This window comes from Aquarana catesbeiana, linkage group LG04 (genome assembly GCF_042186555.1).
Source record: "Aquarana catesbeiana isolate 2022-GZ linkage group LG04, ASM4218655v1, whole genome shotgun sequence".
In the NCBI taxonomy this organism is placed as follows: domain Eukaryota; kingdom Metazoa; phylum Chordata; class Amphibia; order Anura; family Ranidae; genus Aquarana; species Aquarana catesbeiana.
Window position 1 is genome coordinate 503,390,155 of NC_133327.1, and position 1,153,433 is coordinate 504,543,587.

At 43.5% G+C, this 1,153,433-nt stretch overlaps 1 protein-coding gene and 1 long non-coding RNA gene across 8 annotated transcripts in view; both read left to right on the plus strand.

Annotated features, from left to right (window-relative positions):
* Positions 1-127,467: 127,467 nt before the first annotated feature.
* On the plus strand, positions 127,468-882,769 carry LOC141140482 (proton-coupled folate transporter-like). 7 transcript variants are annotated; one of them, XM_073627715.1, is made up of 7 exons: positions 127,468-127,838; positions 363,061-363,820; positions 435,662-435,759; positions 512,923-513,061; positions 575,436-575,519; positions 707,216-707,372; positions 881,524-882,769. In XM_073627715.1, the coding sequence occupies exons 1-7, from the start codon at positions 127,731-127,733 to the stop codon at positions 881,576-881,578; spliced, it is 1,401 nt and encodes a 466-aa protein (XP_073483816.1). In that variant the 5' UTR covers positions 127,468-127,730; the 3' UTR covers positions 881,579-882,769. The 7 variants fall into 7 exon arrangements, with proteins under 7 accessions (XP_073483816.1, XP_073483815.1, XP_073483818.1 ...); XM_073627714.1 differs by lacking the exon at positions 881,524-882,769 and adding an exon at positions 842,899-843,504; XM_073627717.1 differs by lacking the exon at positions 881,524-882,769 and adding an exon at positions 737,287-737,387.
* A 265,509-nt stretch (positions 882,770-1,148,278) lies between these two features.
* Positions 1,148,279-1,153,433, plus strand: part of LOC141141559 (uncharacterized) — a 13,224-nt gene continuing 8,069 nt past the window's right edge. Inside the window, exon 1 of the long non-coding RNA XR_012244130.1 lies at positions 1,148,279-1,148,477. This is a non-coding gene — a long non-coding RNA (uncharacterized lncRNA). The remainder of the gene's footprint in view (positions 1,148,478-1,153,433) is intronic.

Consider the following 1,153,433-nt stretch of genomic DNA (forward strand, 5'->3'; position numbering starts at 1 on the left):
AGTGTAAGAAATACACAGGAGAAAATGCATATTGACAAGGGGAGTGTAGAGGTGGGTGGGGAGTCTACTGACCTCACGACTCCACCCACCGAGCTCCAGACAACAGACCCACCCACAGACCCTGCAGTTTTTCGGGTCTCATAACAGACAGAGGGGAGACATTTGACAGGTAAAGATACATGCAAGAGGTATGTATATCCTTATAGATAACCCATATGGCAGTAGTTTAGAAAGGATGACATTGGGTTTACATCCACTTTAATGAACAGTTTATGCTCTGCATGTTTCTCGGGACTAGGGATGAGCTTCGAGTTCGAGTCAAACTCATGTTCGACTCGAACATTGGCTGTTCGCAAGTTCGCCGAACAGCGAACAATTTGGGGTGTTCGCGGCAAATTCGAATGCCGCAGAACACCCTTTAAAAGTCTATGGGAGAAATCAAAAGTGCTAATTTTAAAGGCTTATATGCAAGTTTTTGTAATAAAATTGTTTGGGGACCCGGGTCCTGCCCCAGGGGACATGGATCAATGCAAAAAAAAGTTTTAAAAACGGCCGTTTTTTCAGGAGCAGTGATTTTAATAATGCTTAAAGTCAAACAATAAAAGTGTAATATCCCTTTAAATTTCGTACCAGGGGGGTGTCTATAGTATGCCTGTAAAGGGGCGCATGTTTCCCGTGTTTAGAACAGTCTGACAGCAAAATGACATTTCGAAGGAAAAAAAACATTTAAAACTACCCGCGGCTATTGCATTGCCGACAATACACATAGAAATTCATTGATAAAAACGGCATGGGAATTCCCCACAGGGAAACCCCGAACCAAAATTAAAAAAAAAAAATGACGTGGGAGTCCCCCTAAATTCCATACCAGGCCCTTCAGGTCTGGTATGGTTATTAAGGGGAACCCCGGCCAAAATTTAAAAAAAAAATGACGTGGGGTTCCCCCTAAATTCCATACCAGACCCTTCAGGTCTGGTATGGATTTTAAGGGGAACCCCGCGCCAAAAAAAAAACAAAAAAAAGGCGTGGGGTCCCCCCAAAAATCCATACCAGACCCTTATCTGAGCACGCAACCTGGCATTCCCCGTGACGTCACAGGGAAGTCCCGTCAAGTCACCGTGCGTCAGAGGGGGGCGGGGTCACCGGGTGGCCCCGCCCCCGTTATTTAAGAACCGTCAGACGAGGAGTCGCCATCACACAGCGGGAGCCTCCCTCCATGCCAGCATGGGTGCGGAGCGGCCCGGAGAAGAAAATGAAGAAGAGAAGAAGAGAAGAAGGAAGAAGAGAAGAGGATGAAGAAGAAGATGAAGAGAAGAGCAGGAACCTCCCCCCATGCCATGGGTGCGGAGCAGCCCGAGGAGAAGAAGATAGAAGACGCCGCGGAGGAGATGCTGGACGAGAACGCCGGAGGAAGAACCAGAAGAGCCAGAAGAACCAGAAGAAGAAGAAGATGAAGGAAGATAGAAGAAAGAAGAAGCATTTAAATAAAGGAATTGTCAAAAACTGTCTCTTGTCATTTTTAACATTTTTGACAGTTTCACACGGGGGGGGCGGGATCTGGGGGTCCCCTTGTTAAAGGGGGCTTCCAGATTCCGATAAGCCCCCCGCCCGCAGACCCCCACAACCACCGGCCAGGGTTGTGGGGATGAGGCCCTTGTCCTCATCAACATGGGGACAAGGTGTTTTGGGGGGCTACCCCAAAGCACCCTCCCAATGTTGAGGGCATATGGCCTGGTACGGTTCAGGAGGGGGGGGCCGCACTCTCGTCCTCCCTCTTTTCCTGCGGCCTGCCAGGTTGCGTGCTCGGATAAGGGTCTGGTATGGATTTTTGGGGGGACCCCACGCCGTTTTTTTTTTTTTTTGGCGCAGGGTTCCCCTTAAAATCCATACCAGACCTGAAGGGTCTGGTATGGAATTTAGGGGGAACCCCACATCATTTTTTTTTTTTAATTTTGGTTCGGGGTTTCCCTGTGGGGAATTCCCATGCCGTTTTTATCAATGAACTTCTATGTGTATTGTCAGCAATGCAATAGCCGCGGGTAGTTTTAAATGGGTTTTTTCCTTCAAAATGTAATTTTGCTGTCAGACTGTTCTAAACACGGGAAACGCCCCTTTACAAGCATACTATAGACACCCCCCAGGTACGAAATTTAAAGGGATATTACACTTTTATTGTTTGACTTTAAGCATTATTAAAATCACTGCTCCTGAAAAAACGGCCGTTTTTAAAACTTTTTTTTGCATTGATCCATGTCCCCTGGGGCAGGACCTGGGTCCCCAAACACTTTTTATGACAATAACTTGCATATAAGCCTTTAAAATTAGCACTTTTGATTATTCATGTTCGTGTCCCATAGACTTTAACGGTGTTCGCGTGTTCGAGCGAACTTTTTTCCTGTTCGCATGTTCTGGTGCGAACCGAACAGGGGGTGTTCGGCTCATCCCTACTCAGGACCCTCGCCGGCTCTCCTGGCCCCTCCCTCCTGTCAAGTGCCCCCACAGCAAGCAGCTTGCTATGGGGGCACCTGAGCCGAGCTGCAGCTCTGTTTGTCCATCCAGACACAGAGCCACGGTTCAGCCCCCTCTATCTCCTGATTAGCTAACTGACTTTGATTGACAGCAGCAGGAGCCAATGGTGGCACTGCTGTGTCTCAGCCAATGAGGAGGGAGAGTCCTGTATGGCCAAGGCACTCGTGGCTGAGTGGGGCTGCTTTACACTGAAGGTTTTTTATCTTAATACATTTTTTATCTTAATAATGGTGTATCTTAATAATGGTGTATCTGAATTTTTCCTTCACTTATGTGTTGTAGCCAGTAGGAATGGGTGAACGGTTCGGCCTGAGCATGAGTTCCGGCCAAACATTTACCTATTCGGCCATTGGGCAAACACCCGAATTTGCAGGGTGTTTGCCGGGTGTTCGCCCTGATGAACACCCTGCAATGCACTGAGCGAGGCACAGTGCATTCTGCGCCCTGATTGGGCAAAGCTTTGCCCAATCAGGGCGCAGTATAAGCTGGTTGTTAAGAAGCGGGGCCAGGAAGCCTTGGCATCCTTAACAACCGATGAGTCATATTACCAACAAGTGGATTGACTGCATCTTCTGAATTCATGGCCTTCGCCTTCTGTCAGAAACCATGAATCAGACTGAGACAGAAGTTCAGTTAAATCACACTGTTTAATAGTAATAAAAAAGGTAAACAGAGTAAATGTAGTCAGCAGGTATGTCAGCCAAGCAAGTCTTTAACAGGAACACAGGAGAGGATCTCCAGAGATGTGACCAAGGCGAAGGCAGAGATCATCTGGACTGGACGGCTTAAGTAGGCAGGACTGACGAGCAGGTTATCATCAACAGGTGAGTCACTGTGGAGAGATAGGAGCTGGCAATTAGCTGAGAGCTGACCAGCCAGCTTTGAGAAGGAAGGGCTGAGACCATCCCTGACAGTACCCCTTCCTCAATGACCCCTTCCCCTTTAGAGGACCACCAGGCTTGAGGGGAAAAGTTTATGGAAATCACGGAGGATGACAGGGGCGTGTACGTCCGAGGATGAGACCCAAGAGCGTTCCTCCGGACCGTACCCTTTCCAATGCACCAGGTACTGTATGTGCCCACAGAACCTACGGAAATCAACAATGGACTGTACTTCATACTCCTCATGGTTATCAACCTGTACAGGGTGAGGACGAGGCAGCGAGGTGGTAAAGCGGTTGCAGACCAACGGTTTTAATAAGGAAACATGAAATACATTTGAGATACACATATTAGAAGGAAGGTCTAATGTGTAAGCCACTGGGTTAATCCTGTGAAGAATACGGAGAGGCCCAATAAACTGAGGTATGAACTTCAGAAAGGAAACACGAAGTCGGAGGTTGCGAGATGACAGCCAGACCCTGTCCCCAACCTGGTAGGTAGGTACAGACAGGCGTCTGAGGTCAGCATGGAGTCTGTACCTATCATTAGCATGTCATAAAGCCTCCTGGACTTGTGCCCAAGTGGAACGAAGACCACAGAGATGTTCCTCTAACTCAGGAATACTCTTTAGAGTCAGGCAACATGGAAGGTTGGAATCCACAGTTCGCCAAAAATGGGACTATCGTGAAGCAGAATTCAAGGTACTATTGTGAGCAAACTCTGCCCACGGTAAGAGTTCTGACCAGTTGTTATGATGGTCAAAAATATAGCAACGTAGGAATTGCTCCAAGAACTGACTGGTTTGTTCCCCGTTGGTGATACGCAGAGGAGAAAGCAAACTGAATTCCCAACTGTGCACAAAAGGCTTGCCAGATGCGGGACACAAACTGACTACTCCTGTCCAAGACAATCACCTTGGGTAGCCCATGTAAGCGAAAGATTTTCTGAGTAAAAATGGAAGCCAGTTCCTTAGAAGTGGGCACTTTCTTAAGTGGAAGACAATGAGACAATTTCAAGAACCGGTCAACCACCATAAGGATAACTGTGTTGCCCTGGTATTTGGGTAACTCCACAATGAAATCCATAGACAGGTGGGTCCAAGGCCTCTCTCCATTGGGTATAGGTTGTAAGAGGCCAACTGGAAGGTGTCGTAGAGTCTTACTTTCAGCACACACGGAAAAGGCAGCTACGAAGGTGGTTACATCAGCATGTAGAATAGGCCACCAGTATTGTTGGGAAATGGCCCAAAAGAGTTGATTCTTCCCAGGGTGGCCAGCAGCCTTGGGAGAATGGTAAGTCTGGAGCATGGCAGTATGAGCCTCTCTGGGACAAAGCAGTGGTCACAAGGTTTCTCAGGAGGAGCATGAACCTGAGCAGCAAGAATTTTGTCACCCAAAGGAGAAGTGAGACTGGTGCGAATCGTAGCCAGTATATGATCAGGAGAAATCACAGGAACAGGAACCGACTCTATCTTGAAAGTGGAGGAAAATAGTCGTGACAAAGCATCAGCCCTTACATTCTTAGTAACGGGTAAGAATGAGACAATGTGATTGAAACTAGACAAGAAAAGAGCCCATCGCGCCCTTCTGGGAGAGAGGCGTTTAGCCTCAGACAAGAATTTGAGATTCTTATGGTCCGTAAGAATGAGAACTGGCACAGTGGTACCTTCGAGGAGATGTCTCCATTCTTTCAGGGCTAAAATGATCACTAACAGCTCTCTGTCACCAATCTCGTAATTACACTCCACAGGTGGCAATTTCTTGGAAATGTAGCCACAAGGATGCATAGCGTTCTCAGAGGTAGGACGTTGAGACAGAAGGGTGCCAACTTCAGTCTCAGAAGCATCAACTTCAAGGATAAAAGGTAACTTAGGATCAGGATGTGCCAACACAGGAGCAGAATCAAAGGCAGACTTGAGACTCTCAAAGGCCTTAATGGACTCCAGAGACCAACTCTGTGGGTTACCATCCTTTCTGGTCATATCAGTTAGGGGCTTGACCAGAGACGAGACATTATGAATAAACTTCTGATAATAGTTGGCAAAGCCAAGAAAACACTGCAGAGGACGTAAACCCACGGGTCGGGCCCGGACTGCTGAAAGTTTCTCTGGGTCCATCAAAAAACCAGCAGTGGAAATGACATAACCAAGGAATTTAACCTGTTCACAATGGAATTCGCACTTCTCCAATTTACAATAGAGATTGTTCTCTCTTAGTTTCTGAAGCGCACGACAGAGATCTGTGTGGTGGCTCTCCAGGGATTTGGAAAATATGAGGATATTGTCAAGATAAACCACTACACATAACTTCAACAAATCTTGGAGGACATTATTAATAAATTCCTGGAAAACTGCTGGGGCGTTACAAAGGTCAAAAGGTATTACTAGGTACTCATAATGGCCTGTTCTGGTATTAAACACAGTTTTCCACTCGTCGCCCTCCTTAATCTTCACAAGATTGTATGCCCCTCTCAAATCAAGCTTTGTGAAAACCGTTGCTCCCTTGAGGCGGTCAAATAACGCCGTAATCAAAGAAATCGGATAGGCATTCTTAATCATGAAATGATTGAGACTCCTATAATCAATACAAGGTCTCAGTTCACCACTCTTCTTCTTCAGAAGAAGAAACCAGCACCAGCAGGAGATGAGGACTTGTGGATGAAACCACAAGAAAGTGCGTCTGCAACATACTCCTCCATAGCCTTATCTTCCAAGACTAACCAAGGGTAAACCCGGCCATGAGGGGATATGGCACCAGGTTGAAGGTCAATTGTCTTACTGCATTGTGACGACCAGGAGAGAAATTCAGCACGGAGCCAATCAAAAGAGGGGTTGTGCCTCTATAACCAAGGATAACCAATAACCAGCGGAAATGTAGGTGAGGAAATAACTTGGAATTGGATTTCATGGTGAAGAGCCCATACAGACATGGACTATGGAACCGTCTCATGAGGCACATGGGCAGACTGTAAAGGTCTCCCATCAAAAACCTTATTGGCAAGTAGAGTGTCACGCAGCTGCAGCAGAATCGAGTGCTTTGATACAAAGGCAGCATCAATGAACAGGCCTGTAGCCCCAGAGTCGATTAGAGCCTGTATTTCGACGGACGACTCAGTCCAAGAAAGGGTAACCGAAACCAGGGGCTTATCCTTCTGGATAGGGATGGGCTTTATGTTCGGGTTGAACATGAGTTCGACTCGAACATTGGCTGTTTGCCCATTCACCAAATAGCGAACAATTTGGGGTGTTTGCGGCAAATTCGAAAGCTGCGGAACACCCTCTAAAAGTCTATGGGAGAAATCAAAAGTGCTCATTGTAAAGGCTTATATGCAAGTTATTGTCATAAAAAGTGTTTGGAGACCTGGGTCCTGCCCCAGGGGACATGTATTAATGTAAAAAAAGTTTTAAAAGCGACCGTTTTTTCGGGAGCAGTGATTTTAATAATGCTTAAAGTGAAACAATAAAAGTGTAATATTCCTTTAAATTTCATACCTGGGGGGTGTCTATAGTATGCCTGTAAAGTGGCTCATGTTTCCCGTGTTTAGAACAGTCCGAGTGCAAAATGACATTTCTAAAGGAAAAAAGTCATTTAAAAGTACTATCGCTAGCGCCGACTATAATGAATTGTCGGTCCGGCAATACACATAAAAGTTCATTGATAAAAATGACATACAATTTCCCCACAGGGGAACCCCAAACCAAAATTAAAAAAAAAATGAGTGGGAGTCCCCCTAAATTCCATACCAGGCCTTTCAGGTCTGGTATGGATTTTAAGGGGAACCCCGTGCCAAAATTTAAAAAAAAAATGGCGTGGGGTCCCCCCAAAAATCCACACCAGACCCTTATCCGAGCACGCAAACTGGCAGGCCGCAGGAAAAGAGGGGGGACAAAAAAGCGCCCCTCCTCCTGAACCATACCAGGCCACATACCCTCAACATTGGGAGGGTGCTTTGGGGTAGCGGCCCCCCCAAAGCAGCTTGTCCCCATGTTGATGGGGAGAAGGGCCTCATCCCCACAACCCTTGCCCGGTGGTTGTGGGGGTCTGTGGGCAGTAGGCATATCGGAATCTGGAAGCCTCCTTTAACAAGGGGACCCCCAGATCCCGCCCCCCCCGTGTGAATTTGTAATGGGTACCCCTACCATTTCACAAAAAAAGTGTCAAAAATTTTAAAAAGACAAGAGACGATTTTTGATGATTTCTTCTTTCCCCGCTTCTTCTTCCATCTTCTTTCTTCTGGTCTTCCTTCGGTGTTCTTCTTCCTCCATCTTTTACTTCCCCCGCTTCTTCCTCTGGTCTTCTAATCCGACATTTTCCTCCGGCTTCTTCTCTGCTTTGTCCTCCGCACGATCCGCCTCAGTGGGAGTCTTCCACTGTGTGACGCTTCTGTTGAGGCGACAGTTCTTATATAATGGAACGGAGAGCGGGGCCACCCGGTGACCCCACTCCTCTCTGACGCACGGGGACTTCCCTATGGCTTTCCCCGTGTTGTCAGAGGGGGTGGGATCACCCGTTTACATAAACAGGGTGACCCCGCCCCCGTCAGAGGGGGTGGGGTCACCGGGTGGCCCCGCCCTCCATTATATAAGAACTGTCATCTCAACAGTCGCGTCACACAGCAGAAGACTCCCACTGAGGTGGTTCGTGCGGAGGACGAAGCGGAGAAGATGCCGGACGAGAAGACTGGAGGAAGAAGTGGAGTAAGAAGCGGGGGGAAGAAGAAGATCACGAGGACCTCATTGTTCTAAGCAACCTCTGCTGCCAGAGTGCGGAATTCAATGGCGTAATTGGCAACAGTTCTCATACTCTGTTTGATGGACATGAGGCACTTGGCAGTAGAAGCAAAGCGTGTGAGAACATCAAATACCCTTTTAAACAAAGCCACAAACTCAGGGTAACTCAAGACAATAGGTTTTTACATCTCCCATAGAGGGTTTGCCCAGACCAAGGCTCTCTCAGAAAGCAAAGATATCACAAAACCTACTTTGCTTCTGTTTGTGGGAAACGCCTGGGGCAGCATCTCAAAGTATATCTCAACCTGGTTGAAAAGCCTTCTGCATTGAGCTGGATGACCCCCAAATTGCTGAGGGAGTGGAACCAGACATACCTCTTATAGAGGTAATAGTCGAGGCGGGTGCCTGCACTGAGACTGGAGCAGCAGCAGGGACAGCCTGCAACACAGGTTTTACCTGAGCAGCCACAGTAGGAGATTCCGGGTGAGCCATGCGACTTAGGAGCGTTTGTAACGCCATGGCAAACTGATCCATGTGGTGATCCTGCTCATCCAATCTGGAAAAAATATTACCAACAAGTGGATTGACTGCATCTCCTGAATTCATGGCCTTCGCCTACTGTCAGAAACCATGAATCAGACTGAGACAGAAGTACAGTTAAATCACACTGTTTAGTAATAATAAAAAAGGTAAACAGAGTAAATGTAGTCAAAACATAACCAGATTTCAGGTACCGGAACGGATAGTCAGACAAGCCAAAATGTCAGGGAGCCAGAGATCAGCATAGTAGAACAGCAAGCAGGATCTGTAGCCAGAAGGAATGTCAGCCAAGCAAGTCTTAAACAGGAACTGTCAGGAAAGGTTTCACCTGCTGGTGGCACTGTCAGATCTTTGGGCCACAGTACTGATGTCCACCAGCGGTATCTCCCAGCAGTCTGGAGCCAATATCATCTCCTGCAATCAGGCGTCACCTGAGACTGATTGAAGGAGGTGTGTACTTACACCCAGCAAACGCTTTTACATTTGCCTTGGTATTGCCCTTGAGCACTGACCTGAATCTGTGATACTGTTATCCTAAACCTGTTCCTGTCCCTGTTCCTCCTGTGACCTGTTATCATGTACCTTGTGTCCCATGTTCCTGAACCCTGCATCTATCCCTGGATCCCTGTCTTGCAGGCTCATCCCTTCCTCCTGTTGCCCTCTCCCTGTCCCATCCTGCTCCCCGTTCAATCCCTCTTGTATTACCCTGGCTTGATTACGTTTATGATTATATCTCATTCTTCACTCACGTTTGGTTTAGAGAGTTGCTTTTGTGTGTCACCGTTGTTGTTTGCTGGTTTGCTTTATTGTTTATGATTTATCCTTTTAATAAATATTACTTTTTCACTTTACACGCATTTGGTTCACTCTGTTGAAGTCCACACAGTTCTGGTCACACCTTGTTCATGACATAATACCAAGGCCATCTCTGACCAGAAGTGGCTGCACAGAGGAGCCATCGTGGTTCTGTTATTTTTGCTAAAATGCATTCAGAAGTAGTTGTTTATCTTTCTTCACTGGTGACAGAGTATAATAGTTATTGGCGTCAGATATTGAAGGAGTGGGCCAGGGATCAACTTTTAGAGTTTATCCATCTGGCTATTCTCTAGTTGATCAGGGCAGTATGCAGTTTGAAAACGTTCAGCTATTGATTCAGGTGTGTGCAGAGTAGGAATGAGCTTAGAGTTCGAGTCAAACTCATGTTCGACTCGAACATCGGCTGTCCGCCAGTTCTCCGCACAGCGAACAATTTGGGATTTTCGCTGCAAATTCGAAAGCCGAGGAACACCCTTTAAAAGTCTATGGGAGAAATCAAAAGTGCTAATTTTAAAGGCTTATATGCATGGTATTGTCATAAAAAGTGTTTGGGGACCTGGGTCCTGCCCCAGGGGACATGAATCAATGCAAAAAAAGTTTTAAAAACTGCCGTTTTTTCGGGAGCAGTGATTTTAATAATGCTTAAAGTGAAACAATAAAAGTGTTTTATTCCTTTACATTTTGTACCTGGGGGGTGTCTATAGTATGCCTGTAAAGGGGTGCATGTTTCCCGTGTTTAGAACAGTCTGACAGCAAAATGACATTTCAAAAGAAAAAAAGTCATTTAAAACTACTCACGGCTATTAACCACTTGCCGACCGCCGCACGACTATATACGTCGGCAGAATGGCACGGGCAGGCAAAAGGACTTACAGGTACGTCCTTGCCTGCCCGCGGGTAGGGGGTCCGATCGGACCCCCCCAAGTGCCAGCGGCGGTCGGATCGAGGTCAGGGTCGATCGAAGGTGAGGGGGAGGCCACTCATTCGTGGCTCCCCCCTCGCGATCGCTCCTGGCCAATGACGAGCTTCCTCGGCTTCTGTGAATGTAAACAGAAGCGGAGGAAGTGATGTCATCTCTCCTCGAGCCGGTCTTTTTGATCCGGCGCCGAGGAGAGAAGACATCCAAGTAAGTGCACCAACACTACACTAACAGTAGAACACGCAGGCACACTTGTCACCCCCCTGTCACCCTCCAGTCACCCCCTGATCACCCCCCTGTACCCTCACACATACTGACACCAATAGCAGGTTTTTTTTTTCTGATTATTGCATTGGTGTCAGTTTGTGTCAGTTACAAGTGTTAGGGCAGTTAGGTTAGCCCCCTTTAGGTCTAGGGTACCCCCCCTTAGGTCCAGGGTACCCCCCTAACCCCCCCTAATAAAGTTTTAACCCCGTGATCACCCCCGTCGCCAGTGTCACTAAGCGATCGTTTTTTCTGCTAGTTAGGGAGGTAAGTATATAGGTTCGCCGTCAGTGTTTTTTATAGCGACAGGGACCCCCATATACTACCTTCTAAAGGTTTTAACCCCTTGATTGTCCCCTAGTTAACCCTTTCACCAGTGATCACCATATAATTGTTACGGGTGACGCTGGTTAGTTGGTTTGTTTTTTGTAGTTTTTTATAGTTTATTATAGTTTATTATAGTTTTAGGGCACCCGCCGTTTATTACCTTATAAAGGTTTAACCCCCTAATTGCCCGGCGGTGATATAAGTTAAGTTTTTAGGGTCAGATAAGGTCTGCATCGCCCCAGGCAGCGTCAGGTTAGCGCCAGTACCGCTAACACCCACGCACGCAGTATATACCTCCCTTAGTGCTATAGTATCTGAACGGATCGATATCTGATCCGATCAGATCTATACTCCCCAGCAGTTTAGGGTCCCCCAAAAAAACGCAGTGTTAGCGGGATCAGCCCAGATACCTGCTAGCACCTGCGTTTTGCTCCTCGGCCCAGCCCAGCCCAGCCCACCCAAGTGCAGTATCGATCGATAACTGTCACAAAACACTAAGCACACATTACTGCAGCGTTCGCAGAGTCAGGCCTGATCCCTGCGATCGCTAACAGTTTTTTGGTAGCGTTTTGAATCAGTCGCTGACAGTCAGGAGCTTTTTTGCCTGTGAGTCTCACTAGTGTACCCCTAAATTTAGAGCCCAAAATGGCAAATCGAAGGTACACTAGTGAAGAGGCCTACACGTTTCTGAGCATGACAGATAGTGAAGAGGAAGTCACTCATCTGTCAAGTTCAGGCTCAGAATACGATCCTGTAGAGGACAGCGGCTCCATGACAGATAGCTCTGACGACGGAGTTGTGGTCCCTGCTAGGGTCAGGCGTACCAGACCCCGAACTTCTTCTTCTGTCCTTGAAGTGCAAGAACCGCAGGTCCCTCATATGGAGCAGAGCAGTACTAGTGCCGCTATTCCTTCTGGTGAACTGGCAAGCACCAGCGGCCTAGTACACCCTGGTCGTACATCCAGCACTGCAGTATCACGTGGTGACGTGGCGAGTCCCATAAGTGCAGTTCAAGCTGGTGAGGTGGCAAGCACTAGTAGGGTCCCGCTGCCACCAAGAAGACGAACACAGGCCCGTCGTGCCCATCCTGCTGCATTCGCCAATCCGAATTGGGTACCCACCACTTCTGCAGCACCCGTATTGCCCCCATTCACTGGCCAACCCGGAATTCAGGTGGAAACAGTTGATTTTACGCCACTGGATTTTTATTCACTGTTTTTCACCGAAGATCTCTATAGATCTATTGTGGACCAAAGCAATTTATACGCTGGTCAACACATCGCCACTATTCCCCAGTCCTCCCTTGCCAGAGGTTGGAGACCAATTACGGTCTCCGAATTTAAGATCTTTCTTGGCCTTTCCCTCAACATGGGCATAACCAAAAAGAGTGAGTTGCGGTCATATTGGTCCACTGACCCAATTCACCATATGCCCGTGTTCTCTGCCTCCATGACCAGGGCACGATACGAGCAGATTTTGCGGTTCATGCACTTCAACGACAATGAACTCTGTCGTCCTCGTGGAGACCCTGAATACGATCGGCTCTACAAAATTCGGCCCCTCGTAAACCACTTCAACCAACATTTTGCAGACTTGTTTACTCCCCATCAAGTTGTCTGCGTTGATGAGTCCCTGATTAAATTTTCTGGCCGCTTGTCATTCAAACAGTACCTTCCCAGCAAGCGTGCCAGATACGGGGTCAAGATGTATAAGCTCTGTGACAGGGCCACAGGCTATACATGTATATTTATGGTTTACGAGGGCAAAGATAGTCACGTAGAGCCGACAAACTGCCCTGTCTACATAGGAAGCGCTGGCAAGATAGTGTAGGACTTGGTGTCACCCTTATTCGGAAAGGGGTACCACTTGTACGTGGACAATTATTACACGAGCGTGCCACTTTTTAGTCACTTGTTTGATCATCAGATTGGAGCATGTGGCACCGTGCGACCTAATCGCCGGGGCTTTCCTCAGCGGCTTGTAGATTCCCGTCTTAGGCTGGGGGAGAGAGCCTGCTTGCAGTGTAATAACTTGCTCTCTATGAAGTGGAGGGACAATAAGAATGTTTTCGTTCTTACCTCCCTTCATGCAGACACGACGACCCAAATTACTACGGCGACTGGTGTTGTGGAGAAACCCCTCTGTGTCCACGAATATAACCAAAATATGGGAGGGGTGGACCTCAACGACCAGTTGTTGGCGCCGTACCTAATTGCCTGTAAGGCCAGACGCTGGTACAAAAAAGTGTCTGTATACTTATTTCAATTGGCTTTGCTGAACGCTCATGTGCTATACAGAGCTTCAGGACGGACTGGATCCTTCCTTAAATTCCAGGAAGAGATCGTCAGAGCCCTTCTGTTTCCAGACGGTGCTCCACCTCACCTTCCCCAACCAAATGCAGTAGGCCGGCTGCATGAGAGGCATTTTCCTTATGCCATCCCGAGTACCCCTACCCAACGAGCCCCCCAAAGAAAATGTCGTGTCTGTAGCAAGCGCGGATTTAGGCGTGACACCCGGTATTATTGTCCCTCCTGTCCTGGCAATCCTGGTCTTTGCATTGGTGAATGTTTTGAACGCTACCATACACTAGTTGAGTTTTAGCGTAGGGTACAGCACTGCACAGACTAGGACACACTTTCACAGGGTCTCCCAAGATGCCATCGCATTTTGAGAGACCCAAACCTGGAACCGTTACAGTTTTAAAAGTTACAGTTATAAAAAAAAAATGTAAAAAAAAAAAAAAAAATACACAAAAAAAAAAAAAATACACAAAAAAAATATAAAATAAAAAAACCAAAAATAGTTGTCGTTTTATTGTTCTCTCTCTCTCTATTTTCTCTCTATTGTTCTGCTCTTTTTTACTGTATTCTATTCTGCAATGTTTTATTGTTATGTTTTATCATGTTTGCTTTTCAGGTATGTAATTTTTTTATAGTTTAATGTGTTTTAACCATTTTTTTGTTTTCAGGTACACCATTCAGCTGCAGCGTGGATTTATTTATCTTGACAGCAACAGCGTTTGCTCCCACGATACATAAAGCCGTGACTCCAGCGCTGTCGGAGGTGATTTCACCACCACAGTTACATACTTCAGCATATATGCCGAAGCGTGGGGGCAGCAGTGGGTGGAGGAGCGATTTGCTCCTGCCTTTTGTGGGAGGATGCCCCCATGCTTCAGCATATATATATTTTAGGTAGGCACAGGTTGCGTTAAATGTTTTATTTTTTACTATGTTTTTTTTTTTTGTATTTGCTTTGCAGGTATGGTAAGTATTACTGTTATACTGTAATGTTACTTTGTTTACCATCATTTGCTTAGCAGGTACGCCATTCAGTTGCAGCGCGGATTTATTTATCTTGACAGCAACAGCGTTTGCTCCCACGATACATAAAGCCGTGACTCCAGCGCTGTCGGAGGTGATTTCACCACCACAGTTACATACTTCAGCATATATGCCGAAGCGTGGGGGCAGCAGTGGGTGGAGGAGCGATTTGCTCCTGCCTTTTGTGGGAGGATGCCTCCATGCTTCAGCATATATAAAACGGTGCATGTATGCCCATCATTAGAAGTGGGTGGATGAAGGGAGGTATTCTAATGGTGGGCATACCCACCGATCAAGATCTTTTTTTCGTTCAGCCCACAGGCTGCATGAAAAAAAAGTTTACAATGTATGCCCAACAAGGACCAGCAATGTACTGGTATGTTGCTGGACTTTGAGTGGTTATACCAGAATGATGCCTGCAGGTTTAGGTATCATCTTGGTATCATTCTTTTCAGCCAGCGGTCGGCTTTCATGTAAAAGCAATCCTAGCGGCTAGTTAGCCTCTAGACTGCTTTTACAAGCAGTGGGAGGGAATGCCCCCCCCCACCATCTTCCATGTTTTTCTCTGGCTCTCCTGTCCCAACAGGGAACCTGAGAATGCAGCCGGTGATTCAGCCAGCTGACCATAGAGCTGATCAGAGACCAGAATGGCTCCAAACATCTGTATGGCCTAAGAAACCGGAAGCTACGAGCATTTCATGACTTAGATTCCGCCGGATGTAAACAGCGCCATTGGGAAATTGGGAAAGCATTTTATCACACCGATTTTGGTGTGGTCAGATGCTTTGAGGGCAGAGGAGAGATCTAGGGTCTAATAGACCCCAATTTTTTCAAAAAAGAGTACCTGTCACTACCTATTGCTATCATAGGGGATATTTACATTCCCTGAGATAACAATAAAAATGATTAAAAAAAAAAAAAAATGAAAGGAACAGTTTAAAAATAAGATAAAAAAGCAAAAAAATAATAAGGAACAAAAAAAAAAAAAAAAAAAAAAAAGCACCCCTGCCCCCCCCTGCTCTCGCACAAAGGCGAACGCAAGCGTCGGTCTGGCGTCAAATGTAAACAGCAATTGCACCATGCATGTGAGGTATCACCGCGAAGGTCAGATCGAGGGCAGTAATTTTAGCAGTAGACCTCCTCTGTAAATCTAAAGTGGTAACCTGTAAAAGCTTTTAAAGACTTTTAAAAATGTATTTAGTTTGTCGCCACTGCACGTTTGTGCGCAATTTTAAAGCATGTCATGTTTGGTATCCATGTACTCGGCCTAAGATCATCTTTTTTATTTCATCAAACATTTGGGCAATATAGTGTGTTTTAGTGCATTAAAATGTTAAAAAGTGTGTTTTTTCCCCAAAAAATGCGTTTGAAAAATCGCTGCGCAAATACTGTGTAAAAAAAAAAAATGAAACACCCACCATTTTAATCTGTAGGGCATTTGCTTTAAAAAAATATATAATGTTTGGGGGTTCAAAGTAATTTTCTTGCAAAAAAAAATAATTTTTTCATGTAAACAAAAAGTGTCAGAAAGGGCTTTGTCTTCAAGTGGTTAGAAGAGTGGGTGATGTGTGACATAAGCTTCTAAATGTTGTGCATAAAATGCCAGGACAGTTCAAAACCCCCCAAATGACCCCATTTTGGAAAGTAGACACCCCAAGCTATTTGCTGAGAGGCATGTTGAGTCCATGGAATATTTTATATTGTGACACAAGTAGCGGGAAAAAGACAAATTTTTTTTTTTTTTTTTCACAAAGTTGTCACTAAATGATATATTGCTCAAACATGCCATGGGAATATGTGAAATTACACCCCAAAATACATTCTATTGCTTCTCCTGAATACCCCACGTGTGAGACTTTTTGGGAGCCTAGCCGCGTACGGGACCCCGAAAACCAAGCACCGCCTTCAGGCTTTCTAAGGGCGTAAATTTTTGATTTCACTCTTCACTGCCTATCACAGTTTCGGAGGCCATGGAATGCCCAGATGGCACAAACCCCCCCCCAAATGACCCCATTTTGGAAAATAGACACCCAAAGCTATTTGCTGAGAGGTATAGTGAGTATTTTGCAGACCTCACTTTTTGTCACAAACTTTTGAAAATTGAAAAAAGAAAAAAAAAAAACGTTTTTCTTGTCTTTCTTCATTTTCAAAAACAAATGAGAGCTGCAAAATACTCACCATGCCTCTCAGCAAATAGCTTGGGGTGTCTACTTTCCAAAATGGGGTCATTTTGGGGGGTTTTGTGCTATCTTGGCATTTTATGGCCTTCGAAACTGTGATGGGTAGTGAGAAGTGAAATCAAAAATTAACGCCCTTAGAAATCCTGAAGGCAGTGATTGGATTTCAGGGCCCCGTATGAAGCTAGGCTCCCAAAAAGTGCCACTCATGTGGTATCCCCATACTCAGGAGAAGCAGCAGAATGTATTTAGGGGTGTAATTCCACATATGCCCATGGCCTGTGTGAGCAATATATCATTTAGTGACAACTTTGTGCAAAAAAAAAAAAAAAAAATTGTCACTTTCCCGCAACTTGTGTCAAAATATAAAATATTCCATGGACTCAACATGCCTCTCAGCAAATAGCTTGGGGTGTCTACTTTCCAAAATGGGGTCATTTGGGGGGGTTTTGTGCCATCTTGGCATTTTACGGCCTTCAAAACTGTGATAGGTAGTGAGGAGTGAAATCAAAAATTTATGCCCTTAGAAATCCTGAAGGCGGTGCTTGGTTTTCGGGGCCCCGTACGCGGCTAGGCTCCCAAAAATTCCCACACGTGTGGTATCCCCGTACTCAGGAGAAGCAGCAGAATGTATTTTGGGGTGTAATTCCACATATGCCCATGGCATGTTTGAGCAATATATCATTTAGTGACAACTTTGTGCAAAAAAAAAAAAAATTGTCACTTTCCCGCAACTTGTGTCAAAAAATAAAATATTCCATGGACTCAACATGCCTCTCAGCAAATAGCTTGGGGTGTCTACTTTCCAAAATGGGGTCATTTGGGGGGGTTTTGTGCCATCTTGGCATTTTATGGCCTTCAAAACTGTGATAGGTAGTGAGGAGTGAAATCAAAAATTTATGCCCTTTGAAATCCTGAAGGCGGTGCTTGGTTTTCGGGGCCCCGTACGCGGCTAGGCTCCCAAAAAGTCCCACACATGTGGTATCCCCATACTCAGGAGAAGCAGCTGAATGTATTTTGGGGTGCAATTCCACATATGCCCATGGCTTGTGTGAGCAATATATCATTTAGTGACAACTTTTTGTAATTTTTTTTTTTTTTTATTTATTTTTTATTTTTTTGTCATTATTCAATCACTTGGAACAAAAAAAAATAAATATTCAATGAGTTCAACATGCCTCTCATGAAATGACATAGGCAGTCATAAACTAAAAGCTGTGTAAATTCCAGAAAATGTACCCTAGTTTGTAGACGCTATAACTTTTGCGCAAACCAATAAATATACGCTTATTGACATTTTTTTTACCAAAGACATGTGGCCGAATACATTTTGGCCTAAATGTATGACTAAAATTGAGTTTATTGGATTTTCTTTATAACAAAAAGTAGAAAATATCATTTTTTTTCAAAATTTTCGGTCTTTTTCCGTTTATAGCGCAAAAAATAAAAACAGCAGAGGTGATCAAATACCATCAAAAGAAAGCTCTATTTGTGGGAAGAAAAGGACGCAAATTTCGTTTGGTTACAGCATTGCATGACCGCGCAATTAGCAGTTAAAGCGACGCAGTGCCAAATTGTAAAAAGTGCTCTGGTCAGGAAGGGGGTAAATCCTTCCGGGGCTGAAGTGGTTAATGAATTGCCAGTCTGACAATACACATAAAAGTTCATTGATAAAAACGGGAATTCCCCACAGGGGAACCCAGAACCAAAATAAAAAAAAAAAATTATGTGGTGGGTCCCACTAAATTCCATACCAGGCCCTTCAGGTAAAACTATTTCTGAAAATGAGTATGGCTCATATATATATATATATATATTTATATATATAGTTATTTATATATATATATATATATATATATATATATATATATATATATTATAAATAGAAGTGGCTTCTAGATGTAAACTATCAGAAAATGGCTACTACATATAACATTCTTATACTATTTCATACATAATTAAATGTGCATAAACAGACATATAATTACTAAAACCTTGAATTTAAAACATTAGTTATTATAAACAAATATCACAAATATATGCACTAGATTTAAATGTACCTCCATGTCTATTTATCTAAGTGACTGCATTTTTTAGCTTAAAAGTTTTTTTCCCATAAAAATATATTGGGGTCACTACACCTCAGAAACCATGGTATGAGCATATGTGTACTTGAAATGGACAACTATAGAAAGACAGAGAAAAATGAGGCAGAACTGGATGTTATATTCACTAAGAAATGTATGTTGATATACTAAGAAATATAGCATATTAACATCTACCCCAGAAAAAATTGTATGAAAAATTGCATAAAAAATTGCATAAAGACAAAAAAACAAAAATAATACCAGTAACCTGCATGAAAATCGCACGTATATTACATGGGAACAACCCCAGAACAACCAAAAGTTGTAAAAAGCCTGTTATGTATGAACAATATTGCAAACAGCAAACTGATGGGAAAGAGGTGCAAAAAGGATGTGTGCTGGCTCAACATTGATATTGATATACCCGTTAATATGGGTACCTGTTTCGTAGAGAGCTTTAGGATGCACAGTTTTGTTTAGACACATGAGGGCATGTTTAAGTATATCACACATATGTCCATATAGTGTTTATAGCACTTATCCTTATGCCTCCAATCCTGCTTTACGTTTTCCTGTCTTTTCTTTTGGACAGGACATGGAAAATGGAGATGCTGCTCTCCTTCCTCCTTTTTGCACCTTTTTCCCTGATGTTGTTGTGTCACCATGGCTGTTTGCTGATTTGCTTTATTGTTTATAATTTATCCTTTTAATAAATATTACTTTTTCACTTTACACGCGTTTGATTCACTCTGTGAATCGCACTCCACACAGTTCTGGTCATACCTTGTTCATGACAGGAACACAGGAGAGCATCTCTAGAGATGTGACCAAGGCGTAGGCAGAGATCCCGATGCCCAACCTGATGTTCCAGTACCCTCTGTCTGGCCTGATGTTTCGGTACCCTTTGTCTGGCCTGATATTCCAGTACCCTCTGTCTGGCCTGATGTTTCGGTACCCTTTGTCTGGCCTGATGTTTCGGTACCCTTTGTCTGGCCTGAAGTTTTGGTACCCTTTGTCTGGCCTAATGTTCCAGTACCCTCTGTCTGGCCTGATGTTCCAGTACCCTCTGTCTGGCCTGATGTTCCAGTACTATCTGTCTGGCCTGATGTTGTTGTGTCACCGTGGTTGTTTGCTGGTTTGCTTTATTGTTTATGATTTATCCTTTTAATAAATATTACTTTTTCACTTTACACGCGTTTGATTCACTCTGTGAATCGCAGTCCACACAGTTCTGGTCATACCTTGTTCATGACAGGAACACAGGAGAGCATCTCCAGAGATGTGACCAAGGCGAAGGCAAAGATCATCTGGACTGGACAGCTTAAGTAGGCAGGACTGACAAGCAGAATATCATCAACAGGTGAGTCACTGTGGAGAGATAGGAGTTGGCAATTAGCTGAGTGGCCAGCTTTGAGAAGGAAGGGCTGAGCCCAGCCCTGACAGTTTCTCAGCTCACAGCTGAGCAATAAAAAAAGGTGATAAAAAAATGTCATGGGGTCCCCCCCGTCCATACATAGCCCTTCAGATCTGGTATGGATTTGGAGGGGAACCTCATACCAAAATTTAAAAATAAAACGGCGTGGGGTACCCCCCAAAATCTGTACCAGACCCTTATCCGGGCATTTAGCCTGGCAGGTCAGAAAAGGGGGGGTGAGCTAGACTCCCCTCCTGAATCATAACCGACCACATGGATTTCCAACGAGGGACACTATTTTTTTATTTTTAAATAAAGCAATTGTCAAAAACTTGTCTCTTGTGTTTATTACTTTTCAATACTTTTTTGGTGAATGGGTAGGGGTACTATGTACCCAATGCTCATTCACATAGGGGGGCTGGGATATGGGGGGCCTCTTGTTAAATGGGGCTTCCAGATGCTGATAAGCTCCCTTCCCACAGACCCCCACAACCACCGCCCATGGTTGTGGGGATAAGGGCAGAGCCCCCCCTGCCCCAAAGCACCCACCACCCATGTTGAGGGCATGTTGCCTGGTATGTTTCATGAGGGGGCGCTCGCTCGTACTCCCCCCTTTCTTGACCTGCCAGGCTACATGCCCGGATAAGGGTCTGGTATGGATTTTGTGAAGGACCCCACATTGTTCTTTTTTTTAAATGTTGGCATTAATTTGGGGGGGCACGCCATTTTTTTTTTCTTTTTTTTGTTTTCAATAGCCGGTGTTGGCAATTGCAACCGCAAATCATTTTAAATGGGATTTGACTTGTTTTTTTTCTCTTTAGAAATGTCATTTTTGCTGCAGCATGTTTTATGCATGCTACAGATGGGCCACTTCACAGGCATATTAAAGGGACCCCCAGACACTATATTTAATTGATTTTGTTCATTTTTATTGTTGCACTTTAAGCATAATTAAAATCACTACTCCTGAAAAACGATAGTTAAGAAAAAAAACATTTTCTATTGATACCCCAGGGCAGCACTTAGACCCCTATACCCCTTTTATGGCCAATTACTTGCATATAAGCCTTCAAAATGGGCACTTTTGATTTCTCCTGTTTGACTCCTAAAGACTTTAATGGGGTTTGCCGTTTGGGTTAGAACATATCTTCTGTTTGGGAGTTCTGCTTTAAACCAAACAGGGTGGTGTTTGGCCCATGTCTAGTTACCCACTTTCAACAAGTCTAAATGAGAGGGTGAAAAAGATGCCAGCCACTTCTGGGCAATAGGTTTGTAAGTATCAATTTCTCTTCCATGTACCCTAATAAACATTATTTGGGGTTTAGCAATATTGATAATGCAAATACAGAATTTATTGTATTTAGGATGTCTAACTAGCATTTACGTAACTTAGGACATATCCAAAACATACACTACAGCATGTTGTCAAAAGTATTGAGACACCTGCCTTTACACGCACATGAACTTTAATGGCATCCCAGTCTTAGCCTGTAGGGTTCAATATTGAGTTGGCCCACCCTTTGCAGCTATAACAGCTTCAACTCTTCTGCGAAGGTTGTCTACAAGGTTTAGGAGTGTATCTATGGGGATGTTTGGCTATTCTTCCAGAAGCGCATTTGTGAGGTCAGACTCTGATGTTGGACGAAAAGGCCTGGCTCGCAGTCTCTGCTGTAATTTATCCTAAAGGTGCTCTCATGTTGAGGTCATGACTCTGTGCAGGCCAGTCAAGTTTTTCCACCCCAAACGCGCTCATCCATGTCTTTATTGACCTTTCTTTGTGCCTTGGTCCAAATCATTGGGTGGAGGGGGGTTATGGTGTGGTGTTGTTTTTCAGGGGTTGGGCTTGGCCCCTTAGTTCCAGTAAAGGGAACTCTTAAGGCATCAGCATTCCAAGACATTTTGGACAATTTCATGCTCCCAACTTTGTGGAAACAGTTTGGGGATGGCCCCTTCCTGGTTCAATGTGACTTTGCACCAGTGCAGTGCAGTGCATATTTTCAATGATTGTCATCATTCTCCTTGTAGTGGATTTTATATCTGTTTTTATTGGGTTCACCATTAAAAAAAAGTAATTTTTGAAAAACATACACCACTGTATCTATGGAGGAAGCTATTGTTGTCAAAGAGGCTGGACATTAACCAGTTGCCGACCACTTCATGACGATATACGTCGGCAGAATGGCACGGGCAGGCAAAGTAAAGTACAGGTACGTTACTTGCCTCTTGCGGGCGGGGGGTCCGATCAGACCCCCCCCCCGGTGCCCGAGGCGGTCGGTATTTTTCCCCTGGCGATCGGAGGTGAGGTGGAGGCCATCCATTCGTGGCCACCCCCTCGTGATCGCTCCCAGCCAATGAAATCATTCCTCTGCCTCTGTAATGTAAACAGAGGCAGAGGAAGTGACGTCATCTCTCCTCGAGCCGGTCTTTTCGTTTCGGCGCAGAGGAGAGAAGACATCCAAGTAAGTGCACCAACACTACACTTTCAGTAGAACACACTAGGCACACTTTTCACCCCCCATCACCCCCGATTACCCCCTGTCACAGTGACACCAATAGCAGTTTTTTTTTTTTTTGCATTGGTGTCAGTTTGTGACAGTTATAAGTGGTAGGGCAGTTAGTATTGGCCCCCTCTAGGTCTAGGATACCCCCCCTAATCGCCCTAATAAAGGTAAACCCCTTGATCACCCCCCGTCGCCAGTATCACTAAGCGATTGTTTTTCTGATCGCTGTATTAGTGACACAGGTGACGCTAGTTAGGGAAGTAAGTATATAGGTTCGCCGTCAGTATTTTATAGCGACAGGGACCCCCATATACTACCTAATGAAGGTTTTAACCCCCTGATTGCCCCCTAGTTAACCCTTTCACCAGCGATCACCGTATAACTGTTACGTGTGACGCTGGTTAGTTAGTTTGTTTATTATAGTTTTATGGCACCCGCTGTTTATTATTTAATAAAGGATTAACCCCCTAATTGCCTGGCGGTGATATAAGTTAAGTTTTTAGGGTCAGATAAGGTCTGCGTCGCCCCAGGCAGCGTCAGGACCGCTAACACCCACGCACGCAGCATACACCTCCCTTAGTGCTATAGTATCTGAACGGATCAATATCTGATCTGATCAGATCTATACTAGCATCCCCAGCAGTTTAGGGTTCCCATAAACACAGTGTTAGCGGGATCAGTCCAGATACCTGCTAGCACCTGCATTTTGCCCCTCGGCCCAGCCCTTCCCAGCCCACCCAAGTGCAGTATCGATCGATCAATGTCACTTACAAAACACTAAACACACATAATTGCAGCATTCGCAGAGTCAGGCCTGATCCCTGCGATTGCTAACAGTTTTTGTTGGTAGCGTTTTGATACAATCGCTAACAGTCAGGAGCTTTTTTGCCTGTGAGTCTCACCAGTGTACCAAAATGGCAAATCGAAGGTACACTAGTGAAAAGGCCTACACGTTTCTGAGCATGACAGATAGTGAAGAGGAAGTCACTCATCTGTCAGATTCAGGCTCAGAATACGATCCTGTAGAGGACAGTGGCTCCATGACAGATAGCTCTGACGATGGAGTTGTGGTCCCTGCCAAGGTCAGGCATACCAGACCCCAAACTTCTTCTTCTTCTGTCCTTGAATTGCAAGAACCGCAGGTCCCTCGTATGGAGCAGAGCAGTACTAGCGCCGTTATTCCTTCTGGTGAACTGGCAAGTCTAGTACCAGCAGTCTAGTACACCCTGGTCGTACATCCAGCGCTGCAGTAACACTTGGTGATGTGGCGAGTCCCATAAGTGCAGTTCAAGCTGGCGAGGTGGCAAGCACAAGTAGTGTCCCGCTGCCACCAAGAAGACGAACAGAGGCCCGTCATGCCCATAGTGCCCTTCCTGCTGCATTCGCCAATCCGAATTGGCAACCCATCACTTCTGCAGCACCCGTAAATCCCCCATTCACTGGCCAACCCGGCATTCAGGTGGAAACAGTTGATTTTACGCCACTGGATTTTTATTCGCTGTTTTTCACCGAAGATCTCTATAGATCTATTGTGGACCAAAGCAATTTATACGCTGGTCAACACATCGCCACTATTCCCCAGTCCTCCCTTGCCAGAGATTGGAGACCAATTACGGTCTCCGAATTTAAGCTCATTCTAGGCCTTTCCCTCAACATGGGCATAACTAAAAAGAGTGAATTGCGGTCATATTGGTCCACTGACCCAATTCACCATATGCCCTTGTTCTCTGCCTTCATGACCAGGGCACGATACGAGCAGATTTTGCGGTTCATGCACTTCAACTACAATGAACTCTGTCGTCCTCGTGGAGACCCTGAATACAATCGGCTCTACAAAATTCGGCCCTTCGTAAACCACTTCAACCAACGTTTTGCAGACTTGTTTACTCCCCATCAAGTTGTCTGCGTTGATGAGTCCCTGATTAAGTTTTCTGGCCGCTTGTCATTCAAACAGTACCTTCCCAGCAAGCGTATCAGATACGGGGTCAAGATGTATAAGCTCTGTGACAGGGCCACAGGCTATACATGTAGTTTTATGGTTTACGAAGGCAAAGATAGTCACGTAGAGCCGACAAACTGCCCTGACTACATAGGAAGCGCTGGCAAGATTGTGTGGGACTTGGTGCCACCCTTATTCGGAAAGGGGTACAACTTGTACGTGGACAATTATTACATGAGCGTGCCACTTTTTAGTCACCTTTTTGATCAACAGATTGGAGCATGTGGCACCGTGTGACCTAATCGCCGGGGCTTCCCCCAGCGGCTTGTAGATTCCCGTCTTAGGCTGGGGGAGAGAGCCTGTTTCAAGTGTAATAACTTGCTCACTATGAAGTGGAGGGATAAAAAGAATGTTTTCGTTCTTACCTCCCTTCATGCAGACACGACGGTCCAAATTGCTACGGCGACTGGTGTTGTGGAGAAACCCCTCTGTGTCCATGAATATAACCAAAATATGGGAGGGGTGGACCTCAACGACCAGTTGTTGGCGCCGTACCTAGTTGCCCGTAAGGCCAGACGCTGGTACAAGAAAGTGTCTGTTTATTTATTTAAATTGGCTTTGCTGAACGCTCATGTGCTGTACAGAGCTTCAGGATGGACTGGATCCTTCCTTAAATTCCAGAAAGAGATCGTCAGAGCCCTTTGGTTTCCAGACAGTGCGCAACCCCACCTTCCCCAACCAAATGCAGTAAGCCGGCTGCATGAGAGGCATTTTCCTTATGTCCTCCCGAGTACCCCTACCCAACGAGCCCCCCCAAAGAAGATGTCGTGTCTGCAGCAAGCAGATATAGACGTGACACCTGGTATTATTGTCCCTCCTGTCCTGACAATCCTGGTCTATGCATTGGTGAATGTTTTGAACGCTACCATACACTAGTTGAGTATTAGCGTAGGGTACAGCACTGCACAGACTAGGACACACTTTCACAGGGTCTCCCAAGATGCCATCGCATTTTGAGAGACCCAAACCTGGTACCAGTTACAAAAGTTAAAGTTACTAAAAAAAGTGTAAATAAAAAAATTAAAACACAAAAAATAAAAATAAAATAAAAAAACAAAAATAGTTGTCGTTTTATTGTTCTCTCTCTCTCTCTCTCTATTCTCTCTCTATTGTTCTGCTCTTTTTTACTGTATTCTATTCTGCAATGTTTTATTGTTATTATGTTTTACCATGTTTGCTTTTCAGATATGCAATTTTTTTATACTTTACTGTTTACTGTGTTTTATTGGTAACCATTTTTTTGTTTTCAAGTATGCCATTCAGCTGCAGAGCGGATTTATTTATTTTGACAGCAACAGCGTTTGCTCCCACGATACATAAAGCCGTGACTCCAGTGCTGTCGGAGGTGATTTCACCACCACAGTTACATACTTCAGCATATATGCCGAAGCGTGGGGGCAGCAGTGGGTGGAGGAGCGATTTGCTCCTGCTTTTTGCGGGAGGATGCCCCCATGCTTCGGCATATATATACGGTGCATGTATGCCCATCATTAGAAGTGGGTGGATGAAGGGAGGTATTCTAATGGTGGGCATACCCACCGATCAATCTCTTTTTTTCGTTCAGCCCACAGGCTGCATGAACAAAAAGTTTACAATATAGGCCCAACAAGGACCAGCAATGTACTGGTATGTTGCTGGACTTTGAGGGGTTATACCAGAATGATGCCTGCAGGTTTAGGTATCATCTTGGTATCATTCTTTTCAGTCAGCGGTCGGCTTTCATGTAAAAGCAATCCTAGCAGCTAATTAGCCTCCAGACTGCTTTTACAAGCAGTGGGAGGGAATGCCCCCCACCGTCTTCCATGTTTTTCTCTGGCTCTCCTGTCCCAACAGGGAACCTGAGAATGCAGCCGGTGATTCAGCCAGCTGACCATAGAGCTGATCAGAGACCAGAGTGGCGCCAAACATCTCTATGGCCTAAGAAACCGGAAGCTACGAGCATTTCATGACTTAGATTCCGCCGGATGTAAACAGCGCCATTGGGAAATTGGGAAAGCATTTTATCACACCGATCTTGGTGTGGTCAGATGCTTTGAGGGCAGAGGAGAGATCTAGGGTCTAATAGACCCCAGTTTTTTCAAAATAGAGTGCCTGCCACTACCTATTGCTATCATAGGGGATATTTACATTCCCTGAGATAACAATTAAAATGATTTAAAAAAAAAAAAATGAAAGTAACAGTTTAAAAATAAGATAAAAAAGCAAAAAAATAATAAAGAAAAAAAAAAGCACCCCTGTCCCCCCCTGCTCTCGCGCAGGCATTGGTCTGGCATCAAATGTAAACAGCAATTGCACCATGCATGTGAGGTATCACTGAGAAGGTCAGATCGAGGGCAGTAATTTTAGCAGTAGACCTCCTCTGTAAATCTAAAGTGGTAACCTTTAAAGGCTTTTAAAAGCTTTTAAAAATGTATTTAGTTTGTCGCCACTGCACGTTTGTACGCAATTTTAAAGCATGTCATGTTTGGTATCCATGTACTCGGCCTAAGATCATCTTTTTTATTTCATCAAACATTTGGGCAATATAGTGTGTTTTAGTGCATTAAAATTTTAAAAAGTGTGTTTTTTCCCCCAAAAAATGCATTTGAAAAATCGCTGCGCAAATACTGTGTGAGAAAAAAATGAAACACCCACCATTTTAATCTGTAGGGCATTTGCTTTAAAAAAATATATAATGTTTGGGGGTTCAAAGTAATTTTCTTGCAAAAAAAAATTATTTTTTCATGTAAACAAAAAGTGTCAGAAAGGGCTTTGTCTTCAAGTGGTTAGAAGAGTGGGTGATGTGTGACATAAGCTTCTAAATGTTGTGCATAAAATGCCAGGACAGTTCAAACCCCCCCCAAATGACCCCATTTTGGAAAGTAGACACCCCAAGCTATTTGCTGAGAGGCATGTCGAGTCCATGGAATATTTTATATTGTGACACAAGTTGCGGGAAAAAGACAATTTATTTATTTATTTTTTTTTTTGAACAAAGTTGTCACTAAATGATATATTGCTCAAACATGCCATAGGAATATGTGAAATTACACCCCAAAATACATTCTGTTGCTTCTCATGAGTATGGGGATACCACATGTGTGAGACTTTTTGGGAGCCTAGCCGCGTACGGGACCCCGAAAACCAAGCACCGCCTTCAGGTTTTCTAAGGGCGTAAATTTTTGATTTCACTCTTCACTGCCTATCACAGTTTCGAAGGCCATGGAATGCCCAGGTGGCACAAAACCCCCAAATTACCCTATTTTGGAAAGTAGACACCCCAAGCTATTTGCTGAGAGGTATAGTGACCTTTTGTCACAAAGTTTTGAAAATTTTCAAAAACAAATGAGAGCTGCAAAATACTCACCATGCCTCTCAGCAAATAGCTTGGGGTGTCTACTTTCCAAAATAGGGTCATTTGGGGGGGGAGGGGTTGTGCTATCTTGGCATTTTATGGCCTTCGAAACTGTGATAGGTAGTGAGGAGTGAATCAAAAATTTACGCCCTTAGAAATCCTGAAGGCGGTGATTGGATTTCGGGGCCCCGTATGCAGCTAGGCTCCCAAAAAGTCCCATACATGTGGTATCCCCGTACTCAGGAGAAAACAGCAGAATGTATTTTGGGGTGTAATTCCACATATGCCCATGGCATGTTTGAGCAATATATCATTTAGTGACAACTTTGTGCAAAAAAAAAAAAAAAAATTGTCACTTTCCTGCAACTTGTGTCAAAATATAAAATATTCCATGGACTCAACATGCCTCTCAGCAAATAGCTTGGGGTGTCTACTTTCCAAAATGGGGTCATTTGGGGGGGGGGTTGTGCCATCTGGGCATTTTATGGCCTTCAAAACTGTGATAGGTAGTGAGGAGTGAAATCAAAACTTTATGCCCTTAGAAATCCTGAAGGCGGTGCTTGGTTTTCGGGGCCTCGTATGCGGCTAGGCTCCCAAAAAGTCCCACACATGTGGTATCCTCGTATTCAGGAGAATCAGCAGAATGTATTTTGGGGTGCAATTCCACATATGCTCATGGCCTGTGTGAGAAATATATCATTTAGTGACAACTTTGTGCAAAAAAAAAAGTTTGTAATTTTCCTGCAACTTGTGTCAAAATATAAAATATTCCATGGACTCAACATGCCTCTTAGCAAATAGCTTGGGGTGTCTACTTTCCAAAATGGTGTCATTTGGGGGGGGGGGTTGTGCCATCTGGGCATTTTATGGCCTTCAAAACTGTGATAGGTAGTGAGGAGTGAAATCAAAACTTTATGCCCTTAGAAATCCTGAAGGCGGTGCTTGGTTTTCGGGGCCCCGTATGCGGCTAGGCTCCCAAAAAGTCCCACACATGTGGTATCCCCATGCTCAGGAGAAGCAGCTAAATGTATTTTGCAGTGCAATTCCACATATGCCCATGGCCTGTGTGAGCAATATATCATTTAGTGACAACTTTGTGCAAAAAAAAAAAAAATTGTCACATTCCCGCAACTTGTGTCAAAATATAAAATATTCCATGGACTCAACATGCCTCTCAGCAAATAGCTTGGGGTGTCTACTTTCCAAAATGGGGTCATTTGGGGGGGGGGTTGTGCCATCTGGGCATTTTATGGCCTTCAAAACTGTGATAGGTAGTGAGGAGTGAAATCAAAACTTTATGCCCTTAGAAATCCTGAAGGCGGTGCTTGGTTTTCGGGGCCGCGTATGCGGCTAGGCTCCCAAAAAGTCCCACACATGTGGTATCCTCGTATTCAGGAGAATCAGCAGAATGTATTTTGGGGTGCAATTCCACATATGCTCATGGCCTGTGTGAGAAATATATCATTTAGTGACAACTTTGTGCAAAAAAAAAAAGTTTGTAATTTTCCTGCAACTTGTGTCAAAATATAAAATATTCCATGGACTCAACATGCCTCCTAGCAAATAGCTTGGGGTGTCTACTTTCCAAAATGGTGTCATTTGGGGGGGGGGGGTTGTGCCATCTGGGCATTTTATGGCCTTCAAAACTGTGATAGGTAGTGAGGAGTGAAATCAAAACTTTATGCCCTTAGAAATCCTGAAGGCGGTGCTTGGTTTTCGGGGCCCCGTATGCGGCTAGGCTCCCAAAAAGTCCCACACATGTGGTATCCCCATGCTCAGGAGAAGCAGCTAAATGTATTTTGCAGTGCAATTCCACATATGCCCATGGCCTGTGTGAGCAATATATCATTTAGTGACAACTTTGTGCAAAAAAAAAAAAAATTGTCACATTCCCGCAACTTGTGTCAAAATATAAAATATTCCATGGACTCAACATGCCTCTCAGCAAATAGCTTGGGGTGTCTACTTTCCAAAATGGGGTCATTTGGGGGGGTTTTGTGCCATCTTGGCATTTTATGGCCTTCAAAACTGTGATAGGTAGTGAGGAGTGAAATCAAAACTTTATGCCCTTAGAAATCCTGAAGGCGGTGCTTGGTTTTCGGGGCCCCGTATGCGGCTAGGCTCCCAAAAAGTCCCACACATGTGGTATCCCCATACTCAGGAGAAGCAGCTAAATGTATTTTGCAGTGCAATTCCACATATGCCCATGGCCTGTGTGAGCAATATATCATTTAGTGACAACTTTGTGCAAAAAAAAAAAAATTGTCACATTCCCGCAACTTGTGTCAAAATATAAAATATTCCATGGACTCAACATGCCTCTCAGCAAATAGCTTGGGGTGTCTACTTTCCAAAATGGGGTCATTTGGGGGGGGGGGGTTTGTTCCATCTTGGCATTTTATGGCCTTCAAAACTGTGATAGGTAGTGAGGAGTGAAATTAAAAATTTACGCCCTTAGAAATCCTGAAGGCAAGGCTTGGTTTTCGGGGCCCCGTACGCGGCTAGGCTCCCAAAAAGTCCCACACATGTGATATCCCCATACTCAGGAGAAGCAGCTAAATGTATTTTGGGGTGCAGTTCCACATATGCCCATGGCCTGTGTGAGCAATATATAATTAAGTAACAACTTTTTGTAATTTATTTTTTTTTTTTGCCATTATTCAATCACTTGGGACAAAAAAAATGAATATTCAATGGGGTCAACATGCCTCTCAGAAATTTCCTTGGGGTGTCTACTTTCCAAAATGGGGTCATTTGGGGGGGGTTGTACTGCCCTGCCATTTTAGCACCTCAAGAAATGACATAGGCAGTCATAAACTAAAAGCTGTGTAATTCCCAGAAAATGTACCCTAGTTTGTAGACACTATAACTTTTGCGCAAACCAATAAATATACGCTTATTGACTTTTTTTTTACCAAAGACATGTGGCCAAATACATTTTGGCCTAAATGTATGACTAAAATTGAGTTTATTGGATTTTTTTTATAACAAAAAGTAGAAAATTTTCTGTCTTTTTCCGTTTATAGCGCAAAAAATAAAAACCCCAGAGGTGATCAAATACCATCAAAAGAAAGCTCTATTTGTGGGAAGAAAAGGATGCAAATTTCATTTGGGTACAGCATTGCATGACCGCGCAATTAGCAGTTAAAGCGACACAGTGCCAAATTGTAAAAAGTGCTCTGGTCAGGAAGGGGGTAAATCCTTCCGGGGCTGAAGTGGTTAAAAATGCCTTTCTCTTTTTTATCTAAATAGAGGAATAGTTAGTAGTAGATTAGATTGCATTACATTACATTAGTAGCCTACCAAAGGATGTTTTTTTCAGTTCAGCTCAAGATCAACAAATATTTTGTGTACTTGGTAAAAATGTTCTAAACCTGAAAAATGAAAACTTTTACAGCCACCACATATAAAACTGATAATAGGCTAGTAGGCCTGATAGTATAAAAAAAGTTTTGTTTTTGGGTTAAGATATCCTTCTGCTGAATGACATAACTCCTCCTTGACTCCTAGCTGAGACAGTGCCTGTGTGAATCAGTAATTAACAGCAGTAAAAAAAATAGATAAACATGCCTTTCAAATACTGTCTCATGAAAACAAAGTGTATTCGATTTTTCTACATAAAACACAGACAATTAAAAAAAGAATGCAGAAAAATAAAAAATACTATTAAAGTTTAAACTCTCTATCTGTGATTTTTAAAATAAAGTAAAATGAAATTGACTAAAGCCATTATACTTGTACTTCTCTTATGGATCACAGGAGTGCAATTTGTTTTGCACTCCTGTGACCGTTTTCAGCAGAGGGCGGGCGAAAGTCTGCTCTCTGCTGACGTCACAGAAATCAGTCCAGGCACCGCGTCATCCGACCATGGAGTCTGGATGCGCCAGGTGCCTGGATTGACACCTGTCTCAGGATCTCAGCTCTCTGCTGAAAGCCTGAGATGGCCGCTCCACCCCCTCTACAGCTCAGCACTCCAATGAGAAAGGAGGGATAAGAGTGGAGAGCTGTGACTGACAGCCTACAGCTCTCTGCTCACAGAGCTCTGGAAACCGAGCAGTCAGCGGTTCCCAGTGTGGAGGCATTGGGGGACAGATGCAGCATCGGACGCATGCTGCATCCATCAAGATAAGTATGATTGGGGGGGGGGAACTTTACCCTTCTTTTAAATAAGATTTAAAAAAAAAACTACTGTAAAATGTTGCCAACTCATATTTATCTCTATAGTACTTTTCTGCCTGTCACCCTGGTATACCTTTAAACGCAATGTTTGTGTAATGTCACCTAAGAGTTTTGTATAATTGAAAAACACCACATTGTGTCTTCTAGCAGGGTATGACAGGAATGAAAAATGTTTCACACTTAGCATTTTTTGAAGTCGGATCTCTAGACTGTGAAAAATAATATTTTATGATATAGTCAAGTGTGAAGATTTCAGCTACAGTATAAATGGTATTTTTTATTGGGAAAAATTAAAATTTTCATTGTTTTTACCTCTTTGAAGCAGTTTAAAACATGGCTCTAATAAGAAAATGTCAATAAAAGCTTTGCTACAGTGTAGCACATAAAACATAAATACGTATGTGGGTAAGATAGTCTCATATTGGTTGTCCAATAAATGTTTTAATTATTTTAAATCAGTGATGTATTAATACTAGCATAAAAGGCAGGTAAATCACACTGTCCAGAAATTGCTGCAAGTGTTACTTGCATGCATTATGAAGAAAGTGACGGAGGCCAAATGCTGCAGACTCTGACCTCTGAAACATACATTAGGATTTCATACCTATTATACATGCTAGAAGTCCAGGATCAAAGACATATAATGTATTTAAAGCAAACTTCTGGCCCAGGTTTCACCTTTTGGCTTCCTTAGCTGATATAAAAGCTCCCAAACAACATTTAAATTTACAGCCCAAAAAATCCTTTTACAGATAATTAAAAGAAAAAAACTCCACCTTATTTGCACCACAATTACTGAAAAACAGTTACAAAGACTTTACGACCATAAAGGTTAGAAACATATATATATCTTACAAAGAATAAAAATACACTAAAATCATAAAACCTTCAGAAAACATTTCTACAATCAAATCACATAAGCTCTTGGAAGACAAACTCACAGCTAGCGTTTTTACTCAGACCTATTATTGATGCACTGGAGAAAATGTTTTTGTGAACAGAGACTGCAGAGATGAGAAGTTAATTTGTTGTTTTGCCTCAGATACCAGCTAATATTTGATATACAAAAATCCCCAGAGCGTCTGGAATCTAACCTGTGGTACAACTAGAAAAAAGTGAAAATCGTTACCGTTGGGTTAGAGTGGAAGGGGTGTGTAACATTGTTGCCACTGTTTATTGTGAATACATCGTGAAGTCATAAAAATGGGCAATTGGTGTTTGATGGAGAAACACCTATAATTATGATTCTGGTAAAGCTTTAGGGCAATGAGATTTTTTTTTAATGATCTGTTTTAGTTTGGTACTACAGCTGTACTTATATACACTTGCTGCTCTTTGTGTTATAGGTATTTATTCTTTATGTGTATTGTTTAGTTGTAATTGTACAGTTGAGGAATCAAGTGGTTGGGAGATCATTTTGAAAACACCAACGTAACAGGGTATTGGTAAAGATTTGGAGGAGTCTTTAATTGTTTAGAAAAAATACTTGTAAAGGAAGGACCTTACCATTGGTAGGTCCTGGCTATGGTTATATTACTTATTAAGGTTTGATCCCAGTGGGTTTAAGATGAAACTTACAGCTCAATGGGGATAAAAGAGATGAGGGCACTGAACTGGTTAATGTTTTTAAACCACTGAGCTTTTAAAAATACATCAAATACAACAAAAAATGCAAATGTGAAATTAAAACCTGGTAACAGTATACAGTGTATGTTTATTAAAAATGTTTCAGCTGTGGACTAAACTGCAGCCCTCATCTTGGTAACGGAATGCTTCTTTGCTCAATGACCCCATCATCTTTAAAGAAATAGAAACCTCTTTGAAACAATTATTTTCAAGAAAATCCCTCCTCCACCACATCTCCGAGTGTTGCCTGGGCAGCCCCCAAGGCAACAGTTCAGAGTAAATTGATATAAATAGCATCTAGAGTCTAATGGGTATGGGAACAAACAATTGAGCAGCAAGAGGAGGAGCTCCGGCGCCTCCTGCGAGAACAACGCTCAAATCAGCACCTCGACCATAGACCCCAGATCGATGCAGCACACACGTCTCTAAACCTTAATCTTACTACAAAAGCAGAAAAATATATTAAATGGTCCAGACACCGATATTATACAATGGGGAATAAACACACTATTGGCTAGAAAACTGACCCATCGGCCATTTACTCCAGCCATGCCAAAATTATGTCTGCGAAATGGCCAACTATCCAAAAATCCTCAGTTAATTTTAGGGGAATTCTTCACTTTTTATTCTAAATTCTACGACTCTTCTAGACCTTTCCCCAAAGACAAAGCAGAGGACTTCTTCCCTGATTTCCAGCTTCCTACAGTAGTTCGAGCTCATGCAGAGTTAATGGAGGCAGAGTTCAGAGTGAGGGAAATAGTAACTGCTATCAAAAGCCTGAACCCTTTAAAAGCGCCAGGCCTGGACAGATTCTCCAGTCATTACTATCACAAGCACAGATACTCCTCCTTTAATGACTTACCTGTGTAACGACCACTCTGACTTATGACCAGCTCTCCCACCCAAACGATGCACTATACATCATTGTATTGAACAGTACAGTACAGAATTTTTGATTGTGTTCTGTACTTATGCAAATTAAAACAACATTATTGAGCTGGAGCTTTGTGTTTAGACCTTTTTTTCATAATACAGTACAGCACAGTAGTTAAAGTGATTGTAAAGGATCCTTTTTTTTTTCAATAACAAACATGTCATACTTACCTCCACTGTGCAGCTCGTTTTGCACAGAGTGGCCCCGAACCTCATCTTCTGGGGTCCCCCGGGGGCTCTCGCGGCTCCTCCCCGCATCCGACAACCCCCTAGGAGAAGTGCTCTCCCGATGGGGTTACCTTGTGGGCGCACTCCCGACTCCAGCATTTGCGTCCACAGACACGAATGCCGGACTCGGCCCTGCCCCCCTGGCTCCCATGTCATTGGATTTGATTGACAGCAGCGGGAGCCAATGGCTGCATAGAATGCATTGAGGTGAAATACCACGAAGGTCTACAACCCCTTTAAGAATGCTTAAAATATTGATTACCTGTGGCTCCTCGTTTAACGAACAATTCATTTAACGATCTGGTCGATGGAACGGAACCTGGTCATTAAGTGAGGAGTATCTGTATGCTGAGACCCTGACACCCCATTTGTGCTCATATTTCAATGAGCTGAGAAAGGGCTCCCCCATACCACCGCACAAGAACAATGCCTTTATTCATGTCATCCCCAAACCAAACAAAGATCTTGGAGATTGTGAAAATTGTCACCCAATCTCGTTGATTAATGCCGACCCTAAAATAATGACAAAAATTCTGGTCACCTACATGAACACCTTTTTGTCTAAATATATTCACCCTGACCACGTAGGATTTGTTCCTAATAGACAGGCCCCAGACCAAACTAGGAAAACCCCTGTAGACCCCCACAACCACTGGGCAAGGGTTTTGGAGATGAGGCCCTTGTCCCCATCAACATGGGGACAAGATGCTTTGGGGAGGACCCCAAAGCATCCTTCCCATGTTGGATTTTGGGGAGAGGAAACAAAAGGAAGAGAGGGCGCACCGACCTAGTGCATTACCACTGGTAGCGTTTATTAAAACGTGAAATAACAAGAAACATACTCACAAACGAGCTTGAAATACAGGCATGGACATGGACTGCAGGTTTGCAGTAACAAACACCAGGATAAAATGGGACCGGACATCAAGTAGATGCGGCAATCTACTTGATGAGTATGTGAGTATGTTTCTTGTTATTTCACGTTTTAATAAACGCTACCAGTGGTAATGCGCTAGGTCGGTGCGCCCTCTCTTCCTTTTGTTTCCTCTTTGCAGTTTTTGAATGCCCAACATTCCGAAGAGGGCTGCAAGACGCCAGATACCACTAAGCCTATTGGCCTTAAATCACACACTGGATATCTAGACACTTGAGCGCAGGAGAGAGATTTTTTTTCTCTTTTGGATTTTGGGGGGACCCACGCGCAATTCTTTTTTTAATTTGGGTGCGGGGTTCCCCTTAATATCCATACCAGACCTGAAGGGCCTGGTATGGATTTTGGGGGGACCCCACACAATTTTTTTTTAATTTGGGTGCGGGGTTCCCCTTAATATCCATACCAGACCCAAAGGGCCTGGTAAAGGACTGGAGGGAACCCATGACATTTTTTTCAATGATTTTCATCTATATTGCCTGGACCCGACAATACATTACAGCCACGAGTAGATTTAAATGACATTTTTTCTTTTAGAAATGTCATTTTGCTGTGGTATTGTTCTAAACACAGGAAAAATGCGCTACTTTACAGGCATACAAAGGACACCCCTCAGGCACCTTATTTAAAGGCATATTTCATTGTTATTTTTTCACTTTAAGCATTATTAAAATCACTGCTCCTGAAAAAACTGACATTTTTAAAACTTTTTTTGCATTGATTCATGTCCCCTGGGGCAGGATCGGGGTCCCCAAACACTTTTTATGACAATAACTTGCATATAAGCCTTTAAAATTAGTGTCCCATAGACTTTAATGGCTTTCCGAGGCTTTCGAATTTGTCGCGAATGACGCATATTGTTCACTGTTCACCTGATCCCTAGTTATTATCTCAGCGGTGAACTCGGATTGGGATAGTCGGGGGAAGAGGGGAGCAATGTTGTTGTCTTTAGATCTCTGCAGGGCATTTGATTCCCTTTCCTGGGACTATCTTTTCTATACTTTAAAACGCTACGGGTTTAGCACTAAATTTCTGACAATGCTACGAGAGATCTATTGTGAATCTGAGACCCGCCTTTTAATTAAAGGCTATAGATCACAGGATATTGCTATACATAGAGGAACCAGACAGGGTTGCCCCTTGTCCCCTATATTATTCATCTTGGCATTGGAGCCATTGGCAATCAAAATCCGAGAGAGCCAGGATATACAGGGGAAGGTGAACACAAATGTGCATTGTTTGCGGACGACATACTGATACTCCTCTCTTCCCCAGTTACCTCGATACCCAATCTGCACCTAGTGCTACGACACTTTATTTCTGTCTCTGATTTACAAATAAATCATTCTAAATTCCAAGCTCTAAACATTCTCCTTCAAGTGGCAACCTGAAGCCCTCCCATATTTAGGCATCTTTTTAACCCCCTCCCTCCACACACTATATAGTAGTCAAAAGATTTAGGGCCTTAAGCAATAGTCCAACAACCCCTCATCATGGCTCTGTTGATTATACTCGGTCAAAATGAATATTTTGCTGAGAGTGCTATACTTATTTAGAATGCTCCCTTTAATGTTACCTATGTCTGAATTAAAGAAATTTCAAACACAGTTGTTACAATTTAAATGGGGAAATAAAAGACCCAGGGTGAACAGGCACACATTATACACACCTAAATTGAGTGGGGGACCGGACTTACAAATACTAACAGGCTGCGCAATTGGCACAGTTGCTCCATTTCCATTCACAACATCCCCAACCGCTCAGGATGTCGTTGGAGTCATCTCTTTATCCTAATAAGGAGGTTAGCCACTTAATGTGGATGCAAGCAAAGGACAGACCGGTCATGCTGTGTCTAACCCTGTCATTTTCATTGAACCTATGGGATATTCTCCTGGCCACACACCCCATTGGTTCCATTGCTTGGTAACCCCACATTCACCCTGGGTCTTCCCCCAGAAAATTTTGCCTGGTAGACCGAAAAAGGCTTACTATGAATAGCAGATTTTTGTGACCATGGAGGTGTTTTGTCAAGAAAAAACCTTCAGCAACAACACCAGCTTCCTAATTTGGAATTATACCGATACACTCAGTGCATTTTTTAGCGATACTAAATCGCATCTCAGATCTTACCTTTTCAAAACCAATGGAATATCTATGCATGATTTTAGACAAAAACACTGGTCACTAGTATTCCATATTGACCTCCACATCTGAGAAGCTATTTTATATGCATGAAGGGGAACAGGACCTGGAGGAGACTATGGATGTGGAGGATTGGAGTAAGATAGCACAAAGTACATCTAAATCATATATCAACACTTTGCTGATTGAAGCAAACTATAAGGTCCTTCTGTGGTAGAACGTGGTGTCCCTGGAGCATCCCCACAGTGCTTCAGAGGGTGTGGTATGAATGTCACTATGTTCCATGTTTGGTGGAAGTGCCCAAAAGATAGGCGGTTTTGGATCCATACCTATAATTAAATGTATTCACTCACTCAAGAGAACCTCATTAAATCGCCACTGCAGGCACTGTTGGGGTGCCGGGTAGAGGGGACACACAAAGAGACTTATAGCCCTTATATTTGTAGCAGCCAGGGTCACCATAGCCAGGTCATGGAAATCTCCCATGGTTCCCTTCAACTTACTAAGGTCCAAACTATCTTGGATAACGATAATGAGCACCTATCGGCAATTCTAAATGATAAACTTGCCCCATTCGAAAGGACTTGGGACCCCTGGATTAAATACCTGTCAAATACTCTGAGAAAGCTATGCCATGGAATGTCTCCCCCCCCCTTTTTTTTACCCTCCCCTGGGATAGGGTGCACCTTTCTAGTGCTTTGTTTCCCTATTAACTATATCCTTTTTACTTGTCCTACCATATCTGTCCTTTGTGGGTGCTCAGGTCAACTGGAGTATCCACAACTGCCTGAGAGTTAAGACTGGCCGGTACTTCAAACAGGTGTCATGAGTTCTTCATAATTTTCCTTTTTATATGCTATTCCACACCTACTGATTTCCGAGCAAGAGGCGAGTTCCTTAGATCTAAAATAGCACTGTTAGATGGTCTACCCCCAGAGTCATTATGTACAGTATATATCATTTATTGCAGATTTTCTTCTTCATATTGTTCTTTCTAAATCACGCATTATATGTTCGCAATGTAGTATGTTTGATGACAGTATGTACTCTTAACTGTCGCAAAGATCTATACCCTGGTTTACAGCCAACGACTGTTAATTTTCATAACAGCTATTGCTAACTGTATACTTTAAAAAATTCTGAATAAAAAACATTAAAAACTAAAAAGATTTCAGCAATGTGTGTTAAAAAATGAGAGAATAATAAAACAAGAAAATTGAAATACTATAAGGGCAGAGGAGAGTTATGAACAAGCATTTATATGCAAAATACAAAACTGAAAAAAAAGTAAATTATGAGGAGTGGGGCAGGAAATCAGGTACATGGACCATTAATAAATTTTCCTCAAGAAAAGAAGCTTGAGTTAATGAACCTCCTCCTAGATAGATTGGCTTTAGGGAGCATATATGGAGATACAGTGCCTTGCAAAAATATTCACCCCCTTGGCTTTTTAACTATTTTGTTACATTACAGCCTTTAGTTCAATGTTTTTTTAATCTGAATTATATGTGATGGATCAGAACGCAATAGTCTAAGTTGGTGAAGTAAAATTGGAAAATTATATACATAAAACTATTTTTCAGAAATAAAAAACTGATAATTGGCATCTGCGTATGTATTCACCTCCTTTGTTATGAAGCCCATAAAAAGCTCTGGTGCAACCAATTACCTTCAGAAGTCACATAATAAGAAATTTGAAATGATGTCCACCTGTGTGCAATCTAAGTGTCACATAATCTGTCATTACATATACACACCTTTTTGAAAGGCCCCAGAGGCTGCAACACCTAAGCAAGAGGCACCACTAACCAAACACTGCCATGAAGACCAAGGAACTCTCCAAACAAGTAAGGGACAATGTTGTTGAGAAGTACAAGTCGGGGTTAGGTTACAATGTATGGTGTATATATAATGGAATTTTTCATGTTTTCATTTTTTTTTATACTACTAATGGCAGCGATCAATGACTTATAATGGGACTGTCATAGTGCAGCAGGAAATCTGACACTAACTGATGCTGGGGGGAACTGACACTGCCACTGGCATCACCAGTGGCATTAAAGCGATTGTAAAGGATTTTTTAAAAATAACAAACATCTCTATACTTACCTGCTGCAGCCCTGAACCTCCTCTTCTCCTCCTCCTCCTCCTCACCCGACAGCGCTTCTGGCTCCTCCTATCTGTCCAATGCCCCCACAGGAAGCTGCCTCCAATGGGGGCACTCATGCATGCTCGCTCTTGAGTCCCGCTGCTGCGTCCATTGACACAGACAGCAAGACTTGTCCCCGCCCCCCTTCCCTCGTCACTGGAGTTGATTGACAGGAGTGGGAGCCAATGGCTCCCGCTGCTAATAATCTGCCCAATGAGGAGGGAGACAGCGGCAAGAGACCAGCTGCTCTCGTGCACATTGCTGGATCAGATTAGGCTTAGGTAAGAATAAGGGGGGGGGGGGGATCCTGCAGCAGAGAAGGTTTTTTACCTTAATGCATAGAATGCATTAAAGTAAAAAAAAGTTGAAGTTTTAGAACCACTTTAATACAGTGGTCAGTGATAATACTATACACTGTCACTGTACTAATGATTTTGGCTAGGTAGAGGTTAAAATCTAAGGTAATCAAGGGGTTAAATATGTGCCTAACTATATGTAATGTGTGTAAATTGTGTGTCACATACCTGTCTGTGGAGCTCAAGATGACATCTGGCATCCCTTGTTGTGAAGACATGGACTGATAGGACAGTGGAAAATCGCAGGTGCCAGCAATCTGTAATAGTGAGCTGAATCTTGGAGACACAGGAATCCTTCAAGTGGCAGTATGGAGTCTGCTCACAAGCCTTGTTCAGCAGAAGCCAGGCAGACAGATGCAGGGTCAGGTTCAGGTTCAAGGTCGGGAACAGGCAGAAGTCAGTAACTTGCTGGCAGTGGGGTACCAAATTTAGGAAGCGGAGACATAGTCAGAAATCCAAGCCAAGGTCAGTAACAAAAGAGAGCAGCAGACATAACAGCCAGGTCAGGACACGGCAGCATACTTTCAAGAACCAAAAACAGGAACCAGAGCTAAAGACAATCCAGCACTAAGACCAGGCAGACTCTTAATTTAAACAGACTGCTGGGCTCCACAGCCTGTATATATGCACATATGCACTCAGCCACATGCGCATTCAAGTCCTTGCTTGTCTTATTAGGCTATGCTCACAATGCGCATAAGAATGAGCACCTGCTGCATGGGAATGAGCACCTGCTGCATTTACTGCATGGTGCTGCTTTTACTAACTGATCTCTAAGTGTCTCATCCCTACTTTACAGGGATGAGAAACTGACAGATTGCTTCCTTTTTACAGAGCTCTGTGTTGTTTACCAACACAAGAGCTCTGGGCTATGATCGCACACAGCCAATCAGCAGGTCCCGGCCATGTATTATTGGCTGGGACTTGCTGACAGACTCCTGCTCTGTGCAATCACAGAGGGTGCTGGGTGAGCATACACACGCCCTAAACCTGGAAGTAGGAAGTGACATATGGGTACATCGCTTTACTTACAGCGGCCACGAGTCCCCAGTAGATTGTGGGTGGGTGGGCGGTCGCTAAGTGGTTAAAAAGAAAGAAGAGTGCAGCGATTTTACGAAAATAAATTCTAAAGGTGTAACAGATCTAAAGATACTGTAAAAAGCTAATTACCATCTACTCCTCTAACTAAAAAATATTTGTGCTACCCTAAATGCTTACACCATATAATCTGACCTAAATCAAATGATCATATACTACTTTGCTTAAAATTATTTGTGCTACCATAATTTAAAATAAATTATTTGTGCCACCAGATAAACCTTATAAACAAATGTAGAAACGAGTTGTGCTGCAGATAAAAAGGTACAACTTATGTTGGAGGACTTCTTTCACTTCTGTGTATCACCTGAGACTTGTCACTTTACTGGGTAAACTCCTTTGGGAAGGTGAATTTGTGAATTGTTTTAGGTAATGTAGATTTGACAGATATTTGACGATATTTTATTTATTTCAGGTACTTATATAGCGCCGTCAATTTACGCAGCGCTTTACATATACATTGTACATTCACATCATTCCCTACCCTCAAGGAGCTTACAATCTAAGGTCCCTAACTCACATTCATACATACTAGGGACAATTTAGACAGGATCCAATTAACCTATCAGCATGTCTTTGGAGTGTGGGAGGAAACCGGAGTACCCGGAGTAAACCCACGCAGGCACAGGGAGAACATGCAAACTCCAGGCAGGTAGTGTCGTGATTGGGATTCGAACCAGTGACCCTTCTTACTGCTAGGCGAGAGTGCTACCACTACACCACTGTGCTGCCCGATATTCAGAAGAATATTCAGAAAGCTAATTGTAAAACATATGTTGGATCTAATTATTTTGCACTAGTAGAGAGGGAGTTAGAGGTGGCAGATATAACTTTAAATAAAGCCTGTTTATAACGAAGTACATAAGAAATGAGGGTGTTGAGGTTTTACAGAAGTTAGATGATTCTGAGAATATTAGATCTGGTAAATCTGCACCTGGAAATGTATCCAGTGGGGAGTTAGAGATATTAGAAAAAAAAAAAAAAAGCATTGAAACATTCTGAAACCTGCTCAGAAAAAAATACTGCAGGAAAAGGACTGAAGTACTCTGAAACCTGCATAGAAAGTGGGAAAGAATAGCACGGTGAGAGAAGAATAAATATAAAGAAGAAATGTATCCTTAAACTAAATATATGGAAATCGATGGATATCGAAGCACCTCAGGGGAGTGCATGATAAGCATTCTAAAAGGCAAAAGCTAATGTTTAATTAGCTTTTATTTTTACTCCGTTGGTTACTCCATCCCTCCATCAACATGCTAATGAAATAAAAACAAAAACTTTACGTACTCTATTTTGGACCCAGTGATGTCATCACTGGGTCTCTGTTCTTCCCCATGCAATGCAGACAGATTAAGGTAGATGAGATGAGCCAGAAGGCCGCTGTATATAGCCTCACAGCACCCTGCCCTGATGCTCCTCACAGCACCGATGCAAGCAGGTTGGCTCCTGGGAGATGTTATGCAGATTTTGAAACGCCTTAGTGGGTGGATGTCAGTCTGGAGCAGAGGACATTTGCATGCAAACTGCCCTGGGTAAAACCCACATGTGCTGCTAAGATTTAGTAAATGAAAGAAGTGAATATCCAATGAATGAAATGGGTGGTCTAGGGACAGTAAAACTGGGAGGAAAGGTCCAGATGGTGTTTGATGTTCTTCAGATGGAAAATGGGGCTCTGAGTTGCTGCAGCTTCTAATGCAATCTGTGAGAAACCCACAGTGTGCAGTGAAACCAGAATAAGCACTTTCAGTAAAGGAAAGGAGCATGTACACCTGAGCAAGACCAAAAGTAATGCTGCAGAGAACTGTCCCCCAGACTCTGCTGATTAAAAGAATATCTATGATCAACGACTGTTTACTGACCTTGCTTTTTTGAATAAACACAGTGACTGATCAGTACTGATTACATCTGTGTTCAATCATAATTAAAGCCTCTGTATAGAACATTTTCTTTTCTTCCACTGAGTGCCCAGGAATCGCAAATGTTTGCTGTACAAATTAACAAAAGACTGACATATGTCGCAACTGTACTGTCATGTTCGCACCAGAACTTTCAAACACCGCGAAAGTTCAGACCCAAAAAACGAACCCCATTAAAGTCAATGGGACCCCAAAGGGACCATTTTAGAGGCTTATATGCAAGTAATTGGACATACAATGGTTATAGGGGCCCGGGTCCTGCCCTGGGGGAGATGTATCCATAAAAATAAAGTTTGTGAAAAATTTAATTTTTAAATGAGCAGTGATTTTTTTATTTTTAAATTGAAAACATAAAATTAAAAAAATCCTTCCAATATAGTGCATGGGGGGTCCCCCTAGTCTACCTGTAAAGTGGCAGATCTGTACCATGTCTAGAATTTGCTGCATCAATAATTGCATTTATAAAGCCAAAAATAAATGTTCCCTGCAAGTTGCCTTTATTTTGCTCAGCAACAGCTGGGGAGCCTGTGTGTATGATGAGGCCACAATGTAGTGCACTGGAAACAAGATTAGATTTTGGATACATTCTGGTGTCACTTTGACTTTGGATAGAAGTAATGGGTGCGTAAAAATTGGTCTTTGGGTGTTGATGGCGCCTTCCCACCGTAACCCTATAGCGGTACTCTTGATGAAAGCAAGAATTGGCTTGCTGTAAAAAAATTGCAATGATATGCACCTGTCAAACAGGTGCTGAAAAATTGTCTTTGGGTGTTAATTGTGCCCATAAAACCTATACCAAAAACATTCTTCCAGGTGAAATGATTGAACACCTTTAAAGCTAGGCAGCCTCGAAGTCCTGCAGAGATTCCACATCCCAAAAAGACTTAATCAGTGACATCGGCATCAGGGGCTTCATAGCTGGTAATCCGAGACTGATTCATTTTTATAAAAGTCAAATGGTCTACGGAGTCTTAGGACAGACGAGTTCTATGATCAGTAACGAAACCTCCTGCAGCACTGATAATCATCTGGAAAGCTCTCCATCTCTGTTTTGGCCTCGAGGTAATCGTCCACCATGTGATGCAGACACTGCCAATGGGATGTGGAAGCTGACAGCCCTGGGCAGCGAGAACTAAAAAATTTCCGAAATGCCTCACTTAGGCAGACGCCTTCTCCAACGCTCCTCTCTTGACCGACAGAAGACTCAAAACACTGTAACCGTCAGGAAAAACAATCCACAAATTCCTCTTTAACGTATCCTCAAGAGATTTTATCTTCTGCACTCTCTGTGGGGACGGGATGAGTTCTGAGACCTTCCCCTTATAACGGTGGTCAAGGAGGGTTGCTAGCCAGTAATCATCCTTCTCATTTAAGCCACGTATTCTTGGGTCCTTTCGCAGGCTTTAAAGCATGAGGTTGCCCATGTGCCTCAAATTTGCCGAGGCTTGAGAAGCAGACTCCTCTGGGTCACTCAGGATGATGGCATCTGGAACTTCCTCCTTAAAGCCATGTATTACTCCCAAGGGTCCTGGGGCTGGAAAGCCATCGCTTACAGATTGACGCATGTCTTCCTCTTCTTTGAAGCCTATGAAAGTGCCAGAAGCCTCCTCCTCATCCTCCTCCCCTCTCTCCTTCTGTGTGTTCTGTGACATAGGAATGATTGTGTCTGGATAAAGTGGGCCTTGAGAGGAAAATAAGTTCTCTTCTTCCTCATGCTGCTCCCTCCAATGCCCTGTCCATAAGGCCTCACTGAGTCTGCTCCATCAGGAACACAACAGGGATTGTGTCACTGATGCATGCACTGTCACAGCTCACCATCCTTGTGGCCTCCTCAAATGGTGACAATACAATGCATGCATCCTTAATGATCCACCATTGGCATGAGGAAAATAGACGAGGTGACCTGAGCCTGTTGTCATGCCGTATTCACACAGGTACTTGTTGATGGCCCCTCTGCTGCATGTGCAGCCCCTGCAGCATTGCCAAAGTCGAGTTCCACCTGGTGGGCATCTCACAAATCAGGCGGTTTACGGGCAGGTGGACTTCCCGCTGAATTTCAGCCAACCGAGGACTGGCTGTGTATGACCACCTGCAATGGCTACAGACTCTTCTGGTCAGCTTTAGCACATCCTGCAACCCTGGGTACGTATTTAGGAAATGCTGCACCACCAAATCAAGGACATGTGCTGGGCATGGCACATGTGTCAATTTTCCCTGTCTAAAGGCAGACTGGAGGTTTGAGCAATTATCGCACACCACCATTCCTGGCTCCAGCCGGCATGGTGTGAACCAGCTCTGGGCCTGTCCCTGCAGAGATGCAAGAATATCTGCTCCGGTGTGGTTCCTGTCCCCTAAACACACCAGCTCAAGCTCTGCATGGCACCTTTTAGCCTGACACATGGAATAGCCTTTTGAACGCTTAGGGGGTACCTGATGTTCATAGGACAATTCTGTAGAGGAGGGCATGGAGGTGGCAGAGGAGGAGGAGGAGGGAGTAGAGCTCACAGGTCTGGCATCGTCACCATCAGCTGTATGGATATGTGGGGGCACAACAAGCTGCACCACCGAGCCCTGTCCTGCATCCTTTCGAGTTGCAAGCAGCGTTACCCAGTGTGCTGTGAACTAAATATATTGTCCCTGCCCATGCTTGCTGGACCATGTGTCAGTAGTAAGGTGGATTTTTTTACAGCTGACTGCCTTGCCGAATGATGCCAGAACATTCGCTTCCACGTGATGGTAGAGAGATGGAATGGCCTTACGTGAAAAGAAGTAGCAACTGGGAACCTGCCATTGTAGTACAGCACATTGTGTGAATTCACGGAAGGAGGCAGAATCCACCATGTTGAAAGGCAGAAGTTGGAGAGCCAACAGCTTTGACAAGCTTGTATTTAGACGCTGGGCATGTGTGTGGCAGGGACTGTATTTTTTTTTCCGCTGCAGCAGATGGGGCAGAGAAATTTACTGGTTACAGACTACAGCTGGTGGTGTGCTGCTGGCAGACGTGCTGCTAGGACCTGTGACATCCTGTGCTATACCATCATCCCTGTCAATGGAGACTGCTGAGAGGTTATGACTCGGTATAGCAGGGGCAGACCAAAGTGGGTAAGGAGGAGGAGGGACAGATGTGCCCATTTTGTGTGGCTTTTAGGTGCTCTTGCCGAAGGACTGAGTGGTTGGACGTTAAATGCCTTGTTAAGCATGTGGTACCCAAATGGCTGGTGTTATGCCACGTTTGATGTGCCTGAGACACAGTTTGCAGATAGCAACAGTGTGATCTGCTACAGATGTGCTAAAAAAGGCCCAGACAGCTGAGCTTTGGGGAGTGGGCCGGGAGATAACAGCTGCAGAATGTGATGGAATAGGGTGGCTGCTCTCTACTCGTTTTTTAAGTCGGCCTCCATGGGGTTGTGCCGCCTCACCTTCAGTTTCCTCCTCTGCTCTATCTGGCACCCAAATCGCATCAGTGACCTCATCATCATCATTTTCTCCTCCATCATCATCATTACCACTGAAGACAACTTGGCAATATGCTGTGGTTGGGGGAACATGAATGCCAATTTGACTACCAGTGTTCTCCCCTCTGTCTAGGCTCATGTTCCTGTCATCCTCAACCTCAGAACTAACATCTGAATCCAGTAATGGCTGGGCATCATCAAGGAGCAAGTGGCTGATGCTGTTGTCAAATAACTCAGCTGACTCCTCCATGGCTGATGTTAGGGCTATGGCAGGAATAGATGTGGACAAGGAGGCAGGTGTATCCACTCTGACAACTGCAGGGGATTGCACACTTGTCTCTGCTTGCATGACAGAGAATGAGAAGGATGAGGAAGGTTTAGTAAACCAGTCCACCACCTCCTCTGCATGCTGTGGCTGGATAGCATGGGCAAACTCACTAAACAGAGGCCTGAGGACTGACCACCACGTCCACCTTTGCCTGTGGATACATTTCTTGCTGGCCCCCTTACAGTGCCTAGGGAATGTCTACCTCTTCTTGTTGTCCTCCCAGACATTATTGGGAGGGAGGGGGTGGTGCTTATAAGCAAATGTAAAGAAGAAGTGGAAATCTGTACTGAGATGCACTTTAATCAATGTAAAGTGGTGTTTGGTGCACTTTAATTTGAGTACTCACACTACACAGACACACTCCATGGATACACTATAATATACTGCAATATAATGTGCCAAAGGTACAGTAATACACAAAACTATATGGCGTTAAACTGGAACTAATGCACACAGAACTATATGGCGTTAAACTGGCAGTATTGCACACAGAACTATATGGTGTTAAACTGGCAGTAACGCACACAGAAGTATATGGCGTTAAACTGGTAGTAACACAATCAAATAGACAGTGTTAAACCATCACTACACTGACACTAATTGAACTGTCCCTACTCTAGCTATCCACTAATGTCAAGATTACTGACACGGTCTTACTACACTACACTGAAACTATCTGAGCTGTCCTTACTCTACACTAATGTATGTATGAATGACACGGTCTCAGTACACTACAGTGAAACTATCTGAGCTGTCCCTACTCTAGCTGCACACTTTGCAAAGCTGAATGATGGTCCTCCTCACTACACTCACACTATCTCTTGACTGACACTAAACTAATATTCTACACTGACAATTGAAGCAAAATAGCACAGTATAGCACACTAACTAACTAATAGCACTGAACAGAGCCCCGTTCTATCTCTCTCCACGCCAAAATCACACTGGAAATGGCTGCCAATGAAAGAATACTTTTATACTGTGGGGCGGGAATGAGCCATGATTGGATAAAGTCGTGATGACAGTGTTCAATCAAGACTCCAATCAAGACTCTGCTTCAGCCAATCAGGGCTTGTAATGCACTTTTCTGCACCACAATGCATTGTGGTCGGTTCGGGGGGGCGAACAAACAGTCGAACAACCCGTTTGTTCGGATGTTCGCCAAACATTCGAACAACGAAAGTTTGGGCCGAACTTATGCTCGGACGGAACCGTTCGCCCATCCCTACTGTTTAGGTGTGCAGTTACATACATACAGCCATGGTGTCTATCAGCCTGTTATTGATATGTATTGAAATGTTTGCTGGCTCTGGCTGTAAGGTACCACTTGTAATTCCTGAGCACAGACATACAATCCTACTTGAGGTTTTTATGGCACTTTGCAGCCTTGTAAATGAGGCCTAAACTACCCCCAAACACAAATTACATACACAAGCATAATATCTACAGTACATGTACACTTCAACATCATGGTAATGGTAGCTACGTGTCGGTTCACTCCTAGACCCATTCATATCAGTGGGCACTTATTATGGTCATTATAACCCATATGCGCTGGTGTGCGTTGTGCAAAGGTGCTGCAGTGCATTTTTACGACACATCAATTAAAGGAAAAGACAGTCAATTAATAAATATCTGTGTACCTGCTGTTGATAGCTGGAATGAATAATAATCTTTTTTTTTCAAATATAAATTTTAAGAAAAAGTAAGAGAATAAAGAATCAAATGAAAAAAATATGATACATTTCCCATCATAGTATTTGATGTTCACAGGCGAATACATATCCTTGTAACAACAATAGCATCAGTATTTGTATTGGAATATTCAGCATCTATAATTGATTTCCATTAAAGATAACCGAGTTGTATGAATGGTACATAACATCACTCTCTTTTTGTGTTAAGAGCCTAAGTTGTACCTTAAAACTTCCAATTTTAGATACCTCAAGGAAAACTCCCAGTAGTAAGTGGTTGGGAATAAAAAGGTACCGTAGATTATAGAAGAAGAAACGAGAAGAAACGGGAAAAAAAAGGAGGAAAGAGGAAAAAGGCAAGAAAAAAAGGGGGGAGAGGAATACGGAGTTTAGGAGGGGGATAGGGAAGAGGTAAAGGGAGGGGGGGTAGGGTGGTAGGCCCAGGTGTAACATCTCCTATTGTGTTACTCTGTTCTAGGTGGCAAGCATGGCAATTCCTTCATCGGAGAGTATGAACATATTCCACAGCATCCATGTCTGGGAATGTTGATCTTGTCTATTTTGTGCCGTCAAGATCAAATCCTCCAATCTTCTGATCTCCTCCACTCTGCGCAACCACAACCCCATAGTCGGTGGCAAGCGGGATGCATGCTTTAGCTGCGTTCAATAAGTGCCGCACTATTGACTTTTTATATATTCGTTCTGGGATTGTAGTAGCATGTAGCAGGATGGAAGCTGGATCATCACTTATTGTGTAATCCATGAATTTTTGCGTAATCATTCGGACTGTCGTCCAAAAGTGCTGAAGCAGAGGGCAAGACCAGAAGATGTGGAGGAGTGTCCCTTTATCTATCTGACACGTCAAGCATTTGTCCGTAGTGGCCGGGAAATACTCGTGAAGCCTGCTAGGGGTATAATACCATCTAGTCAGGATCTTGTAGTTAAGTTCCTGTATTTTGGTGCAGTTAGATGTTTTTAATGAAAATCTGATAATCGTTTGTTTTTGGGCACTAGTAAATGTGCGTTGTAGGTCAGTTTCCCATTTACGAATGAATGTCAGGTCCGGTTGTTCCGGAGGAGAGATGAGCAGGGCATAGGTTTTAGATAGCACCTGAGATAAAATTCCTTCATCGTAGTAGTAGTTTTCAAGGATTGTCAGATCACGGTTAAACTGTGCCGGGTTGGGAATTGAGTGTAGAAAGTGGTGCAATCGTATTGCTGTCCAAAATGGAAGTTGGTATTGACCGCTATCTAGCGTTAGGGATTTATGGAGGGCCAGTTATTATCTATCAAAAAATGTGAGGCTCAATCCCTGCCATTTGATTTGAGTATTCCAAACCCTGTTTGTTCCATACCTGGTGGGAACGCTGGGTTACTCAATATCGGGTATAGAGGGGAGCTACTAATGGATAGGGAACTTGCAAGTATCGTGGAGGCTCCCACCCGAACAGATGTACCAATTACAGGGTGTGATTTCAATGTTAAAGGTAGTTGATCAAAGCACCAAACCGCTCCCTTCAATGAGGCTTCGAACTGTGTCTGTTCCAGGTGTACTCATAGTTTAGTTTTGCCATGTTGGTTCCAGTCTATTATTCTGCCTAAATGTACTTCCCTGTAGTAATTTTTTAAGTTTGAGGGAGGAGTCTGACCACTTAAATTTGAACTGTGATTTTAAAGATCTCAATCTATTTGGCATTATATTGATCCCCATTGCCTCAGACTTATCAAAATTAATTTTTAGATTGGAAAGAGTCCCATATCTATCGAATTCCCTTAGGAGGTTCGGTAATGACACTATAGGGTTAGTTAGGGTGAACATAAGGTCATCTGCATAAGCAGAGATTTTATATTGGGTACCTTCTACGATCACACCTGATATGTCTGGGTTCAATCGTATAGTGCAAAGGAAGGGTTCTAAAGTTAGGGCGAAAAGGAGGGGCGAGAGTGGGCATCCCTGTCTAGTACTGTTTAATATTGTGAATGTATCTGAGAGGATTCCATTGGCCTTAATCTGTGCTGTGGGTGTGGAGTAAATGCTAGAGATCCACTGTATCATTTTATGACCCAAGCCAATCTGTTTAAGGACTGATGACATGAAAACCCAGTTAACCCAGTCAAACGCCTTCTCAGCGTCTGTACTGAGAAAGACGCACAGGATTTGAGTTTTGGTAGCCACATGGATGAGATTGAGGGCTTTGGTGGTGTTATCCCTTGCCTCCCGGGCAGGGATAAATCCCACTTGATCCAAATGAACTAGATCTGGCATAAACTGGGTTAGTCTGTTGGCTAAAATTTTCGTGAATAACTTAAGGTCCATGTTCAGGAGGGATATGGGCCTATAGCTGCCACATGCTGCTGGGTCCTTGCCTTCTTTTGGTATAAGGGATATGTGTGCCTGCAGGGTGTCCCTGGGTAGAGAATCTCCTTCACCCAGTCCATTAAACATCTTCACCATGTGGGGGCCCAGTATTGTCAGGAGGGTTTGATAGTACTGTAAGGTCAACCCATCTGGGCCTGGGGCTTTGTCTGGTTTTATCCCACCCACTGCTCGCTGCAGTTCCTCTATAGTGATGGAGTCTTATAATCCTGTCTTAGCCTCTATCGATAGTTGGGGTATTTGGGATGCTGTAAGGTAGTCATTTATTGTTATGTCATTTGGTGGTCTAGCTGGGAGGTTATATAGGGAGGCATAATAGTCCTTGAATTCTTCCACAATTTGGGTTGGTGTGGTATTTTTCTGTTCCCTATGGTTTATAATTTGGGGGATATATGTGTTAAGTCGATGTGTTCTGACCGATCTGGCTAAAAGTTTCCCACATTTGTTTCCTGACTCATAGGAGATAGCATATATATGAGTGAATGATTGGACTGTATTTCAGAAGGAACAGAGACAGGACTCCCAATCCCTAAAATAGCAAAACAAATATAAAGAGGGAGACAGAGCTCTCTCTAATGAAAAATGGGATTTGAGGGGAGATGATGTAATTTTTGTAGTGTATATTTTAATATGTTTTCAATAAAATGTATATTTTTATATTAACCACTGTTCTACTGGCTCACCCTAAACAGATACACCATCTCCCCTCAAAATCCCATTTTTCATTAGAGAGAGCTCTGTCTCCCTCTTTATATTTGTCTGACTCATAGGAGAGTTTCCGGCAGATTTGTAAGGCTGCTTTGGCTCTATACTGCAATAAATCCACAATTTGTTTCCTGAGGGATGTTAGTTCTGTTTCTATCAAGGAAGTCGGTGTTTTTTTTATGTTTGGATTCTACGTCATGTATCTTGTGAAGGAGGTCCAGTAGTAATTGTTCCTTTACTTTTTTGATGCGTGTGCCATGTTTAATAAGTATGCCTCTTATGACAGTTTTGTGGGCCTCCCATACTATACCCGGGTCACATTCTCCTGTGTCATTGAGTCGAAAGTAATGTGTCAGTTTAGTCTGGACGTCTGTCAGGATTTCTGGCGTCTGTAAGAGGCTTTCATTTAGCCTCCAAAATTTAGATCTGGTGGTCAGAGATGATGACAAACAATCACGCATGGTAATGGGTGCATGATCTGACCATGTGATGTTGCCTATCTCAACGTTGTGGACTGCTTCCAGTTGACTGTGGGGGACAAAGTAGTAATCTATTCTCGAATATACTTTGTGTGGGGATGAAAAGAAACTATAGTCACATTCCCCAGAATGATGCAGCCTCCAGACGTCTATCAGTTGGGCGTCATATAAGTCTCGATTTATGCGTTTGCGTACACCTGAACGTAGAGATGAGGTGTTTGTCAACTGCGGGGATTAGGGGTACATTAATGTCCCCCCCAGAACCAGTTGGCCTTCAAAAATCAGTGAGTAAGTTCAGTGTGCGGCGGAGGAAGGTGTCTTGTCGGTCGTTTGGGGCGTATACAGTGGCTAGTGTCACTTTCGTACCCCTTAGCAAGCCTTTAATGAACATGTAGCAGCCACCAGGGTCTATTAGGGTATTGGTGCATGTCCAGGGCACTGTCCCTGAAATGAGTATGGATACTCCCTTAGATTTGGCCTCCACATTGGTGGCATGGTACGCGTGTGGGAAATGTCGGCTTTTTAGGTAGGCAGGATTGCCTGTCCTTAAGTGTGTCTCTTGTATGAATGCTACATCAGTATGGGCTCTTTTAAGGTCATTTAACAGCATACGGCGTTTCTCTGGTATGTTTAGGCCCTTTGCATTCAATAAATATATATTGATGGAGTCCATCCTTACCTGAGCTCGGGGAGGATAAGGAAAGGAAGTGGGGTGGGGGAGGGGAGGAGAGTGGAGTATGTGATAAGAATAGGTAGAAAGAGAAGAGAAAGCAGGAAATGAAGGAGAAATGAGAAGAGAATATATAAACCGTCAAGTAAGACGGGTGACGGACAGTGTAAACTGTCTGTCCACTATATGGAAACAAGCAAGTTAATTTGCAGGGGAGCACGTCCTAGATCTCACCAGGAGAATTGCTCTGTCCTATTGGGGGAGAGGTAAGAGTAGACCAGGGAAGGCTCTCCCGATCCGCTCCCCTCCACCCAGCTTGGTATCATGTTGTAAACCTCTACTCTAGATATTTCCACATAAAGCAATGAGCAAAACATCAAACTCAAATCATCACGTCAGAAATAAAACACAAAACATAAAATATAAAGCATAAAACAGAAAACAGTCTGTCTCGCTATGTGGTTACTGACATGAGTCTGATAGCCTGAGAAAGACATAAACGTAGACAAGCGGGGGAAAGGACAGGGATGGTGTCAGCTAACCAATCCAAATCACCGCCTCTATGTTCTCTATCCCAGATTGTCTAAGGCCCACATGACTCCACGTCTCCCAACGTGGGTTGTCATGAGTACGACAAGGGGGGGTGGGCTTGCATGGGACCCTTCCCTGTTAAATCTAAGTCCGGGATCTCATCAGACTATGACCCTTTCATGTGGGTTTGTATGTAATTCTAATCAGCTCCCCTTGTTGATAGAACTGATTGTCATCTCCCCTTCCCTGTATTGAGGCCAGCCTGTCTCACACTATACTATCCCCCTGTACCCAGTCCTTCAGGTCCCATCTCTAGGTATTTAGGGGGGCTAGTGAATGGTTAGCAACCCAGCCCCTGCTAACACTGGCCCCAATGATGTAGTGGTTTCCGAGAAGGCAGCAACAATAGTGCAAGTAATATCAATCCCCACTAAATATTTCAGCCAAGGATCTAGGACATATGCACGGTATTGAACGTATTAACACAAAAGTAATAGGACAAAAACATTATGGTAACCACGTTCATGAATATTACAGTTTTTCTCCATTGTTTTGGCTCATTTCTTGAAACAGAAATGACATTCTCAAAACAACATGGACAAATCTCCAAACCACTTGGCAATTGTTCACAACTGAATTGAATTTTTCATTCATTTCATCAAAATTGCAAATGTCTCAGTATAGAAAATTAGGAGAAACCGCGCTAATAAACCAAAATAATCAATTAATATGCAAAAGCTGCAATCCCCACAAAAACATCAATTGTGAATAAACAATATGCAATATGTGGGCAGGACCAAGAGAGCCCTTAAGGTCAGGTTGGCCGAACATGTTGGCAATATCCGCAGGGGTTTTGATAAGCACCCCGTATCGAGGCATTTCGATGAGGTACATGCCAGGGACCCCTCCAACACTCTGTATGTTGGGATAGACAAATATAGACCACATTGGAGGGGGAGTTCGCTGGTGAGGGAAATCTCCAAATGTGAAATGTCCTGGATTTACAGACTAAAGACTTATGCCCCTTTTGGATTAAACGTAGATACAGACGTTAATGCGTTTATCAATAATTCTTAATGCATTTATATATCTGTATCTATAGGACCAGAGTGCACGCTATATGCATATAACCATTTGCTGTATATTTTATGTATGGCACTGGCAGCTTTGACTAGCCATTTCATATTTTTTAACTTTTATTAGTTAAGGTTATTTTTAAAGATTCACTGATTATTACATTTTGTTTTATCTTTACCCTTTTTTTTTTTTTTTTTTTTTGTTTGTGATTCCCACAATATCTGATTGATGTTCTTTATATTGAATGGGGACATACTGACTATGCAGTCCCTAACATAGGCATCTGTAGCACTTTTTGACACATCCACTAGATGGCGCTACTTAATAATGGTGGGGTTTGTTGGTTGGGGACCACAATCAGCATATTACCCCACTTCCGGTTTTTAGAAGTTGCAGTTGGTGATGAATTCCTAATTTTTGGGGCAACTGGATAGTGGTCCCTTTGGGGACCCCTCTTTCCACAGCTCCAATCCACCGACTATAAGTCAATTCAGCTTCATTACGATTTTTGATTATTTTTTAAAAAAATCAGAAAAATGATGTTTGTCACTCAATGGGTTTGTAGGATTCTACCACTAGGTGGCGCTGCTGTACCCATTTGGGAGAGGCAGATTAGAGACCACGATTCATTGATTTTGGTATTTCCGGTCTCCAAAATCTAGGTTTAGATACAAAGATGGAGGAATGGGGATATTTACATCCCCAATTCCTCCTTTTACAGTCCTTTTTTATTTATCAAACAGATATCGTGGGTCTCTATGTTTGTATTGGGTTAAACCATACAGCTTAGAGTTCCTGTTACCAACCAGGGTTTTAATACTGTTAAGACGTGTTAGAATGGTTTACCCCCTTCCGTTCACTTTATATTTTGTTTTATACATTTATCAGGCATGATGTGCATTTGCACAGTGTTTATGTCCGGATCTGCTGTTTGAGCGTACGGGCTTGTATGAACATGCATTGGTCCACATAGACTGCCTTAATTATGCAGCCTCTGCTGATCGCTCGTGCTGTGGAACGCATCCGGATGCTGGAAGTGTCTGTGGTGGTTTGGGTCGCCCATAGTGTGTAGCGATCCATAGCGAGGCTTGGTTTGGTTCTGGGATTATTTAAGGGAGGTGACGCAGCGCGCCGCCTGTGCCCCTGGAAGACGTGATGATGTCACGAAACGCGTAGGGCGGAGCCAGACGACGCGCTGACGTCACCCCCAAGCAAACCGCATTCCAGCAGGACGGGTTTGTCCGAGCTCCGGTGGCCACGGAGCCGGACTTAAGGCTGTTTATTACATCACGCTTTGTAAGTGTGCATTTTTGTTACTTGCTTTTATTCAAAATAAATTTATCAGTTTTACACTATGTGAGCTCCCTCTATGTTTTATGATATCTTTGCCATGGGTTCGTTGGTGTGGCTGATGATGAGAGGACCTCTGGTGGACATCGTTGGCAGTTCCTAAATTCTGGTTCTCAAAGATTTCTGCTTGCTGTGATCCTCTGTGGTGGGGGGTCATGGCCATCTGGTAAGGAGCAACCCCTTCCATTTTCTGGTGGTGGACCCTCCCTTGCTGTCACGGATTAATACCAATCATCACTTGGACTTTTTTTGGTTTCTGTTGGTGATTTGGACTCACTTAGTTATTATATTTGATGTTTCACTTGATGGGACTTTTTCATATCACTATTTAATGTTTGCACATTATCTTTGGTTTATATATAGCCATTATATAAATATCTTCTCACTGTAGATTTTATATTAAGGTACACAGGTATTAGCGCAACCCCTTATTTTTTTCCAAATGTCTCAGTACATGTCTCAATGTCTCAGTACATCTTTCAAATGATTAAGTACAAGTAGCCTACATTTAGCACAATTTCCAAGTGAATAGATCTTGTTGATCTAAACTGATTGTCAATTCTCAGTCTAATGGTTGTTCTCTCCAAAATGTGTCAGCGTCATTTCATTGTTTAAGTCATCACATGCACAATAGTCTGTTCAATTGTCAAAATTATTCAGGAACATAATACCATGAATACCATATATGAATCTCTTGGAACATTTGATAAAATGATTACAGCAATTGGCAGTCAGGTGCAACTAGAACTTGACTAACAAAGGAGGAGTCCGAGTTGGTCTCAGATGACCAATCAGACAGTATGTTTAGTTACCTGACAGGTGCTGTCCGTGATTGTAAATGCTGCCAAACATGTATATATAGAGCTTGACCATGCAGGACCAGTACAATTTCTGAACATGGAGGCACCTGGCCAAGTAAATGAACAAGGGAAACTGCCTGCTCGAGGAAGAAGAAGAAGAAGAGAAGGAGGAGTAAGGGTGTGTGGTGGTGGAATAGGGGGAAGAGGCCGAAGAGCACGAAGACACTATGCTGTCCCTGATGAAATTCGGGCCACAATTATAGATCATGTCATCAACCATGGCCTCACAATGGCGGAGGCAGGTCGCCGAGTGAAGCCTAACATGCCTCGCTCTACAGTCTCCTCTATCATCCAAACCTTTCGCAGGGAAAACAGGTATGTAGTCAGTCAATGATGGAATTATATAATGTATAGAACAGGACACTGTGCATAGAGTAACAAATATGTTTATTTACTCATTTACGTATTAATTTAGTGTGTGTGTATGTGTGTGTGTGTGTATGTGTGTGTGTGATAGGCCTACAGTATTACAGTATCTTACCTCAGTGGGATGTTACGTATGATACTAACAATGACAAGAAAAATATTGTAGAAAATAAACTATGGAATAGTATGGAATAGTTTATTTTCTACAATATTGATGATACAGTTTACAGTAGTATTCCAGTCACTGTGCAGTGATGCATTGGAATTATGGTAAAGTTACTGTAAGTAAAACAACAATACGATTACATTGGTAACTCATTCTGTACGGAATACATAAGGTATAAATTACGAATGGAGTGTTGTCCTTTGAATTCTATGTCTAGGATTGGACGATAACCTGGCACGTGGTGGCCGAGGAAAACTTCTCAATGAACAACAAGAACAAGAGATCTGTAACATGGCAACATGGTGTTTGCAAATAATGCCATCACATTGAGACAGATCCACACTGCAATCCTACAAGACAAAGCCATATTCCAAAATGTCACTCTATAAGCATCTCCACAATAGATCTCCACAATATCCCGCATTTTGAAGAAGCATTAGATGACAATGAAGCAAATTTACAGGGTACCATTTGAGAGGAACTCTGACAGAGTGAAAGAGCTGCGGTACCAGTATGTACATGTAAGTCAGTCACTGGTTGTCCATCAAGATAACAAGATTTACAATTACCGTAAGCAGTGGTTCCCAAAATGTATTGGTTTCAGTACCCACTTTACCTGATTTCTGAATCTAGGTAATCCAGGTATGAAAGTATTTGATTTACGTATCTGATTTATAAACATTTTGTCTAAAAACTGCAGCTTACTGTATGATGCAATTATCATTATAATCCTTATTTTGAAGAATATAACATACAATACAGTAAGAAAAAGGGTCAAAGAGCTACAATTACAGTAGTGCCTCCCATGTAAATCTATCTAATACTGTGGGTTTTACTGTAACATTTCAGTAAGTCTACTCATTGATAATTTTTCCCCTCCCCTTTCTGTCAAATACCCCCTGTAGTACCTCTGCATAGGGTACATGTACCCCAGGTTTGGAACCACTGGAATACTGGCCAGTAATATATTGAACTTGTGTAGAACATTCCTATGTAACTGTCTGTAACTGTAGTGTATGACTCTTCTGTATGACTGATTTGATGTTTTCTTTTTTTACTCTATTGTAGAGAATAATGGCATTGGAAGGAAACGAGACCTCTCACATACTCGTCTATGTGGATGAGGCTGGCTTCAACCTGGCCAAGGGCCAAAGACGTGGCCGAAATTTTATTGGCCACCGGGCCACGGTGGATGTCCCAGGCCAGCGAGGGGGCAATATAACTATGTGTACTGCCATTTCTGAGAATGGTGTGGCCACTCACATCCCCAGTCTTGGCCCATACAATACACAGACGCTCCTCATCTTCTTGGACCACCTTCATTTGGATTTGATCCCTGAAAATAAGAGAGGTCTCATAGGGCCTCACCTACCACAATATATAATTGTATGGGACAATGTGAATTTCCACCGTGGCCTGCTTATCAGGGCCTGGTTCACTGCTCATCCAAGGATGGATATGGTGTTCCTACCACCTTACTCTCCTTTCCTCAACCCTATTGAGGAGTTTTTCTCTGCTTGGAGGTGGAGAGTGTATGAGCATCGGGCTCAAGATCAGAGGTCCCTGCTCCATGCAATGGACACTGCCTGTGAGGATATTACAGGAGATCAGTGTAGGGGATGGTTGCGACATGCACGCCGTTTCTTCCCTCGTTGCATCGCAAGGGAGGATATACGCTGCAATGTTGATGAGAATCTGTGGCCAGACAGACAGCAGCGTGTGGATGGGCAGGAGGGTGAGGACGGTGGCCAGTGAAGAGATGTTACAGTAGTTGTGAGACTCCAGCTTTATTTACAGCATTGTAGGCTAAATGTAATTTTCCTTGTTTTTTGTTTGTGTGTTTATATTTCCGTATATTATGCTGTATACATTTTCTTTTTACTCTGATGTATGGAAGTTACTTTGTGTGTGAATGATAATGGTTACAATACTGTAAAGTAATTTTTCCTTGGCAGTATGAGTGCAATGTGTGAAGTCAAACCTTGGAGGCTACTCTTATCCTAAAATCTTTTCTTTTTTTTCAGTTTTATACACAATTGTATTCAGTTAGCTAGACAAAAACTGTACAGTAACCATTGTCAATGAAGGACTGGGCTAAGACTGAAAGGTGGACATGAGGGATATTTCGCCTTAGAGACAAAACATCTAAACATTTTGACTTTCAGTGCTTACACAATGCCAAAGGGACGAAGCATTTTGGGGGCACTGACTATTTGAATGAGAAAGAAATTTATTTTTGACACACGAGTGAACTGTTTTGGGAAAGATATGAGCTTTTGAAGGTGAACCATGGTGTTGTGCTGAACCATCCAGGTTATTTTGGCAAAAGCACCAAGAGAGTTGAGAACGTCTGGTCTGTTTCAAGAAATGAGCCAAAGCAATTGAGAAGAATCTTTGCAATTTCGGGGCAGTGACTCTTTATATGGGAAAGGAATATGGTTTTGAAGCATGAGTGAACAGTTTTGGGAGAGATATGAGCTTTTGCATGTGAGTTATAGAGTTGTGCTGAACTGTAAGACTGTTTTGCCAAATGAACTTAGAGTTTTGAGAATGTCATTTCTGTTTCAAGAAATGAGCCAAAACAATGGAGAAAAACTGTAACCTGGACCTGAAATATGCATATACCCTTCACCTGTTCATGGTAGGTCGGGGACTTTAGGATCAAGTCCCACGACCGATCCATATGAGTTCTTACAGGTCTTGTAGAATGGAGGTATTGAATACAACGGGGGAGGATGGTCTCCTACCATCAGAGGGAGTCAAACAAGTTCTGCAGGCCATCTGTGTAGTAGTTTGTTCTTATAACCTCTCTCCCCTCTGATTATTTGGCGTGTCAGTTCAGTGAAAATGGGATTCACATAGAAGCAGAGGAGGGGGGTGTACCGGCATGCGGAGGGGATGCATCAAGGACATGAAGGGGGGATGTTCAGAAGACATAAAAGTGCAGCAGAGGAGGGGGGATTAGCTTCTATCAGCTTAGTACACACAATCAATCTTCTCTCTGTGCTTCTGCCGAAGTGTAACGAGATGTGCGCCGACTCCTCTGTGGCCTCGGTGATCGGGATCTCCTTATGCTGAAGGGGGCGCTGCAGTGACTGTAGCCAATCCGGAACCTCAATAGGATCTGTCTCCATGAACGCAAACAGGGCAGGGAGATCAGCAGGGGTGCGGAAGGCAAAGGAATGCTGGGCTTTCTTAAAATGTCACTGAGATGGGGAAACCTGTAGGTAATGCCTGCGTTCCTCACCGCCTCCAGCACTGGTTTCAGTAGGGCCCTTCATTGCAACGACGGCCCCATCAAATGTGATGTCTCCCTTCTCCCAAGCAGCTCGCATCACCAGCTCCTTGTGGGTATACTGGTGAATACGACAGATAACGTCTCTCGGTCTGTCCAAGTCAGGTGAGCGGGGGCCCAGTGCTCGGTGAATCCGATCAAAGGACAGGCTGGGTGGATAGTGTACTCCCAGCAGATCCCTGAAGATAGCTAATGTGGACTCCGCTAGATCTTCTATCCCAGTGGCTCCGGCAGGCTCCTCAGGCGCAAGTTGTTGCATCTGCTACGATCCTTGACTTCTTCCAATTACAGTTGCTGAGAGAGGATCGCTGAAGCCTGTGCGGTCTGCTCTGCCTCAACCGCTGTTAGCCGTCATTCGATTGTGGCCATGGATGACTCTCCTGACTCCATGTGGTCTGACAAGGTTTGCACTTCTTGCCTTACCACCGCTATCTCCTGTCGGTGCGATGCCTCTAGCCTGTTGACAATGGCTTGCATGTCTGCCCTTGTTGGGAGGGCCTGTAAGAGTGCCCTCAGCTCAGCATCCACTCTCAGGGTCAACGGTGCATGTGGGGGGGATGAGGATTCCTGAGAGTCAGAGCGGAATATTACCAGGATTGTGTAGTCCAGGTTTTGTGCAGTTGGCATCGACATCTGGGTGGAGGGAGCCTGTGGCTGCTGGTCGTTATGAGAACCGGACCTCGTGGTATCCGCCATCTTGGTAGCTGGGGATGCCCCGGGAGTGTTCACGAGATATCTTTGTATGTCTCCGCTTCTTTGTGACTTAGGAGACACCCGCTTCTGATATCTGCCTCTCTGCTTTCCAGCGGAGTACATACCGGGTAAAACGAGTAGAGGATATTTGTATAAAAGCTGGTTATGGACGGGTCGGACCGGGAGCTCCTCGGAAACACGTCCTCACTCGGGCATGTTCAGACCACGCCCCTCATGAATAATAATCTTGAACACCATTCAGCTTTGCCTGAATGAGTCAGAATCTTGACATAAAACCCTCATGTATCTATATTTTTTTAAGTGTTAAAAACAGAAAACCATGCAAACACACACTGAGACTATTAAAATATTATACATTTTCATGGTATGTAACCCCTTTAAATCAGTTATTTACGTATATTTAATGTAATATGATGACTTTTTGAATGTTAAGGTGCCAGCTGATGTAATAATTTTATTTTAAAAAAAGCAATGATTGTAAGAGGTCAGAAAACTGTGAATGCACAAATACGTCCTAGGAGAATAAAAGAACATTTAGTTATTTAAGAACTGTCATTTCTAATTTGAACAGTTTGCTGTTATCCCAAACTTTAACAGTCTTCTCACCCTTTGACACATGTCTGAATTCAGCTTTCTATCAAACTGACAATATAAAATTTTAAAGGTGATAAGTCATTTTATTTTTGGTAAGAAATTATATTTTATCTCTTAAACATATTCTGTTGCTAAAATAAACTTGTGCAATAAAGGGCTCCCTTGCAAATAAGACATTGCCAATTGGCTCATAAATGCTAAAGTGGGGCTTTTCCTCCTGTTTCAATTTTTTTTTATTGCAATAAAGGAATTTTACAAACATATGTCTGAGTGTTTTTTTTTTTATTTATAATACATCATTATTGAAATAGAAGAAAAATACATGGCTGCACATCCAGAAATCCCAATTGCCTTTTATTGTTCACAATGATAACACCGAAGACACCAACATATAGTCACGTAGACGCGTTTCACACATATATCTTGTGCTTAATCATTACAATGACTGAAATGACTGATAGATCTTAAATAGACCGCCCCAGTAGCTACAGGTGTTCTGGGGGCTGTGATAATCAGTAGTAAAACACAGCTTGGTCAATCACCAAACTTCAGCCCCTAGGAGCATCTGGTTGGAGACTTGAATATAAAATCATATCAAACTTATCAAACTGAAGGTCCATGTTCCCGTACACACCAAGGAATCCTCCTTATACACAAGAACATGGACCAACAATCGCGTAGAAACATTGTCATTTATATGGACAACACCAATATAACACTGAAAAAGGAAAAGCAAAAATAAATATATCAAACACAAAGAGGATGGACATTATAATAAATAGTAAACCATGTATCTTATATAAACATGCACGTATGTGCAGGTGCACACATACATACATATTTATATTTTTATGTTTATTTTCTCTTGATATCCATCCAAGAGTATTTCCTATCACCTCCAATTGCAGGTGTTTCTGTGCGGATGCACTGGATCCGGGTTTTACTTTACTTTATTATATATATGGCGCCTGCGTGTAGATCTAGCATTCAGGTGCCCATATGACAATTGTGATTGTACTGGAATGTGTGCGTCCCTACAGACCCTGAAATGGAGGCAGTTTTCTATGATATAGGCATTCATGTTTGTGTATACAATACACACATGTATTCATTATGTTGGGTTCACTGTTGGTCTTGTATAGAGGAACAAATGATTTTATAAGTGTGTCCCTTGTATGTATGTGTGGGTGTGTACCTGCGCATACGTGCATGTTATATAAGATACATGGTTTACTATCTATTATTATGTCCATCCTCTTTGTGTTTGATATGTGTAGATTTATTTTTGCTTTTCCTTTTTCAATGTTTTTATTGGTGTTGTCTATATAAATGACAATGGTTCTGTTTCCTGTTGGTCCATGTTCTTGTGTATAAGGAGGATTCCTCGGTGTGCACAGGAACATGGACCTTCAGTTTGATTTGATTTTATATTCAAGTCTCCAACCGGATGCTCCTAGGGGCTGAAGTTTGGTGATTGACCGGGCTGTGTTTTACTACTGATTTTCACAGCCCTCAGAACACCTGTAGCTACTGGGTCGGTCTATTTAAGTCCTATCAGTAATTTCAGTCATTGTAATGATTAAGCACAAGATGTATGTGTGAAACGCGTCTACGTGACCATATGTTGGTGTCTTTGGTGTTATCATTGTGAACAATAAAAGGCAATCTGGATTTCTGGATGTGCAGCCATTCTTTCTTATCTTACAAGTTTCCCACAGAGGCCGGCCGGGGCTGGCACTCTGTGAGATACTCCACTCCAGTCTCTCATACACCTGGAGCAGCAGTACTTTTTTCTTGTATAGAAGAAAAATACAAATGTGTATACACGGCAGTATACAACCGAAAAAATGTGAACTATATAGACAAATATACCGCGCTGTCTAAACACACACAAGCAGCCAGCACTGTAAAAGTAGACAAAAAGAAATATAAAGAATATGCAGCGCTAACAAATGACCAATATCAAAAAGTGAAATTGACATGTGAAAAAATATTGACATTTACAAAAATATTATTATTATTAATATATTGTGACATACAGTATACTCAATAAAGAATAGTGTCCATATATAAGCATAATTGACCACAGGAAGGTCCTATTGTGTTCCAAAATGTGTAATCCAATATAATAAATGACAGTCACTGAAATCAAGTGTGCATCAAAAAGTAATGTGAATGACATAAAGAATCCAGCACCAAAAGCACCAGTCGCTTACCAGAGGGATTAAACTCATACAGGTATATACCCGATGAGTCAATCAAGCTTTATGAGATGACCAGAAAGGCTCAGGTTCACTGTATGGACACAACCTTAAAGAAGAACTTCATTAAAATAGTCAAGGACTGATTAGCAACCAGCAACAGGTCGCTGGCTGACTTGTAGAGGCAGTGTAGAGGATCACTCCAGTCTCCTGGCAAATTGTAGGCAGCGTGCGGCTTTTTTTTTTTCTTTTTCCGTCCATCGGAGCGAGAGAAGAAGAAGAAGAAGACTTTGTGGGACAGTTTTATTTTTTTATTTATTTATTAAAGGACTTGTCCCAAGGCGCGTATTGTCTTTTTTTTACTATTTTTACACATTTTTTGTGAAATGGTAGGGATACATTTGTACCCCATTACCATTTCACACAGGGGGGGTCCCCTTGTAAAGGGGGCTTCCAGATTCTGATAAGCCCCCCGTCCGCAGACCCCCACAACCACCGGGCAAGGGTTGTGGGGATGAGGCCCTTCTCCCCATCAACATGGGGGCAAGGTGCTTTGGGGGGCTACCCCATAGCACCCTCCCAATGTTGAGGGCATGTGGCCTGGTATGGTTCAGGAGGGGGGGCACTCTCTCATCCCCCCTCTTTTCCTGCCGCCTGCCAGGTTGCGTGCTCGGATAAGGGTCTGGTATGGATTTTGAGGGGGACCCCCACGCCATTTTTTTTTATATGGCACGGGGTTCCCTTTAATATCCATACCAGACCTGAAGGGCCTGGTATGGATTTTGGGGGGACCCCCATGCATTTTTTTTTATTTTGGTTCCGGGTTCCCCTGTGGGAATCCCATGCCATTTTTATCAATGAACTTTTATGTGTATTGCCAGGACCGACAATTCATTATAGCCACGAGTACTTTTAAATTACTTTTTTTCCTTTACAGGCATACTATAGACACCCCCCCAGGAACGAAATTTAAAGGAATATTACACTTTTATTGTTTCATTTTAAGCATTATTAAAATCACTGCTCCCGAAAAAACGGCCATTTTTAAAACTTTTTTTGCATTGATACATGTCCCCTGGGGCAGGACCCAGGTCCCCAAACACTTTTTAAGACAATAACTTGCATATAACCCTTTAAAATTAGCACTTTTGATTTTTCATGTTCGTGTCCCATAGACTAATGCCCTGTACACACGGTCGGACATTGATCGGACATTCCGACAACAAAATCCACTGATTTTTTCCAACGGATGTTGGCTCAAACTTGTCTTGCATACACACGGTCACACAAAGTTGTCGGGAAAATCCGATCATTCTGAACGCAGTGACGTAAAACACGTATGTCGGGACTATAAACGGGGCAGTAGCCAATAGCTTTCATTTCTTAATTTATTCTGAGCATGCGTAGCACTTTGTGCGTCGGATTTGTGTACACACAATCGGAATTTCCGACAACGGATTTTGTTGTCGGAAAAATTTATAGCAAGCTCTCAAACTTTGTGTGTCAGAAATTCCTATGGAAAATGTGTGATGGAGCCTACACACGGTCGGAGTTTCCGACAACAAGGATTTTCCAATGGAAAATGTGTGAGAGGGTGTTCGGCTCATCCCTACTCACCTGTTTCTGACCTTTAGCTCTGTTCATGACTTTGACCCTTCTTACGTTGCTGTACCTCAATGCCTGCCTGCTGCTGACCTTTTCTACCCCTGTGACCTCGCATTTGTCTCTGATTCAGCTCTACGCTATAACCAAGCACCTGTCAGGCTGTCTCCAGAATCTGCTCCAACCACTGCTGTATGTTCCTGCCGCAAGCTTACTAGACCTGACAGGCCAGACCTAATGAACCTGCGGTACAAAAACAGAGAGAACTTGCAGAGTACACAGATTTCCTCCTTAAACTCCTCTACAACTTCTGCACCAGTTTATATGTAAACAAAGAGAGGGAGAACATCACTTAATACTGTGTATTAAAAAGCTTAAAATCAATAAAATATATAAACTCACATATCTGTGCCTTTACAACCACACCAGATAACCCACTATCAATGCTGTAGGAGCACCACTCCACCAGATTCTTCTGGATGCTAGCGTGTGTTCAACTCAGCAGAAGTAATTTGCAAGCCCATGCCCCAGGGCATCCATATGATACAGAGGCAGCAGTAGGGAGAGGTGAAGTAGAAAGAGGGGGAGTGTCAGGGTGCAGGCAGTGTGGAGAAGGAAAAGGGGGAAAGCTTTCAGGAGTATGTTTCAACCCTCCCAAATCCTAGGATTTGTACATGCGTGTGATGAGATTGCTGAGGACAGTGTTGAGGACAGTGTTATGCTCTATGACACAAAAAATTGAGGTCCTCCACTATAGGTAGTTTGGGGTGAATAGGCTCATTTACTGTATGATGAAATGCTTGTGTGAGGACCCCAGGATTAATAAAGGAGGGCATGAAGGAGAGGGACCATTACTGGTTGGCAACCCTTTTGGATTACAGATATAAGGTGAAAATGGCAGATATAACACTACTGTCACAGAGGGAGGAAAAAATAATTTAAAATAGGACCTGCGGAAGAACATCTTGGCCACATTTCCAGATGGTGGTAGGATCCCTTCTCGTGCTCAACATGGCTACAATCCCCACATCATTGATATAGGGAGTAATGGTGGTGGTGGCTGCCTCAGTAATGCTTTTAAGTCATTTTTCTAAATACAATGGACAGGTCTGGCTGATAGCTGCAGTCACAGGCAGCACCTAAACTATATGATTTTAGATTACATGGGGTCCAGGGCAGGTGCAGACATTTTCTGCACTGAAGACGTCATGAATTTTTGAGTATTCAGGCTGGACCACTGGCTGAAACTTGCACAGTATGGGATGAAGCTATTCAGTCAGTATGCTGTCTAAGAGGGCATTCAGGGCAGCAGGAGGTTCTGTGACAGAGACATGAATCTTACATGCATAGCCCTTTATGCATGTGGCCCACAGGCTTGACATCCGTGCCTTACACCATTACCAGCTCCTGTTACCTTCGCTTGCCAGCAACTGTTACCAATTCCTGCAACTTCTACCAGCCTGATGCCAATTTCACCTCCTAACACCACTGATTGCTTGCAACCATTACCGGATCCTGCCACCATTACCAGCTTCTGCCATCTCTGATTACCAGCAACCACTAAAAGCTCCTGTAACCTCTGCTAGCTCTCCACCATCACCAGCTCTTACAAACTTTTCTGTCATATGTTGGTGCTCCAGTATAGTGAAGATGCAACACATATTGTTTCTGCAGCTGGGCTGTAGCAGAAAATGTTCTATTTATTTACTGCAGGGTGTAAAGTACAGGTATGCCTGTCTCCTAGTTTTCAGCTTATTTAACAACAATGTAGCAGCAATGTGAATTTGTCTATTAAAGGCCACTTATAAACCTGGTCTTAATGATCTTTTAAGCTTTGCATATTTTCTCTAATCTAATATAATCTGGTGTGGTGATTTGAACTATACTTTGATGTATACTATATATTTACACTCTATTAATTTCTAAAGTGTTATCGTGGTTATTTATGGATTATGTATTTAGGAACGTGAGCCTCCTTTTTCTGCAGGAATGATAATGGTGGCCTCCCCTGTCCTCTCTTCTCCAGTTCCCCTAATAATTCTTCTTGGCATTTGTATCTTGGATTTTTTTTTATTTACACATTTTTTGTTTGGCAGTTTATTTCCCATGCGTTGTTCTTTTATCTACTTTTTTTCCTCCCCTTTTCTCTATGTGGGTTTTACCCTTTGTGCCCTGATGGGGACAATAATCATCATTGGCATGTGTGTCTGTAAACTTTGCGGCCATACTTGCTCCTGAGTTGTAATGAGCTGAACATTTTATTGAAGTTCAGTTTCTGAATCTGAACCCAATTGAAATCAAAGCAGTTGCTATGTCAAACAAACTTAGAAAAATAAGGTGACTTGTTTCAGAGAGAACAGCCAAATATATGGCACAGTGGCTTGAGAGTATGTAAGGAGCTTGATTGGGGCCCTGGGCTCTAATGCAAGAGGGAGAGATAAGTCAAGTTTTCTTTTAAAGTGGTTGTAAAAAAAAAAAACAAACCTGCAGGATAAAGGCATAATGAGCTATATTTACTTTAGATCGAAGCTGTTGCACCGTTCCCTGCACACCGCTGTGACTGGCAACATGTCTCTGGAGTTATTTCCGGAGCCTCAATGACATCACTCCTGCGCATGCACACGGAAGCCACCGGTCAAGGCACGGCTACTGAAGAAACGGCAGGAGCGAGCCGTTTCTTCAGTGTGCATGGGCCGATGACGTCAGCACATGCAGATACAGTGAATATCTCCTAAACTGTCCAAGTTTAGGAGATGTTCACGGTACCTACAGGTAAGCCTTATTATAGGCTTACCTGTAGTGAAAAGTGTTGTAACAGGGTTTACAACCACTTTAAGAATAATTGATTAGATCATAATATTTCAAAGACAGCATCCATAAATATTGTATAGACTCTCTGCACATTATGTAAGCATTTGTACTTGATGACCATTTTAGAGGACAAGATGAAGCATATTATATTATGAAAAAAAGGTTGAGTTTATTATGCTGCAGTCAAGAGCCAGAAATATTCCTGGCTCAGTCCCCCTTTGTCAGGGCTGGGCTCAGCCCTTCCTTCTCTGAGCTGGCTGCTCAGCTGTCGGCTAATTGCCAGCTCCCATCTCTCTCCACAGTTAATCAGCTGTTGATGATCCTGCTCGTGAGTCCTGCCTACTTAAGCCGTCCAGCCCTTAGGAGCTCTGCCTTCGCATTGGTAACATCACAGGAAACTATCTCCTGCATTGTTGTTTAAAGACTGGCTTTGCTGACATCCTTTCTGGCTCCAGATCCTGCTTGCTGTTCCACTACATTGATCCCTGACTTCTGACTTGGCTGACTATCCTTTCCGGTTATTGAACTTTGGTTATGTTTTGACTATGTTTGTTCTTTTACTTTTATTATTAAACAAGTGAGATTTAACTGTACTTCTGTCTTGGTCTGATTTCATGGTTTCTGAAGGCCATGAATTTAGAAAATGCAGTCAATCCACTTGATGGTAATATTTTTTCCAGATTGGATGAACTTGATCACTTCATGTTACAAACATTCCTGAGTTGCATGGCTCACCTGGAATCTCCCACTGTGGCCACCCCAGTAAAACCTATGTTGCAGGCCCGACCCTGCTGCTGCACCAGTCTCTGTGCAGGCACCCGCCTTGAGTGTTACCTCTGTTAGAGGTATGTCCAGTTCCACTCCACTTCCCCAGTGGTTTGGGGGCAATCCAGTCCAATGCAGAGGGTTTCTCAACCAGGTTGAGATATACATTGAAATGCTGCCCCAGGCATTTCCCACAGACAGAAGCAAAGTAGGTTTCGTGATATCTTTGCTTTCTGAGAGAGCCTTGGCCTGGGCAAACCCTCTATGGGAGATGCGAAAACCTGTTGTCTTGAGGTACTCTGAGTTTGTGGCTTCATTTAAAAGAGAATTTGACATTCCCACATGCTCGGCTTCTGCAGCCAAGTGCCTCATGTCCATCGAACAGAATATAGAAGAAGAAAAAGCATTCACATTGCCTCATCCGTAAATAATTATGAGAAATGCAAAAAAGAAGGGTTCCAAAGGGTAACCCAAGGTTGGACTTTAAAGGCACAGTAAACAATAAGGATATGAAAAAATATTAATATTTATTGAAACATAGATGTAAATATACATATGGTATGAAAGGGGACATAGAAAAAAGGTTAAAATTCATATATATTAGATACATAATATATGATGTGAGCCCTAGTGCGTCAAAGCATTTCGATGTTAAGCTTCTTCAGGACACATTTGGGATTCAATGATTGCAAGAAAAGGAAAAGGTCCCACTACCTAAAATAAAAACACATCATTATAATAAAAATAACATATATTTGTAAAAAGAAAAGACACTGTTTTGTCCAGATGAGAGATAATGGCATATGTATACGTATCAGAACTAAGACAAAAAGAACTAAGACAAAAAAAAATCAAAAAACACAAAGATACCTTGCAAGAGAGTCAACCTTGTTCAGCAAGTGGTCAAAAAGGGAAAATTTCCAATAAAGGAAGGAGAGGCTCACAACAAGAGGAAATCACAACACGAGGATCCATAACAGCCGACTCAAAACCAATATAAAACCATAACTTAGCTTATATATTACCGATACATTTCTCACAACAAATGGTATCTATAAAAGTAATTCATATATATACAGTGGGGACGGAAAGTATTCAGACCCCCTTAAATTTTTCACTCTTTGTTATATTGCAGCCATTTGCTAAAATCATTTAAGTTCATTTTTTCCTCATTAATGTACACACAGCACCCCATATTAACAGAAAAACACAGAATTGTTGACATTTTTGCAGATTTATTAAAAAAAGAAAAACTGAAATATCACATGGTCCAAAGTATTCAGACCCTTTGCTGTGACACTCATATATTTAACTCAGGTGCTGTCCATTTCTTCTGATCATCCTTGAGATGGTTCTACACCTTCATTTGAGTCCAGCTGTGTTTGATTATACTGATTGGACTTGATTAGGAAAGCCACACACCTGTCTGTATAAGACCAGCTCACAGTGCATGTCAGAGCAAATGAGAATCATGAGGTCAAAGGAAAAAACAAAAGAGAGAGGGTGCACCGGCCTAGTGCTTTATCCTTAAAAAAGTTTATTAAAATGAACACAAAAAACTACTACTCACTGTATGGGTGCTCATCAGGGAGGCACAAATCAGACTGACTTAAGAGTCACTCCTATATAGGTGGGCGGTCCAAAGGTGGACCTTGACATAGCACCATGGAAACAGCCTGTGTACACGTATACACACAACCACATATAGGGATGCCCAAGGGGCATAACGTCCACGACACATCATGCTAAAACCAAACCGGAGGGGGGAGGGGCGGAAGGGGGTGTGGGCGGGGGGAGGGAAAGGGGAAAAAAAGAGAAGAGGGAGGGGGGGAGGAGAAAAGAGGGAGAGCCTCCCTGTAACCAGCCACCAAACTATAACGATCACAAGGGTTGCACAAATAGGCAGATCCACACATATATACCCAGCAAGACATCTAGCAGCCAAGCAAGCTCACGTCCCATGGAAGCGGCCTCTTGTATAAACAGAAACAAAAGCACAGCTATGTGTATGGGTGTTAAACTTCAGTCTGCACATAGATAACAATAGAGGGAGACTTAAAGAGCCTGAAGACAGCAGGGGCGCTAGTACTGGCATCAGAATGAACCCAGCACGGCCATCTAGAGCTGATATCAAGGGGAACTAGTCTCTTAATCTCGAAAAGCGAAACTGCATGCTTAAAATAGCAGATGTGTCTTACCTAGAGGACGCTGTGTATATATATATTTCTTCCCTCTATCATTTACTAATACTTCCTTTTCCCTTTGTTTTTCATTATCCCTTTATTGATGCAACGATTTTGCCGCTGTCCGTTCAGCCATGTGTCTACTCTAGGCCTCTATAACATGCCTTCACTAACATGGTAGAAGGCATTTCCCATTGCTGACATACGCTCAGCTCGACAGCGGGCACACAGTAAGTGACACTGAGCCTCCACTTCCACCCCCTGGACCGTATCACAACAAATATGGCGTGCGTTTCACCCGCCGCCCACAGCCACACAGCAACCTCTAGGTAAGACACATCTGCTATTTTAAGCATGCAGTTTCGCTTTCGAGATAAAGAGACTAGTTCTGTTTATATAAGAGGCCGCTTCCATGGGATGTGAGCTTGCTTGGCTGCTAGATGTGTCGCTGGGTAAATATGTGTGGATCTGCCTATGTGTGCAACCCTTATGATCGTTATAGTTTGGTGGCTGGTTACAGGGAGGCTCTCCCTCTTTTCTCCTTCCCCCTCTCCCTCCTTCTTCTCTTTTTTTTCCCCTTTCCCTCCCAACCCGCCCAGCACCCCCCCTTCCCCCCCTCCCCCCCTCCTTTTTGGTTTTAGCATGATGTGTCGTGGACGTTATGCCCCTTGGGCATCCCTATATGTGGATGTGTGTATACGTGTACACAGGCTGTTTCCATGGTGCTATGTCAAGGTCCGCCTTTGGACCGCCCACCTATATAGGAGTGGCTCTTGTGTCAGTCTGATTTGTGCCTCCCTGATGAGCACCCATATATAAGTAGCTGTAAGAGATGAATACTGTTAGGCTCTGAAGAAGAAGGTGCTACATTTGAAACGCGTCAGCCGGCAGCGATCTGCACATCTTCCTCTTAGGATCTAGAGACTGCCATCAGTGGATTGATTGCCACTAACCAAAAAAGATCATTCAAGCGTGATTTTCATCTACCCTTGTGAGTAGTAGTTTTTTGTGTTCATTATAATAAACTTTTTTAAGGATAATGCACTAGGCCGGTGCGTCCTCTCTCTTTTGTTTTTTGTTTGATTGATAGGATGTCCCTATCCTTGAGGGCAGCAAAGCCAAAAGCTACCTTCCATCCTGAACTTTGAACTGTCGGGCCTACACATTAATGCTCAAGAGTGTTTGTTTTGTTGCATGAGGTCAAAGGATCTGCCTGAAGAGCTCAGAGACAGAATTGTGGCAAGGCACAGATCTGGTCAAGCTTACAAAAAAATTTCTGCTGCACTTAAGGTTCCTAAGAGCACAGTGGCCTCCATTATTCTTAAATGGAAGATGTTTGGGATGACCAGAACCCTTCCTAGAGCTGGCTGTCCGGCCAAAGTGAGCTATCGGGGGAGAAGTGCCTTAGTGAGAGACATAAAGAAGAACCCAAAGATCACTGTGGCTGAGCTCCAGAGATGCAATCAGGAGATGGGAGAAAGTTGTAGAAAGTCAACCATCACTGCAGCCCTCCATCAGTCGGGGCTTTATGGCAGAGTGGCCCAACGGAAGCCTCTCCTCAGTGCAAGACACATGAAAGCCTGCATGGAGTTTGCTAAAAAACACCTGAAGGACTCCAAGATGGTGAGAAATAAGATTCTCTGGTCTGATGAGGCCAAGATAGAACTTTTTGGCCTTAATTCTAAGCGGTATGTGTGGAGAAAACCAGGCACTGCTCATCACCTGTCCAATACAGTCCCAACAGTGAAGCATGGTGGTGGCAGCATCATGCTGTGGGGGTATATTTCAGCTGCAGGGACAGGACGACTGGTTACAATCGAGGGAAAGATGAATGCGGCCAAGTACAGGGATATTCTGGACGAAAACCTTCTCCAGAGTTCTCAGGATTTCAGACTGGGCCGAAGGTTTACCTTCCAATAAGACAATGACCCTAAGCACACAGCTAAAATAACGAAGGAGTGGCTTCACAACAACCCTGTGACTGTTCTTGAATGGCCCAGCCAGAGCCCTGACTTAAACCCAATTAAGCATCTCTGGAGAGACCTAAAAATGGCTGTCCACCAACATTTACCATCCAACCTGACAGAACTGGAGAGGATCTGCAAGGAGGAATGGCAGAGGTTGGACTTTAAAGGCACAGTAAACAATAAGGATATGAAAAAATATTAATATTTATTGAAACATAGATGTAAATATATATATGGTATGAAAGGGGACATGGAAAAAAGGTTGAAATTCATATACATTAGATACATAATATATGATGTGAGCCCTAGTGCGTCAACGCGTTTCGCTGCTAAGCTTCTTCAGGACACATTTGGGATTCAATGATTGCAAGAAAAGGAAAAGGTCCCACTACCTAAAATAAAAACACATAATTATAATAAAAATAACATATATTTGTAAAAAGAAAACACACTGTTTTGTCCAGATGAGAGATAATGGCATATGTATACGTATCAGAACTAAGATAAAAAGAACTAAGAATAAAAAATCAAAAAACACAAAGATACCTTGCAAGAGAGTCAACCTTGTTCAGCAAGTGGTCAAAAAGGGAAAATTTCCAATAAAGGAAGGAGAGGCTCACAACAAAAGGAAATCACAACACGAGGATCCATAACAGCCGACTCAAAACCAATATAAAACCATAACTTAGCTTATATATTACCGATACATTTCTCACAACAAATGGTATCTATAAAAGTAATTCATATATATACAGTGGGGACGGAAAGTATTCAGACCCCCTTAAATTTTTCACTCTTTGTTATATTGCAGCCATTTGCTAAAATCATTTAAGTTCATTTTTTCTTCATTAATGTACACACAGCACCCCATATTAACAGAAAAACACAGAATTGTTGACATTTTTGCAGATTTATTAAAAAAAGAAAAACTGAAATATCACATGGTCCAAAGTATTCAGACCCTTTGCTGTGACACTCATATATTTAACTCAGGTGCTGTCCATTTCTTCTGATCATCCTTCAGATGGTTCTACACCTTCATTTGAGTCCAGCTGTGTTTGATTATACCGATTGGACTTGATTAGGAAAGCCACACACCTGTCTGTATAAGACCAGCTCACAGTGCATGTCAGAGCAAATGAGAATCATGAGGTCAAAGGAAAAAACAAAAGAGAGAGGGTGCACCGGCCTAGTGCTTTATCCTTAAAAAAGTTTATTAAAATGAACACAAAAAACTACTACTCACAAGGGTAGATGAAAATCAAGCTTGAATGATCTTTTTTGGTTAATGGTGATCAATCCACTGATGGCAGTCTCCAGATCCTACGAGGAAGACGAGCAGATCGCTGCCGGCTGACGCGTTTCGAAGGTAGCACCTTCTTCTTCAGAGCCTAACAGTATTCATCTCTTACAGCTACTTATATATGGGTGCTCATCAGGGAGGCACAAATCAGACTGACTCAAGAGCCACTCCTATATAGGTGGGCAGTCCAAAGGCGGACCTTGACATAGTACCATGGAAACAGCCTGTGTACACGTATACACACAACCACATATAGGGATGCCCAAGGGGCATAACGTCCATGACACATCATGCTAAAACCAAACAGGAGGGGGCGGGCGGGCGTGGGGAGGGAAAGGGGAAAAAAAGAGAAGAGGGAGGGGGAAGGGGAAACGAGGGAGAGCCTCCTTGTAACCAGCCACCAAACTATAACGATCACAAGGGTTGCACACATAGGCAGATCCACACATATATACCCAGCGACACATCTAGCAGCCAAGCAAACTCACGTCCCATGGAAGCGGCCTCTTGTATAAACAGAAACAAAAGCACAGCTATGTGTATGCGTGTTAAACTTCAGTCTGCACATAGATAACAATAGAGGGAGACTTAAAGAGCCTGAAGACAGCAGGGGCGCTTGTACTGGCATCAGAATGAACCCAGCACGGCCATCTAGAGCTGACATCAAGGGGAACTAGTCTCTTAATCTCGAAAAGCGAAACCGCATGCTTAAAATAGCAGATGTGTCTTACTTAGAGGATGCTGTGTATATATATATATTTCTTCCCTCTATCATTCACTAATACTTCCTTTTCCCTTTGTTTTTCATTATCCCTTTATTGATGCAATGATTTTGCCGCTGTCCGTTCAGCCATGTGTCTACTCTAGGCCTCTATAGCATGCCTTCACTAACATGGTGGAAGGCATTTCCCATTGCTGACACACGCTCAGCTCGACAGCGGGCACACAGTAAGTGACACTGAGCCTCCACTTCCACCCCCTGGACCGCAAAGTATCACAACAAATATGAGGTGCGTTCCACCTGCCGCCCACAGCCACACAGCAACCTCTAGGTAAGACACATCTGCTATTTTAAACATGCAGTTTCGCTTTCGAGATTAAGAGACTAGTTCTCCTTGATGTCAGCTCTAGATGGCCATGCTGGGTTCATTCTGATGCCAGTACAAGTGCCCCTGCTGTCTTCAGGCTCTTTAAATCTCCCTCTATTGTTTTCTATGTGCAGACTGAAGTTTAACACCCATACACATAGCTGTGCTTTTGTTTCTGTTTATATAAGAGGCCGCTTCCATGGGATGTGAGCTTGCTTGGCTGCTAGATGTGTCGCTGGGTAAATATGTGTGGATCTGCCTATGTGTGCAACCCTTGTGATCGTTATAGTTTGGTGGCTGGTTACAGGGAGGCTCTCCCTCTTTTCTCCTTCCCCCCTCTCCCTCCTTCTTTCCCTTTTTTTTCCCCTTTCCCTCCCAACCCGCCCAGCACCCCCCTTTCCCCCCCTCCCCCCCTCCTTTTTGGTTTTAGCATGATGTGTCGTGGACGTTATGCCCCTTGGGCATCCCTATATGTGGATGTGTGTATACGTGTACACAGGCTGTTTCCATGGTGCTATGTCAAGGTCCGCCTTTGGACCGCCCACCTATATGGGAGTGGCTCTTGTGTCAGTCTGATTTGTGCCTCCCTGATGAGCACCCATATATAAGTAGCTGTAAGAGATGAATACTGTTAGGCTCTGAAGAAGAAGGTGCTACCTTTGAAAAGCGTCAGCCGGCAGCGATCTGCACATCTTCCTCGTAGGATCTGGAGACTGCCATCAGTGGATTGATCGCCACTAACCAAAAAAGATCATTCAAGCGTGATTTTCATCTACCCTTGTGAGTAGTAGTTTTTTGTGTTCATTATAATAAACTTTTTTAAGGATAATGCACTAGGCCGGTGCGTCCTCTTTCTTTTGTTTTTTGTTTGATTGATAGGATGTCCCTATCCTTGAGGGCAGCAAAGCCAAAAGCTATCTTCCATCCAGAACCTTGAACTGTCGGGCCTACACATTAATGCTCAAGAGTGTTTGTTTTGTTGCATGAGGTCAAAGGATCTGCCTGAAGAGCTCAGAGACAGAATTGTGGCAAGGCACAGATCTGGTCAAGGTTACAAAAAAATTTCTGCTGCACTTAAGGTTCCTAAGAGCACAGTGGCCTCCATTATTCTTAAATGGAAGATGTTTGGGATGACCAGAACCCTTCCTAGAGCTGGCCGTCCGGCCAAAGTGAGCTATCGGGGGAGAAGTGCCTTAGTGAGAGACATAAAGGAGAACCCAAAGATCACTGTGGCTGAGCTCCAGAGATGCAATCAGGAGATGGGAGAAAGTTGTAGAAAGTCAACCATCACTGCAGCCCTCCATCAGTCGGGGCTTTATGGCAGAGTGGCCCAACGGAAGCCTCTCTTCAGTGCAAGACACATGAAAGCCTGCATGGAGTTTGCTAAAAAACACCTGAAGGACTCCAAGATGGTGAGAAATAAGATTCTCTGGTCTGATGAGGCCAAGATAGAACTTTTTGGCCTTAATTCTAAGCGGTATGTGTGGAGAAAACCAGGCACTGCTCATTACCTGTCCAATACAGTCCCAACAGTGAAGCATGGTGGTGGCAGCATCATGCTGTGGGGTTGTTTTTCAGCTGCAGGGACAGGACGACTGGTTACAATCAAGGGAAAGATGAATGCGGCCAAGTACAGGGATATTCTGGACGAAAACCTTCTCCAGAGTTCTCAGGATTTCAGACTGGGCCGAAGGTTTACCTTCCAATAAGACAATGACCCTAAGCACACAGCTAAAATAACGAAGGAGTGGCTTCACAACAACCCTGTGACTGTTCTTGAATGGCCCAGCCAGAGCCCTGACTTAAACCCAATTAAGCATCTCTGGAGAGACCTAAAAATGGCTGTCCACCAACATTTACCATCCAACCTGACAGAACTGGAGAGGATCTGCAAGGAGGAATGGCAGAGGTTGGACTTTAAAGGCACAGTAAACAATAAGGATATGAAAAAATATTAATATTTATTGAAACATAGATGTATATATACATATGGTATGAAAGGGGACATAGAAAAAAGGTTAAAATTCATATATATTAGATACTTAATATATGATGTGAGCCCTAGTGCGTCAAAGCGTTTCAATGTTAAGCTTCTTCAGGACACATTTGGGATTCAATGATTGCAAGAAAAGGAAAAGGTCCCACTACCTAAAATAAAAACACATAATTATAATAAAAATAACATATATTTGTAAAAAGAAAAGACACTGTTTTGTCCAGATGAGAGATAATGGCATATGTATACGTATCAGAACTAAGACAAAAAGAACTAAGACAAAAAAAATCAAAAAACACAAAGATACCTTGCAAGAGAGTCAACCTTGTTCAGCAAGTGGTCAAAAAGGGAAAATTTCCAATAAAGAAAGGAGAGGCTCTCAACAAGAGGAAATCACAACACGAGGATCCATAACAGCCAACTCAAAACCAATATAAAACCATAACTTAGCTTATATATTACCGATACATTTCTCACAACAAATGGTATCTATAAAAGTAATTCATATATATACAGTGGGGACGGAAAGTATTCAGACCCCCTTAAATTTTTCACTCTTTGTTATATTGCAGCCATTTGCTAAAATCATTTAAGTTCATTTTTTCCTCATTAATGTACACACAGCACCCCATATTGACAGAAAAACACAGAATTGTTGACATTTTTGCAGATTTATTAAAAAAAGAAAAACTGAAATATCACATGGTCCAAAGTATTCAGACCCTTTGCTGTGACACTCATATATTTAACTCAGGTGCTGTCCATTTCTTCTGATCATCCTTGAGATGGTTCTACACCTTCATTTGAGTCCAGCTGTGTTTGATTATACTGATTGGACTTGATTAGGAAAGCCACACACCTGTCTGTATAAGACCAGCTCACAGTGCATGTCAGAGCAAATGAGAATCATGAGGTCAAAGGAAAAAACAAAAGAGAGAGGGTGCACCGGCCTAGTGCTTTATCCTTAAAAAAGTTTATTAAAATGAACACAAAAAACTACTACTCACAAGGGTAGATGAAAATCACGCTTGAATGATCTTTTTTGGTTAATGGTGATCAATCCACTGATGGCAGTCTCCAGATCCTACGAGAAAGACGAGCAGATCGCTGCCGGCTGACGCGTTTCGAAGGTAGCACCTTCTTCTTCAGAGCCTAACAGTATTCATCTCTTACAGCTACTTATATATGGGTGCTCATCAGGGAGGCACAAATCAGACTGACTCAAGAGCCACTCCTATATAGGTGGGCGGTCCAAAGGTGGACCTTGACATAGCACCATGGAAACAGCCTGTGTACATGTATACACACAACCACATATAGGGATGCCCAAGGGGCATAACGTCCACGACACATCATGCTAAAACCAAAAAGGAGGGGGGAGGGGGGGAAGGGGGGGGGCAGGTAGGGGGAGGGAAAGGGGAAAAAAAGAGAAGAAGGAGGGGGGAAGGAGAAAAGAGGGAGAGCCTCCCTGTAACCAGCCACCAAACTATAACGATCACAAGGGTTGCACACATAGGCAGATCCACACATATATACCCAGCAACACATCTAGCAGCCAAGCAAGCTCACCTCCCATGGAAGCGGACTCTTGTATAAACAGAAACAAAAGCACAGCTATGTGTATGGGTGTTAAACTTCAGTCTGCACATAGATAACAATAGAGGGAGACTTAAAGAGCCTGAAGACAGCAGGGGCGCTAGTACTGGCATCAGAATGAACCCAGCATGGCCATCTAGAGCTAACATCAAGGGGAACTAGTCTCTTAATCTCGAAGAGCGAAACCGCATGCTTAAAATAGCAGATGTGTCTTACCTAGAGGACGCTGTGTATATATATATTTCTTCCCTCTATCATTCACGAATACTTCCTTTTCCCTTTGTTTTTCATTATCCCTTTATTGATGCAACGATTTTGCCGCTGTCCGTTCAGCCATGTGTCTACTCTAGGCCTCTACAGCATGCCTTCCCTAACATGGTAGAAGGCATTTCCCATTGCTGACACACGCTCAGCTCGACAGCGGGCACACAGTAAGTGACACTGAGCCTCCACTTCCACCCCCTGGACCGCAAAGTATCACAACAAATATGGCATGCGTTTCACCCGCCGCCCACAGCCACACAGCAACCTCTTGGTAAGACACATCTGCTATTTTAAGCATGCAGTTTCGCTTTCGAGATTAAGAGACTAGTTCCCCTTGATGTCAGCTCTAGATGGCCATGCTGGGTTCATTCTGATGCCAGTACAAGTGCCCCTGCTGTCTTCAGGCTCTTTAAGTCTCCCTCCATTGTTTTCTATGTGCAGACTGAAGTTTAACACCCATACACATAGCTGTGCTTTTGTTTCTGTTTATATAAGAGGCCGCTTCCATGGGATGTGAGCTTGCTTGGCTGCTAGATGTGTCGCTGGGTAAATATGTGTGGATCTGCCTATGTGTGCAACCCTTGTGATCGTTATAGTTTGGTGGCTGGTTACAGGGAGGCTCTCCCTCTTTTCTCCTTCCCCCTCTCCCTCCTTCTTCTCTTTTTTTCCCCTTTCCCTCCCAAACCGCCCAGCACCCCCCCTTTCCCCCCCTCCTTTTTGGTTTTAGCATGATGTGTCGTGGACATTATGCCCCTTGGGCATCCCTATATGTGGATGTGTGTATACGTGTACACAGGCTGTTTCCATGGTGCTATGTCAAGGTCCGCCTTTGGACCGCCCACCTATATGGGAGTGGCTCTTGTGTCAGTCTGATTTGTGCCTCCCTGATGAGCACCCATATATAAGTAGCTGTAAGAGATGAATACTGTTAGGCTCTGAAGAAGAAGGTGCTACCTTTGAAACGCGTCAGCCGGCAGCGATCTGCTCGTCTTCCTCGTAGGATCTGGAGACTGCCATCAGTGGATTGATCGCCACTAACCAAAAAAGATCATTCAAGCGTGATTTTCATCTACCCTTGTGAGTAGTAGTTTTTTGTGTTCATTATAATAAACTTTTTTAAGGATAATGCACTAGGCCGGTGCGTCCTCTCTCTTTTTTTTTTTTTGTTTGATTGATAGGATGTCCCTACCCTTGAGGGCAGCAAAGCCAAAAGCTACCTTCCATCCAGAACTTTGAACTGTCGGGCCTACACATTAATGCTCAAGAGTGTTTGTTTTGTTGCATGAGGTCAAAGGATCTGCCTGAAGAGCTCAGAGACAGAATTGTGGCAAGGCACAGATCTGGTCAAGCTTACAAAAAAATTTCTGCTGCACTTAAGGTTCCTAAGAGCACAGTGGCCTCCATTATTCTTAAATGGAAGATGTTTGGGATGACCAGAACCCTTCCTAAAGCTAGCCGTCCGGCCAAAGTGAGCTATCGGTGGAGAAATGCCTTGGTGAGAGACATAAAGAAGAACCCAAAGATCACTGTGGCTGAGCTCCAGAGATGCAATCAGGAGATGGGAGAAAGTTGTAGAAAGTCAACCTTCACTGTAGCCCTCCATCAGTCGGGGCTTTATGGCAGAGTGGCCCAACGGAAGCCTCTCCTCAGTGCAAGACACATGAAAGCCTGCATGGAGTTTGCTAAAAAACACCCGAAGGACTCCAAGATGGTGAGAAATAAGATTCTCTGGTCTGATGAGGCCAAGATAGAACTTTTTGGCCTTAATTCTAAGCGGTATGTGTGGAGAAAACCAGGCACTGCTCATCACCTGTCCAATACAGTCCCAACAGTGAAGCATGGTGGTGGCAGCATCATGCTGTGGGGGTGTTTTTCAGCTGCAGGGACAGGACGTCTGGTTACAATCGAGGGAAAGATGAATGCGGCCAAGTACAGGGATATTCTGGACGAAAACCTTCTCCAAAGTTCTCAGGATTTCAGACTGGGCCGAAGGTTTACCTTCCAATAAGACAATGACCCTAAGCACACAGCTAAAATAATGAAGGAGTGGCTTCACAACAACCTTGTGACTGTTCTTGAATGGCCCAGCCAGAGCCCTGACTTAAACCCAATTAAGCATCTCTGGAGAGACCTAAAAATGGCTGTTCACCAACATTTACCATCCAACCTGACAGAACTGGAGAGGATCTGCAAGGATGAATGGCAGAGGATCTCCAAATCCATGTGTGAAAAACTCGTTGCATCTTTCCCAAAAAGACTCATGGCTGTATTTGATCAAAAGGGTGCTTCTACTAAATACTGAGCAAAGGGTCTGAATACTTAGGACCATGTGATATTTCCGTTTTTCTTTTTTAATAAATCTGCAAAAATGTCAACAATTCTGTGTTTTTCTGTCAATATGGGGTGCTGTGTGTACATTAATGAGGAAAAAATGAACTTAAATGATTTTAGCAAATGGCTGCAATATAACAGAGTGGAAAATTTAAGGGGGTCTGAATACTTTCTGTCCCCACTGTACCTGTTTGCCCATATTGACGGGTACCCTAATGTATTCACCTCAGACAGGGGATAAGATATTGAATGGAGAACAACAAACAACCATATAAAGGTTGTATAACTATGAGAGGAAATAGTCCTTCAGTCCAGGGTGACCAATAAGGAGGCTCAGCTATACCCAAATAAAATATTCAGTAACGATCCAAGCCAAATTGTTGTCATTCAAAAAGTCTACAAGGGAAAAAAATACAGATATTACATATATTAGGAAACCCCTGTGATCCCTCCAAACAAAAGAGGTGGTAGAGTGCAGGTATAGAGACAAAAAACGTACTGTTGATATGACATTATAACGATAATCCCCTGGGAGAGAGCAAGATGCTCTTCATTTTGTTGTTAAAAGAGAGGGCAATTTATAGCTATATTTGGAGCTAAAAAGTTCCCCCCAAGAAATTTGCGCCAGAAAGACACAAAGGTTGGTCCACCGTTGATGCTGTCACCAGACGGCGTCCACGTGAACAAGATCACAATGCAAAAGCGTCGTCGTGACGTCAGGATGGGAACGCCGACGTTGGAAACAAGAGCCACTAAATCATGGGTGGCGCACAGTCCGGCCCGGAAGGAAGGGCTCAGCACACGGAGACCGCGCAGACGGCCCCGCCCACGCCTGCAGGGACACCCGCAAGCACACCAGCGAACCCACCAGTGCCATGCACCATGAACACAAGGTGCACGCACGCGAGGACGTCCTCCTTTTTTTTGGTCCTCCTTTTGGAGGAGAGTGGGAACAATTCAGTACAAGAAGAAGAATCTGAATCCAAAGAAGCTATTTGCCTTCGGGTACAGACTGCGCAATACCAGAGTGAATTAAAAACATTAGGTATTGCTGTTAAGAAAAAAATCTACTCAATTTCCATCTTTACATACAAACTCGAAAATCTGGACTTTCCTTACCCAGACCACGAAAGAAATTGAACTTTCAATTTCTAGGAAACTGGGCAGTCATAATTTGAGTTGTGCACATAGAATCGCACTCGATAACCTTAGCAAGAATTTTCAATTTGTAATTAAGCCCTCGGACAAGGGTGGAAATGTGTTAGTAATGGACGAACTACAATATAGAAATATGTGCTGGGACATACTGAAAAACAGATACTGGTACAAACCAATTTCAGAAGACATCATTGTTAAGAGTAACCAAGAATACAATAACATTATACATTCTGCCTATGCCAATGGCTTGATTAACATGGAGATTTTTGAGGGCATACTGGTCCCCTATCCCAGAATTCCAACTTTTTATGCACCCCCGAAGACACATAAAAATCTCAATAAACCAGTACCTTCGTCCCCATGTAACCACACTGCCCTCATATATCAAGGATACCGCAGATCTTCTTAAAAATCTTGATGGCCTTAATGTACCTGTGGGTTGCCTCCTTGTCGCTATTGACATTGAGGCCTTATACTCATCAATTCCACATAACCAAGGCATAGAGACTGTCTCTAGATTCCTAGGAGAAAGATGCCCCATCATCTGGTCAGAATCAATTTGTACTACAACTTTTATCTCACATTCTCACTAGACAAAAAGAACTAAGACAAGGTTACCCAGAGTTTGGAATCTCTATGATACTTCCAGTCAGAGATTCTATTCAACACGATGGACCTGAAGTATGCCTTAAAGTCGGGTAGGGCTAAGCCTCCTTCCCTCTTGGGTCTATTAATAAGGGACCTAGGGAGTCTAGGTCTTCTTCTATTCAAAGCATATTTACCAATGATAGATCTTAATATTTTAAAAAAGCCTATTGGTATTCCATATGGTATCATTTGAAACAGAAGTAACACCCTGGGTAGGATATTCATCTTTACAACTCCAATTTTCCCCAACCATGAATGGGCAATCTGGGACCATTTCTGCAAGTCCAATCTAATTGTGTTCAAAAGGGGTATATAGTTCATACGGAATAATGCGGCCGGGTTTGATGTGAAAAAAATACCTAAATATTTCATTTTTCTCGCTTGCCAACTGAACGGAAAGGCTTGTTTTAGTTGGGCCACAGTGGAAATGGGAATAGATAGGTTTAACATTTCCGATTTCGTCATGTTAATTTTTAAATTGGAGATGGTGCTATACTGTGAGAATTCTGACATGAGATTAGGGAGGGTTATCAGGAGTTGTTGCATATAAATCAGAATATCATCTGCGTATGAAGCGTACTTGTGTTCTGTTTTACCCGTGACTATTCCATGAATATTTGGATTTTGTCTTATTATAGAAAGAAAGGGTTCTAATGATAGGGCAAATAAAATTGGTGAAAGAGGACAGCCTTGGCGTGTGCCGTTGTGTAGGGTGAAGGGGTCACTTAAGATACCATTTATGCGAAATTGTGCAGTGGGGTGGTTGTATAGCGCAGAAATTTGGGATAAAAGAGAAGTTCCAATACCCAAATGGGACAATGTGGCCATTAGAAACTCCCAATCCACCCTATCAAACGCCTTCTCAGCGTCGGTTGAAAGCAGAAGGGTGGGTTGGGAGACTCCGCAAGCATGTGTCATCAGCAGGAGAGTGCGAAGGGAGTTATCCCTTGCTTCCCTACCCGGGATAAAGCCTGTTTGTTCTTTTGAAATCCATTGCGGGATCAGGGGAAGGAGTCTATTTGCGATGGTTTTAGCATATAATTTAGCGAGATGGGGCAGTAGCTTCCACAATTACTGGGATCCTTGCCGGGTTTGGGAATGATGGTAATATGTGCGTGGATTGTCTTGGGTCGAAGGTTACCACCTTTGGAGATTGCGTTAGCGTAATCGGTCAAGCGAGGTAAAAGTGTGTCCACAAAAGATCGATAATAAGCTACCGTGAGTCCATCTGGTCCACGTGCTTTGCCATTGGCCATTGCCTTTAGGGCGATGCGTAACTCCGAGGTGGAAACCTCCCCCTCTAGCGGTGCTAGGATATCAGGTGGGAGTCTAGGAAAGTTTGCACGTGCTAGGTAGTCCCCGATGAGTCGCTTCTTCTCATCTCGATCCGTAATCGAGTGTTGGACATGATACAAGTGTTGATAAAACTCTTGGAATTCCTTGGCTATATTAGGGGTGTCATATCTCGTAGTGGCTGAAGAATTTTTAATTTTTGCTATGAAAGAAGCGGACTTCTTTTACTGGAGGGAACGGGCTAGCAATCTGCTGGGTTTGTTTTCCCATTCGTAAAAATGTTGGGCTACTATATGGGTCTGTTGCTTTTGGACTATGTGGAAGAGAGATTTCAATTCTTCTCTCTTCGTAGTCAGGGTGTGGAATATAGAATGCGACTGTCTAGCTTTATGCTGTTGTTCAAGTAGTCTAATTTCACTAAGTAATTTAGACTGTTGAGACGTGCACTCCCTTTTTTTCCTGGCTCCCAATTCTATTAATTTTCCCCGAATATGGGCCTTGTGGGCTTCCCATAACATCCCTGCTGAAATGTCAGGATGTGAATTTTCCTTAAAATAAAGAGAAAGTTCTTCCCCTATCATTTATTTATCAATTTCATAAGTAATAAGTTCCTCATTCAGTTTCCAATTGGTGGATTTAAAGGGGTTGTAAAGGTAATTTTTTTTTTTATTTAAAATAACAAACATATCATACTTACCTTCACTGTGCAGCTCGTTCTGCACAGAGTGGCCCCGAACCTGGTCTTCTGGGGTCCCTCGGCGGCTGTTTCAGCTCCTCCCCGCAAGCATTTACCACCTTAATGCGAGCTCCCTCGCATGGTGGTGAGTGCTTGCGGGCGCGCTCCCGTGATACAGCCGGCGGCTATAGCCGCTCGCTGTATCACTCGGCCCCGCCCCCCGGCGCGCCGCGTCATCGGATGTGATTGACAGCAGTGCGAGCCAATGGCTGCGCTGCTTTCAATCCATCCACTGCAGCCAATCAGCGACCAGGCTGAGCTGCAATGAGGACGAGCAGCGAAGATTCGAGGCGTCAGGTAAGTAAAACGGGGGGGCTGGGGGCGGCGGTACTGTCAAAAGTTTTTTCACCTTAATGCATAGAATGCATTAAGGTGAAAAAATTTTTATCTTTACAACCCCTTTAAAGGGTAAGGATGGAATTTTAACAGTGAGCATGATCGGGACATGATCAGATATGGGGGATTTTTCAATTACTGACTTCGCTAGTAAGGGGAGATGATGATGGTCAATGAAAACCAGATCAATTCTGGAGTAGGTATGGTGAACTTGAGAATGAGTGAAATCACGTTCACCAGGGTGCATAATCCTCCAGGCATCTATTAACTGGGATTCATGCAAATGCTTACGAATGTATCTTAAGTGTTTATGTGACATGCTGGAGCTCCCTCTGGAGGTGTCTATGACAGGTTGCAGGGGTGTGTTGAAGTCCCCGGCGAGAAGAATACACCCGTGGAAAAAGTTTCTTTAGTGTAGAGGCTATAAAACCTGCCTGATCATGATTAGGGGAATATAGAGTTGCCAAGGTACAAGGCATATTACCCAGGTTACCCTTCAAAAACAAAAATCGGCCTGATGGATCACTTAACATGGATTCTAGTGTAAACGCAGCCCCCCTGCGGAACCCAATGGCCACGCCTTTTGCCTTACGTATGTCGGAGAGGTTATAATACCACGTGGGATACTGTTGTGAATTGAGTTTCACAGAGGTAGTATGTGTAAGGTGGGTCTCCTGCAGGAAGATCACAACCCCCCCGCAGGCGACCCAGTTCTTTATATAGACTATGCCTCTTTCCAGGGACATGTAAACCCCTTACATTAAATGAAAGTAAGTTTACCGTAGCCATGGGACCGTGAGAGGGGTTCCATGAACAACAATATCCCGTGGGATTGGACCTGAGGCAGAAGGAGAAGGATTAGGGTGAGGAGAGGGATGGGGGTAGGGAAGAAAAGGGGGAGAAGGAATTAGATAGCGAAGAGAAAAGAGAAGGAGTTAGTAACACACAATGAAAAAAATACAGACCACTGTGGGGGGGGTGCCTGCAAGTGCACGCATATAACTGCAGTGCAATAACAGGATGCACATGAGGCCCAGCATCTCCACATCCACACCCCGCTAAGGGGCAGGAACATGAAGACGCGAAGCCACGCAGCTCCTATTGAAGGGGGGGGTGATAGACCCTGAGCATCCAGACACGGGCTCCAAGAAGATGAGCAGCGTCCTGATGCCACACCACATGTGGAATCAAAAAATTAACCGTAGTATTAGAGCACTAAACATGTAAAACAAGATCATTACAGAATAACCATCTATATGATGCTTAGAACAAAGAGCAAGATTTCTAGGCCATAGTCCACTAACTGAACTCAGAACGGTACACATCTAAATTAGGTATATAAAAATAGGAACTGACAAATACATGCCCCATTCTGATAAACCTAACTCGGGACTATAATAGACAAAGTGTACTTGCTAGTAAAGGGTTTCCATCTCCGTTCGGCGATGGGAAGATGGTGCTTAGGACAGTGAGCCCGTGACTCAGGTTGGATGGGGCGATGATCCGGATGCGGAGATTCGATGTTTATGATCCACCTTCTCCATTTTGGTTCAGAGTTAGGGGGTAAAGGCGGGATGCCATCTTGCCAGCCAGGAAGCTCCGGTGGGGATACGTTCATGTCCAAGCAAAACTTTTCCAGATCTTCCGGGAATCGAAAGACGGCCATTTTGCCGCCTCTGCTAGCTATTAGAGCTGCCGGGAAGCCCCATCTATAGTTGATAGATGTGACCTTTAGCTTTTCCGTCAGGGGACACAGGACCCTGCGTCTCTCCAGGGTCTCCCTTGCCAGATCCAGGAAGAAGGAGAGAGTTGCACCGTCAAAGTCCAGTGATGCGGCCTCCCTGGCCTTTTTCATGATAAGTTCCTTTTCAGGATAGTGGTGCACTCTGCATATAACATCCCGTGGGGTGTCAGAAGAGAGATTGCGTGGGCGAAGAGCCCTGTGGACTCGATCTATTCACAGGCGGTTGTCTGCAGCAAGGCCTAGGAAGCTATTAAAAATACCTCGGATGGAGGGGAGTAGGTCTTCGTCTCTTGTTACCTCTGGGAGACCCCGAATCCTGATGTTATTATGCCTGTTTTCCTGATCCTGCGATTTTCCTGATCCTCTGTTTTGTAGAGTGTCATTCTGTGAGCTATGGCAAGTTGACAGGTAGACGTCTGTAAGGTCCTAATGACGACTGCCTGGCGATCTTAACGCTCTTCAGATTCCTCCACCCTTTCCAGTACCTGGGAAAGGTCAGAGCGCACCGCAGAGACCTCTTTCCTGATGACCCGCTCAAGTCCCAACAGCATGGAAGCCAGATCTGTCTTGGTAGGAAGGTCACTTACCAAGGCCGTGACCCCCAAGCGCGTGTGCTCTCCACCTCATCCGATCCGGCTGATGAAGCGGGAGAGTGGCGTCTGAACTCAGGCCTGGTGTGGGAGGCGGAGCCTGCACCGGAGTTCGCGCTGTGAGGCGAGCGGCCCAAGCCGTCCATATCCTCCATGTCCTCAGGTTCTGTGGATAAGAGCCTGCTGAAGTGCCTTTTTTAGGCAGGGGCTTACCTGGTCTCTTCCTCATCGTTGTTTAGGTAGTGGCGGTGAGGATAATTCAATAGAAGGTATTTGTTCCGTGTTGGCGCCAGAGCTCAGGAGAGATGCTACAGCATGTCGAAACCACGCCCCATTAATCAAATGTGATTTAACTGTACCTCTGTCTCGGTCTGATTTCATGGTTTCTGACACCCTTCATGCCTCTTCGTAAGGTATCTCCTTCATGTTAAAGGCATGTGGCATGGTATGGTTCAATGAGGGGTCGTGTTTCATGCTCATTTCCCCCATTTCTGACCAGCTAGGCTGCACAATCAGATTAGGGACCTAAAATTGATTTTCGGGGAGACACCATTGTTTTTTTATCTTTTTTTTGTGGGGTTTCCTTTAAAATTCATATCAGCCCTACATAGCCTGGTATGCATTTTGGGGGAGGGGGAACCCATGCCATTTTTTTTTCTTTCAAATTATTCACACGCTGAACCCAAACCCTATTGAAATCACCGGAAGCATTTTCAGAAACTAACTCCATGCATACAGCCTGGCTGGCCAGGAAATGGGTTATAAGCATGTGCCCGCCCCCCCAACCATATCAGGCCACATTCCCCCAACATGGGGGGGGCCTTTCCAGGGGGACCCTTGGTTGGTTAGCAACTCCACCACCTTATCTGCATGCTCTGGCTATATAGCATACTCACTGTCTAAAAACATGTGCCCTGGCTCACCCCTAATAGCTTTCAGGGAACTTCTGCCTCTACCTTTAGGCACCCCAGACATGTTGCTAATGTGGAGGGTATTCATAGTTTTTTTTTAATATACATTCTGTTTATTTACTTTCTAGAAAAAAAAGCCTACAAAACAGAGCCTCTGGGCATTCCCGGGTCGGAATATAAATAAAACATAAATTACCTAAGACAACTATATAGAACAAATAACAACCAACACACTTTCTGCTCAGTTCCACAGAATGAAAGGAGGGCCAACAGAGTTTGAGACCTTTCTCCAAAACTCCATCCATTCCTAAGTGGAAGAAGGGAACTAAGAAAACAGGAACTCACAGGCCTTCATATGACAGATTTAAAAAAAAAAAAAGCATGAAGTGCTCTAGAATTTCCTGGTAGAGGGCTGCGCTGACTTTGGACTTGATAAAACACAGTGGGCCAACAGCAGCAGATGACATGGCTCCCCAAATCATCACTGACTGTGGAAACTTCACACTGGACCTCCTGCAACTTGCATTCTGTCCCTCTCCACTCTTCCTCCAGACACTGAGATCTTGATTTCCAAATTAATGGTGTTGGTCCACTGTGTTTTACCAAGTCCAAAGTCAGTGCAGCCCTCTACCAGGAAATTCTAGAGCACTTCATGCTTCCCTCTGCTGACCGGCTTTATGGAGATGCTAATTTAATTTTCCAGCAGGACTTGGCACCTGCCCACACTGCCAAAAGTACCAATACCTGGTTTAATGATTATAGTATAGAGAACCTGTGGGGTATTGTCAAGAGGGAGATGAGAGACACCAGACCCAACAATGCAGATGAGCTGAAGGCCACTATCAAAGCAACCTTGGATTCCATAACACCTCAGCAGTGCAATAGGCTGATTGTTTCTTGAGACTCTTGAGACTGTCCATAATTTTAAAGTATGCCTTGAGATTGTCTATAATTTTAAAGGGTGCCTCAGCTGAAAAAAAGGTTGAGAAATGGTGGTTTAGACAAATATCTTATTTTAATGTCTTTTGTTGTATCTTTTTTGCTAGACTAGTGTTAGTTAAGGAAAATCTCCCCTTCCTTGCTTTCTGGATGTCTGTGCATTCAACTAGCTAGTGCAGGGCAAACACTTCTGTTTCTGGGACCAGAAGGTAGTTTGCCTGTTCTTTTAACAGGTTAATACTTAACTACTTCTGACTGTTTCATCCTCTTCCTGCTCAGGCCATTTTTCAGATTTCAATGTTGTCACACTTTGAGTGACAATCACTTATGCCGCGTACACACGATCGGACTTTATTTGATTGATTGATTTCGTCGGACAGTTCTATCATGTGTGGGCTCCAGCGGACTTTGTTTTCTCAAAAGTTTGACGGACTTAGATTTGAAACATGTTTCAAATCTTTCCGACGGACTCTGCTTTCTAGCGTACAAACCGTTCATCTGTGTGCTAGTCCGATGGACCCAAACTGAGGCATGCTCTGAAGCAAGTACAAGACGGAAGCGCTCGGTCTGGTAAAACTAGCCTTCGTATTGAAGCTAGCACATTCCTCTTCTGTGATCTTTTGATACAGCGCATTCTTTTTTTCTTTATAATGCGAGAAGAAGGAAGTTGTTTTGCTGCTTATATTCACATAGAGTTCTCACAAACTACTTTCTTCATGATTTATCCTCATGCCATGACTAATATGATAATTTGTAAAAGCCAGATCTCCAGAACTATAAAGTAGCAAATTTTTTTTGGACTCATCTTTATTTTTTACAGATTTCAACAATATAGATTTTACAATGTGTGCTAAATTATACAAAATGTTTTTTTTTTAAGTTTTTTGGTTTTTGAATTTTGAGTTTCAAGTTACCACAGAGCAGAGCTTCCCCTAATTTCAGAGTTTGCCCTCAGATTTACAGCGACTGCACTTCTAACAAGTGCACTTGCAGTGCAATTTATCAAGTGCACTTTGCAATAGCACTTTGTACTTGAATTGCAAAATGATTTAGCCTTTTGTAAATAACCCACATATAGTCTTTTTGACCTGTTCCTGCCTACACACAAACCAAATGTCCTTTTTGAATCAAAACACATAGTCAATAATGTAAGGTAACGAAAATATCCATTTATTTTGGTCAAAACAGAAATGAGGAAGGCAACACTGGGGACACTTTTGGAATGTGTGAAGCCTTTTGTCCCCCAGGACACACATCAAGTTAGAGGACAATAAAATTGGTATCTTGTGACTAGGGAGCACAGGGAGCACAGTCAGAAGTCTGACCAGACAGAAGCCAGACAATCACTTTCGACTCTTCCGTGGAGCCTTCCCTGCATGCTGCCCTGCAGCCTTCCCTCCACGCTTCGCTGCAGCCTTCCTTGGAGGCTGTGCCTCTGGTGGTGTACTTGGGGCAGGAGGAGGAGAAGGAGGAGTAGCAGGAGGAGTGGCTTCATCTGCTATAAATGTTTTTGCAGTAAGCTCCCCTCTCAAGCCCTTCTGATACACTTGAAAAATCAGACCCTCACAGAGGAGGCGTTGCCCCTTTTCTAGTTCCAGCAATCTGGTGGCCATATAGGTTCCATACGCCTCTTCCGCATTGGGTGGTGTGCTGAGGATTTGGCTGGCTTCGCAAATGAGGGCTAGTGATTCCTCCTCTGTTCGGGTTATCTTTCTGGGCCTTTTGGTGGTAATGCGGAGGGGAGGCACCTGACACTCCGTGAGGCTTCTACTAGGCCCAGCCACGGCCTCCTCCTCTCTCCCACTGGGCAAGGCCTCCTCCTCTATACCTCTGGGCACGGACTCCTCCTGGCTGAGCTCATCCTGGGTCAAAAAAAGGGACATACCGGTAGTTGTAATTTTTGCTTACGCAATCACACACAATTTTCAGCTCATGATTTGCAAATATAATTCTAAACAAATGGTAAAGGCTATCTTTTTGACCCCACCATTATTCTAGCTGCTCACCAATATTTGAAGTATATTTTTGGCCACTACTGTCTAGTGATATGTCTACATATTAATAATTGTGATGAAGTCATTTTTGGTGAAGCACTTCAAAAATTTTTAGGTTTACATCATTAATATTTACACAATCCCAAATTCACCAAAAAAGTATACCTGGCTGAAGCTGGGCGCATCCACTTCATCAAGGATGAAAGGGCCCAGTTCTTCTTGGGACTCCTCAGCTGGGGTGGAGGGAAGGGTGGAGGTGGAGGGAAGGCTGGAGGGAAGGGTGGAGGGAAGGCTGGAGGGAAGGGTGGAGGTGGAGGGAAGGGTGGAGGGAAGGCTGAAGGGAAGGCTCGAAATTGATTGCCTTGCTTCTGTCTGGTCATCCAGAAATCGCATTTTTTGGTAGTACCACAGCTTGGGGACATAAACCTGGTCTACTGCTGCTCCCAATTTGCGCGACTCCTGGATCTTCTTGTGTTCCCGCCTGTACATGTTGCGCAAGATACCAATTTTATTGTCCAAAAACGTAAGGTCTGCCTGGGGGACTTGAGTCTTCACAAATTCCAAAAGTGTGCCCAGTGTTGCCTTCCTTACATCTCTATTAAAATACAATGGGTGCTTGATCTCCCACAGGTTTCTGTTTTCTTGATACAAATCAAGAAAACGTGTCAAAAATTCTTCCTCCTTAAAAGGATTAATTTTTGCTGAAAGACAAGACACAAGGTAAAAACTGTAATGTCAGTCCAAACTCCCAGTATTATATTTGGCTCAATCTAGGGTACACACACACACACACACACACACACCCACACCAAACACATTCACCAAACACACACCCACGTTTAATCTTACCTTCGTTTCTGACGCTCGCTACTTCCGCTCGGACATACGTAGGCCAGCGTAAAAGCTTTATATACACTGCGCATGTGTCATGCTACGCCTGCGTCGCCCGCCCCTGACGTTCTTTAGTACGATTTGTCCCCACCCCTTCACTCTTCATTGTGCAGTGGCAGGATATAGAGAAAGATGGCGGAGAGATTATCTGCAAGTAGCGCGGAGGAAAGCCCGGAGCCACAACCATCCAGATCCAAGAGGAGATATAAGGCCACCAACATGGCCTTCGAAGAGATGGTGGAGATGGTGTCCATATTGAGAAGAGAGGACTACGATGGCAAAAAAGGACCGTACACCCGACCCAATATGCGGAAGGACAAAATAATGTCCTCAGTTGTCACTGCTCTTGAGCAAAAATTTGGCACTAAACGGGCTAAAGAACAATTGAGGAAGCGGTGGTCTGACCTCAAAACTAGGGAGCCTGAACAATATTGGCGAATAAAGAAGCTGCTTAAAAAAAGTAAGTACTTGTTGTGTGTTCCGAATGAAATACTTAACTTGCATGCTGATCCATATGCTTTTCGTTTATACAGCATCGTTTGTAAAGACCGTTCTTTTGAAAAAACATATGATACTAAGAAAATGACAGGGTTTTTTTTTGCTAAATACGATGGTACAGGGTTTTGACATACATTTAGGTCTTGATAATTTGTGATATTCCAAAAATGTGGTGATGTTGTGTAAACTGTGGAGTCAAACAAGAAAAAAAAATATAAGTACTTTTAAACATAACTTGGATATCAGATTACACAAAAACATTCTTGAACAGCAGTTGAACATTATTATTATTTTTAGCTAAAAAAAAATAAAAAATAAGGCCCACTTATAAGATTACTCACCCCCTCTGATGGACCATTGATCAATTTGTATGTGGGGGGAGGGGTAATAATTGGGGCCAATAACACACCTGACAGTTGCAAACATTTGAGGGGGTTGGGTACTAATTGGGGCCAAGAACACACCTGACAGTTGCAAACATTTGAGGGGGTGGGGGAGGGGTACTAATTGGGGCCAAGAACACACCTGACAGTTGCAAACATTTGAGGGGGTGGGGGAGGGGTACTAATTGGGGCCAAGAACACACCTGACAGTTGCAAACATTTGAGGGGGTGGGGAAGGGGTACTAATTGGGGCCAAGAACACACCTGACAGATGCAAACATTTGAGGGGGTGGGGGAGGGTAAAACAGTACAATGGAGCTGACAATATACATTATTCAAAGGACTATAGGCTAGAGGTATAAATGGACCCAGGATTGCATGGTGGGGAGGTTATTGAAGGGAAATATGCATGTAGGCCCAAAAATGATTAAGGTAAAAAAACAGGCATGCATGAAGATAAAGGGGACATTCCCAGCATATTCAAAGCATGGTAATTAAGTAACAAGGACATTTAGACAATACATTAGCAAACATTAAATACATATCATGTAATGTTAAAGGAAAAAACTTACCTTCATATAATCCTTCTGCAGGACCTGAATAATAGCAGAACAGGTCTCTGGGATTATGATCCCCAGAGCCTGGGGGGGAGATGCCTGTCGAGAACTTCAAGTCCTGAAGACTTCTGCCAGTCACCAAGTAACATGAAGTGGCAACTAGCCTCTGCTCCGCAGTGATGGCTTGCCTCATGCAGGTATCCTGCCTGCTGATATAGGGGGTCAGCATAGTCAGCAGACGTTCAAAAACGGGGTCCGTCATCCTGAGAAAATTCCTGAAATCGTGTGTACGCGGCATTAGTCAGGCAACATCATTTTTAAGATTATTAAATGTATGCTATAAGAAAAAAAGATTGTAGACGCAATACATCCCAAACACAAGGGGACAGGAAAGAATTGGGGCTTATCGAATGACAGTAAACACTTACTAGATGATATAAAATACAGTTATCTTTGTTTGGGATGTATTGTGTCTACAGTTTTTCCAGGGGCTGAATGACAGACACCACTACATACATTTAAAAACTTGCTAGTTCAAGCCTCTTTTCAAACAGGTTTAGCTTAATTGATCGGGATCACCTGTGATCCATTCACGAGGCATACTTGGTACTTGATTTGAGGATACAAGATTGCCCCATGATTTCTGTACTTTGTTGAATATAGCCATTTTGGATATGGCATTTGTTATTGGAGAGGAAATTGACCAGGAAATAAGACAGGCCTTTAAAAAGGATTCAGTCTCCATCCCATGTCAAGAGGAGGAGATCAAGACCCACTTTAAAGACCATAAAAAACTTTTAATTAAACATCTTAATAGAAAATGGGATGTGTCATTCCTTGAAACTTACAGTATATAGATAACAAAATAGTTCCGAGGGGCTTGAGGGACAAGGTAATCCAGGCCAAACATTTCCACAGCACCAGGTTCCTTGATAAATGGAAGGAACTGTGTATTGATAATGAAGTGGCTGTTATGAAACTGATTGTTAAGGAGGAAAGGATTCAACTAGAGGAACTCTCGAATGCTATCACTGAGAGCTCCCTAGGTTTGGAACCCCAGAAAGATACAGATGAGATTCAGAGACAAAACAACATTCTAAAAAAAAAAGGAGGTAAAAAAAAAAACAACATAATTTAAAAATAACTAAGCAATCCAAATTCAGACGTGACCTAGGGGACTGGGAAAAGGGGAAATTTTTGATCTCACTATACACTAAAATAAAAGTAGATCCAGACGTGGTAACTCTAGATTCAATTCTAGAGGGACTAGATCTGACGACGATAATATACCAAGGACTTTGACTTTTTTAGAGAAAGAGGGGGAGGCAGGCAAAAACAGGGAAAACTGCCAACAAGAGCACTCCACCATACGAAAACAACAAACCCCCAGACAGAAACAGACGGACAAGGACTGGAGTACAAACAAGGGCGGTGCCCGGACCAGAAGTCAGAGGAAACAGAGGGATCACTGACTGGGAGGACTGGTGGGATTCATATGAGAGTAATCAATATCTTCCCCTTGCCCAAAGACATAGCAACCTGTTACAGCGTGGTATGTATTTCTCGCCTACTAGCCTCATGGATGAATTTAATGTCTTCAAAGATGTATCCCTTTTTCTCCGCAAGGTTTTCCTTCATTTCCTCCATACAAATAGGTCAACAGCTAGTAAAGGGATGGACACTCCCAACAGTAGGGACGAAGAGATTTTGAAAATCTTGAATTCCTTGCTGGATGAGAATGAGGAAATGGTGGAACCTGTAGGACCACAAAAGAGACAATCGAAGCTCAACTTCAGGTCCAAAAAAATGCCACCACTAAATAAAAATAAGTGGTTAAGTCTCTTTTTGGACATGGTACAATTGGACCTTGGAAGAGTCGATTGAGAAACAAAAGGGTGCGATAACCTGTCCCCTGAGGAACAAAGAGCTATTAGGGAACTATCTGCAGCGAAACAAATTGTCATTAAGAGAAATGAAAAGGGTGGAAATGTCCTCCTCATGGACGAAAGCAATTATGAACAAGAAGTCTATCGATTTTTGGGAGATGTGAAAACATATAGGAAACTAACTGGTGACCCCTTTCCTAAATTAACAAAAGATTTAAAAAACAAGCTTAAACTTACCAGGGAGGCAGGTCTCCTTAGTAAAAGTGAATTGGAATATTTATCGGTCAAGGAGTTTAATATCCCTAATTTTTACATCATCCCAAAGGTGCACAAGTCCTTGGTGAATCCACCAGGAAGACCCATAGTCTCTGCAGTAAAAGGTCCATTAGAAAGAATAGGAAAATACCTTGATAACCTACTAAAAGAAATGATGATTAATCTAAGATTGTATGTTAAGGATACAGGTGATGTCTTAGGACGAATCTCAGAAATTAGACTGGAGGAGGATATATTGCTTGTGGGTGGATGTAGAATCTCTTTCTACATCAATCCCCCATGAGTGAGGGACCAAGGCAGTAGAAGTTTTTCTTCAAAGGCATTTTTCGGATTATGGACCCCAGAATGAGTTTTTTGTTGAACCTTTTAACTTTTGCTTTGGATAACATTTTTTGAAATTCCATTCCAGATTCTACCAGCAGACCAATGGTACCTCTATGGGAGCACCATGGGTCTCGGCAAATGCCTGCCTTCATCTGGGGCTATGGGAGGAGGACTTGATCTACACCTTGCCGATGTACCTGAGCCACGTACAAACATCAATGACATATTTGTGATCTGGAAAGGTGACATCGGGTCCCTTAAAGGAATTTATGGAAATACTGAATGAAAACGATCGAAACATTAAACTCACTTATGTTTTTGATCATGAGCAGAGGATCTCTCGATTGGTAACAGGGATTTGGCCCTGGCAACCCATACATTCCGGAAGGAGACATCGGCGAATACGCTGCTAAGAGTGGACAGCCACCACCCTAAATGGCTTAAAGACAATATTCCGATTGGCCAATTCCTCCACATTAAGCGTAACTGCTCAAGTGCTGTGGATTACAGATGGGAGAGTGATGAACTATATAAGCGCTTTCAGGAGCATGGCTATTCACACAAACAAATCAGGAGGGCAAAGCAGAAAGCGACCAGCCGAGACCGCTCTGCCCTTCTAAACAAGGCATCCAAAATTTTAACTACAACACAAGAACCAGGCCTCGTGAGGATAATACCCAATTTGGTACACAATGGGACACTGTCAGAAACATACTTCAAAAACTTTGGGGGATACTTACCAATACACCAGGTATAGCCCAAATAGTTGGCCCCACCCCTAAGATGGTAGCTAGAAGGGCTAGAAATTTGGGAGATACCCTAATACAGTCGGAATACACAAGAACTGCAGACACATCCTGGCTTTCACAATATCAGAGGAGTAAGGGGATGTTCCCCTGTGGACATCTAAGGTGTGCCCGTATGTCCATAGAACGGCAACCTTTTATGATTCTCAAATGAAATGTAGCTCAAATGAAACACAGCGGGAGCCTCCCTCCATGCCAGCATGGATTGCGGAGCGGCCCGGAGAAGAAAAGAAGAAGAGAAGAAGAGAAGAAAAGAAGAAGAGAAGAGCGGGAGCCTCCCCCCCATGCCATGGGTGTGGAGCGGCCCGAGGAGAAGAAGATAGAAGACGCTGCGGAGGAGATGCTGGACGAGAACGCCGGAGGAAGAACCAGAAGAGCCAGAAGAACCAGAAGATGAAGGAAGATAGAAGAAAGAAGAAGCATTTAAATAAAGGAATTGTCAAAAACTGTCTCTTGTCATTTTTAACATTTTTGACACTTTCTTCGTGAAATGGTAGGGGTACTTATGTACCCCCTTACCATTTCACACAGGGGGGGGGCCGGGATCTGGGGGTCACCTTGTTAAAGGGGGCTTCCAGATTCCGATAAGCCCCCCGCCCGCAGACCCCCACAACCACCGGCCAGGGTTGTGGGGATGAGGCCCTTGTCCTCATCAACATGGGGACAAGGTGTTTTGGGGGGCTACCCCAAAGCACCCTCCCAATGTTGAGGGCATGTGGCCTGGTACGGTTCAGGAGGGAGGGGGGCCGCACTCTCGTCCCCCCCTCTTTTCCTGCGGCCTGCCAGGTTGTGTGCTCGGATAAGGGTCTGGTATGGATTTTTGGGGGGACCCCACGCCGTTTTTTTTTTTTTGGCGCGGGGTTCCCCTTAAAATCCATACCAGACCTGAAGGGTCTGGTATGGAATTTAGGGGGAACCCCACGTCATTTTTTTTTTTTAATTTTGGCCGGGGTTCCCCTTAATATCCATACCAGACCTGAAGGGCCTGGTATGGAATTTAGGAGGACTCCCACGTCATTTTTTTTTTTAAATTTTGGTTCGGGGTTCCCCTTTGGGGAATTCCCATGACGTTTTTATCAATAAACTTCTATGTGTATTGTCGGCAATGCAATAGCCGCGGGTAGTTTTAAATGAGTTTTTTCCTTCAAAATGTCATTTTGCTGTCAGACTGTTCTAAACACAGGAAACATGCGCCCCTTTACAGGCATACTATAGACACCCCCCAGGTACGAAATTTAAAGGGATATTACACTTTTATTGTTTGACTTTAAGCATTATTAAAATCACTGCTCCTGAAAAAATGGCCGTTTTTAAAACTTTTTTTTGCATTGATCCATGTCCCCTGGGGCAGGACCCAGGTCCCCAAACACTTTTTATGACAATAACTTTCATATAAGCCTTTAAAATTAGCACTTTTGATTATTCATGTTCGTGTCCCATAGACTTTAACGGTGTTCGCATGTTCGAACGAACTTTTTTCCTGTTCGCATGTTCTGGTGCGAACCGAACAGGGGGGTGTTCGGCTCATCCCTACTCTGGAGGATGAATCATGCTGACTGGTCCCACACTCGTAATCAGGAGTGGTAATGTATAGTTCATGAAATATACCAGTACTATCTTTGCACTGCCATCTAAATGCCCACTAACCAAAGTAAATGCCTTCAGTGGACTTATCATACTAGCATATACCCATAATCTGGCAATACTCAAGTTTATATTGAAATCTGGATTTTTGATGGACATTTTTTGCTTTGAGAATCTACTTGTGTAGATCCCCATGTAGAACAGGCTGATTTATATTAATATTTAAACAGCATAAACCATGTGAATGTTACCATCACTTATAAGCTGCCTGAGTTTACAGCTAAAAAGTCATAACGGTGTGACAAAATGTGAGAATGACAAATATAATGAAAGACCTAGGGCTCCCTGGAACAGAGAACAGAAGATGCACACCATAACAAATGGTGGGAATAGCAAGGTTGCACCTAACAGTGGGAAGGGCTTTTAAAAAGTGATGATTAACCACTTCACATCCGGGCCTATAGCAAAATGATGGCATATGATGTCCTGTCAGGATGCAGCATGATCTGTCAACGGCCGTGTCCACGGGTCACAGCAGATGACTGATCTGAGTACCTGATCACTGCCGGTATCATGTGACCGCCGTGACAAATCACAGCAGGTCACATGACAGTTGTACACAATGAATGGCTTCCTTTCCAGCCATCCAATGTGTACAAATGTTTTGCTAGCTGTGATTGGTCAATTTGATCACATGGTACAGACAGCGCCAAGCACAGCCAATCTGTACCATGTAATAAGCTTTGATTAATCACAGCTAATCCCAACAAGACAGACTGATGACACTATATTGCACTGGTGACAGTATGCAAAATGTATGCAAAATTCATTCAGTCATTTCCCAAAAAATGATGACAAAAAATTACAACTTTAAAAAAACCCGCCATCCTCCTACTAAATACCTTGGACTGTCTACTTTGAAAAAATTGGTAATTTGGGGGTATTTCTACTGTCCTGGCATTTTAGGGACTCAAGAAATGAGTCCACCAGTATTATTATGTTTTTTATTTACAGTGGGGATGGAAAGTATTCAGATCCCCTTAAATTTTTCACTCTTTGTTATATTGCAGCCATTTGCTAAAATCATTTAAGTTCATTTTTTTTCCTCATTAATGTACGCACTGAACTGCATATTGACAGAAAAACACAGAATTGTTGACATTTTTGCAGATTTATTAAAAAAGAAAAACTGAAATATCACATGGTCCTAAGTATTCAGACCCTTTGCTCAGTATTTAGTAGAAGCACCCTTTTGATCAAATACAGCCATGAGTCTTTTTGGGAAAGATGCAACAAGTTTTTTCATGGATTTGGAGATCCTCTGCCATTCCTCCTTGCAGATCCTCTCCAGTTCTGTCAGGTTGGATGGTAAATGTTGGTGGACAGCCATTTTTAGGTCTCTCCAGAGATGCTTAATTGGGTTTAAGTCAGGGCTCTGGCTGGGCCATTCAAGAACAGTCACGGGGTTGTTGTGAAGCCACTCCTTCGTTATTTTAGCTGTGTGCTTAGGGTCATTGTCCTATTGGAAGGTAAACCTTCGGCCCAGTCTGAAATCCTGAGAACTCTGGAGAAGGTTTTCGTCCAGAATATCCCTGTACTTGGCCGCATTCATCTTTCCCTCGATTGTAACCAGTCGTCCTGTCCCTGCAGCTGAAAAATACCCCCACAGCATGATGCTGCCACCTCCATGCTTCACTGTTGAGAATGTATTGGACAGGTGATGAGCAGTGCCTGGTTTTCTCCACACATACCGCTTAGAATTAAGGCCAAAAAGTTCTATCTTGGCCTCATCAGACCAGAGAATCTTATTTCTCACCATCTTGGAGTCCTTCAGGTGTTTTTTAGCAAACTCCATGCAGGCTTTCATGTGTCTTGCACTGAGGAGAGGCTTCCGTTGGGCCACTCTGCCATAAAGCCCTGACTGGTGGAGGGCTGCAGTGATGGTTGACTTTCTACAACTTTCTCCCATCTCCCGATTGCATCTCTGGAACTCAGCCACAGTGATCTTTGGGTTCTTCTTTATCTCTCTCACCAAGGCACTTCTCCCCCCGATAGCTCACTTTGGCCGGACGGCCAGCTCTAGGAAGGGTTCTGGTCATCCCAAACATCTTCCATTTAAGAATAATGGAGGCCACTGTGCTCTTAGGAACCTTAAGTGCAGCAGAATTTTTTTTGTAACCTTGGCCAAATCTGTGCCTTGCCACAATTCTGTCTCTGAGCTCTTCAGGCAGATCCTTTGACCTCATGAATCTCATTTGCTCTGACATGCACTGTGAGCTGTAAGGTCCCATTATAGACAGGTGTGTGGCTTTACTAATCAAGTCCAATCAGTATAATCAAACACAGCTGGACTCGAATGTGTAGAACCATCTCAAGGATGATCAGAAGAAATGGACAGCACCTGAGTTAAATATATGGTGTCACAGTAAAGGGTCTGAATACTTAGGTCCATGTGATATTTCAGTTTTTCCTTTTTAATAAATCTGCAAAAATGTCAACAATTCTGTGTTTTTCTGTCAATATGAGGTGTTGTGTGTACATTATTAGGAAAATAAATGAACTTAAATGATTTTAGCAAATGGCTGCAATATAACAAAGAGTGAAACATTTAGACATGGGTCTGAATACTTTTTGTACCGACTGTATGTAGAGCCAACAGTTTGCACAGCGCTTAACAAAATGAAAGCAGACATTACAGTCACAATACAATTTGGTACTAGGGGAATCAGAGGGCCCTGCTTGTTAGAGCTTATAATCTAAGAAGGAGGGGCAATTGATATAAAAGGTAATAGCTGTAGGGGGTGAGCTAATGATGGAAAGTAAAACAGTGTATTAGAAGCAGGATAGGCTTCTTTAAAGAGAAGGATTTTCAGGGATCGTCTAAAGATGCATAGATTAGGAGACAGTCGGACAGATTGGGGTTGGGAGTTCCAAAGGATAGGAGAAGCTCTGGAGAAATCCTGGAGGCAAGCGTGGGAGGAGAAAACAAGGGAACTAGAAAGCAGGTGGTCCTAGGAGGACTGAAGAAAATGGCTAGGTTGATATTTTGAGAACAGGTTAGTGATGTAGCTGGGGACAGAGTTGTAGATAGCTTTGTAAATTATTGTTAGTGCTTTGAATTTTATTTGTTGGAAGCCAGTGGAAGCCAGTGAGGGATTGGCAGAAAGGTGTGGAGGACACTGAACGGTTGGTAAGATGGATGAGTCTTGCAGCAGCATTCATTATGGATTGAAGGGGGGATAATCTATGTAAAGGTAATCCACTGAGGAGAGAGTTGCAGTAGTCAAGGAGAGAGATAACCAGGGAGTGAATTAGAAACTTGGTGGTGTCATTGATTAAAAAGGGGCATATTCTAGAGATGTTGCAGAGGTTAAGATGGCATGATATGGACAGGGACTGGATGTGATCCTGAAAGGACAGTTCAGAGTCCAGGGTTACCCCTAGCACCCTGGCATGTGGGGATAGACTGATAGTTGTGCCATTGCTCTTGACAGAGAAGTCAGGGGAAGGGGCAAGTGGGGGAAAAAATATTAGGAGCTCAATTTTAGATTCAGTTTGAGGAAGTGGTGTGACATCCAGGCTGATATCTCTGTTAGTAAATCAGTGATGCGTGAGGAGACTGATGGGGTGAGCTGAGGGGTAGAGAGATAGATTTGGGTGTCATCAGCATAGAAATGATAGTGGAAGCCATTGGAGGCTATCAGCTGACACAGGGAGGACCTGTAGAGCAAGAATAGTAGAGCTCCAAGGACAGAACCTTGGGGACCCTAACGGTAGGAGGAGTTGGAGAGGAAGAAGTGGAGTTGTAAGTGACACTGAAGGTGCGGTGAGATAGGATTCGAACCAATGGAAAGCGCAGCCACAGAGACCAAGAAAATTACATTTTTTGAGGAGAAGGGGTGGTCAACTATATCAAAGGCATCAGAGAGGTCCAAGAGTAAGAGTATGGAATAATGACCATTGGTTTTAACTGTTAGTAAGTCATTTGTGAGTTTTAGGAGAGCAGTTTCTGTGGAGTACTGTGGGCAAAATCCAGACCTAAGGGGATCAAGAAGATTATTCTCAATGAGGTGGTTGCTCAGTAGGTTGTACACTAGACGTTCAAGGAGTTTGGGGGCAAAAGGGAGTAAGGAGATGAAGTGATTAGTGCATGTTTTAGATGGTTGGGGAAGATGCCAATAGAGAGGGAGAGGTTGAAGATAGGAGTTAAATAGTGTAGGATAGAGCCAGAGAGTGACCGTAGTATTTGAGAAGGAACAGGGTCCAGGGGAAAGGAAGTTAGGTGGGTGCTAGAAAAAAGTTTAGTGACTTCCTCTATATTAGCTGGGTTAAATGAGGGGAGTATTGATTGTGCAGGAGGACAAGGAGTGTAAGGTGAGGGAGATATCTGTACAGTGGAGATCTCATCACCAGTTGTATCAGTCTTATTTTTGAAGTGATTAGCTATCTCCTGAACAGTAAGTAAGTGAGTAAGTTAGCTGGTGGAGGTAACGGAGGACAAAGTAGAGCGTTAAAGGTAGAAAAGAGTTGACGGGGACTACGTGAGAGGGTGTTAATGAGAGTGATAAAGTATGTCTGTTTGGCAGTGTGGAGGCAGTAATGGTATTTTTGAAGGGCAGATTTATATTGGATGATATCTTGCTGTGACATAGTCACAGATGGTCAAGAACGCGAGTACGTTTTTTGAGGCTTCTGGTATTGTCTGTCTGTCAGGGTTGTAGTGGTCAGGGCCTGACACTGTGTGTGGTGAGGGGGGCCAAGGTATCCAGGGTGGATGACAGGGAACTGTTGTAGACAGAAGTGGCCTGGTTGGGGCAGGGATGAGATTTTGTCGTAGAGACAATCTGTAGCAGAAAAAGAGAAGCGTTAAGATGGTGAAGGTTTCTATGGGTTATTGTTTTGTAGTTGGAAGGCAAGGAGGTGAAAGACTAGGAAAGAGTGAAACTAATAAGGTGGTGATCAGAGCAAAGAAAAGGAATGTTGGAGAGGTTGCGAGGAGTGCATAGGTAGGAGAATATGAGGTCAAGGCAGTTGCCATCAGAGTCAGTAGAAGTGTGTGTCCATTGTTTTAGGTCAAAAGAGGAGGTTAGGCTCAGAAGTTTAGAAGTAGTGGGAGTGTTAAGATTAACAAGGATGTTGGGAGTTACCAGGAATGACTGTGGGAATATGAGAAAAAAGAAAGTAGGGTAGCCAGGCAGAGAAGTCGTCAAGGAAGCCTGATAAGGGAGGCCGATAGATCACAGCAGTTCTCAATGAAACTGGAGAAAATAGACAAATACAGGGAGCTTCAAATGAGGAGAGGAAAAGAGGGGGTGGGTGAGGAACCTGAAAAGTGCTTTGAGGGGATAGGAGGATTCCAATACCACCTCCTTTCTGTCCACAAGGCCTGAGAGAGTGAGTCCACAGTAGGCTACCATGGGAGAGGGCAGCAGGAGAAGGAAAATCAGATTTTTGAAGCCAGGTCTCAATAATTGCAAGTAGGTTGAAAGAGTTTGTAACAATTTCACCTCCGTCCATGACCTATTTATCACAAACTCCTTCAACCTACTTGCAATTATTAAGACCTGGCTTCAAGAATCTGACTTTCCTTCTCCTGTGCCCTTTGGAATGCTCACTCTGTTTGTAACAAACTCACCTCCGTCCATGACCTATTTATCAAACAGAGCGGGCATTCCAAAGGGCACAGGAAAAGGGGAGGCTAGTTCTAGACAGAAGAGGAATAGAAACCATATGTGGATTGCGGCTTCTGTCAGAGGATAGGGGATGCCGGGTATGTTGGCCAAAGGTAAATGATGGCGGTCCAGGATTTGGGGAAATATCTCCAGAAGTTAAGAGAAGCAGAAGGGTGAGAGAGGTGATATGGAAGTGTGACTTATGTGTGGGGACACGTCCCAGTGTCCTGGAGGTTTTATTGGTATGTGGGTTCAGAATTAGCAGGAGTTGATGAGTAGGTACAATAGGATTGATCAATTTTCAGATACAGTGGCAAAAATAATTTTTGATCCCCTTTGCTCACTTACAAAGAAATTAAGGGTCTATAATTGTTATCATAGGTGTATTTTAAATGAAAGAGACAGAATATCAACCACAAATCCAGAAAAATCACATGACACAAATATTATGAATTGAGATGCAATTCAGTGAGTAAAATAAGTATTTGATCCCCTACCAACCAATAATAATTCTGGCTCCCAGAGTTGGCTACAGTATGTGCTCACGTGGTACACAGTCAATTTAAGAAGGTGCTCCTAACGACAATTCATTATGTGCATAAAAGACACCTGTCCTCAGAATCTCTTTCTTCCATTCAAACCTCACCACCATGGGTAAGATCACAGAGCTGTCAAAGGACCTCACGGACAAGTTTGTAGGCCTGCACAAGGCTGGAATGGGCTACAAGACCATCGGCAAGAAGCTTGGTGAGAAGGAGACAACTGTTGGAATGATTATTCACAAATGGAAGTAATACAAAATAACCATTAATCGCCCTTGGTCTGGAGCTCCATGCAAAATTTTGCCTCATGAGATAAAGATGATTATGAGAAAAGTGAGGGATCAGCCCCGAACTACACAGGAGGAGCTTATGAATGATCTCAAGGCAGTTGGAACCACAGTCACCATACAAACCATTGGTAACACAATACGCTGTCATGGATTGAAATCCTGCAGCACCCGCAAGGTCCCCCTCCTCAAGAAGGCACATTAACAGCCCCGTCTGAAGTTTAACAATGAACATCTAAATGATTCAGAGAAGAATTGGGAGAATTGGGAGAAAGTGCTGTGGTCAGATGAGACCAAAATTGAGCTTGTTGGCATTAACTCGACTCGCCGTGTTTGAAGGAAGAAATATGCTGACTATGACCCAAAGAACACCATCCCTACAGTCAAGCACAGAAGTGAAAACATTATACTTTTGAGCTATTTCTCTGCTATAGGTACAGGCCGACTTTGCCACATTGAGGGGTCAATAGACGGGGCCATGTATTATAAAATCTTGGATGAGAACCAGCTTCTCTCAGCCAGAACACTGAAGATGGGTTGTGGATGGGTGTTCCAGCATGACAATGACCCAAAACATATTGCCAAGGCAACAAAGGAGTGGCTCAAGAAGAAGCACATTAAGGTCATGGAGTGGCCTAGCCAGTTCCCAGACCTTAATCCTATAGAAAATTTATGGAGGAAGCTAAAACTTCTAGTTTCCAAGTGACAGCCAAGAAACCTTAAGGATTTAGAGAAGATCTGTAAAGAAGAATGGACCAAAATCCCTCCTGGGATGTGTGCAAACCGGGTAACCAACTACAAGAAACGTCTTACCTCTGTGCTAGCCAACAAGGGTTTCTCTACCAAGTACTAAGTCATGTTTTGCTTAGGGATCAAATACTTATTTTACTCACTGAACTGCAACTCAATTTATAACATTTGTATCAAGTGTTTTTTTCTGGATTTTTGGTTGATAAAATCTTGATTTTTGGTTTGGTAAAATACACCTATGATAAAAATGACAGACTCTTCATTTCTTTGTAAGTGGGCAAACTTTCAAATCTGCAGGGGATCAAATAATTATTTCCCCCACCATACCATAGTTAAAGGACTCTATAACTTTCCTATATACTAAATAGTATACCTATATACTAAATAATATACACTGATTTGGGTTATTTTCAGCAAAAAAATGTATCAGAATACATTTTGGGCTAAATTTATGAAGAACAATTATTTATTTGCAAATTTTTATAACATAAACAAAGAAAAGTTTTAGTATTTTTTAGTTTATTGAGAAAAAAAATAAAAAACCCAGTGGTGATTAAATACCACCCAAAGAAAGCTCTATTTGTGTGAACAAAATTATGAAAATTTTGTTTGGGTACAGTGTTGCATGATCGCGCACTTGTCATTCAAAGTGCTACAGGACTGAAAGCTGAAAATTGGCCTATGCAGGAAAATGGTAAAAGTGTCCGGTTTTGAAGTGGTTAAACAAAACTTTTGTCTATTCCCTGTATACGCTGCACAGATATGCCGCAGTCATTTTTTCCACAAAATACTACAACAGTGGTAAAGGATGAAATGTCCCAGCATCAATGTGAAGAAAATATGTCCCAGTATCATTGGTGTCATCGAAAAAAATACTTTCACATACAGTACATAAGCTCTGTCATACAAAAGTCTGCCATTTGGCACTTTTGAAAAACCTTAATTTGTTTCCACTTTAATAGTGGAGAACAGGCAGTCAGGCAGTACAGAGGTTAGTAGCAGTCAGTTCACACATGCACTATCATCCATCCCCCTTCCAAGTCTCAGTGCTCTCAATAATTGTCTCTGAATTGACTTCATCCATCTGCTCAGGGCCCTCCAGCAGTATGGTAGCATTTTGGGAAAGCCCTTGTTCACAGGGGTCTGAGGAGCAGGGCTAAAGTCTATGCTATTGTTGCTTTCTCCACTTTCTCTTCTCCCAGGACATGTTGTCCAACCTATTGGTAAGGTGGAGACGGATCAAGTGTGACAGTCACTATGCCCAGGCTTAGCAGCTCCCTGCCACATGAAGATCTATTTTGACAGGTACAGCTACACCAAAGGAGCACTTCCTGAACTGACTCACTGCAGTGTTCAGTGAGAACATAGTGGGTCTCTAAACTTCAGGTTTGTGTGCACTGCATGCATTATAGCAGGATTAAACCCAAAACCAAAGATGTAATTTATTGCAACTAACTAATCATTAGGTGTGGTAGCTGCATTGGTTTTCTTTTTTAGGTTTAATTCCCTTCATTTTCACCTGGTTATCTGGCCAGTAACACACTTCCCACCCTGGAAGAAGGAGCACAGGGGGAGCTTTGGACAGCAGCATTGTTAATCTGGAGGAGGGGAGAGTTGGATGTACTAGCATATTTAGATACACTAACAAATTAAAAACAAACTCCAGCTCACACTGTAGTTATACAAACAGTTACAGTAATAATGTTCAAATAAACAAACAAATAGTGCAGGTTACATGGTTCGTGTTATATACAATTGTTGCTATAAAAATGTCCTTTTGAGCAATGCGCTCTTTGTGAGATGCAAACAGTCTATAGATAGGGCAGCCTTTTGATGGGAGGTGAAGCCGCTCCAAGTATGCAAAGGAAAAACAACAAGAAAGGCGCCTCTTAGTAAACTGTATATTTAATGGTGTATAAGCATTAAAAACACTCACATTAAAAACTTAGATAGTACGGCATGGGGAGCTCAGTATAGGCATACAGGATTGCGTCCTCCTCTGTCCACAGTCTTATTCCTCTATTGCTGACGGCTGGTCCGTGTGGCAGAAGCTTCCGGTATCAGTGATTGTCCAGAGCGAGGCTTGGGCACCGCCGAGTAGTCAATTGGGAGGCTGGGACGCTGGAACGCACATCCAAAGTATGTGCTGTACTGCCGTAAGGCGACGCGTTTCAGAGCATGCGCACTCGAGCGCGCTCCTTTCTCAAGCTAGGGAGAATACAAAAGACTGCAGCCTATTTAAGTGCTCTAATGGCACCGCCACCTAATGGATATAGTTGTAATTGCATAAGGAATACAGGTAATTATACAAAAAAAGGGGGCACAGGTAATATACAAAAAAGGGCCAAACGGAATGATCTATATGTTTATATTAAAGATTAGGTATTCGTATTGTATGCCTACTGATTATTGGTTATAAAAGATTAATATGTATATAATGATTTAGATATTGTTATGCTTACTACCACCGCTTATGGCAAATATAGAATGGATTAAATGAATGAATTTAAATAAATACATCTATTTAAATAAACTATAGTGATTGGTCGGCTGGTGAGCTATATATTTATATAATTACCTAAATGGACTAGTAACATATAAGAATAAATAGTCTTCTTATGGGCACATTATGCATGATGGCACTATCTAATAAAAAATAAAAAATATAATGAAAAATAAATAAAAAATTATTATGAAAAATAAAGGATAAAATTAAAAATTGAATTAAAATATAAATTATAATTGTAACATATATATGTACTGAAAGATATATATGTATATATGTTTTAAAATGTTTTAAAATAGTACTTTTCGTTAAAATGAACCTCAACTGCTAATGGAAGGGCATATTAAATATATTACGAGGGTATGGCAGAATTCTTATTTCATGGATATATGTTGATCAAATATTCACTCTGGGCCAGTATTATTATAAAATGGTGGATATCTCTAATTCTTCGTTAATTCCACCAGGATTTAGGGCGTCCAAAGAATAAATCCAGAAGGTTTCTCTTTCACATAATCTGTAAAATCTTTCAGCTATGGGTAGATTTTTTGGCATTTGTTCAATAACCCATACCTCGAGACCTTCAGTGGATTTAGCATGGTGTTCACAGAAATGACGGGGGACACTGTGTTTGTCCCTCCCACCTTCTATTTTTCTTCTGTGTTCCCCAAATCTTTGCCTAAGTGGGCGTATCGTGCGCCCCACATAGATAAGATTGCATGGGCAACTCAGGCCATAAACTACAAACTCCGAACCACAATTGTAGAAATTGTCAAGTACGTAGGTTTTTCCTTTGGTCGTAAATTGTTTTTTTCCATGCTTGACAAAATTACACGTTTTGCACATGGCTTTTCTACATTGGAACATGCCCTTGAGAGGAATCATATGGGCCTGTGCTGGTGCAATTTCTTTAATGAGCTTTAATTTGCTGGGTGCTATTTTGTTTTTTATATTAGGGGCTTTTTTATAAGTGATTTTAGGGTAATTGGGTAGAACTGGTTTGAGATATGGATCCTCAAGAAGGATGGGCCAATGTTTTCTAAATATTGCTTCCATTTTCGAGAATTTTGTATGAAACCTAGTGATAAAACGTCCTGATGAATTGGATGTGTTTTCATTTTGATGTTGGGTAACAGGTATAGGTTGCAAATAATATTTTTGTGCTTGGTCAACCAATGACTCTGGACACCCTTTGTCTTTAAGTTTTTTTCTTAGTAGATGGCTTTGTTCTATATAGTCAGAAGTTTGTGTACAGTTCCTCCGTAGTCGGCAAAATTGCCCTTTAGGGATATTGTTTTTCCATTTTTCATAGTGGCAACTTTAGTAATTTAGTTTTTTCTGTGAACACCATGCTAAATCCACTGAAGGTCTCGAGGTATGGGTTATTGAACAAATGCCAAAAAATCTACCCATAGCTGAAAGATTTTACAGATTATGTGAAAGAGAAACCTTCTGGATTTATTCTTTGGACGCCCTAAATCCTGGTGGAATTAACGAAGAATTAGAGATATCCACCATTTTATAATAATACTGGCCCAGAGTGAATATTTGATCAACATATATCCATGAAATAAGAATTCTGCCATACCCTCGTAATATATTTAATATGCCCTTCCATTAGCAGTTGAGGTTCATTTTAACGAAAAGTACTATTTTAAAACATTTTAAAACATATATACATATATATCTTTCAGTACATATATATGTTCCAATTATAATTTATATTTTAATTCAATTTTTAATTTTATCCTTTATTTTTCATAATAATTTTTTATTTATTTTTCATTATATTTTTTATTTTTTATTAGATAGTGCCATCATGCATAATGTGCCCATAAGAAGACTATTTATTCTTATATGTTACTAGTCCATTTAGGTAATTATATAAATATATAGCTCACCAGCCGACCAATCACTATAGTTTATTTAAATAGATGTATTTATTTAAATTCATTCATTTAATCCATTCTATATTTGCCATAAGCGGTGGTAGTAAGCATAACAATATCTAAATCATTATATACATATTAATCTTTTATAACCAATAATCAGTAGGCATACAATACGAATACCTAATCTTTAATATAAACATATAGATCATTCCGTTTGGCCCTTTTTTGTATATTACCTGTGCCCCTTTTTTTGTATAATTACCTGTATTCCTTATGCAATTACAACTATATCCATTAGGTGGCGGTGCCATTAGAGCACTTAAATAGGCTGCAGTCTTTTGTATTCTCCCTAGCTTGAGAAAGGAACGCGCTCGAGTGCGCATGCTCTGAAACGCGTCGCCTTACGGCAGTACAGCACATACTTTGGATGTGCGTTCCAGCGTCCCAGCCTCCCAATTGACTACTCAGCGGTGCCCAAGCCTCGCTCTGGACAATCACTGATACCGGAAGCTTCTGCCACACGGACCAGCCGTCAGCAATAGAGGAATAAGACTGTGGACAGAGGAGGACGCAATCCTGTATGCCTATACTGAGCTCCCCATGCCGGACTATCTAAGTTTTTAATGTGAGTGTTTTTAATGCTTATACACCATTAAATATACAGTTTACTAAGAGGCGCCTTTCTTGTTGTTTTTCCACAGCAATAATGTTTATTGTCCTTTGGAATAAAGGTTTTACATAAATAAATGTAGGAAAGTATTTAGCCTCTTCCAGTCTAATGCGGACCTCTAAGGCCAAAGATAGCTGACATCCTTCTGTAAGTAGTGGGTTGTGAGGCATAGTGGGTGCAAGGTGTAAGTTATTGGGTGCCAGACACTTCTTGAATGCAAAAGAGATGTTTATTTCTTTTACAGTCTTTCTTTTATGAGGGAAAGAGGGTTAGGGCCAGGACACCCTTAAGTAGTTGCAATTTCAATTGGCAGACTCAGAGACTTCAATAGGAGGACAGCCGTACAGGGAAAGGCCCCAGCAAGGTGCCACATCTGCACGTGCAGGATTGCTGTCTCCTATGGTAACAGTCTTCAACAGTTCCTAACACAAATCGTAACAGTTCTCTCAGCTTCACTACAACTTCTACTTGTAGTTCTTCAGCCTCTTGAGCTCCTAGTCTCTCACTGGACCCTCTGATTCACTGACTCTGAATCCCTGGAGCTCCTCAAAGCTTTGTTGTGGTATCTCCCTCAAGCGTCACCCACGCTTTCCTGCTGGGTCCCTAGCTTGGCACTCCAGATACTTCTCAAGCTTCTTCCCTGCTAATCAGCTTGGTCCCTGGCTTGACTCACAAGGCTGCTCTGCAAGCTTCACCTCCGTTAGTTGGGTCCCTGACTTGATCACCGCCTGAAGTTTCCTGATTCTCCACCATGCCCGTTCGGCAAGAATGCTGCTCTGGTACTTGCTTCAGTTACTCACTGTGGTCCCTGGTAAAGGTGGTTGGTCCCTTAGTGGCAACAGCTTCCCTTCTACCTCCAACCACGACAGGTTCTCCGGCCAGCAGAACCATCACTTCTGTTTGGACTGCAAGCCGCAATCTCAACCCTGCTCTGCCCTCTTACTCCTGGATAGGCCCTCACACAGCCTGGCAGCCAGATGCCCCCGGGCTAGGCCCAATCTCCGGCCTAGCAGTCGGGGGTGTACGACACACGTCCACCCAGACAGCCGTCCAGGTTGCACAGAGCATAGATCACCTGACTCCACCCAAATATATAGGCTCTCCCAGCAGGGGATTCAAGAAAACCCCTGCCCATTGGCTGAGACACCCCATATACCCATAACCTAACCTTGAGTTGTCCTTCTCATATCCAGTACCACCAAGTGCCCGGACACCTAGCAGTAGAAGAGAAAAGTACTACAATGCCAAACTTAGGGAGAAATCAATGGATCTCTAACAATTGACTAAGATAGCTACTCCTGGCAAGTAAATCTGTGAGGAGCATCCCTGACTAAAACATAGGGTGCTACATCAATAAAAGCTGATCATTGTAATTCAGTGTTAAATGATTTGTCTCAACTAGGGATGAGCGAACAGTTCAGCCGGAGCATAAGTTCAGGCCAAACCTTGGTTGTTCGGACGTTCGGCAAACAATGAACATTATGCGGTGTTCGTGGCAAATTCGAAAGCCACGGAACCCCATTAAAGCCTATGGGACACTAACGTGAAAAACCAAAAGTGCTGATTTTAAAGGCTTATATGCAAGTTATTGTCATAAAAATGTTTGGGGACCCGGGTCCTGCCCCAGGGGACATGTATCAATGCAAAAAAAAGTTTTAATAGCGGCCATTTTTTCAGAAGCAGTGATTTTAATAACACTTAAAGTGAAACAATAAAAATGAAATATTCCTTCAAATATCATGCCTGGGGGGTGTCTATAGTATTCCTGTAAAGTGGCGCAGTTTTCCTGTGTTTAAAACAGTACCACAGCAAAATGACATTTCTAAAGGAAAAAAAGTCATTCAAAACTGATTGCGGCTGTAATGAATTGTCGGATCCCTTCAATATAGATAAAACTCATTGAAAAAATGTCATGAGTTCCCCCCCGTCCATTACCAGGCCCTTTGGGTCTGGTATGAATATTAAGGGGAACCCCAAACCAAAATGTAAAAAAAAAAACGCGTGGGGGTCCCCCCAAAATCCATACCAGGCCCTTCAGATCTGGTATGGATATTAACGGGAAACCTCAGCCAAATTAAAAAAATGATGTAGGGGTCCCCCTAAAATCCATACCAGACCCTTCAGGTCTGGTATGGATGTTAAGGAGAACCCTGCGCCAAATTTTTTTTTTAAATGGCGTAGGGGCCCCCCAAAATCCATACTGGACCCTTATCCGAGCATGCAACCTGGCAGGCTGCAGGAAAGGAGGGGGGGATGAGAGAGCACCCCCCTCTCCTAAACCATACCAGGCCACATGCCCTCAACATGGGGAGGATGCTTTGGAGTCGCTCTCAAAGCACTTGTCCCCATGTTGATGGGGACAAGGGCCTCATCCCCACAACCCTTGCCGGTGGTTGTGGGGGTCTGCAGGCAGGGGGCTTTAACAAGGGGACCCCCAGATCCTGCCCCCTATGTGAATTGGTAACGGGTACATTGTACCCCCACCAATTCACAAAAAAGTGTAAAAAATAGTAAAAATGACAGAAGACACTTTGGGACAAGCCCTTTATTAAAAAATAAGAAATAAAAATGTCCTGTGATGTAAATCCATCTCACACCGCCCGACGAACCAAAAAGAGGAAAAAATTAAAAAACGCACACACTGCACGCTTCTTCTCAATGAAAGCTGTTATATAGCTGAGGGCAGGGCCTCTCTGTGATGTAAATAGGTGACCCCGCCTTCCTCTGATGTCACGTGGCATCAAAAGGGGGCGGGGTCACCCATTTACATCACCAAGTGGCCCCGTCCTCATCTATATAACAGCTATCATTGAGAAGAAGCTTGTGGGAACCTTTTTTTGTTTTTTTGTTTTGGTTCGTTAGGCGGTGTGAGATGGATTTACATCGCAGGACTTTTTTATTTTTTTATTTTTTAATAAAGGACTTGTTCCAAAGTGTCATTTTTACTATTTTTGACACTTTTTTGTGAATTGGTAGGGGTACAATGTACAGTGGGGATGGAAAGTATTCAGACCCCCTTAAATTTTTCACTCTTTGTTATATTGCAGCTATTTGCTAAAATCATTTAAGTTCATTTTTTTTCCTCATTAATGTACACACAGCACCCCATATTGACAGAAAAAAACAGAATTGTTAACATTTTTGCAGATTTATTAAAAAAGAAAAACTGAAATATCACATGGTCCTAAGTATTTAGACCCTTTGCTGTGACACTCATATATTTAACTCAGGTGCTGTCCATTTCTTCTGATCATCCTTGAGATGGTTCTACACCTTCATTTGAGTCAAGCTGTGTTTGATTATACTTACTGGACTTGATAGGAAAGCCACACACCTGTCTATATAAGACCTTACAGCTCACAGTGCATGTCAGAGCAAATGAGAATCATGAGGTCAAAGGAACTGCCTGAAGAGCTCAGAGACAGAATTGTGGCAAGGCACAGATATGGCCAAGGTTACAAAAATTTTCTGCTGCACTTAAGGTTCCTAAGAGCACAGTGGCCTCCATAATCCTTGAATGGAAGACGTTTGGGATGACCAGAACCCTTCCTAGAGCTGGCCGTCCGGCCAAAGTGATCTATCGGTGGAGAAGAGCCTTGGTGAGAGAGGTAAAGAAGAACCCAAAGATCAATGTGGCTGAGCTCCAGAGATGCAGTCGGGAGATGGGAGAAAGTTGTAGAAAGTCAACCATCACTTCAGCCCTCCACCAGTCGGGGCTTTATGGCAGAGTGGCCCGACGGAAGCCTCTCCTCTGTGCAAGACACATGAAAGCCTGCATGGAGTTTGCTAAAAAACACCTGAAGGACTCCAAGATGGTGAGAAATAAGATTCTCTGATCTGATGAGATTAAGATAGAACTTTTCGGCCTTAATTCTAAGCGGTATGTGTGGAGAAAACCAGGCACTGCTCATCACCTGTCCAATGCAGTCCCAACAGTGAAGCATGGTGGTGGCAGCATCATGCTGTGGGGGTGTTTTTCAGCTGCAGGGAAAGGACGACTGGTTGCAATCGAGGGAAAGATGAATGCGGCCAAGTACAGGGATATCCTGGATGAAAACCTTCTCCAGAGTGCTCAGGACCTCAGACTGGGCCAAAGGTTTACCTTCCAACAAGACAATGACCCTAAGCACACAGTTAAAATGACGAAGGAGTGGCTTCACAACAACTCTGTGACTGTTCTTGATTGGCCCAGCTAGAGCCCTGACTTAAACCCAATTGAGCATCTCTGGAGAGACCTAAAAATGGCTGCCCACCAACATTTACCATCCAACCTGACAGAACTGGAGAGGATTTGCAAGGGGGAATGGCATAGAATCCCCAAATCCAGGTGTGAAAAACTTGTTGCATCTTTCCCAAAAAGACTCATGGCTGTATTAGATCAAAAGGGTGCTTCTACTAAATACTGAGCAAAGGGTCTGAATACTTAGGACCATGTGATATTTCAGTTTTTCTTTTTTAATAAATCTGCAAAGTTGTCAACAATTCTGTATTTTTCTGTCAATATGGGGTGCTGTGTGAGGAAAAAAATGAACTTAAATGATTTTAGTAAATGGCTGCAATATAACAAAGAGTGAAAAATTTAAGGGGGTCTGAATACTTTCAGTCCCAACTGTACCCGTTACCAATTCACATGGGGGGGCGGGATCTAGGGGTCCCTTTGTTAAAGGGGGCTTCCAGATTCCAATAAGCCCCCCGCCCACAGTCCCCCACAACAAGGGTTGTAGGGATGAGGCCCTTGTCCCCATTACCATGGGAACAAGGTGCTTTGGGGGTGACTCCAAAGCATCCTTCCCATGTTGAGGGCATGTGGCCTGGTACGGTTCAGGAGGGGGGGCGCTCTCTCGTCCCCCCTCTTTTCCTGTGGCCTGCCAGGTTGCGTGCTCGGATAAGGGTCTGGTGGGGGGCGTAGCCGACCGGAGCTGTAGATGGACGCCTGATCACTTAGCTCGTCAGCAAGGGAGACATCAGGAACGACACAGGCCTGAAGCATTGCTCAATCCACAGCCATCCTTGCTCCAGGGGCTTCAGAGAACACAGGCATCATGTCCAGGAAGAGGATGAACGAACACAAGCCAAAACGCAACATCACTGCACTCCCAGGCTCCGACGGAGTTCTCCCTCTGCCTCTTATGCCGCGTACACACGGTCGGACTTTTCGTCTACAAAAGTCCGACAGCCTGTCCGACAGACTTCCGACGTACCTTCGGCGGACTTGCGGCAGACTTTCTAACGAACGGACTTGCCTACACACGACCACACAAAAGTCCGACGGATTCGTACGTGATGACGTACACCGGACTAAAATAAGGAAGTTCATAGCCAGTAGCCAATAGCTGCCCTAGCATGGGTTTTTGTCCGTCGGACTAGCACACAGACGAGCGGATTTCGGGGTCCGTCGTACTTACGACGTAAAGATTTGAAGCATGTTTCAAATCTAAAGTCCGTCGGATTTGAGGCTAAAAAAGTCTGTTGAAAGTCCGGAGAAGCCCACACACGATCGGATTACCAGCCAGCTTTAGTCCGTCAGCGTCCGTTGGACTTTTGTAGACGAAAAGTCCGACCGTGTGTACGCGGCATTACAGTTCCTCTCGTTTCTGACTGTTTTTACCCCCAAAGGAGGTTATAGCTAAATTCAGCTCCATCTCTAGAACTTACTTAGAGTTTCATCTTGTGTTTTCTCAACTAACAGAGTCGCTACCAAGTTCCCTTTTATTATTGTCCTTTGACTAACGTATTGCTCTATCCGCAGCTCTAAATTCCAGTTTGCAGATTGGTCCACATTCCACAGGTCATCCCATTTCTCCTCCCGCGTCAGGAAACCTTCAAAGCCGATACTACAGCAGCTAACTGTTATACCCCGTACACACGGTCGGATTTTCCGATGGAAAATGTCCGATCGGAGCGTGTTGTTGGAAATTCCAACCATGTGTGGGCTCCATAGGACATTTTCCATCGGATTTTCCGATACACAAAGTTTGAGAGCAGGACAAGTTGTCGGAAATTCCGATCGTGTGTACACAAATCCGACGGACAAAGTGCCACGCATGCTCAGAATAAATAAAGAGATGAAAGCTATTGGCCACTGCCCCGTTTATAGTCCCGACGTACGTGTTTTACGTCACCGCGTTTAGAACGATCGGATTTTCCGACAATTTTGTGTGACCGTGTGTATGCAAGACAAGTTTGAGCCAACATCCATTGGAAAAAATCCTAGGATTTTGTTGTCGGAATGTCCGAACAAAGTCTGACTGTGTGTACGGGGCATAAGTGTTATTTCTTTCACACTACTGACCTTGCACACAGAAGATGCCACTCACTATACTTTCCCTGAACGTCAACAGGCTGAATCACCCGGCCAAATGGCACTCACTTTGGAAAACCACCAAAGCTCTTTAAAGTGACATTCTTTGCGTACAGGAGACCCACTTAGTACCAGCGGACTACTCCCTATGCAAAAACATTCAGTTTCCCCACGTCTACCATGCTTCATACCAAATCAAAAGGGATCATGATAGCGATTAGAGATACTGTGGACTTTCACCCAGGGCCGGACTGGGAATAAAAACCAGCCCTGGAAATAATTTCATACCAGCCCCATAGTATTTTTATACCAGCCCAACCGCATAACGTCGTTATTTTCTTGTTCACAAAAGGGAAAACCATGCATTTTAAAGCACATTTGAAGTGTATTATATATAGATAAGAGAGACATGGCTTTTACAAACAGCAGCAATTTTTTTCAAGGCAAAAATCATGCCATTTACTGGCACATTTTTTATTGACACTGCAAAAAAAAGGTGCTGTAAATGGCAGTTTTCAGTGCAAATATCAATATTTAAACTATAAACTGCTATTAGCAATGTGTTAAGTTAAACAAAAGTCAAAAACCATATTTCTCCATTTACATGAAAGTCAGATTAATATAACCCAACACAGAATTCCCCCCATATATCAGGAGGATTCCCCTTTACAGTGCAAGGGAACTCTGACATAAAGGGGAACATTGCAGATCATGATCTAAGCGGGAACTCTGATATAAAAGGGGGGCACTGGTGACCAGAGACCCCACTTATATCAGAGTCCACTGCATTCCTCTTTACATCAGAGTTCCCCCTTGCACTGTAAGGTGGATTCCTGCAGACTATGATGTAAAGGGGAACTCTGGGAATGTGGGGAGGACTCTGGTGACCAGAGAATACCTTCCGCAGAAAGAAAACACTAAGGTACGGGGGTTTACTGATATAAGGGGGAACCTTTATATCAGTGCCCCCTTACAATATTGTATTAACCCCCCCCTCTCAGGTAGGCCTGGCGGCGCTGTCACTGACCTCCTCTCAGGTGCACCTTACAGGGTTCAGTCAGTCAGGCTCCAGCTCGGTGGCTCTGGTTTTATGCCATAGTTTCCTCTCCACAGTCCATACATGTCTGATGTTTCCTATGACCCCCATCCCTGAGGCACTACCACTCTTGACTCCACTGCAGACGTGATATAAGACAAGAGATGGTCAGAGGCTGCCGATGGTACAGGGGAGGTCAGAGGCTGCCGATGGTACAGGGGAGGTCAGAGGCTGCCGATGGTACAGGGGAGGTCAGAGGCTGCCGATGGTACAGGGGAGGTCAGAGGCTGCCAATGGTACAGGGGAGGTCAGAGGCTGCCGATAGTACAGGGGAGGTCAGAGGCTGCCGATGGTACAGGGGAGGTCAGAGGCTGCGGAGGGGATGACAGGAGAGGTCAGAGACTGTGGAGGGGATGACAGGAGAGGTCAGAGGCTGCGGAGGGGATGACAGGAGGGGTCAGAGGCTGCGGGGGGGACGACAGGAGATCAGAGGCTGCGGAGGGGACGACAGGAGAGGTCAGAGGCTGCGGGGGGATGACAGGAGGTCAGAGGCTGCGGGGGGATGACAGGAGGTCAGAGGCTGCGGGGGGATGGCAAAAGGTCAGAGGCTGCGGGGGGATGGCAGGAGGTCAGAGGCTGCAGGGGGGGTGGCAGGAGGTCAGAGGCTGCGGGGGGATGACAGGAGGTCAGAGGCTGCGGGGGGATGACAGGAGGTCAGAGGCTGCGGAGGGGAGGGGGGATTACAGGAGGTCAGAGGCTGCGGGGGGATGACAGGAGGTCAGAGGCTGTGGGGGGATGACAGGAGGTCAGAGGCTGTGGAGGGGAGGGGGGATTACAGGAGGTCAGAGGCTGCGGGGGGATGACAGGAGGTCAGAGGCTGCGGGGGGATGACAGGAGGTCAGAGGCTGCAGGGGGATGACAGGAGGTCAGAGGCTGCAGGGGGGGGACAGGAGGTCAGAGGCTGCGGAGGGGAGGGGGGCGGACAGGAGGCCAGAGGCTGCAGGGGGATGACAGGAGGTCAGAGGCTGCAGGGGGGCAGGAGGTCAGAGGCTGCAGTGGGGGCAGGAGGTCAGAGGCTGCAGGGGGGGCAGGAGGTCAGAGGCTGCAGGGGGGGCAGGAGGTCAGAGGCTGCAGTGGGGGCAGGAGGTCAGAGGCTGCAGTGGGGGCAGGAGGTCAGAGGCTGCAGTGGGGGCAGGAGGTCAGAGGCTGCAGGGGGGGTAGGAGGAAGAGGCCACCAGACGAGTACTCACTGCGGTACTTTTAAAAATGGCGCCGCTCGGCGCCATCGTGTCACTGCGCATGCGCCCTCATTTCCGATAATTGCTGAGTGTGTACGGACTTTCCCGAGCACGGCTAGCTCGGGAAAGCCCGTACACACTTCCGAGAATAGCGCTAGCACATGCGCAGCCATATTTCTTTCAGGCGCCGCTGCCCTCACAGCGGCACCAGGGGCAGCCAGACAGCCGGCCCACCGGGGGATTTCCCGGTATCCCGGTAGGCCAGTCCGGCCCTGCTTTCACCCAACCAACATGCTATTAGACCCAGAAAGCCGTTATATAGTCCTCGTATGTTCCATCAAACAAGTGGCATACACATTTGTCAATATTTATGCCCCAAACTCCCACCAGATGCAGTTTCTCCACAGAGTGCTACGTATAGCCCAACCCGTTCAGAAGGGGCATCTTATATTGTGCGGAGACTTCAACTTAGTCCCCGACATCCTTATGGACACTACGTCTGCAGCAAAATGGTGAGACTCTCCACTAAAAAAGTTTATCTCTTCACATGATCTGTTTGATGTCTGGAGGTGCCACCATGGCTCTGAAAAAGACTTTACCTACTTTTTCTCCCGACACAATTTGTATTCTAGAATAGATCTGTTTCTGACAGATAAATGGCTATTACAAAACCTATGCTCGTCTGTGATCCACACCACAACATGGTCAGACCATGCCCCGATATCGATAACGATTGAAGACTCCAAACACCACCATAAAATATATCTCTGGCGTGCTAACAATTATATACCACAACACGCTGAATATGCACCAGAGATATGTGACCAAATTTCAACATTCTTCTCACTAAATACTGGATCAGTGGGTGACCCCGATGTGGTGTGGAATGCACACAAAGCTTTCATGTGAGGTGTACTGATTAAATTAAGCTCTCACCATAAAAATAAGAGGACCTTGATTCAATCACTTCACAAATAGCAACCCTAGAACTGTTACACAAAGCCAATCCCCAGCCCTCGCAGACTGCCCAACTGATGTCCCTAAGACAGGAACTCAAGACACTACTCCTTCACTCCTTTGACCTCCTTCAATGTAAGTTGAAAGCGACTGCTTACTCCACCTCTAACAAAGCAGGGAAAATACTTGCACAACGCATCAAAGCTAAATGATCAAAGACCAAAATTCACCAACTGTACCATCCCCACACAAAAGATCTACTGACAAACCCTCAAGACATTGCGAATGCCTTCAGTGACTATTACAGTGACCTATACAACCTAAAAAAAAAAAAAACCCTGACTCCGCAACCCTCCTGTGACATCATTAACCAATTTATACAATGTATTAATCTTCCCTCTTTAACTGAAAGCCAGCTGACAAACTTGAATCTTCCGTTTACAGAACGGGAAATTCTTGCATTAATTAACTCACTCCCCTCAGGGAAAGCGCAAGGTCCGGATGGACTGACCGGAGAATATTATAAGCATTTCTCCGAACATCTAATTCCGCACCTAAAAGTTTTATTCAACAGTGCTGCCTCCTCTTCTAGGTCCCCAAATGAATCTTTGAATGCTTCAATTATAACGTTATCGAAGCCAGGGAAGGAGCCAAACATGCCCCAAAATTTCCACCCAATATTGCAACTTAATCTTGATCTAAAATTTACGCTAAAACCATAGCAGCACGTCTGCTAGATATAATGCCCACCCTCATACATAGAGATCAAACTGGCTTTACTAAAGGCAGACAGGCACCAGATGCCACCAGAAGACTGATTAACTTGATTCACCATGCAGAGACCAGCGGAACACCTTCTCTGCTTCTATCTTTGGATGCAGAGAAGGCGTTCAACAGGGTACATTGGTCCTACCTCAAACTGGTACTCCAAAAATTTGGGTTCAGAGACTATATCCTTGGCGCCATCATGGCACTATACTCCACCCCTTCGGCCCAGGTTTTTACAGCTGATATGGTTTCCCGACCATTTCTCATAACGAATGGCACCCGACAAGGTTGCCCACTATCCCCCCTGATTTTCAATCTCCTCATGGAACCCCTGGTGGAACACATCAGAATGCAAACATTCATCTCAGGCCTAAAAATAGGCAATACTTCCCACAAAATCAGTTTATTCGCAGATGATGTGATATTAATCCTCACAGACCTGGCTTCCTCCCTGGTAGAAGTACAAAAAACCCTGAACTGGTTTAGCAAGGTATCCTACTATAAAGTAAATTTGACCAAATCTTTTATTCTTCAACTAAGGCTTGACGCAACGACCTAAAATTTACTCCAACTCCAATACCCCTACGCATGGGCAGACAAGGACATTTCATACCTGGGGGTGCAATTAAATTGGTCAGTCAAAAACCTCTACTCCACTAACTTTAAACCCCTACCTCATAAAATACAAATCGAATCCCAACAATTAGCGAAACATGAACTTTCATGGTCAGGGAGACTTGCAGCCTTTAAAATGACCTGTCTCCCACAAATATTATACCTATTCCGAACCCTTCCCTTCCCCATCCCCACTTCATTCTTCAGATCCCTCCAGACATTATACAACAAATATCTCTGGAAAAGTAAAAGACCTTGATGCACACACTTCAAACTCATAAAGCATAAACTGGCGGGCAGTACAGGGTCCATAGATTTTGAAGACTACTATATAGCAGCTATTCTCGCCCAACTACCGGAATGGTTCCACGCCCAACCTGCCTCCCTATTGGGACACATAGAATCTCTCTCTCTCCATCGTACAAGCCTGAAAAACTGGTTACTAAGCACCCCTCTAGGCACCATCATTCCATCCACCATCTCCCCAACCATGAAGGCAGTGGTCCAAGCATGGAAAAAAATGATATCCATCACTATTCACTCCCCCACTTCACCTCCCAACCAAATACCTCTGGAATCTCTTCACCACTTAATGCCAGATCTACCATTGTCCCACTGGATCCACAATGGAATTCAATATCTACAAAATTTGATACAAGGGGCACAACCCAAATCCTTTGCACTCCTACAAAAAGACTATGCTCTTCCCCCATCAGAATACTTTACATATATAAGAATACACCACTGCCTAAGTACACTACCTCTTCCCCTTTACGCCGTACCTCCATCGACTTGGGAATTCCTGACAAACCCTACCTCCAAAGCAAAAGGCATTTCCCACTTCTACAATCTCCTTCACCAAAAGAACACTTTCACTAAACAACCCCCACATACCCAATGGGAAGCGGACCTAACACACTGACAAACAATGGCAATATGCCCTACAAACAGTATACAGAGCCACGAAATGCTCAGCCCTCTGGGAACTCACTCAGAAATGATTACTTTGATGGTATATGACACCTGCTAAAATGGCATCCTTTAGCCCCCAAACCTCCAACACCTACTGGAGATGTAAAGCGGCCAAAGGGGACCTGTTTCATATACTCTGGGCATGCAGCTTTGTCCAGGGATATTGGGGCACCATTTTCAAAATTATATCAGACATAACCAACAACACAGTCCAACCCTCGCCCGATCTTGCAGTACTAAACCTAACCATTGAAAACATCCCAAGCCCTTCAGGCATGTCACAACCCACATACTCCTGGCCGCCAGACTAAGTATCACCAGACTGTGGAAATCTGTCCAATCACCAACCATTGCAAACACCATTGACCTAGTGAACCTACACTTCAGTTACGAGACAATAATTGCGGCCAGTATTGGTCAGGCTTCCACAACTCGAGAGGCTTGGGAACCCTGGGCACAATGGTCTAGAGCAGCGAAATTCCTGTAACGCACAAGTTTTAGTCTTAATTCCTTCCTGACTGAGCAATATGAATAGTCTCAGTAGGTCATACAATATTCATGTTATGAACATTCATACTCATTTTGAGTAATCGTTCAGTGGGTAATCTCTCTTCTTGGGAGGCAGAGTGCTCCCATTAGGGGTATCCAGAGGAGAGAGAGAACCCACGCTGTTGACTGGTATCAGTATGACAAGTGAGACGTACAAGTCATACATGGCTCGTCCCCTCAGATACTGTTAGTTATCATTTGTTTATTACATAAATCTGTAATGTACAACTTTGTCATTCCGCAATGTACAATGTCTACATTGTTATCCTTGTATAACTGCAAAATATATTAATAAAAATTGATTGAAGGATAAGGGTCTGGTATGGATTTTGGGGGACCCCTAAGCCATTTTTTTATTTTGGCGCAGGGTTCCCCTTAAAATCCATACCAGACCCTTCTGGTATGGATTTTAGGGGGGCCCCTATGCCATTTTTTTTTAATTTGGCGTAGGGTTCCCCTTAATATCCATACCAGACCTGAAGGGCCTGGTAATGAACTGGGGGGGGGGCATGCCGTTATTTTCAATGAGTTTTATCTATATTGCCAGGACCCAACAATACATTACAGACGCGATCAGTTTTAAATTACTTTTTTTCCTTTAGAAATATCATTTTGCTGTGGTACTGTTCTAAACACGGTAAAACTGTGCCACTTTTCAGGCATACTATGGACACACCCCAGGCACTATATTTAAAGGAATATTTCATTTTTATTGTTTCACTTTAAGCATTATTTAAATCAATGCTTCAGAAAAAACGGCCGTTTTTAAAACTTTTTTTTGCATTGATACATGTCCCCTGGGGCAGAACCTGGGTCCCCAAACACTTTTTATGGCAATAACTTGCATACAAGCCTTTAAAATGAGCACTTGGTTGATGATTAAGAGGCACATCTAAGTATGCAGACATCCGGGGTAGAGCTGTCGACATAAACCATTGTCTGCACTGCCAGCTTTCACCGTTGTCAGTCTGCAATTGTGACTGGGAAGACTACCCTGCAGTAGAGCAATTTTGAAAGCAAGGCTTGAAGTGCTAATGGAGCGCAGTGTGGAAGGGATGACGCTGATAGTGGTGTGGGGACTGGTCTATGCAGACAGCTTTACCCTGGATGCCCGCATACTTAGATGTGCCTCTTTTATCCATCAACCATGTGACTTGCTAAATGTTCTACCTTCATTAAATGTAACCATATTACTACACTTAGAGGCGCCTTTGTTCTGTTTTATACTCAGTTGTAACATGACGCTACTTGTATATCAAGACATCGCTTGTATATCAAATCAAGATTAAAAAATTTTGCTTGTCTTGCAAAACGCTCTTAAACCAAATTACTCTCAACCCAAGGTTTTACTGTACTTGAATATTAAAAGTGCCTCTTTTTCTGGCCCTTACTCCATTCTAAAGCAATTTATGATTGTTCCTGTGGAGGGAGGTACAGCCAGTACTGAGCCCCAGCCCCCTATATAAGCTGATATTTTTTTTTTTTGCTATTAGGTGTCAGGCCAGATTGTTCATTTATAATAGTAAATGATCACTTACAGTGCTGTGGCTGCCTGTAAATACACAACCCTATCAATATTTAGTGAACTTTAACTTTTATGAATGAACAATCAAGGCTGTTGTAGCAATGCCATACATGACACAACCCCCACAGTGCTTCCTGTTCATTTTTTACCACCATGCTGTTTGGTCAATCTGCCAGGCTGTGCATTTACAAGTGTAGCCCCAGTCAACAACTGACAGGGAGATGAGTAGTTGCAGTTTCATTGTGTCGGCTGCTGCCTTTATTTGTGTTCACAAGAGACTTCTGCACAGGCTGAGCTGGCTCATTTGGTTGGAAAGAGGACACTACCAATCCCATGTGGCACTGGGGCAAATATGAAAGGTTGTTTCCTGTTCCCTTTTCCTAGACAGATATTCTATGACATCAGAAAGTGCTACAGATGCTATTGGAACCAATTGCCTGATTAAGGGGAAGGATGCTGTGGACACAGACTGGCTGTGCTATACACAGTATACAGAAGGAGACCTCCTGATAACACAAGAAGTTGGTGAGAGGCCCCTGTCCAAATCCACACTACCATTTAACAAAAGAGGCACAGTGTTGCCTGCCAGTATAACAGAGCCAGTGCCATTATCAGTGGTTAAAGGGAACAGAGCCGGTGCCATTATTAGTAATTAAAAGCATAATATCCTGAGTGATTTGACTTAACAGTTGGGCCCAACAAGCTGACCAGCAGAAGAGAGTATATTATATTTAAGCCCAGTTTATTGGTCATGCCTATGTTAAGCCATTGCCATTGGCAATGGGTGTGCAGCACAGTACATACACCACATTTTTCTTCCCATTCCCCTTAAGGTGCTCTTTCTAATTATTTTCAAATGTTGGTAACTATGCAAGTGATGCCTGCTTGTGTTGGGAAACTCTTTAAAGGGGTCCAGCTGAGTTTAGTTGAGGGCTTGGACAAGCAGATGAATTATGTTTGTCTACTGTCTTACTGAATGAGTCCCAGTCCAGTGTATATATATATATATATATATATATATATACAGGCATATATATATAGATATATAATATATACAGTATATACTGTGTGTGTATATATATATATATAATATATCTATATCGATCGATATAGATATAGATATATATATATATATATATATATATATATATATATATATATATATATATATATATATATATATATATATATATCTCTATCTCTATATATCTATATATCTATATCTATATCTATATATATATATATAGAGAGAGAGAGAGAGATAGATATACATCTCTCTCTCTCTCTCTCTCTCTCTCTATATATATATATATATATATATATATATATATACATACATACATACACAGTATACTGTATATACATTGTCCTCCCATATAATTGTAAACTCACACTAAGCTAGAAAGCTAGATAGTCAGGCTTCACCCTTTGACCTCAAATATAAATAGTACTGATTTTTTCAGGAAGTCACAGGTTCCGTGTTCTTCATTTCTCATATATAAGCACTGAGTCTTAGAGCAGTACTGAAACTCTTCAGAGTGACTTTGAGTTTATTATAGCAAAATGAAAGAGTTTCTTATTAGAAGATCTGAGTAGCAGTTACTTTATTGCACATTATTGCACTCTGTAGAAGATTTTATCTCCTTTTCTTTAAATAAATTAGACTCCCAGCCTTACTTCTCAGTTTTAGGCTGTTAATCCATATTTGCTTAAAAAGCTCCTGACTGACAATGTGCCGTTCTTTACAATCAATACTTACAGTGGAACCTGTGCTTTTTCTTTTTATGACTGGAATATTTCTGCAAACACCAGCCTATCAACAGATGATATTATATAAGGTAGGTTAAGTTCTGCATTCCTCAAATATGCTACGTTAGAAGGAATATTACCAATGTCATGCTATAGAAAACATATGGACGGGACAACTTCCTTGCTGTTACAGAGGAAGTAAAGAACTATAAAATGCAGATGGCAGGCTGAATATGCTGACTTATACTTGTTAGTTAGTTGTGCTTGATGCAGTTTTATTTATACTGTTTACCTTTTAAATGTGGACACAAAAAGCTCCAAATTGCTTTCAAATGAATCCAGTTCAATCTAATTCTATTTTTTGACTTAAGCCCTATGATACACAAGAGATTTAAGTAGCAGCACTGAATAATTAAAATCTCATATAATGGTTGTGTGCTTCTTGGACAATTACTGTGCAATTAACCCCGCATGGATTTGTGGAAAGTTGGTAGAAAATCTCCCATTTTGTAATTATTCACTTATTGCAGGGACAAATTGTTACTTTCTGTAACTGTGCTGAATTAGCCTGGATTTGAAGGATTATAAATTGAAATTTTCCGTTAGCAAAGTGGGATAGGAGTGCCTTGATTTTGATAAACCATGTTTTGTGCAGCATCCCTCTCACTAATATACATAATCAGATGCTTATGTTTTACAACAAATGAAAGTGATAATTCTAAACAGAAGAGTAGACATAAGAAAAGTGCACAGGGTTCTGGTCTCTTTCACAGATTTTTGTATGATATGCATGGCATATATTGTGAGAATGGGCAGTTTTGAATGATTGATTATTCATGCCTCCTTATCCTCCATAACATTTCTAGAATATGCACCTTTTTAACTAATGACACCACCAAGTTTCTAATTCACTCCCTGGTCATCTCTAGCCTCGACTACTGCAACTCCCTCCTAATTGGTTTACCTTTACATAGACTATCCCCCCTTCAGTCCATAATAAATGCCGCTGCAAAACTCATCCACCTTACCAACCATTCAGTGTCCTCCACCCCTCTCTGCCAATCCCTCCACTGGCTTCCACTCACCCAACAAATAAAATTCAAAGTACTAACAATAGTTTACAAAGACATCCATAACTCTGCCTCCAGCTACATCCCTAAACTAGTCCCAAAATACCAGCCAAGCCACTCTCTTCGGTCCTCCCAAGACCTGCTCTCTAGCTCCCTTGTAACCTCCTACCACGCTTGCCTCCAGGATTTCTCCAGAGCTTCTCCCATCCTTTGGAATTCCCTACCCCAATCTGTCTGACTGTCCCCTAATCTATCCATCTTTAGACGATCCCTCAAAACCCTTCTCTTTTAAGAAGCCTATCCTGCTCTAATGAGCAGGGCCCTCTGATTCCTCTCGTACCAAATTGTAATGTAACTGTAATGTCTGCCTTAATTTTGTTTAACGCTGCGCAAACTGTTGGTGCTATATACATCCTGTATAATAATGATAATTCATGGCCAGTTTTATGAAATAGCACATTTGCAAAAAATAAAATAAAAAAAATCATGTAATAGTGCAGGCTCTCAGAATGCTCACCTTTTGAGCAAATGTGTTTATCAACAACTTCTTACATACCGTAACTACCCAACATGCCACTTCCACTAGGTTATCTATTGAACAATAACACTTAGCAGCATAATTTTTATTTTTAACATTTCTGTTGGTTAAACTAGGTGGTCTTGTGTCTTTTTTCAACCTGACTGATAATGTAATATGTAATATGTTGCATAGCCAATTAAAAACTTACAGCTTTATGTAGAATTGTTCACATCACCCTCTGCCTAATGGAGCTTTTAGTCTACTCCTACCACTGTTTCAAAATAATTTACTAATGTTTCAGGGGTTCTGCAGTCATAAAATGCATTCAGATATTGGTGTAGTTGATTGGTTAACACCAGTGTAATTTATTCACTTAAGGTACTACTAGTTCATACCAAAGCCCCATAACAATCACAAAAAGGCTTAGGGACATTTTTTGGTAAGGAATATATTTCATTGAATTGTGGTTACTTTTGGAACTATAATTTTACAATTCATGCTCCATTCTAAGGGCTTAGTTGGCAGTCTGAAGTGTATTAGACCCCGATTGTCATTGATGTGATTATGAAAAAAGCTTTTTGAACCTTTGTTTTCTGTGCTCCTTTCGAAAAACGTAATAAAAAAAGATTGAGTTAAAATATCAGTGCAGAACACTTTAGCACTATACAGGTTCTCACAAATTCTATAATATATGTTTATCAAAGTGGTATACCATGCTGATAATACTAATAACTGTGAAGAAACCTGTGAAAAAACCTGTGAGAAAAAAGCAGCGACACAAACATGCAATATAATAATGTAAAAAAGCTAATAAACGGAAATAGTCGTGCTAATCAAACTAGTGGATGTGCCCCTGGAAAACGTCACGTATGACGAAACATGTCGGGCGGAGCTATGCGCTGATGTCATCACACCCCATATGACCCCGGAAGTGCGGGTGTTTAATTTTAATTTTATTGCCGGCAAGTGTTTTTATGATGTTTGTACATCCAACCAGAGATTTTACACAATAAATTAGCTTTTTTGAAAAACAATAACGCACTTGGAGCCTTTGTTCTGCTATATGCTCTGAGCTTACTTGGGAATTTGTGCTTTTGAGGAATGGGGATGGACGGCAGCCATATATCGAGGAGGACGCCCAGAGTCTACTTACACACCTTAAAGCCAAGATCCATCTCAGACCCCGCAGAGGGCTATATCTGCAGGCGTGTGTAACCTCGCTACAACAGGAGGTCCACTTCTCCATTCCTTCCGGTAATTGCCACACAAAGAGTTCCATCCCTTTTCCTTTGGTGGTGGTGAAAACCCTGAGAATCTTTTCCATCTTTCTGGATCTTTATCATCATAGAACTTGTTTTATTTGTCACTTTTCAGAGACTTTATTTTATGACTCACTCTTCATTACATTTGTACTATATTGATATTCTTACACTTCAGTGATTAATAGTGTGTTCTGATTTCAGTTCTATATTTTGTCCATTAGTTTGATTAGCGCAACTATTTCCGCTTATTATAATATGTTTACAGATGGCTAGTTGGGATCATATGTTGAATTTAACAAGAAGTCAGGCTCTAAAATCAATGCACAGCAGAACTTAAAGTGGCACTAGCTTATGCATTTCAGCCCTTAGCCATGAGCTGTAACTAAGGGTGGTAATGATTGAAACAGGTAAGCCAACTCTGCTTCCAAACCCTGCTGTAAGTTTAAATAAAAATAGGATTCATGTTGGTACTGTTGATTTTGTCTACGTTATAATGTTTACATCGCGGAGGAGTATTGTGGCCTGGAATTCCCACGGTATTGGTATGGATTTAGTGGGTTGATCAGTGCTGTATTGTATTCTGTGCATATGTTGGATCTCTGTGCTAGAAGGCCAGTGCCAACTACTGTGCATGGTACCAGGAGAGAACATATTGCTTATGGAGCCTTTTCTATGGCAAATAGACCCCAAAAGGCAACAGGGCCCATCAGAGCTACCATCATGTAAGTATAGGGCAGTCAGTAGGCAAAAAGCCCTGCAGATTACACATGCATAAACATAATGCTGACATTTTCAATAACTTTGTGAATACGTTTGTTGGCACTATGTGTATCATGACTGTATGTAGCACTAACATGTGCTAATTTGGTTTAACTTGCCACAGTATGGAAGCAGAAGGCAAGCTGTGCAATATTTCTTCTCCTATAGGATGACATGCTGAAGGGGGGAACCCACACATAGGATAATGTGGTGGGCACCATTTAGGGAACTCAAAAAAGTTTGTAAAGGGGTCTTCTGTAGTCTAGTACTGTACTAGAATGTTAGCTAGTTATTATACTTTTTTTAGTTATGTTTACTTTTTCAGGTGTGAGATTGCTTGAATGCAAAAGACATTTTAGTGAAAAGCAGTATAAAACAACTCTTGTCCAGATTCAAACACAGAGAAGAAGCTAATGATATACAGTGTTTACTTACTGGGTGTGTAGTCAGACTAGTAAAGTGTTTCTGTTCATTTACTGTAATAGTAGTTGCCTAGCAACAAAGCGGTTTCAGGAACTGATTGCAGACTCTAGGTTAATATGGGATTGATGTCAGCTATGCAATTCACCTCTAATATGTTAAAAATCCACACATATAAAGCTGTCCACCACATCTTTATTTACATTTAACAGAGACATTTATTAGTTGCTTTATCACTCATTTTTGTGTCCTGTAAAAAGGAATGACTTCATACTGAAAGTGTTTATTGACTAGGGGAGTGAAGAAAAATAAGATTGGAAATGATTGTATCACTTTTTATGGTCCTTTCTATGCAATGCGTCAGTGATAACCAACTGGTGTAACAGTGCTAGAGTTACTGTTCATCGGGAAAACAGTTTTTCATCTTTCATTTACTAATTTTTGCAGTGCCTGAAAAGAGGATTGTTATAAAACATGCGGCTTATTGCATCATTTAGTTATTGTGATGTTGGTGTCACTCATTGATACTTGTAGCAAATGCTAAATGGCATCAATGCCATTGATGCAATGATACAAAATAATAGTACTGCTCATATTCCATACATTTAACTTCTCATAACTGACATAAATTTGACTGCCACTTGCTTTCCTTTTATTCTGCTTGTCAGCAAAATTGTGTAATTATTTGAAAAATCTGAAGCCATATCGGAGGTTAGTCACAATTGGCTATCAAGATATCAACATCTATGTGGCTGCCCATCAGCAGGATATGGCCTAGATACATCATTCTTATATGGATTTGCAATGCTTTAATGTCAGTGATTAGCAATAAGCCATTTAAATATATTTCTGACCTAGACATACAGTAGCCATGTTCTATGATAATTATTAGGCAAAAGGTAAAATTGTTGAAAGGTTGCTAAAAGATTAATGGCCGTACTACAATTACAACAAATGGGATTTGATTTGCACTGACAAGATTCATAGACTTGGAAAGTGTTTGGATTTGTATTTATGATTGCCTTGCAAATATCAAAATCACATTATTCATGTACCAGTGCATCTGTTTTTATTGTCGGTGCTTTTTTTTTCTCTAGAAACTCAGAAAGCTAAAGATCTTTTTATATATAGTATCTTCAGCAGAATTCTGTGACCATTTAAAATTAACCACTTAAAAATTGTAAAATCTTGCGTATGTCAGAATATAAAAATGAGGTTTCTTTTGCATTGTAGGCTCAATCCCTGTATCCCCTTCTTTATTTTTTTCCCCACAGTCAGTCAGGAGGTGTTGTGCTTGCAGACAAATCATCAGAAAAAAACATTGCAGAAATACAGCAGCCATTTATTTCTGCACTAGCAGATGAATTACCCAAATTTGTAGTGGCGTGGTCTTTTCTTGCTTATGCCATCAGAACTTTTCAAGCTCCTCCAACACCCATGGCCCAAACTGACTATTCAAGAATAAAGGCTGCAGTAAGTAAGAAAGATGGGAGAGATTACAGTGACTCGTTAGATATGGAGGTTAGAATAATTTACAGTGTATTGAATTTGTTTACGCATTGCCTGCTATGTTTGTCACTTCAGTTTAAAAAACCTGCAAGTTGTAATCTGCATTAACATCTCAGTAACATCTCAGATTACTTACCACAGTTTAAGAGCTTTGTGTGAATTTTTTTCTTTTTAGCAAAAAAGCTCACACTTTTTTAAAGTGTGTTATTTTGAGTGTTATAAATATAGAAATATAATAAGCATCACAGACAAGTCAGACTGGACTGACTGACTGTAGTTGGTTAGCATTAGTAGCATTTAGACCTATCACTGCTCACCATAAACAAAATACAGAAAAGGGCTGGACATTGGTGAATTGGCCACATCAGCATCTATTAATAAAATAAAAGGTTACCAGTAAGGAGAATGTAAGTAAAAAAAATAGGAAAATTGAACAACCCTGACTTTAAAGTCTATATCATAGACTACAATCCTTCATTGACTTAGCTTAAATAGAAGGGTTGCTTTAAAGGTAGTGGCTTTGATAATGCATGGATTCCAAGTGAAACGTGTCAGCCTTGTTAGTCCCCTGCCTGTCTGTGCTTGCTTGTTTTATGGACATTTGTTCACTTTAAAATCTGTATTGCATCGTGTGGGAGTGCAGCCATCTGATTTTTTTTGTTTGCTTTAACCACTTGCCGACCAGGCGCCGCAGTTGTACTGTGGCAGAATGGCACGGCTGGGCGAAACAAGGTTATGTAACGTCCCGTCGCCCTGTGGCCACTGGGAGCGCACGCACCCCCCGCTGGCCCCCCGAGCCGATGTGAGTGCCCGGCAGTTCACGATCACTGTCGGGCTCCCGTGATCATAGCTGACACACGGAGAACCGGGACCTGTGTGTGTATAAACACACAGCTTCCGGCTCTCTGAGGGGAAAACAGACAGACAGTCTGTTCATACAGAGTATGAACAGTGATCTGTCATCTCCCCTGCACAGTCCCTTCCCCCCTTCAGTTAGAACACACACTGGGGAACACATTAACCCCTTGATCGCCCCCTAGTGTTAACCCCTTCCCTGCACAGTGACATTTTTACAGTAATCAGTGCATTTTTATAGCATTGATCGCTGTATTAATGCCAATGGTCCCAAAAATTTGTCAAAATTGTCCGATGTGTCCGCTATAATGTGGCAGTCCTGATAAAAATTGCAGATCGCCGCCATTACTAGTATAAAAAAAAAATTAATAATAAAAATGCCATAAAACTATCCCCTATTTTGTAGATGCAATAACTTTTGCGCAAACCAGTCAGTATACGCTTATTACAATTACAATTTTTTTTACCAAAAATATGTAGAAGAATACATATCGGCCTAAACTGAGGAAAAAAAACTTTTTATTTATATTTTTGGCAGATATTTATTATAGCAAAAAGTAAAAAATAATGCTTTTTTTTCAAAATTGCTGCTCTTTTTTTGTTTATAGCGCAAAAAATAAAAACTGCAGAGGTGATCAAATACCACCAAAAGAAAGCTCTATTTGTGGGAAAAAAAAAAAAAAGGACGTCAACTTTGTTTGGATGCCACGTCGCACGACCGCACAATTGTCAGTTAAACGATGCAGTGCCGAATCGCAAAAAGTGCTCTGATCAGGAAGGGGGTAAAATCTTCTGAGGCTGAAGCGGTTAAAGGTAGTAGTATTGCCATAACTGCAATGAAATCTGCACTTGGAACCAAGCTCACTGATTATTCATTCATGCAAATCTACCAGCTGGGGAAGCCACTGCTTTTTTTCTTTATTTAAAGTTCCTTAAAAATTATCTTTTTCTCATAACCTCCAAACAGTCATGAGAAACCTAATCTCGTGCTCTCAAATTAGGACTGACTAACTTCCCTAGGGTCACACATTCTTGATCAGCTGCTCTTGCTCAAACCTGCAAGCTTTCCCAATCCAGCTTCAACTCCCAATCAACCTTCTGACAACCATTTTGGTAAGATGCATCTAACTTTCTCTCCATTCTTTTATTCTCATTTCTTATTTTCTTATTTTCTTTTTATGGCTCTTACTCCCCAGTCATGCAACCTTTCCACCAAGGTTTTACTCTATGCTCTGGTCCTTACATTCTGCTATGTCTTTAGACAGTGCATCTTAGCTCCACTACTCCCACAGTTTTGTACATTTAATCACTACATATTTCTTATGCCAACTCAGTTTGTAGGGCTAATGCCTTACCGGTAATCCATGTAGCCAGGAACAGTCCCCAGTCTCCTTACACAAACCTACTTTATTTTGCCGCGCCAATAGACCACTGAGAGGCAGGTTTGGTGAACGCAGGAGGTTTATTGAACAGGGAGATAATGATTACAGTGTACCACGCCATTTCAAAGAAGAGCATGCCAGGGGTACTAAAGGTTTACAAGTGTGGATCATAGAGGCCAATCCAAACCATTTTACCACGACAGAGCATTTTAGGGTATTATGTGAAAAAGATTGAATACTGAATATATACCCTTAACACCTTACTGCTTACAGGTTTGAACGGAGAATTATAGATCCAGGGAGAGCTAGGTGACTCACAGGCAGCATCACCAAGACCTCCTCCCTACTTCTTGAACTTACTAGAAACTTCCAGAAGAATGGGAGGGGAAGTAAGGTGGAGCTGCCTGGAGTATTCATGAGGGCCCTGACCAATCCCCAGTAGATGGGTTCGCAGGGGGCAGGCCCCTCAAATACTCAGGGTCAGCCCAGCTGGGGCAGTGGAGTTCAGGTGGAAGCTGTAGATGAAGTTTTAGCTGTCGGAGGCCTTTGAGAGTAACCCCCTAGTCTGGGGGGTGAACTCAGGTCTGGACTTAGGTGCAAAAGGGACTCCTCTTTATTACACACAGATGGATCCTGACTAGTGGGCATGGGAGCAAGGCTTGGGACAGCAGGAGAAAACTGCTGGGCAAATCTTCAGGAAGGAAGACTGTTAAGAGGGCTGGTGAGCTTATAGTCTGAGGAATAAAAGGCATACCTGAGAGGACTGAGTGGAAGCAGTCTGGGATGGATGCAGATTCGGTCTGGGGGGACTGTGGAGTCTTAGCCAGGAGGGCTAGTGAAAGGGGCAGTCTCAGCCAGGCGGCCTGGCAGTGCAGAAAGAGGTGGTACTGGAATCAGTAACCACAGGAGTAGGAGTAGAACAGCTGAGCACTGGGACTTCAGGCTGTATATAGTTGGCTGAACTCGCATTGCACAGACATTGCATGTTATCATCCCCGCAATGTGCGAATAACTTGCGATGTCTGTGTTTGCATAAATGTGAACCTAGGCTTAACCTTGTGGCCCACCCACAGATGGATAGAAGTACTTTGGTGATTTTTTCAAAATCTTTCCCTAAATCTCTCGCTAGACAGCTCTGCTCATTTCAGCTGACCAATTTCTTGCGGGCCCATAACACCGGCGCTAAAGACTTCACATTTTATTTTCATCTGCATGACTTTTGCCAGGTTGGATTATATTTACTGCACCCCTATCATATTAACTAATTCTCAAATTTTCTAATTATAGTATCATTAACTTCATATTTCATTGGCTTAGCGGACACCCCTTATTCCTGGTGTTTGAACAATTCCCTTCTCACTGACCCCACTACCCACCAGGATATTGCTAACTCTATGCAAGAGTATTTTCATTAAATTCAACCCCAGATACTTCCCCTGCTACTTTGTGGGTGGCCCACAAAGCGGTACTTTATAGGCATTGCTGCTGCTAAAAATAAGTAATGATGGAAACAGATCTTGTCGTGGATAAACCACCGTACTCTTTTGTGCTATTAAGCGCCCTTCCAGCTTTTCAGTAAATTGCATCTTTAAACAACCCGTGTCTGCTGTATTTCCCCAATAAACAGACAGTCACCATCTTAGCTCCATCGTTTCTTCATCTGCCCCTCCTGGGCAGAGGCCCTTGGCTTTTATTCATGGACAACAAAAGGAAGTGACAAACAGGAAGTCCTGGCTCCAACAGCCAATTGCTTCCTCCATACAAAATGCTAATACAGGAAATTACATCATAGGAAGTGACACTACACAGGAAATGACACTACAGAGGAAATGACACTAAACAGGAAATTACACTAAAGAGGAGGGCATCCACAGGAGTGGGAGGGAGAAGTGCACGTCTCATCCACTTGAGGCATGTACACTGCTCTCCGCCCAGCTACATCCACCATCTTAGTCAGCATGGAGCCCACACAATACTGCTCAGAGTAACCAGTATCTAGTAAGATCATTCTACTCGTTCTTACAGGCTTGAGAAGATCTGTGGGGACATTGCTACTGGTGTTGTCAATATACGGTACGAGTATATTAACAAGGCAGATATCAATGCCCTCTTATTAAAGCAGATATGTATCCAAAATTGATAGCGAAGTCCACAACAGTGATATAATAGTAGGTTTCACATGTTATGGGGACTTCGCTTCTCTAATGTGCATAGACATTTGAAGGCAAGAAGCCCAGCGCATTGCGTTTGATACTTACAACCCGGAAAACGCCCACACACACAGAACACATCTCCAAGCCCATGAGAAGGTTTTCAAATTGACGGTTTTACCGCTGGTCCCGATTCAACCTAAGGGCACTCTGCTAGAGCGCTCCTTGGTTAAATCAGACACAGGGAGACAGATGACAACAATCCATAAAACACACATAATAACATTTCCACAACAGGTCCTCCTTTTTGTCATATGCTACTATATTTTCCTCGGTGAATCTTGATCTTCTTAATCAGTCCTTAAGTCCATAAAAAGGAAAACACGGCTTGACTTGTAGACTCTTCTTCAGGAGGGATGATTTAGAGGAGGACAGGAAGGCCGGTCGGTCTGGGGTCCTCTGTGTCTTGTACGTGGATTGGACTTCAGGGCTTCTCATCTGAGAGAAGAAGATGTGGTCATCTGCTCTGGCTCTATTCACTCATCCAATCAGGCAACAGCAGCGCCTCATAACAGCATATGGGAGGAAATAGAAACAAAAACAACATAAGTATATATACCCCTACTTCCTTCAACCATGACTTGCTGAAAAATGAAATCCCCAAAGATTCCCAGACCCTTAAAAGGGACTTCCAACTTTCACTAGCTAGAGCTCTGGCTTTGCCATGCAGGGATCTAAACCTTATCCATATGGGCCTAAACTTTGTCACTAGTATCCCCGATCCAGGTACAACAATCATTACCTATGAATTCACAGAAACCCCCCATGGATGCCAACAGATAATCATGGGCCATCTTTTAATAGAAAGGAACTTCCTTGTAGCTTCAACAGTTACATTGAACATCCCATCCACAATAGATGAGAAATTGTTCAATCGTTTCATGAGCTCAAGCCCCCATCGTGTACAAGCAGGAAACCATGCCCAGATCTGGTCGGGGTTGGTGAACAATTCCCTTCTAGCTGTCCCTGCCATTCTTACCTTCTCTCACGCTATCAGATCCTCACAATCGGCCTCGACATAAAATGCTGGAATGAGTTTCACCAGCACACATGAACCTCTTGCATTAGGGGGAATTACCTTATAAGCTGTAGATTTGCATTAATACCAAACTAAAGTTGAAGCACACTTGTGAGCAACCTAGTTGTCCCGATACCAAAGCTGGCAAGAACCAGAGCTATTGTTAAAACTATAGCTAATTTTGCCCTCTAAAAATATATCATTAAATTCTATTGACAAGTGTCTGTTTGGAGTTTTTACTAGTTTGTCAAAACTCCTTATACCAATATGATCATATATAGCATGTAAATGGAATATAATTATTCCTGCGCTACCATGTGCAAAAAAAGGAGAAAAATGGAAAATACTGATAGAACAGCTGCATGCACCAACTAAGGGTCAAACCGAACCCCTAAAAACAGTAAGGTAAGGATGGAGTTTGATGCTGCGCTAATCTAGCAAAGTGAGACAATATCCTGCTAAAAGTAGCAGTACAAGTAAAATTGGAAATAGATTGTTGACTGATAAGAGCAAAACTAATGTTAAAAGTGACAGACAAAAAGATATATAAAATACACTGCTATAAAACCTCTAAGGATAATGCATGTGATGATAATAATAAAGTGCAAAGTGCAAAACTCAAACACAAATTACACTGTAATGGGTGTATTATATATACAATATGTGCAGAGCTGAATAAACTGTGCAATACAAAGACATGTGCAAAAATCTGCAATAAATAAAGCTTCCAGTGCAAAATAACGTATACAAGATGCAATGCGGTGTGTAGCATACACACAGCAATCAAATTGTGCCAACTGCAAGAAGTATAACAAAAGTCCAAGTCATTCCAGGATGTGCAAAAATACAATACAATACAACTGTAAATAGAATTTAATGGAAGTATTTCTTCTTTGTGTGAGTGAACATTCCAAATTTCAAAGTGGGGTGCTTGGAAAAATAGGTGTTTCCTCTTCGTGCAAAGATCACACACTAGTAAGAAGTGGACTCTTAACTTGCGTTAATGAGGTAACCGCATGAGAATAAATACTGGTAATGGCTGCCTCTCCCTTGTGTTCCTGGACCAGAGTGGGGTTCTTTCTATGTCTTGGTCTCTCCATGGATGCAGGAGGAGTAATGAAAGAAAGGGGGTACCGGATAGTGTAGTATTTTTCAACAGTGGTTGATTTTATTAAAACGACATGAAGATACTCAACTAATACAGCAGAAAAAAAATACTTGTCTCCACGAGCAGCGAGCTTGTTAGCTTACGTCCGCATAGAGTGCCTACCCCATCCGTACGCGTGACCTCACAATCACGTGACTTCATCAGGGGATAAGGGGAAGGCACAAAAGATGTCTTTAAATAGTCTATACCATTGATTCTAATGGGCGGCCATTTTCCTGCGGCTCAATGTAATAATAACATAGCGGCCATTTTCCAAGAGACCATGGGCCATTTTCTTAGTTATCATTACCTATATAGCACAGCCATAAATGAGAGTGTAGTTAGTGCTAAGGGAGCGTGGCCGTAGGCTGAACACTATCGTAGTGTGGGCGCAGCCATGACACAGGATAGACCCTGGGATAAAAGACTGTCAGCAGAGCGATGAGGGCTGCAGGATGGAAGCTCAATGAAAAAGCTGACATAATGGGCTAGAGATGAAAAACAAATATAAAAATAGAATAAAATATATACCCCTGAGGAAAAAATTAATATAAGAATAAAATTAAGTGTATTTATTAAAAAGACTGTCAAATACCTAACGGGTGGAAAAGACCACAGCACTGACGTATGCATAGAGAGCAGAAAATAAAAATAAGGACCATAGATGAAACAAATAATGATAAAATATAATGTGTGATATTAAAAACATGAGCAAACAAGATATGGGTGAGCATATACACATAAAGTACACACATGAGAAATGTATAGATGCATGTGTATAAAAAAGGAGAGGGGGTAAAAAAACATAGGGGCGAATGGAATGGGACAACCCATTGAAAACCCATGGCAAGAAGCAATAAATAAGAAAAAAAGAATGTGTAGTATGATATAAAGCAAGATAAAAATCACTGTGAAAACAGTTAAAGTCAAATTCGATATTCAAACTTCTGGGCGCAAAAGTATCTAATGTAAATATCCATTTGGATTCCAACTGGCTGAGGGTCCTCACCTTGTGCCCCACCCGCCAGTGTCTATTATATGGTTCTATTCCCCAAAACTTCAAGTGGGTGGGGTCCCTATTGTGACATTGCAAGAAGTGTTTAGATACACTATGTTTATCATATCCATTCAGGATATTTTGAATGTGCTCCTTAATACGCACTTTAAGAGGTCTTTTAGTGCAGCCAATGTATTGTAGGCCGCAACTGCACTCGAGGGCATAGACAGCTCCCTCTGTGTTACAGCAAAAAAAAAAATCTTTGACCTCATACGTGTATCCCGTACTTGTGGATGTGAAATTGAATTTCCTTTCATTCGGACGTCTAGTCCTCAGGCATGCAAAACATCTCTTGCAAGGATAAAAGCCTTTTCCAGTAAAGAAAGTAAAAGTTCTCTTGGGTGGATGCATTACATTCTTCACTACTTTGTCCCAGATGGTAGGTGCTCTTTTGTATATAAATCTAGGCTAAATAGGTAAAGTATCTTGTAGTTGTTTATCTGCCAGAAGTATATGCCAATGACGTTTGATAATTTTTTCTATTTTCTTGTGTTGTACATTTAGTCCAAGATTACCACCTTTGGCGGCTCCTGTTTAGTCTTGTCTTTAATACATTACAATTCATTTCTGTCACTTCTACTATCTTCTTTTTAACAGATGGTGGAAGCCTTTCGTGGTAAATCTGTGTCCCATCTTTTCTGCCTGGTCCAGAAACGTATTTAAATTAGTTCAATTGCGTCTTACCACATAAGTTGTACTTTAGGGACGTTGAAGAGCCAATTTTTGTGGTGACAGCTCTCTATTGGAAGGTAACTGTTCCTATCAACATTTTTAAAGTGCGTTTGTGACCAAAGTTTGGAGTCTTCTTGTATAATCTCCAAATCCAGAAAAATAACGTTTCTCTCGCTGATATCCCAAGACAATTTTATGTTCCTATCATTCAAGTTTAGTCTCTCAAAAAATGAGGTCAGCTGATCGGGATCTCCTTTCCATAGTATGAAAACATCATCAATATATCTTTTATATATCATCAGTTCGACAGGTCTATTAAAAACATTTTCTTCCTCCCACTGGGCCATGAATAGGCCTGCTACACTTGGGGCAAATTTGGCTCCCATCGCTACTCCAGTCTGTTGATGATAGTAGTTTTTATAATACCAAAAGTAGTTATTCTTTAAACAAAGATAAAGAAATTTTATTAGAAACTTTCTCTGTATACACGGTAGCTTGGTATATCTCCTCAAGCCCCATTTTGCAGCTTTGCACGCTTGATGGTGGGGTATTATCGTGTATAAGGACGATACGTCTGCAGTAGCCATGATCCAGGGTCCTTTTTCTTTAGGGATATTCTCTATAATCTGTAACATTTGTTTTGTGTCCCTTAAATAAGCTTTTGTGCTTTGAACGGCTGGTTGCAGAAAAAAGTTTATGTATTGGCCCATTCTGGAAGTGAGTGAATCTATTCCATTCACTATTGGCCTCGGTGGTGGATTAGTTTTGTCCTTATGTATTTTGGGTAATGAATATATAATAGGTGTACGGCAGGAGTCCGGTATTAAAAATCTGGCTTCTTTCTTGTTTAGTATATTTTTTTTTTAACCCTAGATGTACAGCTTGTTCAAGTCCATTCCTACACTTGAACATGGGATTGCTCAGTAATTTACTATAAGTACTTTCGTCTCTCAGCATATTCTTCATACTGTGGCGATATTGTCCCTTTGAGAGGACCACGATCCCGCCTCCCTTATCAGCTGGTCGGATGACCAGGTCCTTCCTTTTTGTCAGTTTCCGAATGCCACTTTTTATATAGCTTGGTTCTTTCTTCTTTATCTTAAGATCCTTAATATCATCTAGAACAAATCTTTTAAAAACCTCAATATATTTATTATCTTTAACAGGTGGGTTAAAAAACGATTTGTTCCTCAATGTACTATGTAAAATTCCATCATAACCAGCATCTGGAGGTCAATGTCTAAAAGGGTTTCCCGCAATATATTTTTTGATATTCAGTTCTTACAAATTTCTGGATGCCAATATAGGTCTGGAATTTATCCAGATTCTTAGTTGGTGCGTACTTCAGACCTTTGTCCAGAACCCCTATTTCTTCATGTGTGAGAGGCTGACTGCTTAAATTAAAAATGTCCTCCACTTTCACTCTTTCTTTTGCTCTCTATTCATGGCCCAGTGGGAGGAAGAAAATGTTTTTAACAGACCTGTTGAATTTGGAGATTGTACAAGAAGACTACAAACTTTTGTCACAAACGCACTTTAAAAACATCGATAGGAACAGTTACCTTCCAATAGAGAGCTGTAGCAACAAAAATTGGCTCTTCATGGTTAATATGCAATTGCACTAATTTAAATATGTTTCTGGTCCAGGCAGAAAAGATGGGACACAGATTTACCACAAAAGGCTACGACCATCTGTTTATTAAAAAGAAGATAGTAGAAGTGACAGAAATGAATCGTAATGAATTAAAGACAAGACTAAACAGGAGCCGTCAATGGTGGTAGTACCTATAATCTTGGACTACAATGTACAACACAAGAAAATAGAAAAAATTATCAAACGTCATTGGCATATACTTCTGGCAGATAAACAACTACAAGATACTTTACCTATTTAGCCTAGATTTATATACAAAAGAGCACCTCTGTAACAGAGGGAGCTGTCTACGCCCTAGAGTGCAGTTGCGGCCTACAATACATTGGCTGCACTAAAAGACCTCTTAAAGTGCGTATTAAGGAGCACATTCAAAATATCCTGAATGGATATGATAAACATAGTGTATCTAAACACTTCTTGCTATGCCACAATAGGGACCCAACCCTCTTGAAGTTTTGGGGAATAGAACCATATAATAGACACTGGTGGGTGGGGCACAAGGTGAGGACCCTCAGCCAGTTGGCATCCAAATGGATATTTACATTAGATACTTTTGCGCCCAGAGGTTTGAATATCGAATTCGACCTTTACTTTTTTCTCAGTGATTTTTAACTTGCTTTATCTCATACTACACATTCTTTTTTCTTATTTATTGCTTCTTGCCATGGGTTTTCAGTGTCCCATTCCATTCGCCCCTATGTTTTTTACCCCCTCTCCTTTTTTATACACATGCATCTATACATTTCCCATGTGTGTACTTTATGTGTATATGCTCACCCGTATCTTATTTGCTCATGTTATTTAATAACACACATTATATTTTACCATTATTTGTTTCATCTATGGTCCTTATTTTTATTCTCTGCTCTCTATGCACATGTCAGTGCTGAGGTCTATTCCACCTGTTCGGTATTTGACAGTCTTTTTAATAAATACACTTATGCCCTGTATGCACGGTCTGATTTTCCAATGGAAAAAGTGCGATCGGATTGTGTTGTCAGAATGTCCGATCGTGTGTGGGCTCCATCGGACTTTTCTGTCGGAATTTCCGACACACAAAGTTTGAGAGCAGGATATAAAATTTTCCGACAACAAAATTTGATCGTTTAAATTCCAATCGTGTGTACACAAATCCGATGCACAAAGTGCCACGCATGCTCAGAATAAATTAAGAGACGAAATCTATTGGCTACTGCCCCATTTATAGTCCCGACGTACGTTTTTTACGTCACCTCGTTCAGTACGATTGGATTTACTGACAACTTTGTGCGACCGTGTGTATGCAAGACAAGTTTGAGCCAACATCCGTCGGAAAAAATCCATGCATTTTGTTGTCGGAATGTCCAATCAATGTCTGATCGTGTGTACAGGGCATAAGTTTTATTCTTATTTTAATTTTTTCCTCAGGGGAATCCATTTTATTATTCTATTTATATATTTGTTTTTCATCTCTAGCCCATTATGTCAGCTTTTTCATTGAGCTTCCATCCTGCAGCCTTCATCGCTCTGCTAACAGTCTTTTACCCATCCTGTGTCATGGCCGCACCCACACTACGATAGTATTCAGCCTGCGGCCACGCTCCATTAGCACTAACTACACTCATTTATGGCTGTGCTATATAGGTACTATAACCAAGAAAATGGCAGCGCCCATGGTCTCTTGGAAAATGGCCGCTATGTTATTATTACATTGAGCCACAGGAAAATGGCCCATTAGAATCAATGGTATAGACTATTTAAAGACATCTTTTGTGCCTTCCCCTTATCCCCTGATGAAGTCATGTGATCATGACGTCATGCATAGGGACGGGATAGGCACTCTATGCTGACGTAGGCCAACAAGCTCGACGCTCATGGAGACAAGTGTTTTGTTCTGCTGTATTATGTGAGTACCTTCATGTTGTTTTAATAAAATCAACCACTGTTGAAAAATACTACACTAAAGGTACCCCCTTTCTTTCATTACTCCTCCTGCATCCATTGAGAGACCAAGACATATAAAGAACCCCACTCTGGTCCAGGAACACAAGGGAGAGGCAGCCATTACCAGTATTTATTCTCATGCGGTTACCTCATTAACGCAAGTTAAGAGGCCACTTCTTACTAGTGTGTGATCTTTGCACGAAGAGGAGACACCTATTTTTCCAAGCACACCACTTTGATATTTGGAATGTTCACTCACACTCTACTTCCACTAGATTCTATTCACAGTTTTATTGTATTGTATTTTTGCACATCCTGGAATGACTTGGACTTTTGTTATACTTCTTGTAGTTGGCACAATTTGATTGCTGTGTGATTGCTGTGTGTATGCTACACACCGCATTGCATCTTGTATATGTTATTTTTCACTTTGCACTGGAAGCTTTATTTATTGCAGATTTTTGCACATGTCATTATATTGCACAGTTTATTCAGCTCTGCACCTATTGTATATATAATACACCCATTACAGTGTCATTTGTGTTTGAGTTTTGCACTTTATTATTATCACATGCATTACCCTTAGAAGTTTTATAGCAGTGAATTTTATATATCTTTTTGTCTGTCACTTTTAACATTAGTTTTGCTCTTATCAGTCATAACAATCTATTTCCAATTTTACTTGTACTGCTACCTTTAGCAGCATATTGTCTCACTTTGCTAGATTAGCGCAGCACCAAACTCCATCCTTACCATATATAGCATGTACTGCTGTCATCGCTGGGGTACTAAAGCTCAGTGGAGATTCAGAGTAGAACCAGCAATTGGTCCGGTTCACTTATTTAGCTAGTTGGAGAATACAATTTAAACAATAAGTTGGGATGCTCTTCATCGTTACCCTTGCCGAAATATACTAAACTAAAAAATATAAATAAACAAAAATACTCCTCATCCTTTGGTGTAGTTGAGCGGCTTCTTGCAGTGGCTGGCGTGGATCCAGTTGTGTTGTCCCTCAAGCTACTTTACAATGACCCAGTCACCTGGTTAGAGAGAATGTAAACTGGTTATTGTGTCAGGGTCCAGGAGGGACTCATGAACCCTGTGGTGGACCTCTTGAAGTTCATGTTACAGTGACTGCACCCACCCCATCAGCTGAGAATGGCGACAGCTGCTCAGGAAAGTACAACCCCGTTTTTGGTTGACCTCCAAACAAACCTAACTCAATGACTGTGGTCAATGCGTGGCTTACCATCTAGGGTGTAATACCTGGAATCATTGACAAAAAGGTTCTTAGCATCTGGAATGGGAGCCTCCTTCACCGGACTGCTGCTTGCCGATTCAAATTCCATCAAAGAAAGACAGTCGTGGAACATGTCATCCTACTAGGTCACAAACTTGGCTAGAATTAGAACAGTTAGTATTGTTGGTTTGAAAATTGTCATTCTTACCATTATCCCCCCCATTTACTTCCTCATTACAAACTGGAGGAAGACACGCAGAGTGTAGAATGGTGCAGAAAAAAAAACAATGAAACAGTGAAACAGCCTATGATACTTTTACCTTCTTAGGCGTGTGTATTTATGCATGTGTACAGCTGTCTACATAACCTGCTTTCTATGTACATACACTTTCAGAAACTCCTTGGACCTGAAAAGATACTTATAAACAAAAGTTATTAGTCTATCCTTCGTATTTAACCTGCAAAGAATGATAAACAATACAACATTTGTGTACATTGGTAAATTGTCACTGACATTCCTCAAAACCGACAATAACCAAACCCTCTGTAACCCTTACTTTCATGTTCCTACTAAAATACAACACCCGCGACACGTAAGAGGGTTGTTCCGGTAGGTTCAAACGTATTCTTGTTACTACATACAAACAATGAGAAGACTAAAACATGAGACAAACATTTAGATACAAACGTGGGGGAGATATTTCATAGTTCCCAAAACAAAAATAAAAAAAACAAAACAACCAGATGGAATGCTGCTTTCACTCTTTTAGCAATAGAAAAAAAATACAATGAGAAAAACACGAGAGTAGCTTGAAATCTTGCGTGGGCCAGCCACAAAGTTCAAAAACAGGCATGAGAATTTTCATCACACAAGCGTGTACTACACATCCATAAATCTACTCATCATTACAGATTTCTGAAGCCACAGCTGAATTACTTCCAAGGTATTTTTATTCTGGGGTTTCGTACCTCCAGACATCAAAAGTACCTTCCAAAGGAATACACCTTACTGTACCCTCTGACCATATCTGCCAATCTTTAAGGGGTCTAATGGCCTTAGTCCCATACCCAGATTTCATGTTTTGTGCAGCTGTCTGACTGGGGTGCATGGACGGCCCCTTGCCCATACTATTCAAATCACTTTTTTGGCTAACTATGCGTCCAGAGAACCCTGCACTTTACTTTCGGAGCGGTTATTGTTTGCGCCTTTATCACTATAACCGGCCCCCGCTTTCCGATTATCTTATACGGCCTGTTTGGGGCTGCTAGAATACTACTTCTCACGTTTATGATAATACAATTGCACACTACAATTCCAACTATTATACACAGCCCAACTGGTCTCACAATATACAGCCTTCTAAAAGCGTTTGTTAGACAACTACAAAACACTGAAATCCTCCACTATTCAAAACAATCTTATGGCTTCTGTCTGTATCTAGATGTTACAACAATAACATGGATGCCTCCTGTTTGCTCTCTACCCAAAACTGTATTACAGTATAAAACTTCACAAAACAACTGGAATTAAATTTAAAAATTAAAATGGTTTCGTCCTTCCAAACACAAGTACCTTTGTCCACATGCTTGTTCCAAAAAGACCCCAAGCTCCTCCCACCAACTTTGTGTCATCTGCTCAGCTCTAAAAACCCATCTAACTGGTTTATTTAAATATCAATGGACAGGAAGAGGGAGGGGAAGCCTAGTTTTATCCTCCCTGAACTTCTAAAGCGATAAAACCCAAAACTGGGTGGGCGGGGGCATGAATTGCCCTCTGGGAAACTCAAAGAAGACACCCAATTAAAAATAAAAATAACACACCACTAAAAGTAAAAAAAAACTCAGTCAAAGTTAGTAAATTCAGTGCAAAGTAGAGATTTCACTTCAAACCAAATTAAAAAAAACGCAATAAAAGTATGTAAAAAGTACAAAAATAGCTAAACCTGAAAAGATTGAATTCACTTAAAAGGAAAACAAAAATGGTGCCTAGAGAAAGTGGTGGCTCAGACTGCATGGCTTCACACACACACACACACACACACACACACACACACCCCAACAAAATGGTGCCTTTGAAATCCAACAGTGGAAAAACTATTTAAACCAGTGAGTTTAACATTAAAAAAAACACTCTCAGTTCCCAGTGTCTCACCCCTGAAATTGGAGCAATTTCCACTCTGGGATGATTTACAGGCTAAACAGTATAAAATCCTTAAACTGTGCCTCTACAAACCAAAATCACATTAACACAGACCAGACCGTACTACTTAACTCACACTGAACTTACAAACCTGGCCCAAAAGCAGAGAAATTCCACCCATAACACTGCAGACTTGAAATGGCAGTTACAAATAAAAATCAAGCCACATGGTGAAAATGGCCGACAAAAGTTGGGCCACATGGTGACTACAAGAATGGCCGACGACAATCAGACCACATGGTAAAACAAACATTTGAAATGCAGTTGCTGATCCCCCCAAAACCAGCATGAACCAAGATTTCTTCACTAAAACACCAACATTTTTCTCCACAAAAATTGACTAAAAGAATTGAGCGACACATAACCATAGACACAGGCTATCCAATCAAACAGATCCCTAACCGCCAACGTTACATAAAACACAAAATAACACAGATTCAAACTTACTCTCTTATTCCCAAAGGAAGATCATATACTTAAATCTGGCATCATCTTCAACAAGACAACAAAAGAAATACAAACAGCGATGAATGCATGCATTATCTTTTCATCTCAAAACAAAAGAGCTCCTCCATGCTGTTGCCTAGTTTCCAGCAATGCATGGCCATTTGAATATGTGAAAAGCGTTTTCAGAGGCAGCTTCAAAACAAATCCTTTACTTAAAAATATTTTTACACTTATGGGGACATGTGTCTTGGTCCCATACAAAGTTAATAATCACAATTCATGCATTTCTATTTCTCATTGGCATCAAAAACATTACACAACATACGGTTACTTACATATAACAAACATACAATTTAAATCCAGGCATTATACCAACAGATGTAAAATTTATTCTTTTGCAAAGCAGAACCTACCTAAAGCATCAGAGATTGATCCGATGTGAAGGAGGTTCTGTTCACTCCTACCTGGCTCGCCATCTTAACTGTCCTGGGTAAACCACCATAGTCTTTTGTGCTATTAAGCACCCTTCCAGCTTTTCAGTACAATGCATCTTTAAACAACCCGTGTCTCCCATATTTCCCCAACAGACATAGGGGGTTATTTACGAAAGGCAAATCCACTTGGCACTACAAGTGCACTGCAAGTTCACTTGGAAGTGCAGTCGCTGTAAATCTGAGGGGTAGATCTGAAATGAGGGAAAGCTCTGCTGATTTTATCATCCAATCATGTGCAAGCTAAAATACTGTTTTTTTTTCCTTGCATGTCCCTCTTGGATATACAGCAACTGCACTTGCAGTGCAAAGTGGACTTGCCTTTCGTAAATAACCCCCATAGTCACCATCTTAGCGCTATGGTTTCTTCATCTGCCCCTCCTGGGCAGAGGCCCTTGGCTTTTATTCATGGACAACAAAAGGAAGTGACAAACAGGAAGTCCTGGCCCCAACAGCCAATCACTTCCTCCATACAAAATGATAACACAGGAAATTACATAACAGGAAGTGACCCTACACAGGAAGTGACCATACACAGGAAGTGACCCTAAGGGGGTGGGCATCCACAGGAGTGGGAGGGAGAAGTGCACGTTTCATCCACTTGAGGCATGTACACTGCTCTCCACCCAGCCACATCCACCATCTTAGTCAGCATGGAGCCCACTTAATACTGCTCAGAGTAACCAGTATCTAGTAAGATCATTCTACTTGTTCTTACAGGCTTGAGAAGATCTGCGGGGACATTGCTACTGGTGTTGTCGATATACAGTACGAGTATATTAACAAGGTAGATATCGATGCCCTCTTATTAAAGCAGATATGTATCCAAAAGGGATAGCAAAGTCCTCAACAGAGATATAATAGGTTTCTCTCATTATGCGGACTTCGCTTCTCTAATGTGGATAGAAATTTGAAGGCAAGAAGCCCAGCACATTGTGCTTGATACTTACAAACGGGCGAATGCCCATACAAACATAGAACATGTCTCCAAGCCCATGAGAAGATTTTCAAACTGACGGTTTTACCGCTGGTTCCGATTCAACCAAAGTGCTCTCTGCTAGAGCTCTAATTGGTTAAATCAGACACAGGGAGACAGATAACAATCCATAAAACACATAACATTTCCACAACAATCTCCACCCTTACCAGGGAGTTGGATTCTCTATAGCGACAAAAATTGGCAATCCAACCCCCTCAAATCACCATTCAATTGCTCAGAAGAGGTTAGAGCTGAACACCTTACTAACATTCAAAACTGAGAAAGCACTTCCCTGGTCTTAATCCAATTTTCTTTTGCACATCAATTCAGCTTCAGACATGTTTGCTCGCAAACGTAATCATGTTTTACACCCTCAAGACAAAGGATGACAAAGGCAAAATTATACAAAAATGGAGGACCTCTACCAGTGCCACATCTTATCCATCTAGTACAAATGCAATTTGCAAGATCTTGTCTTGCTACTAATGAACTTTACTGGCACCATGTAGCACCAGAGCAATATTACTCCCCTTCCACAAGAAGTTTTCAGGTTTTTTGAAAAAATGTATTTTACTTTACTTGCTTTCAGGGCTGGGCTTAGCCCTTTCTTTACAGAGCAGGCTGCTCAGCTGTTGGTTAATTGCCAGCTCTAATCTATCCACAGTGATTCACCTGGTGATGATATCCTGCTCGTCAGTCCTGCTGGTTACTTAAGCTGTTCAGTCCAGATCCTCTCTGCCTTTGCCTTGGTCAACATATAAAGAGAATCTCTCCTGTGTGCCTGTAAAGACTTGCTTGGTTGACGTCCCTTCTGGTTCCAGTTCCTGCTTGCTGTTCCACTATGCTGATTCTCTGGTTTCCTAAATTCCTGGCCTGTTCTGAAGTACGCTGACCCCTGGCTCCCTGATGTCCTGGCTTGTCTGACTATCCGTTCCAGTTACCGAACTCTGGCTATGTTTTGACTACGTTTGCTCTATTTATCTTTTACCATTATTATTATTAAACAGTGTGATTTTACTGCACTACTGTCAAAAGTCTGATTCATGGTTTCTGACACTTGCTCCTCCTCTTTCTCTCCCCTCTCCAGCCTCACAATCATGGTTTGCTTCTGTTTCTCTCCCCTCTTTATCACCCTCCCAGATAGTTGCTCTTAATGCTTCATAAAACAGAAGAGGAGGAGCTTTGGGTTATTAAATCCCTGAAACGGTCCACGTCACCTGTCCCGGAAGGCTTCTCTTCTAGCTATTATAAATACTATGCATCTCTTCTAGCCCCCAATTTAGCAGCTATGTTTAATTATGTCCTATGAGTAGGGATGGGCTTTATGTTCGAGTCTATGGGAGAAATCAAAAGCGCTAATTTTAAAGGTTAATTTGCAAGTTATTGTCATAAATGTGTTTGGGGACCTGGGTTCTGCCCAAGGGGACATGTATCAATGCAAAAAAAAGTTTTAAAAATGGCCTTTTTTTGGGAGCAGTGATTTTAATAATGCGTGAAACAATAAAAATGAAATATTCCTTTAAATTTTGTACCTGTGGGGTATGCATGTAAAGTGGCACATGTTTCCCATGTTTACAACAGTACGAGAGCAAAATGACGTTTCTAATGGAAAAAAAGTAATTTAAAAGTAATCGCGGCTATTAATGAATTGTCAGGTCTCTGCAATACACATAAGTCATTGAAAAAAATGGCATGGGATTAACCCACAGTCCATTACCGGGCCCTTTGGGTCTGGTATGAATATTAAAGGGAACCCCGAACCACATTCAAAAAGAAAAAAAAAATGCGTGCGGGACCCCCCAAATTCCATACCAGGCCCTTCAGATTTGGTCACACCATATTGCTATATGGTGCTTAAGCCCACTTACTGCGACAAAGTACCCCATGATTAGCGAGTCCTACACTATCTATAGACTGGGAGATCCTGCTTCTTTGAACCATGAGAGCAATACACTCCTCTATATGGGAGAACTGAGGTCTCCACTAGGGATGGGCTTTATGTTTGGGTCGAACATGAGTTTGACTCGAACATTGGCTGTTCGGCAGTTCGCCGAACAGCGAACAATTTGGGGTGTTTGTGGCAAATTAAAAAACCACGGAACACCCTTTAAAAGTCTATGGGAGAAATCAAAAGTGCTAATTTTAAAGGCTTATATGCATGGTATTGTCATAAAAAGTGTTTGGGGACCTGGGTCCTGCCCCAGGGGACATGTATCAATGCAAAAAGAAGTTTTAAAAATGGCCGTTTTTTTCGGGAGCAGTGATTTTAATAATGCTTAAAGTGAAACAATAAAAGTGTAACATTCCTTTAAATTTCATACCTGGGGGTGTCTATAGTATGCCTGTAAAAGGGGCGCATGTTTCATGTGTTTAGAAGAGTCTGACAGCAAAATGACATTTCAAAGGAAAAAAGTAATTTAAAACTACTCGCGGCTATAATGAATTGTCGGTCCGACAATACACATAAAAGTTCATTGTTAAAACTGGCATGGGATTTCCCCACAGGGGAACCCTGAACCAAAATAAAAAAAATGTGTGGGGGTCCCCCTAAATATTCCATACCGGGCCCTTCAGGTCTGGTATGGATATTAAGGGGAACCCCGCACCAATTTTTTTTAAAAATGGCGTGGGGTTTCCCCTAAATTCCAAACCAGGCCCTTCAGGTCTGGTATGGATATTAAGGGGAACCCTGTGCCAAAATTTTTTAAAAAAAGGCCATACCAGACCCTTCAAGGGGCTACCTCAAAGCACCCCCCCAATGTTGAGGGCATGTGGCCTGGTACGGTTCAGGAGGGGGGGCGCTCTCGGACTCCCCTCTTTTCCTGGGGCCTGCCAGGTTGCGTGCTCGGATAAGGGTCTGGTATGGATTTTTGGGGGGACCCCCACACCATTTTTGAAAAATTTTGGCATGGGGTTCCCCTTAATATCCATACCAGACTTGAAGGGCCTGGTATGGAATTTAGGGGGACCCCCACACCATTTTTAAAAAAAATTTGGCAGGGGTTCCCCTTAATATCCATACCAGACCTGAAGGGCCTGGTATGGAATTTAGGGGGACCCCCATGCATTTTTTTAATTTTGGTTCAGGGTTCCCCTGTGGGGAAATCCCATGCAGTTTTTATCAATTAACTTTTATGTGTATTGTCGAACTGACAATTCATTAATAGCTGCGAGTAGTTTTAAATGATTTTTTTCCTTTGAAATGTCAAAATCACTGCTCCTGAAAAAACAGCTGTTTTTAAAACTTCTTTTTGCATTGATACATGTCCCCTGGGGCAGGACCCAGGTTCCCAAACACTTTTTATGACAATAACTTGCATATAAGCCTTTAAAATGAGCACTTTTAATTATTCATGTTCGTGTCCCATAGACTTTAATGGTGTTCGCGTGTTAGAACAACTTTTATGCCTGTTCGCTGAGAACCAAACTGGGTGGTGTTCAGCTCATCCCTAGTCTCCACCCATGACACAGGTGGACACTAATGAGAGGCACTGATGAGGGAGTGTGGTGCTCCTCGCCCAAAAGGATTTGGTCAGAATCCATACAAGAGACAAACAAGATATTTGGGGGGCACACCCTAAAAGATGCATTGAAGGTCTCTGCTGTCGCCTCAGTTGGACCTATCAATGCCGATGTACCTTTTAGGCACTCCCATTCCAGGCACATCACGCGGAGAGGAAAGATTGATTCATACTATTTGTGAATCTATCGTTTGGGCGATAGCTCTGCACTGGAAGACTGCAGTAGTCCCTCTATCCTCCTATATTGCATAAAATTGATATGGTCATGCTGATGGAGAGATACAAGAGAAGATGCACTTATTTTCTCACATTCTCTCATTATTTGAATTGTATGTATCTTCTTAAATCTGTCACAGCATCACCTCCATTTTTTAAATGTCTAGCCTCTTTATTACATGCTCCTGGTTAGTTGTCCCTCTAACGCACTGTTAGTTTTATCTAATTATCATCTTGCTTATTCAAACCTTTGTCAAAGTTTATGATCGAGGTCAGGTGACTGGTAGATTGTGGTTCTGGGCTTGCTGACCCACCGTTCCAGAGCCTCAAACAAAGTGCAATGCAATGGGACTACTTGTAAAGTTGGAGCTGTAGTAGGGAGCAAGAGCCACATAAGCTGATGTAGTGCTGGCTCCTGTTCCGTGTGGAGTGTTACCAACTGCACTCTTATCCCAGCTAGTGGCCTCCAGAGTGGTGCCAGCAGCAGGAAAGAAGAGATCTTTAGGTCAGTGTGAAGCAATACACTGGGTATATTAGTATATGGCTGCTTTCACACTGATGTGCTGTGGTTTAATAACACTGTGGGTGCAGTGCAGTGTACCTGCAGATTTCCTGCAAGTTTGCTGTACTAACCATAGACTTCTATTATATCCTGTGGGCTTGGTGCACTTTCAGAAAGAGCACCACACCTGCAAGATGTAATACAAGTCTATTGCAAAGTATAGCTAACCCAGAAAAGTTGCAGATGCACTGTGCTCCACTCGCTGGCAGGTAAACAGCAGTGCATCAGTGTGAAAGCAGCCTAATGCCCCATACACACGATCAGAAATTCTGCCAGCAAAAGTCGGATGTGAGCTTTTGGTCAGAAATTCCGACTGTGTGTATGCTCCATTTGACTTTTGCTGGCAGAATTTAAGCCAGCAAAAGATTGAGAGCAGGTTCTCTATTTTTCGGTTCGAAAAAGTTCCTATCTGAAAATGCGCTCGTCTGTGTGCAATTCAGACGCCCAAAAAAAATCACACATGCTCAGAAACAATTTGACGCATGCTTAGAAGCATTGAACTTCATTTTCTCGGCTCCTCATAGTGTTTCTTGATGGTCGAAAGTTCAGAGAACTTTTGTGTGACCGTGTGTATCAAGGCAAACTTGAGCGGAATTCTGTCAGAAAACCATCCAAGTTTTTTCTGACGGAATTTCTGATCGTGTGTATGGGGAATTAGAGGGCTCAGAACAGTAAGGGTTCATTTGTAGTTGGTGATGATACAACCTTATAATTAAGACGTGTTTTTATCACCCCCGCCCCAACCGCACCTCCTTTAGCTGCAGTGGCCAGGGGTGAACACATTTTGCGGCTACAGCTATACGCCCTATCATGGTTGGTGGGTGTAGCACCTGCCAAGCATAACCCATTCAAGTGAATGAGGCCACTCTGCAAGTGCCCTGCAACCTTGAGAGTACAGCAAATAAGGAGTTAAAGAAGACTGCATTGTGTTGCTTTCTCACCACCTGCTTTAACCCCTTGGATCCCACAGAATCATGCAGTTGTGGGGCACCCACAGAGTGGCCCTATTTACATGGATGGGTCACGATTGGCAGGCGGTAGCACCCACCAAAAGCTACAGGGGGCTTAATTCCTGCTGTGGCATGTGTACACCTTTTGTTTTGTCATCTTTTTTCAATAAACAGTTTGTAAACAAAAAAAAAAATCTGAGGCTGCTATCGTTCCCATAAATGACAGGTTTGTTTGATGTGCAGTGATGAGGACTCCTTCCTGTGAAATTGCCTCACCATCTCCACACTTTCCAATAAAAATATTAAACAAAAATGACTTAATTCCACAATATTTTAATGGGGCATGGGAAGATGCTTTTACTACCCACATTTTACCCACAGTAAGAGTCCATGTGGGAAAGAGGACCCTGTCCCCTTTAACAATATTAGGGATGAGCTTCGAGTTCGAGTAGAACCCATGTTCGACTAGAACATCGCATGTTCGACCGTTCTTCGAATTGCGAACGTTATGGTGTGGTGTGTCACGGCCCATAATTCATTGTGGCATCGCAGTGCATTGCTGGCTGATGATTGCCCAAGCATGCACTATGACCCACATGGTTAACCAATCATAGCGCCCTCTGTACTGAGATTATGGCTCAGGGGGTTTAGTACACGCCCTACACTATATAAGGCCGCCTGCGTGGTGGCCTTGTGTAGTGTGTTGCGGCGGAGAGAGATAGACAGCGAGACAGTGTCATTTGATTTAAGATGGATAAAGTAGGCAGGCGAGTCAGTTAGCAGCACTTACAGTGTATTGTGTATATATGCATCCTAGGTGTTGTGTGTATATATATATATATATATATATATATTATTCAGTTAAGCTAGATCCGTTCCTGTTATTCTCTTGCTACTGACAGGCAGGCGTTTACAGTATTTACGGTATTTACAGTTAGTATACTGTGTCCTTCCTTTGCACAGTGTGCACCTAAAGCTACCTGAACAACATTGGTGTTGTTCTTCTGATCCTATTAATACCACAGGCAGGCAGCTACAGTATTTACAGTTAGTGTACTGTGTCCTCTGCACAGTGTGCACCGAAAGCTACCTGAAGAAAATTGGTGTTCTTCTGATCCTATTAGTACCACAGGCAGGGAGCTACATTTACAGTTAGTGTACTGTGTCCTCTGCACAGTATGCACCTAAAGCTACCTGAAGACAATTGCTGTTCTGATCCTATTAATACCACAGGCAGGCAGCTGCAGTATTTACAGTTAGTGTACTGTGTCCTCTGCACAGTGTGCACCTAAAGCTACCTGAAGACAATTGCTGGTGTTCTCATACTAATACTACAGGCAGGCAGTTGATTCTACTAGCTGCAGTATCAGTATATATACATCCCAGCTTTGTGCAGCTACATCTCACTGCAGGCCATTAGTATGACTGGAAGGCCAACAAGGAGAGGCAGACAGTCACAAGCCAATAAAAGAGGGCAAGCAGGCTCTGTGTCTAGAGGCAACAGTGCTGATCGTGGAGACGGTGCATCCTCCTCAGCACGTGGCCATGGGACACACTTGTCATTTTTTTCGGCAGCTGGCCGTGTTGAGCTACAACATGTGGAAGACTTGGTAGAGTGGATGACCAAGCCGTCCTCATCCTCCTCGTCCTCTCTCACCCAGGCTCAGGGTACTTTGCCTGGCAAAGCAGCTGCCAACGAGGCCTCTTCTCTCGGCTCAATGGCATCAGTCACTCCTTCCCTAGCCCCATTATGTCCTCCTGGGGAGCCCCCTGAACTGTTTGACCACAGTGTTTGGTACATGCCAAGCATTTTGAAGGCTCCGATGATGGCACCCAGCTAGAGGAAGGCAGTAACGTGGGCCCAGAGAGAGGGAGTGCCCAAGGAGGACAGCAATCTGGCAGTCATGTTCCCCCAGCTGCAGCATACTGCCAGCTTTGCTCTAGTGATGAGGAGGGAGAGGATGATGACGAAGTCACTGACTCCACGTGGGTGCCTGATAAGAGAGAGGAGGAGGCACATCAACAAGGCAGGATGCCCTCCAGGGGCCAGCTTAAGGGCAGCACACTGACTGCATCACACCGCAGAGCTCCGCATGTGCAGGGCGCTGCTGTCTCTGCACGTTATACCAAAAGTTCTTTGGTGTGGGCTTTTTTGAGATGAGTGCATCAGATCCCACCGCTGCTATTTGTAACATATGTCTCAAGCGTATCTTGCGTGGCCAAAACATCAACTGCTTGGGAACCACATGCTTGACCAGACATATGTCGACCTGCCATGCAGTTCGTTGGCAAGCGTACCTAAAAGACCCACACCAAAGAACAAAGCGGACCTCTCCTTGCTCCTCATCAGCTGGGATCTCCAACCCCACTATACCTTCAGTCCTCTCTAAAACCTGCACTGAGAGGAATGAAGGCGTAGAATTAGGTGTGTCACAGCCAAGTACTTGCGGGCAATCTGCTATCGGTACACTGACGTCAGATAGTACCAGGCAAATTTCCCTGCCCCAGGTGCTGCACCACTGAAAAAAGTTTGCTCCCAGCCATCCACATGCCCAGCGGTTGAATGCTAGCTTGGCTAAATTGCTAGCACTTAAACTGCTGCCTTTTCAGTTGGTAGACTCTGCCCCCTTCCATGAATTTGTGGAATGTGCGGTTCCTTGGTGGCAGGTTCTCAAACGCCACTTTTTCTCACAGAAGGTGATTCCGGCTCTCTACCGGCATGTGGAAGGCAATGTCTTGGCCTCTCTGGACAGGGAAGTAAGGTGCATATTACCGCTGACTCATGTCCAGCAGGCAGGGACGTTACCTTTCACTGTGCACTGGGTGACTCTTCTGGCAGCTGGGAAGGATGCCGGACAGGGTGCAGTAGTGTTGGAGCTTGTTCCGCCACCATGCCTCCAAAATTCTACTAGTGGTGATTCTGCCACACCTCTCCTCCACCCCCTTCTCTTCTTCCTCCATAGCCTCCTCCTGTGCTGATTTGTCCTCGGAACCAACGGTGCTATGTAGACGTTCAAGGGGCTACGCAAGCACACAGGCAAAAAGATGCCATGCGGTGCTTGAGCTGGTGTACTTGGGGGACAGGAGCCACACTGGGGCAGAGATTCTGTCACCTCTGCAGGGGCAGGTTCAGAGGTGGTTGACGCCACGCCAGCTTAAGCCAGATATGGTGGTTTGCGACAATGGCACCAACCTCCTCTCCGCCCTCCGACAGGGACAACTGACTCATGTGCCCTGTTTGGCTCATGACCTTAACTTGGTGGTGCAGTAGTTCTTGGGCAGGTACCCAGGCTTACAGGATGACCTGAGGCAGGCCAGGAAAGTCTGTGTGCATTTCCGCCAGTCATATAATGCCAGTGCTCGGCTGGCTGACTTCCAAAAGGAATTTAACCTGCCCAAGAACCGCCTAATCTGTGACATGCCCACCAGGTGGAACTCAACGTTGGCCATGCTGCAGCGGCTGCACACGCAGAAGAGGGCCATCAATGAGTACCTATGCGACTATGGCACCAGGACAAGGTCAGGGGAGCTTTTTTTTCCCCATGCCAGTGGGCTATGATCAGGGATGCATGCACTGTCCTATCACCATTTGAGGAGACCATAAGGAAAGTGAGCAGTGACAGTGCATGCATCAGTGACACTGTCCCTCTTGTCCACTTGTTGGAGCACATGCTGCATGCAATAATGGACAGGGCACTTGAGGCAGAACAGAGGGAGAAAGAGGAGGACTTCCTTACCTCTCAAGGCCCCCCTTTATCCAGACAGTGTTCCTGCGTGCCCGCCAATCACACAGGAAGAGGACGAGGAGGAGGAGGATTGTGTCAGCATGGAGGTGGAGCCTGGCACTCAGCATCAGCCACAGTCTTCAAGGGATCATTTACAGTCCGAAGAAATCCATGGACTTGTACGTGGCTGGGAGGAGGTGTCTCCAGATCATGTCATCCTTAGTGACCCAGAGGACTCTGGACCTAATGCCTCAGCAAACCTACACTGCATGGCCTCCTTGATCCTGAAAAGCCTGCGGAAGGATCCTCGTATTCATGGTATCAAGGGGGGATGATTACTGGCTGGCAACCCTCCTTGATCCACGTTACAAGGGTAAGTTTGCAGACCTTATCTTGCCATCGCAGAGGGAGCAGAGGATGAAACATCTTTGGGAGGCCTTGCATAAAAGGTTTGTGCAACGCGTTTCCAGAGCCTGGGAGGTTACAATTTCCTGGTCCTCCTGGACAACGTGTTGCTGAGGCTTCAGTCAGTCACAGAAGGAGTGGTGAAGGTGGCCATCTGACTGATGTGTTCAGACAATTGTTTAGTCCGCAGTTCCAGCAACCATCGCCAGCGTCTGATTCACATGGTGCAGGATTATCTCGGGGCAAGATCAGACTTGGACACCTTGCCCACTGAAAATCCTCTGGGTTACTGGGTCTTGAGGATGGATCACTGGCCAGAGCTTGCACAGTATGCAATTGAGCTACTGGCCTTTCCTGCATCCAGCATTCTTTCGGAACGCATATTCAGTGCTGCTGGAGGCTTTGTAACCGATCACAGGGTCCACCGAATTGGTCGATCGGCTGACCTTTATAAAAATGAATCAGTCTTGGATCACCAGCTACCAAGCACCTGATGCTGATGTAACCGAATAATTTTTTTTTAATGTGAGATCCCTTTAAGACTGCCTATGCTGATGCTGAGTGACAATCCTCTTCCTCCTCAATTTTCATGCTGATAGCTTTTAAAAACATTTTTAGATCTGGACACCAGCACCAGTGCCCAAGGCCCAAATTTTCAGCCCCTGTTTAATTAAAATTTTTGCTGCAATACTTTGCAGCAGGGCTCATTCCTGCGCTCCAACTATAGCATCTGTGAGGGGTTGCAGTGTTTTGGCACCAGTGCCTAAGGCCCAATTGTTCTGCCCCTGTTCAACAGGGACATGTCATTACTGTTCTTGATCTAATATTTTACAGCAGGGCCCATTCCTGCACCCACCAAGAGTAACTGTGAGGACTTACAGTGTTGTGGCAACACCACCAAAGGCCCAATTTTTCTGCCCATTCAACAGGTGCATGTAATTACAATTCTTGATATAATATTTCACAGCAGGGCTCGTTCCAGCGCCCACCAAGAGTAACTATGAGGACACAGTGTTGTGGCACCAGCACCACCCCCAAAGGCCCAATTTTTCTACCACTGTTCAACAATGGCATGTAATTACAATTCTTGATCCAATATTTCACAGCATGGCCCGTTCCTGTGCCCACCAAGAGTAACTGAGGACTTACAGTGTTGTGGCAACACCAACACCTAAGGCCCTGATTTCTGCAGAGTATATAGAGCAGGCCCCGACTTTTTAAAATCCAACTTACAAACTACTCCTATTTGCAAACGGAAGGAGAGAACAGAAAGTGAGATGACATCTACCCCTAGGAAGGGAAATTCTCTCCTGTAAGAGTTAATATGGGAAAAACGTGTCTCCTCTTCACTGATGCTTTATCACCAATCCTTGTTTCACTAAAAACACCACATTTTCAAAAAAACATTTGTCATTGGGACAGAAAGTGAGGTGAAATCTTCCGAAGAGGTGCACAGACAGCAAAACAAATGTTACGGAGGTGATAACCCTTCCCTATGTTTTCCAAAAAGCTTAAAAATAGATTTTTTTGGCTGGAGCTACACTTTAAAAATGTACCAGTTCAAAATTACAAACAGATTCTACTTAAGAACAAACCTGCAGTCCCTGTCTTGTTTGGACTGCCTGTATACTGCTGTTCAGAGTATATAGGGCCTTGGGGACCCACGCCTTTCCTTTTTTTAAATTTGGGTGCGGGGTTCCCCTTAATATCCATACAAGATATTATTATTATCCATACAAAGGGCCTGGTAATGGACTGGGGGGGTACCCATGCCGTTTGTCTCACTGATTTTCATCCATATTGCTGGGACCCGACCTTACTTTAAAGCCGCAAGCAGTTTTAAATTACTTTTATTCCTTTAAAAATGTCATTTTGTGCAGGAACTGTTCTAAGCACGGGAAACACGTGCCACTTGAAAGGCATACTATAGACACCCCCCCAGGTATGATATTTAAAAGGGATATTTCACTTTTTTTCACTTTAAGAATCATTAAAATCACTGCTCCCGTTTTTAGAACTTTTTTTGCATTGATACATGTCCCCTGGCGCAGGACCCGGGTCCCCAAACCTTTTTTAGGACAATAACTTGCATATTAGCTTTTAAAATTAGCACTTTTGATTTTGAACGTTCGAGTCCCATAGACTTTAATGGGGTTCTAAAGTTTGCGCAAACTTTCGGTCCGTTCGCAGGTTCTTGTGCAAACCGCACCGGGGGGTGTTCGGCTCATCCCTAAACAAGATGCAGGGCAGGGGACTTGGCAAGATACTCTCCTGATGTTGAGGGCCATCTGGTCTAATATTTATCAGAAGGAGTGGGCAATGCTCACTTCCCCTTCCTTTCCAGGCTGCATGTAAGGATAAGGGGTCTGGTATGGATTTGGGAGGTGCATGTTGTTTTTTTTTTTTTTTTCATGGAGACCCCCAGAAAATCTATACCAGACTCTCATCAAGGATAAGGGTCTGGTATTGATTTAACCAAAAACCCAAACCTAGTTTTGTTTTTTGTTCCTCCCTTTATCTAGGGTAAGGCTCTGATATAAATTTTGAGGGGAATCCCAGTCACTTTGTTAACAAATGGAATAAAAAGGCTGGAAATGTCATTTAATGTCAATTTAAATGGCACTTCATTTTTCTTTTGTAAATGTCGCTTTTGTGTTAGTACATGATACAGGTGCACCAGTTCACACGCAGGTTTAAGACATCCCCAAGCATATTAAAGTGTTCGTTTACCTTTTCATAAAAAAATGAAAGGATGAACTACCGTGACACTCTACACCCACAGCACGCCCCCCCCCCCCGGTCTCCACTGCATATACCTCTATGGGTGATACAGTTTCACTGTCCATGCAACCCAGTGCAGTGGTCCTGGGGGGGTCATTTACTAAGATGAATGCACTGCGCTGGTTCAGACCTTAATTGGTGCGCTGGATAGATCCTTAATCCAGCGTGTGAACCAGCGCACACACAGGAGTACCTGCACGCGAGAATGTTTCCAGCGCGATAGGATTGCGCTGGTTCTCGGCGAGGTACATCTTGTGCTCGCAATAGGAAAAATACATCTTCCTATTAAAGCAGCGTGAGAAAAACCGGCATGGGTTCCCTCTTCGGGTGCATGCCAGGCCCTTCGGTCTGGTATGGATATTAAGGGGAACCCCCTACGCTGAAAAAACGGCGTGGGGAGTCCCCCCCAAATCCATACCAGACCCTTATCCGAGCACGCAGCCCGGCCGGTCAGGAAAGGGGGTGGGAACGAGCAAGCACCCCCCCTCCTGAACCGTGCCAGGCCACATGCCCTCAACATGGGGGATGGGTGCTTTGAGGAAGGGGGGCGCACTGCAGGCCCCCTCACCCCAAAGCTCCTTGTCCCCATGTTGATGAGGACAAGGGCCTCTTCCCGACAACCCTGGCCGTTGGTTGTCGGGGTCTGCCGGCGGGGGGCTTATCGGAATCCGGGAGCCCCCTTTAATAAGGGGGCCCCCAGATCCCGGCCCCCACCCTATGTGAATGAGTATGGGGTACATGGTACCCCTACCCATTCACCTAGGGAAAAAGTGTAAAAAAAAAAAAAAAAAAAAAAACACTGCACAGGATTTTAAAGTAAATCAAGCCAGAGGAAGGGAGTACAGGGATTATGGCGGTGCCAAGAGGAACACAATATACTCAAATTCAAATTAAAATTAAAAATATTTTTATTAACAAAAATCGTTAAAACTGGACATGAAAATCACAAAGACATGGTGTGCATAATTTCTAAAATCAATTCTGTAGCAAACTTGTTTCACGTGACTTGGCCTGAAAAGTGTAGCGGCCAGTTCAGTGGATAGGTATTTTAGATATCCGACATGTTTCGCCAGTGATGCTTCCTCAGGGACAGATGTTTGATACCTAAAGCGCTACAGTACACTCTATAGAAAGAAATATAACAATCAATAGACATTCTAAGACAGTTGATACATTAAATACAGAAAAAGTATATATACACATGTTTGCGAGCCGTCAAAGTAGACCACCACCCACCACACAAGGTTAGCCCCAAGAAATTCCCCACACCGCAAGGTGTCAATCGGAATCCCAACCAGGCCATCTAAGGATGGTAGACATGTACCTGCAAATCACCAGGGATAGGTGCAACATGCCTCCGGAGCAGGGCCTCAAACAGAGATCGCAATAAGTAGCTGCAGGGGGCAATGCTCCTCACTGCTCCTCCCCACTCTAGAGATTGGCCCTGATGGATTAAGATGTAGCTTTCTTTCTTCCCATAGAATTTCTCAATTTATCACCTATATGATTGTATATAGCATAGACATATTTAGGAAATACCATTTTGTTTTGATATATATAGGGCTCCATTGTTTGTATGTCGTTATTATAGTCATTCCTGCTTGTAGTTGATGAATATCTTGTGCCAACAATCAATGTTACAATTTGCGAGCTGTCGGGGTGACTTGCGTGGGCACACACCAGGGACCATGCCCCCTTCTATTTTTTCGTTTCTGTGCTTGTCAGAGTCCTTGTTTATGCCTTGTGTGCAGGCGCTTCTTTGGGGCTTCATTTAGATCCCTGGCTTGTTCCCGCCCACCTCCACCTCCCTTTGTGCCCCGATTGGACCCTTGCACCTCTGGATGCTATGTGGTTGCCCCTTCAGGCCTTCGTACCACCCGTTGGGCCCACCGGCCCCTGTATTTCTCAGTGGTGGGTGCATACCGGGTCTGGTGCTCTCAGCCTCTCACATGAGATACACTTTAGCTGTATGGACACCCAAGGGCACTGGTCACTCCTCTGCCCGCCCCAGCCACTGCACACTGGAAAAGTGTTATATCTTACAGGTATCGCGCTGCTAGCTGCGGTGTTTGTATACTGCGTGTTGTCTGTGATGTGTTTACACATCACCATAGACACCACCGCAATGCTTTCTGGACCTTGTAGGCCCGGACGGAATTGCGAGCGGCGCATGCGCATTGGCTCCTTTTCATCCACTCACACGTGCGGTGACATCAGACGCTGCTCATGTGTGGGGGGCATAAGAACGCCGGCATCCCAGGCCACTACATACGCCAGGGATTCACAGGACACCATCACATCAATTGCAACCCGGTTTGGTAGGCATTATCATTTATTATTTGTGCCTGGAGAATGTGTTTTCTCTCTTTCCCATTGACCTGTTTACACTATGCTGACAGTGTCTTTTGCCTTTCAGCTTGCTCCATCTGGCGCCCCAATCGGCTGTAGATCCCTTCTCAGCCATCTATTCCATCCTATATCACACTTACTGGTGAGTGTCAAACTACCCTTGTATACACTTAGTCTGTGTCATTTGTTGACACAGTTAGTTTGCAACTTGCAATTTTGGACACAGTATCTTTGGAATAGTGTCATGTGTTATACAAACCTTTCCTTCTTCATTAACCCCTAGAGATACATGCTCCATCCCATACATTTTGATGAACTACCTTCAACATTGGTTGTTTCTCGGTGTCCTGCCATCCACTTTCAATAGAATCTTTGTAAGTAACAGTCAGAGACTATGTTAGTCCTATAATATGTTTCCCCTTTCTTTAATTAATGGGCGGTTATAAGGTCTTTCCAGAACCCATTACATTGAACTTATTTATACACAATTGTATTTTTAGATATATACTCCGTCAGGCCCCTCTCATTGCCCCCTGCAGCTACTTATTGCGATCTCTGTTTGAGGCCCTGCTCCGGAGGCGTGTTGCACCTATCCCTGGTGATTTGCAGGTACATGTCTACCATCCTTATATGGCCTGGTCGGGGTTCCGATTGGCACCTTGCGGTGTGGGGAATTTCTTGGGGATAACCTTGTGTGGTGGGTGGTGGTCTACTTTGACGGCTCGCAAACATGTGTATATATACTTTTTCTGTATTTAATGTATCAACTGTCTTATAATGTCTATTGATTGTTATATTTCTTTCTATAGAGTGTACTGTAGCGCTTTAGGTATCAAACATCTGTCCCTGAGGAAGCCATCACTGGCGAAACATGTCGGATATCTAAAATACCTATCCACTGAACTGGCCGCTACACTTTTCAGGCCAAGTCATGTGAAACAAGTATGCTACAGAATTGATTTTAGAAATTATGCACACCATGTCTTTGTGATTTTCTTGTCCAGTTTTAACGATTTTTGTTAATAAAAATATTTTTAATTTTAATTCGAATTTGAGTATATGGTGTTCCTCTTGGCACCACCATAATCCCTGTACTCCCTCCCTCTGGCTTGATTTTCAAATTATTGGGATGAGGTGCCGTATTACACCGAGGGCCGCCCAGCCACATATTAATTTAGGATTTTAAAGTAATTTATTAGACAGCTCTGGGGGGGTCTTCTTCCGACTTCGGGGGTCTCTCTGGTTCTTCTCCACTGTCTCCAGCCTTTTCTCCCATTGTTCGACCTGTTCTCCGAGCTCTCCGGGTCTTCTGCCGGGCTCCTCCGCTATCTTCTGCTCTTTTGCCGCTCTTTTGCTAGTGGAGGAGCCCGGTCTTCTGCCTTCTGCCTTCTTCCCTCTTCTTCTCTTCCGATGTTGACACGACAGTCTCTCCGGCTGGAATGCTCTCTGAGCGCTCCGCTCTGACTTATATAGGCAGTGACCCCACCCCCTTATGCCGTCACAGTCCCTGGGCATGCTGGGACTGACATTTTAGGGGGTGTGGTCAACATCGCATGCAGCATGCCCCCCTTCCCCAAAGCACCCATCCCTCATGTTGAGGGCATGCGGCCTGGCACAGTTCAGGAGGGGGGGCGCTCGCTCGTCCCCACCCCCTTTCCTGACCAGTCGGGCTGCGTGCTTGGATAAGGGTCTGGTATGGATATGGGGGGTCCCCACACCATTTTTTTGGCGTAGGGGGTTCCCCTTAATATCCATACCAATAAATAAAATAGGTGCAGCGCTAAAAACAAAAACACAAACCAAAAAAAAATTTTTTTAAAATACAATAATCCAGGGATGAAGAAAATAACACTAGGGTAATGTCTCCTATAAATAATGCAGAGCACAGAGAATGTCCAGATATTAAACATGAATCCACCAAGCAAACGTGATAATCACAGCAATGATGTGTGGCTGACCGGCTCCGGAGCCGGTCCCCATCAGATACACGTCATTCGTTGTTGTTTGGTGTTGCCATAACAACTCACCTCCTTATAGCGTGGGTGCCCACGTAGTCACGACATCTGCTGAGGAAGTCCCCGCCCACTGGGACGCAATGCGTCCAGAACGTGACGTCGTGACGTCATCCGCGGCTACTGCGCATGCTCCACCGCTTGCACTCACTCTGCTGTGTGTATTCTATGTCAGCGTTCTGGCACTTGTGAAGTGCCTGTTATGTAAGTGAGTTTTTTATATTTCTTCAATAAAGTATACTATACGGAGAGCACTATGTCTGTCCCCTTTTTGTTTATATGAATCACGCTGACCCCCTGCTACGTGGTTATCTGGAGGAGTCTCCTGCCATTGGACCTTTATCTTCACTTTGTTGATCCCTATGGGAATGCTCGCTTGACTCTTCTGTAAAGGGTCCTGGTTACCAGGTGAGAGGCCATCCGGTTTTTGGTGAAGGGTCCTTCTATCAGCCACACATCATTGCTGTGATTATCACGTTTGCCTGGTGGATTCATGTTTAATATCTGGACATTCTCTGTGCTCTGCATTATTTATAGGAGACATTACCCTAGTGTTATTTTCTTCATCCCTGGATTATTGTATTTAAAAAAAATTTTTTTTTGGTTTGTGTTTTTGTTTTTAGCGCTGCACCTATTTTATTTATTTGCTTAGAGGGATTTGATCGTTTGACCCTGGTGTTCAGCTGCTTTCTTGGCATACATGCGCTGATACAATTTCTACATATAATATCCATACCAGACCGAAGGGCCTGGTATGCCCCTTGGGGGAAACCCATGCCATTTTTTTTTTAAACTTGACGTGGAGTTCCCCCTCAAGATTCATACCAAACAGTACCGGGCATTGGCGGGGATCCAGGTCGGATCCCAGTTCAATACAGTTGGTGCCCTGTTGGGTTGCTATGGAAATGGCAAACCGCAGCTAAACACAACCGCAGCTAATTGCACTGTACCAATGCAACTGATCGCAGTGCCTGGAGTTAAATTTCACAGAAAAAAAACATGCTTTTAACTACGGCAGTATAGCCATCCGTGTGAAAGGCGCCTAAGGCCTCTTTCACACTGGGGCGTTTTTCAGGCGCTATAGCGCTAAAAATAGCGCCTGAAAAACGCCCTAAAGAAGTGGCTCTATTCACTCCAGTGTGAATCAGGCTTTCACACTAGAGCAGTGCGCTAGCAGGACAGTAAGGCTCAATTCACATCTATGCATGTTGCTTTTGAGTGTTTCTGCGGTGCTTTTTGCAGTGCTTGCCGCGTTTTTGGACCAGCATTTTTACCGCGATTTTTCTGTGATTTGCATCTTGTTTTTCTTTTTTTTACACTGTATATAGCCAGTTGCTAAGGAGGGGGCCAGGAAGCCGGCCGCCGCATCCTTAACAACCGATGAGTCATCAGCGTGGGGGTTCCCCCAAAATCCATACCAGACCCTTATCCGAGCACGCAGCCCGGCAGGTCAGGAAAGGGAGGGGACGAGCGAGCGCCTCCCCCTCCTGAACCATACTAGGCCGCATGCCCTCAACATGGGGGGATGGGAGCTTTGGGGCACGGGGTCTCTGCGCACCCCCACCCCAAAGCACCTTGCCCCCATAAATAGGTGGTAGGCGGAATGTCCTGATAGATACGGCACCTCATCCCTGAAAAGTAATATAAAGAGGAGCAGGGAAAGTGGGATTATCACGGTGCCATAAACAAATTAGAACACAATTACTGTAAAATTGTATTTTTATTAGTAAGAAAATCTAAAAAGTATATATAATTAATACATATACATCGTGAGCAAATAAGTCAAAACAAAATATACTATGCAATTTTAAATATTGACCGACACCAAGGATGTTGAAAGGTGAACGATAGTCAATTCATCCCAACTAATTTCGCCAATACATTGGCTTCATCAGGGGAATAAACAATTAATACAAAGAGGTAAAAACACTAAAGGGAAAGACAAAAAGGAAATGTATTAATGATAAAGCTCAATTGTCATAACATAATTCAAGTGAGCAGTCATGTCACGAAGGAATCACAATTTTTTTTCCAACCTAGACCACCAGTCCCCACCTTAAGGACATACCGTGCCAGAATCCCAGGACACAGAACAAGCTCCCACAAGCAGCCGGTGACAGTGGTCAAGCCCAGCACTGTAATTGGCTACAGGAGACCCAGAAGGGTGCCTAGAAAAGCTGAAAATTAACATATTGGTGATGAATATTAAATTATTCATTAAATTAATCATATAGGCTAAGCCTCAACTACATACCCTGATTGAACACAAAAGAAACACACAGAAATGCACTGGATAAGAAACTATATGATGCTTGAGTGTAGGGGTCAGAGAATGTATAAGTGACCAAGGAAACTAGAAGCAATACAGTGCATAATGGTAGTATTAGTGGGATGTTTATGGTGCTTTAAACGAAAAGCTTTTTATTAATAAACAGGCACAGATTGGTATAGGATATAAATTAGTTATATATGTATAGGCGCTTACCATAAAATTGCAGACGCCAATGAAGGTAATAGAATGCACAACATGCATGGGGTCCCGCCGGGAAGCTGAACACGAGAGCCTCACAAGAAAAGCCTCCAAAGGAGTCCAACAAACTTAGTTATCTAAGTATGAATTCAATACATATAGGGTCAACATACAGACTACCATGCAACATATAGCTAGATATAAATGGAGGAGTTAAAACCCTTCCTAGTGTGAGAGAGGAGACAGTATTACCTTAATCAGACACAGCCAAGCTGTAGCGCATAACCAGCAAGTTGATGGGGACAAGGGCCTCTTCCCGACAACCCTTGCCCGGTGGTTGTCGGGGTCTGCGGGCAGGGGGCTTATCGGAATCTTATCGGTCCCCAGATCCCGGCCCCCCACCCTATGTGAATGAGTATGGGGTACATGGTACCTCTACCCATTCACCTGGGGATAAAAAGTAGGGTAGTGTTAAAAAATACAGTAGACAGTTTTTGACAAGTCTTATTATGCAGCTCTGGGGGTCTCTTCCCGACTTCTCCACTCTTCTCCGCGCTCTCCGGTTCTTCTCCCATTGTTCTGTGCCTTCTGCTGGGTTCTTCTGCTCTTTTGCTAGCTCTTGCCCGGTCTTCGTCGTCTTCCCCCCTCTTTTCTTCCGATGTTGACTCGTTGCTGTCTCCCGCGGAAATGCCGTGTGCACCGTGCCCAAAGACTTATATAGGCATGGGGGCGGGGTCTCTGGGTGATGTCATCCGGTGACCCCGCCCCTTATGACATTACAGCCCGGGGCATGATGGCTCTAACGTCACAAGGGGGCGTGGCATTCTGATGATGTAATCCGGTTGCCACGCCCCCATTGTTATTTAAGAAATGAAGGCGCCGACAGATGGGACGCAACATCGGAGGAAGGTCGTCGGCGGGAGCAAAAAAAAATGACCACCGGACAAAGAAGACATAAGAGCGGAAGAAGAAGCAGGGGGAGAAGGAGAAGAGCGGAGGATGAAGATGCGGGAGAAGATGGAGGAAGAAGCGGAGAAGATTTGTAATAAAAGACTCGTCAAAAAACTGTCTACTGTATTTTTTAACACTACACTACTTTTTTTTACAGGGGAATGGGTAGGGGTACAATGTACCCCATACTCATTCACATGGGGGGGCCGGGATCTGGGGGCCCCCTTGTTCAAGGGGGCTTCCAGATTCCGATAAGCCCCCCGCCCGCAGGCCCCGACAACAACCAGGCAAGGGTTGTCGGGAAGAGGTCCTTGTCCGCATCAACATGAGCCCCCACTGCCCCAAAGCACCCATCCCCCCATGTTGAGGGCATGCAGCCTGGTATGGTTCAGGAGGGGGCGCTCACTCATCCCCTCCCTTTCCTGACCTGCCAGGCTGCGTGCTTGGATAAGAGTCTGGTATGGATTTTGGGGGGACCCCCATGCCATTTTTTTTTTAAATTTCGGCATGGGGGTCCCCTCCGAATCCATGCTATAGACCCAAGGGCCTGGTATGGACCTGGGGGGGACCCCACGCTGTTTTTTTTCACGATTTTTTTTTTTACATTGAACAGGAAGTCAGCTGATGACTCATAGATTGTTAAGGACGCAGAGGCCAGTTTCCCGGCCCCCTTAGTAACCAGCTATATACAGTGTAAAAAAAAAAATTAAAAAAATGCAAATTGCGGTAAAAACGCAGTACTTGCGTTTTGGATGCAGGTCCATTGAAATCTATTACAAACAAAACCCTGCATTTTGTGGGAAAAAAGTCCCCGACCCCTTCCAAAAACACAGAGGCACAAAAATGCATTGATGTGAACATGTTCCATAGGAACCCATGTTAAAAAATTCCCATGCATTTCTGCAAAATGCATCAAAAAATGCATTAGTGTGAATAGAGCCTAAGGCCCTTTTCACACTGGGGCGGGGGTTGTCTGCGGTAAAGCGTCGCTATTTTTAGCGCCGCTTTACTGTCGTTTTAGCAGCGTTATTTGGCTGCTAGCAGGACCGTTTTAACCCCCCACGGGGTGGTTTTAACCCCTCTGCTAGCGGGCAAAAAGGGGTTAAATCCGCACGCAAAACGCCGCTGGGTCGGCATTTTGCTGGCCGTATCACATCGCTGCCCCATTGATTTTAATGGGGAGGAGCAGTGAGTTCACCGCTCCAAAGAAGCTGCTGGCAGGACTTTTTGTGATGCCCTGCCAGCGCACCGCTCCAGTGTGAAAGCCCTCACTGGAGTGAATGGAACCGCTTCTTTAGGGCGTTTTTCAGGTGCTATTTTTAGTGCCGTAGCGCCTAAAAATGCCCCAGTGTGAAAGGGGCCTAAAAAAAAAGTCCTGCTAGCAGCATCTTTGGAGCGGTGTATAAACCGCTCTTGCCCATTGAAATCAATGGGACAGCACGGCTATACCGCTGCGGTGGCGTTTTGCGGGCGGATTTAACCCCTTTTCGGCTGCTAGCGGGGGTTAAAACCGCTAGTGGCAAAAGACCGCCGGTACAGCAGCGTAAAAAATAAAGCAGTTTTAAGGCTGCCGCCCGCACCGCCCCAGTGTGAAAGGGGCCTAAGGCTCCCCTCACACGAACTGACCTTTTAGGTCCGCCTCGGACCTGAACGGACACTCCATAGAGTCTATGGAGGGTCAGATGTCAATGGTAACATGTCCGCTGACATCCGACCCACTCCAATCCTAAAAAGTGTAACGGAGGAAAAACCTATTTTCCATCCATCTGCGGATCGGATCGGGTGACGATGGACTCTACGGTCCGTCATCATCGGATCCCCCATAGAGGAGAGCGGCACTCTGACAGGTCTGTCCCTGCACAGTGTGCAGAGACAGACCTGTCATCTGCCTGCCCAGCGGGGATCAACGGAGCCATCCCCCGCTGAGCAGAGCGGGCTCCATACACGGGGTACAAAGTCCCATCGTGTGTATGAGGCTTAAACACCAGAAATTCAAGTTTTCATATCTTTAAAGGTCACCATACACTGGCCAATCAGTTAGATCTTCCATAAATTAGATTCAGTGCAAGAGCCTGTTTGATTTTCTACAATTAGAAGTAATTCTTACAGTGCATCTTCCTATTACCGCTTTAGCCTAATGCTCTCTTTCCACTATTTCAACCCCAAAGTTGCGTGATTTACAATGTGCTTTTCCGGCTTGTTTTCCACTATTGTAACTTGTCATTCCACTAGGGACTGAAAAGTTGCATCACAAGTTCTACCCCATGATTTACAATGAGTACCATTCATATTTGTGCGACTTCAAGTCACAGCAACTTCAAATAGTCCCTGCACTACTTTGGTCCCACTTTGATGCGACTTGAGGTCCATAGACCTCAAAAATACACAGGCATTGCTTCAAGTTTTGGCAAAAAGTCGCGGGAAACTCGCGGCAAAAAAACACGCAACTTTGGCCTTTCAATAGTGGAAACCGAGCCTTAATGCCGTGTCATGCGACTAATTCAAAACATCTGAGAAAAAGTCGCACTGAAGTTGGAACAAAGTAGTGCAAGAACTTTTTTTGGAGTTGCACCAATTAGAACGGGAGAACATTGAAATACATGTGTCTAAGGCCACTTGGGACTGAAAAGTTGCATCACAAGTTGTACCCCATGATTTACAATGAGTACCATTCATATTTGTGCGACTTGCTTACGCACATGCCGTATACACAGCGGGCACACATCTTTATTACAGAAATCCATATTTGGCATAGAAATTAACCAGCATGGAAAAGAAGAAAAGTAACAGCGCTCTCTGCGGGGACAACTTAATCCATACACCAGGTCCACTCACAGGTGCTTAGGCTCGATGTGTCCCAACACACTCCAATGCAACAGTAATAAGGAGAGCCGGCAAAACTGTAATCCTTGAAGTGACGTTTATTGGTACATCAGAGTGACAATAAAACAATAAAGCTGACGCGTTTTGGCAATAGCTGAATATTCCTACTATAGAAATTAACCACTTACTTACTGGGCACTTAAACCCCCCTGCTGTCCTGACCAATTTTCAGCGCTGATCCATTTTGAATGACAATTGCGCATACTTAGCCAAATGTTTTTTTTTTTTTTTTTTTTTTAAGTTCCCACAAATAGAGCATTCTTTGGGTGGTATTTAACCACCTGTGTTTTTTTTCTTTAGTTCAAACAAAAGAAAAGACAGATTTTTAAAAATAATTTTGTATATTTTTGGATATTTTGATATTAAATTTTGCAAACAGTTAATTTTTCTCCTTCATTGATGTACGCTGATGAGGCGGCACTGATTGGTTACACTGATAGGTAGCACTGCTTGGGACCACTGGTGGGCATTGATAGGTGGCACTGAAAGGTGGTACTGGTGGGCACAGATGAGGCAGAATTGCCTCTTCGGGACCAATGTCCCTTGCACCTAAGCTGGTGATCATGCTGCCAGCTTGAGTAGAAAAAATAAACAGATCGGCCCTTACTTCAATCTGTGATCACCCGAGTCTCAGTGACTCAGTGTGCGCGCAGCACTGATCATACGGGGAGCCCGTCCTATTATAGCCTCCCAGAAATTCAGGTCCACGCTGTGGCCTTCGTTTGGCTATAGCACAGACACAAATTGGTTAATAGAAAAACAGATGCAGATTTCTAGGACTGGCCAAAAATAATGTTTAGAGCAGGGGTCTTCAAACTGCGGCCCTCCAGGTGTTCAGGAACTACAATTCCCGTCATGTCTGTGAATGTCAGAGTTTTATAATGCCTTATGGGATGTGTAGTTCTGCAACAGCTGGAGGGCCGTAGTTTGAGAATCCCTGGTTTAGAGTCAAAGGCAACTGATGACTTTCTATTAAACGTCTAAATGGGCCATTAACATGCATCACAATTAAACTTAGGAATGTGTCTTTGCAAAGTTAAACTCATTAAAATCCTTTCTTATTTTTGCTTGGGGATAGACTGCAGAGGGATTATAAGTTTTGGGGGATGTCTACACCCCTGATAGGGTGAAGACACCTCCCAAATTTTGCCAATTTCGCTTTAAAAATTATTCACTTCCTGTCACATAGCCAAACAGGAAGTGAGGGTAAAACCCTACCAATGTATGTCCTTGGGGACACACAGGTCAATCTAAATAGTTTCCCCATTCGGGAAATTGCACTCTAGCATTTTGCCATGTACATCCCAAATTATTATGTATCTTGGGGTTTATTTACTAAAAAGTTAAATCCACTTTGCACTACAAGTGCACTTAGAAGTGCAGTTGCTGGAGATCCGAGGGGGACATGCAAGGAAAAGAAAAAAACAGCATCTTTGCCTCTACATGATTGGATGATAAAATCACCAATGCTACCCCTCTGATTTTCATCAACTACACTTGTATTGCAGAAAGGATTTGCCTTTAATAAACCCCAAAATACCTAATAATTTGGGGTGTACACAACAAAGTGCTAGAGTGCAATTTGCATAAAGGGGGCACTAGTTTGACCTGTGTGTCCCCAAGGAAAAATATTAGGGTTTTACTCTCACTTCCTGTTCGGCTATGTGACAAGAAGTGAAGCCAATTTTAAGAAAAGGGACACAAAGTCCAACCTTTAAAAAAAAATAATAATCTTGATTTCCCTCAAAAGTCCACAATTAGAATAGGATTGTCTTCAGCTTGATTTTAGTTCAGTGCTCTAAATCAGTGCTTCTCAACCCTGTCCTCAAGTATCCCCCAACAGGCCATGTTTGCAGGTTTTCCTTCATCTTGCACAGGTGCTTTCAATCAAAGTCAATGGCTTTGTATTTTGGACAGCCATTTTAGATAAGATAAAATTTCCCAAACATGTCCTGTCAGGGGGGTACTTGAGGACTGAGGCTGAAAACCATTGCTCAAAAAGAAAACTGAATACTTACCACTCTGAAATGTTACTTTCCTGGTCACTATCCATGGCAGCATACGCACAATCCATGCATGTGCTACCATGAAGGCACCAGGAAAGTTAAAAAAAAAAAAAAAAAAAACACACAGGACTTGGAAAAGAAGCAAGGAAAGCAAAATACACACATGTATGTTAATTTGAGACACTAACAGAATAGGTTTGAGGTTTGACCCTTGTGCAGTGTAAATTAACAGGAGTTAAAAGGAGTGCACCCACAAATGGACATCTATTGAGGATTAACACATTAGGCACAACATCTTGAGAAAGAATTTTAAAAATAAGGCAGCGCAGACAGTTAAAGTGAACAATGTAAAAACAACAAAAATTGCCAACATAAAAAAGATTTCATGGTAAAATAACCACCACCCAAAAAAAAAAAAAAAAGCAAACCAAAGTAACAAATAAATTGCATAAAACACATCTGTTTTGCAACAACATAACACAAAATACAAATAGAAAATACATGTGTTAGAAACTCAATGTGGACACCCACATGTACTTTTTTTTTTCCACTTCAGAAAACTCTCGAGAGACTATTCAGCTTGATGCTCATTCACTGTCTCCAACAAGGTCTTGCATCATCGTGGAAGAGACTTAATTTTTAATCAACATTCTCCATTTTTTAAATTTCCAGATGCCTTCAGCATCCACACCCTTCTTTTTATCCAACACGAAAAAAAAAAGTATAGCTTGCTTAGCCATAATCCTATACATTGTTTACTGTCTAACGAAACATTTTTATATACATACAAGTTGCGTGCAACCCACAACACTTCCTTTAATGCACATAGCACTAACCACAATACTCTGTTTATCTTTTTCCAGTTTCCCCAAGCCATACATCATCATTTTCCACTCACTCACCTTCACTCCTGTTATTTCTTTCACCAGATGTTGACTCTTATTGATCACATCTTTCGCTACACCACACCTCCAGAACACATGCTCACTGTCTTCTACATCCCCACAATTAATTCTCGGACAAATATCAGACACACGCAAATCCCTCCTTTTCATAAATAGCCTTGTAGCTAGACAGTCATGCAAACTCATCCATACTATCTGTCTCTGCACATTTGTCACCCCATATATACTCATTCTTCCATACTTCCCCAGCCACTGACGCATTAACTCCCCTAAGGTTACACACATACTCCTTCTCTATCAACCACTTTCTCACCTTCACTTTATCCCTCGCCCCTTCTCCTAAATCTGCCAACTTAAACTCTACCCTAAACTTTTCCAACACCCAGTAGTCGCGTGCCACCACGTAAGCCACCGGTATCCTTGAATCTCTTCCCAACCACCCCCATCTCCTAAACAACCACCCACCTGAAAAAGCTATCATCCTAGCACACACCCCACCATTCCTCAAAACTTTCACCACACAGAACCAATAATGCATTAACAAAAACTCAACCCACCATTACATTCACGTCTACACACATATTCTCTTTTAACTCTTTCCATTTTCGACCCCCATAAAAAAGGTAAACAATAACTTATTAATTTTCCTCAATCTTATCTCCCCAGTAGGGAAGATATTACTTGCATACAAAATTAAAGGCAAGATTACTGCCTTGACTACTAAAACTTTCCCATAAATCGACAATTTTCTTAGACACCAAAACCTCAACTTCTTGGCTATCTTTTCTCCCACTTCATTCCAGCACACATCCCCTTTCATTCCATAGTCAAACACAATACCCAAAATCCTCACTCCATCCTCAACCTTCCCAATCTGATCATCCACACATTCCACTTGTCTTCCATACACACCCAAACTACACTTATTCCAATTCACACTCATTCCCGCACATACACAAAAAATTGACAAAAGTAACTTCACCCTTCTTACGCCCACCACATCATCCATATAACCTAAACATTTCACAATTTTCCACCCACTCCCAGGCACCAAAAAGCCCCTTACCACCTTATCCCTCTGTATCATCCTTAACAGTGGATCAATAAAACAAATAGAGAATAGGGGACAGGGGGCACCCCTGTCTCACCCCAGATTTAACCAAAAAAGCCCGCCCCAAACTCCCATTAACCAGAACCCGACTACTGATCCCCCATTACAACCCTTTTATTACATTAATGAGCAGCTGTGGTATACCCATCCGCTTCAAAACCTCCCACAAAAACCCATGATTTGCTTTATCGTATGCCTTCTCAAGGTCAAATGATGTCAGGATAATCGAACTATTCCTATCTTTACAAAAATTAATTATATCCCTAACTAAAATTAAATTCTCCGAGATCATTCGACCCGGCACAGGCATGCATCTCGCTAACCATCCTACTAATGACCTTACATGATCTCCTCGCCACCATCTTTGCAAAGACCTTGTAGTCTGAATTTAGTAAGGAGATAGGCCTCCAATTTCGAATATCCATCTTATCCCCCTTCTTATCCCCCTTCTAAAATTAATACCACTACCCCCTCTCTCATAGATTCTGATATAATGCCTTCTCTCATGTAACTAAATACCTCAACCACATCCTGCTTAATATCCCAAAACAATTTAAAAAACTCACTTGGTAAGCCATCCCCTCCCGGGGTTTTATTCGCCCCCATGCTTGCCACAGCTTCCCACACCTCCTCATTCACTGCTTTCTGCAAAAAAACCTTATCATCCTCATCTAAATTATCCTCTACCATATCAAACATTCTAGTATCTGACTCGACACACTCCCTCATACAATCGTTCATAAAATTTAGTCACGCATTCCAGCACATTCTCTCCCTTACATTCCCTACCTTCTTCATCATACACACCCTCAAACACTCCTTTTTCCTTACAAACCTTGAAAAAAAATCTAGAACATTTTTCATCCTGCTCCAAGTGTTTAACTCTCTCTTGAAAAATAATTTGTTTTCCTCTTTCAGTTAATACCTCTTTAATCCTCTTCCTAACATGCTCTATTTCATTGGTCATGTCATAGCCCATATTTCTAAATGAATATAATGTAGCCAACCTGACTTGTAACCAAGAATATCTTCTTTTCTCACTGTTACTTTTATCCCTACTCTTTTTGAAAAAAGAATGTAATTTTCCTTTTGACCCAATCCCACCACCCCAAAATATTACTAATATCTTTTTTCATATTAACCCATCTACTATATACCTTACTAAAATGGGCTTTGACATGCTCGTCCTGCAATAATAAACTATTTAACCTCCATACCCCTAAACCAAACTTAATACTATCTCCCATACTCAAATCAACATACATTGCCACATGATCTGAAAAAATTACTGGCCTGTGTTTAACATTAGCACATTTGAACGCATCATAAAACAAACATAAATCAATTCTGGATTTGGTGCACCCACACTCCGAAAAAAAAGTGAAATATGGATCCACCAAACCCAGAACAGTATGAGCATCATTGAGATGCAAGTCCTGTATTACCCCATTCAGCATAGTGCTACCTACATCTAACTTAGTCTCCACTACTCCTATCCGATCTTTCACAAATCGGATCGTATTAAAATAACCCATGATCACACTAGGTCTCCTTCCCACTGCATGTAACTTCAGAACTTCAAAAAATTCAAGACGTTTCTGGCTATTCACAGGAGCATATAAATTAAATTAAAAAGCCTAAACTTCTGGTTAAACAAAATTAAATCTGCCATAATTAATCTTCCTGGCACTAACACAACATGAGACATAATGCGAATATTTCTATTTGTAATGATAATGCCTACCCCAGCATTCCTATTTTCCCCAACTGTCGACCATATGTAATCCACCACCCACTCCGGAGGCTTGGGCGGTCGATTAAAAAAACACTTCTGTAGACAGATGATGTCTCCTCCATTGACCTTCAAGTCCTCAAAAACAGCACACTGTCTAGCAGGAGACCCAAAACCCCTCACATTGAGGGACACCAGCTTGATGCTCATTCACATGAAGATGTGCATCATTCACTCCCAGACTTATCACTTAAGCCAGAAAACAGACATACATTCCACAGGGCCATAACGCTTTCATCATCCAAAAACTCCTGACTAGGCGACAATGTGGCCGGCTGAAAAATATCTGGAGTCCCTGGACTTAGTGCTGGTGATTCTACCTCCACTCCAACATCCCCGATGATCTCAAAGATGTTAGGTGTTTCAATCCCAGCTGTTTCTACTTTCAATTTCTTAGCCCATCTCTTCTTAGGGCTCCCCAAAGCGTCCACCTTTGTCTTGGCACCCAGTGTCTCCATCTTTTCCACCTCCTCTTCTTGGACTTCCTGCACTTCCGGCTACCACTGTAAGGCTGCTGCCAACTCCTCCATAGCCTCCTCCACTGCCCTCTCCACCTCTGCTCCACTCCCCGCTGTTAATGGCTCCACACTAGTGGGTGGCACTTCTACTCTCCTCCACACCCAGGTGCCCACTTCCACCTCCTCCTCCTCTTCCTGTCTTTCAGGAGAGTCAGACAGCACCTGTGTGGCCACTCTCAGCGGTGTGCCTGACAGCGTCAGCATAAGAGACATAGGCCCTTCTTACTTTTGGACAATTCTTCACTGTATGATCACGCTGTCCACATATATCACAGGCCTGCTTAATCAAGCAAGCGCTAGCCTCATGTCCCTCCTCCCCACAGTTCTGGCAGTGCATCTCCGCATTACAGTCATGTCTGGTATGCCCAAACTTATGACATCTTCTGCAGTATGTCGGTTGACCAGGGTAGTAGAGAAACCCTCTATTTCCTGCTATTGAAAAATTAGCTGGTGGATGCCGCACTCCACCAATCCCTTCAGAATCCACCTTCAGCTTGACAAAAAAAACCTTGAATTTGTCATTAAAGATCCCTAGACGATTAGTCAGCCTGAAGCCTCCCTTCATTGCAGAGCAGTATCTCTTCAAAAATGCCACTACCAAGGCAATGTCCATGAAGGGGTTAAACAGGTGAACAACCAATGGTTTCTCCTCCATAGCATACAAGGGTTCCACTATGAAAGGCCTTATAGACTCATGGTTAGCTTTCTCCAATTTCTTACACTTCTTAATAACTTCCATGCAAAAATTGCTATGCACAAAAGAAACATCATAGTACCTTGGTCCTGCATGGTCCTGGATACAATAGATGTGACATGGTTCCACTGCAACTGTCTTCTCCAGCAAATCCTGAACATGGAACTCCAAACTCACTTTATGCAGATGACCAGGCATAACCTGAAACCGCAGGGTGTTCTGAATCCCTTTTCGCTCCATTGAGCTCAGCAAAGAAAAATTCAGACCATCACACAATCTTGGCTCTTTTCAGGGCAAAGTAAAGATTGCTATCTGCAAGCTTTATATAACATAGGTTTGTGTGCTAATGAAGCAATTGCAAACACATGGACAGTCCATTAAACACACAACATGGAAGTTCACCCAATGTAGAGAGAACTTCAAAGTGGGTACAACTGTTAAGGATGTCCTTAAATTACTAACCCAAAAAAACCACACTCTGAGCATGCCCAAAAACATCCAAGTGCTGTTCACACACAAAAAGCACCACCAAAAAAACCAAAGTCCCTGAGCATGCCCAGAACAACCCAAATGCAGTTAGCACAAAATAAGCCACCCACTGTCAAAAATTAAGCACATCATCCAGCATGCACCAAAATTACAGATGGGACAAAACACCACCCAGTCCAGGGGGGCAACTAAAGAGCCTAATGTGCAAAAGTTATACAACAAATACCATTGCAGACTAAGGGAACTGACTTGGCAATTTTACTAGTCCCTACTTGGCTGGCTTATCTTCTAGTTATTGGTCTTAAAATGAGTATGGGGCCCAGGTCCCTCCCTAAGGGACATATATCAATGTCACCAATTGGACAACCCCAAAAACAAAACAAGGAGAAATGCCTTTAAATATGCCAAATTGCTTAAGGGCCAGTTCACACCAATGCAGTCCAGTGCATATTTTATGCATCAAAAATGCATGGAAATTTGTTTATATGGTGTGCAATGGCATAGTTCACACCAGTGCTTGCCAATCCAGTGCGTTCCAGTTCCAGAAAAAAAAAGTAGAACATGCTGCATTTTTTCTGCACTGGACTGTACTGGAAAGCTGTAAAATGCATCAAAAATGCACTAGAACGCACTTGTCCTTATTTAAGGTTAAGAAAAAAGAGGGGGGAACAAAAGCACTGGACTGCATCAAAAACGCACCAAAAATGCACTGGAACGCATGAAAAACGTGCATGCAGAAAAGCACCTGGAACGCGTCCGGACTGCGTTTCTATGGTGTGAACTGGCCCTAAGGGCCCTAAGGGCAAGATCACACCATAGAAATGCAGTCCAGATGTGTTCCAGGTGCTTTTCTGCATGCACGTTTTTTATGCTTTCCAGTGCGTTTTTGGTGCATTTTTCATGCAGTCCAGTGCTTCCCCCCCCTCTTTTTTCTTAACCTTATATAAGGACAAGTGTGTTGCAGTGCATTTTTGGTGCATTTTACAGCGTTCCAGTACAGTCCAGTGCAGAAAAAATGCAGCATGTTCTACTTTTTTTGGGGGGAACTGGAAACGCACTGGAACTGCAAGCACTGGTGTGAACTATGCCATTAAAATCATATAACCTACTTTCCATGCGTTTTTTATGCAGAAAAAAAAACGCACTGGACCGCATGTGGTGTGAACTGGCCCTTAAGGAATAAAAGTTATTTAAAACTACTCGTGGCTATAATGAAATGTCGGTCCGGCAATTATGGATGAGCTGAACACCCCCCTGTTCGGTTTGCACCAGAACTTGCGAATAGGCAAAAAATTTGTTCAAACACGTGAACATCGTTGAAGTCTATGGGACACGAACATGAATAATCAAAAGTGCTAATTTTAAAGGCTTATATGCAAGTTATTGTCATAAAAAATGTTTGGGGACCCGGGTCCTCTCCCAGGGGATATGGATCAATGCAAAAAAAAGTTTTAAAAACGGCCGTTTAAAACTACTTGCGGCTATTAATGAATTGCCGGTCCGACAATACACATAAAAGTTCATTGATAAAAACGGCATGGGAATTCCCCACAGGGGAACCCTGAACCAAAATTTAAAAAAAAAATGACGTGGGGGTCCCCCTAAATTCCATACCAGGCCCTTCAGGTCTGGTATAAATATTAAGGGGAACCCCGGCCAAAATGTAAAAAAAAATGGCGTAGGGTCCCCCTCAAAATCTATACCAGACCCTCCAGGTCTAGTATGGATTTTAAGGGGAACCCCGCGCCAAATTTAAAAAAAAAATGGCGTGGGGGTCCCCCCAAAAATCCATACTAGACCCTTATACGAGCACGCAACCTGGCAGGCCGCAGGAAAAGAGGGGGGATGAGAGAGCGCCCCCCCTCCTGAACCGTACCAGGCCACATGCCCTCAACATTGGGAGGGTGCTTTGGGGTAGCCCCTCAAAACACCTTGTCCCCATGTTGATGGGGACAAGGGCCTCATCCCCACAACCCTTGGCCGGTGGTTGTGGGGGTCTGCGGGCGGGGAGCTTATTGGAATCTGGAAGCCCCCTTTAACAAGGGGAGCCCCAGATCCCGGCCCTCCCCCCTGTGTGAAATGGTAAGGGGGTACAAAAGTACCCCTACCATTTCATTAAAAAAGTGTCAAAAATGACAAGAGACAATTTTTGACAATTCCTTTATTTAAATGCTTCTTCTTTCTTCTATCGTCTTTCTTCTATCTTCTTTCTTCTTTCTTCTATCTTCTATCTTCCTTTGGTTTCTTCCTCTATCTTCTTCTTCTTCTTCTGGTTCTTCTGGTTCTTCTGGTTCTTCCTCCAGTGTTCTCGTCTGGCATCTTCCTCCGCGGCATCTTCTTTCCTTCTTCTCCGGGCCGCTCCATATCCATGATGACATGGAGGGAGGCTCCAGCTGTGTGACGCTTCTCCTCTTCTGACGGTTCTTAAATAACGGGGGGGTGGAGCCACCCGGTGACCCCGCCCCCCTCTGACACACGGGGACTTGACGGGGACTTCCCTGTGGCATTCCTCCTGATGTCAGAAGGGGCGGGGTTACGTAACGGGTGACCCCGCCCCCCTCTGACATCACGGGGAATGCCACAGGGAAGTCCCCGTCAAGTCCCCGTGCATCAGAGGGGGGCAGGGTCACTGGGTGGCCCTGCCCCACCGTTATTTAAGAACCATCAGAAGAGGAGAAGCGTCACACAGCGGGAGCCTCCCTTCATGTCATCATGGATGCGGAGCGGCCCAAAAAGAAGATGAAGAGAAGAAGATGAAGAGAAAAAGATGAAGAGAGAAGCGTCACACAGCGGGAGCTTCCCTCCATGCCATCATGGATGCGGAGCGGTCCAAGGAGAAGAAGGGAAGAAGACACCGACGCCGTGGAGGAAGATGTTGGACGAGAACACCAGAGGAAGAACCAGAAGAACCAGAAGAACCAGAAGAAGAAGAAGATGGAGGAAGAAACTGAAGGAAGATAGAAGAAAGAAGATAGAAGAAAGAAGAAGCATTTAAATAAAGGAATTGTCAAAAACTGTCTTGTCATTTTTAACATTTTTGACACTTTTTTGTGAAATGGTAGGGGTACTTTTGTACCCCCTTACCATTTCACACAGGGGGGAGGGCCAGGATCTGGGGTCACCTTGTTAAAGGGGGCTTCCAGATTCCGATAAGCCCCCCGCCCGCAGACCCCCACAACCACCGGCCAGGTTTGTGGGGATGAGGTCCTTGTCCTCATCAACATGGGGACAAGGTGCTTTGGGGGGCTACCCCAAAGCACCCTCCCAATGTTGAGGGCATGTGGCCTGGTACGGTTCAGGAGGGGGGGCGCTCTCTCGTCCCCCCCCTCTTTTCCTGCGGCCTGCCAGATTGCTTGCTCAGATAAGGATCTGGTATGGATTTTTGTGGGGACCCCACACCATATTTTTTTTTAATTTTGGTGCGGGGTTCCCCTTAATATCCATACCAGACCTGAAGGGCCTGGTATGGATTTTTCGGGGGATCCCACGCCATTTTTTTTTTTGGCGCGGGGTTCCCCTTAATATCCATACCAGACCTGAAGGGCCTGGTATTGAATTTCGGGGGAACCCCACACATTTTTTTTCAGAATTTTGTTTGTTTTCTTAATGCTGTTTTTATCAATGAACTCTTATGTGTATTTCATTAGAGCCGCATGAAGTGAACCAGCGTTAAAAAAAAAAAAAAGTCTAGAGGTGCGCCCGTTCAACCTATGCAAATGCTTTTACGTTGCCTGACATTTACTAATATTTTGCCGGCACACTGAACTAAAGTATTTGAACAAACGCAAATGCCGTTTGAGCATGCGCAGTGTATAAATTCACCTCCTGCAGTTTAAATGTATTTGCGGGCGCTGCCGGCTTGTTCAGAGAAAGTCACTTTCTCATTCTATTTTGGCCATATTTGTGACTTGAGCAGTTAGCACTACACTTCCCCACATCACCCCCATATTATTGGCACTTCCAGCTTGTTTAAATTTGAAGTTAAAGATGCCTGAAGGGCCTGGTATGGAATTTAGGGAGACCCCCACTCCATTTTTTTTTTTTGGAGTTCAGGGTTCCCCTGTGGGAATTCCCATGCCGTTTTTATCAATGAAATTTTATGTGTATTGTCGGACTGGCAATTCATTAATAGCCGCGAGTAGTTTTAAATTACTTTTTTTCCTTTGAAATGTCATTTTGCTGTCAGACTGTTCTAAACACAGGAAACATGTGCCCCTTTACAGGCATACTATAGACACCCCCCAGGTACGAAATTTAAAGGAATATTACACTTTTATTGTTTCACTTTAAGCATTATTAAAATCACTGCTCCCGAAAAAATGGCCATTTTTAAAAACTTTTTTTTGCTTAGATACATGTCCCCTGGGGGAGGACCCGGGTCCCAAAACACTTTTTATGACAATAACTTGCATATAAGCCTTTAAAATTAGCACTTTTGATTATTCATGTTCGTGTCCCATAGACTTTAACGGTGTTCGCGTGTTCGAACAAATTTTTGGCCTGTTCGCAAGTTCTGGTGCGAATCGCACAGGGGGTGTTCGGCTCATCCATAATTGCCGGATCGACATTTCATTATAGCCGCGAGTAGTTTTAAATAACTTTTATTCCTTAAGGGCCAGTTCACACCACATGCGGTCCAGTGCGTTTTTTTTCTGCATCAAAAACGCACGGAAAGTAGGTTATATGGTTTTCAATGGCATAGTTCACACCAGTGCTTGCAGTTCCAGTGCGTTTCCAGTTCCCCGTAAAAAAAGGAAGAACATGCTGCATTTTTTCTGCACTGGACTATACTGGAACGCTGTAAAATGCACCAAAAACGCACTGCAACACACTTGTCCTTATTTAAGGTTAAGAAAAAAGAGGGGGGGGAGCACTGGACTGCATGAAAAATGCACCAAAAATGCACTGGAACGCATAAAAAACGTGCATGCAGAAAAGCACCTGGAGCGCATCCGGACTGCGTTTCTATGGTGTGATCTTGCCCTTAGGGCCCTTAGGGCCAGACCACACCATAGTAACGCAGTCTGGATGCGTTCCAGGTGCTTGTCTGCATGCACGCTTTTGATGCGTTCCAGTGCATTTTTGATGCAGTCCAGTGCTTTTTTCCCCCCTCTTTTTTCTTAACCTTAAATAAGGACAAGTGTGTTCTAGTACATTTTTTATGTGTTTTACAGCTTTCCAGTACAGTCCAGTGCAAAAAAAAATGCAGCATGTTCTACTTTTTTTCTGGAACTGGAACGCACTGGATTGGCAAGCACTGGTGTGAACTATGCCATTGCACACCATATAACCAAATTTCCATGCATTTTTTGATGCATAAAATATGCACTGGACTGCATTGGTGTGAACTGGCCCTTCAGCAATTTGGCATATTTAAAGGCATTTCTCCTTGTTTTGTTTTTGGGGTTGTCCAGTTGGTGACATTGATATATGTCCCTTAGGGTGGGACCTGGGCCCCATACTCATTTTAAGGCCAATAACTAGAAGATAAGCCAGCCAAGTGGGGACTAGTAAAATTGCCAAGTCAGTTCCCTTAGACTGCAGTGGTATTTGTTGTATAACTTTTGCACGTTAGGCTCTTTAGTTGCCCCCCTGGACTGGGGGGTGTTTTGTCCCATCTGTAATTTTGGTGCATGCTGGATGATGTACTTAATTTTGGACAGTCGGGTGGCTTATTTTGTGCTAGCTGCATTTGGGTTGTTCTGGGCATGCTCAGGGACTTTGGTTTTTTTTGGTGGTGCTTTTTGTGTGTGAACAGCACTTGGATGTTTCTGGGCATGCTCAGAGTGTGTTTTTTGGGTTAGTAATTTAAGGACATCCTTAACAGGTGTACCCACTTTGAAGTTCTCTCTACATTGGGTGAACTTGCATTTTGTGTGTTTAATGGACTGTCCATGTGTTTGCAATTGCCTTGTTAGCACACAAACCTACAGTCAGGTCCATAAATATTGGGACATCGACACAATTCTAATCTTTTTGGCTCTATACACCACCACAATGGATTTGAAAGGAAACAAAAAAGATGTGCTTTAACTGCAGACTTTAAGCTTTTATTTGAGGCTATTTACATCCAAATCAGGTGAACGGTGTAGGAATTACAACAGTTTGTATATGTGCCTCCCACTTTTTAAGGGACCAAAAGTAATGGAACAGATTAACAATCATCCAGCAAACTTTCACTTTTTAATACTTGGTTGCAAATTCTTTGCAGTCAATTACAGCCTGAAGTCTGGAATGCATAGACATCACCAGACGCTGGGTTTCATCCCTGGTGATGCTCTGCCAGGCCTCTACTGCAACTGTCTTCAGTTCCTGCTTGTTCTTGGGGCATTTTCCCTTCAGTTTTGTCTTCAGCATGTGAAATGCATGCTCAATTGGATTCAGGTCAGGTGATTGACTTGGCCATTGCATAACATTCCACTTCTTTCCCTTTAAAAACTCTTTGGTTGCTTTTGTAGTATGCTTTGGGTCATTGTCCATCTGCACTGTGAAGCGCCGTCCAATGAGTTCTGAAGCATTTTGCGAATAAGCAGATAATATTGCCCAAAACACTTCAGAATTCATCCTGCTGCTTTTGTCAGCAGTCACATCATCAATAAATACAAGAAATCCAGTTCCATTGGCAGCCATACATGCCCAGGCCATGACACTACCACCACCATGCTTCACTGATGAGGTGGTATGCTTTGGATCATGAGCAGTTCCTTTCCTTCTCCATACTCTTCTCTTCCCATCACTCTGGTACAAGTTGATCTTAGTCTCATCTGTCCATAGGATGTTGTTCCAGAACTGTGAAAGCTTTTTTAGATGTTGTTTTGGCAAACTTTAATCTGGCCTTCCTGTTTTTGAGGCTCACCAATGGTTTACATCTTGTGGTGAACCATCTGTATTCACTCTGGTGAAGTCTTCTCTTGAGTGTTGACTTTGACACACATACACCTACCTCCTGGAGAGTGTTCTTGATCTGGCCAACTGTTGTGAAGGGTCTTTTCTTCACCAGGGAAAGAATTCTTTGGTCATCCACCACAGTTGTTTTCCGTAGTCTTCTGGGTCTTTTGGTGTTGCTGAGCTCACCGCTGCTTTCTTTCTTTTTAAGGATGTTCCACACAGTTGATTTGGCCACACCTAATGTTTTTGCTACCTCTCTGATGGGTTTGTTTTGTTTTTTCAGCCTAATGATGGCTTGCTTCACTGATAGTGACAGCTCTTTGGATCTCATATTGAGAGTTGACAGCAACAGATTCCAAATGCAAATAGCACACTTGAAATTAACGCTGGACCTTTTATCTGCTCCTTGTAAAAGAGATAATGAGGGAATAACACACACCTGGCCATGGAACAGCTGAGCAGCCAATTGTCCCATTACTTTTGGTCCCTTAAAAAGTGGGAGGCACATATACAAACTGTTGTAATTCCTACACCATTCACCTGATTTGGATATAAATACCCTCAAATTAAAGTTGAAAGTCTGCAGTTCAAGCACATCTTGTTCGTTTCATTTCAAATCCATTGTAGTGGTGTATAGAGCCAAAAAGATTAGAATTGTGTTGATGTCCCAATATTTATGGACCTGACTGTATGTTATATAAAGCTTGCAGATAGCAATCTTTACTTTGCCCTGAAAAGAGCCAAGATTGTGTGTGGGGCTGGCAAGAGAGTACATTTGGGTGTCCTTATTGAGTTTCTAACACATGTATTTTGTGTGTTATGTTGTTGCAAAACAGATGTGTTTTTATGCAATTTATTTGTTACTTTGGTTCTTTTTTTTTTTTTTTTGGGTGGTGGTGATTTTACCATGAAATCTTTTTTATGTTGGCAATTTTTGTTGTTTTTACATTATTCACTTTAACTGTCTGCGCTGCCTTATTTTTAAAATTCTTTCTCAAGATGTTGTGCCTAATGTTGTTTTAATCCTGAATAGATGTGCATTTGTGGGTGCACTCCTTTTAACTCCTGTTAATTTACACTGCAAAAGGGTCAAACCTATTCTGTTAGGCTCCATTCACACTAGCGCGTTTTTTGATGCATTTTGCATTTTGCAGAAATGCATGGGAATTTTTTAACATGGGTTCCTATGGAACATGTTCACATCAATGCTTTTTTGTATCTCTGCGTTTTTGGAAAGGGTCGGGGACTTTTTTTCATGCAAAAAGCAGCGTTTTGCATGTAATGGATTTCAATGGACAAGCATCAAAAACGCAAGTGCACTGTTTTTGCAGCGTTTTTGCAGCGTTTTTGGTGCGTTTTTGGTGCGTTTTTGCCGTTTTTTTTTTTTTGTAATTTTTTTTTAAGACTGTAAAAAAAATGAAAAAAAAAAAAAAAAAAACGCAAATCGCGGCAAAAAACGCGGCAAAAACGCCGCAAAAACGCTACAAAAACGCTGCTCAAAAACGTGCCAAGCATGAAAAAAAAACCTCCAAAAACGCTCAAAAGCAACATGCATAGGTGTGAATCGAGCCTTAGTGTCTCAAATTAACATACATGTGAGTATTTTGCTTTCCTTGCTTCTTTTCCAAGTCCTGTTGTTTTTTTTTTTTGGTTTTTTTTTTTTAGTTTTAAGTTACTTTCCCGGTACCTTCATGGTAGCACATGCATGGATTGTGCGTATGCTGCCATGGATAGTGACCAGGAAAGTAACATTTCAGAGTGGTAAGTATTCAATTTTCTTTTTGAGCAGTGGTTTTCAGCCTCAGTCCTCAAGTACCCCCCTGACAGGACATGTTTAGGAAATTTTATCTTATCTAAAATAGCTGTCCAAAATAAAAAGCCATTGACTTTGATTGAAAGCACCTGTGCAAGATGAAGGAAAACCTGCAAACATGGCCTGTTGGGGGATACTTGAGGACAGGGTTGAGAAGCACTGATTTAGAGCACTGAACTAAAATCAAGCTGAAGACAATCCTATTCTAATTGTGGACATTTGAGGGAAATCGAGATTTTTTTTTTTTTTTTTTAAGGTTGGGCTTTGTGTCCCTTTTCTTAAAATTGGCTTCACTTCCTGTCGCATAGCCAAACAGGAAGTGAGAGTAAAACCCTAATATTTTTCCTTGGGGACACACAGGTCAATCTAACTAGTGCCCCCTTTATGCAAATTGCACTCTAGCACTTGTAGTGTAAAGTGGATTTAACTTTTTAGTAAATAAACCCCAAGATACATAATAATTTGGGATGTAAATGGCAAAATGCTAGAGTGCAATTTCCCGAATGGGGAAATTATTTAGATTGACCTGCGTGTCCCCAAGGACATACATTGGTAGGGTTTTATCCTCACTTCCTGTTTGGCTATGTGACAGGAAGAGAATCATTTTGAATGTGGAATTGGCAAAATTTGGGAGGTGTCTTCACCCTATCAGGGGTGTAGACATCCCCCAAAACTTATAATCCATCTGCAGTCTATCCCCAAGCAAAAATAAGAAAGGATTTTAATGCGTTTAACTTTGCAAAGACACATTCCTAAGTTTAATTGTGATGCATGTTAATGGCCCATTTAGACGTTTAATAGAAAGTCATCAGTTGCCTTTGGCTCTAAACCAGGGATCCTCAAACTACGGCCCTCCAGCTGTTGCAGAACTACACATCCCATGAGGCATTGTAAAACTCTGACATTCACAGACATGACGGGAATTGTAGTTCCTGAACACCTGGAGGGCCGCAGTTTGAAGACACCTGCTCTAAACATTATTTTTGGCCAGTCCTAGAAATCTGCATCTGTTTTTCTATTAACCACTTTGTGTCTGTGCTATAGCCAAATGAAGGCCACAGCGTGGACCTGAATTTCTGGGAGGCTGTAATAGGACGGGCTCCCCGTATGATGCGTGCTGCGCGCGCACTGAGTCACTGAGACTCGGGTGATCACAGATCGAAGTAAGGGCCGATCTGTTTATTTTTTCTACTCAAGCTGACAGCATGAGAATAAAAATAAAATCTGATCACCGGCTTAGGTGCAAGGGACATTGGTCCCGAAGAGGCAATTCTGCCTCATCTGTGCCCACCAGTACCACCTTCCAGTGCCACCTATCAGTGCCCACCAGTGATCCCAAGCAGTGCTACCTATCAGTGTAACCAATCAGTGCCGCCTCATCAGCGTACATCAATGAAGGAGAAAAATTACCTGTTTGCAAAATTTAATATCAAAATATCCAAAAATATACAAATTATTTTTAAAAATCTGTCTTTTCTTTTGTTTGAACAAAAGAAAAAAAAACACACAGGTGATCAAATACCACCAAAAGAATGCTCTATTTGTGGGAACTTAAAAAAAAAAAAAAAACATTTGGCTAAGTATGACCGTCATTCAAAATGGATCAGCGCTGAAAATTGGTCAGGACAGCAGGGGGGTTTAATGCCGCGTACACACGGTCGGACTTTCCGGCATACTTGGTCCGGCGGACCAGAGTGTGCCGGACAATCCGCCCATGTGTGGGCGGCGGCGGACTTTTCCGGCGGACTTCTTCCCAAAAGCCCGCCGGACCTAGATTTTAAACATGTTTGAAATCTTTCCGTCGGACTCAGTTTCGGGCGGAAAGTCCGCTCGTGTGTGTGCTGGCCCGACGGAAAGCCCGCTCGTGTGTAGGCTGGTCCGACGGACCAAATACGACACGAGGGGATGGTATTGCATCTCGCGCTCGCTGCAATAGGAAAAACAAATCTTCCTATTGCGGCGAGCGCGGGGCATACCAGGCCCTTAGGTCTGGTATGGATTATAAAGGGGAACCCCGCTACGCCGAAAAAACGGCGTGGGGTCCCCCTAAAATCCATACCAGACCCCGATCCGAGCACGCAGCCTGGCCGGTCAGGAAAGGGGGTGGGGACGAGCGAGCGCCCCCCCCCCCTCCTGAACCGTACCAGGCCGCATGCCCTCAACATGGGGGGTGGGTGCTTTGGGGGAGGGGGGCGCCCTGCGCCCCCCCCCCCCCCAAAGCACCTTGTCCCCATGTTGATGAGGACAAGGGCCTCTTCCCGACAACCCTGGCCGTTGGTTGTCGGGGTCTGCGGGCGGGGGCTTATCGGAATCTGGGAGCCCCCTTTAATAAGGGGGCCCCCAGATCCCGGCCCCCCACCCTATGTAAATGAGTATGGGGTACATGGTACCCCTACCCATTTACCTAGGAAAAAAGTGTAAGTAATAAAACACACTACACAGGTTTTTAAAATATTTTATTAAACAGCTCCGGGGGGGGATCTTCCTCCGGCTTCGGGGGTCTTCTTCCGGCTTCGGGGGTCCCTCCGCTTCATCTTCTCCCGGCGTCCGGTTGGTTCTTCTCCGCTCTCCGGCCTCTTCTCCCGGTGTCGCAGGTCTTCGGCCGGCCCCTCCGCTCTCTTCATGTAGCTCTATTGCGAGCGGAGGTCCGGACTTCTGGGCTTCTTGGCTTCTTGGCTTCTCTTCTCTTCTCTTCCCCCAGATGTTGACACGACGCTCTCTCCGGCTGGACTGGTCTCTGAGGGCTGCGTTGTGACTTATATAGGCGGAGACCCCGCCCCCATATGATGTCACAGTCCCTGGGCATGCTGGGACTGTGACGTTTTAGGGGGCGTGGTCGACCACGCCCCCTAAAACGTCACAGTCCCAGCATGCCCAGGGACTGTGACATCATATGGGGGCGGGGTCTCCGCCTATATAAGTCACAACGCAGCCCTCAGAGACCAGTCCAGCCGGAGAGAGCGTCGTGTCAACATCTGGGGGAAGAGAAGAGAAGAGAAGCCAAGAAGCCAAGAAGCCCAGAAGTCCGGACCTCCGCTCGCAATAGAGCTACATGAAGAGAGCGGAGGGGCCGGCCGAAGACCTGCGACACCGGGAGAAGAGGCCGGAGAGCGGAGAAGAACCAACCGGACGCCGGGAGAAGATGAAGCGGAGGGACCCCCGAAGCCGGAAGAAGACCCCCGAAGCCGGAGGAAGATCCCCCCCCGGAGCTGTTTAATAAAATATTTTAAAAACCTGTGTAGTGTGTTTTATTACTTACACTTTTTTCCTAGGTAAATGGGTAGGGGTACCATGTACCCCATACTCATTTACATAGGGTGGGGGGCCGGGATCTGGGGGCCCCCTTATTAAAGGGGGCTCCCAGATTCCGATAAGCCCCCGCCCGCAGACCCCGACAACCAACGGCCAGGGTTGTCGGGAAGAGGCCCTTGTCCTCATCAACATGGGGACAAGGTGCTTTGGGGGGGGGGGCGCAGGGCGCCCCCCTCCCCCAAAGCACCCACCCCCCATGTTGAGGGCATGCGGCCTGGTACGGTTCAGGAGGGGGGGGGGCGCTCGCTCGTCCCCACCCCCTTTCCTGACCGGCCAGGCTGCGTGCTCGGATCGGGGTCTGGTATGGATTTCAGGGGGACCCCACGCCGTTTTTTCGGCGTAGCGGGGTTCCCCTTTATAATCCATACCAGACCTAAGGGCCTGGTATGCCCCGCGACGGGGCTAGCAAGGTGTCAATCTCGCCGATAAAAGCGGCAAGATTGACATCCTTCTCTAGTCCCGTCGCACCTGAGTCACGTTCAAAATGAACGGACTTGTCCGTGTGTGGGCAAGTCCGTTCATTCTGAAAGTCCGCCGGAACTCCGGCGAAAGTCCGTCGGAAAGACGGGCGGACTTAGCCCGCCGGAAAATCCCGGCGTGTGTGGGCAAGTCCGTTCGTTTTAAAGTCCGGCGCACCTGGCGGACAAAGTCCGTCGGAAAGTGTGCCGGACCAAGTAGGATAGAAAGTCCGCTCGTGTGTACGCGGCATAAGTGCCCAGTAAGCAAGTGGTTAATTTCTATGCCAAATATGGATTTCTGTAATAAAGATGTGTGCCCGCTGTGTATACGGCAGGTGCGTAAGCAAGTCGCACACATATGAATGGTACTCGTTGTAAATCATGGGGTACAACTTGTGATGCAACTTTTCAGTCCCAAGTGGCCTTAGGCTCTCTTTCCACTACTGCCAGTTGTTGTGCGACTTGACACATGTGAAGTCACAGGACAAGTCAAAACACATGTATTTCAACGTTCCCCCGTTCTAATTGGTGCAACTCCCAAAAAAGTTCTTGCACTACTTTGCTCCAACTTCAGTGCGACTTTTTCTCAGATGTTTTGAATTAGTCACATGACATGGCATTAAGGCTCAGTTTCCACTATTGAAAGCCCAAAGTTGCGTGTTTTTTGCCGCGAGTTTCCCGCAACTTTCTGCCAAAACTTGAAGCAATGTCTGTGTATTTTTGAGGTCTATGGACCTCAAGTCGCATCAAAGTGGGACCAAAGTAGTGCAGGGACTACTTTGAAGTTGCTGCGACTCGAAGTCGCACACATATGAACTGTACTCATTGTAAATAATGGGGTAGAACTTGTGATGCAACTTTTCAGTCCCTAGTGGCATGACAAGTTGCAATAGTGGAAAACAAGCCGAAAAAGGACATTGTAAATCACGCAACTTTGGGGTTGAAAAGAGAGCATTAGGCTAAAGCGGTAATAGGAAGATGCACTGTAAGAATTACTTCTAATTGTAGAAAATCAAACAGGCTCTTGCACTGAATCTAATTTATGGAAGATCTAACTGATTGGCCAGCGTATAGTGACCTTTAAAGATATGAAAACTTGAATTTCTGGTGTTTAAGTCTCATACACACGATGGGACTTTGTACCCCGTGTACGGAGCCCGTTCTGCTCAGTGGGGGATCGCTCTGTCGACACCTGATCCGATCCGCAGATGGATGGAAAAATAGGTTTTTTCCTCCGTTACACTTTTTAGAATTGGAGTGGGTCGGATGTCAGCGGACATGTCACCACTGACATCCGACCCTCCATAGAGGTCTATGGAGTGTCCGTTCAGGTCCGAGGCGGACCTGAAAGGTCCGTCCTCGTGAGGGGAGCCTTAGGCCCCTTTCACACTGGGGCGGTGTGGGCGGCAGCGTTAAAGCTGCGCTATTTTTTGCGCTGCTTTACCGGTGGTATTCTGCCGCTAGCGGTTTTAACCCCCGCTAGCAGCCGAAAAGGGGTTAAATCCGCCCGCAAAACACCACCGCAGCGGCGTTTTGCCGGCGGTATAGCCGCGCTGTCCCATTGATTTCAATGGGCAGGAGAGGTTTATACACCGCTCCAAAGATGCTGCTAGCAGGACTTTTTGTAGGCCCCTTTCACACTGGGATGTTTTTAGGTGCTACGACACTAAAAATAGCACCTAAAAACCGCCCTAAAGAAGCGGCTCCATTCACTCCAGTGAGGGCTTTCACACTGGAGCGATGCGCTGGCAGGGCATCACAAAATGTCCTGCCAGCAGCTTCTTTGGAGCTGCTCCTCCCCATTAAAATCAATTGGGCAGCACTGTGATACCACTGGCAAAATGCCGATCCAGCGGCGTTTTGCGCGCGGATTTAACCCCTTTTCGGCCGCTAGCAGAGGGGTTAAAACCGCCCCGTGGGGGGTTAAAATCACCCCGCTATCAGCCAAATAATGCCACTAAAATGACAGTAAAGCGGGGCTAAAAATAGCGACGCTTTACCGCAGACACCCCCCCACCCCAGTGTGAAAAGGGCCTTAGGCTCTATTCACACTAATGCGTTTTTTGATGCATTTTGCAGAAATGCATGGGAATTTTTTAACATGGGTTCCTATGGTACATGTTCACATTAATGTATTTTTGTGCCTCTGTGTTTTTGGAAAGGGTCGGGGATTTTTTTTCCCGCAAAATGCAGCGTTTTGCTTGTAATAGATTTCAATGGACCTGCATCCAAAACGCGATTTGCATTTTTTTTTAATTTCTTTGTTTTTTACACTGTATATAGCTGGTTACTATGAAGGGGGCAACCTATGAGTCATCAGCTGACTTCCCGCTCAATGTAAAAAAAAAATCGTGAAAAAAAACAGCGTGGGGTCCCCCCAAGGTCCATACCAGGCCCTTGGGTTAGTATGGATTCGAAGGGGACCACCATGCCAAAAATTTTTTTTAAAAATGGCGCGGGGGTCCCCCCAAAATCCATACCAGACCCTTATCCGAGCACGCAGCCTGGCAGGTCAGGAAAGGGAGGGGACGAGCGAGCGCCCCCCCTCCTGAACCATACCAGGCCGCATGCCCTCAACATGGGGGGAAGGTTGCTTTGGGGCAGTGGGGGCTCTGTGCCCCCCACCACAAAGCACCTTGCCCCCATGTTGATGGGGACAAGGGCCTCTTCCTGACAACCCTTGCCCGGTGGTTGTCGGGGTCTGCGGGGGGGCAGAATCTGGAAGCCCCCTTTGACAAGGGGTCCCAGATCCCGCCCCCCCCATGTAAATGAGTATGGGGTACATTGTACCCCTACCCATTCACCTGTAAAAAAAGTAGTGTAGTGTTAAAAAATACAGTAGACAGTTTTTGACGAGTCTTTTATTACAAATCTTCTTCTCCACTTCCTCCTCCATCTTCTCCCACATCTTCATCCTCCGCTTTTCTCCTTCTCCCCCTGCTTCTTCTTCCGCTCTTCTTCCGCTCCTCTTTGTCTGGTGTTCTTCTTTCTCCGCTCCCGCCGACGACCTTCCTCTGATGCTGCGTCCCGCTGATCTGTCAGCGCCGATTTCCTGCATTTCTTAAATAACGATGGGGGCGTGGCAACCGGATTATGTCATCAGAATGCCACACCCCTTGTAATGTCACAGACCCATCATGCCCCGGGCTATAACGTCATAAGGGGGTGGGGTCACTGGATGACATCATCCAGTGACCCCGCCCCGTGCCTATATAAGTCTTTGGGCACGGCGCACACGGCATTACAGCGGGAGACAATGACGAGTCAACCTCGGAAGAAGAGAAGAGGGGAGAAGACAACGAAGACCGGGCAAGAACTAGCAAAAGAGCAGAAGAACCTAGCAGAAGGCACAGGACAATGGGAGAAGAACCGGAGAGCGCGGAGAAGAGAGTGGATAAGTCGGAAGAGAGCTGCATAATAAAAGACTTGTCTAAAACTGTCTACTGTATTTTTTAACACTACCCTACTTTTTATCCCTAGGCGAATGGGTAGAGGTACCATGTACCCCATATTCATTCACATAGGGTGGGGGGCCGGGATCTGGGGACCCCCTTGTTAAAGGGGGCTTCCAGATTCCGATAAGCCCCCACCCGCAGACCCCGACAACCACCGGGCAAGGGGGTCCCCTCCAAATCCATACTAGACCCAAGGGCCTGGTATGGACCTGGGGGGGACCCCACGCTGTTTTTTTTCTTGTTTTTTTGTTTTTTGTTTTTTTTTAGCTGGCAATTTTTTTTTTTTACATTGAGCGGGAAGTCAGCTGATGACTCATCGGTTGTTAAGGATGCGGCGGCCGGCTTCCTGGCCCCCTCCTTAGCAACTGGCTATATACAGTGTAAAAAAAAATAAAAACGCAAATCGCAGAAAAATCGCAGTAAAAACGACGGTCCCAAAACACAGCAAGCAACGCAAAAAGCACTGCAGAAACATTCAAAAGCAACATGCATAGATGTGAATTGAGCCTTAATGTCCTGCTAGTGCACCGCTCCAGTGTGAAAGCCCGATTCACACTGGAGTGAATAGAGCCACTTCTTTAGGGTTTTTTTCAGGCACTATTTTTAGCGCTATAGCACCTGAAAAATGCCCCAGTGTGAAAGAGGCCTTAGGCGCCTTTCACACGGACGGCTATACTGCCGTAGTTAAAAGCATGTTTTTTTTCTGTGAAATTTAACTCCAGGCACTGTGATCAGCTGCATTGGTACAGTGAGATTAGATGCGGTTGCGTTTAGCTGCAGTTTGCCGTTTCCATAGCAACCCGACAGGGTACCGACTGTATTGAACTGGGATCCGACTTGGATCCCCGCCAATGCCCGGCACTGTTTGGTATGAATCTTGAGGGGGAACTCCACATCAAATTTAAAAAAAAAACTGGCATGGGTTTCCCCCAAGGGGCATACCAGGCCCTTCATTCTGAGAATGCAGCCCGGCCGGTCAGGAAAGGGGGTGGGGACAAGCGAGCGTCCCCCCTCCTGAACCGTGCCAGGCCGCATGCCCTCAACATGGGGGATGGGTGCTTTGGGGAAGGGGGGGCGCACTGCGGGCCCCCCACCCCAAAGCACCTTGTCCCCATGTTGATGAGGACAAGGGTCTCTTCCCGACAACCCTGGCAATTGGTTGTCGTGGTCTGCGGGCGGGGGGCTTATCAGAATCTGGAAGCCCCCTTTAATAAGGGGGCCCCCAGATCCCGGCCCCCCACCCTATGTGAATGAGTATGGGGTACATGGTACCCCTACCCATTCACCTAGGGAAAAAATGTCAATAAAAAAACACTTCACAGGTTTTTAAAGTAATTTATTAGACAGCTCCGGGGGGGTCTTCTTCTGGCTTCGGGGGTCTTCTTCCGACTTCGGGGTCTTCTTCCGACTTCGCGAGCACCCCCCCATACCGTGCCAGGCCGCATGCCCTCAACATGGGGGATGGGTGCTTTGGGGAAGGGGGGGCGCGCTGTGGGCCCCCCACCCCAAAGCACCTTGTCCCCATGTTGATGAGGACAAGGGCCTCATCCTGACAACCCTGGCAATTGGTTGTCGGGGTCTGCGGGCGGGGGGCTTATCAGAATCTGGGAGCCCCCTTTAATAAAGGGGCCCCCAGATCCCGGCCCCCCACCCTATGTGAATGAGTATGGGGTACATGGTACCCCTACCCATTCACCTAGGGAAAAAATGTCAATAAAAAAAACACTGCACAGGTTTTTAAAGTAATTTATTAGACAGCTCCAGGGGGGGGTCTTCTTCCGGCTTTAGGGGTCTTCTTCCGACTTCGGGGGTCTCTCCAGGTTCTTCTCTACTGTCTCCGGCCTTTTCTCCCGTTGTTCGACCTATTCTCCGCGCTCTCCGGGTCTTCTGCTGGGCTCCTCCACTATCTTCTGCTCTTTTGCCACTCTTTTGCTAGTGGAGGAGCCCGGTCTTCTGCCTTCTGCCTTCTGCCTTCTTCCCTCTTCTTTTCTTCCGTTGTTGACACGACAGTCTCTGCGGCTGGAATGCTCTCTGAGCGCTCCGCTCTGACTTATATAGGCGGTGACCCCGTCCCATTATGCCGTCATAGTCCCTGGGTGTGCTGGGACTGTGACATGTTAGGGGGCGTGGTCACCGGGTGATGTTGACCACACCTCCTAAAACGTCACAGTCCCAGCATGTCCAGGGACTGTGATGGCATAAGGGGGTGGGGTCACCGCCTATATAAGTCAGAGCAAAGCGCTCAGAGAGCATTCCAGCTGGAGAGACCGTCGTGTCAACATCGGAACAAAAGAAGAGGGAAGAAGGCAGAAGGCAAAAGGCAGAAGGCAGAAGACCGGGCTCATCCACTAGCAAAAGAGCGGCAAAAGAGCAGAAGATAGCGGAGGAGCCCAGCAGAAGACCCGGAGAGTGCGGAGAACAGGTCGAACAACGGGAGAAAAGGCCGGAGACAGTGGAGAAAAACCGGAGAGACCCCCGAAGTCAGAAGTAGACCCCGAAGTCCGAAGAAGACCCCCGAAGCCGGAAGAAGACCCCCCCCGGAGCTGTCTAATAAATTACTTTAAATACCTGTGCAGTGTTTTTTTTTATTGACACTTTTTCCCTAGGTGAATGGGTAGGGGTACCAAGTACCCCATACTCATTCACATAGGGTGGGGGGCTGGGATCTGGGGGCCCCCTTATTAAAGGGGGCTCCAGGATTCCAATAAGCCCCCCGCCCGCAGACCCCGACAAACAACGGCAGGGTTGTCGGGAAGAGGCCCTTGTCCTCATCAACATGGGGACAAGGTGCTTTGGGTTGGGGGGGCCCACAGCATCCCCCCCCTTCCCCAAAGCACCCATCCCCCATGCTGAGGGCATGCAGCCTGGCACAGTTCAGGAGGGGGGGGCACTCGCTCGTCCCCACCCCCTTTCCTGACCGGTTGGGCTGCGTGCTCGGATAAGGGTCTGGTATGGATTTGGGGGGTCTCCCCATGCTGTTTTTTCGGCGTGGGGTTTTCCCCTTAATATCCATATCAGATCGAAGGGCCTGGCATGCACCCGAAGGGGGAACCCATGCCGTTTTTTTCTCGCGCTACTTTAATAATAAGATGCATTTTTTCTATTGCAGAGAGCGCGAGATGTACCTCACCGAGAACCAGCGCGATCCTATCGCACTGGAAACATTCTCGCGTGCAGGTACTCCTGTGTCTGCGCTGGTTCACACGCTGGATTAAGGATCTATCCAGCGCACCAATTAAGGTCTGAACCAGCGCAGTGCATTCATCTTAGTAAATGACCCTCACAGTGTTCTGTCACCTTTTCTTCTTTTTTTTCTTATTTTATGGAAGTTGGACTATATGAATGTTTGAACACATAATTTCTGAACACAGGACTTTATATATTTTTTTTATAATGATATAATTTTTTTTTAGAATGTGATGAGGTGTTGCGCTACATTGTTTTGATTTTAAATTTACTCTTTTAGTGTTGTGGAATCATTGTACAGTGTTTGGCCAGATAATAATTGTGACTATCACCTTGATTGATAAGTGCTGCCAAGTAACCATGCTGACCAATACAAACCATTGGGCTGCATTGACATTAAAACTGTCATCCACGGAGGTAAGTGTAGTGGGGGAAGGGGGGGGAAGGGGAGGCAATAGAGTGCAGGGTTCTAGTTTACCTTGTCTTTTTTTCTGAAACACTTCAGCATGCTCTCGCTCACAGCAGGAGTCCAGTGTGCCCTATTCACAGTTTCAGGTCCAATTTCAGCCCAAATTTTTGGCTGAATTCAGACCTGAAACGGACCAAAAGATACACAGGACTCCTGTGCAATTTGCACCAGAGCCGATGCGGAGATGTATGAAGCGGCTCCATAGAGAGGCGGTCACAATCTCCTGCTATGCGAATTGGATGCAGCTTTCCTCACATCCAATTCGCAATAGTGTGAACCTAGCCTTAAAGAAATTATTTTCAGTGTTTTAATTTAACCACTGCAATACTGGGCACTTTAACTCCGTTCCTGCTCAGGTCAATTTTCAGATTTCAGCGCTGTCGCACTTTGAAAGACAATTGCACCGTCTTGCAACACTGCACCCATATGAACATTTTTAATTTTTTTCACACAAATAGAGCTTTCTTTTGGTGGTATTTAATCACCATTGGGTTTTTTATTTTTTTTTTGCTAAATAAATGAAAAAAGAATGAAAATTTTGAAACATGATGAGGCTGCACTGATTGGCACTGATAGACTGCACTGATGGGCACTGATAGGCGGCACTGATGGCCACTCCGATGGCCACTGATAGGCGGAACAGATGGGTACTGATGGGCACTGATAGGCAGTACTGATGGGCACTGACAGGCAGAACGAATAGGTGACACTGATGAGGAGGCATTAATGGACACTGATTGGTTTATTTTTTGCTAAATAAATGATAAAAGACCAAAAGTTTTGAAAACAAAAGTTTTTCATAGTTTGTTATACGTAACATTTTGCAAACAAGTAAATGTTCTCCTTCACTGATGTGCATTGATGAGGCTGCACTGATGAACACTGATTGGCAGCATTGATGAGCACTGATTGGCAGCACTGGTAGGCACTAATTAGCAGCACTGGTGGCTACTGATAGGCAGTAGAGATGGGCTCGGGTGTGTTCCGGATCTTAGTCCCAACCCATCTGCCTGATAGCTCCAGGAAGCCAACACTTCTCATAGCTAATCACAGGCAGTGAGACATTTCCCGGTCTGTGCAGCTGTGAACTGGGAAATGTCTCACTGTCTGTGATTAGCAGTGTCAGCTTCCTGGCAGGGTCAGACAGGTGGGATCCCGAACACACCCGAGCCCATTCCTAATAGGCAGCACTGGTGGGCACTGTTGGGGCTGCACTGATAATCCGGACACTGATAATCAGTGCCCTTATTATCAGTGTAGATGTCCCTTTCACACAACCTGGTTACCGTCTCTCCTCTCCTCATGCTGTCAGCATGAGGAAAGGAATGCTGATAACCAGCTTGTGTTTACATTGTGATCAGCTGTGATCAGTCACAGCTGATCACATGTTAAAGAGCTGCTGTGATTGGCTTTTTACCCCGATCTGTGATCAGCTGTGTCCTAAGGACACGGCGATCACAGAGCGTGCTGCCCACATGCCACAGAGGGCACGTGGTGAGCGTGATCACAGGAGGACATCATATGATGCCATGCCAGAACTGGCTAACTGCTCTGTAGCCGTCATTGCGCTATAGCATGGTCGGCAAGTGGTTAAGGGACTTTATTATCCCTCTTTACACTCGAATTTAGCCACCCAGGTTTAACCTTAGTTATTTATTGCCCATTGTAATACACTGGCTAATGCTATTGATTAGTATGTCATTAAAGTACTCCCACTTTTCCTCCATGTGTTTTGATTCTAGAATATTTTGCTGTTTAATGTTATGAAGTATGGAGCACAGTTTAGTAAAGTTGGCTCTCTTCCAATTTAAAGCGTTTGTTAACCTAAAAAATAAAAAGGATCCTTCTCCTTTAAAGCATGTTATACAGCACAGTGCTTGTGTTGTGTAATTTGGCCCCCTGTAACACCTAAAATACCTGACAATCCTGCCAGTTTCTACCCTCTCCTCTGTAAACTGATCACGGTATTTCATGGCTGCTGAGCCCTGACACTGTGGTCAGTTTACGTGCTTCTGTCATCCGCAGCCCTGCTCTGTCCTCCTCCATCCTCCTCTCTACCCTCCCCTTCCTGCCTGTCAGCTCTTACCAATCCTTCCCCCCTGCTGCTGCTGGAATACCTTTAGACAATACACAAATCCACTCTGTTATAAAGTCTCCTGTGCTGCAGTTTATGTTCTTTGTAAAAAAAAAATACCTATTTCTACCTGAATTTACAGCGCCGATCGGCGGTCACGTGACTCCTTGAGGTTCCCCTCCTTCCCGGCTGATGTCTCGGCTCTCTCCTCCTCTCCTCCCCTACTCCTGACTAGCGTCAGTGAGGGGATTCTTGGCTCCTCCAGCTCTAGCTGTCAGATTGGGAATTCAGGAAGAAATAGGCATCTTTTTTACAAAGAACATACACTTCAGCATAGGAGGTTTTAAAACAGACAGGGTTGTGTGTAGTTTATAAAGTGGCAACAACCACAATGCTCTTGTCCTACACTTGTGTCTTCTTTTCCTATGATTTTATGGTGAAATGAATTACCCTGTGATCACTGTTTTCCAAGTTTACCCCTTACTTCTAATTCCACAATTAGCTCTGTGTTGTAATATGTAGGTTAAGCAGAGCCTTGTTTCTAGTTGGGGCATCCACCAATTGACACATGAAGTTTCAGGGGTTTAGGGCAGTTTAAGGGCATCTCCCAGGCATGTTTTAAAGGAATTGTGCATTTTTAATGTTTTGCCTTAAAAAATTATTAAAATCTCTGCTCCATGCTTTGGTGCATGTCCCCCAAGGCACTTTCCAGCTTATCATGCCATTGGTTTAAAACTCCCTTGTTTTTTTAGTTGCTGGGTGCATGGTCATTAAATGTACTGTTAACCCATTCATGCTTGTATAAGGAAGTGGTTCCTCTAAGCACAGTAAAATCCTTTGGACAAAGGCTTCTCAGAGTACCTGGGGACTTTGGCCTATACTATGGCCCACTCCTTTCCATGCCCCCCCCCCCCTTTTAGAGCTACCTGGTTGGACCTAGGCAGTGGGCTTCCACGGTCACACTACAGGCCTTACAGAAATAAGTTCCATAGTAGGCCACACTTACACAAGCCTATTACCAGATGACATTTCCCAGTGGAGGTTAGGAGAAGAAAAGGGTCCCGAAAAAAGAGTCCAGAAACAGAAAACCCTTTCAGTGTTTTACTAGAACAAATTTTCCTCAGTTATCCTAAACTCTGTTGAGGACACAGTACTTTAGTTGAAAACAGAACATTTAAGTTGAGGAGTAACCTGCACCTCTACAGGGGTTGCCCAGAGTCCTGCATCCCTACTGAGGAGAAACAACAATCCTGCACCTTTCCTCCCTGCTTTCCCCACCAGTGGAAGCTCTCTGAGACAGAACCTCACAGCTTACAGTACATCCTTGCTATATCATGGTTGTTAAACATTTCCCATGATGAATCCTGCTGGCTCCCCACCATAACTATCTATACTTTAGCCTTGTACCCAAGGTGACCCACTGCTGGCAGGGGCAGGACTGGCATTAACTCTAAGGGACCCTTCCAATCAATGAGATCTTACACATGGTGATTTCTAATGGCTCCTACAACACCTGCACCGTCTATTAATTGAAGTGGTTCTTCAGGCCCATCTTGTAGAAAAAAAAGGAAGCTACACCAATCTCATATGGAATACTAACAGTGAGATATGAGAACCAGGAAGGCTCAACTGTGCAGTATTACTGGTTATCATTTTTTTTATGTATCCCAAAACTTTTTAAAAAGTCTTTAGTTTCTCTTTGAAGACATGTTATTCTGAAATGAAAGTTACACATGACTTTAAATTACAGGATTCTGTTTTGTGACTGTTCAGTACCCCGCTATACCGTTTTATGTATGTTTGCTGTGTAATAAGACCATATTTTTTGGTAGATTTGTATATGTACTTCATAACATATACAAATATAAAGGGTAAATAGAAATTGAACTAAAAGATAGATTGTAAAACTATACATGAACTTTAGCATGAAAATGTCAGTCAAGTTAATTATCACAGTAAAAAGATTTTCCAACACGCTCAGAATGACTGAAAGTTAGAAGGAGCTTAAAAGCTGTCTTATTTGCAAAGAACAAGGTACAGTGTTACCAAGTAATATAAGTCAATAAAAGTATCAATATCAAGAACAGGATGAGAACTTGGTTAATACAGTTGAAGAAACTATCATTCAACCTTTATACCAAGAAACAGCATGAAACCTTCTCTGCTTGTCAATATCTATAAACTGATTGCAACAACACTTTACTTAGCAAGAAAGTAGCTAAACCCGCTACATATTGAACCATTATCCACTGATCATGCATACAGAAGCATACAGTACAAACTGTTTCTTAAGCAGATATTAGTTGTAGGGTCACTTTTATTACTATTTTTTATTAAAAAAAAAAAACAGAACCCCAGGGAAATGTCTATTTACCAAGACAAAATATCTATATGTAAATTGTTTACCTTGCTCATTTTTATAATTTAAACACCTCTCTCCTTCTGCACAGCTTTAATTATTACTTCCTGGTTAAGCATTACAGCGTTATGTTTAACTTTCCTGTTGCACCAATGAGCCAATATTGATAGATGAATTGTCTAATGAGCAATATAACCTTGGCCAGCAGCCCCCTTTTGGCCACACAGCCCAGGCATTTAAGGTTCCTGCAGCTAGATTGGACTTTACAGCAGGAAAACAAAGTGCTGAGAGAGAGGAGAACTGCGACTGACCACAGCTATGGTCCCACTTACAAGACCCATGGAAAACTTGGAGAGAGGAGAGATAGGAGGGAGTCATAAGGTGGGTCAAGAATGGGATATGGGGAGAGCAGTGCAGCCTGACTTAATAAGGAATATGTGAAGAAACTGTGCTGCCTGAGAAACAGTAACACAAGAAGCAGAAGAGCTTGCAGACACTGTGCTGTGGGCCGAATTGTCAGGATGAGAACCAAGGACTGCACAGAGTAGAGAATGACTTTCAGAGAGCCTGGAAAGGAAACCAGGTATCAGAGAGTGCTGCTGTGCTGAGCCAGAGGACCCCAGTGGGCACTAAATACCAGCACATGCTTGAGAGTTTGGTGTGACGGCTCATCTGGCCTTTGGGGATAAGACTGCCTATCTTGGAAAATCTACAAAGTATTGGTGGTGAGAGGTCATTTGGCCACCCCTTATCTGAATAGAACTTATTTTGCTGCATTTGGACTTTTTTTACTATTAGGAAAATTTGTCAAGGATGCATTCTCAGCATTCCCCTGTGGATTACAAATACTTTCAATTTGATAGTGGGAGCTCCAATGAGAATATGAGGGTCCCACTGCCAGCAGACTGAATATTTGTTATTCCACTAGCTGTGTACTTAGGGCCTAAGAATAGTAGACAGCCATTCCAATTTATATATCTCTAGGCCATACCAATTATTACATCTCCCTTTAGGAGTTATTTTCTACTGTGTGTTATTACAATGTTGTCAGTGGGGTCATTCCACTCTTATCAGCTCAAAGCATTTTCTTGATAAGAGGAAACAAGAGTCATAGACCCTGTCTTAACATTGTTTGTTCCTCTGCATGATATTGACATAATCCTGTTATTAATGTAACTGTTTAACCAAACTTCTCTACTGATGGGTCAGTGAGTTTTCGGGTGCAGTTAAAAAGTGGATCACCACGAGTGGCAGAATACCCAAATCCAGCAAATTCTTAGGGAGTCAGTAGACTGGAGCAAAGAGGTAACACAATTTCAAAACCATAACTTAGTTATCACCTACCTGCCTGTGCAGTGTAGCAGGGATGCCTAAAGCACAAAAGTGCCATAACAGATGTACCAATCCTTTAAAAAGTAAAACAGTAAACATTTATGCATTTTACGTTTAACTGATTGTTGCACATATCCCATCTTCTAGCACCTTCCACCTGACAGCATTTTGTGTTCTCAATAATGCATCTCTCATACATGGGGTTTGCACATTTCCAGTCATGCAAAGTAAGACCAAATGGTTATTTCGACTTACATAGAAGAAAATATTTTGTAGAGGGAAGCATACAATAAGGAAAGGTGGTTGATGCACATAGGAAGTGTTGCTCACAAAATTTCTGAGAAAAAGGGTACTAGCAAATTGATGTAAATATTCAAGCTCTGGGTTTATCAATTATTCAAGAAGAATACGTATAAGGATTTCAAAGTTTTAAGTATCAGTTACCGGTATTTAGTATTAAAAATATTTATTACACTATTATATTTTGTTTTGGGTGAATTCAATATCTTGAATTATTAGGAAAATGTATGTGTAATGTTTTGTTAAACACTAGCACTGACAGCACTATCAAAACAAACAATTATGAACAAATATGGACCAAGCTGCACATATCCAAATCAGGAAGTAGTATGATGAAGATGTAACACAATTGGTGTGTGTTATCATAATGGAGAACACAGCCCCTACACTGGTATTTGAAGTAGCCTCAAGCAGAGCTCTGTACAACTGTTTTGTTCGTTTAAGTGGTGCTTTATGTTCTAATTTAAAAAATGCTTCTTGTTATTGGCACAATCAAGAAAGAGAGCCTTTCATCATTGCACATAAAAGACAAAAAACAATAGAGGCTGTGGCTATCAGATTTTATTAGGTAGGTATACATCTGTTTAGGAGGAGGATTGGATCAAGGCACAAGGGTAAAAGAATAGGTGCACATTGTCTGAAAGTGCACTTATTCTTTAATTTGTCATTGGTTGTCATACTGACTGATTTCACCATGAGAATTCCCACTGACAGTCATACCAAAAAATATCCCTGTATATAATTTTATGCTGGCTATTACACTGACAAATGTCACATGTATGATCTCATACAGTTCATATTAGAGCTGCACTATAGTGTTTGACCAATGTAGTGATCATAATGACTGTAGAAGATGGTGGTTTGCAAAAAACAGTTGACAAGAAGGCAAACGCACTCCAGAGATATACATTTATTTATTTATTATAGGTACTTACTGTATATAGCACTGTCAATTTATGCAGCGCTTTACATATATATTGTGCATCCATATCCGTCCCTGCCCTCAAGGAGCCTACACTTATAGGTTATTCTGCCCTATTGCTTGCTTATATTTTTAATGTTTTAAGAGGGGAATATTACACTATTACATTATGGAAGGGTTGTCACCAGTTGATACTGGTTACACTAGGGTATATATGTATGGTTTAAAAACATGCACACTATCATCATGTCCCCTTGAGGAAAGAACCCTGCTAGGCCTTGAAATATGAACTATTCTGACTTATGTGACAGTATCTTCAAAACAAGTGAAATGGACATCTATGGAGTGCAAATGACTCCTTGTCTTGTCAACAATGATTTCACTGTATGTAATGCACAGTATGGTACAGGAAAAACTGAGTGTTCTACTCCAGTCTGGAATGACAAAGCCTTGTTTAGGAAAATATGGTCAAATGGTTCTTATTACTTACACATCTCACACTGAGATGTTTTCCTTTAACAAGACACTTTTACATTTATTCAGCTTTGAAATGGTTACATATGCATGCACTTTAACTTTAATTAAGCCCTAAAAGGAATATATTTCAAATCACTTTGCCAGAAGCAGGTATGGGTTTGTCTAATTGGAAATCAAGTTCATTGTTGTCCATTGTCACTTGCAACATTAAAAGGGGAAAATACTTAACACTTTCAGGAATTTTATTAAACCAAAAATGTAATATATTACAGCTTACCAACCCTTAGATGTGGTAGCTGCATTTAGTTACTTTTTTAGGCTTTTTCCCCTCTGTGTTCAACTGATGAATTGGCCAGTAATGCATCTTCTGGACAACCGAGTGTCTGATTTTTTTCAAAAGGGCGTGTGCCAGGATCTTGTCTTGCATACTAATGCCCTGTACACACGATTTTTCGATGGAAAATGTGTGATAGGACCTTGTTGTCGGAAATTCCAACCATGTGTAGTCTCTATCACACATTTTCCATAGGAATTTCTGACACACAAAGTTTGAGAGCTTGCTATAAAATTTTCTGATAACAAAATCCGTTGTCGGAAATTCCGATTGTGTGTACACAATTCTGATGGACAAAGTGCCACGCATGCTCAGAATAAATTAAGAGAGGAAAGCTATTGGTTACTGCCCTGTTTATAGACCCGACGTACTTGTTTTACGTCACCGCGTTCAGAACGATCGGATTTTCCGACAACTTTGTGTGACCATGTGTATGGAAGACAAGTTTGAGCCAACATCCGTCGGGAAAAAATCCATGGATTTTGTTGTCGGAATGTCCGATCAATGTCCGACCGTGTGTACAGGGCATAACAGTACACAAATAGTCGTTCAGCAACACTAACATAGTGACGCGCCACTCTTTGGGCCCTTTCTGCTAATTTCGTGTTTGGTGAGCATTGATTCTGAGCATTCGTGTTTGTACTTTCGACTTTTGTGTGACGGATTTGTGTACTGACCATACAAAAATCAAACGTGGAGCCGTTGTCTGACGAAAATTTACTAGCCTGTCATCCAACATTTGTTGGCGGAAAATTGGACAATTGTCAAAAGGAGCGTACTAACGGTAAGAATTTAGGACAACAGTCTGCCAACAGACAATTCCCTTCCAACAATTGTGCCATGTGTACAAGGCTTTAGCGTGCCCCCACTCTGGATGAAGAAGCACTGGGGCACAGCAGACAGCAGTATTGTTAATTCGAGGAGAGGGGATTGTTAGATGTACACTCTTAACTGCTACATTTGTAGGGCAGATTGTTTTGTGGAAAAACAACATACTGACAGGATCACCAGGTAAAAATAAGTATAAAAAAAGAAAAATAAAGACGAAAAGAGAGAACTATGCAGTCATCACATCTAAAAATCGGTAAGCTACAATGTAATAAATGTTTGCTTTTGTGTTTAATACCACTTTAAGCTCATTCTTCAAGGGCTCACTACTCTAAGATCTCCATTTTAGCTCCAACTCACAAAGCTGTGGGCTAACTTGCTCAACCTTTCAACTATAATGCCCCGTACCGATGTAAAATGTGCGATCAGAGCGTGTTGTCGGAAATTCCGACCGTGTGTGTGCTCCATCGGACTTTTTCCATCGGATTTTCCAACACACAAAGTTTGAGAGCAGGTTATAAAATTTTCCAACAACAAAATCCGATCGCGTCAATTCTGACCGTGTGTGGACAATTCCAACGCACAAAGTGCCACGCATGCTCAGAAGAAATTCTGAGACGGAACAGCTCGGTCTGGTAAAATTAGCGTTCGGAATGGATAGAGCACTTTTGTCAGGCTGCAATGTTTCAAATTGTTTAATACAGCGCACTCTCTTCTTCTTTATAATGCATGAAGAACGAAGTAGTTTTGCTGCTGATATTCACACAGAGTTCTCACAAACTTCTTTCTTTCTTATTTATCGTGATTCCCTCAATATATTATGATTTGTCACATCTGACCAAAAATCTATATAATTTTTTTTTGTGTTTTTTTTTTTTTCAAGCCTGATGTGATTTTTTTTTTTTTGGTTTGTATTTTTTTCAAGACTGATCTTGTTGTTATTTTTTTTTTTTTAGTAATTTAACATCCAGAATATTTTTGTGTGTGTTTTGTGTGTTAAGTTACCACAACACCATTATTATCTTGTATTATTTAATCTCAAGGAGGTTGCTTGGTGTTGGTGTCTCTTGTTAATTTCACATAGGCGATTATAATTGAAACAAAAATTCCTTTATTAAGGGCTCAGAACCAAACAAAGAGGGAGGCAACGCTGGAGAAACAGCAGAAATTGGCGAAGCCTTGGACCCCCAGGGCAGACATCAATTATTTGACAGCAAAATTGGTGGCCTGAGGAGTCCATATCTAAGGGAGTGCAGTCTGGTCCAGAAGTCCCAGAGATCTGGAAAGCAGCAGATAACATCTGTGTCCCCAGGCTGTGGTACAACAAGAGGCTGCATATTTTGCCAGACCAGACTAAACCCAGGTCATCACTCTCTAGTCTTCCTTCCACGCTTCCTTCCCGGCTGTGGCTCTGGTGTTGGAGATGTGGCAGGAGGAGGAGGGGGACCTGGAGGAGGAGGAGGAGGACTATGGGTGAGGTGACAAATGTGGGTTGCACATGTGAGTTGGCCCCTCAACCCCTTATTTAGAGCTTCCAAAATTAAGAACTCACATAGGAGGCGTTGGCCCTCCTCCATCTGCATCATTTGCAGGCAGTTATGCCAGCAAAATCCTCCTCCACACTGTGGGGTGTTCTGAGGGCCTCAGTAGCCCTCCAAAATAGGTCTATGGCAGCCTCCTCCAGGTTACTCCTCTTCCTGCCACTTTGTGTTTGAAGGCGGAGGGTAGGGACCTGCATATCAGGCAGCCTGCTTGGCCCGGCCACCTCCTGGCTGAGACTTCCCTGTGTATGAAAAAAGGGGCATGGTTTTAGTTTTTGCTTCATCAATCACAATCATAAATTAGTACTCCAAACTAACATCTATTTAACATCATTGATTGGACAACCAGCAATATTTAGAAGAATGCTATACTTGGCTCAATCTGGGCTCCTCCTCCATGTTGCTGACTGGAAGGCCCAGGTTGGGCATCAGAAGCCTCAGCTGGGGAGGAAGTAAGCGTGGAAGGAAGCATGGAGAGTGATGGCCTGGGTTCAGTCTGACCTGCCAGAAAATGCAGTCTGTCATAGTACCACAGCCTTGGGACATAAATGTCATCTGCAGCTCCTGATCTCAGGGAATCCTGGACCTTCTTGTGCTCCCTTAGATATGTGCTCCTCAGGCCACCAATTAGGATCTTCAAATAGGTGATGTCTGCCGTGGGGATCACCGACTTCACAAATTGCAGCAATTTATCCAGCGCTGCCTTCCTCTTTGTTTGGTTCTTATAATCAGGGTAGTTTATCTGCCATAGACAAGACAGCTCCCTGATCATATCAATGAAGATTGGCAAAAAGTCCTGATCCTTCAAGATATCCATTTTCACTGCAAGACACAACACAAGACAAACCCTAATGTCAGCCTAAAGTCTTCTAAACTTGTGCAAATACAGGCCTCAATCTAGAAGCAGTATAGGCCCAATGTTAAATCTTACCTTCGCAATCACGATCGGCGCCTCCGTTACTCCTTCCTCCGCTCACAGATCGTACGTACTACGCACGCGTATTACGCTTTTTAGACACTGCTCATGCGTGAAACTCCGCCCGCCCCTGACATTCTTTCTAGTCTATTCCCCGCCCCATCTTGTTCGGCGCAGTGGGGGAAGAGCACATGGTGGAGACACAGCAGGTGTCAGATAATTACACCAATGAGGAGGAGGAAGAGGAAAGCCGAAGCCTGAAACGTCCCGATCCAGAAGGAGACAATTTAAGGCATCAAATATGTCCTTTGGGGAGATGTTGGAGATGGTCGACATCCTGAAGAAGGCCGACTATGATGGGAAGTATGGGCCTTACCCCAACACCAATGTCAGAAAGGCCAAGATCATGGCGAAAGTGGTCAAAAGTCTGCACCGGAATTTCGGGGTACAACGATCGAAAGATCAGCTCAGGATGCGGTGGTCGGACCTCAAATTAAGGGAGCATGAGCAGTACAGAAGGATCCAGAGAGTGCTGCAAAAAAGTAAGTAGTTGTGCTGTGTTCCTATTCTTTATGTTTATTACGTTCGTGCTGCTCCATGTGCTTTTCTTTACTGTTGTACAGTTTAAAATGGCAACTTTCATGTTCATGGGCACATGATTCGTTCGTATGAAACATTGTTCGTTCGGCCTAGAACACACCATTGTTTTGGCCATATGCATTTTCAAACATTTTTTATGGCCTACTTGTCTGAAAATAATTTGGTTGTGTAGATGGGTTTGTAACTAAAATGAAATGCAAACTAGATTCTGTCTAAGGAGAGGACACTCAGCAGCAGTTTTGGACTCTGGAGCACTAGTGTGGGACAAAAGAACACCCTTTTTATTAGGGGGCCCACACAGGTGCTCCAGTGTATACTATAGGGGTGTCTCCATCTGTGAAGCTTGTACTAAACAGGTAAGTATTCAAGCATGACAAAGGCAATAAAATTTCAACATCTTAGAACTCTGCCAAAATAGACAATTGTACCCCACTTCCAAGCAATGTTTCATATTTATAGTTCTGCCATCAAATATCTGTGTGCTAAGTATACCTATTTGTTTTTACATAGGGGATAAAAGACTCGGAGGACACCCCTCATCCGAGAAGACCACAGACCCCCCACCACTGGAAGAAGGGGAAATCCACCCAAGCCAAGCAGAGCAGGAGGAGGAAGACGTGGTGGAAATTGTTACCACAACAGGTGAGTGTCTGCGACCACAGGCTCAGGTAAGAGATGGATGCCGGCATATTTATAATACATGGTGTGTTTTTGTTTCTATCTTTTTAGGTGATCGTGATGTTGTGGATCCAGGTCATTTCACCTCTAAAAGTCCACAGATCCTGATCGGGGAGATCATGGGGTGTAATAGGGACTTGGAAAACATCCTGAAAAAAAGAGTTTAAAACCCCTCCAAATCCCTTTGGTTTTTTGTGAGCTAAAAATTTTTACCATTTTTTGACATATTTGCGAAAAGCCAAATTTTGAAGATGCACACAGTGTGTCAACGTGTGCTATCTGCCATCACGGGAGATCAATTGACGCATTTTGGGGGTGCAACCCCTTCCTCAATAATAAAGTAGCTGTAAGGAAGGGGTTGCACCCCAAAAACACGTCCCTTGATCTTCCATGATGGCAGGTAGCACATGGTGACATTCGGCAATTTGTGTGCATCTTCAAAATTTGGCTTTTCCTGGGGTGACTTCACCCCATCTGAACGCAATATCAAACACAGTTTGTAAATACTCATGTCTGATATTGCCTTCAAGTTCTACCAAATGTGAACTTTGTAAGTTCAAGATTTGTGTCTTTCTTGTTGGTTTTAAACATGCCTGTTTTATCTGAAATTAACTACTATTTCTACTTTTTCTAATGTGACCCCAAAAATTGTTATACAACAAACATGTTGGTTTGTTTTAAAAACCTTTTCAAAATGCACATGTGATTGTGCTGGTATTAAAAAGATTGTTAATCAAGAATGTGTGGATTATTGTCTCAACGCTCCAACACTTTTGTTGTGCTCTAATTGGTGTTTTCTGTGACAATGGGGGTTATTTCATAAGGTAAAATCCACTTTGCACTACAAGTGCAGTTTCAAGTGCACTTGTAGTGCAAAGTGTCTTTGCCTTTAGTAAATAACACCCAAAAATGCTTTGTAATGTTACACAATCACGCCATTTTCAGGACTCACCACATTTCTGTCAAGGTCAGCTAAAAGAAACACAAGCAGTAAATGTCACCAAAGATTTTAGTATTTTTTTTTATTATTTGAAAAAGGTTTCAGACATTGTCTGGCATATTGATAGCCCCCCTACCCACAAAATATTCAAGGTATCTTAGCTGGACATCACGGGCACTCAGGGGGGGCAAGCCAGGACGGTCACTTTCAAGCGCCGTCAGGGTTGTTTCATTTAGAATTCTGGCCTCAGGCCCAACTGAGCCAGCATAGTTGGCAGAATGTTGCTGTAAAAAGTTGTGTAGAACACAGCACGCCAGGATGATATGATTCAGTTTGTACTCCGCCATGTGTATGGGTGTAAGAAATAGGCGGAACCGGCTGGCCATGATTCCAAACGTGTTCTCCAGCCGGTAATTAAAACCCCTCTGTTCGGGGTGAGGGTCCTCATCGGGAATGGCCGCATAAGATGGTCCCCCAGAGCAAACGCTTCATCCACAATGAATGGGAGTCCTTCCGCATTGTCTTCTGGAGGTGGCAAGTCCAAGCTGCCATTCTGGAGATGCCTGTAGAACTCCGTCTGGGCGATGACTCCACTATTGAACTCGTAAGTAGCCGACACCACCGCCAACATCACAATTCTATTGAACCCCTTATAGTTGTAATAGTATGACCCCAACTTGGGTGGTGGGACGATGTGAACGTGTTTCCCATCAATTGCCCCTTCGCAGTTAGGAAAGTCTCACCGCTGGGCACAGTGGGAGGCCACAGTCTGCCATTCATATGGGTTGGAAGGAAACTGTGGAGTCAAACAACAAAAAAATTAGTCATTTTGCACATAAACAGGGAAAGCAGATTAGACACAAACATTGTTGGCCAACATCAAGATAACATTTATTTGAGGGAGTTTTTAAAGACCAAAGTATAAGGTACACCTATCAGATCCCCCCCCCCTCTCATGGGCCATTTCTAACATTTTAGGGGGGCTTTTGGACAGGTAACCCTCTGCACTTCATTGAGAGATGAATGCCTAAATAATGGGTATTACTTTGGCCAGCCCCTCCTTACTTACACTATTGACAGCCCACTGGACAGGTAAGAAGTGTCATAATACAAAGATATAAATACACACTGTACACATTTGAGCACATTTGGAAATTCTGCTATTACCTATCTGGATAATAATAGCATACAAAAACTTTAAACAGTACCATTTGAAAGTATACAGGCAGGCCCTTGCACTACATGCTTTGGGGAATTCATCCATACATCTGACCACAAAAGAGGTGGGTATAGTGTGTATGGGTTTGGCAAAGTCAGCATATAGAAGAGTGAAGATAGATAGAGAATTGGTATCAGCTGACTTAGCAGTTGGGGGGAGGGAGGGTTCTAAATGATTTGGGGACACCCCCAAAAAAGCCTCTGGCACTCTGCCTGAATTTAAAGCACTAATCACATTTTAAAACATTTTGGGGGGTGTTTGGGGTAAAGCACTACTATGGAGCTGATAAAATACATTGTTAAGTGACTACATGAGGTGAATATAGGGCCCGGAGACCATGCTGGGGAGGTAAGTGAAGGCAAATATGTATGGAGGACAAAAAAATAAGTACATAAAAATCCAGCATGCATGAGGACAAAGGGGGCATTCACAGCATATTACAATCATGGTAATTAGGGAATGAGGAAAGAAATACAATATATTATCAAACATTAAATACAATAAAATGTGATGTTAAAGGATAAATCTTACCTTAATATACTCCTTCTGCAGGACCTGGATGATGGCAGAACAGGTTTCTGGGATAATGATCCAACAGAGCCTGGGGGGAGATGTCGAGAACTTAAGGTCCTGCAGACCTCTCCCCGTCGCCAAGTACCGCAGGGTGGCGACTAGCCTCTGCTCCGGAGTGATGGCTTGCCTCATGCAGGTATCCTGCCTGCTAATATAAGGGGTCAGCAAAGCCAACAAACGGTGAAATACGGGGTCCGTCATCCGGAGAAAGCTCCTGAAATCATCAGGATTATTCTCACGGATCTCACGGAGTAAAGGCATATGACAGAACTGGTCACGCTGGAGCAACCAATTCTTGGTCCATGAACTCCTCCCCACCCTGTTCATGGACTGGACTTGTGTCAAGGTAAGGACCCCAACACCAAGCCCCCACACAGCACGAACCTTACGAGGAGTACATATACGCAACATGGCTAGAAAACGGTCGGCTGCTCAGAACGAAGTAACAGAACGCACTGAAGAACAGCAAGGCATGTGAAGAGCGACCTGAAAAACAGTAACGAACGAACAAGAACACAATGACAAGAGTCACGCGTAACTCGCTGCACGCACTGAAGACCAGATACAAACCCACAAGCACAAACTGAACAGCAGATAATGATCTGAAAACCATGAGTCTGAAAAAGCGCGAATCATCTCTCACCAAACTTTTACTAGCACGAGATTAGCAAAAGGAGCCCAAAGGGTGCCACGCTTGGTTCGGACCTGCCCTTTTCTAGTCTCGTCGTACGTGGTGTACGTCACCGCGTTCTTGGCGATCGGAAATTCTGACAACTTTGTGCGACCGTGTGTACGCAAAACAAGTTTGAGCCAACATCCCTCGTAAAAAATCCATGGATTTTGTTGTCGGAATGTCTGATCAATATCTGACCCTGTGTACGGGGCATAAGGCTGGGTTCACACTATTGCGAATTAGATGCGGGGAAACCCGCATCCATTTTGCATGTCAGGAGATAGTGACCGGCTCTCTATTAAGCCGGTTAATACATCTCCGGAGAGGCTCCGGTGCGAATTGCACAGGAGTCTTGTGTATATTCTGGTTAGTTTCAGGTCCAAATTCAGCCAAAAATTTGGACTGAAATCTGACCTGAAACGGTGAACAGGAACGCAATGGACCAGTGCTGTGAGCCGCTCTGAGTGGCAGTGTGAACCCAGCCTAAGAGAATCTTTCTCAGAGTTTTCAAAATTGTGGAACATCCTTCCCTAAACTAGCATTATGTACTAGTGCAGGATCTACCTCCACTACACGCATTGGGGGTTATTTACTAAAGGAAAATCCACTTTGCACTGCAAGTGCACTTGAAAGTGCACTGAAAGTACTCTTGGAAGTAAAGTCACTGTAGATCCGAGGGGGACATGCGAAGAAAATAAAAAACAGCATTTTAGCTTGCACGTGATTGGATGATAAAATCAGCAGAGCTTCCACTCATTTCAGATCTACCCCTTAGATTTAGAGCGACTGCACTTCCAAGTGCACTTTCAGTGCACTTTTAAGTGCACTTGCAGTGCAAAGTGGATTTGCCTTTCGTAAATAACCCCCATTGCTCCATTCAGCAGTAACCAGACTATCTTGTAACAGTCATGAATTTCCCTAATTTCCCTAATAACAATAAAGTCAACTGTTTGTTTTTCTGACTCAGCCTTTGGAAGGACAGTGTCTACAGAAGAATACACACAAATGAGCTTTTATCTTCCACAACAACTTCACAGCACTCAAATTCATCTGTTATCTGCAGAAAATGTCCTGAGATCTGATATTTACTTAAAAGAAAATCAGGTCTCTATCAAGACCTCTACCAGGTGAGAACCCATGTTCAGCACCTACCATTTCACCCTGTGCTTCAAGGACTTTATCGGGTTTACTGCAAAAACTCGCCTTTTGAGTCAGTGGCTCCAACCTTTTTATTCATGCTTGTGCACTTAAGCACTTTTACCAGTGCCTCTTGAATTTGCAACACAAATTGTTTAAACCCTTCTTGGGTTATGGGCAAGATTTCAGTTACTTTCTAATCATTTCTTGCCCCTTAAATTTTGCAAGAGTTGTCTGCTGCTACATGGAGCATGCTGTTGAGCAGGCCAGCAGCACATCAGTCTGGCATAATAAAGTTCCTCCAACATTTTTGCTTCCTTAATATGGTCTAAACATATTGCAGGGAGCCCTCCATACAACACGTTAAGTGGAAGCAACACAGCAGTGGACTGTGGGGCTTTTGCATTGCCAATAGTAAACTTTATACTAAGATGGTCCCAGTCTTGTCCACCTCTGTTCAATACAGCCTTTAACACACACTTTCAAGTGTTGGTACTACGCATTTCCAGCCCATCAGCCAGAGAAAAAGACACAGAATTACATACCAACTAAACATTTAACCACTTCAATACCTGGCACTTACAACCCCTTCCTGTCCAAGCCAAATTTCAGCTTTCATCACTGTTGCAATTTGAATGATAATTGCGCAGTCATGCTACACTGTACCCAAACAATCTTTTTTTCATTTTGATAGGTTTGTATACTTATTATGTATCGCAATAAGGGTATATTGATTGGTTTGCACAAAAGTTATAGTGTCTACAAAATAGGGGCTATATTTATGGCAATTTTATTATACTTTTTTTTTTTCACTAGTAATTGCGGTGATCTGATTTTTATTGAGACTGCAACATTGTGGGGGACAGATCGAAAACTTTTGAAATTTTTTTTCCGACCATTGATGTTTATACAGCTATAAAAATGCACTGATTACTGTATAAATGACACATGACAGGGAAGGGGTTAACTTTGTGTCCTAGGAAGTGATTCTAACTGTAGGGGGATGGGACTGCCTGGGTGAGGAGACCGATCGTTGTTCATACTTACTATGAACAACAGATCTGTCTCCTCTCCCCTGACAGCACGGAGATCTGTCTGATTACATTGACAGATCTCCGTTCTGTCTCTGTGTGGAGTGATCACGGGTGTCTGGTGGTCATCGCGACCGCTGGGCACGGGCATTGGCTCTACTCACGCCCCCTAGTGGTCTGAAAGTGAGCCGACGTATAGCTATGACGGTTTGTCCAGGGGAGCCAACCTGCTGCAGTATAACTGTGGTGGCTGGTGCGGAAGTGATTAAGAACCCAGACAGTATCCTTGAGATGGCACTCCATGTGGGAGAGGTTCCAGGACAGTGGACTGAGAGAGTTGGGCCAGCTGAGAGAGTCTAGGGGACAATAGCTGAGACAATTGGAAGAGAAAGTCCTGGGGACCAGAGGAGACCTTGGGTCTCGGAGGAGTGTGAAAGCCTGGAGTATCAGAGGAGCCCCTTCCTAGAGGCCAGGAGTCTGCCTGTGCAGCATAGTACTGCGACCAAGGCTGAGTGAGCCTTGAGAGATGGCTTGGCATTTCATTTGCTGTATTTCTGCTGGAGAAGAACCCTTGAGTGGGCCACTAATGCATATATGAACTTTAATTTTGTCACATTTAATAACGGTGGGCTACCACGCCCTAAACCCAAAGTTCATGTTTGCTGTAAACTCACTAAAAAATGCATCTACCGCTGAGCTAGACATCCCCCTGTATTACAAGTGGGTGGATGATGCGGGCAGACGGTGGAAATCTGGGTCTCTGCTCAATCGGTGAGTTTTGTCAAGGAACTGTCAGTGGCTGTTTGTGGAAGTGCAGCCAGGCGATGAGCATTGCGTGCAGGTGGTGCACATGTGAGATTTTTTTTTTTTTTACTGCTGTGAACTGTGTAACAAGCTTCTGTACATGTGACTGCAAGGATGGGGCGGTCAAAACACAAGAAGTTCACCTTAAATCAAGCAAGAGGGAAAGTGCCAGCTCAGGGAAGCTGGTCCCCCTACAATCAGCACAAATAAAAACCCAAGTGTGTTTCTTTAGTGCTACGTTTGTGCTGTTTTGTGCCGTAAAAATTTACATTCAATACCTGCTAAAAATTTACATTTAATACCCAGATACCTGCTAGCACCTGCATTTAGCCCCTCCGCCCAACTCAGACTAGCCAAATTTTTAGCAGCACAAACCAGCACAAATGTAGCACTAATCAACGAGACAAGTTTCATGTCATTTGGGTGTTGTAGGGGGCTGAGTGACCTTTGGTGACCTTTAATAAATCAATAATAATGCAAAAACGATAAAAGATAAAACAGAAATTTAAACAGCACAAACGTGGCACTAACTAACTAGCCTGGTTTTGTGCCATTTGGCTGTTGTAGGGGGGCTAGGTGATGTCATAGTCTGGAAAAAACAATTGCTAATATCTTAAAAATAAAAGCAGTACAAATGTAAATTTTTACAGCACAAAACAGCACAAATGTAGCATTAAAGAAACACACCTGAGTTTTTATTTGTGCTGATTGTAGGGGGGCCAGCTTCTCTGAGCTGAAAGAGCTGGCTGTTGTCCAGTGTCTTTTGTCCCTGGCTGTGGGAAGCCGACATACAGTGCCTTGCAAAAGCATTCACCCCCCTTGGCTTTTTACCTATTTTGTTATATTACAGCCTTTAGGTCAATGTTTTTTTTTATCTGAATTATATGTGATGGATCAGAACACAATAGTCTAAGTTGTTGAAGTAAAATTAGAAAAATATATACATAAAACTATTTTTCAGAAATACAAAAATGATAATTGGCATGTGCGTATGTATTCACTCCCTTTGCTATGAAGCCCATAAAAAGCTCTGGTGCAACCGATTACCTTCAGAAGTCACATAATTAGTGAAATGATGTCCACCTGTGTGCAATCTAAGTGTCACATGATCTGTCATTACATTTACACACCTTTTTGAAAGGCCCCAGAGGCTACAACACCTAAGCAAGAGGCACCACTAACAAAACACTGCCGTGAAGACCAACTCTCCAAACAAGTAAGGGACAATGTTGAGAAGTACAAGTCAGGGTTAGGTTATAAAAAAGTATCCAAATGTTTGATGATCCCTAGGAGCACAATCAAATCTATCATAACCAAATGGAAAGAACATGGCATGACAGCAAACCTGCCAAGAGACGGCCACACACCAAAACTCATGGACTGGGCAAGGAGGGCATTAATCAGAGAGGCAGCAGAGAGACCTAAGGTAAGTATCTGGAGTATCTGTATATAGGACGACAAAAAGTCGTACGCTCCATAGAGTTGGGCTTTATAGTAGAGTAGCCAGATGAAAGCCATTACTTTCAGCATAAAACAAAATGGCACAGTCTGCGTGGCCTGTAAGGGGTACCAGTGAGCATGAGCAATGTAAAGTTGTGTATCATGACCGCTTATGTTACATACATAGTTACATAGTTAGTCAGGTTGAAAAAAGACACAAGTCTATCTAGTTCAACCAAAAAATAAATAAATAAAATAAATACAATCCCATATACACAATCCTTCACCCACATTTGATCCAGAGGAAGGTGAAAAGTAAAGTATGGTCTGATTTGCTACAGCAGGGGAAAAAATTACTTCCTGATCCCCGAGAGGCAATCAGATTTTCCCTGGATCAACTTTACCTATAAACGTTAGTACCCAGTTATATTATGTACATTTAGGAAAGAATCCAGGCCTTTTTAAAAACAATCTACTGTGCTTGCCAGAACCACCTCTGGAGTGAGTCTATTCCACATTTTCACAGCTCTTACTGTGAAGAAACCTTTGGTATTTAGAGATTAAATCTTTTTTCCTCTAGACATAAAGAATGCCCCTTGTCCTCTGTGGTGACCTTAAAGCAGGGGTAGGCAACCCCGGTCCTCCAGATATGGCGAAACTACAAATCCCGTCATGCCTCTGATTCTAGGAGTCATGCCTGTGATTGTCAGACTCTTGCAATGTCTCATGGGACTAGTAGTTTCAAAACAGCTGGAAGGCCGAGGTTGCCTACCCCTGCCTTAAAGTGAATAACTCAACACCAAGTTCACCATAAGGACCACTTATGTATTTGTACATGTTGATCATGTCTCCCCTTAATCTCCTCTTCTCAAAGGTGCATAGATTCAGTTCCTCTAATCTTTCCTCATAGCTGAGCTCCTCCATGCCTCTTATCAGTTTGGTTGTCTTTTCTGAACTTTCTCCAGTTCCCCAATATCCGATTTGAGAACTGGTGCCCAAAACTGAACTGCATATTTCAGATGCGGTCTTACTAGTGATTTGTAAGGGAGCAAAATGATATCTCTCTTTCTTTGGAGTCCATACCTCTCTTAATTCAAGAAAGAACTTTGCTCGCTTTGGAAACCGCAGCTTGGCTTTGCATGCTATTATTGAGCTTGTGATCTACCCCCCAGACCCTTCTCCACTACAGATTCCTCCAGTTGTACTCCCCCTAGTATGTATGATGCATGCATATTCTTAGCCCCCAAGTGCATAACTTTACATTTATCAGCATTAACCACTTGCCGACCTGCTCACGCCGATATACGTCGGCAGAATGGCACCGCTGGGCGAACCACCATACCCATATGGCGGCTCCTTTAAGAGGCATAGCAACAGTGCGCTGCACAGCATGGGACCCACTGCTCATGGCTGGTGGGCGCGATTGCCGCTGGCCACCTGAGATCACGGGCACAAGACCACATGGGGGAGTTAGCCTGTGGAGACACCACAGATGATAGACAACACACTCAAATGAAGGCTATGACACCATCTACAGGAATTGGTAAGACTGTTGCAGTTAATGGGACAGAACCCAATGAAGTGGGAATGTGTTCAGCGGGGAGATCCACAGTACAGGTAGACTTGCTGCAGTGTGCTACCCAGAGTAGTGGGGAGGCACAGGATGAAGCACAACTGGCAGCAGGACTATAGACTAAAAAGGACATGGGGACTCTGTATGTGCCTGGTGGAATTCAGCAGAGTGCTGGAAGTGCTGTAATAGGGGTGACCAAAGACATCCATATACCATGTTCCCTAGTGACAGAGACAGGTGCTGCAGGGTTGCCCAGGGAAACCTCCCAGGAGCCTGCAGTGTTGGAGTGGAGGGTTTCCCAGGTCAGCTGTGGAGCTGCTCAAGTGGGTAAGAGGACATCCACAATAGTTACAGCTACGCTGCAGCGTTGTCCAAGGAAATCTCCAGGGAGCTCCCTGTGTTGGAACTGGAGGTTGGCGGAACCGCTCTGAGAGAGTGTGAGAGTGTGTGGGTGCAGACCACCCACCCGGTATATGACCAGGTTGGTGAGCAATTCATTCAGCCTGTTAAAGCCAGTATTGTAAAGCTGGGTGAGATGGTAGCGCCACCAGAACAAACTAGTCAAAATAGTGCATTGCACCCTGTCTTGGGTGACAAAGCATTATCCCAATGTGACATAAGTAAAACTGCGCTGGTACAATGTGATGCGTATAAAGATGATAAATGTACAGTATTGGGTAGTGAGTCCCAGGTTCCTTTGTTGGCTCTTGGAACAGGTGACGCAGTGCTGCAGAATGCCTGTCAGGGAAGCACCATGGACTGGGAAGCGTGGTGCAAGGAAGACGTCACAACACTAAACAAAGTGACCCTGGGTTACAGAGCTATGATGTGTAACAAAGGTGTGGACATAACACCTGCTATGCCCTACGGAGGGATTGCAGGGTGGCCAGTAGTCAAGGGTGTGTTGGCCTCGAAAGAGATTGGTCCCCTACAGTCAGAAGAACTGGTTAAGGGCGCATGCATGGCAGTTGTGTTATCCACAGCCCAACAGCCGGAAAATATTTAGTGCAAAAATGGCAGTGTGACTTGTTATGACTTGCAGCACCTCACTGATGGTGTGACAGAAGGGATAATTGTGAGACAAACATTTGACAGCGCTCCAGTTGAGCACCAGGCTGTGATGATAGTTACCTCCAGTGAGGTTGAGGTCGCTTTAAATGTTTCTACCTTTCCAGCTTCAGCAGATGAGCCCCTCCATGTCCTTGATAATGAAAAAGTCCCTAGAAAGGTCTTGTATGTAAATGTGGATCGCATTAAGATGACTAATATATTGTTGAAAATGCTCCAAAAAGCACATTTGCAAGGTGGTAGTGTGTAGTACCAGTAGGTGGAGCCAAGTAGTACAAGCTATGCTTGGTGATATTAATCACGAGAAGAACTGATTGGTACCATATTTATTAGCAGTGTGTCAAATGGTCTAGAGGTTCTCTGAGAGGGTGCTTCCAGTTGCCGGTTTGGATGGAAAGCACTCAGGAGAATGGTTGAAAACATAAGAGGTCTCTCTCCGCCTGATGCGGTGACCAAGAACATTCCTGCTGGTGCAGACCGAGGTGCAGCTGAGCAGTGGTCAGTAGAAGGCATGGACACTGCCTCACCCACTAGACCTCATGTGAAGGAAGGGCCCGAAATTGACGTGGCAGTAGCGGAGATTTTTTCTTTCATTCGCAAAGAGGTACAAGTTAAGGTACCCGGAGACACTGTAGGGGGAAGTACTGATGGTATTGGAAGTGATGATGTCAAAATTTGTGATCTGTCGCTGGTTGGTACTGCTAACAAGGGTTTAATTGCCATGGGTGACCTCAGAAAAGTGGTTAAACCAAAAAAACCTGTTGTAGGTAAAACTGGTATTGGTGAGAGAAAAGGTGGTTCCCCATCAGGTGAAGTATTAGGAGCAGGTTCCCTATATCAAGAAAGTGAGGTTATCAGGGAAGGCAGAGTTTCTCCAAGAAAGGCAAATAAGGCCTGGAACCCCAGAAGAGGGAGAATGCATAGGACAGAAACTAGTGGGATCCCGTGGAGAGTCAGGGTAGGACTTGAAGGGGCCAACAGTTCCATATATATATATATATATATATATATATATATATATATATATATATATATATATATATATACAGTATATACATCTTTTTGTTATAATTATGGATTTATATGAGATTGCCTATCCATTTATTTATTTATGATTGACTACCTTCCAAGTATTTTGTGTGCAAACCACCTGCATTTATTGTATAAGTATAATCTAGACCCCACCTCCCAATAGCATGAGGGGAGGTAACATTGTAGCTGGGTGTGTATATATGAATAGTGAATATGTCAGGGGATCATTCACTACCCTGGCTCTGATGAAGAGGGTTCGCCCTTGAAACTTGTCATCCACTTTTGGATGCCTCCTGGTCTTCTGGCAGTACCGATGGACTTGATTAGACCTTCAAGCAGTCGATTCCACTTACTATGACATGTGTTTACTTAATTTACATTTGTGAGTATATTTATTGCTGTTTTTATCTTGGAATACATGTTATTGAGGTAATGCGCTAGGTAGGTTCAACCTCTTCTTTTTATTGTTGTTTTTCAGTCTGAGAATACCCATTGTTCTGACAGGGCAGCAAGACCATTGGCACTAAGAAGAGATTTTGCACTGTGTACCCCTGAGCTAACCACTGCAAGCGCAGGAGAATGTTTCTTTGATAATATCTTGTCCATTCCTTCAGAACCCTGTGCTGTAAACAATGACTCCCGCGCACGTCATGTGATGTGACGTGATCTCCCGGCCAATCAAAGGATGGCAGGGCACGAAACCAGAAGGAAGACCAGGTGAAGATGGAAGCCCTGTCAATGGTGACAGTGCACCCCTGGATGGCTTCGTTTTAGGTTAGGTTTAACATAATGTTCTAGTATGCGATGCATTCTAGCACATTAAAACATTGCCTTGCAGGGGAAAAGGTTTTTTTGTTTTTTTTTTTTATTTTCAAGTTTACTACCGCTTTAAGAGTATACTTATTTCTTTAATCATATGTTTTAGAAAGGGGAACCCTGAATCCAAGCTAAATATCCTGTAGGGAACCTTATGTGAAGAGACTGATTTACTGGAGTTTTAGAGGATGTGTTTCTCACCAGCAACATACTTTCACATACTTGTCTACCTCCTATGTGATACCAACAAAGTTTATCAGGGAAGGCAGAGTTTCCCCAAGAAAGGCAAATAAGGCTTGGAACCCCAGAAGAGGGAGAATGCATAGGATAGAAACTAGTGGGATCCCGTGGAGAGTCAGGGTAGGACTTGAAGGGGCCAACAGTTCCACTCACTGTTTTTGGTGACCAACGAGTCATTTTTGGGTCTGGAACATCCTTTTCCAGGATTTCCTTAGAGGATGTGTTTCTCACCAGCAATAAACTTTCACATACTTGTCTGCCTCCTATGTGATACCAACAAAGTTAAGTTTAAAAAAAAAATCTGGTGCAGCTGTGCATAGTAACCAATCCACTTCTAACTTCAGCTTGTTCAAATAAGCTTTGACAATAAAACCTAGAAGCTTATTGGTTACTATGCACAGCTGTACCAGATTCTGTGTGCACCAGTTTTAGTAAATCTACCCAATATCTATGGCCACACCAGTGTTGCCAACTGTCAGTATTTTTACTGGCAGCCAGTAAAAAACAGGCAATTTTCTCCTGCCAGTAAATGCCAGTAAAAGGAAAAAGTTGCCAGTAAAAAATATGGCTGTGATGTTCGGCCTGGTCCACAGTCAGCCAAGATCATCCAAGTGCCTGCTACAGTGTGTTCGGGCAGCTCTGGTATAGGCAGTGCCCGAGCATGTCGTGTGATGTCATGGTGCAAGAGAGCCAAGCAGAGCGGCCAGAGCCTTGTGTGTGGGTCTGCAGGAAAGGAGCAGGGCAGGTCAGGAGTGGGACTGTCAGAGCTGTTTAGACTGGAGTGGACTGAAGGGACCACCTGGCTTGGAGAGAGACTGTCACTGTGACTCAGGAGGGGACGTGTCGTGCCGATGAGAAGTCAGCATCATCTGTGCTGCTGCACACTTCTGTCATTGTCACTGTGAGAGTTAATTTCATGTGTGTGTGTGTGTGTGTGTGTGTGTGTGTGTCTTCCTATTCTAATTTCTTGCCCTCCTGAATCCTGTCCCTGAGCTACTTATTTACTATATTGAAAATAAAATAAGAAATATGTTTTCTGCCCTAATATCTACCTTAAATCACATTGTTAACTGCATATTGTACTTATTTATATCCTATCCTAAAAACTAAAATTTGCACTTAAAACTGTAGTTTTGTAATTCTTAGAAATGCCAGTAAAAACTTGGCTGTGCCAGGAAATTTTGGGCGTCGTGTAAGTTTTACTTCCATGTAAAAATTTCTTAATCCATGCTGACTATTGCTTAAAATATTATTTTCTAGAAAAAAAAAACTCTTATATGTGGTCCTTTATTAAGCTCCCAAGTATCTAACTATTGAAGTTAAAGTGTTACTAGACCCACAACAGTAAAATCAGTCTGTTAATGAAGTAAAGCAAGCTTGTTTTGCTCACTGTGGAACCTAAGGGGTTAATCCTGCACATTGTGTAAAAAGGCTGTTTGATCAAGTCTTCTCTTTTTTTTTTTTTTTTGGAGGGTGCATGTGATCGGCACAGGGCCAATCAGCATTCTCCAGGCAGAGGGACAGAGGTCATGCAGCCTCGTAGGACAATCAGAGGAGAGTGACATCAACAAAGACACTTCATGGTGCCAACATCTGTTTTTTGGCCTGTACTATGGAAAAGTTGTTTTCCAAACTATAAGATGAGATGAGAAGACAAATAGGTAAAGAGTGCCCAAATCACCTATCTTTTATGAATAAAACAAAATGTAACTTCAAACATGGCATAACGGTAATCAAGCACGTATGAGTGTGAAATGTGTAAGAGATCTCACCTCCTCTTATATCTGTTATGCCTTGTTTTTGGCATCAATAAAGTAATTGCAAGCCCGGACCCCTATAACCATTGTATGCCCAATTACTTGCATATAAGCCTTCAAAATTGGCACTTTTGATTTTTGACATTCGGGTCCCATTGACTTTAATGGGGTTCGTGCTTCGGGTCCGAACTTTCACGGTGTTCGAAATTTCTGGTGCGAACTGCCATAGAAAGATGGCTGTATGCTATGCACACAGCCATATCTCCTGTACTAATAAGCACCCATCTCCGTCTTAATGATATAACATACCTTTTGATCGTATGCCACCCCTCTGGTTCCCCATTCCCCAGTAAACAGACATGAGCACCTTCTTACATTCTCAGCTCAGCATGACTGCCTCAATCAGCCCTGAGCCTGTTTTTATTTACATATCAACAGGAAGTCCCAACTTGAGGGTGTGCCTCCTATAAAGTTTGTGACCTCACAGGAAATGAACACAGAGGAAATGACCATATAAGGATGTAACAGGATGTGACAATACAGAAGCCCTTCCAACAGGGTTAAATACAGAACCAATCAAAGACATGTATACATTCAAATAGAAATAAAGTAGTGACGTGTGCAGATGGTGGTGTGCAAAACCATGCGGCAAGCACATGGCTTTGAACACGACCGTGTGCACACTCCCACTGTTACCAGTGATGCGAACCATACAAAATTATAGCTCAGTGGGCCATAATTTTCATATAGTTATGCTATAGTTCCCATGTACGCAGACATGTATGGTCGGAGTCATTATGAGGTGGCCAATCTCTTGATGAGGCATAAACTAACATCCCCAAAAGAGCAACAGATCTGCCATGTCCACAGGAAGGTTTTCGCAGCCACTGGTCTTCCACCAATGTCTGTATGTGCGAATACGCTCACATGAGCGTATTACAGCAAAACCGACACTGGGGGACATTTGACAACATACATTTATAAAATTTTCCACAACAGAACCAAACAGGGGTCCATTCAGCCCATCCCTATCAGAAACCATCACACATAAATGGATCCTAAAAATTACACCTGTATAAATATTTGGGCACTATTGCTGCTCTGCCAAAAACTCTGCAAGTATGATTTATGAACTGTGATCTTTATGATCAATTGAATAGGATGCCTTAATGCAATGCAGGCCAGCCTGGGATGCACCGTGTTAATACATGGGTGTTTAATGCAATGCAGCAGATCAGGCTAGTGTGAAGGAACTCTTGCTAACAGGTAACAGGCTGCTGACTTTTGTTATTTTTACTGCGAGTTAACAGGCAGCTGACCAACATCAGTCCTACTAACAAGTAACAGGCTTCTGACTAGTGTTGGCCTTTGTAATAGGTGGCATCAGTCATACTGATAGTTAATAGGTAGTTGACTGGTGTCAGTCTTACTGAGGGCTAACAGGCTGCAGACTGGCATTAGGCTTACTGGTCAGTAAAAGGCTGGTGGCTGGCATCAGAATGTCAGGTAATAGGCTACTGACTGGAGTTGGTCATTATGACATGCAACAGTTGTCTGTTTGGCATCAGTATTACTGATATGTTAAAGGCTGCTGCATGACATTGGTCTCACTGTTTTTTTTTTATTACTGACAGATAACAGACTGCTGACTGGTTTTGGCTTTATTGGCAGGTTTTTGGATGATTAACAGATAGCAGGCTGCTGACTGGTTTTGGCCCTACTGACAGATATTTGTATTACTGACAGATAACATGCTGCTGACTGGCATTGGCCCTACTGACAGGTAACAGGCTGCTGAATTGATATTGGTCTTACAGATTACTGACTGGCTGGAGTCAGTTTTACTGGCATGTAACAGTTTGGCTGAGGGTATGACCGACTGCCAATCAGTTTTACTGTCACTGCAGCTATCTCCCCCACAGCCTACTCTTCAGCACCTAGCTGTGCCCTGTTCTGTACCTTCCTCTAGTCGCTCTGTGATGACAGAGTGCTATGTGCTGGAGAAAAGGCAAGGAAGAAATGGTGGCAGTGCAGTCAGCCATGCAGCTAGGCCCTCAGAAGTTCTATGGTTGGAGCAGCAGAGAGAGTATGGGTTGACCAGACTAGAAAAGGTGGGAGCACTGGAGTGGAAGTCATGCCGAGGCAGTCACACAATCTGCCCCTATTATAATAACCCACCACTGATCTCCACTATGCATCAGATTTGTTAAAACTTTATGCTATTAGAAATATGATGTTTACAGAAAGATTGGTCCATGTATTTCCTTTTCCAAACATCTTGTAGCTGTTGCAGTTAGATGTATATACACACCTCATTCCACTCCATTGGAAGCATCAGTTCTTCAGTGGGAACTTCTTGAGCCTTGGATAAAACGTCTCTTTTCAGGGCTTCTGATCAGAAGCACAAAGGCTGGATATACTAGACCAGTGTGGCAGATGCATCCTTGTGTTTCCTGTGGCTTTCTGTGTGTCCACCTCCCTGTCTTCTGTTACAATATTGCTCTCCCGAATGTTACTGTTCACACCTTCAGTCCTCCACTGTAGTGCATGTTATCATGACAGCTCTGATTTTAAATGAAAACTAGTGACCAATTTAAAAAAAAAAAAAAGACTTCTTCATTACATTATTAAAAAAAATGCACTAGTGATGAGTAAATCAGCCAGTTTGACCCACCTTTTTCAAATTTGACTTGCATTGATGTCAAATGGCAGTAAACTATTTTTCTTTGTGGGGGGGGGGGGGTATTTTTACTGTTCGATGTTTCTTATTGCTATCATTCTACGGTAAAATACATAAAAATAAGCAAAATAATTATTTAATAGTATACTTTGACACCACATCCATTTTTCTAATTGTCTAACAAAATTTGAAAACAACAACAAAATCCAGGAAAAATATATGGAAACATCCAGAAAAAACACCCTCTTTTCTATATATTTTTTTTTCTACTAAATTTCTCCTTTTCACTTTTATTCATTTCTTTTTTGAGAAAAAGGGAAAAAGACAGTATACGTTTAGTTATGTTAAAATAACAGTAAAATGCTAAAAAAAACCCCAAAAAAAACCTTACACTGTGCTTTTATCTACCGTCTTCATACCTATTGTCTGAAGCATCTCAAGTAACAAACTTTACCAAAAACAAACAGAAGAACACTCAGTGGGAGCTGTGGGGGCTTCTCGTGTTTTTTATGTGGCATTATTGTAGCTGGCAGTCTTCTAAAGGACCAAATAGGTTAGCATGGTCCCCTGCTGACTTTTAAACAATTCAAAATTCAGGAAAATTCCATCAACCTGTAATGAAATCTTGATACTAATGTGCTTACAGACATTGTTTCTCACTCTCTTATGAAGGCGACGTAAGTATTACAACACAATAATTTTTGTGTAGAGAATGACAATGAACAATGACATTTTCATATCAATTATGTATATTAAAGATATTCTTTTGCAATGAAGGGGAATAGAGTATTTTATACAGAAAGCAGGTGGAGTTTTGGACTCCTTTGACTCGTATATTTTCCTCTAATATTTTTTTCCTTTGTTACAAGAAACCTGTTGTTGAAAGCATTCAAATGATCAAACGGAAGTTTACACACACATATTTAAATTACTGTATTTATTGGCGTATAACACTCACTTTTTCACCATGAAAGTTGGGTGCAAATAGCATGTGCGTGTTATACGCCAATACTTCAATTTTAGCTGCCTTGGAGGGGACAGGGAGGGGGGCAGGATGAGCACCGTCAGATTACATACAGTGATAATCTCCTGTTTACTTGGCGACCTCTGTAATAGGAAGTCCCATCTCCTGGGCCGTCATTGGACCACTGTTCTGTCTATCATAGGTGATTCTCACTTTATGTAATCTGTCAGTGCTCGTCCCACCCCCCTCCCTGTCCCCTCTAGGCTGTAGATGGGCATCGATCAGTCACCACTGATGGCAATGGTGAGGCTGCTGCATTGAAGGCATTGGTGAGGCTGATGCATTGATGGCAATGGTGAGGCTACTGCATTGAATGTAATGGTGAGGCTGCAGATGGGCATTGATCAGGCTGCATTGATGGCAATGGTGAGGCTGCCCATGGGCATTGATCAGGCTGCATTGATGGCACTGGTGAGGCTGCAGACGGGCACTAACCCTTATTTTGCTTCAAAGTTCCTTATTTAAAATGTAAGATTTTTTCCTGAAACTTCCCTCTTAAAATGAATATACCCCTGTGCATGTTATACGCCGATAAATACGGTAAGTGACTCATCCCCATCCATAGTTTGTTGTAATGTTATATTGTGTCATTTTATGTGGCTACATTGAAAACATAAGTCATAGGGAACATGATTGTGCATTAAAATGGTATATCTAAGGCCTCATGCACATGAGATGCTGTTAAACGCACGTTCAGAAGCAGTTGGACACTTTTTTCAACTGCCCCTGAACTCATTCAATGTTATCCTATATGTCCATGTACACAGTCTCATTTTTTGGCATTTTTAGGCAGTCGTGTTTGACCTCGTTTTTCCAGAAGCAAAAAATGGGTTCAGACGCAAAAGTTTTCCACCTTTCAGATGCCAAACGTGGCTAAATGCGGCTAAACGCCGGTACCGCGTTTAGCCGCGTTTGCGTTTATAAGTGTTTTTAAAGGAATCCTATTTTTTGGACAAGAAAACACAGAAATATGATGGTAAACTGCAGCAGAGAATGACATTTTGGGGTCAAACGTGGTGCTAGGAACCCCAAATGGGGTTCCTAGCACCAAGTGGCCCCGAGATACGGGGCCCCAAAGTCGGGTCGCAAAATATCAAGCACTTCTGCAGCAGAGAATGACATTTTGCGACCCGACTTTGGGGCCCTGTATCTCAGGGCCACTTGGTGCTAGGAACCCCAGCTTTGGATATGTTGTAGTGTTAGTTCCACTGTGTTTGGGGTTCCTAGCACTACGTTTGACCCCAAAATGTCATTCTCTGCTGCAGTTTACCATCATATTTCTGTGTTTTCTGGTCCAAAAAATAGGGTTCCTTTAAAAACACTTATAAATTATAATAATAATTATTATAAATTAAATAAATTATAATAATTATATTTGGGGTTCCTAGCACCACGTTACCCCGAGATACGGGGCCCCAAAATCAGAGAATGACATATTGCGACCCAACTTTGGGGCCACTTGGTGCTAGGACCCCAAATTTGGATATGTTGTAGTGTTGGTTCCACTGTGTTAGCACACCAAATTTGGGGTTCCTAGCACCAAGTGAACCCAAGATACAGGGCCCCAAAGTAGGATCACAAAAAGTCATTCTCTGTAGACGCTTCTAGATGCAAATGCGGTAAAACAAGGCTAAACGCGTCATGCAAATGCGGCAAAACGAGCATTTCTAAACGCCGGTTTCAGCTTTTAAACATGTGTTCAGCAGAGTTTGCACCGGTGTCTCGTGTGCATGAAGCCTAAAACTAAACACAGGACTAGAACAAATAATGCCTTTGTATTTGGGTCCACTCACTGCTAAGCTTAAATATTCATTATGTCTAGGGGGTGTCTGAATAAGGAGAAATACTTACCTTATTTTCACTCTAGCAGGGTCCCTGTGCCACCTCTATAAGCCCATTATGACTGCTGTTGCACTTATTTAATACTGGTGTTAATAAACAATTAGCAGTGTATCCACTATATGACCACACATATAATAACTTACTTTTGTTTTTCTGATAGCGGTGTTTGTAGTTTTATTTTCTGATACCTAAAAGAAGCTTGAGTAGCCACTCGCTTGTCTTCACTTAGACTATAGTCCTTACCTTTTGCAGTTTAAAGATGAATGTTTATTTTTACATACTTACAACCATCCAGCTTGGACCAAAGTAACAATGCCTATACCATACCTGGCCAATCCCCCTGGAAACCGGAAATCCACAAAGCAAAAATAGATACACATATACGCAGCCCACGAAAAAAGCCACTTCCGTGAGGCCACATATATGCGTACCAGTGGCGGAGCGTTCATAAGGGCGCCACTGCCAACCCCTATTCAGATGCCCGGCCCCTTTCCAGGGGCCTGAATTACAGCAGCGGGGGGGTGTTTTTGAAGCACCTGATTAGAGCCATAGGCTATAATAGGCATCAAAAAAGGTAACATGCAAATGCCATGCTAGGCCTTGCAGGTCACTCAGCTGTGTTAGAAAAGCAAATAAATATTGGCTTTCCTAACAATAAACCACCTCTTCGCCAATCAGGTGCTTGGATCTGTTACAAGTCACCTGATTGGCTGAAACGACAGGTGCTGTGAGTGGATGCCTATCTATCAGGCGTCCAAACATAGCAGAGGACAGGAGACGACATAGAGGAGCATCGACGATCTGTCCCACCGAAACAGGGTAAGTGCAGACAACGGGCGGGGGGCACACTGGCAGCATTTGATATGGCACAGTGGCTGTGTTTAATGGGACACAGTGGGAGCATTTGATGGCACAGTGGGAGCATTTGATATGGTACAGTGGCAGCATTTGATATGGCACAGTGGGAGCATTTGATATGGCACAGTGGGAGAATTGATATGGCACAGTGGCTGCGTTTGATGGCACAGTGGCTGCATTTGATGGGCGCAGTGGCTGCGTTTGATGGCACAGTGGCTGCGTTTGATGGCACAGTGGCTGTGATTGATGGTACAGTGAGGCTGCAATTTTTCAGTCTGTTTGCGCCCCCCAAAAAATTTTGACCACCAGCCGCCACTGATGCGTATGGTTGTCGGTAAGGGTTAAAGTGTACCTTTGCCACCTATTTACCCTCCACTGACTCACAAGTTGCACCAGAAAGATCTAGAGGCATGTCATTTAGAAGCTACAAAATGTATCAATCATGTTTTGTCTTTGCATCATGGTTTGATTATTTTCCTATTTTCTAACAGACCTTAAAGCGTAACTTCACCCAAAAGTGGAAGTTCTGCTTGTTTGCATCCCAACCTCCACGGCCACATTTAGCACTTTTGGGGGGAAGGGGGACATGTACCAGCTCCCATTTCTGGTCAGATCTCCACTGCAATCTGTGCAGAAGTTTGGCCCCCTCTCCTTCTCCCCCACAGCCTTCTGGGACACATCACAGGTCCCAAAAGACTGCAGGACCATTCACAAAGTGCAGTGTGGTTTACGAACATACAGTAGGAAACCGGCTGTGAGGCTGGAAGGCATAACTGCTGGTTTCCCTTACCTAAGATGCCAGAGCCGGCACCCAAAGCTGATTGAAAAATTGGCTTGGGTGAGGACATCGCTGGATCCCTGGTCAGGTAATTGTCCTTATATTAAAAGTCAGCCGCTACAATATTTATAGCGGCTGACTTTTAACCACTTGCCAAGCGTGCTATAGCTGAATGACAGCTACAGCTTGGCCAGCCAGTTCTGTGAGCATGTCCTATGACTTCCTCCCATGATCGTGCCCGCTGTGGAGCACGGGCAGCACGCTCTGTACTCACTGCAGCTGATCACAGATTGGGGAAAAGATACAATCAGCGGCTCTTTACCACGTGACTAGCTGTGTCCAATCAGGAGAGGAGAGTCGTGTAAAAGGGACATCTACACTATAAATCAGGGCACTGGTTATCAGTGTTCTGATTATCCGTGCATTCCCAACAGTGCCCACCAGTGCTGCCTATCAGTGGCCACTAGCACTGCCAATCAGTGCCCACTAATGCTGCCAATCAGTGTTCATCAGTGCCTCCTCATCAGTGTCAGCTATCAGTACCGCCTATCACTGCCCATTAGTGCCGCCTACCAGTACTCATCAGTGCTGCCTATCAGTGCTGCATATCCGTGCTCTTCGGTGCCTCCTCATCAGTGCTGCCTATCAGTGCCACTTATCTGTGCCCATCAGTGCTGCCTATTAGTGCAGCCTCATCAGTGCCTCCTCATCAGTGCCCACCAGTGCCCCCTCATTAGTGCAGCCTCATCAGCGCATATCAGTGAAGGAGAAAAATTGCATGCATGACCACACAATTGTCATTCAAAGTGTGACAGCGCTGAAAGCTGAAAATTGGCCTGGGCAGGAAGGGGTTAAAAGTGCCCAGTAGGCAAGTGGTTAATTGGGGGGGGGGGGGCGAGACTGGAGCTCATCTTTAATATTTTAAAAAGTTTTTTTTATTTTTTATACACTTACATTTTATAAAAAGAGGTAAGGTTAAAGCGGAGTTCCACCCATTTTATGGACTTTCTCTCTATGGAATCCCCCTTGCACATCCTTTTACCAATGCAAATCCTTTTTTTTGTTTCTATATGGAAATACCTTTTAGATAATTTTTTCTCCTTCACTTCCTGCATTCCCAGCCTAGGTGATTACATCACTAGGTGATTCTCAAGGGTTCTTTGGATAGCAGTGTCATGTATCCCAGGAGTCCTTGCAAATTGCCTACTGCCGAAATCTCACATTGGCAACCTGTCAGGAAGACATTGCTGCACATGCTCAAGATCAGGAGGTGCACGTTGGGTAGCCAGCTGCACGGAAATCCCGGAAATGAAGACAGGAGGGCTTTAGATGCCCACAGCTAAAATTGAACCTGCCTGCTTCTGAGATATGTAAATAAAAAGCTATTTTTAATGAAAGTAAAAGTGCAACACATATGACATGTTGTAAATGTTCATGTACATGTTTGGATAAATACAGAGAAGTCTTTTAAAATAAAGTGTTTGGAGGACTGGAACTCCGCTTTAAGAAACACTAAAACAATACCATTATCACAGTGTAGCTGACACTTTCACAGCTTAGCCACCTTACACTCTCCATATGCAAATCAAATTGATTTTTTTAAAAACTAATGACACCAATGAAATAATTAGTAATATATTCTCAAATTTCTCAAATTGTAGTAATTTTTGAAAAACCTCATTTTAACCAAATTTTGTTTCAATTCATCCATGTATTACCTAAAATATATCTCATGAAAACTTACATTATTTACATTTATTAAAAGTCCAACTCTACTTTAAAAACAAACCAAAAAAACACAAATGGAGCTTTTGCTGCAATACTCACCTTCTCTACAGTGCTATGCTATTGTTTTCTATAATTTGTTTCACTTATAACACTAAAAGTATAATACTATTGAAAAAAAAAAAAAAAACATTGCAATGTTATTAATAAACTATTTTTTGCACTTTTTTAATGCAACAAAATATGAATCAATGAACAAACCAAAAGTAACAAGAAGACGTTTAAATGTTAATGGGTAGAAATATGAAATAATGAAAAAATTATATTATGTAAAAAATAGGTTATTATATACAATTAGAGATAATGCTGATGGGGTTGCTTCATCTGACATCTAATGTAGATCAGAGGTCGACGTAACAGCAATAATGTTGTTACGCTGCATTTATTAATGAAGCTTCTGAACTGTGAATTAAAGTATATCGTTTTAAACAGTAGTGGCTGCTGTGATAGAGAGCAAGCCTTGGCTGTAATCTTGACTGTCTGGATTTACTGGTAAGGGTGGCTGGGAGGTGGCAAGGAGGTGAGAGGGAAGTTTTTTCAACTAAACATTGCACATTCCACAGGCAGTTAAAAATGGTCTTATAACTGTATCTGCGTTATTCTTTCCCTGCGTGATGTTAAAATTCTGAAAAAACACTAGTTAATTGGAAGGCATGAATCTGCTGGAAACTTACATTTTGAATGAAAATTCCAAACAAGTTTGAAGTTGTTTTTTTAAAAGTATGAACATTTTAAGTCTACTGGCCATTTAAGTGATGTGGTATTGAACTTCAAATAACTAGAAAAAAAACTGATACATCAGTTTTTTTTTTTTTTAGGGTAGCAAATTTAAAGCCAGCAACCTCATCTAACTGAGGTAATATTTTCTATAATACTTAGCTATATATGAAATATAGAGTTTTGTACCTTGGCTGTGTATTTGCAATGTTGCACAAATTGTTGTGAAGTATATACATACTAAAAATTGTGGACAGAGCATTTTGTGTACAGTGATACTGGAAGCACTTGACTGTCCAGGGAGAGAAAAAAATATTGCATGCATTTATCACTTTGATATCCCATTCCAGCATTCTGTGTGTAATTGTGTGTGTGTGTGTGTGTGTGTGTATATATCATTTTAACCACTTCCTGACCAGAGCACTTTTTACAATTTGGCACTGCGTCGCTTTAACTGCTGATTGCGCGGTCATGCAATGCTGTACCCAAACAAAATTTGCGTCCTTTTCTTCCCACAAATAGAGCTTCCTTTTGATGGTATTTGATCACCTCTGCCATTTTTATTTTTTGCGCTATAAACGGAAAAAGACCGAAAATTTTGAAAAAAAATGATATTTTCTACTTTTTGTTATAAAAAAAATCCAATAAACTCAATTTTAGTCATACATTTAGGCCAAAATGTATTCGGCCACATGTCTTTGGTAAAAAAAAAGTCAATAAGCATATATTTATTGGTTTGCGCAAAAGTTATAGCGTCTACAAACTAGGGTACATTTTCTGGAATTTACACAGCTTTAAGTTTATGACTGCCTATGTCATTTCTTGAGGTGCTAAAATGGCAGGGCAGTACAAACCCCCCCAAATGACCCCATTTTGGAAAGTAGACACCCCAAGGAAATTGCTGAGAGGCATGTTGAGCCCATTGAATATTTATTTTTTTTGTCCCAAGTGATTGAATAATGACAAAAAAAAAAAAATTTACAAAAAGTTGTCACTAAATGATATATTGCTCACACAGGCCATGGGCATATGTGGAATTGCACCCCAAAATACATTCAGCTGCTTCTCCTGAGTATGGGGATACCACATGTGTGGGACTTTTGGGAGCCTAGCCGCTTACGGGGCCCCGAAAACCAAGCACCGCCTTCAGGATTTCTAAGGGCGTAAATTTTTGATTTCACTCCTCACTACCTATCACAGTTTTGAAGGCCATAAAATGCCAAGATGGCACAAAACCCCCCAATTGACACCATTTTGGAAAGTAGACACCCCAAGCTATTTGCTGAGAGGCATGTTGAGTCCATGGAATATTTTATATTTTGACACAAGTTGCGGGAAAGTGACAATTTTTTTTTTTTTTGCACAAAGTTGTCACTAAATGATATATTGCTCAAACATGCCATGGGCATATGTGGAATTACACCCCAAAATACATTCTGCTGCTTCTCCTGAGTACGGGGATACCACATGTTTAGGACTTTTTGGGAGCCTAGCCGCGTACGGGGCCCCGAAAACCAAGCACCGCCTTCAGGATTTCTAAGGGCGTAAAGTTTTGATTTCACTGCTCACTACCTATCACAGTTTTGAAGGCCATAAAATGCCCAGATGGCACAAAACCCCCCCAAATGACCCCATTTTGGAAATTATACACCCCAGGCTATTTGCTGAGAGGCATGTTGAGTCCATGGAATATTTTATATTTTGACACAAGTTGCGGGAAAGTGACAATTTTTTTTTTTTTTGCACAAAGTTGTCACTAAATGATATATTGCTCAAACATGCCATGGGCATATGTGGAATTACACCCCAAAATACATTCTGCTGCTTCTCCTGAGTATGGGGATACCACATGTGTGGGACTTTTTGGGAGCCTAGCTTCATACGGGGCCCCGAAATCCAATCACCGCCTTCAGGATTTCTAAGAGCGTACATTTTTGATTTTACTCCTCACTACCTATCACAGTTTCGAAGGCCATAAAATGCCAAGATAGCACAAAACCCCCCAAAATGACCCCATTTTGGAAAGTAGACACCCCAAGCTATTTGCTGAGAGGCATGGTGAGTATTTTGCAGGTGTCATTTGTTTTTGAAAATGAAGAAAGACAAGAAAAATGTATTTTTTTTTTCTTTTTTCATTTTTCAAAAGTTTGTGACAAAAAGTGAGGTCTGCAAAATACTCACTATACCTCTCAGCAAATAGCTTAGGGTGTCTATTTTCCAAAATGGGGTCATTTGGGGGGGGGGTTGCCATCTGGGCATTCCATGGCCTCCGAAACTGTGATAGGCAGTGAAGAGTGAAATCAAAAATTTACGCTCTTAGAAAGCCTGAAGGCAGTGCTTGGATTTCGGGGTCCCGTACGCGGCTAGGCTCCCAAAAAGTCCGAAACATGTGGTATCCCCATACTCAGGAGAAGCAACAGAATGTATTTTCGGGTGTAATTTCACATATTCCCATGGCATGTTTGAGTAAAATATCATTTAGTGACAACTTTGTGCAAAAAAATAAAAATAAAAAAATGTGTCTTTTTCCCGCAACTTGTTTCACAATATAAATTATTCCATGGACTTGACATGCCTCTCAGCAAATAGCTTGGGGTGTCTACTTTCCAAAATGGGGTCATTTGGGGGGGTTTGAACTGTCCTGGCATTTTATGCACAACATTTAGAAGCTTATGTCACACATCACCCACTCTTCTAACTACTAGAAGACAAAGCCCTTTCTGACACTTTTTGTTTACATGAAAAAATTATTTATTTTTGCAAGAAAATTACTTTGAACCTCCAAACATTATATATTTTTTTAAAGCAAATGCCCTACAGATTAAAATGGTGGGTGTTTCATTTTTTTCTTCACACAGTATTTGCGCAGCGATTTTTCAAACGCATTTTTTTGGGAAAAAACACACTTTTTTAAATTTTAATGCACTAAAACACACTATATTGCCCAAATGTTTGATGAAATAAAAAAGATGATCTTAGGCCGAGTACATGGATACCAAACATGACATGCTTTAAAATTGCGCACAAACGTGCAGTGACGACAAACTAAATACATTTTTAAAAGCCTTTAAAGGCCTTTATAGGTTACCACTTTAGATTTACAGAGGAGGTCTACTGCTAAAATTACTGCCCTCGATCTGACCTTCGCAGTGATACCTCACATGCATGGTGCAATTGCTGTTTACATTTGACGCCAGACCGACGCTTGCGTTCGCCTTTGGACGCTTTTTTATCTTATTTTTAAACAGTTCCTTTCATTTTTATTTTTTTTAATCATTTTTATTGTTATCTCAGGGAACGTAAATATCCCCTATGATAGCAAGAGGTAGTGACAGGTACTCTTTTTTGAAAAAATTGGGGTCTATTAGACCCTAGATCTCTCCTCTGCCCTCAAAGCATCTGACCACGCCAAGATCAGTGTGATAAAATGCTTTCCCAATTTCCCAATGGCGCTGTTTACATCCGGCAAAATCTAAGTCATGAAATGCTCGTAGCTTCCGGTTTCTTAGGCCATAGAGATGTTTGGAGCCATTCTGGTCTCTGATCAGCTCTATGGTCAGCTGGCTGAATCACCGGCTGCATTCTCAGGTTCCCTGTTGGGACAGGAGAGCCAGAGAAAAACATGGAAGACGGTGGGGGGGGGTCGTTCCCTCCCACTGCTTGTAAAAGCATGATACAAAGATGATACCTAAACCTGCAGGCATCATTCTGGTATAACCACTCAAAGTCCAGCAACATACCAGTACATTACTGGTCCTTGTTGGGCATATATTGTAAACTTTTTTTTCATGCAACCTGTGGGCTGAACGAAAAGAACATATTGATCGGTGGGTATGCCCACCATTAGAATACCTCCCTTCATCCACCCACTTCTAATGATGGGCATACATGCACCGTTTATATATGCCGAAGCATGGGGGCATCCTCCCGCAAAAGGCAGGAGCAAATCGCTCCTCCACCCACTGCTGCCCCCACGCTTCGGCATATATGCTGAAGTATGTAACTGTGGTGGTGAAATCACCTCCGACAGCGCTGGAGTCACGGCTTTATGTATCGTGGGAGCAAACGCTGTTGCTGTCAAGATAAATAAATCCGCGCTGCAACTGAATGGCGTACCTGCTAAGCAAATGATGGTTAACAAAAAACAAAGTAACATTACAGTATAACAGTAATACTTACCATACCTGCAAAGCAAATACAAAAAAAAAACATAGTAAAAAATAAAACATTTAACGCAACCTGTGCCTACCTAAAATATATATATGCCGAAGCATGGGGGCATCCTCCCACAAAAGGCAGGAGCAAATCGCTCCTCCACCCACTGCTGCCCCCACGCTTCGGCATATATGCTGAAGTATGTAACTGTGGTGGTGAAATCACCTCCGACAGCGCTGGAGTCACGGCTTTATGTATCGTGGGAGCAAACGCTGTTGCTGTCAAAATAAATAAATCCGCGCTGCAGCTGATTGGCGTACCTGAAAACAAAAAAATGGTTAAAACACAGTAAACTATAAAAAAATTACATACCTGAAAAGCAAACATGATAAAACATAACAATAAAACATTGCAGAATAGAATACAGTAAAAAAGAGCAGAACAATAGAGAGAAAATAGAGAGAGAGAGAACAATAAAACGACAACTATTTTTGGTTTTTTTATTTTATATTTTTTTGTGTATTTTTTTTTTTTTACTTTTTTTTTTTTTACATTTTTTTTTATAACTGTAACTTTTAAAACGGTAACGGTTCCAGGTTTGGGTCTCTCAAAATGCGATGGCATCTTGGGAGACCCTGTGAAAGTGTGTCCTAGTCTGTGCAGTGCTGTACCCTACGCTAAAACTCAACTAGTGTATGGTAGCGTTCAAAACATTCACCAATGCAAAGACCAGGATTGCCAGGACAGGAGGGACACGCCTAAATCCGCGCTTTCTGCAGACACGACATTTTCTTTGGGGGGCTCGTTGGGTAGGGGTACTCTCGAGGACATAAGGAAAATGCCTCTCATGCAGCCGGCCTACTGCATTTGGTTGGGGAAGGTGAGGTGGAGCACCGTCTGGAAACAGAAGGGCTCTGACGATCTCTTCCTGGAATTTAAGGAAGGATCCAGTCCGTCCTGAAGCTCTGTATAGCACATGAGCGTTCAGCAAAGCCAATTGAAATAAGTATACAGACACTTTTTTGTACCAGTGTCTGGCCTTATGGGCAATTAGGTACGGCGCCAACAACTGGTCGTTGAGGTCCACCCCTCCCATATTTTGGTTATATTCGTGGACACAGAGGGGTTTCTCCACAACACCAGTCGCCGTAGTAATTTGGACCGTCGTGTCTGCATGAAGGGAGGTAAGAACGAAAACATTCTTATTGTCCCTCCACTTCATAGCGAGCAAATTTTTACACTGCAAGCAGGCTCTCTCCCCCAGCCTAAGACGGGAATCTACAAGCCGCTGAGGAAAGCCCCGGCGATTAGGTCGCACGGTGCCACATGCTCCAATTTGATGATCAAAAAGGTGACTAAAAAGTGGCACTCTCGTGTAATAATTGTCCACATATAAATGGTACCCCTTTCCGAATAAGGGTGACACAAAGTCCCACACTATCTTGCCAGCGCTTCCTATGTAGTCAGGGCAGTTTGTCGGCTCTACGTGACTATCTTTGCCCTCGTAAACCATAAATCTACATGTATAGCCTGTGGCCCTGTCACAGAGCTTATACATCTTGACCCCGTATCTGGCACGCTTGCTGGGAAGGTACTGTTTGAATGACAAGCGGCCAGAAAATGTAATCAGGGACTCATCAACGCTGACAACTTGATGGGGAGTAAACAAGTCTGCAAAACGTTGGTTGAAGTGGTTTACGAGGGGCCGAATTTTGTAGAGCCGATCGTATTCAGGGTCTCCACAAGGACGACAGAGTTCATTGTCGTTGAAGTGCATGAACCGCAAAATCTGCTCGTATCGTGCCCTGGCCATGGAAGCAGAGAACAAGGGCATATGGTGAATTGGGTCAGTGGACCAATATGACCGCAACTCACTCTTTTTGGTTATGCCCATGTTGAGGGAAAGGCCCAGAAAGATCTTAAATTCGGAGACCGTAATTGGTCTCCAATCTCTGGCAAGGGAGGACTGGGGATTAGTGGCGATGTGTTGACCAGCGTATAAATTGCTTTGGTCCACAATAGATCTATAGAGATCTTCGGTGAAAAACAGTGAATAAAAATCCAGTGGCGTAAAATCAACTGTTTCCACCTGAATTCTGGGTTGGCCAGTGAATGGAGGCAATACGGGTGCTGCAGAAGTGGTGGGTACCCAATTCGGATTGGCGAATGCAGCAGGAAGGGCACTATGGGCACGACGGGCCTGTGTTTGTCTTCTTGGTGGCAGCGGGACATACTAGTGCTTGCCACCTTACCAGCTTGAACTGCACTTATTGGACTCGCCACGTCACCACGTGATACTGCAGTGCTGGATGTACGACCAGGGTGTACTAGGCCGCTGGTGCTTGCCAGTTCACCAGAAGGAATAGCGGCGCTAGTACTTCTCTGCTCCATACGAGGGACCTGCGGTTCTTGCACTTCAAGAACAGAAGAAGAAGTTCGGGGTCTGGTACGCCTGACCCTAGCAGGGACCACAACTCCGTCGTCAGAGCTATCTGTCATGGAGCCGCTGTCCTCTACAGGATCGTATTCTGAGCCTGAACTTGACAGATGAGTGACTTCCTCTTCACTATCTGTCATGCTCAGAAACCTGTAGGCCTCTTCACTAGTGTACCTTCGATTTGCCATTTTGGGCTCTAAATTTAGGGGTACACTAGTGAGACTCACAGGCAAAAAAGCTCCTGACTGTCAGCGACTGATTCAAAATGCTACCAAAAACTGTTAGCGATCGCAGGGATCAGGCCTGACTCTGCGAACGCTGCAGTTATGTGTGCTTAGTGTTTTGTAAGTGTCAGTGATCAATCGATACTGCACTTGGGTGGGCTGGGCTGGGCCGAGGGGCAAAACGCAGGTGCTAGCAGGTATCTGGGCTGATCCCGCTAACACTGCGTTTTTTTGGGGGACCCTAAACTGCTGGGGAGTATAGATCTGATCGGATCAGATATCGATCCGTTCAGATACTATAGCACTAAGGGAGGTGTATGCTGCGTGCGTGGGTGTTAGCGGTACTGGCGCTAACCTGACGCTGCCTGGGGCGACGCAGACCTTATCTGACCCTAAAAACGTAACTTATATCACCGCCGGGCAATTAGGGGGTTAAACTTTTATAAGGTAATAAACGGCAGGTGCCCTAAAACTATAATAAACTATAATAAACTATAATAAACAAACCAACTAACCAGCGTCACCCGTAACAATTATATGGTGATCACTGGTGAAAGGGTTAACTAGGGGGCAATCAAGGGGTTAAAACCTTTAGTAGGTAGTATATGGGGGTCCCTGTCGCTATAAAACACTGACGGCGAACCTATATACTTACCTCTCTAACTAGCGTCACCTGTGTCACTAATACAGCGATCAGAAAAATGATCGCTTAGTGACACTGGCGACGGGGGGTGATCATGGGGTTAAAACTTTATTAGGGGGGTTAGGGGGGTACCCTAGACCTAAAGGGGGGTACCCCAGACCTAAAGGGGGCTAACCTAACTGCCCTAACACTTATAACTGTCACAAACTGACACCAATGCAATAATCAGAAAAAAAAAAACTGCTATTGGTGTCAGTGTGACACAGGGTACAGGGGGGTGATCAGGGGGTGACTGGAGGGTGACAGGGGGGTGACAAGTGTGCCTGCGTGTTCTACTGTTAGTGTAGTGTTGGTGCAAACTTACTTGGATGTCTTCTCTCCTCGGCGCCGGAACGAAAAGACCGGCTCGAGGAGAGTGACATCACTTCCTCCGCTTCTGTTTACATTCACAGAAGCCGAGGAAGCCCGTCATTGGCCAGGAGCGATCGCGAGGGGGGAGCCACGAATGAGTGGCCTCCCCCTCACCTTTGATCGACCCTGACCTGAATCCGACCGCCGCTGGCACCGGACCCCCCGCCCGCGGGCAGGCAAGGACGTACCTGTAAGTCCTTTTACCTGCCCGTGCCATTCTGCCGACGTACATCGTCGTGCGGTGGTCGGCAACTGGTTAAACATTGGTTTTAAAAATGGGTTTCCATAACAACACTACTACTATTTCTATATTGTTACAATTATTATTAATCCTCATTGTCTGGAAATTGTGTGCACAATATGATGGAAATTATGGAATTTATTAGGAGGAATATGTAGGCTGCCAATACCTTAACTTTTATTTTCTCTAGGAGGATAGGGGGAGCAGTGAATGTGAGTGATGTGTTTAAAATGGTGTAAGTGCACACACATTTCTTTAAAAAAAAAAAGCAAAAAGATAAGCTCCCTGACAGAATGCAGCAACAACTGTTTTCCAGCCTGTCACCTCAAGGATAGACCCCAAAGCTATTTTTGCATTTTTTTTAACACCAATGGAAATAGTCATTTTAGGCATGAAGATTAATTTAAACCCCCAAAATATTATATATTTTCTGAAAGCAGAAACCCTGGAGAATAAAATGTCACCTGATATTATCACAGCAGTTTATGCAGGGCAAAATGGCAGTAAAAATTACACTAAAGCTAACTTTAGTGTAAAAATAAACTTTTTAATTCTCCATAGGCAACACTTTTAAAGCCCCCATGGATCATCATTTTTGAGTTAACCATGAATAATGACCCAATAATTATTGCTCTCACTCCAATGCCTTGAAATATGTAAGATGTAAAGCACTATTCAACATTTTTAAAGGTATACACCTCTGATGCACATGCTTATATTTGTATGTGGGGGCTCAAACTTTTTGGAGGGTTAAGTTCTTGGATGCAACTTTTATTTTTTTAACAACTTTTTCTGTTAAACTTTTATTTTTGATCACATAGGGTATCAAAAGTTCCCTATGTGATACAATTTTGTTGTCCAAATTTTTCTTTATTAAAACAACAGGGGTCTCTATGACCCTTCCCTCTTTTGAAGCTATTGGAGCACAGGTTGTACTCCATTAGCCTCTTCTCTTTTCACACCCAATACTTCCAGGTTCTTAATAAGCAGAGGAGATCAGCAAATGGACGTTCACTGGTCTGCTTTGCCTCTACCCAGCATCACCTTCCATGATGTTCCTGAGTCACCAGATAGGGGGGCAAATGTAGCAGTGGTGCAAGGAAGTGATCGAGTATCTGACAGTGAACCGTAATTCTATCAAATTTACACATTGTGTGTAAAATTCCCTGCTTCTGCCAACTTATAGTTACATAGTTTTAAAAATGTTTAAAAATGTTAAGTTTCCCAAGTCTATTTCTAATTCTGTCCTCTGTTAGCCATGAGGGTGCTTCCTGTGATGTGTTATGAGGACAAACATTGCAGTTTTGGCTACTGAAGCTTCCCGATTCCCTCGTGAAGACCAAGGAGAAGAATAAATTCAATACCTTCTCCATCTCCCCATCCTTTGTCACCAGATGTCCTTCCTCATTCTTTATGGGGCCAATATGGTCTGTCCTCCCTTTTTTACTGTTTATATACTTAAAGAACTTCTTGAGATTGCTTTGCTCTCCTCCAATATGTGTCTTTCTTGTTCTATCTTAGCCGCCCTAATTGCACCCTTACATATCTTGTTGCATTCTTTGTAAAGTCTGAATGCTGATGATGATCCCTCAGCCTTGTATTTTTTGAAGGCCTTCTCCTTTGCTTTTATATGCATTTTTACATTGGAGTTAAGCCATCCAGGACTTTTGTTCGCTCTTTTAAATTTATTTCCCAATGAGATGCACTGGCTAATGCCCTTATTTAATATGCTCTTAAAGCAAACCCATCTCTCCTCCATGTTCTTTGGTTCTGAGATTTTATCCTAATGTATATCTTTTAGCAAGGTTCGTAGTTTAGGGAAGTTGGCTCTTTTGAAATTCAGTGTCTTTGTGTTCCCCTTGTATTTCCTATTTGTGTGATTTATACTGAAGCCAATTGATCTGTGATGGCTGTTTCCTAAATTGCCCTGTATTTCCACATCCATGATCAGGTCTGTATTGTTGGTAATAAGTAGATCTACTAACGTCTTGTTTCTAGTTGGCGCGTCTACCATCTGACCAATGAAATTGTCCTGCAAGACATTTAGGAACTGGCGAGCCTTAGATGAATACGTGGTTCCCTCCGCCCAGTCTATGTCTGGATAATTAAACTCCCCCATTATGATAACACTTCCCATCCTTGCTGCTAATCCAAATCCAAATGATAGGAGGTCTGTCTCCCCCTTCTCCTTCAGGTTAGGGGGCCTATATCATACTCCCAGTATTATTTCCCCCTAAGCTTCATCCCTTTGGAGCTCTACCCATAAGCATTCCACCTCCTCCCTAGCTCCCTTATTGATGTCATCTCTCACATTCACTTGTACATTATCCTTGATATATAGGCATTCCCTTCTCCCTTTTTTACCCTCTCTATCCCTGCAATAAAGGGAATACCCTTGAATGGTTGCCAGCCAGTCATGAGAGCTGTTGAACCAGGTCTCTGAAATTCCCACAAAATCTAAATCTTCCTCATTCAACAGTATCTCTAGTTCACTCATCTTGTCCGCCAGGCTCCTGGCATTGGTGAACATGCCACGTAGTTTAGACGCATACTGTCCTCTTATTGGGTGTTCCGAGATTGCATATAGGACTTGTTACTATACTTACCTCAGGTTTATGTGCTTTAGTCAACCTACCACTAATGGCCCCAATACTACCCTCTAACCCATTTGATAGAAACAATGTATCTCTGGTGCTTTTAATCGAAAAGCTAGCTATGAATTGTTGCACATGAAAAAAAAAATGACACACGTGACTTGAAAAAGTCACGTGTGTTGTGACGCAATGCGTCGGGGGGGCAGGTGACATCACTTCTGGTCACGGCCATGATCAGAAGTTTTTGCATTTGTGTGTAACATGTTTTAGCATGTATGCTGCTGGCTTTGCCATTTTTAGATGTTATTTTGTCTATTTTAAATAAAAGGCCTACTTTTTTTAAACTACTACACTATGGAGGCTCTTATATCCTTAATGTAACACCCTGGATCTGGAGAAAACATCATAAGAGTTTGTTGTTGAATGTGTCTCACATGGGAAAATATCTATCCATCCTTTGAGGCTGAAGTTGTTCCTTATCCCACTGGAATATTTCCATTAAAGAGGAAGACAGCACAGTTTACCAGGATCCAACATCTTGATGCATGACTAGACCCATTGGGGTCTATCCTTGAGGTGAGAGGCTGGAACACACTGAGTGTGGATTGTTGAAGGTTATCCACAGCCTATCATCACATCCTATCCTGCTGATTTGCACTTGGACACTGTCAGAAACCATGAACCAGACAGAGATAGAAATACAGTAAAATCACACTTGTTTATTAATAAAAATAAAAAGGTAAATAGAGTAAGCGTAGTCAAAGCATAGCCAGAGTCCAATAACCGGATCGGTAGTCAGCCAAGCCAGAGTTCAGTAACCAGATCGGGTAGTCAGCCAAGCCAGAGTTCAGTAACCAGATCGGGTAATCAGCCAGGCCAGAAGTCAGGGATCCAAGTGGAGGAACAGAAAGGAGCCAGAAGGGATGTCAGCAAAGCCAGTCTTTAAACAGGAACGCAGGAGATGGTTTATTGTGATGTGACCAAGGCAAAGGCAGGAATGAAGTGAGCTGGAGATCTTAAGTAGGTGGGACTGACGAGCAGATCCACAACAGCTGGTTAACTGTGGAGAGAGATGAGAGCTGGCAATTAGCCGACAGCTGAGCAGCTAGCTCAGAGAAGGAAGGGCTGAGCCAGCCCTGACATTACCTTGCAGAGTTTTTTAGTTAACATGTCATGCAAGTTTACTACACTTTAAAAACACAAATACCTACCATAGGCTGAGGACACAATTCTAAACTCTTTTATGGCTGCAGTTATAACAGCTACTGCTGAATACAAAGTAATTTGAAGGAGAGCAAGGAGGTAGGAGAGTCTGGTCACAGTACTCACACTTTGATGGTCTCTGGAGGCTCATCACTCAGAGGCATCACATTCACGATCTACCTGCCAGCTGATGTGTTAACATTTTTCCAGCCACACAGCTCCTTTACTAGCATATCACAGACTCCATCGTGTGTGGGCACAGGGGCAGGAGAAGGTAGAGCAGGTCCTGCCCCTCTTATCTCCCATTTGTGCAGCAAACTGTGCAGTGTGAGAATCTAATAATCACACCAAGCAAACGCTGGTACAGCCAGCCACCCCTACATTTACATACAGCTTCTCCTGTCCCACGGACATTTATGGAAAGGAGAAATCTCTCAGCTCTCTACTGGCCAGCTGCCTAATTTAGCGTATGGGGGGGAATTGCACCCCTTGTCCCCCTGTAGCTGTCCCACTGCCAAAGACAGACATAAAGAAGAACAGCACCTGGCAGTCAGATAATTGGAGAGCAGCGGCTCCCTGGTCAGGAGGAGGAAAGCTGTACAGCCGTTCTAGTGCCAGCAGTGCCCCCCCCCTCCAATGCAGCTCTATGCTCGGCCTCAGCTTATCTCCACTCTCCTAATGCGAGCAGGTGAGTGGAAATTTTGAGGGTTGTTTTATTACGTTCTTTGTAACCTTTTAAATGTTGATAGTGTTTCTTCATTTTCATATCTTTTAAATGCTTGTTCCTTATTTTTTATAGCTTTTTCATTTTGGGCGTGAGTCATGTAGGTTTTATTTTTAACCTTTTAAACATAGTACTCATGGAAATATATTATGCAGTGTGATTGCATATGGTCGATTTGAACATTCCTATTTCTGTTCTGTGTTTTTTCAGTTACAATATTCCTTACTAGTCTAAATGATGGAGCAGAGCAGCCATCAGCTTTGGGAAATTTGCTCTCTTAAAATTGAGTGTTTTTATGTTTCCATTATGTCCTTGTTGGTTACAGCTTATCTTAAATGAAATCATGCTATAGTCTCTGCTACCCATATGTTCTTTTATATGATTACATGATTTAAGATAGTCAGATCCAACAGAGCATTATTTTTAGTTGGGGCTTCTATAAACTGTATGATAAGATTGTCATAAATTCCTGTCCCTTTACTCATTCAGAATTGCCATTACTCCAGCCAGTTTCAGGTTGGTAACCCCCCCCCCCCCCCCCATTATATCACTATCCTAGCCCGTACAGCTCTTTCTATCTGCTCAAGGAGTCTCCACTTCCTCATTAACAATAGGTGGCCTATAACAAACTCCAATAATTACATTTTAAATACATACGTCCATATGCAGCTCCCCCAATAATGCTTCAGCACCATCACACTCTCCATCGACAAGATCCTCTTTTAAACTTGTTTTGAGATCACTTCTCATATAGAGGCAAAAAACGCTACCTTTTCATTTTACCCTGTTTCTCCAAAAGAGGGCCTAGCCAGGAATATTAATAGCCAAATAATGTGAATAATGAAGCCAAGATTCAGCAATTACAGTTAAATCATAGTTCTCTTCATGCACCAAAGCATTGGTGGCATTGGTGAAATAAACACTTTAAATCATTGTCACATTTAGCATTTTTTTTGTAGCTTAAATAATGCCAATAGTTGTTTGTAACATGGAAACTACTTATCACCTGCCATAGCCCTCCCCATATCTTCCCCCATTCCATTAAAGTCTGACCACTCACTGACCTGTAAAAATCCTTTCTTACGCTACTCCCAAATTTCTAAGCTTTTTGATAACTAAAGGATATATAGTGAATGGATTACATCTAATACTTTAACACACCAGTGCCTGGCTACAGGCCCTATACTAATCGGTCTTTACGCACTTTATAAGCAGCACTCCCTATGATTTCCCTAAACTATCTAAGCACATTTTTAATATAGCTGTTGGGAACCTTGTCCTTTTTATAATAGGAGCCTGGCACCTAAGAAAACATCCATCACTGGCCTTTGGGAAAATGTGGGGTACTCCGCACCAACTAATAAATCTGTTAGTGAAATTACAGATTTATTAGTTACATTGTAACTAATAAATACATACTCAATTACATTCAGACAATAACCATTGTGAGTAACAAATAAAGTGCAACATGCCATAAAAAGGAATACACAAATTTAAAAATATGTGATGCTAGTTACATAAAAACCAAAGAAAAACATGCAAAGGAATAAATAGTCCAAATTAAACAACACAGAGAAATCCAGATAAACTTCAGTGTTGCAAATTCTTCCAAAAGGAAAGTGGAGATTCCTTCACCAACTTGATATACACCCAACATGCTCTTATATAAGATCTGCTTACCAGAACATATTGACTCCTTTACTTAAAAAGTGAATCAAAATAAACTTTAGCAGGATACTGCCTGCTGCAATGATGAAGGCTATGGACAAAGGCAAACCCCTCCTCCGATGGGATCATATATGGGATATGCAAGCGTAACTGTTGCTCTCCCCCGCAGCTAGCGTGCATTCCACCATCCTACCCGGAAGCAACCAGAGGGACGTGAGGTAACGTGACCAGTTACGCTTGCATATCCCATATATGATCCCATTGGAGAAGGGGTTTGCCTTTATCCATAGCCTGCAATACTGAAGTTTATCTGGATTTCTCTGTGTGGTTTAAGTTGGACTATTTATTCCTTTGCATTATTTTTTTTTTTTTTTTTTTTTTATATAACTAGCATCACATATTTTTAAATTTGTGTATAATTATTTATGGCACATTGCACTTTATATGTTATTCACAATGGTTATTGTCTGAATGTAATTCAATTATTTGTTTGATATTTAATCAATCAATGATATAGAGCGCCCTCTACACCATATTTAATTAGTTTCACTGGTCATTCCAATTCCCCTGACCTAAGATCAGAGGTCATGTAGCTCGTTGGGAGTTGGTTGATATATGATGTTCTGTAATTACTACTTCTCACAATACCACCAGCTTCAGGTAGATGATAACTGTGAATTTCAATGTGGTGTCTAATGAGGAGAGCTAGAAATAAAACTATTTGAGGTTGTGATACATTTACTCTGTCAGATAAAATAATTATGATACATTTCAAAATCTAAATGACCATTTCATGCAAAACGTGCCATATCTAAGTGATATTTATATTTACCATTTTAGATGATTGTTATCATGAGATAAACTTGCAAATTTGGTTAAAATAGGTAATCCTTCTTAGTAATGTAGCAATAACTCTCGGTGGAGCTGCTGGTTTTTTGCGGGTTGTTACCTTCACTCTTGACACCTCTGTTTCACCGGCACCGGGTCTAGGGTTGAGTTTACCTCTGGACGATATGAGCACCAACACTTGAGTGGGTTTTCCAATGCTTTATTAAACAAACAAGGGAAGTAGCAGGAAAGAGGCATTAGGAAAGCTGCAGGGAAGCTCAAATACCTTTCTGTTGTATTTCTTCAGAACATTCTTTGTAATTGAACACTTGCAATTGAATAGTCCCTTTTCTGTAGGATTCAATCTTTGCCCGCCTGGATAGACATCTCTCACTTGCCTAGCAGCCAGCACATAGCACGAACAAAAGTCTCTGCCACAGACTTATCTGGAACAAAACCCATACGATCCTCTGCCACAGGATGTATTGGTTTGTAATGAATGTCAAATACAGTACTTGAACCTTTAAGCCAACCCGGCAGTACTATACTGTAAGATTACTACGGAATGCATCCTCCAACCGTGTCATGAGGCCCCTCTCCAGACCAGCACTCTGCATGATCCTTCCATGACGGGTCCTCCCCTGGGATCTCCTCGGTTGTCCAGCTTCTTTACTCAGGAAAGACAGCTCAGGACCATTTCTCCGCTGCTGTGGTAGGCCCCAGACAGGCTTCTGGGCCCACCCACACGCCACAGCGACGCGGGCCTCCGGAACGGAGAACCAGGAGGTGGTATTCCTAATGCATACCTGTCGACCAAGAGGGCCAGCAGGTGGCTGAAAACGAACCCTAAAACATGGCGTCTGTCCCATAAATACCCTCTCCCAGAATGCAACTCAGAGGACCACCTCCACCGATTTATCTCCGGGAAAGAGAAGCACTCATTCGCTTCAACACGTTGCTTTTCCAACACCTGCCGATGGTGACAACGACACCCACCGGCACAATGCGGAACTGCATGCAACGTCAGCCAAGCTGGAACAGAGGCGAAACTAACTTCCTATAATAAGCAACCCACTAAATTTACCTATCAGCGGTAGATAAAAAATCTACCAGCGCTACAGTAGGTTTAGCTTATAGTCTTCTATCTGCATTGACATTACATAAGCTTAATCTCAGCATAATTTTTCTGGGTGCCATGTCAAAAGTCAAAGTTCACCTTTGAATGATTTGTATACACTTGTTTTAATGCTGATTCAAAATGCAAAAATCTAATTCAAAGTAGCATATGTATTTGTATGTACGTAAGAATTATGTAATTGTATATTACTTTTTTTTGTTTCAAAAGTTTTCTTATACACTTTTTCTCTTTATGGATTTATAACACTCTCTTATGGATCCTAAAAACTCCAAGTTTTTTTAAGGAAGGTCCTTTATCTATAACAAATTACCCACTAGGGATGAGATATGGCTTGGCGGCTACCAAGTTTAAGTTGTATTCTGCAGGTGTGAGAATCACAGCCCTGGGAAATTTCTGTGTTGATTCACCTGGGAGAATTGTTTAAACCATAATGCACTGCATGACCTGCTGAACAATAAAAAAATGAATTGCAAAAATTGTGTGAACCCAAACCACCTCACATTATATTGCACCCATTTACCACATCCCCCTAGATAAGATACAAGTTGGAAATAAAACATGTTAGGCCTACTATCCCTAGTTAAAAATATTCTGCTGCTGCTAAATACACTCTAATTTACACTAAATTTAGACTCTCCTATCTTAATTTGTGTAGTAAAACCCCAGTCTGTGCTCTTTTTTTCTAGTAAATTAAACCCTCTGCTGGCCAATTTTCCACTACTGTATTATGAGTGCTTTCCTAGTTCTTGAAGTAATACACTTGCCTGCATTATTTGTCTTTAGTACATTTTGGTCTATTACCCCTAATTAAAACTGTCCCACTACTGGCCAGTATTACACTGCTGGACATTTGCGATCTCTTAATTCTTGTAGTAAATTTCTGGCTTGTGCTCTTTGTCTGTAATATATTTAGGCCTATACTTTGACATATTCTTCCTCATTGAAACTGTCCTGCAAAACTGCAAATGAGCAATTTAAACACTACTGTATCATTTGCAGTTTCTTAATTCTTATTGAGCGCCTTATAGAAATTGGCTCATGGTAGGACAGTTTTGCATCAGTGTGAATAATGACAGACATGGCAAAATACTGGTCTATCTGCTGATTAAAGCAGATCTATTACTGTCACTGCTAAACTACATGAAAATACTTTTTCTTAAACTGAAATTAATCTAATTAATTTGCTGGTGTTGTACGTAACCCAAGCTAGCTATAAAACAAAATAAAAAAATCCACTGCTACAAATATGTGCTGCAAATATTTGTTGTCACTGAAATTGTCCATGAAAATCATACTGTTTCAAAATAACACATTCAACTTTAAGGCATATCCCCACGCATGGTAATTCAAGTATTTGTATATTTCCAATGTTGCACCCAAAGCTCCATGAATATAATTTCTGCTTATTGTATGGATTTTTTTTCACATCACTAATGGCAATGCTTAGCTTCTCATGCCTTTTTAGACAGTAGTGGCAAATTCTGGACATTTTTAGGGCTAATAAGCAGTATTAGCTCTAAAAATGACTAGAATTTAACAATATTTGTTCCCCAAAGATTTTAATGAGATTCACCTCTAAGTTTGGGTTTGCTGAACTTGTAATAAGATTTGCCAAACCCTTTGTGAATCTAACCCAGGCAAATTCACCCAACGCTGCTGACCATCTCTGTGCTAACTACAAGAGAAAGCCGCCTGCTGACAAACCAATGGCAATCACAGTCTTTACCTTTTAAAAGTAAATGTTTGCAACACCTTTTAAATTAGCTTTCCTGTTTGCTCTTCATTGGAATATTCAAATTGTATGACAATGCTATGCTATGTTCATTCAATTTGACTATGTCATTCAGTTTAGGCCATCAAACCATTCAAACGAATTCCTTCTTTCAGACATATTTAATGAGCTATCCATAGATGTCATAGCTAACTTGGAAATGCAATGAACCTTTTTTCAAAGGTTAGAGCTTACTTTATTTATTCATGGGACTGATACATTACTATTTATGAGAACTATGAGATATGAATTCCATTAACTTATGTTCATGGTAGGATATTTAAATCAAATATAAATTGGGGATATATACATCTTGTAGGCACTGCACAATGTTGTGCATGTTCCATGTACTGCATACGTGAGGAAAAAACTTGAAAAGGTATGAATGTACAAAAACTTTGGAATAAAAATCAGTAAATAACACTCACAATTCTGTAACTTTTGCTTTTTTATATTTCAGTGTTTTTATTGAGCTTTTGGGAAACAAAAAGAACATACAGGGAAAAATAGAAAGCGTATACGCATAGTGGTTGTCGAACATTGACAATACAGTTGAAGTACAGTTACATTATATGCATGAGGAATGAAGAGCATCAAACATTATGGATTACAAAGTGTATTGAACCTCTAAAGTTTAGATAATATAAAGAAGGAAAAATTTCAGGAGTCTACATGGTAAGACCTTTGGTACCAAGTGGTCCAATGTGCCCAGTTATAGATGGCAGAGGACAGATGGTCTTCAGCCGTAGCATACATACATTCATATGAGCCATGTGTGTGCACCAAGCGTCTTAATTCATCTTTAGTAATATGGTCAGTAGATTTCCAATGTTGGACAATAGTCTCGCTGCTAGTAGAATGTGAATGGTTACACAACAGAGTTGGTAAAGAAGGTTATTAATTCCAATGCTAAGCAAGGAGTTGGTGGGTGTGGAGATACCTGTGACCTCTGTCAATATATGGAACACTTCTTTCCAAAATGTGACAGTTTTTGTGCATTGTCATAGTATGTGATACAAAGTCCCTGGATATCCACAATGTTTCCAACATGTGGGTGTTATGGATGAATCGTAAGTGTGAAGGTGAGATGGGGTGATATACCATCTGAGGTTGAATTTATGAGTGAGTTCCCATAAGTTGGAGGAGCGTGTCACTTTGTGGCTGGAGAGCCGTGCCTCCTGACATTGGTGGTCAGTAAAAGAACAGCCTATGTCCCTTTCCCACTTTTCCATAGACGGGAGTTTATAGAAAGTGGATATGCCTTCTAGTGTGTTATAAAAGAGTGAGATGCCTTTGGAGGAGGTTTTTCTATTTTATGGGAATTGCCACACTCCTTCAGGTATAAATTTTTTGAAGTTGGGGGTTGTGTAGTAGGCAGTGGGTTATTTGGATATACTTGAAATAGTCCTTCGTGGGGAGTGAGAATGTTTGTTACACTGATGAGAATAATTTGAGGAAATTGTCTGAGTAGAGATCAGCAACTTGCAATATTCCTTTGTCCTGCCAGGAGGACAGAAGTAAGTTAGGGATCAACAAGGCTATAGTGGCTATTGGGAGTGGAATTTTACATGTTTTTGATCCCTTGGAGATGTTGGCAAGGCAGTAATTAAAAGCTTCTATGGAGGCATGGATGGTTGGGGAGATATTTTTATTATTTTTCTTCAATTTAGGTGCACTAAGAAGCCAGTTTTTTAGGTTATTTCCAGGGATCTGGAGGGCTTCAATGGTACTCCATGGGCAGTTAGAGTCAGGGTCAAACCAAGTTTTATTTTGCGCCAGAATTGCAGCATTATAGTAATCTCTAAAATTAATATAACCCATCCCCCCCTGCTGATGTGTGCTTTATTAGGATGGTGTGAGAGCTTCTAGCTTTTTTATGTTGCCATACAAAGCGTCCTAGAGTAGATTGCATTTGTGTAAAAAAGGATGCAGGAATTGGGATGGGGAGTGCTCTAAAGAGATACAATAGTTGAGGTAATTTAAGCATTTTGAATGCTGCTAGTCTGCCGGACCATGAAAGTGTTAGTTTGGAGATACTATCTAATTCCTTAGGGAGGTTGTGCAAAAAGGGAATAAAGTTGGCTTGGTAAAGAGCAGATGTTGATTTGGTTAAGGTGATCCCTAAGTAGGTAAGGGAATCTGTGGACCATGCATAAGGATATTTACTTTTTAAGGAAGTTTGTTGCTGTGTTGTCATTCCTATAGGTAGGATATGCGATTTGGATGCATTTACCTTATAATAGGAGACAGAGCTAAATTCTTCCAGTATTTTTGCACTGAGGCCAGGGAAGAGACTGGATTCGTTAGCATGAGTAGGACATCATCCGCAAATAGGCTGATTTTGTGTTCTGTGGAGCCAATAAGGAGTCCTGAGATGTCGTGCTGGGACCTAATTTTTGCAGCCAGGGGCTCCATCATCAAGTTGAAAATTAGAGGTGAAAGGGGGCAGCCCTGTTGTGTGCAATTAGTTATGTTAAAGGATGCATACAGCATGGAAGAACAATATACTTGGGCAGAGGGACATGAGTATAAGGCCATTATTGTGGAGAGGATGTGGCCTTGGAAACCAAATTTCTCCAAGGACATAGCTAGGTAACGCCAGTGGACCCTGTCAAATGCCTTCTCTGCATCCAGAGAAAGAAGCAGAGAAGGCATTCCGTAGTTTTCCACGTGTTGGATAACACTGATCATTCGGCGAGTAGCGTCAGAGGTTTGGCGAAGTTTATTAAAGCCAGATTGGTCGGAGTGAATTAGCAATGGCAGTAAATCAATCAATCTGTTTGCAATTACTTTGGCATATCATTTTGCATCATGTTTAAGCAGGGAGATAGGACGGAAGTTTTAGGGTGAAGTAGGCTCCTTCCCTGGTTTCAATGGAGTGATAAACAAGGCATTTGGCATTTCTTGTGCAAAGGAGGCTGAGGAAGCAGCAGCATTGAAGAGGAGGGTAATGTGGTCAACCAGAACATGTTTAAATTGCTTGTAATACTCTCCAACAAAGCCATCAGGGCCCAGAGCTTTGTTATTTGGAAGGGAATCAATGGCTCTACCAACCTCCGCAGAAGTGAATGGGACATTAAGATCTTCTAATTGTTCCGGATTGATTGCTTAGAGGAAGCCTCATCTTTTAAATTGTATAGGGTACTATAGTATGTGCTGAATGCGTCTGCTATTTCTTGTGGGTTGTTTTGTTTGGAGTTAGGTTGGTAGATAAAGGGGATAGAGGTTTTGGTTTGGTAGCCCTTCATTTTGTGGGCAAGCAGTTTACCTGACTAATTACCAGAGGCATAAAAATGCATTTTAAGACGTTTCTGGGATTTGTCAAAGTTTTCTAGGAGGAGAGATCTTAATTCCGATCGGAGTGAAATTAATTTGGATTTTAGATTAGGGTTTGGTTGTTGTTTGTTAAGAGAGTCAGTGGTTTGAATATCTGACAAGAGAGCATCAATGCTCTGTTTCCTCTGCCTTTTGTCCCTAGCTCCCATTTGAAAAAAAAGTCCCTGCATATGTGCGGCCCATACTATATTTGGATCAGAAACCGAGTCCTTGTTCTGTGAGAAAAATATTTCCAGGTTTTTGTGGAGGGATTGAGTGTAGGGTTCAGTTTGCAAAATCTTAGTATTCAGTCTCCATAGAAATGTAGGGGCAGATTTTGAGTTATCTCATGCCATGATGGCAGTCTCAGAAAGGACAAGGTGAAACAAGAAGAAGATTCTTTGGAACACAAAAGGCTCTTCAGAACTAAATGACAGAACATAGATTGTGGCCTTCTGAAAAGGAAGAAAGATGAAAGCATTCTCCAGAGAACTTGACATGATTTTAGTTATATACTGCTGACGGTGGAATAGGTTCCCAGGAGACAATTCATTAATTACTTCAATATATTAGCGCTGTATCTTGATTTATCACATTGTTTTTGAGTTTAGTATTAGACTTTTTGGTGCTGGCTGCTTTTATTTATAAAATTACTCCATTTCAAGTACAGCGTTAACCCTGGGGTTTTGTTTACAATTTATAATTTAAAGTTTGACCCCAAACCAACAATTTCTCAATTTATTAAACAATATTTTAAACAATGATACACTAAAACCAATAGTATCCCACACAAACATAACTTACACAATTTCTACTAAATAAAAAAAAAACTGTATCAGAGGTATGCAAAACTGTAAATAAGCAATTTATACAAAAATCTGGAGGTAGGCTTCACATATATGTCTTGTGGTAATGTCCATTCCACAGAGCTGTGCATGTTACAATACAATTATCCCTGCATACATGCTTTGCAACATGCTGTTGTGCATAGTGTTGAATGAATGTAATTTTTAAAAAGCTTTAAAGAAGAAGAAGGAAAAAAAAAACTCAATCACTGTTCTACATTGCAACTAGAGATGGGCGAACAGTTTAAGCCGAGCATTCGTTAAGCCCGAACTTCGCCTGTTCGACCATTCATAGAACATCCGAATTTGCAGGTAGCTCGGAGATATGTCCTCCCGCTGAGCGCCCCACAATGCACTGTACGCCTCACAGTGCATTCTAGGGAATTAATTGGATGAAGCCTTGCACCTGACCACTGGTTACTGGATCTACTGATTTACTGGACCTACTGATTACCAACAATACAGACCTGATCACGGATGTGGATATACGGGGCAATTTAGGTAACACCGATCACAGGTCAATTGGCTTCAGTATAAATCACACAAGTAGGAAACATAAGGGGAATACAAAGACACTGAATTTCAAAAGAGCTTCCCTAAACTACAAACCTTGCTAGAAGGCATAAATTTGGATAAAATCTTAGGAACAAAGAACACGGAGGAGAGATGGGTTTGCTTTAAGAGCATATTAAATAAGGGCATTAGCCAATGCATCCCATTGGGTAATACATTTAAAAGAGCGAACAAAAGTCCTGGATGGCTTAACTCCAATGTAAAAGTGCATATAAAAGCAAAGGAGAAGGCCTTCAAAAAATACAAGGTTGAGGGATCATCCTCAGCATTCAGACTTCATAAAGAATGCAACATGAAATGTAAGGGTGCAATAAGGATGGCTAAGATAGAACATGAAAGAAACATAGCGGAGGAGAGCAAAAAAAATCCAAAGAAATATATATACAAGACTATATACAAGATTTTAGTAATGAGAACAGTATCATTAGCAGTAATCAGCATGGTTTCATAAAGAATCATTCTTGCCAAACCAATCTATTAACCTTCTATGAGAAGGTGAATTGCAATCTAGATAAAGGAAGGCCCTTAGACGTGGGTGGTGTATCTGGATTTTGCAAAATCATTTGATACAGTTCCCCATAAACGTTTACTGTACAAAATAAGGTCCATTGGCATGGGCCATAGAGTGAGTACATGGATTGAAAACTGGCTTCAAGGATGAGTTCAGAAGGTGTTGATAAATGGGGAGTACTCGGAATGGTCAGGGGTGGGTAGTGGGGTGCCCCAGGGTTCTGTGCTGGAACCAATCCTGTTTAATTTGTTCATAAACGACCTGGAGGATGGGGTAAACAGTTCAATCTCTGTATTTGTGGACGATACTGAGCTAAGCAGGGCAATAACTTCTCTGCGACATGTGGAAACCTTGCAAAAAGATCTGAACAAATTAATGGGGTGGGCCACTACATGGCAAATGAGGTTCAATGTAGAAAAATGTAAAATAATGCATTTGGGTGGCAAAAATATTTATGCAATTTATACACTGGGGGAGAACCTCTGTTGGAATCTAGGATGGAAAAGGACCTGGGGGTCCTAGTAGATGATAGGCTCAGCAATGGAATGCAATGCCAAGCTGCTGCTAACAAAGCAAACAGAATATTGGCATGCATTAAAAAGGGGATAAGTCCAGAGATAAAACGATAATTCTCCCGCTCTACAAGACTCTGGTCCGGCCGCACATAGAGTATGCTGTCCATTTCTGGGCACCAGTCCTCAGGAAGGATGTACTAGAAATGGAGTGAGTACAAAGAAGGGCAACAAAGCTAATAAAGGGTCTGGAGGATATTAGTTATGAGGAAAGGTTGCAAGCACTGAACTTATTCTCTCTGGAGAAGAGACGCTTGAGAGGGGATATGATTTCAATTTACAAATACCGTACTGGTGACCCCACAATAGGGATAAAACTTTTTTGCGGAAGGGAGTTTAACAAGACTCGTGGCCACTCATTAAAATTAGAAGAAAAGAGGTTTAACCTTAAACTACGTAGAGGGTTCTTTACTGTAAGAGCGGCAAGGATGTGGAATTCCTTTCCACAGGCGGTGGTCTCAGCGGGGAGCATCGATAGTTTCAAGAAACTATTAGATAAGCACCTGAACGACCACAACATACAGGGATATACAAGGTAATACTGACATATAATCACACACATAGGTTGGACTTGATGGACTTGTGTCTTTTTTCAACCTCACCTACTATGTAACTATGTAACTATGTAATTAGCACTGTCGGAGCTCTGATTGGACAAAGTGATTATTACTTTCTCCAGTCAGGGTTCAGTACTCATAGTCCCACCCCACACTATAAAAGCTAACTTCCCATAGCCAGCTCTTGTAGTGTGTTGGAGTGACGATAGATAGAACAGTTTTGCTATTAGCAGTTAGTGTGTTCATTATTCACTTATTGTGACTCTTGAGAGCAGTGTTAGTTTATTGTTAGTACAGTGTGTGAGAATAGTGTCAGTGTAGTGTGATTTTTTTTTATAGTTTTTACATTTCTGTGAGCGTCAGTCCTCAATTTAAAGTGTGCCAAACATCACTTTTTAGTGAATAAACTGCATCCAATGACACATTTCCCAGTATCTATAAAATGTGGGTAATTAGCCCCCCATCATGTTTGGGAGGCCAACAAGGAGAGGCATATGTTTCCATGCCACTATGAGGGGTCCAGCAGTGCATGTTTCCACAGGCAATGGTGGACCTGGTCTGTCCTCAGGCAGGGCACTTTTTTCTCTGTTTAGTGATGTTGCCCATGCTATCCAGCTACAGCATGCAAAGGAGGTGGTGGACTGGCTTAATAAAGCATCCTCATCCTCTATGACCAGAGCTGACACTAGTGCGCAGTCCACTGCAGCTGCCAGAGCGACTTATTCTGCCTCCTTGGCCACAGCTACTCCTGCCATTGCCCCAGCATCCTGCATGGAGGAGTTAGTTGAATTATTTGAACACAGCATCAGCCACTTGCTGCTTGAGGATGCACAGACATTACTTGATTCATATGTTGGTTCTGAGGTAGAGGGAGGGACTAGCATGAGCCAACAGAGAGGGGAAAGCACTGATAAACAACAAATTGGCAGTCATGCCCCCCCCCGTATTGTCAGGGATGATGAGGAAGGGAGGGATGCTGATGCTGATGATGAGGTCACTGATGCGATTTGGGTGGATAGAACAGAGGAAGAAAGTGAGGGGGAGAAACAACCCCAACAAGGCAGGATGTCCTCCAGAGTCAGGCATCATGGAGGAGTAGAGGGCATCCACCCTATTCCATCTGATTGTGGAGCTGTTATTTCCGGCCCATTTTCCAGAGCTCAGCTGTGCGGGACTTTTTCAACACATGTGCAATTGCACTGCTGCAATTTGCAATCTCAGCCGCAAGCAGATCAAGTGCGGCAAAAACACCAGCCATTTGTGTACCACATGCTTGACAAGGCGTTTAATCTCCCACCACTTAGCCTGTTGGCAAGAGCACCTAAAAGCCACACACTCCTCCTCCACACTCTCCTCTTCACACCTTACCTCTCAAGTATAACCCAACTATATCTCATGACCTCTCAGCAGCCTCCACTAAAAGGGATGTTGGTATAGAAAATGGTGTCACAGGTCCTTATTTTGGCATCATTGTGCAAGACAGTCAGCCGCAAGGTCCACCTTACTGCTGATTCCAGGTCCAGCAAGCATGATCAGGGGCGATATATTTAGTTCACAGCACACTGGGTAACTCTGCTTGCAACTAGGGAGGATGCAGGACAGTAGACATGTGCACACTGAAATATTTCGTTTCGGAATTTCGTTTTCGTCTGAAAAATAAATTTATTTAGTTACTCCCGAAATTCGTTTTTATTTATTTCGTTTTTCGTTAAAAATTGCATTCGTCCGAAAATCCAAATTAGAGTCGAATCTGTCATTGAAGGCTTATGGTGTCTGTCGAATGTTCAAAGAAGATTCGACGGAGCAGCTAAACTGTACAATGCCGTATAGTTTACCTGCTCCGTCGAATCTTCTTAGAACTTTCAACAGACACCATAAGCCAAAGTACGTGTGTACTTAGTTCTAGCTATTTTACTGCTCCACCTCTTTGGTTACAATCAGCCAATAACATTCATCATCATCATTATTTTTATTTATCTTTCCTCCCCTACGTCGAATCTTTCCTCCCCTACGTCGAATCTTTCCTCCCCTACGTCGAATCTTTTCTCTCTACGTCGAATCTTTTCTCTCTACGTCGAATCTTTTCTCTCTATGTAGAATAATCTTGGACTAATAGAGCTAAGGTTAGGCACATTCGACCACAGGTTTGATGGACACAGATTGTTATTGTCATCATCATGTCGAATCTCCTATCTATATCGAACTGTTGTAGCAACGAAAACGAAAATAAAGCATTTGTTTATGTCGGATCTTTCGTTTTTCGGACTCTGCACTTTCGTTATCGTTTCTTAAAACGATAACGATAATACCTGAAATTCGGACGAAAATGCATTTGGACGAAAACGAATGCACATGTCTACAGGACAGGGCTCAGTGCTGGCACTTGTTTTGCCATCACATTTCCATACATCTCATCTGCAGCTTTTGTATCAAATAGTGGAAGATTATCTACGGGCAAAAACAAGCATGAAGAGCTTTCCAGAAGATGTTTCCCTGGGTTTGTGAGTCATGAGAATAGACCACTGGCCAGAACTTGCCCAGTATACAATTGAGCTGCTGGGCTGCCCTGCATCCAGCATGCTTTGGGAACAGGCATTCAGTGCTGCTGGAGGTTTTGTGACAGATAAAAGTGCACGTCTGTCCACGTTGACCAACTGACACTGACATTGTAACTAACCAGGAAGAAGGCCTGTACTATGGATAAGAGTGCAGATCTGGCGGCGCGGCTCCTTGAACTCCAGCCACTGAAGAGAGCACTATATACCTTGTCATCATGGACTGGGAGGGACCCCCAACTATACTCACTATGCAGCTGCCAGTACTTATACCATCTGCACACATCACATGCACAGTATGCTATTGTTTATAATAAGGGTCAAGTTTTGCCCCTCCAGTGGATGTTTTATCATTTGGACCGCCCACTGGGCTGAGGGTGAAAGAGGGAGGGGATCTAGGCATTTTCCTTGATTGATTGAAGGTGCATATGTGCACATATATATATGGGGACTGCTGAAGGAGGGTTCTCTGCTGAGCTCTGAGGAAGAAGGGATGTTCCCTTTGAAATGCGTCAGATGGCAGTGATCCCTGTGAGTTCCTCTGTGACCTTTGGAGAGCTCCTTTTCATCCTAGACTGAATGCTGATAGTCGATGACTATTTATATTGCAAGATCTTCTATAACCATTTGTAAATAATTTATTTTTATCGTTTTTAATAAATTCACATCCAAAGGATAATGCACATGGCTGGTGCGCCCTTTCTTTCTTTTTTTATCATTCCTTTATTCAGATTGCAGCTCACTTCCTCATAGAATGTTAATAGGTTGGTCTGGCAAAAACGATCTTTCATCAATCCATGCTGGTTATTACTAATAATACTATTCTTATCAACAAATTCTTGGATATGATCCCTTATAATCCCCTCCAACAGTTTACAAACTATTGATGTTAGGCTGACTGGCCTGTAGTTTCCAGATATGTGTCTTGTTTTAAGTTCTTTTTATTAATTTTACCAGAAAAAAACATACATAACAATACTTAAAAACAACACATCAGGCCATGCTAACATATTGATCAAATAAATATATGATACAAATACAATACTGTATATGTTACTCCTAGATTTTATATACCATACAACTTTACAAATACCCCTTGAGAAGCATATAGCTCTGAGACTCTCCCATTCCCCCCTCTCCCCCCACCCAAGGATAAAAAATGCATTATTTATTGTGTAGGAAAGGGGGGGCAGAGGAGCCCTACCTAAGAGACACTCTCTGATCCCACCTATTGAAAAGTACCCATCTCCCCTCCCAATCTCCAACAAACATATCAATCTAAACAAACACACACTCCCCAAAGTCTATCAAAAAGAAAGTGAGAAAAAATGTTTATCCCCCACTCTCTAAAATAATTATTAGGTATGTGTCTTGGCCCATTCTTGGAGATTGATACTACATTAATGCCCCGTACACACGGTCGGACTTTGTTCGGACATTCCTACAACGAAATCCTAGGATTTTTTCCGACGGATGTTGGCTCAAACTTGTCTTGCATACACACGGTCACACAAAGTTGTTGGAAAATCCGATCGTTCTAAACGCGGTGACGTAAAACACATACGTCGGGACTATAAACGGGGCAGTGGCCAATAGCTTTCATCTCTTTATTTATTCTGAGCATGTGTGGCACTTTGTCCATCGGATTTGTGTACACACGATCGGAATTTCCGACAACGGATTTTGTTGTCGGAAAATTTTATATCCTGCTCTCAAACTTTGTGTGTCGGAAAATCCGATGGAAAATGTGTAATGGAGCCTACACATGGTCAGAATTTCAGACAACAAGGTCCTATCACATCGGAAAATCCGACTGTGTGTACAGGGCATAACTGTTCAGTGTTCACCAATCTGCTGGCACCATTCTGATCAGTAAGCTTTCCTTAAAGATTAGCAATAGCGGTCTATCAATGACCTGGCTGACTTTTTTGAGGACTCTCGAGTGTAAGCTATCTGGTCCTGGTGATTTGTTCACATTAAGTTTTTCTAGTCTTTTTAGAGCACTTTCCTCAGTTAGCCACAAGCCACTCCCTACTGTGTTGCTAATAATACTGTCTTGTCTATTATACCCCTCCTCTTCCATAGTAAAAACTACGGAGAAGAAAATATTTAATGCAGTTGCCTTCTCCTTGTCACTTGTAACTAGGGATGAGCCGAAAAACCCCTGGGTTCGGTTTGTAGCAGAAAATGCGAACAAGCAAAAAATTTGTTTCCAACACACGAACACCGTTAGAGTCTATGGGACACGAAAGGTAAAAAAAAGTGCTAATTTTAAAGGCTTATATGCAAGGTATTGCCATAAAAAGTGTTTGGGGACCTGGGTCCTGCCCCAGGGGACATGTATCAATTAAAAAAAAAGTTTCAAAAAATTAAGTTTTTTCGGGAGCAGTGATTTTAACCACTTAAGGACCAAGACTGTTTTTTTAACTTGTTTACAAGTTAAAATAATTTTTTTCTGCTAGAAAATTACTTAGAACCCCCAAACATTATGTATATGTATTTTTTCTAACACCCTAGAGAATAAAATGGCGGTCGCTGCAATACTTTCTGTCACACCGTATTTGTGCAGCGGTCTTCCAAGCGCACTTTGTTTGACAAAATACACCTTTTTTAATTGAAAAATAAGACAACAGTAAAGTTAGCCCAATTTTTTTTATATTGTGAAAGATAATGTTACACTGAGTAAATTGATACCCAACATGTCACGCTTCAAAATTGCGCCTGCTCGTGGAATGGCGACAAACTTTTACCCTTAAAAATCTCTATAGGCAATGTTTAAAAATTTCTACAGGTTGCCAGTTTTTAATTACAGAGAAGGTCTAGTGCTAGAATTATTGCTCTCACTCTAACGATAGCAGCAATTCCTCACACGTGTGGTTTGAACACTGTTTTCATATGCAGAAGTGAACTCTACTCACATATGCATTCTCTTCTGCGTGTGAGCTCGTTGGGATGGGGCGCTTTAAAAAAAATATTTTTATTTTACTTTTAATTTTTTATTTTGACACAGTTTAAAAAAAAAATAAAAATTTGGATCACTTGTATTCCTATTACAGGGAATGTAAACATCCCTTGTAATAGAAAAAAAGCATGACAGGACCTCTTAAATATGAGATCTGGAGTCAAAAAGACCCCAGATCTCGTATTTACACTAAAATGCAATAAAAAAAAATAATTTAAAAAAATAACGTTTGACATCGCTTCCACCCTCCCATGTCATGGAGCCAAGTAGGGGCCATCTTCCCCTCAGTCGGCAGCCATGCATCCACAGGAGTGGAAGCGTTCGTCTCCGCCACTACCGGCGGGTCCGGTAAGCAGCGGAGACGACCAGAACACAGCGGGAGGAGGGTGGGCACATCTCCTGCCGCCGATAACAGTGATCATGTGGTGAATCTGCCACAGAGACCACTTTTATCCTAAAGAGAAATGCACACCATTCCCGAAAATACCAGGGTTATGGCAGGTAGCTGCTGCCATAACCCCGGTATTTAGCATCAAAGTACCGACGTAGAAGTGAAGTGGTTAATACTGCTTAAAGTGAAACAATAAAAATGAAATATTCCTTTAAATATCATGCCTGGGGGGTGTCCTTAGTATGCCTGTAAAGTAGTGCATCTTTCCCATGTTTATAACTTTGCCAAAGCAAAATGACATTTCTAAAGGAAAAAATGTCATGTAAAACTGCTCGCGGCTGTAATGTATTGTCGGATCCCGGCAATATAGATAAAAATAACAAACATACAAAAAAATTGTGAGGATGTCACCCCCAAAATCCATACCAGGCCCTTCAGGTGTGGTATGGATAATAAGGGGAACCCCACACCCAAATTAAAAAAAATGGTTTGGGGGTCCCCCAGGCCCTATATACTCTGAACAGCAGTATATATACTATACGACCTGCCCTATATACTCTGCAGAAAATTGGGCCTTAGGTGTTTGTGGTACCAGAACACTGTAATCCCTCACAGTTACTCTTGTTGGGCACAGGAATGGGCCCTGCTGTGAAATATCATATTAAGAATTGTAATTACATGCCCCTGTTAAACAGGGGCAGAAAAATTGGGCCTTGGGTGGTGGTAGTGGTGCCACAACACTGTAACCCCTCACAGATACTCTTGTTGGGAGCAGGAACGGGGAGTGCTGTGAAATATTAGATCAAAAATTGCATTTAGATTCCCCTGTTAAACAGGAGCACAAACAATGGGCCTTGGGTGGTGGTGGTGGTACCAGAACACTGTAATCCCTCACAGATACTCTTGTTGGGCACAGGAACAGGCCCCGCTGTGAAATATTAGATCAAAAATTGTAATTACACGCTCTTGTTAAACAGGGGCAGAAAATTGGGCCTTGGGTGGTGGTGGTGCCACAATACTGTAAGCCCTCACAGTTACTCTTGTTGGGCGCAGTAACAGGCCCTGCATTGAAATACTATATCAAAAATTGTAATTACATGCCCCTGTTAGACAGGGGCAGAAAAATTGGTCCCAGGGTGGTTGTGGTGGTGCCACAACACTGTAACCCCTCACAGAAACTCTTGTTGGGCACAGGAACAGACCCTGCTGTGAAATATTAGATTAAAAATTGTAATTACACACCCCTATTAAATAGGGGCAGAAAATTGGGCCTTGGGTGATGGTGGTGATGCCCTAAACCAAAAATATTATTGGAAGCTAGCATCATCAAGATTCAGGAGGAAAAGGACAGTGTCAGAAACCAGGAATCAGACTGAGACAGAATTACAGTTAAATCTTACTTGTTTAATAATAATAAAAAAAAGGTAAACAGAGTAAACATAGTCAAAATATAGCCAGAGTTCAGGAACCGGAACGGATAGTCAGACAAGCCAAAACATCAGGGAGCCAGAGATGAGCGTAGTAGAACAGCAAGCAGGATCTGGAGCCAGAGGGCATCTCAGCCAAGCAAGTCTTTAACAGGAACACAGGAGAGTGAATCTATTGATGTGACCAGGTGAAGGCAGAGATCATCTGGGCTGGACGGCTTAAGTAGGCAGGACTGACGAGCAGGATATCATCAACAGGGGAGTCACTGTGGAGAGATAGGAGCTTGCAATTGGCCGACAGCTGAGTGGCCAGATCAGAGAAGGAAGGGCTAAGCCCAGCCCTGACAGTACCCCCTCCTCAATGACCCCTCCCCCTCAGAGAACTACCAGGCTTGAGAGGAAAATGTCTATGGAAATCATGAAGGAGGACAGGGGCATGTACGTCTGAGGATGAGACCCAAGAGCATTCCTTTGGACCGTACCTTTTCCAATGCACCAGGTACTGTATGTGCCCACGGAACCTACGGGAGTCAACAATGGATTGTACTTCATACTCCTCATGGTTCTCAAGCTGTACAGGGTGAGGACGAGGCACCAAGGTGGTAAAGCGGTTGCAGACCAAAGGTTTTAATAAAGAGACATGAAATATATTTGAGATATGCATATTTGAAGGAAGGTTTAATGCGTAAGCCACTGGGTTAATCCTGCAAAGAATACGGAAAGGCCCAATAAACCGAGGTGCGAACTTCAGAGCGGGAACATGAAGTCAGAGCTTTTGAGATGACAGCCAGACCCTGTCCCCAACCTGGTAGGAAGGCACAGGCAGGTGTCAGGCGGTCAGCATGGAGTCTCTACCTATCATTAGCATGTCGCAAAGCCTTCTGGACTTGTGCCCAATTGGAACGAAGACCACAGAGATGCTCCTCTAACGCAGGAATACTCTGCAGAGTCAGGCAACATGGAAGGTTGGAATCCACAGTTCGCCAAAAATGGGACTATCGTGAAACAGAATTCAAGGCACTATTGTGAGCAAACTCCGCCCACGGTAAAAGTTCTGACCAGTTGTTATGATGGTCAAAAATATAGCAACGTAGGAATTGCTCCAAGGACTGATTGGCTCGTCCTGCAGCGCCATTAGACTGTGGGTGATATGCAGAGGAGAAAGCAAGCTGAATTCCCAACTGTGCATGAAAGGCTCGCCAGAACCGGGACACAAACTGACTACCCCTGCGGAACAAATGAGTAAGGCAACAGGGAAGGTTGGAAACCATAGTTCGTCATAAATGGGGACAATCGGGAAGCAAAATTCAAGGCACTATTGTGAGCAAACTCCCCCTGTGGTAAGAGGTCTGACCAGATGTTATGATGGTCAGAAATATAGCAACATAGGAATTGCTCCAAGGACTGACTGGCTCGTCCTGCAGCGCCATTAGACTGTGGGTGGTACGCAGAGGTGAAAGCAAGCTGAATTCCCAACTGTGCATGAAAGGCTCGCCAGAACTGGGACACAAACTGCCTACCCCTGTCCGAGACAATCACCTTGGGTAGCTCGAGTAAGCGAAATATCTCCTGAGCAAAAATGGAAGCCAGTGGAATACAATGAGACATTTTTGAGAACAGGTCACCCACCATAAGGATAACTGTGTTGCCCTGGGAGTTGGGTAACTCCTCAATGAAATCCATAGACAGGTGGGTCCAGGGCCTCTCTCCATTGGGTATGGGTTGTAGGAGGCCCACTGGAAGGTGCAGAGGAGTCTTACTCTGAGCACACACGGAACAGGCAGCTACGAAGGCAGTTACATCTGCACGTAGACTAGGCCAGCAGAATTGTTGGGAAATGGCCCAAAAGAGTTGATTCTTCCCAGGTTGTCCAGCAGCCTTGGGAGAATGGTAAGTCTGGAGCACGGCAGTACGGAGACTCTCTGGGACAAAGCAGTGGTAATAGGGTTTCTCAGGAGGAGCATGAACCTGAGCAGCAAGAATTTTGTCACCCAAAGGAGAGGTGAGACTGTTGCGAACCATAGCCAGAATACATTCAGGGGGGATCACAGGAACCAGAACCGACTCCATCTTAGAAGTGGAGGAAAATTGACATGACAAAGCGTCAGCCCTTACATTCTTAGTACCGGGTAAGAATGAGACAATGTAATTGAAACTAGACAAGAAAAGAGCCCTTCGTGCCCTTCTGGGAGAGAGGCGTTTAGCCTCAGACAAGAATGTGAGATTCTTATGGTCAGTAAGAATGAGAACTGGCACAGTGGTACCTTTGAGGAGATGTCTCCATTCTTTCAGGGCTAAAATGATCGCCAATAGCTCTCTGTCACCAATCTCGTAATTGCACTCCACAGGTGACAATTTCTTGGAAATGTAGCCACAAGGATGCATAGCGCTCTCAGAGGTAGGATGTTGAGACAGAAGGGCACAAACTCCAGTCTCAGAAGCATCAACCTCAAGGATAGAAGGTAACGTAGAATCAAGATGTGCCAACACAGGAGCAGAAACAAAGGCAACCTTGAGACTCTCAAAGGTCTTAATGGACTCCAGAGACCAACACTGTGGGTTACCGTCCTTTCTGGTCATATCAGTCAGGGGCTTGACCAGAGACGAGAAGTTATGAATAAACTTCCGATAATAGTTGGCAGAGCCAAGAAAACATTGCAGAGGACGTAAACCCACGGGCCGGGGCCACTGTAGGACTGCGGAAAGTTTCTCTGGGTCCATCGAAAAAAAAAAAACAGCAGTGGAAATGACATAGCCCAGGAATTTAACCTGTTCATGATGGAATTCTCACTTCTCCAATGAACAATAGAGAGTGTTCTCTCTTAGTTTCTGAGGCACATGACAGACATCTGTGTGGTGGCTCTCCAGGGACTTGGAAAATATGAGGATATCATGGAGATAGACCACCACACATAACTGCAACAAATCTCGGAGGACATTGTTAATAAATTCCTGGAAAACTGCCGGAGCGTTACAAAGGCCACAAGGCATTACGAGGCCTGTTCTGCTATTAAACCCAGTTTTCCACTTGTCGCCCTTCTAATTCCTCACGAGATTGTATGCCCCTCTCAAATCAAGCTCCGTGAAAACCGTTGCTCCCTTGAGGCAGTCAAATAACTCTGTAAAAAATTAAATCGGATAGGCATTCTTAATCGTGGAACAATTGAGACCCCTATAATCAATACAATTTCTTCGTTCAAAACTCTTCTTCTTCACAAAGAAGAAACCAGTACCAGCAGGAGTGGAGGATTTGTGGATGAAACCTCAAGAAAGTGCATCTGCAACATACTCCTCCATGGACTTATCCGACAAAGGGTAAACCCGACAACAAGGGGGTATGGCACCAGGTTTAAGGTCAATTGAGCAATCATATGACCGGTGTGGAGGCAAACTACTGGCTTGACCTTTGTTAAAAACATAGCTAAAATTGCAGTACTTCTACGGTAGGGAGGAGAGTGAAGAGGTGAACAGGACTTTGGCTACCTTCTGGAAGTATGTCTTACTGCATTGTGGTGACCAGGAGAGAACCTCAGCACGGATCCAATCAAAGAGCGGTTGTGCCTCTGTAACCAAGGATAACCAATAACCAGTAGACATGTGCATTCGTTTTCGTCCAAATGCATTTTCGTCCGAATTTCAGGTATTTTCGTTATCGTTTTAACAAACGATAACGAAAGTGCAGAATCCAAAAAACGAAAGATCCGACATAAACAAATGCCTTATTTTCATTTTCGTTGCTGCAACAGTTCAATATAGATAGGAGATTCGACATGATGATGACAATAACAATCTGTGTCCATCAAACCTGTGGTCGAATGTGCCTAACCTTAACTCTATTAGTCCAAGATTATTCTACATAGAGAGAAGAGATTCGACATAGAGAGAAAAGATTTGACGTAGGGGAGAAAAGATTCAACGTAGGGGAGAAAAGTTAAATAAAAATAATGATGATGATAAATGTTATTGGTTGTTTGTAACCAAAGAGGAGGAGCAGTAAAATAGCTAGAGCTAAGCACACATGTACTTTGGCTTATGGTGTCTGTTGCAAGTTCTAAGAAGATTCGACGGAGCAGGTAAACTATACGGCGCCGCACAGTTTAGCTGCTCTGTCGAATCTTCTTTGAACATTCGACAGACACCATAAGCCTTCAATGACAGATTTGACCTTAATTTGGATTTTCGGACAAATGCAATTTTTAACGAAAAACAAAATAAATAAAAACGAATTTCGGGAGTAACTAAATAAATTTTTTTTTCAGAGGAAATCGAAATTCCAAAACAAAATATTTCAGTGTGCACATGTCTAATAACCAGTGGAAACTTAGGTGAGTAAATAACTTGGAATTGGATTATCTCATGGTGAAGAGCCCCTACGGCCATGGACAACAGAACAGTCTCATGAGTCACATGGACAGGCTGTAGAGGTCTCCCGTCAAGAGCCTCAATGGCAAGTGGAGTGTCACGCAGCTGCAGCAGAATCGAGTGCTTCCAGAGGAAGATAGAAGATAGAAGAAAGAAGATAGAAGATAGAAGATAGAAGAAAGAAGAAGCATTTAAATAAAGGAATTGTCAAAAACTGTCTCTTGTCATTTTTAACATTTTTGACAGTATTTTTGTGAAATGGCAAAGGTACATTTGTACCCCCTTACCATTTCACACAGGGGGACAGCCGGGATCTGGGGGCCCCCTTGTTAAAGGGGGCTTCCAGATTCCAATAAGCCCCCCGCCCGCAGACCCCCACAACCACCGGGCAAGGGTTGTGGGGATGAGGCCCTTGTCCCCATCAACATGGGGAAAAGGTGTTTTGGGGGACTACCCCAAAGCACCCTCATAATGTTGAGGGCATGTGGCCTGGTAAGGTTCAGGAGGGGGGGCGCTCTCTCATCCCCCCTCTTTTCCTGCGGCCTGCCAGATTGCGTGCTCGGATAAGGGTCTGGTATGAATTTTTGGGGGGGACCCCACGCCAATTTTTTAAAAAATTTTGGCCCGGGGTTCCCCTTAAAATCCATACCAGACCTGAAGGGTATGGTATAGTTTTGAGGGGGACCCCACGCCATTTTTTTTTTACATTTTGGCCGGGGTTCCCCTTAATATCCATACCAGACCTGAAGGGCCTGGTATGGAATTTAGGGGGACCCCCTACGTCATTTTTTTTTTTAATTTTGGCTCAGGGTTCCCCTGTGGGGAATTCCCATGCCGTTTTTATCAATGAACTTTTGTGTGTATTGTCGGACCGGCAATTCATTAATAGCCGCGAGTAGTTTTAAATTACTTTTTTTCCTTTGAAATGTCATTTTGCTGTCAGACTGTTCTAAACACGGGAAACATGCGCTCCTTTACAGGCATACTATAGACACCCTCCAAGTACGAAATTTAAAGGAATATTACACTTTTATTGTTTCACTTTAAACATTATTAAAATCACTGCTCCCGAAAAAATGGCCGTTTTTAAAACTTTTTTTGCATTGATCCATGTCCCCTGGAGCAGGACCCAGGTCCCTAAACACTTTTTATGATAATACCATGCATATAAGCCTTTAAAATGAGCACTTTTGATTTCTCCCATAGACTTTTAAAGGGTGTTCTGCAGCTTTCGAATTTGCCGCAAACACCCCAAATTGTTCGCTGTTCGGCGAACTGGTGAACAGCCGATGTTCGAGTCGAATATGAGTTCGACTCGAACTCGAAGCTCATCCCTAATGCAGAGTATATATATACATATATATACACAAGACTGTATATATATATATATATATATATATATATATATATATATATATATATATTAATACACTGCCTGAAGTATATTAGAAACAGTACACCATAGAATGCACTGTAGATATAGGCTACACTGGATGCAGATTATATACGGTATCTCACAAAAGTGAGTACACCCCTCACATTTTTGTAAATATTTTATTCTATCTTTTCATGTGACAACACTGAAGAAATTACACTTTGCTACAATGTAAAGTAGTGAGTGTACAGCTTGCATAACAGTGTAAATTTGCTGTTCCTTCAAAATAACTCAACACACAGCCATTAGTGTCTAAACCGCTGGCAACGAAAGTGAGAACACCCCTAAGTAAAAAAAGCCAAATTGGGCCAAATTAACCATTTTCCCTCCTTGGTGTCATATGACTCGTTAGTGTTACAAGGTCTTAGGTGTGAATGGGGAGCAGGTGTGTTAAATTTGGTGTTATTGCTCTCACTCTCTCATACTGGTATCTGGAAGTTCAACATGGCACCTCATGGCAAAGAACTCTCTGAGGATCTGAAAAAAAGAATTGTTGCTCTACATAAAGATGGCTTAAAGAAGGCTATAAGAAGATTGCCAAGACCCTGAAACTGTGCAGCATGGCGGCCAAGACCATACAGCGGTTTAACAGGACAGGTTCCACTCAGAACAGGCCTCGCCATGGTAAACCAAAGAAGATGAGTGCACATGCTCAGTATCATATCTAGAGGTTGTCTTTGGGAAATAGAGGTATGAGTGCTGCCAGCATTGCTGCAGAGGTTGAAGGGGTGGGGGGGTCAGCCTGTCAGTACTCAGACCATACACTGCACACTGCATCAAATTGGTCTGCATGGCTGTCTTCCCAGAAAGAAGCTTCTTCTAAAGATTAAGAATGAGCTTCGTGTTTCTAGTCAAACTCATGTTTTTCTCAATGATTTTCATCCATATTGCTGGGACCAGACATTACATTAAAGCCGCAAGCAGTTTTAAATTACTTTTATTCCTTTAGAAATGTCATTTTGTGTAGGGACAGTTCTAAACACGGGAAACACGTGCCACTTTGCAGGCATACTATAGACACCCCCAGGCATGATATTTAAAGGAATATTTCACTTTCATTTTTTCACTTTAAGCATCATTAAAATCACTGCTCCTGAAAAAACGTCTGTTTTTAAAACTTTTTTTTGCATTTATACATGTACCCTGGGGCAGGCCCCAGGCCCCAAACCCTTTTTAGAACAATAACTTGCATATTAGCCTTTAAAATTCGCACTTTTGATTTCTCATGTTCGAGTCCCATAGACTTTAACAGGGTTCGAAAGTTCGCGCAAGCTATAGGTCCGTTCGCAAGTTCTGGTGCAAACCGAACCAGGGGGTGTTTGGCTCATCCCTACTAAAGATGATCCTCAAGAAGCCTGCAAACAGTTTGCTGAAGACAAGCAGACTAAGTAGATGGATTACTGGAACCATATCCTGTGGTCTGATGAGACCAGGATAAACTTATTTGTTGCAGATGGTGTCAAGCATGTGTGGCAGCAACCAGGTGAGGAGTACAAAGAAAAGTGTTTCTTGCCTACAGTCAAGCGTGGTGGTGGGAGTGTCATGGTCTGGAGCTGCATGAGTGATACAGGCACTGGGGAGCTACATTGAGGGAATCATGAATGCCAACATGTACTGTGACATACTGAAGTAGAGCATGATCCCCTCCCTTCGGAGACTGGGCCGCAGGGCAGTATTCCAACATGCTAACGACCCCAAACATCCTTCTAAGACAACCACTGCCTTGCATGTCTCCAGACCTAAACCCTATTGAGCATCTATGGGGCATCCTCAAATGGAAGACGGAGGAGTGCAAGGTCTCATCTACCAGCTTCGTGATGTTGTCATGGAGGAGTGGCAGAGGGCACCAGTGGTAACCTGTGAAGCTCTGGTGAACTCCATGCCCAAGAGGGTTAGGGCAGTGCTGGAAATTAATGGCGGCCACACAAAATATTGACATTTTGGGCCCAATTTGGACATTTTCACTTAAATCACATCTTCACTTTGTATATATTTTAAAGAGGAGGTACAGCTGAAAAAAAATCTAAAAGTCAGCAGCTACAAACACTGTAGCTGCTGACTTTTAATAAGCACACTTACCTGTCCAGGGTGCCCGCGATGTTGGCCGCCCGAGGCCGATCCGTCCATTTGATCGGGTCCCGCCGCTGCCATTCAAACTAAGGGAAACAGGCAGTGGAGCCTTGCGGCTTCACTGCCCATTTCCTACAGCGCATGCACGAGTCGCGTGGTGCTTTGTGATTGGCTGGCTGTGTTCTGGGACACACACAGTTCCCAGAACACAGCGCGCCCCATTTGCCAGAAGACAACGCGAGGAGAAGAATGAAGATCACCGTGGAGTAGGAAGTGGCAAATTAGGACGATCTGCCTAGGAACAGCCATTTCTGGTAAGTAAAAAAAAAATTTTTTTTTTTCAATTTTTTTCCCCCGATTTTTAGGAGCATTTTTATGTAATTTTTTTTTTTTTTTAGTGTGGACCTCCGCTTTAATACACCGCCTGAAGTTTATTAGAAACAATACACCACAGAAGGCACTGTAAATATAGAAATATAGGCTAGACTGGATGCAGAGTATGTGTATATATATATATATATATATATATATATACATATATATATATATATATATATATATATATATATATATATACATATGTATATATATATATATATATATATATATATGTATATATATATATATATATATATATATATATATATATATATATACATACACAGTCAGGTCCATAAATATTGGGACATCAACACATTTCTAATCTTTTTGGCTCTATACACCACCACAATGGATTTGAAATGAAATGAACAAGATGTGCTTTAACTGCAGATTTTCAGCTTTAATTTGAGGGCATTTACATCCAAATCAGGTGAACGGTGTAGGAATTACAACAGTTTGTATATGTGGCCCTCACTTTTTAAGGGACCAAAAGTAATGGGACAATTGGCTGCTCAGCTGTTCCATGGCCAGGTGTGTGTTATTCCCTCATTATCCCATTTACAAGGAGCAGATAAAAGGTCCAGAGTTCATTTCAAATGTGCTACTTGCATTTGGAATCTGTTGCTGTCAACTCTCAATATGTGATCCAAAGAGCTGTCACTATCAGTGAAGCAAGCCATCATTAGGCTGAAAAAACAAAACAAACCCATCAGAGAGACAACAAAAACATTAGGTGTGGCCAAATCAACTGTTTGGAACATCCTTAAAAAGAAAGAACGCAGCGGTGAGCTCAGCAACACCAAAAAAACCTGGAAGACCACGGAAAACAACTGTGATGGATGACCGAAGAATTTTTTCCCTGGTGAAGAAAACACCCTTCACAACAGTTGGCCAGATCAAGAGCACTCTCCAGGAGGTAGGTGTATATGTGTCAAAGTCAACAATCAAGAGAAGACTTCACCAGAGTGAACACAGAGGGTTCACCACAAGATGTAAACCATTGGTGAGCCTCAAAACCAGCAAGGCCAGATTAGAGTTTGCCAAACAACATCTAAAACAGCCTTTACAGTTCTGGAACAACATCCTATGGATGTTGTTCCAGAACTGAGACCATGTTCCATAATGTTGTTCCAGAACTGAGAAATGATGAGACCAAGATCAACACATAGCGGGGGAGAGCAAAAAAATCCCAAGAAATTCTTTAAGTATGTAAACAGTAAAAAAGGGAGGACAGACCATATTGGCCCCATAAAGAATGAGGAAGGACATCTGGTTACAAAGGATGGGGAGATGGCGAAGAAATTGAATTTATTCTTCTCCTCAGTCTTCACGAGTGAATCGGGGGGCTTCAGTTACCAAAACTGCAGTGTTTATCCTCATGACACAACACAGGAAGCACCCCCATGGTTAACAGAGGACAGAATTAAAATTAGACTTGAGAAACTTAACATTAATAAATCACCGGGACCAGATGGCTTGCATCCGAGGGTACTTAGGGAACTCAGTCAAGTGATTGCCAGACCGTTGTTCCTAATGTTTACAGACAATCTACTGACTGGAATGGTACCAGCTGATTGTAAAAAAGCCAATGTAGCACCAATATTTAAAAAGGGCCTAAAATACATCCCTGGGAATTACAGACCAGTTAGCCTAACATCAATAGTATGTATACTCTTGGAGGGGATGATAAGGAACTATATACAAGATTTTAGTAATAAGAACGTTATCTTTAACAGTAATCAGCATGGATTCATGAAGAATCGCTCTTGCCAAACCAATCTACTAACCTTCTATGAGGAGGTGAGTTGCCATCTAGATAAAGGAAGGCCCGTAGACGTGGTGTATCTGGATTTTGCAAAAGCAGATATAGATCGCATTTCACTGATATATGGTCAGTAGAAATCACTCGCCTCCGTGTTCCTCCGTACTGCTGCTATTCAGGATCACTGCAGGCTGCACACTGACAAGAGCTGACAGGCTCCTTCTCCCTCACACGATCTATATCTTTTACATCATGTGAGTGGATCTATTGGGCTCTTTGGTAACTTTATTTAGTAGAAGTTATGTGCGCAATGGTCTTGTCCCACTTTTGTATTTCATATGGGGGAAAGCATATGAACAGGAGAAGCGGAGATTAGATGATCCTAGCCGACGGATGTAAGCCTATCCTCTGCTGATTAACCCAGACTCAGTAAGCCTTGTTTAAACACAGATAAGAGGTATCATCATCATTTTTCTTCTAACCTGCAAAGGAATCACCTTTTCAAGTAAGGTGTATGGGAATTCACACAATTGTAATCCTTTTATAATTGTTACCAACTACATATTTATTTAATATATCTGTTTTAATATATTTTTCACTCTATTTTTTCACCACCTTTTTCCACATATTTTTGTTTGTTTATTATTTCACAAGAACAAATGGTGAACTAACTTTTGGATTTGTATTCCGGGAGGTCTCCAATTAGACTTTCACAGCAGACTTTTCAACACATTGTATTTATATTTATTTATATTATGCTAATCACTGTTCAAGTTTTTGTATAGTTTGTAACAAAGTATCCACAAGTAGAATGTGACCTGTCAGCACATTGAATAGTAACAGCATTATAAATTCTGAAGTGTTTCAGGCAATATTATCTGCTCATATTCAGCAAAATGCTTCAGAACTCATTGGACGGAGCTTCACAGTGCAGATGGACAATGACCTGAAGCATACTGCGAAAACAACCAAAGAGTTTTTTAAGGGAAAGAAGTGGAATGTTATGCAATGGCCAAGTCAATCACCTGACCTGAATCAAATTGAGCATGCATTTCACTTGCTGAAGACAAAACTGAAGGTAAAATGCCCCAAGAACAAGCAGTAACTAAAGACAGTTGCAGCAGAGGCCTGGCAGAGCGTCACCAGGGATGAAACCCAGCGTCTGGTGATGTCTGTGCATTCCAGACTTCAGGCTGTAATTGACTGCAAAGGATTTGCAACCAAGTATTAAAAAGTGAAAGTTTGATGGATGATTGTTAATCCGTCCCATTACTTTTGGTCCCTTAAAAAGTGGGAGGCACATATACAAACCGCTGTACTTCCTACACCATTCACCTGATTTGGATGTAAATACCCTCAAATTAAAGCTGAAAGTCTGCAGCTAAAGCACATCTTGTTTGTTTCATTTCAAATTCATTGTGGTGGTGTATAGACCCAAAAAGATTAGAATTGTGTTGATGTCCCGATATTTATGGACCTGACTATATATATATATATATATATATATATATATATATATATATAAAATATATATTAATACATTGCCTGCACTGACTGAATATCGAGTAAACACTGAATAAATAGTCTATGCTAAATGTAGAGTATGTATATATATATATATATATATATATATATATATATATATATACACAGTGGGGACGGAAAGTATTCAGACCAACTTAAATTTTTCACTATTTGTTATATTGCAGCCATTTGCTAAAATTACTTAAGTTCATTTTTTTTCTTCATTAAAAAAGAAAAACTGAAATATCACATGGTCCTAAGTATTTAGACGCTTTGCTCAGTATTTAGTAGAAGCACCCTTTTGATATGAGTCTTTTTGGGAAAGAAGCAACAAGTTTTTCACACCTGGATTTGGGGATCCTCTGCCATTCCTCCTTGCAGATCCTCTACAGTTCTGTCAGGTTGCATGGTAAACGTTTTTAGGTCTTTCCAGAGATGCTCAATTAGTCAGGGCTCTGGCTGGGCCATTCAAGAACAGTCACGGAGTTGTTGTGAAGCCACTCCTTCGTTATTTTAGCTGTGTGCTTAGGGTCATTGTCTTGTTGGAAGGTAAAACCTTCGGCCCAGTTTGAGGTCCTGAGCACTCTGGAGAAGGTTTTCATGCAGGATATCCCTGTACTTGGCCGCATTCATCTTTCCCTCGATTACAACCAGTCATCCTGTCCCTGCAGCTGAAAAACACCCCCACAGCATGATGCTGCCACCACAATGCTTCACTGTTGGGACTGTATTGGACAGGTGATGAGCAGTGCCTTGTTTTCTCCACACATACCGCTTAGAATTAAGGTAAAAAAGTTCTATCTTGGTCTCATCAGACCAAAGAATCTTATTTCTCACCATCTTGGAGTCCTTCAGTAGGGATGAGCTTCGAGTTCGAGTCGAACTCATGTTTGACTCGAACATGGGCTGTTCGCAAGTTCGCTGAACAGCGAACAATTTGGGGTGTTTGCGGCAAATTCAAATGCCACGGAACACCCTTTAAAAGTCTATGGTAGGAATCAAAAGTGCTAATTTTAAAGGCTTATATGCATGGTATTGTCATAAAAAGTGTTTGGGGACCTGGGTCCTGCCCCAGGGGACATGTATCAATGCAAAAAAAAGTTTTAAAAACGGCCGTTTTTTCAGGAGCAGTGATTTTAATAATGCTTAAAGTGAAACATTAAAAGTGTAATATCCCTTTAAATTTCGTACCTGGGGGATGTCTATAGTATGCCTGTAAAGGGGCGCATGTTTCCCGTGTTTAGAACAGTCTGACAGCAAAATGACATTTCAAAGGAAAAATAGTCATTTAAAACTACTCGCGGCTATTAATGCATTGCCGGTCCGACAATACACATAGAAGTTCATTGATAAAAACGGCATGGGAATTCCCCACAGGGGAACCTCGAACCAAAGTTAAAAAAAAAATGACGTGGAGGTCCCCCTAAATTCCATACCAGGCCCTTCAGGTCTGGTATGGATATTAAGGGGAACCCCGCGCCAAAATAAAAAAAAAAAACTGCGTGGGGTCCCCCCAAAAATCCATACCAGACCCTTATCTGAGCACGCAACCTGGCAGGCTGCAGGAAAAGAGGGGGGGGACGAGAGAGCCCCCCCTCCTGGACCGTACCAGGCCACATGCCCTCAACATTGGGAGGGTGCTTTGGGGTAGCCCCCCAAAACACCTTGTCCCCATGTTGATGAGGACAAGGGCCTCATCCCCACAATCCTGGCCGGTGGTTGTGGGGGTCTGTGGGCGGGGGCTTAACGGAATCTGGAAGCCCCCTTTAACCCCCAGATCCCGGCCCTCCCCCCTGTGTGAAATGGTAAGGGAGTACAAAAGTACCCCTACCATTTCACTAATAAACTGTCAAAATGTTAAAAATGACAAGAGACAGTTTTTGACAATTCCTTTATTTTTAATGCTTCTTCTTTTTTCTTCCTGCTGGCATGGAGGGAGGCTCCCACTGTGTGACGCTTCTCCTCTTCTGACAGTTCTTAAATAATGGGGGAGGGGCCACCCGGTGACCCCCCCCTCTGACACAGGGGGACATGACAGAACTTCCCTGTGGTATTCCCCGTGACAATTCCTTTATTTAAATGCTTCTTTTTTCTTCTATCTTCCTTCATCTTCTTCTTCTTCTGGTTCTTCTGGTACTTCTGGTTCTTCCTCCGGTGAAAGGAAAGCAGAAAGAAATCTATCCTTTTTTTTTTTCTCCTGCCCAGCTGCCCCTAGTAATGTGATACTGCAACAAAAAGATCCTCATCATACCATGAAAAACATGGGCTGTGTCAGCAGTAAAGATACCAGCAGCCATATAAGGGAAGACCAACTATAGAGGCTGAAGGCAGACACATATTGGGTGGCTAAATGAAATACCATATCAAGGAGATAGAAAAACATGGGACAAAAACAAATGTCTAATTTCCAATACCATCCGTGCACTTGTATAACCCGCAACCCCACACAACTAATGCATGTCTACCTGTATACAAAGTGAGCGTGTTGGTCAGTGTTGTAGTTAGATAAAAGAATATGGCCAAATAGTCAACAGGGCATGCACACTCACACGCAAGCACCCATAGACATACACGCGTATGCCCATGTGCGCGTGCATATAAACGCATGCACGCCGCGCGACACATGTGAGTAAGAGATGAAAATCTGCACTCCAATTACAAAGGTATATAATTATTACATATACATGATACATATAAATGAGCGCAGGTTGTCATTAAAAATGATATACAATAGCATTCCAGTAAGTAAATGAAACAGATTAAAAATAAATAAATAAATAGATAAATAAAAAGGTTCCCAGATCAAATGAATATTTGCCAATGAATACATTTTGAACACTCTATTATTATCGTTATAGAGACCTTTTAACAGCAAAAAGGAGAAAACAGAGGGGGGGGGGGGGGACACAATAAATGTCTATGGAAAATTAGCCAAACATATGTCCATGTACACATACACCCATGCGCATACACTCCCATATATACATACGCACACACCCACGTGCACGTGCGAGTGCACACATGCCCACGTGCGCAGTGTACCGGACCAAAATAATTATTAGAACAGAAGTATGTAACCATACATATACCCGCACAGCCTGTGCGTATTATCGTAACTAGAATATACATACACATAATCATATATATACACACCTATAGGCCTCTTGAAGGCTAAATAAACATAAAGGCCATATGTGTAGAATGAATACTGAAGGTCACATGCATATATGTATACGCATGTGTAGAGAGAAAGAAATGGAATCAGGAGGGGGAGGGGGGGTGGGGGAAAGGGAGGGGGGGGGGGAATGGGGGAAAGGGTGAAGGGAAGAGGGATAACAAATTGCAAAGGAAGAAGATGGATATGAAAATGAATCAATGAATGAAAAAATGGAAAAATGGGATCGGTTGCGGGGATACCTAAAACCACCGTCACACTATTTTATGTATCTCAGGGTCTTCATTGAGGCCACCGGGAGCGAGACTTCCGAGGGTGAAAATCCAAATACCAAATACCCTCATACCTGCAGGGTTTCCTTGATGGGCTTCTACAAAATGGCGCGGAACAGGATATTTATCCCTTAAATTAATGATGCCACACTTGTGCTCTCCTATTCTGACCCTCATAGGGCGCTGAGTGCGGCCGACATGGAGACGGCCACAGGGACAAACAATGCCATAGACTATATACTGAGTCCCGCAGTTCATAAACTGTTTGAGTTTGTGGACCCTTCCATCTCTCTCTACAACGGTTTTCTTTCTGTGCAACATGTACATACATGTGCCACAGTTTTTTACGCCGCACTTGTAGCTCCCTTTCTGATCAAATATTGTGGTCCAAAGGCTAGTCGGTCTAATGGTAGTGTTATTTACCCTACTAGGTGCAACCAAGCTCCTAAGGTCACGTGGTTTTCGGAACACAATATTTGGATGGTCTGGGAGTGTGTCACCTAGTACAGGGTCATGTTTGAGGATATTCCAATTTCTCTTCAGGATGTTCTGGATCTCGAAGGCTTTGTTCGTATACTGGGTGGAGAATCTAACTTGTTGGGTATCAGGTGTAATATGGCATCGGGGACCAGTGGTGTCATCTGATGGGTTATCATAGAGAACCAGATATTTATTAAAAGCCATTTCAATATGGCTTGCATCATAATCCTTTTCTCTAAACTTCTGTATAAGAAGCTTACTCTGTTCTAAGTAGTCTTCTTTTTTTGTACATGTACGCCTCAAGCGACAAAACTGACCATAGGGGACGTTTTGTATCCACCTTGGATGGTGGTTACTTTTGGCATATAGGTACGAATTGCCTCCACTAGGTTTAAAGTGGGTTCTGGAACAGATGTCACCATCGGGATCTCCCTGGAGTTCTAGATCTAAAAAGACCAAACACTTGCTATCTATAACATGTGTAAATTCTATGCCAAAGGAGTTGTTCTTACAATACTCTAAAAAGTTATTAAGATCATCATCTGACCCGTCCCATATGATTAAGATATCACCAATATACCTGGTGTACAGATAAAAGATAGTAAATGTGCCCGCGCTAGTATAGTGTCACATATAAAATATATAATATATAAAAAATATTTTCACAAATAAAACACATGTAATGTGATAAATACAACCATACAGGTAAAATATAATGCAAATAACTATAAATGATAAACCACCAAGTGCATATAAAGGTGCAATCGTGGTAGTAACTAATAAAAGTGCAACGTGCTAAAATATAAATATCAAAACACTTTCCAGTGACAAATGAGTGTATATCCCAATTAATAAGTACAAATCACAAAACACGTGAATAAATAGTGTCCATAAAATGAATAAACATCATGCTTCTTCTGATGGGTGTATAAATCGCAACACGTGAAAACTGTGCTCTTCCGTGACACCCCACATGTGCTTGCGCTCACCTTCAGTCCTGTGACACAGTAATTAAACGGTGTCAAAATAAGCATTGGGGCCACTCCTAGGCTCACTCAGGATACAATGATGCAAAGACACTCCTCCCAGGTGAAACTGCTAGGCTCACTCAGGTTACAATGGTGCAAAAACACTCCTCTCAGGTAAAACCAAGATCCAAAATCATAGAAAAAACAAACAGAGGGACTCCATAGTGCAATATAGCCAGGACATTTATTAAAGAATAAGCCCTCCAAGAGGGTACTCACATTGGATGGGTGCTAGAGTGCACCAGACTGTACAGGTAAAATAATAAGCAGCTGATCGGATGGCGTGCGGTATGGCATGTGCAATCCTCCTCCTCTGCTGACAGCTCCGTCCTACCCCTCCCCGACGCGTATTCGGCACAGGGGTTTCGTGCCTTCCTCTGGGGGATAACGTTATCCCCCAGAGGAAGGCACGAAACCCCTGTGCCGAATACGCGTCGGGGAGGGGTAGGACGGAGCTGTCAGCAGAGGAGGAGGATTGCACATGCCATACCGCACGCCATCCGATCAGCTGCTTATTATTTTACCTGTACAGTCTGGTGCACTCTAGCACCCATCCAATGTGAGTACCCTCTTGGAGGGCTTATTCTTTAATAAATGTCCTGGCTATATTGCACTATGGAGTCCCTCTGTTTGTTTTTTCTATGATTTTGGATCTTGGTTTTACCTGAGAGGAGTGTTTTTGCACCATTGTAACCTGAGTGAGCCTAGCAGTTTCACCTGGGAGGAGTGTCTTTGCATCATTGTATCCTGAGTGAGCCTAGGAGTGGCCCCAATGCTTATTTTGACACCGTTTAATTACTGTGTCACAGGACTGAAGGTGAGCGCAAGCACATGTGGGGTGTCACGGGAGAGCACAGTTTTCACGTGTTGTGATTTATACACCCATCAGAAGAAGCATGATGTTTATTCATTTTATGGACACTATTTATTCACGTGTTTTTCGATTTGTACTTATTAATTGGGATATACACTCATTTGTCACTGGAAAGTGTTTTGATATTTATATTTTAGCACGTTGCACTTTTATTAGTTACTACCACGATTGCACCTTTATATGCACTTGGTGGTTTATCATTTATAGTTATTTGCATTATATTTTACCTGTATGGTTGTATTTATCACATTACATGTGTTTTATTTGTGAAAATATTTTTTATATATTATATATTTTATATGTGACACTATACTAGCGCGGGCACATTTACTATTTTTTATCTATCTACACGCAATGAAACGTGGTTCAGTGCTTGCAGCTTAAATAGTTTACTCCTTAGAGACATTAGTCCATTTGTGGCTCGCAAGACACCTATATTTTGTTTGTACCTGGTGTACAGCACCGAATTGGCCCCAAAAGGATTGTTTTTCCATATATAAGTGTTCTCCCAAAGGCCCGTGAAGATATTGGCATAACTAGGGGCAAACCTTGCCCCCATAGCTGTGCCCCTAGTTTGCAGATAGTATTCGCCCAGAAAAGAAAAATAGTTATGTGTAAGGGAAAACCTGACACAGTCCAACAAAAATTTGGCTTGTGAGGGATTGAATTTATCATCCTCTAGTAGAAAGTGATTCATGGCTCTAAGGCCATGTGTATGGTCAATGGATGTGTACAAGGAAGCCACATCTAGGGAAAGCCATCTATAGCTAGGTTGCCATTTGTAATTGGACAGAATCTCAAGCATGTAACTAGAGTCTCTTACGAAGGATGGTAAATTGGTTACAGTGTCTTGTAAAAAGTAGTCAATGTAAGAGCCCAGATTACTAGAGAGACTATCCATCCCAGCTATTATTGGCCTGCCCGGGGGGTTAGTTAGGCTTTTGTGTATCTTAGGTATATGGTAAAAATGCGGGGTCACCGCATGCCTATTATACAAAAAGTAGTACTCATTCTTTGTAATCACTTTCTCCAATAGTGCCTCATCTAAAAGTATTTTAAGCTCTTTCGTATTCCACTGTAGGATCTTTGCTGAGTTTAGTGTAGGTATCCATGTCACCCAGAAGTCTCTTTGCCTCAATGATGTACTCATCTTTATTTTGAATAACCAAACTACCTCCTTTGTCCGCCTTTCGTATGACTATATCCTGATTCTATTTCAGACTGTCTATAGTTTTAGAAAGAGGGTCAGTATTTTTGGCATAACTTGTTTTATTATTAGAATGATCAAACTTATTTTTAAAAGTATTAAAAACTACATCATAAAATGTGGAGATAAATTTTCCTTTAGCCCAATGGGGAAAGAAAGACGATCTGGGTCTAAAAGGGGTATGGACTATTGCACTTTCCCCTAGGGGACAAGCCACTGGTATAGAAGTGGTCTGTCCATCAGGCTGTGCCTCAAGATATAGCTCTTCTAATATGTTTAATATAGAGTCCTCATCTACACTTGTTTCAGAGGGTAAGGATGCTCCCAACTCTGCTCCAATGCCAGTGTCATCACCATCAGTGTCGCTACTCGCTTTTTTTCCTTGTCAAAAGAAGTTTATTGAGTATACAATGTTATAAAGATACATAAAGTAAGTTTACAAGGATCTATAAAGTAAGCTCATTGTTTTACAGTAGGGTTTATATAGGTAAATATCATGAAATTTCAAATATTAAACATTGGGTTCACGTAAACCTAAATTAAAGATATATATAATTTCCTTAGTTACTTTTGTAGGTATTTAAATGATTTATACCTACTATACATATTGTTTACAAGTAAAGTGTATATAGGTCAAATAAATTCTGATAATGAGCTTTAATCGTAAGGTGGAGAAAAGGAAAGAGAAAGAAGAAAAAGGGTTGAAAGGTAGAGGTATGGTCCACAAGGTTGTCCCGCTCGTCAGTTTATTATTCTTTTTAGTTCTCTTTGAAGCCTTAGAATGGGTGTCTCTGTAAGTCATTTAATCTGTTACCATGGCAACAGGACAGAGTCATTGAAGTTTGACAGGAACTGTTGTTTTATCCAAGGATGCCAAAGTTTTTCAAATTTTGGAATTTGATTTTGATCGATGGCTGCCATCTTAGCATGGGACATTGTATTATTCATTCTGTGAATTGTTTCTGCTAGTACCAATGTAGGAGATTTCCATGCCTTGGCCACTGTTTGTTTTGCAGCCGTTATTAGTTGGATCATAAGTTTAAATTGAGAGAGTGTTAACCATTCCGGTTTTAGATTAAGTAAAGTTAAATATGGATCTGGTTGTATTATTTTTTTAAATATTTTAGATGCAATCACAAAGACGTCCTTCCAGAAGGTTTGGATTACTGGGCACGTCCACCATATGTGTAAATATGTGCCTATTTCTGGGCATCCTCGAAAACAAAGAGCTGAGGTATTAGGTGAATATTTTGCCACTCTAGCGGGTACAAGGTACCAGCGAGTTAGGACTTTATAATTTGTCTCCAGTGCTAAGATGTTGGGTGAAGATGACTTAGATGTGAGCCATATGTTAGACCAGTCCGTGTCTTCTAAAGTTCGTCCCAGGTCCTCCTCCCACCTCTGAACGTAAGAGGGTCTATTAAGATTTGGTACTCCATATAATTGATTATAAAGTGATGAAATTGTACCTTTAGCAAATGGATCTTTTGTACAGATTGATTCAAAAATGGATAATTGGGATAATGGTGTATCCCCCTTTAGGAATGGTGTATAGAAATTTTTGATTTGGAGATATCTAAATATCTCAGAGTTTGGTAGATCATATTTTTCTCTAAGCGATGGGAATGAAAGGAATGATTTAGATGCTATGAAGTCATTTAGTGTCTGAATGCCTGATGTTGTCCAAGCTTTAAAAGAATTTGGGTAGATCCATGCCGGATAAAAGGCCGGATTTCTGATAAAAGAAAGGAGAGGATTGTGTGGAGATTGTAACTGATATTTGGTTTTTAGTTTATCCCAGAGAGATAAGAAGTGTTTAGTTATGGGATTATGAATTTTAAAGCGGTCTTTAGGATCAAGCCATAATAAATTTGATATTAATAGAGGGTCATTTTCTGAAGCCTCTATAAATACCCATAATGGGATTTCCTGTTTTGCATGGTATTTGGACAGACTGGCCAAATGTGCCGCTCTGTAGTAGTTAGTAAAATTAGGGTATCCCAGGCCTCCTTTATTTTTGGGAAGATGTAGTGTGTGTATAGGTATACGTGGTTTAGAAGAGCCCCATATAAACGAAGTTGCTCTTTTTTGTACTATTCTCAAAAAATAGGAAGGAATTGGAATAGGGAGGACTCTGAATAGATAAAGCAATTTGGGTAGAATAGTCATTTTGATTGCATTAATCTTCCCCATCCAGGATAAAGGAAGTTGCGACCATTGTTTTATTAGATTTGTGATCTGTCTTAATACAGGAGGATAATTGGTTGAGAATAAGTCAGAATGAGAGGCTGTTAAATGAATTCCAAGATATGGGATTGATTTTTCTGCCCATGTGAATGGGAGTGCAGCCCTAGCCGGGATCAATTCCATGTTTGTGAGTGAAATATTAAGCACTAGGCATTTCTTAGGATTAATCATAAGGCCGGATAGGGCTGCAAATCCATCAAGAGCTGGTATTAAGTTAGGACCAGAGACCTGTGGTGATGATAGAAAAAGTAATATATCGTCTGCAAATATACATAATTTGTGTGTAATACCTCCTACTTCAATGCCAGTTATAGTTTGGTTTGTTCTGATATATTGGGCCATGGGTTCGAGTATAAGGGCAAATAATAAGGGAGATAATGGGCAACCCTGTCGGGTACCTCTTTCGATATTAAAGGCTTCAGATTTGTATCCAGCATATTTTATATAGGCTTTGGGTTTATTATATAATGCTTTGATCCATGTTAAAAAGTGGGGTCCAAAACCCCATTTTTGTAATGAATATTGCATATATTGCCAGGATACTGTGTCAAATGCCCTCTTAATATCGAGAGATAGAAAACATAAAGGGATTTTCCGTTTTTTAGCAATATGTGCCAATAACACTGCCCTGCGTATATTATCGCCTGCCTGTCTATTTGGCATGAAGCCTACTTGATCTCTATGTATTAATTTTCCTATAATGCTATTGAGGCGTTTTGCTATTATTTTTGCTAATAATTTAATATCGAGGTTTAACAGAGAAATAGGCCGATAATTCACACAGGAAGTATCATCAGAAAGGGGTTTTGGGATCATACAAACAATTGCCATTAGTGTTTCTTGCCGAAAAGAATGTCCATCTAGAAGTTTGTTAAAAGTTTCAGTGAGAATGGGAGAGAGTATTTCTGAGAATGTTTTATAGTATAAAGCCGAGTAGCCATCTGGGCCTGGTCTTTTGTTAAGTTTTAGGTCTTTTATGGCGTTAGCAACTTCATCTATAGTTATAGGCTCATCCAAACTGCTTTTTTGATTCTGAGACAACTCAGGTAAGGTTATTTTTGAGAAGAAGGATTCAGCCTCTGTAGGATTAAATTCATTGTTTGTCTTGTATAAAGTTGCGAGATGTGAGTGAAATTTATGGACTATTTTAACTGGATTACAAGTGTAAACATTTTTTGATAATTTCAAACGTATTGGTTTGAAAGATTTGTTAGTTGAATTTAATGCCCGAGCCAAATATGTACCTGGTTTGTTTGTATTCATGTAGAAATTGTGTTTGGAGCGTTTGAGGGTTTTATCAACTGACTCAGTGAGAAATAGATCGTATTCCAATCTAGATTTTTCCAGATGAGATTTTGTACTCTGAGATGGATTATCTTGAAATGATATGTAGGCTGCATTAAAATTGAGTTCTAGTTTTTTTGCTAGATTTTTGCGTTCCCGTTTAAATAGTGCCATTTGTCTTTGTATTGTACCACGCAAGACAGGCTTATGAGCTTCCCACAGTGTTATTGGGGAGATGTCTGTTGTATTATTAATTGATATGTATTCCTTTAAAGCTTGTTCAATGGCCATCTGATGTAGTGGGTGTTTGAGCATTATGTCCGGTAAGTACCACGTTGGGTCATGCGCTTTTGGTATGGCTGAGGCTATAGTAGTGTATACTGCATTATGGTCAGACCACGGAATCGGAATTATATCTGATGCAATAATTTCTGGTATCATTCCTATTGTTAGAAAAATATGATCTATTCTGGTGAAGGTTTGATGAGGGTGCGAGAAATAAGTGAATTTCTTTTTCATTGGGTTACTTTCTCTCCATGAATCTACCAGATTGTATTTGGAAAGAAGTTGAGAAAAAGGTAATCTAGAGGTTATTTTGGATGGTGTAAAAGGTGATTTATCTAGAAATGGGAGGAGGACCTGGTTCGAATCCCCACACATTATCACTGTTCCTATTTTGTGTGTATTAATCACTTGTAATATATGTGAGAGGAATGGTGTAGGTTGTTTGTTAGGAGCGTAGTAGGAAATCACCGTGATTGCTGTATCCATTATATAACCCATGAGTATCAGGTATCTACCTTCAGGGTCTTTAATTTCTGATGATAAGGTGAATGGTGTGGATCGGTGAAATGCAATTAGAGTTCCCCTTTGCTTGGTACAGGCAGAAGCCGTGTAAATTTGTTGATAAAAAGGAGAAATATATTTTGGAGTAGAATCTTTGGTGAAGTGTGTTTCTTGGAGGCATACTATGTGAGCCTTCTTGTTATGGAAAGTACGGAAGGCTTTGGTCCTTTTTTGAGGGACATTTATTCCCTGAACATTCAGGGAAAGTATATTCAGTGGTGCCATGACAATAGATCAAATAGTTTTGACTTACTTTTTGTTATGCAGTTATGCAGAGACTTACTTTTTGTTATGCAGAGCTGACTGCGCAGATCAACCTGTGTGGACTGAAGAGATGAATAGATAGAAAAGAAACCAGTGAATTCTGGAGTAAAGAGTAAACAAAAAACATATGAGATTAGATGATACATTGTATAAATTATTTTTTGCAAGTAATCACAATTTACCCGTGAAAGAGAATAAATATCTCTCTCAGGGGAATAAGTGCCTTCGTCACACTCCCACATAATATGGTTGGGAGAATGAGGAGGGCTAATGGGGGTACACGGATCTTCCGCTTACAGGAGAGAAGTGCTATGTCAAAAGACATCAAAATGATGTTTCATTAGTTGGAGTGCAGAATATAGTTTTTGTTGAAATTATTTATTCCAGGGTGGTTGTATATGGTTAGTCTTGCCCTAGGCTAAATAATTCAGTTAGAAAGGTACTTTTAATAACTTTGGCATTGATGAAGATAGTTTGAATTATTTTGGGATTTTAACCCTTTTAGAGTAAACAATTACATATTGTATTCATATGTAACTGTTTAGATATGTTAACTCATAAAATTGAGGTTGTATTGCTTCAGATTAGAATAAACAAAAACATAATTCTAGGAACTAGTTAGGTAATAATATATTTGTTTTAAGAAAAGAAAGAAAAAAAAAAAAAAAAAAAAAGCTTCCATTACTTCTGGATTATTGAACATATTTGTCCTAAAAAGTAATAAATCTATTGTTATTACCTGATAATTTATAACTGAACAAGAATTTCCTTATTTCACTTATATATTCTAAGGCTATATGAATCAGAAGTAATAAGAAATATAACTGGAATGTAACATGATCCCACACAGTGTGTGACTATCAGAATGCAGTTACATTCAGTTATAAATACAGGTTTTTTATAGAGAACCATCTCTTAGTATATTAAATGAAGAGATATCAGGAATTAGGATGTCAGTCCATTGAATCTTCTTGGTCCATGGATGATGTGGCATAACGGCCTCTTTTGTGAGAATGATGATTCCCATTTTGTTCTGGAATTTTCTGGGTGCTGCCTGAAGGTGAAGATGATGCCATTCTTCTGCGTGTGGGAGTGTTGCTGCTTGTGGGTTCTGTCAGATTTAATTTTAAAAGGGTTTGTTGTAGTTCATCTGCTGATCTGCTTCTGTAAATTGTACCTTGGTAGTTAAATCTGACTGAAAAGGGGAAGCCCCATTGATACATAATGTTGTGGCGTTGCAGTTCCATTAGTTGGGGTTTCATGGATCGTCTTTTAGTAATAGTAAGTTGGGATAGGTCAGCAAAAATTTGATAATTGTGTCCTTGAAAATTAAGTTCCTTTTTTTCTCTTGCAGCAATTAGTATTTGTTCTTTCGTTCTGTAATAATGAAATTTTGTGATTATATCACGTGGGGGTCCATCTTTCTTTTTGGCTGTGAGGGCTCTGTGTACTCTGTCCAGTTCTAAACGTTCAATAGGGATATCTGGCTTTAGTTCTTGTAATAGAGCAGTAATAGTAGATTGCAGGTCTGTCACAGTTTCAGGTATTCCCCTTATGCGCAAGTTTGAACGTCTGGCTCTATTTTCGTAATCTTCGAGCTTAGTTTGAAGTATTAAATTCTCTTTTTTTAATTGTTCCAACTCTGTTATATTTTCTTGGGTTGTAATTTCAATTTCATCAATTTTTATTTCTAAGGCTGCGGTGCGGTTTCCCAGCTCTCTTATTTCTTTGGTTAGGCTTTTTGTTATTTGGTCTGAGGTTTGTTTTAAAGCCTTATGAAGCATCTTTTCAAATTGTAATAATATTACTGGGGATACTGAGAAGGCTTGTGGAGAAGTTTGTGAGAGGATTTGTTCTGTATCTGACTCAAATGGAGAGTCTTGCTGTGACATTTTCTGTCTGTGAGAGCGCCCTGATGCTGTATCTTGTGAGGTGACTGGAGCTGCTTCAGCTGCAGTGAGTGCCTGTGAGCTCTTTGTGTGGTGATTTTTATTTCTGCCACGGTTTCCTCCCAGTACCATATTTCCTGCCCAAACTTTCACAGTTTGTTCCCTGGGGCAAAAAGGTTCAAATGGATACCTTTTGAGCCTGCAGGCTCCGTTTTGTCCTTCTCTTCTCTCCTCAGCGGTGTGGAGCTCTAACAATGCATGTCTGCTCCGCTAGGCTCCGCCTCCTGCCCCTGCTACTCGCTTTTTTAAGGATATAATATCTCTGGATAGTAAGTTTGCGTATATACTTATTTAAATCAATGAAAAGCTTGAACAAAGTGGGGCATAGTTGAGGCCTTTTCTGAGGAGGTCCAGTTCTGTTTCCGAAAAAACAGAACTGGATAGGTTATAGATTTTGATGGTGGAATAAGAAGTATCTATAGTCTGTCTCTTTTTACGTCCCTTTCCTCGTCTTGTACCTCTTCTAGTTCTTCCTCTCTTTTCCTTGTTTTTTTCGACATTGATGGAGTTACCTCTAAAGTGTCCAGAATCCTGTTGTTCGTTACAGGGTCCTCCATCAATGCAACTTCCTTCTCTAAAAAAACCAAGGGTGGTGTAGTATCTGATATATTGACACTATTGTCATCTGACTCTCCGTTACTAAGAACTATAAAGGGATTGTAAGTTTGTATGTCACTAAACATCTTGAGGTCTATATCAAGTGCTGCAGTAGTTATCTGGAAGATGTTCTAATATAGACAGGGGAAAGGTTTTGATGGAACACAAGATCTTATGCCGCGTACACACGACGGGTTTTGCCGTCGGAATAAACTGAAGGTTTCTCTGACGGAACTCCGACGGAATTCCGCTCAAGCGGTCTTGCATACACACCAAAGTCTGACCATCCAGAACGAGGTGACGTACAACACGTACGACAGGACTAGAAATAGGAAGTTCAATTGCCACTAGCCACTAGCTTCTGTCTCGTACTTGCTTCAGAGCATGCATTGTTTTTGGTCTGTCGGAACAGCATACACACGACCGGTTTTCCTGATAGGAATTGGTTCTGTCAGAAATATTTAGAACATGTTCCATTTCTAGGTCTGTCAGAATATATGAAAAAAAAAGTCCGATGAGGCATACACATGAATGGAATAGATGATGAAAACATTCCGTCTGACTTTTTCTGTCAGACATTGCGCTCGTATGTACGTGACTTTAGTGTTAAAAACTGTGACGGATCCTATCCCACACTCCACTGAGTGCCTCTGTCAATAACACCACTTCCTCCAGTATGACCATCAGAGAGATATAATATTATAGCTGCATTATATACAAGTCTAGTCGATAATAGCTTGTAGAATCTTGACTGCTTTATTGGGCAGAATACAGCCTTTTTATACACATTTAACACAAGGGGTTAGATAACGAGGTAGGGCTGACTCATGGACACTCCCCCCCTCCCCTCTAGCAAAAACTTAAAAGATAATAACATAATTAACATGTTAATTAACACAACACTTAAGGCAGACCTGGTGACCAGACAGTTCGTCTCTGCAGGTTAATGTGATCAGCTCTTTCAAGAATCATGTATTGTTCAGAATAAACAACTAAGAATAGTCTTTGGGCAAGTCCAAAAAAATAAAATATTAATATAGAAATACCAAATAACAGGGTGAATGTGGACAGAAAAAGGTCCTTGCAGCCACTGTCTGTGACAGTGCCCCCCCCCCTGTCCCATAGTCCGGCAGACCCAACTAGATCCACCATGGGTCAGCTTGGGGTTGTCCAGGAGAGTTTTATAGTTCAGTTTGCCGGAAAAGTCCATCAGCGTTCCCATTCTGCTTTCCTGGCCGATACTGTATGGTAAAATTGTAGGGCTGCAGTGCCGAGCTCCATCGTAACAAACGTCCATTATCCCCGGAGACCCGATTAAGCCAGATTAATGTATTGTGGTCAGTGAGCACCGTAAAAGATCGTCCGTAGAGATAAGGTTGGAATTTCTTGAGAGCCCACACCAGCGCCAAACACTCCTTCTCCACGGCTGCATAACCGACTTCCCTGGGTAGCAGCTTCCGACTGATGTAGGCCTCTGGGTGCTCACCGCCATCAGGTCCTACTTGGCTCAGTACTGCCCTCAGCCTGAATGTAGAGGCATCTGTGTGGACACAAAAACATTTGGTTGGGTCAGGGGCAGCTAGAACAGGAGCTGAAGTTAGTGCATTCTTTAATCGTTGGAAGGCAGCTTCACACTCGGGGGACCACAGTACCTGTCGGGGAAGGTGCTTCTTAGTCAGGTCTGTCAGGGGCTTAGCGATGGAACTATATTGCGGGACAAATTTCCTATAGTACCCAGCTGTGCTGAGGAACGCCAGGACCTGGGTTTTAGTACGGGGGGTCGGCCACTTGGCAACTGCCTCAATCTTAGCAGGCTCAGGTCGTTGTTGTCCACTGCCTACTCGATGTCCAAGGTACTGTACCTCGGACATCCCTATGCTGTATTTCTCTGGCTCAAGGGTTAGTCCTGCAGCCTTGATGCGGTCTAACACGACACCCAAGTGAACCAGATGGTCCTCCCAGGTATCACTGTAGATTGCAATGTCGTCCAGATATGCACAAGCATAGTCCTGGAGGCCATCAAGGAGTTGGTCTACCATCCTCTGGAAAGTCACCGGTGCATTCTTCATCCCAAATAGCATTACTTTAGACTGGTATAAGCCAAATGGGGTAATGAACGCTGATTTCGGAATAGATTCCGCATCCAGAGGAATTTGCCAGTATCCTTTGCATAGGTCAAGGGTTGTCAGGAATTTTCCCCGAGCAATGCGATCTAACAGATCATCGACCCGGGGCATAGGGTAAGCATCAGTGGTGGTGCACTCATTTAATCTGCGGTAGTCTACACAGAAGCGAGTTGTGCCATCCCGCTTCGGTACAAGGACCACCGGGGAAGCCCAGGGGCTGCTGGATGGCTCAATGACTCCCAATTCAAGCATCTCCTTAATCTCATGACGCATCCTCTCTCTCACTGCGTCAGGTATCCGGTAAGCCGCCTGTCTTAGCGGCAGTTGTCTCGGGGTCTCCACATGGTGCACTGCCATAGTAGTGTACCCGGGGACTGTAGAGAACATTTCCCTTCTCTGACTAAGGACCTGTCTAGCTTGTTCTCTCTGCGTCGGCCCTAGCTGGTCGTCAAGCTTTATCATCTCTATCCCTGCAGTAATTCTATTTAGCTCCGGGAGCGCCAGCAGGGGAAGATTCTCAGAATCTTCCACAACTGGAGCACATATAGCGGCTACCTCTCCTGAACTTTCCCAGTATGCTTTCAACATGTTCACATGAAAGGTCCGTCGGACTCTTTCATCCGAACATTTAGCCACTAGGTAGGTTGTGTCACAGAGCTTTGCCACAACCCGGTAAGGTCCCTGCCAAGTGGCCTGTAACTTGTCCTGCTTGGTTGGCCTGAGGGCAAGAACCTTCTGCCCAACCTCCAGAGTGCGGTTCCGAGCAGTACGATCGTTTCTGCCGCCTTTGGGCAGCCCGAAGGTTCTCCTGGACAGTGTCCGTGAGCTCCTTCAGTCTGTCCCTAAACTCAAGAACGTATGCTACGATAGAGGACCTTTGGGGATCAATTCCCCCTTCCCAGTGGGCTCTGACTAGATCTAGGGGCCCCCTCACCCGCCTCCCGATAAGCGAAGAGAAGGTGTGGCAGATATCTCTCCCAATCCCTGTGAGAGGTTGCACATGTCCTAAGCAGCTGTTTCAGTATTCCATTGAAGCCCTCACACAGTCCGTTGGTCTGGGGGTGATAGGGAGAGCTCTGTAGGGGCTTTATTCCACAGAGCCTCCATAACTGCTGAGTGAGCTCAGCAGTGAACTGGGTCCCCTGGTCAGAGATGATATCCCGAGGGAAACCCACCCTGGCAAAGATCCGGAGCAAAGCATCAGCCACAGTTTCTGCATGGATATTTGCCAGGGGAATGGCCTCCGGGTACCGGGTGGCATAATCCACCACAGTAAGGATATATCTCTTCCCAGAAGGACTAGGTCTGGGCAATGGTCCAACCAGGTCTACGGAATTGCGGCTAAAGGGTTCATCAATGATCGGTAAAGGGTGTAGGGAAGCTTTCAGCGGGCCCCCATGCTTACCCACCCGCTGGCATGTGTCACAGGTCCGGCAATACTGTCGGACATCCCCTGTAATCCCTGGCCAAAAAAACGACTGAGTCAGATGGTGGAGGGTCCGGGACATCCCCAGGTGTCCAGCTAAGGGTATGTCATGCCCAATGCGCAGCAGGTCATAACGATATTTCTGCGGCACAACCAGCTGCCGCTTGGGTGGATGGGAGGCTGTCTTTCCCTCAGTAACCCAATAGAGTAATCCCTGGACCCACTCTATTCGCTCCCTCTCCAACCCCCCAGGGTCCAATCCTGCTCTTTCCCTATACCCCAAGTCGGGGTAGGGATAGTTGGGGTAGTACAGTCTAGGTCAGGGGTGACAGGTCTTACCTGGGTCCCATCCTCGAGGGAGCGTACCTCCATCCGGGCTTGCTGGCAGGTGGTAACAGGATAGGCTTCTGGGGATACATCCAGGGAGAAGGCTGAATTTAAACGTCCCAAATCGTTGCCCAACAAAACCTCTGCAGGTAAGTTCTGCATTATTCCCACTTTCACTTCTTTGGCCCCTGAACCCCAATCAAGGTGAACCCTGGCAGTGGGGACCCGCATAACATTTCCCCCGGCCACCCGCACAGCCACAGACCATCCCGTCTGCTCTGCCGGGTTTATCATTCGGGACTGTATCAGGGTAATAGTAGCTCCCGTGTCCTGCAGTCCCTGGGCAGCCTGACCATTAATCCACATGGCTTGTTGATGGTGCAAACGATTATCTGTAGTGGCAGCTTGCACAGGGTTTGCCTCATGTAGAATTCCAATATTCTCCTCGCTTGGGTAAGTCACATCATCTCTCTCCAGACAGTGTGCAGCAGCTCGGGCAGGTCCAAGGAGCCTGTTGTTCTGCGCGTCCTGGGAAACATTCTGCGGACAATACCTCCTAACATGCCCTGCTTGGTTGCATCTGTAGCAGAGGTCCCCTTTTCCTCGAAAAGATGGTAGCTGAGTGGGGCCAGGGATCGACGGCTGGTGTGGAGGGGCAACGCTCCATGGAATGTTGGGGACAGGCCGAGCTGGGGTCTTAGGCTCTGGTTGTACAGTCCGCCTTGAATCCACGTATTGGTCAGCTAGGGTGGCAGCTTCATCTACTGTGACTGGCCACCGATCCTTTACCCAGTCTCTAACCTCATGTGGGGTATGATCGTAGAATTGTTCCAGGAGGATTAGCTGGAGCGCATCTGCCATGGTAACAGCTTGGCACCCGGTCATCCAACTCTCCGCTGCTCAGGTCATTTGATGAGCCCATTCTGTGTAAGGCTCTCTCTCCTTTCGGCAGAGGTTGCGAAACCTCAAACGGTGTGCCTCTGGAGTAATGCCGAAGTGAGCCAATAGTCATTCTTTTACCCGGTCATAGTCCTGGCTGATCTCATCAGGGACATTATTGTATGCCTCTGCAGCCCTTCCTGTGTGACGGCTGACCAGGAGCGTGACCCAATCTGCTTTACTGACACCTTGGAGACCGCATTGCCGCTCAAACATTTGCAGGTAAACATCCATCTCATCTTCACCATCTTGAAACATGCGGAAGGTGGCATAGGGTAGCTTTTTGCGGGCCGCTGGAGCTTCCCGGTTGAACATAACTGACGCTCCTTGGTCCCGCTGGAGTTCAGCCATTCGCAGCTGAGACACCTCTGTTAACACTTGACTGATAACCTCCTGCGGGGGGTGAGTACCATACAAGGCCAGTCGCCACTGGACGTCACGCTGGAACTCTGTCGCCTCTGAGGTGTCTGCTGGTGGGTTGCTGGCCTGGTCAATCTCCATTAGTTTGGTGATGAGAGTCGCTTTGGATTTGTTGCTGGAGACTTTTCCATGGGCTTCCAAGAGATTCTTCAAGGTGCTGTGCTTAAATCTGGCGCAGTGATGTTCCATCTGCTGTTAGGAGCAGGGGGTCCCGGTGGTGATTTGGGTGTGCCTAGGCAAGAGGAAGCATCCCAGAGCTTGCCACCAATTGTGACAGATCCTATCCCACACTCCACTGAGTGCCTCCGTCAATAACACCGCTTCCTCCAGTATGACCATCAGAGAGATATAATATTATAGCTGCATTAAATACAAGTCTAGTCGATAATAGCTTGTAGAATCTTGACTGCTTTATTGGGCAGAATACAGCCTTTTTATACACATTTAACACAAGGGGTTAGATAACGAGGTAGGGCTGACTCATGGACACTCCCCCCCCCTCCCCTCTAGCAAAAACTTAAAAGACAATAACATAATTAAGATGTTAATTAACACAACACTTAAGGCAGACCTGGTGACCAGACAGTTCGTCTCTGCAGGTTAATGTGATCAGCTCTTTCAAGAATCATGTATTGTTCAGAATAAACAACTAAGAATAGTCTTTGGGCAAGTCCAAAAAAATAAAAGATTAATATAGAAATACCAAATAACAGGGTGAATGTTGACAGAAAAAGGTCCTTGCAGCCAGTGTCCGCGACAAAAACCTTTACAAAGTTTGTATGGTTAATGAACTACCTAAAGAGCTAATTGTCCCCACAGCAGAAAATTGAGTGATTAGGTATCCTTTTTTGACACAGCCAAGAAAAAAGTTTCAGGTCAGTAAGCAAGGTGTCGGTAATAGAATGCCCTTCTTTGAGTGCAGAAGACTGTATGCTGCTTCTGGGCATGAAGACTGTGCCAGTTCTGGCAGTTGCATGGGCCTGGTGTCATATAACGTGCCTCCAAATGTGCTTTCTTCTCTAATAGGATCACACATCTCTGGATCAGATGATCTCCATATCCCATTTTCTCCATCAAGATCTGAGTTAATGGACACCTCAGGACAGATTGTCTTGAGGTGCCCCTCATTTTTTTAGATCAAATCATTGTTACTTTAGAGAAATATCAAGAATGGCGCAGGTAGGGATACAGCTAAGCTACAAAATCATCATGCATGTGAATGTGTTGTGGGGATGTAGGATTATATTAAAAAGCCCATACTGTAGGTCCAAAGGTATCCATGGAAGCTCCCCAATGAGACTGCAGGAATCTGTGTAATATGTAAAGGAAACAGCAGAGGGTGCCAACTAAGTACAGTATATAAGAAAATACTTTATTAAAAATCACAAGTGGCAACTTACAAGATGCATAAAGAGCACTCTGGAGTGCATAGACTGTGCAGAACTGTGAAAACACACCTGGGGGGGGTCGCAGTGTGGGAAGTGTGGCTACAGGTTTTGATGCGTAACTGTTCCTTTTTCAAGCCTGAGGACATGCTCATGGGTGCACATGTACAATATCTCACAAAAGTGAGTACACCCCTCACATTTTTGTAAATATTTTATTATATCTTTTCATGTGACAGCACTGAAGAAATTACACTACAATGTAAAGTAGTGTAGAGCTTGTATAACAGTGTAAAAATGTCCAAAGAAGTTGAGTACACATGCTCAGCATCATATCCAAAGGTTGTCTTTGGGAAATAGACGTATGAGTGCTGCCAGCATTGCTGCAGAGGTTGAACGGAAGGGGGGGCAGCCTTTCAGTACGCAGACCATACGCTGCACACTGCATCAGATTGGTCTGCATGGCTGTCGTCCCAGAAGGAAGCCTCTTCTAAAGATGATGCACAAGAAAGCCTGCAAACCGTTTGCTGAAGACAAGCAGACTAAGGACATGGATTACGGGAACCCTGTCCTATGGTCTGATAGGACCAAGATGAACTTTTTTGGTTCAGAGAGTGTCAAGCATGTGTGGTGGCAACCAGGTGAGGAGTACAAAGACAAGTGTGTCTTGCCTACTGTCAAGCATGGTGGTGGGAGTGTCATGGTTCGGGGGCTGCATGAGTGTTGCCGGCACTGGGAAGCTACAGTTCATTAAGGGAACCATGAATGCCAAGATTTACTGTGACATACTGAAGCAAAGCATGACCCCCTCCCTTCAGAGATTGGGCTGCAGGGCAGTATTCCCACATAACAACTTCAAACACACCTCCAAGATGACCACTGATTTGCTAAAGAAGCTGAGGGTAAAGGTGATGGACTGGCCAAGCATATCTCCAGACCTAAACACTATTGAGCATCTGTGGGGAATCCTCAAACAGAAGGTGGAGGAATGCAAAGTCTCTAACATCCACCAGCTCCATGATGTCATCATGAAGGAGTGGAAGAGGACTCCAGTGGTAACCTGTGAAGCTCTGGTGAACTCCATGCCCAAGAGGGTTAAGACAGTGCTGGAAAATAATGGTGGCCACACAAAATATTGACACTTTGGGCCCAATTTGGACATTTTCACTTAGGAGTGTATTCACTTTTGTTGCCAGCGGTCTAGACATTAATGGCTGTGTGTTGAGTTAGTTGGCGGGAACAGCAAATTTACACTGTTACAGCTGTACACTCATTACTTTACATTGTAGCAAAGTGTCATTTCTTCAGTGTTGTCACATGAAAAGATATAATAAAATATTTACAAAAATGTGACAGATGTACTAACTTTTGTGAGATACTGTAAATATAACAGGGTTGGGGGAGAGGCCATGCAGGATAATTGGTGGAGATCACATGGCTGCTCTGGGTCTGTACCATACAAATGTACTACAATAAAATGGCATCTGGCTCTGTGTTATTTTATATTAAAAGAAGAAACTTTGAAAATTATATATATATATATATATATATATATATATATATATATATATATATATATATATATACAGTGAGGATGGGAAGTATTCAGATCCCCTTAAATTTTTCACTCTTTGTTATATTGCAGCCATTTGCTAAAATCATTTAAGTTCATTTTTTTCTCATTAATGTACACACAGCACCCCATATTGACAGAAAAATACAGAATTGTTGACATTTTTGCAGATTTATTAAAAAAGAAAAACTGAAATATCACATGGTCCTAAGTATTCAGACCCTTTGATGTGACACTCATATATTTAACTCAGGTGCTGTCCATTTCTTCTGATCATCCTTGAGATGGTTCTACACCTTCATTTGAGTCCAGCTGTGTTTGATTATACTGACTGGATTTGATTAGGAAAGCCACACACCTGTCTATTTAAGACCTTACAGCTCACAGTGCATGTCAGAGCAAATGAGAATCATGAGGTCAAAGGAAGAGCTCAGAGACAAAATTGTGGCAAGGCACAGATCTGGCCAAGGTTACACAAAAATTCTGCTGCACTTAAGGTTCCTAAGAGCACAGTGGCCTCCATAATCCTTAAATGGAAGACGTTTGGGACGACCAGAATCCTTCCTAGAGCTGGCCATCCGGCCAAACTGAGCTATCGGGGGAGAAGAGCCTTGGTGAGAGAGGTAAAGAAGAACCCAAAAATCACTGTGGCTGAGCTCCAGAGATGCAGTCGGGAGATGGGAGAAAGTTGTAGAAAGTTAACCATCACTGCAGCCCTCCACCAGTTGGGGCTTTATGGCAGAGTGGCCCGACGGAAGCCTCTCCTCAGTGTAAGACACATGAAAGCCCACATGTAGTTTGCTAAAAAAACATCTGACGGACTCCAAGATGGTGAGAAATAAGATTCTCTGGTCTGATGAGACCAAGATAGAACTTTTTGGCCTTAATTCTAAGCGGTATGTGTGGAGAAAACCAGGCACTGCTCATCACTTGTCCAATACAGTCCCAACAGTGAAGCATGGTGGTGGCAGCATCATGCTGTGGGGGTGTTTTTCAGCTGCAGGGACAGGACGACTGGTTGCAATCGAGGGAAGGATGAATGCGGCCAAGTACAGGGATATCCTGGATGAAAACCTTCTCCAGAGTGCTCAGGGCCTCAGACAGGGCCGAAGGTTTACTTTCCAACAAGACAATGACCCTAAGCACACAGCTAAAATAACAAAGGAGTGGCTTCACAACAACTCTGTGACTGTTCTTGAATGGCCCAGCCAGAGCCCTGACTTAAACCCAATTGAACATCTCTGGAGAGACCTAATAATGGCTGTCCAATGTTTACCATCCAACCTGACAGAACAGGAGAGGATCATTCAAGGAGGAATGGCAGAGGATCCTCAAATCCAGGTGTGAAAAACTTGTTGCATCTTTCCCAAAAAGACTCATGGCTGTATTAGATCAAAAGGGTGCTTCTACTAAATACTGTACTGAGCAAAGGGTCTGAATACTTAGGACCATGTGATATTTCAGTTTTTCTTTTTTAATAAATCTGCAAAAATGTCAACAATTCTGTGTTTTTCTGTCGATGTGGGGTGCTGTGTGTACATTAATGAGGAAAAAAAATGAACTTAAATGATTTTAGCAAATGGCTGCAATATAACAAAGAGTGAGAAATTTAAGGGGGTCTAAATACTTTCCGTCCCCACTGTATATATATATATATATATATATATATATATATATACGCACACTCACGGCCAAACCCACAGCCACTTAATTAGGTACACCTTGCTAGTACTGGGTTGGACCCCCTTTTGCCTTCAGAACTGCCTTCATTCTTAATGGCATGAATTAAACAGGGTGTTGGAAACATTCCTGAGAAATTTTGCTCCATATTGACATGGTAGCATCACACAGTTGCTGCAGATTTCTCCCGTTCCACCACATCCCAAAGGTACTCTATTGAAATTGAGATCTGGTGACTTTGGAGGCCATTGGAGTACAGTGAACTCATTGTCATGTTTAAGAAACCAGTTTGAGAAGATCTGAGCTTTGTGACATGGTGCATTATCCTGCAGGAAGTATCCATCAGAGGATGGGTATGCTGTAGTCACAGGGATAGACATGGTCAGCAACAATACTCAGGTAGGCCATGGCATTTAAACAATGCTCAATTGGTACTAAGGGCCCAAGTGTGCCAAGAAAATATCCCCCACACCATTACAGCTTCACAACCAGCCTAAACTGTTAATACAAGGCAGGATGGATTCATGCTTTCATGCTGTTTAAAGCGGAGCGGCACCGAAAAAAATTTTTTTAAAAGTCAGCAGCTACAAATACTGCAGCTGCTGACTTTTAAAACATGGACACTTACCTGTCCAGGGCGCCCGCGATGTCGGCACCCGAGGCCGAAGCGTCTCTCCGTCCTCGGGTGCTGCCGCCTCCATCTTCGGTAAGGGAATCAGGAAGTGAAGCCGTGCGGCTTCACTTCCCGGTTCCCTACTGCGCATGCGCGAGTCGCGCAGCGCAATACGAATGGTCCCTGCTGCCTCTGGGACCCGTGTGTTTCCCAGCAGGCAGCGGGGGGGAACAGGATGTGGCATAAATACCCGCAGATTCTGCGGCTATCTACGCCGGAAGTGGGTACAGATACCTGTAATATACAGGTATCTGTACCCCCCTCCCCCCTGAAAGGTGCCAACTGTGTCACCGGAGGGAGGGAGGAATCTAATGAGTGGAAGTTCCACTTTTGGGTGGAACTCCACTTTAAGCTAAATTCTGACCCTACCATCTGAATGTTGCAGCTGAAATCGAGACCCATCAGACCAGGTAACGTTTTTCCGATCTTCAGTTGTCCAATTTTGATAAACCTGTGCGAATTGTAGCCTCAGTTTCCCGTTCTTAGCTGACAGAAGTGGTACCCAGTGTGATCTTCTGCTGCTGTAGCCCATCTGCATCAAGGTTGGATGTGTTGTGTGTTCAGAGATGGTATTCTGCATACCATGGTTGTAAAGAGTGGTTATTTGCATTACTGTTGCCTTTCTATCATCTAAAACCCATTCTCCTCTGACTGGATATTTTCTCTTTTTTGGCCCATTCTCTGAAAACCCTAGAGATGGTTGTGCGTGAAAATCCCAGTAGATCAGACCAGTCCGTCTAGCACAAACAACCATGCTACGTTCAAAATCACTTAAACCCCATTTCCTCCCCATTCTGATGCTTGGTTTAAATTTTACTAAGTCGTTTTTATCACGTCTAGGTGCCTAAATGCATTGAGTTGCTGCCATGTGATTGGCTGATTAGCAATTTGTGTTACCAAGCAATTGAACAGGTGTACATAATAAAGTGGTCGGTGAGATTATAAACAGTATATCTATAGTGAAACTAAGTCTATAATTCTTATAAATGGCAAGGAGAATGAAGGGATTTTAACAGTGCAGATAGACTGGACAGAGAAAATTATAAAAAAAACTAATTTTTAATTTGACAATTAAAAAACATACAGTTTGTACATAATTCACAAAATTGCGATATCAATACAATTACAGTGGTCAAACAGGATATGAGTGTTTATTTATTTTAGAAGATGATATGGTTGCATACTAGCCGACATGTTTCACAGTGTCGCTTTTTCAAGGGATATGCAAGCTGAGAGGTGATATCATCCAACACTCTTATAATTTCTAAAAAGATAGAAAATTACAAAATAGACAGCATCCATTATAATCACAAAAAAATGAAAAAAATATCATTTTAAACAGAAACAAACGCAGTGTCTTCTCTGAAACAGCACAAATAGGGTGCTTACCCCTGTGTGACCCCCGGCTCGGTCGATCCCCGCATACACCAACCACAAACACTGAAACACCAACTGGGCCAATATAGTGCAATCACAGGGGACAAAAAGGTAAAACTGTATGTGGGACAAGAAATGCAATGTATCAGAGATAGGCTATTTAATAATATAGAGGGTAAATGTATATCTAAATTCATATCCATGAAGTAAAATACTTATTTATAAAAAATTATTATTCTTAGGAAACACGTAAAAAACGCGCAAAAAGGCAACTAGTTAGCTCACAAGAAAGGCTATTGAGTACTTACTCTATATTGTTCAAACAAAGCCTGTGGAAGGGTGGCAGTCTTCAACACACCTGCTGATGGTGGTTGCAGGGGATGGTTCAAAAACGCTGATGAATAAAACAAAATTTGTGTATATGTATGTAGGGATAAAATAAAAAATGAAAATGAATATTTGAAGAAGGGAAAAGAGCCGAAAACTAAAGCTATATTAAAAATAACAACATTTGGAGAACTAAGGGGCATAATGAAATATAGCCTGGAGACAATAGGGTGGTTAGAGTAAAAGTATAAATCATCCAGTATAGGTGTCTGGATGGTAGTGGAAACATAGTCTCAATGGATTCTATGGAAAAGCAGATCAGCGGATTAAGTGCTCTTTTTTCTTTTTTTCAAGGTGCAGAAAACGATTTGACACTGTATAGCAGATAAGTGAACTGGGAGTGGGAAAAGAGAGCTTGGTTTAGAGCAGTGTGTGGTATAACTTACCAGTCACTGACACTGCTAGGAATGAGTTCCACCCTCCGGCTCTGGCAGCAAACACTGTCAGATAAGCCGGCTTAAGTGCTGTCCCCCATCGTGCTGGCGTGTGACATCACCAGCACGATGCGGACGTGTAGGCGCCAATGCGCATGCCCAGGGAGCCTAGAAACCAATCCTACTACAGCTCCCATGGATCACCGCGGCCGCACAGGGAACCGACATGCACACTAGGCTGAATACAGATCCCAACATATACCGCCGCGATGCCCGGGCTGCAGTGGATGGAAGCGGGACGCGAACGTAGCCCACTAGTGTTCCGGTCCACCGGGCAGCGCGGCGCAGATAGGGCACATCACATGGATGTGCCCCGGGCGTCCGTGTGACTGCGATGGGCCCCGCTAATGTCAATGAAGGGAAGGAGCTGGGAACAACCGGGCGGAGAGAGATCAAAGGAGCAACTGATCGGAGAGGAGAGGACCACTCACAGACCGATCCGATCAGTGTAACAAAGGGGCAATGCGCTTGAAAAACATAGTAATAAATCAGAATGACAAACAAATCACAGACAATCTAAATGAGACATTTGTTATACATAGACAATATAAGAAAGTCATGAGTTACATACATCTAAACATATTAAATCTATAACAGTAGCAAACAATTTTTAGAGCTTAGATATGAATTAAAAAAGAACAAGAGGGGAAGAAGAGGGTGAATAGACAAGAAGGAGAGACTGGGAGAGGATAGGGAAATACAAACAAAAAGAATAACTGTGCAGATTCACAGGAAGGGCTTGTAACTTAAGCTCTCATTCAAATCCGGGAAAATGGTTGCTCTAAGGATGTATATCCAGCGGGCCTCAAGCTGGAGCAGCGTACGATCTACGCTGCCCCCTCTTTCATCCAACAGGATATGCTCTAAAGCCAGAAATTTGATGGTATATGGATTGAAGTCATGACATGTACCAACATGTCTACCTATAGCGGTGTTCATTTGTTTTTTGAAGATAGGTATTATATGGTCCCTTATACGTTTGAAAAATTGTCGCTTTGTCTTGCCAACATAAAAGCTGCCACAGACACATTGAGCCAGGTAAATCACGCCAGGAGTTTGACAAGTCACTTTAAATTTGATCGAATGCCACTTCCCATTGGGAAGCAGAAAACGAGACTTATTGTCTACAAAATTGCAGATATCACAGTTTCCACATGGGGAAATACCTGTATTGGTTAAATCGTTATCAACAAAAGCCTCATTAAAATGGCTATGAACTAGAGGGAGGGAACCCGTCTAAAAGTTATCTCTGGAAATTGATTTATATATTTCCTGGCTATTGGGTCAGCTGATAAAAGGGGCCAGAATCTGTTCAGGATTCTTCTGATCTCATTATGTTGATTGGAGTAGCGGGTAATTAATCTTATTGTATCTGCTTTTTTTGGAGATTTTTTAGAAAATATTAAAGAATCCCTGTTTTGAACATTAACACGATTGTATGCTCTCTTGAGGCAGGAGTGACTGTAACCCCGAGAGAGCAGTCTTCTATACAAATCCTTAGCAGCTACTTGAAAGTCTAAATCCTTACTGCAGTTGCATTTGAGTCGCAGATATTGGCTATAAGGGATACTCCTCAATAGTGAATCTGGGTGTGAACTATTCGCATGGAGAATTGTATTGCCCGCAGAGGGTTTTCTGTAAAGTGAGGAGTCCAATTTACCGTTGGCATCAATGGAGATTGTTAAGTCAAGAAAATTGTTTTTAATTCCACTATAATCCATGGTAAATCTGAGATTGAAATCATTGATAGAGATCAATCTCAGAAAATCATTCAATTCTACTTCAGAGCCAGACCAAAAGATTAAAACGTCGTCTATATACCGATACCATGAGACGACCTTCTCCATGAGATGGGCAAGGTCGTCTCTGGAAAACACATCCTTTTCCCACCCCCCAGGTACAGGTTGGCATACGATGGGGCACACCTGGTCCCCATCGCAACCTCCTGCACCTGGAGGTAGTAGGAAGAGTAAAACAGAAAAACATTGTGTCTTAGGATGTAATCAAGGAGCTCCAAAACAAATTCATTGTATTTACTGGAGGAGGGACCTCTTTCAATTAGGTGGTTTCTTACTACTTCAATGCCCTTATCGTGAGGGATAGTATTATACAGACTTTCAATGTCAAGTGCTACAAGCCATGTGCCTGGGGGAAGTGAAATGCCCTCAATAGTTCTTAGTAAATCAATGGTGTCCTTGATATAAGAGGAAAGGGAAATGACGTGGGGATGTAAGTAACTATCCACTAAACTGCTTGCATTTTCAGTAAGACATGAACATCCTGATATTATGGGGCGTCCAGGGGGTTCCAAGATCGACTTATTTACCTTGGGTAAAGCATAAAAGGTGGGGATCCGTGGGTCCCTTACATTTAGATAATTCCAGGTGTTTTTGTCAATAATTCCCTTATGATATGCTCTGAAGATAATGCTATAATATTCTGTAAAGAAGTTTTGTATCAATGTTTTCGAAACTGATGCCAACGGTAAATTGTACTCCTCACTTTACAGAAAACCCTCTGCGGGCAATACAATTCTCCATGCGAATAGTTCACACCCAGATTCACTATTGAGGAGTATCCCTTATAGCCTATATCTGCGACTCAAACGCAACTGCATTAAGGACTTTCAAGTAGCTGCTAAGGATTTGTATAGAAGACTGCTCTCTCGGGGTTACAGTCACTCCTGCCTCAAGAGAGCATACAATCGTGTTAATGTTCAAAACAGGGATTCTTTAATATCTTCCAAAAAATCTCCAAAAAAAGCAGATACAATAAGATTAATTACCCGCTACTCCAATCAACATAATGAGATCAGAAGAATCCTGAACAGATTCTGGCCCCTTTTATCAGCTGACCCAATAGCCAGGAAATATATAAATCAATTTCCAGAGATAACTTTTAAACAGGTTCCCTCCCTAAAGGACCGTCTAGTTCATAGCCATTTTAATGAGGCTTTTGTTGATAACGATTTAACCAATACAGGTATTTCCCCATGTGGAAACTGTGATATCTGCAATTTTGTAGACAATAAGTCTCGTTTTCTGCTTCCCAGTGGGAAGTGGCATTCATTCAAATTTAAAGTGACTTGTCAAACTCCTGGCATGATTTACTTGGCTCAATGTGTCTGCGGCAGCTTTTATGTTGGCAAGACAAAGCGACAATTTTTCAAACGTATAAGGGACCATATAAAACCTATCTTCAAAAAAGAAATGAACACCGCTATAGGTAGACATGTTGGTACATGTCATGACTTTAATCCATATACCATCACCAGTCTCTCCTTCTTGTCTATTCACCCTCTTCTTCCCCTCTTGTTCTTTTTTAATTCATATCTAAGCTCTATAAATTCTTTGCTACTGTTATAGATTTAATATGTTTAGATGTATGTAACTCATGACTTTCTTATATTGTCTATGTATAACAAATGTCTCATTTAGATTGTCTGTGATTTGTCTGTCATTCTGATTTATTACTATGTTTTTCAAGCGCATTACCCCTTTGTTACACTGATCAGATCGGTCTGTGAGTGGTCCTCTCCTCTCCGATCAGTTGCTCCTTTGATCTCCCTCCGCCCGGTTGTTCCCAGCTCCTTCCCTTCATTGACATTAGCGGGGCCCATCACAGTCACACGGACACCCGGGGCACATGATGTGCCCTATCTGCGCCGCGCTGCCCGGTGGACCTGGAACACTAATGGGCTACGTTCGCGTCCCACTTCCATCCCCTGTAGCCCGGGCATCGCGGCGGTATATGTTGGGATCCGCATGCAGCCTAGTGCGCATGTCGGTTCCCTGTGCTGCCGCGGTGATCCATGGGAGCTGTAGTAGGATGGGTTTCTAGGCTCCCTGGGCATGCGCATTGGCGCCTACACGTCCGCATCGTGCTGGTGACGTCACACGCCAGCAAGATGGGGGACAGCACTTAAGCTGGCTTATCTGACAGTGTTTGCTGCCAGAGCCGGAGGGTGGAACTCATTCCTAGCAGTGTCAGTGACTGGTAAGTTATACCACACACTGCTCTAAACCAAGCTCTCTTTTCCCACTCTCAGTTCACTTATCTGCTATACAGTGTCAAATCGTTTTCTGCACCTTGAAAAAAAGAAAAAAGAGCACTTAATCCGTTGATCTGCTTTTCCATAGAATCCATTGAGACTATGTTTCCACTACCATCCAGACACCTATACTGGATGATTTATACTTTTACTCTAACCACCCTATTGTCACCGGGCTATATTTCATTATGCCCCTTAGTTCTCCAAATGTTGTTATTTTTAATATAGCTTTAGTTTTCGGCTCTTTTCCCTTCTTCAAATATTCATTTTCATTTTTTATTTTATCCCTACATACATATACACAAATTTTGTTTTATTCATCAGCGTTTTTGAACCATCCCCTGCAACCACCATCAGCAGGTGTGTTGAAGACTGCCACCCTTCCACAGGCTTTGTTTGAACAATATAGAGTAAGTACTCAATAGCCTTTCTTGTGAGCTAACTAGTTGCCTTTTTGCACGTTTTTTACGTGTTTCCTAAGAATAATAATTTTTTATAAATAAGTATTTTACTTCATGGATATGAATTTAGATATACATTTACCCTCTATATTATTAAATAGCCTATCTCTGATACATTGCATTTCTTGTCCCACATACAGTTTTACCTTTCTGTCCCCTGTGATTGCACTATATTGGCCCAGTTGGTGTTTCAGCGTTTGTGGTTGGTGTATGCGGGGATCGACCAAGCCGGGGGTCACACAAGGGTAAGCACCCTATTTGTGCTGTTTCAGAGAAGACACTGCGCTTGTTTCTGTTTAAAATTATATTTTTTCATTTTTTTGTGATTATAATGGATGTTGTCTATTTTGTAATTTTCTATCTTTTTAGAAATTATAGTGTTGGATGATATCACTCAGTTAGAGTGTTGGATGATATCACCTTTCAGCTTGCATATCCCTTGAAAAAGCGACACTGCGAAACATGTCGGGCTAGTATGCAACCATATCATCTTCTAAAATAAATACACACTCATATCCTGTCCTCATATCACTGTAATTGTATTGATATAGCAATTTTGTGAATTATGTACAAACTGTATGTTTTTTAATTGTCAAATTAAAAATTGTTTTTTTTATAATTTTCTCTGTCCAGTCTATCTGCACCATTAAAATCCCTTCATTCTCCTTGCCATTTATTATCATTTTTCACCCTATCCAATAGGGTGTTTTACCATTAATCGGAACCAAAACTTTCTTGTACTATATTTCTTATATAGCAAACTAGCAATAAGTAAGAAAGAAGGGGACAAAGAAAAGAATGGAAGAGAGTGCATGCCAATCTACATCCAATGAAAAAAAAAGAAATAACAAAATTTATGGAAAAAACAATAACAGGTAAAATAAACTAAAAATATAACTGTCACAGACCTAGCCGGGACAGAGGCTGTTGGAAAGGACTGTATGCAAGCCTGTTGCCTTTTGATTATGGGCCCTGGATTTTCAATGGATTCATTCTGTTGGAACACATCCTGTGAGGAGATGCTGGTGTCATCAACCTGTGTTTATGTTAATTGAATGAGCTAATGACATTTTCCTCTATACAATGTAGGAGACGGGACGACTGCTATTGTGTTGATATAACTGTATGAAACTCGGTGCCCACAAGTCTGGGCGAAAGGTCATGTCTCAGTCACCTAGGCTGTATAAAGGATTAGATAATTAGCTCATGTTAATTAGGTTACATTTGTATTGTTAGAGTAATCTTCTCCTGTGTATATAAGACTGTATTCTGGTTCTGAATAAAGTGAGTTCTTGGTAGCAACAAACAAGTGTCGCCTTGTGTTGTGCTCAGAGAGGTTGGGATATCTGTATACAGACTGGGAGGAAGTGGTATATGACGGAAGCACTCAAGCGGAGTGTGGGACGTTCCGTGACATTGGTGGCAAGCAGCGGGAAAGCTTCCTGTAGTCTGGGACATCCAAACTTCCATCTGAATCCAAGGTCCAGATAGCAGGAGAGGAGAGGTACAGATACCAGCCGCCATGGATGAGGAATTCAGAAGGAGGTTGCGAGAGATGCAGATACAGCACAGAGGACCAGTATCGGAGCAGGTCCTGCTGGGATGGTGTGATTCTATTCGCTGCAAACTCTGGAAGGAAGCGCTAGCCCGTGAGCAGCGACACCAGGGAAAAGTTCTCCCCTCCATCGAGGAAAGGTACTGGTCGCAGTACGGACTGCGGGTGCGGTTTTTGGGAGAAAAACCACACAAGAAGCAGACAGCTGAATTAAGCAGGCTGGTCTGGGCAGAGATAAAGCTGGATGAGAGCTACAGAGCCCTCTGGTGGCATGTATCCCAAGCATGTCCCTGGATAGCGGATGACAGCCCAACGGAAGGCTTAAGCTACGGCGGCTTGGGACTGTTGTTTGTGAAGCTGACAGGGGACCCTAACTTTGGGAGTGATTTGGAGCGGCGGGTGGACGAAATCATGGATTTCAGAGAAGGGCTACTGAACATTTCGGAAGTGCACTGGGCACAGGAAGATTTGGAGTTTCTGGCCGTTCAGGAATGGGAGCTAGAGATCGCCTACAGACGGCTGCTAGACATTGCTCAGTGCCAGGGCTGGGCTCCCTTTGCCTGGGACTATCAGGAAATACCAGCTGACAACCCTGAAATCCTGGTTGAAGAGTCGGCAATGTGGCAGAGCAATAGTGTGCTTTGCCAACCTGCCCCCACAGCTATGGAGGCGGAGGTCTTATGGCGGATGCAGCAAGTGCTGACTGACCATGATGATCCTGTTTCTGCATGGGATGATCTTGGATGGAGGAATGTGCCTGTCCAGCAGCATGCCAGAGAATCTGCAGTGGAAAATCTGGAGATTGCCATCCCCAAAGCTGAAGTGCTGACAACAGGGCAGAGCTCTGCTAACCTCTGCCCAGCACTGATAACATCTTCTGGGTTCCATGGACAGGAGATGGTGAACCTCCATCCCCAGACATCAGTTGCAGAGACTTGGGATTTGATAGACTTTTCTGCTGAGGAAGAACAACCTGATGAGCCTCCAGCAGAAGAGCTGCTATCAGGGCCAAAGTTCACTGTGTTCTGCCCAGCACCAACAGTGGCTTCAGCCTTCCTGAGAGAAGAGGTAGTCGGCCTTTCTCCCACAACACTGACAGGGACATGTGATTTTCTGCCAGCAGCATCTATGGAGTTAAAACAAACTTCTCCAGCTGAAGATCTGGTAACTGAACAGAGGGTCCAAGACCTCTGTCCCACATTTTTACCAATTCCAGAGACTGGGGATTTAATAGACGTTTCTGTAGAGGAGGAACCACCTGGCAAACCCCCAGCAGAAGTGCTGGCAACCGGACAGAGGGTCCAAGACCTCTGCCCCACACCTGCAGCAATTGTGGAGGCTCAGGCTGAGAAGATGGCAATCACTTCCCAGCAGCAGATACAGGGGGAGAAGGGAGAGGAGGTGTGTGTTGTCCCTCCCCAACAGTTGGCCAGGGTGGAGGAAGTGGGCTTTCCTCCCCAGCAAAGATCCGTGTACCTGGGAGACAGTACCATCGACATGTCGTCCCAGCAGCCAGATGAGGGAATGGAAAAGGAAGCAGCCGGCTCACCTCCCCAATGGCAGCTACACAGTTTGGGAGTGGAGGAAGCCAGCCTCCTGCCCCAACAGTTAGCCGGAGCAGAGGATGCAGAGTCCCCAGCAGAAGTGCTGGCAACAGGGCAGAGTGCTACCAACCTCTGCCCAGCACCGGCAACAACTACAGAGTTCCAGGGAGGCGGGGCAGTCAGCCTCCCTCTCCAACAGTTAGCCGGAACAGATGGTGTGGGGTTTCCAGCAGAAGGGCTGGCAACAGGGCCGAGGACTGCTGGACTCTGCCCTCAACTAACAGAGGATGGATTTCCTGTGAAGGTGGATGGGACTTCAGTCTCCACCTGTATACCCCAGGGATGCTGGGCAGTGGGCCCCGATCCCCAACAGCATGACAGAGTGAGCCCAGACACCCTGTCTTCTCTCCAGCGGCAGAAAGGATTCCAGGGAGAAGAGCCAGTCCAGGCCTCTCCCCAGCGGCAGATATGTTCTCTGAGAGAGGCAGAGGTTGGCTGGGTGAGTAATACTCTGTTTGGAACAATTTGTTTGGGGTACTGTGTGGGTACAGGCAGTAGAGGACTGGAACTATGGACTAACTTCGGAGTCAACCCGTCTGGGGTCTCCTCCTGTGTTAGTCTCCTGCCGAAAGGGGAGAAATGTCACAGACCTAGCCGGGACAGAGGCTGTTGGAGAGGACTGTATGCAAGCCTGTTGCCTTTTGATTATGGGCCCTGGATTTTCAATGGATTCATTCTGTTGGGACACATCCTGTGAGGAGATGCTGGTGTCATCAACCTGTGTTTATGTTAATTGAATGAGCTAATGACATTGTCCTCTATACAATGTAGGAGACGGGACGACTGCTATTGTGTTGATATAACTGTATGAAACTCGGTGCCCACAAGTCTGGGCGAAAGGTCATGTCTCAGTCACCTAGGCTGTATAAAGGATTAGATAATTAGCTCATGTTAATTAGGTTACATTTGTATTGTTAGAGTAATCTTCTCCTGTGTATATAAGACTGTATTCTGGTTCTAAATAAAGTGAGTTCTTGGTAGCAACAAGCAGGTGTCACCTTGTGTTGTGCTCAGAGAGGTTGGGATATCTGTATACAGACTGGGAGGAAGTGGTATATGACGGAAGCACTCAAGCGGAGTGTGGGATGTTCCGTGACAATAACCACCACTGGGAACAGAAAGATATGAGGTGGTATCTTATTAAAATAAATTGGAGACGGGGGCGTGGCCTGCTGCGGACCAGGATGGCTGCCTGAGTCCCGAACTCTGTTCCACGGCCTGGAGAACGGCAACCTGCAGCTACCTTCCTCTCCACAGCTCACACCATCGGAGCGTGAGAGGACCGGGGACACTCTAGGGCATTTCGCTACGTAGTTATAAGCCGCCGAATCCCTGCCGCCTGACGGATTACTATCCGGCGGCCGCTGCCATGCAAGGGACCCAAGATGGCGCAGACGCCAGCAATAACAACGGCTCCCATAACGGCTCTGATTGCCTGTCTGCTGCCCCTACAGCGCATCAAGGAGACCCAGCCACAACGGCCACAAAAGAAACTATGGACACCCTCCCTCCTCCAGAGGAGCCCCTAGGAGGACTTCACCATGACAGAGGTAAGAGGCATTACAGCAAGATTTACACAGGGAGCTCCAATTATCAATATCCCAGATGCATGACAGGATAGACTGCATAGAAGAGCGTACAGATGCTCTGGAAGAAAATCTGCAGGATTACTCTAATGCGCACAATGAATTGTTAGATGCACATGAGCACAACACGGAAGAAATCCACCACATTAAAATGAAATTAGCGAATTTAGAAGACCGCTCCAGGTGAAACAATATCAAATTTAGAGGCATCCCTGAGTGGGTCAAACCGAACAAAATCACACCATACTTGCAGCAACTTATCTCTGCCTTACTCCCGCGTCTCAATGCCCGTGATACTCTAATTGACCGGGCCCATAGAATCGCTAAACCACCACACCTCTCAGATGACATCCCTAGAGATGTTTTGGCGCGGATACATTTCTTCCATGTTAAGGAGCAAGTTCTCTCTGCTGCCAGATCCTCGAAACCCCTACCGGCCCCCTACGCTAATGTTAAACTATTCACGGATCTGTCTCCTACCACAATGGAAATGCGCAGAGCTTTCGGCCCAGTTACTTCTATTCTCCAGCAGAAAAAAATAGTGTATAGATGGGGCTTCCCAACGAAATTGCTGGTTACTCACCAACAAAAGATCGTCCCTATTCTCACTCCAAAAGATGGCTACAAGAAACTCACCAACTGGGGTCTCCTCCCCATTGCTCCTAGAGAAATGGATCATGCTATCCCCACATACAAGCCATCTCATTCTAAGCACACGGCAACTAAAGGATCCAACAAAATATGACCTGAGGATAAGCCCAGGTCCCCAGCCTTTCTCATCTCCAGCCTGGGCGAAACATCCTTTTTTTTTTCTCACCACCCCTCAGGTTTAAAGTTGTGCTAAGCACACGGTTCTTTGACTTTTGATATCATTACAGATTATTCAACAACTGTTTTATCTCTCTTTTAGGATTTAAAATTGTTTGTATTTTAGTAGCTGATTAGTTTTTTGTTCATCTACCGGTAACACATACAGCATTGATTGTTTTCTCTGTGTATCTCCCAACTATCAGCAGTAGGTGAGGTCTCTCTCCCTTGGCCTAGGCCCTCATAATTGCTCTACTATCATGTCACTCTCAATCACCTCCCTTAATGTGAAAGGCCTAAACTCGCCCTTTAAACACAACCTGCTATGGAAAGAAGCATTACAACAGCATGCTGATGTAATCTGTGTTCAAGAGACGCACTTTTCTAAACTTAAACAACCCCAATGTATTCACAAAAAATATCCCCACTGCTTCTTTGCAAATGATTCTAAAAAAAAGAGAGGAGTGATGATTTCCATTAATACAGCAATAGATTTCAAACTCCACCATTGTGAAAGTGATGAGGAAGGCAGATTCTTAATCCTATCAGCCACGTTTGACAACCGCCCTCTCACGTTAGTCAACATTTATGCTCCCAATACGGGCCAAAAAAAATTCTATGCTAACCTCTTTGCCAAATTGACTCCTTTTAGATCTTCACCCTTAATTATTTGTGGAGACTTTAATGAAGTAATTGACCCCTCACTAGATACTTCCAATCCTTCACGATGTAGGCCCTCAGCGCTATCCACTATTCTTAAACGAGAAGACTTATACAACCCCTGGAGGTGCATGCATGATATGGAGAGAGACTACACCTACTTCTCCCCACCACACCAATCTTATTCTCGAATCGACATGTTTATAACAGATAAGCATCTACTTCAGTCTATCACCGTTTCTCATATAGGAACTATATCGTGGTCTGATCATGCTCCAGTCACGATAAAGCTAGCATCCCCCACACAAATCGCCAGACATACGGTTTGGCGACTGAATACCTCCCTCCTTAACAATCCCACTTTTGAGTCTCAGATACAATCTGAGATCGACAATTATTTCCAGCAAAATCTAAATTCTGTAACTGATCATGCTATTCTTTGGAATGCTCACAAGGCTTGTCTAAGAGGTCTTTTCATAAAACTTGGGGCCCAAGCAAAAAAACAACACTCCTATAAAACAAATTTGATCTCTTGAACTCACGAACAAGAGATCCCCTTCTAGTAATATCTCCATAGAACTTAAAAATCTCAGACTCCAGCTCAGCGATCACCTTTGCAAAAATTTTGATTATTACATAAAGAGACTACGATTATATACCTACCCATCAGCCAATAAACCAGGGAAATTTATGGCCAGACAATTTAAAAAACAAATCTTCAACAAAAAAATTGCCTTCCTCACTGGTTCTCAAGGACAGCGCCTGACTAATCCGCTAGATATTGCCAATGAATTTGGAAATTTCTACACAAAACTTTACAATCTTACGGAAGCAGAGCCCCAATCTGCTCCCTCCCAAACTGACATCCTCTATCTCCCTTCCCTCTATTTCTCCAGAACAACTTGACATCTTAGCAGCTCCTTTCTCACATACAGAAATCCAAAAATTGATACAAAACTTACCACTTCATAAATGCTTCACCCAACCCTTAGTCCCCCATTTGTGTAACATGTACAACCAATTTGCTACCACAGGTCTGATCCCTAGGGAATCCCTCGACGCCTTAGTGGTCACCATTCCAAAACCGGGAAAGGCTCCAGATAACCCTGCCAACTACCGTCCGATCTCACTCCTCAACACAGATACTAAACTTTATGCCAAACTTCTTGCACAACGCCTCTCCACTATCATCCCCCAGATTATTCACCCTGATCAAGTGGGATTTGTGCCCGGCAGACAAGCCTCAGATGGCACCAGACGTTTTATTGACCTTATCCAATGGACGGAGCATACTCGAGCGCCTTCTCTCTTCCTTTCTTTGGATGCAGAGAAGGCGTTCGATAGGGTTTATTGGCCATACATGGAGGTAGTGCTCCGCAAATTTGGACTGTCGGGCACCTTTCTTACTGCCATCTTAGGTTTGTACACTCACCCATCTGCACGCATTTGGACTTCGGGTGTCGTCTCCAACCCCTTTTGGATTACTAATGGCACCAGACAGGGGTGCCCATTGTCCCCTCTGATATTTGCTGATATTTGCCATGATAATGGAACCCCTAGCACAACTCATTAGATCTGACCCATCGATCTCGAGGATAAAAATTGGAGAAGTTGATCACAAAATTGACCTATATGCAGATGACGTGATTATGGCCCTAACCAATCCTTTGGTGTCCCTTCCTGCAGTCCAAAAAGTCCTAGAATTGTTTAGTGTCGTATCAATGTATAAGCTGAATCACAGTAAATCCCTAATGCTTAACCTTGGCCTAGACCCTCAGACTGTAAAATCCATTAACTCTACCTCGCCATTTGCTTGGGCCCCCAACTCTTTTCTCGCATATTTGGGAATCCATCTAACATTCCCTAGCCAGTTAATATTGAGAACCAACTTAGAAGACCTCATGGGCGAGCTCACAGTAAAAGAAGTAACTAACGTTCCAGCCTCTTGGGCTGGTAGGGTAGCTCAGGCAAAAATGTATTTACTTCCCCATGTTTTATATTTTTTTTATACAATACCCCTACCTCTAGCACAGAACCAGATCAAGAAACTCCAAGGGATCATTAATAGTTTCATTTGGCAACAAAAGCGTCCTAGAGTAAAAAAAGCTATACTTGTAACCCCAGCGCAACACGGAGTCTTGGGCGCACCAGACATCCAAGCATATTACCGAGCAACTATTTTAGATCAATTGAAAGCTTGGTGGTCAGATAACCACCACAAAAACTGGAAACAAATTGAAGCCACCGTACGGCTTATGAACACTAAACTATTCCTCGCCGTGTTATGGCTTAATCTTCATCCTAATCGATACCCTCTCGATACCATCACATCCTCCATAAGAGTCTGGTCCGCACTAATGCAATTCAATGGAGGGATCTCAGTAGACACTCTAACAACACTACCTATTGAGGCGATGCACCTTATCTCCCCAGGCTTACCCCTTTCGGAGTGGATAAAAGTCAGAATCACCAGCTTTGATATGCTTTTTTCGTCTTCAGGCTTGCATACCTTCGAACATCTAACACAGCAGTTTGGTCTATCCAAACACACATTCTTTCTCTACTTGCGGATTAGATCCAGCCTGTCAAGACTGGGTTGGTCATCCTTGGACAGTGTCTTGCTCCCCATGGTCAAGTTCTACAACCTGGATACATCCAAGGCCAAAGGAATCTCTCTAGTGTATAAACTGCTCACCAAGCCAGCTACCGACCTGCTATCTTGCTCCAAACAATATTGGTCTTCTTTGCTGGAACACCCACCTCCAGTTCTAGAGTGGCAAAAAGCCCTCACATTGTCTCTACGCCTATCTCACTGTATTAACCATTGGGAATCACTACAGAAGCTTTTTCACAAATGGTACTTTACCCCAGAAAGGCTAGCGAAGATATACCCATCTACCTCGCCCAAATGCTGGAGAGGCTGTGATAAAACTGGATCTCTTGCACATATATGGTGGGAGTGCCATCTCATTAAGAATTTTTGGAGGAAGGTACAGAAACTGATTGGATCTCTGTGTGGTTTATCCCCTTCTATGTCTCCACTCGACCTGCTCCTGGGTCTCTCAATCCCCGCATGGCCAAAACACTTACAAACGCTGGTCACACACATCCTAATTGCAGCAAGACTAACGATTGCGAAGAAATGGAAATCAACAGAACCGCCCATGTTAAAAGATACCATCCGATTACTCAACCTACACTTCCAGATGGAGTTTTCCTTTGCCTAGGCCAATATGTCCGTTAATAGATTTAATAACACCTGGAAATTCTGGATCTCTGACCCGAGAAGCTCACCACTGTGCTAGCAATATTAACTTTTCCTGAATTGGTTCCCACATCTTGCACCCTTTCCATCACATAATCCTACAACACCTCCGTGTACTAATCAATGCAACTCCTTTTTGTTTATCCCAGTACCATTATCACCTTTGGGAGTTCACCTCCTCACTAGGCTAACTGACCGGTACATTGTTATGATAAGCTTTTCTATATCTTTGTTAGGCAACTGTTCATCTAATGTTAGACTTCTAGTCTTGATGTAGCTTGATAGAGGCTACTCATAAGTATTTTCTTATCACTTTTGATGTTATATATGCAAACTAACGCCAGAGTATGCCCAATTGGCATTCTTCTGTACTCCTTTTCCTCTTTACAATACAATAAAAACTTTAAATACAAAAAATAAATAAATTGGAGACATTAAACACTTATGTCCCTCCCAGTATCCTGTGACTTGTCTCATGATGGAATGCTGGGAGAGGTATGTTACTCTCTTTTATGTGGTACTTAGGTGGTCCTTTAGGGGTCAAGGAGGTGGAGTTGACCTCAAGGTATGCTGTCATGAGGAAATGCCAGAAAAGGAAAATTAGGGTAGGATCATGATAACTATTTTCCATATATGTATATGTATGTGTTTTTTACTCTACAAAAAACAGTCTTAAAAAAACAGCACACAGAAGCTTATTCAAGCTCTAGAATGTTTTTTCTGCATAGTGGCCATACTGGCCTTTTCCAGAGATGCCTGATAACCAATACAGAGCCTTGCATCCATAATTTTTCTGACATCAAGTTTTCACCTCTTCATTTTAAAGCTGAAATCTGGGCTAAACAAATATTGTCTAAAGAGCTGGGTATATTCTTAATTAAACATTGGTGTCCTTTGTGTATTTCTCCCCAATCTTTGCAGTAAAATCAGCATAATACAGTGGCCATAGTTTGCTTCTTTGCATGAGTTCCCTGTAATAAAGACTGCTGCCTTTAATTGAGGCACTCTCTTTACCACGAGGTGTTGACGTTAAACTGGCCATATACAGTATGGATCAAAATTTGTCCAGCTCAGCTGGGACCAGCTGAATTTCGATCCATGTACACGCAGGCTGATTTTACCCAAGTCGATCCATCAATTTGTTAAAATCTAAATATGAGGTCAGCGCTACACCAAAATGTAAAATGTGTACAGTATAAGCTGCTTGCAATAAATGGAAATATAAACCCTTGTACCATAAACAAAAATCAAAAATTGAAGCACGTAACAGAAACAACAAGTACAACTAGAAAAGGTACAATTTCTGGGGAAATTGTGAAAGTGTTCTTGCCTCTACAACTGGAGTGGGCGGAGTAACTGGGTGGGGTGGAGTGGCTTGAGTAACTGTGAAAAGTGTTAAAAAGCTTAATATTTTAAAAAGTATAAATAGTAGTAAAAAAGTTCCATCATTCGCTGAAAGAGCTGAACATTTTTTTCAAAAGTAATTTTTTTTTTCAAAAATGAATTTTTTTTAATCAAAAATGATTTTTTTTTCTTCAAAAATGATTTTTTTTTTCAAAAGTAATTTTTTTTTTCAAAGGTAATTTTTTTTTTCAAAAATGAATTTTTTTATTTCAAAAATAATTTTTTTTTCGAAATTATTATTTTTTTTAAAGTAATTTTTTTTTCAAAAATAATTTTTTTTTTCAAAAATATTTTTTTTTTCAAATATATTTTTTTTTCAAAAATAATTTTTTTTTAAAAAGAAATTTTTTTTTCAAAAATATTTTTTTTTTTCAAAAATAATTTTTTTTTTTTCAAAAATAATTTTTTTTTTAAAAATATTTTTTTTTTTTTTCAAAAATGATTTTTTTTTTTTCAAAAATTATTTTTTTACTTTTTTCAAAAATTACTTTTTTCTTTCAAAAATATTTTTTTTTTTACATGGGGCGGTCATAATGTTTTGGCTGATCATGGGGTGGTCATAATGTTTTGGCTGATCATGGGGTTGTCAGCTTTTGTCACTTCCCACTCTAGTTTTGAACATTTCGCCATTCATTCCTATGGGACCAATTTCGCCGCAAAAACGTCATTTCGTGGACCATTCGGCAAAACATTCCACAAATAACACGCCAATCGGGAACAATCCGCTCGTTTTGGTATATTATTTGTCTCTGTAGTGTGAAAACTGTGGGAGGAGTCTACAAGCATTATCAAGTCTAGCAGATGAAGTCACATGCATTTGGAGTGTCTCAGCATCTTGTGTTTACAACCACTGTTTCCTAGCAACGCTCATGCCCTGTTTATGCTTCCCAAATACTGCTTCATCAAAACTGCCCCATCAGAATTACCCCATCAAAACTGCCCCATCATATTCCTCTATTATAAATCAGTACATGGTGTGTCTGTCCCCTCCCCCGGGCTCTGTAATCAGCTGAGATGCTCCAGCCACCTTCCCCCTGTGTATAACAGAAGCTTTGGTAACCATGGCAACAAAACAAACACAGTACACTCTGATTAATGGCTAAAATTTCCTGAAATGACCTCTAAACAAATGGCCGTATTTTAAAAACTATACATCCTACAGCGAAGATCTTTATATTGTGAGAATCACAAGACCCAGACCTAGATTTTGATGTATAGTATGTCTCTGAAATATTAAAAATGAAGGCACAGTCGCAGTTTAGAAATTGCCCTTCAAATTTGGAGGGGGCTAGAGTGTAGTTTCAATGAATGTCAATGGACGGCGTGAGTTGCAAACAAATGGTCATATTGTGAAAACTATCAGGACTATGGCTTAGCCGTGGACATGTTTAGTGGCAGCAGGGATAGCTGAACGTTTTGATATAAGATTTGTGTAGGTGGGCTTGAAAATGAGGGAGTGGCGGCAGTTTAGAAATCATGTTCTGATTTTCCAGCTTTTGTCATCTCCCACTCTAGTTTCCCCATTCATTCCTATGGGACCAATTTCGCCGCAAAAACGACGATATTTCGTGAACCATTCTGCAAAACGTTCCACAAAGTAATAGCACACCATTCGGGAACAATCCGCACGTTTCGGTATATTACTTGTCTATGTAGTGTAAAAACTGTGGGAGGAGTTAGGGTGGTAAATTTGGCTATAATAATAAGAACTAGAAAAGGTACAATTTCTGGGGAAATTGTGAAAAGTGTTCTTGCCTCTACATCTGGAGTGAGCGGAGTAACTGGGGGGAGTGCCTGGAGTAACTGTTGTGTGGTTGGAGTAACTGTGGAAAGGTTGAACTGGGCAGATGGGCAGAGTAACTGTGTGGAGTGTTTGTAGTGAGTAAAGATAGTAAACATTACACTAACCAATTGATTGATCAAATTTAAAAAGTGCACAAGTGCTAATGGTGTAGAAGGTAGAAATATCGGTAAATGACTTTGTCGGACACAGACTTAAGGGTTACCAGGATTTATTCCGCCCCAGCCAAAGCATAGCACCTGACGGACTCGCGTCCCAAAATCAAGTGTGTCAAAAACAGTTTACACAGTGTACATATAATTTCAATATATTGCATCACAAGCGAACTGGCGGTATATTTCCGTTATACATTAACATTAACATTAACATTTTGAACAGTCAACTTTTTGAACTTTTTGGATACAAGGCAATTCATTAAAGCATATACTTTAAACCCTTACAAATTTTTAGTTTCTCTGCAGTTTTGCTCCTTGCTGTTTCTTTGTCTTACTAATCAGCAAGCAGGCTATAGCACAGGAAGGAGAGGGTGAGTGTGATGAGGACAGTGTGATAGGGCGAGCTGACGTGCTGCATCTACCGTCTGTAGGACGGGTGATCGTTTTAGCCAGCCGGCTTCTTATGCTTATTTGAATCTGCTACACTGTAAGTGTTATTTTAATTCTTTTAATAAACCTCAAAACCAGGATTACGCTATGTTGTTTCCCTCTCTTTTCCCGGGGTACCCCTAAATGAGAACAACCCCCCAGCTAGGAGTCTTTTATTAATCTCCATGATAAGAGTGATTTCCTGTGACTTGGTGGACTAGTGGTATCATCACCCTTTGGCTGTATGAATTGGCATGTCGTTTCCTACAAGCCCATCCAATGAAAGGCCCTGACCGGGTTAAGGTCGCAAGCCCCCTTGTGCTTGCCGTTTGGTAAGCGCGCATTTTATTTTCAGCTACCACCGTGGTGCGGTGGAGGAATTTTTTCTATTTTCTATTTTACATTTCCTGCTTTAAAAAAATGGGGTCTGAGCCTATGTATTTTCACAACATTTATTTACTCCTATTTACAGCGCTGCTATATTTGTTATATTGTTGTATTAGTGTGTGTATCTCACATAGAGTGGCTGCTTTTGTTATTATGTAGTTTTTTTTAATTTTTTTTCACTAAGTTATTTTCATCACTATTTTGGTTATCCCCTATTTGGTCATTCACAATATTTCACGAACAGGTACCCTTTTTGGGTGCACTACAGCGCGGTATTCCTCTTACTATATGATGAGGACAGATGTCTGTGATGGATGGGGGGGAGTAAGTGAGTTCAGTGTCTAACAAGTACACCGAACATGAAATATAGAGAATGATGTTTAGCTAATTGTAAATGGTCCCACATAACTATGGCCACGTAAACTGACCCTCATTGCCACTTTATCTGTTTGATGACCACTGTCTCACAACCACTGTTTCCTGGCAACACTCATGCCCTGTTTATGCAGGCTCTAAGCGTGTTCACAACCACTGCTCAAAACACAATACACAGGATAATGGTAGCTGTAATAACTGTGCAGTACTCCTGACTGGAGACACTGCTGCACCCTGGAGATGTAAATGTGATCCAACAGTGTGTTTTTTTCTGTGGTGGCTGCCCAGACCAGTTGAGTATATCCTCTTGAGTGAAGAAGGTCAGATATTGGCTTCTTTTCTCTGCACAGAAAATCTTCATTGAAATCTCCACAGAGTATTATAGGTTGGCAATCCATTATTTCCAAAGATTCCAAGAGGCCCAGCAGGTCAGTAAGGAATTGGCCAATACTGTAATCCGGTGGCCTGTAAACGACAGCGATCAAAGCTTGTACAGGGGACTCCAGTTTGACAACCAAGAACTCCAAGTCAGTCACATTGTGATGATACTGCTTTTCATAGGCCTTGAAATGGTTTCTGACATACAAGGCGACACCTCCGCCACTTTTACTTGCAATGTCAGGAAGGTTTGTGTACGAGAGGTGTCTGTTGCGTTTGAACAGGTTGTAGCCCTCCAGCTGGAGACTTTCAGCAACAGAAGAGCCTGAGAGATGAGTTTCAGTGAAACATAAAACATCTCCAAGTGTCAACTCATGGTGAGATTTGATATCTTCAATGTGAGCTGGTAATCCTTCCGTGTTGTGATGGATAATTGTTAATGTTTGCTGTTTGTCTGTTGTCTGTAGAAACTTTAAGAGGGGCATAACACTTTCCAGTGATGCATTCTTCATTGAATCCAGGGAAGCTGTGATTTCAGGATCAGCAAACATCTTCTTCTCATCAAAGTCGGTTATGTACAGTCCTTGTAGTGTAGTCGTTCTACTCAGAGCAACATAGGCCATTCCCGGTTGGAAGACCCGTTTCAATGAGACCACTGCCGACTGTATCGACATCCCCTGACACTTATGAATCGTACATCCAAAAGCCAACTTCAGGGGGAACTGCCTGCGAACAACTCCTTTCTGTCTCAGGTTTTCCTCTACCCTTTCTATGTACACCAAGTTGTCAGCATCACAAGACGACTTGTTACGGTATCTCTGTCCTGCATTTGGATTGTCCAGCACAAGCCCAAGCTTGTTTACCGTAGTAGCACCATTCTCAGTCTGGATGATTATTCTTGCAATCTTGCCAAATGTCCCGTTAACAAGCCCGTCTTCTACATCAATGTTTCTTGTGATCATGATACGGGCACCTTCAGCTGCTTGCAGTGTGTCAATCAGATTGTCTTTGTGTCCTTTGAAAGGTTGGTGTTGCCTCAGCATCACTCCTGTCTTAGGGTCTTTTCTGTAATCGTCGGCATCTATGTTGGTGACGTTTGAATGGAGAACAGACACAGTTGCAGGATTATGTTTGTGAACCTCTTTGTTGGTGGCAAATATGTGTAGCACGTCATTAGGGCAGTGGGTGGGATCTGTAAAAGCCTGAGCAAGCAGAGCTTTGTCATCATTGCTTAAGGTGCCAGTCTTCTGCTTGACTCTGATTCTATTCAAAAGCTCAGCAAATGAAATGTCTTCCTTCTGTCGCATGATCTCTGTCAGCGTGATCATCTGAAAGTTGTCTTTCCAGACGTCATTGGTATTTTCCTCAAACACGCAGAGTGGCTTACTTTTTCCCAGCGGGGGGACCTGGTAAAAGTCTCCTACTGCTAGTACTGACATACCACCAAAAGGTTTCTTACTGCCTTTGATTTGCTGTAATCTCCAGTTGATGTAGGCAAACAGGGGCTTTGAAATCATTGACACCTCGTCAATAACAATGATCTCCGCATTTGACAGCTGTGCCCTCACTTCATCTATTAGATTTCCAAGTCCTTGGTAGGGTGGCTTTAAGCTTCTTGGCAACTTCAGCAGAGAATGCAATGTGTTGCCTGAAATGTTGAAAGCTGCTGTTCCTGTAAATGCAGTTAGTAAAACGCTGGGCATGGATATGTCTGCTTCCTCACGTAGTCTGGTAAGTTTACAGAGTATCTTTGTCGCCTCAGCATAGATGCACTTTATCAGGTGTGATTTGCCTGTCCCTGCACCACCAGTGACAAAGTAATAGAATGGGTCAGGATTTAGGCCACGCACACGGTTAGTGCACCAGTCACAAACTGAGTAGAATGTCTGAGCTTGTGTCCGGTTAAGGTTTCTGTACATTTTCCGAAGGAAATCAGGGCACATTTGTGGGGCTTTCACAGTAAGCGCAATTCCACCTGTTTGTTTGTGACGTGTATACTCCGGAACATCATCTTGTTCATTCTCATGAAGTGGCTCCCCTTCTTTGCGTTCCTCTACACATTCCAACCTATCCAACTCAGCTTCTGGGGCAAAGGTGTTCCAAGCATCTTCAACAGGTCCGTTTTTTACAAAGTCATCCAAGACTTGTTCCACAATTTTGTTGTGTTGTTCGAACTTCTTTTGGTTGCTGGTAACAATTGCAGACACTGCTTGGATTGCTTCTTCTCCTGGTAAGCTCACACAGGCGCCTTTGTAAAAATCCTGGTGTGTTGGGAACCTTACAGTTTTCAGTGATGACTCTGAACGGTGGGGGAGGTACAGTTTAAGCAGTCTGCCGTAGTAGTTCTCAGGGTCCTTCTTCTCTGAGAAGCGTGCGTACCTGATGATTGCAGGCTTCCCTCTCGTGCGTTTTTGAATCATTCCCATTTCATTCAATAGGCTGACACGCTTGCTGTCTTCCTTTTGCTTGCCATCTTCCTTCTGCTTGCCATAGACAACCCTGTAATGGGATGCAAAGTCTGCCAGACACATGGACTCAAACTCTGGTGTTTCAGGTCTGGCTCTGTATTTGTCGACAAAACTCGTCATCCACACATTAAGAGAATCGGCTGGTTTGTTCTGCAATGCACTGAGCGGGAGACTCATTTTCAGTGCGTTGTCACCAGTTGGCAGAAAAACAATCTCACGTGAGCAAGACTTCATTTTCAGGCTGCACGTACGGGCCACAGACTCCTGGGCGCTGACCTCTCTGTGTTTTGAATAAGCCTGAAGAACCTCTTTCATTTCTTCTCGTTCTGTCGCTGTTTCTGGGCTCATTTCTTTGACTATTGTTTTGAGATAGTCACTCAGCTCCCGTTCTGGCTTGGATATGTAGGACAACATGTACATGATGCAACCATACTCATCAAGAATGTACTGGATGTCCATGTTGGCGTTCCAGGCCGTCAGCAAATGTGGATTATAGTTGTTCACCCAGCAGTCCTTGACATCACGCTTCATTAGAATCACGCTTGAGGAGGTCAATGCCTGAATGTAGGAGTTGTACTGATTCAAAGTCATATCACACTGTGCCAGTAGCTGTGACATGTCTTCAAGCTGCACTTTTGGGTTATTAAGCAAATCCCAGACTGGTTTCAGTTTGTTTTTGGCTGCTTGTGGTTTCATTGCACAATCTCCTTGTTCTTCTGGCATCGAGTAAGTTATCCTCGTTTTTCTAATAGGTGGCTTTGGAAATCCAAATCTGCATACTCTGTTACCTTTCTTGCATGATTTTGAATGAGATCTGCTGTGCATTTGAAGTTCTGTTACAAATCTGTGAAGTAAGGCCTGTTTGGCTTCATCAGGCAGCTGGCATGAGATGTTATGATCTATAAAGGCACACACCTTGTCATCACTGTCTTGTCCAAATATAGGAGCTCCTGCTACCCAACAGAGACAATGTATATGAGGGCTCCCTCTCGCCTGAAATTCAACCCGGTAAAAGTAATCAATAACTTCACCAATTGGCTGTGCAGGACCCAACAGCAGCTCTCGCATCAGAGCATCAACCCGTTTGTCAAACATGCGCATGGTGGTCACTGGGTTGCCTCGAAGAATGTCACACTTTTCAGCCCAGTCTAGCCCCGCAAAATCCACCTTTTGACCTTGTTGTGCCTTTATTGCCGTTATTACCTCTGGCCATCTGAATTCTGCAGCAGAGAAGGTAAGAAAAAATGTTGGCTTACCCAATTGTCTGACCATGGCTAGCAAATTCTTCAGATTTTTATCCCAGTAAGCTGGACTCCCTCTCAGTGGTTGCATGAACCTTGTGGCATCTCGGTTTCGCACCAACCTCTCAACCTCACACTTGTCCTGTAGCAGCTTGTTGGATATTTTCCGTCCATCCCTGGTATTGGGTTTTCCTTTCCTTAACTGGATGGACATGCTGCTTTTGGCCATGTGTGTTTCTGTGACAAACTGCGCAAAGAAGAGGTAGCTTGTGTCTCTTGCAAAACGAGTATCAACACAAAAAAGCCTTGCATTGAAATACATGCTCGGGGACAGTTTGACTTGTCTTGCCTGGTCCAATGTATTCTGTCCAGTAGGGAACTGAACAGGGAAAGCCATTGCCTCAAGCCTAGGAACTTTAAAGAAGCTGACAGGTGTGTTTCCTTGTGCAGGTGCAATGCTGAATATTCCATCACCGTGTGTCAGTGCTTCCTCTCCAAGGTCAGATGGCTGCAAACAACTGTCTAGGCCAATTCCAGGTCTTAGTGTATCCTTCTCATCCTCTGCATTGGGAGGTTGTTGGTCATGGCCTTCCTGTTGCTCAGAAGCAGCCGGTAAACATGCAGACTGTACCTCTGATGGATCACAATTTTCGATGCGTTCAAGTATCTCCATCATTTCAGTTTCGTCACAACTGTCGAGTTCCATCCCATCATCATTATCATCATCATCAGCGATTGTCTCATCCACTCTAATTGAAATGTCACTGTAGTCGGGGTGTGTGTCAATGAGTTTTGACAGACCTGCTACTACATTTCCCATGTTGACATAATGAAACAGCTGGTGGCCTTTGTAAGTCAGACGTCTTTTCAGCTTGACTCTGTGTAACTGGGATTTGCTGTGCGATCTTGGTAGAGTATTGACCGTGGTTTCCACCTCGGATGGCACACACACTACAGCGCCATGTATAGCTGCCTGTCGACCTTTGGGAAGTGTGATGATCTTGGCAAATGGCAGTATTTTGGCCAAAAGTTGTCTTTCCAGCACATTCAAATCGCAGAGCTCTGGGGGAATGGGCGCCAGCTCCATGTTGTTAGCTACAGCGATGGATGATTTGTGTCCTGCTTTTAAATGTAAATCACAGTTGTGACAAACCCATTCTTTGGTCCTTTCATCTGGTACGGTGCATTGTTCAGGTCCTTGACAGTGATTGTTGCACACATGGACATATTTCCCTGTCAAACAGGCAGCAACAATGTGTAGATTCTTCTTGTAATTGCTGTGAATGCAATGTTTCACTTGGTTAGGGAAAAGGGTGCGATGACACATCGTGCACACAAATGTTGGCCCAGCTTTAATGCATTCATGGAAAGTGGATATAGCTGTCTGCATTAGGCTGTTGTCCACTGGTTGACTGCATTCCCGCATGACACGAGTCCATCGTCTGTATTTCATTCTTATTTTGAAGGCACATTGCATCTTATGGGTTATGCGAAAATCTGCTTGAGTTTGACGCTTCATTTTCATGTAACTCATGCAATGTTGCAAGTGACGTTTTCTGAAAGCAGGATCATTATGATATTTTCTGGTGATGTATTACTTCTGCTTCAACTTGAAATCGACATTTGTGGCATATTTTCTGGTGATGTATTGCTTCTTCTTCAAGTTGTAATCTGCATTTGTCGCATATTTTCTGGTGGTGTACTGCTTCTGTTTCAAGTTGAAATCTGCATTTGTCGCATATTTTCTGGTGATGTATTGCTTCTGCTTCAAGTTGAAATTGGCATCTGTTGCATATTTGCGAATGATATATTGCTTCTGCTTCAACTTAAAATCAGCATCTGCTCTGTATCGGCTGGTGATGTATGTCCTTTTCTTATTGGTGACAGACATCTTTGTAGCCTTGAAATCACGCCTTCTTTCATTTCTGTGTCTTGTCTTCAGTTTTTGTCGTCTCTGTGCATTTAATTTGGACAATGCCTTACTGTCCTTCCATATGCCCTGTGAGGATTTCGCATCAACTGACCGTGGAGAATGCTTGCTGGCTGGGAATCCAGTGTGTGTTACATCTTTGGTCATCTGTGTCACTTTGTTCTCCACATGCTTTGCATTATGTGGTTTGTCAGATTGCACCAGTGGGGACAGCAAACCATCTGACAGACGTCTTGCACGATGAAATGAGACTGGCATGAAGTCATACTGCAGTCCATCAATAGGGCCTCTGGTGTCTGTAAGGAGCAATTCATACAACTTATAAATCCTTGCCCCCATATCACTCAAATGTGTAAAAGTGATCATAACAGCTTTTCCTTTTCCAGTGGCAGGAAGTCCATCCTTATTTCGACTATGAGAATCAAACAGTCCATATCTCCCAGACTTGTCTCTGAACAATGCAATGCAATATGGCACTACTATAAAAAGTGCATGTGTAACATCTGCATTGAGGCACTGAAGTCTTGTGGAGAGGTCAACAAACCAACCTTGGTTGTCACCGTCTACCGTGTCTCTCATACATCCCGATAACACTGGAGATTTAACAACGTTATACTCATATTTGTCAGTGTTGACTCTGAGGGGCACTTCTTCCATTGTCAAGTGTTGATGCTGATAGACATTTCTTTGTTTTAGCTGTTTTATTGTTGAGCCATACAAGCTGTTGCCCTTCTTCAGTATTTGATCAAGATCACCCTTTCTCACATCATCAAGCTCACTGTGGTATGCCAAAAATGTCAGAGCCATGCATGTACACTGTTTGTTCCTTAACCTTCCATAGCCATGATGACCCTGATGAAATGATGCCTGCACAGAAATCTCACTTGGTACACATGGTTCTTGCATGCCATGGTTTTCAGAAGTGCCCATCACACTGTCACTGTGCTCTTGAACTTGACACTGAGTTGAACATGAAAATGACACCACAGGTTCACTATGTACCTCCTGGGCACATTCACTGTCACAAACCTCCATATCCACTATGCTGCTGTGGGGCTCCGGATCCAGTTTAGTCCAGCGTATCTTTGCAGCTTTAGATCTCTTTCCTTTAGATGGCATGATGATATTTGTGGAAGGAGCTATAATTCTCCTCAGAGCTTTGTTCGAAGAGCTATAATTCCCCTCAGAGTTGTGTTGGAGGAGGAGCTATAATTCGCCTCAGAGCTGTGTGGGAGGAGCTATAACTCCCCTCTGAGCTGTGTGGGAGGAGCAATAATGCTATAATTCCCCTCAGAGCTGTGTGGGAGGAGATACAATTCCCCTTAGTGTTGTGTGGGAGGAGCTATAATTCCCCTTAGAGCTGTGTGGGAGAAGCTATATTTCCCCTCAGAGCTGTGTGGGAGAAGCTACATTTCCCATCAGAGTTGTGTGGGAGAAGCTATAATTCCCCTCAGAGCTGTTTAAAAGGAGCTATAATTCCCCTCACAGCGGTGTGGGAGAAACTATAATTCCTCTCAGAGTTGTGTGGAAGGAGCTCTAATTCTCCTCAGCTGTGTGGGAGGAGCTATAATGCTAAGCTGTAATTCCCCTCAGAGCTGTGTAGGAGGAGCTATAATTCCCCTCACAGCGGTGTGGGAGAAACTATAATTCCCCTCAGAGTTGTGTGGGAGGAGCTATAATGCTAAGCTATAATGCTATAATTCCCCCTTGAGCTGTGTGGGAGGAGCTATAATTCCCCTCAAAGCTGTGTGGGAGGAGCTATAATTCCCCTCACAGCGGTGTGGGAGAAACTATAATTCCCCTCAGAGTTGTGTAGGAGGAGCTATAATTCCCCTCACAGCGGTGTGGGAGAAACTATAATTCCCCTTTGAGCTGTGTGGGAGGAGCTATAATTCCCCTCAAAGCTGTATTGGAGGAGCTATAACTTCCCTCCAAGCTGTGTGTGAGGAGCTATAATGCTATAATTGTCCTTAGAGCTGTGTGAGAGGAGCTATAATTCCCCTCAGAGCTTTGTGATTTTTTTTTTTCAAAAATGATTTTGTTTTTTTGTTTTTTCAAAAATGATTTTGTTTTTTTGTTTTTTCAAAAATGATTTTTAAGTGTTCTTGCATAGCAAGACCACTTACTGTTATCTCACATATATATTATTCTTATTATTATAGCCAAATTTACCACCCTAACTCCTCCCACAGTTTTTACACTACATAGACAAGTAATATACCGAAACGTGCGGATTGTTCCCGAATGGTGTGCTATTACTTTGTGGAACGTTTCGCCGAATGGTTCACGAAATATCGTAATTTTTGCGGCGAAATTGGTCCCATAAGAATGAATGGGGAAACTAGAGTGGGAGATGACAAAAGCTGGAAAATCAGAACATGATTTCTAAACTACCGCCACTCCCTCATTTTCAAGCCCACCTACACAAATCTTATATCAAAACGTTCAGCTATCCCTGCTGCCACTAAACATGTCCACGGCTAAGCCATAGTCCTGATAGTTTTCACAATATGACCATTTGTTTGCAACTCACGCCGTCCATTGACATTCATTGAAACTACACTCTAGCCCCCTCCAAATTTGAAGGGCAATTTCTAAACTGCGACTGTGCCTTCATTTTTAATATTTCAGAGACATACTATACATCAAAATCTAGGTCTGGGTCTTGTGATTCTCACAATATAAAGATCTTCGCTGTAGGATGTATAGTTTTTAAAATACGGCCATTTGTTTAGAGGTCATTTCAGGAAATTTTAGCCATTAATCAGAGTGTACTGTTAGTGTTTGTTTTGTTGCCATGGTTACCAAAGCTTCTGTTATACACAGGGGGGAAGGTGGCTGGAGCATCTCAGCTGATTACAGAGCCCGGGGGAGGGGACAGACACACCATGCACTGATTTATAATAGAGGAATATGATGGGGCAGTTTTGATGGGGTAATTCTGATGGGGCAGTTTTGATGAAGCAGTATTTGGGAAGCATAAACAGGGCATGAGCGTTGCTAGGAAACAGTGGTTGTAAACACAAGATGCTGAGACACTCCAAATGCATGTGACTTCATCTGCTAGACTTGATAATGCTTGTAGACTCCTCCCACAGTTTTCACACTACAGAGACAAATAATATACCGAAACGAGCGGATTGTTCCCGATTGGTGTGTTATTACTTTGTGGAATGTTTTGCCGAATGGTCCACGAAATGACGTTTTTGCGGCGAAATTGGTCCCATAGGAATGAATGGCTAAATGTTCAAAACTAGAGTGGGAAGTGACAAAAGCTGACAACCCCATGATCAGCCAAAACATTATGACCGCCCCATGTAAAAAAAATATATTTTTGAAAAAAAAAATTATTTTTGAAAAAAGTAAAAAAATAATTTTTGAAAAAAAAAAAATCATTTTTGAAAAAAAAAAAAATATTTTTGAAAAAAAAAATATTTTTGAAAAAAAAAAAATTATTTTTGAAAAAAAAAATATTTTTGAAAAAAAAAATATTTTTGAAAAAAAAATTACTTTTAAAAAAAAAATTATTTTTGAAAAAAAAATATATTTGAAAAAAAAAAATATTTTTGAAAAAAAAAATTATTTTTGAAAAAAAAATTACTTTAAAAAAAATAATAATTTCGAAAAAAAAAATATTTTTGAAATAAAAAAATTCATTTTTGAAAAAAAAAATTACCTTTGAAAAAAAAAATTACTTTTGAAAAAAAAAATCATTTTTGAAGAAAAAAAAATCATTTTTGATTAAAAAAAAATTCATTTTTGAAAAAAAAAATTACTTTTGAAAAAAATGTTCAGCTCTTTCAGCGAATGATGGAACTTTTTTACTACTATTTATACTTTTTACAATATTAAGCTTTTTAACACTTTTCACAGTTACTCAAGCCACTCCACCCCACCCAGTTACTCCGCCCACTCCAGTTGTAGAGGCAAGAACACTTTCACAATTTCCCCAGAAATTGTACCTTTTCTAGTTTTAAATGATTTTTTTTTTCAAAAATGAAATTTTTTTTTCAAAAATGAATTTTGTTTTTTTCAAAAATGATTTTTTTTTTAATTTTTTTTTTTTTCAAAAGTAATTTTTTTTTCAAAAATATATTTTTTTTTCAAAAATATTTTTTTTTTCAAAAATATTTTTTTTTTCAAAAATATTTTTTTTTTTCAAAAATTAATTTTTATTTTTTTCAAAAATATTTTTTTTTTTACATGGGGCGGTCATAATGTTTTGGCTGATCATGGGGTGGTCATAATGTTTTGGCTGATCATGGGGTTGTCAGCTTTTGTCACCTCCCACTCTAGTTTTGAACATTTCGCCATTCATTCCTATGGGACCAATTTTGCCGCAAAAACGACGATATTTCGTGGACCATTCGGCGAAACGTTCCACAAAGTAATAGCACACCAATCGGGAAAAATCCGCACGTTTCGGTATATTACTTGTCTCTGTAGTGTAAAAACTGTGGGAGGAGTCTACAAGCATTATCAAGTCTAGCAGATGAAGTCACATGCATTTGGGGTGTCTCAGCATCTTGTGTTTACAACCACTGTTTCCTAGCAACGCTCATGCCCTGTTTATGCTTCCCAAATACTACTTCATCAAAACTGCCCCATCAGAATTACCCCATCAAAACTGCCCCATCATATTCCTCTATTATAAATCAGTACATGGTGTGTCTGTCCCCTCCCCCGGGCTCTGTAATCAGAGCTGAGATGCTCCAGCCACCTCCCCCCTGTGTATAACAGAAGCTTTGGTAACCATGGCAACAAAACAAACACTAACAGTACACTCTGATTAATGGCTAAAATTTCCTGAAATGACCTCTAAACAAATGGCCGTATTTTAAAAACTATACATCCTACAGCGAAGATCTTTATATTGTGAGAATCACAAGACCCAGACCTAGATTTTGATGTATAGTATGTCTCTGAAATATTAAAAATGAAGGCACGGTCGCAGTTTAGAAATTGCCCTTCAAATTTGGAGGGGGCTAGAGTGTAGTTTCAATGAATGTCAATGGACGGCGTGAGTTACAAACAAATGGTCATATTATGAAAACTATCAGGACTATGGCTTAGCCGTGGACATGTTTAGTGGCAGCAGGTATAGCTGAACGTTTTGATATAAGATTTGTGTAGGTGGGCTTGAAAATGAGGGAGTGGCGGCAGTTTAGAAATCATGTTCTGATTTTTCAGCTTTTGTCATCTCCCACTCTAGTTTCCCCATTCATTCCTATGGGACCAATTTCGCCGCAAAAATGACGATATTTCGTGAACCATTCGGCGAAACGTTCCACAAAGTAATAGCACACCATTCGGGAACAATCCGCACGTTTCGGTATATTACTTGTCTATGTAGTGTAAAAACTGTGGGAGGAGTTAGGGTGGTAAATTTGGCTATAATAATAAGAATAATATATATGTGAGATAACAGTAAGTGGTCTTGCTATGCAAGAACACTTAATAATATATATGTGAGATAACAGTAAGTGGTCTTGCTATGCAAGAACACTTAATTAAGTATTTATGTGCCAATTGATGACAATTCATCTGTGTTTCCATAAATTCATCCAGAACAGAACTTCTTCACAGACAAAATACAGAAGAAATGACAACTCACCAGAACTCAATGCTGTCTCAACCAAGAACACAGCAAATACACCTTTCAGTGACCAATCTGAAAGTATCCTTAATTGCAGATTATATTCCTTTCTCCTCAATATTTCACAATAAGTTGCTATAAATCTTCTAGAGTTTAAGAGAAGGATCTGGGGGTTTTAGTAGATTATAAGCTCAATAATAGCATGCAATGCCTAGTTGCTGTTTCCAAAGCGAGCAAAGTCCTTTCTTGTATTAGGAGAGGTATGGACTCCAGAGAGAGAGAGACATAATTTTGCCCCTGTACAAATCATTAGTAAAAACTCATCTAGAATATGCAGTTCAGTTTTGGGCACCAGTTCTCAAAAAGGATATCAGGGAACTGGAGAAAGTGCAGAGAAGGGCAACCAAACTGGTAAGAGGCATGGAGGAGCTCCGCTATGAGGAAAGATTAAAGGGGTTGAATCTATTTCCTCTTGAGAAGAGGAGATTAAGGGGGGATATATTCAACATGTACAACTAAATAAGTGGTCCATATAGTGAACTTGGTGTTGAGTTATTCACTTTAAGGTCATCACAGAGGATAAGGGGGCACTCTATACGTCTAGGGGAAAAAAGATTTCATCTCCAAATATGGAAAGGTTTGTTCACAGTAAGAGCTATAAAAGTGTGGAATAGACTCCCTCCAGAGGTGGTTCTGGCAAGCCCAGTAGATTGCTTTAAAAAAGGCTTGGATCCTTTTCTAAATGTACATAATATAAATGAGTACTAACATTTATAGATGATTTACAGGGAAAATTTGATTGCCTCACGGGGGATCAGGAAGGCATTTTTTCCCCTGCTATAGCAAATTGGAGCATGCTTTGCTGTGGTTTTTCGCCTTCCTCTGGATCAACTGTGGGTATAGGATTGTGTATATGGGATTGTATATATATTTTTTTTTTTTTTGGTTGAACTGGATGGACTTGTGTCTTTTTTCAACCTGACTAACTATGTAACTATGTAAGGTCTAACGAGCAGGGCCCTCTGGTTCCTCTTGTGTTGAATTATATTGTTACTGTACTGTCTGCCCTCATGTTGTAAAGCACTGCGCAAACTATAGAAATTCTGTATAATAATAATAATGACAATAATAATAAAACAATAGAAAATCATATAGTGTAGTAATTAAAAAAAAAATTTTTGAAAGAAAAAAGAATGCCCATGAAAAAAGTGATGACATACAGTGCACACACATGTTCAAAGATCCTCCACACATATGCAGTGCGTATTCACCACAAGAATTGTGCTGCGATTAAGTATGCAGCTGACTTGCATCTTAGTAAGATGAGTGGAAGCCGGCATCCGATCTCCACAAGATTTACTTCCTCTTTCTCCTTAGGGGACACTGTGTTGCTCTCTCAGTCAAAGTAATACAACCACATGACAATTAACTCCCTCAGGAAGCCAGAATTTACAGCAGTTTTTTCCTGCACTCTGTATGCAATCCAACTTACAGCCTGCACATACCATGAATTAACTTGTGTGCAACCAGCCTGTTGGATTTTTTTACATGCGATTACTGCCGACGGCTATAGCCACTAGTGGTAATCATTGTGTTCTCCCTGCCAGGAAGGCTCCCCACGATCCCCGTTGAAAGAAAACAATAGCGCTATGGGAGGCATTCCCCCCATCAATATAGTCAGTCTAGCGATTATCTTTCCTTCCAACTGCTGTAGAAGGAAATAAAATTGAATCAGCTATGGGCTGCCTTAGACAAAGATGGAAAAGTTTCCCAAGAAAAACCCTCTCATAATAAAAATGTCAATCAGTTACTTATTCTCAGCTTTGTACAATATTGTAACTTATTTAATTTGTTCAGTCCTAAACTTTTCATCAAAAGTGTTTGACTTTAATGGCAAAATTAAAAAAAATATTAAAAGATGTCTTTATAAGCATGAGCTAATGTATTCAGGTAATGGTAGCAGTCATCAAGATGTAATTTGCCTGTCTGAAGAAATTCATCAGTTTTATTATGAAGAAGTGTGTGTATAAAAGGAAAGATAATAAACTAGGGGAACAAACAATTTTTTTTAAACTAAAAAAAGATTTTAAAGGAAAACACTATAAATATATATTTTTTTCATTTGTGCAAAAGAGAAGTCTAACTTAACTGGCATAATCAAGAAAAGACAAGAAAGGCTTTCCATTTTCGGGACAAATAAAACGAATGTAGTCTTTAAAGTGTACATTACCCCAAAAAATTAAATTGTATGCATATGTCTGTCTAACTATGTTGTTGTGGGTAGGAGCCATTTTGTCAACACTGCTGAAATGCAGTGCATACAGATGGGGAATGTGCTTTCCCACTGTGTGTGAGGTCAGCCTCAGCCCAGTCACTATAAGGATGTGCCCTATTATAGGGAATAAACAAGCAAAGGGGGCCCTGCAGTCATGTGAGCTCCAAAGAAAAGGAAATAAAAAGGTAAAAAACATTTTTATTTTGATTATTAAATTTTGATTATAGTAGACAAATATTGTTCCCTTCTTTGCAGTTTCCTTTAGCTGTATTTATTTTCACATATGCTTTAAAGAGATGGTCTACTTTACTTATAGATTTATCCAATCTTTTCAGACAACTCAAAGCAGTTAAAAGATAATGAACCTTTTTTATTGAAGGGTAATGAACTAGAGCAGGAATAAATTATTTCAATATTCTTGTACTGTGAGATGCCCCAGATTTTGCACTCTACATTTTAGTAAATCAACCCCAAAGTATTAAAGGGGTTGTAAAGGTTTGTGTTTTTTCACCTTAATGCATCCTATGCATTAAGGTGAAAAAACTCCTGGCAGTCACCGCCCCCCTAGCCCCCCCGTTTTACTTACCTGAATCCCTTCATTCAGTCGGCAGGGACGCGCTGTCTCTCTCTCCATGGGCTCCCCACTCTTGATTGGAATAGATTGTTAGCAGCGCAGCCATTGGCTCCCGCTGCTGTCAATCAAATCCAATGATGTGGGTGCCAGGGGTGGGGCCGAGTCCTGCATTCAGCCTCTATGGACACCGAATGCTGGAATTGGGAGCACGCTCGCAAGGTAATCCCCTGGGAGAGCGCTTCTCCCAAGGGGTTATCTGATGTGGGGAGGAGCCGCGAGAGCCACCGGGGGACCCCAGATAAGCAGGTTCTGGGCCACTCTGTGCAAAACGAGCTGCACAGTGGAGGTAAGTATGATATGTTTGTTATTTAAAAAAAAAATACCCTTACAATCACTTTAATATTAGTTCACAGCTTACATGGTATTGTTTCTATATTATATGTGTATGTAACCATTGCTAAGAGTGGTTAGATGGATTTAAAAACATTTAAAAAACACATTTTTGTTTCAGGCATATCACTACTGGTCTATGGTCATATTTTAGAGTACACTTAATAGCAGACCATAAGCATTGTGGGTCCATACTTAACTTTACTTTTCTTTAAAGTGGGAGTAAACTCCCATCTCTGACTTTTACCTATAGGTAAACCTATAATAAGGCTTACCTACAGGTACTGTAAATATCTCCTAAATGTGCACCATTTAGGAGATATTTACTGTACATGCAGCTGGTGACATCACTGGTGCATAGCCACCCAGGCCGTTCCTTCAGAGTCCTGTGCTGTAAACGGTATATCCTGCACGCATGCCCGGGAGTGACCTCATAGTGGCTCCAGCCAGTCACACAGCCGGAATCCGTGATCCCAAAAGGAAGACCAGGTGAATATGGGAGTGCCTGCAGCGGTGACAGCGTGGCACTGGAAGGCTTCATTTTCAGGTAATTTTAACATAATGACATGCCCAGCGATTTACTACCACTAAGTTAACAAAAAAAGATAACTTAAAAATATTAAAACTGTACCTACAGAATAATGTTAAAAAAAAAAAAAACTACTACCTCAGTGTGCAAAGCTCACTTTCACAATTGTCACTCATTTTAGGTGAATGACAATTATACTGCCTTGTTTTTAATAAAGGGCATGGCTTTTTTTTCATCCGGAATATGCGGAACATGGTGGAACTCCATTCTGCCACCTCTGGCAGTAGCCTTGTGTGCACCGCTATTTAACACAGCTATGTAACATAGAACACTCCCTGCCTGGCAGGGAGAGGGACAGATGTCAGTTCAAAGTGTGATATGGGCTGCAGGGGCGGGTATCCCATGCAGAGTTGCAGCATTGTGCCCACATACCAATGCTGGTTTATCTTGCTGTCACTTAACTGGCCAATGTAAGAGGCGGAGCTGAAAAATAGCACATGGCAGCTGCTGAGAGTTGAGCTGATGGGGACAGTGAATGGGATGGGTGTGGAGGATTGTGTCCCTAGTATGTAGATGTATGAATGTGAGTTAGGGACCTTAGATTGTAAGCTCCTTGAAGGCAGCAACTAATGAGAATGTGTAATATATATATATATATATATATATATATATATATATATATATATATATATATATATATATATATATATATATATATATACAGTATATATATATATGTGTAAAGCACTGTGTAAATTCCTGTAATAAATAAAAAAATAAAGCCACTCCTGGCTTTATTTAATAATGCCCCCTTAAAGTGGGAGAAAAGTCCCATCCCTGAGTTGTACCTATAGGTAAGCCTTTAATAAGGCTTACCTGTAGGTACTGTGAATATCTCCTAAACATGCACCGTTTAGGAGATATTTACTCTATATGCAGCCCGATGACATCATCAGCACATGCGCTCTGAAGGAAACGGCAACCCGGACCATTCTTTCAGGGTTCTGTGCCATAAAAGGCGGCTTCCTGTGCATGCGCGAGAGCGACGTCATTGCGCCTCTGGCCAGTTACACACCCGGAGTCCATGGACCCGGAAAGTAAAATGGGTGTAAATGAAAGCAGCCTTCATCAATGACAGTGCTTCGCTGGAGGGCTTTGTTTTCAGGTAAGTGTCACATAATGTGCTAGTATGTGATGCATACTAGCACATAATATTACCTGGCAGGTCAGAAAAAAAAACTTGCTCATCGGTTTACTACCACTTTAAGACCCTCCCACTGGTGCAATTTGGCCACATCCACCCTATGACACATGTCTGGAAAGGCATGTTGGAGGGGGGGGGGTGACTTCCTGCATCTGGGAAAAAAAAATCCCTGATAAAGAAAATTGACTAACTTTAAGTCAGCTGTGGCAAATGAAGAAATAGAAATGTGGTGTTTTGGAGCACACACTGTACTGCACAAGTATGCAGTAACATGCTGTAAACAAGAGAGATTTGCTTGTATCAGCAATAAGTGTCCTCTGTGAAAGCCCTATTTTGGAAAGACAGCCAGCCTATGTCTTTAGATTTTCCCCTTGCTGCTATGCCTACAGTGTGGGGGAACCAACCACAATCAGGAAATGTGGCAAAGAATCTCTTTTCACCGCATCCCTAGAGTACCCAGTAGATCCCCCACATTTTCCCCTCCTAACAGGGAGGGGTGAAATGTTTCCCTTAAAGGAGAAGTATAGCCAAAGCTTGTTTGTCTCTACTTCTCTTCTGGATCACAGGAGTGCAATTCGTTTTGCACTACTGTGACCCATTTTCAGCAGAGAGCGGGCTGAAGTCACAGAAGTTGGTCCAGGCACCGCATTATCATGACAGTGGAAGTTAGGGTCCACCAGGTACCTGTACTGACACCCGGCTCAGCCTCCCAGCGAGCTGCTGAGAGGCTGAGGCAGCCGCCTCCACCTCTCCACAACCCAGTGATCCAGTGAGCGAGGAGGGGCAAGAGCACAGAGCTGTGACCGACAGTCTGCAGCTCTCTGCTCACGGAGCTGTCAGAACCAGGCGACCGGCAGTGTTGGATCACTCAGTTCTCATAGCAGAGGCGCCTGGGGACAGATGCTGCATTCACCTAGGTAAGTATAAAACTGCAAAAAAGCCCAAACCAATACTTCTCTTTTAAAAATTCTCCCCAAAATATGTTCCTCCCCTCAATGCCATCATCTCAACACTCCTCCTCCACCTAACCCCCAGGATGTTTTCTCTCCTCAATTGTGGAAGGTCTGGCAGCCAAGGCCATAGTTATTTCTCCTGCAGCTTTTCCTTCAGTGTACACATTGGATTACCTTTTCGTTGACAGCCATGAAATGATACCCTTGTATTAGAGAAAAGTGAAACGTCCTTCTCACTGGAAGCACCTTAACCCTCCTCCTTCACACAACCAGCATGCCAATCCTCTCCATATTCCTCCTCTAGCTCCTGCTGCTTCATGGCATTCTGCAGGTTAGTGGAGGACACGGATGGCCTCCTATGCAAAACATTAGTTGATGACATTTTGCCTTTTGGGCAAAATAATGCAACTGTGTTACTGGCAATGTAATGTAGCTTAGGCCACAAAAAAGCCATAAACGGGTTGTAAGGTAAAGCTGGTATGGAGATGCTGTGCATAGGGTGATTAGGAGGAATATCTTACTTCCAAAACAGCTGGGAAGAGGTCTGTGGATCTGCCCTAGGAATAGCAGCCACAAAAAATGTCATCAGCTCCCCATAGTCACTTGGGAGAATATGGTGGTATTAGCAGAGGAGGAGATGGAGAAGGAAAGCTTGCAATAACAGAATGTTAAAAAAGTGGCTGCTCTGCACCTTTGAGGAGGAGGATGAAAAGAGTGCATTAGAAGGCCCAAAATAAATGGCTCTTTTGTGCTCATGAGAAGGAGTAAAAGATGGAAAACAGCACAGTTGCAGGCCGGAAAAATAACTGTAAATGGCTGCTATGCATCCTTTAAAAATAGCGGTAGGAAAAGGACACATTAGCTGGCCCAAATATATGGCTGCTACCCTTGGAGAGAAGAAGGACCAGAAAGTATCTGCTAGATAGTATACTAGATAGATGATAGGTCTGGTAGATAGTATACTATCCTAACTATTAAACTGTTTTAATAGTCAATTTTTATGCAAATTAGGGCCATAGATAAAAAGCCTTCTGCATGCATCCCCCCCCCCAGCCCCCCCGAATACTTACCTGAGCCGGATCCTGATTCAGCAATGTGCACACAAGCAATGTCTCTCTCAGCTCTCTCTCCTCATTCACTGGTTCCTGCTGTTGTCAATCTCAGCCAAGTGAGAAGGGAGCTGGGAGCGAGGGGGGAGGGCTGAGCAACACTCTGACATACACAGCCAGCTCGGTAATGAGTATGCACAAGTCCCCTCATAGCAAGCAGCTTGCTATGGGGGCACTCGGCGGCGGGGGGAGCTAGAAGCACCAGCTACAGACCCGAGAAGAGGAGGATCAGGGTTGCTCTGTGTAAAACCATTTCACAGAGCAGGTAAGTATGACATGTTTTATGTTTACTATTCTTTTTTTTATATATATATATATATATATATATATATATATATATATATTTTTTTTTTTTTATTAAACATTTTCATCATAGAAATTTACATAAGAGAGGAAAAAAACATAATCAATAACGTGAAGATGTACGATAATGCCCATTAGTGCCCTAAAGATATTTAGAGATCTGTCCATGTAAGTTAAGGTAGGTTACCATGAAAAATATTAGGAATAATTTACAGGTTTACGTTAGTGATTGGGCAGTAATAACCATAGTTAAGTATAAGAAAAAAAAGAAGGGGAAAAAAGGGGCGACTTGGGCCTATCAAAAAAGCGTTCTATAGTATTTAAGGAAAAATGGGTTTTATGGTCACATGAGAGAGTTTTAAGATAATAAGGTTTCAAAATCAGGTTTTTCCATAAAAGATATCCAGGGGAGCTATACATCTTGAAAATGGGAGTATCGGTCTTGCAGCTGCACTGATAACTTTTCCATTCTCATAAGCTTGTTTAATTCAGTTATCCAATCTATTATTGAGGGAGCGTGTTGAGATTTCCAATGCCTCGGAATTATTTCCCCTGGTGGCCACTAAAAAGAAACAGAAAATCCCCTTCTTAACTTCTGAGGCAGGTTCTGGGAACATAGATACTGTGTATTTTTAAAAATGCTGTCCCAAAATGGGCACAAGGCGGGGTAACTCCACCATACAACTTCTTCCTCCGTAAAAGAGACTCCTAACTCCCTTTCTCATTCCACAAAGTAAGAAGGTTTGTCAGATAAAATGTCAGTTAGGAAAGAGTTATAAAGGAGAGAAAGCGTATGGGTAGGAGGGTCAGATTGTATACATAAAGATTCAGAAACAGTAAAGGGACAATGAGCGTCGCCTCTTGTTTTCAATGAATTATAGAAATTATGAAGTTGGAAGTACAAAAGCCACCTACTTGAATGACAGGGCAAAAAAATGTTCATTTGTGTCAGAGGTTTTAAGCCAGTTTGATCAATAACATCAGACAGTAGGAAGTGGATTTTGGACGTGTCCAGAGAGGGAGGAGTCTTTGATCGCAACCCTGGAGGGAATTCAGGATTGCCTGTGAGTGGCGTTAGTGGACTTCTATAAGAAGATAATAAAGGAATGTTGAGTAAACGAGTCCCAAGTTTAAAGAATTGCTAAGACACATGAGGATATAAAGTTTACCTGAGGATGTAAAGATGGCAAGATCCACGGTAATGACACAAGAGGGTAAGGAGATAGTGATTCCTCAATTTGTGTCCATAGTTTCCTCGAAGAGTTATGGAACCAGTCTAATACTCAAGCTATGTGAACTGCTTTGTAATAATGAACCGTATAGGGCAAACTGACTCCTCCCAGATGTTTGGGCCTGGTTAAGGTGTCATAACTGACTCTGGCATGAGGAGCAGCACAAAAAAACCACACAAATAGAACATTTTAAAGAACTAAAGAAGGAACGTGGTAGGTTTATTGGTACAGTTTGAAAAATATATAGGGTACGGGACAAACATAACCATTTTCAGGAGAGCCATCCTTCCAAACCATGAATGATTGAAAACCCGCCAGTCCTTCAGCCTATTTACAAATAACAGTAAAGGTTTATGATTTAAATCCTAAAGAGATTCAAGGTTAGATGGGATTTGAATACCTAAGTACTACATTGCAAGATCGAAACAATCAAATCTTGTATGGTAACATTTAGTGCTTCAGTTTTATGCATATTCGCTCTAAAATTGCTATATTGACCAAAGGTTTTAAGCGTGTGCATTAGGGCTGGAAAAACTGTGCTGGGGTTAGAGATGTACAATAATAGGTCATCAGCATGAAGGCTTAATTTTATCTCTCTTTGACCTATAGCCAGACCTTGAATAGTAGGGTTAGATCTAATGGCATTCGCCAGGGGTTCCATTGCCAGAATATAAAGACAGGGTGAAAGAGGGCACCCTTGATGAGTTCCGTTATGGATATAAATGGGGTCAGATAAGATACCGTTGACTCAAACCATAGCCAGGGGTGAGTCATATAAAAAAATAAGACAATGTGGCGCTAAACAACGTGATGTTCGTTATCGGGCAGAACCCACCAGAATGGTCATCCGGAGGTCACGATGCACAATAAAGTTTTATTGAAACATGACTCCACTTGGGTGAGTGTAAGCCAAAAAAAAAAAAAATTGTCAAAACCTAAATGTGTCTGTGAGATAGGTGTCAACCTGTACAAAACAAACTTCTATCCGTGCATAAATAAAACCCAATAGTCAAAAAACCATTGGAAAAAAATGTGCATACCTCAAAAAAAGTGCAAAAAATTACAACACGGATAATACCTCTATACAGTATACACTTGTGTAACGGATGTTAGTGTCATAACTACAATAAGTGTAAAAGGAGAAAAAAATGTGTAATATATTCCCAAACAAATCAATGGTTGAAACAAAGTCCAACAAATGTTCTTAAAACATATATGGGGTGCTAGTCAGGAGATAACTTAGATGTCTTCAATAGGATAAATCACATCAATCTCCCATGGCTAGGATGGACTTTAGGATGGAATGGCACACGGATTTCTAATAGTTGTGTGGAAAGGTTAAAATACCCTTACCGGAATAGGTGGACTCAGTAGCCAAGGGCTGAGAGTCAGACAAGCTTGTGATGAGGTCATGTGGGGATGGTTATCCCGGAGAAGATGCATACGGCACTGCTTCCAGACTTGATGAGGGATTGCAGTAATTACTCACCGATCAACCCAATCTACATCTCACTGCCTTAGGATCTCCATGGTGCAGGACTATATGGTGGTTGGTGAATCCAATTGCGAATCATCACAGAAGGGATGTATCCCTCAAATGGAAAAATTGAAAAAATACCTCCACATAGTGTGAATCCACTTCTAGAAAACGTTTAATAAAAGTTTGTAATAAAATTCTCTGACTCCCAAAACAAACAGGGACCAGATACAAACTGATAGTAAAAAAGCGCTTATATAAATCGTGGCTAAACAGGCATATCGATACCGACGCGTTTTGTCCACATGACTTACCCCACTATATTACACATTATTTTCTCCTTTTACACTTATTGTAGTTATGACACTAACATCCTTTACACAAGTGTATACTGTATAGAGGTATTATCTGTGTTGTAATTTTTTGCACTTTTTTTGAGGTATGCACATTTTTTTTCCAATGGTTTTTTGACTATTGGGTTTAATTTATGCACGGATAGAAGTTTGTTTTGTACAGGTTGACACCTATCTCACAGACACTTTTAGGTTTTGACAATTTTTTTTTTTTTTTGGCTTACACTCACCCAAGTGGAGTCATGTTTCAATAAAACTTTATTGTGCATCGTGACCTCCGGATGACCATTCTGGTGGGTTCTGCCCGATAACGAACATCACGTTGTTTAGCGCCACATTGTCTTATTTTTCATTTGTTTACAATTAGTCTAGTTGTTATGTTGGCTGCTTCACTTATATAGTTGACGCAGTATTACTTTTTAATATTCTTGTGAGTCATATAGGGCCATGATTTTAGTTGGTAAGCTAGGGGGGACACCGATTTGTGCGAGACAGGCAAAAATGAAGTCCCAAGATATGCAGTCAAATGACTTCTTGGTGTCTGCCACTAGAAGGCAGAGGGGAGATGTTTTTCTTTGCATAATCCAAGAGGCTTCCAAGTTTTATTGTCAAAGCCTAATTGAACAAGCTGAAGTTAGAAGCTGATTGGCTACCATGCACAGCTGCACCAGATTCTGAGTGCTTCAGTTTTAGTAAATCACCCCCATAGAGTCTAGAAATTGGGAGTAAAAACAAAGGGTATAGCCATCTGGGCTGGGGATGACTTAAATTCTGCTGTAATTTCTTCCATCGTAAATGGGGCTGAGAGTTCTTCAATATCGACCTGTGGAAGAGTAGGGAGTGTGTTTGTATGTATTGCTTTAATTGTCTTGTGTGCAATCCTTAATGTATATCTGTTAGAGCAATTGGAATATTATATAATGAGTAATATAATTGAAAAGCTCTAGCTATAGTTTCTGATGTATGCACCAGGCCTGAGTAGAGCATAATATTTTGGAAACATGTCTTAGCTTGTTGCATTTTTATCGATTGAGCTAATATTTTACCACTTTTATTACCAAACTTGTACATGCGACATTGGGCTAGCTCTCTATGACGTAAATACCATTGATCAAGTAATCTGCTAAGTTAGTATTTTTAGATGGAAGTGTTTGCAACTTAGTTGATTAAGGTGTTTTTTTAAGTGTTACTTCTAAATTTGTATATATCGAAGTAAGGTTTCTATTTTATAGTACCATGTTTTATGAATAGGCCTCTCAAAACATATAGTTTAGGGCCTCCGATTGAAAAGTTTTAGGGGTAGGATCTTGTAAGTGGACCTCTTTCGCCTATGGCTGCCACTATTTCTGCCTGAACTACTGGATCTCTTAATAGCGTATCATTCAAATGCCATGTTGCACGATGCTTGATAGTATTTGGAATAAAAAAAAGATGTACAAGCAGGAAAATGGTCAGACCATGTGCCAGACTCTATAGTTGCTAAAGGGGACTAACTTTAAGGCAACATGGGATGTGAAAATGTAGTCTATGCAACTGTAGGATGAATGAACAGCTGATTAAAAAGGGGGTTAAGGGTGTACCACACATCAAAAAGTTCTAAACGATGAAGCTTACGATCGATAGACTGAATAACAGGAAAGGGTAGCTCTGTTCTTTCCTGGAGGAAGAGTCCAGGAGAGGGTCAAATATAAAATTAAAATCTCCTCCCAGAATTATATATCCTTCTGAAAATTGTTCTAATTTTGTCAAAATATTAAATAGAGCATGTGTTTGACCAGTATTGGGAAGGTGTATATTTGCAAGTGTAAAGATTTGATCATAAAGTGTGCATTTAAGAAATAAGTAACCACCAAGAGATCTGAAAGAATGTCTCTAGTAGTGGCTGGTACAGAGGCATGGAGTTCGATAGCTACACCCTTTGTTTTTTTATCTGGGCAGTTACTTAAAATCCAATGTTTATAATAGCGAGTTGACATTTTAGGAGGGGAAGGCCCTTTAAAATGAGTTTCCTGCAAGGAAAGCACTTGTATTTTTCATTTGTGCATATAGTGCAAAATTTGAGACCTCTTTTGTGGGCTATTAAAACCGTGTACATTCAGGGCACCTACAGTAACCCTAGCCATTTAAAACCCCCAAAAAAGGTGTGAAAAAAGTCGACATTGATAAGCCCCAATGAAGGAAAAAATAAAAAAATAAAAGAGGAAGTTGAGAAAATTAAAACATTTTGCAATGCCAGCCAATGAGAAGAGAAAGGGGGGCGGGGCTGGGCCACAGTTTCATATCTGAATGGACACAGGGAGCTGTGGCTTGGCTCGGGAGCCTCCATAGCAAGCTGCTTGCTGTGGGGGCACTCAACACAAGGGAGGAGCCAGGAGCACTGAAGAGGGACCTAAGAAGAGGAGGATTCAGGCTGTTCTGTGCAAATCCACTGCATAGAGCAAGCAAGTATAACATGTTTGTTATGTTTACCTAAAAAAAAAAAAATAAGACTTTACAATCAATTTAAGCTTAGGACGTATGGTCCACTTCATCGGGGATATACAGTGCCTTGCAAAAGTATTCACGCCCCTTGGCATTTTTTGTGTTTTGTTGCCTCACAACCTGGAATCAACATGGATTGTTTGAGGATTTGAATCATTTAATTTACAGAACATGCCCACAACTTTGAAGGGTTTTTTTTTTTTTTTATTGTGAAGCAAACAACAAATAGGACAAAATAACAGAAAAAGTCAATGTGCATAACTATTCACCCCCCTCAAGTAAATACTTTGTAGAGCCACCTTTTGTGGCTATCACAGCTCCAAGTCGCTTTGGATAAGTCTCCATGAGCTTGCCACATCTTACCACTGGGATTTTTGCCCATTCCTCGTGGCAAAACTGCTCCAGCTCCTTCAAGTTGGATGGTTTGCGCTTGTGAACAGCAATCTTTAAGTCTGACCACAGATTTTCGATTGGATTGAGGTCTGGGCTTTGACTAGGCCATTCCAACACATTTACATGTTTCCCCTTAAACCATTCAAGTGTTGCTTAACAGTGTGTTTGGGGTCATTGTCCTGCTGGAAGGTGAACCTCCGTCCTAGACTCAAATCACACACAGAGTTGTACAGGTTTTGCTCAAGAACATCTCTGTATTTAGCACCATCCACCTTCCCCTCAACCCAGACCAGTTTCCCAGTCCCGACTGCTGAAAAACATCCCCACTGCATGATGCTGCCACCACCATGTTTCACTGTGGGGATGGTGTTCTTTGGGTGATGTGATGTGTTGGGTTTGCTCCAGACATAGAGTTTTCTTTGATGGCCAAAAAGTTCAATTTTAGTCTCATCAGACCAGAGCACCTTCCTCCATACATTTTGGGAGTCTCCCACATGCCTTTTCGCAAACTCAAAACGTGCCATTTTGTTTTTTGCTGAAAGTAATGGCTTTCTTCTGGCCACTCTGCCATAAAGCCCAACTCTATGGAGCGTACAGCTTATTGATGTCCAATGTACAGATGCTCCAGTCTCTGCTGTGGAACTCTGCAGCTCCTCCAGAGTTACCTTAGTTCTCTGTGCTGCCTCTCTGATTAATGCCCTCTTTGCCCGATCCGTGATTTTTGGTGTGCAGCCATCTCTTGGCAGGTTTGCTGTTGTGCCATGTTCTTTCCATTTAAAGAAAAAAGAGAAAGGTCTGGTGTCCCCAGTAACACACTTCCATCCCTATAACATATAATAAAACGAAGGATTCGCCCTGGGACTTTAAATGAAGTGGGTACCCTTTCCGCCAGTAAACATAACAGTAATAAATACAGTATATGGTTTATTCAAGTAAAATTGTTTACATGCATAGATAACACCAACAGTTGCCAAAAAAAAAAGATATATAAACAAGAAATATTGGTACATGAATGTAATAGCAGTCATAGTACACGGGCATCATACTACTAGTTTCGCGAGATCCAGCTCGCTCTTCAGGGGTGGATGTGTGTAACATTGTACCTAAGATAAAAAAGTATATAGTTGGCAAAATGGCACAGTATTAGTTATAAAGGCACAGGGTAGGAAGGGTTATGGGTCCCCATACTCACCACTGAGCTTGACCATTTCTACATGTGTGCGGCTCCAAGATAGCGGCAGCAGGTGCCCCACCAGGGAGCTGAGGGGGCGAAGTCAGATGGGACCCCACCAGGGGCCAAACGGCGAGCAGGCATGGCATAGGTGTAGTGATGTAACCCTAGAGACCTCGTTAGTTCATAAAGAGTGTTGGCTGTAAACATAAGTATGTTTGTCAGGCATCTAAAGTAGTAAAGTAGAATCAATAAGTATTAGCATAAAGATATATATATATTTATATATATATATATATATATATATATATATATATATATATATATATATATATATATATATATATATATATATATATTTATATATATATATATATATATATATAAAATGAGAGGCCTGGACCCAAAGAAACATGGAGATGGTAAGAAACATAGGATAACAGAGGGTCAAGCTCAGTGGTGAGTATGGGGACCCATAACACCTCCTACCCTGTGCCTTTATAACTAATACTGTGCCATTTTGCCAACTATATACTTTTTTATCTTAGGTACAATGTTACACACTAAGCAGAAAGAACAGACAGCGCAAAACCTGATTGTTATAAACTCAGCAGCTGAACACTGTAGGCCAATATACAAAACCTGAAAGAAAATTCACACAATGTAGCAGTGCAGCGCTCAATATAGGTCAAACATATACACATGAAATGTACATATATAAAAAACGTATGAATAAAAGCCCCAAAGTATCTTAAACCGAGGAGATGAATAGCTGCCCACTTGTAGAAAGGGAATCCCTCAGTTGGTAAGAAAGGGTGCAGGGATAAATGTGTATTCATGTGTCACCAGATCTCAGATTCGCTGAGGAAGTCCATACGGACGATACGCGTGCGAGGGGCTTCGTGACGTCAGTACAGCCACCCATCTGGTTCGTTTTTATGCTGTATACTCCTGCACTGGGAATCAGTGCTATCCTTGTGAGTAACATTTGTTTTATACAATAAATTTTACATTTTCGTATGGAGAGCACTATGTCCTGTTATTTTTGTTTTAACATGACATATATCTACTTGGGATACTGCAAGTGGACCTCTGTCTTCATATTTAACCCTGTGGAAGGGAATGCATGAGTGACCTTGCTGTTAACGCAGAAGGTCCACTCAATAAGGTGAGCAGCCTAGACCCCTGGTGGAGGTTCACAGTGGTGGTGACACATGAATACACATTTATCCTATCACTGCACCCTTTCTTACCAACTGAGGGATTCCCTTTCTACAAGTGGGCTGCTATTCATCTCCTCGGATTAAGATACTTTGGGACTTTTCTTCATACGTTTTTTATATATGTACATTTCATGTGTATATGTTTGACCTATATTGAGCGCTGCACTGCTATATTGTGACAATGTTACACATATCCACCCCTGAAGAGCGAGTTGGGTCTCGTGAAATAGTCGGGTAGTATGATGCCCGTGTACTATGACTGCTATTACATCCATGTACCAATATTTCTTGTTTATATATCTTTTTTTTGGCAACTGTTGATGTTATCTATGCATGTAAACAATTTTACTTGAATAAACCATATACTGTATTTATTACTGTTATGTTTACTGGTGGAAACGGTACCCACTTCATTTAAAGTCCCAGGGCGAATCCTTTGTTTTATTATATGTTCTTTCCATTCGGTTATGATAGATTTGATGGTGCTCCTAGGGATCATCAAAGATTTGGATATCTTTTTTATAACCTAACCCCGACTTGTACTTCTCAGCAACATTGTCCTTTACTTGTTTGGAGAGTTCCTTGGTCTTCATGGCAGTGATTGGTTAGTGGTGCCTCTTGCTTAGGTGTTGCAGCCTCTGGGGCCTTTCAAAAAGGTGTGTATATGTAATGACATATCATGTGAGACTTAGATTGCACACAGGTGGACATCATTTCACTAATTATGTGACTTCTGAAGGTAATTGGTTGCACCGGAGCTTTTTTTATGGGCTTCAAAACAAAGGGGGTGAATACATACGCACATGTCAAAAATCAGCTTTTTATTTCTGAAAATTAGTTTTATGTATATATTTTTCTAATTTTACTTCACCAACTTAGACTATTGTGTTCTGATCAATCACATATAATTCAGATTAAAAAAACATTGAACTAAAGGCTGTAATGTAACAAAATATGTAAAAAGCCAAGGGGGTGAATACTTTTGCAAGGCACTGTAGGTTCAGACTTCAAATATGTGAGCTAAAATAAAGGGACAAAGGAAGGAGGGAGAAAAAAAGGGGAAGGGGAGGGGAGGTGGAGGTTGGGTGAGAAGAGAAGTAGTGCTTAAGTAGTTAAATAATATTCAGTAATAATAGTAGTTATAAGCTCCATAGTGGAGCTGAGTTAGCTTTCATTCATAAAGAAAGAAAAAAAAGAAAAGATTTCCTTTTTACTGTTTACAATTTAAAAAAAATAAAAAATCTACATTTACAATCACTTTAAAGGCATCTCCCAAGCATGTAATTTAAAGGATTGGTGTTTTTTCAATGTCACCCTTGAAGTCACAGTAAAACAAAGACCCCTTTATTGTACAGTATTATGTATTGCATTGGTAAATGTCCAGTGTCCAGCTCCTCATGTGCTTGTCTGACAATCCCTTAGGTTTAGGAGATATTTACAATTATTCGTACAAAGATTTCTTCTGCATAAGCCCTGACCTATTCGGCGCATTCGCACTTTAGAAATTTCATGCTGTGCCGTTCCAAGTAAAGGTTATGCCGTGACTGGCGGCTCCCGCGCGTGAGTGATGTCACGCGTCTCCAGCCAGTCACAGAGCCGGAGTCCGCGACCCCGGAAGGAAGATGGACGCTTCCAGCCGGCGAGGAAATCGGGGACATCGCAGGCTTTGGTTTCAGGTAATTGACACATAACGGGCTACTATGCGATGCATAGTAGCCCATTATGCTTTACCTTTGTAGGGACACAAAGGGAAGTAAACCCGTCAGGGTTTACTTCCTCTTTAATTTATCCCTAATCATTATTTTTTAGATGTACAATACTGTGACATTCTAAACTACCTACGCAACAGAAAATTGGCCATGGTAATGGTATGTGTTTACATACATTGGGACCATGGAATAAAAGTAAAGTACTACTACTACTACTACTGTTACTACTACTATTTTCCCACCAGTCAAAATGTTTATTAGAAAACAGAAAACTGACATGGATCGATTTTTGACTGACAATACTATAATTGATCATATCCCTCATATACTGTAAAAAATAATTAATGTATGAACGTTTGAATGTTTATCTTTACATGTTTATATGAACAGTTAGTTCCTTAAAGCACACTGCAACTTATGGCTGGATTTTATAGACAATATATTTGCCATTTGGGAAAGGAAATAGCTGCCCTACGACAGTTTATTGAAACTTTGAACAATAGTATCTCAGATTTACAGTTTAACATGGGAACATTACTGAAAACGTTCTGTCTTTGAAAACAATGATTATGTTTTGTCATTGACATATGGATATCTGATTAGTGATACTTATACTAAACCCACAGATCGTAAACAGGTTATTCACGTTTCCAAAGTTAATCCTGCCACTGTCTTAAGATCTACACCACTTAGCCAAAAGTAAGTTGGTTTATAGAATAGTCAGTATTATACTAATGAATATATAACAAAGCAGTTACAGGAGATGGTTACTAAATTAAACCTATATGTGTTCCCTTACAAGAACCTGTTACTAAAAGTCGGAGATTAAGCCCCCGTTCACACCTATGTGAATTAGATGCAGCTTATACCGCATCCAATTCGCAGGACATTTTAAAATACATTCATATGAATGCATCTGGTTCACATATGTGCGTTGCATTCGCACTGCGCATTGCACAAAAAACGTGTGCGTTTTCTGAGCATTTGCGGTGCGAATTACAAGTCCAGTATCTTCTATGGGAACACATCTGATTCGCAGATGCATTGCGTTCTGAAAAATGGATTTTCTCCTTCTCACTACACCTCCCCCCCCCTCTCCCTCCCCCTCTCCCTGCTCACTGATCCGCAGCTGAAACGCAAATGAACCTTTGAACAACAGATTTTTATCTTCCCAGTGAAACCTGAGCTTCAATTCGCACCGCACATGTGTGAACCCAGGCTAAGTGATCACTTTCTGGTTGGGACTTACAGAAAAATAAATCAACACATATACCATTCATATTTCATTCCCATCAACACCACCCTTACATACTAGCATTACAGGTATCCCCCTTGCAATTGTTCCCCAGAGGAAAAATTATATGAGAGTGAGCAGAGCAGATTTTCAGAAAAAAAATATTAAGAAACCTCTTACATTGAATGAAGGGCCTGCAACACTTTTCTTTCCTGCATGCATTGCTCTAACCTAATTAAGAGTGATTAACTTCCTTAGGGGCTTATGTACCTGGGGAAAATATATTGAAAACACCGCACAGTGCACTTGTTGACTTTACTGTGTGGATTAAACCATGCAAAAGACTAAAAAAGGCATAGTCAGACACAAATACTCTATACAAAAATTATACAGAAATACCGTAAATGCCTGTTGCCTTTTTACTGATTAATGGTACTAAGGGAGCAACACCCTGTACTTACATAAAAAGATGCAGAGACCAGTGTTGAGGTCATCATGTCAGCACCTCTCTCTGCATCATTGAGAACTGCTCACTACTGGAGAAAATCCAAAGATAAAGAGGATCCTGCTTCATGTGGCCATCGTAAAAGCCTTTTTAAAGGTAGGAACAAAAAATTGAAAACATGACATGGGGCTTTTAGGGATGAAAAGAGTGGTGGTAAATGGGGTGGCAATTCCAATGTTGGACGTTAATCAACAAGTCTAATGCCCTGTAAACACGGTCTGATTTTCCGACAGAAAATGTGTGATAGGACCTCGTTGTCGGAAATTCCGACCGTGTGTGGGCTCCATCACACATTTTCCATCTGAATTTCCGACACACAATGTTTGAGAGCTTGCTATAAAATTTTCTGACAACAAAATCCATTGTCGGAAATTCCGATCATGTGTATGCAAATCGGACGCACAAAGTGCCACGCATGCTCAGAATAAATTAAGAGACAAAAGCTATTGGCTACTGCCCGTTTATAGTCCCGACGTACGTGTTTTACATCAACGCGTTCAGAATGATCAGATTTTCCGACAACTTTGTGTGACCGTGTGTATGCAAGACAAGTTTGAGAAAAAATCCATGGATTTTGTTGTCGGAATGTCCGATCAATGTCCGACCGTGTGTACAGGGCATTACATTTATATGACTACTTTTGCTTTATTAATATACAGTATATTATTAGCTATAAGTTATACAAACATAATTTAGAATCTGCCATAATAACTTAATTATACAGTTGAAAAACTATTTTCCTGACAGACTCCATGGCAGCCTACGTGTGGGGTTAACCCCGCCTCCTCTCCAATGCTATAGGACCCCATTCCCATAAAAGAGTACTCACCACTAGCTACTGCGTTCCTTTTTTGTCCTCCTCCAATGGACCTACTCAAGATGTTCACGTCCGGTCGGACGGATCCAGGATTATGGCAGCTCAGGGCCCACGCACGGGCGGGCGAGTAGCGTCTGAGGCTGAAGATTTTCCCCTTGTGGTGGAGGGATGGTTGCCTCTGTATGCCGAAAACTTCTGGACGTATCAACGGCTGGCAAGGTCGGAAGCATGTTTGTCTCCATGGCAGTGTTTTTCTGTGTATCCTGTCTTTCCTCAGGTATCTCCGGCCTCTATGTCAGTAAGACCGGTCGCTTTTGGGTCCTTTTTCACCCCTCATGGCGGCTGGAGCGCTGGTGCGTTCCAGCTCGCCTCACCACTTCCGGGTACGGCGTTCGCGCCGTTCGCGCATGCGCAGTAGCCTCCTCGAGACCGAGGCTTGGCTCGCGCACGCGTAATACGGCGTAATGCTCTGGAACCACGCATGCGCGGTACGATCGCTGACCTACGGCGCAGGTGCGTCGTGGGCGGTGACGTCACGGGCGGGGAGCTTCAAATACCGCTCTGAGACTCCCTCACAGTGGGATTTCCCTCACAGTGAACGGGAGTGGAGCAGTCTTCCCCATGCCCAGCTCTGGTCAACTTGGTGAGTGTTTGCAGCACATAGGTATACTTTGTGTGTTGAAAATTAAAAAAAAAAAAAAATGTATATATTTGACTAAGTGCAATTCGTAAAAAAAAAAAAAAAAGAGAAAAATAATATATTAAATTATTTAATTCAATTAAAAAAAAATAAAAATGTGTGTTTATATTTTACTAAGTGCAATTTGCATTTAAAAAAAAAAAAATAATAATATAAATATATATATATATATATATATATATATATATATATATATATAGAGAAGGGCGGAGGAAAAATTTTCTCCTTTAATCTATGATGATATGTTGTAATTGCTTTAGGGGCAAGGGACTCCTCCTTACTGGTTTGTTGGCCCATTCAGGCCATTTTTTCTCTTTTTGCAGACCAGCTGCATTGTGTCGCACTTCTTCTAGAAGAAGCAAATCATGGATAATTCACTGCCTTTAAGTGGCCAGCCCTCTCGCACAAGGTATGTGCTTAAGAGGGGAGGGGTGGAAGGTCAGCCGCATGGTATATGAGTTTTCTGATGTTGGTCCCATCATTTCCCCTTCCCTACTGTGTTTTTCCAGCCCTTCTAGACCGGACCCTCAGATTTCGGTCCAGAATGATAAAGACCTTGCCAGGCCACAACGCCAGTCTCCTTCAAGATCCAGACGAGACTCTGCATCTGGAGACCACCACCAGGGGAGACGATCTCATTCCTCCTCCAGACACCGCTCCCACCGCCATGACAGCCGCTCCGATCGAAGAGCCTGCTGGGGATGTGGAACAAGAGTTCCGGAGGGCAAATCACTATGTGATCGGTGCTATGCCCGGGCGGTCAGGGAAAAGGAAACAGAGAACCAACACTTGGAATCTCTAGTTAAACGTGTGGTACAGCAATCCCTGAAAGAGCTGGATTCACCCCACACGCTGAGCCAGTCTACTTCGCTGTCTGGCCCCCCGGCTGATGAGGCCCGTGAAGACCCGGGCACGTTCCAGCCTTATGCGGCCTCTCTTGATTCCTCAGATGATGATCCTCAGGAAGAAGAGGAAATCGGAGGCTTTGACTTCAACATGGTGTCACCTTTAATTAAAGCAATCAAAGAGGCCCTTAAATGGGAGGATCCCGCTACTCCCCCAGCTAAACAGCAGAAGAAATTCTTCAAACACCTTGGAAAAGAACGTTCAAGCTTTCCGCTCCTTTCAGAGCTGAAAGATATTATAGATGAGGAATGGAGTAAAACGGATAGGAAGTCCTCTATGGTTAATAAAACCTCCAGATTGTACCCCTTCAAGTCGGAAGAGGTGAGGTACCTAGAGAATGCTCCCCTTGTAGACGCTGCCCTAATGCGGCTGGCTAAACATGTCACTCTTCCCCTAGAGGATATGGTATCCTTCAAAGATGGTCTCGAGAGAAGGATTGACCAGGATCTGAAGAGGATCTATGGGCTGGCTGGCACGGCCTGTAAACCTGCTTTTGCCCTGGCAGCCATGTCAAAAGCCATGGAGGCTTGGACGGAGAATGTGGATTCCTTCCTTAAGGGAATTTCGGAAGAACTAGCAGGAAGTTCAGCAGCCGCAGAATTAAAGCTAGCGGCAGTCTTCTTGGGGGAGGCATCCATTGATTTGATACGCCTTTTGGCGCGAATTATGCTATTGTCAGTCACAGCCAAACGGGCATTATGGTTACGTCCTTGGCTTGCTGACCCTATTTCCAAACAGGCCTGGTGTAAGATTCCCTTTGAGGGATCCTCACTGTTTGGCAACAAACTCGACGATGCCATATCGCGTGCCACAGGTGGCAAGTCGGGCTTCCTTCCCCAGGATAGACGCCTTCTTGGTCGGAAGAAACCTCAGTTTAGAAGACGTTCTCCAGAGCGCTCCAGGGAAGCTCGCTCTTACAAGCCCGGCAGGGACTTCAGGAAGAACTGGAACAGAGGTCAAGCTTCCGCAAGTCCGCTAAAGGCCAGACATCCAGTGGTCATGAGCAGGCAAAGTCCTTTTGAGATTGCGCCCGCCCAGGCGGGTCGGGTAGGGGCACGGCTGAGCCTCTTCCGGCACGTCTGGGTGGCCTCGATCTCGCATTTTTGGGTGATAAGAACAGTCTCAACAGGTCACAGATGGACCTTCTCCAATATTCCTCCTCCCAGATTTGTCTCCACTCTTCTACCCCGGTCGGAAGAACAAAGACAAGCTCTACTGTCCTATGTGGACCTTCTGAAGTCTCAAGGAGCAGTTGTACACGTCCCCAGGGACGAATGGTTTCAGGGGGTATATTCCCCTCTTTTCTTAGTTCAAAAAAAGAGTGGCTCTTGGCGCCCGGTCATAGACCTGACCTACCTGAACAAGTTTATAGAGCAAGGAAAGTTCAAGATGGAAACTCTGTCGACTATTCAGCAAGCTATTCAGCCAGGCGACTGGATGATTTCCATCGATTTGAAGGACGCTTACTTCCACGTCCCAGTAGAGGAGGGGCTTCACAAGTACCTACGTTTCCAAGTAGGGCAGGAGCATCTGCAGTTTATTTGCCTCCCCTTCGGGTTGACAACTTCCCCCCGGGTCTTCTCAAAGATCCTCTTAGCCACGGTAGCTCTCATAAGATTAAAGGGGGTGCGGCTCTACCACTACCTCGACGACCTCCTGGTTCTGTCTCAAAGCAAGGATCAGCTGCTGGCCCACCGGGAGCAGGTGATCTCTGCTCTATCCAGCTTCGGGTGGCTTCTGAATCTTGCAAAAAGCCACCTAATTCCGGCTCAACGCCTAATATATCTGGGAGCACAGTTCGACACCGTAAGGAGCACTATTTCTCTTCCACTACAGAAAGTTCCGGTGGTCCGGGACAGAATTTCTCTGACTCTACATTCCACACACCTGAAGGCCTCTCAGTGTCTAGTAATCATTGGCACGATGGTCTCCACAACTCCCATGGTCAAGTGGGCCTTGTGGAGATTACGTCCCTTCCAGTCAGGGTTCCTGCAGCAATGAAGAACAGGGGACGAGAATCAGGTCATCCAGGTGACATCATCAATGAGGAACAGCTTCTTCTGGTGGCTTCAACGCAAGAACCTCCTGACATGTCATTCCATTGCCCCCATCTCCTGGATCACGGTCAAGACCGATGCCAGTGGGACGGACTGGGGAGCCCTCTGTGGTTCGAACCTTGCCCAGGGCAAATGGGATCCATGCCTCCCAGTCCCGGGTTCAAACGTCCTGCAACTCAGAGCGGCCTGGTGTGCACTGCAATCCTTCTCTCACCTATTGAAAGGGAACTCAGTATTGCTAAGAATGGACAACACAACGGCAGTCGCCTATGTGAAGAGGCAAGGGGGTACCCAGAGTCTCAATCTCCTTCGGGAAGTCGAGCCCATCCTTTCCTGGGCACAGAAGAACCTATGCAATATCTCGGCGGTGTTTGTCCCAGGAGTCCAGAATACCCAAGCAGACTTCCTTTCTCGCACCAAGCTGGACAACAACGAGTGGTCCCTGCATATGGAGACATTCAGATAGGTCTCATCACTAGGGATCAGGCCCGAGGTGGATCTATTCGCCTCCCGCCACAACTACAAGTTGAAGAAATATTATGCCAGAGGTCATTGCAGCCAGGCTCTCGGGTCGGACGCACTGACGGATCTTTGGAGATTCAACAAGGCCTATGCCTTTCCGCCGCTTCCAGTCATCCTGAGGTTCCTGCAGAGGCTCCGTTCGGAAACAGCCGAAGTGTTGACGATAGCTCCATACTGGCTGAACAGGCCGTGGTTCCCTCTCCTTGTCTAACTCAGCTTCAGGGACCCGGTGCCTCTCCCTCTCAGGCCGGACCTTCTTTCTCAGGGGTCAGTTCTGCACCCATGTCCGGCAGTACTGAGACTGATGGTCTGGTTCTTGAGAGGGAGAGGCTAATCTCGCTTGGTTGCGCTCCCACAGTGATCTCAACTCTCATGAGCTCAAGAAGACCTAGCATGAATAGAGTCTACAGTAGGATCTGGTCCAAGTTTGTGGATTTTTGCTCTTCTAACGGCAGGTCTTTTAGACACCCGGAGGTGCAAGACGTTCTCAGCTTCCTTCAAACAGGTTTAGATCTACCATTATCCATCAGCTCGCTTAGAGTTCAGGTATCTGCACTGTCTGCCTTCTCGGGGTCCTCTTGGGCAAATAATCCGTTAATCCGGCAATTCTTTCGTGGTGCTTCAAGGCTTAAGCCCCAAAGGAAATCCAGGTTCCCCAAATGGGACCTGCCACTTGTTCTAGATTCAATCTCGGGACTCAGTACTACCGGGCCTTCCCCGCTCTCTATTAAGGACTTCTCGGCAAAAGTGGTCTTTTTAGTAGCCGTCACATCGGCGAAAAGAGTCTCTGAGATTGGCTCTCTGGGTTGTGAAGAACCCTTCCTGACGTTCTTCCCAGACCGGGTAGTACTCATCCCTATGCTGGGTTCTAATCCAAAAGTGTCCTCGGTGTTCCATGATAATCAGGAGATAGTCCTTCCCACGTTTAGGTCTCCAGGGTCCTCCGAAATTCATCCTCTGGATGTAGGGGAAGCAATCAAAGAATACTTGAAAATAACTTCTCCCTTCAGACGTTCTGACCATTTATTTATTTTACACTCAGGAAGCAATAAAGGGAAAAAAGCTTCGATTAGGACACTCGCTACTTGGATTGTACAGACTATTCAACAAGCGTACAGGGCGAAGGGCTTGGCTGCTCCACAGGCGGTGACAGCTCACTCCACCAGGGGAATGGCGGCTTCATGGGCGGCAGCTTGACACGTGGCCCCAGACACCATATGCAAAGCGGCCTCGTGGGCCTCTATCAATACTTTCATGTCTCACTACTGTATTGAGCCTGCTTCATTGTCCTCTGTAAACTTTGCTTTGAGAATCCTATCGGTTGATAGGACAAATTAAAATTTTGGTTTGATTCAACATACCCACCCGTGTGGTCGGCTAGTTATTTCCCACACGTAGGCTGCCATGGAGTCTGTCAGGAAAAAGGAAAATTTATTATCAAATACTTACCGTAATTTTCCTTTCCTGATGGACTCCATGGCAGACGGAGTTCCCACCCATTGGTCATAGAGTAGGCTAGTTACGGAACGCAGTAGCTAGTGGTGAGTACTCTTTTATGGGAATGGGGTCCTATAGCATTGGAGAGGAGGCGGGGTTAACCCCACACGTAGGCTGCCATGGAGTCCATCAGGAAAGGAAAATTACGGTAAGTATTTGATAATAAATTTTCCTTTTTATCTCTTTAAATGTCAATATTGTTATATTTCAGGTATGTCAAGAACTGTACAATGACACTGAATGCGGTGAAATACAGAAAAACAAAGATAAATATGAAGTTGTTCAAAGCAGAGGATCATACATTATGCTTATATACATTGCAATTATGAGTCTAATGTCAGTTCTACCGGCACTCATTCTTGGGACTTGGTCAGATAAAGGAAGTCGCAGGCATGGAATGATCTTACCTTCTATTTTTTCTGTTGCAAGTGGAGGGCTTTTCATTGCAATAAGCTATTTTAAAGAAATATCTGTTTACTGGACATTTGCTGCTGCTGCTTTGATTGGCATTTCTGGAGGACACGTCTCAATGTTTTTAAGTGTTTTCAGTTATTTAGCTGACATCACAGAAAATTCACAGCGCACTTTTAGAATGGGAATTGCTGAATCAATGATATTTATTGGAGGAACTTCAGGGTTTCTACTGGGTGGAAGCTTGCTTCAGCATAGCACCTTCACCATTGTGTTTGGTGTGTATTGTGGCTGCAATTTGCTTGCAGCACTATATATCTTGTTTTGGTTACAGGAATCAAAATCGCACAGTGGATATAGCAAACTTTATGAGGAGTATCATGGGGATGATGATGATCACTGTGAAACAAGTGAAGGACAAAAAGATCATCCCAAAAGATCAGTCATAAAATATGTCAAAGACTCATTTAGAACTATTTGCAAGAAGCGCGAAGGTCACAACAGACTGAAGTTTTTTATCGTATTAATCTCCGTTTTCCTAATTAATATCTGCAATGTTGGTAAGTAGCTGTGTATCTATATATTTGTGTAAGCAGAGTGCGTATATTGCAATATGTGATATTTTGGGGCAAAAATGAAATATACATAGTAATTAAACCATAATCTGACATATTTATAAAGGATTCACTTTACAATTTCCATGCAATTTTTGCCAACATTCGTCTAACCTTCTCTGAGAATCATACACTCGATTAATAAATAAATAAATGTTACATTCTCTGCATATTTACCTGAAAATGAGTAAACAAAATTTTTCCAGGACTGAGATGTTAAATCACAATTTTTTTCTACTTTTTTAAATTAAATACTGATTTAAAAGCCAACCAACCTAGCACACAAGGTATGTGGGAAGGTAATTTTTTGGGTAAAGGGGCAGTGGGCATGCAGCCCCAAACCACGTTGATACTAGTCCACATGTTCTGGGAAGTGCTTTGAAGGGAGCTTCCACAGCATCAGTGCTGAAGGACAATGGGATCTTTCAGGCCCCCAGTGCCCAGGGAAAGTTTCAGGAAAGGGAGCTTTAAGTTCCACTTACCTTCCACCATAGGGGTTAGGTTGGTAATTGCCCCCAACCTGGTGAATTTGTTTAATGTGTCCAAAGGACCCTTAACTAGATCTGGTACATGAAGTTCAGAAATAGGAAAAATAAAATAAATATAAAATATATATATTTTATATAAAAATAAAAATAAAAAAATGCTGCAGGTAATGTTGTTTATTGAACAGATACCTTAGAGATTCCAGGGCTATTTACACATGTCCACAAGTGCAGATTATCAAAGGAGAGATTGAAAACTCCTTCCCCCTTCCTTTTTTTCTCACGTTCTAGTTGAAAGTCAGGGGAATATAAATTTAAAGTATAACTACAGGCAAAACTTTTTTTTTTTAATTTTGGATGGAGTGGAGAGGGATTAGAACACCTGTCAGGTTTTTTTTTTGCTGTCTGTGCCCCATTAGGGAGATTCACCCTCTTTATTTGTCATGTTTACCATTATAATTGAAAGTGAAAGAAAAAGAAAATCCCAAATTGTGGGTTACATTGTTACATAGTAGGTGAGGTTGAAAAAAAACCTCACCTCACCTAAAAAGTCCATCAAGTCCAACCTATGTGTGTGATTATATGTCAGTATTACATTGTATATCCCTGTATATTGTGGTCGTTCAGGTGCTTATCTAATAGTTTCTTGAAACGATTGATGCTTCCCACTGGGACCACTGCCCGTGGAAGGGAATTCCACATCCTTGCCGTTCTTACAGTAAAGAACCCTCTATGTAGTTTAAGGTTAAACCTCTTTTCTTCTAATTTTAATGAGTGGCCATGAGTCTTGTTAAACTCCCTTCCGCGAAAAAGTTTTATCCCTATTGTGGGGTCACCAGTATGGTATTTGTAAATTGAAATCATAACCCCTCTCAAGCGTCTCTTCTCCAGAGAGAATAAGTTCAGTGCTCTCAACCTTTCCTTCATAACTAATATCCTCCAGACCATTTATTAGCTTTTTTGCCCTTCTTTGTACTCTCTCCATTTCCAGTACATTCTTCCTGATGACTGGTGTCCAGAACTGGACAGCATACTCTACGTGCGGACGGACCAGAGTCTTGTAGAGCTGGAGAATTATCGTTTTATCTCTGTAATTAATCCCCTTTTTAATGCATGCCAATATTCTGTTTGCTTTGTTAGCAGCAGCTTGGCATTGCATGCCATTGCTTAGCCTATCATCTACTAGGACCCCCAGATCCTTTTCCATCCTAGATTCCCCCAGAGGTTCTCCCCCCAGTGTATAGATTGCAATCATATTTTTGCCACCCAAATGCATTATTTTACATTTTTCTACATTGAACCTCATTTGCCATGTAGTTGCCCACCCCATTAATTTGTTCAGATCTTTTTGCAAGGTTTCCACATCCTGCAGAGAAGTTATTGCCCTATTTAGCTTAGTATTGTCTGCAAATACAGAGATTGAACTGTTTACCCCATCCTCCAGGTCGTTTATGAACACATTAAACAGGATTGGTCCTAGCAAAGAACCCTGGGGGACCCTACTACCCAAACCTGACCATTCCGAGTACTCCCCATTTATCACCACCCTCTGAACTCGCCCTTGTAGCCAGTTTTCAATCCATGTACTCACCCTCTGGTCCATGCCACCTTATTTTATACAGTAAACGTTTATGGAGAACTATGTCAAATGCTTTTGCAAGATCCAGATACACCATGTGTACAGGCCTTCCTTTATCTAGATGTCAACTCACTCACTTAATAGTTTGGTTTGGCAAGAATGATTCTTCATGAATCCATGCCGATTACTGCTAATAATACCGTTTTCATTACTAAAATTTTGTATATAGTCCCTTATCATCCCCTCTAATGCCCTGTACATTCCGACAACAAAATCCATGGATTTTTTCCGGCGGATGTTGGCTCAAACTTGTCTTGCATACACACAGTCACACAAAGTTGTCGGAAAATCCGATCGTTCTGAACGCGGTGACGTAAAACACGTACGTCAGGACTATATCAGTAACTATCAGTAGCCAATAGCTTTCATCTCTTAATTTATTCTAAGCATGCATGGCACTTTGTGTGTCGGATTTGTGTACACACGATCGGAATTTAACCGATCGGATTTTGTTGTCGGAAAATTTTATAGCCTGCTCTCAAACTTTGTGTGTCGGAAATTCCTATAGAAAAATGTGTGATGGAGCCTACACACGGTCGGAATTTCCGACAACAAGGTCCTATCACACATTTTCCATCGGAAAATCCTATCATGTGTACAGGGCATAAGAGTTTACATACTATTGATGTTAGGCTAACTGGTCTGTAATTCCCAGGGATGTATTTTGGGTCCTTCTTAAATATTGGTGCTACATTGGCTTTTCTACAATCAGCTGGTACCATTCCAGGCAGTAGACTGTCAGTAAAAATTTAGGAACAATGGTCTGGCAATTACTTGACTGAGTTCCCTAAGTACTCTTGGTGCAAGCCATCTGGTCCCGGTGATTTATTAATGTTAAGTTTCCCAAGTCTATTTTTTTTACTTTTTTTTTTACAAATAATTTGGTTTTATTGAGAAGAATGCACATTTACAAGTCATAAATATTAATATCATATACTTGAGAAGGAAAATGAAAAAAAAAAAAAAAAAGGAGGGGAAAAGAAATTGTTTTTCAAAACGGTGACATATGTAGTCATACCATACAGTTCGTCATACACCACATATAAGGGGCACTGACAATCAAATATCAGCATATTCATATTCTTTAGTATACTGTAATACTGTAATGCTCAACGAAAGTATTACTCATGGTTCACTATACAGGAGAATCTTCATTTATATCATTACAAGTGGCTGAATTTTCCAGCCATGAATCACAAATCTTTCCATATTTGGCCGGGCAGCCTCTGTGAATGTAAAGCTCCTTTTTGTATGGTAATACATTGTTAATAGCAGAGATCCATTCCTGTAATGTAGGTGCATAGGCCCTCATCCACTTTCTTGCTGTAAGTAGCCTGGCTATGAACAGGGACTCTTGCAAAAATATAATATGATATTTATCGGAGTCTGGATCTGGGAAAATTCCCAGTAGACATTGTTTAGGGCATAGTGTAAGGGGAGACCCCATCTCGTCATGTATGAACTTTACTATTTGTGACCAGTAGCCTTGCACTGCAGAGCAGGACCAAATAAGATGAAAAAAGGAACCAGAAGGGCTGTCACATCTGGGACATAATGGAGGATGATCTGGTTTTTATTTGGACAGGCGGAGGGGAGTCATATAAGATCTGTGTAGTATATAAAGTTGCGTGAGACGGTCCGAGAGCCTAGTGGAGACCTTTCTACATGTGTCCAATGCATCCTCCCATTCATCATCCTCCAGCTCTCCCACATCACCCACCCAACGGTCTTTCAATCTATAGGCAAGTTTTGTCACTGTAGGGCGAAGTAGAGTATTATAGAATATGGAAATAAGTTTTGAGTGGTCTTGTCCTATTATTGTGCACAAGACCTCTAAATGGTCCAATATAGGAGGATCATTATGGAATTCGGCCTGGAGAGCATGGCGGAGCTGGAGGTAACGGAAGTGCATGGAATTGCTAAGATTAAATTCTTCCTTCAGCTGTTGGAATGATTCAGAATATTACCATTATAAACATTCAACAGGTATACCACTCCCTGTGCAATTCACAGGTTATGGTCTGGTAATAGTAGCAGTTCTCTCAGGCCTGGGTTGTCCCAGAGTGGTGTGTGTGAATGCATCGCTGGTGTTTGTAGTCTATGTCTCACCACTGCCCAAATTTTGCAATGGTGATACAGTAGCCCCCGCGGCTGCCCAATGTCCAGGGATCCGTTGATTCTCTAAAAATGATTTGGAATGGGTGGGTGTATAATCGAGCATAGGGGGAGCATACTAGGGCCAGATAGCGATCTTTATCATGTTTGTCTATATAGTAAAGGTGAGATAATTGTGCCGCCAGATAGTATAAGTTAAAGGCTGGGAGTGCCGTGCCTCCCAGCTCTGTGGGGTTTTTTAGTACTTGCCAAGACAGTTTATGTTGGTTCTTGCCCCATACAAAGGAATTAAGGATAGCTTCGATGGATTTAAAGATTCTGAGGGGAAGATAACCCGGGGCATGCCACAGTACGTAAAGGAATTTCGGGAGTATTACCATTTTTATTAAATTCACCCGGCCCATTACTCCCAGGGGTAACTTGGCCCATGTCTGAGTTTTAATTTTCAGGGTAGCAATCACAGGTTCTATGTTTAGTCTGATGAAGTCTTCTGGGAAACGAGTAATGACTATACCTAAGTACTTCATAGAGCTAACCCGAAGGAGAGGAGAGGAGGCTTGGGATTCAGTGGGGGCCCCTATGTCCGTGGGGAGGACTTGAGACTTGTCCCAGTTTATTTTTAGCCCAGAATAAGTACCAAATGTTTGTATTACCTGAAGAGCAGTTGTCAGCGAAGGGCCTGCATCTGTCAAGTACATCAGCATATCATTGGTGTAAAGGCTCAAAGTTTCCACTAAATTCCCGCATCTCAGCCCTTTAATTCCTGGGCGGGAGCACAGTGACGACGCAAGAGGTTCCACTGCCAGGGCATAGAGAAGAGGGGATAGGGGACAACCCTGTCGCATCCCTCTTGCAAGTGGGAAGGCATCAGAAACCCTCCCATTGACCAACACCCTGGCGCTGGGGTTTTGATATAGGAGCCGGATCCACCTGATAAAATTGGGTCTAAATCCAAACCGCGCCAGGCATGCCCAGAGGTAATCCCACTCAACTGAGTTGAACGCCTTGGCGGCGTCTAGAGACACCACGAATCTGGATCCCACCTGGTCATGCCTGGCTTGTAAATTCATATATAATCTACGAAGATTATATGCTGTGTTTTTTGCGGGCATAAACCCTGTTTGGTCTGGATGGATCAGAGTAAGAATGACTTTGTTTAGGTGCAGCGCCAGGATCTTGGCCAAAATTTTTATGTCAATTTGAAGCAGGGATATGGGACGATAGGATTCGGGGAGCTCTAAGTTTTTGCCCGGCTTAGGTATAAGTGCTATGTAGGCCTCGCTCATGGATTTAGGCAGGGAGCCTGATTTAAAAATATGGGGAAATAACTTGTGTAATCTGGGGATCAGGGTATCGTTATATGCTGTTTAAAATTCTAGAGGAAGGCCATCTGACCCGGGTGCTTTGGAGGGGTTGAGGTGAGACATTGCCTCTACTATATCATCTTCAGTGATAGGGGCTTCCAGTAGTTCAACCTGTGATTGAGTAAGTGTGGGTAAGTCTATACCAGTTAGAAGTGTCTCTACTTCTTCTCTGGTGTTATTAGTAGAGGAAGAATATAGGGTTGCGAAAAAAGAGCGGAACTCTTCAGCCACCATGTCAGGATCAGAGATCAATCTATCCTTAGTGTCGCGAAGAGACACCACCGTTGGTGGTCTGTGTTCCATATGAGCCAGGTAGGCAAGGAGACGTCCCGCTCGTTCCCCACACTCATACACTTTTTGTTTGCAGTAGAATATTTTCCTCTCCGCCTTTTCAAAATGGAGACTATTCACCACTAACCACTGGTTTGTAGTTTTAGCTGATCGGCCGTGGAAGATGAGGGGTTATCAGTGAACTCTTTCTCAATAGCCATTAAAGATTGCTCCGCTACTCTAATTGCCTGAGAGGAGGACTTCCTATATCTAGCTATGCGCTGGGCTAACATCATGCGTGCGTGGGATTTGAAGGAGTCCCAGACAACATCGAATGGTGCTGAGTCCCTGTTGGCTTGAAAGAAGAAACTCCACTCATTTCCCAACTCCAATATATCCGGAGCCACTGACAGCCAGAAGGGATTAAGTTTCCAGCCCAACAGGAAGCGTGGTCAGAAAGTGTGTGGGGGTTGACAGAAAACCTCTCCAAGTAGTCTACTTTTCACTCTGTTAACCATGGAGGTGCTTCCTCTGATATGTCATGAGGATAAACACTGCAGTTTTGGTTTCTGAAGCCCCCCGATTCCCTCGTGAAGACTGAGGAGAAGAATAAATTCAATACCTTCGCCATCTCCCCATCCTTTGTAACTAGATCTCCTTCCTTATTCTTTATGGGGCCAATGTGGTCTTTCCTCCCTTTTTACTGTTTACATACTTAAAGAATTTCTTGGGATTTTTTTGCTCTCCTCCGCTATGTGTCTTTCATGTTCTATCGTAGCCATCCTTATTGCACCCTTACATTTCTTGTTGCATTCTCTATAAAGTCTGAATGCTGAGGATGATCCCCTCAACCCTGTATTTTTTGAAGGCCTTCCCCTTTGCTTTTATATGCATTTTTACATTGGAGTTAAGCCATCCAGGACTTTTGTTCACGCTTTTAAATTTATTACCCAATGGGATGCATTGGCTAATGCCCTTATGTAATATGCTCTTAAAGCAAACCCATCTCTCCCCTGTGTTGTTTGTTTATACGATTTTATCCCAATTTATGCCTTCTAGCAAGGCTGGTTGTCCCCAGAAAAGTAATAGAGGAGAAATCTTCCAATGGGGACACTAGTTCTGTTGACCTGGGGGTCCCCAAGAGATTCCCTTAATTTGTAGGGATTTCCTCTCACTTCTTGTTTGGTTATGGGACAGAAAGAAAAGGGAAATCACCACAATTGGACACAGATGGCAGAAAAAAATCTGACAGGGGTTATAATTCTCCCTTACTCAATCCAAAATTGAAAAATAGTTCTACTTTAACAACTTTAGGTTTGAAGGGTGCCTCACTTTTCTGTGACTTCACTAACTGTAACACCCCTTTCACATTGCCCGTGGGCCGCATTAGCGTTCAAGTGCCACTAGTTTTAGTGGCGCTTTACCGTCGTTATAGCTGAGCTTTTCGGGCTCTAGCATGCCGCTTTTAACCCCCGCTAGCGGCCGAAGATAGGGTTACATGCACCCGAAAAGAGTGCTTTGCAGGCGCTTCGGCAGCGGTGCTCATTCATTTCAATGGGCAGGGGTGGTGGAGGAGCGGTGTATACACTGCTCCTAAACCGCTCCATAGATGCTACTTGTAGGACTTTTTCTAACGTCCTGCAAGCGCACCGCTCCAGTGTGAAAACACTCAGGCTTTCACACTGGGGCTGCAGGGGAGGCGTTTTTCAGGCTCTTTACATGCGCCCTTTAATGCCTTCAGTGTGAAAGGGGGCTAAGTCCACATTTGGTTTTAGTTCATTTATGAGCAATAGTCAGTAATTTCAACATTTCCTGCATATTTAAAATCATCAAAATGTAATGGTACTTGAACAATGGCAGCCCATTCATTAGGGGCGCCCGGGCGTTACCCCCTCTCTCCTCGCCACCCCTATATGTAGTGGAAAGATTCATACATATGAATCTATCCATGGCCACCACGGACACCCCCATTCATGTGTCTGGCCCCTTTCAGGGAACCAGGCACATGAATTACAGTGGCCAGTGTTTTTTTTTTTTTTTTTGAAGCACCTGATTATAGCCAGAGGCTCTAATAGGCTTCAAAATAAGGTGGGCTTGGGTCGCAGAGGATGTGTCCGGAGCCCACCCAAGTGTGTTGCAACAGAGTGGCTTTATAGGCCAGTGGGAGGCTCATGTTGTGCGCGCTATTGTGTGTGGGCGTTCCGCTGAATTGCGCACGCGCATTAGCCGTTTCGCTGAATTGTACACGTGCATTAGCCGTTCCGCTCTATTGTGCCCAGGGATGCGCCGGAGTGCCGCTCTACCTCGCATGTGCGAATGAAGTCAGCGATATTGGCGAGACTGGTACTTGCTTCTTTCCTGACAACACCGGAGCAGCTTTTTCCAAGCCTGCCACGCTGGAAGATGGCCGCATCATCACTGCCCGCATCCAGGGTAAAGACAGCGGGTGGTGGGGGGGTGTTAGTGCAGTGCCGCACCGTGCTGGGGGGGTGTAGGTGGCAATTGTGCTAGTGCCGCTCCACTGGTTGTTTGCGCCCCCAAAAAAACCCCACCAGCCACCACTGGACTTGAATCTGACCTTCACAGTCCCACAAAAAAATAGAATCCTTCAGATGACCCACAGAGCATCCATTTCAAGCTCCATCCAGGAAACAGGATACAAATTGTATCTAAGTGGTAAAGAATTCCATCAATGCTTCATAAACTTTTTGCACAATGTCCCCTTATGCTGGAAATGTCGCAGGGAGGAGGGCACTCTATTACACATCTTTTGGTCTTATCCCAAGATCATCCCATTTTGGAATCAGGTGAAGCAGCTTATACTATATATAGATTAACAGATATCCAAATGCCACATTATCTGGCATCCGAGGAATCCTCCAATGCCTCTGAAGAGATATACATGCTCCCTCTTAATTAATTTACATAATACAGCCAAAGTGTGTATCCCCCTGTATTGGAAGCAACCTTCGGCTTCACCAATTAGCTTATGGCTGACAAAGATTAACAAAATTTATATGATGGAGGAATTGATAGCTGTGATCCATAATAAAGAAGAACAGTTGAACAGTTTCTTAAACGTTGCTTTTACTGGACCGATTTTTTTTTTTAAACTTTCTAATCTTTATTGAAAAAATTTTTCATTAAACATATTAACATACTTAAAACCATTATCCCACCCCCTCCCCCTCCCAACACCCCTTTATATGCAAAGATACAAAATAATGATTGTATATCATATTCACAATAAGTTTCTCAGTTGTTTATTCTATATCTTGTCCATCTACCTCCCTTTCACATTCCATTCGGTTTTTCCGTACCTGCCCTCTCCTCACCCCCTATCAAATCATTCAATCCCCTTCCCTTCCAACCCCTTCCTCAAAATCTCAGTTGCAACAAAACACAAGTAGAAAGGCGCCTCTGCATGCAGTATTTAGGAAATAACACTTTTAATAATAGATGTAGATCAACTCATATTTTGTAGGAATAAACAGGCATGGTATTAATAATACAGTGATGCATCCCTGAGTCCTAGGCAGTATGGAATCCTTGCTGACAACTGTCAGATCTTCCGGCAGATGGAGGATGCCGGCTCCGGAGCCCTGTTTTTTAAATCATGTAGGTTTTAGCATCATTGTGTTGTTTGTTCTGTATACACGCCCCTTATATCTTGCTCATTACATGACCCCCCCCCCACATTCCCATGTCAGCCCTCTATAAAGTCTAGTCATAGTATTTCTATTTTAATCTGTTGACAAAGGAGCGCGACTTGCTTACATTGTCAAGTGTGCGCGCTCTCGAAAAAAAAAAAAGGTTTGATGATGTCACCCATCTGCAGCAAGCTGTTCTGTGCATTCCACGCCTCGCTCTGAGGGCGCTCTCTGGAGCTGACGTCTTCCATCAGCCGGAACAAGAAAAAGGAAAGCAGCCCTGGGACTTTAAATGAGGTGGGAGAGATTGGGACACTTCCACAATAGGTGCAATAAAATGTTTTATTGATCACAGAATGCTGTGTAGAACACATGGGAACAGCAATAAATGTGCATTACCCGGCATAGTGGCCTAGTTCCAAGCATACGTAAAAAACAACTACAATTCATAGCACTTGATATATACATCCATAAAAAACACTGTACATAAGTGCACATACATGATATAAATTGGTAAAGTACATAATACATAATACACATGCATAAAATGAAGCAGTGTGTGACCAGCTTCAGGTACCCAACAATATGGGCGTACACGTAGCATCGATGGTACCCTATGCGTTTCGCGAGTCTTTTCTCGCTCATCAGGGGCTGATGCATGATTCATGTGTCTATAACAAAAATGTTGGAAATAATGAAAATATATAAGTGACTAAATAAATCGGGGTAAGGGTGAGTTGGCAAGGGAGGTCAATGAAACAATGACCTCATACTTACCATTGGGCTGGAGCAGGTCACCAAAACGCTGGGTGTCACAAATGGTGGCATTAAACAATGCCAGTCCGGGGGCTGAGGGGACGTGGCAACCAGAAGTCGCAGCAGGAGAACTCAGGACACATAGCACGGACTGCAGGAGGCATGTGGTTGGTGGTTAGAGTGTATCCATAGCCATGTCTAGAAAAAATATATACATAAAAAGATGCATGAGTCTCAGCAGACATACTGAAACCAGACTAAGCATCAAAAAATATTCTCTAACCCTGAGAAATGACCAGGGAGGGTTGTGTTAAAAATAAAAAATGTATATATATATGAGATAAAATAGGTATCTAGTATGGAATATGGTAGGTGATGTAAAGATCGTCATGACAGATAATTAAGGGCAGGGCTGTGGAGAAGTCCAAGCACTTATTGATATATGATGGAAATTAAACCCAAAATGTATGTGGGTAAATGTGTAAACAAACAATACTAGGTGAGTAATATAGTGTGTAGTGAGATAGTAACACATACACAACAAGTATTGAGTGAGAGGGACCACTGAATGAAGGATATTACCTGAGTGAGAGTGATGAGTCCCAGGCATGTAAATGCACTGCACAGACCTCTGATCATAACCGCAGACCAACAGAACACAAATGCAAGCTGCAGCTGCGTCGAGCGTCAAGATATACCCACAGCGGCCACAGAAGCTCCGCCCCCAGCGTCATGTACGGATGGCGATAGGCAGACATAGGAACCGCCAACCCGGGAGTCCAGGTGAGCGTGTCAGCCATCAATCGCCCATCCGGGATGTTCCACACAGCTCCAAGGATGTGAGGTCATCACATAGTGGGCGTGGAAAACATGACGCCGACGTGTAGGTGGCCCCACCCACCCGTGAGGACAGATGAGGACAGCAGGAGGTCAAGTAAACCTCCCTTGTGCACGTCGCAGCCCCCCATACCGGAAGTGCAACGCCACCATCAGACAAGAACCAGCGAGAGGGAACCAAGCCGGCCCAGGAGTAAGCCCCGATATTGACTGGATGTAATGGTGGAAATGAACCCGTGGCAGGAGCAGACCAAGTTTTTGGGCTTAATGGGTGTCTTCCACCCGAATATCGAGAAAAGGGGATAATGGTCTGGAGAAACCACTCTAACACCTCCATCCCTAAATGCAACAAGAAAAAGGAAAGCAGCCCTGGGACTTTAAATGAGGTGGGAGAGATTGGGACACTTCCACAATAGGTGCAATAAAATGTTTTATTGATCACAGAATGCTGTGTAGAACACATGGGAACAGCAATAAATGTGCGTTACCCGGCATAGTGGCCTAGTTCCAAGCATATGTAAAAAACAACTACAATTCATAGCACTTGATATATACATCCATAAAAAACACTGTACATAAATGCACATATATGATATAAATTGGTAAAGTACATAATACATAATACACATGCATAAAATGAAGCAGTGTGTGACCAGCTTCAGGTACCCAACAATATGGGCGTACACGTAGCATCGATGGTACCCTACGCGTTTCACAAGTCTTTTCTCGCTCATCAGGGGCTGATGCATGATTCATGTGTCTATAACAAAAATGTTGGAAATAATGAAAATATATAAGTGACTAAATAAATCGGGGTAAGGGTGAGTTGGCAAGGGAGGTCAATGAAACAACGACCTCATACTTACCACTGGGCTGGAGCAGGTCACCAAAACGCTGGGTGTCACAAATGGTGGCATTAAACAATGCCAGTCCGGGGGCTGAGGGGACATGGTAACCAGAAGTCGCAGCAGGAGAACTCAGGACGCATAGCATGGACTGCAGGAGGCATGTGGTTGGTGGTCAGAGTGTATCCATAGCCATGTCTAGAAAAAATATATATATAAAAAGATGCATGAGTCTCAGCAGACATACTGAAACCAGACTAAGCATCAAAAAATATTCTCTAACCCTGAGAAATGACCAGGGAGGGTTGTGTTGAAAATAAAAAATGTTTATATATATATGAGATAAAATAGGTATCTAGTATGGAATATGGTAGGTGATGTAAAGATCGTCATGACACATAATTAAGGGCAGGGCTGTGGAGAAGTCCAAGCACTTATTGATATATGATGGAAATTAAACCCAAAATGTATGTGGGTAAATGTGTAAACAAACAATACTAGGTGAGTAATATAGTGTGTAGTGAGATAGTAACACATACACAACAAGTATTGAGTGAGAGGGACCACTGAATGAAGGATATTACCTGAGTGAGAGTGATGAGTCCCAGGCATGTAAATGCACTGCACAGACCTCTGATCATAACCGCAGACCAACAGAACACAAATGCAAGCTGCAGCTGCACCGAGGGTCAAGATATACCCACAGCGGCCACAGAAGCTCCGCCCCCAGCGTCATGTATGGATGGCGATAGGCAGACATAGGAACAGCCAACCCGGGAGACCGGGTGAGCGTGTCAGCCATCAATCGCCCATCCGGGATGTTCCACACAGCTCCAAGGATGTGAGGTCATCACATAGTGGGCGTGGAAAACATGACGCCAACGTGTAGGTGGCCCCACCCACCCGTGAGGACAGATGAGGACAGCAGGAGGTCAAGTAAACCTCCCTTGTGCACGTCGCAGCCCCCCATACCGGAAGTGCAACGCCACCATCAGACAAGAACCAGCGAGAGGGAACCAAGCCGGCCCAGGAGTAAGCCCCGATATTGACCGGATGTAATGGTGGAAATGAACCCGTGGCAGGAGCAGACCAAGTTTTTGGGCTTAATGGGTGTCTTCCACCCGAATATCGAGAAAAGGGGATAATGGTCTGGAGAAACCACTCTAACACCTCCATCCCTAAATGCAACAAGAAAAAGGAAAGCAGCCCTGGGACTTTAAATGAGGTGGGAGAGATTGGGACACTTCCACAATAGGTGCAATAAAATGTTTTATTGATCACAGAATGCTGTGTAGAACACTGGGAGGGGCTGGGGAAGACCCGGCTGTCATGGTGCACGTTGGCACCAATGACAAAGTCAGAGGCAGATGGAGTGTCCTAAAGAACGATTTTAGGGACTTAGGTGCTAAATTGAGGAAAAGGACCTCCAAGGTAGTATTCTCAGGAATACTACCGGTACATCGAGCCACACCAGAAAGGCAGAGGGAGATTAGGGAAGTAAACAAGTGGCTGAAGAGCTGGTGTAGTAAGGAGGGGTTTGGGTTCCTGGAGGACTGGGCCGACTTCTCAGTCGGTAACCGGTACTATAGAAGGGACGGACTGCACCTAAATGAGGAGGGTGCAGATCTGCTGGGAATGAAGATGGCCAAAAAGTTAGAGGGGTTTTTAAACTAGGCGATGGGGGGGAGGGTCCAGAGACAGTGATAGCCAGCGCGGATGATATTCCAGAGGGTAGTGTTGGGGGCATTAGTGGTAGGTTAACCAAAGCACAAAAACACAAGGTGAGTATAGTAGCAAGTCCTAGTTGCAATTTTGAAACACCCAATACGAGGACAATATGCGACCGGTCTAAACTATGTGGCATGTTCACCAATGCCAGGAGCATGGCAGACAAGATGGGTGAACTAGAGATACTGTTGTACAAGGAGGATTTGGATTTTGTGGGAATTTCAGAGACCTGGTTCAACAGCTCTCATGATTGGCTGGCAAACATTCAAGGGTATACCCTATACCGCAAGGATAGAGAGGGTAAAAAAGGGGGAGGGGTATGCCTATATATCAAGAATAATGTACAAGCGAATGTGAGAGATGACATCACTGAGGGAGCTAGAGAGGAGGTGGAATCCTTATGGGTAGAGCTCCAAAGGGATGAAGCTAAGGGGAAAATAATACTGGAAGTATGCTATAGGCCCCCTAACCTGAAGGAGGAAGTGGAGACGGATCTCCTATCACAAATTGGATTAGCAGCAAGGATGGGAAGTGTTATCATAATGGGGGATTTTAATTATCCAGACATAGACTGGGCGGAGGGAACCGTGCATTCATTTAAGGCTCGCCAGTTCCTTAATGTCTTGCAGGACAATTTTATGGGTCAGATGGTAGACGCACCAACTAGAAATAAAACATTACTGGATCTACTGATTACCAACAATACAGACCTGATCACAGATGTGGAAATACGGGGCAATTTAGGTAACAGCGATCACAGGTCAATTAGTTTCAGTATAAATCACACAAATAGGAAACATAAAGGGAATACAAAGACACTGAATTTCAAAAGAGCCAACTTCCCTAAACTACAAACCTTGCTAAAAGGCATAAATTGGGATAAAGTATTAGGAACAAAGAATACGGAGGAGAGATGGGTTTGCTTTAAGAGCATATTAAATAAGGGCATTAGCCAATGTATCCCATTGGGTAATAAATTTAAAAGAGCGAACAAAAATCCTGGATGGCTTAACTCCAATGTAAAAATGCATATAAAAGCAAAGGAGAAGGCCTTCAAAAAATACAAGGTTGAGGGATCATCCTCAGCATTCAGACTTTATAAAGAATGCAATAAGAAATGTAAGGGTGCAATTAGGACGGCTAAGATAGAACATGAAAGACACATAGCGGAGGAGAGCAAAAAAAATCCCAAGAAATTCTTTAAGTATGTAAACAGTAAAAAAGGGAGGACAGACCATATTGGCCCCATAAAGAATGAGGAAGGACATCTGGTTACAAAGGATGGGGAGATGGCAAAGGTATTGAATTTATTCTTCTCCTCTGTCTTCATGAGTGAATCGGGGGGCTTCAGTAACCAAAACTGTAGTGTTTATCCTCATGACACAACACAGGAAGCACCTCCATGGTTAACAGAGGACGGAATTAAAATTAGACTTGAGAAACTTAACATTAATAAATCACCGGGACCAGATGGCTTGCATCCGAGGGTACTTAGGGAACTCAGTCAGGTGATTGCCAGACCGTTGTTCCTAATTTTTACAGACAGTCTATTGACTGGAATGGTACCAGCTGATTGGAGAAAAGCCAATGTAGCACCAATATTTAAAAAGGGCCCAAAAAACATTCCTGGGAATTACAGACCAGTTAGCCTAACATCAATAGTATGTAAAATCTTGGAGGGGATGATAAGGGACTATATACAAGATTTTAGTAATAAGAATGATATCATTAGCAGTAATCAGCATGGATTCATGAAGAATCGTTCTTGCCAAACCAATCTATTAACCTTCTATGAGGAGGTGAGTTGCCATCTAGATAAAGGAAGGCCCGTAGACGTGGTGTATCTGGATTTTGCAAAAGCATTTGACACAGTTCCCCATAAACGTTTACTGTACAAAATAGGGTCCGTTGGCATGGACCATAGGGTGAGTACATGGATTGAAAACTGGCTACAAGGGCGTGTTCAGAGGGTGGTGATAAATGGGGAGTACTCAGAATGGTCAGGGGTGGGTGGTGGGGTTCCCCAGGGTTCTGTGCTGGGACCAATCCTATTTAATTTGTTTATAAATGATCTGGAGGATGGGATAAACAGTTCAATCTCTGTATTTGCGGACGATACTAAGCTAAGCAGGGCAATAACTTCTCCGCAGGATGTGGAAACCTTGCAAAAAGACCTGAACAAATTAATGGGGTGGGCGACTACATGGCAAATGAGGTTCAATGTAGAAAAATGTAAAATAATGCATTTGGGTGGCAAAAATATGAATGCAATCTATACACTGGGGGGAGAACCTCTGGGGGAATCTAGGATGGAAAAGGACCTGGGGGTCCTAGTAGATGATAGGCTCAGCAATGGCATGCAATGCCAAGCTGCTGCTAATAAGGCAAACAGAATATTGGCATGTATTAAAAGGGGATCAACTCCAGAGATAAAACGATAATTCTCCGGCTCTACAAGACTCTGGTCCGGCCGCACCTGGAGTATGCTGTCCAGTTCTGGGCACCAGTCCTTAGGAAGGATGTACTGGAAATGGAGCGAGTACAAAGAAGGGCAACAAAGCTAATAAAGGGTCTGGAGGATCTTAGTTATGAGGAAAGGTTGCGAGCGTTGAACTTATTCTCTCTGGAGAAGAGACGCTTGAGAGGGGATATGATTTCAATTTACAAATACTGCACTGGTGACCCCACAATAGGGATAAAACTTTTTCGCAGAAGAGAGTTTAATAAGACTCGGGGCCACTCATTACAATTAGAAGAAAAGAGGTTTAACCTTAAACTACGTAGAGGGTTCTTTACTGTATAAGCGGTAAGGATGTGGAATTCCCTTCCACAGGCGGTGGTCTCAGCGGGGAGCATTGATAGCTTCAAGAAACTATTAGATAATCACCTGAATGACCGCAACATACAGGGATATATAATGTATTACTGACACATAATCACACACATAGGTTGGACTTGATGGACTTGTGTCTTTTTTCAACCTCACCTACTATGTAACTATGTAACACATGGGAACAGCAATAAATGTGCGTTACCCGGCATAGTGGCCTAGTTCCAAGCATATGTAAAAAACAACTACAATTCAAAGCACTTGATATATACATCCATAAAAAACACTGTACATAAGTGCACATATATGATATAAATTGGTAAAGTACATAATACATAATACACATGCATAAAATGAAGCAGTGTGTGACCAGCTTCAGGTACCCAACAATATGGGCGTACACGTAGCATCGATGGTACCCTACGCGTTTCGCGAGTCTTTTCTCGCTCATCAGGGGCTGATGCATGATTCATGTGTCTATAACAAAAATGTTGGAAATAATGAAAATATATAAATGACTAAATAAATCGGGGTAAGGGTGAGTTGGCAAGGGAGGTCAATGAAACAACGACCTCATACTTACCACTGGGCTGGAGCAGGTCACCAAAACGCTGGGTGTCACAAATGGCGGCATTAAACAATGCCGGTCCGGGGGCTGAGGGGACGTGGCAACCAGAAGTCGCAGCAGGAGAACTCAGGACGCATAGCACGGACTGCAGGAGGCATGTGGTTGGTGGTTAGAGTGTATCCATAGCCATGTCTAGAAAAAATATATATATAAAAAGAAAAGTCCCAGGGCTGCTTTCCTTTTTATTGTGCATTTCGGGATGGAGGTGTTAGAGTGGTTTCTCCAGACCATTATCCCCTTTTCTCGATATTCGGGTGGAAGACACCCATTAAGCCCAAAAACTTGGTCTGCTCCTGCCACGGGTTCATTTCCACCATTACATCCGGTCAATATCGGGGCTTACTCCTGGGCCGGCTTGGTTCCCTCTCGCTGGTTCTTGTCTGATGGTGGCGTTGCACTTCCAGTATGGGGGGCTGCGACGTGCACAAGGGAGGTTTACTTGACCTCCTGCTGTCCTCATCTGTCCTCACGAGCGGGTGGGGCTACCTACACGTCGGCGTCATGTTTTCCACGCCCACTATGTCATGACCTCACATCCTTGGAGCTGTGTGGAACATCCCGGATGGGCGATTGATGGCTGACACGCTCACCCGGTCTCCCGGGTTGGCGGTTCCTATGTCTGCCTATCGCCATCCGTACATGACGCTGGGGGCGGAGCTTCTGTGGCCGCTGTGGGTATATCTTGACGCTCGGCGCAGCTGCAGCTTGCACTTGTGTTCTATTGGTCTGCGGTTATGATCAGAGGTCTGTGCAGTGCATTTACATGCCTGGGACTCATCACTCTCACTCAGGTAATATCCTTCATTCAGTGGTCCCTCTCACTCAATACTTGTTGTGTATGTGTTACTATCTCACTACACACTATATTACTCACCTAGTATTGTTTGTTTACACATTTACCCACATACATTTTGGGTTTAATTTCCATCATATATCAATAAGTGCTTGCACTTCTCCACAGCCCTGCCCTTAATTATCTGTCATGACGATCTTTACATCGCCTACCATATTCCATACTAGATACCTATTTTATCTCATATATATACATTTTTTATTTTCAACACAACCCTCCCTGGTCATTTCTCAGGGTTAGAGAATAATTTTGATGCTTAGTCTGGTTTCAGTATGTCTGCTGAGACTCATGCATCTTTCTATATATATATTTTTTCTAGACATGGCTATGGATACACTCTGACCACCAACCACATGCCTCCTGCAGTCCGTGCTATGCGTCCTGAGTTCTCCTGCTGCGACTTCTGGTTGCCACGTCCCCTCAGCCCCCGGACCGGCATTGTTTAATGCCGCCATTTGTGACACCCAGCGTTTTGGTGACCTGCTCCAGCCCAGTGGTAAGTATGAGGTCGTTGTTTCATTGACCTCCCTTGCCAACTCACCCTTACCCCGATTTATTTAGTCACTTATATATTTTCATTATTTCCAACATTTTTGTTATAGACACATGAATCATGCATCGGCCCCTGATGAGCGAGAAAAGACTCGCAAAATGCGTAGGGTACCATCGATGCTACGTGTACGCCCATATTGTTGGGTACCTGAAGCTGGTCACACACTGCTTCATTTTATGCATGTGTATTATGTATTATGTACTTTACCAATTTATATCATGTATGTGCACTTATGTACAGTGTTTTTTATGGATGTATATATCAAGTGCTATGAATTGTAGTTGTTTTTTACGTATGCTTGGAACTAGGCCACTATGCTGGGTAACGCACATTTATTGCTGTTCCCATGTGTTCTACACAGCATTCTGTGATCAATAAAACATTTTATTGCACCTATTGTGGAAGTGTCCCAATCTCTCCCACCTCATTTAAAGTCCCAGGGCTGCTTTCCTTTTTCTTGTTGCATTTAGGGATGGAGGTGTTAGAGTGGTTTCTCCAGACCATTATCCCCTTTTCTCCATCAGCCGGAAGATCTCACAGGTGTCAGCAAGGATTCCATACTGCCTAGGACTCGGGGATGCATCACTGTATTATTAATACTATGCCTGCTTATTCCTACAAAATGTGAGTTGATCTACATCTATTATTAAAAGCGTTATTTCCTAAATACTGCACCCAGAGGCACCTCTCTACTTGTGTTTTGTTGCAGCTGAGGAATTGGTTTCTACCCTATCATGATGGCAGCCCTGCTTGCATTTTTTGAAACTTTTCTTCCGTCATCACCATTCCTAAATAGACTCAGCCGATATTGATTTTATGCACTGACCTGACTCTATTTTTATTATTATCTCCCTCCTTTTTTTTGTTTATGATGTTTGACTTGTTTTGCGCCTATACTTTTTATATTGCTCAAAATCTCAGTACCCACTCTCAACCATCCTCCTTTCCTAATTTTACATCTTTCACCCTCAGACACCCTTCGCTCTCATTGCAATATGTCACCTCTTGTCTTTGGTTCGCTTGTTCTCTGTCCCTTTTCTTTTTCCTTTACCATAAATGTAATTTATCCCTATCCTCTCTTCTGATCCTTCTCCCCCTGTACAAATGGTTTCTAGCTAGTAATATCTTTCACCTTGTTTTGGGGGGGGGGGTACCTCTTTGCCCCCCACCAGGGTTTCCAGATCTCTTCATATTTCTTTATACAACCTTGTCTGACATGCAGAATACAGAATTTTCCTTCCAAATTGTCTCATTCATGCCTCACTCCCATTCTGTAGGTGAGACCGATTGCCACCTTTGTGCGATAAATTTCCTTGCCTGAAATAGGCACCTAAGGATTGCTATCTGGGTGCATTTGGGGTTTCCCTCCCCCTCTACGAGCCCCAATACACAGATCCTAGCATCCAGGTTTGGGGGTCCTCCAAATACCTGACTTATAACTCCAGCTACCTCCCTCTAATACCAAAATAACTTTGGGCACCTCCAAAACATGTGGATTAAATCACCTTCCCTTTCCCTGCACCTTGGACAGCTTGCGTCCACTCTACTGCCAAACAAAAAAATCCTTTGGGGGGGTATAATAAGCTCTATATAGCAAAAACAGATGTACAATCCTTTGGGAGGGGGAAAGAGAGACCAAGGGGCTCAATTCAAGGACTCTACTCCACTGTTCTTCCGTTATATATACAAGACTCCCCTTGTATATATACGGATATCAGCTTGAGATAAGGCCTTTTAGGTTTGTTGCATTGATTACCTTCTGGAGCAAAGGAATCTTGCTCCATTCCATGCCCCCTCTCTAAACTGCTCCCCCAGAGCATGCCTAACCTGTAGGTACCTAAAAATGATTTATTATGTAGTGCGTATTGTTCCCTCAGTTCCTGAAAAGATTTCAGAATGTCTTTGTTTGGCTGGCTAATGAACTTTATTCCACACCTTTCCCATTCCTTGATTGTCCCCATCTTCTGGATTTCACCAAGACTTCTATTCTCCCATAGGGGGGTATACTCTGTGAATCCCCTATACCACAACAATGTCTTCACTGTATCCCATACTCTTACCATCAAACTTAGTGTGGGGAGCTTAGAGGGAAAGGAGCCCGCCTCCATGGCTTCCACCACCGATCCATGTGGAGTGTTTTGTAGCAATATTTCTCTCCCTACATATCCCCCTTTCAACCCATTTCACCCACCCATATGCTGTAATTGTGCCGTGAGGAAGTAACTCTGAGGATGTGGAAGTACAAACCCTCCTTCCTGTTTTTGTAATTGTAGGGTATGCAAGCAGGTTCTTGCCAGACCACCTTTCCAGATTCATTTTCTAAAAATAACATCTAACTTTTGGAACCACTTTTTGTATACCCACACTGGAGAATAATGTAATGTATACAAAAGGGAGACATAATGGTAATGGTAATGGAGACATAATGATAATGGGAGGCATTTCATATTTTAATTTTTCCTCTAAATTTTTACAAAAGTGGGGCGCTATTATTTGATATACTGTTTGGGATCTCTTGTAATATTAATTTCCAAATATTTCATTTTGTCCACTATTTGAATCTGAGCAACCTCCTCAGGCAAGGGACCTTCCAGGGGTTCTACTGGTAACAATGCAGATTTTTCCCAAATCATGGTAAGTCCGGAAAATTTACCAAAATTTGTAATTGTTTCCATTACCCTCAACAGGGAGGTCTGCGTGTCCCCTAGAAATAGTAGAAGGTCATCCGCATATAATGCAACTTTTTCTTCCACTACTCCCCTGCTAAATCCTCTTACCCCTGGGGAGGACCTGAGAGCCACTGCCAGAGGTTCGATCGCAAGGAGAAGAGCAGGGGTGACATGTGGCACCCCTATCTCGCCCCCCTCAGCAATCAAAATTTGTCTGAGTATTCACTATTCACTCTCACTTTCGCTTCTAGCACTTTGTAGAGCAATTTTATCCAATTAATAAAGCCCGGGCCAAATTGAAACTCGGCCAGGACCCTCCACAAATATCGCCATTCAAGGCTGTCGAAGGCCTTGGCAGCAACCAAAGACAAAATAGCCCTCAATCCATCCCCATCAGATCTGTAAATTCAAATACACGTGTCTTATATTTTTACTAGTAGATCTTCCAGGGATAAATCCTGACTGATTGGGGTGGACAAATTTCTGAATGATCCTATTTACCCTAGCCGCCAAGACCCTCGTCAGGATTTTTATATCTGTATTCAATAGGGAAATGGGTCTATATGAAGATGTATTAAGTGGATCCTTGCCCTCCTTATGTATCATAACTATGGTAGATTCCATCATAGATGTAGGAAGCTCCTCCTCCTTCAGCGACCAGTTTAAAACCCCCAGCAGTTTGGGCAGTAACAGCTTCACGTATCGTCTGTAGGTCTCCTCCAAAGGGTCGTCTGGTCCTGGAGATTTCTGGCCTGCTGTAATACCTCTAATGTTATAGGTGAATCCAACTCCTCTCAGTTTCAGAGAGGGCCGGGACTGCCAGACCCCTAAAGAAAGCTTCCACTTCCTCCCCCATCTCCCCCTGCCAGGAGCTATACAGATGCTCATAATATTCTTTAAACTTATCTATGATTTCTGGAGTATGTGAAGAAACCCTACCCACCCCTATGCTAATCACGGGGACCATAGATGGGGTTGAGTTTGCCTTGACCAGGTGGGCCAGCATTTGCCCCACCCTTTCCCCCTCCCCAAAGATATTCTGCCGCTGAAAAAATTGTTTATTCTCTGCTTTCCTAACCATTAGGATCTTATAAGTCTGTTGTTCCTCTGACCAAGCCCTGAGGGGGGCATCCTATGCATTAAGGTGAAAAAACACCTGGCTGTGTTTTTTTACTTACCTGAGCCCTGGAACTTCACCCGGCGGGGACGTGCTGTCCCTCTGCTCGGGGATCTCGGCTCTTGATTGATAGCAACGCAGCCATTGGCTCCCGCTGCTGTCAATCAAATCCAATGATGCGGGTGCCGGGGGCAGGGCCGAGTCATACATTCGGTGGCTATGGACACTGAATGATGGACTCTGGAGCACGCCCGCAAGGTAACCCCCCCCGGGAGAGCCCTTCTCCTAAATGGTTATCTGATGTGGGGAGGAGTCGCTAGAGCCACCGAGGGACCCCAGAAGATGGTGTTCACGGCTACTCTGTGCAAAACGAGCCGCACAGTGAGAGGTAAATATGACACGTTTGTCTTTTTTTTTTTTTAATAATCGAAGCTTTACGGGCACTCTAAAGTAAAAGCCAACCTGGAGTTAGGCTTTAAATACAGGCAAAGTAACTGCTTGCCACTGCTAACATAGGTAACAGTGAAAAAATAGTGTTACAAACATAAAGTTCTCAAACATGGAAAGTAGAAGACTGTAAATTCCTGCTAAAATTGTTAGAAATAACTTTTGAATGTAGCTGTATCATAATCTTAGACGGGAAGGATCCCAACATTGATTGTTTTTGGCAGACCATTATTGCATAATGCTTGTGAAGTGACATAATGTCACATGTGATATCAGGGTACTTGCATTTTTTTCTGGGCATTAGAAGAAAACTGATCAACTCTGTTCTGCCCCCCTTTAGCATCAAATTGCTGCAATACTGATCTATTGCTGGGGAAAGTGATTCAAAAAAATGTAAACCGAAATAAATACACTAAAGTTCATTTTAGGGCAATATATTAACCAATTTTTCTGTAAATTATATATGATGAGGTTATGCCAATTAAATGGATACCCAGCATGTCAAGCTTTAAAATTGTGCATACCCATAAAATGACAAACCTTAGTACCATACCCTATATTTTTCACAAGCAACACTTTAAATGTCCCTACATATTATCACTTTAGAGATGACCATGAATAATGGCCCTAAAAATATACCTCTCACTTAACATTGTATTGCAGATTCTAACATTTTTAGGGGGTAATAAGTGCTTGGGTGTTACTTTTTGTTTCCTTTTTTTGACACTTTTTTTTACAAAACTTTGTTTTTATTACATAGAAAACCAAAAGTCCCCTATGTGATATAATGTCTTTGTGACAGATTCTCTTTAATAAGACATCAGTTCTGTTCTTCCATCTGCCCTTGACTGAAGCTCAAAACGAAGCACAGATCATGATCCATTAGCTTCTTAAGCCTGGGCACACCCTAATCTGGGGTCGGCAACACGTTGATCGCAATCTACCCATTGATCGTGGAAGCTAACAGGTATACAGAAATCATTCATTGACGACCCCTAGAACCTTGACAGGAGGGGCAACAGGAGCAGCATTTACTGGAACCGATCTGCAGCAGCTGAAAGTAGGCTTCTCCTCCTCTGCTTCTAGTGGGTAGGCAGCTGCCACAGTAGGAAAATACAGGGGATCGGTACCAGTATATGCTGCCCCGACCTCCTCTCTTGTCCCTGTTCCTCTTCTTTCTCTTGCCCGGGCTCCTGCCCCCCCCCCCCCCCCCCACTGCAATGCTCCCAGCTTTCTCTCCTCTTCTCTCCTGCCAGCTGCTGCGGGGGATCATTTTATCCTTTCAGGATGGAGAGCGGGAAAGAGGTCAGTAAATATGTAATTTACCAGCCCGTTGCTACTGAATGAACGCAGTGAGTGATGGGTACCAATCAATCACTGTTTTCATTCATAACTGAAGCATAGTAATCTGTGTTCACTATACTTCAGTTTGTGAATGAACAGGAAGTCGCTCTGCACAGAGCACTTACCATTCATTCATTGTCCAGTGCATATTGTAAAAAATAAAAACTATTTATATAAATAAACTGCTAACACAAATCTCTGCTCTACTGACTCTGTCCACCAAGCAAACATCAATAAAGTGTATACACACACACACACACACACACACACACACACACACACACACACGTAGGTGGTTAAGCTTTGGGTGCAAACCTAATTTTTTTTTTAATTCTTTTATTAAAATGTATCAAAAAATATGTCAAATAAAACTTTTGTTTCCAGACTTTCACATTTTTACATAAGTACAACAAACAAAACAAAGACCAAAAAGAAACAAGAATTTACATATTAACACAAAACCTGCCCACATCCTCCCATTCCACTTTATTCCACCCCCTCCTCCATATCATATTTACATAAACAACCAAACCCGCCCACAATTTATTCAAAAAAGACAAAGCTCAAACTCTCCCTCAACCCTATCACTATAGTAACAAATTTTCTCCTAGCACTCTCCTTCACGCTGACCCTTCACCAATATCTCACTTACTCTGAAAAAGAAAAAAAGGTAATTCAACATAATCACATTATTTGTTTATATCCAGTACTTCCAGTGTCAGAAACACCAAATTTCCGGTGCTTTTACAAGACCAAAATTCTTAATATCACAAAGTCCCACGGACCATGGCCATGCACTCCTTTACACTCACCATTTCACTCCTAAAAACTAAAATATTTTTTATATCCCACAAACACTCCTTCACACAATTAATCAACAACCATAACTCTCGCCTTCAGCTCCCCTAAATTTGTGTAACACAACCCATACACAATCATCTCATACGTTATCCCTTCCACCCCAGTCAGCCCCTTAATCAAACCTCCCATCTTTCTCCATACTTTCTTTGCAAACTCACACCTCCATAATAAATGAACCACATCTTCACACCCTCTACACCCTTCCCTCGGACACACTTCACTATCCACCAACCTCCTACGTTGAAACACCCTTGTAGGCAAACACCTATGCACGATCATCCAAGCCACATTCTTTTGTCTATTTGTCAAATCATTAACACATACATTCCGCCATACCTTCTCACTTTTAGCCCCATTCAAACCCCCTCTTATTTCCAATTCATCCTTTCCATCCACCATCCTTAGTACTTTTTACATTCACACCATAGTTCTTTACTTACATCTTCCAACCCATACCTCCTTATTCCTCTCTCTACTCTCACATAAAACCACGGTGGACTAAAACAAACAGGCACATGCTCAGTTGAGTGCACGTGCTCAGCATCATATCCAGAGGTTTTCTTTGGGAAGTAGACATATGAGTGCTGCCAGCATTGCTGCAGAGGTTGAAGGGGTGGGGGATCAGCCTGTCAGTGCTCAGACCATACGCCGCACACTGCATCAAATTGGTCTGCATGGCTTTCGTCCCAGAAGGAAGCCTCTTCTAAAGATGATGCACAAGAAAGCCCGCAAAAAGTTTGCTGAAGACAAGCAAACTAAGGACATGGATTACTGGAACCATGTCCTGTGGTCTGATGGGACCAAGATAAACTTATTTGGTTCAGATGGTGTCTAGCGTGTGTGGCAGCAACCAAGTGAGGAGTACAAAGACAAGTGTGTCTTGCCTACAGTCAAGCATGGTGGTTTCATGGACTGGGGCTGCATGAGTGCTGCCAGCACTTGGGAGCTACAGTTCATTGAGGGAACCATGAATGCCAACATGTACTGTGACATACTGGAGCAGAGCATGATCCCCTCCCTTCAGAGACTGGGCCGCAGGGCAGTATTCCAACAACGTGATAACAACTCCAAACACACCTCCAAGATGACCACTGCCTTGCTAAAGAAGCTGAGGGTAAAGGTGATGGACTTGCCAAGTATTTCTCCAGACCTAAACCCTATTGAGCATCTGTGAGGCATCTTCAAATGGAAGGTGGAGGAGCACAAGGTCTCTATCATCTACCAGCTTTGTGATGTCATGAAGGAGTGGAAGAGGACTCCAGTGGCAACATATGAAGCTTTGGTGAACTCCATGCCCAAGAGGGTTAAGCCAGTGCTCGGAAATAATGGTGGCCACACAAAATATTGACACTTTGGACCCAATTTGGACATTTTCACTTATGGATGTACTCACTTTTGTTGCCAACGGTTTAGACATTAATGGCTGTGTGTTGAGTTATTTTGAGGGGACAGCAAATTTACACGGTTATACAAGCTGTACACTCACTAATTTACAATGTAGCAAAGTGTAAATTCTTCATTGTAAATTCTTCAATACACACCACCCCTTTTCCCCTATTCAACTTACATTTCACCAAAAAAAGTAAAGATGGCTAGATGGTACCAGAGGATACAGCACCTCATCCCCTAAATAATCAAACGTTAAATGGGTGTGTGGACAAGGGATTATAGCGGTGCTAGGGTCAGGAAGATTAGAGAAGAAAAGATAAAACAAAAAATACTAAAATTACAAATTTTATTAATAGTCTATCATAATTACAATGTACATTATAAACAATTCATACAGTAATTATACAAATTTTGTGGATACATGTACTGTAAGTGACCCTAAGAATGGTCAAATGGGCCAGATGGCAAGTGGCCGTTGAAGGAGGGGGGGCTCATTTTCCTACATGTTTCGCCAAGACATTGGCTTCTTCAGGGAACAGGAGCTCATAGGGTGGATATATATAAAAAATTCTGTGTGGTGGACATAAAAACACATGTTAGAAATATTAATTTGACCAAACACTGCATAGTAAAAACAATAACACATTGCAACTGTGGCTGGACATTCATGCAACCCTAAGCTCCACACCACTAAACGGAACTGCGGACATACCTGGGGCGTCAGTGCCCAAGACGGGAGGGAGGAGAGGGAGAGGGGGAACACAGCCACCCAGGGAGATCCCCACAGGGGAGCAGGCAGACCGCGCCGTAAATTGTGCCTGCAGGGGGCATACAGTAGACCTGGCAAAGGAATGTAAAGATAGTCATGTGTCATAATGCACTGTGGTAGTTATTCCAGGAATAGAGGGTTGCGCATATATGCATTGTATTAAAAAGAGAACAAAAAATATATGTATATAAATAGGTATAAATGTATCTATATCTCTGGAAAAGGTGCGGACTTACATGTATATCTAAAAGCTGTAGAGAGGCAAGGTCAGGAAGTGCCTGTGATATATGTATGCACACAGCAAGGAAAGGACATCAAGGTTGAACCATATCTGCAGACCACTTAAAGCAGGCCTAGTTGGAAAAATGGGTAATATTAGGGGTCTTGCTGTTGTTAACTGGGGCCAGATATGGTAGTTTATGCCTATACTTACTTGATGGTATCTGCTGTAAGAAAAGATTCTCATAGCGGTACATTAACAGGTATATAGTACCGGTGCTGGGATGAAAAAGGGATAAAAATAAACGTGGATCCTATATGAAATATAAAGAAAAAAAGGAGGATCAGAAAGGTAGGGAAATGGAAGCTTTAAAATGTACTTGGGCACAGGTGAGGCTAGTGAAAAGGAGTCTATTACCTAATTCATCATGAAGCACACCGTGTTGCTTGAGAAAATCAGTGTTAACCACCAGAGTAAGAGGCCGGTCCAAAGTAAGTTCTAAAAAGTATGTAAAGGAATAATAAATAATTCATGTAAACAACATGAAGTCAGGGTGTTTTGAAAGGCAGAAGTTTACCTTGTAGCTGTGTGCAGAGCGAATGCAGACACGTCCCTCGTCCATGGGAACTGAGGGACTGGCCGGTTACTCATATACCCCCCACACCTGATCAGATGATGATCAGGTGTGCGGACGCTAAACGAGGGGTAGCCACGGCTGTGCACTGCACGGTGCCTAGGAACTACGAGTTCCATCATGCAACGCGCGCACATGCTCAGATCTCACGGACCGTGTGGCGGTTGGAGAGGCGAACACCCCTGGAATGGGAAATACCAAGGTGTCATCTCACCCAATCTGCCGATGGAATAAAGGACCAGAGGGTCTGAGAACAGACGTGGGCACCCAGGGGCAGACAGTTGTCTGCGCCTTGGCGTCCGTACAGGCAAAGACAGCGCTAGCCATGTCACCCCCAAACCGGGAGAGCCCGCGGAGCCGCCGCCCACCACCCACGCCACAAATAATCCCCCCAGTCGTGGGGCTAGCCAAGGCACCAGGGACAAACGCAGTCCAGTGGCGGGGAACAAAGGGGCACGAAGTGTAGTGCGCCGAGACACAGGATGGGAGGATATCCCAAAGGTTGCCCAACGATCCACAGAGGCCACTGGGGAAGGTGGGAATTACTGTGTGTCAGCACACGACATCCAGCCACAATGTGTGCAGTGTGCATAGAGAACCACTGGGTGCCAGTACGACAGTGAAACCTGCAACCAAAAATTGAAAATACAATGCAAAAACAATATATAGAAAAGAATATATAAAAAAGGAAACACACAGTATATGTATTGCAACAGTTGTGTCGAAAAATATTGTTCAATAATGGCAAAAAAGAGTTTTAGGTCGCAAATAAATACAGGCAATATACACTTATAGAATACACGGGGATATAAGATATATTGAGTCAATTTGCCAGCTTGTCTCAGAAAAGGAAAAAGGCATTTGTAATCAATGTAGAAGGCAAGGTATTAGTCCATGTCAAAAAAAACATTATATGGATGAAATACCGGGTGGAGCCATGGCAGCAAAGGGAAAAAAAGACAAGGAATACAGGAGAATGAGAAACTAAGAAGGGAAGAGAAGGGGGGAGGGGGGAAAAAAAGGATGGAAGAGGATAGGGTAGAGAGGAAAAACCACAAACGACGTTGTCTGGGGAAGGGGCATGGAAAAGAAAAACTTAAAGGAAGGGCTTAAAACTAATATATTCATTGAGTCCTGGGAAGATGGTAGCATTTAATATATGAATCAATTTGGTTTCGAGTCGTAATAGTGAATTATCAGTACTACCGCCTCTTACATGTGAGGGGATATGTTCAAGTGCGGAAAACAAAATAACATGGGGATCGGAGTTATGTTGGGCAGCGATATGCCTATTAATGGCCGTAGTGGTGATGTTCTTGTATAGTGGTTTGATATGGTCCCGGATACGGGTCTGAAAGGGGCGCTTGGTTTTGCCGACATAGAATGCGCCGCATTGGCATTGAGCCAGGTATACAACCCCAACAGTGGCGCAGGTGACATAGTGTCTGATGGTGTGTGTGTTTCCATCGGGTAGATTAACAACCTGAGAGTTGGCAACAAATGTACATATGTCACATTTGCCACATTGATAGGTACCGGTGGCAGTGGGCCTATGTGCAGTGTCAGTAGAATGATGACTATGAATCAGACGATCACGGAGAGAGGGAGAGCGTCGATAGGTAATATCAGGATAAGTGTTAATATATTTGGCAATGGTAGGATCAGATGTGAGTAAGGGCCAAAATTGTTTGAGGACGTCTTTGATTTGAGTATGCTGATTGGAGAATTGGGTGATGAGTCGTGTGGGTTGTTTAGAATCCAATGGTTTGTCGGAGAAAACCAGGTCTTTACGGTTGAGTTTTTTTGCCTTATGGAATGCTTTCTTTAAGAGAGAATGGCTGTAGCCTCTATCTAAGAGTCTATTATAGAGGTCGTGTGCCGCCCTGAAGAAATCTTCATCGCGGGTACAGTTACGTTTAATCCTGACATATTGACTATATGGTATACTTCGAAGGAGGGTCTCAGGATGGGCACTCTGGGCATGTAGGATTGTATTGCCCGAAGAGGGTTTGCGATATAGAGTAGTATAGACTTGGCCATTGGGTTGTACACCAATCTGGAGGTCCAAGAAATGGATCTGAGACTGGCTGCACTCCATGGTAAATCTTAGATTGTATGTGTTGTCAGTAAGGCTTTGTACAAATGAGGAAAGTTCTTCCTTAGTACCAGCCCAAAACAGAAGTATATCATCGATATACCTGTACCAGGATATAATCCTGGACAGGTAGGGGTTGAAGTGAATCGAGTCAAAAAGTTCCCTCTCCCACCCCCCCAGGTACAGGTTGGCATAGGCAGGGGCACACTTAGTCCCCATAGCCACACCCTGCACCTGGAGGAAGTGGGAGGAGCCGAACATGAAATAATTGCGTGTGAGTATGAACCTCAATAATTTGAGGACAAAGTCCCCGTATTCATCATATTGGGGGCCTCTGGCACGAATGAGTTTGCTGATAACTGAGATACCTCTATTGTGGGGGATTACGTTGTATAAGCTTTCCACATCTAGGGCTACCAACCATGTGCCACTGGGCAGGGATTGGCCATCTAATATACGAAGGAGATGGATAGTGTCCTTTATATATGAAGGCAAAGCTACAACATGGGGTGCCAGATATTTATCTACCAGAGCACTGGCAGATTCTGTGAGGCATTGACGACCAGACACAATTGGGCGACCAGGTGGATGGTCGAGAGATTTGTGCAATTTCGGGAGGGAATAGAAGGTAGGGGTAGTGGGTTCTTTAACATAAAGAAATTTCCATGTGTTGGAGTCTATAATGCCTTTTTGATAAGCTGCAAATATCAGCTGTTGGTATTCGGATATATAGTTAGCAATGAGTGTTTTAGAAATTGGTCTATACCACTCGCGATTGTTTAAAATATCCAGGCACATTTGTTCATAGAAGGACACATCCATCACCACCACATTGCCACCCTTGTCGGCTGGCTTAATGGTGAGTTCAGGATGGTTTTGTAGGGATTTGATGGCCCTAATCTGAGCCAAAGTTAGGTTGGAGGGATACGCGGAGTTGAAATTTAAGCCTTCGATGGTGTTAGTGACCTGTTGTACAAAGGCCCATATATTGGGATTTGTAGAAAGATTTGGAAAATTCACAGATTTGGGTTTAAAAGAAGCAGGAGGACAACTGCGGTTGTCCCTGGTGCCTTGGCTAGCCCCACGACTGGGGGGATTATTTGTGGCGTGGGTGGTGGGCGGCGGCTCCGCGGGCTCTCCCGGTTTGGGGGTGACATGGCTAGCGCTGTCTTTGCCTGTACGGACGCCAAGGCGCAGACAACTGTCTGCCCCTGGGTGCCCACGTCTGTTCTCAGACCCTCTGGTCCTTTATTCCATCGGCAGATTGGGTGAGATGACACCTTGGTATTTCCCATTCCAGGGGTGTTCGCCTCTCCAACCGCCACACGGTCCGTGAGATCTGAGCATGTGCGCGCGTTGCATGATGGAACTCGTAGTTCCTAGGCACCGTGCAGTGCACAGCCGTGGCTACCCCCCGTTTAGCGTCCGCACACCTGATCATCATCTGATCAGGTGTGGGGGGTATATGAGTAACCGGCCAGTCCCTCAGTTCCCATGGACGAGGGACGTGTCTGCATTCGCTCTGCACACAGCTACAAGGTAAACTTCTGCCTTTCAAAACACCCTGACTTCATGTTGTTTACATGAATTATTTATTATTCCTTTACATACTTTTTAGAACTTACTTTGGACCGGCCTCTTACTCTGGTGGTTAACACTGATTTTCTCAAGCAACACGGTGTGCTTCATGATGAATTAGGTAATAGACTCCTTTTCACTAGCCTCACCTGTGCCCAAGTACATTTTAAAGCTTCCATTTCCCTACCTTTCTGATCCTCCTTTTTTTCTTTATATTTCATATAGGATCCACGTTTATTTTTATCCCTTTTTCATCCCAGCACCGGTACTATATACCTGTTAATGTACCGCTATGAGAATCTTTTCTTACAGCAGATACCATCAAGTAAGTATAGGCATAAACTACCATATCTGGCCCCAGTTAACAACAGCAAGACCCCTAATATTACCCATTTTTCCAACTAGGCCTGCTTTAAGTGGTCTGCAGATATGGTTCAACCTTGATGTCCTTTCCTTGCTGTGTGCATACATATATCACAGGCACTTCCTGACCTTGCCTCTCTACAGCTTTTAGATATACATGTAAGTCCGCACCTTTTCCAGAGATATAGATACATTTATACCTATTTATATACATATATTTTTTGTTCTCTTTTTAATACAATGCATATATGCGCAACCCTCTATTCCTGGAATAACTACCACAGTGCATTATGACACATGACTATCTTTACATTCCTTTGCCAGGTCTACTGTATGCCCCCTGCAGGCACAATTTACGGCGCGGTCTGCCTGCTCCCCTGTGGGGATCTCCCTGGGTGGCTGTGTTCCCCCTCTCCCTCTCCTCCCTCCCGTCTTGGGCACTGACGCCCCAGGTATGTCCGCAGTTCCGTTTAGTGGTGTGGAGCTTAGGGTTGCATGAATGTCCAGCCACAGTTGCAATGTGTTATTGTTTTTACTATGCAGTGTTTGGTCAAATTAATATTTCTAACATGTGTTTTTATGTCCACCACACAGAATTTTTTATATATATCCACCCTATGAGCTCCTGTTCCCTGAAGAAGCCAATGTCTTGGCGAAACATGTAGGAAAATGAGCCCCCCCTCCTTCAACGGCCACTTGCCATCTGGCCCATTTGACCATTCTTAGGGTCACTTACAGTACATGTATCCACAAAATTTGTATAATTACTGTATGAATTGTTTATAATGTACATTGTAATTATGATAGACTATTAATAAAATTTGTAATTTTAGTATTTTTTGTTTTATCTTTTCTTCTCTAATCTTCCTGACCCTAGCACCGCTATAATCCCTTGTCCACACACCCATTTAACGTTTGATTATTTAGGGGATGAGGTGCTGTATCCTCTGGTACCATCTAGCCATCTTTACTTTTTTTGAGCAATACAAGCTTTAATGCTTATGTCCTTTTGGCTAGTCTTGGTCCCTGATATGTTGATTTGAATATCCCCATATATATTATATATACTTGTCCAATACAACTATATATCCTTCTATCTTCGTTTATTCCCAACAAATCCACTATCCTTCCTTAGTTATATGCCATTTTGACGAATTATATCTCTTCTTACCTTCATCTTACTGTGACTGTGATAATCATTGGAACACATATTAATCCGTGTATATCTTTTGTGTTATCATAGGACTGGTTTCTTTCTCTTTTCAGGACCCCGGGTGGAGCCATGGCGGATTTCTGTGGAGAAGCCTGGGAGGGTCTCATGACCCGCATCCAGGCATCCCAAAATGCTTCTACCATAACCGATGCTGAGCTGGATAGGGCATTTATCAGACTACAACGTCTCTTGGAAAAAAAAGTCAGAATTTACTGGCATAAAACCTACTTTGAAAAATATGCGGAACACAAAATAATACCTTGGGGATTAAGAATACAACTTTTCCCCAATATCAAAAAAATCAACGACACATTAAAAACCTCTTGGGAAAGCAATCTTATATCATGCTCTCTCAACATGCTCTCCATGTTGTGCCACGAATATACCACCGAGTTGGCACAACTTGATGTTGCAATTAATCGATGGTACACAGATCATGCTCTTGGTCTTTCTTCCCCCAGGTATAGCAAGCGGGATAAAACCCTGCGCGCACACCTGGAGGAATATACACTTACGACTATTAATGACAAAGAAAGCAAATTCTTAAGAGACTTAGCAGCCCATGAAAATGGATATGCCTACAATTGGGACAATGCCAAGGAAACCAAAGCTAGAAACAAACCCTTTTCCACTAATATACCTACTTCGAATAACCATGCCTCTAACAATTTATCTGCTTCTTTTTCATCCAGTACCTCCACTGTTTACCAAGATTTGACACAGGAACAATTAGCAAAAAGAAGAAAAGGCGATCTTTCGGCCATATCCTCGGAGTCACTTCACCGCACACTAGGACCCACTCCTCTACCACATCCACCTACAGGTCATTCAAAGACCGCTCACGTATCCACTCCCTTCACTAAAGCACAACTCAAGTCGTCAGCGATTCCCAAATCATCCTCTACCAAGACACCTGCAGGCATAATGGCACCACCGCACCCTCAAACGCACATTACCTCCCGAAGGGTAAGTGAACCCACTATCACCTCCATGTTTCCAGCCAGCTCTGCTACAGCAGACCCTAAACTTGCACCTATTTTTTTAGGGCAGGGCCAGGAGTCTCTCCCAAGCCCATCCCCCGATTTACACCCACAAATGCCAATGATCCAGCAAGACCAACCACCCCTGATGTAATTAATCTATCTTCTATTCCACTCAATGCGGATCAGATCTATGTACTCCAATTAGGCCTCACATTTTGTCCCTCTAACGACTTTGACAAATTCGCCTTTATTAAAGACGTGCATCTTTTTGCACGTAAACTTCTTTTCAAAGTGATCTATGACAAATCTCAATCTAATACTGCACTTGTTCAGAATGTGCATGTAAATCCTTCCCAACAGGTTCCCACCCTAGCGGAAATACAAGCCCTCGAAGAATTAATGTCACTTTGGGAGGAGGGGTGCACTGATGGTGACGACTCTCTTGATCCTACCAATCTTGAGGCCGCCGCCCTTGGTGCTCCCCCCTTCCCCCCTCCTGCTTCTTTTAAACCCAAATCTGTGAATTTTCCAAATCTTTCTACAAATCCCAATATATGGGCCTTTGTACAACAGGTCACTAACACCATCGAAGGCTTAAATTTCAACTCCGCGTATCCCTCCAACCTAACTTTGGCTCAGATTAGGGCCATCAAATCCCTACAAAACCATCCTGAACTCACCATTAAGCCAGCCGACAAGGGTGGCAATGTGGTGGTGATGGATGTGTCCTTCTATGAACAAATGTGCCTGGATATTTTAAACAATCGCGAGTGGTATAGACCAATTTCTAAAACACTCATTGCTAACTATATATCCGAATACCAACAGCTGATATTTGCAGCTTATCAAAAAGGCATTATAGACTCCAACACATGGAAATTTCTTTATGTTAAAGAACCCACTACCCCTACCTTCTATTCCCTCCCGAAATTGCACAAATCTCTCGACCATCCACCTGGTCGCCCAATTGTGTCTGGTCGTCAATGCCTCACAGAATCTGCCAGTGCTCTGGTAGATAAATATCTGGCACCCCATGTTGTAGCTTTGCCTTCATATATAAAGGACACTATCCATCTCCTTCGTATATTAGATGGCCAATCCCTGCCCAGTGGCACATGGTTGGTAGCCCTAGATGTGGAAAGCTTATACAACGTAATCCCCCACAATAGAGGTATCTCAGTTATCAGCAAACTCATTCGTGCCAGAGGCCCCCAATATGATGAATACGGGGACTTTGTCCTCAAATTATTGAGGTTCATACTCACACGCAATTATTTCATGTTCGGCTCCTCCCACTTCCTCCAGGTGCAGGGTGTGGCTATGGGGACTAAGTGTGCCCCTGCCTATGCCAACCTGTACCTGGGGGGGTGGGAGAGGGAACTTTTTGACTCGATTCACTTCAACCCCTACCTGTCCAGGATTATATCCTGGTACAGGTATATCGATGATATACTTCTGTTTTGGGCTGGTACTAAGGAAGAACTTTCCTCATTTGTACAAAGCCTTACTGACAACACATACAATCTAAGATTTACCATGGAGTGCAGCCAGTCTCAGATCCATTTCTTGGACCTCCAGATTGGTGTACAACCCAATGGCCAAGTCTATACTACTCTATATCGCAAACCCTCTTCGGGCAATACAATCCTACATGCCCAGAGTGCCCATCCTGAGCCCCTCCTTCGAAGTATACCATATAGTCAATATGTCAGGATTAAACGTAACTGTACCCGCGATGAAGATTTCTTCAGGGCGGCACACGACCTCTATAATAGACTCTTAGATAGAGGCTACAGCCATTCTCTCTTAAAGAAAGCATTCCATAAGGCAAAAAAACTCAACCGTAAAGACCTGGTTTTCTCCGACAAACCATTGGATTCTAAACAACCCACACGACTCATTACCCAATTCTCCAATCAGCATACTCAAATCAAAGACGTCCTCAAACAATTTTGGCCCTTACTCACATCTGATCCTACCATTGCCAAATATATTAACACTTATCCTGATATTACCTATCGACGCTCTCCCTCTCTCCGTGATCGTCTGATTCATAGTCATCATTCTACTGACACTGCACATAGGCCCACTGCCACCGGTACCTATCAATGTGGCAAATGTGACATATGTACATTCGTTGCCAACTCTCAGGTTGTTAATCTACCCGATGGAAACACACACACCATCAGACACTATGTCACCTGCGCCACTGTTGGGGTTGTATACCTGGCTCAATGCCAATGCGGCGCATTCTATATCGGCAAAACCAAGCGCCCCTTTCAGACCCGTATCCGGGACCATATCAAACCACTATACAAGAACATCACCACTACGGCCATTAATAGGCATATCGCTGCCCAACATAACTCCGATCCCCATGTTATTTTGTTTTCCGCACTTGAACATATCCCCTCACATGTAAGAGGCGGTAGTACTGATAATTCACTATTACGACTCGAAACCAAATTGATTCATATATTAAATGCTACCATCTTCCCAGGACTCAATGAATATATTAGTTTTAAGCCCTTCCTTTAAGTTTTTCTTTTCCATGCCCCTTCCCCAGACAACGTCGTTTGTGGTTTTTCCTCTCTACCCTATCCTCTTCCATCCTTTTTTTCCCCCCTCCCCCCTTCTCTTCCCTTCTTAGTTTCTCATTCTCCTGTATTCCTTGTCTTTTTTTCCCTTTGCTGCCATGGCTCCACCCGGTATTTCATCCATATAATGTTTTTTTTGACATGGACTAATACCTTGCCTTCTACATTGATTACAAATGCCTTTTTCCTTTTCTGAGACAAGCTGGCAAATTGACTCAATATATCTTATATCCCCGTGTATTCTATAAGTGTATATTGCCTGTATTTATTTGCGACCTAAAACTCTTTTTTGCCATTATTGAACAATATTTTTCGACACAACTGTTGCAATACATATACTGTGTGTTTCCTTTTTTATATATTCTTTTCTATATATTGTTTTTGCATTGTATTTTCAATTTTTGGTTGCAGGTTTCACTGTCGTACTGGCACCCAGTGGTTCTCTATGCACACTGCACACATTGTGGCTGGATGTCGTGTGCTGACACACAGTAATTCCCACCTTCCCCAGTGGCCTCTGTGGATCGTTGGGCAACCTTTGGGATATCCTCCCATCCTGTGTCTCGGCGCACTACACTTCGTGCCCCTTTGTTCCCCGCCACTGGACTGCGTTTGTCCCTGGTGCCTTGGCTAGCCCCACGACTGGGGGGATTATTTGTGGCGTGGGTGGTGGGCGGCGGCTCCGCGGGCTCTCCCGGTTTGGGGGTGACATGGCTAGCGCTGTCTTTGCCTGTACGGACGCCAAGGCGCAGACAACTGTCTGCCCCTGGGTGCCCACGTCTGTTCTCAGACCCTCTGGTCCTTTATTCCATCGGCAGATTGGGTGAGATGACACCTTGGTATTTCCCATTCCAGGGGTGTTCGCCTCTCCAACCGCCACACGGTCCGTGAGATCTGAGCATGTGCGCGCGTTGCATGATGGAACTCGTAGTTCCTAGGCACCGTGCAGTGCACAGCCGTGGCTACCCCTCGTTTAGCGTCCGCACACCTGATCATCATCTGATCAGGTGTGGGGGGTATATGAGTAACCGGCCAGTCCCTCAGTTCCCATGGACGAGGGACGTGTCTGCATTCGCTCTGCACACAGCTACAAGGTAAACTTCTGCCTTTCAAAACACCCTGACTTCATGTTGTTTACATGAATTATTTATTATTCCTTTACATACTTTTTAGAACTTACTTTGGACCGGCCTCTTACTCTGGTGGTTAACACTGATTTTCTCAAGCAACACGGTGTGCTTCATGATGAATTAGGTAATAGACTCCTTTTCACTAGCCTCACCTGTGCCCAAGTACATTTTAAAGCTTCCATTTCCCTACCTTTCTGATCCTCCTTTTTTTCTTTATATTTCATATAGGATCCACGTTTATTTTTATCCCTTTTTCATCCCAGCACCGGTACTATATACCTGTTAATGTACCGCTATGAGAATCTTTTCTTACAGCAGATACCATCAAGTAAGTATAGGCATAAACTACCATATCTGGCCCCAGTTAACAACAGCAAGACCCCTAATATTACCCATTTTTCCAACTAGGCCTGCTTTAAGTGGTCTGCAGATATGGTTCAACCTTGATGTCCTTTCCTTGCTGTGTGCATACATATATCACAGGCACTTCCTGACCTTGCCTCTCTACAGCTTTTAGATATACATGTAAGTCCGCACCTTTTCCAGAGATATAGATACATTTATACCTATTTATATACATATATTTTTTGTTCTCTTTTTAATACAATGCATATATGCGCAACCCTCTATTCCTGGAATAACTACCACAGTGCATTATGACACATGACTATCTTTACATTCCTTTGCCAGGTCTACTGTATGCCCCCTGCAGGCACAATTTACGGCGCGGTCTGCCTGCTCCCCTGTGGGGATCTCCCTGGGTGGCTGTGTTCCCCCTCTCCCTCTCCTCCCTCCCGTCTTGGGCACTGACGCCCCAGGTATGTCCGCAGTTCCGTTTAGTGGTGTGGAGCTTAGGGTTGCATGAATGTCCAGCCACAGTTGCAATGTGTTATTGTTTTTACTATGCAGTGTTTGGTCAAATTAATATTTCTAACATGTGTTTTTATGTCCACCACACAGAATTTTTTATATATATCCACCCTATGAGCTCCTGTTCCCTGAAGAAGCCAATGTCTTGGCGAAACATGTAGGAAAATGAGCCCCCCCTCCTTCAACGGCCACTTGCCATCTGGCCCATTTGACCATTCTTAGGGTCACTTACAGTACATGTATCCACAAAATTTGTATAATTACTGTATGAATTGTTTATAATGTACATTGTAATTATGATAGACTATTAATAAAATTTGTAATTTTAGTATTTTTTGTTTTATCTTTTCTTCTCTAATCTTCCTGACCCTAGCACCGCTATAATCCCTTGTCCACACACCCATTTTACATTTCACCACTTTCACCACTTTTTCTCTTAAGTTTCTCCATTTTGGATGACCAAAAAAAGTTAAAACATAACTTTACAATTTTTTTAAACACCCTGGCGCTGGAAAAATATAATACAAAAACAATAAAATTGGCAAAAGAACAGATTTGATAACTAATGCCTTGCCCTCCAAAGACAAAGATCTCAAAGACCAAAATTAAATTTTTTTCTCTAACTTCCCCCTCACATCTTCCCAACTCTCCCTACTATACAAATCACAATCAAACTTGACTCCAAGCACCCTCAGACCTCCTACACATTCTTTCCACCCACAAGACACCATATCACTCCACACTCCAAACACTTTACACTCGCTCTTACCCATATTCACCCTAAATCCACTTGCCATACAAAACACTACTAACAAGTCCACCCTTTTTAAACCCACCACATTCCTGCATAACACAGTAACATCATCCATATACCCAATCACACTCAGATACTTACCATCCCCTCCAGGCACTTCCACTCCTCTCACTATTTTATCCTGCAATAGTGGCTCTATCACACAAACAAACACAGGAGACAATGGGCACCCCTGCCTCACACCCACTTTAATTTGCACCTTCCCCATTAACCATCCATTCACAAGCACCCTACTAACCATTCCCCTATACATACCTCTGATCCACCTAATCATTCTCTCTGGTACATCCATCTTACTCAATACCTTAAACATGAAATCATGCACAACCTGATCATATGCTTTTTCAAAATCAATTGCTAATATAGCTACCCCCTGCCCCCTGCTCTTACACCACCACAACGCATCCCTTAAACTCACCAAACTTTCTGCAATCTTCCTCCCAGGAACTGCACACACCTGCTCATCACACTACCCTCTACCCTACCACCTCTCATTCTATCAGCCATAATTTTGCAATGATCTAATAATCCGCATTCAATAATGAAATGGGCCTCCAATTTTTCAAATCTCTCCTATCCCCCTTTTTATACAACAAAACAATAACACTCTTACACATGGTTTTTGGTTTTGATAACCTTCCATTCACCAACACTTCCTTACACACATCAAAAACACAACCACCTATTACTTCCCAAAAAGCACAGTAAAAATACACCGGTAACCCATCACTTCCTGGCGGTTTCCTTTTTCTTTATACTCTTCACACACTTCTCAACCTCCTCTTTTGTTACATCTGCCCTCAATACACCTTTATCCTCCACATTGAAACACTCCTCAATCTCACCCAAAACTTATTTTTCTACATTTAAATCAATCTTACCTGATGTATATAACCCAGAATAAAAAAATTTCACTACCTCATTAATACTCTTATTCCCATCCACTTTCCTCCCACTCTCATCTAACACATTCTTCATTGCCAAACACTTTCCTAAAAATAATTTTGTACACTTCTCATCTTTCTGCTTCTCTTTTTTGCCACATTTCATACATTAACCTTTCATTCTGTGCTTTCTCACAACCCTTTCTTACAAAAAAACTCCTTTGTCCTGATTTTCACCCATTCCCACCACTCTGTCATACTCCCAAAATCCTTCTTTCTCCCTTTCAGCTTACAAAAAACCTAGCATACTCTTCTCTTATTTTCACATACTCCAACAAACTCACATTCAACTTCCACACCCCCTTCCCATACAACCCAACATCACATATACTTACACCACAATCAATTCTGCCATGATCAATGAAAGGCATCCTCTGTACTGAAAAAGACTCCTTCAAATTCCGGGACATAAAACAAAAATCAATATGTAAGGACACTTTCCCACTAGAACTGAAAAAAGTTGGTCCCCCATCACTCCTAGCATCCTCTAACTTAAACATTTTTACAATATACCCAAGGTCCTTCCCCGAACTATCAATTTTACTACGACCACCACCAACCCCTCCCCTACCTACCCTATTTCCATTCCTAATGATGCAAATACAGTCACCTACCAAAAAGGGAAGCTCCCTTCCTCCCAAAAATAATTTTAATTTAACAAGCAAGCAAAGTCTTTCTTGTCAGCAGTACCATAAATGCAAAAAATACGAAAAACCATGCCCCCAAACTAAAAAAAAATCAGCACACACCAGCCCTGGTCCACATGCACAACCCTCCTAATTTAAAAATTATTACTCTTAAATAGCACACATATCCCTCCCTTTCTTTTATTATTTAAGGACCAAATAGCTGGTTCTGGGTCCAACCAGCAACCTTGGGCTCCTCGCTCAACTTACACTCCTGTAAACATAAAATGACACAGGGCAATGCAGCAAAACGTTTAAAAATAGTCACCCTCCTGTATAGAGACCTTATACTGTGAACACTGAGCGAGGAGACCCTTAAACTTGTCATCTAAAAAAGGTTACAAGGTACAATCATTATCGTTTGTTACCTGATCTGGATCTACCTCTTGTTCCACTTAGACTTAGATCCATCTCCTCCTGCACTGGCTCCTCAGCACTTGGACCTGCACCATCCCCAACAGCTTCCACCTCCCTTTCCTGCTCACCCTCCACTACCAGGACTTCAGGCACACACTCAGCTGCAACGGAATGTATGTCCCCCATGGAAGTATCAAAAGGCTCTAAGGAAGATCCTTGGCAGGGACCGGATCTACTGCTTCAGGGGGAACTTCAGTGCTTTTACCATCCTTTCCAGCATCAGCATAGGAGAGTTTACCTCTTGCACTCTCCGCACACTTAGCTCCTCCACCAGACTCCTGATCTTGTGGGCCTGGTTGACTCCCCCAGAGTACCTTTGGCCAATTTCTCACCAGATGACTACCTGCTACCACAAAAGTGACACTTTCTACCTTCGCCACAGTCTGCTGTCCTATGGCCAGCTTTAAAACAATTATGGCATACTTGCCCAGTCTCACACTCATTTTTTGTGTGCCCAAAAGAAAAATGGATGGCGGCAAAAAGTAGGCTGCTCCCCCGGGTACCTCAGGTACCCTCGGTTGGACCCAGTAGAAAAAGCTTGATGCGGATGCCTCGGTCCTCCAATACCATCCAGAGCCTGTTTCTGCTGAACCCAAAACTTCCTATGACCATTGAAGGTCCCAAACACATTAGTCTGCTTTGAGCCTGCAGAAACAAAGTCATAGTAGAGTCACAAAAAAGCCCTAATTTATTCATCCCTTACAAAAGGGTTGTAAATGTGGACCATGACTGGCAAGCGCTGCTTGCTCTCACTGCAATAAAATTTCAGCCTTATTCCAAAAGGTGACAATATAAACACCAGTGGAAGGAAAGCACTGAATGCAGAGAATAGCCTCTCGAGCCATGCCCAATAAATCCTTGATTACTTGCTTCTGCACAAAGTGCAGACCAACATCCGCCCTTCTCTCTTCCACAATACACAGCCAAACTGTATTAGGCGCATCTGGTGCTAACACACCCATCCTATCCTACAACCTTCCCCCACATTCCACAAGGGAAAGGTGAGTAGGGGGATCACTCCTCGTTGCCTGGGGACTAAGCCTTAGGCCAATATCAGCAAGGGGGGCCCTCTGAAAAAGGATGCTTCCCCCAAGTCCCTTTGTTATGGAAATGATTAAGAGCTCCAATTGAGCTCAAGGTTATCTGCTGCTGTCTCTAATTTGAAAAGTGTTGATATGCATGCATATAAAAGTAAACACACTGAGACACGCTCAGTTTCGTTACTGTTACACTTCTAATTTATTCAAGGCGGTGTTAATGTTTTATACACACAAATACGTCATTGCTATGTCAGTCTAATAGGTACATCTCATTGGTCAAGATAGAAAAGAAGATGGATAATTTTCATAACGAGGTTTGGCTCTCTTTGTTCTTATCTCCAGTTCCGCGTTCTTCTGTGTGTGGGAGGTAGGGGGTACACGCCATTTTGAGAAAATATAGGAACAGAGCAAATCTGTATACTTATATAATGAGTAAGGAGAAAAATATGTATGCACATAAGAAAATAGACATTTTCAGATTACTATTATTATTATCTACATCACATTCCTTCACAATCCCCCCTAAAATGACTATTTTCTCTTTTCTGTCCCTAATACTAAAGGTCCTACTTTTTAGCCTGGCCCTTCTCCTCAGCAACTCTTTTAGGCTGTATATAGAATTGGGCAGCAACTGTTCACTTCCCTCCTCGATACAGCTGGAGAGGTGCAGTCAGGCGCTATCTATCCCTATAACCCTATAGGATTGTGAGATTATGGACAGGGAGTGACTGTAGAGGAGTGAAGGGTTTGTCATCTTCCATCATAAGGAGGTCCTCTTCTTCTTGGTGGAGAAATGTAGGTGTGCTATTGTCTACAGCCTTGCTCATTAACTTTTTTACAAAAGGTAGAATACAGCATATAATCAGGGCTAAAAGGACCAGGATTATTAATACCGTTACCCGTATCTGGGCGAGCACCTTCTGCCACCCACTCATCCAGCTAAAATATTGGTCCCATGGGTCTGTGATACCTGAGTTCTTCTTCAACTCTAGTGACAGATCTTCTAATTTCTTTATAGCTAAAGTAACCTTACCATTTGGGCCAGTATTATCAGGAATGTATGTACAACAGGTTCCCGGTTTTTCCTATGATTTTACAAAACACCTCCTTTCCCCACTAGCACCATGTCTAAGGCCATCCGGTCCTGGAATGTCATGTAGGAAGTGGGGGCTAACTGATCAGAAATTCCCTGGAGGGCATCTTTAGAGTAATTTACAAATCTCTGTTGGTTATAATATGTGTAGTGTCAGGTCACCTAGAGGCTGGGTGACAGATGTACACCGTTGGGATCAGGAGTGCACCGCAAGGTAGTAGACCCTACGGCTGACTGCTGCGGATTGTACCCTGGGAGGTTCAGGAATCAGGTCTACTGGATCACTGACACAGATCCCACTGGGAGCTAGACCATAGATTCCCCAGGGCGCGGAGTCTAAGAGCCAGCAGGTGTTCACCAGAGCCTCTAGTGGTGAGGATGGACTGCGCTGCAGTCTGGCTCCAGGTCGCGGCCCCCAGGGTCTCACAGCTCACGCTCACGGTAGACTACAGGAGCAGAGGAAGGAGGGAGCTGGCTGGAACATCAGGGTCACAGGCAAACAGGGATGGCCGGGAACAGGCCAAAGTCGGTAACAGAAATCAGATGAGGGAAACATAGCAAGTACACACATAGGCTAACACACAGTGGTTGATCAGCACTGCTGGCTTGCAGTGCACAGGTTAATATAGGGTTCCCTGATAGGGCCTGGGGTGGGGCCATGCTTAGAGGGGAGGTTACAAAAGCAGTCAGGTGAGGGTCAGCTGGTCTCTAGAGATGAACACATGGAGACAGGTAAGCTGATCGACAAACTCTATTGCATAACCATGACATGTAGTTAATTCAATCTACATTCTTGCTGACAGTTGTTATGGGGATCAAAGACTCAAAACCAGCTTTTACCTGATCCCTGCCTTTAAACTCATCAGGGACCCCCCTTGTAACCCCTATGACATGTATGTATACATGAGGATCAAAGCTTCCGGAGAGAGCTGCTCGCTTCCTCCTCTGACTGTGTGCTGGGTCAGTGTATGTATCAGGGGTATCTTTGGTTAGGATATGGGGGCTTTCTATTTTCATCTTTTTTGTCTAATGCACTCTGTGGTCGCCCAGTCTGGCCCTGTGTTCCAACCCACTGGCCCCCACAGAAACCACAACTCTGTCCCCAGTAACTGTATGTATGGCATACATATATGTCCTTACCGTCAGGGATATCACTGTACCAATGGCATCACCATGAAGGGTCAAACGGACAAGGTACTATGTCACCGTAATCTAAGGTAAAGGTGGTCACATGTGTACCTGAAGAGTTACACCAAAACGTAATTATGTTATCATTTTTGTGATGGCCACCTCCTGGGCCCCTCCCCCCTAGATCAAACAGAAAAAGGATATGCAGCACCCGAAAACACGCTCTCCTGCAGTGATAAGCGTGCATTCAGGTGTTCTTCCTGGCCAACTTGACTGAGGTGGCTGTGGTCAGCAAAACTTGGAATGGACCATCATAACTTGGCTCAAGGATCTCCAGACAGTAGTTGGTGTGTTCCTGTATCTAATTCAGGATCTGGAATGGAAGAAAACACCTGGACATGCATTCAGGTTAATTCTCGTGATAATGTGGTTACATAATTAGTCAACACATCAGACTGTAACTGTAACTGTTGTGGAAAGTAACAACCAAGTCTGGGAGCTGAACCAAACAAAATTTCATAAGGGGATAGGGCATGTTTCCCCTGGGGGTGTGTCTGACACTGAACAGGGCAATGGGCTAACTGTCTGGCCAACTCATGTTAGTCTCTTGGGCCATCTTTAACATCCTGTTTTTAGTGTCCCATTCATCCTTTCTACCTTCCCGCTACTTTGAGGGTGGTATGGGATGTGTAGTGCCAACTGAACCCCCAGTGCTGCCCAAATCTCTTTAGTAAGGGTTGTTGTTAGGGCTGGTCCCTGATCTCTCAATATCACCTCTGGGACCCCAAATCTACATACTATCTCACTCAGTAATTTCTTAGCTGTGGTCCTGGCAGTCATGACCACTTCCACTAGGGCGTATTCGAATCTGCCACTTCTTGGCACTTGAGAATGATCAATTTGCATCCTCTGGAATGGGGTATAGGGCTTTTGCCAGGTGCTTCTTCTGTGCATTCTGGGTTACATTTGGTGCAGATAATGCATGATCTGCAGAAGCTGTCGGTCAGTGGAGTAACTCTTGGTGCAACACTTGTTGATAAGAGAGTTCATAAAAGTCTTTGTCAAGTGGGCAGCTCCATGTGCCCATTGCACCACGGCTGGGTACATACTCCTGGGTAGACAAGGCTTCTTGTTGCACTCGAATAGTCCATTTCTGAGAGTTGTTCCTCTCCGTTTCCAGCTTTCCTTCTTATCCGGACTTGCTGTTTCCTGTAGTTCTTTTAGATAAACTCTGTCCACTGGGAAAGTCTGTAAGGTAAGCACGGGGTGGTCTTCTTCTACCACCCTGCTGTCCACTTCCCGCGGACCACCAGCTGTCTGTTTGGCAGCTGTATTGGCTCGATGATTGCCTTAAGCTTCTTTTGAGTTCATTTTGTCGTGTGCTTTTACTCAGAATAGTCACTTGGGTTGGGAGAAGCAAGGCATCAATCAATTTTTCACAGGTGTTCCTGCAGCCATCAGGAATCCTCTGTCCTAGATAACACCATAATCATGGGCAATGCTGAAAGCATATCTTGAGTCCATGAATGTTGGCTCTTTTTCCCTCTGCCCATTTACGTGCTGTAGTAAGTGCTTATAGCTCTGCCTCCTGTGTAGACATCACCGGTGTTAAGGCTTCAGCTTGTAGAACAGTGTTTTCAGTGGTGACCGCGTGTCCTGTGCGGTCACGGGGGTAACAAGTCAAGACTCTACTCCTCCTCCTCCTTTCCCCCCTCGAGAAGTGGAAGAAGGGTGGTAGGGTTCAGTGTTTGACAACTTAATAGAGTAATGCTGTCCAGTAGGAGGGAACACAGGAGTCTCAAGTGTCTGGTAGTGGACAAGTGTTTCGGCTGGATCTTGGTTGAATATGGCAACAACGTCATGGGGAACAAGCAGAACGAGGCAGTGTCCGAGGACCAAGTTCAAAGTTTTGTCAAGCAAGTCTTGTGTAGCAAATCCAGCTCGCAGACACAATAGGCCTCCTCTTGCTACCGCATCCAGCCGACAGGAATAATATCCTATGGGGCGTAGGCTGATGCCGTGTGATTGGGTGAGTACACCTGCAGCATGTCCCAGACGTTCGGATACAAAGAGCTTGAGCGTTTTGTCGTAGGCTGGGAGCCCTAGCGCCGGGGGTGGCGCACTCAAGGGTTTCAAACTTTAGATATTTCTTCAGGAGACATCTGGAAGGGTCTGATTGCAGAGCATCAGTAGGAAGGCTTCTGGAATCCATGCTCTGCACTAGGAAATTAGTCCAAGGAAAATGACAGGTGTTGAGCACCACTGCAATTTGGGCTTTGAGGCTCTGCAGCCCTGGTTGGCAAGATAGCACAACAGGCTTTCTGAGGTGACTTCAAGAGGGGGTAAGTCAGCTGCACAAAAGAGAAGGTCATCAACATGTTGGAAGAGAATCACTTCCGGGTGTTCCTTTTGTCATGTGTCAAGGATGATAGCCATAGCTTTTGCAAACTGGCTTGGAAAGTTCTGTGCCCCTTGTGGCACAACTGTTTAGGTATGTTGCCGTTTCTTTCCGTGGATGAATGCGAAAAGGTACCAGCAGAAGGGGTGAGGGTGGACACTGAAGAAAACGTTTGTAAGGTCCACCTCTGTGAGGTATTTTGCAGTCAAAGGCATCCACAGTAGGTACCTGGTTCTCTTTTTAGGATTCTCTTCTTGGGGTTATTGTGGTTTCCGGGGCAATGAAGCGCCCTCTTTTAGCTTGACTGAAACTGGTGGCACCTTTAAGTTACCGTTGTCTCCCGGTCCTGTGGACCATAGGCACGCAGGGATTCTGTCAAGTACTTCCTGCAGTATTGAACTTGAAGTTTTTTTTTTTTTTTTTCTTCATTAAGTGTCATCAGGAGAGGCAGAGAACACAAAGCAGATGAGTCTTCTAAAGATAGGGGAGTATGTAACTTCACCCCCCTTCAGGCGTGTCCTGATTGAGGCCTGTAGTCTGGACAACACATCAGCTCCTAGTAGATTCAAGGGACATGTAGAGGACACCACAAATCTGGCAAGCAAATCAGGAAGTGGAAAGGAAAGAATTATTAGGCAGGTTCACCGCTCTCAACACACTTTTGGCTGCACCCCTGTCAATGAGGAAAGTGGTAGGTTTTTCGTCTGGGACATCTTGGGGCTCTGCATTCTTTTTTGAAGTGACCCCGTTTCCCACAGTTGTAACAGGTGATCCTTTCCCTGGTATTGGGCAGTGGTGGTGGACTAGTGTAGGTGGGATCTTCGTCATGGGTTACCATGAGGGGCGTTGGTTTTTTACCTTTTTGATTTTCTATACCTCTGGCCACCAACAATAAATCAGACATTTTCATTGAATAGTATTCAGGGCGGGCCACCATCAGGCCTTTTCTGATATCCTCTCTGAGCCCTGAAACAAAAGCAGTTGATAACATGTGTGTGTGTGCCTTTATGAGTGTAGCATGATACTTCTTCACAGACTCCCCTTTATCTTGGGTAATATCTTGGATTGTGGTCTTCTGATCCGTCAACTTCTCCTTTGCCCAGTCGTGGAGTTGTGCACAGAACTCCACGCCTGAGGTGTAGGAAGTGGCACTTGTCAGGCAGGCATCATTGAAGGCCATCTGCATGACTGGCCAAAAGACATATCCTGCTTTGATTTGGCATAGGCTGATCAAGTCTCTCCAGGCAGCTGAGTAAGTTTCTTGTATTTGCACTATCCTGTGGTAGAAGGGAATTGGCTGCTTCTCTGGGTCAGGCAGACTTGTCACTAAGGCCGCTGCTTGTGATAGAGTAAAAGCGACATACATCACTGGTGCCCCTTCTGGTAACCGAGACTGTTGTTGGGGCGGGGGCTGACAAGAGGCACAGTTCTTTACGGTTGCCAGCATGTGTTTGAGATCCTCTCGGAACTGAGAGTCTGGAGCCGGATTGGGGGTTAAATCAGTGGGTGGCCTTGCTGCCTGTTGTCGGGCTTCCCACTCAGATGCTTCTTCATCATTAACATATCCGGCCTGGGAATGTGATGCTCCCGTATTGGGGAAGACAGGTGTGTGGTATGAACCATCTTGGTTTAAAACAGCGAGGGCTGGGTACAGGCTGTTTAAGCTTACTGGGTGTACCAAGATGGCCGCCGGCAGGAAGTGCACTGGACTGGGTAGAAAGTGAAGGCATGGGTGCACTAAGATGGCCGCCGGGCTGAGTTGTCACAGTGGGTTGTGCTTGGGTGGTGAGAAAGGAGTGGTTGTTAGACGGAGGGCAGTGCTGTCCCTCCCCTCCTTTGTTTAAAGTTCCAACATATCATCAGCTATACATACATAATACAATCGCCATCTTTCTTAACTTCCTTTATCCAATTTTCTTTATCACACAGGATTTTTCTCCCTGTTTCTTCTGCAACATAACTTTCGTCACTTCTTTCAACTTTGTTAACTATTTCAACATCTTCTTCTCTCCTTCTTTACAATATCACTTTCATTACAATATCACTTTCTGTTTCTCGGCTAACGGCTTGAGAGGGGAATACATACAACCAAGGAGTTAATATTTTTCTCAGCGTTCTTATCAGCAAATTCCTTCGGTGTGGGCACATAAGACTAATGTACAGTTAATCTCAGAACAAGAACAAACACATCAGGGGTAGTGAGGAGCAACGGCCCGCGACCCAACAGATCCCCCGGGCAGCCCCCCTCCCCCTCTCGTGTATATCAAACAATAAACCACAAATACAATCACGACAGGACATTACACCTGCCACTCTTCGAACTGCAAAATTTCAGCAGGCTAAAATGACCACAAGGGCAGACCACCCTGCAAAATAAACACGTTTATAGACGTTTGCCACAAGGGAAACAATCTCATGTCAGAGGCCAAAAGCTCATCTGGAGATGAGACTACCCATTCACACATGTAGCACTTCAGGCTGCAAAGCCAGCAGCTGAAATTCCCCTCAAAGGTTCGTCGAACCTAGAGTAACAAGTCTACAACGTTTGCTACACGGGAAACAATCTCATGCCAGAGGCCAAAAGCTCATCTGGAGATGAGACTACCCATTCACACATGTAGCACCCTTAGACTGCTGAGTTTCGTAGCCCAAAGAATGGCAGACAGTGAACAAAGAATACAGTCAGCAGAAACCCATTGGCAGGTTCGTTAAAACAACCTCAGGCGAGGAAATACCTGCCTCTAAAACAGTCTCAGCATACCGACAGAATCCAGCCGTCAACCGAAAGATAAGAGAGTCGTACAGTGGTAAGAATATCAATCAACTCACCGGTACTGTTAGGGCTGCGCAAACCCCACTCTCATTAATCAGTTAACGCCCGAATGCTTGTCGCGGTATAACTTCGACCGTAGCCTGAGATCCCGGGTTTCGGCACCATCTGTTATGGAAATGATTAAGAGCTCCAATCGAGCTCAAGGTTATCTGCTGCTGTCTCTAATTTGAAAAGTGTTGATATGCATGCATATAAAAGTAAACACACTGAGACACGCTCAGTTTCGTTACTGTTACACTTCTAATTTATTCAAGGCGGTGTTAATGTTTTATACACACAAATACGTCATTGCTATGTCAGTCTAATAGGTACATCTCATTGGTCAAGATAGAAAAGAAGATGGATAATTTTCATAACGAGGTTTGGCTCTCTTTGTTCTTATCTCCAGTTCCGCGTTCTTCTGTGTGTGGGAGGTAGGGGGTACACGCCATTTTGAGAAAATATAGGAACAGAGCAAATCTGTATACTTATATAATGAGTAAGGAGAAAAATATGTATGCACATAAGAAAATAGACATTTTCAGATTACTATTATTATTATCTACATCACATTCCTTCACACCTTATCATCCCCTCCAAGAGCTTGCATCCTATCGATGGTTAGGCTAACTGGTCTGTAATTCCCAGGGATGTATTTTGGGCCCTTTTTAAATACTGGTGCTACATTGGCTTTTCTCCAATCATCTGGTACCATTCCAGTCAGTAGACTGTCAGTAAAAATTAGGAACAATGGTCTGGCAATTACTTGACTGAGTTCCCTAAGTACCCTCGGATGCAAGCCATCTGGTCCCGGTGATCTATTAATGTTAATTTTCCCAAGTCTAATTTTAATTCTGTCCTCTGTTAACCATGGAGGTGCTTCCTGTGATGTGTCATAATAAGGATAAACACTGCAGTTTTGGTTATTGAAGCCCCTCCGATTCCCTCGTGAAGACTGAGGAGAAGAATAAATTCAATACCTTCGCCATCTCCCTATCCTTGGTAAACAGATGCCCTTCCTCAATCTTTATGAAACCTGCCTTTGGTCAATTATGGCTCTCTCAGCAGAGCACGCTGTGATTGGCCAAAGCATGCAGGCCAGGTGCATGCTTTGGCCAATCATCATGCAGCAACGCACTGCGATCTTGCAGTGCATTATGGGGCGTTCCGCAGTGCTCTAATTTCCCGCAAATGCCCCATAATGTTTGCTGTGCAAAGAGGAGAACACCCGATGTTCAAGTCGAACTTATGTTCGACCCGAACATCGAGCTCATCCCTAGTAAACATCCCTTGTAATAGGAATGGTGCTTGACAGGTCCTCTTTACAGTGAGACATGGGGTCAATAAGTCTCAAGATCTCACCTCTAGCCTGGGAAGTCTGAAATATAAAAAAAAAAAAAAAAAAGAAAATCGTAGCTTTCCAGCTGAGGCGGTGGCTTTCCAGATGAGGCCGGGCGTGACCTCATAACATTGTGCCTGGCCTCTGAACGATCATAGAGACTCCGGGGACCATCTTGCCCATCAGAAATCTCGGCATCTGGGGCTGATGAGTTCCTACTCTGGTTCGCCGATGGGCTGCTGGGGGGGAATCTTCCCTCTCGCTGCCTATAAGAACGATCAAGTGGCTGAACAGCCACTATGATCATTCATATGGTGAAGGGAATCACTGGCTCTAAAAGATGATATCTGAATAAAGCCTGTAGCTGCAGGCATCATTCAGATATCACCACTCAAAGTCTGCACCGTCCTATGACGTTACGCTGGCAGCAAGCAGTTAAAGGCATCGGTCAGCCGGCCACCTTCTCCACCGCTCTTCCTCTGAGAGAATTAAGCCTTAGAAACACGTTGTCCCCCTACACCCTATTCCGGGAACTTAAGGTACTCATCACCAATACCTCATATTTCCCTCCTGAATTGTCCAACCCTCCTCTTTATTTTATTCTTTACAAAGTACCCAAACCCCCCCCAAAAAAAAAAAACCCACTCCCCGAGAGATGTAAGGATTCCAAGTTTATAGTATGCCCAGGCAGACGAACCTTACCCCTCAGAAAACACTTCCATCATTCTCTTCCCCTCCTCCAAATACATAAATCTATTCCATACCAACCATGTTTTATTGTACTGCTCTTTCCTATTTTGCGCAGAGAGGACTAAATCCTCCATGATCCCTATCTCTCTTACCCTATTAAGCCACCTTGCAATAGAGGGTGGCCTAGAATCCCTCCAACACAAGGTAACACAGGCCTTAGCAGCATTAATTAGATGGCACAACACCAACTTTTTATACATCTGCACCGGGATTTTTGAGCAGTGAAGCAGGAAAAAAGCGGGATCATCTGGTATTGAAAGTTCTGTCAATTTTTGGGAAATCTTCTGGACCTCCATCCAATACTGTCAAATCTTTGAACAAGACCAGAATCTATGGAATGGGGTCCCTAACTCCTCCCCATATCGCCAGCAACGATCTGAAGCCTCCGTATAAAATTTACGAAGCCTTGATGGAGTGTAATACCATTGCGTCAGTAGTTTATAGTTGGATTCTTGGATTTGTGTACAAATTGATGAGTTCAACGAAAGGTGAAGATTATTCTTACGCTGGGCTGGGGTAAAGAGCTTAAGATCCCTTTCCCACTATTTAATACTTGGCATCACAAAATCCTCCGGAGGAGTATTTAAAAGCGCTTACATCTTTAAAATCAGCCGGGGGTGTGGTTCTTGTTATTCACAGTATAATTTAAATGTAGTTAATTGGCTTTGGTAATTTGTCGGTGGTCCCAAGGATTTTAGGAAATGGCTTAGCTGTATTGCCTGCCAAAGATTTATTTCAAAGAGCCCCCCCGGTTTTGTCAAAGAAGCAATTGTGGGCCAAGTCTCCAAATGCAGGAAGTGTGATGCCTGGAAGCAGCCCTTCTCTAAGAGATTACTGAATGCTCCTGCCTCCGTACCTGGCAACAAAACTAGGGTTTCCCAAAATAGGGAACAAAGGCGATTGTCTTGAAGAGTATTTGGGATCACAACAAATCCTAACACTAGTTCGCAGTGTGGGGCCTATGGTGGGATGCGTTTTAATAGAGCTCGGTAATGCTGCATAGCACCAAGGTGTTCTACGCAGGGGTATCGGGCTAAACTGTTGTTCCATGTCTATCCATAATTTAAATTAATTACTATGTCTACACCAGTCAACCACCCTACCCAAATGAACTGCTTGATAATATTTATTTTAAATCATTTTAATTGAAAGAAAGTCATGACGATGTATATGGAGTTCAACAGTTACATTACAGTTGAGTGTACAATAAGGCACCTACGAATGCCGTTAACCGGTTCCTGACCGGCTCCTGTAGATATACGTCGGCAGAATGGCACGGCTGCGCAAAGTAACGTACCCGTAGGTTACTTTGAATCTGCCGCCGCGTGAGTCGGGTCGCAGGTCCCGTGGACTCGATCGCCGCGGGCATACCCGCGATCGACTCACAGAGAGGACAAACGGGGAGATGCCGTTGTAAACAGCATCTCCCCGTTCTGCCTAGTGACAATGTCACTCGATCTCTGCTCCCTGACATCGGGAGCAGAGATCAGTGACGTCACACACACAACCCATCCCCCTAACAGTTAGAATCACTCCCCTAGGACATACTTAACCCCTCCCCGCCCCCTAGTGATTAACCCCTTTACTGCCAGTGTCATTTACACAGGAATCAGTGCATTTTTATAGCACTGATTGCTGTATAAATGACAATGGTCCCAAAAATGTGTCAAAAATGTCCAATGTGTCCGTCATAATGTCGCAGTCACAATAAAAATCGTTGATCGCCACCAAAACTAGTAAAAAAAAAATTATTAATAAAAATGCCATAAAACTATCCCCTATTTTGTAAACACTATAACTTTTGCGCAAACCAATCAATAAATGCTTATTGCGATTATTTTTACCAAAAATATGTAGAAGAATAGGTATCGGCCTAAACTGAGGAAAAAATGTTTCTTTAATATATTTTTTGGGGATATTTATTATAGCAAAAAGTAAAAAATAATGTGTTTTTTTCAAAATTGTCGCTCTTATTTTGTTTATAGTGCAAAAAATAAAAATCGCAGAGAAAAACCAGCAAAAGAAAAATCTATTTGTGGGAAAAAAAAGTAGTCAATTTTGTTTCGGAGCCACGTCGCACGACAGCGCAATTGTCAGTTAAAGCGACGCAGTGCCGAATCGCATAAAGTGCTCTGGTCAGGAAGGGGGTAAATCCTTCTGGGGCTGAAGTGGTTAAACATTACTATCGTGGGGCGGAGCCGGCGGCCGGAGCTGATGGTGTAGTGTGAGGAGAGCTCCATCACATCAGGAGACTTTAAGCAACTAACAGCGGCATGTGACACACGAAAACCGGCCCCTCAGGCGGCGGAACACAAGGGGATACCGATCCTAATGATGGCCAAACGCAAGGAGAGAGAGGGACCCAGAAAACTGACAGACTTCTACACCACAGTCCCGGGCAGAGCCTCTCAAGATGGCGCCGGCGCGGGAGACATCTCTCCTCAGCACAGCCGCTCTCACAAAGACACAGCCTGTACTGACACTGGTGAGTTGCCTGTGTCAGGCACAACTCCTCTATCACCCCCATCTGCCTCAAACAGTCCCCTTAAACAAAAAAGGAGACTCAGCTCTCCCGCTGATGACACAAATCAGCTAGACACAGAGGTACAGGACATGGAGCAAACTGATATGTATTCACAAAAGCTGGACGCCCTGCCTGCCTCTGGTCTGCCCTTGACTGACACTATGATGAAGGAGATGATCCTTACCCTGAGAGGAGCAATCCAGCAGGATATTACTAATATTACACGCTCCACAAATAGAGATCTGACAGCTCTGGGGGACAGGGTTAACTATGTGGAGAATAAAATGAGTGATTTCTATGAAGCTCACAATGAACTTGTGGATGCTCACATGGAACTAGCAGACAAGTTCACAGCTCTCCACCTAAAAGTCACAGACCTCGAGGACCGCTCACGCAGAAATAACGTGAAATTTAGGGGGATCCCCGAATCGGTAAAACCATCTGAATTGCGCACTTTCCTCCAACAATTAATGATAACAGCTATGCCGTCCCTTACGCATGCAGATGTCATTATTGACAGAGCCCACAGACTGCATAAACCACCTCATCTCCCTGAGAAGATCCCTAGAGACGTCATTGCCAGAATACATTTCTTCCACATCAAAGACCAACTCATGAGATTCTCCAGACAAAATAATACACTTCCAGATCCCTATGCAGGGATCACAATATATGCAGATCTCTCCCAAGCCACCGTGAAGGCCAGGAACAACCTGATTCCAATCACAAAACTGCTGAGGAATCATAAAATACTTTACAGATGGGGCTTCCCCACTAAGCTCCTGCTGGAAAAAGATAACAAATGGTATACCATTTCGTCCCTGGAAAAGGGTTTGGAACGGATGTGCAAATGGGGAATCCTTCCCCGTGAAGCCTACCCAGAACCCTCAGATCCTGCGACTTCCAGATCAGGCTCTAATTCATACCGCAACACTAAAGGGTACCGTGACGGCTAACCACCACCGTGCTCAACATTTGAGGCCAACTACCTGGAAAAATTTCGAAAGAATTTCCCCATGGTTCACCAATTGAGAACACGCATATATATTCTACCATACAAGTCGCCTGATGTTCGGCTGCACTGGAAATTATCTTCATGATTTTACCCCACTATTGTTTTTGGGATATTCCCGAATCCATCCAATTGAAGTTGAATGTTTTTTATTCCTTTTTTCTGTTTCTCGTTTTTATCCGTTTGTTAGTAACTCCTACGTTCTTGTGGAACATTCACATAAATGTACTAGCCCACTCCACTGCACTGGAATCAATTCCTAGATCACATCAAATACCTCCATGCACCACTAGATGTCGCCAGAGCACAATTGAAGTTAACAATGTCCATTAAAGTGATGTCCATCAATGCAAGAGGTCTCAACAGCCCATTTAAACGTTGTATGCTATGGAAGACGGCCTTAGAAAAGAACTGTGACATTCTTTGTGTGCAAGAAACACATTTCCTGGATCAGAACCCCCTTCGATGCTCCCACAACAAATTTTCACATGTCTTCACAGCAAATGACTCTGGTAAACATAATGGTGTCCTTATAGCCATTAAGGATTCTGTTACCTTTAAATTAATAGATAAACAGCTAGATAGCCATGGTAGGTATATTATCTTAATAGCTGAAATCAATAACAATCTTTATACATTAGTAAATCTGTATGCCCCTAACAAGAAAACGATGAAGTTTCTGCGTCAAACTCTACAAAAAGCTAAAAGGCTGAAAAAGGGTAACCTGTTGATATGTGGAGATTTTAACTTAATTTTAAATGATGTACTTGACTCCTCCTCTGTGGGGCGAAGACGCAGACCATCCCTGGGTAACTATTGCCTAGAAGAAGAAGTATACGATCCTTGGCGATGTCTCCGCACCACAGAGCGGGATTACACTTATTTCTCACAAGTCCATAGAAATTATTCAAGGATAGATTTCTTTCTTACAGACAAATACACATTACAAAAGGTGACAAAGGCAGATATCCACAATATTACCTGGTCCGACCACGCCCCCATTACGATCGAATTACTAGACACCGCCAAGACTACTTTTACACCTCTATGGCGCAATAATACTTACCTCCTCTCCCAACCCCGAATTCAAAAAGAAGTCAATAAACAACTTGAAGAATATTTCACATTTAATGAACAACCGGGAATCCACCCGACTACAGTTTGGTGCGCCCACAAAGCCTTCTCTAGAGGCTTACTGATTCAAATAGCAGCCATGGAAAAAAAGAAAAAAACGCAACTTATATCAAAACTTCATGAACGAATCGCTGACTTAGAGAATAAACACAAAACACACAATGACCACTCCCTATTACAGCAACTAAATTCCTGTCGGGAAGAACTAAAACAAACATTGAAATCTGACTATGACCTCTACTTTAAAAGGCTCAAACTTTCATATTATTCCCAGAACAATAGGGCAGGGAAACTACTAGCCTCTCAACTAAAGAAGAGGCACAACCGCACAAACATCTCGGTGAATAAACACCACAATAATAATCATTCATATCACAATCTAAAGATATTGCCAATACCTTCAAAGATTATTATGAATCTTTATATAATCTCAAACTAGACAAGAATATTCACCAAACCACTGAGACTGAAATTAATGAGTTCCTCAGAAAGATTGACCTCCCCTCCATAGACACAAATTCACTACAACTATTAAACAAACCTTTTACTGCAGCTGAAGTTCATGAAGTGATTAAACATTTACCTAAACATAAAGCCCCTGGAGCAGACGGCTTTTCAGCCGAATACTATCAAGCGTTCTCATCAACGCTCGCCCCCAAACTAGTAGACCTCTTCAACGTAGCTGCAAATACTGGTACATTTCCAAGTGAAATGCTTCAAACTATTATAGTGACTATACCAAAACCAGGAAAAGACCCCTCCTTACCACATAATTACAGACCCATCTCATTACTAAATTCTGATCTAAAAATCTTCACCAAAGTACTAGCAAACAGATTATTGAATATAACCCCCACCCTTATAGGACTGGAGCAGGTGGGATTTGTCAAAGGAAGGCAAGCCCCGGATAGTACTAGAAGAATGATTAACTTACTGAGATACGCAGAAATCACACGTAAACCCAGTATATTCCTAACCCTAGACGCAGAAAAAGCATTTGATAGAGTCCATTGGACATACCTATCTCAAACGCTCTCCAAATTTGGCCTAAACGGATTCTTACACTCAGCCATCATGTCACTTTACTCTAAACCCTCTGCCAGAATATATGCATCAGGAATACTTTCTGACTCTTTCAACCTTACCAATGGTACCCGTCAAGGTTGCCCCCTATCCCCTATAGTATTCTCCTTAGCCATAGAACCCTTAGCAGAACTTATCCGAAATACTGCTGAAATTAAAGGACTCCAGGTAGGTCTTAAAGAACACAAAATAGGGCTCTTTGCAGACGATATAATCCTTACTCTGACCAACCCTGAGTACTCCCTACCCAGAGCCACAGAACTCTTACATCACTTTGGGGAAATAACATACTACAAACTGAACACTTCCAAATGCTATGCCCTACCTCTAAATATAACTGAGAACAGTAAAGACAATCTTAAAGAAATATTCACCTGCAATTGGGACTCACCCTCTATCAACTATCTAGGTATCCAATTGACTCACCCTATATCTAAATTATACACTACCAACTTCCCTCCCCTTCTAGCACACATACAGACGGAATTCTCCCAAATCTCTAAATTTCACCTAACCTGGGTTGGACGTATAGCTGCATATAAAATCAAAATACTTCCAAAACTACTCTACCTCTTCAGAACCATCCCGATCCCAATTCCACAAAAATTTTTCTCTGATTTGGCGTCGCTCTTGAACAAATTTATCTGGCAACACAAAAAACCCAGAATTGCACCCTCCTCCGAGAACAATTGGAGGAGGGGGACTGCCAAATGCTTATGCCTACCATCAAGCTTCCTTATTGGACCAACTGAAGTTTTGGTTCTCCTGTCGAGAGGACAACCTATGGTCCCACATAGAACAACATATCACGCCAGGTCATGACCTAACAGCGCTTCTTATGGCATCCACCATTCATCATAAACCCGCAATACCGGCCTACCCAATGGTACAAGCATCACTCAAGGCTTGGTCCCTCCTGACTAAAAATAATTTTACAGATGAACCATCCCACACACTGCATTTACCTCTCACAGCCTATGCATACCTCATACCAAACTTTTCAACTCACCACTGGAAATAAAAAGGCATCCACTACGACACTGCAGATCTAGTGAACTCTACAGCAGTGGACACCTTTATGAAAATTCCATTAACTATATGGAATTTCCTAATGAACAAGCACAAACCTACTGCTAAGGGTATATCGCTGTGCTATAGATACTGCAACCTCCACACTACACGAACCAAGCTCCCAACCATGAATAAGTGGGAAATAGAACTGCAAAAGTCCTTTACACTGCCACAATGGCTCACAGCTATTAAATACAATAGTACATCTTCAGCGTGTGTGGACCACTGGGACAACTCCCATAAAATTCTTCATAGATGGTACATAACTCCCATGCGTCTACACACTATGAACTCCTCTTTATCCCCACTATGCTGGAGGAATTGTCATAATAATGGAAACCTATTACACATCATGTGGCACTGTAAGGTTCTGAAAAAATATTGGACAGACGTATTCTCTCTAATCTCAGACACAACCAATTCCCAATGTACTCCCTCTCCAGAATTAGCACTACTGTGCCTGGGGATAGACTCCTTCCCATATACACACATAAAAGTGGTGGTACATATACTATTTGCAGCTCGTATATCCATAGCAGCGAAATGGAAATCCACTACCCCACCAGATATAAAGGAAGTTATCGCCAGGGTGAATTCACAAAGCCTCATATGCTGGCTTACAAGGAAGGTCGAGCACATACCTACCATAAATTCTGGGATAACTGGCTATCAAAGCACAATCCCATCTTGCGTTGATGAACCTAAAATTAATTGGTAATTGAAAAAAGACCACTTCTATTGGTGCTGCATTACATCCAGTGCAGGAAATTACATTTTATCAATACTGAATAGTTATGTTTGGTTATATGTTTAATTTGGTTTGATTAAACATTTAACGTTTATACAAAGCTGTTACAACTACTAAACTCTAATTGATGTTGGTATTATTATCAATGGCTTTAGGTTCAAATACTTTTGTTGTTATAAATTTGTGACCAATTCGAGGCGACCATATCCTGGGTCGCATTCACCAGTCCTGGAAGGGCATACATATAGCCTGCTCACAGTGTGTTCCCGGTAGGGGTGACGGGCTCTTAATGTTAATTCTATCTTCCTAACCGAACTCTCCAGGCACTACAACTCAGATTAAAGACTCCACAGTTGTTCTTCTTTGTTTTACCTCAAGAACCTAATCTACTCAGATGTGCTTACACTATTTCTTTCTTGAAAATATGAACATCTTTGTATACCTGCTATATTTGTATTTGTACAAAAAACGTTTAATAAAAATCTTAAAGTTGAAAAAAAAACATTACTATCGCAACATTTCCTTGTGAGAATTTACTCCATGTCAAATTGACTCTAGCAAATTATGGGTAACTTAAACAATTACATATGAGAAACAGGGAGTTGTATACTTCGTCATTAACCAATTTCCAAACTGTATAAGTATCAATTTTACAACAGAGAATTTCAAGGGTTTAATTTGCAACATGGACATGGGTTTAAAGGGAAGAGCTGGGGGGGGGTGAAAAGGAGGGAGAAATAAAGTAAAGTGGAACCAGGACATTGTGACAGAATTTAGGACTGTTATCTTGGTTGACTCAGGGAGTTCCAAACGTACCAGTTCGAGATAAATTTTGCTTGTGAGGCATCCATGTAAGCCAGTATCTTTTCGTATTCTGCTACAATACTAACTTTTGTTATAAGTTCTCTCACATTTGGGATTTCGTCAGTTTTCCATTTACACATCACCAGAGATCTGGCAGAGAAATTTATGTGCATTGCTATTGATCTGACTGAGATTGGGTATTCTGACATGTTGATACTTAGTATAGCTTTCTCGATAGAAGGTTGGGTGAAGACCCCCGTCACCTTGGCAATCAGTTTGAAAACCTCTGACCAGAAGCTCCGGAGGTAAGGACACGCCCACACCATATGGACCAGAGTCCCCACCTGTCCGCAGCCCCTCCAACAGGAGTTGGGGTTGTCAATTGAGAATTTGGCTACTATGTATGGGGTTAAATGCCATCTCGCCAGAAATTTCACTGCCAGTTCTTCGTAATTCGAGCACCTTGAGAACTGACGTTACATTTAATTGCAAAGAGCCTTTGTGAATCTGTGAAGCTTTTGCCTATGTCCTTTTCCCATTTAATTAAAGAAATAAATTTGTGAAATGATGATTTGTCATTGATTAGTTCATACAGCAGAGAGATACCTTTGTCGTTAGGGTTGTGAGAATTTAGATAATTCCACACTGGAGTTGGGATTGGCGTGTGTGTTGTTTTCATGCTTTTGAATAGAGAGGCTATCTGCAGGTGGGTTAGGAATTCCGATGTAGGTACATTGTATTTGAGTTGCACGTCCTTGAAGGATATTAGCTGATCGCTTTGTATAAGGTCTTGTAATAGAATGATGTTCCTGTTCAGCCACTGGGTTAAAGACATGTTTGGGATTACCTACGGAAGTGATTCCATTGGAATAGGGACATTAGTAGTGTGGGCCTGTGTACTGGTTGCTTCTTTTAGATATGACCATGCATTTAAAGATGCTTGTATAGTGGGATGGTCTATCGAGATTTTAGTTTGTTGTAAGTTATGTGCTATCAGGAGGGATCTTAGAGGTTTAGGGTGCACCCAAGCTTGTTCTAGCTGACACCATGGTTTGGTTTCTGTCTGGTCAAGCCAGTGTCTGAGCTGTGCTAGAATTACTGCAATATAGTAATCTTTCAGAATTGCAATGCCCAAGCCTCCCGCCCCTTTTTGTTTCCCTTGCATTTGGAATGGGAACCTAGCCCTCTTTCCTGCCCATATGAAGTTAGACATTTGCTTTTGCATGGAGGTAAAGAAGGATGATGGGATGGGAATCGGGAGGGCTCTGAAAAGGTAAGTTAGTTTTGGGAGTAATAGCATCTTGTATGCTGCTAATCGTCCGCTCCATGAGATATAATGTTTCTGGAGTCTGGAAATTTCCTTTTGAAATGCATTTATAAGGGGGTAAAAATTAGTCTGAAACATGCTAGAGATGGTGGGGGTTAGCTGGATACCCAGGTATGATATTAATCTAGGAGACCATGGGTATGGAAATTCTTTTTGGAGTGCTAATTTATTGAGTTTGTCAATAGCTAATCCTAGTATGCTGGTTTAGATGCGTTGACCTTGTAATACGCCACTGTGCTAAACATTGAGAGAGTTTCATGAGCTGTGGCCAGAGAGATGTAAGGATCAGACAGGGTCAATATAACATCGTCTGCAAAAAGTGATATTTTATGTTGTTTGTTCTGGGATGGGATACCCTGAATCAGGGGGTGTGTTCTTATTTTTCTGCTAAAGGTTCCATTACCATGGCAAAAATGAGTGGTGATAATGGGCACCCCTGCCTTGTCCCATTGGTTATAGGGAAGTTGTTAGAAAACATGCCCTCTGTGAACACATAGGCAGACGGTGATGAGTACAATGCTAATATAGCCTGTTGGATCTGGCCCGTCAGACCGAATTTCTCCAGAACCCTGGCCAAGTAGCCCCAGTGCACTCTATCGAAGGCCTGCATCCAGACTGAGAAGCAGAGAAGGCATTCCACTCTCCAAGTGGAGAATATTTATCATTCTTCTAGTTGCTGTTTTGGAAATGTTTATACCTCACTTAAATGATTAACGATACAAATATAGGTGAATAAACCTTTGTCTATATAAGAATAAAAATGAACGATAACAGGGAAAAAGATAAACCATTACATTTATTTACACAGAAAAGAAAGTTAGGATAATTAGAATTTATCATATATCTCAAGTGATGCCACAAGTACAGTGTTGCTTTAGGCTGCAAAGATAATCTAGGCCGAACTCAGAAATGGTTACAATGGACATACTCCGGATATACAATATCATAAGACAACTCCTAGGATACAAAAAGGTTAGAAAGAAACAGAAAGAGAGATACAAGTATACATTACTCAGACAGCATGAACCCTCGATGGTCTGGGGCTGGATACACAGAGAAAGACCCTTTAGCTCTCTCCCTCTTTTATATGCATTCTCCACCAATCAACAGATGCAACCTATTCATTGGTTCAGAGGTGCATCAAATTCGGATTGGCTACCTTTGAAGTCTACTGCTCATTGGTTAACAGTTGCCTCCAATTCTGATTGGTCACATCTGAAGTCAAGCTAAATACCATGCTAGGACATTGCTGGAACATTAAAACCTCCGGTGCCTCACAGTCTATGAATTAATGAACAATCTCCTTTGATCCCCTAGCACAAGCAGGTTGGACATTAGCATGTTAATGGACCCCTGATGAATTGAAGCCTTAAGGTCTGCCAATACTCTTTGATTCAATTAACACCTGGGGACCTTGCCTGGTTCCCACCAGGGTAACTACATTCCTAACAAGGTAAGCTATACTCTATCATGATGTTAAAAAAACATATACATACACATATATATATACCTACACATAGATACACATATATACACGTAGATACATAACATACACACAGATACATATATACACATATACACACATATATATATATATATATATATATATATATATATATATATATATATATATATATATATATATATATATATATGTATATATATATATATATATATATATATATATATATATATATATGTATATATATACACATACATATACACACATACACATGCCCGTATACCTATACACATATATACATACATCCTATGGGGCAAGGCAGTTTAATTGGAGTCCTTGCAATGGTCCGCTTGAATCTCATTGATACAAATATGGAATTCAATATCTCCATCACATTGCGTCATTTGCTTGAGGATCTGTTACAAACCCCACCTGATCCTGGTTAATGAGGTTCGGTAGTAAAGAGGACAGTCTGTTGGCAAGTAGTTTGGCATATAATTTAACATCAACATTTAGTAAGGATATAGGTCTAAAATTCTGTGGAGCTGAAGGTTCTTTACCTGGTTTTGGCAGGGTTATAATGGTTGCTGTTAACATTTCTTTTGGGAAAGAGGCATTGGACATTGCAGCGTCAAAGCTCTGTTTTAAATATGGGGAAAGTTCATCTTGGAACAGCTGATAGTACTTGGAGGAGTATCCATCAGGTCCCGGAGATTAAGGTGTGGGAAGGTGTATTGACTCTAGGAAGTCCGAAATCATATTGTTTGTAGGTTGAACTGTGTCTGGGTCATCTTTGAGATTATAAAAGGCTTCAAAGTAGTCACTAAATGCGTCTGCTATGTCCTTGGGATTTGACACTACCTTTTTTGATTTTGGGTTGGTCATATGTTGGATTTTTTGTTTTACCATTTTTTCTTTCAACTGATTCGCCAGTAGTTTCCCTGCTTTGTTGCTGCAACAATAGTTGTTTGCTTTCAATCTGCGGAAGCGGGTCTCCTGCTGGGAAATCAGATGTGCTCATAAATCTTGTCTAGCATAAAACAGGGAGTCTCTGATTTTTTGGGTGGAATTTTGTTTGTTGGAGGATTCCAAGTTTTGTATTTTGGTTAACAGGTCGTTAAGCCGCTTTGCCCGCTGCCTTCTGAGTTTAGTGCTCAGTTGTATGAGCAATCCTCCTATATAAACTTTGTGGGAGTTCCAGAGCATGAAAGGATCATCCACTGAGGTAGCATTAATGTCAAAGAATTCTTTCAGATCATGTCTGATCAAGTTTAGGTTTTTAGGTTGTGCGAGTGTGAAAATATCATTCCTCCACCTGTTTGCTCTCGTTTCAGCGTTACGTTCCCCTACACTTATGGAAATAGGTGCGTGGTCAGACCAGGATATAACATGTATGTCAGATTTCACAATTTTTTGCAACATGAATTTGTCTGTCCTTGAATACATATGGTGCACATTAGAAAAAAAACGTAAAATCCTTTTCGGTTGAATGTTGGCATGCAAAAAAGACCAGACGACCTAATGAACTGTGCCAGAGTTGTCCTGCGTGTCTTGTGACGTGTGGGGATGGAGACATCCAGGTCCTTGCTGGGGATTGCATTAAAGTCCCCGCAAAGTATCACGTGACCCTGTTTCACAGATTACACTTTTTTCCATATTTTTTTAATAAAGCTAATTTGATTTACGTTAGGTAAGTACACATTAACCAGTGTGTATTTGATTTTAGAAATCTCACATAGCAAAATGATATACCTTCCTGATGTTTTTAAGTGAGTCTCAATATGCTGAAAAGGGATTGAGTCTTTTACAGCTATGGCTACTCCTCCTTTTTTTGGGGCCATTGGCTGTAAAGACATGAGGAAACTTGCGATGAGTGAAGGAAGGCGGATTGGTCGAGATAAAATGAGTCTCTTGGAAGCATATGATATCACTCTTTAGCCTGGAAGCTTCTTTCCAAGCCATTTGGCGTTTGTGTGGGCTGTTCAAGCCATTCACGTTCAGTGATGATATTGTAAATGCCATATTGGTAAAATACAATGAACGTACCTTGTATCTTTTTTCACTTGGGCTGGTAGAGTGTCGATAGTCCCTGGTTTTGGTACTGTTGGCTATAAATGTGAGGTAGTCTGAGTCCAGGAGTCAGATATGATATTTTCAGGTGGTAGAGCTGTTCAGTTTGGAAGTCCTGTATAACAGTTCCTGTAACAATAAACAAAGGAGAGAACAAAGGGAAGAGGAAACACAAGGTTGTAAAAAGGAGTGATTCTGTTAGGAATCTGTGCGGATATCTACCGCTGTAACTTGGGGGGAGAACGATAAAGGCTCTGTGCGGCTATCTCCTGGGCCATCAGGGAATTTGAAATTGGAGTTGTAGAACAATAGACTTTCAGCCTGTTTCCGTGTTGGAGCTGGCCCGAGTGGATGGAGGGGAGTGCAGTGTGTTATCTTCGTCATCGTTCGGAGCTATTATTTGCCATTCTGTCATAAGTCGGATACCTTCCTTGACACTTGCGACCAAGTGCGATTTCCGTCTTTGGTGATCAGCAGCTTGCAGTTCAGGAGGAAGGGCTTCTCTCCGTCTAGATGCCATCATGAACTGGTCCTTGATATGGTAAAAATGTATTCGGACTATAGTGTCCCTGGAAAGGTGGTCTGGAATGTTTTTGGGCCTTGGTAGGCGGTGTATGCGGTCAATTATCAGGTCCTCTAATGGCGCTTCTGGGAGAGCGGCCTTCATGAGATTAGTGAAGTATTCTTTCAGCTCTGGGGGTTTAACAGATTCGGGGATCCCCCTTATTTTGACGTTGTTACATCTTGATACGTCTTCCAAATCTGCTAGTTTTGTTTTAATGTTCATAATCTCATCATCCCTATCGTTATGGGCATCGACTATGTCATTAAATGTGTTTGCAAACTCGCCCATTTTATTTTCAATATGGGAGACTCTGTTGGACACTGCTGTGACCTCAGATTTAAATTGCTGAGTTATGGCCAGCATATCTGCATGCAGGGTGCAACAGAGTGACAGCAGCATATCTTTAAGTGTAGTGTCCATAACCGGCTGGTTTAGTGTTGGGAAGTCAGTTATGGAGTCTTGCAACTCCCTGGTGTCATCCAAAGAAGAATTAAGAGCGCTTACCTCCACAGCTATAGCCCTTAATGTGGACGTCTTTTGTCTGCTTTTTGCTGGGCTGGAGGAAGCTGAAGGAGGTGGTGGATAGTTGAAGTGCCCCTGCTGCTGATCGTTAGTGCTGCGGCTACTGTGTTGTTTCGTGGCCTGGTTCTGCTGTTTATTCTGGCCTTGTGTGTCTCCCCTGTATCTGCCGGCGCCATCTTGGACATGGAGGCAGCGCGGCTGTACGAGAAAGTCCGTCATCTTCCCCGGCTGTGTTGGGACTTTACAATTGTGGAATGGCATCTGGGGGTGCACCCGCTCCAGGTGTGATCGTCGCTGGCTTGAAATGAGGCTTTTAGTCGCTTTGTATTCCCGTTACTGCCCAGGATAAGACAGAGCTGTGTCAATGTGTGACCATCTGCTCCATTGGCTAGCCACACCCCCTGCTTGATAATATTTAAATACATCTGGGACAGCTACTCCACCAAAGCACCTGGGTATCATCATCAGACCTCTCCTTATTCTTGATCGTGATGAAGACACGTGACCCTGTGTCGAACACGCGCACTTGAGCATGGAATTCTGAGCACTAAGCACTAAGATTAATGCATGCACGTTGGATTTTTTATGAACTGTTTTTATGGACTTTATGTGCATTTCTTTCATAAATTGGACTTTACTAACCATGTATCACATCTTGGATTTGATATTCACACTCAATGTGTGGCACTTGGCACTTTGTTGTGTTTTTTGCACTTATCACTGTGATATTATTTATATATTTTTTACACGGTAAATTTCAGATTATATAAATAATTTTTCATTCATTATATATACAGTTACTAGTTTAATCATCGCTACTCTTATTCTAATGGTGTACATCTAGTATATTATTTACACATTGCACCTTATAATCACTTTAAATTTTTTTTTTTTTAATACATATATCCTTTGTGCCTTGCTGTGGATGGATCAGCCGCTTATGCGATATTTTCAGTATACCTCATATGTATTAATGATCTCCAGATTGACATTTTCACCTTAGCGCAGCATATCTTTTGTATACAGATGATGGTGCCAGATTATATAGAGAAGAATAGTATTCTCCAAACGTCTGTTCCCAATGATGTTACTATTCATCTTATTGGCCCAGGGATGTGTTGTAACCAATTTGGTATCTCCAGCGCTTCTATTCCCAGGAAAGGAAACAACTCTGGGAGGTCAGTGGGGTGCCGCAAGATAAATGTCAGTGGAGTTTTCTTTATTATTAATGAGATAGGATAGCCCCACCGATAGGTACCCCCCCGACCTCTTCTAACCGGAGCTGCAGGGAGGGAACATAGGAGTTTTGTAATGTCTGTACCTGTTCCAGCTGGGTGATGCGCTCCTCCAGGGCAGCCCGGGATGCCTCATCCTGTTTCAGCCTGTCTGTCAAATGCTGTACCTCTGCCCGAACCCCCTTCAGATCCCTGCGATGTACCTCCTAAAAGCGTGTAACCATTGCTTCCAAGTCTGCACGTGTCAGGAATGCTTGCAGGAGTGTTCTGAGATCTGCATCTCGTAGTCCCTTAGGCGGCGCTTCCTGCTGTTTCTGGAGTCTCTGTAGCTGATCCTCTGCCTCGCTCTGCACTCCTATGTCCGTACTCGGCATAGCTAACAGAGTTGGTAGGGTGGAGCGCGCCGGCTCTCTGAACTCCCTCCCTTCCCCCCTGTCTGTCCCCACCCCTCTTGTTTCTGGTTCATGGCTCCGGGATACAGCCGCGGGGAAAGTACTGCTGGACCCCTGGCTGAGCCGGTGCCTTTTGTATTTTATCTTCCTTCCCTTTCATTCCAATTCGGGTTTTGGCAATAACGGCTAGGCTACTCACAGGTATAGCTGCATTAAAGACTGGATAGCCAGGGGGATGGATGGAGCTGTGTGAGCGTGTGTCTGTCTACTCCGCCATCTTCAGACCACACCCCCTACCCTGTCCATGATTCCATGAAGCTTGTGCTCCAGCAGGAAGACTAGAGGGACAGTGACACTGATGCATGCATTGTCGCTGCCCACCATCCTTGTGATCTCCTCAAATGGTGACAGGACAGTGCATGCATCCTTGATAAGTAGCCACTGGCATGGGGAAAGAAGCCAAGATCCCCTGAGCCTGTTCTGGTGCCATACTCACACATGTACTCATTGATGGCCCCCTGCTGTGTGTGCAGCCGCTGAAGCATTGCCAATGTCGAGTTCCACCTGGTGGGCATGTCACAAATGAGGTGGTTGGTGCGCAGGTTGCATTCCTATTGAATGTCAGCCAGCCGAGTACTGGCATTGTATGACCGGCGAAAATGACTACAGACTTTTCTGGCCTGTTTCAGAATATCTGGTAAGCCTGGGTAGCTGGTCAAGAAACGCTGCACCACCAAATTCAGGATGTGTGCCAAGCATGGGACATGTGTCAAGTGTCCCTGTCAGAGGGCAGAGAGAAGGTTGGTGCCATTGTCACATACAACTATACCTGACTTAAGCTGGCAAGGCGTCAACCACCTCTAAGTCTGTCCCGGCAGAGCTGACAGAATCTCTGGCCCCTAGACAGATCAACTCAATCACCGCATGGCATCTTTTAGCCTGAGTGTTTGCATAGCCCCTTGAACGCTTAGAGAGCACTGCTGGTTCAGAGGACAATTCTGCAGAAGAGGCCACAGAGGAAGAAGAAGAGGAGGGGGTGGAGCAGGCAGATGTGGCAGAATCACCACCAGATTTTTGGAGGTGGAACTAGCTCTGACAATAAATTATGTCCTGCATCCTTCCCAGCTGCCAGCAGAGTTACCAGTGCGCTGTGAAGGCAAGGTAACATCCCTGACCATGCCTGCTGGACCACGAGTCAGCATTAATATGAACCTTGCTGCTGACTGCCCTGCCCAATGAGGCCAAAACATTGCCCTCCACATGATGGTAGAGAGCTGGAATGGCCTTACGTGAAAATAAATTTTTGGAATCTGCCACTGTGATAAAGCACATTCCACAAATTCAGGAAAGGGGACAGAGTCTACCAGCTGGAAAGGGAGCAGTTGTAGTGCTAGCAATTTGGCCAAGCTAGCATTTAGACGTTGAGTATGTGGATGGCTGGGACAGTATTTTTTTTTATGGTTCAGCAACTGGGGTAGGGAAATTTGCCTGCTGAAATCAACTGGGGGTGTGCTGCTAGCAGATTGGCTGCAAGTACTTGTGGCACCCATTGCTATACCTTCATTTCTCTCATTGCAGGCTTTTGAGAGGACTGGAGGTATAGTAGGGGTTGAGATCACAGATTAGGAGGAAAGAGAAGTCCACCTTGTTTTATAATGTGGGTCTTTCAGGTGCTGTTGCCAATAGACTGCATAGCAGGTCGTCATATGTCTTGTGAAGCGTGTGGTGCCCAAACAGCTGATGTTCTGGCCGCGTTTGATCCACTTCAGACATATATTGCAAACAGCAACGGTGTGATCTACTGCACAAGTGTTGAAAAAAGCCCACACCAATGAACTTTTGGAAGTCAGCGAGGAGTCAGCCAATAATTTAAAATTATTACCCCAATGCACTAAAACAAGGGACACCTGAAGCACCTGCTTTGCAGGGCTTCACATCACAAAATAACATCTGCACATTGTGGAAAACAGTGTTGGCATTGGCATCCCATTCAAATAACATATGTCACAATGCATTAACTCAACGCACTGAAACACACAGGTGTAAATGAGCCCTTAGCTACTAATGTTCTGTCTTTAATATAGAGGCTGATTAAATAAAGGATTCAACAAGACTAAATTCATGTTTACCTGTTTCATCTGCACATCACTGAATAACTGAATATGTCATTCACACAATTTATGATGTGAATATCCTCGCGTAGTACATAAGCCTAATGTGTAGGCTCCATCACACATTTTCCATCGGATTTTCCGACACACAAAGTTTGAGAGCAGGATATAAAATTTTCCGACAACAAAATCTGTTGTCGGAAATTCCGATCGTGTGTACACAAATCCGACGGACAAAGTGCCACGCATGCTCAGAATAAATAAAGATATGAAAGCTATTGGCCACTGCCCCGTTTATAGTCCCGATGTATGTGTTTTACGTCACGGCGTTTAGAACGATCAGATTTTCCAACAACTTTGTGTGACCGTGTGTATGCAAGGCAAGTTTGAGCCAACATCCGTCGGAAAAAATCCTAGGATTTCGTTGTCAGATTGTCTGAACAAAGTCCGACCGTGTGTACGGGGCATAACAGTGTTAAAATTGTGTTTTGTGAACCAACATTTCCTCTGTTTTTGCTGCATGTGGCCATGTTGGAAATATTTCCCTCAATTCCTGCCCCATTATCACTCTCCAATGAAGACATAAACAATAATCTTTTACAGTAGAGAAGGTATAGAATCTTTGTCAAGTTCTTATTGCTATCTCTGGATAGTAACATATAATAGATATTCCTTAAACTCTTCATCCATTGATAACTTGTATAGCAACGTGTGCAAGGGTGTAATTAGTACGCCATGTTAGGGACATTTCTTCAAGAAGGACACAGCAATAAAAATCTGACAGGGATTCTAAGACTCCTCTGCTCTAAAAAAAATTGATCGTTTTTTGTTTCGTTAGACGCAAGCTTTAAAGGATTATTATTGCAACAAAATCTTTTTTTTTGTCCTACTTTATGAGATCATGTGGGTAGATTTTTTTTAAAACTTGGGTAATAGCTGTATCCATGAAATGTGACATAAAGCACACACATACATACAGTCTTATAAAATTATTTTATGAAACCATAATGTTGGTATGAGTTGCAAAAGAAACCTCTTATTAGGCTACCATTATTATTTCTATTCCCCTTGCTTCCCATTATTTCTATTTGAGCAGTAACTGGTTCTGTGGAAAATTGTTACAAATAGGGAGATTAAATATATATGACATGGAAGTCACTGTATTGTGTACTTAGTTGATGCCTTGCATTTAATCACTTGTCTTTTCTAATGCAATGTTATTTGCTTCATATCGTATTATGAACCTGAATGTCATCTCTTGTCACTGACAGATACAGCTAGTAAAAATTAGCTTAAAATTTGTTATAATATAGATTTGGATCACAGGCTACTCAAGGGAATAGATTAAACATTTTTCAAAGTAAGTTGAAGGCAAGGAACTATTGATTATATTTAGAATCATCTAAAGCTGTTGAGTTGAACAGAAAAAATTAAATAAAAACACCCAGCTCACCTATATTCTTATTTTCAATAGGAGAGCAATCAATCACTCTGATGTTTGTGAGTTATTCTCCAAGAAGTTTCAACAATGAGCTTTATGGTTGGTATACAGCATCCAAAATGTTGATTTCGGTAAGTATTTTAAGTAAAGATTTGGCCCCAGTAAAAATATTTTTTAAGTTATAGATCATGTTAAGTTGATTCTACCCCAACCCCCTTCTTTCTGAAGACTCCCACAGATAAATATTTCTGCCATTGTTCCTAGCTCTGCTGTCATTCAGAAACGTGTTTTGTTTTGATTGTCTTATTTATTTTTTGTAAAAAAAAAAAACATGCGGTTACAGTTTAAAAATATGTATATTAACATTTTTCCAACCAAAAATGTTGTAGTTCTAGACAGTAAGCAATTTGCATCTCAATGAAAGAGGATGCCAAGCAAAGGATCATAGAATTCAAAATGGTGTTTTATTTATTAGAAAAAAGACAACAGAAAAAGTACACCAGGCAGTTTTGGAGGCTTAGCACTCCCCCTTCATCAGGACACTAAGACCCCTTTCAAACCGAGGCAGTTTTCAGGCGTTTTAGAGCTAGAAATAGCCTCAAAAAGCATCTGAAAACTGCCTCCCATTCTTTGCAATGAGTGCTTTCACACTCAGGCGGTGCGCTTGTGGGACATCAGGAAAAGTCCTGCAAGCAGCATCTTTGGGGTGGCTTGGGAGCGCTATAAATAGCACTCCCAAAATGCCCCTGCCAATTAAATTGAATGGGCAGCGCTTCCAAAGTGCCTTAAAAGCATTTTGAAAGCGCTGCAAAACTGGACTTTATTCCTTTTTTTTTAAGATTGCGTTGTCACGTGACCTTAAAAAATCCACCCTGCTAGCACCCGAAAAGCGCAGCTAAAACGCAGCTAAAGCACCACAAAAATGACCGGCACTTTAGGGCGATTTTAGTGATGCTGCAGTGTGAAAGGGGTCTAACATAAGCTAGGTATCAGTTGGGCCCAGAGAAAAGCTCCTGAAAACTTCCGACCAAATCAGAAGGTAAGGCCCCTTTCACACTGGGACGAGAGGTGCGTCGGCGGTAAAGAGCTGCTATTTTTAGCGGCATTTTACTGTCGTTTTAGCGGCAGTATTTGGCTGCTAGCGGGGCGGTTTTACCCCCCACGCTAGCGGTCGAGAAAGGGTTAAAAACCACCGCAAAGCGCCTCTCCAGAGGCGCTTTGCCGGTGGTATAGCTGCTGTCCCCCACTGATTTCAATGGGCAGGAGCGGTGAAGGAGAGGTATACACACCGCCCCTTCACTGCTCCAAAGATGCTGCTAGCAGGACTTTTTTTTCCCATCCTGCTAGCACACCGCTCCAATGTGAAAGCCCTCGGGACTTTCACATTGGAGACAAAGTAGAGGCACTTTCAGGGCGCTTTGCAGGTGCTATTTTAGTGCTGTAGCGCCTGCAAAGCACCCCAGTGTAAAAGGGGTCTAATTGTTAAAAAGACATGTCAGTAGCAGAGCAGCAGCAAGGTTTGTTTTGTATTGTAGGAGACATATTACAGCCTATCTAAGTTACATAGTTAATTTGGCTGAAAAAAAGACACAAGTCCATCTAGTTCTATCAATAAGAGGGGGGAAAAATAACAATCCTATACCCACATTTGAACCAGAGGAAGACAAAAAACCACAGCAAAGCATGATCCAATTTGCTCCACAGGGGGAAAAAATCCTTCCTGATCCCCAAAAAGGCAATTGGATATTCCCTGGATCAACTTTACCTATGAATGTTAGTATCCATTTATATTATGTACATTTAGGAAAGAATCCAGGCCTTTTTTAAAGCAATCTACTGAGCTATTGAGCACCAGCTGTTGAGAAAGTTTATTCCACATTTTCACAGCTCTTACTGTGAAGAGAGATTAAATCTTTTGTCCCCCAAACGTAAAGAGTGCCCCCTTGTCCTTTGTGATGACCTTAACCACTTGTCTACTGGGCACTTTCACCCTCTTCCTGTCCATGCCAATTGTCAGCTTTCAGCATTGTTGCACTTTGAATGAAAATTGTGCGGTCATGCAGCACTGTACCCAAACAACATTTTTTAATTTTTTTTAGACATATAGAGCTTCCTTTGGGGGTATTTAATCACCACTGGGTTTTTATCTTTCACCCAAAACAAATCGAAAATTGACCAAAAATTGAGAAAAAAAAGTTTTTTCTTAGTCTCTGTTATACAATTTCGTAAATAAGTAATTTTTCTCCTTCATTGATGTGTGCTGATGAGGTTGCACTGATGGGAAGTGCTAGTCTGCACTGATGGGCACTGATAAACACTGTTGGGCACTGATATGCTGCACTGATGAGGAGCCACTGATGAGGCTGTACTGATGGGCAGCACTGATGGGCACTGATTGGCAGCACTGATGGGTACTGTTGGGGCTGCACTGATAGTCAGGACACTGATGATCAGTGCCCTGATTTTCAGTGTAGATGTCCTGTGTGGATTGCCGCTTACCGGCTCTCCTGTCCTCATCCTCATTCCTCCTTGGGAAAATCCTGTTCACATTGTGATCAGCTGTGATTGGACACAGCTGGTCACATGGTAAAGAGTTGCTGTGATTGGCTCTTTACCCTTATCTGTGATTAGCTGTGTCTGAAGGACACTGCGATCACAGATCTCTGTCGATGTGCACTGCAGGGGGTGAGCGGGAAGTGCTATAGCTACAGCTCGGTCGCGCATTTCCAGGAGGGTGTCTATTGACGTCCTCCTGGAAATGTGTGACCTAGCTGTAGCTGTAGCGCTCTTGAGAAGTAGTTAAAGTGAATAACTCAATACCAAGTTCACTATACTGTATGTACTATTCATGTATTTATGCATGTTGATTATATCCCTTTTCTCCCCTCTTCTCAAGAGAGAATAAATTCAGTTCCTCTAATCTTTCCTCATAGCTGAGCTCCTCCATGCCTCTTAACAGTTTGGTTGCTCTTCTCTGCACTTTCTCAAGTTCCCCGATATCCTTTTTGTGATTTGGTGCCCAAAAATGAACTAAATATTCCAGATGAGGTCTTACTAATGATTTGTACAGGGGTAAAATGATATCTCTCTCTGGAGTCTATACCTCTCTAAATACAAGAGAGGATTTTGCTTGCTTTGAAAACCGCTGCTTGGCATTGCATGCCATTATTAAGCTTATGATCCACCAGAACACCCAGGTCCTTCTCCACCATTGACTCCTGCAGATGTACTCTACCTAGTATGATGCATGCATATTCTTAGCCCACAAGTACATAACTTTACATTCATCAACATTAAACCTCATTTGCCACATATTTGCCCAATTAAACAGTACATTGAGGTTGGCTTGTAAGTTGGAGACATCCTGTAAGGATGTTATTTCACTGCATAGCTTGGTGTTACCTGCGAGGACCAAAATGATACTTTTAATCCCAGACCCTATATCATTTATAAATGTATTAAAAAGTAAGGGTTGCAACACGGAACCTTGGGGTACACCTTTAACAACCTTAGACCATTCAGTGTAAGAATCATTAACCACTACTCTCTGAATACAGTCTTTTAGCCGGTTTTCTATCCATTTACAAATTGATTTTTCCAAGCCTATAGACTTTAGCTGTGTGGGGAACTGTGTCAGACACTTTTGCAAATCCAAGTATACCATTTCCACAGCCATGCCTTTGTCTAAGGTTTTACTTACCTCCTCCTAAAAAGAAATCAGATTTGTCTGACAACTATCTTTCATGAATCCATGCTGTCTGTTGCTTAAAATATTTTTTTCTAGTAAGAACTCATCTATGTGGTGTGACGGTATGCAAGGTGATATAGTGGATAATCGCTACATTTCACCTCGCATTCGTTCTGTTGTATGGGATTGAACCGGAATCCGGCCCGGGTTTTTCCAGCCTCTGTGGCAGGCTAGGTTCCGATTCAGATGTTCTAGTCAACTTGAGCCCACACTCAGGTGGACTTTAAATAACCAGGAAGAGAGCTCAACAGGGCTCTGGTTTTGAGATTCAGGAAGGAATCTGAGTGAGAGGAGCTCTGGCTATTGGACTAAAAGGTTTGTTTTACCGCATGTTTTGTGGGTGCCGGGGACCAGCCCCGCACTGTCTAGAGAGGAGACTATTTGTTTAGTTAGGGCCGGATGGCAAGGATTTACTTTACTGTTTTGTTTATTTTTATTTTTTGCTGGGATTTTTTGCTACCATATCTCATGTTTGCCACATGTGAGGTTCCATGGGCATCCACAGGCTATTCCCCCTTTGAGCTTTTGTATGGTAGACATCCCAGGGGGCTGCTAGATGTCACCAAAGAAACGTGGGAAGGGGAGGCCACCCCATATAGAAGCATCATAGTGCATGTCTCCTTGATGCAGGATCGAATCTCAGCTGTCCTGCCCCTTGTGCGAGGACATATGGAGAGAGCCCAGGAGGCCCAGAGGAGGGTCTATGATCGGGGTGCCAAGGCCTGTACTTTCAGCCCCGGGGACAGAGTGTTGGTACTAGTTCCCACAGTGGAAAGTAAGTTCCTAGCCAAGTGGCAGGGTCCCTTTGAGGTTGTCAAAAAGGTGGGGGAGGTAAACTACAAAGTCTACCAGCCAGGGAAAAGGAAACCACACCAAATTTATCATGTAAATCTCTTAAAGCCCTGGAAGGACAGAGAGACTTTACTGGCTCCCTCCCCGCCTCCAATGGACCGGGTACAAGTGACACCTGACGTCCCCATAACGTATTCCCTGTCTGTGGCACAACAAAGTGACATTAGGCCGTTTGTGCACAAAAATAGAGACTTTTTCTCCACCTGACCCGGACTGACCAAGGTGATCCAGCATGGCATAGTGACGGATCCAGGGGTTCGGCTTGATGTAAAGCCATATAGAATCCCAGAGGGCAGGCGAGAGGCAGTCACAAAAGAAATCAAAAATACATTAGAGCTGGACGTGATTGAAGAGTCCCACAGTGAGTGGTCGAGCCCCATAGTGCTGGTCCCAAAACCTGACGGCACTATCAGGTTTGCAATAACTTTAGGAAACTCAACAGTGTGTCTAAGTTTGATGCATACCCGACGCCTCGTGTCGACGAACTTGTGGACAGGTTGGGACAGGCTCACTACATAACAACCCTAGACCTAGCGAAAGGCTATTGGCAAATACCGCTAACTGAATCGGCCAAGGAGAAGACTACCTTTTCCACTCCTGAGGGCTCGTTTCAGTACAAGCGGATGCCTTTTGGTCTGCATGGGGCCCCTGCATCTTTCCAGTGAATGATGGACAAAATTTTGAGACCACATTGCCCGTATGTGGCTGCTTATTTGGACGATGTGGTCATCTACAGCCCAGATTGGGAATCGTACCTGGGTACAAGCAGTGGTAGATTCCCTTAGGGAAGCGGGTCTCACGGCCAACCCAAAAAAGTATGCTATAGGCCTGGAGGAAGCCAAGTACCTTGGGTACGTTATTGGCCGGGGACTTGTCAAGCCTCAGACCAATAAGATTGAGGAGATTCAAAAGTGGCCCCAACCAGTAAAAAGAAACAAGTTTGGGCCTTCCTAGGCATTAGGGGGTATTATCGACGGTTTATACCTTACTTTGCCACCATTGCTGTCCCTCTGACTGACCTGACGAAGGGTAGAGGGCTGGTCATGGTCAAATGGAATCCTGAAGCCGAGGAGGCGTTTCAGAAGTTAAAACAAGCCCTTTGTGTACTACCGGGCTGGTGACCCAGGACTTCACAAAGGGGTTTGTGGTATAGACAGATGCCTCTGAGGTGGGACTAGGTGCTGTACTATCCCAGAACAGAGATGGTGAGGAGCACCCAGTTGTATACCTGAGCCGAAAACTGAATAAGCATGAAAAAAACTATGCTATTGTTGAGAAGGAGTGTCTCGCTATTAAATGGGCCTTGAAGTATTACTTGTTGGGTAGGTCATTTAAGCTGGTCACCGACCATACTCCCCTAAAGTGGATGTGTGACAACAGGGAGAAAAATGCCCGCGTGACAAGATGGTTCCTGGCTCTACAGCCCTTTAAGCTTACAGTAGAGCATAGGCTGGGCAAGCTCCAAAATGTACGCCTCTGTAGGTGGGCCTGGGGGCTGTACTACCCCAGAACAGAGATGTGAGGAGCACCCAGTTGTATACCTGAGCCAGAAACTGAATAAGCACCAAAAAAGCCATGCCATTGTCGAAAAAGAGTGCATCGCTATTTACAGTAAAGCATAGGCCGGGCAAGCTCCAAAACAATGCAGATGCCCTCTCCCGCATGCACTGTATGCTTGGGTCAATTGCTCAGCCACAGGGGCTTGAGCAGAGGGGGAGGATATGTGACGGTATGCGAGGTGATATAGTGGATAATCGCTACATTTCACCTCGCATTCGTTCTGTTGTAAGGGATTGAACCAGAATCCGGCCCGGGTTTTTCCAGCCTCTGTGGCAGGCTAAGTTTCGGTCCGGATGTTCTGGTCCACTTGAGCCCACACTCAGGTGGACTTTAAATAACCAGGAAGAGAGCTCAACAGGGCTCTGGTTTTGAGACTCAGGAAGGAACCTGAGTGAGAGGAGCTCTGGCTATTGGATTAAAAGGTTTGCTGTACCGCATGTTTTGTGGGTGACGGGGACCAGCCCTGCACTGTCTAGAGAGGAGAATATTTGTTTAGTTAGTGCCGGAAGGCAAGGATTTACTTTACTGTTTTGTTTATTTTTATTTTTCAAACCTCCTGTAAATAAACCTGGCATCCGCCAAATTTTTAAGAAAGTGCCCGTTTGCTGACAGTCATTCACAAAAGGTGATCCCCACGAGCTAATCTTCCACAGTGGTCTTTTATTAAACTCTCCAGTAGGGATGAGCCGAACACCCCCCTGTTCGGTTCGCACTAGAACATGCGAACAGGAAAAAAGTTCGTTCGAACACACGAACACTGTTAAAGTCTATGGGACACAAACATGAATAATCAAAAGTGCTAATTTTAAAGGCTTATATGCAAGTTATTGTGATAAAAAGTGTTTGGGGACCTGGGTCCTGACCCAGGGGACATGGAAAAAAAAGTTTTAAAAACGGCCGTTTTTTCAGGAGCAGTGATTTTAATAATGCTTAAAGTCAAACAATAAAAGTGTAATATCCCTTTAAATTTCATAGCTGGGGGGTGTCTGTAGTATGCCTGTAAAGGGGCGCATGTTTCCCGTGTTTAGAAAAGTCTGACAGCAAAATGACATTTCAAAGGAAAAAAGCCATTTAAAACTACTTGCGGCTATTGCATTGCCGGTCCGACAATACACATAGAAGTTCATTGATAAAAACGGCATGGGAATTCCCCACAGGGGAACCCCAAACCAAAATTAAAAAAAAAAAAATGACGTGGGGTCCCCCTAAATTCCATACCAGGCCCTTCAGGTCTGGTATGGATATTTAGGGGAACCCTGGCCAAAATTAAAAAAAAAAAAATGACGTGGGGGTCCCTCTAAATTCTATACCAGACCCTTCAGGTCTGGTATGGATTTTAAGGGGAACCCCGTGCCAAAAAAAAAAAAAAACGGCGTGGGGTCCCCCCAAAGATCCATACCAGACCCTTATCCGAGCACGCAACCTGGCAGGCCGCAGGAAAAGAGGGGGACGAGAGAGCGGCCCCCCCCCTCCTGAACCGCACCAGGCCACATGCCCTCAACATTGGGAGGGTGCTTTGGGGTAGCCCCCCAAAACACCTTGTCCCCATGTTGATGAGGACAAGGGCCTCATCCCCACAACCCTGGCCGGTGGTTGTGGGGGTCTGCGGGCGGGGAGCTTATCGGAATCTGGAAGCCCCCTTTAACAAGGGGACCCCCAGATCCCAGCCCCCCCCTGTGTGAAATGGTAAGGGGTACAAAAGTACTCCCCTACCATTTCACAAAAAAAGTGTCAAAAATGTTAAAAATGACAAGAGGCAGTTTTTGACAATTCCTTTATTTAAATGCTTCTTCTTTCTTCTTTCTTCTATCTTCCTTCATCTTCTTCTTCTGGCTCTTCTGGTTCTTCCTCCGGCGTTCTCATCCAGCATCTCCTCCGCGGCATCTTCTATCTTCTTCTCCTTGGGCCGCTCTGCACCCATGGCATGGGGGGAGGCTCCCGCTCTTCTCTTCATCTTCTTCTCTTCTTCATCTTCTTCTTCATCTTCTTCTCTGCTTCATCTTCTTCTCTTCTTCATTTTCTTCTCCGGGCCGCTCCGCATCCATGCTGGCATGGAGGGAGGCTCCCGCTGTGTGACGGGGTCTCCTCGTCTGACGGTTCTTAAATAACGGGGGGCGGGGCCACCCGGTGACCCTGCCCCCCTCTGACGCACGGTGGCTTGACGGGACTTCCCTGTAAAGTCACGGGGAATGCCACAGGGAAGTTCCGTCATGTCCCATGCGTCAAAGGGGGGCGGGGTCACCAGGTGGCCTCGCCCCCCGTTCTTTAAGAACCGTCAGAAGAAGAGACGCATCACACAGTGGGAGCCTCCCCCCATGCCAGCATGGATGCAGAGCGGCCCAGAGAAGAAGATGAAGAAGAGAAGAAGAGAAGAAGAGAAGAAGAGAAGAAGACGAAGAAGAGAAGAAGACGAAGAAGAGAAGATGAAGAGAAGAGCGGGAGCCTCCCCCCATGCCATGGGTGCGGAGTGGCCCTAGGAGAAGAAGATAGAAGACGCCGCGGAGGAGATGCTGGGCGAGAACACCGGAGGAAGAACCAGAAGAGCCAGAAGAACCAGAAGAAGAAGAAGAAGAAAATGAAGGAAGATGGAAGAAAGAAGAACCATTTAAATAAAGGAATAGTCAAAAACTGTCTCTTGTCATTTTTAACATTTTTGACAGTTTTTTAGTGAAATGGGCCCCCTGCCCGCAGACCCCCACAACCACCAGCCAGGGTTGTGGGGATGAGGCCCTTGTCCTCATCAACATGGGGACAAGGTGTTTTGGGGGGCTACCCCAAAGCACCCTCCCAATGTTGAGGGCATGTGGCCTGGTACGGTTCAGGAGGGGGGGCACTCTCTCGTCCCCCCTCTTTCCCTGCGGTCTGCCAGGTTGCGTGCTCAGATAAGGGTCTGGTATGGATTTTTGGGGGGACCCCACGCCGTTTTTTTTTTTTTAATTTTGGCCGGGGTTCCCCTTAATAACCACGTCATTTTTTTTTAAAATTTTGGTTCGGAGTTCCCCTGTGGGGAATTCCCATGCCGTTTTTATCAATGAACTTTTATGTGTATTGTCGGACCGGCAATGCAATAGCCGCGAGTAGTTTTAAATGACTTTTTTCCTTTGAAATGTCATTTTGCTGTCAGACTGTTCTAAACATGGGAAACATGCGCCCCTTTACAGGCATACTATAGACACCCCCCAGGTACCAAATTTAAAGGGATATTACACTTTTATTGTTTGACTTTAAGCATTATTAAAATCACTGTTTCTGAAAAAACAGCCGTTTTTAAAACTTTTTTTGCATTGATCCATGTCCCCTGGGGCAGGACCCAGGTCCCCAAACACTTTTTATGACAATAACTTGCATATAAGCCTTTAAAATTAGCACTTTTGATTATTCATGTTCGTGTCCCATAGACTTTAACAGTATTCGCGTGTTCGAACAAATTTTTTGCCTGTTCGCAAGTTCTGGTGCAAACCGAACAAGGGGGTGTTCAGCTCATCCCTACTCAACACACAGCCATTAATGTCTAAACCGCTGGCAACAAAAGTAAGTACACCCCTAAGTGAAAATGTCCAAACTGGACCCAATTAGCCATTTTCCCTTCTCGATGTCATGTGACTCATTAGTGTTACAAGATCTCAGGTGTGAATGGGGAGCAGATGTGTTAAATTTGGTGTTATCGCTCTCACTCTCTCTGTTACTGGTCACTGGAAGTTCAACATGGCACCTCATGGCAAAGAACGCTCTGAGGATCTGAAAAAAAATTTTTTTTTTCTCTACATAAAGATGGCCTAGGCTATAAGAGGATTGCCAAGAACCTGAAACTGAGCTGCAGCATGGTGGCCAAGACCATACAACAGTTTAACAGAACAGGTTTCACTCAGAACAGGCCTCGCCATGGTCGACTAAAGAAGTTGAGGGCACGTGCTCAGTGTGATATCCAGAAGTTGTCTTTGGGAAATAGATGTATGAGTGCTTCCAGCATTGCTGCAGAGGTTGAAGGGGTGGGGCGTCAGCCTGTCAGTGCTCAGACCATACGCCGCACACTGCATCAAATTGGTATGCATGGCTGTCGTCCCAAAAGGAAGCCTCTTCTAAAGATAATGCACAAGAAAGCCAGCAAACAGAAGAAAAGCAGACTAAGGACATGGATTATTGGAACCATGTCCTGTGATCTGATGAGACCAAGATTAACTTATTTGGTTCAGATGGTGTCAAGCGTGTGTGACAGCAACCAGGTGTACAAAGATAAGTGTGTCTTGCCTACAGAGGTAAACGAGAAAACCTGGACAGCCGCACTCAAAAGTAATCTTCGACCTTTATTTAAATATGATCATAAAAATACATGCCACAGCATCATAAAGCAGGAAAGCTGATGCGTTTCACACTGTAGTCAGTGCTTAATCATAGCTAAATATCACATGAATGAATCCCCTATATATACCAATATTAATTGAACATGTGTCCAGGAAGTTGATTAGCGATAATCAATTGACAAACTCAAAAAAGCTGTGATTCGGCCCTAGATAAAACCGAACCACAGCTACAATAAGCAATAAAAAGTAATTACCTGCCTTACAGTTTCTATGTTAAGAGCTGTCATCCTGTTGCATAATCAACTTAAGGCCCTAGATGCTAAAAAAAATATTGAAATTTGTATGAGTTTTCAAATAGACCGCACAGGATTCTTGTGAATGAATTGAAGTCAAGGCCTCCCCATTCGCCCCCTTAGTTTATTTTTCCAACAGGCCGGCACTCCTACATTCTCGGGCCATAGCAAACACTTTTGAAAAGTTCTATAGTAAATTGTAAATTGTAACTGCCTGTCACCTGGACAACACCCTCCATTCGATGAGGAAGCTTTTGATGATTTTATGTCTAGTCTTAAACTTCCCAAACTGTCAAAAGTGGGATTGTCCACTTTAAATGCTTCCATCAAATCTGAGGAACTAGGGAATGTCATCAAACCTCTAGCCTTAAACAAATCCCCTGGTACAGAAGGCCTTCCCTATTGCTATTATAAGCAATATCTTCTGCATTTGAGCTCTTCTTTTAGGGCCCTTTACAGATCCTTGCTTGAAAGTGAGATCCCACACCCTCATTTACAATACTCTCACATCGCTGTAATTCCAAGATCTGGAAAGAACCCTGCCTCTCACTGCTAATTACGGACCTCACTACATAATTCTGATTACAAAATTTTCACCAAAATCCTTGCTAATGAATTATCTCAGCTGCTCTTTAAAAGTATACATAATGACCAGGTGGGCTTTATCCTAGCCAGAAAAGCAGGAGATAATGCAAGACAGACTGTAGATCTCATAGACGTGATTAGTAAGAGTAGACTCCCTGCATTGCTTTTGAGCCTAGACACTCTAAAAGCATTTGACAGGCTTAGCTGGCCATATATGTTTTCTACCTTAAGGCACATAGGACTACAAGGCCCTTTTTATCATGCCATCAGAGCACAATACTCCACTCCCACAGCACAGTCAAGCTCCCCTATGCAATGTCTGACATTTTTTCAATGCATAACAGTACTAGACAGGGCTATCCCTTATCTTTATAACTCAGGCCCAAATCACTCAGCTTCAAGCTGAGAGAAATATATAAATTGCTAAAACAGTGGAACACCTGCAACATGTCCTTTTTGAGAAGAGTTAATGTTCTAAAAATGTCTATACTGCCAAAACTGTTAAATTTGTTTGAAATATTGCCAGTCCCAACCCATATGGCTCAGTGAAGTTTTTTTTTTTTTCACAACTTTATTTGGCATAATAAAACTCTAATGCCCCGTACACACGGTCGGATTTTCCGATGGAAAATGTCCGATCGGAGCGTGTTGTCGGAAATTCCGACCGTGTGTGGGCTCCATCGGACATTTTCCATCAGATTTTTCCAACACACAAAGTTTGAGAGTAGGCATAGGTGTGCGCAGCCCATTGCATTAGGGTGTGCACCCCAAAGCTCAAACACACACTACTGATCGCTCACTGTGTTCATTCAGAAAGGGAAGGGGTCAGTAAATTACATATTTACCGGCCCCTTCCCCCATTCACCTTAAAACATCCCCGCAGCAACAGCCGCCAGGAGAGGAGGGAAGCCAGCAGTGGTGCAAGTGGGGGGGGGGGGGCTAGGGCAGTAGGGGAATCTATGCTGCACAGAGTGATTAGGGTGTGCCTGGGCACACCTGGCACACCCTGTGTGCACACCTATGATAGTAGGCTATAAATTTTTCCAACAACAAAATCCGATCGCGTCAATTCCGACCGTGTGTGGCCTGTTCCGACGCACAAAGTGCCATGCATGCTCAGAAGAAATTCCGAGACGGAACAGCTTGGTCTGGTAAACTTAGCGTTCGCAATGGATACAACACTTTCGTCATGGTGCAATGTTAAAAATGGTTTAATACAGTGCACTCTCTTCTTCTTTATAATGTGAGAAGAATGAAGTAGTTTTGCTGCTCATATTCACACAGACTTCTCACAAACTTCTTTCTTTATTATTTATCGGGATTCCCTCAATATATTTTGATTTGTCACATCTGACAAAAATATATTTTTGTTTTTGTTTTTGTTTTTTAAAGGCATTTTTTTTTTTTTTTTAGGTTTGTATTTTTTCCAAGGCTGATCTTTGTTTTATTTTATTTTTAGTTTTACTCCAGAATATTTTTGTGTGTGTTTTATGTGTCAAGTTAACACAACATCATTGATATCTTATATTATTTAATCTCAAGGAGATTGTTTGGTGTTGGTGTCCCTTGTTAATTTCACATTGTACTTTAGAAATGTACCTGAATCCTCACAAACTGTCCTTTTTGAAGGAAAACACACATAGGAGAGTATAATTGAAACCAAAAATCCTTTATTAAGGGCTCAGAACCAAACAAAGAGGGAGGCAACACTGGAGAAACAGCAGAAATTAGCGAAGCCTTGGACCCCCAGGGCAGACATCAATTCTTTAACATCAAAATTGGTGGCCTGAGGAGTCCATATGTAAGGGAGTGCAGTCTGGTCCAGAAGTCCCAAAGATCCGGAAAGCAGCAGATGACATCTGTGTCCCCAGGCTGTGGTACCACAAGAGGCTACATCTTTTGCCAGACCAGACTGGACCCAGGGTCATCACTTTCTGGTCTTCTTTCCACGCTTCCTTCGCGGCTGTGGTTCTGCTGTTGGAGATGTGGCAGGAGGAGGAGTAGGACCTGGAGGAGGAGGAGGACTAGTAGGACCTGGAGGAGGAGGAGAAGTAGAAGGACCTGGAGGAGGAGGCCCATGTGTGAGGTCACAAATGTGGGTAGCAGATGTTATTTGTCCCCTCAACCCCTTATTGAGAGCTTCTCATCCGCTGCATTTTACAGGCAATTATGCCAGCAAAGTCCTCCTCCACAGTGTGGGGGGCTGTCAGGCCTCTGTAGCCTTCCAAAAGAGACCTATGGCAGCCTCCTCTAGGGTACTCCTCTTCCTGCCACTTTCTCTTTGCGGGTGTATGGGCGGGACCTGCATATCAGGCAGCCTGCTCGCCCCGGCCACCTCCTGGCTGAGACTTCCCTGTGTATGAAAAAGGGACATTGTTTTAGTTTCTGCATCATCAATCCCAAACATAAATTAGTACTCCAAACTAACATCTAGTTAACATAATTGATTGGACAACCTGAACTATTTAGAGGAATGCTATACCTGGCTTAAGCTGGGCTCCTCCACATGTTGCTGCCTGGAAGGCCCAGGTTGGGCTTCAGAAGCCTCTGCTGGGGGGGAAGGAAGCGTGGAAGGAAGACTGGAGAGTGATGACCTGGGTTCAGTCTGGCCTGCCAGAAAATGCAACCTGTCATAGTACCACATCCTGGGGACATAGATGTCATCTGCTGCTCCGGATCTCTGCGAATCCTGGACCTTCTTGTGCTCTCTTAGATAAGTGCTCCTCAGGCCACCAATTAGGATCTTCAAATAGGTGATGTCTGCCGTGGGGATCACCTGCTTCACAATTTCCAGCAATTGATCCAGTGCTGCCTGCCTCTTTGTTTGGTTCTTATAATGTGGGTGGTTTATCTGCCACAGACAAGGCAGCTCCCTGAACATGTCAATGAAGATTGCCATAAAGTCGGTATCGTTCAAGATATCTATTTTCACTGCAAGACACAACACAAGACAAACCCTAATGTCAGGCAAGACTTTCCTAATCTAGTTACAATATAGGCCTCAGTCTAGAAGCAGTATAGGCCCAAGTTTGGCTCTTACCTTCGTTATCACGATCGGCGCCTCCGATACTCCTTCCCCCGCTCACAGATCGTACGTACTACGCACGCGTGTTACGCTTTATACACACTGCGCATGTAACTCTGCCCGCCCCTGATGTTCTTTCTAGTCTATTCCCCGCCCCTTTTCGTTCGGCGCCAAGGGTGAAGAGCACATGGCGGAGTCAGAGCAGATGCGTGCTAATTATAGCAACGAGGAGGAGGAGGAGGAAAGCCCGGATCCGGAAACGTCCCGATCCAGAAGGAGACAATTTAAGGCCTCAAATATGTCTTTTGGGGAGATGTTGGAGATGGTCGACATCCTGAAGAAGGCCGACTATGATGGAAAGTATGGACCTTACCCCAACCCCAATATGAGAAAGGCCAAGATCATGGCGAAAGTGGTCAAAAGTCTGCACCGGAATTTCAGGGTACGCCGATTGAGAGATCAGCTCAGGAAGCGGTGGTCGGACCTGAAATTAAGAGAGCCCGAGCAGTACAGAAAGATCCGGAGAGTGCTGCAAAAAAGTAAGTAGTTGTGCTGTGTTCCTATTCTTTTTGTCTTTATTACGTTCGTGCTGCTCCATGTGCTTTTCTTAAGTGTTGTACAGTTTAAAATGGCAACTTTCATGTTCATGGGCCCATTATTTGTTCGTATCATACATTTTTCTTTCGGCCTATAAAACACCATTTTTTAGGCCATATGCATTTGCCCACATTTTTTAGGGCCTACTTGTGTGAAAAATATTTGGTTGTGTAGATGGGTTTGTGACTAGAATGAAATGCAAACTAGATTCTGTGTAAGGAGAGGACACTCAGCAGCTGTTTTCACATCTGGACGCTGGAGCACTAGTGTGGGACACCAGAACACCCTTTTTATTAGGGGGCCCACACAGGTGCTCCAGTGTATACTATAGGGGGGTCTCCATCTGTGAAGCTTGTACAAGACAGGTAAAGTCTTGAAGCTTGACAACGGACAATAAAAATGCTACATCTTGGAACCAAAATAGACAATTGTACCCCACTTCCAAGCAATGTTTCATCTTTATATTTCGGCCATCAAATATCTGTGTGCTAATTATACCATTTTTGTTTTACATAGGGGAGAAAAGACTCGGAGGACACCCCTCTTCCGAGGAGACCACAGACCCCCCACCTCGGGAAGAAGGGGAAATACCCCCAACCCAAGAAGAGGAGGAGGAGGAAGACGTGGTGGAAATTGGCACCACAACAGGTGAGTGTCTGCGACCACAGACTCAGGTAAGAGATGGATGCTGGCATGTTTATAATACCTGTTTTTTTTTGTTTTCTCTCTTTTTAGGTGATTGTGATGTTGTGGACCCAGGGCATTTCACCTCTGAAAGTGCACAGATCCTGATTGGGGAGATAATAGGGTGTAATTTAGCTTTGGAAAACATCAAGAAAAACATCAATGATGTTATTCAATAAAATAATAACATCATTGATGTTTTGGGGAGAGTTTAAAACCCCTCCAAATCCCTTTGTTTTTTGTACGCAATGTTAAAAATGTTTTAGCGATTTTTAGAAAAGCCAAATTTTGAGGATGCACACAGTGTGCCAACATGTGCTATCTGCCATCACGGGAGATCAATGGACGCGTTTTGGGGGTGCAACCCCTTCCTCAATAATAAAGTAGCTGAGAGGAAGGGGTTGCTCCCCCAAAACACGTCCCTTGATCCCCCGTGATGGCAGCTAGCACATGTTGACATTCGTAAATTGGTGTGCATCTTCAAAATTTGGCTTTTCCTGGGGTGACTTCACCCCATCTGAACGCAATATCAAACACAGTTCCTAAATACTCATGTCTGATATTGCCTTCAAGTTTTACCATATGTGAACTTTGTAAGTTCAAGATTTGTGTCTTTCTTGTTGGTTTTACACATGCCTGTTTTATCTTAAATGGACATTTCTATTTTTGATACTGCCACCCCAAAAATTGTTATACAACAAACATGCTGGTTTGTTTTAAAAACCTTTTCTAAATGCACATGTGATTGTGCAGGTATTAAAAAGATTGTTAATCAAGAATGTGTGGATTATTGTCTCAACGCTACAACACTTTTGTGGTGATGTAATTGCTGCTTTCTGTGACAATGGGTGTTATTTCCTAAGGGCAAATCCACTTTGCACTACAAGTGCAATTTCAGTGCATTTTCAAGTGCACTTGTAGTGCAAAGTGGATTTGCCTTTAGTAAATAACAACCAACAGTGCTTTGTATAAGGTTACACAATCACGCCATTTTCACGACTCACCACATTTCGGTCAGGGTCAGCTAAAACGAACACAAGCAGTAAATGTCACCAAAGATTTGCTTAATTTTTTTTTTATTTGATCAGGGTTTCACAAATTGTCTGGCATATTGATGGCATCCCTACCCACAAAGAACTCAAGGTATCTTAGCCGGACATCACGGGCACTCAGGGAGGGCAAGCCAGGACGGCCACTTTCAAGCGCCGTCAGGGTTGTTTCATTTATAATTCCGGCCTCAGGCCCAACTGAGCCAGCATAGTTGGCTGAATGTTGCCATAAAAAGTTATGTAGAACACGGCACGCCAGGATTATATGATTCAGTTTATACTCCGCCATATGGATGGGTGTAAGAAATAGGCAGAACCGGCTGGCCATGATTCCAAATGTGTTCTCCACCACTCTTCTGGCTCTGGCCAGCCGGTAATTAAAAACCCTTTGTTCCGGGGTGAGGGTCCTCATCGGGAATGGCCGCATAAGATGGTCCCCCAGTGCAAAGGCTTCATCCACAACAAAGACGAATGGGAGTCCTTCCACATTCTCTTCTGGAGGTGTCAAGTCCAAGCTGCCATTCTGAAGACGCCTGTAGAACTCCGTCTGGGCGATGACTCCTTAATCGGACATCCGGCCATTCTTCCCCACGTCCACATACAGGAACTCGTAATTAGCCGACACCACCTCCAACATCACAATACTATTGAACCCCTTGTAATTATAATAGTACGACCCCGAGTTGGGTGGTGGGACGATGTGGACATGTTTCCCATCAATTGCCCCTCCGCAGTTAGGAAAGTCCCACCGCTGGGCAAAGTGGGAGGCCACAGTCTGCCATTCCTGTGGCGTGGAAGGAAACTGTTGAGGAAAACAAAAATAAATTAGTATTTTTGCACAAACATGGAAAGCAGATTAGACACAAACATTCTTGGCCAACATCCAGATAACATTTATTAAGGGGAATTTTACAACACCAAAGTATTAGGTACACCTATCATATTCCCCCTCCCCCCTCTCATGGGCCATTTCTAACATTATAGGGGGGGAATCTTGGACAGGTAACTCTCTCCACTTCATTGAGAGATGAATGCCTAAATAATGGGTATTACTTGGAACAGCCCCTCCTTAGTTACACTATTGGAAGACCACTGGACAGGTAAGAAGTGTCATAATACAAAGATATAAATACACACTGTACACATTTGAGCAGATTTGGACATTCTGCTATTACCTAGCAAGATAATAATAGGATACAAAAAACTTTAAACAGTACCATTTGAAAGTATTCAGGCAGGCCCTTGCACTACATGCTTTGGGGAATCCATCCATACATCTGACCACAAAAGAGATGGGTATAGCACTACTATGGAGCTGATAAAATACATCATTGCTAAGTGACTACATGATGTGAATATAGGGCAGGAGACCATGCTGGGGAGGTAAGTGAATGCAAATATGTATGAAGGAGAAAAAAAAAAAAAAATTCCAGCATGCATGAGGACAAAGGGGTCATTCACAGCATATTACAATCATGGTAATTAGGGAATGAGGAAAGAAATACAATATATTATCAAACATTAAATACAATAACATGTGATATTAAAGGATAAAAATCTTACCTTAATATACTCCTTCTGCAGGACCTGGATGATGGCAGAACAGGTCTCTGGGATAATGATACCCAGAGCCTGGGGGGAGATGCCTGTCGAGAACTTCAAGTCCTGCAGGCTTCTCCCCATCGCCAAGTACCACAGGGTAGTGACGAGCCTCTGCTCAGGAGTGATGGCTTGCCTCATGCAGGTATCCTGCCTGCTGATATAGGGGGTCAGCGAAGCCAACAAACGGTGAAATACGGGGTCCGTCATCCTGAGAAAGTTCCTGAAATCATCAGGATTATTCTCACAGATCTCACGGAGCAAAGGCATATGAAAGAACTGGTCATGCTGAAGCAACCAATTCTTGGTCCATGAACTCCTCCCCACCCTGTTCATGGACTGGACTTGTGTCAAGGTCAGGACCCCAACACCAAGCCCCCGCACAGCACAAACTCTACGAGGAGTACGTATACGCAACATGGCTAGAAAACGGTCGGCTGCTCAGAACCAAGTAACAGAACGCACTGAAGAACAGCAAGGCCTGTGAAGAGTGACCTGAAAAACAGCAACGAATGAACAAGAACACAATGACTAATCCAAGTCACGCGTAGCTTGCTTGCACGCACTGAAGAGCAGATACAAATCCACAAGCACAAACTGAACCGCAGAAAATGATCTGAAAGCCACGAGCCTGAAAAAGCGCGAATCGTCTCTCACCAAACTTTTACTAACACAAGATTAGCAAAAGGAGCCCAAAGGGTGCCGCGGTTGGTTCTGAAATGGCCTTTTCTAGTCTCGTCGTACGTGGTTGACGTCACCGCGTTCTTGGCGATCGGAAATTCCAACAACTTTGTGTGACCGTGTGTACGCAAAACAAGTTTGAGCCAACATCCGTCGGAAAAAATCCTAGGATTTTGTTGTCGGAATGTCCGATCAATGTCCAACCGTGTGTACGGGGCATTAGAATATCATGCTCAGTTCTTTTAAAGTATAACTAAAGGCAAAACATTTTTTTTAGTTTTGGATAGAAAGGAGATGGATTAGAACACCTGTCAGTTTGTATTGCTGTCTGTGTCCCCTTTAAGGAGATTCACCCTCTTTATTTGCCCTGTCTATCATTATCATTGAAAATGAAAATAAAAGAAAATCCCACAATTTAGGCTGTCCCCAGAAAAGTAGTAGAGGGGAAATCCAATGGGGACACTAGTTCTGGTGACCTGGGGGTCCCCAAGAAATTCCCTTAATTTGCAGGGATTTCCTCTCACTTCCTGTTTGGCTACGGGACAGGAAGTGAAAGGAAATCTCCCCAATGGGTCACAAATGGCAAAAACATCTGACAGGGGTTATAATCCTCCCTTCTGTCAAAAATGAAAAAAAAGTTGCCCATAGTTCTACTTTAACTTCCAAATATGAGGAAGCCTAAGGGCACCAGGTTTTATTAAGTATTGTCATGAAACTTATTTGTGTCATATGCTATTGTGGTCCACAAAATCTCCCAGCAATTGCTGGGTAGAATTAGAATTTGGGCAGTTAGTCCCTGTCCATCCATGTTCATTGATCTGGTCTTCCTCAGAATTTGTGTGAATGTCCATAAGACACTTATTGCTCTCTCCTATGGTTTTCACAATTCAGATTTGAAACTCGTGCAATTAGCTTCCTCTTAAGCCGCGTACACACGAGCGGAATGTCCGACAGAAAAAGTCAGACCAAAGCTTTTCATCGTCTATTCCGATTGTGTGTATGCCTCATTGGACTTTTATTTTTGAAAATTCTGACTGACCTAGAAATGGAACATGTTCTAAATATTTCCAACAGAACCGCTCGTCTGTATGCTGTTCCGATGGACAAAAAACGACGCATGCTCTGAAGCAAGTACGAGATGGAAGCTATTGGCTACTGGCTATTGAACTTCCTTTTTCTAGTCCCGTCGTATGTGCTGTATGTCACCTCGTTCTGGACTGTCGGACTTTGGTCGGACTTTGGTTTGACCGTGTGTAGGCAAGACCGCTTGAATGGAATTCTGTCAGAGTTCCGTCGGAGAAACTTTCGGAGTTTATTCTGACGGCAAAACTGGTTGTGTGTACGCAGCATTACTCACCCATGCTCAATATAATATATGATCCTGGACTGCCTGATAGTTTGTCATTTAGACAAATGCTCCCCTGGGCCCATGCAGGCGTCTTTCAATTGTGCCACCTCATAAATTCTGCATGCCAAAAGCTCTTTTCGTTTGAGGAACTTCGAGCTGTGTCAAGCTGATCAATGAAAATATTACAGGAGAGTATTTAAATTATTTCCATATTAGATAAAGTCATGTGATGTAAAAAATCTATCTCTACTAGGAAATAATCAATAAAGAATATTCATGACAATAGTGACATCCGTGTGTGAATTCTCAGTGTTTTACATACAATAGTGTAAATAATAAATCAATATATATACAAGCAAATGAAATATACATAGATGGAATAGATATAGCCTGGACTCTATAAACTTCACTTTAAATTATCTCTATGACAGTGATAGGGAGTAATATAATAGAAGTCCAATAAGTATTGTAGAGGGTAGAGGATAACCAAGTTCTGTAACTGTAGGATCAGGTAAGGATGATTATTTCCAATGTTTCTACTGTGGCTCCTTTATCTATCTGGTCTCCCAGAACTCTTACCTCGAGGTTAATAATAACATGCAGTTACCGCCGTCACCACTGGGGGGATCCCTCAATTTTCCTAGACAGTGATCATCACTCCTCTGGATGGTATATCGTGATGCTGTTTCCTCTCAGATAACCACGTTCAGTCACTCACTCCTGTTAAGTGGGGCGGTACCTCCACAGTAGAAACATTGGAAATAAACATCCTTACCTGATCCTATATTTACAGAACTTGGTTATCCTCTACCCACTACAATACTTATTGGACTTCTATTACTCCCTATCACTGTCATAGAGATAATTTAAAGTGAAGTTTATAGAGTCCAGGCTATATCTATTCCATCTATATATATTTCATTTGCTTGTATATATATTGATTTATTATTTACACTATTGTATGTAAAACACTGAGAATTCACATATGGATGTCACTATTGTCATGAATATTGTTTATTGATTATTTCCTAGTAGAGATAGATTTTTTACATCACATGACTTTATCTAATATGGAAATAATTTAAATACTCTCCTGTAATATTTTCATTGATCAGCTTGACACATTTTTAATATTTGCGCAAAATCACCGTATTATTTATTTCATTAGATTAGTGGTTTGTGTTACACTAACAGATTTTGCTGCATTTATTTATACACTTTGACTTTTAATTTGTTTATTAATAATATTTTTTCACTCATCCATAGTAGCGCGAAGGCACTCCCCTCACTACAAACTAGGGTACATTTTCTGGAATTTACACAGCTTTTAGTTTATGAGGTGCTAAAATGGCAGGCAGTACAAAACCCCCCAAATGACCCCATTTTGGAAAGTAGACACCCCAAGGAATTTGCTGAGAGGCATGTTGAGCCCATTGAATATTGATTTATTGGTCCCAAGTGATTGAATAATGACAAAAAAAAAAATTACAAAAAGTTGTCACTAAATGATATATTGCTCACCCAGGCTAGCTGCTTCTCCTGATTATGTGGATACCACATGTGTGGGACTTTTTGGGAGCCTAGACGTGTACGGGGCCCCAAAAACCAAGCACCGCCTTCAGGATTCCTAAGGGCGTACATTTTTGATTTCACTCCTCACTACCTATCACAGTTTTGAAGGCCATAAAATGCCAAGATGGCACAAAATCCCCCCAAATGACCCCATTTTGGAAAGTAGAAGCCCCAAGCTATTTGCTGAGAGGCATGTAGAGTCCATGGAATATTTTATATTTTGCCACAAGTTGCAGGAAAATGACAAACTTTTTTTTTTGCAAAAGTTGTCACTAAATGATATATTGCTCAAACATGCCATGGGCATATGTGGAATTACACCCAAAAATACATTCTGCTGCTTCTCCTGAGTACGGGGATACCACATATGTGGGACTTTTTGGGAGCCTAGCCGTGTACGGGGCCCCAAAACCAAGCACCGCCTTCAGGATTTCTAAGGGCGTACATTTTTGATTTCACTCCTCCCTACCTATCACAGTTTTGAAGGCCATAAAATGCCAAGATGGAACAAACCCCCCCCCCCAAATGACCCCATTTTGGAAAGTAGACAACCCAAGCTATTTGCTGAGAGGCATGTTGAGTCCATGGAGTATTTTATATTTTGCCACAAGTTGTAGGAAAATGACAAACTTTTTTTTTGCAAAAGTTGTCACTAAATGATATATTGCTCAAACATGCCATGTGCATATGTGGAATTACACCCCAAAATACATTCTGCTGCTTCTCCTGAGTACGGGGATACCACATGTGTGGGACTTTTTGGGAGCCTAGCTGCATACGGGGCCCCGAAATCCAATCACCATCTTCAGGATTTCTAAGGGCGTAAATTTTTGATTCACTCCTCACTACCTATTACAGTTTCAAAGACCATAAAATGTCAAGATAGCACACCCCCCCAAATTACCCCATTTTGGAAATTAGACACCCCAAGCTATTTGCTGAGAGGCATGGTGCGTATTTTGCATCTCTCATTTGTTTTTGAAAATGAAGAAAGACAAGAAAAACAATTTTTTTTTTCTTTTTTCAATTTTCAAAACTTTGTGACAAAAAGTGAGGTCTGCAAAATACTCACTATACCTCTCAGCAAATAGCTTGGGGTGTCTACTTTCCAAAATAGGGTCATTTGGGGGGGGGGGTTTGTGCCACCTGGGCATTCCATGGCCTCCGAAACTGTGATAGGCAGTGAGGAGTGAAATCATAAATTTATGTCCTTAGAAAGCCTGAAGGCGGTGCTTGGTTTTCGGGGTCCCGTACACGGCTAGACTCCCAAAAAGTCTCACACATGTGGTATCCCCATACTCAGGAGAAGCAGCAGAATGTATTTTGGGGTGTAATTTCACATATTCCCATGGCCTGTTTGAGAAATATATCATTTAGTGACAACTTTGTGCAAAAATAAAATTTGTCTCTTTCCCGCAACTTGTGTCACAATATAAAATATTCCATGGACTCGACATGCCTCTCAGAAAATAGCTTGGGGTGTCTACTTTCCAAAATGGGGTCATTTGGGGGGGGTTGAACTGTCCTGGCATTTTATGCACAACATTTAGAAGCTTATGTCACACATCACCCACTCTTCTAACCACTTGAAGACAAAGCCCTTTCTGACACTTTTTGTTTACATGAAAAAAATATTTCTTTTTGCAAGAAAATTACTTTGAACCCCCAAACATTATATATTTTTTAAAGCAAATGCCCTACAGATTAAAATGGTGGGTGTTTCATTTTTTTTCACACAGTATTTGCGCAGCGATTTGGGAAAAAACACACTTTTTTAAATTTTAATGCACTAAAAAACACTATATTGCCCAAATGTTTGATGAGATAAAAAAGATGATCTTAGGCCGAGTACATGGTTACCAAACATGACATGCTTTAAAATTGCGCACAAACGTGCGTTGGCAACAAAATAATACATTTTTAAAAGCCTTTAAAAGCCTTTACAGGTTACCACTTTAGATTTACAGAGGAGGTCTACTGCTAAAATTACTGCCCTCGATATGACCTTCGCGGTGATACCTCACATGCATGGTGCAATTGCTGTTTACATTTGACTCCAGACCGATGCTTGCGTTCGCCTTTGCGCGAGAGCAGGGGGGGTCAGGGGTGCTTTTTTTTTTTTTTCTTTATTTATTTTTGCTTTTTTATCTTATTTTTAAACTGTTCCTTTCATTTTTTTTAATCATTTTTATTGTTAACTCAGGGAATGTAAATATCCCCTATGATAGCAATAGGTAGTGACAGGTACTCTTTTTTATAAAAATTGGGGTCTATTAGACCCTAGATCTCTCCTCTGCCCTCAAAGCATCTGACCACACCAAGATCGGTGTGATAAAATGCTTTCCCAATTTCCCAATGGCGCTGTTTACATCCGGCGAAATCTAAGTCATGAAATGCTCGTAGCTTCCGGTTTCTTAGGCCATAGAGATGTTTGGAGCCATTCTGGTCTCTAATCAGCTCTATGGTCAGCTGGCTGAATCACCGGCTGCATTCTCAGGTTCCCTGTTGGGACAGGAGAGCCAGAGAAATACATGGAAGACTGTGGGGGGGGGCATTCCCTCCCACTGCTTGTAAAGGCAAATTAGCTGCTAGGATTGCTTTTACATAAAAGCCGACCGCTGGCTGAAAAGAATGATACCAAGATGATACCTAAACCTGCAGGCATCATTCTGGTATAACCACTCAAAGTCCAGCAACATACCAGTACATTGCTGGTCTTGTTGGGCATATATTGTAAACTTTTTTTTCATGCAGCCTGTGGGCTGAACGAAAAAAAGAGATTGATCGGTGGGTATGCCCACCATTAGAATACCTCCCTTCATCCACCCACTTCTAATGATGGGCATACATGCACCGTTTACATATGCCGAAGCATGGGGGTATCCTCCCGCAAAAGGTAGGAGCAAATTGCTACTCGGCCCACTGCTGCCCCCACGCTTCAGCATATATGCTGAAGTATGTAACTGTGGTGGTGAAATCACCTGCGACAGTGCTGGAGTCATGGCTTTATGTATTGTGGGAGCAAACGCTGTTGCTGTCAAGATAAATATATCCGCGCTGCAACTGAATGGCGTACCTGCTAAGCAAATGATGGTTAACAATAAAACAAAGTAACATTACAGTATAACAGTAAGACTTACCATACCTGCAAAGCAAATACAAAAAAAAACATAGTAAAAAATAAAACATTTAACGCAACCTGTGCCTAAAATATATATATATGCCGAAGCATCGGGGCATCCTCCTGCAAAAGGTAGGAGCAAATCGCTCCTCCGCCCACTGCTGCCCCCACGCTTCGGCATATATGCTGAAGTATGTAACTGTGGTGGTGAAATCACCTCCGACATCGCTGGAGTCACGTCTTTATGTATCGTGGGAGCAAATGCTGTTGCTGTCAAGATAAATAAATCCGCTCTGCAGCTGAATGGCGTACCTGAAAACAAAAAAATGGTTAACAATAAAACACAGTAAACCGTAAAGTATAAAAAAATTGCATACCTATAAAGCAAACATGATAAAAACATAATAACAATAACACATTGCAGAATAGAATACAGTAAAAAAGAGCAGAACAATAGAGAGAATAGAGAGAGAACAATAAAATGACAACTATTTTTGTTTTTTTTATTTTATATTTTTTTGTGTTTTTTTTTTTTTTTGTTTTTTTTACACTTTTTTTTGTAACTTTTATAACTGTAACCGTTTCCAGGTTCGGGTCTCTTAAAATGCGATGGCATCTTGGGAGACCCTGTGAAAGTGTGTCCTAGTCTGTGCAGTGCTGTACCCTACGCTAAAACTCAACTAGTGTATGGTAGCGTTCAAAACATTCACCAATGCAAAGACCAGGATTGTCAGGACAGGAGGGACAATAATACCGGTGTCACGCCTATATCCGCGCTTTCTGCAGACACGACATTTTCTTTGGGGGGCTGGTTGGGTAGGGGTACGCAGGAGGATATAAGGAAAATGCCTCTCATGCAGCCGGCTTACTGCATTTGATTGGGGAAGGTGAGGTGGAGCACCGTCTGGAAACAGAAGGGCTCTGACGATCTTTTCCTGGAATTTAAGGAAGGATCCAGTCTATCCTGAAGCTCTGTATAGCACATGAGCATTCAGCAAAGCCAATTGAAATAAGTATACAGACACTTTTTTATACCAGCGTCTGGCCTTACGGGTAACTAGGTACGGCGCCAACAACTGGTTGCTGAGGTCCACCCCTCCCATATTGAGGTTATATTCGTGGACACAGAGGGGTTTCTCCAAAACACCAGTCGCCGTAGTAATTTGGACCGTCGTGTCTGCCTGAAGGGAGGTAAGAACAAAAACATTCTTATTATCCCTCCACTTCATAGCGAGCAAATTATTACGCTGCAAGCAGGCTCTCTCCCCCAGCCTAAGACGGGAATCTACAAGCCGCTGGGGAAAGCCCCGGTGATTAGGTCGCACAGTGCCATATGCTCCAATCTGCTGATCAAAAAGGTGACTAAAAAGTGGCACGCTCGTGTAATAATTGTCCACATATAAGTGGTACCCCTTTCCGAATAAGGATGACACCAAGTCCCACACAATATTGCCAGCGCTTCCTATGTAGTCAGGGCAGTTTGTCGGCTCTACGTGACTATCTTCGTAAACCATAAAACTACATGTATAGCCTGTGGCCCTGTCACAGAGCTTATACATCTTGACCCCGTATCTGGCACGCTTGCTGGGAAGGTACTGTTTGAATGACAAGCGGCCAGAAAACGTAATCAGGGACTCATCAACGCAGACAACTTGATGGGGAGTAAACAAGTCTGCAAAACGTTGGTTGAAGTGGTTTACGAGGGGCCGAATTTTGTAGAGCCGATTGTATTCAGGGTCTCCACGAGGACGACAGAGTTCATTGTTATTGAAGTGCATGAACCGCAAGATCTGCTTGTATCGTGCCCTGGTCATGGAGGCAGAGAACAAGAGCATATGGTGAATTGGGTCAGTGGACCAATATGACCGCAACTCACTCTTTTTGGTTATGTCCATGTTGAGGGAAAGGCCCAGAAAGATCTTAAATTTGGAGACCGTAATTGGTCTCCAATCTCTGGCAAGGGAGGACTGGGGAATAGTGGCCATGTGTTGACCAGCGTACAAATTGCTTTGGTCCACAATAGATCTATAGAGATCTTCGGTGAAAAACAGCGAATAAAAATCAAGTGGCATAAAATCAACTGTTTCCACATGAATCCCGGGTTGGCCAGTGAAGGGAGGAAGTACGGGTGCTGCAGAAGTGGTGGGTTTCCCATTCGGATTGACGAATGCAGCAGGATGGGCATGACGGGCATGACGGGCCTGTGTTCGTCTTCTTGGTGGCAGCGGGACACTACTAGTGCTTGCCACCTCACCAGCTTGAACTGCACTTATGGGACTTGCCACGTCACCAAGTGTTACTGCAGTGCTGGATGTACGACCAGGGTGTACTAGGCTGCTGGTGCTTGCCAGTTCACCAGAAGGAAAAGCGGCGCTAGTACTTCTCTGCTCCATACGAGGGACCTGTGGTTCTTGCACATCAAGGACAGAAGAAGAAGTTCGGGGTCTGGTACGCCTGACCTTGGCAGGGACCACAACTCCGTTGTCAGAGCTATCTGTCATGGAGCCGCTTCTGTCTACAGGTTCATATTCTGAGCCTGAATCTGACAGATGAATGACTTCCTCTTCACTATCTGTCATGCTCAGAAACGTGTAGGCCTCTTCACTAGTGTACCTTCGATTTGCCATTTTGGGCTCTAAATTTAGTGGTACACTAGTGAGACTCATAGGCAAAAAAGCTCCTGACTGTTAGTGACTGATTTGAAATGCTACCAAAAAACTGTTAGCTATCGCAGGGATCAGGCCTTACTCTGCGAACGCTGCAGTTATGTGTTTAGTGTTTTGTAAGTGACAGTGATAGATCGATACTGCACTTGGGTGGGCTGGGCAGGGCTGGGCCGAGGTGCAAAACGCAGGTGCTAGCAGGTATCTGGGCTGATCCCACTAACACTGCGTTTTTGTGGACCCTAAACTGCTGGGGACACTAGTATAGATCTGATCAGATCAGATATGGATCCGTGCAGATACTATACCACTAAGGGAAGTGTATTCTGCGTGCGTGGGTGTTAGCGGTACTGGCACTAACCTGACGCTGCCTGGGGCGACGCAGACCTTATCTGACCCTAAAAACTTAACTTATATCTCCGCCGGGCAATTAGGGGGTTAAACCTTTATTAGGTAATAAACGGCGGGTGCCCTAAAACTATAATAAACAAACTAACTAGCATCACCCGTAACACTTATACGGTGATCACTGGTGAAAGGGTTAACTAGGGGGCAATCAGGGTGTTAAAACCCTTATTAGGTTGTATATTGGGGTTCCTTGTCGCTATAAAACACTAACGGCGAACCTATATACTTACCTCCCTAACTAGCATCACCAGTGACACTAATACAGCGATCAGAAAAATGACCGCTTAGTGACACTGGCGACGGGGGGTGATCAAGGGGTTAACCTTTATTAGGGGGGGTTAGGGGGGTACCCTAGACCTAAAGGGGGGTACCCTAGACCTAAATGGGGCTAACCCTAACTGCCCTAACACTTATAACTGTCACAAACTGACACCAATGCAAAAAAAAAAAAACTGCTATTGGTGTCACTGTGACAGGGGGTACGGGGGGTGATCGGGGGGTGATCGGGGGGTGACTGGGGGGTGAAAAGTGTGCCTGCGTGTTCTACTGTAAGTGTAGTGTTGTGCAAACTCACATTGATGTCTTCTCTCCTTGGCGCCGGAACAAAAAGACCGGCTCGAAGAGAAATGACATCACTTCCTCCGCTTCTGTTTACATTACAGAAGCCGAGGAAGCTTGTAATTCGCCAGGAGCGATTGCGAGGGGGTGGCCATGAATGAGTGGCCTCCCCCTCACCTCTGATTGCTCCTGACCTGAATCCGACCACCGCAGGCACTGGGGGGGGGGTCCGATCGGACCCTTATTGACCTCTTATTCTGATTGGCAATAGCAGCTAGCCTACATTAGCCTTACACTGCAGGGAGCCTTGGTACCTTCATTCTGTTTACTCGGCCACTTTTTTAGGTACACCTTGCTAGTACCAGGTTGGACCCCCTTTTACCTTCAGAACTGCCTTAATTCTTCATGGCATAGATTCAACAAAATGTTGGAAACATTCCTCAGAGATTTTGGTCCATATTGGCATGATAGCATCACGCAGATGCTGCAGATTTTTCTGGTGCGCTTTCATGATGCGACTCTCCCGTTCCACCACATAACAAAGGTACTCTATTAGATTGAGATCTTGTGACTGTGGAGGCCAATGGCGTGCAGTGAACTTATTGTCATGTTCTAGAAACCAGTTTGAGATGATTTGAGCTTTGTGACATGGTGCATTATCCTGCTGGAAATAGCCATCAGAAGATGGGTACACTGTAGTCATAAAGGGATGGACGTGGTCAGCAACAATACTGAGTAGGCCGTGACATTTAAACAATGCTCAATTGGTAAAAAGGGGCCCAAAGTGTGCCAAGGGAGAATTCCTCCCACACCATTACACCACCACCACCAGCCTGAACCCTTGATACAAGGCAGGATGGATACATGCATTCATGTTGTTTATGCCAAATTCTGACCATACCATCTGAATGTTGCAGCTGAAATCGAGGCTCATCAGACCAGGCAACATTTTTCCAATCTTCTATTGTCCAAATTTGGTGAGCCTGTGCGAATTGTAGCCTTAGTTTCCTGTTCTTAGCTGACAGGAGTGGCATCCGATGTGGTCCTCTGCTGCTGTAGCTCATCTACTTCAAGGTTTGATGTGTGTGTTCAGAGATGGTATTCTGCATACCTTGGTTGCAACAAGTGGTTATTTGAGTTACCGTTGTGTTGCCTATCATCTTGAATCCGCCCATTTTCTGACCTCTGACATCAACAAGGCATTTTTGTCCACACAACTGGATATTTTCTCTTTTTTAGACCATTGTCTGTAAACCCTAGAGATGGTTGTGTGTGAAAATCCCAATAGATCAGCAGTTTTTGAAATACTCAGACCAGCCCATCTGGCACCAACAACCATGCCATGTTCAAAGTCATTTAAATCCCCTTTCTTCCCTATTCTGATGCTCGGTTTGAACTTCAGCAAGTCATCTTCACCGCAAGTAGATGCCTAAATGAACTGAATTTCTGCCATGTGATTGGCTGATTAGCAGTTTTTGTTACCAAGCAATTGAACAGGTGTACATAATAAAGTGGCCAGTGAGTGTATAGTCTTCAAGTTTTGAAAATACGCACTTTTATTTTTCTTCTTTTTCTTGTACATGATGTACTAGTATGCATAGTACTCTCCAACCAATTGTACTTCCTGGACAAGAGTGCTCAGCATTGGCTTGCTTTTGTATAACTGTTAAAATGTAATAAAAATAACAATAAAAAAGCAGATGTTCTTTTTCTGGAATGTTTCTTTTTTCCATACACACATTTGGTGATTGTAGTCAAAGGGTTCGGTATTTATTTCACAAGACCACAATAGGTGGCTTCAAAATTCCCTTTTCTGAGCACACTTTGTTGTAGAAAGGGCCAGTCATTTTTGCTTGTAGACTAGGAAATAACTAGTTGACTTGTATTCACTTATCTACCCCTATTGACCCACATTTTTTGTAATTCAATTTCTATACGTTGATTTCATTCAATTAAAAGTGTGCCCCTCCTACCCTCAAAAATACCAGTACTGCACACCTGGCATAGGGTATGCCCCTCAGCATCCTGTTTGAGGCAGTCAGGAAAAAGAAACTGTTTTTTTTTTGAGAGGCTGTATGGATTTCTGCAGTAATTTTTTTTTTTTTTTTTGGTCTCTGATTTAATGGAAAATAATTGGAATGCTATGTAGAAAAAAATGAACCTAAAAAAATCCAAAACAGCCATCAAGTTAAATGTAACATTAGATTCACTGTTCCTAATTCTGTAGCTGAGTCTGAATAACAATGATTTTATACTATTCTTTATTTTTTATTGTTCATAGATTATATAGTGCATTTCAAAAAGTACACCTAGCTGAGTTGGAGCACCCTGTACCTAATAATACAAAATCTCATTTTAGAATTGCAGTGTACTTAAAGTACCGAACTTGAAGCTAGATGTGTGAAACTGACAGAAGGTTAACATTTATTAACCTTCTTTCTCAGGAAATATATAGTAGTATAATGTACAGATATTGCTGTTCTCTCCAATACTTTCAAGCATCAGCCTTTTGAAAAATTCAAATCATACTGCCAATTTACCTTGTATTAAAGGTGTACTTAAAAATATAGAATGCATACTTTGAAATATACAATTTTATTATGGAAAAAAAACAAATTGAATGGTTTAGCATATGTTATCTAATTATTTGTTAGTCATAGTGAGTGTTTCTCCTGATAAAAACATGTAAACCTTAAGGGAAGACATCATTCTGCATAAAAACAGTAAATACTAATGTGTCATCTACAGTATGTATGTTAAAGTGGTTGTAAATCTCAAACATAAAAATTTAACATAGCCCATCCCTCTATAGTATGTTCTAGCCTCAATCTAAAACACCAAGCGTGTTTCCGCTTTGATTTCTCCTTTCTCTGCTACCTGCATAAATCAATGATAAAACACACTAAGCCACAACAGCCTCCAAGGAGACAGCCCTAACCCCTAATGGGGGGCACTTCCGGCACACAGCAGCTGTTCACAATATTACTAATTATTACTTATTTGAGGTTTCACATAGCAAGTTTCTTGCATTTACACGGTGACAGATTTTATCTTCCTAGGCTCCAAGATCACAGCAGATGGTGACTGTAGCCATGAAATTAAGAGACGCTTGCTTCTTGGGAGGAAAGCAATGGCAAACCTAGACAACATTATAAAAAGCAGAGACATCACCCTATCAACAAAGTGCCGTATAGTCAAAGCTATGGTATTCCCAATAGTAGCCCATGGCTGTGAAAGTTGGACCATAAGGAAGGCTGAACACTGAAGAATTGATGCCTTTGAACTATGGTGTTGGAGAAGACTTTTGAAAGTCCCTTGGATGGTAAGAAGATCAAACCAGTCAATCCTGAATGAAATCAACCCTGAATATTCACTGGAAGGACAGATCCTGAAGCTGAATCTAGAAGACTTTGGCCACCTAATGTGAAGAGAGGACTCATTGGAAAAGACCCTGATACTAGGAAAACCAATGAATATGAAAATAAGCAAGCTCCGGGATTCATTGGAGGACAGAAAGGCCTGGCGCGCTGTGGTCCATGATGTCACAAAGAGTCGCACACAACTAAACGACTGAACAACAACAACTGCACAGGCAGCAGATGGTTGGGGCAGAAGCCTGATGGGTGGCCAGGCAGATGACAAAGACATATTCAAAGGGATTGTGTCCAAACCACACTATCACTAGGTTCTTTTCTCCATATACAATTTAGAGACAACTTGGGCTTAAGAATCTATGGATACCATGCTAATAAACATAAGCGGAATACAGTTATTGCTCAAATAAATACTGCAACTGCCACATTTATTCCAAAATAGAGTGTCTCTGAATATAAATTGACCCATGCTTGCTGGAGGTGATTTGAGAAAGAGGAGATGGCCTTTTGAGTAGCCATTAAATGAACCTATATTGCTTTGCTTGTATTTCTGTGAAATTGACCAATTTCCAGCTAAGTGTTGCCAGTTGGATGAGGTGCAATTATAATGTTTTAAATATACAGTATTTTACTGTGTCTCTCTGAGACATCCATCTTAATAAAGTTAGGGCTTCACTTTCTCCTGTCAGAGCCTCCAGCAAGGAGAACAATGAGCAGGGCAGTATTAACATCACAAAATCGTACTCCAAATCGCCTGAGACAAGCAGTCAGACAAAGCAGTGCCTTAAATCTCACACTGCAGATATACAACTATAAAGTTAAAAGCAAAGAAATGAGTGTTCCTCATAACACAGCATTTATAGTTGCAGGTAATGCAATATGGGGGGTAAAAAACACAGTAAAATTGAAAAAAAAGACACGATAGAACAAATATACAAACACTTATGCCCTGTACACACGATCGGACATTGATCGGACATTCCGACAACAAAATTCATGGATCTTTTCCGACGGATGTTGGCTCAAACTTGTCTTGCATACACACGGTCGCACAAAGTTGTCGGAAAATCCGATCGTTCTGAACGTGGTGACGTAAAACATGTACGTTGGAACTATAAATAGGGCAGTAGCCAATAGCTTTTGTCTCTTAATTTATTCTGTACGTCGGTCTGTGCATGTGGTACTGTGGTTGTGCTGCGGGAGCTCGCCCACCGGTCTGGCGGACTCGATGTCTGCCGGCCACCGATCACGATGTAAACACAGCAGATCCTCATACACCTCCCTAGGGAACACTTAACCCCTTGAGCGTCCCTAGTGTTAACCCCTTCCCTGCCAGTGCCATTTATACAGTAAACAGTGCATTTTTAGAGCACTGATCACTGAATTGGTGTCACTGGTCACCAAAAAGTGTCACTTAGGGTCAGATTTGTCCGCCGCAATGTCGCAGCCCAACTAAAAATTGGTGATCCCCACCATTACTAGTAAAAACAATTAAAAAAATAAAAAGTCCCTAAATCTTTCCCCTATTTTGTAGACGCTATAACTTTTGCGCAAACCTATCAATATACGTTTATTGTGATTTTTGTTACCAAAAATATGTAGCAGAATACATATTGGCCTAAACTGATGAATACATTTGTTTTTTTATATATTTTTTTTTAATATGTATTATAACAGAAAGTAAAAAATATTATTTTTTTTAAAATTGTCAGTCTTTTTTTGCTTATAGCGCAAAAAATAAAAACTGTAGAGGTGATCAAATACCACCAAAAGAAAGCTCTATTTGTGTGAAAAAAAGGACATCAACTTTGTTTGGGTACAACTTCACATGACCGCAGTAGTGCTCAAGGACTGCAAAAAGGCTGATACCAGATGCAATTCAGGTTTTTGAATGATAAGGATTCAGCAGATCCGGACATCTACATACGTTTTTGGGAGACTGAATTCCCTGAGCTTGGTGAGACCTCCATTGCGGTCATCTCTGCGGGGTAGGCGGACTATTGTTGATATTGAAATTGAGCAGTACCATCATACTTTGGGGCCTTACAGAAGCATAGTCAGTAAACAAGCCAAAGTATTATGCTATGGGCCTTCCTCTCTTCCTTATGTGACACTTCGATTGAAAGCCAGTAAAAACAGTTCTAAAGATTGCCCAGCAGGATCCCAGAGAGCTGCACAGTTGCTCATACTGTGAAGGCATAATACCCCTGGGGGGTAATGTCATCCGGTGAGTGCAATCACATTACCAATACGGATAATATCACCTGGCACTGCTGTCACTTGAAAAGATAATCAGCACCAATATTTGATGAAGCACTGGACACTGCATTCTGAGCACAAGTCACTTTATTTACTGAATGGAATGATTGCCATTGGTCACTGTTTTCTGAGCACACGTCACTTTATTAATTGAATGGACTGATTGCCACTGTATTATTGGTTGAAGTATTGCATTATTGCCATTGCCATTGAATTATTGGTTGGAGTACAGTATTATTTTGTTTTTGTTTTTTGCTTTTGGGATGTTACTGTGGTGAAACACAGGGGAGCACATTTAAATTTATACCAACTCAATTTATATTCCCGTTTTTTTATATATCTGTTTTCTTGCTTCTGGGTTTTGATACAGAGGGTAACCACATTGATCTCCATAGAGCATTGTTCCCAACCTGCCCATATTACCCTAAATTTTTCCTTGCTATCTCTAATTGTATGTACCCATCTTTCAGCCTCCATTATTAAATTGACCTCTCTCTTCCAGTCCAATGGAGTTGGACATCTAGTCTGTTTCCATAGCCTGGGTATTAACAATTTGGCTGCATTCAATAGATGTGGAGTAATACTTTTCTTATATGATCTAATTGACATTGGTGTCCAATGAAATAGAACATTTAAGGACGTTAATTCCATGGGTCAAGAGGACAACCTCTCTACCCATGGAGCGATCTCTTCCCAAAATACCTTAATCCTGGGACAGGACAACCATAGATGGAGATAAGTACCCTTTTGCCCACACCCCCTCCAGCACCTAGCATCTGCAGTCAGGTACATCTGTGCCAGCCTTACTGGAGTCTGATACCACCTAGCTAGAAATTTATATGACATCTCCTGAATCCATGAACTTATAGATGTAGAGTGTGTTAGGTCAATAATCTTTTTAATTTGTGCCCTAGAGAGCCCCTGCTTTAACTTCTCTTCCTATTCTCTAATGAAAAAGGGAACTGTTTTATTTTGTGTCCCAAGGACCAGTCTATATATTTGTGGGAACAAATGTCTAGCACTTGATATATGTACACACATAGATTCAAATACAGTAAGAGAGTTTAATGGCCTCATTAATGGTTTCAGCTTATTAAAAAAAACACACCAATTGATGGTATCTCCACTCCAGCATAAGTACCTTTCTCAGCCTTAATGCCAACTCCAGGAGGGGGGCTAGCATTCCATGTGGAGCAAATTTGCCACATGTCATGTCTCCATCTCTCCCCCATGATCCCAAAGATCCCACCTCTTCTCCTGGAGGGAACCATGGGTACCCCTCCAATGGGGTCAGGGGTGATATCCGGGGGGCATAATCTCCCAGTTGATTTAATTTATCCCAGGTTGCTAATGTACAGTAGGCGACCGCAATATTGTGTCAATCTCGCCGCTGTTATTGGCGAGATATGACACCTGCGAGCCCCGTCACGGGGGCTAGCACCGAGCTGGCTCGCTCATCGGGAAAGGAAAACTTTTTTCCTTTCGCGATGAGCGACAGGCAGTGTTGACAGCTGTCTGGTATGAATCATGAGGGGGAACACCGTGCCAAATTTTAAATAAAAAACCGGCGTGGGTTCCCCCCAGGGGCATTCCAGGCCCTTAGGTCTGGTATGGATTTTAAGGGGAACCCCTACGCCGAAAAATTAGCGTGGGGGTCCCCCCAAAATCCATACCAGACCCTTATCCGAGCATGCAGCCCAGCCGGTCAGGAAGGGGGGTGGGGACGAGCGAGCACCCCCCCTCCTGAACCGTACCAGGCTGCATGCACTTAACATGGCGGGAGGGCGCCTTGGGGCAGGGGTGTGTGCTGCTGGCCCCCCCACCCCAAAGCACCTTGTCCCCATGTTGATGAGGACAAGGGCCTCTTCCCGACAACCCTGGCCATTGGTTGTCGGGATCTCCGGGCGGAGGGCTTATCGGAATCTGGGAGATCCCGGCCCCCCCACCCTATGTGAATGAGTATGGGGTACATCATACCCCTACCCATTCACCTGGGGGAAAAAAAATGTCAAATAAAAAACACACTACACAGATTTTAAAAGTAATTTATTAGGCAGCTCCGGGGGTCTTCTTCTGACTTCGGGGTCTTCTTCTGACTTCGGGGGTCTTCTTCTGACTTCTCCGCTCTCTCCGGCCTCTTCTCCCGGTGTCCGGTTCTTCTCCCGCTCTCCGGCCTCTTCTCCCACTGTCCGGTTCTTCTGCCGGGCTCCTCCGCTACCTTCTGCCCTTTTGCCGCTCTTTTGCTAGCAGTGGCCCGGTCTTCTCCATCTTGTTTCCATGTTCCTTCTTCTCTTCTTCCGATGTTGACATGACGCTGTCTCCCGCTGTTATGCTGTGTGATAGACCCATACACTTTGCTGTATGACACCGGTCTGTGCTGCCAGATATCTGTTTACCTATGAAATATACAGTTACCACCTACATATTGTCAACATTAATCGCTGGAACGATAAACATTTCTCAGGACTTACCTTTCGGTCTCAGTGTATCCTCAGAAATATTTTTTCATTATGCCCCCTACTGGCCTCCCTTTTCCTCTTTTTTGGAAGGCCAAGGGAGGATCTGACCCCCCTCCCCCTCCATTATTTGAACAAATTTTGTATTTCACCATTCATCTGAGTATGATAAAATAACCTCCCAAGACTACTCAAATTGAAAACCAGTACTTCCTTTTGAAACCAAGAATTTTTATGGGACACAGACCGTTTCCCTATTGTTGTTTTTAATTTGAATCACATGGATTGCTAAATCAACAATATACTATAACAATAATATAAATGTTTTTTGCTCAAACCCACCCCTGAGGAAGGAGGTACACGTACTCCGAAACACGTCGGGTGCAAGAGTATTCCTCAATAGTGTATAAAATGTTTGTCATGCATTCTATGTAACCTCTGTTACACTACTGTTGTGTTTTTTAATGTTGGAATTGAATAATTTATATTTGTATTACTATATTTTAAACTCTTTTATGTGCCTAAAAAGTCCACCACTAGGGTTTTTTTTTTCTTCATTTACACTCTATAAAGAAAGGTCTCCAGTGTCATAGAAAACAGCAACGGAGACAATGGACACCCTTATCTCGTGCCGTTGCGTATTTGAAAATAGTCCGATAATGTGCCATTCACCTTCACCCTCGCTCTCGGATTCACATATAATGCCGATATCCAACCCATTATGCGATCACCCAGACCCATTCCCCTCAACACTTCAATCATAAATGCCCAGTTCACCCTGTCAAAAGCCTTTTCGGGATCCATTAACAATGTTACTCTCGGGGCCTTATCAGGGCAGTGTTGCATCCAATGGAGGATGTGTAAGGCCCAGATGGTGTTATCCCTAGCCTCATGGCCCTTCCTAAAGCCCGTTTGATCAGGGTGAACAAGCTTCACTATATGGTCCTGTAATCTAAGAGCCAAAATGTTGCCTAACAACTTAGTGTCAGAATTTAACTGGGGGATGGGTCTGTAGTTGGCGTAGTGTTGAGAGTCTTTCCCTGATTTAGGGAGTATCGTGATATATGCCAATAGAGCTTCTGGGGGTAATGAATTTGAAGCATTGTTCGAATTGAAATAACTACATATTGGGACCCCTAATCTAGAAATTAATTTCTTATAATATAAGTTCATAAAACCATCAGGCCCTGGACTTTTACCTATCGACAGGTTCAATATTGCCTCATTTATTTCATTAATGGAAATTGGTCTATCTATTTCCTCAGTCACCGTGGATGGCAGTAAGGGCAGCGCTGAATCTTCTATGTATTCTCTAATCTCCAATTTCCGCTGTTCCTCTATGCCATTCACGGAGCCAGCCTGAATGTTGTATAGAGCCTCATAAAATTTATGGAACTCTGTCACTGTGGCCTGAGTTTCCATTATCTTTTTATTGTGGACTATTAGATTATGAACATGCCTAGAGTCTTGTTGTTTTTTCAGCTGTCTGGCTAATAACCGACCACTTCTATTTCCTTGTTCGTAGGACCGATGAGCAAAAAATCTATACTTATTTTTAATTTTCTGATCCATACACTGCACCAACTTGCACCGCAAGGTCTCCAATTACTGAACATCTGCTGGATCTAGGTGTCTTTTATGTTTAATCTCCAACTCATTAATCTCTTCCAGCAGATCTACTATCTATTTTTGTTTTTCTTTTTTGATCCACGACCCATGCTCTATCAGTTTGCCCCTAATCACTGAATTATGGGCTTCCCACACAGCTTGCTTAGATACTTCTCCTGTCACATTCATTTCAAAATATATTTTAATCTTAAGAGACAATGCCTCCACTACTGTTATCATCCAGCAATGATTCATTTAGCCACCAAGTCCTTTCTTGGTGGCCTGCAGAAACTGGTAAAAAGGTCACAGTTATAGGGGCATGGTCTGAAATTGTTATTGATTCTATTGTGAATGAGCGAGTCCTTTCCAGGTAAAACTGGTTCACTAGGAAAAGGTCCAGACGAGAATAGATGCCATGTACTTTAGAATAATAGCTATAGTCCTTACTCCCATTATGTGTCGCACGCCATCCATCCACCAGATACAAGGAGCGCAAAAGTTGTTTTAGATTTTTTAACACTTTAAAAGATATAGGGGTTTTACACCTTGATGTATCTTTACCTGGGTCTAAAGTAAGATTAAAATCCCCTCCTAGGATCAAAAATCCCTCTTTGAACTTTTCAAAAAGCTTCAGAGTTCTTACAAGAAAATTGACCATTCCTGTATTTGGCATTTAAATTGAGTCAAATGTATAACAATAGACATGCAGTCTTCTCTTTACAAAAAGAAAACGGCTTCTGGGTCCATTTGTGAGGCTATTAAAACCATTTCGCATGTCCTTCCAAAGGTCATTGTCACCCCCCTTGCCCTTGCAATGGGGGATGGTGCATGGTACCACTGATTAAAGAGATGTAATGGCATATTTGGAACTGACCCCTTTACAAAATGCGCCTCTTGCAGGAAAGCCACGTCCACCCTATGATGGCGCAGCTCCTGCCATAAATGACCCCTTTTCTGGGGTGAACATAAACTTCTTATATTATACGATATTACTTTTATTGGGCCTGCCATTACTTATAGACCTACTACCTATTCTATTCCTCTGTTATCCGCTGTCTCTCTTTGCTCTATGCCGACGCCCCTGGAAGGAAGGAGAGGGAAAAAAAAGGAAACTGGGAAATCATGAAACCCTCCCCTCTCCCCCCCTCCCCGCACCCCCCCCCCCACCTTAATATTCCACCCCAAGGAATACATACTAATCGGGAGATAAATCCGAGTGTGGGTGGCACCCTCACCCGTCAGTCTCTCCGTCTTCCTGCTATACTGCAGGATCTTAAGTCCCTTACATCGGACCTGACCTAATGGGTAACCCAAAACTTTACCCCAATACCTTAACATGCATCCCTCTGTCCCTCTACCCCCAGGCAACCTATCACATTCCCCCCTTATTACTATCTTATCTATAGGGATCCCTTATTGCCTTATCCCACTGATATTAATTCAGGGTAGGGGGACTAGAGGTGTAGGAGGTACAAAAGGTACTCACCCCCTCAAAGAGGAAAAAAAAAAAGAAAAAAAATCCACAATATATATAGCATCTTGGTTTCCCCAAGCTCACCAACTCCCTACCCCCCCCCCAAAAAAAAAGTAAAAGTAAAGGTAAGGGGAGGGGTGTAGGGGTGTAAAAAAAAAAATTAATTAAAACGTAATCTGTGGGGGTGAAAATACATAATTTCATAAACACCAAAACCCAATCTATGTATATAACCTTCATAATTTTAATGGATCATCTGCTTCTGACCCGCTATCTGAAGGGGGAGCTGACTGGTGACTAGGTTGGGAAGACTCCCATGTCTCATGGACTTGTCCCTCTCTTGACAGGGGAACTTAGAGGGGGATCCATGGTGTCTAGAACCAGAGGAGGAGTGCCGATGGTGTGATTTAGAAGACACGCTCCTTCTGCGGGAACCGTGTCGTTGATCAGACCTAGAAGGGAGCTGAAAAGAGGAAAGAGAGAAAGAAGGATAGAGAAGATAGAGAGACACACAGTCACAATAATGCCCTATACTCCCCTCTCCTCATCCCCCCAGCAGGCAGAACATAGGAAACAAAACAATGTCCCACATTCTTACCTGCTGCGAGAGGGCTGGCCACCAGGAGGCAGTAAAGAATCCATACTTCAAGCTAGACACTACAGGTGAAAATCACAGTCACATACCAGCAAGGGAAAAAGCATAACCCCTCAGCACTAGTACCTACCTGGGGAAGACTCTTCAGATGCCCAGGGAAGTCGCCGCATAAGCCCACAATCATTCCCGAGGCTCTGCAGGCTTCCCCAGGATTTAAATGTGGTGCCACATAACGTCACGGCGGCACCAGGCCAGAGAGACACACACGGATGCATGAACCAAGCCTTGCTTTCGTTCTGGGACCGCGCATGCGCAGATCGACGGCGGAACCCGGAAGAAGAGATAGAGCGGTGGCTGGAACGCACAGGGAACCAGCCGCCATGCATAGGACATTAGAAGCAGGAAGTACATGAAATAAAAACAGAATAACATATACAAACACTGCTGCCATGAAGGCGATACTTTCTTACCACACCTACGATCGATTCAGCCGAGAATGCCGCATAGACACACACACCGGACTTCAAGGCAGATAATGGCCACCTGCAAACTGCTAGGCAATCAGGCCTGTGCGCACTTGTTTTAAATTACATGCATCGAGCTCTTCAGCACTTCTCTGCAATACACTCCATACCCTGCTTAACAGTCAAGGCTTATCGGAGGCATGTGACACCAAATCATGCGGCCGATCTTGATTGTAAGAAAATCGCCTTCAGGTAGGAGAACCAAACATATGGCCCTACGAAGGAGGACAAAAAAGGAACACGGCTAGGAGTCCAGAGCTGAAATTTATGGGAGAGGGGTCCTATTGCGTAGTTATGGAGGCGGGGTCAACCCACACGTATGCTGCCATGGAGCCTGTCAGGAAAAGAACATTACAATATGTGCCCAACAAGGACCAGAGACGTACTGGTATGTTGCTGGAATTTAAGTGGTTATACTGAAATGATGCCTGCAGATATTGGTATCATCTTGGTATCATTTTTTTTCAGCAGGCGGTCGGCTTTCATGTAAAAGCAATCCTAGTGGCAAATTAGCTGCTAGATGACTTTCACAAGCAGTGGGAGGGAATGTCCCCAGATGTCTTTCATGGTTTTCTCAGGCTCTCCTGTCTGCTGACCATAGAGCTGATTGGAAACCAGAACAGCTCCAATTATCTCTAAGGCCTAAGAAACCAGAAGCTGCAAGCATTTCATGACTTCAGTTTCACCAGATATAAACAGCGCCATTGGGAAATTTGGAAAGCATCTTATCACACTGATATTGGTGTGGTTAGATGCTTTAACCTCCCTGGCGGTTTTCCCGAGTGTGGCTTGGGGTTAAATTTCAGCACCATTAGTAAGCCTGAGCCACACTTGGGATTGCATTGCAGGATCCTGGTGCAGTATACTTACCTTGTCCCCAGGATCCTGCGATGTCCCCCCACTGTGTCTGTGGGCTCTGTCCTCCGCCGAAGCCTCTCTGTGCCAGGCTCCATTCCCTGCAAGTGTCACGGCGCACGGGGCAGAGCCCAGTGGCAAAATCAAAAAAGTGAAAAATCATAATACATACAGTACAGTGTAATCTTACAGATTACATAACTGTATGAAATTATTTCACATCCCTTTTGTCCTTAGTGCTTTGTCCAATGCCCTGTATGCAGTTTTATATTATATATACTGTTCTTTCTGCCTGGAAACTTGAGATTGTCCATAGCAACCAAAAAGTGTCCCTTTACGTCAAAAGTGGTTTTAGACCAGCTAGAAAACAGCGATAGTAAATTAGAACACTTGCAGAATTGAGCGATAGTGAATCGTTGGGAAATGAGTTTTATTATTATTATTATATTATTATTTTTTATAATTATTTATATTTATTTATTATTTTATAATTTATGATTTGTGTTTCAAACTTCATCATACCCGGGATTTCTACTAGACTCTTGGTAGACAGATTTAAGTGTGTTATTGCTAAGAATTACAGGCCTACAATATAAAATGCCAAATTTCTATGAAAAATAATTGTACCGCTTTGAGAAGCAAAAATCGGACATAAGCATACTGCCAGGGAGGCTACCGGCTGAGGAGAGATCTAGTGTCTAATAGACCCCAAATTTAAAAAAAGAGTACCTGTCACTACATATTGCTGTCATAGGGGATATTTACATTCCCTGTGATAACAATAAAAATTAAAAAAAAATGAAAGGGACAATATAAAAATAAAAGAAAAAAGCAAAATGAATAAAAAAATGAATAACAATTAAAGCACCCCTGTCCCCCCATACACGTGCTCAAAGGTGAACGCAAGCATCAGTCTTGTGTCATATGTAAACAGCAATTGCACCATGCATGTGCGGTATCACCGCGAACATCAGATCAATGGAAGTAATTCTAGCAGTAGACCTCCTCTGTAAATCTAAAGTGGTAACTTGTAAAGGCTTTTAAAATGTATATAGTTTGTCACCGCTGCAGGGGTGTGCGGAATTTTAAAGCATGTCGTGTTTGGTATCCATGTACTTGGCATAAGATCATCTTTTAAATTTCACCAAACATTTGGGCAAAATAGTATGTTTTTGTGCATTAAAATAAAAAAAAGGCTTTTTTTCAAAAAAAATTGCGTTTGAAAAATTGCTGAGCAAATACTTTATGAAAAAAAATTGTAACACCCACAATGTTAATCTGTGGGGCCTCTGCTTTGAAAAATATGTAATGGTTAGGGGTTCAAAGTAATTTTCTAGCAAAAAAAAACAAAAGGTGTCAGAAAAGACTCGGTGGTTCAAGTGGTTAGAAGAGTGGGTGATGTATGTGGCATAAGCTTCTAATGTTGGACATAAAAAGCCAGGACAGCTCAACCCCCCCCCCAAATGACCCCAAAGACACAAAGATGTCAGTAAATGATATATTGCTCACACATGGCATCGGTATATGTGAAATTACACCCCAAAATACATTTTGTTGCTTCTCCTGAGTAGGGGGGATACCACATGTGTGAGACTTTTCGGGAGCCTAGCCACGTACAGGATCCCAAAAAACAGTTACCTCCTTCAGGCTTTCCAAGGTAGTAAAATGTTTTTTTCACTCCTCACTACCTATCACAGTTTCGGAGGCTCTGAAATGTCAAGATAGAACAATCCCCCACCCCACCCACCCAAATGACCACATTTTGGAAAGTAGACACCCCATGCTATTTACTGAGAGGCATTTTGAGTGCATGGAATATTTTATTAAGTTTCAGGAAAATTACTGTATATACTCGAGTATAAGCAGAGTTTTTCAGCCCATTTTTTAGGCTGAAAACCCCCCCACGGCTTATACTCGAGTGAGCCGTACCTTTGATTACTAAAACAGCACGTGTCTTCCGTTGTGTTATGCAGTCTGTTCGGCTGTCCATTGTAACAAAGACCCGCCTCCTCCTCGTCTGTGATAGAGGAACACTGATACAATGCTGGGAAACTGTATCAGCGTTCCGTCTATCACAGAAGAGGAGGAGGTGGGGCTTTGTTACAATGGACAGTCGAACAGACTGCATAACACAGCGGGAGACACACGCTGTTTTAGTAATCAAAGGTACGGCTACAGAAGGGGGAAGTGAGACTACAAATGGGCACAATTAGGCTGCAATGGTCACAGTGAGACTACAAATGGGCACAATTAGGCTGCAATGGTCACAGTGAGACTACAAATGGGCACAATTAGACTGCAAATGGGCACAGTGAGACTGCAAATGGGCACAATTAGACTGCAAATGGGCATTGTTTACCCAGTAGCTGCTGCATTTTCCCACCCTAGGCTTATACTCGAGTCAATATGTTTTCCGTTTTTTTTGTGGTAAAATTAGGTGCCTCGGCTTATATTCGGGTCGGCCTATACTCGAGTATATACAGTACATTTTTTTTTTTTTTACACAAAGTTGTCACTAAATGATATATTGCTCACACGTGGCATGGGTATATGTGAAATGACACACCAAAATACATTCTACTGCTTCTCTATTGCTTCCTGAGTATGGGGGTTTCACATGTGTGAGACTTTTTGGGAGCCTAGCTGCGTACAGGACGCCGAAAACCAATTACCGCCTTCAGGCTATCCAAAGGCGTAAAATGTTGATTTTACTCCTCACTACCTATCACAATTTCGGAGACCCTGAAATGTCAATATAGCACAACACCCCCCCAAATGACCCCACTTTGGAAAGTAGACACCCCAAGGTATTTGCTAAGAGGCATGGTGAGTATTTTGCAGCAAAGAAAAGGAATTTTTTTAAATTTTTTAATTTTCAACACTTTGTGACAAAAAGTGAGATCTGCAAAATACTCAACATGCCTCTCAGCAAATAGCTTGGGATATCTACTTTCCAAAATGGGGTCATTTGGGGGGGTTTATGCTATTTTTGCATTTCATGGCCTCCAGAACTGTAATAGGTATTGAGGAGTGAAATCAAAATTTACACCCTTAGAAATCCTGAAGGCAGTGATTGGTTTTCAGGGTCCTGTACGTAGCTACACTCACAAAAAGTCTCACACATGTGGTATCCCCATACTCAGGAGAAGCAGCAGAATTTTCTTTTGGAGTGTAATTCCACAAATACCTATGGCATGTTTGAGCAATATATCATGTAGTGACAACTTTGTGTAAAAAAAACAAAAAAAAACAAAAAAAACTGATATAGGTAGTGAGGAGTGAAATCAAAAATTTACTCCCTTAGAAATCCTGAAGGCAGTAATTGGTTTTCGGGGTCTTGTACGCGGCTAGGCTCCAAAAAAGTCTCACATATGTGGTATCCCGTACTCAGGAGAGGTAGAAGAATGTATTTTGGGGTGTAATTCCACATATATTCATGGCATATATAAGCAATATATCATTTTAGTGACAACTTGGTGGGGGTTTTTGTTGTGTTTTTTTTGTCACTTTTCAATCACTTATGACAAAAAGATAAAATATTCAATGGGCTCAACATGCTTCTCAGAAAATTCCTTGGGGTATCTACTTTCCAAAAAAGGGTAATTTGGAGGGGTTTTGTACTGCCCTGCCATTTTAGCATCTCAAGAAATTAGATAGGCAGTCATAAACTAAAAGCTGTGTAAATTCCAGAAAATGTACCATAGTTTGTAGATGCTATAACATGTGGCTGAATACATTTTGGCCTAAATGTATGGCTAAAATTTAGTTCATTGAATTTTTTTTTATAACAAAAGTAGAAAATATATATTTTTTTCAAAATTTTCGGTCTTTTTTTCATTTATATCGCAAAAAATAAAAATCCCTGAGGTTATCAAATACCACCAAAATAAAGCTCTATTTGTGGACCCAAATTTAGTTTGGGCACAGCATGGCATGACCATGCATTTACTTGTTAAAACAACGCAGTACCAAATTATAAAAAGTGCTCTGGTCATTAAGGGGGTAAAACCTTCTGGAGCTGAAGTCGTTAAACTCTCCCGTATCTTTCCAACTACAGTATAGAAGTTAAACTATAAAGTTACATGTTTTCTTGATGTAAATTTTTCATGGCTTTTCCAGTGTAAGAAAACAAACTATAATGTGATGTACTGCATCTTTCCTCACAATTTCTTTCTTTTATTCTTATTTTCTCTTTTAAAATATTTTATTGTTTTGAGTTAAATATAGTTCAGGTTTACAAAGAAAGATAATAACATTCTTGTATATATAAGGTAACAGGCAATTGTAATGCATCACATAGGTGATTATGGTATGAAAAGTAACACACAATATATCATAAACGTTTATATCATTTTAAGTGAATACAGAAAACAAGAAGTATACAAATTAAAGGTAAAGTATAGGAGGTATGGGGTTGGAATAAGTTTATTAAGAAGTGTGGGGAAAGGCAAGATGCAGGAAAGTAAGTATATTAGAGAAAAGGAAGTAAGATAGTTGGGGGAGAATCAGTAAATATTTCCAGGGCCAAGTTCCTGCAATATGGCTTGGCTTCATCTGGAGATTAAAAAAGGCTTTACAACTATTTTTAGTCATTCACACTTCAAGAAAGTCAAGTAGTAAGTGAAGAGGGTAGTAACTGCACAGTGTTGGGGGTAAGGAGATAAGGGGGTGGGACATGGGGGAATTAGCAGAGAAAACCACTAATTAAAGGCAATATGTATAGTTTATAGTAACATTATAGGTTGTCCATATAATTTCTTCAAAGAAGAAATAATGAATTATCGAATCCTGGAGGTAGGAAATGCTCAAACCATGGTCTCCATAAGGCTTCATACTTTGATAAATTGTCAAGTAAGATTGCTTTGGTCAGTTATTCTGTTCTTAAATGACAAAATACAGAGTGAGTCAGATTTCCATGCTTTCGCTATGGTCTGTTTGGCTGCTGTGGTTATGAAGAACATAAGCTTAAACTGGCAGTGTGATAAAATATTTGGTTTATCATTTAGGAGTGCTGTGGTTGGATCAGGAAGCAAAGGTATATTAAACATAGTAGAAAGCATCTTAAACACCTCCAACCAAAAGGATTCAACTATTTTACATTGCCACCATATGTGCATGTGTGATCCTAATGCTGAACATCCTCGGAAGCATTGGGACGGGTATTGTGGAGAAAACTTGGAGATTCTGGCAGGGACTAGGTACCATCTGGTGAGAACTTTGTAAAATTACAATATTAGGTGATGCTGATTTGGTATTATTCCATATTTGGGACCAGGTTGTAATTGAAGGTCTGTTTCCCATTTTGTGGTATAAGTCAGTGGAGATGAAGAGTTGTGTGAGAGTAGTTGAGTATATATAGAGTATATATATCTGAGATGAGTCCTCTTCTATGAGGATCATTGTTGCAAGCTTTTTCAAATACGGTGAGATTAGGAGACGTCAAGTCTGAAGGTGTATTAGTAGACAAGAAGTTTTTGATTTGTAAGTACCTAAACATTTCTGAGGGTGGGATATTACATGTTTCACAGAGAGTTGGAAAGGGTGTGATAACCTGGGTTTTATAGAAATGATATGCCCTCGTTATTCCTGCATTTGACCAAGCTAGGAAAGATGTTGGGGAAGACCAGGCCGGGTAGAATGATGGTTATGTAAGAAGGAGAGGAGAGGATTGTGTGAAGATTGGAGGCCAAATTGAGTTTTCTCCCAGATTATCCCAGATTGAAAGGCTGTGTTTGGTAATTGGATTAGTAAGCTTCTGACGTTGTGATGGAGAAAGCCATAAAAGATTTGCTGTAGAAAGAGGATCACAGTCAACCGATTCCAATGCCACTCATAGTGGAATTTCGGATGTAGCATGGTATTTAGTTAATTGTGACAGTTGTGCTGCATAATAGTATTTGGTAAAGTCTGGTACACCCAGACCCCCTCGGATTCTGAGGGAATACAGGGTAGGTTTAGGTAATCGAAGTTTGGCATTGCCCCAAATGCATTGTAAAGTTTTCCGTTGTAAGATACGTAAGAAATGTGCTGGGACAGCGATAGGAAGAACCCTGAATAGATATAAAATTTTTGGAAGGATAGATATTTTTATCGCTGCAATCCTACCCATCCATGACAGAGGTAAATTTGACCAGTTTGAGAGGAGTTTAGAGAGTTGTGATAGCATTGGCGGGTAGTTAGTAGCATATAGATCCATTGGGTTAGATGTAAAGTTGACTCCCAAATAGGATATAGAAATTGGTGACCATGCAAATGGTAAGGAATTAATTAATTGGGTGTGAAGATCAGGAGGTAGTGAAATATTTAGGGCTTTTGATTTGTGTAGATTAACTGAGAGGCCTGATACTCGTTCAAATTTTAAGAGAATATCAAGAAGAGTTGGTGCTGATATTATAGGGGATGTTAAAAATATTAGGACATCGTCCGCAAACATGCATAATTTATGATGGTAGCCGCCAAGTTCTAGACCTTTAATGTTTGGGTTAGTTCTAATAAGTTGGGCTAGGGGTTCTATTGCTAAAGAAAAAAGAAGAGGGGAAAGGGGGCAACCTTATCTAGTTCCTCTTTCTATATTAAAAGAATCAGATTTAAATCCTGAGTATGCAATATGCGCTTTAGGATTATGGTATAAGGTAGTGATCCATCTGAGGAAATGTGGACCGAATCCCCATTGGTTAAGACTAGAATGTAGATAAGGCCATGATAGGGTGTCAAATGCCTTTCATATGTCTAATGAAAGGAAACATGTAGGAATACAACGGGAACGTGCTATATGAGCTAGAATTGTGGCTCGGCGGATATTGTCGCCTGCTTGACTTGAGGGAATAAATCCAGTTTGATCCTTATATATCAAAGAACTGATTATAGGATTGAGTCTGGAAGAGAGAATCTTGGCTAAAATTTTGATATCAATGTTAAGCATAGATATTGGTCTGTAATTAGCCCAAGAAGTGTCGTCTGTATTGGGCTTAGGGATCATGGAGATGGAGGCGGTAAGTGATTCTGTACGGAAATAGTGATCATTAAGAAGAAGGTTAAAGGCATCAACCATGAGGGGTGACAATAGTGAAGTAAATCGTTTGTAGTAAGTGGCTGATAAACCATCAACACCAGGGCGTTTGCGAAGCTTAAGTGATTTAATGGCAGTTTGTATTTCTATCTCAGTAATAGGTTTCTCTAGTAAGTCTTGTTTAGTTTGAGAGAGTGAAGGAATGTGAATCGTAGATAAGAGATTGTTTAGGTGTGATTGGTTTAACATTTTAGTTTCTTTGTATAGTTCTATTAGTTTTTTCTTGAATTCGTTAAGGATTTTCAGCGGGTTGCTAGTATAGTTATCTTTAGAAATTTTTGGGCGGATAGGTTTCGGGGTGTAATTCGTCTTTCATAGTGCTAAAGCCAGAAACGTAGTTGGCTTGTTAGCTTGCATGTAAAAGGTGTGTTTAGTTTTGCGTAAAGTTTTCTCAGCTGATTCTGTTAAAAAAAGGTCAAGTTCTATGTGTGATTTATCATAATTTAATTTATTATGTGGGGATGGTGAAGCTTGAAATGTTTCAAAAGCTTTGTAAAATGCTTCCTCTAGGCGTTTGTGAAGTTGTTGTTTTTGCTTACGTATATGAAATGCTTGACTAATACAGACCCCTCTAACATAGGGTTTGAGAGCTTCCCACCGAGTTAAAGGATCCGTATCAGAGGCCTTGTTGTGAGTAAGATAGTCTTTTATGGCTTCCTCCAAGTTTAATCTAAATGTAGAATTCGCTAAGAGCCTGTCATTTATGCACCATGTTTTATGATTGGGTTTCAGAACCAATGAGGAGAGAGTTGTTATGACTGGGTTATGGTCTGACCAAGTACAAGGTGTAATATTGGAGTTCAGAATGAATGCGGAGGTGCTAACTGGAACAAAAAAGGTGATCTATATGGGAAAATTGTTTATGAGGATGAGAGTAATGTGTATACTGTCTTCTTGCAGGATTATGTTCTCGCCAGGTATCAAGTAGAGAGTGTTGGTTCAGTAGTCTCTGATAGGAAGGTTTAGGTGTGGTATGAGGGGTTGGGGATTTGTCAAGGAATGGGTATATTGTTTGATTTGAGTCTCCTCCAATAATAAGGGTACCTTATGCAAATCAATCACTGAAAAAAGGTGAGAGAGGAATAGTAGTGGATTTTTATTATGAGCGTAATAGGAGACTATAGTAACTTCACTATCTAATAAAAATCCAGATAAGATTAGATATCTCCCTTCAGGGTCTTTGAGCTCTTTGGTGAGGGTGAATGGTGTTGTGCGGTGGAATGCTGTTAGAACTCCCCCTTGTTTAGTATTGGCAGATGCTGTATAAACTTGTGGGTATTTACGGCTGAAAAATTTCGGTGTGGACTGTGGGATAAAATGTGTCTCTATTGTTTGGAGAAAAAATTAAAGGCTTTAGTGCGCTTTGGAGGAGAGTTGAGACCTTGTACATTAAGCGTTAATATATTCAGGGAAGACATTATTGAAGATGGGTATTTCTCTGGTGTAAAAGTGTTAGGGAATGTAGATTTTCTCTATGGAACAGAAATATGAAAGAGAAGTTCAGCAAGGGTTGTGCAGTATTGATATACACTAGTATAAAATGTGTTAAAGAGAGACAAAACAGGACAACGGGGGGCTGGCGGTTCCCAACCCCTGGTTGTACTACATAGCGTCCGAGTTGCAGCAGTTGGTTGGCTCTATGACTCCAGAACCACAGGGCTCAGCAGCGCGGATGATGCTGATTGCTTCTGGAGCGGAGACCATCCCTATGGGTCTTGAGGCCCAGCTGTTTGCGAAATCCAATAAAAAGGCCCCAACCCTGTCACTGGTACAGAAAATATGGAATAAGGTCAGACAAATCAAGGGGGTGCAAGGGTTCACGGATTTCAGTCCAATATGGGACAACCGCTCCTATAGTGAACTGGGAAAACTACAGCAAAGGTCTAGATGGTGTAAGCACGGGGTAAAACTACTTTCTCATATATTTAGGGACGGTAAACTGCTTTCTTTCACAGAACTGCAAGCCAATTTTAACCTACCGAATAATATGTTTTACTCGTACCTTCAATTGTGACATGCTGACGCTGCGCAGGGGAATGCCGTTGATTGGATATTGTCATCCACTCCGGTATTTCATGTGCTGCAGTCTAGTAGTGAAACCAAAGGAATTATATCCCAATGCTACCAGATGCTGCTGGTGAGACACTTGCGGGCTTATCCATGCAAGGCGGCTTCTGCCTGGGAGAGGGACCCTGGCCAGATCACAGATGAACAGTGGGGGGAGGCTCTTCAGTCTATATCTACCTGCTCCCTTAGTGTTGCACAAAAGGTTTCTCAACTATTTATAGTATTGAGAGTGCATTACACCCCAAAAAAGTTGCACAAGATGGGCAGGGCGGCAGACCCTTTATGTTTCCGCTGTCAACAGCATGACGGGGACCTTATTCACCTTCTATGGCACTGCCCGAAGCTCCATCGGTACTGGAATGAGGTGATGGGCACGCTCAATGGAGTATTTCAGACAAAGGTTCCCACCGATCCTAAGTGTTGCTTGCTGGGAGTCCTGGAGGAGGAGATCTCGGAGGAAATGGATAGGGTCGCTTTCTCCAGGGCTCTATTTCAGGCCAGGAAACTTATCCTAATGGGGTGGAAATCCACACTGCCACCCACCAGGGGCTCCTGGGTGGAACACATGGGACAAACCCTTATCAGGGAAAAATATATATACCAACATAGGGGATGCCCAAGTAGGTTTGAGCGTATCTGGTCAAAATGGCTAGACACACCGGGATTGAGCCGAGAGAGCTGGTGATGTCTAGACTCCTGCAATCTCTTTAAACAAGATGAGGGGGGGCGAAACAGATTATATATAACAATAACAATGTGGGCGGTGATGGTCAAAACAGGGAGAGTTGTATTGTAGAGGTCTGGAGAAATGCAACGGATTGACAAATTAACTGGAAAAATTACTGTATACATGTACGTGAACCTAATTGGTATTAATGATGTAACTGTAAGTGCAACCTGAACATTGATTATTGTTGGAAAACATGTGAATGTTCAATAAAACCTTTTTTGATTTAAAAAAAAAAGAGAGACAAAACAAAACAAACAAAAAAAAAGGGAAAAAAATAAAGAATTTAGAAAAATAAAAAAGGTTGCTCCTAAGTGGAGCTAATATCTAAGGGGTGGTTATAAATCACCAACCAAGAGATATTGATGTTCCAAAGAGCGTCCAATCAATATTGGGCACTCGAGGAAAAAAAAGGAGGTGCAGTGAACTGTCTCCGGGACTACGACAGCCTACTGATATTGTATTAGATATCATTGAACTGATGAGTCAAAAGATGTAAATTAAACTTGGAAAAAAAATTGTTAATATCTATATGATATTTTAGTTTAGAATAATTCCAAACACAATTGCAAACCTTTGCAATTTATGTAAATGAACTATTCAGAAGAGAAAAAGAAAATTTGAAGAGGTCAGCTATTAGACCTATTTAACAGCTAACATCTAAGGATATATGCAAACTATATAATTTAAAACATTAGAACGACTAGGATGCAGCTGCAGGGTATATCCCTTAGGCAACTGGTTAAAGATCAGCTAAAGATAGATCCATGAGAGTAGATCTAATGAAAGCAACCGATTCTAGCAATATCATAACGGATATAACAATTTAAAAATAATTTGTATTGGAGAAGTATCCTATTGGTTTAATAGGTAACATTGGATACTACATTGTATTACTACAAAGGTATAACATGTGGTATGGTTGAGACAGAGTATTGTATCGATCGTAAGAAAAAAGAAGTGATTAAATAGGTATCATCCAATTAGAGTTCAGCTGTCTGTTATATCTTTTTCAGCAGGAGGTGACGAGGTAAAGCGTCCTCTTTTGTGGGGGCTGAGTGGAGCCTGAGTTGCTTGAGGGTCCTGAAGATCTTGGAGCTGTGGGGGAGGTAAAAATGACAGTCGACGTTTGGGTCCATCTGTAGTTGCAGTTGGAGTGGACAGGCGGAGGTCTTTAATTACATTGAGAAGATCTTCTGTTGATTTGCATGTGTATAGAGTACCTTTGCATGAAAAATGAAGAGAAAAAGGAAAGCCCCAGCGATATGATATGCGGTGGTATTGAAGAACTTGCAGATGTGGTTTAATTTCCTTGCGCTTGAGAAGTGTAATTTGAGACAGATCTTGGAAGATTTGATATCTGTGTCCTTGAAAAATCAAGGAGTCTTTGTTTCTTGCTGCCTCCATAAGTTGCTCTTTGGTACGAAAATAATGCATTTTCAGTATAACATCTCTAGGTGGTCCATCTGCATTGCGTGAAGTTAGGGCTCTGTGTATTCTGTCCATTTCTAAACGTTCAATCAGTATTGATGGGGCAAGTTCTTGGAAGAGTGCTGTTACAGTCGATTGTAAATCTTCAATTTCCTCAGGCATACCACATATTCGTAGGTTCGATCTTCTAGCTCTGTTCTCAAAGTCTTCAAGGCGGGTTTGGAGATTAGTGTAATCTTCTTTAAGGGATTCCAATTCTTCTGTGTGAACTGAGGTAGTGATATCAAATTCATCCATCCTTTGTTCTAGGATTGAAGTGCGGCGGCCTACTTCACGAATTTCACGTGTCGATTTGTCTGTAATATTCTTATTTTCTTTCCCTATTTTGCTCTTTTTTTTGTTTCTCTGTTAGGTCATGCAGCTTTGACGTCTATGTCACTTTTATAAAACTGGCTAATTTAATGTAATTATTTAACTGTTTCCCTTGTTGAAGCTCTTCATTTAACTTATTACATCAAAACCCTTAAAAATCCATTAGAATTGACAAGCATCTAGGGAAAGAAACACCTTCTAAACTTGTTTTTCTTAATAATACAGATGTATTGCACTTTAATTCCTTCCATATAGACTTGGCATATGAAAAATATCTATAATTTTAAACACATGTTAAATGAAGCAAACTGAAAAAGAGATGAAAAGAGAGAAAGGCACAGAGGTTAAAAAAGTTGAACAATGGAAAAAAAGGCTTAGTTTATTTTTCAGCAAAAAAGCTGAGTATAAGTACTTTTTAGCACGTAGGTCAAACAAAAGTGAATGGAATGTGATACCAGGGTCATAGAGACACATTTTTCTGCATGTGGGTGAACTAATCATTTTGACATTACACAGAAAGTTTCATAAAGCTGCTAATTTTATCTTTGGATGGCATAAAATGGTCAATTGCAACCAAGGCTGATATGAATATTTGACATCATGGTTCGGGGGGGGGAAGTAAACTTTGCATTGTGTTCAGTAATTAACCACTTGATCTCAGGAAGATTTACCCCCTTCATGACCAGGCCATTTTTTGAGATGTGTTACTTTAACTGACAATTGCGTGGTCATGGAACGCTGTACCTAAACAAAATGTATGTCCTTTTTTTCCCAAAAATAGAGCTTTCTTTTGGTGGTAGTTGATCGCCTCTGTGGTTTTTATTTTTTGCCATATAAACACAAACAGACTGACAATTAAAAATATATACGGTATATATTTTTTTTTTACTTTCTGCTATAAAAGATATCCAATAAAAAAAAATGGAAAAACTGAATTTCTTCAATTTAGGCCAATATGTATTTTGCTACATATTTTTGGTAAAAAAAAATCCCAATAAAAAACTTTACCCTTTATCTGGGGGGCTAAGGGTGAACAAGCGTACATTATTCACTCCCAAGAGGAAAGGAGGGCTGGGGACTCCAGACTTGCAAAAATATTATTATGTGGCACAGTTGGCCTGGCTAACCAGATTCACTCTACTCAGCCCCATCCTACCTAGATGCAGGTTGAGGCCTAAGCATGTCGGGAACTGCCGATTTCTCATATTCTTTGGTTGCCACCTAAGGAAAGGTCCCCAATTTTATTGCCAGCACTCTCCTTTTCCTTGGATATTTGGGATAGGGTAACACAATCTTATACATTTAAATCCCAGCACACCCCACTGGCACCTATTCTTAGAAATGGGTACTTCACCCCAGGCCTCACCCCCAGAACATTTGATTGGTGGACCACTAAAGGTTTGCTGCGTACGGCTGACTTATGTGATCATAGGGGAATATTGACAAGAAAAGTTTTAATAGAGAAACAACAAATGCCAGTTTCAGAGTACTTCCGTTATACACAGATAACACATTTTTTAAGTACTATATCACGGAATTCTGATATAGCAACTGCCCCTTATGGAATATTTGTGTCAGAAGTTTGATAAAATCCGAGGACACATCTCTGAAATGTATACTATTTTGACTAATTCCCCTGTTAAACAGGGCTACATGGAAACTATTATCCAGGAAACTATTGAGCTGGATGAATGGCATACTATAGCCCAAGGGGCCTCGAGGTCACTCATAAATACCTCTATTATCAAAGCAAATTATAAAGTGCTTCTGAGATGGCACATGGTTGCAGCTAGGCTGGCAACCTATGTACCGGAAGCATCTCCCTTGTGTTGCCGTGGATGCAGACAGGAGGGAACGATGTACCAAGTATAGTGTCAGTGCCCTAAGGTAAGGATGGATTAGGTGTATAATTTTATTTATTCTCTCATCCAAGTAAACCTTGTCGAATCCCCGAGACAGGCACTGCTGGGCTGTAAGGTGGAAACAGCGTCGAAATCCCAGAGATGTCCCATAGCAATTATATCATAGCATATCATGGCATATTTATATCAGCAAAAATTATTATCGTACAATCTTGGAAATCGATTGTCTTGTCATTAGAACAGATCAAGCACAAACTTTCCTGGATTATGATTGAGCGCTTGGCAGTGATCTTGAATGATAAAATGCAGATGTTTGAGAAAGTCTGGGATCCATGGGCCAGGTATCTGACTGTTCATCCTCAATCTATACCTGATTAGAGCAGCTTCAGGATGGTGCGTGAGGTCATTCCCTACTTTTCCCCTCAACCTTTCTTTCTTCTCTTTCTCTTTTTTTGGTCTTTGCTGTAGTTTTACTAGGGTCTTCTTGCCTATTCCCTATAAACCCTGAACAGTGATTTTTCCCTTGGCTAACCTGCCCCTTAATCTATTGGGACGAATTAACCTCCTTTAAAATGGTGTTGTTACCTAAATTTAACTACTTCTTCTGAAACTATCCAATATGGATCCTGGTCTTACTGTTTAAAGAAATCAAACAATGTGTAGGGTCCTTTCTCTGGCATGGCGGGGTCCCTCAACTGTCACAATCTACCCTGTGGCTTCCTGCCCACCTGGGAGGATTGGCTCTGCCCAACTTCAGGGTGTACTACTGGGCTGCAATGCTGGTGACAGTCCAGTGGTGGTTTATGGGCTCTAGATTAAATGTGGCAACCTGTTTGGAGGCAGTTAGCTTAGGCTCCCTTGCTGATCTACAGAATTTTGTATATAGGGGCCCAAAGATGTATACGGAGGTCCCTGGCCCAACACTGGATATGTGGAGGGTGTGGGTGGCTGCTAGACGGAGGTTTGTGCGTCCCAACCAGCCCTCCCACCTGCCGGATCCTCAGGTCTGGCCCAAACATGGTGTCATCACCCTGGTGGATGTTATGTATCAGGGTGTCTTACTTCCGATTAATGACCTATTTCACAAATTTCAGTTACCCCAATGGATGCGGTTTCGGTAACTACAGCTTTAACATGCCACTAGAGCACAGTTTCCCCGGCCGCCACTCCTCCAGGCTGATCCTATTGAGAAACTTGTGTCCCACGGGGATTTAGGCAAGCCTTTATCAACCTTATATGCTGCACTTCTGGGAACTGACTCCCCTAAGATGGACTGGCTGTGGGAGGTGTGGCATGGAGACATACAATCACTGGACAGAAGACTGGGATGACTATTTAGAGCATGGTCCTAAGTTAGTAATATCCTCTAGGGATAAGCTTATTCAGGTAAAATTTCTCCATAGAATTTACTACACTCCCCAGTAACTGCATCATATTTTCCCAGATCGGGATCCCTTATGCCCTAAGCGTGGGACCCGATTATAACATTGTTTTGGTTAGAGGTTTTTAGCTAAATAAATCTTAGGCTGCAGTTGTCCCTCCAAGTTACACCCGAATTGGCACTATTGGGGGTTCATGATGATGCGCAGCGCTCCCATCATTTAAAACTGTTGGTATCCTATCTCCTGTCATATGCTAAAAAAGAGATTCTCCTGAAATGGATCTCACTTTGCCCACCTTCTCTTTCCTTTGATAGACACTGCCCTGCCCATGTATAGAATAACTTATATAAACAGGGGTTGTCAGTGGAAATATGACAAAGTGTGGGCCCCTTGGACCACTACCTAAAAGTTTTTGGAGGGAGGAGGTGTTGTATACTACCTATGAGTCTCTTTTACCCTTTTAAAACTGCTGCTATTTGCGATTACTGTCTAGTATGTAATTAACTGTACTGTCAGACTATGGTTTTGTTTCTCTTTCCCTGTTTCTTGTCCAAGCATTTTGTATTGTTTTGTTCTACATCAATCTGTATGCTCTGTCTTACCCGTTTTGACAACAATAAAGCACCTTTGATTGTTATAAAAAAAAGAAGTGATTATTCCCTCAGTGTGAAGTCCAATTTCAGGGTGACGAGGGTTGTGGCTTCCTCTTTATGAAGGTGTTGACCCCTTTTACTAATGGATACCGCAGATATTAAGCGCATCTGCAATCTACTAAGAATTACAAGCTGACTTTTAATTTGAAATTGAAATATGTAGAAGCTCTATCTTTAAAGTGGAAGTCCGGCGACCAATCTTTTTTTTTTTTTTTTTAGGTCATTGAGACACTTTGCTAATCCCAAAATAATACTCACAGTTTGGGTGTAATATTTCCGCCTCTGTCTGTTTTTGTACTGAAGAATAACTTAAAAAATGTGATGCTGGCTGTTTCCATCTTGCTTGTGGGCATGTGAAGCCCACAAGCATTGATTTCCTGGATGCGGTGAATGCTGTTCATTCACAGCTTGTGGAAGCCTGACACTAAGCTCCCAGGAGACAGTGTGGCGCCAGGGAAAGGCAATAAACACGCCTACTCCCATGGGAGGAAAGACAGGAAGTGCCACAATAAAGTACAATATAAAGGTAATTACAGCGATAAAAAATTTTTTCGTGTGGCATTTGAACATCTATGCAGTTAACTGAAGGGGGTAAGATTAAGTTAAAAATTTGAGTGGAACCCCGCTTTAACTGTATATGGAGACTGAGATGCATTTTGTTAATGTCACATTTGAAGTACTAAATGAGTTTTGGGGCTACCCCATACAGACAATCTATATTGACAGTGAAGATCTATACTTGGAAGAACGCAAACTCGGGGTGTGGCCGGACCAGAATTTTGTAAAGTGGCTGAATTATAGTTATATCTCTTGATTTATTCCCCTTTTTAATGCATGCAATATTCTACTGGCCTTGCTTTCTGCAGCTTGGCATTTCATGCTATTGCTGAGCCTGTGATCTACTAGGACCCCCAGATCTTTCTCCATTATCATTTCCTCCAGAGGTTCTCCTAGTGTGTAGTTTGCATTCATATTTTTAGCCCCCAAGTGCATTACTTTACATTTCCCTGCATTACACCTTATTTGCCATGTGTTTGGCCACTTTTCTATTTTATCAAGGTCTTCTCATAGAGTTGCTATATCTTGCTGTGAAGTTATTGTTATGATTAGCGTTGTATCATCAGCAAACACTGAGATTGAGCTATTTATACCAATATATATATTGTTTATGATTAAGTCAAATATAATTGGTCCCAAGACAGAGCCCTGTGGTACCCAGAAGACACATTATTTATCACCACCAACTGGACATGGCCCTATAACCAGTTTTCTATCCATGTATATACACTATCTTCAACACCAACGGGACCTTAATTTGTGCATTAAGCATTTATGGAGGATAGTGTCAAATGCTTTGGCGAAGTCCACATACGCTGACCTTCCTTTATTCAGATTACATCTCACCTTCTCATAGAATGTTAATAGATTGGTCTGGCAAGAATGATCTTTCATAAATCCATTCTGGTTACTACTAATGATATTATTCTTTTCTGCAAATTTCTGGATATGGTCCCTTACCATCCCCTCCAATAGTTTACAAACTATTGATATAAGGCTGACTTACCTGTAGTTTTCAGGCATATATCTCTGCCCATTCTTGAATAATTCTACCACGTTAGTTTTTTTGCCAATCCACCGGTATCATTCCAGTCAGTAAGCTTTCCTTAAAGATTAGTAATAATGGTCTAGAAAAGACCTAATTAAGGTATTTGAGGACTCTCAGGTGCAAGCCTGATTTGTTCACATTAGGTTTTTCCAGTCTTTTTAGAACACTGGCTTCCGTTAGCCCCAAGGGCACACTCCATTGTGTAACTGAGTTTGATTGACAGTAGTGAGAGCCAATGGGGAGCTAAGGGGGGTTGCCACGCAAAGAAGGTTTTTTGTCTTAATGCATAGAATGCATTAAGATTAAAAAAAAACATTCTGCCTTTAGAACCACTTTAAGATTTGGACTTAGTAGGATTTATCCTAAAATTAGAAAATTCCCCAAACATGGAAAGGGCCGTGAGTATATTTAGTAGCTATTATGGGGTTGCTGGACAAAAAATAAGATGTGATCTCCATAGGCAGTTAACTTTTGAGTTTGGTCTCCTATACAAAGACCTTAGGTGTCTGGGTTGTTGTAAACTTTCCCTAGAAGCGACTCTAAAAAAAAAAAAAAAAAGCAAACGGGGGATAAAAGACATCTCTGCCTGTCAGTGTTACCTAGAATAAAGATGTTTCTTACAGTGCCAAGTATAACAGCAGTATGATCTGAAAAAGTCCATTGTGGGAGGAAAGGCAAAAGTATGATTGATAGATCCTTTTCCTGAAGGTTTATGTTAATAGTAAGCAAAATGATCAGCCTGCAATTCACACATACACTCAAATTTTTTATTTTTTTTTCTTATAATCTTTATTTTATACATTTTTCATTTTAAAAAAACATACATAAGAGAAATGTAACAAAAAAAAGAATATTCTATATAATAAATGCATTATATTAAAAATGTCTCCTCCCCTTCTTCATTTTATATTGTCCTATTAAAATCTAACATTTGGGCAATTTCTATCCTTCAATAAATTTTAAAGTTATGCCCAAGATTCAGAAAAGTACGCTATAGAGGGATGTGTTCTCTCAATCTATGTTTGTACCCATGTGATATCTATTACCCCCTATACGTATCAATAGATGTATCTGTATTTCAAGTAGTATATTAATCAAACGTTATTATTCACATCCTAAAGTTAGTATCAAATTTCTTGTATGCACCCATATAAACCAAAACCGTAACAATAATTTATCTTTTAGTCCTCCCCTTTCCCTCCATTCTCCGGTTCCATTATATCATGTTGTATAGTTGATAGGGGGCTACTGCTAGGTCGTTCCATTTCTTTCTCTGTGGTTGCTAGGACTATATTCAGCTCTGTCATATTAGACACTTCCGATAGATGTGATTTTTGAAAAAACCCTTTAATATCTGTAGCCTGTACAGATTGAGCTTTCAGAGTGCTTTTAGCTATAGCCCCTGTTGTTGACCCCCTTTTTGCCTTCTGTGACTGGGTCCCTTTAAGTGGCATAATACTTTTTATCCCTAATATCCCTTGATATTGCCAGGATATTTTAAGATCTCGCCTTGCTCTTTTTTCCCTTCCGTCTCCTCTCCCCTCCTTGATTTAGGGTATGAGGGGTGCTGTCTATCCCTGCCATGCCCGCCACAGCCCTGGATTTCCTACCTCATACCGAGCACCGCTCACATTATGGTCCGACACAGCCAGCAGTGTTTGCAAGCCACAGCAGACCCGGAGGCTTGTGAAGAAGATCCACCCATCGCTTCTCCTCCTGATCCGTGGATAGGTATGTCAGCGTCCTCCTCATGCTGCCACCTGTCTCTCTCTATCTGCCAGCAGATAGCTATTGCTATTTACCCTGTGTATATGATGGGCTCTCTCCTGGTCCCAGATCCCACTCCACTTCTGGATGCTTGCGGAGTTGTTAGGCTGTATACCCCAGCATAGAGGAGTTACCTCATTGCGTGGCCATCTTGGTCAGTCTCTCTCACGCCATCAAGTATTTTCCTGGGTTTCTGATGCTTGCTTGCAAAGTCGCAGATCAAAAGTGGCTGCCTGAAGTAATGGAGTTTATATTTGTTTTAGCACATTTGTAAATTGTGCAGAAAGTGAACTTTCATGAAGTAGCTGTTGTTTCGGGCTGGGCTGTGCACATAAACATATAAATAAGTCCTTTCTTTGTGTCCTTAAAATTTACATTCCTAAATTACTTGACAGTGAATTTGTTTTACTTGCTTGGAAGACAGTAATAAAATAGTTTCATTAAAATCAATAACTAACTCAGGAACTAATTTCAATATTTTTTGCTCTCAGGAAATTGGATTGCTTATGTTCCTGTTCTGGTAATTGCTTTCAATACTAAACATTAAGTATATAACATCTTGTTGTTTTGACTTCTTTCAGATTTAATAGCTACTTCAGAAAATTGTTCTGTTATACTCATTTGAGAGTTATTGAATATGCTATATAAAAGCAACCTTGAGCTGACTACATTTGCCCAAATGATAGAAAGAAGAACTGAATTGATAAGTAGTGGAATGTCACTGTATCAAAATATCGAATGAGATAACTCACTAATAGGGATGAGCAAATGGGCCCTGATTCGTTTTGTGGGAAGAACTGCAACACCAGCGTAAAGTCTGCAACACTCCAAACTTAGCACTAAACTAAAAAGAAGTCTATGGGAGACAATGTTCTTGCACCATTCTCAAAGTTAGCATGCAATCTAGTATTGAAAAAAGGGCACATAAATGTCCACTTTCATAGGTCTTCCACAAAAATTCCGGTTAAAAAAAAAAATGAAAAAATATATCTGACTTTATTGCAGTTTAACAAACATATTTTGCGTGTTCAATGTTTTATTGAGAAAGAAATTGTACAAACATTCAAATGGGATATTTTCCATTGCTTATACATGTGCTGGTGAGAAGATATAAGGTTGAACTTAAACAATGCAATCATTAAAAAGCAATTATAGAGTGACCACGAAAAGAATCGAACAGTGAAGTCCTGGCACACTACAGTAGATGCCGGCTATGCCTCCAGTCCACCTGAACACCCCTGATGGGAACAAACTGTGAACAGGTGGGGGCATATCCATCCAGCTTCCACTCTGCCTCATCAATAAATTTTGTTGAGTTTCAAAAGTTAAGAAGTTACAGAAACAAATGAGAACCATCATAAATCGATTACACAAGATAACAAACATATGAGCAATCTCACCCTCATCAGGGATGAAAACAAACATATTTTATTACATAAAATGAAAATTATAAAGACACAAACACATTACTTGTATATTAATATATCATTCAGCTTGTTTTGTGGGAGGGCTCAGTAAAGATTTCTTATATCACTGGAAATATGATACATTTGGTAGTTGAAACCAGCCAGTAGAGTGACATAGCCGATCTGTAGAAGCTCTAGTGCTGTTATTCAAGGAACTTGAATACTGCAAACATAGAAAAAGCTTCAAGGTGTATTTAACCTGTAGTCTGCCTGAGAGAAAAATGTCCACACATATAGTTTTACAGGAACCACCAACACAGCAAATAATTAGTTGGTATAGTATCATCTAGACACCATCCTGCCAAATCTCCAACTCTATTTGCAGAAATGCAGCCCCAACCTTACAAAGAACTTGCACTGTTGTCTGCAGACACTCATTATTGTACTTCTCCATAGCCATTCGGCAAACAAACCCCCTCCTATTATGTGGTTAGCCCCCAAATTTATTCTCCTGCAGGGCAAAGACCCCAAACATACAGCCAATATCATTAAAAACTATCTTCAATGTAAAGAAAAACAAGGAGTCCTGCAAGTGATGGTTTGGCCCCCACAGAGCCTGATTTCAACATCATCAAGTTTGTCTGAGATTACATGAAGAGAAAGAAGGATCTGCAGCAGCCTACATCCACAGAAGATCTGTGAAAAGTTCTCCAAGCTGTTTGGAACAACCTACCTGCCGAGTTTCTTCAAGTGTACCTAGAAGCTTAGATGTTGGTTTGAAGCCAAAAGGTAGTCACATTAATTAAATATTGATTTGATTTAGATTTTTCCTTCTGTTCACTCACTTTGCATTTTGTAAATTGATAAAAATAAACAATTAAAATCTATACTTTTTTAAGCATTTCTTCACACCTGCCTAAAACTTTTGCACAGTACTGTATAACCGCCCTGTAGCATCGTAGCACAGTTATTCAACAGCTCAAAAGGTAAGGCAAAGAGTTGATACTCAGCCCAAGATTCCAGCTTTACCAGCATACTGGAGTCACTTTCAGCAGTTAACCCCTTCTCTACCTGAGCATTGTAAAATGACGCCGGCAGGAACCTTCCCTCCGCCCCTTCTTGCCGCTCTGACGCGCCCCTTGGGGGCACACAGCACGGCAATCAGGGTAAAGAGCCAATGAAAATGGCTATTTACCATGTGACCAGCTGTGTTCAATCACAGCCAGTCACATGCACTGTCTTAGTGGACGCCGATCAGGTATGAGGCGTGTTGCTCTTTACTACGTGACCAGCTGTGTCCAATCACAGCCGGTCACAGATGTCAACAAACCGCAGTGACTAGCTTTTAATGGGTTCTCCTCCTCACACACTAATCCTGTGTGAGGAGGAGATTGCTGTAACAGCTAATTATCGCTTACAGTAAAACACACTGATTGCCCCAGTAATAAGGAGTACCTGTCACCAGCCCATTAGAGTACCCGAGTACCTGTCTCCAGCCCAGAGTACCCGAGTACCTATCTGCAGCCCATTAGAGTACCTGAGTACCTGTCTCCAGCTTATTGGAGTACCTGAGTACCTGTCTCCAGCCCATCAGAGTACATGAGTACCTGTCTCCAGCCCAGAGTACCCAAGTACCTATCTTTAGCCCATCAGAGTACCCGAACACCTATCTGCAGCCCATCAGAGTACCCAAGTACCTATCTGCAGCAAATCAGGGTAACTGAGTACCTATCTGAAGCCCATTCAAGTACCTGAGTACCTATCTGCAGCCCATGACTCATAGAACATATGTTGGGGTGTTTGCTTTCCAAAATAGCGTCATTTTTTGGGTGTTTCCATTGTCTTGGTGCTCCAGGGCCTTTAAAAGTGTCAAAGGTAGTCAGGAAAAATGTATGATTTATGATCCTAGAATGCCTGAAGGTGGTACTTGGATGTAGGGATGAGCTTTATGTTCGGGTCAAACATGAGTTCGACTTGAACACTGGCTGTTCGCCCGTTCGATGAAATCCAAACATTATGGGGCACCAAATTCGAGCGCCGCGTAACACCCCATAATACACTGCGGGAGCGCAGTGCATTGCTTTATGATGATTGGCCAAAGCATGTACCATGACTTACATGCTTTGGCCAATCCCAATACCCTCAGCTCAGAGAGCCACAATTGGCCAAATGCCTTTGGCCAATCATGACTCAGGGAGACTAAGTCCACGGCCCACACTATATAAGACTGCGTGCACGTCGGCCCTGTGTAGTGTGTTGTTGGCGTGGACGGAGAGAGAGTGTCATTCAGATTGAGCAGGCAGGTTAATCAGTTAGCTGCAGTGTATTTAATATGTATATACAGACAGTCTCATATATATATATATATATATATATATATATATATATATTTATATATATATCCACTGCATCCAGTTTAGCTATATCTGACTGCAGGCCATTCCTGGTGTACTTTTTCTAATATACTTCAGGCAGGCGGGTTATTCAGTTAGCTGCAGTGTATTTAATATATATATATATATATATATATATATATATATATATATATATATATATATATATATACAGACAGTCTCGCATATATATATCCACTGCATCCAGTGTAGCCAAGCCTATATCTGACTGCAGGCCATTTCTGGCGTACTGTGCACCCATAGTGCAGTTGCTACTACTTTTCTTGTGGTGTACACAATACAGTACACCCATAGTTGTTATTACACTTCTGTTAGTGTACACAGTACCATGCACCCATAGTGCAGTTGCTACTACTTTTCTGGTGGTGTACACAGTACACAATACATTCAGTGCACCCATAGTTGCTATTAGACTTCTGGTGGTGTACACAATACTGTGCACCCCTAGTGCAGTTGCTACTACTTTTCTGGTGGTGTACACATTACATACAGTGCACCCATAGTTGTTATTACACTTCTGTTGGTGTACACAGTACCGTGCACCCATAGTGCAGTTGCTACTACTTTTCTGGTGGTGTACACAGTGCACAATACATACACTGCACCCGTAGTTGTTATTACACTTCTGTTGGTGTACATAGTACCGTGCACCCATAGTGCAGTTGCTACTACTTTTCTGGTGGTGTACACAGTAGACAATACAATGTAGCGTGGTGTTGCAAAACAAAATCTCCATCATGTCCGGGAGGCTACCAAGGAGAGGCAGACCACAGGCCACTAAAAGAGGGCAAGCAGGTTCTGTACAGTCAACAGTGCTGGTCATGAACATGGTGCATCTTCTGCAGGTGGCCATGGGGCATGCTTGTCCTTTTTTTCTGCTGCTGTGACAGGGGCAGAAAAATTGGGCCTTTGGTGGTGGTGGTGCCAAAACACTGTAACCCCTCACAGATACTCTTGTTGGGCGCAGGAATGGGCCCTGCTGTGAAATATTAGATCAAAAATTGTAATTACATGCCCCTGTTAAACAGGCACAGAAAAATTGGGCCTTAGGCAGTGGTGGAAAAATATTGTTGGAAGCTAGCATCATCGAGATTGAGGAGGATTAGGATAGTCACTCAGCATAGGCAATCTTCAATTGATCCCACATCCATAGAAAAATCAATCAGTTACATCTGCATCAGGTGCATGATAGCTGCTGCTGATCCAGGACTGATTCATTTTTATGAATAATAGCTTATCAACGGAGTCTGTGGACAGGCACACTCTATGATCCATTACAAACCCTCCAGCAGCACTGAACATGCGTTCAGAAAGAACGTTGGATGCAGGACAGGCCAGTAGCTCAATTACATATTGAGTTAGTTCTGGCCAGTGATCCATCCTCAAGACCCAGTAACCCAGTGGATGCTCTGTTGGAAAGGTCTCCAAGTCTGATTTTGCCCCTAGATATTCCTGCACCATGTAATTCAGACGCTGGCGACGGTTGCTGGAACCGATCAGACCTTGGCACTTTGGACTGAAGAATTGTCTGAAGGCATCGGCCTCTTGGCCACCTTCTGCACCGCTCTTTCTGTGACTGAACGAAGCCTCAGCAACATGTTGTCCAGCACTAGGAAGTTATAACCTCCCAGGCTCTGGAAGCGCATTGCACAAACCTTTCTGCAAGGCCTCCCGAAGATGTTTTATCCTCTGCTCCCTCTGCGAAGGCTGGATAAGTTCTGCAACCTTACCCTTGTAACGTGGATCAAGAAGGGTTGCCAGCCAGTAATGATCCCTCTCTTTGATACCACAAATCCTAGGATTCTGCAAAGCCTGTGAAAGTTTGCAGAGGCATTCGATTCTGAGTCCTCTGGGTCACTAAGGATCACATGATCCGTAACAACCTCCTCCCAGCCACGTACAACTCCTTGGGTTTCTGGGGACTGAAAACCATCCCTTGAAGACTGCTGCTGAGTGTTATCCTCCATGTCCATGCTGACACAATCCTCCTCTTCTTCTTCCTATGTGTTTGGTGGGCCTGCAGAAATAATATCTAGATAAAGGGGCCTTGAGAGGTAAGGAAGTCCTCCTCTTCCTCCCACTGTTCTGCCTTAAGTGCCCTGTCCATCATTCCATGAAGTGTGTGCTCTAACAGGAAGACAAGAGGGACAGTATCACTGATGCATGCATTGTCACTGCCCACCATCCTGTGTGCCAAACATGGAACATGGGTCAAGTGTCCCTGTCGGAGGGTGGAGAGAAGGTTGGTGCCATTGTCGCATACAACCATTCCTGGCTGAAGCTGGCATGGTGTCAACCACCTCTGAGCCTGCCCCTGCAGAGCTGACAGAATCTCTGCCCCAGTGTGGTTCCTGTCCCCTAAGCAGACCAACTCATGCACTGCATGGCATATTTTTGCCTGAGTGCTTGCGTAGCTCCTTGAACGCTTAGGAAACACCTCTGGTTCAGAGAACAAAACTGCAGAAGAGGCCATAGAGAAAGAAGAAGAGGAGGGGGTGGAGGAGAGAGCTGTGGCAGAATCACTGCTAGCATTTTGGAGGCATGGTGAAGGAACAAGCTCCAACAATACTGAACCCTGTTCTGCATCCTTCCCGGCTGCCAGCAGAGTTACCCACTGCGCCATGAAGGAAAGGTAACATCCCTGTCCATGCCTGCTAGACCATGAGTCAGCAGTAACATACATCTTACTGCTGACCGCCCTGTCCAACAAGACAAAAACATTGCCTTCCACATGCCGGTAGAGAGCTGAAATGGCCTTCCGTGAAAAGAATTGGCGTTTTGGAACCTGCAACTGAGGTACAGCACATTCCACAAATTCATGAAAGGGGGCAGTCTACCAGCTGAAAAGGCAGTAGTTGCAGTGGTAGCAATTTGGCCAAGCTAGCATTCAGACACTGAGCATGTGGATGGCTGGGACTGAATTGCTTTTTACTGTTTAGCAACTGGGGTAGGGAAATTTGCCTGCTAAAATCAGATGGTGGTGTACTGCTAGCAGATTGGCTGCAAATACTTGGGACATCTATTGCTATACCTTCATTCCTCTCAGTGCAGGTTTTCGAGAGGACTGGAGGTATAGTAGGGTTGGAGATCCCAGATGAGGAGCAAGGAGAAGTCCGCCTTTTTTTTCTTTGATGTGTATCTTTCAAGTGCTGTTGCCAATGGACTGGTAGCCTTATGAGTGTATGTGAATTCTTCATTAATATCTGTAAAATATTGTGATTATGAATATACTTCATTTAGCTTGTATCTATGTAGGGCGGAACATATTATCTTCACAGAAATCTCTGGTAGACCAGACAAGTCGGTGCCTAGGCTTGTGTATACAAACAATGGGATCCAAACCTCATTGTTTTACACATACTCACTTCAAAGGATCCCATGCTGGGATATGCAATGAAGGGAGGCCAAACCGTAATCAATACCTAACTTCCTGGGAAAATTCAAGTTAATCTCCTGCTCAGAATAGTCACAAGGATTTGCATTAAAGGGGGCTGACTTATGCAAAGTATAGGGATTGGATATGTAGCCAGTCCTTAACCAGGAATAGGAAAGCTCACCAATCAGAGCCACACTATGCCAACCAATGAGGCATCAGCATGCAATGATATACACAGACTAGATGGGAGGGAAACACACACTTTAATGGGAGAGCAACCATCAGAATGGAACCTTGGTGCAAAGGGTAATTATGGGAAAAGTCTGCATTTTACTTGTAACTAAATATGTTTTTAGATTAATGTTTTAAGGAATATACTCTGTATTCCTTCATGTAATTCTTTTATTTTAACCTAATATTTTCTTCCTTGGTGTAGACTTTAGATAGATGGTGGTGTATTAGATAGACTTTCAATTACTCACCAATAAATGTTGCTATTATGTTAAAGCTTTCACTCTTGGTCAAAGAACTCTCATTTAACCCAAATCATATCTGAGAGATATTAAATCTCAAATATAGTTTACGGGAAACAGACTGCATGGGAGGTTGTCATATGTCTGGTCAAGCATGTGGGGCCCAAGCGGCTGCTGTTCTGGCCACGTTTGATCCGGTTCAGACATAGGTTGCAAACAGCAACGGTGCAAACAGCTGCACACGTGTCCAAAAAGGCCCACTCCAAGGAACTTTTCAAAATCAGCGGGGAGTCAGCAGTGCCCTGCACCTACGGAGCTCTGCGGTGTGATGCAGTAGGGTGGCTGCCCTTAAGCTCCCCCTTAGAGGACATCCTGCCTCGTTGGAGTTATGCCTCCTCCTCTATTCTATCAGGCACCCAAGTAGAGTCAGTGACCTCATCGTCCCCTCCCTCCTCGTCACTGGAGCAAACTTGGCACTATGCTACAGCTGGGAGAACATGACTGCCAGTTTCTTGTCCTTCTTGGGCATCCCCTCTCTCTAGGCTCACGTTACTCCCTCCCTCAACCTGGGAACCAACATCGGATCCTTCAAATTGCTGTGCATCCTCCAGCAGCATGTACCTGACACTGTGGTCGAGTAGTTCGGGGGACTCTGTGCATGATGGTGGGGCTACGGAAGGAGTGACTGTGGACAAGAAGCCGGTGGAATAGGGCACTTTGGCAGCTGCATAGGAAGGAAAACATCTCTGAGCCTGGGTGACAGAGGATGAGGAGGATGAGGACGGCTTTTTTATCCACTCCACCAACTCTTCTGCATGTTCTGGCTCAATAACAGGGCCAGCAGCAGAAAAAAAGGACAAGCGTGCCCCACGGCCACCTGCAGAGTATAAACCATGTCCACGACCAACACTGTTGACTGTAGACACAGAGCCTGCTTGCCCTCTTTTAGTGGCCTTTCAGCATCTGCCTCTCCTTGGTGGCCTTCTGGATATGATGTATATTTGTTTTACAACACCGCACTACATTGTATCGTGTATTGTGTACACCACCAGGAAAGTAGTAGCAACTGCACTACAGCTGCACTGCATTGTGTAATGTGTACACCACCAGAAAAGTAGTAGCAACTGCACTATGGCTGCACTGTATTTTAATTACAATTTTTGATCTAATATTTCCTGCGCCCAACAAGAGTATCTGTGAGGGGTTACAGTGTTGTGGCACCATCACCACCACTGCCTAAGGCCCAATTTTTCTGCCTGTTTAACAGGGGTATGTAATTACAATTTTTGATCTAATATTTGACAGCAGGGCCTCTTCCTGCGCCACCAAGAGTAAATGTGAGGGCTTACAGTATTGTGGCACCACCACCACCACTAAAGGCCCAATTTTTCTGCCCCTGTTTAACAGTATTGTGGCACCACCATCACCACTAAAGACCCAATTTTTCTGCCCCTGTTTAACAGGGGCACTTAATTACAGTTGACCGCATGTATACTGCTGTTCAGAGTATATAGGGCCTGGGGGCCCCATGCCTTTTTTTTCTAATTTGGGTGTTCCCCTTAATATCCATACCAGACCCAAAGGGCCTGATAATGGGCTGGGGGGGTACCCATGCTGTTTTTCTCAATGATTTTCAACTATATTGCCGGGACCTGACATTACATTACAACCGCAAGCAGTTTTAAATTACTTTTATTCCTTTAGAAATGTCATTTTGTGCAGGGACTGTTCTAAACACGGGAAAAATGCACCACTTTACAGGCAAACTTTAGTCACCCCCCAGGCACAATATTTATAGGAATATTTCACTTTTATTGTTTCACTTTAAGCATTATTAAAATCACTGCTCCCGAAAAACGGACGTTTTTAAAACTTTTTTTGCATTGATACATGTCCCCTGGGGCAGGATCCGGGTCCCTAAACACTTTTTATGACAATAACTTGCATATTAGCCTTTAAAATGAGCACTTTTGATTTTTCACATTCAAATCCCATAGACTTTAACGGTGTTCGCGTGTTCACACAAATTTTTTGCCTATTTACATATTCTGCTGCGAACCGAACTGGGGGGTGTTCGGCTCATCCCTACTTGGATGTTGGGCCTCTGTATGTGGCCAGGCTGTGTAAAAGTATCACACATATGGTATTGCCATATTCAGGAGGAGTAGTAGAATGTATTTTGGGGTGTAATTTTTGCTATGTACATGCTATGTGTTAAAAAAATATTGCAAATTAACAACTTTGTGTCAAAAAAAAAAAAGTTTTTATTTTCTTTCCACATTTTCCAAAAACTTGTGGAAAAAAATGACATGTTCAAAAGACTCATAATGCCTCAAAGATTATACATTGGGGTGTTTGCTTTCCAAAATGGGGTCATTTTGTGGGTGTTTCCATTGTCCTGGTGCTCCAGGGCCTTCAAAAATGTTATAGGTCATCGGGAAATTATATGTGTAATTTATGCTCCTAGAACGCCTGACAGAGCTCCCGGCATGTTGGCCTCTGTATGTGGCCAGGCTGTGAAATAGTCTCACACATGTAGTATCCATACTCAGGAGGAGTAGCAGAATGTATTTTGGGGTGTAATTGCAAGTATCCATATGTTTTGTGTGTGAAATACTTTGTTATTATGACAATTTTGTGTAAAAAATAAATAAATCATTTCTTCATATTCCCAAGATTTGTGGGAAAAAAATACAACTTCAAAAAACTCACCATGCCTCTTGCTAAATACCCTGGACTGTCTACTTTTCCAAAAAAGGTGTAATTTGGGGGGTATTTGTACCGTCCTGGCATTTCAGAGACTCAAGAAATGAGATAGGCCGTCAGTACTTTAGGTGTGATCAGGTATGATCAATTTTCAATGATTGGTAATATAGCTGGTATCCCACGTTCACATTGGACCAATTTGACATGCAATTTGACATGTCAAATAGCATACCAAATCAGCAGCCATTTCCGGCAATGGCACCGTCCGAATCAGTTCCACGCTGACTTTGCTGCACCTCACCGATTCCCAAAAGTAGTTCCTGTATTACTTTTGGCGACTTCGGGGGGGATTTGAATAGCCATCTGTGCAGGAACCTGCACAGATGTCTGTCAAATCGCCCCCAAAGTCGGACTGCATTGCCCGTTTGAAATCTCTCAGCAGTGTGAACAGATTTCTAACCCACAGCAGTGTGAACCTAGGCGTAGACTCTATAACTTTCACACAGACTAAATAATATCCACTAATTTGGGTTTTTACCAAAGATATGTAGCAGTATACATTTTGGCCCAAATTTATGAACAAAAATGACTTATTTGCAAAATTATATAATAAAAACTAAAAATTGTGTTTTTTTTTCCTCAAAATGCTCACTCATTTTTTCACTTATAAAAAAAAACAGTGGTGATTAAATACCACCAAAAGAAAGCTCTTTTTGTGTCAAGAAAAATGATAAAAATGTTGTTTGGGTACAGTGTTGCCCGCATTATAGCCGAAAGAGGAGTACAGTGCCGGCCTAAATTGACGGGAGGGCATGCATGTACGTCCTCCCATGCATGAGCTGCCTGCATGCTCTCTGTGATCATTGAGTCAATGAGACTTGGCTGAGATCGGAGTAAGGTACCCCTTACCACGTGATTAGCTGTCAGCCAATGACAGCTGATCACATGGTGTAAACAGAGCCAGTAATCGGCTATTTTTTTTCCTCAAGCTAACAGCGTGAGGAGAAAAAAAACCTGATCACCGGCTTCTGTCAGAGGGACATCGGTCCCGAACACGGAGAGCCACCGCCGCCGCTTCATCTGTGCCCACCAGTGCAAATCAGTGCCCCCCAGTGTCACCTATCAGTGCCTACTTGGGCCACCTATCAATGGCCACCACTACCACCTATCAATGCCCAAAAGTGCCACCTATCAGTGCCAATCAGTGCTGCCAAACAGTGCCCTTCAGTGCCTTACCATCAGTGCTGCCTATCAGTGTAACCTACCATGCCCATCGGTGCCACCTATCAGTGCTACCTATCAGTGCCACCTATCAGTGCCACCTATCAGTGCCCTTCAGTGCCACCTATCAGTGCGCTTCAGTGCCACCCATTATTGCAACCTATCAGTGCCCAGGAGTGCCGCCTCATCAGTGCCTAGGAGTGCCGCCTCATCTGTGCCCATCAGTGCCACCTTATTAGTGCTGCCTTATCAGTGCCCATAAGTGCAGCCTATTAGTGCATGTCAGTGCCCATCAGTGCAGCCTCTTCAGAGCTTATCAAGGATGGAGAAAAATTATCTGTTTGCAAAATTTTATAACAAACTATAAAAAAAGTTGTTTTTTTCTCAACATTTTTTTTTTGTTTTTGTTTGCTTAGCCAAAATAAAAAACCCAGTAGTGATTAAATACTACCAAAAGAAAGTTCTATTTATGTGAAAAAAATTATAACAATTTTATAAAGGTACAGTGTAGCATGACTGCACGTTTGTCATTCAAAGTGCAACAGCACTGAAAGCTGAAAATTGGCTTGGGCAGGAAGGGGGTTTAAGTGCCCAGTAGGCAAGTGGTTAAATGAAAAAATAGAAAAGAAAGAACTAAGAAAGAACTAAGTACAAACTAACTAAGACACTAATAACACAAATCACCAATGCTAGGATGTAACTCACAAGTAGAAGCAGCTGCATACTGATGAGTGTTCAAATCTTTACACTATAGTGGCTTTCTTTGTTTCCCTATGGTGCTTCCAACATATACACTATGGGGGTTATTTACGAAAGGCAAATCCACTTTGCACTACAAGTGCACTTGGAAGTGCAGTAGCTGTAGATCTGAGGGGGGCATGCAAGGTAAATAAAAAACAGCATTTTAGCTTGTGCATGATTGGATGATAAAATCAGCTTACCCTCATTTTACAGTGGATTTGCCTTTTGTAAATAACCCCCTATATTACCAAACATATTGGAACACTTGCCTTTACACGCACATGGACTTTAATGGCATCCCGGTCTTAGTCCGCAGGGTTCACAATTTAGTTGGCCCACCCTTTGCAGCTATAACAGCTCCAACTCTTTTGGGAAGGCTGTCCACAAGGTTTAGGAGCGTGTCTATGAGAATGTTTGACCTTTCTTCTGGAAGCACATTTGGGAGGTCAGGCACTAATGTGCACGAGAAGGCCTGGCTCGCAGTGTTTGCTCTAATTCATACCAAAGGTGTTCTATTGGGTTGAGGTCAGGACTCTGTGCAGGCCAGTCAAGTTCCTCCACCCCAAACTGAAGCATGAAATTGTCCAAAATGTCTTGGTATGCTGACGCCTTAAAATTTCCCTTCAGTGGAACTGAGGGGCCAAACCCAACCCCTGAAAGACAACCCCACACCACGATCCCCCCTCCACTAAATGATTTAGACCAGTGCACAAAGCAAAGTCCTTAAAGACATGAATGAGTTATTTGATGGAGGGGGATCATGGTGTGGGGTTGTCTTTCAGGGGTTGGTCTGGGCCCCTCAGTTCCAGTGAAGGGAACTCTTAAGGTGTCAGCATACCAAGACATTTTGGACAATTTCATGCTCCCAACTTTGTGGGAACAGTTTTGGATGGCCCCTTCCTGTTCTAACATGACAGTGCATAAAGCAAGGTCCATAAAGACATGGATAAGTGAGTGTGGGGTGAAGGAACTTGACCGGCCTGCACAGAGTCCTGACATCAACCTAATAGAACACCTTTGGGATGAATTAGAGTGGAGATCGCAAGCCAGGCCTTGTCATCCAATATCAGTGCCTGACATTACAAATGCGCTTCTGGAAGAATGGTCAAACATTCCCATGAAAAGTGTGGGCCAACTCAATATTGAACCCTGCAGATTAAGACTAGGATGCCATTAAAGTACATGTGCGGGTAAAGGTAGGTGTCCCAATACTTTTGGTAATATAGTGTATGTACTGATTTGAGGGAAGAAGAGGTGCTTTGCTCAAGTAGATATGGATGGTGAAAATTACTTACCTTTTTTGGGTGGTCATGAAAAGTTGTTGAGTTCTCTGGTGTGATGGTGGAGGATCGCTGATGCATGGATATGTATTATTAAGTATTTGGAGGCTATTTGCACAGAACTGAGGCACTTTTCTGGATTTTATTGCATGGACATTTTATCAGCATGAACACTTTAAACAAACACTTTTTTATATATGTTATTTTCATTTTTAATTTTTTGGTGTTTGTTATTTATGTAATACATTACAAAAAATAACGATGTGTAATAGGCTATTTAGGCAAATTAACTCAGGCCAGAGTAATGGTTTGGCAAAAGAGCTGTTTATCCCCAGGACTGTGCAAGAGACAAAAAGAAATTAGTTACTTACAGAAAAAAGAAACGTTTCCTTACAAAGAGAAAAGTTAAACTTTTTGCATTTGTTCAGTTACTACCATCTCAGTACCTGTATCCATTGACATTTATAAATTAGGCCTGGTCCATTTATTAGCTACCTCCAGGGCCATGAGAATTTTGATAGGCTTGTTGTTATTTTATGCTCGTAAGTCTATACTCCTTAAATGGACATTTCCTAAGACCCCTATGTCACGGAACGTTCCACACTCCGCTTGAGTGCTTCCGTCATATACCACTTCCTCCCAGTCTGTATACAGATATCAGATATTCCAACCTCTCTGAGCACAAAACAAGGCGACACTTGCTTGTTGCTAACATGAACTCACTTTATTTAGAATCAAAATTACAAGACTTTATATGCCGTTGGCACCCCCTGTAACAATACAACTGTAACCTAATTGACCTAATTAACATGAGCTAATTAACTAATCCTTTATACAGCCTAGGTGACTGAGACATGACCTATTGCCCAGACTGAGTTAATTATCACAGGACATTTTCTCACAATAGCAGCAGCTCCAATAGGAGTCATCCCGTCTCCTACATTGTATAGAGGACAATGTGATCAGCTCATTCAATTAACATAAACACAGGTAGTTGGAGTTGATGACACCAGCATCTCCTCACAGGATGTGTCCCAACAGAATGAATCAGTCTTATCAGCAGGGGGCTGCTGGAGGAATCCCCCCTCCCTTTTCAGGGACACAAATCCACAGCAAGGAGTCCCCAACAGAATCAAACAACATACAATGTATACATATATACACGACTGAGTCCGATTAGTACAGTTCAGACCGGACCTCCAATTCACCCCACAAAGAGCACCGTTCCACTGAAAATCCAGGGCCCATAATCAAAAGGCAAGAGGCTCGCACCCAATCCTCATCAACAGCCTCTGTCCCGGCTAGGTCTGTCACACCCTACCTTAGACTTCTGGAAGTCCTTTGTTAATAAAATGATACCATTGTACAAATTTGCATATGAATCTAGAGGATGCCCCAATAAATTTTGTAACATATAGGACATCTGGACAGAAGATATTGCCATCTCAATGGCAACGCCCCCATTATTAGTGCAAACCTCCTTTTTATTATCCTATACTAATTAATCTAGTATCTTGTGGGAGAGTTGTTTCCTGTCATATGCTTGTAGCATACCAGAAGTATCATGTGAGATTATCTTATGCTTTGGTTGCGTGTAATTTATGCTCCTAGAACGCCTGACAGAGCTCCCGGCATGTTGGCCTCTGTATGTGGCCAGGCTGTGAAATAGTCTCACACATGTAGTATCCATACTCAGGAGGAGTAGCAGAATGTATTTTGGGGTGTAATTGCAAGTATCCATATGCTTTTTTGTTTTATCTTCTTTTTGGAACAACATTGCATGGATATGAGTTGTTAAATTTAAATTCAAGCATTGCATGTATGGTTATATTCTATACAGGTACATATAATATGTAGGTATATGCAATGCCCCAATGATCAATGATTAAGATACTTTAATACTTAAAGAAATTTTTATAACATTAAAAAAAAACTTGATAATTGTTGAAAAAAAGGGCTATTGGTATTTTGGATATAACCACAATAAATTACTTTTAGAGAGTCTACTCTCTTTTGGAGTGAGCTGCTCATATTATACAAATAGATTTGGCGCCAACTACATCAGGTAAAGGTAATTACTTGGATTGTATATTTTGGGTCAGTAGATTTCTGTCCTACCAGCACAAGTTCAGCCCTGATAGACTTTGCAGGTTACTTTTATATGCATGTTTACTGCATACATAAGGCATAGTCCTATTTAGTCCGGTTATGCATTAATGAAAAATTGTTAAAACCCAATATTAGTTTAAAAACCTGTTAGCAATAAAACAAATATGTGCAAAAATGGTAAGTTTTTTAAAATGTCTTGGGGTTCATTCAAACTTCTGTGTTGTAGCAATTTGCAGTAAAATCTGTTATGCATTGTCAACCTATTCTTAGTGAATGGGATGCCTTAGCATACCTCAGGTTATTGTGCAATGTAAAGTGCATAACCACATGGATGTTAACACATTGTAAGGGATCACATAGTGTGAATCAAGCCTTACTATTGTTTTACTTTCAAAGCTCCCCAATTCCCAGCTGAAAACTCTGAGCTAGTCCTGAAGTTGCACTCTGCGTGATAGATGCAGTTACTGTACAACCATCTGACATGCCGTCCAGCCTTGTTACCTTTCAACTTATAAGCATTGTTTAAAAATGTAGCTAAAACATAGCCCACATACCCCCATTCCTAAAAAGAACACACATTTAATCACTGGTCCATGTGCTCAGGAAAAGCACTTGAATAATTTACCACTAAAATTAAAAATATAATAAAAGAAAAAAAAGGATTTCTAGTTTGTATAATGTGTCATTGAATGGAGAATGTGCTAATGAAAAAAGGCTTCATCCACTGTTGACTTGAAGTACCTAAAACATTCAGTTATATAACAGGTTAGACGTTTCTGTTACATTTCATGTTACACTTTCAAAAATGAAATATATTCACCTGGTTAATTTTCTTTTTCACAGGGATTGTGTCTACTATTTACTTTGCACTGGCTTTTGAAACATGTCGAAGAAACAAAGCTTGCAAAAGTTGGTGTGATCATGAGAACCATTTCTTTTCTACTACTGGCTTTTTCAACAACCAAATGGATGATATTCTTAAGTATGAACAACTATATTAAACACTCATTATTGTTAATGTTCTCAATTGTGCCTTACCATTGACAAACATATGCAGTGCACAGTCTTCATATGTGTGGAATCATTTAAGTATTTTTCTTGACGCCAACATGGCAGCATACATGTGATATAGCTCCGCCCCTATATCTACCCACAGGACCTGCCTAAAAGAAAGGCTAGAGCAACCTCCCCCATTCTTTTTGTCCTCAAGATCTTCACCAATAAGACCGTGATATTGCAATAAGCCCCTACCTGCCAACTGAGTTGGAGTCTGTCTGGGTTCATTCTCTCCCAGGCACAGTCCCACATCTTAGGTTGCTAAATGCACCAACAAGGTGGGGAGCCCCTTCTGGCGGTCTTTTGAGGCTGAGGGGTTTTCTAACTGGAGATGTCAGAACCTCATGTGGTGCACCTAAGCTGGTGTTTGGTTGCTGGAGTCCATGATGCATGTGTTTCTCTGCACACCTGGGCTGAATCCTGGTGCTGGAGTTGGTGCCACCTTTTCTTTTCTCCCACAGGTTTGTGATATACTTTTTGTTTTTCCTTCTTTGCCTCTACTTTCAGTAGGTTGCATCATTTTTCCTTTATGTGAGTGATTTGGGTTTTTGGGCTTTTGTGTGCAGTTTTTGTTCCTTTTACCTGTGGCTTTTCCTGTGACCAGCGTAAGTGCACAATCTGGTCCAGGTTTTGTGGCTGTTTCTGGTCTCAGGGCCTGCTATGGTGCATGCACAGTGCAGAGGGTCTCATGTGGCGGGCATCTTTGTTACGGCATGCACAAGCTTTTGCATACTTGAGGTGGGTTTTGCACTGGAAACATATTCTGTTTTCCCATGCTTATGCTGCGGGTGAATGGGGGGAGTAGGAAGGTAATTTTGGCACATATCTATGATCTGTTTGCTTCCTTCTCTGAGTCTCTTTCATTTTCCTTTCTGCTCAATGTTGACATCCTTGCTCCAATATGAACTTTATGCCACATAACCAAGACCTCCATGTGCTCAGGTAGGGATCAGAGTGGTAAGTAAGAAGAGGAAAAAGAGTGCCTTTCAATGAACGTGACCTTCACCTTCTGGTGCAACCTAGCCCACTCTTGCTCTTGCTTAATGTCAAGCTTAAAGAGTATCGCAATGTCATAACAAGTCCATTATGAACAAAGGCTCATCCAGCCTTGCAGGTCTTGCCCAGGAGGCACAGAAAGTTACTAGTGACTGTTGGTATTCCTTCTCCCCTGAGTGCTAATATCGACACAAGGGAAAGAAGTGCTGGGCACTGACCAGATTAACATGTCTGTGGATATTGCTGCCAAGACCTATTAAAGGGCAAAGGATGTTGTGAGCCAGCAAGTCATGGCCCTTCATGGGCAAGTAGTTAGTGAGTCTCTGACTGAGTTCTCCAGCCACTTATGCCAGCAGAATCTGGGCACAACATCAAGGATGCAGCCCTTCAGATGATTTATCCAAGCCATTCACTCCTGACTTACACCTGGCTTCACCAGAGATAGCATAGCAATTGCAATACAGTTGGGACCCAGAAATTCAATGTCACCATCACCCATGAATTGCTGAAAAGGCAGGTTTTTAGTGCTCTTGGTGAGCTTAAGCCTTCAGTAGATTTTGTGGATGAAGTAGCATTTGTTGTTATCAAAGTTCCCTTAAGGCAGTGCTGCATTCAGTGATAATGAAGAAGGCTATAAAGCCCAGTCCTTGGTCAACAAACCCAGCCTCAGGCAGAGTAGTTGTAAGTGCCTGTATGATGACAAGTCTTTCCCTCTGACCAAAAGTTTTGACTATTTCAAGAGACTCACTGCTGCTTAACCCTGCATGTCCTCAGTTTTCTGTACAGATGGATGGTGCTTGCAGTTGGCTCTTGATTGCCGTATAACAGTGTTCAAGTTTCATAGAGCGGCACACACCCTTGGGATGTCGAACAGTCTTTATTGGTCACGATTAAAAGTATATTTTTTGGGATCCGTGGGTGCCTTCTACAGTGGCACCCAGTTACATTTGGTGGTTCAGACATCACCCTCCAGAACATTTCTTTATCCTGACCAGAATAGCGCATTCTGCTCAAAAGGTGGATGTCCTCTCTCAGTACATCAATATTATTTGACTGTAATGGGGACAAGAAAGCAAGCGAGCAAACAAGCAAGCAAGCAAACAACAAGGGGGTGGGACTTTAGATGAAGCACATGGTTTGCAACTCAATAAATTGGTGGATTAAAGCGGGATTCCGTCATTAAAAAAAAATTACTGCCAGTTTCCTACTGCGCATGCACGAGCGACGCGGTGCTTTGCGCAGGGGGCGCGTTGTGTTGTGAGACACACACAGTTCCCATAACACACTGCGCCCCAGAAGACAACACGGGGAGCAGAAGACTGAAGATCACCACGGTGTAGGAAGAGGCAGATTAGGAAGATGCCTAGCAACAGCCATTTCACGTAAGTAAAAAAATTTTTTTTTCTTTTCCTCCATTTTTTTAGGTATTTTTTGGTGCATTTTTTTTTCAGGGTGGACCTCCACTTTAATAAAATGTTTATGAAATCATATACAGTGGATAACGTACATATTGCTAATGTCAGTTTAAAGAACAATTAGATATGGTAATAACACTGGTAACATATAACAATGCAAGATAAAATTACATAGTCCACCAATAACGTATGAATATATACATATTTTACAGGGTAATGCCTGCATGGCCTATGGCCTCAATATTCCTGTTGTGAGGGATAAACCATAAAATATGAAAAAATGGTACATAAATAAAACACGGCATCTGATAGCTCGATGCGTTTCATGGCTCTGGGCCACTCATCAGGAGAAGGCACATGGTAAATTTGCAATTTAGAAGTATAAAAATGGTCTGGCATATATCAACATGAATACAGAAGGGGTAAATAGAACCCCCCCCCGAGAGACATTGTTAATCTCACTAAAATCTGTATGTTGATAGTGAAAAGCCGAAGGTAGGGAGCCATCCGGGGACATTGCGACTGGGAGCTGAGGCGGGCAACCCAGCAGCAGCAACCAACACAAGCATCGTCCAAGGAGACACGGAACACTCTGATAAAATAGGTGGTGGGTGAACCAACCAGATGGGGTTTCTGTGGGGAGAATTTGATTTAAAAAATTTGAATAATAGCTGTGTGAGGTTGAGGGGTGAAAAGTGCAGGGGTGGAGAAACCAACACTGTGAACTAGTCAAAAAATAGTGAGGATAAGTGAGGGAAATGTAGAAAAGTGCCCACCGTGTTACCTAAAAGCAAAACCTGAATGATAAACTAATTAAATAGAGGTAACTCGTGATGTGCAAGGTTTCCTAGTGCTGAATAAGGACATGATCCAAGGGAGTGCATCGGGTCCGATGAGTGAAGTGTCCCAAGTGCCAAATCCCCCTATATAAGCGCCGCCACGGGACAGCACACCAATGTCATGCATGCGTAGTGAGTGGGAGGGAGGCGCCACAAGGACGTTGCACGCCTGCCATGGTTGGCGTGACGTCAATGCGCAATGACGGCACTCCTGCCCCCCAGGGCATCACAAGAGAGAGGAGGAGACCGGCAGTGCGCATTGCAGCTCCAGGACCAAACAATAGCCAGACGGCCCCACAAACAGACGACAAACACCACCAATGGAAACAGTTTAGCAGTATTATATAAAGGGTATCTATGGTAAAAAAATAATGGAAATTAATCACTAATTGTTAACTAGGTATGTCATAATTCCACTGTGTTGGTTGCCGCCGCTGAGTTGCCTGCCTCAGCTCCCGGTCTCAATGTCCCCGGATGGCTCACTACCCTCGGCTCTTCACCATCAACATACGGATTTTAGTGAGTAAACATGTCTCTCTGGGAGGTTCTATTTACCCCTTCCGTATTCATGTTGATATATGCCAGACCATTTATATACGTCTAAATTACAGATTTACCGTGTGCCTGCTCCTGATAAGTGGCCCAAAGCCATGAAACGCATTGAGCTATCAGATGCTGTGTTTTATTTATGTACCTTTTTTTATATTTTATGGTTTATCCCTCATGACAGGAATATTGAGGCCATAGGCCATGCAGGCATTACCCTGTAAAATATGTATATATTCATACGTTATTGGTGGACTGTGTAATTTTATCATGCAATGTTATATGTTACCAGTGTTATTACCATATCTAATTGTTCTTTAAACTGACATTAGCAATATGTACGTTATCCACTGTATATGATTTAATAAACATTTAATTAATCCGCCAATTTATTGAGTTGCAAACCATGTGCTTCATCTAAAGTCCCACCCCCTTGTATGCTTGCTTGCTTGTTTGCTCGCTTGCTTTCTTGTCATCATATTGACAGGGATGGAAAGACACAGCCTTACCTTGATTTTATTTAAAGTCCCAAAACCCTTCTTTCTCTCATAGTATGACTCTAATGGGGAATGATTGTAAGTATAAGTCACTGTGAAACCAAGCATGCTGATTGGCCCGCAGGCCTTGGGTTTACCCTTGACATGGAACCCAGTCCGGAACAAGCACTTCAGTTACCAGTGTTTCTACAACACCTGTCCCTGGATGGACTGGAAATTGAAAGGGAATGATTGGAGGACTTGGGTCATCCTCTGGAAAAGGTTCATAACTGGCAAGGTTTCAGAAAGGACTTCAACAAATCCTATATACTCTGAAGTCTGAAACAGGTTCACAGTCTTCGAAAGCTGAGCAGAATTTTGATCCTCGTAACCCAGAGGCTATAATTTCTTCAGATAGATCTGGATCACAGTTTAAATATCAGCCAGGGGAAATGGGCATGTGAGCTGGCAGGGGATTGCTTCTGAGACTTTGCCCTGAGGAAGAATAATGTTCCCCAGTGGGTTTTTATTTTGGTCCTCTATTCCCTGCCAGGACTCTGTTTGCATCATTAGAAATCAGTCATCAGTGGGACATCACTTAAGAGGCAGTCTCCCTCGATAACGTCAAGCAAAAACTTCAGGGGGCAGAGTATCAGATCTGCAAGCCCTTGGCTTTAGAGAGTCCTACATCTTATTCTTTCTGGACAAGTTGGGGCCTATGCCCTTCAAGCACCTTTGTTCCCAAGGTGGCTTCTGTTTTCATCTTACAAGCAAAGGTGGATGTACCAAGTGTCTAAAATGCCTACCTGCAAACCACTTCCTAGTTAAAATCCTCAGGGAGGCTGTTTGTGTTTTCATCAGGTAAATTCAGTGGAGGAACCTACAGCAAACCTGGTCATCTTGGAGTGTCAAGGTCACCCAGAAAATTTACAGTGTGACCTGCCTCCAGTAGTGGTAGAGGCTCATTCAGCTAGGTCCATTTCTACATTTTTAAGTTCCGAGCAACTAATGCAAAATGTCCATGGAGACATCAGCAAAGCAGCAGGCTGTTTGCCTCAGTGCACCTGCCTCAAGTGCTACAGGGAAGATCCAAGGGCTCGTATGTCAATGGACTTTGAAGGAATGATGGTCCAGGCTCCCATGTCCATTATAACAAAGTTTGATTATATATTTTAGCCCTCCCTGTTTAGCTTATTATTTATAACATGTATACTGCCATGTTGGCATCAGGAAAATGGGAAATTGTATCAAGTATTTATTGTAATGTTCCTTTCATGATGCCAATCCATGGCAGCATGTGGGTAGATATAGGGGCGGAGCTATATCACATGTATGCTGCCATGGATTGGTGTCAGGAAAGGAAATTTATGGTAAGTACTTGATACAAAATTTTTATGGAAATCTGTCAAATGAACAAGAAAATGGGCTTTATATAGGGCATCTTACATTTTAGCTTCCATTAATCCCTGTGGAAGGTTTTGTACTCCAGGAAAAGTATAAGTGTAGACCCATCAGAAGGAATCTAGTATTTAACAAGAAACAACATGGAGTTTACTAAATAAACATAGTGCCTTTATTTACAAATAGTTTGGATTTAAGCACTTACTAAGAGGGAATATACAATACATTTTTAATTATGATAGGTGAATGAAAATAAAATATTAGTACTTGTGGATAAGGCACACATTACCTATATTTTATTTCACACACTCTCCCAAAGGCTAGATTTTTATTATTTACTGCTTAGGTTACATTTACTGGCTTCACATCTTGCTACCTCAGATTTGGAAAGATAGAATAAAATAGAGTATTCTACATGCAGCTGAAAGTATAGACTTAAATTGGTATTAAACACAAAAACAAAAAAATCTATTATGTTGCAGTTAACCAATTTTTAGATGTGGTGGCTGCATTCGTTTGTTGGCTTTTTCCTTTATTTCCACCCGTTGATGATGTTATTTTTCTACTTTCTGTACCAGACCAAGCTGTCAAGCAAAAGTGGCAATTAGAGGGTTAAGAAAAATCATTTAACAATGACATTTAACACTGGCAGGGATGGTTACAATGGTCATTATTTATTCATTCACCTAATACCTTTATCCAAAAAGGGATTTAATTTGTTAGTAAAGTCCATCTAAATCTGTTAGTGTATCTAACACTATCATCTCCTCATATTGACAACACTGCTCCTGAAAGGTGTCTCAGTTTCTGTTCCAGCCAAAGCAGAGATACCCTAAGACAGAAAGTGTGTTACTGGCTGGATCATAAGGTGAAAATAAAGGAAAAAAGCCTAAATAATAAAATAATTTGCAGCTACCACATTTAAAGATTGGTATGTGGCAATATATTACATTTTTGTTTTTGGGTTTAATAGCGCTTTAATGTTTCCTCACTGTGTTAAATAACGAACGGCAAAGTATGAGTCCTGCAAAATTAGTGTTTTAGTTTTCTGTTTTATTTGTTAAATGCAAATTATAATAGCCATCAGAATACAGTATATCAAATTCATGACTTGTTTGTGTATACCTATATTCATTAGAAATGAGTGACCCTGGTCAGGTTCAGTTCAGACTGGACAATGGTAAAATTACACAAATACCATGCTTAGAGGTATGTTAGTCTTTTAAAAGTGACATCTGAAAAAGAAAATAGGAAAAAACATTATGGGTTTCCCGTTAATTTTTTTAAAGAGTTTTCAGCGTGAGGGTACTTTGCAAGGAAGGCAACAAAACCTCCCCCCATGAAAGGCATCTTGTTCAAATGTTGTAGGCATAAATTGGAATGAAATCTTAGGAACAAGGAACACGGAGGAGAGATGGGTTCACTTTAAGAGCTTATTAAATAAGGGCATTAGTCAGTGCATCCCATTAGGTAATACATTTAAAAGAGCGAACAAAAGTCCTGGATGGCTTAACTCCAATGTAAAAATGTATATAAAAGCAAAAGAGAAGGCCTTCAAAAAATACTAGGTTGAGGGATCATCATCAGCATTCAGACTTTATAAAGAATGCAACAAGAAATGTAAGTGTGCAATTAGAGCGGCTAAGATAGAACACGAAAGACACATAGTGGAGGAGAACAAAAAAAATCCCAAGAAATTCTTCAAAGTATGTAAACAGTAAAAAAGGGAGGACAGACCATATTGGCCCCATAAAAAATGAGGAAGGACATCTGGTTACAAAGGATGGGAGATGGCGAAGGTATTGTAATTATTCTTCTCTTCAGTCTTCATGAGTGAATTGGGGAGCTTCAGTAATAAAAACTGCAGTGTTTATCCTCGTGACGCATCACAGGAAACACCCTCATGGCTAACAGAGGACAGAATTAGAATTAGACTTGGGAAACTTAACATTAATAAATCACTGGACCCAGATGGCTTGCACCCGAGGGTACTTAGGGTACTCAGTCAAGTAATTGCCAGACCACTGTTCCTAATGTTTACTGACAGTCTACTGACTGGAATGTTACCAGCAGATTGGAGAAAAGCCAATGTAGCACCAATATTTAAAAAGGGCCCAAAATACATCCCTGGGAATTACAGACCAGTTAGCCTAACATCAATAGTATGCAAGCTTTTGGAGTGGATGATAATGGACTATACAAGATTTTAGTAATGAAAACGGTATCATTAGCAGTAATCAGCATGGATTCATGAAGAATCGTTCTTGCCAAACCAATCTATTAACCTTCTATGAGGAGGTGAGTTGCCATCTAGATAAAGGAAGGCCCGTAGATGTGGTGTATCTGGATTTTGCAAAAGCATTTGACACAGTTCCCATAAACGTGTACTGTACAAAACAAGGTCCATTGGCATGGATCATAGAGTGAGTACATGGATTGAAAACTGGCTACAAGGGAGAGTTCAGAGGGTGGTGATAGATGGGGAATACTCAGAATGGTCAGGGGTGGGTAGTGGGGTCCCACAGGGTTCGGTGATGGGACCAGTTCTATTTAATTTGTACATAAACGACCTGGAGGATGGGGTAAACAGTTTAATCTCTGTTTTTGCAGACAATACTAAGCTAAGCAGGGCAATACATTCTCTGTAGGATGTGGAAACCTTGCAAGAAGATCTGAACAAATGAATGGGGTGGGCAACTACATGGCAAATGAGGTCTATTGTAGGAAAATGTAAAATAATGCATTTGGGTGGCAAAAATATGAATCCAATCTATACACTAGGGGGAGAACCTCTGGGGGAATCTAGGATGGAAAAGAACGATCTCGCAGTGCATTATGGGGCGCTCTATGGTGGGCGAACTTCCCACGAGCGCCCCATATGTTAATTTGTTTTACGAACAAACACCCGATGTTCGAGTCAAACTTACGTTCAAGTCGAACTTACTTCCGACTCAAACATCGGGATCATCGCTAGTCAGGATGGAGAGTGGAGGAAGGGACTGGTAATATGTAATTTACCAGCCCTTCATTTTCTGAATGAATACAGTGAGTGATCAGTACATAGTTACATAGTTAGGTTGAAAAAAAGACACAAGTCCATCTAGTTCAACCAATAAAAGTAAAAAAAAACATACAATCCCATATAGACAATCCTATACCCACACTTGATCCAGAGGAAGGCAAAAAACCCCAGCAAAACATGATTCAATTTGCTACAGCAGGGGAAAAAATATTCCTTCTTGATCACCCGAGAGGCAATCAGATTTTTCCTGGATCAACTTTACCTATAAATGTCAGTACCTAGTTATATTATGTACATTATGGAAAGAATCCAGGCCTTTTTTAAAGCAATCTACCGAGCTGGCCAGAACCACATCTGGAGGGAGTTTATTCCATATTTTCACAGCTCTTACTGTGAAGAAACCTTTCCGTATTTAGAGATGAAAATCCTTGTCTTCTGTGGTGACCTTAAAGTGAATAACTCAACACCAAGTTCACTATATGGACCACTTACAGTGCCTTGAAAAAGTATTCATACCCTTTGAGATGTTCTACATTTTATCATGTTACAACTATAAATGTAAATGTATTTTATTGGGCTTTTATGTGGTAGAATAACACAAAGTGACACAAGTGGAGTGGAAGGAAAGGGATAAATGGTTTTCCAATTTTTTTTGCAAATAAATATCTGAAAAGTGTGACTTGCATTTGTATTCAGCCCCTTTTACTCGGATACTCCTAACTAAAATCTTGTGGAACCAATTGCCTTCAGAAGTCACCTAATTTAGTAAATAGTGTCCACTTGTGTGTAATTTATTCTCAGTATAAATACAGCTGTTCTGTGAAGCCCTCTGAGGTTTGTTAGAGAAACTTAGTGAACAAACTGCATCATGAAAGCCAAGGAACACACCAGACAGGTCAGGGATACAATTATGGAGATGTTTAAAGCAGGGTTAGATTATAAAATAAATATCTTAAGCTTTGAACAACTCATTGAGCACTGTTGAACCCATCACCCAAAAATGGAAAGAGTATGGCACACCTACAAACCTACCAAGACATGGCTGTTCACCTAAACTGACATGCCGGGAAAGGAGAGCATTAATCAGAGAAGCCCATGGTAACTCTGGAGGAGCTTCAGAGATCCACAGGTCAGGTGGGAGAATCTGTCCACAGGATAACTATTAGTCCTGCACTCCACAAATCTGGTCTTTATAGAAGAGTGGCAAGAAGAAAGCCATTGTTGAAAGAAAGCCATAAGAAGTCCTGTTTGCAAGAAGCCATGCGGGGGACACATGTGGAAGAAGGAGCTCTGGTCAGATGAGACCAAAATTTAACTTTTTGGCCTAAAAGCAAAAATGCTATGTGTGGCGGAAAACTAACATTGCACATCACCCTTAACACACCATCCCCACCACGAAACATTGTGATGGCAACGTCATGTTGTGGGAATGATTTTTTTCAGCAGGAACGGGGAAGTTGGTCAGAGTTGATGGAAAGATTGATGGAGCCAAATACAGGGCAATCTTAGAAGAAAACCTGTTAGAGTCTGCAATAGACTTGAGACTGGGGTGGAGGTTCACGTTCCAGCAGGACAACGACCCTAAACATATAGCAGGAGCTACAATGGAATGGTTTAGATCAAAGCATATTCATGTGTTAGAATGGCCCAGTCAAGGTCCAGACATAAATCCAATTGAGAATCTGTGGCAAGACTTGAAAATTGCTGTTCACAGACACTCTCCACCCAATCTAAAAGAGCTTGAGCTATTTTGCAAAGAAGAATGGGCAAAAATGTTACTCTCTAGATGTGCAAAGCTAGTAGAGACATACCCAAAAAGACTTGCAGCTGTAATTGCAATGAAACGTGGTTCTACAAAGTATCGACTCAGGGGGGCTGAATACATTTATCATTTTCCTTCCACTTCACAATTAGGTGCCACTTTGTGTTGGTCTATCACATAAAATCACAATAAATTACATTTATGTTTTTGGTTGTAACATGACAAAATGTGGAACATTTCAAGGGGTATGAATACTTTTTCAAGGCACTATGTATTCATACATGTTGATCATATCCCCCTTAATCTCCTCTTCTCAAGAGAGAATAAAGAGAGAAATTTCAAGAAAGAATAATAGCTGAGTCCCTCCATGCCTCTAATCAGTTTGGTTGCCCATCTCTGCACTTTCTCCAGTTCCCGATATTCTTTTTGTGAACTGGTGCCCAAAACTGAACTGCATATTCCAGATGAGGTCTTACTAATGATTTGTACAGGGGCAAAATGATATCTTTCTCTCTGGAGTCTATACCTCTCTTAATACAAAAAAGGACTTTGTTCTCTTTGGAAACCGCAGCTTGGCATTGCATGCTATTATTAAGCTTATGATCTACCAAAACACCCAGATCCTTCTCCACCATTGATTCCCCCAGTTGTACTCCCTCTAGTATGTATGATGCATGCATATTCTCAGCTCCCAAGTGCATAACTTTATATTTATCAACATTAAACCTCATTTGCCACATAGTTGCTCAATTAAACAGTGCACTGAGGTCGGCTTGTAAGTTATTCCACTGCATAGCTTGGTGTCATCTGTAAAGACTGAAATAGTACTTTTAATCCCAGACCCTATATCATTTATAAATATAATAAAAAGTAAGGGTGCCAGCACTGAACCTTGGAGTACACCACTGATAACCTTAGACCATTCAGAGTGAGAACCATTAACCACTACTCTCTGAATTTGGTCTTTTAGCCAGTTTTCTATCCATTTACAAACTGATTTTTCCAAGCTGGTAGACTTTACTTACACATTAGCCATGTGTAGGGAACTGTGTCAAATGCTTTTGCAAAATCCAAGTATACCACGTACACAGCCACCCCTCTGTCCAAGGTTTTACTTACCTCCTCATAAAAAGATATCAGATTTGTTTAAAAACTTCTGTTTTTCATGAACCCATGCTATCTGTTGCCTAAAATGCTTTTTTTTCCAGCAAAAACGCTAACTATAAAAGTTAAACTAGCAGGTCAATAGTTACTTGGTAAAAAAATTGATCCCTTTTTAAATATAGACACCACAATGCCCTTACACCACTCCAGTGGCTAGTAATGTCAGTCATTAAAGAGTCCCTAAAATTAGAAACAATGGCTTTGAAATGGCAGAGCTCAATTCTTTCAGGATCCGTGGGTGTATGCCATCTAGTACAGGTGCTTTATCCATCTTTATTGTGAACCATTTCATTTTTGAGCCATCATGGATCATTTGGGGCTGCGTCAATACTGTCCTCATTATGGACATGAGCTCCCCATACTCCTTTATAAACACAGGGCTGAATAAAGTATTTGAAGTGGTTGTAAAGGCAGAAGGTTTTTTATTTTAATGCATTTTATGCATTAAGATAAAAAGTCTTCTGTGTGCAGCGGCCCCCCTCAGTCCCCCTAATACTTACCTGAGTTCCCTCTAGATCCAGAGATGTTGAAGGACTGTCTCATCTGCCTGTGACTCCCCTCCTCATTGGCTGAGACAGCAGCGTGGTGCCATTGGCTCCTGCTGCTGTCAATTAAAGTCAGTCAGCCAATGAGGAGAGAAAAGGGGTGGGGCCAGGCCATGGCTCTATGTCTAAATGGACACAGGGAGCTGTGGCTCGGCTCGGGTGCCCCATAGCAAACTGCTTGCTGTGGGGGCACTCAAAAGGAAGGAGGGGCCAGGAGCACCGAAGAGGAACCAGAAAAGAGGAGGCTCTGGGCTGCTCATTGCAAAACCACTGCACAGAGCAGGTAAGTATAACATATTTGTTATTTTTAAGCAAAAAAAAACAACTTTACAATCACTTCTATTTGACCCCAGTTACCCACTCTAGATTATTTTGTAAAGGGCTCACATGCGCAGACCTGACCTTTTTACTATTAATATATCTGAATAATTTTTTGGGCTTTGTCCTATCTTTTGCAATCTGTCGTTTGTTTAGAATTTTTGCTTCCCTGATTTCCTTTTTACATATTCTTTGTAACATTTAAATGATTAGGGTGTTCCCTATATTTTATATTTTTTGAGTCAAATAACTTCTCATTCAAACAAATACCAAGGTACAAAAATATATAAGGACATAAATGTAAAGACTTTCCATAATAAGTCGTACTGTCACTGAGGACCATATACGAAAAAAGAGATCAAAACAGAGCAATGGAAAGATAACGTATACGGTACCCAAAAATGCAGTACAAAATAATAAACTGGATCAGGATGGGAGATAACAGACTCTTTTTTTATGATTTTGCAATGAAAAACAGGACAAGAAAAGGGAAAGAAAAAACCCTAGAAGTGCTCAAAAACCACCACAAAAAGGAAATGGCATATGAAACCCTAGGAAGGATGGACATATTATCCCAATATTAGATTTCGGAAAGTGACTTGATAGCTATAGGCCTGCCAGCATGTCCATGAACTGTGTACTTTCTTGGGATCCAGACTATCCTCTGCAACCAGTGTGTCCATAGCCATGATGTTAAGAATCTGGGCCCACTCCAAAAGGTGAGGGGGTATAGGTCATTTCCAGTGACTTGATATGGCTACCCGGGCTGCTAATAAGCAATGCCTAAGGATGTCCTTTTTGATTTTGAAAATGGACCCATGGATCATTGACAATGGGCGACCTCATGAGATGCCTAAATGTAAGATATAGAGTTATAGAATGTAATTATGTTCTGCCAGAATGGGGAGAGGAGCCTGCAACTCCACCAAATGTGGAGATAGGAACCCTCGGCTTCTAGACAGCGCCAACACAGACTAGATGTGGAGGGGTATATATGGTGTAGGTCAACTGGGGTCCGGTACCATAGGGATATAATCTTTCTCCTGAAAATAAGAAGACATGGATAGTTTAGAATAATAAAACATTTTCTCCAATCCTCCTCAGAATTTTTTTTACCCACATTAGAGGATACGACAGATCCCCTCCAGAGGTCCCCTCTCTCAGAATCCCATCTAGTTGAGAAACCGTGTGGGTGGGAGGTGTGTCCTTGGAAAGGAAATGTTCTAGGGCTGTAAGGTCAGGTACTACTCAGGCATTTTTCTTAAACCTGTGGAGCAAGACTGACAGTTGAAATTGCATAAGCCAAGGTTGACTATGGGTTGAGAGTGGGAGAAGTGGTGTTGTGCCTGCAAAATAGTGCAGTCAGGGTAGAAATGGCATATCTGTGGCCAGTCCATTTGAGACAGTGGTCGCCTGGAGTCCTGATCCAAAACAGGGGTTGTCAAAAATGGGGGTCAAGTGTCTCGGTCGGTTAGAAAGGCCCCGAGCCACAATGCCCCTATCCCAGAGGAGCAAGAGGTGTTGGGTCAAGAAAGGAAGGGAGGTCAGGGGTGGATGGTGTGTGGGGGGTATCCATGGGAGGGTACGTAAGTCCATATGGGAAAGGGCTTGCTCCAACTGAATCCCGCTCTTGGCCGTCCGTCAATAAAACCAGATATTCTGGTAAGAATTGCAAGGTCTGAGAGGCCAAGTGTCACGTACCTGGTGGTTGAGCCCAGAATGCAAGGAGTAGCCTCTCGTGTGCCTCTGGTTCGAGAGCCCCTGATAGAGAAGACAGGGACTCAAGAGCGCAGGGAGCCATAAGTGCTTGGCAGGTGGCAAGTGTAGAGTTGATCCGGACCTCTGGTGCAGCAGCAGGAGGACTGACAGGAACACTGGATCCACTGATAGAGTAGAGAAGAACTATAGCTGGCAGGAACTCAGGAACAACAGGCAACAGGGAGGTGTTCTGTAGTACAACTGGAGCACTGGAACAACTGGTAGATGAACCGGAACTCTTGGCAGGAACATTGGAACTGTTGACTGGATAGAGAAGCACTGTAGCTAGCAGAAACCCACAAACAAGCAGGCAGCAGGGAGGTGTTCTGTAGTACCACTGGAAGCACTAGCAAAGTCAGACAGGCCGGGTCAAACACAGGCAAGCAGAGCAGGTACAAAACGGAATCAGGAGAGTAGTCAGGGCACGGACCGGATCGGCAACAGACAGGCAGGTAATAACTGAAGGATGAGGCAGGAGAATCGTCAGACAAGCCGAGGTCAGGGACTGGCAGCAAACAGGAGAAGTCAGGAACAAGGTATACTGGATAGCTTAGGGTCACAGGGAATGCTGTAGACCGGACAGCAAGGAAACATGCTGACAGGCACCCTTAAATAGGCCTAATGGCGCCAAAAGCTGTCACACTGCATGTCTGCGCGCCTCCGTGTGCACACGTGCACGCCCGAGTACCGATCGTACGTGCCCGTTCGTATCATCGTGTACCCACGTACACCCGCTCGTATTAGCGCGCACCCGCATGCGTCCGTTCATGCCAACGCGCCTCCGAACGCGTCCTCTGGCTCTATTGACAGTAGTTCTGTGAACCGATCTTCCGCCGACGGCTGAACTAACAGGACGTCTTTCATGACATTGCCCCCCCCAAGGGGCAGCCTCCGGGTGCCCAACTGTGCCATCTTACTTGGATGAGATCTTTTAAAGGCAAGAATCAACCTCCTAGCATGAATGTTGGACTCCAGCTCCCAGGAGTTTTCCTCAGGCCCATACCCCTTCCATTTTACCAAGAACTGGACTTGATTACGTCTCTTCCTACAATCCAGAATGGACTCAACCTCATATTCGGTTTCTCCGTCAATGATCACGGGTTCAGGGGGATCGACCCTCCGGTTGACAAAAGGATCAGGAACTGCAGGTTTGAGTAGGGCAACATGAAAGACCGGGTGAATCCGGAATGATTCTGGTAGCTTTAGTTCGTAGGCCACATTATTAATTTTTCTTATCACTGGAAAAGGACTCACGAACTTGGGACCTAATTTTTTGGAAGGACAAGCCAATCTTAGATTCAAAGTGGATAGCCAAACCAAATCTCCAGGTTTGAGATCAAGCTCCCCCCTTCTCTTCTTGTCCAACACCTCTTTGTTGTAGTTCTGGGTCCTTGCCATAGTCTCTTGCAGAAGCTTATTATTTGATTCGAAGAAGTTTAGGTTTTCTTGAACAGCTGGTACTGGACACTCCGGAATGTTAGTGGACAAGAACAGAGGATGGAACCCATAATTTGCAAAAAATGGTGTTTGTTTTGTAGCAGAATGAACAAAGTTGTTGTATGCAAATTCGGCAAGGGGAAGAAGCGGAACCCAATCATCCTGGGAGAACGAGGAAAAGCAGCGCAGATACTGCTCCAGCGTCTGATTCGTTCTCTCCATCTGGCCATTTGTTTGGGGGTGATAGGCAGAAGAGAAGGCAAGATCAATTTTCAGGGATTCACAAAGAGCTCTCCAAAACCTGGAGGTGAATTGTACCCCCCGATCAGAAGTAATATTGGCAGGGATGCCATGAAGCCTCACCACCTCCTTAATAAATGTCCTGGCAGTTTCAGCAGCAGTAGGGGTACCCTTCATTGGTAGGAAATGTGCCATCTTGGATAATCTATCCACTATTACGAAGATCGTAGTGTAGTTTTCAGAAGGTGGCAACTCGACAATAAAATCCATGGAGATCATCCTCCATGGCTTCTCCGGGACAGATAGTGGTTTTAACAGGCCCCAGGCTTTAGACTTGCTGCCTTTATTTTGGATACAGCTGACACATGCTTCCACATAGTCCTTACAGTCCTTTCTTAATGATGGCCACCAGAACATGCGCTGAAGAAGTTCAGATGTTTTATGTACTCCGAAATGGCCGGCTAACATATGGTCATGGCAAGAACTAAGAGCTGCCGTTCGCATCTCCTGAGGTACGAAGATCCTATCCTTAAACCACAGAAGATCATCTCTGGCCTGTAGAGTTGTATCAGGTGGAGTGGAAATGTTCCTGGAGGCTTGCTTGATCTGTGACAGTAGATCCCCTTGGAGTAACAGAAAGTTCCCTGAGGACAAGATGGTATCTGGCGGAGAAGGTGCTTCTGAATCACTGTACATCTGTGACAGAGCGTCAGGCTTGATATTTTTTGACCCGGGATGGTAGGTGATATGGAAAGAAAATCTAGTAAAGAACAGTGCCCATCTGGCCTGTCGTGGTTTCAACCTCTTGGCAGTCTTTAAATATTCTAGATTCTTGTGATCTGTATAAACAAGAATCGGGTGGGCTGCTCCCTCTAACAGGTATCGCCATTCCTCCAGCGCAGCTTTGATCGGTAACAATTCTTGATCACCCACATCATAGTTCCTTTCTGCTTCCGATAATTTACGGGGAAAAAAAGCGACTGGGTGCAGAAGAGCCCTAGGCCCCTGTCTTTGGGAGAGTACTGCACCAACCGCTATCTCCGAGGCGTCCACCTCCAGGATGTAGGGTAACGTGGAATCAGGATGTTTTAAAACTGAGGCTGAGACAAACAGATCCTTCAGTGTAGTAAAGGCCATCTGAGCTTCCGTAGACCAGTGGAACTTGAGGCCCTGTTGGGTTAATCTTGTAATGGGAGAAATGATGGTGGAGAATCCCTTGATGAATTTTCTATAAAAATTCGCAAATCCCACGAAACGTTGAATCCCTTTTTTGTCAGTAGGAGCGGGCCAGTCCAGAATGGCGGAGACCTTCTGAGGGTCCATTTTGATGCCTTCCACAGAAATAATAAGACCAAGGAACTGAATACTCTCTTGTTCGAAGACACATTTCTCAGGCTTGGCGTAAAGGCCGTGCAGGCGAAGTCGGGTCAAAACGTTTCTGACATGTTCACGATGTTCAACTAGGGAAGAAGAGAAGATTAGAATGTCATCTAGATAAATAACAACAAACAGGTCGAGGTAGTCTCTGAAAATGTTATTTACAAAATGCTGAAATGTAGCAGGACCATTACAAAGTCCGAAAGGCATGACTAAATATTCGAAGTGCCCAAACCGGGTACGGAAAGCAGTCTTCCATTTGTCTCCCTTGCGAATGCGGACAAGGTTGTAGGCACCACGAAGATCTAACTTAGAAAACACTACTGCAGACCCCAGCCTCTAAAAAAGTTCTGGCACTAATGGTAAGGGATAACGGTTCTTGATCGTGATTTTATTGAGTGCCCGATAGTCCACACAAGGGCGCAAGGAATGGTCTTTCTTTTCCACAAAAAAGATTCCTGCTCCTGCCGGGGACGTGGAAGGTTGGATGAAGCCTTTCTTTAGATTGTCATCAATGTAAGTTTTTAATACTCCTAGTTCTAACTCTGACAAAGGAAATATTCTCCCAAAAGGAATCTCTGCCCCTAGGAGAAGCTCAATCGGACAGTCATATGGCCGGTGGGGAGGAAGGGTCTCGGCCCCTTTTTGACTGAAAACGTCCAGAAAGCTACGGTAGACTTCGGGTACAACTTGACGGGTCTCGGCATCAGTTTCCATGCACAACAGGGCAGAGGGAGCTTGAGTAACTTCTGGTAGACAGTGTTGGTGACAATAAGAGGAAGGAAACTCAATTTTCCCTGAGGCCCAGTCAACTTGCGGGTTATGGGCCTTTAGCCATGGCATGCCCAATATGATGGGGAATAGAGGAGATTCAATGACATCCAGACAAAGTAGCTCTTGATGAGTGCCAGCAATGGTGGTGAGCATAGGTACCATTTCCTGGGTTACTGGTCCTGATCTGAGGGTAGAACCATCGGCCAGATATACTGAAAGTCCTTTTGCCCTGGGCCGGATGGGAATGTGATGTCTGGAAGCGAAGGACAAGTCTATAAAGCCACTGCAGGCCCCGGAATCAATGATAGCGCTGGTTGGTATATTCCCTCCTGGGAGCTGTAAAAGAAGCAGAACAGCCAGGTGAGACATATTATTCAGTGCAGCTGGGGCAAGAGCAGGAGAGACAGAGAGGCACTTACGAAACTTGGCCGGACATATTCGTACAAAGTGTCCGGGTTCCCCGCAGTATAGGCACAGGTTACCAGCCCGATGGCGTTGACGCTCTTCAGGAGTGAGGGATGGCCGTAAGAGTCCCAGCTGCATTGGTTCCGGTGTATCTGAGGTCATGGTAGTAGAAGCTGGAGGAGCGGAGTGGGGAGAACTAGGCACCCGGGGCAGCATCCAGACAGAACGAGCAGGACCAGAAGATCGCTCCGTACGTCGTTCTCTCAGGCGTCTGTCTATGTGGATGGAAAGGTCTATGAGGTCCTCTAAAGTCTCAGGAATGCCCACTCTGGCTAGTTCATCCTTCAAGGATTCTGAAAGGCCCATACGGAACTGATACCGTAGGGCGGCATTGTTCCAATTTGTGTCGGAACTCTAGCGTCTGAATTTCGACACATAGTCCTCAACAGGTCTGCGGCCTTGCTGTAGGGTGTGCAAGGCTGCCTCTGCCGTGGCGGTCAGCTGTGGGTCTTCATATAATGATGACATAGCCCGAAAGAAGGTATCCAGGGTATCAATGAGGTATCTTTCTTTTCTAATAAGCGATGGGCCCAGGATTGGGGCTCGCCGGTCAGCAGTGAGATCACGAACCCCACCTTGGTGGCCTCTAGGGAGAAAGTCCTTGGTTGAAGGGCAAAAAAGAGTTCACACGAGTTGCGGAAGGACCTGAATTTGCTCCGGTTACCCGAAAATCTTTCAGGCGTGGGGACCCTGGGTTCAGGGGGCAACATAACCACTGATGGTGAAGCAGGAGTCCCAGATACTGGAGGTGTAGAAGCTGCTAGGGCCTGAACTCGGCCTTCCAGCTGGGTGTAGCCTTCTTGTAGGCTCTTTACTGCCTAGGTAAGTCCAGCAAGATGGCGGCAGAGTTCATCCATGGGAGAGGCTCCCTGCGTGGGCTCAGACATGGCTGTCCGGTACTGTCACGTACCTGGTGGTGGAGCCCAGAATGCAAGGAGTAGCCTCTCGTGTGCCTCTGGTTCGAGAGCCCCTGATAGAGAAGACAGGGACTCAAGAGCGCAGGGGGCCATAAGTGCTTGGCAGGTGGCAAGTGTAGAGTTGATCCGGACCTCTGGTGCAGCAGCAGGAGGACTGACAGGAACACTGGATCCACTGATAGAGTAGAGAAGAACTATAGCTGGCAGGAACTCAGGAACAACAGGCAACAGGGAGGTGTTCTGTAGTACAACTGGAGCACTGGAACAACTGGTAGATGAACCGGAACTCTTGGCAGGAACACTGGAACTGTTGACTGGATAGAGAAGCACTGTAGCTAGCAGAAACCCACAAACAAGCAGGCAGCAGGGAGGTGTTCTGTAGTACCACTGGAAGCACTAGCAAAGTCAGACAGGCCGGGTCAAACACAGGCAAGCAGAGCAGGTACAAAACGGAATCAGGAGAGTAGTCAGGGCACAGACCGGATCGGCAACAGACAGGCAGGTAATAACTGAAGGATGAGGCAGGAGAATCGTCAGACAAGCCGAGGTCAGGGACTGGCAGCAAACAGGAGAAGTCAGGAACAAGCCGGGTAACAGGAATCAGGTAAACAGGTATACTGGATAGCTTAGGGTCACAGGGAACACTGTAGACCGGACAGCAAGGAAGCATGCTGACAGGCACCCTTAAATAGGCCTAATGGCACCAAAAGCTGTCACACTGCACGTCTGCGCGCCTCCGCGTGCACACGTGCACGCCCGAGTACCGATCGTACGTGCCCGTTCGTATCATCGTGTACCCGCGTACACCCAGTCGTATTAGCGCGCACCCGCATGCGTCCGTTCGCACCAACGCGCCTCCGAACGCGTCCTCTGGCTCTATTGACAGTAGTTCTGTTAACCGATCTTCCGCCGACGGCTGAACTAACAGGACGTCTTTCATGACACCAAGGCCTCCTGCCAATTTAGACATTTAGAGAGACACTAATCTCAGACGTGGACGATGCAAACCCCAAACAAAGGTGAGGATCCTTGTCCTTAAAGAGGAATCAAACCTCCCTTTATTGTTTGTACCTATAGGCAAGCCTATAATAAGGCTTACCTATAGGTACTGTAAATATCTTCTAAACTTGCACCGTTTAGGAGATATTTACTGTATACGCCGCCGATTGCATAATCGGTGCATGCGCTCTGCAGGAAGAGTTTTTTCGTTTTTTTGAGATTTTTGAGGTTTTTTTGTACAGGGTTTACAATTTCTTTAACTGAAAGAAAAAGTTCCTGGGGGGATAATGGGAATCGCATTGAACGTGTAAAGAAGACGGGGGAGCACGTCCATTTTTAAGACATTAATGCAACCAAACCATGTGACACATAAAATCTGCCATCTCTTCAGATCCGTTGATAGATTAGTTAGCAAGCGAAGGTAGTTTAATCTGTAAAGAGATGAAAGGTCTGCTGGATTGCGGGTGCCTAAATAAGTAATATGATCATTTCAGACCTGGAAGGGAAACTCCTTCTAGCCTCTAATCTAGGTTTAACCTTGAAATTGCTGAGGTCACCAAAACGCTCAAATTGGGTTAACTAATGTCCAGTTGAGGGAGAAAGAGAAGTAGGTCGTCTGCAAAGAGTGCTAGTTTATGGGTTTCTGTGCCGACCTGGACCCCCTTCATGGAGCTTTTGGAATGAAGGGCGGCAGCAAGGCATTACATGACAAAAACATAAAGCAAGGGCGTAAGTGGACATGGCTGACGGGTACCATTAGATATAGTAAAGCGTTCTGATACGATACCATTGGCACGTATCTTAGAGGCGTTTGTAGAGAACGCCATGATCTTCTTAAGTAAAGTGTCCCCCAGGCTAATCTGGCATAGGTAGGCCTCCAGGAAAGTCCTTCCCTGGCTTGGGAATAAGAGTAATGTGGGCTTTGAGCATCTATGGTGGGAACAGGCATTGGTCTGAGATGACGTTGATCGATTTCAGAAGGATAGGGGATAATTGTTCTCAAAGTGACTTGGGTAACCATCAGGGCCCGGGCTTTTATTTGTTGATAGGGAAGATATCACCTCAGCAAGCTTTTCGCTGGAAAATGGGGCCTCAAGCTCAGCGATAGATTCCAAAGGCAAGACAGGGAGAGCCGTATCAGTAACACAAAAATTAACACATGCCAAGAGTTGTTCATGAGGAAGGTCGACGTTTATGAGGAAGGTCGGCGTATTTCCCTTTAATAATGTAAAGTGTAAAATAGAAATCCTGAAATATGGAGGAAAGTTCACTGGGTTTATGTGTAACGACATTGGAGGGGGTACGCACAGCGGGGGCGCAGTTTCGTAGCCAATAGCATGCCACGTGTATCCTCTAACTCAAGGGTAAACAACCTGCAGGCCCTCCAGCTGTTGTGGAACTACATTTCCCATGAGGCATTGCAAGGCTGGCATTACAATTACTTCCAGAGGCATGTTGGGACTTGTAGTTCTGCAACAGCTGGAGGGCCCCAGGTGGCCTACCACAGGTGGCCTACCCCTGCTCTAACTTATAGGAGGTAGGTTGGAGGTGGTCTGATGCAGCCAGAAAACGAGGATCGAAGAGTTGATGAAGTTGGGTTCTAACGTTTGAAAGCTGAAGTAGGAGATCCTTGGAACCAGAACGTTTATGGTCCAGTTCCAGTAGGGCAATAAGATGGCATAGAGATGTGATCTCGGAGATGGGCTATTGCTTGAGACATGTGCCATGGGTAATAAAAACCCTTTTCAGGACAAGTTTCAGAGCTTCCCATTGTGTGGGCAAGGGGATGCTATCGTGATTTGCCGCAAATTGGGTTATAGATCGAACAATGTCTGCCTGACAAATGGGGTCCTGCAAAAGGTTGTCATTTAAACTCCACAATCGGAAGCAACGGGGCCTGTCTGAATTAGCGATAGAAAGGTAAACAGTAGCATGGTCGGACAAGAGAATTGGGTCAATATATGCAGAGTGGGAGCAGTCCAAGAGATACTGGTGGATAGATGAACATGTAGTCCAGTTGCCTGTACATGTTGTGTGGGATGGAAAAGAAGTTGTAGTCTTTATCTTTGGGTTCAAGAGGTGCCAAACATCACAAAGCCTAGTATCGTGTAATGCTCCGTACACACAAGCGGATTTTCTGTCGGAAAAAACTTTGATGGTTTTTCCGACGGAATTCTGTTCAAGCTTTCCTTGCCTACACACGGTCACACAAAAGTTCTCTGAACTTTCGACCATCAAGAATGCGGTGATGTACAACACTACGACGAGCCGAGAAAATTAAGTTTAATGTTTTTGTTTCCGAGCATGCGTAGGAATTTTACGTGTCGGAATTTGTACAGATCGAATTTTCGGATAGGAACTTTCCCGACCGAAAAATAGAGAACATGCTCACAATCTTTTGCTGGCCGAAGACCGATGGAGCATACACACGGTCGCATTTTCCGACTAAAACTCTCATCTGAGTTTTGCTAGCGAAATTTCCGATCGTGTGTATGTGGCATAAGACACGTTTCATTCTGTTCAAGGCAGAACGAGAGAGAGGGGCCCTGCCCGGCAGAGGAATCCAAAACAGGTTTGAGTATTAAGATGTAGGTCACCTCCAATGATGACGCTTCCTGTAGCGAACAAACAGAGGCGGGAGAAAGCTAACAATCCAAATGGTACCAGGCCCTAAATAATATATAAATATATACGACGTTGTACAAAGAAAAATTCACAAATAAATTTCTACCACACTCATCTCCCAGTGTGTCAAGGATAGTGCAGGGGAGATTCTTATGAAAAGCTATGGAAACCCCACATGTGTTTGAGACCGGGTTGGTGCAATGTATCCATTGGGAGTAGTATTTATTACGAAAGGTAGGGAGGGAGGGGCCTTTGAAGTGGGTCTCCTGAATGAGCAGAACGTCCACTCTGCTCTTGTAGGCTTGATATAGGAGCTTTGAGTGCTTCTCGTGTTGGTTACATCCTTTCACATTAAAAGTGCAAATTTTCAAGGGGGCTATAGGGCGAGTGGAGTAACAACACTTGGGTAAGAAAGTGGAAGGAGTGAGGGAGAACAAACTTAGAACAACTACAGGTAGCTTCTCACTAGGAGAGCAGTAGATCTAAGTTACGTAGGCAAAAGCCTATATAAACCTAAGCTCTACACTTACCATCGGTAAACAATTTCCCCCCCTGGGACAGGGGAGCATGGAGGCCACCGCATCATATCAACAGATACCAGACAGAAAGATCTGCCTCATTCGCTACATATCAGGGGTACATTAAAGCTCTATAGGGGCAAGATAAACACAACAAACAAAACAGAGTAATTAACAGTGCTAAACAGACCACATACTGCAGCAATAGCAAAAAAGAAAGAAAAAAATTCAAAGCTGAGAACAGATGAAAGTCACCAGCATAAAACGGGAACCAGGGTTAGGCAATGATGTAGGAAGTCACAGAGTAGGCCCAGTCAGTCCTTAGACTGAGCAAATCAGGTAGGGCTTCTAGGATACCTAGAGGCCTTCTTCAGGGCAGGGCCCTGAGAGGAACTGTGTTGCCGCCTACGTGTGCGATAGTTACCATTTCGTAGTGAGAAGCTAGGCAAAGGCGGTTTCCATGGCCAGTCCGGAAGGGCTGTATGAGGTAACTGAAAAGTGCCTAAGAACTTAGAAAGGTCTCCTAGGTGACGGAATACAGCCGAGTGGCCATTCTTCAAAGTGGTCAATTAGAAGGGGAATCCCCAGTGGTATGTAATGTCCTTGGCTCTCAGATGTTCCAGGACAGGTTTCAAGGCTCTGCACAGGTTGAGTGTATATCATGAAAGATCTGACAACACCATGATGAGCATGGTATTAAAGTAGATTTCATCTTGGGACCGGGCCGTCGACATGATGGCTTCCTGAAATAACGCACTCTACACAGAACGTCTCCTGAGCGGTCTGCATCAGGCACGCCAGAGTCATATGCACGGTGAGCTCTGTCCAACTTGATAGGGGAAACCATAAGTTTTTTTCAAGAGTTGGTTGAAGATTGAGGTCAGAGCTGCCGGCAGAGCTTTAGGGAGGACAGATTTGGGTAAGCCCCATATGCAGATATTGTTCCATCTACTCCCGTTTTCAAGATCATCCAGATGATAGAGATAACCCTGATGTTGAATAGTATGGTCATGAAGCACTTGATCATGGAGTTCTACTTTTTTGCTGGAGGGAGCGAAAATATGATTTAAGATCCCAATCTTCCTCCACTCCCAGGATCTGCATAGGTGATCAGGCTGAACCTAAGGAGCTAGGCCTGGGACTACCCATCATGGTCAAGCCTGGGGTCCCTCGGTGCAGGCAGTGGAGGAGAGGAGTGGAGCAATGGTGGGGCCACAGAGGGGGATCAAGCCCAAAGGGATCAATACTTGGAGTTGCAGAGATACCCTCTATAGTTGATTCATCCTGTAGTGGAGTCAGCGAGGAGGAAGACACTAGAGGTAATGGGGAAACCAGGTCCAGAGTTACAGAGTTCTGTACATGTTGGTGCTACAGCCCTGGTAGTAGTGTGTACTGGAGCAGGCTAATGCCATGTGGAAAAATCCAATCCCAGGAGGACGGTAGAGCCTGCATGCTCATAGAGTGATGGGGAGCTGCGAGGCAGTGGCTGGTGTGCTGCAGGACAGGATGTGGAGTCGCCACCATGTCCGCCGAGACAGAGTGGCGGTTCTGAGAAAAAAGTCTGCTGATCATGCCAGAGGGAGATTTTGCCTGGGAGCCCAGGGGGTCCTGCAGCTTCTTTCTGCCCATTGCGATGCGTGGAATGACTAAAACCCGATCCGATGAGCCCTGCTGGCAAAAGACCAGAGCACCGGACCATTTGGCTGGCAAAAGACCAGAGCACTTTTTGCGATTCGGCTTTAACCGCGCGATGTGGCTCCCAAACAAAATTGACGTCCTTTTTTCCCCACAAATAGAGCTTGCTTTTGGTGGTATTTGATCACCTCTGTGGTTTTTATTATTTGCGATATAAACAAAAATATAGCGACAATTTTGAAAAAAACGCATTATTTTTTACTTTTTGCTATAATAAATATCCCCAAAAAATATATTAAAAAAACGTTTTTTTCCTGAGTTTAGGCCGATACGTATTCTACTACATATTTTTGGTAAAAAAAAAAAATCGCAATAAGCGTTTATGGACTGGTTTGCGCAAAAGTTATAGCGTCTACAAAATAGGGGATAGTTTTATGGCATTTTTATTAATTTTTTTTTTACTAGTAATGGTGGCGATCAGCGATTTTTATCATGACTGCGACATTATGGCAGACAGATCGGACACTTTTGACGCTATTTTGGGACCATTCACATTTATACAGCGATCAGTGCGTTTAAAAATGCATTGATTACTGTGTTATGCCCTGTACACACGGTCGGACATTGATCGGACATTCCGACAACAAAATTCATGGATTTTTTCTGACGAATGTTGGCTCAAACTTGTCTTGCATATACACGGTCACACAAAGTTGTCGGAAAATCCGATCGTTCTAAACGCGGTGACGTAAAACACGTACGTCGGGACTATAAACGGGGTAGTAGACAATAGCTTTTGTCTCTTAATTTATTCTGAGCATGCGTCGCACTTTGTGCGTCGGATTTGTGTATACATGATCGGAATTTCCAACAACGGATTTTGTTGTCGGAAAATTTTATAGCAAGCTCTCAAACTTTGTGTGTCGGAAATTCCAATGGAAGATGTGTGATGGAGCCCACACACGGTCGGAATTTCTGACAAGGTCCTATCACACATTTTCCGTCGGAAAATCCGACCGTGTGTACAGGGCATAAATGTGACTGGCAGTGAAGGGGTTAACCACTAGGGGGCGTTGTAGGGGTTAAGTGTGTCCTAGGGAGTGATTCTAACTGTGGTGGGATGGGCTATGTGTGACACTGATCACCGCTCTCGATTACAGGGAGCTGTGATCAGTGTCCTGTCACTAGGTAGAACGGGGAAATGCTTGTTTACATCAGCATTTCCCCGTTCTTCCTCTCTGTGAGATGATCACGGGTATCCCCGCGGACATCGAGTCCATGGGACCACTGCGATCACACTTACGGAGCTTGTGGTGTGCGCACGCCCTCAAGCCGCTTCTTGAAGGGCAACATACAGGTACGTTAGTATGCCTGTACGTGCCCTTCTGCCAACATATTGGCGTGAGCCGGTCAGCAAGTGGTTAATGAGCTCTGTACAGATCGCTCTTTTGTACATTCGTAACTTAAGCATAGTAAACTGTGTTTGTGAAGGAACAGGAAGCTGCTTAGCACAAAGCCCCACCCATTCATTAGGAAAAAAAACTACGGCGCTGCTGTAGCCAGACCAGTAATGCAGCAATGTGGATGTGAGGGTTGAAAAAGGGGGTAAAAAGTTAAAAAAGATCAACATTTGGAGGGAAGAAGCAGCTCCCCTATATAGGTCCTGAGTAAACCTAGTGTGTAAAAACAGAAAAAAGCAGGGAGCGCCTCTGTGTGAGTTTGGCGTATTGGAAATAGCTATTTGGTAGTGATGAATAAATATAGCACTCACATTTGATGGAGGAAATATTGGCTTGTCATTTGTGGAAGTCTTAACATCTCTAGCAGAGATTGGCAGGCAAGCGGCTAATGTTGTGCAGAGTTTGGCCGGGAAGCTGCTGGGTGGTGAGAAGGAAGTGCTGGAGACTGGAGAAGCCAGCAACATGGTGTGCATCAGCGTTTGGGTGTCCTTGGCTTGCTTGACACTCTTCTGAAATCCACAATTCGGCCAGGAAGCAGCTGGGAAGAAACAGGAGCACTGTGGCTGGGGGCGTGATTATGCATTATGGGGCTCTACCCCTTTCTCAAACCATAGGGAAAGGGGGAGTGCTCTCTGGTGCACTGATTTTACAGGGAAAAAAGGCGGGAGTGTGGGTGGTGGCCCCTCTCTCATAGTCAAATTAGCTGACATCTAATGAGGCCAAGTTAAATGAGAAGTGTAGGTAGATGGCTTTGGCATGCTTGCTTAAAAACTGACAAGTCAAAAGCATTGGAGGGTCCAAGACTTCAATAAAGGCATAAGCCAAAAACTGGGCACATATGAAAAAAACACTGCAAGTGAGGCTGGGCTAAAAAAAATTATATAAAAAAACTGTTTAAAAAGGCATTTCATTTAAATTGTTCAAAGAGAGCTTACAAAAATACCAAACAAAGAACATTTTAAGCAATAAATAACATACTCGGTGGAGCAATGGGGTAAAGCTTTTGATTGGCTGTAAAAGATGACTGTCTGTGTTTTATGAAGGGGCAGGTAAGAAATTTAATTTTTCAGCACTGAAACATGCTGACTAAATTGCAGATGGAAGGAACTCTTGGAGGATTTATTTGTTTTAAGCTTGCTTAGAGCTATGCGACTCCTAATATTGCGGGCACGATGATAAGTTACCATGGGTCTTGATGGAATTGTTAGCTTCAACATAGGATCTTGTAGGAGTATCTTCCAATGTTTCGAGAAGATCTTTTCCGTATGGCAAAAAGTTTTATGGAATTGACTTATGAACCTGATGAGAGCAGGCTGTCATGTTCCCACGTACCTGGTGGATGAGCCTGATAATGCAGAGGAAGGCCTCCCTTAGGTATCTGACTCACGGCCCCTGATAGAGCAAACAGGCGGCTTGGGAGTGCAGAATGGTATGAGTACCTGGCGGGTCAGCTGTCAGAAGAGCCGCTCAGGGGTTCCTAATGCTGTAGGGATGAATACAAGCAAGGTGAAAGGTTGGGCAGCAGACAGGCTGGAAACTGGATCAAGCGATATCTTGACACCAAACACTGGAATGCTGGGACTGGCAGACAGTGGATCAGCCCAGAGGGATATGGAGCACAGGCAGGTGCAGGCAGACTGGGTAATACACAGTCAGGAGATACTGGAACAGGTGCAGTAGACAAGGCAGGTCGGGTCACAGGCACTGGCAGGCAGCGTAGTACTTGAAGGAGCAGGCAGAATCAAGGTCAAAGAAGAGCTGGGGTCAGGTGCAGTCAGAAGGCAGGGAGAGTCCAAAGGTAAGCCTGGTAACACAGGGATCGATCACAGAAGCACATTGCCCCCTCTTTAAGGACAGCCTCCAGATGCCCATCTGGGCTAATTTCACAGCATGGGATTTTTTAAAAGATTGCATCAATTTCGTGGCATGAATATTGCTTTCAGGCTTCCAAGAGATATCTTCTGGCCCATAACCCTTTCATTTAATTAAATATTTAATCTGGTTGTACCTTTTTATGCAGTCCAGAATTGCTTCAACCTCAAATTCCTCCTCACCGTCGATTATTACAGGCTCTGGTGGACCAGTACTTCGCTCAGGGAAAGGATCAGGAATAGCAGGTTTCAACAAGGTCACATGACAGACAGGGTGGACTTTAAACGAGTCAGATAATTCCAGCTCGTAGGCTACATCGTTGATTCTCCTTTCTATAGGAAAGGGTCCCACGAATTTAGGGCCCAATTTTCTTGGAGGGCAAGCCAGCTTTATATTTACTGTTGATAGCCATACCGGGTTGCCTGGTTCCAAGGTTAGTTCTCCTATTTTTTTATCAAAGATTCTTTTATTGTATTCTAGCATCTTGGTTATGGTTTCTTGTAACAGTTTGTTGTTTTTGCAGAAGAAGTCCATTGTTTCAGAGACCGCAGGAACTGAAAATTCTGGTATGGTGCTGGGCAGAAAGCATCGGTGGAAGCCGTAATTGGCAAAAAATGGAGTTTGCTTGATGGCAGAATGAGAGGAGTTGTTATAGGCAAACTCGGCTATAGGAAGCAGGGAGACCCAGTCATCTTGAGAGAAGGACGAGAAGTGCAGGTATTGTTCCAGGGTCTGGTTGGTTCTTTCTATTTGCCCATTCATCTGGGGATGGTATGAGTAGGAAAAGGGCAGTTCAATATCTAGAGATCCGCATAAGGCTTTCCAGAACCTGGAAGTGAACTGTACTCCCCGATTGGACACGATATTGGCTGGAACTCTATGGAACCTTACTATTTCTTTAATGACGATTTGTGCTGTTTCCACAGTCGAGGGTTTCCCTGTCATTGGCAGAAAATGGGCCATTTTCGACAGTCTATCCACCACCATAAAGATGGCAGTAAAGCCGAAGTTCCACAATAAAATCCATTGAGATCAACCTCCAAGGTCTCCAAGGTCTCTCTGGTATGAGCAAACCCCAAACATTGACTTTATTATTCTTAATTTGAGTACAGATTGCAGGATTCCATATACTTTTTATAGTCACCTACTACCTGGGGCCACCAGAGCGTGCATTGCACAAGTTTGGCAGTCTTCAAGGTGCCGAAGTGTCCTGCCAGCTTGTGATCATGGCACAGTTCCAATACCGCAACCCTTAAGTCCCTAGGTACACAGATTTTGTCTTCGTGCCATAATAGGCCATCCTTTGCCTGTAAGCTGGTTACTGGGGAAGAGGCAGTTTCAGAAGAGGCTAGTTTGATCTGTGACAGTAAGTTGTCCTGTAACACAAGAAAGTTTCCTGAGGTCAAGATAGTGTCTGGAAGTGTGATCTTTTTATTGTCATTGAACATGCTGGATAATGCGTCAGGCTTTGTGTTCTTCGACCCAGGTCTATAAGTTATGTGGAATGAAAATCTAGAGAAAAATAGTGCCCATCTGGCCTGCCGTGCCTTTAATCACTTCGCCGTCCTCAGATATTCCAAATTGTTATGGTCCGTATCGACCAGAATTTGGTGTGCCGCACCTTCCAGCGAGTATCGCCACTCTTCCAGTGCAGCCTTGATAGCCAAGAGCTCGCAGTCCCCTACATCATATTTCCTTTCTGCTGTTGACAATTTACGGGAAAAGAACACCACTGGATAGAGTAGAGCCTTGGATCCTTGCCGTTGAGAAAGTACTGCTCTGACTGCTATTTCAGATGCATTGACTTCAAGAACAAATGGCAAAGCAGGGTCAGGATGCTTCAAGATGGATGCCAAAGTGAACAACTTTTTAAGGATTTCAAAGGCAGTCTGAGGTTCAGAAGACTAGAGAAATCGAATGCCCTGCCTGGTTAATTCTGTGATGGGGCGATGATGGCAGAAAACTCCCTTATGAATTTCTGGTAGAAATTGGCAAATCCGATGAAACGTTGGACTCCTTTTTTGTCTGCAGGTACTGGCCAATCTAAGATAGCGGTGACTTTCTGGGGATCTATCTTAATGCCTTCAACTGAGATAATCAACCCCAGAGATTAAATGCTCTGTATTGTAATTCAAATTCACATTTTTCCAGTTTGGTGTAAAGGCCATGCTGCCGGAGCCGGGTTAACACACCTCTGACATGCCTGCGGTGGTCGTCCCTTGAGAAAGAGAAAATCAGGATATCATCTAGGTATACAATGACGAACAAGTCTAGATAATCTCGAAAGATGTCATTGACAAAATGCCGAAAAGTGGCCGGGTCGTTGCATAGATTAAATAGCATGACCTGGTACTCAAAATGGCCCAAATCAGGTACAAAAAGCTGTTTTCCACCTCTCTGATGTGAATCAGGTTGTATGTTCCCCGGAGGACCAGCTTAGTGAAGATGATCGCAACTCTCAGCCTTTGAAACAGTTCCGGCACCAGGGGTAGTGGGTAGCGATTCTTGATAGTAATTTTGTTTCATTCCCGTAATCTATGCAGGGTCATAGAGAGTGATCTTTTTTTTCAACAAAGAAAATGCCTGTGCCTGCCGAGGAGGTGGATGGGCGAATAAACCCCTTTCTCAGATTGTCATCAATATATTCTTTCAGTGTGCCCAGTTCAAGTTCAGTTAAAGGAAAGATCCTCCCGAAGGGAACCTCGGCCCCTGGCAGAAGCTCAATTGGACAGTCATAGGGTCTGTGGGGAGGAAGAGTCTCTGCACCCTTCTTACTGAATGCGTCTAGGAAATCGTGATTCACCACTGGAACTGATTGGCATAACTCAGAGTCGAGACAGAGTAAGGGTGAGGGGTTGCCTGTGTCTTCTTGTAGACAGTGTTGCTGGCAGTAAGTTGAGAGGAATTTAATTTCCCCAGTGGCCCAGTCAATGTGAGGGTTGTGGGACTGCTGCCAGGGCATGCCTAGGATGATGGGGAATAAAGGTGAAGAAATGGCATCCAGGCAAAGTAATTCTTGGTGATGTGAGGCAATGATAGCCAACAAGGGAACAGTCTCTTGTGTGACCGGACCTGATTTAATGGTGGACCCATCGGCCAAATGTACAGATAGTCCCCGGGTCTTTGAAGTGGAATAAGGTGTCTATCTGCAAAAGACAAGTCCATGAAGAAGCTGCAGGCTCTGGAGTCAATTATGGCAGACACATGGATACTCCTTCCTGGGAGCTGTATCAGGTTAGGAAGAGCAAGATGAGAAGATTGTTTGGGTAAAACAGGAACATGAGTAGAAGAGATTGATAGGCACTTACGCATTTTCGTTGGACAGGATCTCAGGTTATGGCCTAGTTGTCCACAATACATGCACAGATTGTTCAGTCGCCGGTGCTGGCCTTCTTCCATGGTGAGAGAAGGACAGACCAAGCCCAATTGCATGGGCTCAGACATATCCGGAGCAGGAACTACTGGAGATGGAAGAGCCTGACTGGGGAAGCTGGGAACTTTGGGTAGTGTTCTGCCGAGAAAGTTCCCCTCGGCGGATAAGGAGCCGGCGGAAATAGCCAAAGCCGAATAGAATAGAAATCAGCTGTACACGGCGCCTGTAGGAGGGCCCCTCGCGGGCTCACTTCGCTCACCACGCTTCGGGCATGGCCTCTCTTCGCTCGGCACTTTTTTATTCTCCCTCTAGGTCCACTTGGATGGTGGGGCTTCAACCTGGACCCAGGGCGCAGGCGCCATGTACAGCTGATTGAAGTTTTTTAGCTTCGGCTATTTTCGGCGGCTCCTAGTCATTCGTACTGCGCAAGCGCTGTGCCTGCGCAGTACAGGGGGGTCCTTATCTGCCGGGGGAACTTTCTGGGCAAGACAGGTAGCATCCAAGTTGGACGATATTGTCCTGAAGATAAGGGCGTCCAAAGACTGGGTATCCCTACCCGTGCCAGTTCATCTTTCAGAGGATCCAATAGGCCCATCCGGAATTGGTAATGGAGGGCCGCATTGTTACAATTGGTGTCAGAACTCCAATGCTTAAATTCAGCCACATAGTCCTTAGCTGCCCTGCGGCCTTGCTGAAGAGAATGTAATGCTGCCTTAGCAGTGGCAGTTTGCTAGGGATCCTCATAAAGTTGAGACATGGCATCAAAGAAAATGGTGAGGTTCGTTAAGGATGCGGCTTTCTGTTCCAAGTGGCGGTGTGCCCAGGCTTGAGGCTCACCTACCAACAGTGAAATGATAAAGCCCACCTTGGGAGAAGGTACGTGGCTGTAAGGCAAAATAGAGTTCACAGGCATTGCGGAACGCTCTGTATTTGCTGCGTTCCCCAAAAAACCTTTCAGGCATAGGTACCCTTGGTTCTGATGGTAGCATCTCCACTGAAGGTGTGGACGATGTACCTGCTGAAGTAGCAGAGGGATGAGCAGCATCTTGAGGATTGGTGGAAGATGACAGAGCTTGGACCCATTATTCCAGTTGGGTGTACCCCTCTTGTAAGTTCTTGACTGCTTGTGTCAGAACCGCCAGGTGACGGCACAGTTCATCCATGGTGGAGGTTCCTTGCTCTGGCTCAGACATGGCTGTCTGATACTGTCACGTTCCCATGTACCTAGTGGATGAGCTGATAATGCAGAGGAAGGCCTCCCTTACGTATCTGACTTGCAGCCCCTGATAGAGTAAACAGGCGGCTCGGAAGTGCAGAATGGTATAAGTGCCTGGCGGGTCAGCAATAAGAAGAACTGCTCTGGGGTTCCTGATGCTGCAGGGATGAATGCCAGCAAGGTGAATTCATTGTTACAGAAAGCCACAAATTCAGAAATGGGAGAAGGGAAAAAAACATTTCAAATGATGTTTATGTCATCTGTGTATCTGCCAAGAAAGTGATATACTGTATTGGGCAAACGGATTGTGATGACAATTGTGTTTGTGTTCCAACAACCCCATGGTGAGGTTGGCATAGCTGGGGGCAAATCATGCCCCTATAGCTGTGCCCTTAGTCTGTAGATAAAATTGACCATCAAATGTGAAGAAGTGTTTGAGACAGAATTTGTTAGCTTCTAGAATGAATCCCGTTTGTTTGTGATTGAGTTGGCACTAGTGTGATAAAAAAATTCAACTGATTTTAAACCAATGGAATGTGGAATGAATATGTATAGAGAGGAGACATTGAGTGAAGGAGACATTGAGTGAAAGCCAGCTGTAAGTTGATTCGCATGTGTAGTTGGCTAAGATATCCATAAGATATTAGGAATCCCGAATATATGATGGCAATTCCTGGACTTCGGACTGCAAAAATGTGTCTATATATTGGAAAAGGCCAAAAGTGAAGCTATTCATTGATCATTGATGCCACTATGGGTCTACCAGGTGGCTTGGACAGGTTCTTGTGGATTTTGGGTAGAAAATTAAAATAAGGGATTTGATAGAAATCTTTTAGAATTAAGGTCCTTTCCTTCTTATTTAAGATACCTTCCGACCCAGCATGGGCTATATGAGAGACTGTAGTTCCAAACTGAAATTGTCAGAAGGATTTGTGGATAATATGGCATAAATATCTTCATTAGATAGTATGCTTCTTTTATGTATTCGATTCTGTCTAGGTTCAGAATGCCTCCACCTTTATCAGCTGGCTTAATGATCCATCTTTTACCCCACCCATGTGAAAGGCCCTTATATAGACACATTTTACAGCCTGGTATACGCCAACTTGATTTAGATGTTCAAAGAAACACATAAACCATGCAGTAACCTCAACAAACAAGAACATCTTGCTCTAAACTCACTTAACCACTTCAGAAGGATTTACCCCTTTCCTGACCAGAGCACTTTTTGCGATTCGGCACTGCATCACTTTAACTGACAATTGCGCGGTCGTGCGACGTTACACCAAAACAAAATTGACATCCTTTTTTTCCCACAAATAGAGCTTTATTTTGGTAGTATTTGATCACCTTTGCTGTTTTTATTTTTTGCGCTATAAACAAAAAAAGAGCGACAATTTTGAAGAAAAAAAGCAATATTTTTTACTTTTTGCTATAATAAATATCCCAAGAAAATATATAAAAAAACACATTTTTTCCTCAGTTTAGGCCGATATGTATTCTTCTAGATATTTTTGGTAAAAATAAGTGTATATTGATTGGTTTGTGCAAAAGTTATAGCGTCTACAAAATAGGGGATAGATTTATGGCATTTTTATGATTAATTTTTTTTGTTAGTAATGGCGGCGATCTGCGATTTTTATTGTGACTACGACATTGCGGCGGACACATCGGACACTTTTGACACTATTTTGGGACCATTGTCATTTTTACACCGATCTACTGTGTAAATGACACTGCCAGGGAAGGGGTTAAACACTAGGGGGCGATCAAGGGGTTAAGTGTGTCCTAGGGAGTGATTCTAACTGTAGGGGGATAGGCTCACTACAACATGACAGAGATCACTGCTCCTGATGACATGGAGCAGTAGATCTCTGTCATATTGCTAGGCAGAACAGGGAAATGCCATTCTGCCGCTCCATGACACGATCGCGGGACACAGGCGGACATCGAGTGTGCGGTACCCCCGGGCACAGTCATTCAGTACATGGCGGGCATGCGCCCACTAGCCTGCAAATTAAAAGGGATGTACCTGTATGCCCATTTGCCCACCGCTGCCAATGTGCCGATGTATATCGGCGTGCGGTGGTCAGCAAGTGGTTAAACAGAAACACAACCTGATCATTAAGCCACCTGATAAAGGTGAAGGCATTGTGATCCTAGACTGAATCGAATACATAAAAGAAGCATATAGGCTACTACCTGATGAAGATATGCCAAATTATCCATAGATCCTTCTGACAATTACAGTTCGGAAATATGGTGCCTTATAGACCATGCTGGGTTGGAAGGTACAGTATCTTAAATAAGAAGGAAAGGGCCTTTTTCTAAAAGATTTCTATAAAATGCCTTATTTTTTTTCCACCCAAAATCCACAAGAACCCGTCCAAACCACCTGGAAGATCCATAGTGGCATCACTTATGGCCTATCCCAATATATAGACACGTTTTTGCAGCCCATAGTGCAGGAATTGCCATTATACATTCAGGATTCTTCCTATCTTTTGGGTACCTTAGCCAACTACACATGGAAATCAACTTACAGCTGGCTTTCACTCGATGTCTCCTCTCTTTTCACCTCCATTCCACATCCTAAAATCAGTTGAATTCTTTTTATCACACCAGTCCCAAGTCAATCAGAAACCGGATTCATTCTAGAAGCTACAAAATTCTGTCTCGAACACAACTTCTTCACATTTAATGGTAAATTTTATCTAAAGACTAAGGGCACAGCTTTGGGGGCATGTTTTGCCCCCAGCTATGCCAGCCTCACCATGGGGTTGTGGGAACACAAACGCATCCATCATAATAATCTGTTTGCCCAATAAATCACTTTCTTCAGCAAATACATAGATGATATAATAATCATTTGGAATGGTCCCTCCCTCTGCCATCTCTGAATTCATGGCTTTTTGCAACAACAATGAATTAGGCCTATCCTTCACATTCCTGGTGGACCCTGACAGTCTGGTCCTTCTAGACCTTGAACTAAGTCATATGGATACCACCACATCAAAAAAACACTTTAAGACTACGGCCATGAACTTATATGTCCATTTAAACAGTTGCCACCATCTGAGGTGGATAAAGAACATTCCCAATAGCCAATTCCAGTGTTTACGCAGAAATTGTTCATTGGACAAGGATTACATACAACAGAGTGAAAAACTTAAACGGAAATTTCTTCAGAAAGGATGCGAACCGAGTCTTATCGAGGAAGCCCATACCACACACCTACAAAGGTCGAAAAAGGTCAAAATCCCAAACCCCAATGGTGAGCCTGCTCTGAATCAGGTTCATAACTCAATTTCACTCCAAATTTCGGCATATGGAAAAGATATTCTCAAAACTATGGAAAATAATCCTACAAGATCCTATATTGAAGCTAACAATTTCATGAAGACCCATAGCAACCTATCGCCATGTGTGCAATATTCAAAGTCGCATAGATCCGAGCCTGCTCAAAACAAAAAAATCCTCCAATAGCACTATACCCTCCTTCTGCAATTTAATTAGCATGTTTCAGTGCCAAAAAATTAAATGCCTTACCTGACCCTGGATAAACCACAGATGGTCTTCTTTTACAGCCAATCAAAAGCTTTACTCCACTTTCACATGATTTACATGCTCCACTGAGTATGTTATCTATTGCTTAAAATGTCCTTGTGGCCTACTCTATGTCGGGCGCACCATCAGGACCCTCAGAGCAAGATTCGGAGAGCACCACCGTGCCTTTGAGCAAGGAAGCACAGACTACAGTGTTCCCAGACATTTTAAAGATAAACATGGCCACTCTACAAACAAATCTCTGTTTCTGGATCATTGAAAGTATCTCATCTGATGACAAAAGAGCAGAGAGCTTCAAAAGGCTCTGTCAAAGAGAAACTTTTTGGATTTTCTCTCTCAACACTCTAGTTCCACATGACCTCAATAAGGAGCTGAAATTAAACACATTTATTATAACCCCTTCATTAGAACCACGCCTATGTGTTCCCCTACCATTTTAATAAAAAAAAAATTCATCCAACCATATGTGTCCAATTTTTTTACTCCCCAACTTACTCTGCTCTCAGTACAATTCACAGAGGGCAGTTACTGCTATGTAGATCAATTCAGTGGAGAAAAGCATGTCTTAGTTCATGCGTTTATGTTTCATACATTGGCACATTTTCTTTTTTGGTATTTTTTAACCTCTCTTTGAGCAATTTAAATGAAATGCCTTTTTAAGGTGGTTTATATATAAATACTAAAACTAAAAAAAATTTGCCCAGCCTCTCTTGCGGTGTTTTTTTTCATATGTGCCCAGTTTTTGGCTTATGCCTTTATTGAAGTTTTGGACCTTCCAATGCTTTTGACTTGTCCGTTTTTAAGCACACATGACAAAGCCATCTACCTACACTTCTCATTTAACTTTGCTTCATGAGATGTCAGCTAATTTGACTATGAGAGATGAGCCACAGCCCACAATCCCACCCATTTTCCCTATAAAATCAGTGCACCAGAGAGCACTCCCCCTTTCCCTATGGTTTGACAAAGGAGTGGAGCCCAGAAATGCATAACCATGCCCCCTTACAGAGAGTGGCCATCACCTCATCCCAAAAGAGATTGCTGAGCCAGTCAAGGACACAGAGAAGCCTTCGCTGTACAGCGTTACATGCGGTTAAACTTGCCTAGCCACAGTGCTCCTGTCTGTTTCTTGGCCAAATTCTGCATTTCAGAAGAGTGTCAAGCAAGCCAAGGACACCCAAATGCTGATGCACACCACATTGCTGGCCACTCTATTCTCCACCCCTTCCTTCTAACCACCCAGCAGCTTCCTGTCTGATCTTTGCACAAAACCACCTGCTAGAGAATCTCTGTCCGCAGTCCCTTTCTCGATTTCAAAAGTGAGAAATCAGGGGTGATATTTCACCAAAGTCCCTCAACAGGGCTCCTAAAAATGTAAAAAAAATAAATAAAAATTATATTATAAAAAATAATTAAAAAACATAAAAAATAAGATTAAAAATTAAAACTTACTGACACCGTCCACTGCCCTACTGATACCATCTACTGCTCTACGGACATTGTTTATGTCTTAATACATTTTAAAATGTTTGTTTACATATATTTATAACATTGTGTGTCTGTGTGTCTATGTATGTAAACTTTGGGGTACACACCTTAATGCAATAGGCTGCACACACCTATGTTCCTTAAGCAACCCAGTATCAGACTCACACCAGAATAAGCTATTTGTCCTTTCCCAGCCTATCCTGGATTCTTTGATTCACTGCATTTAGGCTTAAATAAACTTGAATGATAAGGGTGTGGTGAAGCTTTCTCTTGATATCCTGATGTGCCCCTTTTCCATTTTTAAGATGATCCCCCGCCTGTTCTGGGCCTGGTAACCCAGTGAACCTCCCCCATCACCCTGATCATTGGAGCATTACTTTGGGAAACCATAAACATTTTCTAAGCTTAAAGGGACGCTGTCACTATTGGGTCAAAACCGAAAGAGTTACCTATGAAAGGCTTACTTTTTACCAGTAGCCTGTGTGCTAAAAAGCTGCCACAATGCTGCTTCCTGTCTGCATGTGTTTCACCCTTCTGGGTGTGTGGAAAACCTGGTCTCCTGATGCACACTGTGGTTTCATCCACTACAGGATGCATCAGGTTAACCATAGCCTGCAACCTGAAAGCACGTTTTTGACCCACCTGGAGGGTGAGAGCAGCTTTTAAACAGACAGGCCACTGGAAAAGTTAATATAGGACCTCTTCTTTTACAGTTAATCCCTCTTTCTGTTGACCTGATAGTGACAGGGTCAATTTAGGATAGACAATAATAGGTATCATTTAACTCTGAGCTTTGTATACTTGTGAAGTATCAAAATGATCTTAGAAAATTACAAATAAGACATTTTTTAGCAACAAACTTTCTTATTCTATTACTTTGGCCGGTATTTTAAATAGAACATTGGTCAAACTGCATGTAATAAACTGAAACAAAGTACTCTCCAGCAAAGTGACAATTTGTCTTCCCCCAAATTCTGAATCTCTTCTGTTTTATTGAAGCATACAACAGCAATAAAGCCATAATGGCTTTCTGATGTTGGATGATGTCAAATGTTTAATTTTTATGACTTCCTTTTTACTTTATTAAGAATAGTTAATGGTGGGTGAATTGTGGCAGTATATTTTAAACATGACGCTTTTTAAGCCTATAATCATTCTTTCTGCCTTTTTTGAACATTTTGCTGACATCAGCTTTATGACAACGTATCGCTGTTTCTCAATCATGAATATTGCTGAGTTGATAATCGTTCTGACTAATAAAATGAAAATATGACCTTGTATAAAACAAATGTCTGCTATAACTACTAACATTTGGTAATACAATAAGTTGTACTAAATGGAGCAAATTGTAACAGAATCATGCATATTTAACTAACTTTCTAAAATGAAGTATATAAAAAATATGTATAAAACATCAAAACTACAAAATATGAAGATGAAGTTCTGCTGATGCAGTTAAGAAAGGTGCAAACTGAAGTATGTTAAATAATGAAAGTTAATAAAAGGTCTGATTTGCTAGAAGATGGATGATTACCTTCCTGAGTAAACCTATGGATGCTTTAAACTGTTAATCAGTTTCAAATGTGTGTGTGTAAAGGACAGTATAAATATCATTGGTAGCTACTTAGCCAGGTTGAAAAAAAATCATTGAGTTAATAAAAAAAAAATGAATACATAAAATAAAATAAATAATAAATAAATATAGAGACCTAAACTCACAGCTGATCCAGAAGAAGGTGAAAAGCCCTTTTAAAGCAACAGGGGAAAAAAACTTCTTCCTGATCCCCTAAGGCAAAAGGGATGTTCGGTTTGCACCAGAATAATAATCACACAGGTTGGACTTGATGGACTTGTGTCTTTTTTTTAACCTCACCTACTATGTAACTATGTAACTTTCGCTTATATGCAAGTAGTTGGGCATACAATGGATATTTGAGTCCAGGTACTGCCCTGGGGGACATGTATCAATGAAAAAAACTTCGTAAAAAAATTCATTTTTAACCACTTTTTTTTACTAGTAATGGCGGCGATCTGCGATTTTTAGTGGGACTGCGACATTGTGGCGGACAGATCGGACACTTTTGACACTTTTTTGGGACCAGTGACATTAATACAGCAATCAGAGCTAAAAATAGCCACTGATTACTGTATAAATATTACTGGCAGGTAAGGGGTTAACACTAGGGAGCGATCAAGAGGTTAAATGTGTTCCCTCAGTGTGTTCTAACTGTAGGAGGGATGGGACTGCCTGGGGGATACTATACTATACTTGGAACACACGATCGGTCTCCTCTCCCTTGCCAAAACGTGGATTTGTGTGTTTATACACACAGATCCTCATTCTGGCTCTGTCAGGAGTGATCACGGGTGCCCAGCGGACATCGTGGCCGCCAGGCACTCACATTGGCCCCTCAGTACCGCGGCAGGCATGCGCCCCTATACCCCTTAGAGCGGCTGCCATGCAGCTATGGCGATTTGCACAGGGGAGCCATTCTGTTTGACAGCGGGCAGTCGGCAAGCGGTTAAATGAGCAGTAATTTATTGATGCTTAAAATGAAAGTATAAAAATGAAAAATTCCTTTCAATATTGTGCCTGAGGGGTCCCCTTAGTTCAACTGTAAAGTGACACATCTGTACTGTGTATAAAAGCTGCTGCAGCAATAATTGGATTTAATAAAGCCCAAAAAATTACATTTTCCCTTTCAAGCTTTCTTTATTTTGTAAGCAACGGCTTGGGGAGCCAGTCTGTATGATGAGGCCACAATGTAGTGCACGAGGAACAAGATTAGAGATTTTTTGGATAAATTCTGGTGTCTCTACCACAGACTTTGGATTTCTACTTCTGTAACGGGTGCAGAAAAATTGTTCTTTGGGTGTTGGTGGCACCTTCACACCATAACCCTATAGAGGTACTCTTGATTAATGCAAGAATTGGCCTTGCTGTCAAAAATTTTAATGATATGCACCTGTTGAAAGGTGTGGAAAAATTGTTCTTTGGTTGTCGGTGGCGGCTTCACACCGTAACCCTATATAGGTACTCTTGATGAAAGCAAGAATTGGCCTTGCTGTCAAAAATTGTAATGATATGCACCTGTCAAACAGGTGCAGAAAAATAGTTCTTTGGGTGTCGGTGGTGCCATCATACCATAACCCCATAGAGGTGCGCTTGATGAAAGGAAGAATTGGCCTTGCTGTCAAAAATTGTAATGATATGCACATGTTAAAGAGATGCGGAAAAAATGTTCTTTGGGTGTTGGTGGCGCCTTCACACCTTAACCCTATAGAGATACTCTTAGTGAAAGCAAGAACTGGCCTTGCTGTCAATAATTGTAAAGATATGCATCTGTCAAACAGGTGCAGAAAAATTGGTCTTTGGGTGTTAATTGTACCCATGAAACCTACACCAAGAACATTCTTCCAGATGAAATTAACACCCACAAAACTAGGCAGCCTAGAAGTCCTGCAAAGATTGCACATTCCAAAAACACTTAATCGGTGACATCGGCATCAGGGGCTTCATATCTGCTGGTTATTCAGGACTGATTCATTTTGCTAAAAGTCAGACTGTCCATGGAGTCTGTGGACAGACGCGTTCGATGATCAGTAGGTATGAGCCGAACACCTCCCAGTTCAGTATGCAGCAGAACATGCGAACATGCAAAAAGTTTGTTCCAACACGTGAACACTGTTAAAGTTTATGGGACACGAAAGTGCTAATTTTAAAGGCTTATATGCAAGTTAGTGCCATAAAAAGTCTTTGGGGACCCGGGTCCTAACCCAAGGGGACTTGTATCAATGCAAAAAAGTTTTAAAAATGTTCCTATTTTTCTGGAGCAATAATTTTAGGAGTGCTTAACCACTTTGGCACCGGAGGATTTGGCTGCTCAATGAGTGGAACACCTTTTACAATTTGACACTGCACTGATTTAAATGGTAATTGCGCGGTCATGCAATGTTGTACCCAAACAAAATTTGCGTCCTTTTTTTCCCACAAACAGAGCTTTCTTTTGATGGTATTTGATTGCCTCTGGGATTTTTATTTTTTGCAATATAAATGGAAAAAGACCGAAAATTTTGAAAAAAAATGATATTTTTCTACCTTTTGTTATAAAAAAAAATAATAAACTCAATTTTAGCCATACATTTAGGCCAAAATGTATTCAGCCACATGTCTTTGGTAGAAAAATATCAATAAGCGTATATTTATTGGTTTGCACAAAAGTTATAGCGTCTACAAACTAGGGTACATTTTCTGGAATTTATGCAGCTTTTAGTTTATGACTACCTATCTCATTTCTTGAGGTGCTAAAATGGCAGGGCAGTACAACCCCCCTAAATGACCCCATTTTGGAAAGTAGACACCCCAAGGAAATTGCTGAGAGGCATATTGATCCCATTGAATATTTTATTTTTGTCACAAGTGATTGAAAAATGACATAAAAAATTACACAAAGTTGTCACTAAATGATATATTACTCACACATGTCATGGTTACAGTCAGGTCCATAAATATTGGGACTTCAACACAATTCTAATCTTTTTGGCTCTATACACCACCACAATGGATTTGAAATGAAACAAACAAGATGTGCTTTAACTGCAGACTTTCAGCCTTAATTTGAGGGTATTTACATCCAAATCAGGTGAACGGTGTAGGAATTACAACAGTTTGTATATGTGCCTCCCACTTTTTAAGGGACCAAAAGTAATGGGACGGATTAACAATCATCCATCAAACTTTCACTTTTTAATACCTGTTTGCAAATCCTTTGCAGTCAATTGCAGCCTGAAGTCTGGAACGCATAGACATCACCAGATGCTGGGTTTCATCCCTGGTGATGCTCTGCCAGGCCTCTACTGCAACTGTCCTCAGTTCCTGCTTGTTCTTGGGGCATTTGCCCTACAGTTTTGTCTTCAGCAAGTGAAATGCATGCTCAATCAGATTCAGGTCAGGTAATTGACTTGACCATTGCATTCCACTTCTTTCCCTTAAAAAACTCTTTGGTTGATTTCGCAGTATGCTTCGGGTCATTGTCCATCTGCACTGTGAAGTACCGTCCAATGAGTTCTGAAGCATTTTGCTGAATATGAGCAGATAATATTGCCCGAAACACTTCAGAATTCATCCTGCTGCTTTTGTTCGCAGTCACATCATCAATAAATACAAGAGAACCAGTTCCATTGGCAGCCATACATGCCCACACCATGACACTACAACTACCATGCTTCACTGATGAGGTGGTATGCTTTGGATCATGAGCAGTTCCTTTCCTTCTCCATACTCTTCTCTTCCCATCATTCTGGTACAAGTTGATCTTGGTCTCATCTGTCCATAGGATGTTGTTCCAGAACTGTGAAGGCTTTTTTAGATGTTGTTTGGCAAACACTAATCTGGCCTTCCTGTTTTTGAGGCTCACCAATGGTTTACATCTTGTCGTGAACCCTCTGTATTAACTCTGATGAAGTCTTCTTTTGATTGTTAACTTTGACACACATACACCTACCTCTTGGAGAGTGTTCTTGATCTGGCCAACTGTTGTGAAGGGTGTTTTCTTCACCAGTAGGGATGAGCCGAACCCCCCCCCCCCCCGATTTGGTTCGCATCAGAACATGCGAACAGGCAAAAAATTTGTTCGAACACACGAACACCGTTAAAGTCTATGGGACACGAACATGAATAATCAAAAGTGGTCATTTTAAAGGCTTATATGCAAGTTATTGCCATAAAAAGTCTTTGGGGACCTGGGTCCTGCCCCAGGGGACATGTATCAATGCAAAAAGAAGTTTTAAAAACGGCAGTTTTTTCGGGAGCAGTGATTTTAATAATGCTTAAAGTGAAACAATAAAAGTGTAATATTCCTTTAAATTTCATACCTGGGTGGTGTCTATAGTATGCCTGTAAAGGGGCACATGTTTCCCGTGTTTAGAACAGTCTGACAGCAAAATGACATTTCAAAGGAAAAAAAGTCAATTAAAACTACTCGCAGCTATAATGAATTGTCGGTCCAACAATACACATAGAAATTCATTGATAAAACCGGCATGGGATTTCCCCACAGGAGAACCCCGAACCAAAATAAAAAAAATGAGTAATAAAAAAAATTAAAAAAAAAAATGGCCCTTCAGGTCTGGTATGGATATTAAGGGGAACTCCACACCAAAATTAAAAAAAATGGCGTGGGGGTCCCCCCTAAATTCCATACCAGGCCCTTCAGATCTGGTATGGATTTTAAGGGGAACCCTGCGCCAAAATAAAAAAAAGAATGGCGTGGGGTTCCCCCAAAAATCCATACCAGACCCTTATCTGAGCACGCAACCTGGCAGGCCACAGGAAAAGAGGGGGGGAGGGGAGAGTGCCCCCCCTGAACCGTACCAGGCCACATGCCCTCAACATTAGGAGGGTGCTTTGAGGTAGCCCCCCAAAGCACGTTGTCCCCATGTTGATGGGGAGAAGGGCCTTATCCCCACAACCCTTGCCCGGTGGTTGTTGGGGTCTGTGGGCAGGGGGCTTATCAGAATCTGGAAGCCCCTTTAATAAGGGGACCCCCAGATCCCGCCCCCCTGTGTAAATTTGTAATGGGGTACAAATGTACCCCTACCATTTCACAAAAAAAGTGTCAAAAAGGTTAAAAAATACAAGAGAAGGTTTTTGACAAGTCCTTTATTAATTTCTTCTTCTTTTGGCTTCTTCTTCCATCTTCTTTCTTCTGGTGTTCTTTCGGTGTTCTTTTTCTTCCACCATCTTCTTCTTCTCCATCTTCTTCTTCCTCCGCTCTTCTTGTCCTGCATCTTCCTCCAGGCTTCTTCTCCACTCCGTCCACATGTTCCACCTCAGTGGGAGTCTTCAGCCGGGTGATGCTTCGCTTCTTCTGACACTTCTTATATAACAGAGGGTGGGTCCACCTGGTGACCCCGCCCTCCTCTGACGCACGGGGAATTTGCGGGACTTCCCTGAGGTTTTCCCCCTGTTGTCAGGGGGACGTAACTGGGCGACCCCGCCCCCCCTGACAATACGGGGAAAGCCTCAGGGAAGTCCCGCAATGCGGGCGGAGCGGAAAAGAAGCCTGGAGGAAGATTCAGGACGAGAAGAGCGGAGCAAGAAGAAGATCGAAAAGAAGAAGAATATGGAGGAAGGAGAAGAACACCAAAAGAACACCAGAAGAAAGAAGATGGAAGAAGAAGCCAAAAGAAGAAGAAATTATTAAAGGACTTGTCAAAAAATTGTCTCTTGTGTTTTTTAACCTTTTTGACACTTTTTTTGTGAAATGGTAGGGGTACATATGTACCCCATTACCAATTCACACAGGGGAGGTGGTATCTGAGGGTCCCCTTGTTAAAGGGGGCTTCCAGATTCCAATAAGCCCCCCGCTTGCAGACCCCCACAACCATCGGGCAAGGGTTGTGGGGATGAGGCCCTTCTCCCCATCAACATGGACTCTCTCGTCCCCCCTCTTTTCCTGTGGCCTGCCAGGTTGCGTGCTCGGATAAGGGTCTGGTATTGATTTTTGGGGGAACCCTACGCCATTTTTTTTTCAAATTTTGGCGTGGGGTTCCCCTTAAAATCCATCCCAGACCTGGAGGGTCTGGGATGGATTTTGAGGGAGACCCCCAGGCCATTTTTTTAAATTTTGGCGCGGAATTCCCCTTAATATCCATACCAGACCTGAAGGGCCTGGTATGGAATTTAGGGGGACCCCCACGCCATTTTTTAAAAATTTTGGCGCGGGGTTCCCCTTAGTTGCCCTGCGGCCCCCCTCCCCCAAAGCACCTTGTCCCAATGTTGGTTGTCGGGGTCTGCGGGCGGGTGGCTTATTGGAATCCGGGAGGCCCCTTTAATAAGGGTGCTCCCAGATCCCGGGCCCCCCACCCTATGTGAATGAGTATGGGGTACATAGTACCCCTACCCATTCACCTAGGAAAAAAGTGTCAATAAAAAAACACACTACACAGGATTTTAAAGTAATTTATAGCTCCGGGGGTCTTCTTCCGACTTTGGGGATCTTCTTCCAACTTAGCCATTCTCTCCGGCCTTTTTTCCCGGTGTCCTGTTCTTCTCCCGCTCTCCGGCCTTTTCTCCCAGTGTTCTACCTCTTCTCCCGGTGTCTGGTTCTTCTGCCGGGCTCCTCCGCTATCTTTTGCTCTTTTGCCGGCTCTTTTGCTAGTGGTGGCCCGGACTTCTGCAAAATCTTCTTCCCTCTTCTCTTCTTCCGATGTTGACACAACACTTTCTCCTACTGTAATGCTGTTTAAGTGCCTCCCAATGACTTATATAGGCAGTGACCCTGCCCCCTTATGGCGTCACCACCCCCCTTATGGCGTCACAGCCCCGGGGCATGCTGGGACTGTGACGTCATAAGGGGGCATGGGCAACATCTTCCGATGACCATGCCCCCTTATGATGTCACAGTCCCAGCATGCCCCGGGGCTTTGACGCAGAAATCCTGGCCACCGCTAGCAAAAGAGCCGGCAAAAGAGCAGAAGATTACGGAAGAGCCCGGCAGAAGAACCGGACACCGGGAGAAGAGGTCGAACACCGGGAGAAGAGGCCAGAGAGCGAGAGAAGAACAGGACACTGGGAGAAGAGGCTGGAGAGAGCAGCGAAGTCGGAAGAAGACCCCCAGAGCTGTCCAATAAATTACATTAAAAACCTGTGTAGTGTGTTTTTTTTTATTGACACTTTTTTCCTAGGTGAATGGATAGGGGTACGATGTACCCCATACTCATTCACATAGGGTGGGGGGCTGGGATCTGGGGGCCCCCTTATTAAAGGGGGCTCCCGGATTCCGATAAGCCCGCAGACCCCGACAACCAACGGCCAGGGTTGTCGGGAAGAGGTCCTTCTCCTCATCAACATGGGGACAAGGTGCTTTGGGGTGGGGGGCTGCAGGGTGCCCCCCTCCCCCAGAGCACCCCCCCCATGTTGAGGGCATGCGGCCTGGTATGGTTCAGGAGGGGGGCGCTCACTCGTCCCCACCCCCTTTCCTGACCGGCTGTCTGCATGCTCGGATAAGGGTCTGGTATGGATTTTGTGGGGACCCCACGTCGTTTTTTTGGCATAGGGGGTTCCCTTTAAAACCCATACCAGACCTAAGGGCCTGGCATGCCCCGCGACGGGGCTTGCAAGGTGTCAATCTCACCGATAAAAGTGACGCGATTGACTTCCTTTTCTAGTCCCGTCGTACCCAAGTCACGTTCAAAATGAATGGACTTGTTCATGTGTGGGCAAGTCTGTTCATTCGGAAAGTCCATCGTAACTCTGTAGGGAAGACCGGCGGGCATAGTCTGCCGGAAAGTCCGGTCGTGTGTAGGCAAGTCCGTTCGTAGTCTGGTCGTGTGTAGGCAAGTCTGTTCGTAAAAAAAGTCCGGCGGAAGTCTGTCAAAAGTCAGTAGGAAAGTCTGTTGGACCAGTTCGGTCGGAAAGTCCGCCTGTGTGTACGTTGCATAAGCCTTTAAAATTAGCACTTTTGATTTCTCCCATAGACTTTAAAGGTGTTCCGCGGCTTTCGAGTTTGCCGCGAACATCCCAAATTGTTCACTGTTCGGCGAACAGCCGATGTTTGAGTCAAACTCATGTTCAACTCGAACTCGAAGCTCATCCCTATTCACCAGGGAAAGAATTCTTCGGTCATCCGCCACAGTTGTTTTTCGTGGTCTTCCGGGTCTTTTGGTGTTGCTGAGCTCACCGGTGCGTTCTTTCTTTTTAAGGATGTTCCAAACAGTTGATTTGGCCACACCTAATGTTTTTGCTATCTCTCTGATGGGTTTGTTTTGTTTTTTCAGCCTAATGATGGCTTGCTTCACTGATAGTGACAGCTCTTTGGATCTCATATTGAGAGTTGACAGCAACAGATTCCAAGTGCAAATAGCACACTTGAAATGAACTCTGGACCTTTTATCTGCTCCTTGTAAATGGGATAATGAGGGAATAACACACACCTGGCCATGAATCTGCTGAGCAGCCAATTGTCCCATTACTTTTGGTCCCTTAAAAAGTGGGAGGCACATATACAAACTGTTGTAATTTCTACACCGTTCACCTGATTTGGATGTAAATACCCTCAAATTAAAGCTGAAAGTCTGCAGTTAAAGCACATCTTGTTTGTTTCATTTCAAATCCATTGTGGTGGTGTAGAGAGCCAAAAAGATTAGAATTGTGTCAATGACCCAATATTTATGGACTTGACTGTATATGTGGAATTATACCCCAAAATACATTCTGCTGTTTCTCCTGAGTATGGGGATACCTCATGTGTGAGACTTTTTTGGAGCCTAGCCACGTACAGGACCCCGAAAACCAAGCACCGCCTTCAGGATTTTAAGGGTGTAAATATTTTATTTCACTCCTCACTACCTATCACACTTTCGAAGGCTATAAAATGCCAAGATAGCACAACCCCCCCCCCCCCCAAATGACCCCATTTTGGAAAGTAGACACCCCAAGCTATTTGCTGATAGGCATGTTGAGTCCATGGAATATTTTATATTTTGCCACACATTTCGGGAAAATTACAATTTTTTTTTTTACACAACGTTGTCACTAAATGATATATTGTTCAAACATGGCATGGTTATATGTGGAATTACACCCCAAAATATATTTTGCTGCTTCTCCTGAGTACAGGGATACCACATGTGAGACTTTTTGGGAGCCTAGCCGTGTACAGGACCCCAAAAACCAAGCACCACCTTCAGGCTTTCTAAGGGCGTAAAATGGCGATTTCACTTCCTCACTATCACAGTTTCGGAGGCCATGAAATGACAAGATAGCACAAAACCCCCCAAAAGATCTCATTTTGGAAAGAAGATACTTCAAGCTATTTGCTGAGAGGCATGTTTTGTCCATGGAACATTTTTTATTCTGCCACACGTTTCGGGAAAATCACTACCTATCACAGTTGGAAGGAAGTGAAATCACCATTTTACGCCCTTAGATAGCCTTAAGACGGTGATTTGTTTCACGGCTAGGCTCCAAAAAAGTCTCACGCATGTGGTATCCCCATACTCAGGAGAAGCAGCAGAATGTATTTTGGGTTGTAATTTCACATATGCCCATGGCACGTTTGAGCAATAGATCATTTAGTGACAACTTTGTGCAAAAAAAAATAATAATTTTCCCGCAACTTTGGCAAAATATAAAATATTCCATGGACTCAACATGACTCTTATCAAATAGCTTGGGGTGTCTACTTTCCAAAATGGGGTCATTTGGTGGGGTTTTGTGCTACTTTGGCATTTTATGGCCTTCAAAACTGTGGTGGGTAGTGAGGAGTGAAATCAAAAATGTACACCCTTAGAAATCTTGAAGGTGGTGATTGGATTTCGGGGTCCTGTACGTGGCTAGGCTCCCAAAAAGCCTCACACATTAGGTATCCCCATACTCAGGAGAAGCAGCAGAATGTATTTTGGGGTGTAATTCCACATATAACCATGCCATGTTTAAACAATATATCATTTAGTAAAAACTTTGTGCAAAAAAAGGAGTGTAATTTTCCCGAAACTTGTGGCAAAGTATAAAATATGGACCTATCAGCAAATAGCTTGGGGTGTCTACTTTCCAAAAAGGGGTAATTTGGGGAGGTTTTGATCTGTCCTGGCATTTTATGAACAACATTTAGAAGCTTATGTCACACATCACCCACTCTTCTAACCACTTGAAGACAAAGCCCTTTCTGACACTTTTTGTTTACATGAAAAAATATAATTTTTTTGCAAGAAAATTACTTTGAACCCCCAAACATTATATATTTTTTTAAAGCAAAGGCCCTACAGATTAAAATGGTGGGTGTTGCAATTTTTTTTCACACAGTATTTGCGCAGCGATTTTTCAAATGCAATTTTTTTGGAAAAAACACACCTTTTTTAATTTTAATGTACTAAAACACACTATATTGCCGAGTACATGGATGCCAAACACGACATGCTTTAAAATTGCGCACAAACTTGCAGCAGCAACAAACTACATACATTTTTAAAAGCCTTTAAAAGCCTTTACAGGTTACCATTTTAGATTTACAGAGGAGGTCTACTGCTAAAATGATTGTCCTCGATCTGACCTTCATGGTGATACCTCACATGTATTTACATATGACACCAGACCGACCCTTGCGTTCATCTTTGCACGTGAGCACGGGGGGACAGGGGTGCTTTTTTTTTAATTATTTATTTTGCTTTTTGATTATATTTCTAAACTGTTCTTTTCATTTATTTTTATCATTTTTATTGTTATCTCAGGATAAATATCCCCTATGATAGCAATAGGTAGTGACAGGTACTCTTTTTTGAAATAATTGGGGTCTATTAGACCCTAGATCTCTCCTCTGCCCTCAAAGCATCTGACCACAGCAAAATCGCTGTGATAAAATGCTTTGCCAATTTCCAAATGGCGCTGTTTATATCTGGTGAAACCTAAGTCATGAAATGCCCATAGCTTCTGGTTTCTTAGGCCATAGAGATGATTGGAGCCATTCTGGTCTCTGATCAGCTCTATGGTCAGCTGGCAGAACCACTGGCTGCATTCTTGGGTAACCTGTTGGGACAGGAGAGCCCAAGATAACCATGGAAGACGGTGGAAGGGGGGTCATTCCCTCTCACTGCTTATAACAGCAGTCTAGAGGCTAATTAGCCGCTAGGATTGCTCTTACATGAAAGCCGACCGCTGGCTGAAAATAATGATACAAGATGATACCTAAACCTGCAGGCATCATTCTGGTATAACCACTCAAAGTCCAGCAACATAGCAGTACGTTGCTGGTCCTTGTTGGGCATACATTGTAATGTTCTTTTTTTCATGCAGCCTGTGGGCTGATCGAAAAAAGAGATTGATTGTGGGTATACCCACCATTAGAATACCACCCTTCATCCACCCACTTCTAATGATGGCCATACATGCACCATTTTTTTTTTAACTGAGGTGGTGAAATCACCTCCTACAGAACTGGAGTCACTGATTTACATATTTACGTATTGTGGGAGCAAACGCTGTTGCTGTCAAGATGAATAAACCAGTGCTGCAGCTGAATGGCGTACCTACTAAGCAAATGATGGTTAACAATAAAACAAAGTAACATTACAGTATAACAGTAAGACTTACCATACCTGCAAAGCAAATACAATAAAACATTGTAAAAATAAAACATTGCAATCTGTGCCTAAAAAATATATGCCAAAACATGGGGGCAATCCGCCCCTAATGTTAGGAGCTAATCGCTCCTCCACCCCTGCCCCCATGCTTCAGCATATATGCTCTTTTTTTTAACTGTGGTGGTGAAATCACCTCCGATACGTATCGTGGGAGCAAACTCTGTTGCTGTCAGAATAAATAAACCCGTGCTGCAGCTGAATGGCATACCTGCAAAGCAAATACAATAAAACATAGTAAAAATAAAACAGAGAGAGAACAATAGATATAGAACAATAGTGAGCGAACAGTAGAGCGGACAGCAGAAAGCAAACATAAGAGAGAGCAATAGAGAGAGAGAAGAAAAATACAACCACAACTTTTTTGGGATTTTTTTTTTGTATTTTTTTTTCACTTTTTTCACTTTTATAAAAACTGTAAAAAAAACTGTAAACTGTACCCTACGCTAATACTCAACTAGTGTGTTGTAGCGTTTGAAACAGTCACCAATGCAGAGACCAGGTTCGTCAAGACGGGAGGGACAATAAAAGCGGGTGTCCCGCCTAAATCCACGTTTTCTGCAGACATGACATCTTCTTTGGGTAGAGGTACCAGGGAGGACATAAGGAAAAGGCCTCTCATGCAGCCGCCTCACTGCATTTGCATTGGGAAGGTGGGCCAAAGCACCGTCTGGAAACAGAAGAGCTGTGACGATCTCTTCCTGGAATTTAAGGAAGGATCCAGTCCATCCTGAAGCTTTGTATAGCACAAAAGCGTTCAGCACTTTTTTGTACCAGCGTCTGACCTTATGGGCAATTAGGTATGGCGCTAACAACTGGTCGTGGAGGTCCACCCCTCCCATATTAAGGTTGTATACGTGGACCCCCCGTCTAAGTCAGGTTTCTACAAGCCGATGGGGGAAGCCCCGGCGATTAGATCGCATGGTGCCACATGCGCCAATTCCATAATCAAAAAGGTGACTAAAAAGTGGCATGCTCGTGTAATAATTGTCCACGTACAAGTGGTACCCCTTTCCGAATAAGGGTGACACCAAGTCCCACACAATCTTACCAGCGCTCCCTATGTAGTTTGGGCAGTTCTCTGGCTCTACGTGACTGTCTTTTCCCTTGTAAACCATAAAACTATATGTATAGCCTGTTGCCCTGTCACAGAGCTTATACATCTTGACCCCGTATCTGGCATGCTTGCTGGGAAGATACTATTTGACAGACAAGTGGCCAGAAAACTTAATCCGAGACTCATCAACGCAGACAACTTGATCGGGAGTAAGCAAGGCTGCAAACTGTTAGTTGAAAGGGTTTACAAGGGGCTGAATTTTGTAGAGCCGATCAAATCCAGGGTCACCCCGAGGATGACAGAGTTCATTATCATTGAAGTTTATGACTGCAAGATCTGCTCGTATTGTGTCCTGGTCATGGAGGCAGAGAACACTGACATATGGTAAATTGGGTCAGTGGACCAATATGACCGCAACTCACTTTTTTTAGTTATGCCAATGAGGAGGGATAAGCCCAGAAAGCTCTTAAATTCGGAGACCGTAATAGGTTCCCAATATCTGGCAAGGGTCAACTGGGGATTAGCGGTGATGAATTGACCAGCATACAAATTGCTTTGTCCACAATAGATCTATAGAGATCTGTGAAAAACAGCGAATAAAAATCAAGTGCGTAAAATCAACTGTCTCCACCTGAATTCAGGGTTGGCAAGGGAATAGGGGAAGTACGGGTGCTGCAGACGTGGTGGGTTCCCAATTAGGTTTGGTGAATGCAGCAGGAAGGGCAATATGGGTTCGACGGGCCTGTCTTTGTCTTCTTCTTGGTGGCAGCAGAACACTACTCGTGCTAGCCACCTCACAAACTTGAACTGCATTTATGGGACTCGCCACGTCACCAAGTGTTCCTGCAGTGCTGGATGTACACCCAGGATGTACTAGGCCGCTGGTGCTTGTCAGTTCACCAGAAGGATTAGCGGCACTAGTACTGGCTATCTGCTCCATACGAGAGCCCTGCGGTTCTTGCACCTCAATGACAGCAGCAGGGTTGGGTACGCCTGAACTTAGCAGGGACCACAACTCCATCATCAGAGCTAGCTGTCAGGGTGCCGCTGCTGTCTACCAGTTCATATTCTGAGCCTGAATCTGACAGATGAGTGACTTCCTCTTCACTACCTGTCATGTTCAGAAACGTGTAGGCCTCTTCACTACTGTACCTTCGATTTGACATTTTGGTCTCTAAATTTACTGTTACAGTAGTGTGACTCACAGGAAAAAAAGCACCTGACTGTCAGCGATTGCTTCAAACACTACAAAAAAACTATTAGCATTCACAGGGATCAGGCCTAACTCTGCGAACACTGCAGTTATGTGTGTTGTGTTTTGTAAGTGACAGTGATCGATTGATGCTGCACTTGGGTGGGCTGGGCTGGGTTGGGCGGAGGGACTAAACGCAGGTGCTAGCAGGTATCTGGGCTGATCCAGTAACATTGCGTTTTTGGGATCCCTAAACTGCTTGGGGGCGCTGATCTGATCAGATCAGATATTGATCCATTCAGACATTATACTACCAAGGCCTCCTTCTAGAGGCCAATAGAAGGAGCAGCAGCTCCGAGCACGTAGCCTGCCTATCCAACCCTTCTCACTCTGTGGAGTCCTCCCCCAGAAGTGATCCCGTGACCTGTGACCTCAGCCCCAGTTTCTTCCTGATGGCCACAGGATCTGCTCCAGGCTGAGCAGCAATAATGACTGCAGCTTCCCATCTCTGCATAGAAAAATGTATCCGGATCTGAGGCTTCCCTACGGACCACTGACACACAGATGAGCCTTTGTATTTCCTGTTTCCTGTAAGTGTGATTTTATCTGTGCCATTAAAAGCTGTCTCTAATACTACACTCAGGTGGCGCTTCCTTCTCTACCTTCTTCTTGCCTAAAAACAGAGCCAGCTCTCTGAGGACAGTAGCCACCATTGATCTGCCATGATTAACCCTTGAACTATTTATGGACTTATTGCTTATTTAGCGGAACATTTTAGCCAGTGTGTGCACTTACGTACTTGCGCTTACAGTTACTACCACCTTGTTAAGGTCTGCTTGTAAGTCTGACACACCGTCTAGGTACTTTATGTCACTACATAGCTTGGTGTCATCTGCAAACACAGATGACCTTGGTGTACACCACTAACAAACCTAGACCATGAAGACCATAATTATGTTAACGATCATTAATCACTAATATTTGAAAAAGGTCCTTAATTCAGTTTTCTTTCCATTTACAAAGGTCTATAGACCTTAACTTACATGTTAGTTGTCTGTGGAGAATTATGTCAAATGCTTCAGCAAAGTCTAAGTATTCTTTATCAACAGCCATTTCTTTGCCTAAGTTTTTGCTTATTTTCTTGTAAAAAATAGTAGATTTATTTGACAACCTTGGTCTGTTATTAATCCATTTTAGCCAGTGCTTACGCTTAGTGATGAGCTGAACTCTCCTAGGTTCAGTTCAAACAGGGTTTGGCAAATCAATAATAACCATTTTCTTGAGTATTGGCCTAGGGATTGTTAAACAAATGGCATGGGGGAAGCTGAGCACTGACTTGAGGGACAATTAAAGGAGAAGTACAGCCAGAGCCTGTTTGGCTGTATTTCTCCTGTGGATCACAGGAGTGCAGTTTGTTCTGCACTTCTGAGACCCATTTTCAGCACAGTGGGCTGAAGCCTGCTGTTGGCTGACATCACAGAGCCAATCCAGACTCAGGCAACATCGCAACAATGGAGTTAGGATCCATCCACATGCATGGACCGGCACCCGGCTTAGCCTCTTAGTGAGCTGCTGAGAGCCTGGGCCAGCACCTCCAGCCTCCTCCACAGCCCAGTGCTCCAGTGAGCGTACTGGAGGGGCAGGGCAGAGCAGAGAGCTGCTGATTGACAGTCAGCAGCTCTCTGCTCAGGGAGCTGAGACAACTGAGCGATCAGCAGTGTTCGATCGCTCAGTTCTCAGTGTTAGAGGCACGCCGGGGGACAGATGCAGCATCGGACTGATGTTGCATTCACCTAGGTAAGAAAGCTAAAAGCTAAAAAACCCCCCAAAAAAAACCCCCATAAATCTCTTTAAAAAAATTGTCTGTAAGCAGTAATTTAGCTAATGCTTAAAGTCAAAACATTGAAAAAAGCGAATTCCTTTAAATAACCTCCCTGGGGGTGCCCTAAACCTGCATGTGAAGCGATGCATCTGTAGGATACATACAACCTACTACTATGACTTCTCCTTGCTAGCTTGTTTTTCTGCTTATTTTAATTGTATTGCTAAATCAGTGAATACTTCTGAGTAAACAAAGGTAAATACTATTGTATTAAACTTTTAAAGACGTTTACCAAGTAAGGTGTAATTTTTTTTTACTTATTACTTTTTTTTTATTTCTCAAAATATAACACAATATAAGATATGCTGTATTAAATCTAATCTTAACCACTTCCCGCCCGGTCAATAGCATATTGACGTCCGGGAAATGGTTGCGTCCAGCAGGATAACATCCCGGCGCGTGCCCACGGGGGCGCACAGTGTGGCGATCGGGGGCTGCGTGTGTCCCTCAGACACAGCGCTTCCCCGATCTAGGTAAACAGACAATTTTATTGGCTGTTTACCCCGTGATCGGTTGTGTCAAAGTCACAGCCGATCACCTGTCACAACAAACTATCACCTGTCACAACAAAGGCATCCAGAGCAGGGATCGAGGAAGGCGAGTGTCCCTTTGACACAGTGCTTCCCCGATCAGGGTAAACAGCCAATGAAATTGGCTGTTTACCATGTGACTGGCTGTGTCCAATCACAGCCGGTCACAAATGTATACATCGAGTAGCGGTTACCATCTGATCCCTGCTCTCTCCTCACACACCCATCGTGAGAGGAGAGAGCAGGGATCAGTGAGTGAAATCAGTGTCTGTCTGACATTATTGTTTTGTACTGTGCACAACACGGCCCCCCTCAATAAAGAGGACCTGTCACACAGCCCACCTGTCAATCAGCCCATCTGTCAATCAGCCCATCTGTCAACCAGCCCATCTGTCAATCAGCCCATCTGTCACAGGCCCACCGCCATCGGTACCGCCACACAGGCTACCGGTACTGCCATCGGTACCACCACCAGTAACGCCACTAGTACCTCCATCAGGCCCACCATCTATACTGCCACACAGGCCGCTACCAGTATCGCCACTAGTGCCGCCATCGGTACCACCACCACCCTACCACCGTCAGTACCGCCATCGGTACCACCACCACCCATACCGCCACCTGTACCGCCATCACCACCACCACCTGTACCGCCATTGGTATCATCACCTGTACCGCCATCGGTACCACCACCACCCGTACTGCCACCGGTACCGCAATCACCACCTTTACCACCACCACCTGTACCGCCATTGGTACCACCACCACCTGTACCGCCACCGGTACCACAATCACCACCTGTACCGCCATCACCACCTGTACCGACATCGGTACCACCACCACCCGTACCGCCACTGGTACTGCCACCACCACCTGTACCGCCATCGGTACCACCACCACCTGTACCGCCACCAGTACCGCAATCACCACCTGTACCGCCACCACCACCTGTACCGCCATCGGTACCACCACCACCCGTACCGCCACCGGTACTGCCACCACCACCACCCGTACCGCCATCGGTACCACCACCCATACCACCATTGGTACCACCACCACCCATACCGCCATCTGTACCACCACACAGGCCCGCCAATAATACCTCAATCGGTACCACTACCACCAGCAGTACCATTACACAGGCCTGCCAATAAGCATTGCCATAATGTCCCAAAGGGTTTACACACCTGAGGAGGCATATGAGATTCTTGCCATGTCAGATGATGAGAGCAGCGGGGAGCTAACATCATCTGGTTCGGAATACAAGCCAGTGGAGGATAGTGGATCAGAGTCCGAGTCCACGGAGGAAACCGTCCCTCCCAAAAGAATGAGATCAGGGCCAAGATCAGGACCAAGATCACGAGATCTGCCCACCACCAGCAGCGCCAGACCCCAGGAAGAGGAGCCCAGTACAAGTACTGGAATTACCCGCCCAACCCGAAGAACCCAGCCCCAGTCCTACCTTCCCGATGCCCTGGCAAACCCCTTATGGTTGCCTGCCAACTCAGGATCCGCTATCATCCCCCCTTTCACCACACAGCCAGGTGTGCAGCCCGACACTACAAATTTTTCTCAATTCAATTAATTTTCTTTATTTTTCCCACAAGATTTTCTGCAGAATATGGTGGATCAAACTAATTTTTATGCATCCCAATTTATTGCTGCCAACCGCAATTCTTCCTACGCCCGCATGTTCCAGTGGCGATGTGTCACACTGGATGAATTTAAATTGTTTTTGGGCCTAACTTTCAATATGGGGCTTACAAAAATGAATGAAGTCCATGCATTTTGGTCCACCAACCCCATCCAACACATGCCCATATATTCCGCTGTCATGTCCAGGACAAGATACGACATGATTATGCGTTTTCTCCACTTCAATGACAATTCACAGTGCCCTCCCCGAGATCATCCCAATCATGACAAATTGTACAAGATACGCCCCCTAATCAATTCCTTTTCCCAGCGATTTAGAGAAGTTTTCATCCCAGACCAAAAAATTTGTGTGGATGAGTCCCTCATACATTTCACTGGCCGACTGCACTTCAAGCAGTATATACCAAGCAAGAGACCCAGGTATGGGCTGAAGTTAAATAAATTATGCGATCGAGCCACTGGATATGTCTTCACATTCTGGATCTACGAAGGCAAAGACTCCCAGCTCCAGCTCCTTGACTGCCCCACATATATTGGAACCAGTGGGAAAATTGTCTGGGAGCTGGCATACCCCCTGTTTGACAAAGGATACCATTTATATGTTGACAACTATTATACCAGCCTGCCCCTTTTTCATCACCTTTATAGTAAAAAAACCCCAGCCTGTGGTACCTTAAAAAAAAACCGTAAGGGATTCCCACAAAATCTGTTGGCAAAAAAATTACAAAACGGAGAATCGGCATTCATGAGGAACGAGGAGGTGTTGTCCATGAAGCGGAGGGACAAGAAAGATGTCCACATCCTCTCTACCATCCACAATGACACCGTGGTGGAGATCCAAAGAAGACGCGGCCCCATTGTAAAGCCCTAATGTGTCCACGAATACAATATGTATATGGGGGGTGGATTTAAACGATCAGATGCTACAGCCCTATTTATCAAACAGAAAGTCCCGTTACTGGTACAAGAAAGTTGCCTTTCACCTGTTTCACATGGCCCTTTTTAATTCGTTTGTCTGCTACCAAAAAGCAACTCAAAACCAACAAGTCACCTACCTCAAGTATATTGAAGATATTGTCACTGCCCTCATTTACCAACAAGGTCCCGCCCCAGAAAGCATTCGCTTGGATAATGTGAGTCGACTTCACGAGCAACACTTTCCCTATAGCATTCCCCCCACAGAATCTGGAAGAAGACGCCAATTGAAATGCCGTGTATGCAGCAGAGGAGGAGTAAGAAGAGATTCCAGCTATTATTGTCCCCAATGTCCCTCCCAACCTGGCCTGTGCATCAGAGATTGCTTCAAAAATTATCATACATCCATCCAATATTAGTTCCCTGTATTATTACCAGACTGCCATTTCCCCATTTGCCTGCTACCATGTTAATTAACTGACCCTGGCCTGTTTACCGACGATGTCTTTGCTTGGCGATTTAAACCACGTTTCTGACTTCCACGTGCACCAACCTCAGCCTGTTTACCGACGATGCCTCTGCCTGCCGATTTAAACAACGTTTCTGACTTCCACGTGCACCGACCTTGGCCTGTTAATTGACCATGTTTTTGCCTGCCACTTGGACTGATCTTTTGGCCATCTACTTTAGTACACAGGGGTCTCACATATGTGAGGGGCTTCAGAATAGCATTCTGAGTAGAGAAAAACAGTTTTTCATTTTCTGTGCTCCCAGAACAGGGTCTGGTTGCCCGGAGGCTTCAAAGCGATTTGGGTGGGAGAAGCCTCTACCCCTGTCCCCCTGGCCCTAAGCTTGATGGTCCTTCCTGCTGCCTGGACCAATACTTTGGCTGTGCTGACCATATTGCTGCCTGTAAAGACCCATGACATTATGGACCATGTTTCTTCCTGCTGTTTGGACCAATACTTTGGCTGTGTTGACCATATATCTGCCTGCTGCCTCTACTGACTTTGGACAGTATCTCTGCCGGGACACCTCTGCCTGCTACCTGGACCTGTGCTTTGGCTGTGCTCTGGCTGTGCTGACAGTATTTCTGCCTGTACGAACTATGGACAGTATTCTTGCCTGCTGCCTGGATGATTGCTTTTGCTGTTGCTGACCTCATTCCTGCCTCCTGCCTGGACCGATGCTCTCCTCTGTGGACCACTGCACTTCTAAAACCACAGGTAATCTTTTGTTATTTGGTATGTACCTGCTATGTGTTAGAAATATGAAGGGCCTTCAAAAATGTGATCGGTAGTCAGAAAATGATATGTGTAATTAATGCTGCTAGAATGCCTGGAGGTGCTACTTGGATTTTGGGCCTCTGTATGTGGCCAGGCTGTGTAAAAGTCTCAAACATGTGGTATCGCCATACTCAGGAGGAGTAGCAGAATGTATTTTGGGGTGTCATTTTGCTATGTACATGCTATGCATTATAAATATCTTATAAAGGGACAACTTTGTGTAAAAAAAATGCATTTTCATTTTTTTCCACATTTTCCAAAAACTTCTGGAAAAAAATGAACCATTCAAAAGACTCATTATGCCTCATAGATTATATGTTGGGGTGTTTTCTTTCCAAAATGTGGTCATTTTGTGGACAATTCCATTGTCCTGGTGCTCCAGTGCCTTCAAAAATGTAATAGGTGGTTGAGAAATGAGATGTGCAATTTATGCTTGTAGAACGACTGAAAGTGCTACTTCAATGTTGGGCCTTTGTATGTGGCCAGGCAGTGTAAAAGTCTCACACATGTGGTATTGCCATAATCAGGAGGAATATTGGAATGCATTTTGGGGTGTCATTTTTGGTATGTACATGCTATGTGTTAGAAATATCTTATAAATGGACAACTTTGTGTAAAAAAAATGCATTTTCATTTTTTTCCACATTTTCCAAAACCTTTTGGAAAAAAATGAACCGTTCAAAAGACTCATTATGCCTCATAGATTATACGTTGGGATGTGTGCTTTCCAAAATGGGGTCATTTTGTGAATAATTCCATTGTCCTGGTGCTCCAGGGCCTTCAAATTGTAATAGGTGGTTGAGAAAGGATATGTGCAATTTATGCTTGTAAAACGCATGAAAGTGCTACTTCAATGTTGGGCCTTTGTATGTGGCCAGGCTGTGTAAAAGCCTCACACATGTGGTATCGCCATACTCAGGAGGAGTAGAGGAATGCATTTTGGGTTGTCCTTTTTGCTACGTACATGCTATGTGTTAGAAATATCTTATAAATGGACAACTTTGGGTAAAAAAAATGCATTTTCATTTTCTTTCCACTTTTTTCAAAACCTTCTGGAAAAATATGAACCGTTCAAAAGACTCATTATTCCAAAATGGGTTCATTTTGTGGATAATTCCATTGTTCTGGTGCTCCAGGGCCTTCAAAACTGTAATAGGTGGTTGAGAAAGGATATGTGCAATTTATGCTTGTAAAACGCATGAAAGTGCTACTTCAATGTTGGGCTTTTGTATGTGGCCAGGCTGTGTAAAAGTCTCACACATGTGGTATTGCTATACTCAGGAGGAGTAGCAGAATGTATTTTGGGGTGTACTTGCAATTATGCATATGCTGTGTGAGAGAAATAACCTGTTAATATGACCAGTTTGTGTAAAAAAAAAAAAAAAATCTTAATTTTCCCAAAAATTGTGGGAAAAAATTACAGCTTCATAAAATTCACCATGCCACTTAGTAAATACATTGGACTAATTACTTTCCAAAAAGGGGTCATTTGGGGGGTATTTGTACTTTCCTGGCTTGTTAGTGTCTCAAGAAATGAGATAGGCCTTCAGGTGAGATAGTACATCAGGTGTGATCAATTTTCAGTGATTGGCACCATAGTTTGTAGACTCTATAACTTTCACAAAGACCAAATAATATACATTCATTTGGGTTATTTTTACCAAAGATATGTAGCAGTATAAATTTTGGCACAAATTTATGAAGAAAAATGACTTGTTTGCAAAATTTTACAATAGAAACAAAAAAAAAGTACGTTTTTTTCAAAATTTTCGCTGTTTTTTTGCTTATATTGCAAAAAATGAAAAACCCAGTGGTGATTAAATACCACCAAAAGAAAGCTCTATTTGTAAGAAAAAAAATGATAAACATTTTGTTTGGATACAGTGTAGCATGACTGAGTAATTGTCATTCAAAGTGTGAGAGCGCTGAAAGCTGAAGATTGGTGTGGGCGGGAAGGTGCATAAGTGCCTGGTATTGAAGTGGTTAAAGCTCCAATTTTCATTAAAATTACCTAAGGCTTATCTATTGCTACCCCCATCCAAAATTGCTAAGAAAAACCTAAAATTAGAAAAAAAAGTACTTACCCAGCTTCTGGTCCTCACACTATGACATCACTCGGCTTTACCACAGTCTCCTGGAGAAGATGATGGTCCAAAATCTTGTGAGGATGTACTCCAGAACATAACATAAAAAACAGGATTCTTAAAGTTGCACATTTTGGAAAATAATGCTCTCCTCCATGTAGGAGCCAATTACAACTGATCATTTTAATTGGAATCTGAACTTATAAAATAAGACAATATAAAATAAAAAAGGTCAATTTAAAATCCAGAACAGATATGTTATTATTATATGGCTTATAAGTGTAGTTTTTGGTTGCTTGGTTTTTGAAAGCACAAAATAAAAGCACAAAATACCAGTTCATACTTTTCTTCCATAGGTGGCATAATACATGCTCCAAGTGGTTACACTATGGCTGTTCTTAGATCTGTGTCCTCTAAAATTGCACATCCAAATGAACAAGGTACAGTAAATATCATATACCTGTACATACGTTTTTCTCTCTCTCTCTTTCTCTGTTACACTTCTTAAAATTCTATTACAATACACCAATTTTTTTTTTTAGATTTTATTGTATTATACTTATATTTCCATAAGCAATGCTGTTCGTTGTTATTGTTGCATTTTCCATGTAACTGCCATTACTTACTGTATATCTATTTCTTTCTATCTATCTATCTATCTATCTATCTATCTATCTATCTATCTATCTATCTATCTATCTATCTATCTATCTATCTATCTATCTATAGATCTATCTATCTATTTATCTATCGATCTATCGATCTATCTATCTATCTATCTATCTATCTATCTATCTATCTATCTATCTATCTATCTATCTATCTATCTATCTATCTATCTATCTATCTATGTATCTATCTATCGATCTATCTATCGATCTATCGATCTATATATATATACATATATAGATAGATAGATAGATAGATAGATAGATAGATAGATAGATAGATAGATAGATAGATAGATAGATAGATAGATAGATAGATATTTACATATATACATATATCACTGAAAACAACCTTCTTGACCCCCTACAGTCTGGCTTTCACTCGCAACACTGCACAGAAACTTCCCTACTAAAATTCACTAACGATTTACTAGTTGTTAGAACCAATGGCCACTACTCTATACACTTACTACTAGAAATCTCTGCAGCCTTTGATACTGTAGACCACCCATTCCTTCTCAATAAACTCTATTGCCTTGGCCTCCAAGATTCTGCTCTATCCTGGTTCTCCTCCTACCTATCGAAGCTCTTCTTTAGTGTTACCTATAACTCTGTCTCCTCCTCTCCACTTACTCTTTCTGTAGGGGTCCCTCAAGTCCCTGTTCTTAGACCCCTTCTCCTCTCTATCTATACCTCCTTCCTTGGTCATTTGATAACCTCCCATGGGTTCAAATACCACCTCTACCCTGATGACACCCAAATCTATTTCTCTACTCCTCATCTCATTCTTTCAGTCTCCTCTTGCACTACTAACTTACTAACTGACATGTCAACACGGATGTCGCACTACTTCCTTTAGGAAATCTCTCTAAAACTGAGCTAATAATTTCCCCTCGCCTGTGCCCTCCTCCATGACTTTTCCATCACGATCAATAATGCCACTATCAGTCCCTCCTCTCACGCCAGGGTACTGGGTGTAATCCTAGACTCTGATCTGTCCTTTCAGCCCCAAATACAATTGCTGTCAAAAGCTTGTAGACTTCACCTCCATAACATCTCTAAAATTCGCCTCTTTTTAACTAATGAAACCACCAAATTACTCATTTATTCCCATGTTATCTCTCACCTTAACTATTGCAACTCCCTTCTAATAGGCCTACCTCTCCATAGGCCCTTCAGTCATCTCCTCTTCAGTCTATCTGCTGTCATGCTGCTGCCAGACTCATCTACCTTATCAACCACTCAGTCTACACCATCCCTCTCTGCCAATCCCTACACTGGCTTCCAATAGTGAATTAAATTCAAAATACTAACAACAACATACAAAGCCATTCACAACTCTGCCCCGTGCTACATCTTCAATCATGTCTCCAAATCTCACCAAAACCATCCTCTATTCTCCTCTCAAGATCTCCTGCTCTCACGCTCCCTTGTCTCATCCTCCCATGCTCATCTACAGGACTTCTCTAGAGCCTCTCCTATCCTCTGGAACTTTCTACCTCAATCTGTCTGGCTATCTCCTACTCTGGCTGCCTTTAGGCAATCCCTAAAACTCATCTTTTCAGAGAAGCCTATTAGGCCTCCAACTAATTGAACTTTTATCACTTCCACCAGCTCATCCCCCTCATTTATAACCTTATGTACTACTTGCCCCACCCTATTAGTTTGTAAGCTCTTATGGACAGGGCCATTTAATCCTCTTGTATTTTATTGTATTATAACTGTACTGTAAAAATTTTAGCCTTGTTAGTTAAGTGATCACATGACCTCTGTTTTCAGCTACATAAGGGGCTTAGAGAGCTGGGGTTGGAGACTGCATGGGGGGGGGGGGTGAGCAAGAGACAAAGAAAGAGAAATACACTGATATTCCCAGTGAAGAGCCGTGCTCACAGCACAGTCAGAAAACTATGATGAGATGGATGTGCTTCTGTGCCTAATGTGGTCAGTTTGAAAAAGGAAAACAGGGAGACTCACAGGATCATCAGGTATTCCATGCAAAGAAAGAAATACATACAGTGCCTTGAAAAAGTATTCATACCCCTTTACATTTTCCACATTTTGTCATGTTACAATCAAACATTTTATTTGGATTTTATGTGATAGACCAACACAAATTGGCACATAATTGTGAAGTGGAAGGAAAAGGATAAATAGTTTTCAAACATTTTTACAAATAATTATCTAAAAAGTGTGGCATGCATTTGTATTCAGCCCCCTTTACTCTAATACCCCTAACTAAAATCTAGTGGAACCAATTGCCTTCATAAGTCACCTAATTAGTAAATAGAGTCCCTCTGTGTGAAATGTAATCTTAGTATAAATACAGCTGTTCTGCGAAGCCCTCAGAGGTTTGTTAGAGAACCTTAATGAACAAACAGCATCATGAAGGCCAAGGGACACACCAGACAGGTCAGGGTTAACCCTTTCATGACTAAGCCTATTTTTGAAATTTGGTGTTTACAAGTTAAAATCCATATTTTTTGCTAGAAAATTACTTAGAACCCCCAAACATTATATATATTTTTTTAGCAGAGAATCTAGAGAATAAAATGACGATTGTTGCAATATTTTTTATCACACGGTATTTGTGCAGCGGTGTTTTAAACGCAAATTTTTGGAAAAGTGACACTTTCATGAATTTTAAAAAATCCAAACAGTAAAGTTACCCCAATTTTTTTGTATAATGTGAAAGATGATGTTACGCCGAGTAAATAGATACCAAACACGTCACCCTTTATAATTGCACGCACTCGTGGAATGGCGACGAACTACGGTACCTTTGAATTTCCATAGGCAACGCTTTAAAAAATTTTTACGGTTACCAGGTTTGAGCTACAGAGGAGGTCTAGGGCTAGAATTATTACTCTCGCTCTGACGATCGCGGCGATACCTCACATGTGTGGTTTGAACACCGTTTACATATGCGGGCGCGACTTCCGTATGCGTTTTCTTCGCTGCGCGAGCTCGCGGGGACAGGGGCACTTTAAAAAAAATTTTTTTTTTTTTTTTTTATTTATTTTATTTATTTTTGTACTTTATAAATTGTGTTTAAAATTTTTTTTTTTTTTTTACTTTTATTGCTGTCACAAGCAATGTAAACATCCCTTGTGACAGTAATATGTGGTGACAGGTACTCTTTATGGAGGGATGGGAGGTCTAAAAGACCCCCCATCCCTTCTTTACACTTCAAAGTATTCAGATCGCCAAAAACGGCGATTCTGAATACTGTGTACTTTTTTAAATTCGGCGCCATTGGCAGCCAAGTAAACGGGAAGTGACGTCATGACGTCGCTTCCGCGTTTACAGCAAGAAGGCTGGAACGAAGCCGCTCGTAGCTTCGTTCCAGTCCGCCCCCAGCCGCCGAAGGCAGCGGAACGGACACCGGGCCTCCCGATCGCACGGGAGGCCCGGTAACAGCGGCGGGAGGGGGGGGATGTCCCCTCCCGCTCCTCCGGTATAACAACCGAGCGGCTTTTAGCCGCATCGGTTGTTATACTCGGGTAGCCGATCGCCCGCTGAAAACAACGGTACCGGGATGATGCCTGCAGCTGCGGGCATCATCCCGGTATAACCCCGGAAAGCCGAGTACGCATATATGCGTTCGGTCAGCGGGAAGGGGATAAAGTTGTGGAGAAGTTTAAAGCAGGGTTAGGTTATAAAAAAAATTTCCCAAGCTTTGAATATTTCGTGGAGCACTGTTCAATCTATCATCTGAAAATGGAAAGAGTATGGCACAACTGCAAACCTACCAAGACATGGCTGTCCACCTAAACTGACAGGCTTGGCAAGGGGAGCATTAATCAGAGAAGCAGCCAAGAGGCCCATGGTAACTTTGGAGGAGCTGCAAAGATCCACAGCTCAGGTGGGAAAATCTGTCCAAAGGACAACTATTAGTCATGCACTCCACAAAGCTGGCCTTTATGGAAGAGTGGCCAGAAGAAAGCCATTGTTAAAAGAAAGCCAGAAGAAGTCCTGTTTGCAGTTAGCAAAAAGCCATGTGGGGGACACAGCAAACATGGAGAAGGTGCTCTGGTCAGATGAGATTAAAATTGAACTTGTTCTCCAAGTCTGCTCTTGCCCCTAGATATTCATGCACCATATAATGCAGACACTGGTGATGGTTGCTGGAACCTATCAGACCTTGGCACTGAGGACTGAAAAATTGTTTAAAAGCATCAGTCAGCCGGCCACCTTATCCACCGCTCTTCCTCTGACCGAACGAAGCCTCAGAAACATGTTGTCCAGTACCAGGAAATGGTAACCTCCCAGGGTCTGGAAATGTGTTACACAAACTTTTCTTCTGCTCCCTCTGCGAAGGCAGGATGAGTTCTGCAACCTTACCCTTGTAATGTGGATCAAGAAGGGTTGCCAGCCAGTAATGATCCCTCTCCATAATACCACGAAACCCTAGGGTCCTTTTGCACGCTTTGCAGAATCAGAGAGGCCATGCAGCGTAAGTTTGCAGAGACATTCAATTCTGACTCCTCTGGGTCAGTAAGGATCACATGATCCGTAACTACCTCCTCCCAGCCACATACAACTCCTTGGGTTTCTGGGGACTGAAAACCATCCCTTGAAGACTGCTGCATGTTATCCTCGACATCCATGTTGACACAATCCTCCTCCTCCTCCTCTTCTTCCTGTGTGTTTGTTGGACCAGCAGGAATTCTATCTGGATAAAGAGGGCCTTGAGAGGATAGGAAGTCATCCTCTTCCTCCCGCCATATTGCCTCAAGTGCCCTGTCCATGATTTCATGAAGCGTGTGCTCCAGCAGGAAGACTAGAGGGACAGTGTCACTGATGCATGCATGGTCGCGTCTCACCATCCTTGTGGCCTCCTCAAATGGTGACAGGACAGTGCATGCATCCTTGATCAGTAGCCACTGGCGTGACAAAAAGAAGCCAAGCTCCCCTGACCCTTTCCTGGTGCCAGACTCGCACAGGTACTTATTGATGGCCCTCTGCTGTGTGTGCAGCCCCTGCAGCATTGCCAACATTGAGTTCCACCCGGTGGGCATGCCTCAAATGTGGCGGTTGATGGGCAGGTTGCATTCCCTTTGAATGTCAGCCAGCCGAGCACTGGCATTGTATGACCGGCGGAAATGACCACAGCTTTTTCTGGCCTGCCTCAGTAGATCTTGTAAGCCTGGGTACCTGGTCAAGAAATGCTGCACCACCAAATTCAGGATGTGTGCCAAACATGGAACATGGGTCAAGTGTCCCTGTCGGAGGGCGGAGAGAAGGTTGGTGCCATTGTTGCATACAACTATTCCTGGCTGAAGCTGGCATGGCGTCAACCCCCTCTGAGCCTGCCCCTGCAGAGCTGACAGAATCTCTGCCCCTGTGTGCCGCCTGTCCCCTAGGCAGACCAACTCAAGCACCACATGACATCATTTTGCCTGACTGCTTGCATAGCCCTGTAGGAGAATTCAGCAGAAGAGGCCATAGAGGAAGAAGAAGAGGAGGGAGGGGAGCATACAGATGTTTTGGCAGAATCACCACTAGCTTTTTGGAGGTGTGGTGGCAGAACAAGCTCTAACACTGAACCATGTCCTGCATCCTTCCCAGCTCCCAGCAGAGTTACCCAGTGTGCCGTGAAAGAAAGGTAACATCGCTGCCCATGCCTGCTGGACCATGAGTCAGCAGTAATATGAACCTTACTTCTGACTGCCCTATCCAATGAGGCCAAAACATTGCCTTCCACATGGCAGTAGAGAGCCGGAATGGCCTTCCATGAAAAAAAAAAGGCATTTTGGAACCTGCCACTGTGGTATAGCACATTTCATCAATTTACAAAAGAGGGCTGAGTCTACCAGCTGAAAAGGCAGCAGTTGCAGTGCTAGCAATTTGGCCAAGCTAGCATTTAAACGCTGAGCATGTAGATGTCTGGGACCGAATATCTTTTTATGGTTCAGCATCTGGGGTAGGGAAATTTGCCTGCTGAATTCAACTGTTGGTTTACTGCTAGCAGATTGGCTGAAAGTACTTCTTCATATAGTACGTCTTCATATATGCTTCATTCCTCTCAGTGCATGCTTTTGGGAGGACTGTATAGTAGGGTTTGAGATCCAGATGAGGAGCAAGGAGAAGTCTGCCTTTTTCTATGATGTTGGTCTTTCAGGTGCTGCTGACAATGGACTGCATGGCAGGTCCTCATATGTCTGGTCAAGCATGTGGTGCCCAAGCGGCTGCTGTTCTGGCCATGATTGATCAGCTTCAGACATAGGTTGCAAACAGCAACGGTGTGATCTGCTGCACACGTGTTAAAAAAGCCCCACACCAAGGAACTTTTAAGATTCAGTAGGGAGTCAGCAGCGCCCTGCACCTGCAGAGCTCTGCAGTGTGATGCAATAGGATGGCTGCCCTTAAGCTGACCCTTGGGTCAGTGACCTCATCATCCCCTACCTCCTCATCACTGGAGCAAACTTGGCAGTATGCTGCAGGTTGGGGAACATGACTGCCAGTTTCTTGTCCTTCTGTGGCACCCCCTCTCTTTAGGCTCACATTAATCCCTTCCTCCACCTGGGAACCAACATCGGAGCCTTCAAATTGCTGCGTATCCTCCAGCAGCATGTAACCGAGACTGTGGTCGAATAATTCTGGGGACTCCTCTGTGCATGATGGTGGGGCTACAGAAGGAGTAACTGAGGACAAGGAGCCAGTAGAATAGGCCGCATTGGCAGATGCATTGGAAGGCAAACTAGTATGAGTCTGGGTGACAGAGGATGAAGTGGATGAGGACGGCTTTGTTATCCACTCCACCAACTTTCTGCATGCTGTGGCTCAATAACAGGGCCAGCAGCAAAAAAAAAGGAAAAGCTTGCCCCATGACCACCTGCAGAGGATGCACCATGTCCACGACCACCACTGTTGACTGTAGACACAGAAGCTGCTTGCCCTCTTTTAGTGACCTGTGAGTGTCTGCCTCTCCTTGGTGGCCTTCTGGACATGATGGGGATTTTTTCTTTTCACAGCACACTACACTGTATTATATACTGTGTACACCACCTGCACTGTATTAGAAATGGTACACCGGCTGCACTGTATTATATACTGTGTACACCACCCAAAGTGTATTAGAAACTGTACACACTGTATTATATATTGTGTACACCGCCTGAAGTGTATTAGAAATTGTACACCACCGAATTAACTGTATATATATATATATATATATATATATATATATATATATATATATATATATATATATGTATATATATATATATATATATATATATATGTATATATATATATATATATATACTCTACACTGAATGCAGAATATATATATATATATATATATATATATATATATATATATATATATATATATATATATATATAATATAATGGGCAGTCCTGATAAAAATCGCAGATTGCCGCCATTACTAGTAAAAAAAAAAATAACAAAAATGCTATAAATCTATCCCCTATTTTGTAGACGCTATAACTTGTTTGGGTGCAGCGTCGCACGACCGCGCAATAGTTAAAGTGACGCAGTGCTGAATCGCAAAAAATGGCCGGTCATCCATCAGCCAAATCTCCCCGGGCTGAAGAGGTTAATTAATGGCTGTGTGTTGAGTTATTTTGAGGGTACAGCAAATTCACACTGTTATACAAGTTGTACACTGACTACTCTACATTGTAGCAAAGTGTAATTTCTTCAGTGTAGCACATGAAAAGATATAATAAAATATTTACAAAAATGTGAGGGGTGTACTCAATTTTGTGAGATACTGTATATATATTTATATATATATAATATTATTGTTTACATATTTAAAATAACCCTGTGTGTAAACAAATGTATTTAAAGAATTTATAACAAAATAATTTTGCAATATTTGTTGAAAATACAGATTTTGGGTATATATTATTCCTTCAAAGAACTGCATGAATATAGAGTATACACTGAATATATAGTCTGCTCTAAATGCAGAGTATATACATATATATATACAGTCAGGACCATAAATATTGGGACCTTGACACAATTCTAATCTTTTTGGCTCTATACACCACCACAATGGATTTTAAATGAAACAAACAAGATGTGCTTTAACTGCAGACTTTCAGCTTTAATTTGAGGGTATTTGCATCAAAATCAGGTGAACGGTGTAGGAATTACAACAGTTTGTATATGTGCCTCCCACTTTTTAAGGGACCAAAAGTAATGGGACAATTGGCTGCTCAGCTGTTACATGGCCAAGTGTGTGTTATTCCCTCATTACCCCATTTACAAGGAGCAGATAAAAGGTCCAGAGTTCATTTCAAGTGTGCTATTTGCATTTGGAATCTGTTGCTGTCAACTCTCAATATGAGATCCAAAGAGCTGTCACTATCAGTGAAGCAAGCCATCATTAGGCTGAAAAAACAAAATCTGGTGATCAGAGAGATAGCAAAAACATTAGGTGTGGCCAAATCAACTGTTTGGAACATCCTTAAAAAGAAAGAATGCACCAGTGAGCTCAGCAACACCAAAAGAAGACCGAAGAATTCTTTCCCAGGTGAAGAAAACACCCTTCACAACAGTTGGCCAGATCAAAAACACTCTCCAGGAGGTAGGTGTATGTGTGTCAAAGTCAACAATCAAGAGAAGACTTCACCAGAGTGAATACAGAGGGTTCGCCACAAGATGTAAACCATTGGCGAGCCTCAAAAACTGGAAGGCCAGATTAGAGTTTGCCAAACAACATCTAAAAAAGCCTTCACAGTTCTGGAACAACATCTTATGGACAGATGAGACCAAGATCAACTTGTACCAGAGTAATGGGAAGAGAAGAGTATGGAGAAGGAAAGGAACTGCTCATGATCCAAAGCATACCACCTCATCAGTGAAGCATGGTGGTGGTAGTGTCATGGTGTGGGCATGTATGGTTGCCAATGGAACTGGTTCTCTTGTATTTATTGATGATGTGACTGCTGACAAAAGTAGCAGGATGAATTCTGAAGTGTTTCGGGCAATATTATCTGCTCATATTCAGCAAAATGCTTCAGAACTCATTGGACGGTGCTTCACAGTGCAGATGGACAACGACACAAAGCATACTGCAAAAGCAACCAAAGAGTTTTTTAAGGGAAATAAGTGGAATGTTATGCAATGGCCAAGTCAATTACCTGACCTGAATCCGAGTGAGCATGCATTTCACTTGCTGAAGACAAAACTGAAGGGAAAATGCCCCAAGAACAAGCAGGAACTGAAGACAGTTGCAGTAGAGGCCTGGCAGAGCATCACCAGGGATGAAACCCAGCATCTGGTGATGTCTATGCATTCCATGTCTATGCGTTGTAGTTCCTACACCATTCACCTGACTTGGATGTAAATACCCTCAAATTAAAGCTGAAAGTCTGCAGTTAGAATTGTGTCAATGTCCCAATATTTATGGACATATATATATATATATATATATATATATATATATATATATATATATATATATATATATATATATACAGTGCCTTGCAAAAGTATACACCAACTCTATCATAACCAAATAGAAAGAACATGGCAGAACAGCAAACCCGCCAAGAGACAGCTGCACACCAAAACTCACAGACTGGGCAAGGAGGGCATTAATCAGAGAGAGGCAGCACAGAGACCTAAGGTAACCCTGGAGGAGCTGCAGAGTTCCACAGCAGATACTGGAGTATCTGTACATAGGACGACAATAAGTCGTATGCTCCATAGAGTTGGGCTTTATGGCAGAGTGGCCAGAAGAAAGCCATTACTTTCAGCAAAAAACAAAATGGCAAGTTTTGAGTTTGCGAAAAGGCATGTGGGAGACTCCCAAAATGTATGGAGGAAGGTACTGTGGTCTGATGAGACTAAAATTTAATGTTTTGGCCATTAAAGAAAATGCTATGTCTGGCGCAAACCCAACACATCACATCACCCAAAGAACAACATTCCCACAGTGAAACATGGTGGTGGCAGCATCATGCTGTAAGGATGTTTTTCAACAGTCGGGACTGGGAAACTGGTCGGAATTGAGGAAAAGATGGATGGTGCTAAATACAGGGATATTCTTGAGCAAAACCTGTACTACTCTGTGTGTGATTTGAGGCTGGGACAGAGATTCACCTTCCAGCAGGACAATGACCCCAAACACTCTGCTAAAGCAACTTTTGAGTGGTTTAAGGGGAAACATGTAAATGTGTTGGAATGGCCTAGTCAAAGCCCAGACCTCAATCCAATAGAAAATCTGTGGTCAGACTTAAAGATTGCTGTTCACAAGCGCAAACCATCCGACTTGAAGGAGCTGGAGCAGTTTTGCAAGGAGGAATGGGCAAAAATCCTAGTGGTAAGATGTGGCAAGGTCATAGAGATTTACCCAAAGCCACTTGGGGCTGTGATAGCCGCAAAAGGTAGCTCTACAAAGTATTGACTTTAGGGGGGTGAATAGTTATGCACATTGACTTTTCTGTTATTTTGCCCTATTTGTTGTTTGCTTCACAATAAAAAAAAAAACATCTTCCAAGTTGTGGGCATGTTCTGTAAATTAAATGATGCAAATCCTCAAACAATCTATGTTAATTCCAGGTTGTGAGGCAACAAAACACAAAAAACGCCAAGGGGGTGAATACTTTTGCAAGGCACTGTAAATACTAGACTGACTTATAGTCTTATATAGTGTGGGCCGTGGACTTAGTCCCCCTGAGCAAGGATGGCCAAAGGCACCCTGCCTTTGGCCAATTATGTCTCTCTCTGCAGAGTGCACTGTGATTGGCCAAAGCATACAGGTCAGGTGCATGCTTTGGCCAATCATCAGACACTAATGCACTGTGCTATCGCAGTGCATTATGGGGTATTCCGCGGTGCTCAAACTTCCTGCGAATGCCCCATATTGTTCGATGTTTGGCGAATGGACAAACACCCGATGTTTGAGTCGAACATCAAGCTCATCCCTAAAAACAGGACACTTTTAACCACTTACCAACCGGCCCATAGCCGAATGACGGCTGCAGGGCGGTTGGATAACTCTGGGAGGACGTACTATGACGTTCTCCCAGAATTCCCCTCTCGCGCGCCCCCTGGGGCGCGCACCCGAACACATCCGTGACCGCCGGGTCCAGAGGACCCGGCGCATCACGGATCCCGGTAAATGGCCGCTGATCGCGGCCGTTTACCATGTGATCGCGCCGTCAAATGACGGCGCGATCACATGTAAACAGACCGGCGTCATCTGATGACGCCGGTTCCTCTCCTCCCCTCCTGTGTACCGATCGGTACACAGTGAGCGGGGAGGGGGATGGATGGATGTCTGCAGCGCTGTGGGCTGTATGTGTAGTGCCCACAGCGCTGCACAGAGACATCCAGCCATCCATCCATCCATGCTCAGCCATCCCTCACTACTATGCAATGCTGTGCAATACTCTGCAATACCCCCACAATACTCTGCAATGCTGTGCAATACTCTGCAATGCCCCCACAATACTCTGCAATGCTGTGCAATACTCTGCAATGCTGTGCAATACTCTGCAATACCCCCACAATACTCTGCAATGCTGTGCAATACTCTGCAATGCCCCCACAATACTCTGCAATGCTGTGCAATACTCTGCAATACCCCCACAATACTCTGCAATGCTGTGCAATACTCTGCAATGCTGTGCAATACTCTGCAATGCTGTGCAATACTCTGCAATGCCCCCACAATACTCTGCAATGCCCCCACAATACTCTGCAATGCCCCCACAATACTCTGCAATGCTGTGCAATACTCTGCAATGCCCTCACAATACTCTGCAATGCCCCCACAATACTCTGCAATGCCCCCGCCATACTCTGCAATGCCCCCGCCATACTCTGCCATGCCCCCGCCATACTCTGCCATGCCCCCGCCATACTCTGCCATACCCCGCCATACTCCGCAATACCCCGCCATACTCCACCATACCCCGCCATACTCCGCCATACCCCACCATACTCCGCCATACCCCGCCATACTCCGCCATACCCTGCAATACCCCGCCATACTCCGCAATACCCCGCCATACTCCGCAATACCCCGCCATACCCTGCCATGCTGAGCCATGCCCCCGCCATACTCTGCCATGCCCCCGCCATACTCTGCCATACCCCGCCATACTCCGCAATACCCCGCCATACTCCGCCATACCCCGCCATACTCCGCCATACCCCACCATACTCCGCCATACCCCGCCATACTCCGCCATACCCCGCAATACCCCGCCATACTCCGCAATACCCCACCATACTCCGCAATACCCCGCCATACCCTGCCATGCTGAGCCATACTCAGCTGTACTCGCCCTCTGTATGTGGCCAGGCTGTGGAAGTCTCACACATGTGGTATCGCCGTACTCAGGAGGAGCAGGAGAATCTATTTTGGGGTGTCATTTTTGGTATGTACATGTTATGTGGTAGAAATATTGTATAAATGGACAACTTTGTGTTAAAAAAAAAAAAAGCGTTTTAACCACTTCCCGCCCGCCGGCCGTCATACAACGTCCTTGACTTTGTTCGGGGATATCTGAATGATAGTTGCAGCTACAGGCATCATTCAGATATCAGCTTTTTCAGCCGGTGATTCCCTACACCATGAGAACGATCATAGCAGCTGTTCCACTGCTTGATCGTTCTTACGGGAGGCGAGAGGGGATGTCCCCCCCTCTCGCGCTTCTACCGACTCACCGCTACAATCGAAGCCAGGATCGTTTTTTTTTTTATTTCAGGCTTCCCAGCCTAGAGGTGAGATGTGGGGTCTTATTGACCCCATATCTCACTGTAAAGAGGACCTGTCATGCCATATTCCTATTACAAGGATGTTTACATTCCTTGTAATAGGAATAAAAGTGGTCAAAATTTTTTTTGGGAAAAAAGCATCAAACTAAAATAAATAAAGTAAAATGAACAATAAAAAAAAAAAAATTTTTAAAGCGCCCCTGTCCCTGTGTGCTCGCATGCAGAAGCAAATGCATATGTAAGTCCCACCCACATATGAAAACGGTGTTCAAACCACACATGTGAGGTATCGCTGCGATTGGTAGAGTGAGAGCAATAATTTTGGCCCTAGACCTCCTCTGTAACTCAAAACATGTAACCAGTAAAAAATTTTAAAGCGTCGCCTATGGGGATTTTTGAGTAGCAAAGTTTGGCGCCATTCCACAAGCGCTTGCAATTTTGAAAGGTGACATGTTGGGTATCTATTTACTCGGCGTAACTTCATCTTTCACATTATGCAAAAACATTAGGCTAACTTTACTGTTTTGGTTTTTGTAAAGCACAAAACATTTTTTTTTCCAAAAAAAATGCGTTAAAAAAAATGCTGCGCAAATACCGTGTGAGATAAAAAGTTGCAACGACCGCCATTGTATTCTCTAGGGTCTTTGCTAAAAAAACATATATAATGTTTTGGGGTTCTATGTAATTTTCTAGCTAATAAATGATGATTTTTACATGTAGGAGAGAAATGTCAGAATTGGCCTGGGTGCTCCAGAACGCCTGAAGGTGCTCCCCTGCATGTTGGGCCTCTGTATGTGGCCACGCTGTGTAAAAGTCTCACACATGTGGTATCGCCGTGCTCGGGAGTAATAGCAGAATGTGTTTTGGGGTGTAATTTGTGGTATGCATATGCGGTGTGTGAGAAATAACCTGCTAATATGACAATTTTGTGGGAAAAAAAAAAAGTAAAAAAAAAACCTTGATTTTGCAAAGAATTGTGGGAAAAAATGACAACTTCAAAAAACTCACCATGCATCTTTCTAAATACCTTGGAATGTCTTCTTTCCAAAAAGGGGTCATTTGGGGGGTATTTGTACTTTTCTGGAATGTTAGGGTCTCAAGAAATTAGATAGGCCGTCAGTACTTCAGGTGTGATCAATTTTCAGATATTCGCACCATAGCTTTTGGACTCTATAACTTTCACAAAGACCAAATAATATCCACTGATTTGGGTTAATTTTACCAAAGATATGTAGCGGTATAAATTTTGGCCAAAATATATGAAGAAAAATTACTAATTTGCAAAATATTATAACAGAAATGAAGAAAAATTTATTTTTTTACAGATTTTTCGGTCTTTTTTCTTTTACGGCGCAAAAAATAAAGAACCCAGCGGTGATTAAACACCACCAAAAGAAAGCTGCATTTGTGTGAAAAAAAGGACAAAAATTTCATATAGATACAGTGTTGCATGACTGAGTAATTGTCATTCAAAATGTGAGAGCACCAAAAGCTGAAAATTGGTCTGGTTAGGAAGGGGGTTTAAGTGCCCAGTTGTCAAGTGGTTAAACACAAGTACATGATACAACATATAAGGAATATTAAATGTTGGGGTGACAAACACTTTAAAGCCTTAATATGCAGTTCTTTGAAGGAATAATATGTACCCAAAATCTGTATTTTCAACAAATATTGCAAAATTATTTTGTTATAAATTCTTTAAATACATTTGTTTACACACAGGGTTATTTTAAATATGTAGACATTAATATAATATACAAAATTTTTTCAAAATCCACCAATCCATATAATTTGCATTCCATTATTCAGTCTATTCATCATCTAAAAAAGATTTCCAAAATTACATCGCCACAGGCTATTAGATTTTACACTTTACTCTTTGACCTACTAAACAAGACTGCTTTTTTTTTTTTTTTTTTTTTTGCATATTGCAATTTTGTTGGCTTGTTAAGCCACAATGTGTTTAGGCTCAGATATACTTGATTAAAAGGAAGTTACTTTTGACAACTATTATCACTCCAAACAAGCAAGGCATTTTAGAATACTGAACCATACTTTAAACATGTTTTTCCTTTAGCTTTTGAAATGTGCTGCTAAAATGACTGAGTTAAAAAAATCATATCAGCAAATTTTCAGAGAGGACCTAATTTTTACAGAGCTGTTACTCATTTACAGTAAATTGTTGTATGCCGAGGAGGTCAACAACTCAATAGTAGAGATTGATTTGATAAAGTTCACACATGGAAGAAAGATAATTTCTCTGAGTATGGCCATCATGAGATAATTTAAACTCTGTAAGCTTAAATTGAATCTTTAATTTTGTAGACCAAGTAATATCTATAAAATTGCAAAGACAGTTTGGCAAAATTTAGTGTATTGTTTTTCATGTTTTAGTCCATGCGCATATAATGGTTCCTTTTTTGATACAATGTGAAATACATTGTTATCTTTAATTACACTTCTTCATGTATTTATCTTAACATGTAATTTTTATTGTAATATATTATGAGTCATCCTAAGAATTAGTTTGAATATGCTATTTTTTTCACACTAAAAATGCTATTTTCCTATTAAACTAGTCATCACAAATTGAAAATTCATAAATAATTTGTGGGGCCTCTATATAATCTGTTGGGAGTCCTGCAACTTTAAAAAGAGTAATAAAGGCTGCCATTGATGACCTACTTTTGAGAATGATAGTGGTCATGCTGATTCATTGGCTTTAATGCTCTCTAAATCATTGACCTGGAACAATTATAAAGATAAAGGATCATGCCACTCAGCATGGTTGTTTTGGGTTCATAACTCAACATTACTGAAGTCAGACACAGCCTATCACTTTGCATTTTAGAAAGGAGCCAGCAATGGCAGCTCTCTACTTCTCTAATGACAGACTCATTTTTAAAATGGCACCAGTTAACATATTTGCTATGTCAGTTTTTTAATTTTACCCCTGCTCTATAAGAAATGGTTCAGAATTACACCTATATGTACTTCCAAATCTACAAACTCTCTTACAAGGGTTGCTCCACTTCTCTATACCAGTGCATCCAAGTATTAGAATGTTTTTTTTTTATTATTACTCCCAAATTTTCCCACGAGCATAAATCTATCTTTTGGCTTCCATTAGTTTGAAGAATGTAACACAGGCATATATATCACACAGATTAAGTTGGTTTGGACCTGGGCTGTTTGACAAAAAGTAATAGCATACTATTACAAATGTGGCAGCTCTGCCAAGCAAAACAAACAAAATAACAAACTGCATAGGCTGTGAGTTTTACTCATTGCTACTTCATGCTTGTGTATTGGTGCAGTAAGCCACCCTTGCCTTCTCAAATCCAGAAAATCATTTTAAATGCAATACTGCGTATAATTGTATTCTTCACTGTTAAATACAAAGTCGATTGATTTTTTCTCATACCTTAGACATAATTTAGAGAAAAAAGTAAAGGCAACCATAAAGTTCGAGCAATAGTTTGAACAATAGCGTTGTTGATATATTAACCCTGAAAATAGAGCTGGTGAGTGTGGAAGCCCAGAGGCAACCCTCAGTAGAGCTACTGCTCCAAAGATGCACAGTTTAAAGTGATTGTAATGTTACATGACTAAAAGATTTGTCAACCTTGGTCCTTACCATTAAATTAAAGACACAGACCATGTGACATGGGTTTTATATGGCCACAGCAGCCCACTTTATTAACCAAATAATAAAATAACATCACTTAAAACATGTAACACATACCCGTAAGTGTCAATTTTAACAAAATAATATCCAACAGCAAGAGGTCTTTGGGTGTCTTAAAAAGGCACAATTTATAACTGGAATGGTCTATGTCCTCAGCTGTGCCCCAACTGACTAGAGGACACTCCAACATCACACATACTTCCATATTCCCCTCCCCCAGGGGACCTATCTCCTGGGAGAACCACCGCTAACCAAATGTAAGCGCCATACCTTAGATGGGTCCCACTAATCCTGTAACCATGTAATTCCTCACTGACCCCCCAAAGACCCCTTGAACCGTCAACTGCTGTGACAAAATTGAACAATATACACCCGACATTAAATTACACCCATACACAATGTGTTTTACCTCTTTTTTTTTAATTTTATTCATTTATATATATATATATATATATATATATATATATATATATATAGTTGGAGCCCTATGTCCGATATGGACATAGATAACATTTGTAGTTAACATAAAACTTACCATCGGAAATAGACCTGGAAGTGTGGACTTACCATATGAAATGGACCTGAAAGTGTGCCTTGGTCTGCTGGTCGGTATGCCAAAATAAGGGGGCATACCCTGGTTTAAGAAATGATTATTCTGTAGAGAGAAATGAATGAAATGAATGAATTAAATGAATGCCTTGAAATGGGGATGGGAGGGTGGGTATCGCGCACAGGAAACCGACAAGCACCACAGGTGAGCGGGCTGCTTAAATACCCCCCGGGCTCCTCCCATAAATTCAGGCCACCATACTGGCCTTCCTACTTATGGTTGGAGCCCTATGTCTGATATGGACATAGATAACATTTGTAGTTAACATAAAACTTACCATCGGAAATAGACCTGGAAGTGTGGACTTACCATATGAAATGGACCTGAAAGTGTGCCTTGGTCTGCTGGTCGGTATGCCAAAATAAGGGGGCAAAAACATTCAGGTAGGTGTAGTTTTATTAGTTTTGGCTTTATTTATTTGAGCAAGTTTGGTGAATGCCTGTGCCGTTTCCACCTAAGGAGTGGGGACGTACCGGGCGAGGTAGGCAGAGTTTCACCTGCTAAGTCTCTTAATGACGTGGTCTGGGACCCATGCCGAAATGCTGCCAAGGCTGCCCCAATACTAAAGGGTGACTGGAGTACTGACTGGGGTCGAGGTGTAGGCAGCGTAGAAGAACCCCCCGGTGTTTGATGAACTGGCAGGCACTCGTGGGTTGCCCGAAAAGGTAATAGGGGACTAGAGTTTGAGTGTTCCGGTAGGAGTGACGGTAGGCAGTCAAGTATGGTTACTGGCCACCGGACGTTATTTATTTTATAGAGATGGACGTCTATCCTGGAGCTTGATTGCTGGGTTTTGGACTCTGCAAGGTGGAGGATGAAATGGTGTTGGCAGCGAGCCAACTACACAGAACTTGGCCTGCGGGATTGCTGCGGGTGAACTCGCTGGGCCGCCAGAACCCGTGGTAGGCTAAGTAAATGGCTGCTTGTATGACCAAACTGGGGAGAAGGCCAAATAGCGAACTGATTAATATAGTAGACATGTCCCAGAAGATGGCAGCCTGGAACGAACGTGCAGTGAACATTAAACTGGTGTTGCCAAGATAATTACACCAGCTTGCGCAGGAAGGACATAACAGAGCGATGCGGACCTGGCTTCATTAAGAGGTTTGCCTCGGACCGGATGTCGGTGGCAAAGCCACGGCCTGTCCTGTCCAGCTAAGACCCTAGAGTTAAGCGGCTGCCATGACCGGGTGTAGCTTGAAGAGGGAGGAAGTCCGGGTAAACCCGGGGTTTAGGAGTGTCTCTGGGGGCCATGTACTTGTAAACCAATGATGGCCAAAAATTGCAGCGATGCCTGTGGTGGTTGTGGCATCTGTCACTACCTGGGGTGACAAGGGCGACGTAGATGGTATAATCATTGATACACCGATCCACGTAGTACGGGACCTTCCGACATTGATAGGTCTGCATTCTCAGGAAAGACTGCAGCTACTTCCTAGTACACTCCCGTGTATGGGTGAAGTCTTGGGGAACTAACCTGATACGGGTCAGCTTGTCAAGGGGGAGGCTGGTCTGCGTGGAGTTTGTTAATTCGGAGGAGGTTATTGTAGACCTTGGTTCCGGATTGTTGAGTTTTAGAGGCTACAAACTGAAGGTAGATGGCTGCTTGTATGACTAGACTGGGGAATGTCTGAGGTTTTGACATGTCCCTGAAGATGGCAGTTGTGATGGGCAAGTGTTTGCCGTGGGTTGATGCTTCTGGACGCCACGTAGAAAGGATCCTACTGTATGAGCACTAAACACGGATGACTCTCTGGGGTCCTGTAAGGGCAAGAAATGCTGGATGCTGGCTAGGTATAGTCTGATAGTGTTATGAGGAGCCAGCTGTGTGTGGCAATATGATACCTGGTGCGGGATGGAACCTGAACTCAACTGACCTAAGTGAGAAATGATAAAGAAATTGATGAGTGGCTCGTATGAAGATGCCACTGGAGACAACTGGCCGATTAAGTGCCACTGAAGAATGATGTGTGACTGATTGTGTGCCACTGGAGAGAAGTCCGTATTACTGCATGTGCTTGCACGGACTGCAAAGAGTTATACTTGGATGCGTGTTTGCAACGATTACAAAAGTTGTGTTTGGATGCGTGCTTGCTATGATTGCAGGAAGTTATTCTTGGGTATGTCCCTGCCATTTGCAAGAAGTTGTGACTGGATGCGTGTTTGCAACGATTGCAAGAAGTTATGCTTGGATGCATGCTTGCAACGTTTGCAAGAAATTATGCTAAGATGCGTGTCTTGTAATGATTGTAATGCCACGTACACACGGTCGGACTTTCCGGCGGACTTGGTCCGGCGGACCAGAGTGTGCCGGACAATCCGCCCGTGTGTAGGCGCCAGCGGACTTTTCCGGCGGACTTTTTCCCCAAAGTCCGCCGGACCAAGATTTGAAACCTGTTTTAAATTTATCTGCCGGACTCAGTTTCGGGCGGAAAGTCCGCTCATCTGTGTGCTGGTCCGACGGAAAGCCCGCTCGTGTGTATGCTGGTCCGACAGACCAGATACGACGCGAGGGCAGGGTATTGCATCTCGCGCTCGCTGCAATAGGAAAAACAGATTTTCCTATTGCGGTGAGCGCGGGGCATACCAGGCCCTTAGGTCTGGTATGGATTATGAAGGGGAACCCCCTACGCCGAAAAAAACGGCGTGGGGTTCCCCCAAAAGATCCATACCAGACCCCGATCCGAGCATGCAGCCCGGCCGGTCAGGAAAGGTGGTGGGGACGAGCGAGCGCCCCCACGCCTCCTAAACCGTACCAGGCCGCATGCCCTCAACATGGGGGGGTGCTTTGGGGGAGGGGGGCGCCCTGCGGGGCCCCCCACCCCAAAGCACCTTGTCCCCATGTTGATGAGGACAAGGGCCTCTTCCCGACAACCCTGGCCGTTGGTTGTCGGGGTCTGCGGGCGGGGGGCTTATCGGAATCCGGGAGCCCCCTTTGATAAGAGGGCCCCCAGATCCCGCCCCACCACCCTATGTGAATGAGTATGGGGTACATGGTACCCCTACCCATTCACCTAGGGAAAAAGTGTCAATAATAAAACACACTACACAGGTTTTTAAAATAATTTATTAAACAGCTCCGGGGGGGTCTTCCTCCGGCTTCGGGGGTTCCTCCGGTTCCTCTTCTCCCGGCGTCCGGTTGGTTCTTCTCCGCTCTCTTCTCCCGGTGTTCCAGTTCTTCGGCCGGCTCCTCTGCTGTCTTCAGGTAGCTCTCTTGCCATCAGAGGTCTGGGCTTCTGGGCTTCTTGGCTTCTTCCCTCTTCTCTTCTCCAGATGTTGACATGACGCTCTCTCTGGCTGGACTACTCTCTGAGGGCTCCGTTGTGACTTATATAGGCGGAGACCCCGCCCCCTAATGATGTCACAGTCCCTGGGCATGCTGGGACTGTGACGTTTTAAGGGGCGTGGTCACCGGGCGATGTTGATCACGCCCCCTAAAACGTCACAGTCCCAGCATGCCCAGGGACTGTGACATCATTAGGGGGCGGGGTCTCCGCCTATATAAGTCACAACGGAGCCCTCAGAGAGCAGTCCAGCCGGAGAGAGCGTCGTGTCAACATCTGGAGAAGAGAAGAGGGAAGAAGCCAAGAAGCCCAGAAGCCCGGACCTCTGCTGGCAAGAGAGCTACCTGAAGACAGCAGAGGAGCCAGCCGAAGAACTGGAACACCGGGAGAAGAGAGCGGAGAAGAACCAACCGGACGCCGGGAGAAGAGGAACCGGAGGAACCCCCGAAGCTGGAGGAAGACCCCCCCGGAGCTGTTTAATAAATTATTTTAAAAACCTGTGTAGTGTGTTTTATTATTGACACTTTTTCCCTAGGTGAATGGGTAGGGGTACCATGTACCCCATACTCTTTCACATAGGGTGGGGGGGCGGGATCTGGGGGCCCTCTTATCAAAGGGGGCTCCCGGATTCCGATAAGCCCCCCGCCCGCAGACCCCGACAACCAACGGCCAGGGTTGTCGGGAAGAGGCCCTTGTCCTCATCAACATGGGGACAAGGTGCTTTGGGGTGGGGGCCCCGCAGGGCGCCCCCCTCCCCCAAAGTACCCCCCCATGTTGAGGGCATGCGGCCTGGTACGGTTTAGGAGGGGGGGCGCTCACTCGTCCCCACCCCCTTTCCTGACCGGCCGGGCTGCATGCTCGGATCGGGGTCTGGTATGGATCTTTGGGGGAACCCCACGCCGTTTTTTTCGGCGTAGGGGGTTCCCCTTTATAATCTATACCAGACCTAAGGGCCTGGTATGCCCCGCGACGGGGCTCGCAAGGTGTCAATCTTGCCGATAAAAGCAGCAAGATTGATTTCCTTTTCTAGTCCCGTCGCACCTGAGTCACGTTCAAAATGAACGGACTTGTCCGTGTGTGGGCAAGTCCGCTCATTCTGAAAGTCCGCCGTACCTCCGGCGAAAGTCCGTCGGAAAGACGGGCGGACTTAGCCCGCCGGAAAAGTCCGGTCGTGTGTGGGCAAGTCCGTCCGTTTTAAAGTCCGGCGCACCTGGCGGACAAAGTCCGTCAGAAAGTGTGCCGGACCAAGTACGCCGGAAAGTCCGACCGTGTGTACGTAGCATAAGATTTATGCTTGAATGTGTGCTTGCAAGGATTGCAAGGGAGTTCCTGTCGCTGGAGATGTGTTTGTAGTGACTGAGAAGAGTTCGTATTGCTGCATGTGCTTGCAAGACTGCAAGAGTTAAGCTTGGATGTGTGCTTGCAATGATTGCAAGAAGTTGTAATTGGATGTGTACTTGCAACGATTGCAAGAAGTTATGCTTGAATGCATGCCTGCAACGTTCGCCAGAAGTTTATGATTGGATGCGTGTTTGCAATGATTGCAAGAAATTGTGCTTGGATATGTGCTTGCAACGACTGTAAGAAGTTCTGTTTGGATGCGTACTTGCAATGATTTCAAGAAGTCATGATGGGATGTGTGCTTGCAACAATTGCAAGAAGTTATATTTCGATGTGTGCTTGCGACAAAATGCAAGAAGTTGTGTTTGGATGCATATCTGCAACGATTGCAAAAAGTTCTACTTGGATGTGTGCTGTGACTATGAGGGGGTATAGTAGTGAGGCAAAGGTTTCAACGAATGAATCGGGACCATGACTGAGCTTCGAAGGAAGACGGGGTGTGGCCGTAAATTGTAATATGTTTAAGCAACAGGTGCCTGGCATTAAACAAAATGAGTGAAATGTTTGTGCCATGACAGAGGCACGAATCGGTGTGCCATGACTGCGCCAATGAGGCCAAGCCAACTGGGGCTTGCCGGGATGAATCTATGCCTGACGGATGCACTAAACTTAAATCGGGGCACGGCATGCAACAACGAAATGAATGAAATGTTTGCCTTATAGGGCGTACACACGGTTGGACTTTGTTCGGACATTCCGACAACAAAATCCTAGGATTTTTTCTGACGGATGTTGGCTCAAACTTGTTTTGTCTACACACGGTCGCACAAAGTTGTCGGAAAATCCGATCGTTCTAAACGCGGTGACGTAAAACACGTACGTCGGGACTATAAACGGGGCAGTGGCCAATAGCTTTCATCTCTTTATTTATTCTGAGCATGCGTGGCACTTTGTCCATTGGATTTGTGTACACACGATCGGAATTTCCGACAACGGATTTTGTTGTCGGAAAATTTTATCTCCTGCTCTCCAACTTTGTGTGTCGGAAAATCCGATGGAAAATGTCTGATGGAGCCCACACACGGTAGGAATTTCCGACAACACGCTCCGATCGGACATTTTCCATCGGAAAATCCGACCGTGTGTACGGGGCATTAGAGTGAAATGAATGAAAACATTTCGCCATGACAGAGGCACGAATCGGTCGTGCCGCAGCTGCGACTGACAGCGACCCAGACTCTGGAGCATGTACTGAAATGAGGCAAAAGAAAAACGCTGGTGCATGCCGGAATAGATTGGTGCATCATGGATGCGACTGGATTTGAATTGGAGTGCGGTATGTAATAGTGAAATGTTTGCCCTGGCAAAGGCACGAATTGGTTATGCCGCGACTGATAGCTAACCAAGTTCTGATGCAGGTGTTGGCTGAGGCCGAAACATTTTATTTATTTATTTATACTACTTTATTTATATATATTTTTTTTGTATGTATTGTTTTTATTTTATATATATATATATATATATATATATATATATATATATATATTTTTTTTTTTTTATTTATTTTTTTTTCGTATATATATATTTTTTTTTTTCGACTGCGACAAATGACGAGTCGGACTATGGAGTATGAATGAAATGGGGCCAAGACAACTGGGGCGCGCCAGGACGAATCGGTGCATCTCGGATGCTACTGGATTTGAATCGGGGCGCGGTACGTGACAGTGAAATGAGTGAAATGATGAAATGAATTAAATGATTTGTCATGGTAGAGGCACGTGCCATGACAGAGGCACGAGTCGATCATGTCGCGACTGCGACCGAAAACGAAACGGACTCTGGAGCATGTACTGTAATGTGGCCGAAAATACCTGGGGCACGCCGGAACGAATCGTTGCATCATGGATGCGACTGGATTCGAATCGGAACGTGATACGTGACAGTGAAATGATTTCCCATGACAGAGGCATGAATCGGTGAGCCGCAAACTGCGACTGACAACGATCCGGACTCTGGAGCATATCCAGAAATGAGGCTGGGCCCTGGGGCACGCCGTAACGAATCGGTGCATCGAAGATGCGACTGGATCCGAACCAGAGTGCGGTAAGTGCAGGTGTAACATTTTGTTGCCATGACAGAGGCGCAAATCGATCATGCCGCTGTAGCGACTGACTGCGAATCGGACTCTGGAGCATGTACTGAAATGTGGCCAATACCTGGGGCACGCCGAGATGAATCGGTGTATTTCCATGCGACTGAATTTGTAACGGAGCGTGATACGTGGCAGTGAAATGATAACCATGACAGAGGTACGAATTGGTGAGTCTAAAGCGACTGATAATGACATAACTCTGGAGCATGTACTGAAATGAGGCTGTAACTCCTGGGGCATACCGGAGCGAATCGGTGCATCTTTAGATGCGACTGGATTTGAATCGGAGTGCGGTACGTGACTGAAATGAAAGAAATGATTCAAAATGGTTTGAAATGTTAGAAATGTATTTAGAAATGTTCAGAAATGAGAAATGATGGTATCGAACTGACGTGGTTCGATAAGAGATTGCGAATTGCGAATCGCTACGGTTGTTTGCTGACGCCTGGTAATAATTTAGACATGCCTGAAATGAAGCGACGTCTACGTCGCGGTGGTTTTTCCAGAGAAATGGTAACATAATGATAGTGCGAGTGGTATGCATTGCGGTAACGTTTGTGAAATTGCGAGTGACTCGTAAGTTTGATATCACGGTTTAGTGACATGATATCTAACAATGCGTAAAAAACAAAGTCCGACGGGAACCTACCTGCGACAGCCAAGCCAGACGTGCGGTACGAACTACGGATCGGTAACACGGACTTCGAAACTCTCGAGCACGGAAATTTGCGAAAACGGGAACTTGCGAGACAAGAACTAGCGGACGCTGGCATTCGAATAGTCGGCCTAGTGACGTATATCGCGCACAGGAAACCGACAAGCACCACAGGTGAACGGGCCGCTTAAATACCCCCCGGGCTCCTCCCATAAATTCAGGCCACCATACTGGCCTTCCTACATATATATATAAAACGATATAACGATATATATATATATATATATATATATATATATATATATATATATATATATATTTTTTTTTTTTTTTTGAAAAAACAAAAACATCAAAGACAAAACAAATTCACACAACACTATAGACACCAATATGCCCACTACCTTACTAGTGTGCTAACTTCTAACACAAGAGCGGGAGGGTGGGAAGATGTCTCTTCTCCTAACTTCTTGGAATGAGGAAGAATCCTCCCCCACACTGGACCCTTACCTCTGGACCCTGCCCCTTCTGACTTCTACCTCCAATCAGGTAAGAGCTACACCCATGCCCACACCACTGACCTGACTGACCGTTCCCTGACCCCTGTTCCTCCCCTAGTCATGCAGCCCCTCTGTCCATTTTCTCCTAAGGGTCTCACTTTTTGTTTAATTCAAATACCAAACATGTTATACTTAACTGTCCTGTGTAATTATATTGCTCAGAGAGGTCCTGATCCTCTTCTTCTTGGCTCCGTTTCTGGCGCCTGTTAGACTTAGACAGGACTCATGGATTAGTGGGGGGGTCACTAATCATAGTAGTTTTTTTTACCTTATTTCAGAGAAAACAAATTGAGCCTTTTCAACCATTTTAAAGCTCCCCAAAAGCATGTGACCTGGGATAATCTCTAAAAAGCACTTTAAGACATATCCAACTGGAAGAAGTACACCAAAAAAACGAAGACCGCATTTTTTTCCCCATGACACATACAGTGCCTTGAAAAAGTATTGATACCCCATGAAATTTTCCAAATTTTATCATGTTACAAGAAAAAAGTCAATGTATTTTATTGGGATTTTATGTGATAGACCAACACAAATTGGCACATATTTGTGAAGTGAAAGGAACATGATAAATGGTTTTCAAAGTTTTTTACAAATAAATATCTGAAAAGTGTGTCGTGCACTAGTATTCAGCCCACCTGAGTTAATACTTTGCAGAACCACCTTTTGCTGCAATTACAGCTGCAAGTCTTTTTGGGTATGTCTCTACCAGCTTTGCACATCTAGAGAGTGACATTTTTGCCCATTCTTCTTTGCAAAATAGCTCAAGCTCTGTCAGATTGGATGGTGAGAATCTGTGTACAGCAATTTTCAAGTCTTGCCACAGATTCTCAGTTGGATTTAGGTCTGGACTTTGACTGGGCCATTCCAAAACATGAATATACTTTGATTTAAACCATTCCATTGTAGCTCTGGCTGTATGTTTAGGGTCGTTGTTCTGCTGGAAGGTGAACCTCCGCCCCAAGTCTTTTTGCAGACTTTCTTCCAAGACTGCCCTGTATTTGGCTCCGTCCCTCTTCCCATATAGTTTAACCAGCTTCCCTCTCCCTGCTGAAGAAAAGCATCCCTAATGTTTCACAGTGGGGATGGTGTGTTCAGGGTGATGTACAGTCTTAGTTTGCGGCACACATAGTGTTTTGCTTTTAGGCCAAAAAGCTAAATTTTGGTCTCATCTGACCAGAGCACCTTCTTCCACATGTTTGCTGTGTCCCCCACATGGCTTCTCACAAACTGCAATTGGAACTTCTTATGACTTTCTTTCAACAATGGCTTTCTTTCTGCCACTCTTCCATAAAGGCCAGATTTGTGGAGTGCATGACTAATGCCATGTACACATGGTCGGACATTGATCGGACATTCCGACAACAAAATCCATGGATTTTTTCCGATGGATGTTGGCTCAAACTTGTCTTGCATAAACACGGTCACACAAAGTTGTCGGAAAATCCGATCGTTCTGAACGCGGTGACGTAAAACATGTACATCGGGACTATAGATGGGGCAGTAGCCAATAGCTTTCGTCTCTTAATTTATTCTGAGCATGCGTGGCACTTTGTGCGTCGGATTTGTGTACACACAATTGGGATTTCCGACAACGGATTTTGTTGTCGGAAAATTTTATAGCAAGCTCTCAAACTTTGTGTGTCGGAAATTCCGATGTAAAATGTGTGATGGAGCACACACACAGTCGGAATTTCCGAAAACAAGGTCCTATCAAATTTTCCGTCTGAAAATCCGACCGTGTGTAAAAGGGAAAATAGTAGTCCTGTAGACAGATTCTCCCACCTGAGCTGTGGATCTCTGCAGCTCCTCCAGAGTTACCATGGGCCACTTGGTTGCTTCTCTGATTAATGCTCTCCTTTCCCAGCCTGTCAGTTTAGCTGGATGCCGTGTCTTGGCAGGTTTGCAGTTGTGCCATACTGATTCCATTTTTGGATGATGGATTGAACAGTGCTCCGTGAGATGCTCAAAGCTTTGGATATTTTTTTATTTTTTATTTATTTTATTTTTATCAGTTACTTATATAGCACCGTCAATTTATGCAGCGCTTTACATATACATTGTACATTCACATCAGTCCCTACCCTCAAGGAGCTTACAATCTAAACTTCTCCGCAACCTTATCCCTAACCTGTGTGGTGTGTTTCTTGGTTTTCATGAGGCTTTTGGTTTACTAAGGTTCTCTAACAAACCTCTGTGGGCTTCACAGAACAGTTGTATTTATACTGAGATTAAATTACACATAGATGAACTCTATTTACTAATGAGGTGACTTCTGAAACCAATTAGTTGACAATAGACTCACCTCCATAATCCCTAAGCTTATTCATAATGATCGGGTAGGCTTTGCTTCAGGTAGACATGCAGGTGACAACACCAGACGCACTATTGACCTGATAGACCTATTGGACAAGACCTCCCGCTCTGCCCTTATTCTGAGCCTAGACACTCAGAAAACATTTGACAGGCTTGGTTGGTAATATATATGTTTGCTACGCTCACACAGTTTGGATTTACAGGCTCATTCATGGCAGCTCTCCAGGCCTTATACTCCTGTCCTACTTCCCAAGTACAACTGGCTTCCTTTCTGTCCCCATCCTTCTCCCATAGCAATAGAACTAGACAAGGGTGCCCCATATCCCTCTTACTGTTTATACTGTGCCTTGAACCCCTAGCCGAAGCCATACGCATACATCCAGACATAAGTGGAGTCTCCTTACGGCAAAGGGAGTACAAGCTGTCTCTATTCGTAAACGATATACTGCTAACGTTAACAAAACCCCACATCTCTCTTCCCAACCTCCATACTTTATTAAACACATTTGGCAAACTCTCCGGCTACAAAGTTAACACAGCCAAGATGGAAGCTCTTCCTATACATGTTTTCCCTACACTTCTCACCACATTGCAAAATAACTTTCCGTACCACTGGTGTCCTTCCTCCCTTAAATATTTGGGTATACATTTAACTCCATCCTCCTCTACCCTGTACCAAGCAAACTATCCCCCTTTAATTCTGTAAACACACAGGCTATTGCGTAACTGGGAGGAATGTCCTTTGTTTCTTTTGGGTAGGATAAATGTCCTCAAAATGTCTATACTCCCGAAGTTTTTATACACAGTTCCCATGTCACAATTTCGAACTATGCAAAGGGCCTTTACTTAATTTATCTGGGGTAACAAAACTCACCGAATTGCTAACACAGTAGAATTCGCCCCTCGGTTTCATGGAGGGCTGGGAGCCCCTGATATTAATAACTACTATTATGCTAATCACCTCACAGTGACTATCTCCTGGTCTACACGATTTGCAACAAACAGATGGTCAGAGTTAAAACTGAGCGTTACCAGCCCTGTACATCCTTGCTCCATGCTCTGGTCTGACTTGACCACCTCTATATTCCAGCTGAGAAATACATGCTTAGGACCGATGTTATTTACCTTCGCTATTTGGAAAAAATGACAAAAAAGGTTCTCTCTCTCTTCTCCATGCCCACCTCTCCTAAACATACTTTTCAACCCGGATATCCCGGACAGCCTGTCCTACATCAACATGTATCCATGGTCACAGGTGGGCATCTAGTACACCCTGTGACTCGTAAACTACTCTTGTTCCAAGACCTCAAAACAAATTTGAGATCCCTAAAAAGCTCTTCTTTTCTTATCTCCAATTTAAACATTATTTTCACTCTATATCACCTTACCTAAACTTAGAAAAACCTACAGCCTTCGAAGTTCTATGTGCTCAAGATCCATATCAACCTGGTCTCATATCTTCTATATACAAGAGTCTCCATGAATCAAACACACTCACGATAAACTCACATGCATACATGCCAAAATGGGCTAAGATAATTCAGACCCTTATATCCCTCCGTCAATGGCAAAAGATCTGGGATTCCACATCAAAAGCTTCCAGATGCGTGGAGCAGAGAGAGACAGCTTATAAGGTCCTCATGTTCTGGTATAGGACCCCAGAAGCTATTCACAAATATGACCCCTCTATATCCCAGAAATGTTGGAGATGCCTAGAAGATCTGTGAACAAATTAACATATCTTTTGGGAATATCCGCAAGTCATACCATTTTGCACTTCAGTCCAATCTTTACTCCAGACAGTGCTAGAAACTGATTTCCCGTTGGACCCGGTCCATTATTTACTAGGCCTTCCAATCCCTGGAATATCTAAACAGGCTAAAAAAATGATGTCTTATATTCTGTTGGCTGCCAAGAGAGTAATACCTACCCACTGGTTATCCTCTAATTCTCCGACACAGTCCCAATTAATATTGTCCATAGCACAGATACGTAGAATGGAACGTATGACAGCATGACTCCTTACATGACTCCTTACCTTAATTTTCCAAAATATGGGATCCCTGGGATGATTCTCCATTCAATCCAGAGTCAATATCTCATACATCTGATTAAAAGTAATATACTTAGCCAATCCCTATCTACTCAAATGACCTAATCCTATTCCTATTAATATATATATACAATGCTGAAATCCATGGTGTACCCCCCCTCCCTTTTTTCTTTTTCATTGTTTCTTTATATATTGTTCTGCTTACGATTCGTCCACTCACAATGTCTTAAGTTCAGCCTAGATGACAATTCTTTTAAATGTTATACAAATTTTATATGAGATGGACTACACACTATCGAGAGATTGTCATACAGTATGTATACGTTACCTTCCAATGAGATATGCTTCTCTCTTTTCTGTATATGACTGTTACAACATATTTGTCTTGTATTTTTTGGAAAAAAACAAATAAATATACAATTATAAAAAAAATTTTTGGATGTAGCATGACAAATTGTGGAAAATTTCAAAGGGTGTGAATACTTTTTCAAGGCACTGTACATGAAGAATCTTAGGAGTTTTACACCCTGAAATCTCATCAAGAAGAATGTCAGTTGCCACAAATAATTTGTACTTTATATTTCAACACTCAAGATCTTGGAAGCTATTCATATAGTAAAGAAGGGGGGAGGGGGACTTTGAATGAGATGTGTGATACACAATAATAAACTAATGCATAATAATACATAGGTTTATTCATAAAAATACACTACATTAACCACTTGCCGACCGCCTCATGCAGATATACTGCGGCAGAACGGCACGGGCAGGCAGAGTAACATATGGGTACGTAACTCCCCTCCCGCGGGCAGGGGGCCCGGTCGGGTCCCCTCCGGTGCCCAAGGTGTTTAGCATCGTTGCAGGATCGATCCGTGCTGAGGGGGAGGCCACCAATTCATGGCCACCTCCTCGCGATCGCTCCTGACGAATGAAAAGCTTCCTCTGCTTCTGTAATGTAAACAGAAGCAGAGGAAGTGATGTCATCTCTCCTCGTGTCCGTCTTTTTCGTTCCGGCGCCCGAGGAAAGAAGACATCAAGTAAGTCTGCACCAACACTACACTAACAGTAGAAGAAGTAGGCACACAAATCACCCCCCAATCACCCCCGATCATCCCCCGATCACCCCCCCTGCACCCCCTGTCACAGTGACACCAATAGCAGTTTTTTTTTTTATTTTACTGATTACTGCATTGGTGTCATTTGTGACTGTTATGAGTGGTAGGGCACTTAGTGGTAGGCCCCTTTAGGTGTAGGGTACCCCGCTAATCCCCCCAATAAAGGTTTAACCCCTTGATCACCCCCAAGTTAACCCCTTCTTCTCTTGTCGTCAGTGTCACTAAGCGATCTTTTTTCTGATCGCCCTATTAATGTCACAGGTGACGCTAGGTAGCCAGGTAAGTATTTAGGTTCACCGTCAGCTTTTTATAGCGTCAGGTACCCCCATATACTACCTAATTAAGGTTTTAACCCCCTGATTGCCCCCTTGTTAACCCTTTCACCAGCAATCACTGTATAAGTGTTGCGGGTGATGCTGGTTAGTTAGTTTGTTATTTAGGTTCACCGTCAGCTTTTTATAGCGTCAGGTACCCCCATATACTACCTAATAAAGGTTTTAACTCCCTGATTGCCCCCTAGTTAACCCTTTCACCAGTGATCACCGTATAAGTGGTACAGGTGACGCTGGTTAGTTAGTTTGTTTTTTATACCCGCCGTTTATTACCCAATAAAGGTTTAACCCCCTGATCGCCCGGTGGGTGATATCAGTTAGGTTTTAGGGTCTGCGTCGCCCCAAGCAGCGTCAGGTTAGTGCCAGTGCCGCTAACACCCTTGCACGCAGCATACACCTCCCTTATTGTTATAGTATTCGAACGGATCGATATATGATCTGATCAGATCTATACTAGCGTCCCCAGCAGTTTAGGGTTCCCAAAAATGCAGTGTTAGTGGGATCAGCCCAGATACCTGCTAGCACCTGCATTTTGCCCCTCCGCCCAGCCCAGCCCAGCCCAGCCCACCCCAGCCCACCCAAGTGCAGTATCGATCAATCACTGTTACTTACAAAACACTAAACACACATAGCTACCGCGTTCGCAGAGTCAGGTCTGATCTCTGCGATCGCTAACAGTTTTTTGGTAGCGTTTGTTACAGTTTCTGACAGCCTAGGAGCTTTTTTACCTGTGAGTAGGGATGAGCCGAACACCCCCCTGTTCGGTTCGCACCAGAACATGCGAACAGGCAAAAAATTTTTTCGAACACGCAAACACTGTTAAAGTTTCTGGGACTCGAACATAAATAATCATAAGTGCTAATTTTAAAGGCTTATATGCAAGTTATTGTCATAAAAAGTGTTTGGGGACCTGGGTCCTGCCCCAGGGGACATGTATCAATGCAAAAAAAGTTTTAAAAATGGCTGTTTTTTCGGGAGCAGTGATTTTAAAAATGCTTAAAGTGAAACAATAAAAGTGTAATATTCCTTTAAATTTCTTATCTGGGGTATGTCTATAGTATGCCTGTAAAGTGGCGCATGTTTCCAGTGTTTAGAACAGTCTGACAGCAAAATGACATTTCAAAGGAAAAAAGTCATTTAAAACTACTTGCGGCTATTAATGAATTGTCGGTCCGACACTACACATAAAAGTTCATTGATAAAAAGGGCATGGGATTTCCCCACAGGGGAACCCCCGAACCAAAATTTAAAAAAAAAATGGCGTGGGGTCCCCCTAAATTCCTTACCAGGCCCTACAGGTCTGGTATGAATATTAGGGGGAACCCCGCGTCAAAATAAAAAAAATGGCGTGGGGTCCCCCTCAAAATCCAGACCAGACCCTGGATTTTAAGGGGAACCCTACGCCCAAATATTTTTTTGAAATGGCGTGGGATCCCCCAAAAATACATACCAGACACTTATCCGAGCACGCAACCTGGCAGGCCGCAGGAAAAGAGGGGGGGACGAGAGAGCAACCCTCCTCCTGAACCATACCAGGCCACATGCCCTCAACATTGGGAGGGTGCTTTGGGGTAGCGGCCCCCCAAAGCACCTTGTCCCCATGTTGATGAGGACAAGGGCCTCATTCCCACAACCATTGGCCGGTGGTTGTGAGGGTCTTATCGAAATCTGGAAGCCCCCTTTAACAAGGGGACCCCCAGATCCTGCCTCCCTGTGTGAAATGGTAATGGGGTACAAAAGTACCCCAAAAACTGTTAAAAATGACAAGAGACAGTTTTTCACAATTCTTTTATTTAAAGTCTTCTTCTTTCCATCTTCTTTGGGTCTTCTTCCTTCCTTCTTCCTTCGGTTTCTTCCTCCATCTTCTTCTTCCTCTGGTTCTTCCTCCGATCCTCTGCTTCTTGTTCCGGTTTTCTCGTCCGGCATCTTCCTCTGTGGCATCTTCTTCCCTGCTTTATTTTTGGGCCACTCCTCATCCATGGGAGGCTCCTGCTGTGTGACACTTCTCTTCTTCTGACACTTCTTAAATAACGGAGGGCGGGGCCACCCGGTGACCCTGCCCCCCTCTGACATACGGGGACTTGACGGGGACTTCCCTGGCTTTCCCCATGACGTCAGAGGGGGTGGGGACACTGATACATAACCGGGTGACCCTGCCCCCTCTTTTCCTGCAGCCTGACAGGTTGCGTGCTCAGATAAGGGTCTGGTATGGATTTTTGGGGGGACCCCCACGCCATTTTTTTTTAAATTTTGGCACGGGGTTCCCCTTAATATACATATCAGACCTGAAGGGCCTGGTATGGAATTTAGGGGGACCCCCACGCCATTTTTTTTTAAATTTTGGTTCAGGGTTCCCCTGTGGGGAAATCCCATGCCATTTTTATCAATTAACTTTTATGTGTATTGTCGGACCAACAATTCATTAATAGCCGCGAGTAGTTTTAAATTACTTTTTTCCTTTGAAATGTCATTTTGCTGTCAGACTGTTCTAAACACAGGAAACATGCGCCCCTTTACAGGCATACTATAGACACCCCCCAGGTACGAAATTTAAAGGAATATTACACTTTTATTGTTTCACTTTAAGCATTATTAAAATCACTGCTCCCGAAAAAACATTAGTTTTTAAAACTTTTTTTGCATTGATACATGTCCCCTGGGGCAGGACCCAGGTCCCCAAACACTTTTTATGACATTATCATGCATATAAGCCTTTAAAATTAGCACTTTTGATTTCTCCCATAGACTTTTAAAGGGTGTTCCACAGCTTTCGAATTTACCGCGAACACCCCAAATTGTTCGCTGTTCGAACTTGAAGCTCATCCCTACCTGTGAGTCTCACTACTGTACCAGTAAATTTAGAGTCCAAAATGGCAAATCGAAGGTACAGTAGTGAAGAGGCCTACACGTTTCTGAGCATGACAGATAGTGAAGAGGAAGTCACTCATCTGTCAGATTCAGGCTCAGAATATGATCCTGTAGACGACAGCGGCTCCATGACAGATAGCTCTGACAACAGATTTGTGGTCCCTGCCAAGGTCAGGCGTACCAGACCCAATCTTCTTCTGCTGTTGAGGTGCAAGAACCGCAGGGCTCTCGTATGGAGCAGAGAAGTACTAGTGCCGCTATTCCTTCTGGTGAACTGGCAGGCACCAGCGGCCTAGTACACCCTGTTCGTACATTCAGCACTGCAGTAACACTTGGTGACGTGGCGAGTCCCATAAGTGCAGTTCAAGCTGGCGAGGTGGCAAGCACAAGTGGTGTCCCGCTGCCACCAAGAAGACAAAGACAGGCCCGTCGAGCCCATAGTGCCCTTCCTGTTGCATTCGTCAATCCTAATTGGGAGCCCACCACTTCTGCAGCACCCGTACTTCCCCCATTAACTGGCCAACCCGGAATTCAGGTGGAGACAGTTGATTTTACGTCACTTGATTTTTATTCACTGTTTTTCACTGAAGATCTCTATAGATCTATTGTGGACCAAAGCAATTTTTATGCTGGTCAATACATCACCGCTAATCCCCAGTCCTCCCTTGCCAGAGATTGGAAACCAATTACGGTTTCCGAATTTAAGATCTTTCTGGGCCTATCCCTTGACATGGGCATAGTTAAAATTAGTATGTTGCGGTCATATTGGTCCACTGACTCAATTTACCATATGCCTGTGTTCTCTGCCTCCATGGCCAGGGCACGATACGAGCAAATCTTGAGGTTCATGCATTTCAACAACAATGAACTCTGTCGTCCTCGTGGAGACCCTGGATATGATCGGCTCTACAAAATTCGGCCCCTCGTAAACCACTTCAACCAATGTTTTACAGACTTTTTTACTCCCCATCAAGTTGTCTGCGTTGATGAGTCCCTGATTAAGTTTTCTGGCCGCTTGTCATTCAAACAGTATCTTCCCAGCAAGCATGCCAGATATGGGGTCAAGATGTATAAGCTCTGTGACGGCGATTCCATACCAGACCTGAAGGGCTTGGTATGGAATTTAGGGGGACCCCCACGTCATTTTTTTTTTAAATTTTGGTTTGGGGTTCCCCTGTGGGGAATTCCCATGCCGTTTTTATCAATGAACTTTTATGTGTATTGTCGGACCGGCAATTGATTAATAGCCGCGAGTAGTTTTAAATGACTTTTTTTCCTTTGAAATGTAATTTTGCTGTCAGACTGTTCTAAAAATGAAAAACATGTGCCCCTTTACAGGCATACTATAGACACCCCCCAGGTACAAAATTTAAAGGGATATTACACTTTTATTGTTTCACTTTAAGCATTATTAAAATCACTGCTCCCGAAAAAACGGCCGTTTTTAAAACTTTTTTTTGCATTGATTCATGTCCCCTGGGGCAGGACCCAAGTCCCCAAACACTTTTTATGACAATAACTTGCATATAAGCCTTTAAAATTAGCACTTTTGATTATTCATGTTCGTGTCCCATAGACTTTAACGGTGTTCGCGTGTTCAAACACATTTTTTGCCTGTTCGCAAGTTCTGGTGTGAACCGAACAGGGGGGTGTTCGGCTCATCCCTATACCCCGGTCACAGAACGCACGTCGCGGTTAGCTAGTCGCTGTGTTCAGGCGTAATCCGTGACACTGGATCCTTCCTTAAATTCCAGGAAAATCGTCAGAGCCCTGCTGCTTCCAGACGGTGCTCCACCTTACCTTCCCAATCCAAATGCAGTAAGCCGGCTGCATGAGAGGCATTTTCCTTATGTCCTCCCGAGTACCCCTACCCAACGAGCCCCCCAAAGAAGATGTCGTGTCGGCAGCAAGCATGGATATAGGCGTGTCACCCGTTATTTTTGTCCCTCCTTTCTTGACAATCCTGGTCTTTGCATTGGTGAATGTTTTGAATGCTGCCATACACTAGTTGAGTATTAGCGTAGGGTACAGCACTGCACAGACTAGGACACACTTTCACAGGGTCTCTCAAGATGCTGTTACAACCGTTACAGTTACAAAAAAAAAGTGTAAAAAAAAAAAAAAATTAAAAGAAAAACACAAAAAAATATAAAAAATAAAAAAACAAAAATATTTGTTGTTTTATTGTTCTATCTCTCTCTCTCTCCATTCTCTCTCTATTGTTCTGCTCTTTTTTACTGTATTCTATTCTGCAATGTTTTATTGTTATTATGTTTTATCATGTTTGCTTTTCAGGTATATAATTTTTTTATACTTTACTGTTTACTGTTATTGTTAACCCCTTTTTTGTTTTCAGGTACGCCATTCAGCTGCAGCGCGGATTTATTTATCTTGACAGCAACAGCGTTTTCTCCCACGATACATAAAGCCGTGACTCCAGCGCTGTCGGAGGTGATTTCACCACCACAGTTGAAAAAAAGAGCATATATGCCGAATCATGGGGGCAGCAGGGGAGGAGGAGCGATTTGCTCCTAACTTTTTATTTAGCTTTTTAATTTTTTATAAAATTTTTATTTTTTACAATTTTTTTGTATTTACTTTGCAGGTATGGTATGTCTTACGGTTATACTGTAATGTTGCTTTGTTTTATTGTTAATCATCATTTGCTTAGCAGGTACACCATTCAGTTGCAGCACGGATTTATTTATCCTCACAGCAACAGCGTTTGCTCCCATGATACATAAAGCCATAACTCCAGCGCTGTCGGCGGTGATTTCACCACCACAGTTAAAAATAAAATGGTACATGTATGCCCATCATTAGAAATGGTGGGCATACCCACCGATCAATCTCTTTTTTTTTTTTTTTTCCATAAAGATTTTATTGGATAGAATAATTAGATAACAAGCAGAGATAGTACAAACAGTCTTATACAATTGTCACATGACTTAAAGAATGTTTAACATGGTATTCATAAGGCTTCCAACAATAATGCTAGTAAGAGGTTGGTCGGGAGGAATATTCAAGATAATGTTGGGAGCAAAAACATGGAACCTCAAGACAGGGTGCTTAAATACAGTACAAATTTCCCCCCACTCACATCATCTTTCGGTGAGTATTAAGGGAGGAATTGAGCACCAGACCAGGCCCGGTTTAGGGTTCAAAGAGAATCGAGACCCCCCGGGCGTATGTGCTGAGTGTCCTGAAGTAACACATTCGACAAGTGGAGACCCTCATCTTGGAATATAAAAAATGAGACAATTACACAAGGACTGTTGACAGAGGGAAGGAAAAATAGAATAATCTAAAAAAAAAAACGGAAGAAAAGAAAAAGAAGAGAAAAAGCGAGAGAGAAGAAAAAAAAAAAAAAAAGGGGGGGGGAAGGGGAAGGAGAAAAAGAGAGGGGAGAAATAATACTCAAAAAGAAAAGAAAAAGGGGCAAATGAGAAAGGGTATAATAAGGAAGAGGTAATAGAGAGGGAAAATGGATAGACAACAAGGAAGATGGATATGGTAGTCCAGAGTGAAATATGGGTCAGTAAGAGTAGAAAGAGGTAAGGGAGAAAAGGGAGAGGGAGAACGTAAGGAGTAAGGTGTAGACAAGAGTGAAAGGGGAATAAAGAGGATAGTAGATGGGCGGTGAGACCGATGGAAATCAGAAGTGAATGGCTCCGGGGGGCAACCGAGCCCGCCCCCCCCCCAGGGCCAGAGGGGAAGGCAAAGGCAGGGGCAGCCCTCCTGGTTGGTAGTAATTATGTTTGTAGGGTGACCTTTGGGAGATACTGACGGTATCTCTCGGTGGTCGTGAAATGTATCCAACAGGACCATATAACCGTAAACTTATGAACCCTATCCTGAGAAACATGAATGAGCTCTTCCATGTCTTTAGTTTTGGAAATTCTTGCAAACCATTCGCCGATTGATGGAACGGAAGTCGATTGCCAATGTTTTGGGACGCACAGTCTAGCAGCATTAACTAAGTGCATCGCTAAAGATTTGAAATAACTTTGTTTGGGTAAGGATGTATGGTGTAAAAGAAATTGGGCTGGAGGGTAAATGTGGTAATTTGTGCTATTAAATTATGAACCTCCTTCCAGAAGGGTTGGAGGATTGTGCAGTCCCACCATACATGAAGCATAGTACCCACTTCCACTCCGCATCGCCAGCAGGTGTTGGGAATAGAGGGCATAAATTTGTGGAGTCTTGAGGGGGTTCTATACCACCTGGTAGCTATCTTATACCCGTTCTCTTGAGTAGTAACATTCAATGAGCCCTTGTGTATGTATTCATGGACCTGCTCCCATTCCTCGTTTGTTAAGGGTGTCGCTAGGTCCCTATTCCATGAAATCTGTGAGGGCGAAATGCTAGGTGTCAAGGGTTCATTAAGCAAAGTATACAAAAGAGAAATGAGGTGTCTTTGTGGGATTTTGCGGTGACACAAGGTTTCAAACTGAGTGAGCTGCTTAATCTCATGAGTTTGATTGATGTGAGTTTCCAGGAAGTGTCTAATTTGTCTATAGGTCCAGAAGAAAAAAGCTGACGTTTTGGGCGTTTCTGTAAGTTTGTCTAGGGAAATGATTTTCCCATCATGATAGAAATGCGTGACTAGGACATCTTCATGTGGCCATTCTTTCTGCAGGAAGTTGATGTGGGAACCCGGGGAGAAAGCAGGGTTTCCTCTTAACGTAGTTAAGGGACCTGGAATTGAAGCTAAATTTCCCTTGATTGAGGCCTTCCTAAATGCTAATAGAGACGGATAAATTAGTGGATGTGTAGTTATTGATTGTGGCAAATGCTTAGGGGGTAACCATGGGAGTAAGTGTAGGGGAAGATGTGATACGGCATTTTCTAGGGCAATCCAGGATTTCTTGAGGGTGTGGATATTCCAATCCGCTATCCTCGTAAGGTGGCATGCGCTATAAAATTTGCCCAGATCCGGAAATCCTATACCACCCCTGGATTTGGGTAAGGTGAGTCTAGAGTATTTAATGCGGGGGGGGGAGAGTCTCTCCATAAAAAGGCCGAGCAAATTTTTTGGTATGTTGAAAAAAAGTTAGTTGGCAGAGCTATTGGGATTGCTTGCATTAGATATAGTAGGCGCGGTAAAATAAGCATTTTAATCAAGGCTGCTCGCCCAAACCAGGAAACATTTAACGTCTTCCATTCTTTAAAAAAATTTTGGGCTTTAAGAAGAACTACCTGGAAATTCAATACGTATAGGTTTGATAAGTGGGATGGGATCTGTATCCCTAGGTAGGTGAGGGCGTTTTTATGCCATTGAAACGGGAAGGATTCTTGACAACTAATCACTTCTTGGGGGGGAAGAGAGATATTCAAGGCCTGTGATTTAGTGTGATTGATTTTTAAGTTGGATATTTTGCCAAAAAGGTCAATCTCATGTAGAAGATTTGGCAGAGAGACACGGGGTGCTTATAATGAGAGCAAAATATCGTCGGCAAATGCCGCTACCTTGTACTCTCTTCCTTTCACAGCAATGCCTTGAATATCAGGGTTGTTTCTTAGTTTATTGAGGAAGGGTTCTAAGGTGAGAATATAAAGAAGTGGTGATAGAGGGCAGCCCTGATGTGTGCCATTCCTGACAGGGAAGGCGTTTGACAGGAGGCCTTTAACTCTAACTGCAGCGGAAGGACCAGAATACAGTGCCATAATGGAGGAAAGCAAACGATCTCCAATTCCAATCTCTGAAAGAGTTTCGCGCATGTAGTCCCAGGCCACCCTGTCAAACGCCTTCTCGGCGTCAAAGGAAAGGAGAAATCCCTGGGTTTTAGTGGAAGATATCCAGTGGTGTAAGTTTAATGTGCGGATTACATTATCTCGGGCTTCTCTACCCAGGACAAACCCTACCTGATCAAGAGATACGAGATTTGGTATTAAGGGAAGTAGTATGTTAGCGAAAATTTTTGCATATAATTTGATGTCCACGTTTAGTAGGGATATTGGCCTGTAGTTCGCGACTGATGATGGGTCTTTGCCCTCTTTGGGTATGACAGAGATGTGGGCAACTAACATTCTTGAAGGGTCAAATTGGGCGTCAGCTAAGGCGTTGAAGGTGGTCAGGAGTGTGGGGAAGAGAATGTCCGCAAATGTTTTATAGTATTGGAGAGAGTAACCATCGGGGCCAGGACTTTTGCCTAGCTTCATTTGTTTGGTTGCCATTTCTATTTCAGTTAAAGATATGGGTTTGTCAAGTTCTAGTTTAAGTTGGGGAGATATTGGCTTGGGGCTATATCTGGAGAGGAAAGATTTAATGAGTTCAGAGCGGGCTTTCTGGGCATTTTGAGACGGTTGTTCAGGACGGAGGTTGTATAATTTTGAATAAAAAGTCTCAAATTCCTTAGCGATATCGTCATTCCTGACCAGAAGATCTCCCTTGGGATTGCGTATGTGGTGTATTCTGGTAGAGGTTTTAGCAGATTGGACCGAGCGTGCCAGCAAACGGCCACATTTGTTCCCTTGCTCGTAAAAGATCTTCTGGCCAAGGATGTAACGCCTGCCAGAGCGTTTGTCTAATTCTATCTTAAGAAGAGCGCGGGCGTGAGATAGCTCCTGTAAAGTAGCAACTGCCTGCGTTCGTTTGTGAGTTCTTTCTAGGGATCTAATTGTTTCGATGAGAGAGTGAACAAGTTCTTGGTTTAATTTTTTGGTTTTAGCTGCCAGAGTAATCAACTCTCCCCGGATCACACACTTGTTAGCCTCCCAAAGGGAGATAGGAGAGATTTCAGGTGTCGAATTCTCAGTGAAATAGTTGTGGATGCTCGTGCGTATGTGGTCTAGGGAAACCGGATCCTTGAGCAGTGAAGGGTTAAAACGCCACGTTTTAGTTCGTGGTTGAGTTTCGGGGAAGGACAGTGTAACTGTAATGGGGTGATGGTCTGATAGGAACATCGGTTCTATCATAGATTGTTTTAAGAATGGTAGGTCCGATTGGGATAGGAAAAAATAATCAATTCTAGAATACTTTTGATGCGGTGCAGAGAAAAATGTGTAATCTTTTACTGTGGGTGATAATGTGCGCCATGTATCGTGAAGGGTCAGGTTTTGTCATTGGGTTTTGATCTGACGTAGAGCTCTGTATGGTAGGGCAGACGAGCCTGAGGAAGAGTCTAGTAGTGGGTTCAGGGGAACGTTAAAGTCTCCTCCAAGAAGAACTATGCCCTCCTGGAAGGACGCCAATCGATCACAGATATCTCTTAAGAAGGAGACTTGGTCTTCATTGGGGCAGTAAACGTTTGCCAATGTTATTGGTTTGTTTGCGTACTTCCCTTTAAGAAAGATATATCTGCCTGCCGGGTCAATCAATGAGTCTGAAAGAAGAAAATTTGCATGTTTGGAGATTAATATTGAGACGCCTTTCGTCTTGGCATCTGGGTTGGTGGCATGGTGGGCCGATCGATATATGTGGTTGGCGAGTTTAGGTATAGCGTCGGAGTGGAAGTGGGTCTCTTGTAAAAAAATAAAGTGAGCTTTGTGTTTAGAAAGTGATGTCAAGACCTGGGAGCGTTTCTCAGGAAGGTTAAGACCTTTTACATTCAGGGATATACATTTTAGCGTCAAAGACTGTTCGGTTACTGGTTTCGATTGCATGGTTGCGCTCAGTTTGCGCTTGGAGATCAAGTCCTACCAAAGTATAATGCGGTATGGAATAGTAGATAATGTGTAAGGGCCGTCAAGGAGGGGGCGGGAGCTGGCCCAGCCAAGCCCCGGAGCCTCGGGGGCAGAGCAGAAGAGAAAGAGAATTAGTGGGGAGGGAGAAAAGAAAAAGAGAAAAAAAAAAAAGGGGGGGGGCAATGAAGTGGGAGTAAGTCTGGGGTATGGAAGCGGAAAGAAAGGAAGAAGGGGAATAGGAGATGGGGGAGAGAGAAAGAGAGGGAGGAAGGGAACAATAGTACAGGGAAGGATAAGAGAGAGGAAAAGAACCGAACAAAAAACACACCAGAGGTGAAGCTAGAAAATCTGCCTCACCTAGAGGAGAAGAGTCCTGGAGCATCAGCTAGTGTCCCTAGGGACTCGCTGTGTGGGGGAGTGAAAAGAGACGGGGACCTTAGGTCAGGTGCGGGCCGGGGAGCAGACCCGCTAATCTGCTTAGGGGAAGAAATGTAAACTGTGGTTCTGTGGGGAGCCCACTTAACATTTTACTATACTATAGGACCACCAGGATCATAGTAAAGGATCCCAAAAATAGGAACAATGAGCATTTTTTAGAAAAACATAAAAGGAGGTATAGCATGTGGACTGTATACCTTAATATTTCAGCCACGTAATAAGCGTGTCAAATAAGGGGGAGAAAATAACAGTAAAAACAAAAACAAGAACAAAAACATTCCCAATGCACACTGTGGGAGAGTTATCTAACTTAAACATTTCCTACTAAACGGAAGGCTGGTTACCATCTTGAGTGAAAAACTAAAATGGCAAATCCCATGAGGAGAGATAGAGAGGGGAACAGGGAGGGAGAGAGGAAGGAGGGATGGGGAGGTTAGGAAGGAGGGGGAAAGGGAAAGAGGGGGGAAGGGAAGGAGGGGGGGAGGGAGGGTGAGGGAATTATAAACATTTATACTGAAGGATCATAATATGCAGCAATGCGTTTGCAAGACTATTGATTGTTCAATAAACCCCTCGGGGACCTCAGCCATCTGATAAGGTACATTGTATGTGTTCTAAATCCTAAGATAAGTGGTTTGCTTACCGAAGACCAGGGACGTCTGGGTAAATGAGATCTCTCCCTCTTACCATATGGGCAGGCTGTGCAAGAGGTGATCAGGATTAAAGTAAGAGGGTGAAACCCACGGGAGGGAATCCCCGGGTCAGGCAAGGAATTTGAGGACAACGTCCCTGATGATCAGCATAGCAGAAAGTCTGCCTTCTCTAAATACATATACTCGGTTTCAATAAGAATATCATTCTTTATGCATTGTTTCTTACCACTAGCAGCATACATGTATTACCCACAATAATGAGTGAGGGGAAGGTATATGTCAACCTCTAAATCAATGTCTTACAGTGAAAGGAGAAAGGCAGATCGTATTTTGCTCTTTGAAATTTTAAGGCAGAGGAATTTTGGAGTATGGTCCATTGTTGAAGAGACAGGCAAGATCTGCTATTCTTAGACCCTCGAAGAGGGTGCTTAAAGCCCTATAAAATATGGTATGGTAGAGTAAAAATGATATCAAATGGAAGCAATAACAATCAAAAAAAAAAAAAAAAGGGGAAGAAAGGAACAAAAAAAAGCCCAATTTGAGTCCAGAGTGCTTTTTTCCAGCTGTAAGCCGGCCGGGCTTGTGAAGTATGAGGGAGTCACTGCGTGTAACAGACGGGTGAAGCTAGGGAGGAGAGAATCAGGTGAAGGTGAAAGGTGCCGGAGAATGTTAAATGGTTGTATACCTGGTAAGTAGCATAGTACACAGCACAAAATGGGGGGACAGTGTGCATCGGGGGTTAAGTCAATAACTCACTGATGTTACGACATGGCTGAGTGGATACAGTTCAGTCATCCAGATGGTTGCGTCCCGGGGGAGACGGCGGTGCACGAGCGGGACTTCGTTGGTAAAGATCGCGACGGGATGAGTGTGCTTTCGGAGATGCCGAGCCTGCCTTGCGTCTACGTGATCTCTGGCGTGGTGCTTTCGGAGATGGATTAAGGGAAACCAGGTGCCATGGTTCCGAGGGGAAGAAGAGGTCATACCATTCCGGAAGTTCGATCCATGGGAGATCGAGCTGGTCGCAGAAATTCTTCAGGTCATCTGGTGTGCGAAGAATAGCAGAGCGTCCCCTGGTGGACGCAGATAAGGCAAAGGGGAATTTCCAGCGATATTGAATGTTCCTGGTGCGTAGTGCATCCAATAAAGGTCTTAGGGCTCTTCTGTTTTGTAGCGTAATCTGTGACAAGTCCTGGAATAGTTTTATATCAGCCCCATTAAAAACTACTCGACCTCTTTCTCTGGCCTTCCGCAGGATTTCCTCCTTAAGGGGAAAGTTCACCAGACAACACACAATATCTCTAGGTGGTTCGTTTTCCCTGGGTTGGGGGCGTAGAGCACGTTGGGCCCTTTCCATATCAATAGGTGAGTCTGCAGGTCTACCCATTAAATCATTGAATATTGCACATAAAGTTTGCTGCACTGAGTTTGGATTGACACTTTCAGGGACCCCCTTTACTCTTATGTTGTGCCGGCGACCGCGGTTGTCGAGGTCCTCCACATGCCTGTGGAGGTCAAACAGTTGAGAGAGTTGTGAATCATAGGCAGATTGAACCTGGCGAATGGCCGCTGCGTGAGTCAGGGTTGTTTGTTCTACCGTGTCAATGCGGTGTGCAACCGCCTGAATGTCCGATTTCAGGTCAGCAATAGCTGCTGTCACCGTACTTTTAATATCTGACGCTACTTTTTCCAAGTCGAACAGATTGAGCATGTGTGCTCGCCCGGTGTCAGTTGTAGGAGTAAGAGTACCCATGGTCTGCATGTCGGGCAGCTCTTGAGGCGAGGCCAACGCCTGGGCCAGTGAGACCGCGTGTGCGGACAGTTTTTGGGTACGGAAGATGTCAGGAATGTTCCTATTGAGTTGTGTACCTGAGTCCATTGTGGAACGAGATGTTGAGGAGCTCCGGGCGGTTCTGCTCATGCTAATGTCGAGGTGTGGGCTCCCCTTCAAGCTAAGATCTGTCCCCGGATTGCAGGAGCTCTTGGCTTATGCTGCCATCACGGTCTCTGTCCAGGCCACGCCCCCGATCAATCTCTTTTTGTCATTCAGCCCACAGATTACAATACATCCCCAACAAGGACCAGCAATGTACTGGCATGTTGCTGGACTTTGAGTGGTTATACCAGAAGGATGCCTGCGGGTTCAGGTATCATCTTGGCATCATTCTATTCAGCCAGTGGTCGGCTTTCATGTGAAAGCAATCATAGTGGCTAATTAGCCTCTAGACTGCTTTTACAAGCAGTGGGAGGGAATGTCCCCCCCCACCATCTTTCATGGTTTTCTCTGGCTCTCCTGTCCCAACAGGCAACCTGAGAATGCAGCCTGTAGTTCTGCCAGCTGACCATAGAGCTGATTAGAGATCAGAATGGCTCCAATCATCTCTATGGCCTAAGAAACTGGAAGCTACGAGCATTTCAGGACTTAGATTTCACTGGATGTAAACAGCACCATTGGGAAATTGAGAAAGCATTTCATCACACCGATCTTGGTGTGGTCAGATGCTTTGAGGGCAGAGGAGAGATCTAGGGTCTGATAGACCCCAATTTTTTCAAAGAAGAGTACCTGTCACTACCTATTGCTATCATAGGGGACATTTACATTCCCTGAGATAACAATAAAAATTATTAAAAAAATGGAAGGAACTGTTTAAAAATAAGATTAAAAAGCAAAAAAAATTATTAAACAAAAAAACCCAAAAAAAAGCACCCCTGTCCCCCCCCCCCCTGCTCTTGCGCAAAGGCGAACACAAGCGTCGGTCTGGCATCAAATGTAAACAGCAATTGCACAATGCATGTGACATATCATCGCAAAGGTCAGATCGAGGGCAGTAATTTTAGCAGTAGACCTCCTCTGTAAATCTAAAGTGGTGACCTGTAAAGGCTTTTAAAGGCCTCGGCATAAGATCATCTTTTTTATTTCATCAAACATTTGAGCAATATAGTGTGTTTTAGTGCATTAAAATTAAAAAAGTGTGTTTTTTCCAAAAAAAATGCATTTGAAAAATCACTGCGCAAATACTGTGTGAAAAAAAAATAAATAAACACCCACCATTTTAATCTGTAGGTCCTTTGCTTTAAAAAAAATATATAATGTTTAGAGGTTCAAAGTAATTTTCTTGCAAAAAAAATAAATTTTTTTCATGTAAACAAAAAGTGTCAGAAAGGGCTTTGTCTTCAAGTAATTAGAAGAGTGGGTGATGTGTGACATAAGCTTCTAAATGTTGTGCATAAAATGCCAGGACAGTTCAAAACCCCCCCAAATGACCCCATTTTGGAAAGTAGACACCCCAAGCTATTTACTGAGAGGCATGTCGAGTCCATGGAAAATTTTATATTTTGACATAAGTTGCGGGAAAAAGACAATTTTTTTTTTTGCACAAAGTTGTCACTAAATGATATATTGCTCAAACATGCCATGGGCATATGTGGAATTGCACCCCAAAATACATTCTGTTGCTTCTCCTGAGTACGGGGATACCACATGTGTGAGACTTTTTGGGAGCCTAGCTACGGAATCCCCGAAAACCAAGCACCACCTTCAGGCTTTCTAAGGGTGTAAATTTTTGATTTCACTCCTCACTGCCTATTACAGTTTCGGAGGCCATGGAATGCCCAGATGGCACAAACCCCCCCCCCCCCAAATGACCCCATTTTGGAAAGTAGACACCCCAAGCTATTTGCTGAGAGGTATGGTGAGTATCTCGCTTTTTGTCACAAAGTTTTGAAAATTGAATAAAGGAAAAAAAAAATGTTTTCTTTTCTTTCTTCATTTTCAAAAACAAATGAGAGCTGAGAGTTGGGGTGTAATTCCACATATGCCCATGTCATGTTTTAGCAATATATCATTTAGAGACAACTTTGTACAAAAAAAAAAAAAGTTTGCAATTTTCCCGCAACTTGTGGCAAAATATAAAATATTCCATGGACTCAACATGTCTCTCAGCAAATAGCTTGGGGTGTCTACTTTCCAAAATGGGGCCATTTGGAGGGGTGTGCCATTTTGGCATTTTATGGCCTTCAAAACTGTGATAGGTAGTGAGGAGTGAAATCAAAAATTTACGCCCTTAGAAATCCGGAAGGCGGTGCTTGGTTTTTGGGGCCCTGTACACGGCTAGGCTCCCAAAAGGTCCAACACATGTGGTATCCTGTACTCAGGAGAAGCAGCAGAATGTATTTTGGGGTGTAATTCCACATATGCCCATGGCATGTTTGAGCAATATATCATTTAGTGACAACTTTGTGCAACAAAAAAAAAAAAAGTTTGTCATTTACCCGCAACTTGTGTCAAAATATAAAATATTCCATGGACTCAACATGCCTCTCAGCAAATAGCTTGGGGTGTCTACTTTCTAAAATGGGGTCATTTGGGGGGGTTTGTGCCATCTTGGCATTTTATGGCCTTCAAAACTGTGATAGGTAGTGAGGAGTGAAATCAAAAATTACGACCTTAGAAATCCTGAAGGTGGTGCCTGGTTTTCGGGGCCCCGTACGCAGCTAGGCTCCTGAAAAGTCCCACACATGTGGTATCCCCATACTCATGAGAAGCAGCAGAATGTATTTTGGGATGTAATTTCACATATGCCCATGGCCTGTGTAAGCAATATATCATTGAGTGACAACTTTGTGCAAAAAAACAAGTTTGTCATTTTCCCGCAACTTGTGGCAAAATATAAAATATTCCATGGACTCAACATGCCTCTCAGCGAATAGCTTGGGGTGTCTACTTTCCAAAATGGGGTCATTTGGGGGGGTGTCATCTTGGCATTTTATGGCCTTCAAAACTGTGATAGGTAGTGAGGAGTGAAATCAATAACTTACATCCTGAAGGCGGTGCTTGGTTTCTGGGGCCCCGTACGCGGCTGGGCTCCCAAAAAGTCCCACACATGTGGTATGCCCGTACTCAGGAGAAGTGGCAAAATGTATTTTGGGGGGCAATTCCACATATAACTATGGCATTTGTGAGCAATATATCATTTATTGAAAACTTTTTGTATTTTTTTTTTTGTCATTATTCAATCACTTGGGACAAAAAATAAATATTCAATGGGCTCAATATGCCTCTCAGCAATTTCCTTGGGGTGTCTACTTTCCAAAATGGGGTCATTTGGGGGGTTTGTATGATCCTGCCATTTTAGCACCTCAAGAAATGAGATAGGCAGTCATAAACTGTATAAATTCCATAAAATGTACCCTAGTTTGTAGATGCTATAACTTTTGCGCAAACCAATAAATATACACTTATTGACATTTTTTTTTTTTACCAAAGACATGTGGCTGAATACATTTTGGCCTAAATATATGACTAAAATTGAGATTATTGGATTTTTCTTATAACAAAAAGTAGAAAATATAATTTTTTTTCAAAATTTTTGGTCTTTTTCCATTTATATAAAAAAATAAAAATCGCAGAGGCAATTAAATACCATCAAAAGAAAGCTCTATTTGTGTGAAAAAAGGACACCAATTTAGTTTGGGTACAACATTGTATGACTGTGCAATTACCAGTTAAAACAGCGCAGTGCCAAATTGTAAAAAGTTCTCTAGTCTTAGACAGCCAAAAGGTCCGGGGCTTAAGTGGTTAAAAGTCACACATCTCCATCACTGAATCATAATATAAAAAGAGGGGTTGTTTGGGACTTTGAATGAGGCATATGGTCAAACAAGCATCCCTATTGATTGATAAGGAAATGGGGGGGTTGGGACTTTGCACAATAATACATAGGTTTAAAATTACACATAAGACATGGTACATTACAGATATGATAGCTGATATGCATATAATTGATAACAATAAAATAAATGCATTATTGCATAGTACATGAAATTCATATATAGGATTAAGATGTTACCCCTTAGTACCGGGTAAGAATGAAACAATTGAAACTTGACAAGAATAGAGCCCATCGCACCCTTCTGGGTGAGAGGCGTTTAGCCTCAGACAAGAATGTGAGATTCTTATGGTCAGTAAGAATGAGAACTGGCACAGTGGTACCTTCGAGGAGATGCCTCCATTCTTTCAGGGATAAAATGATTGCCAACAGCTCTCTGTCACCAATCTCGTAATTGCACTCTGCAGGTGACAATTTCTTGGAAAAGTAACCACAAGGATGCATAGCGCTCTCAAATGTAGGATGTTGAGACAGAAGGGTGCCAACACCAGTCTCAGAAGCATCAACCTCAAGGATAAAAGGTAACTTAGTATGTGCCAACACAGGAGCAGAAGCAAAGGCAGCCTTGAGACTCTCAAAGGCCTTAACGGACTCTGGAGACCAACTCTGTGGGTTACCGTCCTTTCTGGTCATATCAGTCAGGGGCTTGACCAAAGACGAGAAGTTACGAATAAACTTTCGATAATAGTTGGCAAAGCCCAGGAAACGCTGCAGAGGACGTAAACCCACGGGTCGGGGCCACTGGAGGACTGCCGAAAATTTCTCTGGGTCCATCGAAAAACTAGCAGTGGAAATTATATAACCCAGGAATTTAACCTGTTCATGATGGAACTCGCACTTCTCCAGTTTACAATAGAGATTGTTCTCTCTAATGCCGCGTACACACGAGCGGACTTTTTGACAGACTAGGTCTGACAGTCTTTCCGACGGACTTTGCAGCATACGTCCGCTGGACTTTCAAACGAGCGGACTTGGACACACATGATCACACCAAAGTCCAACGGATTTGTACGTGATGACGTACGACTGGACTAAAATAAGGGAGTTGATAGCCAGTACCCAATAGCTGCCCTAGCGTCGCTATTAGTCCATCGGACTAGCATACAGATGACCGTTTTTTTCGACCGGACTTGAGTCCGTCAGAAAGATTTGAAACATGTTTTATTACTAGGTTCGCTGGACTTTTGATAAAAAAAAGTCCGCTGGAGCCCACACATGATTGAACTGTCCGATGGAGTCCGGTCCGCTGGACCAAGTCTGCCAGAAAGTCTGCTTGTGTGTACGCGGCATTAGTTTCTTTTTTTTTTTAACATATAATTTTTATTGGATTTTGTACATTACAGAGTAAAGAATAAAAAGGACATTGGTACATTGATACACAAATGGTATGATTTACATATTTAGCTGTTGGTAATAAAGAGTTGGCGTTGTTAATCTGACAATAATACCTGGTTTAGACTCTGTCCTTGAGCAACAAAACTAAAGTAAAACGATATAGGCTTATAAGCCAAAAACTGAGGCTTTTAATGTAAACACATTTGATCCTTATAGAGATGAAAACCACAAAGAGGAGAAAGATAAGAAAAGAAGAAGAAAGAAAGAAATACGGTTATAACATTTTAAGAGTTTGGTGAAAGAGTTTTCCACATGGACCAATTAGATTCATATTTAGATTTGTTTCCATCTCTGTACGATAGAATTTTTTCATATTCTGAAATTATGTTAACCTTCGATATATCTTCCCTTCTATTAGGAATTTCACTAGATTTCCATTTGTGTACTACCGCTGAGCATGCAGCACGGATGATATGCATGGCAATTGATCAAACAGAAATTGGATATTTTGACATATTTAAGCTTAATATAGCTTATTCAATGTTGGGATGGGCAATAACCCCAGTGACTCTTAAGATTAGTTTGAATATTTCTGACCAGAAACTACAAAGGTGTCTACAAAACCACACCATATGCTTTAGTGTGCTTATTGTACCACAAACCCTCCAGCATAGATTTGAGTTGGTATGAGCACATTTTGCAACTATGTATGGGGTATAATACCATCATAGTATTAATTTTTGAGCTAGTTCTTCATAGTTGGAGCAACGTGAAAATTGGTGGTTGCATCTAATTGCTGATAACCACTGTGTTTCTGAAAATGTTTTGCCCAATTCTTTTTACACTTGATTAGGGGGTTGGATTTGACAAAGGTGGCCTTAGATTGTAGTAAATTATATATCAGAGAAATGCCTTTCCTCTTTGGATTTGTGGAATGTAGAAACTTCCAAACCTTTGTAGGGATTGAGATGTGGGTAATTTTTAAATGTTGGTAAGAGGACAAGATCTGGGCGTAAGTAAAGAGTTCTGAAAAGGGAATTTGGTACTTTTCCTGTATGTCAGTGAAGGGCAACATTTTGTTCTTCTGGACGATGTCTGCCAAATGGAAAATTTCCCTGTCAAGCCATCTGTTCAAGGAAATATTTAGGATTATCCATTTGAGAGATTCAAACCGTATAGGGATATCGGTATACGCAGAGGTACGAACCTCTGTTTTTCTGAGTGTGACCATGCTTAGAGTGTTGCTAATATGGTAGGGTGTTGTATGGTTATCTTTGCATGGGGTAGGTTGTAGGCTACCAGAAGAGAGATTGGAGATTTGGGGGAAAACCATGCATGATCTAGTTGACACCATGGTTTAGTTTCTGTGTTTGTGAACCAGTCTTTTAATTGGTCCAAAACTGCTGCTGTATAGTAATCTTTTAAAATAGGCAGGCCCATCCCTCCCACTGATCTATGCTTCTGCTGAATTAGGAGAGAGCATCTAGCTCTGCCTCCTGCCCATATAAATTGTGTTATCTGTCTTTGCATTTGTCAGGAAAGGGTTTGCCTGTTGGTGGCGCCGTTGGTCTCTTGGATCGCAGTACCTTTGTCCACCAGCGTGTGCCTTCCAACACTCTGGATCTGTAGTGGAGGGAATCACCTGTTGGTGGCACTGTTGTATCCTTTGGCTGTAATACCTGTGTCCACCAGTGGGTGTTTCCCGGCACTGTGGAGCAGACAGCACCTCTTGAGTTCAGGTGTCACTTGAGGCTAATTACAGGCATTCGTATAAATACCCAGCTGATGATTGCTCTCATTGCTTTGGTATCGTCCTTGCACCCTGACCTGCTAGCCTGTGACCTGAACCTGTACCCGTACCCGATCCTGAGCCTGTATCTGATCCCCATCCCGAGCCTGTCCTGATCCTGTCCCTCCTGTGTTCCAGTTCCCTTTCATCCTTGCCTTGTGCCCTGATTCCCATTCACCTTTCCCCATCTGCTGATTCCTTGTGTATGACACTGGCTTGACTTACGTTTGTGATTCTGGAACTGCCCTTGTTTGTCTGCTTATCCTCTGTGTATGACCCTGGCCTGGCTCACATTCTTGATTACGGTATTCCCCATCTGTATATAGTTATTTGTTATTTGGGTGTCACTGTTTGGGTTTATTGTCACTGTTTGGTTTTGGATATGAGTGGAACATAGTTAGTGCTATATAGGTTGGAGATAGTGAGGCTGATCCCCAGGTAATTTATAAATCCTGTGGACCAAGGGTATGGCATATTTTGTTGCAAAGAAGTTTTAGTGGGTCCATCAATTGCTACACTTAATATATTTGATTTTGAGGCGTTGACTTTATAGTAGGATACTTTACTAAATAGAAGGAGTGTTTCGTGAGTTATTGGCGAGGAGATTGTCGGGTTAGATATCAACCAGTGTCAATATGACATTGTCTGCAAACAATGAAATTTTGTGTTGTTTGCCCTGGAAATGAATGCCTTGAATTGCCTCGTGTGACCTGATTTTCTCTGCCAGAGGCTCCATGACCAGAGCAAAAATCGACAGAGACAAGGGGCAACCCTGTCTAGTCTCATTGGTTATTTGGAAACTTTTGAAGAACATACCTTCTGTGAAGACATATGCTGAAGGGGAAGAATACAGTGCTAGTATCACTTTCTGGATTGGGCCTGTCAGACCAAATTTTTCTAGAAATCTATGGAGATACCCCTAGTGTACTCTATCAAAAGCCTTCTCTGCATCCAACGAAGCAGAGAAGGCTCCCCAGATTTTTCCACTAGGTGTATGAGGTTCACCATTCTCCTGGTGGCATCGGTAGTGTGGTGGCCAGGAACAAATCCAACTTGATCTTGATCAATAAGTTTCGGTAGTAAGTTTTACATTCTATGAGCAAGTAGTTTAGCATACAATTTTACATCAACATTCAGTAACGAGATCGGTCTAAAGTTCTGCGGTAAATTGGGTTCCTTGCCAGGTTTAGGCAGGGTGACTATTGTGGCTACTAACATTTCAGGTGGAAAGGAAGCTTTGGACATCGTGGCTTCAAAGACCTGCTGTAAGTATGGAGATGGAATTGTGTTGAACATCTGATAATATTCAGATGAATAACCGTCTGGGCCTGCAGATTTGTTGTGAGGTAAACTCCTAATTCATTTCTCTATTTATGGAATTGTGAATGGTTGGTTCAGTTTAGACAAGTCTATTTGTGAAAGCGTTGGTAGGTTTACCGATTTGAGGAAGTCTATTATAATGTCATCTGTTGGTTGATATGTATCAGGGTTTTTCTTTAGATTATAGAGTGATTCATAGTAGTCGCTGAATGCATCAGCTATGTCTTTTGGGTTGGAAACTGAGCTGCCTGTTATGGGATATACATTTAAGATTTTTGTTTAGATACCTTTTCTTTCAATTGATTGGCCAGTAGTTTCCCTGCTTTATTCCCACACCTGTAGGTGTTGGCTTTTAGGGAGCGAAGGTGCTTGTCATGTTGGGAAACCAAAAGAGAGCGAAGTTCCTGTATAGTATAAAATAGTTGGTCTTGGGTTTTTTGTGTGGTAGTTTGTTTGTTAAGATTTTCTAAATTTTGGATTTTAGTTAACAGGTCGTTGAGCCACTTTGTCCTTTTCTTTTTTAATTTTGCACTCATTTGAATTAACAGGCCTCTGACATATACCTTGTGAGCATTCCACAGAATGAAGAGATTGTCAACCAAGGGGGCGGTAAACTCAAGGAATTCCTTGAGGTCTTTGCTAATTTGTTTTATGTTTTCAGGTTGAGAGAGAGTATAGATATCATTGCGCCATCTGTTCACCCTGGTTTCGGATCGACGATCCCCCACTTCAATGGAAATCGGGGCATGGTCAGACCATGTAATACATGTATCTCTGATGTAGCAATCTGTTGCAACAAGAATTTGACTACCAAAAAAAATCTATACGTGAGTATGTGAGACGTACATTGGAGAAAAAAGTAAAATCTTTTTCTGTGGAATGTTGGCATCGCCACACATCATACATCCATGAGGATGAGATAAACTGGGCTAACGTTGCTCTGCGTTGTTGGTTTCGTGTGGAGCTGGAAAGGTCCATATTTTATCTGGAATTGTATTGTAATCGTGACACATGATCACATGTCCCTGTTTTATGGAGGAGACTTTTTTCCAAATTTTTTTTAGAAAGGAAAGTTGTTTTGCATTCAGAAGATAAAGGTTGACAGGGTGTATGTGACATTGTTGAGTTCACATATAAGAATCATAAATCTTCCTGACTCGTCCGAGTGTGCAGCCAGGTATTTGAATTGGACGGAGTTGCTGATGGTGATCGCAACGCCTCCCTTTTTTTTGGCCCATTGGCTGTATATATGTGTGGAAATTTGGGGTTTTGAAACAATGGTGGTCTGTGGGATAGAAAATGAGTCTCTTGAAAACAGACAATGTCACTGTGAAGCCTAATTGCTTTTTTCCAGGCCATTTGACATTTGTGAGGGCTGTTTAGGCCGTTCACATTAAAAGACGTGATTTTAAACATCATTGTGTATGGAAGGAGAAGGTTTTTGTTGTGAATGTGGCAAGGAAGAAGTTGAAGCTTTTTAATTACCTGGTGTAGAGTCACTTGATGTTGTCGCTGTGGCAGATGGAGAGTCGAGGGGACTATATGTTTTCACCACTGTCCAGAGTTGGAAAATTGTTGTGAATGTTTTGGTAAAGTGTCGCAAAGATACTTACTCAGCCTGTTTCAGTGATTGAGTGGGTATGGGGCGGTGGAGATGAGGGAGATGGATCACCCTGATTGTCATCCGGCTCAATGATTCACCACTCTCTCAGGAGATGCAGACCATCCTTTACGTTGGTTATTGCGTGCGTGGTGCAATCTTTCGTCACCAGTAGCTTGGCAGGATACAACCAGCGATAGGTGAGGCTTTGGTTGTTCAAGGGCTTTGTAATGGTACCCAGTTATCTGTGTTGCTGCATGGTAAAGGCAGACAAATCAGCAAAGAAAGAAAGTTCCTGTAAGTCAGGGGGTAGATCATCACGGTGTCTTGTGGACATCATAAATTAATCTTTAATATGATAAAAGTGAATCCTGACTATGGTATCCCTGGGTAGATGTGCAGGAATGTGTTTTGGGCCTTGGCAGCCTGTATATACGATCGATGACGAGATCCTCTAGTGGTGCTTCAGGTAGCACCGCTTTCATAATGTTGGTGAAGTATTTTTGTAGATCCGGGGGTTTGATTTATTCTGGTATCCCTCTAATTTTAACGTTATTTAATCTTGATCTGCTCTCCAAATCTGCCAGTTTGGCATTTATTCTCAAAATGTTGTCGTCCCTGTCATTGTGGGCGTCTACCAGTTCGTTAAAGGTGGATGTGAATTCCCCCATTTTAGATTCAATATGGGTTACTCTTTTAGAAACTGCTGGCACCTCTGACTTGAATTGCTGTGTTATTGCCATTATGTTTGTGTGTAACGTGGAACGCAGGGACACCAGCATGTCTTTTAATGTGGTGTCCATGACTGATTGATTAGTGGTAGAAAAGTCAGTGAAGGAGTCCTGCAACTCCCTGGTGTCGTCTAGTGAGAAGTCAAAGCAGCTTACCTCCGAGATTGCCTCCGGTGATGAGGATGTCTTCTGCCTGCTCTTTGCTGGGCTGGTGGAAGCTGATGGCGGTGAAGAGTGGTTCCCCTGACCCTGCCTGTTGTTGCCCCGTCCATGGTTTGCCCTGTATGATGGATCGTGTTGCGAGTGAGAGCCGCGTGTAGATTCTGCAGGGCTTCCGGTGTCAGGTCACCTTGAGGCTAGGTGACAGATGCACTCTGTAGGAGTCAGAAGTGCACCGCTAAGGTAGTGGACCCTAGGACTGACTGCTGCGGATTGAACCCTGGGAGGTTCAGGAAGCAGGTCTACTGGATCACTGACACAGATCCCACTGGGAGATAGAGCATAGATTCCCCAGGGCGCGGAGTCTAAGAGCCAGCAGGTGTTCACCAGAGCCTCTAGTGGTGAGGATGGACTGCGCTGCAGTCTGGCTCCAGGTGGCGGCCCCCAGGGTCTCACAACTCACGCTCACGGTAGACTACAGGAGAAGAGGAAGGAGGCAGCAGGCTGGAGAAACAAGGAAAGTAAGTGACAAGCCAAGGTTGGGGCCACAAGCAGACAAGGACAATAGAGTTCACGCCAAGGTTCAGGGTCACAGACAAACAGGGATGGTCGGGGACACGCCAAAGGTCAGGGTCACGAGCAGACAGGAATAGTTAAGAACAGGCCAAAGTCGGTAACTGGAATCAGACGTAGGAAACACAGCAAGTACACACCGAGGCTAACAAACAATGGTTGATCAGCACTGCTGGCTTGCAGTGCACAGGTTAATATAGGGTTCCCTGATAGGGCCTGGGATGGGGCCATGCTTAGAGAAGAGGTTATAAAACCAGTCAGGTGAGAGGCAGCTGATCTTTAGAGATGAACACATGGAGACAGGTAAGCTGACAGAGAAACTCTATTGCATAACCATGACAGCCGGCATCATTTTTATTGTTATAGCGATGCGGCAGCTGGAAGAAGTCAATCATTTTGCTCGGCTTTGTGCACTCTTTTCTCTTCCGGGATGGCATCGGGGGAAGTGCCCATTCTATCTGTGCCTGCTGGCAGTCTGATCTGAGGCTCTGAGCCACTGTAATAATCTCTGATGATTCGAGGTATAGCGGAGCTGTCTCAGTGTGCAGCCATTCACTTTGCCGGCTAGCCACACCCCCCATTCTCTCTTAGTTTCTGAAGCACACGACAGACATCTGTGTGGTGGCTCTCCAGGGACTTGAAAAATATGAGGATATCATTGAGATAAACCACCACACAGAACTGCAACCGGGCATCGATAATAAATTCTTGGAAAACTTTTGGGGCGTTACAAAGGCCAAAAGGCATTACGAGGTACTCATAATGGCCTGTTCTGGTATTAAATGCAGTTTTCCACTCGTCATCCTCCTTAATCCTCACCCGTCATTAAGGTTCCCTTCAGCGGCTCTCCTCCTCCCCCAGTCCTCCTCCATGCGGTCCGGTAGGGATCAGAGCCCGCCTCTTGCGGGAAACAATCTAATTTAAAATTGATGAAGAAGGGGGGGCTTAGCGGAGTTGGCGCGACTTGAGCATCCACAACGCGGCCTGCATAGTTATAAAGTGCACCTTTTTCAGGTGCATACAACTAGGAGGGACACGGAGCGGATGGGGGGGCATGTAAGTTGGTGACACAGGCATTCCCAGGCACATTTATTTTAAGCATCAGGCTGAGTTTAATAGCAGCGACAGTTGCTGGACTATTGCTCAGCAGTGGATGCATTTGTTTTGTGATACCTCTGCTTTTGTACCTCAGCACTATGACCAGAGGAGGTGGTTGAAATACCACAAAGACCAAGGACATGAAGGGGTCACACTCAGGTCCTAAGGACCCTCCCTCTGGGACACGTTCCCATTCTCAAAAGGCTAATCAAAATGAGCCATCAGGGTCATCAGGGGCTGCAATTGCTTCCAACACTTCAGCCCCTGTCTATATAACTGAGCAGGTTTTCTCCTCAGCTATGAGTGGTTTAGAGGAAAGATTAGCGGCTTTAATCACATCTTCAAAAAGTGGAAGAAAATGCATTAGGTCCCTGTCTACCACCCAGGATCCTCAAATGGGGAACTGTGGGAGGGGGAAGATGAATCCCCCTCAGGGGACCGTGAACAGGCTGATGACTCCTTTTCTGAGGAATCAAGTGGGGAAGGATCTTCTTCAGCTTCCCATACTGAGAAGTTGCTGTTGCATTTTCTTACTGAAATGGTCCGCTCCACATTTAAGCTACCCTTAATGGAGTCGGTTGAAGAGCCCACTTTTTGTTTGGGTTCACTGAAGCCTCCTCAAGCCTTGCGTGCCTTTCCTGTCCATTCATTACTAGAAAAGCTTATGTATTCTGAGTGGGATCACCCAGATAAGCACTTTTTCCCTCCTAAAAAAGTTTTCAACACTTTATCCCTGAGGAAAAAATTACCAAGGTGGAGTATACCAGCAATTGATGCTGCTATATCCTCTGTGAATAAAAGTTTGACTTGTCTGGTAGACAATGCTCAAAAGCTTAGGGAACCAACTGATAAAAGATTGTAATCCCTGTTAAAAAAAAAGAAAAACATTTTCCCTGGCAGGTTCAGTGGCGGCAATTTGGGTATGTCAGTCCTTGAGAGACCAGTTGAAACAGGTACTCAAGGTGGTCCCTGAACGGCAGGCCCAGGAATTAGCTGAGCTGCTGGTGGCTTTGTGCTTTGCAATTGACACAATTAGAGATTCTATTCTTCAAACCTCTCGCCTTGCGCTTGGGTTGGTGCATATGCGTAGAATCTTTTGGTTAAAAAGTTGGTCAGCCAAAGCGTCATGCAAAAAGCTCCTGGCTGGTTTTCCTTTCCATGGTGGAAAGCTGTTTGGGGAGGATTTGGACAAAAATATCCAAAAAATATCAAGTGGGAAAAGAACCCTTTTGCCAGTTAAGAAAAAGAGTAAACGTCCCTCATGTAAACAAGCTCTTTCTCCAGTGCCAAGGGCATCAGACTCCAGGCAGTCGCTACGGCCTCCACCGTCAGGTTCAAAAGGTAAACCTCAGGAGATTGTATGCCCCTCTCAAATCAAGCTTTGTGAAAACCATTGCTCCCTTGAGGCAGTCAAATAACTCCATAATTAACTCCAGCCCAAGAAAGGGTGACTGAAACCAGGGGTTTATTGTTCTGGATAACTGGGGATGAAACATCGCCACCTAAGGTCTGTCCATTCACTGGACGGGTAGGACAAGACTTCAAAAAGTGACCTACCTGGCCACAATAAAGGCACAATCTCTCCCTCCTCCTAAAGGTTCTCTCATCCGCAGAGAGTCACGTGAAGCCCAAGTGCATGGGTTCACTTTCACTGACCGACTCAGTACCAGGAGGCATGGAAGGTATGGGAGGCACGGGTGGGACTACAAAGTTCGGAGACAAACGTACAGGAGCCATCCACAAGCCCTCCTTAATGAGAGTCTTTCTCTGAGTCTGGAGTCAATGAGGATGGCAAATGTGATCAACTTCTCCAGCTCAGTGGGTATATCTCGGGCTTCTATCTCATCCTTGATGGTATCCGAGAGACTATGAGAAAAAGCAGCCACGAGGGCCTCATTGTTCCAAACAACCTCTGCTGCCAGAGTATGGAATTCAATGGCATATTCGGCAACAGTTCTCATACTCTGTTCGATGGACATGAGGCACTTGGCAGCAGAAGCAGAGCATGCGGGAACATCAAATACCCTTTTAAATGAAGCCACAAACTCAGTGTAGCTCAAGACAACAGGTTTTTGCGTCTCCCATAGAGGGTTTGCCCAGGCCAAGGCTCTCTCAAAAAGCAAAGATATCATGAAACCTACTTTGCTTCGGTCCGTGGGAAATGCCTGGGGCAACATCTCAAATTATTTCTTAACCTGGTTGAGAAACCCTCTGCATTGGACTGGACCGCTCCCAAATCACTGGGGAAGCGGAGCGGAACCAGGCATACCTCTTTTATAGAGGTAATACTCGAGGCTGGTGCCTCCACAGAAACTAGAGCAGCAGCAAGGTCAGCCTGCAACATAGGTTGTACTGGGGTGGCCACAGTGGGAGATTCCAGGTGAGCCATGCGACTCAGGAGCGTTTGTAACGCCATGTCAAACTGATCCATGCGGTGATCCAGTTCATCCAGTCTGGAAAAAATATTACCAACAAGTGGATTGACTGCATCTTCTGAATTCATGGCCTTCGCCTACTGTCAGAAACCATGAAATCAGACCGAAACAGAAGTACAGTTAAATCACACTTGTTTAATAATAAAAGTAAAAAGAACAAACATAGTCAAAACATTCAGTAACCGGAATGGATAGTCAGCCAAGCCAGAAGTCAGGGATCAATGTAGTGGAACAGCAAGCAGGATCTTGAGCCAGAAGGGATGTCAGCAAAGCCAGTCTTTTAACAGGAACACAGGACATAGTTTCTTGTGATGTTGACCAAGGTGAAGGTAAAGATCCACTGGGCTGAATGACTTAAGTGGGCAGGACTGATGAGCAGGATATCATCAACAGCTGAGTAACTGTGGAGAGATAGAAGCTGGCAATTAGCCGACAGCTCAGCGGCCAGCTCTGAGAAGGAAGGGCTGAGCCCAGCCTTGACACAATGTTTCGTAGAAGAGACTCGTTAAGCCACCAATGGCATGTTTTGGCATCGAGGTAGATAAGGCAAGATCAAGAGTAGTAGGTCAGGCCATGTGATAGGGTTTATCTCTGAGGAAACAACATTAGGTAATAAGGGGGCGGTCACTAAGAAGTGGTCTAATCTGGAATATAGTTTATGTGGGGGGGGTAAAATGTATTTTGTCTGTGAGTAGGGTGTTTCACCCTCCATGCGTCAAAAAGATTGTTGGGTTGAATCAATTTGCGAAAGGAGGCAGATAATTTTTGAGCGTGGAGTGGTGGGGTAGACTGAAAGAGAGCATATCCAACTGGTATGGATGGGGAGAACCCCTGACTTTTTTCTTAATTCTGTCATAGGGCTCCCCTTAACCACTTCAATACACTATATTATATATTGTACACTGCACTATATACCCTGCACTGTATTATATATACTACACTGAGTGCACTATATACTCTGAACTGTAGTGTATATACTATACGGACTGCACTATATACTCTGAACTGAAGTATATATGCTATACGGACTGCACTATATACTCTGCTGAAATATTGGCCTTAGGTGTTGGTGGTGGCAGAACACGGTAACCCCTCACAGTTACTTTTGTTGAGCGCAGGAACGGTCCCTGCTGTTAAATATTATTTCAAAAATTGTAATTACATGCCCCTGTTAAACAGGGGCAGAAACATTGGGCCTTAGGTGTTGGTGGTGCCAGAACACTGTAACCCCTCACAGTTACTCTTGTTGGGTGCAGGAACGGTCCCTGCTGCTAAATATTATTTCAGAGGCTGCTTGCCCTCTTTTAGTGGCCTGTGAGCATCTGCCTCTCCTTGGAGGCCTTCCGGACATGATAGGTATTTTTTTTTTTAACACTGCACTACACTGTATTATATACTGTGTACACCGCCTGAAGTGTATTTGAAACTGTATACACTGTACTTTATACTGTGTACACCACCTGCACTGTATTAGAAACTGTTTACCGCCGAATGCACTGTATATAAAAGGCTACACTGAATGCAGAGTATATATACTGTATATATATATACTAGTCTGACTGTGTATATATATATATATATATATATATATATATATATATATATATATATATATATATATATTCAAATACACTGCCACTAACAAACTAACCTGCCTGCCTAATCTCTCTATCTCTGTCCACTGTAACACACTATACAGGTGCTGTGTAAGCAGCCTTATAAAATGTGGGGCATGGACTTAGTCCCCTTGAGCCATGATTGGACAAAGGCACCCTGCCTTTGGCCAATTATAGCTATCGCTGAGGAGCATTCTGTGATTGGCCAAATCATGCAGGTCAGGTTATGCTTTGGCCAATCATCATACAGCAATACACTGCAGTCTTGCAGTGCATTATGGGGAGCTCGAATTTGCTGCAAACGCCCCATAAAATTTGCTGTTTGGTGAACAGGTGAACATCCGATGTTCGAGTCAAACTTACGCTCGACTCGAACTCAAAGCTCATCCCTATCCAACATCTTGGAAGAAGGGCTTCTGGAAATGGAGAAAAAAACTTCAGAAGGCAATAAACACCAGATGAAGTCCTATTCATCTATAGGGAGAAAAAGAACTTCAAGAGAGCAGTAGAACTTCAGGTGGGAAATCTGAATGGAATAACACATTGAGGGGTGGATGAAGCTTTCTGTGGCCTCCAAGGGACTGGGGTCCAGATCTTTGCATGCGTCAGGAGAGGTTTTGGAGCCAGGGTAGGAAGTTGAAGATCCTCCTCAAGAATGGGTGGAAGACCTAGGTTGTGCACAAAGGCCTCGCATTCATGGAAATCTCTTATAGAGTTTTGTGTTCCATCTCTTGAGGCAGAGAGCCGGAAAGGGAAACCCCACCGATATGCAACTTGGTGGTGTTGGAGATGAGCAGTTATAGGGCGAAGGTTGCGTCTCTTCGCCAGAGTAATGGGCAAGAGATCACTGAAGATTTGAATCTTGGATCCTTTAAAGTCTATGCGAGTTTTGTTATGTGTAGCCACTGTGAGAGCTTATTTACTTTCGTAGTAGTGAAAACATACATTAATATCTCTCTGGTTAGATCCAGGTGGTGGCTTAAGAGCTAAGGATCTATGGGCTCTGTCAAGGTGCCAATCTATATCTGGGATGAGTGGGGCCAAAAAGACAAACAGACCCAGAAGATATGGATGTATTTTTTTATCACTTACGTTTTCAGGGACTCCACGGATCCTTAGGTTTTGACGGCATTCCCTGTTTTCCAAATCTTCCTGCTGCAATTGGATCCATGAAACAGTGTGCTTGAGGGCAGCATTATCATCTTCAAGGACATGTACATATTGAATAAGTTCATCAAACTTGTTTTCCAATGACGAGTGACCGCCTAGTCACGAAACGCGTTGAGCTGCCACACGTTTTGATTACCAATTAGTACCCATGATATTATGTTTACCCTCTTTACCCTTTCTGGTTTGGATCTTGTGGTCATAGGCCGTGCAAGGATTACTATGTATTACCAACTTCTACCCTTACCTTTCTTGGTGAAATTTTGGAAGTTATAGCCTATTATACAATGTGACAATGAACTTGTAACATTTTATGTTTTACATTATTATGCTATAAATGCTATGTATTGTATATTTTACATGTTCTATATTTGACTGTACCTCATGACAATTATTAAAAATCCTTCCAATTACTTCACCATTTGTACTTTATCGTCATCATATGCTTCATTTAAAGTCCCACCACCCTGTTCTCGCCCCTTCTTTTGATATACAATAGGGATGGAAATATGTGACCTTACCAGGCCACAATTTCAATTAAAGTCCCAAGGGATGGACTATCAGCCTCACCAGGCCAGATGTCCTTAAAGTCCCTACCCCCTTGCCTTTGCTGAAATACTAGATATAGGGATGGAAGCATGTAATTACCCTTTTTCCCCTCTTTTTTGCAACCCTGATCCTATGACCAATTTCCCTTGATTCATCTTTACTAGTCCATAGTGTACATCATAGTTATTTAACTACCCAACTCCTTACATATATATATTTTTTATCTAATTCCAGCTTTATCACATTTTTTATTCTGGTTTTGTACTTTATACCACCGAGTGTCAATATTGCCATGTGCTGGTCCGTCTTGGTTGTGGGTTGGGCCGTGCTGCTTGCCGTCCGGGCGTTCTCCTTTCCCGGGAGCTGTGACGTGCCTGATGGGCCTCCTCCCACCCTCTGCCTTCCTTATGCTTGGAGGGGTGGTGGCGCCGTCACCGCACGTCAACGTCACGCATCCCGTGCTGGACGCCTGATGCTTCGGCGCCCGGCGCGTGGTAGCCACGCTCGCGAGCAGTTCAGGGGGGCAGCGGCGGTTGGGGGTGGAGCGGTCCATGCCCGCCCTGCCTCCTCCCCCCTCCCCCCCGTCATCCTGTTACGCTGGCGTGACGTCGGCGGCGTCCTCGCCGTGGCGCCTACTTGAGCGTCTTCTGGGCAGGTTCTGTCACTCAAGGCTCCCTGTACACTTGTTCGCACGCCAGTCCAGGCTCTGCCTCGCTGACACCCCTTCCCAATACTCAGGTACAGTCACTTTTACCACTATTTCTGGTCTCTACTCTCACTCCTCTCACTGTCACCCACTACCCCCTTTTGGTTCACCCCCAGCTGCACTCCACTCTGCATCCAGCCCCCTTTCGCTGTTCACTTTACTCACACCTTCACTCCCCAATTGGGTCTTTCACCCTCTTCCTTACACTTTTTTCCCCTGGTACTAATTGCCCCACCCCTTCACCCATTCTTTTGTCCAGGTTGCCTTGTTCCTTTGCCTGCCATGGTTGTCGCCTCGGGGGGCGCTCCGGGGGAGATGTCCGCCGCGGCTCCCGGGTGGGAGTGCCATTCCGGATGGCTTTGCTTCACGGCACCACACCGCCACCATACGAACCTAGTGAGTCTATTGGCATTTAGATAGGGGGTTTTACCCGCTATTTTATATATGTTTACAACTTATTAAATTGAACCAACCCTCTTACCCCCAGATTCATCATGTGCTTGCTCCTGACGAGTGACCGCCTAGTCACGAAACGCGTTGAGCTGCCACACGTTTTGATTACCAATTAGTACCCATGATATTATGTTTACCCTCTTTACCCTTTCTGGTTTGGATCTTGTGGTCATAGGCCGTGCAAGGATTACTATGTATTACCAACTTCTACCCTTACCTTTCTTGGTGAAATTTTGGAAGTTATAGCCTATTATACAATGTGACAATGAACTTGTAACATTTTATGTTTTACATTATTATGCTATAAATGCTATGTATTGTATATTTTACATGTTCTATATTTGACTGTACCTCATGACAATTATTAAAAATCCTTCCAATTACTTCACCATTTGTACTTTATCGTCATCATATGCTTCATTTAAAGTCCCACCACCCTGTTCTCGCCCCTTCTTTTGATTGTTTTCCAATGTATCAGTATGTTCACCCAACTGATCAATTTCCCCTCTAAGTTCCTGAGCAATTTTCCCAACTTCTTTGGCAATATTATGGGTTAGGTCTTGTAATAGGGTATGTCATTTCAAGTCCAGCACTGCTACTGTAACCATTTTGGTGGATTCTGGCAGCTGAGGTAGGCAATCATTTCGTAACATACCTGCAGGTAATGCGAGAAGGTCTTCGGAATCCGGCAGGTTCGCCGGGTTACTCGAGGCCGGGGATTGCGGCCTAAGCAGGAATTGCTCCATGTGTTGTGCTGGCCAGAACTTTAGTGGTCAAAATGAGCTTTTAAAAGCCAATTTTGCCCATGGGGTGCCCGGAGGGTTCCAGAAGCAGGCAGTGTGGGTCCTGTGGTGTTGGAAGCTATTTAGCAGTGCAGGAGCCCAGAGGGAAGGAACAGGGACCGGAGCTAGACTCTCACGCATCCACCATCTTGCAAGCCACGCATGTGCCCTTTGGGGAATTTATTGATGCTGCTCAGGGATTTTATTAACCCCTTCCCCCTGACCGTATGTATATATACAGCCTCACGGAAATGGGGCTTTATCCGCGAGGCTGCTTATATGCGTATCTCTCTTTGTGCTGGGAGCAAACACACCCAGCACAGAAACCGGGCTCTCATCGAGAACCCCGGGTCTCATACTAATGAGTGGGACTCTGGACTCCCTGTTCCGGGTCACCTGATTGCTGTGATAGCCTCTGATTGGCTATCACAGTGATCAGTCACTATGAGCCCACCCCTGAGTTTACTTCCTCTTCGGAATGAAGAGAAAGATACATTGCATACAGTATTTCTCTTCTTGCAGGGGGGATTTATTGATATTGCTTGGAGGTTTTTTTTCTGTTGGGAATTTATTGTTGTTCCTTGGGGATATATTCTTTAAAAGGGGATGGTGCTAGGAGGTGGGTAGGGGGTAGAAATCAATGTAACCCAGGAGTGGGGAAGAATACCTGCACCTATTCTCTAGGAAAAAATTCATTTTTTACATTATACTCAATCCTTCACTAAGGGGTACATACATCCATGTGAAATATATTTTTGCTGACATTGTGTAAAGAAGGTCAGATAATACTCAAATACTCAAATACCACAAATAACCCCAGTGTCGGTGAAAATTGTATCATCTGTTCCTCTTTCCTAATTTCTGTTCTCAAAGGGGGTTGTACATTTTTACATCTTTAACAGAAAGTACGTAAAAAGGTGTTGTTAGAGGAAGATTTGACCCTACTTTCTCCATTGTAGCATGAAAAAGAAGATCTCTTCGAACTGGTTTCAATTATAGGAAAGGCTTTTGCTGAGGTGTAAAGTTTACAGTATTAAACACTGAATTTCTAAGCCACTAAACTGAACCCCCAATAAAACTTTCCACTAATTTACCCAAATAGACCCTAAAAAGAGGGGATTTATTTTGCGCATTTGTTTACCAATAAACACAAGGATATTTTTAATGACTTCTAGTCATTAAACCTAAGACCTTTTATGTACAATACTCCATGCTACACACAATTGTTTCATGTCTTAAAGCAGAAATCCAGCCTTACCTGTTTCTGTTCTATCTGCTTCTATCTCTGGTGTTTGGTACTGCTCTTTAATTGTCTTCTTCTTTCCTCCCCATTGCATGCTCCTTAATTTTCATTGAAGGGCATTTCAGCAAATACATTACCTGGCTCCAGAAGCCCAATCTTCCACTGACTTTCTTAGACACACTCCCTGGGTTTCTGGAGGTGTCAGCCACTGCTGCTGTGCCTGTGTGGTGCACTCAGTTTTATTTGGGCCAGTGTCCTATGTGTAAGAAACAGTGACTGCAGAGCCCATCTCCTGTGGACATTGCATTTTAGTGCTCAATAACTACAACTAACAAAGTACTATAAGTTGTGTTGCTCTCTGTGTGTGAATGCAGTGTTGTTTCTCATTGGGTAAAACTGACCTGCAATGTTCCATATTGCATTAAGTTATAATGTGTGCTGTTTATTTCACTTATCCAGAAGCAGTAAGGAGTATGGAAGGAGAGCTCAGACTAGCGCCTTATGCTGTGCAGTATAATCTGGACTGCAAATATATGCAAAAAACACAGTGTCTGGTTTACTGTTTTCTGCTGGCACTGGCACTGCATGGGTTAAATGCTCATTTGGCTGGGAGAAATGAAAAAATACTTACCATATTCTTTGTTGCCCTAGCATCTGAGGCTCTCCTAAGCTGTCTGATGCTCTAAAATGTGAAAAAGCTCTCACTGTCCTTGCTTTCAGTGCAGGATGACATCAAAGAACTGCGACCAGTTGGTCAACAAAGTGAAGTGGCTTCATGGGACTTACTTTCCTCTATAGTCAAATAAGCATTTAACCCAGGCAGTGTGGGGGTGAACCACACGGCATGGCTAAATGAAACAGCAGTCCAGAGTTGGGCTCCTCCCCAAGGTCCTCATCCATCAACTATTATGCAGCGTTCACACGAGCGGACTTTTTGACTGGACTGGTCTGACGGACCGAGTCTGGCAGACAATCCGATCATATGTGGTCTTCATCAGACCTTCAGCGGACTTTTCCAGTCAAAAATCTGACAGACTTTAGATTTGAAACATGCTTCAAATCTTTCCAACGGACTCGAGTCTGATCGAAAAATCCGCTCATCTGTATGCTAGTCCGATGGACGAAAACCCATGCTAGGGCAGCTATTGGCTACTGGCTATCAACTTCCTTATTTTAGTCCGGTCGTACGTCATCACGTACAAATCCGTCAGACTTTGGTGTGATCGTGTGTAGGCAAGTCCGTTTGTTCAAAAGTCCGTCAAAAGTCTGACGAAAGTCCGCCGGAATGGCCGTCGGACTTTTGTTAGCGAAAAGTCCGCTCGTGTGTACGCGGCCTTAATGTTTCATGGGAAAAAAACTGGGGTGTTATAGTGGCTTGTGAAATTTCAAAACTACATTACATTCATATTTTCCAACATTTTTCCCAATCTTTGATATAGACTGAGTCCCTATTGTGACAGCAAGCCAGGGATCCTCTCCCTGCACCCATTGTTACCATTAAAGGGGTTGTAAAGGTAAAAATTTTTTCACCTTAATGCATTCTATGCATTAAGGTGAAAAAACTTTTGACAGTACCGCCGCCCCCAGGCCCCCCGTTTTACTTACCTGACGCCTCGAATCTTCGCTCCTCGTCCTCGTCAGCTTCATTGCAGCTCAGCCTGGTCGCTGATTGGCTGCAGTGGATGGATTGAAAGCAGCGCAGCCATTGGCTCGCGCTGCTGTCAATCACATCCGATGACGCGGCGCGCCGGGGGGCGGGGCCGAGTGATACAGCGAGCGGCTATAGCCGCCAGCTGTATCACGGGAGCGCGCCCGCAAGCACTCACCACCGTGCGAGGGAGCTCGCATGAAGGTGGTAAATGCTTGCGGGGAGGAGCTGAAACAGACGCCGAGGGACCCCAGAAGACCAGGTTCGGGGCCACTCTGTGCAGAACGAGCTGCACAGTGAAGGTAAGTATAACATGTTTGTTATTTTTAAAAAAAAAAAAAATAACTTTACAACCCCTTTAAGGCCTCAAGTATACTGTTGCTGATAAAGGGAAGTTTAGGAGCAGTTGGGCATTTTTTTCAGCAGCCCCTGAACTCTCCTCTATGTTATCTTATCTGTCCATGTACACCAAGTAGTTTATAGTCGTTTAGAGGCAGTTGAATTTAGTGTCATTTTTTTTTAACCACCTCAATACGGGGCACTTACACCCCCTTCCTGCCCAGACCAATTTTCAGCTTTCAGTGCTCTCACACTTTGAATGACAATTACTCAGTCATGCAACACTGTACCCATATGAAACTTGCACCCTTTTTTTCACACAAATTTAGCTTTCTTTTGGTGGTATTTAATCACTAGTGGGTTTTTTATTTTTTGTGATATACATAAAAAAAGACCGTAAATTTTGTGAAAACAATGCCTTTTTCTTTGTTTCTCTCATAACATTTTACAAATTGGTAATTTTTCTTCATACATTTTGGCCAAAATTTATACTTTTAGATAGCTTTGGTAAAAATAACCAACATTAGTGTATATTATTTGGTCTTTGTGAAAGTTATAGAGCCTACAAACTATGTTGCCAATCACTGAAAATTGATCACATCTGATCAGACCTTCAGTACATCAGGTGTATCTCATTTCTTGAGACACTAACAAGTCAGGAACGTACAAATACCCCCAAGATGACCCCTTTTTAGAAAGTAATCATTCCAAGGTATTAAGTAAGTAGCATGGTGAGGTTTTTTTAAGTTGTATTTTTTTCCCACAATTCTTTGCAAAATGAAGATTTATTTATTTATTTTTTTACAAAAAAATAACATGTGTAAGTCTTTTACACAGCCTGGCCACATACAAAGGCCCAACATTAAAGTAGCACCTTCAGGCGTTCTACGAGCATAAATGACACATCTCATTTCTCAACCACCTATTACACTTTTGAAGGACCTGGAGTACCAAGACAATGGAATTGCCCACAAAATGACCCCATTTTGGAAAGAAAACACCCCAACGTATAATCTATGAGGCATAATGAGTCTTTTGAACTGTTCATTTTTTTTCCAGACGTTTTTGGAAAATGTGTATAAAAAAGGAAATCGCATTTTTTTTACACAAAGTTGTCAATTTATAAGATATTTTTAACACGTAGCATGTATATAGCAAAAATGACACCCCAAAATACATTCTGCTATTCTTCACGAGTATGGCGATACCACATGTGTGAGACTTTTACACAGCCTGGCCACATACATAGGCCCAACATTGAAGTAGTACTTTAGGGCATTCTAGGAGTATAAATTACATCTCATTTCATTCCTACCAATCACACTTTTGAAAGTCCTTGAGCACCAAGACAGTGGAATTACCGACAATGACCCCATTTTGGAAAGCAAACACGCCAAAGTATATTATAGGAGGCATGGGCTGAAGATAGGTACCCGGGTACTCTGATGGGCTGCAGATAGGTACTCTGGTAACTGGTTGAGCTACAGACAGGTACTCAGGTACTCTGATGGGCTGGTGACAGGTACTCGGGTACTCTGATGGCCTGCTGACAGGTACTCAGATGGACTGTGACAGGTACTCAGATGGAACGTGACAGGTACTCAGGTACTCAGATGAACTGTGACAGGTACTCAGGTACTCGGGTACTCAGATGAATTGTGACAGGTACTCGGGTACTCAGATGGACTGTGATGGGTACTTGGGTACTCAGATGAACTGTGACAGGTACTCAGATGCACTGTGACAGGTACTCAGGTACTCAGATGGACTGTGACAGGCACTCGGGCACTCAGATGAACTGTGAGAGGTACTCGGATGAACTGTGACAGATACTCGGATGAACAGTGACAGGTACTCAGATGAACTGTGACAGGTACTTTGATGGGTGGCGACAGGTACTTTGATGGGTGGTGACAGGTCCTCTTTATTGGGGGGAATCAATGTGTGTTGGTGTACACTGTAAATGGTAACGAGATGTTACCGCAATCTCCTTTTCACACACGATCAGTGTGTGAGGAGGAGAACCCGGTAACATCTCGTTACCACTCTGTATTTACGTTTAATGATCGGCTGTGAAAGGATCACAGCCGATCACGTGGTAAAAAGTCGCCGGCCAATGGCTGTTTACCAGTGCTGGTGATGAGCAGTGTTCCCGGGACTGCCACTGATGTGCACGCGCAGCACGCTCGCGTGCATGCGCCGTGCAAAGTGGGGCAGCACCATCTGTGATCAGCCGTGACAAAGTCACAGCCGATCAAATGGTAAACAGCCATACCCAATGGCTGTTCACCCCCCTCGGTGGCGAGCGGTGTCTCCGTGACACGCCGCCACCGAAGGTACAGGGCTGCGCGCACATGATCGCGCGCACACCCTGTTTAAATGGACGGACATCATATGACACCCACCCAGAACAAAAGCCACGCCGCCTGGCCGTCATATGATGGCCGACAGACGGCAAGCAGTTAAAGCAAAAAATCATGTTCAGGGTGGAAGTTTACTGGCATTTCAAATGCTTGTAACTGCTCGTAAACTCCTGTCAAAGCTGTAACCCAAGGAGGAACATGTAAGATATGGGAAAAAAATATTTTGACCACATGCTGTTGCCTGCAAGGGAGGGGAGAGGGGGAGACAGACAGACAGACAGACAGAGAGACAGACAGACAAAGACAGACAGAGAGAGAGAGACACAGGCAGACACAGACAGAGAGAGGGAAAGAGACAGAGACAGACAGACAGAGAGAGAGAGACAGACACAGAGAGAGAGAGAGAGAGACAGAGACAGATAGAAGGAGTGACAAGGAGAGAGAGAGAGAGAGAGAGAGAGAGACAGACAGACAGAGAGAAATACAGACAGACAGACAGAGAGACGGGCAGACAGAGAGAGACAGAGAGGCAGACAGAGAGAGACAGACAGACAGGCAGAGAGAAAGAATCAGACAGAGAGGCAGACCGACAGAGAGAGACAGGCAGGCAGAGAGAGAGAGAGACAGGCAGAGAGAGAGAGAGACACACACACAGACAGAGAGACAGGGAGAGACAGACAGGCAGAGAGAGACAGGCAGAGAGACACAGAGAGAGGGAAAGAGAGAAACAGACAGAGAGACAGACAGAGGGGCAGACAGAGAGAAACATAGACAGAGAGAGAGACAGGCATAGAGAGACACAGACAGAGAGAGAGACAGACAGAGAAAGAGACAGATAACAGACAGAGAGAGGCAGATAGAGAGAGACACAGACAGAGAGAGAGAGAGACCGAGAGACAGAGAGAGACCAAGACAGAGAGAGAGACACAGACAGAGAGAGACAGACAGAGAGAGCAAGAGAGAGAGACAGAGAGAGACAGACAGACAGACAGACAGACAGACAGACAGACAGAGAAAGACAGAGAGAGAATCCATAGTTAAAACACACTTCTCTCTCTTATCTCACAGAATGGCTGAAATGGTTAATAATTCACAAGTTTTTCATGCATTGTGGACATTTGGGAGGGTCTCCTGAGGTTATCTTAAAAAAAAACCTCAAATGCTCATAGCTGCTGCTAAACTCGCATAAACACAGTATGTAAAAGTTGTAAAATGAATGTTTTTCACTGTCGGTTATCAGCTGTCAGTTTCCAGCGTTCAGAAGAGGTTTTCAACTGCCCCGTGTACATGAGGCCTAAACAAAAATGCCACTGTGCAGGGCTCCACCTACTCAGCTGAGTCATTCATTCACAAATTTCTTTGAATGGGGAAACTACAACTACCATCATCCATTGCGGCTGACAGCTTGTAGTGTTCAATGAACTACTAGGGTGCTGGTGAGCACTCTAAGTAGTTCATTGATGCCTACACATCCATCTAACCAAGGACTGGGTTAAAGAAAATCTGTGCTAAAACAAAATATGGAGGCTGCCCCCACAATCAATTTGAGTGTAGTTTTTTATTTTTTATTTAGCCACTTGCTTACTGGACACTTAAACCCCCTTCCTGCCCAGACCAATTTTCAGCTTTCACCGCTGTCACTCTTTGAATGACAATTGTGCTTTCATGCAACACTGTACTCATATGAAATTGTTATCATTTTTTTCATACAAATAGAGCTTTCTTTTGGTTGTATTTAATCACTGCTGGGTTTTTTATTTTTTACTAAAAAAATGGAAAAAAAATGGAAAAAAAAAAAGTTTCATAGTTTGTTATAAAATTTTGCAAACAGGTAATTTTTCTCCTTCATTGATGTGCGCTGATGAGGCTGCCCTGATAGACTGCACCGATGGGCACTGATAGGCTGCACTGATAAGGCGGCACTGATGGGCACTGATAGGTGGCACTGATGGGCGGCACTGAAGGGCACTGATAGATAGCACTGAAGGGCACTGATAGGTGGTACTGATAGGCGGCACTGATGGGTGGCACTGATGGGTACTGATAGGCACTGGTAGGTGACACTGGTAGGCAGCACTGATAGGTGGAACTGATGATGAGGCACTGATGGGAATTGATTGGCAGCACTGATGGGCACTGATAGGTGGCACTGATGGGCCTTGATAGGTGGCACTGGTGGGCACTGATAGGCAGCACTGATGGGCACTGATAGGTGGCACTGGTGGGCATTGATAGGTGGCACTGGTGGGCAGTGTCACCAGTGGGCACTGATAGGCAGCACTGATGGGCACTGATGGGTGGCACTGATGGGTACTGATAGGGACTGGTAGGTGACACTGATAGACAGCACTGATAGGTGGAACTGATGATGAGGCACTGATGGGCATTGATTGGCAGCACTGATGTCCTTCTGACAGAAGCCGGTATCCAGCTTTTTTTTCTCCTCACGCGATAAGCGTGAGGAAAAAAAAGCTGACTACAATCTTCTGTTTACATCACGTGATCAGCTGTTATTGGCTGAGAGCTGATCAAGTGGTAAGGGACTGGGATCTGTGATCAACCGAGTCTAATCGACTCGCTGACCACAGAGTGAGGCGCGCGCTCCCCGCAGGGGGGCGTGCAGGCGGTGCATACGCGGGAGGATGTACACGCCCTCCCGGCAGTTTAGGCCTGCGCTGTAGCCATCTTTTGGCTATAGCGTGGGCGTGAGGAGGTTAAGATCTAGATCAACAGTACAACAATTATCATGTGACATAAAAGATTGCCACTATTTAATTCTGCAAGATCTCTGTTTTCCTAAAATAAATAATATTTTAAAATTTTAAGTCATCTTCATTAATCTACTCTCCCTCTTATTTTAGCTTATCTTAGCTTTTAGATTGTAAGCTCTACCAAGCAGGGCCCCCTGACACCTCTCATGTTGAACTATATTGTAACTGTACTGTTGTAAAGCGCTGCACAAACTGTTGACGTTATATAAATCCTGTATAATAATAATACTCTTCAGACTTAAAATGTGCATTTTAACATGTGTGCTAAAAAAGCCAAAAAAATGTCTCTTGAAGCAAAAGGGTTAATATAGTTAACACAATTTTGAGGCCTTTGTCTTACTTCAGCAATTTTTGCTACTAATTTCCTTTTTAGAGCTTGTAGTGCATTATTTTTAACTTTAAATTCATGAAGGCATTCTTTCAGTTTTATTTTATTTTTATAAATGTTTTTTTTCTTATTGTTTAAAGCATTTTCAACATTAAACTTAGTTTTATACTTAGCCTTGTAAACTTATTGCCCATTGGAATACATTTTGCAATGTGTTGTAATGTGTTTACATAAAATCAAATTTAAACCTTCCCATCTGTTCTGTATCCTTTGATGACAATATTTCCTCCCAGTCTAAGTTTTATATGCACTGCATTGTTTGAGATTAACACGTCCAACGGAGCATCATTTCTCTTCTATAAAATGTCACAAAAATTGTTCTGTAATAAGTTTATAAATAGGGATGAGTCGAACACCCCCTGGTTCTGTTCGCGGCAGAACATGCGAACAGGCAAAAAATTTGTGCGAACACCGTTAAAGTCTATGAGACACCACCATGAAAAAGCAAAAGTGCTAATTTTAAAGGCTAATATGCAAGTTTGTGTCATAAAAAGTGTTTGGGGACCTGGGTCCTGCCCCAGGGGACATGTATCAATGCAAAACGTTTTTAAAACGGACATTTTTTCTAGAGCAGTGATTTTAATAATGCTTAAAGTGAAACAATAAAAGTGAAATATTCCTTTAAATATTGTGCCTGGGGGTGACTATAATCTGCCTGAAAAGTGGCACATTTTTCCCATGTTTAGAACAATCCCTGCACAAAATTACTTTTCTAAAGCAATAAAAGTCATTTAAAACTGCTTGCGGCTGTAATGTAATGTCGATTTCGGCAATATAGATGAAAATCATTGAGAAAAACTACATGGGTCGCCCCCCCCCAGCCTATTGCCAGGCCCTTTGGGTCTGGTATGGATATTAAGGGGAACCCCACACCCAAATAAAAAAAAAAAAGGCGTGGGGCCCCCAGGCCCTATATACTCTGAACAGCAGTATACAGGCGGTCCCCGGGTTACAAACAAGATGGGACTGTAGGTTTGTTCTTAAGTTGAATAAGTTTGTAATTTGGAACCGGTACCTCCGTAACATTTGTTTTCTTGTCTGTACCCCTGTTCAGAAGATTTCACCTCACTTTCTGTCCCAATGACAATTGGATTTTGAAAATTTTGGGTTATTAGGGAAACTAGGATTGGTGATAAAGCATCAGTGGAGACACCTTTTTCCCATATTAACTCTTACAGGAGAGAATTTCCCTTCCTAGGGGTAGATTTCCTCTCACTTCCTGTTGTCTCCCTCCGTTTGTAAGTAGGAGTCGTTTGTAAATTGGATGTTTGAAAATAGGTGACCGACTGTATAAACTATACGGCCTGCCCTATACACTCTGCGGAAAATTGGGCCTTAGGTGTTGGTGATACCAGAACACTGTAAGCCCTCACAGTTACTCTTGGTGGGTGCTGGAATGGGCCCTGCTGTGAAATATTGTATCAAGAATTGTAATTGCATGCCCCTGTTAAACAGGGGCAGAAAAATTGAGCCTTAGGTGGTGGTGGTGGCACAACACTGTAAAGCCTCAAAGATACTCTTGTTGAGTGCAGGAACGGGCCCTGCTGTGAAATATTAGAGTAAAAATTGTAATTACATGCCTCTGTTAAACAGAGGCAAAAAAATTGGGCCTTAGGCGGCAGTGGTGGTGGTGGTGGTGGTGGCACAACACCGCAAAGCCTCACAGATCTTGTTGAGCGCAGGAATGGTCCCTGCTGTGAAATATTAGATCAAAGATTTTAATTATGCACCCCTGTTTGAACAGGGGCAGAAAAATTGGGCCTTAGGCATTGGTGGTGGTGCCACAACACTGTAACCCCTCACAAATACTCTTGTTAAACGCAGGAACAGGCCCTGCTGTGAAATATTAGAGTAAAAATTGTAATTACATGCCCCTGTTAAACAGGGGCAGAAAAATTGGGCCTTAGGCGGTGGTGGTGGTAGTGGCAAAACACTGTAAAGCCTCACAGATACTCTTGTTGAGCAAAGGAACGGGCCCTGCTGTGAAATATTAGATCCAAAATTGTAATTACGCTCCCCTGGTAAACACGGGCAGAAAAATTGGGCCTTAGGCAGTGGTGGAGGTGCCCTGAACCAAAAATATTCTTAGAAGCTATCATCATGAAGATTGAGGAGGAATAGGATAGTCACTCAGCATAATAGGATAGTCACTCAGCATATACAGTCTTCAAGGGATCCCACATCCATAGAAAAATGAATCGGCATCAGGTGCTTGGTAGCTGGTGATCCAAGACTGATTCATTTTTATGAATGTGAGCCGATCAACAGAGTCTGTGGACAGGCGCATTCTGTGATTGGTTACAAAGCCTCCAGCAGCATTAAATGTGCATTCCAGAAAGAACGCTGGATGCAGGACAGGCCAGTAGCTCAAATTCATATTGAGCAAGCTCTGGCCAGTGCTCCATCCTCAAGACCCAGTAACCCAGTGGATGTTCTGTTGGAAAGGTCTCCAAGTCTGATTTTGCCCCTAGATATTCCTGCACCATGTAATTCAGACGCTGGCGATGGTTGCTGGAACCGATCAGACCTTGGCACTGAGGACTGAAGAATTGTCTGAAGGCATCGACCTCTTGGCCACCTTCTCCACCGCTCTTTCTGTGACTGAACGAAGCCTCAGCAACACATTGTCCAGCACCAGGAAGTTGTAACCTCCCAGGCTCTGGAAGCGCATTGCACAAACCTTTCTGCAAGGCCTCCCGAAGATGTTTTATCCTCTGCTCCCTCTGCGAAGGCTGGATAAGTTCTGCAACCTTACCCTTGTAACGTGGATCAAGAAGGGTTGCCAGCCAGTAATGATCCCTCTCCTTGATACCATGAATCCTAGGGTCCTTTCGCAGGCTTTGCAGGATCAGGGAGGCCAAGCAACGTAAGCTTGCAGAGGCATTCGATCCTGAGTCCTCTGGGTCACTAAGGATCACATGGTCCTCAACCACCTCCTCCCAGTCACGTACAACTCCATGGGTTTCTGGGGACTGAAAACGATCCCTTGAAGACTGCTCTTGATGCTGAGTGTTATCCTCCACCTCTATGCTGACACAATCCTCCTCCTCCTCCTCTTCTTCTTCCTGTGTGATCGGCAGGCCCGCAGGAAAACTATCTGGATAAAGGGGACCTTGAGAGGTAAGGAAGTCCTCCTCTTCGTGCCACTGTTCTACCTCAAGTGCCCTGTCAATTATTCCATGAAGCGTGTGCTCCAACAGGAAGACGGGATAGTATCACTGATGCATGCACTGTCACTGCTCACCATCCTCGTGGTCTCCTCAAATGGTGACAGGACAGTGCATGCATCCTTGATCAGTAGCCACTGGCATGGTGAAAAAAAACCAAGGTCCCCCTGACCCTGTCCTGGTGCCATACTCACACAGGTACTAATTGATGGCCCTCTGCTGCATGTGCAGCTTCTGCAGCAATGCCAACGTTGATTTCCACCTGGTGGGCATGTCACAAATGAGGCGGTTCTTGGGCAGGCTGAATTCCCTTTGAAGGTCAGCCAGCCGAGCACTGGCATTATATGACCGGCAGAAATGACCACAGACTTTCCTGGCCTGTCTCAGGAGATCCTGTAAGCCTGGGTACTTGCTCAAGAACCTCTGCACCACCAAATTCAGGACGTGAGCCAAACAGGGAACATGGGTCAAGTGTCCCTGTCGAAGGGCAGAGAGGAGGTTGGTGCCATTGTCACATACAACCATTGCTGGCTGAAGCTGGCGTGGCATCAACCACCTCTGAGCCTGCCCCTGCAGAGCTGCCAGAATCTCTGCCCCAGTGTGGCTCCTGTCCCCTAAGCAGGCCAACTCAAGTAACGCATGGCATCTTTTTGCCTGAGTGCTTGCGTAGTCCCTTGAACGCCTATGGAGCACCGTTGGTTCAGAGGACAAATCTACAGAGGAAGAGGCCATAGAGGAAGAAGAAGAGGAGGGGGTGGAGGAGAGAGCTGTGGCAGAATCACCACTAGAATTTTGGAGGCGTGGTGGCGGAACAAGCTCCAACAATACTGAACCCTGTCCTGCATCATTCCCAGCTGCCAGCAGAGTTACCCAGTGATCTGTGAAAGAAAGGTAACGTCCCTGTCCTTGCCTGCTGGCCCATGAGTCAGCAGTAATATGCACCTTACTGCTGACCGCCCTGTCCAACGAGACCAAGACCGAGGCATTCCACATGCTGGTAGAGAGCTGGAATGGCCTTCCATTAAAAGAAATGGTGTTTGGGCACCTGCCACTGAGGTACCGCACATTCCACAAATTCACGAAAGGGGGCAAAGTCTACCAGCTGAAAAGGCAGCAGTTGCAGTGCTAGCAATTTAGCCAAGCTAACATTCAGACGCTGAGCATGTGGATGGCTGGGACTGAATTTCTTTCGACAGTTTTGCAACTGGGGTAGGGAAATTTGCCTGCTAAAATTGGATGTTGGTGTACCGCTAGCAGATTGGCCACAAGCACCAATTTCTATACCTTCATTCCTCTCAGTGCAGATTTCTGAGAGAACTGGAGGTATAGTGGGGTTGGAGATCCCAGCTGATGAGGAGCAAGGAGAGGTCCGCCTTGTTCTTTGATGTGGGTCTTTTAAGTGCTGTTGCCAACAGACTGCATGGGAGGTCATCATATGTCTGGTCAAGCATGTGGTGCCCAAGCGGATGCTGTTTTGGCCACGCTTGATACGCTTCAGACAAATGTTGCAAACAGCAACAGTGAAATCTGCTGCACACATGTCAAAAAAGGCCCACACCAAAAAACTTTTCAAAATATGTGGGGAGTCAGCAGCGCCCATGCCCCTGCTTAGCTCTGCGGTGTGATGCAATAGGGTGGCTGCCCTTAAGCTGCCCCCTAAAGGGCATCCTGCCTCATTGGAGATGTGCCTCCTCCTTTCTTCTATCAGTAGAGTCAGTGATCTCATCATCCCCTCCCTTCTCATCACTGGAGCAAACTTGGCAGTGTGCTGCAGCTGAGGGAACATGACTGCCAGTTTATTGTCCTTCTGTGGCACCCCCTCTCTCTAGGCACACGTTACTCCCTTCCTCAACCTGGGTAGCATCATCGGAGCCTTCAAATCGCTGCGCATCCTCCTGCAGCGTGTACCCGACACTGGTCAAATAGTTCGGGGGACTGCTCCATGCATGATGGTGGGGCTAGGGAAGGAGTGACTGTTGACATGGAGCTGATGGAATAGGCTGCTTTGACAGCTGCATTGGCAGGCTACTCTGAGCCTGGGTGACAGAGGATGAGGAGGATGAGAATGGCTTTGTTATCCATTCCACCAACTCTTCTGCATGTTGTGGCTCAATAACACGGCCAGCTGCAGAAAAAAAGGACAAGCATGCCCCACGGCCACATGCTGAGGATGCAAAGTGTCCATGACCAGCACTGTTGACTGTAGACACAGATCCTGCTTGCCCTCTTTTAGTGGCCTGTGAGCGTCTGCCTCTCCTTGGTGGCCTTCCAGACATGCTGTAAATTTTGTTTAGCAAAACTACACTACACTGTATTGTGTACTGTGTACACCACCGGAAAAGTAGTAGCAACTGCACTAGGGGTGCATGGTATTGTGTACACCAACAGAAGTGTAATAACAACTATGGGTGCACTGTATGTATTGTGTACTGTGTACACCACCAGAAAAGTAGTAGCAACTTCACTAGGAGTGCACGGTACTGTGTACACCACCAGGAGTCTAATAGCAACTATGGTTGCACTGTATGTATTGTGTACTGTGTACAACACCAGAAAAGTAGTAGAAACTGCACTAGGAGTGCACGGTATTGTGTACACCACTAGAAGTCTAATGGCAACTATGGGTGCACTTTATGTATTGTGTACTGTGTACACCACCAGAAAAGTAGTAGCAACTGCACTATGGATGCACGGTACTGTGTACACCAACAGAAGTGTAATAACAACTATGGGTGCACTGTATGTATTGTGTACTTTGTACACCACCAGAAAAGTAGTAGCAACTGCACTATAGGTGCACAGTACTGTGTACACCAACAGAAGTGTAATAACAACTATGGGTGCACTGTATGTATTGTGTACACCACCAGAAAAGTAGCAGCAACTGCACTAGGGGTGCACAGTATTGTGTACACCACCAGAAGTCTAATAGCAACTATGGGTGCACTGTATGTATTGGGTCTTTTGTACACCACCAGAAAAGTACTAGCAACTGCACTATAGGTGCGCAGTACTGTGTACACCAACAGAAGTGTAATAACAACTATGGGTGCACTGTATGTATTGTGTACACCACCAGAAAAATAGCAGCAACTGCACTAGGGGTGCACGGTATTGTGTACACCACCAGAAGTCTAATAGCAACTATGGGTGCACTGTATGTATTGTGTACTGTGTACACCACCAGAAAAGTAGTAGCAACTGCACTATGGGTGCACGGTACTGTGTCAGGTCACCTAGAGGCTGGGTGACAGATGCACACCGTTGGGATCAGGAGTGCACCGCAAGGTAGTGGACCCTACGGCTGACTGCTGCGGATTGAACCCTGGGAGGTTCAGGAAGCGGGTCTACTGGATTACTGACACAGATCCCACTGGGAGCTAAAGCATAGATTCCCCAGGGCACGGAGTCTAAGAGCCAGCAGGTGTTCCCCAGAGCCTTTAATGGTAAGGATGGACTGCGCTGCAGTCTGGCTCCAAGTCGCAGCCCCCAGGGTCTCACAGCTCACACTCACGGTAGACTACAGGAGAAGAGGAAGGAGGCAGCAGGCTGGAACAACAAGGAAAGTAAGGGACAAGCCAAGGTCGGGGCCACAAGCAGACAAGGACAACAGAGTACACGCCAAGGTTAAGGGTCACAGGCAAACAGGGATGGTCAGGAACACGCCAAAGGTCAGGGTCACGAGCAGACAGGAATAGTTAAGAACAGGCCAAAGTCGGTAACAGGAATCAGATGTAGGAAACACAGCAAGTACACACAGAGGCTAACACACAATAGTTGATCAGCACTGCTGGCTTGCAGTGCACAGGTTAATATAGCGTTCCCTGATAGGGCCTGGGGTGGGGCCATGCTTAGAGGAGAGGTTACAAAAGCAGTCAGGTGAGGGTCAGCTGGTCTCTAGAGATGAACACATGGAGACAGGTATTCTGATCGACAAACTATTGCATAACCATGAAATACTGTGTACACCAACAGAAGTGTAATAACAACTATGGGTGCACTGTATGTATTGTGTACTGTGTACACTACCAGAAAAGTAGTAGCAACTGCACTAGGGGTGCACAGTACTGTGTACACCAACAGAAGTGTAATGACAACTATGGGTGTACTGTATTGCATACACCACCAGAAAAGTAGTAGCAACTGCACTATGGGTGCACGGTACTGTTTACTGTGTACACCGCCTGAAGTATATTAGAAAAAGTACACCAGGAATGGCCTGCAGTCAGATATAGGATTGGCTACACTGGATGCAGTGTATATATATATAGATATATATATATATATATATATATAAGACTGACTGTATATATATATTAAATACACTGCAGCTAACTGAATAACCTGCCTGCCTGAAGTATATTAGAAAAAGTACACCAGGAATGGCCTGCAGCAGATATAGCTAAACTGGATGCAGTGTGTATATATATATATATATATATATATATATATATATATATATATATATATGGGTCTGGCTGTATATATATATATATATATATATATATATATATATATATATATATATATATATATATATATATATATATATATATTAATTAAATACACTGCAGCTAACTGAATAACCTGCCTGCCTGCTCAATCTAAATGAAACTCTCTCTCCATCCACGCCAACAACACACTACACAGGGCCGTCGTGCAGGCAGCTTTATATAGTGTGGGGCTTGGCCTTAGTACCGCTGAGCCACGATTGGCCAAAGGCACCCTGCCTTTGGCCAATTATGGCTCTCTTAGCTGAGGGCGCTGGGATTGGCCAAAGCATGCAGGTCATGGTGTATGCTTTGACCAATCATCATACAGCAATGCGCGCTCTCGCAGTGCATTATGGGGCATTACGCAGCGCTCGAATATGTCATAAATGTTCGTTTTTCGAAGAACGAGCGAACATCCAATGTTCAAGTCGAACTTGTGTTTGACCCGAACATAAAGCTCATCCCTATTTATAAACGTCCATCTTTTTACTGTTCCATCCATGCCATTACATTAGTCAATTCTAGAACAGTTATAATCCCCTTATTGTTACCACTTTCCCACTGTGCCTGGGATAGTCCTACCTGTGTAAGTAGCTGAGTCTCTAGCTCCTCATCAATTCTCTAAGTAAGAGAGCAATAGTCTGCACGATCCACTGTTTGAGTAATGATCCACATAATTATTTGTTTGCTGCACTAATTTATTAAATGTATGCACTTCCAGTTTTAAATATATTAGCAAACATTTCTCCAAAGTCAGCTTTCATGTATTTAACTAAATGCATATCACAATGATAAATTGCCTCTTTTTTTCTCATTTGAGCCTCTAATTGTTTTGTAACCACTCACTTATAAGGGCTAAATATGTTGACATTGCAGTAAATATTTAAGCTAAATATCATTTTCAATTAAAGTTCAGAAGATTAATTAAGCTTCCCGTACAATATATATCCTTGTAATGCAAAAGAGACCAGCCTATGGGTTTCTGAACCGCTTGAGTCAGATTTGTTGTTTTAAAATGGCACTGGGTTTGTGACTATTTGTTCCAGTGTAATTTTGAAATAGTGGCCATCCTCAGCAACTCCTGTAGCCTCTACCAGCATTAGCACTGAAAATACCAGGGCTTTGAATGCTTCTACAGATTGCTACATAGCAGTGCACTGTAGAAGCAAATGTATACACAAAACTTTGGTCCCAACCTGCTCAGGAATTTTGCTCCACCCTGGAACCAGTTTGTGGTAAAATAAAGCTAATGTTTGGTAAACCTGTGTAGCAAGGACTTTATTTGCAGAGAGTTAGATACCAGGGCAGCAGTAGATTGTTTAAGATTAACCCTGTATGTTAGTAAGTCATCAAGTGTATGGTTTTACTTTTTGTTTTCCTTTTGTTTTTCTATTTTAACTCCTGCACATAGTATATATTGTCTTTGTAAATACATTGCACATGTTTCACTGAGAACTGCAGTCAGGCATACCTCACAGCCAATCTAATTCCTAACACATGATGGAGGTAGCAAACAACTTTGTAAGCAGGTGTATTAAGGCCAGCATGAAATAGTTACTGAGACATCTTATTTTGGCAAATGCCATTCAACAGCAGGAAAATTGCAAATAAAATGGGGCAAATGAAAAACTGCAACAAGCTCAACGGATCTACCAACAAGAAGTGCAGCAGCAGTCAAAGAACAAGCCAAGGAACAAGTCTAGATCCATCACACAAAATTACTATTACAGTGAAGCAGAGATTCCAGTGAAAATAATTAAAGCGGAGTTTCACCCATTTTTTAGTTTAATAAAAGTCAGCAGCTACAAAAAGTTGCTGCTGACTTTTAATAAACAGACACTCACCTGTCCCATGGCCCATTGATGCGGCCGCTCAGAGCCTCGCTCCCCTCCCCATCCTCTCAGCGGCAACATCCTAGTAACTGTGGGCACCCGGCCATGACAGCTTACAGCTTCACGGCTGGAAACGAGTCATGCTGTGCTCTGCTATTGACCAGGCAATCTTCTGGGACCTGTGACATGTCCCAGAAGATTGCAGGCAGGGAGGGGCCACTTAGGGGGAGAGGAGGAGTCACGTAGGTGGCCAAGAAGTGGAAGGAGGAAGTGGGACAGGAAGTCCCTCTAAAAAGAAGGTACCCACTCCCACCCCCCCAACAAAAAAATGACATGCCAAATATGCTTAAAGTGGAAGTTCCACTTTTGTGTGGAACTCTGCTTTAAGAAGCCAAGTTGTTTTTGACCACTATTAAAATGACTGCTGAAAGGGAAAGTTACCCTAAAGAACAGTGGGCTGGGCTGGTGGCCTCTTTTTTATCTGGAGTGTCCTTAAAAGCATATTATGACCTAGCATCTGCTACATCAGAAATGAAGACATGGATTTTAACTACCTGGAAATTGACTGGAGTAATGGCATTGCAGGAACAGTTAAAGGGCAAAAATGTATAAAGCTATTACAAGACAATTTTATGGTCCAGTTTATTGAAACCCCTACTAGGAATGATTCTCTGCTGGACCTGGTAATCTCAAACCATGCAAAACTTATTACCAATATTCATATAAAAGAACATCTGGGTAGCAGTGACCATAACATGATTTAAGCATGATGTTAGCTGTAAGCAACAAGCTCATACTGGAAATATAAAAACATTTAACTTTAAGAGAGCAAATTTTGCAAGGATGAGGGCTGTTCTCCATCTCCAAGACTGGGAGGGAATATTGGCATCGATGAACACAGAACAGAAATGGGAATTCTTCAGAAAGACTGTAAACTATATTCCCATGGGCAATAAGTTTAAAAGGTTAAAAATAAAACTTATGTGGCCCACGGCCAAAGTTAAAAAAGCTATAAACAATAAGAAAGAGCTTTTAAAAAATATACAAATGAAGGAACACTATCACTGTCGATAGATCCAGAACAACAGATTGCAAAAGATAGTAGGACAAACCGCCAGAAAAATCTTCATATATATTTCTAGTAAAAAGCTCAGGTCTGAGCATTTACAAAATAATCTAGAGTGGGTGACTAGGGACAAAGAGAAGGCAAATGTATTAAATACTTTCTTCAGCTCTCTGTATACAAAGGAGCATGAGGGAGCTCAAATTCATAATAGGGATGGTATTGGCACAGCCCCCAATTATCCACAATGGCTCAAAAGTAATATGGTCCAGAAATATTTATACAGAATAAAGGTTAATAAAACACCTGAGACAGATGGCATCCACCCACGGATCCTAAAAAAATTGAGCTCTGTCATTTCAAAGCCATTGTTTCTAAATTTTAAGGACTCCTTAATGACTGGAATAGTATCACTGGATTGGCGTAGGGCCAATGTGGTGCCTATATTTAAAAAGGGATCAAAGTCTTTACCAAGTAACTATAGATCTGTTTAACTTCTATAGTCGGTAAGAAACTGGAGAGTTTAATAAAAGACCACATAGATGAGTTCTTGCTGTAAAAAAATATTTTAAGTAGAGTTGCACCGATACCAATACTAGCATCGGTATTGGTGCCCATACCGAGTACCTGTACTCCGATACCTGGACACTGAGGGATGATTGGTGCGGTGTCAGGGGATGTTATAATAACGATCTCCCTGTGTGGCTTTCAGTAAAGCAGCTGACAGCCGCTTCTCCTCCTCTCCCCTGCATGGCTATCAGCTGTTTTATTGAAAGCCACATAGGGAGATGGGTGATTATAACTTCCCTCACCGCCGCACCAATTATCCCTGAGTGTCCCCTGTATCCTCCTCCGGCTCCCTTCTGTGTCCTCCTCTGTGCTCCTCCATGTGGTCCTCCGGTCCCCCCCTGTCCTCCTCTGGTCCCCCCTGTCCTCCTCTGGTCGCCCTCTGTGTGCTCCTCTGGTCCCCCCATTCTCCTCTGTCCCCCCTTCTCCTCCAGTCCCCCTCTTCCTCCTCTGGTCCCCCCAACCTCCTCCGCCCCCCTGTCCCAGATCAGGATGGCAAGCAGAGGAAGGAGCCGGTAAATATGTTATTTACCGGCTCCCTCCTTTTCTGAATGAGCAGTCAGTTATCACTGACTGTCCATTCATAACTGAGCATTGTAAACTGTGTTTACGATACTTCAGTTTATGAATGGAGAGAGGAGCCTCTGTCTCCTGCCCATTCATGTTCAGTGCAGCTGAGGCTGCTGAGTAGGGATGAGCCGAACACCCCCAGTTCGGTTCGCACCAGAATCTGCGAACGGACCGAAAATTTGCGCAAACTTTAGAACCCCATTGAAGTCTATGGGACTCGAATGTTCGAAATCAAAAGTGCTAATTTTAAAGGCTAATTTGCATGGTATTGTCCTAAAAAGGGTTTGGGGACCCGGGTCCTGCCCGAGGGGACAATGCAAAAAAAAGTTTTAAAAAATGGACATTTTTTCAGGAGCAGTGATTTTAATGATGCTTAAAGTGAAAAAAAAGTGAAATATACCTTTAAATATCGTACCTGGGGGGTGTCTATAGTATGCCTGTAAAGTGGCGCGTGTTTCCCGTGCTTAGAACAGTCCCTGCACAAAATTACATTTTTAAAGGAATAAAAGTCATTTAAAACTGCTTGCAGCTTTAATGTAATGTCCCAGCAATATGAATGAAAATCAGTGAGACAAACGGCATGGGTTGCCCCCCAGTCCATTACCAGGCCCTTTGGGTCTTGTATGGATATTAAGGGGAACCCAAATTAAAAAAAGGAAAGGCGTGGGGCCCCCAGGCCCTATATACTCTGAACAGCAGTATACAGGCGGTTCAAACAAGACAGGGACTGTAGGTTTGTTGTTCAGTAGAATCTGTTTGTAATTTTGAACTGGTACATTTTTAAAGTGTAGCTCTAGCCAAAAAAATCTATTTTTAAGCTTTTTGGAAAACATAGGGAAGGGTTATCACCCCTGTGACATTTGTTTTGCTGTCTGTGCAAGATTTTGCCTCACTTTCTGTCCCAATGACAAATAATTTTTGACAATTTGGGGTTTTTAGTGAAACAAGGATTGGTGATAAAGCATCAGTGAAGAGGAGACACGTTTTTCCCATATTAACTCTTACAGGAGAGAATTTCCCTTCCAGGGGTAGATTTCATCTCACTTCCTGTTGTCTCCTTCCATTTGCAAGTAGGAATCGTTTGTAAATTGGATGTTTGAAAGTACGGGCCTGCCCAATATACTGCAGAAATTGCGGCCTTAGGTGTTGGTGTTGCCGCAACACTGTAAGCCCTCAAAGTTACTCTTGGTGGGTGCAGGAACGGGCTCTGTTGTGAAATATTAGATCATGAATTGTAATTACATGCCCCTGTTGAACAGGGGCAGAAAAATTGGGCCTTTGGTGGTGGTGGTGCTGATGCCACAACACTGTAAGTCCTCACAGTTACTCTTGGTGGGTGCAGAAACGGGCCCTGCTGTGAAATATTAGATCAAGAATTGTAATTACATGTCCCTGTTGAACAGGGGCAGAAAAATTGGGCCTTTGGTGGTGGTGGTGCTGATGCCACAACACTGTAAGTCCTCACAGTTATTCTTGGTGGGTGCAGAAATGGGCCCTGCTGTGAAATATTAGATCAAGAATTGTAATTACATGTCCCTGTTGAACAGGGGCAGAAAAATTGGGCCTTTGGTGGTGCTGGTGCTGATGCCACAACACTGTAAGTCCTCACAGTTACTCTTGGTGGGTGCAGAAACGGGCCCTGCTGTGAAATATTAGATCAAGAATTGTAATTACATGTCCCTGTTGAACAGGGGCAGAAAAATTGGGCCTTAGGCACTGGTGCCACAACACTGCAACCCCTCACAGATACTCTAGTTGGAGCGCAGGAATGAGCCCTCCTGCAAAATATTGCATCAAAAATAGTAATTACACGCCCCTGTTAAACAGGGGCTGAAAAATTGGGCCTTAGGCACTGGTGCTGGTGCCACAACACTGCTACCCCTCACAGATACTCTAGTTGGAGCGCAGGAACGAGCCCTGCTGCAAAGTATTGCATCAAAAATTGTAATTACATGCCCTTGTTAAACAGGGGCTGAAAAATTGGGCCTTAGCCACTGGTGGCGGCGCCAAGAACCAAAAATATTCTTACAAGCTATCAGCATGATAATTGAGGAGGAAGAGGATAGTCACTCAGCATAACAGGATAGTCACTCAGCATCAGCATAGGCAGTCTGACATTCAAAGTCTGACATAGGGATCTGACATTTCAAAAAAAATTATTCGGTTACATCAGCATCAGATGCTTGGTAGCTGGTGGTGCTCCAAGACTGATTCATTTTTATGAAGGTCAGTCGATCGACCGAGTCGGTGGACAGGCGCACCCTGTGATCGGTTAGAAAGCCTCCAGCAGCACTGAATGTGTGTTCCAAAAGAACGCTGGATGCAGGACAGTAGCTCAATTGCATCTTGTGCAAGCTCTGGCCAGTGATCCATCCTCAAGACCCAGTAACTCAGAGGATTTTTGGTGGGAAAGGTGTCCAACTCAGATCTTACCCCTAGGTACTCCTGCACCATGTAAAACAGACGCTGGCAATGGTTGCTGGAACCGATCCTACCTTGGGGCTGCGGACTAAAAAATTGTCTGAACGCATCGGCCACCTTCTCCACCACTTCTTCTTTGACTGACCGAAGCCTCAACAACATGTTGTCCAGGAACAGGAGTTTGTAACCTCCCAGTCTCTGAGAACGCATTGCACAGACCTTTCTGCAAGGCCTTCCGAAGATGTTTCATCCTCTTCTCCCTCTGCGATGGCAAGATAAGGTCTGCAACCTTACCCTTGTAATGTGGATCAAGGAGGGTTGCCAGCCAGTATTGATCCCTCTCCTTGATACCACGAATACGAGGATCCTTCCGCAGGCTTTGCAGGATCAGGGAGGCCATGCAGCGTAGGTTTGCTGACGCATTCGGTCCAGAGTCCTCTGGGTCACTAAGGACAACATGATCCGTAGCCACCTCCTCCCAGCCACGTACAAGTCCATGGGTTTCTTGGGACTGTAAATGATCCCTTCAAGACTGCTGCTGATGCTGAGTGCCAGGATCCACCTTCATGCTGACACAATCCTCCTCTTTCTCCTCCTCCTCCTCCTCATCCTCTTCCTGTGTGATTGGCGGGCATGCAGGAACACTGTCTGGATTTAGGGGGCCTTGAGAGCTAAGGAAGTCCTCCTCTTCCTGCTTCTGTTCTGCCTCAGGTGCCCTGTCCATTATTCCATGCAGCGTGTGCTCCAACAGGTGGACAAGGGGGACAGTGTCACTGCTCACCATCCTCGTGGCCTCCTCAAATGGTGACAGCACAGTGCATGCATCCCTGATCATGGCCCACTGGTGTGGGGAAAAAACCAAGCTCCCCTGAACCTGTCCTGGTGCCAAAGTCACACAGGTACTCATTGATGGCCCTCTGCTGTGTGTGCAGCCGCTGCAGCATGGCCAACGTTGAGTTCCACCTGGTGGGCATGTCACAGCTTAGGCGGTTCTTGGGCAGGTTAAATTCCTTTTTGAGTTCAGCCAGCCGAGCACTGGCATTATATGACCTACGGAAATGCACATAGACTTTCCTGGACTGCCTCAGGACATCCTGTAAGCCTGGGTACCTGCCCAAGAACCGCTGCACCACCAAGGTAAGGACGTGAGCCAAACAGGGCACATGGGTCAGTTGTCCCTGTCGGAGAGCGAAGAGGATGTTGGTGCCATTGTCGCAAACCACCATTCCTGCCTTAAGCTGGTGTGACGTCAACCACCTCTGAACCTGCCCCTGCAGAGCTGACAGAATCTCTGCCCCAGTGTGGCTCCTGTCCCCCAAGCACACCAGCTCAAGCACCGTATGGCATCTTTTGGCCTGCGTGCTTGCGTAGCCCCTTGAATGCCTACGGAGCACCCCTGGTTCCGAAGACAAATCAGCACAGGAAGGGGCCATGAAGGAAAAATAAGAGGAGGGGGTGGAGGAGAGAGGTGTGGCAGAATCACCACTAGTAGTATTTTGGAGGCGTTGTGGAGGAATAACCTCCAACACTACTGCACCCTGTCCTGCATCCTTCTCAGCTGTCAGAAGAGTCACTCAGTGCGCAGTGAAAGATAGGTAACATCCCTGTGCATGCCTGCTGGACCATAAGTCAGCGGTAATATGCACCTTACCGCTGACCGCCCTGTCCAGCGAGGCCAAGACATTGCCTTCCACATGCCGGTAGAGAGCTGGAATCGCCTTCCATGAGAAAAAGTGGCGTTTGAGAACCTGCAAATAGGATATTTATAAAAATAAGACAAAAAAGAGAGAACCTGCCACTTAGGAAGTGCACAATTCACAAACTCACGGAAGGGGCAGAGTCTACCAACTGAAAAAGCAGCAGTTAAAGTGCTAGCAATTTAGCCAAGCTAGCTTTCAACCGCTGGGCATGTGGATGGATGGGAGCAAACTTCTTTCGGCGGTGCAGCAGCTGGGGCAGGGTAATTTGCCTGGTACAATCTGACGACGGTGTACCGATAGCAGATTGCCCCCAAGTACTTGGCTGTGACACACCTAATTCTACACCTTCATTCCTCTCAGTGCAGGTCTCAGAGAGGACTGAAGGTATAGTGGGGTTGGAGATCCCGGCTGATGGGGAGCAAGGAGAGGTCCTCTTTGTTCTTTGATGTGGGTCTTTTAGGTACGCTTGCCAACGAACTGCATGGCAGGTCAACATATGTCTGATCAAGCATGTGGTGCCCAAGCGGGTGATGTTTTGGCCACGCGAGATATGTTTGAGAAATATGTTGCAAATAGCAGTGGTGGGATCTGATGCACTCGTCTCAAAAAAGGCCCACACCAAAGAACTTTTGGAATAATGTGCAGAGACAGCAGTGCCCTGCACATGCGGAGCTCTGCGGTGTGATGCAGTTGGTGTGCTGCCCTTAAGCTGGCCCCTAGAGGGCATCCTGCCTCGTTGGTGATGTGCCTCCTCCTCCTCCTACTCTCTCCTATCAGGCACCCACATGGAGTCAGTGACCTCATCACCCCCTCCTTCCTCATCACTGGAGCAAAGCTGGCAGTATGCTGCAGCTGGGGGAACATGACTGCCAGATTGCTGTCCTTCTTGGGCACCCTCTCTCTCTGGGCTCACGTTACTGCCTTCCTCTAGCTGGGTACCATCATCGGAGCCTTCAAAAAGCTGGGAATCCTCCTGGAGCATGTACCCAACACTGTGGTCAAACAGTTCGGGGGATTCCTCAGGAGGACATGGTGGGGCTAGGGAATGAGTGACTGATGCCAATGAGCCGAGGGAAGAGGCCGCGTTGGCAGCTGCTTTGCCAGACAAAGTACCCTGAGCCTGGGTGAGAGAGGATGAGGAGGATGAGGACGGCTTGGTCATCCACTCTACCAAGTCTTCCGCATGTTGCGGCTCAACGCGGCCAGCTGCCGAAAAAAAGGACAAGCATGTCCCACGGCCATGTGCTGATGAGGATGCACGGTCTCCACGACCAGCACTGTTGCCTCTAGACACAGAGCCTGCTTGCCCTCTTTTATTGGCTTGTGACTGTCTGCCTCTCCTTGTTGGCCTTCCAGACTTACCAATGACCTGCAGTGAGATGTAGATGCATAAAGCTGGGATGTATATATATATACTGATACTGCAGCTAGCAGAATCAACTGCCTGCCTGTAGTATTATTAGTATGAGAACACCAGCAATTGTCTTCAGGTAGCTTTAGGTGCACACTGTGCAGAGGACGCAGTAAACTAACTAAATACTGTAGCTGCCTGCCTGTGGTATTAATATAGGATCAGAAGAACACCACCAATTTCATTCAGGTAGCTTTAGGTGCACACTGTGCAGAGGACACAGTACACTAACTGTAAATACTGTAGCTGCCTGCCCGTGGTATTAATAGGAGCAGAACAACAGCAATTTTCTTCATGTAGCATTAGGTGCACACTGTGCAGAGGATGCACTACACTAACTGTAAATACTGTAGCTGCCTGCCTGTGGTATTAATAGGAGCAGAACAACAGCAATTTTCTTCAGGTAGCTTTAGGTGCACACTGTGCAGAGGACGTAGTACACTAATGCCCTGTACACGCGGTCGGATTTTCCGACGGAGCTTGTTGTCGGAAATTCCGACCGTGTGTGGGTTCCATCGGACTTTTTCCATTGGATTTTCCGACACACAAAGTTTGAAAGCAGGCTATAAAATTTTCTGACAACAAAATCAGATTGCGTCAATTCCAACTGTGTGTGGACGATTCCGACGCACAAAGTGCCACTCATGCTCAGAAGAAATTCCGAGACGGAACTGCTCGGTCTGGTAAAATTAGCGTTCGGAATGGATATAGCACTTTCGTCACGCTGTTTAATGCAGCGCACTCTCTTCTTCTTTATAATTCTAGAATTAAGTTGTTTTGCTGCTCAATATTCACACAGAGTTCTCACAAACTTCTTTCTCTATTATTTCTCGTGATTTCATCAATATTATTTTATTTGTCACATCTGACTAAAAAATTAGAAAATTTTAATTTGGGGTTTTTTAATTTTTTTTATTTTTGGATTTGTATTTTTTAAAGCCTGATCTTGTTTTTATTTTTTTGGGTTATTTTTTTTTTAATACAGAATAGTTTTGGGTGTGTTTTGTGTGTCAAGTTACCACAACACCATTATTATCTTGTATTATTTATTAATCTCAAGGAGATTGCTTGGTGTTGGTGTCTCTTGTTAATTTGACATTGTATTTTTTTGAATGAAAACACACATAGGCGAGTATAATTGAAACCAAAATTCCTTTATTAAGGGGCCATAACCAAACAAAGAGGGAGGCAACACTGGAGAAACAGCAGAAATTGGCGAAGCCTTTGGCCCCCAGGGCAGACATCAATTATTTTGCTGCAAAATTGGTGGCCTGAGGAGTCCATATATAAGGGAGTACAATCTGGTCCATAAGTCCAAGAGATTATGAACAGCAGCAGATGACATGTTTGTCCACAGGCTGTTGTCATACAAGACCCTGCATCTTTTGCCAGACCAGACTGAACCCAGGTCATCACTCTCTGGTCTTCCTTAGATGCTTCCTTCCACACTGTGGCTCTGGTGTTGGAGGTGTGGCAGGAGGAGGAGTAGGACCTGGAAGAGGAGGAGGAGGAGGACCTGGAGGAGGAAGACCATGGGTGAGCTCACAAATGTGGCTTTGGCATGTGAGTTGGCCCCTCAACCCCTTATTTAGTGCTTCTAAAATGAGAAACTCACATAAGAGGCGTTGGCCCTCCTCCATTTGCTGCATTTTGCATGCTGTTAGGTCAGCAAAATCCTCTTCCACACTGTGGGGGGTTCTGGGGGCCTCAGTAGGCTTCCAAAATAGGCCAATTGCTGCCTCCTCCAGGTTACTCCTCTTCCTGCCACTTTTTCTTTGAAGGCGGAGGGGAGGGACCTGGGTATCGGGCAGCCTACTTGGCCGGGCCACCTCCTGGCTGAGACTTACCTGTGTATGAAAAAGGGACATCGTTTTAGTTTTTGGTTCATCAATCACAATCAGAAATTAGTAATCCAAACTAACATAGATTTAACATCATTAATTTGACCAACAGAAACCTTTAGAAGAATGCTATACCTGGCTCAAGCTGGGCTCCTCCACATGTTACTGCCTGGAAGGCCCTGATTGGGCATCAGAAGCCTCAGCTGGGGGGGAAGGAAGCGTGGAAGGAAGAGTGGAGAGTGCTGGCCTGGGTTCAGTCTGACCTGCCAGAAAATGCAGTCTGTCGTAGTACCACAGCCTGGGGACATAAATGTCATCTGCTGCTCCTGATCTCAGGGAATCCTGGACCTTCTTGCACTCCCTTAGATAAGTACTCCTCATGCCACCAATTAGGATCCTCAAATAGGTGATGTCTGCCATGGGGATCACCGGCTTCACAAATTGCAGCAAATTATCCAGCGCTGCCTTCCTCTTCATTTGGTTCTTATAATCGGGGTGGTTTACCTGCCACAGACAGGGCAGCTCCCTGAACAGATCAATGAATATGGGGATAAAGTCCTGATCCTACAGTATATCCATTTTCTCTGCAAGACACAACACAAGACAAACCCTGATGTCAGGCTAAAGTCTCCTAATCTTGTCCCAACATAGGCCTCAATTTCTAAGCAGTATAGGCCCAAGTTTAAATGTTACCTTTGTTATCACGATCTGCGCTTCCGATACTCCTTCCTCAGCTCACAGATCATACGTACTACGCACGCGTGTTACGCTTTATATACACTGCGCATGCGTGAAACTCCGCCCGCCCCTGACGTTCTTTCTAGTCTATTCCCCGCCCCTTATCGTTTGGCGCAGTGGGGAAGAGCACATGGCGGAGACAGAACAGGTGCGTGCTAATTACAGCAACGAGGAGGAGGAGGAGGAAAGCCCAAAGCCAGAAATGTCCCGATCCCGGAGGAGACGTTTTAAGGCCTCAAATATGTCCTTTGGGGAGATGTTGGAGACATACTGAAGAAGGCCGACTATGACGGGAAGTATGGACCTTACCCCAACCCCAATGTCAGAAAGGCCCAGATCATGGCAAAAGTTGTGAAGAGTATGCAGAAGAATTTTGGATCAACTCAGGAAGCGGTGGTCGGACCTCAAATTAAGGGAGAATGATCAGTATAGAAGGATCAGGAGAGTGCTGCAAAAAAGTAAGTAGTTGTCCTGTGTTCCTATTCTTTATTTTTATTACGTTTGTGCTGCTCCACGTGCTTTTCTTTACCATTGTACAGTTTAAAATGGCAACTTTCATGTTCATGGACACATTAATCGTTCGTAGGAAACATTGTTCGTTCGGCCAATAAAACACCATGTTTTGTCCAGATGCAGTTCAATACATTTTTTCAGGCATACTTCTGTTAAATAAATTTTGGTGTCTAGATGGGTTTGGAACTAGAATGAAATGCAAACTAGATTATGTGTAAGGAGAGGACACTCAGCAGCTGTTTACACATCTGGACACAGGAGCACTAGTGTGGGCCACAGGTGCTCCAGTGGATACTATAGGGGTGACTCCATCTGTGAAGCTTGTACAAAACAGGTAAGTATTCAAGCTTTACAAAGTGAATAAATATTTCTTCATCTTGGAACTGCCAAAACAGACAATTGTACCCCACTTCCAAGCAATGTTTCATATTCCTATTTCTGCCATCAAATATCTGTGTGCTAAGTATACCTATTTTTTTTTACATAGGGGAGAAAAGACTTGGAGGACACCACTCATCAGAGGATACCACGGACCCCCCACCTCATGAAGAAGTGGAAATCCCCCAAAGCCAACAGAAGGAGGAGGAGGGAGACGTAATCAAAATAGTCACCACAACAGGTGAGTGTCTGCGACCACAGGCTCAGGTAAGAGATGGATGGCGGCATATTTATAATACATGGTGTTTTTTTTTCTATATTTTTAGGTGATCGTGATGTTGTGGATCAAGGTCATATTAGCAGTGAAAGTGCCCAGATCCTGATCGGGGAGATCATGGGGTGTAATAGGGACTTGAAAAACATCAAGCAAAACATCAATGATGTTCAAAACAAAATGAAGAACATCATTGAGGTTTTAGGGAGAGTTTAAAACCCCTCGAAATACATAACTTAGTTGTGCTTTTTTTTACAGAAAATATTTTTCTCATTTTTTGACATATTCTCGAAAAGCCAAATTTTGAAGATGCACACAGTGTGTCAACATGTGCTATCTGCCATCACGGGAGATCAATGTATGCGTTTTGGGGGTGCAACCCTCAATAATAAAGTAGCTGAGAGAAAGGGGTTTCACCTCCAAAACACGTCCCTTGATCCCCCATGATGGCAGCTAGCACATGTTGACATTCGGCAATTGGTATGCATCTTCAAAATTTGGCTTTTCCAGGGGTGACTACACCCCATCTGCTGAACGCAATATCAAACACAGTTTATAAATACTCATGTCTAATATTGCCTTCAATTTCTACAAAAGTTGAACTTTGTAAGTTCCAGATTTGTGTATTTCTTGTTGGTTTTAAACATGTCTGTTTTACCTTAAATGGACATTTCTACTTTTATTAATGTGATCAAAAAAATTGTTATAAAACACACATGTTGATTTGTTTTAAAAACCTTTTATAAATGCACATGTGATTGTGCTTGTATTAAAAAGATTGATAATCAACAATGTGTGGCTTCTTCTTTCAATGCTCCTAAACTTTTTGTGTGGTAAAATTAGTGTTTTCAGTGGCAATGGGGGTTATTTACTAAGGGCAAATCCACTTTGCACTACAAGTGTAGTTTCAGTGCACTTGTAGTGCAAAGTGTCTTTGCCTTTAGTAAATAACACCCAACAGTGCTTTCTAATGTTACACAATCACACCATTTTCGGGACTCCACAAATTTCAGTCAGGGTCAGCTAAAAGAAACACAAGCAGTAAATGTCAGCAAATATTTTAGTAGTTAATTTTTTTTTATTTAAAAAATGTCTCAGACATTGTCTGGCATATTGATGGCCCCCCTCCCCGTAAAGTATTCCATGTATCTTAGACAGACCTCGCGGGGACTCAGGGGGGGCAAGCCAGAACGTCCAGCCTCAAGCGCCATCAGGGTTGGTTCATTGAGATTAATTCTGGATTCAGGCCCAACTGAGCCAGCATAGTTCACATAATTTCTCCTTAAAAAGTTGTGGAGAACACAGCAAGCCAGGATGATGTGATTGAGTTTATACTCCGCCATGTGTATGGGTGTAAGTAATAGGCGGAACCGGCTGGCCATTATTCCAAATGTGTTCTTCACCACTCTTCTGGCTCTGGCCAGCCAGTAATTAAAAACCCTCTGGTCTGGTGTGAGGGTCCTCATAGGGAATGGCCACATAAGATGGACCCCAGCGCAAATGCTTCATCCGCAACGAAGACGAATGGGAGTCCTTCCGTATTGTCTTCTGGAGGTGGCAAGTCCAAGCTGCCATTCTGGAGACACCTGTAGAACTCCGTGTGGGCGATGACTCCACCATTCTTCCCCACGTCCACATACACAAACTCATAAGTAGCCGACACCACTGCCAACATCACAATACTATTGAACCCCTTGTAGTTGTAATAGTAGGACCCCAAGTTGGGTGGTGGGCCGATGTGGACGTGTTTCCCATCAATTGCCCCTCCGCAGTTAGGAAAGCCCCACCGCTGGGCAAAGTGGGATGCCACAGTCTGCCATTCCTGTTGGAAGGAAACTGTGGAGTCAAACAGGAAATAAAAATTATTCATTTTGCACATAAACATGGAAAGCAGATTAGACACAAACATTCTTGGCCAACATCAGTATTACATTTATTTTAGGGAGTATTTAAAGACAAAGGTATAAGGTCCACCTATCAGATCCCCCCCATGGGCCATTTTATACATTTTATGGGGGGGAGATGTTTTGGACAGGTAACCCCCTCCACATCATTGAGAAATGAATGCCTAAATAATGTGTATTACTTTGGCTAGCCCCTCCTTACTTACACTATTGGCAGCCCACTGGACAGGTAAGAAGTGTCACAATAGAAAAGAGATAAATACACACTTTACACATTTTAGCACATTTTTATATTCTGCTATTACCTATCAAGATAATAATAGGATACAGAAACTTAAAAAAGTACCATTTGAAAGTATTCAGGCAGGCTATCAGGGACATGCTGGTGCCCGTCGGGCGAACATGCGTGCGCGCGTGCACACGCGGGGCTTGTCCAGGGCGCTACAGTTGAATCCTCCACTGGGGGGCGCCGGCGCCCATGCGCGCCAGCACTGTTTGGCACCAAGGGCTCTTTAAAAGAGTGTCATTTGCACCCATGAGGTGCTGTTCGTCTGCAGCTCTGCACCTGTGTTCCTGTATCCTGCCTGTTGTTGTATCTGTTGACCCGGCTACGTTTGACCATTCTGCTATCTCCAATCTGACCTGGCTTGCCTGACTCTGCTTAAACTCTTGTTACCTGTTGCCGAACACCTGCCTGCCTGCCTGACTACTCTGCGATTATCCTTCAGCCAATACCTGCCTGATCTCCTGCCAAACGGACTGTCTGACTCTGCTTTGCCTGTGTCCTGTGACGCTGCTTCCCAGCCTGCTTATCCAGCTCCAAGTTCTGCTGCTGCCATACCACCTACCAGTCTGCTTACTGATCCGCTTCAGCCTGCCAGCACCTGCAGCGCAGCCATCCCGGAGGGACTTCTTCTCAGCTCCTGTGGCGGCCCCCGCAAGAACCTGCACCAGGCACTCCTACCCATTGTGCTCAAGAGACCACTGTTCCCACTCCAGTGGTTCCTGAACCAGCACTGTAAGAGAGGTCTTCTTCTACCTATCGGGCTCAACTACCAGGTACCTAACAGTATGAACAGCCATCACTGAGCCTGCCGGAGAGACCTCACCCCTTAAGGAGATCTGTACGCACTTAGCGGCACTCACCTAAGCCGTGAAAACTTTACAAGATAGCTATACCAGACTGGAGGGACAAGTCCTGAACCTCAGTGGTCCTGGAGGTGTGGCTTCTGCTTCAGTGGCTGCCCCAACACAGACTGTTTCATCCCCCTCTGTGGTAATGCTTCCACCTGAACCAAGGGTCCCCATCCCAGAAAGGTTTTCTGGGGATTGAACCAAGTTTCGGGCCTTCCGCAGTGCATGTCAACTTTACTTTGCCCTCCAGCCACGGACTTTTTCTTTAGAGGCTACTAAAGTGGGATTTGTTATATCCCTCCTACAAGGAGAACCTCAGACTTGGGCTCACTGCTTGCTTGAAGCTGACTCTGTACAGATCCAGTCCTTGCCTTCCTTCTTTGAAGCCATGGCCCAACTGTACGAGGATCCTCAGCGGACTGCCACCGCGGAATCAGCTCTGTTCGCGCTCCAGCAAGGCCGCAGACCGGCTGAGGACTATGTCACAGACTTTCGACGCTGGAGCACGGACATTCAATGGAACAATGCAGCTTTACGCCATCAGTTCCGCATGGGTTTATCCGAGAGCCTGAAGGATGAACTTGCTCGAGTTGGTATGCCTGATACCCTTGAGGAGCTTATCGCCTTAACGATCCAGATTGACCGACGCCTCCTTGAACATCGGTCTGAACGTTCCTCCCAGCAAACACGCCCCATGTGGATGACCGCAAAAGTTCCGTCTCCTGCTTCCCGATACTTACCTCCTGCCTGCTCAAACCTGGCCACCCCAATACCTGATGCTCCTGAACCAATGCAGCTAGGACTAATGTGTTCCACTCTGTCTCCAGAAGAACGGGCACGCCGACGCCAGCTAAACCTTTGCCTTTATTGTGGTGGAGCAGGCCACTACGTGAACAACTGCCCGGCCAAGACCCGTAAGTGTTTCTCTTCTACCCCGGCCAGTTTATCTGCTTTGACCGCCAATGCAACTCAACTTGCTCTCCCTCTTTCGTTACAGCTCCAGGGAAGGACAATACAAATCAACGCCATCATTGACTCCGGGGCATGTAGCTGCTTTATTGACTCTGCCTTTGCCACTCAACAAGATCTTCCCCTGAAAAACAAGACACATAAGCTTTCAGTTTTACTGGCCGATGGGTCCCACATAAAATCTGGACAAGTCTCTCAAGAAACCCTCCCTCTGCCTGTCACCAGTTTGTCCCAGCATAAAGAAATCCTAACCCTGGACGTTATCTCCTCTCCATTGTTTCCGATCATTTTGGGCATGCCCTGGCTCCAGGCCCATAACCCCCACATCAACTGGACCACCGGTGAAGTCAAGTTTCTGTCACCCTACTGTCAAAGACATTGCTTACCTGAACCCTCCAAATCTGCTGCCACTTTACTTTGTATGGACATTGATCAGGAGCTACTCAAAACCATTCCGGAGGCCTACCGGGAGTTTGCGGATGTGTTCAGTAAGAAGGGAGCAGACTCCTTGCCACCCCATCGTCCCTATGATTGCCCGATTGAGCTGCTTTCTGGGGCCGAGATTCCTTTTGGGCGCATTTTCCCGTTATCTGAAAAAGAGCAAGAAGCGCCTAAGCTGTATATCAATGAAAATTTTGAAAAAGGATTTATTCGACCTTCTACCTCTCCAGCTGGTGCCGGAATATTTTTCGTCTCCAAGAAGGATCAGACCCTTCGTCCATGTGTGGACTATCAGGAGCTAAACAAAGTCACAGTTAAGAACCGCTACCCATTGCCTCTGATACCTGAACTGTTTCAAAAGTTGAGATCTGCCACCATCTTCACTAAGCTGGATTTAAGAGGAGCCTACAACCTGGTCCGCATCCGGGCCCGGGATGAGTGGAAGATGGCTTTCCGGACCCGATTCGGTCACTATGAGTATTTAGTCATGCCCTTTGGCCTATGTAATGCTCCTGCCACATTCCAGCATCTGATCAACGATGTATTCAGAGACTTTCTGAACATCTTTGTAATCGTTTATCTGGATGACATTTTGATTTTCTCCAGGTCACTTAGTCAACATCGGGAGCATGTTCGCAGAGTCTTGGGTCGTCTTCGTTTGCACGGGCTGTACGCTAAAGCGGAGAAGTGCGAATTTGAACAAAAGGACATTCAGTTTTTGGGGTTAGTGATCTCCCCAACTGGCATCAAAATGGACCCTCAGAAGGTGTCCGCCGTACTAGATTGGCCAGTTCCCCTGGACAAGAAGGGCGTGCAGCGCTTCATCGGGTTCGCAAATTTCTACAGGAAATTCATTAAGGGGTTTTCCGCCATCATCTCACCTATCACGCAATTAATCAAGCAGAACTGTCGTTTTCACTGGAGCCCAGAGGCTCAGGAGGCCTTTGAAAAGTTAAAAAGGCGCTTCACTTCTGCCCCAAACCTCAGTCATCCTGACCCATCTTTACCCTTTATATTAGAGGTTGATGCTTCCAAAGTGGCCGTGGGAGCAGTCGTCTCCCAACGGCAGGACAACAAAGACCTGATGCATCCCGGGGGATGCTTTTCTCGAAAACTCTCGCCAGCTGAGCGGAATTACGATGTGGGTAATCGAGAACTACTCGCTATCAAGACAGCATTGGAGGAGTGGAGGTATCTGTTAGAGGGCGCAGTCCATCTGGTACTAATATATACCAACCACAAAAACTTTGAGTATTTAAGATCTGCCAAACGACTGAAACCTCGACAAGCTCGATGGGCCTTATTCTTTACACGTTTCTGTTTCCACATCACATACCGGCCAGGAACCAAGAACATAAAACCAGATGCGCTATCGCGCATGTTCAATAACCCTAAAGACCTTTCCGTACCTGACACCATTCTGCCTGCAAACAACTTTCTACTTCTTCAGACGGATCTCCTGTCTCTGATCAGGGAGGCATCCCCAGAACCTTCAAGTCTCCAAGGATTCACCTTAACACCCCGAGATGGATTGTTGTGGAGAGGAAGTCAAATATTTGTTCCAGAAAATGTTCGAGTCAAGGTGCTGACTCTACTTCACGACCATCCACTTGCAGGACATTTTGGGGTTCGTAAAACTCTTGACCTCGTGCAACTCACGTTCTGGTGGCCTAATCTGAAGGAGTTTTGCAGGAAGTATGTCAGCTCTTGCTCTGTTTGTATCCAGAATTAAACCTCAAGGAACCGAGCCTGGGGGCTGTTGAGGCCCTTGCCAGTACCAGATAGACCCTGGAGGATGATAGCAATGGACTTTATAGTTGAACTACCATGCTCTGAGGGATGTTTAGCGATCTTTGTGGTCGTCGACCGCCTGTCTAAAATGGCCCATTTCGTACCCTTAAAGGGGACACCTGCTGTGGAGACGGCCCGTGTGTTCATCAAGGAGATTGTCAGGCTGCACGGAGTTCCTGCAAATGTAGTGTCTGATAGGGGGGTGCAGTTTACTTCACGCTTCTGGAAGGCCCTGGGTGAGATCCTGAAGATTGAACTAGACCTGTCCTCAGCATATCATCCCCAAACTAACGGGCAAACGGAAAGGACAAATCAGACTTTGGAGCAGTACATTAGGTGTTTTACATCTTTTGTACAAGATGATTGGGTATCCCTGCTGCCCCTAGCGGAATTCGCTTATAACAATGCCAGCCATTCTGCCACTGGTCAGTCTCCCTTCTTTGCCAAGTATGGTTTTCACTTATCCTTTTTACCTGATTTCCTTCCAGAATCCTCATTTCCAGTGGTCCAGGACACTTTGCAGTTTCTCAGCCACAATAACCAGATACTACAGGAAGCGATATCCAAGGCACAAGCAGACAGTAAAAGGAGCTTCGATCAAAAGAGAAGAGGGGACCTAAACCTTCAGCTGGGCAATAAGGTATGGCTGTCTACCAATAATATTAAATTGACTTGTCCTTCTAAGAAGCTTGCTCCTAAGTTTATTGGGCCTTTCCTGGTGAAAAGGAAGATTAATGAAGTATCCTATGAACTGTGTTTACCTGATTCACTTAAAATTCACCCTGTATTTCATATGTCGCTGCTAAAGCCTGCCTGATCCTTTTCCTGATAGGGGTACCAGGGTCCCCGAATCTGTCTTGGTGGACGGAAATGAGGAGTATGAGGTGGAGGTCATCCTCGATTGCAGGAAAAGACTGGGGCAAGTACAGTTTTTGATAAAATTGAGGGGGTATGGACCAGAAAATAATTCATGGGAGCCTGACAGCAATATTCACGCTAAACATTTGATTCATGCTTATTTTGCTGCTCACCCTGAAAAAAAGAGTTACCTGGGCATCCGGAGGCTGCCCGTTGGGAGGGGGCAATGTCAGGGACGTGCTGGTGCCCGTCGGGCGAACATGCCTGCGCGCGTGCGCACGCGGGGCTTGTCCAGGGCGCTACAGTTGAATCCTCCACCGGGGGGCGCCGACGCGCTCCCACGCGCGTCCGTGCACCCCCACGCGCGCTAGTGCTGTTTGGTGCCAAGGGCTCTTTAAAGGAGTGTCAGTTGCACCCATGAGGTGCTGTTCGTCTGCAGCTCTGCACCTGTGTTCCTGTATCCTGCCTGTTGTTGTATCTGTTATTGACCCGGCTACGTTTGACCATTCTGCTATCTCCAATCCGACCCGGCTTGCCTGACTCTGCTTAAACTCTTGTTACCTGTTGCCGAGCACCTGCCTGCCTGCCTGCCTACTCTGTGCTTATCCTTCTGCCAATACCTGCCTGATCTCCTGCCGAACGGACTGTCTGACTCTGCTTTGCCTGTGTCCTGTGATGCTGCTTCCCAGCCTGCTTATCCAGCTCCAAGTTCTGCTGCTGCCATACCACCTACCAGTCTGCTTACTGATCCGCTTCAGCCTGCCAGCACCTGCAGCCCAGCCACCCAGGAGGGACTTCTTCTCAGCTCCTGTGCCGGCCCCCGCAAGAACCTGCACCAGGTACTCCTACCCACTGTGCTCAAGAGACCACTGTTCCCACTCCAGTGGCTCCTGAACCAGCGCTGTAAGAGAGGTCTTCTTCTACCAGTCGGGCTCAACTACCAGGTACCTAACACAGGCTCTTGCACTACATGCTTTGGGGAATTCATTCATAAATCTGACCACAAAAGAGGTGGGTATAGTGTGTATGGGTCAGCAGATAGAGGATTGGTATCAGCTGAGTTAGCAGTTGGGGGGAGGGAGAGTTCCAAATGATTTTGGGACCTAAAAAAAAAACCTCTGGCACTCTGCCTGAATTTAAAGCACAAATCACAATTTTAAACATTTTAGGGTGTATTTAGGGTAAAGCACTACTATGGAGCTGACAAAATACATTGTTAAGTGGCTACACTAGGTGAATATAGGGCCAGGAGAGCATGCTGGGGAGGTAAGTGAAGGCAAATATGTATGAAGGATAAAAAAATATATTAAAAAATCCAGCATGCATGAGGACAAAGGGGACATTCACAGCATATTACAATCATGGTAATTAAGGAATGAGGAAAGACATACAATATATTATCAAACATTATATACAATAAAATGTGATTTTAAATGATAAAAATCTTACCTTAATATACTCCTTCTGCAGGACCTGAATGATGGCAGAACAAGTCTCTGGGATAATGATCCCCAGAGCCTGGGGGGAGATGCCTGTCCAGAACTTGAGGTCCTGCAGGATTCTCCCCGTCGCCAAGTACCGCAGAGTGGCGACTAGCCTCTGCTCTGCTCCGGAGTGATGGCTTACCTCTTGCAGGTATCCTGCCTGCTGATATAGGGGGTCAGCAAAGCCAACAAACTGTGAAATACGGGGTCCATCATCCTGAGAAAGTTCCTGAAATCATCAGGATTATTCTCCTGGATCTCACGGAGCAAAGGCATGTGACAGAACTGGTCACGCTGGAGCAACTAATTCTTGGTCCATGAACTCCTCCCCACCCTGTTCATGGACTGGGCTTATGTCAAAGTAAGAACCCCGCACAGCATGAACACTATGATGAGTACGTACACGCAACATGGCTAGAAAATGGACGGCTGCTCAGAACGAAGTAACAGAACGCACTGAAGAACAGCAAGGCCTGTGAAGAGTGACCTGAAAATCAGTAATGAACGTACAAGAACACAATGACAGGGTCAAGGGTAACTCACTGCACGCACTGAAGACCAGATACAAACCCACAAGCACAAACTGAACAGCAGAAAACGATCTGAAAACCACGAGTCTGAAAAAGCATGAATCGTCTCTCACCAAACTTTTACTAACACGAGATTGGACAGGAGCCCAAAGGGTGCTGCGCTTGGGATTGAACTGCCCTTTTATAGTCTCGTCATACGTGGTGTATGTGACCGCGTTCTTGGCATTCGGAAATTCGGCAACTTTGTGTGACCGTGTGTAGACAAAACAAGTTTGAGCCAACATCTGTCGGAAAAATCCATGGATTTTGTTGTCGGAATGTCCGATCAATGTCCAATCTTGTGTACGGGGCATAACTGTAAATACTGTAGCTGCCTGCCTGTGGTATTAAATAGGATCAGATGAACCCCACCAATTTTATTCAGGTAGCTTTAGGTGCACACTGTGCAGAGGATGCAGTACACTAACTGTAAATACTGTAGCTGCCTGCCTGTGGTATTAATGCAGGATCAGAAGAACACCACCAATTTTATTCAGGTAGCTTTAGGTGCACACTGTGCAGAGGACACAGTACACTAACTGTAAATACTGTAGCTGCCTGCGTGTGGTATTAATAGGAGCAGAACAACAGCAATTTTCTTCAGGTAGCTTTAGGTGCACACTGTGCAGAGGACGCAGTACACTAACTGTAAATTCTGTAGCTGCCTGCCTGTGGTATTACTAGGATCAGAAAAACACCACCAATTTTCTTCAGGTAGTTTTAGGTGCACACTGTGCAGAGGACACAGTACACTAACTGTAAATACTGTAGCTGCCTGCCTGTGGTATTAATATAGGATCAGAAGAACACCCCCAATTTTCTTCAGGTAGCTTTAGGTGCACACTGTGCAGAGGACGCAGTACACTAACTGTAAATACTGTAGCTGCCTGCCTGTGGTATTAATATAAGATCAGAAGAACACCACTAATTTTCTTCGGATAGCTTTAGGTGCACACTGTGCAGAGGACACAGTACACTAACTGTAAATACTGTAGCTACCTGCCTGTGGTATTAATAGGAGCAGAACAACAGCAATTGTCTCCAGGTAGCTTTAGGTGTACACTGTGCAGAGGATGCACTAGACTAACAGTAAACACTGTAGCTGCCTGCCTGTGGCATTAATAGGATCAGAAGAACACCAGTAATTTCCTTCAGGTAGCTTTAGGTGCACACTGTGCAGAGGACACAGTACACTAACTGTAAATACTGTAGCTGCCTGCCTGTGGTATTAATAGGAGCAGAACAACAGCAATTGTCTCCAGGTAGCTTTTGGTGCACACTGTGCAGTAGGCGCACTACACTAACTGTAAATACTGTAGCTGCCTGCCTGTGGTATTAATATAGGATCAGAAGAACACCACCAATTTAATTCAGGTAGCTTTAGGTGCACACAGTGCAGAGGATGCACTACATTAACTGTAAATACTGTAGCTGTCTGCCTGCGGTATTAATTGGATCAGAGGAACACCACTCATTTTCTTCAGGTAGCTTTAGGTGCACACTGTGCAGAGGACGCACTACACTAACTTGTAAATACTGCAGCTGCCTGCGGTACTAATAGGATCAGAAGAACACCACCAATTTTCTTCAGGTAGCTTTAGGTGTACATTGTGCAGATGACGCACTACACTAATTTGTAAATACTGCAGCTACCTGCGGTACTGTACTAATAGGATTAGAAGAACACCACTAATTTTCTTCAGGTAGCTTAAGGTGCACACTGTGCAGAGGATGCACTACACTAACTTGTAAATACTGCAGCTGCCTGTGGTACTGTACTAATAGGATCAGAAGAACACCACTAATTTTCTTCAGTTAGCTTTAGGTGCACACTGTGCAGAGGACGCAGTACACTAACTGTAAATACTGTAGCTAATAGGACTAATAGGATCAGAAGAACACCAGCAGCTTTCTTCAGGTAGCTGTAAATATTGTAAAAACACCTGCCTGCCTGCCTGTCAGTAGTAGGAAGAGAATAGCAGGAACGGATCTAGCTAAAGTGAATACAGTGTATATATATATATATATATATATATATATATATATATATATATATATACACAACACCTAGGATGTATATATATATATACACAATACACTGTAAGTGCAGCTAACTGTCTCGCCTGCCTACTCTATCTAACTTAAATCAAATGACAATGTCTCTCTGTCTATCTAACTTTCTCTCAGTGCCGGAACACACTACACAGGGCCGCTGTGCAGGCGGCCTTATATAGTGTGGGGCGTGTACTAAACCCCCTGAGCCATAATTGGCCAAAGCCACCCTGGCTCTCTGTACAGACAGCGCTGTGATTGGCCAAGAATGCGGGTCATAGTGCCACTCAAATTTGGCGCGAACGGCCCATATCGTTCGTAATTTCGGTGAACGACCAAACACACAATGTTCGAGTTGAACAAGGGTTCGACTCGAACACGAAGCTCATCCCTACTGCTGAGAAAGGGACTGATGAATCTCTATCCTCAGTCCCTGCAGCCATTTGCTAAAATAATTTAAGTTTATTTTTTTTCCTCATTAATGTACACACAGCACCCCATATTGACAGAAAAACACAGAATTGATGACATTTTTGCAGATTTATTAAAGAAGGAAAACTGAAATATCACATGGTCCTAAGTATTCAGACCCTTTGCTGTGACACTCATATATTTAACTAAGGTGCTGTCCATTTCTTCTGATCATCCTTGAGATGGTTCTACACCTTCATTTGAGTCCTGCTGTGTTTGATTATACTGATTGGACTTGATTAGGAGAGCCACACACCTGTCTATATAAGACCTTACAGCTCACAGTGCATGTCAGAGCAAATGAGAATCATGAGGTCAAAGGAACTGCCTGAAGAGCTCAGAGACGGAATTGTGGCAAGGCACAGATCTGGCCAAGGTTATAAAAAAAAATTCTGCTGCACTTAAGGTTCCTAAGAGCACAGTGGCCTCCATAATCCTTAAATGGAAGATGTTTGGGATGACCAGAACCCTTCCTAGAGCTGGCCAAACTGAGCTATTTCTGGGAGAAGAGCCTTGGTGAGAGAGGTAAAGAAGAACCCAAAGATCACTGTGGCTGTGCTCCAGAGATGCAGTCGGGAGATGGGAGAAAGTTGTAGAAAGTCAACCATCGCTGCAGCCCTCCAACAGTCAGGGCTTTATGGCAGAGTGGCCCGACGGAAGCCTCTCCTCAGTGCAAGACACATGAAAGCCCGCATGGAGTTTGCTAAAAAAACACCTGAAGGACTCCAAGATGGTGAGAAATTAGATTCTCTTGTCTTATGAGACTAAGATAGAACTTTTTGGCCTTCATTCTAAGCGGTATGTGTGGAGAAAACCAGGCACTGCTCATCACCTGTCCAATACAGTCCCAACAGTGAAGCATGGTGGTGGCAGCATCATGCTCTGGGGGTGTTTTTCAGCTGCAGGGACAGGACGACTGGTTGCAATCGAGGGAAAGATGAATGCAGCCAAGTACAGGGATATCCTGGACGAAAACCTTCTCCAGAGTGCTCAGGACCTCAGACTGGGCCGAAGGTTTACCTTCCAACGAGACAATGACCCTAAGAACACAGCTAAAATAATGAAGGATTGGCTTCACAACAACTCTGTGACTGTTCTTGAATGGCCAAGCCAGAGCCCTGACTTAAACCCAATTGAGTACAACTGGGGGAATCCATAGTGGAGAAGGATCTGAGGGTTTTGGTAGATCGTAAGCTTAATAATAGCATGTAATGCCAAGCTGCGGTTTCCAAAGGGAACAAAGTCCTTCCTTTTATTAAGAGAGGTATGGACTCCGGAGTGAGAGATATCATTTTACCCCTGTACAAATCAATAGTAAGATCTCATCTGGAATACGCAGTTCAGTTTTGGGCACCAGTTCTCAAAAAGGATATCGGGGAACTGGAGAAAGTTCAGAGAAGGGCAAACAAACTGATAAGAGGCATGGAGGGTCTCAGCTACAGTATGTGGAAATATTAGAGGAACTGAATTTATGCTCTCTTGAGAAATGGAGATTAAGGGGATATGATCAACATGTACAAATACATAAGGGGTATATATACTGAACTTGGTGTTGATTTATTCACTTTACCACTTCCTGACCAGGCCATTTTTTGCAATACGGCACTGCATTGCTTTAACTGACAACTGTGTATTCATGCAACGTTGTAACCAAATAAAATTGATGGGGTTTTTTTCCTCAAAAATAGAGCTTTTTTTTATGCAGTTTTTATTTTTTGCGCTATAAACAAAAAGAGACCCACAATTTTGAATAAAAAACAATATTTTTTACTTTTTGCTATAAAACATTCCTAAAAAAATAAGAAATCTAAGTTCTTCTTCTTCTTTTATTGTTTTTACTAGTAATGGCGGTGATCAGTGATTTTTTTTAGTGGGAATGCAACATTGCCGTACACAGATTGGACACTAAGTGACACTTTTTAGAGACCAGTGACAACAAAACAGTGATCTGTGCTAAAAAAAATGCATACAGAATGCATATGCAATACTGTATAAATGACACTGGCAGGGAAGGGGTTAACACCAGGGGGAATGAAGGGGTTAAGTATGTGCCTGGGAGGTGTTTACTAACTGTGTGGGGGAGAGACATACTGGAGGAAAAAGAAAGCTAATTTTTCAGCTCAGCTAAAACACAAAGATCTCTCCTTTGCTCCCTGACAGATCAACAGTCTGCTTTGTTTTCATAGGCACACCGCTGATCCGTCAATCCACAGAACGATCGGTGGGTCAAGGCGGCCATCTGGCCCGCTAATTGGCTCCCGCTGTGTCCAATCATAGCGGGAGTGGGACTCCGGAGGCACACATGCACCCCCTACACAGCAGCCAGGCCGCTCTGCCGCAGTATATGTACAGTGGGTGGTCTGGAAGTGGTTAAGGTCATTACAGAGGACAAGGGGCACTCTTTACATCTAGAGGAAAAGAGATTTTATCTTTAAATATGGAAAGGTTTCTTTACAATAAGAGCTGTGAAAATGTGGAATAGACTCCCTCCAGAGGTGGTTTTGGCCAATCAGTAGATTGCTTATAAAAAGGCCTGGATTATTTCTTAAATGTACTAACATTTATAGGTAAAGTTGATCCAGGGATTACCTCTCAGGAGATCAGGAAGGATTTTTTCCCCTGTGTAGCAAATTGGATCATGCTTTGCTGGAGTTTTTCACCTTCCTCTAAATCAACTGTGGGTATAGGATTGTGTATATGGGATTGTATGTTTTTTTTTTTCTTTATTGGTTGAACTAAATGGACTTGTGTCTTATTTCAACGTGACTAACTATGTAATGATGTAACCCTGGCAGCCCTGGCTCAGCATGTTTATAGCTGGATTTATCAGATCACCACCCAGATCACAGATGTATCACCTTATCATTTGACCAAAAAGTGGCTCCAGCCAGGGACTTTGTCAGAACTACAGACTGTGAAAGGTGTGGTCAAGGACCAATTTCTGAAATCCCGTTCTACTGCCATTTAACAATGGGTGAGCCAGAGAGATCCAGAAACAGTGGACAAACCCGTGGACCTGAAAGAAAGGTATGTAACTACCAAAAACCTAGCCTCCTCTCCGAGATTCACAGACTTTCCACCCCTAGACCCAGCTTTGGATAAAATTGCACCAAGTGACTTGGATGGAGAGAGTAAAAGAGAATGTTTAAAGGTAATGTGGGGACTCATTCCAATGTCTGGCCAGAGGTACCTAGTGGAGCAATTTCTTGGGCAGAGAAAGAGGAAAAAAGTATAATTTGTTACTTGTGCCAGAGAAGTTGGAATTATTGTTGCAAATAGGGATAAGCTTTATGTTTGGATCGAACATGAGTTCGACTTGAACATTGGGTGTTCGCCCGTTCATCGAAAAACTAACATTATGGGGCGTTCGCGACAAATTTGAGCACCGTGTAACGCCCCTTGATGCACTGTGAGAGAGCGCAGTGCATTGCTGTACGATGATTGGCCAAAGCATGCACCATGACCTGCATGCTTTGGCCAATCCCAGCGCCCTCAGCTTTGAGAGCCATAATTGGCCAAAGGCAGGATGCCTTTGGCCAATCATGGCTCAGGGGGACTAAGTCCACGCCCCACTCTATATAAGGCTGCCTGCACGTCACCCCCATGTAGTGTGTTGTTGGCGTGGACAGAGAGAGAGTGTCATTTAGACTGAGCAGGCAGGCAGGCAGGTTATTCAGTTAGCTGCAGAGTATTTAACATATATATATATATATATATATATATACAGTCAGTCTCATATATATATATATATATATATATATATATATATATATATATATATATATATATATATATATATATATATATATACACTGCATCCAGTTTAGCTATATCTGATTGCAAGCCATTCCTGGTGTACTTTTTCTAATATACTTCAGGCAGGCAGGTTATTCAGTGAGCTGCAGTGTATTTAATATATACAGTCAGTCTCGTATATATATATATATATAGATATATATATATCTATATATCTATAGATATATATCTATATATATCTATAGATATATATCTATAGATATATAGATATATCTATAGATATATAGATATATATATATATTGAATGTAGTGTAGCCAAGCCTATATCTGACTGCGGGCCATTCCTGGTGTACTTTTTCTAATATACTTCAGGCGGTGTACACAGTGCCGTGCACCCATAGTGCAGTTGCTGCTACTTTTCTGGTGGTGTACATAATACAGTACATCCATAGTTGTTATTACACTTCTGTTGGTGTACACAGTACCGTGCACCCCTAGTGCAGTTACTACTACTATTCTGGTGGTATACACAGTACACAATACATACAGTGCACCCATAGTTGCTATTAGACTTCTGGTGGTGTACACAATACCGTGCACCCCTAGTGCAGTTGCTACTACTTTTCTGGTGGTGTGCACAATACATACAGTGCACCCATAGTTGTTATTACACTTTTGTTGGTGTACACAGTACCGTGCACCCATAGTGCAGTTGCTACTACTTTTCTGGTGGTGTACACAGTACACAATACATACAGTGCACCCATAGTTGTTATTACACTTCTGTTGGTGTACACAGTACTGTGCACCCATAGTGCAGTTGCTGCTACTTTTCTGGTAGTGTACACAGTACATAATACATACAGTGCACCCATAGTTGTTATTACATTTCTGTTGGTGTACACAGTACCATGCACCCCTATTGCAGTTGCTACTACTTTTCTGGTGGTGTACACAATACATACAGTGCACCCATAGTTGCTATTAGACTTCTGGTGGTGTACAAAGTACCGTGCACCCCTAGTGCAGTTGCTACTACTTTTATGGTGGTATACACAGTACACAATACATACAGTGCACCCATAGTTGCTATTAGACTTCTGGTGGTGTACACAATACCGTGCACCCCTAGTGCAGTTGCTACTTTTCTGGTGGTGTACACAGTACAGTACACAATACAGTGTGGTGTGGTTTTGCTAAACAAAATTTACAGCATGTACGGAAGGCCACCAAGGAGAGGCAGACGCTCACAGCCCACTAAAAGAGGGCAAGCAGGCTCTGTGTCTTCAGTCAACAGTGCTGGTCATGGACACGGTGCATCCTCAGTATGTTTCCGTGGGGCACGCTTATCCTTTTTTCTGCAGCTGGCCGTGTTATTGAGCCACAACATGCAGAATAGTTGGTGGAATGGATAACAAAGCCGTCCTCATCCTCTGTCACCCAGGCTCAGAGTAGTTTGCCTGCCAATGCAGCTGACAAATCGGCCTATTCCATCGGCTCCATGTCAACAGTCACTCCTTCCCTAGCCCCAGCATCATGCACGGAGGAGTCCCCTGAACTATTCGATCACAATGTTGGGTACATGCTGCAGGAGGATGCGCAGCGATTTGAAGGCTCCGATGATGCTACCCAGGTTGAGGAAGGGAGTAACGTGTGCCTAGAGAGAGGGGGTGCCCAAGAAGGACAAGAAACTGGCAGTCATGTTCCCCCAGCTGCAGCATACTGCCAAGTTTGCTCCAGTGATAAGGAGGGAGGGGATGATGAGGTCACTGACTCTACTTGGGTGCCTGATAGAAGAGAGTAGGAGTCACATCTCCAATGAGGCAGGATGCCCTCCAGGAGGCAGCTTAAGGGCAGCCACCCTACTGCATCACACTGCAGAGCTAAGCAGGTGCAGGGCGCTGCTGACTCCCTGCATATTTGAAAAGTTCTTTGGTGTGGGCTTTTTTGACATGTGTGCAGCAGATCGCACCATTGCTGTTTCAATATATGTCTGAAGCGTATCAAGCGTGGCCAAAACAGCAGATGCTTGGGCACCACATGCTTGACCAGACATATGATGACCTCCCATGCTGTCCGTTGGCAACAGCACTTAAAAGACCCACATCAAAGAACAAGGCGGACCTCTCCTTGCTCCTCATCAGCTGGGATATCCAACCCCGCTATACCTCCAGTCCTCTCAGAAACCTGCACTGAGAGGAATGCAGGTATAGAAATAGGTGTCCCAAGTACTTGCGGCCAATCTGCTAGCGGTACACCAACATCCGATTTTAGCAGGCAAATTTCCCTACCCCAGTTGCTAAACCATTGAAAGAAATTCGGTCCCAGCCATCCACATGCTCAGTGTCTGAATGCTAGCTTGGCCAAATTGCTAGCACTGCAACTGCTGCCTTTTCAGCTGGTAGACTCTGCCCCTTTTGTGAATTTGTGAAATGTGCGATACCTCAGTGGCAGGTTCCCAAATGCCATTTCTTTTCATGGAAGGCCATTCCGGCTCTTTACCAGCATGTGGAAGGCAATGGCTTGGCCTCATTGGACAGGGGCGGTCAGCAGTAAGGTCCATATTACCACTGACTCATGGGCCAGCAGGCATGGACAGGGACGTTACCTTTCTTTCACCGAGCACTGGGTAACTCTGCTGGCAGCTGGGAAGGATGCAAGACAGGGTTCGGCATTGTTGGAGCTTGTTCCGCCACCACACCTCCAAAATGCTAGTGGTGATTCTGCCACAGCTCTCTCCTCCACCCCCTCCTCTTCTTCCTCTATGGCCTCTTGCTCTGCAGATTTGTCCTCTGAACCAGCGGTGCTCCGTAGGCGTTCAAGGGGCTGCGCAAGCACTCAGGCAAAAAGATGCCATGCGGTGCTTGATTTGGTCTGCTTAGGGGACAGGAGCCACACTGGGGCAGAGATTCTGGCAGCTCTGCAGGGGCAGGCGCAGAGGTGGTTGATGCCATGCCAGCTTCAGCCAGGAATGGTTGTATGCGACAATGGCATAAACCTCCTCTCCGCCCTCCGACAGGGACACTTGACCCATGTTCCCGATTTGGCTCACGTCCTGAATTTGGTGGTGCAGCAGTTCTTGAGCAGGTACCTGGAGCACACGCTTTGTGGAATAATGGACAGGGCACTTGAGGCAGAACAGCGGAAGGAAGAGGAGGACTTCCTTACCTCTCAAGGCCCCCTTTATCCAGATACTAGTATTCCTGAGGGCCCGCTGATCACACAGGAAGAAGAAGAGGAGGAGGATTGCGTCAGCATGGAGGTGGAGGATAACACTCAGCATCAGCAGCAGTCTTCAAGGAATTGTTTTCAGTCCATAGAAACCCATGGAGTTGTACGTGGCTGGTAGAAGGTGGTTGAAGATCATGTGATCCTCAGTGACCCAGAGGACTCAGGATCGAATGCCTCTGCAAACTTACGCTGCATGGCCTCCTAGATCCTGCAAAGCCTGCGAAAGGACCCTAGGATACGTGGTATCAAGGAGAGGGATCATTACTGACTGGCAACCCTTCTTGATAGACGTTACAAGGGTAAGGTTGCAGAACTTATCCAGCCTTCGCAGAGGGAGCAGAGGATGAAACATCTTAGGGAGGCCTTGCACAAAGGTTTTTGCAATGCGTTTCCAGCGCCTGGGAGGTTACAACTTCCTAGTGCTGGACAACGTGTTGCTGAGGCTTCGTTCAGTCACAGAAAGAACAGTGGAGAAGGTGGCCGGCTGACTGATGCCTTCGGACCATTCTTCAGTCCTTAGCGCCAAGTTCTGATCGGTTCCAGCAACCATCGCCAGTATCTGAATTACATGGTTCAGGAATATCTAGGGGCAAGATCAGACTTGGAGACCTTTCCAACAGAGCATCCACTGGGTTACTTGGTCATGAGGATGGACCACTGGCCAGAGCTTGCTCAATATGCAATTGAGCTACTGGACTGTCCTGCATCCAGCGTTCTTTCTGAACGCACATTCAGTGCTACTGGAGGCTTTGTAACCAATCACAGAGTGCGCCTGTTCACAGACTCTGTTGATCGGCTCACGTTCATAAAAATGAATCAGTCTTGGATCACCAGCTACCAAGCACCTGATGCTGATGTAACTGATTGATTTTTCTATGGATGTGGGATCCCTTGAAGACTGCATATGCTGAGTGACTATCCTATAATGCTGAGTGACTCTCCTATTCCTCCTCAATCTTTATGATGATAGCTTCTAAGAATATTTTTGGTTCAGGGCACCGCCACCACTGCCTAAGGCCCAATTTTTCTGCCCGTGTTTAATAGGGGCACTTAATTACAATTTTTGATCTAATATTTCACAGCAGGATCCGTTCCTGCGCTCAACAAGAGTATCTGTGAGGCTTTACAGTCTTGTGTCACCACCAACGTCTGAGGCCCAATTTTTCTGCCCCTGTTTAACAGCGGCATGTAATTACAATTTTTGCTCTAATATTTCACAGCAAGGCCCGTTCCTGTGCTCAACATGAGTATCTGTGAGGCTTTACAGTGTTGTGCCACCACCACCACCGCCTAAGGCCCAATTTTTCTGCCCTGTTTAACAGGGGCGTGTAATTACAATTCTTGTATATACAGGCAGTCCCCTATTTTCAAACATCCGATTTACAAATGACTCCTACTTACAAACGGAGGGAGACAACAGGAAGTGAGAGGAAAGCTACCCCTAGGAAGGGAAATTCTTTCCTGTAAGAGTTAATATGAGAAAAATGTGTTTCCACTGATGCTTTATCACCAATCCTTGTTTCCCTAATAACCCAAACTTTTCAAAATCCAATTGTCATTGGGACAGAAAGTGAGGTGAAATCTTCTGAACAGGGGTACAGACAGCAAAACAAATGTTACAGGGGTGATATCCCCTCCCTATGTTATCCAAAAAGCTTAAAAATAGATTTTTTGACTGGAGCTACACTTAAAAAATGTACCTGTTCCAAATTACAAACAGATTCAACTTAAGAACAAAACTACAGCCCCTATCTTGTTTGTAACCCGGGGACCGCCTGTATACTGCTGTTCATAGTACATAGAGCCTGGGGGCCCCACGCCTTTATTTTTTAATTTGGGTGCGGGGTTCCCCTTAATATCCATACCAGACCCAAAGGGCCTTGTAATGGGCTTGGGGCGGAGACCCATGCTGTTTTTCTCAATGATTTTCATCTATATTGCCGGGACCCGACATTACATTACAACCGCAAGCAGTTTAAAATGACTATTATTCCTTTAGAAATGTCATTTTGTGCAGGGACTGTTCTAAACACGGGAAAAATGCACCAATTTACAGGCATACTATAGTCACCCCCCAGGCACAATATTTAAAGATATTTAAAGGAATATTACACTTTTATTGTTTTAATTTTAAGCATTATTATATAATAAATAAATAAATATATAATAAAATCACTGCTCCCGAAAAAACGGCCGTTTTTTAAACTTTTTTTTGCATTGATACATGTCCCCTGGGGCAGGACCCCGGGGCCCCAAACACTTTTTATGACAATAACTTGCATATTATCCTTTAAAATTAGCACTTTTGATTTTTCACGTTCGTGTCCCATAGACTTTAACGATATTCGCACAAATGTTTTCCCTGTTCGCTTGTTCTGCCGCAAACCGAACCGGGGGGGTGTTCGGCTCATCCCTAGTTGCAAACTCACTAGGTAACTCACTTTATTGAGTTGGTGTAGTTCCCTACCTGCCCTATGATGACATTGTGGGAAAGGATTTTCCAAAATTCTGTGAACTCACAAAGTAACTTATAACTACTTTCTTGATATTTATAGGCTACAGAGGTATTATATGTGAAAACAATTATACTGTCACTTGTGAGAAAGTAGTCTGCAGGTGTTCCTTTTATTTCCATTAGAGCTGGGCCGAACACCCCCCTGTTTGGTTCGCAGCAGAACTCCTGAGCATAGGAAAAGTTTGGCCCGAACCACAGACTCTGTGGGAGCTGAACATGAGAAATTAAAGGTCCCCATTTGGAAGGCTTGTATGCAAGTAATTTCCCATAAAAAGGGTATGGGGGTATGGGGGTTTGGGTACTGCCCTGGGGGACATGTATCACTGCAACTTTTTTTTCCCAAAAACTATAGATTTTAAAGGAGAAGTGATTTTAATGGTGTTTAAAGTGAAACAATAACAATGAAAAATGTCTATAAATATAGTGTCTGGGGGCTCCCCTTAGTCTGCCTTGTAAAGTGGCACATCTGTAGCATGTATAGACCCTGCTGCAGCTAAAATAGGTTTTCTAAAGAAAAAAAAAGTCAAATCACATTTAAATTGACTCGCGGTTGCAATTTGTTATCCGAATCTGGAGGCCTACTTTAAGAAGGGGGCCCCCAGAAACCCTGCCCCCCACGTGAATGAGTTTGGGGTACATTGTACTCCTACCCATTCACCAAAAAAGTATCAAAAATACATAAAAACAGTAGACAGATTTTTGACAATTCCTTTATTTAAAAAAATTTAATAAATAAAAAAACAATGTCCCCTCGATGTAGATCCGACACCTGTTGCCACCGATGGACCAGAAAGAAGACACCCAACCAACTGGTGCATGCTGGGTTGGAGACGTTCCTAGGGGGCAGTGCCACCAGGTGACTTCGCCAGGTCTACCAGGCTGCGTGCTCAGATAAGGGTCTGGTATGGATTTTGGGGGGATCCCACGTCTTTTTTTTTTTTTAAAGTTGGCATTTTTTCTTTTTTTACCTGAATTTTATTTTTTTTAGCTGTCAGCAGGGAAGCCCACTGACAGCTGATCACTCATTTATTGTTAACAAAGTGGCAGCCAGCTTCCCGGCCCCGCTCCTTACCAACATATTGACTGTGCAAACGCACAAAAAAATTTGAGTATTCAGAGAAATCCCAAACAGACCTTTACTCAGCCCAAACCACTCACCCAACACTAATCTCTATATGAATGGGGAGTTCTTTTTGAGTCCCATCATCTACTGTGTAATGTAGAAGGATAATGGAAATAATGTCAAGGCAAAGTCACTATCATGTGGTAGCTCTAACCGTTTCAAGTTCCTTGGGTGGTGCAGAGGAAGGAGCTAGGTTGAAAGAAATGTAAAAAGTCAGGCATGAATTAAATCTTCAGTTCTGTCATTCTCAATGGATGATTAATGTGTGAACGTCTAGCTAAATGGACCTTTTAATGAGGTTATAAAGTTGTAGGTTGGAGAGACTGTGTCGATAGCCTGAGAATCTGGTGATTAGCAAGGAAGAGATTGATGTAGACTGAAAGATAGATCTCATTACTTTCAATGTAGGGTTGATGAGTGGGTGTTGGTCAGAGTTTCAAAAATGTAAATACACTATAAAAAATACTTTCCAATGCAATGGGGACCAGTGGCAGAACAGTTTTTGAAGCTCCTGAAAGCTTTCTCTCTTTTAATCAGCAACAATAAAAAAGCAAATATTGCACTTACAAATTCATCAATATTCATTATTCATTAATAGCATTATATCCTAAAAGAAAAATAATGACTTACTACTAACAGTTTTATGAAATAAGCTAATTCTAACAGTACATGGACCATAGACCACTGCATTTGTTTAGTTACAAAACTATATCCACATCTAGGGATGAGCTTCGAGTTCGAGATGAACTCATGGTCGACTCGAACATCGGCTGGTCGCCAGTTCGCCGAACAGCGAACAATTTGGGGTGTTCACGGCAAATTCGAAAGCCGCGGAACACCCTTTAAATTCTATGGGAGAAATCAAAAGTGCTAATTTTAAAGGCTTATATGCATGGTATCGTCATAAAAAGTGTTTGGGGACCTGGGTCCTGCCCCAGGGGACATGGATCAATGCAAAAAAAAGTTTTAAAAATGGCCGTTTTTTCAGGAGCAGTGATTTTAATAATGCTTAAAGTGAAACAATAAACGTGTAATATTCCTTTAAAATTCGTACCTGGGTTGTGTCTATAGTATGCCTGTAAAGGGGTGCATGTTTCCCGTGTTTAGAACAGTCTGACAGCAAAATGACATTTCAAAGGAAAAAAAAGTCATTTAAAACTACTCGCGTCTAATAATGAATTGTCGGTCCGACAATACACATAAAAGTTGATTGATAAAAACGGCATGTGAGTTCCCCACAGGGGAACCTCGAACCTTCAGGTCTGGTATGGATATTAAGGGGAACCCCGGCCAAAATTTAAAAAAAATGGCGTGGGGTCCCCCCAAAAATCCATACCAGACCCTTATCCGAGCACGCAACCTGGCAGGCCGCAGGAAAAAGAGGGGGGACGAGAGAGTGCCCCCCTCCTGAACCGTACCAGACCACGTGCCCTCAACATTGGGAGGGTGCTTTGGGATAGCCCCCCCAAAGCACCTTGTCCCCATGTTGATGGGGACAAGGGCCTCATCCCCACAACCCTTGCCTGATGGTTGAGGGGGTCTGCGGGCGGAGGGGTTATCGGAATCTGGAAGCCCCCTTTAACAAGGGGACCCCTAGATCCCTCCCCCCGTGTGAAATGGTAACATTTCACAAAAAACTGTCAAAAATGTTAAAAATGACAAGAGACAGTTTTTGACAATTCCTTTATTTAAAGTCTTCTTTTTTTCCATCTTCTTTCTTCTATCTTCTTTCTTCTATCTTCCTTCAGTTTCTTCCTCCATCTTCTTCTTCTTCTGGAAGATGGAAAAAAGAAGACTTTAAATAAAGGAATTCTCAAAAACTGTCTCTTGTCATTTTTAACATTTTTGACAGTTTTTTTGTGAAATGGTGGGGGGGTGGGATCTGGGGGTCCCTTTGTTAAAGGGGGCTTCCAGATTCTGATAAGCCCCTCACCCGCAGACCCCCACAACCACCAGGCAAGGGTTGTGGGGATAAGGCCCTTGTCATCATCAACATGGGGACAAGGTGCTTTGGGGGCTACCCCAAAGCACCCTCCCAATGTTGAGGGCATGTGGCCTGGTACGGTTTGGGGGGGCACTCTCTCATCCCCCCTCTTTTCCTGCGGCCTGCCAGGTTGCGTGCTCGGATAAGGGTCTGGTATGGATTTTTGGGGGGACCCCACGCCATTTTTTGTTTACATTTTGGCCGGGGTTCCCCTTAATATCCATACCAGACCTGAAGGGCCTGGTATGGAATTTAGGGGGACTCCCCACGCAATTTTTTTTAAAATTTTGGTTCGGGGTTCCCCTGTGGGGAATTCCCATGCCGTTTTTATCAATGAACTTTTATGTGTATTATCTGACCGACAATTCATTAATAGTCGCGAGTAGTTTTAAATGATTTTTCCTTTGAAATGTCATTTTGCTGTCAGACTGTTCTAAACACAGGAAACATTTTTTGCCTGTTCACATGTTCTGGTGCGAACCGAACAGGGGGTGTTCGGCTCATCCCTATCCACATCTATGAACAATAAGTTTAGTTTATCGATTTATAAACCCGTATCTCATGATTATTTCTGAACACTATACAATATAAATCTAGAACTACCGGCATTTGTTAATAAAATGTAGCATATAGTAAAGTTCATTGTAGAGACTCAACAAACGAAAATGCTTTTGTTACAAATGTTGATATTTTGGCCAAAATATTTACAACTTTTAATGAGCTCGTGAAAATTTCCAGCATTTCAGAAAAGAATATATAATTTTCTATCTGCTAATCAGTTGACTGATTTATAGATTGCTAGGGCTGCTGAACTCTACACATTTCACTTCAAATCTTAGCCAGATTTTACATGTTTCACTTTGCATTTTTAGCAGGCTATGTCACAACTTTTAAACTTCATAGGCTAAATGAAAAGACCTTCATAAACATGATGAAAATCGATGAAAAAATTGAAGTGGAATTGAGAACATGTGAGGTGACAGCTTTCAGTTTCTTAGCTAAAGGCTATTTAAAAAAAAAAGTTAAATGACATTCTGACAACAGTTTAGGAGTTGTGTACGAAAAATGATCTACCTGGGAAAAATGTAATGTTTCTTAACTAATACAATATTTGGCTACTGTGTCATTCAAACTCAGTACTCAAAGACCTACTTAAGTAAGCAGATGGTATTTTTGCAGAAGGCATACAACTCATCAAAACATTCAGCTGCCTAAACAAAAAAATGTGTTGGCCTGGAAAGTCAATGGGCAACAAACAAACAAGAAACTATAAAGTCTGTGAAAAAAAACAAACAAGGCTTTTATAAGGAATTTTTGTTGCTACATGGGCATAAGCTAGCCATGAATATCTTTGATTTCATATGGTACATTCTTTGGCAATGACATTTTATGTTGGAAAATGCATTTTTAGGTGTTAAGTAACTCATGAAATAATTTATCTTTCCAAACCAAGGGTGAAAATGTTGTGTTGGCTCGGTATGTCCAAGTGATGGAAAATGGCAAAGTCTATAAAGAAAAGAAGCTCACAACCAAAAAGAGACTTTGTTGTCATTAAACTCATTTCAAAATATCCAGAAGCTTTCATACTCAAAATAAAGTAAAAATAAATCATGTTATAGTATCTTTGCCAGGCCCAAGCTGTATTTTTAAAATAATGAAAATCCATGGGAGTTTGTTACAGACAATATGCCTATATCCAGCACAGAGATATATAATTTGCTCTGTCTGCAACAAACTCACCAATGTTCATGACCTCTTTGTCACTAATTCCTTTAATCTACTTGCTCTCACCGAAACCTGGCTCCGCAAATCTGACCTGCTTCCCTCTCCCAGGGTGGCCTTCACTGGACTCACTCGCCTAGGCCTAATGGACGCAAGGGAGGTGGAGTGGGATTCCACTTATCTCCCCAAAGCACCTTCCAGATTATTCACTCACCTCCCTCTCCTTCCCTCTCATCATTTGAAGCTCACTGTATACGTCTATTCTCTCCTACTTCCCTAAGAATTGCTGTGATCTACCGCCCCCCTGGACCATTATCGACTTTCCTTGATGAGTTTTCTGCCTGGCTACCCTACTTTCTCCCTCGGAAATTCCCACAATCCTTCTCGATGATTTCAACATCCCTGCTTATACAAACACTCCTGCTACTTCTAAACTTCTTAGTCTAACCTCTTCATTTGACCTGAAGCAATGGGTATAGGCTTCTACTCACTCTGATGGCAACACCCTTGACCTTGTATTCTCCTACCTTTGCACTCCATGCAACTTCTCAAACAATCCTTTTCCTCTCTCCGACCATCACCTTATTCGTTTCTCTCTCTCCCTGTCTTCCACCACCTTTCCCTCCAATCGCCTAACCATCACCCGTAGAAACTTTCGCAATTTCAACTCTTCTCTCCTCTATTCAGCTACTGACCACCTCTATGACAAAATATCTCCCCTGTCCTGCCCCAACCAAGCCACTTCCATCTACAATAAATTCCTGTCCTCCACCCTGGACAAGCTCGCTCCCCTCACTACACACAGAATCAGGCCTCGACCCCTACAACCCTGGCAAACAGATGACACTAAAATTCTCAAAAAACATAGTCGCGCTCTTGAGCGTCTGTGGCACAAGACCAAGTCTCTCAAAGACTTTAACCAATACAAATCTGCCCTCCAAAAATACTATTCTTTCCTTCACACTGTCAAGCAGACCTATTTTACAACTCTTATTAACACCTTCTCATCCAGTCCCCATAAACTTTTCTCTACCTTCAACTCTCTACTTCATCCTCCACCGTCTCCACCCACTGACTCACTTGCTGCCCAGGAGATTGCTAATCACTTCAAAAACAAGATTGATACAATCTGTGATGAAATCTCCACTCTACAGGTATCTGCCCCAGTTAAGACCCTATATCAACAGGTACAATTGACACTCCCCTTATTCAAATCTGCTACTACAGACGAAGTTGCTAAACTCCTTTCTAACGCCCACCTAACCACCTGCCCCCTGGACCCTATTCTATGGTCGCCCTCTGACTCTATCCTAAACTTTCAAACTCACATCTTCAATCTCTTCCTCACCTCTGGCACTTTCCCCAATGCTCTAAAACATGCACTGGTCACCCCCATACTTAAAAAGCCATCCTTGGACCCTACCAGTCTTAACAACCTATGCCCTATCTCCTTGCTCCCCTTTTCCTCTAAACTGCTTGAATGGCTGGTTTACAACCAACTGAGTAACCACCTCATTAAGAATAACCTTCTTGATCCCCTTCAATCTGGATTTTGCCCTCAACACTCCACAGAAACTGCTCTTTTAAAACTCACTAATGACCTACTAACTGCAAAAACCAACGGATACTATTCTGTACTCCTAATTCTGGACCTTACAGCTGCCTTTGACACGGTTGACCACCCTCTCCTCCTCAAAAAACTTTACGCCCTTGGTCTTCGTGATTGTGCTCTTCAGTGGCTCTCATCCTGCCTATCCCAATGCACCTTCAGTATCACTTATAATGCTACTTCCTCCACTCCTCTTCCCTTCTCCGTCAGGGTCCCCCAAGGTTCTGTTCTTGAACCTGTTTATTTTCAATCTACTCCTCTTCCCTGGGTCAGCTGATCACGGCTTTCAATATCATTTCTACGCTGACGACACACAAATCTATTTCTCCACCCCTCAACTCACTCCATCAGTCTCCTCACGCATCACTAACTTACTAACAGACATATCTGTATGGATGTCACACCACTTCCTCAAACTCAACTTTTTCAAAACCGAGCTTATAATATTTCCTCCCCCACATGCCTCTTCCCCTGCCTTATCTGTCAAGAGCAATGGCACAACCATCCACCCATCCCCACATGTCAGTGTGTTAGGTGTTATCCTGGACTCTGAACTCTCCTTTCAGCCCCACATCCAATCACTTTCCAAAGCTTGCCACCTCAACCCCTGCAACATCTCTAAACTACGTCCCTTTCTAACCAATGAAACCACAAAGCTCCTGATTCACTCCCTGGTTATCTCTCGCCTTGGCTACTGCAACTCCCTCCTCATTGGCTTACCTTTAAATAGACTATCCCCCTTCAGTCCATCATGAATGCTGCTGCCAGACTCATCTACCTTACAAACCGCACAGTGTCTGCTACCTCTCTCTACCAATCTCTCCATTGGCTGCAACTTGCCCAATTAATTAATTAAATTCAAAATACTAACAATAAGTTACAAAGCCATCAACAACTCTGCCCCCAGCTACATCACTAGTAGGGATGAACTCATGTTCAACTCAAACATCGGCTGTTCGCCAGTTCTCCGAACAGCGAACAATTTGGGGTGTTCGCGGCAAATTCGAAAGCCGCGGAACACCCTTTAAAAGTCTATGGTAGAAATCAAAAGTGCTAAGTGAGCAGTGATTTTAATAATGCTTAAAGTGAAACAATAAAAGTGTAATATTCCTTTAAATTTCGTACCTGGGGGGTGTCTATAGTATGCTTGTAAAGGGGCACATGTTTCCCGTGTTCAGAACAGTATGACAGCAAAATGACACTTCAAAGGAAAAAAGTCATTTAAAACTACTTGCGGCCAACAATACACATAAAAGTTCATTGATAAAAAAGGCATGGGAATTCCCCACAGGGGAACTCCGAACCAAAATTTAAAAAAAAAATGACGTGGGGGGGTCCCCCTAAATTCCATACCAGGCCCTTCAGGTCTGGTATGGATATTAAGGGGAACCCCGGCCAAAATAATAAAAAAAAATGGAGTGGGGTCCCCCTCAAAATCTATACCAGACCCTTCAGGTCTGGTATAGATTTTAAGGGGACCCCCTCGCCAAAATTTAAAAAAAATGGTGTGGGGTCCCCCCAAAAATCCATACCAGACCCTTATCCGAGCATGCAACCTGGCAGGCCGCAGGAAAAGAGGGGGGACGAGAGAGCACCCCCCTCCTGAACCATACCAGGTCACATGTCCTCAACATTGGGAGGGTGCTTTGGGGTAGCCCCCCAAAACACCTTGTCCCCATGTTGATGGGGACAAGGACCTCATCCCCACAACCCTTGCCCGGTGATTGTGGGGGTCTGCGGTGGGGGGGCTTATCAGAATCTGGAAGCCCCTTTAACAAGGGGACCCCCAGATCCCGGCTCTCATGCCCTGTGTGAAATGGTAAGGGGGTACAAAATTACCCCTACTATTTCACAAAAAAAGTGTCAAAAATGTTAAAAATTACAAGAGACAGTTTTTGACAATTCCTTTATTTAAATGCTTCTTCTTTCTTCTATCTTCTTTCTTCTATCTTCTTTCTATTCTATCTAATAACAAATGGAACAGCATAAGAGTCCACACAAAGAAGGGTCTTCAACTGTTGTATGGCAAAAAGTTGTGTGATCCACCACCAGTGTAGAAGGGGTTTCTCCTTACCAGACAGAGGTGATCCCCCATTACAGAGGATCATAAAAGGCATGTCAGCTGTGATGGTAAGTGTATCTCCCGTGCTGGACTGCCACTGTACCTCAGATCGTCACATTGAACAGATCGGTTCAGATGGAAAGCATGGCATGTAACAGAAATAGGAAAAACTCAGATCCTGTAAAATCTTTAACATTTATTCAATATAAAACGACAAAAGCACACTTACAAACGTAGTATCATAACGGCCGAACACACACGGACAGACCCGTGCTGCTGGAAGTAAACACAGAGATGGAGGTGATGTCAGCGCGTCGTCCTGCTTCACCCTACGCATTTTGTGATAGGTCACGTCACCCAGGGGCATCTTTTTTCTTGAATAATAATAATAATTTTGCATTTCAATGGGGAATCCAGCTAATTCACTATATTAAAACAAATTTCTATCAGCGCAAATGATAACCTTCATCACTATGTAGTGATATGTGTAGTAGGTGATGTGACAAAATCCCACAAAACAAAAACTGAAAAATACCCCCCACCTGGCTGCTGCACACACAAAAAATGTGTTCACTTCACATATAGAATATACATAACAAATCAGTGTTGTGCTTCCTAAATAACTACCAATAAATCCTTAAAAAGAATAGATGAATAGATGAATACACCACTGTGACGCCTTACTGAAGAAGTCATGGTGGTGTAGTAGCCCATTTGACGTAATGCGTATAGGGGGAAGAAGTCGCAGTGGCAACGTCACCCCACAAGCATCTTGTCATTTCTATGCATCCTGAGCCCGCACTGCTCAAGTTTGTGAGTAACGTTTTAATGTTTTTATGAGGAAATAAATCATTTTGATATACAGAGAGCACTAGATTTTTCCTTTTCTATTTCTATGTGCACCGGACCCCATTGAGGGAATTTGTACTGGCTGGTATCCATCTAATCAGCCGGAGGCAGCACAAGTGGAATAGGAGCTCCATGACCAGCTGATTTGTTTATATACCTGAGAGGGAACCTGCTTTTTCTGACCTTCTGTTGAAACAGAGGTCAGAACGTGAGGTGAGCAGCTAGGATATTGAGGTGGAAGTGAGCATTTGCATTTTCAAGGTTTATGCACTAGTGGTGTGTTGTGCGTTTTTCTGCAGAAGAATCTGAAAAAAAGAATTGTTGCTCTACATAAAGATGGTCTAGGTTATAAGAAGATTGTCAAAACCCTGAAACTTAGCTGCAGCATGGTGGCCAAGACCATACTTCGGTTTAACAGGACAGGTTCCACTCAGAACAGCCCTCGCCATAGTTGACCAAAGAAGTTGAGTGCACGTGCTCAGCGTCATATCCAGAGGTTGTCTTTGGGAAATAGACCTATGAGTGCTGCCAGCATTGCTGCAGAGGTTGAAGGGGTGGGGGGTCAGCCTCACAGTGCTCAGACCATACATCGCGCACTGCATCTAATTGGTCTGCATGGCTGTTGTCCCAGAAAGAAGCCTCTCCTAAAGATGATGCAAAAGAAAGCCCGCAAACAGTTTGCTAAAGACAAGCAGACTCAGGACAAGGATTACTGGAACCATGTCCTATGGTCTAATAAGACCAAGATAAACTTATTTGGTTCAGATGCTGTCAAGCGTGTGTGGCGGCAACCAGGTGAGGAGTACAAAGACAAGTGTGTCTTGCCTACAGTCAAGCATGGTTGGGGGAGTGTCATGGTCTGGGGCTGCATTAGTGCTGCCAGCACTGGAGAGCTACAGTTCATTGAGGGAACCATAAATGCCAACATGTGCTGTGACATACTAAAGCAGTGCATGATCCCCTTCCTTCGGAGACTGTCCCGCAGGGCAATATTTCAATATGATAACGAACCCAAACACGCCTCCAAGACGACCACTGCCTTGCTAAAGAAGCTGAGGGTAAAGGTGATGGACTGGCAAAGCATGTCTGCAGACCTCAACCATATTGAGCATCTGTGGGGCATTCTCAAATGTAAGGTGGAGGAGCGGAAGGTCTCTAACATCCACCAGCTCAGTGATGTCATCATGGAGGAGTGGAAGAGGACTCCAGTGGCAACCTGTGAAGCTCTGGTGAACTCCATGATCAAGAGGGTTAAGGCAGTGCTGGAGAATAATGATGTTCACACAAAATATTGACACTTTGGGCCCAATTTGAAAATTTTCACTTAGGGGTGTACTCACTTTTGTTGACAACAGTTTAGGAATTAATGGCTGTATGTTGAGTTATTTTGGGGGATAGCAAATTTACACTGTTATACAAGCTGTACACTCACTACTTTACATTGTAGCAACGCGTCATTTCTTCAGTGTTGTCACATGAAAAGATATAATAAAATGTTTACAAAAATGTGAGGGGTGTACTCACTTTTGTGAGATACTGTATATAGTTTATATACTAATCCCTTTCCCTGAGTTCTTAATATTCCAGTAAGAGGGAATTTTGATATATTAACATTATTACTACCATACTGAGCTTGCAGTGGATGCCTTAATTGTAGGAATCTATACAAATTTCTGTCTGTTAGGTTGTATTCTGTTTTTTAAAAAATCATATGAGCATATATTCCCACTTTCATAGACCTGATCCAGTACTACTATTCAATTATGCATCCAGAATTTATTATCTTGCAGTTTACTTAATTCCTCAAATAAGGGGTTATTCCACATGGATAGCTCAGGTGGGATATCTCTAAATCCTGTTAGCTTTTTGACCTCCCGCCATACCGATCGTGCCAAAGAGAGCATGGGAGTCTTTACCCTTGGTAATTGTTTATGCCGTGCCTCCAGTCCAATAGATTCTCAGCCTGGACAATCCTTAAAAGGTACTACTCCACTACCAAACTTTGTTTCTGAATCAACCAAGTACTCAAATGTCTTAATTGCCCCGCGAGGTAATACAGATACATATCTGGCAAAGCCCGTCCTGCCTCCAGTTTTGGCCGCTCTACTATCGTAAGCTTTACTTTGCATCTGCTATTAGCCCGTATAAATTTAGCAAATTGAGAGTTCAGGCTTTTAAAAATATTTTTAGGCACTACTACTGGGGAGTGTGAAAAAATATATAAACACTTTGGTAATAAAATCATTTTAATCAAATTTATTCTACCCACCACTGACAATGGCAACTTACTCAAGATCCTCAGCTTACATTTAATGTGTTCCATCAATGGATTTACATTGGCCACCAGTGCATCAGAGGGTTGTCTTGTTATGTAGATCCCTAAGTACTTAAAGGAGTCCACTACTCTAAGTGGGGCATCTATCTTTTCCTCCGTTTCTGATTCTTACTGCAATGGCATAAGAAAGGACTTCTGCCAATTAATCTTAAGCCCTGAGTACTGGCCAAAGGTGTCTATTATACTAATTGTTTTTCCCAATGTGCTCTGCATATCCTGCATATACAGTATAATATCATCAGCGTAAAGTCCAATCTGTTCTACATTATCACCCAACTCTATCCCCTGATATTCTTTCGTTTGCCGAAACCGTAGGGCTAACGACTCTATTGTAATAGCAAACAAAAGAGGGGAGAGTGGGTATCCCTGCCTCATGCCCCTAAATAGGTTTATTGATGGAGTCAATATTCCATTAATCAATCATTTTGATTGTGGGTTTGCATATAGTATTTTTAATGAACTGTTTAAATCCATTACCAAAGCCAAACTTCCCCAGTGTTGCCTGCAAGAAACTCCACTCTACAGATTCGAAGGCACTAGCTGTATCAAGAGATGCCAGAGCTCCCGTCACTGGGATATACTCCCTCATTTGTGCCACCAGTTGTGTTCTGCGAATATTTATCCATGTTGATTTACCTGGTATGAAACCTGTCTGGTCTGCATGGATTATAGATGTTATTACGGTGTTCAATCTCTTGGCCAATGTCCTGGCCAAAATTTTATAATCGCAATTTAATAACGATATTGGCCTATACGAGGTACATTCATATGGGTCCTTGTCTGGTTTTAGAATTAAAATTACCATTGCCTCATACATTGAATATGGGAGTTCCCACCTAATAAAGGGCTCTCTATATACCTTAGTTAGTATTGGGGCTACCAAGTCTACATATAGACTATACACTTTCAGAGGTATCCCATCTTGTTCTGGGGATTTACCACTAGCTAACGAGGAGATTGCCTCCCTTACTTCTTCCTCCATAATCTCCCCATCCATTCATTTTGCATTTTCTCTTGATATTTCAGAATACGCTAGCTCCTCCAGCCCCCTATATTCTCCTATGTACATGTTAATGAAGTAGCATGCATTTTAACATAATACTCATAAAAGCATTTCAGAATTTCTTCTATTGTATAGGCTATTCTCCCCTGATCACTTCTTATTTTGGAAATCGCCAAGGTTGATTAGATTAAATACACCAAAAAAACCAAAACATGTGATTCCATGCAGTTAATATGCAATAAAGCCCAAAAAAAAGAGTTGCATAGAAAAAGATTTCATAGACATTTAAAGTGCAGTCATTGTGCAAAAAGCAGTGATTATGCAAAGAAAAGAAAAACGGGTATCAAACAGGTAACAAAAAAGTCATATGTGGCTGTAAAATTGAATCAGTACCAAAGATGCGATTTTATGCGATCAAAAAAAAAAAAACAAAACACAAAAAAAAGGGCGGGGGGGGGTTATTTAGTCCAAAGAGATATATTTTCAATATATATTTTAATTTCCCTGATTCCTTAAAGGATGTCCGTACATTAGTTCAAAGCCATTCTTGGGTCTGCTCTACAGTGGTGAAAAACAAAACCTTCCCTTTATCCTCCACTCTTAACCGAGCTGGATAAGCCATTGAATACACAGTCCCATTTTCACGTAGCTTCTGCTTGATCTCATTGAAGCTAGCCCACTGCTTTTGCAGCTCCAGGGAGAAATCTGGGAATATTGAAATGTTTACATTTTCATATTGTATTATGCCCTTTTGTCGAGCCTTACGCAAAATGAAATCACGGTCGTTACAGTTCAGTAAGTGTGCAAGAAGTTGCCTTGGGGGAGCGCCGGTGTTGCGGTGGTTTTGCAAGTACTCTGTGTGCTCGCTCAACAGAAAATGCACATGAAAATTCAGCATCAGGAAATGTAACCTTCAACCATGTTTCCACAAAATCTCCTGCATTCTGACCTTTCTGGTAAGCCTATGATTCTAATATTATTTTGACGCATCTCAAAATTGTCCAGTTTCTGCTGCCACATTGCTACTCGCTTCTCAGTGATCTGCAGCTTATGGACCATAGGTAAAACACTATCTTCCAGAGCTAACACTCTATTTTCAGCTTCAGTAATCTGCTCCCGCATACATTGCATGTCCTGTCTCAAAAAGCTAATATCAGTCTTAATTTCTTCCATTTTACCTGATAAAGCCATGTTAGATGTTTGTATTGCTGCCAGCAGCTGAGCATTCACCTGTCCCAGTGTTAATTTGCTCTGTCTCTCCACCCTCTCTGTCTTTTCTGCAGCTCCGTGTTTAGCAGCCTCAGAGATCAAAGCTGACCCTCCGCTCCGAGTGTTCAGGGGACTCCATCCAGCCCCCTGTCCCTCAGAGCGGGCATATTCTTTCAATTTCTCTGTTGCTGTCTGTTGTCTATTCATTTCTGACCACAGAGCGGCAAGGAGGGGGGACACCACTCGTGCTCGTGCCGTCAGAGAGGCTATATAAAAGGGATATAAAAAAGCCGCTGCTCGAGTCAGGATACTGCCAGAAGCTTAGGCTGAGAGACAAGCTCCGCTACTCACGTCCATCCATGACAGAGGAAGCCACGCTTTGAGATGTGACACATTTGTGATGTTTACGAATATGTGATATAAACTCATATGCATGCATATTTAGACATAAACTTTCATCATTGTGTTTTATGTTTATTTTGGAGCCCGATGAATGGGGTTGGCTGCCTTTACATGACACTTGCCAGCCATTAAAATGATCTTGGAATCTCTCATATGTTTTTGCTCTGGCCCTCCTTTCTGTATTTATAAAGTCTGGCATCAAGTCCTCCTCTCAATTAAGGGGTGTTCCCACTTTTAAAAGTGGGGGAATGTCTATTGTCCTTTTTGTCCACCTGGACTCAGGGCACTTTGGATCTTTGTGGCTGGAATGAAATGTCTCATGTACAGGCTGAAATGTTGTTCTCTGTCTGCCTCCTCCCCACATTGTGTCTTACTGTTTCTTTCATGAGTCTTTCAGACTGCCTTGCAGTAACGTCAGTTTTCTGCAGTGATTGTTGCTGTTCCTCTGGAGAAATTCTTCCTGAGTAATTACAGGGCTCTAATTCAAACCTGTTTATGTCCCTGATGCCCAAAAGGAGTGTTTGTCCCATCATAGACCTGAAGGTTTTCAACACCTTCTTACTGGTTCAAAAGTTCCAGATGTAATCAGCCCTGTCTGTAATTGCATTGCTGAAACAAGGGTTTGTAGCATCAATAGATATTAAACATGCATATTTGCATATTCCCATTTTCCCCCACATTCAGGTTCTGGCTCTTCCTTTGGTCTGTCCGCAGCCTTCCAGGACTTCACCAAAGTGTTTCCCCAATCCTCATGCTAATGCAACCTCAAGCAATCCACATCAATGGATATCTGGATGATCTCCTCTTGAAGGAGCACTGTGTACCCAGGTCCTAGTTGTCAATATGCAGTCAATGATATAGACATCTCAGAGCTTTGGGTGGATCTTCAGCCTCCAGAAGTCTGTGTTGGATCCACCCCACTGATTGAAGTGACTTTAGACATGACCCAAGCCTTGTTGTTTCTTCCCCAGGAATAGATATTGACCCTCCATGCTTATGTCCTCTTGTGATCCAAGAAGCTTCCATCTGTCTAATTTTGCATGAGGGTACTGGGCCTTATGACTGCCTCCTCTGAGGCAAGTTGGTTTACCCAATTTCACTTCAGGCCTCTGCAGCTTAATGCATGTACTGCATGGGACAATGTTTATCTCGCAGCAGCTGCTTTTTTCTAAACCTCAAATTCTCTGTTTGTCCTGTCTGCAGGCACTTACAACGGGCGTCCTATATCCACCAATTTTAGGTGGATTAGGCTGGTTTTCATTAAGGCTTATGCCTTAAAGGATAGGATTCCACCTTTCACTAGTAAGACTTACGAATATCATTTAGTCTATAACACTTGGGCTTTTTAGCACCAGATCTCTGTTTCCCAGTTTTGAAAGACCAGTACCTGGTGTTCTGTTCACATATTTAATTTTATCAGGTGGTTTAGGTCTCTGCTGATGCCAGCTTTGATCGTAAGGTGTTTCCCATGTTTTGGACCTGTTTGCCATTGTTTGCTGTGTTCACCATCCATCGGTTGTATTGCTTGGAGACCTTCCATGATCTTGAATAATGGAAGCCTTTGTCCTGTACTGTACAATTGAAAACTAGAGTTTTTTTGGCTTACATAGCCACCCTCTCCTCTGTACTGGCTTTTTCCTCTTATTGTTTGATAAAAAAATTGAGGATTGTTAGGAGTGGGAGGAGTATCTGGGCTGTTATGATAAATTTGTATGCCAGTATCCTTACCTGAAGGTGGCAGCAAGTAACCCTTTTTCTTGATTTATGCCTATGTCCTGTACTGTATACAGTCTAAGAAAAGGATTTAGCTTCTAAGTAAAAAATCCACATTTATCGGCAGACATTACATCTGAGTACTTTATGTAAAATATGATTTCTTTTGCTTTTTTACTTTAGGTGCAATGTTTTCGATTATGGCATCTGTTGAAACTGTGTGTTTACTAATTGGTGCAGCTGTATTCAATGGACTTTACCCCACCACCCTATCAACATTTCCAGGAATGTGTTTTATTATCATGGCGGTTTTCCAGTTTATTACCTTTGTGTTAATCCAGTAAGTACCAAAGCTTCAAATAATCTCTTTCTTTATATATGGTATATTCATATGTAAATATAGAAACAGAGACACAAGTAATATCTATTCTAAAGCCATGCATGCATGCATAATCTGGTTGCTGAATAATATTCATAGCTACTGTAAATATGTATCTGGTATTATACTCGGAAAACACTATGCAATGTATAAATATTCTTTACAGAGACTTTGCTACTTTGCCCATTCTCTGAAAAAAGTCTTTCCTCTGACCCACTGATGCTTACCTCTCCAGTGATCCCTGCTAGTTCTTCCTCCATCGCAGACAGCACTAAAATATCTAGTGTTAGATTGTGTTGAAATCTAGAGGTTGGCTGTATCGGCCGAGGTAAAGTCAGGATGAATGGAGGGTGATTGCTGAAGTATTGGTGAGTTAGGGGTGTAAACAGGAGAAGTAGTCACAACCTATAAGTTAGGATTTAAAGTGTAGAACTGTAAAAGTATAGCGACTGTAATCATACAGTACCTGACCGCGAGATTGTGTTTCCAGCGCGATACCATCGTGCTGGTTCTCGGCGACAGGGTACTTTGCATGTCGCGCTGGCTCACGCATCGGGAAAGGAAAACTTGGTTTTCCTTCCGCGATGAGTGACAGGCAGTGCTGACAGCTGTCTGGTATGAATCCTGAGGGGGAACGCCGTGCCAAATTTTAAATGAAAAAAACCGCGTGGGTTCCCCCCCAGGAGCATACCAGGCCCTTAGGTCTGGTATGGATTGTAAGGGAAACCCCCTACGCCGAAAAATCGGCGTGGGGGTCCCCCGAAAATCCATACCAGACCCTTATCCGAGCACGCAGCCCGGCCCGGCCAGGAAAGGGGGTGGGGACGAGCGAGCGGCCCCCCCTCCTGAGCCGTACCAGACCGCATGCCCTCAACATGGGGGGGTGGGTGCCTTGGGGGAGGGGGGCGCCCTCCGTGGCCCCCACACCCCAAAGTACCTTGTCCCCATGTTGATGAGGACAAGGGCCTCTTCCCGACAACCCTGGCCGTTGGTTGTTGGGGTCTGCGGGTGGGGGGCTTATCGGAATCCGGGAGCCCCCTTTAATAAGGGGGCCCCCAGATCCCAGCCCCCCACTCTGTGTGAATGAGTATGGGGTACATGGTACCCCTACTCATTCACCTAGGGAAAAGTGGCAATAAAAAAAAAACACAGTACGCAGGTTTTAAGAGTAATTTATTAGGCAGCTCCGGGGTCTTCTTCCGACTTCGGGGGGTCTCCTTCCGACTTCTCCCGGTGTTCCGCCTCTTCTCCCAGTGTTCCGCCTCTTCTCCCGGGCCCCGCCGCTATCTTCTTCCAGCTCTATTGCCAGCGAGGGGCCCGGTCTGCTGCCGCTGTCTTGTCGCCGCTGTCTCGCCGCCGCTGTCTCACCGCCGCTGTCTCGCCTCTTCTTCTCTTCTTCCGATGTTGACACGACACTCTCTCCGGCTGGAATGCTTTGTGCGAGCTGCAGAGCCATTTATATAGGTGGTGACCCCGCCCCCTTGTGACGTCATGTTTCCAGCATGCGCAGGGACTCTGGTGTCATAAGGGGGCGTGACAACAGAGTCCCTGCGCATGCTGGGAACATGAAGTCACAAGGGGCGGGGTCACCGCCTATATAAATGGCTCCACAGCTCGCACAAAGCATTCCAGCCGGAGAGAGCATCGTGTCAACATCGGAAAAAGAGAAGAAGAGAAGAAGAGGCGAGACAGCAGCGGCGAGACAGTGGCGGCAAGATAGCAGCGACAAGACATCGGCGACAAGACATCGGTGACAAGACAGCGGCAGCAGACCAGGCCCCTCGCTGGCAATAGAGCTGGAAGAAGATAGCGGCGGGGCCCGGGAGAAGAGGCAGAACACTGGGAGAAGAGGTGGAACACCGGGAGAAGTCGGAAGGAGACCCCCCGAAGTCGGAAGAAGACCCTGGAGCTGCCTAATAAATTACTCTTAAAACCTGTGTACTGTGTTGTTTTTTTTATTGACACTTTTCCCTAGGTGAATGGGTAGGGGTACCATGTACCCCATACTCATTCACACAGGGTGGGGGGCCGGGATCTGGGGCCCCCCCTATTAAAGGGGGCTCCCAAATTCCGATAAGCCCCATGCCCGCAGGCCACGACAACCAATGGCCAGGGTTGTCGGGAAGAGGCCCTTGTCCTCATCAACATGGGGACAAGGTGCTTTGGGGTCCCCCAAGGCACCCACCCCCCCATGTTGAGGGCATGCGGCCTGGTACAGCTCAGGAGGGGGGGCGCTCGCTCGTCCCCACCCCCTTTCCTGGCCGGCTGGGCTGCGTGCTCGGATAAGGGTCTGGTATGGATTTTGGGGGGACCCCCATGCCGATTTTTCGGCGTAGGGGGTTCCCCTTACAATCCATACCAGACCTAAGGGCCTGGTATGCTCCTGGGGGGGAACCCACGCCAGTTTTTTCATTTAAAATTTGGCGCGGCGTTCCCCCTCAGGATTCATACCAGACAGCTGTCAGCACTGCCTGTCACTCATCGCGGAAGGAAAACCAAGTTTTCCTTTCCCGATGAGTGAGCCATCTCGGCGCTGGCTCCTGCGACGGAGCTCGCAGGTATCAAATCTCGCCGAGAAATGCGACGAGATTGACAAAATATCGCGGTCACCTACTGTATACAGGCATTCCCCACCTTACATACATCTGACTTGCATATGACTCATTCTTACAAACAAAAGGAGACAACAGGAAGTGAGAGGAAATCTACTCCTAGGAAGGGAAATTCGCTCCTATAATGCCGCGTACAGACGAGCGGACATTCCGACAACAAAATCCTGGATTTATTTCCGACAGGTGTTGGCTCAAACTTGTCTTGCATACACACGGTCGCACAAATGTTGTCGGAAATTCCGATCACCAAGAACAATACATACGACGAGCCGAGAAAAATTAAGTTCAATAGCCAATGCGGCTCTTCTGCTTGATTCCAAGCATGCGTGGAATGTTGTGCGTTGGAATTGTGTACACATGATCAGAATTTACGACAACGGATTTTGTTGTCAGAAAATTTGAGATCCAGCTCTCAAATTTTTGTTGTCGGAAATTCCGACAACAAATGTTCGATGGAGCCTACACATGGTCGGAATTTCCGACAACAAGCTCACATCAAACATTTGTTGTCGGAAATTCCGACCGTGTGTACACGGCATAATGCCCTGTGCCTGTGAAAGGGAATTCCACATCCTTGCCACTCTTAAGCCCTGTACACACGATCGGACATTGATCGGACATTTCGACAACAAAATCCATCGGATTTTTTCCGACGGATGTTGGCTCAAACTTGTCTTGCATACACACGGTCATACAAAGTTTTTGGAAAATCTGATCGTTTTGAACGCAGTGACGTGACGTGAATTTATTCTGAGCATGCGTGGCACTTTCTACGTCGGATTTGTGTACAAACGGATTTTGTTGTCGGAAAATTTTATAGCAAGCTCTCAAACTTTGTGTGTCGGAAATTCCTATGGAAAATGTGTGATGGAGCCTACACACAGTCGGAATTTCGGACAACAAGGTCCTATCACACATTTTCCATTGGAAAATCCTATCGTGTGTACAGGGCATAACAGTAAAGAACCCTTTACACAGTTTAAGATTAAACCTCTTTTCTTCTAATTTTAATGAGTGGCCACATGTCTTATTAAACTCCCTTCCGCGAAAAAGTTTTATCCCTATTGTGGGCTCACCAGTCTGGTATTTGTAAATTGAAATCATATCCCCTCTCAAGCATTTCTTTTCCAGAGATATTAACCTTTCTTCAAAACTACTATCCTCCAGACCCTTTATTAACTTTGTTGCCCTTTTCTGTATTCGCTCCATTTCCAGCTCATCCTTCCTGAGGACTGGTGCCCAGTAGGGATGGGCTATCTGTTCGAGTCAATAAGGTCTAGTGTGGATTTTTGGGGGAACCCCACGCCATTTTTTTTTACATTTTGGTGCAGAGTTCCCCTTAAAATCCATACCAGACCCAAGGGGTATGGATTTTGGGGGGGAACCCCACACCATTTTTTTTTAAATTGTGGCGCGGAGTTCCCTTTAATATCCATACCAGACCTGAAGGGCCTGGTAATGGAATTTTGGGGGACCCCCACGCATTTTTTTTAATTATTCAATGACTTTCAATGACTTTTATGTGTATTGTCGGGACCGACAATTCATTAATAGCCGGCACTAGCGCTAGCACTTTTAAATTACTTTTTTTTCCTTTAGAAATGTCATTTTGCTCTCGGTCTGTTATAAACATGGGAAACATGCGCTACTTTACAGGCATACTATAGACACCCCCCAAGTACGAAATTTAAAGGAATATTTTACTTTTATTGTTTCACTTTAAGCAATATTAAAATCACTGCTCCCGAAAATGGCCATTTTTAAAACTTTTTTTTTGCATTGATACATGTCCCCTGGGGCAGGACCCGGGTCCCCAAACACTTTTTATGACAATAACTTGCATATTAACCTTTAAAATTAGCACTTTTGACTTTTCATGTTCGTGTCCCATAGACTTTAACGGTGTTCGTGTGTTCGAACAAATTTTTTGCCTGTTCGCATGTTATGGATGCGAACTGAACAGGGGGGTGTTCGGTCCATCCCTAGTGCCCAGAAATGAACAGCATACTCCAGGTGAGGCCTGACCAAAGGCTTATAGAGTGGGAGAATTATCGCTTTATCCCTGGAGTTAAAGCGGAGTTCCACACAAAAATGGAACTTCCGCTTTTCGGAACCCTCCCCCCCTCCGGTGTCACATTTGGCACCTTTCAGGGGGGGGGGGGGTGCAGATACCTGTCTAAGACAGGTATTTGCACCCACTTCTGGCATAGACTCCCATGGGAGTCTACGCCTCTTCCCGTCCCCACCGCGCTGTCTCCTGGGAACACACAGCTCCCAGGAGAGAGTGGGGACCATTTGGGACGCGCAGCGCTACTCGCGCATGCGCAGTAGGGAATCGGGAAGTGAAGCCGCAACGCTTCACTTCCTGATTCCCTCACCTAGGATGGCGGCGGCAGCTGCCGAGAACCGAGCGGGTTCTCGGCATCCCCTGCCGACATCGCTGGACCCTGGGACAGGTAAGTGGCTATGTATTAAAAGTCAGCAGCTGCAGTATTTGTAGCTGCTGGCTTTTAATATTTTTTTTTTTTTTTTTGGTGTTGTGGGTGAACCCCCGCTTTAATCCCCTTTTTAATGCATGCCAATATTCTGTTTGCTTTGTTAGCAGCAGCTTGGCATTACATGCCATTGCTGAGCCTATCATCTACTAGGACCCCCAGGTCCTTGAGTAGATTGCATTCATATTTTTGCCACCCAAATGCATTATTTTACATTTTTCTACATTAAACCTCATTTACCATGTAGTTGCCCACCGATTAATTTGTTCAGATCTTCTTGCATGGTTTCCACATCCTGCAGAGAAGTTATTTCCCTGCTTAGCTTAGTGTCGTCCACAGATACTCCTGATCCCATGCCTAATGTCAACATGTACTAGCTCCCATCATGGGGGATCAATGGACGTGTTTCAGGGGTGCAACCCCTTCCTCTCATCTACTTTAGTTGCGAGGAAGGGGTTGCACCCACAAAACGTGTACATTGATATCTCGTGAAGGACAGTGTGTTTGTGAGTAGGCAGGTACATTTCAAAAATACAATGTCAAATTAACAAGGGACACCAACACCAACCAACCTCTTTTGATGTTAAAAAATACAAGATAATATTGGTGTTGTGGTAGCTTGACACACAAAATGACAAAAAATATTATGGAGATTACTATAAAAAAAAAAAAATTTCAGGAGATTTTTAGGAAAAAAAAATAAAGTAGATCACTATAAATAAAACAAATAAACATTATTCTGGAGATCTGGCGAAAAAAAAAGGAAGATTATTCAGGAGATCATGAGAAATAATAAGAAATCAGTTTGTCAGAACTCTGTGTGAATATCAGCAGCAAAACAACTTCATTATTCTAGCATTTTAAAGAAGAAGAGAATGTGCTGCATTGAAAGATTTAAAAATTTGCAGCGTGACGGATGTGTTATCTCCATTACGAATGCTAGTTTTACAAGACCGAGCGCTTCAGTCTCGTAATTGATTCAGAGCATGTGTGGAATTTGGTGCCTAGGACTTGTGTGCAAATTTTTTGTCGGAAAATTTGAGAACCTGCTCTCAAACATTTGTTGTCGGAAATTCCAACAGCAAATGTCCGATGGAGCATACACACGGTCGGACTTTCCGACAACAAGCTCACATCGAACATTTCCCATCGGAAATTCGGACCGCGTGTACACGGCATTAGAGTAGCCATTGTGTCAGCGGTGTATAAGCTCTCAGCCCATAAAACCTTCCATACCAGCAAGAAGGGGGGGAGGGGGGTTGAAGGTGAAGGGGGTCAAGAAAAAGTAAAGGTGAACCAGGAAAAGAAAGAGAGAGAGTATGTACAGAGTAGACATTTACAATTTGTAAAGCTAATGGGGGATAGAGGATAAACACGCAGAAAACTGCTGTGGTCCTTGAGGGAAAGGGGAGCTCGAGCAACCATCAAGACACCTAGAAAGAGTCCGACAGGAATTATATATGTGCTGCCCACACTCACCAACCCCAAAAGGAGTAGGGCAAGGAACATACAAAAAGAGAAGAGCATTGACTGGGAGTAGTGGGCCCTGTCAACATACGGCAGATGTGTTACTTATGAACAAAAATTAAACTCTAGCAATGCTAAAACAAGAACATAGTAATGCAGGAGTAGAGGCCCATAGTAAGTAATAGTCCAGTAGTGTAGTGAAGAACAAAGCAGAAACTGGATTGGTGTAAAATATCCAACAGGTCTCTGGTTGCAAAAAAAAAAAAAAAAGGGAGAGACCCGTGATGGAGAAATGTCACAGAAACTTTGAAAGAGTGTAACAGCCACAATGATTGTGGGTATATGTGAATGCAAAGGGAATGCACAGATTTTTTTGAGAGGAGCCTGGAGTCACTGCGCAGCTCTTTTTTGAGGGGGTTTTCCGCCATTGGGGGTCAAATTGGACCAAGAACGTTGGTATAGGGTCCTGCTAATTCAGGAGCTCCAGTGGAGGCATATTGAGGTCATGCAGGAATGTTGGGAGATCTTTCAGGGAATCGAAGCGTGGAAGAGCAGCCATTTTTGGTGGCACTCAAACACGAGGGGAAGCCCCATCTGTAGATGACACCCCTTGCTCTCAGTTGGTCAAGAAGGGGTTTGAGAGCTCTGCTGCGGTCCAGGGTCTCCTTGGAGAGGACAGGAAAAATGTTAATGACGGCTCCGTCAAAGTCAATGTTTGGGTTGCCCTGCAGCTTGACCATAATGGCATTCTAGTCTTCAAAGTAATGAAGGCGGCAGATAACATCTCTGGGTTGGACGGTTGTGATAGTATGCGGTCTCAAAGCACGATGGACGTGGTCAAATTCCATCAGGTCAGTGACAGGATTGCCAAGAATTGTGTTCAGAATACGCCAGATCAAGAGCTTGAGATCATTATCTCTGGTTTGCCTATGGCAACCCCCGGATACGCAAGTTATTCCTGCGATTGCAGTTTTCCAATTCCTCAAGTTTGTAGCGTGAGGAGCAGTGGGCAAATGCCAATTGAGTGACTGTCTCCTGCAATTCTTTAATGGTTGCCTCATGTGAGTCCCGGCGCTGCTCTGTGTCCTCAACTCTGGCTAGCAGATGTGGCATGTCTCACTGCAGTGATTTCCTTTTTAATGGATTTCTCCAAAATATGGTACATACCTGCCAGTTCTTTTTTGAGCCCACGCACCAGGGATGACATTTCTGAGCCAGCAGGGTTCCAGGGTCCTCCATGAGCTCTGAGCAGCAGAAGGAGGCAGGAGAGCTCTCCCGGATGGAAGCCGGTGTGAGGAGGGGGACTCAATAGATCTCCAGGCTCTGGCCTGCACGCTTCTCGTGTTAGGGCTAGATCTCTCTGCAGTCAGGTACCACTTAATGGAGCCTACGGAGGATAGCTGAGCAGCCAAACCTTTCCCAGACCTCTTCCCAAGTGTTGAGCGGGGCCTTTAAGCTTTAGACGGCATCGCTAGAGGAGTTAGGGCTGATGGCTGGACGGAGCTCTTCTCAGACACGTCCGCTCAGTGCCATGCGTAAGCCACGCCCTCTTCCTCCCCTTCATCCAGGCATGTGGTTACTGCTTGGAAGTCCAGGCGTAGGTGTGATATCACCACAGCCAGGGTGTTTTTGATATCATCGGCAATGGTATGCATAGCTAGGCTGAGTAGATGGGGGCAGGTGATCCTGTGTTAGCATGCCGGGAGTGGGATGATCTTGTCGGGCTGACGCTGGAGGATCAAGGCGTGTGTCCAGAAGCCTGAGAGGAGGCCGCATTTTCTTGTGCTGGGTCCAGAATAACTTTGGGATGTTGCAGCTTAGCTGAGTCCCTGGCTCCTGGGGTGAGTGTGATCCCAATGTATTTCCTCTCGGTTTCCCCATGTTTTCCCGGGTGATCTCCTCCTGCAAGATAGAAGCTGGACCTTGATGTGCTGGAGGGAGAGGATTAAGCAGCCATGTCTGTCCGAGTCCAGACCACGCTCCTGGAAAATAGATATCATCAAAATTAAAAGACAGAAATGCTTGAAATATATCACTCTGCGTGTAACACATCTATATAAGATACATGAATTTCACTTTTTGAATTGAATTACTGAAATAAAATACATTTTTGATGATATTCTAATTTTATGAGATGCACCTGTATAAATTGAATTTGCATCTATTAATATGATGTGCATAGATGTATTCAATCCCATGGGCAACCTCTCATCCTACTTATCTAGGGGTGAAATTGACCCCCATTGTGAATAAGATATTTGCGGCAAATGTTCCACCCATGCTTCATCCCCTTACTTCTGTTCTGATCTGGGCAAATGGCACATGGGTTCGTACACATGGATGGGCCCGAATGATAAATGAACATCATGCCAAGATTGCTATATCTCTTTCAGACTTTGCCTCTACTCGCCCCTACCTCATTTTTTAAATCAGTCCGCAGTGCCTTCATTCGATTTGTCTGGGCAAACACACACCCACATCTATCCCATTCATACCCGGACTTGCCCAAACTAAACAGGGCATGGCCTTTCTAGAACCGCTATGATACTATCAGGCAGTCCATCTTGCCAGGGTAATCAAATGGTATAGAGATGGGGAAACAAGGCATAAGTAATGATTAAACAATCTTATCGTGCCGATATTCCACTACAACGCTTGCTGTGGCTATGCCACAAATTTCTGGGTCCTCTGAGGCACCATCCTCTTATAGAGGTGACCCTCAGAGTATTGCAACAAGGTGGTCACTCTTCTAGGACAGAAATAGAGATCATCTGGCTTTTCCCATACTAGGTAAACGGGAATGGGAGGGGAGGAGAAAAATTTTTTTTTCCCATATGGACTACTCCAATCGAGTCCCACTTCACCCCCCAAAGCAAGCTATTTGGACAATTATAGGTAAAAAAATTCAATTTATTCAAAAAAACATTATTTTAAAACATCTATATACACAAGACATAGATATCACAAAAAAACTGTAAAACTACAGACTTTTACAATAACATTTAAAAGTGCCTGCAATAGTAGTTGAAGGCTGTTGTTTAGAACACTTGAGAACGTGACCTCAACAGTTTCGCGGATTAACCGCTTCTTCAGGAGGCGTCCAAGTAAGTTCTCTGAGGATCAAATAACTACAATTACACATACAGTAAATAGTAACACGTGCATTAACAGTAGCATAATATTGGAGTAATAATACATTTCAGAAAAATATGTATAAACTCACCAACCAATGCCCTCGTAAGGGCTTAGACGGCACTGTGAGACGCCCAGAGTGGGGCGTTCCCCCAGGGGCGGACAAGGGTTTTTTTTTACGATGGAGCATACTAGTGTGTAAAAAAAGTAAAAGGTATGTCAGATAATAAAACTAAATATAAAAATCAATTTCCTACAGGTGACACCCGCCCATGTGAGGTGAAGAGTGCGATGAAGTGAATAGGAGGGGAGAAAAAGGAAAAGGAACACAGAAGGGGGGAAAAAAGGAGAAGGAAGACAACCAGAGGGAGGGAAAAAAGGGAGGGAAAGAAAAAGAAGGGAAGAAAGAGAGGAAAAGAAGAGGGGGAAGGGGGTGGGGAAGGAGAAGAAAGGAAGGGGGGAGGGGGGGGGGGAGGAGGGGGGGGAGGGAAATAGGAGGGAAGAAAGGGAGAGGAAGGGGAATGAGAGGGGGAGGGAAAAATGAGAAGGGGGAAAGGGAAGGAGGAGAAAAATGGGGGAGGGAAGGATGTGGAAAATATGGAAGAGGAAGGCAGGAAAAAGGAAAGAGGGAGGGGGGAGGGGGGGAGAAGACGGGCAAAAGGGGAAAAGAGAGGAAACGGGAAGGGGAAGGGGAGGGAACTGATGTAGGCAAAGGGAAAGGACGTGTGCGCTAGGAGAAAGCCTGACCCGGAGACGATGACGCGGACGTCTCTGCGCTGTACGTCTTCCGGGTTGGGGGTATATAAGACCGCCATCATGGCAGCCTTGTATACACGGCGGACACCCGACAGGCATTCAGTAGACGGACGGATTTCAAGTAAGCAACATACCAACCATTGCCAGGTTTTCTCTCTTCTTTTTCCTCTATCTGTGATCTGCTATGAAACGTTCTTAGTTTCAACAAGAATAATGGCATATCCGCATTGTGCTCTGTTCTCTTGTCCTCTGTATCCTATAGGTCCGCTGGGACAATATTAATATCAACACTACTATCATCTATAGTCGCTACCTGGTATACTTTTTAAAAGTCGCTAGACTACATATTCAATTGCTTAACTAAACGGTCCCTGAATACCATCAATCCTGCCTTGGGTGACAAACAAAAAATCTTCTTGAGCCCCCATGGGTACTCTAACCATGGTGGGTATTTTCTCATTATTCACTTATCAACACATGAATAGGTGCACCACAGGTGGAGGGTTGTCCTTCCCTTCCTTCCCCCTTCCCTCCCTTCCCCCTTCTCTCCTCTCTTCTTTCCTCCCTTCCCTCCCTTTCTCTCCCTTGTCCTTTCCCTTTGCCTACATCAGTTCCCTCCCTTTCCCCTTCCCTTTTCTTCTCTTTTCCCCGTCTTCTCCCCCCCCTCTTTCCTTTTTCCTGCCTTCCTCTTACATATTTTTCACATCCTTCCCTCCCCCATTTTTCTCCTCCTTCCCCTTCCCCCTTCTCATTTCCCCCTCCCCCTCTCCTTCCCCTTCCTCTCCCTTTCCTCCCTCCTATTTCCCTTTCCCCCCTCCTTTTTCCCTTCTCCCCTCCCCCCTTCCTTTCTTCTCCTTCCCCACCCCCCTTCCCCCTCTTCTTTTCCCCTCTTTCTTCCCTTCTTCTTCTTTCCCTCCCTTTTTTCCCTCCCTCTGGTTGTCTTCCTTCTCCTTTTTTCCCCCCTTCTGTGTTCCTTTTCCTTTTTCTCCCCTCCTATTCACCTCATCGCACTCTTCACCTCACATGGGCGGGTGTCACCTGTAGGAAATTGATTTTTATATTTAGTTTTATTATCTGACATACCTTTTACTTTTTTTACACACTAGTATGCTCCGTCGTAAAAAAACACCCTTGTCCGCCTCCGGGGGAACGCCCCACTCTGGGCGTCTCATAGTGCCGTCTAAGCCCTTACGAGGGCATTGGTTGGTGAGTTTATACATATTTATCTGAAATGTATTATTACTCCAATATTATGCGACTGTTAATGCACGTGTTACTATTTACTGTATGTGTAATTGTAGTTATTTGATCCTCAGAGAACTTACTTGGATGCCTCCTGAAGAAGCGGTTAATCCGCGAAACTGTTGAGGTCACGTTCTCAAGTGTTCTAAACAACAGCCTTTAACTATTATTGCAGGCACTTTTAAATGTTATTGTAAAAGTCTGTAGTTTTACAGTTTTTTTGTGATATCTATGTCTTGTGTATATAGATGTTTTAAAGTAATGTTTTTCTGAATAAATTGAATTTTTTTACCTATAATTGTACGCTTACATGAGGTACCAGAATAGTCCAAATAGCTTGCTTTGGGGGGTGAAGTGGGACTCGATTGGAGTAGTCCATATGGGAAAAAAATTTTTTCCTCCTTCCCGCCCATTCCCCTTTACTTAAAATGATTGAAGGATGAAGGTACCCACTAAAGTTCACCAATCGTTATTCGTGTGGCAATTATGTCATTAAAAAATTTTCCCATACTAGGTAACGAGTGTTTTCCCCTGGCCTTGCGATAGATGCTTCAAATTCCTTTTTTTTTTTGCAAGGCAAATTCTATCTTGGAGATTTTCTCGCTGAATCTCAGTTAAAGACCAATGCTGCAATACAGTCCATGTTTGATCCACCGTTAGTTCCCTGGAGACTGCAGCAACTCATTTTCTTACTCCTTGGGGGGTGGTTGGCCTGCCCCAATACTCTGTTGGAACCTATGCCTGGAACCGGGCCCCTTCACTCATGGGGTCGTCCTTATACGACCTCCCAAAGGCTTTGTTCCATGGTTTCCATTGAAATAGGAAAGGGATTATGCTCAGAGGGAAGTCATAAGCTCAAATCCCTTTCTTATTTCAATGGAAACCTTGAAACAAAGCCTTTGGGAGGTACCATGTTACACATTTTCCAGACATGCTGGAATCTAGAGGAGTTTTGGTCCCGAGTGCAGGGCACTATCAAGCAGCTTACTGATTATGATTTGAGCACTGACCCAGCCAGATTCCTTTTTCATTATTCTGATATCTTAAAACATAGATTTAAAACCTCATTGCTGATCCACCTTTTAAATGCGGCAAAAGGCTTATATAACAGCGATGTGGAAGCAAGACTCCCTCCTGCGATCTAAATGTGGCTCCTTAAAGTGACACTAAAGTTATTTTTTTTTTAATAACAAACATGTCATACTTAACTCCACTGTGCAGCTCGTTTTGCACAGAGTGGCCCCGATCCTCATCTTCCGGGGTCCCTCGGCGGCTCTCTTGGCTCCTCCCCGCATCAGATAACCCCCTGAGAGAAGCGTTCTCCCGGGGGGTTACCTTGTGGGCATGCTCCCGAGTCCAGCATTCGGCATCCATAGACGCCAAATGCAGGACTCGACCCCGCCCCCCGGCGGCCGCGTCATTGGATTTGATTGACAGCAGCTGGAGCCAATGGTTTCGCTGCTATCAATCTATCCAATCAACAACTGAGTACCCCAGGCAGAGAGAAGGCACGTCCCCATGGGACAAGTTTGAGGGTTCAGGTAAGTAAAATGGGTGGGGGGGGGGCTGAGGGGCGGTCACTGACAGATGTTTTTCACCTTAATGCATAGGATGCATTAAGGTGAAAAAACACAAACTTTACAACCCCTTTAAAGTAGCTGACATTTATGTCATGCTGCCTTGAGAGGTAAAGAGGAGAAATTTAGGAAAAAGTGGCTTTATAGGTCTCTTTACACATGCTCCAGAGAATATGGCTCTACTCTTATAGAGGAGGGGTAAGGATACTGCCCCCCTTCTTCATCTTACAGTCCTTATCTTATCCTTCCCCCCCTTTTTCCATGTATCCTCTTCTGCTCCCATCCTCCTTCCCATCCCCCCTTTTTTTTGTTATTGCATTTTTTTTCTCTTTGTTGTTTTGTTTTGGTGCTGTATTGTTGTAATATTTACTGAAAAATGAAGGACAATCAGGGTGGTAAGGACTCAATTGCTATCAATATGCAGTGTTCAATGGCACTGACTTTTAGCCTTGTGTGTTCTATCACAATGTGGTATGTATCATGAGTTGTATTTCTCAGTCAGCTCTGATTACTGTTTCTCCAACATCTGTCTGTGTGAAATTTACTTAAAGTGGTTGTTAACCCACTTCTACTAAATGCTCCCATCCTCTCTGTACCATTTTAATAATTGTCCCTATGTCTGTGTTCTGTAAAAAAATCTGTCCGATTGTTCCTATATGAACTCCGCTCTGGCGCTCAGCTGACTGTCGGCTCTCTCTCTGGCTCACAGCTGCAGTGGGTGGGGCTGAGCCCTACCACTGACATCAGTCAGGAAGGAGGGGAGAGAGAGAGCCGATATCTGTCCATGTCAATTGCCACCTTTATCTTTGCCCCCCTCTCCCTAAAACAAGGGTATATGGTTCATCTAGTAACTCACTTAGTGATTGACGATTATTATATGTGGGAATCCTATATGATGTTTCTCCATGACCAGCTCTATCTCTATATTGGATGTGAGGTGTATTTATTTGTGATCCCTGTACAATGCCTTGGAAAAGTATTCATACCCCTTGAACTTTACACATTTTGTCATGATACAACCACAATTTTATTGGGATTTTATGTGATAGACCAACACAAAGTGGCACATAATTGTGAAGTGGAAGGAAAACGATAAATGTTTTTCAAATTTGTTTACAAATAAATATGTGAAAAGTGTGGCGTGCATTTGTATTCAGCCCCCTTTACTCTGATACCAATAACTAAAATCTAGTGGAACCAATTGCCTTCAGAAGTCACCTAATTAGTGTATAGATTCCACCTAATTTAATCTCAGTATAAATACAACTGTTCTGTGAAGCCCTCAGAGGTTTGTTAGAGAACCTTCATGAATGAGCAGCATCATGAAGCCCAAGGGACACACCAGACAGGTCAGGGATAAAGTTGTTGAGAAGTTTAAAGCAGGGTTAGGTTATAAAAAAATATCCCAAGCTTTGAACATCTCATAGAGCACTGTTCAATCCATCATCTGAAAAGGGAAAGAGTATGGCACAATTGCAAACCTACCAAGACATGGCTGTCCACCTAAACTGACAGGCTGGGAAAGGAAAGCATTAATCAGAGAAGCAGTCTAGAGGTCCATGGTAACTCTGGAGGAGCTGAAGAGATCCACATCTCAGGTGGGAGAATCTGTCCACAGGACAACTATTAGTCGTACACTCCACAAATCTGGCCTGTATGGAATAGTGGCAAGAAGAAAGTCATTATTGAAAGAAAGCCATAAGATGTAGTATTTGCAGTTTGGGAGAAGCCATGTGGGGGAAACAGCAAACATGTGGAACAAAATGCTCTGGTCAGATGAGACCAAAATGGAACTTTTTGGCCTAAAAGCAAAATCTATGTGTGGCAGAAAACTAGCACCACACATCACCCTAAACACAGCATCCCCACCGTGAAACATGGTGGTGGCAGCATCATGTTGTGGGGATGCTTTTTATCAGAAGGGACAGGGAAGCTGGTCAGAATTGAGGGGAAGATGGATGGAGCCAAATACAGGGCAGTTTTAGAAGAAAACCTGTTAGAGTCTGCAAAAGACTTGATACTGGGGCAGAGGTTCTTCTTCCAGCAGGACAATGACCCTAAACATACAGCTAGAGCTTCAATGGAATTGTTTAGATCAAAGCATATTCATGTGTTAGAATGGCCCAGTCAAAGTACAGACCTAAATCCATTTGAGAATGTGTAGCAAGACTTGAAAATTGCTTGAGCTGTTTTGCAAGTACGAATGGGCAAAAATGTCACTCTCTAGATGTGCAAAGCTGGTAAAGACATCCTCAAAAAGACTTACAGCTGTAATTGCAGCAAAAGGTGGTTCTATAAAGTATTGACTCAGGGGGGCTGAATACAAATGCATGCCACTCTTTTCAGATATTTATTTGTAAAAAAATTTGCTGTGGCTAATATGTGGGATTACGTTTAATATATATTGTGTATATTGTTTTAAATAATGTTTATTAGATATGTATTTAGTTTAGATAATATGTAGGATGGAGTTTTTTTTTGTGAACATGTATACCATTTCAGGTCTGATTTCAGCCTGAATTTTGGTCTGAATTTGGACCTGAAATGGACCAAAAGATGCACAGCATTTTTGTGCGAAACGCACCAGACCTGGAGATGTGTGAACCGGTTCCATAGAGAGCCGGCCTCAATCTCCTGCTATTGCGAATTGGATGCGAGGAACCCACATCCAATTCACAATGGGGTGAACCCAGCCTCAAAGGGTTTGACATTTCCGGTGATTGCTGAATCTTATAGGTGTGTATAATTTAACAGCTTCAATATCGGGCCAATTCTGACACTTCTCAGATACATGTAAAAATATACTTTTTTTTTTACTAGAAAATTACTTAGAACCCCCAAACTTTATATATATATATATATATATATATATATATATATATTTTAAGCAGAGACTCTAGAGAATAATATGGCGGTCATTGCAATATTTTATTTCACACGTTGTTTGCGCAGCGGTCTTTCAAACACTTTAATGAGTTAAAGAAAAAACTGTTAATGAAAAAAAAAAATATGTATAATGTTAATGATGATGTTATGTCAAGTAAATATATATCTAACATGTCATGCTTCAAAATTGTGCATACTCATGGAATGGCGACAAACTACGGTAATTAAAATTATCCATATATGAAGCTTTAAAAGCCTTTGCAGGTTACTAGTTTAGATTTACAGAGGAGATCTGGTGCTAGAATTATTGCTCTCGTTCTGACAATCTCGGTGATAACTCACATGTGTGGTGCGATCACTGTTTACATATGTTTGCGGGACCAACATGTGCGTTCGCCATTGCGTGTTTTTTTTTTTTATATATAATTATTTATTTGATTTGATTTGAAAGTTTTTTGGTTTTTTTTAATACTGATCCCTTTTTTTGCTGTCAAAAGGAATGTAAACATCCGTTTTGACGGCAATAGCAATGATAGGTACTCTTTATGGAGAGATGGGGGGGTTTATTGGGCTCCAATGCAGCCAATCAGACACAGATTAGTCTGATCGGCTGGTTCTCTGGCCATATAGCAACAAACAAACGAAGAGCCAGAACCAGCACTGACGACATAGTTGATGCTCGCCGGTTCTGATGTCACACAGTGGGAGGAACAGCTTCAGCTCCTCTCACTGTGAGGCCAGACATGGATGCTGCTGGTCACATCAGTCCCAGGCTTCCCGATCACTCAGGAGAGCCCAGTAATGGTAACAGGAGGGGGGTGGGACCGTAAAAGTATTCCAGCAGCTGCCCAGCTGCTCAGGAATACTTTTACATGAAAGAGAATCTCCAGCTGAAAGAAATTACACCAGGAGCATGGTTGTAGCCACAACCATGTTCCCTGTACAACCACCTCCCTACCAGTCTGGTAGGGAGGTGGTGAAAGCATGGTTGATGGAGTACAATTATTGTTATTTAGTAACTCCAGAGTGGGTGGGTGAGCTGCGGCTGGACATAATTCTACACTAGCTAATATTTGTGAAGTGTTTCTTAAAGCTCAAATTGAGTAAAAACATATCTTCTGTAGTCTTTTAGGCAGATGTGCCTCTTTTAAATGTTATTTCGAGTCCATTTACCTATTACCAGTAGAATTCTCATCATTGTCCTTCATGCAGTTCTCTGTCCTGGGCATGTCAGTGGCTGTACATGCATTGCAAGCATCACCAGCAGCTCAATATACCTGCTGGCAGCAATGGAATTTCTGACATGATATTTTCAAGTGATCTGTGCACAATGACCAATGGGGGTACAAAGGTGAAAAAGGTTTCAGTGGTGCAAACCAGAGACTAAACCAATAAACACCCACATAGAAAACTAACATTCCAATGCATTGTGGAATGTATAGCTAAATGTAACCCAAAATATTTTCAGACTAAACCTACTAAATTCTAGACATGTGGATTCGTTTTCGTCCAAATGCATTTTCGTCCGAATTTCAGGTATTTTCGTTATCGTTTTAACAAACGATAACGAAAGTGCAGAGTCCGAAAAACGAAAGATCCGACATAAACAAATGCTTTATTTTCGTTTTCGTTGCTACAACAGTTCGATATAGATAGGAGATTCGACATGATGACGACAATAACAATCTGTCCATCAAACCTGTGGTCGAATGTGCCTAACCTTAACTCTATTAGTCCAAGATTATTCTACATAGAGAGAAAAGATTCGACGTAGAGAGAAAAGATTCGACGTAGGGGAGAAAAGATTCGACGTAGGGGAGGAAAGATTCGACGTAGGGGAGGAAAGATTCGACGTAGGGGAGGAAAGATTCGACGTAGGGGAGGAAAGATAAATAAAAATAATGATGATGATGAATGTTATTGGCTGATTGTAACCAAAGAGGAGGAGCAGTAAAATAGCTAGAATTAAGTACACACGTACTTTGGCTTATGGTGTCTGTTGAAAGTTCTAAGAAGATTCGACGGAGCAGGTAAACTATACGGCGTTGCACAGTTTAGCTGCTCCGTCGAATCTTCTTTGAACATTCGACAGACACCATAAGCATTCAATGACAGATTCGACCTTAATTAGGATTTTCGGACGAATGCAATTTTTAACGAAAACCGAAATAAATAAAAACGAATTTCGGGAGTAACTAAATAAATGTATTTTTTTGGACAAAAACGAAATTCCGAAACGAAATATTTCAGTGTGCACATGTCTACTAAATTCTATTGCTAATAATTCATAAGAATACCACTGAGAGTAAGAAGTCCAAAATATTTCAGATCCTATCGAAAAAATTCACCCATGGCTTCACATTTAAAAGTATAATATAAACATATTTTATTTATGATGCTTCATTAAAAAGATCAAATTTCACAATAAATTTGTCATTTCATCTGGAAATGCTCTATCATTTAGTGATTCAGCATATCCGTATAATTCTTCTTACTGCTTTGACCCTGTTAGATTAGATTGTGTTATAGACTGAATTTAAGTGCTTTGATCCATCATAGGGTGGTGAGTTATATGCAGAAAAGATCTATTTATTAAAAGTAAATGCCTTTCATTTTGTAAGTGGATTTGATAAAACTGCCAGACTTACAATGAACTTGTCCTGAGAGTTTGATTTCCTCTTCGTTTTTGAAGACTGAAGGGGAAGGGAGAGGTCATGCAGCAAGAAGCCTGTTAATTTTCACACTGTTTTAAAGCTTCTGGAAACAGTAAAGTCAGAAAAGGATACAAATGGGAATTGAGATGAACAATTAAAATCCACAGAGATTGAATGTTCTGTTAAATGTTCTGTGAAGTAGGGGTAACTTTTCAAGATATAAAAAGCTGGTAAAATATAATTATAGTATAACACATATTAAGTTAAAAAAAAAATAATCATGCATAGTCTTAAATGGATTTTAAGAAAGCATAAATTCATGATACAATGGTATATGAATACCATAAATAGTATTTCATTATTAAAGGGAAAATAATCTCAGTGTGCATTGATTTTAATTAGAGTTATTATAAAGTAACCATTATACAAGAGAAGCTTAGAGGCTGCCATTGCTGACCTCACCATTTGAAAATTATAGCTTTGTAGTTGTCATGGTGGTCCTTAGCATAACAGCTAAACATTTTGCGTTTAAGAATTCAGTGGAGGAAGCCCCTGTATATTTTTTTATCATGTTTACTTAAAAAAAAAAAAAAAAAAAACTCTAGACATTTATCGTATTTATTTTCCCCTAAAAATCAGGGGAAAATCGTGTGTGTGTGTTATACGCCAATCCCCGCTGTCTGTGAGGGCAAGAGGAGCGCCGCCAACATTGACTGAGTCGAGTGTACTTGGCTAGGCTCGGCTCCGCTCGTAGTCACGCCCGCCATTGGACCGGTGTTGTGTCCATCATAAGAGCTGGGCCAAGGGGCGGGATGGGGGGCGTGACTCTGAGCGGAGCCGAGTACATGAGTACACAGTACACTCGGCTCGGCCCGGTCTATGACGGCGGCGAGAGGAGCAGAGAGGAGCCGAATATCTCGGCGGCGGTAAATTTAAAACCCAAGCATGCAGCAATTTTGGGCAAGGCTGCAGACAGATACTGCAAGGCTTGCAGATGGACACTGGGGAATTCTGCAGATGGACACTGGGGAAGGCTGCAGATGGACACTGGGCAAGGCTGCAGATGGACAGTGTGCAAGGCTGCAGATGGACAGTGTGCAAGGCTGCAGATGGACGCTGTGCAAGACTGCATTGATGGGCATTTAAAATGTAAGTTTTTTTCCTTAAACTTCCCTCCTAAAAGTTTTTTTTCCTTAAACTTCCCTCCTAAACTTGGGGTGTGTGTTATACGCTGGCGCGTGTTATACGCCAATAAATACGGGTATTTTTTATAGATTAGGAAATAGTTTCTCTCAGTTATTCCTCTCGTCCCTTGACTCAATTTCTGAGACTTTTCCTCCCTTCCTGTGTTTGTGACATCCAAACAAGAAATGGTGATGCTGATGACACTGGGACAGAAAGGTATGGACAGCAAAAAAAAAAGTCTCAGTAATTCCAATTCTTTATAACTCACTTTATAATGTGTTTTTATGTATCCCTGTTGGAGAGATTTCACATCACTTTTTTTGGGAAAAAACTCCTTAACAGGAACCCAAGTAGCAAAGAAAGTCCGACAGCAGCTCTAACCCTTAACTGCTCTGGCCAGAATTAAATATAATGGGGTTGATGTACTAAAACTAGAGAGTGCCAGGCGCATGCGTGGTGGCACCTAAGATGGACGCGTAGTCCGGGAGCTCCGTCCCGCCTCAGCAGACCGGATCGAAAATTCGGCACTTGGACCGGCGATCGGGACCTGGAATTGCCCTACACGGCCACCGGAATCCCTGGGGACATTCCCGATGTACTCGGGAGCGGTAAGGAGAAACCTAAAACCGGCCTTTGAAGCCGCTTTACCGCAGGCCGAGACTGCCAAGATGGCGACCGCGCCCCTCAGCTCTCCTCAGGCTGCACAGCCGAATCCCCCATACACGGCCTCCCCCTCGCTGCTTCAGCCAGAACACCCTACAGGCAACATCCCATCAAACCCAGCATCCCCAGCGTCCACCGCTTCTCTCCTGGAGCATAACCTGACAAGCCTGGGGTATTCCCCAATGGATGCAGGCCCTCCCCAGTCTCACCAGCTACTACAGCATGGGGATTCAGGCCTACTCCAGCCAGCATCAGTAGCAGACCTATATACCAAGTTTGCAGAACTACTGGACAGAGGCCTTCATAATACTGCACACAAAATAACCAGTGACATTAAAGCAGATCTCCAGAACATTGGCACCCGCATGGAAATCATTGAATCTAATCTGGACGCCACGATTTCCAGAACAAACCAAAATACTGCATGTATACAGACCTTGCAGGAACAACTAGAGACTGCTAATGCTAAGATTGATGACCTTGAAAACCGTAACCGAAGATACAATTTTAGGGTCAGGGGGCTCCCTGAATCCTACAAGGACATCCCTGAAACTATAAAATCGTTCATTAAAGATTTGCTCCCAGACACCCCACAGCACAGGCTTGAGCTGGATCGGGCCCACAGAGCACTCCGACCTCCTAGAGCTGACGGCCTCCCCCGTGACGTCGTGGTGAAACCACATTTCTTCTCAATCAAAGAAGAGGTCATGAGGAAATCGAGATCCATGTCTGAAATTTTGTTCCAGGGACACCGCCTGCAAATATTTGCTGACTTATCCCCCTCGACTATACAAAAACGGAGAACCCTAAAGCCACTTCTCCAAATCCTGATGGACAGAGAAATCAAATACTGGTGGCTATTCCCGTTTCAACTCAAATTACTCCACAAAGGCAAGGCATATACCTTCGGATCTCTGCAGGAAGGGGAAAAGCTTTTCCTTCAACTAGGCTTCATCAACCAGGACCCGACTGCACGCCACCCAGGAAATCAACCTAACGCGGCAAAGAGACACTTGCCCACGAGTCCCCTGAATCCGGTTTGGGAAAAAGCAAGAACCAAGAAATCCAAGGAAACTAATCCTCCGTGAACTCCAGTCCTCACTTTTTCTTCGGAACTCAATTTTTTTTTTGACATCCACCTATATTTAGTAACCCCTTTTTGCCCGCCCCCCTTCAGATGTTCGCTGAAGGGGTGGGGTCTCCCCGTTTGTGACCCCCGAGATGAGTGTCAAGTCAGGACACCCTTACGCCTCTTTTGAGGCGATCTCGGGGGGCACGATCCTTGGGGACGTTGTTAACCCATACTTTTCATCATACACTGACTGTGATCTACGCCTCCACAGCTTTTGGTTAGTCCGGGTGGGTAGAGAGGAGGGTGGGTACTCGTCCTGCTAGACTGACCCTGGGATTTATTCTCAATAATCTCCCCTGCTATTCCAGGTCCCTTTGCACAGTTCTAATACTAGTTTATTAGTTTGTTTAATATTATGTTGACCTGTACATCTTCTCCGCCGGGCTCTACTTAAAGTGAATGCTTATCTTTGCCGGAGGTTGAGATGTATGTGTCGGGCCAAGTGCCTATTTCTAGGATCTTCATTTTAAATAATCTACAAGAAGGTCCCTCTGCTGGGGCGGTGTTCATGCCCCCCTTTCTGCCTAGTGGTTTTTGGTACTCCAACGGCCACTGGACAGGACCAATCTCTTCCTACTGGAGAGATTCTTCTGTGACTCACTCTTCCTGATGGAGGACTCTGTCCCCTCCACTCTCCGGGGATCTCCCTTGCTCCCCGTCTTTCCTCTTTACCTTCCCGCTTTCCTTCTCTGCTTATATTCTAATGTGTTTTTCACCACAGGAGTCCTCTGGGGGGACTACTTTAGACGTTTACTGCTGCTCTCACCGCTCTCCGCTCACCGTTTGAGGAGCCTTGGAACCCGTGGACACAGGATGGTGAATGCTGTTGATTGCCCAGCTCTGCTCTTACCTCTGCTCAATGGCTAATGACACACCTCTAAACGCGGCCATTAAAATAGTGTCCCATAATGCCCAAGGCCTGAACTCCCAGTCCAAAAGACGCAAAGTTTTTCAATACCTACATTCCCAAAAAGCAGATGTGATCCTTCTACAGGAAACTCACTTTCCTAGAAGTTTTAACCCTACATTCATCCACTCCAAATTCCCCTTCTTTAAACTTGCCAATGCTGAGAACAAAACAAAGGGGGTGGGTATTTTTTATTTCCAAACGATGCAAATTTACCCCCAAATCTGAATTTAGGGACCCGGACGGGCGCTACCTTCTCTTAGTGGGGGAATTAGACAATCAATTATACTCTCTAATTTCGTATTATGCTCCCAATAGGGGCCAGTTTGCCTTCTTCCAAAACATGTTCTCAACACTAACGCCACTATTGGAAGGCACAGTGATTTATGGAGGCGACTCTAACTCGGCCTTTGACCAGGGCATGGACAAATCACGTCCCCTGGGCAAGCGCCTCATTAGACCGACAAAACAGAGCCTACGCATAGCTAAACTTATCTTCCAGCAGGGACTGATAGACATTTGGAGGGAAGTAAATCCTACATTGCGAGACTACACCCATTTCTCCAACCCCCATAGATCTTTCGCAAGAATCGATCACATCCTTATAGCCTCAGCATCCATTCCACTAACGCACAGGGCATATATTAAAGACGTAGTCTGGTCGGACCACTCGATGGTGATTCTTGTACTTCAGCGACCGAGGGGCCATAAACCTACCCGAAGATGGAGGCTTAACGAGTCCATCCTGAGTGATCCGATCAGATCGAAAGTTATTGAAACCAACATACGCAACTACTTCCTCATCAATGATACAGCAGACACTAGCCCCTCTTGTCTCTGGGCAGCTCATAAAGCAGTGATAAGAGGACACCTGATCCAATTAGCCTCTCAAATCAATAAAGAAAACAAAACAGACATAGAAAAGCTGGATAGGGAATATACAGCCTTAATTAAACAACACAAAGCGGACCGAAATGCAGTTCCTACCACCCAGCTGGATGCAGCACGCACAGCCCTAAACCTCGCCTTAACCACTAAGGCTGAAAAATGGCTTAGGTGGAATAGAAACAGATTCTATAGCAATGGCGACCGCATCGGTCCTATGCTGGCAGGCAAATTATCCCCGAAATTTCGATCTCCGGCCCTACCAAAGATCAGGATTCAGGGTGGTACCCTGTCCCAAAACCCACAACGGATAATGGAAGAATTCCTAACCTTCTATAAATCCCTATACAGTAGTGGAAGCAGCCCTTCTCCTGAGGCCATGGACCTCTTCCTAAACAGCATTCAGATTCCCAAATTAGAAGCTAGGCACCGCCAGATTCTGGATTCTCCTATTTCTGCCGAAGAAATTTGCGCGGTCATCAAAAACCTGAAATCACACTCAGCCCCTGGCCCAGATGGCTTCTCCATACCATATTACAAATCATTTTCTACCTTACTCGCCCCATACATGGCTAGATTCTTCAATGCTCTTAGGAAGGGGGATCCCCTCGATACATCACTTAACACGGCCTACATCACGGTCCTCCCCAAGCCAGATAAGGACTCCAGCTCGGTCAGCAACTACAGACCAATATCCCTCATCAACAACGATTTAAAGATCCTGACTAAGATCCTTGCGGACCGCCTGGCTTCCTTCATCAGCATATACATTAATAAAGACCAAGTGGGCTTCATACCGGGGAGACAGGGGCCTGACCAAATACGAAGAGTGATAGACATAGTTTCCCTTATAAATTCCAACTGGGATGGGGGCTCATCCAGGCAGGGGTGTCTTCTATCTCTGGACTTACAAAAAGCGTTTGACGCCGTCCAATGGCCCTACATTTTCCATCTACTACAAAAATGGGGATTTGGGGATTCTTTTCTCAATGTCATTCACGCATTATACTCAACTCCATCAGCTCAGGTGCGTCTGCAGGGGTTCTACTCAGACTCCTTCCCCATAGCCAGAGGCACAAGACAGGGTTGCCCACTCTCCCAGTTGATCTTCGCCATAGCAATCGAATCCCTGGCGATTGCCATCAGAAACAACAACATTTAAGGCATTCAAAGCGCCCCCAAGTGTCATAAATGTGCATTATTTGCTGATGACATCTTACTATTTGTATCTTCTCCGCTGACATCGCTCCCCATTATCTGCCGTCTCTTGGATGATTTTGGGAAGATCTCAGGCCTTAGAGTAAATTATGACAAATCCCAGGCACTTAATATCAATATCCCAGATCCTCTCCTGGCCAGGCTCAGGGACAGCTTTTGGTTCTCATGGAGCAACTCTTCCATTTCATATTTAGGGATACAGCTGACTCCTAAGATTGAACTCCTTTATCAAGCCAATTTTCCCCCTCTTTATAAAAAACTGGAGGAGGACCTATCTCGTTGGTCCAGGCTGTCCCTGACCTGGCTAGGCAGGATCAACATGATCAAGATGACACTACTCCCCCGCATCCTATACTATTTTAGAGCTCTTCCGATACCAGTAGATACTATCCGCCTAAAACGCTTCCAGGCCAACATTGTTAAATACATTTGGGGTAAAGGGGGACACAGATTCTCTAAAACGACCCTGTTTAGACCTAGGTCAGAGGGCGGCTTGGGTCTACCAAACCTACTCTGGTACCTACAAGCGGCTCAATTAGCCCAGATTTCTACAGTCTACTCTCGATGGAAACATCCTGATTGGATCCACATAGAGAGGCAAGCAGTCCCCCACCACACCCTAGACTTCCTCCTCTGGAGCCCAAAGAAACTTAGACCCCCCATCCTCTCCCCAACATTGTCACATTCCTTTACATTATGGGACAGAATGAAAAGCAACAACCGCTTAATATCCCCAATGACACCATTACAGCACCTATTCCACAATCCCGATTTCCCCCCAGGTCTCAATATCTCTGCTTTTAAATGGTGGCTCGACAAAGGGATGTACAGGATAGGACACTTCCTTAGACCTTTAGGTCCACTCTCTAAAGCTTTCTGTGTCAGCAAACTCGACATGCCACAGTCAGAATCCTTTCGATTCTCCCAAATTTCAAGCTATTTACACAATAAATGTAGGTCCCTACCAAATGGACCACAAATGACTCCTTATGAAATATGGTGTGGCCAGGCCTGCGAGCAGAGGGGGGGCATCTCGGTGATTTACAAGGAACTATCCTCTGCACAACTCAAGGCACCTTACATGCTAGCCTGGGAAGGGGATCTTTCTCAAAGTTGGCAGCTGGAAACTTGGCACAGGAATTTCTCCCAGTCTTACAAAGGCATTTTAAACACTGGTCTAGTAGAGGCTAGCTTAAAAGTGCTAACTAGATGGCACCTGGTGCCCTCCAAATTAGCTTGCTTCTACCCTTCGGCTTCACCCCTCTGTTTTCGGGGATGTGGCCTGAGGGGAGACATGCTTCACACATGGTGGACCTGTCCTAGGATTAGACAATTCTGGCACAGGATTTTCAGTTGGATTAGTAGGATAGCCGAAAGGCCTGTGCAGGTGTCCCCGCTGGTAGCACTCCTCAACTTCCCAGTAAGAGAAGTCCCCAGGGTTACGCAACGCCTCATCTTCTTCATCATTCTAGGAGCTAAAATCACTCTGGCCAAAGCCTGGAAAAAACCCTCAGTCTCAACAATCCTAGCCAAGAGAAAGATCTCTTGGATTATGAACCAAGAAAAAATGGCTAGTGTAATCCTGGAAAGCACAACCAAGTTCAAACTAATTTGGGAACCCTGGGCAAACTACATTGGAGTCACGCTTTGACTCTCACACAGAGCAGCCGCATTTGGATATGTCTATACCCCCCCAGTCGACTCCTATGCACCTCTTTCAACCTTTATCTCCTCTGCCTTCTCTCCCCCTTTTTTTTTTCTTTTCTCTCTCTTTTTCTTCTCTTCATACGCCTTTCGTCCTTTTCTCTTCCCACCTTCCCTCCTTACTGATGGTCTCGGGCATTGGACTGTTTTCAAACGGCCATGACCTGGGCCTCGGCCGGGGGCCATCTTGTGTTGGCTCCCGGCCCTGGCCCAGACTGTAACAGCCATATGGGAGTTCATACTCCCTGTCTCCTAATTCATTTATTTTCATTATCATCTATTTAGTTATTATTGTAGAACAGTTGCTATAAGAGCTCGTTATTGATCAGAAGACATCGGATCAACTCACACACCCACTGTGGTGAGCATAAATTTAGTAGCCTCGGATAATATCTCCTCCATCCCTTTCAGAGAATCGATGTCTTTCTTTCTCTAGTTGGAGGGAGGTCGGAGGCGGTGAGGCCCCGCCACAGTATGTCCCCATTTGGGGTGGCGGACCACTTCCTCCCAATATCGCATATATTATCTACTATATCTGATCATATGTCTTCTCATGATTACCAAATACAAAGTTCATGTCTAACTAAGCCTACTCTGCATTATGATGTTCTGTACTCCTAAACTTCATTAAGTTGTTTGTCAAGCGACCGTGTTGGTCGTCTGTATTACGTTGACTCGAGATGTAGTCATGTCATGCACTGTTCTCCCCTCCCCCCTTTTCCCCTTCTAATTTTCCTTTTTTGAAAATAAAAATATATTGAAACGAAAAAAAAAAACTAGAGAGTGCCAAATCTGGTGAAGCTCTGTATAGAAACCAATCAGTTTTTGTCAAAGCATAATTGAACAAGCTGAAGTTAGAAGCTAATTGGTTACCATGCTCAGCTGCGCCAGATTTTGCACTCTCCAGTCATAGTAAGTCAACTCCAATGCATTAGCTGGAGTTGGGCTTTAGGCTCCATTCACACTAGCGCGTTTTTTGATGCATTTTGCAGAAATGCACGGGAATTTTTTAACATGGGTTCCTATGGAACATGTTCACATCAATGCCTTTTTGTTTCTCTGCATTTTTGGAAAGGGTCAGGGACTTTTTTTCATGCAAAATGCAGCGTTTTGCATGTAATAGAATTCAATGGACAAGCATCAAAAACGCAAGTGCACCGTTTTTGCAGCGTTTTTGCAGCGTTTTTGCAGCGTTTTTGCCGTTTTTTTTTTTTTTTTTTTAGACTGTAAAAAAAAACTGTAAAAAAAAAAAAAAACGCAAAACGCAAATCGCGGCAAAATCGCGGCAAAAACGCCGCAAAAACGTGGCTCAAAAACGTGGCAAGCATGAAAAAAAAACCTCCAAAAACGCTCAAAAGCAACATGCATAGGTGTGAATCGAGCCTAAATGCATTCTTTCATTTGAATACGTTTCAGTCAAGAATTTAAAGGTAAAATAAGTCAACATATAACTGCTCTTTAATGTGTACATTAGTGAGAAGAACAGTTGACAAACTTATTAGGTAAATCATAAACTTGTATAGACACAGTTTACTTATAGGATATTGAAGATATAATAGCAGTAAGATTGTGGATCCCATCTGTGCTTAAAGTGTATCTAAACCCAAGAAGCAAAGCATTACTATAGTACATTACAAGTCATCTGATGTGATGTCTGCATTTATTTGATTTTATTTTTTAGACCTTTTTTTCTAATCTGGCTATCCTTCTGTTAACACACTTGCTGTCCTAAGGTGACACTCTTCACTTAGGCTCCATTCACACTAGCGCGTTTTTTGATGCATTTTGCATTTTGCAGAAATGCACAGGAATTTTTTAACATGGGTTCCTATGGAACATGTTCACATCAATGCCTTTTTGTTTCTCTGCATTTTTGGAAAGGGTCGGGGACTTTTTTTCATGCAAAAAGCAGCGTTTTGCATGTAATGGATTTCAATGGACAAGCATCAAAAACGCAAGTGCACCGTTTTTGCAGCGTTTTTGCAGCATTTTTGCCGTTTTTTTTTTTTTTTTTTTTTTTAATTTTTTTTTAGACTGTAAAAAAAAACTGTAAAAAAAAAAAAAAAAAAAACGCAAAACGCAAATCGCGGCAAAAACGCTGCTCAAAAACGTGGCAAGCATGAAAAAAAAACCTCCAAAAACGCTCAAAAGCAACATGCATAGGTGTGAATCAAGCCTAAGCCTAAAAAAAGGCAAAAACGCATCAAAAACGCATCAAAAACGCTGCAAAAACACTGCAAAAACGGTGCACTTGCGTTTTTGATGCTTGTCCATTGAATTCTATTACATGCAAAACGCTGCATTTTGCATAAAAAAAAGTCCCTGACCCTTTCCAAAAATGCAGAGAAACAAAAAAGCATTGATGTGAACATGTTCCATAGGAACCCATGTTAAAAAATTCCCGTGCATTTCTGCAAAATGCAAAATGCATCAAAAAACGCGCTAGTGTGAATGGAGCCTTACTCTACTGTAAAAAACATGTCAGTCAAGGTAAGAAGTGTGTTAAATCCACAGAACACCTCCCCCTGACCAAAACCTAGAGTGGTAGGTGTGCAAATAGAGAACTGGGAACAATGCTAACTGAGTGCAGCAAGGGCAGAGTGCACAGGAAGCTTACTATATTTCTGTCAGTATAAGCAGATATTTTTTGCACTTCTCAAACAGATATAGTAAAATGTTTTCATCTGTATATTTCACAGACCAAAATGTTGGAGAAAATAGGGTTTACACTCAAAAGTTGTGTTACAAAAAATAACATAATTGCCAGCCAGGGTATGCTGAGTGTAAATGTTATCTAATGGGGTTAAAGTGCACTAATGTAGTAGAGAATGTTTGCTTAGCAAAATTAATACAGTAGATGTGTGCACAATTTGAATGCCCATTCATGTCCAGGGGATTTTAAAAGGCAAGATGTTGCTTTGCACATATTGTAGTATATAAGGTTGGCAAAATCCAGTTCAATCTATATATGTGCAATTTTTATTCTCTAAAAATTCCCATAACCATGTTTATGCTGCTTCCTAAAGAAGACATCTAATAGTTTTTTGAAGTTGTCAACACACTCAGATTGTACCACTTCCTGGGGGAGGAAGTTTCACATTTTAACTGCTCTAACAGTAAAGAATCCTTTCCACAATCTAAGGTTAAACGTTTTTTATTGAGTTAGTTAGTTAGTTAGTTAGTTAGTTAGTTAGTTAGTTATTGAAGTCACCTTTGATATACAGTATGTGTACATTGTAATCATATTTCCTCTTAAAGTGGAACTAAAGTTCTGCAGTTACATATTGTGAGCAGACAGACTTTTTATTGCAGAAGAGATGTCTTTTCTGCAATAATATACACTTACTTTTCTACTCACAGCAATTCCCCCCCATGTAAACTGAGCTTAGCTGGCCCGATCCCTGTGCGTTAGAGGGACGTCTTTCTGTGCCAGCCAATGAAGATGGATAAAAAAAGCACACAGGAGAAGATGCCGGTGAGGGACTGCTGGAAAGGTGAGTATTGATACCATTGGTTCCACTTTAAGTGCCTCTTTTCCAGGGTGAATAACTGTAATCTGTTTAATTTATCTTCATAGCTGAGGTCCCCCATGCACTTATTCATTTTGTTGTCCTTCATTGAACTCTTACTAATTCAACCATGTCTTTACTAAGGATCAATGACTAAAATTAATCTGCATATTCAACATAAGTCTGAACCAGTGTTTGGTAAAAGAGTAGAATTATCGATTTATGTCTTGAATGTATGACCTTTTGATGCATGACAGTTATTATGTTTGCCTTTTTTTTCACTATTTTTTACTTCTCTAAAAAATTAACACTTACGACTCTACACTGTCAAAAACATTTTTATCAGCTTTTGCTAATAAGCTTGTTAGCTTTCTGCTTTATTATGAAGGCACACAGGTTTTATCTCAAAAAGCATTTGTAGTTCACATACATTTCAGTTGTTTATGCGAAATGAGATAAGAGCTGTCTACAAGGTTGTAAAAAAGCAATACCTCAACATTGCAACGTGTGGATATTCAAGACAATTAGAATGTGGGCCACCTACAGACAAAATGCATCCGAGTAGAAAGGGATGATGTAGGTTATGTAGAAGGGTACTCATTTTCACCTCAGCATGAACGTATACACAGACCCTTGTGTGAGTAAATTACTAAAATCAAGCTGGATGTTTTTTTATATCATATTGATTACTAAGTGGGATACATCATTTTCTATTTTTCAATTATTCCTCAGACTTTTAGTTTTTCTATACCAGCATTTTTCAAAGCAGTCAAGTTAGTGGGAATGATGCTCTTAAGCTGACATATTTACACAACCTTATATTATAGAAAGCAAAACATGAATTAGGCTGGATTCACACCTGTGCAGTTTTAGTGCTTTTTGTATTTTGCAGATTTGCACTACAGTCCATCTAACATGGTTTCCTATGAAACCCATTCAGTAGTGAAAATCTGCAAAATGCAAAAAGCACTAAAACTGCATAGGTGTGAATCCAGCCTCAAGCAACATTTGTTGTACATTAGGAGGCATATGGATTCTGTTTTGCTATAGAAGATTGTGGTCCCTATTAAGGCCAGATTCACACCTATGCATTTTTAGTGCTTTTTGCATTTTGCAGATTTGCACTACAGAACATATTCCATAGAAAGCCATTTTAAATTGACTGTAGTGCAAATCAGCAAAATGCAAAAAGCACTAAAAATGCATAGGTGTGAATCCAGCCTAAGACTTTTTATAACCATTGTCAAAAATGTAGGAATGTGGTCCAGGACAGATAGGAAAAGATGGCTTTTCTCTTAAACATTAAGTACATCTTTATAGAAAAAATAATAAATGCACATATTTTTGCAGAAGAAAATTTGCATTTATTATTTTTTCTTGCAAGAGCCTAGAAAACATTGCACCCACGTTTAGTAGCTCACAGATGCAATGTGGAACTGACAGACATGTCCACTGGCTTTCAGCTTGTACCTCTGTGCAGACATACTGTTTGAAAGCCAGAGGAAATGTCAGTGGACTACAACAGTGCCCCTGCAGCTTCCTGGAACTACAAGTCAGTCTGTTACAGTAACATACTGCACTTGTAGTTTATTCATTTAGCTGTGCTCTTTTTAAAAAGTGATAGCGGGTGTGGGGAGAAGAACCCCCACCCACTGTCATGGGGGGGAGTGGTTGATTGGGGGAGAGGATGCAGGAGCTGGGAACATCTTACACGTTCCACCTAAATATGAGTGGAACATATAACATGTTCCAAAGGTGAAACATAGCCTTTAACCTGGGATAGTGCCGGGCGCTACGAAATATGAATATTAGCAATTGGTTTTGGGGTTACAGGCCTTACATCTTTCCAAATAAAAATTATAAAAAATGTAATAGTTTACCTTGTTAAAGGGGGTGCACATGTGAAGAAATGTTGTTTTCTACTTGTGTGACTGGTTCACTGCTTTTCCCAAAGCTCTGACCTGCAATTCAGAATACAGGCATCCCAGTGATGGAAGTTTCATTTTGAGTAGGATGGTTTCTAAGGGCTTGCTTACATTTAGTGTGTTCATCTGAGTTGATCTGCTCTAATAAACACAGGCTTAAGTCAAGCTCAACACAAGGACACAACAAATAATATTGCTGCCTATGTGCCCATTTTACACCAAAGAATGGTGTGGGCTGGAGGAAAATGAAGACATACTGCATTTTTTTTTTCAGAGCACAGAAAAGTGCATCAATGTGTCACAATGCACTGCAGCACAAGCTATTGCACATAATTTTATATGAAGGCAGCAAAAGATGCAATGCATTTTGCAATTGTGCATTCACACTGCCCACCTTATTATCACAACCGGTGCTGTTTATTGTGAACCAGCCCTAAGGGTTATCCTCATCTGCAGACACCACAGCTGCTCCTTCTGTATATTACTACTGATTCCCCCATTCGCAAAGGACATGGCTAGGCAAGTAGAAAATTGTTACCAAAAAAACAAAAACAAAACACCTGGTCTTTTTTCTGCTGTCACTTTTCTATGTTTCTTAGTTTCTAAATACTTCAGAACAGGGAAAGGTATAAATATTGGCTAAAATCTTTTCAAGATATACTGTAGAAATCACTTTGAGATTTACTCATGGAGTGGAAAATGTTCACTTTGCAAAGTAAATGTTCAGCGATCTGGGAAGCTCCAGTCCCCACCAAAAATTCTAAAGTCAGCAGCTACAAATACTGTAGCTGCTAAATTTTAATATTAGGACACTTACCTGTCCAGGGATCCCTCAATGTCGGTACCACAGCCAATTTTTCAATCGGCTCTCAGGTGCTGCCGCTGCCATTCCTTGTAAGGGAAACCAGCAGTGAAGCCTTGCGGCTTCACAGCCGGTTCCCTACAGTGCATGTGCAAAGTGTGCTGCACTTTGTAAATGGCCCGGCGGCGGGGGAAGGAAGAGGGGAGCTAAACTTCCGGGGGACTTTGTCGTGGCGAGGTCTCCCAGGAGTGGGGACGGATACCTGTGAAAAACAGGTACCCGCTCCTCCTTCCCCCTGAAAAGTGCCAAATGTGGCAGTGGAAGGGGGGGGGAAGCAAACAAGTGGAGCTTCCCCTTTTGGCATATCAAAAGAACCTGGGTCTGTAAAAGCACTATGGGGTATGAGTAACATCGCTACAAAAGGTTAACTCGGCAAGTCAAGGGAGAGAAGGTAGTTGCTATGGGTAACCAAGTGAAGGAACACGCTACAAGCAACCAGTCATTTGGCGCAGTACCTGGTTAGGTGAGAGGTCCTCCGGTAGCGAGTGTGTCGGTGTTCTCCCTCCCTAGCAATCCATCTCCCTTGGTCACTGGGAGCAGACTAGCATTATGGAGATTCAAGGCCTGATCACAAGGTCCAGGAAGGAAAGAGGTAATGAGCACACATGGGGCCCTGCTATGTGCAAAGCGGGACTTCATTTTGTTACTGGGTGTAAGGTAACAAAGGGCATTGGACTGGTGGAGTGGGCACAGGCTCAGAACATCCCTCCTAATGCAGAACTTTCAAGTACAGTGTGTACTGACATGGGACAAAGCACCTGTCAAAGGAACTCTGCACTTCAACACTACACACAGTAAAGCTTATCTCTAAGTCAGGAAAATGCCTTATAAAGTGGAACTTCCAAAAGTGGAACTTCCGCTCATTTGTCTCCTCTCCCCCTCCAGTGCCACAATTGGCACCTTTTGGGGGTGTCTTTGACAGGTATCCTGTTCCCACTTCCAGGAGTCCAGGCCGCGGCCCGTGACATCACTGCAGGGCTCCCTCCTCATCCCTCCTCCTCTCCCTGTCACCGGGCCAGTAAGAGAGAGGAGCAGGGACTCACGCCTGCGCAGTAGGTTTCCCGGTGTGAAGCCGTAAGGCTACACTGGCGAGTACCCTTACCCGCAATGATGGAAACATCAGCTGTGGTGCCGACATTGCTGGACTCCAGGACAGGTAAGTGTCCTATTGTTAAAAGCCAGCAGGTGCAGTATTTGTAGCTGCTGGGTTTTAATAATATTTTTTTTGTGCGGAACACATCTTTATTGTTCGATTTTTCTTGTTTTTATTTATTAAAGGTAAAAGAATACAAGAAATCTTAACAAAATACAACTGAAAGACTTTTTCCCCTAGATGGGGGGGGGTAATGGTAGAGTGATGTTTCAATGAAGTGGTAGAGGCGCAGCCCTGTGCAACAAAACATATAGAAAATATCAGCAAAGTAAGATAAAGCAACATATGAATATACCACGTACAGGCCAGGTAAATGACATGCAGGGGAATATGATTAGTTGAGGTCTAGGAACCATTCCGGTCTCTGTGAACCTTGGTTGATTATTGGTGACTCCTGATGAAGTCACCTGAGGGTTTACCAGGAACCAGGTGTCTGAGTGTCCTCATACCAGGTATAGGTTAGATTGTGTGATGGGCCTATAGGCTTTCATGGATCTTGACTTAGGGAGATTGTGGTTCGGCAGAGATGCCTAGCTTCCACAAAATGCGTATTGATGCCAGTTGGAGCTGAGAAGTTTACATCCAGGAGAGCAGAGAGGAGGGGAGGAGAGAAGGGGGAGTAGAGGAAGAGGAGTAAGGCAGCTCAGAAAGAGAAGATGAGGGACAAGGAGAAGAAAAAAAAAAGGGGGGGTTTACCGGGAGGAGGGGAGTGGGAATGGGGATCTAGTCTCTATGGGTAAACAAAGTTGTCGGTATGGTTATTCAGGGTGGTAGTAGGGCATTGTCAAAGTCAGGGGATAGATAATGGTCGACCCAAGGTTTTCAAAGGCGTTCAAATTCTATTTTTCACATGATTGCAGTCCGCCCCTGGCCCTGGGCATTGAAAAGCGTGCACTGCCTAAAGTATGCTTCATGTGCATGGGCACAGTAGACCCCGGCCACACACACACATCTCTTTTAATGCTGAATAGTGCCTTTAGCTTTTCCAGCATATTCTGCTCAGTGTTACATGAGCCTGCATAACTTCTTATAAAAAAAAATATATATTTTTGATATTTACAGTCTGAGGCTTATTTTCTCATATATGTTCATCACAACAGTGCTATAAACTGTTTATTACAGGAGATGCAGTTCATGCAAACTGGGCAGTGCCTAGCTGAACTTAACCGGTTCAATACCGGGCAATTTCACCCCCTTCCTTCCCAGGCCAATTTTTAGTTTTCAGCGCTGTCTCACTTTAAACGTCAATTGCGCGGTCGTGCGACGTTGTACCCAAAAGAAATTGACGTCCTTTTTTTCACCACAAATAGAGCTTTTTTTTGGTGGTATTTGATCGCCTCTACGGTTTTTTTTTTTTGCGCTATAAACAGAAGAAGAGCAATATTTTTTACTTTTTGCTATAATAAATATCCCAATTTTTTTTTTTAAAAACACATTTTTTCCTCAGTTTTGGCCGATACGTATTCTTCTACATATTTTTGGTAAAAAAAATCGCAATAACCGTATATTGATTGGTTTGCGCAAAAGTTATAGCGTCTACAAAATACATGATAGATTTATAGCATTTTTTAAAAAAAAATATTTTTTTATTTTTTTTAGCGGCGATCGCGATTTTTTTTGGTGACTGCGACATTATGGCGGACACATCGGACACTTTTGACACATTTTTGGGACCAATCACATTTATACAGCGATCAATGCTGTAAAATTGCATTGATTACTGTGTAAATGTGACAGGCAGTGAAGGGGTTAACCACTAGGGGGCGGGGAGGGGTTAAGTATGTTTCCTAGGGAATGATTCTAACTGAAGGGGGAGGGGACGCACTAGGGGAGGAGACCGATCAGTGTTCCTCCGTTCTGGGAACACAGATCGCTCTCCTCAGAGCTGACAGGCTGTGGATCTGTGTGTTTACACACACAGATCCACATGCCGGCCCGGTTAACGGGCAATCGCAGGTGCCCGGCGGACATCGCGGCCGCCGGGCACACGCACCGGGTCCCGTGGAACGCGGCGGGCGTGCGCGCGCGCTCCCGGCGGCGCGCGCGCGCGCCCCCTAGACGGCCGGGAATCCCAGGACGTCATATGACGTCCACCCAGGATGGGAGATCCCATCTGTGGACGTCATATGACTATGGGCGGGTAGGGAAGTGGTTAAAGTGTATTTCCATTTTTGCAGTCAAATTTAAGAACCTCTCATATATACAGTATGTCTGTTATGTGTTTCCATTCATTCAAAATACCTAAACATTAAAAAAATATATATATTCCTTATCTTTTAGAGGTTTCTCAACTGAAGGCCTTGTGGCTTACTGCAAGCCTTTCTGAACAATGTCAAAATCAGTCTGCCCAAAAGAAATATTTAGTACAAGCTAAGTCTTCCCAAATTAGTGTTAATGTTGGGGTTAATGTTGCCGAAATTCTCTTACTTTTTTAAAGTGGTTCTAAAGGTAAAAGTCTTTTTTACCTTAATGTATTCTATGCAGTTTTGGGTTCAAGCCCACAAGAGTGCCCCCATAGCAAGCGGCATTCTGTAGGGGGGAGGAGCTAGGAACTCCAGCAAGGGACTCCAGAATAGGAGGATTGGGGCTGCTCTGTGCAAAACCATTGAATAGGGCATGTAAGTATGACATGTGTTATTTAAAAAGAAAATCATTTAGAATCACTTTAAGTTATGCTATGTGGATTAGAGCATGCTACAAATATAAAGTAGGTGTTATTCCACTGCAAAAGTGGAAATACACTTTAAATCAAAAGCTGGAGAAGGCCCTTTCAATTTACATATGTGTATTATTAGACCTTCAGCTATTTACATCGTGCTTTATGGGAAATTAGGTGTCACATTCCACTTAAGCCAGAGGGTACTTAATTTAATGAGTGTAAAACAGTAGAGTGACACAGCTTGTACTTTCACATCACATAATGAAAAGGAAAGTGTTAACACAGTGTAAATGATTTATCTTGACAACACAAGTACTGGACATTCTTATATCTGAAATAGAATCAGCAGTTACAATGACAGTTGAGATCTGTAGCTACTAGCTACTTAGGGTTTAATAATGCAGAATTCAAGAAAACAGCTGAGCAAGAAGATAGTTCTAAGAACCAAGCATCTCTAGTGACACCTGGGCCTATCTTGCTGTTGACAAATTTGATTGGTATTGTTTTCGTGGTAGCAGTTAAATCTATTTTGTTAGCTGCTAAATAGCCACATGGGGCTTTGGGTTTTATGCCCTGTACACACGAGCTGATTTTCTTGGATGGTTTTTCCGACAGAATTCTGACAAGCTTGGCTTGCATACACACGGTCACACAAAAGTTCTCTGAACTTTCGACCATCAAGAATGCGGTGACGTACAACACTACGATAAGAATGAAGTTCAATGCTTCCGAGCATGCGTCAAATTAACTTTTTCCGAATGAAAAATTGAGAACATGCTCTCAATATTTTGCTGGCCAAAATTCCGCCAGCAAAAGTCTGATGGAGCATACACACGATCGCATTTTCCGACCAAAAGCTTTCATTGGACTTTTAGTGGCGGAATTTCCAATCGTGTGAACGGGGCATTACAGTAAATATGTGACTTCTTGGGAAAAAAGCAATATATTTAGTACACAAAAATGGCAAGGTGTAATGTACACATATATGTGTGCATATTGTTATCAAAAGTAGGGATGAGCCGAATAACCCTCAGTTCGGTTCGCACCAGAACTTGCGAACAGGCAAAAAATTTGTACGAACAAGTGAACACTGTTAAAGTCTATGGGGCACGAACATGAAAAATCAAAAGTGCTCATTTTAAAGGCTTACAGTGGGGGCGGAAAGTATTCAGACCCCCTTAAATTTTTCACTCTTTGTTATATTGCAGCCATTTGCTAAAATCATTTAAGTTCATTTTTTTTCCTCATTAATGTACACACAGCACCCAATATTGACAGAGAAACACAGAATTGTTGATATTTTTGCAGATTTATTAAGGAAGAAAAGCTGAAATATTACATGGTCCTAAGTATTCAGACCCTTTGCTGTGACACTCATATATTTAACTCAGGTGCTGTTCATTTCTTCTGATCATCCTTGAGATGGTTCTACACCTTCATTTGAGTACAGCTGTGTTTTGATTATACTGATTGGACTTGATTAGGAAAGCCACACACCTGTCTATATAAGAACTTACAGCTCACAGTGCATGTCAGAGCAAATGAGAATCATGAGGTCAAAAGGAACTGCCTGAATTGCTCAGAGACAGAATTGTGGCAAGGCACAGATCTGGCCAAGGTTATAAAAAATTTTGCTGCACTTAAGGTTCCTAAGAGCACAGTGGCCTCCATAATCCTTAAATGGAAGACGTTTGGGATGACCAGAACCCTTCCTAGAGCTGGCCGTCTGGCCAAACTGAGCTATCTGGGAGAAGAGCCTTGGTGAGAGAGGTAAAGAAGAACCCAAAGATCACTGTGGCTGAGCTCCAAAGATGCAGTCGGGAGATGGGAGAAAGTTGTAGAAAGTCAACCATCACTGCAGCCCTCTACCAGTCGGGGCTTTATGGCAGAGAGGCCCGACGGAAGCCTCTCCTCAGTACAAGACACATGAAAGCCCGCATGGAGTTTGCTAAAAAACACCTGAAGGACTCCAAGATGGTGAGAAATAAGATTCTCTGTCTAATGAGACCAAGATAGAACTTTTTGGCCTTAATTCTAAGCGGTATGTGTGGAGAAAACCAGGCACTGCTCATCACCTGTCCAATACAGTCCCAACAGTGAAACATGGTGGTGGCAGCATCATACACCATACCAGGCCCTTCAGGTCTGGTATGGATATTAAGGGGAACCCAAAACATCCTCCCGATGTTGAGGGCATGTGGCCTGGTATGGTTCGGGGGGGCGCTCTCTCGTCTCTCACTCTTTTCCTGCAGCCTGCCAGGTTGCGTGCTTGGATAAGGGTCCGGTATGGATTTTGGGGGGACCCCTACACCATTTTTTTTCATTTTAGTGCAGGGGTCCCCTTAAAATCCATACCAGACCTGTAGGGTCTGGTATGGATTTTGGGGGGACCCCTGCGCCATTTAAAAAAAAAATTGCACAGGGTTATCTTTAATATCCATACTAGACCTGAAGGGCCTGGTATGGATTTTGTGGGGACCCCCAAGCATTTTTTTTTTAATTTTGTTGAGGGGTTCCCCTTAATATTCATACCAGACCCAAAGGGCCTGATAATGGACTGGGGGGGGGACTCATGCCATTTTTTTCAATGAATTTTTTCTATATTGCCGGGATTACTTATCACTCTATGCATGAAGGTAAAACTCAAGGCTCCCCAGGGTTTCCCCCTCCTCATTGGTTGAGATGTAGGAGCCATTGGCTCCCACTGCTCTTAATCCCAGCAAGTGAGGAGGGAGTGGGACTTAGCCACACTCTGTGTCTTATGGACACAGAGAGTGGAGCTCAGGAGCGAGCATACACGAGTGCCCCCATAACAAGTGGCTTGCTATGGAGGCACTCGGCAGGGGGAGGGGCCCAGATCACCAGTGGAGGACCAGAGAAGAGGAGGATCAGGGCTGCTCTGTGCAAAACCACTGCATAAAGCAGGTAAGTATGACATGTTTGTTATTTTTTTTTTAAAATGGCTTTACAAACACTTCAAAGTGGTTGTAAACATTTGCATACACCCAGTGAAGTGACTAGCCTCGGGTGACACACAGAGGTTAAACAAATACCCCTACATAAAATTGCTCCTGTTTATCTGCAACCCTCTTTTCTCTACATCCTCTCAAAGTGTGCAGTTTACACAGCAGCTTTAAGCTCTAGAAATCACAGGGTGGGGATCTGATGTCGCACAGTACAGAACACAGGGAGGAGAACTGAGTGTTATAGCAATAATGAGTTTCTTTCAACCAGTAACATACATGGAGAGGATCCCTCTATCATTGGCAGTGATCAAGCATTAGGGCTCGGGAGAAACATATAAAAAATCATAGCGCAATATGTTTGTTACAAGTAAATAAAAGCAGGTAAGTAAAGGAATGCGCACTTACATTTAGATGTGCTATAAGTTAGCACCAACATGTACAGCTTTGGAGACGTTTACACGCTGTTCTGCCAGCTGCAGCGTGCATTTCAAGACACAGGGGTTGGGAACCAACAAAACCGGATGTGACGTCAGCGGACGTGCAGCCTCAAGATAAAAATATATTTTTAAATTCACATCACAAAAACCTTTTTTGTATTTTGCTGTTGTATGTTTTATATGAGTATATCACATATGTTGAAAGATGAAGGTTCTTCGCATCCAATTCGCAATAGCAGAAGATTTTGTCTGACTCTCTATGAAGCCGGTTCACATATCTCCAGGTCCGGTGCAAATATGCACAGGTGCCTTGTGCGTCTTTTGATCTGTTTCAGGTCCGAATTCAGCAAAAAATTTGGGCTGAAATCAGACCTGAAACGATAAACAAGGATGCACTGGACCCCTGTTTGGAGCCACATGCAGCAATGGTGTGAACCCAGCCTAAATCACATTCACTTATTTAGAGTGGTTTATGCACTTTTAAAGGGACAACTTAACTTTTTATTTTGTATAGATATTCTGGCGCCAACATTTGTCACTTTTAATCACATCAAGACAAAATGGGTCAGATTGTCAAGGGTCAACAGGAGAGGGGGTCAACAATGATTGTCAACAGGAGAACTGAGTGTAACCTGAGACCTGAGTGGAGGGAAAGGTCATACCCCTTCTACACAGATCGTAGGGAAACATGCACAGCTGAGGCTGTCAATCACCTGCTGTGTACTGGGGGGCATCCCCTGTGATTCCACACTAGGTGCTATTAGATTAAGGGTAGTATAAATTATAGAGGGATATGCTTTTTATCCATTTTTCATTTCTGAGGCTTGCAGACACTTTAATCTTCAAGTGTAGCTCCATTTTTGTTGATAAAAAAACTTTCCCCTGTGGGTTACCTATGTACATTGCAAGGATTTTAATAAACTTTGTTACAGATTTATACCTTTTGATATTCTGAAGAAACAGCTGTTTGTTAGTCTGTGTCCATGTGTAAAATGAATAGAAATAGGGGTGATTTTTTAAAATTTTCAAACAGATACTGCACTTGCAGGCAATGAGGAAAGTGTCCGTGTCTGTATCTCTGTAGACTTGATTTTGTTGGGAGTATCTCACCAAAGACATTTTTGTTGCAGGGAATGCCCAAAATCTGACTTGTATCTTACTGCAGACTTCTGGGAAAATCAGTAAGCCAGTCACACAAGCAAGAAATGACATTTCTTTGGTGGTGGTGGTGGGGGGTGTCTGAACAGCACTTGTGTACAGAATGCGCTGCAATTTGAAATGGAAAGACATTTCTCAATAACAAAAATGGAAAAAACGATCTGCTCTGTGTGTGATACTCAAATAAATAATTAATAAACAGCTGCACTGTATTGCACACAACAATACTCAAACACATAAATCCAAAACCAAATAGTGTTGCGCTGTTACTAAACTTGTATACAAGTTTAGTAACAGCTTAACGCTATTTGGTTTTGAATTTTTAATAACATTCAATTACAATATGACTTTTGTCACAATTGTACATGCTATAATATATATATTTTTTTTTATTTGCAATTTTTTTCCCACAAAAGTGGACTTACCCTTTAACTGCTTTTAAATTAGTATGCATCACAGCATTTTCCATCTGGAACTTCTCACAGAGGTACATGTCTTTGTAACAGATTTTGTCTTATATAATTTTCTGACACAATAATAATCATATTTTTATAGCAAACCAAGTCTGAAGCTAAAACATTAGTAATGTTACATAATTAGCCATATAATATTTGTACACATTATGGCCCCCGGTTTTGCCATAATCCTTCTTTCTATGTTCTAAATCCTAAAATCTTACACACAGAGTTTTGTCTTTAAAATGTCATCAATAAAATGGTTTCTTGCTGGTAACGGCATTCTTATCACTGCATAGTGGTCAGGATGGCACAAAAGTGCAGTTGCCATCTGTAGTCCTAAAGTATGTTGAAGTAATCTGCAATTAAAAAGAAGGGTAATGACTTGGAATAATACTGTAAGGTTAATTAGTGAAGATCAATGCAGCTGGAGAATATTATATGTCAGCTATCAAACTCCAAAGACAGAAATAGGTAATTAAATCTATTATGCTATATTTTCCTAAGTTCAAAGATTGCTTCAGTGAACCTTATTAGAATTTATATTTGTGGTAACTTAACAGTGTCAATCTCACTTTTTTTCAAATTTGGAACAAATTGCATTTGTTCAATAATATTTTAGAATGAACAATTTTAAGGCTAGGTTCACGCTGCTTCTATTCAATTTTGATCCAACTTTCAAAGGGATTATGTAGTGCTATTTTGATGAAACTTGGATGTAACTTTGAACTTTGATAAGGTTTATAGATGGGGCCAAATTAGAGCTGAAATCACATCAAAGTAGTACTGATGTGAAGGGAAATCATTGAAAGCCATGTGATTTCCCTTGTCATGTGATTCTGTGCGACTCGTGCTTGTACTAGTGTGAACCAGGCCTAAATGTATTCTTATTTTATATGTATAAACATAATCTTACAAAAATTGAAACAAATACGATATATATATTTTGTAATTCAAACAATTTGGCTGAAGTATACATTGTACTTGAGTCATTTTCTCAGTTTAAAAATGTGAGGCTATGTGCACTCTTGTGCATTGCAGGAATGTGCACAAAATGGCATGCTTTAACGCAAAGTGAAAAAAACATGCAGTCCTTTAGCAAATATGCAGGAAGTTAAAGCACGTATAGACCTAATACATCATCAGTTAAACCGGCATTAATCATTAGATGTGGTGGCTGCATCAGTTTTCTTTTCTTTGGCTTTTTTCCCTGTTTTTACCTGGTTATCTGGCCAGTAAGACAATTCCTGTATTAGTGAGACACAACTCTGGAGGAACTTCTTCCTTGGATAAAAGTTTTGCATTGATAAATAGAAGATGATCATTTTATTCACCTCTGCCAGTGTTAAATGGATTATCTCATCCATGTAAACTGATACATTCTGCTGGAGAGCTTGTACTGTGGAAAACAATAGACTTGCTGGCTCGAATACCAGATGAAAATAGAGGAAAGAGGACTTTAAAAAGGAAACGTATATGGCCATCACATCTGACAATTGGTAAGCTGCAATATAACAAATGTTTGCTTTTGGGTTTAATACTGCTTTTAATATTAACAGATAATCACAGTCCTTGCACAGTATAAAAATTATTTACTTTTTTAAAGTGGACAATTTAAAAAAAAGTTTTTTGATACAGTTTTTTATTTGTCACATGATTGCTTGCGTAGTTTCTGTAGTTGTGCTGACTGGGGAAGGGGATGGTGAGACTACACCTAAGTGTGTCACTTCAATGACAACACTCACTGGTCCTGAGATTTCATCTCCTGTGTCCTCTTTCAGTGATCATGCAGGCACACTGTGTGGCATACCAACCTGGAGCCGCACAGCTGAGAAGTGCATGGAGGTTTGGCAATGCCATGGCTGCATTGAAAACCAATGAGTAAGCCTTGTAACCCTAGAAGGCTTTTCACACTTTCACACTGCTTCATTGAAATACTGTCCCATTCATTCCTAATGGCACTTCAACATTCTTTGCTAACCCACCTGCTTTGCTGTGCTATATTGTAAAAAATGGTGCATGCCTGATTTAGGTGTAGTCTAGTGCATTACCAGCCCATTCAAAAGAATGAGCTGCCTTAAAGCATCTTTACGGCCTAAAGGTCTTTAAGGACTAAAGGATAATTGTTTCTCAAAAGAAAGCTCAAAATAAAAATGTTTAATGAACGTTGTTAAATCCTAAATTAAATATAACCAGGTTGTTTTCTGCAGTGTTTTTATTTAGATTCTACCAACCAGTGCATGAGCATGGTATGCTACATTCAAATCATGATTTTGATGATAACAGTCCTTGTCGCCAGTGTGATTATGTCAGCTCTTAACCGGTCTTTAAAGCCCTCAAATGGCTGGTGTCAAAGCATGTGTGCAGAACCAAGTCAACTGTAGATCTAAATGTACAAATAAGATGGCACTGTCATCAGCAGATAGGAAGCTATGAGAGTTAAGTTCCACTTTAATGCAATTTGTGATCATGGATGACATAGCAATTTGAGTTAACGCATCACAACAGTGTAAATGGTCCCTCAAAAAGAAATTGCCAGGGCTGAAAATGTAAAGCCTATCAAAACCCAAAGACAAAAATGCAATATATTGCAGGTTGCCAATCTTTAGGGGTGGTGGCAGCATTAACTTTTTTTCTTCTTTGGCTTTATTTATTATGTATTTATCTGGCCATCACACGTACTTCTCCACTGTATCTATCCAGGAACAATACAGCCACCATTGAATTGCAGCATTGTCAACCTGTGGAGAGGGTATTGTTAGATGGACTGGTAGATTTAGGTGGACTTTAAATAAGTGATAGATGAAAGTATAGCTAAACTTTACACTTTCTAAGCAGTTACAGCAACACTTTTTTTTTTCTTTTGGAACTGAATAACTGGTAAAGTCTATAGGCTTGGAAAGATCAGTTTGTAAATGAATAGAAAACTGGCTAAAAAACAAATTCAGACAGTAGTAGTTAACGATTCTTACTCTGAATGGTCTAAGGTTATCAGTGGTGTATAGGGATGGGCCAGAACATGCGAACAGGCAAAAAATTTGTGTGAAAATGCGAACCCTATTAAAGTCTATTAGGCCACAAACATGAAAAATGAAAAGTGTAAATTTTAAAGGCTTATATGCAAGGAATTGCCATAAAAAGTATATGGGGACCCGGTTACTGCCCCAGGGGACATTTATCAATGCAAAAAAAGTTTTTAAAATGGGTGTTTTTTCAGAAGCAGTGATTTTAATAATGCTTAAAGTAAAACAATAAAAATGAAATATTCCTTTAAATATCGTGCCTCGGGGTTCTCATAGTCTGCCTGTAAAGTGGTGCATCTATGTCATGTGTTTTACTGTGCCGCAGCAAAATTACATTTCTAAAGAAAAAAATGTCATTGAAAACTGCTTGCGGCTGTAATGTATTGCCGGATCCTGGCAATATAGATAAAAATCAATGAAAACATTGGCATGGGTTAACCCTCCCAGTCCATTCTATTAAGGGAACTCCACGCCAAAATGTAAAAAAAAAAAAAAAAACAGGGTGGGGTCCCCCCCAAAAATCCATACCAGGCTCTTTGGGTCTGGTATGGATTTTAAGGGGAACATCATGCCAAAAAAAAAAAAAATCCATACCAGACCCTTATCCGAGCAAGCAGCCAGATTACGTTGCCGGGTGGCCCCGCCCTTGCCTGTATAAAAGCTGTCACAGCCAAAAGACAGAAGTCGGCAGGACGCCTCCCATCAAGGTGGAGGTTTTTTTTTCTGTTTTTTGGGTCCATCGGGTGACATGATTGAAGATGGATGGACATCGTGGGACACTTTTTTTTTTTTTTTTAATAGAGGAATTGTCAAAAACTGTCTATTGTGGTTTTTACTTTTTGACACTTTTTTTGGTGAATGGGTACAATGTAGGGGTACCCATTCAAATAGGGGGGCAGGATCTGGGGGCCCCCTTGTTAAAGGGGGCTTCCAGATTCCAATAAGTCCCCTGCCCGGAGATCCCCACAATCACTGGGCCAGACTTGTTGGGATGAGGCCCTTGTCCCCATCAACATGCACCCCAAAGCACCCTCTCCATGTTCAGGGCAAGCGCCCCCCCCCATCCTGGCCTGCCAGGCTGCTTGCTTGGATAAGGGTCTGGTATGGATTTTGGGGGGGGCCCCGAGCCAATTTTTTTTACATTTTGGCATGGATTTCCCCTTAAAATCTATGCCAGACCCAAAGGGCCTGGTATGGATTTTGGGGGGGACCCCATGCTGTTTTTTTTTTTTAATTTTGGTGTGGAGTTCCCCTTAAAATCTATACCAGACCCAAAGGGCCTGGTATGGAATGGGGGGGGACCCATGTCACTTTTTTTTTCTTAATTCTGTCATAGGGTTCCCTTTAACCACTTCAATACACTATATTATATACTGTACACTATACTATACGGACTGCACTATATACTCTGAACTGCAGTATATATACTATACAGACTGCACTATATACTCTGCAGAAAAATTGGGCCTTAGATGTTGGTGGTGCCAGAACACTGTAACCCCTCACATTTACTCTTGTTGGGTGCAGGAACGTGCCTTGCCGCTAAATATTCTTTCAAAAATTGTAATTACATGCCCCAGTCAAACAAGTGCAAGAAAAATTTGGCCTTGGGTGTTGGTGGTGTCAGAACACTGTAACCCCTCACAGTTACTCTTGTTGGATGCAGGAACGGGCCCTGCTGTAAAAAATTATTTTTAAAATTAAAATTACATGCCCCAGTCAAACAGGTGCAGAAAAATTGGGCCTTGGGTTTTGGTGGTGCTTGTTCCTGTTGACTCTTCTCTGATCTGCTGCCCTGTGTATCACCCCTGGCTTGTTCCATTGACTTTGCTACTGCTTGCTGTCCTGTGTATGAACCCCTAAACCAAAAATAGTTGGATAGGCATAGGATAGGCAGCATAGGCAGTCTTCAAGGGATCCCAGATCCCTAGCAAATTTAATCAATTACATCAGCATCAGTTACATTTGATCCATTACAGACCTTCCAGCAGCACTGAATGTTCGTTCAGAAAGCACGCTGGATGCAGGACAGGCCAGTAGCTCAATATATTAAAAAAACATTTTTTTTTCATTTTTTTTTTGAATGTTAACAAATATAACAGACTATCCTTCTGAGCCCAGCAGTTTTCATTCTTGTCCCAATTTTGGGTGCCCACTACTGTCTATTGATATGTAAAGCACTTTTTTTAATCAGCAATTAGTGATCAATAATAACATCTAATAAACATCATTTATTTATTGACCAGAAATCTGTAGAAGAATGCTATACCTGACTCCAGCTGGGCTCCTCCACTTCTTCCTGGCTGGAAGGCCCAGGTTGGACATCGGAAGCCTCAGCTGGGGTGGAAGGAAGAGTGGAAGGAAGGGTTGAGAGGGATTCCCTGACTTCAGTGTGGTCTGACAGAAATCGCAGTCTCTCGTAGTACCACAGCCTGGGGACATAAATGTCATCTGCTGCAGCTCCGGACCTCTGGGAATCCGTGACCTTCTTGCGCTCCCTAAGATAAGTGCTCCTCAGGCCACCAATTTTAGCTTTCAAATAAGGGATGGTTGCTGTGGGGACCACCGGCTTCATCAAATCCAGCAGTTTCTCCAGCGCTGCCTGCCTCTTCTGTTTGTGATTATAGTGAGGGTGTCTCACTTGCCACAGACAGGGCAGCTCCCTGTACTTGTCTATGAACAGGGGCAGGAAATTGTGGTCGTTGAACCCATCCATTTTCTCTGCAAGACACAACACAAGACAAACCCTAATGTCAGGCAAAACTCCCCTAATCTTGTTACAATATAGGCTTCCATTTCGAAGCAGTATAGGCCCAAGTTTAGATCCTACCTTCGTTAGCACGATCGGCGTCTCCGATGCTCCTTCCTCCGCTCACAGATCGTACGCACTGCGCATGCGTATAACTCCGCCCGCCCCTGACGTTCTTTCTAGTCTAGTCCCCGCCCCTTTTCGTTCGGCACAGTGGAGGAAGAGCACATGGCGGAGAGACAGCAGGATAGTGCTAAGTACAGCAACGAGGAGGAGGAGGAGGAGGAAAGGCTGGAGCCTGAAACGTCCCGATCCAGAAGGAGATTAAAGGACTCAAATATGTCCTTTGGGGAGATGTTGGAGATGGTGGACATCCTGAAGAAGGCCGACTATGATGGAAAGTATGGGCCTTACCCCAACCCCAATGTCCGAAAGGCCAAGATCATGGCGAAAGTGGTCAGGAGTCTGCACCGGAAATTCGGGGTACGACGATCGAAAGATCAGCTCAGGAAGCGGTGGTCGGACCTGAAATTACGAGAACATGAGCAGTACAGAAAGATCCGGAGAGTGCTGCAAAAAAAGTAAGTAGTTGTCCTGTGTTCCTATTCTTTTTGTGTTTATTACGTTCGTGCTGCTCCATGTGCTTTTAGGAACTGTTGTACAGTTTAAAATGGCAACTTTCATGTTCATGGGCACATTATTCGTTCGGATCACACATTGTTATTTCGGACGATAAAATACCATTGTTTAGGCCATATGCATTTGGCCACCATTTTGACGCCCTATACTTGTCTTCAAAGAATTGTGTTGTGTAGATGGCTTTGTTACTAGAATGAAATGCAAACTAGATTGTGTGTAAGGAGAGGACACTGAGCAGCTGTTTTCACATCTTGACACTGGAGCACTATAGTGTGGGACACAAGAACACCATTTTTATTAGAGGGGCCACACAGGTGCCCCACTGTATACTATAGGGGGGGCTACATCTGTGAAGCTTTTACCAAACAGGTAAAGTATTGCAGCTTGACAAAGGGCACTAAAAAAGCTACATCTTGGAACTCGGCTAAAATAGACAATTGTACCCCACTTCCAAGCAATGTTTCATCTTTATAGTTCTGACCTCAAATATCTGTGTGCTAATTACACCATTTTTGTTTTACATAGGGGAGAAAAGACTCGGAGGACACCCCTCATCCGAGGAGACCACAGACCCCCCACCTATGGAAGAAGGGGAAATCCCCCCAACACAAGATGAGCAGGAGGAAGAAGACGTGGTGGAAGTAGTCACCACAACAGGTGAGTGTCTGCAACCACAGGCTCAGATAAGAGATGGATGGGGGCATTTTTTTTAAAACTAATTTATTTTGGGTTTCCTCTCTTTTTCGAGGTGATCGTGATGTTGTGGATCCAGATCCTTTCACATCCGAAAGTGCCCAGATCCGGACCGGGGAGATCATGGGGTGTAATTTACAATTAGAAAACATCAAGCAAAACATCAATGATGTTATTCCAAAATATAAAAACATCATTGATGTTTTGGGGCGAGTTTAAAGCCCCTCCAAATCACTTTCTTCTTTTGTGTGCTACAATGTGCGAAATGTTTTTGTGATTTTTCCCAAAGCCAAATTTGGAGGATGCACACAGTATGTCAACATGTGCTATCTGCCATCACGGGAGATCAATGGACGCGTTTTGGGGGTGCAACCCCTTCCTCAATTATAAAGTAGCGGTGAGGAAGGGCTTTCTCCCCCAAAACACATCCCTTGATCCCCCCTGATGGCAGCTAGCACATGTTGACATTGGGAAATTTGTGTGCATCTTCCAAATTTGGCTTTTCCTGGGGTGATTTCCCCCCATCTGAACGCAATATCAAACACAGTTCCTAAATACTCATGTCTGATATTGCCTTCCAGTTCTACCAAATGTGAACTTTGTAAGATCAAGATTTGTGTCTTTCTTGTGGGTTTTACACAGGCCTGTTTTCTATAAAATGCACATTTAGATTTCTCTGCAAGACACAACACAAGACAAACCCTAATGTCAGGCAAAACTCCCCTAATCTTGTTACAATATGGGCTTCCATTTCGAAGCAGTATAGGCCCAAGTTTAGATCCTACCTTCGTTAGCACGATCGGCGTCTCCGATGCTCCTTCCTCCGCTCACAGATCGTACGTAAGACGCGCGCGTTACGATTTATACACACTGCGCATGCGTATAACTCCGCCCGCCCCTTCTATAAAATGCACATTTTGATTTTGGATAATGACACCACAAAAATTGGTATACAACAAACATGTTGGTTTGTCAGAAAAACCTTTGGTAAATGCACATGTGATTGTGCAGGTATTAAAAAGATTGCTCATCAAGAATGTGTGGATTATTGTCTCAACACTACAACACTTTTGGGGTGATGTAATTGTTGTTTTAGGAGAAAATGGGGTTTATTTCCTAAGGGGAAATCCACTTTGCACTACAAGTGCTGTTTCAGTGCAGTTGCAAGTGCACTTGTAGTGAAAAGTGTCTTTGCATTTAGTAAATAACAGCCAACAGTGCTTTGTATAAGGTTACACAATCACGACATTTTCTGCACTCCACACATTTCTGTCAGGGTCAGCTCAAACAAACACAAGCAGTAAATGTCCACAAAGAAGAGCCTGGGGGGAGATGCCTGTCGAGAACTTGAGGTCCTGCAGACTTCTCCCTGTGGCCAAATACCGCAGGGTAGCGATCAACCTCTGCTCCGGAGTGATGGCTTGCCTCATGCAAGTATCCTGCCTGCTGATATAGGGGGTCAGCGAAGCCAACAAACGGTGAAATACGGGGTCCGTCATCCTGAGAAAGTTCCTGAAATCATCAGGATTATTCTCACGGAGCAAAGGCATATGACAGAACTGGTCACGCTGAAGCAACCAATTCTTGGTCCATGAACTCCCCCCCACCCTGTTCATGGACTGGACTTGTGTCAAGGTCAGGACCCCAACACCAAGCCCCCGCACAGCACGAACTGTACGAGGAGTACGCATACGAAACATGGCTAGAAAACGGTCGGCTGCTCAGAACGAAGTAACAGAACGCACTGAAGAACAGCAAGGCCTGTGAAGAGCGACCTGAAAAACAGCAACGAGTAGGCAAGATCACACAGAAAACTCCGATACGAACTGACTGCACGCACTGAAGAGCAGATACAAACCCACAAGCACAAACTGAACGTCAGAAAACGATCTGAAAGCCACGAGTCTGAAAAAGCGCGAATCGTCTCTCACCAAACTTTTACTAACACGAGATTAGCAAAAGGAGCCCAAAGGGTGCCGCGCTTGGTTCTGAACCGGCCTTTTCTAGTCTCGTCGTACGTGGTGTACGTCACCGCGTTGTTGGCGATCGGAAATTCCGACAACTTTGTGCGACCGTGTGTAGGCAAAACAAGTTTGAGCCAACATCCGTCGGAAAAAATCCTAGGATTTTGTTGTCGGAATATCCGAACAAAGTCCGACCGTGTGTACGGGGCAATATAGTTAAAGCAGAACTCCAGCCTCATCTGTTTCTTTTCCTTTTTTGGTTATTTTGGTTTAGCTTCCCTCCAAACTGTGTGCCTCTGTCTTTCCATTAGAGGGAATTGCAAGAGACACACTTCCTGTCTGTGGGAGTGTAGCCTACTAAAAGCATGACAGACTGTCATAGACACACTCCCTGGGCTTAGAGGGTTTAGTCAGAGCTGAAGCATCTTCTGTAGTGCACACAATTTCCACAAAGACAGTTTTATTTGGATGAGAATTTCTAAGCTATAAAGCCCATCCCCTCCCTGTGCACACTGAATCACAAAACTCAGGGACTTCTCTGATGGAGGCGACATGGTTCACAGAGCAATGTTTTATGCTGTGCAATTAGATGCAGAATGCACACACATAACATCAACTTATTTGATCTGGATGAAAGGGCTTAGCTCTAGAGAGCCTCCCCTCCTCACTGTTCAGGATCAAGTGCCCGACTCACAAAGTGTTCTGCAGTTGTTTGATTGCTTTCTATGTGTGAATGCAGTGTTCTTTCTCAGTGAGAATGATTCCTTATTGTATTAGAAAAAAAATGTGCGTTGTGTTTTGCTCTTATACAATGGCAGTAGGAAGTATGTTAGTGCAACTTAGAATGGTGTTTGTGCTGTGTGTTCTGAACTTCAAACTTATGAAACACACAGCATCTGGATTACTGTCTTGTACTGTTCATATTAAAGCAAATGTGTGTATTAGCTTAGATGCCTGCAAGATATCTATCACTGAAGCTCTGAGCATAACTGTTGTATTGTGCTAACTTTTCTTCACTACTTCCACCAGCCAGTGCACAGAAGGATGAACATGAAGCGTAGATGGTCATGCAACCCCACTTTTCTCTCTAGCTTATATTCACACAAAAAAAATCAGATACATATTAAAAGAAAGCTTCACATACATGGGGAGCATATACAAATATAGATTGGGGATGCCAAAGTTCTGCTGTAATTATTATGTGCAATATATAGTGTATATCTGTAATCCTTGCCCCATTCCTAGGTCAGAAACTATAGCTGGTAAGTGTTTCTCCTGCCTTTAGCAGCCCCCGTTTCCTTAAGGCAAGCAGGCCTCTCAGTAGTTGGTTGCCCCCAGGCCTTAGTACACGATTAGTAATGGCACAGATACCCAGCAAAGGACGCAATAAACAGTAACTGTGGTCATCAGGAAGGTCAGTCATGGACTATAGCACTGTAGTTTAGTATATGTATAAAAGCCCAGATGCTGGCGGAGGTGTCAGCAGATGGTATACAGTAGCATTACTCTGAAACAAATCAATGTCAGGGCAGGCAACAGACAAGCATAATCCAAAAACAGTCTGAGGTAGGCAGGCAGCAATCTAAAGAGTAATCAGAATTTCAAGTAAAGAAACCCTACAGCAGTGGACACCTTTATGATTCAGCAAATCAAGCAATATAATAAGAAAAACCCAACCTCTACCATGAAAATTCTGTTAACTATATGGGATTTCCTAATGAACAAGCACAATCCTACTACTAAGGGTATATCGTTGTGCTATAGATACTGCAACCCCCACACTACACAATCCAAACTTCCAACCATGCATAAATGGGAAATAGAACTGCAAAAGTCCTATACACTGCCACAATGGCTAACAGCTATTAAATACAATAGTACATCTTCAGCGTGTGTAGACCACTGGGACAATTCCCATAAAATCCTTCATAGATGGTACATTACTCCCATGCGTCTACACACTATGAATTCCACCTTATCCCCACTATGCTGGAGGAATTGTCATAATAACGGTAACCTCTTACACGTCATGTGGCACTGTAAGGTTCTGAAAAAATTTTGGACAGACGTATTCTCTCTTATCTCAGACACAACTAAATCCCAATGTACCCCCTCTCTGGAATTAGCACTACTATGCCTGGGGATAGACTCCTTCCCATATAAACACAGAAAAGTAGTGGTACATATACTATATGCGGCTTGTATATCCATAGCAGTGAAATGGAAATCTACTACTCCTCCAGATATAAAGGAAATTATTGACAGGGTAAACTCACAAAGCCTCATGGAAAGCATGCTGGCATACAAAGAAGGTCGAGCACATACCTACCATAAGTTCTGGGATATTTGGCTATCAATGCACAATAACATCTTACATTGATGACCTTGATAATTGGAAAATGTCCGCTTCTATTGGTGTTACATCAAATCCAGTGCAGGGAATTAAGTATCAACAATACTGAATCCTTATGTTTGGTTATATGTTTATTTGGTTTGGTTAACCAGTTAATGTTTATACAAATGGTGTTACACCTACTACACTTTAACCTATGACGGTATTATTATCAATAACATTGGGTTCAAGTACCATTGTTGTTATCAATTTGTAACCAACCCGAGGCGACCATATACTGGGTCACATTCACAATTCCTGGAAAGGCATACATATAGCCTGCTCACAGTGTGCTCTTGATAGGGGTCATGGGCTCCTAACACTAATCATATCTTCCTAACCAAATTCTCCAGGTACTACAACTCAGATTAAAAACCCCAAAGTTGTTCTTTTTTGTTTTATCTCAAGAACCTAATCTACTCAGATGTACTTACATTATTCTCTATTGAAAGTATTAACATTGATGTACACCTGCTATATTTGTATTTGTACAAAAATTGTTTAGTAAAAATCTTAAAGTTAAAAAAAAAAAAAAAAAAAGAATTTCAAGTAAAGAGATAGTAGGAGAAAAATCCAAATGACAAGGCAGGGTAGAAAGAAGTGTGCTTGCCACACTTTGCTGGCTGGAAGCTAAAAAGTGGAAAATTTGGATAGAGAGTGAAAAACAGTTGGGCTTTTGACTGCTGGTGATTGCTTGTGGCTGCAATTGTTTTAGTTTCTTCTTTGGGATCTTTGGGTTCTTAGCTAGCATCTTTTAAAAACACTTTTTCTGTAACTTTTTAAATAGCATTTTTTTTCTTTCCTTCCTTCAGTCTGCTATTTAAGGGGAGTGATTCAGTCTGCTATTTAAGGGGAGATCTTCAGCGTGTGTAGACCACTGGGACAATTCCCATAAAATCCTTCATAGATGGTACATTACTCCCATGCGTCTACACACTATGAATTCCACCTTATCCCCACTATGCTGGAGGAATTGTCATAATAACGGTAACCTCTTACACGTCATGTGGCACTGTAAGGTTCTGAAAAAAATTTGGACAGACGTATTCTCTCTTATCTCAGACACAACTAAATCCCAATGTACCCCCTCTCTGGAATTAGCACTACTATGCCTGGGGATAGACTCCTTCCCATATAAACACAGAAAAGTAGTGGTACATATACTATATGCGGCTTGTATATCCATAGCAGTGAAATGGAAATCTACTACCCCTCCAGATATAAAGAAAATTATTGACAGGGTAAACTCACAAAGCCTCATGGAAAGCATGCTGGCATGCTATGAACCCCAAAGTTGAACCCCAAACTATGAACCCCAAACTATGAACCCCAAAGTTGTTCTTTTTTGTTTTATCTCAAGAACCTAATCTACTCAGATGTACTTACATTATTCTCTATTGAAAGTATTAACATTGATGTACACCTGCTATATTTGTATTTGTACAAAAATTGTTTAGTAAAAATCTTAAAGTTAAAAAAAAAAAAAGAATTTCAAGTAAAGAGATAGTAGGAGAAAAATCCAAATGACAAGGCAGGGTAGAAAGAAGTGTGCTTGCCACACTTTGCTGGCTGGAAGCTAAAAAGTGGAAAATTTGGATAGAGAGTGAAAAACAATTGGGCTTTTGACTGCTGGTGATTGCTTGTGGCTGCAATTGTTTTAGTTTCTTCTTTGGGATCTTTGGGTTCTTAGCTAGCATCTTTTAAAAACACTTTTTCTGTAACTTTTTAAATAGCATTTTTTTTCTTTCCTTCCTTCAGTCTGCTATTTAAGGGGAGTGGTCAATTGTTGTGCTACAGGTACTATATAACTTTCTGTAGAAACTCACTCTGAGCTTCCTTATCCTGAGCTTGACCAACTTTTGCTTGTTGAAACTTTGACAAAGTGGTGAGTTAAAAACCGGAGTTCAAAACAGGAGATTATAACACGAGTCTTCTAAACTGTAAATTAACATCTGAAATTTCCAGTTAGTAATATTAATATTGTAACTGGGATAATGAGCGCTAGCAGGGCTGAAGGTTTTGTGCAGTGCACAGTGTGTATACAACAATAGAGTCATAGCTTCGGGATGGATATCGCTGCGACAGTTGTGAGCGGGTTTTCCTTCTGGAAGCTCATATTAAAGCTCTGGAGGAGCAAATTGAAACACTGGGCAGAACCAAAAAGCGGTCTTCTGCTCACTAATCAGGTGGTTAATGGGGTTGATGTGGAGCATGGAGGGGTAAGTCAGGATTATCAGGTAGGAAGATGGCTTACTGTAGTCAGAGGGAGTTGAAGGGGCTCACAGAATAGGAAGGCAAGCCCTGGGTCTGAGCATGAAAACGGAAAATTGTATACTCACCTTTCCGTAATTTTCCTTTCCTGTCGCATCTTCATGGCAGCATACACGTTGGGTTGTGACTCCGCCTCCACAACCTGATAGGACCACATAGCTATAAACTAGAGAGTAGACACCTGCCCCAGTATTCTCTGTAACTATATACACATGTCACCTCAGAGGGTGGTTGATTGTATGCTGCCATGAAGATGCGACAGGAAAGGAAAATTACGGAAAGGTGAGTATATAATTTTCCGTTTTCCTGTCGCATCATGGCAGCATACACGTTGGGGAGTAACTCGCCAAACTGGGTGGAAGTGCAAAAAAAATCAAATTTATTGACAAGGAACAGAAGAATTGGCCTGTATGACGGCCCTCCCAAATTCAACTGCTGCTAAGCGTGCAGCGTCTATTTTATAATGGGAAATGAAGGTGTTTCTTGAAGACCAAGTGGCCGCTCTACAAATGGTTTCCGCTGAAACTTTACAGTAAGCTGCCCATGAAGTAGCCATTGCCCTGGTGGAATGCGCTCTAAGGTCTTCCGGGATTTGCAAGGTGCTTAAGGAGTAGGTCTTTTTGATAGCTTTCACGAGCCATGAGGCGATGGTACGGGCAGAAGCTGCCTGGCCCTTCCTGAACCCATGTGGGATGACTAAAAGGTTCTCGCATCTCCTGAAAGACTTGGTCACCGAAAGGTAATGCAGAATGTTGCCCCTAACATCCAGAGGATGAGGAACGCCCTGATCTGTGCTCAAAGCCGGGAGGTCAATCTCCTGGTTAAAGTGGAATGCAGAGGAAACCTTTGGGATAAATTTGTCTGAAGGTTTCAGGGTTAGCCTGTCTGGGTAAACCATCAGGTATGGTTCCTTGATCAGTAAAGCTTGCATTTCCGAGACCCTTTTCGCTGAAGTGATGGCAATTAGGAATTATACTTTTAGAGTCAGGTCCCAAAGGGAGGTATCTTCAAGAGGGAAAAATGGTTCACCGGATAGAATTTCTAGGACAGTTGATAGGTCCCATGTTGGGAATGAAGGCTTCCTGGGAGGCCTTATCTTCAGGCATGCTTTCTGGAATTGAACTACAAGAGGGTTAAGTGCCCATCTAACCCCTGTCAGAGCAGAGATGGCAGAGACTTGGACTTAGGCCTTTGTCTAGGCCTGACTGTAGAAACTCAAGCACTTGTATTGCTGATGGGGAAGAAGGGTCCCAACTTTGTTCCTGAGCAAAGGAAGAGAACTTCCCCCAGACTCTCTCGTAGGTGTTATTCGTGGAAGATTTCCTGGCTAAAAGCAGGGTTTTGACTACCTTATGCGAACAGCCTTGATCTAGGAACCTAGACCTTTCAGTCTCCAGGCCGCTAGGTGCAATCTCTCTGGATTCGGATGTAGTAGCTGGCCCTGGGTTAGTAGATCCGTTGTCACCGGAAGAGGAATTGGATCCGCTGTGCTCAGTTACAGGAGGGTGGTGAACCAAGGCCTCCGTGGCCAGAAGGGAATCACGGCCAGGACTAGAGCTGCTGAGTGTTTGAGCCTCAGAAGGAACTTGGCTATCAGTGGGGTTGGTGGAAAAATGTAACCTAGGCGAAAGTTCCAGGTATGCTGGAGACAATCCGTTCCCTCCGCTGAGGGGAAGGGGTTCCTCAACAGAAACCTTTGACATTTCCTGTTCTCTGGTGTTGCTGCGAGGTCTATGTCTGGATGACCCCATGTCTGGCATATGAGGGCGAAGGCCTGTGGGCTTAGACACCACTCGTTGTTGGAAACGAATGTCCTGCTGAGAGAGTCCGCCAGTTTGTTCTGAATTCCCGGAATATAGGCCGCCTTCAGGTCCTGCAGGTTCAGTTGAGCCCATCGCATCACCGGACCAACTTCCCGCATCATGGAGATGCTCTTGGTACCCCCCTGCCTGTTGATGTAGGCCACAGCCACTCGGTTGTCCATTTGGATGAGGACCTGTTTCCCTCTCAGAAGAGAGCTGAATGCCAAGAGGGCTTGGAAGGCTGCTTTCATCTCCAGGACGTTTGACACAACATCCCTGGCTTTGAAGTGCCAGCGGCCCTGAGCTGCATAATGTAGGTAGTGTGCCCCCCATCCTTCCAGACTGGGGTCCGAAGTTACTACCTCCTGATGGAGAATGACTATCTGTTTGCATCTGCTGAGGTTGCCGGGGTGAGTCCACCACCGTAGAGATAATCTGGCTTCTTCTGAGATGCGAATCGATTGGGACATGGACCATCCGTCCCACTGGCACAGGAAGGAGGCTTGCAGAGGTCTGGTATTCCATTGCGCCCATCTGACCATTGGAATGGTTGCTGATAAGGACCCCAGCAGGCTGAGATATGCTCTGGCCGGTAAGTATGATGCTGGAACCACATATTTCACTTTCTGAATTAGTAGGGACAACTTCTCCCTTGGCAGTTCTACCGTGTTGGCCCGGGTGTCTAGCTCGGCTCCCAGGAAGACCATCCTCTGGGTAGGCTGGATGTTGCTCTTCTGCCAGTTGATTATCCAGACCAGACTTGTTAGGGTGGAAACTAAGATCTCGCGATGTTGCATGAGTGATTCCTGGCTGTTTGAGAGGAGAAGAATGTCGTCCAGGTAATGATGGACCCTTAGACCTTTCTCCCTCAAAGAGGCTATTACTGGAAGCAGAACCTTTGTAAATGTTCTGGGTGCCGTAGAGATCCCGAAAGGGAGGCTTCGAAATTGAAAATGTTCCTGGCCCACCGAGAACCGCAGGAACTTTTGGAATGCCACGTGAATTGGTATGTGTAGATAGGCATCCTGGAGATCTACGGAGAGCATCCAGTCTCCCAAGTTTATGGCCTGGAGGATAGACTGCAGGCTTTCCATCCTGAACGACTCCACTTTGATGGACCTGTTGAGTTTCTTCAGGTCTAGAACCGGCCGAAAGTCCCCTGACTTCTTTTTGACGAGGAATAGTGGGGAATAGAATCCTCTGCCTCGTTGTGTTGGCGGAACCTCTGCTACCGCTCGTTTTTGAAGCAGCTCTAGGACATAAGTTAGAAGGGATAACCTTTTCTCCCCGGGAGGAGGAATACGGGTTGGGCAGAAATGATCTCTTGGGGGTCGATTTTTGAAGGCCCATCTGTGGCCGAAACTGACGGTGGCCAGGGTCCAGGTATCGTGTATGGTTTCCGTCCAGACCAGCCTGAAACTGGAAAGCCTTGCTCCTACTACTGCTGGCCGGACGGGCGCACCTTCAAAAAGGCTTCTGGTCACTGGGAGCGGAAGTCTTAGGCTTTTGGAATTTCATAAAAGAAGTTTGAGGGTTCTTCCAGTTCCTTCGGTACTCCTTCCCTGGTCTGTACGCTTTCGCGTCTCTATACCTTTCTGGGAGATTCCGCTTAAAAGGAGGGGGTCTCTGTTTGGGCCTCCTATCTGAGGGAATGAGCCCGGATTTTCCACCAGTTACCTTGGAGATGGCCGTATCCAACTTTGTTCCGAAAAGGTGCTCACCGTCGAACGGAATACGGCACCAATTAGACTTGGATCCCGGATCCGCCGTCCAGGGCTTCAGCCACAAAGCTCTTCTGGCCATCACTGAGGCCAACATAGACTTTGAGGCAGACCTGATAGTGTCAACTGAGGCCTCAGCCACGAAATCACCAGCCAAGCTTAACTCTTGTAATGCCTTCACAATTTTCTCTTGGTCTGCCCCCTCTAATACCAGCTATTCCGTGTTTGACGACCAACTCGAGATGGCCCTTCCTACTGCCGCGAGTGCTATCGCAGCCCTGCATGCACCTCCGGCCGAAAGGTAAGCCCGATTGAGATCCGTGTCGATCTTTCGGTCAAGAACGTCTCTAAACGTAACCGCATCTTCTAGCGGGAGGGTAACATGCCTGGCGAGGCGCATTAAAGATGCGTCCACTACCGGAGGGGATACCAGAGGGTTCACTTTAGGCTCCTTGAGTGGGTACAGCTTCTGAAGTCTGTTGTTCAGACTAGATTTCTTCTCTGGTCTCTGCCACTCTTCTTTGATTAAATCTTCCAGCTCATCGATGAACGGAAAGGTTTCTGGTTCCTTTTTAAGCTGAGGAAAATATTTTCTCTGCTTTGGCTGGACTTCCTGGGGTTCCTCCCATCCTATTGCCTCCTTGACCGATTTAACAAATGGTTCTATAAGGCCAAAGTCGAATCCGGCCGACACCTCCAGGCCTTCATTATCAGATAGGGAGTCTTGCTCCTTTGATGTGCTTTAAGTTTTACTTAAGTTTTAAGTTGAGATGAGTGCCCCTGAGACCACCAGAGTGGGGCTCCTTCCATTTAGCTCGTTTAGAGGCTGTACAAGAAGGACTTCCACCCAGGAGAGGCTAGAACCTGGCTGGGGCGAAGCGGTAAGGGGGTGCTGATCCGTGCGTCCTGACAGGTGAGGAAAAATAAGAGAATACTGGGACAGGTGGGACAGGTGTCTACTCTCTAGTTTATAGCTATGTGGTCCTATCAGGTTGTGGAGGCGGAGTCACAACCCAACGTGTATGCTGCCATGATGCGACAGGAAAACAGATTTGCCAATTTAGGTGAAGATGTGGGTGTGGCAAACTCAGTGGTAGATGTCACTGCTAGCACTAACAGCTGGGTGGTGAGGGTAGTGAAGGAAGGCCTAGACAGTTGCGGGTAATAGGGGATTCTATAATCAGAAGGACTGGTAGAATAATTTGACCTCAGGATCGCCTCAACCGAATGGTTTGCTGTCTCCCTGGTGCTAGGGTTCAGCATGTGGTGGACCGGGTTGCTAAATTACTGGTAGGGGCTGGGCATGACCCAGCTATCTTGGTCCATGTTGGAACCAATGACACATGGCCGGCCCTGCCATGGGTCCCGCTAGATCCATTGGACCCAGGCGGAAATTTAAGCAGGGGCAGCTGCGCCGCCACCTCTATGTCCAGGGTGGAAATGCAGTGTAATAAGAATCGCCTGTGTTAGCTAAGCTCAGTGTTGCGGTCACGGTGCCGGACGGGAATAGCAATATACAACATATCGCTGTCTCTCTCTGCCTCTCAGCATACAGTGTCAGCTCCTGACTCCTGTGTACATTGCAAAGCTGGGGAAGGGAGCGGTTAATTGGTCACAGGTTCTTCAGATCCTATATAACTTTCTTTAGAGCACATCTGAGTTTGCCAGATTTGCTGGTTGGAAGCTGAAGAGTGGAAAATTTGAGTGGAGAGTGAAAAACTGTTTTGCTTTTGACTGCTGGTAATTGCTGTGTTTGCATTTCTAGTTCTGTTTTTGGGGTCTTTCCTTGCAGCTTTTGAACACATTTTCCATCAATTTTTAAATAGCCTTTTTTTTTTCTTTCCTTCATTCAGACTACTAATTAAGGGTAGTGGTTAATTGGTCACAGGAGCTTCAGGTCCTATATTACTCTGTGTAGAACTGTGGAACTAATTTCTGAGCTTGCCACCTTTTTGCTTGCTGGAACTTAGACCAAGTGAAACGTTTAACGCAGTATATATCAGTGCGTTACTGCACGTTTATCGCAGCATATATCAGTGCGGTACACCCCTCACACTTTTGTAAATATTTTATTATATCTTTTCATGTGACGACACTGAAGAAATGATACTTTGCTACAATTTAACGGAGGGAATGTACAGCTTGTATAACAGTGTACATTTGCTGTCCCCTCAAAATAACTCAACACACAGCCATTAATGTCTAAACCGCTGGCAACAAAAGTGAGTGAAAATGTCAAAATTAGGCCCAATTAACCATTTCCCCTTCCCAATGTCATGTGACTCATTAGTGTTACAAGGTCCCAGGTGTGAATGGGGAGCAAGTGTGTTCAATTTGGTGTTATCGCTCTTACTCTCTCATACTGGTCACTGGAAGTTCAACATGGCACCTCATGGCAAAGAACTCTCTGAGGATCTGAAAAAAATAATTGTTGCTCTACATAAAGATGGCCTAGGCTATAAGAAGATTGCCAGGACCCTGAAACTGAGCTGCAGTACGGTGGTGGCCAAGAACATACAGCGGTTTAACAGGATGGGTTCCACTCAGAGCTGGCCTCGTCATGGTCGATCAGAGAAGTTGAGTGCACATCCTCAGCATCATATCCAGAGGTTGTCTTTGCAAAATAGACGTATGAGTGCTGCCAGAATTGATGCGGAGGTTGAATGAGTGGGGGGTCAGCCTGTCAGTGCTCAGACCATATGCCGCACACTGCATCAAATTGTGCGGCATATGGTCTCATGACCTCTCAGCAGCCTCCACTGACAGGGGTGATGGTATAGCACAGGGTGTCCCAGGTCCTTGCAGCATGTCTGCAGCAGGACACCACTAGCTGCAGACTACAGCAGTCAAATTTCTCTGCCTCATCAGCTGATGTGAAAAAAATACAGTCTCTGCCGCCCACATGCCCAGCGTCTAAATTCATGCTTGTCAAAGCTGCTTGCTTTGCAACTCCTACCTTCCGTCTGGTTGTTTCGGCCCCCTCCGTAAATTTGCAGAATGTGTTGTGCCACAATGGCAGGTTCCCGCTATTTCTTTTCAAGTAAAGCTATTCCAGCTCTCTACCATCACATGGAAGGCAATGTTGTGGCATCATTGGCCAAGGCAGTCAGCTGCAAGGTCCACATTCCTGCTGACACGTGGTCCAGCAAGCATGATCAGGAATGATATATTTTGTTCAAAGCACACTGGGTAGCTTGGAAGGATGCAGGACAGGGCTCAGTGCTGCAACTTGCTGTGCCACCACGTCTCCATACAGCTAGTGGTGATGACACAGGATTTGTCAGCTTCATCTCCTCCTCCATACCCTCCTCTGCTGAATTGTTCCATGAACTACAAGTACCCCCTAAATGTTCAAGGGGATGTTCAATGAGTCAGGCTGAAAAGTGCTATGCAGTGCTTCAGCCGGTCTGTCTAGGGCACAGGAGCCATACCAGAGCAGAGATTCTGACAGCTCTGCAGGGGCAGTCCCAGAGGTGGAGCCAGAAATGGTGGTGTGCAATAATGGCACAAACCTCCTGTCCGCTCTTAGACAGGGAAAGTTGAGCCTGGCACATGTCCTCAATTAGGCGTTTTTTAAATAGGTACCCAGGGTTGGAAGATTTGCTGAAGCAGGCCAGAAGAGTCTGTATCCATTTCATACACAGGCAGTGCTTGGTTGGCTGAAATTCAGCGGGAATTCCACCTGCCCATAAACCTCCTGATTTGGGACATACCCACCAGGTGGAACTCAAATTTGTCAATGTTGCAGTGGCTGCACATGCAACAGAGGGCTGTCAACGAGTACCTGTGTAGGTATGGCACAAAGACAGGCTTAGGCCAGCTCTGCTTTTTTCCCTACACCAATGGCTGCTGATAAAGCACGCATGCACTGTACTGTCACCATTTGAGGAGGCCACAAGGATTGGTGAGCCATAACAATGCATGCATCAGTGACACAATTCATGTTGTGTTCTTGCTGGAGCAGACTCTGCATGGCATTATGAACAGGGCACTCGAGGCAGAGCAGCAGGAGGAAGAGGAGGACTTCCTTTCCTCTCAAGGCCCACTTTATGTAGACACCATTCTTCCTACGCTACAGAACACACAAGAGGAGAGGGAGGAGGAGGAGGAGGATTCTGGCAGCTTTGAGGCATTGAAGCAGAGCAAGACATACGTCAACCCTTAACAGATAGTTTTCCATCCCCAGAACCCTCTGTAGTAGTATGTGGATGGGAGGAGTAAGTTCCAGATACTGTAATCCTCAGTGACCCCAAGGAATCTGCTCGGACCCCCATAACCAATGTATGCCCAATTACTTGCATTTAAGCCTTCAAAATGCCATGGGCACTTTTGATTTTTCCAGTTCAGGTCCCTTAGACTTCAATGGGGTTCTAAAGTTCTGCCCATCCCTAGCCATTACCAGTAGATAGCTCTATGTATTAGCCCCTATACACTCAGCTTCACAAAGGAGCATGCCTGACAGGTCGTTCTCAGTGCACATGCTCAGAAACACACCCAGTGATGTATTTACGCCTGATCCTGCACTCCATGAGCATTCTATCCCTCTCTCCTGGCTCTCCTCCATACACAGTTGGCTGCCGGATCCAGACGAGCGGCAGTGTATAGGCAGCCGCAGCGTGGGTAATGATTCCCATTCCACCAGAGATGAACTTTAATGTGCCTGTTTTTATCTTACCAAATGTGAGTTGTTCTTACATATATTTTTATGACTTTATTGACAGTCTGCACTTACAGGCTCCTCTGTGTTCCTTTTTTTTACATGCACCTTGGAGATCGCTTCTTCTCCCCACAAGTGGCTTGCCCCAAACTGCTGATGTTCTTATCCTTCCATGGCCCTTCCATCATCCCTGGGTGGACTTTCTTTTTAATCTTTACCCATTGGACTCATTTACATAAACTGTCCCCTCACAAAGTGATCATAACTTGCACCATATTTCATCCTTTGTTTAAATCTACCTTCACTGTTTTCATCACCTTTATGCCCATATCATGGCCATATCATGGCTGATGTTGGATGGCATGAGCACCTCACTGTTCACAGCTCTTAAAGTAATAGTAAAAGTAAAATGTTCTTTTTATTGAAATAAAAAAGGAGTTATATATATCTGCTTTGTGCAATGATATTGGTTAGGGAGTGTAGTGTCGCCTATAGCAGTCCCAGTTCCTAGCCTAGCTTACTGGTACATGATTGCTCCCAGGAATGCCATGTTCACTGACCTCGTAACTCACAGGAAATTCATCAGCGGGATGTGCAGATGGGTAAGTTCAGGCGGAGACATGGTCAGAAAACAGGTAAAAGATTGGTCCAGGCAGCAGGCAGAGACACTGTAACTGGTGTGTGGCAGTGACCAGGGACACTGCAACTGGTGTGGTGGTGATTAGGGACAATATAACTGGTGTGGTGTGATCAGGGACACAGTAACTGGTGTGGGGGTGACCAGGGACACTGCAACTGGTGTGGAAGTGATTAGGGACATCATTACTGGTGTGGCGGTAATCAGGGACAATATGACTGGTGTGGCAATTATCAGGGACACAGTAACTGGCATGGCATTGATCAGTAAGGATGAGCCGAATACCCCCCCATTTCGGTTCGCACCAGAACTTCCAAGCAGGCAAAAAATTTGTGCGAACACGCAAACACCGTTGAAGTCTATGGGACACGAACATGAAAAATCAAAAGTGCTAATTTTAAAGGCTTATATGCAAGTTATTGTCATAAAAAGTGTTTGGGGACCCGGGTCCTGCCCCAGGGGACATGTATCAATGCAAAAAAAGTTTTAAAAACGGCAGTGGTTTTAATAATGCTTAACCACTTATGACCCGCCCGCTGTCATTTTACGTCGTTACTTTGAAGAGGAATACCGTTGTTATGGCAGCAGCCACTTCTTCAGTGGGCGGTCTGCTTCAAAATAAAAGTGGTCTCTGCGGCAGATTCCAGCAATACATTACAGCCGCAATCAGTTTTAAATTTAATTTTTTCCTTTACAGATGTCATTTTGCTGCTCTCATTCATAAAACTATGTACGGCTGCTGTGTAAGCAGCCGTACATAGTGTGGGGCGTGGACTCAGCCCCCTAAACCATGATTGGCCAAAGGCACCTTGCCTTTGGCCAATCATGACTCTCACAGCAGAGCACGCTATGATTGGCCAAAGCATGCGGGTCAGGTGCACGGGCCATAATGAACTATCTCGCCGTTCATTATGGTGCATTCCGCGGGCGCTTGAATTTCCCAGGAATGCCCCATAATGTTCGGTATTCGGCGAACGTTCGACTCGAACGTCTGACTCATCCCTATTGATCAGGGATACTGTAACAGGTGTGGCGGCGATCGTGGACAATATGACTGGTGCAGCAATGATTAGGGACACTGTGAGTGGGTCACAGTGATAAGGGACACTGACTGGTGTGGCGGTGATTAGGGAGACTGTGAGTGGGTGGCACTGATTAGGGAAACTGTAAGTAGACTGTGGTGATTAGCGATACTTTGAGTGGACTGTGGTGATTAGGCACACTGACTGGTGCAGTGGTGATTAGGGATACTTGGCAGCACTGGTCTGGTGCTGTGATGGTGATCAGAGATAAAGGCTGGTGGCATTATGGTGACATACAGTGATATCAAAGCAGCAGCCATTGTACATGATCACTGCAACAGTGGCACAATGGCACCATAGTGACACTACACTTGCCTTGGTGGCAAACTTAAATTCTTTTTCACATATGAGCACCAGAGCAGTGCAGTGTCACCATAGTGATGTTGTACTACTCTGGTGGAGGGTTATCAGTGATTTTGTTTTCTTTACACATCACTGCATCACTAATAATGCCTGTATAAGCAATCAGTAGCACTGTTCAAAGGCTCCATTCAAGAAACCTCTGTTTACTACTGTGATGCTGTTATTGGTCACAACTATCACATGATACAGGGCCTCTGTGAATGGCCCTGGTACCATGTGATTGCTGTGACCAATCACAGAGATCACACAGTAGTAAACAAGGCATCATGAATGACAGCCTTTTTTATTACCGATTACAGCATCTGGTACCGTGATCAGAGATCGGCTGTGTCTGGTGGACACAGTGGTCACAGATTGCACTGCTGCGATCTCCAGGGGGTGCACTTGAGAGCACTGGCCCAACTGCTTATGTACATTGGCGAGGTAGATAGGGGTTACTTCCAGTCAGGAGTGCACACATTTTGTTTCATTATTTAGGTCTAATTTTACAAAATATTAGTGACAAGATTTTCATACTGCCTCTTAGCTTTTTTAAAACAACATTGATTCTGGGCCTTCATTTAAAGTTTAAATCCTGTCTTAGATAGAACATGGAAGGATAAGAACTTGAGTCAACATTTCATTGCTGTCTTTGCCCCCATTTAGAAGATTTCTTCCTAACTCCTGAAAATGACAAGAGAGAAAATTTTACCTTATCACATCTATTTGAGGAATAGAAAGAGAGAGAACAGGACATTTAGTAAACTCCACCCAATAGGGACACAGGCTGCGAGTGCCATTGAAAGCAATGACAGGGATGCTTATTATTCTGCCAAGAATTATGTGAGCATGAATGAAAGCAGTGACAGGGATACAATCGCTATTGTCACACAACTGGGTGCGCTCAGGGCGCAGGGCTCTGTGCCCCGAGCCCACCCTTTTTTGAAGCCTATTAGAGCCTCTGGCTCTAATCATGTGCTTCAAAAAAAAAAAAAAAACCCTATTGGAATCCATGTGTCCTGTGTCCTGCATCCTGCATGTAGATTAGGGGGGTGGCGCCTAGTGGACGAGCCGCTACTGGTGCTGACTTCAATTATCTAGTCATATGATCAGGTACTCAAAGTCCCAAGCTAAGTTGAGCTTCTCTTTTGTAAATCAGCTCCCACAGAGCATCAGGGTTATGAGGGAAGTTTGATGTAGTTACAGTTATTCATGCATAGTGAGAAGCATTTAGGGAGGATTGCTATGTGTTGAAACAGAAAATTCTGAGACATGCTGCTTATTCAAAATAACTAAAGAAAATACTCTATCACTTTTTTTTGGTCCTTGTAATCACATTATCGCTGGCCTAATGAATGTTAAATGTTACTGGAAAATGAAACATTTCATTATATTCATGTCATAGCCCTTATTCACAATAAAAATAATATCCATATAATATATTTGGCAATAGATTAGTTCTGGGAGGTAATTTTTCTCCTTATTTGCATGCTACTGTTTAACAAAGATATTGAGCTGCTAGTACAAAGAGAAAATGTCTTAATACTGCACATTTTAAAGAAACATTCCTAATAATTGCAGTGAATACACTATACACAAGTATTGTGTCTGTGTTGATATACCGGGGGGTGTTGTTGAGAGTCATTTTTGGGCTATGTTTCTGAGCAATAAAGAGGATCTAAAGGAAGAGTAAGATTTCATATACTGTTAATAGATCCAATTACTTTTGTCTAGTATCTTATCAATTTTGGACACTTCCATGGCATGTGAATAAGGGGGGCATTGTCTATTTCACATCTCAGACATTAAGGAGAGTCCTTTCTGTGCCAAGTACAGTTACTTGAAAAAGTATTCATTCCCCTTGAAATTTTCCACATTTTGTCATGTTACAACCAAAAGCGTGAATGTATTTTATTGGCATTTTATGTCATAGACCAACACAAAGTGGCATATAGTTGTGGAGTGGAAGAAAAACAATAAATGGTTTTCCACATTTTTTTACAAATAAATATTTGAAAAGTGTGCATTTGTATTCAGCCCCCTTTACTCTGATACCCCTATAAATGTGATCATCCTGTGATCACTAGATCCCAACTTGTCCCGTATTGCCACATCTGACATCAGACTTGGATCATTCATAATTAATAAATCTAGCAATGCATTCTTTCTAGTTGGAGAATCCACCAATTGAGACATGAAGTTGTCCTGTAAGACATTCATGATACGACGGGCCTTTAATGAGTGAGCTGTTCCCGGTGCCCAGTCGATATTGGGATAATTGAAGTCCCCTATTATGATTACATTTTGCTGCCTTGCTGCCATTTCTAACTGTGATAGGAGGCCCAGCCCCTCCTCTTTCAGGTTGGGGGGCCTGTAACATACCCCCACTATTAATTTCAAACTTCTTCTCTTTGGAGTTCTACCCCTATGGATTCCACCTCCCCCCTCATCCCATTCACAATAACACTCCTCTCTACCACCCTTACATCATTTTTGATATAGACACACCCCTTCTACCCTCCGTTAGACGTTATGGCTATATTATCACTACTGACTCCACTATTACCCTCTGTCCTTTGCTCACTGCTGGCTGTCACTTCCTTTGAACCCTTCCCCAACACCTAGTTTAAAAGCCCCTCCAGCTTTGTGGTCATATTTCTTCCCAATAGAGCTGCACCATCCCCATTAAGGTGCAGCCCATCCTTACTAAAGAGCAGGTAACCGACTGAGAAGTCAGCCCAGTTCTCCAGGGGCTCAAACCCCTCCTTCCTACACCAGTTCCTCAACCACTTGTTTCCCTAAGATCCTTCTGCCTCTCTGGTGTGGCTCGAGGCACCGGTAGTTACATAATTACATAGTTACATAGTAGGAGAGGTTGAAAAAAGACACAAGTCCATCAAGTATAACCTATGTGTGTGATTATATGTCAGTATTACCTTATATATCCCTGTATGTTGTGGTCGTTCAGGTGCTTATCTAACATCGATGCTATGATACCACCGCCTGTGGAAGGGAATTTCACATCCTTGACGCTCTTACAGTAAAGAACCCTCTACGCAGTTTAAGGTTAAACCTCTTTTCTTCTCATTTTAATTGTTAAACTAGTGCCCAGAACTGGACAGCATACTCTAGGTGCAGCCAGACCAGAGTCTTGTAGAGCGGGAGAATTATTGTTTTATCTCTGGAGTTGATCCTCTTTTTAATGCATGTCAGTATTTTGTTTGCTTTGTCAGCAGCTGCTTGGCATTGCATGCCATTGCTGAGCCTATCATTTACTAGGACCCACAGGTCATTTTCCATCCTTGATTCCCCCCCAGAGGTTCTCCCCCCAGTGTATAGATTGCATTCATATTTTTGCTTCCCAAATGCATTATTTTACATTTTTTTTACATTAAACCTCATTTGCCATGTAGTTGCCCACCCCATTAATTTGATCAGATCTTTTTGCATGGGTTCCACATCCTGCGGAGAAGTTATTGCCCTGCTTAGCTTAATATCATCCGCAAATACAGAGATTGAACTGTTTACCCCATCTTCCAGGTCGTTTATGAACAAAGTAAATAGAACTGGTCCCAGCACAGAACCCTGGGGGACCCCACTACCCACCCCTGACCATTCCGAGTACTCCCCATTTATCACCACCCTCTGAACCCGCCCTTGTAGCCAGTTTTTATACCATGTACTCACCCTATTGGCCATGCCAACAGACCTTATTTTGTACACTAAACCTTTATGGGGAACTGTGTCAAATGCTTTTGCAAAATCCAGATACACCACGTCTACGGGCCTTCCTTTATCTAGATGGCAACTCACCTCTTCATAGAAGGTTAAAAGATTGGTTTGGCAAGATCGATTCTTCATGAATCCATGCTGATTACTGCTAATGATACCATTCTCGTTACTAAAATCATGTATATAGTCCCTTATCATCCCCTCCAAGAGCTTGCATAATATTGATGTTAGGCGAACTAGTCTAATTCCCAGGGATGTATTTTGGGCCCTTTTTAAATATTGGTGCTACGTTGGCTTTTCTCCAATCAGCTGGTACCATTGCAGTCAGTAGACTTATGCAGCGTACACACGAGCGGACTTTTCTATCGGACTGGTCCGACGGACCGGGTCCGGCGGACAATCCGATTGTGTGTGGGCTTCATCGGACCTTCAGCAGACTCTTCCAGTCGAAAATCTGACGGACTTTAGATTCAAAACATGCTTCAAATCTTTACATAGTAACTCCGCCGGACCCAGTTCCTATCGAGAAATCCGCTCGTCTGTATGCTAGTCCAACGGACAAAAAAACGACGCATGCTCTGAAGCAAGTATGAAACGGAAGCGCTCGGTCTGGTAAAACTAGTGTTCATATTGTAGGTAGCACATTCCTCATGCTGCAAATTCTGTGTTGGTTTAATGCAGCGCATTATTGTTTTCCTTATAATGCTAGAAGAACTAAGTTGTTTTGCTGTTCATATTCACACAGAGTTCTCACAAACTTATTTCTGGATTATTTCTCTTGATCTCATGAATGATATTGTTTTTTTTTAAAGTCATATCTCCATACTAATGTTTACACAATTGTTTTTTGGAGTCATCTTTTATTATTTTTTATTTCATCAAGATCATTTTTTAGGATCGTTACAAAATTATTTTATATTTATCTCCATATCTTTTTATTTTTGGTGTAAAGTTACCACAAAGAACCTTATTTTTGTATATATATATATATATATATTTTTTTTTTTTTTTGCAAAGTTGCCACAAGAACATTATATATATTTTTTTGGAACCTCAAGGAGGTTGTTGTCCCTTGTTAATTTGACATTGTCTCCAAAAAAATTATGTTAATAAAAACACATAGGCAAGTATTTTCATAAAATAAAATATCCATTTATTATGGTTAACAAAATAAAGATGAAGTCAACGCTGGAGAATTTTTTTTAATTTGTGAAGACTTTTGGCCCGAGGGCACACATCAAGTCTGTGGAAAAGAAAATTGGGATCTTGAGGAGTCCATATAATAGGGAGCACAATCTGGTCCAAGAATCCCAGAGATCAAAAGCAGCAGCAGATGACATATATGTCCCTAGGCTGTGGTACTACACAAAAAACATTCTTGCCCAGCATCAGTATAACATTAATTGTAATAAGTATTATTTAAAGACTAAAATATAAGGCCCACTTATCAGATTCATCACCCCCTCTGATGGTACATTGCTAAATTTTAGGGGGGGGGGGGGATTGTAAATCAATTTAAGGACACACAGACCATTTGCTGATATTTTAGGGGGGGTTGTAAGTCAATTTAAGGACACACAGACCATTTGCTGACATTTTAGGGGGGGATTGTAAATCAATTTAAGGACACACAGACCATTTGCTGACATTTTAGGGTAAAGTAATACAATGGAGCTGACAAAATACATTGTTAAGTGACTACACTAGGTGGATATGGGCCCAGCATAGCATGCTGGGTAGGTTAGTGAATGCTAATATGCATGCAGTACAAAAAAGATCATTAAAATATTACAGCATGCATGAGGACAAAGGGGACATTCACACTATATTGCAACCATGGTAATTAGTGTTTGAGTAAAGAAATACATTACATTAGCAAACATTAAATACAATAAAATGTGATGTTAAAGGATAAAAATTCTTACCTTAATATAGTCCTTCTGCAGGACCTGGATGATGGCAGAACAGGTCTCTGGGATAATGCTCCCCAGAGCCTGGAGGGAGATGCCTGTCGAGAACATAAGGTCCTGCAGGCTTCTCCCCTAGCCTCTGCTCAGCAGTGATGGCTTGCCCCATGCAGGTATCCTGCCTGCTGATATAAGGGGTCAGCAAAGCCAACAAAACGGTCCATCATCCGGAGAAAATTCCTGAAATCCTCAGGGTTATTCTCACGAATCTCACGGAGCAAAGGCATGTGACAGAATTAGTCACGCTGGAGCAACCAATTCTTTGTCCATGAACTCCTCCTCGCCTTGTTTATGGACTGGGCTTGGGCTGAAGAATGAACTACAGCACCAAGCACATACAATGCACGTTCTCTACGATGAGTACGTACATGCAACATGGCTTCAAAACGGTCGGCTGGTCAGAACGAACTTAACAGAATGCACTGAAGAACAGCAAGGCCTGTGAAGAGCAAGCTGAAAATCAGCAACGAGCAGACAACAACACACTGAATATATCAATGCGAACTGACTACACGCACTGAAAAGCAGATACAAACCTCACAAGCACAAACTGAACAACAGTTAAACAATCTGAAAAATAAGAGTCTCACAAGCGCGAATCGTCTCTCACCAAACTTCTACTAACACGAGATAAACACGAGATTAGCAGAAGGGGCCCAATGGGTGGAGCACGAGCTATTAAACGTTCGTTTTATAGTCTCGTTGGACCTGGTGTACGTCACCGCATACTAGACGGTTTTGTGTGACCGTGTGTGCGCAAGTCCGTTCCTTCTAAAGTCCGTCGGAAGTCCATCAAAAGTCCGACGAAAGTCTGCCGGAATGGTCGTCGGACTTTTGTTGCCAAAAAGTCCGCTCGTGTGTATGCGGCATTAGGGTAAAAATTAGGAACAATGGTCTTGAAATTACTTTACTAAGTACCCCAAGTACCCTCGGGTGCAAGCCATCTGGTCCCGGTGATTTATTAATGTTAAGTTTCCCAAGTCTAATTTTAATTCTGTCCTCTGTTAAACTTGGAGATGCTTCCTGTGATGTGTCATGAGGATAAATACTGCAGTTTTGGTTACTGAAGCCCCCCAATTAACCCATGAAGGCTGAGGAGAAGAATAAATTCAATATCTTTGCCATCTCCCAATCCTTTGTAACCAGATGACCTTCCTCATTCTTTATGGGGCCAATATGGTCTGTCCTCCCTTTTTTTACTGTTTACATACTTAAAGAATTTCTTGGGATTTTTTATGGTGACTGTATAATAGTATCAGTAAACAAGAGTAAAGTGCTGATGCTGGTGATCACTCTCTGCAGAGGAGTGCTGGTGATAGGTGGCTTCTTGTCCTCTGTGCAGTGTGATATGTGGATGTCCCCTTACCTTACCACTGTAAGGTAACAGCATGTGGGTATGTCTTTGTTATGGAACTAGTGTGTGTCCCCTGGTAATTGTCCCAGTCTGACGTCTCCGGCTCTGCTGATGTATAATTCTTATCCGCAATCAGCGTCCCCTTTATGTCCCTGGTATGTCTGGATCAGGTGAACCTCGCAATAGGGCATGGGGGATGTAAGGAACAGGAGGGATGCCCGGTAGTGTAGTAATTTTGATAATATTTATTTGATGACAGCAAAGTAAAACAGGTACTCACATTAAGATGTATCAAATAGGTAACAATAAAAACAAGCAGCAAGCTCGCCCACATCACTTCCGGTGTCTCGTATTCCCGATGCGTGTTTGTCACAGTCACGTGACTTCATCAGGGTGACAGATGATGAAGTCACGTGACTGTGACGAACACGCATTGGGAATATGAGACACCGGAAGTGACGTGGGCGAGCTCGCTGCTTGTTTTTATTGTTGCCTATTTGATACATCTTAATGTGAATACCAGAAAAGTCCATATTCTGCCAGCAAGATGCAAAGTGAAAAGCAACAAGAGGGAACAGATGGCGGCTCACAATTAACAGAGTAAATAACTGATGATAACAAAAACTATACATATTGATAAATATAAAGTCTCAATGTACATTTAGGTATCCAACATTGATAAAGCTGAAGGCTAACCGAAAGACATGAAAAGTCCACTGGATGCACTCAAATTATATTAATGGATATTTTATAAATAATAATAATTTTATTGGAGAATAGTTAACAACTCTTCTCACTAAAGGGACTGGGGAAATGGACGGACATGAGAGAATAAAACAAATGATGAAAAAACAATGAAACCAGAGGGGCAGTTCTATAACTGAATACACATCAATTGGAGAAAAAGTTTATATGTCTGAGCTTCATTAATGCCAGGGGCATGAATGGCATTCAGGCATTCGATCCAGATCCCCCCATGTCCCATTCACCACCCCTTGGGTCTTTTGGAACCACAGCCTGGGCAATGAATGAGACTAAAGAAACATTGAATTTGTGATATAGGTCAAGGTGTCTGCTGACAAAAGTAACCATTTTGCCATTTGTTGAATAATAAACATGGTCCTTAATTCTGGAATGAAAGTGTCTAGCTGTTTTTCCAATATAAAAAGCGTTACATTGACATGACATCAAGTAGACAACACCAATAGCTCACCATTCGGGAGCATAAATCTAGTGCCTGTGGTGATCCAGGGACAAAATGCACATTTACCACATCTAGTGATACCATTCTGGGGGCGTCTAGAATGTAGATGGCCAGAATAGTGAAATGTCAACTTATCTCGCAAAGATCTCAACCTTCTGAAAGTAATTTTGGGGTGTGAACTAACATATTTGGTAAGAACAGGATCAGCTTGCAATAAAGGCCAATGGTAAAATATTGTGCAGTTCTTGATGGTGTTGAGAGTATCTGGTAATATGCTTAACTGCTTGTTTGTGTTTAACCATCTTTGTTTTGAAGAGTAATGAGTTTCGTGATTATTATTTATTGTTATTAAAGGCACTGCGCAATAACGATTTGCTGTAGCCTCTTGCCTTTAAGCGATCACAAAGTGAATTCGCTTGTATTTTGAATTCCTCAAGGTGTGTACAATTTTGGCGTAACCTTAGATACTGGGCATAAGGGATACTGTGGATGAGTGTCACTGGGTCAGCACTGTCGGCAAGTAGTAAAGTGTTCCCTGCTTTCCTTTCTAAAGAGTGTAGAGGCAAGACAGCTATTCTCGTCCTTAAAAATAGTTAAGTCCAGAAATGTAAATTTAAGCAAAGCCCTAGCAACTGTAAATTTTAGGTTGACCTGATTCTGGTTCAAAGTGTCAATAAAGGTATTAAGAAGGGCTAAAGTGCCCGTCGAGATTATGAACACATCGTCAATATAGCGCAACCAGCAAATCACATGATTGGTATATATTGACAAGGATTCATCAGAAAAAATGGTACACTCCCACCCCCCCAGGTACAGGTTGGCGTAGGCTGGTGCACAACATGTGCCCATAGCCACACCCTGTACCTGAAGGAAGTGGGACTCCTTGAATTTGAAACAGTTACGAGTCAAGATGAATTGCAATAGATCCAGAATGAACTCACATTATTTCCTCTCTATCCCTGAAATAAAGGGTATACCCTTGAATAGTTGCCAGCCAATCATGAGAGCTGTTGAACCAGGTCTCTGAAATTCCCACTAAATCCAAATTCTCCTCGTACAACAGTATCTCTAGTTCACCCATCTGCCAGGCTCCTGGCATTGGTGAACATACCACAAAAGTTTAGACCAGTCGCATACTAATGCCCCCAATACTACCCTCTGGAATATGTTCCATGCTGACTATCTCTACCTCTGGGCCCTCCCCCCTGTCGCCTAGTTTAAAAACCCCTCTAACTTTTTGCCCATCTTTACTCCCAGCTGATCTGCACCCTCCTCATTAAGGTGCAGTCTGTCCCTTCTATGGTACTGGTGATTGACTGAACTGCCAGGGGGATGGCATTTCTGAGAAAACCATCTTGGAGGTCCTTCTCTTTGATCTATTCCCTAAGTGTCAGGGCTGGACTCAGCCCTTCCTTCTCTGAGCTGGCCGCTCAGCTGTCGGCTAATTGCCAGCTCCTTTCTCTCCACAGTGACTCAGCTGTTAATGACCTGCTCGTCAGTCCTCGCTACTTAAAGCCGTCCAGCTCACTTCATCTCTTCCTTCGCCTTTGGTCACATCTCTGAGACTTTCTGTACTACTGCTCAGCTGACGTCCCTTCTGGCTCCTGATCCTGCTTTCTGTACTACTACGTTAATCTCTGTCTCTCTGACATTGGCATTGGCTGACTACCCGATCTGGTTACTGAACTCTGGCTATGTATTGACTATGCTTACTCTGTTTAACTTTTTATTATTGTTAAACAAGTGTGATTAACTGTACTTCTGTCTCGGTCTAATTCATGGTTTCTGACAGTAGACAAAGGACATGAATTCAGAAGATACAGTCAATCCACTTGTTGGTAATATTTTTTCCAGATTGGATGACCAGGATCACTGCATGGATCAGTTTGCCTTGGCGTTACAAACACTCCTGAGTCACACGGCTAACCTGGAATCTTCCACTATGGCTGCTCCGGTACAATCTGTGTTGCAGGCCGTCCCTGCTGCTGCTCCAGTCTCTGTGCAGGCACCCGCCTCGAGTATTACGTTTATAAGAGGCATGTCTTGTTCCGCTCCACTTCCCCAGCGATTTGGGGGTGATCCAGTTCAGTGCAGAGGGTTTCTCAATTAGGTTGAGATATACTTTGAGATGCTGCCCCAGGCGTTTCCCACAGACATAAGCAAAGTAGGTTTCATAATATCTTTGCTTTCTGAGAGAGCCTTTGCCTGGGCAAACCCTCTATGGGAGACGCAAAAACCTGTGGTTCTGAGTTACCCAGAATTTGTGGCTTTCTTCAAAAGGGAATTTGACGTTCCTGCACACTCCACTTCTGCTGCCAAGAGCCTCATGTCCATCAAACAGAGTACAAGAACTGTTGCCAATTATGCCATTGAATTCTGTACCCTGGCAGCAGAGGTTGCTTGGAACAATGAGGCCCTCATGGCTGCCTTTTCTCATGGTCTCTCGGATAACATCAAGGATGAGATAGCAGCCCAAGATATACCCACTGAGCTGGAGAGGTTGATCACGTTTGCCATCCTCATTGACTCCAGATTCAGAGAAAGACTCTCTTTTAAGGAGCGCTGGCACAAGCCTCCTGTACATTTGTCTTTGTCATAGGTTTATGTCCTCTGCAGCGTTTTCTTGGCTTTGCCAACTATTATCGGAAATTTATTTCGTCTCTGGTCAAGTCCCTGAGTTGACCAACTCCACAGAGTTGGTCTCCAGAGTCCATTAAGGCCTTTCAGAGTCTCAAGGTTGCCTTTGTTTCTGCTCCTGTGTTGGCACACCCTGATCCTACATTGCCTTTTATCCTAGAAGTTGATGCTTCCGAGGCTGGAGTTGGCACCCTTCTGTCTCAACGTCCTCGATGTGCACTATGCATCCGTGTGGCTACTTTTCCAAGAAATTGTCACCGGCGAGATTGGTGACAGAGAGCTGTTGGCGATCATTTTAGCCCTGAAAGAATAGAGACATCTCCTTGAAGGTACCACTGTGCCGGGTCTCATTCTTATTGACCATAAGAATCTCACATTCTTGTCTGAGGCTAAGCGCCTCTCTCCCAGAAGGGCGCGATGGGCTCTTTTCTTGTCAAGTTTTAATTACATTATCTCATTCTTACCAGGAACTAAGAATGTAAGGGCTGACGACAATTTTCCTCCACTTCCAAATGGAGTCGGTTTCGGTTCCTGTGATTCCTCCTGATCGTATTCTGGCTACAGGTTCACACCAGTCTTACTTCTCCTTTAGGTGACAAAATTCTTGCTGCTCAGGTCGATGCTCCTCCTGAGTAACCTTGTGACCGCTGCTTTGTTCCCGAGAGTCTCCGTACTGCCATGCTCCAGACTTACCATTCTCCCAAGGCTGATGGCCACACTAAGAAGAATCAACTCTTTTGGGCCATTTCCCAACAATTCTGGTGGCCTAGTCTATGTGCTGATGTAACCACCTTCGCAGCTGCCTGTTCCGTGTGTGCTCAGAGTAAGACTCCATGACACCTTCCAGTGGGACTCCTACAACCCATACCCAATGGAAAGAGGCCCTGGACCCACCTGTCTATGGATTTCATTGTGGAGTTACCCAACTCCCAGGGCAACACAATTATCCTTATGGTGTTTGACAGGTTCTCAAAAATGTTGCATTGTATTCCACTCAAGAAGTTGCCTCCTTCTAAGGAACTGGCTTCTATTTTTGATCAGGAGATCTTCCACTTACATGAGCTACCCAAGGTGATCATCTCAGACGGGGTAGTCAGTTTGTGTCCTGGTTCTGGCGAGCCTTTTGTGCACAGTTGGGTATTCAACTTGCTTTCTCCTCTGCGTATCACCCGCAGTCTAATGGGGCTGCAGAACGAGCCAATCAGTCCTTGGAGCAGTTCCTACATTGCTATATTTCTGACCATCATAACAACTGGTCAGACCTCTTACCGTGGGTGGAGTTTGTTCACAATAGTGCCTTAAATTCAGCTTCGCGTTTGTCCCTGTTTATGATGAACTATGGTTTCCAAACTTCCATGTTGCCTGCCTCGTTTGTTCCACAGAGTATTCCTGCGTTAGAGGAGCATCTCTGTGGTCTTCGTTCCACTTGGGCACAAGTCCAGGGGGCTTTGTGACATGCTAACGATAGGTACAGACTCTATGCTGACCGCAGACGCCTGCCTGCACCTTCCTAGCAGGTTGGGAACAGAGTCTGGCTGTCGTCTCGCAACCTCCAACTTCGTGTTCCTTCTTTGAAGTTCGCACCTCGGTTTATTGGGCCTTTCCCAACCCAGTGGCTTACGCGTTGGACATTCCTCCTAGTATGCGCGTCTCTAATGTGTTTCATGTCTCCTTAAGGAAACCTTTGGTCTGCAACCGCTTTACCACCACGGTGCCACGTCCTCACCCTATACAGGTTGAGAACCATGAGGAGTATGAAGTACAATCCATTTTTGACTCCCATAGGTTTCGTGGGAGCATACAGTACCTGCATTGGAAGGGGTACTGTCCGGAGGAAAGCTCTTGGGTCTCATCCTCGGACGTACATGCCCCTGTCCTCATCCGTGTTTTCCATAAACGTTTTCCCCTCAAGCCCGGTGGTCCTCCGAGGGGGAGGGATCATTGAGGAGGGGGTACTGTCAGGGCTGGGCTCAGCCCTTCCTTCTCTGAGCTGGCCGCTTAGCTTTTGGCTAATTGCCAGCTCCTTTCTCTCCACAGTGACTCAGCTGTTGATGATCTGCTCATCAGTCCTGCCTACTTAAAGCCATCCAGCTCGCTTCATCTCTGCTTTCGTCTTTGGTCACATCTCTGAGACTTTCTCCTGCGTTCCTGTTGAAGACTTGCTCAGCTGACATCCCTTCTGGCTCCTTATCCTGCTTTCTGTACTACTATGTTGATCTCTGGCTCTCTGACATCGGCATTGGCTGACTACCTGATCTGGTTACTGAACTCTGGCTATGTATTGACTACGCTTACTCTGTTTACCTTTTTATTATTATTATTATTAAACAAGTGTGATTAACTGTACTTCTGTCTGAGTCTGATTCATGGTTTCTGACACTAAGTTCCTGAAATCATTTTTTAGGACTCTCCACCTTCCTCTTACTTTGTCATTGGTGCCAACGTGTACCATGACAGCTGGATCCTCCCCAGCCCCACCCAATAATCTGTCCATCCAATCCACAATCCATCTGTTCCTTCCCCTAGCCTGTGATTGGACAAGAAACAGCAGAATACAGATGAGCTAATCTCTTTGGCACTATGCGCTCTACACCCTTGAACATGTTCCTTGTTAGCTCATAAGCATTGCAGTAAAACGTATTGGCTTTCAAAGCCAGAGCTATTTTTTTTTTCATTCGGCACACACATAATAAAATGCATATTTTTAAAGGGCACATTACATGGGGCAGAGCACATTATAGGGGACATTACATGGGACATGGGACATAATATGGGGCAGGACACATTACATGGGACAGTGGACATTACATGGGACAGTGGACATTACATGGGGCAGAGCACATTACATGGGACAGGGCATATGACAGGGGACATGACAGGACACATTACATGGGGCAGGACACATTACATGGGGCAGGGCACATGACAGGGGACATTACATGGGACATTACATGGAGCAGAGCACATTACATGGGACAGGGCACATGACATGGGGCAGAGCACATTACATGGGACAGGGCACATGACATGGGGCAGAGCACATTACATGGGACATGGCATATGGCATGGGGCAGAGCACATTACATGGGACAGGGCACATGACATGGGGCAGAGCACATTACATAAGACAGGGCACATGGCATGGGACAGAGCACATTACATGGGACAGGGCACATGACATGGGGCAGAGCACATTACATGGGACAGGGCACATGACATGGAGCAGAGCACATTACATGGGACAGGGAACATGACATGGGGCAGAGCACATTACACGGGACAGGGAACATGGCATGGGGCAGAGCACATTACATGGGACAGGGCACACAACATGGGGCAGAGCACATTACATGGGACAGGCTACATTACATAGGGTGGGGGACATGACAGGGGACATTACATGGGACAGACTGTTGGGCACATTGTGGGGGGGGGGGACACAGCTGGGCACAGTACCGGCTTTCTTCTTCTGGCTTCAGAACTCATTTCATATCTCCTCCAGCGGCACGCTGTTCCCCCTCGGCCGCTCCTCCTCCTATCCTGTCCACCCCAGATTATGTCACGTACTCGGGAAGGGGAGAAGGGGCCTGCAGGGAACAGCACGCTACTGCCAATAGGAGGCCAGCCGCTTCCTTGCCTATCTCTGCCTGTGTCTGTGAGATCCTGCTGTCAGCTGCCTGCGACTAACAGTCAGATTGCTGCAGAACCCCGGTTGAGAACCACTGGTTTAGAGTTAACAAAGATTAATGGCCATAGAATCATTGCTCTTACTCGGGTGTGAAAAAGTGATATTTAATAGGTGTTGTGCAATCTTCATTTTAACGATCATGTGCATCTGGTTCATGCATTTGTATGTAGGTAAAAAAATGTTTCAGGTTTTTTTTTTATAAAGACCTCGTGCACACTGGACACTTTGGCGTTCTCCCTTAGATACTTTTCCTCGCATTTTGGCAGAAAAAATGCCTTGCACACATGTGTAACACATTTAGGCGAATCAAGCGCTTGAGCGGTATTTCATTTAATGGAAATTAATTAAGGGATTTATGGTTCCGGCTCCGTATGCTGTAGCCACTCTCTCCCACAGGCTGTGGATGCTGGCATAACCCACCGCCGACTGCTAATCCCCCAGCAGCTATTGATCGCTTCCTGGATAAGGGCGACCCATGCACACAGCCGCCTCAGCACCTGCTCGGTCCTTGAGATGGAGCCCCACTCCCCAACATGGTGGAGGCAGCCAACATGGAGGTTAGTGGTGCTCCTGTTCATGCCTTTCCCCTACTTGCAGACAACAATGCAGAGTGCTCAGGCAGTGGCTGCTCCCCTGGCTCCAACTATTGCAGCCTCAGTGGAAAAAGTTGTGCAGGCAGAGATGGCACAGATTAAAAAAGATCTGGGCAATCATGCTGCTTGGCTCAGTGAGGCAGAATTGAGACTAACATTGAAGATGAACTTTATCAGGCCCAGGCAAAGAACAACAACAAGACAAAACAAATCAATTCATATTCCAAAAATTGGAAGACCTAGAAAACAGATGGGGCGAAACAATTTGCGCTTTGTGGGGGTCCCAGAATCCCTCCTAGCATCCCGTCTCCTAGAATTTTGTGCATCGTGCATTCCTAAAGCGTTGGACCTCACCACCCCATGCACGGTGGAAAGAGCACACCGTGACACACGTCAATCCAGATCTCTGCAAATTGAAGGCATCAAGATCCTAATCTTTGCGGATTGTTCCATTGAAGTTTCCAGGAAAGGGAAAGCTTTTCAACACGTCTGTTCTGAATGTTTTCAGCAACACCTCAAATTCAACCTGGGAACAACTCACTTTCCAAGATTCATCCAAGGCTGGGGCCTATCTACTCTTCCTGACCCCAATGGCCCAATTCAACATCCCTCCCATGGCACAACCTTCCTCTTGCCCTCTTGACCAGCGGAGCCCCAGGAAGGAGCCCCCCAAATGCCTCAAATCTTCTGGTTCCAACAACCATTATGGAAACCACTGACTTTTCCCCCTCATGATGTCCCAACTTATGGCATTCAGATAACATTCAGTGCATGTCTGTTAGCTTTGTCTGTTGTTTTTTTTATTGTTCACACTGTTGATGTTTATTCACTGATTTAGATGCATTGTATCCCCTCCTGGACCTCACTTTCTGAGATTTTACCATGGGTATCACTTGCTGTCCTCCTCCGACCCCCTTTCTGCTACTTCATTGGTTCGGGTCCAGAGCCAACCTCATTTAGAGGAGCACACTTGCTAAGACATATCATCTGCTGTGTATTGGGTCCCTACGGCGATCCCATTTGGAAAAAAGCAAAGTCTTATGGATACCTGTTGGTTTGTTTTTTATTTAGTTTTATACCTCTTCTTTCTCACTCCCACCACCTATATATACCCCATAGTTCTCCTTACCAACCAGCCACCCCCGGAATGGCCACAATGCCCACAGGATCGTTCCTGATTCCCCATGGCCCCTTTTTTCCTCTGTTCCTTGGAAACTATCCTCGCTTTCATACCCTTTTCTCTAATCCACTATGCTAAAATACCCCCATGAAAATTACATCCTGGAGTGTGAAAGGGCTTAGATCCCCATTAAAAGACTAAAAATCCTCTGTCATCTTAAATTGCCCTATTACAAGAATCTCACCTTACATTTCATGATTTTATTTGTATGAAGAAGCTCTGGGTAGGCTCAGTCCTGGGCTCCGATGCAGTCAGAAGAAAAGCTGGGATACTCATTCTAATGCATAAAAATCTCCCTTGTGAGATTATATCACTAGACACTGATACCCAGGAATGATATCTTATGCAACTATAATACACGAGGATGGCATAAGACCTTAAAGTTTATATGACATCAAGCACTTCTGTACATTTGCCAAAAAAATGTGGTGTATCTGCTCACATGCCTTTGTGGCAAGCAATACATGGGTAGAACAATCCGTGCTTTTTCTGTAAGGGTTAATGAGCATATAGCCCTTATCAAAAAGGGCAACACTAAACATACAGTAATGTCCCCAGACATTATTGACAGTTTCACAACAGAGACCCCATGGGTACTGAATTTTTAGTTATTGACAGGTACATTCCCCCCCAGGGGTGTGTCACGCCTCAAAACGTTTTGGATCTATGAGCTTCAATGCCACTCCCCCTTAGGTTTAAATATTGAGTGGGACATTAACGCATTTATTAATAAGTCATGAAATTAATTATGCATATACACCGTTCTGTTCTTAAGTTCAAGTTTTTTGATCCAATCTTTAGAAAATGCATCTTTGTTTTTACTTGATACTATACTTAATCATGTACTTTATTGTATTTATTTCATTTAATTTTAATATTTTCTGATGGGTTACATAATTATGTATTGTATTTTATTAGTTGTATAATTTCTTATAAACGGGGTTTTGCGATAGTGACCAGTCCTGTGATTGCTTCATTTTCAAATTTCTTTTCCATTTGTTTTTTTCAAATATTTACATTTTGGAATGTGATCATTTGCTTCCATATTTTAAAAAACATATGGTGGTGCCACTGCTTTCTAACTTCCTGTTGATGACACGGCTGATACACCAGCTGCTCTGGTTTCTCTAGATTGAGGCTTGAACCGCAGATAGTTTGGTGGGAGCGATCTAGGCGGGGTTAGCGCTGAGGTCCGTATAGGGCATTTCGCATGCCAGCCGATCTGCACACTCTGTCTATTGATCAGAGTGAGGCTTGAGCAGCACTGGCCCATCCCCATAGAAGTCTATGGGATATTCAACTCAACTCAGATTGAGGTTCGGAATGAATGCCCCAGCGCCATTTTTCCAAACAGGAAGTGACATGTTTGAAGCACAGATTGCAACCACAGGTGGGCATTTACATGATTGGGGTCTTGAGCCCTGCGGATGTCATTGCATTATTCATACCGTACATTTTAAGCACTTTACACACCTACTAAATGAGTGTTCCCAATTTTATTAAACATATTATATTTTTTATGGGTTCACACTATGTGGAATTTTTTCTCTTTTGGTTATATTGTCTGACTGCATAAGAGGACCTAGTACGTCATGCTGGCTATTTCTAAGGAATGCTGTTCTGTGTTGTCTTCTGGACGGATGGATCATCTTTCACTCTGATCCTGAATACAGATGTAGAGGTTCCATGTATTGGTGTTTACACCACAAGCGTTGTTGACTAATTGAGCATAAGCCCATTTGAGTCCATTTGAGGTGGTTCTATTGCTGTTTTATCACTTAACATTGATATCATTAACATTGATATTATGTGCAAATACTTTTCTTTGTTAAGAAATTATTTTCTCATCACCACTCCTTTATGGACTTTTTTTAAGTTGTATCAACTTCTGTATGACAGTATATGGACTTATAGAACATTTGATGTCCTGTGATATTCATGTTAAGTTTCTATATTTATATATATTGTTTGTAGTCATTTACTTACACTTATTGATTTTTCACATATGAATGCGTAGAAGTACATACTGTATTTATTGGCGTATAACACTCACTTTTTCACCATAAAAATCGGGTGCAAATAGCGTGTGCGTGTTATACGCCAATACTTCAATTTTAGCTGCCTCAGAGGGGACAGGGAGGGGGCTGGATGAGCACTGTCAGATTACATACAGTGAGAATCTCCTGTTTACTTGGCAGCCTCTGTAATAGGAAGTCCCGTCTCCTGGGCCGCCATTGGATCATTGTTCTGTCTATTATAGGAGATTCTCACTGTATTTAATCTGTCAGCGCTCGTCCCGCTCCTCTCCCTGTCCCCTCTAGGCTGCAGATGAGCATTGATCAGGCTGCACTGATGGCAATGATGAGGCTGCTGCATTGATGGCAATGGTGAGGCTGCATTGATGTGGACTGATGAGACTGCATTGATGGCAATGGTAAGGCTGCATTGATGTGGACTGATGAGACTGCATTGATGGCACTTGTGAGGCTGCAGATGGGCATTGATCAGGCTGCATTGATGGCATTGGTGAGGCTGCAGATGGGCACTGACCCTTATTTTGCTTCAAAGTTCCTTATTTAAAATGTAAGTTTTTTTCCTAAATTTTCCCTCTTAAAATGAATGTGCGTGTTATATGCCTGTGCGTGTTATATGCCGATAAATACGGTAATTCTATTTTTATTTCATTTTCTTGTGGTTATTCACATTATACTTCATTGGTTTTGCATATTTACTCTGAAGAGCTGCACATAGTTTTTATATACATATTTCTTTGGTTTGCACTTGTTCAGTGTTGCGCTGGCTGCTGTTTGATTACCTTTTTTGGGGTGTCAGCGCGATATATACCATTTTTCCATTTTACAGCCCATCTTCGCCTTGGCAATAGGGAACTTTTAATTTCAAATGTGTACGCACCCAACAGTCCCGGCAAACAATTCTTTGTAGATATGTCCACTAGACTCCTAAAACACCCTCATGTCCCCCACTTCATAGGAGGCAATTTTAACTCAATTCTACATGCAAAAAAAGACAGGTCCACTCCCAGACGCCCCTCTAAAATGGTTGAAAATGTAGGCCCAACTAACCTTGCCTCTGCTGTGGAATTCTACACCTTACTGATTTATGATAACTTTTACACCCCGTGGATAGAGAATTCACCTTATACCCCCCATAACATTTTTACTAGAATTAATTATATATTTGGCACAGACAATGCTATCCCTATGATCTCTGATGCTGAGATCCACAAAATAGCCATTTCAGATCATGCTCTGATCTCAGTATCCCTCAAATTTCCTGCTCCTACTTCTAACCAATGCCTATGGTGATTCCCAGCCTATCTCTCTAATAGTGCAGACTTTCAGGCCTTCATGGCTGAAGCGTGGGAAGAATTTTCCTCTACAAACTCCACACATGCGGACAATATTAACTTGGGAGGCAGGCAAGGCGTATCTCAGGGGAAGGGTCATTTCAAATGCAGCTTCTTAAAAGTAACATGCATTATTGAACTACCGAGAGGTTAGCTCTCACCTTAAACTCGCACAATGTTCCATCTCATCTCAGGACACTGCAGAATACAGAACAAAATGTCATGCGGCTAAACAAGCCTTTGACTCGGCAGACACATTGGAGCTGACTAAGCAGGCACACATTGATGCCACTCTCCATAAATTTGGAAACAAACATATATGTATGTGTATGTATAGGTATATAAGTATGCATATGTATGTATAGGTATATGTCTGGTAATATTGGAGTATATAACCTAGCATGTTTGCTCTGAATAGGCTTAGATTGGATAATACAGGCCTCCCAATATTCCAACTGGTCTATCGAATCAAAGACGGCCCACCCATACTCCCTGGTGGCCTTACTGCACTGTAAATGGTAATCTTTATGCCCGGACCTTCAACATAACATCCTTTATCATGACACTGGTATCGCCTGGTGGGAGATTTGGAAAAAGTTACATTTATTGCCCTTTATCTCCAGACATTTCCCCATTCAAGGTAACTCTATGTTCCCCCCCAGGGATGGACCATGAAGCCTTCCTCATGTGGCAAAGCAAAGGACCAACCCTATTCTCATCCCTTTTCGACCTAGACTCTGGGTCTCCCCACACGTTTACGATTTTAGCCAAAAAAGTTATTCCTACCCTTGACTCATGTTTTTCGCTATTGTCAGAGCATCAGCTTCATCACCACTCATTGCAGAGACAGAAGCAAAAGATTTTCAACATCACTACCTGACCGCCTGCTACAAGAGGGAATATACACTATTTTGGACATCTACAAACCCCTGATTCATAAATGTATCCCCCCTTTACATCATCCTCAGTGAGGGACTGTAGTGAGGACTTCCCCATTTCAGAAATCTATGACAAAATGCTCCAAGGTTATAACCAACTACTCCACCTGGTACCTAACAAATCTTGGAGAGAAACTCAAATGAAGCTGATCCACTTTTATACCCTTTTTACTTATGAAAGATTGCCCCCACTCTGCATTATGCCCACTGTGCTCCCAGCCAAGGCCATCCCTCGCTCATCGCCTCTGGTCCTGGACACTCATTTCCTCTTTCTGGGATCAAACACTCTCCTTTTTTTATGGAATCATTCTCCTTCAGCTTCCAAAGGACCCCATGCTCCTGCTCTTTGGCTACTAGGACAAAAACCCATCCTCACTAATGTTAACCAGGGACATACTTATCCATAGATCATAGGCATCTTCTAAAAAACATTTCTACTTGAGATGGCAGGCATTTATGTCAAAAACCATGTCCCCTGAGGAAAACAGGTCTTTTAATGGCACTTTTACTTACTTCCAAGGCCTTCAACAACTTTATGACATCAATGATATCTTCTGAGAGGTTTGTTTCCCCTTTTCCTCTGGGACCAGAGGGAAATGTTATTCATATGTGTATGTATATTTCTTCTATATGTGTTCCGATTAGCAATCAGTTGCTGGTTGACCACATCATTTACCCTAATTTAGTGGCATCTTACATGTTAACAGGCTAAATTGAAGACCAGTGCTTTTCCCCCCTCTGTACCCTACCCTTTCTCCCCCCACCTTCCTATTCCTCAACCCTAACTCCCACTCCCCCCCCCAACACCTCCCTGTCCTTCTTTATTCCCTCCCATATTTCCTTCTTTCCCCCTTTCAAAATTCAGCTACGATCCACCCAGTCCTCATTTGTTTTTTGATACTTTTCCTTGAGCAGATTATGTAATATTTTCCATCTATGTACCAGTTGATTATACCTAGTATGGTGATATTCTTTCTTTCCCATGTAAGAAATGGTTTCTACATTACTTAACTTTGTTTTTGTTTCTCAAATGTTCCATAAATTCTATTGAAAAAAAAAGAAATTAATTAACTTTCAAGTGCTAAACACTAATAATATTAATGCGCGTTTAGTTGCGTTTACATGCGTCAAGCATTTTTTCTGCTAAAACCCTGCTGTTCCTGGATGTGCTGGCAGTAGGGTTTTTTTCTTCCTCTAAATGCCCTTGCCCTTAAACTCCTCTAAATGCCTATGTCTGCATGGACACATAGGCTAACATGCAGGGACACTAGGAGGCAGAAAAAAAAGAAAAATGAAGTGCCGTATTTACATTGACAAATATCTGGAAGTTTTACTTTTTTTCAAGTAAAGAAATTGGACCTTACTTCTGGCCGGAGCTATTCATAAGGATGCCTGACATCTGAGTGGAAGTGTGTAAGGTGTGTCAGTACACAGTGGTTTCAGGCTGCTGGACAAATGCAACTCATGACACACTTCATGAGATCTGTTGGATAGGGTCCTGGATGCAACATACACAGTGTAAATTTGGTCGGCTTGGGAGAGGTGATGATCAGAGGAAGAAGTTACCCTCCTGGTAGTCAGACTCGGCTTACACTGCTGCCAGGTGTGGCTCACAGCAGGAGTCGAGGTGCATCCCTGTTCTCCATTTCAGGGACAAGTCAGGGCCAAATTTTTGCCTGAATTCAGCCCTGAAACTGAGCCAATGACGCACAGGACCCTTGTGCAATCCGCTATGGAGCCGCCATGGAGATGTATGAACCGGCTTCATAGAGTGACGATCACAATCTCCTGTCATGCAAATCGGATGCTGTGAAAATCGCATCCAATTCGCATCCAATTCCTAGTGTGAACCCAGCCTAAAGAAAAGACCTCTCGATAGAACACAGGTGATTTAAGTTCCCATGTGTTTTTGACCTCAGGTGTCCGGCTAGACTGTTGAAGCCCTGATCTGGAACAATGAAGAAATGCAGGGTCCTGCCACATGTATACCCTTAAACATTTATGGGTCAGTATTATGTTAGACTAGGGGTTTTCAAACCGCCTTCTGAAATACCTCAATCAGAAAAAATAGTATATTATGGCCACTAGATGGAGCTGATGATGGTAGAAAATCACTGTATTAATAAAATTTATGTGAATTTGTCAACGATGGACAAATGCTTGTTACATTCGTTCAATACATTTTTTATAAATAGACCTCAAAGTGTTTGGAGATGTGACAGTTGTCACAGGAACAAGAGGTGAGAGTGAATCATCCAATTGAGTTATCTACTGGTGACAATGGTCTAAACAGGACATTTTCAAATGTATAAGGATTTGTATACATGTATATAAGGATTTATGTATATAAGGATTTATTTGTATATATGTATATAAGGATTTATTTTACTATGTAAAATGTATATAAGGATTTATTTTACTAGATTAGTTGCACCATCATCTCTGGGGACTTAAAGGTGCCAAGCATCAATAATTAACAACGGATCAATCAAATATCCAGATAATATTTCTAAAATGAATATTTATTAATAATACATATTAAAGCATTAGCTGTTTAAAATATATTATATGGCATACTATCCATATCTTAAACATACTGTATAACCTCCTAAAATTAATCCTTTAATTATGTTAACACCAGTTAGATGTCTGATTAGAAAAAAATCCAACTATGCAGGAGGCATGAAAATTGTGGGATCTACAGAGGGTGTCACTGGAAGACTACATGTAAAAGAATGGCTCCTTTCTAGTGCAACAAAAATTGTAATAAGATAAGATGCACGGGTAATATAATGTTGGAGCATACTGGCATTAGGATGGTCAAAATACTCACTTATTACTTAAAACCACCCCTTTATACACCTTATGGCTTAAAACTCGTAAGATGACCCAAAGAATGATCACAGGGTTCATATAGGTTCTCCGAAGTATTTTTTTATGGTATCAAGCATAGGATAGAGATAGTTTCATTATAAAGTAAAATCCATATTCTGTTTGTTATTTTTAAGCAAGGAAATTCCCTCACTTCTCAGAGATTTCCTATTGCATCTATGTGACAGGATATAAAAAGAATTCTTCAGAATAGGACATGGACAGAAAAAAATATACAGGAATTTAGAAATCTTACTGTCTCTAATACTAACAAAAAAGTTTTGACAATACATACAATCAGGGGCAAAACAACTAAGATGGTGTTTTGAGGAGGTGGTGCATGGGCAACAATTAAAGAAAACGATTAGGCAAAAAGGTATACCATGTGTGAGAAAATAACATAATAAAGAAATGTGTAACAAGTAAATGTAAGCTAAAACACTAATTAATGAGTATTGTAGTAAATGGTTAGCATTTTTGTCTGGTAGGACTAGAGTCATTGGTTCGAATCCCAACCATGTCATTACCTGCCTGGAGTGTGCATGTTTTTCCTGTACCTGCCTGGGTTTCCTCCGGGTACTCCAATTTCCTCCAAAGACATGCTGGTAGGTTAATTGACTCCTGTTCAAACTGGCTGAAGTATGCATATGATGAATGTGAGTTAGGGACCTTAGATTGCAAGCTCCTTGAGGATAGGGACTGATGTGAATCTAAATGATGTGAATATAGATGTAAAGCACTGCGTAAAGTGTTGGCTCTATGTAAATACCGGTAATAAATAAAACAACGGAGTGTATGTGAAAATTTAGGGTTGTCAGTGTCACTGAAATTAATTTGGCCTAGATGTGAGCATAAAAATGTAACTTTCAATACAAGACATATTCATACAATGGTGATAAAAACATAATAGTGTCATTGTTTCATTTCTTTGTGTATTTTCTTTCTAAGAAAATTGCATTCCTTGTAAGTGCTTGGAAATCATAACAACAGACTTATTACTAGCAACACCACTGAGATAGAAATACAAAAGGCTCCCTAGAGCTGAGTGAATGAAACTAATGGAAAAAAGAGAGGTCCACTCCCAGAAGCAAATTGATTTTTTTAAAGACATTCTAAGGTTTGTATGAGACAGACATCTTTAACCGATACATACTGTATATCAGGGGTCCTCAAACTACGGCCCTCCAGTTGTTCAGGAACTACAATTCCCATCATGCCTAGCCATGTCTGTGAATGTCAGAGTTTTGCAATGCCTCATGGGACTTGTAGTTCCGCAACAGCTGGAGGGCCGTAGTTTGAAGATCCCTGCTGTATATGGTATAAGGGTATGCAATGAGGCTGATTTACTAAAGCATTTGAGAATCTTCACTGAAGAAAATGTGTGAATATTCACTCCAATTATGCAATCATGTGAAAGTAAATTCCTATTAAAATGAATTTACCTGATACTTAAAATGAATATTTACACATTTTTTTCAGTGAAGATCCTCAATGTTTTTAGAACATCAACCTTATTGTGTGAAAGAAACATTGGAGGATGGTAGGAGGGGGTGTACATTTTTCCTAGGATACACTCTTTCATCTGCACAAGCTTGCCAGCAAAAGGTGGCATACATATCTAAGAAATTGAGTTATTTAAGAGTAGTTATGCTATGCTGTGATTATTTTTGACAGAAGAAGCAGCTGCTTTTACAAGAGTGTCTTTTAGTCTGTCAAAGCTTCACATTTTGCTGTGCAGAGAACCACAGTGTGCCAAGTAAGAAGTTAATTTCCTTACTAGACAGTGATTTTATTGAGTAGTTAGAGCCAGGCATTTTAAGATTTATTTTTGTGTTTTATTGGTGTGGACATCTTGCCTAAGTTATTAATGTTGGTATTATTTCACGCTACTGCTGTATTATAAGAGACTAGCTATAGGAGTTCAGCGACAAGACCAGGGAGTCCCAAAGGACATTCTGTGTCAAATAGTTGTGTAGAGTACAGCTCCATCTGCAGCAGTCAGCCCCACACACAGTACAATTTATGTAAGAAAATGTTAGTAAAAACTGACTTCAGTATAATGGATTTAGAGGCCATCCTGGTTACTGGATGCAGAGAAAGAGGTCTGGCCTAAGACACAACTGACCCATCTTGTGGCTCACTTCCTATTTCAAGAGCCACAGAAAGGCTCTTGAGTGCCCAGGATTATTCCGAACTTAAAGATGAAATCCTAGCTCATTTGAAGGTCACCCTCTCAATACATGCCCAATATTTTTACAGTGGGTGATATGAGGCTGGAAATGGTTAATGTACTTAGTTTTAAAACCTGATCCAGCGCCTCAAAAATGACTGTGACTGAATACCCTGAAACGAATAGTGTTGTCATGGACTGGTACCCAGTCCCCAGACCATTGATTAGCTTGTGGAAAAGGTACATCCAAGCGGAGGAGCTATGAAATTCAGCACATCATTGGCTAATGCTGATAGTCTGTGTTCTATATTGCACAAATATGTATACCCCCAACGTACTGATGGCCTAGACTGCCTTTCTTTTGCAGAAATGATCAGCCTCCATCACCAACAAAAGTGCCACTTGCATAAGTGGGTAAGGAAAAGCACAGGACCCTATAATAAATGCCCCTTTTTAAGTGCATTGGTCAGTGTGTACTCATTAAATTAATGGCCAGTTTAAATGCCTCTGTTATACTGGTGGTCAGTGTAGAATCATCTATTACATTAGGTGGTCCTAAGGCACAATTTCACACATAAGCAGGGCCCTCCTATTCCTTCTGTACAAAGCTGTATTGTAATTGTATTGTCCCCCTTTATATTGTAAAGCACTGCACAAACTGTTGGTGCTTTATAAATCCTATATAATAATGTGATGAGGATTTTTTACCTCAACAATAAGGTGTCATGCTATTTGGTAGGCATTTTCTTAATTTAAAAATGGCTGCTGTGCATCCTAGTCAAAAGTGTTTAAATACTGTAACTGTAATCACTATTATATTCTGGGGGCTTTTTCAGCAAGATAAAAGCACTCTAATGTTGATTTCTTGGTTTAAAAAGTATGCTGTGGGTCATGGTGAAAATCTAGGCTAGACAAAGTGTTTGCACACATGTGAGCACATAATAAATACAATATTATATATTTATTTCAATTAAATAAAAACACTCTTTTTTTAAATTAAAAGCTATCTAGTTTCTCTCCTCTTGACATGGGGCTTGTTAAAACGATTAACCACTTCAGCACCAGAGCATTTTTTAAAATGTTTGCACACATACAAAAATCTGCATTTCTGGCTATAAAATTACTTAAAGCCCCCAGAACATTATATAGTTTCTTGAATCCCAATGAATGGGTCTTTAATCAGTAGATCTTACCCATATCACTTAAATATGGGACCTCCCTCATGCCGCGTACACACGACTGGACTTTGCGTCAGAATAGACTCCCACGGTCTTCCCAATGGAGTTCCGATGGAGTTCCACTGAAATGGACTTGCCTACACACAATCACACCAAAGTCCGATCGTTTAGAATGCGATGATGTACAACGGACTAGAAAAAGGAAGTTCAATAGCCAGTAGTCAATAGCTGCGCTTGCGTCATTTTTAGTCCGTCGGAATAGCATACAGAAGAGCAGTTTTCCCGATAGGAACTGATTCCATCGGAAAGATTTGAAACATGTTCTATTTCTAGGTCCATCAGAATTTTAGAAAGAAAAAGTCTGATGAAGCCCACACATGATCGGAATGTCCGATGGAATGAATTCCTTGGACCTTTTCTGCCAGAAAGTCCGGTCATGTTTATGCGGCATAAGATGAACCTGTTTGCATCACCATTCATTCACAAGGTGCCTCTCTTGCTACCCTTACCCATTAGTGGAGGAAGTGGATGCTGTCACTCACCCAAAGAAAAGTCACCTAGCAGATGTCTTTCCCCTACTGCCTTTGGTCATGAAGTTCCAGAGAAGACTGTTGTCTGAGAGTCTGACTGTGATAGCATGTATGTTGATTGGCCTGCAGGCCTTCGGTTTACCCTAGCCATGGAACCTAGTCCGTACCAAGCACTTCAGCTACAAATATTTCCACAACACCTGTCCCAGGATGGACTGGAAATTGAGAGGGAAGGATTGGGGGACTTGGGCTATCCTCGGGAAGTGATTCAATCCTGGCAAGGTTCCAGAAAGGACATCAACAAACGCTATTTACTCTGAAGTCTGGAACAGGTTCACAGTCTTCTCAGCTGAGCAGATATTTGATCCTCGCAACCTGAAGGTTGCCCAATTGCTATCATTTCTTCACATAGATTTGGATTTGGGGCTCAGCCTTGTTCCATAAGGGCTCACATTTCAGACATTTCAGCTTTCACCAGGGAAAATGGGCATGTGAGCTGCCAGGAGGATGCTTCAGGAGGTCGGTCCTGAGACTTTACCCTGAGTAGGAATGCCATTCCCCAGTGGGTTTTTATTCTGGTCCTGGATGTCCTTGCCAGGACTCTGTTTGCACCAACAAAAACAGTCCTCGGTGCGACATCACTCAAGAGGCAGTGTCCCTCGGTAACTTCAAGTGACAACTTCAAGGGCCTCAGCTCTGCAACCACTTGGGGTTCTACATCTTATTCCTTCTAGACAAGTTGGGGCCTATGCCCCTTGAGCACCTTGGATTCCAAAGTGGCTTCTGTTTTCATCTTACAAAATGGTGGTTCTATTCTTTCTGGCAGAGAAAGTACCTAACCTACATAAGCTGGATGTACCAAGTATCTAAAATGTGTACCTTCAAGCTGCTTCCTAGTTTAAACCCTCCAGGAGGCTGTTCATGTTTCCATCAGGCAAATTCAGAGGAGGAAGCTTGTTATTTATCACATGTATGCTGCCATGTTGGCATCAGGAAAACTGAAAATTGAATTAAATACTTACCGTAATTTTCCTTTCCCGACACCAATCCATGGCAGTATACGAACCCTCCCTTTTTTTTGGACCTTGTTATTTTTATGGAGAATGTGGGAGGCTGCTCTTGCTTTCCCCTTATAGATTTAAACAGGTCCTGTGGGTGGATATAGGGGCGGAGCTACTGTATATCACATGTATGCTGCCATGGATTGGCATCAGGAAAGGAAAATTATGGTTAGTATTTGATACAATTTTCCATTTTGTCACCAGGGTACACATAACTAATGTCCCCATCGAAAGATTTCTCATTAGTTCCTGTTCTTGTGACAGCCCAAAATTTATGATTTTCTTCTGCTTCCATCCTTGGTAATAATGGTAAACAAGACAAATAAAGAAGGTCTATCTCCCTAATGGGGGCACAGACAGCATACATTTTTTTAAAGTTTTGCATGTAGTTATACTTTAGCCGCTTGCTTACTGGGCACTTAAACGCCCTTCCTGCCCAGGCCAATTTTCAGTGCTGTCACTCTTTGAATGACAATTGCATTGTCATGGAACACTGTACACAAATTCAATTTTTATCATTTTTTTCATACAAATAGAGCTTTCTTTTGGTGGTATTTAATCACTACTGTTTTTTTTTTTCTTTTTTGCTGAAAAAACAAAAAAACACCAAAAATTATGAAAAAAACAAAAACAGTTTCATAGTTTGTTATAAAATTTAGCAAACAAAATTTTTCACCTTCATTGATGGGCGCTGATGAGGCTGCACTGATGGGCACTGATAGACACTGATCAGGTGGCACTGATGGGCACTGATAAGGTGACATTGATGGGTACCTGATAGGTGGCACTGATAGACACTGGTAGGTGACACTGATAGGCAGCACTGATAGGTGGCACTGATGATGAGGCACTGATGGGCATTGATAGGTGGCACTGGTATGTGGCACTGGTAGGCAGCATTGATATGCACTGGTAGGTGACACTGGTGGGCACTGGCAGGTGGCACTTCTTAGCAGCAGTGGGTGTCCCTGTGTGGAACCAATGTCCCTCTGACAGAGGATGGTTACCGTTTTTTTTTTTTCTCCTCACGCTGTCAGTGTAAGGGGAAAAAAAAGCTGATCATGATCTTCTCTTTACGTCACGTGATCAGCTGTCATCGGCTGACAGCTGATCACGTGGTAAGGGGCCAGGATCAGCCCCTTACTCCAATCCGTGATCAGCAGAGACTAATTGACTCGCTGATCACAGGAGGTGTGCAGGAAGCTCATGCACAGGAGGACGTACATGGACGCCCTACCGTCAATTTAGGCCCATGCTGTAGCGGTATTTCGGCTATAACGCGGGCGTGAGGAGGTTAAAGTGGTTGTAAAGGCAGAAGGATTTTTTATCTTAATGCATTTTTTTGCATTGAGATAAAAACACCTTCAGTGTGCAGCAGCCCCCATCTCTATCCAGTGATGTTGCAGAGAGTCTTGGCTGAATGAGACTCTCCCTCCTGATTGGCTGGGACAGCAGCGGAGCACCATTGGCTCCCACTGCTGTCAACCTAAGTCAGTGAGCCAATGAAGAGAGAGGGGGTGGGGCCAGGCTGCGGCTCCATGTCTGAATGGACACACAGAGCTACTGCTCAGCTCAGGTGCCCCCATAGCAAGCTGCTTGCTATGGGGGCACTCAGCAGGGGGGGGGGCAGAAGTGACGAAGAGGGACCCAAAAATAGGAGGATCTGGACTGCTCTGTGCTAAACCATTACACAGAGCAGGTAAGTATGACATGTTTGTCATGGGGGCACTCAGCAGGGGGGAGGGGCCCGAAGTGACGAAGAGGGACCCAAAAAGAGGAGGATCTGGGCTGCTCTGTGCTAAACCATTACACAGAGCAGGTAAGTATGACATGTTTGTCATTTTCAAATTTTAAAAATGTGACTTTAGCATCACTTTAAGTGACTGACGCTGCATGGTGAAACTGCAGGACAAATATTTTTGTCATACAAACCTGTGAACAAATGTATGCAATATGTGTTGAATATACAGTAATAGTTAGGCATGCATTTATAAAGCAGTGAATTTGACGTGGCCCGGACTCCTGGAAGTGGGAACAGGATACCTGTCAAAGACAGGTATCCTGTCCCCCCCAAAAGGTGCCAATTGTGACACCAGAGGGGGAGAGGAGACAAATGAGCAGAAGTTCCACTTTTGGGTGGAACTCTGCTTTAAGCAATTATCACTGAAATTCCCTCTTCCTGGTGCATGTGTCTAAAATTGCTAGGAATGGTTAATTACCAAATATGCCCCATGTATTTTTGAAAACCTTTTCTTTACAAATTTAATTTATGGCTGTTGCTCAGCAGTTGTGTTCTGCGGTTTTGTACTTTTTGAGAAAACCTTTAGGTAATGATTAATGCATGGGGTTGTACTGTATTCTGTACATAACAGAAAAACACTAGCCCTAAATCTCCTAGTGTTGAGCAATTGGATCCATCAGGTTGATATAAAATCTGTTGACATCTATGAATACTGGGCAATCCATATTATCTTGTCTACTTGGTTTGTCAAAGAAAAAGGAAAAGGAATATTAGTAATAAGCCTTGTTAATGGAAATCTTGTTGAATTTTAAACTAATTTTGAACAAATGAAAGGATTAAGAATGACAATATGAAAACTGGAGTGGAAACTCACGGAACCCTGCAGTTCAATTACTTTATTGAATATCTGTGAAATGCAGATATTATGAGTCTGGAAGCCATAGAGCAACTATGAACCTATGAGGAAGTCAACCTGATGAAACACGTCAGTAGGAAGCAACATCAGTCACAAACTGAAAGTGCTGAAGTGGCCATTTTGGAAATGGCCTTTTTTTACATTAGTCTCTTATGCTTGATGTAAGCACATTATAAACGTGAATAAAAGTATTTTAATTTATTCTGTTGCTCCACTATGGTCCTTCTCTGAGCTTACATGGTCCTGGGCTTCATGGTGATATCAAGAGAGCAGGATTATGGCTGATATATGAAGAATCAGAGTGGATACTAGAATCTTTATATGTCTGATTTATTGTCAGCAGGGTAAGGTGAGGAGTGGTGCACATATGGTGGATGGAACACAGCTAATGGTCATTTTTGGCATTATTTAATTTCTAATTTAAAAAGGCATACTACACTATATTAGTGTTTTTCTATTTTCGGGGGACTATACTGCATGAGGATACCATCGTATGGAGGACTTGGGATGATAATTGATGCAACAATTTAAAGGTTGATATTTGAACAAGGTGAATGGTGGGAGTTGTTACGTGGTGGAGATTGGCACCTTTTATGTGAGCATGCTAATTGGCTATATAAATGCTTTATACATTTTGAATATACTACACTATATATATATATATATATATATATATATATATATATATATATATATATATATATATATAGGTTTTCTTTATATGTTGTGAGACAAGCACAAGTGGGATCGCATCGTGGGATTCTTAATCAAGACAAAAAGCATGTGTATGTATGAAAAGGCTTTATTGCATCTGATTTCTGGAGGGAAGACAAGGAGAATATTTTATTTACATTAGATTGTCATAATACATGCATATCTCTTCAACATACGAACATTTTGGGGAGGTTATGCAAGACAAACTGCCAAAATAATCAGACATCTTCATGGAGGGATCACTTTCAGGCAGGGTTTAATGCCTGTTTGTACAATGTAATTTGATCACCTGTATATAAAATACTTTAAAATAGTAACCTGCATAAACTGAGCTCTACCCATCAGACATACAGTACTTCAAATGCAATAGTCTCTTGCTGGAATTTAATTAGAAAGGTTGACTTGTCACGATTTAGCACAGAAGCTTGATTAATATGAGTACACTATCAATATGTTAATGTGTCAGCTTTAATCATTGCCAGCATCACTGCTAATTACATCAATACAAATATCATTAAAGCTTCTGTCAGGTTTTAATATGCTATGCCTAATGCCATAGTTTTTTCTGCCATCAAGTGGAAAATAAGGGCTCCAATTCTAGTCAGTAACTGACACATTGCATAACATTACATCACAGTGCAGCTACTTTTTGCATTTAAAACAGAGGATAATTTACTAAAGGGGTACATTTTTTCACTTAGTTCAGTGAATTTGAATTTAGATCGTTTATCTAATCAGGTGTAATCAGGTGTAAAAGTTGGGGCGGCGCAGTGGTGTAGTGGGTAGCACTCTCACCTAGCAGTAAGAAAGGTCACTGGTTCAAATCCCAACCACTAACACTACCTGCCTGGAGTTTACATGTTCTCCCTGTGTCTGTGTGGGTTTCCTCCGGGTACTCCGGTTTCCTCCCACACTCCAAAGACATGCTGGTAGGTTAATTGGATCCTGTCTAAATTGTCCCTAGTATGTATGAATGTGAGTTAGGGACCTTAAATCGTAAGCTCCTTGAAGGTGTAGGGACTGATGTGAATGTATAATGTATATGTAAAGCACTGCATAAATTGATGGCGCTATATAAGTACCTGAAATAAATAAAAGAAAAATATTTTATGTTGTCTGTGCTCAGTTGATCAAGTATGAAAATGTACTTCATGCTTAAATCACCCCCATACTATTTACAAATATAATAGGGATCAATAAAAGTAAAAAGCATTTAAGTAAATTGCACATATATTATACTGTACATGTCATGCATCCCTCTGTATACACCTATATATTCATATATCAGCCTAAAGCTTGATTTACAGTTCACTGGATGCAGAGGTGCAGAAATGGGAAAAAAAAAAACGTAAACTAACTCAGCATTTCAAGTATACTCTGATTCCTCGGGCAAATGCTTTCTTGTTCTTAATAATGTGTGAAAACCATTAGACCTACAGTTTTCAGTGCTATTATAGGACATTGAAATGAAACGCTTTCACTGCTGTATATACTGAACAAATAGCAATAAAGCATATAGAAGACATTTCAACTACGTTTTAAAATTGAACTTTGAAGTTTTAAAGCATTTACTTTATGTTCTTATGGTAGACATACATAACACTATACAATTACCCTACCAAAAGGGTAATGCAAAATGCCTGGCTACTCTGGCATGAATACTTTCTGAGTCACTGGCCTGTAAGAGGTATGCCGCGTACACACGATCGGACATTCCGACAACAAAATCCATGTTTTTTTTCCAACGGATGTTGGCTCAAACTTGTCTTGCATACACACGGTCATACAAATCTTGTCGGAAATTCCAAACGTCAAGAACACGGTGATGTACAACGCGCACGACGGCACTAGAAAAGGGAAGTTCAATACCAAGTACGCCACCCTTTGGGCTCCTTCTGCTAATCTCCTGTTAGTAGAAGTTTGGTGAGAGCCGATTCGCGCTTTTCAGCCTCGTGCTTTTCAGATCGTTACTGCTCTTCAGTTTTTGCTTGTGGGTTCGTATCTGGTTTTCACTGCATGTAGTCAGTTTGCATTTGTTTTTCAGTGCATATTTTATAGTTCATATTTGATTTTGTAGTGCGTTCTTGTCCACTCGTTTTTGATTTTCAGCTTGCCCTTCTCAGGCCTTTCTGTTTTTCAGTGCGTTCTGTTAGTTCTTTCTGACCAGCTGACCGTTTTGAAGCCATGTTGCGGTTACGTACTCCTCGTAGAGTTCGTGCTATGCAGGGGCTTGGTGTTGGGATCCTTATTACTTTGATCCAAGCCCAGTCCATGAACAGGGCGGGGAGGAGTTCATGGACCAAGAATTGGTAACTCCAGCGTGACCAATTCTCGCACATGCCTTTGTTGTGGGAGATCCACTAGAGTAATCCTGATGATTTCAGGAATGATCTCCGGATGATGGACCCCGTTTTTCACCGTCTGTTGGCTTTGCTATCCCCTTATATTACCAAGCAGGACACCTGCATGCGGCAAGCCATCACTCCCGAGCAGAGGCCAGTCACCACATTGCGGTACTTGGCGACGGGGAGAAGTCTGCAGGACATCAAGTTCTCGACAGGCATCTCCCCCCAGGCTCTGGGGATCATTATTCCAGAGACCTATTCTGCCATCATACAGGTCCTGCAGAAGGACTATATTAAGGTAAGATTTCTCCTTTAACATCACATTCTATGTATTTAATGTTTGCTAAAGTATTGTATTTCTTTCATTGTTCCCTAATTACCATGATTGTAATATGCTGTGAATGTCCCCTTTGTCCTCATGCATGCTGGAAGCTTTTAATGCTCCTTTTTTGTTCTTCATGCATATTTGACTTCACTAACCTCCCCAGCATGCTATCCTGGGCCCATACACTCCTAGCCTAGTCACTTAACAATGTATTTTGTCAGCTCCATAGTACTGCTTTACAATAAACACCCCCTAAAATGTGTTTAAATGTTATTTGTGTGCTTAAATTCATGCAAAGTGCCAGAGGCTTTTTTTGGGGGTCCCAAAATCATTTGGAACCCTCCCTCCTCCCAACCGCTAAGTCAACTGATACCAATCCTCTATCTGCTGACTTTGCCAAACCCATACACACTATACCTACCTCTTTTGTGTTCATATTAATGGATGAATTCACCAAAGCATGTAGTGAAAGGGCCTGCCAGAATACTTTCAAATGGTACTATTTAAAGTTTTGTTCTCCTATTATCTTGATAGGTCATTGCAGAATGTCAAAAAGTGCTTCAATTTGGACAGTGTGTATTATTTTTATTTTATTATGACACTTCTTACTTGTCCAGTGGTCTGCCAATAGTGTAAGTAAGGAGGGGCTGGCCAAAGTAACACACAGTATTTATGCATTCAGCTCTCAATGAAGAGGAGAGGGTTATCTGTCCAAAACATCCCCCCCCTAATTTTTTTACAATGGGCCATGAGAGGGGATGAGGAATCTGATAAGTGGATCTTATATTTTTGTCTTTAAATACTCCTTAAAATAAATGTTATACTGATGTTGGGCAAGAATGTTTGTGTCTAATCTGCTTGCAATGTTACAGTAGGTGACCGCGATATTGTGTCAATCTCGCCGCATTTATCGGCGAGATTTGACACCTGCGAGCCCCGTCGCAGGAGCCAGCGCCACGCTGGCTCACTGATCGGGAAATGAAAACCTTTTTTTCCTTTCGCGATGAGCGACAGGCAGTGCTGACAGCGGTCTGGTATGAATCATGAGGGGGAATGCCGCACCAAATTTTAAATGAAAAAACTGGCGTGGATTCCCCCCCAGGGGCATACCAGGCCCTTAGGTCTGGTACGGATTGTAAGGGGAACCCCCTACACTGAAAAATCAGGGGTCACGCCCCCTTATGACGCCAGAGTCCCTGCACATGCTGGGACTGTGGCGTCACAAGGGGGCGGGGTCATCGCCTATATAAATGGCTGCGCAGCTCGCACACAGCATTCCAGCAGGAGAGAGCGTCGTGTCAACATCTCTGGAAGAGAAGAGGGGACAAGACAGTGCAGAAGACCGGGCTGCTCCGCTAGCAAAAGAACGTCAAAAGAGCAGAAGATAGCGGAGGAGCCTGGCAGAAGGAAGAAGGCATTGGAGAAGAACCAGAGAGCATAGAGACGACACCGGAGAGAGGAAGAAGAGGCCTGAGAGACCCCCGAAGTTGGCAGAAGACCCCAGAAGTCGGAAGAAGACCCCCGGAGCTGCCTAATAAATTACTTTTAAAACCTGTGTAGTGTGTTTTTTTTTATTGACACTTTTCTCCACCAGGTGAATGGGTAGGGGTACCATGTACCCCATACTCATTCATATAGGGTGGGGGGCTCCCTCATTAAAGGGGGCTCCTGGATTCCGATAAGCCCGCAGACCCCGACAACCAACGGCCAGGGTTGTCAGGAAGAGGCCCTTGTCCTCATCAACATGGGGACAAGGTGCTTTGGGGTGGGGGGCCGCAGGGCGCCCCCTCCCTCCAAAGTGCCCACCCCCATGTTGAGGGCATGTGGCTTGGTATGGCTCAGGAGGGGGGGGCGCTCGCTCGTCCCCACCCCCTTTCCTGACTGGCTGGGCTGCGTGCTCAGATAAGGGTTTGGTATGGATTAGGGGGGACCCCCACGCCGATTTTTCAGTGTAGGGGGTTCCCCTTACAATCCATACCAGACCTGAGGGCCTGGTATGCCCCTGGGGGGGAACCCATGCCTGTTTTTTCATTTAAAATTTGGCGCGGCGTTCCCCCTCATGATTCATATCAGACAGCTGTCAGCACTGCCTGTTGCTCATCGCGAAAGGAAAAAAAAGTTTTCCTTTCCCGATCAGCGAGCCAGTGTGACATGCGCAGTACCCTGTCCCAGAGAACCAGTGCAATGGAATTGCGCTGGAAACACAATCTCGCGGTCAGGTACTGAATGTGCAAAATTACTAATTTTTTTTCTTGTTTGACTCCACAGTTTCCTTCAACGCCACAGGAATGGCAGACTGTGGCTTCCCAATTTGCTCACAGTGGAACTTTCCCAACTGTGGAGGGGCAATTGATGGGAAACATGTCCACATAGTCCCACCCCCCAACTTGGGGTCATACTATTACAACTATAAGGGGTTTAATAGTATTGTGATTTTGGCGGTGGTGTCAGTGACATATGAGTTTCTCTATGTGGACGTGGGGAAGAATGGCCAGATGTCAGATGGTGGAGTCATCACCCAGACCGAGTTTTACAGACGGCTCCAGAATGGTGGCTTGGGATTGCCAACTGCTGAAGAGAACATGGAAGGACTCCTGTTCGTCTTTGTCGCTGATGAAGCATTTGGGCTGGGTGATCACCTGATGTGGCTGTTCCTGATGAGGACCCTCACCCTGGACCAGAGGGTTTTTAACTACCGGCTGGCCAGAGCCAGAAGAATGGTGGAGAATGCTTTCAGGATAACGGCCAGCCGGTTCCGCCTATTCCTCACTGCAATAAACATGACAGAATATAAAATCAATCACATTGTTCTTGCATGCTGCATATTACATAACTTTTTAAGAAAAAATGCATCAAACTATGTGGCCTCAGCTGGGCCTGAGGCCGGCTTATTACCGGATCCAACACATCTGACGGCTCTTGAAGCTGGCCGTCCTGGCTTGCCCCCCAAAGCACCCGCGAAGTTCACAAAAAGTATCTAGAGTACTTTGTGGGTAGGGGGGCCATTGATATGCCAGACAATGTTTAAGAAACATTTTTAAAATATTTTTTTTTTGTTAAACTTTTTTACTTTACTTTTACTTTTTTTTACTCTGTGCACATTCACCTATGCTTTTTGAACAAACCAACATATTTTTGGAATAACATTTTTGCGTTTGACAGTACAAATAGCCTCTTTTGTGTTAAACAGGCATGTTTAAAACCATAAAACAATGCACAACTCAGGAACTTACAAAGTTCAACTTTGATAAATTATAGGCAATATCAGACATTAGTATGTCCAAACTGTGTTGATATTGCCTTCATCAGATGGAGTGATGTCACCCCTGTGAAAGCCAAATTTTGAAGATGCAGACAAATTGAGAGCCAAAATGGGAATTTCACTTCTGATCCCATGCCTAACGTCAACATGTACTAGCTTCCATCATGGGGGATCAATGGACATGTTTCGGAGGTGCAACCCCTTCCTTTCAGCTACTTTAGTTGTGAGGAAGGGGTTGCACCCACAAAACGCATACCTTGATATCCCATGATGGCAGATAGCACATGTTGACACACTGTGTGCATCTTCAAAATTTGGCTTTCAATACACTTCAAAAAAATTTAAAATAATTAGAAAATCTCTACAAATTGAAGAATTTTGGTGTGTTTTAGATTCTGCCTAAAACATCAATGATTTTTTTGAGTCTTTTTTCAACATCATTGATGTCTTCCTTGATCTTCTATAAATTACGATTGCACATTATGATCTCTCTGATGAGGACGTGTGCACTTACACTTGTGAAATGAGTTTCTTCTTCCACAACATCCACATCACCTAAAATTCAAAAATATGCAGGCATACATCTATTACCTGAAGCTGTGGACACTCAACTGTTGTGTTCACTATTTCACCAACTTCATAAACGTCTCCCTCCACATCCTCTAGTTGTGTTGGTGGTATTTCCCCTTCTTTAGGAGGTTTTGGGTCCCTGGTGTCCTCAGATGTCCTGAGTCTTTTCTCCCCTATGTGAAAAAAAAGGTATACTTAGCACACAGATATTTGAGGCCAGAAATAGGAATCTGAAACATTGCTTGGACGTGTTGTACAATTGTCTTTTTGGGCAAAGTTCCAAGCTGAAGACATTGTTTTCCCTTTATAAAGCTGGAATACTTACCTTTTTGTACAATTTTCACTCATGGAGACACCCCTAGTATCCACTGGAGCACCTGTGTGGGACACCCTAAAAAGTTTGTTCTGGTGTCCCACACTAGTGCTCTTGCATCCAGATGTGTAAACAGCTGCTGAGTGTCCTCTCCTTACACTCAATCAAGTTTGCATTTCATTCTAGTTACAAACCAATCTAGACAACAATGTACTAAACTTATTTTAATACAAATAGGCATGAACAAATGTAGTTAACCTGGATCTGCCCCAAACATCGTATTAGTGGGCGAACAAACAATGTTTACTACAAACGATTACTGTGCCCGCGAACCTGAAAGTTGACATTTTAAACTGTACAACAGTAAAAAAAAAAGCACATGGAGCAGCATGCAAGTAATAATAATAATAGGAACACACGACAAAAACTTACTTGACAACAAGTTACTTTTTTGAAGAACTCTCTTGATCCTTCTCTACTGATCATGCTCCCTCAATTTCAGGTCTGACCATTTTTTTCCTCAGTTAATCCTTGGATCGCCATACCCCAAAATTCTGGCGCAGACTATTCACAACTTTAGCCATGATCTTGGCCTTTTTCACATTTGGGTTTAGGTAAGGTCCATACTTCCCATCATAGTTGGCCCTCTTCAAGATGTCCACCATCTCCACCATCTCTACAAAGGACATATTTGAGGCCTTAAATCTGCTCTGGGATCAGGATGTTCATGGCTCCGGGCTTTCCTTGTTGCTGCTGCTGTCTGCATGCACTTGCTCTGTCTCCACCATGTTCTCTCCCACTGCGGCGAAAGACAAGGGGTGGGGAATAGACTAGAAAGAATGCAGGGGCAGGCTGAGTTTCACGCATGTTCAGTGTATATAAAGCATAACACGCGTGCGTCGTACCTACAATCTGTGAGCAGAGGAAGGGGTATCGGAAGCGCCGATCATTAGAACAAAGGTACAATTTGAACTTGGGGCATCAGTGGTCTATACTGCTTCTAGATTGAGGCCTATATTGGGACAAGATTCAGAGAGTTTAGCCTGACATTAGGGTTTGTCTTGTGTTATGTCTTGCAGAGAAAATGGATAAATTTAATGACCATGACTTCCTCCCCAACTTCATTGATAAGTACGGGGAGCTGCCCTGTCTGTGGCAAGTGAAACACCAATTTTATAGCAACAAACTAAAGAGGAAGGCAGCGCTGGATCAACTGTTGGAATTGATGAAGCCTGTGTTTCCAACAGGAGACATCACCTATTTGAAGTGCAAAATTGCAGGCCTGAGGAGCATGTATAATAGGGGATTCAAAAAGGTCCAGGATTCCATGAGATCAGGAGCAGCAGCAGGCTCTGGTACTATGACAAACTGCGGTTTTTGTCAGACCAGAGTGAACCCAGGCCATCGTTCTCAACCCTTCCTTCCACTCTTCCTTCCACCTCAGATAAGGCTTCCGACGTACAACCTGGGCCTTCCACCCAGGAAGATGTGGAGGAGCCCAGCTTGAGCCAGGTATAGCGTTGTTCAACATATTTCTTCTCAAAAAATTAATTCTGTTAACTAGATGTTAATATTGATCACTAATTTCTGATTTAACAAAGTGGTTTACATATCAATAGATAAGAGTAGCCAAAAATGATTGGGACAAGAATGAAAAATGTTGGGGTCAGAATGATAGTCTTTTCTATTCATACGATCTGTGAGCGGAGGAAGGGGTATCAGAAGCACCGATCATTAGAACAAAGGTACAATTTGAACTTGGGGCATCAGTGGTCTATACTGCTTCTAGATTGAGACCTATATTGGGACAGATTAGGAGAGTTTAGCCTGACATTAGGGTTTGTCTTGTGTTGTGTCTTGCAGAGAAAATGGATGGCTTCAATGATCACAGCTTCCTCCCCCTATTCATAGACAAGTACAGGGAGCTGCCCTGTCTGTGGCAGGTGAAACATCTGCATTTTAATCATAAACAAAAGAGGCGGGCAGCTCTGGAGAAACTGCTGGAGTTGGTGAAGCCAGTGGTCCCCACAGCAACCATCCCCTATTTAAAAGCCAAAATTGGTGGACTGAGGAGCACTTATAATAGGGAGCGCAATAACGTCCAGGATTCCATGAGATCCGGAGCAGCAGCAGATGCCATTTATGTCCGCAGGCTGTGGTACTATGAGAGACTGCGGTTTCTGTCAGACCAGACTGAAGTCAGGCAATCACTCTCCACTCTTCCTTCCACTCTTCCTTCCACGCTTCCTTCCACCCCAGCTGAGGCTTCTGACATCCAACATGGGCCTTCCAGTCAGAAAGAAGAAGTGGAGGAGCCCGGCTTGAGTCAGGTATAGCATTGTTCAACATATTTCTGGTCATAAAATTAATGATGTTAACTAGATGTTATTATTGATCACTAATTGCTGATTTAATAAAGTGTTTTACATATCAATAGACAGTAGTGGCCAAAAATGTTTGGGACAAGAAGGAAAAATGCTGGGGTCAGAATGATAGTCCTATTTGTTAACATTCAATTTGCAACAAGCTGAAAATTGTGTGTGATTGATGAACAAAAAAATAAAACTATGTTCTTTTTTCATACACAGGAAAGCCTCAGCCAACAACGAGACTGTGGAATGTGGCAGCCAGGAGGTGGTGGGAGAAAGTGGCAGCCAGGAGGTGGCTGGGCCCAGCAGTAGCCTGGCAGAATCCCAGGTCCCTCCCCTTTGCCTTCCAACCAAGGCCCAGGAAGGGGAGTAATGTGCAGGAAGCAGCACTTAGGCTGATTCAGGAGGCTAAGGCGGCCCTCAGAGCCACCCCCACTCCTCAAGAGGCCTTTGGCTGCATGACTACCAGCAAAATGCAGGAAATGGAGTAGGGCCAACGCCTCTTGTGTGAGTAAATTATGTATACGACCCTAAATAAGGGGTTGAGTGGCCAACTCACAACCAAAACACACCTGTGTGAGTTGGACCATCCTCCTTCTCAACCTCCTGCCACAACTCCAACACCACAACCACAGCCTGGAAGGAAGCCTGGAAGGAAGAGTGGAAGTAAGACATGAAAGTCATGGCCTGGGTTCAGTCTGGTCTGACAAAAGACTCAGGCTGTTGTGACCACAGCCTAGGGACATATATGTCATCTGATGCTGTTCCTGATCTCTTGTAGTCCAGGACTGGATTGTGCTCACTATTATATGGACTCCTCAGGCTACCAATTTTGGGTGTAAAATAGTTGATGTGTCCCCTGGGGTACAAAGGCTTCTCCAATTTCACAAGTTTCTCCAACGTTGCCTTCCTCTTTATTTTATTATGACCCATAATAAATGTCTATTTTGTATTCACAAATACTTGCCTATGTGTTTTACTTCAAAAAATACAGTTTGTTTGTGAGTAGGCAGGTGCATTTCCAAAATACATGGTCAAATTAACAACGGACACCAACACCAAATAACCTCCTTGAGGTTAAAAAAATATGAGTTAATAATGGTGTTGTGGTAACTTAACACACAAAACTAAAAACAATATTATGGAGAGCACTAGAAAGAAAAAAAAAAAACATGGAGATCTTGATAAAAAAATAAAACACTATAAACAAAAATTAAATACATTATTATGGAGATCTGACGAACACCAGAAAATAAAATATTCAGGAGATCACGAGAAATAATAATGAAATCATGAATAATGAAATAATGAAATAATTTTTTCAGAAATCTGTGTGAATATCAGCAGCAAAACAACTTCATTATTCTTGCATTCTAAACAAGAAGAGAATGCGCTGCATTAAAAGATTTTTAAAAATTCCAGCGTGACGAATGTGCTATCTCCATTACGCATGCTAGTTTTACCAGACCGAGCGCTTCCGTCTCGTACTTGATTCTGAGCATGCGTGGAACTTTGCGCGTTGGAATTGTGTACACATGATCGGAATTTACGAGAATGGAGTTTGTTGTCGGAAAATTTGAGATCCAGATCTCAAATGTGGTGTGACGGAAATTCCAATGGAAAATGTCCGATGGAGCCTCCACACGGTCGGAATTTCTGACAACAAGCTCCCATCGAACATTTTCCGTCGGAAAATCCGACCGTGTGTACGCGGCAGTAAAGTATAATACAAGTGAAGTAAAAGAAGTAGAATGTTTTTTTCTGCAAATTAGTTTCAGGCCAGTGACTCCAAAATTATTAGAGTCACTGGATCATGGCAACAAGCAACCAACATTATCAGAAGCAGGGGTCAACTTTAGCAAGTTTTAATTAAAGTTGTAGTTACTAAAAGCCCAACTCAGCCCAGCATATTTTTGAGTGCAAGTGCTTCCTTACTTTGGGCACTGACCAGTAAGTATGGATACTCTACTAATAAAGTATACATTTGGCAAATAAAACATTTTTATACATTTGTGATGTCAAATGCAAGACATGCAGCTAGAAAATTTTCCATGTTCGACTAAAAACGTGCTTGAAAGTACTCATGCCCTCTATTTTTAATTTTATCTTGTCTAACAGTACCTAATCAGAGGATGCCATAAGCTCTTAGATGTTGCAAATTTCTTTCCTGCCACCACGGGTTGAGGATAGTGATTATCGCTAGCGGTTATAGCAGCCACTTGCGATAATCGCAAGCAAATCCAGTAGGCTGGTTGTACCCAAGTTGATTGATCGATAAACTTGATAATTCAGCCTGCCCATTAAATCTCAGTCAGTTCAGCAGGATTCAAACCAAATATGGGCAGCCTTAATTTACTTTTTCCTTTATTTAGAGGGTGTTTTTAGTGTAGTTTAGTTTATTACATTTAGTGATCTTCAGAATTTGGATTCTTTTCCTTTTTTATGTGTAATTGTAATTTTGAGTGTCTGTATTTTCTTCCTGTGAAAAAAAAAAGTAATAAGAACAAACTAGCTGCTTTTTGTGAAAGATGAAATGGTCCAGGATAGATAAAAGTAGCTTCCAAAACTTTTGGAAACTGTTTTCAAAGCCCATTGCACCATTAAAAAAGCAGCAAAGACCACTTAAAGTTTGATTTTCCCATCAACTCCAATGCATTCTACCAAAATGGTAACATTTTGACAAAAACCCCCCAGATTTATTGAACTTTCGAGGAAAACCCTCAGTTGTTCTCATGCCTACTCTTAAACAATCTAGATAGCTACTCTGAAAACTTAGTATTTAAATAGACTTTACTTACTTTCACATTAATTTGGGTTCTTCTGTATTTCCCTTCCCAATTGGCTGGAGTATTTATTGTTTCTATTGCTTGATAGAACACAGTCAATAAAAAGGTAGGTCTAGACAATCAACAAATAATGGATGTTTTAACCATAGCCAGAAAGCATGCATGTTTCATCTCTGCCTTCAAATATCTGATTACTAGTCAGAATTCTAGTGTGAGTCCTCACAGCTGAAATCTAGAGATTGTAAGAAAGCTGTGACATGAGAGTAGGAGATAAAAAGATTCCAACAGACCGCATACAAAGGTAGTGTTATGCCGCGTACACACGAGCGGACTTTACAGCAGACTTTGCCCGGCGGACTTTTCGACGGACTTTGTCCGCTAGGTGCGCCGGACTTAAAAACGGACGGACTTGGACACACACAATCACTCCAAAAGTCCGCTGGTTTTGAATGCGGTGACGTACAGCATGTACGACGGGACTAGAAAAAGGAAGTTCAAGCTCCACTACGGCACCCTTTGGGCTCATTCTGCTAATCTCGTGTTTATCTCGTGTTAGTAGAAGTTTGGTTAGAGATGATTCGCGCTTTTCACACTTCAGCTTATTTCGATCTTTTTCTGCGGTTCAGTTTGTGCTTGTGAGGTTTGTATCTGCTTTTCAGTGCGTGTTGGTCAGTTCATAACCTGCCTAGCAGGCCGTTCTGGTCCGCTCATTCCTGATTTTCAGGTCGCTCTTCATAGGCCATGCTGTTCTTCACTGCGTTTGTTATAAGTTTGTTTGTTTGACCAGCCGACCATTTTGAAGCCATGTCACGTGGACGTACTCGTTCTCGAATTCGTGCTGCATGGGGACTTGGTGTTGGGGTTAATACTTTGACCCGAGTCCAGTCCATGAACAGGGAGAGGAGGAGTTCATGGATGAAGAATTGGTTGCACCAGCGTGACCAATTATCGCACATGCCTTTGCTCCGTGAGATCCGTGAGAATAATCCTGAGGATTTCAGGAATTATCTCAGGATGACGGACCCCGTTTTTGAACGTCTGCTGGCTATGCTTACCCCCTATATCAGCAGGCAGGATACCTGCATGAGGCAAGCCATCACTGCGGAGCAGAGGCTAGTTGCCACTTTACTTGGCGACTGGGAGAAGTCTTCAGGACTTGAAGTTCTCGACAGGCATCTCCCCCCAAGCTCTGGGGATCATAATCCCAGAGACCTGTTCTGCCATCATTCAGGTCCTGCAGAAGGACTATATGAAGGTAAGTTTTGTCCTTTAACATTACAGGATATGTATGAAATGTTTGCTAATGTATTGTCTAAATGTCCTCATTACCTAATTACCATGCTTGGAATATGCTGTGAATGTCCCCTTTATCTTCATGCATGCCTGTTTTTTTACATTAATCATTTTTTGCCCTACATGCATATTTACCTTCAATAACCTCCCCACCATACAATCCTGGGTCTATTTATATCTCTAGCCTCTAGTCCCTTGAACGATGTATATTGTCAGCTCCATTGTACTGTTTGACCCTCCTCCACCCCCTCAAATGTTTGCAACTGTCAGGTGTTTTTTTTATCCAAATTAGAACCCCTCCCCCACCCCTCAAATGTTTGCAACTGTCAGGTGTTTTTTTTATCCAAATTAGAACCCCTCCCCCACCCCCTCAAATGTTTGCAACTGTCAGGTGTTTTTTTTATCCAAATTAGAACCCCTCCCCCACCTCCTCAAATGTTTGCAACTGTCAGGTGTTTTTTTTATCCAAATTAGAACCCCTCCCCCACCCCCTCAAATGTTTGCAACTGTCAGGTGTGTTTTTTCCTTGTCAAAAGAAGTTTATTGAGTATACAATGTTATAAAGATACATAAAGTAAGTTTACAAGGATCTGTAAAGTAAGCTCATTGTTTTACAGTAGGGTTTATATAGGTAAATATCATGAAATTTCAAATATTAAACATTGGGTTCACGTAAACCTAAATTAAAGATATATATAATTTCCTTAGTTACTTTTGTAGGTATTTAAATGATTTATACCTACTATACATATTGTTTACAAGTAGAGTGTATATAGGTCAAATAAATTCTGATAATGAGCTTTAATCGAAAGGTGGAGAAAAGGAAAGAGAAAGAAGAAAAAGGGTTGAAAGGTAGAGGTATGGTCCACAAGGTTGTCCCGCTCGTCAGTTTATTATTCTTTTTAGTTCTCTTTGAAGCCTAAGGCTATGTTTCCACTAGTGCGACTTTTCATGCGATTTGGGACTGAAAAGTCGCATGACAAATTGTATCCCATGATTTCCAATGAGTACCGTTCATATCTGTGCGACTTCAAGTCACAGCGACTTCAAAGTAGTCCCTGCACTACTTTGGTCCCACTTTGATGCGACTTGAGGTCCATAGATACAGGCATTGCTTCAAATCGCGGTAAAAAGTCGCGGTAAAATCGCGGTAAAAATCGCGGCAAAATCGCGCGACTTTGGGGACGCAATAGTGGAAACATAGCCTTAGAATGGGTGTCTCTGTAAGTCATTTAATCTGTTACCATGGCAACAGGACAGAGTCATTGAAGTTTGACAGGAACTGTTGTTTTATCCAAGGATGCCAAAGTTTTTCAAATTTTGGAATTTGATTTTGATCGATGGCTACCATCTTAGCATGGGACATTGTATTATTCATTCTGTGAATTGTTTCTGCTAGTACCAATGTAGGAGATTTCCATGCCTTGGCCACTGTTTGTTTTGCAGCCGTTATTAGTTGGATCATTAGTTTGAATTGAGAGAGTGTTAACCATTCCGGTTTTAGATTAAGTAAAGTTAAATATGGATCTGGTTGTATTATTTTTTTAAATATTTTAGATGCAATCACAAAGACTTCCTTCCAGAAGGTTTGGATTACTGGGCACGTCCACCATATGTGTAAATATGTGCCTATTTCTGGGCATCCTCGAAAACAAAGAGCTGAGGTATTAGGTGAATATTTTGCCACTCTAGCGGGTACAAGGTACCAGCGAGTTAGGACTTTATAATTTGTCTCCAGTGCTAAGATGTTGGGTGAAGATGACTTAGATGTGAGCCATATGTTAGACCAGTCCGTGTCTTCTAAAGTTTGTCCCAGGTCCTCCTCCCACCTCTGAACGTAAAAGGGTCTATTAAGATTTGCTACTCCATATAATTGATTATAAAGTGATGAAATTGTACCTTTAGCAAATGGATCTTTTGTACAGATTGATTCAAAAATGGATAATTGGGATAATGGTGTATCCCCCTTTAGGAATGGTGTATAGAAATTTTTGATTTGGAGATATCTAAATATCTCAGAGTTTGGTAGATCATATTTTTCTCTAAGCGATGGGAATGAAAGGAATGATTTAGATGCTATGAAGTCATTTAGTGTCCGAATGTCTGATGTTGTCCAAGCTTTAAAAGAATTTGGGTAGATCCATGCTGGATAAAAGGCCGGATTTCTGATAAAAGAAAGGAGAGGATTGTGTGGAGATTGTAACTGATATTTGGTTTTTAGCTTATCCCAGAAAGATAAGAAGTGTTTAGTTATGGGATTATGAATTTTAAAGCGGTCTTTAGGATCAAGCCATAATAAATTTGATATTAATAGAGGGTCATTTTCTGAAGCCTCTATAAATACCCATATTGGGATTTCCTGTTTTGCATGGTATTTGGACAGACTGGCCAAATGTGCTGCTCTGTAGTAGTTAGTAAAATTAGGGTATCCCAGGCCTCCTTTATTTTTGGGAAGATGTAGTGTGTGTATAGGTATACGTGGTTTAGAAGAGCCCCATATAAACGAAGTTGCTCTTTTTTGTACTATTCTCAAAAAATAGGAAGGAATTGGAATAGGGAGGACTCTGAATAGATAAAGCAATTTGGGTAGAATAGTCATTTTGATTGCATTAATCTTCCCCATCCAGGATAAAGGAAGTTGCGACCATTGTTTTATTAGATTTGTGATCTGTCTTAATACAGGAGGATAATTGGTTGAGAATAAGTCAGAATGAGATGCTGTTAAATGAATTCCAAGATATGGGATTGATTTTTCTGCCCATGTGAATGGGAGTGCAGCCCTAGCCGGGATCAATTCCATGTTTGTGAGTGAAATATTAAGCACTAGGCATTTCTTAGGATTAATCATAAGGCCGGATAGGGCTGCAAATCCATCAAGAGCTGGTATTAAGTTAGGACCAGAAACCTGTGGTGATGATAGAAAAAGTAATATATCATCTGCAAATATACATAATTTGTGTGTAATACCTCCTACTTCAATGCCAGTTATAGTTTGGTTTGTTCTGATGTATTGGGCCATGGGTTCGAGTATAAGGGCAAATAATAAGGGAGATAATGGGCAACCCTGTCGGGTACCTCTTTCGATATTAAAGGCTTCAGATTTGTATCCAGCATATTTTATATAGGCTTTGGGTTTATTATATAATGCTTTGATCCATGTTAAAAAGTGGGGTCCAAAACCCCATTTTTGTAATGAATATTGCATATATTGCCAGGATACTGTGTCAAATGCCCTCTTAATATCGAGAGATAGAAAACATAAAGGGATTTTCCGTTTTTTAGCAATATGTGCCAATAACACTGCCCTGTGTATATTATCGCCTGCCTGTCTATTTGGCATGAAGCCTACTTGATCTCTATGTATTAATTTTCCTATAATGCTATTGAGGCGTTTTGCTATTATTTTTGCTAATAATTTAATATCGAGGTTTAACAGAGAGATAGGCCGATAATTCACACAGGAAGTATCATCAGAAAGGGGTTTTGGGATCATACAAACAATTGCCATTAGTGTTTCTTGCCGAAAAGAATGTCCCTCTAGAAGATTGTTAAAAGTTTCAGTGAGAATGGGAGAGAGTATTTCTGAGAATGTCTTATAGTATAAAGCCGAGTAGCCATCTGGGCCTGGTCTTTTGTTAAGTTTTAGGTCTTTTATGGCGTTAGCAACTTCATCTATAGTTATAGGCTCATCCAAACTGCTTTTTTGATTCTGAGATAACTCAGGTAAGGTTATTTTTGAGAAGAAGGATTCAGCCTCTGTAGGATTAAATTCATTGTTTGTCTTGTATAAAGTTGCGAGATGTGAGTGAAATTTATGGACTATTTTAACTGGATTACAAGTGTAAACATTTTTTGATAATTTCAAACGTATTGGTTTGAAAGATTTGTTAGTTGAATTTAATGCCCGAGCCAAATATGTACCTGGTTTGTTTGTATTCATGTAGAAATTGTGTTTGGAGCGTTTGAGGGATTTATCAACTGACTCAGTGAGAAATAGATCATATTCCAATCTAGATTTTTCCAGATGAGATTTTGTACTCTGAGATGGATTATCTTGAAATGATATGTAGGCTGCATTAAAATTGAGTTCTAGTTTTTTTGCTAGATTTTTGCGTTCCCGTTTAAATATTGCCATTTGTCTTTGTATTGTACCACGCAAGACAGGCTTATGAGCTTCCCACAGTGTTATTGGGGAGATGTCTGTTGTATTATTCATTGATATGTATTCCTTTAAAGCTTGTTCAATGGCCATCTGATGTAGTGGGTGTTTGAGCATTATGTCCGGTAAGTACCACGTTGGGTCATGCGCTTTTGGTATGGCTGAGGCTATAGTAGTGTATACTGCATTATGGTCAGACCACGGAATCGGAATTATATCTGATGCAATAATTTCTGGTATCATTCCTATTGTTAGAAAAATATGATCTATTCTGCTGAAGGTTTGATGAGGGTGCGAGAAATAAGTGAATTTCTTTTTCATTGGGTTACTTTCTCTCCACGAATCTACCAGATTGTATTTGGAAAGAAGTTGAGAAAAAGGTAATCTAGAGGTTATTTTGGATGGTGTAAAAGGTGATTTATCTAGAAATGGGAGGAGGACCTGGTTCGAATCCCCACACATTATCACTGTTCCTATTTTGTGTGTATTAATCACTTGTAATATATGTGAGAGGAATGGTGTAGGTTGTTTGTTAGGAGCGTAGTAGGAAATCACTGTGATTGCTGTATCCATTATATAACCCATGAGTATCAGGTATCTACCTTCTGGGTCTTTAATTTCTGATGATAAGGTGAATGGTGTGGATCGGTGAAATGCAATTAGAGTTCCCCTTTGCTTGGTACAGGCAGAAGCCGTGTAAATTTGTTGATAAAAAGGAGAAATATATTTTGGAGTAGAATCTTTGGTGAAGTATGTTTCTTGGAGGCATACTATGTGAGCCTTCTTGTTATGGAAAGTACTGAAGGTTTTGGTCCTTTTTTGAGGGACATTTATTCCCTGAACATTCAGGGAAAGTATATTCAGTGGTGCCATGGCAATAGATCAAATAGTTTTGACTTACTTTTTGTTATGCAGAGCTGACTGCGCAGATCAACCTGTGTGGACTGAAGAGATGAATAGATAGAAAAGAAACCAGTGAATTCTGGAGTAAAGAGTAAACAAAAAACATATAAGTTTAGATGATACATTGTATAACTTATTTTTTGCAAGTAATCACAATTTACCCGTGAAAGAGAATAAATATCTCTCTCAGGGGAATAAGTGCCTTCGTCACACTCCCACATAATATGGTTGGGAGATTGAGGAGGGCTAATGGGGGTACACGGATCTTCCGCTTACAGGAGAGAAGTGCTATGTCAAAAGACATCAAAATGATGTTTCATTAATTGGAGTGCAGAATATAGTTTTTGTTGAAATTATTTATTCCAGGGTGGTTGTATATGGTTAGTCTTGCCCTAGGCTAAATAATTCAGTTAGAAAGGTACTGTTAATAACTTTGGTATTGATGAAGATAGTTTGAATTATTTGGGGATTTTAACCCTTTTAGAGTAAACAATTACATATTTTATTCATATGTAACTATTTAGATATGTTAACTCATAAAATTGAGGTTGTATTGCTTCAGATTAGAATAAACAAAAACATAATTCTAGGAACTAGTTAGGTAATAATATATTTGTTTTAAGAAAAGAAAGAAAAAGCTTCCATTACTTCTGGATTATTGAACATATTTGTCCTAAAAAGTAATAAATCTATTGTTATTACCTGATAATATATAACTGAACAAGAATTTCCTTATTTCACTTATATATTCTAAGGCTATATGAATCAGAAGTAATAAGAAATATAACTGGAATGTAACATGATCCCACACAGTGTGTGACTATCAGAATGCAGTTACATTCAGTTATAAATACAGGTTTTTTATAGAGAACCATCTCTTAGTATAATAAATGAAGAGATATCAGGAATTAGGATGTCAGTCCATTGAATCTTCTTGGTCCATGGATGATGTGGCATAACGGCCTCTTTTGTGAGAATGATGATTCCCATTTTGTTCTGAAATTTTCTGGGTGCTGCCTGAAGGTGAAGATGATGCCATTCTTCTGCGTGTGGGGGTGTTGCTGCTTGTGGGTTCTGTCAGATTTAATTTTAAAAGGGTTTGTTGTAGTTCATCTGCTGATCTGCTTCTGTAAATTATACCTTGGTAGTTAAATCTGACTGAAAAGGGGAAGCCCCATTGATACATAATGTTGTGGCGTTGCAGTTCCATTAGTTGGGGTTTCATGGATCATCTTTTAGTAATAGTAAGTTGGGATAGGTCAGCAAAAATTTGATAACTGTGTCCTTGAAAATTAAGTTCCTTTTTTTCTCTTGCAGCAATTAGTATTTGTTCTTTCGTTCTGTAATAATGAAATTTTGAGATTATATCACGTGGGGGTCCATCTTTCTTTTTGGCTGTGAGGGCTCTGTGTACTCTGTCCAGTTCTAAACGTTCAATAGGGATATCTGGCTTTAGTTCTTGTAATAGAGCAGTAATAGTAGATTGCAGGTCTGTCACAGTTTCAGGTATTCCCCTTATGCGCAAGTTTGAACGTCTGGCTCTATTTTCGCAATCTTCGAGCTTAGTTTGAAGTATTAAATTCTCTTTTTTTAATTGTTCCAATTCTGTTATATTTTCTTGGGTTGTAATTTCAATTTCATCCATTTTTATTTCTAAGGCTGCGGTGCGGTTTCCCAGCTCTCTTATTTCTTTGATTAGGCTTTTTGTTATTTGGTCTGAGGTTTGTTTTAAAGCCTTATGAAGCATCTTTTCAAATTGTAATAATATTACTGGGGCTACTGAGGAGGCTTGTGGAGAAGTTTGTGAGAGGGTTTGTTCTGTATCTGACTCAAATGGAGAGTCTTGCTGTGACATTTTCTGTCTGTGAGAGCGCCTTGATGCTGTATCTTGTGAGGTGACTGGAGCTGCTTCAGCTGCAGTGAGTGCCTGTGAGCTCTTTGTGAGGTGATTTTTATTTCTGCCACGGTTTCCTCCCAGTACCATATTTCCTGCCCAAACTTTCACAGTTTGTTCCCAGGGGCAAAAAGGTTCAAATGGATACCTTTTGAGCCTGCAGGCTCCGCTTTGTCCTTCTCTTCTCTCCTCAGCGGTGTGGAGCTCTAACAATGCATGTCTGCTCCGCTAGGCTCCGCCTCCTGCCCCCCGTCAGGTGTGTTTTTTATCCAAATTAGAACCCCTCCCCCCACATTCAAATTGATCAATGGGCCATCAGAGGGGGTGAGTAATCTTATAAGTGGGCCTTATGTTTTTTAGAATTAAAAGAAAAAAAAACACATATTATTTTTTTTTAAATAGATTTTATTGAAAGATGTATCGTACAAGGTATAACATCAAAGGTATCAGTGTATTTTGTACAAAAACAAAACGTTAAGCTGAAATGTAGGATAAATACAAAACAAAGACAAGGATATATAGCCTGGGGATGGGGTAATATGATCCCAGAGGTGGGGGGCAATAATAAGCATGTAATAAGAATTCAAGGGTATTAACCTTCTATATGAGAAGTAAGAAATAACTGGATGGATCTGAGTAGACGGGGGGGGGGGGATCCCTAGGATCACCAGTAGGATATTAATGGATGAATCCAAAATAGGGTGTGGGATGGGGGGGAGTGGGGGGAGAAAAACAAAACAAAATGTACAGAAGAAGGGGAGGGGAGGGAAGAATGAGCACCAAGTTCATGTTTTGGATGAATCCTGTAGCCTGAGGGTAGACAGTAAGATTAAAGCTATGGTTTTGATAACAATAATGACGGTCACCACCTTCCTGTGTGGGGGGAAGGTAGAGGGGACGATGCGTGAGAGGAGGTCTCGCACAATGTTGTTGGACTTGGTATGGGTTGGATTCCTTGTGTTGCAGATCCTTAGTTTGGATGAAACATTCCACCTATGGTGTAGGAAAGGAGACATGATATGAGAATGAGAAGTTTTCGAAATTCACTATATCCATAGGAGTGAGTGTAGAAGCCATAAAGGCACGCCATTTGTGGTAGAAACATGAACTGGTCCTTTCGTGCATTAAGTCCATGTTGATCCTGTCTTTATAGAGTAGTTGTAAGAGATCTCTTTTGATTTGAGAGGTGTTTGGGCAAATGTTGGAGATCCAGTTTTTCAGGATGGCTCTTCTAGCGAGTAGGAGGCATATCAGGGTCCAATCTTTGCAAGAGGGAGTAGAGTTGGGTGACCAGGGTAATAGCTGGGGGTCCCAGTGACCGAAGATGAGAAGTAGGGGGTCTTTAGGTAATTTCAGCAGGGTCACCTTAAAGATGTATGATAGGACTTGGTCACAGAAGGCGGAGATGTAAGTACACGACCAGAAGCGATGAGTGAGTGAAGGCCTGGGGTGTTGACATAAGGGGCATATGGGGGCAGTTTGCATTTGTTTGTTCGAGAGGAAAGGTATATGAGCCCGATGGACAATCTTTAATTGGGTTTCCCTCCAAGATTCGTTGGGTACCAGTTTGTGGATGGTGTTGAGGCCTTGAAGAAGTTCATCTACTAGGTCAGTGTCTGGGAAGTCTTTTGCCCAGTTGGCTGCTGATGAGGACTCTAGAGAAGGAGTGGATTTCATGAGAAGAGGCTGATATATGTCTGATATTTTGTAGGAGCCCTTGGAGAGAAGGTTGTCCGAGAAAGACGGCTTGAATCTTTTGTGATCCTCTCTGCAAGCGTTCTTCAGAAAGCTGATGCATTGACCATAGTGGAAGATGTTTGACTGGGGAAGTTGGAACTTCTCAGCTAAAGATTGGAAAGGGATGGGGCGACCAGACTCTAAGTCACAAAGCGAGGAAAAATTGGTAAGGCCTTTCCGCTGCCAGGTTGTGTACGGCTGGCTTTCCAGACCTGGGGGAAAGCACGGGTTTCCTTGTATTGGAAGGTGGCTAGATATAAAGGGTGAGAGTTCAAGGCTTTTCCGGATTTCCCTCCAAGCTATGGCTGTGTCCGGGAGTAAGAGGTTGTGTTGAAGAGGCGGAAGAATGGTTTTCCACTTGCAGTGAAGGAGAGCTACCAAGGAGTATGGGTGCACCATTTCAGTTTCCAGGGGGAAATTGGAATAGCGAGATGTTTGAGCTACCCAGTCCAAACTGATCCTCAAGAGGCAGGCTAGGTTGTAGGTTCTGACATTAGGGAGACTAATACCTCCTTCGTGTCTGGGAAGATATAGCTTCGTGAATGCAATGCGTGGTCGCCTGTTTCGCCACAGGAATTTGGAGATAGCAGTATTGAGAATTTTTGTGTCCTTATAGTGCAAGAGTAAGGGAATGGTTTGAAGTGGGTAGAGTAGGCAGGCGAAACTGACCATTTTCACTAGATGGCGTCTTCCCAGGAGCGAAAGAGGCAGATCCATCCAGTTGTCTAATTCTTGGGAGATTTTTGTGAGGGGGGGGGGATAGTTGAGGTGATAGAGAGAGGAGGGTAATTTCCCTATTTTTATTCCTAAGTAGGTGATTTGGGATTTTGCGACTGAGAATATGGAATTTGGGGTCCAGGAAGGGTTAGACAGGGTGCCTATGGGGAGCATTTCACTTTTGTTGTAGTTTATGCGAAGGCCCGAGCATAGTCTAAATTGATCAAAAATGATTTAATCGTGAGCATGTCAGAAGAGGGGTTTGCTGAGAATATAAGGACATTGTCCGCGAAGAGTGAGGTATGAAGCTCGTGTTTACCGACGGAGATACCATGTAGTGGGGCTATGGGGGACAAATATATAGACAGGGGTTCTAAAGCAATGTTGAAAAGGAGTGGGGATAGGGGGCAACCCTGCCGAGTGCCTTTGTGGAGGTGGAATTCATCCGAGAGGAGGCCTGCCGCTACCAGCCTAGCTGCCGGGGCGGTGTACATGGTATTTAAAAGATGGGCGAAAGGGCCTGAGAATCCCATTTTAGTCATGAACATGGAAAGCCATTCGAAACTAACATTATCGAAGGCTTTCTCCACATCTAGATACATTTTGAGTGTTCCAGGGCCATCATCACCTTTCTGATGTTCATGGTGGCCGTTCTGCCTTTCACAAACCCTGATTGGGCAGGGTGTATCAGAGAGGGTATGATGTCGGCTAATCTAGTGGCAATAATTTTGGAAAGGATCTTGACATCAAGGTTTAGGAGTGAAATAGGTCTATATGAGCCTGGTTCTTGAGGGTCTTTACACTTTTTGGCCAGTAATTTGATAATGGCTTGGTTACCCATGGGTAGGTAGGAGCCCCCTGACCATATGTGATGATAGACTTTGTGGAGGGTGGGTTCTAAGAGTGTTTGTAGTGATTTGTAGAATTCACCCATGAAGCCGTCTGAGCCTGGGGCTTTGGAGGGGGCTAGGTTTTTAATAGCTATGGAAATTTCATGGAGGGAGATAGGTGCGTTTAGAGCATCTAATTGAGAAGGAGAGATTTGAGAGAGGGTTACCTTTTCAAGAAAAGAATATGCTGTCGGTGTATCTGTGGGATCTGGCACGTAGAGGGAGGAGCAGTATTGTAGCATGGCTTCGTTTATACCTTTCTGGGTGGTTTTGATGTTACCCGATGTGTCTCGGAGGGATGTAATATGGGTCGGGCAGTTGGGTCCCTTACATAGTCTGGACAGGAGTTTACCTGCCTTATTGCCGAATTTGTGAAGGGTAGCATCCATGTATGCTTTTTTTGTCAGTTCCAGAGTTTCAGCCCAAGTGTCAAAAGATTGTTTTGCTGACTGCCATGTCTTCCTATTGTCAGAGGAGTTGTCTATGTATAGGGAACGTTGGGCTAGGTGCAGTCGGGAGCTGGCTAGTTTCTAGTTTTTTAGTGTGTTTCTTTTAAAAGAAGCAGCATAGGAGATTACACGGCCTCTAAGGAAGGCTTTACCTGCTTCCCAAAATAGATTAGGGTTGTCAGAGTGCACGGCATTGGTTGAGGTATATTCAGACCAGGCGTTTTCCATGTAGTGTCAGAAGTCAGTGTTATTGTGGAGGTAAGATGGGAATGGCCATATTTTAGGAATTCGGGTGTAGATCAGGGTTGTCGATTGTGGTCGAGATATGTGCGTGATCAGATATGGCAATGTCGTGTATGTCAGTGTCAGATATCAGTGGGATAAGGTCGTCCGAGCAAAAGAGGTAGTCATTCCTGGTGAAGATGTTATGGGGGTTGGAGTAGAAAGTGAATTCTCTATCAGCTGGGTGCCAGAGGCACCAAATGTCATGTAAATGGAGGGAGTCCATCGTAGAGGCCAAAAGAGTTTGAGTGTCGTGGTCTGGGGGGGAGTGTGGGCCTTTAGGAGTGGATCTGTCGTCTATCAGATGAATTGTGGAGTTGAAGACTCCGCGTGGGAGGTGAGGGTCACGAAGGAGCCAGGTCGAAAGTTCACTAAAAAACTGTTTAGTGGAGTTATTAGGTGCATAAATGTTGGAAACTGTCAAATCCTTGAAATGTTGGAAACTGTCAAATCCTTGGTTCCTAATTGAATGTGAGCTGAAATAAGGCATCCCTGGGAATCTGATTTAACAGATAGGACTGTGCATGGGAGGTTTTTGTGAATGAGTATCAAGACTCCTGCTTTGCGTCCATTTGAATCTGAGCCTAGGACTGTGCCTACCCATAATTTTTTCATGCGGTGGAAGTCTGGGGCGGACAGGTGGGTTTCTTGGAGTATGGCAATGTCAGTCTTGAGTCTTTTAAGGTGGCGAAGGATTTTCATTCTTTTATTGGGGGACCGAAGCCCTTTGACATTCCAGGATACTAGTTTCATATTGGGGGGTCACTGGAGGGGTATGTGTGGGTATTACATGATTTTCATATGCTAATATGTAGTGGTGGGTTGTAAGAGCAGGCAGGATTATGAGGGAGTTTAGGCTGTCTGAGAGACTGGTTTTGATACCATTTGGAGTATATGTATCATGGGATGGGGGTGCGCAAGGAAGGGAGGGGTTCAGAAGGAGGGAGGTAAAAAAAAGAAACAATAAAACGTATTCGATAAACTTCGCTTTTTTCTGCATGGAGTCCCTGTGTGGGCCAACTCCCATTGCAAGACCCATTGACTGCAGTACTTAAACCCATGGTTAAGAGGGTGATGTATGCTGGCAGCGTGGGTTGTGCATAGGAAAGGTGGAGTGAGCTACACAGGAGAGCCAGGGGAGAAAATAAGTACATGAGATAAAACAACAAACCAAGTTAACAAGGTAGCAGTATGCATAACATTAGAAACATCTCGGCCTACCAGTAGTTGAAGTGTCTGGGGAAAAGGAGAGAGCAAAACTGAGAAAGTAATTGGAATTTTAGCGAGAGTTATCTCGGTTAGGGTTGAACCATCTTGGTCGTTTGAGGCGATATGGTGAGTGAAACCAGATTGAAGCTGTGAGAGTGCTCTTTAGCAGGGTGTGGAGAGATGATGATCTGGGGCAGAGGCCCTAAACCGTTTTGGCGAGTCTTTGCGTGGGCTCCTCTGGTCTAGAAAAATGAGGGGAATAACTGCGCTACAGTGAAATACATAAACAATAACAATTATAGCTGCGATTCATCTATGTAACACATACACAGTGAAATTAAATAAGAGAAAAAGGGGGTTGAATCGCGCTAAAACAGATTGGTGATCATACACATCAACACCAAACCAAATATTTAGAACTAAGTGAAGAGTTCCCCTTTAGTGTATACATAATATACAAAACACATGTCAAATGAATAATCAATCCAAAAATAAAATGTTCAAAGTATTAATAAAAAGTCCATGTATAAAAAAGAAATCACCCAAGTGATATGAAAGTATCTTAAAAAAGTTCCAAAAAACATAAATTCTTTCTGTGAGAAGAAAAAAGCGTGCTTGCTCCACCACCGTGAAATCAGACTGGCCGCTTACCAGAAACTCATGATCCCCCATTACAGAGGATCAGAGAAAGCTGTTTGTTAATACTGCTTCGAACCACGACCAATGGATCAGAGACCTTATACCGAGATGGGACATCAAAGACTGCAGTGTCAGGCTAAAGATGTTCACACTGACAGGTACTCAGACATCAGCCCACAGCATTGCAGATACGGTCATAGAAGGAAAAAAAGGCTCCATATAGTGTAAAATCATTGACTTTATTGGATAAGTAAAAAGTTAAACTCACATGTTAGTAGACAATAGTAGGCATGTAATGTAGTCTGGAGCGCCGGCCGGAAGCTCACAGACAGCCCGTCCTACTGGAAACCACAGCAGCAATAGGAGGTGACGAGAACACGTCGCTCTGCCCTACACGGCATTTCGTGATAGAGTCACATCATCCAGGGGCCTCAATTTGCGGCTGTGCCATTCGCACCGTTGCGGCCGCGTACGATCGTGTGCTGGATTTTTCAACGTCCATCTCGTGACCAGGTATTGAGTGGAGCTAGTGCCAGTGTGAGTGGCAGGTTCGCGGGCTTTGTATGCCGGTTTTTGGAGTCGAGCTGCGTGAGCTGAGGTGGAGAGCAGCAACTCCATGTGGCGCCGGAACCGGAAGTAAAAAAAAACATATTAATAATGTTCGACTACTGTTGTTCAAGAATGTTTTTGTGTAATCTGATATCCAAGTTATGTTTAAAAGTATGTATCTTATTTTTTTATTGTTTCACTCCACAGTTTCCTTCCAGTACACAGGAATGGCAGACTGTGGCCTCCCAGTTCACTGACCTTTGGGACTTTCCCAACTGTGTCGGGGCGATCGATGGGAAGCATGTCCATATCGTGCCACCACCCCATTCGGGGTCTTATTTCTACAACCTTTAAGGGGTTCCATAGTGTAGTTTTGATGGTGGTGGTCTCGGCACAATTGGAATTTATGTTCGTGGACGTGGGGAAGAACGGCTGGATGTCTGACGGAGGAGTCTTTGCACAGACTGAGCTGTGCCAGCGTCTTCAGACTGGTGGCCTGGAAATGCCATCTGATGACCAGAATGTGGATGGACGCCCCTCAGTTTTTATCGCTGATGAAGCGTTTGCTCTCGGCGAGCACTTGATGAGGCCATTCCCCTAAAGGACACTCACCCCTGAGAGGAGGGTATTTAATTACCGTCTGGCCAGAGCAAGAAGAGTTGTGGAGAATACCTTTGGGATTCTGGCCAGCCGGTTCCGTTTGTTCCTCTCGGCCATAAATCTGGTGGACTATAAAATAAATCATGTGATACTGGCTTACTGCATTCTCCATAATTATTTGAGAAGACATTCTGCTACATATATGACCTCTGTTGGGCCTGAGGCTGGACTTGTAGTTGACCAAACACTCACAGGCCTGGAAATTGGCCGTATTGGCTTGGCCCCCAAACCGCATGTCAAGTGCGTGACCAACATGTTAATTATTTTAATGGTCAGGGGGGCCATTGCTATTCAGCAAGAGCTATAATTTCTTACAAAAATAAAGAAAATAATTTTTTTTGAAAATATCTTGTTTTTATTCTGGTTTTCATTTAGTTTTGTCTGTCTCCTAGTGCACTTGTAGTGGCAAGTGCATTTCCCTTGAGTTAATAAGGCCCTTTGTCACAGTAACCACACAAAAATTAGCAAAACATCTTATTGATAAATAATCAGCCACAAACATTGTAGTAGTAAAATTTTTTTACTGTGTGCACATTGAAAGGTGCATTTTTTGGAAAGGTGTTTTTTTTATTTATTTTTTATTTTTTTTGTTTTAGGCATATTTCAACAAAAATAGACCTTGTTTACAAAATTACAATTAACAACAGTGTTTTTAAAAACATACAAAAAAAAAAAGAACTTACAAAGTTCCAACGGTGCTGGTGATGTCACCCTTGTAAAGCCTACAATTTGCAGATGCTCAAAATTGGGTATTAAAAAAGGTTCAAGTGCTATCTCCCATCATGGGGGAGCAATGTACGTGTTTTGTGTGTACAATCCCTTTGTTCCTCTCACAAACAAACATTTTTATGATGAAGGGGTTGCAAACACAAAACAAGTACATTGATATCCCCTGATGGAAGATAGCACATGATGACACACCGTCGTGTGCATCTGCAAATTGTTTGTATTTTTTTTGAAAAAACTTAAAAAATTGAAGAATACACAAACTTGACAATGAAATGAAGAACATGATTGATGTTTTTAGGCCAAACGTTATTATATTCTGCCCAAAACATCAATCATGTTCTTCATTTCCTGTTGCATGGTGTCCAGCCGATTCCTCATGCTGTCAATTTGGTCACGCATTTGATCAATTTGGCCATTCCACAACATTATCTGGCCAATAAGTCCTTGTGCACTGTCTGTGCTAAATGGCTCTGCCGCTTGGTCTTCCACAACCAGAACCTCACCTAAAATGTGTAGATAAAAAAATGGGTTAAAATATGCACGCCTAAATTGATTTCCTTAAAGGGGTTGTAAAGGTAATTTTTTTTTTTTTAAAATAACAAACATATCATACTTACCTTCACTGTGCAGCTCGTTCTGCACAGAGTGGCCCCGAACCTGGTCTTCTGGGGTCCCTCGGCGGCTGTTTCAGCTCCTCCCCGCAAGCATTTACCACCTTAATGCGAGCTCCCTCGCATGGTGGTGAGTGCTTGCGGGCGCGCTCCCGTGATACAGCCGGCGGCTATAGCCGCTCGCTGTATCACTCGGCCCCGCCCCCCGGCGCGCCGCGTCATCGGATGTGATTGACAGCAGCGCGAGCCAATGGCTGCGCTGCTTTCAATCCATCCACTGCAGCCAATCAGCGACCAGGCTGAGCTGCAATGAGGACGAGCGAAGATTCGAGGTGTCAGGTAAGTAAAACGGGGGGCTGGGGGCGGCGGTACTGTCAAAAGTTTTTTCACCTTATGCATAGAATGCATTAAGGTGAAAAAATTTTTATCTTTACAACCCCTTTAAGTTGGGGTGTCAGTCACTCACTTGGTGGGGTTGAAATGTCGCACATTTCCTCCACCTCTCCTTCCTCCAGCTCGTCGGGTGGGCGTGGTCTTGGGCTGGGGCTTGGGGTAATGTCAGCTTCAGGCTGTTGATTTGGGGGGGTCCTGGGATCCTTGGACTGTTGTCTGAGTCTTTTCTCCTCTATGATAATTAAACAAAAGGTATAGTTAAAACACAGTGATATTTCTTTTGTTAAAAATTAATATGAAACCTTGGTTATGAGTTGAGGACAATTGTCATTTTTTGGCCACAAAAATTTAGAAGACAGGATGAAAATTCCCTCTGAACAACAATTAAAAACAATACACATTTTCATGCAAGTTTCACAGATGCACACACCTCAATGATCTCCTATGTGTATTACCCCTCAAAAATTTCTTTATGGTCACATAGTACACTAGTGCTCGTGAGTCCAGATGTGGAAACAGCTGCTGTGTCCTGTCCTTACATTACACTTAATCATTTTTGAAGAAGCATTATATTTTCAAACACATCTACACCACATCACCACATTTTTGGAATACGACAAATTCTCAAGACCTAAATGTATGTCCAACCCTGTATCATCGTTTTTGGCAAAAAAAATACATCATTTTCATAGTATCATATGTATTTTACAAAGAACGGTCTTTACGAACGATGCTGTATAAACAAAAAAAATATGGATCAGCATGCAAGTTAAGTATCTCAATAGGAACACACTTACTTTTTTTAAGCAGCTTCCTTATTCGCCAATATTGTTCCGGCTCCATACTTTTGATGTCAGACCACGGCTTCCTCAATTGTTCTTTCGACCGTTTAGTGCCAAACTTTGCTTGTAGAGCGGTGACAGCTGAGGCCATTATTTTGTCCTGACGCATATTCGGTCGTGTGTACGGTCCTTTTTCCCATCGTAGCCCTCCCTTCTCAATATGGATACCATCTCCACCATCTCTTCAAAAGCCATGTTGGTGGCCTTATATCTCCTCCTGGATGTGGATGGTTGTGGCTTCGGGCTTTCCTCCTCGCTACTTCCACTTAATCTCTCCGCCATCTTTCTCTATATACTCCCACTGCGCAACGAAGAGTGAAGGGGTGGGGACAAATCGTACTGAAGAACGTCAGGGGCGGGCGACGTAGGCGGAGCATGACACATGCGCAGTGTATGTAAAGCTATTACGATGGCCTACGTATGTCCGTGCGGAAGTAGCGAGCGTCAGAAACGAAGGTAAGGTTAAACGTGTGTGTGTGTGTGTGTGTGTGTGTATATGTGTCCCCTAGATTCTGCCAAATATAATCCTGGGAGTTCTGAGTGACATTACAGTTTTTATGTTGTGTCTTGTCTTTCAGCAAAACTGAATCCCTTTAAGGAGGCTGATTTTTTGACAAGATTCATTGATTTGTATCAGGAAAACAAAAACCTGTGGGAGGTCAAACACTCATTATATTTCAATAGAGGTGTAAGGAAGGCAGCACTGGGCACACTTTTGGAATTTGTGAAGACTCAAGTCCCCCAGGCAGACCTCAAGTTTGCGGACAAGAAAATTGGTATCTTGCGCAACATGTACAAGTGGGAACACAATAAGATCCAGGAGTCGCTCAGATCAGGAGCAGCAGCCGACCAGGTTTATGTACCCAAGCTGTGGTACTACCAAAAACTGCGATTTCTAGATGACCAGACAGAAGCAAGGCAATCACTTTCAACCCTTCCCCCACCCTTCCCCCCACCCTTCCCTCCAGCCTTCTCTCCACCTCCACCCCAGCTGAGGAGTCCCAGGAAGAACTGGGCCCTTTCATCCTTGATGAAGTGGATGCGCCCAGCTTCAGCCAGGTATCCTTTTTTGTTGACTTTGTGATTGTGTAAATATTAATGATGTAAACGTCTCAAATTTTTAAGTGCTTCCAAAAAAATGACTTCATCACAAATATTAATATGTAGACATATCACTAGACAGTAGTGGCCAAAAATATACTTCAGCATAGGTGTGCGCAGCCTCTTGAATTAGGGTGTGCACCCTAAAGCTCAAATACATATGCATGTGTATATGTACTGATTGTGTCAGTAGGGCAGTGGACAGTGTCAGTAGTTTTATTTTTATTCTTTTTAAAGTATTTTATTTTGAAACTTTTTTTTAGGGATGAAATATCAGTGGTCTAAACAGGGGGGAATATGCACCACACAAAGCGATTAGGGTGTGCCCAGGCACACCTACACACCCTGTGCACACGCCTATGTACTTCAGATATTGGTGAGCAGCTGGAATAATGGTGGGCTCAAATAGATAGCCTTGACTATTTGTTTCAAATTAGATTTGCAAGTCATGAACTGAAAATTGACGTGTGATTGCGTAATCCAAAATTACAACTATGTCCCTTTTTTTTACCCAGGATGAGCTCAGCCAGGAGGAGGCCTTGCCCAGTGGGAGAGAGGAGGAGGCCGTGTCTGGGCCCAGTAGAAGCCGCACGGAGTGTCAGGTGCCTCCCCTCCGCATTATCACCAAAAGGCCCAGAAAAATGACCCAAACTGAGGAGGAATCACTAGCCCTCATTCGTGAAGCCGAAAAAATAATCAGCACACCACCCAATGCAGAATAGGCGTATGGGATATATATGGCCAGCAGATTGCTGGAACTCGAAAAGGGGCAACGCCTCCTCTGTGAGGGTCTGATTTTTGAGGCCTATCAGAAGGGCTTGAGAGGGGAGCTTACTGCTAAAACATATCTAGCAGATGAAGCCACTCCTCCTCCTCCTCCTCCTCCTTCTCCTGCCCCAAGTACACCACCAGGAGCACAACCTCCAAGGAAGGCTGCAGAGAAGCGTGGAGGGAAGGCTGCAGAGAAGCGTGCAGTGAAGGCTCCACGGAAGAGTCGAAAGTGATTGCCTGGCTTCTGTCTGGTCTGACTGTGCTCCCTAGTCGCAAGATACCAATTTTCTTGTCTTAAAACTTGATGTGTGTCCTGGGGGACGAAAGGCTTCACAGATTCCAAAAGTGTCTACAGTGTTGCCTTCCTCATTTTTTTTGTCCAAAAATAAATTGATTTTTTCTTTACCGTACATTATTGACTATGTGATTTGATTCCAAAACGACATTTGGTTTGAGAGTAGGCAGGTACAGGTCAAAAAGACTATGTGTGTTTTTTCCAAAAGGCTAAAATCATTTTGAAATCAAGTGCAAAGTACTAGTGAAAAGTGCACTTTAGAAAATGCACTGCAAGTGCACTTGTTGGAAGTGCAGTTGTTGTAAATCTGAGGGGAAGAGCTGAAATGAGGGGGAAGCTATCCTGATTTTATCATACAATCATGTGCAAGAGAGGTTTTTTATTTTTTGTGGTTCCTTGCATGTGCCCCTCGGATCCACAGCAAATGCACTTCAAAATGCTTTTTCTGTACAATTGCAAGTACAATTTGCACTTGTAGTGAAAAATGGATTTGGCTTTGGAAAATAAACCCCCCTATGTCTAATTAAAAAGGGACACCAACCTCATTAAGGTTCATTAAAACAACACAAAATATTAAGGTGATTGTGGTAACTTGAAACTCCAAAAAAAAAAAAAAATTGTATAATTTAGCAGACATTGTAAAATAGATAGTGTTTAAATCTAAAAAAAAAGATGAGTCCAAAATCTAATTTAATACTTTATTTATGGAGATCTGGCTTTTTAAATATATCATATTAGTCATGGCATGAGGATAAATCATGAAGAAAGTAGTTTGTGAGAACACTGTGTGAATATAAAGCAGCAAAACAACTTCATTCCTCTCGCATTATAAAGAAAAAAAAAGCGCTGCATTAAAAGATCACAGAAGAGGAATGTGCTAGCTTCAATATGAAGGCTAGTTTTACCAGACCGAGCGCTTCCGTCTTGTACTTACTTCAGAGCATGCGTGAGTTTTGGTCCTTCGGACTAGCACACAGACGACCGGTTTGTCCGCTAGAAAGCAGAGTCCGTCAGATAGATTTAAAACATGTTTCAAATCTAAGTCCGTCCAACTTTTGATAAAACAAAGTCCGCTGGAGCCCACACACGATCGAATTGTCCAACGAAATTCGGTATGCCGGACCAAGTCTGCCGTAAAGTCCGCTCGTGTGTACGCGGCATTAGATGTGATAGCAAGAGGAATGGCATGGTTCATTTTGAGTGCTATAAGGTGTGCACAGCCATAAATTCCAGGAATAACATTTTAGTACCATTTCACCACATTAGTCAAGTAATTGTCTTTAAGACAGGCTAATTAGTTGTAATTTTTAAGATTGGATGGACCAGTTTTAGACCTATTGTATGTACACATGATTCAATGGTAAAAACAGTTTTCTAATTCATGTACAGAGGATCTGAACATTTTAAAGGAAAGTCACTAAATCAATCAATGACAAATCCATCCACTTTCTGAAAAAGTTTGCAATTATTATTGTATGTTTTCCTTTTAATTAAGTATGCTAAACATACCAATATACAATATCTTATATATTGCTTCACTAGTTTATGCTGGGAGTTGCATGGGCTTTTATGACTAACTGAAAAAATGAGCAACTTATAAGTTTGAATTTCTTGGTTTTATACATTGATGTACACCTAAAACATTGTCTGTAAATGCATACAGGCTGTTAGTATGATATTTGTATTTAAGGCACATCGGTGCTTTTCTGCTTAGCATATAACAAATAAAATACAGACTTCCATAAGAGCTTACTTTTTTCAGAGCTAACTAAAATTTACAATACAATTTCTATCTAGGAAATGCCACTAGCAAGCCTCAGGCAACATTGCAAGACTGTTATTTCTGAAAGGTTTGATCAGTGATGCACAAGAGTTGATGATTAATCCAAGGTGACAGAAAGAAAAAAACAAAATTCTCATTTAAGTTAACAAAAACACTTTTAATTATAAAAACAACTTATATGGCAAAAATAAATAGACTGATCTGGATATATTAAAGCTTTATCATAATTATAATGTGCAGATCTTAATCAGAACTGAAGTAGCTGTCACAGGTAACAATACAGTTCATCTGGCTATTCTAAGATTCAGTTATTTAGCCACTACGGGGAACAACACACATATGAGGAAGACAGAAATCCACCTTTAGCAAAGTTGAAGTCACAACCCAGGGAAGTAAACTATATCAGTAATATATTTGAAAAATATGAATAAATGTATTACAGTCAACAGTTTTTATAAATTTATTTTATATTATTTTATCTTTTTTAATACAATAGTAACATGGATAAACTGATGGGATATTAATTGGCTTCTCCAGGTATCTTCAGTGCAGAATAGTTTAACTTTTCCTTCACTTCCATCCCAGTGGTACCCAGGGCATTATTGTAACCTGACATTTTTGCTTCTCCACTTTGGAACTACATAGTCACTTGTTCATCAAGTTAAACTAAAAAAAACAGCTTTCAACTTCACAAACCTAAACTCGCAGGCAGCAGATCTGGAGTTAATGCTCCAAATATTCCTGTGAAGATTTGATCAGCAAGCTAGTTGATAGCTTGATTGTTATTGATCACCTAGTCAAGTAACACATATTTTGTTTTTTGTTTTTTGGGGTAAGTTTATCCTTTGGCTGACAAAAATTTGTAAAAAAATGAGATGAGCAAATCAGTGTTCTTGACCAGGGATTTAACCTGTGTGTGGTCAATTTACTTAAAGCGGAGTTCCACCCAAAAATGGAACTTCATCTTTAAATACTGGTGACCCTCTGACATGCCACATTTGGCATGTAATTTTTTTTTGGGGTGGGGTGGGTAATTTTTTTTTGGGGGGGTGGGTACCCAGTTTTGAAAGGCACCCAGCTCCCATTTCCTCTCCTGGCACCGCGGCACAGAGCGGAAGTTCACCTCTCCCCCTCGCTCCCTCCCTGCAATCTTCTGGGACACATCACAGGTCCCAGAAAATTGCCCGGCCATTCATAATGCGCAGTCCTGCTTGCACATGCGCAGTGCGCGCCCAGCTGTGAAGCCACACATAGAGGAGGGGGAGAAGAGCGAGGCTTTGGGAACCCGCATCGCTGGACCGTGGGACAGGTGAGTGTCTGTTTATTAATAGTCAGCAGCTACACTTTTTGTAGCTACTGACTTTTAAATGGGTGGAACAGAAAGTTTGGGCATGTTGAGTAGTTGCTTACAGTGATGGCTCATTTACACAATGCATAGAAAAGAATGAAATGATCCTTCAATTGGCCGAGGAGGAAATCATGGTGTCATGCACCTGCCTCTTCACCTTGTCCAATCAGAGGAAGCCTTGTATTCATTGTTAAAAATAGAAGACATCCCGAATGGCAAACAAGCACTCAGCTTAACTCTGTTATTATAGAGACTATGTTATGCAGCCACATGTTAACTTTATTAAGTCACAGAGACATTGCCGTGAGGAGGTTTGTGCAGCTTTCATAATCAGGCTATGCAGTGTATGCATTTTCTTTGCTATCATCAACCTCTTTCACTGTTCTGCAATGTATAGACGTTTTGCCACTCCTGTTTTACATTATCACTTCTAATGCCCCATACACACGATCGGACTTTCCGACAACAAAACCGTGGATTTTTGTTCGAAGGGTGTTGGCGCCAACTTGTTTTGCATACAAACGGTCACACAAATGTTGGCCAACAAATACGAATGTAGTAACGTACAAGACATACGACGGCTGATAAAAAGGAAGTTCAATAGCCAATGCGCCACCCTTTGGGCTCCTTCTGCTAATCTCGTGTTTATCTCGTGTTAGTAGAAGTTTGGTGAGAGACGATTCGCGCTTTTCAGCCTTGTGGTTTTAAGTTCATTTCTGTCCTTCAGTGCATTCTATTTATAGTTTGCTTCTGATTTTCAGTGCGTTCTTGTCCAGTCGTTTCTGATTTTCAGCTCGTTCTTGTCAGGTCCTTTCTGATTTTCAGTGCGTTCTGTCAGTTCGTTCTGAGCAGCCGTTCGTTTATTAGCCGAGTTGCGGGTACATACTTGTCGTAGAGTTCGTGCTGTTGTTGGGCTTGGTGTTGGAGTTATTGCTTTGAACCAAGTCCAGTCCATGAACATGGGGAGGAGGAGTTCTTGGACCAAGAATTGGTTGCTTAATTGTGACCAATTCTGTCATATGCCTTTGTTGCAGGAGCTCCAGGAGAATAATCCTGATGATTTCAGGAATTATCTCCGGATGACGGACCCCGTCTTTCACCGTCTCTTGGCTTTGCTGACCCCATATATTATGAAGCAGGACACCTGCATGCGGCAAGCCATCACTCCCGAGCAAAGGCTCGTCGCCACCTTGCGGTACTTCTCCAGTCTCCAGTCTCCAGGACCTACAGTTCATGACTGGGATCTCCCCCCAGGCTCTGGGAATCATTATTCCAGAGACCTATTCTGCCATCATTCAGGTCATCACATTCTATGTATTTAATGTTTGCTAATGTATTGTATTTATTTCATCATTCCATAATTACCATGATTGTAATTGTCACGGAACGTCCCTCACTTCGCTTGAGTGCTTCCGTCAGTATACCGCTTCCTAAGTTCTGGAACATGAGTCCAATGGATCCGTCTATAGGAACCCCCAAGAACTAGACAACACCAGTCTTGGAGTACATCAGGACTAACTCTTTATTTGAGATCTCACACACATTTATACAGCAGGCTGACTCAAAGCTAACCTAATTAACCTAATTAACATGAGCTAATTTACCCAGACAAGATGACAGACTTGTGGGCACCGAGCTTCACACAGTAGTATAAACACAATAGCTGGAACTAATTACAATTAACAATACAAACAACAATCTCCCCCCTTCCTCAGCCTAGTCATCAACAGTTCGTCTCCTAGCCAGTCCTGGAGGCTAATGTGATCAGCTCACTCAATTAACAGGTTGAGTTCAGAATCAACCAAACCAATAATAGTCTCTACATACATCCTGGGAGATATTGTGGACAAATATTACTGTCCCATTTTAAGTAGTCCAAGATATATTTTCTCACTCACCCTGTGCCAGGATAGCACAGGGTAACTTAGACATAAGATGTATATGGGGAGCTGAAACAAGGACATCCCATACTTTCCAAAGGATTCTGAGTTCCACGGGCCCTCCCGTCACAGTAATATTCCGTGAATGTCCTTTTTGTCCTCATGCGTGCTGTAAGCATTTAATGCTCTTTTTTGTCCTTCATGCATATTTGCCTTCACTAACCTCCCCAGCATGCTATCCTGGGCCCATACACACCTAGCCTAGTCACTTAACAATGTATTTTGTCAGCTCCATTGTAGTGCTTACCCTAAACACACCCCTAAAATGAGTTTAAATGTTATCATAAATGTAACTCATTTGGAACCCCCCAACCACTAAGTCAGCGGATACCAATACTCTGCTGACTTTGCCAAACCCATACACACTATACCTACCTCTTTTGTGGTCATATTTATGGATGAATTTACCAAAGCATGTAGTGCAAGTGCCTGCCTGAATACTTTCAAATGGTACTGTTTAAAGTTTTGTTCTCCTATTATCTTGATAGGTAATTGCAGAATGTAAAAATGTGCTTCAATTTGTAAAGTATGTATTCATATTTTTGGATTATGACACTTCTTACCTGTCCAGTGGTCTGCCAATAGTGTAAGTAAGGAGGGGCTGGCCAAAGTAACGCACATTATTTATGCATTCAGCTCTCAATGAAGTGGAGAGGGTTACCTGTCCAAAACATCTCCCCCCACCCTAAAATTTTTACAATGGGCCATCAGAGGGGGTGAGGAATCTGATAAGTGGACCTTATACTTTTGTCTTTAAATACTCATTTCAATAAATGTTATACTTATGTTGGCCAAGAATGTTTGTGTCTAATCTGCTTGCAATGTTATGTGCAAAAGTACTAATTTTTTTTTTTATTGTTTGACTCCACAGTTTCCTTCCAACCCACAGGAATGGCAGATTGTGGCCTCCCAATTCCACCAGGAGTGGGACTTTGCCAATTGCGGTGGTGTGATTGATTGGAAGCACGTCCGGATCATCCCACCACCCAACTCGGGATCATACTACTTCAATTATAAGGGGTTCAGTAGTATTGTGATATTGGCTGTGGGGACGGTGAATTATGAGTTCCTATATCTGGACATAGGGAAGAATGGCCGTATGTCAGATGGAGGAGTGATCGCACAGACGGAATTTTACCAGCATCTCCAAAATGGCACCCTGGGGTTGCCACCTCCAGAGGATAATGTTGCGGGCCTCAAATTTGTTATTGTGGTGGATGATACCTTTGCGCTGGGTAAACATCTGATGGTTTTTAATTACCGGCTGGCCCGTGCCAGAAGAGTGGTCGAGAATGCCTTTGGCATAATGGCCAGCCAGTTCCGGGTTTTCCTTATGGCCATCAACATGCGCAGATACAAACTAAACCACATTATCTTGAGCTGCTGCATTCTTCACAATTTCCTTCGGAAGAATGCAGCCAGCTATCTGGCCTCAGTTGCGACTGAGGCTGACTTTTCACCAGTTCAAATAATGACGGCCCTTGAAAGTCGTCCTGGCTTGCTCCCCCAAAGTGCCCGTGAAGTATGGCAAAACTATGTAGAGTACTTCATAGGTAGGGGGGCAATTGATTTACAATTGATTTACAAGAAAATCTGGAATCTGTTTATTAAAAATTCTTTTTTAAACAAAAAATTCATTCATTTGAATTTCTGTTTGTGTTTCTTATCTGTCTCCTAGGTTCTCAAATGGTCTTTTATTTTTGGCCATTTTCTTCAATAGTGCAAATGTAACTTATTTGATACATGAGGTGACCATCTCTTTTCAGCTAACTATTATGTTGTGCTGTGGGTCTGCTACACACACACAATGTTATTGTTGGTAAACGTATGTTATGCATTAATGATAAAAATAATCATCCTTTTCAACTCCATGAATTAATTGCTTGGAGTCCCGAAAATGGCCTGATTTTGGCAAATTTTACAGCACAGTGGGGGTTATTTACTAAAGGCAAATTCACTTTGCACTACAAGTGCACTGAAAGTGCACTTGTAGTGCAAAGTGGATTTGCCTTTAGTAAATAACTCCCATTGTCACTGTAACTACACCAATTTAAAAAATAAACTGGTATTGAGCATTGAAAGAAGAAGCCACACATTGTTGAGTATAAAACATTTTACTCCAAGCACATTCACATGTGCGTTATAAACGGTTTTGGAATAAACCAACATCTTTGTGTATAAAATGTATGTTTGACATAAATTTGCCTTTTTTGGGGATAAATAGGCATGTTTAAAAACATAACATACATATCCCCAACTCAGGAACTTACAAAGTTCAGTGAAGGCCATATGAGACATTAGTATGTCAAAACTGTGTTGATTTTGCCTTCATTAGATGGGGTGATCTCACCCCTGTAAAAGCCAAATTTTGAAGATGCACACAAATTGGGACTCAAAATGTGGATTTCCCTCATGATCCCATGCCTAAAATGTGTGTATTTTCCCTACATCTATTTTGCTAAAGCCACAAAACACACAGTGTGTCAACATGTGCTATCTGCCATCATGGGATATCAATGTACGCGTTATGTGGGTGCAACCCCTTCCTTCAAACTAAAGTAGGTGAGAGGAAGGGGTTGCAGCCCTGAAACACATCCATTGATCCTCCATGATGGGAGCTAGCACATGTTGACACACTGGACCTTATTTCAGAAAGGACAATCCACTTTGCCCTACAAGTGCACTTTTAAGTGCACTTGCATTGCACTTGTAGTGCAAAGTGGTTTTGCTTTTTTTAAATAAGTCACAGTGTGTCAACATGTGCTAGATCCCATCATGGGGGATCAATGGACGTGTTTTGGGGGTGCAACCCCTTCCTCTCACCTACTTTAGTTTGGAGGAAGGGGTTGCAACCACAAAACGCGTACATTGATATCCCATGATGGCAGATAGCACATGTTGACACACTGTGTGCATCTTCAAAATTTGGCTTTGCAATTCTTTTAAAACTTTTAAAACACGTACAACAATAAGGACAACTTAAAAATATTTTTTTGTTTAGATTTTGCCTAAAATATCAATGATGTTGCTCAGTCTTTTTTGAACATCATTGATATTTTGCTTCATCTTTTCTAAATCATGATTGCACACCATGATCTCACTGATAAGTACTTGTGCACTTGCACTGCAGAAGTGAGTTTCTTCTTCCACAACATCCACATCACCTAAAAATAAAAAAACACACCATGTATTATAAATATGCAGGCATCCATCTATTACCTGAAGCTGTGGTCTCAGACACTGACCTGTTGTCGACACCATTTTTACCACTTCACCCAGCACTTCCTGAAACTCTGCATCCACGTCCTCGGGTTGTGTGCTGAGTTCTCTTTCTTCAGTAGGTGTGTGGTTACTGGAGTTGTCAGATGTCCCGATTCTTTTCTCCCCTATGTGAACAAAAAAAAGGTATACTTAGCAGAAGGAAATTTTAGGCTAGAAATAGTAATATGAAACATTGCTTGGAAGTGTCATCCAATTGTCTGTTTTGGCAGAGTTCCAAGCTGAAGACATGTTTTTACCCTTTCAGAAGCTGGAATACTTACCTGTTTTGTGAAAGTTTCACACATGGAGAGACCCCTAGTATCCCCTGGAGCACCTGTGGGGGACACCATAACAAATGTAGTTAACCTGCATCTGCCAAAAACATTGTATTAGTGGTCGAACGAACAATGTTTAATACGAACGCTTCCTGTGCGCACAAACCTCAAACTTGCCATTTTAAACTGCACAACAGTAAAGAAAAGCACATGTACCAGCACAAAAGTAATAATAATAATAATAGGAACACACGACAAATACTTACTTTTTTGCAGCACTTTCCTGATACTTCTATACTGATCTTGCTCCCTCAATTTCAGGTCTGACCAGCGTTTCCTCAATTGCTCCTTGGATCGTTGTACTGCAAAAGTCCTGTGCAGACTTTTCACAACTTTAGCCTGATCTTGGCCTTTCTTACATTAGGGTTTCTGTACGGTCCATGCTTCCATCATAGTCTGTCCTCTTCAAGATGTCCATCATCTCCACCATCTCTTCAAATGACATATTTGAGGCCTTATATCTCCTTCTGGATGTGGAACTGCCTTGCTCCTGGCTTTCCTCGTCGTTGCTGATAATAGCACACACCTGCTGTGTCTCCACCATGTGCTCTCCCACTGCCCCTAAAGAGAGGAGGCGGGGAATACACTAGAAAGAAGGACAGGGGCGGAGTTTCACACATGCGCAGTGTATATAAAGCATAACATGCGGGTGACGTACATACGGTCTGTGAGTGGAGGACAGAGGACTGTTAGCGCCGATCGTTTAAACAAAGGTACATTTGTAACTTGGGGCATCAGTGGGTAGTGGCCTATACTGCTTATAGATTGAAGCCTATATTGGGACAAGATTAGGAGAGCCTTGCCTGACATTGTCTTGTGTTGCGTCTTGTAGATAAAATGGTTGACAAATTCACAGCCCCTGATTTCCTGCCCAACTTTATAGACAAATACAGGGAGCTGCCATGTCTCTGGCAAGTCCAATGCAGGGACTATTCAAATAAGCAAAAGAGGAAGGCAGTGCTGGATAAACTGTTGGAATTGGTAAAGCCTGTGTATCCCACGGCAGACATCAACTATTTGAAGGCCAAAATTGGGAGCCTGAGGAGCACATATAATAGGGAGCGCAAGAAGGTCCAGGATTCCCTGAGATCCGGAGCAGCAGCAGATGACATATATGTCCCCAGGCTGTGGTACTACCACAGCCTGCGTTTTTTGCCCAACCAGACGGAACCCAGGCCATCGCTCTCAACACTTCCTTCCACATCAGCTGAGGCTCCTGAGGTCCAACCTGGGACTTCCACCCAGGAAGAAAATGTGGAGGAGCCCAGCTTGACCCAGGTATAGCATTGTTGAAGATATTTCTTGTCAAAAATTGAATGATGTTAACTAGATTTTATTGATCACAAATTTCTGATTTAACAAAGTGGTTTACATATCAATAGACAGTAGTGGCCAAAAATGATTGTGACAAGAATGAAAAATACTGGGGTCAGAATGGTAGTCTTTTCTATTTGTTAACATTCAATTTGCAACAGTCATGAGCTCAAAATTGTGTGTGATTGATAACCAAAAACCTAAAACTATGTACCATTTTCATACACAGGAAAGTCTCAGCCAGGAGGAGGCCATGGCAAGCAGCCTGACCGAATCCCAGGTTCCTCCCCTCTGTCCTCTAACCAAAAGGCCAGAAAGGCAAGGAACCTGGAGAAGTCAGTGGCTGCTTTCCTAAAACAGGCTACTGCAGCAATTACCATGACTCCTAGTGTACACGAGGCATTTGGATGCGTCACTACCAGCAAATTAGAAAAGATGGAGGAGGCCCAATGCACTATATGTGAAGAGATTATTCTCAAGGCGCTAAACAAGGGGACGAGAGGCGAACTCACACCTCAAACACACCTCTGTGAGTTTGACCATGCTCCTCCACCACCTCCAACAACACCACCAACACCACAGCCACCCCACCCACCACAGCAGCATGGAAGGAAGCATGGAAGGAAGTGTTGAGAGTGTTGACCTGGGTTTGGTGTGATCTGGCAAAAAACGCAGGCTTTTCTAAGACTCGGGACATATATGTCATCTGCTGCCGCTCCCTATCTCTCGGAGTCCTGGACCGTATTGTGCTCCCTATTAAATGGACTCCTCAGGTTACCAATTTTGACAGGCAAATAATTGCTGTCTGCCCTGGGGTACAAAGGCTTCACCAATTCCAACTGTTTCTCCAGCGTTGCCTTCCTCTTTATTTTGTTATGACCTTGTGCTCCCTATTAAATTTAAAATTTTTGTTTTGACAAATACTTGGCTATGTGTTTAACTTCAAAAAGGACAGTTTGTTTGTGAGTAGGCAGATACATTTCAAAAATACAATGTCAAATTAACAAGGGACACCAACATAGTTGTATCTTTGAGGTTAAAAAATACAAGATAATAATGGTCTTGTGGTAACTTGACACACAAAACGAAAAAACAAATTATTATGGAGTTCACTAGAAAAAAAAAAAAAAAAGATTATTCTGGAGATCACAAGAAAAAAAATATGGAGATCACTAGAAAAAAAAAAGAAAAAAATTATTCTGGAGATCACAAGAAAAAAAAAAAACAACAAAAAAATATCATTTTGGAGATCACTAGAAATAATAAAAAATGCGTTTGTCAGAACTCTGTGAATATCAGCTGCAAAGCAACTTCATTATTATAGCATTATAAAGAAGAAGAGAATGCGATGCATTGAAAGATTTCATAATTTGCTGAGTCATGAATGTGATATCTCCATTACGAATGCTAGTTTTAAAAGACCTAGCGCCTCCGGCTCGTACTTGATTCCAAGCATGCGTGAACTTTTGTGCAACGGACTTATGTACACACGATCGGAAAAATTTGAGAACCTGCTAGGAAACATTTGTTGGCGGAAAGTCCACCAACAAATGTTCGATGAAGCATACACACGGTCAGACTTTCAGCCAACAAGCTCACATCCAACATTTCCTGTTGGAAAATCCGATCGTGTGTACGCGGCATAACTGTGCACCTATCTAGTAAACTACAAGTAACAGTTACTCCCTTGTCTGATCATTCAGTTGACTACCTATTTTCTTAAAGCGAGGCCTCATTATTAGTCTCAGATGTCCATGAGCCTTTATATACATGAGATGACTGATTCTCAGGGCTGGCTTGCTCTTTCTGCTGTTGGAGCCTACTGCTGGGTGACAAAACACTAAAAAAGATACCAGTTAAGCAGGCACTGACCTAATTTTAGTTGGTGGCTCAGATGAACAGATGTTTTGTTTGTTTTAGGCTATGGACTTGCAGGACACAGACCCCCCCCCCCATGTGTTAAAATTGTGTTTATTTGGGACCTTGCTGAATAAAAGAGAATACATACAGTATATAAATGTATAATGAGGGTCAGCATTCATGCTTAAAGTTTGCAGAGAGGATGAAGGGCCCAATTTAAATTGAAGGAAACCCTGTTCCATGTTTAACAATCTTAGCAAACTCTCATCTAGAATAAAGGTCTTGTATAGATGAATGGAATGCAAAACAGTAACAAGAGAAGGTTGCACCGACCTAGTGCATTATCATAATAAAATGTACTGTAGAATAGAAGCAACAATTATTATACTCACAAACACATAGCACATAAAGGCATTTCATGACAAGTGAAAGAAATCGCCTCTGGGTCTACTATGATCAACCTGTAGTGTGGGATCAAATAGAGTCTGTATTGGCTGACACATTTTTTTGCTTGGGTACATGCCCCCCGGGGCAGTGCCCAGCCTTCCATTCCATTTGTTTGTTTGACAATTAGTAGAGCTTCACGATTCTGGCCAAAATAAGAATCACAATTTTTTTGCTTAGAATAAAAAGATCACGATTCTCTCATGATTCTGGTTAGTTTTTTTTTTTATTCATTTAAGTGTAATTTTTTTCCCCAAAAATTGCATTTGAATGACTGCTGCGCAATTACAGTGTGACATAAAATATTGCAACAACCACCATTTTATTCTCTAGGGTCTTTAGTAAAAAAATATATATATATATATATATAATGTTTGGGGGTTCAAAGTAGTTTTCTAGCAAAAAAAAAATGATTTTAACTTGAAACCAACAAATGTCAGAAAAAGGTTTAGTGTTTAAGTGGTTAAAATTCCCTCATTTACACACCAAAGTCTATTCCTTTGATCTAAAGGACAAATTGTTACAATGTTTATACTTAAATTCCACTGCTAAAGAATGTTGTGATTCTTGGCAGACTGCCCATTTTTTTTCCTTTCTTTTGATGGCTGTGGCTTCAGCAGAGCAGAGAGAATTCTCTGCATAGAAAGAATCGGGAAATCCTTTGTCAAGATCGCAATGGGGAAAAAAATCACGATAACGATTCTTAACGATTAATCGTGCAGCTCTAACAATTAGTGAAGAAATGGCCTTTACTGTTTGTTTTTTTTTTTTGTTTTTTAAAATATTTTGCTCCTATTGACTCTGCACCTGAATTTTACTCTTGTTTGCCAAACCTGCCCTAAACTGAACCCAAGTGTTTTTGGCTAATCAATATTGGCTACCTGGAACAGCAGGTATCAATTCAATCAATTCAAATCAATCAATTAGATACTCTGTGGTATAATAACATGCTTTTCTTGTGTAGTAAAAACGTTCAGAAAAAAAAGTAACAAGGTGTAAATCTCTTGCCCAACATCAGGAACACTATGTTACATGCTTAATTACTTATTTTATTTACTAGTATTAGAGAAGTCATCTCTAGGTAAATATATATACAGTATCTCACAAAAGTGAGTACACCCCTCACATTTGTGTAAATATTTTGTTATATCTTTTCATGTGACAACACTGAAGAAATGACACTTTGCTACAATGTAAAGTAGTGAGTGTATAGCTTGTATAACAGTGTAAATTTGCTGCCCCCTCAAAATAACTCAACACATAGCCATTAATGTCTAAACCGCTGGCAACAAAAGTGAGTACACCCCTAAGTGAAAATGTCCAAATTGGGCCCAAAGTGTCAGTATTTTGTGTGGCCACCATTATTTTCAAGCACTGCCTTAACCGTCTTGGGCATGGAGTTTACCAGAGCTTCACAGGTTGCCACTGGAGTCCTCTTCCGCTCCTCCATGACAACATCACAGAGCTGGTGAATGTTAGAGACCTTCCATTTGAGGTTGCCCCACAGATGCTCAATAATTGGAAATGTTGCGTGGTGATGCAACTAAGAAACCCTTCAGGGACTTTAAGGCAGTGAAAAAGCAAGTAATAAGGTTAAAAAGACAGTACCAATTTATTTATATAGCATCATAAAAATGGACATAAGTCCATGTAACATGAGTACAAAATTACATGTAAACACAGTATACAGATATACATGCAAATAATATAGAGAAATCTATTCACAACCAAGGGATCAACCCACTAGACTGCCTAATAGTAGGCTGGTTCTTGGGGTGCCATTAGACAAACCAAAATGTTTCGGAGTAGTTCCTTCTTCTAAGGGCCTATTTGTTGTGTATATGTCAGAGAATACATAAATCTCTATGAGATAATGGTAGAAGATTAGAAGATAATACATCTACAGAAAGTATATACAGTATATTATATACTGTATATAAACAAGAAAATATATATAAATGACAGTGCTACAAAACGAGTGTGAATGCTACAATACTTACATAGCCTAGGCATAGGGATGCCTTCAGATGGAGCTGGTATACCATACGGACCAACCAATGGGAGCCGACACAACTGCGACCAAAAAAAAACACTGTGCTACTGCAAGGACCCACCCAGAAAGGGAGCCCCCAGTGTGGTCATCCCAGGCAATCAAAGAGAGGCATGGGGAAAGGTGGAGATTTGAGATTGGATCTATAAACAAAATATAATTTTATATATGTGAATACAAAGGGTCATAGTAATACAGAGAGTAACTAAACTCTCATGTATATGTCACTAGTGAATGACAATCGAAGGCAGATAAAAAGAGACTGACCTGTCTTGGAAATAACAGAGACACAGCGCCTTCCAAACATCCAGGCCCATCACAAAAGGAAGAAAAAACTATATGGGGTCGGGCCGGATATAAGGAGGGGCTGATTGCCTGATATTCAGCACCTGCCACCTAATCAATGAAGGCTGGGGGAACCCATTGAAAGCACCCGGCCAATGGCCCAAAAAGGAGGGCTTGGGTGGGCCCCAGTATGATGATGTGCCAGGGCCCATTCGGCGCATCATCACGCCAGGAGGTGGGATGACATTAAGCACCTCGTCCCAGGAGGTGGGATGACATTACGCACCAACTGCGCCTCCGACTCGTTGCCAAGCTACACTTGCGGCCAGGAAGTTGCAAATGTATGTGGAGCATCTGTGCAAGCACGGACACTGCCAATGCCTGAGAATAGGGGCTCCTTACAATAGACAGTCCCTACGTGTTGGGCAGAGCACAGAACAAGGAGACAGGGATAGACTCCCACCGGTGGCCAAATAGTGGTAAAGCAGCTCCATCTGTAACAAAGACAAAAAGCAAATATAAAAACCATAAATAGCAAGGGAAGATGAAATAGAAGAAGGAACACCCACAGAAGGGAAAGAAGAAGAAGGAGAGAAACCGCAGAGTAGAATTGTAAAGGAATACGGATGTACATGGCATCAGAGAAACATGTCAAAAAGGTGGGGAATAAACACTTACGAACAAAGCTGCCCCCCCCCCCGAGACAAAACCTGGTAGAAAAGGCTTGAAGGCGAAAGCCTCATTCAAACCAGGGGGTGAGGTGACATTGAGGTGGTAAATCCACTTCAATTTCCTTTGTAAGAGAATTTTGTTGGTGTCACCCCCCCAGGATTGGGGTGTATACGATCCAGTACAGGAAAGATAAGATGATGGTATGCGACCGGGCTAAACTACATGGCATGTTCACCAATGCCAGGAGTCTGGCGAAGAAAGGTGGGAGAACTAGAGCTACTGTTGTACGAGGAGGATTTAGATTTTGTAGGAGTTTTAGAGACTTGATTCAACAGCTCTCATGATTGGCTGGCCACCATGCAAGGGTATTTCCTATATCGTAGGGATAGAGAGGGTAAAAAAGGGGCAGGGGTATGCCTGTATATCAAAAATTATGTAAAAGTGAATGTGAGAGACATCATCACTAATGGAGCTAGGGAGATAGAATCCTTATGGGTAGAGCTACAAAGGGAGGAAAATTAAGGGGAAAGTAATACTGGGAGTATGCTATAGGCCCCCTAACCAGAGGGAGGAGGTGGAGGTGGACCTCCTATCACAATTTGGATTAGCAGCAAGGATGGGAAGTGTCATTATAATGGTGGATTTTAATGATCTAGACATAGACTGGATGGAAGGAACTGTGCATTCATCTAAGGCTCGCCAGTTCCAAAATGTCTTGCAGGACAATTTCATGGGTCAGATGGTAAATGCACCAACTAGAAACAAAGCGTTACTAGACCTACTGATTACCAACAACACAGACTTGATCACGGATGTGGAAATATGGGGCAATTTAGGAAACAGTGATCACAGGTCGATTATTTTCAGTATAAATCACACAAATAGGAAACAAGGGGAATGCAAAGACACTGAATTTCAAAAGAGCCAACTTCCCTAAACTACGATCCTTGCTAAAACATACTAAATGGGATAAAATCTTAGGAACAAAGAACACGAAGGAAAAATTGGTATGCTTTAACCACTTCAGCCCCGGAAGGATTTACACCCTTAATGACCAGGCCATGTTTTGCAATACGGCACTGCGCCTCTTTAACTAACAATTGCGCGGTCATGCGATGTTGTACCCAAACAAAATTTATGTCCTTTTTTGCCCACAAATAGAGCTTTCTTTTGGTGGTATTTGATCACCTCTGTGGTTTTTATTTTTTGTGCCATAAACAAAAAAAAAATGGACAATTTTGAAAAAAAGCAATATTTTTTTACTTTTTGCTATAATAAATATCCCCAAAAAATGTAAAAAACAAATTTCTTCATCAGTTTAGGCCAATATGTATTCTTCTACATATTTTTGGTAAAAAAACGCAATAAGCGTCTATTGATTGGTTTGCACAAAAGTTATAGCGTCTACAAAAATGGGATAGATTTATGTAATTTTTATTATTATTTTTTTTTATTATTAGTTATTGCAGTGATCTGTGATTTTTATTGGGACTGTGACATTGTGGTGGACAGATCGAACACTTGACACTTTTTTGGGACCACTGATATTTATACAGTGATCAGTGCTATAAATAGCCACTGATTACTTTGTAAATGTCACTGGCAGGGAAGGGGTTAACACTAGGTCAAGGGGTTAAATGTGTTCCCTAGGTGTGTTTCTAACTATGAGGGGATAGGACTGACTAGAGGAGGAGCCAGATCATTGTTCCTACTTAGTAGGAACAGACGATCTGTTTCTCCTCCCCTGTCAGAACCAGGAATTGTGTGTTTAGGTGCCTGCCGGCCACGCGCATCGACTCCGGGGAAATTCTGTGGACGCACACACGCCTGCTATAGCGCTTTGAAGAGCCGACGTACCACGGTGGCAAGTTGCGAGCCTGTGCCAACCTGCTGCAGCTGGTCGGCAACTTGTTAAGAGCATATTAAATAAGCGTATTAGCCAGTGCATCCCAATAGGAAATACATTTAAAAGAGCTAAAAAAAAAGTCCTGGGTGACTAACCTAAGAATGCATATAAAAGCAAAGGAGAAGGCCTTCAAAAAATACAAGGCTGAGGGATCATCATAGTTACATAGGTAGGTGAGGTTGAAAAAAGACACAATTACATCAAGTCCAACCATAAGTATGATTCTTTGTCAGTATTACATTGTATGTTGTGGTCGGGCAGGTGTTTTTCTAATAGTTTTTTTAAAACTATCGATGCTCCCCGCTGAGACCACCGCCTGTGGAAGAGAATTCCACATCTTTGCTCTTACAGTAAAGAACCCTCTACATAGTTTAAGGTTAAACCTCTTTTCTTCTAATTTTTATGAGTGGCCACGTGTCTTGTTAAACTCCCTTCCGGGAAAAAGTTTTATCCCTACTGTGGGGTCACCAGTACGGTATTTATGAATTGAAATAATATCCCCTCTCAAGCGTCTCTTTACCAGAGAGAATACGTTTAGTGGTCACAACCTTTCCTCATTACTAATATTCTCCAGACCCTTTATTAGCTTAGTTTCCCTTCTTTGTACTCGCTCCATTTCCAGTACATCCTTCCTGAGGACTGGTTACCAGAACTGGACAGCATACTCTAGGTGTGGTCGGACCAGAGTCTTGTAGAGCGTGAGAATTATCATTTTATCTCTGGAGTTGATCCCCTTTTTAATGCATGCCAATAACCCCCAGAGGTTCTCCCCCCAGTGTATAGATTGCATTCATATTTTTGTCACCCAAATGCATTATTTTACATCTTTCTACATTAAACCTCATTTGCCATGTACTTGCCCACCCCATTAATTTGTTCAGATCTTTTTGCAAGGTTTCCACATCCTGCAGAGAAGTTATTGCCCTGCTTAGCTTAGTATCATCCGCAAATACAGAGATTGAACTGTTTACCCCATCCTCCAGGTTGTTTAGGAATAAATTAAGTAGGATTGGTCCCAGGACAGAACCTTGGGGAACCCCACTTTCCACCCGGACCATTCTGAGTACTCCCGATTTATCAATACCCTCTGAACTCGCCCCGGTAGCCAGTTTTCAATCCATGTACTCACCCTATGGTCCATACCAACAGACCTTATTTTGTACAGTAAATGTTTATGGGGAACTGTGTCAAATGCTTTTGCAAAATCCAGATACACCATGTCTACGGGCCTTCCTTTATCTAGATGGGAACTCACCTCCTCATAGAAGGTTAATAGATTGGTTTGGCAAGAACGATTCTTCATGAACCCATGCTGATTACTGCTAATGATACCATTGTCATTACTAAACTCTTGTATATAGTCTCTTATCATCCCCTCCAAGAGCTTGCATACAATTGATGTTAGGCTAACTGGTCTATAATTCCCAGGGATGTATATTGGCCCTTTTTTAAATATTGGTGCTACATTGGCTTTTCTCCAATCAGCTGGTACCATTCCAGTCAGTAGATTGTTTGTAAAAATTAGGAACAATGGTGAATGGGAGAGAGGCTTGGAGTGCAGGGGAAATGGGTGTTTCTATTCCATCGTCCCTCCTATATAAAGGAGATACAAGAAGCTCTGACTACACCCCTGATGACGTTCTATTGGACAAAACGCCACGTAGGGTGGAGCTCTGACGTCACCACGATGCAACGTGCCATCTTTGCGGTTGGAAACAAATGCTATCCTTAACAGACTGCTGCTTCTGATATGCCTGTTTTTATTTGCTAAAATGTGAGTACCCTGGCTGTTTTTAAATAAATGTGATTCTGGTTTTGATATACTACACCATGAGGAATTGCCTTCTTGTATTCTATGCATGCACCTTTGAACTTCCATCTGGTGAGACTACAAGAACCAGGCATCTATGATTCAAGTGAAGTGGTTTTGTGGTGCTGTGGATGTATCATGCTTGTTTGACAACCTGTAATTCACTGGTCCATTTTCTTTGTTAAGAGGCCGGGTTTGGTGATGCTCGGTGGAGGATAAGTTCCTGCTCACCCAATTGTGTCTTTGTCCCTAAACAAGGACTTTATTTTAAACACTATAGCCCTTGTTATAGTTAAGGACACTGCTTTTAAACACCACCCACACAGTTTAGCTGATGGTACTTGTAGTGCCATGGAAGTTAATCTCTCTGTTATAATGGACAGTCAGTAGATGCCTATGCTCAGTACACATTACTGATTCCAGTAGCCACATCAGATGACATCTTTAGGATTATAAAAAGAAGGAAGCTACACTACTACCGGGATAAATCACAGCTTTGCATACTTTGCTATACCTTGCCCTTTTCGGATTACTTTACTTACAACAAAGGCTAACTGAAGACATCTGCATTTCCTTGTCAAAAGAAGTTTATTGAGTATACAATGTTATAAAGATACATAAAGTAAGTTTACAAGGATCTATAAAGTAAGCTCATTGTTTTACAGTAGGGTTTATATAGGTAAATATCATGAAATTTCAAATATTAAACATTGGGTTCACGTAAACCTAAATTAAAGATATATATCATTTCCTTAGTTACTTTTGTAGGTATTTAAATGATTTATACCTACTATACATATTGTTTACAAGTAGAGTGTATATAGGTCAAATAAATTCTGATAATGAGCTTTAATCATAAGGTGGAGAAAAGGAAAGAGAAAGAAGAAAAAGGGTTGAAAGGTAGAGGTATGGTCCACAAGGTTGTCCCGCTCGTCAGTTTATTATTCTTTTTAGTTCTCTTTGAAGCCTTAGAATGGGTGTCTCTGTAAGTCATTTATTCTGTTACCATGGCAACAGGACAGAGTCATTGAAGTTTGACAGGAACTGTTGTTTTATCCAAGGATGCCAAAGTTTTTCAAATTTTGGAATTTGATTTTGATCGATGGCTACCATCTTAGCATGGGACATTGTATTATTCATTCTGTGAATTGTTTCTGCTAGTACCAATGTAGGAGATTTCCATGCCTTGGCCACTGTTTGTTTTGCAGCCGTTATTAGTTGGATCATAAGTTTGAATTGAGAGAGTGTTAACCATTCCGGTTTTAGATTAAGTAAAGTTAAATATGGATCTGGTTGTATTATTTTTTTAAATATTTTAGATGCAATCACGAAGACTTCCTTCCAGAAGGTTTGGATTACTGGGCACGCCCACCATATGTGTAAATATGTGCCTATTTCTGGGCATCCTCGAAAACAAAGAGTTGAGGTATTAGGTGAATATTTTGCCACTCTAGCGGGTACAAGGTACCAGCGAGTTAGGACTTTATAATTTGTCTCCAGTGCTAAGATGTTGGGTGAAGATGACTTAGATGTGAGCCATATGTTAGATCAGTCTGTGTCTTCTAAAGTTCGTCCCAGGTCCTCCTCCCACCTCTGAACGTAAGAGGGTCTATTAAGATTTGCTACTCCATATAATTGATTATAAAGTGATGAAATTGTACCTTTAGCAAATGGATCTTTTGTACAGATTGATTCAAAAATGGATAATTGGGATAATGGTGTATCCCCCTTTAGGAATGGTGTATAGAAATTTTTGATTTGGAGATATCTAAATATCTCAGAGTTTGGTAGATCATATTTTTCTCTAAGCGATGGGAATGAAAGGAATGATTTAGATGCTATGAAGTCATTTAGTGTCTGAATGCCTGATGTTGTCCAAGCTTTAAAAGAATTTGGGTAGATCCATGCCGGATAAAAGGCCGGATTTCTGATAAAAGAAAGGAGAGGATTGTGTGGAGATTGTAACTGATATTTGGTTTTTAGTTTATCCCAGAGAGATAAGAAGTGTTTAGTTATGGGATTATGAATTTTAAAGCGGTCTTTAGGATCAAGCCATAATAAATTTGATATTAATAGAGGGTCATTTTCTGAAGCCTCTATAAATACCCATAATGGGATTTCCTGTTTTGCATGGTATTTGGACAGACTGGCCAAATGTGCTGCTCTGTAGTAGTTAGTAAAATTAGGGTATCCCAGGCCTCCTTTATTTTTGGGAAGATGTAGTGTGTGTATAGGTATACGTGGTTTAGAAGAGCCCCATATAAACGAAGTTGCTCTTTTTTGTACTATTCTCAAAAAATAGGAAGGAATTGGAATAGGGAGGACCCTGAATAGATAAAGCAATTTGGGTAGAATAGTCATTTTGATTGCATTAATCTTCCCTATCCAGGATAAAGGAAGTTGCGACCATTGTTTTATTAGATTTGTGATCTGTCTTAATACAGGAGGATAATTGGTTGAGAATAAGTCAGAATGAGATGCTGTTAAATGAATTCCAAGATATGGGATTGATTTTTCTGCCCATGTGAATGGGAGGGCAGCCCTAGCTGGGATCAATTCCATGTTTGTGAGTGAAATATTAAGCACTAGGCATTTCTTAGGATTAATCATAAGGCCGGATAGGGCTGCAAATCCATCAAGAGCTGGTATTAAGTTAGGATCAGAGACCTGTGGTGATGATAGAAAAAGTAATATATCGTCTGCAAATATACATAATTTGTGTGTAATACCTCCTACTTCAATGCCAGTTATAGTTTGGTTTGTTCTGATGTATTGGGCCATGGGTTCGAGTATAAGGGCAAATAATAAGGGAGATAATGGGCAACCCTGTCGGGTACCTCTTTCGATATTAAAGGCTTCAGATTTGTATCCAGCATATTTTATATAGGCTTTGGGTTTATTATATAATGCTTTGATCCATGTTAAAAAGTGGGGTCCAAAACCCCATTTTTGTAATGAATATTGCATATATTGCCAGGATACTGTGTCAAATGCCCTCTTAATATCGAGAGATAGAAAACATAAAGGGATTTTCCGTTTTTTAGCAATATGTGCCAATAACACTGCCCTGCGTATATTATCGCCTGCCTGTCTATTTGGCATGAAGCCTACTTGATCTCTATGTATTCATTTTCCTATAATGCTATTGAGGCGTTTTGCTATTATTTTTGCTAATAATTTAATATCGAGGTTTAACAGAGAGATAGGCCGATAATTCACGCAGGAAGTATCATCAGAAAGGGGTTTTGGGATCATACAAACAATTGCCATTAGTGTTTCTTGCCGAAAAGAATGTCCATCTAGAAGTTTGTTAAAAGTTTCAGTGAGAATGGGAGAGAGTATTTCTGAGAATGTTTTATAGTATAAAGCCGAGTAGCCATCTGGGCCTGGTCTTTTGTTAAGTTTCCGGTCTTTTATTGCGTTAGCAACTTCATCTATAGTTATAGGCTCATCCAAACTGCTTTTTTGATTCTGAGATAACTCAGGTAAGGTTATTTTTGAGAAGAAGGATTCAGCTTCTGTAGGATTAAATTCATTGTTTGTCTTGTATAAAGTTGCGAGATGTGAGTGAAATTTATGGACTATTTTAACTGGATTACAAGTGTAAACATTTTTTGATAATTTCAAACGTATTGGTTTGAAAGATTTGTTAGTGGAATTTAATGCCTGAGCCAAATATGTACCTGGTTTGTTTGTATTCATGTAGAAATTGTGTTTGGAGCGTTTGAGGGATTTATCAACTGACTCAGTGAGAAATAGATCGTATTCCAATCTAGATTTTTCCAGATGAGATTTTGTACTCTGAGATGGATTATCTTGAAATGATATGTAGGCTGCATTAAAATTGAGTTCTAGTTTTTTTGCTAGATTTTTGCGTTCCCGTTTAAATAGTGCCATTTGTCTTTGTATTGTACCACGCAAGACAGGCTTATGAGCTTCCCACAGTGTTATTGGGGAGATGTCTGTTGTATTATTAATTGATATGTATTCCTTTAAAGCTTGTTCAATGGCCATCTGATGTAGTGGGTGTTTGAGCATTATGTCCGGTAAGTACCACGTTGGGTCATGCGCTTTTGGTATGGCTGAGGCTATAGTAGTGTATACTGCATTATGGTCAGACCACGGAATCGGAATTATATCTGATGCAATAATTTCTGGTATCATTCCTATTGTTAGAAAAATATGATCTATTCTGGTGAAGGTTTGATGAGGGTGCGAGAAATAAGTGAATTTCTTTTTCATTGGGTTACTTTCTCTCCATGAATCTACCAGATTGTATTTGGAAAGAAGTTGAGAAAAAGGTAATCTAGAGGTTATTTTGGATGGTGTAAAAGGTGATTTATCTAGAAATGGGAGGAGGACCTGGTTCGAATCCCCACACATTATCACTCTTCCTATTTTGTGTGTATTAATCACTTGTAATATATGTGAGAGGAATGGTGTAGGTTGTTTGTTAGGAGCGTAGTAGGAAATCACCGTGATTGCTGTATCCATTATATAACCCATGAGTATCAGGTATCTACCTTCTGGGTCTTTAATTTCTGATGATAAGGTGAATGGTGTGGATCGGTGAAATGCAATTAGAGTTCCCCTTTGCTTGGTACAGGCAGAAGCCGTGTAAATTTGTTGATAAAAAGGAGAAATATATTTTGGAGTAGAATCTTTGGTGAAGTGTGTTTCTTGGAGGCATACTATGTGAGCCTTCTTGTTATGGAAAGTACGGAAGGCTTTGGTCCTTTTTTGAGGGACATTTATTCCCTGAACATTCAGGGAAAGTATATTCAGTGGTGCCATGGCAATAGATCAAATAGTTTTGACTTACTTTTTGTTATGCAGAGCTGACTGCGCAGATCAACCTGTGTGGACTGAAGAGATGAATAGATAGAAAAGAAACCAGTGAATTCCGGAGTAAAGAGTAAACAAAAAACATATGAGATTAGATGATACATTGTATAAATTATTTTTTGCAAGTAATCACAATTTACCCGTGAAAGAGAATAAATATCTCTCTCAGGGGAATATGTGCCTTCGTCACACTCCCACATAATATGGTTGGGAGAATGAGGAGGGCTAATGGGGGTACACGGATCTTCCGCTTACAGGAGAGAAGTGCTATGTCAAAAGACATCAAAATGATGTTTCATTAATTGGAGTGCAGAATATAGTTTTTGTTGAAATTATTTATTCCAGGGTGGTTGTATATGGTTAGTCTTGCCCTAGGCTAAATAATTCAGTTAGAAAGGTACTGTTAATAACTTTGGTATTGATGAAGATAGTTTGAATTATTTTTAACCCTTTTAGAGTAAACAATTACATATTTTATTCATATGTAACTGTTTAGATATGTTAACTCATAAAATTGAGGTTGTATTGCTTCAGATTAGAATAAACAAAAACATAATTCTAGGAACTAGTTAGGTAATAATATATTTGTTTTAAGAAAAGAAAGAAAAAGCTTCCATTACTTCTGGATTATTGAACATATTTGTCCTAAAAAGTAATAAATCTATTGTTATTACCTGATAATATATAACTGAACAAGAATTTCCTTATTTCACTTATATATTCTAAGGCTATATGAATCAGAAGTAATAAGAAATATAACTGGAATGTAACATGATCCCACACAGTGTGTGACTATCAGAATGCAGTTACATTCAGTTATAAATATAGGTTTTTTATAGAGAACCATCTCTTAGTATAATAAATGAAGAGATATCAGGAATTAGGATGTCAGTCCATTGAATCTTCTTGGTCCATGGATGATGTGGCATAACGGCCTCTTTTGTGAGAATGATGATTCCCATTTTGTTCTGAAATTTTCTGGGTGTTGCCTGAAGGTGAAGATGACGCCATTCTTCTGCGTGTGGGAGTGTTGGTGCTTGTGAGTTCTGTCAGATTTAATTTTAAAAGGGTTTGTTGTAGTTCATCTGCTGATCTGCTTCTGTAAATTGTACCTTGTAGTTAAATCTGACTGAAAAGGGGAAGCCCCATTGATACATAATGTTGTGGCGTTGCAGTTCCATTAGTTGGGGTTTCATGGATCGTCTTTTAGTAAGAGTAAGTTGGGATAGGTCAGCAAAAATTTGATAATTGTGTCCTTGAAAATTAAGTTCCTTTTTTTCTCTTGCAGCAATTAGTATTTGTTCTTTCGTTCTGTAATAATGAAATTTTGTGATTATATCACGTGGGGGTCCATCTTTCTTTTTGGCTGTGAGGGCTCTGTGTACTCTGTCCAGTTCTAAACGTTCAATAGGGATATCTGGCTTTAGTTCTTGTAATAGAGCAGTAATAGTAGATTGCAGGTCTGTCACAGTTTCAGGTATTCCCCTTATGCGCAAGTTTGAACGTCTGGCTCTATTTTTGTAATCTTCAAGCTTAGTTTGAAGTATTAAATTCTCTTTTTTTAATTGTTCCAATTCTGTTATATTTTCTTGGGTTGTAATTTCAATTTCATCCATTTTTATTTCTAAGGCTGCGGTGCGGTTTCCCAGCTCTCTTATTTCTTTGGTTAGGCTTTTTGTTATTTGGTCTGAGGTTTGTTTTAAAGCCTTGAAAGCATCTTTTCAAATTGTAATAATATTACTGGGGATACTGAGGAGGCTTGTGGAGAAGTTTGTGAGAGGATTTGTTCTGTATCTGACTCAAATGGAGAGTCTTGCTGTGACATTTTCTGTCTGTGAGAGCGCCCTGATGCTGTATATTGTGAGGTGACTGGAGCTGCTTCAGCTGCAGTGAGTGCCTGTGAGCTCTTTGTGAGGTGATTTTTATTTCTGCCACGGTTTCCTCCCAGTACCATATTTCCTGCCCAAACTTTCACAGTTTGTTCCCTGGGGCAAAAAGGTTCAAATGGATACGCTTTGTCCTTCTCTTCTCTCCTCAGCGGTGTGGAGCTCTAACAATGCATGTCTGCTCCGCTAGGCTCCGCCTCTTGCCCCCAGACATCTGCATTTCAAGGAACATCCTTTCTCACCTTTTTATAATGTTCTCTCATCATCTGCTCAAATTGCATTGAAATGCTAAAGGGAGCCATCCTATTGAATATAATATTGTTTATACTGTTTCAATATTGTACAGGGTTGCTGGCCTGTGAGTTGACGAGACAGAAGGGAGAGATCTGACACATAAGATATTGTGCCAGGTGTTTACTCTTCTGTTAACCTGTTCACAAAGGTCCCTGTATTGAGTTAATATTTGTGCTCACTCACAATTCAGGGAACTTTACACCAATATATTGTTTTTACTAGATAAGTTTGAGATAAAGGGCGGTGTATACAGGAGTGTTTCCATTATTGACCAAAGTTGATATACATATGTATCTCGTGTTTTGATACTACAGTAAACATATTTGAACTATTTGTTTAATATTTTGTGAGTCTCTATTTACTACCACAGCTAGTGACATGACGGAACCCAGAGTGTCAGAGGTAAGGGGGGATTTGCAGAGTCGAGGTAATCAGTAAGGTACAGAGTCTATTAGCAGCCCTTACGCGGGTACTGCTACATTTGGAGGTCCCACCGAGATACCCCATCTGGGACACATTCGAGCAATTTAGGTGAAGTGTCCAGGGTAGAAGAAAACATGGACCCGGTCACCGCCACTGACTCTACGCAAGCTTGAAGAACTGGAGATCTGGGGAATTGGAACTGCCAACTGCAGGCCAGCAGCTGTCGGGAAAGTGGAGGCCTATGACACTTTGGCGGTCGTGTGCCCCAGGCCACTCAGGGCCGGACGGAACTCAATATTAATTGGGACGAATACTGACCTGGTAAGGAGATTGTTGTCATCGGTATTGGGAGAAGATGGTTCCATTCCAAACAAGATCAACCCTCAGTTACTGAAGGCCTGTCGGCATGTGGAAAGATAGAAGACTGCCCCTGTTGGAACCAGGGCGAAGAAGTCTGGTGCTTGCAGGAAAGGAGAGTCATTCCAGGATCAATGGACTCCTCAGTGTGAAAGAGCATTTTGGCAATTAAAGAAGAGCCTCACGGAAGCCCCGGTCTTGGCTTTTGCTGATCCTGGCAAGCCTTATGAACTTCATGTCGACACCAGTAGAGAGGGACTGGGAGGAGTTCTCTATCAAGAACAGAATGGTGGTATCAGACCCGTGGCTTATGTGAGTCGTAGCCTTACACCATCTGAGAGGAATTACCCTGTCCACAAGTTGGACTTCCTGGCCCTAAAGTGGACAGTTGTAGACAAACTGAAGGACTATTTGTATGGAGCTGAGTTTTTTGTAAAGATGGGTAATAATCCCTTAACATACCTCTTGACATCCACCAAATTAGATGCTACAGGGCACAGATGGCTGGCAGCCTTGGCTGGGTTCAAGTTTAGTTTGACGTACTGACCTGGTGCAGGAGATGCTTTGTCTCGTAGACCTCATAGGAAAGAAGAAGAGTCAGAGAATTGGGCCTACGTGACTGAAGAAGGTGTGCGGGCCTTGTGCCAGGGCATGGCTCAGAAGATGAAGGGAGGTGTTGCAGCTGAGTCTATCGGAGTTCACCCCTCTGGGATATGCAGGCGCTACTGTGGACTGACGCAAGTTCGAGGTGAGGGCCTATCTCAGCTGTCTAAAAGAGACTTAAGGAGGGATCAGGATTAGGATCTGCTATGCCATCTGGCTATTCAAGCACTGAACAGGCAAGACCTTCAATTACTGTTGAAAAGCCCTGTGAATGAAGCGAAGTTTCAACATAGGGAATGGAACAGATTGCTGACTCCTCCAGGTTCTTTGCCTTCCTGGTCCTTTTTGTTGGAAGGTGGAGGGGAGGAACCTGGGCACTCCTGGCTGCCACTTTCCACGGCCACCTCCTGGCTGGCACTTTCCATGGCCACCTCCTGGCTGCCACTTTCCACAGCCACCTCCTAGCTGCCACTTTCCTAAGCCTCCTTCTTACTGAGTCTTTCCTGTGTATGAAAATGGGACATAGTTTTAGTTTTTGATCATCAATCAAACACAATTTTGAGCTCATGAATGTTGCAAATTGAATGTTAACAAATAGAAAAGACTATCTTTCTGACCTCAGCATTTTTTATTCTTGTCCCAATCATTTTTGGCTACTATTGTCTTTTGATATGTAAACCACTTTGTTAAATCAGAAAGTAGTGATCAATAATAACATCTAGTTAACATCATTCATTTTTTGAGAAGAAATATGTTGAACAATGCAATACCAGGCTCAAGCTGGGCTTCTCCACATCTTCTTTCTGGGTGGAAGGCCCAGGTTGTACGTCGGAAGCCTCATCTGAGGTGAAAGGAAGAGTGGAAGGAAGGGTTGAGAGCGATGGCCTGGATTCACTCTGGTCTGACAAAAAACGCAGTCTGTCATAGTACCAGAGCCTGCTGCTGCTCCTGATCTCATGGAATCCTGGACCCTTTTGCATTCCCTATTATACATGCTCCTCAGGCCTGCAATTTTGCACTTCAAATAGGTGATGTCTGCTGTGGGAATCACCGGTTTCACCAATTCCAACAGTTGATCCAGCGCTGCCTTCCTCTTTAGTTTGTTGCTATAAAATTGGTGTTTCACTTGCCACAGACAGGGCAGCTCCCTGTACTTATCAATGAAGTTGGGGAGGAAGTCATGGTCATTAAATTTATCCATTTTCTATGCAAGACACAACACAAGACAAACCCTAATATCAGGCTAAACTCTCCTAATCTTGTCCCAATATAGGCCTCAATCTATAAAAGCAGTATAGGCCACTAACCACTGATGCCCCAAGTTAAAATTGTACCTTCATTTGCACGATCGGCGCTTACGCTACTCCGTCCTTCGCTCACAGATCGTACATACGATGCAAGTACATCTTGAAGAGGGCCGACTATGATGGGAAGTATGGACCGTACAGAAACCCAAATGTTAGAATGGCCAAAATCATGACTTAAGTTGTGAGAAGTCCGCAGAGGAATTTTGGGGTTCGACGATCCAAGGAGAAATTGAGGAAATGCTGGTCAGACCTCAAATTGAGGGAGCAGGATCAGTACAGAAGGATCAAGAGAGTGCTGCAAAAAAGTATTTGTCGTGTGTTCCTATTATTATTAGTATTTAGTGCTGCTTCATGTGCTTTTCTTTACTGTTGTACAGTTTAAAATGGCAAGTTTAAGGTTTGTGGGCACAGTAATCGTTCGTAGTAAACATCATTTGTTCGCCCACTAATACAATGTTTTTGGCAGATACAGGTTAACTACATTTGTTCATGCCTATTTGTATTAAAAGAAGTTTAGTACATTGTTGTCTAGATGTGTTTGTAACTAGAATGAAATACAAACTTGATTCATTAAAAGGAGAGGACACTCAGTAGCTGTTAACACATCTGTATGCAGGAGCACTAGTGTGGGACACCAGAACACCCTTTTTAGGATGTCCCACACAGGTGCTCCAGTGGATACTAGGGGTCGTTCCATGTGTGATATTTTACCAAAAAAGGTCATTTGAAAGCCAAATTTTTGAAGATGCACACAGTGTGTCAATATGTGCTATCATGGGATATCAATGTATGTGTTTATGGGTGTACCCCCTTCCTCGCAACTAAAGTAGATGAGAGGAAGGGGTTGCACCCCGAAACATGTCCATTGATCTCCCATGATGGGAGCTAGCACATGTTGACATTAGGCATGGGATCAGGAGGGAAATCCACATTTTGACTCCCAATTTGTGTGCATATTCAAAATTTGGCTTTTACAGGGGTGACATCACCCCATCTGATGAAGGCAAGATCAACACAGTTTTGACATACTAATGTCACATATTGCCTTCAATTTATCAAAGTTGAACTTTGTAAGTTCCTGAGTTGTGTATGTTTTATGGTTTTAAACATGCCCGTTTAACCAAAAAAAGGCTATATACTGTCACACATAAATGTTATACACCAAAGATGTTGGTTTGTTAAAAAAACCTTTTCTAAAGCACATGTGAATGTGCACGGAGTAAAATGTTTTATACTCAACAGTGTGTGGCTTCTTCTTTCAATGCTCAATACAAGTTTTTGGAGTTAGTTGTTGTAGTTACAGTGACAATGGGGGTATTTACTAACGGCAAAAGCACTTTGCACTACAAGTGCACTGCAAGTGCACTTGCAGTGCACTTGTAGTGGAAAAAAAATAAGTGCAGCGCTATGATTGCAAAAAAAGGGAAAAATTGTATGTGATTCAAATATATATGTGACAAAATGACACAAACGCTAACATAATAGATGTGAATGGATATTAAGCAATGTGCTAATATAGTGACTGCACTACACACAAATGTCCAAATTGAACGAAATGATGGAATACAGTCCAATTAGGTTTGTGATCCAATACACATGTGAGAAGTTCCTGGCATTCCTGGGAACCTTGGAGTGAATAAATGGAAGCAAACACCACCACCGTGAAAGAGGGAGGAGGCTTACCAGATAATATTGACTTGGCGGGGCATATACCACCCAAGTCAACAAGGCTTGTTGGGTTCAAACCAACCAATTGGGGACAGCAGATCCTGAAACTCCGTCAGTCGATCAGCCTTAGACGGTCATGAGATGTTAGCTGAAGGCTCCAGGAGTCTCGGGGAGCATGAAAACTTATTGTCACAAGAAGGGTATCATAGAAATAAATAATAGAAAAAGGGGGCTGACATGATACCGTTTAAAAAGAAGGTGGTTTATTAAAAATATGAATTCAACACTCACATTTGGAAGAAATTGATACAGCATGTAAAAGCATGAGGCGATGTTAGCGGAAGGTCCATTGGGTGGACCTTCGAGACTCCAAGACTCCTGGAGCCTTCAGCTAACATCTCATGACCGTCTAAGGCTGATCGACTGACGGAGTTCCAGGATCTGCTGTCCCCCATTGGGTGGTTTGAACCCAACAAGCCTTGTTGACTTGGGTGGTATATGCCCCGCCAAATCAATATTATCTGGTAAGCCTCCTCCTTCTTTCACGGTGGTGGTGTTTGCTTCCATTTTTTCACTCCAAGGTTCCCAGGAATGCCAGGAACTTCTCACATGTGTATTGGATCACAAACCTAATTGGACTGTATTCCATCATTTCATTCAATTTGGATATTTGTGTGTAGTGCAGTCACTATATTAGCACATTGCTTAATATCCATTCACATCTATTATGTTAGAATTTGTGTCATTTTGTCAGATATATGTTTGAATCACATACAATTTTTCCCTTTTTTTGCAATCATAGCGCTGCACTTATTTTTTTTCTACCTACCTTGCTCTTTGTCTACAGCCGTACCGGCTGCTGGATTGCAGGGTCACAGCGCAGTATACACTTTTTATTATTCACTAAGTGCACTTGTAGTGCAAAAGTGGATTTTCCTTTAGTAAATAACCCCAATAGTGCTTTAAAATTTGCCCCAATCAGGCCATTTTAGGGACTCAAAGCAATTAATTCACAGAGCTGAAACGGATGATTATTTTTTCATTAATGCATTACATACATTAACAACAAAAACAATTTGTGTGTGTAGCAGACCCACAACATAATAGCTGAAGAAGAGATTGTCACCTCATGTATCAAATAAATTACATTTGCACTACTGAAGAAAATGGCCAAAAATAAAAGGCCATTGGAGAACCTAGGAGACAGCTAAAATAAACACAAGCACTAAATCAAATGAAATATGAGTTCAGTTTATAAAACAAAAATGTATTTAAAAAATGTTTTACACATTGTCTGGCAGATCAATGGCCCCCCTACCCACAAAGTACTCTACATACTTTTGTCGAACTTCGCGGGTGCTTTAGAGGGCAAGCCAGGACGGCCAGCTTCAAGAGCCGTCAAGGTTGTTTGAATTTGAAAGCCGGCCTCAGTCCCAACTAAAGCCACATAGTTTGTTGCATTTTTCCTTAGGAAATTATGGAGTATGCAGCATGCAAGGACAATATGATTCAGTTTATATTCCGCCATGTTGATCACTGTGAGAAATAGGTGGAACCGGCTGGCCATTATTCCAAACGTATTCTCCACCACTCTTCTGGCTCTGGCCAGCCGGTATTTAAAAACCCTCTGGTCCCGGGTGAGAGTCCGGGGTGAGGGTCCTCATCAGGAACTGCCGCATCAGATGGTCACCCAGCCCAAATGCTTTATCAGCCATGAAGACAAATGGGAGTCCTGTCATGTTATCTTCCAGAGGTGGCAAGCCCAAGCTGCCATTCTTGAGACGTCTGAAGAACTATGTCTGGGCGATGACTCCACCATCTAACATCCAGGCCTTTTTTCCCCACGTCCACAAACAGGAACTCGTATGTCACCGACACCACCGCCAACAGCACAATACTATTAAACCCCTTATAATTGTAATAGTATGACCCTGAGTTGGGGGGTGGGACTATGTGGACGTGCTTCCCATTTATTGCCATTCCGCAATTGGGGAAGTTCCACTGCTGGGCAAACTGGGAAGCCATAGTCTGCCATTCCTGTGCGTTTGAAGGAAACTGTGGAGTCAAACAAGAAAAATAAAAATTAGTACTTTTTTCACATAACATTGCAAGCAGATTAGACACAAACATTCTTGGCCAACATAAGTATAACATTTATTTTAATGAGTATTTAAAGATAAAAGTATAAGGTCCACTTATCAGATTCCCCACTCCCTCTGATGGCCTATTGTAAAAATTTTAGGGAGGGAGATGTTTTGGACAGGTAACCCTCTCCACTTCTTTGAGAGCTGAATGCATAAATAATGTGTGATACTTTGGTCAGCCCCTCCTTACTTACACTATTGGCAGCCCACTGGACAGGTAAAAAGTGTCATAATACAAAAATATGAACACACACTGTAAAAATGTAAGCACATTTTTACATTCTGCAATTACCTATCAAGATAATAGGGGAAAAAAACTTGAAACAGTACCATTTGAAAGTATTCAGGCAGCCCCTTGCACTACATGCTTTGGTGAATTGGGTTTGGCAAAGTCAGCAGATAGAGGATTGGTATCAGTTGACTTAGCGGTTGGGGGGAGTGAGAGTTTTCCAAATGAGTTTGGGTCCCAAAAAAAAATCTTGCACTATGCCTGAATTTAAGGACAACAATAACATTTGGACACATTTTAGGGGATGTTTAGAGTAGGCACTACAATGCAGCTGACAAAATACATTGTTAAGTGACTAGGCTAGGTGTGTATGGGCCCAGGATAGCATGCTGGGGAGGTTAGTGAAGGCAAATATGCATGAAGGACAAAAAAGGAGCACTAAAAGCTTCCAGCATGCATAAGGACAAAGAGGACATTCACAGCATATTACAATCATGGTAATTAGGGAATGATAAAATAAATACAATACATTAGCAAACATTAAATACATAGAATGTGATGTTAAAGGAGAAAACTTACCTTAATATAGTCCTTCTGCAGGACCTGTATGATGGCAGAACAGGTCTCTGGAATAATGGTTCCCAAAGCCTCGGGGAGATCTCAGTCAAGTACTTGATGTCCTGCAGACTTCTCCCCGTTGCCAAGTACCGCAAGGTGGCTACGAGCCTTTGTTTGGGAGTGATGGCTTGCAGGATATGCAGGTGTCCTGCTTCATAATATAAGGGGACAGTAAAGCCAACAGATGGTGAAAAACGGGGTCCGTCATCCTGAGATAATTCCTGAAATTATCAGGATGGATCTCCCGGATCTCCCACAACAAAGGCATATGAGAGAATTGGTCATGCTGGAGCAGCCAATTCTTCATCCATGAACTCCTCCTCGCCCTGTTCATGGACTGGACTTGGGTCAAAGCAAGAACTCCAACACACCAAGTCCTTGCACAGCACAAACTCTACGACGAGTATGTACCGACAACATGGCTAGAAAATGTTTGGCTAGTCAGAACTAACTAACAGAACGCATTGAAAATCAGAAAGGACCTGAGAAGAATGATCTGAAAATCAGAAACGAGCGGACAAGAATGCACTGAAAAACAGATACGAATTATTAAATAGAACGCACTGAAAGACAGTAATGAACTGACAACACGCACTGAAGAACAGATACAAGGCTGAAAAGCGTGAATCGTCTCTCACCAAACTTCTACTAACACGAGATAAACACGAGATTAGCAGAAGGAGCCCAAAGGATGGCGCACTGGCTATTGAACTTCCTTTTTATAGTCCCGTTGTACATGTTGTACGTCCTGGACGCGTTCTGGACATTCGGAATTTCCAACAACATTTGTGTGACCGTGTGTATGCAAGACAAGTTTGAGCCAACATCCTTTGTAAAAAAATCCACAGTTTTGTTGTCGGAATGTCCGATCATGTGTACAGGGCATAAGACATTACCAGTCAGGGCTTCTCCTATGGGATATTTGCAGAGCCCAGAGCCTTTAGAGTTGGTTTGCATTGATTTCCTGTGCCTGGAACCTGATACAAGTGGAAGAAACATCATCCTGATGGTGACTGATCACTTCACCCATTATGAACAGGCCTATCCTACCAAAGACCAGAAGGTGAGCACTGTGGCTAAAGTCCTTGTTGAAAAGTTTTTTGTGCACCATGGATTGCCTGTTCAAATTAACTCTGATCAAGGAAGAGACTTTGAGAGTCGACTAGTTCATCAGTTGTGCACCCTGCTGGGCATAAAGAAATCTCGAATAGGGATTTCATCCTCCTGTTCGGTTCGCAGCAGAACATGCAAACAGGCAAAAAATTTGGAAGAACACACGAACACCATTTAAGTCTATGGGACACGAACATGAATAATCAAAAGTGCTAATTTTAAAGGTTTATATGCAAGTTATTGTCATAAAAAGTGTTTAAAGTGTTTGGGGGCCTGGGTCTTGCCCCAGGGGACTTGTATCAATGCAAATTTTTTTTTAAATGGATGTTTTTTTGGGAGCAGTGATTTTTTTAATGCTTAAAGTGGAACGATAAAAATGAGGTAGCCCCCCAATGCACCTTGTCCCCATGTTGATGGGGACAAGGGCCCCATCCCCACAATCCTTGCCCGGTGGTTGTGGGGGTCTTTAGGCGACCTCTGGGTTTCAGCAAAATCCAGAGGTGTGTCAGGTTAGACTGTGGTTGATGTTATTATAAATTTGTTAGCAACCTTTTCTTCTCACTAAGTTTTTAGGGTGGATATCTCCATGTCTTTGGGGACCAAAGAGTTCAAGTAGCCAAGGTCAGCTATTATGCTTATAAGTTAGAGACATTTTCTGTGTTGTTAATGTGGGGTTTGCTCCCTCTAGTGTATGCTGGACTCTATGTGTGAATTTCTTCTCTTCCTTTGTGAGGACTCAGAGCAAAGCATCATGGCATGTGTAGTTCACAATACTAAAGTGACACTGCCAGCAGGACTAATCTGAATTAAAAGGAATGCTGAGTGCACAGAACAGACTGCTGGGAAAGGATATAAAAAGGGCTGGCACAGCCTAGATCATCCTCTCTGGACACCATTTTGGCTCTGCCAGCAGGAGGTCTGTGTGACAGGGAGTGTGCTGATGATTTGCGGCCTACACAGCGGGGAGCCGGACAGCTATACCCAGAGGGATCTCTGCGGATAGCATTGCTTCTTTAGTGTAGTGTTCCAGGTCATCCTGAGGCACCTGCAATTCAGATTCTAGGGAGCTGCAGCATGGCGGGGGGCCGCAATTTTACAGAGCTTTGCTAACTTTGCTACACCTTGCCCTTTTGGATTACATTATTTATAACTTAACTACTTGCTTACTGGGCACTTAAACCCCCCTCCTGCCCAGACCAATTTTCAGCTTTCAGTGCTCTCACACTTTGAATGACAATTACTCAGTCATGCAACACTGTACCCAAACAATTTTTTTGTCCTTTTTTTCATACAAATAGAGCTTTCATTTGGTGGTATTTGATCACCTCTGGGTTTTTTAATTTTTGCGCTATAAATGAAAAAAGACCGAAAATTTTGAAAAAAAATGCTTTTTTCTTCGTTTCTGTGATAAAATTTTGCAAATTAGCAATTTTTATTCATAAATGTTGGCCACAATTTATACTGCTACATATCTTTGGTAAAAATAACCCAAATTAGTGGATATTATGTGGTCTGTGTGAAATTTATAGAGTCTACAAGCTATGGTACAAATCATAAAAAAATGATCACATCTGATCACACCTGACGTACTGAGGCCCATCTCCTTTCTTGAGACCATAACAAGCCAGGAAAGTACAAATGCCCCCCAAATGACCCCTTTTTGGAAAGTAGACATTCCAGGGTATTTAGTAAGAGGCATGGTGAGTTATTTGAAGTTGTCATTTTTTCCCACAATTCTTTGCAAATTAAGGTTTTTTTTTATTTTTTATATTTTTTTCAGAAAATTGTCATTGTAATAGCTTATTTCTCTCACATGGAATGTGCATACCACAAATGACACCACAAAATACATTCGGCTACTCCTCCTGAGTATTACAATACCACATGTGTGGGACTTTTTCACTAACTGGCCACATACAGAGGCCCAACATGCAGGGAGCATCATCAGGTGTTCAAGGAGCATAAATTACCCATCTAACTTGTTGACTACCTATTACATTTTGAAGGCCCTAGAGCACCAGGACAATGGAAACGCCCACAAAATGACCCCATTTTGGAAAGCTAACACCCCAACGTATAATCTATGAGGCATAATGAGTCTTTTGAATGGTTCATTTTTTTCCAGAAGTTTTTGGAAAATGTGGAAAAATATGAAAACGCATTTTTTTTTACACAAAGTTGTCCGTTTATAAGATATTTCCAACACATAGCATTTACATAGCAAAAATAACACCCCGAAATACATTCTGCTACTCCTCCTGAGTAAAACGATACCACATGTGTGAGACTTTTACACAGCCTGACCACATACAGAGGCCTAACATTGAAGTAGCACCTTCAGGTGTTCTAGGAGCATAAATTACACATCTCGATTCTCACCCACCTATTACACTTTTGAAGGTCCTGGAGCACCAGGACAATGTAAACGCCCACAAAATGACACCATTTTGGAAAGCTAACACCCCAACGTATAATCTATGAGGCATAATGAGTCTTTTGAACGGTTCATTTTTTTCCAGAAGTTTTTGGAAAATGTGGAAAAAAATGAAAACGCATTTTTTTTTTACACAAAGTTGTCCGTTTATAAGATATTTCCAACACATAGCATTTACATAGCAAAAATAACACCCCGAAAAAAATTCTGCTACTCCTCCTGAGTAAAACGATACCACATGTGTGAGACTTTTACACAGCCTGACCACATACAGAGGCCTAACATTGAAGTAGCACCTTCAGGTGTTCTAGGAGCATAAATTACACATCTCATTTCTCACCCACCTATTACACTTTTGAAGGCCCTGGAGCACCAGGACAAAGGAAACGCCCACAAAATGACCCCATTTTGGAAAGCTAACACCCCAACGTATAATCTATGAGGCATAATGAGTCTTTTGAACGGTTCATTTTTTTCCAGAAGTTTTTGGAAAATGTGGAAAAAAATGAAAACGCATTTTTTTTTTACACAAAGTTGTCCGTTTATAAGATATTTCCAACACATAGCATTTACATAGCAAAAATAACACCCCGAAATACATTCTGCTACTCCTCCTGAGTAAAACGATACCACATGTGTGAGACTTTTACACAGCCTGACCACATACAGAGGCCTAACATTGAAGTAGCACCTTCAGGTGTTCTAGGAGCATAAATTACACATCTCGATTCTCACCCACCTATTACACTTTTGAAGGTCCTGGAGCACCAGGACAATGTAAACGCCCACAAAATGACCCCATTTTGGAAAGCTAACACCCCAACGTATAATCTATGAGGCATAATGAGTCTTTTGAACGGTTCATTTTTTTCCAGAAGTTTTTGGAAAATGTGGAAAAAAATGAAAACGCATTTTTTTTTTACACAAAGTTGTCCGTTTATAAGATATTTCCAACACATAGCATTTACATAGCAAAAATAACACCCCGAAATACATTCTGCTACTCCTCCTGAGTAAAACGATACCACATGTGTGAGACTTTTACACAGCCTGACCACATACAGAGGCCTAACATTGAAGTAGCACCTTCAGGTGTTCTAGGAGCATAAATTACACATCTCATTTCTCACCCACCTATTACACTTTTGAAGGCCCTGGAGCACCAGGACAATGGAAACGCCCACAAAATGACCCCATTTTGGAAAGCTAACACCCCAACATATAATCTATGAGGCATAATGAGTCTTTTGAATGGTTCATTTTTTTCCAGAAGTTTTTGGAATATGTGGAAAAAAAATGAAAACCCATTTTTTTTTTACACAAAGTTGTCCGTTTATAGGATATTTCCAACACATAGCATTTACATAGCAAAAATGACACCCCAAAATACACTGTGGCACTCCTGAGTATGGCAATACCACATGTGTGAGACCTTTACACAGCCTGGCCACATACAGAGATCCAACATGCAAGGAACACCATCAGGTGTTCCAGGGACACATAGCATGCATATACATACATTATGCTGAGCAAAGAGAAACAAAAGATTACCTGTGGTTTTAGTAGTATAGTTGTCCCCAGGAGGATAGCACTGGTCCAGGCAGCAGGCAGGGACTTGGTCAGCAACAGCGAACACAATTTTTCAGGCAGCAGGCAGAAATACTGTCCATAGTCAGTACAGGCAGCAGGCAGGGATACTGTCCATAGGTCAGTGCAGTGCAGGGTCAGTGCAGGCAGAGATTGTCAGCAGTGCCAAAATATTGGTCTTGGTAGTAGGCAGAAACAAGGTCCATGTGCTGTGGTCAGTGCGACAAACAGAGGCATGACAGCAGTAACTCCTACAGGCAGCAGGCAGAAGTAGGGCCTCGTTCAGGACAGAATGGGGACAGGGGTAGAGGCTTCTCCCACCCAAATCTCTTTGAAGCCTCCGAGTCTCCAGACCCTAATCTAGGAATGAGAAAACAAAAAAAATTGTTTTCTTCATCCAGAAAAACTATTCTGGAGCCCCTCACATATGTGAGACCCCTGTGTTGAATCCCACTAGTCCAGTTGCAGGGTACAAGATCAGTCCAAGAGGCAGGCAAGAGGCATGGTCAAACAGTCCAAGGTCAGTTCCAGATCAGGCAAAGGTATGTACAGAATCGTTAGGCAGAAGCATGGTCGAATAACAGTCCAGGGTCAGTTCCATATCAGGCAGAGGTATGTACAGAATCGTTAGGCAGAAGCATGGTCGAAAAAACAGTCCAGGGTCAGTTCCAGATGAGGCAGCGGTATGTACAAAATCGGCAGGCAGAAGCGTGGTCAAATAACAAGCCAGGGTCAGTTACAGAGCAGGCAGTGGCATAAGGGGTGTGAAGGCAGGAACTGAGGATTACGGTTACCATACTTCACTAATAATTTAGTGAAGTATGGTAACGGCGGAAGCATTCACCTATACAGAGGCCTGGTTCGGAAGGACATTCTGCACAATAATAAGATGTGTCTCTTCTGACTCCTGCTCTGGTACACACCTTACATCTTTTTTGGCGTCTTTGGCCTGTTGGTCTGGGAGGGAGTTTATCTGGAAAGTGGCGCTCGGAGAGTCGACTAACAACATCTGATCGGATGTTTACTGGTGGGCCGTTCGGGAATATAAGGGCAGTGTAAATTTCCTCCAGGTAGCCAAGGAAGCGTTGGGGGTTTTGGGTGGATTTGCAGTAAATGATATAGGAGTTGTATATGGCCAATTGAAAAAAATAAATCGCTACTTTTTTGTACCAGTGGTATGTCCTTCTTGAGGCAAGATATGGTTCCAACATTTGATCGTTAAAGTCGACTCCCCCCATAAACAAATTGTATTGATGGATGCATGTGGGTTTCTGGATGGGGCCATTCCTTCTGGGGATTTCCACATAGGTGTTGTTGTGGATGGAAGACAACATATACACATCCCTTCTGTCCCTCCACTTCACTGCCAGAATCTCTTTGTTACGCAGACATGCCGTTTCTCCTTTTCTCAACTTCTTATTAACAAGACTTTGAGGAAAGCCCTTCCGATTTTTTTTCACGGTGCCACATGCTGGCGTCTTCTTCCGATGAAGGTTGTGGAACAGGGGCAGAGAAGTGTAGAAGTTATCTACATACAGGTGGTATCCTTTGTCGAGTAAGGGGTATATGAGGTCCCAAACAACTTTCCCGCTGGTTCCCAAGTAGTCCGGGCAATTAGGAGGCTGCAGCTGGGTGTCCTTCCCTTCGTACACCCTGAAGGAATATGTGTACCCTGTGGCTCGGTCACATAGTTTGTACACCTTCACCCCATAGCGGGCCCTTTTGCTGGGGATATATTGCTTAATTTTAAGCCTGCCGCTAAATTTCACAAGGGACTCATCTACACATATTTGTTGGTCCGGGGTGAACAGCTGGGGGAATACTTCGGAAAAATAATTTAATATTGGGCGAATTTTGTAAAGCCTGTCAAAATTTGGATCAGTTCGGGGAGGGCACTGGGTATTGTCGCTGAAATGTAGGAACCTCATTATCATCAGATACCTGGTTCTGGGCATTACCGCGGAGAAGAGCGGCATGTGGTGGAGGGGGTGGGTTGACCAATAGGAACGGAATTCGTTTTTTTGAGTGAGCCCCATATTCAATGTGAGGCCCAAAAAAACCTTGAACTCCTCCACTGTCAGGTCTCTCCACTCAAAGGGACGGGCATAATATGATGTGGGATTTTGCAAAATAAATTGCTGTGCATACAGGTTGGACTGGGCCACAATTGACGCCAACATGTCCTCCGTAAAAATTAAATTAAAAAAATTAATTGGGGTGAAATTCCCTGTATCCACCTGGACTCCTGGCTGGGCCGTGAAAGGGGGAACGCTAGCTTCTCCTGAATTGGGAGGAAGCCACAAGGGGTTCTGAAGTGCAAAGGGAAGGCTGGCATGGGACCTAACCCTTTGGGGCTGGGGTGACACCCCACTGGTACTTGGCCTTTCTTGCCGAGGCACTGCGGTGCTAGTGGATGGCACTGCAGTGCTAGTGGATGCCACTGCGATGCTGGCGGATGCCACTGCGGTGCTGGCGGATGCCACTGCGGTGCTGGCGGATGCCACTGCGGTGCTGGTGGATGCCACTGCCTCCTCACTAGAACGCCTTCGTTTGGTGGGCCGAGTTTCTTCCTCCGAGTCTGTAAGTGTTTCACTACTGAGGACTGGCTCGTAATTTACGTCAGAATCCGAATTGGAGAGGGAATCTGAAAAAGAGAGCTCCGCGTTGCTCTCGTCGGCCGTAGAAAGAATTTGGTATGCCTCCTCGGCGGAAAAGCTTTTTTTGGACATGGCTGCTGGTGGTTTATGAGATTGCACAGCTGTGTGCTAAGCCTGCACTGATGAGGTGGCACTAATTGATGGCACAGATGTGCACTGATGAGGCGGCACAGGTGGGTACTGATCGCACAGATAGGCACTGATGAGGCGGCACAGATGGGCACTGATGGGCACTGATGAGGCGGCACAAATGGGCACTGAGGCAGCAGATGAGCACTGAGGAAGCAGCACAGATGTGCACAGATTTACACTAATGAGGCGGCACAGGTGGGCACAGATATGCACTGATGTGGCACAGGTGAGGTGGCACAGATGGGCACTGATGAAGCGGCACAGATGGGCACTGATGAAGCGGCACAGATGGGCACTGATAAGGCAGCACAGATGGGCACTGATAAGGCAGCACAGATGTGCACTGAAGCGACAGATGGGCACTGATTGGTACAGATGGGCACTGATGAGGTGGCACAGATGGGCACTGAGGAGATGGCACAGATGGGCACTGAGGAGATGGCACAGATGGGCACTGATGAGTTGGCACAAATGGGCACTGATGAGTTGGCACAGATGCGCACTGATTGCACAGATGCGCACTGATTGTACAGATGCGCACTGCACAGACGGGCACTGATGGGCACAGACGGGCACTGATGGACACAGACGGGCACTGATGGGCACAGACGGGCACTGATGGGCACTGATGGGCACAGACGGGCACAGATGGGCACAGATGGGCACTGATGATGCACTGATGGCACAAGTGGGCACTGATGTGCACAGGTGGGCACAGATGACACTATATTGGTGTCACTGTGGGCACTGTTGGGCACTTTTTGGGCACACTTTGCTGTTTTACTACTCACAGAATCTCTCTCTCCTCACACGCTGTCTCTGTGTGAGGAGAGAGAGAGCCGGCAATGAGAGATGATCTCAATTGTTTACCTTTTAGATCATCTCTCATTGGAGGCGGCGATCGCGCTGTAAATGGCCGCTGTGATTGGCCGTTTACAGCGATCTGTGATTGGCTGTGTCCAAGGGACACGGCCAACACAGATTTTCCCCGAGGCGCGCTCACGAGAGCGCGCTGGGAATGAGGAAAGGGGAGGACGTCAATGGACGTCGTCCCGGTTTTTCAGATCCGCGCTGTTGCCGTCATTTGGCAATGGCCCGGATCTGAGCAGGTTAAAAGAGGTTAGCTGAGGACATCTGGATTTCAAGGAACATCCTTTCTCACTTTTTTATAAAATTCTCTCCTCATCTGCTCAAATTGCATTGAACTGCTAAAGGAAGCCATCCTTATGAATATAATACTGTTTCAATACTGTGCAGGGTTGCTGGCCTGTGAGTTGAGGAGGCAGAAGGGTGATACCTGACACATAAGATATTGTGCTAGATGTTTACTCTTCTGTTAACCTGTTCACATAGGTCCCTGTATTGAGTTAAAATTTGTGTTCTCTCACAATTCAGGGAACTTTACACCAATATATTGTGTGTACTAGATAAGTTTGAGATAAAGTGTGGTGTACCTAGGAGTGTTTCCATTATTGACCAAAGTTGATGTACATATGTATCTTGTGTTTTGATACTACAGTAAACATATTTGAACTGTTTCTTTAATATTGTGTGAGACTCTATTTACTACCACAGCTGGTGACATGATGGAACCCAGGGTGTCAGAGGTAAGGGAGGATTTGCAGCCCTTACGAGGGTAACGCTACAGTTTTAAAACCGAGTAAAATTTCAAAACAAAATGGGTTTGTGGATATTCAACTCATGCTGTGATATTATGTGAGGTGAAACTAATATGAATCTCAATCTGTGACATTTTTGGTAATAAAAACTCTTTGTATGAACGATTTTAGCTGATATGGTGGTTAACTTTTATGTATGGTACTTTAAAAACACTAATTATTTTTCTAATAATCTGTGATCTGTTTCTGCAAACTGAGTGGCTCACGGGGAACTGTGTGGCTGCCAGGCAACCCCCCCTGACCGATTCCAAAGTCTTCTGTGCATGTGTATTATGTGACTCAGCAACAGGTAGCCTTTCCATAGGAATCAAATGGATTTGTCCTTGCATGCGCAGAAGACTTTGGGACTGGTAAGTAGGGTATCCAGCAGAGTAGACAGGTGAGAAAAAGATCTGGGGCGGAAGGTTCAAAGGATAACTTGGCAAAAGTAAGGTTGTTCTTTAACCACTTCAGCCCCGGAAGATTTGGCTGCTCAATGACAGGTCATTTTTTGCGATACACATTGCGTCATTTTAACTGACAATTGCGCGGTCGTGCGATCCTGTACCCAAACAAAATTGATGTCCTTCTTTACCCATAAATAGAGCTTTCTTTTGGTGGTATTTGATTGCCTCTGTGGTTTTTATTTTTTGCGCTATAAACAAAAGAAGAGCGACAACTTCGAAAAAAACACAATATCTTTTACTTTTTGCTATAATAAATATCCCACATTTTTTATCAAAAAAACAAATTTTTTCCTCAGTTTAGGCCGATATGTATTCTTCTACATATTTTTGGTAAAAAAAAAATCACAATAAGCATATATTGATTGGTTTGCACAAAAGTTATAACGTCTACAAAATGGGGGATAGATTTATTGCATTTTTATTATTATTTTTTTTTTTTTTACTAGTAATGGTGGCGATCTGCGATTTTTATCAGGACTGCGATACTGCACATTGCAACTTGTACACTTTTGACACATTTTTCTTCACTGGTAGGGAAGGGGTTAACACTAACTGTAGGGGGGAGGTGGGACTTTCTAGGAGGAGAGAGAGAGATCAGTGTTCATACTTAGTATGAACACACGATCTGTCTCTACTCCCCTGAAAGAACCGGGATTTGTGTGTTTACACACACAGATCCCGGATCTTGCTCTATCATGAGCGATCGCGGGTGCCCAGCGGTCATCGCACCCACTGGGCACTCACATCGACACGCTGCGGGTGCGTACCCCTAGTGGCCAAAAGGTAAAGCGACGTAAGGTAACGTTGTTTCGCCCAGCCGCGCCATTCTGCCACAGTAAAACTGCGTGGCTGGTCGGCAAGCAGTTAAATAACATAAGAATGCTGTGGCTGATTCAACACATTAGTGTCCTACCCATAACTTAATTATTATTTTTATGGTGAGTTAGATTTTTTATATATTTTGGAAGAGTTTTTAGCTAACTGATTTGCAGCAATAAGAAAGCACTACATTTTCCTTAAACATTATTTGAAAATACTTATATACATAGAATTATTGACAAATTATTTAGATCATGAATTTATAAGATTGTTATTTTTGTAATTATATCACCTTTTCTATGCTTTTTTTTTATAAAGGTGGATTAGCGAAATTCCCACAGCACTCCCCAAGGTGATAATCAATGAAGACTAATTTACCTGCACCAGCTCAGCATATAAAGGATACAAAAGGAAAAAAAATGCCATTTTATATATAATCATTACTTGTTTCTTTACTTAGCACTTGAATAATGTGAGCATAATGTTTATGATCTGCTGGGCACAGCGGCATATGAAATGATTGCAATCAAGGAAAACCTAAAGACTTAAGAACATAAAATATAGTTTTATTTAAGAAAATCTGTTAACCTTGTAACTAATATAATAACTTTGTTCTATTTTTCTCTCTTTTAAAAATGAGGTCAGTTTCAGTTTGCAAAAATTTATAATTTTATTTGGAAGGTTTTCATACTGTGAAGCATTTATTACCCATACTGCTATCATACCATTTTACATGAAAATTACAGATTTGATGATGTTGTAAATAACTGAAAATGGATTTAAAGTTTACAAATCATTACAAATCATTATTCCCTGCTTCAAAATCTCAATGCCTATGTATCTGTTGGATAGCGACATGGTTTAATATCTTACTTCTGGTATTTCACTTCCTGGTTGACACAGCCATCGGTTACTTCAGTATCTTAATATGTTTTTATGTGGTGGTATATTAACAGCACAATAATATTTTCAGGTTAATAATGTTAAGGTGGCTCTAGCTAACACATCTGACACTGGTTGTGTCAGGTGTCTCATTGCCCTCTGAGTTCTGTGTCTTTGCTGATCCCTAGACTGCTACAGAACACAGTTGGGATGTAGGAACCTGCAGATGAAACCTCAGTGCACAGTGGGCATCCAACACATCCAGAAGAGTATCAGACACAGAACATTTTGCAGCCACTGTAGATATTTAAGAGTGTAAAGTAAGTACCAATCCATTTGTTTACATTTTAAAAAACTTTTAATTTAGTGATTCAATTTAATAACAGATATCTTGTGGTGTCTGCTCTTGTTCAGGGAGTTCACAGGTTCAAAAACAAAATAGCCATTTATTGCTCTAAGTGGGTTCACACTATCCCACCAGAAACAACCAGTTGCACATCCAGCTTGTGCAATACTTTGTATTACCGAGGATAGTTGATGGCTTCAGTCGACATTTATCGCATAAGTCTTCTATTGGATTTAAGCTGGGGGAACATACAGAAAGTTGTAAAACCTCTAACGTGATTTACTTACTCATAGGGTGAGTTCTAGCTACCTTCCTCCCAAAATTTTATGGTTCAAACAAAGGAGCACCACCTGTCACTGACATGGAGATAATTGCTGAGAAATTAAACATATAACATTCATTATAAACACAGAAAGTCACATATGATTCATTTTGGTTTATTTTCAAAGTATTCTGACTTATAAACTATTGTCTGGAAATATATATATATATATATATATATATATATATATATATATATATATATATATATATATATATATATATATATATATATGTAGCACTAACTCTTGGTGGAGCTGCTGGTTTAAAGTGGGCTGTTACCTTCACTCTCGACACCTCTGTTTCACCGGCACCGGGTGCAGGGTCCCGTTGAGTTTACCTCTGGACGGTATAAGCACCAAACACTTGAGTATATTTTCCAATGCTTTAATGAACAAGTAATAAAGGAAATAGCAGGAAAGAGGCAGAAGGAAAGTTGCAGGGAAACTCAAATACCTTTCCTTAGTATTCTTTAGAACATTCTTTGGAATTGAACACTTGTAGTTGAATGCACTCCCCTTTTAGGATTCAATCTTTGCCCGCCTGGATAGGCCTCTCTTACTTGCCTAGTAGCCAGTACGTAGCACGAACAAAAGTCTCTGCCACAGACTTGTTTGGAATAAAACCCGTACGATCCTCTGCCACAGGATGTATTGGTTTGTGATGAATGTCAGACACAGTACTTGAACCTTTAAGCCAACCCGGCAGTACTATGCAGTAAGATTACTTCGGGATACGTCCTCCAACCGAGTCACCAGGCCCCTCTCCAGATCAGCACTATGCGCGTGATCCTTCCATGACGGGTCCTTCCCTGGGATCTCCTTGGTTGTCCAGCTTCTTCACTCAGGATAGACAGCTCAGGACCATTCCTCTGCTGCTGTGGTAGGCCCCAGACAGGTTTCTGGGCCCACCCACACGCCGCAGCGACGTGGGCCTCCGGAACGGAGGACCATGAAGTGGTACTCTTAACGCATACCTGTCAGCCAGGAGGGCCAGCAGGTGGCTGAAAACTAACCCACTAACCCCTACAGAGGAGCACTCATACGCTTCAACACGTTGCCTTTCCAACACCAGCCCATGGTGACAACGACACCCACCGGCACAGTGTGGAACTACACGTAACTCAGCCAAGCAGGAACAGAGGCAAATCTAACTTCCTCTAACAAGTAACCCACAAGATTTACCTATCAGCGGTAGATTAAAAATCTACCAGCGCTACATATATATATATATATATATATATATATATATATATATATATACACACACATACATACATATACAATGAATTTACCCCTCCCATGCTGAATCATGAATGAACTATGATTAACCACAATTTTTTTGGAAAGCTGGGTTAAATTTCACTTGCCACACCCAGGCCTGATTACTGCCAGACCTGTTAAATCAAGAAATCGCATAAATAGAAGCTGTCTGGCAAAGTGAAGCATGCTAACAGATCACAAAAAGCCACACATCATGCCACAATCTAAAAAAAAAAAAAAAAAATACAAAAGAACCCAGAACAGCATCTAAAGAACTGCAGGCCTCACTTGCCTCAGGTAAGATCAGTGTTCATGGTTCAACAATAAGAAAGAGACTGGGCAAAAATGGCATCCATGGGAGAGTTCCAAGGCCAAAGCCATTGCTGACCAAAAAGAACGCAAGGACTCATCTCACATTTACCAAAAAACATCTTGATTGTTCCCAAGAATTTTAGGCAAATATTCTGTGGACTGATGAGACAAAAATTTTACTTTTTGGAAGGTGTCCGTACCGTTACATCTGGCATAAAACTAAAGCAGCATTTCATAACAAGAACATCATACAAACAGTCAGACATGGTGGTGGTAGCGTGATAGTCTGGGGCTGCTTTGCAGCTTCAGGACCTGGACGATTTACCATAATTGATGGAACATGAATTCTGAGCTCTACCAGAAAATCCTAAAGGAGAATGTCCAGCCATCAGTTTGTGACCTCAAGTTCAAGTGCACTTATGCAGCAGGACAATGATCCGAAACACAACAGCAAGTCCACCTCCAAAGCAAAATTTAGGTTTTGGAGTGGCCTAGTCAAAGCCTGGACTTAAATCCAATTGAGATGCTCTATCATGACCTTACACAGGCCGTTCATGCTGGAAAACCCTCCAATGTGGCTGAACTAAAACAATTCTGAAAAGAAGAGTGGGCCAAATTTGCTCCACAGCAGTGTGAAAGACTCATAGGCAGTTATTGCAAACATTTGATTGCAGTTGTTGCCGCACAGGGTGGCACAACCAGTTAGGTTTAGGGGGAAATTACTTTTTCTTTTCAAATATTTTATTGGTAGTTTACATGCAACCGTTACATAAAGCTCAATACATGGTACAGTATGGATAGTAGACAGTGCATATGAAAAAAGGGTAAAATAACATGAACATAAAGAAAACTGGATGTTATTATAGAGAACGTATACTCAGTCAAATAACATACTGGTTTAGTGTAACTAAAAATATGAATAGTGAAAGGGAACAGTGTCCCCAGTTTCAATATAATAAAATGCCGGTTGTTCCCCAAAAACACTGGCGGGGAAGCCACCGGAATCATCACATATGACAGAGTACATTACCAATACTTAATAGTGAAAGGTAGGATAGAGTAGAAGAAAGAAAGAAGAAAAGGTAGCAGCATAGAGGAGATCTAAGAAAAAGAGATGTGAGTTAGAGGAGTAAAGGGGGAGAGGGGACCGGCCGGTCCGCACGGGCACAAGAGCAAATTCAAAATCTTAAAATGATGCTAGGACAGACTCAAGGTAGCAAGAGGTTTTCGTCAATATCTGCGGGCAAAAAATGCTCAACCCAGGGTTGCCAAGTTCTGGAGTGTTGGGAGACTTTATCAAGGATTTTCGCTTCAATTTTGCTATGTATCATTGCTTGGGTAATCCTATTCTTCGTTTCAACTATGTTAAGAGTGGGTGTTTTCCAAGCCTTAGCAATCGTCTGCTTGGCTGCGGTGAATAGATGAAGGAGGAGACGGAGTTGTGCTCTAGTATAGTCTTGCGGGAAAAGGTTAAGAAGGGCTACGGTTGGGCTAGGGTCTAAGATGATTTGGTGGAGAGTAGATGCCATCCGGAATACTGTTGCCCAAAAGCACTGCACTAATGGGCATGTCCACCAAATATGTAAGTGTGTGCCCCTGTCTCCACACCCTCTGAAACAGCTTGGAGAAAATTCAGGTAGAAATTTAGCAATTCTAGCCAGGACTAGATACCAGCACACTTTGTAATTTGCTTCTGTAATTTGCTTCTGAAGCAACAACATTTTGGGATGAGTTTTTTGTATTTGACCATATGGTCGTCCAGTCATCCGCTTCAAGGTTGATGTCTAAGTACCTTAACCATCGCTGTGCATAGGTGGGGAGACTCAGGGGTGGCGATGTAAGGTGGGTGTATAGGCGAGAAATAGTACCTGGGATATGCGGGTCCGAGTCGCACATATGCTCAAATTCAGTTAGAGCGTCAAGCCCAGATTTAGATTTTATGATAGTTTGAGCAAAATGCCTAATTTGGAGGTAGCGGAAGCATTCTCTGCTGGGGAGCTGTGCTTGCATCTGGTGTTGTGGAAAATTTTATATTAATGTGTTGTCATAAGTCTCCCAGTGTCTGATCAACCACAGCCCGCTCTAAAGAGCTGACTGGGGCAGATCGACGCTGGCTGAGACCTGTTAGGTAGTGGAAAACTTCCTTGGGTTTGGAGAGAGGTGTTTGCGGAGAGAAGACATGTCCGCCAGCAAAGGGGCCCCTGTTCAATGCACAGAACGATCGTCTGGTGGGGATGCGTTCACTCTGCAAAGACATTATCGGTTTAGAGGTGTTTTGCTCTTTTCACCCCTGGTATGCCTGATAAACATGTTTGGGGTGCCATGACGTGCACCTGCAGATAATCTCCCATGCACAAGGAACTTTAGTCATCGTCATTTAGTATATTGTATCATGTCCTGTAGTCATTGTTCATTGGTTGTTTTGTGTTCTGTTGTTAAATCCTTATATGGTCACTTACATCCTGTGAGGTCATATCCTGTGAGGTCACAAGCTTTGTAAGAGGTGTGTTTGGCTGTTGGAGGCGGAACCCTCGAGCTTTTGAGACCTCCTATTGATATGCTAATAAAGTGGCTCACGCAGACAGCTGGGGCTGGCTGCAGTGTGTTTTTGGAACCTGAAGCAGGAGGATGTGATTCTATTTGTGAGCATGAGACACACACACACACCAGAGGATGAGCTACACCAGAGGAGAGACATATGATCAAAAGGTGAGATGGCATTATATCATTAGACGAAATTGTTATTATGATTAGAAACAGGAGATTTGGCTGTGTGCTTTGCGTACAACCAAATTTCGCAAACACTGGATACTTGGAAATGATTTTACAGAGTCTCCATTAGTTAGATCGCAAATGCGAGTCAGACCCGCCTGGACCCAGCCTTGGAAAGAGGCTGGTGTTGTGTGAGCTGGATAAAATTGGGGGTGGCCTAAATAGGATAGAAGTGGGGAGTGTGGGGAGATTAACTTAAAGGGGGCCTTCAGTCTATCCCATAGCTTAAGTGTGTGCTGCGTTAATGGGTTAGTTATGGGTCCGCGTGCTGTTGTAGGGAGCCATAGCAAATTAGTTACACTAATCGGGTGCAGGTCAATGGCCTCGAGGGTAACCCAAAGTGGTATCTCAGTTTTAGAGTGGTATAAAATTGACTGGGCCAGTCGGGCTGCATGATAATAATGCAAGAAGTTGAGTATGCCAAGGCCGCCATTGAGTTTGTTACGGAGAAGAACCGGTCTCGCAACTCTGGTCCTAATAGGACCCCAGATGTATTTGAAAACTTTGTTTTGTATGATCCTATGATAATAGGGAGGGACTGTGATAGGAAGCACTCTTTATAGGTACAGTAGTTTTGGTAACAGGGGCATTTTCACAGCCGCGATACGTCCAAGCCATGAGACACATAAAGGTAGCCAAGAATTAAGTAGAGAAGATAGCTGGGTGAGCATTGGGAGATAATTAGATTGGAACAGGTTGGATGGATCTTTAGTCAGTTTGATCCCTAAATAGGGAATAGATGAGGAGGACCAGTGGAAGGGAAAATTTTTGCGCAACATATCGAGGTCAGCTTGTGGCAGAGACACGTCGAGAGCCCTTGATTTGGTTTGGTTGACTTCTAGTCCGGATGGGAAATTACTTTTTCACATAAAGCCAGGCAGGTTTGGACAGCTTTTTTGCCTTAATAAATGAAACGGTCATTTAAAAACTGTATCTTGTCGGGTTACCTTTGTGTAATAATAAAATTTGTTATATTTGTCATTTAAGTGTGACAAATATGCAAAAAAAATCAGAAAGGGGGCAAATACTTTTTTCACAGCATTGTATATATATATATATATATATATATATATATATATATATATATATATATATATACACACGCACATGAACTTTAATGGCATCCCAGTCCTTAGTCCGTAATGAGTGTGTCTATTGGAATGTTTGACCGTTCTTCCAGAAGTGCATTTGTGGGGTCAGGCAAAGACGTAGACGAGAAGGCCTGGCTCACACTCTCTGCTCTAATTCATCCCAAAGGTGATCTATCAGGTTGAGGTCAGGACTCTGTGCAGGCCAGTCAAGTTCCTCTAACCCAAAATCGCTCATCCATGTCCTTATGGACCTTGCTTTGTGCACTGGTCCAAATCATTTGGTGGAGGGGGGATTATGGTGTGGATTATTTTTCAGGGATTGGGCTTGGTCCAGTGAAGGGAACTCTTAAGGCATCAGCATACCAAGACATTTTGGACAATTTCATGCTCCCAAGTTTGAGGGAACAGTTTGGGGATGGCCCCTTCCTATTCCAACATAACTGCGTACCAGTGCACAAACAAGGTCCATAAAGACATGGATGAGCAAGATTGGGGTGGACAAACTTGACTGGTCGTGACCTCAACCTGTTAAAACACCTTTGTCATGAATTAGAGTGGAGACTGCGAGCCAGGCCTTCTTGTCCACATCAGTGTCTGACCTCACAAGTGCACTTCTGGAAGAATGGTTAATCATTCCCATAGACACACTCTTAAACCTTGTGGACAGCCTTCCCAGAAGAATTGATGCTGTTATAGCTGCAAAGGGTGGGCCAACTCAATATTGAACCCTACAGACTAAGACTGAGATGCATTATTATTAGGTTCATGTGTGTGTAAAGGCAGTCATCCCAATCATTTTGATAATATAGTGTACATACGGTCACGGCCAAAAATATTGGCACCCCTGCATTTCTGTCAAATAATGCACCACTTCACTTGTTGCAATTAGCAATGTTTAGCCATTCTCATGTTTATTTCTTTTGTTTGTATTGGTATGACACAAAAGAATGGAGAAACAAAAAAGCAAAATCTGACACATTCCATGCAAAACTAAAAAACGCGAAAATGGACTGGACAAAATTATTGGCATCCTCAATGTAATATTTGGTAGCACGGGGGCGTGGCTTGACCTCGGAGGAAGATAGCAGCTTGAAATATATGCTCCCGCTGACAGAGAGGATAATCTGACTAAAACAGAGGTTTATCACACACCAGCGTACCTGAGAACCATGGGGACCTCTTCCCGCAGCTCCTCCGCATCCCACTCCAGGTCTCCCCGAGATTTGACTGGAAGGATCAGCCAGAATATTCCAGAAATGTTCCGGTCACATTCTGGCAACATGGCGCTTACCCGAGGCTCTCCTCAGTCATCAGGCCTGACGACAGGAACCAACCCCTCCCCAGACAATGGAGCGGTAATCCTCACACCGCACTCCCACCCCAGCCTACATTATCTCCACTCCATGGCAATGGATATTAAAAACACCCTCACGGCTGCACTCACAGCCGCAATCACGGACCTCAGGATCGACATACAATCGATCGCAGGCAGAGTTCAAGAAGTAGAAAAGACGACAACAACTCACCCCAATGTGCTGCACCATACTTGCCAGGTCTTAGACACCCACACCCTGCAACTACGGGACCTCAATCGCCACATGGAAGACTTAGACAATCGTGGCAGGCGCCATAATCTCCGTGTACGAGGCTTACCAGAAACGATCGGTTGAGGTGGACCGGCTACAAGCAGAAGTGACAAGCTTGTTTAACAACCTCCTGGAGAAGCCCCCCACTACTCCAATAGGAATGGAATGCATCCACCGCGCCCTTCGTCCACGAGGTAGAGATTCAGATCCACCTAGAGATGTGATCTGCTATATAATTGACTACCAGCTAAAAGAAGAGATTCTACGAAAAGCCCGCACCAAAACACAGCTATCACATAATGGCATGGACATTCGCTTGTTCCAAGACCTCTCTACTATAACTCTACAACACCGAAGAGAACTGCGCCCCCTTTTGGAAGTCCTGCGTACCAAGGGGATTCCATACAGGTGGAAGTTCCCCTTCTGCCTGTCAGCTTCATCACAAGGCCGCTCTGCACTTCTCAGAGTGCCAGAGGATCTGCAACACTTCTGTGAAACCCTGGATATCCCCTTCACAGAGGTACCCGAATGGTACGAGGAGTTCCGTCCCCCTACTACAAGAAACCGTGGAGCGAACCCGTGGAGACCCAAACACACCGCTACAGGAGGCAGTGTTCCCTGACTGAAGCCTGGCCGCACCACCCAGCTACTGGTCCGAACCACGACTCCAGCCCATCGAAAGCCCCGCAATCCAGGAGAGCACGTCGAGACCGCTGATCGGCGGTGATGGATCCCGCCATGCTCAGCTAAGTTAACTCTTAGTTATACTTCGATCCTCCCTGTTTCTTTATTTTCTTCAATTGACTCCTTTGTTTATGCAATGACTCGTTTATCCCATACAGTATCAGCATGTCCTCCCTATGTCCTTGGACTTCCTCCCTGCCTACCTTTTATCACATAGGTTTACAAAACTCTGAATGTAAGCCTTTCCCCGTGGGTCATAATGGATATATATATATATACCGATGCAATACTCAAGAGATCGTAACGGCCCAGCACTCTATCTTCCATGGGAGCTACCTGCCGTGAGGAATATAACTGACATAACCCTTTGCACAACAACGCATGCTCTTTGCAGTAGTGGATTGCAAGTCCAACACATATCCTTCCTTACCCTTACCCACTACCCCAGCTTGTTTGAAGGTGGGGGGGGGGGGCTGTTGTGTGTTTTTTTTTCTTTTTTTTTTCTTTTTTTTTATGAATTTCTTTTTTCATGATGTTTTTTCTGTCAGTGATCTAGACTTACATGAGCAGTGGTGCTAAGGGTGATGATCCGTGGGGTTACAAAAACCAATCCACAATACACTACTCCCCATCTGCCGGCTGTAACAGAAATGTCGGACAGGCATATACATTTCTGGTACTGCAAAAAATGACCAGCTGCCAACGGTTACCACAAAACGCACAATTCTTGGCATAAGAGACTACACACCTAAATTTGTCACCAATATTAATGCCTACTCATGAACAACCCCTCCCGAGTTTGGAGGCCAGGATCATCATCTATGACACTTTCTGGCTAACTGTAACGTGGAGGAATGACCCCTGGGGTTCCTCTGTTGGTGTTCAGACTTATTGTTTTCATTATACTACCGCTACTCGCTTACCCAAACGTAACAACATAACCACGCTCTGGGTGCCGCTCTGAGAGGAAAGCATTACCTACATCCTCAGTTGCTTTACTCAAGGCAACTGGGAATAAGCCCTAACGCTACAACTGGATCATCCCCAGTGATTTTGACTTTATTCGACCGCCACCCACTTTTACTGGGGTTCCTCACCCAATGACAACATTCTACACGGGTAGCTGCAGAACACACCGCCTCCACCAAACAAAGTGTAACCCCAGCAGAGTCAGGTTTTTTTTTTTTAATTATTTTAATTATTCCGACAGAGCGATACCCCAGACGCTTCTCTTGCTCTAAGCGGGTATTCTTTGATGGCACACCACATATTTGTATGGATACGAAGGGTAGAAACTACAATTTGAGGACCCCCACACACATACACGCCACATGCTGCATCCCCCTTTGCCAGACTTTTGTAACCTCATAGTCGGTTAGAATACTGGCCCCCAACGGGCCCTTAACCCATCAAGTTGTAAATAACAACCCTTGTGGATTATATGGTATACATGATCAGTTGCCCACTCACCCACCTACCTGAAATATCTTGATCCCGCTCTTACCTCCCCAATAACCGGTCAGGAAGCAGGCTTACTCCACTCCAGGTACCTTACACACTATTTGAACCACCGCAGGACCTCACACAGGGCCCTAACTCACCTACTTTCCAAACAAGGTAAAAACTATATCAAGCCTTAATGGGTAGGAAGACACTGAACAAACCTCTCATATGGGATAACGGTCTGCTTTGTTTCACATTGTTCATTATTTCCTGGTTATTATACATGGTTTCTTACAGCTTTTAATTACAACCTGCTGTTAAACTCTTTGTATTTGTTGCAATCTTATTCTCCATAGAATGGAATCCTATAGAGAGTCCCGACTCTACCCTCAAACCTCACAGGTACACTGACTGGGCACACAAAATATCCTCCCACTCCAAACTATATGCACTACCCCATACGTGGATTACCACCCTCTATCATAACACCACCCCCTCTTGCCCCTGCAATCTATATCCCGACTACCTAACCATACGACTTCCATGTTACACCTTAACACTAGTATGATACCTTCTTAACCTCCTCATCCCGCTCATATCACCTCCCTCTCTGTCAAGCGGACAGCAGCTCCTCATCGGACCTTACCTCTTACCACCGCTATCAGCTGCTCCCCCCCTCAGTGGCTTTTCACATTATAACTCTCGATATACACCTCTGACCATACCTTCCGCCACTGAACCACTCCGGTTATACCTAGCTACCGGTATATAATCCCCTCGGACTAGCGAGCATGCTCTCGCTATTCACCGGAAATGACCACCCATCCACACAGGCGCACCTACCATTCTCTCTCACGGACATCCCCCTATTGAACTACCTACACAACACTTTCTTCTACCCACTCCCCTCATTCTATCCCCCTAACCAGTACTAACACCTCTCTACATAGGACACAGATTTTCTATTTTCTATTCTCAACTTCCTAAGTCTATCCCTCCTCCGTCCCTGACGTGCCATCACTGTACTACACCAAACACTTATATCTGTTTTTTGGTAATTTGAGACCTGAACCACCCCCACACTATGCCGCAAATGTCACGCACTCAAAACAAAACAATCAAACTAATTTCTCTAAATGTACGGGGCCTTAATCTCCCAGAAAGACGCTCTCAATTACTACTTTCCTTACACAGAAATAAAGCAGACATCGTCTTTCTCCAGGAGACTCATTTTAGAACAGACTCCACCCCAAAACTCTCCAACCCCCGATTCCCAACCTTCATACACGCAACTAACCACTCTGCAAAAACTAAAGGAGTCTCTATCCTATTTGCAAAACAGTGCCCGTTTCAAATCAATGACACCTGCATAGACGAGGAAGCACAATACCTTTTTGTAAAAGGCACGCTACTTGGAAAATGAATCACCCTCGCCAATATATACATGCCCAACATGGGACAGGTCTCCTTCTTCAGGTCAACACTACAAAAACTCTCCTCATTCCAAGAAGGCCTTCTTGTCTTGGGAGGGGACTTCAACGCCCCTCTGAATCCCCTACATGATACATCGGCAGGTACCTCAACCATGCCATATAATGCATTAAGGGCAATTAAATCACAACTACAGGAGCTATCACTACATGACTCATGGCGTATGCTTCACCCGAATGTGAAGGATTTAACATTTTACTCGGCTCCACATAACCAATATTCTAGACTTGATTACCTATTCCTATCACAAAGGGACCTACCAATGTTAATCACAGCCACCATTGACCCCATGTTCTTTCGGATCACCATCCTATATCCATAACCTTAGAATTCACAGATAGCCATCCCAGATCCCCAATTTGGCGCCTAGACCCCTCGCTTCTCACAGACACCGCCATAACGCTTAGCATAAACAAACGCCTCTCACTTTACTTCCAGGAAAATGGCTCCCCAGACATATCACCTATGATGAGATGGAAGGCTCATAAAAGCACCATACGGGGGGAACTCATAGCAAACTCTGCGAAACAAAGGAAAGACAGGCAGGCACACATCATTAAACTGACTTCCTGTATACAAGAATTGGAATGTGCTCATAAAACCTCGCAAGCACTGGTATCCCTCCCAGATCTTCTCCAAGCTAGGACTAACCTTCTAGAGGCTCTAAACAAACAAACAAAACAAAACTATATACTCTCCCAAAAATTATTCTACAAATATGGCAACAAGTCCGGCAAACTCCTGGCAAGAGCTCTCCGAGCTAAGAAAGCATCCATGACTATTCACTCACTAACGGATGCTAAAGGCCAAAAAATATTATCAAATGACCAAATAGCAGATCAGTTCGTCCAATATTATACTCAGTTGTACAACTTACACCCCACTAGCCCACAGATGGAAGAAACCCAAAGAACAAAATCAGTCAGAGACTTCCTCATGAAATACAGCCCCGAACCCTTATCCAATGAAGCAGCTAGTGACCTGGAACAACCTATATCACCCACAGAAATTAACACAGTACTTAAACAACTGAAACCCGGCAAAAGTCCTGGGCCTGATGGTTTGACGACAGGATACTACAAAACATTTATTGAAACTCTCAAGCCACACTTCCTGACTGCATTCAACTCCCTCTCCTCCGACAACCCCGCACCCACCTCGAGACCTACTAACAGCACACATAACTGTAATCCCTAAACTTAATAAAGACTCATCCATGGTGACTAACTATCGCCCAATTTCCTTATTGAATGTTGACCTCAAAATTTACGCCAAGGTCCTGGCTAATCGTCTTGTGCCCCTACTACCCAAACTCATCTCATTAGACCAGGTAGGCTTTATACCGGGTAGAGAGGCAAGAGACAACACAATCAAGGCCATCAATATTCATAAATGGTTAACCTCCACCCAACAATAAGGGTTCTTTCTATCTCTGGATGCGGAGAAGGCATTCAACAGGGTGGCATGGGACTATATGTCTGAAGTGCTCAAAATGATCGGAATACGGGACCGCATGCTACAATTCATAATGGCCCTCTACGCCTCTCCAACCGCACAGGTCCGGGTCAACGGTCACCTGTCGAATGCCTTTTCCATATCAAACGAGACTCGCCAGGGATGTCCACTTTCCCCATTAATTTTTGTCCTCACTCTAGAACCACTTCTCCAGCGCCTACGGTCTAATCCAGACATCAAAGGAGTGTCCGTCTCAAATACTACATACAAGCTGTCTGCCTTTGCAGACGACATCCTCTTATTCTTGACAGATCCACACATTACATTACCCAACTTACTTAAAGACTTTGCCACATTTAACTCCTTGACTAACTTACAAATCAATTTTGCAAAATCGGAAGCCCTAAACATTTCCTTACAGACAGAGACCCTTGCACTTTGTCAAACTAACTTTCCCTTCAGATGGAATCGAGACGCAATGACATATCTTGGGATCAACCTACCGGCTCACTTATCCGACCTATACTCCAAAAACTCCCGATCCTCCAACACATTCAGAAGGACCTAAAGTCCTGGTCATCAGGCATATTCTCTTGGTTTGGGAGGGCATCAATAATTAAAATAAACATTCTCCCAAGAATATTATATATTCTGCAAACAGTCCCCATAAAACTACCACAGGCCTTCTATACTTCGTATCGCAGAGCCTGCAGCAACTTCCTATGGGGTAAAGACCGCCCTAGACTCAGCTTTGATAGGCTGACTTTACCCAAATTGAAAGGAGGCATAGCTCTCCCAGACATTGCCAAATACCACTGGGCTTGCCAATTGTCACGAATAGTCGACTGGAATGTTCATTCCCATACGAAAGCCTGGACAAAAATTGAAAATGAGTTCTCCTCAATTCCAGTTCAACAACTACCCTGGATCTCCCCAATAAATGTCCCTCTGGCCTGCAAACAACATCCCTTAATCTCCAACACATTACAATCCTTCCAGACAGCGTGCCGTAAACACCACATCTCCTCCACACCGGGCCCAATGACACCCATCCGAAACAATCCAGACTTCCCATCGGGTCTATCAGATACGTTCCTCGCAGACTACTGGCCTCACACTGATATACGTGCAGAACACTTCTTCTCCGAAAATACCTTTCTGACCATTCCCAACTTACCCAAACAAACATCTGGACGACCCTTCCCGTTATGGACATACTTCCATATTCGACACGTTCTTAACCATCCTCACAAGCACTCCGATTATTCCAGACAACTCACACCTTTTGAATTATTGTGTACCAAGACAGAACCACAAAGACATGTGATCTCAGACATATACTCTCTCCTTTTCTCTGACCACAACCCTAAATCAAATATAGCAACTCGCAGTTGGGAAAGAGAATTATCGATAGACCTATCAGAAGAAGAATGGGAAAATATATACTCCTATATTCATAAGGGATCAATTAACGTGTCAACGCAAGAAAATGGCTTCAAAGTCTTCTCTAAGTGGTACAAGACTCCGCTTAGACTACACAAAATTTCCCCCAATACTCCCTCCACCTGTTAGAGATGTTCAGATGGAGAAGGTTCCCTTGTGCACATATGGTGGTCCTGTCCATCCATCCTACCTTTCTGGAAAGATGTCCAACGCATCACCACTGACATTACCACCTACCAGATAGAATTTACCCCAGCCCAAATGCTTCTACACCACTCCTCCATCCCAAAAAAATGACTACCATCGTTCTCTTGCTCTACACCTAATAAATGCTGCAAAAATGTGCATCCCGACTCTCTGGAAGTCCTCCAAGCCCCCTACCACAGCTGATTGGTTCAAACGAATAACTAAAGTAGCAGAAATGGAGGAATTAATACACCAAGCCAAAGACACGTCCACCAAATTCAGGAAAATTTGGTCTTGCTGGCAACATTTCCAAACAAGGGACGAATATGCCGGTCTACTGTCCTAAGGACTTACGCTGGCTCACGAGGCCTAGTCGGAGGAGGAAATGTTAAAGTCCATCTTATCCATCTACCACCCTTAACTTCCCCATCCCCTATGTCCTACCCTTCTTTACTATCATCACCCCACAAATAGGGTTAGTACATGCTGCTGGAGACTGCATTACCAACACCACCTACCCACTCTCCACCCTCTCCCTGGACCTATTCTTTTCCAAGCCCACAATTTCCATGTCCCAGTCTAAATAATTTATATGCCTTTCAGACTAGCCCTTCCATAGATTGCTAGTGGTCCGGTGACCGCAATCCTAACAGAAATTCACTAGAGAGAGTAAACAACTAACGGTAGAAATCTTTACACAGATAACCACCGATCCCAAACAAACAACCACCAGTTCAGCTTATGATTGAGTGAGCCTACACACATCCATTATCACCGCCATAATACCTAAAGGCCTATGACCCCAACATACACTGTTAAAATGGTAACATCTTGGGAAACAAGACGGCTTACAGTAACCCAGACAGGCTCGATAGAACACATCATTGGGTTAGGATATTGACCACACACGGATTAAACGGGACTCCAGTGATGAGAATCTACTCACTAAATTAATTAAAGACCTAGAGACCCCTGTTTGTTGAATGTTCATTACTTGTTTATGATTGCTTACTGTTACACCATACTTAAGTTCCTAAGTACAAAAATAAATTGTATAGTGCAAAATTGAGCTTACTGTATCTCATATTCTGTACCAAAGCACTGTATTAATCCTTTTACATTATCATTCTGTATGGCTATTGTGTATTATAACTTTTATATACAATAAACATCTGGGAAAAAAAAATATTTGGTAGCACACCCCTTGGAAAAAATAACTTAAATCAACCGCTTCCGGTAACCATCAATGAGTTTCTCACACCTCTCTACTGGAAATTTGGACCACTCTTCTTTCGCCAACTGCTCCAGGTTTTTCAGATTGGAAGGGTTCTTTTTGCCAACTGCTGTTTTGAGACCTCTCCACTGGTGCTCTATGGGATTTAGATCTGGACTCATTGGTGACCAGTTCAGCACTCTCCAGCGCTTTGTCTTAAACCATTTGGGTGCACCACTGGGTGCTTTTTGATGTGTGCTTTGAGTCATTGTTGCTGCTGTAGGACCCATGACCTCTTACGGAGACCCAACTTTCTGACACTGGGTCCTACATTGCACCCCAGAATTTTTTGGTAGTCTTCAGATTTCATAATGCCATGCACACAGTCAAGACATCCAGTGCCTGAAGCAGCAAAGCAACCCCAAAACACCAGTGAACCTCCAGCATGTTTGACCGGAGGGACTGTTTTTTTATTTCTTTAAACGCCTCATTTCTTTTTCTGAAAACAGTAGAATTATGGGCTTTACCAAAAAGCTGTAAATTTGTTTTGTCTGTCCACAGCACCTTCTTTAAAAAAGGTTTTGGCTCCTTCAGGTAAGTTTTTGGAATTTACAATCTGTCTTTTTTGATGTTTCTGTGTCAGCAGTGGGGTCCTCTTGGGTCTCCTACCATTGCGCCCCTTTTCATTCAGATGGTGACATATAGTGAGAGCTTGCACAGTTGTATCCTGTGCCTAAAGGTCAACTTGAATTTTTCTGGAAGTTGATCGAGGTTCTTTATCCACGATTTGAACAAATCTTCATTGCACTGACACAACAGAAAGGTTGAATTGATTTTTCACCAATTAAACTGGTTGCAGGTTTGATTTCTATATTGTCAGCACCTGTTAATTGATACAGGTGTGTTTAATTACAAATTACAGGAGCATCACAAACTTGGAATGCAATTAGTTCTTTCAATACTGAGAAGGTGCCAATAATTTTGTTCAGTCTATTTTTGGAGTTTTGTACTAGCGTTGGGTGTTCACCCACTAGCGTTGGGTGAAACAGTTTGGCCCGAGCATGAGTTCGGGCCGAACATTGGCTGTTCGGCCCATTCGTCCAACACCCACATTTTCAGGGTGTTCGACATGTGTTTGCCCCGCCGAACGCCCTGCATTACACTGCCCGCTGCACAGTGCATTTTGCGCCTGGTTGTTAAAGAGTGGGGACGGTTAAAAAAAAAGGTAAAAATGGCACGGGGTCCACCCCAAAATCCATACCAGACCCTTATCCGGGCATGCTGCCTGGCAGGTCAGGAAAGGGGGGGATAAGCGAGTGCCCCCGCCCCCCCTTGAACCATACCAGGCCACATGCCCTCAACACGAGGGAGTGGTTGTGTGGGTCTGCGGGCAGGGGGCTTATCAGAATCTACCATTTGACAGTTCTTATATACTGTAGGTAAGTGGTGAAGCCACGTGGTGACATCACCTGGTGGCACTGCTCCCTTCTGATGTTGCCGACCCAGCATTCACCGATCCATGACGTCAGAAAGGTCAGTGACACCAGATGATATAGCCAGATGACCCCGTCCCTTACCTATATAAGAACTGTCAAATGGCAGAGCCTGCAGTAGGCGGCCAGCCTTCATAGACGGCGGGAGCCCCCCTCCACCGCAAAGAACCCCCCATGTTGAGGGCATGCATGCGGGTATGGTTCGGGGGGTTGGTTGTCCCCCCCATTTCCTGACCTGACAGGCTGCAATCCCAGATAAGGGTCTGGTATAGATTTTGAGAGGACTCCACCCTGTTTTTTTTAAAAACGTTGGCGTGGTATGGAGTGGGACACACCGCTTTATTTTTTTGTCTTTTTTGATAACGGGTGCCGGCAATTGGAACTGCGAGTCAATTTAAATGTGATTTTTGTGCTATGCATGCTACAGATGCACCACTTTACAGGCAGACTATGGGGACCCCCCAGGCACTATATTTAAAGGAATTTTCATTTTAATTGGTGCACTTTAACGACTTCAATACCATGCACTTTCGCCCCTTCCCATTTTCAGCTTTCAGTGCTGTGGCACTTTGAATGACAATTGCGCAGTCATGCAACCAGGACCCAATCTAAATTTTTATAATTTTCTTCCCACAAATAGAGCTTTCTTTTGGTGGTATTTGGTCACCTCTGGGGTTTTTATTTTTTGCTAAACAAACTAAAAAATACCAAAATTTTTGTAAAAAAAAAAAGTTTTTCTCAGTTTCTGTCATAAAATTTTGTTTTCCCCTTCACTGACAGGCACTAATGAGGCAGCACTGATGGGCACTGATGAGGCGGAACTTATAAGGTGGCACTGATGGGCACTGATGAGGAGACACTGATATGTAGAATTGATGGGCACTGATAGGCAGCACTGATATGCAGCACTGATGGGCACCAATAGGCGGCACTGATATGCAGCACTGATGGGCACTGACAGGCGGCACTGATGGGCACTGACAGGTGGCACTGATGGGCACTGACAGGTGGCACTGATGGGCACTAACAGGCGGCTGTGATGGGCACTGACAGGCGGTACTGATTGGCACTGATAGGTGGTACTTATTGGCACTGACAGGTGGCACTGATGGGCAGCACTGATGATGAGGTACTGATGTGTTACTGACAGGTGTTACTGCCGGGCACTGATTGGAACTGTGGTGGGCTCTGATTGGCACTGTGGTGGGCACTGATTGGCACTGTGGTGAGCACTGGCAGTCTTTTATTATGGGGACACTGCTGGGCACTTATTGGCATGTGGTTGGCACATCTGAGGTGGCTGTGCTGATAATCAATGTGCTGATTATCAGCATAGACCCCCCTCTGACAGGGAGAGCCCTGTCAGCGTGAACTGAGGCATGACGTTTACCAGCACTTCCTTGTTCACGCGATGATCAGCTGTGATTGGTCACAGCTGATCATGTGGTAAGAAGCCTCTGGCAGAGGCTTCTTATCATGATTGGAGATGCGGTGTGTCAGACTGACATGCCGCACTTGCGGTGTGCATTGGCATGTTATCCTGCTGGATGTCATATGACGCCCAGTCAGGATAACAGAACCACTTCCCGGACATCAATATGCGATTGACCGGGCGGGAAGTGGTTAAGCATCAGTAAAATCACTGCTCCTGAAAAAATTATTGTTTTTAAAAAAATTTTTGCATTGATACATGCCCCAGGGCAGTACTTGAACCCCCATACCCCTTTTATGGCCAATTACTTGCATAGAAGCTTTCAGAATGGGCACTTTTGATTTTTCCTGTTCAGCTCCCATAGACTTCATTAGGATTTGTCGTTCGGGTTAGAACTTTTCGCCTGTTCGCAGCAGAACTCCTGAACAAGGGAAAAGTTGGGTGTGTTCAGCCCACCTCTACTACCCATATACACCGTACAAGTAATTACTCACAGTATATGGTGAGTGTTACATTTGTATACAGGATTTTAAAGGAAATGATCTAGAGTTGTAGTGTAATTTATTTCCCATTCTGAATGTGTTTGCAGCAAAGACATCCATTCATTTTACAAATAAAGTTACATTCAAACCTAAAAAATGTCTCTTTTGTTGTTGTCTCAAAGTAATTTGAGGATTAATACTAGCAACCATCTTTACTCCTGTTTTATAGGATCTGATTAAACTGTATCATTATATACGTAACACAGGCAGATATCTGGGGATTATCCATGTTACTTTGTCCTTTATGTGTAAGGACCTGGTTCATCTGCTGGTGGTGCTGTGGTTCTCAGGGCTGATAGCTGCAATTCCAATGTCCACCAGCAGGTGTCTCCCAGAAGCCAGTAGGGTTCAGCTCCACCTAGGGTTGCCACCATTTCTTCAAGCCAAACTCGAACACTTTAGCAATTTTTTTTAGGAAGTATACATTATACATATATTTTTGTGATTAAATAACATTGATTATCATATGGAGTTAATCACAAGAGTCCCCCTTTACATCTGAGTCAACAGAGTTCCTCTTTAGATCTGAATCCACAGAGATCCCCCTTACATCTGAATCCATAAAGTTTCCCTTTACATCTGAATCTGCAGAGTTTCCCTTTACTATACATCTGAATCCAAAGAGTTCCCCTTTACATCTGAATCCAAAGAGTTCCCCTTTACATCTAAATCCACAGAGTTCACCTTTACATCTGAATCCACAGAGTTCCCCTTTACATCTAAATCCACAGAGTTTCCCTTTACAACAGAGTTCCTCTTTAGATCTGAATCCACAGAGATCCCCCTTACATCTGAATCTACAAATTTTCCCTTTACATCTGAATCTGCAGAGTTTCCCTTTACTGTACATCTGAATCCAAAGAGTTCCCCTTTACATCTGAATCCAAAGAGTTCCCCTTTACATCTAAATCCACAGAGTTCACCTTTACATCTGAATCCACAGAGTTCCCCTTTACATCTAAATCCACAGAGTTCCCCTTTGCATCTGAATCCGAAAAGTTCCTCTTTACATCTGAATCCGCAAAGTTCCCCTTTACATCTGAATCTGCAGAGTTCCCCTTTACATCTGAATCCGTAGAGTTCCCCTTTACATCTGAATCCGTAGAGTTCTCCTTTACATCTGAATCCATAGTGTTCCCCTTTGCATCTGAATCCACAGTCTTCCCTTACACTGTAAGGGAAGACTCTGCAGATGCTGATGTACAGGAGAACTCTGTGAACTCTGATTTAAAGAGGAACACTGAGAACTCTGATGTATGAAGGGGACTCTGATGTAGGAGGGAAAACTGCAGGATCTGGTGTATAGGGGAACTCTGATGTAAGGGGATCTCTGGTAACTAGGGCCCCCACTTACATCACAGTTTCCAGCATTCCCCTTTAACCAGGATTCCCCTTACATCAGAGTCTGCAGAGTTCCCTCTTTACATTTCAATCTGCAGTGTTCCCCCTCCCATCTGAGTCTGCAGAATTTCCACTTACACTGTAAGGGGGAGCTCTGTGGAGTTTAATTGAAAGGGAAACGCTGATGTAAGGGGTGCTCTGGGAACCCTTATTTAAGGAGTGCTCCACTGTAGACTTTAGTGTAAAGGGGGAACTCTATTGTAAGGGGGTCTCTGTTTACCAAAGCCCCTTTACATTAGAGTCTGCAGAGCACCCCTTAAATCAGAGCCCCCTACATTAGTGTACTAACTCAGGGGCAGTGCAGTGTGAGAGACAGTGTAACAGACACTCTCAGCTTACAACTGCAGTAAGCAACCCTGCCAAATAGCCACAGTCTGAGCCAGAGGTGGACTGACAACTCATGGGTCTCTCTGGCAATTGGAGACCACAGGTCCCCCAGGTTTAAAGATGGCTGCCATGCAGCAGCCATTTTTGTTACTCAACATTAATGTGGCATGCCCAAGTGGAGCGGTAACAAGCTCAGCGACATGCAGAGTTGCAGGAGACTTAAAGTGGATGTAAACCCTGCGCTATACCACCCCTGTCAGTGGAGGCTGCTGAGAGGTCATGAGGTATAGCAGGGACGGACTGAGGCGAGTAAGTAGGAGGGACAGATTTGTGCCCCTTTTGTGTGGCTTTTAGGTGCTCTTGCCAACAGGTGGGAGGTTAAATGCCTTGTCAAGCATGTGGTACCCAAATGGTTGGCGGTTTTGCCACACTTGATACGCTTGAGTTTGCAAATAATAACAGTGCGATCGGCTGCACATGTACTAAAAAAGATCCAGACAGCTGAGCTGTGGGAAGTGGGCCGGGAGATAACAGCTCCACAATGTGATGAAATAGGGTGGTTGCTCTCTGCTTTTCCATGATGACTGCCTCATTGGGTTGTGCCTCGCCCTCACTTTTCTCCTCTGCTCTATCTGGCACCCAAGTCGAGTTAGTGACCTCATCATCATCTCCTCCATCCTCATTACCACTTGAGACAACTTGGCAATACGCTGCGGCGGAGGGAACATGAATGCCGGTTTGTGTACCAGTGTTCTCCCCTCTCTGTAAGCTCATGTTCCTGCTTTCCTCAACCTCAGAACCAACATCTGAATTGAATAATGGCTGTGCATCGTCAAGGGGTAAGTGGCTGATGCTGTGTTCAAATAACTCCGCTGACTCCTTCATGCCTGATGCTGGGGCTATGGCTGGAATAGCTGTGGACAAGGAGGCAGGTTTTGCCTCTCTAGCAGCCACAGGGGACTGTGCACTAGTTTCTGCTTGGGTGACAGATGATCAGGATGGTTTAGTAAGATGGTCCACCACCTCCTCTGCATGCTGTGGCTGGATAGCATGGGCAACATCACTAAACAGAGGAAATGATGCCTGTCTGAGGACTGACCATGTCCACCTTTGCCTGTGGACACTTACGCTGCTGGCCCCCTTACAGTGCCATAGGAACGTCTGCCTCTCCTTGCTGTCCTCCCAGACATGATGGGGGGTGCTTATTAACAAAATGTAATAAAGATGTGTAAATGTCAGACCTCTACTTACCAGACCGGTGAGTCCGCTTGGGCAGAGGGTAGACTCCCTTACGTGTCCGATTCGCAGCCCCTGGTAGAGTATACAGGAAGCACAGGAGTGCGGATTGGTATGGGAGCCTGGTGCAGGAGTCCAGATGCCGGAAGAGAAGTGAACTTCAAACAGCAGGTAGGGATCGGGAACACTGGCAACAGGTGTTGAGCAGGAGCAGAGCAGGGAAGTCCGTGTACAAGCTGGGTTCGGCAACAGGCAGGCAACGAGGCACAATGGAGAGGGCAGAAGAGTAGTCAAACAGGCAGAGGACAGGTGCGGGCAGAGTTCAGAGGAATCCAAGAAACAAGCTGGGTCGTCAGGAGATCAAAGCACAGATACAGGAAACAGGAACTAGGCACGGAACAGCTGTTGATCAGGCAGCACCGAGCAGAGTGTGAAGCAGACCTAAATAGGCCAATTGGCACCAAATGCCATGCACGTGTGCGCACCGATGCGCACAGGTGCGCACGCACCCGCACGCGTGCGCCCCCAAACACCGGCGTGCGCACCAGCACCCACAGGAGTACACAGACTAGTGCCCACAGGCACACGCGTGTGCACCCGGGCACCACCGCGCACACCAGGGTCAGCCGTAACATGCACACCAGTGTCAGTGAACATGCACACCAGGAGCGCGAACACCAACGCGCACAGGAACGCGCGCGCAACGCGCACCGGCGCCCAAACAGGTAACCTCTCTGACAGTGCCCCCTCCTCAAGGGCAGACTCCGGATGCCCAGTTGAGCTAATTTGGTGGCATGCGAGTCCTTGAAAGCCTGTAAAAGTTCTCTGGCATGAAGGTCACTCTCGGGTTCCTATGAGTTGTCTTCGCGACCAAACCCTCTTCATTTGATGAGGTATTGGGTTTGATTGCGTCTCCTCCTGCAATCTAGAATTGCTTCCACTTCAAATTCCTCCTCGTTGTTAACTATAATAGGCTTGGGTCAGCTGGTACTACGGCCAGCAAAGGAATTTGCAGTAACGGGTTTCAGGAGAGACACATGAAAGCCTGGATGCAACTTCAGAGAGTTGGGCAGGTCAAGTTTGTAGGCAACGTTATTAATTTTTCTTTTCACCAAGAAGGGACCCAAGAATCTAGGACCCAGCTTTTTGGAAGGACAGGCTAATTTCAGGTTGGCGGTGGACAACCACACTTGGTTGCCAGGTTCCAAAACAAATTCCCCGTGCCTCTTCTTGTCAAACATTCTCTTATAGTATTCCTGGGCCTTGGCCATGGTATCCTGTAATAGTTTGTTGTTAACTGAGATGAAATCCAAGGTTTCGGAGACTGCAGGAACGGTACATTCAGGTATTGACCCAGACAGGAAGGATGGGTGGAAGCCATAGTTGGCGTAGAATGGTGTCTGATTGGTGGACGAATGCAGGGAGTTATTATATGAGAACTCTGCAACAGGGAGCAAGGAAGCCCAATCATCTTGAGAAAAGGCAGAAAAACAACGGTGATATAGCTCCAGAGTCTGATTGGTCCTTTCAGTTTGCCCATTTGACTGGGGATGATATGCTGAAGAAAATGCCAATTCAATTTCCAAGGAGCCACAGAGGGCTTTCCAGAACCTAGAGGTAAAAATTCCAACACATGTACCCTTAGGTCCTCAGGGACCACAATCTTGTCTTCGTGCCAAAACAGGCCGTCCTTAACACAAGTCTCAGCAGGAGGGGTCATCCCATAGAGGCCAGTCTAATTCGGCAGACAAGGTCCTCTTGAAGAAGCAGGAAGTTCCCAGAGGGAAGAATGGTGTCCGGAGGTTGGGTTTTCTCAGAGTTATGGAACATGCGGGAGAGCGCATCTGGCTTGACATTTTTGGATCCGGGTCTGTAGGTAATGTGGAACTGTAATCGGGCAAAAAAAGTGCCCATATGGCCTGCTGTGGTCTTAGTCTCTTGGCTGTTCCCAGGTACTCCAAGTTCTTATGGTCCGTATAGACCAGAATGGGATGTGCAGCACCCTCCAGTAGATAACGCCACTCCTCCAAAGCCGTCTTAATGGCCAGGAGTTCCCGATCCCCCACATCATAATTCCTTTCGGATGATGAAAGTTTACATGAGAAGAACCCCCACTGGATACAGGGGCGCCTTGCCGCTGGGAAAGCACTGCTCCTACCGCAACTTCAGATGCGTCAACCTCCAAAACGAAAGGTAACGCTGGATTAGGGTGTTCGGGGATAGTGGCCGAAGTGAACAAGGCTTTGAGTTCTTTGAATGCCAGCTGTGCGTTGGGAATCCAGCAGAATCGGGTTCCTTGTCTGGTAAGCTTGGTAATCGGAGCGATTATTGAAAAGAATCCCTTTATGAATTTCCTATAGAAATTGGCAAAGCCAATGAAGCGCTGTACCCCTTTTCTATCTGCAGGTGCAGGCCAATCCAGGATGGCGGATACTTTTTGAGGGTCCATCTTAATGCCCTCGGCCGAGATGACTAGGCCCAGAAACGGAACACATTGGAGCGCAAACTCACATTTCTGGAGTTTGGCGTAAAGCCCATGTTGCCTAAGTCGAGTGAGAACATTCCGGACATGCCTGCGGTGATCGACCAGTGAAGCAGAGAAAATCAGGATATCGTCCAAGTAAACTATGACGTACAGGTCAAGGTAATCACGGAAGACGTCATTAACAAAGTGCTGGAATGTCGCTGGAGCATTACACAGCCCGAAGGGCATGAAGAGGTACTCGAAGTGCCCAAATCGAGTACGAAAGGCCGTCTTCCATTCGTCACCTTTTCTGATTCGGATTAAATTGTAAGCTCCGAGGAGGTCCAACTTAGTGAAAACTGTTGCGGTTCTCAGCCTTTGAAAGAGTTCGGGTACTAGGGGTAGCGGATATCTGTTTTTAATAGTAATTTTATTCAACTCCCGGTAGTCGATGCAGGGACGTAAGGAGTGATCCTTTTTCTCGACAAAGAAGATGCCTGCACCGGCTGGAGAGGTGGAAGGATGAATTAGCCCTTTCTTCAGGTTTTCATCTATGTAATCCTTCAAGGTGCCCAACTCCTGCTCAGTTAATGGAAAGCTCCTCTCGAAGGGGACTTCGGTCCCGGGTAGAAGTTCTATCGGACAGTTGTAAGGCCTGTGTACTGGAAGAGTCTCAGCTCCCTTCTTGCTAAATACATCCAGAAAATCCTGGTAGGGTTCGGGAACAGACTGGCGTAATTCAGTGTCTGAGTCCAGACAAAGAAGCTGGGATGTTGTTGCAGATCTTCCATGTAAACAGTGTTGCCGGCAGTATTCAGAGAGGAATTGAATTTCTCCCGTAGTCCAGTTAATACTGGGGTTGTGTGCCTGCAACCAAGGGCATTCCTAGGATTGGGAAGAGAGGAGAGGAGATGGCTTCCAAGTGCAGGAGTTCCTGGTGATCAGGGCCTATGGTGGCCAGCAAAGGAACGGTCTCCTGGGTAACTGGACCAGAACTGATGGTGGATCCATCCGCTAAGTGTACGCGAGTCCCTGGGCCTTGGACTGAAGAGGAATGCCATGGTTGTTAGCAAAGACTAGGTCAATGAAGCCACTACATGCTCCAGAGTCAATTATACTAGACTGATACTGGGATATTCCTTCCGGGAAGCTGCAACGTGATAGAAAGAGTCAGGTGAGTACCAGATTTAGGCAAGACAGTATCTTGTTGGGGCAGGATCTTACAAAATGTCCAGGTTCTCCACAGTACAGACATAAGTTGTCGGTACGTCTGTGCAACTTTTCTTCTGGAGTAAGGGATGGACGGAGCAGACCGAGTTGCATGGGTTCAGGCACTTCTGCGACCGGAGCGAAGGAGGCAGAAGGAAATTGACTAGAAGAACTGGGGATCTTAGGGAGCATCCAGACAGGACAAGAGTGACTAGTAGATCTCTCAGAGCGTCTCTCTCTTAGGCGGCGATCAATTTGTATGGACAAATTGATAAGTTCATCCAGGGTCTGAGGTATTCCTACACGTGCCAACTCGTCTTTAAGGGGGTCTGATAACCCCTTCCGAAATTGGTGACGCAGGGCAGCGTCGTTCCACTCTGTATCAGAGCTCCAGCGTCTGAACTCGACTGCATAATCTTCGGCCGCTCTGCGACCTTGTTGCAGGGAGTACAATGCGGCTTCAGCGGTAGCCATTAGTTGGGGGTCCTCATACAATTGTGACATGGCTAGGAAGAAGGCATCCAGGGAATCTAGGGACCCAGATTTCTGTTCCAGAAGGTGGTGAGCCCAGGTTTGAGGTTCACCGGGCAGCAAGGAGATGACAAGACCCACCTTAGTAGCTTCCAAGGAAAAGGTGCGAGGCTGTAGAGCGAAATAGGGTTCGTAGGCATTGCGAAAGGCCCGATACTTGCAACGTTCTCCTGTGAACCTTTCCGGCGTGGGCACCCTAGGCTCAGGAGGAAGCATTACTATGGAGGGTGCTTGGGAGAGTCCAGCAGCAGATGCTCCCTGGGAGTTAGTAGGTGCACAGAGGGCTTGAACTTGTTCCTCTAGTCTGGAGTAGGCTTCCTGTAGGCTCTTAACGGCTTGAGTAAGACCCACTAGGTGCCTACAAAGTTCATCCATAGGGGAAGCCCCCTGTCCGGACTCGGTCATGGCTGCCTGATACAGTCAGACCTCTACTTACCAGACCGGTGAGTCCGCTTGGGCAGAGGGTAGACTCCCTTATGCGTCCGGCTTGCGGCCCCTGGTAGAGTATACAAGAAGCACAGGAGTGCGGAGTGGTATGGGAGCCTGGTGCAGGAGTCCAGATGCCGGAAGAGAAGTGAACTTCAAACAGCAGGCAGGGATCGGGAACACTGGCAACAGGTGCTGAGCAGGAGCAGAGCAGGGAAGTCCGGGTACAAGCTGGGTTCGGCAACAGGCAGGCAACGAGGTACAATGGAGCAGGCAGAAGAGTAGTCAAACAGGCAGAGGTCAGGTGCGGGCAGAGTTCAGAGGAATCCAAGAAACAAGCCGGGTCGTCAGGAGATCAAAGCACAGATGCAGGAAACAGGAACAAGGCACGAAAGAGCTGATGATCAGGCAGCACCGAGCAGAGTGTGAAGCAGACCTAAATAGGCCGATTGGCGACAAACGCCGCACATGTGTGCGCGCTGACATGCACAGGTGCATGCGCACCCGCACATGCACGTGCGCGCCCCCGAACACTGGCGTGCGCACCAGCACCCACAGGAGTACGCAGACTAGTGCCCACAGGCACACGCACCCAGGCACCACTGCGCACACCAGGGTCAGCTGGAACATGCACACCAGTGCCCACAGGAGCGTGCACACCAACGCGCACAGGAACACGCGCGCCAACGCACACCGGCGCCCAACCAGGTAACCTCTCTGACAGTAAATGTGTACGTGGATGCACTTTATTCAATAGAAATGGGTGTTTGCTGCACTTTAATTTGAGTATTCACGACACAGACACACTCCACGGATACATTATAATATACTGCAATATATATAATATATAATATATACTGTGTCAAACGTGCAGTAATGCACAGAACTATATGGCATTAAACTTGCAGTAACGCAATGAAATATACGGCGTTAAACTTGCAGTAACGCACAGAACTATATGGAGTTAAACTTGCAGTAACGCATAGAAAAAAACTGTGTTAAACGGTCGCTACACTCACACTGACTGAACTATCCCTACATTGACACTAATGTAAAGATGAATGGTGGTCGCACTACACTCACAATGATGGAACTATCCCTACATTGACACAAATGTAAAGATGAATGTTTGCACTACACTCACAATGACTGAACTATCTCTACATTAACAGTAACATAAAGATGAATGGTCGCACTACACTCACACTGAACTATCCCTAGATGCACACTAAACTGATATTCTACTGATAATGGAATCAGAATAGCCCACTAACTATCTAATAGCACTGAAAAGAGCCCTGTTCTATCTCTCTCCATGTTGCTATCACACTACAAATGGCAGCTATGTAAAGAATACTTTTATAGTGTGGGGCGGGATGAAGAGCAATAATCCATGATTGGATACAGTCATCATGACAGTGTCCAATCATGGCTCTGACAGTGCTCTGTGCCCTGATTGGGCAAAGCTTTCATTACTTTAGCCAATCAGGGCTTTCAATGCACTGTGTGGTAGCGCAGTGCATTGTGGTTGTTTGGCGGGCCAAACAAAATGTCGAATTACCTTATGCTCGTGCCGAACCTTTCGCCCATCCTTACTACTAGTACTCAATGAAAACAACCTCCTATTATAAAATGTAAATACATATCTATATAAGCCAGCCCTAGCACTCTGTATGTCCAGATGATGTGAAGTTAACTTACAATATGAGTATTCATTTAACCTTGTGTTGAGCCAAGCTCTGAGTCTGTAGAAATCAGAAGTGTAAACTCATCACATAAACACAGGGATACATGAATGGTTATAAAGTAAATTACCTTTACATTATCTACATTGAGTAATTGGGGGATGTTTGTATAGACAGACATGTGTGCCAGCGTGGGAGATATCTGCAAGCTGTGAGGGGGCTACAGACCCCCCCCCCCACCCACACACACACAAATGCTGTCTCTTCTGATTCTCCTTGTCACCCTAACCTTTCACTGCAACACCTGCAAAACAAATCCTTCTGAAAGTTTGGCAGTTTTCCACCCAAGGAGACTTTGCTCAAACAAAAAGCTCTGCTCACCTCCTTCCTGTCTGTAGTGTGAGCAGTGGCCAGCCCAGCAGTAGCTACCTGTAGCTCCTCCTCCCACTTCTCTCAGCGCACCACACTGGTGATTGGGGGGACTGAGTCAGAGATCACAAAGAGAGTGCAGGAGACTGGAGGGGGAGAGACAGAAAGGAGCTCCAGAGATTCCCAACACACACCACAGGCATAGTGTATTTATTTAGAAGCAATGACACTGTTGCTGTCTTCACAGTGGCAAGTATGCTCATGGGGCTCCCCATTGCCTGAATGGTCTGGGCTGAATAATGTACCGGGTTTCAGACAGTATGAAACCTGAGCACATGATTTAGGACCCTAACTGTCTGGGTGAATCTTGGACAAGTGGCAACCCTAGCTCCACCTGGTTTCAGCTGCTAGGTGGCTATATAAGGCTGCAGGGCCGTTTTTAAGGCAGGGCAAAAGGGGCAGCTGCCCTGGGCCCTGTCATTGTTGTGGGGCCCAAAGCAGCTACCTCATACTTGCCAACTATCCTAGTTTAAATTCCCTCATCCTTTGAGGTTTTAGTTCTGTGCTGTGTCCCAATATCTCAGTGTGAAGTGAAGTGCTGCTACTAATGCTGTCCAGGTCTGCCCTATTGTACAGATGACTCACCTGCAGACCCTGTGTTTACATGTAAATTGCCGGCATTTATTTGTAAATAGCGATGGCATTCATATGTAAATAGCGGCGGCCGGCAGCATTGATATGTATATCATGCCCCCCTGAGGTCATATCCACAGTAATTTCTAGCAATCAATCAACAAGCAGAAATCATGTGCTGTAACCTCTAGCAACTAATCAGTGAGCCGTAATGTGTGCTGTAACCTCTAGCAACCAGTCAGTGAGCAGTAATGATACACTGTAACCTCTGGCAACCAATCACAATTGCTGCCTGATCTGATTCAGTAAACTGATTTTGAGTCTAGCTGCTACTTATTGTATGTCTCAGAGTAGGTGGAGAGCGAAACTGCATGGGGGGGGCCCCAAGAAAAGTTTTGCCCAGGGTCCAATCAATATTAAAGACGGCCCTGTAAGGCTGCCTCTACTAGCACACAGGCCTCAGTGTTTTGTATGCTCCTGCTTTGTACCCTGTTAGTTGTGCTTCTGCCTGACTCTGTAGTCTTTTATTCTTGATTTTGATCTTGCCCTGTATCCAGTATCCTGCTGCCTTGTTCCCATACCAGTTTTTTCCCCCTTCCCATCTGCTCCTATCTCTCCCCTGTCTTGTGTTTAGGGATGGGCCGAACGGACCCCTGTTCAGTTCGCACCAGAAGTTTTCAAAAACCGCAAAAGTTCGGAACCAAATAACGAACCCCATTAAAGTCAATGGGATCTGAATGTCAAAAATCAAAAGTTCCCATTTTGAAGGCTTATATGCAAATAATTGGGCATACAATGGTTATAGGGGTCTGGGTCTTGCCCTGGGGCACAAGTATCAATAAAAAGAAAGTTTGTGAAAAACGTCATTCTTAGCAGGGATTTTTAAAGTGAAAGCATAAAAATGAAAAATTCCTTCCAATATAGTGCCTGGGGGGGGGGGTTCCCCTTAGTCTACCTGTAAAATGGCAGATCTGTACCATGTCTAGAATCTGCTGCAGCAATAATTGCATTTATAAATCCCCAAAAAATTACATTTTCTCTGAAGGGTGCCTTTATTTTGCTCAGCAACAGCTGGGGAGCCAGTGTGTATGATGAGGCCACAATGTAGTGCACTGGGAACAAGATTAGAGATTTTTTGGATACATTCTGGTGTCACTTTGGATAGAATGGGTGCAAAAAAATTGGTCTTTGGGTGTCGGTGGTGCCTTCCCACCGTAACCCTATACAATGTACTCTCGATGAAAGCAAGAATTGGCCTTGCTGTAAAAAATTGCAATGATATGCACCTGTCAAACAGGTGCTGAAAAATTTGTCTTTGGATGTTAATTGTGCCCATGAAACCTATACCAAAGGGGGTGTGACCGGAAGCCGCTCTGGATGGCATCCTGATTCTCCTGCTCTCTCTCGGCCCGAGATAATCCAGTGCATAGGGGACGTTTAGCCGCTTCCACATGGGCAGATCCAGGACCACTAGATCCGCAGCAGCCAGGGGATCATCCCTACCCCCCGCCAGGAACCTCCACGGACCTCCGGTCCTTCTTTCCGCCGACGGACATGCTGCACACTGGAGCGGCCAAGATGGCGCCAGACACTCCCGCGGCCTACTCCCGGAGCCCCACTCGGATCTCCCCGCCGCCTCACTCACCCCATCAGAAGCTCCCGGATCGCGAGTCAGCTCCGACGGGCACCGCAGCCAAGCCCTATCTACCTGGAACAGTGAGTCCCTATTCCGGATCCACTTCCCACGAGGCAGCACCGCAAGCCTCACAGGGCGCCATGATGGGCCTCCCCCCAGCAATACACACAGTGCTCAGAGGCGTTTCCTCGCCTGCTGAGAATGGCATCGGATCCCTGCATTCAGGGCACTGAACCAGGCTCCCCAACCCCCTCAGACTTTTCTGTGGACTTTCCGGCCCTGCCTGACCCTATGCACCCAGCTAACCGGATCCCACCAGAGCCTACACTGAGCCCAGCACCCTCCAGCCACATGGAGCCTGACTCACCTCCCTCAAAGACCCAGAGGCTAGCCCTCTCACAAGCCATCGGCCCATCCACAGAAAGGACAGTATCACAGGCAACTTATGCTCAAAAAGTGTGCCTACCCGACCCCCACCTTCAGAGGATGGGTACAATAGGGGCCTTCCCGCCCGTTCAGACTCAATCCTGGAGTGAACCATGGGACTCTCCACCAAGACCTGCGCATCAGGCCCCAGGCCTCACTACCCATAGCCCTCAACCTCTACCACCCCGCACAACTTTAGTGCAGTGGACCCCAGTGCCAGCCCACCCCCAACCAGCACCCCCACAATGGCAAGCATACTTGCAGGCGATCCCCACCAAAGAAGATTTTAGACAACTGATAGAAGACGTAAAGTCCACGTGTCGCTCGGAAATACAAGTGCTCCAATCAGGCCTTAAACACTTAGCAGACAGAGTGGAAATGGCTGAAGAAGAAATCCAAGAGACTAAACTAGCAGTCCACGGAACCCAACTCCAGGGAGCAGATCACCATACTATGTTAAGAGATATGCAGTGACATGTGGAAGACTTGGATAACAGGGGGCGCAGAAACAACATACGAGTGAGGGGGATCCCAGAAGTCGAAGGCCCAGAGGACATTCAACATACTTTACAGGATGTGTTTAACAATCTTCTGGGCAAACCCGCCACCAAGTTCATAGAAATGGACAGAGCCCAATGAGCCCTACGTCCCAAGAGTGCCACCTCGCAACCGAGGAACATTATCTGTAGGATTACCTCCTACCCCCTGAAAGAGGACATTACGCTTAGCACGCAAAGTGACTTATAAAGAAGCTCATGTACAAATATACCCAGATCTCTCATGGATCACATTACAAAAACGCAGACTCCTTCAACCAATGCTGCGCATCTTACAAGACGAAAATATCCCCTACCGTTGGCTAAAAACCAAGGCAAATCTGCCATTCTACGATACCCGGAGGACCTAGAAGTCTTCTGCGACACCATAGGAATCTCCGTACCCCGACTCCCGGATTGGGATCTTGTTACCACTCCACCAACACCACCCACAACATGGCAGAAGGTTCCCTCATCCAACAGATCCCGGAACAGGGATGCGTCTCGCAAGAATACCAAGCACAGAAATGGCTGACCTCGGCTGTAGTGACTACACCTTCAGTTACTTGTTGATGGACTATCCTCCCATCAGACACCACTGGTGACTTAGCCCTGGACACCATAGCATACTTAGTCCCCCCGTCCTTGCGCCCTAGTTTTGCATTTTAGTTTACAAAATGGGCATGTCTCTGTAGAGACTCGAGAGAGTAGGAAATCCCATACCCTCCCACCCCCCTCCTGGTTAAATGTTAACAGTTATAGCTGTTTTGAAGTTCATGTTTTATACGACCAATTTTGGGCTCCCCTGCATCCGACCGACTGGCCCTTCGGGACCCTTGTTGGGAGGATCCCTGGAATCCCGTACCGACCTAGGCCTATTAGCCTCTCAAGGTCGAGAGATAATAGTACGAATTTATAAATATTTAATATGTACTAACTACTTTCTTTTCTTTTTACTTTCTTTCTCACTTCTCTTTCTTCCCTCCACTTCTTCACCATCATGTAACTCGCTCCACAATCCGTGGAGTCTGACTGGCCCTCCTCTCGAAGTATGTACACCGCTGGTCCACAACTTCCGAAACCTCTCCTCCACATCAGGTAAGGCATTTTCCCCCTTTCACTTGGTATCATGCCTAAGATCCTATCCTTAAACGTCCACGGCCTAAATTCCAACAAAAAAAGACGTTTGGCGTTGAGGGAGTTTAGACAATCTGGAGCAGACATTATTTTTGTTCAAGAGACACACTTTGACAGAGGGGGTTCATTTGCATTCGCCTCTAAACAATTCCCCCAAATATACCACTCCTCAGGTCCGCATAAAAGAGCAGGGGTTGCCATCCTCATTAAAAGTGGGTCTCCCTTTACTTGTGCAGCTCACTACAGCGACCCACACGGCCACTTTGTTATCCTTCAAGGACAATGGCAAAAACAAGCAATCACTCTTTGTGCCCTCTATGTCCCCAACATTAAACAATATAACTTCCTGTCTAAAGTATTCAATCGCCTCTTTAAATCTGAGCATGAGATGCTTGTGGTGGGGGGGCGACTTTAATTTAACCCATTCAACAACTATGGATCGCCAGGCGGTGAGCTCCAGGGCGTCATCGGCTCGAGCCCTACGAGACTCGAAGCTTTTTCGCAAACTCTCTAGACGATATGCTCTCTTCGATGCCTGGAGGGCTCTCTACCCTGGCGATCGGCAATACACGTTTTATTCAGCCCCCCACCAAACACATTCACGCATTGATTACTTCTTTGTAAATAACCGCACACTTAGAAATATATGAGAGGCACTGATACTCCCAATCTCATGGTCTGACCATGCACCTATTTTACTTAAGCTGGAACTAGGAGCCCCCAACTGTAGACTTTACAACTGGAAGTTAAATACATTTCCTCTACAGCACCTCCTGTCGAAAACGGAACTAGCATCCACCTTAAATTATTATTTTGCAGAAAACAATACTCCCGGCATATCCCCTCCCACACTCTGGGAAGCCCACAAGGCAGTACTTCGAGGCAGGTGTATGGCATTATCATCTGCCATGAAAAAAGATGCCCTGACCACAAAACTCCAAACTGAAAAAGAGCTCAAAGCATTAGAATGCCAACTGCAAAGGACTCCCACCCTATCCCTTCTTAAGAAAATCATACACTTGCGAACTACTCTGAGCGACTTAGCTATGGGGCGGGTAGAAAAGGCCATCATTAGACTAAGACAAATGTACTATGATAAGGGAAACAAGGCACATTCCTTACTAGTGAAAAAACTACGAGATAACTCACATAAGTCCACACCACACCAGATTAAGAATAAACTAGGCTCCCTATTATCCCACCCCAAAGACATTGCCAATACTTTTGCAGACTACTACCAGGACCTCTATAATAATCCTAATATTCCTAGTAACCCCCTCCCTTCCGACCTGCACCAGCGCATGCAACAATACCTCACACAGAGTGGAGTCCCACAGCTCCAAACCTCCGATCTAGCAACCCTAAATATGCCGATCACCGAAGAAGAAATAGAACAGACCATTAAAACTCTCCCATCCCACAAAGCCCCAAGCCCGGATGGATTACCCTATGAATATTATAAGGCTTTCCTCCCCATCCTATTACCACACATGTGCAAACTATTTAATGCCTTTTATCGAGACTCCCCCATCCCTTCATATATGCAACGATCATTCATCACTTTGATTCCTAAACCAGACAAAGATCCCACCCTATGTGCTAACTACAGACCTATCGCTTTACTGAATTCGGACCTAAAAATTTTTACAAAACTGTTATCAATCCGTCTGAACATGATCCTCCCATCCCTTATCCATAAAGACCAGGTGGGCTTTGTCCCCCTCAGACAGGCGGGGGATAACACCAGGAAGGTGATTGATTTGGTGGATGTGGCGAACAGGGAGAACTCGGAATCCTTATTGCTTGGCCTAGATGCCAAAAAGGCATTTGACCGCCTTGGGTGGCCCTTCACTACACTACAACATGCTGGGTTCCGAGGATCGTTCCTGAGAGCCATACAACACCTATATTCCAATCCCTCCGCCCAGGTCATGACCCCTTTTGCCTTTTCCCCCACTTTCTCGATAACTAATGGCACTCGCCAGGGGTGTCCACTATCACCCTTATTATTCGCACTCTGTGTCGAACCCCTGGCGGCCTCTATTCGGGGCAACCAGGATATCCGGGGAATTTCAGTCAAGGGTCGGGAGTTTAAGATCTCACTGTTCGCTGACGACGTGATCCTCACCTTGACCCAGCCCAGAATTTCCCTTCCAAACCTACATGCAGAACTTGACCGATACGGAGCCCTCTCGGGCTATAAAATTAATAGATCTAAGTCAGAGGCCCTCCCAATCAATATTCCAGACACGGAAACGGCACACCTAAAGGCCAACTTCAGTTACCACTGGAAAACCACCTCCTTGAAATACTTAGGAGTACACATCACCCCAAAATTTAACACCTTATATCAGGAGAACTTTCCCCCCCTTTTCCGCTCCATCAGAACTCTGCTTACAAATTGGAAAAAACACCATATCTCCCTGTTAGGCCGGATCGCATCGATTAAGATGACAATCCTTCCGAAACTACTATATCTCTTCCAAACATTACCCATCCCTGTCCCACATAAACACCTGAGTAAAATCCAGTCTGACCTTTTTAAATTCACCTGGAATTATAAAAGACATAGAATCCCTCAATCGGTAATGATGGCGGCGCGCTCAGATGGAGGCCTTGCCTTCCCCAATCTTATTAAATACTACCAAGCCGCCCAACTACGTGCAATAGCTTCATGGTTCACCCAAAGGTCCTATAATAGATGGACAGAAATTGAAAAAATATGGTTAGCCCCGACCCATCCAAACAGCCTACTATGGAGTGCGAGTGCAGAGGTGCCCCCTGAGCGCTTACTGGGACCTATGGCCCAGCTCCGACACTTGTGGAACAAGCTATCCCGCTCACATGCATTGTCCTCAGAAAAGTCAGTTCTAACGTCATTTGTCTGTAACCCCAAAATCCCAGATAGTCTCACTCACCAGATGTCTTACCCATGGACGTCACGGAACCTTTTCCACTATGGAAATCTGGTAGACCCCAGATCTCGCAAGCTACTGTCCTATTCTGACCTTCAGACCAAATTTGACCTACCACATCAAGCTTTCTACAGTTACCTGCAAATACGCCACTATGCCATGTCCATATCACCTGACCTACAGTTCTCCCCCCATCATCTTTTGAAAATCGAATCCTGGCGGGCACGGCCCAGAAAGGTTTAATCTCTGACATCTACAAAATACTAAATGCCTATCCACTAGAAACTAAAGGTAAACATGCGTATATGAAAGCCCTTAATGAGGAACTCCCTATGGAGCAATGGCAGACGATATGGACCCAGACGGCAAAAAGCTCTCTCTGCACCCTATACAAGGAAAATACCTATAAAATCCTCCTTTACTGGTATATGACTCCAGATACTCTCCACGCCATATACCCCTCTAGCTCCGATCGCTGTTGGCGATGTCAAAAAGACAGAGGGACCCTCCTCCACATTTATTGGAACTGCCCACTGATCACCCCTTTCTGGGATATGGTCCAGCAATTGCTGGCTCGCCTTCTAGAGATACAGATCCCCATGATCCCCAAGTTCTTCCTCTTAGGAGTCTTACAGTTAAAGATCCCCACACCTTACAAAAAATTAACACGTCATATCCTCACAGCGGCACGCTGTCTTATTGCCTTACACTGGAAAAAAACCCTTCCCCCCACTCCTGAAGCGTTATACGCTAGAATTAAAGATGTGGAGTTGATGGAGAAGATGACGGCCCGGTTACAGGACAGACTGGAAGCAGATAATAAAGTGTGGGAGTTGTGGCATCTTCGAGAGGACCCACCATGACCAAGTAAACAAACTATTACAATGCTCTCTCTCTCTTTATCTCCTCCTTTCCCTCTTTCTTTCTCTATCCTTCTACCTTACCTTGAGTATTCTAGTGACTCGCATAGTTCTAAGTAGAATAGAAGAGGAAAAAAAAAAAGAAAGAAGAAAGAAGGGATTTGGTATATATATATATTCTTTATTGTGTATTCTTTCTTTTTACTGTTTCACGCATATTATGTATTCCTGTACTGCAAATATTACAATAAAATGTTATTTGGAAACCTATACCAAAAACATTCTTCCAGATGAAATGATTGTACACCCTCAAAGCTAGGCAGCCTCGAAGTCCTGCAGACGCTGCAGATGGGATGTGGAAGCTGACAGCCCTGGGCGGCTAGGACTAAAAAAATTCCAAAATGCCTCACTTAGGCATACGCCTTCTCCAGCGCTCCCCTCTTGACCAACATAGGAGCATTCCTATGTCACAGAACACTGTAGGAACACATAGGAATGATGGTGTCTGTCATGCACTGTCACTGCTCACCACCCTTGTGGCCTCCTCAAATGGTGACAATACAGTGCATGCATCCTTAATGATCAGCCACTGGTGTGGGGAAAAAAAGCCAAGGCGGCCTGAGCCTGTCGTCATGCCGTACTGGCACAGGTACTCGTTGATGGCCCTCTGAAGCATGTATAGCCTCTGTAGCATTCCCAAAGTTGAGTTCCACCTGGTGGGCATGTCACAAATCAGGCGGTTTACTGGCAGTTGGAATTCCCGCGGAATTTCAGCCAACCGAGCACTGGCTGTGTACCACCAAATTGAGGACATGTGCCAGGCATGGCACATGTGTCAACTTCCCCTGTCTTAAGCTGGACAGGAGGTTTGAGCCATTATTGGACACCACCATTCCTGGCTCCAGCTGGCATGGTGTGAACCACCTCTGGACCTGTCCCTGCAGAGCTGCAAGAATCTCTGCTCCGGTGTGGTTCCTGTCCCCTAAACACACCAGCTAAAGCACTGCATGGCACCTTTTAGCCTGACTCTAGTAATACCCCTTTGAACGCTTAGGGGGTACCTGATGTTCATAGGACAATTCTGCAGAGGAGGGCATGGAGGTGGTGAAGAAGGAGGAGGGGGTAGAGCTCAGAGGTCTGGCATCATCACCACCAGCTGGAGACGTGGGGGAACAACAAGCTGCCGCACTGAGCCCTGTCCTGCATCCTTTCAAGTTGCAAGCAGCATTACCCAGTGTGCTGTGAACTAAATATATTGTCCCTGCCCATGCTTGCTGGACCACGTGTCAGCAGTAAGGTGGATATTATGACTGACTGCCTTGCCCAACAGTGCCAGGAAACTTCCATGTGATGGTAGAGAGATGGAATGGCCTTACGTGAAAAGTAATAGCGTCTGGGAACCCGCCATTGTGGTAAAGCACATTATGCAAATTCACAGAAGGGGGCAGAATCCACCAGGCTGAAAGGCAGAAGTTGGAGAGCCAACAGCTTTGACAAGCTTGCATTCAGATGCTGGGCATGTGGGTGGCAGGAACTATATTTTTTTTTCTGCTGCAGCAGATGGCGCAGAGAAATTTGCCGGCTACAGTCTACAGCTGGTGGTGTGCTGCTGGCAGATGTGTTGCTAGGACCAGGGACACCCTGTTCTATACCATAATCGCTGTCAATGGAGGCTGCTGAAAGGTAATGACTTTGTATCGCAGGGGCAGACTGAAGTGGGTAAGGAGGAGGGACAGATTTGTACCCCTTTTGTGTGGCTTTCAGGTGCTCTTGCCAACAGGCTGAGTGGTTGGACATGAAATGCCTTGTTAAGCATGTGGTACCCAAATGGTTGATGTTTTTGCAACATTTGATATGCCTGAGACACAGTTTGCAGATAGCAACAATCAGATCTGCTGCAGATGTGTTGAAAAAGGCCCAGACAGCTGAGCTTTTGGGGAGTGGGCCAGGAGTTAACAACTGCAGAATATGATGGAGTAGGGTGGCTGCAATCTACTCCTTCTTGATGTCGGCCTCCTTGGGGTTATGCCTCACCTTCCGTTTCCTCCTCTGCTCTATCTGGCACCCAAGTTGCATCAGTGACCTGATCATGATCATCATCCCCATCTCCTTCATCTTCATCATTACCACTGGTGACAACTTGGTAATACGCTGCAGCTTGGGGAACATGAATGCCAATTTGTATAACAGTGTTCCTCCCTGTCTCTAGGCTCATGTTCCTGTCATCCTCAACTTCGGAACCAACATCTGAATCCAGTAATGGCTGGGCATCATCAAGGTGCAAGTGGCTGACGCTGTGGTCAAATAACTCAGCTGACTCCTCAATGGCTGAAGTTGGGGCTTTGACAGGAATAGATGTGGACAAGGAGGCAGGTTTATCCACTCTGGCAACTGCAGGGGACTGCACACTTGTCTCTGCTTGTGTGACAAAGGATGAGGAAGATGAGGAAGGTTCAGTAAGCCAGTCCACCACCTCCTCTGCATGCTGTGGCTGGATAGCATGGGCAAACTCACTAAACAGAGGAAATGATGCCCTGGCTGTGGACTGACCACCATGTCCACCTTTGTCTGTCGACACATTTGTTGCTGGCCCCCTTACAGTGCCAAGGGAACGTCTGCCTCATCTTGTTGTCCTCCCAGATATTATTGGGAGGGAGGGGGCAGTGCTTAAACTGGCAGTAACGCATGCAAAATGATATGGCGCTAAACTGGCAGTAACGCACACAGAGCTATATGGCGTTAAACTGGAACATAGAAGTAAATGGCGTTAAACTGGTAGTAATGCGTGCAAAACGATATGGCATTAAACTAGCAGTAACGCACGCAAAACGGTATGGCGTTAAACTGGCAGTAATGCACACTGAAGTAAATGGCGTTAAACTGACAGTAATGCACACAACTATATGGCGTTAAACTGGCAGTAGTGCACACAAAACGATATGACGTTAAACCGGCAGTAACGCACACAGAACAATATGGCGTTAAATTGGCAGTAACGCACACAGAAGAATATGGCGTTAAACTGGCAGTAACGCTAGCAAAACTTTATGGTATTAAACTGGCAGTAATGCACACAGAAGTAAATTGCGTTAAACTGGCAGTAACGCAATCAAATAGACGGTGTTCATCCATCACCACACTGACGATATCTGAACTGTCCCTACTCTAGCTATACACTAATGTCAAGATTACTGACACGGTCTAACTACACTACACTTAAACAATACGAGCTGTCCCTACTCTACACTAATGTATATGACACAGTCTCACTACACTACAGTGAAAATATCTGAGCTGTCCCTACTCTAGCTGCACACTATCCAAAGCTGAATGATGGTCCTTGTCACTACATTCACACTATCCCTAGACTGACACTAAACTAATATTCTACACTGACAATTGAAGCAAAATAGCACAGTATAGGACACTAACTAACTAATAGCACTGAACAGAGCCCTGTTCTATCTCACTCCATGCCAAAATCACACTGAAAATGGCTGCCATTGAAAGAATACTTTTATACTGTGGGGTGGGAATGAGCCATGTTTGGATAAAGTCCTGATGACAGTGTCCAATCATGACTCTGACAGTGCTCTGTGCCCTGATTGGCTAAAGCTTTCACTGCTTCAGCCAATCAGGGCTTACAATGCACTGTTCAGCACCGCAATGCATGTGGTCAGTTTGGGGGGCCGAACAAACGGTCAAATGACCCGTTTGTTCGGCTGTTCACCGAAAGACCGAACAACAAAAGTTTGTCCCGAACCTATACTCGGACCAAACCGTTCACCCATCCCTACTTGTCTTTATCCCATGGGTACATTTGTATATACAGTATATAGTTTAGTTTGGTTAGGATTGCTGGTTAGGCATTTTGTTATTTAGTTTTACTTTTCATGAGTTTTCATGCTGATTTGTTTGCTGGCATGTAGATAGCTTACATTCACTGTAAAAAAAGTTCTCACTTTAAAGATAAATACATATGGTCTGGTCCCAGTTCCTTAAAGAGGAAGTAAACCCTGATGGGTTTTACTTCTTCTTTGTTCCCATGCAAAGTAAAAGCATAATGGGTTAGTATGCAATGCTAGCCCATTATGTTGCACCTACCTGCAAACGAAGCCCACAATGTCCCCACTGGTGGCTGCATCCATCTTCATCCCTCTTCCTTTCGGGGCCATGGACTCCGGCTCCGTGTCTGGCCGGAGTCGCGGGAGCCACCAGTCATGGTACGGGCCCTTTAGAAACGGCGATCGTGCCCTTTCTTCCATGTACATGCCCCAATGACGTCGGAGCAAGCGTATATGGTAAATATCATCTAAACCTGCATGGTTTAGGAGATATTTCCAGTACCCGCAGGCAAGCCTTATTATAGGCTTACCTGTAGGTAAAAGTGGTGTAACTAGATCTACGATCACTTTAAGGCTCCTACATACTATAAGAAAATCAGGCGAACATTTTCGTCCAAAGATTTTTCTTGTTAAATATATTTATTGAGTTTTCACAGAAGAAGAAATAAAATGATACAATACATGGATACATATCAATCATCAGAAGATCTTTGCAGTATGATAAAAAAGATAAATAAATAAGTTAATAAAATAAAGTAATTTTAGAGATATCTTACAACCATATTTACTATACACTAGTTGGGATTCTAGATGTAAGATTAGAGAAATAAATCAAGTTATTAGACTAAGTATCCATAGGAATATTTTAGGAAATAATAAAAGAAAAGGAGAGGGAGGAGAGATAAAGATGGAAAGAAGGAAAGAAGAGAAAAAAAAAGAGAGTTTCCCGGGATGATGATCCAGCTCTCATTAGGTATACAAATATAATATATATTTCAGTAATAATATGATATATATCTTAGTGTGGTAACAACAGAGATTGGTCAAAATCTGTAGGGAGGTAGTTTTTAACCCATGGTTGCCAAATTTTGCGAAATTTATTTATTTTATTTTCTTCAATAGCTGTCATCTTGGCTTATAAAAGTGCTCTGTTCATTCTGTGTTTAGCTTCAGCAAGAATTAGATTTTGGGACTTCCACGCCTTGGCAATCATTTGTTTAGCTGCAGTGCTAAGTTGGATAAACAATTGGAATTGAGTATGAGTGAGTATTGTGGGTTTAAGGTTTAGGAGTGCCGTTGCAGGATCTGGAGGAATCTGGATTTCCAGGGCTTTAGAAGCCATAAGAAATATATTCTTCCAGAATTCTTCAAATACGGGGCATTGCCACCATATGTGAAAATGTGTTCCTGTTGTGTCACATCCTCTAAAGCAATTAGGTGAATATGTGGGGACAAATTTAGCTATTTTAGGTGGTACAAGGTACCAGCGTGCTAGAACCTTGTAATTAGTTTCTACAGCAAAACAATTTGGAGAGGAAGTTTTGGTGGCTGACCATATATTCGACCAATCTTGTTTATTAAACACTCGATTCATATCTTGTGCCCATTTAGTTGTGTATGAGGGTAGAAACTCACTAGATATCATATTAAGTTGGAAATATAATATTGAGATAAGTCCTCTAATGTGTGGATCACTTATACAAATCCGCTCAAATTGAGTCATTTGATTAAGAGTTGAGCCTGTACTAAGAAGTGGTTCATAAAAATTTTTAATTTGTAAATATCGAAATATTTCAGTTTTAGGTAACCCAAAGGTTTCACATAGTACAGGAAATATAAAAAGTATAAATAGCTTTAGTCGAGGAAAGATTGTATAAACGAGTCAGGTTCGTAGAGGTCCATGCAGAGAATGATTTGGGGAATTTCCAGGCAGTATAAAAGGCTGGATTATTAAGAAACGAAAGCAAGGGACTATGTGTTGATTGAAGATTATGTGCAAATTTACATTTATCCCATACTGCTAGGGTCTGTTTCGTGATAGGATTAGAAAGATGTATTCTATCAGCAGGACAGAGCCAAAACATATTTGCCACTGAGATAGGGTCACTTTCCACTGATTCAATAGCTACCCATAGGGTAGCTTCTACAGAAGTATGATACTTGGGTATAAGTGCTAGCTGTGCAGCGTAGAAATAGGAGGAAAAGTTGGGCAATCCCAAACCACCACTCAATTTATTAAGGTAAAGCGTAGATTTAGGTATTGGTGGTACCCCAAATGAAGGGCATAACTCTACGTTGAGTAAGTCTAAGAAAGTAAGATGGTAAAGAAATAGGGAGTACCCTAAATAAATATAAGAATTTCGGCAGGATTGACATCTTTACCGCATTAATCCTTCCCAACCATGACAATGATAGAAGAGCCCATTGTTTCAGGAAGCCGGAAGTTTGTTTAAGGAGGGGTAAGTAATTTGCCGCAAAAAGGTCTTTAAGAGAGATTGTGAGTTTTATTCCTAAGTATGGAAGCTGCTTTGGAACCCAAGTAAAGGGTAAGGAAGTTTGTGCCTGCTGAAGTTCTAATTGAGATAAGGAAATATTTAATGCATTTGATTTTGTTGGATTAACATGTAGTCCTGATATTTGGGCAAAATTATCTAGTGTTTTTAGTAGATTAGGGGTGGATATATGGGGATGAGACAAAAATATGAGAATGTCATCCGCAAAGAGACATAGTTTATGGTGATAACCACCTAGTTCGATACCTTTAATGTCAGGATTGGTTCTAATAAGGTGTGCCAGGGGTTCTATTATTAGGGCAAAAAGTAGAGGGGAAAGAGGGCATCCTTGTCTAGTGCCTCTTTTGATATTAATCATTGTTGACTTATAGCCTGCATATTTGATATATGCTCTAGGATTATTGTATAAGGATGAGACCCAGGTTAAAAAATTGTTTCCAAATCCCCATTTACCAAGGACATATTCCATATAAGGCCACGTAACCGAATCAAATGCTTTCCTTATGTCTAAGGATACAAGGCAAGCTGGGATTCGTCTAGTTTTAGCCGCATTAATGAGTAAGAGTGCTCTCCTGATACTATCTCCAGCTTGGCGTTTAGGCATAAAGCCTGTTTGGTCTTTATGGATTAGTAGGCCAATAATATTATTCAGTCTAGTGGCCAAAATTTTAGCAATTAATTTTATATCGAGATTTAGGAGGGATATAGGACGATAATTAGTCCAGGAGGTGGAGTCAGAATGTGGTTTGGGGATCATTGCTATTATAGAGGTGAGAGTCTCTGTTCTAAATGAGTTACCTTTAAGGATCGAATTGAAGGCTTTAGTTAAGACAGGTGTTAAGATTGATGCAAATTGTCTATAATATGTTGCCGAAAATCCATCTGGGCCTGCTCTTTTACGTAATTTTAAAGATTTTATTGCGTTAAGGACTTCAGTATCTGTAATTGGACAATCAAGAAGATCTTTCTGTTGTTGATCAAGGTTAGGAAGCGTGATATTGGAGAACAGTGTGTCTGCTTTAGTTTTATCAAAATTTGAGGCAGAAGAATATAGTTTAGATAACTTAGAGCAAAAAATTTCAAGTATTTTCACTGGGTTACTAGTGTAAGATTTCCGGGATACTTTCAATCTGATAGGCGTATGTATATGTTGTGAATTTTTTAAAATTCTGGCCATAGGTGTATCAGGTTTATTTGCCCTGTGATATTGAACATGTGGGCGTTTACTTATAAGTTTATCTGCGGTATCAGTAAGAAAAAGATCTAGATCCAGGTGGGCTTTTTCTAGTTTGGTACTGTTGGTAGCATTCGGGGAGGTTTGAAAAGTTTGATGACAGTCATTAAAGTTAGATTCAAGTTTTGCAAACAACAGTTTGCGTTCTCTTTTAAGGTTAGTTGCTTGTTGTATCAGTCTACCCCTAATGACTACCTTGTGCGCCTCCCATAATGTAATAGCAGAGACATCGTCTGTATCATTGGATTTTAGGTAATCATAAAGTGCTTTTTCAATCTCAACACGATGAGAAGGGTGGGTCAGAATTGAATCGTTTATACACCAAGTGGTATCGTGTGATCTAGGAATTGTGGAAGCAATGGTAATGAATACTGCGCAGTGGTCTGTCCATGGAAAAGGAATGATTTTGGATTATATGATTTCTGGTAGCATACTTGACGGGATTAGAATATGATCTATTCGTGAAAAAGAGTTATGCGGATAAGAAAAATGAGTGAAGTGCCTACTAATAGGGTTCATCTCTCGCCAAGTATCTACCAGGCTATGAGTGGTGAGTAGATGTTGAAAAGTTAGGTTTATTGAGTTTGTGGTAGGTCCAGGGGGAGATTTATCTAAGAACGGGAAAATAGTAGCATTAGAATCCCCACAAATAACAACAGTACCAAACTTATGTACTTTTATGAGTTGAAAAAGGTGGGATAAGAAAGCAGTTGGGCGTTTGTAAGGGGCATAATAAGACACAATAGTAATAGGATTAACAGAAATAAATCAGTTAGGAGAACATATCGTCCTTCAGGGTCTGTTATTTTGGATACAAGGTTAAACGGAGTGGAACGGTGAAAACCAATGAGAGTTCCGCGCTGTTTAATGGTAGCTGAAGCAGTATAGAATTGTGGATATGATGATGAAAGAAATTTGGGATAAACTTTGTCAGTAAAATGCGTTTCCTGCAAACATATAATATTAGCTTTTTTTCATAGCAAAAGAGCGTAAAGCCTTGGTTCGCTTATGTGGAGTATTAAACCCCTGTACATTTAATGACAAGATATTTATAGGAACCATAAAACAACGAATGCGAATATTATAGCATAACAAGCAGAGTACTCACCGAGAGCCAGGATCACCAACCCGAGAGTCAGGAGGGAATAGCAAAGATTAAAGAAAGAAGCAATAGAATAGAAAAAGAAAAAAGGAGAGGAGAATCGAACCAACCCAATATGAAGACAATTTAGCAGTATATAAAGGCTAAATAATAGGGTGTAGGAGCATCTCAGGAGAGTTTTTAGAACTCTCTGAGAGGGTCCGGGACCACCAATAGAGACCCCCATAACAATGGTAGGAGTCCTTAGGTAGAATAAAGGGCAACAAGAAATTCCTAAGGGATGTATAACATCGGAGGACCACAGGAACTATTCCATTACTATCATGGAAAAATTTCGCTTAAATTGTTACAAAAAAAGAAAAAATAAAGTTCAAAAACTTGAGAGGAAAAAAAAACAGAAAAAAGTTAATATAAAAAAATAAAAAAAAAAATATTTAAAAAAAATAAATAAATATTTTTGTAACATAACAGTAGTATGTAGCCATAACTCATTTTAGTCATGAATATGGCCAGTTTATTAACTCTGTCAGCATACTGTGCTGGAAAAAAGTAGCAAGGACAAATAACTAGTCTGGCTTAGATTGTCAGTCCATTGAATCCTCATTGTTTGGTGGTGAATGTTCATATCGACCTCACTTGTTAAGATTTTGATGGGAAGATGTGGAATAGCTGGGTTTTGGGTCTTTGTTTTGCTGTGTAGAATGAAAAGCTGAGCGCCTATGAGACTGGTCATTTGGTAAGATTGCTTCGGCTAGGCCCATATCAAATAGGGCTGACTTCAAGTCCTCTGAAGAGCGACAAACATATTTTGTTTCCAAATGAGTAAATCTGAGACAAAAAGGAAATCCCCATTGATAGGAAATTTGATTTCTCTGGAGTACCTGGAGTTGAGGTTTAAGTGCACGTCTTTTTGCAACCGTTAGTGGGGACAAATCTGTGAAGAGTTGATAGGTATTGCCCTGGAAGCTAAGAGATTCTCTCCCTCTGGCAGCTGTTAGTATCTGTTCTTTGGTTCTGTAAAAGTGCAATTTAGCTATAATATCCCTCGGGGGACCATTTATTTTGCGTGGGGCTAACGCTCTATGCACTCTATCCATTTCGAACCTGTCAATAGGGGTTCCAGGTAATAATTCTTGAAAGAGCGCTGTAATATTAGCCTGCAGGTCTAGAACAGATTCAGGGATTCCCCTGATTCGCAGATTCGATCGACGATCTCTGTTCTCTTGGTCCTTTAAACGATTTTGTAATGTAAGGTTTTCCTCTTTTAGTACCTTCATCTCAGACATGTAGTTCTGTGTAAAATTATCAATTTCATCAACCCTCAGTTCTAAGTCAGCTGTTCTCTGACCTAGTTCTCTAATTTCTTTAGTCAATTTGTCAGTTATATGATCAGAAGTCTGTTTGAGGGCTTTCTGAAGCATACATTCAAATTTTTTGAAGATGTCAGACTGTGTAGCAGCTTGTAATTCACAGTATTCATTTTCAGACTCAGACTCACCGTTAGCAGCCTGTGTCTTCTGACTGTGAGGTAAAGATTTTTCAGTGTATTCACCGCTGTGCTGTCTGTGAGGTAAAAGATTTTCCAGTGTATTCACCGCTGTGCTGAATGTTAGGTAAAGATTTTCCAGTGTATTTACCGCTGTGCTGACTGTGAGGTAAAGATTTTTCAGTGTATTCACCGCTGTGCTGACTGTTAGGTAAAGATTTTCCAGTGTATTCACCGCTGTGCTGACTGTGAGGTAAAGATTTTTTAGTGTATTCGCCGCTGTGCTGTGGGGGTGAGGATGCCGCCGCCATTCCAGCCGCCAGCCTGTGTGCCGTTTCCTTCGTTTTTCCTACTTTAATTTTCGTTTTAGGAGCTCTCAAGACCATTGTCAGTGAAGCTGACAGTATTAGGTAGGATTTTCTGCAGTTTTGGGATACTTGCTGGTTCACTGGGACCTGTAGTCCTCCGATGAAAACTCCCGAGGAGCGGAGCTCTAAGGTAACATTACCTTCACCTCAGGCTGCCGCATATGCGCCCCCGTCCAAAGATTTTTCATACAATTTCCATATAGTGGGTACACAACTTTTGACATCCTATTCCGAATTTTCATTAGAAAATTCCCAAAGTGGCAAACTCCAAAATTTTTCTCGTAGAGGAGGAACAGAACAAATGATTTTCGTTTAAGGTGTAACGTTTTCGTACGATTTTCAAACAAGAAAAATCAGAAAAGAAAGATTGCACATGATCATAAACAATAAACAAGAAAAAAAGCCTTTGTCATACGAGAATATTCATAAGAATTTTCATACAAATTTTCTTTCGTCTGGTTCCTATTTGCTGTGAAACATCAAAAAAAATTGGACGAACTTTACCCCACTTTAGCCACGTATATATGGTTTCCCAGCTGCAGATTCATGACATAACACTGAGGCCCACTAACAACCAGATCAGCTAAACCTAGGAACTGGGAATCATTTGCTTTGAGTCAGGATGCTTTGAATGCATGTTATTTGTCGTGTGCCATTTGCAGTAGAAGTTTAATATTTTTGTTGTTTAATTTGGTGGGACCTCACTGACGAGTAAGGATGAGCTCCAGCATGTCGCAAGTTGCATGTGCTGAGTCCGCCAGGAAGTTGGCAACGCGCTGCACTAATCACAAGCAGTGAGACATTTCCTTTCCTGCTTGTGATTAGCGCTGTGCAGTGCCGAGTTCCTGGCGGGCTCGGCATGTGCAGCTTGCGAGCACGCCGGAGCTCATCCTTACTGATGAGGAACTGTTGAGAAGCATTCTGGCAGCACATTCTTTAGTTGATGAGGGCAGATTCTCACTTAGTGAAATATAGCCTTTGGTTCGGGTCTGTTCTGAATTGGTATTTCTGTTTACCTCTCAGGGCCATGATGTTTTCACTCCTCTTTTTACTATGTTTCAGGTTAGATTTTTGGGATGGCTGCTGAAACATTGTACAGGTTATTTTTTTTCAGCAGTATTCGGGCTATTCACAACAGGTGGTGTAAAATTGTATTACTGCCATGCACTCTTTAATTGAGCAATTTGAACAAGGAAAAGACAAATTGATCTTAGTTCAGTCTCTGCTCCGAGCATGGTCAGCGATCCTATCCCCAGTGCTATATGATTCACACAAAGTCTGAACTGCTGCTAAACGTCAAAAATCTCTTCCTTTGTTACCCTTAGCAACCACAGCTGCTGGTGAGTGTTCTTTACCTCCTGTAGGTCAGTACCCTGCTATCAGTAACCACACTTCCGCTGCACGTAATCCATTGATGCCTCCCCCTGCAGTATTGTTACCCTTAGCAACCTCTCACACCTCCTCCGCTACTTCTGTTAGGCCGCGTATACACGAGCTGACTTTTTGACTGGACTGGTCCGACGGACTTATAATGGACTTTCCAAATGAACGGACTTGCCTATACATGGTCACACCAAAGTCTGACGGATTTGTATGTGATGACGTACGACCGGACTAAAATAAGGAAGTTGATAGCCAGTAGCCAATAGCTGCCCTAGCATCGGTTTTAGTCGGACTAACATACAGACGAGCGGATTTTTCGACCGGACTCGAGTCCGGTCGAAAAATCATTTTATTTCTACTTCGAAACATGTTTTACTTCTAGGTCCGTCGGACTTTTGGGGAAAAAAAGTCTGCTGGAGCCCACACACGATCGAATTGTCCGACGGAGTCCGGTCCGCCCGGACCAAGTCTGCTGGAAAGTCTGCTTGTGTGTATGCGGCATTACTCATCCCTCTATGCTCCCTAGTGCTGTTAGTACTTTTCCATCAGTGGTATACTCTGGTCAGCACCATGCAATTATTTGCAGGACTCAAGTATCTAAGCCAAAAAAGAAATATAATTTTTCTCGCTCATGCAACCCTGCCCCTATCCATGCTGCCTGCTGATTGGATCCTGAGTTCCACCATGCTGCCTGCTGATGGGTCCGGTGTTCCTCTATGCTGCCTGATGATGGGGTTCAGTCTTCCTCCATGCTGCCTGCTGATGAGATTCAGTCCTCTTTCATTCTGCCTGCTGATGGGGTCAATTCCTTCTCCATGCTGCCTGCTGAATGGGGTCTATTCCTTCTCCCTGCTTCCTGCTGATGAAGTCCATTCCTCCTCCATGCTGCCTGCTGATAGGGTCCATTCCTCCTCCATACTGCTGGCTGATGGGTTCATTTCCTCCTCCATACTGCCTGCTGATGGGGTCCATTCCTCCTCCATGCTGCCTGTCGATGGGGTTTAGCCTAACTCTCTGCTTGCCAATGGGGTTTAGCCTGCCTCTATGCTTGCTGGTGGGGTTTAGCCTGGTTTAGCTGGGTGACCTGTTGTCCTCTGCCAAGCCTGCCACAGGTGATCTGCTGTCCTCTGCCAAGCCTGCTGCAGATGACCATCTGTTATCCGCCAAGCCTGCCACAGATGACCTGCTGCCTGGCCTGCCTCTGGTGACCTGCTGTCTGCTGCCAAACTTGCCTCTGGTAAACTGTTGTCTTCTGCCAAGCCTGCTTGTGACCTGCTGCCCGCCGCCCAGCCGGACAATACTGATTACTGAGCCATCACCCAGCCGGACTTTGCTGATTTCCGGGCCGCTGCCTAGCTGGACTCTGTTGACTGGGTTAAACTCCCACCTGCTGATGTGTCTGAATCTTCTAAATTTCCATTGTCATGTGGCTTGAATGGGTTGTCTGTTTGGTTTAAGATCCCTACTGTTGCCTGTCCTGAGTTCTTTTTGCAGTTAGTTGATCCTGTTGTGCCAAGTCTGGGAGGTCTAAATATCCACTTTGAGCATAAGAGCTGCATCCGCTGTTACAGCCCCAGCATTATATCTGGTCTCCCAGATGCTAATTTCTGACAATATGAGGTTAAATTCAGTATAGAATATAAATTTACTAGCCACATAATTTCTCCTTTGCTTTAAGTTTTCAGGTGCACCGGCCCCCATTCTGACAGCTAGTGGGGGATCGTCTCCATTCATCCATTCGCAGTACCTTTGCAGCTGTTTGCTTGTAGTTCTCAATAAACTACCACATGCTGTTGAACGCTGTGGTAGTTCATTCATGCTTCCTGTCACAGTAACTACCTGGCCATATCGGAGGTATGGCCAGAAATATCCACAGACAGTCTGCAGGATCATGGCATTACACCCACAATCTGCTGATTGTGGGTGCAATGCTTTATAGGTAAATTACAAAAAAATAAATAAATGCATATTTTTTTACATGCAAAAAAATGTGCATTTATTATTTGTTTGTACAGGTGAACTTCTAATTTAACAATTCAGCTCCTTTTTATTAGCTGTGATAGTGTATACCAAATCCCATGCAAATAAATGTATTAGGCCGGGTTCACACTGGTACGACATGACAGTGGTACCACTTTGGATTTGACTTTGCCCTGCGACTTGACGTTTGACATGCATCTGACTTCAATGAACAGGGATCTGACTTTGATCCCCAACAATACCAGGCACTGTGTCTGGTATGAATCTTTAGGGGGAACTCCACGCAAAATGTTAAATAAAAACGGCATGGGTTCCCTCTCCAAGAGCATACCAGGCCCTTGGTCTAGTAAGGATTATAAGGGGAACCCCCATGCCAAAAAATGGCGTGGGGTCCCCCCAAAATCCATACCAGACCCTTATCCAGGCACACAGCCCAGCAGGTCAGGAAAGGGGGTGGGGACGAGTGAGCGCCCCCTCTCCTGAACCATAGCAGACCGCATGCCCTCAACATGGGGGGGGTGGGTGCTTTGGGGCAGGGGGGCCCTGCTCCCCCCACCCCAAAGCACCTTGTTGATGAGGACAAGGGCCTCTTCCTGGCAACTCTGGCCAATGGTTGTCGGGGTATGCGGGTGAGGGGCTTATCAGAATCTGGAAACCCCCACCCTATGTAAATAAGGAAGGGATACATTGTACCCCTACCCATTCACCTAAAAAAAATGTCAAAAATAAAACACATTACACATATTTTTAAAGTAATTTATTAAGACAGCTCCGTCGTCTCTTCCGATCTCTTTTCCCCTCTCCGGCTCTTCTGCCTCTTCTGCTGACGTCTTCTACCCTCATCGGGTCTTCTCCGCTCTCTGCTGATGTCTTCTAGCCCTCTCCGGCTCTTCTGCCTCTTCCGCTGACATCTTCTACACTCATCGGGTCTTCTCCGCTCTCTGCTGATGTCTTCTAGCCCTCTCCGGTTCTCCTCCCTCTGTCCACTGTCTTCCTCCTCTGCTGGGTCTTCTCCGCTATCTTCTCACTCTTTTGCTGGGTCTTTTCTGCTGTGTTCTTCCTCTGTTTTTCTTCTGATGTTGACGCAACAATCTCTCCCGCTCTAATGCTGGGTGTGCCACTACTTATATAGGCATGGGGCGGGGTCACTGGAGACCAACCCCTTATGACGTCACCGCCCGGGGCATGATGGGGCGGTGATGTCATAAGGGGCGGGGCATCACCCGGTGACCCTGCCCCATGCCAATATAAGTAGGGGCACACCATGCACCCAGCACTAGATTGGGAGAGAGCATCAAGTTAACATTGGAAGAAGAACAAGGGGAGAACACAGCGGATAAGACTGGGCAAAAGAGTGAGCAAAAGAGTGAGAAGACAGCGGAGGAGACCTGGCAGAAGACAACAAACAGAGGGAGAAGAACTGGAACTGGAACTGGAACTGGAGCAGAAAAGCCAGAGAGGGGAAAAGAACCAGCAGAGGCAGAAGACATCAGCGGAGGAGGCAAAAAAGCCGGAGAGGGGAAAAGAATTTAGAAGAAATGCTGGAGCTGCTTAATAAATTACTTTAAAAACCTTTGTACTGTGTTTTATTTTTGACACTTTTTTTTAGGTGAATGGATAGGGGTACAATGTACCCCATACTCATTCACATAGGGTGGGGGCCCCCTTGTTAAAGGGGGCTCCCAGATTCCGATAAGCCCCCTGCCCCGACAACCAATGGCCAGGGTTGTCGGGAAGAGGCCCTTGTCCTCATCAACATGGGGACAAGGTGCTTTGGGGTTGGTGGCGCAGGGCCCCCCTGCCCCAAAGCACTCACCCCCCCATGTTGAGGGTATGCAGCCTGGTACGGTTCAGGAGGGGGCGCTTGCTTGTCCCCACCCCCTTTCCTGACCTTAGAAGTGATGCCGCTCCAGGCATAGTGTCCCAAATGAACACCCACCCCACTCAAACCTTCAGGTGCAGGCTCTACAATCATGTAGACAATCAAGGAAAATAGCTGAACGGACGCACTCTGAATATACACCTTTATTTGTGGCAAAACAGAGTTAAAAAATCCAAAGCTGTCACATCATGGTTGTGGTTGGTACATTATGACTAAACATCTACCATGATGTGAAACGCGTTAGAATTTTCTTCTGTACCAACCACAACCATGATGTGACAGCTTTGGATTTTTTAACTCTATCAAATAAAGGTGTATATTTGGAGTGCGGCCGTTCAGCTATTTTCCTTGATCCCCTTTCCTGCCAGGCTGTGTGCTCGAATAAGGGTCTGGTATGGTTTTAAAATCCATGCTAGAATGAAGGTCCTGGTCTGCTCTTGAAGGGGGAACCCACGCTGTTTTTTTTTTTTTTTTTTAATTTGGCATGGAGTTCCCCTTCAAGATCATCAGAACACAAGTCGCCTGCCAAAGTCGGATGGTTAGGACGAGGATCCTAATTTGATCCGACTTCAATGATATTCAATGGGCTGAATTAGGACCAAAGTGGGACCAAAGTAGTGCAGGGAGCATTTTCAAAGTCGGACTGACTTGTGTCGGACCAGTTAAGATGGCTCTCATAGGGAAACATTGATTTTCACACATCATGCGACATGAGCTTTCAATGTCAGAGCGTTTGTCGTACAAGTGTGAACCTAGCCTTAAATACCTAAAATAGGTTGTTTACTATATACAACTGATTGTGCAAAACCATCCTACCCTTTCAACAAACATTGAAAAAGGATTTTTTTTAAATAAGTATGACAAAAGAATGGATTTAAGGGGGGCACAGTTGTGGTCCCACCAACATGGGTGCCTGCAGCTCCCATTCATTTCTCCTTTTAGTTTTTATTATGATTAACTCAGATGTGCTATTGCCCCTTTAAGATATTTCCTTACTTGTACAGGTAATCTTTATTGATGGAATTTCATCACATGCCTGTTCCAGAATTTTCCATGTCTTGGGAATTTGGAATAAAAGGCATCCCTCCTCTGGAATTTCTTACAGTTTGGCAGCTACAGGACAGTGAGCACCTAAGCTATAATACTACAGCTCACTGCTTGTGTGACTGGCATGAAGAGCCTGGTCTGAAGAATCCTGGAGAGAGTGCAGGGCACTGGCAAAGAATACAGTGCTGTCTCCAGCTTGTTGAAGATGGAGCGGTGCAGCAGAGGAGGGAAGACCTGGAAGCTGCCGCCGAGTTGGCTAATTCCTGTCTTCAGCAGCATTCAAGATGCCCGGCAGACTACACGCCATCTCTTTGGTGGCCTCAGCGGAGCTTCACCCCCAGAGCGGCCAGACCCAGGGAGGCAAAAAGAGGTTTGTGATGTCAGCAGGGCCAGGCATTCCAGCTGCGGGATTCAGAAGAGGAGGCGGGCAGTCTCTCCCTTGCCATTGAAGGACAGCGGGAGGCAGTACAGAGGCAGGTACCCTGTCTTGGGGAGGTAAGCCACTCCCCTGGCTTTGGTTTCTGTTATCAAGCAACAAGCTCCACAGCTTGCCAGCTGCTCTGGTTCATCGGAACTGCTTTATCACAGGACCACAGGCTTCTGATGGATGTTTCGTTGGTGCTGCCTCATTCTGCTCCTACTTATGGTATTAGTGGGATGGACCATTTGTAATTGTTTAGTAAAGTTATGTCTTCCTTTTCTGAAGCTTTTTCCTCTTAAACTGCAAAGTGCATTTTTTCTTCACCTTCTCCTCCATTCACGGCTTGTTCTTCCTTTTTAAATCCTTCTACTTTTTCTTCTATAGTACCTTCCTCTTCGTTAGTATCTGTTGTCAATGCACATCCAGCTTTACCTACCTCTGTACCTGAAACTTTTCTTAGAGAAGTGCTCTCTTGCAAGAGTTCTCCTTTAGGGTTTCATTTACCCTTGGCTATCAAAGAAAAGATTTGGAGGGAAGAATATGTTGAGATTTTTTCGCTACTCCATCTAAGGATTTTCTTTTTAAACCAGATACAGTAATAACCATGAAGAGAAAGCAGAGGAGGATAGGAAAAGACTGGTTTCAAGGTCTTTTCACAACTGGCTTCAGGCCTTTTTGCTAGTTTCTTGGGTGAAAAATTCCTGGATAAGTGTAGCAGTCTTTTCCAACACCTTAGTTTTGGAGGTCTATAGACACTTTGAAGGATTAGGCTGGCTCTTTTATGATGACTTCTTCTGCCAGAAATTGTCGATTTATCCGTATTCGAAATGGGGAATAAAAGAAGTAGGCCTCTGGCTACTAATTTTACCTCAAAAATTTGCTTTTCAGAGGCAGACCACTTCTACTGCTAATATTGCGTCAGCATATAAGAAAGGTATTTGCTATGCCTACACCAAAAGTCAGTGCAGGTACCTTGTGTCGCTATAGGAATGATTAGTCTTTTTGTTCCGGTTATAACTCTCTGGCTAAATGTTTTAAGAAATCCTGTTCAGCATCGAAAGGATATTTTTCCAAAAAGCTTGCACGCCTGTTAGGGTGAAAAGAATGTTCCACTGGCTATGCCTGTTCCCATACAGTGAAAATGCCAACCTATTAATCAATGGCTTTTCTGAAGGTTTCAAATTTCAGGTAAGGGTTGTTCCATTATAAAAAAATTGAAATCAGTGGAGGAATATAAACATATTGTAAGGTATAACATTTACAATACAGTTTGGAAGGTAGGGTTGCCAGCCCATTTAGCTCCCCACCTATCCAAAACTTTTGTATCTCTCCTCTTGGTATTGTACCTAAAAAAGATCCTACCTCTTTTCAGCTAATACATCATTTGCCTTTTTTTATTGGTCAATCTCTTAATGATGACATTGATGTTTTATTGTCTTCAGTCTTTTACGCTAGTTTTGTCTTTGATGGCTTTTCTACTTTGATATGTGCTTGCCCATGAATTTCTCATTGTCTTGTTCTTGTTTTGAGTCTTGTTGCAGTTTTTTGCAGTGGGTGGTTGTGCATGAATCTGTTTTGATAACATTCTCCATTACTTGCACAATTTTTTGTTTGTAGGGCCTGCTAATTCCCCTCTTTGTCTCTATTTGCCAAAATCATTTTGCATCATTTATGATAAAAGATGATTTACCCATTGATTTCCATTGATTTTCTGGGTATTACCATTAATACTTAATTATCGCAGTTTAGACATTAGGTTGAGTTTGAACTCAAAGATGATCTCTTAATCTGGTTTGAATTTTTTGATGCTTGTAATGGTAGATCTATTTTTTTTTTTCTCTTCATATTTGGAGTTATTTACTGATGCAGCTGAATGCAAGGGTATTGCTGCCAGATTGCATACTCATTGGTGCTGAGGTTCGTGGCCTAGGTCCTGGGTTGAGAAAAAGGCCACAAGTAATATTGTTTTACTCAAACTTTTTCCCATTGTCATTGCTTTCGAACTTTCGAACTTTGGGGGAATCTTTTGCCAATAAACATATTCTGATCGGAATAGATGGCATTGAAGACCGGACAGATCACCTAGAATCACAGCTAGGAGTGATCATAAAAGCACATGATGAAATGGGTGGATGCTCATGAGTAGCAGATGGACATGATCCGTAAACTACAATTGAAAGTCGCTGATTTAGAGGATCGCTCCCCATGCAATCATTTAAAAATAAGAGGAATCCCTAAAGCTGTTAAACCACAAGATCTTATACCTTACTTGCAGCAGCTTTTCCTAAAGCTTATCCCAGATCTCACCCCTAGAGAACTATTAATGGGTAGAGCACACAGGATCCCCAAACCAACACATCTGCCTGACACAGTCTAGAGATGTGCCAACGCTGGACCATTTTTATCATATTAAAGAGCAGCCAGATCCTCCCGCACACTCTCCCCTCCATATGCGGGGATAGCCCTATAACAAGACCTATATGCAGCAACCTCAAAAATGAGAAAGGAGTACACCCCCATCACTGCAATTCTGAGGGACCAAAATATTGTTTATCACTGGGGCTTCCCCACAAAATTGCTGGTCACATATCGGAGCCAACAAATCACCATCACATTCCCTAAAGATGGCTACAAGATGCTCCACAACTGGGGCCTAACAACTTCATCAACTACAAGTTGCCCAAGTAACAACGTAACCAGTAAATCCTGAGCGATATGCTGCATAGCAATCACAAAACCTACCTGATGTTTCCATGACCACAAAGTCTGCCTACTTTCCCCTCAGACAAGCTGCCTAGCTCCTCATTGCTCACTTGATCTGAGGCCCATATTGTGGACCAAATTATAACTTGTTCATCTGTTTGATCCATTTCTGGTTACTACACACCCCTGGCAAGAAGTGTGCTATCCACACAGCCTACATAACCCACTGCTTATGATAATACTAGCCTGAGTCCAGGTACTGTTCCTTACCCTCCAACGCACCTACAAATCGGTAGTATTTCTACCTCTTTATTCTACATCCTTCTAATGATACCATCACTAATTACTATGTCCATCTGTATCACCACAATCAATGCAAATGGCCTCAATAGCCCATACAAAAGGTCTCAACTATGGCGAAAAGCCATAAATCAAAAACCAGACATACTATGCATTTAAGAAACACAATTTATGCAAGACAAAGCTCCCCTTTGTCATCACCACCTCTACCTCCTTACTTTCTTTGCACATACTACCAAAAAAATTAAGGGGTGTCATGATTGCCATACGTAAATCTTTATCTTTCCAGCGCCATCATTTGGAAGCTGATCCCTGTGGCAGATACCTAATTCTAGATGCCCTTTTTTGACAATATGCCATATGTTATAGCTAACATATATGCTCCCAATTCTCACCAAAAACACTTCTTCAAAATGATAATGAATGAGCTATCGCATTACCCAAAAAAATGCATCATTGTATGCAGAGATTTTAATGACACGATTGATAATGCACTTGACTCCTCTAACCAGCATAGACAAAGATCCACAGCCCTGTCCCCATTCACACAGCTGGAAGACCTTTATGATCCCTGTCGGTGTTTACACAGGATGGAAAGAGACTTTACCTTTTACTCGACTGTGCAAAAATCATGCTCCAGAATTGACCTTTTCCTGTTACATAAAAGTACCCTACAAACCATCTCCCAAGCAGATATAGGCTAAATAACATCAACCAGTCCAATAAACAGTCCACCATCTGGCGTATGAACGTCTCTCTTTTAATCCAAACCTAAGTGTTAGGAAAAGATCAAACAGGAGCTAGAGACCTACTTTGCTTGCAATATGAACTCTGTAACAAATTAGGTACTACTTTGGAACTCACATAAAGCTTTTATGAGAGGTGTTTTCATTAAGCTTGGGGCCCAAGAGAAATGCGTGAAAAACGAGAAATGCAATCACTTCCTTGATCAGATACACAACGTTGAAAAGTCAAACAAAACCTCCACTAATGATGCAGATACCACCCATTTAAGTACACTCAGAGAGGATCTCTGCTATTTCCTACATGCCTCCTTTGATCACCACATCAAACGGCTAAAAGTCACTTGGAATGCCTTTGGCAATAAACCAGGTGCTCTCTTAGCCAGACAAATGAAACATAAAGCTGCTGCCTCCAAGATCCCATACATGCAGACAACTCAGGGTCGTAGAGTCAGTAATCCCGTAGACATCGCCAACTGCTTTCGGGACTTCTACATATCCCTATACAATCTGAATACCTCCACAGATACCCCTAATCCAGAAGTCATCCGTACTTCCCAGTTCATGGATCCATTGCAACGGCCCCACCATGCGCCTGACCAATTAGCAGATCTTAATGCTCCATTCTCTGTAACAGAAATCTTAAAAGCGATAGGCTCATTACCCTTACATAAAGCCCCAGGACCTGATGGATTTTGTAATGAGTTCTTTGAAACATATGCAGATATTCTGACACCACACCTCTGCACTTCCTTTAACCATATTATGCAAACAGGCAATATCCCAAAGGAATCCTTAGAGTCCCTCATTGTTACGATTCCAAAACCTGGTAAATCTCACGACAACCGACAACCCAGCCAACTATAGGCCTATCTTACTCCTAAAAACTGACCTTAAAATTAATGCAAAGATCCTAGCCTCCCTTACCATCCCCTTACTAATACATGCAGACCAGGTTGAATTTATTCCAAGACGCCAAACATCTGACGGCACTAGGAGAATCTTGGACCTCATACAATCGGCTGAATTCCACAAAAAACACCATTTCTGCTCCTTTCTTTGGAAGCAGAGAAGGCGTTTGACAGAGTCCATTGGTCCTACCTTAACTCAGTCCTCCAAAAAATTGTATTTATGGGCAGCATCAACACAGCGATACTAGCTTTATACTCACACCCATCAGCAAAGGTTTGGACGTATGGTATAACCTCTGACCCTTTTGCTATCTCCAACGGCATAAGATGTCCCCTTTCCCCATTAATATTTGCACTAGTGATGGGACTCCTAGCAGCAGCCATAAGAGCCCACCCGATGATCTCAGGCCTACAGAACGGTGACACAACCCACAAATTAGGACTCTAAGCAGATGATGTCTTTGTAGTCCTGACTAGGGATGGGCTGTCTGTTCGGGTCGAACATGAGTTCCATTTAAACATTGGCTGTTCGCAGAATAGCGAACAATTTGGGGTGTTTGCTGCAAATTCGAAAGCCGCGGAACACCCTTTAAAAGTCTATGGGAGAAATCAAAAGTGCTAATTTTAAAGGTTAATATGCAAGCTATTGTCATAAAAAGTGTTTGGGGACCTGGGTCCTGCCCCAGGGGACATGTATCAATGCAAAAAAACGTTCTAAAAACAGCAGTTTTTTCAGGAGCAGTGATTTTAATAATGCTTAAAGTGAAGCAATAAAAGTGAAATATTCCTTTAAATTTGGTACCTGGGGGGCCTGTAAAGTGGCGCATGTTTCCTGTGTTTACAACAGTCCGAGTGCAAAATGACATTTCTAAAGGAAAAGAAAGTCATTTAAAAGTACTAGCGGTAACGCCGGCAGCTATAATGAATTGTCGGGTCTCTGCAATACTCATAAAAGTCATTGAAAAAAATGACCTGGGATTCCCCCCCAGTGCATTACCAGGCACTTTGGGTCTGGTATGAATATTAAGGGGAATCCCGAACCAAATTTGAAAAAAAAAAAAAAATGCGTGGCGGTCCCTCCAAATTCTATACCAGGCTTTTCAGGTCTGGTATAGATATTAAGGGGAACCCTGCGCCAAAATTAAAAAAAAAAAAAAAAAAATAGCATGGGGGTCCCCCTAAAAATCCATACCAGACCCTTATCCGAGCACGCAATATGGCAGGCTGTATGAATCGTCGGGTCTCTGCAATACTCATAAAAGTCATTGAAAAAAAAAATGGCCTGGGGTTCCCTCACAGTCCATTACCAGGCCCTTTGGGTCTGGTATGGATATTAAGGGGAATCCCGAACCAAAATGAAAAAAAAAAAAATGCGTGGGGGTCCCCCCAAATTCCATACCAGGCCCTTCAGGTCTGGTATGGATATTAAGGGGAACCCCACGCCAAAATTAAAAATAAAAATGCGTGGGGGTCCCCCCAAATTTCATACCAGGCCCTTCAGGTCTGGTATGGATTTTAAGGGGAACCCTGTGCCAAAATTTAAAAACAAATGGCGTGGGTGTCCCCCTAAAAATCCATACCAGACCCTTATCCAACCACGCAACCTGGCAGGCTGCAGGAAAAGAGGGGGAATGAGAGAGCGGCCCCTCCCCCTGAACCGTACCAGGCCACATGCCCTCAACATGGGTAGGATGTCCCCATGTTGATGGGGACGAGGGCCTCATCCCCACAACCCTTGCCCAGTGGTTGTGGGGGGTCTGCGGGTGGGGGGCTTATCGGAATCTGGAAGCCCCCTTTAACAAGGGGACCCCCAGATCCCGCCCCCCGTGTGAAATGGTAATGGGGTACCATTTCACAAAAAAGTGTCAAAAATGTTTAAAAAGACAAGAGACGGTTTTTGACAGTTCCTTTATTAATGTCTTCTTCTTTCCCCGTTTCTTCTTCCATCTCCTTCTGGTGTTCATTCGGTTTTCTTCCTCCATCTTGTTCTTCCCCCGCTTCTTCCTCTTTTTCCTCTGATCCTCTGCTTCTTCCTTCGGTCTTCTCGGGGTCACCCGTTACATAACCGGGTGACCTCACCCCCCTCTGACATCACGGAGAAAGCCATAGGAAAGTCCCCATGAAGTCCCCGTGCGTCAGAGGGGGGCGGGGTCACCCTCAGTTATATAAGGACTGTCAGAAGAACAGAAGTGTCACACAGCGGGAACCTCCCATGGATGCGGATCGTCCGAAGAACGAAGCGGGGAAGAAGAAGCAGGAGAAAGATGCGGACAAGAAGACCGAAGGAAGAAGCAGAGGATCAGAGGAAGAAAAGGAAGAAGCGGGGGAATAACAAGATGGAGGAAGAAAACCGAATGAAGACCAGAAGATGGAAGAAGAAGCTGGGAAAGAAGAAGACATCAATAAACCGTCTCTTGTCTTTTTTATCATTTTTGACACTTTTTTTGTGAAATAGTAGGGGTACATTTGTACCTCATTACCATTTCACACAGGGGGAGCCGGGATCTGGGGTTAAAGGGGGCTTCCAGATTCCGATAAGCCCCTTGCCCGCAGACCCCCACAACCACCGGGCAAGGGTTGTGGGGATAAGGCCCTTGTCCCCATCAACATGGGGACATCCTCCCCATGTTGAGGGCATGTGACCTGGTACGGTTCAGGAGGGGGGGCGATCTCTTACCCCCCCTCTTTTCCTGCGGCCTGCCAGGTTGCGTGCTCAGATAAAGGTCTTGTATAGATTTTAAGGGGGCCCCCATGCCATTTATATTTTTTAATTTTGACGCGAGGTTCCCCTTAATATCCATACCAGACCTGAAGGGCTTGGTATGGAATTTGGGGGGACCCCCACGCATTTTTTTTTTTAAATTTTGGTTCAGGGTTCCCCTTAATATTCATACCAGACCCAAAGGGCCTGGTAATGGACTGTGGGGGAACACCAGGCCGTTTTTTTCAATGACTTTTATGAGTATTGCAGAGACCCAATGATTCATTATAGCTGCTGGCACTAGCGCTAGTACTTTTAAATGACTTTTTTTTCCTTTAGAAATGTCATTTTGCCCTCGGACTGTTGTAAACACGGGAAACATGCGCCACTTTACAGGCATACTATAGACACCCTCCAGGTACGAAATTTAAAGGAATATTTCACTTTTATTATTTCACTTTAAGCATTATTAAAATCACTGCTCCCAAAAAAAGGCTGTTTTTTAAAAATTTTTTGCATTGATACATGTCCCCTGGGGCAGATTCCAGGTCCCCAAACACTTTATATAACAATAACTTGCATATTAACCCTTAAAATTAGCACTTTTGATTTTTCACATTCATGTCCCATAGACTTTAACGGTGTTCGCGTGTTTGAACAAATTTTTTGCCTGTTCACATGTTTTCTACTGCGAACCGAACGGGGGGGGGGGCCCATACCTAGTTCTGACCAATCCTCTTCAGTCCCTAGCAGCACTTCATGACCTTTTGGGACAGTTTGGCCAGCTATTCTTATACAAAATTAACTGCTCCAAATCCAATTTGATGGACATATGTCTTGATCAAGGTACAAAAGCAACTCTCACTCATCTATGCCTGTTTCCATGGGCCCCAGCCTCAATGCTTACTTACTTAGGGATACAGTTAACTGTCCCCTCCAGCAATACCCTCGTATAAATTATGAAGCACTTCTTAAGAAACTGCAGGATATCTGCACCTCCCTCCAAACTACCCGGGCTTCCTGGGCTGGGAGGATAGCACTATCCAAAATGTTTCTCTTGCCTCATCTGCTATATCTGTTCTGAACTCTCCCAGTACCGCTACTCTCTTCCCAACTGAATATTCTCCAATGCACCATCAACAACTTTATCTATGATGGCAAACACCCCAGAATTAAACAATCCATCATGTGCACTGCGACAACCAAGGCAGGGATGGGAGCTCCAAATCTCAAGAACTACTACAAAGCAGTTCTCCTAAACCAAACCCAACATTGGTGGTCACCTTCATCTCGCCCTCTGTGGGCGCAGATAAAGAAAATCATTCTTCGCTACCCCACCAAATCTCTGCTAGCTGCTATATATGGCTACAACATCAACCAAAGCTGTCCTTTTTTTTTAACCATAGATTTTTTTTGAATTTCACATTGTACATCCAAAGTAAAAAGCAGTTCTTACATCATAATAAACATACAAAGTGGGTACCAAAAAGTGAACTTACTGTGTAAACATTACAACATATGCTCAGGCTTCTTAAATTGTTGCGGAATATGACCTCAACAGGAGGTATGGCCTGTCCCCCCAACTGGCTACACACTGTGAGCAGGCTCTCAATTAGACTTTTAGGAAGTAGCCCGCCTTGGACGTTATTGAGGGTCTCTGGAGATATGACTTGTAGTAAATTCTTAAGTGCAATATCATCAACCAAAAAATCAAACAGTAAACTTCTCTTCTAATACAAAGCACAGAATACATACTGTATATGATTAATAATAACTAATATGCTCTAATACATATGCTGGCAGAGCTGTGGTCAGCTACTCAAATTGTAATTTATAGGTCACAGGAAATGTCCACAACTAATATTAGGTCTACCACTGGATGGTTTGTAGTTCCTATGCATGTACATTCATGAGTCAGTATTTATAGGAGAAACTAGTCACACATCACATAAATGTGAAGAGGCTTTCTGAGATGACCTCCAGACCTCCCAGTGTTTATGGAATACAGAGGCTCTTTCTTTATAAGTGAGCAATTTTTCCATGGTATATTGTGCATTCATTCTAGATATTACTTCTTCAATTTTTGGAGGTGCTTTTGAGCATCATTCCTTTGCTAGGGTAATGCGTGCTGCAAATAAGATATGGATAACTACTTTTCTTGAAAAAGCGGGGGGAAGTGTTCAATACCAAGGCTCAGGAGAGTGACTGCGGGGGTTAACGCATATTTGATTCCTGTAATTTCTTGGATAAGGGACAAGACATCTGTCCAGAAAGAATGTATTATATCACAGCTCCAAAATATGTGTAGGAGATTGCCAGTAGAATGACAATCTCCCCAGCATAGTGATGAAATGCTTGGATTAATTTTATTTAGGCCTAGAGGTGTGAGATACCATCTATTCAGTAGCTTTTGTGCATTATCCCAGGGATCTACACATGCTGAGGATCTGCCATTGTGTTTTATAGTTAAATGCCATTGTTGTAAAGAGAATTATTTTTGTAGTTTATGTTCCCATTTTACCATGTTGGGTAGTTTAGTTTGTATCTATGGGGGGGTAGAGAATTTATAAAATAGGGATATACCCTTATGTTTAGCTGAATATTTAGTTGTCAAATGGTTCCAAAGCATTAGAGGTATTGGGCTGATGTGATTTGAAGCTGAGTAGTGCTTTATTTGGAATATTTTATATCTGTCCATCGTGTTCAGTTCAGTTATTTCAGACGTGGAAAAGTGTGCTCCTTTTTTCCTCCAAGATTGGGTGGACAGTCCGGGGATTCATAGATCGCTAGAGGGACTTTTAGTCTGCAAATTGGTGTATCAGCAAAGTATTGCCTCGTTAATAAAGACCATGCTGCAGTAGTAGCTTGAATGGTCGGGTAAAGTGAAGTTGATGGGCTATGATCTAGGCATGCAACTAATGCTAACGCTGGGAGGTTGTGTCCTGGGGTGACTTCTTGTTCTATGTCTGACCACTGGTTGTCTGCATGATGGGCTGCCCTGTGGTAGGGAATGCATCTAGATGCTGTCTGTATGAGGTGGCTTCCTCCATTTCTTCCCCTGCTGTCCCAATGTCATCCTGAGCCTCTCCCTCCTCCCCAATTATCCTTTTTTGTTTAACAGGGCTATTAAAAGGACAGGATGGCAGTGGATGATTAATTGAGCGCGACTCACCCATGGATGGCAGTGGATGGCTGAGCGCGCTGGCTGTGGATGAGGAAGAATCGCTCCCGGCGCTGGTGCCATCTTGGATCTCTCGGCCCGCAGCTGGGGGGAAGAAATCTGTTAGTTTCCTCGGGCCCTCTCTCCTTCTGCTTGTTCGTGGTGGTCGGGGTATGCCCCTCGGTCTCCGTGCTGTGGATGCTGTTTTTGCCTGTGTCAGCGAGCTGTGAGTTGCAGTATATCACCTGTCGTGGCAGGGCTCCTCACTCACACCACCATCCGCTCTGGCCATCGGCTCTGCCCCCCAAAGCTGTCCTTTTTAAGTACAGTAAACGCAACTCTCAAATTCTGGAGCTCAATTCATCAACAAACGAACGTACTTTCGAAAAAAGCACTGGAATCTTTTCCTTTGGCTGCACTAGAAATAATATGCTCTGATATGTCACTAGCCTCCTGGATAACATTGCGCATTATCACAATTAGAAATATTATACACAAAGGGAAGCTATGCCCCTTCCAACAACTACATGAGGATTACAACATTCCCAATCAGGACTTCAAGTCAGTAAGAGTGCGACATGCTCTGTCCTCTATCACATGGTCGGATCAACCCCTCATGACCGACCTCATAAAAATCTACGTCTACAGTGATCTACATCACTTCTAAAGGGCTCCTCTATTTTCTACAAAACCTGGACTCCACACAAACCCCAGAGAAGACTTCATTGAAAAAAAATGGGAAAATACCTTAGACTTTGACACACCTAACCTCTTGGCACCTCGCAACTCACCTTACCTTGAAAGCCTCTAGATGCATATCACATTGGAAAACAGCACAAAAATTATTCTACCAATGGTATTATACGCCAACAAAATTATCCCACTTCTTGCTATCTCGCTCACCTACTTGTTGGAGGAATTGCAGAGACGTAGGATCCACGGTAAATGTCTGGTGGTCCTGTCCTCTGCTCCTTCCCTTCTGGCAGTCTGTACAAACCCTCATCACCAACATCACTGGCAACTATACAAAAATCACCCCCCAACTAGCATTGCTAGGCTTGGGAATGGAAGCATGGGACGCCTCTCGTCATATCACCCTCACCCACATCCTAATTGCGGCTAGACTCTCCATAACAAGGCATTGGAATGTTGCCTCGCCACTTTCTTTCCATGTCCAGTGCATCTTTGGAATCTGATCTGAGTTTAGTTTGCACTGCAATAAGGCATTCTCTTGCACCCAAGACATGGTCAGCATATTCTACCGCCTGGAATCAGTAGTTTTTGTTTACTGAGGATTTTGGCTTTCTTTTTGATGCTCCTACTGAGACTTCCATTCTTGTTTTTTTTGTTTCCTGATGCAGTACCATTTTTCTTATAGCCATATAGTTAAGGCTTTGGCTTTTTACTGTAAACTCCCTATATTACCTTATATAGTGCAACTCATGTAAATACGTATTCAATTAATGAAACAAATCCATAAAGTGCATGTGTCAAACCTGTGAGATCTAAACACTCACCTCACATTAAGACCCCTGTTTCACCACTGTGTCATAATCAGCTGTTCCCCTCTGGGAATAATGTTAGGTCTATGCAGTGATCTGTCTCTCTGTCAGGTATCTGATGGGTTAGCCTGACGTGCAGCAAGAAGGCCTCGCGTACAACCCCGGCTCAGGGACCACCAATGTTATGAACAGTGGCCACAAGAGCTGAGTGGTGTAAGAGTGCCTGGATCGTCTCTCGTGCAGCTGATGATCTCCCAGAGTAGACCAGCAGGTAACAGCAGGTGTAGTCGGCTCAGCAGACAGAAAACAGGAAACAGGAATCTGGTAGATGCAGAGCTGTGGAGACACTGGATGCGTGGTCAGACAAGCCGGGTTCAGTAACAGATGATCAAGCAGACACAAATAGCAGGCAGAGAAGGCAAAGGTTCGGCAACAGGATATCAGTCAATATAGAGATAAGCATGATTACAAGGCAAGCCAGGGTCAGGATAACAGAGATCAATCGTAGTCAAACAAGCGGGGTCAAACACAGGAAACAGATTGGATCTCAGGAACAGGTAGTCACAGGAACACGTATGAGCTGCAGATCAGACAGCAAAGTCTCTGTGCAGCTGAGGTGCTTAATTAAATCAGTCTGGCGCCAATCACTGAAATCAGTCTGCACTATTGTTAACCCTTAGGTGACCCCTGCGCCGGGTGGCAGATCCATATCACTCTCTGTATCTCCAATATTCTCCTGTCAGCTCTCAGTCACAGGAACAGATAGCATATAACGATTCCAAATAAAAACAAAAGATCTAGTGCTTGCTGCATGAATTTTAATCCCAAAACCAAGAAAAAAGTGGTACACTCACACAAATGAGCACTTAAGCAGTGCTAAGTGCTAGCTGGTAGAGACATATCAGTAAAATACTTCCCAGATGGCTGCCGGATAATATACAATCAAAAGGCTCCATCCCCTATACACGTATCATTCCTGGGCATGGACTTCCTCAGTAGGGATGAAACCCCGGCTCATCTCCAGTCTATAAATACACAACTACAGCTGATGACCAGGCAAAGAAATCTGCCTCTATAGGACAGGGTTTCAGTGCCACAGATGACTCATTAACTCACTAATTAAAAGACCAGAACTGCTAATAGGTGTCTCCCTGAGCACCATATCTAACAGCTACTCATGGGAGACACCCTAACCAAGGGCACCTGTCAAGCAAAATATATTAAAGGACTTACAAATTTCAAGTCTATCCTCCAACTTAACAGTCAGAGGAAAGCCTTTAATAAACTATATCACCTCGCAGCCACCTTTACGAGGGATTCCATACTTTAATAATATAAAAACCGTTAAACATTTTCAGAAAAAAATTGTGCATATATAAAATAATTAGTAGTTAATCTTACCACAGTGCCACTAAAATTATATACACAGTCATGCTCAAAAGTTTGCATACCCTGGCAGAAAATTTGAAATTTTGGCATTAATATTGAAAACAAGACTGATCGTGCCAAAAAATTGTCTTTTATTTAAGGATAGCAATCACATGAAGGCATTTATTATCACATCGTTTTTTGGATCCTTTTTAAATCATGATGATAACAGAAATCACCCAAATGGCCCTGATAAAAAGCTTACATACTCTGGAATGTTTGGCCTTGGTACAGACACAGAAGGTGGCACACATAGGTTAAAATGGCAATTAAAGGTTAATTTTCCCTGAGATGGGGGGCGTGACCGGATGCTAAGGTGAGGGAGAGCGATGCAGCCAGACCTGACCCTCGCCTCTCGCTCTCACTCCCGTTCCTGAGATAAGGACGCAGCATGGCTGGGAAAGGACGCTGAGGAAAGCGGAACGCCTGAAGCACCTGGGGGCTGTAATAGCTGCGGCACACTTCCCGGATACACGGCGCTGTGACACGCTGTCACGCTGCCCCAACGGAGCGGAGCTGAGCTCACACACGCTGAGTCTGTGACACGCTGCCGCGTTGCCTGGACGGAGCAGAATTGAATCTACACTCACCGTGTCTATGCCTGTGCTCAGCTGATCGTACACAGCACACAGCACTCCTGAGAAGGACACCGGCGGCGCTCAGCCCGGTGAGAGAGGGGGGCGCTGACATCCAGGACTGAGCTGGGGTGTTGGAGAGCCCTTGAAGAACAGCACTAACCAAGTAGCAGAGGAGCCTACCTACAGCGTTGGAAAGGGTGAGTAGGTGGTTATTTACTCACTCACCTGCAGCACATCAGCTTATAAAGGCTTGTTAAAGAAAAGGCTCATACAGCCCATATAAGCTAATAATTTGGTGGGGGAGAAGAGGTATACCCCCAGACCAGAGCGATACCTAGCACCACGGTGGGAATAGTACCCTGTCGGCATGACTAGGAGGAAGGGGATGGAGGATGGACCAGCGCAGGAGGGATCGGGGGCCCTTGGACCTCGTGGCACGAAGGAAAAGGGGAACCAAGTGGCAGCCAAACTGGAGCGCTTTGCACATACCCTGAACCAAACTCCCAAAAAGGCGAGTAGTACAGGGGGAGCCCAGCATCAAATTGGCCACCCTGGGAGGAGAAGTCAGGCCCAAGAGAATGGGACCATAGTAACTATACCATCAGTGGGCTCAGCAGCAGCAGGAGGAGGCCCAGAAAAACAGCAGGTCCAGGGTATAGAGGGGGCAACAGGGGGAGGGCAGTGTGACCCAACCAATGAAAAAGAGCCATCCCTAAACGACATTTTCTTGGCTGTTAATAGCTGTAAACAATCAATTAATGAACTGTCCGAGCAGCTTAAGGGTATTAGGGATGAATTGTTAACTGTCAAGGGAGATGTGCGCGCAGTATGCATACGAACAACAGCATTGGAGGAAAGGTTCAGTCAAATGGAGGACGAGGTATTTCCTTTAAAGCAAGAAGTAGCACTCATGAAAATTCAACTGAGGGACTGCCTACAGCAAATGGATAACATGGAAAACAGGTTGCGCAGGGAAAACCTGAGGGTACTTGGGCTCCCAGAGGGCTGTGAGGGTAACAACCCCATCAAATTTATGGAGGAGTGGCTGAAAGAGAAATTCGGCAGGGATTCATTCTCAAATACCTTCGCCATAGAGCGCGCACATAGGATAGCTCCCAGGACCTCAACTCCAGGGGGTCATCCCAGGCCTTTTATTTTTAAACTCTTATGTTTTCGTGACAAGGTCACTATCCTGCAGAAGGCAAGAGAATTAAGAAACATCCAGCATAATGGTGCCAGGATTTCGATATACCCGGACTTCTCCCCAGAGCTACAGAGACAAAGAGCCAAATTTGGAGATTGTAAAAGGAAGCTTCAACAACTAAGAGTTAACTATGCGCTATTGTACCCGGCACGGTTGCGTGTCATGGCTCTGGGGGAGGTCAGGTTCTTTTCCACCCCTAAGGATGTCTCAGTTTGGTTAGAGAAGAATGAAGAGAGAATAAGACGGGGAGAAGAAACTTAGACATTTTTTTTTTTGTTGTTGGACATTGTTGCTTTTTTTTTTTTTTTTCCTTCTCTCTCTCTCCTTTTCTCAGCTTTTTGTACTATATTTATTGTTTTTTAGAATATAAACAGGAGTGGTGTGGGGGGAGGGGGGATGGTAGGGGATTAAATATAAATACAAGTGATAAATGCATATATATATTAGTATCAATAAGAGGTATTAGTTTAGTTTTAAAATTATTAACACATTAATTATAACATTAATAAGGGTAACACTCAGGGGATAGTTCCCCTCTTACTAGGTTTGGTGCACGGCTTTTTTCTTTTAGCCTTAGAGAGTTTTTGAAGGTCACTATAGAAGCCCGAGGGGTAGGCCCAAATTTGGGCTCAGGGGTTTGGGATAGAGGGGGGGAGAGGGGGTGGGGGGTGCTGGGGGGGGAGGGGATCGGCGGGTGGGGGGAGACTTGGAATAGGGGGGTGCTCACTGGAGGGAAGAGTGGGGGGGAGTATGGTTATGGATGGATGAATGTTGGTCTAGCCTATCACAGCAAAGGGACATAATTATAAGTAGGGTTACTCACAATGTTCACAAAAGATGGTGGTTTAGTTTATTAGGAGATATGTGTGTGGTAAGGTCACTAGACCCAAGGGTCGATGATAACTGAAAAGAGGTGTAATAAAACCCCAGGAGGTGGTGGAAGGGTTAATATATGTGCATGGAATGTAAGGGGGATTGGGGATAATCTTAAAAAACAGACAATTTTTTCAATAGCCAAGAGGAGGAAAGTCAAAATACTTTGCCTGCAGGAGACCCATTTGGTAAAGGATTCAATTAAAATCCTAGACAATATGCAATTTCAGACACAGTATCACTCCACCCACTCCTCTTATTCTAGAGGGGTGAGTGTATTGATAAGTACTGGCTTGCCCTTCTCCTGCAGTCAGAGTAAGGTGGACGAATACGGGCGGTATATCTTTCTTTCCTGCACGATAGAAAATAAAAGATTTGTGCTGGCCAACGTTTATATCCCTCCCCCATTCAGCATGGCAATACTAGATGACTTAGCCAGTTTTATCATGAACTCCCCCGGGACCCCAGTCATAGTGGTGGGTGATTTCAACATGACAATGGACAACAGTATAGATAGGTTTCCCCCTAAAATTGGACCTAGAGCGGCACCTAAGAGCCCCCTTTTGCAATATTGCGATGAAATAGGACTGGTAGATATCTGGAGGAGGAGGCATCCTGGGGTGAAGCAATACCCATGCCACTTTATCCAGAATCGACCTGGTTCTGGGAAACGAGGAAGCATTAAACGTAGTGGAGGAAATAACATATGAGCCAAGGGCCGTTTCGGATCACACGCCTGTTATTACTGTTGTGAAGGTAGGAGAGCACCATAACAGGGGAAGCTGGAAGGTCAATCCCTTTTGGCTTGATTTAATAGGAGAAGAGGAGAGAATGAAGGAGAGCCTATCGGAGTTTGTTAGAATAAACCTGGGCTCGACCTCAGTGGGGATTGTTTGGGACGCCCTGAAGGCATATCTCCGGGGAATACTAATTCAGAAAATCGCATTTAATAAAAAGCAATCGCGAGCAGAAGAACAAAAAGCTAAAGAGAGTGTAGAAGTAGCAGAAGCGCAGTACATAGGCATACCATCCCAATCCAGCTACAAGCTCTGGGTGGAGAGACAGGACAAGTACAGTAGGGTGCTCCGGGAAGGGCTGGAAAAGAGGAGATTATTTCAGAGGCGGAGCTTTTTTGGTGAGGGGGAGCGAGTTGGGAAGGCCCTATCTCTAATAATCAAGGCTAATGGCCCCCTAGGCACAATAGCAGCAATCAAAGGGGGGGATGGAGTATTGAAAAAAACTACTCCCGATATACTGTGTGAATTTAGGACATACTTTGAGAAGTTATACAGCTCTAATAGAGTAAATGTGGAGGCTGAAATGCAGTTTTTTTTTCAGGGGCTAAGAATAACCCCATTAACAAGTGAAGATAGGGAAATGCTGGATGCCCCACTGACCCTTGCAGAATTGCAGAGGGCAGTGGGGGACATGGCGGGCCAGAAGTCACCGGGTCCTGACGGCCTGCCCATAGAAGTATTTAAAAAATATGGGGAGGTATTACTGCCCCTACTCTTGGAGGTGTTTAACGAAGCCAGGGAGGACGGGGTTCTGCCACCGTCCATGTTAGAAGCTATAATAATAACCCTGTTGAAAGAAGGGAAGAACCCAATAGACATGACCTCATACAGGCCTATCTCGCTCTTATGTTCGGACGTGAAGATTCTGGCAAAAGTAATGGCCGCAAGGCTGAATAAGATAATTTCCAAAATAATACATACGGATCAGACTGGGTTTATCCCGAATAGATCTACAAGTACGAACATAAGACGAGTATACCTGAATATGCAAATACCGGTGGTAAACAGTGGGGGGAGAGCGGCTCTTTCATTGGACGCGGTCAGAGCCTTCGATTCCCTGGAATGGCACTACCTGTGGAGGGTTTTAGCGGAATACCAGTTTGGCCCTGGGTTTGTCAAATGGTTAAGGCTGTTATATAGTGGCCCGAGGGCCAGGGTTAGGATCAATGGCCAGTGCTCGGAGGGGTTCCAGCTGAGCAGGGGTACGAGACAGGGGTGCCCTCTGTCCCCCCTGCTCTTTGCCCTGGCAGTTGAGCCTTTGGCGATAGCCCTGAGAGCGGCGCAAGGGGTGCAGGGATTTAAAAGAAAGAAGGGGATGGACAAGGTAGCTATGTATGCGGATGACATCCTGCTGTTCTTGGCAGATACGCAGAACTCATTAAAAACAGCCATAGGGATAGTTGAGGAATTTGGCGTTTTTTCCGGGTTGCTGATTAACTGGGAGAAATCGGTAATTTTACCCATAGATCCGTTGAACGAACCTCTCCCTCGTCAGGTATCCCAGGTTAAAATAGTCAGCCAAATGAAATATCTGGGTATTAATATAACCAATGATCCAGGACAGTATATATCCGGTAACTTAGTCCCACTTATGAAAAAAATGAAACAGAAGTGTCGGGTGTGGGGCCGCTTGCCCCTCTCGGTTGTCGGACGCTGCAACCTGATCAAGATGGTCTGGCTACCCCAACTTTTATGTCTTGCAGAATGCCCCTGTGTGGATTCCTAAGCACTGGTTCAAAAAAATAGACAGTGTGTTTAGAGAACTTATCTGGAGGGGTGGGTCGGCCAGGATCAGTTTGCGGACATTGCGACAGCCAGAGGAGAAGGGCGGCCTGGCAGTACCGGATCCGTATGGATACTTTCTGGCCTCCCAATTGCAGCAAATGGGAGGCAGTAATAGGCCATGGGAGGAAGGAGTGGCTGGTAGCGTCTTGTGGAACGACATCGGCCATGACACGATCGTAGAGGCACTAGAGGCAGACGCATTTAGCACTAAATGTCCCACTACCCAACTGATGGTTAAGGCGTGGGTACAAGCCAAAAGAACACTGGGATATACGGGCTTTGCGGAATTTTCCCCACTTTGGGATAACAACAACCTCAAGGAGCTTAAAAAAATGGGACACTTCGTGGAGTGGGACCGCCAGGGTATCCATTGCCTGGCTCAGGTATATAGAGAGGGGAGGTTAAAATCTTTTAAAGAGTTGGTAGAGGAGTATGCAATCTCTAATAGATCTTTTTATAGGTATTTGCAACACAGACATGCCCTAGAGGCACAATTTGGGAAGGAGGCGCCAGTGTGGTGCGAAATGACCTCTTTGAGAAAGCTTATTGATGCACATACCACGAAGGGGTTGATTTCTGAAATGTACGGATGCCTGAAGGCTTCAGCCCAGGGAGGCATGGTAGAAAATAAAAATAGGATCAAATGGGAGGGAGATGTGGGGGCACTGTCCGATGATCAATGGAAGCAGGTTCTGTCGCTGGGGCCCAGGGTTACTCTTTCTCCCTCACAGGTGATGTCCCATTTTTATCTTTCCTATAGAGCATATTACACACCATTGAAATTATTTAAGTGGGGTAAGAGGCCCGACCCAAAGTGCCAAAGGTGTGGGGGAGGGTATGGGGACCTGATCCACATGTTTTGGCGATGCCCCAAACTATATATATATATATTGGAAAGGGGTTGTGGAAAAGATAAACTTGGTGTTTGGGACGTCATTGAGAGTGGAGGCGAGGGAGTGCCTGCTGGGATTAACGGGGGATAAGGTGGCCTCAAGGGATGTACAGACAGCAAGGATTAGATGCCTGTTTCAGGGCAAAAAGCTTATCGCACAGTATTGGCAGAGGAAGGAAGCACCGACGGTTTCAGAATGGGTAAATGCAGTTAGAGAGGTAATTTGCAGAGAGAAATATATATATAAAAAGAGGGGTAATTTTAAGAAATTCGAAAAAATATGGAAAGCCTGGCTGGATCTGGAAGAGTTGGAGTAATAGGAGGAGTGGGTGGTGGATGAGTTAGGGAGGGGGGGATGGTTGAATGAATAATAAAATGTATGGCAAAGTGTAATGTTGAGGAGTGGATGAGGGGTGGGAGTGTGAATAGGGGGAAAAAGGAAGAAAATTATTCTCGAAGCCTTAGCATAAGGACGGATTGAACTGTCGCATATTAGAATGATAATATAGGGATAGGTATTTATATGTTTTTACTTATGATACCATCCCTTGTTACTTGTGTATATGTTTGTTGTAATGGAAATTTTTTTTCTTTTCTCAAATAAAAAGAATTTAAGGAAAAAAAAAAAAAAAAGGTTAATTTCCCACATGTGTGCCTTTTTAAATCACAATTAGTGTCTGTTCATATATAGTCAATGAGTTTGTTAGCTCTTACATGGATGTACTAAGCAGGCTAGACACTGAGCCATGAGGAGGTAGAAAAGAACAGTCAAAAGACCTGTGTAACAAGGTAATGAAACTGTACAAATATGGAAAAGGATATAAAAAGATATCAAAGCCTTGAATATGCCACTCAGTACTGTTTTTTATCATTTAAAATGTTTGATTTTTTTTCAAACAATACAGAGGAGAAAAATGGAAAATAATAAAATAATAATAATAGAGATAATAATAAGCCCATAATAAGCACACGTTTGTACACACCAGTACTCGCTGGCTAATTCAATGTGCAGTAGGTATACAGTTTATGCAAACAGGTATTTATGTGATTTTATATTTGGTCATCCAAATTTCCCACAATTTGTAAAATTTTTCACATTTGAGAGAATTAATTGCTAATAGGCATTCAAAGGTGTAGTGTTGTCGAACTATTCTGGTTACATCAATAATGTTGATGGTGGGGGTGTTTTTCCAAGTGCAGAGTATTAACCACTTCCCGCCCAGCCTATAGCAAAATGACGGCCGGGCGGTGGTTCAGTTATCCTGACTGGGCAACATATGACTTCCTTCAGGATAACAGCCACCACACGCCTGTGGGGGCGCGCATCGTGGCGATCGGTGGTGCGATGTGTCAGTCTGACACACCGCTACACCGATCTCGGTAAAGAGCCTCCGACAGAGGCTCTTTACTATGTGATCAGCCGTGTCCAATCACGGCGGATCATGATGTAAATAGGAAGAGCCGTTGATTGGCTTTTCCTCACTAGCGTCTGAGAGACGCGAGTAGAGGAGAGCGGATCGGCGGCTCTCCTGACGGGGGGGTCTGCGCTGATTGTTTATCAGCGCAGCCCCCCTCGGATGACCACACTGGACCACCAGGGACACCACTAGGACCACCAGGGAAGGGGGCAACATGTGGATGGCCAGGTATGTACCCCATGGCCATCCACATGTTCAAATGAATGCCCAGTCTGTGCCAATCAGTGCCCACAAATGGGCACTGATTGGCACCAGTATGTACTAAAAGACATCAGTGATGCCCAGCAATGCCACCCATCAGTGCCACCCATCAGTGTCATCAGTGCAACCCATCAGTGTCCATCAGTGCCACCTATCAGTGCCCATCCATACCCAGCAGTGCCCACCTATCAGTGCCCATCAGTGCCCATCCGTGCCACCTACCAGTGCCACCCATAAGTACCCATCAGTGCCACCCATAAGTGCCCATCAGTGCCGCCTATGAGTGCCCATCAGTGCCGCATACCAGTGCCACATATCAGTGCCCATCAGTGCCACCTATCAGTGCCCATCAGTGCCGCTTATCAGTGCCCATCATCAGTGCCACCTCATCAGTGCCACCTCATTGGTGCCACCTCATCGGTGCCCATCAGTGCTGCCTTATCAATGCCCATCAGTGCAGCCATATCAGTGCCCATCATTAAGGAGAAAACTTACTTATTTACAAAGATTTTTAACAGAAACAAAGAAATACTTGTTTTTTTTTCAAAATTTTCGGTCTTTTTTTATTTGTTGAGCAAAAAATAAAAATTGCAGAGGTGATCAAATACCACCAAAAGAAAGCTCTATTTGTGGGAATAAAATTTGTTTGGGTTCAACGTCACATGACCGCACAATTGTCATTCAAATTGCGACAACGCTGAAAGCTGAAAATGGGCTTAGGCAGGAAGGTGGCTAAGTGCCTGGTATTGAAGTGGTTAAGGAACTAACCACTAGGAGGATATGAGACACTACATGTCTCATGGTATACGGAAGGTTCTCCAGGCCAGTGTGAAGTATTGCCAGTGTCGGGTTAGGGGGGTAACTATACCTGTAAGTGATAAAATGAGTCAGAATACTTGGTTCCAGAATCTAGTTAAGCTGTGGCATTCCTAAAACATATGGAGCAGGTGACCTTTGCGTCCACAATTCCGCCAACATAGGGGTGAGGTGTTCGAACATATTTTTGCAATTCTACAGGGGGTGTATTGCCATCTATTACTTATCTTGAGCATTAGTTTCCAGTGACTAACACAGTGGGGGTTATTTATGAAAGGCAAATCCACTTTGCACTACTGGAAGTTCAGTCGATGTAGATCTGAGGGGGACATGCAAGGAAAATAAAAAAACAGCATTTTAGCTTGCACATGATTGGATGATAAAATCAGCACAGCTTCCCCTCATTTCAGAGCTTCCTCTCAGATCTAGAGTGACTGCACTTCCAAAGTGCAAAGTGGATTTGCCTTTCATAAATAACCCCCAGTGTGATGCTTTTTGTATAGTTTGGAATGCAAACTCCCTATGGTCATCTGTAAATGTGGTACCCATATCTTTTCCCCACTTCCATTGTGCCACCATTTTCCTGAACACTCTTTTGTTCTTTAGGAGGTTGTAGTATAGTGTTATACCTTTGCATTTCGATTGTCCCCGTGTGAGGTGTTGCCATGCTAAGAATGGCATTTTTATTATTGGAATGGGGTGGACGTGTAGAAAGTGAACCACTGGAATACAGGTGAAGAGCATGTGCCATGGCAGGTCGTTTTCATTCATTAGGCTTTCTGCAGACTTGGGGGTAGTGTTCGTTAGTAGATCTCGTACAGTACTTATCCCATATATAGGGAATTGTTTCAGGGATATCATAGGTATATTGGCCTCTATTATGCTTAGAGGGAATTGGTAATCTATTGTGCGGCTGTTACCGTGTTGTTGGTTGTATAGGAATCTCCAGGCCTGTAGGGATATCTTTATAGTAGGAGGAGAATCTCGAGTGTTCCAGGGTTTCCAAATGTCACACATAAGGAGAGCTGTGAGATCTGATGTGGGTGCTAGGGTTCTTTCAATACATCTACCCAAAGTGGTGTATTGTTGATTGAAAACCAGTATTTGAGTTGATCAAGTCTGGTTGCCCACATATAGTCATGTATATCTACTAGTCCCGCCCCCCTACTTGTTTATGAGGGATTAGATTAGTGTGTGAACATCTTGCCTTTTTTGCACCCCACAGGAGTTTCCACTGAAGACTACAGAGAGATTTGAAGTAATGTGCTGGAATGGGTATTGGGAGTGCCCTGAAAATGTACGGAATTTGTGGTAGAACTGACATTTTAAAATGCTGCTAGCCTGCTTAGTCAAGATAGTTCACGTCTAGCAATATTTTTAGTTTGGGTTTCCAGTTTGGTTAACAGGAGTTTGAGGTTGGTGTCTGCTAGTGATCTTGTGGCGCTAGTCAGGGTTATACCTAAGTTAGGAATGCCCTCGTTGCCAGTCAATACTGTTTAATCATTTATGAAGAAGTAGAAAATTAGGGGCACTTTTGATACAAAGCCAAGGTCAGGTAGACCAAGAAAGATTGCAGCCACAACTGGTTGAAGAATTGGTCAAGATACAAAGAAAAACCCACAGGTAACCGCAGGAAAAATACAGGCTGCTCTCCAAAAAGACGGTGTGGTTGTTTTTAAGGAGCACAATTCAACGATATGTGAACAAAAAAGAGCTGCATGGTTGAGCTGCCAGAAGGAAGCCTTTACTGCACCAATGCCACAAAAAAGCCAATGAGGCATGTCAAGGTGTTGTTGGGCATATTGTAACCAGGCTTTTTTGTGGATTTTGTACAGTAAAGGCTTCTTTCTGGCAACTTGACCATGCAGCTCTTTTTTGTTCAAGTATCATCGTATTGTGCTCCTTAAAAACAACCACACCATCTTTTTCCAGAGCAGCCTGTATTTCTCCTGAGGTTACCTGTCGCTTTTTCTGTGTATCCCAAACAGTTCCTGTGGCTGAAATCTTTCTTGATCTACCTGACCTTGGCTTGGTATCAAGAGATGCCCAAAATTTCCACTTCTTATTAAGTGATTGAACAGTACTGACTGGCATATTCAAGGCTTTGGATATCTTTTTTTATCCTTTTCCATCTTTGTAAAGTTTCATTACAGGTCTTTTGACTGTTCCTCATGGCTCGGTGTCTAGCCTGCTTAGTGCATCCATGTGAGTGCTAACAAACTCATTAACTATTTATACACAGACACTAATTGTGATTTAAAAAGCCACAAATGAGGGAAATTAACCTTTAATTGCAATTTTACCTGTGTCTGTACCAAGGCCAAACATGTCACAATTTCTGCCAGGGTAAGCAAACTTTTGAGCACAACTGTATATACTGTATGTAAAAACCTCACAAAAAAATGTAAAAAAATAAAAAAAAAATAGAATACAGATGAAAATAAAATAAAAGGGGGGCGTGACCGGCCGGGAACGGAGATGGCAGTGTGAGAGCTGAGCTCCTCTTCCCACGAACCATCAGCGGCTCCAATCGGCTTTCCAGAGGGGGATTTCTCCCCACAAACAGAGCGATCTACACCCTACAGCACCGGGGACCATGACCAGGAAGAGAAAGGAGACAAGGAGACCCCAAAAATTGACGGACTTTGTATCCTGGCAAGCTCATGGAGGTAGGCAAGATGGCGCCGGCAGCACGTCCACCCCAGCCCAGAACCCACACTCCAGTCAAGCTAAAAAGGCCTCAACTAGCATTAATAGTGGGTCTCCCCGCAGCCCGTAATCATGCCCTAACACCCCTCAATCTGTAAGCCCAGCTAAAGCCAGATTTAGGATGGATGGCACTGGATGCATCCCAGCAGCTAGTCCCAGCAGTGACTCAGGGGAAGATACTAGAGAACTGCCAGATAGCATTGAAGTGTTCCCAATGAACAACATGCCTGTTATGGAAACTGTCTTAAAAGACATGTTACTATCACTAAGAAGTTCAATTCAAACTGACATGATGTCCTGCATGCAAAAATTCAATACAGACATCCAAGCAGTGGAATCGAGGGTGGAACACATTGAATGCAAAATGGGGGAGTTTGCATCCACCATAAATGATTTGGTAGACGTAAATGATGAGAAAGAGGAGGTAATAGAAGGGCTCAAATCTAAAATGGCCCACATGGAGGACAGAAGCAGAAGAAACAATTTAAAAATTAGAGGGATCCCAGAAGCAGTTCAGCAGAATGACCAGCTTGATTGCACTATCACCCTGTTTAAAGATATTCTCCCTGAACTCACAGATCTTGATGTGACCATAGACAGCATCCATCGCTTGCCCAAACCCACATACCTCCCTGATCAAGTACCAAGGGATGTAATATTATGGCTACACTTTTTCCATGTGAAGGAAAAATTAATGTCTGCAATGCGCTCCAAGGAGCATGTCCCCCTGCAACATCAAAACCTGCAATTCTTTGTGGATCTGTCGCAGTACACCCTCCAGAAAAGACGGAATCTCGCCACAATTACGAAGGCCCTTAGGAACCATCAGATCAGCTATAGATGGGGCTTTCCCACCAAACTCACAATCACCAAGGAAGTCCGCACTTTCAATATAGACTCTTTGGAAAAAGGCCTGTCCCTGCAAAAGAATGGCAGATCATTCCAGAGCCTGACAACAGACTTTCTCTCCCTAAGAGCACCCCACGTGTAAACCCTGAATGGCAAATGGTCACAGCCAAAAATGCTAAAAAGCACTGATCATCTGGAAAGCATATTCATGCTATATACTGTTCTGGGGGGGAACAGCCTCTCTTGGCTCATGAACTCACCCCTCTAACTACTTTTGAGCAGCAAAATTCTGCATTCGGGTATACAATGCCCATACTTGGTTTAAACAGTTCAGTTACAACACTTACGAAGTACCTTTACTTCTCCAACTTTTACGTTCATACTCAGTTATGTTTTTCTTTATATCATGTTTTTCCAACAGAGTCAGAACCTACAGATTCCTTTACAGCCTTTGGATGATTTCACTTCTGTCTCCTCCGAGTCACCATCTCTACAAAAACTCCACCTACACCATATGCAAGACCACAATGAAAAAGCAAGATGCAAGGTTTTCAATTTGAGTACTACCCATTTAAGATCTGCATTAGCCCTTACAAACATATTCTATACTGATCTTGACCACAAGAGGGAGCCCTTCTTCTATAAAAGAACACTTATGCAAGTAAAATACTACATGATTTTTTTTTGCTGTACAAATGGGGGTGACTTTCCTTTCCATGAATGTTAAGGGCCTTAATCACGTTGTCAAGCGCAAATCAATGTGGAATGAAGCTATACAATTTAAAAGCGACGTTCTATGTGTGCAAGAAACGCACTTCAGCAGTATATCCCCACCAAAATGCAACAAATAGGCAGTTGCCACACATTTTTTCTGCTAATACAGACTCAAAAAAAAAAGAGGGGTTCTTATAGCTATACGAGATACGGTATCTTTCCAATCTTACGAAGTAATCACGGATCCCCAGGGACGGTACATAATATTAATTTGCAGCATAAATTCCTCACAGTACACCATTGTGAATATGTACGCTCCAAACGCTCATCAAATACGATTTATTAACAAACTCTTTAGAAAGATTCAAGCTCATCAAAAAGGGGCTTTGGTGGTGTGTGGTGACTTTATTATAATACCAGACTCACTCCTCAACTACTTCACATACTACCAGAAAACTCCCAACACTCCAAGAATTCATACACCGCCAAAACATATTTGATTCATGGAGATGCCTCCACGCCGGAGAAAGAGATTTCACCACTTATTCAAGGATAGACCTATTCCTCGTAGACCAATGGACATTATCCAGAACAATTTCAACATCCATCAATGATATCACATGGTCAGACCACGCATCGGTAACATTGACAATAAGGGACTCTTTCTCTTCCAACCCTGTTCCAATTTGGAGAGCTAACCCACTTTTCTTACAGGAAGCGGATACCAAAAGTATATTAGAACAACATTTAGTGCATTACTTTAGTGAAAATGAGCACTCAGTGACAGATAAGTTTGTTCTTTGGAATGCCCATAAGGCATTAATGAGGGGTAAATTTGTCAAACTAGGGGCAAGGAGGAGGAGGCAGCGCCAACAGAGAATTTTAGATCTCACGAGTAAAATTCACAACTTAGAAAACATTAATAAACAAAACTCTACACCCGCTACGTCTAAACAACTATCCCAATTGAGATATGATCTCCGTTTACTTTTACTAGAAACATTTGAAAAATCTGCCAGACGATCAAATATGAACTATTATGTAAACGGTAACAGAGCCGGAAAACTTCTAGCACAACGCATTAAGGGCTGTAGGTACAAATCCAAAATTTCATACATAACACACTCAGTAACTAAAGAAAAACACTATCATCCACAAGATATTGCTGACACATTTAGTCATTATTATGGTTCTCTATACAACTTAGTAGATGACCCACACGCCAGGCAACCTACCCCTGACGCCATAAACAATTTTCTGGAGAAAGTATCTCTACCCCACTTAAACAAAGACCAATTACTATACCTTAACACACCCTTCACAACCCAAGAGATATCCCAAGCCATTGATACACTACCTTTAAATAAATCCCCAGGTCCCGATGGATATATAGGAGAATACTACAAAACATTCAAACACATTCTTTCACCCCATCTGTCCACTATATTTAATGCTGCAGCTGCTTCCTCCTCCTTCCCATCTGAAATGTTAAAGGCGCTTATAATCACATTGCCTAAACCTGGGAAAGAACCATCTATTCCACAGAACTTCAGACCAATATTATTGTAATATAATGATGTAAAACTATATGCTAAGTTAATTGCACTGAGACTAATTGATATAATGCCACAACTTATACATATGGATCCATCTGGTTTCACGAAGGGACGTCAAACAACTGACGCTACTAGGCGCCTAATTAATGTAATACACCATGCAAATTCTGGGAAAATGCCTTCTCTGCTCCTAGCTCTGGATGAAGAGAAGGTGTTTGATAGAATACATTGGGGGTATCTCGAAAAGGTTTTGGATAGGTTTGGATTTAATGGTACCATATTCTCAGCCATTATGGCTCTATATTCCAGTCCATCTGCTCAGGTGTACACCTCAGGAGTACTATCCACTCCATTTACCATTACAAATGGAACTCGCCAGGGGTGCCCGCTATCACCGTTAATATTTATTCTTCTTATGGAACCCCTGGCGAGTTACATCCGCCATCATCCTCAAATCACAGGATTTAAGTTCGATAACTCAGAACACACCATTAGCTTATTTGCTGATGATGTCATACTCATGGTTACAAATGTGGAGACATCCTTGGTTTCAATCCACCAAACACTTAAAATATTTAATAGTATATCCTACTATAAGATAAACAACACAAAGTCCTATATCTTAGGAATGAATATACCTCCTAACATTAGATGTAAGATGGAACAGCTATACCCATATATATGGTGCACCACCGGTATAAAATATCTAGGTATCATGCTAATACCCAAAACAACTGACTTAAACTTGACTTTAAAGCCAATTATTTATCATTCTTAGATAACTTACAATCCAAACACCAAGACTTAGCCAAAACTGAACTATCCTGGTCTGAAAGGCTAGCAGCCTTTAAAATGGTACTCCTACCACAATTCTTATATTTGTTTAGGACTATTCCAATTCTAGTACCTAACACTTTCTTCCTTAAAGCTCAACCTATGGTTAATCAATATATCTGGCAGGGAAAGAGAGCTAGATGCGCATTTTCCAAACTAACCGCCACAAGGAAAGCAGGAGGGGTGGGATTGGTAGTACTCAAAGATTATTATACTGCCTCGATTCTGGCACAAATTAAAGCTTGGTTCCCCCAACACCAAATGGAAAGAATTGGAAAAAATACAAATTATAGGGGGTATTCTCTATCACTTTCTTCTAGCTAGCTCGCAAAATACCCTCCAGCACTCAGGGGTTTTCTCCCTTGCTGCCCATGCATCTCTTCATGCATGGGCAGCACTATTAAAGGTCTCAAATCCAGACTTGACCACATCAACATTAAAATTACCCATCCAAAGCTTAGCCCACATTATTCTGGATCTACATATCTCACAGTGGGTGGAAAATGGGATAAACAATATTGCAGATGTATTGATTGGCCCAACACCTAAAACATTTAGGTTGCTACAAATAGAATTTAATCTATCTGACTCCGAATATTACACATTTAAAAGGATTACACACTTACTAGGTACCAACATGAACACATCATTGAAGATGCTTTGGCGAGTGCTCCAATACTACACCAACCCTATGACCGAGATTAAAGGAATATCATTATTCTACAATTTACTGAACGACAAAAACATATTGTCTAAAACAACTTATATGGTAGCTTGGGAGAAAGACTTAGGGTTCTCTTATTCACTAGACCAATGGAGGGAGGCGTTACACATCACATACGCTGCAACAAAGAGTGTGAACCTGTGTGAATTGTCACAAAAAATCCTCCTCAGATGGTATCTAACCCCCCACAGAATAGCAAAGTTCTCTCCACAGAGTCCTAACACCTGCTGGAGGGGTTGCGGTACGGTGGGAACATTGTATCATATGCTCTGGTCCTGCCCTAAGATCCTCCCCTTTTGGAGAGTAATATGTAATACGATTGCTCAAGTAATGAATAGTAGGATATGTATATCGCCAGGCACAGCATTGCTATCCCTGGGCACTGACTTAATGCCACTAGGAGCCAGAACTATTGTAGTCCATATTCTCTTAGCCGCCAGACTAACAATAATGCGCCATTGGAGAGACCTTGTCTCTCCAAGAGGCAATAAACACAACCAACACCCATGCAGCGTATGAGATAATATATGCCTCCATCCAAAACAACCATAACAAAGCCAATAAGACTTGGGGGAAATGGATAAACTGGTACGCAAAAACACATAAAAGTTAAACGACTTAATTATACGCCTTATTACAATATCCAAAGGGAAAGAGCATTCTGAGTGTGTTTTTCTCCTTCAAATTTATGTTAATTAATTATTTATTTATTTTTTTTTTTTTTTACTATTATTTTTATTTTTTATCTTAAACACTTTTATGTTAACGCTTGGACTGACACCAAGAGACGTACTTTTTTGAAGACATTGCACAATAGGGAACAATGGGGGGTGTGGCTCGCTTCCTGGGCACAGATTGTTCCCAATTGGGGTGCTTGGGAAAGGGAGTGATACCCCTCACCCTGGTACATAGTATGGCTCTTACATTAGAGTACAGTTGATTGTATAAAACGCACTTTTAATTTGTTTAAGTATGGACATCCTACTTACATCTGATTTGTAACTTAAATTGAAGAAAGTAATGTCTAAGTGATTTTCTACTTTTTTGCTAATTTTTCTTTCTATCCATATGTTTTGCTTTTGTAAAAATATGCAAAAAATTTTTCAATAAAAAACTATTGATTCAAAAAAAAAAAAAATAAAATAAAAAAGAAACATAGGAATAATATTTACATAACCTATATTCAAAAATTTAAAACAAATGTTCTTTCTAATCACATAAAAACAAACTAAATAAAAAAGGAAGAAATATCCAAAAGTTAGGACAAAAACCCCCCTGATCCCTTCGGCCTCCTGATTTCAGTGGTCGCTAATAAAACAGTTGAGGTCAAACTCAACATTAAAACCTCGAGGGGAGTAAACTTTAGCTTTGAAAATCCAATCCTGCTAAGGTATATGATAAAGTCCCCCCTCCAGTGCTTATGTACTCTTTCAATTCCCCAGAATTTGAGAGAACTGGGGTCTTTATCATGAACCAATTTCAATTGTTTTGATACACTATGGATAACCACATCCTTTTTTATATTTTTTATATGTTCAGCCACACTAATCTGTAAAGTTCTGAATGCACGCCCTATATACTGGAGCCCACATGCACATATAAATAACACCAGTGGTGGAGAAGGTGATGAAATCTTTAATTTTATCATTTTTCCCTGTACTAGTGGATCTAAATTCCTTCCACTTTTTTATATTCGCTTTGGAATGATAGCAGGCATTAAACTTTCCACATGTCAGGGCTGGCTCAGCCCTTCCTTCTCTGAGTTGGCCTCTCAGCTGTCGGCTAATTGCCAGCTCTCATCTCTCTCCACAGTTAACCAGCTGTTGTGGATCTGCTCATAAGTCCCGCCTACTTAAAGATCTCCAGCTCACTTCATTCCTGCCTTTGCCTTGGTCACATCACAAGAAACCATCTCCTGCATTCCTGTTTGAAGACTGGCTTTGTTGAAATCTCTTCTGGCTCCTTAGCCTGCTTACTGTTCCTCTACTTGGATCCCTGACTTCTGGCATGGCTGATTACCTGATCTGGTTACTAAACTCTGGCTTGGCTGATTACCCGATTTGGTTACTGAACTCTGGCTTGGCTGACTACCTGATCCAGTTACTGGACTCTGGCTATGCTTTGACTACACTTAGTCTATTTACCTTTTTATTTTTATTAATAAACAAGTGTGATTTTACTGTACTTCTTTCTCAGTCTGGTTCATGGTTTCTGACAGTAGGCGAAAGCCATGAATTCAGAAGATACGGTCAATCCACTTGTTGGTAATATTTTTTCCAGATTGGATGAGCAAGATGACCGCATGGATCAGTTTGCCATGGCGTGTCAAATGCTCCTGAGTCGCACGGCTCACCTGGAATCCTCCACTGTGGCTGTTCCGGTACAACCTGAGTTGCAGGCCGTCCCCACTGCTGCGCCAGTCTCTGTGCAGGCACCTGCCTTGAGTATTACCTCTATAAGAGGTATGTCTGGTTCCGCCCCGCTTCCCCAGCGATTTGGGGGCGATCCAGTTCAATACAGAGGGTTTCTCAACCAAGTTGAGATATACTTTGAGATGCTGCCCCAGGCGTTTACCACGGACAGAAGCAAAGTAGGGTTTGTGATATCTTTGCTTTCTGAGAGAGCCTTGGCCTGGGCTAACCCTCTATGGGAGACGCAAAAACCTGTTGTCTTGAGTTACCCTGAGTTTGTGGCCTCCTTTAAAGGGGTATTTGACGTTCCCACACGCTCCACTTCTGCTGCCAAGTTCCTCATGTCCATCAAACAGAGGACAAGAACTGTTGCCGACTACGCCATTGAGTTCCGTACTCTGGCAGCAGAGGTTGCTTGGAACAATAAGGCCTTCATGGCTGCTTTTTCTTATGGTCTCTCGGATTCCATCAAGGATGTGATAGCAGCCTGAGATATACCCACTGAGCTGGAGAGCTTGATCTCGTTTGCCATCCTTATTGACTCCAGACTCAGATAAAGACTTTCTTTTAATGAGCGCTTGCGGAAGCCTCCTGTATGTTTGCCTCCGAGCTTTGCAGTCCCACCCATGCCTCCCTCACCTCCCATGCCTCCTGGTACCGAGTCGGTCAGTGAAGATGAACCCATGCACTTCATGGGCTTCATGTGTCTCTCTGTGGATGAGAGAGCCTTTAGGAGGAGGGAGAAATTGTGCCTTTATTGTGGCCAGGCAGGTCACTTTTTCAGGTCTTGTCCTACCCATCCTGGGAACACCTGAACCTTGAGGTCCTGTCATGGACAGACCTTAGGTGGTGTTGTGTTATCCCCAGTTATCCAGAAGGATAAGCCCCTGGTTTCAGTCACCCTTTCTTGGGCTAAGTCGTCTATTGAGATACAGGCTCTAATCGACTCTGGGGGCTGCAGGCCTGTTCATTGATGCTGCCTTTGTATCAAAGCATTCGATTCCACTGCAGCTGCGTGACACTCCACTCGCCATTGAGGCTCTTGACAGGAGACTTCTACAACCCCCCATGTGACTCATGAGATGGTTCCATTGTCCATGGCCGTAGGGGCTCTTCACCATGAGATAACCCAATTCCAAGTGATTTCCTCACCTAAAATTCTGCTGCTTACTGGTTATCCTTGGTTACAGAGGCACAACCCCTCTTTTGATTGGCTCCGTGCTGAGGTTCTCTCCTGGTCACCACAATGCAGTGAAACATGCTTCCGGAAGGTAACCAAGGTCCTGTGTACCTCTTCACTCTCCTCCCTGCCAGAGGAGTACTGTGAATTTAGCGATGTCTTTGACAAAGGTCAAGCCGGTAGTTTGCCTCCAAACCAGCCATATAATTGTGCAATTGACCTTCAACCTGGTGCCATACCCCCTCGTGGCCGGGTCGGTCTTGGAGGATAAAGCCATGGAGGAGTATGTTGCAGATGCACTTTCTCTGGGTTTCATATGCAAATCCTCATCTCCTGCTGGTGCTGATTTCTTCTTTGTGAAGAAGAGGAGCGGTAAACTGAGACCTTCTATTGATTATAGGGGTCTCAATCGTTTCATGATTAAGAATGCCTACCCGATCCCATTGATTACAGAGTTATTTGACCGCCTCCGCGGAGCATCGGTTTTCACTAAGCTTAATCTGAGAGGGGCTTACAATCTTGTGAGGATTAAGGAGGGCGACGAGTGGAAAACTGTGTTTAATACCAGAACAGGCCATTATGAGTATCTCGTAATGCCTTTTGGCCTTTGAAACACCCCGGCAGTTTTCCAGGAATTTATTACCAATGTCCTCTGAGATTTGTTGCAGTTATGTGTGGTGGTTTATCTCGATGATATCCTCATATTTTCCAAGTCCCTGGAGAGCCACCACACAGATGTCCGTCATGTTCTTCAGAAATTAAGAGAGAACAATCTCTATTGTAAACTGGAGAAGTGTGAGTTCCATCGGGAACAGGTTAAGTTCCTGGGCTATGTCATTTCAACTGCTAGTTTTTCGATGGACCCAGAGAAACTTTTGACAGTCCTACAGTTGCCTGGACCCATGGAGTTACGTCCTCTGCATTGTTTCCTGGGTTTTGCCAACTATTATCGGAAGTTTATTCGTAACTTCTAGTCTCTGGACAAGCCCCTGACCAATATGACCAGAAAGAACGGTAACCCACAGAGTTGGTCTCCGGAATCCATTAAGACCTTTGAAAGTCTCAAGGCTGCCTTTGTTTCTGCTCCTGTGTTGGCACATCCTGATCCTACGTTACCTTTTATCCTTGAGGTTGATGCTTCTGAGACTGGTGTTGTCACCCTTCTGTCTCAACGTCCTACCTCTGAGAGTACTATGCATCCTTGTGGCTACTTTTCCAAGAAATTGTCAACTGCTGAGTGCAATTACGAGATTGGTGATAGAGAGCTGTCGGCAATCATTTTAGCCCTGAAAGAATGGAGACATCTCCTCGAAGGTAGCACTGTGTCGGTTCTCATTCTTACTGACCATAAGAATCTCACATTCTTGTCTGAGGCTAAACGCCTCTCTCCCAGAATTGCGCGATGGGCTCTTTTCTTGTCAAGTTTCAATTACATTGTCTCATTCTTACCCGGTACTAAGAATGTAAGGGCTGACGCCTTATCATGACAATTTTCCTCCACTTCCAAATTGGACTCGGTTCCGATTCCTATGATTCCTCCTGATCTTATTCTGGCTACAGTTTGCACCAGCCTTCCTTCTCTTTTGGGTGACAAAATTCTTGCTGCTCAGGTCGATGCCCCTCCTGAGAAACCTTGTGACCGCTGCTTTGTCCCAGAGTGTCTCCGTACTCAAGACATACCATTCTCCCAAGGCAGCTGGCCACCCTGGAAAGAATCAACTCGCTGGTGGCCTAGTCTACGTGCTGATGTAACTGCCTTCGTAGCTGCCTGTTCCGTGTGTGCTCAGAGTAAGACTCCACGACACCTTCCAGTGGGTCTCCTACAACCCATACCCAATGGAGAGAGGCCCTGGACCCACCTGTCTATGGATTTAATTGTGGAGTTGCCCACCTCCCAAGGCAACACAGTTATCCTTATGGTGGTTGACCGGTTCTCAAAGATGTGTCATTGTATTCCACTTGAGAAGTTGCCCACTTCTAAGGAATTGGCTTCCATTTTTGCTCGGGAGATCTTTCGCTTACATGGGCTACCCACGGTGATTGTCTTGGACAGGGGTAGTCAGTTTGTGTCCCGGTTCTGGCGAGCCTTTTGTGCACAGCTGGGAATTCAGCTTGCTTTCTCCTCTGTGTATCCCCTGCAGTCTAATGGGGCTGCAGAATGAGCCAATCAATCCTTGGAGCAATTCCTACATTGCTATATTTCTGACCATCCCATCAACTGGTCAGACCTATTACCATGGGCAGAGTTTGCTCACAACAGTGCCTTGAGTTTTGCTTCCCGATGGTCTCCGTTTATGGCGAATTATGGTTTCCAACCTTCCATGTTTCCTGACTTGTTTGTTCCGCAGAGTATTCCTGTGCTAGAGGAGCATCTCTGTGGTCTTCGTTTCACTTGGGCACAAGTCCAGGAGGCTTTGAGTCATGCTAATGATAGGTACAGACTCCATGTTGACCGCAGACGCCTGCCTGCGCCTTCCTACAAGGTTTGGGACAGGGTCTGGCTGTCATCTAGCAACCTCCGACTTCATGTTCCCTCACTGAAGTTCGCACCTTGGTTTATTGGGCCTTTCCGTATCCTTCACAGGATTAACTCAGTGGCTTACGCGTTGGACTTTCCTCCTAGTATGCGCCTCTCAAATATGTTACATGTCTCCTTATTGAAACCGTTGGTCTGCAACCGCTTTACCACCTCGGTGCCATGTCCTCACCCTATACAGATTGAGAACCATGAGGAGTATGAGGTACAATCCATTGTTGACTCCCGTAGGTTCCGTGGGTGCATACAGTACCAGGTGCATTGGAAGGGGTACGGTCTGGAGGAACACTCCTGGGTCTCATCCTCGGATGTACATTCTCCTGCCCTTCTCCGTGATTTCCATAGATGTTTTCCCCTCAAGCCTGGTGATCCTCCAAGGGGGAGGGGTCGTTGAGATGGGGGGTACTGTCAGGGCTGTCTCAGCCCTTCCTTTTCTGAGCTGGTTGCTCAGCTGTCGGCTAATTGCCAGCTCTCATCTCTCTCCACAGTTAACCAGCTGTTGTAGATCTGCTCGTCAGTCCCGCCTACTTAAAGATCTCCAGCTCACTTCATTCCTGCCTTCGCCTTAGTCACATCACAAGAAACCATCTCCTGCTTTCCTGTTTGCAGACTGGCTTTGCTGACATCCCTTCCGGCTCCTTATCCTGCTTGCTGTTCCTCTACTTGGATCCCTGACTTCTGGCCTGGCTAATTACCCGATCTGGTTACTGAACTCTGGCTTGGCAGATTACCCAGTCTGGTTACTGAACTTTGGCTTGGCTGACTACCCGATCCGGTTACTGGACTCTGGCTATGCTTTGACTACGCTTACTCTATTTACCTTTTTAATTTTTATTAATAAACAAGTTTGATTTTATTGTACTTCTGTCTCAGTCTGGTTCATGGTTTCTGACACCACATCCATAAAACTCTGTGAGAAAACTGAATAATCTATTACTTGTTTTTACTGGAGGGTCTACCACTCCTGGGGCTAATTTGTCCCTCAGGGTGGGAGCTTTTCTATATATAAACTCTGAGGTTGTAGGTAATGATGGGCCCAGCACCCTGTCCTTCAATAGAATGTTCCAGTGTTTTTTAACAATTCTTTCTATTTACCCTTATCTATTTCTGTCCATATTCATAATGTTCATTATTTCAGCTTCTATATTTAGTCCTAACTCATACCCCTTTTTCATAAACCTATCTACTAGTGTTCTTAGATTAAAATGGTAAAAAGGAAGGGAAGGGGACTATAACGGTGCCAAAGAAAAAAGCAACAGAAAAATACTAAAAAAGACAATTGAATTTTACTCTTAAAAGGAGGCCAGTGAAGGTAAACATGGATATCCATGTTTACCTTCACTGGCCTCCTTTTAAGCTTTATGCTCCAGTCATATATCCCTTCTTTTTCCCTTCATAGAGCCATATACACTGCAACAATTTTTACCTGAACCGATCTACCTCAAGTCAATATACAGATACATTGCTACAGCGCCCCTGTGTTTACATTGTTTGTATTATAAAACCGTAAGTATATTGAGGCTATGTTAGCCCTATTTTTTCTATTATGGGACATTATTATCCCATATTTTATTACGTGGTTTACACCAATGTTTTCCATGCTTTTTTGTTTGCTAGGTCTCTATTTACCCCCTGCAGCCATAGATGCGGTGTGGCTTGGGTGGCCCCTTCAGGGTTGCCTCTCTCTGCTCGGCTCCCTTGTGAGTGGCTAGGTAAGTGCATGGGTGTCCGGGGTGTGTTTCCCTCCCATGTGGGTTGGTCTGTTGCTGGGTCATGCCTCCATAAGTAAAAAATGAATAAAAAATGTATACTTTGCTGTATCTTATGCAAATTATATTGTATTGTTTTCTCACAATTTTCTTTATCTATTTTAGAACTCTTTACATTTGGTACAGGCACAAATCATTTTCCTGAGGAAGCCAATGTATTGGCGAAACATGTGGGAACTGATTACCTGTATTATCCACTTACAACATCTAGGTTGGATCTGCTCTTTAACTAACTATGTCTGCGCATTTATGTAAAAATCCCTTTGTGCTTGTTTCTCCCCTTTTTTATATTTGTAAATGAAATAAAATTCAATTGTCTTTTTTAGTATTTTTCTGTTGCTTTTTTCTTTGGTACCGTTATCCCCCCCCCCCCCCCCCTCCATTTTCTAGTGTTCTTAGATTGTTGAGAATAGTCAGTCATTGTCTCTTGAACAATTCCTCCGTAACTTTACAAATCGTCCTTTTGGTATATTTAATAACCAGGACTTGTGATGGCAGTTATCTTATAGTAAATAAGAGTTACAGTCAGTCAGTTTGAAAAACATTTTTATATATAATCGACCCCCCCCCTTAAAAATTTCTAAATCTAAAAATGTGATATTGTCATAACTAGTAGTCCATGTTAATTTGATATTTTTATTATTTCTATGCATTTATCAAAGAGGCCATATCCCCCTTCCAAATCACTATCAGATCATCAATAAATCTTTTGTATGTGATCAATTCCTTTGGGCGCTCTGATATGATTTCCTCCGGTTCCCAATGTGCCATAAAGAGATTTGTCACACTGGGAGCAAATCTAGCTCACGTGGCAACTCCCTTCACCTATAGAGTTCTTGATACAGGCCTTAAATATGTGCCTATTGTGGAAATTTAAATAAATTTGATATATATCCACTTACAGAAATTTGTATGTACCCTTAATATAAAAAAGTACTTCTTATCAGAATCAGATACCAGACCTCCTATATTAGAAAATGGCACCCACTCCATCCTTAGAAACAAATAATATTTTAATTATAAAAATGCTGATAATAAACACTTAGAAGTATTTCGCAATATGGTTACAGAGGATTTGGAAAAGATAGAAGTGAAAAAAGTAAACAACCCCCATTGGATTAACCACTTCAGCCCCGGAAGAATTTACCCCCTTCCTGACCAGAGCACTTTTTGCGATTCGGCACTGCGTCGCTTTAACTGACAATTGCGCGGTCGTGCAACGCTGTACCCAAACAAAATTGATGTCTTATTTTTCCCACAAATAGAGCTTTCTTTTGGTGGTATTTAATCGCATCTGCGTTTTTTTTTTGCACTATAAACAAAAAAAGCGACAATTTTGAAAAAAACGCATTATTTTGTACTTTTTGCTATAGTAAATATCCCCCTTTTTAAAAAAAAAAAAAAAAAAAAAAAGGAAATTTTTTCTCAGTTTAGGCTGATATGTATTCTTCTACATATTTTTGGTAAAAAAAAAAAAAATCGCAATAAGTGTATATTGATTGGTTTGCGCAAAAGTTATTGCGTCTACAAAATAGGGGATAGATTTATAGCATTTTTATTATTATTTTTTTTTTTTACAAATAATGGCGATTTTTATTATGACTGCGACATTATGGCGGACACTGCTATAAAAATTAATTGATTACTGTAAAAAATGTCACTGGCAGTGAAGGGGTTAACACTAGGGGGCGATCTAGGGTTTAACTGTGTTTCCTGGGAGGTGATCCTAACTAAGGGGGAGGAGAATGACTAGAGGAAGTGACGGATCGTGGTTCCTAGCTAATAGGAACACACGATCTGTCACTCCTGTCAGAACAGGGAAGTGTGTGTTTACACACACTCGTCCCTGTTCTGTGTCTCCTGGTCACGATCGCTCATGGCAGCCAGTCATTGCAACCATCGGCCATGAGCATCGGCACCCCCGCTGTGCAGCACCTGCTATCCCGACCCCACGAGCCGATGTATAGCTACGACGCCTCATGCAGGGAAGCCAACCTGCCGCAGTATAACTGCGACGGTTGGTCGGGAAGTGGTTAAGAAAGGTATAAAAAAGGAATAAAAACATGGTCCTATGCCCTGCGGATAAGGGGGGGGGGGTGGTGGTAGTGAGCAAATCTTTTTATGAAGAGGAAATGGATAGGCAATTGTCAGATAGGTCCACCTACCAGGTATTAAGAAAGAACACCTACCAGGTATTAAGAAAGAACACTCTAACTGAATACAAATTGAAGTTTGATAAATTGATAAAGAAAAGAAGAAGAAAAAATATTCTCTCTAATAAAGAGGCACAGTACCTAAACCCCATAGCTTGCAGAACCCCTATATTCTATTTTCTGCTAAAAATCCACAAAAGTTAAAATAAACTCTCAGGAAGACCCATTATTAATGATATAGAATCTGTGTGCTCAAGACTAGGTCAATACATTGACCAGTTATTTCAACCACTAGAAATAAAGACCGAACCATACCTTAAAGACATGAAACATATTATCCAATTACTGGAACCACTGGAGGGATTAGATTTGTGTATTTTGGCCACAGCAGATGTGAGTTCATTATACACTATAACTGGGCATGATGAAGCCCTACGGTCCACTGAATGGGCTTTAGAATACTCCAATTTATCCCGTACACATAAAAAATATCTGAAATGTTAGCATTTTGCTTGGACCATAACTATTTTTGGTATGAGGACTATTATTTCCTGCAGGTGAAGGACGTTCCCATGGGGGCTACATTTGCCCCCACTGTGGCAAATTTCTTTATGGCACATTGGGAACAGGAGGAAATCATATCAGAGTGTCCTGAGGAATTGATCATATGCAAAAAGATTTATTGATGATCTGATAGGAATTTGGAAAGGGGATATGGCCTCTTTGAATTTATTTATGCACAAGATTTTCTAATATAGGAGGTCTGGTATCTGATTTTGATAAGAAGTACTTTTTTATATTAAGGGTACATACAAATTTCTGTAAGTGGATATATATCAAATTTATTTAAATTTCCACAATAGGCACATATTTAAGGCCTTTATCAAGAACTCTATAGGTGAAGGGAGTTGCCACGTGAGCTAGATTTGCTCCCAGTGTGGAAAATCTCTTTATGGCACATTGGGAACAGGAGGAAATCATATCAGAGTGCCCAAAGAAATTGATCACATACAAAAGATTTATTGATGATCTGATAGTGATTTGGAAGGGGGATATGGCCTCTTTGATAGGTTCATAGAAATTATAAAAATATCAAATTAACGCGGACTACTAGTTTTCTCAGTAGATTTAGAGATTTTTAAGGAGGGCGATCAGTTATATACAAAATCGTTTTTCAACTGACCGACCATAAACTCTTATCTACTATTAGATAGCTGTCATCACAAGTCCTGGTTATTAAAAATACTTGTAAGGTTACGGAGGAATTGTTCAAGAGACACTGACTATTCTTAACAATCTAAGACACTCATAGACAGGTTTATGGAAAAGGGGTACGAATTAGAACCGAATGAATGAATGAATGAATGATTTGTAAAGAGCTGCAAATGCGAACTGAATCGCCTCAAGGAGCTAATAGAACTAGAACTAATAGAAGCTGAAAGAATGAAAGTTATGAATATGGACAGAAATAGATTACTCCAAGATGGGGTTAAACAAAGAGCACAGAGCCATGAAAATAAACTAATTTTGGATTTTAATAGTCAATTTAGACAAATAGAAAGAATTGTTAAAAAACACTGGAACGTTCTATTGAAGGACAGGGTGCTGGGCCATCATTACCTACAACCCCAAGGTTTATATATAGAAAAGCTCCCACCCTGAGGGATAAATTAGCCCCAGGAGTGGAAGACCCTCCGGTAAAAACAAGTAATAGATGATTCAGTTTTCTCACAGGCTTTTATGGTTTTGAAAAGTATAATGCCTGCCATCATTCCAAAGAGAATATAAAAAAGTGGAAGGAATTTACATCCACCAGTACAGGCAAAAATGATAAAATTAAAGATTTCATCACCTGCTCCACTTCTGGTGTTATTTACATGTTGGAATGTGAATGTGGGCTCCAGTATATGGGGCGTACATTCAGAACTTTACAGGTTAGGGTTGCTGAACGCATAAAAAATATAAACAAGGGAGTGGTTACCCATAGTGTATTGAAAACATTTAAAATTGGTTCATGATAAAGACTCCAGTTCTATCCGATTCTGGGGGATTGAAACAATACATAAGCATTGGTGGGGGGGTGACGCTAAAGTTTCCTTCCCTCGAGGTTTAAATGTTGAGTATATGTGGTAAGATTGGTGCATATATAAAATAATTAGAAGTTAATATTTTTCTGAAAATGTTTGAGGTTTTATGTTATTAACCACTTCAGCCCCGGGAATTGGCTGCTCAATGACCAGGCCATTTTTTGCGATACGGCACTGCGTCAATTTAACTGACAATTGCACAGTCGTGCTACGCTGTACCCAAACATAATTGACGTCCATTTTTCCCACAAATATAGCTTTCTTTTGGTCCTATTTGATCATCTCTGCATTTTTTATTGTTTGCCCTATAAACAAAAAAAGAGCGACAATTTTGAAAAAAAACACAATATTTTGTACTTTTTGCTGTAGAAAATAACCCCATTTTTTTTAACCACTTTACCCCCTTCCTGACCAGAGCACTTTTTACAATTTGGCACTGCGTCGCTTTTCCTGCTAATTGCGTGGTCATGCAATGCTGTACCCAAACTAAATTTGGATCCCTTTCTTCCCATAAATAGAGCTTTCTTTTGATGTTATTTGATCACCTCTGTGGTTTTTATTTTTTGCGCTATAAACAGAAAAAGACCAAAAATTTTGAAAAAAAAAATGACATTTTCTACTTTTTGTTATTAACCACTTAACAACCGGCCCATAGCCAAATGACGGCTACAGGGCGGTTGTTTAACTCTGGGAGGACGTCCAGGGACGTCCTCCCAGAATTCTGCTCTCGCGCGCCCCCTAGTGCGCGCACTCGAGAGCATCCGTGATCGCCGGGTCCACAGGACCCGGCGCATCACAGATCCCGGTAAATGGCCGCTGATCGCGGCCGTTTACCATGTGATCGCTCCGTCAAATAACGGAGCGATCACATGTAAACAAACCGGCGTCATCTGATGACGCCGGTTCCTCTCCTCCCCCTCTCCTCCCCTCCTGTGTACCGATCGGTACACTGTGACCGAAGAGGCGGATGGATGGATGGCTGCAGCGTTGTGGGCTGCATCTGTAGTGCCCACAGCGCTGCACAGAGACATCCAGCCATCCATCCATCCATGCTCAGCCATCCCTACTACTCTGCATGCCCTGCAATGCTGTGCAATACTCTGCAATTCCCTCTGCAATACCCCGCAATACTCTGCCATACCCTGCAATACCCCGCAATACTCTGCCATACCCTGCAGTACCCCGCAATACTCTGCCATACCCTGCAGTACCCCGCAATACTCTGCCATACCCTGCAGTACCCCGCAATACTCTGCCATACCCTGCAGTACCCCGCAATACTCTGCCATACCCTGCAGTACCCCGCAATACTCTGCCATACCCCGCAATACCCCAAAATACTCTGCCATACCCCGCAATACTCTGCCATACCCTGGAATACCCCGCAATACTCTGCCATACCCTGGAATACCCCGCAATACTCTGCCATACCCCGCAATACTCTGCCATACCCCGCAATACCCCACAATACTCTGCCATACCCTGCAATACCCCGCAATACTCTGCCATACCCTGCAATACCCCGAAATACTCTGCCATACCCTGAAATATCCCGCAATACCCAGCCATACCCAGCCATACTCTGCAATACTCAGTGATACCCAGCCATACTCTGCCATACCCAGCCATGCTCTGCAATACCCCACAAAAATCTGCAATACTCTGCCATAACCCGCAATACTCTGCCATACCCAGCCATACTCTGCCATACCCAGCCATACTCTGCCATACCCAGCCATACTCTGCCATACCCAGCCATACTCTGCCATACCCAGCCATACTCTGCCATACCCAGCCATACTCTGCCATACCCAGCCATACTCTGCCATACCCAGCCATACTCTGCCATACCCAGCCATACTCTGCCATACCCAGCCATACTCTGCAATACCCAGCCATACTCTGCAATACCCAGCCATACTCTGCAATACCCAGCCATACTCTGCAATACTCTGCAATACCCAGCCATACTCTGCAATACTCGGTGATACCCAGCCATACTCTGCAATACTCGGTGATACCCAGCCATACTCTGCAATACTCGGTGATACCCAGCCATACTCTGCAATACTCGGTGATACCCAGCCATACTCTGCAATACTCGGTGATACCCAGCCATACTCTGCCATACCCAGTCATACTCGGCGATACTCTGCAATACCCAGCCATGCTCAGCCGTACCCAGCCTCTGTATGTGGCCAGGCTGTGGAAGTCTCACACATGTGGTATCGCCGTACTCAGGAGGAGCAGGAGAATCTATTTTGGGGTGTCATTTTTGGTATGTACATGTTATGTGGTAGAAATATTGTATAAATGGACAACTTTGTGTTAAAAAAAAAAAAAGCGTTTTAACCACTTCCCGCCTTCCGTCATACGACGTCCTTGACTTTGTGCGGGGATATCTGAATGATGGGTGCAGCTACAGGCATCATTCAGATATCATCTTTTTCAGCCGGCGATTCCCTACACCATAAGAATGATCGTAGCGGCTGTTACACTGCTTGATCATTCTTACGGGAGGCGAGAGGGGACGCCCCCCCCCTTCCGCCGCCCTCCGGTGCTTCTACCGACTCACCGCTATGATCGAAGCCAGGATCTTTTTTTTTTTTTTTTTTTTATTTCAGGAACAGCCTAGAGGTGAGATGTGGGGTCTTATTGACCCCATATCTCACTGTAAAGAGGACCTGTCATGCCATATTCCTATTACAAGGGATGTTTACATTCCTTGTAATAGGAATAAAAGTGATCAAAAAATTTTTTTTTTTGGAAAAAAGTGTCAAACTAAAATAAATAAAGTAAAATGAACAATAAAAAAAAAATAAAAATTTTTTTAAAGCGCCCCTGTCCGTGTGCTCGCATGCAGAAGCGAACGCATACGTAAGTCCCGCCCACATATGAAAACGGTGTTCAAACCACACATGTGAGGTATCGCTGCGATCGGTAGAGCGAGAGCAATAATTTTGGCCCTAGACCTCCTCTGTAACTCAAAATTTGTAACCAGTAAAAAATTTTAAAGCGTCGCCTATGGGGATTTTTAAGTGGTGAAGTTTGGCGCCATTCCACAAGCGTGTGCAATTTTGAAAGGTGACATGTTAGGTATCTATTAACTCGGCGTAACTTCATCTTTCATATTATGCAAAAACATTGGGCTAACCTTACTGTTTTGTTTTTTTTTAAAGCAAAAAACATTTTTTTTTCCAAAAAAAACACGTTCCAAAAATTGCTGCGCAAATATCGTGCGAGATAAAAAGTTGCAATGACCGCTATTGTATTCTCTAGGGTCTTTGCTAAAAAAACATATATAATGTTTTGGGGTTCTATGGAATTTTCTAGCAAATAAAATGATGATTTTTACATGTAGGAGAGAAATGTCAGAATTGGCCTGGGTGCTCCAGAACGCCTGAAGGTGCTCCCCTGCATGTTGGGCCTCTGTATGTGGCCACGCTGTGTAAAAGTCTCACACATGTGGTATCGCCATACTCGGGAGTAATAGCAGAATGTGTTTTGGGGTGTAATTTGTGGTATGCATATGCTGTGTGTGAGAAATAACCTGCTAATATGACAATTTTGTGAAAAAAAAAAAAAAGAAAAAAAAAAAACTTGATTTTGCAAAGAATTGTGGGAAAAAATGACAACTTCAAAAAACTCATCATGCATCTTTCTAAATACCTTGAAATGTCTTCTTTCCAAAAAGGGGTCATTTGGGGGGTATTTGTACTTTTCTGGCATGTTAGGGTCTCAAGAACTGAGATAGGCCGTCAGTACTTCAGGTGTGATCAATTTTCAGATATTGGTACCATAGCTTGTGGACGCTATAACTTTCACAAAGACCAAATAATATACACTAATTTGGGTTATTTTTACCAAAGATATGTAGCGGTATGAATTTTGGCCAAAATATATGAAGAAAAATTACTAATTTTCAAAATTTTATAACAGAAACGAAGAAAAATTTATTTTTTTACAGATTTTTCGGTCTTTTTTCTTTTATAGCGCAAAAAATAAAGAACCCAGCGGTGATTAAATACCACCAAAAGAAAGCTCTATTTGTGTGAAAAAAAGGACAAAAAATTCATATAGATACAGTGTTGCATGACTGAGTAATTATCATTCAAAATGTGAGAGCACCAAAAGCTGAAAATTGGTCTGGTTATTAAGGGGGTTTAAGTGCCCAGTGGTCAAGTGGTTAAAAAAATCCAATAAACTCAATTTTAGTCATACATTTAGGCCAAAATGTATTCGGCCACATGTCTTTGGTAAAAAAAATGTCAATAAGCGTATATTTATTGGTTTGCGCAAAAGTTATAGCGTCTACAAACTAGGGTACATTTTCTGGAATTTACACAGCTTTTAGTTTATGACTGCCTATGTCATTTCTTGAGGTGCTAAAATAACAGGGCAGTACAACCCCCCCAAATGACCCCATTTTGGAAAGTAGACAACCCACCCCACATACCGGGCCCCGAAAACCAATCACCGCCTTCAGGATTTCTAAGGGCGTAAATTTTTGATTTCACTCCTCACTACCTATCACAGTTTTGAAGGCCATAAAATGCCCAGATGGCACAACCCCCCCCCCCCCAAATGATCCCATTTTGGAAAGTAGACACCCCAAGCTATTTGCTGAGAGGCATGTTGAGTCCATGGAATATTTTATATTTTGACACAAGTTGCAGGAATGTGACACATTTTTTTTTTTTTTTTTTGCACAAAGTTGTCACTAAATGAAGTATTGCTCACACAGGCCATGGGCATATATGGAATTGCACCCCAAAATACATTTAGCTGCTTCTCCTGAGTATGGGGATACCACATGTGTGGGACTTTTTGGGAGCATAGCCGCGTACGGGGCCCCAAAAACCAATCACCGCCTTCAGGATTTCTAAGGGTGTAAATTTTTGATTTCACTCTTCACTGCCTAGCACAGTTTCGGAGGCCATGGAATGCCCAGGTGGCACAAAACCCCCCCAAATGACCCCATTTTGGAAAGTAGACACCCCAAGGTATTTGCTGAGAGGCATAGTGAGTATTTTGCAGCTCTCATTTGTTTTTGAAAATGAAGACAGACAAGAAAAAAATTTTTTTTTTTCTTTTTTCAATTTTCAAAACTTTGTGACAAAAAGTGAGGTCTGCAAAATACTCACTATACCTCTCAGCAAATAGCTTGGGGTGTCTACTTTCCAAAATAGGGTCATTGGGGGGGGTTTGTGCCACCTGGGCATTCCATGGCCTCTGAAACTGTGATAGGCAGTGAAGAGTGAAATCAAAAATTTACGCCCTTAGAAAGCCTGAAGGCAGTGCTTGTTTTTCGGGGTCCTGTACGCGGCTAGGCTCCCAAAAAGTCTCACACATGTGGTATCCCCGTACTCAGGAGAAGCAGCAGAATGTATTTTGGGGTGTAATTTCACATATTCCCATGACATGTTTGAACAATATATCATTTAGTGACAACTTTGTGCAAAAAAAAAAAAAAAAAAATTGTCTACAACTTGTGTCACAATATAAAATATTCCATGGACTCGACATGCCTCTCAGCAAATAGCTTGGGGTGTCTACTTTCCAAAATGGGGTCATTTGGGGGGGGTTTGAACTGTCCTGGCATTTTATGCACAACATTTAGAAGCTTATGTCACACATCACCCACTCTTCTAACTACTTGAAGACAAAGCCCTTTCTGACACTTTGTTTGCATGAAAAAATTATTTTTTTTGCAAGAAAATTACTTTGAACCCCCAAACATTATATATTTTTATAAAGCAAATGCCCTACATTTTAATATGGTGGGTGTTTCATTTTTTTTTTTTTCACACAGTATTTGCGCAGCGATTTTTCAAAATTTTTTTGGGGGAAAAAACACACTTTTTTAAATTTTTAATGCACTAAAACACACTATTGCCCAAATGTTTGATGAAATAAAAAAGATGATCTTAGGCCAAGTACATGGATACCAAACATGACATGCTTTAAAATTGCGCACAAACGTGCAGTGGCAACAAAATAAATACATTTTTAAAAGTCTTTAAAAGCCTTTACGGGTTACCACTTTAGATTTACAGAGGAGGTCTACTGCTAAAATTACTACCCTTGATCTGACCTTCACAGTGATACCTCACATGCATGGTGCAATTGCTGTTTACAATTGACGCCAGACCGACGCTTGCATTCGCGCGAGAGCAGGGGGGGACAGGGGTGCTTTTTTTTTTTTTTTTTTTTATTTATTTTTTTTTGCTTTTTAATCTTATTGTTATCCCAGGGAATGTAAATATCCCCTATGATATCAATAGGTAGTGACAGGTACTCTTTTTTGAAAAAATTGGGGTCTATTAGACCCTAGATCTCTCCTCTGCCCTCAAAGCATCTGACCACACCAAGATCGGTGTGATAAAATGCTTTCCCAATTTCCCAATGGCGCTGTTTACATCCGGCGAAATCTAAGTCATGAAATGCTCGCAGCTTCCTGTTTCTTAGGCCATAGAGATGTTTGGAGCCACTCTGGTCTCTGATCAGCTCTATGGTCAGCTGGCTGAATCACCGGCTGCATTCTCAGGTTCCCTGTTGAGAGAGGAGAGCCAGAGAAAAACATGAAAGACGGTGGGGAGGGCATTCCCTCCAACTGCTTGTAAAAGCAGTCTAGAGGCTAATTAGCTGCTAGGATTGCTTTTACATGAAAGCCAACCGCTGGCTGAAAAGAATGATACCAAGATGATACCTAAACCTGCAGGCATCATTCTGGTATAACCACTCAAAGTCGTGAATTGCGTACCTGAAGACAAAAAAATGGTTAACAATAAAACACAGTAAACGGTAAAGTATAAAAAATTGCATACCTGAAAAGCAAACATGATAAAACATAATAACAATAAAACATTGAAGAATAGAATACAGTAAAAAAGAGCAGAACAATAGAGAGAGAGAGAACAATGAAACGACAACTATTTTTTTTTATTCTATATATTTTTTTGTGTTTTATTTTTTTTTTTTTTTTTTACACTTTTTTTGTAACTGTAACTTTTATAACTGTAACCGGTTCCAGGTTCGGGTCTCTCAAAATGCGATGGCATCTTGGGAGACCCTGTGAAATTGTGCCTAGTTTGTGCAATGCTGTACCCTACGCTAATACGCTAAAACTAGTGCATGGTAGCGTTCAAATCATTCACCAATGCAAATACCAGGATTGTCAGGACAAGAGGGACAATAATAGCGGGTGTCACGCCTATATCCGCGCTTGCTGCAGACACGACATCTTTTTTGGGGGGGTTCATTGGGTAGGGGTACTCGGGAGGACATAAAAATGCCTCTCATGCAGCCGACTACATTTGGTTGGGGATGTGAATGGGGGAAGTACGGGCACTGCAGAAGTGGTGGGTTCCCAATTAGGATTGGCGAATGCAGCAGGAAGGGCATTATGGGCACGACGGGCCTGTGTTTGTCTTCTTCTTGGTGGCAGTGGGACACTACTTGTGCTTGCCACCTCACCAGCTTGAACTGCACTTATGGGACTCGTTACGTCACCAAGTGCTACTGCAGTGCTGGTTTGACTATGACCGGGGTGTACTAGGCCGCTGGTGCTTGCCACTTCACCAAAATGCTACCAAAAAAACAGCGATTGCAGGGATCAGGCCTGACTCTGCGAACGCTGCAGTTATGCGTTTAATGTTTTGTAAGTGACAGTGATCGATCGATACTGCACTTGAGTGGGCTGGGCTGAGCCGGGCGGAGGGGCAAAACGCAGGTGCTAGCAGGTATCTGGGCTGATCCCGCTAACACTGCGTTTTTGGGAACCCTAAACTGCTGGGGACACTAGTATAGATCTGATTGGATCAGATATTGATCCGTTCAGACACTATACCACTAAGGGAGGCGTATGCTGCGTGCGTGTTAGCGGTACTGGCGCTAATCTGACGCTGCCTGGGGCGACGCATATCACCGCCCGGCGATTAGGGGGCTAAACCTTTATTCGGTAATAAACGGCAGGTGCCCTGACACTAAAAAATAAACTAACTAACCAGCGTCACCCGTAACAGTTGTACGGTGATCAGTGGTGAAAGGGTTAACTAGGGGGCAATCAAGGGGTTAAAACATTTATTAGATAGTATATGGGGGTCCCTGTCGCTATAAAACACTGACGGCGAACCTAATTATTTACCTCCCTAACTAGCGTCACCAGCGACACTAATACAGCGATCAGAAAAATGATCGCTTAGCGACACTGGTGACGGGGGGTGATCAAGGGGTTAAAACTTTATTGGGGGGGGGGTTGGTGGGGTACCCTAGACCTAAAGGGGGCTAACACTAACTGCCCTACCACACTAACTGTCACAAACTGACACCATGCAGTAATCAGGAAAAAAAAAACTGCTTGGTGTCAGTGTGACGGGGGGGGGGGGAGGGGTGATTGGGGGTGATCGGGGGGGGATCAGGGGTGTAAAGTGTGCCTGGCATGTTCTACTGAGTGTGTTGTGTTGGTGCACTCACATTCCAGTCTTCTCTCCTCGGCGCCGGAACGGAAAATACCGAGCCGAGGAGAGATGACATAATTTACTTTGCTGCTGTTTAGCATACAGCAGAGGAATGATTCTGATTGGCTGGGAGCGATCGCAAGGGGGGGGGTCATGAACGGATGGCCTCCCCCTCATCTCTGAACGTTCCCAGACCAAAGCCGACCGCCTCGGGCACCGGGGGGGGTCCTGTCGGACCCCCCACCTCCGGCAGGCAGATCAGGTACGTGATTCTGCCTGCCCGTGTCATTCTGCCGACGTACATCAGCGTGAGGCGGTCGGCAAGTGGTTAAACAAAGCAAATTTTTTCCTAAGTTTAGCCTGATATGTATTCTACATGTTTTTGGTAATAAAAACCGCAAAAATCGAGTGCGCATGCGCGAGAGCTCCGTGATGGGCACTTAAGCCCAGAGCTCCGCACCACCCCAGACCGACGAGCGGCATATCTCCAGCCACAGCCAGCGGAGGACCCACCCGAGCACTCCCCCCGCTTTGGGAACAGCGGGGGCTCATGGTGACATGTCCGGTGCACAGGCCCGGCGCGATCTAGGCCCGCAATTTGCAGCAGTGGCGGCGGAGGGGTGTACCAAGATGGCTGCCGGCAATGATTCAGCTAGGCCTCACTCAGCCACACAGCACAAGGGGCCGGAGCAAAGACCTATACTCACCCCCCCAACTCTGACTTATGCCCAGGCAGCTCAGGGAGGCCCCAGCATGCTCCAGACTGGTCATCAGGGCCTGCAGCAGCATCAAGCCTCACAGGGGACCCAAAGAGAGACACACAGCAGTGAGCAGAGGGAAGATGGCGCTTCTCCCACAGACATACCCCCTCCACCCCCCTCATCAGCAGGCACTTCACCTGGATAATCGCTTAAAGACATCTCTGCAATCCAAGAAGATCTCTTTTCCAAATTTTCTGCACTTTGAGGCTATGGAAGACAAAATCGACCACACGGTTGCTAGAACCAACCAGGATGCTGCACATATCCAGACAGTCCAAGAACAACTGGACACAGCCCTATTAAGAATCGACGAACTCGAGAACAGGTCCAGGAGGTATAATTTTAGAATAAGAGGCCTCCCTGAGTCCTTCACAGATATCCCCCTCACGGTGCAGGACTTTCTCAGAGCTCATCCCTAATATCCCGCCACACAGGCTAGAGCTGGATAGGGCTCACAGGGCCCTGGGATCCCTGAGGAAAGATGGCTCCCCAAGGGACGTAATAGTAAAACCGCATTTTTATGCGGTCAAAGAGGAGGTAATGAGACAATCACGTTTGAAGCCTAAGCTCCAACATCAGGGTCACCAAATCCAGGTTTTTGTAGATCTGGCTCAGTCCACCATACAAAGAAGACGTACCCTCAAACCCCTCCTTTTGGTCTTGATGGAACGAGACATCAAATACCGCTGGACATTTCCCTTTGCCGTGAAGTTTTCATTACAAGGCAAGACCTATGCTTTCTCCAACCTCCCAGAAGGTGAGAGACTGTTCCTCTCCCTCAAACTAATCTCCCAGGAAGCCCCCATGGAACTTTCCTCATCTTCTTCGGGTTCATCCAAACGCCCTCCTCCAGGCAGTCCAGTCTCCCCTCTCTGGATCAAGAGCCCTTCTAAAAGGAGTAAGGACGGAAGACCTCCATAACGGAGTTTCAAGGTCCCTTTTTTATTCACCCAGACCTTCCACGGTCATTTCTGTTTGGGACTGTTCCCCTCCGTTGATTGAGCCCTCACCCTTCTAATTTCATGGCCCAATCAGGGCCCTGGACACAGGACACTTTATTACCACTAAAGCCTTGACACTGCCTGCTGCTGTGGATCACCGATGTGAATCGTCTACGGAGAACTGTCCCCGAGTTCCCTTTGCCTCTTAGAAGCGGGAGAAAGGCTTTTTCTCAATCCGCACTGGGATTTAGAACACTGGAACTTTTGATCTCCATAGTACTCAACAACCATCTCCTTCCCAGATCCATGTTCATGGTTGTTGTTAGCCCAGGACTGGTGGTCATTTTTTTGTTTTTGTTTTGACAGCTCCTATTAATTCCTTTTTTATTTTTCTTGAATGTAATTATTGGTCTAAGGTTACAGTTTAATTTAGCATTGAACAAGACGAAGATTTTAGACTACGTTATGCACAATTTATGTTACAGTTACTTAGAAGTAAGGGTCTGGGGTGGTACCCTTGCGCCTCCTCTCACTTCGAGGGAACCTAATGTGCTCCCGCGGAGTGAGACTTCTCTCACCCACTATGGACGAGAGAAGATTTAAAATGGAGACTAAGCGGTCAGAAACACCGCTGCCCTCCACGGGTCCAGTTAGAGGGCCCTTGATACTGTTTTTGTTTTTTTGTTTGTTTGTCTCTCTATCTTCCCTCTACTCTTTCTCATCACTTCTTTCTCTTCTAGCTGGCCATCTGGGGTTGCCCCGGAACCTCCCACACACAGACATAGGTTGGATCCCTCATCCCTCCACCCTCTCTATGAAGGCACCCCAACACGAGGTAAGTGGCTGCTGGGCCGGTGATCACTTCTCCCTCTGTTCCCATGGCTGATTTGTTATCTAAGGGACTAGATCTCAAGGTGGCTTCTAATAACGCTCAAGGGCTCAATTTCTCCTAGGAAAAGAAGAGTAGCTTTTGACCATTACAAATCCCTCAAACTTGATGTAGTGCTCCTGCAGGAGACGCATTTCCCGATTCGGTACAGTCCCAAGTTCCTACACTCCTACTACCCATCATCATTTTTCCTAGCCAACGCTCCTAACAAAACCAAAGGTGTTGCAATACTTTTTTCTAAGAACAGTAAATTTACCCATATTTCTGATCTTAAAGATCCAGAGGGACGGTTCATTCTTGTAAAAGGCACTCTGGAGGGAGTACTATACTCCATAATCTCTTATTATGCCCCTAATAAGGGTCAAGCAACCTTCTTCCAGAACCTCTTTGCAACTCTCAACCCTCTCCTGGAGGGCAAAGTCATATGGGGAGGGGACTCAAATGTAGCGTTTGACCAGGGCCTAGACAAAAATAAACCACTCAAAGAAAGACTAACACGCCCCACAAAACTAAGCACCAGAATAGCTAAAATGATTCACTCCCAAGGTTTAGTAGATATCTGGCGGGAACTAAATCCCACAAGTAGGGACTTTACACACTTCTCCTCTCCCCACCAGACCTACGCAAGGATTTACCACATACTCACTCCGACTAACCTCATCCCCCTTTCCTCCAAAGCTAAAATTTTAGACATAGTCTGGTCGGACCACTCGCTGGTCCTCCTGACTTTGAAAAATGTCCTGTCGAGGAGCGGGGGCTCTTATTGGAGACTGAACGAGTCTCTGCTAGGAGATCCAGTTCACGGCAAAATGATAGCAGATGCTATCAAGGAATACTTCAGTATAAATTATGTGGGAAACATCTCCCCCAAAACCCTTTGGGCAGCCCACAAGGTCACAGTCCGTGGTGAGCTCATCAGATTAGCTACTCAAGTTAAAAAGGAGAGGCTGATAGACATTCATAGACTAGAGCAAAAATGTATTACTTTGAAAATTGATCACAAAAAACACCCATCTAGGGAACTTAATGAAAAACTAGATGCGATCAGAATGGAACTCAATCTAGCTTTAACGGCAAAAGACGAAAAACATATTAGATGGAGCAGAGCAAAATTTTACTGCCACAGGGATAAAGTTGGGACGATGCTAGCTACGAAACTCTCCCCCAAGTTCCACTCTCACACTTTCCCCAAATTGCGCATAGCGGGCCAACCTCCAACGGCCAACCCATCTAAAATCATGAAAGCCTTTCACGAATTTTATTCTGAATTATACAAAACCACACAAAAACCGAGAGACATCCCGATCGCTTCCTTTCTCTCGAATCTTCAACTGCCCTCTCTATCCAAGGACCATAGAGACCTTATGGAGGAACCCTTTACCTCGGACGAGATAAGGGAAGTTATTAAAAACCTTAAGATAGGCTCGGCCCTGGGGCCGGACGGTTTGTCAGTCCCTTATTATAAGAAGTTCGGGGATATACTGGCCCCCCATATGGCAACATTTTTCAACTCTAATAGGGCGTACACACGGTCGGACTTTGTTCGGACATTCCGACAACAAAATCCTAGGATTTTTTCCGACGGATGTTGGCTCAAACTTGTCTTGCATACACACGGTCGCACAAAGTTGTCGGAAAATCCGATCATTCTGAACGCGGTGACGTAAAACACGTACGTCGGGACTATAAATGGGGCAGTGGCCAATAGCTTTCATCTCTTTATTTATTCTGAGCATGCGTGGCACTTTGTCCATCGGATTTGTGTACACACGATCGGAATTTCCGACAACGGATTTTGTTGTCGGAAAATTTTATCTCCTGCTCTCCAACCTTGTGTGTCAGAAAATCCGATGGAAAATGTCCGATGGAGCCCACACACGGTCGGAATTTCCAACAACACGCTCCGATCGGACATTTTCCATCGGAAAATCCGACCGTGTGTACGGGGCATAAGAAATCAGGCTCTCCCATGGATCCCCATCTGAACACGGCTTTCATAGCAGTTATTCCCAAACCCAATAAGAATCATGAAGAAGTAGAGAACAATAGGCCCATTTCTCTAATCAATAACGATCTCAAGATACTCACTAAAATCTTAGCCAACCGTCTCGCCTCTTTTATCAAGCAGTATGTCCACAAAGATCAGGTTGGATTTATCCCGGGGAGGCAGGGCCCAGATCAAATCAGGAGAGCGGTGGACATTGTCTCCATTCTCCAATCCAATTGGGAGGGGGGCCCCAAACAGGCAGGAATGCTGTTGTCTTTAGATTTGCATAAGGCCTTCGACTCGATCGAATGGCCTTACCTTTTTTTCTCTCCTGGAGAGCTGGGGTTACGGGGCTGGCTTTTTAGGGACTCTGCGATCCCTCTACTCCAACCCGGCAGCGGTACTTCGACTGCAGGGCCAATATTCCAAACCCCTTCAAATAGCAAGAAGGATGAGACAGGGCTGCCCTCTCTCCCCTCTGATTTTCCCCATGGCCATAGAAACACTTGCGATAGCGATTAGATCCAACCCAAATATTCATGGTGTATCCTATGGGGAACAAGTCCAAAAGTGTGGGCTCTTCGCTGACGATATGCTCCTTTTCATAACGTCTCCTACCACATCACTCCCAAATTTGTGCAAACTGCTGAAAGAATTCTCTAGTATCTCAAGCCTTAAGGTCAACTATTCTAAATCATCGGCTTTAAATATCTCCCTTCAGACAGAAACAGTATCCGCACTTCAAAGCTCCTTTGACTTTAAATGGAATGACCAATGGATAGATTACTTAGGAATTAAACTTACAGCTAAAACGGAACAATTATATCCCTTGAACTTCCCCCCAATGTACCGTAAGTTAGCGTCTGATCTGGGAACATGGTCCAAGGGAGAGATTTCTTGGTTGGGCAGAGTTCATGCAGTGAAGATGACGCTTTTGCCCAAACTCCTATACCTATTCAGGGCCATTCCGATAAATATTAATAGGGATCACTTGTCCAAATTCCAAAAAAAGATCACCAAATTTATTTGGGGGGGAGAGGACATAGATTTCAACAAAGAACCCTTTTCCTTCCTAGAACTCAGGGGGGCATGGGGGCTCCTCAGCTTTTCTGGTACTTTCAAGCCGCCAGGCTAGCCCAACTCTCCACGGTATACTCTAAGGCAGAGAAGCCAGATTGGATTCAGATAGAGAGACGGGCAGCCCCCTCATACACCCTGGACTTTCTCCTCTGGACTCCCCCCAAACAGAGACCCCCAATACTCTCCCCATCTCTATCTCAATCATTTCACTTATGGGATAACCTGAGAAAAAACCCTGCCATAATCTCGAGATGTCTACCACTAGCGCACATCTTCAATAATCCTGATTTTGCCCCTGGGTTAGATATTAAAGCTTTTCGTTGGTGGCTGGACAAGGGACTGTACCGAATCGGACATTTTTTTACGAATGAGGGACCCATTTCCCTGGAACTCGGAGAAAGGCTTCTTGAAATTCCGAACTCTGAGCGTTTTAGATTCCACCAAATAAGACATTTCCTCCGCCAACTGTGGAGAGGAGGTACTCCCTCACATAGCGCCTTTACGCCATATGAATTATTGTGTGGACGCTCTTTGGAACAGAGGGGGGGGGATCTCTGTTATCTACCAGTCACTAGCCCTCCACACCCAAAAGACTCCTTATATGCTTGACTGGGAAAGGGAACTTGCCATTGAATGGGAAGTTGCTAAATGGAGAAGCTCCTTCGACAGAGCCTTTAAAGGCATTAAAAATATTTCCCTAATTGAAGCAAGTATTAAGGTTATGACAAGATGGTATTTTACCCCCACCAAGCTTTCCAAAATGTTCCCAACAGCTGACCCCAATTGTTTTCGTGGGTGTCAGCTCTTGGGTTCAATGGCTCACGTCTGATGGGAATGCCCTAGACTGAGGCCCTGATCCGGAAAATAACGCAGATTCAAATCCCGAAAACCCCGGCCATAGCTCTTCTCAATGATAGCCTGCCCAAGACTCCGAAGCATTCACGTAAACTTATACACTTCATCCTCCTAGGCACAAAACTCACCATTGCTAAGGCTTGGAAACAGCCCAAAGTCTCGGTGAAGGCTGTAATTCGTAAAGTTTCCTGGATTATGGCCCAGGAGAAATTAGCAAGCATTCTAGACGACAAAAAAACACAATTTGAAGCTATTTGGGAACCTTGGGCACAGTTCGTTGGTATTTCTCTCATACCCGGAGTCCAACCCCAAAACTAAAAGTGGACAAATTGAGGGGCGGGGGCCCCTCCAGATGGCTGGCTAACCTTCCTTTCTTACTTTCCTCCCTTCTCTGATTCTCTCCTACTCTTCTAGTTCTAGTTTCTTTTGATTGTGTTCACTGGGGAGGAGACTCCCCGGGGGGGAGACTAGGACAGATCCTTCTGAAAATGGTGTAATGTATCCCTTGCACAGAGATTCCTAGTTTTGGGACAAATACCTGATTTTTGTTTTATGTTTCACACTGAAGGCTTATATCCCTGCAGTAGTTTATATGAAACGATATTTTGGACCCTATGGTTTCAGGACAATCATAGGAGAAGGGAGGCGCAGGGGCTCCTCCTGTGCACAGCATGATCCCTTTTGGGGTGCCGGTGGGATCCCCTAGGGCCTCTCTAGGAAACGGTGAATGATCTTAGTGGTCCTTCTTTCTATTCCAGTAATAATCAAATAGGCATTGATCCTCTCAGCAATATTTAGACAGTTTTCTATAGTCTTTTCACTGTTAGCTTTCTATCCCCCCCAGGGGTTCGATGTTTAACAATTGATGTAACATGATCCTTTGATACAGATTTTGTATTTTATTTTTTGTTGTTTTGATAAACCAATAAAGATTTTGAAAGTAAAAAAAAAAATAGCAAAAATCGTATATTGATCGGTTTGCGCAAAAGTTATAGCGTCTATAAAATAGGGGGTAGATTTATGGTATTTTTATTACTATTTTTTTTACTAGTAATGGTGGCGATCTGCAATTTTTATCAAGACTGCGACATTATGGCAGACACATCAGACACTTTTGACACATTTTTGGGTTGATTGACAATTATACAGTGATCAGTGCTATAAAAATGATTACTGTATAAATGTCACTGGCAGGGAAGGGGTTAACACTAGGGTGCGATCAAGGGATTAACTGTGTTCCCTATGTGTGTGTTCTAACTGTGGGCGATGGTACTGACTATAGGAGATGAGAGATCGTGGTTCCCAGCTCATAGGAACTCACGATCTCTCTCTCCTCTCCTCACAGAACTGGGACGTGTGTGTTTGCTTCTCGTGCCCGCGATCACTCGTGGGCGGCGGTTATCGCGAACGCTGGTCACGAGCATCGGCACCCCAGCTGTGCAGAGGGCGCACGCGCGCCACTGGAGGCCGAAGTATAGTTACGTATAGCTACAATGTATAGCTACAACAGTTTGCGGGATAGTGCCGACCTGCCACAGTATAATGACGACAGCTAGTCAGCAAGTGGTTAAAGCATGGAATCCCTTGTAAAAGTGGCTGCGAGGTGATATAGCAAATTAGGAGGGGATGCATGCATGGAGTCTAACTGAGCAGTTAAGCACTGTTAGAGCTCCGCTCCATGAGGGACAAAAAGCCGCCATATATAGCAAGCCCACTGGCCGCAGACACAGCAATCCTCTCCCGCTACCACCCGTGATCCCGGATCTCCGTTCGGACCGGACAACATAGTGCTGGGAGGCAACCGCACCAAGCTAAAAAACTCCTCCATTAGGGAAGCACTAGCATGAGCTCTAGCCAAGATGGCGTTGGCTCCTTCCTCCTCCAGCAGCATAGCACGCTCTCACAAACTGAAGTTGGCCCAGCCAGACTCCCCAGGTGAGTCAGACACTGAACATTCCTTACCTCACAGCTCTCCACATGAAACCTCTGCTCCCCCAGCTCTTTTAAATCAAACTGAACACAAGCTGCACAAAGCACTACAACAGACCTCTGAGCACATAACCAATAGCCTTACAAAAGAGGAAAGAGGGCTGGACAACCACACAGCAGCCCTGGAGGTTATATTGAATGAGATAGAAAATACAGCACAAGATTACATGGCAGAGATGGAAAACCTTAAAAAGGAAAACTCAGACTAGAAGATTGTGAAACCAGGCTAGACGTTCCAACTTGCGCATCAGAGGCATTCCCGAAATGGTAATTAACCTACAATCCACCATAACAGCAAAATTCCAAGAACTCCTGCCAGCTATACCAATTGAACGTCTGGAAATGGATAGAGTGCACCGGGCACCTACACCAAACAAAACGGATGGCCCCCCTCGTGACATTATGGCAAAATTCCACTTCTATCATACTAAGGAACAAATCTTGGCAGTGGCCAAAGACAAGGACGCCTTAACCTTTCAAGGTCATGCCTATCAACTCTTTGCTGACCTGTCCCAACTAACTATATCTAAGAGGCGAGCCATGAAGCCTCAGCTCCAAGAGTTGCAGTGACATCACATCATATATCAATGGGGCTTCCCGTTCTCTATCCGTTTTACCTACAAGGGCTCCAAACACACCTGCAGATGACTGGAAGAGATGCAACAGGCCCTGCAAGACCTACAACTGATGGAAACTCCCCCCAACACCAACTCTTCACGCAGAAGATTGGCCTCATCTTCCCCACGCAAACCTCCCTAATCCTCAGGAAAACACGGAAATCACCACTCACACAAGAAAGGTTGCTTCACCTTCCCCCCTCTGGACCAGGAAGACTCCTGGACTGACAACTTGCTATCCTCTTGATTACTCCACCTCACCCACACTCTGGGTTTAGACTCTGAAAGGCCATTACGTTGCCTACTATGACCTATTCTCTGGGTACCTTATTTTTTGTTTGTTTTGAGACTTACGCCTGATGTTCACCTCAGATCACTTGCTCCGTCCTCTACTCCTTTTGAATATATCCTGTCCTACTGGCTTGCCACTATACTAGCCTAGGCCTCAACCTAGTATCCAAGCCATGGAGCACAGCATACCACATTTTGTAACTCATTAGCTATATGCCATGGAAATCCAGCTCCTTGTCATTTCCAGATTGACTGACATATATAGCTGTGGTCAATTTCACACAACCATGGACTGGATACGGCTCTCCAAACTTGTTATGTTCTGATCAGTTCAAACGGTTGAATTGGTGTTGTTGAATGCAACTGTTTAGCCCATGTGACACACTATAGTACACTCATGTATTTGCCGATATCACTGAATCTGCTAAGCTAATCTTTGCCTACCCGGGCCATTATAGATCCGAACGCTCATTCCCACCCTCCCCAATTCCCTCCCTGCTTCCCATCCCCTTCCCTCGCCTCTCGCCCCCCTCTTCCTACCCCCATGCCCCCCCCCCCACCTTGGACAAATCAGGTCTCGATTAAGAAGGGGTTTTCCACGCCCCATATTCCCCCTTACGAGCATTCAGAGCTATATACCATACACCGGCTCAGCGCCCAGCAGGCTAAACACCTATACATCTCACAGATGTTTTTTCTATATTGGCTTTCTCCCTCACTGACCCATGTGCCCCATCTCGCCCCCCCCTCGGTTGCCCATCCTTAATATATGGGCGATCGATGATGGCTCCTCCTCGCCTGATAGGGAATTGAATCCCTCATTACGGGCTTCAATTGGACTTGTCTATAAGTACATACATATAATATGCCCTCTCATAATTTTTTTTTGTCAAGTAAATTTTCTTTTATTTAAAGGTAAAAAGCATTTGCAGAAATCTTGAACAACAATAATACAATGAAGATTTGTAAAGCCACAGTATACCATTACATAGAAAATTCATTCACTTTGACATAAATTTGTACGTGATGGGGGATTTGGACCCGACATGTAATTCTACGTATTCTAAAGTTCGTCAGCGAGCAATACCTTAGGTGGAGTGTCCAAAATACATTCGGCTGTTGCCGAAGTTTGCTGGTATTGTGTTGGAAGGTCAAGACTCATTGGGTATGGGATATGGTTATAGTATAATTCCATTTGGGTACAAGATTGGCTAGTAGTTAGAGGGGATTAGCTATGTGTTAGTTCCATGCATGGATTCTGAGGCGGGTGGTTGAGATGTGTGTGAAGTGTATATGTAATGAGGGTGTGTGGGTATTTAAACTGAGTGCCTGAGGGGGTGTGGGAGGGGAAGAAGAAGGAGAGGGGAGGAGGAGCGGAGAGGGGTGGGGTGGAGAAGTAAGGAAAGAAGGGAGGGGGAGGTATTGGGGGGAGGGGCCATCTCTGACTCCCCTTCTCGGTTTTTAGTTGAATTTGGTAGTTCTGATTGGACATCAGGTGTGTTTTGGAGGGTGGCGGCCTTGAAAGGGGAAGGGGTGGCAGGAAGAGGATTGGAATATAAAGGACGTGTATTACAGTTTGTGGTAGGCAGAGCCTAACACGATTCTGGTTGTTTTGTAAGTGAGTGGGTTGTATATGTTTATGTATTCAGATGTCGTCTGGTAATGCGTCCAACAAGCCCATTTTTTGCTGAATTTTGTTGGAGTGTCATGTGCGATGTGGATAAGTTTTCCCATTTCAGCGACTTTGCAAATTCTAATAAACCATTCTTTGAGTGTGGGTATCTGCGCTGAACTCCAGTACAAGGGGATGCACTGTTTTGCTGTGTTAATCATGTGCATTGCTAGAGATTTGTGGTAGGATTTGTGTGGTAAGGGCGAGTGGTGGAGTAGAAGTTGGGCTGGGGAAAATTCTAGATGGTAGGAGGTAACCTGGGAAGTGATTCGGCATACTTCTTTACAAAAAGTTTGTAGGGGGATGCAGGACCACCAGGTGTGGAGTAGAGTGCCCCTGTCTTGATGGCATCTCCAACAGGTTTCTGGTGTAGCGGGGTTACATTTGTTTAGAAGGGCTGGTGTGTGGTACCATCTAGATTGGATTTTGTATCCATTTTCCTGTGTAGTGATGTTAGTTGACCCTTTATGGATATTTAGGAATATTTGTTCCCAGTTCTCTGCTGAGAGTAAGATGGAGAGGTCTTTCTCTGAGTTTTTGCAGGCTAAGCTCTCATTGGCCTATAGGTCTGCAAAAATTAGGTTGTGCGTGGAAGATATCAGGTGAGATTGGGGTGTCTTTTGGGTGCATAGCCTTTCAAAAGGGGTAAACTGTCTCGAACATTGCAAATCTTTGTCCAGAGATTTTAGTGGGCAAGCAGTAGATATGTCCGGGGGGATAGGTGGCTTTTCTAGTCGGGTGGAGAGTTGGGAGGAAGTCAGGAGTTTCCCTTGACGAAAGAACTGGTGGGTCCTGATTTGATCTTGTGGCCAGTTGTCAGTGAGACAGTGGCAGAGCATTCCTGGAGGGAAGTCAGGGTTTAGTTTTACAGGGGCCAGTGGTCCAGGGATGGAAGATATGGTGGTATGGGCACACGTCTTGTGGAAGCAGTGTAGGGTAGGTCCTATTAAAGGATGAAGATGTATTTCCAAGGGAATATGACGTGACGTTGTCCATGGTAGAGAGTCCAGGGGCAGGGTTGTGAAGGATGCTTCCAGGCAGACCCAGTCTTTGTGAGGGGAGTGAACAATCCAGTCCACTATTCTAGTAAGGTGGGTAGCTGTGTAGTAGTTAAGAAGGTCCTGTTCCATTGGTTTGTTCCAGTGTTTGAGGTCAGAGGTTAGTTTATTTAGGAGGGGTATGTGTTTTTTTTGTGTATAGGTCTGGGAGTTTGGCGGTAAGTTGTATACCTAAGTATGTGATCGACTCGTGTTTCCACTGAAATGGAGAATTCGCTTTGCATTGGTCTACTAAGTGTTGTGGTAAGGATATGTTGAGGGCAAAGGATTTAGAGAAATAGATTTTGAGGTTGGAGAGAAGTTGGAAGAGTTTAAATTCTGTTAGTAATACTGGTAAGGTGGTCAATGGTTTTACTAGGAAGAGCAGTATGTCATCTGTGAAGACAGCGTATTTATATATCTGGGTTTAATCTCAGTTTATGTAGGAACGGTTCGAGCGTGAGTACAAAAAGGCTAGGGGACAGGGGGCGGCCCTGTCTCGTCCTGTTACGCATGGGGAAGGCATTTGACAGAGTGTTGTTGACCCTCACTTTAGCTGATGGACCCGCGTATAAGGAGAGGATCAGGCCGGACATGTGTGGGCCTAAGCCTATAGCTTGTAAGACCACATTTCATGTAGTCCCATGCCACTCTGTTGAATTCCTTCTCCGCATCTAGGGACAGGAAAAAACCTTTTTGGTTTGTTTGTGTCATCAGATGGTTAGGTTAATTGCCTTAATGGTATTGTCCCTAGCCTCGCGACCAGGGATGAAGCCTACTTGGTCCTGGGAGATGATAGAGGGGAGGAGTAGTAAAAGTCTGTTTGCTAGTATCTTGGAAAATATTTTGATGTGCACATTTAGTAGTGAGATTGGTATGTAGTTTCCTGTTTGTCTGGGGTCTTTGGGGATAACTACTATGTGGGCTTCCAACATCTCACGTTTGAGAGGGTTTGAGGAAGAGAGGGAGTTGAAAGCATTTAAGAAGGGGGTTTGGAGGGTATCTGAGAATGTCTTGTAGTGTACCGCGGAGAGACCATCTGGGCCTGGGCTCTTACCAGGTTTTAGTTGTTTTATTGCTTGTTCCCATTCTTTTATGTTAATCGGGGATTCAAGAATTGTGGTGGTGTCTTTCCAGATTTTCCCTGGGGCAAATTGGTCCAGAAACGATTTGATCTCATTAATTCTTTTGGAGGGTGGAGTAGTGGGAGGGTTGGATATGTTGAGGCCGTATAGGGAGGAGTAGCATTTTTCAAATTCCTGTGCTATGTCGCTGTTTTTTGTGAGTGTCTTACCTGTAGGGGAATGTAGTTGGTGTAGTGTGTTGCTGGCTTTTTTCTTACGTAGTGCTTGAGCAAGAAGGTAGCCACACCTCTTTGCGAACTAGTAAAAGAGTTTCTGAGATAAGGTGAATTTTTTCTGAGGTTATGGCCAATCTCTTCCTGTATGCATGTACAAATTTCGATAAGTTCTAAGTGGGTTAGAAAGTAACAGTATAAAAATATAAATTTATTGAAGGTTACAAATACATAAAAGTAAAAATAGATAAAGATTATAACATAAATGCATCTATGAATAATGTGCAGTGAGCCCTTGTATGTCTACGCATTTCGCCGCTAGGCTTCCTCAGGACACGGCCAAGGTTCACAGACGAGACAGATAAGAGAATATGTTTCTCTATCTGAAATGATATATAATGTCATTAGACAAACATAACTTACACATAAACAGACTGTTCAAGATAAAAATCATGCGCTAAGCACCTGTGAGTGCAGAGACAAACATCAAGCCATTACCTTGTTTGGAATGCACAATTGTGTACAAACACGATACGGTGGGTGATTCCCTCATCAGTCAAAACAACTGAAAGTGGAACACATACAACCAATGTCAGCATATAGAGTCTGTATTAAAGTAAAGGAGTACAGGCTTTTTTAAAAAGGCTAGAACTTACTATTTTAGGTATAGCTGAATATATGAGCAGGGGCATGTGAATAGTATTCCTTATTTTGGGAGCGACCATCGGAGAGAGGAGGGCCATAGAGAGTATCCCACAGTGAATCCTGGATTTAAATTCCATTACTGCTGATGGCTATGTTAAAGCCCAACAGCCAATCGCTGTATCTATAAGCATACAATAATAACAATGGCTTAGATAGAAGCTAGTTTGAAAACAGCAAAAGCCTAATAGTTATCTAGAGCTAAGTACTTACATTTAAAGTTTCAGTATCACAGCAAGCCCCTGGGAGACAGCAATCCACTGCACACAGGGCTTATGGCAGCTGAGAGATATTTATACTATAGATCAGCAACAGCTGATTGTTAAGCAGGGCGTCATGTGATCTGCTGGAGGGATTATGGGACTTGTAGGATATCAACTCTCATACTCTCTGCACCTGTGCATAGAGGTCTATGCAGAGAGAAGAACATTCCACAACGAGCAGGGCGTCATGTGATCTGCTGGAGGGATTGTGGGAATTGTAGGATATCAACTCTCATATTCTCCACAACAAGCAGGGCGTCATGTGATCTGCTGGAGGGATTGTGGGAATTGTAGGATATCAACTCTCGTACTCTCTGAGCCTGTGCAGAGAGGTCTATGCAGAGAGAAGAACATTCCACATAGAGGAGAGATCTGAGCAGTACTGCATCCAGGCGGAGGACATCTTATGCATGCGCCAGCCATACTGAAGTATAGCAACTGCATTATGGGCATTGTAAAAAATGCTGTGCAGAGAGTACGAGAGTTGATATCCTACAGTTCCCACAATCCCTCCAGCAGATCACATGACGCCCTGCTTGTTGTGGAGAATATGAGAGGGGCCCCCCCGAACCGTACCAGGCCACATGCCCTCAACATTGGGAGGGTGCTTTGGGGTGGCCCCCCAAAGCACCTTGTCCCCATGTTGATGGGGACAAGGGCCTCATCCCCACAACCCTTGCCTGGTGGTTGTGGGGGTTGCGGGCAGGGGGCTTATCAGAATCTGGAAGCCCCCTTTAACAAGGGGACCCCCAGATCCCGTCCCCCCCGTGTGAAATGGTAAGGGGGTACAAAAGTACCCATACCATTTCACAAAAAAAGTGTCAAAAATGTAAAAAAATGACAAGAGACAGTTTTTGACAATTCCTTTATTTAAATGCTTCTTCTTTCTTCTATCTGCTATCTTTTTTCTTCTATCTTCTATCCTCTATCTTCCTTCGGTTTCTTCCTCCATCTTCTTCTGGTTCTTCCTCCGGTGTTCTCGTCCGGCATCTTCCTCCGTGGTGTCTTCTTCCCTTCTTCTTCTCAGGCCGCTCCTCATCCATGATGGGAGGCTCCTGCTGTGTGACGCTTCTCATCTTCTGACGGTTCTTAAATAACAGAGGGCGGGGTCACCCATTGACGCATGAGGACTTGACCAGGACTTCCCTGTGGCATTCCCCGTGACGTCAGAGGGGGGCGGGGTCACCCATTAGGTAAATTCCATACCAGACCTGAAGGGCTTGGTATGGAATTTAGGGGGACCCCCCACCCCATTTTTTTTTTTAAATTTTGGTTCAGGGTTCCCCCGTGTGGAATTCCCATGCCGTTTTTATCAATTAACTTTTATGTGTATTGTCGAACCGGCAATTCATTTATAGCCGCGAGTAGTTTTAAATGACTTTTTTTCCTTTGAAATGTCATTTTGCTGTCAGACTGTTCTAAACACGGGAAACATGCGCCCCTTTACAGGCATACTATAGACACCCCCAGGTAAGAAATTTAAAGGAATATTACACTTTTATTGTTTCACTTTAAGCATTATTAAAATCACTGCTCCCGAAAAAACGGCCGTTTTTAAAACATTTTTTGCATTGATCCATGTCCCCTGGGGCAGGACTCAGGTCCCCAAACACTTTTTATGACAATACCATGCATATAAGCCTTTAAAATTAGCACTTTTGATTTCTCCCATAGACTTTTAAAGGGTGTTCCGCGGCTTTCGAATTTGCCCCAAATTGTTCGCTATTCGGCGAACTGGCAAACAGCCGATGTTTGAGTCGAACATGAGTTCGACTCAAACTTGAAGCTCATCCCTAATGCCGTCTAGGCATGATAGATCAGGTCCCCGATGTTCCACCTCGGCTCCGGTATGCTCGGTGGTTCATGCAGTGTGGATTACAGGTCAGTTTGTGCCGATTTCACCCTGATAGCCGTGGAGCTCATGGATTAAGCGTCCATTGCTGTCCGCGACAAGCTCCGCCCCCCTTCTTTTCTCTTTTAAGCGCTGCTGTTAAGGAGATCAGTTTACCTCTTACTACACATTTATGTGCCTCCCATTGTGTCAGTTTTCAGGTGTCCAGAGTGTCATTTTCGGCAAAGTAATTGACTAGACATTTGCAAATCCCTTGTTCCTTTATTTTATCTGTCAGGATGGTTGGGTCTAGTCTCCATATGTGTGTGTGAGTGAGTTTTTCAGGGAAGGTGAGTGTAACTGAGATGGTGTGGTGGTCAGAAAATGTCATCGGTTCTATAGTTGCTGCTGTTAGAGGTGGGAGATCCCGTTGTGTGAGGAAGAAATAGTCAAGGTGTGAGTATCTGTTGTGGGGAGCAGAAAAGAAGTAGAAGTCTTCGTCTTTCGGATGGAGGGTGCGCCAGGTGTCATGGAGTAGTAAGTCTTGAAAACATTGATTTGTCTAATTGCCCTATATGGTAGATGGGATTTAACTGAGGAGGTGTTTAGAAGGGGGTCTAAGGGAACATTAAAATCTCCCCCTAAGATCAAGATCCCTTCCTGAAAGTTGGATAGCAGACGTGTAATGGCACGAAAGAAAGGGATCTGGGATGAGTTTGGGCTATATATGTTTGCCAGGGTGATTGGTTTATTCCTGAAGGTGCCCATAAGAAATATATATCTACCTTGGTCATCAATGAGGGTATCTGAAATTTGGATGGGTACGTTTTTGGAAAGGAGTATGGAAACTCCTTTAGCTTTCGAGATTGGGGAAGTGGCATGGAAACTATGGGGGAAAAAGCGATTTGTAAGTTTAGGTATTTTCTTGGGACAAAAGTGGGTTTCCTTAGCGTTGAGGGAGAGCAGCTTCAGGGAGAGGTCGGAGGTTTGTGGCTTGAGTGGTGTCATGCTAATTGTGGGGTGGGTCTGGGAGTCAGTTGTGTTGTACTGGGGCAGGGGAGTTAGAGGGGAGGAGGGGAAGAGAAGAGGAGAAGGAGGAGAAGAAAGAAAAAAAAGAGAATGGGGGGACAGAGGGGAGGGGGGGTAAGAGAGAGAGATGGACGGGGGAAGGTGGGTGAACTCTAGGTAGGGTTAGAGTAGTAGAAGGTAGGGGTCAGGAGTGTGTGGGATGCTCAGATGAGGGGGGCTGAATGACTATACCGGATGTGGGAGTTGGCCTGCGAACCAACCTAATGAACAGGGGGGAGTCCGGTTTGGGTCAGCGAAGTCTACCAGAGTCTGCTGTGAGTGGGGGTGGTAGGTGACGTTCAACTAGGGGGGTGAGTTTCATGTCCCTATGAGGTCAATAAGGCTGTGCGTGGTGCTTATAGTGAGGTTGGTCGGTGGCCAGACGGGAAACTAATTTCCCCGCTGGTCCTAATTGACAACATTTGGGAGGTGTCATGGTGAGAGGATAAGTATTTGGAGTAGTGGGGAACGTCAGCTTTGATTTGCCTTACTAGTCTGGGTAGGCACCGAGAAACAATACAGTAACATATTTGTAGGTTATAACATACCATAATTCTTGAATACGAATAGTGCGAATAAAGAATTGCGTTGCGGTTTGAAACTGTTCAAAACTTTTAACCCCTAACCTAAAATTTGAGATTTACATGACACATAATGGAAAACAAAACCATTAACAATATTAATAACAATACTAGTAATATTAACATCTGTAGAAATTATGTGTAGGTCCAAGGGGGATATGCTCAGCCCTGGTTTAATGAGCAATAACTTGTGTATCGCTTGTTTAATCCAAATAGGGAAGTAAGTAGTGTGTTCTGATAGTGTGCGTTTGGGAGTATGTGTTTGCTACCGTTAGTAAAAAAGGACTAATGTGTTGTTGGAAGTATTGCGGAATCCTTACCTGAGCAAATCCCTCTTGGACTACAGATCCCACTGTCACATCCGGAACATAAAGGAGTAGGGATGAGCTTCGAGTTTGAGTCGAACTCATGTTCGACTCGAACATTGGCTGTTCGCAAGTTCGCCGAACAGCGAACAATTTGGGGTGTTCGTGGCAAATTCGAATGCCGCGGAACACCCTTTAAAAGTCTATGGGAGAAATCAAAAGTGCTAATTTTAAAGGCTTATATGCAAGTTATTGTCATAAAAAGTGTTTGGGGACCTGTGTCCTGCCCCAGGGGACATGGATCAATGCAAAAAAAAGTTTTAAAAACGTCCGTTTTTTCAGGAGCAGTGATTTTAATAATGCTTAAAGTCAAACAATAAAAGTGTAATGTCCCTTTAAATTTCGCAGCTGGGGGGTGTCTATAGTATGCCTGTAAAGGGGCGCATGTTTCCCATGTTTAGAACAGTCTGATAGCAAAATGACATTTCAAAGGAAAAAAAGTCATTTAATACTACTCGCGGCTATTGCATTGCCGGTCCGACAATACACATAAAAGTTCATTGATAAAAACGGCATGGGAATTCCCCACAGGGGAACCCCAGCCAAAATTAAAAAAAAAATGATGTGGGGGTCCCCCTAAATTCCATACCAGACCCTTCAGGTCTGGTATGGGTTTTAAGGGGAACCCCGTGCCAAAATAAAAAAAAAACGGCGTGGGGTCCCCCCAAAAATCCATACCAGACCCTTATCCGAGCACGCAACCTGGCAGGCCGCAGGAAGAGAGGGGGGACAAGAGAGCGCCCCCCCCTCCTGAACTGAACCGTACCAGGCCACATGCCCTCAACATTGGTAGAGTGCTTTGGGGTAGCCCCAAAACACCTTGTCCCCATGTTGATGAGGACAAGGGCCTCATCCCCACAACCCTGGCAGGTGGTTGTGGGGGTCTGCGGGCGGGGGGCTTATCGGAATCTGGAAGCCCCCTTTAACAAGGGGACCCCCAGATCCCGGCCCCCCCCTGTGTGAAATGGTAAGGGGGTACAAAAGTACCCCTACTATTTCACTAAAAAACTGTCAAAAATGTTAAAAATGACAAGAGACAGTTTTTGACAATTCCTTTATTTAAATGCTTCTTCTTTCTTCTTTCTGCTAACTTCCTTCATCTTCTTCTTCTTCTGGTTCTTCTGGCTCTTCTGGTTCTTACTCCGGTGTTCTCGTCCAGCATCTCCTCTGCGGTGTCTTCTATCTTCTTCTCCTCAGGCCGCTCCGCACCCATGGCATGGGGGAGGCTCCCGCTCTTCTCTTCATCTTCTTCTCTTCTTCATCTTCTTCTCGTCTTCTCTTCTTCTCTTCTTCATCTTCTTCTCCGGGCCGCTCCGCATCCATGCTGGCATGGTGGGAGGCTCCCGCTGTGTGACGCATCTCCTCTTCTGACAGTTCTTAAATAACGGGGGTGGGGCCACCCGGTGACCCTGCCCCCCTCTGACGCACGGGACATGATGGGACTTCCCTGTGGCATTCCCCGTGACGTTACAGTGAAGTCCCGTCAAGTCACCGTGCGTCACCCCCCCGTTATTTAAGAACCGCCAGACGAGGAGACGCGTCACACAGCGGGAGCCTCCCTCCATGCCAGCATGGATGCGGAGCGGCCTGGAGAAGAAGAGAAGAAGATGAAGAAGAGAAGAAGATGAAGAGAAGAGCAGGAGCCTCCCCAAAGCACCCTCCCAATGTTGAGGGCATGTGGCCTGGTACGGTTCAGGAGGGGGGGCGCTCTCTCGTCCCCCCTCTTTTCCTGCGGCCTGCCAGATTGCGTGCTTGGATAAGTGTCTGGTATAGATTTTTGGGGGGACCCCACACCGTTTTTTTTTTTAATTTTTGTGCGGGGTTCCCCTTAAAATCCATACCAGACCTGAAGGGTCTGGTATGGAATTTAGGGGGAACCCACGTAATTTAAAAAAAAAAAATTTGGCCGGGGTTCCCCTTAATATCCATACCAGACCTGAAGGGTCTGGTATGGAATTTAGGGGGACCCCCACATCATTTTTTTTTTTTAATTTTGGCTGGGTTCCCCTTAATATCCATACCAGACCTGAAGGGCCTGGTATGGAATTTAGGGGGACCCCCACGTCATTTTTTTTTTAAATTTTGGTTCGGGGTTCCCCTGTGGGGAATTCCCATGCTGTTTTTATCAATGAACTTTTATGTGTATTGTCGGACCGGCAATGCAATAGCTGCGAATAGTTTTAAATGACTTTTTTCCTTTGAAATGTCATTTTGCTGTCAGACTGTTCTAAACATGGGAAACATGCGCTCCTTTACAGGCATACTATAGACACCCCCAGCTATGAAATTTAAATGGATAGTACTCTTTTATTGTTTGACTTTAAGCATTGTTAAAATCACTGCTCCTGAAAAAACAGCCATTTTTAAAACTTTTTTTGCATTGATCCATGTCCCCCTGGGGCAGGACCCAAACAAGCAGAATGACATGTTATTTGAACATATTATCATACATTTACTGCACTTTGAGGGAGTGAAGTTTGATGGTGACAAAGCTTGAAGAAGGGGATGGGTCAAGGGTGGTGTGCAGGTTTAGGGAGAGGGTAAAGGGAGATGGAGAGGAAGAAGGGAGATGGGTGGGTGGAAATAATGGTTTCTCTGGGCAGAATTAGAGTGGTATGGAGTCAGACCACTGCTATTTGGTGTACCTGCTAAGAATGGTACCATAAGGCAGTAAGGCAGGAGTCCAGAGAGCTACTTGGGCCCAGGTAGTGGAAGAAAAAAGAAAAAGAAAGAAAGAAAGAAAAAAAAAGGTATATTTGATTACTATTGATAAGGAAGTATTTGGCTCGCACCTTCTGTGCGGTGCTGTAGAAGCTCAGGAGGCTTCAACTAGGTTCTGTGAGAGGGCTATTGTAGAGGGGTAGCCATTTCTTCTTGCATAGGGATAAGTTGTGGGATTTATTTTTTGTCCGAGAGCAAGGGAGGATCACTTGGGCATTGTGGTTCAGTGCTGTTTTCTCCCTGCAGGGTTTCCCTTTGTGAATGATCAGATCTATTCAGTCCAACGGTAAGGCATAGGAGTGTATTTTGAAAATAGTTCTGGGGATGCATCTTTTGGAAGTCCATTTCGCCATTCCCATGTGTATGACATAAGTGCAGACTATGCCGTCTCTTGCTGTATGTAGTACAGGCTGATTTACTTGGTGTTTCCGTTCCGTGCACTAGTTGTGTAGAAAGGAGTAAGCTTTGTCGAGCCTAAAGTGCAGAGCTTTTTGCAGAGAGGGAGACAGCTGCCGGATTTAAGGCTGGGGTTTGTAGTCTCTAGTGGTATGGGGAAAGTGGGCTAACTATGTTCCAAGGGTTAGAGCTAGAGGAGGACATTATATGGGTTTCGATGTGGTGGTCTCAAGATCCAAGATTAGAAGGAAACTATACCGCTTTGTGGGACCATGGTAGGGTGGTTACCAACACTTCAGAGTGTTCAAGCAAACATTAAAGTTTGTGGTTATGTTAAACTTTAACAGGTAGTGGAGAACAGGTCATGGAAATAGAGTTTCTGTGTCATGTAAAAAGAGGAGGGACGGTGTATTTACCTGTCTAGGTGATGCGAGCCCTGCGGTGCACTGGTGCTGTAGGGCTGCCATTTTGGGGTGCTTTTGAGGCCTTCGGTGGAAAGTGAGGAGGGAGTGGATGGGAGTGGCAGCGTCTGATGCTGAAATTGCCCGCTTCATCAATACCTTCCATGGATGTGGCTCTCTTAGGTGAGGGCAGGTGGAAGTCACTATACCAGTCTGGTAAGTCGACTAGCGGGATGTCTAGAGTTTTTCAGAAATGCTCCAGGTCTTCCAGCACTTCACTGTGAGGCCTTGATGTGTCACTGACAGGCAGAAGGGGAACTTCCAGTGTTATATTATCAATCTGGCTCTCAGAATGTCCAGTAAAGGCGATAGTTTCCGTCTGCGCTGTAGGGTGATGTTAGAAAGGTCTTGGTAGATCTTTATTACCGAACCGCAGAAAGACAGTTGGTTGTGGCTCCTTGCTTTGCGGAGGATTTCCTCCTTTAGTGGAAAATCAGTAAGACAGCAGACTGTGTCTCGGGGGGGGGGGCTGTATCTCTCCCCCTCGGGCAGGGTTTCAGGTAAGTTAATTTTATTTTTTTTTAATTTTTTAAAAATTTTTTTTAAAGATTTTTGATGCAATTTTTTATGTCAGGGTGGCCCTCCACTTTAAAGATGTTAGTCACCACCAGGGAGAGGTGGCTGGGATCTATTGATTCCGGGACTCCTCTTACCCTGAGGTTACGGCGTCTCCCGCGATTGTCCAGGTCCTCCATATGATGGTTAATCTCTCCTAGATGTACGGCGTGGGACTCAGTTATTTGTTGCACGTGGCACAGGGAGATGTCATGGCGAGCTTGTGTGATTTCCACTTCTTCTACCCTCAAGGCAATGGCCTGGATGTCAGATCTCAGGTCAGAGATGGCTGCCGTTAATGTGTTTTTGATATCCGAAGCTACGCAGAGGAGGTTGTCCAGGTTTACTGCAGGGGAAGATCTCTTCCCTGTCTCCACTCTGGTCGAGCTCCGAGTTCCGGAACGATGTGGGCTGTTACTTGAGGAGCGGGATTCACGAGGGGCCTCTAGGCCGTGACTGGAATATCTCGGGTATTTGTCTGCTCAGTTGCGTGTCCTGTCCCCGTGAAGATCAGGACCATGTCACCGAGATGTTCTTACCATGTCTAGATTGTGGGTAAGCTGGTTAGCTAAAGTTGCCAGACCTCATGGAACGGGAGCTCAAGGCTTACACGTCCATCTTGGAACGGAACCAGTCCATGCCCCAATTTCTGTTTTGTCTTTACTCCAGATTCTCTTTGGTCCTCCTCCGCCTTCTCTCTGTCCACACAGGTTGACCTACCCAGCCAGCATGTCACGATAACTGGTAAGTTCTATCTCCCCAGTCAGCTACCATGGCACCCTTAAACATACTTTCCGTGAATGTTCAGTGTATCAATGTATCACAGAAACGCACCAAGGCATTCCGTTCCGTCCAAACTTTGAAAGCACACATAGTATGCCTACAGAAAACTCACAATTTCTGAGCTCCTTCTACCCACAAGCAATTACTGCCTCAGCTACCAGCAAACAGCGCAGAACCCTCATTGCTTTCCACTTCCCTGTCACATTCACTCCTCAATCCAAAATTAAAGACCCAGAAGGATGGTACTTAATCCTCACAGGACATATAATGGATACAGCAGTTACCATTGTCTCGTATTGCACTCCCAACAAAAAGCAAACACCCTTTCTCTCACACCTTATGTAGGTAGTATCCACGCATAAGATGGGAACAATTATGTGTGGCGACTCAAATCAGGTCCCCCCCATTCCTAGACAAATCCCCCTACAACCAGTCCCCAAACCCTACTGAACTGTCATTCTCCCAACTTCTCACTCAACACATCTTAGTTGACTCTTGGTGGGAAAGCAACACAACTGCACTTATTACTCACACCCACATTAGACCTTCTTTTGCATCGACCACATATTTTTAACTACTAGTATGGTACCTGAGATCCTCACCTCAAGCATTGTCCCTATTCCCTGGTTGGACCACAATGCAGTCTACACTACCATTGCCTCAACTATAGTAAAAACCCACGACACTACTTGGTCTCCCGGACTCCATGCTCAAACATCCGTCCCACCGTCTAATCATCGAGCATTCCCTAAAAGACTATCAAAATCACAACACCAGTCCTGACATTTCCCTACAAACACTTTGGGAAGCACACAAACCTGTACTGTGTGGAGTGTTCCAGCGGCAATCCGCAATATTTAATCGAGAACGTAGGTATCTCGCACGAAAACTAGAATGCAAATTCAATACTTCCTTTGCATCCTTTCAGCCTAACCCCACCCCAGACGTGAAAACACAACTAGATAAGGCACGACTGGAATATGATCTATTCCTCACTGAATCCGCTGACAAATCCCTGCACCGTTCTGAATATGCATTTTATACGAAATCCAATAAACCTGATACATTACTGGCACACACACTTAAATCCTTAACCAAACCAAATAAGCCAATCTGACTTAAACTGTCAAACGAGGTCTACACTAGTAACCTCGTAAAGATAGTTCACAAATTCTGTTCCCACCTAGCCTCCTTATACTCTGCAGTGAACAAATTTAACTCTACTGATGCCGACATCCTTTTCTCTCGTATAAACATACCTGAGCTGTCCCAAGCCCAAAGAAGCCAACTTGAAGACTCTATCACAGTAGTGGATGTATCGAATGCAATCAAAGAACTAAAACTGAAAAAAGACTGGGCTCAGAAGGATACTCAGCCATATACTATAGAACATTCATAGAGACCCTTTATCCTATCCTCGCCACTGCCTTCAACATACTTCTAGATGCATACTCTTTCAGACACTGACGGCGACACTCTGTATGATCCTTAAACCCCACTCCGATGACTCCTCCTGCACAAATTACCGGCCCATCTCCCTCCTAAACCTTGAGAATAAAATCCTAGACAAAATTTTAGCAACTCGCCTAAACAGAATAATTTGCGGTCTTGTACATCGTGATCAGGTGGGCTTCATGCCTATATGCCAAGCAAGCGACAATGCACGCTGGGCAGTTCTCTTAGCACATATAGCCAGAACCAACTGCATCCAATCTTGCTTTCTCTCTCTTGATATCAAGAAGGCTTTGGATTCTGTTTTTTGGCCCTATTTACATTATACCCTCCAGAAATTGTGTTTTAGCCCTCACTTTTCCAAATGGATTGCCGCACTTTATGTTAAACCCCAAGCATATATAAAATACCCAGATTACAAATTGGACTCATTTAATATAGAAAGAGGCACACGCCAGTGTTGCCCACTCTCACCCCTTTTATTTGCCCTTTTAATTGAACCACTAGCTCATGTAATTTGATCAGACCAGATGATAACGGGAAAAGAATTAGGAGGCTATCAACACAAACTATGCCTCTTTGCAGATGACATCTTGCTATTTCTATCATCTCCACAGGTCTCAGGCTGCAATCTCTTACCCATTATCAACAGTAGGGATGAGCTTCGAGTCGAACCCATGTTCGACTCGAACATTGCATGTTCGACCGTTCGTCGAATTGTGAACGTTATGGGCCGTTCGTGCCAAATTTGAGTGGCGCGTCACAGCCCATAATGCACTGTGGCATGGCAGTGCATTGCTGGCTGATGATTGACCAAGCATGCACTATGACCCGCATGCTTGGCCAATCACAGCGCCGTCTGTACAGAGAGCCGTAATTAGCCAAAGCCAGGGTGGCTTTGGCCAATTATGGCTCAGGGGGTTTAGTACACGCCCCACACTATATAAGGCCACCTGCATAGCGGCCTTGTGTAGTGTGTTGCGGTGCCAGAGAAATAGACAGAGAGACAGTGTCATTTGATTTAAGTTAGATAGAGTAGGCAGGCGAGCCAGTTAGCTGCACTTACAGTGTATTGTGTATATATATGCATCCTAGGTGTTGTGTGTGTGTGTGTGTATATATATATATATATATATATATATATATATATATATATATATATATACACTGTATTCAGTTTAGCTAGATCCATTCCTGTTATTCTCTTCCTACTGACAGGAAGGCAGGTGTTTTTACAGTATTTACAGCTACCTGAAGAAAATTGCTGGTGTTCTTCTGATCCTATTAGTACCACAGGCAGGCAGCTACAGTATTTACAGTTAGTGTAGTGCGTCCTCTGCACAGTGTGCACCTAAAGCTACCTGAAGACAATTGCTGTTGTTCTGATCCTAATAATACCACAGGTAGCCAGCTGCAGTATTTACAGTTAGTGTAGTGCATCCTCTGCACTGTGTGTACCTAAAGCTACCTAAAGAAAATTGGTGTTTTCTTCTGATCATATTAGTACCACAGGCAGGCAGCTGCAGTATTTAAAGTTAGTGTAGTGCGTCCTCTGCACAGTGTGCACCTAAAGCTACCTGAAGACAATTGCTGTTGTTCTGATACTATTAATACCACAGGCAGGCATCTGCAGTATTTACAGTTAGTGTAGTGCATCCTCTGCACAGTGTGCACCTAAAGCTACCTGAAGAAAATTGGTGGTGTTCTTCTGATCCTATTAGTACCACAGGCAGGCAGCTACAGTATTTACAGTTAGTGTAGTGCGTCCTCTGCACAGTGTGCACCTAAAGCTACCTGAAGACAATTGCTGTTGTTCTGATCCTATTAATACCACAGGCAGGCAGCTGCAGTATTTACAGTTAGTGTAGTGCGTCATCTGCACGGTGTGCACCTAAAGCTACCTGAAGAAAATTGGTGGTGTTCTTCTGATCCTATTAGTACCACAGGCAGGCAGATGCAGTATTTACAGTTAGTGTAGTGTGTCCTCTGCACAGTGTGCACCTAAAGCTACCTGAAGACAATTGCTGTTGTTCTGATTCTATTAATACCACAAGCAGGCAGCTTCAGTATTTACAGTGAGTGTAGTGCATCCTCTGCACAGTGTGCACCTAAAGCTACCTGAAGACAATTGGTGGTGTTCTTCTGATCATATTAGTACCACAGGAAGCTGCAGTATTTACAGTTAGCGTAGTGCGTCCTCTGCACAGTGTGCACCTAAAGCTACCTGAAGAAAATTGCTGTTGTTCTGATCCTATTAATACCACAGGCAGGCAGCTGCAGTATTTACAGTTAGTGTAGTGCGTCCTTTGCACAGTGTGCACCTAAAGCTACCTGAAGAAAATTGGTGATGTTCTTCTGATCCTATTAGTACCACAGGCAGGCAACTACAGTATTTACAGTTAGTGTACTGTGTCCACTGCACAGTGTGCACCTAAAGCTACCTGAAGAAAATTGGTGGTGTTCTTCTGATCCTATTACTACGACAGGCAGGCAGCTGCAGTATTTACAGTTAGTGTAGTGCGTCCTCTGCACAGTGTGTGTCAGGAACGTGCCAGTGCCCGTCGGACGAACATGCGTGCGCGCGTGCGCGCGGGGCTTGTCCAGGGCGTTACAGTTGAATTCTCCACCGGGGGGTGCCAGCGTGCTCCCGCGTGCACCCGCGCGCCCGTGTGCGCTAGCGTTGTTTGGCGCCAAGGGCTCTTTAAAAGAGTGTCAGTTGCACCCACGAGGTGCTGTTCGTCTGCAGCTCTGCACCTGTGTTCCTGTATCCTGCCTGTTGTTGTATCTGTTATTGACCCGGCTACGTTTGACCATTCTGCTATCTCCAATCTGACCCGGCTTGCCTGACTCTGCTTTAACTCTTGTTAACTGTTGCCGAACACCTGCCTGCCTGCCTGACTACTCTGCGATTATCCTTCTGCCAATACCTGCCTGATCTCCTGCCGAACGGACTTGCCTGTGTCCTGTGACGCTGCTTCCCAGCCTGCTTATCCAGCTCCAGGTTCTGCTGCTGCCATGCCACCTACCGGTCTGCTTACTGATCCGCTTCAGCCTGCCAGCACCTGCAGCCCAGCCATCCCGAAGGGACTTCTTCTCAGCTCCTGTGCCGGCCCCCGCAAGAACCTGCACCAGGCACTCCTACCCACTGTGCTCAAGAGACCACTGTTCCCACTCCAGTGGCTCCTGAACCAGCGCTGTAAGAGAGGTCTTCTTCTACCAGTCGGGCTCAACTACCAGGTACCTAACAGTACGAACAGCCATGACTGAGCCTGCCGGAGAGACCTCTCCCCTTAAAGAGATCTGTATGAACTTAGCGGCACTCACCCAAGCCGTGAATACTTTACAAGATAGCTATACCAGACTGGAGGGACAGGTCCTGAACCTCAGTGGTCCTGGAGGTGTGGCTTCTGCCCCGACACAGACTGTTTCATCCCCCTCTTTGGTAATGCTTCCACCTGAACCAAGGGTCCCCATCCCAGAAAGGTTTTCTGGGGATCGAACCAAGTTCCTTCCGCAGTGCATGTCAACTTTAGTCCCAGAGATCCGGAAAGCAGCAGATGACATCTGTGTCCCCAGGCTGTGGTACCACAAGAGGCTGCATCTTTTGCCAGACCAGACTGAACCCAGGTCATCACTTTCTGGTCTTCTTTCCACGCTTCCTTCCTGGCTGTGGCTCTGCTGTTGGAGATGTGGCAGGAGGAGGAGTAGGACCTGGAAGAGGAGGAGGACTAGTAGGACCTGGAGGAGGAGGAGGAGAAGTAGAAGGACCTGGAGGAGGAGGAGGAGGACCATGTGTGAGGGAGGTCACAAATGTGGGTAGCAGATGTTATTTGGCCCCTCAAACCCTTATTGAGAACTTCCAAAATGAATGACTCACACATGAGTTGTTGGCCCTCCTCCATCCACTGCATTTTACAGGCAATTATGCCAGCAAAGTCCTCCTCCACAGTGTGGGGGGCTGTCAGGTCCTCTGTAGCCTTCCAAAAGAGGCCTATGGCAGCCTCCTCCAGGGTACTCCTCTTCCTGCCACTTTCTCTTTGCGGGTGTAGGGGAGGGACCTGGATACCAGGCAGCCTGCTCGGCCCGGCCACCTCCTGGCTTAGACTTCCCTGTGTATGAAAAAGGGACATGGTTTTAGTTTCTGCATCATCAATCCCAAACATAAATTAGTACTCCAAACTAACATCTAGTAAACATCATTGATTGGACAACCTGAACTATTTAGAGGAATGCTATACCTGGCTCAAGCTGGGCTCCTCCACATGTTGCTGCCTGGAAGGCCCAGGTTGGGCGTCAGAAGCCTCAGCTGGGGGGGAACGAAGACTGGAGAGTGATGACCTGGGTTCAGTCTGGCCTGCCAGAAAATGCAGCCTGCCATAGTACCACATCCTGGGGACATAGATGTCATCTGCTGCTCCGGATCTCTGGGAATCCTGGACCTTCTTGTGCTCCCTTAGATAAGTGCTCCTCAGGCCACCAATTAGGATCTTCAAATAGGTCATGTCTGCCGTGGGGATCACCGTCTTCACAAATTCCAGCAATTGATCCAGTGCTGCCTTCCTCTTTGTTTGTTTATAATGTGGGTAGTTTATCTCCCAAAGACAAGGCAGCTCCCTGAACATATCTATGAAGACTGCAATAAAGTCGGTATCTTTCAAGATATCCATTTTCACTGCAAGACACAACACAAGACAAACCCTAATGTCAGGCAAAACTCTCCTAATCTAGTTACAATATAGGCCTCAATCTAGAAGCAGTATAGGCCCAAGTTTGGCTCTTACCTTCGTTATCACGATCGGCACCTCCGATACTCCTTCCTCCGCTCACAGATCGTACGTACTACGCACGCGTGTTACGTTTTATATACACTGCGCATGCGTGTTACTCCGCCCGCCCCTGACGTTCTTTCTAGTCTATTCCCCGCCCCTTTTCGTTCAGCGCAGTGGGTGAAGAGCACATGGCGGAGTCAGAGCAGGTGCGTGCTAATTATAGCAAAGAGGAGGAGGAGGAAAGCCCGGATCCGGAAACGTCCCGATCCAGAAGGAGACGATTTAAGGCATCAAATATGTCCTTTGGTGAGATGTTGGAGATGGTCGACATCCTGAAGAAGCCGACTATGATGGAAAGTATGGACCTTACCCAAACCCCAATATCAGAATGGCCAAGATCATGGTGAAAGTGGTCAAAAGTCTGCACCGGAATTTCGGGGTACGACGATCGAAAGATCAGCTCAGGAAGAGGTGGTCGGACCTGAAATTAAGAGAGCCTGAGCAGTAAAGAAAGATCCGGAGAGTGCTGCAAAAAAGTAAGTAGTTGTGCTGTGTTCCTATTCTTTTTGTCTTTATTACGTTCGTGCTGCTCCATGTGCTTTTCTTAAGTGTTGTACAGTTTAAAATGGCAACTTTCATGTTCATGGGCACATTATTCGTTCGTATCAAACATTTTTCTTTCGGCCTATAAAACACCATTGTTTAGGCCATATGCATTTGCCCAAATTTTTTAGGGCCTACTTGTATGAAAAATATTTGGTTGTGTAGATGGGTTTGTTACTAGAATGAAATGCAAACTAGATTCTGTGTAAGGAGAGGACACTCAGCATCTGGACGCTGGAGCACTAGTGTGGGACACAAGAACACCATTTTTATTAGGGGGCCCACACAGGTGCTCCAGTGTTTACTATAGGGGGGTCTCAATCTGTGAAGCTTGTACAAAACAGGTAAAGTCTTGAAGCTTGACAACGGACAATAAAAATTCTACATCTTGGAACTCTGCAAAAATAGACAATTGTACACCACTTCCAAGCAATGTTTCATCTTTATATTTCGGCCATTAAATATCTGTGTGCTAATTATACCATTTTTGTTTTACATAGGGGAGAAAAGACTCGGAGGACACCCCTCATCCGAGGAGACCAGAGACCCCCCACCTCGGGAAGAAGGGGAAATACCCCCAACCCAAGAAGAGCAGGAGGAGGAAGAAGATGTGGTGGAAATTGGCACCACAACAGGTGAGTGTCTGCGACCACAGACTCAGGTAAGAGATGGATGCCGGCATATTTATAATACCTGTTTTTTTGTGTTTTTCTCTCTTTTTAGGTGATCGTGATGTTGTGGATCCAGGGCATTTCACCTCGGAAAGTGCACAGATCCTGATTGGGGAGATCATGGGGTGTAATTTAGCTTTGGAAAACATCAAGAAAAACATCAATGATGTTATTCAAAAAAATAATAACATCATTGATGTTTTGGGGAGAGTTTAAAACCCCTTCAAATCCCTTTGTTTTTTTTGTGTGTTACAATGTTAAAAATGTTTTAGCGATTTTTAGAAAAGCCAAATTTTGAGGATGCACACAGTGTGCCAACATGTGCTATCTGCCATTATGGGAGATCAATGGATGCGTTTTGGGGGTGCCACCCCTTCCTCAATAATAAAGTAGCTGAGAGGAAGGGGTGGCTCTCCCAAAACACATCCCTTGATCCCCCGTGATGGCAGCTAGCACATGTTGACATTCGTAAATTGGTGTGCATCTTCAAAATTTGGCTTTTCCTGGGGAGACTTCACCCCATCTGAACGCAATATCAAACACAGTTCCTAAATACTCATGTCTGATATTGCCTTCAAGTTTTACCATATGTGAACTTTGTAAGTTCAAGATTTATGTCTTTCTTGTTGTTTTGAAACATGCCTGTTTTATCTTAAATGGACATTTCTATTTTTGATAATGCCACCCCAAAAATTGTTATACAACAAACATGTTGGTTTGTTTTAAAAACCTTTTCTAAATGCACATGTGATTGTGCAGGTATTAAAAAGATTGTTAATCAAGAATTTGTGGATTATTGTCTCAACGCTACAACACTTTTGTGGTGATGTAATTGCTGCTTTCTGTGACAATGGGTGTTATTTCCTAAGGGCAAATCCACTTTGCACTACAAGTGCAGTTTCAGTGCATTTTCAAGTGCACTTGTAGTGCAAAGTGTATTTGCCTTTAGTAAACAACACCCAACAGTGCTTTGTATAAGGTTACACAATCACGCCATTTTCAGGACTCACCACATTTCGGTCAGGGTCAGCTAAAACAAACACAAGCAGTAAATGTCCCCAAAGATTTGCTTATTTTTTTTTTATTTGATCAAGGTTTCACAAATTGTCTGGCATATTGATGGCCCCTCTACCCGCAAAGAACTCAAGGTATCTTAGCCAGACATCATGGGCACTCAGGGAGGGCAAGCCAGGACGGCCACTTTCAAGCGCCGTCAGGGTTGTTTCATTTATAATTCCGGCCTCAGGCCCAACTGAGCCAGCATAGTTGGCAGAATGTTGCAGTAAAAAGTTATGTAGAACACAGCACGCCAGGATTATATGGTTCAGTTTATACCCCGCCATATGGATGGGTGTAAGAAACAGGCGGAACCGGCTGGCCATGATTCCAAATGTGTTCTCCACCACTCTTCTGTCTCTGGCCAGCCGGTAATTAAAAACCCTCTGTTCCGGGGTGAGGGTCCTCATTGGAAATGGCTGCATAAGATGGTCCCCCACCGCGAATGCTTCATCCGCAACGAAGACGAATGGAAGTCCTTCCACATTCTCTTCTGGAGGTGGCAAGTCCAAGCTGCCATTCTGGAGATGCCTGTAAAACTCCATCTGGGTGATGACTCCACCATCGGACATCCGGCCATTCTTCCCCACGTCCACATACAGGAACTCGTAATTAGCCGACACCACCGCCAACAATACTATTGAACCCCTTGTAATTATAATAGTACGACCCCGAGTTGGGTGGTGGGACTATGTGGATGTGTTTCCCATCAATTGCCCCTCCACAGGGGGGGAGGAAAGTCCCACCGCTGGGCAAAGTGGGAGGCCACAGTCTGCCATTCCTGTGGCGTGGAAGGAAACTGTTGAGGAAAACAAAAATAAATTAGTATTTTTGCACAAACATGGAAAGCAGATTAGACACAAACATTCTTGGCCAACATCCAGATAACATTTATTAAGGGGAATTTTACAACACCAAAGTATAAGGTACACCTATCATATTCCCCCTCCCCCCCTCTCATGGGCCATTTCTAACATTATAGGGGGGGGGGATCTTGGACAGGTAACCCTCTCCACTTCATTGAGAGATGAATGCCTAAATAATGGGTATTACTTGGAACAGCCCCTCCTTAGTTACACTATTGGCAGACCACTGGACAGGTAAGAAGTGTCATAATACAAAAATATAAATACACACTGTACACATTTGAGCACATTTGGACATTCTGCAATTACCTATCAAGATAATAATAGGATACGAAAACTTTAAACAGTACCATTTGAAAGTATACAGGCAGGCCCTTGCACTACATGCTTTGGGGAATTCATCCATAAATCTGACCACAAAAGAGGTGGGTATAGTATGTATGGGTTTGGCAAAGTCAGCAGATAGATGATTGAGGATAGATAGAGAATTGGGATCAGCTGACTTAGCAGTTGGGGGGAGGGAGGGTTAAAAATGATTTGGGGACACCACAAAAAAAGCCTCTGGCACTCTGCCTAATTTAATGCACAAATCAGATTTCTAAACATTTTAGGGGGTGTTTGGGGTAAAGCACTACTATAGAGCTGATAAAATACATTGTTAAGTGACTACATGATGTGAATATAGGGCAGAAGACCATGCTGGGGAGGTAAGTGAAGGCAAATATGTATGAAGGACAAAAAAAACCCCATAAAATTCCAGCATGCATGAGGACAAAGGGGACATTCACAGCATGTTACAATCATGGTAATTAGGGAATGAGGAAAGAAATACAATACATTAGCAAACATTATATACAATAAAATGTGATATTAAAGGATAAAAATCTTACCTTCATATACTCCTTCTGCAGGACCTGGATGATGGAAGAACAGGTCTCCGGGATAATGATTCCCAGAGCCTGGGGGGAGATGCCTGTCGAGAACTTCAAGTCCTGCAGGCTTCTCCCCGTCGCCAAGTACCACAGGGTAGCGACGAGCCTCTGCTCCGGAGTGATGGCTTGCCTCATGCAGGTATCCTGCCTGCTGATAGGGGAGGGGTGAGCGAAGCCAACAAACGGTGAAATACCGGGTCCGTCATCCGGAGAAAGTTCCTGAAATCATCAGGATTATTCTCACGGATCTCACGGAGCAAAGGCATATGACAGAACTGGTCACACTGAAGCAACCAATTCTTCGTCCATGAACTCCTCTCCACCCTGTTCATGGACTGGACTTGTGTCAAGGTCAGGACCCCAACACCAAGCCCCCACACAGCACGAACTCTACGAGGAGTACGTATACGCAACATGGCTAGAAAACGGTCGGCTGCTCAGAATGCAGTAACAGAACGCACTGAAGAACAGCAAGGCCTGTGAAGAGCGACCTGAAAAACAGTAACGAACGAACAAGAACACAATGACTAAGTCACGCGGAGCTTGCTTGCACGCACTGAAGAGCAGATACAAACCCACAAGCACAAACTGAACCGCAGAAAACGATCTGAAAGCCACAAGTCTGAAAAATCACGAATCGTCTCTCACCAAACTTTTACTAACACGAGATTAGCAAAAGGAGCCCAAAGGGTGCCGTGCTTGGTTCTGAAATGGCCTTTTCTAGTCTCGTCGTACGTGGTTGACGTCGCCGTGTTCTTGGCGATCGGAAATTCTGACAACTTTGTGCGACCGTGTGTATGCAAAACAAGTTTGAGCCAACAGCCGTCGGAAAAAATCCTAGGATTTTGTTGTCGGAATGTCCGATCAATGTCCGACCGTGTGTACGGGGCATAAGTGTACTGTGTCCTCTGCACAGTGTGCACCTAAAGCTACCTGAAGACAATTGCTGGTGTTCTGATCCTATTAATACCACAGGCAGAAAGCTGAAGTGTTTACAGTTAGTGTACTGTGTCCTCTGCACAGTGTGCACCTAAAGCTACCTGAAGAAAATTGGTGGTGTTCTTCTGATCCTATTAGTACCACAGACAAGCAGCTGCATTATTTACAGTTAGTGTACTGCGTCCTCGGCACAGTGTGCACCTAAAGCTACCTGAAGACAATTGCTGTTGTTCTGATCCTATTAATACCACAGGCAGGCAGCTGCAGTATTTACAGTTAGTTTACTGTGTCCTCTGCACAGTGTGCACCTAAAGCTACCTGAAGACTATTGTTGGTGTTCTCATACTCATATAATACTACAGGCAGGCAGTTGATTCTGCTAGCTGCAGTATCAGTATATATATACATCCAAGCTTTGTTCAGCTACATCTCACTGCAGGCCATTAGTATGTCTGGAAGGCCAACAAGGAGAGGCAGACAGTCACAAGCCAATGAAAGAGGGCAAGCAGGCTCTGTGTCTAGAGGCAACAACGCTAGTCGTGGAGATGGTGCATCCTCATTAGCACGTGGCTGTGGGACATGCTTGTCCTTTTTTTCAGCAGCTGGCCGTGTTGAGCTGCAACATGCCGAAGACTTGGTAGAGTGGATGACCAAGCCGTCCTCATCCTCCTCATCCTCTCTCACCCAGGCTCAGGGTACTTTGTCTGGCAAAGCAGCTGCCAATGCGGCCTCTTCCCTCAGCTCAATGGCATCAGTCACTATTTCCCTATCCCCAGCATGTCCTCCTGAGGAGTCCCCCGAACTGTTTGACCACAGTGTTGGGTACATGCTCCAGGAGGATGCCCAGCATTTTAAAGGCTCTGATGATGGTACCCAGCTAGAGAAAGGCAGTAACATGAGCCCAGAGAGAGGGGGTGCCCAAGAAGGACAGCAATCTGGCAGTCATGTTCCCCCAGCTGTAGCATACTGCCAGGTTTGCTCCAGTGACGAGGAGGGAGGGTATGATGAGGTCACTGACTCCACATGGGTGCCTGATAGGAGAGAGGAAGAGGCACATCTCCAACAAGGCAGGATGCCCTCCACGGGCCAGCTTAAGGGCAGCACACTGACTGCATCACACCGCAGAGCTCCGCATGTGCAGGGCACTGCTGTCTCTGCGCGTTATTCCAAAAGTTCTTTTGTGTGGGCCTTTTTTGAGAAGAGTGCATCAGATCTCACTGCTGCTATTTGCAACATATGTCTCAAGCGTATCTCGCATGGCCAAAACATCACCCGCTTGGGCACCACATGCTTGACCAGACATATGTCGACCTGCCATGCAGTTAGTTGGCAATCATACCTAAAAGACCTACACCAAAGAACAAAGCGGACCTCTCCTTGCTCCTCATCAGCTGGGATCTCCAACCCCACTATACCTTCAGTCCTCTCTGAAACCTGCGCTGAGAGGAATGAAGGTGTAGAATTAGGTGTGTCACAGCCAAGTACTTGCGGGCAATCTGCTATCAGTACACCAACGTCAGACTGTACCAGGCAAATTTCCCTGCCCCAGCTGCTGCACCACCAAAAGAAGTTCGCTCCCAGCCATCCACATGCCCAGCGGTTGAATGCTAGCTTGGCTTAATTGCTAGCACTTCAACTGCTGCCTTTTCAGTTGGTAGACTCTGCCCCCTTCTGTGAGTTTGTGGAATGTGCAGTTCCTAAGTGACAGGTTCCCAAATGCCCCTTTTTCTCAAGGAAGGCAATTCTGGCTCTCTACCGCCATGTGGAAGGCAATGTCTTGGCCTTGCTGAACAGGGCGGTCTGCGGTAAGGTGCATATTACCGCTGACTCATGGTCCAGCAGGCATGGACAGGGGTGTTACCTATCTTTCACCGTGCACTGGGTGACTCTTCTGGCAGCTGGGAAGGATGCAGGACAGGGTGCAGTAGTGTTGGAGGTTCTTCCGCCACCACGCCTCCAAAATTCTACTAGTGATGATTCTACCACGCTTCTCTCCTCCACCCCCTCTTCTTCTTCTTTCTCCATGGCCTCTTCCTGTGCTGATTTGTCCTCGGAACCAGCGGTGCTCCGTAGGCGTTCAAAGGGCTACGCAAGCACGCAGTCAAAAAAATGCCATGCAGTGCTTGAGCTGGTGTGCTTGGGGGACAGGAGCCACACTGGGGCAGAGATTCTGTCAGCTCTGCAGGGGCAGGTTCAGAGGTGGTTGACACCACGCCTGCTTAAGGCAGGTATGGTGGTTTGCGACAATGGCACCAACCTCCTCTCCGCCCTCCGACAGGGACAACTGACCCATGTGCCCTGTTTGGCTCACATCCTTAACTTGGTGGTGCAGCGGTTCTTGGGCAGGTACCCGGGCTTACAGGATGTCCTGAGGCAGGCCAGGAAAGTCTGTGTGCATTTCTGCAGGTCATATAATGCCAGTGCTCAGCTGGCTGACCTCCAAAAGGAATTTAACCTGCCCAAGAACCACCTAATCTGTGACATGCCCACCAGGTGGAACTCAACGTTGGCCATGCTGCAGTGGCTGCACATGCAGCAGAGGGCCATCAATGAGTACCTATACGACAATGGCACCAGGACAGTATCAGGGGACCTTGTTTTTTTTCCCCACGCCAGTGGGCTATGATCAGGAATGCATGCACTGTCCTGTCATCATTTGAGGAGGCCATGAGGATGGTGAGCAGTGACAGTGCATGCATCAGTGACACTGTCCCTTCTGTCCACCTGTTGGAGCACACGCTGCGTGGAATAATGGACAGGGCACTTGAGGCAGAACAGAGGGAGGAAGAGGAGGACTTCCTTACCTCTCAAGGCACCCTTTATCCAGACAGTGTTCCTGCGTGCCCATAGATCACACAGGAAGAAGAGGGGGAGGAGGATTGTGTCAGCATGGAGGTGGAGCTTGGCACTCAGCATCAGCAACAGTCTTCAAGGGATCATTTACAGTCCGAAGAAACCCATGGACTTAGGGAACTCAGTCAAGTGATTGCCAGACCGTTGTTCCTAATTTTTACAGACAGTCTATTGACTGGAATGGTACCAGCTGATTGGAGAAAAGCCAATGTAGCACCAATATTTAAAAAGGGCCCAAAATACATCCCTGGGAATTACAGACCAGTTAGCCTAACATCAATAGTATGTAAACTCTTGGAGGGGATGATAAGGGACTATATACAAGATTTTAGTAATAAGAACGATATCATTACCAGTAATCAGCATGGATTCATGAAGAATCGTTCTTGCCAAACCAATCTATTAACCTTCTATGAGGAGGTGAGTTGCCATCTAGATAAAGGAAGGCCCGTAGACGTGGTGTATCTGGATTTTGCAAAAGCATTTGACACAGTTCCCCATAAACGTTTACTGTACAAAATAAGGTCCGTTGGCATGGACCATAGGGTGAGTACATGGATTGAAAACTGGCTACAAGGGCGAGTTCAAAGGGTGGTGATAAATGGGGAGTACTCAGAATGGTCAGGGGTGGGTAGTGGGGTTCCCCAGGGTTCTGTGCTGGGACCAATCCTATTTAATTTGTTTATAAACGACCTGGAGGATGGGATAAACAGTTCAATCTCTGTATTTGCAGACGATACTAAGCTAAGCAGGGCAATAACTTCTCCGCAGGATGTGGAAACCTTGCAAAAAGACCTGAACAAATTAATGGGGTGGGTGACTACATGGCAAATGAGGTTCAATGTAGAAAAATGTAAAATAATGCATTTGGTTGGCAAAAATATGAATGCAATCTATAGACTGGGGGGAGAACCTCTGGGGGAATCTAGGATGGAAAAGGACCTGGGGGTCCTAGTAGATGATAGGCTCAGCAATAGCATGCAATGCCAAGCTGCTGCTAATAAAGCAAACAGAATATTGGCATGCATTAAAGGGGGGATCAACTCCAGAGATAAAAAGATAATTCTCCCACTCTACAAGGCTCTGGTCCGGTCGCACCTGGAGTATGCTGTCCAGTTCTGGGCACCAGTCCTCAGGAAGGATGTACTGGAAATGGAGCGAGTACGAAGAAGGGCAACAAAGCTATTAAAGTGTCTGGAGGATCTTAGTTATGAGGAAAGGTTGCAAGCACTGAACTTATTCTCTCTGGAGAAGAGAGGGGATATGATTTCAATTTACATATACTGTACTGGTGACTAGGGATGAGCTTCGAGTTCGAGTCGAACATTGGCTGTTCGCAAGTTCGCCGAACAGCGAACAATTTGGGGTGTTCGCGGCAAATTCGAATGCCGCGGAACACCCTTTAAAAGTCTATGGGAGAAATCAAAAGTGCTAATTTTAAAGGCTAATATGCAAGTTATTGTCATAAAAAGTGTTTGGGGACCCAGGCCCTGCCCCAGGGGACATGGATCAATGCAAAAAAAAGTTTTAAAAACGGCCGTTTTTTCAGGAGCAGTGATTTTAATAATGCTTAAAGTCAAACAATAAAAGTGTAATATCCCTTTAAATTTCATACCTGGGGGGTGTCTATAGTATGCCTGTAAAGGGGCGCATGTTTCCTGTGTTTAGAACAGTCTGACAGCAAAATGACATTTTGAAGGAAAAAACTCATTTAAAACTACCCGCGGCTATTGCATTTCCGACAATACACATAGAAGTTCATTGATAAAAATGGCATGGGAATAACCCAAAGGGGAACCCCGAACCAAAATTAAAAAAAAAAATGACGTGGGAGTCCCCCTAAATTCCATACCAGGCCCTTCAGGTCTGGTATGGATATTAAGGGGAACCCCGGCCAAAATTAAAAAAAAAAATGACCTGGGGTTCCCCCTAAATTCCATACCAGACCTGAAGGGTCTGGTATGGATTTTAAGGGGAACCCCGCGCCAAAAAAAAAAAAAAAAAAAAACCGGCGTGGGGTCCCCCCAAAAATCCATACCAGACCCTTATCCGAGCACGCAACCTGGCAGGCCGCAGGAAAAGAGGGGGGACGAGAGTGCGGCCCCCCCCTCCTGAACCGTACCAGGCCACATGCCCTCAACATTGGGAGGGTGCTTTGGGGTAGCCCCCCAAAACACCTTGTCCCCATGTTGATGAGGACAAGGGCCTCATCCCCACAACCCTGGCCGGTGGTTGTGGGGGTCTGCGGGCGGGGGGCTTATCGGAATCTGGAAGCCCCCTTTAACAAGGGGACCCCCAGATCCTGGCCCCCCCCCTGTGTGAAATGGTAAGGGGGTACAAAAGTACCCCTACCATTTCACTAAAAAACTGTCAAAAATGTTAAAAATGACAAGAGACAGTTTTTGACAATTCCTTTATTTAAATACTTCTTCTTTCTTCTATCTTCCTTCATCTTCTGGTTCTTCTGGCTCTTCTGGTTCTTCCTCCAGCGTTCTCGTCCAGCATCTCCTCCGCGGCGTCTTCTATCTTCTTCTCCTCGGGCCGCTCCGCACCCATGGCATAGGGGGAGGCTCCCGCTCTTCTCTTCTTCTTCATCTTCTTCTCTTCTTCTTTTCTTCTCTTCTTCATTTTCTTCTCTGGGCCGCTCCTCACACATGCTAGCATGGCGGGAGGCTCCCGCTGTGTGACGGCGCTCCTCGTCTGACAGTTCTTAAATAACGGGGGGGGGCGGGGCCACCTGGTGACCCCGCCCCCCTCTGACGCACGGTGACTTGACGGGACTTCCCTGTGACGTCATGGGGAATGGCACAGGGAAGTCCCGTCATGTCCCGTGCGTCAGAGGGGGGCGGGGTCACCGGGTGGCCCCGCCCCCCGTTATTTAAGAACTGTCAGACAAGGAGCGCCGTCACACAGCGGGAGCCTCTCTTCATGCCAGCATGGATGCGGAGCGGCCCGGAGAAGAAAATGAAGAAGAGAAAAAGAGAAGAAGAGAAGAAGATGAAGAAGAAGAGAAGAGCGGGAGCCTCCCCCCATGCCATGGGTGCGGAGCGGCCCGAGGAGAAGAAGATAGAAGACGCCGCGGAGGAGATGCTGAACGAGAACGCCGGAGGAAGAACCAGAAGAGCCAGAAGAACCAGAAGAACCAGAAGATGAAGGAAGATAGAAGAAAGAAGAAGTATTTAAATAAAGGAATTGTCAAAAACTGTCTCTTGTCATTTTTAACATTTTTGACAGTTTTTTAGTGAAATGGTAGGGGTACTTTTGTACCCCCTTACCATTTCACACAGGGGGGGGGGCGGGATCTGGGGGTCCCCTTGTTAAAGGGGGCTTCCAGATTCCGATAAGCCCCCCGCCCGCAGACCCCCACAACCACCGGCCAGGGTTGTGGGGATGAGGCCCTTGTCCTCATCAACATGGGGACAAGGTGTTTTGGGGGGCTACCCCAAAGCACCCTCCCAATGTTGAGGGCATGTGGCCTGGTACGGTTCAGGAGGGGGGGGGCCGCACTCTCGTCCCCCCCTCTTTTCCTGCGGCCTGCCAGGTTGCGTGCTCGGATAAGGGTCTGGTATGGATTTTTGGGGGGACCCCACACCGTTTTTTTTTTTTTTTTTTTTGGCGCGGGGTTCCCCTTAATATCCATACCAGACCTGAAGGGCCTGGTATGGAATTTAGGGGGACTCCCACGTCATTTTTTTTTTTTAATTTTGGTTCGGGGTTCCCCTTTGGGGAATTCCCATGCCGTTTTTATCAATGAACTTCTATGTGTATTGTCGGCAATGCAATAGCCGCGGGTAGTTTTAAATGAGTTTTTTCCTTCAAAATGTCATTTTGCTGTCAGACTGTTCTAAACACAGGAAACATGCGCCCCTTTACAGGCATACTATAGACACCCCCCAGGTACGAAATTTAAAGGGATATTACACTTTTATTGTTTGACTTTAAGCATTATTAAAATCACTGCTCCTGAAAAAACGGCCGTTTTTAAAACTTTTTTTTGCATTGATCCATGTCCCCTGGGGCAGGACCCAGGTCCCCAAACACTTTTTATGACAATAACTTGCATATTAGCCTTTAAAATTAGCACTTTTGATTATTCATGTTCGTGTCCCATAGACTTTAACGGTATTCGCGTGTTCGAACGAACTTTTTTCCTGTTCGCATGTTCTGGTGCGAACCGAACAGGGGGGTGTTCGGCTCATCCCTACTGGTGACCCCACAATAGGGATAAAACTTTTTCGCAGAAGAGAGTTTAATAAGACTCGTGGCCACTCATTACAATTAGAAGAAAAGAGGTTTAACCTTAAACTACGTAGAGGGTTCTTTACTGTAAGAGCGGCAAGGATGTGGAATTCCCTTCCACAGGCGGTGGTCTCAGCGGGGAGCATTGATAGCTTCAAGAAACTATTAGATAATCACCTGAATGACCGCAACATACAGGGATATACAATGTAATACTGACACATAATCACACACATAGGTTGGACTTGATGGACTTGTGTCTTTTTTCAACCTCACCTACTATGTAACTATGTAACTATGAGGTGGCTGTGGATCATGTTGTCCTTAGTGACCCAGAGGACTCTGGACCGAATGCCTCAGCAAACCTATGCTGTATGGCCTCCCTGATCCTCCAAAGCCTGCAGAAGGATCCTCGTATTCATGGTATCAAGGGGAGGGATGATTACTGGCTGGCAACCCTCCTTGATCCACGTTACAAGGGTAAGGTTGCCGACCTTATCTTGTCATTGCAGAGGGAGCAGAGGGTGAAACATCTTTGGGAGGCCTTGCAGAAAGGTTTGTGCAACACATTTCTAGAGCCTGGGAGGTTACAATTTCCTGGCATGGACAACGTGTTGCTAAGGCTTCGGTCAGTCACAGAAGGAACGGTGGAGAAGGTGGCCGTCTGATCGATGCGTTCAGACAATTTTTTAGTCCGCAGCCCCAAGGTCTGATCGGTTTCAGCAACCATCGCCAGCGTCTGATTCACATGGTGCAGGATTACCTAGGGGCAAGATCTGACTTGGACACCTTTCCCACCGAAAATCCTCTGGGTTACTGGGTCTTGAGGATGGATCACCGGCCAGAGCTTGCACAGTATGCAATTGAGCTACTGGCCTGTCCTGCATCCAGCGTTCTTTCGGACCGCACATTCAGTGCTGCTGGAGGCTTTGTAACAGATCACAGGGTGCGCCTGTCCACCGAATCGGCAGATCTGCTGACCTTCATAATAATGAATCAGTCTTGGATCACCAGCTACCAAGCACCTGATGCTGATGTAACCGATTGGTTTTTTTTTTAATGTAAAATCCCTTCAAGACTGCCTATGCTGATGCTGAGTGACTATCCTGTTATGCTGAGTGACAATCCTCTTCCTCCTCAATTTTCATGCTGATAGCTTGTAAGAACATTTTTGGTTCTGGGCACTGCCACCAGTGGCCAAGGCCCAATTTTTCTGCCCCTGTTTAACAGGGGCGTGTAATAACAATTTTTGATGCAATACTTTGCAGCAGGGCTCATTCCTAATCTCCAGCTAGAGTATCTGTGAGGGGTTGCAGTGATGTGGCACCAGCACTAGTGCCCAAGGCCCAATTTTTCAGCCCCTGTTTAACCATTTCAGCCCCGGAAGGATTTACCCCCTTCCTGACCAGAGCACTTTTTACAATTTGGCACTGCGTCGCTTTAACTGCTAATTGCGCGGTCATGCAATGCTGTACCAAAACGAAATTTGCGTCCTTTTCTTCCCACAAATAGAGCTTTCCTTTGATGTTATTTGATCACCTCTGCAGTTTTTATTTTTTGCGCTATAAATGGAAAAAGACCGAAAATTTTGAAAAAAATGACATTGTCTACTTTTTGTTATAAAAAAAATCCAATAAACTCAATTTTAGTCATACATTTAGGCCAAAATGTATTCGGCCACATGTCTTTGGTAAAAAAAAAGTCAATAAGCGTATATTTATTGGTTTGCGCAAAAGTTATAGCGTCCACAAACTAGGGTACATTTTCTGGAATTTACACAGCTTTTAGTTTATGACTGCCTATGTCATTTCTTGAGGTGCTAAAATGGCAGGGCCCCCAAATGACCCCATTTTGGAAAGTAGACACCCCAAGGAAATTGCTAAGAGGCATGTTGAGCCCATTGAATATTAATTTTTTTGTCCCAAGTGATTGAATAATGACAAAAAAAAAAAAAATTACAAAAAGTTGTCACTAAATGATATATTGCTCACAGAGGCAATGGGCTTCAGGATTTCTAAGGGCGTAAATTTTTGATTACACTCCTCACTACCTATCACAGTTTTGAAGGTCATAAAATGCCCAGATGGCACAAAACCCCCCCAAATGACCCCATTTTGGAAAGTAGACACCCCAAGCTATTTGCTGAGAGGCATGTTGAGTCCATGGAATATTTTATATTTTGACACAAATTGCGGGAAAGTGACACTTTATGGGGTTTTTTTTGCACAAAGTTGTCACTAAATGATATATTGCTCACACAGGCCATGGGCATATGTGGAATTGCACCCCAGAATACATTTAGCTGCTTCTCCTGAGTATGGGGATACCACATGTGTGGGACTTTTTGGGAGCTTAACCGCGTACGGGGCCCCGAAAACCAATCACCGCCTTCAGGATTTCTAAGGGTGTAAATTTTTGATTTCACTCTTCACTGCCTATCACAGTTTCGGAGGCCATGGAATGCCCAGGTGGCACAACCCCCCCAAATGACCGCATTTTGGAAATTAGACACCCCAAGCTATTTGCTGAGAGGCATGGTGAGTATTTTGCAGCTCTCATTTGTTTTTGAAAATGAAGAAAGACAAGAAAAAAAAAAATTTTTCTTTTTTTAATTTTCAAAACTTTGTGACAAAGTGAGGTCTGCAAAATACTCACTATACCTCTCAGCAAATAGCTTGGGGTGTCTACTTTCCAAAATAGCGTCATTTGGGGGGGTTTTGTGCCACCTGGGTATTCCATGGCCTCCGAAACTGTGATAGGCAGTGAAGAGTGAAATCAAAAATGTACGCCCTTAGAAAGCCTGAAGGCGGTGCTTGGATTTCGGGGTCCCGTACGCAGCTAGGCTCCCAAAAAGTCTCACACATGTGGTATCCCCGTACTCAGGAGAAGCAACAGAATGTATTTTGGGGTGTAATTTCACATATTCCCATGGCATGTTTGAGCAATATATCATTTAGTGACAACTTTGTGCAAAAAAAAAAAAAATTTGTCTTTTTCCCGCAACTTGTGTCACAATATAAAATATTCCATGGACTCAACATGCCTTTCAGCAAATAGCTTGGGGTGTCTACTTTCCAAAATGGGGTCATTTGGGGGGGGTTTGAACTGTCCTGGCGCTTTATGCACAACATTTAGAAGCTTATGTCACACACCACCCACTCTTCTAACCAGTTGAAGACAAAGCCCTTTCTGACACTTTTTGTTTACATGAAAAAATTATTTTTTTTTGCAATAAAATTACTTTGAACCCCCAAACATTATATATTTTTTTAAAGCAAATGCCCTACAGATTAAAATGGTGGGTGTTTCATTTTTTTTTTCACACAGTATTTGTGCAGCGATTTTTCAAACGCATTTTTTGGGGAAAAAACACACTTTTTAAAATTCTAATGCACACTATATTGGCCAAATGTTTGATGAAATAAAAAAGATGATCTTAGGCTGAGTACATGGATGCCAAACATGACATGCTTTAAAATTGCGCACAAACGTGCAGTGGCAACAAAATAAATACATTTTTAAAAGCCTTTAAAAGCCTTTACAGGTTACCACTTTAGATTTACAGAGGAGGTCTACTGCAAAAATTACTACCCTCAATCTGACCTTTGCGGTGATACCTCACATGCAAGGTGCAATTGCTGTTTACATTTGACGCCAGACCGACGCTTGCGTTCGCCTTAGCGTGAGAGCAGGGGGGGACAGGGGTGCTTTTTTTTTTTTTTCTTTATTATTTTTTTGCTTTTTTATCTTATTTTTAATTTTTTTTTTAATAATTTTTATTGTTATCTCAGGGAATGTAAATATCCCCTATGATACCAATAAGTAGCGACAGGTACTCTTTTTTGCAAAAACTGGGGTCCATTAGACCCTAGATCTCTCCTCTGCCCTCAAAGCATCTGACCACACCAAGATCGGTGTGATAAAATGCTTTCCCAATTTCCCAATGGCGCTGTTTACATCCGGCAAAATTTAAGTCATGAAATGCTCATTGCTTCCGGTTTCTTAGGCCATAGAGATGTTTGGAGCCACTCTGGTCTCTGATCAGCTCTATGGTCAGCTGCCTGAATCACCGGCTGCATTCTCAGGTTCCCTGTTGAAACAGGAGAGCCAGAGAAAAACACGGAAGACGGTGGGGGGGGGCATTCCTTCCCACTGCTTGTTAAAGCAGTCTAGAGGCTAATTAGCCGCTAGGATTGCTTTTACATGAAAGCCGACCGCTGGCTGAAAAGAATGATACCAAGATGATACCTAAACCTGCAGGCATCATTCTGGTATAACCACTCAAAGTCGTGAATTGCGTACCTGAAGACAAAAAAATGGTTAACAATAAAACACAGTAAACGGTAAAGTATAAAAAATTGCATACCTAAAAAGCAAACATGATAAAACATAATAACAATAAAACATTGCAGAATAGAATACAGTAAAAAAGAGCAAAACAATAGAGAGAAAATAGAGAGAGAGAGAACAATGAAACAACAACTATTTTTTTTATTTTATATTTTTTTGTGTTTTTTTTTTACACTTTTTTTGTAACTGTAACTTTTATAACTGTAACCGGTTCCAGGTTCGGGTCTCTCAAAATGCGATGGTATCTTGGGAGACCCTGTGAAAGTGTGCAATGCTGTACCCTATGCTAATACTCAACTAGTGTATGGTAGCGTTCAAAACATTCACCAATGCAAAGACCAGGATTGTCAGGACAGGAGGGACAATAATTGCGGGTGTCATGCCTATATCTGCGCTTGCTGCAGACACGACATCTTTTTTGGGGGGGTTCGTTGGGTAGGGGTACTCGGGAGGACATAAAAATGCCTCTCATGCAGCCGACTGCATTTGGTTGGGGATGTGAATGGGGGAAGTACGGGTGCTGCAGAAGTGGTGGGTTCCCAATTAGGATTGGCAAATACAGCAGGAAGGGCACTATGGGCACGATGGGCCTGTGTTTGTCTTCTTGGTGGCAGCAGGACACTACTTGTGCTTGCCACGTCACCAGCTTGAACTGCATTTATGGGACTCGCCACGTCACCAAGTGTTACTGCAGTGCTGGTTTGACTACAACCGGGGTGTACTAGGCCGTTGGTGCTTGCCTCTTCACCAAAATGCTACCAAAAAAAACTGTTAGCGATCGCAGGGATCAGGCCTGACTCTGCGAACACTGCAGTTATGCGTTTAGTGTTTTGTAAGTGACAGTGATCGATCGATACTGCACTTGGGTGGGCTGGGCTGGGCCGGGCGGAGGGGCAAAACGCAGGTGCTAGCATGTATCCTGGCTGATCCCGCTAACACTGTGTTTTTGGGAACCCTAAACTGCTGGGGACACTAGTATAGATCTGATCGGATCAGATATTGATCCGTTCAGATACTATACCGCTAAGGGAGGCGTATGCTGCGTGCGTGGGTGTTAGCAGTACTGGCGCTAATCTGACGCTGCCTGGGGCGACGCATATCACTGCCAGGCGATCAGGGGGCTAAACCTTTATTCGTAATAAACGGCGGGTGCCCTGACACTATAAAAAATAAACTAACTAACCAGCGTCACCCGTAACGGTTATACGGTGATCAGTGGTGAAAGGGTTAACTAGGGGGCAATCAAGGGGTTAAAACATTTATTAGGTAGTATATGGGGGTCCCTGTCGCTATAAAACACTGAAGGCGAACCTAAATATTTATCTCCCTAACTAGCGTCACCAGTGACACTAATACAGCGATCAGAAAAATGATCGCTTAGCGTCACTGGCGACGGGGAGTGATCAAGGGGTTAAAACTTTATATGGGGGGGTTAGGGGGGTATCCTAGACCTAAATGGTGCTAATACTAACTGCCCTACCACACTGACTGTCACAAACTGACACCAATGCAGTAATCAGAAAAAAAAAAAACTGCTTGGTGTCAGTGTGACGGGGGGGGGGAGGGGTGATCGGGGGAGGATCGGGGGTGTATTGTGTGCCTGGCATGTTCTACTGAGTGTGTAGTGTTGTGTACTCACAGTGAAGTCTTCTCTCCTCGGCGCCGGAACGGAAAATACAGAGCTGAGGAGAGATGACATCATTTCCTTTGCTGCTGTTTAGCATACAGCAGCAGAGGAAGAATCCGATTGGCTGGGAGCAATCGCGAGGGGGGGGCCACGAATGGATGGTCTCCCCCTCACCTCTCATCGCTCCAAGACACAAGCCGACTGCCTCGGGCACCGGGGGGGGTCCGATTGGACCCCCCGCCTGCGGGAGGCAGATCACGTACAGGTACGTGATTCTGCCTGCCCGTGCCATTCTGCCGCAGTATATTTGCGTGAGGTGGTCGGCAAGTGGTTAAAAGGGGCATGTAATTACAATTTTTGATGCAATACTTTGCAGCAGGGCTCATTCCTGTGCTCCAACTAGAGTATCTGTGAGGGGTTGCAGTGTTGTGGCACCAGTGCCTAAGGCCCTATTTTTCTGTCCCTGTTCAACAGGGATATGTAATTACAATTCTTGATCTAATATTTCACAGAAGGGCCCATTCCTGCGCCCACCAAGAGTAACTGTGAGGCTTACAGTGTTGTGGCAACACCACCACCACCACCACCACCAAAGGCCCAATATTTCTGCCCTTGTTCAACAGGTGCATGTAATTACAATTCGTAATATAATATTTCACAGCAGGGCCCATTCCAGCTCCCACCAAGAGTAACTTTGAGGACTTACAGTGTTGTGGCACCACCACCACCAAAGGCCCAATTTTTCTACCATTGTTCAACAATGGCATGTCATTACAATTCTTGATCTAATATTTCACAGCACGGCCCATTCCTGTGCCCACCAAGAGTAACTGTGAGGGCTTACAGTGTTTTGGTAACACCACCTAAGGCCCCAATTTCTGCAGAAATTTACTTTCCAACATCCAACTTACAAATGACTTCTACTTGCAAACGGAAGGAGACAACAGGAAGTGAGATGAAATCTACCCCTAGGAATGGAAATTCTCTTTTTTTCACTAAAACCCCCAAATTTTCAAAAAACATTTGTCATTGGGACAGAAAGTGAGGTGAAATCTTCTAAAAAAGGTGCACAGACAGCAAAACAAATGCTACAGGGGTGATAACCCTTCCCCATGTTTTCCAAAAAGCTTAAAAAAAGGAAAATTTATTATCAAATACTTACCGTAATTTTCCTTTCCTGATGGACTCCATGGCAGCTTACGTGTGGGTTAACCCCGCCTCCTCTCCAATGCTATAGGACCCCATTCCCATAAATTAGTACTCACCACTAGCTACTGCGTTCCATAACTAGCCTACTCTTTGACCAATGGGTGGGAACTCCGTCTGCCATGGAGTCCATCAGGAAAGGAAAATTATGGTAAGTATTTGATAATAAATTTTCCTTTTTCCTGGCAGACTCCATGGCAGCCTACGTGTGGGAAATAACTAGATGACCACACGGGTGGGTATGCTGAATCAAACAAGATTTTAATTTGTCCTATCAACCGATAGGATTCTCAAAGCAAAGTTTACAGAGGACAATGAAGCAGGCTCAATACAGTAGTGAGACATGAAAGTGTTACTAGAGGCCCACGAGGCCGCTTTGCATATGGTGTCTGGGGCCACGTGTCGCGCTGCCGCCCATGAAGCCGCCATTCCCCTGGTGGAATGAGCTGTCACCGCCTGTGGAGGAGCCAAGCCCTTCGCCCTGTATGCTTGTTGAATAGTTTGTACAATCCAAGTAGCGAGCATCCTAATCGAAGCTTTCTTCCCTTTATTGCTTTCCGAGTGTAAAATAAATAAATGGTCAGAACGTCTGAAGGGAGAAGTCACTCTCAGGTATTCTTTGATTGCTTCCCCTACATCCAGAGGATGAATTTCGGAGGACCCCGGAGACCTAAACGTAGGAAGGACTATCTCCTGATTATCATGGAACACCGAGGACACTTTCGGGTTAGAACCCGGCATAGGGATGAGGACTACCCGGTCCGGGAAGAACATCAGGAAGGGTTCTTCACAACCCAGAGAGCCAATCTCAGAGACTCTTTTTGCTGATGTGACGGCTACTAAAAAGACAACTTTGGCTGAGAAGTCCTTAATAGAGAGCGGGGAAGGCCCGGTAGTACTGAGTCCTGAGATTGAGTCTAGAACAAGTGGCAGGTCCCACTTGGGGAACCTGGATTTCCTTTAGGGCTTGAGCCTTGAAGCACCACGAAAAAATTGCCGGATTAAGGGATTAGTTGCCCAAGAGGACCCAGTGAAGGCAGACAGTGCAGACACCTGAACTCTAAGCGAGCTGATGGATAATGGTAGATCTAAGCCTGTTTGAAGGAAGCTGAGAACGTCTTGCACCTCCGGGTGTCTAAAAGACCTGCCGCTAGAAGAGCAAAAATCCACAAACTTGGACCAGATCCTACTGTAGACTCAATTTGTGCTAGGTCTTCTTGAGCTCATGAGAGTTGAGATCACTGTAGGACGCAACCAAGCGAGATTAGCCTCTCCCTCTCAAGAACCAGACCATTAGTCTCAGTACTGCCGGACATGGGTGCAGGACTGACCCATGAGAAAGAAGGTCCGGCCTGAGAGGGAGAGGCACTGGGTCCCTGAAGCTGAGTTGTACAAGGAGAGGGAACCAAGGCCTGTTCGGCCAGTATGGAGCTATTGTCAACACTTCGGCTGTTTCCGAACGGAGCCTCTGCAGGAATCTCAGGATGACTGGAAGCGGCGGGAAGGCATATGCCTTGTTGAACCTCCAAAGATCCGTCAGTGCGTCCGACCCGAGAGCCTGGCTGCAATGACCTCTGGCATAATATTTCTCCAGCTTGCAGTTGTGGCGGGAGGCGAATAAATCCACCTCGGGATTGATCCCTAGTGACGAGACCCATCTGAATGTCTCCATATGCAGGGACCACTCGTTGTTGTCCAGCTCGGTGCGTGAAAGGAAGTCTGCTTGGGTATTCTGGACTCCTGGGACAAACACCGCTGAGATATTGCACAGGTTCTTCTGTGCCCAAGAAAGGATGGGCTCGACTTCCTGAAGGAGATTGGGACTCCGGGTACCCCCTTGCCTCTTCACGTAGGCGACTGCCGTTGTGTTGTCCATTCTTAACAGTACTGAGTTCCCTTTCAATAGGTGAGAGAAGGATTGCAGTGCACACCAGGCTGCTCTGAGTTCCAGGACGTTTGAACCTGGGACTGGGAGGCATGGATCCCATTTGCCCTGGGCGAGGTTCGAACCGCAGAGGGCTCCCCAACCCGTCCCGCTGGCATTGGTCGTAACCGTGATCCAGGAGATGGGAGCAATGGAGTGACATGCCAGGAGGTTCTTGCGTTGAAGCCACCAAAAGAGGCTGTTCCTCATTGAAGATGTCACCCCGATGACCTGATTCTTGTCCCCTGTTCTCCACTGCTGCAGGAACCCTGACTGGAAGGGACGTAATCTCCACAAGGCCCACTTGACCATGGGAGTCGTAGAGACCATCGTACCAACGATTTCTAGACACTGAGAGGCTTTCAGGTGTGTGGTATGTAGAGCCCGAGAAATTCTGTCCCGAACAACCGGAATTTTCTGTAGTGGAAGGGAAATAGTGCTTCTCACGGTGTCGAACTGTGCTCCCAGATATATTAGGCGCTGAGCCGGAATTAGGTGGCTTTTTGCTAAATTCAGGAGCCACCGAAGCTGGATAGGGTGGAGATCACCTGCTCCCGGTGGGCCAGCAGCTGTTCCCTGCTTTGAGACAGAACCAGGAGGTCATCGAGGTAGTGGTAGAGACGCACCCCCTTTAACCTTATGAGAGCTACCGTGGCTAAGAGGATTTTTGAAAAGACCCGGGCGGAAGTTGTCAACCCGAAAGGGAGGCAAATAAACTGCAGATGATCCTGCCCTACTTGGAAACGTAGGTACTTGTGAAGCCCCTTTTCTACTGGGATGTGGAAGTAAGCGTCCTTCAAATCGATGGAAATCATCCAATCGCCTGGCTGAATAGCTTGCTGAATGGTCGACAGAGTTTTCATCTTGAATTTCCCTTGCTCTATAAACTCATTCAGGTAGGTCAGGTCTATGACCGGGCGCCAAGAGCCACTCTTTTTTTGAACTAAGAAAAGAGGGGAGTATACCCCCTGAAACCATTCGTCCCTGGGGACGTGTACCACTGCTCCTTGAGACTTCAGAAGGTCCACGTAGGACAGTAGGGCTTGTTTTTGTTCTTCCGACCGGGGTAGAAGAGTGGAGACAAATCTGGGAGGAGGAATATTGGAGAAGGTCCATCTGTGACCTGTCGAGACTGTTCTTATTACTCAAAAGTCCGAGATCGAGGCCACCCAGACGTGCCGGAAGAGGCTTAGCCGTGCCCCTACCCGACCCGCCTGGGCGGGCGCAATCTCAAAAAGACTTTGCCTGCTCATGACCACTGGATGTCTGGCCTTTGGTGGACTTGCGAAAGGACGTTTGACCTCTGTTCCAGTTCTTCCAAAAGTCCCTGCCGGGCTTGTAAGAGAGAGCTTCCCTGGAGCGCTCTGGAGAACGTCTTCTAAACTGAGGCGTCTATCTTGGGGAAGGAAGCCCGACTTGCCACCCGTGGCACGTGATATGGCATCGTCGAGTTTGTTGCCAAACAGTGAGGACCCCTCAAAGGGAATCTTACACCAGGCCTGTTTGAAAATGACTGACGACAGCATAATCCGCACCAATAGGCGTATCAAATCAATGGATGCCTCCCCCAAGAAGACTGCCGCTAGCTTTAATTCTGCAGCTGCTGAACTTCCTGCTAGCTCCTCCGAAATTCCCTTAAGGAAGGAATCCACATTCTCCGTCCAAGCCTCCATGGCTTTTGACATGGCCGCCAGGGCCAAAGCCGGTTTACAGGCCGTGCCGGCCAGCCCATAGATCCTCTTCAGATCCTGGTCAATCCTTCTGTCAAGACCATCCTTGAAGGATACCGTATCCTCTAGGGGAAGTGTGACCAGACGCATTAGGGCAGCGTCTACAAGGGGAGCATTCTCTAGGTACGTCACCTCTTCCGACTTGAAGGGGTATAATCTGGAGGCTTTATTAACCATAGAGGACTTCCTGTCTGTCTTACTCCATTCCTCATCTATAATATCTTTCAGCTCCGAAAGGAGCGGGAAACTTGAGCATTCTTTTCCAAGGTGTTTGAAGAATTTCTTCTGTTTAGCTGGAGGAGTAGCGGGATCCTCCCATTTAAGGGCCTCCTTGATTGCTTTAATTAAAGGTGACACCATGTTGAAGTCGAAGCCTCCGATTTCCTCTTCTTCCTGAGGATCGTCATCTGAGGAATCAAGAGAGGCCGCATAAGGCTGGGAAGTGCCTGGGTCTTCACGGGCCTCATCAGCCAGGGGGCCAGACAGTGAAGTAGACTGACTCAGCGTGTGCGGAGAATCCAGCTCTTTCAGGGATTGCTGTACCACACGTTTAAAGAGAGATTCCAAGTGTTGGTTCTCTGTCTCTTTTTCTCTGACCGCCTGGGCATAGCACCGATCACATAGTGATTTGCCCTCCGGAACTCTTGTTCCACATCCCCAGCAGGCTCTTCGATCAGAGCGGCTGTCATGGCAGTGGGAGCGGTGTCTGGAGGAGGAATGAGATCGTCTCCCCTGGTGGTGGTCTCCAGATGCAAAGTCTCGTCTGGATCTTGAAGGAGACTGGCGTTGCGGCCTGGCAAGGTCTTTATCATTCTGGACCTAAATCTGAGGGTCCGATCTAGAAGGGCTGGAAGAAAAAACACAGTAGGGAAGGGGAAATGATGGGACCAACATCAGATAACGCATATACCATGCGGCTGACTTTCCACCCCTCCCCTCTTAAGCACATACCTTGTGCGAGAGGGCTGGCCACTTAAAGGCGGTGAATTATCCATGATTTGCAGAAGAAAGGCGACACAATGCAGCTGGTCTGCAAAAAGAAAAAATGGCCTGAATGGGCCGACAAACCAGTAAGGAGGAGTCCTCTGCAAACAAACATTTGCAACATATTATCATAAAAACAAGGGAGAAAATTTCTCTCCGCCCTTCTCTCCTTTTTTTTTTTTTTTTTTTTTATAACCAACATGAATTGCACTTAATAATTTATTATTATTATTTTTTTTTTATAACCAACATGAATTGCATTTAATAATTCATTATATTTTTTTTTTTTTTTTTTAATTTTCAAAAACACACAGTGTATACCTACACTGCAAACACTCACCTAGTGATAACCAGAGCTGGGCATGGGGAAGACCGCTCCACTCCCGTTCACTGTGAGGGAAATCCCACTGTGAGGGAGTCTAAGAGCGGTATTTGAAGCTCCCCGCCCATGACGTCACCGCCCACCACGCACCTGCGCCGTAGGTCGGTGATCGTACCGCGCAAGCGCGGTTCCCCGAGTTTTGCGCTGTACTACGCATGCACGAGCCAATCCTCTGTCTCGAGGAGGCTACTGCGCATGCGCGAACGGCGCAAACGGCCGTACCCGGAAGTGCTGAGTCGAGCTGGAACGCACCAGCGCTCCAGCCGCCATGAGGGGCGGAAAAGGACCCAAAAGCGACCGGCATAATTGTAATAGGAGCCGGGGATACCTAGGGGAAGACAGGATACACAGAGAAACACTGCCATGGAGACACAAACAATGCTTCCGACCTTGCCAGCTGTTGATGCATCCAGAAGTTTTCGGCATACAGAGGCAACCATCCCTCCACCACAAGGGGAAAACTTCAGCCTCAAACGCTACTCGCCTACTCATGGCTGGGCCCTGAGCTGCACCGCAAGAGGTATGCCATGATCCTGGATCCGTCCGACCGGACGTGAACATCTTGAGTAGGTCCATTGGAGGAGGACAAAAAAGGAACGCAGTAGCTAGTGGTGAGTACTCATTTATGGGAATGGGGTCCTATAGCATTGGAGAGGAGGCGGGGTTAACCCACACGTAGGCTGCCATGGAGTCTGTCAGGAAATAGATTTTTTGGCTGGAGCTACACTTTAAAATGTACCAGTTCAAAATTACAAACAGATTCTACTTAACAACAAACCTACAGTCCCTGTCTTGTTTGCACCGCCTGTATACTGCTGTTCAGAGTACATAGGGCCTGGGGGCCCCACGCCTTTCCTTTTTTTAATTTGGGTGTGGGGTTTCCCTTAATATCCATGCAAGACCCAAAGGGCCTAGTAATGGACTGGGGGGGGTACCCATGCCGTTTGTCTCACTGATTTTCATCCATATTGCCGGGACCTGACATTACATTAAAGCCGGAAGCAGGGGCGTGGCCTGCTGCGGACCAGGATAGCTGCCTGAAGTCCGAGCTCCACTCCATGCTCTGGATACCAGCAACCCTACGCTATTTTCCTCCGGAGCAGGGGAGGACTGGGGAGACTCCAGGGCATGTTGATGCGGCGATACAAGCCGCCGAATCCCCGCCATCTGACAGACTACTATCTGACGGCTGCAGCCATGCAGAGGTCCCAAAATGGCGCCGACGACAGTAACAGCGAGCTCTAAAACAACAACTCAGAGTGCCTGCCTACTGCCTCTTCAGCGCTCCCTGTTCAGGGAAATCCAGCCACATCTCCCAACAGGGACAACATGGACACTCATCCCCCCCCAGAGGAATCCCCAGGGAGGACTTCACCCTGAAAGAGGTAAGAGGCTGGCTACCTCCCCTGCACACTCCCCAAACAAGGAGCCACATGCAAAGAAGCAGTTATGGTCCCATGTTGTTGCAGGGACACACGGATCCCAAAATGCTACCTCCCTGGCTGCTATCCCTGTCACTGACAACACTGTCTCTGAAGCAATGATGAAATCTATGCTTCTTACACTGCAACAGGCAGGGCCGTCTTTACTATTGATTGGGCCCTGGGCAAAAAAAATTCTTGGTCCCCCCCATGCAAATTGTCTCTCCGCCCCAACATTCGAAAAAACAAAACAAACACATAAACGTATGTATTGCATTGTATTCTACTTGTACTGTCTGCCCTCATGTTGTAAAGCGCTGCACAAACTGTTGGCGCTATATAAATCCTGTATAATAATAATAATGATGGGGGGAAGAGATAGAGAAGTCCAGGATGATGGGTGGGGGGGAGATAGGGGAGTCCAGGATGATTGGGGGGGGGAGAGGGGGGAGTTCAAGATAATGGGGGAAGGGGGGAGATAGGAGTCCAGGATGACACACGGGGATTGGGGGGTGTACTTTGAGGTGTTTGTATCATACAGGGCAAAAAATCAGCACAAGGGGCAGTACTTGCATATCCTCCTCCCTCCCGCAAAGTAACTATCTATTGGTCACCTCTGCACATCACTTTGCTTACCTCTGCTTCCTCATCCACAGCTCACTTCTGTATTCCCTGTCTATCTCTGTCCCCCCCCCATACACAGCTCACCTCTGTACCCCTCTATCCACAGCTCACTTCTGTACCCCTCTATCCACAGCTCACCTCTGTACCCCTCTATCCACAGCTCACCTCTGTACCCCTCTATCCACAGCTCACCTCTGTACCCCTCTATCCACAGCTCACTTCTGTATCCCCTGTCTACCTCTCCCCCCCCCCCCATCCACAGCTCACTTCTGTATCCCCCATCCACCTCTGTACCCCCCCCCCCATGTCCACCTCTATATCTTTCCGTCCACCTTTGTACCCCACATCCACCTCTGTGTTCAGCTCTGTACCCCCATCCACGTTCACTTCTTTATCTTTCCGTCCACCTCTGTACCCCCCCCAGATGTCCACCTTTGTACCCCCTATCCACCTCTGTAGTACCCCCCATCCATGTTCACCTCTGTACTCCCCCACCGCCTCTGTTCACCTCCGTACCCCCATGTCCATCTCTGTACCCCCCATGTCCATCTCTGTACCCCCCATGTCCACCTCTGTACCCCCCATGTCCATCTCTGTACCCCCCATGTCCATCTCTGTACCCCCCATGTCCACCTCTGTACCCCCATGTCCATCTTTGTACCCCCCATGTTCATCTCTGTACCCCCCATGTCCACCTCTGTACCCCCCATGTCCACCTCTGTACCCCCATGTCCATCTCTGTACCCCCCATGTCCATCTCTGTATCCCCCATGTCCATCTCTGTACCCCCATGTCCATCTCTGTACCCCCCATGTCCACCTCTGTTCCATCTCTGTACCCCTTCCACCTCTGTACCCCCCATGTCCATCTCTGTACCCACCATGTCCATCTCTGTACCCCCCATGTCCACCTCTGTACCCCCATGTCCACCTCTGTACCCCCCATGTCCATCTCTGTACCCCCCATGTCCACCTCTGTACCCCCCATGTCCATCTCTGTACCTCCCATGTCCATCTCTGTACCCCTTCCACCTCGGTACCCCCATGTCCATCTCTGTACCCCCCATGTCCACCTTTGTACCCCCCATGTCCACCTCTGTAACCCCCATGTCCACCTCTGTAACCCCATGTCCACCTCTGTACCCCCCATGTCCACCTCTGTACCCCCCATGTCCATCTCTGTACCCCCATGTCCATCTCTGTACCCCCATGTCCACCTCTGTAACCCCCATGTCCACCTCTGTAACCCCCATGTCCACCTTTGTACCCCCCATGTCCATCTCTGTACCCCCCATGTCCACCTCTGTACCCCCCCCATGTCCACCTCTGTACCCCCATGTCCATCTCTGTACCCCCCCATGTCCACCTCTGTACCCCCCCCATGTCCACCTCTGTACCCCCATGTCCATCTCTGTACCCCCCCATGTCCACCTCTGTACCCCCCATGTCCATCTCTGTACCCCCCATGTCCACCTCTGTACCCCCCATGTCCATCTCTGTACCTCCCATGTCCATCTCTGTACCCCTTCCACCTCGGTACCCCCATGTCCATCTCTGTACCCCCCATGTCCACCTTTGTACCCCCCATGTCCACCTCTGTAACCCCCATGTCCACCTCTGTAACCCCATGTCCACCTCTGTACCCCCCATGTCCACCTCTGTACCCCCCATGTCCATCTCTGTACCCCCATGTCCATCTCTGTACCCCCATGTCCACCTCTGTAACCCCCATGTCCACCTCTGTAACCCCCATGTCCACCTTTGTACCCCCCATGTCCATCTCTGTACCCCCCATGTCCACCTCTGTACCCCCCCCATGTCCACCTCTGTACCCCCATGTCCATCTCTGTACCCCCCCATGTCCACCTCTGTACCCCCCATGTCCATCTCTGTACCCCCCATGTCCATCTCTGTACCCCCCATGTCCATCTCTGTACCCCTTCCACCTCGGTACCCCCATGTCCATCTCTGTACCCCCCATGTCCACCTTTGTACCCCCCATGTCCACCTCTGTAACCCCCATGTCCACCTCTGTAACCCCATGTCCACCTCTGTAACCCCATGTCCACCTCTGTACCCCCCATGTCCATCTCTGTACCCCCATGTCCATCTCTGTACCCCCATGTCCACCTCTGTAACCCCCATGTCCACCTCTGTAACCCCCATGTCCACCTTTGTACCCCCCATGTCCATCTCTGTACCCCCCCATGTCCACCTCTGTACCCCCCCCCATGTCCACCTCTGTACCCCCATGTCCATCTCTGTACCCCCCCCATGTCCACCTCTGTACCCCTCATGTCCATCTCTGTACCCCCCATGTCCATCTCTGTACCCCCCATGTCCATCTCTGTACCCCCCCATGTCCACCTCTGTACCCCCCATGTCCACCTCTGTACCTACCATGTCTTCTCACTTCTGTACCCCCATGTCCATCTCTGTACCCCCCCATGTCCACCTCTGTACCCCCATGTCCACCTCTGTACCCCCCATGTCCACCTCTGTACCCCCCCATGCCCATCTCTGTACCCCTTCCACCTCTGTACCCCCCATCTCCATCTCTGTACCCCCCATGTCATCTCTGTACCCACCATGTCCATCTCTGTACCCACCATGTCCACCTCTGTACCCCCCATGTCCACCTCTGTACCCCCCATGTCCATCTCTGTACCCCTTCCACCTCTGTACCCCCCATGTCCATCTCTGTACCCCCCATGTCCATCTCTGTACCCACCATGTCCATCTCTGTACCCCCATGTCCATCTCTGTACCCCCCATGTCCATCTCTGTACCCCCATGTCCATCTCTGTACCCCCATGTCCATCTCTGTACCCCCATGTCCACCTCTGTACCCCCCATGTCCACCTCTGTACCCCCCATGTCCACCTCTGTGCCCCCCATGTCCATCTCTGTACCCCCCATGTCCATCTCTGTACCCCCCCATGTCCATCTCTGTACCCCCCCCATGTCCACCTCTGTACCCCCCATGTCCACCTCTGTACCCCCCATGTCCATGTCCACCTCTGCATCCCCCCAAGTCCACCCCTGTACCCCCCATGTCCATGTCCACCTCTGCACCCCCCCATGTCCACCCCTGTACCCCCCCATGTCCACCCCTGTACCCCCCATGTCCACCTCTGTACCCCCCATGTCCATCTCTGTACCCCCCATGTCCACCTCTGTACCCCCCATGTCCACCTCTGTACCCCCCATGTCCATCTCTGTACCCCCCATGTCCACCTCTGTACCCCCCCCATGTCCACCTCTGTACCCCCCATGTCCACCTCTGTACCCCCATGTCCACCTCTGTACCCCCCATGTCCATCTCTGTACCCCCCATGTCCACCTCTGTACCCCCCCATGTCCACCTCTGTACCCCCCCCATGTCCACCTCTGTACCCCCCCCATGTCCACCTCTGTACCCCCCCCATGTCCACCTCTGTACCCCCCCCCATGTCCACCTCTGTACCTACCATTGTCTTCTCACTTCTGTACCAGCAATTCTCTGCAGTCTGAACAAATGAATCCTCTTCCCCTTCTCTTCACCTTGTTCTTTCTTACCTGATCACACGGCGGAACACAGTCCCAGCCTATCAGACCCAGCACACAGCCAGAAAACTTCACTCGGCTGTGTGCTACACAGGTCTGCCAGGCGGGGGTGGGGGCGGGAGGAACACAGAGCGCCGCTCTCGCTCTGTCATTGACTAGGGTCCGCAGCTCCTGACAGAGGGAGAAGCGGGACGAGCGGGCTCAAACACATGAAGCCCGCAGCTGTCCCGCTCTCCTGTATAATGAATGTAGCCGCTTGGGAGAGCAGGGGGGATCGGCTCCCCCCGCTACTCCGCAAAAACTGCGGGCAGCGCAGGGCTTAAGTGGCAGCTATGACAGGGCCCAGGGCAGCTGCCCCTTTTGCCCTGCCTTAAAGACGGCCCTGGCAACAGGATTTGCATAGAAAGCTCCAGATGTCATTATCCCAGATGCATGACAAAATAGAGAGCTTAGAAGAGCATACAGACGCTCTAGAAGAAAATATGCAGGATTACTCTAAGGCGCACAACGAACTGTTAGATGCGCATGAACATCACACAGAAGAAATCCACCGTATTAAAATGAAATTAGCGAAATTAGAAGATCGCTCTAGGTGAAACAATATCAAATTCAGAGGCATCCCTGAGTCGGTCAAACCGAACGAAATAACAACTTACTTGCAACAACTTATCTCTGCCTTACCTTGCTAAACCGCCACACCTCTTAGACGACATCCCTAGAGATATATTGGCGCGTATACATTTCTTCCATATTAAGGAGCAAGTTCTCTCCGCCGCCAGATCCTCGAAACCCCTGCCGGCCCCTTACGCTAACATCAAGCTGTTCACTGACCTGTCTCCTGCCACAATGGAGATAAACAGAGCTTTTGCCCCTTTTTGCCCCTGTACCTCCATTCTTTAACAGAAAAGCATATTGCACAAATGGGGCTTCCCTACGAAGCTGCTGGTTACTCACAAACAAAAGATTATCCCTATTCTCTCTCCGAAGGATGGTTACAAGAATCTCACCAACTGGGGTCTACTCCCCATCACTCCCAGAGAAGCGGACCAAGCTACTCCCTCCCACAAGCCATCTGATTCCAGGAATGCGGCGACTAAAACATCCAAAAAAACTTGATCTTGGTTTAAGCCCAGGTCCCCAGATCTACTCATATCCAGCCTTGGCGAAACACCTATCCCTTTTCCTCACCACCCCTCAGGTTTAAAGTTGCGCTAAGCACACTTTTTTTGTTGTTATTTCTCTGTTTTTTTTATTACAGTATAGATTACCCAGCATTGGTTTTATTTCTTTCTTAGAACTTTAGTTTGTTTGTATTTTAGCAACTAACTGGTTTTTGTCATCTACCTGTAACATATACGGCATTTATTCATCTGTCTGTGTATTTCACAATTATCATCAGTAGGTGAAGTCTCTCTCAATCTGCCCAGACCCTCATAATTGACCTACTGTTATGACGCTCTCGATCACCTCCCGCAATGTTAAAGGCCTAAACTCGCCATTTAAACGCAACCTATGGAAGGAAGCATTACAACAGCGTGAAGACGTAATCTGTGCCCAGGAAACACATTTTTCTAAACTTAAACAACCCCAATGTAATCACAAAAAATATCCCCACTGCTTCTTTGCAAACGCCCCTAAAAAAAAGAGAGGGGTAATGATTGCCATAAATGCGGCAGTAGATTTCAAACTACACCATTGTGAAAGTGACGAAGATGGCAGATTCTTAATCTTATCAGCCACATTTGATAACCGTCCTCTCACTTTAGTCAACATTTATGCCCCCAATACAGCCCCAAAAAACTTCTATACCAATCTCTTTGCCAAACTAGCTCCTTATAGATCCTCACCCCTGATAATTTGTGGAGACTTCAATGAAGTAATTGACCCTACACTTGATAGTTCCAATTCTGCGCTATCCACTATTCTTAAACGAGAGGATCTATATGATTCCTGGAGGTGCATGCATGATGAGGAGAGAGACTACACTTATTTTTCCCCCCGCACCAATCTTATTCTCAAATTGACCTATTCATAACAGATAAGCACCTCCTACAGTCTATCACTGCCTCCAACATAGGAACCATATCGTGGTCTGACCACGCTCCAGTCACGATCAAACTAGCATCCCCTTCCCAAACCACTAGACATACGGTTTGGAGATTGAACACCTCCCTCCTCAATAATCCCACCTTTGAGTCTCAGATACAGTCCGAGATTGATAGTTATTTCCAACAAAATGTAAATTCTGTAACTGATTATGCTGTTGTTTGGAATGCTCATAAGGCTTGTCTACGAGGTATTTTTATTAAACTTGGGGCCCAGGTTAAAAAACAACACTCCTATATAACTGAGTCCCTCCTAAAACAAATTTGATCTTATTAACTCACAAACAAGAGATCCCCCTCTAGCATTATCTCCTCAGAACTTAAAATCTTAGATCCCATATTAGTGGTCACCTTCACAAAAAGTTTGATTATTTTATCAAGAAAAATGAGACTACGATTACAGACCTACTCATCAGCCAATAAACCAGGGGCATTTATGGCCAAAAAATTTAAAAAGCAACTTTCCAATAAAAAAATCGCATTTATCACTAGTTCCCAGGGCAAACGCTTGACTAATCCGCTAGATATTGCCAATGAATTTGGCAATTTTTACACAAAACTTTACAATCTTACGAAATCAGACCCCCAATTCGCACCTTCTCAAGTTGATATAGCAAAATTTTTATCCTCTATCTCCCTCCCCTCGATTTCTTCAGAACAACTTGACTGCTTGGCAGCTCCTTTTTCACAGACCGAAATCCAAAAATTGATAAACAACTTACCACTACATAAGGCACCAGGACCTGATGCACTATTCAATGAGTATTATAAACGATTTGCCCAACCCTTGGTCCCCCATCTATGTGACATGTATTACCAATTTGCTACCACAGGCATAATCCCTAAGGAATCCCTCGATGCCTTAGTGGTTACCATTCCCACACCGGGTAAACCTCCAGACAACCCAGCCAACTATAGGCCGATATCACTCCTTAACACAGACACTAAAATTTATGCCAAACTCCTTGCACAATGCCTCTCCACTATCTCCACTCCACTCTCCACTATCCCCCAAATTATCCACCCTGACCAAGTGGGATTTGTGCCCTGCAGACAGGCCTCTGATGGAACTAGACGTTTTATTGACCTTATCCAATGGACGGAGCACACTCGAACGCCTTCTCTCTTCCTATCTTTGGATGCAGAGAAGGCGTTCGATAGGGTATACTGGCCGTACATGGAAGCAGTGCTCCGAAAATTTGGACTGTCAGGCACCTTTCTCACTGCCATATTAGGCCTGTACACTCACCCATCTGCACTCATTTGGACGTCGGGTGTTGTCTCCAACCCATTCCAAATTACTAATGGCACCAGAGAAGGGTGCCCACTGTCCCCTCTAATATTTGCCATGATAATGGAGCCCTTAGCACAATTCATTAGATCCGACCCCTTGATCACGGGTATAAAAATTGGACAAGTCGATCATAAAATTGGCCTATACGCGGATGACGTGATTATTGCCCTAACCAATCCTCTGTTATCACTACCTGCAGTCCAATGAGTTCTAGACATGTTCAGCGCTGTATCTATGTACAAGCTGAATCACAGTAAATCTCTAATGCTTAACCTCGGCCTAGATCCTCAGACTTTCAAAACCATCACTTTTAGCTTCCCTTTTGCTTGGGCCTCCAATTCCTTTCTTCCATACTTGGGAATCCATCTAACGTTCCCAAGTCGGATACTATTGAGAACCAACCTAGAAGACCTCGTGGGCAGGCTCACATGGCTAGCAAAAGAACTAAGTAAGGTCCCAGCCTCCTGAGCTGGTAGGATAGCTCAGGCAAAAATGTATTTATTCCCCCATGTCCTATATCTTTTTCGTACAATACCCCTACCTCTAGCGCAAAATCAGATTAAAAAAATCCAGGGGATCATTAACGGTTTTATTTGGCAACAAAAAAGACCTAGAATAAAAAAAGTCATACTAACAACCCCAGTTCAACATGGAGGCTTGGGTGCCCTGGACATCCAAGCATATCACCGAGCAACTATCTTGGACCAACTAAGAACCTGGTGGTCAGATGTTTATCATATGTTTATGTTTGTATGTTTATCATACAACCTGGAAACAAATTGAAGCCACCTTACTACTCACGGATCCTAAACTCTTCCTAGCCGCATCGTGGCTTAACCCTCACCCCAAAAGATATCCTCTTGATACCATCATGTCCTCCATAAGAGTCTGGACCTCAATACTGCAACTTACTGAAGGGTTGTCAATAGACACACTGACAGCAATACCCACTGAGGCGCTACACCTTATCTCCCCAGACTTACCCCTCTCGGATTGGACAAAAGCCGGCATCACCAACCTAGGTATGCTTTTTTCACCATCAGATTTGCATTCCCTTGAACAGCTAACACAGCAGTTTGGCTTAACCAAACACCCGTTTTTTCTCTACTTGCGGATTAGATTTGGCCTATCAAAACTACGCTGGTTAACCTCGGACTGTGTTTCGCTCCCTCTGCTCAAGTTCTACAACATGGTTACACCCAAGGCCAAGGGAATCTCTTTAGTGTATAAACTGCTCACCAAGCCAACTATTGACCAGCTATCTTCCCCCTCACAGTATTGGTCCTCACTGTTGGACCATCCACCTACAGCTCTACAGTGGCGGAAAACCCTCACATTGCCCCTACACCTGTCTCACTGCATCAACCACTGGGAATCACTACAGAAGCTTTTTCACAAATGGTATTTTACCCCAGAAAGGCTAGCGAGGATATACCCGAATACTTCCTCTAAATGCTGGAGAGGATGTGATAAAACTGGATCTCTTTCACACATATGGTGGGAGTGCCACCTCGCCAGAAATTTCTGGAGAAAGGTGCAAAATCTGATTGAGTCTTTGTGTGGTATATCCCAATCTATGTCCCCACTTGACCTACTCCTACCTCCTCTAAATGCTGAAGAGGATGTGATAAAACTGGATCTCTTTCACACATATGGTGGGAGTGCCACCTCGTCAGAAATTTCTGGAGAAAGGTGCAAAATCTGATTAAGTCTTTGTGTGGTATATCCCAATCTATGTCCCCACTTGACCTACTCCTAGGACTCTCGATCCCCACATGACCTAACCATTTGCAAACGCTGGCCACACACATTCTCATTGCAGCAAGTTTGATGAACGCAAAGAATTGGAAATCAACAAACCCCCCTACACTGAAAGATGCCATCCAATTACTTAACCTTCACTTCCAGATGGAGTTTTCCTTTGCCAAGGTCAATATGTCCAGCAAGCACTTTAATAGAACCTGGAAACCTTGGATCTCTGACTCTAGAAGTACACAATTGTTGTAGCTGTTCTACCTTTATCTGGGCTGGATCCCACACCAGCTTCCCGTTCCTTCTTCAGTCCTACGGACAACTTGTTATGAAAATCATTACAGTTCCTGTTGTTTATGCCATTACTCTTATTGCACACAAGTGTTTACCCCACAGTACTCTAACTGACTGTTACATAGTTATTGTATGCTATCATAGGTATCTGTTATATAACCCGTTTACCTAACCCTAATCCTTTGATCTTGATGTAGCTCAATAGAGACTACATATAAGTAAGCTTTTACCATCTTTGCCATTTATATAAGCTTAAAAACGTCAGGGTATGCCCAATTGGTGATGTTTCTGTACTCTTTTCGTAAAATACAATAAAAATCTTAAAATAAAAAAAAATTTAAAAAAAAAAGCCGCAAGCAGTTTTAAATTACTTTTATTCCTTTTAAAATGTCATTTTGTGCAGGGACTATTCTAAGCACGGGAAACACACGCCACTTTACAGGCATACTATAGACACCCCCCAGGTACGATATTTAAAGGAATATTTCAGTTTTTTTTTTTTTTCACTTTAAGCAAAATCACTGCTCCCGAAAAAACGGCCGTTTTAAAAACTTTTTTTTGCATTGATACACGTCCCCTGGGGCAGAACCTGGGTCCCCAAACCCTTTTTAGGACAATAACATGCATATTAGCCTTTAAAATTAGCACTTTTGATTTCAAATGTTCCAGTCCCATAGACTTTAATGGGGTTCTGAAGTTTGCGCAAACTTTCGGTCCGTTCGCAGGTTCTGTTGCGAACCAATCCGGGGGATATTCGGCTCATTCCTAATCAACAGGTTTGCCACCATCTCAGGCCTAACAGTCAACCCTAAGAAATTTTTAGCACTGAATATATTTCTCTCCAGTGTGAAGCTAGAGTCTGCGCAAACTGCACTCCCCTTTACCTGGGCGGTAAAAACAATCCCATATCTAGGGATCTACCTCACGGCCTCTATCTCAGAACCTTTCTCTGCTAACTATCCACCAATCCTGAGACAGGTAACGAACCTGATGGAACAATGGTCCTCTCGCCCATTATCATGGCTAGACAAAATCAATGTAATTAAAATGGTGATCCTACCCAAATGACTATATTTGTTTAGAGTCCTACCGATCCCAATCTCTGCCTATTACACACGGCCTGTGCAGAAACAAGCAACAGCTTTTGTCTGGGACTCATCTAAACCCTGTATACCTAAGTACACAGTCCACCTCCTGAAAATCTGCGGGGGCCTTGGCCTTCACATCCTACTACAGAGCCTACTACTACAGAGCCTAGGGGGTGCAGCCTACTACAGAGCAGCACCCCCTATCTGTCTCTAACTTACTATGGCTGCGATCTCCTCACAACCCCTCCTCTCCTTCCTCAAAGACTCTGCCTTCTACCCTGCCTGGGATTCCCCCAAGGCATTCAATGCATGGACATCTTTGGGCTTATTAAGGCTACATAAATTAGTCACAACCTCAAATTTTTTCCCCTTCTTGACTCTCTGCGAGACCTTCGGTTTACCTCAATCAGAACTGTTCCCATACCTCAAGATTAAAAACTTTTATATGCCCAATATAAGCACAGACACTCCCCTAAAACAATTCACTAGCTTTGAATCTACATGTATAAGAGATCCACACACTAGAGGACTGATCTCATCCCTCTATTCCCAGCTTCTAGTCAGATCCTCCTACACCCAGAAATGGGAGGCGGACCTTGGGCGTACCCTAGACTGGTCTGAGATCTGCTCAGCAACCAAATCACCCTCTCCTAACAGCCTAGCGGTGGAAGCCAACTATAAAAAACTGACTTGTTGGTAGTACCATCCAGGGCAGCTAAATTTGTACCCACATACTCAGCTCTTTGATTTCATGACTGTTTGGATCAGGGCACCCACTTGCATATTTGGTGGACCTGCCCAATAGCCCAAACCTTCTGGAATGATATTTTCATTCTTGCCTCCAGAATGTTTGACATGTGGGTGCAGCCTGACTCATTCACTGCACTCATTAACTCGAGACCAGAATGCTTGTCACGCACCCGATTCAAGCTTCTTGTCCATCTCCTTACAGCTGCCAAACAAATCATAGCGAAAGCCTGGAAATCGTAGTAGCTGAGGTGAAGCATAGGATGAACAACACCATGATACACACCAAGATGGCAGCTATAGAAAGAGATCAGATCCCCAAATTCGAAAAAATTTGGCACCCCTGGGTAAAATACTGCCTACCACTGACCTTTGATGACACTGTCCTCCTGCCATGGTAGCTGACATTAAGCTGTTCCTACTACACCTCAAAATGGCTCTCAGGTCAACCTTGTGGACTCCTCCTCTCTCTCCCCCCTTCCTTTAACCTTTCTTTGCTCCCACTTATGGTTTTGAAGCATCTTGTTATCCCACAGGACACAGCCATTCCACACTGTCTTCCAACAGCAACCTCTTTCGGCCCCACTGAACAACCTGACCTTGCCTGTGCTCCCTACATTAACGTAAATGGTTACATTTTGTTACTTATTGTTCATTCTGTATACAGACCAGCCTATGTTTTGGTGAGCTTCACTCCCTTTGTACTTTTATGTTCAATTAGCATCTCTGTTATGTATGCTCTTGTAAACTCAATAAAATCCTTTAACAAGATATAGTTAATTAAAGGCTTTCCTCTGACTGTTAAGTTGTAAGTCCTATAATATATTTTGCTTGACAGGTGCCCTTGGTAAGGGTGTCCCTCAGGAGAAGCTGTTAAACATGGTGCTCAGGGAGACACCTATTAGCATTTCTGGCCTTTTAATTAGTGAGTTAATGAGTCACTAAAACCCTGCCCTATAGAGGCGGATTGGTTGCCTGGTCATCAGCTGCAGTTGTGTATTTATAGAGCAGAGATGAGCTGGGGTTTCACCCCTCCTGAGGAAGTCCATGCCCAGGGATGATACGTGTATAGGGGACGGAGCCGTTTGGATATATTGTATATCATCCCACGGCCATATCGGAAGTATTTTAATGATATGTCTGTACCAGCTAGCACTGCTTAAAGCGGAGTTCCGCCTGGGTAAAAAATAAATTAAAAGTCAGCAGCTACAAATACTGCAGCTGCTGACTTTTAATATACGGACACTTACCTGTCCTGGGAGCCCGCAATGTCGGCCCCCGAAGCTGACCCGTCCCTCGGCTCCGGGTGCAGGAGCCAGCATAATTACTAAGGGAAACAGCCTGTTTCCTGCTGCGCATGCGTGAGTCATGCTGCACTTTCTGGATCGTCCTTGCTGTCTTTTTGGACCTGTGTGTCTCCCAGAAGGCCGCGGGGGGAAGGAGGAGGGGCCGGTCATTGCATAAGTGGGAGCAGATATCTGGATTTTACAGGTATCTGCTCCCTTCCCCCTTTAGGGGAGAGGAATCCGAGTAGCGGAAGTTCCATTTATAAGTGGAACTCTGCTTTATGTGAGTTTACCACTTTTTTCTTGGTTTTGGGTTTAAAATTCATGCAGAGAGCACTAGTTCTTTTGTTTGTTTTTTTCATTTGGAATCACCATGTGCTATCTGTTCCTGTGTCTGAGAGCTGACAGAGATACCGAGAGACAATTTGCTGCAGAGATCTAACATTATCCCCAGAGGAGAACAGGTGATTATGACCCACTGGTGAAACATAATGTGAGGTGAGCGTTTAGATCTGACAGGTGTCGATTTGACACATGTACTTTATGGATTTGTTTCATTCACATCACGGTGGATCAACACTTGGATGAGATTATTTTTTATTTGGCTTTATAATTGTCTCATTGGAGCACATTTATGGCCTATTTGCACTTCATCATACTAAATTAGTTTAGGACATATGCACTTTATGTATATATATCAGTTTTCATTGTATGTATTTTTGCACTATTGCACAATTTTTTTATATGTTGGATTTAACTTATATATTTAATAAGTATTTACATGAGTTGCACTATATAAGGTAATATGGGGAGTTTACAGTAGCGCTGCACTCATTTTTGGTTTTATGTGGCTTAAAGCGGTTGTATACCTATTTTTTAAACTTTTACCTACAGGTAAGCCTATAATAAGGCTTACCTGTAGGTAAAAAAAAAATCTCCTAAACCTGTATGGTTTAGGAGATATTCCCCTCGCAATGAGCCGCTGACTGCTGCAGCGCATGCGCACAGGGGATTCTCGGCTGAAAGTCTGGCAGCCGCCGGACCTTGCTGGAAAAAAGTCTCATGCACGGGAGTGATGACATCGCGGCTCTGGCCACTCACAGCGCCGGAGCTGCGATACCCGGAAGACACACCGAGGGGAAATGTCAGCTCCCTCGGCGTGGACCAGGTGAGATGCCGGCGCCTCGTTCTAAGGTAAGTATCTCATAATGAGCTAGTATGCGGTGCATACTAGCTCATTATGCCTTTTCCCTTACAGGTGTAGGGGAAAAAAAAGTCAGTGGGTTTACTACTGCTTTAAGTGTAGTGAAAGCACTTGTTTTGTGTCAGCTGCAACTGGAGATATTGGATATATATTAACAGGCTGTTCGTGATAATAGGGTTGCGCTAATTGTATATTAACTATTTAAGGTTTTGGACAGTCTCTTTCTTTTTCAAGCTTCACAACCTTCCGGCTTTCAACAGTTTCTTCTCTATTAGGCAAGCCCTAAAAGGTTATAGGAGACTTACATTTCAACCCGATGATTGTAGACCCATTTTGTTCAACATTTTGAAACAGCTTTGCATGACTTCCTCTGAGGTATGCATTTCTTCTCTGAAGCTGTTCTATTTAGCACTGCTCTTATTTTGGCTTTCTTTGCTGGTTTACGTGTCTCTGCATTAGTACCTTACAATTAGAAAGGGCACTTCCGGTCTCCTGCATTGTGATGTCTTTATTTGTGATTCTGGTGTTCGTATTTTTATTAGGAAATCTAAAATGGATCAGCTTGGTTCTGAGCAATGGTTATATCTGCATTCCTGCCATGACTCTGTCATTTGCCCTGCAGTAGCTGTTACCTGTTATCTAGCTCTTAGGCCTGTTTATGATGGTAATTTTTTCATTCACACTGATTCAGTTCTCTTCGGTCATGCATAAATGTCTGAGGCATGTCAGGCTTCATCATTTCAGGTTTACCACCCATTCTTTATATATAGGCGCTGCTACTGAAGCTGCAAAGATGGGTTTGGATGAAGCTATTATTAAAATTTTGGGAAAGTAGCAGTTGGACAGGTTTAATATCTATGTGCTGCCCTAATCTCTCTGTTTAATTTCAGGTTCCAAGTATTTCATTTGGATTGCTGGACACTCCTTTGTGTACTGGGCTCACAAGTGGGCCTCACAACGCTGCTATTCTGCTTATATATCCTTGCATCCTGATTTTCACATTCTCTGGAAAGGCATCAGAGGTCTACAATGGTCCAATCTTTATTTTCTTCTCTCCAAATTGTGTTTGTACTGGCCTTCGCCCTCCATACTAGTGATTAGGCATGTACTGGCCTTCGGGACTACCGGCAGTTTCCTGGTGGGGCAATGGCTCAGGGGGGCGGTTTCAAAGACAGCGGAGGTATAGCGGGTGGGGACTCCCAAACCCTGTCCACCAATAAGCTAATCTCCCGCTGTGCAGCTGTTTAGAAAAAAATTCTCCGGGTCCCCTGTGTTCAGTGGGGACCGGGGACAGAAAGCAAACGTATTCATCACTTTTGGCTTCGGGCAGATTAATCCGTGGCAGCCCACTACACAGTTGAAGGCCGCCTGTGCTATATCAGTACACTGGAGCCAGCTGTGAGTGCTGCTGCGGACTAATCCGCCTAAAGCCGAAAGTGATGAAATAGTCTGCTTATTGGCCCCCACGAAATGCAGGGGAGACCCAGAGAAGTTTTTTCTAAACAGCTACACAGCGGGAGTTTAGAGATTAGCCGATTGGTGGACAGGATTTGGGAGTCCCCGCCCACTCACCTCACCCTCCCATTTCATCCAGCCCTAGTTACCCATCTCTGTGGTGCCCAGGAGGAAGGGAGAGGACCAGATGTACCAGCATTGCACAGCTGGTCCTAGGCTCCCAGCTCCAGAGGAACCACCTGCAGGACAAGCACTGCACCTGGGATCTAGGTAGAAGAGGCTGTGCAGACCAGGTACTGGGGGGACTAACATTAATGGGCACTTATGAGGCTGCGCTGATGGGCACTGATCAGGCTGCATTAATGGGCACTGGTGAGGCTGCGCTGATGGGCACTGGTGTGGCTGCATTAAAAGAGACTGGTGTGGCTGTGCTGATTGGCACTGATCAAGCTGCATTAATGGGCACTGGTGTGGCTGCGCTGATTGGCACTGATCAGGCTGCATTAATGGGCACTGGTGAGGCTGAATTAATGGGCACTGGTGTGGCTGCATTAATGGGCACTGGTGTGGCTGTGCTGTTGGGCATTAATCAGGCTGCATTATTGGGCACTTGTGTGGCTATGCCCTGTCCTATGCCCAATAGTGGAATGTTTTTACTTATGTTTTTTGTGCAGTTGCATATAGTTTATATACTGTTTTTGTGCGTGTTGGCAAAAATTAAAGTGGGCCGATCTGGATAAAGTCCAGGGCCACATTTTTGTCCAAGTCCAGCCTTGTTAGTGATTCATGTGGGCAGGAATGACATTGGTAAGCTAAAGACTTTGGACTTGCTGTTGGAAGCTAGTCAATAAGGATCTTGAAAAATGTATGCAACTTATAGCTTGCTTTTCTTATCGACACATTGATTTGGAGGGCGATATTCCCGGCCTTTACAGACAAGATGGTATACAGTTTTCAGATGCTGGTATCAATATTTTTAGTTGAGGTCTTCATTCATGTATTGACAGCAACAAGTGAGAGAGACAGAGAAAAATATATTTTACAAATACATGAAAACATTCCACATTCTAGAATTCTTAAAAACAAAATAGATGAATAGAACAAGAAGCAACATTGTTGCAAGGACAATTTCTTTGAGAGAAATATACATTTCATCTCCACATGAAAAGTATTTATTTGGGGAAGTTACAATTGTACCATTAGAATCAATGGCTGAAACTTGCATTGGGCTACTGTCAGGGACGTGCTGCCCACATTAGAATATGTGTGTCAAAGCGCATGCGTGAATCACGGACATCGCGCACGAACATGTGCGTGCGTTAGACACGCTTTGGCACCTAGTGGCCTATAAATATGCTCCAGGGGCACTTAGTCCTTGCGGTTTGATCTGCAGCTGTCCCCTGAAACCTGACTCTGTGCTTGTATTCTGTTCCAGCATTTGACCGAGCTTCCTGACCACGCTACTATCTCCAGTCCTGTCCTTTGGCTTGTTTGACCCTGCTTTCTCATGTCTGCCACCTAATTACCTGTTGCCAAAACCCAGCCTGGACTCTGACTACTCTCTGCCTGCTGTTTATGCTGATTGCTCTCTTGTGTATGACCTGGCTTGTCTGACCCTGCTCCAGCCTGCTGTCCTGCAACTGCTGCCCTGCATCCGCAGCATACCTGCACCTGCTGATCTGCATCCGCTGATCTGCATCCACAGCATACCTGCATCTGCTGACCTGCATCCGCTGCCCTGCATCCGCAGCATACCTGCACCTGTTGACCTGCATCCCCTGCCCTGCATCCGCAGCACTCCTGCACCAGCTGTACTGGCTTCTTATCTGGCACTACCACTTCCAGCTAAGAGAACCCTGCAGGCACTCTTACCCCACCATGCTCTTACCATCACTGGCTCAACTCCAGTGGTCTCCGAGCTGAGGTTGTACGAGAGGTCTCCCTCTGCACATCAGGCTCACACCTAAGGTACGTGACAGCTACATAACTCTCATTTTCACTCTCAAAAAATGTTTTTTAGCAGAGCGCTCATTTTGGTATTTACTATAACTCTTGGTAAAAAAGACATGGGAGTTCAAATGAGAATAGTCTGCCTGTCTGAGTACTGAGTTGTGCTGGCACCTAGCTGTAAATAGATGGGGAATGTATCTCTTTTAAAGATATTTCAGTGTATATAACACTTTTTCAAGCAGTTTAAAAGCAGATTATCTTTAAACAATATACCATATATTTCAGTACCATTTAGGTGATCATACCATGCTCTAAACTTTATTTCCACGTGCAATACTCCAGGTCCTAGCAAGAGTAAGGGTTTGGGCGATATATCTGTTGTCTGGGAGCTTTAATAAATTCAGTTTTGGGAGTATTTTTGCCCTAGCGCTCTTTGTAGATTCCGTTTGGGCGATAATTACAGCTATTGCTGTAATTTGAGTGCTAATTAGCACGCGACGCTATAGTAAATGACCCCCAATGTGTATATAAGTACCGCACAATATTAAAAGAAAGGAAAAGGAAAAGAAAATGGGAGTAGATAGAGAGAAGAGGGTAGAAAAAAGGGGGGAAGGGAATGGGGGGGGGGGTACAAGTGGTGATGCTATCCTAAATAAATAGAAATGATAGTCCAGGAAAAAGGAATAAAATTACCAAGGCAATAATAGTGTGTCATCAAAGTCTGGAGGTAAACAATGCTTAACCCAAGGAAACCAGAGTTTTTCAAATTGACCAATTTGATCTCTTTCGATTGCTTCCCTTTTAGCATGAATAATAGTTTAGTTAGTTCTGTGTATGATTTCAGCTAGAATTAAATATTTTGTTTTCCATGCCTTAGTGATAGTTTGTTTTGTGGCTATTAGAGGCATAGTGGCTATTAGAGCTATAAAAGAAGGCACAATTGATTCTGTGTGATCCCATCAGGTTTCATGTTTAATAGGGCTGTAGCAGGATTAGGCCGTATAGATGTATCAAAGATTTTGGAGGCTTAGTCAATAACTGCCTTCCAGAATTATTGGGAAATTGGACAATCCCACCAAATATGAAGTTGAGTGCCAGATTCTGAACAGCTGCAAAAACAAGCTCCAGGGTAATCAGAAGCATATTTCAATATTCTAGCGGGAACCAAATACCAACGGTTTAGCACCTTAAAGTTAGTTTCCACAGCAACAACATTAGAAGAAGGATATCATTAGTGATGTGGGAAGTGCAGACAGAGCTTTCTCTCTCAATAGGGGTACTGAAAGAAAGAAAGCGGATAAGGACTTTTAGTTTGTCTTCATCACCAGGTTCTCTCAACAATATCTGGACATTAAAAAGATCATGTCCAGACATTGGAAAATACTCAAAAATGAATGTCCCTGAATTTCCAGAAGTCATTTTTCAAGTTGTGCCTCCTCTTAGATTACAGGTGGCACCAAATATTCTGGTAATAGGGTCTCTTTTTTCCAGAGACTAAAAGGTTTTTTCCTTACAGGAGATGTAGTGTTTTTTGTCACCTTAATAGTAATCAAAACAAACAGATTAGCCAGTTCCAGTCAACAGCCTCTTCCAGATCCTATGATATACTGTAGACACCTTTATTACTTGCAAAAAACATGAAAAAAAGATAGCTCTGTGCCCAGGTATGTGTTAAACTAATCCATCCAAAAATAAAGAGATTGTGAACTGCATTATTGGGCACTGGTGTGGCTATGCCCTGTCCTATGCCCAATAGTGGAATGTTTTTACTTATGTTTTTTGTGCAGTTGCATATAGTTTATATACTGTTTTTGTGCGTGTTGGCAAAAATTAAAGTGGGCCGATCTGGATAAAGTCCAGGGCCACATTTTTGTCCAAGTCCAGCCTTGTTAGTGATTCATGTGGGCAGGAATGACATTGGTAAGCTAAAGACTTTGGACTTGCTGTTGGAAGCTAGTCAATAAGGATCTTGAAAAATGTATGCAACTTATAGCTTGCTTTTCTTATCGACACATTGATTTGGAGGGTGATATTCCCGGCCTTTACAGACAAGATGGTATACAGTTTTCAGATGCTGGTATCAATATTTTTAGTTGAGGTCTTCATTCATGTATTGACAGCAACAAGTGAGAGAGACAGAGAAAAATATATTTTACAAAAACATGAAAACATTCCACATTCTAGAATTCTTAAAAACAAAATAGATGAATAGAACAAGAAGCAACATTGTTGCAAGAACAATTTCTTTGAGAGAAATATACATTTCATCTCCACATGAAAAGTATTTATTTGGGGAAGTTACAATTGTACCATTAGAATCAATGGTACAATGGTAGAATCAAAAATAAAGAGATTGTGAACTCAACACCAACAGAGAATACATTTATGGATCAGTTCAAGCAAGTTGGAAGATTGGGACGCATTGAAGCTGAATTTAAGGGCAGCTAACCATTGGGAGTAGCTGAAAGTTCTTCCCTATATCTTTTTTCCATTTGGACATGAGCGGTAATTTCCTAAAATAGGTTTTGTCCTGTAGAAGATTATAAAATAGGGGGATTCCTTTGGAATGGGAATCGTCGCCCGATAGATATTTCCATACCCGTGTATGTATAGAGACCTGAAGATGGGGGTTATTGATAAGACCGTGAGATTGTATTTATAATAGTCTGCTGAGGAGAGTGAAAATGAGTCTTGTAGAGATGTAAACGGTTTAAGGAGGTTGTTGGTGTAAAGGTCTGAAATATAAAGTAAGTCTTTGTCCTGCCATGATTTCAATGATTTCGCAAACAGGCTAGTTGAGCTGCTTCCGTCCCTCATTCACCCCGATCAATCTGGTTTCACGAAGGGTCGTCAGGCATCTGGTGCAACCCCCAGGATGATCAACATAGCCCTAATGCATTTTTTGCCTGAGGTACCCCCTCTAAAACCATACCAGACTAAAAGTGACTGGTTTGTATTTTGTACTAATTTTTTTTATTCTTGCTGTAGGATGTGCTACAGCAAAAGTGACATGTACAAAGAAAACAAAATGGTACATAGATCCCTCTGAAGGGCCTCCAACTACATAGCAGACCCCTAGAGGAGTTATGTGTCTTTTTTTTTTTTGAAAAGCTGGGAATGAAATGTCAATTACTGGCAATGTTAAAAACTTTTTTCATAAATATCATTTCTGTTCTAGCACTTCTTGTACATCACAGAGATGCATCCCATTTATGAGCAGGACTAGGTCACCCCCAGGCATGTTATTTAAAGGAACTGGGTATTGTCAGTGTTTAACTTTAAGCATTTTAAAGGATCTCTACTCCTGGCTGCATGGCTTTTATTCTTTTGTATTGGTACATGTCCCCCCCCCCCATGCTATTTTTGACACCTCCTTGCTTATTAGCCCAGAAAATTAGCATTTTATTTGGACAGATTCTGCTCCCATTAATTTCAATGGTGCTTGGTTTATGCATCCAGACTTCTTTAAAGTTCACTGAACCCCACTTAAACTAAACTCAGAGCAGTTCGGCTCCTTGCTACCAAGTAACCAGTATGAGTGTCCACGCAAGGGGAATGGCTGTGACATTGTTAAACCTGTGTGTAATGACTGACCTTTAAGGATTCCAGCAGTGTCCAAGCTTGTTTACCTGTCACCACACTGCTACAACACTTTTTTTGGCCACAATACATAGTCCCTGTAGAAAGATCACCTTTGATGACACAGGCTGGTTAAATTACACAAGGGATGCTACACTGATTTTCATTTTTGCGCGTGTTTTTTTCTGTACAGTTCATCCAGTGCATGACATTATCAAGGTGTAGACCATTTCAGATTTCTTGCCAACTAACCTGACTTCTATAAATTAAGTGCACGGCAATAAAGTAAGAGCAAAAAATGATATCTGGAAGATGTTTGCCTTCAGTATTAATACCTAAGGCCTATGTTCCTTTCTAAATAGCTGTAGAGCATTATTGAATGATATTTCCTATATTTTTTCACGTATTTTTATTGCTCTGAATTGGCAACATTTTGGGCCTTGTTGACTTTATGCTCTGCACAATCAATGAAACTCCCTTATCAAAGATAAATTAAACTGAAGAATTGAGAAAACACATGGAAAAGTAATACTCTTGTGGTGAAGCTTATGAAATGTTTTTATGAGATGCTGATGAACCACTTGAATTGTAAATTACATATTCTAAGTTTGAGACACTTCATTATCTGCACATCATCCAATCAAGAAAACCATTAAAGGATCATTCTAACACTTGAAAGTTATTTGGCTGGGAAAAGAAGAAGACTGTTTTCTTAGTTTATGTTTGCATGACCATGATACATTTTATTTTAACTGTTGTGTTCAATTTTATTTATCTTTCTAAGTCAGGCTTTTGAATTGTCAAGTAATATATGAAAACCTGTAAAAAGTCAGGTCTATTTATCTATCGATCACAGTACAATAAATGTAATATACACTTTGGCTGATGGCTGAGACCTCTCCAGCAATGATTTTAGCAAACTTTTTAAAAATTATTTTTTTTAACTCAATTAGTTATACATTAGTCTAAAATTATGCAAAAAATCACAGTTGCAATGAGTATGTTATGTAATTCAGATATAGATATGCAGCACAGAAAAAAAAAAAAAATCGAAACCGCGACAGTATCTTGCGATTCCTTTTTTACATGCATACAGTACATTATATAACATAATACACGGAGGCAATTATACACAGATGATAATAGCGGTGATTTTTGGACCAATTACTTCATACCAAACACCATAGTTCCCAAGTGTCTGAAATTTTATGGGACGATTTCTAATCTAATACAAAGCTCTTTCATAAGTATTGATTAATGATTTCCACTAATTATGGTAGTGGATGTTGTATTCATTTATTGGTTATGACTTTATGGGCCATATATAGTGTTTTTCTTAGAAAAATTCTAGCGTAACAGGTCCAATATTTTTGTTGTCAATAGTTTATATTTGGCTTTCAAATACAACAGATAACTTGTAAGTATATACAGTCATGCTCAAAAGTCTGCATACCCTGGCAGAAATTGTGAAATTTTGGCATTAATATTGAAAATATGACTGATCATGCCAAAAAACTGTCTTTTATTTAAGGATAGCAATCCCATGAAGCCATTTATTATCACATAGTTTTTTGGGTCCTTTTTAAATCAAAATGAAAACAGAAATCACCCAAATGGCCCTGATAAAAAGTTTACATACCCTGGAATGTTTGGCCTTGGTACAGACACAGAAGATGGCACACACAGGTTAAAATGGCAATTAAAGGTTAATTTCCCACATTTGTGGCTTTTTAAATCACTCCACAATCAATTTAAATAAATTAGTGTCTGTGTATAAATAGTCAATGAGTTTATTAGCTCTCACATGGATGCACTAAGCAGGCTAGACACTGAGCCATGAGGAGGTATAAAAGAACAATCAAAAGACCTGCGTAACAAGGTAATGAAACGTACAAAGATAGGAAAGGATATAAAAAGATATCCAAAGCCTTGAATATGCCAGTCAGTACTGTTTAATCACTTATTAAGAATTGGAAAATTAGAGGCTCTTTTGAGACCAAGTCAAGGTCAGGTAGACCAAGAAAGATTGCAGCCACAACTGGTGGAAGAATTGCTCAGGATACAAAGAAAAACCCAAAGGTAACCGCAGGAGAAATACAGGCTGCTCTCCAAAAAGACAGTGTGGTTGTTTTTAACCTCTTCCCATTCACGCTATAGCCGAATGATGGCTACAGCGCAGACCTACTTTGCCAGGAGGGTGTCAATAGACGTCCTCTCGTGCTCAAGTGGCCTGTGTGCCCCCTGCAGGGTGATCAGTGAGTCTATGAGTCAGAGTAAAGAGTCGATCCTGACCCCTTACCACCTGATCAGCTGTCACCCAATGACAGCTGATCATGTGATGTAAACAGAGCCGATAATCGGCTATTTTTTCACCTCACGCTGATAGCAGAGTTTGCAGAGTCATCTGTGCCCACCTGTGGCACCTACCAGTGCCACCTACCAGAGCACAACAAGTGCACAACAGTGCCGCCTACCAGTGCCCACCAGCGCCACCTACCAGTGCCCACAGTACCACCCATCAGTGCCCACAGTGCCACCTATCAGTGCTACCTATAAATGTCACCAATCAGTGCTTCATCACCAGTGCTGCCTATCAGTGCCACCTACCAGTGCCCATCAGTGCCATCTATCAGTGCCATTCAGTGCCCATCAGTGCCACCCATCAGTGCCACCCAACAGTGACACTCATCAGTGCCACCCATCAGTGCCACCTATCAGGGCCTATCAGTGCCATCTTAGCAGTGCCTATCAGTGTCGCCTTATCTGTGCCTATCAGTGCAGCCCATCAGGGCCTATCAGTGTGCATCAGTGCAGCCTATCAGTGCCCATCAGTGCAGCCTCATTATCGAATACCAGTGAAGGAGAAAAATTACCTGTTTGCAAAATTTTATAACAAACTATGAAATGTTTTTTTTTTTTCAAAAAATTCTGTCCTTTATTCATTTGTTTCACAAAAAATAAAAACCCAAGTGATGGTTAACCACTTCAGCCCTGGAATAATTGGCTGCTCAATGACCAGGCCATTTTTATGGCACTGAGTCGCTTTAACTGACAATTGCGCAGTCGTGTGACGCTGAACCCAAACAAAATTGACGTCCTTTTTTTTTTTTCCCACAAATATAGCTTTCTTTTGGTTGTATTTGATCATCCCTGCGGTTTTTATTTTTTTTCGCTATAAACAAAAAAAGAGCGACAATTTAGAAAAAACTTTTTGCTGTAATAAATAGCCCAATTTTTTTTTTTTAAAGCAAATTTTTTTCCTCAGTTTAGGCTGATATGTATTCTTCTACATATTTTTGGTAATAAAAATTACAAAAAAGTGTACATTGATTGGTTTGCGCAAAAGTTATAGCATCTACAAAATAGGGGATAGATTTATGGAATTTTTATTACTATTTTTTTTATGAGTAATGGCGGCAATCTGTGATTTTTATCGGGACTGCATATGACGGACATATCAGACACTTTTGACACATTTTTGGGACCATTAGCATTACAGCAATCAGTGCTATAAAAATGCACTGATTACTGTGTAAATGTCACTGGCAGGGAAGGGGTTAACACTAGTGTGTTCTAACTGTGGGGGTTGGGACTGACTAGGAGATGAGAGATCATGGTTCCCAGCTCGTAGGAACTCACAATCTCTCTCTCCTCTCCTCACAGAACTGTAAACACACACACGTCCCTGTTCTGCCTCTCGTGCCCGTGATCGCTTGTGGCTCATGGCCGTGATCACTCATGGCTGGCGGTCATCGCGAGCGCCGGTCACGAGCATCGCATCGGCACCCCCGCTGTGTAGTGGGCATATGCACACCCATTTAAAGGGACCGACGTCCTGGGATCCTGGGATCATGCCAACCTGCCGCAGTATAATGACAGCGGCTGGTCAGCAAGTGGTTAAACACCACCAAAAGAAAGCTCTATTTGTGTGAAAAAAATGATAAAATTTTAATTTGAGTACAGTGTTGCATGACTGCGCAATTGTCATTCAAAGTGTGACAGCACTGAAAGATAAAAATTGGTCTGGGCAGGAGGGGGTTTAAGTGCCCAGTAAGGAAGTGGTTAAGGAGCACAATTCAACATTACTTGAACAAAAAAGACCTGCATGGTTGAGCTGCCAGAAGGAAGCCTTTACTGCACCAATGCCACAAAAAAGCCAATGAGGCATGTCAAGGTGTTGTTGGGCATATTGTAACCAGGCTTTTTTGTGGATTTTGTACAGTAAAGGCTTCTTTCTGGCAACTTGACCATGCAGCTCTTTTTTGTTCAAGTATCATCGTATTGTGCTCCTTAAAGTGGGAGTCCGGCGACCAATCTTTTTTTTTTTTTTTTTTTTTTTTTTTTTTTTTTTTAGGTCATTGAGACACTTTGCTAATCCCAAAATAATACTCACAGTTTGGGTGTAATATTTCTGCCTCTGTCTGTTTTCGTACTGAAGAATAACTTTAAAAATGTGATGCTGGCTGTTTCCATCTTGCTTGTGGGCATGTGAAGCCCACAAGCATTGATTTCCTGGATGCGGTGAATGCTGTTCATTCACAGCTTGTTCACACGCATAATCATTGTTCCTGCACTGAATCTTGGGAAGCCTGACACTAAGTTCCCAGGAGACAGTGCGGCACCGGGGAAAGGCAATAAACACCCCTACTCCCATGGGAGGAGAGACAGGAAGTGCCACATTAAAATACAATATAAAGGTAATTACAGCGATAAAAAAAATTTTGTGCGGCATTTGAACATCTATGCAATTAACTGAAGGGGGTAAGATTAAGTTAAAAATTTGAGTGGAACCCCGCTTTAAAAACAACCACACCAGAGCAGCTTGTATTTCACCTGAGGTTACCTGTGGGCTTTTCTGTGTATCCAGAACAGTTCCCGTGGCTCAAATCTTTCTTGATCTACCTGAGCTTGGCTTGGTATCAAGAGATCCCCAAATTTTCCACTTCTTATTAAGTGATTGAACAGTACTGACTGGCATATTCAAGGCTTTGGATATCTTTTTATATCCTTTTCCAACTCTGTAAAGTTTCATTACGTTGTCACGCAGGTCTTTTGACTGTTTTTTTCTACTTCCTCAATAGTCAAAACTCATTGACTATTTATACACAGACACTAATTGTGATTTAAAAAGCCACAAATGTGGGAAATTAACCTTTAATTATTTAATTGAATTAATAATTTTAACATGTGTGTGCCACCTTCTGTGTCTGTACAAAGGCCAAACATTCCAGGGTATGTAAACTTTTTATCAGGGCCATTTGAGTGATTTCTGTTATCATTATGATTTAAAAAGGATCCAAAAAACTATGTGATAATAAATGGCTTCATGTGATTGCTATCTTAAATAAAAGACAGATTTTTGGCATGATCAGTCATATTTTCAATATTAATGCCAAAATTTCACAATTTCTGCCAGGGTATGCAAAATTTTGAGCACAACTGTAGATGCACATAGTTACAAGAGAAATGTGCATCATCAGTATACATACATTTGCAAACAAACAAACAGAAGATCAGAGATAAACAAAATTAAAAGAATGTATATGAGTTGAATAAACCACTAACTAGGCTAAAGCATTTGATAGTGGCTTCAGATAGTTATCAACCAGCATAACAGGTGGTACTGGTAACTTGAGGTTGCGTGGATTTATCACACCACTGCGACCAAGCTTGCAAGTTATCACAAACTCGTGTATGAGACCCAGTAGACAAGGCATAGTTTCATAGGTGTAGTGTGAGTGTACCATACCTATCACCTCAGGTAGAGAAGGAGATAGCGATGATTTCAGTGTTTCAGTATTGCTAGTCTTGCACCCAGAAGGATATTTGTCACCACCACTCGGATATGGTGGTGAAAAATATCAATGGGTATCAATGGTATCAATGCCTATATTCAATAATGCTAAACTAGAGGATATCTGCACAAGAATAGCAATGATTTCTGAGATGGTACTAAAGATGGAGAGCCAAAATGTTGCTAATTTTTTTACAGGCCCAGAGAGTATGGAAAAGTGTAACAACCTGTCTGCAATCTCTCCAACAGAGATTGGATGTGTGTGGTTGAAATCTAGACAATTTGTGTGGGGTCAAATGCCAATGTTTATGCATTAGGTTGGCACTTCTAGTAGATTTGTAGGTGGAAGATATAGACAAGAAAAGGTTCAGATTTAAGGAAGCAGTTTGTATCATGTATACTCCGATAAGTAAGAGAAATACTGCCTTTGGATGGCTTGGCGCTATGGAGATGGTTAGCCATTTTTATATGAATTTGGCATACCCTCCCAGGCCTGTGGAAAAGAAGAGATACTTTTTTGTAGATACGTATAGCACTCTTCTCCTCAGAAGGTAATATTAAGATTGAATAGTCGGGAAGGATTTGATGTCATTTATATAATACAAATCATTCACCCAGCGAATATTTATATTATACCATTCAGTCAGTGAAATATTAGCAATAGCTACTTGGCATGCAGCTAATGGGATAGGAAGATCAGTCAATTTGGGTTGACTTCACCTTTGAGGTGAGCTCACACCACACTTTCGTAGAAGCTAGGATAGTGGCTGACAATCCAAGGAGTGCCTGGGGTTTGATATGTTGAGCTAAGAGGAAGTTCAATGGATTTTTACCTGGTAATAATTCTGATTCAATATCACACCACAAATGGGAGAGCGATCTATCAAATCAACATTTTAGCTGTGTTAGAATAGAAGGTAGGTAATAATCTCTAAGATCAACATGACCAAGACCACCCACCTTTCTGTTCTTAATAAGTTTAACAAGGGCACATCGTGCCTTTTGGTTCTTCCACACAAATTTGTTTACAATGGCTTGCAAATGTATAAAGTAAGAGTCAGGGACCACAATGTGCAAGGTTCTGTTCATACAGAGTAACTGAGGCAAAACCAGAATTTTAAAGGCTAACAACCATGTGAGATTAAAGTGGGAATTTGTGACCCTTGCAGAAAAGGAACATAGTTCACAATGAACAGGGATTTGGTCGAGCTAGTAAGGGTGGTGCCCAGGTAAGATATGCCATCTTTTTTTTAATCAAAATAAAGTTTATTGAGCATATGAATCAATACAGGATATTTCACACAAAATATAAGGTGCAACAAGCACCAACATAAGCTGATAGGGTACATAAGATTGTCTGAAAGATCGTGCTAACATCTAGGATAATTTGAGATATAAATTCCTGAAATAAGAGCATGAATGCATGTGATCCTCGCTGCCACGGACCGTGGAGATGTTTGCTAATTAGCCTTGCTGCTTGGTTTTAAGAAGCAGTCGGCATTAATCTGCACAGGTGGAGGAGTCATGATGAGATGGTAAAAGGTGCTGTTAGTATCGCCACATCTGGGGCATGTTGGATCGGCATCTGGTTTATATTTGGACAGATGGGAGGGAGTGATGTAAGACTTATGGAGGATGTAAAGGTGGGTAAGTCGGTCTGACAATTTAGGTGATACCTTTTTGGATGTCCCTAATACATCCCCCCACTTCTCATCCTCTATCTCCCCAAGGTCAGTCTCCCATTTAGATTTCAGTTGGTATGAATGTGTTGTGGCCTTGGGTGTAAGAAGGTGATTGTACATAAAGGAAATTAATTTCTTAGGGTCTTCACCGAAGACCATATCCGCCAGAGTCACCGATTCCAATCCAGGGATGGGGTCACTAAATTGAGATTGGGGAGTAGGGATGAGCTTCGAGTTCGAGTCGAACTCATGTTCGACTCGAACATTGGCTGTTCGCAAGTTCGCCGAACAGCGAACAATTTGGGGTGTTCGCGGCAAATTCGAATGCCGAGGAACACCCTTTAAAAGTCTATGGGAGAAATCAAAAGCGCTCATTTTAAAGGCTAATATGCAAGTTATTGTCATAAAAAGTGTTTGGGGACCCAGGTCCTGCCCCAGGGGACATGGATCAATGCAAAAAAAAGTTTTAAAAACGGCCATTTTTTCAGGAGCAGTGATTTTAATAATGCTTAAAGTCAAACAATAAAAGTGTAATATCCCTTTAAATTTCGTACCTGGGGGGTGTCTATAGTATGCCTGTAAAGGGGCGCATGTTTCCTGTGTTTAGAACAGTCTGACAGCAAAATGACATTTTGAAGGAAAAAACTCATTTAAAACTACCCGCGGCTATTGCATTGCCGACAATACACATAGAAGTTCATTGATAAAAACGGCATGGGAATTCCCCAAAGGGGAACCCCGAACCAAAATTTAAAAAAAAAATGACGTGGGAGTCCCCCTAAATTCCATACCAGGCCCTTCAGGTCTGGTATGGATTTTAAGGGGAACCCCGCGCCAAAAAAAAAAAAAAAAAGGCGTGGGGTCCCCCCAAAAATCCATACCAGACCCTTATCCGAGCACGCAACCTGGCAGGCCGCAGGAAAAGAGGGGGGGACGAGAGTGCGGCCCCCCCCTCCTGAACCGTACCAGGCCACATGCCCTCAACATTGGGAGGGTGCTTTGGGGTAGCCCCCCAAAACACCTTGTCCCCATGTTGATGAGGACAAGGGCCTCATCCCCACAACCCTGGCCGGTGGTTGTGGGGGTCTGCGGGCGGGGGGCTTATCGGAATCTGGAAGCCCCCTTTAACAAGGGGACCCCCAGATCCCGGCCCCCCCCTGTGTGAAATGGTAAGGGGGTACAAAAGTACCCCTACCATTTCACTAAAAAACTGTCAAAAATGTTAAAAATGACAAGAGACAGTTTTTGACAATTCCTTTATTTAAATACTTCTTCTTTCTTCTATCTTCCTTCATCTTCTGGTTCTTCTGGTTCTTCTGGCTCTTCTTCCGGCGTTCTCGTCCAGCATCTCCTCGGCGGCGTCTTCTATCTTCTTCTCCTCGGGCCGCTCCGCACCCATGGCATGGGGGGGAGGCTCCCGCTCTTCTTCTCTTCTTCTTTTCTTCTCTTCTTCATTTTCTTCTCCGGGCCGCTCCTCACACATGCTAGCATGGAGGGAGGCTCCCGCTGTGTGATGGCGCTCCTCGTCTGACAGTTCTTAAATAACGGGGGGTGGGGCCACCCGGTGACCCCGCCCCCCTCTGACGCACGGTGACTTGACGGGACTTCCCTGTGACGTCACGGGGAATGCCACAGGGAAGTCCCGTCATGTCCCGTGCGTCAGAGGGGGGGCGGGGTCACCGGGTGGCCCCGCCCCCCGTTATTTAAGAACTGTCAGACGAGGAGCGCCGTCACACAGCGGGAGCCTCCCTCCATGCCAGCATGGATGCGGAGCGGCCCGGAGAATAAAATGAAGAAGAGAAGAAGAAAAGAAGGAAGAAGAGAAGAAGATGAAGAAGAAGAGAAGAGCGGGAGCCTCCCCCCATGCCATGGGTGCGGAGCGGCCCGAGGAGAAGAAGATAGAAGACGCCGCGGAGGAGATGCTGGACGAGAACGCCGGAGGAAGAACCAGAAGAACCAGAAGATGAAGGAAGATAGAAGAAAGAAGAAGTATTTAAATAAAGGAATTGTCAAAAACTGTCTCTTGTCATTTTTAACATTTTTGACAGTTTTTTAGTGAAATGGTAGGGGTACTTTTGTACCCCCTTACCATTTCACACAGGGGGGGGGCCGGGATCTGGGGGTCCCCTTGTTAAAGGGGGCTTCCAGATTCCGATAAGCCCCCCGCCCGCAGACCCCCACAACCACCGGCCAGGGTTGTGGGGATGAGGCCCTTGTCCTCATCAACATGGGGACAAGGTGTTTTGGGGGGCTACCCCAAAGCACCCTCCCAATGTTGAGGGCATGTGGCCTGGTACGGTTCAGGAGGGAGGGGGGGCCGCACTCTCGTCCCCCCCTCTTTTCCTGCGGCCTGCCAGGTTGCGTGCTCAGATAAGGGTCTGGTATGGATTTTTGGGGGGACCCCACGCCGTTTTTTTTTTTTTTTTTTGGCGCGGGGTTCCCCTTAAAATCCATACCAGACCTGAAGGGTCTGGTATGGAATTTAGGGGGAACCCCACGTCATTTTTTTTTTTTAATTTTGGCCGGGGTTCCCCTTAATATCCATACCAGACCTGAAGGGCCTGGTATGGAATTTAGGGGGACTCCCACGTCATTTTTTTTTTTTTAATTTTGGTTCGGGGTTCCCCTTTGGGGAATTCCCATGCCGTTTTTATCAATGAACTTCTATGTGTATTGTCGGCAATGCAATAGCCGCGGGTAGTTTTAAATGAGTTTTTTCCTTCAAAATGTCATTTTGCTGTCAGACTGTTCTAAACACAGGAAACATGCGCCCCTTTACAGGCATACTATAGACACCCCCCAGGTACGAAATTTAAAGGGATATTACACTTTTATTGTTTGACTTTAAGCATTATTAAAATCACTGCTCCTGAAAAAACGGCCGTTTTTAAAACTTTTTTTTGCATTGATCCATGTCCCCTGGGGCAGGACCCAGGTCCCCAAACACTTTTTATGACAATAACTTGCATATTAGCCTTTAAAATTAGCACTTTTGATTATTCATGTTCGTGTCCCATAGACTTTAACGGTGTTCGCGTGTTCCAACGAACTTTTTTCCTGTTCGCATGTTCTGGTGCGAACCGAACAGGGGGGTGTTCGGCTCATCCCTATTGGGGAGCATGTCAAACCTGCAGGTAGTGGAATAACATGTGGTTGGGGAGATCAAATTCCTCCTTGAGGGTTTGAAACGGCTTAACAGCGTTTCCATTGATAAGTTGAGACAGGTATATGACTCTCTTGGCTATCCATATTTTATGGTCTGGGATGGTCATTAGTTCCGGGAGGAGAAGATTGTCCCACAGTGGCATGTGAGCATGCAGGGAGGGAGCCCCAGTAATGGTTTGCACTAGATGCCATATTTTACTGTGGTGTGCTAGCATATGTCGCCTGTCACCTAAGCGAGGTAGGCCCCAGTGTCTACAAAAAAGTATCTGAAAGGGGTGAGCCACTACATCAGTAGCCGCCATGCACACTAGCATGGAGTAGCAGATCTTATCATGCCTGTTGAGATACTAAAAATGGGATAATTGGGAGGCTAGGTAATATAGTGCCAGGTCGGGAAGGGCAGTGCTCCCCAGATGGACAGGACACTTCAGAGTCTGCCATGCCAGCTTGTGCTTAGAGGAGCCCCAGACAAATGTGTTAAGGATGGATTCCATATTTCTAAACATATGGGCTGGGATGTACAGTGTGGCATGCCAGAAGAGGTAGAGAAGTTTGGGGAGGAGTATCATTTTTACTAGGTTGATACGGCCAATAACTCCAAGAGGAAGTCTGGACCAGACCTGGGTTTTGCGTTTAAAAAGTTCATAGAGTGCTCCTACATTTAATTGTATGTAATCTGCGAGGGAGCGGGAGCACTGTACACCCAGATATTTGAGATGGTTGGTCCACACCAGGGGAAGAGCCTCTTGCGTGTCAGTAGGGACAGTAACGTCTATAGGGAGGATTTGGTACTTGGACCAATTAATTTGCAATCCTGAGAAAGTGCCAAAGTGCTGGAATAGATGCAAGGCCGCAGTCAAGGAGTGGCCTGAATCTTCCAAATAGGAGCATGTCGTCCGCATAGAGACTAATGACCTCAGTCATCCGTCCCATGCGGAGGCCCCGGATATCAGGGTGCGCCCTTATGGCAATGGCCAGTGGTTCCACAGCCAGCGCATATAACATAGGGGAGGTGGGACAACCCTGGCGGGTTCCTCGGGACAGAGAAAAGGAACTAGTCTTTCCATTCACTTGTATACGGGCGGTGGGAGCTTGATACAGGAGTTGGAGCCACCTAACAAATCTGGGACTGAAACCAAATCTGCGGAGACACTCCCACAAGTAGCTACATTCCACTGAATCAAATGCCTTGGCGGCATCAAGGCTAACCACAACCCACAGCCGACATTGTAATGTGTAGCTTGGAGATTCATAAACAACTTTCTGAAGTTAAATGATGTGTTTTTGTTGGGCATAAAGCCTGTTTGGTCAGCATGAATAAGGATGAGTATTACTTTGTTGAGTCTTAGGGCAAGAATTTTGGCCAATATTTTAACATCCAGTTGTAGGAGGGAAATAGGGCGATAGGATTTGGAGTAGAGAGGGTCTTTTCCTGGCTTCGGGATGAGGACAATCAGGGCCTCGCCCATGGTACATGGGAGCATGCCGGATTCGTATATATGGGAAGCCTGGGAAGTAGAGTTTCTTGAAACTGGGAATAAAACTCTAGGGGGAGGCCATCAGAGCTGGAGGCCTTAGATGGCGGTAAGCATGCTATTGCCTCCGCGATGCACTCCTCTGTTATAGGAGCCTCAAGGAGCTCCACTTGAGGGCCCGTGAGGGAGGGGAAATCTATGCTTTGTAAAAGGGTATGTAGCTCGCTCAGCAGATGACTAGCTCTTGAGGTGTACAGGTCAGAATAAAAGCATCTGAACTCCTGGGCTACCTGTGCTTTGTCTGTTAGGGTGGTCCCAGCTTCAGATAGGAGCTGGACCACTACCGGGGGATTGTGGTCTAATAGTGCCATGTACGCTAGGAGTTTCCCTGCCCGCTTGCCATGTTCATAAATTTTTTGTTTGCTGAAAAAGATTCCCCTGTTGGCCCTCTCAAAGTGTAGATGATCTGTGAGTCTGGAGTGTAGGCGTAGCTGGGCTGAATTAGAAGCTGTCGGGTCCGCTAGGAACACCTGCTCAAGAGAGAACAGTTTTTCCTCAGCCTGTTGTAATATAAGTTTAGAGGAGGCTTTATGTCTATTTATGCGTGTGGATAGGATCACACAAGCATGTAGTTCGAATGCCTCCCAGACCATCCCAGTCGAGGCCAAGCCCGCATTGGATTGGAAGTGCTGAATCCACTCTCGTCGGATAGCCTCCAAATCAGTAAGGACCATGAGCCAGAAAGGGTTCAGCCTCCAGATGCGGGTTGGTGAGGTAGAGGGCAGGCGGAGGGTAGCCCAGTATGGTGAGTAGTCCAATAGGATCCTGGCAGCAAAACCCACCTCATGGAGATGCGGGGTCAGGGCAGGAGATAGCATTATCATGTCTATGCGAGACATGGCAGACTGGGATGGGGTGAAGCAGGAGTATTCACTTTTGTTAGGGTGTTTGAGTCTTCGTGTGTCAGTCATGGCAAATTCCAGGAGGAATCTGCCAAATCTGGTCGGTGTAGGCGGAGATGGCGATACAGTGGGTGGGTGAAGTCTGTCAAGATAGGAGTCTACTACCGTGTTGAAGTCCCCCATCCATATGGCAGGCACTGTAGGGTGTTGGGCCGTGAGAGCCGAAAACTAAAAGGGTGGAGGAATGTAGAAGGCCAGGATTTGGACCTCAAGGCCTCCCACTGTGGCATGTAGGAAAAGGAACCTGCCCTGCCGATCCGACCGCAAGCTGTGTAGGTGGAACTGGACCATTTTAGCAATGAGGATGGCAACACCTCTGGAGTTATTCATGTGAGGGGCTTGGTACAGCCAGCCCACCCAGGGTTTTTTTTGTGACATTTGCATTTGGCCTGTGATATGGGTCTCTACCAGTACAGAGATGTCTGCATGCATTTGTTTGAGGAAGGAGAGAACGGCTAGGCGTTTAGGTTTGGCTCTCAATCCTCTCACATTCCATGTGACCAATTTAAGGGTTTCCATCTTAGTAGCTGTGGTGAATTGCTATTCAGTCGGACCGGCAGGGGGCGGCTTGAATCCATATTCACATTTAGTGCAGTTAACATATACACATTTATATAGTGGAACAAAGGCCCCACTACCCATCTCAAAGCGGAGCCATGCAGGAGGGTCAGGAAGAGCTGCAAAACGTCAGCAGCAGACCTGCAGAAGGTCACGCAGAGAGACGGGCAGATATATAACATCTTTAGCACAAGGCAGCTTAAATAGTACAATATAACGCATGTCAGACAGTACAAAAAAATCGAAAAAGAAAAAAAAGAAAAAAAGAACTGTGAAAACATTGCCAACTCTGGACCAGCACAGCCTATCAAACTTGTTGCAGCCCTCCACGGCCGTGGGGGCTGGAGCTGGCCAGGGAAACAGATCTTGTGAGGACAGTGAGATGCACAGGTGTCCATTAACAGGGACAATAGAGCCATGAGACTGTAGTTGGGGTGGAAGTCCAGGTGCATTCTCAGCCATCACAGGGGGCGAACAAAAGTTAACAGAAGTGCACAACGATGCTAGATGAGCTAGCATCTGGATGTAAAGGGGGTACAGAAAGTTAGTCCGAGAGTGGCTGCAATGGTTCCTTATTGTGGAGAGGGACAGTGTGCGTCAGAGTGAACGCTATGAGCAGCAGTGCTTCAGCAATGTTGTGGGCTGGGGGAGAGGAGAAGGAGCAGCGTGCATATATTCTCCAGGATTTCCGCAGGTGCGGCCGGGGGGGTAGAGAAAAAACAGGCAAGAGCCTACTCACTGTGTGTAGGAAAGGCATTGTCGGTGTGGATCTCCGGGTCTCGGTTCAGTGAGGGACATCTGTAGATGAATGTGCACGGCAGCTATGATGGTGCAGGGGCAGCTGCGTCCTGTCTCTCCAGCCATGGGATAACTGCAGAGGGGTCCTCGAAAAAGTGAGCCTTGCCATCTCGGATGACACGAAGACGTGCTGGGAACAGCATGGCATAGGCAAGATGGTGGTTGCAGAGCTGAAGTTTGGCATCTGAGAATTGCGCCCTTTTTCTCTGGACCTCAGCGGAGAAATCTGGAAACACTGCGATGTGTGAATTGCCAAATGGGATGTTACCCTTTTCCCGGGTGAGGCGCAGGACAGTGTCTCGGTCTCGATAGTTTAGCATCTTCGCGATATCTTGGTCTCGAAGCCAGGCGGTGCGCGTGCTCCACCACAAACGTGGAGGAGAAGGCCTCCCTGCCAAAAATTGTAAGGGAGGGGTATCATCCTTCACCTGCCCGATCCCGCACTCTGTCTCGTTAACCCTCTCCCGCAGCCTGTGGAGGTCTTGGCGGATGAGGGAGATGTCAACCTTGAGCTCCTCAATCCTGGACATGAGGGTCGCCTGACAGAGGGAGATGGCATTGAGTATACGAGCGGTGTCTCCGGAGGGCGGGACCTCTTCCCCGGAGCTGGATGCGGGGCCATCTTCCCCCACGGCCCGGATCATCAAGTCGGTACTTTGCAATCGCTCCCTGAGCTCTTTTTGGCGGTGACAATGACATGGTATCTTCTCCGAGTGATGCTGATAGTTTGTGCTGAATGACAGGGTGATTTAGTCCCACAGGATCAGGTTATAGGATATTGTGCAGCCAGAGCTCTCACTCTGCACTCCTTACGCCATGCAGCTTCAGGGCACGTCCCTAAGATATGCCATCTTCCTTTCATACAAAGGATAGTTTTGCTGCATTTTCTGTTTCAGGGGGAGATTCTATACCCAAATCTAAAATGTACAATTTAGTTGCGTTCACCTTATAATATGAAACAGTGTGGAATAAATGTAGAGCATCCTGGACCGCACCCGACAATGTTGCCACATTTGTCAGCATTAGTATAATGTCATCAGCAAACAGGCTTATAGAGTGAACATGACTTCCAATTTTGAAGCCAGTGATAACCAGGTGTGAACGAATATATCAGGCCAAGGGCTCCGTTAAGAGATAAAACATTAATGGGGACATGGGGCAGCCCGTATAGTCCCATTCATGATAAAGAAGGGTTGGCATAACATGCCAATAATAAATACTTGGGCTGATAGACATGTGTAGAGCACCATGATAGAGGATAGTATATGTCCTGAAAACCCACATTTTTTCAGAACCTCATTGAGGTAGGTCCAGTGAATGCAATCAAACACCTTCTCTCCGTCAATCGCTAAGAGCAGTGAAGGCATTTTTGAGATGTTAGCATAATGAATAACATTTATAACCCGTCTGGTGGTTTTTGAGGTTTGTCTACCTTTAGTCAAGCCGGATTGGTCCGGGTGAATCAAAGTAGGCATTATATCCACAAGTCTAAAGACTATATGTTTCATGTACAGCTTTAGATCATTATACAGTAATGAAATAGGTCTAAAGTTTTGAGGGGAATCAGGGTTTTTCCTTAGTTTCGGCAGTGTGATGATAAGGGCCTTTAACAATTCTTGGAGAAAATAAGGCTGCAGCAGAACTAAATATGAAAGTTGGGTAAGACGCCAGTTTGGTTTTAAATGTTTTGAAGTATTCTTTGCTATATCTATCAGGCCCTAGTGATTTATTATTGGCAAGAGATTATATTGCCTTGTGGACTTCTGACAAGTAAAATGGTGCATTTAATGCTTCCAACTGAGATTGGGACAAGGTAGGTAGGTGTATTTTATTTAAAAATTGTGATATATCTGCTAGTGAGAGTTGCGGAGTTCTGGTATCTTCTTGTAAATTATAAAAAGAGCTCTAATAACAGCAGAAGGTGTCAGAAATCCCCTGTGAATTCAGCACTTTGTAAGAGGATAATAAACATAAGGGATTTAAATTGTATTCCTGTAGCCTTGAAGGCGTCTGGTTAACAATTTTTTGCCTTATTACTGCTTGTGTAATAAGGCATTTTCAGACATCTAGCATTCCTCAAAGTTCTCCAGTAGGAGAGTACTGAGGTCTCTCTGTAGGTTAGTAATTTTAGTGCTTAGGACAATGAGGCAGGGATTGGCAATGTGTGCATGAACATTTGGTCGGTCCGATCCAATATATCAGTAAAAAAACAACCTAGTGCACAAGGCACGGTATCACCCCTCAGGATTTTAAATGACAGACCAAATGTGTAGGATGACGTAACCGGGTGACCCCGCCCCCTCTGACACCACGGGGACTTCCTCATGGCTTCCCCATGGTGTCAGAGGGGGTGGGGTCACCCGGTTATGTCACCGGGTGGCCCTGCCCTCAGTTATATAAGAGCTGTCACAAGCAAAGACGCGTCAGGCGGTGGGAGCCTTCCATGGAGGCGGATCGGTCACGGATTTTTTTTTCTTTTTTGGTCCGTGATAGAAGAAGATGAATGGACATCGTGGGACATTTATATTTTTTAAATTTTTTATTAAAGGACTTGTCCCAAGCTGTGTTTTGTCATTTTTAACATTTTGACACTTTTTTGTGAAATGGTAGGGGTACTTGTACCCTGTTACCATTTTACACAGGGGGGAGGCCAGGATCTGGGGGTCCCAGTGTTAAAGGGGGCTTCCAGATTCCAATAAGCCCCCCGCCTGCAGACCCCCACAACCACCGGGCAAGGGGTGTGGGGATGAGGCCCTTGTCCCCATCAACATGGGGACAAGGTGCTTTGGGGGGTTACCCCAAAGCACCCTCCCCATGTTGAGGGCATGTGGCCTGGTACGGTTCAGGAGGTGGGGCGCTCTCTCTCCCCCCTCTTTTCCTGTGGCCTGCCAGGTTGCGTGCTCGGATAAGGGTCTGGTATGAATTTTGGGGGGACCCCATGCCATTTTTTTTTAATTTTGGCACAGGGTTCCCCTTAAAATCCCTACCAGACTTCAGGTCTGGTAGGGATTTTAGGGGGGACCCCTACGCCATTTTTTTTAAAATTTGGCGCAGAGTTCCACTTAATTTCCATATCAGACCCGAAGGGCCTGGTATGGATTTTAGGGGGACCCCCACACCATTTTTTTTAACTTTTGGTTCGGGGTTCCCCTTAATATTCATACCAGACCCAAAGGGCTTGATAATGGACTGGGGGGATCCCAGGCCTTTTTTTAAATGAGTTTTATCTATATTGCCAAGACCCGACAATTCATTACAGCAGCGATCAGTTTTAAATGACAATTTTTCCTTTATAAATGGCATTTTCCTGTGGTACTATTCTAAACACAGGAAAAATGTGCCACTTTACAGGCGTACTATAGACACCCCCCGGGCACAATATTTAAAGGAATATTTCATTTTTATTGTTTCACTTTAAGCATTAGAAAAGTCACTGCTCCCGAAAAAAGACGTTTTTAAAAAAAAAATTTGCATTGACACATGTTCCCTGGGGCAGGACCCAGGTCCCCTAACACTTTTTATAAAATAACTTGCATATAAGCCTTTAAAATGAGCACTTTTGATAATTCATGTTCATGTCCCATAGACTTTAACGGTGTTCGTGTGTTCTGATGAATGTTTTGCCTGTTCGCATGTTCTGCTGCGAACCGAACAGGAGGGTGTTCGGCTCTTCCCTAATAACAATTGTTTAGTTTTTCTACAATGTAAATATAATAGAAATTAGTACAACAATAATCATAATAAAGGATAGGTTATGGGTTTTTCTACCCATAAGTGACGATCGCTTGTCTTCTTATTTCTTCTCCGGATTGATCTCACCACTAACATGGCAGAATATCTGGGTGAGGACTGGAAAAACATTATTTCCAGCTAAGGACTTTGATACGAAGAAACTTATTGAATCAGAGATCAAATTTGCTTTTCTTATATCAATATGTTTTTATTGAATATTTCACAGAACATAAGTAAAAAACATATAGAAAAATAGTCACTCAGATATGCACTTCTTCAGCTTATGATACAGTCTTGAGGATAAATTCTATAACAGAGTCTGTATACAATAGACACGTAAACCAAGGTAAAAAATGTAATATATAAAGTATATCTTGCCAGATCAAGAGTGAGGGACACCACTCCCCTGCCCAGGCACCCCAACTGGGAACATGCTGCATTCAGGAGGGGAGCGGCGACCTCCAACCCTCTTTGAGGGTTGTTGCATTGTTTTCATTGTTAGATAACATCTAGTGTTAGACTAAGTAATATATGAAATAGACATTGGTGTTCGAAAAAGAAAAAAGAAAGAAATATAAAATATGGAAGTATAACATAATATAAAATAAAATTAGGGAAAAAAAAAAGAAAAGAAAAACACTGATAGTCTGATAGTTACTTCCCTTTGGTAGTACAGTATGGTTTATAAGTGATACATTTAGGTCTTATGTTTCATTGTGTACCAATCTACCCATTTTCCCCATGTTTTGTGGGCTTTACTGTAATGCCCTGTACACACGGTTGGATTTTCCGACAGAAAATGTGCGATCGGAGCTTGTTGTCGGAAATTCCGATCGTGTGTGGGCTCCATCGGACATTTTCCATCGGAATTTCCAACACACAAAGTTTGAGAGCAGGCTATAAAATTTTCCAACGACAAAATCCAATCGCGTCACATCCGACCGTGTGTGGCCAATTCCAATGTACAAAGTGCCACGCATGCTCAGAATAAATTCCGAGACGGAACAGATCGGTCTGGTAAAATTAGCATTCGGAATTGTTTAATGCAGCGCACTCTCTTCTTCTTTATAATGCTAGAAGAATGAAGTAGTTTTGCTGCTCATATTCACACAGACTTCTCACAAACTTCTTTCTTTATTATTTATCATGATTTCATCAATATATTTTGATTTGTCACATCTGATCAAAAAGATATAATTTTTATTTTTTTTGTTTGTATTTTTTTCAAGCCTGATCTTGTTTTTTTTTTTTTTTTTTTTTTTTACTCCAGAATATTTTTGGGTGTGTTTTGTGTGTCAAGTTACCACAACACCATTATTATCTTGTATTATTTAATCTGAAGAAGGTTGCTTGGTGTTGGTGTCTCTTGTTAATTTCACATTGTATTTTTGAAATGTACCTGCCTCCTCACAAACCAACTGTCCTTTTTGAAGGAAAACACACATAGGCAAGTAAAATAAAACAAAAAATACTTTATTAAGGGCTCAGAACCAAACAAAGAGGGAGGCAACGCTGGATAAACATCAGAAATTGGCGAAGCCTTTGACCCCCAGGGCACACAATTATTTTACTGCAAAATTGGTGGCCTGAAGAGTCCTTATCTAAGGGAGTACAGTCTGGTCCAGAAGTCCAAGAGATCCTGAACAGCAGCAGATGACATGTATGTTCCCTGGCTGTGGTCATACAAGAGGCTGCATCTTTTGCCACACCAGACTGAACCCAGGCCATCACTCTCTGGTCTTCCTTACATGCTTCCTTCCCGGCTGTGGCTCTGGTGTTGGAGGTGTGGCAGGAGGAGGAGTAGGACTTGAAGGAGGAAGAGGAGGAGTAGGACCTGGAGGAGGAGGAGGAGGGCCTGGAGGAGGAGGACCATGGGTGAGCTCACAAATGTGGCTTTGGCATGTGAGTTGGCCCCTCAACCCCTTATTTAGAGCTTCTAAAATTACAAACTCGCATAAGAGGCGTTGGCCCTCCTTCATTTGCTGCATTTTGCATGCAGTTAGCTCACCAAAATCCTCTTCCACACTGTGGGGTGTTCTGAGGGCCTCAGTAGCCTTCCAAAATAGGCCTATTACAGCCTCCTCCAGGTTACTCTTCTTCCTGCCACTTTGTCTTTGAAGGCGGAGGAGAGGGACCTGTGTATTGGGTAGACTGCTTGGCCCGCCCACCTCCTGGCTGAGACTTTCCTGTGTAGGAAAAAGGGACATGGTTTTAGTTTTTGGTTCATCAATCACAATCATAAATTAGTACTCCAAACTAACATCTATTTAACATCATTGATTGGACAACCAGAATATTTCGAAGAATGCTATACCTGGCTCGATCTGGGCTCCTCCACATGTTGCTGCCTGGAAGGCCCAGGTTGGTCATCAGAAGCCTCAGCTGAGGTGGAAGTAAGCGTGGAAGGAAGAGTGGAGAGTGCTGGCCTGGGTTCAGTCTGGCCTGCCAGAAAATGCAGCCTGTCATAGTACCACAGCCTGGGGAGATAAATGTCATCTGCTGCTCCTGATCTCAGGGAATCCTGGACCTTCTTGTGCTCCCTTAGATAAGTGCTCCTCGGGCCACCAATTAGGATCTTCAAATAGGTGATGTCTGCCGTGGGATCCCCGGCTTCACAAATTGCAGCAAATTATCCAGCGCTGCCTTCCTCTTTGTTTGGTTCTTAAAATCAGGGTGGTTCACCTGCCACAGACAGGGCAGCTCTCTGAACATATCTATGAAGATTGGCATAAAGTCCTGATCATTGACTAGATCCATTTTCACTGCAAGACACAACGCCAGACAAACCCTAATGTTAGCCTAAAGTCTTCTAAACTTGTCCAAATACAGGCCTCAATCTAGAAGCAGTATAGGCCCAATTTAAAATCTTACCTTTGTTATCACGATCGGCACCTCCGATACTCCTTCCTCCACTCACAGATCATTCGTACTACACATGCATCTTACGCTTTATATACACTGGGCATGCGTGAAACTCCGCCCTCCCCTGACGTTCTTTCTAGTCTATTCCCGCCCCTTCTCGTTTGGCGCAGTGGGGAAGAGCACATGGCGGAGACACAGCAGTTGCGTGCTAATTACACAAACGAGCAGGAGGAGGAGGAAAGCCCGGAGCCAGAAACATCCCGGTCCCAGAGGAGACGATTTAAGGCCTCAAATATGTCCTTTGGGGAGATGTTGGAGATGATCGACATCCTGAAGAGGGGAAGTATGGACCTTACCCCAACCCCAATGTCAGAAATGCCAAGATCATGGCGAAAGTTGTGAAGAGTCTGCACCGGAATTTTGGGGTACGGCGATCCAAGGATCAGCTAAGGAAGCTGTGGTCGGACCTCAAATTAAGGGAGCACGAGCAGTAAAGAAGGATCAGGAGAGTGCTGCAAAAAAGTAAGTAGTTGTGCTGTGTTCCTATTCTTTATTTTTATTACGTTCGTGCTGCTCCATGTGCTTTTCTTAACTGTTTTACAGTTTAAAATGGCAACTTTCATGTTCATGGGAACATTATTCATTCGTATGAAACATTGTTCGTTCGGCCTAGAAAACACCATTGTTTTGGGCATATGCATTTGAATACATTTTTGCTAGCCTACTTCTCTTAAAATAATTTTGTTGTGTAGATGGGTTTGTAACTAGAATGAAATGCAAACTAGATTCTATGTAAGGAGAGGACACTCAGCAGCTGTTTACACATCTGGACACTGGAGCACTAGTGTGGGACACCAGAACACCCTTTTTATTAAGGGGTCCACACAGGTGCTCCAGTGTATACTATAGGGGTGTCTCCATCTGTGAAGCTTGTACAAAACAGGTAAGTATTCAAGCTTGACAAAGGACAAATCTTATCTTATCTTATCTTGCAACTCTGCCAAAACAGACAATTGTACCCCACTTCCAAGCAATGTTTCAGATTCCTATTTCTGCCATGAAATATCTATGTACTAAGTATACCAATTTTTAATTTACATAGGGGAGAAAAGACTCGGATGACACCACTCATCCGAGGAGACCACAGACCCCCCACCTCAGGAAGAAGGTGAAATCCCCCAAAGCCAACAGGAGGAGGAGGAGGAAGGAGACGTAATCGAAATAGTCACCACAACAGGTGTGTGTCTGCGACCACAGGCTCAGCCAGATGGATTCTGGCATATTTCTAATACATGGTGTGTTTTTGTTTCTATATTTTTAGGTGATCGTGATTAGGGATGAGCTTCGTGTTCGAGTCGAACCCATGTTCGACTCGAACATCGGCTGTTCGATCGTTCGCCGAATTGCGAACGTTATGGGCCGTTCGCGCTAAATTCGTGTGGCGCGTCACGGCCCATAATTCACTGCGGCATCGCAGTGCATTGCTGGCTGATGATTGGCCAAGCATGCACTATGACCCGCATGCTTGGCCAATCACAGCGCCGTCAGTAGAGAGAGCTGTAATTGGCCAAAGCCAGGGTGGCTTTGGCCAATTATGGCTCAGGGGATTTAGTACACACCCCACACTATATAAGGCCGCCTGCACGGCGGCCCTGTGTAGTGTGTGTTCCGGTGTGCTGAGAGATAGAGAGAGAGAGAGACAGTGTCATTTGATTTGAGTTAGATAGATTAGGCAGAACAGTCAGTCAGTTAGCTGCACTTACAGTGTATTGTGTATATATATGCATCCCAGGTGTTGCATATATATATATACACTGTGTTCAGTTTAGCTAGATCCGTTCCTGTTATCTTCTATCTAGACTATTTACATTTAATGCAATGCGTCCTGCTCACAGTGTTCAGCTAGATCCGTTCCTGCTATTTACATTTAGTGCAGTGCGTCCTGCTCACAGTGTTCAGCTAGATCCGTTCCTGTTATCTTCTAGACTATTTACATTTAGTGCAGTGCGTCCTGCTCACAGTGTTCAGCTAGATCCGTTCCTGCAATTTACATTTAGTGCAGTGCGTCCTGCTCACAGTGTTCAGCTAGATCCGTTCCTGCTATTTACATTTAGTGCAGTGCGTCCTGCTCACAGTGTTCAGCTAGATCCGTTCCTGCTATTTACATTTAGTGCAGTGCGTCCTGCTCACAGTGTTCAGCTAGATCCGTTCCTGCTATTTACATTTAGTGCAGTGCGTCCTGCTCACAGTGTTCAGCTAGATCCGTTCCTGCTATTTACATTTAGTGCAGTGCGTCCTGCTCACAGTGTTCAGCTAGATCCGTTCCTGCTATTTACATTTAGTGCAGTGCGTCCTGCTCACAGTGTTCAGCTAGATCCGTTCCTGCTATTTACATTTAGTGCAGTGCGTCCTGCTCACAGTGTTCAGCTAGATCCGTTCCTGCTATTTACATTTAGTGCAGTGCGTCCTGCTCACAGTGTTCAGCTAGAGCCGTTCCTGCTATTTACATTTAGTGCAGTGCGTCCTGCTCACAGTGTTCAGCTAGATCCGTTCCTGTTATCTTCTAGACTATTTACATTTAGTGCAGTGCGTCCTGCTCACAGTGTTCAGCTAGATCCGTTCCTGCTATTTACATTTAGTGCAGTGCGTCCTGCTCACAGTGTTCAGCTAGATCCGTTCCTGTTATCTTCTAGACTATTTACATTTAGTGCAGTGCGTCCTGCTCACAGTGTTCAGCTAGATCCGTTCCTGTTATCTTCTAGACTATTTACATTTAGTGCAGTGCGTCCTGCTCACAGTGTTCAGCTAGATCCGTTCCTGCTATTTACATTTAGTGCAGTGCGTCCTGCTCACAGTGTTCAGCTAGATCCGTTCCTGTTATCTTCTAGACTATTTACATTTAGTGCAGTGCGTCCTGCTCACAGTGTTCAGCTAGATCCGTTCCTGTTATCTTCAAGACTATTTACATTTAGTGCAGTGCGTCCTGCTCACAGTGTTCAGCTAGATCCGTTCCTGTTAAATTCCTACTGACAGGCAGGCTTGTCTGGTTACAGTATATAAAGCTACCTGAAGAAAATTACAGGTGTTCTATTTGATCCTATTAGTACCACGGTCAGGCAGCTAGACTATTTACATTTAGTACAGTGCGTCCTGCTCACAGTGTTCAGCTAGATCCGTTCCTGTTATCTTCCTACTGACAGGCAGGCTTGTCTGGTTACAGTATATAAAGCTACCTGAAGAAAATTACAGGTGTTCTATTTGATCCTATTAGTACCACGGTCAGGCAGCTAGACTATTTACATTTAGTACAGTGCGTCCTGCTCACAGTGTACAGCTAGATCCGTTCCTGTTATCTTCCTACTGACAGGCAGGCTTGTCTGGTTACAGTATATAAAGCTACCTGAAGAAAATTACAGGTGTTCTATTTGATCCTATTAGTACCACGGTCAGGCAGCTAGACTATTTACATTTAGTACAGTGCGTCCTGCTCACAGTGTTCAGCTAGATCCGTTCCTGTTATCTTCCTACTGACAGGCAGGCTTGTCTGGTTACAGTATATAAAGCTACCTGAAGAAAATTACAGGTGTTCTATTTGATCCTATTAGTACCACGGTCAGGCAGCTAGACTATTTACATTTAGTACAGTGCGTCCTACTCACAGTGTACAGCTAGATCCGTTCCTGTTATCTTCCTACTGACAGGCAGGCTTGTCTGGTTACAGTATATAAAGCTACCTGAAGAAAATTACAGGTGTTCTATTTGATCCTATTAGTACCACGGTCAGGCAGCTAGACTATTTACATTTAGTACAGTGCGTCCTGCTCACAGTGTTCAGCTAGATCCGTTCCTGTTATCTTCCTACTGACAGGCAGGCTTGTCTGGTTACAGTATATAAAGCTACTTGAAGAAAATTACAGGTGTTCTATCCCAGCTTAGTGCAGCTACAGGCCATTAGTATGTCTGGAAGGCCAAGAAGGAGAGGCAGACAGTCACAAGCCAATAAGAGAGGGCAAGCAGGCTCTGTGTCTAGTGCTGGTCGTGGAGACGGTGCATCCTCATCAGCACGTGGCCATGGGACACGCTTGGCCTTTTTTTCGGCAGCTGGCCGTGTTGAGCCGCAACATGCGGAAGACTTGGTCGAGTGGATGACCAAGCTGTCCTCATCCTCCTCATCCTCTCTCACCCATGCCCAGGGTGCTTTGTCTGGCAAAGCAGCGGCCTCTTCCCTCAGCTCAATGTCATCAGTGACTCCTTCCCTAGCTCCACCATGTCCTCATGAGGATTCCCTCGAACTGTTTGACCACAGTGTTGGGTACATGCTCCAGGAGGATGCCCAGCGTTTGGAAGGCTCTGATGACGATACTGAGCTCGATGAAGGCAGTAACATGAGCGCGGACAGAGGGGGTGCCCAAGAAGGACAGCAATCTGGCAGTCATGCTCCCCCTGCTGCAGCATACTGCCAGGTTTGCTCCAGTGATGAGGAGGGAGGGGATGATGAGGTCACTGACTCAACGTGGGTGCCTGATAGGAGAGAGGAGGAGGAGGAGGAGGAGGAGGAGGTGGCAGCACATCACCAACGAGGCAGGATGCCCTCCAGGGGCCAGCCTAAGGGCAGCACATTGACTGCATCACACCCCAAAGCTCCACATGTGCAGGGCGCTGCAGTCTCTGCGCGTTATTCAAAAAGTTCTTTGGTGTGGGCCTTTTTTGAGACGAGTGCATCAGATCGCACCGCTGCTATTTGCAACATATGTCTCAAGCGTATCTCGCGTGGCCAAAACATCTCCCGCTTGGGTACCACATGCTTGACCAGACATATGTTGACCTGCCATGCAGTTCGTTGGCAAGCGTATCTAAAAGACCCACACCAAAGAACAAAGAGGATCTCTCCTTGCTCCTCATCAGCTGAGATTTCCAACCCCACTAGACCTTCAGTCCTCTCTGAGACCTGCAGTGAGAGGAATGAAGGTGTAGAATTAGGTGTGTCACAGCCAAGTACTTGTGGGCAATCTGCTTTTGGTACACCGACGTCAGATTGTACCAGGCAAATTTCCCTGCCCCAGCTGCTGCACCGCCGAAAGAAGTTTGCTCCCAGCCATCCACATGCCCAGCGGTTGAATGCTAGCTTGGCAAAATTGCTAGCACTTCAACTGCTGCCTTTTCAGTTGGTAGACTCTGCCCCCTTCCGTGAGTTTGTGGAATGTGCGGTTCCTCAGTGGCAGGTACCCAAACGCCACTTTTTCTCACGGAAGGCGATTCCGGCTTTCTACCGGCATGTGGAAGGCAATGTCCATGCCTCGCTGGACAGGGCGGTCAGCGGTAAGGTGCATATTACCGCTGACTCATGGTCCAGCAGGCATGGACAGGGACGTTACCTAAGTTTCACGGCACATTGGGTGACTCTGCTGGCAGCTGGGAAGGATGCAGGACAAGGTGCAGTAGTGTTGGAGGTTGTTCCGCCACCACGCCTCCAAAATGCTGATTGTGACACACCTCTCTCCTCCACCCCCTCCTCTTCTTCTTCCTCCATGGCCTCTTCCTCGGAACCAGCGGTGCTCCGTAGGCGTTCAAGGGGCTACGCAAGTACGCAGGCCAAAAGATGCCATGCGGTGCTTGAGCTGGTGTGCTTGGGGGACAGGAGCCACACTGGGGCAGAGGTTCTGTCAGCTCTGCAGGGGCAGGTTCAGAGGTGGTTGACGCCACGCCAACTTAAGGCAGGAATGGTGGTTTGCGACAATGGCACCAACCTCCTCTCTGCCCTCCGACAGGGACAAATGACCCATGTGCCCTGTTTGGCTCACGTCCTTAACTTGGTGGTGCAGCGGTTCTTGGGCAGGTACCCGGGCTTACAGGATGTCCTGAGGCAGGCCAGGAAAGTCTGTGTGCATTTCCGCCGGTCATATAATGCCAGTGCTCGGCTGACGGACCTCCAAAAGGAGTTTAACCTGCCCAAGAACCGCCTAATCTGTGACATGCCCACCAGGTGGAACTCAACGTTGGCCATGCTGCAGCGGCTGCACACGCAGCAGAGGGCCATCAATGAGTACCTGTGCGACTATGGCACCAGGACAGGGTCAGGGGAGCTTGGTTTTTTTTCCCCACGCCAGTGGGCCATGATCAGGGATGCATGCACTGTCCTGTCACCATTCGAGGAGGCCACGAGGATGGTGAGCAGTGACAGTGCATGCATCAGTGACACTGTCCCCCTTGTCCACCTGTTGGAGCACACGCTGCGTGGAATAATGGACAGGGCACTTGAGGCAGAACAGAGGCAGGAAGAGGAGGACTTCCTTAGCTCTCAAGGCCCCCTTTATCCAGACAGTGTTCCTGCGTGCCCGCCGATCACACAGGAAGAGGACGAGGAGGAAGAGGAGGAGGAGGAAGATTGTGTCAGTATGGAGGTGGAGCCTGGCACTCAGCATCAGCAGCAGTCTTTAAGGGATCAGTCCCAAGAAACACATGGACTTGTACGTGGCTGGGAGGAGGTGGCTGCGGACCATGTCGTTCTTAGTGACCCAGAGGACTCCGGACCGAATGCCTCAGCAAACCTACGCTGCATGGCCTCCCTGATCCTGCAAAGCCTGCGTAAGGATCCTCATATTCGTGGTATCAAGGAGAAGGACCAATACTGGCTGGCAACCCTCCTTGATCCACGTTACAAGGGTAAGGTTGCGGACCTTATCTTGCCATCGCAGAGGGAGCAGAGGATGAAACATCTTCGGGAGGCCTTTCAGAAAGGTCTGTGCAACGCGTTCCCAGAGACTGGGAGGTTACAAACTCCTGTTTCTGGACAACGTGTTGCTGAGGCTTCGGTCAGTCAAAGAAGGAGCGGTGGAGAAGGTGGCTGTCTGACCGATGCGTTCAGACAATTTTTTGGTCCGCAGCCCCAAGGTATGATCGGTTCCAGCAACCATTGCCAGCGTCTGTTTTACATGGTGCAGGAATACCTAGGGGCAAGATCAGACTTGGACACCTTTCCCACCGAAAATCCTCTGGGTTACTGGGTCTTGAGGATGGATCACTGGCCAGAGCTTGCACAGTATGCAATTGAGCTACTGGCCTGTCCTGCATCCAGCGTTCTTTCGGAACGCACATTCAGTGCTGCTGGAGGCGTGGTAACCGATCACAGGGTGCGTCTGTCCACCGACTCGGTCGATCGGCTGACCTTCATAAAAATGAATGAGTCTTGGATCACCACCAGCTACCAAGCACCTGATGCTGATGTAACCGAATAATTTTTTTTGAAATCTCAGATCCCTTCAAAGACTGCCTATGCTGATGCTGAGTGACTATCCCTGAGTAATTATCCTCTTCCTCCTCAATCATCACGCTGATAGCTTGTAAGAACATTTTTGGTTCTGGGCGCCACCACCAGTGCCTAAGGCACAATTTTTCAGCCCCTGTTTAACAGGGGCGTGTAATTACAATTTTTGAAGCAATAATTTGCAGCAGGGCTCGTTCCTGCATTCCAACTAGAGTGTCTGTGAGGGGTTGCAGTGTTGTGGCACCAGCACCAGTGCCTAGGGCCCAATTTTTCTGCCCCTGTCTAACAGGGGCGTGTAATTACAATTTTTGATGCAATACTTTGCAGCAGGGCTCGTTCCTGCGTTCCAACTAGAGTGTCTGTGAGGGGTTGCAGTGTTGTGGCACCAGCACCAGTGCCTAAGGCCCAATTTTTCTGCCCCTGTCTAACAGGGGCGTGTAATTACAATTTTTGATGCAATACTTTGCAGCAGGGCTCGTTCCTGCGTTCCAACTAGAGTGTCTGTGAGGGGTTGCAGTGTTGTGGCACCAGCACCAGTGCCTAAGGCCCAATTTTTCTGCCCCTGTCTAACAGGGGCGTGTAATTACAATTTTTGATGCAATACTTTGCAGCAGGGCTCGTTCCTGCGTTCCAACTAGAGTGTCTGTGAGGGGTTGCAGTGTTGTGGCACCAGCACCAGTGCCTAAGGCCCAATTTTTCTGCCCCTGTCTAACAGGGGCGTGTAATTACAATTTTTGATGCAATACTTTGCAGCAGGGCTCGTTCCTGCGTTCCAACTAGAGTGTCTGTGAGGGGTTGCAGTGTTGTGGCACCAGCACCAGTGCCTAAGGCCCAATTTTTCTGCCCCTGTCTAACAGGGGCGTGTAATTACAATTTTTGAAGCAATAATTTGCAGCAGGGCTCGTTCCTGCGTTCCAACTAGAGTGTCTGTGAGGGGTTGCAGTGTTGTGGCACCAGCACCAGTGCCTAAGGCCTAATTTTTCAGCTCCTGTTCAACAGGGGCATGTAATTACAATTCTTGATCTAATATTTCACAGCAGGGCCCTGTGAGGGCTTACAGTGTTGTGGCCACAGCAACACCTAAGGCCCAAATTTCTGCTGAGTATATAGGGCAGGACCCTACTTTCAAACATCTAACTTACAAACGACTCCTACTTGCAAACGGAAGGAGACAACAGGAAGTGAGATGAAATCTACCCCTAGGAAGGGAAATTCTCTCCTGTAAGAGTTAATATGGGAAAACAATTTCTCCTTTCCACTGATGCTTTCCAATCCTTGTTCCACAAAAAAACCCAAATTTTCAAAAAACATTTTTCATTGGGACAAAAAAGTGAGGTGAAATCTTCTGAAGAGGAGGAAAGACAGCAAAACAAATGTCACAGGGGTGATAACCCTTCCCTATGTTTTCCAAAAAGCTTAGAAAAGATTTTTTGGCTGGAGCTAAACACGTTAAAAATGTTCAAAATTACAAACAGATTCTACTTAACAACAAACCTACAGTCCCTGTCTTGTTTGCACCGCCTGTATACTGCTGTTCAGAGTATATAGGGCCTGGTGGCCCCACACCTTTCCTTATTTTAATTTGGGTGCGGGGTTCCCCTTAATATCCATACAAGACCCAAAGGGCCTGGTAATGGACTGGGGGGGTACCCATGCCGTTTGTCTCACTGATTTTCATCCATATTGCCATGACCCGACATGACATTAAACCCGCAAGCAGTTTTAAATGAGATTTTTTCCTTTAAAAATGACATTTGGTGCAGGGACTGTTCTAAACATGGGAAACACGCGTCACTTTACAGGCATACTATAGACACCCCCCAGGTACGATATTTAAAGGAATATTTCACTTTTTTTTTTTTTTACTTTAAGCATCATTAAAATCACTGCTCCCGAAAAAACGGCCGTTTTTAAAAGTTTTTTTTGCATTGATACATGTCCCCTGGGGTAGGACCCGGGTCCCCAAACCCTTTTTAGGACAATACCATGCAAATTAGCCTTTAAAATGAGCACTTTTGATTTCGAACGTTCGAGTCCCATAGACGTCAATGGGGTTCTAACGTTCGTGCGAACTTTCGGTCCGTTCGCGGGTTCTGGTGCGAACCGAACCGGGGGGTGTTCGGCTCATCCCTAATCGTGATATTGTGGATCCAGGTCATTTCACCTGTGAAAGTGCACAGATCCTGATCGGGGAGATCATGGGGTGTAATAGGGACTTGGAAAACATCCTGAAAAACATCAGTGATGTTCAAAACAAAATGAAGAACATTATTGATGTTTTAGGGAGAGTTTAAAACAACTCCAAATCCCTTCCCTTTTTTGTGCTTTTTGGAATCTAAAAATTTCCCACATTTTTTTACATATTCTCGAAAAGCCAAATTTTGAAGACGCACACAGTGTGTCAACATGTGCTATCTGCCATCACGGGAGATCAATGTATGCGTTTTGGGGGTGCAACCCCTTCCTCAATAATAAAGTAGCTGAAAGGAAGGGGTTACACCCACAAAACACGTCCCTTGATCCCCCGTGATAGCAGCTAGTACATGTTGACATTCGTCAATTTGTGTGCATCTTCAAAATTTGGCTTTTCCAGGGGTGACTTCACCACATCTGAACGCAATATCAAACACAGTTTATAAATACTCATGTCTGATATTGCCTTCAATTTATAACAAAGTTGAACTTTGTAAGTTCCAGATTTGTGTATTTCTTGTTGGTTTTAAACATGCCTGTTTTACCTTAAATGGACATTTCTACTTTTATTAATGTGATCAAAAAATTGTTATACAACAAACATGTTGGTTTGTTTTAAAAACCTTTTATAAATGCACACGTGATTGTGCTGATATTAAAAAGATTGATAATCAAGAATGTGTGGATTATTGTTTCAATGCTCGAAAACTTTTTTTGTGGTTAAATTGTGGTTTTCTGTGACAATGGGGGTTATTTCCTAAGTGGAAAATCCACTTTGCACTACAAGTGCAGTTTCAGTGCAGTCTCAAGTACACTTGTAGTGCAAAGTGTCTTTGCCTTTAGTAAATAACACCCAACAGTGCTTTTGAATGTTACACAATCACACCATTTTCAGGACTACCCACATTTCATTCAGGGTCAGCTAAAAGAAACACAAGCAGTAATAAATGTCAGCAAATATTTTAGTAGGTAACTAATTTTTTTATTTAAAAAAAGGCTTAGACATTGTCTGGCATATTGATGGCCCCCCTACCCGCAAAGTATTCAAGGTATCTTAGACGGACCTCGCAGGCACTCGGGGGGGTAAGCCAGGACAGCCAGCCTCAAGCGCCATCAGGTTTGGTTCATTTCCATGAATTCTGGCCTCAGGACCCACTGAGGCAGCATAGTTGGCAGAATTTCACCTTAAAAAGTTGTGGAGAACACAGAACGCCAGGATGATATGATTCAGTTTATACTCCGCCATGTGTATGGGTGTAAGAAATAGGCAGAACTGGCTGGCCATGATTCCAAACGTGTTCTCCACCACTTTTCTGGCTCTGGCCAGCCGGTAATTAAAAATCCTCTGGTCCAGGGTGAGGGTCCTCATCAGGAATGGTCGCATAAGATGGTCCCCAGAGCAAATGCTTCATCCGCAACAAAGACGAATGGGAGTCCTTCCACATTGTCTTCTGGAGGTGGCAAGTCCAAGCTGCCATTCTGGAGATGCCTGTAGAACTCCATCTGGGCAATGACTCCACCATCTGACATCCGGCCATTCTTCCCCACGTCCACATACAGGAACTCATAAGTAGCCGACACCACCGCCAACATCACAATACTATTGAACCCCTTATAGTTGTAATAGTATGACCCGAGTTGGGTGGTGGGATGATATGGACGTGTTTCCCATCAATTGCCCCTCCGCAGTTAGGAAAGTCCCACCGCTTGGCAAAGTGGGAGGCCACAGTCTGCCATTCCTGTGGGTTGGAAGGAAACTGTGGAGTCAAACAAGAAAAATAAATGAATCATTTTGCACATAAACATGGAAAGCAGATTAGACACAAACATTCTTGGCCAACATCAGTATAACATTTAGTTTAGGGAGTATTTAAAGACAAAGGTATAAGGCCCACCTATCAGATTCCCCCCCCCCCCATGGGCCATTTCTAAAATTTTATGGGGGAGTAGAATATGTTTTGGACAGGTAACCCTCTCCACTTCATTGAGAGATTAATGCCTAAATAATGTGGATTACTTTGGCCAGCCCCTCCTTACTTACACTATTGGCAGCCCACTGGACAGGTAAGAAGTGTCATAATACAAAGATATAAATACACACTGTACACATTTTAGCACATTTTGACATTCTGCTATTACCTATCAAGATAAGAATAGGATACAAAAACTTCGAACAGTACCATTTGAAAGTATTCAGGCAGGCCCTTGCACTACATGCTTTGGGGAATTCATCCATAAATCTGACCACTAAAGAGGTGGGTATAGTGTGTATGAGTTGGGCAAAGTCAGCAGATAGATGATTGGTATCAGCTGAGTTAGCAGTTGGGGGGAAAAAGGGTTCCAAATTATTTTGGGACACAAAAAAAGGCCTCTGGCACTCTGCCTGAATTTAAAGCACAAATCACAATTTACCAAATTTTAGGGGGTATTTAGGGTAAAGGACTACTATGGAGCTGACAAAATACATTAAGTGACTACATATATAGGGCCAGGAGAGCATGCTGGGGAGGTAAGTGAAGGCAAATATGTATGAAGGGCAAAAAAAAATTACCTAAAAAACCAGCATGCATAACAAAGGGGACATTCACAGCATATTACAATCATGGTAATTAGGGAATGAGGAAAGAAATACAATATATTATCAAACATTAAATACAATAAAATATATTAAATAATATATTAAAGTATAAAAATCTTACCTTAATATACTCCTTCTGCAGGACCTGGATGATGGCAGAACAGGTCTCTGGTATAATGATCCCGAGAGCCTGGGGGGAGATGCCTGTTGAGAACTTGAGGTCCTGCAGGCTTCTCCCCGTTGCCAAGTACCGCAGTACCGCAGGGCGGCGACTATCCTCTGCTCCGGAGTGATGGCTTGCCTCATGCGGGTATCCTGCCTGCTGATATAGGGGGTCAGCAAAGCCAACAAACGGTGAAATATGGGGTCCGTCATCTGGAGAAAGTTCCTGAAATCATCAGGATTATTCTCACGGATCTCACGGAGCAAAGGCATATGACAGAACTGGTCACACTGGAGGGTTTGGTCCATGAACTCCTCCCCACCCTGTTCATGGACTGGACTTGTGTCAAGGTAAGGACCCCAACACCAAGCCCCCACACAGCACGAACTCTACGAGGAGTACGTATACGCAACATGGCTAGAAAACGGTCTGGTGCTCTGAACGAAGTAACAGAATGCACTGAAGAACAGCAAGGCCTGTGAAGAGCGACCTGAAAAACAGTAACGAACGAACAAGAAAACAATGACAGAGTCAAGGGGAACTCGCTGCACACACTGAAGACCAGATACAAACCCACAAGCACAAACTGAACAGCAGAAAACGATCTGAAAACCACGAGTCTGAAAAAGCGCGAATCGCCTCTCACTTTTACTAACATGAGATTAGCAAAAGGAGCCCAAAGGGTTCCGGGCTTGGTTCTGAATTGCCCTTTTGTAGTCTCGTCATATGTGGTGTATGTGACCACGTTCTTGGCGATCGGAAATTCCGACAACTTTGTGCGACCATGTGTATGTAAAACAAGTTTGAGCCAACATCCATCTGAAAAAATCCATGGATTTTCTTGTCAGAATGTCCAATCAATATCCGATCATGTGTACGGGGCATAAGTGTTTTGAGTTGATGCATATAACATCTCGTACGCTGTGTGAGTGTTAGTCATATTGATTACTCCATGTAGAGACGGGGTTTGTTGATCTCTCCAGTGGCACATTATCGTTAATCGTGCACTCAAAAGAATGTGCATGGCTATATTTTGTATTCTGGTGGAATTAACTCTATGTCTAAGGATAAAATTGCATTTCCCGGTGACATGGGTACTTTAATATTCAATACTTGTGAGATTACTCCATAGACTCCTTTCTAAAAGGGGTGTATAGTGGGGCAATGCCAGAGTATATGGTACAATGTTCCCACAGCACCACAGTTCCTCCAGCAGGTATTGGAACTTTGTGGTGAGAATTTGGCTATTCTATGGGGTGTTAAATACCATCTGAAGAGGATTTTCTGCGATAATTTCCATAGGTTTACACTCTTTGTTGCAGTGTACGTGATGTGTAGTGACTTTCTCCATTGTTCCAGGGAGTAAGAAGTATTTAAGTCCTTCTCCCAGGCAATCATATGAGTTGTTTTCAAGGGTATATCCTTATTTTTTAGTATATTATAGAACAACGATATACCTTTAATCTTGGTGGTAGGGTTTATGTAGTATTGAAATACTCTCCATGGCATCTCAATATTTGTTTTCAGGTTGGTGCATAATAGATGTGTAATCCTATGGTATGTGTAATATTCTGAGTTAGCTAGGTTGTATTCTATCTGTAAGGATCTGAAGGTTTTTGGAGTTGGACCTATCATTATATCTTCAATTTTTTCTACCCCCTTTTCCACCCAGCTTGAGATGTTTAAGTCAATTATTATGTGTGTCAAGCTATAGGTGGGCATTGATAGTGTGGAGGTAATGGAGTCCTGAAATGAAGTGTTTAACAAAGCTCTCCAGGCATAAAGTGATGCTGTGACGGTGGGAGAAAGTGATGCATATCTAGGGGTGTATTGTTGGCTAGTAAGAAGAAAGTGATAAAGATCGCCACCTTTAAGTTGTATATTTTCCAATTCCTTCCATCTGGTATTGGGGCTTTGGGGAACCATGTTTTAATTTGCGCCAATATTGAGGCAATGTAATAGTCTTTAAGAACTACTAAGCCCACTCCTCCTGTCTTCCTAGTATTGATTAGTTTGGAGAATGCACACCTCGCCCTCCTTCCTTGCCAAAGATATCTGTTGATCATAGATTGGGCCTAAATAAAGAACATGTTAGGCACTGGGATAGGTATGGTCCTAAATAGGTATAGAAATTGTGGTAGCAGTACCATTTTAAAGGCTGCAAGTCTCTCGGACCAGGATAATTCTGTTTTTGCTAGATCATGGAGTTTGGGGTGTAGTTTGTCTAAGAATATAGAATAATTTGCTTTGAACATTTCTTCTGTCTTAGGTGTTAAGGTGATGCCTAAGTAATTTATACCAATGGTGCTCCACGTGTATGGGTATAATTGTTCCATTTTGTACTTAGTTTCAGGAGGTATATTGATGCCAAGGATGTATGACTTGGCGTTTACTTTGTAGTAAGATATACTGTTAAACACTTTGAGTGTTTGATGTATTGAGGCTAATGAGGTCTCCACATCTGTGATCATGAGTATAACATCATCAGCAAATAGACTGATGGTGTGTGCTGAATTGCTAAACCTATGTCCTGTAATTTGAGGGTGGTTGTGTTTGTAACTCGCCAGAGGTTCCATGAGAAGGTTGAAAATTAATGGTGAAAGTGGGCACCCCTGGCGAGCTCCATTTGTAATATTAAATGGAGTGGAAAGTGCCCCTGAGGTGTAAACCTGGGCAGAGGGCTTGGAAAATGATGCCATAATTGCAGAAAATATGGTGCTTTGGAATCCAAACTTCTCCAATACCCTGGCAAGATATCCCCAATGTATCTGCCTTCTCTGCATCCAAAGCTAGGAGCAGAGAAGGCGTTCCCTTCAGATTTGTGTGGTGGATTATGTTAATTAAACGCCTTGTGGCATCAGTGGTTTGACGTCCTTTTGTAAATCCGGATTGGTTCGTATGTATTAACTGTGGAAGTATGTTTATCAGCCTTAGTGCAATCAGTTTGGCATATGGTTTCAGGTCGTTATTAAGCAATGATATCGGCCTGAAATTCTGTGGAAGAAATGGTTCCTTCCCTGGTTTAGGCAGAATGATTACGAGTGCTTTCAACATTTCTGATGGGAAGGAGGAAGAGGCAGCTGCAGTGTTGAAAATATTGGTTAGGTGGGGTGAGAGGATGTACTTGAATGTTTTGTAGTATTCTCCTATGTATCCATCAGGACCTGGGGACTTGTTTAGTGGTAGCCTATCTATAGCATAAGATACTTCCTGGATTGTGAAGAGAGAATTAAGGTGCTGTAGTTGTGTTGGGGTTAATTGGAGAAGAGATACTTTCTTCAGAAAGCCCTTTATAGCCTCGGGGGTTGGTTGTATGGTATGTGGATCATCTGCTAAGTATGTACAGAGATCCATAATAATGGCTAAATGTGTCGGCAATTTTTTGTGGGTGTTGATGTTTATCTTTAGTGATCGGGTATTGGATGTACGGTATCTTGGTTTTGTACCTGTAGCCCCGTAAGCGTTGTGCTAGGAGTTTCCCCGCCTTGTTACCATTTACATAATGGTTCATATTTAGACGTCTAATAGACTTTTCAAAATTTCCTAATAGCAGCAATCAAAGATCATAACAGTGTTGTGATAATTGTTTAGAAATTGAGGGTGTGGGTTTTTGTTTATTACTGATTTCTAAGTTGTGAATTTTGCTTGTGAGATCCTGTATTTGCTGTTGGTACTGCCTCTTCTTCTTTGCCCCCAGTTTAATAAAGATACCCCTCATGAACGCCTTATGGGCATTCCACAATGTAAACTTATCATCCACAGAATTCACATTATCGCTAAAATATTGCATTAAATGTTGTTCAAATATAGTTTTAGTAGGGTTTTCCTGTAAAAGAAGTGGGTTAGCTCTCCAGATGGGAACAGGGTTCGAGGAATATGAGTCTCTGATTGTCAGAACTACAGACGCGTGATCTGACCACATAATCTCATTTATGGATACTGCTACAGTTCTGGACAAGGTCCATTGATCTACTAGGAATAGATCAATTCGTGAGTATGACCTGTGTGGTGAAGAAAAACAAGTGAAGTCTTTTTCCCCTGCATGAAGGCATCTCCAGGTGTCGAATAAGTTTTGCTGATGTATGGTGTTTTGAAACGTTTGGATTTTCCTGATGGGGGTAGAAGTGGAATCAAGTTGTGAGTCTGGGATAAGGTTGAAGTCCCCACAGATCACCAGAGCTCCTTTTTGGTGGGCCCGTATCTTCTGAAAAGTTCTGTTAAGAAAGCGTATTTGGTTGGAATTCGGGGCGTAAAGGTTCACAATAGTGTACGTTGAGGAGTTGATATCGCAAATTAATATTATGAACCGTCCTTGTGGGTCTACAATCACTTCATGGAGTTGAAATGAGACAGTGTCCCTTATTGCAATAAGGACTGCTCTTTTTTTTTAATCTGCGTTTGCAGTAAAGATATGGAGAAACTGTTTATTTGTGCATTTTGGGGGGAACGAACTATTAAAATGCGTTTCCTGAGCACATAGGACATCACTTTTAAATTGTTGAGCTTCCTTCCATAATGACTTACTCTTGACAGGATGGTTAAGTCCTTTGGTATTTATAGAAATAAATGTCACCCCCATGTGGACAAAGTAGATTTAGATGTTTGGCATTCTGTGTTCATGAAAATTCTTTTGTGAGTGGAGAGTACCCTCAAGTGGTCAGAGCTGATATAGATCATTTGGTTAAGTGCTAGGCAGACCATAGATTTGTTGTACTCACAGTTGGAAGTGCAGGCATCTTTCCAGCCTGGCGGTGCTATTGAATTCTCTTTGGAGGTGTTGACCTGGGAGAAACAGTAGTGACTGCATCTGAGAACTGTAAAGTAAGCTGTAAGTTCTGACTGCGGTGGAAAAATATAACAAGAAAAAAATAAAACTGACTGTGAACATAAAAACTTGAACTTTGAATAACGTTTGAACTTTTCAAGTGAACATTGTGATCCAAGTATGGGTATTTCATACCCATATGCAGCATTTGCTGCTCAAGTAGTATCAGGGGGGTGAGTTTGTGAGCCGAGAGAGACTGCTCTCCCCATAGAACAAAAGATAATACTTATTAGCTTTCCAGGCAGTCAGTGCCTTTTAGCATTCTTAGCTGTTACCTTTTGCCATCCAGGATCTGCATGGGGAACACTCCCAGGGGAGCCAGGCCTGCTGGCAGGCTCTTGAAGTATCTGCCATTCCTTAAGCAGGGACAGACCTTTTTCCAGGGAGTCTATGATGAAAGTATGACCCTCTTTGGTAATCGTGATTTTTGTGGGGAAGCCGCATCTGTAGTTGATCCTATGATTCCTAAGGGTTTGGTAATTGTGGTGAGGCTTCTTCTTTTTTGGAGAGTGTACTACGATAGATCTGCAAAAAAATTGCAGATTTTGATGCTGAGGGGGAATATTATCCTTAGTGCGCATTGCAGACATCAATTTTTCTTTTGCATGGTAAAAATGTAACCGTAGTATTACATCCCTAGGGATCTGATCGGGGAGGTATTAAGGTTTGGGCAGGCGATGGATCCTGTCTACAATCACATCTAGATCCTTGGAGTCAGGAAGGATTTCTTTAAACAGAGTAGTGGCGTACTCATGCAGGTCTCCTTGCTGTACAGACTGTGGGATCCCTTTGATTTTTAGATTGTTCCTTCTATTCCTGTCCTCCATGTCAGCCATTTTAGATTTTAACCCTTCTATTACCTCCTCTTTTTCATCATGGGCATCTACCAAATCGTTCACAGTATCTGCAAACTCCCCCATCTTGTTTTCAATGTGCCCACTCTGGATTCTACAGCCTGTATCTCCTTATTGAACTTATGGCAAGCATGACATCATGTCAGTTTGGATTGAGCTCCTTAGGGACAGTAACATTTCCTTTAGTACTGTGTCCATAACTGGCTGATTGTTCTTTGGGAACACCTCAATGCTGTCAGGTAGCTCTCTAGTGTCCTCCCCAGAATCAGTGCTGGGGCTGGCTGTGGGGCTGCATCCAGAGCCATCCATCCACAATTTGGCTTTAGCTGGGCTTTCAGACTGAGGGGTATTAGTGTAGGATTGCTGGCTGTCTGGGGACCCAGAGTTAGCAGGAGTGGAATGTGTGTTATGGGCCAGGGTGGATGAATGGCCTGCACCATCTTGCCTACCTCCATGTGTCTACCATGATACAAAATCCGTCAGTTTCTGGGGCTTCCTGAGGTCTTTTCTTTTCCTGGCCATGGTCATCGATGCTGTGATGTGCATATCGCTCTGTTCTTGGGGTGAAAACCTTCTCTGGAAAGTCGCTATTAGCCGCTGTTTATCTGTGAGGAGAGGAGCTCAGCTCTCACACATCCATTTCGCTCCGCTGCCAGCCATGCCCCCCCAAATTTGCTTTTCTAAAACTTTTTAGAAAAAAAGGCCTTTGTTCTGGCACATTAAATCCTTTGAAGATTATCAATAAAATGATATTAATCCTTTTGGACTTCGGGTACAGATCTTCCCATCCTTTGAGAAGATTGAACCTGAGTTCAAGATGTCGTGGTAAACAATGAATTAATGATTTTTTTGATTCAAGAATATCGCAAGAGAATGGTGGAATTGCATATAAAAATAGATGCCTTAAATACTCAATTAACAAAATTTAAAACTCATACCCTTCATGATCAATTATAAAAACAACTCAGAGAACATTTTGACAAATAAAGATATTTTAGTTAAAAAGACAAAAAATTCTTCAGTGATAAAAAGGCCTTTCAGGAGGAACGGGCATATAGATGGAGTGAGAATTATAGAGTATCCAACCCGAGCAATACATATGCTCGTGTTCCCCATCGCACCAATAATAGAAGCAAGATATCTCAAACGCCCAAACCTGCCATCAGCACCAATGGCCACTAATGCACGTAGACGTCAGAAATGTGGTCACCCGGCCAAAATCTCGAACTACGACATTACTGACACAGATGCATCTTCACCCTCACAAATTAGAGAATATTCTAATCAATCCAAGTCCACTCACGCTCACACCAAAACTTCTCACCAATCTAACACTTCTACATCCACCTCACTTAACGGTTCATCTCGCCAAATCGATTTTTTAGACCGTATGCGTGCACAAACCAAGAAACACCGAGAGAACCTACACAACCAACCACACAAACACAAGAAGACTTACCCACTCACCAACCATTAAACATTATTAATTTGTCGGATCATGTTCTCTCAACTGATGAAATAAAAGTCTTGGAGAAAGGCCTCACTTTTTGTCCAGTAGCACAGACAGACAAATTTGAGGCTGTCAAAGATGTGCACCTCTTTGTAGGCAATCTCTTACTTAAATCCCTCTATACCAATATCTTTACAATCACTGAGTGACAACTCAGCAATTACAATTAAACCGGCCGACAAACGCAGGAACATTGTGGTACAAAACAGTTTTGATTATGTTGAAATGTGCAATAGAATCTTGGACAACCCTCAATGGTACAGATCTATACCTAGATCTATCATTGATGGTTTTATAGGATAATTTTATGTGTTAGTTGACCAGGCCTATCACCACAATGTCATCAATAAAAATACTTTGGAATATATAAGAACTAGCTTCCCCAGGGAGGCAACTTTTTATGCACTCCTCAAAATACATAAAAATACTTATCACCCAACAGGAAGACCAATTGTCTCAGGCAGAGGCATACTTACAGACAACCTCAGCAAATTTGTTGATAGACTCTTACAACCCCTGGTTGAGGCCCTCCCATTGCACATTACGATTCATTTGCTTCAGGTTTTGGATGGCTTCCATGTTGACAGTGACACATACTTGGTTGCCATTAATGTGGAGGCCCTAAATAGCTCAATTCCTCATGATCTGGGACTCTCTGTAATGTAGCATGTGCTACTTCACTCAAATATGTTCCCTGACCCTTTAGTCCAATTTACTATAGTATCCCTTGAGTTTATACTCAAACACAATTACTTTTCATTTAATGGCTCCCACTACCTTCATGTACAAGGCGTTGCCATGGGGACGTATTGTGCCCTGGCATACGCCGACTTGTACCTAAGGGAGTGGGAGAAATTATTACTATCTGATGGTGCCGCTGGTGTCTTTTCTGGGCATGTCAAGGCCTGGTACCGTTACAAAGATGACATTATCTTGCTGTGGAGTGGCCCTAGTGCTGTCCTTTTTGAATTTTTGGAACATATGAATGCAACCAATACATTCAATTTAAAATTTACTATGACCTATGATTAGGGATGAGCTTCGAGTTTGAGTCGACCTCATGTTTGACTCGAACATGGGCTGTTCGCAAGTTCGCCGAACAGCGAACAATTTGGGGTGTTCGCGGCAAATTCGAATGCCGTGGAACACCCTTTAAAAGTCTATGGGAGAAATCAAAAGTGCTAATGTTAAAGGCTTATATGCATGGTATTGTCATAAAAACTGTTTGGGGACCTGGGTCCTGCCCCAGGGGACATGGATCATTGCAAAACTGATGTTTTTTTGGGAGCAGTGATTTTAATAATGCTTAAAGTGAAAGAATAAAAGTGTATTATCCCTTTAAATTTCATACCTGGGGGGTGTCTATAGTATGCCTGTAAAGGGGCGCATGTTTCCCGTGTTTAGAACAGTCTGACAGCAAAATGACATTTCAAAGGAAAAAAAGTCATTTAAAACTACTCGCGGCTATTAATGCATTGCCGGTCCGACAATACACATAGAAGTTCATCGATAAAAACGGCATGGGAATTCCCCACAGGGGAACCCGAACCAAAATTTAAAAAAAAATGATGTGGGGGGTCCCCCTAAATTCCATACCAGGCCCTTCAGGTCTGGTATGGATATTAAGGGGAACCCCGGCCAAAATTAAAAATAAAAATGATGTGGGGTGTCCCCCTAAATTCCATACCAGGCCCTTCAGGTCTGGTATGGATATTAAGGGGAACCCCGTGCCAAAATAAAAAAAAGGTGTGGGTCCCCCCAAAAATCAATACCAGACCCTTATCCGAGCACGCAACCTGGCAGGCCGCAGGAAAAGAGGGGGGGACGAGAGAGCGCCACCCCTCCTAAACCATACCAGGCCACATACCCTCAACATTGGGAGGGTGCTTTAGGGTAGCCCCCCAAAACACCTTGTCCCCATGTTGATGAGGACAAGGGCCTCATCCCCACAACCCTGGCCGGTGGTTGACAAGGGGACCCCCAGATCCCGGTCCTCCCTCCTGTGTGAAATGGTAAAGGGTACTTTACCCCTACCATTTCACTAAAAAACTGTCAAAAATGTTAAAAATGACAAGAGACAGTTTTTGACAATTGCTTTATTTAAATGCTTCTTCTTTCTTCTTTCTTCTTTCTTCTATCTTCTATCTTCCTTCATCTTCTTCTTCTTCTGGTTCTTCTGGTTCTTCTGGTTCTTCCTCCGGTGTTCTTGTCCAGCATCTCCTCCGCGGCGTCTTCTTCCCTTCTTCTCCTCGGGCCGCTCCACATCCATGGCATGGAGGGAGGCTCCCGCTCTTCTCTTCATCTTCTTCTCTTCATCTTCTTCTCCGGGCCGCTTCGCATCCATGATGGCATGGAGGGAGGCTCCCGCTGTGTGACGCTTCTCCTCTTCTTCCCGGTGACCCCGCCCCCTCTGACTCACGGGGACATGATGGGACTTCCCCGTGGCATCCCCCGTGATGCCACAGGGAAGTCCCGTCAAGTCACCGTGCGTCAGAGGGGGCGGGGTCACCGGGTGGCCCCGCCCCCCATTATTTAAGAACCGTCAGAAGAGGAGAAGCGTCACACAGCGGGAGCCTCCCTCCATGCCACCATGGATGCGGAGCGGCCCAGAGAAGATGAAGAGAAGAAGATGAAGAGAAGAGCGGGAGCCTCCCTCCATGCCATGGATGCGGAGCGGCCCGAGGAGAAAAAGGGAAGAAGATGCCGTGGAGGAGATGCTGGACGAGAACACCGGAGGAAGAACCAGAAGAACCAGAAGAACCAGAAGAAGAAGAAGATGAAGGAAGATAGAAGATAGAAGAAAGAAGAAAGAAGAAACATTTAAATAAAGGAATTGTCAAAAACTGTCTCTTGTCATTTTTAACATTTTTGACAGTTTTTTAGTGAAATGGTAGGGGTACCCCCTTACCATTTCACACAGGGGGGAGGGCCGGGATCTGGGGGTCCCCTTGTTAAAGGGGGCTTCCAGATTCTGATAAGCCCCCAGCCCGCAGACCCCCACAACCACCGGCCAGGGTTGTGGGGATGAGGCCCTTGTCCTCATCAACATGGGGACAAGGTGTTTTGGGGGGCTACCCCAAAGCACCCTCCCAATGTTGAGGGCATGTGGCCTGGTACGGTTCAGGAGGGGGGTGCTCTCTTGTCCTCCCCTCTTTTCCTGTGGCCTGCCAGGTTGCGTGCTTGGATAAGGGTCTGGTATGGATTTTTGGGGGGACCCCACGCCATTTTTTTTTAAAATTTTGGTGCGAGGTTCCCCTTAATATCCATACCAGACCTGAAGGGCCTGGTATGGAATTTAGGGGGACCCCCACGTCATTTTTTTTTAAATTTTGGCTGGGGTTCCCCTTAATATCCATACCAGACCTGAAGGGCCTGGTATGGAATTTAGGGGGACCCCCGCGTCATTTTTTTAAAAAAATTTTGGTTCTGGGTTCCCCTGTGGGGAATTCCCATGCTGTTTTTATCAATGAACTTCTATGTGTATTGTCGGACCGGCAATGCATTAATAGCCGCGAGTAGTTTTAAATGACTTTTTTTCCTTTAAAATGTCATTTTGCTGTCAGACTGTTCTAAACACGGGAAACATGCGCCCCTTTACAGTCATACTATAGACACCCCCCAGGTACGAAATTTAAAGGGATATTACACTTTTATTGTTTCACTTTAAGAATTATTAAAATCACTGCTCCCGAAAAAACGGCCGTTTTTAAAACTTTTTTTTGCATTGATCCATGTCCCCTGGGGCAGGACCCAGGTCCCCAAACACTTTTTATGACAATAACTTTGCATATAAGCCTTTAAAATTAGCACTTTTGATTATTCATGTTCGTGTCCCATAGACTTTAACGGTGTTCGCGTGTTCGACAAATTTTTTGCCTGTTCGCATGTTCTGGTGCGAACCGAACAGGGGGGTGTTCGGTTCATCCCTACCTATGATGCATGTAAAATCTCTTTTTTAGATTTAACAATTACTAAACATCAAGACGGCTCCCTTCAAAGTGAGCTGTACAGAAAACCCACAGCTGGGAATACCATTATGGCAGCTTCCAGTTTCCATCCCAAACCTCTATTGGCATCTGTTCCATTCGGACAATATATCAGAGCTAGACGCAATTGCTCTAGCGATGATTTGTTTGAGAAAGAAGCCCATCTACTTAGAACAAGACTACGAGCTTGTTGTTATACTAATAGTATTCTCAAAAGCATACAAAAAAGCTCAAATTAAAACCCGTAGTGATCTTCTTTTTCACAAAAAAGACTCTGCACCCACAAGAGTTATTACCAAATATTGTCAACAACATGGACAGATCAGGGCCATCCTACAAAAATATTGGCATTTGCTCAGCATGGACATAATACTAGCGCCATTTGTCTCTACCCAACCATTAATCACTTACTGCAAAGCCTCTTCTTTGCGTGATAAATTAGTTCATAGTGAAAACAAAATCACTAAACAGTGCAGTACTAAACCGTTAGGGACCTTCAGATGTGGCAATTGCAATTTTTGCCAATATATGGACATTGGAAAGAACATAGACTTACCCAATGGGCAAAAATTCAAACCAAGACACTTTGTCAACTGTCGCGCAGTTAACAAATAACAGTGTAACTGTTATTATGTGGGTAAAACCAAAATAGAATTTTGGCGAAGATCTTACAGACACAATGTTAGCATTAAAAAGAGAGACCCTGGCCTCCCCTTAGGCAGACATAGCCATACAGTACATCATGATCACACTCCCAAAGTGCGATTTTTGGCACTTGATCACATTCCAAACAACCCGAGAGGGGGAGATCTAAATAAGCAACTCTTACAGAGTGAATTGAGGTGGATATTCCGCTTTAACGCAACCGTACCTCCAGGCCTCAATGAAGTGTTTAGCTTCAAACCATATTTGGAGGGCTTTCATTCAGGCATATGTGAACTTGTTTTGTAGAAAAACTCTCTGTCTTCATTTCCTTTTTATCCCTACTTTGTTATAGTTCTCTATCCATGCATGTATGAAGGATGTATGAAGGATATCCTTACTGGTGTATATATTTCTATGTATCTAGGTATAATCACATTGATAATATTATAGCCACAGACTAATTTGTTGTGGTATTATTTTGCATCATTATGCACTATCCATTTTATACTTTGATTATTGTCTTTAGACTGTCCAAATACATTTTAAAGCGGAGCGCCGCCGAAAAATTTTTTTTTAAAAGTCAGCAGCTACAAATACTGCAGCTGCTGACTTTTAAAACATGGACACTTACTTGTCCAGGGCGCCCGCGATGTCGGCACCCGAGGCCGAACTGTCTCTCCGTCCTCGGGTGCTGCCGCCTCCATCTTCGGTAAGGGAATCAGGAAGTGAAGACGTGCGGCTTCACTTCCCGGTTCCCTACTGCGCATGCGCGAGTCGCGCAGCACAATACGGATGGTCCCTGCTGCCTCTGGGACCCGAGTGTTTCCCAGCAGGCAGCAGGGAGGGAGAAGGAAGTGGCGTAAATAACCGCAGATTCTGTGGCTATCTATGCCGGAAGTGGGTACAGATACCTGTAATATACAGGTATCTGTACCCCCTCCCCCCTGAAAGGTGCCAACTGTGTCACCGGAGGGGGGGAGGAATCTGATGAGTGGAAGTTCCACTTTTGGGTGGAACTCCACTTTAACTATGTGTTCTATTAGAGAACTTGGGTTGTGCACACTTGTGGTCCTCACCGCCACTGACCACGGGGTGTCCCTGTCACTTCCGGGTCCCCATGAGACCTTCTATCCACTTCCCTAGCGAGTCATTTTCCAGCCGTGATCCCAGGTGGGCTTTTCTGGTTTTTGGGCAGTAGACCTGTTGTCCGGAATGAGAAAGGCCCCTGTGGTGAGGTCGTTAGGTTGGCCGTGCCTGGGGAACTTCCAGCCCGCATTTCTACATGTGGGTTGGGTCCCTTCCTGTTTGTGTCTCAGCTTGAGGCACGGACGCATGGGACGTACGCATGCTGGTGATGTTGCGATGCAGGGCGTCACTTCGTCTGGGAGCATCTGAACACACAGCCGCGCCTACTGCATGAAGCGGTGTGTGTGTGTTATCTGGCCCCAGCTGACTCTGGTTTCTTGTTAGCAATCACGGTCAGCTGCACTCACCTGTCACTATATAATGTATCTTCCGGGCCTGGACAGTCATTCTGATTGTGCCACACCGCTGCATTGACATCTACTCAAACAAACTGCTTTAGGTATGCCATTAATACTTTTTGTATGTTATTAAGAGCTTAGATCTGTCTATCTCTATATTGGACATTTATTGGTCTAGCTATCCACTTTTGGACCATACCTGTTAAACTGGTTTATACTTATGGATACTTTCGGTGCTAAATACTGCACTTATATTACCCTGGTGCTTTCTTTATGTTTATACCTACAGACTTATACCAGTCAAACGGTGGTATATACCCCATAGTGGCCGGTTAGCCATTGCTGACTTCAATCATCACTGGTAGGGTGCTCTTGCAGTGGCTTTTACTCTCCCACTTCCAGATTTGTGCTGTCGCTGGCCATTGTGCCCCTTTGTTCCATCTTGCAGTGGTTTTGACTGCCTGTGGACCCTAGAGTAAGTACAGACGTTAATTCCACCCCCCCCATGTGTCCGATGTCGGCTGATTTGTTTGTGTATTTTTAACTCATTGTCCTGTCTCTATGAACCAAGGTTTAGCATGTAGACCAGTTTTTAAGGTGTAACACTAATGGGAAACCTATCCTTTATTAAGATTATTGTTGTACTAATTTATATTATATTTACATTGTAGAAAAACTAAATGATTGTTATAAGTGACATTAAGAAGACCTCTGAAGAAGGACATCACCATCCGAAACATGTCAGGTGTCATTTTCAGCATTGATCTCTGATAGCCCAGACACTCTGTACAGGGCAGCTAAGTTTCATGTCCATAATGTCTGTAATGTCTACATTTTTTATGACTAACTTTTTTGATACATGAATGTATTTTGAATTATATATTGTGAATAATAAACATATATTTTTTACTACACCTTTGGTCCGTCTGTTAAAATCCTGAGGGGTTATACTGAGCCTGGTGCACTAGGTTTTTTTTAGAGCTTAGGACAGGGTCAGGATTAGATTTGTTTACTACTTCATGCTGTCGTATTTCTGTTAATAAATGGTCTATAAGCGGCTGCCTTTTCCTCTTAGTCCTGGCCCCAAGTTTATGAAAGTGGTTGTAAAGCCACTTGTTCAATAACATACGATCCCCTGTATTTAATAACGATATGTGCCCCGGTGTTTGTGTTTTATAAAAAATATGGCAGTTTCCACCTTATTTCACATCGTCTACCGGCGCTTATGTGACTCCTCGCCTCTCTCCTCTCCTGGACTGACAACTACAGCAAGAGGGGCCGAGAACTCCCACTGACATCAGCAGGGGAGGAGAGGAGGAGAGGAGCAGAGAGGCTAGGACTCATGTGGAGGCAGAAGGCACTGTGAAAAAAGGTAGAAATTGTCATTTTTTTTATAAAACACAAACATTGGGGCACATATCATTAGTAAACACAGGAGATTGTTTACATATATCACAAGTATTATAGCAGCAGGAGGGGAAGGGGCGGGGAGCAGAGCGGCACTGTCACTAGCTGATAGGCGGGGGGGGAGAGCTACAGATGACGGAGGCACATAAACTGACCACGGTGTCAGGGGCTCAGCAGCCATGATAAACTGTAGTCAGTTTACAGGGGGGAGGGCAGAACCAGGCAGGATCAGTCAGGTATTTCAGGTGATAGAAAGGGCCAAATGACACAACACAAGCACTATACTGCATAACATGTTTTGAGGGAACAGGATCTATTTTGTTGTAGGGTAACAAATGTTTTAAACATTCCTTGCATATAAGACTTGTGAGTGTTCCACACTATAAATGGATCAGTGACAGAACCATCATTTTACTGAAAGAATTCCAAGAGGTACTTCTCCAAGGCAGCCTTTATGCCGTGTACACATAACCAGATTTTCCAACGGGAAATGTTCGATGTGAGCTTGTTGTCAGAAAGTCCGACCATGTGTGTGCTCCATCGGACATTTGCTGTTGGAATTTCCGCCAACAAATGTTTCTTAGCAGGTTCTTAAATTTTTCGCCAACAAAACTTTGTTGGCGGAAAGTCCGATCGTGTGTACACAAGTCCGCGCACAAAAGTCCACGCATGCTCAGAATCATCTTGTAAAACAAGCGTTCGTAATGGAGATAGCACATTCGTCACGTGGCAAATTTTGAAATCTCTCAATGCAGCGCATTCTCTTCTTCTTTATAATGCTAGAATAATGATTTTTTTTGTGTTGTTGATGATATTCACAGAGTTCTGACAAACTGATTTTTTATTATTTCTCGTGATCTCATGAATAATCTTTTTTTTTTCTCATGATCTCCATATTTTGTTTTTTTGTTTTTGTTTTTTCTAGTGATCTCCATAATATTTTTTTGTCATTTTGTGTGTCAAGTTACCACAGCACCATTATTATCTTGTATTTTTTAACCTCAAAGTGATACAACTATGTTGTGCCCCTTGTTAATTTGACATTGTATTTTTGAAATGCATCTGCCTATTCACAAACAAACTGTCCTTTTTGAAGTAAAACACATAGCCAAGTATTTGTCCAAAAAAATATTGACATTTAATAAGGGTCCTAACAAAATAAAGAGGAAGGCAGTTGGAATTGGTGAAGCCTTTGTACCCCAGGGCAGACATCAATTATTTGACTGGCAAAATTGGTAACCTGAGGAGTCCATTTATTAGGGAGCGCAATACGATCCAGGACTCTGAGAGATTGGGAGCAGCAGCAGATGACATATATGTCCCGAGGCTGTGGTCTTACAACAGGCTGCGTCTTTTGCCAGACCACACCAAACCCAGGCCATCGCTCCCAACACTTCCTTCCACACTGCCTTCCATGCTGCTGTGGTGGGTTGGGTGGCTGTGTTGTTGGTGGTGTTGCTGGGGGTGGTGGTATTGCTGGAGGTGGTGGAGGAGTATGGCCCAACTCACACAGGTGGCTTTTATTTGTGAGTTGGCCCCCCATCCCCTTGTTTAGGGCCTGAAGAATGATCTCAAAGATTTTGGCCTTCTCCATGCATTCCAGTTTACTTGCTGTCAACCCATACGACTCGGGGCCACCAAGGATCCTTGTTAGTACTGCAGTAGCCTGGCAAATTTAAGTAGTCACTGACTCTTCCAGGTTCCTCGCCTTCCTCGTCCTTTTGGTTGGAAGGCAGAGGGGAGGAACCTGGGATTTGGTTTGGCTGCTTGCCACGGCCTCCTCCTGGCTGAGACTTTCCTGTGTATGAAAATGGTACATAGTTTTAGTTTTTTGTTCATCGATCACACACAATTTTGAGCTCATGACTGTTACAAATTGAATGTTAACAAATAGAAAAGACTATCCTTCTGACCCCAGTATTTTTCATTCTTGTCCAAATCATTTGGCTACTATTGTCTATTGATATGTAAACCACTTTGTTAAACCAGAAATTAGCTATCAATAACTACTAGTTAACATCATTCAATGTTTGACAAGAAATATGTTCAACAATGCTATACCTGGCTCAAACTGGGCTCCTCCACATCTTTTTCCTGGGTGTAAGGCCCAAGTTGGACTTCAGGAGCCTCATCTGATGTTGAAGGAAGTATGGAAGGAAGTGTGGAAGGAAATATAGATAGTGATGACCTGGGTTCACTCTGGTCTGACAAAAAATGCAGTCTGTCGTAGTACCACAGCCTGAGGACAAATATGTCATCTGCTGCTACTCCTGATCTCATGGAATCCTGGACCTTTTTGCGCTCCCTATTATATGTACTCCTCAGGCTACCAATTTTGGCCTTCAAATAGGTGATGTCTGCTGTGGGATACACAGGCTTTATCAATTCCATCAGTTTCTCCAGCACTGCCTTCCTCTTTAGCTTGTTGGAGTAGTCACTGTTTTTGACTTGCCAGAGACATAGCTGTTCCCTGTACATGTCCGGGAATCTGGGCAGGAAGTCTGGGTCAGTAAATTTATCAACCATTTTCTCTGCAAGATACAACACAAGACAACCCCTAATGTCAGACTAAACTCTCCTAATCTTGTCCCAAAATAGGCCTCAATCTCTAAAGCAGTATAGGCCACTAACCACTGATGTCTCAAGTTAAAATTGTACCTTTGTTTGCACGATCGGCTTTTATGATCCTCCATCCTCCACTTGCAGATTGTATATATGACGCCCACGTGTTATGCTTTATATACACTGCGCATGCGTGAAACTCCGCCTCTGTCCTTCTTTCTAGTGTATTCCCCGCCTCTTCTCTTTCAGGGCAGAGGGAAAGCACAAGGTGGAGACACAGTAGGTGCCTGCAGAGAGCAGCAACGACGAGGATGAGGAAAGCCCAGAGCAAGACAGTTCCAGATCCAGGACGAGATATAAGGCCTCAAATATGTTCTTTGTAAAGATGGTGGAGATGGTGGACATCTTGAAGCGGGCAGACTACGATGGGAAGTATGGACCGTACAGCAACCCATATGTGAGAAAGGCCAAGATCATGACTAAAGTTGTGAGAAGTCTGCACAGGAATTTTGGGGTACGACGATCCAAGAAGCAATTGAGGAAACGCTGGTCAGACCTGAAATTGAGGGAGCATGATCAGTATAGAAAGATCAGGAAAGTGCTTCTAAAAAGTAAGTATTTGTCGTGTGTTCCTACTACTATTAGTACTTTAGTACTGCTCCATATGCTTTTCTTTACTGTTGTACAGTTTAAAATGGCAAGTTTGAGGTTCGTGGGCACAGTAATCGTTCATAGCAAACATTGTTCGTTCGACCACTAATACAACGTTTTTGGCAGATGCAGGTTAACTACATTTGTTCAGGCCTATCTGTATGAAAAGAAGTTTAGTAGATTGTTGTCTAGATGTGTTTGTAACTATAATGCGATGCAAACTAGATTCAGCGTAAGGAGAGGACACTCAGCAGCTGTTGACACATCTGGAAGCAGGAGCACTAGTGTGGAACACCAGAACAACCTTTTTATGGTGTCCCACGTAGGTGCTCCAGTGGATACTAGGGGTCTCTCCATGTGTGAAACTTGCACAAAATAGGTAGGTATTTCAGATTTTGAAAGGAAAAAAATTATGTCTTCAGCTTGGAACTCTGCCAAAACAGATAATTGGACAACACTTCCAAGCAATTTTTTTATATTACTATTTCTCGCCTCAAATATCTGTCTGCTAATTATACCTTTTTTGTATTCACATAGGGGAGAAAAGAATCGGGACATCTGAGGACTCCAGGAACCCCACAACTCCTGAAGAAGGGGAACTTAAAACACAACATGAGGATGTTGATCCTGAGGTTCAGGAAGTGGGCGAAATGGTGACCACAACAGGTCAGTGTCTGAGACCACAGCTTCAGGTAATAGATGTATGCCTGCATATTTATAATACATGGTGTTGTTTCTTACTTTTAGGTGATGTGGATGTTGTGGAAGAGGAAACTCACTTCAACAGTGCAAGTGCACAATCCTCATCAGCGAAATAATGGTATGCAATTGGGATTTAGAAAAGGTCAAGGAAAACATCAATGCTGTTGAAAAAAGATGGACCAACATCATTGATGTTTTAGCCAAAATCTAAAAAAATAAAAATAAATAAATGTTTTTGTTATTGATTATGTTTTTCAAAGTAATTTGAAAGACACATTTTGAAGATTCACACAGTGTATCAACATATGCTAGCTCACATCATGGGGGATCAATGTACATGTTTCGGGGGTGCAACCCCTTTCCTCTCATTTACTTTAGTTGCGAGAAAGGGGTTGCACCCACAAAACTCGTACATTGATATCCCATGATAGCAGATACACTGTGTGTTTTGTGCCTTTATCAAAATATATGTAGGCAAAAGACACACATTTTAGACATGGGATCATGATTAGGGATGAGCCGAACACCCCCCGGTTCGGTTCGCACCAGAACCCGCGAACGGACCGAAAGTTCGCACGAACGTTAGAACCCCATTGACGTCTATGGGACTCGAACGTTCGAAATCAAAAGTGCTCATTTTAAAGGCTAATTTGCATGGTATTGTCCTAAAAAGGGTTTGGGGACCCGGGTCCTACCCCAGGGGACATGTATCAATGCAAAAAAAACTTTTAAAAACGGCCGTTTTTTCGGGAGCAGTGATTTTAATGATGCTTAAAGTAAAAAAAAAAAAAGTGAAATATTCCTTTAAATATCGTACCTGGGGGGTGTCTATAGTATGCCTGTAAAGTGACGCGTGTTTCCCATGTTTAGAACAGTCCCTGCACCAAATGTCATTTTTAAAGGAAAAAATCTCATTTAAAACTGCTTGCGGGTTTAATGTCATGTCGGGTCATGGCAATATGGATGAAAATCAGTGAGACAAACGGCATGGGTACCCCCCCAGTCCATTACCAGGCCCTTTGGGTCTTGTATGGATATTAAGGGGAACCCCGCACCCAAATTAAAATAAGGAAAGGTGTGGGGCCACCAGGCCCTATATACTCTGAACAGCAGTATACAGGCGGTGCAAACAAGACAGGGACTGTAGGTTTGTTGTTAAGTAGAATCTGTTTGTAATTTTGAACATTTTTAACGTGTTTAGCTCCAGCCAAAAAATCTTTTCTAAGCTTTTTGGAAAACATAGGGAAGGGTTATCACCCCTGTGACATTTGTTTTGCTGTCTTTCCTCCTCTTCAGAAGATTTCACCTCACTTTTTTGTCCCAATGAAAAATGTTTTTTGAAAATTTGGGTTTTTTTGTGGAACAAGGATTGGAAAGCATCAGTGGAAAGGAGAAATTGTTTTCCCATATTAACTCTTACAGGAGAGAATTTCCCTTCCTAGGGGTAGATTTCATCTCACTTCCTGTTGTCTCCTTCCGTTTGCAAGTAGGAGTCGTTTGTAAGTTAGATGTTTGAAAGTAGGGTCCTGCCCTATATACTCAGCAGAAATTTGGGCCTTAGGTGTTGCTGTGGCCACAACACTGTAAGCCCTCACAGGGCCCTGCTGTGAAATATTAGATCAAGAATTGTAATTACATGCCCCTGTTGAACAGGAGCTGAAAAATTAGGCCTTAGGCACTGGTGCTGGTGCCACAACACTGCAACCCCTCACAGACACTCTAGTTGGAACGCAGGAACGAGCCCTGCTGCAAATTATTGCTTCAAAAATTGTAATTACACGCCCCTGTTAGACAGGGGCAGAAAAATTGGGCCTTAGGCACTGGTGCTGGTGCCACAACACTGCAACCCCTCACAGACACTCTAGTTGGAACGCAGGAACGAGCCCTGCTGCAAAGTATTGCATCAAAAATTGTAATTACACGCCCCTGTTAGACAGGGGCAGAAAAATTGGGCCTTAGGCACTGGTGCTGGTGCCACAACACTGCAACCCCTCACAGACACTCTAGTTGGAACGCAGGAACGAGCCCTGCTGCAAAGTATTGCATCAAAAATTGTAATTACACGCCCCTGTTAGACAGGGGCAGAAAAATTGGGCCTTAGGCACTGGTGCTGGTGCCACAACACTGCAACCCCTCACAGACACTCTAGTTGGAACGCAGGAACGAGCCCTGCTGCAAAGTATTGCATCAAAAATTGTAATTACACGCCCCTGTTAGACAGGGGCAGAAAAATTGGGCCTTAGGCACTGGTGCTGGTGCCACAACACTGCAACCCCTCACAGACACTCTAGTTGGAACGCAGGAACGAGCCCTGCTGCAAAGTATTGCATCAAAAATTGTAATTACACGCCCCTGTTAGACAGGGGCAGAAAAATTGGGCCCTAGGCACTGGTGCTGGTGCCACAACACTGCAACCCCTCACAGACACTCTAGTTGGAATGCAGGAACGAGCCCTGCTGCAAAGTATTACATCAAAAATTGTAATTACACGCCCCTGTTAAACAGGGGCTGAAAAATTGTGCCTTAGGCACTGGTGGTGGCGCCCAGAACCAAAAATGTTCTTACAAGCTATCAGCGTGATGATTGAGGAGGAAGAGGATAATTACTCAGGGATAGTCACTCAGCATCAGCATAGGCAGTCTTTGAAGGGATCTGAGATTTCAAAAAAAATTATTCGGTTACATCAGCATCAGGTGCTTGGTAGCTGGTGGTGATCCAAGACTCATTCATTTTTATGAAGGTCAGCCGATCGACCGAGTCGGTGGACAGACGCACCCTGTGATCGGTTACCACGCCTCCAGCAGCACTGAATGTGCGTTCCGAAAGAACGCTGGATGCAGGACAGGCCAGTAGCTCAATTGCATACTGTGCAAGCTCTGGCCAGTGATCCATCCTCAAGACCCAGTAACCCAGAGGATTTTCGGTGGGAAAGGTGTCCAAGTCTGATCTTGCCCCTAGGTATTCCTGCACCATGTAAAACAGACGCTGGCGATGGTTGCTGGAACCGATCATACCTTGGGGCTGCGGACCAAAAAATTGTCTGAACGCATCGGTCAGACGGCCACCTTCTCCACCGCTCCTTCTTTGACTGACCGAAGCCTCAGCAACACGTTGTCCAGAAACAGGAGTTTGTAACCTCCCAGTCTCTGGGAACGCGTTGCACAGACCTTTCTGCAAGGCCTCCCGAAGATGTTTCATCCTCTGCTCCCTCTGCGATGGCAAGATAAGGTCCGCAACCTTACCCTTGTAACGTGGATCAAGGAGGGTTGCCAGCCAGTATTGGTCCTTCTCCTTGATACCACGAATACGAGGATCCTTACGCAGGCTTTGCAGGATCAGGGAGGCCATGCAGCGTAGGTTTGCTGAGGCATTCGGTCCGGAGTCCTCTGGGTCACTAAGAACGACATGGTCCGCAGCCACCTCCTCCCAGCCACGTACAAGTCCATGTGTTTCTTGGGACTGATCCCTTAAAGACTGCTGCTGATGCTGAGTGCCAGGCTCCACCTCCATACTGACACAATCTTCCTCCTCCTCCTCTTCCTCCTCGTCCTCTTCCTGTGTGATCGGCGGGCACGCAGGAACACTGTCTGGATAAAGGGGGCCTTGAGAGCTAAGGAAGTCCTCCTCTTCCTGCCTCTGTTCTGCCTCAAGTGCCCTGTCCATTATTCCACGCAGCGTGTGCTCCAACAGGTGGACAAGGGGGACAGTGTCACTGGTGCATGCACTGTCACTGCTCACCATCCTCGTGGCCTCCTCGAATGGTGACAGGACAGTGCATGCATCCCTGATCATGGCCCACTGGCGTGGGGAAAAAAAAACAAGCTCCCCTGACCCTGTCCTGGTGCCATAGTCGCACAGGTACTCATTGATGGCCCTCTGCTGCGTGTGCAGCCGCTGCAGCATGGCCAACGTTGAGTTCCACCTGGTGGGCATGTCACAGATTAGGCGGTTCTTGGGCAGGTTAAACTCCTTTTGGAGGTCCGTCAGCCGAGCACTGGCATTATATGACCGGCGGAAATGCAGACAGACTTTCCTGGCCTGCCTCAGGACATCCTGTAAGCCCGGGTACCTGCCCAAGAACCGCTGCACCACCAAGTTAAGGACGTGAGCCAAACAGGGCACATGGGTCATTTGTCCCTGTCGGAGGGCAGAGAGGAGGTTGGTGCCATTGTCGCAAACCACCATTCCTGCCTTAAGTTGGCGTGGCGTCAACCACCTCTGAACCTGCCCCTGCAGAGCTGACAGAACCTCTGCCCCAGTGTGGCTCCTGTCCCCCAAGCACACCAGCTCAAGCACCGCATGGCATCTTTTGGCCTGCGTACTTGCGTAGCCCCTTGAACGCCTACGGAGCACCGCTGGTTCCGAGGAAGAGGCCATGGAGGAAGAAGAAGAGGAGGGGGTGGAGGAGAGAGGTGTGTCACAATCAGCATTTTGGAGGCGTGGTGGCGGAACAACCTCCAACACTACTGCACCTTGTCCTGCATCCTTCCCAGCTGCCAGCAGAGTCACCCAATGCGCCGTGAAACTTAGGTAACGTCCCTGTCCATGCCTGCTGGACCATGAGTCAGCGGTAATATGCACCTTACCGCTGACCGCCCTGTCCAGCGAGGCATGGACATTGCCTTCCACATGCCGGTAGAAAGCCGGAATCGCCTTCCGTGAGAAAAAGTGGCGTTTGGGTACCTGCCACTGAGGAACCGCACATTCCACAAACTCACGGAAGGGGGCAGAGTCTACCAACTGAAAAGGCAGCAGTTGAAGTGCTAGCAATTTTGCCAAGCTAGCATTCAACCGCTGGGCATGTGGATGGCTGGGAGCAAACTTCTTTCGGCGGTGCAGCAGCTGGGGCAGGGAAATTTGCCTGGTACAATCTGACGTCGGTGTACCAAAAGCAGATTGCCCACAAGTACTTGGCTGTGACACACCTAATTCTACACCTTCATTCCTCTCACTGCAGGTCTCAGAGAGGACTGAAGGTCTAGCGGGGTTGGAAATCTCAGCTGATGAGGAGCAAGGAGAGATCCTCTTTGTTCTTTGGTGTGGGTCTTTTAGATACGCTTGCCAACGAACTGCATGGCAGGTCAACATATGTCTGGTCAAGCATGTGGTACCCAAGCGGGAGATGTTTTGGCCACGCGAGATACGCTTGAGACATATGTTGCAAATAGCAGCGGTGCGATCTGATGCACTCGTCTCAAAAAAGGCCCACACCAAAGAACTTTTTGAATAACGCACAGAGACTGCAGCGCCCTGCACATGTGGAGCTTTGGGGTGTGATGCAGTCAATGTGCTGCCCTTAGGCTGGCCCCTGGAGGGCATCCTGCCTCGTTGGTGATGTGCTGCCGCCTCCTCCTCCTCCTCCTCCTCCTCCTCCTCCTCTCTCCTATCAGGCACCCACGTTGAGTCAGTGACCTCATCATCCCCTCCCTCCTCATCACTGGAGCAAACCTGGCAGTATGCTGCAGCAGGGGGAGCATGACTGCCAGATTGCTGTCCTTCTTGGGCACCCCCTCTGTCCGCGCTCATGTTACTGCCTTCATCGAGCTCAGTATCGTCATCAGAGCCTTCCAAACGCTGGGCATCCTCCTGGAGCATGTACCCAACACTGTGGTCAAACAGTTCGAGGGAATCCTCATGAGGACATGGTGGAGCTAGGGAAGGAGTCACTGATGACATTGAGCTGAGGGAAGAGGCCGCTGCTTTGCCAGACAAAGCACCCTGGGCATGGGTGAGAGAGGATGAGGAGGATGAGGACGGCTTGGTCATCCACTCGACCAAGTCTTCCGCATGTTGCGGCTCAACACGGCCAGCTGCCGAAAAAAAGGCCAAGCGTGTCCCATGGCCACGTGCTGATGAGGATGCACCGTCTCCACGACCAGCACTAGACACAGAGCCTGCTTGCCCTCTCTTATTGGCTTGTGACTGTCTGCCTCTCCTTCTTGGCCTTCCAGACATACTAATGGCCTGTAGCTGCACTAAGCTGGGATAGAACACCTGTAATTTTCTTCAAGTAGCTTTATATACTGTAACCAGACAAGCCTGCCTGTCAGTAGGAAGATAACAGGAACGGATCTAGCTGAACACTGTGAGCAGGACGCACTGTACTAAATGTAAATAGTCTAGCTGCCTGACCGTGGTACTAATAGGATCAAATAGAACACCTGTAATTTTCTTCAGGTAGCTTTATATACTGTAACCAGACAAGCCTGCCTGTCAGTAGGAAGATAACAGGAACGGATCTAGCTGTACACTGTGAGCAGGACGCACTGCACTAAATGTAAATAGTCTAGCTGCCTGACCGTGGTACTAATAGGATCAAATAGAACACCTGTAATTTTCTTCAGGTAGCTTTATATACTGTAACCAGACAAGCCTGCCTGTCAGTAGGAAGATAACAGGAACGGATCTAGCTGAACACTGTGAGCAGGACGCACTGTACTAAATGTAAATAGTCTAGCTGCCTGACCGTGGTACTAATAGGATCAAATAGAACACCTGTAATTTTCTTCAGGTAGCTTTATATACTGTAACCAGACAAGCCTGCCTGTCAGTAGGAAGATAACAGGAACGGATCTAGCTGTACACTGTGAGCAGGACGCACTGTACTAAATGTAAATAGTCTAGCTGCCTGACCGTGGTACTAATAGGATCAAATAGAACACCTGTAATTTTCTTCAGGTAGCTTTATATACTGTAACCAGACAAGCCTGCCTGTCAGTAGGAAGATAACAGGAACGGATCTAGCTGAACACTGTGAGCAGGACGCACTGTACTAAATGTAAATAGTCTAGCTGCCTGACCGTGGTACTAATAGGATCAAATAGAACACCTGTAATTTTCTTCAGGTAGCTTTATATACTGTAACCAGACAAGCCTGCCTGTCAGTAGGAATTTAACAGGAACGGATCTAGCTGAACACTGTGAGCAGGACGCACTGCACTAAATGTAAATAGTCTAGAAGATAACAGGAACGGATCTAGCTGAACACTGTGAGCAGGACGCACTGCACTAAATGTAAATAGTCTAGAAGATAACAGGAACGGATCTAGCTGAACACTGTGAGCAGGACGCACTGCACTAAATGTAAATAGTCTAGAAGATAACAGGAACGGATCTAGCTGAACACTGTGAGCAGGATGCACTGCACTAAATGTAAATAGCAGGAACGGATCTAGCTGAACACTGTGAGCAGGACGCACTGCACTAAATGTAAATAGTCTAGAAGATAACAGGAACGGATCTAGCTGAACACTGTGAGCAGGACGCACTGCACTAAATGTAAATAGTCTAGAAGATAACAGGAACGGATCTAGCTGAACACTGTGAGCAGGACGCACTGCAATAAATGTAAATAGCAGGAACGGATCTAGCTGAACACTGTGAGCAGGACGCACTGCACTAAATGTAAATAGTCTAGAAGATAACAGGAACGGATCTAGCTGAACACTGTGAGCAGGACGCACTGCACTAAATGTAAATAGCAGGAACGGCTCTAGCTGAACACTGTGCGCAGGACGCACTGCACTAAATGTAAATAGCAGGAACGGATCTAGCTGAACACTGTGAGCAGGACGCACTGCACTAAATGTAAATAGCAGGAACGGATCTAGCTGAACACTGTGAGCAGGACGCACTGCACTAAATGTAAATAGCAGGAACGGATCTAGCTGAACACTGTGAGCAGGACGCACTGCACTAAATGTAAATAGCAGGAACGGATCTAGCTGAACACTGTGAGCAGGACGCACTGCACTAAATGTAAATAGCAGGAACGGATCTAGCTGAACACTGTGAGCAGGACGCACTGCACTAAATGTAAATAGCAGGAACGGATCTAGCTGAACACTGTGAGCAGGACGCACTGCACTAAATGTAAATAGCAGGAACGGATCTAGCTGAACACTGTGAGCAGGACGCACTGCACTAAATGTAAATAGCAGGAACGGATCTAGCTGAACACTGTGAGCAGGACGCACTGTACTAAATGTAAATAGTCTAGCTGCCTGACCGTGGTACTAATAGGATCAAATAGAACACCTGTAATTTTCTTCAGGTAGCTTTATATACTGTAACCAGACAAGCCTGCCTGTCAGTAGGAAGATAACAGGAACGGATCTAGGTGAACACTGTGAGCAGGACGCACTGTACTAAATGTAAATAGTCTAGCTGCCTGACCGTGGTACTAATAGGATCAAATAGAACACCTGTAATTTTCTTCAGGTAGCTTTATATACTGTAACCAGACAAGCCTGCCTGTCAGTAGGAAGATAACAGGAACGGATCTAGCTGTACACTGTGAGCAGGACGCACTGTACTAAATGTAAATAGTCTAGCTGCCTGACCGTGGTACTAATAGGATCAAATAGAACACCTGTAATTTTCTTCAGGTAGCTTTATATACTGTAACCAGACAAGCCTGCCTGTCAGTAGGAAGATAACAGGAACGGATCTAGCTGAACACTGTGAGCAGGACGCACTGTACTAAATGTAAATAGTCTAGCTGCCTGACCGTGGTACTAATAGGATCAAATAGAACACCTGTAATTTTCTTCAGGTAGCTTTATATACTGTAACCAGACAAGCCTGCCTGTCAGTAGGAATTTAACAGGAACGGATCTAGCTGAACACTGTGAGCAGGACGCACTGCACTAAATGTAAATAGTCTAGAAGATAACAGGAACGGATCTAGCTGAACACTGTGAGCAGGACGCACTGCACTAAATGTAAATAGTCTAGAAGATAACAGGAACGGATCTAGCTGAACACTGTGAGCAGGACGCACTGCACTAAATGTAAATAGTCTAGAAGATAACAGGAACGGATCTAGCTGAACACTGTGAGCAGGATGCACTGCACTAAATGTAAATAGCAGGAACGGATCTAGCTGAACACTGTGAGCAGGACGCACTGCACTAAATGTAAATAGTCTAGAAGATAACAGGAACGGATCTAGCTGAACACTGTGAGCAGGACGCACTGCACTAAATGTAAATAGTCTAGAAGATAACAGGAACGGATCTAGCTGAACACTGTGAGCAGGACGCACTGCAATAAATGTAAATAGCAGGAACGGATCTAGCTGAACACTGTGAGCAGGACGCACTGCACTAAATGTAAATAGTCTAGAAGATAACAGGAACGGATCTAGCTGAACACTGTGAGCAGGACGCACTGCACTAAATGTAAATAGCAGGAACGGCTCTAGCTGAACACTGTGCGCAGGACGCACTGCACTAAATGTAAATAGCAGGAACGGATCTAGCTGAACACTGTGAGCAGGACGCACTGCACTAAATGTAAATAGCAGGAACGGATCTAGCTGAACACTGTGAGCAGGACGCACTGCACTAAATGTAAATAGCAGGAACGGATCTAGCTGAACACTGTGAGCAGGACGCACTGCACTAAATGTAAATAGCAGGAACGGATCTAGCTGAACACTGTGAGCAGGACGCACTGCACTAAATGTAAATAGCAGGAACGGATCTAGCTGAACACTGTGAGCAGGACGCACTGCACTAAATGTAAATAGCAGGAACGGATCTAGCTGAACACTGTGAGCAGGACGCACTGCACTAAATGTAAATAGCAGGAACGGATCTAGCTGAACACTGTGAGCAGGACGCACTGCACTAAATGTAAATTGCAGGAACGGATCTAGCTGAACACTGTGAGCAGGACGCACTGCACTAAATGTAAATAGTCTAGAAGATAACAGGAACGGATCTAGCTGAACACTGTGAGCAGGACGCACTGCACTAAATGTAAATAGCAGGAACGGATCTAGCTGAACACTGTGAGCAGGACGCACTGCATTAAATGTAAATAGTCTAGATAGAAGATAACAGGAACGGATCTAGCTAAACTGAATACAGTGTATATATATATATGCAACACCTGGGATGCATATATATACACAATACACTGTAAGTGCAGCTAACTGACTGACTGTTCTGCCTAATCTATCTAACTCAAATCAAATGTCTCTCTCTCTCTCTATATCTCTCAGCACACCGGAACACACACTACACAGGGCCGCCGTGCAGGCGGCCTTATATAGTGTGGGGTGTGTACTAAATCCCCTGAGCCATAATTGGCCAAAGCCACCCTGGCTTTGGCCAATTACAGCTCTCTCTACTGACGGCGCTGTGATTGGCCAAGCATGCGGGTCATAGTGCATGCTTGGCCAATCATCAGCCAGCAATGCACTGCGATGCCGCAGTGAATTATGGGCCGTGACGCGCCACACGAATTTAGCGCGAACGGCCCATAACGTTCGCAATTCGGCGAACGATCGAACAGCCGATGTTCGAGTCGAACTTGGGTTCGACTCGAACACGAAGCTCATCCCTAATCATGATGGAAATCCACATTTTGGGTCCAAATTGGTTTACATCTTCAAAATTTGGCTTTTAGAAGGGTGAGATCACCCCATCTGATGAAGGCAAAATCAACACAGTTTTGACATACTAATGTCTCATATGGCCTTCATTTTATCAAAGTTGAACTTTGTAAGTTCCTGAGTTGGGGATGTGGATGGTATGTTTTTAAACATGCCTGTTTGGCTATATCTACTGTCAAACATACATGTTATACACCAAAGATGTTGGTTTGTTTAAAAACCCTTTTATAATGCACATGTGAATGTGCTTGAAGTAGAATGTTTTATACTCAACAATGTGTGGCTTCTTCTTTAAATGCTCAATACCATTTTTTAGATAAGTTGTTGTAGTTACAGTAGCAATGGGGGTTATTTACTAAAGGCAAATCCACTTTGCACTACAAGGGCACTTTCTAATGCACTTACAGTGCCCTTGTAGTGCAAAGTGGATTTGCCTTTAGTAAATACCCCCACAGTGCTCTAAAATTTGCCCCAATCAGGTCATTTTAGGGACTCCAAGCAATTAATTAATGGAGTTGAAAAGGATGATTATCATTAATGCATTACATACATTAACAACAAAAACATTGTGTGTGTAGCAGACCCACAGCACAACATAATAGTTAGCTGAAGAAGAGATTGTCACCTCAGTTATCAAATAAATTACATTTGCACTATTGAAGTAAATGGCCAAAAAATAAAAGGCCATTGGTGAACCTAGGAGACAGATAAATAAACACAAGTGGTAAATCAAATGAAATATGAGTTCAGTTTTTACCAATAAATGTATTTTAAAAAGGTTAAAACGTTATCTGGCATATCAATTGCCCCCCTACCTGCAAAGTACTCCAGATAGCTTTGCCGTACTTCTCGGGTGCTTTGGGGGGGCAAGCCAGGATGGCCAGGTTCAAGTGCTATCATGTTTTGGTCCGGTGAGCCAGCCTCAGTCGCTACTGAGGCCAGATAGTTGGCTGTATTCTTTCTTAAAAAATTGTGCAAAATGCAGCAGCAAAGAATAATGTGGTTTAGTTTGTATTCCGCCATATTTATTAAAGTGAGGAATAGGCGGAACTGATTGGTCATTGGACATTTTCCACCACTCTTCTGGCTCTGGCCAGCTGGTAGTTAAAAACCCTCTGGTCCGTGGCGGGGGTCCTCATAGGGAATGGCCGCATCAGATGGTCCCCCAGCGCAAATGCTTCACCTGCTACAAACACGAATGGGAGGCCTGCCACGTTGTCTGTTGGGTGAAGCAAGCCTAAGCTGCCATTCTGGTGCCGTCTGCAGAATTCCATCTGGGCGATGACTGCACCATCCGACATCCAGCCATTCTTCCCTACGTCCACATAGAGGAATTTGTTAGTCGCTGACACCACCGCCAACAACACAATACTCCTTGTAGTTAAAGTAGTACAACCCCAAGTTGGTGGGTGGGACAATGCGGATGTGTTTCCCATCTATTGCCCCACTGCAGTTGGGAAAGTCCCACTGCTGGGCAAATTGGGGGGCCACAGTTTGCCATTCCTGTGGGCTGGAAGGAAACTGTGGAGTCAAACAAGAAAAAAAAATAGTACTTTTGCACATAACATTGCAAGCAGATTAGACACAAACATTCTTGGCCAACATAAGTATAACATTTATTGAAATGAGTATTTAAAGTCAAAAGTATAAGATCCACTTATCAGATTCCTCACCCCCTCTGATGGCCCATTGTAAAAATCTTAGGGTGGGGGGATGAGTAGATGTTTTTAAAAGGTAACCCTCTCCACTTCATTATGAGCTGAATGCATAAATAATGTGTATTACTTTGGCCAGCCCCTCCTTACTTACACTATTGGCAGACCACTGGACAGGTAAGAAGTGTCATAATACAAAAATATGAATACACACTGTCCAAATTGAAGCACATTTTCACATTTTGCAATTACCTATCAAGATCATAGGAGAACAAAACTTTAAACAGTACCATTTGACAGTATTTGGGCAGGCACTTGCACTACATGCTTTGGTGAATTCATCCATAAATATGAACACAAAAGAGGTAGGTATAGTGTGTATGGGTTTGGCAAAGTCAGCAGAGAGAGTATTGGTATTGGTTGACTTAGCAGTTGGGGGGGAGGGAGGGTTCCAAATGAGTTTTGGCCACAAAAAAGCCTCTTGCACTCTGCCTGAATTTAAGGACAACAATAACATTTGGACACACTTTAGGGGGGTTGTAACGAGCCCCTTGCTCGCTCAGTTCCACTCTCCCGACACTACTCTGCAGCTATTGAATCAGATTGCAATGTCTGATGGTTTGGTCATCCAATGCTCCGGGATTAGAACTTCAGCTATGTGCCGTTCTAACCCAGTTGTGTAGCTCAGAACAAACACCAGGCAGGCTGTATGTAAGTTCAACCAGGAATCTATCTTTATTGACAAAATACAGGCTTTTATACACTCAAAGTGGAGGTGCAGACCTCCTGCTCATATTACTCTAACAATACAGCTGTAACCTAATTATCCTAATTAACATGAGCTAATTAACTAATCCCTTTAGACAGCCTAGATGACTCAGACATGACTTTTAGGCCAGACTGGCCGTCTTGTAGTTCAGAAAATCCAATCAACATTATCACAATCAACATAGACTCTTCTTCACACAATAGCAGAGTTAATTAACACAAATAACAATGGGGATCTAATGACTCTTAGATCCCATAGTAGACTTATTTACAATACACATTTTAGCAGACAATAGACAGACAGGTGTTGGAATTTACATCAGCATCTCCTAACAGTATCTTTCCCAGCATTATGAATCAGCCACTATTCCAATATGGCAAATCCAGGGTCCCCAGAGTCTGTGTGTCCTGGGGGACCAGGACCCGAATCCACAGTAATACCACCTCAAGAGTCCCCAGGCATACAGCTCACAAAGATCACCATTCCCCCAAATGCAAGGGCCCCCGATCGATCGGCAAGAGGCCAGCATACAGTCCCCTCCAAAAGTCTCTCTCCCCGCTAGGTCTGTCACATTTCTCCCCTTTTGGCAGGAGACTAACACAGGAGGAGACCCCAGACGGGTTGACTCCGAAGTTAGTCAGTAGTTCCAGTCCTCTAATGCCTGTACCCACACAGTACCCCAAACAAATTGTTTCAAACAAAGCATTACTCACCCAGCCAACCTCTGCCTCTGTCAGAGAACATATCTGCCGCTGGGGAGAGGCCTGGACTGGCCCTTCTCCCTGGAGTCCTTTCTGCCACTGGAGAGAAGACAGGGTGTCTGGGCTCACTCCGTCATGCTGTTGGGGATCTGGGCTGACTGCCCAGCATCCCTGGGGTATACAGGTGGAGACTGAAGTCCCATCCACCTTCACAGGACATCCATGCTCTGTTAGTTGAGGGCAAAGTCCAGCAGTACTTGGCCCTGTTGCCAGCCCTTCTGCTGGAAACCCCACACCATCTGCTCCGGCTAACTGTTGAGGAGGGATGACGAACACCTCCTCTCCCTTCTCCCCCTGTATCCTGATCTGCTGCTGGGACGTGACCACCTCCTTCTCACCCTGAGCCTCTGGAACTGCCGCAGGTGTAGGGCAGAGATCTTGGACCCTCTGTCCGGTTGCCAGCGCTTCAGCTGGAGAAGTTTCTTGTGACTTCACAGATACTTCTGTTGGTGCTGGGCAGAGCATAGTGAAGTTTGGCCCTAATAACAGCTCCTCTTCTGCTGGAGGCTCACCAGGTTGTTCTTCCTCAGCAGAAAAGTCTATCAAATCCCCTGTCTCTGCAACTGGTGTCTGGGGATAACGGTTCACCATCTCCTGTCCCTGGAACCCAGAAGATACTATCAGTGCTGGGCAGAGCACAGTAAAGTTTGGCCCTAATAACAGCTCTTCTTCTGCTGGAGGCTCACCAGGTTGTTCTTCCTCAGCAGAAAAGTCTATCAAATCCCCTGTCTCTGCAACTGGTGTCTGGGGATAAAGGTTCACCATCTCCTCTCCGTGAAACCCAGAAGATGCTATCAGTGCTGGGCAGAGGTTAGCAGAGCTCTGCCCTGTTGTCAGCACTTCAGGTTTGGGGATGGCAATCTTCAGATTTTCCACTGCGGTTTCTCTGGCATTATGCTGGACAGGCACATTCCTCCATCCAAGATCATCCAATGCAGAAACAGGTTCATCAAGGTCAGTCAGCACTTGCTGCATCTGCCATAAGACCTCCGCCTCCATAGCTGCGGGGGCAGGTTGGCAAAGCACACCGTTACTCTGCCACATTGTCAACTCTTCAGCCAGGATTTCAGAGTTGTCAACTGGTATTTCCTGATAGTCCCAGGCAAAGGGAGCACCACCCTGCTGCTGAGCAGAGTCTAACAGCTGTTTGTAGGCGATCTCCAACTCCCATTCCTGAACGGCCAGAAACTCCAAATCTTCCAGTGCCCAGTGCACTTCTGAGACATTCAGTCTCCACTCTCTGTGCTCCATTATTTCCTCCAAACGCCACTCCCGATCACTCCCAAAGTCAGGGTTCCTGGACAGCCTCCAGTATAACAATCCCAGGCCATCATAGTCAAAGCCTTTCCGTGGGGCTGTCATCCGCCGTCCATGGGCACACTTGGGCTACATACCACTGGAGGGCTCTGTAGCTCTCGTCCAACCGCATTTCTGCCCGAATCAGCCTCCTTAACTCGGCTGTCCACTCCTGGTTCGGCTGTTCCCCCAAAAACAGCATTCGCACTTCATACTGTGACCAGTACCTGACATGGACGGAGGGGAGAACTTTTCCCTGGTGTCGCTGCTCACGGGCTAGCGCTTCCTTCCAGAGCTCACAGCGGACAGAATCAAACCATCCTAGCAGGACCTGCTCTGATACTGGTCCTCTGTGCTGTATCTCCTCTAGCAACCTCCTTCTGAATTCCTCATCCATGGTGGCTGGTATTTCTCCTCTCCTGCTATCCTGCTACCTTGGATCCAGGTGATGGTTTGGATGTGTTCACGGCAAGGAAGCACGATCCCACCATTCCCTCCACGGCTCTCAAGTAAGTCTTTCAGCGTGGCTCTCCTGCAGGCTGGTTTGGAGTGTCCCAGTAACTGGAGAGCAAATCCCATGGCTGCCAACCAATGTAAAGAGCCCCTTGCTCACTCAGTTCCACTCTCCTGACACTCCTCTGCAGCTATTGAATCAGATTGCAACGTCTGATGGTTCGGTCATCCAATGCTCCGGGATTAGAACTTCAGCTATGTGCCGTTCTAACCCAGTTGTGTAGCTCAGAACAAACACCAGGCAGGCTGTATGTAAGTTCAACCAGGAATCTATCTTTATTGACAAAATACAGGCTTTTATACACTCAAAGTGGAGGTGCAGACCTCCTGCTCATAATACTCTAACAATACAGCTGTAACCTAATTAACCTAATTAACATGAGCTAATTAACTAATCCCTTTAGACAGCCTAGATGACTCAGACATGACTTTTAGGCCAGACTGGCCGTCTTGTAGTTCAGAAAATCCAATCAGCATTATCACAATCAACATAGACTCTTCTTCACACAGTAGCAGAGTTAATTAACACAAATAACAATGGGGATCTAATGACTCTTAGATCCCATAGTAGACTTATTTACAATACACATTTTAGAAGACAATAGACAGACAGGTGTTGGAATTTATATCAGCATCTCCTAACAGTATCTGTCCCAGCATTATGAATCAGCCACTATTCCAATATGGCAAATCCAGGGTCCCCAGAGTCTGTGTGTCCTGGGGGACCAGGACCCGAATCCACAGTAATACCACCTCAAGAGTCCCCAGGCATACAGCTCACAAAGAGCACCGTTCCCCCAAATGCAAGGGCCCCCGATCGATCGGCAAGAGGCCAGCATACAGTCCCCTCCAAAAGTCTCTCTCCCGGCTAGGTCTGTCACAGGGGTGTTTAGGGTAAGCACTACAATGGATCTGACAAAATTCATTGTTAAGTGACTAGGCTAGGTGTGTATGGGCCAAGGATAGCATGCTGGAGAGGTTAGTGAAGGCAAATATCCTTGAAGGACAAAGCAGTAAAAGATTTACAGCATGCATGAGGACAAAGAGCACATTCACAATTATGGTAATTGGTGGATGATGAAATGAATAAAGGATAAAACTTACTTTAATATAGTGCTTCTGCAGGACCTGAATTATGGCAGAACAGGTCTCTGGAACAATGATTCCTAGAGCCTGGGGGGAGATCCCAGTCATGAACTTAATATCCCGGTACAAGAACATATTTGGGAGCACACCCTACAATGCGTTTAAATTCAAGATGGTGCTGCTATAAGACCTACAAACAGTACAAAATATTTTACAGCGCACACATACAAGAATGACATTTTCTGCAAGGCTAGTTAAAAATACCTAAACATATTCAAAAAATACGGGGGTTCGGTCACACTATATGGTCATATAGTGCTAAGCCCACTTACTGCGACAAAGTACCCCAAATTAGTGGGTCCTACTCTAGTAATACAATGGAAGATCCTTTGTCTCAACCATGGGAGCTAAACTCTTCTATGTGGGAGAACTGAAGGGGATACATCCTATGCACTGGTGGCCACTAAATAAGAGGTAATGAGGAGGGGGGGTGCTCCAGCCCAGAAAACCTGGTCAGGGCCTATTACAATATACAAGAACATATTTGGGGGGCACACCCTACAATGCGTTTAAATTCAAGATGGTGCTGCTATAAGACCTACAAACAGTACAAAATATTTGACAGAGCACACATACAAGAATGACATTTCCTGCAAGGCTAGTTAAAAACACCTGAACATATTCAAAAAATACGGGGTTTGGTCACACTATATGGTCATATAGTGCAAAGCTCACTTACTGCGACAAAGTACCCCGAATTAGTGGGTCCTACTCTAGTAATAGAATGTTGCAGTAAGTGGGCTTAGCACTATATGACCATATAGTGTGACCAAACCCCTGTATTTTTTGAATATGTTCAGGTGGTTTTAACTAGCCTTGCAGGAAATGTCATTCTTGTATGTGTGCGCTGTAAAATATTTTGTACTCTTAGTAGGTCTTATAGCAGCACCCCTAGTGTTTAACCCCTTCCCTGTCAGGGTCATTTACACAGTAATCAGTGCATTTTTATAGCACTGATCACTGTATAAATGACAATGATCCCAAAATAGTGTCAAAAGTGTCCGATGTGTCCGCCATAATGTTGCAGTCACAATAAAAATGGCAGATCGCCACCATTAGTAATAAAAAAAATTAATAATAAAAATGCCATAAATCTATCCCCTATTTTGTAGACGCTATAAATTTTGCGCAAATCAATCAATTTCCCCTTTTTCAATGTTTTTTACCTCAAATATGTAGAAGAATACATATTGGCCTAAACTGAGAAAGAGCTTTGTTTTTTTTATATATTTGGGGGATATTTATTATAGCAAAAAGTAAAAAATATTGCTTTTAAAAAAAAAAAGTGCTCTTTTTGTTTATAGCGCAAAAAATAACAACCGCAGAGGTGATCAAATACCACCAAAAGAAAGCTCTATTTGTGGGAAAAAAAGGACGTCAATTTTGTTTGGGTGCAAAGTCGCACAACCGCGCAATTGTCAGTTAAAATGATGCAGTGCTGTATTGCACAAAGTGCTCTGGTCAGGAATGGGTAAATCCTTCCAGGGCTGAAGTGGTTAAAACATGTTAGTATACTACCACTTTAAATATATGCTGTTCTTTTGAGTACACATATATCAGCAATTTGTACCTGACTTGTTTATATTTGAAACCAAGCTGTAGCTGTAGACAGCCATGTGCCAGGGGATGTGTTTTTTCTAATGTGCACATTATTCAGCTTGGGAAAATCTATGGGCTGTAGCTAATGTGTTTTTACTTGGTGTCCTCGAGTTCCCCCCTGAATTTCTCAATGTCAAATAAACTTTGTACAGTGGGATAAGTACTTTAAGTATTTACTTTTTTTGTCATCTCTTTCAGTTAGCAATGGACATATTAACTTACAAATGCTACTTAAATTAACTATATATTTCTGGTTGTCTATTTAATGAGGAACACACTGACATGTATTTGGTTAGTGGCTTCCAACAGAGACAAAATAAATGTGTTAAATATAGATGCTAAATAAATGGTATAGGTGACACTAAGAGGCTGGTTTCCAAGCACTGTAGATTCTCAAATTAATTCCCTGTTTTTTTTGTTTTTTTTAGATACAAAATAAATCTCTTAAAACATTTGCAGCCTATTCAACTTGTCTTGCTAAGCTGAACACTCATGATTTACAACAGTACTTGTTTACACAGAACATGACTGCGAATATATTTCTATAAAATTCTTATACTATATATACATTTATTGTGATTTAGAATTATGTTTTCAGCACTGCTGGATTTGCATATCAGGAGTCTCTAAGATTTGCAGTTCTCCATGTTTACCATATTCAGTTCTGGAATGGCTCCAGCTGCAGGCTTACTCCTACGCCTGAGCAAGCCTTTCTCCAGCTCCAGAAGCTCCATCTTTGGCTTCAGTGCTGCTCCTAGCTGCTCCAGAAACTATGCTTCAGCTCATATGCGCTTCATAGAAGCTCTGCTCACTTACAACTTTTACATCATATACAAGAAAAACATTTATATTTGCATAGTTACTTCATAAGCACTCTGTGGATGTAAAAGTCAAGGATATCCTGACCCCTTTTTTTTATAATCTTTCAATTTTTATTAGTTTCTCAGATACATTACAAATGCTTCTTAGCACATTTACGTATAGATACAGAAAGGAAAGATAAAATGGATAAATAAACAAAGGTGTTTTCAATCCAATCTACAGTTAAACGTTGTCAATGAGTTACAATACAATAGTAAGAATTAAATACCCTATCAATCCCATTGGGACCATATTGTCAATATTGAATGTTCCTAAACTAAAAAGGGGGGCCAAAGAAAAGGCATATGGAAGTCAGCTCATAATTCAACATGTAAAGAGAGGAGTTGCAATGGTTATTAACCACTTGCCGACAGACGCACGACGATATACTTTGACAGAATGGCACGGGCGGCATATGGGCGTACCTGTACGTCCCTGCCTCCGAGCAGGCAGGGGGCCCCCCCCCAGTGCCTGTGGCAGTCGGCTTCATTCCAGGAGAGATCCATGCTGAGGGGGAGGCCACTGATTCATGGCCACCCCCTCGCAATCGCTCCTGATGAATATGCTTCTTCTGAACTGTAAACACAGGTCAGAGGAAGTGATGTCATCTCTCCTTGCGCTTCCTTTTTCATTTGGGAGCCGTGGAGAGAGGACGTGAAAAGTGAGTTGCACCAACAGACCACTAACACCAGTACACATAGGCACACAAATCACCCCCCAATCACCCCCTGCACCCCCAGTCACAGTGTCACCGATTGCAGTGTTAATTTTTTTTACTGATCACTGCATTTGGTGTCATTTGTGACTGTAAAAAGTGTTAGGGCAGTTAGTGGTAGGCCCCTTTAGGTCTAGGGTATCCCCTAACCCCCCCAAATAAATGTTAAACCCCTTGATCGCCCCCCAGTTAAACCTTTCAGCCCCTGTCGCCAGTGTCACTAAGCGATCTTTTTTCTGATCGCCGTATTAGTGTCACGGGTAACGCTAGGTAGCCAGTTAGTTATTTAGGTTCACCGTCAGCTTTTTATAGCATCAGGTACCCCTATATACTACCTAATAAAGGTTTTAACCCCCTGATTGCCCCCTAGTTAACCCTTTCACCCCCTGTCACCAGTGATCACCATATAAGTGTTACAGGTGAAGCTGGTTAATTAGTTTGTTTTTTATAGCGTCAGGGCACCCGCCGTTTATTACCCAATAAAGGTTTAACCCTCTGATCACCCAGCGGGTGATATCAGTTAGGTTTTAGGGTCAGTCAGGGTGTGCGTCACCCCAGGCAGCGTCAGACTAGTGCCAGTACCGCTAACACCCACGCATGCGGCATACACCTCCCTTAGTTGTATAGTATCTGAACCGATCACTATATGGTCAGATCTATACTAGCATCCCCAGCAGTTTAGGGATCCCAAAAATGCAGTGTTAGCGGGATCAGCCCAGGTACCTGCTAGCACCTTCATTTTGCCCCTCTGCCCAGCCCAGCCAAGTCCACCCAAGTGCAGTATCGATTGATCACTGTCACTTACAAAACACTAAACACATAACTGCAGCATTCGCAGAGTCAGGCCTGATCCCTGCGATCACTAACAGTTTTTTTTGGTAGCGTTTGATACAGTTGCTGACAGCCTAGGAGCTTTTTTTCCTGTGAGTCTCACTAGTGTACCAGTAAATTTAGAGCCAAAAGTGGCAAATCGAAGACACACTAGTGAAGAGGCCTACACGTTTCTGAGCATGACAGATAGTGAAGATGAAGTCACTCATCTGTCAGATTTAGGCTCAGAATACGATCCTGTAGACGACAGCGGCTCCATGACAGATATCTCTGGCGACAGAGTTGTGGTCCATGCCAAGATCAGGCGTACCCAACCCCATTCTTCTTCTGCTGCTGTTGAGGTGCAAGAACCGCGGGGCTCTTGTATGGAGGAGAGAAGTACTAGTGGCGATCATCCTTCTGGTGAACTGGCAAGCAGCAGCAGCCTAGTACACCCTGGTCATACTTCCAGCACTGCAGTATAAGCATAAGTACAGTTGGCGAGGTGGCAAGCACAAGTAGTGTACCGATGCCATCAAGAAGACAAAGAAAGGCCAGTCGTGCCCATAGTGTCCTTCCTGCAGAATTTGCCAATCCTGATTGGGAGCCCACTACTTCTGCAGCACCCGTACTTCCCCCATTCACTGGCCAACCCGGAATTCAGGTGGAAAAAGTTGATTTTACGTCACTTGATTTTTATTCGCTGTTTTTCACGGAAGATCTCTATAGATCTATTGTGGACCAAAATAATTTGTATGCTGGTCAATTTATCGCCACTAATCCCCAGTTGTCCCTTGCCAGAGATTGGAAACCAATTACGGTTTCCGAATTTAAGTCCTTTCTGGGCCTATCCGTCGACATGGGCATAGTTAACATAAGTACATTGCGGTCATATTGGTCCATTGACAACAATTTACCATATGCCCCTGTTCTCTGCCTCCATGGCCAGGGCACGATATGAGCAGATCTTTATGCACTTCAACGACAATGAATTCTGTCATCCTCGTGGAGACCCTGGATACGATTGGCTCTACAAAATTCAAACCACTTCAATAAACGTTTTGTAGCTTTGTTTACACCCGATCAAGTTTTCTGCGTTGATGAGTCCCTGATTAAATTTTCTGACCGCTTGTCTTTCAAACAGTATCTTCCCAGCAAGCGTGCCAGATATGGGGTCAAGATGTATAAGTTCTGTGACAGGACCACAGGCTATACATATAGTTTTAAGGTTTACGAGGGAAGAGATAGTCACATAGAGCAGCCCAGATTACATAGGGAGCGCTGGCAAGATTGTGTGGGACTTGGTGTCACCCTTATTTGGAAAGGGGTACCATTTGTATGTGGACAATTATTACACGAGCGTGCCACTTTTTAGTCACTGTTTGATCATCAGATTGGCACATGTGGCACTGTGCGACCTAATCGCCGGGGCTTACCCCAGCGGCTTATAGATTTCCGTCTTAGGCTGGGGGAGAGAGCCTGTTTAAAGTGTAATAATTTGCTCGCTGTGAAGTGGAGGGATAATAAGAATGTTTTCGTTCTGTCCTCCCTTCATGCAGACGCGACAGTCCAAATTCCTACGGCGACTTATATTGTGGAGAAACCCCTCTGTGTCCATGAATATAACCAAAATATGGGAGGGGTGGACCTCAATGACCAGTTGTTGGCACCATACCTAATTGGCCGTAAGGCCAGACGCTGGTACAAAAAAGTGTCTTTATACTTATTTCAATTGGCTTTGCTGAATGCTCATGTGCTATACAGAGCTTCAGGACAGACTGGACCCTACCTTAAATTCCAGGAAGAGATCGTCAGAGCCCTTCTGTTTCCAAATGGTGCTTCACCTCACCATTCCAATCCAAATGAAGTAAGCCGGCTGCATGAGAAGCATTTTCCGTATGTCCTCCCTAGTACCCCTACCCAACGAGCCCCCCAAAGAAAATGTTGTGTCTGTAGAAAGCACGGATATAGGCATGACACCCACTATTTTTGTCCCTCCTGTCCTGACAATCCTGGTCTTTGCATTGGTGAATGTTTTGAATGCTACCATACACTAGTGGAATTTTAGTGTAGGGTACAGCACTGCACAGACTAGGACACACATTTACAGGGTCTCCCAAGATACCATCGCATTTTGAGAGACCCGAACCTAGAACCGAACCGTTACAGTTACAATTACGAATAAAAGTGTAAAAAAAAAAGTAAAAAATAAAAAACACAAAAAAAATATGAAATAAAAAAACAAAAATTGTTGTTTTATTGCTCTCTCTCTCTATTCTCTCTTTATTATTCTGCTTTTTTTTTTCCATAAAAGATTTTATTGAAATGATTGTACATACAGCGTTTACATCTCGTTTAACATATATAACAAAAGAAGCTTCCATGGTGTATACAAAAATGCAGTCTTATATCCTAAGTCATGGAAAATCGAACATTATGTTTCCTTTGTAACCAAGTGTACTTGAATAGTGAAAAAATCTTGTAATTACAGCTGATATAACAGGATTCTAAAACATGGATACCCTTTTTATGTCAAGTCTCATCTCATCTGGTAGGATTCTCACTTAGAACATTTGACTTGGCCTTGTTTAGTTCAGGGTATGATTGGGTGTCTATGAAGGGTCATTTTAAACTGAACAGTTAGTTATAATGTTTGTGTGATTTTTTCTTTAATCGGCTCATGAAATGGGGATCATAGGAAATTTTCCATGTGGCATGTTTAGATAAGAAACTTGAGCATTGAGAAAAGGGAAGATAAGGTGGGGGACAGATCTGGGAAGGGGATAAAGGGGTGACCAGAGGGGGAGGCGTGGGGGCTGGGGGCTGCTCTTCGAATGTGTGTTTCCCCTTCCGTCTCGCACATGGGGGGAAGGAGAAAATGTGGGATCGAGTTTTTGTAGACGAGTCTGAATTATCGAATGTTATACTGGGAAAAGAGATTTATAGTAATCTGTTGTTTTGAAGTGGGTCCAACAGGCCCATGTAGTTGTGAATTTTTGTATGCGCTCCTGAGCGATAAAAATCAGTTCTTCCATTTCTGCTATTTTGGATATTTTCTGTATCCATTCTCTAATTGTAGGTATGTCTGTTGATCTCCAATGAGTTGGAATGCAGAGTCTCACTGCATTGACCATATGCATAGCCAAGGATTTAAAGTATTTGTGTTTGGTTAGTGTAGTATGATGTAAGAGATATTGAGCGGGACTATAGTTCAAGGTGTATGTGGAGACTTGTTCTATGATGGAGTGTACCTCCCTCCAGAAAATCTGGATGGATTCACACTCCCACCAAATATAGATCATGGATCCTACTGCTTTTTTACATCTCCAGCATACATCAGGTATCATACTGTAGGTGAGAATTTGTGTAATCGTGATGGGGTCCTGTACCATTTAGTTATAATTTTGTAACCATTTTCTTGTATCGCTACATTCATTGATCCTTTGTGTGTGTAAGAGTATATAGTTCCCCAGTCTTCCTCCGTCAATGTTAAATGTAAATCTGCTTCCCATGAATAACGTGGGATTTTAGTAGGTGCTGCTAGATTGTTGTCATGGAGGAGGGAGTAAATTTGAGAGATGATGTGTCTCTAAGGTGACTCCCTCGAGCAGAGGTGTTAATGGTGTTAATTTCCTAGTCCATATTGTGGTTGGTGTTCTAGACGTTAAATAGTGTCTTATTTGTCTATATGACCAAAAAGGGATTGTGTTTGTATGTGATTCTGATTCCAAGTCTTGGTATGATCGTATGATGCCCTTGTTAAAAAATTGGGCCCTTATCTCCTTATGTGGCCATTCATTTTGCAGGAACGTCGTAGTATCACCAGGTGGGAACTCTGGATTTCTGCGTAGGGAAGTAAAAGGTCCCAGGTGAGTAGACAAGTTATGTAGTGTTATGGCTTTATTAAAGGCTATTAGAGTAGGAGATATAAAAGGATGTGTCTTGAGGGTCTGAAGCCACAATCGTGTTGGTAGCCAGGGGAGAATATGTGTGGGTGTGGGTATAACATTGTTCTATTGCAACCCATGCTTTTTCTATATGATGTATCTTCCAAGCCACAATTCTGGTCAAATGGCATGCTAGATGATATTTGTGTAAGTCAGGGAGGCCAATTCCCCCTCTGTTTTTTGGAAGTGTTAGTCGGGCATATTTTATGCGTGGAGGTTTGCTGTTCCATAGAAAGGCCGTGCACATTTTTTTGTATGCGGCAAAAAAGGAGGGGGGTAAATGTATTGGTATTGCCTGCATGAGGTATAGAAGGCAGGGGAGAACAATCATTTTTATTAAGGCTGCGCGGCCAAACCAAGATATATTTAAATTGGTCCATTTTTTAATGTTTGTTTGAAGTTTAGATAGGGCCTTTACGTGATTGTGGTTATAGAGGTCTACTGTTCGCTTAGTAATCCGGATTCCTAGACATGTAATGGCCTCTTTTTCCCATTGAAATGGTAATGATGATTGGGCATGGGCTACTTCTTGCGGGGTAAGAGATATATTCAGGGCATGGGACTTGGAATAATTAATTTTTAGGTTTGACAATTCTCCAAAATGTTTCAAATCACTCAGTAAATTGGGTAGGGAGATTTGAGGATCTTGAAGGGTGAGTAAGACGTCATCCGCGAAAGCGGCTACTTTGAATTGTTTATGTGCGATGGGTATACCTTTGATATCTGCATTGTTGCGTATTTTATTTAGCAGGGGTTCAAATGTCAGGACATAGATCAGTGGGGAAAGTGGGCATCCCTGGCGGGTACCATTGCTTATAGAGAAGGTGTTTGACAGGAGGCCATTGACCCTTACCCTGGCTGAGGGGTTGGTATATAGTGCGTTAATGTGCGTGTACATGTGGGGCATGAGGCCTATGCCCTTCAGGACCTCCTGCATGTAGTCCCAGGCCACCCTGTCAAACGCCTTCTCAGCATCCAGGGATAGGAGAAAGCCTTTATTTCCAGATGTGGCTAGCCAATGTTGTATATTTAAAGCGGGGTTCCACCCAAATTTTGAATATTATCTCTATGCATTCTCTTCCTTGCCTAGATGCTGACATGCTGTGTAAAAAAATTTAAATTGCCGTAATTACCTTTTATTTTCTAATCTTCTTAGCACTTCCTGGTTTTCCTCCCATGGGAGTAGGCATGTTTCTAGCCTCTCCCAGACCTCCCACAGTCCCCTGGGAGCTAGTCTCAGGCTTCCCAGCATGCATTGTGCAACAGCGTCATCACAACATCTCAGTGAATGCTGGGAGCACAGCATTCACCGCATCCAGGAAATAAATGCTTGTGGGCTTCAAATGCCCACAATGAAGATGGAAACCGCCTTCAGTGAATTTTATAAGTTATTCTTTACAACGAAATCGGACACAGGCAGACTTATTACACAGAACATGTGAGTAGATAATCATGAGAAGAAAAGTTTGTGAATGAACTCCAAAAAAAAAAAACGATAGATAGGTGGACCCCCCGCTTTAAGGTGCGTATGGTGTTATCCCTGGCCTCTCTACCTGGAATAAACCCGACTTGGTTGGAAGATATGAGGCCAGGGATAAGTGGTAGTAGCCTGTTAGCCAATATTTTTGCGTATAATTTGATATCTACATTAAGTAGGGAAATCGGTCTGTAGTTCAAGGCTTGTGAATGATCTTTGCCTTCCTTCGGGATGAGGGTTATGTGTGCTTCTAGCAGTCTACTTGCTGATGTGTTCGGGTCCGAAAGGGAGTTGAAGGATTTAAGCATTTCTGGTATTAGAGTGTCCTGAAAGCTTTTATAATATATTAATGGAAAAACGTCCGGGCCAGGGCTCTTTCCTACGTTCATCTGTTTTATTGCTAGTTGAAGTTCCTCTGTTGAGAGAGGGCTTTCCATGATTTCTGTTTGCTGGGAGGTAATGGGTTTGGGGCAGTACTGAGCTAAAAATTCCTTTAATTGGGAAGTGCGGTCACCCATTTTTGGTTTGGATTCACTATTTTGCGTTATGTTGTATGATTTAGAGTAATATTTTTCAAAGTGATTGGCGATGTCCATGTTTTTGGAGAGGAGAGTACCGTGTTTATCTCGGATCTGGTGGATTCTAGAGGGTGCTTTGGTTGCCTGGACTGTGCGAGCTAGCAGTCTCCTGCTCTTATTGCTGTGCTCATAGAACACTTTCTGTTGAAGTACATATCGCCTTCTGGTACGCTCTCCTAATTCGTCTAATAATGTAGATCGGGCTTGAAGTAGTTCCTGTAGTGTATTTTGTGACGTTGTTTCTTTATGTGTAGTCTCTAGCCAGTTTATGGTTTGATCAGAGATTTAATTTGTTCCTGATGTCTCCTTTTAATTGTGGTTGCGAGTGTAATGAGTTCTCCCCTTAGTACACATTTATGTGCCTCCCAGATAGTGATTGGTGCGATGTCTGGGGTAGCGTTTTCTAAGAAGTATCTTTGTATGCAGGAATGTATTTGGTTCAAAGTGTCTGGGTCCTTAAGAAGAGCAGGGTTTAGTCGCCATGTTTTGGTCATTTCTCTTATTTCAGGGAATGTGAGTGTTACTGAAATAGGGTGGTGATCAGATAGAAACATTGGTTCTATAGTCGCCCGTGTGAGTAGGGGTAGGTCATTCTGTGATAGAAATAGGTAATCTATTCTAGAGTATTTTTGGTGTGGGGCTGAATAAAAGGTGTAGTCTTTATCAGATGGGCACATGGTGCGCCAAGTATCATGGAGTGTAAGGTTTTGGAGTTGAAGTTTGATTTGGCGTAAAGCCCTATATGAAAGAGTGGATGTGCCTGTGGATGTGTCAAGACTGGGATTTAATGGTACATTGAAGTCACCTCCAAGTAGTAATATTCCATTTTGAAAATTGTGTAGAAGGTCACAGAGTTTTTTAACAAAGGACACCTGGTGTTCATTTGAACAGTATATATTGGCTAGAGTGATGGGTTTAAAGGCATATGTTCCCTTTATAAATATATATCTGCCTTCCGGGTCAACGAGTGTGTCTGTCATTTGAAAGTCAGCTTGCTTGGATATGAGAATCAAGACCCCTTTTGTTTTGGATTCCTGGTTTGTGGAGTGTATAACTTGTTTATAGATGTGGTTTGTCAGCTTGGGAATGGCGTTGGTTCTGAAATGCGTTTCTTGAAGTAGGAGAAAGTGTGCTTTGTGTTTTGTCAGAGCTGAGAGGACTTGTGACCTCTTTTCTGGAAGGTTTAGGCCTTTAACATTAAGTGATATGCATTTTAGTGAAACTTGTGTCTTGTTGTTTATCAGCTTCAAGTGCATTCTTAAAGCCTATGAGGAATAAGATAGGGGTGAAGGTGTGGACAGGAAGAGCAGCCCCCACTGGGATATAGGGTAGTATAGGCAGGAAGTGAGGTTAGAGAGGAGAAAAAGAAAAAGAAAGGGGGAGTTTCGATTGTACGTTAAACAGGTGCTTCCCCATGGATTGTGGTTTGGGGTATGAGGTTGTGTTGGTTTACGCAGTCATGGAACATCCACATTCTGTGTATGGTAAGTCACCGGAGGTGGTTATCGGAATACCTAACCACCTAATTAAGAAAGGGTCCGGGGTGTCAGTAAAAGTCCAATAGGACCACTGTGGTGGGACAATAAACTTGGGAAGTGATCAGAAATGTCGGCACAATTAAGGACTAGAAAGGTAAAGTTATGTGTCTTCAAGTATATTATGATGGAGGAAAAGTTATAGTTATCTATGTGGTGTAAGCCGTTGACTCCAAGGGGGTTATTTGCAAAAACACCCTTTTGATTATGTGAGTGATGTAATTATTAATTAGATTGTCCATATATAGTGCTTCATAAGTGAGTTCTAAGATTCTGAACATGTAATCATTACGTATTTATGTATATCTACCCAACTGAATTCAACTAGGGTAGCAAGCAGCACCTGATGTTGAGATTTGAGGATTACTCTTGTATGTTAAGAGTATCCAGTGCCTGCTTACTCCCCAACTCTGTTCCCGGGTTCCGCCCCCCCACAATAGAGAGGCAGGTCCCACGAACCCACGAGGGGTTGTTATTTCATAGTGGGGAGAGGTCAGCCTGGTGTAAAGGACCTGGTCCCTCCACCACTATTGTGCAACTTAGAACCAAACATTTTTTGTTAAAGCGAGGGAGACAGTTTAAACCTTGCTATTATTGAAGCATATAGCTAGTACCGCTTTAGGGGGTTGGCTATCTGTTAAGGCACTCAGATACATAAACGTTACCTGTCCCGTTAACTGCAGTAAAGAGATTCTGGAAAAAGTATGCGGCATTTAGTCTCTTCATGTATGTGGAAGGGTAGTTTGAGGAAGTATAAGAGGGGTGTTGTGTTCTCATCAGGACAATGTTCTTTTCTGGGTAGAACATAGTACAATAGTTGAAAGTGTAATCTTGATGGATGTTATTCATCTTGAAGAGAAGAAGTCAGGTATATATGTTACGTGTATCTGGGATGCGTTGAACATTGCGTCAGTCGTCTCGATGATTCCTGTGCGGGGTATCAGCGCGATTCAAAGCATGCGGTTGTACATCTCGGCGTGAGATACGGTCTCCAGGGGATGTAGGGTCTAGTCTTCGGCATCTGGATCTGTGACATTGTGCTTTTGGTGAAGCATTGTAGGAGACAGACTTCCATGGTTCTGTTGGAAAGTAGAAGGAATACCAGTCGGCAATTCAATTGCTGGGATATCGAGCTGCGAATGTGGGAAGATCTTCCGGTGTTCAGAGGAGTGCGGTGCGACCTCTGGTGGTGGTTGAGAGGCAAAATGGGAACTTCCATCTGTATTGTATATTGCGTGTCCGTAGCATTTCCAGCAGGGGGCGTAGTGTGCGTCTGTTCTGCAGTGTTATCTGAGACATGTCTTGGAACAGTTTGATGTCTGCGCCGTTGTATAGAGTACTGCCTCTGTCTCTCGCTTTCCTGAGAATCTCCTCTTTGAGCGGAAAGTTAACCAGACAACACACTATGTCACGAGGGGGTTTAGAGTCCCGGGGAGGGGGTCTTAGTGCACGATGGAGTCTTTCTATGTCAATAAGGGAGTCTGCAGGCCGGTCAAGGAGGTCATTGAATATTGTGCACACTGTTTGAGTCAGTGCTGATGGATCTATGCCTTCAGGGACACCCCTTACTCATATGTTATACCTGCGTCCTCTATTGTCAAGGTCTTCCACTTGTCTGTGGAGTTCAAAGATGTGGGGGAGATGCAGATCTTGTGCTTTCTGTACCTGCCTGATAGCAGCTGCCTGTATTTGAGAGGATTCTTCCACTTCAGTTAGGCGATTGTGCATTGATTGAATGTCCGTTTTTAGGTCTGATGTGGCGGTTGTTAGTGTATGCTTAATGTCCAGAGCGACCTTTTAGAGGTCTCTTTGCAAATCCAGAAGGGACGGATTTGAGGAAGCTGCGTCGTGTGTGTCCGCCGGAGGGATCGCGGTGTAGCTAGGTGAGGCCGGGGATGAGGCCTTGGACGCCTGTGAGGCCTGTGTCTCCTCGTGGAGGGTTGCAGCCCGGGAGCGGAATATGTCCGGGATATTGTTGCTTAACTGTGTTCCAGATTGTGTATCTATCTCCTTGATGGAGCAGGGTGCCGAGGTGCTTCTATTCGGCTTACCCATGGCTGAAGCTGGATGGCAGTGGCCTAGAAGAAGCTTAATTTGTCCTCAGTATATGCCGGAGCTCTCTTCTCATGCGGCCATCTCCGGTCCTGTCCAAGCCACGCCCCCATTCTGCTCTTTTTTACTGTATTCTATTCTGCAATGCTTTATTGTGTTTTATTGTTAACTATTTTTTTTGTTTTGAGGTACGCCATTCAGCTGCAGCGTGGATTTATTTATCTTGACAGCAACAGCGTTTGCTCCCTTGATACATAAAGCCATGACTCCAGTGCTGTAGGAGGTCATTTCACCACCACAGTTTAAAAAAAAAAAGAGCATATATGCCGAAGCTTGGAGGCAGCAGGGGTGGAGGAGCAATTTGCTCCTAACTTTTGGCGCGGGTGCTCCCATGCTTCGGCATATACATATTTTAGGCACAGGTTGCGTTAAAAAATGTTTTATTTTTTACAATTTTTTTTTGTATTTGCTTTGCAGGTATGGTATGTCTTACTGTTATACTGTAATGTTACTTTGTTTTATTGTTAACCATCATTTGCTTAGCAGGTATGCCATTCAGCTGCAGCACGGATTTATTTATCCTGACAGCAACAGCGTTTGATCCCACGATACATAAAGCTGTGACTCCAGCGCTGTAGGAGGTGATTTCACCACCACAGTTAAAAGCAAAATGGTGCATGTATGCCCATCATTAGAAGTGGGTGGATGAAGGGAGGTATTCTAATGGTGGGCATATCCACTGATCAATTTCTTTTTTTCATTCAGCCCACATACTGGTATGTTGCTGGACTTTGAGTGGTTATACCAGACTGATGCCTGCAGGTTTAGGTATCATCTTGGTATCATTATTTTCAGCCAGCAGTCGGCTTTAATGTAAAAGCAGGCCTAGCAGCTAATTAGCCTCTAGACAGCTTTTACAAGCAGTAGGAGGGAATCCCCTCCCACCATTTTCCATGGTTTTTTCTGGCTTTCCTGTCCCAACAGGGAACCTGAGAATGCAGCCGGTGGTTCTGCCAGCTGACCATAGAGCTGATCAGAGGCCAGAATGGCTCCAATCATCTCTATGGCCTAAGAAACCGGAAGCTACGAGCATTTCATGATTTAGATGTCACTGGATATAAACAGCGCCATTGGGAAATTAGGAAAGCATTTTATCACACCGATCTTGGTGTGGTCAGATGTTTTGAGGGCAGAGGAGAGATCTAGGGTATAATAGACCCCATTTTTTTCAAAAAAGAGTACCTGTTACTACCTATTGCTATCATAGGTGATATTTACATTCCCTAAGATAACAATAAAAATGATCTAAAAAAATGAAAGGAACAGTTTAAAAAAAAAAAAAAAAAAGCAAAATAAATAATTTAAAAAAAAAAAAAAAAAAAAGCACCCCTGTCTCCCCCTGCTCTCGCGCAAAGGCGAACGAAAGCGTCAGTCTGGCGTCATATTTAAACAGCAATTGCACCATGTATGTGAGGTATCACCACGAAAGTCAGATCGAAGACAGTAATTTTAGCAGTAGACCTCCTCTGTAAATCTAAAGTGGTAACCTGTAAAGGCTTTTAAAGGCTTTTAAAAATATATGTAGTTTGTCACTGCTGCACGTTTGTGCGCAATTTTAAACCATGTCGTGTTTGGTATCCATGTATTCTGCCTAAGATCATCTTTTTTTATTTGATCAAACATTTGGGCAATATTGTGTGTTTTAGTGCATTACAATTAAAAAAAGTGTGTTTTTTCCCAAAAAAATGCATTTGAAAAATCCCTGCGCAAATACTGTGTGAAAAAAAAATGAAACACCCACAATTTTAATAAGTAGGGCCTTTGCTTTAAAAAATATATAATGTGTGTGGGTTCAAAGTAATTTTCTTGTAAAAAAAAATATTTTTTCATGTAAACAAAAAGTGTCAGAAAGGGCTTTGTCTTCAAGTGGTTAGAAGAGTGGGTGATGTGTGACATAAGCTTCTAAATGTTATGCATAAAATGCCAGGACAGTTCACCCCCCCCAAATGACCCCATTTTGGAAAGTAGACACCCCAAGCTATTTTCTGAGAGGCATGTCGAGTCCATGGAATATTTTATATTTTGACACAAGTTGCGGGAAAAAGACAAATTTTTTTTTTTTTGCACAAAGTTGTAACTAAATGATATATTGCTCAAACATGCCATGGGAATATATGAAATTGCACCCCAAAATACATTCTGTTGCTTCTCCTGCATACGGGGATAGCACATGTGTGAAACTTTTTGGGAGCCTAGCCGCGTACGGGACCCCAAAAACCAAGCACCGCCTTCAGGCTTTCTAAGGGTGTAAATGTTTGATTTCACTCCTCACTGCCTATCACAGTTTCGGAGGCCATGGAATGCCCAGATGGCACAAAACCTCCCCAAATTACCCCATTTTGGAAAGTAGACACGCCAAGCTATTTACTAAGAGGTATGGTGAGTATTTTGCAGATCTCGCTTTTTGTCACATAGTTTTGAAAACTGAAAAAAGAAAAACATTTTTTTTCTTTTCTTTCTTCATTTTCAAAAACAAATGAGAGCTGCAAAATATTCACCATGCCTCTCAGAAAATAGCTTGGGCTGTCTACTTTCCAAAATGGGGTCATTGGGGGGGGGGGGGGGTTGTGCTATTTTGGCATTTTATGGCCTTCAAAACTGTGCTAGGTAGTGAGGAGTGAAATAAAAAATTTACGCCCTTAGAAATCCTGAATACGGTGATTGGTTTCCGGGGCCCCGTACGTGGCTAGGCTCCCAAAAAGTCCCACACATATGGTATCCCCGTACTCAGGAGAAGCAGCAGAATGTATTTTGGGGTGTAATTCCACATATGCCCATGGCATGTTTGAGCAATATATCATTTAGTGACATTTTTGTGCAAAAAAAAAAAAAAAGTTTGTCATTTTCCCGCAACTTGTAGCAAAATATACAATATTCCATGGACTCAACATTCCTCTCAGCAAATATCTTGGTGTGTCTACTTTCCAAAATGGGGCCATTTGGGGGGAGGGGGTGCCATCTTGGCATTTTATGACCTTCAAAACTGTGATAGGTAGTGAGGAGTGAAATCAAAAATTTACGCCCTTAGAAATACTGAAGGCGGTGCTTGGTTTTTAGGGGCCCTGTACGCCGCTAGGCTCCCAAAAAGTCCCACACATGTGGTATCCCCGTACTCAGGAGAAGCAGCGAAATGTATTTTGGGGTGCAATTCCACATATAACCATGGCATTTGTGAACAATATATCGTTTAGTGACAACTTTTTGTCATTTAATCACTTGGGACAAAAAAATTAAATATTCATAAGGCTCAACATGCCTCTCAGCAATTTCCTTGGGGTGTCTTCTTTCCAAAATGGGGTCATTTGGGGGGGTTGTACTGCCCTGCCATTTTAGCACCTCAAGAAATGAGATAGGCAGTCATAAACTAAAAGCTGTGTAAATTCCAGAAAATATACCCTACTTTGTAGACGCTATAACGCAAACCAATAAATATATGCTTATTGACATTTTTTTTTTTTACCAAAGACATGTGGCTGAATACATTTTGGCCTAAATGTATGACTAAAACAAAAAGTAGAAAATATAATTTTTTTCAAAATTTTAGGTCTTTTTCTGTTTATATCGCAAAAAAATAAAATAGCAGAGGGAATCAAATACCATCAAAAGAAAGCTCTATTTGTGGTAAAAAAAGGACGCAAATTTTGTTTGGGTACAACATTGCATGAATGACCGAGCAGTTACCAGTTAAAGCAGCGCAGTGCCAAATTGTAAAAAGTCCTCTAGTCTTTAGGCAACCAAATGGTCTGGGGCTTAAGTGGTTAACGTCCTTCAGATATTTTGAAGCTTTAGGATGTACCAACCAGGCTTGCAAAATCCTTTTAAATTTTGCAATTTTAAAGTTTTTGTATGCCAACATTAGTTCATAGTGGCCCTGTGTGTTTACTCTTAATACCACAGCAGATAGATTGGGAGCAGAGTAGAGCTGTTGCAGAGTTAAGAGGAATTAAGTTACCTGTAATAGATGCAATAAAAGAAGAAACAGCCCTCCAGAAGCTGGAGAGGTGTTTGCAGTTCCAAAGTGTATGATGTTCCTATTTGATCACTGCATCTCCAACAGATAGAAGAGGAGGAAGAAGGGAAGATTTTAGAATGTTTATAGGGCATCAAATACCAACAGTTAAGTATTTTTTGTGAATTCTACCAGTGTTCTATACAAGTTGTTGCAGGTTTATTTTAATGACTGTATGCCAGGACTCCCATGAGAAGGTTTGGGAGAGATCTTTTTCCCACTTGAGCATATTAGTACTATTTAAATCAATGGGAAATAAAGCCAGGACATTATTTTAAAAAAAGGATATACCTTTTAGTATTAACAAAGGAAAAAAGAAATGCCATATTTCTACAGGGATTGATAGTTTGTCTTCAGGATCAAAATTTTTAAGCCGTCTGATCTTATTAAAGTTTGTCCTTTATAGATTTTTTATGTATGTCAGGTAAAGTGTCGTATCTGTTGAACCCTTCGTACACCCAAGGGTTGACAGACATACACGCTTTGCAATAATCCATCACTCCTAAAGGGCTATGTACCTGTACTACATCCTTTGCATGCTGTGTTTTGTTTATCACCTATTTCCATGCAATGGTTAAGTAGGAAAGTATTGATACTCTAGGCAATAAGTTACAATGCCTTGCAAAAGTATTCACTCCCCTTGGCATTTTTCGTGTTTTGTTGCCTCACATCCTTAACATGGATTGTTCAAGGATTTGCATCATTTAATTTACAGACCATGCCCACAACTTTGAAGATTTTTTTTTTATTGTGAAGCAAACAACAAATAGGACAAAATAACAGAAAAAGTCAATGTGCATAACTATTCACCCCCTAAAGTCAATACTTTGTAGAGCCACCTTTTATCACAGCTATCACAGCTCCAAATCACGTTGGATAAGTCTCTATGAGCTTGTCACCTCTTACCACTGGGATTTTTGCCCATTCCTCCTTGCAGAACTGCTCCAGCTCCTTCAAGCTGGATGGTCTGTGCTTGTGAACAGCAATCTTTAGGTCGGACCACAGATTTTCTATTGGATTGAGGTCTGGGCTTTGACTAGGCCATTCCAACACATTTACATGTTTCCCCTTAAACCACTCAAGCGTTGCTTTAGCATTGTGTTTAGGGTCATTGTCCTGCTGGAAGGTGAACCTCCATCCTAGCCTCAAATAACACATAGATTGGTACAGGTTTTGCTCAAGAATATCCCTGTATTTAGCACCATCCATCTCTCCCTCAACTCTGACCAGTTTCCCAGTTCCGACTGCTGAAAAACACCCCCACAGCATGATGCTGCCACTACCATGTTTCACTGTGGAGATGGTGTTCTTTGGGTGATGTGATGCGTTGGGTTTGCGCCAGAGATAGCATTTTCTTTGATGGCCAAAAAGTTTCATTTTTAGTCTCACCAGACCAGAGCACATTCTTCCTTACATTTTGGGAGTCTCCCACATGCCTTTTTGCAAACTCAAAACGTGCTATTTTGTTTTTTGCTAATTATATGACTTCTGAGTTTTTTATGGGCCTCATAACAAAGGGGGTGAATACATACGCACATACCAATTATCAGTTTTTTATTTCTGAAAAATAGTTTTATGTTTATATTTTCTAATTTTACTTCACCAACTTAGACTATTGTGTTCTGATCCAACACATATAATTCAGATTTTAAAAAAAACATTGAACTAAAGGCTGTAATGTAACAAAATAAGTAAAAAGCCAAGGGGGTGAATACTTTTGCAAAGCACTGTATATGCAACTGCCAGAGCATATAGCAAATACATCATGACCATTAGTAACTTTTTCTATGTTTAACCATAGTTTGTGAGCATCTGGGATGAACCGATTTTTCATCTGGTCTAAAAGTGTGGCTATAGAGTATTGGTGAATATCTGGCAGGCTCATGCCTCCTTTTTTTTTAGTTGAAGTTAGGTTTGCTAATGTGATTCTTGTTTTTTTTTCCCCTGCCATATTAGGTTATTTAGTTTAGCATTAACTTGCTTGAAAAATTTTGAGGATAGTGGAATGGAGAGGGCCCTAAAATAATAAAACATTTTTTGGAAAGGTGATCATTTTAATGATGCCAAGTTTTGGGTAATTTACTTTAAGTCCGGGTTCACACTATAACGGTCTGCGGATCGCACAGGAGCGCTATGCGTCCCTGTTCCCCATTTCAGGGACGAATCAGGGCCGATTCTATGCCTGAATTCGGCCCTGAAACTGAGCCAAAGACGCACAGCGTTTTTGTGTAGTGCGCTCCACAGCCGCCCTGGAGATATGTGAACTGGCTCCATAGGGAGCCAGTCACATTCTCCTGCTATGCGACTTAGATGCGGCGAAACGCACATCTAATTCGCACTGGTGTGAACCCGGGCTAAATAGTTTAGAGGTTGGATCCTCAGATATGAAATAGAGGGTTCATCCCAGTTATACTTGTGGCTAATGTGTAAATTATCAAGCATTCCCGTAGGTATGTTCATTGGTAAGGCAAAACATTTATTACTGTTGATCTTATAATATGAAATTCTACCAAATTCATCCATCACTTGCTGTAACTCAAGAAAAGTGTCCCGGTTCCGCTAGAGATAAGATTATATTGTCAGTGTTGTTCCTTATGTCCTATCTGAATGCTATAATGTTAGGATTTGATCTGATGGCTATAGCCAAAGGTTCAAGTGCTAGAGAGAATATTATAGGTGAAACTGGGCACCCCTGTCTAGTACCATTTGATAAGGTAAAACTCTTGGAGATGAAGCCTGAGGTGAACACTTTAGCTGAAGGTATTTTGTATAGGGACATTATAATGTCATGTGTAAAACCTGTGAGACTGAACCTGTTTAGGGTTTCAGAGATGTATCCCCAGTGAACCCTATTGAAAGCCTTCTCTGCATCTACTCTCAGAAGCAGAGAGGGGATCCGACTATTTTCAACATAACCCATCAGATTGATCATACGTCTGGTACCACCTGGGCCTTGACAGTCTTTTATAAACTCCACCTGGTCAGGCTATATAAGGCATGGTATCACATTTAGAAGGAGGTTAGCAAATACTTTAGAGAACATTTTTAGGTCAGAATTTAACAAGGATATGGGTCTATCATTTTGGAGTGATACAGGATCTTTACCAGTTTTAGGGATTGTGATAATGATTGCTTCTAGCATTTCTTTAGGGAAGTTGTTATTTTTTGTTACTTGATTAAAGACATCTGTTAGATACGGAGCTAGTATATCAATAAGAAAGTCTTTACTTTCTGGTCCTGTCAGTCCACTTTTGTGGGTGCTCCTTCACCTTTCACACACTTCCCTGTTTTTCCTCACCCTTCTTCCTTTTTGGGAAACTGCATGATCTTCATGCGATTTTACACCCTTTCTATTCTCTTCCTCCTTTGTGGTATGTTTTCTTTCACTTTGTATCCACTATACTCTTTACTTTTCCAGGCAACAATCGGTCCTGGATGGCTGGGTGGTGCGGCTCTTGTTCTGGGTGGACATCATATAACAACCGCTCTTGCGCGCCCCCGGCAATTGCGGCTGCGCTGTGTTGCTAGGACATGGTGTGCCCCCGATCTATGTAAAGAGCAGCAGCCACTGACAGAGTGTAAGCAGAGGAGAGACGATCAGCGGCATCTCCTCACAGGGGACAGCTAGGTCATCAGTGCCCTGAATACAACTAAGTGCCCACCAGTGCCAGTAATGATTGCCCACCACTGCCAGCAATCAGTGCCAACCAGTGCCCACAATTGCCACCAATCTGTGCCCACAAGTGCCAGCAATCAGTGGCCATTAGTGATGCCAGTCAGTGTTGCCCATCAATGCTCATCACTGCTGCCCATCAATGCCACCCATCACTGCTGCCCATCAATGCCACCTATCAGTGCTCATCAGTGCCACATATCGGTGCCACCTATCAGTGCAGTGCCCATAAGTGCAGCATATTTGTGCCACCTAATTAGTGCCCATAAGTGCCGCCTTATCAGTACCCATAAGTGCCACCTCATCAGTGCCCATCGGTGCAGCCTATCAGTGCCCATCAGTGCTGCCTCATCAGCACCCATCAGTGAAGGAGAAAAATTACTTATTTACAAAATTTACTGACAGAAACTAAGAAAAACTTTTTTTTTTTTTTATTTTTGGTCTTTTTTGTTTTAGGAAAAAATAAAAAACCCAGGAGTGATTAAATACCACCAAAAGGTTTGCCCATTTCTCAGGCCTTACCATCAATTGGTCCAAATCAGCTTTAATGTTGCTGGATGGGACCCCCGGGCTGGACGCAGGGCTCTCTTGCCCGGTACCCATAGTGACCTCCTTTAAATACTTAGGTATACATATATCCCCTTAACTAACTGAGTTTTGTAAACTGAATATATATCCCCTGTTAACTTGCTTTAGAGATAAAATAAATATATGGAACAAACTTAAAATGTCCCTGGCAGGAAGGCCAAACCTCACCAAGATGATCCTAATGCCACAGTTCTTGTACATGCTACACAACATGCCGGTGGTCATTACACTGAAAATATTTAGAGTGGTCAACTCCCTATTCAGGCTATTACTATGGCACACCAAACCCCCAGGATTAAATTAGAGAAGCTGCAATACCCGAAGTGGGGGGGCCTTGCTCTCCCTAACCTTTGGATATACTACTTAGTTGCACAGCTACAGCACTTGATAGGTGCTATGGCCCCCGCCCCTGCGGGTTCCTCGGCTAAACTCATGCTGACTGGCTCAGGCGCAGATTCAATACCCGAAGGACTAGAGGCTAAGCAATTTCAATGGCCTAGCAAAAAATGCTCATGTACACACTCCTTCAGAAGGTGTGGAACAAGACTAAACAGCTACAAAATGTAACGGGGTACACAGCTTACAGCCCACTCTGGGGAAACGAAACGTATACAGAATTGGCCAAGATCCAACAGGGAGCCAGGTGGCGCCCCATGTGAATAACCCATTTGAAACTTGTTTTTCACAATGGGACCCTGCTTTCTTTCAATGACCTACAGTCCAAATACACACTACCATCCAACATGTTATTTTACTACTTATAACTAAAACCTGCTGTTAGAGCACAGGGTGACACAATGGA

Coding starts and splice junctions, on each gene's coding strand:
- LOC141140482 (XM_073627712.1), top strand. CDS start 127,731: ATGTGCCGTTCTTTACAATCAATACTTACAGTGGAACCTGTGCTTTTT. Junction 513,062..575,435: donor CAAATGGATGATATTCTTAA/GTATGAACAACT, acceptor TTTCTTCCATAG/GTGGCATAATACATGCTCCA. Junction 669,814..669,898: donor CAAAATAGTCACCACAACAG/GTGAGTGTCTGC, acceptor CTATATTTTTAG/GTGATCGTGATGTTGTGGAT.